Source organism: Caretta caretta, chromosome 1, assembly GCF_965140235.1.
Source record: "Caretta caretta isolate rCarCar2 chromosome 1, rCarCar1.hap1, whole genome shotgun sequence".
NCBI classification, from domain to species: domain Eukaryota; kingdom Metazoa; phylum Chordata; order Testudines; family Cheloniidae; genus Caretta; species Caretta caretta.
This window is the reverse complement of record NC_134206.1, coordinates 140,604,931-141,758,363: the sequence shown is the minus strand read 5'-3', so window position 1 is coordinate 141,758,363 and position 1,153,433 is coordinate 140,604,931. Positions and strand designations below refer to the sequence as shown.

General features: G+C 41.9%; 8 protein-coding genes and 3 long non-coding RNA genes across 47 annotated transcripts; 8 read left to right on the top strand and 3 right to left on the bottom strand.

Annotated features, from left to right (window-relative positions):
- Nucleotides 1-90,095: 90,095 nt before the first annotated feature.
- On the top strand, nucleotides 90,096-92,889 carry LOC142070528 (uncharacterized). Its single transcript, XR_012666389.1, has 2 exons — nucleotides 90,096-90,310; nucleotides 91,832-92,889. It is a non-coding gene; the product is annotated as an uncharacterized LOC142070528 (long non-coding RNA).
- A 33,790-nt stretch (nucleotides 92,890-126,679) lies between these two features.
- Nucleotides 126,680-173,095, top strand: LOC142070033 (uncharacterized). The gene is made up of 3 exons (XM_075123145.1): nucleotides 126,680-127,178; nucleotides 127,762-128,121; nucleotides 172,767-173,095. Exons 1-3 carry the CDS (start codon nucleotides 126,785-126,787, stop codon nucleotides 173,093-173,095), a joined length of 1,083 nt encoding a protein of 360 aa, XP_074979246.1. The 5' UTR covers nucleotides 126,680-126,784.
- A 61,933-nt stretch (nucleotides 173,096-235,028) lies between these two features.
- LOC125642079 (uncharacterized) lies at nucleotides 235,029-239,275 on the bottom strand. Its single transcript, XR_012669740.1, has 3 exons — nucleotides 239,086-239,275; nucleotides 236,590-237,224; nucleotides 235,029-235,625 (listed from the first exon to the last, which is right to left on the bottom strand). It is a non-coding gene; the product is annotated as an uncharacterized LOC125642079 (long non-coding RNA).
- RPS6KA3 (ribosomal protein S6 kinase A3) lies at nucleotides 238,179-366,295 on the top strand. Of its 5 annotated transcripts, none has more exons than XM_048862729.2 (22): nucleotides 238,179-238,274; nucleotides 248,379-248,435; nucleotides 271,304-271,420; nucleotides 276,665-276,746; nucleotides 281,039-281,119; nucleotides 282,189-282,268; nucleotides 300,400-300,506; nucleotides 308,242-308,279; nucleotides 308,583-308,725; nucleotides 312,274-312,344; nucleotides 325,282-325,370; nucleotides 325,457-325,521; nucleotides 325,617-325,719; nucleotides 326,116-326,240; nucleotides 329,389-329,514; nucleotides 337,944-338,033; nucleotides 346,921-347,079; nucleotides 348,810-348,971; nucleotides 349,197-349,273; nucleotides 352,854-352,971; nucleotides 358,919-359,059; nucleotides 360,931-366,295. In XM_048862729.2, the coding sequence occupies exons 2-22, from the start codon at nucleotides 248,394-248,396 to the stop codon at nucleotides 361,051-361,053; spliced, it is 2,139 nt and encodes a 712-aa protein (XP_048718686.1). In that variant the 5' UTR covers nucleotides 238,179-238,274; nucleotides 248,379-248,393; the 3' UTR covers nucleotides 361,054-366,295. The 5 variants fall into 5 exon arrangements, 4 of the variants coding, with proteins under 4 accessions (XP_048718686.1, XP_048718677.1, XP_048718669.1 ...); XM_048862720.2 differs by lacking the exon at nucleotides 238,179-238,274 and adding an exon at nucleotides 238,292-238,497 and having other exon boundaries at nucleotides 329,392-329,514; XM_048862712.2 differs by lacking the exon at nucleotides 238,179-238,274 and adding an exon at nucleotides 238,292-238,497.
- A 3,843-nt stretch (nucleotides 366,296-370,138) lies between these two features.
- Nucleotides 370,139-389,072, top strand: EIF1AX (eukaryotic translation initiation factor 1A X-linked). The gene is made up of 7 exons (XM_048862794.2): nucleotides 370,139-370,390; nucleotides 372,463-372,546; nucleotides 375,869-375,972; nucleotides 384,614-384,664; nucleotides 386,335-386,416; nucleotides 386,532-386,623; nucleotides 387,926-389,072. The coding sequence occupies exons 1-7, from the start codon at nucleotides 370,375-370,377 to the stop codon at nucleotides 387,929-387,931; spliced, it is 435 nt and encodes a 144-aa protein (XP_048718751.1). The 5' UTR covers nucleotides 370,139-370,374; the 3' UTR covers nucleotides 387,932-389,072.
- A 5,540-nt stretch (nucleotides 389,073-394,612) lies between these two features.
- On the bottom strand, nucleotides 394,613-406,880 carry LOC142073035 (uncharacterized). 2 transcript variants are annotated; one of them, XR_012669736.1, is made up of 4 exons: nucleotides 406,247-406,880; nucleotides 399,185-399,394; nucleotides 397,110-398,532; nucleotides 394,613-395,595 (listed from the first exon to the last, which is right to left on the bottom strand). It is a non-coding gene; the product is annotated as an uncharacterized LOC142073035 (long non-coding RNA). The 2 variants fall into 2 exon arrangements; XR_012669735.1 differs by lacking the exon at nucleotides 394,613-395,595 and having other exon boundaries at nucleotides 395,624-398,532.
- A 99-nt stretch (nucleotides 406,881-406,979) lies between these two features.
- Nucleotides 406,980-545,501, top strand: MAP7D2 (MAP7 domain containing 2). Of its 9 annotated transcripts, none has more exons than XM_048862700.2 (18): nucleotides 406,980-407,161; nucleotides 488,439-488,516; nucleotides 491,513-491,676; nucleotides 502,332-502,446; nucleotides 503,354-503,452; nucleotides 505,366-505,476; nucleotides 506,972-507,094; nucleotides 508,991-509,115; nucleotides 510,142-510,260; nucleotides 524,634-524,869; nucleotides 527,772-527,898; nucleotides 530,291-530,495; nucleotides 530,995-531,099; nucleotides 532,983-533,036; nucleotides 538,268-538,346; nucleotides 539,053-539,239; nucleotides 541,066-541,345; nucleotides 543,716-545,501. In XM_048862700.2, exons 1-17 carry the CDS (start codon nucleotides 407,110-407,112, stop codon nucleotides 541,313-541,315), a joined length of 2,229 nt encoding a protein of 742 aa, XP_048718657.1. In that variant the 5' UTR covers nucleotides 406,980-407,109; the 3' UTR covers nucleotides 541,316-541,345; nucleotides 543,716-545,501. The 9 variants fall into 9 exon arrangements, with proteins under 9 accessions (XP_048718657.1, XP_074987943.1, XP_048718660.1 ...); XM_048862698.2 differs by having other exon boundaries at nucleotides 407,004-407,161; nucleotides 508,967-509,115; XM_048862699.2 differs by lacking the exon at nucleotides 406,980-407,161 and adding an exon at nucleotides 457,585-457,859 and having other exon boundaries at nucleotides 508,967-509,115.
- A 9,338-nt stretch (nucleotides 545,502-554,839) lies between these two features.
- On the top strand, nucleotides 554,840-675,954 carry BCLAF3 (BCLAF1 and THRAP3 family member 3). 10 transcript variants are annotated; one of them, XM_048862540.2, is made up of 13 exons: nucleotides 554,840-555,035; nucleotides 558,965-559,100; nucleotides 570,907-570,980; nucleotides 574,462-575,040; nucleotides 575,397-576,059; nucleotides 578,982-579,160; nucleotides 580,324-580,438; nucleotides 580,713-580,776; nucleotides 583,550-583,668; nucleotides 586,800-586,914; nucleotides 600,708-600,803; nucleotides 606,637-606,792; nucleotides 610,507-615,520. In XM_048862540.2, the coding sequence occupies exons 3-13, from the start codon at nucleotides 570,940-570,942 to the stop codon at nucleotides 610,534-610,536; spliced, it is 2,157 nt and encodes a 718-aa protein (XP_048718497.1). In that variant the 5' UTR covers nucleotides 554,840-555,035; nucleotides 558,965-559,100; nucleotides 570,907-570,939; the 3' UTR covers nucleotides 610,537-615,520. The 10 variants fall into 10 exon arrangements, 9 of the variants coding, with proteins under 9 accessions (XP_048718497.1, XP_048718488.1, XP_048718517.1 ...); XR_012669723.1 differs by lacking the exons at nucleotides 558,965-559,100; nucleotides 610,507-615,520 and adding an exon at nucleotides 604,816-606,103 and having other exon boundaries at nucleotides 606,637-606,770; XM_048862531.2 differs by lacking the exon at nucleotides 558,965-559,100.
- SH3KBP1 (SH3 domain containing kinase binding protein 1) lies at nucleotides 621,326-965,736 on the top strand. Of its 11 annotated transcripts, XM_048862664.2 has the most exons (20): nucleotides 621,729-621,832; nucleotides 675,796-675,953; nucleotides 748,191-748,314; nucleotides 802,071-802,177; nucleotides 815,361-815,490; nucleotides 821,036-821,110; nucleotides 831,557-831,595; nucleotides 832,279-832,475; nucleotides 868,348-868,423; nucleotides 890,579-890,673; nucleotides 919,364-919,465; nucleotides 923,344-923,395; nucleotides 928,881-928,961; nucleotides 930,487-930,649; nucleotides 934,924-935,009; nucleotides 947,519-947,628; nucleotides 951,672-951,797; nucleotides 954,655-954,926; nucleotides 958,093-958,156; nucleotides 964,562-965,736. In XM_048862664.2, exons 1-20 carry the CDS (start codon nucleotides 621,829-621,831, stop codon nucleotides 964,601-964,603), a joined length of 2,103 nt encoding a protein of 700 aa, XP_048718621.2. In that variant the 5' UTR covers nucleotides 621,729-621,828; the 3' UTR covers nucleotides 964,604-965,736. The 11 variants fall into 11 exon arrangements, with proteins under 11 accessions (XP_074987909.1, XP_074987927.1, XP_074987919.1 ...); XM_075131808.1 differs by lacking the exon at nucleotides 675,796-675,953 and having other exon boundaries at nucleotides 621,326-621,832; XM_048862670.2 differs by lacking the exon at nucleotides 831,557-831,595.
- A 19,539-nt stretch (nucleotides 965,737-985,275) lies between these two features.
- Nucleotides 985,276-1,124,755, top strand: MAP3K15 (mitogen-activated protein kinase kinase kinase 15). 4 transcript variants are annotated; one of them, XM_075131757.1, is made up of 31 exons: nucleotides 985,276-985,875; nucleotides 1,018,407-1,018,546; nucleotides 1,022,320-1,022,343; nucleotides 1,027,795-1,027,833; nucleotides 1,031,151-1,031,228; nucleotides 1,043,665-1,043,858; nucleotides 1,046,209-1,046,377; nucleotides 1,053,481-1,053,587; nucleotides 1,060,272-1,060,442; nucleotides 1,062,154-1,062,266; nucleotides 1,063,325-1,063,484; nucleotides 1,064,173-1,064,323; nucleotides 1,064,667-1,064,774; nucleotides 1,066,292-1,066,341; nucleotides 1,072,735-1,072,830; nucleotides 1,075,773-1,075,860; nucleotides 1,081,436-1,081,569; nucleotides 1,082,555-1,082,682; nucleotides 1,088,018-1,088,148; nucleotides 1,088,426-1,088,531; nucleotides 1,097,762-1,097,919; nucleotides 1,102,536-1,102,719; nucleotides 1,105,464-1,105,641; nucleotides 1,106,423-1,106,597; nucleotides 1,109,291-1,109,476; nucleotides 1,111,523-1,111,628; nucleotides 1,116,241-1,116,454; nucleotides 1,122,688-1,122,800; nucleotides 1,123,097-1,123,194; nucleotides 1,123,291-1,123,367; nucleotides 1,124,126-1,124,755. In XM_075131757.1, exons 1-31 carry the CDS (start codon nucleotides 985,554-985,556, stop codon nucleotides 1,124,205-1,124,207), a joined length of 4,080 nt encoding a protein of 1,359 aa, XP_074987858.1. In that variant the 5' UTR covers nucleotides 985,276-985,553; the 3' UTR covers nucleotides 1,124,208-1,124,755. The 4 variants fall into 4 exon arrangements, with proteins under 4 accessions (XP_074987858.1, XP_074987873.1, XP_048718447.1 ...); XM_048862490.2 differs by lacking the exon at nucleotides 1,027,795-1,027,833 and having other exon boundaries at nucleotides 985,277-985,875; XM_075131772.1 differs by lacking the exons at nucleotides 1,027,795-1,027,833; nucleotides 1,031,151-1,031,228 and having other exon boundaries at nucleotides 1,122,688-1,122,839; nucleotides 1,123,118-1,123,194.
- Nucleotides 1,124,756-1,124,975: 220 nt separating this feature from the next.
- PDHA1 (pyruvate dehydrogenase E1 subunit alpha 1) lies at nucleotides 1,124,976-1,153,123 on the bottom strand. 2 transcript variants are annotated; one of them, XM_048862511.2, is made up of 12 exons: nucleotides 1,152,965-1,153,123; nucleotides 1,146,702-1,146,716; nucleotides 1,142,790-1,142,858; nucleotides 1,137,721-1,137,894; nucleotides 1,136,594-1,136,720; nucleotides 1,135,110-1,135,201; nucleotides 1,134,401-1,134,493; nucleotides 1,131,614-1,131,769; nucleotides 1,131,398-1,131,469; nucleotides 1,129,568-1,129,635; nucleotides 1,127,540-1,127,648; nucleotides 1,124,976-1,125,467 (listed from the first exon to the last, which is right to left on the bottom strand). In XM_048862511.2, the coding sequence occupies exons 1-12, from the start codon at nucleotides 1,153,034-1,153,036 to the stop codon at nucleotides 1,125,303-1,125,305; spliced, it is 1,212 nt and encodes a 403-aa protein (XP_048718468.2). In that variant the 5' UTR covers nucleotides 1,153,037-1,153,123; the 3' UTR covers nucleotides 1,124,976-1,125,302. The 2 variants fall into 2 exon arrangements, with proteins under 2 accessions (XP_048718468.2, XP_048718478.2); XM_048862521.2 differs by lacking the exon at nucleotides 1,146,702-1,146,716 and having other exon boundaries at nucleotides 1,152,965-1,153,122.
- Between the last annotated feature and the right edge of the window lie 310 nt (nucleotides 1,153,124-1,153,433).

Genomic DNA, 1,153,433 nt, shown 5'->3' with positions numbered 1-1,153,433 from the left:
GGACACAGAAGATATCAGGTGATGTTCATAAGAAACACTGTGTACTCATCAGGTCATCTTATATAGTCACTTTCCTCCCAACACTTAGAACAGTTCATGAGGACAAAACCACTTGTGAGGAAAGGGTGTAAGGGAGATTTCTAACACTAACACCATTCTTTGTTTTAAAACTGATGGGGATGCTCACTTAACACCTGTCACCTGGTTTACAAATTCACTGTCAACCATTTGTTTCTGCACTCTTCTGATGGTTTATATCAGGGACAGAAATAGCCTGCAAAATTCAGACCTCTATTTCAAACACTCCAAAGTTCAAGGCTCTTTGGAACTGGAATTTTGGCGTGAACTGGTTAGTCTGAGCTGAACCAGCATGATTAGATGCATTTTAATGAATGGCCAATATGTATTTTGGAATTAAGAAACAAGGACATTGTAATTTTTGTGAATTACTATAACTCCAAAGCCAGTAGATATCTGAAAAATCAAATTTTGCTCCCTGTTACACCAAGGCAACCCACTGAAAGCAATTCGAAGAAAAAAAAATTCCCCTCTCTCATGATTCCAAAATACATACTGGTTATTCACTCAGTTATGTTTTCCTTGATAATTCAGTCCTTTATATATGTATGTACCGGACATTATCTCACTTCAAACAAAGCCTGATCCAAAGTCCATCAAAATCAATTGGAGTCTTTCCATTGACTCCAGTGGGCTTTGGTTCAAGCCCAGATGTACTATTTGTTAAGGGCCAAATTTGAGTAGTACCTTCATGAATAGCTTTATTGACTCCAATGGGATCTGTCTGTAGGCTCCCTCAGACAAGGCCTTTGGTATACATAGAGGATAAATAGTTTGACCATTGTTTGAGATCAATTCACTTCCCCAGAGCTCCATTCACGAATTCTGTGGAGCTATTTCCAAATTACATTAATCTAGGGGAGAGGACAGTCCATATCATCTGGGCTCTTTGAGCTTTAAACATTTACATATAATAAATCCTATCATATCTCTTTCTTCTAGTAATCAAGAGCCTTTGCATATTTTTCAATTAATTCTCTCTCCCCATATTGTTGATGAGTGTATTCCTGGAAAGAATTTAACATGCAAATTAAGAGTTTACTTTGGTCTGTTCTCTGGCGGTTACCATATGTTCAATAAAGTGTTCAGATTTGAGTTTAAAATTTTGTAGGGACTTAATACAAAGTCAAAACTTCATACAAATACCACAAAGATTAAGGCAGGTTATTACCTATCTCACCACTACAGTGATGTTCAATGGAAACAGTATTCATCTCTCATGTAGTACATTAAAAGAAAATGGAAAGGGAGCAGATGTGCTCTTTAATATGGCATGTGTATTTTCCTGAAGCTGTGCCAAGGTGAAAGCATGGTAATGAAACATGTTTTGGCATAGCCAATATCACAGAGTGCATGAACTCTAGGAAACTGACATTTCTAATTTCAGAGTGGAGTGCAGGGACGGTCCTCATCAGAAAAAAAATTAAGGAACTCATTTAAAAAAAAAAAAAAGACTGAGAGCATTTCCCAGGCACTAATGAACATCTGGAAGAGCTAAATTAACCCAGGCTCCTCAATATGGCACCAAGTAATACTGTGTGAGCTTGTTGTTCTAATCCATCTGGGAACTGTTTAACTGAGCCAAAAACAAAAGGTTGTAATGTTTTTATCCCACATTGTTGTCATTCCTTCAGATGCTTCCTGGAAAAGTTCATCAAAAGAAGCTTCCATTGGCCAAACATATTTCTGCCAGCAATCCTCCAGTGGAATGTCACAAGATTCAGGGGCAATCCAGACTAGCGAGGGTTTGTGTCACCTCTTACTCTGTAACTCTGAGTGCCTCACTATATTTTGGTACTGTTGCTGCTGGCCTGGGATGCTCACCATCAGCCTACAAGCATGCAGGTCACACCCTGAGTGTCTATGTGCTATGCAGCCAGCCCTGGTTCAGCGGCTGTGACCCCCAACAGCCTTTCTACAGCCCCATAGCCCTACTCTGGTTTCAACCAGCCTTGGTTACCATCAACACTGTAATCCCAACACACTCCAAGTCCCAAATTTTTACAAAACCATGTGCTCTGTAATGTCCAGCCCTCTTCTGGGTAGTTTACAGAAATAATACATTTATTTTGTTCCTTTAAGGAGACAAAAGCACATCACAGTTGTTAGGTTGGGAAAACACACCCTTCCCTGCAAACAGAGCACTAGTTCATTTATAGTAAAAATAAAACAAATTTATTAACAGGAACATAGGTGAAGTGATGCCAAGTAAAAAAAATAAAAATTAGCAAGGTTTGCAAGTAAATAAAAGTGAAAACATGCATCTAAAGTCTAAAATCTTTAGTACAGGCTTTGTTCAAGATGGCTTATCTCAGCAATTCTTCTTCTTCCCAGCTATGGCTGGCATTCCCTCAGTCAGTATGCAGTGTTGTTGTAATTGTGGTGGTTCCAGGATATGAGAGAGACAATGTGGGTGAGGTAATATCCTTTATTGGACCAACTTCTGTTGGTGAGAGAGACAAGCTGTTGAGCTTACACAGAGCTCTGTTTAGGCCTGAAAACTGGTCTCTCACCAAGAGAAGTTGGTCCAGTAAAAATATTACCTCTCTCCCCTTCTCTCTCTAATTCCCTCAGTCAGGACCTTCCTCAGAAGTACAAGATGCTGACTTCCTTTGTTTTCCTAAGGAAAAGATCTTTTTATAAGCAGGTTTCTCACCTCTATTCAGTTTCCAGTGACTTCAACCCTCCCCAGGTAAACCTTGGTAGAAGGACCCATCTTTCTGAGCTTGCAAGAGTTCAAGACTCTTGTGTCTGTCTATTGATGGATGCCAAAGATGGCTTCTGTCCTTGCTTATATCTTCCAAAGTTCAATGGCCTTGCTTGAAGAGGAAGGATGCCCTCAGGCTGTTCTTCTCTTCCTGTGGGCTTCCCATCCCTCTGTATGTAATGGGGTTTCCATTGTTTTGATTCCATCATGCTTAATTTACCTAGGGACAGGTAGATAGCTGTGACATTCCCTTTCTGTCTGGGAGAGACCTGTTTCTCCCTATTTGGTCACAGGCTTTAAAGCAGAATATCATTAAGTATCCATATTTCCTCACAGTGTTGATGTACACTTGTACATATGTACACTTCACAATGACATTAAATCATCAGCGTATTAGCTTTTAGAAAAGACCTCCATCTATACACTTTTATAATACAGTAATATTGTAGATAATCAGTTGATTCAATTGCTTATCATTCGATGTTCAGCCTCCCGTGTCTTTATAAACCAGTAAACCTTTGAAATGGATTCTTCTGAAGGTTACACCTCAAGGTAAAGTTAATTCAAGCTGTGAGGAAGGCAACAAGGAGTCTGGTGGTAAAGGAAGCTCCATGCTCTCTTTCCCCATGAGGGTTTGCTAAAATGAGCAAATTGTTCTGTTTCCTGCAATTTCCCCCACCCCTTGTTAGTTTGATTATCCTGTTTACTGCTTAGATGTAAATTGAGGTAAACCTACATTCCTTTGTCTAAGGGTATGTCTACACTACGAAATTAAGTCGAATTTATAGAAGTCGGTTTTTTAGAAATCGGTTTTATATATTCGAGTGTGTGTGTCCCCACAGAAAATGCTCTAAAGTGCATTAAGTGCATTAACTCGGCGGAGCGCTTCCACAGTACCGAGGCAAGCGTCGACTTCCGGAGCGTTGCACTGTGGGTAGCTATCCCACAGTTCCCGCAGTCTCCGCTGCCCATTGGAATTCTGGGTTGAGATCCCAATGCCTGATGGGGCTAAAACATTGTCGCGGGTGGTTCTGGGTACATATCGTCAGCCCCCCGTTCCCTCCCTCCCCCCCCCGTGAAAGCAAGGGCAGACAATCATTTCACGCCTTTTTTCCTGAGTTACCTGTGCAGACGCCATACCACTGCAAGCATGGAGCCCGCTCAGCTCACTTTGGCAATTAGGAGCACATTAACCACCACACGCATTATTCAGCAGTATATGCAGCACCAGAACATGGCAACGCGATACCGGGCGAGGAGGCGACGTCAGCGCGGTCCTGTGAGTGATCAGGACATGGACACAGATTTCTCTGAAAGCATGGGCCCTGACAATGCATCATGGTGCTAATGGGGCAGGTTCATGCTGTGGAACGCCGATTCTGGGCTCGGGAAACAAGCACAGATTGGTGGGACCGCATAGTGTTGCAGGTCTGGGACGATTCCCAGTGGCTGCGAAACTTTCGCATGCGTAGGGGCACTTTCATGGAACTTTGTGACTTGCTTTCCCCTGCCCTGAAGCGCATGAATACCAAGATGAGAGCAGCCCTCACAGTTGAGAAGCAAGTGGCGATAGCCCTGTGGAAGCTTGCAACGCCAGACAGCTACCGGTCAGTTGGGAATCAATTTGGAGTGGGCAAATCTACTGTGGGGGCTGCTGTGATGCAAGTAGCCCACACAATCAAAGATCTGCTGATATCAAGGGTAGTGACCCTGGGAAATGTGCAGGTCATAGTGGATGGCTTTGCTGCAATGGGATTCCCTAACTGTGGTGGGGCTATAGACGGAACCCATATCCCTATATTGGCACCGGAGCACCAAGCCGCCAAGTACATAAACCGCAAGGGGTACTTTTCGATAGTGCTGCAAGCTCTGGTGGATCACAAGGGACGTTTCACCAACATCAACGTGGGATGGCCGGGAAAGGTGCATGATGCTCGCATCTTCAGGAACTCTGGTCTGTTTCAAAAGCTGCAGGAAGGGACTTTATTCCCAGACCAGAAAATAACTGTTGGGGATGTTGAAATGCCTATATGTATCCTTGGGGACCCAGCCTACCCCTTAATGCCATGGCTCATGAAGCCATACACAGGCAGCCTGGACAGTGGTCAGGAGCTGTTCAACTACAGGCTGAGCAAGTGCAGAATGGTGGTAGAATGTGCATTTGGACGTTTAAAGGCGCGCTGGCGCAGTTTACTGACTCGCTTAGACCTCAGCGAAACCAATATTCCCACTGTTATTACTGCTTGCTGTGTGCTCCACAATATCTGTGAGAGTAAGGGGGAGACGTTTACGGCGGGGTGGGAGGTTGAGGCAAATCGCCTAGCTGCTGGTTACGCGCAGCCAGACACCAGGGCGGTTAGAAGAGCACAGGAGGGCGCGGTACGCATCAGAGAAGCTTTGAAAACCAGTTTCATGACTGGCCAGGCTACGGTGTGAAAGTTCTGTTTGTTTCTCCTTGATGAACCCCCCCGCCCCTTGGTTCACTCTACTTCCCTGTAAGCTAACCACCCTCCCCTCCTCCCTTTAATCATTGCTTGCAGAGCCAATAAAGTCATTGCTGCTTCACAGTCATGCATTCGTTATTCATTCATCACACAAATAGGGGGATGACTACCAAGGTAGCCCAGGAGGGGTGGTGGAGGAGGGAAGGAAAATGCCACACAGCACTTTAAGCACAGCACTTTAAAAGTTTACAACTTTAAAATTTATTGAATGACAGCCTTCTTTTTTTTGGGCAATCCTCTGTGGTGGAGTGGCTGGTTGGCCGGAGGCCCCCCCACCGCGTTCTTGGGCGTCTGGGTGTGGAGGCTATGGAACTTGGGGAGGAGGGCGGTTGGTTACAGAGGGGCTGCAGTGGCAGTCTGTGCTCCAGCTGCCTTTGCTGCAGCTCAACCATACACTGGAGCATACTGGTTTGGTCCTGCAGCAGCCTCAGCATTGAATCCTGCCTCCTCTCATCACACTGCCACCACCTTTGAGCTTCAGCCCTGTCTTCAGCCCGCCACTTACTCTCTTCAGCCCGCCACTTACTCTCTTCAGCCCGCCACCTCTCCTCCCGGTCATTTTGTGCTTTCCTGCACTCTGACATTATTTGCCTCCACGCATTCGTCTGTGCTCTGTCAGTGTGGGAGGACAGCATGAGCTCGGAGAACATTTCATCGCGAGTGCGTTTTTTTTTCTTTCTAAGCTTCACTAGCCTCTGGGAAGGAGAAGATCCTGTGATCATTGAAACACATGCAGCTGGTGGAGAAAAAAAAAGGGACAGCGGTATTTAAAAAGACACATTTTATAAAACAGTCGCTACACTCTTTCAGGGTAAACCTTGCTGTTAACATTACATACATAGCACATGTGCTTTCGTTACAAGGTCGCATTTTGCCTCCTCCCACCGCGTGAATGGATTTTGGTTGAATGCCAGCAAACATACACTGCAATGCTTTGTTCTACAGTGATTCCCGAGTACGTGTTACTGGCCTGGAGTGGTAAAGTGTCCTACCATGAAGGACGAAATAAGGCTGCCCTCCCCAGAAACCTTTTGCAAAGGCAGAACCGCAAATGCCAGGGCAAAGTAATCCTTTCACATGCTTGCTTTTAAACCATGTATAGCATTTTAAAAGGTACACTCACCAGAGGTCCCTTCTCCGCCTGCTGAGTCCAGGAGGCAGCCTTGGGTGGGTTCGGGGGGTACTGGCTCCAGGTCTAGGGTGAGAAACAGTTCCTGGCTGTCGGGAAAACCGGTTTCTCCGCTTGCTTGCTGTGAGCTATCTACAACCTCCTCATCATCATCTTCTTCGTCCCCAAAACCTACTTCCGTATTGCCTCCATCTCCATTGAAGGAGTCAAACAACACGGCTGGGGTAGTGGTGGCTGAACCCCCTAAAATGGCATGCAGCTCATCATAGAAGCGGCATGTTTGGGGCTCTGACCCAGAGCGGCTGTTCGCCTCTCTGGTTTTCTGGTAGGCTTGCCTCAGCTCCTTAAGTTTCACGCGGCACTGCTTCGGGTCCCTGTTATGGCCTCTGTCCTTCATGCCCTGGGAGATTTTCAGAAAGGTTTTGGCATTTCGAAAACTGGAACGGAGTTCTGATAGCACGGATTCCTCTCCCCAAACAGCGATCAGATCCCGTACCTCCCGTTCGGTCCATGCTGGAGCTCTTTTGCGATTCTGGGACTCCATCATGGTCACCTGTGCTGATGAGCTCTGCATGCTCACCTGCAGCTTGCCACGCTGGCCAAACAGGAAATGAGATTCAAAAGTTCGCGGTTCTTTTCCTGTCTACCTGGCCAGTGCATCTGAGTTGAGAGTGCTGTCCAGAGCGGTCACAATGGAGCACTCTGGGATAGCTCCCGGAGGCCAATACCATCGAATTGTGTCCACAGTACCCCAAATTCGAGCCGGCAACGTCGATTTAAGTGCTAATCCACTTGTCAGGGGTGGAGTAAGGAAATCGATTTTAAGAGCCCTTTAAGTCGAAATAAAGGGCTTCATTGTGTGGACGGGTGCCGGTTTAAATCGATTTAACGCTGCTAAATTCGACCTAAAGTCCTAGTGTAGACCAGGGCTAAGGCAGACTTTGCTTATGCATTGCTTGCCAAATACATTTTAAGAATATAGTTCTAACTTTGTTTCTACCACACCCTCTGCATACATCATACAAGAATATTAATAATCTGTGAATTATTAGTTTTCCAATGATATTTTATATGCCACCTTTTAGATACAGATTATGACAACAGTGTGTATGGTATAGTGAGTATGTCAGGCTTGACATGAGCTGCTAACACAGATCCATGAACCACAAATGAGGCTCTAGTGTCACATAGAGGAATAGATAATATTCAAATCAAATTGCTTTATTGTGGTACTCTCCTAGCGTATAGAATCATAGAAAATTAAGGCTGAAAGGGACCTCAAGAGGTTATCTAGTCCACCCCCCTATGCTGAGGAAGGGCCAAGTTTACCACGACCATCCCAGGTGTTTGTCCTGGGGATTCCACAACGTCCCTTGGTATCCTATTCCAGCATTTAACTATCCTTATACTTGGGAAGTTTTCCTAATATCTAACCTATCCCTTGCTGTAAATTAAGTCAATTAATTCTTGTCTCACGTTCAGTGAACATAGAGCACAATTGATCACTGTCCTCTTTATAACAGCCCTTAACCTATTTGAAGACTGTCATCGGGACCCTCTCCCACTCGTCTTTTTTTCCCCTCAAGACTAAACATTTTTTAAGCTCTCCTCACAGATCAGGTTTTGTAAACTTTTTGTCATTCCCGTTGCTTTCCTCTGGACTCTTTACAGTGTGTCCACAACTTTCTTAACGTGTGGCACCCAGAACTGTACCCAATACTCCAGCTGAGGCCGCACCAGTGCCAAGTAGAGTGGGACAATTAACTCCTGTGTCTTAGATACAACACTCCGTTAATACATCCCAGAATGATATTTAGCTTTTTTGCAACTAAATCACATTTTTGGTTCATATTCAATTTGTGATCCACTATAACCTGCAGAACCCTTTCAGCAGTATTACAGTGTAGAGAGGCTAGCCGGGGCTCAGCTCTCTCCTGGGCAGCAGGGAACCACACCGCCTCACTCCCTTTGGGAAAAGCTCTTGCGGGGAATTAGTCCAGCCGCAGGAGTCTTCCTCTATGGCCTTGGTGCAGGCACAAATAAACACAGTGAGCCCAGCCCTGGGTCAGGGCGGGGCACTGGTGAGTCAGGGCGGGGCACTGGTGAGTCAGGGCGGGGCACTGGTGAGTCATATGCTCAGGCCCTCAGGCAGGGGTTGAGCAACAACAATATATAGTAACAAGCCAGGCCCTAGGTCAGGGCGGGGCAATGGTGAGTCAGGCGCTCAGGCAGGGGCTGAGCAACAAACAGTATATTAACAGTGAGCCCAGGCCCTAGGTTCCAAAGGGCCTGGGAGAGGGGATACTGCCACCCACAAGTTGGGTGGCAAGGGGGACGCAGGCCCTCCCACTCCACTGCGTCCCAGCCCGGGGCCTTAGCAGCAGCAGAAGACCTGCTGCTGTGTCAGTGGGGATCCTGGCCGCAACACACTGACACGGGCTCTGGCAATGCTACAGCCAGACAAGGGTTGGCTGCCCCTGGGCTACTTCCAGACTCCCCATCTTGAGGTACCTGGGTCAGGGTGGTGTCCTCAGAAGGGTCCAGCACCATGGGTTCCTCAGGATATCTGGCCGGGGGAGACTCGGCAGCTCCTTCTGGTAGCTGGCACAGGGCAGGCTTGGCAACTCCTCCGGGTAGCTGGCGCAGGGCAGGCCAGGCCAATCCTCAGGTCTTCCGCAGGCCACTGGGCTTTCCCACTCGCGAGCTAGGCCGGAGCATCTGGCCTCCCTGGCGGCTGCTTTGCCAGTGAGCCCTGAGGTCGGGCCTTTATACTTCCGGGGCAGCGCCTGATCCTCTGGGGGGCAGGCTCAGAGTTCCCTGGCTCTGCCCACACTGGTGTCCAGAGGGACTCGTCTGTCTCCGGGGCAGCAGTGAACACCACTTCACTACACACGGCCTAGCCAATTATTCCTCCACATACAAGGAGCTAAAGTGTCTCTGAAACACACCAGTCAGTATGTGTTACATGTCCTGCTATGTGCCCAATCCATACAGGATGATACTCTGTTACAGCTCTCAGGAAAAAGAGCCTGGCTCCTCAGCTCAGGCTGTAGAGATTTGTGATTTTTAGTGGTGGAGATCTATAGTTCAATCTCTGGCGTACTGGCCAAGACTGTGGTTATCACATCTCTGTGGAAAGAGAATGTGTGTATGAGATGGGCTGAGAAGCTTTAGAACAGGGGTTCTCAAACTACACTGCACGGCGACCCCCTTCTGACAATAAAAATTACTACATGACCCCAGGAGAGCGGACCAAAGCCTGAGCCCACCCGAGCCCCACCACCCCAGGTGGGAGTGGAGGAGCAAAGCCAAAATCCGAGAGCTTCAGCCCCAGGCATATGGCCTGTAACCTGAGCCATGCTGCCCAGGGCTAAAGCACTTGGGCTTCAGCTTTGGCCCCAGGTGGTGGGGCTCTGACTTCAGCCTCGGTCCCCAGTAAGTCTAAGCCAGCCTTGGCAAACCCATTAAAACAAGGTTGCGACCCACTTTGGGGTCCTGACACACAGTTTGAGAACCACTGCTCAAGAATAAGCCAAGCTGAAAGGTTTAGGTTTTGCTTTTGTTTTTGTTGTTTGTGTTAGCAGTTACATCAGATCACAAGAGATGGGTAAGTCTGGATGGTACAATGTTTTGAGCAGGTGGGAACACCACCTGTTTTCAGAATGCTAATGGAGCTATTGTGGTCTTCTTTTGTTTCTCTTGTTGCCATTTTTATTTAATTTTGTTTAAAATATATTAGGTCAGATCACGGGGCTATTTTGGTCACACTGATTGCAGATTCTAGCTAGCACATCTAGCCCCAGAAGGATCACCCCCATTGCAGGGAGAGTCTCCAGCGCTACAGAGCCAGTGAAGCCCATCCATCATGATCTCCTTCAAACCTCATTGTCAACACAGTGGCCATTAGGACTGACAGAGTGCAAAGGTTTATGCCATATTTTCACAACTACTTTCCCCAGCTTTCTCTACATGCTCCTCAGCCATAGTTGAAACTTTGGTTTTATTTATTTACTATATTGGCTGAATTGCAAAATTTGGTTCCAGATCTGGATTTCAAACATTCCAACGTGTTTGGGACTTTTGGTTTGTCCCATGATAGTGACAAAGGACAGCCATGAAGTTTGGATTCAAATGTCAGATCTCCCCAAAGTTTGTTGTTTGTATATATTGTATATATGAAATATACTTCTGTAGAACCACATTTTTGAACTTCAGTAATGAAATAGCACTTACTATAGGTTTCAAAACCAGACAGTTAGGTGCCCAAGTATGGATTTAAAGGCCTAACTTTAAGTATGCAATTTTAAAACCCATGTTTGAAATATGGGCTTATGCCATGCAGGATCTGAATACTCCTGTAGCTCAGCGAGGGTTGAAATTGGAAACTAAACCAACACCTAAATTATGCAGCTGATTTATATTTTATAAATGACCCAGATCCCTGCATCTGAAGATTACTGAAATGCGGAGGTCAGAACCAAATTTCATGCCATCTCTAATAAATAACATGTTACAGGAAATCATATGGGAAAGAATTGTGTATAAAAGAATCAGTAAATGTCCTTCTAAATAAAAATCACGTTATCCAGTGCCTGTATTCCTAACAATCCCATGAGTCAAATACATTCAGAAACAAAAACTAAACACCATCATATTCTTCAATCTTTATCTTTTCAGATGTTCAGTACTTTTTTTACAGATTTCCTAAAATTAAGCCCTTAGTTCCCAGGAAAGTTCTTGATAGGAGTATTTATTAATAATAATCAGTCCTTTCACTATTCATATTTGAAGTGAGTTGAAAGTTTTTATTTTTAGATATTAGACAAAACCAAAAAATATCAGCACAGAGAGCAATAAACTGCTGCCATTGGGATTTTTCCTGCATCAAAATGAGCTCCTAAAGCAATGTCTTGTATGTGGCAGAAGTTTCCAGACCTTCTAGATCAGGGGTGGGTAAACTTTTTGGCCCGAGGGCCACATCGGGATTGCGAAATGGTATGGAGAGCTGGGTAGGGAAGGCTGTGCCTCCCCAAACAGCCTGGCCCCTGCCCCCTATCTGCCCCCTCCCACTTCCACCCCCTGACTGCCCTCCTCAGAACCCCCGACCCATCCAACACCCCTGCTCCTTGTCCCCTGACCACCCCCTCCCAGGACCCTACACCCTATCCAACCCCTTCTGCTCCCTGTCCCCTGACTGCCCCAACCCCATCCACACCCCCGCCCCCTGACAGGCCCCCTGGGACTCCCACACCTATCCAAACCCCCCTGCTTCCTGTCCCCTGACTGCGCCCTGGGACCCCCATCCCTAACTGTCCCCCCAGGACCCACCCCCTATCCACTCCCTCTCTCCTGACCACCACCCCCCAAACCTCCGCCCCATCCAACCGCCCCCTGTCCCCTGACTGCCCCCCGGGACCTCCTGCCCCTTATCCACCCCCCCACCCCCTTACCCTTACCATACAGCTCAGAGCAGCAGGACAGGCTTATTTGAAAGCCTGGGAGGTGGGCGGGCGCAAGCCGTGCTACCCGCATGGCGGGATCACTGTGGGGGAGGAGGGACAGCAGGGGAGGGGCCAGGGGCTAGCCTCCCTGGCCGGGAGCTCAGGGGCCAGGCAGGACGGTCCTGAGGGCCAGATGTGGCCCACGGGCCATAGTTTGCCCACCTCTGTTCTAGATAGAAACTTCTCACGGGCAGCATGGAGTCCATTGAAATGTTTTGATAGCCTCAACAGAGGATTTGCATCACTAAAAAGACTATTCATGAACTGACTCAATCTAATAAGAGGAAAACACCACAAATTCAATCTTTCACCAAACCCTTATTGAAACACGGTTATAATCATAAAAACTCTGATTTCTTATTCAGACTGGGAAGAATTAATCTGTCTTTTTCTTGGAGTTATTTTCGGAGAAGGAACATCAGTGTAACTTGACAAATCAACTTTGAAGCAAGGGCTTAAAAACACACAAAAGCCTGCTGTAGCAAAAAAAAAAAAAAAAAGCACTGGCCATCAGAAGGGAGACAGCACACCCATGGACTTGTTTGAAACCCTAATCATTCAAAGCAGCCATGAAGTAATAAGAACACATGACATTTTACTGATCAGTGTTTGAGCTTCTCTAATCCTGCTGAGTGTCTGGAAGGGAGAGACATTGGTTATAGATTTTATAGGATGTTGTTAATGAGATATAGGCTTTGTCTTCACTGTGAAGACAAAGCCCTTTAATTATAACATGACTTAAACTTGTTGAGGAGAGCCCTATACCACCTACTGGGGTTGACCTCCCAATAAAACTAAAGGCCCCCGTCTACTCTGTGTTTTTACTATGGGATAGTTTATGTGCATTAGCTACCCCAAGTTAAAAACAAAACTAGTTTAGTAGTGAAGACGAGGCCTTAGAACTTTTCACCTAGAGAACCGTGTTTCAAGCAGCCCAGGGAAGTATCAGATGGTCATTTGTTGGTGGCCTGGGTTTCTTCATAACAAAACCTACCACATGGTTTGTCCACTTTTAATTAGGACCCTAAGCACAGTTGCCAACTTTCACATGGTAAATAAGCACCCCGATTTTCACAATAAGCCAAAAATCAAGCGAATCCCATTTCAAAACAAGGCCAAAACAAGCCAATCCCTAAGAACCCCAACCCTCTATGTGACTAGATCCCCCCAGCGTGCAGTCTGGGATTGTGGTGGGCCTGTTGTGCACCCCGACTCTCTCTCCTGCTTGCCCCTACTTGCCGGGAGCCAATCAATAAAAAAAGAATCAACAAGCTACATGTAACAAGTTACAAGCCAAACAAGCTACAACCTACAAGCCAAAAACTAGCCAACAAGCAACTCGCAATCCAATTAAGCCAAAGCCCAATTTCTGCATTTTTTTCATGGGTTTTGCATGTCTGACTCTAATCAGCACCCTTGATGAACTTCAGCAGATTAAGACAAAAACACTGCTCCCACTCTTATGGCCAGGAAACAGCAGAACGGCAGAAGTTCTGCTGTGCAGATGAAGGCTGAATCTGAGAACTCCACTTCGGGTGCACACTCCTTGTTTGCCCAGAGCCCATCTTCAACCCTGTGCATCAGGACTTGAAGGCCAGCTTGAGAAGGAGTAAGGAGAGAGTTGGTGGAGCTACTTGCCCCCTGCAGATTAAAACAGTATTTCAGCATGAGATAAAATTATACAAAAAAGAGAGTACTTAGAACAAATATGAGGAACACCTCTTAATTATGGACTATGTTGTGACTTTCAGCACTGCCCTGAATAAGGGATGGTGGTAAAATGCACCAACTTGGGAGAGTAGCCACAAGAGGCATGATGAATCAGACACACCTCTTTGTCCCAAAGCTTCCTTTTTCCTCCTGGAGGGTAGTAATTTACTGCTGGCCTTTAGGACCAGGATACCCTGCACTGGCTCAGCTACTCTGGCCACTGAGCAGATGGAGCAGAACTGAGAGTCCACCAATTCCTTGCACCTTCCATCTACTCACTCCATGGAGGTAGTAAGCACATGAGTAAACTCGCTAACTTCTCCATACCTGTACCCAACATTCCAGTAGCCTATATAAGGACTTAAGGGGAGTTCTGACACCCTTTTGTGGATGGACAGTCCAAGTCTCAATCTGGCCCTGAGAAATAATTGAACAGTCTCCCAAGGGAAGCCCCATCACGAGTCATTTAAAATTGAACTGGCGATAACACTGGAAAATATATTGTAGGAATGAATCCTGTCCTGAAATGGCCAGTTCAGGACAAATGTGACCTAATACTGTACGTCTTTTCCTTTCTACTTCTGATTTTCAGAATTCTGCTACTTTTAAAAAAAAAACCACCTGTCAGTCTGAACCCAGCTCAGCTTCTGGACATAAACACTTTCCAGATGTTTCCTGTTAAGTTACTGATAGGACACCTGAGCCCTGGTCTACACTATGAGTTTAGGTCGGATTTAGCAGCCTTAGATCGGTTTAGCCCTGCACCCGTCCACGCTACAAAGCCATTTTTTCCGACTTTAAGAGCTCTTAAAACCAGTGTCTGTACTCCTCCCTGATGAGTGGATTAGCGCTGAAATCGACCTCGCTGGGTCGAATTTGGGGTAGTGTGGATGCAATTCGACGGTATTGGCCTCCGCGAGCTATCCCACAGTGCTCCATTCTGACTGCTCTGGACAGCACTCTCAACTCAGATGCACTGGCCAGGTAGACAGGAAAAGCCCCATGAACTTTTGAATTTCATTTTCTGTTTGGCGAGCTCATCAGCAGACGTGACCGTGCAGATCTCATCAGCATAGGTGACCATGGAGTCCCAGAATTGCAAAAGGGCTCCAGCATGGACCAAACAGGAAATACTGGATCTGATCACTGTATGGGGAGACAAATCCATGCTCTCAAAACTCCATTCCAAAAGACGAAATGCCAAACTATTTGAAAAAATCTCCAAGGTCATGAAGGACAGAGGCTATCACAGGGACCCGCAGAGTGAAACTTAAGGAGCTTAGGCAAGCCTACCAAAAAACCCAAGAGGCAAATGCCCACTCAGGGTCAGAGCCCCAGACATGCCGCTTCTATGATGAGCTGCATACAATTCTAGGGGGTGCCCCTCCCACTGCCCCACCCCTGTATGTGGACTCCTGCAATGGGAGATGAGGATTTTTGGGACAAGGAAGATGATGAGAAGGGGAAGGTTGAAGATAGCGCACACCAGGCAAGTGGAGAAACCATTCTCCCCGACAGCCAGGAACTGTTTATCACCTTGGAGCCAATACCTTCCCAACCCAGGCTCCTGGACCTTGAAGGCGGAGAAGGTAGCTCTGGTGAGTCTACCTTTGTAAATATAATACACGGTTTAAAAGCAAGCGTGTTTAATGATTAATTTGCCCTGAAGACTTGGGATACATTCACGGACAGTACAGCTACTGGAAAAGTCTGTTAACGTGTATGGGGATGGAGCAGAAATCCTCCAGGGACATCTCAATGAAGCTCTCCTGGATATACTCCCAAAGCCTTTGCAAAAGGTTTCTGGAGAAGGCAGCCTTATTCCGTCCTCCATGGTAGGACACTTTACCACGGCAAGCCAGCAGCATGTAGTCTGGAATCATTGCATAACAAAGCATGGCAGCGTATGGTCCCAGTGTTTGCTGGCATTCAAGCAACATCCATTCTTTATCTCTCTGTATTATCCTCAGGAGAGTGATATTGTTCATGGTTACCTGGTTGAAATAGGGGAATTTTATTAAGGCGACATTCAGAGGTGGCCATTCCTGCTGGGCTGCTTGCCTGTGGCTGAACAGAAATCATCCCCGCTGTTACCCACGTGGTGGGGGGAGGGATGAAGCGATCATCCCAGAGAATTGGGTGGGTGTGGGGATAGGGATAGTTGGGTTTGTGCTGCACATTAAACCGAAGCCCCTCCTTTTAAATGGCCAACCCAACGGGTGCTTGGTATGTGAAATGAGGGTGCTGCTGTTTGAAACCTTTCACACATGTTAGGAAGGTTAAAGAAGCCAAAAGACTGTGGCTTACCATGTCTGCCTGCAAGCCAAATTCTGTTGCCCACCAGCCCTGCATGTGTGATCTCTCACACCATACCAGCAGGCCCTCGATATAAGAGGCAAAATGCGACCTCGTAAAGAAACCACAAGTGCTATGTAATGTTAACAGCTTGGTTCACCATGAAAGAGTCTACCCATTGTTCTCTAAACTGTCTCTTTTTAAAGACTAATCTCCCTTTTTTCCCTCCCGAAGCTGCAAATGTTTCAAAGCTCCCCCTATCATCTCCGTCCCAGAGGCTATCAGAGATTAGAAGCCGAAAAAGAACACACTCACGATGAAATGTTCTCTGAGCTCTTGCAGGCCTCCCATGCTGAAAGAGCCCAGCACAATGCACTGAGGGAGACAATGTCAGAGTCCAGGAAAGCACAAAATGAACGTGAGGCCGGGAGGGATGAGCGAGAGGAGAGGTGGCGTCAGCGTGATGAGAGGAGGCAGGATGCAATGCTGAGGCTACTGGAGGATCAAACTGATATGCTCCGGCGTATGGTTGAGGTGCAGGAAAGGAAGCAGGAGCACAGACCACCGCTGCAGCCCATGTGTAACCAACTGCCCTCCTCCCCAAGTTCCATAGCCTCCTCACCCAGATGAATTAATAAAGAATAGATTCATAGATTCATAGATATTAAGGTCAGAAGGGACCATTATGATCATCTAGTCCGACCTCCTGCACAACGCAGGCCACAGAATCTCACCCACCCACTCCTGCGAAAAACCTCTCACCTATGTCTGAGCTATTGAAGTTCTCAAATAGTGGTTTAAAGACTTCAAGGAGCAGAGAATCCTCCAGCAAGTGACCCGTGCCCCATGCTACAGAGGAAGGCGAAAAACCTCCAGGGCCTCTTCCAATCTGCCCTGGAGGAAAATTCCTTCCCGACCCCAAATATGGCGATCAGCTAAACCCTGAGCATATGGGCAAGATTCACCAGCCTGATACCCAGGAAAGAATTTTCTGCAGTAACTCAGATCCCACCCCATCTAACATCCCATCACAGGCCATTTGAAACAACAATGACTTTATTGCCTCTGCGAGCGGTGATCGAAGAAGGGAGGGGAGGGCGGTTGGCTTACAGGGAAGTAGGGTGAACCAAGGGGGTGGGTTTTCATCAAGAAACAAACAGAACTTTCACACCGTAGCCTGGACAGTCATGAAACTGGTTTTCAAAGATTCTCTGATGCACAGCGCACCCTGCTGTGCTCTTCTAACAACCCTGGTGTCTGGCTGTGCATAGTCAGCAGCCAGGCAATTTGTCTCAACCTCCCACCCCGCCATAAACGTCTCCCCCTTACTGTCACAGAGATTGTGGAGCACACAGCAAGCAGTAATAACAATGGGAATATTGGTTTCGCTGAAGTCTAACTGAGTCAGTAAACTGCGCCAGTGCGCTTTTAAACGTCGAAATGCACAGTCTACCACCATTCTGCACTTGCTCAGCCTATATTTGAACAGCTCCTGTCTACTGTCCAGGGTGCCTGTGTACGGCTTCATGAGCTATGGCATTAAGGGGTAGGCTGGGTCCCGAAGGATAACTTTTGGCATTTCAACATCCCCAACGGTTATTTTCTGGTCTGGAAAGTAAGTCCCTTGTTGCAGCCGTTCCCACAGACCAGAGTTCCTAAAGATGTGAGTGTCATGTACCTTTCCCAGCCATCCCACATTGATGTTGGTGAAACATCCCTTGTGATCCATCAGTGCTTGCAGCACCATTGAAAAGTACCCCTTGCGGTTTATATACTGTCTGCCTTGGTGATCCGGTCCCAAGATAGGGATATGGGTTCCGTCTATCACCCCACCACAGTTAGGGAATCCCATTGCAGCAAAGCCATCCACTATGACCTGCACATTTCCCAGAGTCACTTCCCTTGATAGCAGCAGCTCAGTGATCACGTTGGCTACTTGCATCACAGCAGCCCCTACAGTAGATTTGCCCACTCCAAACTGATTCCCGACTGACCGGTAGCTGTCTGACATTGCAAGCTTCCAGAGGGATATCGCCACTTGCTTGTGAACTGTGAGGGCTGCTCTCATCTTGGTATTCTGGTGCTTTAGGGCAGGGGAAAGCAAGTCACAAAGTTACATGAAAGTGCCCTTATGCATACGAAAGTTTCGCAGCCACTGGGAATCGTCTCAGACCTGCAACACTATGCGGTCCCACCAGTCTGTGCTTGTTTCCTGGGCCCAGAATCGGCGTTCCACGGCATGAGCCTGCCCCATTGCCACCAGGATGGCCAAATTGTCTGGGCCCATGCTTTGAGAGAAGTCTGTGTCCGTGTCCTCATCACTCTCGTCACCATGCTGCCATCGCCTCCTCGCCTGCTTTTTCAGGTTCTGGTTCTGCATATACTGCAAGATAATGCGCGTGGTGTTTAGAACAGTCACAACTGCCGCGGTGATCTGAGTAGGCTCCATGCTTGCCGTGGTATGGTGTGAGCATGAGAGCAGAGTAGCAGCAGAAGCGGTGGGTGGATGACGATGCTGACAGCAATATGGTGCCCGCACGGAAAAAGGCACGAAACTATTGTCGGCCATTGCTTTCATGGAGGGAGGGAGGGGTAGGCTGGCAGCAGACGGTGCTGCTGGCTGGGAGAACTATCCCTCTGCCAATATGCCAGGCCGGACTGACTCTCCATTAGACAAAACTTAAAGAAGAGAATGACCTGAGTCACTCCCATTTATGTGCAGGCTCCCTTGACAGACTTTACCAAGAGTTTCACAATAGAGTTTCACAATAGGTCCATAGGCATAGAGTGGGATGAGATGGTGCAATGCTTAGCTAAAAGCAATACAACTCAGAAAGCAAGATTAAATTTAATGGCATGCAAGACAAAAATCTAAGCACAGGAAGAATGATCTATGAAAAAGGAGTATGGATAAAGGTTGGCTGCAGCATTCTTCTCAGGCTAAAACTTTATTCAAGGACAAATTGGAAGGCCATGAAATAACAAATATACTGCGCTGAAAAGTATCAGCAAAGTTTGAACTGTAGCTTCAGTAACTTACTGTGCAGCAGAGTCCACAAACCTGCAGCATTTTTCAGATAATGAAAAGACCCAATCCACTGAGATAACTTTCAAAAGGAAAATAAAAACCAACCAACTGTTCTATGGAATGCCAGTATTTCAAAGAATGCCCTGGCCATATAAATGGCTGCCAGTAGTGTCAAGAGAAATTTAGCAACTATTTACAGGGAAGTCTAGCACAATAAGGTCCTATCTATATCTAGGACCCCTACATGCCATAATAATACAAATAAAGACATAAATAATATAAAAACAAAGTGTAAGCACCAGATGTGTAAGAAATAAATTGCTTTATATTAAATCAACCCTTTTTAACATTACAGATGGTCAGAAATAGATCATTTAAAAGTTAAAGAAGTAGCAAGTTACATTAAAGGAAGATAAAATTAGAATCTCCCTCCCTTTCAGTCCTTTTCCCTAACAAGTAGACCACAAGGGCTACTTCAATTAGCTTGACAGTGGAGACACTGAAAAAGCACCTTCTTGGTCTAGAGTGATTATTAATTTTAGTGATGTTCCCCTCTTTAAGTAAAGGGAATAGCTCTGAAACCTTTAATATCTTTGTGAGAATTTCTTTAAATTAACCCACTGATCTGATGATTTTTGACTCTGCATGTAGGAAAACATGGCGTGTTGCCACTACCTAATCCTTTAATTGACACAAAAGGTGTTATAAAAGAGAGAGAGAGAGAGAGAGAGAAATATATAGTGAAGCTGTTTTCCTTAAAGTGCAGAACTATGCTGAAAAGAGACTTTGTAAAATGGAACTGTGGGGTTTCAAGTTTATTCTCTCAATGACTTCTAGCCAGGGAGAAAACCTGGCCCCATTGAAGTCAACTGGATTTTTACCATTGACTTCAGTAGGATCAGGATTTTACCCAACTCTGTTGAGCTTAGCTGAGTGAAAACCAGATTTTTTTCTGATTGCCAACCTTTCCATCTCACCCTGGAATCTGAAAATTAGTCTTTCATATTTGTTTGCAAACATTAAGTTCTGATTGCAGAATCTCTGTTAATAGTTCTATTTATGATAAGAAAGGCAGAAAAGAATTCAGCTCACTTTCTCAGAACTGACACTGACTCCGGAGTGCTACCAAGTGTACCAACAGAGTAAAAAGGGGTGCGTGGGGATGTTAAACTACATTAATCAGATATAGCTTTGAATACACACAGGGTGAAGTTTATTAGGTATGAAGAAGGTGCTATTTTTAAACACAGACACTTTTTTCTAACCCCAACCCCAGTAAAGTATTGGACTATTTGGAGAATGAAGAATATATCCTTAGCTGCTGTCGGTGACAGGATACTGGACTATATGGACTAATGCCTTTATCCAGTATAGCATGTTCCTATACATCTTCCTCTTAAGTAGGCACCACTGATGTTGCTCACTGAGCTTTTCACAGATATTTATAATTCAGTAGTATATTTTTGACTATATCGAAAAGTAGAAGACTAACTCCCAATTACATCACCTTCTTATCCATGGCTTACAAAGCCTTTACTTCCTTCCGAACACAATATACAAATCCACCCTTGCTGTAACTCCACTGACTTCAGTTTGGCCTGGTGTTGCCTTCTTGTTATCTGCACACTATACCACAGAGAAAATTCAGTGATCTGACCCATTCACATAGCAATTTATTTATTTTTTTCTTTCTTCATTTGGAGGTTAAGCTCTTGATTTCTCGGTTACTTTCCTCCTTGCTCACTGCTACTTTTTTCATGCATACCAAGGCCAGAAGGGACCACTAGTCTAGTCACCAGTTACCTTCCATTCTTTTTTTTTTTAAACATAGCTTCATTGTTCATTGCTCTCAGTGAGGAACCAAGAACATGAGTGAACTGTACTATTCATTACATGTGAAATAATCTTCTGCTCCCCTCGATGCCCACAGGAAGCCCAAAGTACAGCAGAACTGCCAAAGTTCTGCTGGCCAGGAGGCCTGGGAAGCCACCCAGAGGGACTACATAGCTTCATGCACAGCCAAACTCAGTCATCATTTAAGGGTCTGCTGGAGGATTAGGTCTGTAAACTGCGTGTATAGCAAATCTGCCCCCTGAGAATGTCTCCTTTATAAAGGAGATTTTTGAGTGGTGAAGAGGCAAAGTAGTGCCCTCTTCTCTAGATCTGTGCAAACAATGGATTTTCAGTTTTCTGTAATTCTCTCCCACCACCACCAAAAAAATTAATACATGGGGGGGAAACGTTTGGATTGAGTGACTTTTACATTTTTAAAAATAAACATTTTCAAACAAAAAGGCCTATTGAACCGAAACATTGAAACATTGTATTTCAAAAATGGCAAAATGAAACCATTAGACTTTTGGAATTTCATGGGGAGGTCAGCTGTGAGGTTTTGCTTTGTCTGCATTTCTCACTGAATAAGAGTTGTAGGGAAAAAATTTCACCTGGCTCTACACTTTACCAACTCTCCAACAGCCTCCAGTATGGGACAGGTGTAATCCGGGTAACAGGGGCATGGCTGGAGATTCCCTTTTCCCTAGTGATCCCCAACTAGCCGAACAGCCCCTAGAGCATGGGCAGCTGGACACACATTAGAACAGATTGAGGAAGTCACCACCCCTCCAGTCTTGCACTGAATAGAGCTAAGCTTAACAAGAGGATATGGGCTACTCTGCCTTAAATGCACCCAAGTCATGTATTGATCCCATAAAGCACGCCCTTCCATCATTTGCTGTTATTGCTTACATATTCCTTTGCCAATGTACTTTGACAATTTTTTTCTACTGTAATCACAAGGCAATGAACTTAGTCTGGTCAGTACTTACCTCAGAAAAAATTGCCAAAACCACACTGACAAAGGACCGTTTAAACAGTAATAATATGAAAGGACATGCTTTATAGGCCACTAATGCACACTTTGAGTGGACTTTACGTCTCAAAGCTGAGTGCATTCATCTGCTTGAGGAAAGTATGAATTGCCCCATAAAACATGCCCTAGTGTATCACTGCGATAATATTTAGTATTAAATTTTAATTTGTGTAAAGCTTTTGAAAAACAGAATTTCTCATTCACTGAACTTATCCACTCTCAGTAATTTGCTAACTTAGGAGAAAATAGCTAAAAAGGTGTGGCCAGATATATTATTATTTATTTAAACTGACAAGGGCCAGTTCATCCTTAATGCCCATTTGGAGACTTTTACACTCTGAGGGTCTCTTTGCAGAGACTACCTTGCATTGTTGGCTTTGATGGTGGGGTTTGTCCTCTTCCATAGAAAAAACAAAACCAGATGATCTCATGATTTCCTTAAGCTTCCTGGGCGATTGATTCATGGAAAAACAGAGTCATCTAGTACTGCTGCCTCCTGTCTTTCTGCTGTGGGGATGCTGCTTTAAAGTATATTCCACAGGGGAAGCCTCAACATTGCCTAGCACAATGGCAGCCTATTCTCAGTTTTGGCCACTGTACTACAAACAACAACAACAAGCCTTTAGGCAATCACAAAAGAAACCCTACTAGAGAGAAGTTTGAGAAACCCAACTTGAGAGGAATATAAAATTGCAAACACCCATACATCTATCTAACTGTGTAGTTCCCACTGAGAACGTGTGCCAGCCTGTTAAAAAGAAGGTAAAATAAGTGAACAAGGAGGATATCTGATATCGATATTGACCATGGCAGTATTTTAAAAACTGAAGTTAAGAAGCATTTAAACAAGAAATTTTTTTTATTAAAAAAATGGAGAAACATGTTTGAATTGTTTGGAAAAAAAAAGTAAAGAACGTGCCAAGTGGCATAGGTCTAAGGTTGGGGGATGGAAAGTAGGTGTCAAGGTTCCTCCCCCACTCTGAACTCTAGGGCACAGATGTGGGGACCTGCATGAAAAACCTCCTAAGCTTATCTTTATCAGCTTAGGTCAAAACTTCCCCAAGGTACAAAATATTCCACCTGTTGTCCTTGGACTGGCCGCTACCACCACCAAACTAATACTGGTTACTGGGGAAGAGCTGTTTGGATGCGTCCTTCCCCCCAAAATACTTCCCAAAACCTTGCACCCCACTTCCTGGACAAGGTTTGGTAAAAAGCCTCACCAATTTGCCTAGGTGACTACAGACCCAGACCCTTGGATCTTAAGAACAATGAACAATCCTCCCAACACTTGCACCCCCCCCTTTCCTGGGAAATGTTGGATAAAAAGCCTCACCAATTTGCATAGGTGACCACAGACCCAAACCCTTGGATCTGAGAACAATGAAAAAGCATTCAGTTTTTTACAAGAAGACTTTTAATAAAAAATAGAAGTAAATAGAAATAAAGAAATCCCCCCTGTAAAATCAGGATGGTAGATATCTTACAGGGTAATTAGATTCAAAAACATAGAGAACCCCTCTAGGCAAAACCTTAAGTTACAAAAAAGATACACAGACAGAAATAGTTATTCTATTCAGCACAATTCTTTTCTCAGCCATTTAAAGAAATCATAATCTAACACATACCTAGCTAGATTACTTACTAAAAGTTCTAAGACTCCATTCCTGGTCTATCCCCGGCCAAGACAGCATATAGACAGACCCTTTGTTTCTCTCCCTCCTCCCAGCTTTTGAAAGTATCTTGTCTCCTCATTGGTCATTTTGGTCAGGTGCCAGCGAGGTTACCTTTAGCTTCTTAACCCTTTACAGGTGAGAGGAGCTTTCCCCTGGCCAGGAGGGATTTCAAAGGGGTTTACCCTTCCCTTTATATTTATGACAGTAGGTAAAGAGAAAAAGAAGAAGATAAGGTGAATGAAGAGGTTAAAATGGGGGGAAGGGGACAAAAAGAACAAAACAAAGAAAGAAAAAAGTGCAATCTCAAATTTATTTTATGCTCTCAGCTTCTGTATATTTAGAAAGTTAAAAAAAAAAATCAAGAACTTCAATAAAGACACTGCAGCAGGGCCTAGGCTGGTAATGGCCATTTTATATGCACTTTTTTCTCTTTATAGTTCAGGTATCTATCATGTGCCAAGCCATTGCAATGAGCAGTAGTGAGGCCAGGAAAGTTTTAAATTGTGGTTTCTCTTAACAAGGCAAAGATTCTCTGGCACTACTGAAAGCAGCATTTTTTAAAATTGAAATAAAGCATTTCAAGCTTCTAAAGTGACCAAAAGGGACATTTTCCTTCTACAGAGGCTTTAAATGCTGTAACAAACCCAATGTAGGACTGCCCCACTCTTTAACAGACAGTACTGTACTTGGTTATTTTTTAAAAAAACATACTTAAAAGCATATCCAATACATCTCTATTTTTACCATGTGGCCATGTATCTACCTGTTTTCCCTCATCTTATATGTAGATTGTAAACTCTTTGAGGCTGGAACCGTTTGTTTTGTACTGCACCTGGCACAATGGAGCCCTGATCAAATAAATAGTAATGAATACATTTTAAAATGGTCAACTGTCACCATAAGGGCACAGACTTCCATAGCACATTTTACTTTGTGATTGTATACGTAGGTTCACCTGCACTGCACCACCTCCAGTGCTGGCTGCCATTTATGTGGCGGTGGCTTTCTTTGTTGTACTGACATTCCATGGCACTCAAACACTTCCGAGAGGGATGCACCATGTAGATGAAGAAACAGTGGAGTAACTAACTTTCCAGCAGGCTGACATCAATTCACACACAGCACAATGTGGCCTTAAAATGCTAAAGAGCTCCAATTCTCTCCCTCGTTTTTGGCTGAAACTTGGTAGCTCTAGAGGGGAATCGGGACATAGCCAGATGGGAAGAGAGGTGAGCCAGAGCCAGGAGTCAAGAGAGGAGAGCTGGCAGTCAGGGGGAGAAAAAAGTATTGGTTTAACTATATAAAAAGCATCCTGTAATTTTGCCATCTGTCTTGCTAGTTGCTTTGTAATTTGTCCACATTAATCATTCCAATCATAACAGGTGCAATATTGTATTTGGGATTTGAAGGTTGGGTGCTGACAGTAGGGGAGGATGGCTTGGCGAAAAAATGGGTGTGGGTTAGGAAAGCGAGCAAGAGCAGGGCTTAGTTCAATTTTTGCTGGACTGAAAAATGACAGCCATATGACCAGACGCATGGTAATGAGTCATAATTGAAATTAAACTGTCTTAGCATAATTCAGATCTCTTTAAATAGTTGTTCTAAAGTAGAAGTAGCAGTCCAAACCATCCAAAATATTAACTGCAACAACAGTTTGAACTTCTATCTTTCCATTCTTTGATCTCCACGCACTTTGGAAACTATTAAAAGTTAATCTCACAGCAACTCTGATATAAGACAGTCTTAGTATACCCATTGTACCGATGTGTGGGTACTAATGCACACAGAAAGCCTGAGGTGAGAAAGTATATCTAGGTCTAGGTCCTGAAAATAGAACTCAGTTCTCCTGATTCCCAAACCTGTTCTTTAAACACAAGATTATCCTTCCCCTCTGAAAAAGCCCACTAAACAGCAGGAACAATACAAATTAGAGAGGAATAAGAAACTGCTGGCAATTTTGTGCCTTTCTCCAAGTATAAGGAGCACACATGAATATGAGGAGCCTGTAACATGAACTCTGTTCTTCACACTAGAAAGGGCAACAGCCAGTCCTTGTTAATTTAAATTTATTTCTAGACTTTTTTTTTGGCTTGACCTAAGTAAGATTAGGAGAATGTGTCTGAATAAGTTTCAGAACTCAAAGGTTTAAACTTGGAAGGTTTAAAGTTATATTCAAGGAACAGAATTTTTTCCTTGGCTTTTGTATTCCATAGAAGCAATTCCGTTAATATTTGTAGTGCTGGCTGCAAGATGAGGTAGTTAGCTTCTCATAGCACTGCTGAAAAACAAAACAACATGGTAGTACACCCAATATGACAAAGTACATATACTTTCCTCTTCGCCCTGGGGAGCCCTGCCAGCACACGCATTTTACACTTGTTACTGTCAGAATGAACCATGAGAATCAGTTGTCTCAGAAAAGAGGATGAGTAACAGGACTCATGGTGGAAAGCGGGACTTGGAGCAGAGAGACTGAGGGGGGCTAAATAGAAGCAAAGGACTGGAGGAAAGAGAGAGGGAGACAGGAGGAACTTGACTTTTAGCAAGACTGAAGTCTAGTAGATCTAGACAGAGGGCTTTACAAGTTGAGATAAAGATATAGGACTGATGCCTAGATGCGGAAAATGAAAGAAATGGAACCACAGAAGAAGAAGAGAGTACATGCCCTTGAAACTGATGGTCCATGAGAATTACAGGCAATAAAACAAGAGGATCAGCAGAGATTCTCAGTGTTTTGTCTACATTTCGGTAGGACCAAATTCTGAACCAAAACACTTAAATATTAAGGAAATAATGAAACCCCTCAGGGGAGGTAAGAGTCACCATGGGAAACACTCACGTGTCTAGACATGCACTCAAACAGCCAGAGCCAGGGAGAAAATTGGAAGGCAGATGGAAGGCAGAGGAGTCAACATAAATGAAGCCGAACCAGCAGTACTGTAGCAGATGGTTTGTGATGCTGCTGGACAGACTTGACTCCTGCCTCAATGTCACTGGAAGATTACTGCCATGGGGATGCAGAAAGTAACTAATTAGAACACTTGTTTTCAAGTGGTTTTTCTTATGACCTCCCCTGATGCTTTGTTTGCAGTGAGAACAGCGGAGTTTTCAGCCCATCCTTGAGATTCACTGTAAAGTGATGCCAAGCAAAGGAATCATTTTACTTTAGCTTAGTTTCAGACTACCACATATAGAGAGAGCCTTTATACAGGCAATCACTAAACATTAAGAGTTTTCTCTCTTTTACTAGGTGGTCCTCTAGGGCCCCCTTCTCCCGAGCTTTCTCCTACAATCTTCTTCACAAAGGCCCAAGCTCTTGTGAAAGAACTAGCGATTGATTCAACACTATCTGATTTAACCCTTATTTAAAGATAAGTTTGGGCTGTAACCAGTGTTGAAAGTTCTAGAAGAGGCAAATTTAAGAGGGAATGCTATGAACTATCAAGCCCGAAGAGAGCCCTCCTTTATCTTCCTCTCCTCTTCTTCCCTCCCCACACACTCACTCTTAACAAGCAGTACCATCCCAGAGAAAACGCTTATTGGAACCTTCAGCTGACCGAACTCCCTGGCTCCAATCTGTTACCCCACTACTGTAATCCTGAGGGCAACGTAGGCAGTATATATACTGGGAAATCTGGAAAAGAGATTCTATTGGTGCAGACACTGTAAAAATGCTAAAGAACTCACAACTTCAGCATTAATATTCTTAGCAGAAAAGAGGGCCAATCTCAACAGTATCTGCTCCAATTGTCTAGTCTGGCATCTCCTTTCCAGAAAGAACCGCCTAAGACTGGCAGCCATTTGTTCTGGAATTTCAGCCATCTCTGACAAACATATCACCTGGACATCAAGGTTTCGGTCAGTTTAAGCAAAAGGTGCCAGTTTACACCATCAAGGCAATAATGACTGCATGTACCAGTCCAGTGAGCCAACAGACATTTAAACTTTAGCCTGTTAATAAAAACAAGTTGATATGACTCAAAAAGGCCCAAAGCAGTAGTTTCTCCCTCCCAAGATGAATCCCTCACTGACAACTCTCCTTCAATCTTTCTTTAGCCTAACTCTTGCTTACAGGAGCCTGGGGTTGCTGGGAACCCTTATGGAGAAATAATAGATACAGGTGCTTTCTGGATCTTCGAGGCCCAGAACACACCAGACATCAGACTAATGAGTTACAGAACAGCATACTCTCCCCTCCTACCTTGCACCAGAATTTCTGGCAACCACTTCCTTCAGTGCAGAGGCTAGTCTGATGGCTGCCAACTGGCTGACCGCCATTGTCTTCACTTGCCAAGAATCTTGTCCTGGGCCATGTGAGATCACTCTGTAATTGCTATGTTCTATTAGGACCGTCTCTCCAGGATCCAGCTGCAAAATAGCCAGTCTGCCTCCTAACATAGCAAAAGAATGCACAACACAAACAGACTTATTTTATTTATTACTTTGTCAAGCAGTATCACTATGACAAAAAAGAAATGCCCACTGGACTACAGTACCCAGAAGGTGGTGACGGTGGTGGACACGACTGTTATGACATATATTATTGGCAATGAAATCAACTTTTAAAATGAATTACTACTTACCTTCCAATATTGCTCCCAAAGAACAATCTATTAGGTAGGCCATTGCTATACTATCACTGCATAGAAAACAGGGGTAGCATAGCCCATCAAGTGATAGCTGTAATAGCTCTGAAATGACACCAACACCTGTATTTTCTGATTCTGCGACAGCAAATGGTCTCACAGATAATTTCCCAGTATTGTTAATCATTGTTATTAAATGTGAGTTTCTTCTGCTTGTGTACAATATAAAGGTGACATATGAGTAATGTTACATGCTTAGGGTGAAATCCTGGCCCTATTGAAGCCAATGGGAGTTTTGCTATTGACTTCAATAGGGTTGGATTTCACCCTTAATCTTTATTCTTTCTCAATGTTATCGAGAAAAAAGATCAACACAGCAAATATTCAGCTGTACTGATTGAATATATCCAAATGTATCATAAGCATTTCACATTAGTCTTACTTAATTCATGGTGATATTAGCAAGGGAAGGCCTAGAATTATCCTCTGGGGATCTTGGCTCACTCTTATAATCTGTTGACAGTGAGCCTCTGCTGCCTCCTGAGAGGAAATCAGGCAAAATGTGTGCAAACTGATCAAAACATCAAAGTTAAAACAACAGAACTTCTGAGTCAAATCAAAGAACACTTATAAGGAAACCAATCACGGAAGTTATTATTGCAGCTTGGGGAGCAAAAACTTATTCATTTTTTTCTGAAAAAAAAATTCACAAGCTTTATTTTAATAAAAAAAGATTGATGTGAAATTTACTTTGGATGACGAACAGGGCAGGGATAAGTGAGACCAGACAAGTGAATATTTGCAGGAAAGCAAAACATAGCAATGGAAGAAAGCAAGCTAGGATGTCCATCGCTGATGATCTTATTTACCACAAACACATACACACAGAACACAATGGATAGAAAGTGAGAAAACATAGCACTCCCAGAGAGCACAGACTACGGTCACCCCAGAAGGGAAGGAGGAAAGTCCGCAATATTTTTGACTTTCTGACGCGAGCAAGAAAAAAGGGGCAAGGCTGGGATTTTGGAAGACTGTGGGAAGGAGTTAGAGTCCCAGCCCCCAGTGAATTTTAATTGAAGTTGAGCACCTAGTCCTTTAAACTCTGCTGAAAATGCAGCCTAAAAGAAACAGACCACTTTCATCTTGTCACCAGTAATTGTAATTAAGCAAAGTGTTACTCAAAAAATGGTGTTTCAATGCCACACTGGAAGTTACAGGGACCTCCCCTTTCTCCCTTCTCCCACTCAAAAGTATTGCTATCTGAATTCATATATTAAAGTATCCTATGGAATATATCTCACTACTGATCACCAGGCAGGGACTGATTCAACACTCCAAAAGGCAAGTAGCAGATTGTGCTATTAACCCTTTCACACTCAATTTCCCTCCTCTAGAGAACAAAAGATGCAGGCTGCTTTTTTCTTTCATTTGGAGCACTTTTTCTTGGGGGACTGGAATGATGTCTTGCTAAATTTAGGTAAAAATGGAAAAGATATTGACAATACTTGGAGTACAAGACAGTGCCATAGAGCATTTGTTTGTTGTATCAGATTGAGACGCTCGCGCTTTGTGCTCTCCCACAGACCACCAGTGCTACCTACAAGACAGCAACTGAACAGTTCTTACTAAAACAGTTTTTCTCATGTCTTCATATGGCCAGAAGAAAATTCTTTAAGGGTGCCCAAGCTTCTAAGAATCCAGGCCCCGAGCCTTGTAGGATTACAGTTCTGACAGCAGGGTAGAATCAGCCATAGGGGCCTCAAAACAGCTGGGCACACTGGACAACAAATGAGAAGGGATATTGCCAAAGGTATAAAACTCTCGCATCTCAGTCTTCTGTCTAGGGCACTATAAGCTAGTCTTGGCTTGAGGCACCTGAACCTAAGAAGTTGGCTCAGACAGCATGACTATAAATCTGAAAAATTTTCCTTAGAATTTGATAGATGGATGAAAGGCAGATCCAAGTTTTAAACTGAAAAGACTGCATATGAGCACAGACCTAGAGATAAAGCAGTAAATTATGTGGTGCAATACATCTCTTGACAAAAGTTTTAATGGCATACAGTCAGAGCTAGAAACATTAAAGCAGCTGGAATTTATGATGTAATTGGTATTAAGGTGTCCTGGCTTATGCTACACGGTGACAAATTCAAAACAGGAGGTGTAATCTTTCAACATACATCACCAATAACTGATTTGAACTATACTTCTCATTATAAAAAAGAAAAAAAATCTAGTAATTCAATGTAAATTCAACTATCCATCAAAAAGTCTAAGGACTTGTATTAGGAGTGGGCTCCATAGACCCAGGTAAGGACAGAGGGACAAGTGAAATATTTTATGATCTGAGAAAGTCATGTGATAGGAGTTTCAACTTGCCTAATATGTACTGGGAAAGCTTTTCAGGATGAGCTACAGAAGGAGCAGAAATAATCAAGGGTGTTGGAATACTGAGTGGGAGGTAAGTGGCAACTTGAAGCCAAAACAACCCATTTCTTTTAAAGACAATGGGCAAAGTGCACGTGTGGAAGGATTTGTTTGTTTTATTAAAGGTAATATCTGAGCTCTTAATTTAATTCGGTTGGTAGAAATCTTGATTTTATATCAGAAAGGTCTGGGTTCAAATCCTATATTGGAGGCCAAAGTCTGCTTAGAATTGATATAAAAGGGGTGTAACTTAGATTTATTATTTCATCATTTATTTTACCAGAGCACCCAAAGACTTCAGTCAGGATGAAGACTCATCCTCTTAGACAGTGTACAATCAGAGATAAAGCAACAGTCCAGACCCATAAAGCTTAGAACACAGAAGTCACAAGAACAGATGAAGGGTTCGGAGCAAATAAATGGCAGGACAAATAAATTAATCCCGTGATGATTGGCACTGTTTTGTTAGTTAGATGTTTTGTGGTTCAGTTTTGGGTTATAATACTCATTGCTTTCACAGCTCTGCCTTCCATATTGTACCAATACAATGCCCTGCTTCAGATGAGCTTTTCAAATAAGGTCTCACCTACCCAGCTCTCGGGTCAGCTAAAACTCACACAGCACTTCACTAGATGTGCTAAGTCCAACTACCCTGTATGTTTAAGTGTGCATCATTAAATGGAAATTTTCTACTGTGTAAACCCACCTTTTTCAGTTCTTTATTAAATCAAAACTAAATTTATTTCATATTAAACAAAGACATATTAGTCCTTAGTTAGGACTTTTCCATGCAACATTCCAAACTACAGATGATTTGCTGTAGCCTTAACTGAAAGTGTAGCTAGAATTGTTTTTAAATAGGAAAAGTATTTTTTATCCTAAAAAAAAGAGAAGTCTGACAGGATTTTGTTCACATTAAAAACAAAATAATAATCTTCTGGTGGAGACCAAGCATATAAAATGTCATGCTGAAAGGCAAATGTTTCAGAAATCTAAGTGTGTGTTTGAAATCTGGGTAAAAACTGAACTGGTTTACAACTTTAACTTTTCCAAGAGCTACTAAGTATCCCATATGATTTTGATATACACGTCTCTCTTTCTCTCACACACACACACCACACCACACACATTATTGAACTAATGGCGTATTTTTAACACCATATACCACACCTATACCATTTCCCATTGCTGCCTTCTATAGGAACACTAGCATTATGTCTGACACCAGCCCCAGACCATGGAGAGTGATGAATGTAATGATGGTAGTGGGAACCCCTTGAACAGGCTACTGGACTCTATCATTGAGCTTTTGTCACTAGAGTCCCTCCCAGCTGGCTCCACAGCTAGATAAGTAAATGAGGATGGGCATGATTCCCGTGGAAAAGAAGCCTAAACTGGCTCATTTTGTCCTGGCTGCATACCACAGACTAACATTTCACTTTGTGCATGTGCATACAAGCAATAGGGACATCGAGGTAAATGGGAGGGGATGAAGGCAGAAGGGAATGGGATAAAGTCAGAGAAGGGGAAATGGAAAGCAGAGAGCAAGAAGTAATGGAAGGGAATGAGGCAGAGCTGGAAGGAAGCAAAATTGATAGAGCAAGGATGGGAGAAAGGACAAGAAGACAGGCAAGCATGAGGGAGGTAATAAACAAAAGAAGAGGGATGAAAATAGACAAGTGGAAGGAATAAAATGGTGATTAAAAACAAGATAATGAGAGAACATCTATTTGGCCAGACGCAGCATCTCGTCAGACACAGGCAGGAGGCACCAAGTCAAAATAATTCAAGTATCAGGAAGTGTGGGAGTGACACGGTAACCCACTAAAACTTAAATGACAGAGAAAGCAGGACAGGGAGGAAGGGAGTCACATTACCCTTGGCATTAAAATATTCTCAGCTGCAGTCATAAATAAAATATTCCTCGGGGGAATCCTAGATCCCCACTGCCCTGACTCACCTATTTAAATATGAGAATTAAAGCTTCCAAAAATTCTCTCCCTCTTGCACACACCATTTCATTCTGAATCAGCTTCAATGCTTCCTGCCAAAACAACCATTGAACCCCATTAGGCATCCCTTCCTGCTGTGGGTTCTCACTCAACTATTTGAAAAGATACACCTTGAGCTTCCAAAATAGCCATCATCCCATCATCAGCTCTAATGTTGCTGAAAGTCTTGTTTCTCTGGATATTGCCAACATATTTTGCAGTATGAAAATGTAAATAATTGTCCATTGTAATTTCTGGCCTCACTCTTCAGAGGTAATCATAGAAAAATAGAATATTAGGGTTGGAAGAGACCTCAGGAGGTCATCTAGTCCAATCCCCTGTTCAAAGCAGGACCAACACCAACTAAATCAGGGTACATGATAGATACTAAAGAGAGAGTAGGTCATGCTGGTGGGGGAGTGGCACTATATATGAAAGAAAGCCAAATATAGTCAGATATAGTAAAAATCTTAAACAAATCAAACTGTACTATAGAATCTTTATGGATAGAAATTCCATGCTTGAATAATAAGACTATAGCAGTAGGAATATACTATTGACCACCTGACCAGGATGGTGATTGTGAAATACTCAGGGAGATTAGAGAAGCTATAAAAATAGAAAACTCAATAATAATGGGGAATTTCAGCTATCTGCTTATGGTCTGGGTACGTCACCTCAGGATGGGATGCAGAGGTAAAATTTCTGGGCACCATTAATGACTGCTTCTTGGAGCATCTAACCCTAGAATCCACAAGAGGAAAGGCAATTCTTGATTTAGTCTTAAGTAGAGCACAGGATCTGGTCCAAGAAATGGAGATGGCTGAACCGCTCAATAATAGTGACCATAATATAATTAAGTTTAACATTCTTGTTGAAGGGGTGGGGGCAAAGAAACACACCACAGTAGCATTTAACTTCAGAAAGGAAAACTATACAAAAGTGAGGAGGCTAGTTAAAAGGAAATTAAAAGGAATAGTTACAAGAGTGAAATGCATGAAAACTGCATAGAAACTTTTTAAAAACACCATAGTAGAGGCTCATATTAAATGTATACCGCAAATTAAAAAAATAGTAAAAGTACCAAAAAAAAAAAAGGCCCCCCTGGCTAAACAACAAAGTAAAAGAGGTGTTTGGAGTCAAAAAGACATTCTTTAAAAATTGGAAGTCAAATCCTACTGTGAAAAATAAAAAGGTGCAGAAACTCTAGCAAGTCACGTATAAAAGTATAATTAGGCAGGCTAAAAAGAATTTGAAGAGCAAGTAGCAAAAGACACAAAAACTAACAGCAAAAAAGTTTTTAAGCAGAAGCAGGAAACCTGCCAAACAATCAGTGGGCCACTGGACAATCAAGGTGCTAAAGGAGCACTTGAGGAAGACAAGGCCATTGTGGAGAAGCTAAATGAATTCTTTGCATTAGTCTTCACTGCAAAAGATGTGAGGGAGATTCCCACATTCTTTTTTAAGTGACAAATCTGAGGAACTGTCCCAGATTAAAGTGTCAGTAGAGGAGGTTTTGGATCAAATTAAACAGTAATATGTCACCAGGAACAGATGGTATTCTCCCAAGAGTTCTGAAGGAACTCAAATATGAAATTGCAGAACTACTAACTGTGGCATGTAAACTATCACTTAAATCAGCTTCTGTACCGGACAACTGGAGAATAGCTAATATAATGCCATTTTTTTAAAGGGCTCCAGAGATGATCCTGGCTGGTAACCCTAACTTCAGTACCAGGCAAATTGATTGAAACTATAGTAAAGAACAGAATTACCAGACACAGAGATTAACACCATTTGCTGCGGAAGAGTCAACACAGCTTTGGTAAAGGGAAATCATGCCTCTCCAATCTATTCAAATTCTTTGAGGGCATCAACAAACATGTGGACAAGGGTGATCCAATGGATATAATGTACTTGGACTTTCAGAAAGCCTTTGACTAGGTCCCTCCCCAAAGGCTCTTAAACAAACTAAGCTGTCAAGGAATAAGAGGAAAAGTCCTCTCATGTATCAGTAACTGGTTAAAAGACAGGAAACAAAGGACAGGAATAAATGGTCAGTTTTCACAATGGAGAGTGGTAAACAGTGGTGTCCCCCAGAGTTCCCTATTGCAACCACTGCTGTTTAACATATTCATAAATGATCTGGAAAAAGGGACAAACAGCTAGGTGGTAATGTTTGCAGATAATAAATTATTCAAGACAGTTAAGTCCAAATCTGACTGCAAAGAGTTACAAAGGGATGCCACAAAACTCAGTGACAGGGCAACAAAATGGCAGATGAAATTCAATGTTGATAAATGCAAAGGAATGCATATTGGAAAACAATCTCAACTATACATACAAAATGATGGGGCCTAAATTAGCTGTTATCACTCGAGAAAGAGATCTTGGAATCACTGTGTATACTCCTCTGAAAACATCTGCCCCATGTGCAGCAGCAGTCAAAAAAAGCAAAGGCTAGATAATCAGACAGTAAATATTACTATATAGATCCATGGAACACCCACACCTTGAATACTGCCTGAACTGCTGGTTGCCTCCTCTCAAAAAAAAAAGATACATTTGAATGGGAAAAGGTATGGAGAAGGGAAACAAAAATAATTAGGGGTATGGAACAGCTTCCATATGAGGCGAGATTAAAAAGACTTGGATTGACCAGCTTGGAAAAGAGACAACTAAGGGGGGATACGATAGAGGTCTATAAAAGCATGTCTGGTGTGGAGAAAGTGAATAAGAAAATGTTTATCCCTTTGCATAACACGAGAACCAAAGGTCACCCAGTGAAATTAATCGACAGCAGGTTTCAAACAAAGAAAAGGAAGCATTTCTTCACACAACGCACAGTCAACCTGTGCCTGGACAGCTGACCCAGATAAGGTTTTAAAAGAGGGAAAGAGAGTCTTGGTGAGTTAGAGTTGTCAGAGCCCCTGGGAGGGGAGGCAACAAGAGTCTGAGAGATAAAGAAGAAAAATAATGCCCTGGGGTTTGCCCAGGATGAGTTGAGGAGCTGTTTTTGATTAAGTTTGATCAACAAAGCTGCCTAAAAGTGACTGTGGGTGTGGAAAGGAGTTCTTAGCCAGTTGGGGAGAAGCTTTGCCTTCTTACGGTCACATTATGCATAGGACCTCAATTATAGTTTACCTCCTACTATTATATATCTAAGCCAGAGATATGGTGCAGTGAGCCAGAATACAAGATGATTTGAGATAGCTTCAAACATGAATGGTCAGAAAACTATTAAAGCTACATTGAGATAATCCAATTTTAAGATGTCAGGATGTGAACTGTGATCATCTGGTAGTCTTTTTTCACTTCATACATAGTGCACACCTAGGACTTGAAATGCACACCTTGACATCAGTGGTTAATCACTAATTTCAACGGGAGCAGGCCTTTAGCTCTGTGCCTTCCAACATGGATATAGGAAGCATGGGGCTGCCTCCTTCAAGAAGTATTTTCCACAGCTGAAAGCTGGATACGTGATTGACCAGTGATCTGATCCAGCATAGGAATTTGTGACATTTTAAGTTTGTTTTCTTGTTCCTAACAACATAGATAACAGTAGTGAGCCTCTCAGTCCAGACTCAAAACAGGTATGGGGGAGGAAGGGATTTTTCAGGTTTTGAATTTTATCAAGTAAATGAAAATACTCATGATTCCAATCTGCTTTTAAAAGTCTAGTTTATTAAATTACCTATATCCCACTCCTTCCCAGTCCCTTTCAGTGCTACAGATATTTTGTTAGGTGTCAGTTACTGACAGTGGCAGGGTATTAGACAGATGGAACAAAAGCCTGATCCATAATGGAAAAGCTTATGTATAACTTTTCTGATTATCATTATTAAATATCTATATTTAGAGAAAACTGTTCCTACCTTTACTGTTAAAATTCACAAGCAGATAAATAATAGTTTATTGCTTCTTTAATTTCTATTTGCTTAGACTTTTTATCCCTCTATAGAATCTGTCTGAGCATCTCTAAATGTCACTGAACTTTCTGAATGTGGTTCATGGCATGCTCTATAGTGGGGCTGCTTTTACCAATACAAGACACACTAGTGAGAGAAATATTTAGGTTAGAACCGAGGGAAAAGTATGAAGAGAGATTAATAGAATAAAAAGATCTGCAAGTAGCATCTTCAGGCTCAGGTCCATCTGGAGAGTAATGCTGAGTAGGATGTCAATGAACCAAGTGGCTGGATCTCCATTTCTAATTTATGTGAATGACCTTTGCAATGGTACTGTTGTAAACCGGTTAAATTTACTCTTGACAAATGACTAATCGCAGGAAAAACTAAAGTCAAAAGGTCCTGAGGGGTGTAAATAATGCTAGCTCAGTTTACTGGATGAGCACAGGAAAACAGACAAGCAGAAAAAACTAGTGGAGACAGAAAAATACAGACTATTGATAAAAGCGTGCTGTTTCACTAAGCATGGTGCTGGTGCCTTGGGGATTCCTGATATCCAGCAACAATAAGAATTGGTACATTTAAATCAATTTCAATTCCCTGTAAGTGCCCTCCAAAGAAATACTGGAAAAGATCACCAGCAATCTAGACTGAGGCATGAATAGTGGCTTTCTGTGATCCACTGTGAATTATAGTCAGTGCTCCTGTTTTCTTTCAGAATACCAGCTGTTCCTCCATCAAGTCAGGGGTCTTGGAAATGATCATTTAGTTCAGTAGGAACTCGTAGCCTTGGTGGGAAGTGACACAAGGACTGGCAGCAGCCAGAAAGAGGTGACACAGTCACTGTTCCCTCCCCAGCCTGCCACTATTAATTTCTATTAGTGGATGAATAGTTCTTAATGTGAAAAGAACCCATTTAAAGCTGTCCACTTCCACATCTTCCATCATTTGTTATAAATAGTACATAGAGGTGTTTTCAGCTGCCTGACCATTCTCTTTTCTCATGGGGACACACTTAAGGGGTATATTCTCAGGGTGATACAAAAGACTCTTACCAACACAACTCCCCATTAAAGCCAGTGGGATGTGCAGTGTCAAACTCAGATTCCATTGGGCTAAGAGTACATCTACACCTTGGTATGACAAGCTGTCCGAAAATGATATGCTCAAGTTGGATCTGAAATTGTAGAAACCATCAATCCATTAATTCATAGCTCAGTAAAGGATAACCCTGCCCATCACCATCTTTCAACTTTAATTTTTATACACACACACACATGCGCGAGAGAGAGAGAGAGAGAGAGAGAGAGAGAGAGAGAGAGCTCTTCATGATAATACACCTGCTTAATTTGGCTTCAGTAACTTAAAGGGGAGATAATCATGTGTCATCAATGTTATCAGTAGTGCTCTGTTGATTCATGGAAGTAGGCCTCTTCATTTAAATTCTATTCACAGCTCCACTCCACCACTCATTTTAGAACCAAATTTACTTGACGCTATCTTAATTTGTTCCTGCATCTGATCAACGTCAGGAAAAAATATAAAAAATGAGGTTAGAGAAAACGTTGTTAACGTTTGCTCCCCACCCCTTACCCCTATAGGGAGATCTAGGTCAATATGACTGTTCTAGGAGGGGTCAGCACCCAGTGAATCCATGATTTTGCCTCTTGAGTACAGAGTCAAATTATTCTTCCCATAGGAATTTACTACCTATGCAGCAAAGAAAGTTTCAATCAGATACAGATAGGGTTGTTTGATCATTTCCAAGTGTAGTAGTGAAAAGTGGCAGTAAGAGCCTGGTCAGTCAGATTCATGAGCAGGTAGAATATAAAGTGTTAGGTTTAATCTATAAAGAGCTTAGTGGTTTGCCTCCTAACTACCTTAGAGACTGCATGGCTCCTGGAGTTCTTTCTCAATTAATACTGAAGTAAACAGCCTCCAAAATTCAATATCAGGACAGTTTCAGTGCACAGTTCTCAACTCTGGAATTCATTCCCCTCATTGGGAGAACAGAGTCTGTGATACTAATCTTCAGGGCTGTCACTTTCAGGAGATTCTTGTGCATCCATTGATGTGCAACCCTGCAAGTAAATATGCCTTATCTGAAAGGACTCCTTAGTCCTTGCACTTTGAACTGAAGAGCCAGAGGAAATAAGCTCTAGACAATTTTTATTTCACTCTCTCTTCTTGGAATCTAACAGTTTTTTCACATACTGAATGAAATTTCCAAATAAAGCAGTCTAAGACCCAAGTTGCCTAATTAGCATGTACATTACATATACTTATGCTAAGAGAAAAAGCGGCTTGAAATAAAATAAACATCATGAATAATGTTATGGGTTGGGAAAAACCTCCCTGAATGGTGGCTATAGAAGCTATCCTTCATTCAGGGTAGAGATAAGAAACAGTAGAGGCCTCAAATTAAAACAAAGGCATGTGTCGAAGCTGCTCTGGAATCTGAACTGTGGGTGAAGGGTTTTCACTGGGTATTGGATAGTGGTGTGTGTGTTTGCATGTGTGAGAGAAGCAGCACAAAGCCAAGGACACAGCCAGAACAAGCACTGGAAAAGTGGCCTTGAGAAAAGCTTAGAGAGAGTTTTGAGTGATGCACTGGTTAGAAAGGGGCTTTGATCTGTGAGCAAGTAAACTATTTCCTGCTGTTTGATTCATGCTGTGTTCAGGGAAAGCGGACTTTGTACATTCTTAGTAAATAAACAAGTTCACATCAATTTCTCTTCCAAATGGGAACAATACACTAGACCCGACTTTGGCTAACTGCTCTGGTCAAAAAACCAATAATAAACCTAGTCAGACACTCTGCATATGCTCCTCTTAATATATTCACCTTGGATGTAGTTACAGTGAATCATAAATATCTTACATACCTAGAAAATGCCTACTATCTCTCCATTGTCTCTTATCTCACTGTCTGGTCTCATCTTCCCTCCTCATGCCTGACTCACCTGGTAATACGCCTTGAGTCTCTTTAATAAGCCTTTCTTATGATCATACCAGACACTCCCTCACAAAGCAGTGCTCCCCAGGATCTATCATAGATGACCAGTGTCTGAGTCCCAAATCCTTTCAGGACTGGATTCACTGCTATGGATAAGCAGTTTCAGTTCCTGTTTTTCTTTTACAATTTAGAAAGTTATTTCAAAGGTGTCAGATCACAGAATTAATTCCTCCACCCACCGTTGCATCTCATCACCTCAAATTAACTTCCCCCTCTGACAGCTGAAGGGGATAATCTGGAACCAGTGTGGTCTGCTTTTAAAGACAGCAATATATAACTCTAAATTCATTCTTAACATTAAAGCTATTATATATCAAAAATGAATCATGGGTAGATTAAAACAAATCTGCCATAAGAATGCACTGTCAAACCCCATAGTTTAGCTCAGGATTTTCCTTGAGGCGGTGGGTTAGAGCAGTCTGGGGACAGAGGCCTTTAAATTGGGTTGAATCGTTTAGCTGAAATTGGGACAGTTTGTTAATTAAGGGCTCTGTTGTACCTTCAAGGCACAGCACTGTCTTTGAGGTGGTAGCTCAGGAAGCATTTTGTCTGGCAGGCACAATGCCTTCTGCAGCCGCTGGGCAACACAGGTTTTGGAAGGTGCACAGGATGCTCTCCTCCGAACTCAGCCAACAGTCTTAGGCTGATGGGGAGAAAAGGGCAGGAAATAATGCTGCTTCCTCCCTGCCACTTTGGAGTGGCTAGCAGTGCTAACCAGGAGCAAACAGTAGGACTGCTAAAGGTATAAGATACACAGTACTTGATCTACTGCATCTAAAATACTAGAGAAAGGGTGTATAGCTAACCCTATAGTTAGGAGAAGTGGAGAGTCTAGTGCAGTGGTTCTTAACCTGGCGTGCAGGCACCCCCGGGGATGTGAGATGCCCTTTCTGGGGGTGTGAGACATGCCAGATTTTTTTAGAAGGTAAATCATCGAAAACACAGATTAAGCACAGGCACATAAGTACAACTACTTTGTTTCATCAAACCTCTGTATTTATACTTTTTTAATGATTACTGTAATATACAAACAAAAAATATATCTAGGTTTAAAGAACTGACCTACTTCAACAATTTTTGATAAGGGGTGCAAGAACATATTCTGAGAACCAAAGGGGTGCGGGCTGCAGTAAAGGTTAAGAACCACTTGTCTAGTAAAAAGAAAAGGAGTACTTGTGGCACCTTAGAGACTAACCAATTTATTTGAGCATAAGCTTTCGTGAGCTACAGCTCATTTAGTCTCTAAGGTGCCACAAGTACTCCTTTTCTTTTTGTGAATACAGACTAACACGGCTGTTACTCTGACACTTGTCTAGTGTATTTCGGGAAGGAGGAGAAAGAAAGTGCAGTAAAAAGGTGTGTGATGATGACCACAGTCATTATTTAGAATAAAAGAGTTAATGTTACACTTGTGTATATTTTGGCTTATCCACAAATATCTGACATGGGCAACTGATGATGAGGCTAGGATACAACCTACTACACAGGAAGACAATGCTCCCAGGGCACTAATTACTCTCATCAACTCACCCAAGTATAAGGCACTAAATCAAATTCACTCTCCTGATCCAGAAATAAGTCTGGCAGTACTACAAGGCTTTGCAATGAAACAGGAGTTTTTGTTCTCTGCTCTAACAGCCTTCTGCCAGGTCCTCATACAGCGATGGCTTTAGTCTTGAGATTCCAAATTATTCTCATTGCTCATACAAGTTATTTAGGTCTCATCAAAACAAAGGAGCTCCATTTTATGTAAAGCCTGCCTCCTGTGCAGAGACCAAGGCACTTCATTCAAAACTGCTCCACTTATACTGTCTTCAACAGCATCCGACCTGAGCCCTTTCAAACACTGGCTCGCCGACACCGATCTGGCACACTATTGCCCTTGACAGAGTACTACGCCCACTTACAATATGTCATAGCTGTACGGTATGAATATCCCTGTTTGCCTGATTTTAAATTTGTCTCCTCCAATCTTGATTCAGACTTTGTCTCCCACCCCAGAGGTGTGTAGTGTACTGGTGAGCTGAAATGGTGTTAGCACTGATGGGAGCCCTCCTGTTGATAATGGTCCAGCATCTCTCATTGTTGGTATCATCATGATAGTTAAATCTGAAGAAAAGCGCATTTAACTGGCATGGTGGTAAAAATGGGTCTGGCCATGGAAGCCTGGTCCATGTTAGAACTCCCACTCGTGGGATTCACTTGCAAAAGTCCCTAGCATAGATACGGCTCACTAGACTAGATATTAACAAGGTATCTACTAAGAATCCATGAGTGAGGTGCAGGCCTTGTGACTTCACAGCCCCCTCTTGTCAGGTGAGAGATGTAGCAGCTGAAGTTGAGCGCCAATGTTCCATTGCATTTTGTAAACTTCAAGGTTGGGAAATAAAAAGCAAAATTTTCGAACATGAAACCAGCCTTCTGCCCACATAGATAACATCAGGAAAGGTCTCCATTAGAGAACAGATGAGGATAAAGGATCGTGAACTGCTCCCTGCATCAGGAGCAGAAGCACTGGAGGATGCTCACCATTTTGTGTCCCCCACTAAGCCTTCATAACCCCCTCCACAGGTGTGCTCTCAAGATGGACTCCTGTGATTGGGACAGGACATTACAGGGGCCTACCCTAACAACAGTCACTTTGCATAGCATGCTCCTCTCCTAACTGACCTGCTGATTCAATCTCAACTATGCTTTGAAATTTAACCTTTTAGGGACCTGGATAGAGAAAAGAGAGAGACTTCACACCTTTGCTGATGTTGTTGTTGTCTGGCTGGAAACAGCCTTCTGCAAGGCTGGGTTAAAGTTGGTCCTCACCACAGTGATCTATGTCTCTTTAACCTTTGAGATAGCTGGTTTTAATTGGTTTCAGAGTAACAGCCGTGTTAGTCTGTATTCGCAAAAAGAAAAGGAGTACTTGTGGCACCTTAGAGACTAACCAATTTATTTGAGCATAAGCTTTCGTGAGCTACAGCTCACTTCATCGGATGCATACTGTGGAAACTGCAGAAGACATTATATACACAGAGACCATGAAACAATACCTCCTCCCTCCCCACTCTCCTGCTGGTAATAGCTTATCTAAAGTGGTCACTCTCCTTACAATGTGTATGATAATCAAGTTGGGCCATTTCCAGCATAAATCCAGGTTTTCTCACCCTCCGCCCCCCCCCCCCCCACACACACACACACACAAACTCACTCTCCTGCTGGTAATAGCCCATCCAAAGTGACCACTCTCTTTACAATGTGTATGATAATCAAGGTGGGCCATTTCCAGCACAAATCCAGGTTTTCTCACCCCCCCCCCTTTCCAAAAACCACACACACAAACTCACTCTCCTGCTGGTAATAGCTTATCCAAAGTGACCACTCTCCTTACAATGTGTATGAAAATCAAGGTGGGCCATTTCCAGCACAAATCCAGGTTTTCTTACCCCCCCCCCCAAAAAACACACACACACAAACTCACTCTCCTGCTGGTAATAGCTTATCCAAAGTGACCACTCTCCCTACAATGTGCATGATAATCAAGGTGGGCCATTTCCAGCACAAATCCAGGTCTTCTCACCCCCCCCCCACACACAAACTCACTCTCCTGCTCGTAATAGCTCATCCAAACTGACCACTCTCCTTACAATGTGTATGATAATCAAGGTGGGCCATTTCCAGCATAAATCCAAGTTTAACCAGAACGTCTGAGGGGGGAGGGGGGAGGAAAAAACAAGGGGAAATAGGCTACCTTGCATAATGACTTAGCCATTCCCAGTCTCTATTTAAGCCTAAATTAATAGTATCCAATTTGCAAATGAATTCCAATTCAGCAGTTTCTCGCTGGAGTCTGGATTTGAAGTTTTTTTGTTGTAAGATAGCGACCTTCATGTCTGTAATTGCGTGACCAGAGAGATTGAAGTGTTCTCCGACTGGTTTATGAATGTTATAATTCTTGACATCTGATTTGTGTCCATTTATTCTTTTACGTAGAGACTGTCCAGTTTGACCAATGTACATGGCAGAGGGGCATTGCTGGCACATGATGGCATATATCACATTGGTGGATGTGCAGGTGAACGAGCCTCTGTTAGTGTGGCTGATGTTATTAGGCCCTGTGATGGTGTCCCCTGAATAGATATGTGGGCACAGTTGGCAACGGACTTTGTTGCAAGGATAGGTTCCTGGGCTAGTGGTTCTGTTGTGTGGTATGTGGTTGTTGGTGAGTATTTGCTTCAGGTTGGGGGGCTGTCTGTAGGCAAGGACTGGCCTGTCTCCCAAGATTTGTGAGAGTGTTGGGTCATCCTTCAGGATAGGTTGTAGATCCTTAATAATGCGTTGGAGGGGTTTTAGTTGGGGGCTGAAGGTGACGGCTAGTGGCGTTCTGTTATTTTCTTTGTTAGGCCTGTCCTGTATTAGGTGACTTCTGGGAACTCTTCTGGCTCTATCAATCTGTTTCTTCACTTCCGCAGGTGTGTATTGTCGTTGTAAGAATGCTTGATAGAGATCTTGTAGGTGTTTGTCTCTGTCTGAGGGGTTGGAGCAAATGCGGTTGTATCGCAGAGCTTGGCTGTAGATGATGGATCGTGTGGTGTGGTCAGGGTGAAAGCTGGAGGCATGTAGGTAGGAATAGCGGTCAGCAGGTTTCCGGTATAGGGTGGTGTTTATGTGGCCATTGTTTATTAGCACTGTAGTGTCCAGGAAGTGGATCTCTTGTGTGGACTGGACCAGGCTGAGGTTGATGGTGGGATGGAAATTGTTGAAATCATGGTGGAATTCCTCAAGGGCTTCTTTTCCATGGGTCCAGATGATGAAGATGTCATCAATATAGCGCAAGTAGAGTAGGGGCGTTAGGGGACGAGAGCTGAGGAAGCATTGTTCTAAATCAGCCATAAAAATGGTGGCATACTGTGGGGCCATGCGGGTACCCATAGCAGTGCCGCTGATCTGAAGGTATACATTGTCCCCAAATGTAAAATAGTTATGGGTAAGGACAAAGTCACAAAGTTCAGCCACCAGGTTAGCCGTGACATTATCGGGGATAGTGTTCTTGATGGCTTGTAGTCCATTTTTGTGTGGAATGTTCGTGTAGAGGGCTTCTACATCCATAGTGGCCAGGATGGTGTTATCAGGAAGATCACCGATGGATTGTAGTTTCCTCAGGAAGTCAGTAGTGTCTCGAAGGTAGCTGGGAGTGCTGGTAGCGTAGGGCCTGAGGAGGGAGTCTATATAGCCAGACAATCCTGCTGTCAGGGTGCCAATGCCTGAGATGATGGGGCGCCCAGGATTTCCAGGTTTATGGATCTTGGGTAGTAGATAGAATATCCCAGGTCGGGGTTCCAGGGGTGTGTCTGTGCAGATTTGATCATGTGCTTTTTCAGGAAGTTTCTTGAGCAAATGCTGTAGTTTCTTTTGGTAACTCTCAGTGGGATCATAGGGTAATGGCTTGTAGAAAGTGGTGTTGGAGAGCTGCCGAGCAGCTTGTGGGGGGGGGGGGGCGGGCGGAGGGTGAGAAAACCTGGATTTGTGCTGGAAATGGCCCAACTTGATTATCATACACATTGTAAGGAGAGTGATCACTTTAGATAAGCTATTACCAGCAGGAGAGTGGGGTGGGAGGAGGTATTGTTTCATGGTCTCTGTGTATATAATGTCTTCTGCAGTTTCCACAGTATGCATCCGATGAAGTGAGCTGTAGCTCACGAAAGCTTATGCTCAAATAAATTGGTTAGTCTCTAAGGTGCCACAAGTACTCCTTTTCTTTTTGCTGGTTTTAATTAAATTTCAGACTGGAAATAAGGGATACATTTTTAGCAGGGAGGGTAATTAACCACTGGAACAATTTATCATGAGTTGTGGTAGATTCTACATCACTGACAATTTTTAAATCCACACTAGATGTTTTTCTAAAAGATCTGCTTTAGGGTTTACTCTGGGGAAGTTCTGTGGCCTGTGTTATGCAGGAGGTCAGACCAGATGATCACAATGGTCCCTTCTGGTCTTAGAATCTATAAATATGAGACTGTGACCCAGGAACCTCTTTGTGCCAACTGGCAAGGGGCCCAGAGGGGGTGCACAGGGGTTACAGGAATCTCCTGACTCTAACTCATCAACAGAGTGTCATGTGAGGTCTCTAATAAAAGCCTCTGGTCATCACTATCGTTGTGAAATATATGCATAAATATCGAAAATATGTTCTTAAAGTCTGTGTCTAGGGACTGGTCACCAGCAAAGAAAAAAACGGGTTTTCTGTCACACAAGAGATTTGTATCTTTCTGGCTGTATACATGTTCATTAAGCATAGTATAGTTCATAATGGTTGCTATTCTGAACCTAATGCAAAGTAAGGATTATGAGAACCTCAAAGAAAGAAACTGCAAGGAAGAGAAAAACAGTAGGGGAGGAGGGGAAACCCGATCTTGACATGCAAATCACAGGTTTGCTCTACTATATCTGGGAGACAAAGACGACACCCGGTCATTCTTCACTGAGGAAGTAAATGGATAGCAAGTTTGCATCATGAAAAAAGAGTCTCAGCCAGACTTGGTTGAAAACTCTGGAGAAAACTTTGGGTGAGAAACTTCTGTAGACAAGAGGTTAACCTGTTACCTAAGTTTAGTCTCTAGAAGGGCATTATGATTTTGTTGGATATGTAACCATTTGTAACCACTTGAATCTTGAATCTTTGGTTTTTGATAATAAATTTATTCTTATTTTCTACTATAACTATTTTTGTGTTAAGCAAAGTGGTGATCCTCAGCTGAATCTTACAAGCTGGTATGTATTGTTCCTTTGGGGACAGCAGGCCTGGTAACTGAGTGCCCAGAGGGAAAGGGTCTGGACACTGCAGGGAATGCTCTGAGGACTCAGGAGTCGGTATGTGCCTGGCACTACTTGTACAGAGAGAGCAAAGCCTGGAAAGTACTTCTGCTGTTGTTAGAAACTGGTAGTTTCAGGGAGCTGATCCACAGTAGGCACAGACAAGACTTCAGGTTAAAAGTTATTAGGTGGGCAGCAGCACCTCCTCCTTCAGCTGGATTCTGAATGAGACATGATCTGATAGGCAGCCTCTGAATGTACCTTCTGGATCATGTCCCACAGGCAAGATAGGTGGGTGAATGCCTATCTTTCCCTGGTTTGTGGATCACTCTGCGGCTTAGACAGGGAGTTAGATGTCTGGACACCTGGAGGAAGGCAGTGGTTTGCATGCTCAGACGCAGAAATGTAGACACAGAGGGAACTTTTACTCTGAAAATGTAACCATCTAGTGAATTGAGGCACCTACAAGATTTGGAGGCAGGAGATTTGTGGCTTGCATTGGAGCCTAATGTTCTTAACTCCCCTTGATTTAGGAACTTTGTAAAGTCCCACTAGGTACCGATCTGCATCTTTAGGAGCTTAAATACCTCTACCCCTGTGGCCCTAAATTTCTTTCAAGGTCACTAGTATTGAAAGTTTTAAATCATGTAGTACCAGTCTGCAATACCTGAGGGGTTGTGTCACCTTATCGCCAGTCACAGCAACTGAGGTAAGCAAGGTTGAGATTGCTGGCCATCCCTATCACAGTCACATGACAGTGAGGGGTAGGACCTTCTCTACTGAAGACTCATAACCCTAAAGTATGCATCTCCTTGTAATGTGACCAAGAGGGAAAGGTGCCCTCGTACAGAGAACGAGCAAAAGGCTGATGTATCACATATGAGAGTGTAAGTAGGACTCAAGTGATGCATAGGCTGGCCCTCTGCATACCCCAAAAGCATATCACTAACATCTTCCGGGCAAGGTTCAACTCATTCCTTTTCCATATTTGTTCCATTTTAAGTTGGGCTGAATATTCTCAGGCAGATTGGAGCTGTTGTAAATTGATGTTACGCTGTTGACTTCAGTAGATCAGCAACTCAGTCTCTGACCCACCACATTTAAGGTTTTCAGATGTATTACTTGTTTTACCATTTACTTTTTTTGGGGGGGGGGGAGAGTAGGGTGATTATGAAGGCCTCTGAGCCATGTAGTTTTTATTTATGATTAGTACAAACAGCCCCTCAGTTTACATTTTGAAAGCTGGTTTTCCAAAAGAAAAGGCTAGATATGTATTTTAAAGACTGCTTAGACATAATGTAAAACAGAAAACAAATAGAAAGCACACATAAAAGTGTCAATCTGCAGTTCTCGTATGCCCACAGTTTTGCCATTTAATGCCCTACAGGCTACAAAGTAAAACGTCTGAAATGTCTGTAACTCAGGAATGCAGAGTGTAAATTACTTTCTGATAGGCACTGAAAGCAGTTCAAGAATTCTGCGGGTTTTTTGATGCCAGATCCTCCCGTGACAGAGGAATTCATGGCTGCAATCACGTTGCCTGTGGCAACATCAGTGCTTTAAAAATAAAAGCCTCTGGATTTTTAAAGAATTAGCTAGGTTCTGTTCACAAGGAAGCAACATATTAACAAGAATGCAGCCCGAGGAGTGGATTGATTTTTCCATGTTTCTCAAACCCTCTTTGTGATTGATTTTCATTCTAAATTCATATTAGGAAAAGCAATTACTGACACATGCTGGACTAGATGGTTTTCCCCTTGACTAAAATTTCACATCACAAGGGATAACATAGCAGGATAACAACAATAGGTTAAAGGGTATTTATTTATTTAGTGTTTGGAAATTAGATGATGGTTTTCTCATTTGCTCCACAAGAACCTGAATAAGCATTATACTATATTTGTCTGCTTTTAAACCCGGATGAGTGAAATTCTCCCTTGGTGCTTCCACATAAGCCCTTGATTTCACCTACAGTACAGAGGGGCCAGCACAACGATCTCCACATCACTTAAGTCTTGCATTCAAGTGTTGGAGGAGCCACCACATGTGGATGCTCTGCATGCTACAGAAGGGGTCTCTGTGCTGGCATAATGGACTCAGGGGGCTGCACTGTAGACTCATGCCTGACCAAGGCTGCATGTCTCCTCCCCAACCACTGTGTACTTTCCCATACACAAAACAATTACATGAGTTGTAGTCGGGAGAATGCGTTTCTCTATTAGGACTGTAATGGCATGGCACCCACTTCTCATGAGCACCCCTTCTGGTCAGGTGTTTTCTGCAGTCTTTAAACAGTGCTGGTGTTGAATCATACCTGCAGGGCTTCTGCCCTGGAGGCAATGGTTTCACCCTCTCTCTTGGCCCTTTTGGCCCCAGATCTCCAGCCGGGCCACTAAGTACTTCAGATCCCCTTCTAGGAGTTTATCACTGTCCAATTGTAGGCCACTTCCCCAGTGGCCTATGGGGAGGACCTGGGCCCAACCACTACCCTGGGTCCCAGCCCAGAGACCCTAAGAATAGCAGCCACGCACTGCTGTGTGTCTAACAAAACTCCTTTCCGTTCCCTTTGCCACTTCCCCATGGCCCCAGTCTTCACCAAAGCTTCACCCTTACCTGAGGGCTGTATGTTCAAACCCAGGAGCCAGTCAGGAGCTCTTTCTCCCTCCCCCAGCCCCTGCCAGCACTGAGCTATCCATGGTGCTGCAATTCCCTTTGGCCAGACAGAAGCACTACCTATACTCCTCTCACTCCAGCAAGGAACTGCTGTTCCTTTTATACTAGCCTGCAACCCTCTGGTTGGCTAGCCCCTTGCAGCCGCCCCTTCTGATTGGCTGCTTCCTGCACAGTCTCTCTAGGCCACTTGGAGGACTTAGCTCTACTGCTCCTTTCCTGGGACAGGTGTGACAGGACACTGAGGACTCCAGCAGGGGGCCACTGGGCCTAGTCCACCCATCACACTGACTTAAATGGTACACTTGGTGAATTTACCGATGAGAAGAGTACTCAGATTGGGAGATAGAGTTGATGTCATACATTAATGGAGTTAATGCAGTTTAAAAGTAACTGTTTCTTTAAAGTATTAAAGCTCAAATCAATACTAGTAGTTGGTCTTAGATTATGCAATGATCTCATCCTTGTTCATCCTGCTATCACCTAAGATAAAAATATCACAGGATGTAATGGTGACAAAAGGAAACTATATATAAAAAACAGCCATTTTTCTAAGACTTTTTTCTAATCCACGGCTCTGATGGATTTCAAAACTGGCCTTGCCTCCTGTTTTTAGTAAAATCATAAAATACAGGATAGAATGGTGTGAGCTCAGGCTAGACTCACAGCTTTTAGCCCTCATGTCTTCCCTTTTTCTCTAGTTCTTAATGACTGCCTTATATAATACTGTAACTAGTTTTACTATATCTACTGGATGCCTTAACTGCAAATCCTTGAGTTATTGGAACTTTACAATATTGCATTTTCATAATGATAGTGTAGCCTAGCGAAGAAAGCACTGGCTTCCAAAGACCTGACTTCTATTCCTGTCTCTGCTACTAGCCTTCTGGGTGACCTTAGGTAACCCATGTCTCCTCTGTGCCTCGGTTTCCCCATTTGTAAAATGGAGATAATGATAATGACTTCCTTTATAAAGCACTTTTGTGCTCTACTGATGAGAAGTGCTATAAGATGGGCTATTACTATTCAGGTAATTCCAGGAGTCAGTTTATCCACATGGTACCTAGAGTGAAATTGACCTCAACACAACCCCTGTGCTCAAAAAGTGGGTTTTAAGTGGTGCCTTGTGGTGGCTGCTCTGCATGAGGGCCGGTTTCACCCATTTTCAATGTTTTCTATGGTTTTTCTTTCTAAATGTAACCTTTAATATTACTAAATAAAATGTATAAGAAAATGTGCAGTAGTGAAAACAAAGCTTGAGCTATTCAGCTGACTGAGGTTACACGCTCTACTGACTTTCCTAGGGAAGAAATCTCCCCCTTTCCTCCAAGAAGGGGACTGAAGTCCCACTTGAACCCACAAGGTAAGTTTTAAGTGGAATCTAAGTGGCATAGCCCTTGGACTGTCCCTCTGTATAGGAGGGAATTTCACACTAGCAGGACCTGCAAGTTCTTTGTACCAGGCACAGCTAAAAATCTTCAGAAATTAGAACCACACAGGCATGGGACTTGCAGAGATAAAGGCATCATTCGCAAAGGAATCTTTTCCAAAAATTTATTTTACACATAAAAAAATACAAAATACAAAAGAAAATGGATAATGTGTGGGCATCAGCGTGTTGGCTTTGCATAGTCAGAACTTGAAAATTATTTCTGGTTTGAAGAAAATTAGTTCAGTATTTTTAAAGGCTCATTGAGGCAGAGCCCAATAGCACACAAGGACCTGCAAGGGTAGAACCTTATGCTTTAGCAGAGTTGGATTAAATTTAATGGAACTCTGCATATGGCTGAGGGTCTGCCCACACTTTTCAGTTGGAACATTGGAGAAAAGTGTAGTTTTACCTGATCATAAAACTCAAAAATGACTGATTGTGCTCCAACTTTTTTAAAAAATAAACCCCTTCAGGGTTACTATAATGATCACACAAGGGGCAGATTGCACACTGCTGTTGGGGGGTGAGATATGAATAAATACAGGAGGAATATGGGGAAGAATAACTTTGGGAGGCTCCACTTCCAGAGTTCTCACCTAGTCTCTTCATTTTGGAGCTGTTTTAGAGCAGCACAACAATGGACTGCCTCACACAAGAAGTGTAGAATCACCCCAGACAGAGCAAATCCTCATGGCCTGGAGTGGGCCTGCAGATACCCTGACAGTTCCCTCCAAATTCCCAGAATAATCCAGTTGCAGTCAAGGTCTTCTAAATTATATTACCCCCCACCCCAGTATAATTTATTAAATATCACTCCGCTCCCAAGACGATCCTTTTTTGCTCACCCCTCAGGCTTAGGGTCTCACAATCCTTCTTTTTGGGGCTGCATTTCCAGTCCTGGTCCCCCTGGCTTCTAGAGTCTCCCTCAGATTCAAAGGGTTCACAGCCCTACATCCCAGGGCTGTGTCCTCACCGAGTTCTTCCCCCTCAGCAGCTCTTCTGCCAGCTAGCTCCAGCAATTTCCCAACAGTTTCCCTCAGCAGCTCTCTCCCTGACGGGGCTTGGAGCCTCCTTTTTGAGTCACCCCCATCACCTGACCACACCTTGACCCTTCCTAAGTGGGTCTAATTACCCCACACACCTGTCTGGGTCACTCGGGGGAGAGGGAGCCTTCCCTCACCAACTCTACAGGCTCCTGGTCCCTGGTCCTTAAAGGAAAATATAGCCTGGGTTTCTTATACCTTCCCCACATTAGCTATTCCCCAGGACTATCTTCTCACCAAATGTCTGGTTTTGATTGTTCTGGATACCTGAAACCAGGTAACTGGCCCCTCACTCTACCTTAAACTATCCTGTTACGAGGAGCTTCGTGCCAAAGCCAAAATGTAGCCAGTCAGCATCAAGGCCCCCGTTCATCTAAGCGCTGGGTAAACACAGAGAAAGATATGAGCCCTGTCTTGAAAATATTACAATTTAACTTTAAAATAATTAAATGCACCAAAAGTGAATTCATTCATGTTTGAATTAATTATTTTCTTTGTTAGAATGTTCATGTGTACACTGGCAATAACGTATCCAAAACTTCTAGACTGTTGTTGGGTTTAAAAAACAAAACAAAACCTAAAATTACACATAGCCAAAAATCATTTGGGAGGAACGTTATACATAAAATTGAAAAAAAAAATCTGGCATCGGGCTGGGAATTTCTTTGCCAAATTTCAGCCGAATGCAGGGTAAGGACAGTTATTCTCATCTCAGTGGGGTTCATAAATAATGGCATTATTGTTTAGTTCAGATAAATATAATAACCCTAAAGTGACACTTCCAGCACTCCCAGATAACTCTATAAATTTTGGCCCCTTGCATCTCTTTACCATCCATCTCCTACTGCATATCTTGTTCTCTTGGGATACTAGATTTTTATTTACAATCTCTGCAATATGGAAAAACAATTTTATTTTTTAATACAGCTACATAAAGCACTTCTCAAAGAATAAAGTCCATAATATGCATTAAGCCAGTCAATCAATACATGGCAGAGAGTTTGCACAATTACAGCACACTCTCCCCACCTCCCAAAAAAAGTAATTGAGCCACATTGCACTTTATGGACATTATGAATTATTAAGATAGTTTCCTACACTAGCATGCCTCTATACATAACACCTGCTGTCAATCTTCTTCTCAGGTCAATGTCCTTTCAATTGACTTTTTTTTTTTTCAGTCTAGTTGCTCTCTCGCATTCTCTTAGGACTGCAGTTAAACTCTATGCACTGTGTTTCTGGCTAACTGTCCATTCTGCCCCTACAATCTTTCAGTCTTCCACAACAGAATATGACCTGTCCTCATTTTATTGTCAAGGGAATAACAGGGAATTTTATTCATGTGTATGGACTTCTAAGCTTAATAGAGCTTTGCCTTCCTCTAGTTGTAAAAGATTTGCTGTTGACACAGAAGTTCCTTTGATACGATGAAATTACAGGAAACACAGTGAACTCACTTTAGCAATGGGACCCCACTCAAAACCAGTTTGTAATACCAAATGCGTTATGTACCTGTCAATATCTTAACTAGTTACTGTGTAATTCTGTGTAACTTTCGATGGCCTGTTATGATACACAGCAGGTCAGATTATCTGATAAACTCTGTGAAACCATGCAACCTAATGTGGAAAACTGTCCCAGAATGTTGGGTATCTTTCAACACTTATAAAATGGCACCTCACTTTCCAAACTATAATAAAAGTATTTAGGTGACATTTTATTTTTTTAAATGTAACACACTGCCTTTTTTGTTGTTGTTGTTCTCTTCCCCCATCCTCACATGTATTTCCTGTAATTCTTTATCTAAATTCTTTATCTTATCCATTCAATTCCCTCTTTCCAGCTGAAACTAACCACCCTCCCTCAGCAGTCTCCAGGGAGGGCCATAGGTGCTGGAACTAGGGGTGCTGCTGCACCCCCTGGCTTGAAGTGGTTTCCATTATATACAGAGTTTATAGTTCGGTTCAATGGCTGTCAGCACCCCCTCCCCGCTATACAAATCGTTCTAGCACTCCTTGGGAGGGGAACAATTGTCATTTGTAACTTACTTTTTTTTCAACCTCTCCTTTTTTTTCAACCTCTCCTTGCTGGCTCCTGCTCAACATGGTTGGTTCCTTGCCTCCTTGCACCAGGTGAAAGGGATGTAACTGATAGCAGATACAACATCGAATTACTGATTTGTGGATGCAGTCTGGTAGCTAGACATTGCAATGCTGCATTTGCACCTGTAATTTTACATTGCAAATATTTTAAAGTGTATTCCCCACCCACCACTTATCTAACTCACAAACAGCTGGAGAAGATGTTCTTCAAATGTTACCCAAAAAAATCACCTTTCATCTGAGGCCAACCAAGTATCTATTTTTTGCAGGTAAATTCTCTTTGTGTATATTGTTTGTGGTGTCTGTATCCTTTCTGGACCCTAACTATGTGCCTCCCTCTGGCTCTGTGAGATTACAGGCAGTCTGTCCTGGGAGGACAGAGACTCTCCTTCTGGGTAAATGATTTATCTCAAATATGTTCCTGTTGTTATCTAAACCTCGATCTGTTCTACACATCCTTTTCTAGCACAACCGTTTTTATCCCAAAAAAAGAATTTCTGAGAAAGTAATAAGCAAGAGAAAACAGAGCTTTATTTCAGAATAATAGCCTTATTAGTTACTGGACAAGCTATTTCACAGTTATCACCTCTGCTACCCTCCTCCCAGGGTGAAACAAAACAGCTGCTTAACAGTACCTAGCAACACTAACCAACACATTAGGACAAGAAGTGAAGAGCAACAACTGCAGGAGGGATTACAGTAAGCAATATATAATTATTTCATTGGAGTTTGGCCAGCACACTGAGGTGATCTCAATCCCACTCTTACACAAAGCTCCTAGAAATCTTTAAACAATACAATAGGCCAGTACCTCAATTTTCCAGCCTACCCAACGCATGCTATGATTATGTTCAGAGGGAACAGTGCCACCTACTGAGTCACCAGCACCACTTCCTGCAGCACCTGGCGTTTCCTTTGAGGTTTCCTATCAAGTACTGATTAGGCCTGATGCTGCAGAGCCTGGGAGATCTAGAGATCTAAATTACTGTCCAAAGTATATTTGGAAGGTCTACTCATAAACCTTTACAAAAGAATATGAAAACTTGGTTAAGTTAATTTTCTAAGTAATTTCTAGCCTCTATGAGCTCTATAAGTGATAGGTCCTGCCTGAAAATTCCGGTCCAGCTCTAAACTTCTCCAGAGCTCAAGGGTGTTCATATTTCAAAAACTCTGTTGGCTCAGAGAAGGCATATTCTATGAAAAGGAAAGTTTGTAATGGAAAAGTTGTCAACCCAAATCATCTAACACTGTAACCAAAACCACACATAAGGCCAAATTTCTAAAAGGCCTTAAACCAGCTTTTAAATCAGCATCTATAAGTTACATGCACAAAACCCCACAAGCAAATCAGTTCTGACATGCAAAAGCAACTGCTTGCTCACATTATTATTTTAAGAGGGCACGAGTTTAGAGGATGCTTTGGATAATGTGCTTTGATACTCATATGGTGAGCATATGCAGTTTTATTTTATACAGTGGTTGCACTTTAAAAGTTTTTTCCATTTTCACAGATTTTATCAGTTTGAGATGTATTCCCCAGCCTTAACATGGGGACTTCTACTAGAACAAGTAACATCTTTCAAAAGGGAAACAAACTTTTAAAGTGTGACCACTTGTAAATATAAAGAAGGCATATCGTGACTCTAACTTCTGTTACCAATCAGAAGCTGCTACTGTGTCAGCATATAAAAATAAAGGATGAGAAAATGCCTGTCTTCTTCATCACTAAATTTGCCAGCAACATTACCACAGAGCAATGCTGCTGTTTCCTCAGGCCTCAGATTTTGGTTTCTTGCTGGGTGCCACATGCCCTCAATGCATAACAATACAATAGACCATGTGAAACCAAAGCACACCACAGCTAAATTATTCAGATTGAAATATTGGCTTCAATTCAGCAAGGAAATGAGATTCCAGAGAATGTTCCTATTTGTACTCTGTCATTATAGGGTGGGTAGAGAGGCGATGGCAAGAAGTTAGAGCTTTTGACTGCTCTCCCTACAGAAACTTTGCAATATTTAGGCACCCAGGGGTACCCTATACACAGTCTGTGTAACTTCATGCATACTGTGCACAATTAAGGAAAGCACCCTGTACTGCAAAAACTAATTTCTTCCTTCGCAAGGGGAAGGACATATAGTTTTTTTTACTAGAACTGTAAACATCTTCCAATCATTATCAGAGATAGTTAATTAGAGGCCCCGTTTTAAAATGTAATCATGACCCTGTTACAATTATATCCTGAGTTTTAAGGAGCTTACAAAATCTGAAATACTATTTTCAAACATGGTTATTCTGGCTATCTGAGGTACTTCTATGGCTATCATCCCCACAGTATCTGAGCATCTCACAATCTTCATTGTATTTATCCACTCAGCACCCTGGGAGGTAGGGAACTGCTATTAGCCCATTTTATAGATGGGAAACTGAGCCACAGAGGATATGTCTACACTGCAACATAAGCCCAGGGTTGTTAGAACTTGAGTTAGCAGACCATGGGTTTGTTAACTGAGGGCTTGAGCATCTACGCTCATTTGTAACCCCAGGTTAGGAATTGTTGAACCCTGGGTCCCAACCTGGGGCTCCTGCATCTACACTGCATTATGCAGGCCCAAGCCCAACCACACATACCCCAGACTTCTTTGCATCTTCCCAAATGTGCCCGCTCTAGCCCTTTGTTCATGGTGAAATGTGGGAAAACTTGACCGTACACCAAACTTGACTGTCCAGAGGACAAAGAAAGTTGTTCATAGGACTGTGGAATACTTTTGGCAGACTCCCAGAGCACAAGTCCAGTGGTGCTGCATTTACCCTGTAAAGCAATTGGGCTTGAACCCAGGTCCTGGCTTGACTCAGACTCGAACCCTGTACCCCCTGGGGTCCTGGGACACTGGGTCCAAGCCCTAGGTTAGCACAATTTGTGTGTAGATGGTAAGGACAGTTAGGCTTGAGCCTGAATTTGAAGCCTGGGGTTATATTGCTGTGTAGACATACCCAGAGAGACTAAGGGCAAGATTTTTTTTATTTTTTGTTAAGTGACTAGTGGTTTTGATGATTTCCCTTTTTGGCTGCTCAACTTGTGACAACATAAAGGGGCTTCATTTTGAGAGGGTGGGTATTCAGCTTTTTCTAAAAATCAGGCCCCTTTAAGCTCTCTCTCCAGTTGGATACCCAACAATTGAGGCAACCAAAATCACTGGTTACTTTGGGCCTAAGTGACTTGCCAACAGTGACACAAGAAATCCATTGTAGAGCAGGGAATTCCACGTAGGTCTTCTAATGTTCAGTCAAGCATCCTAATTATTGGACCATCTTTCCTCTCCTTGTTACTTGATTTTCTTGGAAAAACTATACCAGCTGAAACTTCTATAGACATCTACTCCTCCCCATAAGAATTTTATAGCACAGATTCTGAAGATGTTACGAGTTTGTGCATGGAAGGTGTGGATGTGAACTGTGTATAGTTGTAATCACATATGAAAATGGTTTCAAACAAAGTGAAGAGCCCTAGTTTATTTAGGGCCTGTTCTTTTTCTTTCTTTCTTTTCATAATTTGCTTGTATTTCAGTTTACCAGCATATGTCAAGATAAGGTCATATTGAAGTTACAGCTGAGTGCCTAGCACTATCCTGTGTGTATTCTTCTGTTCCTCATATATTCCAAAGAGGCCAAGCCATGATAGTGTGACAGAATAAATAAATGAAATTAGTCATAGAAAGGGCATCACCTGTTTCTAAATTAAAAAACTATGTCAGCAGTATGTGATAAGGCCCTTGTATAAGAAGAATTCTTTCACACAGTCATAATGTTGACCACTTAAAGGCAATGTGTTAGTTAATATACACAGCTGTTAAACTTTTTTGTCCCGCTTTCTTTTGGACTGTTCAGTAACAGGTCAGAGCAAAGGAACATCCCCCTCCTTAATCAACATTATTTTCCTGTTTAAAATGTCTGAACTACTCTAAAGTTAATGGTCTCCCTTGTTCTCCTAATCAAATGGAAAAACATAAGCTATACATGAGATGACAAGTGCCATGTGGCCCTGCTACAGTAAAGGTCTGGGGGGAAGGTCATTTATAGCCTATATTTTGTCTCAAGAAACTCAGATCTTCTAGGCAAGTATGTCTAAAGGAGGCCTCTTGCTCTCTCCTCATTGGAGAAAGAAGTTCTTCCAGAGAAGCCTGTTGTAGACTTGACCCTCTAGTGCAAAGAGCAGGATATTCAACAAGCTCTCCCACAGATGGACACTCTAGAAACATCACATTGAGTTGAAGTCAGAACTTCACCAAAGTAAAGAAACAATGCTTGTTTGTGATTTCAGTTACAGAGAAAAGAAAATAAATTAGTGGGAAAATGTCTGACTCAGGTGACTTTTGCTTTCACTTATGAATGTTGATATTTTGGATTAAGTCAATCATTTCTCTTCACGTTTTTGAGGGATTACTTTTGGGTGCAGGAGTACAAATATGGTTCTTCATAGAGTCCTAATGTTCACCTGTGAAACCCTGTTTAAACAGAGCTGAGGCTGAAGGTGTGCTTCGCTGGAGCCCAGCTAACACTCCCCCAAATTACATTTTCTGTGCAAAAAAAATCTACAAGTTCAAACCTCCTTCTACCCAAAATAGGAAAAGGTCTTTAAACAAACAGCTATGGGATGCAGCTAGCTCCACACTGTGGTGTAATACCCCACCACCTTTCTCACTCACTACCACCACTCCCAGCTTACTCCACCCAATCAGAATCTTGTTTTATTTTGTGTTGAGAATATGCAGTGCACTATACTTTATGATAGTATGTGTTGTTTATTAAAGGAGCAGTCAAGATTTACATTAGACCATGTCAGAGTTCTAGATGTTTTTCCATTGTGTGATATGGTGATGAAATAGAAGAGTATTTTTTACTAATAAAAATGGAAAACCAACATTTCTTTCTTTGGTTTGTTTCCCCAGCATATGTGTTATATGGTTCCTCTCCTCTGGTATCAGTCAGGAAGCAAAACAACAGTTAGGAGCCTAAGGTTTTATACCAAGCCTCTTCCCTTTCAGGTACTGTACTGTTTAAAATATATTGCTAAAGGTAATATCCTACCGCAGTGAAGGCCATCCCAACACCTTTCCACATTGGTTCCCTTCAACATGCTTTATTGGAAAGCAACCTTCTTAGTAATAAGAAAAGGAGTACTTGTGGCACCTTAGAGACTAACCAATTTATTTGAGCATGAGCTTTCGTGAGCTACAGCTCACTTCATCAGATGTATACCGTGGAAACTGCAGCAGACTTTATATACACACAGAGAATATGAAACAATACCTCCTCCCACCCCACTGTCCTGCTGGTAATAGCTTATCTAAAGTGATCAACAGGTGGGCCATTTCCAGCACAAATCCAGGTTTTCTCACCCTCCACCCCCCCACACAAATTCACTCTCCTGCTGGTGCTAGCCCATCCAAAGTGACAACTCTTTACATAATCAAGTCGGGCTATTTCCTGCATAGATAGTCACCTTCAGTCAATGGTTGGAACCTGTGACACTAGCTTGCTATTCCCACCCTACGTCATTTGGATGAGGAAAAGGAATTGCTTCGCCCTTGTCCCAGCATGGTTTTCCAAGCACACTCTTGCCAAAGCCACAGGGATATGGCTGACTCACCTTTATCAGTGACACTCTGGATAAAGCTCAGCATGTCTGGGAGACCTACGCAAGCTGAGAACCCATGTTCTGTAGTGAGCTATGTTCATCCTGTTTTTCTGAGAGCACAGTAGTGAGGAAGACTCAGAAATATCTAGATTTTTTTTTATGTAGATCCAATCACAAGCCACTCCTGAGCTTGAGCCTGGGCAGAGTGGAGCACAGGCCCTTGGAAGCAGCCCTTCAAGGGGCAGGGAAGATTGGCAAACCAGGCTGTTCTGGGGGAATTAGGATCCTCTGGCACCTGGGCCGGTGTTCTTCTTTAGAACCTTCCAGATCAGGGGAGGGGGCTCACAGGCAAACGCTCTTGTCAAAGTACTGAGAAATCATCCTGAGCCCAGATTTTTGAGCTGGGACACCCGCCACAATATCTAAAGAGTAGTTAGTTGGACCAGAAACAAACAGGTACAGAAAGGTGTGGGAGACAATCATTAGGAGTCTCTTCTTTATGTTTAAGGTAAAAAAAAGAAGGAGTTCTTGGCAGCAGAGAGAATCCTCTACCTCCTCTCTGCTGCCGTGAGAATCCTGTTCAGATCTACAGCTAGCAGGGGAGCTTCAAAGCACAGTGATGTCACCTAGGTCAGTTCTGCTCTCACTAGCTGGCATCAGGACAGGGAAACCACTGAACAGATGCCTGGGTGGGTATTTCAGACACACCAGCCCTGTGATGGAGAACTTAAGGAAGACAACACCTTTCCCCTCTATACATACACACACAGAGACATGCTAGGACTGCATCTGCGCTTGGAGCTGAGGGAGAGTCCCAGCTTACATAGACGTACTCAGGCCAGCTCTCACTGAGTTAGCATGCTAAAAATAGTCATGTAGCCAGGGTAGCACGGGCAGCAGTGAGCAGCAGCGCAGGCTAGCTGCCCCAAGCGCAGACCCACAGGGACCCCATGGGCACGTACTCTGGGTAGCTAGCTCATGCTGCCGCTCACTGCGACTGCGGCTGCACTAGTATTTTTCACATGCTCAAGGAGAGCTACCGTGAGTATGTCCGGGTGAGCGATGAATCACGTCCCTGTTCCAACATAATTGCAAGCATATAGTTCACCTTAATTGAATGCCTTCATGGGGAGCCCACAACTGTGTCAATGAACAGAAGTTTGGGCCACTCGCAAAGTACACTGCGCAGGCCACATTTGATATACTATGGGGAGGAGTGTTGTGACACGTTACAGAGGGTTATGACTGGGAGACAATCATTAGTGGGAACAAGTAAACTCTTAGGGCTGTGGGCTGCCATACATTTATGCATGCAGCTCAAACTGACATCACTGGCACTTCTGCATGTGGTTCACCGGTAGTAGACAGCCATAAGAAACACAGCTCCTTTATGCACGTAAATGTCCTTACCACACAGAACAAGAGAAACAGAAATTATTATAAGGCACATTGTTTTCAAACACAATCTCAGACAGTTGTCCATGAGGCACCAGTGACTCTTTAACTTATTTAAAAGTACAGGGCTTTCTCTTTTCTCTGCTCTTTCAATGTCAGTGTAGTGATCTGCTCAAGTAACAGACATAAGAAAGAAAACCTTCATATTTGTATAACACATTGTGGCAGTCATTTCCCTTCTGCAGCTTATTCGAGAGAAATGTGCACTTGTCTAAATCACCTAAGATGTTGTAAGAAAGTAAAATTGACTAACTCAATGTGCTTTTACAAAAGTCAGAGCATTTTTGATAGAAACAGCTTCCATTGTACAAAGGGTAATACTGTGCAGCTGCAAATCATGACATTTAAACTAAAAAAAATGCTTTAAAAAGATATGTTTGAAAGCTGAAAGGGGTTCTTTTAAGAGCACTAAATGTATGGAACATAAGAATGTGCAAAAACGGTAAAAATGATTTCCCATGGTCTCCAGTCATTTACAATTTGAAAACACACAAAGAGGCACAACGCAGGTAAATTCAAGTATCATTTTTAAGTATCCATCTTCTAATTCTGAACCACATTGGAATTTATACAGAAAAGAATTACGTACCAAATAATCAAATTAATGTAACATAATCAGAGTTTCAATGTATAATAATGAGGAAATAGCTGATCTTATACTAGTCTGTATAGGAAGTTAATAGAATTATATTAACCTTTTACACTAAGGTCTGGCTTGTATTTTTAAGGAACTCAACTGTACCTATTAGACACTGTTCCCTGTTTGGGCTGTGGAGAGCTGCCATACCCTAACTGGAGTTTCTGAAGCACTGTGTCTCAAGCTGATGTGAGACCTCCTGGATGATGTACAAAGAACATGATCGCCGCTATAAATCTTGAAATGGCATAGGATGCATTCCCCTCTCCTGCTGTCCAACTCTCTGCCTGATGCAGGAGGGTGATACCAAAGTATATGCCAAGAAGAAGCCATCAGTGCCTGTGAGTAGAAGCCACCAAACCAGCTATGTGACTGTGGAGGAATCAGGCTCAAAAGCAGATTGTACCCTGGATGAAAGGATATGTTGGTTGAACCATTTCACAGAACTGTACGTAATGGAAAATGAATAGACGTCATCCACCATACTTTCTTAATGTAAAGGCAAATGATGTGATACTGCAAATGGAAAAAGATACAGGATCGGCAATAGTCATGATTTCTGAAGGGGTGTAGAAAAAACTTAATATAGAATCCTACAGAAATTATTAGGTTCGGTTAAGAAAAAGTAACATACTTTTACAGCATTACAATAAGGTTCAGACAGGAGTATTAGACAGTCGCACTGTCACCGTAACCTATAAAGGTATCCGTTCACTAACAGAGTTAATTGTAACTGAAGGAAATGCCCCCCCCCCCCCCCCCCCACTGATGGGCACAAACTGGCTATACAAGCTTAAATTGGATTGGAGGGTGGGTACACCACATGCCAGACAGAGTAGGGGAATTAAAAGAAAACTACAACACTGTATTTAGTACAGACATAGGCTCGGTAAAAGTCATAACAGTGAGGCGGGTTGCGTCTGACAAGGCCAGTCCTGAAAGCCAGACCTGTGCCATGTGCTCTGCAAGAGCCTGTGGAAGAGCAACTGGATGAACTGCAAAAGGAGGGTTTGATGGGGTTTAAAGACCCCACACTAAGGTTAATGGAGTAATCGAGCAGTTCTGGGCCAAGAAGGTCCTACATCTAGGGTGACCAGATGTCCTGATTTTATAGGGACAGTCCCAATATTGTGGGCTTTGTCTTATATAGGTGCCTATTACCCCCACACCCTCTGTTTCAATTTTTCACACTTGCTATCTGGTCACCCTACTTGCACCTCAGCAGCTGCAGAGCACGCTCCAAATAGAGCACCTGCTTAAGAGGAGACTCTGACAGTCAGGTGTGGGAAGAGTGAAGGAGAGTTTGTAGGAAGGGAGAACGTTTGTATCTCCTGGGACAGATGGATCCAAAGGGGACAGGTTGGGACTGTGGGTAAGACCCAAATGGGAGGGCAGGGACCTGACCCTTTTTCTCTCCTCTTCTGCCTGATAAGGGGGAACAATTGGACACTGACAAGTGAGCTGGGAAGACCCACCTGGCTACCTGAATTGTTGAGACTGCTTGAGGAACCCTTGGCTGGGAAGAAAGCAGAGTGCTGTGACTGTGCCCCAAGCTGAAAAGAGAAAAGGTAGGGTAGGACATGGCCCAGACCAGCCTCCCCTGGGCCATCAGCAAGAGGGGGCTGAGACATTCCTCACCCCTTCCTCCCCCTTTGCCTGACTGGAGGAACCAGGTGATTACTGGGGGATGACAGACTGTAACTCAGCCACCAGACCCTCCGATTGCCAGGCAGGACCACCGCAGGACTTTGGGCACAGTCATGGCTGCCCACAAGTCCTGCTGGCCCTCAAGTGAAGCCTGCTACACAGGGTATAATTACAGCTGTGGAGTTCAGCGAATGGGCTCCACCACTTGTATGTATCCCAAAGAGGGATGGCAGCACAAGACTTTGTGAGGCCTATAAAGTCACCACAAACCCTGGGCTGGAAGTGGATCAATATCCAATTCTTAAACCACAAGACTGATTTCCAAAACTGTCAGAGGGACTAAAGTGCACCAAACTAGATGTGTCCCAAGCCGACCAGGAGGTGGTGTTGGAGCCAGATAAAAACAAAAAATTCTGACAGTGAATACATATAATGGGATATTTAGGTATGAAAGAATATCCTATGGGATAGCCGATGTACCTGCTGCATTTCAAAGAATAATGGATCTGGCAGTGCAGGGGTAAATGGCGTTGTCTGGTAAATGGCATATTAATGACTGGAAGGAATTCAGAAGAATATTAAAAAACCTAGAGGAAGTTCTAAAGCAATTGCAAAACTATGGTTTTAAAGTTAACAGAGATAAGTGTGATTGTTTCCCCACCCCCAAAATCAAGTTACTCATTTGTGGCGATGTATAGACACAGAAGGGATATATCTATTAAAAGAGATGATAAAAGCCATTAAGAATGCACCAATGCCACAGACTGTTTCAGAGTTTAGATCATTTCTAGCCAAGTTACATTTATGGAAGATTAATTCCAAATTTATCAACATTAATCAGTCCAATGTCTGCCCTTTTATGGGAAAATGTCTTATTTTATTCTTATCAAGGAGAAAAACTCCAGAAGAAAATACTTAGAAAATCCTCAGTATTGAGCAGCAGTTTTTGAAAATAGAATAGAATTGATGATACTGAAATATGGGATTTTGACATTATCTGCAGAATATTATATTCTTAGGAACAAGGCCAGACTGAGGGGCATGATTTAAATTAGGTATCTGGAGTGTATTATTAAGGACTAACTGCACAAATCAACCCCTGCACACTCTTTCACATTCACAAACATATAAAAGGCATCCCCTTCCTATGGCTTCTTTTTTATTTTATTTAATCCTAGTTGTATATGAATGTAATTGTCTTTGTCCCAGCTATGGCTTTGTCTGAATGCAGGTCACTTATGGGTTTTTTTTAAACTAAATCTAAATTGAAGGCATTTTGGCCTCCAATTTAGCTTTGTTAATAATGGAAAATGTAACTTAAAAGCAGCCTGTGTAAGATGTATTATTGACAACCACTATCACCCAGTAGCTACTATTTTTAAATTGGCTGGTGGGATTTTTCTTATAATGATGTCAGACTTTTAACAGAACTTTCCACAGTCAAGTTCTGATTTTTAAATTTCATTTAAATTTAAATTTATCAAGGGCCAGAGGGTGCCTAGACTTTATGCAGATGCCCAGGATAGGGGAAAGGTGTAAAGATCCTTAGTCTCTCACCTTGCATTGCCAGCATAAAAGACTGACACAATTACAACCCTTGTACTCTAGGGAGCACAGAGATTACTCCCTCTTTGCCCTCTTTCGGGCACACAAGATATAAGAGACTTGCCCCAGCACTCAGGTGCCCACCTCCCTTGGAATGCAGACCCAAAGGTTTAATGTCTTGTGCTGTATAGAAAAATCTGCACAGCGCAAACTCAAAAATTTGCCCTCTCCCTCAATGTGAAGAGAGATATGCACAGCTTCTTGCCCCTGCCCCCAGTTAGAAATTGCACAAACTGGGTTTAATAATAAAATTTATGAACTATAAAAGGCAGATTGTAAGTGATTATAAGACAGCAAACAGAACAAAGCAAATTACTGAGCAAATTAAAACAAAACACGCAGACTAAACTTAATACACTAAAGAAATTGGCTACAAATAGTAATTTCTCATCCTGAATGTTGTTTCAGGCAGATTGTAAAGATTCTTGAAAGCCAGATGCACTGGCCTGCAGCTTGAAACTTCAGATATTATTACTCACAGGCTAAACACCCTACCAGCCTGGGCTCAACTCTCCTTCCCCCTCGCCCCCAGTTCAGTTCTTGCTTCCAAGTGTTTTTCAGTGTCTCTTTGGGCAGGGAGGCAGAGGAGAACCACGATGATGTCACTCCCCTGCCTTATATAGCTTTTGTGTAAGGTGGGAACCCTTTGTCTTCCAGTGGAAAAACATTGGCATACCAAGGGGGGGACGGGGTCCAGTACCAGGTGACTCAGTCCCATGTCTCTGCAGGGTCATAGCAGCCATTACTCTCATGCTGCTTGGAGCATCCACAGGAAGACTAAGCTCTTTCACAGTCCACTGTCTCTGCTGATGGGCCGTCAGCTCTGTCTGACTTTTTTATTGTTGTACCTAAAGGGCTAGTTCTGATGGTCACCCAAAGTAGCACATTTAAAATACAGATACCTGTTCAATATTCCTAACTTTAGATACAGACATGATACATGTATACAAATGGGATAATCATATTCAGGAACCTTTTCAATGATACCTTACATGAGCCATCTTGCATAAAGTATATCTTAGTTATGGCATCTTTATATTATAAAAATATTTCTATGAAGAATGTGGGGTGTAACGTCACAGGTTCTTGATGCTGAGGTTAAGGGAGCTTGCTTAAGAAATGCCCAGTGTGGAGGGTGAGTTCTTAACAAGAAGGGATGTTCATTCCTTATAGAGATGGAGCCTCAGGATCCTCATCAGAATTTGATGTAGGTGCTTCACGTGCCTCTCTCCTTGCTTACATCAGCACAGAAAGTTTATTTTGTTGCTCACTTTTGGGTTTTTTGTTTTTCACTTTTTTAATTAAAAACTGGTTGGGTTTCATTACAGCGTAAACATTAATGGAATTTTTTTCAATACATTGTTCTGTTCAATAAGAATTCAACCCAGCAGTTATGAAACAGGCATACTGAAATAAAATGATACCAGTTACAGTATGTAGCTTTCATTACGTCTTGTTTGGCAGGAATCTTTATAGGCATGTTTTATAGTCCAAATACAGTATTTATATAGCACACAATAAGCGTAGCAAGGTGAATGAGAATACAAAACTCCATTTTCTACAATGTTACTTTGTCCTAGGTTACCCAGGTATCTCTTTGGCTGAGGTAAACTCCTTGGTCCTGCCCCTGTAAATGGTTTGTTGCCAGAAATACATGATAATACTGACAGCCATTTGGATGCAAACTCTTACTTAGATGATCGGTCTGTATCTGAGGTCCTCCAGGGAGAGTCATAATTATCAGCCATTTGTCCTTACTTCTGTATAACATCAACGGAAGTAAAGGGAAAATGGTTGACATTTACAGGTCTTCCCGTAGCAGCTCAAAAATCTCAACCAGGTAGGGAAGAATAATAGAAGGACCATAGCCTGAACATTTTTGTCAACAAAAAAAGCATTGGCCCTTATGAGCTTGAATCCTCCAATAAATCCTCCACCCTCATTCACACACACTCCCAGTTATGGTTATTTTTTTCTCTGGATGACATTTTAGGGATGAACTGACAAACCCATCTGTCCCCTCATTCACAGTAACTCTTGTTTGCGAGAGCTCTCCACATGCTGTGCAATTCTCTGGTGCAGAACAATTAGTTTTTCCTTTCTCCTTCCTTTCTGAGGAATATGTTGGCCTCCTACCAGCCCAGGATCTGTGACCTTCTGGACAGTTCTATGATCTTGCTTAGCCAGAAGGCTGCTAGTCTTTGCAGCTGAAGAATCTTAAATTGAAGGCATGACATATATCCAATTTAACATTGTTATTAAAAATGAAAGCTAACAGCAAATTTGACAAACCAATTCTGTCCACATTGAAAGTCAGCACAGTATGTCAAGTCCCTCTGAGAAAGAATTAATCCCTGAAATAAGGGACTACTAATGGAAAGGCCGACACAACCTTTACTATGCTGAAGCGCACATGATGCTACAGGTCTGTTATATGCCATGAGTAATGCTGTAGTAATAAATGCTACAACCCTAACACACACAGGGATCAAGGCAAATATTCTTAGCAGTGGCCTCTGATTTTGAGTACTTCTGTTTGAATGCCTGACTTGAAGCACATTTGGCTTGATTTTCATAAGTACTGAGCACCCACAACTCCAGCTCACTGCGGGTGCTCAGCACTCTGAAAATCTGTCCGTTTTCTATTAGAATTATTCAAGAAAGAAAAAAATAAAAGGCTTTTATTTCATTGTTCTCAAAACAAGGAGGAGAAGGAGCCAGGGTCCAATGTTATAACACTCAAAAACATACAGCTGAAGTGACCATTTTACAGTATTTTGCTGTAGAATTGAAGGCGTGCTGGAACATATTGATATCCCATTCAGATATCCCTGTTACTTCAGGACAACTGGGATTAACAATAGGCACCAATTAAAAATAATAATAATAAAAATAAATCTTAAAAATGAGGATGTCTACAAATAATGAACATTGCATTTTGTTATTTATATGGTATTTCCATCTTGTGTATGTTTTTATATATGTATTGTTTCATTATGTGTTTATATTTTATATAAAAACAAAAATAAAGTGAGGACTTCCTGCACTTTTCTTATTTTGCCACATCAGGAGGCTGTTATACTAAACGACGTAATTTGCTATATACCTCCTAACACCTCCAAGTTACACACAACATTCTGAAACAAGCCTACTGCTAGAGAGACACCCATGTTCTGAGAGGCCCAAAGTTTAGGCATCAGATTGTTCTCTCTCAAAACACACATCTTTCATTTTCTTAAGACTGAGTTGTTTAATGTGTAATGAAGGAAATTATGGAAAGGAAACATTTAGGTGGAATGTCAGAGGAAAATCTCAATAATGAGGTCTATTAGACTACGTAATACCAAAGGGAGTGGTGGAAACCCCATCATTTCAGCCATTATAGCTGGGCATAATAATGGAGAATGTACTGTAGGAAATAATCCTACACAAGATGGGGAGATTGGTTAGTTATGCGTCATAACACTTCAATCTCCAAATTTTAATGGTCCTGTTATTCTTATATTTGATCACCACACTAATTCTTAGAAGCTTTATTCCACAAATTATTGTTAGGTGGGCTATTCTGTGAAATATGTAAGAAAATGTTGTTTTAATGGTTGTGACACCACTAAAACAGTGGAGTTGGCCAGTCCAAATATATCATCATTTGTTACTCAGTCCCTGGGCCTACTCAGTGAATACGCTGCATTCTCTGATGTATTTTTGTTACTAATGTGACAGCTAATGTATTTTAACCCAGTGATCTACCTATACATATTACAAATTATTAGTTGTCAATTAGACATACTGGTAATACACATAATTATATGTTCCAAGGAACAGACCTGTACGTTGACATGCATTTACAAGCTAATTAGCACTTCTGGCAAATTCCTAGAAATAGAGCATTCAAAGTAGCTGTAACATCAGGCTTTGATGCAGAAGTTTCTCTCCCCCGACCTTATCCTTAATGACTGTTCCCCTCCTGCACACGTGTATGCTTCTCCTGAAAAGGAGAGTATTTAGAATTCTAGAGAAAATACCAGCGTATATTATCTATTGGTCATTACAGAGGTGTCTTCTAACAGTTTTCTGTTGCTTGGTATCAGTTTAATTTATACACGCACACTTCAAGGGACCAGATTTTCATCCTCAAAATCCACCCCTGTGCAAAAGGCCCTACTTGGAGGGCTTGAGTCTGGCACAGTTGGAATCATATAGTCAAAGCCAAAGGGTTGTGAAAAGCTGTAGTAGTTTCTATGCCGTTTTCATGTGGAAGTTTTTTGGGGTCCAGGACTAAAAGGAGAGAGCATGCAGCCCAGACATAAAAAGCTTTCCCAAATCAGAGGGCTCAGGTTTCGATCTGAAAATGGACACTTCTACCCAATTCCTTTTTCACAAAAACATTTGGAAGGTTTTGTTTCCATCCCAATGTGGAATGAAAGCAAATTTTGAAACCTTGAATGTTGCCACAAAACAGAATGGTTATCCTCTAGTGCACAGGCCTTGTGTTGGGTTTCTGCATGGGGTGGTTGACACACTCTCTTTATGATCCTGAGTGCACAACAATGGGGTGTCACCTTCCTGACCCTATGCTAGGCTCCCTGAATGTGTCCAGAGACTGCATGTGGAGAACAGGGTGGAGGATGGGGCACATAATAAATAAGCCTCATAGGAAATCTGCTTTCATGTTGTGAAATCCTATTCTGGGGATTTTCTCGTGACAACTATTGGTGTAGAAAGCCTTGAAAATGCTGCGCTATCAGTGTCATGCTTCTGAGATCCATACTGATGGAGGGGACACGAGAAATGGTCTCCATGTAGAAAACCATGCGATCCACCTGGGTTAGGGGATAACAAGAAAGCTGTGTGACTCATGAGCTATTACTGTGTACTTTGAGACAGGAAAATTATATATTATCAGTTTGAATAGAGAGGAGTTTCATAACTACAGGAAAGTGAGTACAGTGACCTGGTCTATGATAACAGCCCCTATGATATCCTTTGGTACCAAGTGAGGCTCCCTCATCTGATATTAAATGGGGAATTTTGTGATCTCTTATCTAATATAACAAAACTTCTATTTAAGACCATCCCAATACAACCTACAATGCACTAATAAGTTTCACCTCCTTCCCCACACACCTCAGTCCCAATTACTGTGCTTTAAAAATGTTATGCCCCCTAATTAGAGAGATTTCATAAGGGAAATATGCACTAGATAAAAATAAATAAATAAATGATTTACCATTTTACTTGCTTTAATTAACAAACTTCTTAGTCCAGCAAGTACTTTGTTACTAATCAGTAGGGTGGAAGTGTCCGTATCACTAAGCAAAAGCAGCAGAAACTGATTGTTTTGCCAATCCATCATTTCCTGCTACTTTTAGGATATATCATGCTCTTTTCTACTCTTTAGTTTCCATAGGTAAGTGTTTTAGTCCATCATTAATTACCGCAATGTGTATATTGTCAATCTCTTATTATCTAATTGTGGAGCATTGTAAGTATACATGCCCAAGAAAATTGGAGTTTAATTCAGATAAATATGTAACATAGCATACATTTTTCAATGCAAGACAACACAGGATATCATCTGTGTGATTAACAGATTTTTGAAACCATATAGCAAGCCCTGATAACACTGTTAAGATTGTCCAACACTTCCAGTTATGAGACCTTATGTTCAGTTGCTTATAAATCTGCAAAACTTTAATACTTTGGTCTCAAATTTTCCATACCAGGTGTCTGCCTCACGCTCAATATTTCAGCCAAAAAGATTCAGCCATCTCAAAAAACAAGGCTAGGGAAAAGATATTGTTTTGACATTTTTAAATGTTCTGGTGATCTTTTCTTTGAGAATATCTGCTGCCTTCGTGCTTTGGAGCAGGAACTTGAAATTTGTTGATGGGGAGGCTTTTGTGTCAGTGATGTGCCTATGTCTGTTCCTCTGAAAATCCAAATATGGCCAATTTATATGCCTTTGAAAAATTTCAGTTCACAAGTGCTCAGTAGAGACTTCTTTGAGTTCAGCAGCTAAAATCTCTGAAGAGTCCATCCTGAGTGTGCTCCATCCATCACAGCCTCTATGTGTGACCAGACTGTGCATGCCCATCTCCATGGAGTGACTCCGCATGTTCTCACCTAGGGCTAGAGGGATGAAACCAGATTTTCTGTGTAACTTATGACACCTGGCCCACCCTGTCCAGTCTCTCCTCTGGTCTCAGTGACTCCCCTGCAGGCATCCAGGCAACATGGAGGAGGAAGCCACGTGTCCCAAATACAGCAGGGGCATGAGCTGGACCATGGAAGGGAAAGCAGTATATTGAGGCCAGGAGACAGGGATGGAGAAGAGACGGGACTGGACAGTTTGAAGGGGAGGAGGGAAAAAGAGATAGCAATCTTGGGGGGGACTGGCAAAACAAAGACTGAACTGTGGGAAGTGATGGTCCCAGGCTCAAAGGATTTTCAGCCTGTGTAAGAAAACCTGGGAAAGCCAAGGCAACTTGTGCCTTAAGAATCTGCCAGCCTGATTATCACTAAGGGTGAGAAGTTGCTAATTTGTATCCTACCTATCTAGTATGTTAAACTCAGTTTGCGGCTTTTGTTTATTTACTAAGGTAATCTGTTTTGTTCTGTTTGCTATCCCTTTAACCATTTAAAAATCAACCTTTTGTAGTTAATAAACTTATTTCATTATTAAACCCAGTTCATGTAATTTCTAACTGGGAGAGGCAAGAAGTCGTGCACATCTCTCTTCATATTGAGAAAGAGGGTGAATTTTTATGAGCTTGCACTGTGAAGATTTTTCTATACAGTGCAAAACAGTATTATCTTGGGTTTATCTCCCAAAAGGGGTGTTTACATGAGTGCTGGGGGAGTCCTCTCACACAGAGCTGACTTCAGTCTGTGGCTGCACCTGAGGGGTGGCCCTACCTGTGTGTATGTGCTGCAAAAGGCCAGAGAGCCTAATTCAGCAAAGCAGGGAGAAGGGCCCAGGTTGGTTGAGCAGGAGAGGCTCAGTGAAACCCCCGTACATCAAGTGGCCTCCCAGAAGTGTGGGGGGGTCCAACCTGTCACACTTTACTATATTTTTTTAAATTATCTGAAAGACAGTTTTGGTTTTGTCCTGTCTTTGTTATTGGCTTGTTTGTTTTTTACCTGCCAAGACCTGAGATGACAAGGCTCTGGGTTTCTAAGGTAAGAGATGTTGATATAGGTAAAGATTAGTCTTATGTTCAGAGCTGCATTTCCTGTAGTGCTTTAAGGTGTAGTTATCAACTGTAAAAGCAGAATCAACTCTAAGTGGAACCACTTTTCAGCTATTTCATTATTTATTTGTAATGCCAAGGTTTGCATATACCAGGGTAATGCCAAATTCACAGCTATGTGGAGCTATAAATCACACCTCCCTGCCACAGATGACTGCTTGCACCCCATCCAGGATTGGGCAAGCAGTGTTGCTGTTGCCACATTCCTTTGGGGCTTTCCACTGGGTCAGCTTTAAGTTTGAGAAATATTAAGAAAAACATGTCTAATGGAACGGTCTCTGGATGGTGACAAGAGGTTCCAGTTAAAGCATTCACTGGGAAATAAGAAAAGCCAGAAATAAGAATCCCAGTAATACAAGAACCCTAATTCTCTGAATTCCCAGGATACAGCAATGGCATACTCCTTATGGAGAAGACAGGTATGAGGATACAGGAAAGGGACCTGAAGGGGAGAATACCAACTTCAAGAGCATCTCAGCTCTAACTTTACCTTGTTATTTGTATTCATTGATTTAGATTTGTAGCAGCTGTCCCAGGTTCTAAACAAACACCACTTCAAGTTGTCAGTAATTCAGAACTGGATGCTTCTGATCTCCGCCTTGATTTTTGTCTCAGTCCAAGGTACAACTCTCCAGACTGTTATGGGCCAATTTTTTTCCCTTTGTAGTTCCCAAAACAGGATGTAACAGCATCCAAGATCCCCCCCTCTTCCTGGGGCCTGCTTGCTGCCCCCAGTAAGGCTCAGAGAGGCTTCAGGGTTGTGCAACACCCACGTCTTTATTTACTTAAGGTTATCCCACCACCAGTGTCTATCTATATAGACGCTTTACAAGATTAGTCACCTCCTTTACAGGCAGAGTCAGCCTTCAGCTAGGAAGCCTCTAAATAGTTAGTTCATAGCAAAGCTGCCCCTCTGCCTCCCTCCCAGCCTTTATAGCCCTTGACTTGTCAGGCCAGCAGGTGTTGTCAATCCTCAGGCCAGTATCAGGCCTTTTCCATCAGCCCCAATCTGCTTCCCTTGTTTGGAGCTGACTGGGCAGGGGCTAATTAGGTACTTTTGCACCCTGCTACATCGACCAATCACAATCCTTACAAATCACAAACCTCCTAAAAGATTCCCAATCCTTGCTACCACAAACAATGTTACAGAAGATATCCTGCTCCTTTATTTCTTGCTCAGAGATCATCTGGTGGGGCTGGGGGAGAGGGAGAGAAAGAAAAGGCTGTTTGACTTTGGAATTAATTGTTGTTTACTGACAACTGTAATGGGATTAAAAAATGCATAACCACCAAACAATTGTTTTGTTTCTTGCTTCTCCTGATCTATACATATTTTCCCCAGGAACTTTCCAAATGTTTTATACTTCTTCTTTGCTTCCTATCCCAGACTTTTCTCTTTTCCTATATATCTCCTAACAACAAACTCCTTCAAAATTCCCCTTATCCCTCTCTCTACCCTCCCTGATGACCTTAGGCTGAAATTTTCTGTCACTCTTCCAATCAGTCTCCTTCTAGGGTCCTGAGCCTGAGGGATGTAAATCCCCCCAAAACATGAGTGACTTGCATGAGGGTAGTGGATGCTCAAGATCAGGCTGCAAGATGCCATCGAAGGACAGACTCTGAACAATCCAGGCTCAGAACAGAACCCTTCTCTACCAATCGTGTCCATCCTAGGATACAGGGCTTTCTTCCACAGATGCCCCTACTTCTGTAGCGGTGTTTAAAAGTCCCATCGCCAGCTTCTTATACAACTGTCAGTCTAGAATGCAGAGGTAGCAGCCACCGATTAACACCGCCGGCTGGCGTTACATATTTAGACTGAAATCAAACAGATTTCTTTCTGCCCTGCACTCTCATTTCTTCTATTCCACTGGAGAGTAACAGAGTAAAACCAGGGAGGGGAATGTATTACATGATTTCTAGACATGCTGATTTTCAGACAGTATGAACAGCGTACTGCTCTGGGGCTAGACTGCAACATCAGAGGTAACTCTTCTAATCGCCATGCAATTGATTTCAATTCATTTGCATGCTGCTGTACAACTGATTAAAGATTCTGCAAACTTTTTCTGTTTTACATGTTTTAAAATACTTCATGGACTATCAGTATGGGGGTCAGGTTGTGCATGGTCCCTGGGCAAGGGGCGGCTCTTTGCACCCCTCTTACTACTTTGTGCACTTGTGCTAAGACTGGGCACAACAGCTGTGCTTACATGAGGGAAGCACAAAGACTCTGCAGGGCTAGTAGCAGCTCCTGAAAGGATGCAAGGAGGAAGGAGTAGGGGACTGATCACACAGATGGCCACTTGGGGACTGAAACAGGTATGTCATTCAAAGTGGCACAGTAGCTGTACTCCTTAGGATGCCCCAATGGAGTAATGTGGTTCTGCACCACACTCAACACAAGGCTGTGCCTTAATGACACAGTTTACTGCATAATGTTACATCTGAGAGTTATAACCATCAGGATTGCTATTTGTCACCAGCGGATTGTGGGTCGGAGGTGGGGGAGTTCTGCTTGGCTTTTGGAGAGGATTTTTTGGTATCCCATTATATACTGTAAAAAGAAAAGGAGGACTTGTGGGACCTTGGAGACTAACAAATTTATTTGAGTATAAGCTTTTGTGAGCTACAGCATGCATGCAGATCACGAAAGCTTATGCTCAAATGAATTTGTTAGTCTCTAAGGTGCCACAAGTACTCCTTTTGTTTTTACTGATACAGACTAACACAGCTGCTACTCTGAAACCTGTCATTATATACTGTGTATCTATAGTCTTAGCCTGATGATAACATTCTTTGCCAACTCACAATATAGAAAGCATAATAGACATTGTATGTTGTGATTGGAGCTAGATGCTAATCCACCCAAAATATAGAGGTGATATAAATGTATTGCATCTTGCAAATGAGATCAAGTATCCTGTTCTATCACTTCTAATCAATAACTTGTGGCTTGCGGCCACGTTAAATTGCAGCAATGCTTTGTCCTATCACAAGAATTCAACTGCTATCACTTATATACAAAACAGAGAACAGTTTTTCTAATTTTTCTTTTAATAAATATCAGCAGAACCTTAGACAAGGTTGTGAAACTAAAGGGAGTTCTCCTATTCAAGTATGAAATGAAAAACTGCAAATCAAACCTAAACATGAAAGGTGAATTTATTCCACTAAGGTATTTAGAGAGAATATTTTTCTAAGAATAAAAGGCCGTTGCTTTACATTAGTGTCTATAGAACTCCAATCACAAAGCTGTCAATGAAAGCTTATGCGCTACTTTAAATAGACACTTGATGAATTGAAGCACCCTGAGGAATAATTACAGGCTATATTAAGTCGACAGGAGTTTAAACTGGTGAAGCTAAGAGTACACACCATTAAGTGCCAGAAGTCACAACAAATGAGTCGTTATTTCCTTTGCATCTGTCCCTACCCTCTCCTCTTCTCTCCCTATTTTGTATACACAGAGAGCAATCAAAATACTTTCAGTTTAAATGTCTTTTTTTCGAGACTATGGAAAAAGCAGAAGAACAATAAAGAGAAAAGTAAAGTCTCCCTCAGACACAGACTGTATCTGAACTGAATGCAGAATGGCAGCTTTCTCTGGTAGACTGAAGACTCCTACAACTACACAGGTGCAGCACACAGAAAGCAAAATAATAGTTAGACATACCCCCCCCCCGCCTACAGTAAATTATTCCATGAGTCGTTTATCATGATTATGCTTTTTAGGCTGAGATTTTGAATGCTAATATGAAAAGGAGTACTTGTGGCACCTTAGAGACTAACCAATTTATTTGAGCATAAGCTTTCGTGAGCTACAGCTCACTTCATTGGATGCATACTGTGGAAAGAAGATCTTTTTATACACACAAAGCATGAAAAAATACCTCCCCCCACCCCACTCTCCTGCTGGTAATAGCTTATCTAAAGTGATCACTCTCCTTACAATGTGTATGATAATCAAGTTGGGCCATTTCCAGCACAAATCCAGGTTTTCTCACACACACACCCACACACACACACCCACACACACACACCCCCACAAACCCACTCTCCTGCTGGTAATAGCTTATCTAAAGTGACCACTCTCCTTACAATGTGTATGATAATCAAGGTGGGCCATTTCCAGCACAAATCCAGGGTTTAACAAGAACATCTGGGGGGGGGGGGGGGGAGGAAAAAACAAGGGGAAATAGGTTACCTTGCATAATGACTTAGCCACTCCCAGTCTCTATTCAAGCCTAAGTTAATTGTATCAAATTTGCAAATGAATTCCAATTCAAAAGTTTCTCGCTGGAGTCTGGATTTGAAGTTTTTTTGTTGTAATATCGCAACTTTCATGTCTGTAATCGCGTGACCAGAGAGATTGAAGTGTTCTCCGACTGGTTTATGAATGTTATAATTTTTGACATCTAATTTGTGTCCATTTATTCTTTTACGTAGAGACTGTCCAGTTTGATCAATGTACATGGCAGAAGGGCATTGCTGGCACATGATGGCATATATCACATTGGTGGATGTGCAGGTGAACGAGCCTCTGATAGTGTGGCTGATGTTATTAGGCCCTGTGATGGTGTCCCCTGAATAGATATGTGGGCACAGTTGGCAACGGGCTTTGTTGCAAGGATAGATTCCTGGGTTAGTGGTTCTGTTGTGTGGTATGTGGTTGCTGGTGAGTATTTGCTTCAGGTTGGGGGGCTGTCTGTAGGCAAGGACTGGCCTGTCTCATTTGTCTCAATGCTAATATGTCTTCCAACAAGCTGAATCTGAATCAAAATCTCTGGCAGAAATGGTCGGAGCTCAGTACATCTTCCTGCGTCAGAGACAGCCAGGTTTTTTTTTTACCTGCTTGGGGGTCTTTTCATTGACTTTAATGGAATTTGGATCAGGTCCTGAAGGCATGCAAATACAGAATTCCTCATTTGAGTGCATGTCACCATCCACAGGTTTCTTTGCAGAAAGGGATGCACCAGCATTGCACTTATTTGGCTGTCAGCAAAGTGATTTACTCGCATGGAGGAAATGCTTCGGACAGAGACATGCAAATGACATGCAGAAGAAGAAAATGAACTAAGCAGTACTGCTGTTTAGTAGCAACCCTGTAACTGAACAGTTTATTATGATGTGTATTGTGATAGTGCCTGGGGACCTCAATCAGATCTGCCTCGCACCAGACACCACACACACACACACACACACACACACAATAAAATTACAGTTCCTGCCTTAAGGAGCTTACAGTCTGAGGGTATGTCTATACAGCAGCTGGGAAGTATAATTCCCAGCTCAGGCAGATGTATGCATGCTAGCTCTGCTCAAGCTAGTGCCTCAAAATAGCGGTGTGGCTGAGGCGGCAGGGGCTACCCGCTCAACTGGGCCGGCTCCGGGCACCAGCGTTCCAAGCAGGTCCTTGGGGCGGCAGTCAGAAAGGGGCAGCAGGGCTTCCGCCGCCGCGGCAATTTGGCGGCAGCTTCTCTCTTCTGCCATCCGCGGCGGCAATTCGGCGGCGACGACAGTTTTTTTCACTGCTTGGGGCGGCAAAAACGGTAGAGCCAGCCCGGCCGTTCAAGTTCAATCCCACACAACCCACTGGGCAGCTGACCCAAGCTGTCACATATGCTGCCGCGGCCACACTGCTATTTTAAGGCAATAGATCAAGCTAGTGCATGTACATCTACCCAAGCCGGGAATTACACCCCCAGCTGCTGGTGGGAGACAGTATGTGATGAGAGAAAGAGACAACGGGTGAATACAATAGCCAGGCAGGAAGGGAATACAAGGCACCACTGAGATTATTCTGATGAGAATAATAATTAGTCTTCAGTTTAAACAGACTAAACTTTAGAGCCAACAATTACCTCCTCCCCCCCAAAAAAATGTTTGGGTGCCTAAATTTACACATGTAAACTTATATTTAAGCACCTGGACAAGTGGTTTGAAATTCAGAAATGTTGAGCACCTGCAGCTCCAGTTGACTTCTATGGTAGTCTTGGATGCTTCTAAAAACTAGGCCATTTCTACTTAGGTCACTAAATATGTGTTATGGGGGAGAATGTTTGGTAATCAAGTCTGAAAAGTTTGGTCTATAGATAAATACCCAAACATACCATACTCCTAACAATAGAGTATTTACATTTATAACAGGTAAGCAGCATATGGCAAGGAAATAATTTACTAAACCAATGTGAGTGCTGTTGTAGCAATATTTTGGATTCAAAGGGGAACAGTGCATCTTTCTGTATCTCTCTCGCTTGTTCTTTGGCCTTCTTTACTTTATTCTCCCCAGGGACTTATGTACCCGCTTGATGTGAGTTCCATTAGCATGATCCTTATATTATTTTGTTAAACATTTCCAAGAGCTCTTTCTGTTAATCAACTAATAATTATTTCTCACTGCAGTGTCACTTCTTGTGTACTTGCTGGTTTCCCTTTGAGATACAAAAGAAAGTATGAATATAACCCTATTTTAAGTAATTAAGAGGAAAATATGTTTACCTGATCTGTATATTCTTGTTTCTTAACACCTTCTTCCTTTCCATTCCAACAAATGACAAGGCTTGCATTTATAATGAAAACAGAATCAAATGCAAATATTCACAGTTCTAAAACTAGCAGGGTGTACTAGATTTTTTGGTAGTTAGCTAAAAGTCTAGAGGTTTTCTTTCTCTTGCATATGATTTCCAGGAGGGACTGACACATGCCTCTGTCTTATATTTTAGTAATTGATTTTGTTTTTTCAAAATATTGGTCTACTAATAAAAATATGACTTAAAAAAACTATACAAACGTTCAGCATAGCGTGAATATATATAACGCTGTTAAGAATCATGTTTTCACTTGCTCCTATGGGCGTGTAAAGTTCACTTGTGGCTTGTGCACAATGAAGTTAGTTACAGGGTAGGAAATATTCAGATTCAAAGCTAGCATTGTGTCATTTTTTCCTCCATTGATTTTTCTCTTTTAACCTTTGCATGGCAATTTGGTCTGATCTTAAAACTGCATAGCAGCACTGCTTGCATAGTTATATATGGAGAGTATGTGGTTACAGGATTCTACACAAAAGGTTATTTGTATATTTTGATATCACCATTAAATAATTTGGTCCCTATGGCACATCATTGAATATACGTTGGGCAAACAGGAAGGAACAAGAGTGCTCAGAGCCAGAAAAGTCTGTCTAAGCCATCCCTGCTTCAAAAAGGATGGGAAAGTTGTTTCCTCAAACCTCCTCCAGTTAACCAGGCAGCAGAAAGCTTTCCCCCTCTGGAAATTGTTACTAAACCCAGGGTTATGAGTAAATACTTAGCTACTGAATTTCAAAGAGATGTTTTGCATATTAACTTTGAAGCAGAACTCAGGGCCCAGTAGGCAGAAACTTAATCAAGTTTTCTAAAAGTAAGCAGTTGAACTCTATGACTATACCTACATTAGGCTTCCCCCCACCCCCTTAAAAAATAATAATAAAATATTCAACCATATGTACCACCAGGCTACTAACTGCAGAAGCACATTAATACAGACAGAACCTTCCAATATATATCATTCATGTGTAAATGTATATGCAGACTATAGGAAACACAGGTATGCCCTGCAGGCTTTGGGAACAGCTGGGTTGTTTTCTTTGGACTGAAGTTTGCGCAGGCTACTTCCTCAATGAGTCTAACCACTTCTATTCTTTTGAAGTCCAGCTATTTTCTCAAGCCACTGATACTGTGATGTTTTTTCTGTCATTGGGTGAAATTTACGGGCACACTACCAACACAGTTGCAGGCAGTCTTCCTGCTTGACAGGAATAGCAATGAATTAAGATTGCCAGAGGAGTATCTTGTAGTGTTTGCGGTTTCTCATTTTCCTTTTGGCAAAGATGGTACATCCCATCTCCACTAATTGCTTCCTGAAGAGAAACTTCTAAATGATAATTTTCATGAAAAATATTTGTAACCTGCCTATCATTTTAAATAATCCCAGGAGAAATAAACTGGGACACTATATATCAATAGAGTCTTCATGTTATTTCCTACTGTTTTGTAAGCAAGATTTAGCAGATCCTTTAATTTAAATTTGCCTGGCAAAACTGAAGCTCCCAAAATAATTCCTGCTTCATCTACTTTGGAAACGACACCTAAATTGTCTTTTCAGAAAAGGTGGGGGCTTGGGGGGCCTTTACAAATGTGTGGGCGTTTTTGCGATCTAAGACATGAGTCACAAGCAGTCAAACATAAATGAAACTACTGTGAGAGAGAATTTTCTCATGTACAGACACCTGTAAGTATTAGAACTGGCCTAAAGCAACGCCATTCCGATCCAGGATAAATCTGAGTAGGTACCTAAATGGGGAGGCCTCTCAGGAACACCTAAGGGCTGCAGGAAAAGGTTGGCAATTCAGAAGGTGACATACTTCACTACATCAGTACTAAATAAATACCTCAAGTCGAGGTCCTTACTACTTACAGTCATTGTTTTGTAGAAGAAGAGATGTCAAGTCAAATTACTACTCAAGGATCTATGTTCTATTGAATACAAAGGGAAAGCAAGGACATATCTGCATGGTGCATTGTTCTGCAGAGATTTTGAGCTGTGATATAGCCCACAGACAATCATCGGGAGGCTGCCATAATTCAAGCAGCCCCGGCACTACTCTAACGTACATTGGCTCCCAGCCAGCCCAGAATACGGATGGTGCAAAGGTAGCATACAGCCTCCTTCTCTCTCCCTCCCAGAGGTGCAGCATGTACTCAGAACCAATATTCAATCCAGTCCCTACTGGTTTGGGTTTTGTTGTTGTTGTTTTTGGTATCTGATCTGGATACTGAACACCAAGGTTTACACAGTTAGTGGGCTTGGTTAGTTGAGCACCTACCAGTGAGTACTTCTGATGACTAGGTATTTTGACACTAGCATGGTACTAAATTAAGATTATGTTGGTTGGAGAAACAGGAGCAGATGGCACTATGATTCATAATGAAACTTTTTTTACAGGGATTTTTCAAGGGAATGAGAGGGAAAGAGAGCAGCACTGAAGAAATGCCATGCATTAAAAAACCCCACAAGATCATAAAAATAGAAGCGTGAAGGGAAAAAATGACCAGGTATAAAAAGAGATTATATTTTATTCCTGAAAGATACTCAAGATGCAGTGTTGGCTGCATATAAGTGGCTTTTGGTAGGTTAAATCCTTTAATTCAATCCTGCTTTAGAATGATGAGCCTGAGATGAATGCAGTATGCTGGCTATGCTTACTGCATAGCAAATTACACCTCATCCTCTGAGCACCATTCAACTACTCTCTTTTTTTAATTCCTTAGTTTGCATCATCCGTGGTGATAGGGCTGTTTTGTCTTGCTAAACTCAACAGTACTTGTTCTCACACCCACAGTGTACATGTCCTTGTCCCTTCAATGGAGAAGACCATGAGGACTTAAGTCTTCACTTTTGACAGGTTCCTTTTTGCAGTTCTTAAAAATAATATAAAAGTTCAAGCTAGTTTGATTACCCTTTTTTCTCCCTTATATAAACAGATTAATTGTGTTTATAAGAATAAAGCAAAATAATCTGTTACGGCCCACTCCTATAATCCCCTATGAGGAATGACCCTTAATGGAACTTCAAGAATTTCTCACATAAGCATAGTAGGGACTTTCATTTGATGTCCACACAAAAAAGTTGTATCAGTGACTGGGACAAATATTATTAAATTTTTAACCAATCTGAATGGTGCGATGGTCTGGGTTTGATTTAAATGAATAAAGGAAAAATAGATTATTATTTTTAAATGACAAAACTACCACTCACCCTTTAAGAGAGAGAAGGAGTGTAAGAGAGAAGTATAAAATGTGTCAAATGGTATATACATTTTACAAAAATGTTTAATAAATGTTTCATGTTTTGCAATATACTGAATATAATTTACAATTTTTAAAAGGCTGCAGTCTCATAACTAAAATATTTTCTAATATATTTTTCATATACAGTATTATCTGAGATATTTAAAAATTAATGTTTCTTCTATAGTGGGAGATGGGGCATTGTTGGTGGTCTTGGGTATAGGAGATGGACCTCTCTATGGTTCCTTTGTGTGGTGATTTGGACTGTTTTTTCCTTATCCTTCCCTCATTCCTCTGGATTTGCCTGCCTACCTGTCATGTATGCTAGATCAATAAGCAGCTTTCTTATTGGCTTCTGTAAAATGAGTCCCCAGTCTGTCAACTACAATGGTCCTGTCTGTATGCCTGGCCCTGGCCCTGTCCCCGGGACGTACACCTCACATGTTATGCACAGAAAAAAGAAAAGTCACAATTTGAGTTTATACTTGTGCACATGACCAATGTGGGTGTTTGTGTTTCATTTTCCTTGATCAACCTGACCCACTGTCTCTTGGTGACATGTCACATGACCAGATGCCACAGTAATATAACAACTCATATCAAGAACTCAAGACACACACTACACATAATATTCCTAATGTCTCACCAAAGCTGAAAACCATATGGGCTAAAAATCTTTGTTGCTAATTAATGCCTTTCTATATTACTTGAGGGCATGACACAGGAAACTGAAGGCCTGATCTTATTCCCATTAGAAACTATGGGAATCTTGGCAGTGGATTCAGGAGCAGGCCCTTAATCATTTTTACCTTTAGATTTTTAGGCTGCAAGCTGGTGGATATAATGAAACGCCATGTTCAGTGTCTTCAACTCCATTTGATGTCCATGAATGTGAAAGCACCTGTATTTTTTTTATGCCTCTTTTAAATGCAGCAATAGCTAAGAATCTAGGCGGGAAGCCACACACTGTACATTAATCAAGCTGCTGTAAATAGAAGCACCTGTGGTTACTGACACGTAAGGCACTCTAAATGTTTAACCTTTATGAATCCACTTAATTTGAGCTTCACTCTAATACACTGAACAAACTGGTTTGGATGCATTGTTATCACATGGAAGCCATGCACTTTGTTCTTACAGATGTGGAGTAGCCAGGTGTAACTCGTGTAATGTTAGTCAATGGGTACATTTTATCCATAAATCTAATTCTGGCACACCAGAATTCTGAATTCTACCAAACTATGCAACTGATTTTCAGATGTGAGAAGTGACAAACAGCAAGGCAGGAATTAAAAAACTGATGATTAAGGAAGGGGCTACCTGGTACAATAAATTCACTTTGTTCTATATCTTTCAATCTATTCTTATGTTCCCCATTTCCATGGTATCTAAGCATCTACAAACACCAATAAATGTATCAACATTCTTACATTATTCCCATTTTACACCTGGGGAACTGACATACACGCACACACTAACAAATTTTACAATTGGGGAAATAAAACCTAGAGATTTGGGGCCCCAAATCAGCAAGGCATTTAAGATCAAGCTTAAGTGATTTCCTAAATCAGGTAAGCCAGTTAGGTCCTATGCAGAAAAAACAGAAGTATACGTTTAAGTATCTCTGTTCTGTATTTGGAAAGAGGCAGAATCATTTATTCATACAATCAGAAGGAAATACATTCTAATCCATAAATAACCAGGAAGAATATTAAACAGCAATTATTAAAGTTAAACAGCACCAGATAACTTGCACCCAAGTGTCATAAAAGAATTGGCCAAGGAACTCTCTGAAATATTAGTGTTGATTTTTAACAAGCCTTGGAACAAAAAAAACTCATGGAATTAACATGACATTTTCTTGCCACCATCATCATTCCCTCTGTGTGTTCTGTCCTTTTCCACCCTGTGTCTGTTCAGTCTATTTAGATTGTAAACTGCTTCTCTCTATTCATATGGTGCCTAGCACAATGGAGCCCCATTCTTGGTTGATCCATGAAATAAACATGATTAACAACAAGAAGAAGAACAGGAAAAGTTTCAGAGAACTGCCAAAAAGCTAAGGTTATGCCATTATTTAAAAAGGGTAAATGGGATGACCCAGGTAACTGCAGGCTAGTTGATCCAATATCAATCCCAGGCAAAAACATGGTAAAGATGATATGGAACTCAGTCAGTCAAGCATTAAAGAAAGGTAGCAGAATTAATGCCAATCAACACGGTTTAATGGAAAATAGGTCTTGTAAAACAAACTTGATATGTTTTACGAGATTACAAATTTGGTTGATAATGGCAACTGTGTTGACCTAATATATTTAAAGGCATTATGAGATGGCATCCAACTTAGTCTGGCATTACATTCTGATTTGAAAAAATCCCACAGGGATCTCTCCTTGGCCCAATGTGATTTAATATCTATATCAATGATCTGGAAGAAAATATAAAATCATTTCTGGTAAAATTTGCATGCAACACAAAAGTTGGTGGAGTGGGAAAAATGATGGTGAGAGGTCAGACTGATCTGTATCACTTGGTAAGATGAGCTCCTTTGAATAACATGCATTTTAATACAGCCACATGCAAGGTCATACATCTAGGAACAAAGAACCTAGGTCACCCTTACTGCAGTTACTTACTGTATCCTGAAAAAGACTTTGTGGTAATGATAGATAACCAAGTGAACATGAACTCCAAATGTAATTCTGTAGCAAGGCATAACCAGGGGGAAATGAAGTAAGGTGATATTAAGTCTGTATATGACATTAGTGAGACTATTACTGGAATACTGTGTCTAGTTTTGGTGGCCACACTGTGAAACAGAATGTTGAAGGATTGGAACAGGTTCAGAAGACAACGGCAAAAATGTTTTAAAGCCCAGAAAATATACTTTGCAGTGAGAGACTTAAGCAGCTCAATCTATTTAGTTTATCCAGAAGAAGGTTTACGAAGAGACTTGATCAGAATCTACAGGTACCTATGTGGGGAAGAGATTTCTGACAGTAGACAGCTCTTTACTCAAGCTGTAGATAAATGAGATAAAATGTTTGGAAGCAGATAGACAAATTCAGACTAGAAGTAAGGTGCACGTTTTTAACAGGAAGGATAATTAACTTTGGAATAATTTACCTGCAAATGTGGTGGCTTCTCCCTCACTTTAAGTCAAGACTGGATATCCTCCTATAAATATGCTACGGCTCAGAGAGAAGTTACAGGCTTGATGTAGGATTTACTGAACAAGGTTCTATGGCACATAGTATACAGGAAGTCAGAACAGATGCTCACAATGGTACCTTCTGGTCTTTGAATCTGTTAATCTGAAGTCACATGTGAAGCCTGTGGCGGAGCCAGGGACTGAACTCAGTTCTCCAGTCCAATGACCTATCCACAAGTCAATCCTTCTCCTGACTCTCAGAGCCATACGCTTTCCTCTAGCGGCACGTGGAACTCCAATTGATAGAGATCATGCTGTCTTCTTTGTGTCTGTGTTAGTTAGTAAACACTCAAATCAGATTTGTGAGAGCAGGAACAGCACTTTCATTAACTTCATAAGTACTCTGACTCTGCCTGGCTTCTGTAAAACAATTCAGATGGGGCACTCTCAGAGATGTAATACAAGCATTAATACAATCAATATTATACTAATAACTTGACACTGTACCTATTTTTTCATTTCTCCTCCACACCTCACACCTCCTTCACCTATTTTAATATCTTCTAAAGGCTCCGTTTAACTTTGAAACAATATAAATGGTCGATAGATTTTTAAATAGTCAGTTATACGTTTCCAGTCCAGTATGACTCTGGCTGTATTATTCAGGACACAGCCATTAACATGATTCATTCCAGGCTGGTTATGGTGCAGCTTCAGCCAGGGTACTATTTGGAGCTGGCAACATAAGTAACACTGGTGCCTATAATGATTCTGTTGGCCCTGATACACAGTGTCATGTTATTGTATCTACCCCTGGAGGAATCAAATTTATGCTATTTTCCTGCTGCCTCAACCGGTATCTTGGCTACCTCAGGCATCTCCAACTTCCCATTTTCCCCAATCAGTGATCATGATTCTTGCTGTCAGACTATCAACTCTTTCTGGTTTTGAGTTGTTATTATCTATACTCAGGCGGACTCTCAGTAGTCAATCTGACCAGTGTTTGTTGCAATAAAATGTGTTTCTTCTTCATGTATTGGCAGGTCTGGTACTTACTTAGGTTTGAATAACTGAAGTCACAGAGAAATTCTTGTTCACCTGTGAAATTAGTGCCTGACAAACAACACAGCTTGAGGAAGTCAATCCAGTGGCTGGTATATTTCTAAGATTTGGCAAGGCCAGAAACTGAATCTTATTGTCATGTTTAACTTAGTGAATTTTTCCATTTCCTGACCTGCTCTTTCTTCCTCCCCATTGGAAGTTCTTAACAAATTCCTGGCATTCTGCCCTGAAACCTGTGGCCTGTAATCAGTAACTGGAACTTCTCAAGTGTGTTTTTTCTTCCATCCTGGTGCGCTCTCTCCCTGAGGGCTCATCTGCACTAGCCAAACTACTGTGTTGGAAGAAGGTGTTATAACAGTGATAGTCCCAAGAACCTAGCATGGCATTATTTGGTCTGCCTGGGTTCAGCCCGGCAAAGATCAGAACTGTAACACATTTTGGAAACCTGATTTATAACAATACCTTTTGGTCCCACCTATTCAAGCAAGCCAACGTCATTTTATAGCATGGTCAGGTTATAGCACCTTCTCCCTGGCAAAGTGGATTGCTGGTATAAGTGGGTTCCTTTGTTACTCACCCTCACTATTTCCATCTGATGATTCTATTATTGTTTCTTAGCCTTTACTTACTTATTATTGTTTCTTATCCTTTACTCTCTCACTTTTGCAGAGGGGAAAGATGGGCTTACAGCAAATTCATTCAGTTGGGGCAGCATGAGTTCAGTCCCACCTCCGGTATCAATTTGCTCGGTGATCTTGGACAAGTCATTTAATCTCTCGATGCCTTAGTTCCCCATCTGTAAAATGGGGATAACAATACTGCCTTTCTCCCATATCTTTGGGGCAGGGACTTTGTCTTACTGAGCAAACATGTAGTGCTTAATACAATAGGGCCCGATCTCAGTTGGAGCCTCAAGGTGGTACCATGACATAAATAACAGTTCCCTCTTATCACATTGACTACAGTTCAGTAGATCCCTGGGAGGGTGAGGTAGCTGCCAGTCAAAATCCCTTCCCAATAAGCCCATCTTAAATTGACAAGCAGCAAGTAAACTTTGAACCTCAAGGTTTGCTTCTGAGAGAAATGCTGTATACACAAGACGAGTGGGTGCAAATCGCCACCAGAATGTATCTTATTCATCCATATTTATATTCTTGAGTCAACAGTGGACAGCAACTGCAGAACCTTCTGCTGTCTCCATGATGTTGATTCTCCCACCAGAAAAGTTTTCAGGAGCATCAAGCTGTTGGTATGACTCAGAGTAAACACCAACGCAAAGAGGGGAGAACAACCCAGTGTTCTTCCCTCATTTCACTCACACACAGTTTCAAATAGGAAGAAAGAGACAGAGAAATAACAACGAATCAGTTCTCATAAGTCAATGGTGAGAAAAGAGAAGGCTGGAGAGCACTAGACAAGAGAAGAACAAAAATACCATAGCAGTTTAACACATGGTGAGTAGGTGGAGTGGGATAACATTACAGAAACGAATGCTTATGACTCCAGCATCATCACCCCCAAAATAATCAGTAAAGACAGATAATTAAAGTTTTTATTCAGTACATGTATATGTGCATGCATATGTACCAAGGGACAGAATGAGATAGGCTGATGGGATTTTTTTTTTCAAATTAAAGAGACAGAGACTCAATCCATGACCCCATATGTAAATATCAGGTCAGGATTTAAGCATCATGGTCCCAGCTCTCCTTTCACTTGCATGGGTGTATCTCTGGTGACATCAGTGGAGTTAGTTACCCAGTGTAAGTGAAAAAAGAATCAATCCCCATATCTCTATCATAGGTGGCACAGAATTCCCAGATCCCAAACTCTTCAACTTCAAGATTTCGATCTGAATCCAAATATCCCCATTTTGGGGATATTAGGAATATATGTTTTGATTCAGTCCACTGTAAAGATAAGTTAGAGCTGTGAACCTGGATCCAGGATTTTGGTGGGCCCCATTCCAAAGATAAATTGCTTGTAGCAGAATAATGATTTTACATCTCATATGATTTTCATTCTGAAGGCTGTCCTCCAGTTTACTCCAATGGGAGATGTGTGCACAGATCTTAAGGCTGAAAATCACTTCCCCTGTACCCAGAATGAGTAACCCAGCTGGGTGCTGGTGAATCCTGAAGGGGCAAAATGCTCACCCTTTGCCCAGTTTATGGAACAGTAGCAAAGCCATTCACAGCTGCTACTCCAGCCTCCACTTTGTTTTCTCTATCCTGGGGCCATGTGTCAATGGGAAACAAAGTCAGTGGGACTAGCAGGGACTCACTGCCTTTTAAAGTCCAATCACTTTTATTTAGGCTGCTGAATCCGAATTTAGGAACCTAATGCTCATTACTTAAGGGTAGGGCTTTAACCTGTGTTTTTAAATGTTGGCCTCTACCTTTTATACTTTGGTACAGCCAGGAAAGAAGTCAAGATGAAAAATAGGTAATGAAATAAACATGGAGCCCACCCCTAACAGTCACCCCTCCTCCCTCCATTTCATTTCTCTTTTTGATTCAGTATACTGAATATTCTTCAAGCATCCAGAGCTAGAGGTGGATGAAAGGGAGACAGTGATTTTCATTGGTGAAGACTGCAAGAAGATAAATTTCCAAAAGGAGCAAACTTGCCAGTGTCAAATTAAGGATGCTGATTATTTTCAATACAATGACAAGGGGACATGGCTAACAGAAGTTTGGTGGTTTTAAGTTTGTCTTTAAAATATGATCCTTTCTATTGTTCAGTGATGTAAAACTGCCAGAAAACTCATCATCATCATCATATTTGTCCTTCAGGAAATGAAACTTCAAGTTTGCTTTTAAAATGAAAGTGCCTTAAGAAATGGGAAGAAAATGTGGCTCATTTTTGTTTTTTAAATTAAACTTAATATTTAGTATGTATTTCATACAGAAGCACACATCAAGTCCTACTTTTTTTTAATAAGGGTGTTCACTTGGGATTTTATTTAAATTCCTACTCAGATTATAGTTGCTTCTTGTAGAGATTCTTCTTAAATCTTAGTGCTGACATGGTGACTCAGTTGAGTGTGGGCTACTACTGCGCACAGAGCCTGCAGTATTACCAACTGTACATCACCTCCAGGGGATGTTTTCCAGTCAGGTCACCCGTCCCTTCTTCAAAAGGAACAGAAACATCAGAAGGGATTTCATCTATGCAACAGAGAACTGCTGAAGTGATGAATAAAGAATTCATTTGCAAGAACCATCAGGCACTTTCTTATTGGTGGCACATTTTTACTCGACTTAGTTTTTTTGTCACTCAAAGCCAGCATCCCACTACACACATTCCACAACAGACATTTTAATTTGGAAAAATTCTGTAACAGTATTCGGATATGCAAATTATGAATCCATAGAGCAAGATACAGTGGTGAACTCACATTCCCAATCAGGCATACTTAGGTATTGTGCTTAGAATATCGAGATTAAATAATGCAATTAATATTTAATTATAAACACAATTAAAACCCATAACACTTTCTTTAAAGACAGTTTTACTGTCACCTTTTCTCCTCCTAGAAAGTGCTTATTTTGTTGTTTTTAAATCATGTATTCAATTGCACATGCTGTCAATGGTGACTGCACACTTTGTTTTGTTCTAATAGAGCTACAACCATTATTGACTTGTACACTGGTTAATTTTGTTTAAATCAATCACCTTCCCAGCCTACGTTAAGGATCTGGTGCATGGCCTGTACTGCAGATGCATCAGCAGTGGCACACAGCCAGTTGTGCCTATCTGGCATATAGGCATTTGATTTTTTGTTATTGTTGTTCTTTACTTTTTACCCTGCAGCCAGACTTTTTAACGGTGGGTGGAATCTCAATCTCTCTTTCTCTCACATACAATTACAAGTGAAGAATGGGTTCACTTCATGTTCAAGTGAGTCAGCAGACATAGCACCCCTCAGAGGGCTCAGGAGAGCATGCCTCCTGAAAATGTTTAATTATTAACCTATGATCACATTCTGCCTTCACTTAACTCCCCTGCAACCCCACTGAAATTGGTGGCTTTGCACGGGGGAAGAAGAGCAGTAACGGCCCTTCATATGCAATTTTCTCTCTACAAAGCACGTATTTAAATTTAGAAATCAAACCATAACGGTAGGGCAGTGGTCTCCAAAGCGGGGTGCGCCAGATGACCGATTGGGGGGCACAGCAGGAGGATCGCCGCCAGAGGCGGTGGGGGCGGCCCTGAGTCCTCCGGCCCGTGGAGGAGCAGGGGCAGCCGCGGAGCCAGCTGCCGGAAAGAAGCGGCGCTTTCCCCTTCAAAGCCGGCCGCTTCTCTCCAGCCGCTGGCTGCCCCTGCTCCTCCTGAGTCCCCCGGCCCGTGCTCGCTGGGCCGCGTGCCGAGCGGGGCTTTAGAGCTGCAGGCCGGGCCCCCTTAGCCCAGGGCCCTAAAGGCCCTGCGTTCCGGGTGCCCTGCCTGCCGGGGGGGCAGCTCCCAGAATCGTGGCCATGGGGGTGGGGCTGCGCTATGCGGAGCCACCCGCAAACCCCTGCAGCAAACAGGAGCTGCCCCAGGTAAGTGCTCTGCACCTCCTGCCTCCCCCAGCCCTGAGCGCCCTCCCAGACCCCGCACCCCACCCTGAGCGCCCTCCCAGACCCCGCACCCCACCCTGAGCGCCCGCTGCATCGCAAAGTGTTAAACCCAGATTTGCAAAAATAATAAAGCCTATTCAATCGCATTGCTCTCACTGAAATGATTATTAATAATTATTTTTAGTGAGAGCAAAAATGCTTTTGTATCATTAATAACTAAAATGAAATAAATTATTTTAAAAATATTGTTTATTTCATTTTTATCTCATCGTTTTTTAATTTCTATTTTTGTGTATGTTTTATCATTTACAATATATTAGTACATGTATATAATTTATACATAAATAAATAAATAAATATATCTTGGGGGTGCATGCTCAAAAAATTTTTACTGATGGGGTGCGCAATCAAAAGAGTTTGGAGACCACTGCTCTAGGGAATCCATTATATTTACTGATGTACCCAAAACCAAACCTGAAAGTTAGGTAGTGAGCTCTAAAATAGCTATAGCTTGAGGAAATGGGTGTACAATGAGAGAAAGAAAAGTTCATTAGCTCTAGTTTCCCTTAGCAGGCTTGGAGCTTGAGACTGAGCCATTACATGTAGTCTTCCTGCCATGGGTGTGTAGTACATTATTCTACCTTTGTCCATAACAGGAGAACTTTGTTTTGTCCAGAACTAAAATGGCATATGGTGCAGCAGAATTCTTAGCTCCTCAGTATAGTATACAATACCTTCTGCAGGTTCCTGAGTTATTGTTTCAACAACAACTTTTGCTCTGTACATCTCTTTAGCTGTTTAATTAAGGGAGATGAGGCTTCAAGGAATCTGGTGGTTGACGCAGGCAGCTAGTCAATAACAGGCTGCACCGGTCACAATCTCCACACCCTCTATTCAACTTTTACAGTGTCTGCAGGGGAGGTTTGCACCAGCTTGCCCAATGTCAGCCAGAGCCTGCAGAATCAGTTGCGTTGATGGAAAGATCATTTAAAAACACTACTAAATTGCCCATTGTCTGCAGTCCCTCTTGCATCTGAAGAAAGGCAAGAAGTTCAGGTAGAGACATCCTCTTCAGCCAAGAAGAGATCCTAATTGCAGTCCATAAAATGAAATCTGTGAAGGCACCAGGTGTTTGTAACATCACGCCTTGGTTGTGAAGATAGTTGATAGTATTGTTGTACCATGCTGCATAGGCTCTTCCAGACCATCTGGCTAACTAGTATCATCCTGAATGACTGGAAGAAGGAAATTGTTCTGCCTCTGTTCAAAAAAGGGTGATAAGGCTGAATGTAGCAGCTACAGAAGGCACACAGCTGTCAGTCCCAGGGACAGTCTCTGCTTCAGTGTTAATGTTTCAAATCAATGATGAATTTCATGGCAAAGGCTGAGATTCTCACTGTGGCTTTAGACCTAATTGTTCCACTGCCAACCAGATCCTTATCTTGAGACAGCTTTTTAAGAAGGTGGCTGAATTTAATAAGCTGTATTCAGCACTTTTTATAGACTTCCATCAGGCCTTTGATTCAGTGCATCAAGCAAGTTTGTGGGATCTGACGAGGTGACATGGTACCCCTGGGAAGACAGAGCTCTTCTATCAGTGACACTATAATGGTACGTAAAGTTGTGTTCAAATAAGTGGCATATACTGTACACAGAATGATTTTCTATCTCCATGGGAGTTCGGCAAGGCTGCGTTTGTTACTACTGTTCAATATCCGTTTTGATTCGTTGATGCATGGTGTTAAGCTGACCACCATTCTGCTTCGAGATGTCAAATATGCTGTGTGACGTTGCACTCTACATGATTTTATGAAAATATGCTAATGAGTGTGAATATAATGTGACTGGAATATGCTTCACGCAAAAGGTCTCTTGTAAGGTATCATTATAAAGCTTATAATCTACTGAGTGTGGTCATCCTATTTGTATGTATGTATCATTCTTATATCTGAAACTAGAAATATGAAATATAACTCTGAGGGCCTACTGTAATTATGCAAAGTGTGGGCCATTAATGGTGGTTTGGAATCTTGATGGCTTCCATTAACCAGGACAATTGACTGTAGATGGCTCTGTTTACTTGTAAGTCTTCCTGTGTACCTGTGTGCTGGCAAGTCGGTAATGAAGTCTTACAGTGACATGTGATCATGTCACCTGAACTGGAATCCATCTTTAACCAGGTGCTTTTCCATTTAGAAGGGGGGATGGGAACCCAGAGAGGGACAAAGGATTCCCGCCTTGTGCAAGATATATAAGGGGGTGGAAGGGAACAAAGGGGGCTGCAGTCATGAGAAATCCCCTAGCTACCACCTGAGCTGGAACAAGGGTTGTACCAGGGGAAAGAATTGTGCCCAGACTAGGAAGGTGTCCAGTCTGTGATAGAAGCTTATTGAAACATCTCTGAGGGTGAGATTTTATCTGTATTTAGTTTTCTGACTGTATTAGGTTTAGACTTGCGTGTTTTATTTTATTTTGCTTGGTAATTCACTTTGTTCTGTCTGTTATTACTTGGAACCACTTAAATCCTACTTTTTGTATTTAATAAAATCACTTTTTACTTATTAATTTACCCAGAGTATGTATTAATACCTGGGTGAGCAAATAGCTGTATATATCTCTCTATCAGTGTTATAGAGGGTGAACAATTTATGAGTTTACCTTGTATAAGCTTTATACAGGGTAAAAACAGATTTATTTGGGGTTTGGACCCCATTAGGAGCTGGGTACTTGAGTGTTGGAGACAGGAGCACTTCTTAAACTGTTTTCAGTTAAGCCTGCAGTTTGTGGGACGTAGTTCAAACCTGGGTCTGTGTTTATAGCAGGCTAGCGTGTCTGGCTCAAACAAGGCAAGGATCTGAAGTCCCAAACTGCCAGGGAAAATGGGCTCAGAGGTAGTCTCGGCACATCAGTTGGCAGCCCCAAGGGGGTCTCTGTGATCCAACCCATCACACGCTGAGGACATTGCCTTGTTGGCTCAGTTTGGTGAACTGCTGCAGCTGATGGCCAGTCTGGTTGGGCAAAAAGTAGCACACATTGGTCTGGCTATTAATTTGGATAAAGTAAGTCCCTGGCCATAAAAGCAGCCTCCAACTCCAGATTACAATTAGCTCAAAGTTAACCTGTCTGGACGGGACATCATACATGTGGCAAACTGTCAAATATTTTGCATACACAGTGCTGGAGGATGCTCAAAAGATGCGGACACTAGTAGAGCAGTAGCTGTTGCCATGTTTTGGGTCTTCAGCAGCCTCTCTAGCAATGTTGTGATATCAAGCTGTTCATGAAGCACAGATCTAGAGAACCACAGTTATGCCAACTCTATTGTATGGAAGAAAAATATGAGCACTGAGGATGGCTGAAGAACACTAGATTGACCTTTTTGATTCTCATCATCTTCGTCAACTGCTCCACATCCAGTGAGAGGAAAAAATCAGAAATGAGGATGTTGTAAGCCAAACTACGCAACCACCTCCATCCCTCAGCACTCGTTCGGTTTCAATGGCTTTCTTGGTATAGACATATTGGAATGGCAGACCAATGAATTCACCAGCATATGTACTGAGGAAGGCAGCTGGTTAGCATGTGGGAGTCAAAAGCTTAAGTAGCACAGTAAGATTGCCAGTGGCGGACATAAAATAAATATACAGACAGATCACCTTAAGACCTAGCCGGAAATAAAGCTGGGTGGTGCTCAGTTTACTAGAAGGTCATGTTCCTTTGGGATTTGCATTAATGATGATGACGAAGAAGGTGGAGAAGGATGTGCATCACGGACTTTCTTAGATGACATGTGACTTTTGCTTTTTACACAGCAAAACAAGAGAAACAACATTGACACGACTGAATCCCAAATAACCACGTTTACTAAGTGTACACAAAAATGCCTGGCCTGCTGATCCAACTGGTTTCCAGCAGCTTGTACTTCATAGCCCACCACTAGAGGAATCACAAGCAACCTTAAGGGATTCAACCCTATCTCTATACACTCCAAGACCAAGCAGATTGCAGCGAAGGCATAGCTCATCTGTGAGAACTCTTGTATCTAAACTAATTCTATCTAGCTCTATATGGCTTATTCTGCTTTATCTTTCAACTAATGTTGTGTATCATGGAGACAGATGTCATGGCATGCACCACACTGTATGCTGTTGATACTTTTGCACTTTGGCTACCCAGTGCACGGAATCTTTCTATGGACCATGCAATCCTTTAATCTTGTCCTTTTCTAGCTCATGTAGTTACTTTTCAAGTTACCCTTCTGATATCATATTCACTATCAGTCACAGAGAACATTAAGTAGAATGCAACCAGAGGTTTAAAGAATGAAGAGGTTTAAAGATGACATTTGGACTCCCAATTCCCATGAAATATAAGAAATTTCCCCTCGGCACCTCTGAAAAAGTCTCAGCTTTGGGCTCTAGTTTAGCTCTTATACCGCTAATACTACGTGCACCTCAACACAATTTAGGAAACTCAGCATCCATCTACATTTACAACGTAACCACTTCTAATGAGCAAGTCATAGGCATTCCTGCCTCCCCACTCCCAGTGTTTGCAGAGGCCCATTCTCATGGCAGGATCTCCCTGAGCACTGCAGAATTGGAGGCAGGGTGAATGGATTTGCCACTGCACAGTTCCACTGGCCATTCCCCCGAGGAGGGGCACAGAGGCTATTCCAGACTGAAGTAGCAACCACAAAATGGCTTTTATTACCCCTCAGCAAACAGGAGGATGGTTCTTCCTCCCTCCCCCCTTCCCCACTCTCAAACCAGCTATTTCAAGTGGTGTGCTACCAGCAGCAGCAGGACAGCAGGAGCATTTCTTTTTCTGGGCCATTTCTTTTTCTGCCGTCGGTTTGCTACCACTGCTCACAGACACTTCTCCTGATTCTGCTTTGTTTCATTTTTTCATGCTCCTTTGAAAGGTCTTTTCCAGCTTCTCTTCCAAATCTTCAGTCCTAGATTTGAATTGTTTGGATTCAGAATCTGGGACATGATGTCACAATTCAAGATCTGGGCTGCTTCTCTCACTGTGATGGCTGCCACTAGAAGGAGCGATATACTAGGCTCACCACTTGCATAAAAACTCATGCAGTTTCTCCACTTTTGACACTTCAGTTTCTCAGATTATTTTCTATTTGGAACAAATGCTCCTCGCTTTTTCATGACAACAAATACATCATTCTATACCACACTAGCAGAGGCATCTACTTACTCTGCCAGGACATTTACAGACGTGTTTTTCCATTCCCAAAGAGCAACTATGTACTTCCTCTCAATTATTTTTACTTTTAAATTAAGGAAAACAACAAGAAGAAAGAACAAAAGTAAAGTCTCCATAAGAAAACAGTGCACATATCTTCACTGTAACAGGCTGAAGCTATTCTGAGAATAAAACGGCTCCTGCCACACATTAAGAGTTCTTAACTTTAACAGCACACTAAAGGCATCACAATATCACAGTTGTATACTCACACCATAGGAAGAAAGCTTATTGAGCTAATAACTAAGTATATTAGTTTGTTTCAAAAAATTACTGCTTGTGCGCAAAATATTCTTTTCCCCAAATATGTTTCAAATGTTATTTTTAAAAAAAATCAGTATAATATATGCAAAGTGCTTTGTTTCATTTTTGTGCTATACTGAAGACTGGTCAAAAATACAGTAAAACCTCAGAGTTACAAACTGACCGGTCAGCCACACACACCTCATTTGGAACCAGAAGTACGCAAATCAGGCAGCAGAGACAAAATAACCCAAATACTGTACAGTACAGTACTGTGTTAAATGTAAACTACTAAAAAAATTTAAAGGGAAAGGTTTTTTTAAATGACAAGGTAAAGAAACTATTTCTGTGCTTGTTTCTTATAAATTAAGATAGTTAGAAGCAGCATTTTTTCTTCTGTATAGTAAAGTTTCAAAGATGTATTAAGTCTATGTTCAGTTGTAAACTTTTGAAAGAACAACCATAACTTGTTCAGAGTTACGAACAACCTCCATTCCTGACGTGTTTGTAACTCTGAGGTTCTACTGTAATATTTCATGTTTAAAACTTACATTAGAAATCATTTTAAGTGTTCTTTGTGCTGCACTCCATGGTCCTCTCCTTCAGTTCTTCTTCCATCTCAATCTGTTGATGGCACTAATGTCCTTCCCTTTTGATTCTCAATCCATATAGCTTCCTTTTGGTCTTGCTTCTCTGATACAGCTGAGTTTTGGCTCCCAACCACACATGCACTCCCATTGTGTTCAGAACAAAACCGTGATAAAGCCATTTCATTCACATATTTTCTGAAGCTGCAGCAGCTTCTTTTGCTCCTGCTCTTTTATTTATTTATATATAAATTAATTTAGTTATAAAAGACACCAGATTGATTTTTTTTCCAGTGCTATCAAGTCTTTCCATTTTGTCTTCAACAGTGGCACAAACCTTAGGCCTTCCATATCTCAGTAAAAGAGCTTATATACGGAAAAAATTATAAGAGACTTAGGTATATTGAATTTTTGCTGTGGTCTATGAGTAGATAAATGTAGCCCATCACAAAAAAAATGTTTCAATAATAAACCAATCCAGATTCCAAAATAATTTGAGCAGGATGGGGAGGATGCTGTTGATTTCTAGCTGCTCTGGTTTCTCTCAGGTTCATGATTATTTGCCCACAGACACTCATTCAATAACTGTTTACAAACAAGAGGGTATCAGTCACTTGTTCATACCACAATACTCCATGTTCGTTCATGTGCTGCTTCTGAAAGGCTTTCAAGCAGAATTCACTGAGGTATGGCTTAATGTGCATACCATGGCTCCAGGAGGTGATGTGTATAAAATAATGCACGAGTGCTTATGTAATGTCCACAGATAGTAATTAGAGAACCACCTGTCATTTATGCAGAGAAAATCCCCTTGACCAGTTGTTCAGCCCCTCCCAATATAATTTGGCACCATGGTCATTTCTGGACTAATGAACAATACAGTAATTGTACAGGGCAATGTGGTACATCTGCAGTAGTTGATGGATATGATTCTAGCATTTTCCCCTGTAGACAAGACTGAGTGCAGGAAAGTAGCAGGGCAGGCTTTAAAATAAAAAACAGCAAGTTAAAAATACTTGCTCAAAGCTGAAATTGTCTGAGATCTTTTTGCAGTTGAGAACAGGGGGTGTTTTGATGTTCAAAACAAGAAAATAATCTGAGAGCTGTGCTATTTTCTGTTTAAGAGTGCCCTCTACTGGAGAAGAAGAAGAAGAAGAGGAAAAGCCTACCAGAGAGAAGAAAAGTATCCAAATCAAAATTATCAAAAAAGTTAACCAGGAGAACAATGTATCAACAAGGATTTTTCTGGCTAGCTGGATTTTTCAATTCTCTCATTACTGTCAAGTTACTTTGAGCTCGGTTGTGTACAGGATGTGGGGGTGGGTAAGGAGGAGTATTCTTGGTAGCTGCACCTGGAGTCATTGTGATGGAAAAGTGCCATGCAGGTCTAAGTGATCCATTTTATACACTTCTACAGGATAAAGCATGGGCTTCTCCTTCCTCTGACCCAGCTCTGGCATGGTGGGGGTGGGCTGGGACAAGCATTTCCTAGCAGTCAATGCATGCCCTTTGTGAAGTCTAAGGCCACCAGTCTGAAACTCACACCATTCATTAATGCAGTGCTTGTGATGGGCTCCCAGGGAGGTTATGGCCTGAGATTGTGCCTGGACCCTATTCAGGAGACTGTTCCTTGCACCTTCCCCTATTCCCCTCTCTCCCCCCAACACCTGCCCCCACAGCGAGCTAGGCAACACCTGCCCTTTGCGATCAGTATTATACATAGAGCAAACAATACTGGTTCATAAATCTAAAAGGATTGTGATGTTAGTGTTTAAGTAGCCTTATTAATGATTTTGTGCTCTTTTTACAACAAACTTCAACATAAAATAATTGAAAAATTTCCATCAGAGATTTGAGAGGGAAGCTGTATGAGAGGGAATCTTAGAAATAAAAGCAAATAGCTCATAATTTGGGTTGGTTGGGTTTTTTTAATTGACCACTTCTGAGATTGTGTTTAATTTATTTTGCTTTGCTGAAGCAGATAAAGAATTATACAGCTGTAAAACCCTGCAGTTGTTTTTCTTCTGCCTCAAATCATGGTGTTTTTTTTACATTATATTTTAAGTACTTAAAACAGCACGTACAACAAAAACATTGGGCACACAAAACTTTTTAGCTGTTCTATTTCCTGAACTATTTTGTAAAGCAAAAAGAAACAGTAAAAACTAGTAAATATAGATAAGTGCCTATTATATTTTAACCTGCTCTAAAAGACTGTCATCCATTATTACACTGTTGTTCCACTTTTATGCACTATTATGTGCACAGGTTGCTATTCAAAGCAATTTCCAAAAAAAATTTGAAGGGAAGGGGAAATGTTCCATTATTTATTTATTGGCATTATATTTATTTATTATTAATTATTAAACAGATCAAAGTTTTCCCTTTTTTAATGTAAAAATTTCCAAAAAGAAGAAATAAATAAAAATAATTGAAAACAATTTAGTTTCCCCCTTTTCAACCAACCCGATCTCAGCCGGCTTTTAAAGTGTCACTATTACAGTGGCACTCTATTCCTTTAGAAATGCATCCAAGCCAAATTTGTCATAGTCTTCTATGGAGCCAGGATTTCATCCAAGGTCTCTAAATAGATGACAAATACAAAATATATAGTAAGTTCTATAATAGGGATGCACCAAGCACCGGGTAGAAGAATAATTTACAGTACTGCAAAGGACGTTACAGTAAACTATATTTACAGAGTATAAAAATCTGTGGCTGATAGTCTTGGGGCAGCAGCAGGCAAGACCGACGGCCTCTCCAGAGTATCTCCACAGTATCAGGTCCTTCTAATGTAACTCAGGTCATACACACACACACACAATTTAGCTCCATATATTTTTCAAAAATAAGTCATATTGCTATATGCCCCTTCATACTGGCCTAACTGCATACTACAAGGGGTTGTGCCAATTTAATTATATTAGTTTCTAAACAGATGTAGTTAAATCAGTACAAAAATGGTGTGCAGACCAGCTCAGAAAAAGACCTAGTTTCAATCGCCCTGGCCTCAACAATACATAGCCGAGAATGAAAACGGTGTTGGACTCATTAATAAAAGATAGCTACAGCTGATAGAAATTAGTAGAGAGTTTGTTTTAAACAAAAATCTCAAACATGCTGAAATACTTTTTATTTCACAAGGAATCATTTTTTATTTATTCAAAATTTTTACCAAAAATAAATAAATGGGTTTGCCTCCTTTCTCTCCCTTTTTCCCTGCTGTGAAATTAAAAAAGGAATGAGAAGGAAGAAAAGGGGGAAAGGGTTGTTTTCAGGTCTCGTAAAAAACCCTGCCATTAAAAAAAAAAACTATTGACCATCTCTAAAAATAGGAAATACCCACCCATATGAGAATGGCATGATAGGTCAGCCGCTGCTGGGTTTCTTGCTCTAAAGAGTGAAAAGGCGTTGTTTATTTCCCCCTCCCACCTCTCAATAAACAGTATATAGGCTTTTTGTGACTAAATGTATAATTTTAGCTATGCCCTTAGACAAGTCTGTCAGCAGCCTGAGTGTGAAAAGATGGACAATCATGGTTGTTCCCTGACATATATAACTGGTTGTCTTAGCAACCAACACATAGTTGAGCTGACAGCACATGTGTGAGACAGCTAACATCTTTCAGGGGAGAAAGCATGATCACCACCTACTATTCACAGAATAAATAGCAGAATAATTGGTTGAACTGATTAGACCAGGAGGGCAAAGAAAGAACACTGTCTGATTTCCAGAAGGACACATTCATAAATGAATTGGTTCAACAACAGTCAGTGCACCCAACTCTGTGTTCTGAAATTATTCAGAAATTTTTTTAGACTAAATAGCGAACAAAAATTCAAAATTTAATACTCACAGAATCTGTAGTGGAATAAAATATAAATTGTAATGTAGAATATAGTTGTCATAGCCTGGCCCAGTCTCCCTCTCTGGTCAGAAGCCGGTCTGTTGTGAGTGTTCCCAATATACAGGAATCCACATGCTCTTCTGCCAACCAAGTCTGGGAAGAGCTGTGTCATCATTCCTAAATTGGGTCTATGAGGCACGCTCTCAGGTGCGGATCTAGGTCTGTCTTTGAGATATGGAGCTCCACAATCTGACCACTTTGGACCCTAGAACCAGTACCTTAGCCCTCCCCACGTTCCCAGTTGCTTATACACAGCATTCATTTCTCTGTGGGACCTTCTCCTGTGGTAGAATCTCCTTCCTTAGAAGTTTTTAAGGTCAGGCTTGACAAAGCCCTGGCTGGGATCATTTAATTGGGGATTGGTCCTGCTTTGAGCAGGGGGTTGGACTAGATGACCTCCTGAGGTCCCTTCCAACCCTGATATTCTATGATTCTATGATTCTCATTTGACCTCTTCAGGGACAACATGGCAGGGCAAACAAGGGATATAGACTTAAAGATAAAAAAAAAAGGAGTACTTGTGGCACCTCAGAGACTAACAAATTTATTTGAGCATAAGCTTTCGTGAGCTACAGCTCACTTCATCCGATGCAACACATAGCTCATGAAAGCTTATGCTCAAATAAATTTGTTCGTCTCTAAGGTGCCACAAGTACTCCTTTTCTTTTTGAGAATACAGACTAACACGGCTGCTATTCTAAAACCAGACTTAAAGATATTTTTAACCACTGTCACTTTTAAGAAAGCACTACAAAGTTGCAGATCTTTACAAAATAACCAAAGTCCTGAGACGCACCTTCCCCTAGACTGATCTCACCACTCCTGTGAGTCTGAAGCCTGGTCAGCATATCAGGCTAGGCAGATCGTCTCCCTCTCCTGCCCAGTCTTCTCACATGTGGTGATTGACAACCTCCTCTTCCCACTTCTCAAACTAGTCCCCTCTTTAAATACAGCCTCTGATCCTGTTTTGCTATGTGACCAGACTGGGAGAATCCAACCTCCAGCCACACAAGTCCCACATGAGGAAACCAATTGTTTCCTGAGGTGGCCCAGTCACTGAGAGTCATTCAAAGTTGATGGCCCTTCTATTGATTGTCCTCTCTGAGGTGTCACACACCCCATCCTGGCAGTGTCTCTGACAGGCCTAGTCCTGGTCAGGCTGGCTTTCAAACACTAAAAACAAAATGGTAGTTAGCACACAAAGACAGGGTACACAACGGGAAGTCACAAACCAAAATGGAGTTCATAATTTGACACAGACATATGCCATTCAGTCACATTAGGTGCCTATTGATTTCCTAAGTTACTGAATAGCTAAAGTATACATTTATCCCACGTTCTCTCCACTAGCCACACCTCAGACAACGTCAGCACAGGCTGAATTTTTCTATAACTTAGTTTCTGATGTGTACCGAAGAATCACAAAGGACTCATTTGAATTTCATGAATAATGTTTAGCATATTCAAATAAAGAAAGTCACAGGGGCTGAGAGCAGTAACAGAAGTTCAACTTCAGTTCAGCACAGAACTCCGCTGACTAATTACATGTGTAGTGTATGCAGTGCAGTTGTGACTATGTTGGTCCCAGGATATTAGGGAGACTAGGTGGATGAGATAATATCTTTTATTGAACCAGCTTCTGTTGGTGAGAGAGACAAGCTCTGTGTAAGCTCCAAGTTGGTCCTATAAAAGATATTACCTCACCCACTTCATCTCTCTCATGTGCAGAGTGTGGCTTTCAGCATGTTCATGCACCCTTCAGCCAGTCAGACAAGCACTCAACAGCAAACAAGTTGTGCCGGAATAGATGTCGCCCCCTGACGCCCCAAGCAACCCTAGACCCAATCCTGCAACTGCAGCTGCACGGGCAGACCCTTTTGGCTGTACCCTCTTAGCTCTGGCCTATGAAATGCCTTTACTGGGGCTAATTCTCCAATACTTTGTGCCTTTTTTGTACTCCTTCACACCTGCATAATGTGGGTGTAAAATGCTTTAAAAAACCCAAAGCACTGCCATTTTACGCCCACTTCACACTTGTGTAATTGGCTACATAAGAGCACAGCTCTGGAGATTCAGAACCTTAGATTCTAGGATCTGCTGTTACTTACATTTGAAGCTCAGTTATGTAACAAAGGGTTTGTAGGGTTGAAATGCAAGCGATGTTAAGTGACAACAAGCTGGGATCAATGATTTCAGAGTGGCAGTTTGATTACACAGCGTGACGAAAAATAAACAAACGAAGGCTGAAATTGAATCTGAAGCACCTATAATTCATCATATTTTTAACAGAGACTTAGATAGCAGACATGTTTTTGAATTGCCAGGCCCTGCACCATTCTGTACCATTTAAATTGCAATCTGAACCCTATGTATGTACATACCAAATGTATTTTGGAGGCTGCACAGCAGTTGCAACAGAGGAACAGCATAAGAAAGGAATTCTCTTTAAGAGTCTCTTCACGCCGCTCTGGACAAATGGATCTGTAATAGCGGCCACAGAAAGCCACCCAGGAACCAAGTAGTTAAATATGGCTCCCCTTTCTTTCTCCTTGCTCAGGTGTTCAGAAGAGAGGCTATCTAATATCTGGTAGGTCACTGAAAAAATCTCTTGTGGAAAGGGAGAGCTCCTCACAAAGACTGAGAGGACTGAATTGAACCTACTCTAAAGAGGAGTTTATAATTTGTCTCTTCAAGCACATAGTGACTTGTTTTGGTGCTTAAGCTGTAAAGGTATGTTCCTAATAAAAGAACTTGCAAGCCATTCAAGTATTTCAAAGTTCCTTACAAACCTGAATTAAACAAATTGCTAACCTCAACCATTCAAAAAATCATAAGATTGGTTAAAAATGGAGATTTTTTAAGAGAATATATTTGGGGTTCTTTTTATTTGCCTTCTGATTTTTGAGCCCTCAGGGACCACATTTTGGGGGTTTTCTCCCCAACCAGGAGGACTGAACTTTTTTTTAAATTAAAGTTAAGTTTTTCACATAACATACCTGCATAAGCTAGCACTTCCTGAAAAGCTCCAAGTACCACAAGACTTGCAATAAAGTTTTGAGAGTTAGCAATACCAATTAAGATTCAGGGCCCATGTTTAGTGTAATGTCCTGAGGACTGCCCCCCAAATACCCAGCAGTACTGTGAAATAACCAGGGAAGTGAAGAGACTGCCCACAGATTTAGGTGGAGTCCAGGACATGCTAGGACAGGACTTCAAGCCAGTGCTGTAATGATATCCATTCAGTGCAGGTGTGATCTGTAAAGTTTGTATTCATGTATCTCACCACTGAGTCTGAGAGTCTGTTTTTCCATTGCCCAGTATTTTGTCATTAACACCTGTTAAAAAGGTTAACATTGTGACTTGGTAGCATTTTACGTCCACTTTGCACTAATGTAAACCAATGTGAGGGTCTTCATATAGCTTGAAATCTATTAATCTAACACAGCTACATTTGGTCTACAGTTAAATATGTTACCAATGGTCCTGTTTTTTCATTCTCAGTCTCTTCTCATCTCAGCTGTGTTGCTATAAATCAGCACTCCACTGAAGTCCTTGGAGTTTTCTATTTACACTAGTGTAATTGCCATCAGATTTAAAGGTGCACTAACACAGATACGTGACCTGATTCTCCACTTCTTACCTCTTTTATAGTAGTTTGTACTTGTACAAAACAAGTACAAACTGTGTGTAAAACACTACCTAGCCAGAATTCTCCATTCACTTGCACAGATAGATGTGTTTTGCACTCTCTATGCACAGGTTGAAATGACTAATCTAGGTGCAAGGCTGTACCAGATCAGACCACAGAAGTCAGTAGAATGACCTCAGTTGTGCACACAAGAGTCAAGAGAGGAAGATGATACAGTAAAGGAGGTAGGACAGATCCAAAAGCATGGACCTGAATTTCAGTAGTAGGAAGGGAGAGAAATTGGTGGATTTTAGAAATATTACAGAGAAAGAAATTATAGGACTTGACAGGAGGTAGGGACATATGGAAATGACAGAGAAGAAAGATAGTGAATTTGCAAGTGTGGTAGATAGCTCTTATAGCACTGGCAGTATTGCCAACCCCAAATGTTCAAAAGTTATGAATCAGGCTCACCAGAAATAATGAGATCGGCTTTAAAATCATGAGATTATGTCCAAACAATAGATTTGGTGTTCTTTTGATTTGTCTTCTGCTTTTTGAGCCTTTGGTATGCATTGGGGTCACATTTTGAAGCTTTCTCCACGGCCACAAGGGCTAGAACGGTACATTTTCTTTAAGAATGAAGGCTGAAATCATCACATATCCACTTGACTCCAGGAGCTGGGGCTTTAAGGAAAACAATAACTATCATGAGACTCATAACAAAATCATGAAAGTTGGCAACACTGCTGACTGGGCAGAAATGATTTCCCTGATTTCCATAAAAATGTTCAATATTTTGAAAAAATGTATTGTCCCAAAGCATGACAAAAAGTTGAAATTTAGAAAAATTTTGTGAACTGAATATCCAAAAAAAAATTAGTTTTTGATCAATCAAAACATTTTTTTTTAATTTTGCTCATTTTGTAAAACAAACTTACTATAGTTAGCTTAAATTTCAAAAAACAGAACCAGAAAACTCTGGTTTCAAAAACGTCAAAACAGAATATTTTTACAATATCAAAACTTTTACAATTCTTTTTTTCAAGTCACCAAATTCATCTAAACTCACCCTTTCCCACAAAAGGTTTTGGTTTCCAATGAAAAAAACGTTTTATCAAAAAATTCCCAACCAGCTCTAGTAATCTAGCAGCTTCTTTCATTCCCCACATTCCACGTCAAAAGGGCCATTTCCAAACTTGAAGGCAATCTGACTGTATAGACCTTCATTCTGTTCCTATTTCTCCTAGCATAACCATCACCTACGTAGGCAGATGGAGAATTTGACATAAAATAGGCATGCAAACAAGTGAAAAAGAGAGACAAGAAGAGGTTAAACTCACCTTTATTCCCTTCCAAAGCTGATATAGATGGAAGGAGCCACAATAAAGGGAGTTGTAATTGTGATGACACTAAAAAAATCTGCCACTCACTTTGCTGTGGGCTAGAGATGACAAAAATACGAAAGGTTGTAACCAGAGTGGAAAAGATCAACTGACCCTGTTGAGAAACAAAGTGCTTGAGAAACAAAGATCCTCTAACTACAAATTGTAATTTTTTGCATCCTTGCTGTTATCATGTGAACTAAGACGCTCTAGTACTACCCTACAGCTACAGTGCATTCCATGCATGAATGATAGTTTTGAAAACAAGTTCCATAAACACCTTGCTCCTTTTGTTCCATTGCATCCAAAAAAAAATATTTAGAAGAAAAAAATTGTACTGCTTGTTAATCATCCCTCAATCCACCCTGAAGGGCAATAATATGATTCCTGTAATGGGAAATGCTTATTTATCTTCATTGGAGAATATCAGAGGGGATGGAAAATTAGGAATCATTAAATGCAGTTTATTGAAATAATTCAAGGGTAGCTCTGATATTTGATTATGAAAATGTCAACTTATCTGTGGAATTAATAAAAAGGGAATTAATAAAAAGAGAATATGGCAGACTGTCTCGTAACAGATTCATCATTTGAGAGGCCTACTGGACCTTGTTGCCAAATAAAGTTTAAAGATATTGAGAGAAGGACAAGAAATGTGCAGTTTTATGGTTGGCTATAACATTTATAGTTTGTGTGCTGCAAGTGCAATCAAACCTCATGTTTCAAGGCATAGCCTGATTGTCTGCAAGTGGCAGGAAGAGTTTCTGCCCCCCATCTGCAGCAACACGGGTACTATGCAGAGGGTGGGATTGATGTATAACGGTGGTGATGGCAATGGTTACCAATTGACTACATCGTGCATTTTAATAATAGGGATGAGAAGTTGGAATAAGTATGTAGGAACAAGATGTCAATTCAAAACCAATAGAAGAGGGGACAGGATGACTCAGAAGGATGAAAATGGAATAAAACTTTTCAACTGTAGGCTACCAGTTTAAATCCGGAAATAAATTGATACAGTACTGAATTCATTTAGTGCCTAAGAAACAAGATTTTCAACCCAAGCATTCAAGAACAAATGACTAGTGAAGTAACCCCCTGTGCCACCTAGCCTCGGCACTCTCCCAGAGAAAAAGACGCAGCTGACAGCCAAGTAGAGGTAGTCAGACAGAAAGTAAAATAGAATCTAACCCAAGTGCAGTAACTAGTAGTAGGTGCAATTAGGGACGTGGTCAGAGCTTTCTTTAGAATGACTGATTTTCACCCTTCCCCACTGCATTTCCTCAGGCTGAAGTGGCTGTAGAGTTCAGCAACATAGAAAGTTAATGTCGAAAATGTGGAATGTTTTACCAGTGTTTCTTTTACAGCCTGGTATACTGCCATCTGGTGGCTGCTGTTAATTATTGTACTGAAAATGTGTGTAATATACATGTAGTGTTTTTTGTTTTGTTTTGTTTTAAACCAGAAACATTTAAGGGAAATGCAAGAGTCATCTACCAGGGGTGTTATTTTCTTGATCTATCCCCACACCCTCGCTCTGAAATAGCACTATTTCAATCAATCCATCTTTTCCTCCACTCACGCAAACTAATTTCCCTTAACCCTAACTTGTATATTAATTGACAAACAAATGTCAGTTTTTCTCTAGAATTTGTTCCTCATTCTCTTTCACTTTTAGTTTCAGTCCATTTTGTTTCTATTATCATCTCACGTGAACCACAGAAAATCATATAATAAATATCTCCCACCTCTAAGGGTCGCCCATCACCTCTCCCGTTCTTTCTATCCCATATCTCAATATCTGTAGCCAGTTTCTCCCACCCACCATCAAATTAGTTCCCCCCGCACAGAATTGTAGGTTCCTTTTCACAAGCAGATGCAACAACGACTCCCTGCTGCTCAGCTCCCTTCTTCCTAGCAAGCCTGCCCAGGCTCCTTTCACAGCTCCCCCTGAACTCCTCCTGCTGCTCCACAGAGTGTGAAGAAGATGCTCCTGTTTTCTGTTATCCATGTTGTGTGAGTAAAGGGCAGCAGAACGCTACTTAGCATGGCCTGACTGAGGGTGTCACCCTAAACTGAACCTTCTTTGCTAAGCACTGCTAAATCCCAGAGAATATGAGAGAGGGTGGGGACAGGTGTTTCCACCTGATGGTGTGGATTCTGCTTCAAGAATCCTTGACACCATTTGATCTTCCCCTCCCCAGTGTTTAAAGACAGTGGTCATCAGATTCAACTGCGAGTTCTTTCTGCTCAGTGGTTACTAGAGCTGAAATCACTGACAAGCCGGTCTAGGGCTAAGCCTTAGGTGTAGTGTTGGGACAATGTTGCAGTTAAAAACAATGAAGAGGGAGCAGCTGAGAGATTTCCCACTACCCAGTGAAATCACTCAGAGCTAAAGTCACTAAGAGCTGGGCTAAGTGATGGTTTCTCGGAACATGGCATTACAGCAGTGAGCTGCAAGCAGCAGCAATGATAACAGCAACAGAAGTGGCAGCAAGCGGCCAGTGGTGGCAGTGGCAAGCAGCAGCAGAGATAAAAGCAGCTGTAGTGAGCCAGTTACAGAGGCGGTGCCAGCAACAGAGAGGTTGTTCCACATGGCCCTCCCCGTTTCCCGGGTGAACACAGCTCTGAACTCTGGATCCTCACTGACCAAGGACAACCAGTTGTGGGTGGGGTGCAGCAGAGGGAAAGGGGAATGGCATGTTAAGGGGACATGCATTCATTCACACTGCAAGGAGGGAAACTGAGGCCAAGTAGAGGTAGTCAGACAAAAACAGCCAAGTAGAGGTAGTGCAGGATCGGTATTTGCTGATGGTTACATGCTTTCAAATCAGGGTTGTGGTGTAGTCCCAAATTAATGCTGGGTTCCCTTCCCCTTGTATTAAAAGTTTTCTTTTGTTATACAAAGCCTCAGTGCTTGCAAGAGGGGAAGTGTTGCCTGTTAGAGGCACTTAGGGGTGTTGTTCAGTTTTCCTATATTATCAAGTGAGGGCTTAAGCCGGTTCAGTTTTGTATTGTTAAGAGGAACCTCTACATATTGAACTCAGCCCTTGTTCTTGCGACACCACCTGGCACAAGGGTTACACTAATATGTAGAGCTAAATCTACTATACATGGCCCTGATTCAGGGAAGCATTCCTATTCAGGAAAGCACTTGAATACATTTTCCTGAACACGGATAGCCTTAAGAAAGCACTTAAGTTCCTTCCTGGGTTAGTGCCTATAACGGGAACTGCCTCAATGATAATAAATTTTTACTATGGTGACATCAGGAAGAATAAATCACAAAGTGGCTTTTGGTGATTTCATAAGTACTTTAAGGACCTGATTTTCTTCTCCCTCATACTAGTGTAAATTGGGAATAACTAAATCGAGAGTAACTCAATTGAAGTAAATGAAGTTAAATTGGTGGGAAATAAATGACTGTAGGAGACGAATCAGACCCTAAGTATCACATAATCTCCCCAGGGAAACATTTTGCTTTGAAAGCCTTTCTTTCTCCATTTTATATTGCCTTCAATTTTTAATCTAAATGTTCAATATTTTAAAAAGTAATAATCTGAAGAGAGTAGTTGTACAGTGCTGGTAAGCACAGTGCATCATGCAAAATGGCATACTGAACTTGGCTAGAAATAGAATATAAGATTGGAACTGACATTTTGGCTAATAGGCTTTTCTAGGGCTATGAAAATAAATTAAGCAGTTTAGTTAGCTAAACCTTACTCCATTTACACCTATACCTGAATAAGTGTACATGGATGAAATGTTGCATTTATTGTGATTTTTCCATTTTCCTGTGTTTTATTTAAAATCCATAATGGTTAGAGTACATTCTAAAACACTCTACCTTTAAAATACTTTGATGAACGTAAGAACATAAGAATGACCATACTGGGTCAGACCAAAGGTCCACCTAGCCCAGTATCCTGTCTTCTGACAGTGGCCAATGCCAGGTGCCCCAGAGGGAATGAACAGAACAGGTAATCATCAAGTGATCCATCCCCTGTTGCCCATTCCCAGCTTCTGGCAAACAGAGGCTAGGGACACCATCCCTGCCCATCCTGGCTAATAGCCATTGATGGACCTATTCTCCATGAATTTATCTAGTTCTTTTTTGAACCCTGTTATAGTCTTGGCCTTCACAACATCCTCTGACAAGGAGTTCCACAGGTTGACTGTGCATTGTGTGAAGAAATACTTCCTTTTGTTTGTTTTAACCCTGCTATCTATTAATTTCATTTGGTGACCCCTAGTTCTCATGTTTTGAGAAGGAGTAAATAACACTTCCTTGTTCACTTTCTCCACACCAGCCATTATTTTATTGACTTCTATCATATCCCCCCTCACGTCATCTCTTTTCCAAGCTGAAAAGTCCCACTCTTATTAATCTCTCCTCATATAGAAGCTGTTCCATACCCCTAATAATTTTTGTTCCTCTTTTCTGTACCTTTTCAAATTCCAACATATCTTTTTTTAATGGGGTGACTGCTCTGCATGCAGTATTTAAGATATGAGCACACCATGAATTTATATAGAGGCAATATGATATTTTCTGTCTTATTTTCTATCCCTTTCCTAATGATTCCTAACATTCTCTTAGCTTTTTTGAGTGCCACTGCACATTGAGTGGATGTTTTCAGAGAACTATCCACAGTGATTTGGGACTATGTTTTCCAATGTGCATTACTTTGCATTTATCAACATTGAATTTCATCTGCCATTTTGTTGTTCGGTTACCTAGATTTCTGAGAACTCTTTGTAACTCTTTGCAGTCAGCATTGGACTTCACTGTCTTCAGTAGTTTTGTATCATCTGCAAATTGTGTCACCTCACTGATTACCCCTTTTTCCAGATCATTTATGAATATGTTGAACAGTACTGGTCCCAATATAGACCCTTGGGGGGCACCACTATTTACCTCTCTTCTTTCTGAAAACTGACCATTTATTCCTACTCTTTGTTTCCTATCTTTTAACCAGTTACTGATCCATGAGAGGACCTTCCCTCTTATCCCATGATAGCTTACTTTCCATAAGAGCCTTTGATGAGGGACCTTGTCAAAGGCTTTCTGGAAATCTAAGTACACTTTATCCACTGGATCACTCTTGTCCACCTGCTTGTTGACCCCCTCAACGAATTCTAGTAGATAGGTGAGGCATGATTTCACTTTACAAAAACCATGTTGACTCTTCTCCCCAACAAATTATGTTCATCTATGAGTCTGAAAATTCTGTTCTTTTCTATAGTTTCAACTAATTTGCCTGATACTGAAGTTAGGCTTACCAACTTGTAATTGCCAGGATTGCCTCTGGAGCCTTTTTTAAAAATTGGTGTCACATTAGCTATCGTCCAGTCATCTGGTACAGAAGGTGATTTAAATGATAGGTTACATATTACAGTTAGTAATTCGGCAGTTTCACATTTGAGTTACTTCAGAATTTTTGGGTGAATCCCATCTTGTCCTGGTGACTTATTACTCTTTAGTTTATCAATTTGTTCGAAAACCTCCTCTAATGGCACCTCAATCTGGGACAGTTCCTCAGATTTGTCATGTAAAAAGAATGGCTCAGGTCTGGGAATCTCCCTCCCATCCTCAGCCATGAAGACCAATGCAAATAATTCATTTAGTTTCTCCGCAACGGCCTTATCGTCCTTGAGTGCTCCTTTAACATCTCAATCGTCCAGTGGCCCCACTGGTTGTTTAGCAGACTTCCTGCTTCCTGCTTGTTTAGCAGGGTTAAAAAACAATTTTCTGTTACTTTTTGAGTCTTTGGCTATCTGTTCTTCAAATTCTTTTTTGGCTTTCCAAATTATATTTTTACACTTCACTTGCCAGAGTTTATGCTCCTTTCTATTTTCCTCACTAGGATTTAACTTCCACTTTTTAAAGGATGGCTTTTTGCCTCTAACTGCTTCTTTTACTTTGTTGTTTAGCCACAGTGGCACTGTTCTGGTCCTCTTACTGTGTTTTTTAATTTGGGGTATACATTTAGGTTGAGCCTCTATTATGGTGTCTTTAAAAAGTTTCCATGCAGCTGATAGGAATTTCACTTTTGGCACTGTATTGTTTAATTTCTGTTTAACTAACATTTCATGCTCCTATACCAGATATGGACTGGGTACAGAGCTTCCTTCTGAGCTAGATACACACTTGAGGTGGTCAGCCTAAAATCCTTTAATGCTCTGCCCCTGTGGCTGAGGTTAGCTTAAATATAGTATGTTACACACAGCATCACCTAGTGGCTGAACAGTATAATACAGTTAAGCATTCCATTACGTCATCTTTACTTCTGGTGCAAACATTCTTCCCTGCATAACTGCAGGTGTGGGAGACTTACACCAGTGGTGCAAGTAGGGCGGTCTGGTCCAGTACGCCATACCATTAAGATATTTATTGCCCCATGCTGGCATCTCTTCCAGCACAGCTGTAATGGCCCCCCAGCCCTGTCCTCCAGCAGGGCTGTACAGACCCCAGACAGGAGATGCAGCTGTGTGGAAGGGTGGGGGCAGGGTTGGGGCAGTACAGCTGTGCTGGAGGAGCTGCCAATGTGGGGCCACCAGGTGGCCCCACATTTTGCTCCTTTTGCCATTGCAGTTCCAGAGAGCCCTGTGGTTCAGAAGTCTGTATCTAGCGCAGCAGGAGGACAGACCCGCTCCAAACCAGGTAACATAGGATGGGGAGGGGATGGGAAGACCGCAGGGGCTCTGGGCTGGGGGCAGGGAGAGGTGGGTGGGGAGGAATCATGTGGGGGGGTCACGTGCCCCCCCTTTAGCTGGTTCTCTCCCTTTGTGTCCCTCCCATGAGTTGCCTATGCATAGTGTACCGGTAAGAAATAAATTCTACTTGCACCACTGCTTACACCTCCCCACACTCCTTGCCCCAAGCTGGATGATGTTCAGGCTGCAATATTAGGGATCTGGGATATGTATAACTTATTGCTTTTTATTTTAATGATAGAATTATTTATTTCTGTGCTCAAAGGAAAATGAGGGCTCGGAGGGCAGTTAGTTTAAGGATATTTTATTTGATGCATATGTCTCAAAAAGAAGTTACTGATATCTGGACAAACTGTTAACTGGACATTGTATACTAATCTGAAATATATTAATGCATTTCTTTGTAAATAAAGCCCTGGGGAATTGTTTTTCATTAGCTGTAAACATTTAAATATATTAAAGGATATGTGGGTGTTGATTGGACCTGACATGTGGCAGAACAGCTCTGACTCTAGAAGGCTGAAATCTCCCCCAATCCAGGCAGTTTCAGTTTTCCCATTCTGAGGTGATTAGCCATCTCCCCTATGCCTGACAGAGCTGACTTTCAGACACCAGGCTGAGGTGGAATGTACCCACATTATTTTATCCCATGGTAGGTACAGTTGTAAAAAAAGGAGGGTCTTCAAGACCCCTTAAAAGAAGGGATCTCCACTTTACATGTGAAGTTAGATCTTCCATTAAAATCTGTATCCTCAGTGGAGGAAAGTGTTGAGTGTGTCAGGAAAATTGTCAGTTCTCAGCTCAAGTGGTTGATGCTGAACAGCACCCAAACCACACAGACCAGGAGATTAAAAATACAAAGGTAAGAGCAGGATAAACATCTAAACTTACAATATTCTAAATTAAAAATCATTCTCAAATGACAAAGTTACTGGAAAACTCAGTGAGAGATCAAATTTTTCAACTTCTAGGTTTCCCATTCAATTCTGATCCTGAATCAGAGCCCTGAAAAAATTCTTCATATGTAAATTGTAAATTGATATTACTGAAGGAATCTCTCTATTGAAACAAGCTGTAGAATTCTTTTATACCAGTAAATCTAGAATGAATGACAATATAGAGATCATCATCATAATCTCTCTATCTAGCGCTAGTGACAAGAATCAGAGTAGCAGCCGTGTTAGTCTGTATTCGCAAAAAGAAAAGGAGTACTTGTGGCACCTCAGAGACTAACAAAGTTATTTGAGCATAAGCTTTCGTGAGCTACAGCTCACTTCATCAGATGCATTCAGTGGAAAATACAGTGGGGAGATTTATATACATAGAGAACATGAAACAATGCATGTTACCATACACACTGTAACGAGAGTGATCACTTAAGGTGAGCTATTACCAGCAGGAGAGCGGGGGGGACTGGTGGACGACCTTTTGTAGTGATAATCAAGGTGGGCCATTTCCAGCAGTTGACAAGAACGTCTGAGGAACAGTAGGGGGGTGAAGGGGGGGGTAAAAATGGGGAGATAGTTTTACTTTGTGTAATGACACATCCACTCCCAGTCTCTATTCAAGCCTAAGCCAATTGTACCCAGCCTACAAATCAACTCCAATTCAGCAGTCTCTCATCAGAGCCTGCCCTCGAAGTTTTTTCGTTGAAGTACTGCAACCTCTAGGTCTGCAACTGAGTGACCAAAGAGACCGAAGTGCTCTCCAACCGGTTCTTGAATCTTATAACATTGATTTGCAGGCTGGGTACAATTGAAATCAATGATTTCATCAAATGAAATCAATGGGACCCTGTGTTCAGCATATCTGAAAATCAGGATCCTTCTGTAGGTGTCCCAAGTTGGGCGCCCAAAATCTGAGGCACCCAAATTTAGGGGTGAAATAAAAGCCAGAAGTTTCAGTCTCATCACTAAAAAGAAAAGGAGTACTTGTGGCACCTTAGAGACTGACAAATTCATTTGAGCATAAGCTTTCGTGAACTACAGCATCCGATGAAGTGTGCTGTAGCTCACGGAAGCTTATGCTCAGATAAATCTATTAGTCTCTAAGGTGCCACAAGTACTCCTTTACTTTTTGCAGACTAACACGGACTAACAGACTAACACGGCTGCTACTCTGAAACCAGTCTCATCACTGTAACACAACTGTGCTATTCAGTGCTGCATTGCTGGATACAGCTTTATCCTCCTCAGACCACTGGAGGGAGAGAAGGGGATGTGACAGGGATCAATAAAGTTGTCTGGACAAGACGGGAAGGGGGGAGTCTATCTGCTCTGATAGCTCACTTTAGTTTACCAACAAATATAATGAGCTTTGACATTTTTCCAACTTTGCCATCCCAGAGAATGTATGCCCTGACTAATCCAGTGTTATAATAGGTCTTAGGCAAGGGGTGAGCAGAGTCTGTTCATTTTTTATGGCAACCAGTGTAAATGACAGTAAAGATGTTTAGGAGTACAGGTTATATTTAAGCAATCACCAAAGGAATCTGTTTATTTGCATGGAATTTATTATTCACAGTGGCTGGTTTTCTTTACAGGGCATAGGGTGCACAGGTAGGGATAATTTTTGTTTGAAAATACATTCACTTGAACGGCCAAGAAGAGCAAAAGGTAAGATTACAAACTCAGAAAAAAAATATTGCAAGAGTGGAAGCAGTGCAGCACAATAATGGATTTGCTTATTAGAGCTAGATAACTTGAAATTTGAACAGCCACTAAAATTAAGGTTTTCTGATAACTCTAACAACGGAATAGATATTTATTGTTAGTTCAATGCTTTTTTTGTTTGTTTTCCTTACTTCTGAATAATAAACGTCCTTATTTTTATGCCTCTTGACTATTTCCCAAGGGGCAGTCATCTGAGTAGGTTATTTCCCAGCAAACAGAATTTGGAAGGAATGAATGAAATAAATATTAGAAGGAACAATACAACTCATTTTCTGTATTGTCTTGTGAAAAATTTATCTCTGGATGCTTTAGAGTTGGAAATATAGTTACAGAGTTAAATTACAAAAAACAGAGGGAAGAAGACATTAAGTGTCACAGGGGAGAGAGAAAAAGCTATGTTTTCAGAGGAGAGTTGTAGACAACGTATTAGTCAGGCAGAGAGGGATTTGGTAGATTCTCTTTGGCAGGATACACAGAAAAGGTTTTTGCACCAAAACTGGAAAGATCATAGGCGGGTGAGAATGGAGATGGATACTAGATGAGTGGAGGAAATTAGGAAAAGTAGATGAGGACCTATTCTAAATTCTACTTGCACTTCATGTATTCAACAAAGAGCTGTTGATTTTCCTCTGAGAGCCTTTTCATGCCATTCTTTCTCACTGTTGAACACACTCTCCAGAACACTGTCACACACAATCTCTTCTGGCACTCAGTTCTGTAACCTGGGGTAATCTTCAACTCCGCCCTGGTCCCACATGCCTATCCTGTGTCCACATCTTTCTGCTTCTTGCTCCACCAGATTTCTAAGATTTGACCTTGTCCATCTGTCCAACCTCATCATCACCCATCTTGATTATGGTAACCTCTGATTCCCAGATCACTCTGCTCAAGTCCATACAGAATGCAGCTGCTGAGATCACCTTCTTTACCTTGTCAATCTGACCATGTCACCTCCCTCTTTGAATCCCTCCATTGAATCCCCCTTTTCCGTGGTATCAAATTCAAGTTTCTTGTCCTTTCCATAACTCTGTTCCTCCCTACTTATTCAGTCTTGTCTCTTATGGCATTGCTCCCTGGCCCCTCTGCTACACAAGTGATGCCAACCCCAGTTGGGTTGTTTCTTTGCATATTCCGCAACTCACTCTGCACTTTTTTCTGCAACACACCATGCATAGAATATTCTTCTTGGGATGGTCTACCATTCTCTCCTCATTCAAATCTTTCCTCAAGATTCACTTCCTCTGAAGCCTATAAACAACTAAACAATCTATTTAACCTTCTGTTCCTTTTTTTAAAACTAGCACCAACCTGTATGCTAGTCTTTGCTGAGTAAATGTGCAATGTTATCAAGGTTGCCCCATGCTTCCTTCCTGGACCTCATTCCCCTATCCTGTTCTGTTATTTATCCTCTCCTCATTGCATCATGCCTGAAATTAGATTGTGAGATTTCTGTGAGCTTAACTACAAACTGTTGGGCATTGTAAACAAAATTAAAATAAAATTTGGGGACCCCTGATTATAGACTAGAGGTGGGAGGCTCCAAAGAGATTGAATATTTTGACTATTCTATAACCTATCTCTGACCATTTAAGGAAGTACTACCTCAAAAGAGAGGTTACATGGAGGAATGCCACAGACTCATGCAATGCTTTTTGGGTCTTGAATTAGATTCAAGTTTGAATGGATTCTGATTTAGCTTGCAAGCTAAAAATTATGGGCCAGTCCCACATCCCAGGCTAAGGATGGTGCAAAGAGAGGATTTAAAGCTGCTCTAAAGGGGCCGATGGCATTTTCCTGTCATAGAGGAATCACCCTGTGGCATAAAGCTGACATAGCTATTTCCATGCCATCTACTTCCCCTGCCTTACATGTAGGTGAACAGTCAAGGACAGGAGGACTGTGGGTGGAGAACACCACGCTCTGACATTCCAGGTCCATTCCAGTCAGCATGAATTAGAGTAGCTCTGTGAATGTTCTAATTTGTAATGGGAGCTGAACCAGCTTCTGGTGGTCCCCAGGACAAGGACGGGTGGAAAGGTGATGCAATGCCACCTCTGCCTCATCCTTTCCAAGTTTGTTCAGTATCCAGCCTATCTATTTAAGTAAATAAATATAAAAGGCCAAATCCTGGAGCAGTGATGAGCACTTACAGCTCTTGGACACTGAAGCCAGACAAATTCAGACTAGAAATAAAGTGCAAAGTTTTAACAGTGAGAGTAATTACCAACTGAAACAATTTACCTAGGGATGTGGTGGATTTTCCATCACTTGAAGTCTTTAAATCAAGACTAAAAGAAAAGGAATACTTGTGGCACCTTAGAGACTAACCAATTTATTTGAGCATAAGCTTTTGTGAGCTACAGCTCACTTCATCGGATGCATTCAGTGGAAAATACCAAATCTAAATCAAGACTGGATATCTTTCTAAAAGAGACATTTTACTTCAAATAGAAGTTAAGGGCTTGATGCACAGATTACTGTCTGAGGATCTATTGCCAGTGTTATGCAGGAGGTCAGAACAGATTATCATAATGGTCCTTTGGCCTTAACAAAATCTATTAATCACATGGACAATCCTGGTCACTAAAGTCGTCTATTTATCCACAGATGTGGCACAGTGTGGGCAGCACGAGTGCAATATTCCTTGTAGTGCCCCATTAATGTTACTTAATCCTTATCTGAACTCCTCTTAGGAGTCAGATTGCATTTCAGCCACCCCACCATTTAATTCATGATTCTTCAGAGATACCAACCAGAAACTAGTTGGTGTATAAGTATTTGTTAACTAGAAACTGAACTGATATTTCCTTCACACATGCTGCTGCACAGCCATTAGAGTATGAATTTCATTCATTACTGACACAGGCCAGATTTGAACTTGTGATCTAGAGGGGAAAGGCTCTGTGTAGCATGACCAACCCTGTGGCATCCAGTAAACCTAGATGTGTTCTTATGGTTATTTTAACTTTTACTTTTGGTAATGTACTTCCCCAAATACACTTCCATTTCCCACTCAGAGATAATCCTCAAGCTGTGCGACCCATGCAGTGCCATAGCCTGTCCCTTTTTCATAAGTCATGTGTTTCACTTAATACAACAGTGGCTGTTGACCAAGCACTAGTGGGGATGAAAATTTCCATGCTTCTTCTTTTACTTGACATCAGCAGAAACAAGCAAGAAGCATCTCAGTAAGTGGAGACTGCAGGCAATGGTCACTCTCTATGCCTCATCTTTTATCTGATTTCCTGACTTTCCATCACCAGCATAGCTGATTAAATGTTTTTGTGCTTGTTGTTGAAGGGAGAGACTCAGCAGCGAAGTGAAGAAGGAAGACCGCCCAGGGATGTCTTCTCTGGCCATGAAGCTTTTAGGGCAAAGGTTCAGCTGTCTAGTAGCTCTGCACGCTTCATACATTGCTACCTTCCTGAGTGAACAGGAATCCAAAAGCCACCATTTTTGAATGGGTTGCAGTGAAAACACCATTACATCCACAGAAGAAGAACAAAGAGATAAAAGTGCTAGTAATGGATCCAGAATGCCATCTCTTCCTTATACTGAACAAACTTCAGAGCCTGCCTTCTACAGGAGAAGAGGTGGTGGTTGGTAGAGCCAGAAGGATGCACCTGGATGAGGTGGGGGCAGGGATGATACAACCAGAGAGATAGTAAGAGACACAAAGGATGTGCTTGAGGTAGAAGAAGAAGAGTTTTGCATTTTGCCAGGTTAGCTTGACAACCAGAGGATATACTTGAGGGAGATTGAAAAGTAGGAAGGAATGGACAGGACAGAATTCAGTAAGAAATCAGAAGGGGAGGAAAAGGCTAGGTAAGGAGACCTAGGTTTAATCAAAAATGGTTTAATATGTTCAAAAATGTAAATATGAGAGATTAGGAAGCAGCCTGGCTGTGGAGAAGATGGGGCATAGCAGCTAGATTAAGTGTCTTTACACACAAGGGAAGAGAGAACTTCCCTTATGTGGTTAGAAATTCACATGTGTGTTTGTAGCTTCCTGGTTTTGATGGATCTGGCCCTTATTTTCCTGTAATCTACCCCTCCAGCTGGGGACCCTAACGTAGCAGTGGGAATTGGTGATGGTGTGGGAGCTGCAACAGGAGAGAGGCTGGTGCTGCATTTCTCTCTCCTCTCTGTGTCCCAAGCGATTCTTGCATTTCCTCTGAAAATTTGGAATCCTGACTTTGTGTCTTCTACTGTGTTATACAAGTCACGCATCTGGAAAATGCCCTGTCATCCAGACAAGGAAGCAATCAGTTACTGCTTTGCGATTTAAATACATTTGGGGGGAAAAATGTAACTCAGATACTTTGGCTGGGAAATATTGGCTGGTTTGATATTTTTTACATATGCTTCCACCTTCATTTCTTTGAAGAGAGCTACTGAATATTTATACTCTCATCTATTCTTACACCTTTACAATCACTTAAAATGCATCCTTCTTTTTACCTCTGTTTTTCATTGTGTTTCCTCTTTTAGTGCAAAAAACAGTTACTCTTCTGGATTCAAGATTTTTTCCCCTTAAGTTTTCTTTTTTAATAACGAGGTCCTGTTAGCAAATATGTATAAATAAATATTTATTATATTGATACGCACAACTAGGTTGAATTATGCAATGTACTTGGCACAACCCTTAGAGAGCACTTGGAAGTTATGGCTGCAGATTGCAGATGCCTGCCCATTACATAGCATTAGCAGCAGGAAACATACTATGCTAGTTCTCTAGGAATTCAATGGGCTTCTTTTGGCTTTGGGGTACATTTCAAGAAGTTACTGATCTACAGAGACCTCACTTACGGCCTGGCTGCTTGGGAGACCACTTCTATATTTACTGTCACTGCATATTAGGCCCAGTGATGCATTCCAGCTAACAGAATTTATTTTGTGTGTTGACAGCTGATGCCAAAGCACTCTCAGTTGAAGCCTTCCCCCAACTCTGGAATTCAGTTCCCTGCTTGGTACAACAAAGCACTGTACAAAGTCTGATGACCTTTCAGCCACTGTGCATGGCCCATCTCTTTTCTCAAGTGTTTCTTTGAAAGTATGTGTAGGTGGGGTGAATCACTGTTTGTAGGGCAACATCCCTTTTTTCTGCTCTTTGTAATAGCAGCAAAAATATACAATATACTATATATATTATACTATACTATATATATTATATATATACAATATACTATACTCTGTGAGATAATTCTGACAGGGAGCATTTAAAGTACACCATGTTTCGTCAGATATTTAGATCAAGGACTTTTTTCCAGGGAACAAAGGAAAAAATCAGGTAACACAACACCATATATCCCAGTATATTTAGCAAGACTCCTGTAATTTGAGAGCCAGAGCTAAATTTTTCCCTGCTGTAGCTCTGTGAACTTCAATGGTGCATGCCAAAGGTGAATATGAGTGAGTAAGTAAATGGAGAGTAGGCACTCACAAAAAACACATTCACCACAGGTGAGATTCTTGACTTGGATGTCTTTAGCCTAGCTAACCAGTCTTCCACCATTACAGTGTTTTTCTTCTATTGCCTGTTGTGGTGGGGTGGTGCCCCGCCCCCATGCCAGATTGGGCTACAACAGGCCAGAGCAGCTGTGCAAGGTGGCAGCCAATCAGGGAGGGCCTGTTAGAGAGCCAATCAGGGCTAGTATTACAGCCAGCCAATCAGGGCTAGGCTAGGCCCTATATAAAGGCTGCTCAGGAAGGGTGCATACAGTCTCTCCCAGGCTTTCAGAGGGTGAAGGTCTGTCTCCTGTGTGAGGAGACTAGCACCAGGGGCAGCGCAGTGCAGGCGGAGCAGAAGGGAACTCCCGCCCAGTACCTGAGAAAAAGGGCCTAGCCGGTGCAAAGGGGATGAAGGAGAAATGGCCCAGGGAGAGAGATGGACAAAGGGAGAGAAGGAGGGCCCACAGGAAGGCTGCCGCCAAAGGGTCCCTGGGTCAGGACCCAGAGTAGAGGGCGGTTGGGCCTGGGTTCCCTCCTTGCACTTCCACCTGGCCATTAGGAGTGGCCACCATGGACTGCACCAGACCCCTGCCAATAGGGGTTAGACTTTGGGGTGTGGTTGGCCATTGTGGCTGGGGTGAAGAGAAGGACTACTGATAACACCAAACTCCCAGAAGGGGGTGAGACCGGAGCAGTGGGCACTGCCGGAGGGCAGTGTCCTGAAGAGGACGCTGGGAGCAACGTGGGTTGAGATGCCAATCTAGGGCAAGAGATGGATGGGACACCAGTGGCAGAGGGTGCTCTGCATGAACTGAGCTAATTCCCAGAGTCAACAGCAGGAGGCACTGCGGTAGTGAGTCCCAACCCTGTCACACCTGTACAGTGTTTGAGGTAGGTGTACATTTCTGCCCATATAAATTCAAATCAGCTTATTTATTTGAGCTCAGGCATGTTTGCTTGCCACTACCTTCCCTATTTACAACTACCCACTTGCATTTTTTCCTTTTTCTGTAAAGTATGTAATCTTACAGAGGCAGCTTGTCTGCTCTGACAGCCAGCGTTAGCTGAGAAACGTTGCATTACTGCTGAATTCTTCTACGTCTCCACACTCACTCATTTATTATTTTCTACCAGTTCCGCAGCAGCAAGGTGAGGACGTGATCTCTGGTTTTGCATACTGGCTCACAGCTGCTTTCAGTGAAGTGTAACAGCCTTGGAGAGAGAGGAGACTGTGCTCTATCCGTGCAGGAACAGTAACTGATTTGTTTCCCACTGAAAAATGAGCTTTGATAAAATTATGCTGCTTTGATGATCCAGAACAACCTGTCTTTTTTTCTGCTGAGCTGTTTCCTGAGTTTCAGCCAGGCACAGACATCGTACAATGGGACAGTTATTCATAGCATTGTAAGATAGTGAAACACTTAAATATTCGCTAGCACTGAAAGAGTGCACCTATTCTACCCTGATGATGCAGCCACTTCCACAGCTGCAGTTGGAGAGATCTGGGCAACCGAAAGCACCTTTCTACGCCTGTTGCTTGATGTGTTTGAACAGCACTGTTGTCCAGGGATTGCTGTGACACACCTTTCAAGTCTGTGCATTTCAGCAGGAATGTTGTGGTCTCCCACATGCAGTTTTGACCCTAATTGAGTAAGGGGAGGGTTACCTGCATGCCCTGGCAAGCTATGGGAAGAAGAGGGCTCATGTGCTGCAACTGCTCCTCTGAGATTATATTTACAGCCAGAATGTCAGTCTCCCTGTTCTGGTCAGAGCATGTTTACAGAGCAGCATTGATCTCCTCCACAAGCCCGTCAAAAAAGCCTTTTGGTTTTGATAGGCAGCAGCATGATCCAGTGGATAAGGTCCTCAAACAAGAGTCAGGAGAATTCAGGTCTATCCCAGACTCTGCCACCGAGCTACTGTCTGAGCTTATGCATGTCACTTACCTCTTCAGGTCCCAGTGTCCTCATCTGTAGAACAGGGATAATGATACGTACTTCTCTTTGTAAAGTGCTTTGAAATCTATGGGTTAATAGTGTACAAAGGTGAAATATTGCCAAGTGTTAGGAGTTTTTTTTAAATAAAAGATTAGATGGATACAGGTGATCCCTGCCTTCCAAAGAGTCTGAATACTGGGGATGCATTAAATTAATCATACTTATTTGACTTCTTCAGCCATGGCACAAACTCTACTTTTAATTAAGAATGTCCTCATGAGAAGGAGCATTTGAATTTCAGTGGCATTGTGACATCCCAGTTTACATGTATTGAATCCATAATCTTACAACATGGCCTGTTAATTGAGCACTGGGGCAACAAGAATCTGTGAATGCATTTTGGGTAGAATATTTGAATCATGTGACGGACCCGCCCCCCAAAAAAACTATATTGCTTGAATATATAGGTTAATCTGCTAGAAAATAGCCCAAAAGGTACTCTGCTTATGGCACCAAAGAGAATAATTGCAGAGCTTCAAATGAGATTATCCCAACTAAAAAAAAAAAAATTAATCTCCCTCCCATAGGCGCTGGAACCAGCGGTGCTGGGGGTGCTGCCACACCCCCTGGCTTTAAGTGCTTTTCATCAAGTTCGGGGTTTAGTTTGGTTCAATAGCTTTTAACACGCCCCACTATACAAATTGTGCCAGAACCCCTGCTCCCTCCTTTCAGCACGTGAAGCCTAAAAGACCTACTTTTATTTAACCCTTTATGTTAAACATCAGAGACAAGAGGTGGAAAAATGACTCTGCGTGTATTTGTTTTGGTTTAACAGTTGATGGTATTAAGTGGTAATGTACCATTTAACTCTACACAGTCCTATTTTTCAATTATCTACAGCTTCCTCTAAGACAAATATACACCACAGTTTATTATTAAACAAAGTATATTGCCATGGAAACATCTCCCTGCCTCACAATGCAATGGCTGCAAGGGTCAGCTTTTGTAAATCATAAGTTGACATGGATTTAACTGAAAAGAGAACTTTCTGATCATTTTCTGAGCCGTGAACCACTGTCTGCTATAATTTCACATACGTTCCATTTAAAAAAATTTTTTTGGTTCCTATTAATGATGTAATAGTGTAACTGTTTGTTTATATCAGCTATTGAAAATTGGTCTATTAAATGTTGGAGGGTTGTTCACAATGTCACCCTGACCCTCTTAAAAACACTGAATTTGTCAGTGACCTGCTCCATATAAAGTTTTTTCCTTCAAACCAAAGAGTATCAGGACATTGGGGCTAATATAACAGGAGTCTGGCGCTTACACTTCTGGCCTGTGCAGTTGCTCAAACTCTATCATTGCTGTTGAGCAAAAATCATTAATTAGGTCTCTGTGGGAATAGCTCCAAGTCTGTTGGGCACTAACGGATCCCAAGGCACCACTGCAGTACCTACAAACACATTGCTTAACTTTTATTAACCATTAAAACAAATTCAAAAAGCTGAAGATAAAGTTCCCTTCATATCTAATAAGAAGTCAGCTCCCTTCTTAAGAGTTCTGCAATTGCCTGACTCCAGAGATTGATTTTTACATGAAGGTTCAGGGCAGAACATTAATTGCAGTGCCAAATGTACCTTTCTATTCCTAGAAACCCCAAAATACAGTATAACCTCAGTTACGAACACCTCGGGAATGGAGGTTGTTCATAACTCTGAAATGTCTGTAGCTCTGAACAAAACGTTATGGTTGTTCTTTCAAAAATTTACAGCTGAACATTGGTTTAATACAGCTTTGAAACTTTACTATGCAGAAGAAAAATGCTTTTTTCCATTCATTTTTTTTGTAGTTTACAGTACTGTATTTGGGTTTTTGTTGTCTCCTGCTGCCTGATTGTGTACTTCCAGGTCCAAATGAGTTGTGTGGCTGACTGGTCAGTTCATAACATTGGTAATAGCAATTTAGACACTGAAATTCCAGAATGAGAATAGCAAAAAAGCTGACACAAAACAAAGTCAAGTATTTAAGTTCTGCTCAATTGCCCAAGAGACCTGTAACTTCTATTCTTTTTTACTAAGGCACTGTCTCGACTAAAGGAAAATCTATCTAAACTCAAATCGATGTAGCTTAGATCTGCTTACTGCAGGGGTCTACACTACACGACATTGACAGGAGACACTTTCCCATCGACTCCCCTTACTTTTCTCGATCAGGTGAAGTACAGGAGTCGACGGGAGAGCGATTGGTGGTCGATTTAGCGGGTCTTCACTAGCTGTAATCATAGAAACATTTCATACTTCAGACTACTGTCACACAAAGTGTAAATATCCAACATACAGAAAATGGCACATTTTAAACTTTGATCTCTAGACTTTTCAGCTAATCTAAAAATTACTCAGGACTGTGGTAGTCATCAGAGCATCCACTATACCTATGTACTAACCAATGTGTATCTCTATCCAGTGCTTCCCACTTCCCCCCAAAAAATTTTCAAACAGCAAGCCACTAACAGCCATTACTAAATGTGTATCTCAGAGTAACAGTCCTAAAAAGAGAAACCGATCACTCATTTTCACTGTACTATTCACACTCATTCTCTCTGCACTATTCATAAATAGTTTTGGTTGCCCCAAAGCTGCATTTTTTGGCAAATTCTGCGCAGCCCTAGTGCCAAAGCAAAAGAAAATCTGCTCATGTTCTAGAAAGACATATCTAATCTTTCATGCCAATATTCAGTTTGGAGAAGACAAAATACCATCCCAGGTTGAATGGCAGATATTAGTAACGCCTATGACTGGTATTAAACTTTCAGAAGATAGAGCACCACTTTGCAGTGAACAGAGTGGGGTAAAAAACACCACAACATCCTGATATTCATGTTTGCAGTGTGATGTTCTTTATCAGTATTACAAGTCAGGATGAGGGGTACCTTTGGCCTCTTAAGCAAAGTAAGTCATGGGATAAGAAGGAAAGTCCTCATGGATTGGTAACTGGTTTAAAAGATAGGAAACAAAGGGTAGGAATAAATGGTCAGCTCTCAAAATGGAGAGAGGTAAATAGTGGTTCCCCCCAGGGGGTCTGTACTGGGACCAGTCCTATTCAACATATTCATAAAGGATCTGGAAAAAGGGGTAAAAAGTGAAGTAGCAAAATTTGCAGAGGATACAAAAGTCCCAGGCAGACTGCAAAGAGCTACAAAAGGATCTCTCAGAACTGGGTGACTGGGCAACAAAATGGCAGATGAAATTCAATGTTGATAAATGCAAAATAATTCACATTGGAAAATATAATCCCAACTATACATATAAAATGATAGGGTCTCAATTAGCTGTTACTACTCAGAAAGATCTTGTCATTGTGGATAGTTCTCTGAAAACATCCACTCAATGTGCAGCAGCAGTCAAAAAAGTTAATGTTGGGAACCATTAAGAAAGGGATAGATAAGACAGAAAATATCATTGCCTCTGTATAAATCCATGGTACGCCCACATCTTGCATAATGCATGTAGCTGTGGTCTTCCCAGCTCAAAAAAGATATATTGGAAAAGGTTCAGAAAAGGGCAACAAAAATGATTAGGGCTATAGAACAGCTGCCATATGAGGAGAGATTAATAAGACTGGGACTTTTCAGATACCAGACTATGAGGCCTCCTACTGGAGGCCTTGTGGCTCTGCCACACTCTGCCCCAAAAAAGGGCACTGGAGAGGGTCCCCCAAGATGCCTTGAGTGGCTGTGTGGGACACAGCCAATCAGGGCCCCGTAGCCTAGTATAAGAAGAGCTGCAGAACCATAGGGAGTTCAGTTCCTTGCTGGAGCTGATGGAGTGTGGCTGGCTGACAAAGCTACAGGACCTCTCAGGTAGTGCTGCCAGAAACTAGGGAGAGAGAGAATGAGCCCTGAGCTGGTTGCGGGGACTCCATCAGGACAAGGCCCTGAAGTAAAGGTGAAGACAGCATAGGGCTGTGGGGAAGTGGCCCAGGGAATTAGAGCAATCACATGACTGAGATAAAGGGACACAGCAGATAGCTATCTACAGGGTCCCTGGTCTGGGACCCAGAGATGTGCGCAGGCCTAGGTCCAGTCCCCCCGCAACCCCCATGAGCCACTGGGGGAAGTGGCCTGGACAGTGAGCCCTGGTCTACACTAGGACTTTAGGTCAAATTTAGCAGTGTTAAATCGATGTAAACCTGCACCCGTCCACAAAATGAAGCCTTTTATTTCGACTTAAAGGGCTCTTAAAATCGATATCCTTACTCCACCCCTGACAAGTGGATTAGCGCTTAAATCGACGTTGCCGGCTCGAATTTGGAGTACTGTGGACACAATTCGACGGTATTGGCCTCCGGGAGCTATCCCAGAGTGCTCCATTGTGACCGCTCTGGACAGCACTCTCAACTCAGATGCACTGGCCAGGTAGACAGGAAAAGAACCGCGAACTTTTGAATCTCATTTCCTGTTTGGCCAGCGTGGCAAGCTGCAGGTGACCATGCAGAGCTCATCAGCAGAGGTGACCATGATGGAGTCCCAGAATCGCAAAAGAGCTCCAGCATGGACCGAACGGGAGGTACGGGATCTGATCGCTGTTTGGGGAGAGGAATCCGTGCTATCAGAACTCCGTTCCAGTTTTCAAAATGCCAAAACCTTTGTCAAAATCTCCTAGGGCATGAAGGACAGAGGCCATAACAGGGACCCGAAGCAGTGCCGCGTGAAACTGAAGGAGCTGAGGCAAGCCTACCAGAAAACCAGAGAGGCGAACGGCCGCTCCGGGTCAGAGCCCCAAACATGCCACTTCTATGATGAGCTGCATGCCATTTTAGGGGGTTCAGCCACCACTACCCCAGCCATGTTGTTTGACTCTTTCAATGGAGATGGAGGCAATACGGAAGCAGGTTTTGGGGACGATGATGATGAGGTTGTAGATAGCTCACAGCAAGCAAGCGGAGAAACTGGTTTTCCCGACAGCCAGGAACTGTTTCTCACCCTGGACCTGGAGCCAGTACCCCCCGAACCCACCCAAGGCTGCCTCCTGGACCCAGCAGGCGGAGAAGGGACCTCTGGTGAGTGTACCTTTTAAAATACTATACATGGTTTAAAAGCAAGCATGTGAAAGGATTACTTTGCCCTGGCATTCGCGGTTCTCCTAGATGTACTCCTAAAGCCTTTGCAAAAGGTTTCTGGGGAGGGCAGCCTTATTGCATCCTTCATGGTAGGACACTTTACCACTCCAGGCCAGTAACACGTACTCGGGAATCATTGTCGAACACAGCATTGCAGTGTATGTTTGCTGGCATTCAAACAACATCCGTTCTTTATCTCTTTGTGTTATCCTCAGGAGAGTGAGATATAATTCATGGTCACCTGGTTGAAATAGAGTGCTTTTCTTCAGGGGACACTCAGAGGAGCCCATTCCTGCTGGGCTGTTTGCCTGAGGGTAAACAGAAATGTTCCCCGCTGTTAGCCACAGGAAGGGGGGAAGGTTGAGGGGGTAGCCACGCGGTGGGGGGAGGCAAAATGCGACCTTGTAACGAAAGCACATGTGCATGTATGTAATGTTAACAGCAAGGATTACCCTGAAAGAGTGTAGCCACTGTTTTATAAAATGTCTTTTTAAATACGGCTGTCCCTTTTTTTCTCCACCAGCTGCATGTATTTCAATGATCACAGGATCTTCTCCTTCCCAGAGGCTAACGAAGCTTAGAAAGAAAAAAAAAAAACACACTCGCGATGAAATGTTCTCTGAGCTCATGCTGTCCTCCCACACTGACAGAGCACAGACAAATGCGTGGAGGCAAATAATGTCAGAGTGCAGGAAAGCACAAAATGACCGGGAGGAGAGGTGGCAGGCTGAAGAGAGGGCTGAAGCTCAAATGTGGCAGCAGTGTGATGAGAGGAGGCAGGATTCAATGATGAGGCTGCTGGAGGACCAAACCAGTATGCTCCAGTGTATGGTTGAGCTGCAGCAAAGGCAGCTGAAGCACAGACTGCCGCTACAGCCCCTGTGTAATCAACTACCCTCCTCCCCAAGTTCCATAGCCTCCACACCCAGACGCCCAAGAACGCGGTGGGGGGGCCACCGACCAACCAGCCACTCCACCACAGAGGATTGCCCCAAAAAAAGAAGGCTGTCATTCAATAAATTTTAAAGTTGTAAACTTTTAAAGTGCTGTGTGGCATTTTCCTTCCCTCCTCCATCACCCCTCCTGGGCTACCTTGGTAGTCATCCCCCTATTTGTGTGATGAATGAATAAAGAATGCATGAATGTGAAGCAACAATGACTTTATTGCCTCTGCAAGCGGTGATCAAAGGGAGGAGGGGAGGGTGGTTAGCTTACAGGGAAGTAGAGTGAACCAAGGGGTGGGGGGTTTCATCAAGGAGAAACAAACAGAACTTTCACACCGTAGCCTGGCCAGTAATGAAACTGGTTTTCTAATCTTCTCTGATGCGTACTGCGCTCTCCTGTGCTCTTCTAACCGCCCTGGTGTCTGGCTGCGCGTAACCAGCAGCCAGGCGATTTGCCTCAACCTCCCACCCCAGCATAAACGTCTCCCCCTTACTCTCACAGATATTGTGGAGCGCACAGCAAGCAGTAATAACAGTGGGAATATTGGTTTCGCTGAGGTCTAAGCAAGTCAGTAAACTGCGCCAGCGTGCCTTTAAATGTCCAAATGCACATTCTACCACCATTCTGCACTTGCTCAGCCTGTAGTTGAACAGCTCCTGAATACTGTCCAGGCTGCCTGTGTACAGCTTCATGAGCCATGGCATTAAGGGGTACGCTGGGTCCCCAAGGATAGATATAGGCATTTCAACATCCCCAACAGTTATTTTCTGGTCTGGGAATAAAGTCCCTTCCTGCAGCTTTTGAAACAGACCAGAGTTCCTGAAGATGCGAGCGTCATGCACCTTTCCCGGCCATCCCACGTTGATGTTGGTGAAATGTCCCTTCTGATCCACCAGAGCTTGCAGCACTATCGAAAAGTACCCCTTGCGGTTTATGTACTCGCCGGCTTGGTGCTCCGGTGCCAAGATAGGGATATGGGTTCTGTCTATGACCCCACCACAGTTAGGGAATCCCATTGCAGTAAAGCCATCCACTATGACCTGCACATTTCCCAGGGTCACTACCCTTGATATCAGCAGATCTTTGATTGTGTGGGCTACTTGCATCACAGCAGCCCCCACAGTAGATTTGCCCACTCCAAATTGATTCCCAACTGACCGGTAGCTGTCTGGCGTTGCAAGCTTCCACAGGGCTATCGCCACTCGCTTCTCAACTATGAGGGCTGCTCTCATCTTGGTATTCATGCACCTCAGGGCAGGGGAAAGTAAGTCACAAAGTTCTATGAAAGTGCCCTTACACATGCGAAAGTTTCGCAGCCACTGGGAATCATCCCAGACCTGCAACACTATGCAGTCCCACCAGTCTGTGCTTCTTTCCCGAGCCCAGAATCGGCGTTCCACAGCATGAACCTGCCCCATTAGCACCATGATGCATGCATTGGCAGGGCCCATGCTTTCAGAGAAATCTGTGTCCATGTCCTGATCACTCACGTGACCGCGCTGACGTTGCCTCCTCGCCCGGTATCGCTTTGCCAGGTTCCGGTGCTGCATATACTGCTGGATAATGTGTGTGGTGTTTAATGTGCTCCTAATTGCCAAAGTGAGCTGAGCGGCCTCCATGCTTGCCTTGGTATGGCGTCCGCACAGAAAAAAGGCACGGAACGATTGTCTGCCGTTGCTCTGACGGAGGGAGGGGCGACTGACGACACGGCTTACAGGATTGGCTTCAGGGAGCTAAAATCAACAAAGGGGGTGGCTTTACATCAAGGAGTATTTCAGGCAGGACTTCACGGAGAGTTCCAATAAGAAATGGTGCACCTAAGTTATCATTCTTATTGGAACAAGGAGGTTAGCCTGGCCTCTGATTGATACATGGCGAGATTTACCTCGCTGCACCTTCTCTGTGAGTGACTGCAGTGTGACCTAGAGGAATGAGTCCCCTAGACAGGGGAGGGGGGGAAGCAAATAAGTACAAAACAAATCTGGTCTATTTCTTGTTTTGATCTACTCCATCTATCTTTTACATCTTTGGCTGGCAGCAGACGGTGCAGAAGGACTGCGTGCCATCCATATCTCATGGCTGCTTGGCAGAAGATGGTACAGTACGACTGCTAGCCATCCTCATCTCTTGCCTGCCTGGCAGAAGATGGTACAGTACAACTGCTAGCAATCCGTATCACCTGCCTGCTCACCATAAGACGGTTCAATAGGACTGACTGCAGGACTAAAGACAATGACCTGGTCAAGTCACTCCAAATTTAGTCCCTGCGCCCATGTCTGCCCAGGCGCTCCCAGCCGACGTGGCCAGGAGCACCTCGGACACGACAAGGACGAATACCAGTCATACTGCACCGTCTGCTGCCAGAAGGCAATGGGTTGCTGCTACTGTGTAGCAAAGCCGTACCGCGTCTGCCAGCACCCAGGAGACATAGGGTGACGGTTACCTTAGCGGGCTCCATGCTTGCCGTGGTATGGCGTCTGCACAGGTAACTCAGGAAAAAAGGCGTGAAACAATTGTCTGCCCTTGCTTTCATGGAGGGAGGGAGGGAACGGCGGCCTGACGCTATGTACCCAGAACCACCCGCGACAATGTTTTAGCCCCATCAGGCACTGGGATCTCAACCCAGAATTCCAATGGGCAGCGGAGACTGCGGGAACTGTGGGATAGCTATCCACAGTGCAACGCTCCGGAAGTTGACTCTAGCCTCGGTACTGTGGAAGCACTCCGCCGAGTTAATGCACTTAATGCACTTAGAGCATTTTCTGTGGGGGGACACACACTTGAATATATAAAACCGATTTCTAAAAAACTGACTTCTATAAATTCGACCTTATTCCGTAGTGTAGACATACCCTGAGGCACCCCAGAGGGGGGAAACTGAACTTTAGTGGCCCAGCTGGAGAGCTATAGCCAGGAAGCCCCAAGAAGGTGAAGACGTCTCCTGATTGTCCCTCCTCTGGAGACAGAGTGTGCAGGCATGCACTCAGCCAAGGGGGCGCTCACAGGAGGTGAGTGCACCCTGTTAAAGGGGGTATGATAGAGGTCTATAAAATCATGACTGGTGTGGAGAAAGTAAATAGGGAAGTGTTATTTACTCCTTCTCATAACACAAGAACAAGGGGTCACCGAATGAAATTAATAATCAGCAGATTTAAAACAAACACAAGGAAATATTTTTTCACACAATGCACAGTCAACCTGTGGAATTCCTTGCCAGAGGATGATGTGAAGGCCAAGACTATAGCTGGGTTCCAGAAAGAATTAGATAAGTTCATGGAGGATAATCTATCAATGGCTATTAGCCAGGATGGGCAGGGATGGCGTCCCTAACCTCTGTTTGCCAGAAGCTGGGAATGGGCAACAGGGGATGGATCACTTGATGATTACCTGTTCTGTTCATTCTCTCTGGGGCACCTGACATTGGCCACTGTCGGAAGATAGGATACTGGGCTAGATGGACCTTTGGTCTGATCCAGTATGGCTGTTCTTATGTTGTCTCCATTCTCCCTGGACACCCTTTCCAAGTGACTCCTCTTCGCAGTCCTGCAGGGGATTCTGCTTTATTATCCAAACCTGCTCTTCTTTCAGAGTGAAATCCTACAATTCATTCCACTTTAGAGTGGATCATTTACAGCACCCCCTGCTTGCCCAGGTTATCTCCAGCAGGCCCAATGGGGTATGGCCCCTGCTATAGACTTCTCTCCAGCAGCTTGTGATCAGTATGACATTGCAGTTCTCAGGGCAACTGCTGTCGCTTACCCATGTCGAAATTCCTTTGTTCAACAGTTCCTGCCCAAAGATCTCCTGAGGTTGCAAGCAGGGCTCCTAAACTTAGTCAAACTTGTTTACACATTTCTCCAGAGTGGGGAGTCAGAGACAGTCTCCCAACATTGCTCAAATCCACTGAATTAAAATCATTGCTGGACTCCTGGAGAGACTTCCAGATGGAATTAACCCTTAAGGTTTCATACAGCCACCCACACCACATCCACATAAGTATATATATATAAAAACAATAATAAAATTAATACAGAGCTCTACCGTATTCCTCATAGCTATTCATTACATAGTGATAATATTACACTGAAGCTATTATAATGCAATGTCAGTGCATATGGTCATTTGAGGAGTAATAGGCTGAGCCACAAAATAATCATGGCAATCTCCTCTCTCTGCCTCCTTGCTGCTGGGAGAGAAAAGTGCTTCCCTCTCCCTGAACATTTATGACTGCTTGCAGGGATGTTCTGGAGGTATCTGGTAACTCCAGGCTATTTGCTTTAGTAGTCCCCCTGCAGTTAACCTTTCCCATTATTTCCTTATTTTTTTAATTGACTGCTGTTTAATAAATTGTATTTGTTTTGAACTGTATGTAATCACTAAGTCAGGGAAGCATCCAGTGCAGAGAGAGCACCCTGGAGTGGGGACACCCTAGCCCCTGCCCTAAGTAATCACGACAAGGCTGGGGTTTGAGGGCCCCCCCCCAAGTAATCCTGGGCCCAGCCTTGTTGGGGTTATGAGGACTCTACCAGACAGGAGAGTGGAAGGGGAGCCCTTGAGGTCAGGCAAGCCTCTGAGTAAAGGGAGTGGGAGCAAGGACTCGGATCCTTTCGCTAGCCCATTTCACCGGGGTAATTTATGAGCCAGGAAAGTTCCCCACAATAGTGGGACCATTCCCCTGCTAACATAAAGGTGCTAACAAAACAATGTGAAAGTACTAAACTATGAGTGGGCATTACTCATGGAGGTCTGAATAACACATTTTGATGTCTGTCATTTCACATTAGCCCAAAACATTGCACTCATGATCTTGAAGATAGAAACAGTGAGTCAGGGAAAAGCTTGAGTCAAAGTGAATATGAACTAAATAGAAATAATTAGTCATGAATTCACATCATGGAAGGTGGTAAGACAAGGCAGGGTGAGCAACAGAAGCAGATGAGAGACCTAAGGGGTTACAGGGTAAAATTGTGAAGACCTGCTGACAAATAAAATGAAGGTTTTTTTGTATTATTTTTAGCAGCTACATCTGGTCTTCACAGAAGCTCACATGAGAGTTTATTTAAATCTGGTGAGCACTGTCTGATACTATTGTGTAAGAACCTGTGTGCATTATGTATGAGCTCTGCACCTTGACTTAACAAGGTAAAATGCAAATGTTCCCCCTTGACTGTGTATGAAACTGGTAGTACCAGTCTTACAGATTTTATAAGTGGAAGTCAGGGATAAAAGTTTGAATTAAAACAAAGAAGTCATAATACTAGAAGGACAAACTCTCAACAGGGTCACTAGATGTCTGGTTTTCGACTAGAATGCCCTGTCAAAAAGGGACCCTGGCAGCTCCGGTCAGCACCACTGACCAGGCTGTTAGAAGCCCGCTCGGTGGCGCAGCGCAGTAAGGCATGCCAAATGGCTCCTGGAAGCAGCGGTGTGTCCCCCACTCTCCGGCTCCTATGTGTAGGGCAGCCAGGAGACTCTGCACGCTGCCTCCACCCCAAGCGCTGTCTCTGCCGCTCCCATTGGCCTGGCCAGGAAGCGTGGCCAATGGGAGCTGTGGGGACAGCACCTGCGGATGGGGCAGCATGCAGAGCCACCTGGCCGCAGCTCCACATAGGAGCTGGAGCAGGAACATGCCATTGCTTCCAGGAGCTGCTTGAGATCAGCGCTGTTGGGAGCCTGCACCCCTGCCCCAGCCATGATCCCTCCCTGCTCTCCAAACACCTTGGTCCCAGCCCAGAATCCCTTCCTGCACCCCAAATCCTTCATCCCTAGCCCCACCCCAGAGCCCCCAATCCCAGCTGGAGCCCTCACCCCCCCGTACTCCAACCCCCAGTCTGAAGCCCCCTCCTGCACCCTGAACTCCACATTTTTAGCCCCACCCCACAACCCACACCCAGAGCCCATACCACCTCCTACACCCTAACCCCCTGCCTAAGCCTGGTGCCCCCTCCTGCACCCCAAGCCCCTCATCCCTGGCCCTGCACCAGAGCCTGCACCCCCAGCTGGAACCTTCACTCCCTCCTGCAGGCCAACCCCCTGCCCCAGCCCCATGAAAATGAACAAGTGAGGGTTGGGAGAATGAGTGACAGAGGGAGGGGGGATGGAGTGAGCAGGGGTGGCCTCAGAGAAGGAGGGCTAGGGACAGGGCCTCAGTCTCATAGGAGGGGCACACAGAGGCTGGGACAGGGGTGTTCTGTTTTGTGCGAGTAGAAAGTTGGCAACCCTAACTCAAGAGGTTCAGAGAAGCATCCAGAAATTGGAACCTGCATGCTAGAAATCTGGGCTGGAAAAAAAAAACCTCAAGTTGCTTTCTTGAAAAACTTTCAGGTTCTTGTGGCTTTGGCTGAATAATTACCATCTGAATAGACTTTTATGCAGTGTTTTCATTTCTGATCCTGAACAAGGTAATGCAGGGGTATAAGGAAATGCTAAAAAGAAATGAACTTTTTCATCTCTTCAGTTCATGCTTTGAAGAAAAATTTGGGTCCGTACTTGTTTTATCAAGTTTGTCTCTCAATCTTAGCCCAAGATACTGGTGTATAAAATCAAATGAAAATCTAGGATCCTTAAAATGAAAGAAGAGCTAGATATGTGCAGAAGACAGTTTGTTACCTGTATTGTCTGAGCACTATTAGTTTTACATGGTGGAAAAGAATCACCCAAACATTTGTCCAAGTAGCGCAAGGTCTTCTCACTTCGAAGTGGGATTTTTTTGTTAACATTTCTTCTCTAAAAGCAGGTTATGAGCCAACATGTATCATGTGTCAGTAAATTTGGAATACTGTAAAGTTCAGAGCTGCTTGAGTCATAAATTTTGGTTCAGGCCCATCTCTAGTGAGAGAGGCAGTCTTTTTCTGGTACTTCTCTGGTTACCAAAAGTAGTAACTACCAGCAATCTGGAGCCAAGAACCTGTCGTCATGAAGTTCAGCCCAGTTTTACTCATCCAAAAGCGTTCATGATCTGAAGTGTTGATTGCTTCTCTGGACTGACCTCCTGACCCTTTTAAGGTTTACCAATCATTACATAAAACTTTTAGACCAGAGTCAACCACTTCCCACACATATCCTAATAGCCAGGGTGACTCTGCAGCATCCTGCTGCAGTTTCCCTCTTCAGGACTCCTTAAATAAATCCCACCAGTCCAGAGTACTTGACACTTTTCCCTTCTGGGCCTCATTTAGTTGTAAAGAATTCAAAACAAACTCAATTCTGAGGCTTCTGCCCTTTTCCCAGGAGAGGATCCAAGCCTTCCAGCTTTGCTCTCTGACTGGAGTCTTGTAGTGCCTGAAGACTCAAACTTGCCTATAGCCTTCTGCTCTCTTTAGCTTCACTCTTCTACAGCTTCCTCTTCTTATTACCTGTCCCTCTCTGACTCTTTTTAGAGACCAGAAACCCTCTATGGGTATATCTACACTGCCCATGGCAGCGAGCCTCAGTCAACCGAGTGAGGGGCACTCTAAAAATAGCTCTATAGACAGCACTTTGAACTTGTGGCTCAGGCCTGAGGCCAACCCTTCTCCCCAGGCTTCAGAGCCTGAGCCACAACATCTACACAACTATTTTTAGCACAGTCCATAACCCCTGCTAGACCAAGTCACTCGACCCAGACCAGGAGGCTCACTGCCCTGGGCTGTGTAGACATACGCTAACAGGACCAATCAAGAGGCTGTTAATAAAGTGCTGGTGGACTGGACGAATACCTCTTAAAGGGCTAACTGCACAAAGTGACACAGAGCACTATTCCATGCAAAGGCATTTGAGTCACTTTTAACTTAATTGGTCAGGTCAGTTCCTCAATCCACCAATGAGTTGTTCCCTAGCTATGCTAACATATGAAAAGGTCCCAGCCTTGCAAACACATGCTTGCTTAACATTGACATCACTGACACTACTCATGCCCTTAAAGATAAGCACATAAGTGTTTGCAGGATTGCAGCCTTTGGACAAATCTGAATTGTTTCTTGCAATAACAAACCTCCGAAAAAAGGGAGTTAATTTTGTTTTAAAAGTATGCTAGAGGCTAAAAGGACACTCTGTATGAATCTAATGAAAAACTATCTTTCCACATCACAGAATCTGCTGGCAGAACTAACACTAATTGGAACACTTGTTGACAACCTTAGAAGAAGCACCATGGATTGCATAAACATGAACCTGCTTCTCATTCTTAAAATGGATCCCTGTATGTTAGGGCTCAGGCACATTGGCTAGGTTGTATGAGGAATGTGCCCTGCTGTTGCCTATGCTGTGTGTGAGGTTTCTTTTCCTCTGAGAATGCAAATAGAAATTAACTTTTCAGCATTCTTTTGGAAACTTTACAAGCACAAGTTTCACTTTAAAGAACATTTGCTAGTGTTAATCCAGGGAGAAATTAAACATTCACAAATCAGGAATTCACAATTTATGTCTGTGTGGCCCCATCCCTTGTTTACCACATACACCATTCAAACTCTGCTCTGAATTTGGAAATATCCATTTCCTCATTTCTATGGTGGTCACTCTCATATCCGAGTGCTTCACAGATATTAGTGAATGTATCTTCCCAACACCCCAGTGAGATATTGAGGTTTTTCATATTCCAATTTAGCTTGGAAAAAGGGATCCATATTAAACATGCAATCATGTTTTCTTTACTAAACTCTGCATTGATTTGCTTTGAGATCTGTGAATAATCTAATAAGATTTTGGGCATTACATGCAATTATCAAGCTGACTGCAAAGTCTAGAACAAAAATAAAAGATTACTTAACTTCAGGGTGTTTCTTTGTCATCACTGTCCCTGGAGTTACTACAAAACTATCAGCTAAATGCTGCATATGGTATACTGTAAAAAAAAGCATGACAGTTTTCTTCCAGTAGTAGGACCAGTGACTAATGCAGCTCTGCTGTATTTTGTCTCCCTTTGCTTTGATGAGTCACAAGGACTGGGTAATGGTGAACTCAGATCCTTTTCCATCAGAGGTTGATTTGAGTACATGTTAATTTTTAAGGGCCATATCCACTATAATCCGGATATTACATATTAGAGGAGGCGTACAAAATGACTGCTTTTAACAGTCTTCCATCTGAAAAATTTAATGATTATGATAAGATGAAATCATTTCTTCTTTTTCAGAAAAACAGGGGGAGCTTATATATAACTGCCCTCAATGACTTCAATAGGAATGTGGGGACTGAGTAATAGACAGGATTTATCATTCAGAGACAAATCTGCTCAGTATCAAGTATCTGGGTTGATAATCTCTGTGGAGGCAGAGGCAAGAACAGGTCATGCAGTAGCAGCAGATCTGATCCTCAGCTGCTGTCTTCATAGCCAGAGTAGCCTCCATGCTCTTTGCACCCCCACCCTTGATGGTGAATCTGTATAGCAGCACACCCAAACTAACCATGATCCCCACTCAACTGGACCACCTGACTTACACAATTGCATTGACTGCCTCTTTGAAACTAGGCTATTGAGCTGTCTTATCCATCCCCCTCCCCTGTACCCTGGGTTACCACATAGTATCTCAGTCTCACAAGCTTTAATGTATCTGCAACACACCCGTGAGGAGGTAAAGTGCTGTTATCCCCATTTTTCAGAAGGGGAACTGAGGCACAGAGACTAAATGACTTGTCTAAGGTCACACAAGTCTGTGACAGAGCAGGTAATTGAACCCAGGTCCCCATCTAGCATCCTAGACCCTGAATCATCCTTCTCTGCACCCCTCCTGATATCCAGCTCCCATAAGCATTGTCATGATTTTATATTCTCCGGAGTGATCTGAGTTCATAAACCAATGAATGGGTTACACCCATCCCTGAAGGTAGTTTCCCAACTATACACCTTACCCTTAGTAAGTATGCCAAGTTTATTTCAGTACTAGTTACTCCTAGCAATTTGAAATATTATTCATTCTACATAACTGTTTCAGAAGATCACATGAGACAGACCCTACTTGAATGGTAATTATATACAATAGGAGAATTTTTCTCATGCGTTCAGTTGTCAAAGCAGTACTTGATTACAGTGGACTACTATTCAAATTTCTGGGAAGTCGATGCCCTGCCTAATACAAGAAGAAATTCAGTCATTGGCAAACTGATGGCCCACTTTGCAAGATATGACAGGCCAGTCACTGTATCCACTGACAACATACCCTAATTTACCTCAGAAGAATTAAAGGAATTAGCACACAAATGGGAGTTTGACCACCACGCCTCCTCCCCAGCATACCCACAGAGTAATGGTAAAATAAAATTAGCTGCGAAAACAGCTAAGTGACTGTTGCACAAGGTAGTTTCTTCTAGTTCCGACCCCTTTTTAGCATCTTTGGCACACGGGAATGTGTCATTACAGGGATGCCAAAACACTCCAGTTCAGGCACTGATGGGACAAAGGTCCAAAATCCTGCTCCAATGAGAGTAGATCTGTGCAGCCAAAAGGAAGGAGATGACGCTGAAAGATGACCAACAATCAGAGAAAGCAGGTACTAGAGAACAACTGGTCAGCTAAGGACCTACCAATCTTGGATACAGGCACTCTTGTGATGATCCAGCCATTAGAGAGACACCATTATGAGTGGACTAAAGGAATTGTGAGGAATGCAGTGGTAATCAAGTCATATGAGGTGATGCAAAAGGAAGAGAAGGCACTTACAAGCCAGCAAACACTACTCTAGAGAACCTACAGAGATCATCCACAATCTCTTTCTCCATGAAGAGAAAGTTTGCTAGAGTTAAAAATAGGTCACACTGAGACAGAGAGGTCTCTCCCAGCATGGGCATCTGTGAGGAGACCCAACTATCTCAGTCTGTAATTCACCTATGTGCTAGCAACCTCTGGCTGAACAGACACAGGACATCAATTTTTATAATGTAAATGTTAACATGTTTTTAAAATAGGGAAGCTGTATCATAAGTGGAACTAGAGTCAGATGACCCATGTTTCCTGGAGGGACTGTTATTGAGAGGACACCAGGAAAACAAATAATATGCAGAGTTATGTTGGAAGCAACTAGCCCTAAAGACAGAGCAGTCCACTGGGTTTAATAAAATTTTACTTCTTGTGAATAAAACATTCCTTATGTGCCCCCCACCCTGCCCATGGTCTGTACAGGCTACAAAGCCATAATCTGGCCCTTAAGAAGCCTGTGGTTAATTGTTGCCAAGGAACAGCTGTGTCTTGATGAATAGGGCAGTCAGAGGAGGGTAGATTGTTGGCAGTTTTGTTTGGGGGAGGGTTGATTTTATAAAGTAAATGTGTATGTGCTAAGGATTTTTCCCTTAGATTGTATATTAAATGTTTACAAAAGCACCTTCAGCCAGTATGTCGTAGGATAGGTATACCCTGTCACCTCTTGAGGGTGGGGTAGCATTATAGCCCTGCAGCAGAGTCCAAATAACTGCCCTTTTCCTCAGGGCGGTATGACCTAATGGTCAGAGTCAATAGGAACACCCTTTGATGCAGGGCAGTATGGCCAGTGTCAGTGGGACTGCGCTTAGCCTCAGGGCAATATGGCCTAATGGCCAGAGTCCATAAGACCACCCTTCAGTGGGAATCCATCTGAAACATGCTGACTCAGTTCCCGGTTCTGCAACCAGATCAATGTTTGGTTCCCCGGGGTACTTCCCATCCTGTCTTCCCGCACCGTAGGCCGCAGGCCCTCTGGGTCTCCAGGGTAGTCAGCAGATGAAGCTCCCGATGTCTCCTTCTGCTCACAGGCTTCCACAGCCTGGATTTTGCCTGTTTTTCCTGGGTCTCAGTATGGCTGGCCTGCATGGTCTGCAGCTCCAATAGCTCTTGGCTGGGAGCCTGCAATACAGGTCCTCTCTCCTCCACAGCCAGAGCAGCCTGAACTGGGCTGCTCCCTTTTATACTGAGATTCCAGCTGCAGCATGCCCAGCAGGGGTTAGGGGGCATGCCTTCCTCAGCCCACAGTATGGGGTTAAGCCCTTTCTGTCCAGTGCGGGGCAGGTGTACCCCATCACACAGTGGAAAGATGTGACTCAAATATAAAACAGAGCACACGGGCATCCTGATGGAGAGATCTACAATGCATAGACCCACTAAGTTATAGTTTAAAAATAAAACAGTGCTATCTGTTACTGGATCTCTGGGTGGCAGCTGATCTCCTTGATAAACAACAAAGATAGAGAGAAGCCCTTGGCCAAAATCATTTTTCAAGTTTGTAAAGTGAACAGTTTTATACAACAGGGAAAATGGTCTTCTGCTGAATGGTGAAAAGAATGAGCAAACTAAATGGCCTTTTTACCCTTGATCAAGACCAACATTTTCACTCTGAATCTGTGAGACAAATGCCTCATCAGCATCGTTTAGGTTAATGTCAGGAGAAATGAATCATTAAAAAGCTGTGACTGCAATAACTATGCCATCTCTGTTGGGGAAAGAAATTAAGGCATTCCCCTCTGTCCAATGGGGATTCTCAGTGCACAAGTTGACGAGATGTATGTAGTGGAAATAGACCTTTCCTGATATGGTAAGGCTGGAGGAGATAAAGAAATTCAGAACTCTGTTTTCTCTCTCATATGTATGAAGAGGAAGAAATTAGATGCAGTTGCCTATTAAAAGCTACTGCATAAGTTATACTACTATATTAATACCCATCTATTAAATTCAGTGATAAGTACTTGCCAGGGTAACTTTGTTATTTTTAAAGGTTTGTTTTTCCCCTTTGTGCTGACACTGCCACTAGCAGAAAAAGTGTAGAGAGAACATCCCCTCAGGAAAGGAGTAATTTTAAGTTAACTGAAATGCACTATGGCTTCAATAGACCTGTTAAAGGAAACTTTATTTTCCCCTTCAGCTTCATGAACTGCTAACTCACACCAGACTGATATCAAAATGCAACATTTGTAAACAGATGTGAACCTTTTTGCACTTCAGTATTAGAAAGCTCTTTCTTTATACTCTACTCGTTATCATTTTAAAGGAGTGTTTTACAATGTTAATGAAACAAAGGTATATAAAGTTTTATGGCTTCACTTTCTCTCCTTCCCTCTCCCCATTAAAGCCCAGTTCAGCAAAACCCTTAAGCATATGCTTAAGGGCTTTGCTGAAATTGAGTGTGATGGAGTTGGACTCACTACTGCGGCTCCTCCTACTGGCTCTCTGGGAAATTAGCTCTGCACCCTCTTCTGGTGGTGTCTCACCCACCATCACCTCTGTTCCTGGACCCATGTCACTCCCAGGACTGCAGCATCCTCTTCATTACACTACCCTCCAGCTGTGCCACATGGCAACTGCAGTCCATTGTCCTGGGGCCACTTACCATGTGGCTCCAGCACCCTCTTCTGCCCTTACCTCAGGGCCTCAGCCAGCCAGGAGCTCTCTCTAGCCCCCTGGTCCCTGCTTGCAGCACTGAATTGTGCCAGGTGCTGGGGTCTTCTCCCCTCAAGCTCCAGTGAACTACTGAACTCTGCTCTGCCTTGCAGTCCTTCTTATATGGGCCCGCCGGGCCATGATTGGCTGCTCCTCTCAGCCCCTTTCTAACTGACAGCCTACTGCTGCTTTTAACCCCTTTTCTGCCAGTGAGAGGCAGCCGCCCCACCACAAGGCCATAAAGCCAGTGCTTTTTATTAAGGTTTTAAATAGGGCTGTCAGTTAATCGCAGTTAACTCACGCGATTAACTCAAAAAAATTAATCAAAAATAAAACAATTTATCACAATTAATCACAGTTTTAATTGCACTATTAAACAATAGAATACCAATTGAAATGTATTAAGTATTTTGGATGTTTTTCTACATTTTCATATATATTGTATTCTGAATTGTAATGGAAATCGAAGTGTATATTATTTTTAATTACAAATATTTGCACGGTAAAAATGATAAACAAAAGAAATAGTGTTTTTCAATTCAGCTCAATTTCACTGTAGTGCAATCTCTTTATCGTGAAAGTACAACTTACAAATGTAGATTTTTTTTGTTACATAACTGCACTCAAAAACAAAACAATGTAAAACTTCAGCGCCTACAAGTCCACTCAGTCCTACTTCTTGTTCAGCCAATCACTAAGACAAACAAGTTTGTTTACATTTACAGGAGATAATGCTGCCCTCTTCTTATTTACAATGTCACCAGAAAGTGATAACAGGCACTTTTGTAGCTGGCATTGCAAGGTATTTACATGTCAGATATGCTAAACATTCATATGCCCCTTCATGCTTTGGCCACCATGCCAGAGGACATCCTTCCATGCTGATGATGCTCATTTAAAAAAAATGCATTAATTAAATTTGTGACTGAACTCCTTGGGGGAGAATTGTATGTCCCCTGCTCTGTTTTACCCACATTCTGCCATATATTTCATGTTACAGCAGTCTTGGATGATGACCCAATATGTTCTTCATTTTAAGAACACTTTCACTGCGGATTTGACAAAACGCAAAGAATGTGAGATTTCTAAAGAGAGCTACAGCACTCGACCCAAGGTTTAAGAATCTGAAGTGCCAAATTCCAAAATCTGAGAGGGATGAGGTGTGGAGCATGCTTTCAGAAGTCTTAAAAGAGCAACACTCCAATGAGGAAACTATAGAACCCGAACCACCAAAAAAGAAAATCAACCTTCTACTGGTGGCATCTGACTCAGACAATGAAAAAGAACATGCATCGGTCTGCACTGCTTTGGAGCTTTATCAAGCAGAACCTGTCCCCTGGAATGGTTGAAGTATGAAGGGACATATGAATCTGTACTGCATTTGGCATGTAAATATCTCGTGATGCTGGCTGCAACAGTGCCATGCAAATGCTTGTTCTCACTTTCAGATGACATTGTAAACAGGAAGCGGGCAGCATTATCTCCTGCAAATGTAAACAAACTCGTTTGTCTGAGCGATTGGCTGAACAAGAAGTAGGACTGAGTGGACTTGTAGGCTCTACATTGTTTTATTTTTGAATGCAGTTGTTTTTCGTATATAATTCTATATTTGTACATTTGACTTTCATGATAAAGAGATTTCACTACAGTACTTGTATTAAGTGAATTGAAAAATACTATTTTAGTATTTTTAGTAATTAGTTAGTTATTAGTTTAGTAATTAGTTTTAGTAATTAGTTTTAGTAATTGAAAAATACTATTTTATTTTTACAGTGCAAATATTTATAATAAAAAATATAAAGTGAGCACTGTACACTTTGTATTCTGCATTGTAATTGAAATCAAGATATTTGAAAATGTGGACAACATCCAAAAATATTTATATAAATAGTATTCTATTATTGATTAACAGCGGGATTAATAACGCTTAATTTTTTTAATCCCGTGATTAATTGCAATTATTTTTTTAATCGCTTGACAGCCCTACAATAAACCCATCCTGTCAAAAATTTCAGTCCTTATCTTCAAGGCCCTTAATAGTTTTAATCCAGGATCTCAAACAAACCTTATATATTTGGATAAAGATTGTGGTCATTAACTCCATTTCTGTGGCACAATTAAAAGATTCCCTGCAAGGGTGATGCTTGGGTGTGCATGGTGCTGAGCATCCTCAGGGGCAGATCTAAGATTCTGGAACAAACTCCTTTACATACTAAGAACTACCTGAAACCTCACTGCTTTGCATTGTAAGTGAAGAGCACACTTCTTTGACCTGGTCTTCACTGAAGAAAGTGCATAGCACATACAAAACAAAACTAAGAGTTCGGTCATGGAGAATGCTTCAAATTTATAGCCCTGTTCAGTTTGTTTCAACTGACTGAACTGAAGAGTAGTTCAGAATAGTATCATGTCAAAAAGAGATTGATGGAGAGATAAGATAAGGAGGATGGCAGCAGCAGCAGTAACGTCATAGAAAATGATGATGTACCAGATTTGACATTATGACATAAACACTTGCCCATTGAAGAATCGGCCTAACCTCTTCTGCCTCTGACCCCTAACTGGAAGGCCCACCTTACCTATAGAGGAAAGTCAACAGGATTTGATGTTTGATCCAGAACCTCTAAATCAGAACCTAGAAATGGTAAAGAAATACTGTACAGATAAAAACATGAAAAAAGCTAAAATGTCAAAAGAGAAGAGAGATTTAAAAAACACGTGTAAAGAGATCTGTAAAGGAAAAGAATGTTCATAAATCTAAATATTATCTAAAGCATCTGTGACAAAGTCAGACCTGAAAACTCTGGAAGGGTGGTCCTATTGGGCTTCAGGGAGGTGGGCGAGCGAAAGCCCACCCACAGCTGAAGGACCCTCCCCCAGCCTATGGGAAGGATCCACTGAGCCCTGGACTCAAATAATTACAGGGGACAACAGAAAAAATAATGACAGGTGTGAAGGTCAAAGGGTCTAAAGTAGGGAAGCAGAAAGGGACACCAAGCAGAGAACCCCAGACCGCGCCTACTGCTCCTCGAATTGGAAGGGTGGCAACATTTGCTAGAGGTAGTGGTGGTGTGTCCGATACTCTGTACACAACTCATTTTAAATTATGTAAATTTCCAGTCATTCAATCTGCCAAAGAAATCAATTCTCTCCAGAAAGCAATTAGTTTTATAAAAATATTTCTGAATCATATATAAACTATGTGCCATAGCATTAACTACAGAGAGTCTCTCTAACATTACATTTATGACAAAAAAAAACTGATGAAAGAAAGGAAATTCTAAATTAAAATATAACTTAACCTGGAATTTAAACCCAAACAAATCAGCTAACTGGGTGAACCAGAGAAGTAACTACTGAAGAGCTGGTGCTATTATATAAACATCTTATTTATTTGGTGAAAAGCTTCAGATAAAACCGAAGATAGAAGAGGATCCTTGTAAAAATATCCCTTCTCATCATTATATATGCAACAGAAGATGAGCTGAGGCTTTCTTTGATACAACATTGAAAAGGTAAACCCTATTTGTTTGGGAGCGCGCATTCACACTGGCTCACTCCTTTAGTAATTCACATAGGGACGTGATTCACATGATAAAGATATTTAGGTGACAATAGGTGCTTAGTGGGATTTTCAAAAGCACTAAGTCCCATGCAACCTTTTGAAAATATGGAATTTTTCATTAAAATTCTCTGTTATACCAGAGGACTGGAATATAGCAATATGGTACTTACCTTTACAAAAAGCTCTAGATATGATCCTGCAAATTACAAACCCGTGAGACCTACTTCAGTACCAGGAAAAGTAGAAAAATGAATAATCAAAAATAGGTTACATAAAACATGTAGGTGATCATAGTATGGTATAGACAAATCAGCACAATTTCTGTAAATGCAAATAATGCTTCTCTGATCTAACTCTCTGAGCATATCAACAAAATAATGTATATAGAATAATAACGATATAATATATTTGGACTTTCCAAAGCCTTTAGCAGAGTCCCTCATAAGAGGCTATTAATTAAGGCTGGTCCAAAAAAAATTAAAATTGTATGAAAAAAGTTTAATATTTCTAAGCTGTTTCATAGGGTTTGAAACAGACCCATTTTTTGGATTTTCAAATATTTTTCCCAACTTTTTTAAATCAAAAATACTGTTGAAAAGTTTCAATTATGGAAAACTGAGCTTTGGCTCAATGAAAATTTCAGTAACTATTGTGATAAGTTTTGATAGCATCTTCGATAAAAATGTTAATGCAAAATGTCACCAATGGTGTAGGGTTTTGGTTTTGTGGAACATTAGTCCACCTTCTATGGGGAGAGCGGGCTGTACTGTTTGGATGCCCTCCACCTCAGTAGAAGGGGGATCAATTTCCTTGGGGACAGGCTGGCTAGAATAGTTAGGAGGGGGTTAAACTAATAACAAAAGAGGAGGGTAAAAAGAGGGAAGATATGAGCACTCAGCAGAAAATTGAGATGTTGAGAACAAAATTTAATCAAGGAAACAAAGGACATGAAGAGAAGCATTTCCTGAGTTGCCTATAAACCAGTGCTAGGAGCCTGGGCAACAATCAAAAGGAAATGGAATTGGTTCATTTCTGAGCATAAATCCTATCTAGCTGGTATTACTGAAACCTGGTGGGATGATTCATACAAGTGGAGTATTAAAATCAATGGTTATAACCTATTTAGGAAGGATAGAGCGGGCAAAAAGGGAGGGGGAGTGGCACTGTATGTCAAAAATGGAATTTCCTATTTCCAAGTCGCTTATAATTCAAAAGAAAATTATCTTAAATGTTTATGGACCAATGTCCTAACAAATAAAGCACAAGATGGGTACTAGTTGGTATCTGCTACAGACCACCAAATCACACTAGGGAACAGGACAGCCCCCTCTTTTTGCACCTATGTAACATGTAGGAAAAACACCTGTGTGATCATGGGACACTTCAATTTGAGTGACATATTCTGGCGGTCTCATGCTGCCTATACTAAAACATCCTTAGAATTATAGATGACAATTTCCTAACTCAAGAAGTGTGAGGCAAAACAGGGGAGTTCTTTATTAGACCATGTCCTAAAAGATAAAAGAAGAATTGACCACAGATCTAAAAAACAATGGTAGCTTAGGTACAAGTGATCATGACTTGACCACATTTATAATATGCAACCAGAAGAAAGTCCTGACCAGAAATATATGTACTTGGTGCTTTAATAGGGCCAATTTCACAAAGCTGAAAACAATTGTTAGCCACATGAGTGGAGAGGAAGAATTGAATCAGAAAAATGTGAATGATAATTAGGAATCATTTAAGAACACCTTACTAGATTCCCAAAAAGCCACAATCCCAGAATTGAGGAAGAAGCCTGTGCTGGTTAAAAAATTGACCTGGTTTAGAGGTAAAGTGAAGGGGTGTGTGTGTGTGTGTGTGTGTGTGTGTGTGTGTGTGTGTGTGTATCCATCCATTTGTTTTATGTACATAAATGGTATATATCCATTTGTTTTATATATATATATATATATATATATATATATATATATATCCATTTTTTATATATATATAACAAATGGAAGAAAGAGGAAGTGAATAGTAATGAATATAAATCAGAAGTTGGGAGTTGTAGAAGATTGATAGGGGAAGCAAAGGGACAGAAGGTGAAATGTATAATCCAGCAGAGTTAATGACAATAAGAAGAAGATTTTTTAATACTTTAAGAACAAAAAATGAATCCTGACAGTGGCAGAATTATCACTAATAATACAGAAAAGGCAGAAGTGTTCAATAAATATTTCTGTTCTGTATTTGGAAAGAAAAACCAAAAGATATAGCTTTATCATATGTTGATAAGAACACACTTTCCAATCCATTAGTATGTCTGGAAGGTGTTAAACAAAAGCTATGAAAGTCAGACATTTTTAAATCAGCAGGTCCAGATAACTTGCATCCAGGAGTTTTTAAAGAGCTGGCTGTGGAGCTCACTGGACCATTAATGGTAATTTTCAGTAAGTCTTAGAGCAATGTGGAAGCTCCAGAAACCTGGAACAAAGCTAATGTTGTGCCACTTTCTAAAAGGGGTAAATGGGATGTCAGCCTGATATCACTTCCAGGCAAGATAATGGAGTAGCTGATACAGGATTCAATAAAGAAAGAAACAAAGGGAGGTAATGTAACTAATGCAAATCAACATGTCTTCATGGAAAATAGTCTGTCAAATTAACTTGATTTTTTTATGAGATTGCAAGTTTGCTTGATAAAGGTAATAGTGTTGGCTTAACATACTTAGACTTCTTTAAGTCATTTAACTTGGTACAGCACAACATTTTGATTAAAAAACCTAGCATGATTTAAAATTAATATGGTAGACATTAAATGGATTAAAAATTGGCTAACTGATATGAAACTGTAAACAATGTACCTGTAAACAATGAATCATCATTGAGTGAGTGTGTTTACAGTGTGGTCCGTAGGGCTGGTTTTTGGGCCCTATATTATTTAACATTTTTATCAATGACCTGGAAGAAAACATAACATCATCACTGATAAAGTTTGAAGATAACACAAAAATTGGGGGAGTGGTAAATAATGAATAGGATAGGTCACTGATTCAGAGTGATCTGGCTTGCTTGGTAAACTGGGAGCAAGCAGACAATATGCATTTTAATGCATCTAAATGTAAAAGTCTATATCTAAGAAATCACAACGTTGGCTATACTTACAGAATGGGGCACTCTCTCCTGGGAAGCACTGACACTGAAAAATTATTTGGGGGTCATGGTGGACAATCAGCTAAACAGGTGACAGTGTGGCACCTGGCGTTGGTCACTGTTGTAAGACAGGATACTGGACTAGATGGACAACTGGTCTGCCTCCGTATGGCTGTTCTTATGTCCTTAAAGAGCTAATGCTGGGATGCATAAACAGGGGAATCTCGAATAGGAGTAGAGAGGTTATTTTAGCTCTGTATTTGGCACTGGTGTGACGGTTGCTGGAATACTGTGTCCAGTTCTGGTGCTCACAGTTCTAGAAGAATGTTGAAAGGGTTCAGAGAAGAGCGATGATCATGATTAAAAGATTAGAAAACATGTTTTATAGTGATAGATTCACGGAGCTTAATCTGCTTATTTTAAGAAAGAAAATGTGAAGGGGTGACTTGATTACAGTCTGTAAGAATCTATCTGAAGAACAAATATTAAATAATGGTCTATTCAGTCTACCAGAGAAAGGTTTAATATGATCCAATGGCTGAAAGTTGAAGCTAGATAAATTCAAACTGGAAATAAGGCGAAAATTTTAATAGTGAGAATGATTAACCATTGGAACAATTTACCAAGAGTCGTCGTGTATTCTCCATCACTGACATTTTTAAAATCAAGATTGGATGTTTTTCTAAAAGATACACTCTATGAATTATTTTGGGGAAGTTCTATGGCGTGTGTTATACCGGTGGTCAGATTAGATAATCACAATGATCCCTCTTCGCCTTGGAATCTATGAACTAAACAACTGCAAAAAAAAAGTCAGCAGTTTTTTCACAAAAGTTTTCATTTTTGAGAAGTCCATTTTTAATCTAAAAACCTTTTTATTAGAAAATTTTTAACCAGTTTTATTATTCAATATTTATTATGCCTAGCGAGTCATAGGATGAGAAATAAAGTTCTGTCATGGATTAGAAACTGGTTAAAAGACAGAAAACAGTAAGAATAAAAGGTCAGTTTATTCTATTCTGTTCTATTTTATAGATGTTCTTATACCATGCTCATAGCCACAGTATCTGAGCATCTTCCAATAGTTATTCTCTCATCCTTTCCCCAGAGGGAGAAGCATGTGCAGCGGAGTGTCTTGGTTTTGGTTTTGGTTTGGTCTTGGAGAGTAACAGCCAGGGGGTTTAAAAAATAAATATACCTGTTGCTGTGTATTTCTGTTAGAGAAAGTAAGGGCAAAGAAATGCACCTTGCACTTGAAAGTGGTGAGATTTTTCCACCTAGCAATTTACAACATGGCAAAAGGCTAATAGTGGAGTGTCACACCAAGACCAGTGTTGTTCAATGAACAATGAAATGGCTAAATTTGAAGGAAAGCTAAAGTTATTTGTTTCTCAAGACTAGAAAAGACTGAGGGTTCCAGTGAGACTTCACAAAGCTAGTTAAATGGACAAAACTATGGCAGATGCAATTCACTGTTGATGGATGCAAAGAAGCATATGTTGCAAGGAATAATTTGAGCCACTCAGCCACCTTACTGGATTCTAAATTAATTGTAACCACTCAGAAAAAAAACCCTGGGTATTAATGTGGACAGCTCAATTAAACTTCTGTTAAATCCTTAGCATTGGTCAATACAGCAAATTCAATGTATGGATATATAAGGAATGGAAAATAAATATGTATAATGGCATTATAATATTTTCACATCAATGGCATACTCTCACCTTTTGTTCTGTGTTCAGATTTGATCACCCTAACTCAGAGGTATAGCAGAGCGAGGAAGGGCCCAGAGATTAGAAAGATGATTAGAGGCAAAGAAAGTTCCACATTAGGAGATATTGAAAAGATTGGGACTGCTTACTTTGGACAAGAGATAAAGATGAGGGGACATAACAGAGGTATACGAAGTAAGGATGATATAAAAAGGGTAAATGGGTATGCCTCTGTTCACTTTTACATAAATACAATTTTTCAAACTTTTCAGTACAAAACAATTGTAACTTTTACCCGCTCTATCTCTGGCTCTTTCACAAGCTTCTGTCCACAGCCCTTCCCATGCTCTTTTACCAGCTCCCTCTCAGCTGGGAGCACCACATCAGGTCTTGCCAGTATACTCCTACTTCTCTCCCAGCATGCCTCACTATCAGACCTATTGTTCCTTTCAGCCCTGAGAACTAAAATTTCCAGAATAGGTTTGTTCTGGGTGGAACAGGAACAGGCTAAGCCAATAATCTGCCTCGAACAGCCCAGTGACAAGACATTACAAACGTTGCATTTTTCTGATCTGAACACCACCTCATGCAGCTGAAGATCCCAGCTTTGCTTCTCTCCCACCTAATGAAGCAGCCAAGCTGCTTTCCCACAAAGACTTCCTAATTCTTTTTTTTAGTTTGTTCCAGGAGAGCAAGCCACCACACAGCTGCAGGGCCTAGACGTCAATTAGTTGGTAAAACAACATTCTGAGCAGTGGTGCCTGGAAACTGGTTAAAGTCAGTAGCCATGACCACCTCACCACAAATGAGGAGGCAAGTGATGTAGGTGCTCCAACTATTAGAATCCCATACGTGTCTAACACCTGGTAGGCTCACCGAAGGACACACACACACACAAGGATCACAAAATAAACAAAGAGCTTTACTCCCCATTTAGGTGGGATAATATAGAGGAATTCAATTAAGTAAACAACAAACAACCAAATAATGGCTGATTCATAAGAGAGACCTTTTTATATTGGCAAGAATCCCAATGGGCCTCTGTGCACCTCTGCAGAATACCCAGTCCAGGACAAAGTCCTTCACAGCTGTCTAGGGCTGAGGCCTCCCCTCAGTCCCCTGAAAGCCAACACCTCTCCAACTACTGCTCAGCTTCCAGCCTTCCATTGCCAGGCAAAAGCAAGGAGCAAATAAAGACAACCAAGTTCCAGCAACCGTTATCCTCTGCCAACATCCTCTTCCAAATTATTTGAAAGACCAAGAAAACATTGTAGCAAGATTATTTGATTCCTGCGATCACACTTACACACATAGCACTTGATGCATTGGATCTGAGCAACATCCAACATATCCAATAAACTCTTATGCTTCAAGGTGTATATCCCTTCAAAATTTCCTAGCCTATGTATAAATAGTGCTCGGTCATATTCCCAGCTCCCTCCTCTTCGCCCTTCCCACTTCCAGTCTTTCAGGTCAAATTCTTAACAAGTTTCTGGGAGAAAGACAAAAATGTATCTATATTTTAAAAAGCAGGCTGATGAACCACACTCATGAATATTAGGAGGAGCAGCAGCGACAGAAAGATGTGCTTGTCCTGCTCGTAGGAGAGTAATCAAACACAGTGAAGGGCTCTGATGAGCTGTAGAAAATGTCCCAACTATACAGTTGCCAGCTGAGGACCTGTCACATTACAGGATGCAATCAATAAATCATATGCCAGTTGTGATTATCCTGCATGTCAAGTCATAGTTCCCTTTCCAGCATTCAGGCTGTTACAAAGTGCTTGTATGTTTTGTTGTTGTTGTTGTACCTTTCCATCTCCAGAGATGCGATTTCAGAGGAGCTATTTTTCACCCATAGCAATTGTAAAAGAATTACAAATTAGCATTGTCTCCACCAAAAGAAGGGAATGGCATAAGGAAATCTCTCTTTTTTGTCTTAGAGGCAGAACCTGTGCTGGCCTAGCTATACTGATATCCCTATGCCATCATAGCCCCCTAGCACAGACATAGCATAAGCCAACATTTTTCTGTTGGTGCAGAAACACCACCTCCCCATACGATGTTAGCTGCATCAACAGAAATACTCTATCAACACCACTGCATCTACACTAGGGGTTTCGTCGGCATAGCTATGCCAGCCAGGAGTGTTGCTAAGAATTATGTGGCATACGCATCTCTGGTATAATACCAGTTACACCAGGAATCAATTTTGCCTAATAATCATACTGATAAGTAGTAGCTTCCTTTCCCGTTCAGTATAATGTCTGACAACCTGTAGTGTTGCACAAAGTTCTCAAGAGTCAGGATGGCTGCGGAGAAGACAACAGTTTTATTAACTTGATGAGAACACATCTGAGCCAGACTGTCTCAGATTTCTGGAAACATCTGTGATGAAACTTGGCCCTCACTGAAGTCAATGGCAACACTCTTCCTTCAATGGAGCTAAGATATCAGCCCAGGTTTAGGCTGGTCATGTTCAGAGTCTTAACAGAAGTATCACCATAGCCACATCCACACTAGCTTGCATCATCTCATTACCATAGCCACTCCCCTACTAACATTACTGCTTATTATACTAACATACTAACATAACTGCTTATTTATATTCATGAAATTTTTGAGGGGGTTGGGGGTTTTTTGTTTGTTGGTTTTAGATCTGATGAGAAATATTGCAGGCACAGTTTTAACAAGCCTTAGTACCTCTGTGTCTCTGGTGTAAAATAATTCCAATCCCACAAGAAAGTGTGTTTTCTCTTCCGCCCCATCTCTCATTTAATGGCTTCACAAGGTAAATGATTCATGTATCTCAGACGAGTGTTTCAGATGGCCTTTCAGTTTATTCTAGAGCTTTCTGCGTCACAGTTATTACTTAACCAATTCATTGTTAATGCTGAAGTGGAGACAAGACTAAAAGTAAAACATGCTTTGGAAATTGTATTTGATTATTGTTTTTGTACGTGAAACTGCTTGGATTGTGGGAACACTGACGGGCTCTAAAAGGGTAATTTAATTTTTGTAAGCTCAGCTGAAATGGCTGCTGTTTTTAGGCAGTTGCCAACTTCATTTTCCTGTAGCATTCAGAAAACAAATTCTGTTCTCAATAATGAGCCAATTCCAATTAGGGTAATTACCATGGGATAATTGTAGAATCTCTATGGGTACTTAGGGCTCCATTGTTTGTTTATATCATACCAGGAGAGTAAATATTGAATGATAAAATAATACATGAATCTGCAGTTACCACTTCATTTAATATTGTTACATCATTGTGTTCCTTTGCTGCTCTGAGTGTAGTTAAGATAAAATTATTAAATAAATAAATCTCTGGTGCCACACTGGATTCTTTTCTCTGCCAGTAAATTGAGGTAAACAGATCCTTCCAATGTTGTCATTTTCCTGGCGAACTCCCCTCTCATAGCAAATTTAAGTGCATTTATCAGGAAAAATTAGTCCAAAGAATACATCCGAATTTGAGCCTCTGAGCTTGATGATGAATGTAAATGCAAGGGTGAAAGCAGTAGAGATACTAAAAATAGGCCTATGGGCCAAGTTCTGCCTTTGCTGTGCAAGTGCATTGGGATTGCACAGGTGTAACAGAGGACAGTATCTTGGCCCTTCACATTCAGCATGAGATCACTTTTTGTGCTTTTCTCCAGGCTGGGATTTTTGTCCCTGGTATTGATGAGGTAGGACCTGAACTTAGGGTGACCTGTCTTGCATTTTGTAGACTGTCCCTTATTTGGTGTCTAATATCCTGAGATAAAGACTTGCTAAGAAGCAATGGATCAAAAAGGGTGTTGTCAAGCAACAGTGTATAAATAATCATGAAAGCCTATGATTTGTACTAGGAATAAAGTGTTGTGGCATAGTGTCCTTGCAAATAAGTTTGGTTCTGTATTTTGCATACATTTGTCTTATAGTTCCTAGCTGAACCTGAAGCTGATTTAGTGACATCATGGAGAGACAGACAGAGAGAGAGAGAGAGAGGGTTGTTGGAGGGGATGCACAGACCTGGTTCAGAACCATAAGGAGCAGCTTAGAAGATAAGGCAGGTCAGGAAGTCAATACAGGTGGTGTGGAGTAAAAGAAAATATGCAAACAAAAACTGTCTCCACGGTATTGACTTTAGACACAACACAAATAGGTAACTTAATATGCAAGAAAAAACTGATACCTATTTAATAAGGCCCAAACTGGCATTTAAGGGTACAAAATAGGTCAATATGTATTAATGCATATTCAAATATGGGATTTGCACAAGCAATTTCATTAGACACTTCTGAAATTTAGCTCTTGTAGTCTCAGTATACTAGACCAAAAAAGAACATCCTTTCAGCCCTCTCGTCAGGCAGAAAAGCCCAAAATCTCCTCTTCTCTCCGTCTCTTTTTCCACTGTGGTTTCTTTCACTATACAAAGAGGTAGAAACCCCACAAAATCCTCAATATGCCAACATTCACCTTTGTGCCAACATTCACTGTGTTTTATCAACATTTCTTGGTAAAATGATCCCATCCCTCTCAACTGAGAAGGGAAGGAATGTTTGGTCAAACTTTAAAATAATATTCTTATTTCTTATGACCTATTTAACTCAAACCCCTGCTGAAGCAGTTGATATAATACAGCTGGGAAGCATTGCCAATATCAAGGACATCAGAGTATAATACGGGAATAACTGGATGACTTGGAGGACTGCAGTTACATAAATGGGATGAAATTCAATAATACAAAGTGCAAGGTCATGCACTTATGGTCTAATAATAAGAAATTCTTCTATAAGTTGGTAGCTCATCAGTTAAAAGTGCCAGAGGATGAGGGAGACCTGGATGTTTTGGTCAATCAAGGGATGACTATAAGCCATCAATGTCACATGGTTTTGAAAAAGGCAAATGTAATCTTAGGATGTATGAGGAGAGGCATTTCCAGTAGAGACAGAGAATTATTAATGCTATTGTAGAAGGCACTGGGTAAGACCTAATTTGGCATATTATGTACAATTCTGGTCACCATGTTCAAGAAAGATTAATTCAAATTGGAACAGGTGCAGAGAAGAGCTACTAGGATGATCAGAGAAATGGAGAGCCTATCTTATGAGAGGAGATGGAAGAGCTTGACTTGTTTTGTCTACCAAAATGAAGGCTTGGAGGTAATATGATTGTGCTCTATACATACATTAAAGGGGTAAATGCCAGGGGTGGAGAAGATCTATTTAAGCCCAAGGCCAATGTTGGTACAAGCTCAAATGGATATAAATTTGCCATGAATAAATTCAGGCTGGAAATTAGGTTTCTAACCATCAGAGGGTGAGGTTCTGGAACAGACTCTCAACAGGACTTATAGAGGCAAACAACTTAATTAGTGTTAAGAAAGCGCTGAACAAATTTATGAGAGGGATTGTATGTTGTGGATGTGCTGGCAGTGGGCAGGACTGAACAGCCTGAGGGGGTCTCTTCCAGTTCATGTCTTATATTCCTAAAATTTCATACTTCAGGGCTTCAGCTTGTCACCTACAGGCATCAGAAAAGGATTCCCCCCCCCCATGAATTTTGGGGGAAGGGGTGTCTCCAGTCTGACGCATCAAAGAGTGGGACAGAAAGGGCCAATGTTCTGAGGTAATACGAACATTCTCTCTCTCAGGTGAGTGGGTGGCTGGTTCTTGCTCACATGCTCAGAGTTTAACTGATTGCCATAATTGGGGGCCAGGAAAGAATTTTCCCACAGATCAGACTGGCAGTGACTTTGGTTGGGGTTTCCTCTGCACATGGAGTGTGGTTCACTTGCTGGGATCATCTAGGTATATCTCACCTAATTCTCTGCCACACCAGCGGCCTCAGGCATTGGTGTTCATCGGTTCTTCCTATTATCTGCCTGTAGCACACAATAGTCTTATCTCTCGAGGGCTGTAATACTTTGGTCTAGTTTCGGTTGTTGGGTTAGGTGTGCAGGTGGCTGAGTGGTGCTGGTAGCCTGTGATATACCGGAGGTCAAACCAGATGATCTGGTGGTCCTTCTGGCTTTAAACTCTGATTTTCATTGTGAATTATCAACATACACTCCCCTTTAAGAAAGGGTCAAAGCTTCAGTTGAAGTTTCAACCTATTATGATGGTGCTCTCCATTTAAGTTACCAAGTTCCCCAAAGGTACTATAGCAATTCCAGGAATGTCCAGACTTTACATTCCTGATATTTCTAAGTGGAGTGGGGTCAGGGGTGGGTGAAGAAACCCATGTTTGGAAATTAAACTTTGAAGCCACCTTTATACATCATACCAGATCAGTAAAGGGCTCAAGCAAAGAAAACATTTCTCTTGCTGATCTTTCTTCATTTTCTTTTAGTCAGAGCAATACATAAGACATACTGTACGATTAGTTAAGTCCATAAGACATAAGTCAACACTTAAACGCAACGATGGACACTGTGGTCAGATGGTTGGCTGCATGTGTGTTCTTTCAGCGTGCTGTCCCAGCTCCGCTCAGATAGCGGAGATAGCAGACTTTGACTGAACTGCCCAATAAATCCACAGACTCGGTTTTCAGCGAAGGAACTTGGTCAGGTTTATTGCCAACAAATCACAGTATTGATGCTCTATACTTGCTACAAGTACACTCAATGCATGTGTGCCTGTGGCAATGGACCGGCTCAGTGAATGGCAGAATTCTCCCCTCGGCCAGACAAAGACACTCCCTCTGAGATACATCTTTATACCCCAATACAAACAAGTTACATGCTGCCCTTCTCATGTAGCCCATTAGGTGCCACCCTCTAATGTAGTTTGTTACTGCCCCCTCTGACGTAGCTAACCTCCACCCCATTACCTTGTACCTGTTGGTTCGATCAAAACATTTCTATCTATCATGCTCTCATCCTGACCTCATCAGTGTGTTCAGTGTGTTCCTCTTCTTTGGGGAGTGTGTTAGTATCGAGGTTCTAGTACCACCTTTCTGGAATGTGTTCGCATATATATTTTTGTGCTTAGCACTACTTAGGAATGTGTGTTTCTGCGGTATCAGCCCTGTTCTTGCCAGATTCCTTGAGCAGGGCCTGCCTCTAGCTCACAGCCTGATTTTGTTTTATATTAGCAAAGTTTTGACCACTACTTTAGCCCAGGCCTCAGATACAAGAGCTTATGTTTCAGGCCCTCTTCCTACTACAGACACTATATGCAAAAGAAAACCCCCAAGAATTACATGGCCTTATTTTCAGATGATTAGATAGTCTGCAACTCCCACTGATTTCAGTGAATTGCTCAGTGCCTGTTGAAATAATTCCACACTCAAAGCATATCCTACACCAGAGGTTATTGTCACTCAGAGCATTGGCTGTATTTATGCCAAGGATTTTCTTGTTTCCTTCCTCCCTCACTCCATTCCACTTTTGAGACCATCACAAGCATAAATAATTCTTCTCTGTTGGTGGTATGGAAGCAAGGCCACATGTATTCCATGATTCTGTGTCCATGGAACTCGTCCCTTGTCACAGAATTTTTGAAGACCGTTTCTAGCCCCTTTGGTGAAGAAATCTTCACACAAAAAATTGGAACCTGTATAAATGATCCAATACAGTCTGCCTGAGTCTGCAGACAGCCTGGAACAATAGCTCTGAAATGTGTGAACGGCCCCATACATCTCAGTGGGCTGAGAATTCTGAAACCTCAAAGCAACCATTTAGATGACGACACTTTTAAATATTTCATAACTATTCATTTTAGCAGAAACTTCCTGCAAGTGTGTATATTGTACAATCCCAAAGTGCCTCCTATGCCTCCTGTGGTGCCAAAAATCTCAAATGACTCATACCTAGCTGCCAAAACCTACAGCTTCCTCCTCGCAACTTAAAATGATTCAGTTAGGCCCTGTCAATGCAAACATCTAAGGCATACTGAAAAATGAAAATGTAGGGACAGCAGAGAATAAATTGAATCAAGATTTTTTAAATTATTTAATACTAAAATAAGAAATGCAGGGTCCACTGTACAGACTGTACATATTGTTTCATATTTGATTTAATAAAAACTTCCATTTCTTAAATATATCTGAAGCTGTTGGACCACATTTAGCTAGCCTGAGCACAGGGATTTATAGGGAGCCCAACTGGGTCAGCTGTGAGGAATTAAATCCTGCCCAGCACATTGTAAGAGAGATGTGCTGTGGAGAGATGGGACCAAATCTGGCAATAAGCATCAAGAAGGATGCATCTCTAGGAAGAAGGCTGGAGCAGAGAACAGAGTCACAGAGAATGCATGCCTCTTCCTCTCCAGAATTTAACTGAGGCCAATCACACTAGGACATAGAAGCATAGGGAGCTCAACAGGCGTTAGATGCAGTCTCTATTTGTTTCCTCATTAATTCCCACATCTTGAAGGAAACGTGGATAATCTTGGACATCTAAAGCTATTTTCTGAATCAGGATTTCTTGTCTGTAAACTGTAGCAAGTAATCTAGCTGTGTTGTGTTTTATTTTCAATGATAAGACAATTGAAGAGAGGCATTAAATTCTTACAACTTCATTTTGGAGAATAAGATTAAGCAGAGTTACCTGGCATCCAATCTGTCCTTCATTTCCACCCCTCATTAAAATTTCAGCATTTGTTCACTTCCAAAAGTAAAGTCCTGCTTAAATATGCAAGAGATAAAACTAATAATCCTTAAAAGAAAATTTTAAACATGCTACCTGGAAGCCTATTCAATAAAGATAAATCTATCCAATCTAATCACATTTCACATTCTTGACCTTGTCCTAATCTTTAACTTCCTAAATCAGCTCAGGAGAAAACCAGATCAATCCATGCAGTGTCAGAGCAAACTAGAGTTATTTTTAGTTTGCACTTTGTGGCTAGAAGTCTAAAACCACAGTTCACTCCAAGAAAGCACTTTGTAATATGGTATTGTGGAATCTCATCTCAATTGGGTTGTGACTTTAATCTGTCAATAGATCATATTTGGTCAAGAATACGAATAATAATGATAAAATTAAACTTCTGAAAAATACAAGCCATGCGTCTTTAAAACAATTGGTGTTAGAGTAACTCTTTAAATCCTTACACTAAACATGTAAAAGGAGGTTAATAGTAACCTGAAAAGATATCTTCAAAACACAGGCAATCACCTTGCAGGTGGGGGAATTGGAAGGAAGGGGGTAAAGGAACAACAATTATATGGATACACTTTCAAAAGAACTTAAAAGAAATAAATTGCACAAGGAATACAGGGTAAAGAGGAACCCAAATATTTATCCAAAGCAATGTAATAGTGAATCGATTTAGGAAACAGACTATAAACATTACGTAAGAGACGAGCTGTTATAGCCCCTCAGAGGTCATACCTGTGATAATACCTTTGGGGAACAGGATCAAAATAACCTGAAATGTATAACATAGCAGTTGAGACATGGAATCCAAAGAGAATTACATCTACTTGGAGACTGCAGTCTGTGGGCCTGATTGTTTCTTATTCCATCTCTGCACTCAGAGCAAGATTAGAGTGGTGATGGAGGGAGCAAAGATGGCTTTATGGTGGCTTTTCTTCAGTTTTAAAAGGTGGCTTTAAAAAAAAAGGACAAAAATAGCAAAAACAGAGCACGAAAAAAGAAAATCCCAATCCCACAACCAAAAGCAAATACCAAGCCCTACCTTCTGTTTTTTTTTTAAGTTTTATACCTTTCCAGTCTATGGAAAGCTAAGCAATCTGTTACAACAGTGCATTCCCATGTTCTCCTGCAGTTATGTTACTCAAAGCAAACTTTGAGCTTAAGAATGCCACAGTCACAATGCAGCCTCAGGATATGCCAACAAGAGTCCAATTTTCCAAACTAAGTTCTCTTTTGCATCAAGTCCTCTTTAGCATGACTTTAGCCCTTGTCATTCTTTATTCTATAGGTCCTTAACTTCATCCAGCTTCTTTCCTTTGGAGAAGCCAGGTCCATCAGTCTAATTGTGGCAACAGAGAGTTGAGAGAGAACTGAATGAATGAGATATTGAGGCTGGCATATTTGGCAGATTAATGCAGTAATAGAGGAGGACTTTATGCAAAAGATGGTGAGAAATCCACTTTTCACACACAATCTTCTCTCTCTCTCTCTTACACAAATTTCTATATATGTGTATATATAGATATATCAGATACTTGAGAAATGGCATATTTTCTACACTTTCAATCATTTACACTGCTCCACTTGACTTAAACATTCATATCTATTGTTTCCCAGAGGATTCTGGCTCAAGTTCATGGCTGAGTTTGCCCAGACTGAAAATGAACTTCCCCTGCCTCTCCCAGCCCTAAAGTTTAATGCTCTTCATTCCTGACTACTCATCAGTTTAAGTGAAACAGCTTCTGCTCGTTCAAACTACATCCTTTTAGCATCTGCCTATTTACACGTCCTTCTAGACTTTTCAAATTATATAAAGCAATTCAGATGTTTAAATGGATTAAGAGCATCACTTCATTAATTCACAAATACATGTAAGAGGTTTCTGAAATTCTTTGGGTAACTATTATAAGCATAGTTTTAAAAATGGATGCATTTGTCGGATTATATCCTGCTCTGTCATAGACAACAGCACGATAAAGTCTTTTACCTCCTCTCAAGGCAAATTTATAATAAAGCTAATTTCACAGGAACTTACATATCTCTTGTGCTGTCTAGGGGACAACACAACCTGCAAGTAACTCCCTGCTTCAGTTTGTTTACAACTCTAAGAGTCCTTTTAGATTTGCTCACAGAGTCAAGAATTTTGCTTCATCCCATCTCCTCTTTTCTTACTCCTACTCATTCTTGCCTTCTTGCCTGGCTGGTGAGAGAGCTACTCAGCAAAAACCTTGTCCTCTTATAACTTTCCCTCCCCGCTGTCAGGTGACCTCCCAGGCCATCCTCAAACCCCTGTCAGGTGATCGGCGTTCCCACCAGGTGATTTGTTCCTTCATTACCAGCCTAGCTGGGAGAACGGGTTTCCCCAGGCAGTAGCCAGCTGTTTGTCCAAGAGTGCTTCCGCTTGAATAGAAAGTCATCAAGGTTTAATGACCCTCCATTATTAGGTCTTGGCTTGGTGCAAGAGTTTTTCCTGACACAACATGAGCTCAATATGGAGGCCACAGAGCCAACGTGAAGGTACAGGATCATTTTACTATCAAAATGGCCTTCACAAAACAACGTAGTGTTTGCAGATTGATACAGAGGCTTGCAGACATCTACTAATCTGTCACATCATTGAAGTCAATGGAAAGACTCCCGTTGATTTAAAACAGGCCTTTGATCAAGCCCTTCATGGGTGGGGTGGAGAGGAATTACAATGTCTGCACTATTTTACACATCTATAGTAGCTTCCATCAGAGGATCTCAAGGTGATTTACAAACATTTGTCTTTACAATTCACCACTGTGAGGTAGGCAATTGCCCTCATTTTACAGATGAGGAAACCGAGATATAGTAAAAATGCGTTCAAAACTTGCAAATGTAGGTGCCTAAAGTTAGGTGTCAAAATCTAACTGTCCTGATTTTTCAGTGGTGTTGAGTGAGCATGCACAGCTTCCATTGACTATAATCAGCATTTCTGAGAATTAGGTTATTTAATATTTAAGGTTCCTTAATAAAGAGCCTAACTTTAGGCACTCAGGCCAAAATTTTCCAACTCAAGTGACATGCCAAGGTTGCATAAATTCCATGGCAAAGCAAGGAGTGCTCTGTCCTTGCTATAACTACTGGACCATCCTGCCCCTACACTAGACTTCTGCAACTGTGGATTGAAAAGGATAAGCAGGAAGGAGAAGGGGGCAAAATATACGAGGGCCTGAAGGAAGAAAATTGAATAAGGAAAGTTCTCTTGGAAAAGGACAGCAGCAACCTTTCTGATGTTCACTGTGCAAAAACTATTGGGGCAATAATACAATTATTGGTATCATGATTGCTTCTGCTACTGCCATTGAATTGTCACATGTTCAGTACTTCTCAGTGCTGCATCTAGAGTACTTTTGTTGTTTCTGGCTACTGTGAGACCCTATCTTTGCATTTTTGAACACGTCACAATGATCATTTTGATAACGCCATCAATTTGAGAAGCAGCATCTATAATAAAGGTAAAGTGGGGATATAAAACATCCATCTGTTTTTTAAAATCCTCCACCTGCCAGGCTTTAAAACATCTCTTGTTGCAATTAAAGTACAAAATAGTAATTTGCTATTATAAAGGCCAGGTCAGGATGTGCCACCTGTTTAAATGGCACTGATACATAGTACTAGCTAGCTGACAGCACAGGGGAGGGAAGAAGGAGACAGATATTGCTGTGTTTTTGAATCTTCTTTTTTCATTAATTCCACATTCATTTTGCATTCACTTCAGCTATTCTTCCCAATTCCCTGTATACAGTTAAAGTAACCAGAGTCTGGCTGAAAAATTGGATAATATTCACAGACAAAGACATTAATGTTTGAATTGGGAAACCTGATGGATTAATCAAAAGCCACACAATTAAATGTTAAAGTTAACACTCAGTTCTTAACTCATAAAGTCAAGAAAGGGACCACAGGGTTCTACAGTTGCCAGGATCTAGTGTTTTAACACATCATGCAAATGGTGCAGAGGCACTGGAAGTAGATCATTTTTATCCATTGATTTCAAATCATTGATCATTGCTTGTGTCGATTATGCATGCTGTCTATTCGATATTAGCATGAATACCAAAGAGCTTAGATGGCAATTACTGTCAGATGAAAACCATGTAACCTAGCTGGTAGGGAGCATTTTTTCTTTTTCAATGGCAGAGCGCACACATAAATTTCTGCAAAATGTAGTTTGTCACGTTTATGGCTTTCATAAACAAAAAAGCGCACAGACAATAGTGAGCTGTGCACCAATCAACTAATTGGTCTAGTCATTTGTCTTTGAAATATTATTTGTTGCTTGATGTCACTCTTACAAAATAAAAAAATACAGTACTCTAGAGACATTTAATAGAACCTGAGAAATTAGCGATGAGCAAGACCTATTACCTCATCCTGTTCACCCCCCTATCAGTGAAAGATTGCTCCATACATTATTTATTTTAGATTACTGTCCAGTCTAGTTCAATATATCTTAAATGACAGGCTTTTGGAAAATTATTGTCTAAACAAATAGACCTCTTTGTTAAAAATTTTCCCTGATATTTAGTTTAAATTTTCCTTTTCTTAATATAATATTGTCACTCCTAGCTATACCTCTATGTACTATCCAAAATAATGACTTTCCCTTTTTGGTGTTTATACCTTTCAACCATTTGTACACCATCACAATGCTTCTCTTCCACTATGCCCTACCCCCACCACCCAGCAAATACATACCTTACTTTTCTTTTATTGAATATATATTTAGCCTTTTTAACCTCTTCATAATTAAATCTGTCCATCTCCCTGGTCATTTTAGTTGTTCTTCCCTGAAATCCCCCTAATTTATATATCTTTCTAGCAATGAAGTGCCCAAAATTGAATTCAGTACTTCAGATGCAGTTTCCCCAGAGCTGTATAGACGGTGAATTCCACCTTGGTCCTGAATGCCTCATTGGATGCAGCACAAAACTGATTGGCCCAGACTACTGCTGTCTCACATTTGAAACTCATGTCTATTATGCTTATGTACACCTTGAGGTTTTTTTCATTCTCAGTGCTTTCTAGGGCCAAGATTTTAAAAAACAGCCTAACGTTAGACTCCTAAATCCATATTTAGATTCTTGAATAAATGATCTAATTTTCCAAAGCTATGAGCTCCTGTTAAAATCAGAGCTCAGTCCATTAAGTTTACCACGTTCCTTTCATCCCTAATATTTAAAAAAGAAAAAAACACCACTATTGTCTGTGATTCTTTTGCCATCTGGGAGCCTAATTCTCCACTACCTTGCACCTTGAAGCAATTTAGCACTGTGAAAAAGGAGTGCAAAAGGCTATCATTTGTGTCAGTGTAGGCTGCTCGAGGTACCATCAACCTAACAGAGCTTATCTTTCTATGCATCCGATGAAGTGGGCTGCAGCCCACGAAAGCTTATGCTCTAACAAATTTGTTAGTCTCTAAGGTGCCACAAGGACTCCTGTTTTTTGCGGATACAGACTAACATGACTGCTACTCTGAAACCTATCTTTTTAATGGGACTCTCATGTGAGGTACACAAGCAGGGTGGAAGATCTGCATTTGAGCTTGGCTATAAAAAAGTCACCGCTGGAGCAGGAACAGGGAACCCCGTTGCCTCATGCTGAACCTAATGGAAACCTTTGTCTTTTACTTTATCTCATGGAATATGACCAGGCTGTTCACTTTTGCCATTCCTTTTTAAATTACCCCTAGCAGCGGAGCTACTCTAAGCAAAACTGAGGTAAAATTATAAAAAATGGTCAAATAGCACATGCTTGCAAGTGACGCCATATTACGTTGTGCTAAGTTTTCCAGTCTATTATTTAGTCAACAGAATACCTCAATTTCAAACGTATAATTGTCACACTGTCTGGAGTGGCTCACGACCGTGAGTGTGTACCTCCAGGCACACTGTCAAAAGCATGGAAAACACCCCAAACTGGTGGTGTGTTCTGTAATTAGATTTCATTATGCCAGTAACAAATGCAAACTCCTGGATCACTAAAGGAGTCTTACCATAGAGTCACAGACAATTCTCTTAGACCAGTGGTGGGCAACCTGCAGCCCATCAGGGTAATCTGCTGGTGGGACGCGTCCAGTTTGTTCATTGACCAGCCGCAGGCACGGTCGCCCGCAGCTCCCAGTGGCTGCGGTTCGTCATTCCCAGCCAATGGAAGCTGTGGGAAAGCAGCGCAGGCCACGGGGACATGCTGGCCACCACTTCCCACAGCTCCCATTGGCCGGGAACAGTGAACCGTGGCCACTGGGAGCTGCGGGCAACTGTGCCTGTGGACAGTCAATGTAAACAAACTGTCTCGCGGTCCGCCAGCAGATTACCCTGACAGGCCTCATGCAGCCCACAGGCCTTGCCCACCACTGCCTTAGACTCTCCAGCCTATCTTGCCACCCACACAAACTGGATTTAGTGATAAATGGTCACTTCCACAAAAATCACGTGACATGCAGGTCCCAAAAGACCAGTTGCTTACCCCAGAGCAACTGGTACCCTAGATCTTACACCTGCAGTCAATCCTGTAATAAACTAGCTAAAGGTTTATTACTAGAAAAAAGGAATAAGAGTTATTTATAGGTTAAAGCAAGCAAACCTATACACTCAAATGAGTTATCATCTAAATCCTAAAGAGTGACAGAGTTGTGATCTGTCAATTCAAAGAGTCTTTCAGGGCAGACCTAGGAGGCAGCCCCTGGGGAATCTCTGGCTTCACTTTTGAGTCTCTGGCCCTTCAGAGTTCAAACAGCCAAAAAGATGGAAAATTTTTCTGTGTCTTTGTTTTCTTTCCTTCATTCAGTTTACAAGTCCACAGGAGGAGCTTCTGTGCATGTAGCATTTCCTGGGTGCAATAAGGCCATTAACCAATCCTTTGTATTGTGGTGTTCCTTGATGGCCCATCTGATTTTGATGGTCCTTCTGGATGGGCAATGGGTGGGGATAATTCCCAGGTCTGAGTTCACAAGTTCAGAGCAAACATTTTCAAAGTTATAAAGTAAAACTTATAGCACAGAATACAGACATAACAGGTGAGATTAATGCATGTAGCAACTTACAAACATTTCATAGACTCTAAATACTAAATATATTCTTATAAGACTAATGCCTATTTTGAGCAAAACTAACATTCAGGTGAACTGGTCTGGTCCCTACCTATAAGTTTATCAGTTCTTAGCTAATGCCTGTAGTGTGGGCGAGAGCAGTCATCTGGCCTGCTTGCATCACAATCCCTCCTTTAGTGACTGCTACTCAGGCAGTGCATCTAACTTCTTATGTGACTCAGGCTCCTAAGAGCAATGATTGCACTCAGAATTTTATTACATCACGCAGTAACAGATGTCTGCCTTATTGTAGTGGAAGAGCCTATAAAACAATGCCTGAAACCTGAAATAACTGGCTCAGAGGCATCCTGCTTTGCCTTTGTCTGGTGGATGTTTCATACTACCAATCACCCAGGGGAGATGTTGGAATAAGAAAACCATAAGTTAAATAAACCCAATCCATGACTTGCTCACCCTTCCCTTTTGAACAGTCCACGTTTATGAACTGTTCAGATTATTAAACTAGGAAAGCTGGCAATCAAAAGCGGATTATACAGAGAGGGTTTATAACAAACTGATTAGTCTGGGAACCTTTTCAGGGTAATTATGTGATATGCACAAAACCTTCAGGATTATCAGAGGGGAAGTACAATAAAATGAAGTTATCTTTGTCTTTCCTCAGTGACTTCACTACTTTCTAAAATCACCATTGCCTCATACGAGATACCTAAAACTTGTAGTATAGTATTTTTCCAAATCTAGTTTAAACCACTTAACAAGTAAATGGGAAGTGGCCAATATTTTCTGTTAAACCACGGAAAAGACGACCAATATTCCCTTGTGAATCCTTCAGGTAACTAAAACTCAGATTAGTACAGTTTTCAACACTATGGGTGAAACCCTGGCTATGTTGACAGCAATGGCGAAGCTCCCATTGACTTCAATAGAACCAGGCTTTCACCCCCGCCCCCTCCCCCATTTTTATTTATAGCCAAGTTATTAAAAAAAGAATGGACTGAAGTTCTCAGATACTTCTGAGATGGGGTCCATAAAAGATCCTAAACAGGTAGACAAATAGGTGTAGTAATCAATTGTAACAGTGAAAATATCTTAGCCCTGGTCTACACTAGGACTTTAGATCGAATTTAGCAGCGTTAAATCGATTTAAACCTGCACCCGTCCACACAATGAAGCCCTTTATTTCGACTTAAAGGGCTCTTAAAATCGATTTCCTTACTCCACCCCTGACAAGTGGATTAGCGCTTAAATTGACGTTGCCGGCTCGAATTTGGGGTACTGTGGACACAATTCGATGGTATTGGCCTCCGGGAGCTATCCCAGAGTGCTCCATTCTGACCGCTCTGGACAGCGCTCTCAACTCAGATGCACTGGCCAGGTAGACAGGAAAAGAACCGCGAACTTTTGAATCTCATTTCCTGTTTGGCCAGCGTGGCAAGCTGCAGGTGACCATGCAGAGCTCATCAGCAGAGGTGACCATGATGGAGTCCCAGAATCGCAAAAGAGCTCCAGCATGGACTGAACGGGAGGTACGGGATCTGATCGCTGTTTGGGGAGAGGAATCCGTGCTATCAGAACTCCGTTCCAGTTTTCGAAATGCCAAAACCTTTCTGAAAATCTCCCAGGGCATGAAGGACAGAGGCCATAACAGGGACCCGAAGCAGTGCCGCGTGAAACTGAAGGAGCTGAGGCAAGCCTACCAGAAAACCAGAGAGGCGAACGGCCGCTCTGGGTCAGAGCCCCAAACATGCCGCTTCTATGATGAGCTGCATGCCATTTTAGGGGGTTCAGCCACCACTACCCCAGCCGTGTTGTTTGACTCCTTCAATGGAGATGGAGGCAATACAGAAGTAGGTTTTGGGGACGAAGAAGATGATGAGGAGGAGGTTGTAGATAGCTCACAGCAAGCAAGCGGAGAAACCGGTTTTCCCGACAGCCAGGAACTGTTTCTCACCCTAGACCTGGAGCCAGTACCCCCCGAACCCACCCAAGGCTGCCTCCTGGACTCAGCAGGCGGAGAAGGGACCTCTGGTGAGTGTACCTTTTAAAATGCTATACATGGTTTAAAAGCAAGCATGTGAAAGGATTACTTTGCCCTGGCATTTGCGGTTCTGCCTTTGCAAAAGGTTTCTGGGGAGGGCAGCCTTATTTCGTCCTTCATGGTAGGACACTTTACCACTCCAGGCCAGCAACACGTACTGGGGAATCACTGTAGAACAAAGCATTGCAGTGTATGTTTGCTGGCATTCAACCAAAATCCGTTCACGCGGTGGGAGGAGGCAAAATGCGACCTTGTAACGAAAGCACATGTGCTATGTATGTAATGTTAACTTTCAAGGTTTACCCTGAAAGAGTGTAGCCACTGTTTTATAAAATGTGTCTTTTTAAATACCGCTGTCCCTTTTTTTTTCTCCACCAGCTGCATGTGTTTCAATGATCACAGGATCTTCTCCTTCCCAGAGGCTAGTGAAGCTTAGAAAGAAAAAAAAACGCACTCGCGATGAAATGTTCTCCGAGCTCATGCTGTCCTCCCACACTGACAGAGCACAGACGAATGCGTGGAGGCAAATAATGTCAGAGTGCAGGAAAGCACAAAATGACCGGGAGGAGAGGTGGAGGGCTGAAGAGAGTAAGTGGCGGGCTGAAGAGAGTAAGTGGCGGGCTGAAGACAGGGCTGAAGCTCAAAGGTGGCGGCAGCGTGATGAGAGGAGGCAGGATTCAATGCTGAGGCTGCTGCAGGACCAAACCAGTATGCTCCAGTGTATGGTTGAGCTGCAGCAAAGGCAGCTGGAGCACAGACTGCCACTGCAGCCCCTCTGTAACCAACCGCCCTCCTCCCCAAGTTCCATAGCCTCCACACCCAGACGCCCAAGAACACGGTGGGGAGGCCTCCGGCCAACCAGCCACTCCCCCACAGAGGATTGCCCAAAAAAAAGAAGGCTGTCATTCAATAAATTTTAAAGTTGTAAACTTTTAAAGTGCTGTGCTTAAAGTGCTGTGTGGCATTTTCCTTCCCTCCTCCACCACCCCTCCTGGGATACCTTGGTAGTCATCCCCCTATTTGTGTGATGAATGAATAACGAATGCATGACTGTGAAGCAGCAATGACTTTATTGGCTCTGCAAGCAATGATTAAAGGGAGGAGGGGAGGGTGGTTAGCTTACAGGGAAGTAGAGTGAACCAAGGGGCGGGGGGGTTCATCAAGGAGAAACAAACAGAACTTTTACACCGTAGCCTGGCCAGTCATGAAACTGTTTTTCAAAGCTTCTCTGATGCGTACCGCGCCCTCCTGTGCTCTTCTAACCGCCCTGGTGTCTGGCTGCGCATAACCAGCAGCCAGGCGATTTGCCTCAACCTCCCACCCCGCCATAAACGTCTCCCCCTTACTCTCACAGATATTGTGGAGCACACAGCAAGCAGTAATAACAGTGGGAATATTGGTTTCGCTGAGGTCTAAGCGAGTCAATAAACTGCGCCAGCGCGCCTTTAAACGTCCAAATGCACATTCTACCACCATTCTGCACTTGCTCAGCCTGTAGTTGAACAGCTCCTGACCACTGTCCAGGCTGCCTGTGTACGGCTTCATGAGCCATGGCATTAAGGGGTAGGCTGGGTCCCCAAGGATACATATAGGCATTTCAACATCCCCAACAGTTATTTTCTGGTCTGGGAATAAAGTCCCTTCCTGCAGCTTTTGAAACAGACCAGAGTTCCTGAAGATGCGAGCATCATGCACCTTTCCCGGCCATCCCACGTTGATGTTGGTGAAACGTCCCTTGTGATCCACCAGAGCTTGCAGCACTATTGAAAAGTACCCCTTGCGGTTTATGTACTCGGCGGCTTGGTGCTCCGGTGCCAAGATAGGGATATGGGTTCCATCTATAGCCCCACCACAGTTAGGGAATCCCATTGCAGCAAAGCCATCCACTATGACCTGCACATTTCCCAGGGTCACTACCCTTGATATCAGCAGATCTTTGATTGCGTGGGCTACTTGCATCACAGCAGCCCCCACAGTAGATTTGCCCACTCCAAATTGATTCCCAACTGACCGGTAGCTGTCTGGCGTTGCAAGCTTCCACAGGGCTATCGCCACTCGCTTCTCAACTGTGAGGGCTGCTCTCATCTTGGTATTCATGCGCTTCAGGACAGGGGAAAGCAAGTCACAAAGTTCCATGAAAGTGCCCTTACGCATGCGAAAGTTTCGTAGCCACTGGGAATCGTCCCAGACCTGCAACACTATGCGGTCCCACCAGTCTGTGCTTGTTTCCCGAGCCCAGAATCGGCGTTCCACAGCATGAACCTGCCCCATTAGCACCATGATGCATGCATTGTCAGGGCCCATGCTTTCAGAGAAATCTGTGTCCATGTCCTGATCACTCACGGGACCGCGCTGACGTCGCCTCCTCGCCCGGTATCGCGTTGCCATGTTTTGGTGCTGCATATACTGCTGAATAATGCGTGTGGTGGTTAATGTGCTCCTAATTGCCAAAGTGAGCTGAGCGGGCTCCATGCTTGCCGTGGTATGGCGTCCGCACAGAAAAAAGGCGCGGAACGATTGTCTGCCGTTGCTCTGACGGAGGGAGGGGCGACTGACGACACGGCTTACAGGGTTGGCTTCAGGGAGCTAAAATCAACAAAGGGGGTGCCTGTACATCAAGGAGTATTTCAGGCAGGACTGCACGGAGGGTTCCAATAAGAAATGGTGCACCTAAGTTATCGTTGTTATTGGAACAAGGAGGTTAGCCTGGCCTCTGATTGATACATGGCTAGATTTACCTCGCTGCACCTTCTCTGTGAGTGACTGCAGTGTGACCTAGAGGAATGAGTCCCCTAGACAGGGGAGGAGGCAAATGAGTACAAAACAAATCTGGTCTATTTCTTGTTTTGATCCACTCCATCTATCTTTTACATCTTTGGCTGGCAGCAGACGGTGCAGAAGGACTGCATGCCATCCACATCTCATGGCTGCTTGGCAGAAGATGGTACAGTACGCCTGCTAGCCATCCCCATCTCTTGCCTGCCTGGCAGAAGATGGTGCAATACGACTGCTAGCAATCCTCATCTCTTGCCTGCCTGGCAGAAGATGGTACAGTACGACTGCTAGCAGTCCGTATCGCCTGCCTGCTCACCATAAGACGGTTCAATAGGACTGACTGCAGGACTAAAGAGAATGACCTGGTCAAGTCACTCCAAATTTAGTCCCTGCGCCCATGTCTGCCCAGGCGCTCCCAGCCGACGCGGCCAGGAGCACCTCGGACACGATGAGGACGACTACCAATCGTATTGCACCGTCTGCTGCCAGAAGGCAAGGGGTTGCTGCTACTGTGCAGCAAAGCCGTACCGCGTCTGCCAGCACCCAGGAGACATAGGGTGACGGTTACCTGAGCGGGCTCCATGCTTGCTGTGGTATGGCGTCTGCACAGGTAACTCAGGAAAAAAGGCGCGAAATGATTGTCTGCCCTTGCTTTCACGGAGGGAGGGAGGGAACGGGGGCCTGACGACACGTACCCAGAACCACCCGCGACAATGTTTTAGCCCCATCAGAGCGCTCCATTGTGACTGCTCTGGACAGCACTCTCAGATGCCCGATTGTTTGCCATTGCTCTGACGCTGGGAGGGGCGCTTACAGGGTTGGCTTCAGGGAGCTAAAATCAACAAAGGGGGTGGCTTTACATCAAGGAGTATTTCAGGCAGGACTTCACAGAGGGTTCCAATAAGAAATGGTGCACCTAAGTTATTGTCCTTATTGGAGCAAGAAGGTTAGCCTGGCCTCTGATTGATACATGGCTAGATTTACCTCGCTGCACCTTGACTGCAGTGTGATCTAGAAGAATGAGTCCCCTAGACAGGGGAGGGGGGGAAGCAAATGAGTACAAAACAAATCTGGTCTATTTCTTGTTTTGACCCACTCCATCTATCTTTTACATCTTTGGCTGGCAGCAGACGGACTGCATGCCATCCACATCTCATGACTGCTCGGCAGAAGATGGTACAGCACGACTGCTAGCAGTCCGTATCGCCTGCCCGCTCACCATAAGACGGTTCAATAGGACTGACTGCAGGACTAAAGAGAATGACCTGGTCAAGTCACTCCAAATTTAGTCCCTGTGCCCATGTCTGCCCAGGCGCTCCTGATCGACCTCACAGAGGCGACCAGGAGCACCTCAGACATGACGATGACGGCTACCAGTCGTACTGTACCGTCTGCTGCCACAAGGCAAGGGGTTGCTGCTACTGTGTAGCAATGCCGTACCGCGTCTGCCAGCACCCAGGAGACATAGGGTGACGGTTACCTGAGCGGGCTCCATGCTTGCCATGGTATGGCGTCTGCACAGGTAACTCAGGAAAAAAGGCGCGAAATGATTGTCTGCCCTTGCTTTCACGGGGGGAGGGAGGGAACGGGAGGCTGACGATATGTACCCAGAACCACCCGCGACAATGTTTTAGCCCCATCAGGCATTGGGATCTCAACCCAGAATTCCAATGGGCAGCGGAGACTGCGGGAACTGTGGGATAGCTACCCACAGTGCAACGCTCCGGAAGTCGACGCTTGCCTCGGTACTGTGGAAGCGCTCCGCCGAGTTAATGCACTTAATGCACTTAGAGCATTTACTGTGGGGACACACACACTCGAATTTATAAAACCGATTTCTAAAAAACCGACTTCTATAAATTCGACCTTATTCCGTAGTGTAGACATACCCTCAGTCATATCTGAGGACTCTGGCTTTGTAGAGGCTAACTGGTGATACAATAAATGGTTTTGGGTTTATAGTACCTCCTTCTCCAAGATGTGTTTTATTACACAAGTTATGGGGTGGATAAGGCTCAAAAGGAATAGACTGCCGTTGCCGAAGAGTGTTTAGTAAACACATTCCGATTGGAAAATGGCAGAATCCTTTACCACCAGCTCCTCAGAACTGGTTTTCAGGCATGAATGAATGAAACTGTTTCATTGAGAAAGTTATTCATATGCTCTTCTTAAATCTATGGAAGTATGATAATTGAATAATAGCTACATGATTTAGTTACTAAAGCCCTGATCCAGTGAAGCACTTCAGCCCGTGGATAACTTTAAATGTTTTAGTAGTCCCTTTGACTATACACAATCTATCAGAAAAAGTATGGGATGTGGGTAACCAGTTTAAGTCCTATCCAAAAAAGTTATTGCTTATCTTTACCAGGTTTTGGGAGGCCAATGGCTTTTGAGATGCGCCAGATTTTCGGCAGTGACCCTTGTGAAGAATTGAGCCAGCCAAGAAGGAGAGCCTTGGCCGAGATGTTTCAGGAACTCTGGAAGGATGTTGTCATAGCCTGCAGTGGTGCCAGATTTGATGTTATACAGCACTCTGTCCAGCTCTGGAATTGTGAAAGGCTCAGGGCAAGCTCTGGATTTTTGCTGTCTGTGGAAGACCCTGCACTTGCTCTGGACTCAACTCTTCACTTCTTTTTCCAGAAGTATCTTTCCCATGCGAAGCAGGTGACTGGCTACTTGGTTAGCCCTCACAGATGATTGGCTTGGTGTTGGTGGTTGCTGGGCTTCTCCACGGTGACAAAGTAAACTCCAGCATTTCCAGCTGGAATGAGTAAAGTCCAGGTTCTTGGTCTTCTCCTCCCATCTTGCTCAGCAAGCACAGCTCAAAGCTTTGATTAAGTGGTTGGCCACGTCCAGGTCACCAGTTGACTCATATTCATGCTGCAGGCTACACGCTCTGACATTCTCTGAACTGGAGAAGACCCTGAGTGATAACGTTGCAAACCTGGCCGACTACTGCAAGACATGGTGCCTTCAGCCTAGCACCAGCAAGACAGTCTCTAGCACATTCCACCTCCACCATGCCAATGCTAAAAGGGAATTAAACATCCTAATGGATGGCCAGAGACTGAAGCATGAAGCGTAGCCAGCTTTTTAGGCTTAACCCTCAACCGAGCACTGACATACAAAAGCCCCCTGAGCAAGATAGTAGCAAAGGTCAAGACATGCAACTACCTTCTCAACAGACTGTCAGGTTCTTCATGGGGAGTGGATGCTCCAACCCTAAGTACGTCAGCCCTTCCCATCTCATACTCAGTAGCAGACTACTGTGCACCAGTATGGAGTCGATTGGCACACACCAAACTTGTTGACATGCAGCTCAACTCAATAAAGCACATCACAAGAACACTCTGGCTGACATCTTCCATGGCTTCCAGTTCTGAGCCACATTGCTTCCCCTTATAGCACGAGGGAGATTGCAGCTTGAGAAGGTACATGCCAACCCAAGTTTGACCTTGTTCAACAATCTTTTTAGCCCACTGTGGTCGAGGCTGGCACACCAGGATGTGACTGCAGAGTCTCTGTGGCAGGTAAACTGGTGCTTAACATCAACCACCAATCAGTTCCTCATCACAGACCCTACTGCTCACCTGCCCAGCTTCGATCTGCCATGTCATCAGTGGGCCCTTCTTAACTGATTCCGGACTGGGCAAGGCCTCTGTGCAGCCAAATATCATCGTTGGGGTCTTTGAGTCAACCAAACTGAAGCTGCGGCGCAGATCAAACAATAATACACATTGTCAAGGAGTGCCTGCTTACCAAATCCAGCGGTGGGCTCCGAGAGCTCCACTTGGCTACACAGCCCTGGTCTACACTAGGACTTTAGGTCGAATTTAGCAGCGTTAAATCGATTTAAACCTGCACCCGTCCACACAATGAAGCCCTTTATTTCGACTTAAAGGGCTCTTAAAATCGATTTCCTTACTCCACCCCTGACAAGTGGATTAGCGCTTAAATTGACGTTGCCGGCTCGAATTTGGGGTACTGTGGACACAATTCGATGGTATTGGCCTCCGGGAGCTATCCCAGAGTGCTCCATTCTGACCGCTCTGGACAGCGCTCTCAACTCAGATGCACTGGCCAGGTAGACAGGAAAAGAACCGCGAACTTTTGAATCTCATTTCCTGTTTGGCCAGCGTGGCAAGCTGCAGGTGACCATGCAGAGCTCATCAGCAGAGGTGACCATGATGGAGTCCCAGAATCGCAAAAGAGCTCCAGCATGGACTGAACGGGAGGTACGGGATCTGATCGCTGTTTGGGGAGAGGAATCCGTGCTATCAGAACTCCGTTCCAGTTTTCGAAATGCCAAAACCTTTCTGAAAATCTCCCAGGGCATGAAGGACAGAGGCCATAACAGGGACCCGAAGCAGTGCCGCGTGAAACTGAAGGAGCTGAGGCAAGCCTACCAGAAAACCAGAGAGGCGAACGGCCGCTCTGGGTCAGAGCCCCAAACATGCCGCTTCTATGATGAGCTGCATGCCATTTTAGGGGGTTCAGCCACCACTACCCCAGCCGTGTTGTTTGACTCCTTCAATGGAGATGGAGGCAATACAGAAGTAGGTTTTGGGGACGAAGAAGATGATGAGGAGGAGGTTGTAGATAGCTCACAGCAAGCAAGCGGAGAAACCGGTTTTCCCGACAGCCAGGAACTGTTTCTCACCCTAGACCTGGAGCCAGTACCCCCCGAACCCACCCAAGGCTGCCTCCTGGACTCAGCAGGCGGAGAAGGGACCTCTGGTGAGTGTACCTTTTAAAATGCTATACATGGTTTAAAAGCAAGCATGTGAAAGGATTACTTTGCCCTGGCATTTGCGGTTCTGCCTTTGCAAAAGGTTTCTGGGGAGGGCAGCCTTATTTCGTCCTTCATGGTAGGACACTTTACCACTCCAGGCCAGCAACACGTACTGGGGAATCACTGTAGAACAAAGCATTGCAGTGTATGTTTGCTGGCATTCAACCAAAATCCGTTCACGCGGTGGGAGGAGGCAAAATGCGACCTTGTAACGAAAGCACATGTGCTATGTATGTAATGTTAACTTTCAAGGTTTACCCTGAAAGAGTGTAGCCACTGTTTTATAAAATGTGTCTTTTTAAATACCGCTGTCCCTTTTTTTTTCTCCACCAGCTGCATGTGTTTCAATGATCACAGGATCTTCTCCTTCCCAGAGGCTAGTGAAGCTTAGAAAGAAAAAAAAACGCACTCGCGATGAAATGTTCTCCGAGCTCATGCTGTCCTCCCACACTGACAGAGCACAGACGAATGCGTGGAGGCAAATAATGTCAGAGTGCAGGAAAGCACAAAATGACCGGGAGGAGAGGTGGAGGGCTGAAGAGAGTAAGTGGCGGGCTGAAGAGAGTAAGTGGCGGGCTGAAGACAGGGCTGAAGCTCAAAGGTGGCGGCAGCGTGATGAGAGGAGGCAGGATTCAATGCTGAGGCTGCTGCAGGACCAAACCAGTATGCTCCAGTGTATGGTTGAGCTGCAGCAAAGGCAGCTGGAGCACAGACTGCCACTGCAGCCCCTCTGTAACCAACCGCCCTCCTCCCCAAGTTCCATAGCCTCCACACCCAGACGCCCAAGAACACGGTGGGGAGGCCTCCGGCCAACCAGCCACTCCCCCACAGAGGATTGCCCAAAAAAAAGAAGGCTGTCATTCAATAAATTTTAAAGTTGTAAACTTTTAAAGTGCTGTGCTTAAAGTGCTGTGTGGCATTTTCCTTCCCTCCTCCACCACCCCTCCTGGGATACCTTGGTAGTCATCCCCCTATTTGTGTGATGAATGAATAACGAATGCATGACTGTGAAGCAGCAATGACTTTATTGGCTCTGCAAGCAATGATTAAAGGGAGGAGGGGAGGGTGGTTAGCTTACAGGGAAGTAGAGTGAACCAAGGGGCGGGGGGGTTCATCAAGGAGAAACAAACAGAACTTTTACACCGTAGCCTGGCCAGTCATGAAACTGTTTTTCAAAGCTTCTCTGATGCGTACCGCGCCCTCCTGTGCTCTTCTAACCGCCCTGGTGTCTGGCTGCGCATAACCAGCAGCCAGGCGATTTGCCTCAACCTCCCACCCCGCCATAAACGTCTCCCCCTTACTCTCACAGATATTGTGGAGCACACAGCAAGCAGTAATAACAGTGGGAATATTGGTTTCGCTGAGGTCTAAGCGAGTCAATAAACTGCGCCAGCGCGCCTTTAAACGTCCAAATGCACATTCTACCACCATTCTGCACTTGCTCAGCCTGTAGTTGAACAGCTCCTGACCACTGTCCAGGCTGCCTGTGTACGGCTTCATGAGCCATGGCATTAAGGGGTAGGCTGGGTCCCCAAGGATACATATAGGCATTTCAACATCCCCAACAGTTATTTTCTGGTCTGGGAATAAAGTCCCTTCCTGCAGCTTTTGAAACAGACCAGAGTTCCTGAAGATGCGAGCATCATGCACCTTTCCCGGCCATCCCACGTTGATGTTGGTGAAACGTCCCTTGTGATCCACCAGAGCTTGCAGCACTATTGAAAAGTACCCCTTGCGGTTTATGTACTCGGCGGCTTGGTGCTCCGGTGCCAAGATAGGGATATGGGTTCCATCTATAGCCCCACCACAGTTAGGGAATCCCATTGCAGCAAAGCCATCCACTATGACCTGCACATTTCCCAGGGTCACTACCCTTGATATCAGCAGATCTTTGATTGCGTGGGCTACTTGCATCACAGCAGCCCCCACAGTAGATTTGCCCACTCCAAATTGATTCCCAACTGACCGGTAGCTGTCTGGCGTTGCAAGCTTCCACAGGGCTATCGCCACTCGCTTCTCAACTATGAGGGCTGCTCTCATCTTGGTATTCATGCGCTTCAGGACAGGGGAAAGCAAGTCACAAAGTTCCATGAAAGTGCCCTTACGCATGCGAAAGTTTCGTAGCCACTGGGAATCGTCCCAGACCTGCAACACTATGCGGTCCCACCAGTCTGTGCTTGTTTCCCGAGCCCAGAATCGGCGTTCCACAGCATGAACCTGCCCCATTAGCACCATGATGCATGCATTGTCAGGGCCCATGCTTTCAGAGAAATCTGTGTCCATGTCCTGATCACTCACGGGACCGCGCTGACGTCGCCTCCTCGCCCGGTATCGCGTTGCCATGTTCTGGTGCTGCATATACTGCTGAATAATGCGTGTGGTGGTTAATGTGCTCCTAATTGCCAAAGTAAGCTGAGCGGGCTCCATGCTTGCCGTGGTATGGCGTCCGCACAGAAAAAAGGCGCGGAACGATTGTCTGCCGTTGCTCTGACGGAGGGAGGGGCGACTGACGACACGGCTTACAGGGTTGGCTTCAGGAAGCTAAAATCAACAAAGGGGGTGCCTGTACATCAAGGAGTATTTCAGGCAGGACTGCACGGAGGGTTCCAATAAGAAATGGTGCACCTAAGTTATCGTTGTTATTGGAACAAGGAGGTTAGCCTGGCCTCTGATTGATACATGGCTAGATTTACCTCGCTGCACCTTCTCTGTGAGTGACTGCAGTGTGACCTAGAGGAATGAGTCCCCTAGACAGGGGAGGAGGCAAATGAGTACAAAACAAATCTGGTCTATTTCTTGTTTTGACCCACTCCATCTATCTTTTACATCTTTGGCTGGCAGCAGACGGTGCAGAAGGACTGCATGCCATCCACATCTCATGGCTGCTCGGCAGAAGATGGTACAGTACGCCTGCTAGCCATCCCCATCTCTTGCCTGCCTGGCAGAAGATGGTGCAATACGACTGCTAGCAATCCTCATCTCTTGCCTGCCTGGCAGAAGATGGTACAGTACGACTGCTAGCAGTCCGTATCGCCTGCCTGCTCACCATAAGACGGTTCAATAGGACTGACTGCAGGACTAAAGAGAATGACCTGGTCAAGTCACTCCAAATTTAGTCCCTGCGCCCATGTCTGCCCAGGCGCTCCCAGCCGACGCGGCCAGGAGCACCTCGGACACGATGAGGACGACTACCAATCGTATTGCACCGTCTGCTGCCAGAAGGCAAGGGGTTGCTGCTACTGTGCAGCAAAGCCGTACCGCGTCTGCCAGCACCCAGGAGACATAGGGTGACGGTTACCTGAGCGGGCTCCATGCTTGCTGTGGTATGGCGTCTGCACAGGTAACTCAGGAAAAAAGGCGCGAAATGATTGTCTGCCCTTGCTTTCACGGAGGGAGGGAGGGAACGGGGGCCTGACGACACGTACCCAGAACCACCCGCGACAATGTTTTAGCCCCATCAGAGCGCTCCATTGTGACTGCTCTGGACAGCACTCTCAGATGCCCGATTGTTTGCCATTGCTCTGACGCTGGGAGGGGCGCTTACAGGGTTGGCTTCAGGGAGCTAAAATCAACAAAGGGGGTGGCTTTACATCAAGGAGTATTTCAGGCAGGACTTCACAGAGGGTTCCAATAAGAAATGGTGCACCTAAGTTATTGTCCTTATTGGAGCAAGAAGGTTAGCCTGGCCTCTGATTGATACATGGCTAGATTTACCTCGCTGCACCTTGACTGCAGTGTGATCTAGAAGAATGAGTCCCCTAGACAGGGGAGGGGGGGGAAGCAAATGAGTACAAAACAAATCTGGTCTATTTCTTGTTTTGACCCACTCCATCTATCTTTTACATCTTTGGCTGGCAGCAGACGGACTGCATGCCATCCACATCTCATGACTGCTCGGCAGAAGATGGTACAGCACGACTGCTAGCAGTCCGTATCGCCTGCCCGCTCACCATAAGACGGTTCAATAGGACTGACTGCAGGACTAAAGAGAATGACCTGGTCAAGTCACTCCAAATTTAGTCCCTGTGCCCATGTCTGCCCAGGCGCTCCTGATCGACCTCACAGAGGCGACCAGGAGCACCTCAGACATGACGATGACGGCTACCAGTCGTACTGTACCATCTGCTGCCACAAGGCAAGGGGTTGCTGCTACTGTGTAGCAATGCCGTACCGCGTCTGCCAGCACCCAGGAGACATAGGGTGACGGTTACCTGAGCGGGCTCCATGCTTGCCATGGTATGGCGTCTGCACAGGTAACTCAGGAAAAAAGGCGCGAAATGATTGTCTGCCCTTGCTTTCACGGGGGGAGGGAGGGAACGGGAGGCTGACGATATGTACCCAGAACCACCCGCGACAATGTTTTAGCCCCATCAGGCATTGGGATCTCAACCCAGAATTCCAATGGGCAGCGGAGACTGCGGGAACTGTGGGATAGCTACCCACAGTGCAACGCTCCGGAAGTCGACGCTTGCCTCGGTACTGTGGAAGCGCTCCGCCGAGTTAATGCACTTAATGCACTTAGAGCATTTTCTGTGGGGACACACACACTCGAATTTATAAAACCGATTTCTAAAAAACCGACTTCTATAAATTCGACCTTATTCCGTAGTGTAGACATACCCTAAGACTACGCTATTGCTTGGCACGGCAAATATGCAAATACTAAATAAACTGTTTATCTGCAATTGGTGTGCTCTTATTGATTCTGTTTAAATTCCAGCTAGCTCTCTGCAATTCCAATGAAAAATACTTCCAATCTAACAGAGCACGTAAGTACGTGTGTAACTTTAAGCATGCGTAGCCTATTGACTTCTATGCAAAGCCACAGAAAATACTGTTAGATAACATTTCTCCTTCCAAAAGGAATTTCCTGTTAACCTGATGGTTAGAAAAATAGGATAAAATGACCCTGAACTCTGGCACAGCCTAGCAATTACTCTGTCCCAAGACATGGCCATTACCAGTAATAACTACTGCAAAATTCAGTTGATTAGGTAATCTCCTGACTCTCATGGAATGAGATCTGTGTTTCGGTGTAATAGAAAGTTCATGATGACCTAGAGAAAGTGAAACAGACGTCAGTACAGAATCATTTAGTGGGAAGAGAAGCTGCCACATGGTCATTTATTGACATAAATAACAGGGGACTCCATAGTGAAAAGGGTGCTTCATTAATCATGCTCCAGAGCTGAGACTCTTGAACATCCAGCTGATTCCTCTAAAGAAGATGCCATAGCTCTGGCTAAAAGCTGAACATAATGTTTGCTACATTACTCGTCTTGGAGCAGAGTATGTCCAAATAACTTGCACAATCTCTGCACTGGATATATTTTCTCGCAGGCTGCATCACACTGTTTCATAGGGTGAAAACTTATTTCATCCCCTCCCATTATCTTCCAGCATAGCATTTGCAACTGACAACCTTCGGTTTCAGAGCTCAGCTGCTCCGCATTCTGATCAAAATGACCCAAAACTCCTGGTGTAACAGATTTTTTTTATAACCCATAACTTCAACAATGCTGTACAGGTGAGTCGCATCATACGCGCATTTAACTTATGCAAATTCAACTATATGCGCTAGGCAAAAAAAAGAAAAACAACAAGATATCTGTAAATAGTGTGGGTGATTCCACCCACCATTCCACTCAATGAGTGTATGCCCCGGAGCGAGTGTGAAATGGAAGATGTGAATCTGCTATTCCCTCAGTCGGTCTCAGTTCCTGCATGCCTCTTATAGTGTGAATTTTTCATACAACATGGCCCCTAAACACAAGCCAACTACTTCATCTGGTGCTCAACCAAAGAAACAGCAATCTGTTCCAATGCTGGAGGAAAAACTGGCTGTGTTGGACTTATTGAGAGACGGTATGTCGGTCTCCAACGTGGCGCGTAAATATGGCTGCAAGGAATCTAGCATCTGTGCCATCAAGATTCAAGAGAGAGAAATTCGTCAAGCCATGGCATCAAGTGCTCCAATAACTGCGAAGGTGATGAGCCAGGTGCATGATAAGACTTTAGTGAAGACTGAAAATGCATTAAACTTATGGCTGGAAGACATGAACTGTAAACGTGTGCCTCTTGATGGCAACACGTTGCAAGAAAAGGCTCTTAGCCTCTACGCGCTGTTCAAACCTCCCGCCGAAGAGGGACAGCCTTCTGATGAGAAGGAATTCACAGCCAGCCAAGGTTGGCTTAACAGTTTTAGGAACCGCTTCAACCTCAAAAACTTGCAAACTACTGGTGAAGCTGCATCTGCCAATGAAGATGCAGCAAAAGCCTACCCTGAACAATTAAAGAAAATAATAGAAGAAAAGGGCTATCTTCTGGAACAAGTTTTTAATGTTGAGACTGGGCTCTTCTGGAAAAAAATGCCCAACCGCACCTATATTTCGAAATCAGAAAGACAACCCCTGGCTTCAATGCAGCTAAAGACCGTGTAACTGTGTTGTTTTGTGGCAAAGTGGCTGGGTATTTAATAAAGCCGGGCCTGCTCTAAAGGGCTGCAAATCCCCATGCCCTAAAAGGCAAGAACAAAATTTCTCCTGCCTGTGTTCTGGCAATCAAATAAAAAGGTTTGGGTGATGGCAGCATTATTTCTGGATTGGTTCCACAAGTGTTTCATTCCAGAGGTCAAGCGGTACCTCAAAGAGAAAGGACTTGACTTTAAAGTGTTGCTGATCATAGACAATGCTCCTGGCCACCCTGCGGCACTCCATTTTGTGCATAACGACATTGAAGTCGTCTTTCTCCCCCCCCACAATACCACCTTCATCCTCCAACCTCTTGACCAAGGTGTGATTCGCTGTTTCAAGACCACGTACACGAGGCTTACGTTCTCACAGATACGTAGCACAATGGATGCTGATCCCAATCTTAATGTGATGGTGTTGGAAGTCCTTCAACATTGCCGATTGCATCACTTATATTAAACAGGCAATTAATCCAATCAAGCCTGAAACAGTCAATGCATGTTGGCGAAACCTATGGAAAGAATGTGTGAATGATTTTAAGGGTTTCCCGACCATTGACAAAGAAGTGAAACACATTGTTCAGGTGGCCAGGCAAGTGGGTGGTGAAGGCTTCGTCAACATCCTTGAGGAAGAAATTGAAGAATTAATTGAGAGCCATAGAGAAACATTGACTAACGAAGAGTTAGAGGAACTGATAAAATAGTCTACAGAAGACAAAGTTGATGACGACAAACAGGAAGAGCCAGCAAGTTGGAATCTTCATAAATTTGCTGAAGTGTTCCAAGCAACGAAACACTTGAATGATTTAATTTCTGAATACGAACCTTCTATGGAACAAAGCCTCAAAATCACTCGTATTATGGACGATTTGAGACCGTATCAAGAGATGTTTGAGCAGCTCAAGAAACAATAGCGACAGTTTCTGATCACCATGTTTTTCAAGGAAAAACAACCAGCAGCAGATGAGCCTACACAATCAACTTCTCGAGCTGAACCAGAGCCAACCACTTCATCAACAACTCGCTCTCCGTCACCCAAGCTCTGAGTCACCTCCGTCTCCTGGATCGACATCAAGCCCTGACGACCCCCTGTAATTACCCCTCTGTAATTACCTCCTGTAATTAAAAATACAGTACTGTAAAATTATATTTTGCATATGTACTTTTTGTTATACTGTACATTACTGTATACATTATACATTGATACATATTACTGTACAGGGTTGTATACACAAAACCATGTACAGTATACTGTACTTTATGGGCGATTTAAGGGATTTTCAAGGGTAATTTTGACTATACACGATTTTCGCCTTACATGCTGACTTTAGAACCTAACCCCAGCGTAAGATGCAACTCCACTGTAGTTGCACTTGCAGAGTGCCAACAACCCCTCTGATCTTCCTGCTGTTCTCAAATGAAGTTTTCTTGTACCCTGTTAGTGACAACTTTCCCTTTTATAGTGTGCAGTTTTGTTTTGCATTTTTAAACTCCTGCCACACTTCCCTGACACTTTGTGGCCCCCACCCCCACCCTTGCTCTATGCAGACACATTTCTTTTCACTTGAGGGAACTTCTCTCTCTTATTCCAGGGCCTGGGAGACTTTGGAAATACACAGACTCCAGCAAAATAGATTGGTTTCACTGATCAGTTCCTCCTGCAACTAGAAAATTGGATCATTACACTGCAGTTTATTCTCTCTCTCTTTCTAAGTGGCACAAACTTTCTTTGGTTCTTTTCTCCCTTATGGCAGTGTCACAGTGGAATGGCTGTCCTCATTACCACTGTGTAACGGTTCAGTATTAACTATTGAAAAATACATGAGCTTTAAACCAACCACAACTCTTCTTTATTATGTTTCACTGCAGAGAAAACAGACCTGAAATGGCTACTGTCATCCTATAACTTTTAAGATGGACTACTTATTCTCATACAAACTATCAATATGTAATAGAAGTGGCATTGCCTTTTTCTCGTTTTCCCTTTTCCGTTAATGTCTATGTCTGAAAGAAGTAACCCTAATACAACTCCTTAACTTGATCGTATTTCACAGGAGATCGAGTGACATCTTCTGAGATCTTTCTTTGAGAAAAAGCTTCCATTTCCAGTAGTTTTTTTTATTAAAACTTTTTTATTATATAAGCAGTGCATTGAGTTAAAGCTGACAATCTCGTCTATCTTTGCTATTGGTAGAGCACCACACACTGGAACATCTAAGAACCACAATTGTTCAGGATCTAACTGATCCTGAGCAGGGGGTTGGACTAGATGACCTCCTGAGGTCCCTTCCAACTCTGATATTCTATGTTTCTATGATCATCAGATATGGGATTGGGAAGAAAGTTTCCTCCAGCTCAGATTGGCAGAGACGCTGAGAGATTTTCACCTTCCTCTGCAGTATGGGGTATGGCTTGGCATAGCTGGGCATCTCTCACCGAATCAATTCCCTACCATTGCAAGGAATTAGTGGCCATAGGTGCTGGAATTAGGGGTGCTGCTGCACCCCCCTGGCTTGAAGTGGTTTCCATCATATACAGGGTTTACAGTTTAGTTCAATGTCTCTCAGCACCCCCACTATAAAAATTGTTCCAGCACCCCTGTCTCTCCCTGTAATACTCTGTCTGAGGACTGAAATGCTTTAGTTCAACTGAAATATTTGGGCTTCATATGAGTATCTGAGAGAAAATTAATGTTCAGTTGTGACAGGGTTGGGGGAAACCCCATCCTGTGTGGGGCAAGTGTGCCCGCCTCTCTTAGGGAATGGTGGGGGAGCCATACGTATCTTACATCTACCTCCCTCCCAGCCTGAATCCATATGCTCACCCTTTTCAGCAGGACAGTATGGCCTAGTGGCTGGAGTCCATAAATTCATCCTTGTCACTGGGCAGTAAGGCCTAGGGGCCAGTGTCCATCAATCCACCCCTTTTCGCAGAGGAGTAAGGCCCAGTGGCCCAAGTCAGTAACTTTGCCCCTTCTTGCAGAGCAGTCAGGCCTAATGGCCAGAGTCAGGAAATCTGCCCCTTCTCACAGGGAAGTAAGGCCTAGTGGCCCAAGTAAATAATTTAGCCCCTGCTCACAGGGCAGTAAGGTCTGGCGGTCAATGTCAGACACAGGGGGAGGGGTTGCACCCCCCAGCAGGGGGGTCTGGGCTCTCCCTTTCCACCGGACCTCAGTCCAGGGCCCTGGTAGTGGCCACAGTGCGGGCCACTGAGTCAGCAGGGAAAGGCTCCTACCGAAACACACTGGCTCAAGGCTTCGGCTCACTCACCAGTCCGCCATCAGATTCCCCTGGGCTGCTTCCTGCCATCGTCCCTGCTGCTGTGGTCTGGGCCTCCCTGTTACCTCTAGCTTCTCTGGTCTCCCCTTCCTCCGAATCCTGCGAGGCCTCTGGGGTTGCCTTGACATCCGCCTGAGCTGCAGCTCCTAAGGTCGTGGGCTTCTGCTGAGGTTTGGCTGAAGTGGGCGACGTACGTTCTTACTCTATGGCAGTCAGCCCCAACTGAGCCAAGCTGCTCCCTTTTATACTGGTACACCTGGAGCATGCCCAGTAAGGTGAAGGGGATGTGGCTTCCTCAGCCCACAATGTAGGATTAACCCATTCCCGTCCAGTGTGGGGCGAGTGTTCCCCATTACACACCCTCCCCTTTAAGAGTGAAACGGGCAGGGGCTTGGTGTCTCTTTCCTTACCCTCCGGCTGAGAAAAGAAATCAGCATTAGCGTGCTCCTTTCCTGGGCAGTGCATCACTTGGGAATCATAAGGCTGTAGAGATAAGTACCATCGCATTATTTGGGGGTTGGTTTCTTTCATGTGGTACAACCAGCACAGGTATGCATGGTCAGTAACCAGCCGGAACGTGTTCTCTAACAGGTAATACCTTAGAGAGTCTATGGTCCACTTGACAGCTAAGGCCTCTTTCTCTATGGTCGAATACCAGGTTTCTCTAGGGAATAGTCTGACTCAAGGACAATATACGATGTTCCTTTCTGGCACCTCCATGAGACAGTTCCACCCTGATCCCTACCTTGGATGCATCGGTCTGCAGAATGAAGGGTTTCTGGAAGTTGGGATGGACCAAGACTGGCTCTCAGGTCATCCGTTCTTTTAAGGCCTGGAAGGCTGCCTCACATTCCCTAGTGTCTAGACCAAGACTTTCTCAGGTTGTGACTTCCTCGTTAAGTCAGTCAAGGGGGCTGCCAAAGTCACAAAATCCAGTACAAAACACAGGTAATATCCAGCTAGGCCGAGGAATTGCCATACCTGTCTCTTTGTTTATGGTGCAGGCCTGTCCTGTAGTGCCTGTACCTTACCAACTAAGAGTTGTAGCTCTCCGCCCCTGACAGTATGACCGAGGTAGGTTATTTCCTTCTGCCCAAAATGACATTTTGTTGGATTGGCTGTGAGTCCCATCTCCTTCAATGCATGGAGGACCTAGGAGAGATGTTGAAGGTGGTCTTCCCAGCTGGTGCTGTACATGGCAATGTCATCAATGTAGCAGCAGCGTACCATTCATGGGGTTGCAATATCCGATCCATACGTTGCTGGAAGGTGGCCACTGCTTCATGTAACCCAAATGGCGTGGTCACAAATTGGTATAGGCCAAAGGGGGTTGGGAAGGCCGTCTTTGGGCATAAGGTTGGGGTCAGAGGGATCTGCCAATACCCCTTAGTGAGTCAACAGGAACTTGCCCCGCCCCTTCCACCTCTCAAGGAGCTCATCAACCCGTGGCATTGGGTAGGCTTTGAATCGAGATATATCACTCACTTTTCTAAAGTCAATACAAAACCAGATGGAGCTGTTCGATTTCAGAACTAGGACTATCGGGCTTTGCCACTCACTATGGGATTCTCCTATCACACCCATGTCTAACATGACCTCCAGTTCCTTCCGAATGGCCTCCCACATCTTCTTGGGCAGGGGCCGGTGGGGGTTGCGTACCTTCTGTCCTGGTACAGCAGCAATACGATGATTCATGATGGTCGTCCGTCCTGGCCGGGCTGACAAGACCTCTGGGTAAGAGTGCAGGAGTCCTTGGAGTTGCTCTCTCTGGGTCAGGTTGAGTCCTATTCCTGTCGCTACAGTCCCATCCTCAAAGGGTTCATCAGCCAGGGGTCCTAATACTGGTTCGGGAGGGTAGGGAGTGATCCGTAACATCTCCCTGCTCCTCCAGGCTTTTAGCAAATTGACGTACGTGCATGTCTCACGGCGCTGGCCTGGTAGCCTAATCTAATAATCAACCAGCCCGATCTGCTATGTGACTTCAAAGGGGCCTTGCCACTTAGCCAATAGTTTGGATTTGTTTGAGGCCACAGTGACATGCTGGCCACAGTTTCCCGCAGCTCCCATTGGCCAGGAATGGCGAACCATGGCCACTGGGAGCTGCGGGGGGCCGTGCCTGCAGACTTTCAGTGTAAACAAAATGTCTCACAGCCCGCCAGCAGATTATCCTGATGGGCCACATGCCAAAGGTTGCTGACCCCTGCTGTAGGCAATGCTATGCTACACTTGCAGCCTTCAACACTGACATGCAATTATATATCAAGGATTAGAAAGTTTTTCATATTTTGGGAGACTGCGGCTGGCTTTATGTTAGAATGCAGACACCACATATGTAACCAGGCAGAAGAGATTTTTCTGGCATTTGCAAGTGCCACTTTGGCAGCTGTTATACATTCGCAGTTCAATTCCCTATGTAAGTGTGTTAATTAGATATGTCCGGGTATTGCTGGTGACTGAGTCAACAAGTCATTGTTCTTTAAGTTTTATAATAGCATCCATGAATGAAGACTGCACAGCTAAATGAAGGCATCATGAACCTTGGGTCTCAAACCCGGGACTGCAGGGTCTATAGAAGCAGCCACACAAAGCCCAGCCACAATTTGAGGCTCCGCCCTTGAAGTCCTATTGCTGGAGTCCTAGAGCAGCTGATTGGCCCAATGCCCTACTTAAGCCAGCAGCAGGATTAAAAAGCTATATGAACAACTGGTCTCTATCCTGTTCTGGATTGTGTGCCTCGTACCTCATGCTCCTGCTCCCCTGGCTTGATTTCCTAGTATCCTGACCTGGCGTGATTCCTCGCATCTGAGTTGAGGTTCTGCTCTCCAGTTTGCCCCTTGCTTCTGACCCAGTTGACTCCTGTCTTGCAACCGTGGAGTCTGGCTCTGACTACTAGGTCTGTCCACCTGCCACCCAGCCCTAATAACTTGTTCTGACCAAAATTACCCTGAGGGGCTGAGGCTGGTGGAAGATGAATTAATCCAGATGCATCACTGCAGCCACTAGAAGCTTTGGACTCACCCAAAGAGGCCCTCTGCCTCCAAGCAGATAATGAAGTACTGCAGACCCAAGTTGCTCAGTTTACCTCGGACAACCAGCAACTGCAGGACCAAGTGAGGCTGGTCAGCACTGAGAAAACTACACTATGAATACAGCATGCAGTGCCTTGGCCTGAACAGAGCAGTAACCAGGACCTGCAATGCCCTGGCCCCAACCATTTGACAGGAACCACCGCAGGTTCTGGGGTTTCATGAATCTTCTGTTTCTCATGTATTCCCAAATCTATGCCTCTGACCAGGCCAAAGTGGCCCTGGTAATCAACCTGCTGACAGGAGATTCATTAGACTGAGCTTCCCCATTGCTAGAAGGCCATATCTGGGGCTGGGATATATTTCTCCAATTGATGTCAACCATCTTCGATGACTTGCGCTGAGCATGAATGGCCGAGACCACCCTGGAGGGACTCCAACTGGGGCAAGGCACAGTGGCCTCCTATGCAGTGCACTTCTGCCACCTCACAGCAGATATGGAGTGGAACGAAGCAGCACAGCTGTACCAGTTCCGATGGGGCTTATGGGAAATCAAAGACAAACTGGCCCACATAGAGACGCCAATGGGCCTAGACAATCTTATGGACCTCCCCATCTACATAGATAATCAGCTGCAAGAACAAAGGGAGGAGAAATGAAGTTGCCTGAAGCCTCCCTTACCACAAACCATGATCCCAACTTCTGTATTACCTGCTGAACTCCTGCAAGTCAATCTGGCTTATCAGTGACTGACACCTGAAGAAAAGGAACAATGATATTAGTGCTACTTGTGCTTCTACTGTGGTGAACCTGGCCATGCCATCTCGACCTGGACCTTGAGAGAGAAGAATTTCCCCATACTCTAGTCCTCATTGAGAACCAGGAACAGCCAGGCTGATGCCTTCTCCCAAAGATATGGCTCTGACTCATGACGCCTCAGTCTGGAACCAGCCCACATTCTCAAGTCCCATAATTTTCTTAATGCAACTTGCCCCCAGACCTGCTCACACTCATGCGCTCTGCCTCTGCATCCGGAATTCCACCCTACAGTTGACAGTGGCCAACCTGAGAACCATACAACACCCCTGGGGGGATCATGTTTGTGAGGGAGTGAATCTATGTTCCTCCAGGGCCTGCAAAGGTGGAAGTTCTTCAACTGTGTCGTGACTCCACCTTGGCAGGACACTTAAGTCAAAATGAAACCCCGTGATTAATGTCTGGTTTCCTCTGGTGGCCCTAAATGCACCCCATGATAAAGACCTTTGTAGCTTCCTGCCAGGTGTGTGCCCAAACCAAGATCTCTCACCAGAAATCCTGTGGTCTCCTCCAACTTCTGAACACCCCATCTCGGCCCTGGGAGGTCATTTCCTTGAACTTTGTAATGGAACTAACCGAAATCCAGTAGTTTCACAACCATCCTGACAGTGATAGATCGCTTTTCTACGATGGCTCACTTTATTACCTGCACAAGTTTATCCTCTGCAGAGGAAATTGCCCAGTTCTGGATAAACAAAGTAGTCTGTCTTCATGACCTCACGGATGATACCACCTCTGACTGGGGACCACAGTTTACTACGCACTTCTGGCACAAGGCCCTACATTTATTAGAAGTCCATGTGCACCTCTCCTCTGCCTACCATCCTTAGTCAAACGGCCAAATGGGAAGAATCAACCAGATCCTTGAACAATACTTATGATACTACATCAACCATCACCAAGATCATTGGTCTTCATAGTTACCGCATGCAGAGCTCTCGTATAATAATGAGGACCATACATCCATAGACCACAGCCCCTTCTTTACCACCCCTGATTTCACCTACATCTACCCACAACCTCCCCTAACGTCTGACTTTGAACTAGTACATCACATCCAAGAGGCAGTGAAGGGACACCTTGAAAAGGCAAAGGAGGACTACAAAAGGCATGTGAACAAACATAGACAACAGGGCCCTGCCTACTCAGTAGGACAAAAGATATGGCTTTCAACAGAACACCTCTATGCAAACAGACCCTCCCAGAAAATAGACTGTCTGTTCCTTGGCCCAGACCACATTCGGCAACAAATCACCTTCACGCTCCAGCTCCCTCAATCTCTGGGAGTCCACAGTATTCCACATCTCACTTCTAAAGCCATGTACTGAGAACACATTTCCCCAATCACCATCCCTACCAGCAGAAGGAGAAGGTCAGGAGGAAAACATTGTTCATGAAGTCCTTGACTCTAAGATCAAACCAGGCAAATCATGGTACCTGATTGATTGGGAAGAATATAGCCCAGAGGAATGCACTTGGGAGCTAGTAGATAATGTTCATGCTCCAGCTCTGGTTTGAGCCTGCCATAGTAGCCACCCTGGACCCACATTGGCTAGAGGACACTTCTAGGGGAGAGTGACCTCATGAACCACGGGTCTTGAACCTGGGGGTGCAGGATTTATAGGAATATCCACACTCCAGTCCTCCATCTGGCAGCTTGCTGATGCTTGCTTCCCTAGGACCCACAAAGCTCAGCCCCAGTTTGAGGTGCCACCCCTGCAGTCCTGTTGGAGTCCTGGAACAAGTGATTGTCCCGTTGACCCTACTTAAGCCAGTAGGAATAGGAACTAACAACTGGGCTCTACCTTATTCTGGACTGTGTGCCTTGTGCTTCTCCGGCTTGATTTCCTGGCATGCTGATCCAGTGTGACTCCTGGTATCTGACTTGTGGCTCCTGACCTCCAAATTGTCTTCTGCTTCTGACTTCCTGGTATCCTAACCCAACTGACTCCTGTCTTGAGACTGTGGCTCTTACTACTAGGTCTGGCTGCCCAAAACCCAACCATGACAGGAGATTTGTTTTTAAATGGCCAAATTCATCCATGTTGTAACTTCACTGACATCAGAGTATGTAAAGAAGCCATGACTTTGGCCCATTATGCCCAAGTATTTTCCATTATGGGAATAGAGTGGAGAGGAAAGTAAAGTAGAACAATAAAAGGTCATGTTTAAAAAATAATGTACCTCATAATATGCTAAGACAAATGCTACAGGAAGAGGAAGGAGAAAGAGCTGAAATCTTAAAATAGTGTATTTGACCACACTTCTCTGACATGTTTGCTGTAAACCAAATCTATCTAAAGAAGTCAGCAGCAGTACAGAGCATCTTCCAGTGGAAATGAGTTTAGCACAGCCTCTGAGGGCTTAGCCAAGAGTAACTTGTCTATTGGCTCACCTTATAGCGAACCTGGCTATGGACCCCAAACTTCCCATTTGAGTAATGTGTAGTAATATGCATATACAGGCATATTTTACTCCCATCTCCATAAGCACTTGGGCCCTGGAGGCAGTGGAACTAGTACAGATCCTCCGGACATGTGAAGGGATAAGATACCAGAACCTAATGAGTACAGAGTGCCTATTCCAAGGGATTCTAATTACCTTCTTATGTAGTACTAGAGTGCGTCATCTGCCATTTTGTGCATGAGAGCTATAATCCCAGCAATGGGAGTTTGCAAAAGGTATTTTAGCAAAATAGCAATAGCATTTTTCAAGATAGGAAAATGCAATGCTAACATCTGCGCGCGTGTGCACACACACACACACACACACAGAAGCACTTTAATCGCTGGAAGCAAAAAAGAGTCACATTCATCAATGCACTAATAATAAAGGGCTTTCCTGTTACGGGGAAGCTAAAGCACATTGCTTTAGAGATTACATTTTTTGTCTGAAAATCATTTAATAAATTATGTATGCAAAATCATTTGTTACCAAGCTGCCAGGGCCAGTTCAGACGTTTGTTTATATAGTGACATTAGAGAACAGTGATTTAGTATTGCAAACTGCACTCTGCCCCCCATAATGACTGGTTTCAGAGCAGCAGCCGTGTTAGTGTGTATTCGCAAAAAGAAAAGGAGGACTTGTGGCACCTTAGAGACTAACCAATTTATTGGTTAGTCTCTAAGGTGCCACAAGTCCTCCTTTTCTTTCTGCCTCCCATGATTTCTTTTATTTGAAAAGTAGCATGGCCCCAAGGATAAGGAATGCATCTAACACTGCATTAGGGCTCTTCACACAAAGCTGCAGTAAAACGTCATTGTGTTTCCTTCAGCATTGGATGGACTCAATTGCTGCAGTTGAAGCAAATATAAAAATATATTCCTGTGTATTCCCCCCACTTGAGTTTCAAAGCATTTGGATTTTTAAAAAAATCGAAAAACAAGTTGAAAGATGAGAATGAGGAAAAAAAACACTTTCAAGGTATCTTGAAGAAAATGTTTTACCATCTTCACTTAACATATTGCTTGGGGCTCTATAATTTGCATGGTGAACACAATTTAATGGCACCTCTTAGTCACATTTTGCAGTTTTAGAGTACAGGGTCAGAAATCTATTTGGGTTAGAAAGCGGTGTGTTTGGGGCATCAGTCCACGTATCATGGGGACCATTGTTAAAATATTAGCCTCATAAGTTAAGAACATATAGAAGAGCATTCCTTGGAAAAACAAAACTTTTCAGCCTGTGTTGCCACTAGAGTATTAACCAATGTAAGCAGAAACCTAATAAGTAATTCTGTAATGCTATTGTAGTTCCATCAGATTTTCTAGCTTTAGCCAAACCAAGGAAGTAGGTTCAGTTGGCTTAATTCATACCTATGCATCCTCTTGCTCCCACAGAAGTAGCTGTGGCAGCAGATAAGATGGCAGTAATACCTCCCCTCTTCCTGTTTGGTTTGAGGAAAGCAGCTTTAAAAAGATTCTTGCCACAGCTCTAGAGTATCCTGGCACTGTCTCCTGCCCATTTAGCCCTACACACTTTTTAGGCTACCTCAGCTAGTTCCAAGGTCCAAGCTGCAGCCGGAGTTGCAGGTGGCTTCTACACTTTATTCCCATTCTGAGAAGACCATCCACCACCAGACTGACTGGGTTTCACCAGTGGGAATCAGGCTTATTGTGTGGTAGGTGAAACCATATTATCTTCTGGTGGTGCTCTGGAAAAGGCTGGAGGCTGTAATGGAAAATCTAATAGACAATTAGGATCCTTCAAATGGCCTCGACTGGTTTCTATGGGAGGATCATCAACAACAAGAACTAAATTTGCTGTTTCTCCTTTGTTACAAAACCTAGTTGTCATGTAAAAGCAGAGAGCAACACTTTGAAAATGTTCAAAGATTTCACCTGTGCAGAGGGAATGGGGAGTAGAGGATTGCACTTATGCACTCTGCATTGGAATTTAAAGGATTTATTTATGCAATCTTTACTTTTTTCCCTCTTTTATCCCTTGCAATTATGATGATACTACATAAAACCTCTGTCCAATGGAGGAATAAACAGCTTTCTTTGTAGCCATTTAATGTTAGTGTATACAGCAGCCAGCAGAGGATGTTTTGACACCCAGTTCTTCCGGTCTGAGCTGTAGAGTCTGCTCCTAACTCTGATCTTTAGCCTGACAAGGTGCCGCAATACTTTAGGCTATGAATTATTGAACCAGTTTAACTTCATTAGTTTTTTTAAGGCTGCTGCCAGGGTTTTGCGCTCATTGTCACCAGCTGTATATTTGGATCTGAGTGAACTTGGAAGCGGGGCAGGAGAAAAAACCCAGGGTGAGCAAAGGGAGGCTCAATTATTTTTAAACTTGCTAAGGACTTGGCTACACAGGAGGTCGGAGGGGAGGGAAGTATACTTTGCTCTCACTTGGGTTACTGTGCATTGAAAACTAGCCTGTGTACACCCAGCACCAACCACAAACCTTCAAGTGTTCTAACTGCCCATTTGTTGTGCAGTCTGTGTTTCACATAGTAAGTTTGCTGGGAATTGAGTTCATACGTCAGTAGTGTGCATGCAGTGCTGCCCAGCTCTACTTTGGCAGTCATCCAGCAGCTATCCCTCACTGCCTCGCAGCCAGCTTTGACCAGTTCGTCTGTTTACCTATGGGCTCTCATCTGTTCTGGGGTCAAGCTGACCAGATGTCCCCTCCCCTGTTTATACAGTGGTGAGGGGCAGGATCAATCCCTTTACTCCTGGATTTGAATAGATGAGCATTACAGCGCTATTATTCCACAGCAGTACACCAGGCCTCATGCAGCCACTTGAGCCTGTGCGGAGACCCTTCATCTCCTCACCCGCTGGGGACAAGTGACAGTACAGCAAGCTCTCACAGCCAGCCACCACAATAAATAACTTGGGACATCACTAAGCAGATGGCCACAAAGGGGCACAGCCAGGAAGCTGCTCATACTGCATCAAGAGCAAAGAGCTCATGAAATATGGAGGGAGGCCAAGGAGAGGAAAAACACCTCTGGCAGTGCCCCTTGACCTGTCTATTTCATGAGGAGCTGGACAGAATTTTGTCCAGGCACACTACTACAGAGCCCAACACCCTTGGGTACAGTGGTCCCACTGTCACCACTGAGGAGACTGTGCTGCCCCCTCCCAAAATAACTAGGATTCATTGAGGGAGGACAACAGTAACCACAATGAAGATGAAAAAAGAAAAGGAGTACTTGTGGCACCTTAGAGACTAACCAATTTATTTGAGCATGAGCTTTCGTGAGCTACAGCTCACTTCATCGGATCACAATGAAGATAGCTCCCTAAACAGTCAGGATCTCTTTGGGACTTAAAACCCTGAGGGTGGCTGTGTAGGCCCAATTCCCAGCCTGAGACACAGAATGAAGATCGTCTCAAGGGGAGCCCAGCACATACGTATCTTTACAGTTTATTGTCATTATGCTTTACTGCTGCTGTGGTCAATTCTGTTTCAGCTGCCCAATGGCCACTGCCATTTTGGGTGGATGTGAGCTAGGAGCCTTTGAGTCTCTAGCCCCACCTCCCTCATCCCACACTGTCCTCCCCTTCCTTCTTTCCCCTACCCTCCTCACACACACAATTTTCAAAGTGGCAGATGGGTTCAATTCAATTTCTAACTTGTGCCGCTGCCACCAGTCATGGTTTAGAAGCCCATGTCATGGAGGGTACATACCCATTTACTTATTTCTTTCTCCCTGCCTGCATATTTCCTCCCCAAAGAATGCCACCCACCCCAAGCCCTAGCTGCATGCTGAAAACAGCTCCCACGTGGCACACCCACAATCTCCCTCTCACCTCAAGCAGCAGGTTCAACTAATGAAACCTTGTAGTTGTGCAACATTCAAAAGTTCACTGAAACAGTGGTTACCAAAAACAAAGGTCTGGCTAGTTTTCAGTTTACATGAGGTATATGTAGAAACAGGCATTGCATATCCATATGGATAAGGCTAGTGCACTTTGCTCTTGTATATAAACCCTTATTAGCATTGCATACATGGTTTCATACAGGAAAATAAATTTAGGTTAGTTTACCCCAACTCACACTAGGGATATGTAGATAGAAGAATTGCTGTACAGCTCTTTAGGCACATGGCTGAGGTATATGACTTTTTGATAGAAAAAGACTGGGAACCGTTAAAGTTACAAAATCCAATCTGTTTTTCTCCGCACTTTCTACACGTCTGCAGCAGAGATCAAGCAGAATCTAAGGCTAAGAAATTGGTCGATTTTTAGTACGGACATGCAGCAATACAGCAGCACAATCATTGCCACCCGCCCTCCACTGGGCTTATGACTCCCAGCCACTCATGCAGCACTTCTAGGGGCAAATAATCTCGGTGAATAACATCACAGCTTCTTTCTCCGTCTGCACTTTGCGGGTTTGCATAAGCCCCTTCTCCACCTCTTAGTCACCCGGCTCAGTGCATCATCATCAAGAGTTTAGACAGTCTATAGGGAACTACTGTCCAGCTTGCACAATGCAGCTTGCATTGGCAAGACCCCCAAGACAGAACCTCTATCAATGGCTGAGCAACTGGCCAACCTGAGGGGGAAGAAATGTTTGGGGTCGTCCTGACAGGACCAAACTAACCTCAAGCTGTGGAGACAGTTTTGCTGGCTGACAAGGAGGAAGACAGCATGGCCCTGGCCTAAGAGAGCATTGCCATGACCAGAACACTGTGCTTGTAAGTATGCTGCTGCTAGGACAACAGGCAATGCAGAACCCCGTCGGGACCCAGCCAAGTTCTGCAGTCCCTGGATAATACAGGTTACTGGAAAACCTGACATGTTCCCTGCTATTGTCCCACAACCAAGCTCTCACAGGCCATTCCCACCCCCAGAACCCCAGGGCAGTGAGAACAGCATTGCATGGGACCCAAGCACATTGCAACCCTCCAATGCATCTGATAACTTTCAGCCATGGGCACTCTGAGTTGGGGCTGCACTGTGTGAAGCTGCTCCAAAACCAGTTTGTGTAGAAGCAGTTGCTAGAGAGCCTCCTCCTCCCAGTCCTTGTCCTCTTCCTTCTTCCGCTGCTGGAGGAACCACTGCTGTTGCTTCATCAGCTGCTCAGTGACTGAAATCTGAAGCTGAAGACGCCCAGCACTGAGTTCTCAAATAGCCGCCAACACCCCCTGTGTATTAGAAGTTGCCAGCATGGTGATCTGAAGCATTGTTGCATCTCTGCTTGCTGACAGCAGTTTGAAAATGATGCCATCAGAGCAACTGCATCTGTATTTAAAGTTGCCAACTTTGGTTGGACGTATTCTTGCAGGTTTCATCAGATGACATAATCTTTAATTAAAAATTAATATTTAATTCCTGGAGACTCCAGGACAATCCTGGAGGGTTGGCGTCCCTACCTGTATTCCCCCTCTATGGTCCAGCAAAGGCACCCACTCTCAGGTTTCCGAGTCCCCAGCCATCACCTCTTGTGGTCAGAGATACATGTCTCTCCCTCCTGACCAGGGTTTTTCAAGGCTGCAGAGCTTCCTGCCTACGCTGTGAATTCCCCAGCAACACAGACTGCCTCAGCAGGCCTGATTTACTTTTCTCCTTAGATATGATAAACAGCGTAATTGCCACATTTAAGTTACCACACCACTCTTTCTAAGCAAGCAAACTTATGGTAAAAGCATTACAGAGGAAACATTAAAACAATAAAAGAACCTACCTGCATGCTAATAAACTTACCAGTGATCCCTCTAACTCCACTAAGAGCTCTGGCCAGTGAACAATCCTTCAAACCTCAGCAAGAGGGCCTTCTGTGGTTAAAAGTTCATAACCCCTTTTGTTCAGAACATAAACTGGGCCAAGTCCTTCCCAAGAGGGATTATGACAGGAGGTCCTGTCCATTTGTTGGATCAGAAAGAAGGCCCTCAGTCAGTTTAACTCAGGCTATTTAAGCAAAAGTCTTTTCTTTGTCTGTTGGTCCCTGGAGAATCCAGTTTGAACCAGTATATGAGAACCTCTCTCCAGGTGGTGAAATCTATCTGAAGGTATTGCAGCCTGAATGAATTTGCCTAACCACAGCCCACTGTTCTTCTTTCCTGGAGGGTTGAGGTCCCCTTGCCTCATGGAATTACATACTATCCCTGGCCCACAATGATACATAAGCTTAATTCTGTAAGGTTTGTCCAGGATAATGCCATCTGTTACAGGTGCTACCCCACGCATGATGACAGGAACCATGGGACTGAGGGAGCAGAATCACAGGACTTTTGGCATTTGACCCCAAGTCCCAGAATTCCACTGGCTGCTTCTACATATCCCACAATACACATCTAGAAGCATTCCAGCGTGTACACAGCTCAGCAGCTAAGCAAAGCACCACGGGATACTCACCCATAATGCCTCAAACTTACTGCACACCAAGCCCCTGTCATGGGTGTAAAATGATGTAGACTGAAAAAGGAAATAATTGTGCATATCATATGGGTGTCCATGTCACTGAGGCTTACGTACTGTCCCCTCAGCCCCATTGTTTTAAACCTACCCATGCAGGGTGAATATCTTGGCCTATGCAGACGATCTGGTCTTGATCGCAGACAACCCTGAGAGTCTCCAAAAAATGCTCAATGTCACCAGCCAAAATTTATCACTTGGGGAAAGCAGGTCTGTCACGTAGGCAGGGTAGGTGTGTCAAATATGGGCTGCTCCAGAAGTATTTTTCCCCAGTTCATCACTAGATGTCAGGGGAGAGTTCATTGAGACCCTGCTTAAAGTTCTGCTCTGGTAACACTACCAGGTTGAACTCCAGACAGAAAGCAATTCAGTTCTTAATCTGCAAATAAGACAGAGGAGCATTTGATTCTGCTGGAAATAGATTACAAAATGGGTTAATCAGAAATCAAGGTCTGGGTCCACTGACGTAGTTGTTGTTCAGTCACAGCTGTGTCTCCAACATTGTGAAATGCAAAACAGTCTTCATCCTTCAGTCACGCTTCCTAGATCCGATTCCAAAATACACTGCTCCAGCACGTGCTGTCTAATTATCCCAAAGATACGGATACTTATATTGTTGGGCACTGTGCGATTCACTGCATCCACTTTTAAATAAGTTCAGAGAACTGACAGCTGTAGCTGCAAACATTTTTCATATTTAAAATATTAGCAAGCTCAGAGTGTAGAAATTCACAGTACACCTTGTTTTGTAATTACTTTGAAAAGCAATCTATGAATTTTAGCTTTTATAATAGGCCCTAATAGAAATTGTTCAGAACTATTCCATTTTTCTGACCAAGTAAATCAGTATCTTGGAGACTGTCAAATATTTTTGTATTTGCAGTGTTTAGGTATCATAGGTTTATGAAAAATGAATTTTGTTCTTCCTGTTTTAAGTTCTATCTTCTGACTCAAAAGATTACTCAGAAGTTATATCTTAACTGCAGATACTACTCTACAGCAAGAGGTTTCTGATTTGGTAACAAGGGGCAACTTGATTATCATTAAACAACTACAAGTGAGGATTTTCAGTAAAACTAATGTGCACTTTGATACATAAATGCACCCTGGATTGTTCTAGGATATTGCCAAACAGTCATAAACCCCATAGCTCCATCATGGGAAATAATGCTAAGAGGGAAGAAAGCTAGAATTTCAGGCCATCTTGGATACTTCCATTCATATTACCACAGGGAGACCTACTCATACAAAAACCATATCACTTTTATAATAACGAATAACTTCACAAAACGTTGAGAGCAATGTTTGCAACAGCTAATCATGCTTTCATGCTACAAGTATGTTTACGTGTGTGTCTTAAAAAATGCTATCAAATTACCATTATCTGTATCAATATTCAGCTAAGGCTAGTGTGCAAGGGAAGAGAAACGACAAACTAAATGGGACTGGAAATACTTCTTTACTGCTTCATACTTGGGTCTGCCATTTTCACAAATATGTCTTTTCACACGCTTAAAAGTAAAACTATTGACCTGAGATGAGCACGCAGTTAAACAAGAAAAGCTAGCTGCTTTTTTAAGATAAGGTAACGGTCAGTCTGAGGGTTTAGTGGCTATTGCACCACACTGCACCTGGAAAAGTGCAGGGTCAAGATTTTCACAGTAGTTAGACCCCAGACTCCCAACTTTACTTTGTCCAGGAATAGAATAAAAATGAAGTACTTTCAATCTCTCACCAATGCCGGTTTCAGTACCTTCCCTTCTCCCTATAAAATCTGCTCTCTCCCTCAGGGCATCACACAATGATGGGGAATTCTGAGGAATACTAGTGCACTGTGGCTTGATAGAAGGAAGAGCATGGTGAGGATTCCAACTCAGTCTATAATGATCCTCTTTAGAGCCCTGCAGACTACCAGTAATTGACCAAGAATGGGTTGACACCCTCCCCATTCTTTACCAGAGTGCACAGATTTTGAATTAGTGTCCAAACTCACCTTCTTAGGCTTTATTGGTACTTCTATAAACACAAAAGCCTAGCTTCCATCATTAGAGTTTCCTTCCAGAACCGCCTCTGTATTAGCTTCCTCTCCTTTGAAAGCCACTCCCATTCCTTCCTACCCAGAGCAGAGTTAGGCCATATCTATGCTACAAATTTATGTCAACTCAAATTATGTTGGCATACAGCCACCACAGTTAGTACATCACTTGTGCACATGCATGCTTGGCTAACACTCACTAGGAGTGCTTATATTGACACAGAGCACCCTGGGTAGGTATCCCACTGTGCAACTCACCACTGTCCAGTGCACTGTCTTCTGGGAAATTTTGGCAATTCATGGTGGTGCTGAAATGAATCGCATAATGGTGACTGGGAACATGGGGTCAGCATCCCAGTTTGCAACTGTCTCCATCCCATAATGTTATCTGTATCCCATAATTTTTGCACCTTTTTTTCAAAATCCCACAAACCTGTGCAACCCTATCTCTGACAGAAACATGGAACCTGCACAGCTCTGCACTGTTGCCATGAGTGTTGCAAGTATAGGATGCATGATCCTGGAGTATCTGTAGTGCTGCAAGAAGAGTCAAAAGAGCAGGGAACACAATAATTTCTTGGAGGACAGATTGCTAGGGGACATAGTGAGAACCAGTTTAAGGCTGTTGGCAGCAGTCATGGAGCAGCTGCAGACAGCTTTGCTTCACTTCTGGGCCAGAGAAACAAGCACTGACTGATGGGATTGCATAATAATACAGGTTTGGGATGACAAGCAGCAGCTGCAGAACTTTGAGATTCACAAGGCTCCATTTCTGAATCTGTGTGCTAAACTTGCCGCAGCCCTCCAGCTCAGGGACACCAGGATGGGAGCTGCACTGAGAGTGGAGAAGTAAGTGGCAATTGCACCGTGGAATCTTGCGACACCAGATTGCTACCAGTCAGTCAGAAATCAATTCAGAGTAAGAAATCCACCATAGGGGCTGTTGTAATGCAAGTGTGGAGGCCCGTGAATTGCCTGCTGCTACACAGAACTGTGACTCTTGGCAACGTGCAAGACATAGTGGATGGATTTGCAACAATGAGGTTCTCAAAATGTAGTGGAGTGATAGACAGCATACATATCCCTATTTTGGTACCAGACTACTTTGTACTGAATACATCGCCAGAAAGAGCTACTTTTCTATAGTTATGCAAGCATTGCTGGATCACCAGGGATGCTGCACCGACATCAGTGAGGGCTGGTCCGGGAAGGTGCATGACCCTCATATCTTTAAGAACCCAGGACTGTTCAGAAAGTTACAATCTGGGACTTTCTTTAAAACCCAGCAGATTACCACTGGGAATGCTGAAATGCCAAGAGTGATTTAGGGGGACCCAGCCTACCCCTGGCTCATGAAGCTGTACACTGGCCAACTCACAGCACCAAGGAACAATTCAACTACAGGCGCAGCAGGTGCAGAATGACAGCTGAATGTGCTTTTGGTCATTTGAAGGGTTGCTGATGTTGTTTACTTACAAGATTGGATCTCAGTAAGAAAAATATTCCAATGGTTTATAGCTGCCTACTGTGTCCTGCATAATATCTGTGAAGCAAAGGGGGGAACTTTCCACTGAGGTGGAGTGCGGAGGTGAAGCAGCTGTCTGCTGAATTTGAACAGCCAGATACAAGGGCTATTAGAAGAGCTCAGCATGGAGCTATATGGCTCAGAGAGGCTTTAAAGAACATTTTAACAGTGAGACAGAGAAATGTGTGGTGTTGTAGTGGCTTTACCTGGCCCTCCTCTTTTGTGGCCTGATAGCAATCATGTGGCAATTGCTGTACAGTAGGAATATAACACTGTCAATGCACCTGTTAATTTTGTTTGTGAATGATCTTATGAGTTATGTGACACTGTTTAGTAACAGGTAACTGGATGCTTTCAGAACTGCCGGACACTCAGCAGCGTATGTTGTGTATTAATGTGATGGGGTATGCTCCCAACACTAGTGCAGCAAGAGCTGGATTAGGCCAGGTGGGCCCAGATAGCTAATTAGGCTGCAAACAGGGGAGCTTTAGGCAGCAAATTGGAAACAGCTTCACCTGTGCAGGAACAGGCAGGGTCTGTATAAAGCCAGGTAGCTAGCTGAAATAGGGGTCTGCTAGTAAAGGCTGCAGGAAGGCAGGCAGTAGGCATTCCCTGGGAAGAGGGTTTTGGAACTGCTACATCCAGAGAGAGAAGGGGAACCAGGTGTGGTAGGAAGCAGCCCAGGGAAGGAGCAATTAGGGCTAAGAGAGGAAAGCCTAGAACAGCTGAGCTGAGGGTCCCTGGACTGGAACCCAGAGTAGAGGGTGGGCCTGGGTTCCCCTTCCAGCCACTGGGGAGTAGCAGGGTGCTGGAGGCACCAGCCAGCGGGTCTGGAAAGACTGAATTCCCTGGAAGAAGAGGGGTTTAGTGACCTGGCCAGAGAGCCAAGCCACAGAGAGGAAGCTGCAGACCTGGGAGTGAGTAGCGCACCAGAGCAAGACTAGACAGGAGAAAATCCAGAAAGGGAGAGCACAAGCTGGCAGAGCTAATCCCCAGGATGGCCAGCAGGAGGCACCGCTCATGGTGAGTGGAGCCCATGACTACTAGTAAAGATGAATTATGTTCCAAATAATAGAATATTATTCTGTAACAAAATCAGTGTAAAAAAAAAAATTGGGGCAATTTTAAAATAAATACATTAAACAACATAAAACTTAAGTTAAGAGAACAGAATATTTGAAGGGGAAAGAAAATTCATGTCCATTTCAGCTACACGTACACCAGCCATGGCTTTCATAGGTCAGCGTATGTGAAGTTGTGATTGCCTTTAATGTCCCTGGGGTGGAGTGGTCAGGGTAGTGCAGTGACCCCTGATGCCAAGTGGAATATTGAGGAGGTGTGTAGGGTGGTCCCAATATGGAGTTCTCAGTGGGCTGCAGAGGGAGGCAAGCCTGGGATTGTTGAACCTGTAGGTCCACCCAAGTCTGCAGCATCTCTGCTGCCTGAGAAGCCCCATTATGTCCTGATGCATCCCTCTCCTTTTCCTGCTGGGACTCCTAGGCCTCTCTCCTCTTCACACTTTCCTTCTCCAGGCTGCCTGCAGTGTTCATCCAGTGTTCAGGCCTGTATGCTGCTAGCCTGCATATTGCAATGATGCCTGCTGAAGTTATGGCTGCATAGTGTGGGAAAGTGTCCTACTGTGGAGAAGAAATAAGGACAGAGGACTGCAGAGTGCCTCCATGGAAGTTTCATCAAGATCTCTCAGGAGGATTCAAGGGACATCCCTGTGTGTCCATAAACAAACTGCTCCGCATAGGCTCCCCTGCCTAACCCCCGAGGGGAATGAAAAGCAGAGAAGAACTCTGCCTCTCTTGGTTGTACCACTGCCTCTTCTAGCACGAGTAAATGAATGAAAAGTCAAAAGATGTGTCCTGATACTGTGGGGGGGCCGTCCCTGTAATTGAAAATTTATCTACACGCTTACCCAAGGTTCCTTCCCGTGCACTGGGCTTGCCCTTGCTCTACTGGTGGGACTGCCTGGACTGTGATGGAGTCAGAAATAGGTCCTGGCTCACTGCGCAGCTGGATCACCCAGTTGCGTGTCCCCCAGATTCCTCCTCGTTTGCCGCCTCATCCACCATCTCCTTTTCTTTGCTGCTCATGGCAGGGGGCCTGTGACCTGGGCTCCTCAGAGGTATCCACAGTCATGTGGTGTGTCGTGGTGGGGTCTCTGCCAAGTATGGCGTGCAGCTCTTTGTAAAATCAGCAGGTCTGCAGCTTGGCACTGGATCGATTGTTGGCCTCCCTGTCATTCTGGTATGCCTGTCGTAGCTCGTTGATTTTCGCATGGAACAGCTGCTTGTCCCTTTCCGACCCCTTCTCCTGCATCCAGCGAGCAATCTGCTCATAGATGTCGACATTTCTACAGCTGGATTGGAACTGTGCCTGCACAGCCTCTTTTCCTCACAGGCCCAGGAGATCCAATCTCTCCTGCCTACTCCAGGCAGAAGCACGTCTGGAGTGTGTACCCGGCCTGGTCAGCTGGGCAGTTGCACTTAACAATGGAGAACTGCTAGGTGTGCTCACCAAGCCGGGCAATCAGGAAAAGGAATTTCAAAAATTCACAGGGCTTTAAAAGGGACAGCAGGGAGGGCTTCAGGGCTCCGTGACCCCTGGGCAGTGGAGTTCACAGCAGTGACCACAGCGATCACTGTGTGGCATTGTGCGACAGCTGCTGGAGGACAGTTAGGATCAACATAAGTAATGTAATATTTACACACTCACTGTGTCCACCTATGTACATTGACTGTGGCTCTACGCACTCGGGGAGCTGTTATTACTATGTCAGGGAGTCACTAGCTGTCAGTAGTCCTTGCAAAGGGGCTTTGTTGGTGTATCCTTTAGAACACATACGTAACCAGGAATTGATCTGGTACCTGTATTTAGGCACTGACTGTGTAACAGGGAGAAAGTCAACTCATGAAGAGTGTATTGGGAGAAAGGAAGTGAATCTATGGCCAGACTCCAACAGCAAGGTACTGCTGGAAAAATTCTCCCCTCCGACCTCCTCTCTCTCTCTCTCTCGCTCTCACTTATTTACAGTTACACACATACACACATATATATGGAGGAGCCAACTGATAAGCAAGGAGGTCTGGGTGCTTGCATGATGACAAATTATTCTCCAAAGTTGCAATATCGTAGACAGAATAACCACAGGTAACTAGTTTCATACTGCAAAAAACCTCCCAGCTGTCTAAAGGGGGTAAATATAATTTACTTATTAACCTATAATTAAGTTGTAGTCAATCTCCGGTTTTCAATAACTAAACATCATGTACAGAGAGACAAGGTGGGTGAGGTAATATCTTTTATTGGACCAACTTCTTTCAGAAGAAGAGCTCTGTGTAAGCTTGAAAGCTTGTCTCTCTCAGCAACAGAAGTTGGTCCAATAAAGCTATTACCTCACCCACCTTGTGTCTCTAATATTCTGGGACCATCACAACTATAAGTACACAGCGTAAACACAGGGTACTCATCTGGTCTCATCCTCTGCAAAAAATCAAAACCCAGTTTTTAGAACAAATAATATTAAAAAAACCTGTAAAGTCTTTGGGATTTCATAGAGATTATACACTCTGCTTCCAAATATGTGCCATTCCCATTTTGATCACTTCACAGAAACTGGCTGAGTCACTGATGTGGTAATCTGAAGGGAAACTGAACCCTCTAGGCCATTGGGTCTGACACATCTGTATGAATGCGATGTATGGGCTTTGAGGGCTCTCAAAATGTAGGAGTGCTAGGTTAGTGTTCCAGCAAAATAGGGAGCTTGCAGTCTGTCTTAACTGCTTCTGGTACATGCAGGAAGCAAAGGATTTTACAAGCCCTGATCAATAAAAATGTTGAGTAAGAGACAGATAATCTAGAATTTATAACAGAAAAGATATGAAAATAATAGAATCATAGAAGATTAGGGTTGGAAGGGACCTCAGGAGATCAACTAGTCCAACCCCCTGCTCAAAGCAGGACCAACACCAATTAAATCATCCCAGTCAGGATTTTGTCAAGCCGGGCCTTAGCCGAGTTCCATCCTCATTGGAATCCCCATTCAGGTAGTTGAAGGCTGCTATCAAATCCCCCCTCACTCTTCTCTTCTGCAGACTAAACAAGCCCAGTTCCCTCAGCCTCTCCTCATAAGTCATGCGCCCCAGCCCCCTGATAATTTTTGTTGCCCTCCTCTGGACTCTCTCCAATTTGTCCACATCCTTTCTGTAGTGGGGGGCCCAAAACTGGACACAGTACTCCAAATGTGGCCTCACCAGTGCCGAATAGAGGGGAATAATCACTTCCCTCAATCTGCTGGCAATGCTCCTACTAATGCAGCCCAATATGCCGTTAGTCTTCTTGGCAACAAGGGCACATTGCTGACTCATAGCCCCTGTTAGATTAAAAACTGAGGCCCTGACAGCAGTACTCTGACAATACCCAAAAATTATGTGATTAAAGCACCGATTGTTGGGCTTGATGTCTACAGGCACCAGTCCCCATTCTGAGTCATCTGTTGGAAAGCTCCTGAAAATATTTTAAACTGGCTCCAAAAATCTAAGATGCAAAACCATTTCCAAAAAGAAAAGGAGTACTTGTGGCACCTTAGAGACTAACCAATTTATTTGAGCATGAGCTTTCGTGAGCTACAGCTCACTTCATCACGAAAGCTCATGCTCAAATAAATTGGTTAGTCTCTAAGGTGCCACAAGTACTCCTTTTCTTTTTGCAAATACAGACTAACACGGCTGTTCCTCTAAAACCATTTCCATTTTCCTCCTAAGGATATTTTTTATTTCTAACAATTGCATTGTAAGAGATAAGACAGACCTCTCAGATAATGATTTCATGCAGTATATGTTATTTGCTATACAGATACTAACTCATAAGATCAAGACAACTGTACACAGTTTATAACATGAAATCAGTCATTCTTGAAATTGCACAAGTCAGTCATTTGTCTGGATTCTTTGTGAGTCTTTACTAGTGAAAATGAAAAAAACACCAGATCTTCGCAAAACAATTGTTAGTTACTGCACCAAGTATCTGGTAAGATGAGTATTGTCAATTTGAAAGAAAATCCCTGTTCTTGAGAAGTTATATTGTATATTGAATACAGAATATAAAACAAATGTAACAAACTTTATTGGGAGATTATTTTGCAATAATAAAAATAAATTGCTTTAGATCAGTGGTTCTCAACCTATTTACCACTGTGGGCTGCATATGCAGTTCTCTATATGTTATGTGGACTGCATCCACACAATATATACGCTACCTGTATGTCCCTGAGGATGTCACATGGGTTGCAACTGTGTGCTGATTGGGTCACAAGTGGCCTGTAGGCTGTGGGTTGAGAACCACTGCTTTAGATTATAACTTGTAGATACACTACATGGAGTCATATCCCAATTCTCTCCATATTGTAGCTGCTCAAGTCCACCTGCTATCTCATGGATTTGCTACTTCTGTTCTCCTGGTTTTGTTTACCCCAAGACTGTTTTAGGTACACCACTAGTCTGATATTCATTCTTTATCCCACATGCAGACAAGAAGACAAAGCTGTGAATCAGCAAGGAGAGGAAAAGAACAGGACAATATAGACCTGAAAATGCCCATTAAAATGCCACTCTCCAAGGGTATTCATTTGAAATCTCTTCAAATAATCTTTTCTACAATTCCTTGGAATGGGAGGATGAGAAAACAAAAGTAAGTACTCCTTTCAGTTTTTTATCAGTCCTCTCTGTCTACCATCCCTTAATCAAGAGAGATGAATGATGATGATGATATGTAGACAGGGATTTAAATAGGATGAGACTTCACGGAAAAAGATATCTGTAATAAAGGCTTTTTAATATTCTGGGGCCTGTTTAAAAAAATTGCTCATTGTGATCTAATAATGACTAGTTATTAATGTATCTGGGCATTTATGGACCCAGGATAGCTGAGGGATGGCCTGACATGAGTAATTAAAGAGGGAGGCCTCATTTCTTGGTGGTTAGAATTAGGGAAGTAAACCAATCATTTGGCTAAAAAGACAGAATGTCTGAGTCAGCTAAGATAAGAGGGAGAACATCTAGGGAACAATTTACTAACAAAGGACAAGATAAGTTAGGAACATAGAGACAAGGTAAAGAGTAGGTCGAGCATGGACAATGCATGGATAGAGCACACTTCACAGGGATTGGTTTCTGCAAAGTAATCAAGCCAATCCCAAAAAGTGTGATGCAATGTAATGTGTAAATGTATATAAAGAAAGACAAGGTGGGTGAGGTAATATCTTTTATTGAGCCAACTTCTGGTGGTGAGAGACACAAGCTTTGGAGCTATGCATACCTGAAGAAGAACTCTGTGTAGCTCAAAAGCTTGCCTCTCTCACCACCAGAAATTGGCCCAATAAAAGATATTGCCTCACCTACCCTGTCTCTCTAATATTCTGGGACTGACACAGCTACAATACTGCATATAAAGAAGAGGTTTTCTCTGTAACTTTGGATGTGTGGTACGCCCTATACTTACCCCATATGTTTGAGTCTGATCAACTCAGTGTAGCTTTGCTGTATGCCAAATAAAGGAACCTGACTGACAAAATCTGGAGTTGAACTGAGTGTTTTGGATCACAAAGAACTGCATTATGTGATCTTCCAGAACTGGACAATGTATTCTTGATAAACTGGGTGGAAAAGGTCTTGGAGGGAATCCCAACACACAGTTATCCATTACGGCAACTGAAGGCACAGCAGTAATTATGCAGGCAAATATTCATGTACCTTGCATGCATACTTTTAAAAGTCTGGGCTTATACATCCAAGCCCATGTCAGGGCAGAGACACTCCATTTTGGTCACTGTCAATATTGCTCTGTCAGGTAAGTCTGAGCACATTTAATGGGAAAAGTATGTTTGGATTTCACTGAGTGCAGTTCAATGCTCACTCTAGAGTTAATATAGGATCTCCACTTATCAGGAATGTTGGGTCTCTCACCTTTCAATAAAAATCCAATTTTTTAATTTAAATTCAATACTGGTTTATTTAGAATTTAATTTCAAACTGATAACTACATCAAAGCCTAAGCTTAGTCTATTAAAAGGATTTAGATTGAACACAAATATTAAGCAGTACATGTCTGCTGCAAAAGCAGTCAGTCCACTGAACTGTTGGAATTCACTGGCTAAGCACCTGGAATCAGAGTCTGTTTAATGGAATCAGAGTCTGTTAAATCCAGCTCGACAGCGGTAACTTCTTCTGCAGGTACAGAGAATATTTTCTGAAATTTCAGTTTATTCAACTAGTTCAATTCACTGACTAGTTCATTCAGAATTAAGAAACTAACTGGAAGTTGAAAAATCAGGAAAGCTTGTTTTCTTTTTCCAATCTATAAAATAAAAACTAGGTGTGAGAGGATGAGATCTACTAGTTCTAAAATCTTGAAGGACCTAGTGACTAAAAACAATCGGTTCAATATAGATAACATTTCCTTTAATAAATCATTTAGTTTTAAAATATGAAACAAGACATTTTTGATAAAGCTAACTTAAATCTGCTGGACATGTAAAAAGTTTATTTACTAAAAAAAATAAAGTGCTGTTTGTGCATTTTTAATGGATTTGATTTTCTATCCAAAGAGCTTGACACAACTCTCACATAAAAAGTTAATCTATTAAGAACATAATTCAGCATTTTCTAACATGTAAAAGTTGAGTATGAATAAATGTATAATAAGCTACATCATTGCTTTTATATGTATAGATATAGTGTATCCTGCTGGTTAGCAAAAAAGCACAAAATTTAGTGTAAAAGCTATATTTAATTACACTGTAACATGTTTTAATGATTACTAACCAATGAATTACCAACCTGACTTTAGAAAAATAGCTAAAAGCTACCAGTGCAAAAGAAGATTAAAGTCAATTACTGAAATAAAGGTTTCCTGCTTGTTAATTTAAATTATTAACATCAGCAATTTAAAATCAAAGCGTCATGCCCAATACTGAGGCCGAAGATGAGACAGATTTCTTTTATGCAGTTTCAAGGGCTGGTTCTGAGCAGGAACAATGGATTTAAATAGTTACAATTAAAGGTACAGATCAAAAATTCAGGTCCAGGGATAAAGGAGAAAAGGACAAAAGTGTACATCATTTAGACACAAATATGAGTAGCATTTTACTTCCCCCCTTCCCTTTCAGGCCCATGTGCCTTCTCTTAAGCCTAACTGGGAGGCAGCTGATGAGTGACAGGTGCACTAGGACCTGCTCCCTCTTAAAAGGACTAAGGCCTTTCTGAAAACTACTTCATAGGGTGTAATGAGGTTACAATAATTGATGTTTGAAAAGTACTCAGATAGAAGATATCTTATAGGTGCAAAGTATGTATTATTGCTTCTGCTTGCTATTATACTTCCCTTGGAGCTTTAGTTTTTCTTCTATTCACTGGTTTTTCAAGGTGAACAATTCTTTCTTTCCTTTCAAACCTAAAACAGTAAGCACAAAACTCTCTTACAGAGGTGTGTATAACATTACATACTAACAATAAAATAATAACATTAATTTTAAATTAGAACCACACATGACTTTGGTTTTGCAAGACCTTGTCAGTAAGACTTTTGTCTTGTGAAATTAAATTAAACTAAACCAAGCCTAGAGATTCAGACCCAAAATTTGGATAAGCAGGTCTACTTTTGGCCTGTCCTTGGTTTTGTAAAATCTTGCTTCCAAAACAAACACAAAAACCAAAACAATGGGTGTTTGGGATCTGGGATCCAGTTTACCAGGACCCACAGTACTTGGAAGGTTCAGATAATCATTTCCAGGTTTGTCCCATCTCTACTTTAAAATTCTCACTTTTCAGTTAAATGCAGCTGAAACCAAAGAAACCTCTAGGCTTCAAAATGATGGAATAGACTAAATTCTCAAGAATATATACTTGAGATTTATTAAATGTTACCATTTCCCTAGCATATTTATATTTTCAACACTGTCATATTTACAGTCTGTTTGGCTGTAATATTATTAGAAACGCCAGCAAAGTGTTACTTACCAAACTGAAACAAAATAACACTACAGATTGTAAGCTGGAAATTTCTAACTCCTGATGAATGATAATTGTCAAATAAGAAAACCTTTTAGAAATCTACAAAAAGGCTTCTCTGGCTGACCATATACTATGCCAAATATGACACAAGGAATTACAAGGAATTAAAATGTGAAATCAGTAACACAGTCAATGGAAGACTACACACTTATAACTAGCGTTAAAGATATGCACATTAGAGAGACTGCAGTACTTTATTTTATTAAAAATTACTCTTCCATAATTTATGTGAATCTAGATTTCCCACTATACCTACGGAGCTAAATCATAAGTTCCATGTTTGGCTAGAGAAATGTACTATACATTTTTCAAGAGCTTTATTCCCTTGCATTATTGAATAAATATAGATAACTGTGACAGGTTGTACAAATTCTCCTGGGCCCCAAAAGGAAACCCCAATAGACATGGGTCTTTCTGTGTTAAGGCTATGTCTACATAACAGACCTTACAGCAGCACAGCTGTACCGCTGCAGCTGCACCGCTGTAAGGTCTCCCACGTAGCCACCCATGCTGGCAGGAGAGAGCTCTCCCGTCAGCATAATTAAACCACCTCCAACAAGCAGTGGTAGTTATGTCAGCGGGAGAGCGTCTCCTGCTGACATAACGCTGTCTGTCATGTAACTTATGTCTGTCAGAGGGGTGCATTTTTTTCACACCCCTGACAAACAGATGTGTGAATGCAGACATAGCCTTAGCTTCACTATGAAGAGAGAGTGTCACCAAATCCAACTATAGAGATAACAGCCTTCAGGGAACTGAGCTGACCACTTGCTGTAAAGGAAGTTTAAACCCAATGTGCAGATCTCTCCTTAGTCTAGGAAAGCTAAAAGAGAACAGCTATACCTACTGAGGCCTGAGTCAATTACTACAGCTGCTGTAGTACTTATAAAGACAGGGGCAAGACTGTGGGACACTTATAAAGACAGGGCAAGTTTTCTCTCAAAATGGGGAGTGGGTTTCAGAGCAGAGACACACTTAAGTTCTCACCAGGAATATGGGTGTGTACCAAATTAGGCAGCTCAGAAATTAATCCACAGATGTGTTTGTTCTGTTTAATTTTTATTAGTTGCTTAGCAAATGCACAGCAGAGTAAGGGTTCATGATTTTGACATGTCTTTTTAAATGGTTTAAATTTAAACAATAAATGTGACAGACTTTCAAAAAAAGGTAGGTTTCTGCTTCCTCCTTTAGATAAGATTCTGGTGTAATGTGTGGGAAATGGGAGCTAGTGACTAGCCATAATTATATTTTAATGCTGCCCATCAGCGTCTCCAAGTTTAAAACCTGAGAGCCATTTTGGGCCGAAGGACAGGCTCATTCTGTACCTAGGCCTCCCAGGTAGCAGCCTGTGAAGTGCAGAACAAACAGAAATATAGGCAACAGAAGAACTAACATACATTGAAAGGAGAGATTTGTTTTTTTATGTTTAAGTTCTAAGTAATGCCTTAAATAAAGATGAGAGGCTACAAGAGGTGGAGAGGCTGCAAAAGAGCTGAAATGAGGTGGGCCCATTGGGTAGGAAATGTTTGTAGACTAATCCTAAAGGAGCTCTGCGCTTGCTAGCTAAAAAGAGGGTGATGGTACTAATCTTTGAGTATGAGCGAGGACTAACTCCTTTCAAAAGATTAACTGTAGTTGTAAAGCTGATGTTTGTAAACCAAGTTAGAAAACAAAGTTCCATCAGTTCTGTTTCAGACCTGGGCCTTTAGGCTAAGTCTACACTGCAGTTTACTGCAAACCTCCCAGCCAGGGTAGACAGACTTGCGCTAGTGTGTTACAAATAACTGTGTGGACATTGCAGCACTGGCGGAGGCTCAGGCGAGCTACCCAAAATCAAACCCACTCTCCCCCCTGGGGCTGAGGTTGAGCGGCTAGCCCGGTCCTCTGCTGGTGCCACGATGCCCACACAGCTGTTTTTAGCATGCTCATGTGAGCCCCACTTACAGAAGTCGGGCTGTCTGGGAGGCTCACTCCCAGCTGCAGAGTAGACATACCTTTAGTGTCTGCATAGTTAAAACTGTGTCTGCACTTTCGTTATAAACCCTATTGTATTTCTATGAAGTTAATAATGCAGCTCTTGTGGTTGGAAGTTGGCCCACCTGTTATAAGCCCAAAGAAAACTTCTCAACCTTTTTCTTTAAAGAAAAAGGCAGTTTGACGGACGTTTGAGTTACAGGAAAATAATATACAACAGTATTTCAAATGCTTCAATTCATGCTTTAACTAAAATTCTGCAGATTGGTGCCTCATGTATAATTTGGAGAAAATCAGGTCTGAATTTAGCCCTCTGTGTTATTCTATTTAGAAAATGCACATCCATTATTCTAACCAAAGTTCTGAGGTTTTTAGTACATAGGCTTAAGTTCATAGGAAATTACCCTTCAATGATTAATCAAATATCAAGGCATGGTATTGTACCAGTACAAAATATACAATAATAAATTGAAGATGCAGTCTTTAGCAACTGAGAAATGCTATAGTACATGCTCACTAAATATCCTCTGGGGTATGAATATGGATAAGAATAGATTCAAATTATATATTACATGTAAAAAAAAGTCCCTTATATATTTACAGGTTAAAAAAACTGGGTATGTTTAGTCTTGAGAAAAGAAGACTCAAGGGAGATCTAATAACAGTCTTCAGACATGTTAAGGCTGTTACAAGGAGGACGGTGATCAGTTGTTGTCCATGTCCACTGAAGGTAGCACAAGAAGTAATTGGCTTAATCTGCAACAAGGAAGATTTAGCTTAGGTATTAAGCAAAAAAACCATTCTTACTGTAAGGATAGTTATGTACTGGAATAAGTTAATAAGGGAAGTTATAGAATCTCCTTACTGGAGGGTTTTAAGAACAGGTTGGACAAACACCTGTCGGGGATCGTCTAGGTTTACTTGGTCCTGCCTCAGCACTGGGGGATGGACTAGAAGATGACCTCTCAAGGTCCCTTCCAGCCCTACATTTCTGATTCTACACCTTCCCTTTTTCTATGACTGTGGCCTTCAATTTTTGCCACATCTCTCTTTGCTTTGGCTCCCCTCTGCCCGAATAAGAGTAGTGAATCACTGCTTTCTTAGGCATCAGTTCAGAAAATCACTTAAGAATATACTTGTCCTGTAGACAAGGTCAGTGGGATTTACACATACTGTATATTTAAAGTTAAACATATGTTTAAGTGCTTTCCTGAATCAAGCCTTAATTACTATTTAGAAAATACCCTGCCAGAATGAAAGCTGTGAGTACTGAAAACGCTTCAATTTAGTGATTTGGAAACTGTGTGTGGCCAAACTAACATAAAACCAATGGTCATACTGTACTGACTTTTAAGGAAGTATTTTGAAAGTTTGCTAATACTGAAAGAATGATCATGCTAGAAATGATGTTATTATTTTTCCTCTAAAGAAAAATTGGGAGAGTAAATCTACCATAATAACCGACTTTTGCTCTATGCACTTATAAGGTACAACCCCAGTAATGCAGATGAAAGTGAATTGATAGCAATATATAGGCAATCTACTGTATATCCATTTTAAAAACTGTTTAGAGAACATTTAGGCTGCATGGCTAAGCCTTCAAGAAAGAACATGTCACTATTAAGGTGGCACATACACTCTGAACTCTGCCCCTTGCATTACAATACAGTCTGAGTTACATATTATTTCTCAGTTTCCCAATCCTTCCAAGGTACCAAAAGACCTATCTTATTCCCTACCCAGTCTTCACCGGTTTTCTTACTACCGGTTTTCTCCTGAACTATTTCTTCAATACAATTATTGGTGCTTTGTGCAAAAATCTGCAGAATATTGAAAATCTGAGAGCAGAATAAAAGATGGAATGCAATGCCAAGTAAGTCACCCAATAAATACAATAACTGACTGTATTATTCGTTTTCAAGTGTAACTCCATAAAATCTTCCCTTTCTTAATTTAGCTGAAGCTGCTGCAGAACATTCAGTTTGTCACAGGAACCCGGAGGTCTTGCTACAGAATTTAGATCCAACTTTCCACACTATAACACAAGGCCTTGCCTATGCCTCTTCATGTCTCACTCCCCCTACTAGCTGAATTATAATCATATTTTAGTCTTCAGGGTATTTAAAACAGTTTGTAAGAAAGATATTTTGTAGACTAAGGGTCTGATCCTTCTCCCACTGAAATCAAGAGCAGAATTTCCACTGAGTTCAATGGGTGCAAGAACGGGACCTAAAGTTCTCTCTCTTTCTCTCTCTCTCTCTCTCTCTCTCTCTCTCTCAACCAGTCCCATCCTTCTTTTTGTTCTCTCTCTCTCTTTCTGTGATTCTCTATATTTTTAACTGACTGAACCATAAATGCCCTATGACTATCTTCAGAAAGAGCATGACTCAGGATCCGTACACTGGGCCAAATGCTAAAAGGGCAAATGCTAGTGACTTAAATAGGAATCTTCCTGGAGTTAAAAATGAGGAAAGACTTCAGGATTCAGCCCACTGGTGGAAAGAGCTCATTTCCTGACAGCATTTCCTCCACAGATGTCAAGACAGTTTCACCAGACTACCGGCTTATCTATATCAAGACAGCTGTAAAAGTCAGCTTCAGTCCACCTGCCAAAAAAGCAGCACTGCACCTAGTACTATATCTGCCTTTTCCTTTAGTGCTGGACCGGGCCAGAATTTTTCAGTCTAGTTTCAGATACACAGTGCTCATATAAATATTCTTAAAGATCAAACCTGCTGTCTGTAAGGAATGATAAATGTTTTAGAATAGAAGTATAAAATAAATGTTTTAGATAGAAGTGTAGAATTACATGGTAGGAAATATGAAAATCTTACCCCATGCTCTAGCTAGCTGGGAACACTTCACTTCACTCCAGTATAAAATAGAATTTAACCTGTGTAGCTGAGCTATAGATAAAGCTTTTCAAATAAAAATTCAATTTTGCCACTGCGGTTTTGTGTGTTTTGAAGTGCTTTTTCCCACACAAAAAATGTCTTATAGAGGGTTTAATAAAAATGTGATGCCATTTCTAGAGACTTTTTAAACCACCATGAAGAATCCCTGTTGTAGAATTCTATAGGATAGTTTTTTTAAAAAAATCCTATACCCTGACTTTCAGAAGTGCCAAGCATCTGCAGCTCATATTAAGTTCAAGTTGGGTTGTGGGTGCTCGGCACTGCTGAAGTTGGACCTTTTACCTCTATTATACTATATAAAACTGTTTCATAATGGTTTTGCCATTGAGGATGTCAAGTTCTTTTTCAGGTCTGATCCTGATGAATGAGCATCTTTCCATCAACTTAAATGGGTTGTGAATCTGACCCTTAATAACACCATCAAAAATTATATTTAAAAAATTCTTTTCTTAAAATTATTACTGAAAATAACAGCAACATTTCAAGCCAAACTACCACACATGTTACCCAGATCTACCTGTACTTTAACTTTGGTGCAGTATTTGGATACTGGGAAGAAATGTTTGTAATTCAAAGTAAAAGTGAAAGGTATGTTTACAGTCAAATCTAAAGAAAATCAGGCAACAAGGACTCTGTCTGAACACTGGCATTTCTAGTAATCTAAACTACACTTTGTACAGTGTGTGACTGTGAAACCTATGTTTATTGCAAGCTAAGATTGGTTTAATCATACTGTGGGCAGAGTGAAGAGATTACAGCATGCCTGTAAGAGAGTCTTATGCCTCTAACTCTATTATTGTCTGAGACAACTCACTCATGTATAAAAATGGTATAATTATGAAAAAACAAATATATTGGCTTGGCATTTGCAACAGTTCATCATGCTGGGTGGCTAAAGTAGTGCCATTTTCCATCACTGAGATATGGCTGTGCGCTAGTTATTTTTACAGCATCTGGAATCTGACGTACAGAAGTCTGGATCAGAATCTATAGCACAGAACCAAGAAAGTTCTCTTCACTTTAAAGCCACTTTTCCTTATAGAAGTTTAGGGATGCTGAGTGTAAGGACTTGGAAACTAGAATCTGGGTCTGCAGAGCCTGGGGAGTCTCATGTTCCCACAGTGCCCCTGCAGAGGCACAGCTGGGAAGCACTGTGGAGAATGGGCACCGCAGGAAGTACCGCCCGCAATACCCAGTGACAGTACTCTGCAGCCCTCTGATTGGCCAAGTGCCCCTACTTAACCCCAGGGGTTGCTGTAGGAAGTCTTGCATAGACACAGAGAGCAGTGCACTGTGGTAGCAATCCCAGTGTGCAACTGGCTGCAGGGTGCTTTGGGAAGACTTTACAATGCCTCATGGGGCAGGTACAGCAGGTTTCTGAATCCCGCCCTTCCACGGGCATCCTACTAGATTGCCAACTGTTTTTCAACTGAAGCGTATGGGGAGGGGGAGAGTGTGTGACAGGGAGTGCGTGGTGGGGAGACAGAGAGACAGCGTGTGTTGGAGGAATGTGTGAGAGAGTGGGGGGCGGGAGTGTGTATGTGACAGAGACAGAGTGTATGTTCGGGAAGTGTGTGTGTTGGGGGAGAGTGAGTGTGTCAGCATGCTGCTTCTACGTTCAGACAGCCCCCGGAAGCAATCAGCCCTAAGGCAGGGGGAGGTACACCCCCAACATCAGCCCCCACCTCCTTCCCTGGCTCTGCACAGCACAGCAGTCACACACACATCCACCCCTGCCTTCCTCTGTGTTCTAGCGTGGAAGAGAGAAGCATTCCACATTAACAATTTGCTCTTTGCTGTCAGAGCAGAGTAGCATGTTCAGTTGTCAAAACTTTCAAGGGTTTTGAAAGGGGAGAGGCGCTTGCCTGCAGGGCAGCTGAGTTCAAAACCATGAGCATGTTACACGGTCATGGCAGGCATTGTGAGATACTGGGGGAGGCCACTTATGGCGCTATAATGAACTGCAGTGTCTAGATTGACACTTTGTTGCTTTAAGTTTGCTGCAAAAAGCTTTATGCCTCTTGTCCAGGTGGTTTTATTTTGTCGCTGAAACTGATGAGTTTTGTCACCAAAAGTGTCATTGCTGTGTGTACACCTCCAGTTTCATTGCCAAAAGCTGCCTCTTGGCAACAAAACTCTGCCCTGTAGACAAGGCCTCAGGACTGCCATCTTATTCCTCCCTTCCTACATTATTCTTCTTGTTCCTTGCGGGTCCATGGCCCAAACCCTGCAAAACTTCACCATTAGGACCATCAGACTATCTCTAATCTCCTAGCTGAGGCATTCATGAAGCTATCATGACAGAATCACACATTAAGGGTCAAGAATATTTCTGAGGTAAGCATGCTATAGAACTGTCAAAAGATTATCAGAAACAATCATCATGAAAACATAGAAATTACCACACTGGAACAGACCTGGGGTCCATCTAGTCTGGTATCCTGTCTCTGACAGTGGCCAGCACCAGATACTTTAGAGGGAAGTGTTGGCAGATATGGGATAATCTGTCTCTCATAAAGGTCTCATCCTGATCTCTAATAATAAGAGATTGATTTCACTTCTGAAGTATGAGGCTTAATATCCTTCCAAAATGTTACCATTTAATTCTGGATTTATTTAATTTATATTTTGTTTGGGGTTTTTGTTGTTGTTGTTGTTGTTTTTTCAAAAAATAAGGTGTGAACAAAAAACCCCTAAAAAACAAAAAAGTAGTAGGATGGGAAGTGAAGGAAAGAAAGGAAGCAGGGAGGGGAAAGGAGAACAACATCTTGGTTGCATCTGAAGAAGTGGGTTTTTTACCCACAAAAGCTTATGCCCAAATAAATCTGTTAGTCTTTAAGGTGCCACCGGACTCCTCATTGTTTTTGTGGATATAGACTAACATGGCTACCCCTCTGATATCTTGGTTTCCATCCACTAAGAATTAATCGAAGATTTCTAAAAAGTTGACCAAATCTTTTCAAATTTGTCTGAGGTCCCTCTTCTCCAAACCATTACCTGTTCTTTAGCTGCAGGTCAATCATGTTGCTGTGCCAAGTGATAACTGGATATTTTTGGTATCCATAGCTATGTCCAGTTCCTTTTTGAATCGTCATATAAACAAAACAAAAGCTGGGAGGAGTTATGGGTTCCTGTGACAAGTTAAGAGCATATTTCCTGTACTGAAGAACTGTGGAGGGTTTTTAAAGTGTAACAATAGTTAAAGTCATGTTCCAGTGTTCAGTTTTAACTTGAGCTTTATTTTGTAAAAATCTCCTTGAAATGGCAAAAGCCAAAACATAAAACGAAAATGTTAAAAATTTTGTGCTCTAATACAAACCTTTAACAGTGACCTCCGTAGTTTAAGTCAAAATAAGTTTCCAAATGTATGGAATGTGTGACATCAGATTTGCTGTTCTGTTGATATAAAAGCACATGACGTCACTGTTAAGGTTTTGTGTTAGATTGCAAGTACGATGAAGTTGGGGTCTGTAAAGTTTTTGGGTATCTGTTGGAAAGCCTTATGATGTGCTGGAGAATGCTATCAACGGTGCTATAGACAATATGAAGGTGGAAAGAGATGCACAAGTCCCCTTCATTTCTTATTTCCCCACTTTTAAGATTTGGGGTGGATTGGGTTTGTCCTGATGTAACTTTTATACTCACTAAACATAATTTTTGTTTGCTAATAAATGCTAGGTACTACTTAGTATTTCTATCCTTTCAGAATTGGTGGTTCTATCTAGCCACGTTCTTACATTGAAACCCATGCCTTGTTTCTGAGCACAGCCAGAGGAACATGGTTCTGGTATCTACTGTGGCATATTATCTTCTAAATAGATTGACCCACTCACTCCAGATCCAGCCTATAAAATTTCAAAGCCACACTTACACAAGTCAGCGAGACTCTAGATATCCTTGCCTAGCAGCAAAGGCATAGGATTAATTGAGCAATCTGAGTCAAGAATGGGGAAAGTGACAGGGGAGCCAAGTTCTTTAAAGAACTTCAGTGTTTTCCACTTCCTACGAGCATCACCTCAGTCTTGTCTAATGAGGTCAATGAGAGTTGCAGGTGCTCAGCATTTGTCCAGATTTGCCACTAAGTGAATGATGTAATATATTATAATAATGAAATTACTGTATGTGTACAATGATGAAGAAAAATTACATGATGCTGTGCATTTATCTGAAATTGTAGAAAAATTATGTCCCCATTCTGTGCAGCTGACAGGAGGCAGGCTCCCAGTCCAGAGCAGGTTGGCCAGGGGAGGCTCCATGGGTCAGGAAAGGAGGAGACAGGAGCAGCGGAGGAGCAGGGCGGTGGCAGGAGGGGCACCCTGTTCCAGAGGCATGCGGTAGCACACCCCTGAGCACAGCGCCCTGTTGTGTGATTAACGCTCATTAAAAAATATAAGGTGTTCATTTGTTTTGAGTTAATCATGTACGTTAACTGCAATTAATTGATAGCCCTAATTATTATTTTTGGTTACAAATATTTGCACTGTAAAAAAGATAAGTCAAAGCACGAAGGGGCATACAAATGTTTTACGTATCTGGCAGGCAAATACCTTGCAACACTGGCTACAACAGTGCCATGTGAACGCCTGTTCTCACTTTCAGGTGACCTTGTAAATAAGAAGAGGGCAGCATTAGCTCCCGTAAATGTTAGCAAGCTTGTTTATCTTAGTGATTCGCTGAACAAGGTGTAGAACTGAATGGACTTGTAAGCGCTAAAATTTTACATTATTTTATTTTTGAGTACAGTTATGCAAAAAAAAATCTACATTTGTAGAGTTTGAAAGTGAATCTCTTTCACAATAAAGAGATTACACTACAGTACTTGTAGGTGAATTGAAAATTACTATTTCTTTTGTTTATCTTTTTTACAGTGCAAATATTGGTAATAAAAATAAGATAAAATGAGTACTGTACACTTTGTATTCTGTATTGTAATTGAAATCAGTATATTTGAAAATGTACAAAAACATCCAAAAATATTTATAATACATTGGTATTCTATTATTGTTTAACAGTGCAATTAAAAATTTGATTAATTGTGACTATTTTTTTTAATCTAGTTGATTTATTTTGCATTAATCACTTCAGTTAAGTGCAATTAATTGACAGCCCTAATTTCCAAACATTCATAACTTGATCAAATCCACCAAGTTCTTTTGGAACAAGTCTTTTTACTGCTTCTTACTGAAGCCTATTTCCAAATGAAATGCAAAATTTTAAACCTCAACGGTTTCAGCAGGAAACCTGTTTCTAAAAAAGTCATAGGAAAAACTGGAGTGGCAAAATATACTATTTTCCACTCTCCTTGGTCTCAAATACTGAACAACTTTTGCTCAAACTATCAAAAAAATTCACCTTCAGGCAGAGACCCAACATGTGCATATACCACTCTGCTAGCTATTCTTGTCTGCATATTTAAAGGACTATAAAAAATACACTAGGAATCTCAGAACGGTAGCTTTGCCCATGGTGATGACTCCTTCATTTTTCTAACTTTACAGTTTGATGGAAACCTTTAGCTACTGCTGGAAATGCAGTAAAAACTTGCTGTCTTTCTTTCAACCTGGATTAAACCATCACTTTCCATTTTAAATAAAAAGTCTCTTTAAATATTACGTTGTCTCACGCCTTTTGAGAAGAGGATATTAGATACCTTTTTTGCAAACAGCATCAGCTCATAAAATCAAAACAGCTCTGTAATTTTTATTCTATCATGGCCTATGTATCCATCTGGAGCAATTACATTCTGCGCGCTGTAATGAGGATTATGATACTTGCATCATATTTAATTTTGGATTACGTCCTTTGGCATGAATGCAGTCTCAGAATGAATTGGGGCTACGCATTGTGAAAGACACTAAAATTAACTGATTCTGAGTTCGAAACAATAGCTGTAACGCAGTCTCACATTTTTAGAGGACTGCAATTAGTACCAGTATTGATACATTGTCTTGAGTCCAGCTCCCTTTTGCTGTCTCTCACTTCTTCTGTACTGGCAACAGGTAGAAAGCCCTCGATCTACAAGCTGCCCACAAAACTTCCAAACTGGTGGCCTCACGAATGGTCAGACTCAGAGATGTGGAGCAGTGGAACTCTGATCACAGTCATTGTGCATTGTGGGAACTCAGCATGTCTGGACCAATCACATCACTCATTTAATGGCCTGACCTGAGGTATCCGTATATGAAAACTTTGCCTAGTGTCTTTTATTACAGATACCATTGGGTTAGCAATGCAGGTACTGCGTCTCCTATGGATACTTCTCACGAAATCATACATACTTGCAGGAAAATTATAATATTATTGTAAAGTATTTTGACAGTATGCATATTTGTCCAGTACACAATATTAAAAGTGGACATTATTATTTAGCTATTCCATCTGCACCTCCAAACTTTATATGTGGAGAGTCCAATGAGTGTGAATAATATACCTGTATAAAGATATGATATACTTACTCCAGTTGACAATCTAATTGTCTGAACAGTATTTTGTAATATAATTGTAGACAATGTATTAAATCAAAATCTGGTTTTGATGTATTTAAAACATATCCATCTGTGTAGGTGGCTGAAAAGATATTTCTTGCACAGTTACTTTTTCTGTGTCATTCTGGTTTCTTTTGGATCCACTCCCTTTTTAGGTGAAATATTCTTCAGTTTGTTTACTGACTTTGATATCTGCCGGCAGTAGGAGTGAAGAGTGGTTTATTTATTCCTTTTTATTTTTTTTTCTTTGGGCCAAATCATGAAGTTATTAGTAAATATTTGTTCAGTTTTCACTCTGGCGAAATTCCCATGGGCTTCAATAGGAATTTTGCCTATGTAAAGCCCTCAGATTGGGCCCTTTGTTGGCATACAGTACAAAATTGTATACAAAAGTTACACCAAAGAGCTTTGTGAAGTTACTAGGAAACTTCATAGTGAATCATTGAAATGACTGAGTTCTCTCCTAGCTTTATTCATCAGACCTGGCCTTTCAGCCTTTGGACTATGGATGTTATGCTTGTCTTTTCTATCCATCAGATTTGGCAAGCTCTGAAGTAAAGTTTGTATTAATTCACACACAAAAGCAAGTATTTAATTCCAAATATTTACAAACTGGAAAAGAGTGGTTGTAGCCAAGTTGGTCCCAAAATATGAGAGAGACAAGGTAAGTGAGGTAATATATTTTATTGCACCAATTTCTGTTGGTGAAAGAAACAAGCTTTCGAGCTACACAGAGCTCTTCTACACAGGCCAGACCTGAAGAAGAGCTCTGTATATCTCAAAAGCTCATCTCTTTCACCAACAGAAGTTGGTCCAATAAAAGATATTACCTCAACCACCTTGTCAACCTGGAAAAGAAACATTTAAATTTCATACATTATTTTTTTTCTTTTGTTAGGCTCAATCTGTCCTCAATTACTGGAAATACAAATAAATAGTAAGTCTGTTCCAAACACTGTTATCTCTACAAAATAGTGTATTTCTTGAAGAAAGGTGATTTATACAGAGCATTTTACAGACAGGATTCCTGTGGGGAAATGGGAAATTTTAATTTAATCTGTAATTTTATGAAAATTGTCTGACTCGGTTTACCCACTTACTCTTATATTGCTACCTACTTTCCAGAGTCACATGCTGGGAATGGGGGAATAAGCATTAAATGGACTGGCTGTGGGTCAGGTAGACATGTTGTTTATCATACCAGCCCAGACAAGCATCATCAACATGTGGTTACAGCTACCTTGGAGATACAATGGATACTAATGATCAGGGATCATTTGAATGGACATTTACCTGTCTGACCCAAGCCCTCCCCTATCTGAACCAAGGGAGTAGGGGTGGGGGTGCAGTATATGTGCAGTATATATGGCTGGGACTTGAAACAAAGTACACAGATGTTAAGGGGCTTGTGCAAGAAATTTGCTCTCCCCATAGCAGAGGGAATCCCAATCTGGGACTACTGGGTGGCAGGGCCAGGGAGGCTGATTATGAGTGTACAGTCTCTCTACCAGGCCATTGCAAAGAGAGACCCTCCTAACCACTCAAGGGGAAGCTGAGAGATTAGATGAGTTATGTGTTTCTTTACCATTTTAACCCACTGTCCCTGACCGTTGTATTCCTGCATTTAACCTTCATCAATGCAACTTCAACCCTGATGAAGCTTGGAATGCCAAACTGAGGTCACAGAAAGTCACAAATAAACACCTTGTGAAAGACCCAACACAGAAAATCCCTGGCTTCGATCTCCCACGAAGCTCATGGGCAACCCTGAGCCACATGCGCACAAATCATGGCAGATGTGGATACTTGCTGCACAAATGGAAAATTAAAGACTCTCCAGTGTGCAGCTGTGGTCAGCCAGTACAGACCATGAAACATATAACAACTCAATGGCCGATTCACATATACAAAGGAGGCATCATAGCAATACACTCTGCTACTCCAGATGCAATTGTCTGGCTTTATCATCTGAATGTAAAATTATAATTGTTGCTCTACATTTACATCAGCCATATGAAGAAGAAGAAGAGCTTAAGAATTGCAGAGGCCTGTGCACTGACCCTCCACATTTGGATGAACATCACCCTATGTGAATAGGAAATTAAAACTTTGGATTCAGTCCTGTTCCCATTGATATTTACTGGAGTTTTGCCAGTGGCTTCAATGGAAATAATATTGGGCCCATTGTTTAAAATAATTCATGCAGAATCTTCCCATATACCTTTTTTTAAAATGAAATGTTCCCGTTAATATTAGCAGTTTGTTTGTAGTAAGTTATTCTACAATCAAACCTGATCTCAAAGGAGGAAGGGGCAATAAATGAGCTAGTTAATATTGTTGTTACATCTATTTCCAGAATTTTTTGTTGTTTTTCCGACATAAATACATAATCCTATCATTAGAAAAAGTGCCAAAGTCTGTCTAGAAAGGTTGAGAAAGAAAACAGTAATTCATTGAGGTCAATGAGAAGCTAGAAACATGTCAATAAGATTTTTTTCTGCATTGTCCTGCATCCAAACAAAAAAGTTGAAAAAACAGCAAGGGATGGCTCCCAATATAAATGCTGGGGGGGAGAGCTTGTATTAAAAAAAACAAACAAGCTAAAAGCAGAAAATAAGATTAGATTGTTACTTAATAACTTCTAAGAGTTGTGGAAAAATAAACCGAAACTACAGCATTTGCTGATACTTAAACATCCTCAGGAAGGCAACACAGCTGAAACAATTTGTACCATCTTTTATTTAACTTATTTATTTATTGTATATATTTTTTCTTGGCTATAAATACACCTCTACCCCGATATAACGCTGTTCTCGGGAGCCAAAAAAATCTTACCGCGTTATAGGTGAAACTGCGTTATATGGAACTTGCTTTGATCCACTGGAGCTCGCAGCCCCGCTCCCCTGGAGTACTGCTTTACCGTGTTATATTCAAATTTGTGCTATATCGGGTCGCTTTATATCGGGATAGAAGTGTATTTAGAATTATTCACCTCCTTCACGTTTTCATCCCCTTTACTTTTGGACCTTATGTGCAAAGCTGCTTTGCTCATGAGAACTGGTGGCAAATACATGGCCAGATCCTTACTGGATGTATATTGGCATAAAACAGTGGACCCATGCTGATTTACCACCAGCTGAGGATCCAGCCCCAAATATTTATATAAGGAATGATAGTGAAAAAGATTAGGCGTAATAAGGCATGTTTAAGAACTGCTTTTTATTAATCCAGTGTAAACTGGGATATTTATTTTTAAGAATCGTATAAAATCTGTAAAGTACATACTAAATAAAGTTATGTTTCCAGGGGAAATCCTGCCCCACCTTCATGGGCACACAGCACCCAAAAGGTGGTAAAATCAATGTAGTTCTATGGCATAGGGAAGGGCAGGATGAAAAGGGCCTACATACTGGGGGTCAGCACACCCTCACCAATACAGCTGTGCTCTGCAAGGCTCCATCCACTGCAGCATTTAGGGGCATAAGAGGGAAGGCCAGGGAAAAGGAGAGGCAGAATCAGGACATGGACAGTGGATCCACAGTAATATGATCTACCTAACACTCTGGCTGGCATGGCATGCCAGCTACAGCCCCTGCACGGATGCTTATTATTTGTCTAGTGTAGGAGGGGGAAATGCTGTTACCACAGAGCAATCCTGCAAGAAGCCCATATATTCAGTCTTTGTATAAGGGAGAGGATATGTCTCCAAGTATAGGGTTAATTCAGAGATCACTTACTTGTTTTTTCCATTGTGAAAATACTGGCACCAATTAATAGTATGGATAAGTTAGATATTTAAAACAAACCCAATATTCTGGTTAAACATATAAGATAAACATATTACTTTATTTCAGACCTAACAAGTGAGTCTGCAGTCAGATTCTGTTTCCTCTGCTGAAAAGAGAAAACAAATTAAGCGGACAGTACCCCTCTAATGCTAATGATACAAGAAAATGGAATTATTTTCAGTCTCCACCCTGGTGAGATCCTATTGGTATACAACCAGCATGAAAGAGAGAACTCAACTGTTTCTGATCTTTATCCGTTGATGCATTACTATGTCATACTACTGCATTATATCTTTCTATTTCATTGTAATATTATGCATAAATGTAACTGTTTAAAAGCTGGCTAGCTGAAGAAAGCACCTTCTGATTTTAAAAGACAACAAAACACTTAGATGTAAAAATTGGACCAATGTCACCTTTGGCATAAATGGGAGCAAATCCACTAAAGTCAATGGAGTTGCACCTGCTTGCAACAGGGAAGAATATCACTAAAATTTACAAAAGTCGCCTCTGTTTAGGGGGCTTTCAGTCTTTGAGTACCCCATTTTAGAGACCCAGGGTGCAGTACAGAATTTCATTTTATGTCTTTATGTCTGTAAAGAACCTCCCACACTCTTGGGTGTGGTGGTGGTGGCGGGGGGAAATGGAACGTAACAAAACACATAGTACTAAAATCCATGTCTTGAAGAGTTTACTGTCTGACTCCAGAAAAATATAATACCTGGGCAATAGTTAATGTGCAGAGACATTCTTAATGCCGATACAAGAAGTGTACATGAAATCCCTAGAGGGACTTGAAGTGGGAGCAAGTGTGCTTGGAAAGTGGAAGGCTATGTCAAGCATTGAGGCGGCATGAAAGAAGACATGAAACTAGGAGAAAGAGAAGGAGACGAAGGGAATAGTTCAAGAACAAGCTGCACCAGGATTTGGAGAACAAGAAAAGGTGAAGGATGAAATGGGAACAACAAAGTAGACATAGGCGCAATTCTGCTGAGCCGTGAAGATAAACTTGAATAAAAAGCAGAAAGGAATGAAGGAGACATAGTCAGCAGAGAGAAGGGGGAGAGCTTAGCAGCTTCATTTTAGAAATGCTAAAGGTGTGATGAGAGAGAAGATACTGCTGTAGTCACAGCAAAGAATGAGTAGAGTGCAGACTACAGCTTTAGCACAAGTAATTGCTGGAATTCTAGAGATGAAACCTAGGATGGTATATGACTTAAGAGACTAGGGTGGTTTCTTCAGCAGGAATAGAGAAGGAGGGAAAGAAGAGAGTTTCGGTAGAAGGAGAAAGAGGTGAGTTTTGGATATGTGTTTGAAATGTGAGACAAACATGAGGCGATAATGGAAAACATGGAAATAAAGGAGATGGGGACACTGTCATAGTTCAGGGCAACTGCACCTATGTTCCCCCTCTGTGGTCCAGCAAGGGCATGCCCTGTAGGTTGCCAGCTCCCTGGTCATCACTTCTCTTGGGAGGCAACACGTCTCTCTCTCTCCTGACCAGGTATTTCCAGGCTGCACAGTTCCCTGCCTAAACTGTGAATTCCCCAACAAAGTCAGCCTGCCTAAACAAGCCCCTTTACTTTTCTTCTCAGATATGGCAAACAGTGTAATTGCCTCAGTTGAGTTAGCAAACAGCACTTTCTAGACAAGCACATTTATTCTTAAGGTGAAAGCATTACAGAGAAAAAGTATTAAAGCAACGGAAGAACCTATATACATGCTAATAAGCTTACCAGAGATCACCCCAGCTCCAACAAGGGCTTTGGCCAGTGAGCAATCCTTCAAACGCCACTAAGGGGGTTTACAGTGGTCACTAATTCATAACAGCTGTTAGCTCAGAACAAGCACCTAAACTAGATCAAGTCCTTCCAAACCTTCCCAGGAAGGATTGTGGCCCTCTTGGACAGAAGGTCCTGTCCATGTGTTGGATCAGAAAGAAGGCACTGAGGCAGGTTTAACTCAGACTATTTAACCAAAAGTCCTTTTTTTATCTTTTGGTTCCTGGACAATCCAGCTTGAATCTGTATATGTGAGCCTCTCTCCAGGGGGTGGTAGCTCTATGGAGGTGTTATGTCCTGAGTGAATTTGCCGAATCAGCCCCTTCATTCCTGGAGGGCTAAGGTCCTCCTGCCCCATGGAATTAGATACAATCCCTGGCCCACAATGTTACATTAACTTAATTTAATACATTTTAACTTAATTCAATAAGGTTTGTCCAGGATATTGCAGGAAATTTCCCTATCTGACATAGGCATCATCTGCAAAGATGAGATAGGTGAACCCATGGGGTCAAATGAGATCATGCAAGGAGAGCATGTAAAGGGAGAACATGGAAGAGAAGACTGCTAAGGAGAGAACCCTGGGAGACTCTGACAAAGGACAGAGAAACCCTGGAAAGGAATGTTGGAGTGATCAATGAGATAAAAGGAGATTCAGGCCTGTACAAAGCCATCAAAGTGCCCACAGAGGAACAAATATGGAGAAAGTAGTGATCATGTGTGTCAAAGACAGCAAATACATCATGCTTAATGAGGCTGATAGCCTTGGCTTGAAAGAGATCATTAATGATTGGTTTCTCTCCTGCTCATCTCCAATGCAGAATAGCTCATTGCAGAAGTCAACCCTTTATTTAAACACCTGGAAGTACAAGATACCCTCTTGGTCTTTGGCATATTTTAAAATGGGGAGAAGTACCCTAAATCAGCAAGCCTTTACAATGTAGACATAAATCAGTGTTATCATAGAATCTCAGAGTTGGAAGGGACCTCAGGAGGTCATCTAGTCCAACCCCCTGCTCAAAGCAGGACCAATCCCCAATTTTTGGCTCACATCCCTAAATGGCCCCCTCAGGGATTGCACTCATAACCCTGGGTTTAGCAGGCCAATTCTCAAACCACTGAGCGATTCCTCCCCCCTATGAGAGGGGCCATGGAGCACCACTTTGTCCTGAAAAGCTATTAAAAATTGAGCTGTAGTAATTAAAGAACCATTGCAAAAGACCTATTCAGCACCTGCAGGAGAGGGCCATACTAATGCAACATCTACACTCATTTGCCTGAGAGATGGCAGGTCCCTGTCTAAATTCCTTCTCTTCACCTGACTGAGGAACACTTGAACTGTGGTCTCCTGCATTCTGGGTGAGTAAACGAATCACTGGACTAAAGAAGGGTGCACTATCGAGGACCGTGGAAATCCTGCCCCAAGGGCAGGAGTTTGCCCAGGACTAAGACTGGCAGGAGAACTGGAGAGAGGCTGCACTTAGAGAGGCCCAGGGGATGAAGCAAGATTGGTAGAGATTATCTGTTTGAAGGGCGCTGAGAAAACCAAGAGAGAACTGGAGCCTGAACCCCTACATTGCGTAAAGATGGATTTGAGCCTGGAAGGGATAGAAGAGTTGTTGATTTTGTGAGGACTTAATAAATGAAACCATGGGAGTAGGGCAAGAATGTTTAAAACATCTGGGCATGTATAAATGGACTGGAGAACCAAGAAGAGGAGCTCAGGGGAGTGATTTTAGTGCCATAGCATGGAATGGCATGCTCTGGGACTGCACTTGCAACAGTAATTAATTAAACTGGCCAGTTCATTACCATACTAATTTGCTTGTATATTATATCCCCAACCTGTTGTCTGTCTTTGTCTTGTATACCACAAGCTGTGTAGTGCAAAGAATGATTGTACAGTACCTAACATAATGGGGTCCCAATTCTGAATGGGACCTTTGAGTGTTATTATAATACTTTTTAATAACAGGAAAAGAAACAATATGAAATCTTACAATACTGTGGTGCAGAATGTTAATACACTTCTCAGTGTTTCTTCTTTCACCACATTTGTGTGATAACTTGTGCTCAATGTCTTTCAGCAGGCTTCCTCATAACAAAATTACCAAAACGCTTCTTAAATTCTTTACGGAAAAGAGAAAATATGATCAAGCTCCATCCCAAGGAAGCAAATTTCAACTATTCACATGTACAAAAAGAATAAAAGGGGGGTATCTGTTGGAGACAGGTATGCTCTAATGGACCTACATTTTATTGAGCTCCATATTTCCGTTCAGGATAAAGAAACCATAGGCAGGATATTTCTTGCTAGTTGTTTAACAGCAGATGAGATTTCAAATCAATAAATACCATATGGCTTGATCCATCATGGCATTATTCCAATTCTGGGCTTGTGTAATTCCATTTAAATGAATAGATTTACACTAATATAAAACAAAGTAATTCTCTGTTGAGTCTGGCACCATATTTTTTTATTATGGTATGATGCTTTAGGAGTATTCTTATGACTATTATTGCATTCTTCATACATTAATAGGGTCAGAACTGCAAAGAAAAGCCTACCATAAGAAATTATAGCAAGAGAAATGTTTGTACAGCCTATTCTAGCTAGGTCCGTCCACATACCAGTGCAGTTCTGTCACCCAGGTATTTATAACTGTAGACAAACTCTTCAGCAAATGTATATAGAGACTTTAATCTTATTTTGTAAATTCCAGTTATTTCACTTTTAGTGTAGTTATACAAATTATAACCCTACTTTTCAACGCTGATGCAAAACTTACAGGAGCAGATCATCAGGAGGTATAAAATTGTCATAGCTCTATTGATTTCAATGTAGCTATGATTGTTTACACCTGCTGAGAATCTGCCCCTCAATTCCAGTTTCTATTTATGTCCTTCATTTCAACAGCATCTGACAGCTTTCCAAACATTCATTAATTTATCCTTGCATCATCGCAATGAGGTCAGGAACTATTATTCCCATTTCATACATGCAAAACTGATGCACAGAGAGCCTCATTCTCATTTACACTAAGGCCCCTTTTCTCTGTTCTAGCAGCATAAATTTATGACCACTTGAAGAGCATGTCTACACTTACTTCTGGAGCGATGGATCCAGAGGGGGTCAATTTATCGCATCTAGTGAAGACGCGATAAATCGACCACCAAGCGTTCTCCCGTCGACTCCGGTACTCCACTGGAGCGAGAAGCGTAGGTGGAGTCGACAGGGAAGCGTCAGCAGTCAACCTACCGCAGTAAAGACACCGCGGTAAGTAGCTCTAAGTACGTTGACTTCAGCTATGCTGCTTTCTTAGCTGAAGTTGCGTAACTTAGACCAACTTAGCTCACCCCTCTTCCCCCAGTGTAGACCAGACCTAAGGCCCATCTATTTTACTCTCACTTTAAGGGCTCTGTACACTGTTAGAGCAGTGTAAAGGGGCTATAGTGTAAATGAAAATCAGGCCAAGAGAGAATAAGTGACTTGTCCAAGATCAGAGAAAAATTATGCAGAGTCAGGAATTGAACCCAGGTGTCCTGATTTCCACAGAGGGGTACTGTCTCTGCCCCCAAACAATAAATCTAATAGATTCTATTGTCTGTTTTCACTTCAGTTCTGTTGGCATTTTCTCACAGAACCAAATTTATGTCTGGCTTTCATCCATGCACTGTTGAAAAATAATTTCTGTACACTTAAATTCTATTAAGAGTTTTTTGACTGAGATAATGAAAATCATCAAGAGGTATCTAATTTGAATTCACCACAGAGCATTGCGGTTGCAATATTTGAGTAACTGAAGAATCCATTTAGCATTGTTATAATTTATTTTACTTTCACGTTTTAAGCAATAAGACTTGATGGACTGAATTACGGTGCAATAATTCACACTGAGCGCAGTATTGTATGCCTTCTATGCAACTAGTGTGAGTTCCCATAATAAACATTGGAGAAGCTTATTGTATTTTTTCTTTATTTGTATTTAAACATGTAATATTTTTTGAATACCATCCCAATAACCCAAAAATGTACCTATTGTACTAACTTTCAGAGAGAAGTCAGCAGGGGTTTACAAATGAAGTAGTATGATCAGTGAGACCAGGATTTCCTACTTGGTGAAGCCAACAGGAGTTGTGCCATTGACTTTAATGGGGCTAGGATTTCACACCAGTCTTTGCTGCACTTCCAAAGAGGTGATGTTGGAACAACCCTAGCCAGGTCTCAATCTTGCACGCGTCCTTTTTATGCCTATAGGTATGCTTTTAGATGTTAAACTATGTTACCTATGGGTGATCTTCTAGCATTGGACACCACCAAAGTGTCAATGCTGACTTAGATCGATCTTCTATATTTGATACCACTGACCTCAAGATTTTTTTTTCTTATTCATCTGCAGGATTTTGTGGGAAAAGACAGGTGAGGCATCTAGTAGATGTTCAGAATCCCTGTCTTTTTGATAGGATGGCATTGTACAGACAAAGTGGTAAGTCAGCTTTATTATGGCTATGGTGCCGAATGGGCAACCTGCATAGTATTGCAATTAATGTCTCTCTTGCTTGTAGTTAACCCCTCCAGAGTATTGCTGAATCAGTGCTGCATACTATTTTCCGTTGAACACTTGTGAATGCTTCAGTGTCAAAATAAAGTGTATGGGAGAGGAAGAAACAAGGTTGATAGCTACTTCATCCTAAATAATTGGTGATGATTGTTGTTGTTTCTGGTAACTTAGAAATCTTTTACAGTTGTAAGAAATAGATGGGGAGAGGTGTGCAGATGAAACATACAATGCTATTGTGGGTTATGGAACCAGAGAACCAGCTTGACCACATGATGTAAGGTGACAGAGTCTAAAGTATAAGTACTGTACTTGTTCTGAGAGTGGGTGGTGGGTAGTTTTCAGCTGTTTATTGCTCTTGCACATGTTTTGCCCATTAAATTCTTACTCTTGCCTTTTCTCTCTGGATTCACAGGTAATAGACAGAGATGAACAAGGTGATCATCCAGTTTTCCAGGACACAACTAGCTGGAAATGCTACTATCTCTTCCTTTGCTTCACAAATTCTGAACAAAGTCCTTGTGGGCTAAAACCAGGTTAGGCTAGTCATTGTGGGCTAAGTCCAATGGAAAAGTGGAATGCCCAGATATGTAGGGAAGGGAGGAGAGAGTGCAGTTTCTATATAGCAGGAGAAGGTCTCGGTTCATCTGATCAACCAGAAAGAGGGTTTATTTGAGGTTCCAGTGGATATGAGTTAAGGTAAGGTTTTGCCAAGTTGAAAGGTGGCTGACAATCCTATTCCTATTCCTGCCCAATTTCACCCTCACCCAATGGGAATTCTCAGCTTATCTGTCATTTACACAAGTATAAATAAAGTAGTTCACATAAAGAAAAATGAATTACCCTGGGGTAAGTGAAAATAGAATCTAGCCCTAACAGGTATATATTTGAAGGGACTGGGGGAGGGAACATTTTTTCCTTTGTGGGTTATGTGTGCTATATGCCTTGGAGATGGGGAGGGATTCTGCTGTGTGTTTCAGACATTTAAAGTCAATGTGTATGTGAACTTTCTACTTATTCACAGTATCCCAGCAGCCAGCCTGCAAAATACTGAGACTGTAATGTGATCTGGTTCTGGTCAGTTTACTAGGAAACATTCCTGATTACAAACCTAAGCTTCATGGCTGTCAAGAGCTACTGAATTATTTCTATTTTTCCATTACCTTAGCCTGAGCTTGACAGCAATAGCTGTCCAGAGTAAATCTCTTCATAATGTAAATCTAGGGCTCTATTCAGCCTCTGGTAGGGATTCGGTTGTAGAGATTTGTGTCAAATTCTGATTCATTAACCAAAAAAATAACCTGATTCTACACCTTGTGTAGTCACTTGTATTTGTGCAAAATGTAATGATGTAAGCAGAGTCAGGATGAGCTCCACCCTGACATCTGGTGGTGAGTTGTGGAAAAGAACTTCAGGGGCTGATCTCATTTGCATAGGCACACTCACCCAGCCTAGCATGAGCCCATAGCTGCCCAAATGCTCACTTTGGCTGCTGTGGGATCCCCAGTGTCTCTGTTATTGGGGCAGGAAGAATAAATTGTAATTATCCTGATTATGTGAATCAAGGACAGTGGAACTGTACTTGGCCTTTTGTTATGATGGAGGGACTCGCCATCAACTAAGTAGCACTCGCTAGGCAAGGGACATGGGTTCCAAAGCTCTGTGAATTGAGAGAGGTTGGGGGAGGTATTAATATCTGGGGGTATGGGGCTCTGGATGGGTGTGGGATAATTGCACTTCCTTCTCTTTCTACTGTAGAATGTAAGAGCTAATTTTGATTCTATTAGGAGTCTAGTTACAGACTGTTGAGCTGAATTCACTTTGGGCCAATGATGCATCAGCATTGAGGCTCCCCTACTACAGGCTGAAATCACAAAAGAGCTAAACTTACTAAGAGCTGAAATCACTCAGTGTTATGTTAAGTAGGGGGGGAGCCTGAAGATATAGTGTGGAGCAGTTTGTAGGACAGCTGGCAGAGCAGAGCAGCTCTTGGAACAGAGTAGAGCGGCTTGTGGGACGGCTGGCAGAGCAGAGCGGCTGGTGGAGTGGAGCAGTTTGTAGGATGGCTGGAGCAGCTCATGGGGTGCACCTGGCAGAGAGGAGTGATTTGTGGGATGGCTGGTGGAGCAGAGCCCCATGGAGAGGTGGGGCAATTGGCTTTGGATCACGTAAGGTGCCCCATAACCCCCCCACCCCATCTCCATCCAGGTTGGGAGGTAAAACTCTGCAGATAAACTTTCGAGCTCTGGTGCTGCACTGACCAGGGACAGAGACTTTCGGGTTGTTGGACTTTTGGGACTTTGGGTGACTTTGGATTGCTGGACTCAAGAACCAAAGGGAAAGGACATGCCCCAAATTGCTTGGGGTGGGGTTTTTTTGCTCATGGGTTGTGTTATGAATCCTGTTGGTGGTGTTTCCCCAACATAATGCCACATTGTTTCTCTCTGTTATTAAAAGGCTTTTGCTACACTCAGGCTCTATGCTTGTGAAAGGGGAAGTATTGCCTCTAAGAGGTGCCCAGCAGGGGTGGTATATATTTGTCCCAGGTCACTGGGTGGGGGCTCGAGCCGGTTTTGCATTGTGTATTGGAATGGAACCTCTAGATACTGAATCCGACCCTTGGTGCTGCCAACTCTGAAGGGCAGAAGGGTTACAATACAATATGGGTGAAAAATGCTATCAAATATGAATGAAAGCATTTTACACTCACTCTTCCTAGGTGTAAATGGCCCCATAATCTGTTAAAAAAACAAAGATTATCTATAGGTTTCAGAGTAACAGCCGTGTGAGTCTGTATTCGCAAAAAGAAAAGGAGTACTTGTGGCACCTTAGAGACTAACCAATTCATTTGAGCATAAGCTTTCGTGAGCTGTAAAGAGTAAACTTAGTAAGTTTAGCTGAAAGCAACAAATCCCTATTGTTGTTGCTGCCTACTTTGTGCTCCATAATATCTATGAAACAAAGGAAGAAAAGTTTCCAGTGGGGTGGGAGGCAGAAGCAGATCGCATGGCAGCAAATTTTGAGCACCCAGACACCAGGGCAATAAGACGAGCACATTGAAGTGCACTGCATCTCTGTGAGGCTTTGAAAACTAGTTTCATCAATGACCCACAGTAATGTGACACTTATGTGTGTTCCTTACCAAGCTATCCCCTTCATTGCATGTACTCCCCTATACACTACACCACCGCTAACCACAGTGTGCTGAATGAATAAAGAGCCCTTTTCTCCTCAATCCACTTATTTTTATTATGCTCACAAACACTGAGAGACAGCAAAGAAAAGTAAGATAAAACTTGGGGGAAGGTAGGGGAGAAACAAGGACAGCTTGCTTACAGTTGCACCGCAGTAACAATCAAAGGTGTGGGAATGGGCGCTTTCTGGTCTTTGCACTCTCCCCTGGAGTTGAGTGCAAGGGATACCGGACTCCCCCAATCCCCTCCTCCCCCATCCTAGGACATCTGGGAGAGGAGGATGTGGAACTTGGCGACAATGGCAGCAGGTTCAGTGCAGACTGCAGTGGGACTCTAACATCCAGTTGCCTTTCTTGAACCTCAGCCAGACGCCTCAACATGTCTGTTTGCTTCCTCATAATCCACACCATCTCATCCTGCATGTCACACTCATGTTCCCTGCATGCTCTTCTGTCCTCGCGGTCATTGTACAGGCTGTCGGACAGTTTAATCCTCCATGCGCTGAGCTCCATCTTGTCACTCTCGGAGGCACGCATTAACTCATTGAACATATCCTCCCAAGACTTCTTTTTCCGCCTTCTAATCTAGGAAAGTCTCTGTCTCAGTGTGGAGGATGCGCCTCTGGACAAGGTTTCAGCTATAAAGAATATAAAGCACAAGGGTAGCATTAACAGTCTCGCTCAAGGTTAAATCTTTTCATAAAAGAAACACCCCACAATGCATTTCCCTGTAAACCACAACATAAGCAGAAATGCTGGCTATTGCAAGAGTGGGTTTGCTGTTACAGCCACAGTGAGTAAGGCTACAAGGCATGGGCAAGAGGCCTTGTGCTGCAGCTTTTATTAAAACATCCTTGGGATCAATGGTTCCAACCTCAGCACAGCCCCCTTTCCCATAGCAACCTGGATGGTGCTTGTGGGCAGGCACCAGCGTAAAGCCCCGCAAATAGTTTGATTGTTATAAAAATGGCACCGTGTTGGGGTGGAAGGGAGACGAACAAGAAGCCTTGCCCCACTCCTTCTTTAAATGCTGGTTGCAATACGGGGTTATCCCTTCCAACCACAACCAGGGCACACTCGGGAAAGCATGGTTTTGTGATCCAGAATTCATCAAATGGGGCGGATTTCTTATTGAATTGCTTGCAGTTTAATGGCTAGCATTTAACTTTCCCCGTTTCCCCTAGGTAACCATACGCAATATCACTTTCCTGAGGGTAACAGAGGCGGAAAGGGAACAGATGCTGTAAGTGTCTGGGTATAGACCTCCTGGTCCTTATGCTGCAATGCTGTGTGCCACAATGATGCCAGAAGAGTTAATACTGGAGGGGCTTGGGAAAGTGTCCTACTGTGGTGGATGAAATAAGGCAGCCCTTCCCAGAAACCTTCTGCAAAGGATTGCAGAGTACCTCCATGAAAGCTTCCTAGTTAGCTCCATGGAAGATTCGCGGGCCACGCCGGGCACATAAACAATCTTTTTCGGAGCGCACCCTCTGCATAGCTGGAATGGCCACTGATAACCACTATCCCAATTTTCTTATTCAGATTCAACATTAAAAATAATAGCATGTAACCCCTACAGTTTGATTGAAAATGTGTACTCACCAGAGGTGCCTTCCCCAGCATCATGCTCTGCTGCCAACTGGTCCTGTGCGGGAATGGGCTCCAGAGTCAAAAAAAGTTCTTGGCTATCGGGGAGAATGTATCCTCCGCTTGCCTGCCACGCATTCTCCTCCTCCTCTTCCTTGTCAACAATGTCTTCCTTGTTGTTGCCCAAGGTCACCCAGAGCTCCTGGGAGGTATCCACAGAGCATTTTGGGGTAGTGGTGGGGTCGCCACCTAGAACCGCATGCAGCTCCTCCATAGAAGCGGCATGTCTGCGGCTCAGAACCAGAGTGACTGTTTGCCTCCCTTGTCTTCTGGTATGCTTGCCAAAGCGCCTTTATTTTCACGCGGCACTGCCGTGTGTCCCTGGGCTAGCCCTTCTCCCCCAGGCCCTGTGTGATTCTGGCATAGATGTCAGTGTTTCTTCTGCTGGTTTGGAGCTCTGCCTGCACTCTTCTCCCCACACAGCAATCAGATCCACCACTGCCTGTGTGCTCCATGCTTCAGTGCATTTGAGGCCTTCAGCATCCATGGTCAACTGTGCTGACGAGCTCTCCACGCTGATCAAACAGGAAATGAACATTCAAAAGTTCCTGGGGCTTTAACAGGTGGACAGCTGTTTCCTGTGTACCTGGCTGAAGTGAAGTGGAATTTACAGGTACGAAGTTTTAATGGTGCAGGTGGGTGCTCGACCCCCCCGTCCCAGGCCCGCTCCTGCCCCCATTCCAACCCCTTCCCCAAAGTCCCCGCCCCAACTCTGCCCCCTCCCTGCCCCTATTCCTACTCCTTCCCCAAATCCCTGCACTGGCCCCGCCTCACCCTGCCTCCTCCCCTGAGTATGCCAGGTTCCCACTCCTCCCTCCTGGAGCTTGCTACAGCTGCAGAGGTAGGCAAGTGCTGGGAGGTAGGCGGAGAAGCAGGGATGCGGGGTGCTCAGGGGAGGAGGCAGAGGTGAGGCGGGGGGGCAGGGAGCTTGGCTGCCAGTGGGTGCAGAACACCCACTAATTTTTCTCTGTGGGTGCTCCAGCCCCGGAGTCGGCGCCTATGGTGGAGCTGAAAGTGCTCTCCAGAGCAGTCACAGAGGAGCACTGTGGGACACCTTCCGGAGGTCAATTCATTCAAATGACACAGTGCAGTGCCTATAGTATCCCAGTGTTGATGCCTGGATGTCGACCGAAGCACTACGCCTCTCCTGGAGGTGGAGTGCAGAAATCGACTTTACAAGCCCTTTAGGTCAGCGGAAGGGACTCGGTAGTGTAGACACATACATTATTAATGCCACCTAACGTGGCAGATGTCGCCCTAACTTTGTCGTGTAAGCCAGGCCTTAGTTTGTACTGTCTGAACCTCCAAGCTGTCTACGAAGGGCACCGCGCATTGCATAGGGCCAGGAATAGACCCTGAACATGCGCAGGCCGCGACTCCCCTCCCAGGCTAGCGCCCCTCCCCGCCACAGCCCCCTGCACGCGCGGACCCGGCTCCCCCGCCCCCAGCTACCTGCGGCTGCCGCGGATTGGCTGGGTCGGCCCCGCCCCCAGCTGCTGACGTGCGCAGCCTCGGTTTGACGGGCAGGTATGGCCCGGGCGCCATGTTGCGAGCGGAAGCGGGGAGCGAGCGGCGCTGAGGCAGGGTAGCTCCGCCGGGCGGGAGGCGGCGGCAGCGGCAGAGGCAGAAGCCAGAGCCGGGTAGGGCCCTCCGCCGGCCGGGGCGCCGCGCCGCGCCGCACCCGGGCTCCTCGCCCTGCCCGCGCCGGGGGCTGCCCCCGTCCTACCTCGCCCCGCGGGGGCGCTTGAAAGCGGAGCGCGAAGGCGGCGGCGGCGGCGCCGAGCGGGGACGATGCCGCTAGCGCAGCTGGCGGACCCCTGGCAGAAGATGGCTGTGGAGAGCGCGGCCGAGAGCAGCACGGAGGTACGGGGTCCCGCCGGGGGGCAGGGAGACGCCGCCGCCTCGCATCGCGCCCCGGCAGCCTGGGGAGGGGGCCCCAACGCTCTAGCCCGAGCCCACGTTCCCTCCGGGGGCGCCTTGCCCTTGAGAGGGGCCCCTGGTGGACAGCGAGCGCCCGGCTCCCTAGGCGAGTCGAGGGGTGTTCGCGAGCCCCCCTGCCCAACACTCCTGGCCCCGTGCGGAAGGGGCTGTAAATAACACCCCCCCCCCACGGCTGGGACGGGTTGTCCCGTGAGCCCCGCGTGGCTGCGCCCGCTCCCTCCTTCCCCCGGTAGCGGTGTAACGATGGGGAGCGCGCTGGTCCCGGGGCTGGGCAGAGCGAGATGTCACGCAACCCCCAAGTTTATGGGAAACTTTCCCCTGCCGTGTGCGCGGTGCTGCGCCGTGGGGAGCCGCGACGCTGGCTGGTGACAAAAGGTCAGGCGAAGGCCGGAGGGTGAGGGAGCCGCACGGGACTTTCCTCTCGCCCAGCGGCTGCTGCTCGGAGCTCTGCCCTGGTGTCTCGCTCCCTCCCTAGCCCGTTTGAGCCTCGGCTGCGTGCCGCTCCCTTGCCTGTAAGTGACCGACCCCCACGCAGGGGGATCGGCCAGGACCCCACCACTTCCGGAGGGGGTTAGTCTGCACCTTCTGGGAGGAGAATAACCTGCTTCTGCGCCGCTGAACGACTTGGCTGGTTTTATTCCGTTCCGGTATCTGGTTACTGTCACCGCGAGTTCCCTCTTCCCGGAGTGGCCCAGCCTCCTCCACACGCCCTTCCCAGGCAGCGGACGCGGGGAAACTAGCTCCTAATAGGGAACTCTGTATAGCCGCCTGACCCTGTGGCAGGCCAGGCAGGCATATAAGAAGCCTGGCTTCACCTTCCTTAATGTCTCTCCCCTCCACCCCCTTTTTCACTTCTCTGCTGTTGGAAAAGGACACTCATCCCTCTGATCCCAAAACGTCTTTATCTAGGCAGAGCTGGGTTGTGCCTGCAGTTCTTGCTATTTCACAATCATTTCGGCTACCCGGGCTGCCTCATGTTGGTAACACTTGCTGTTTGGCCAGTTTGGGGGAACATCCGTGTAATGCTGTGCAGTGTGGTTTCCTGCTGTTTGTAGTGAGGGGACAGTAGGATGTTGGTGTGGTATGACATCGATGTCACAGTTCCCTATGCATTTTTAGTTACTAGACTGAGTTGTTCCAAGTGCTAGTGAGGAGATTCAGATCCCTTTGTGGGGGATGATTAATTAGAGTTGTTGTCTCTTCTAGTCACTTCCACTTTTCATTAAATAAAGAATTGTGTGCTAATGTGGTTTGGACACCAGGTAATAAAGGCTTGCAAAGTTGTAATAATGCTGAGAAACTTGCCCCATTGCTTCCTGACTGCCTGCCACTTAAAAGGAGACTGCAGATTAATTTGACCTCCAGTGAAGAAGTTCTGATAACACAATCATTTAAAAATACCTATCATTCTTACAGTAGTTTTCTCACTAATCTTCAAAGTGGTAGTTCTCGGTGAAATAATTTTGGAAAGGAGTATAATTACTAAGAAGAGCAATTTAACACTTGTTCTAGGAGGACAAATATTTTTCCTTCCTGAGACTTATCCGGCATTACTGAATTTTTAACATGTGAACAGTGTGACTTTAATTTCCTCTTCATGCTATGTATTTTTTTTGTAATTAGGAAACATATCAGCTAAATTCTGTGACTATAAGGAAGCCCCAATATTAAATTTAAAAGGTGTTGCATTGATGCATGTGTGTTTCTAAATATTTTAAGTTTCCATTATTCACTTGATTTTTCATTCTTCAAAATACTGTGTTTGGAGACTTTTTAAAAAACAAATATTTCAAAATGTATTCGGTCAGTTCATAAAGAAAAGTTATGCACATAAACAAGGCTGTTCTGTACTTACATTATCATGAGACACTTAAGTTATGTAGAAACACTACAAAAATATATAACTACACCTATCTGAAGGGTTTATGGTGTAAAGCCCAGTCCTAACAAATACTTATGCCCATGCTGTGCTTCAGATATGGATATAATCCAAAATTATTTCAGGTTTACTTCTTAGATAGGACACAGATAATCATTGCTGCTTTGTTAGTGAATGTTCATCCTATACAGGTACCTCTGTGGTTTTTGGTTTATTTTTGTAAACCTGTTTTGGAACAGACTTAGTATTCTAAGTTACTGCAGTAGAACCTCAGAGTTATAAATGCTTTGGGAATGGAGGTTGTTCGTAACTCTGAACAAAACATTATGGTTCTTTCAAAGGTTTACAAGTGAACATTGACTTAATACAGCTTTGAAACTTTACTATGCAGAAGAAAAATGCTGCTTTTAACCATCTTAATTTAAATGTAACAAAGCACAGAAACAGTGTTTGTATCTTGTCAAATCTTTTTTTAAACTTTCCCTTTTTTGTTTAACACAGTACAGTACTGTATTTGTTTTTTCTTTTTTTGTCTCTGCTGCTGCCTGATTGCGTACATCCGGTTCCAAATGAAGTGTGTGCTTGACCGGTCAGTTCATATATCTGGTGTCTGTAAATGTGAGCTTCTACTGAAAGAAGAAAAATTATGAATATTTGATTAGAATAATGAATTTATACATGGAATTTTAGAAAGAACCTAAGTGATGTAGGTGCCCAAAACCTGTCAAAATTCAATGGAAGTTGGGTGTCCATTGAAGAAGAAAATAGATTTGAATATAAAGGTTGTTTGCCTGAAAGCTGTATCTTTAAAAATAGTCAATTTTTGGATCAAGTATGTAAACAAATGGCTTAAATACTTAACCATATATTTAATTTACACGAGTTAGCCTTATTAGCAGCACTGCAATCTCTTGACTACAGTCAGATCCCTGTGAGAGGTCTGTGCCTTCATGGAGTCCTTTTATGACTTATTCTCCATAGCTATATGTTGGCTGTCATCTGCAGCTTTTGTAAATCATGTACATTATCTATGTTTGCCATAGATATTCACTAAGGACTTGTCCACACTGTGATGCTGCAGTGCAGACAATGAAGGTATGAACTGCAGAGTGCACCAAAGCGTTACTATGTAACAGCCCCATGTGGACGCAGCTGGTGCGAACTAAAAGGTACATAGTTTGAATTAACACAGTCCTCTTTCAAACAGTTAGATCGCAACACTTTGTGTTCTGCGGTTCGCACATCTGTACTTCGCACTTCTGTACTTCGCACTGTGAGGCAGTATAGACATAGCCTTACTCCTTAATGCAGCCCTAAGGAAATCATAAGTTGTTATAGCAAACCTTGGTGTTACCTCAAGTTATACCAGTGTTGGAGTTGATTGGTATTTTTTCTGTGGGGGAAATGAAGTGCCATGCAAACTGTTAAAGAGCTTTGGGGTAAAAACATAAATCCATACAATTATTAAAGGTGAACAAGAGGGCATTTGATTCACTATATGTTTCTACAGTACCCAAAAAAACCAGAGAAATCCTGAATGAGCTCTCTGAGCATTATTGTAATGTAAAGCATTTTGGGGTAGTTTGTGTTAATGATGGTACGTAAAAGAAAGTTATATTGTATATAATACTTGAGGAAATATCCAAAGTGTAAATCAAGCTCTGTTAAAGCCAGTGGAACTATATTGATTTACATCAGCTTGGGTTCTTGCCCTACATCCTTAACCGGCATCTATGTCTCATGCTGAGTATATACTGTGTGTTATGTAATCATGCACAAGACATGTTGGCCAAGAGTTTCAAATACTGGAGTCTTAATGTTAGGCTCCTAAATTCATATTTAAGCACCTGAACAAGCAGCCTGGTTTTTCAAAAGTGTTGCACTCCTCTGAACTCCCATTAAACATCAGTCAATAGGCTGTGTCTAAATATGGGTTTGGGAGCCTAACTTTCAGCACTTAGTTTTGAAAGTCTTGCCCATCGCAAATAGAGATTGTTTAAAAGCAAGATATTTTATACTCATTCTTTCACTTACCTGCTGAATCCAGGATTATGTTGTTCTTGTGGCAGTCAGCGGGACATTACTACTACTAAATGACTGGGATGAAGAGGCATGTCAGTGAGTGATGTTGATGCATAAAAGTATATCGAATATGGTGCGGCATTGATGCTTATTACCCCATTCTTGCTAATGCTTACACACATGCATAACTTTTAAGTACATGAGTAGTCGACCCAAAGTCTAAGTTAAGTGAATGCATAAGTGTTGGCAAGATTACATCTGTTCTTTGCCATTTGCAGTCATAATTTCCAGTTGTGATTGCTTCGGTACTTATTTTGTATATCAGTCTTCAGAATAGGACATACTTCTGGGGAATAAGCCACAAGAATAAAGATCACATTTGCAACCATCCTTTACATACTGAAAACATAAGCAGGGTTGTCTAAACAGAAGGTATCAATGGATATTGAAAGTTACTCAACTCTTTACCACCACTCCATTGTAGTGAAGAATTTCATCACAAAATATCCTCTAAATTGTTCTTTATCACTTCTAAAGTATTTATCTATTTGAATGTAATAGTTCTTGGAGTGTGCTTACTTTTGTAAGTTTATGACAAATGAAACTTTTCCATATAATTTTATTATAATAAAGGATTCTCATCTGATGCTTATCCATAATATGTACATATGTAAAAAAAAGTATTGTATTTCAAAGACTACTGTACAGGAGAGGCTCAGGGATTTTTGTGATTCCATTAGTAAAATAGATGTCATAACCATGTGAATACGATGCATATGAAACCTGCCATCCTTTTAATACTTACTACCAGTGATTTCTTATTGGTAGTTCTACGCTTGTGAATGTTTTGCTGCCCTTGGGCACAAGTAACATTTCTCACCACAGCTACATATCTAGAAGACTAGAACTGGTAGTCCATGCAGGAGTGGAAGACAGATTGAATGGGGAACTGGGACTGGCTGGAAAAGGAGACGGAAACTGACTAAATGAGAAAGGGAATAGATGACCTCCTGAGGTCCCTTCCAACCCTAATATTCTATTCTATGATTCTATGAGGAGCTTGGGGTGGTGAAGAGACAGGAGGGGGACAGAAACTAGTTGGAAGGGGTTGGGGGAAAACAGGCAGAAGAATCTCTACCCCACTATAGAACACTTCTCTCCAGAGCCTGGAATGGAACCCAAGACTCCTGAGTCTCACCATTCCCTCTACTGTCAGCAATTGTGTGAAGGCCACTGGCTTCCCTGCCACCACTCCCACCACACTGGATTGCATTTTTGTTCTTGTTTCAGTGTCCCTTTCAGAGATTAAAAATTATAGTCCTGAGATTTGCTGTATCCCTGGGTTCATGACAAAATTACAATGTTCAACCAAGGAGTTAGTAACATACTTGCATACTGTGTAAAACTACGATCAATATACCACTGAAGTCTGAGAATCTGCTTTCCAATAGTGTGCAGCATTATTTTTTGTTCTTAATGGACTATAAAGCTAGGTTATTGCGATTATTATCTCACATGGGCTAGAATGAATACATAACTTTCCTAGCTGTAGCTCTAGCAACAAATATCAGTTACTGATATAATAAAAAGGGTTGTTTCGTTTTGCTGTTCCAGCTGCAGTAGACTGTACAGGGACAGCAGTAGAGATGCAATCCTCCTCTGCCAAGAATCTTACTCAGCAGCTTTTAAACGTGAAAAGTCTAAATACGCTACAGGCACCTTAAATATCTCTTGAATAGAGCTTTTATGGAGGATAATTCTTCATATCCTTCAAGCAGAGGGTGAAAAGCCTAAGCCATTGAAATAAAAATATAGACACCAGTATTGATGGTTAGCACAGCAACGTGAATTCTCCTTTCATAAGGCTTTCAACATCTCAATAGTCCAAGACCAGTGAGGACCAATGTGATAACATTGTCTGTCTTCCTGCATAACACAAGACTTAGAACTTCCCCAGACTAATTCCTGGGGCATATCTTTAAGAAAAGCATCCAATTTTGATTTAAAAATTATCAGTGATGGGAAAGTTCCAGTGCTTAGTTACCCTCACTGTTAAAAATCTATCCCTTGTTTCCTGTCTGATGTTGTCTAGCTTCAGCTTCTAGCCATTGGATTGTTAAACCTTTCTCTGTTGGACTGAAGAGCTCATTATTAGATATTTATTCCTCATGTGTATGTAGTTGTAGACTGTAATCAAGTCACTCAATCTTTTCTTTAAACTCAATAGATTAAGCTCCTTGAGTCAATCACTAATAAGGCATGTTTTCTAATCTTTTAATCATTCTCATGGTTCTTCTGTGAACACTATCCAGTTTTTCAGCATTCTTCTCAAATTATGGCTACAGAACTGGACACAGTATTCCAGCAGCAGTCACACCAGTGCCAAATACAGAGATGAAATAACCTCTCTGCTCCTACTCAAGATTTCCCTATTTGTGCATCCCAGGATCACATTAGCTCTTTTGGCCATAGTGTCGCACTGAGAGCTCATGTTAGTTAATTATTCACTCTCCTCCCCCCCTCCCCCCCCCATTCTTTTTCAGAGTCACTGCTTCCCAGGGTTGTGTCCCTCATCACATAAGTATGGCTATATTCTTTGTTTCTGGTTGTATTAAATCACATATTGCTTGCTTGCGTCCAGCTTACCAGGTGATCCAAATCACTCTGACTCAGTGACCTGTCCTCTTCATTATTTACCTCTCCCCCAATTTTTGTGTCATCTGCAAGCTTTATCAGTGATGTTATATTTTCTCACAGGTAATTGATAAAAATGTTAAATAGCATAGGACCAAGAACCAACCTCTACAGGAGCCCACTAGAAACGCACCCACTCAGTGATGACTCCCTGGTTATAGTTACATTTTTAGACCTATCAGTTAGCCAGCTTTTAGTCCCTTTAATGTGTGCTATGTTAATTTTATATTATTCTAGTTTTTTAAATCAAAATAAGGTAATAAGCCCAGGTATTTCAGTCATTCTCTATCCTAGCAGGTCAGCAAGGTGACTAACTTCTTTTTGTCCTGTGTGCTCTTCCTCTAGACGCTTGCACCAGATAGCTTTGTGGAAACTGCAAACAAAGTTATAATATTTCCCATCAAGCCTGGTGTGAGGGATGAGCTCTCCCTAGAAGTTCTTATTAACAAACAGGCAATATGGTAATCCCTGCTCCTGTACCTGAACATTTTTCTCTCTAGGCCAAACCTGTCTCTTGGCATCTTAATCTAGGCTGGCACCATATGCCGTGGCTTGCTCATGCTCTGGCCAGAGAATGGAAGGTGGGAGAACATAGTTTAAAGGAATGAATTCGCAAATTACTTTTAATTATAATGAGGACATGACTAAAAGAGCCCGCCACTCACCTTGATTTTTAGGAGCTCTCCCTCTCAGGACCTGTAAATGATCAGCTTTTGAAAATCCATGCAATGGGCTGAACTTCTCCGGGGTGTCCTTTTACTCCTCCCCCTTCTTCAGCTCCTCTGAGACATGCTATTTTTATTTCCTGGAGAAGAGAGCATCACCAAAAACTTTAAAAATCATGCTTGCCTCCTAACACTTTACCTCTTCATACAAACAGTAAAAACCTCAACAATTAATGTCATTGAGTTTTAATCCGCTATTTAAACATGTCAGTTTTTGCAGCATATGGGAAGCAGATAGACAGTCTCAGCAGTTTGTCCACAGAGGTTAATCAAATAATTGTGAAGATGCTCATTTCCTATGTTGGATACCCACCATTGTAAGCCCGGTGCTTTGTCAGTTTACTTACTGCTGTTAATGTTTTTAACATCTTTACAAGTGTGTGCGTGTAGTACTTTGCACTAATATGGTCCATAGAGACAACAGAAACCTCCGCAATTATTCAAACTACCTTTAAGTTTCTGTTTTCTAATAGATCATTGACATGAATTGTGAACAATTATCAAGCAGTGTGATTAAATGAATATTAATTAACAGCACTGTATCTCAGATAATTACCCCATATCATCTTGATCAGATAATTGCTTAACATAACTGGAGAAGAGCTTCTAGGAAACAATGAAAACACTGATGTTCTCTGAATACATTGATGAAATCTATGGGTATCTATCAGGTCTCGTGCACCCATTTCATAGAGTCCACACAGCTTCATGTTCTGACATGCCACATCCTTGCTGAGAATTGAGGGTCATCTGAGACTCAAAGACCCATTATGTTTTGGTATAATCAAATATTGGAATCCAGAAGGGAAACTTCATAAGAGGCAGATTGTCCTCACAACCCACATTCCATCCAGGATAATGCTTGAAAGAACTACCAAACAATTTGCTAGTTGAAGGAACATAAGAACACCCATGCTGGGTCAGACCCAAGGTCCATCAAGCCCAGTATCCTATCTTCTGACAGTGGCCCATACCATGTGGTTCAGAGGGAATGAACAAAACAGGTAATTCTCAAGTTATCCATCCGCTGTTGCCCATTCCTAGCTTCTGGCAAACAGAGGCTAGGGACGCCATTCCTGCCCATCCTGGCTCATACCCATTGATGGACTTATCCTCCATGAATTTATCTAGTTCTTTTTTGAACTGCATTATGTTCTTGGCCTTCTGTTACAGCGTTGGCCTTCACCACATCCTTTGGCAAGGAGTTCCACAGATTGACTGTGCATTGTGTGAAGAGATACTTCCTTCTGTTTTTTTTTAAACCTGCCTATTAATTTTGTTTGGTGACCCTCTAGTTCTTGTGTTATGAATAAAGGGCTATATCTAATAGCAAGAAAAAATTCTAGACAAATAAGGCAAAGGATCCATCATTAAGGTTCAACATCATAATCCTAATGGTAAACAGCCCTGAAAAAGAGAACAGTGAGAACTGAAATTTCTAGTAGATGTCAGTTGATGGATCCTGCTTGATAACTTCAGCTTTGAGTGGCATAGATGTCTTTCAAAGTTTGAAGCATTTCTCTAGCCCAGCTACCATTTCTCCTCTTCAGAACCTCCTGGCAGCAGTGAAAGGAAAGGTCTCCTCAATTCGTTAATCCCCTCCAAAGCATCCTGGCAGCTGTGTGGCATTGGGGAAAGGAAAGAGGTCTCTGCCACCTCATTCTTCACCTGTATTTTTTTTTGCAGGGGGTATGTTAGGGGGAAGAGGAGTTGTCATACTTTAACTCCAATACCTGCTTCTGCTTTGGGCTTTCTCCAGCAGCATAAAATAACATTCTTTTTGATAGTTTTGCAGCTGGTCAGAGTTCTGAACAACAGGATCATTTTTAGTTTCAATCTATTGCTGCTTCATAAGTAACAGACACTAGAACTGTCTGTCTACAAGAGAGCTGAAAATAATGAATTAACCCCTTTCTAACTGTGCCCAGTGACCAAGATGAGCAGCAGTATGATGAGAACTGTGTTGCACTTAATATAAAGAGAGATAACTTGGTTGCATATGCTCTTGAAAGCATGAAGTGTTAATAAGCAGGGCCATGACCTTCAAGCCTGATCATCATTGTCCCATTAAAAAAAACCCCTGAATTTGTCCATTCCTGCTTGTGGCTTTTTATTACCACAATCCAAACTGCAACAATAATTATTTTGTGGAATCTTTGACCGTGATGATAGTGGCTTGATACATGTGGTTGGTCTTGGGAAAAGGAGTTTTATTTGTGCTGAATAACTCCCATTGTGGGACTCATTTGGACTAATGTGGTACTGTATGGGGATTGAAGTTTGGGTGTTGCTGTGTGCTATCCACAATATACTTACCTTTTGGAAGGGGATCACCTTGTATCACACAGATGAACTTCTCTGGATTTTAGAGACTAAAATGCTCATAATGCTATAGTGAAAGCACCCAAAGAAATGTTTTTCTGCTTTTTAACTGAATTCAACCCTTTTAGTAACTTGCTGTTTATTTGCTATGTTTATTGTAGAATGGACAGCAAATTATGGATGAACCTATGGGAGAAGAAGAGATTAATCAGCAAACTGTAAGTAAAAGATTGCAAATGTAAGCTTTATTTTGTGGTACATTTGTGTTATAGGTCACTCAAATACTAAGGGCTGGCTGTAACTCTCATAGTGTAAGCCCTGTGTTCCTTAGACCTAAATTGTTTGTCATGGATCTATATTTTTGAGGAAAAGCTCTCTTCCTCGCTCACCCACTGGTTCAGTAGAGTGTCCCTTGTGTTAATTTCAGTACTAAATTGAGTTGCTTGTACAGTGCTCCCAATATTTTTGGTGTGATGCAGGTTTCTCTATGGAAGGCACAAAGCTATATCTTGTAGAAGTCAGGGGAAAACCATTGCTCTGACAACTGGAAAGGGCACAGATGTGGCACTTGGTACTAGGTGGCTTTTGCTAATAGGGAAGGGATGTATCTTTCTTTTTTCCCCTTTTTGGACAGAGGCAAAGGTGACTGACTTTAGAAAGGGAGATAGAATCCAGGAATTCACCTGTCGCCCCAGAAATTCTGAAAACTATCTACCTTACAGCACCCATTATACCCAATGTCAGTGAAGAAAGCACAACAGCTGTTTTCTGCTAAAATGATTCAGTGCAGTAGTTAAGAATGTTGATGGTGTCAGTTGATTACAGAGATTGACATTGAGCTAGTAGGTGCTCTGCAGGTTACAGCATCAGCTAATATCAAGAACGTGAACAACAAATTCCATTGTCGATGTACATATGCGTGTGAGATCAGATTCTTTTTGGCTAGAAGTGACCATCAGGCCTTGTCTGCATTCTAAGTGCCCTTGCAGCCTCACCCAGGGGCATAAAAGAGAGAGCAGGCCCAGCCACCCCTCAGTTCCTTCTTACTGCCTTGGCTGTGAGATCAAACCATTGGCGGTGTTCCCTTAACCTAATTGCACAGGGCACACGGTATCTTGGTTATTAGCTGTATTGGTATTAGTTAACATAATTAAATTTCCTTTTGCCCATTGGCCTGTAATACTTAATTATTTATTTATTTAGCATATTTAGGCAATCAGTTAGCCTAGCCACCCTCTCCCTCTTTCGTTTAGGGGCAGTGGGATCATGGCAGAAGCCAAGAAACCAGTATTTAAGAGGTCTCAAATGACATTTCCTTACCCATCAAAAATGGTCACTCTTAATGCTTGATATGTTGTGGGGAAGGACACATTCTTGGATGATTATCTGTGTGACGGTTTTTTTCCAAGCCCACCCAGAGAACAAGGGCAATGAGGCTGAAACTTTTCCTTCTGGAGAAGTCAACGCAAGCTGTAAAGTAATGGAGATCTTTGGAGAGCCTCAACAGGCAAGCTAGTTGCTCTGTCTGTGACCTGGTGAGCTGACACACCCTCTCCCCCCCCCCCCCCCCCCCCCCGAATCAGGAAGACTTCTAGCATACCCCACCATGAGAAGTCTTTTAGCAAATCAACCTGATCAGCACCATCATGGGTACCAGAATCAAAGACCTCTAGACATAAGGGCTCTAGGAGCAGGGACTTCTCTAAGAAGCCTTATTCAGCCCATGCTCCAGAATTGCCATTTTGGGTCGCAGCCACAAAATGCTCTTAACCATACTTCTGCACCGTCTCGTACCATCCTCAGCTTGAATACACATGGAGCGCACAGACCATACTTTACCATCATCCGTGGTGCGTTCCCAGGTTCCCATGGACCTCTGTTTAGGCCTGCTGGTACAACCCAGGCTCCTCTCCCATGGGAGACTCATGGCTGACTTCCCTCATATGACTTTCTACTGTGGGTGCCCTTGTGGCCCCATTCTTGCTTCCTACCTAAGGTCTCCTCAGAAATCCATATCAATCAGGACATTTGACGACCAGTATTTTACCCAAAGCCTCATCCTTTGAGGGAGGAGCCTAGGCTCCGTTCCCTGGACTTAAGAAGGACCTTTGTCTTCTATTTCAAGAGAACTGGGCCTTTCAGGACTTCCCCCAGACTCTTCATCTCCTTCACTGAGAGAATGACAAGACAACTGATTTCTACTCAGACTTTCTAAGTATGTTTCACTGTGTATTCAAGCTTATTACAAAGATTTTGAGGTGCATCCCCTTCCTAGAGTGACTGCACATTACACCAGGGACCAATCTTGATAGTCCTTAAAAATGTATACGGAACCATAACTCAAAGAAGAAAGAGAGGTTACTTACCTGTATAGTAAATGAAGTTCTTTAAGATGTTCTTAGAGATCTTTTGTCTGTGTGGGTGCTCCAGCACCTACTCTCCTTCCCTTCTGCTGCGGAGTCTCTTTGGGCTTCGTAGTTGAGAAGGAACTTGAGAAATGGCTGGTCCTCCTCTTCCAATATACCCTCCCACCAGAGCACAAGAGAGTGTAGGGTGCAGTCACGGATCTGTGGACACTACTGGCTAAAATCTCCAATCAGGAGTGCCTGGGCACGGGCAGTAGCACGTCCGATAGTGGAGTGGCCATAGTGTTAAAACATGTAAAAACTCCAGTTACTGTACAGGTAAGTAATCCTTCTTTTGGGGGGGAGATGATATTTAGTATTTAATATCATAATATTGTATTTTTAGAATAGATGAAATCTGTAATAGCTCTCTAGGTGTACATGTGTGTCAGACATATTAATGACGTATATGAAAGTAAAGAAGTATTGCAGCAAATTTCATCTCACTGATGCATCCTAATATAATACTCCTATGAAAGTCAGCATCACTGGTTCTTTTTGTGCTTTTATCATCTTTTTAAGAGGTGCAAACAGCTCCTCAGATCCTAGTAATAAATTTAGACTTTGAGACCAGCATGAAAAGTCAAATACTTCTTGTATTAAAAAGCCTTTGGATGGAAGTCCTTACACCTCTGCTTAATTGTATCTTGCTGCTTTGGCTGTATTAACCATACTTCATTGTAAGGACAAAGCTGTTGCACTGTCTCTTTCTGGTTAAACTAGGGCATTCAGAAGGCCAAACTATCTCCTCACAAAGAATCTCAATATGGATCTATGACGAAGTGGAAATGTTCTTAATGTTTTGTCTGAATACTGTGTGTACCTCAGTTTCCCCTATGTTGGTGGTGGGATAAGAGTGTGTGATCGTTGCAGAGACCCCTAGAGGGCAGGCGTGACTGACGATTGCCTGGGCACAGAGAATGGCCGACACTGTATCCTGGCAACTGATGGTTGGGCCCCCTCCTCTGCAAGAATCAGCCGGAAGTGTTGGAGAACAAAATTAGAGGTGCAGGCCAGGTGACTTGTTTGCCCAGGAAAGAGACGAAGGAGGCGGGGCAGCAGGTCCTGATTGAGGCTGGCTGCAGGAAGCTAGGCAGTGTCCTGGTTTGGGACTCAGGGAGAGCCCTGGTCTCTAGGGTCTGGATCCCTCCAAGGTGGACTTTGCTGAATGTTCCTGATTTCTGTGCTGAAAAGCTCTGTTCTACACTGTGATCCTGTTGACTAATAAACCCTTCTGTTTTACAACGCTGGCTGAGAGTCACTGCTGACTGCAAAGTTGGGATGGATGGCCTCTTTGGTTCGTGTAAGTCTTCCCCAGGTGTCCTTTCCAGGTGGACTCACTGTGGGAAGCTCATGGTGTGAACTGGGTTCTGCTGAATGATCTGAGGTCAGATACAGGAAGCACTGAAGCCGAGGAGGCTTTTTGCCCTGGTGATAGTGTGCCCTCGGGGTGGGGAGACACTACACACGCTAGAGTCCTGCCTGACCGAGACTGACTGTGACAGGATCACGCAGTGCATCTTTGTGTTACTAGTTGGCTGATACTGAACATCAATGCCTGCTGCACCAGAACTCAGGCTATTTTTGTCTGGCTCAGATGTGCCAGTCTCGGAGACCTGCAAGGCAACAATGTGGAGTAACTTACTTTTATCAAGCACTGTGCCTTAGACATAGCTGCTAGGCCAGATGTCGGGGGCGCAATTTTAAAAAAAAATATTTTAAACTGGTTAAATAGGTAAAAACTGCGTGATACTCTCTTTAAAGGATGATGTTTGTGGAGAAGCCAACCAATTGCATTCGGTCATTAGATTCAAATAAATGAGTACATGCAGCCCTACTCCTGGCTTGACCCCAGTGTTGTCTTCTGTATCGTGGTGGTACAAAGACCTTTTCTGCAACATATAGAGAGTGGACAGGTCCAGTGCATGGCTGTGCAGCCCCTACACAGCACTTACGTGGTGCAGAGGCCCTTGCACATGGCCCTCCTCACCTAGGTGAATTTCCTTCTCCAACCCTCTGCATGCATGAGTAAATGATTATAAATGAACTGTATAAGCAAACTGCATTCCCTTGGAAAGGAAGCTAAAAAAATACTGATTTACTATACCTTTAAAATACTTCTTAGTTGAATGTTCAGACAAACTCATATAAAATATGAATATCACATGATAAACTTTAAATTAGTATTCCTGTTTGGCTTAACAGTTAGTATGTTGTTTAGCAACTTTATTTTCTGAGGTTTTTTTTTTTGTTGTTTTTTTTTGTGAGGGGGGGAACCAGGAATAAATAGCATCTTAACATCTGCAACAGCATTTTGCTATCAGTCTACTTAGTAGGCTTCCTGTGCTGATCTCCACACTATCAGCTACATGAATACTACTGCCTTCCATTTTTTTCTTTCTTTACCACAGGGGGCGGGGGAAGGGGAGGGAAGGGGAAATCAGGCCTCGTTTTTCTAACAGTATCTGACTCGCCTGACAGGAAATTTTCTAATTGCTGGAACAGCTAGTAGCAGCAAGAACATTAGGGTTTGGTCTTCTCTGTTAAACTTAGGATCACTCAGTCAGAAAATTTAAACATTATGGTTTCTTAGCCATGTTTAAGTTTCTGGCTCTACGTATTCGCTCTATTCGGGTAAGTTTGGTTTCTAATTTGAAATAATTGAACAAAAGTTTTGCATTGTGGAAACTGTAGTAAAACTGATAATTTTTAAGGTGGATTGTGATATTTACTGCTCTGTGAACTACATCTATGTTTGAACTAACTCGTAAACTTCTGATCTCTCTAAATTTATTATTTATGTATTCAATTCATATATTTTTTAAAACGTAGTGGAAACCTTCACCTTCTGTTAAACTTAAGTTCAGAGTAGCATTTTTTCAGGAATATTTTTGACTGTTAACAGCATATTTTACAATTTCCTGGGTCAAATTCCAGGTTTGTTTTAAACTTAATACTTAGTAGTTAGCTTTTGATATTTTTGCAAAGTACTATACAAATGCAGTTTAACGTATCTTGGAATATAACTCAAAGAATTTTAGTTTATAAATGACATTAAATATCTTCCTTTTAAATATTAAGAAGCTAGTAGCCGACCGCTTATAAGGAAAAGTGACACTTTTTTGCTTGGATTATAGCTAAGATTTTAAGAGATTATATGCCTAGCTCAATTTAAATGGTACCAAAGACAGCAATTTTTAACTTTAACAAATTGTGCATTTTTTATATTTCTTTTTTTTTACATAGTTTAACGGAACCTTCTAGGCACACAATTGTTTTCTCCTACACAATTTTCTAGTCATAAAGATATATGCAATATTCCTATGTAAATACATACCGTAACATATTTATAATTTTATCGTCTCTGAAGCTCAAAAACGAATTTTCATATTGCCTGACTGTTCCTCCAATGAGTCTAAGCATTTTTCAGTTTGAAGAATTGCTCATGTGTCTTAGGATGCTGGTATTACTTTTTAAAATGTTTTTAAAAATGAAAATGCAAAATTGTATGGAATTGATAAACAGAAAATTGGCCAAGATTGACTTGCTACTTTTTTTTAGCAGCATTGCTATATATTTGAAGTTTTGAGGGCTTTGAAATGTTCCATAGAGGAATTTGTAATATGATTCATTTGACCAAACCACTGTGTATATGCTGTTGCTCAGGCAGGATAAATTTTAGTATACCTCTAAAATAGTTTTTTTGTCAAATTAATAAAAATAGAAATTGTTTGTGTGTGGTGTCAGCAGCAGTAGACTCTAAATAAAATATTGTTGTTCTGTCGTCAGGTTGATACTCCCTCCATTTTTCTCTAAATTTGTGGGTACTGCATATGTTCAGGAAATTTTTCTAACCTCACTGGGAGCTGAATTTCTCTTTTTAATAGAAAGAATGTTTAACTGCTTTCACTGAAAGTGCTCACAAAGAATAGGATCAAAATTTGTGAACTTTCCATTGAAATCACTAGGAAATGCAAGTTATACCCTGAATGGTTTTTTTCCTATGCTGACATCCATAGTCTAGTTCATGCGATAATTTTGTATTGTTTTGTCGAAAGAAAAATATGTAGTTTTAAAATATAATGTAGTTTTTTTTATGAATAATACCTAGATTAACTAGATGATCATAGAAATTGTACAGTTTTACAACTGATGCTGAAATTCTACTTCACCCTTAGCAGTGGGATTTCACCCTGCTGCTGTACCTGGGGAACTTAGTTACCTCCTCCTTCTCCCTGTCTCTGTACTTCAAAGTCTGGAGACCAAAGGAACTTTGAGGGAAGAAGCATCTTTAGAGTTCATCTCTCCCAGCACTGCTGGAACCAGATATGTGACCAGAGGGCCTTATCTATGGTATGTCTACACTACCCAACGGATCGGCGGTCAGCGATTGATCCAGTGGGGGTCGATTCATCACGTCTAATCTAGACTCAATAAATCGATCCCTGAGCGCTCTCCCATCGACTCCTGTACTCCACTGCTGCGAGAGGCGCAGGTGGAGTCGATGGGGGAGAGGCAGCAGTTGACTCACCATGGTGAAGACACCATAGTAAGTCAATCTAAGTATGTCAACTTCAGCTATGTTCACATAGTTGAAGTTGTGTAACTTAGATTGACGTTTAGAGGATTATATGGAGTGTGATTGCTATTTTAAAAACACACGTAACAGTGTTACCACACTATACGCACTTTAATTTTATTTTTAATGCAAAAAACATTTCTTAAACTCTGGCATATCAGATAAAAGATGACTGGTTTGCGTTTGTACAGTTTGTTTGCTTTTACAAAGTTTTGTTTAGGGGGGTATTTTAGTTTTCTAGATAGCACTGAAGTGATTTGTCCTGACATTCATAGCAAGCTACAGAAAGTAAATGCATCTAGGAGACTTCCTGACTTAAGGGAGGGGAGGAAAAGGAAATTATGTATGAGTCAGGGCGCTGTGCCAACATTGAGTCATCCTTTTAAAATCGCTTGATATCATTCTGTAGGATTAGTGTCCTTAACAGTGGGGTACCAGAACATTATTATTATGTAACTTCATTAACAAACACTTTAAATGTACTAAATGATGTTGAAATTATTCCCTATATTATTATTTTTCTATTAGAAATTTCATATAGTGTATTTTCAGTATAAATCACAGAACTTTGCCAGACGTAGTAATTGTAATTGGTAAATGCATTCAGGGGTTAAAATAAATAGGCAGAGGAAACTTCCAGCCGTGCTTGCAACAGACCCAGGTAACTTCCCACAATGCTTCTCTTTTCATATAGTTACCATTATATAGTTTCATTCATATCTTTTCTGTTGATGAATACTCATAAGACTTGAAAAAATCCATTTGCCCATAGTGAGTAAAACTTTTTTCTGCTATTACCTTTCATAGAATCTAAGCTTTCCTGTACAAAAACAGTTTCTATCCTTTATGGCTGTCTAGATAACACTTCCAAACACAGACTAACCCTTCATGCCTGACTAACTCTAGTAATGTTACTTTTAATAAAAAACAACATTGACCAATAAGTACAGTTTACATTACAATAACAAACTGTTGCTCTCCGTGGCAGGAACTATTAATAAGTGCTATGGGGGAAAAGGTAAGTTTTCAACTCTGCAGAAATAGTTTCTCATATTTAGTTATGAAATAGATTTTCATTTTAGAGCTGGTCTTTTATCTTTTGTTCTTATAGAAAGTTGACAGTTCTTACATTTTTTTTTTTATAACTCCTTTTTTGTTGGAAACCAAACCAGCAGAGGAGCTCAGTCTCAATGTCTGGTTTCTGGTTCCCATTTACATAGAAATGGATATTGGATCTACAAAAATAAGGTAAAGATTCCCTAATTGTGATCCAGACATTCTAATTTAAAAACTAGCTCTCTACAAAATAAATTGTGGCCTATATCAATTGGATTTTAAAAGCTGTCTCTACTAACAGATTTCAGAATTCAATATAATTTTAAATGGGGAATCATCCAATGGAAGAGATTCTAGTAAGAATTTAAGGCCAGAAGGGACCACTAGATATTCTAGTCTGATCTGCGTTTCACAGGCCATCAACATCACCCGTGTAGTAAACCCATGGGGATCTGGACTTGCCTCATTGATATTCAATATTTTAATGATCTGGAAGAAAACAATATTGTTGGTAACGTTTGCAGATGACCCAAATTAATTGGAGTGTAACTGTCTTCTCAGTTTTAGAGAGCCATCTGATTCACACTATATGCTAGTCTTACTTAAACCTGAATTTTAATAGTTAAATACAAGGTTGTACATCTAGAAACAAAGAATGTAGGTCACACTGACAAGATGGGAGACTGTGTTTTGGAAAGCAGTGACTCAGAAAAGGACTTCTAGGTCATGGTGAATAAACCCTCTAAACATGAGCACATGGTGCAGTGGTTAAGAGAGCAAATGTGGTTCTTGTATGTATAAACAGGAAAATATTAGAAGTAGGTTGGTGGTATTGCTACTGTATACAGTATTAGTGAACCATTACTGGAGTACTGTGTCTAGTTCTACTGTCAACACTTCAAAAAAGGATGCTGAAAATTGGAAAGGATTCAGAAAAGAGAGAAGAATAATTTACGGTCTGGAAAACCTGCTTTACAATGAGAGACTAATCAGCAAAGTCTGTTTAGCTTATCAAAGAAATGGTTAAACGGTGATTAGATCAAAGTTTATAAGTACCTGCACATGGAAAACATTTCAGATAGTAGATGGCACTTTAATGTAGCAGAAAGGGGCATAACAAGATCAGCTGAGGGAAGCAGAAGCTGGACAAATTCAGACTAGAATTAAAGTGCCAGTTTTTAAGTGAGGATAAATAACATTTGGAAAAACTTACCAAGGGGCGTGGTGGATTTGTCATCACTTTAAATGTTTATATCAAGATTGAGTGTCTTTCTAAAATACATGCTCTAGCTCAACCAGAAGTAATGGGCTTGATTCAGGTATCACTTGGTGAAAATCTATAGACTGTTGCCAGAGATCAGACTAATTGATCACAAATGCCCTTTCTGGCATTACAATATTAATCTAATAGTTTTTTAAATGTCTGTTACCAACAACAGCTCACATCTCCAGCTTGGTCTTTCAGCTTGTCTTTTGCGTTTGCCTATTGAGGTCTGATAGCAACATAACTCACTGGGATTGGCCACTTCCGTCTGTTCACCTTGACCAAAAGTGGATTGGAGGGGAATATGTTCCAAAAACTCTTTAACATTCAACACCTTCCTTTAGGGCAGGGGTGGGCAAACATTTTGGCCTGAGGGCCACATCTGGGTATGGAAATTGTGTATGAGAAAGCTGTGTGAAATTACAATAGTAATCACCTGTAATCTCAACAAAGGAATTTCTTCTGAGTTGCAGAGAGAAAAAGAATTGTGAATAACATCTCATTGAAACAGTTCTCTCCTCTGACCATTCTGTGGTCAGCCTGTCAGCAATGCTTGCTGTTCACATACAAACTCAAGGGTGTAATCCTGTGTCCAGAACTGGGTCAGCGTGCAGGTTCAGATGTGCCTGTTATGGCCATCCATATCTCATTTCTCTCACCATAAAATATAAATTGACAGACCCTAGATCTTTTGTCGTGGTCCCATATGTTGTTTTGGAGGAAATAGGTTTAGCAAGCTAACAGTTGTTAGTAAGTATTCTGAGAGCAAAAATTCTCAGATCTCTTTCAGTCTCCCAATTCAGACCTAACAGATTTTCCAGTGATGTGCTACAATATCTAAAGAATGCCGAACTGTTGGCACAGTACTTACAGCTTGCTTTAGAGCTGCTCCATTGTGGACCCAGTGCCTTTTTCTTGTGCGCACAAGACTTGGTCTCAAGTGTCTGAACTGTTCCCTTCCAAAGACAAGGAATGGTGTTGGTCTTCATCTTTAAAGTCCTGAATGTTTTGGGGGTCAAACACTGTCAAAAGGAAAACCCATGGTGCTTGCTTTTCTGTGGGCCTCTCCAGTTCAGCACTGATCACTAGAACTGTCTGAAACTGCGCCTCTGTGGTGAGAGGAAGGAGAGTCATCTTCTAATTGGAGGTCGGGTCCAATGTTTCCCATCCTCAGAGCTGTTCTATATTAGCCCAGACTGCAGGATGTTGAACACTGGAGAAGTGAGATACACCCTTCAGATTATTTCTACCTCCCCTTCCCTTTTCAGGGACCCCTCTCATGAAGAACTTCTGGTGCAGAAGGTTCCATCTCTCCTTCAGATGGGTGAGAGAGAGGAGGTTCCACAGAATTTAAGAGGGAAGGGTTTGTGTTCCTGTTGTTTCCTAACCCCGGAAGCAAAGGGAAGTCTCAGATCTATTCTACACCTGCATCAGCTTAACAGCTATCTCAAAGAGAAAGTTCTGTATGGTCAACCTGGCATCCAGCATTCCCTGTCTGGAGACTGGTATACTGCCCTTGATTTAAGAGACGCTTACTGTCATGTGTCAGTATACCACGGGCACACAAAGTTCTTTAGGTTTGTAGCGAAGCACTCACATTACCAGTTGTGGTGCTTCCTTTCAGCTTCCCTGCAGCTCCTTGAGTGTTTGCTTTGAGTTCCTTTGAGTTCCTGAGGAAACTAGGAGTGCAGGTCTACCCTTATCTGGATGACTGGCGAGTCAGGGGTCAGTCCAAAGCCCAGGTTATATCCAGCATTCGACTCATTCAGTCAGCATTCAAGGCCCTAGACCTATAGATCAATGCAGGCAAGTCTACCCTGTGCCCAGTACACAGTATAGAGTTTATATGGATGGTGTTGGACTCTACCCAGGCCAGAGCATCCTTCCCAGTCAAGATTCCAATCTCTAGTGACACACCTGAAGCTTCCTCCAGTCAAAACAGTCCCAAACTGCATGACACTCCTAGGGCACATGCCTTCATGCACATATGTAGTACAACATGAGACTGCATCTCAGACGCCTCCAAATATGGCTGACCTCAGTGTACTTGCTAAGCCATCTTCAGCTGGATGCTGTGCACATGGTTCCTGCATGAATACTAATTTCCCTGAATTGGTGGTTGGACCCTCTCAATGTTTGTGTAGTGTCCCCTTCATCTGCCCTCAACCCTCAGTGACTCTCGGCTGTAGGGTGGGGACCTCGTGCCTCTGAACTCAGGCTCTTTGGTCCTTTGAAGGAACTCTCTTCATATCAACATCAGAGAACTCTGGGTGATTCATCTTGCCTGTCAGGCTTTCCTTCCTCATATGAGAGGGAGAAACCTGTTTTGTTCTTACAGGCAACACTGCAGCTATTTTTTACTTCAGTAGACAGGGAGGAGCTCACTCATCCCTCCTTTGTTAGGAAGCAGTTCACCTGTGGGAATTTTGCGTAGCCCATTCAATCAACCTTGAGGCCTCTCATCTTCCAGGGATGCAGAACAAGTCAGCAGACTGCCTGAGCAGGTCATTTTTGAGTCATCATGAGTAGTCTCTTCCCCCAGAGGTAGCCAGATGCGTTTTCCAGCAGTGGAAGACTCCCCAAATAGACCTATTTGCAAATAAGTCAAACAGAAAATGTCACCAGTTCTGCCCCCTCCAAAACCAGGGTCTGGGCTCAATCACAGATGCCTTCTTTTCCCACTCCTACCCAGAGTGCTACTAAAAGTCAAGTGCCAACCATGCTTAGGCTATATTAATAGCCCCAGCATGGCCCTGCCAACACTGGTTCTCCACTGTACTGTACCTCTCAGTGGCATCTCCAGTCTCATTCCTGCTGCAGCTGAATCTAATCTCCCAAAACCACAGTCAGCTGCTCCACCCGAACCTGCAGTCCCTTCATCTAATGGCCTGGAAGTTCCATGGCTAAATCTCAGAAAACAGGCTTACTTGGAGGAAGTAGTAAAAAACTCTCCACCAGGGCTGCCTACCTGTCAAAATGGAAGCTGTTCTCTCTGAGATTGTCAAACTGGAGTCTGTCTGCTGCACCTGAAACAGGGCTTAGCAATTTCCTCTGTCAGGCTTCACTTGGCAGCAATACCAGCTTTCCACCCTCACGTGGATAACTCTTTTTTTTCTGATGACATGACCATCAGATTCCTTAAAGAAAGGTAAGGAGTACTTGTGGCACCTTAGAGACTAACCAGTTTATTTGAGCATAAGCTTTTGTGAGCTACAGCTCACTTCATTGGATGCATACTGTGGAAAGTGTAGAAGATCTTTTTATATACACACAAAGCATGAAAAAATACCTCCTCCCACCCCACTCTCCTGCTGGTAATAGCTTATCTAAAGTGATCACTCTCCTTACAATGTTTATGATAATCAGATAAAGAAAGGTGGTACTCTCAATTAAGGGAACCCATTTGCCCTTGAGACCTGAACTTGGTTTTGTCCAGGCTTTAATGGGACCAACATTTGAGCCTTTAACAATGTGCTCCTTACTATGTCTTTCTTGGAAGGTGGTTTTCCTAATTGCTATCACTTCTGCCAGAAGGGTGTCTGAACTGCCTGCCCTCACATCTGAACCACCATATACAGTCTTTTTTAAAGATAAGATTTACTTAAAACCCAGATGAGGGTGTATCTCTAAAGTAGTTTTCAAATTTTCATAAGTCAGTCAACTTACCTGTGTTTTACCTAAAACCACATGCAAATTTTGTTGGTCTGTCAGACTGATTGTGGCTCTAGCAAACAAAGAAAGGTCTTCCAGGCTCCTTTCAAAGAATTTTGTCTTGGATTATTTCTTGATCTGCGCTTGTTATGATCTGGCAGGCATTTCACCACAAGTCAAACTGACTGCTGATTCCACAAGATCGCAGTCATCCTCAACAGTATTACTAGTTCAGATCCCTATCCAGGACGTTTGTAAAGCAGCAACCTGGTCATCAGTGCACACTTTCTCCTGCCATTACACCATCACCCAGTACTCTAGAGATGATGCCAAATTTGGTTGAGCTGTTCTAAAGTCCGTGTGTACATGAACTCTTGATTCCTCCACCTATATTACTGCTTGGGAGTTGCCGAGAGTGGAATACACATGTATAGTCACTCAAAGAAAAAATGGTTACTAACCTTTCATAACTGTTCGAGATGTGTTGCACATGTCCATTCCACAAGCCATCCACCCTACCCCTCTACACCGGAGTTTCTGGAAAGAAGGAATTGAGGAGGCTTGGGGTCACCTGGGCCCTTCATACTGATGCCAGCAGAGTGCAGCAGCAGAGGATGCTCAAGCTGCCCGGACAGGAACCACCGAGGGGAAAAACTTTCAACAGCTGTGCAGGGGGCGCATGCACACCAACAGTGGAATGGACACGTGCAACCCGCCTCAAAGAACAACAGTTACGAAAAATTAGTAACCACTTTTTCACTAAATGAATTACAAGCTTGTTTTATTTGACATCTTGCTTCTTAGGAAAAAAATAACTTGCTTAATCGTTGTGAATTGAGCGTGAATGCACTGGAAAAAGAGGATTTTTACATCTTTTTTTTCATAAAGGTACATTTTCTGTGTTTTGACTTGCCAGAAATTGTGTGATGGTTAAATTACAGATTAATGTAGTTATTGTTTACTAATTTACTCATGTTCTATTAAATATTTTCTTGTGCCGTCATCGTTCTAATTACATATGGAATATAAAAAAAATCAGTGTACTCTTTTTTGCTTTGGTCTTATTAAGAATCTGTCACCAAATCAAGCAAGTTACTTTAACCAATAGAGATGCTTACACTTACAAGACAGTTATATAAACATTAGAAATGCATGTAGCAGTTAATGTAGAAACTTAAAGCTTTACAGAACTCTTGAAAGGCAGCTTAAGATAAAATGGCAAGCTTTTATATAGGACGTGTAGGATGGAAGAGTTCCAAAAAGCCCATCTAGGTCTATTTTCACTTCACCCATTTGCAATCCTGTAATAAAACATGCAGTACAGTAAAAGTAATATGTCAGTCTCTGATTAATGATGCCTGCACCCCACTATGATACTAAATGTCTTGTGTTATGAATATACATTGTTCAGTCTGATTTTTTCATTGAATGTCACTTCAAAACAGCAGCACAAAATGTCAGCAGAAGGGCTGTTGAAAGGCTCATCAGAAAATCTTCAGGAGCCTTTTTTCTTTTCTTTTTTTAATTAGGGCAAATGGGCAGTTGAGTGTTTTGTTAGATTAATCTCTAGAATATGGAGGGGAAAAAAGAGTATTCAAAATGTTTTTACACATACACTCAAATATTAATATCAGATTATATTAATGTTTTCTCATCAACATAAACAAAATTATAATTTTATTGACCGGTAAATTTATTGCATTTTCTGCAAACCTTTAATGCTTTGCCTAACAAAGAAGAGAAATTGTGAGTAACATTACTACTCTGTTGTACAGGTTGAACCTTTCGAGTCTGGCACTCTCTGGTCCGGCAACATCCATGGTCCGGCATGATTTTATTTCATGTTTTTTATGCTTTATCAACTTATTTCCTTGTGCCAATACAGTAAAATTGTGTAACAACACTAACACTTTGTTATGATGAGAGCCAGTAAGCCTTAGCTAGGCGGTGTTGCAAGCGTTGTTTCGTTTATTCGCCTTAGCGAGATTAAAATAAAGAGACTCACTCGCTACAATATTGACCTCCCGTGGTTCGGCAAATCCTCTTGTTCAGCACTGGTCAGGTCCCAAGGGTGCTGGACTAGAGAGGCTCAACCTGTAGTACATATTGCTACAGTAGTTCACAGTTCAGGTGGAAAGTATACAAGCAAGCATCAAACAGTAATTAATGTAAAACCACCAGCTACTTTCCATATTCATTTAAGATATTAAATGAACAGAACTTCTAACTTCATTGTCACGCTATGTGACCCAAACCCGGAATTAAAAATATGTAAATAAATCAAAATATAAAAGAATATTTCTTAAAATCCAAAAATTAGGCTGGAGGCAGGACTAGGATGTGGTTAATGGTTATTCTTGTTAATGTGAAATGTTGACCATCATTATACTTCTTTTGAGCTCTTTTTCCTTCCTTTTCTCCCTGACCTATAATTTATATAAAATTTTTATGACTTTTTTTTGTAAACTTATCAAAATATTTTTTTTAAAATGCTTATTTTGGTAGAGTCTGAGGAATATTGTCACCACTTGTTTGTGTGCACAAGTGATTGTTAAAATGACATCAGATGGAATGTCTAGCATTGTGGAAAGAGGAGGGATTATATTAAATTTGTTACCAACCAAGATCAACTCATGTTGCTTACAGCTGGTATTACTGTTCTGTTCTGTTAGCAGCAGCTTTACTGGGCTGATATTTTGAATGTTATAATAAAGCATGGTGGACTCCAGTGCATTTCCTATAGTTTTATTTGTTCTCTCCAAGAAAACTAATATCTGAAATGTATGTACTGATCTTCTGACAAGATGATTACTGTCTAAACTATTAAATTTCATAGGCAATGTGTGTCTCAGAGTTCCTCTAGGAAGACTAACTATGAATTCAGGCATATTAAAGCATTTTCAGTAACAATGTTCACAAAACCAAATTATTTTTAAACTGCTTCCTTATTAATCTGTTGCATTCAGAGCCAGTAGTTATCTCAGTAAAATTGTTTTTCATAGTCTCTTCCTATGGATTCCTTATAAAAAGGATCTATGTTGTGGATATATATCTTTGTCTCAAAGATTCCTTAAAAGCTCAGCCTGGGGAAATAAGTTTCATACTCCAGGCTTGGCTTCAGTGTGCCAGAGCAAACTGTTCCTGATTTGAATTGGTGACTTTAATTTGATTAGTTAGATCATAAACAAGCAGAGAATCTTAGGTATCTTAAAATCTAGTTGGAACTACCATTCTGATGATGGAAAACTAGTTAAATTTGAGCAATGAATTTTCTAATTTTTTATCAGTGCAAATTAATAATATAGCTACAGAAATATTGTATATTAACTGTAAGGAGACCATGAATACATAGTAAGAATTTACAACCTTTATGTCAAAGTCTTTACTGTAAACTACATCATAGGTGCCATGACTGAAAATTTCCTAGGGGGAGTTCATAGGTGATGGTTTGTAAATTCAAATGTCCAAATGATACAACTGCATAACTATTATACTTACAACTGGTTATAGGGTATTTTAGATGGATTGGTCGAAATAATGTACAAAAAGTTTTCGTGAACAAGATATTTGTAAATGAATTGAAACATGATCTAATTATGGAGAACTTCAATAAAAAAGTACATGAAAACTGCTATTTTGAAGAAAGTTGAGAATTAAAAATGAGAATTAGGAAGAACCTGTGAGTCTGCACAAGATACTCAAAACAAATACCTTCTTTGACCTTTCAGTGTAAATTCAGATAATGCATATGAATAATGTATAATGTAATACCAAACCTCAAGGCTCCTGCTTCTCTGCGATTTTTCAGCAATATGAAAAGTGCTCAGACAGTTTGCTCTTCTGTTTCCATCTCCTAAAGGTCTGAGGTCAGTTCTCCCCCTTAATGGGTTACCCAAGAGGTATTCCCAAAATAACACTATACACATCTGAGTCCAGATATCTTAAATTAAAGCAATGTTCGTTTGGCCTCGAATGTAAAATAAGTACAAAATATATGCAAGAAAGCATATAGTTTAATACTAGAATAGAAATACTGCTAGATGCACACAAAATTTAGAATATTTCCAGCACTACAACTGAATAAGGTATTTATCTTGCAGCCTAAAAGCTGTGAGCTAGTATTCCCTTACCTCTTTCCTGTATGTTTTTGGTCCAGTTTGTGACCAGTTGCTCAAAAGAAAAATTTAATCAGTCTTCTATTGGTGAATTTTGCATGGTTAATCATGTTTAAAAAAAAACATTTCTCTGGTCAATTTCACCCTTGTGAATCAATAAACAGTAAAAAGAAAATGTTCCTCCTCTTGAACAAATTAACTTCCAGTACACCAGGTGTTTCATTCTTTGAGTTAGCTTTTTGTTTCTGTGTCACTGTTCTTGTGTAAGCACCAGTGTTGTATTTGATACTGTGAAATATGAATACAGATGTAGTTGCTGCCTTGAGGAGCTTACAATCTTAAGTTCTGATCCTGCAAAGACTTAAGCATGTTCTTGCTTTTCTGTTGCCTCTCAGATGAGACTCATATGTTACAATAAACTCATTAGTGTGTTTCCATCACACCTTTGCTTTATTAGTATACAAACTCCTCCAAAATCTAGGGTAATTGTGATAGCACACCTTTAGGGGAATTCAGTACTTTTTTTTTTTTTTTTTTTTTTTTTTAGAGTTGTATAGCAAGGGAAATTTATATTTGGAAACAGGTTAAGATACAGTGGGGGGAATATTCTTAATCCAAGATAAGAGTGTTCACAGATGGAGTTATTCCAGAAAAGCTTTAGTGCTTTAAATTCACACTTTACCTTATTCTGGAATAAGTTCCCAATGTAGACAAGCCCTGACTATCACACTGTGATACTGTTAAAGAAATGAATATTAATTCATTGTCATATTATATTTTGTTTCCTTGTAAACTTTATTTAGTAACTGTGAATCTCGCTGTAGGGAGAGCTGGTAGCAACCACTATGTTTAAGTTGCCTAATGCCATTACAAAAAAAAGATTACCTCGTTTATGAGAGCTTTAACACATCCATTGTTTGCAGCAGGCGTTTGAGTTCAACATGGAGAAACCGCTGGAGCGAGGGCAGTGCCTGTTCTTTGTCTTGTGACATTACATTAAGGCTTTGCTGGAATATAAACTGTTGAAAATCTGTTTCCTTTTGTCATTTGCAAGACTCCAGAAAAATTGTGCCAAAATGACTGAATATGAATATTCTAAGTGTGGGCTGATGCCACTATTGCAGCAGAACACACTAGGAACACTGGGAGCTGCCAGAGCAGCCATAGTGGGAGTGGAAAAAGTTGGGAGAGAGTTACAGGCTAGGCTTCCTCAAGACCTAGTACCTAGTCCATTTTTTCTTTCTATTCTCGAGGGCTATTGTGTGAGGCAGGAGCTCCTCTAGTCCCAGGGAAGGAAGGGAGAGAGAGAGCCCGGTCATACCCAGCACCTGGCCTCAGTGGCTCATTTTCCTTCCCACTTCCTGTCCCTTCCAGGATAACAGCTGCCAATTAATGTAGTTTACTACTATTTGAATGACAGAACTATCTGTGCTGCAGTGTTGAAGACCTAAGATTCACTGATGATGATAGGGTGGGTGGAGTTTATTCCTTTTAAAAACATGCACACACATTCACACCCCCAAGTAAGGAGCTCTTACTTTAAAAAACTATGTTTAAAGAATATTATTTAGGTAGCAAAGTCAAGCATTCAAACGTTAGGAATTAGAAAATTTGAGGTTGACTGACCAACCTAAATTCTGCCTCTGTGGGTATCTGCATGATGATAGTCTCTTAAATACACACACCATTTTTTCCCATGGTATTCATGCCTCCTTCAGCACACAGGATGGGCGCGCAGAGACAGAATTAGGTTATGCACTGTTGTATGAAGGCCTTAAGAAAAAATTTGGGTAAATGGTATCTTCTGAGAGGAACAGGGTACCCAGGGCAACCATGGGTATGAAAGCTAGTTAAATCACAGTTGCTATATTAGTTTAAAATCAAGTTTCTTCTTTGATAGTAATATTCCTTTGCTTTCTTGTGTTTCATGCACCTTATTTGTGTTTTCTAGAGTGGTACTGGTAAAGCCAGTTGTCTAGCCAACCACCTCTGTTGAGCTGAGCAGATAATGTAGTCTGTGGAGATCCAGGTCTCCATAGAGCTGGTTGGTGCAGGAACAGAAAATATCTACAGTCAGTATATACTCAGACAATTCTTCTGTAGTGTGCTATTCCCTCACCTGGAATTTTGTAAAACTACAGTGGAAAGATTAAAAAGTACCTAATCCCCTAATCACACCCTTAATTTAAAGGTTAAAAATGTATAGGTTCACCTGTGAATAACTCTATCAGAGTGTTTCTGTCATGCTCTCTACAACAACAGACAGAGTGGAAGGCGACCGCATTAAAACAAATATTTCTCCCTCCAAAAACACCACCTTATGGATAGTTTCTGATGCTAGGGGAATGTCCGGTAAGCATTCTTAGCCATTTTGCACCAGAAATCGACATCTGCTCTTATTTCTGTTTTCCTATTTTTAAAAAAAAGGGGGGGGGGGCGGGGGAGAAGCTTGTATTGCACATTAAGGATGCAGGTTCTCTATTCTATAGTCCATACTATATGTAAATTTAAAAAGGATCCGTAGACACACTGTATGTTCATCCACATGCTTATGCAGGACTAGAAGTAAACTGTAAATAGGATTAATTTTACTCACTAATGACTCTGGATCTTTTTAATAAGAGTTTTTCAAAAAAAAAAAAGCCCGTCTGTGAGCACACGGGGGGGAATGGGAATTTCAGTGCATTTCTAAATCTGTTGTGCTCAAGCGGTCACATGTAAAATGTACATGTTCAGCTGTAGTTCATGCACTTAAATGTATAGAACTGTCAGAAATAGTGCTGAAAAAGCCAGATCTAGTCAAATAGCAGATCTATGATGATAGGCCATAAAGATGGAACAAGTGCAAAATTTGGAGAACAAACATACAACTAGATTTTGCTGGCCTTGATTAATAATAATGTAATCATGTTTATTACCATAGTGCTTAAGGGCCAACCAAGAACGGGGCCCTCATGTGCTAGGCACGGTACAAAGGGAGCAGTAGACCATCCCTGCCTCTAAGAACTTAGTCTCAATAGACAAGACTGACACAAGACTGTGGGGAAGGAATATAGCGCACAGAGCGAACAATGTGGTGATAGCAAGTGTGTTACACAGTTTTTTAGGGGGAGGGAGATTTACTTGGAAGGGGATAAGCAAAGTGGAAAGAAAAAGGAAGAGGGGGATGAAGGAGACAGCAGAGGAGAAGAGGGAAAGAGGAGCAGATTCAGAAGAAGTGAAGAGACTAGAGGGAGGTGTAAAACAAAAGGGGGGGGGGAAATGTTTTCAGATTAGAAAATAGTTGTAAAGGCAATTTTGATGTTATCCACAACAGTCCATGGAAAGTAAGAATGTAGAGAAAGTTGCACAAGCAGTTAAATGTAGTTTTGGCATGTTTGTTGTCTTTTGTCTTAATTAGTTGGATAGCTTGCAGTCAGTGCTGTTTAGGCTGCCAGTAATGGATGAGAATGTGGAAGATGATTCTGTTTTAGAAGTTCTGATGATGATGGCAAAGAAATAGCAGTGCCAAAAGATGTGCAATTTGTGTCTTCTTTTCTCGATAACTTGTCAGTTTTAAAATGCTCTTTCGCAGCAAGGAGCCCTGATTCTCAGGTGCTTTCTACCTGAATGTGTGCAAAGTAGAGTTAACTGAAGAACAGAGAAGGCTGGTAGATTTCACTGCTATGTGAAACCTTCTGCTGACCACTCTCTCCCATTAGAAGAAAATGCTAAAAAATCTGCAGCACCCTTCAAAGAATGGATCCAAGTAAGGATTGGTTCAGTCTTCCCTCAGAGTTCCCCAGTGCCCAAACTATTTTCTTGAGGTAGATGCAGAAGAGAAGATTTGCCTATAATGAAGATCAAATTCTAATTTGGCAAATGTAAGATAGCATTGTGAATTAACAGAAGTCTTATCAGAAATGTGAAATGTGATTTTTCAAAAAAAAGGTTGATAGGGTTTTTATTTTAATTTGTTGCAAGTAATCAATAAGTAATTGTTATAACTGATGAGCTTCCTTATTTAGGTCATTATAATGTACTTCTGAGAGAAGCTTTAACAAGACTTCAGATTTCTATCTCTAATAGTGTGATTATGTATAAAATCCCTTTCAGGTTAATTATTTTAAAATAAACATGTATGCAAGAGTAGTGCTGTTCTGGAAAGAGTACTACACTACCAGTGTATTTCCGGTATCCAGCATACAACATTTTTGTAAGAGTATATTACACTGAAATATTGACTTAATTTTTTGATGATATGCCTGATGTGCAGGGGCATACTTATTTATTTGGAAAGATGAGGTCAGCTTGATCATATTTCTTAATCTCTAGAAACATTCCAACTGGGCGCACTTCTAAACCTTATTTGCACAAGTTTGTGTGCATATTTATAGCAGTTAAATCTTGAACTAAGCTCTTTGGATTCTCCTCTGGCTATTGGATTTATTCCATGGCTAGTAGGCAAGGTGGATAGACTTTGAAATCAAGGTGATTTTTAAATCTCTGCACTTAATTGTGATTTAAATAAATAGCTAAAACTTTTATTTAAATTTAAGATTTTAGTATTTTTTTTCTTAATGTCCTAATGAAAAGTGTATTTTTGTTTGGTAGTTGAGCCAAAACATGTTTATTTGAACAATTAAAAGTGTAATACTAGACATCTACCAAGCTAATACTGCTATTTTATAACATGCTTGTGTGACCTTTACCATGACAGAAATGAAGATTGTAAAAAATGTTTTAACATGGTTCCAGCAAAATTACTTTTTAACCCAGTGTTTAAAAGGCCATTGTCAGTGTGGTGATATGTTAAACCATATTTTACAGTATCTTAAACATGAAAATGAGCAGCAGCTTCTGAGCAACAAGAAGATTGGGGGTTGTCTTTAAATCTTTGTGTTCCTGACAAGAGCATCCTTGAGTGTCTCCTGGTCCTGTCAGTGATTTTTTGGGCTGATCACACCATAGGCATGTTTGGAGCAGAAAAGGCACTGGAAGCTATAAAAGAATGAGAAGCAGAAGAAAGAATGAGAAATAGAAATGGGAGAGAATTTAAAAGCACCAAAAAAATTTCAAGAGGAGGAGGACAGAATATATATGCAAACAGGAAAGGAACAATAAGTATGGTAACATTTAGACAGGAAAGGGAGGACAGTAAGAAATAAAAAGTAGCAAAGCCTTCTACCAAATGACTTAAAATCTTAAGTGTAAGTACCTTGAAAGGAGGACCCTTTTCTTCTCTCTGTTCTAACTCCAAGTCCATTTTTGGCATTTAATTTTTTTAAACATGTGGGACCGAAACCTGCAGTGTCAGCCATTGCAACTGAAACAGGTCATAGGATTGGGCCCCGTTGAAAAACTTGGAGAAAGCAGCAACACACAGTTGTTAAATCCCCAAAACGTTTGTGCAAGATGAGGAAATACGGACATCCTGTGTGAGGAATATAAGCTGTTATACAAACATTGTGTGGATTAAAAACTTATTCAAGGTTTCTTCTGCTGCTTCTGCTGCAGTGGTGATTGATGGAGGAGGTTACAAATGTATAGCTAAAATAGAGATGTGCCAGCAAGCAGCAACTAAAGCTGCATATTTTGAGAAAAAATGCATTTATAAAGTATCTGTTTGTTGAAAAGTGACCTCCAGTAATAACTTAACTTTGTGTTCATGTAATAATTCCTCAGTGTACCATCCTGCAATTCAAAAACTGGATGGCTGCTTACTTTTCATAAGTCTCTTAACTTTGGGAGAAAATTTGCACATCCTTTGCTTTTCCAGATGACACATTCTGTTCATTGTCCTGATTTCTGTTATTTCTATACTCTTCATATACAAACTTAGAATTGGCTATAGAATTATGTAACATCACTCTTTCTTCCAAAATCCACCAGGATTAGATTTAATTCTAGATTATTAATTGTTTTACCTGGTCAGTTTCAGTATCTCTGATATTTGTGAATAGATTTGTGATGTTTACAAAATATTTTGGAAGGCATGACATTAATCTAGAGTTATTTCTTATGTTTTCCTTGCCAGGAAGAAGGCAATATCAAAGAGATTGCAATAACACATCATGTAAAGGAAGGACATGAGAAAGCGGACCCATCACAGTTTGAACTTCTTAAGGTTCTAGGACAGGGTTCTTTTGGAAAGGTATGTTGTACATATTTTTGTGGGTGGGTTATCAAAAGGGAAGTCAGAAGCCCTTGGAATGGACAGTAATAAGGGTGAAATATTTATAGCAGTCAGATTTTTATATTCAAGCCTTAGTCCAGGTCAAGATTATTTTCTAAATTGGTCTTTACTAACAAAGTGCTCAGGCTCAGGCAGATCCTTTTGAAACCAGTAAATCTGTTCCAAATTTAGCTATTCTGTAAACCTCAAAAAGATTCCTGAATTCTCTCCTTGTGCAACTCTGGTATAAAAGTTTTCTGAAGTTAAGATATTCAGTATTAAGATGGAAGAGTATATTCATCCTGAATAGATCCATTCCATGTATCTTTAACGTACTGTCAGACCTGAAAGAAAAAACAAGTGGTAGGCAGAATGGCCATCAGTAAGGAAAAAGTATTTCACAATGTAGAATGGCTCTAGTTTTGTTCATGTGTTACAGAAAATGGGGTTTGGTCCTATAGTCATTGAATTAATAACAACGAAATTTAGAGCTGTCAAGCGATTAAAAAAATTAATCGCACAGTTAATCACACTGTTAAACAATAATAGAATACCATTTATTTAAATATTTTTGGGTGTTTTCTACATTTTTAAATATATTAATTTCAATTACCACACAGAATACAAAGTGTACCGTGCTCATTTAATCTTTATTTTTGATTACAAGTATTTGCACTGTAAAAGAACAGAAGAAATAGTACCTTTCAATTCACCTAATACAAGTACTGTAATGCAATCTTTATCATGAAAGTTGAACATACAAATGTAGAATTATGTACAAAAAAACCTGCATTCAAAAATAACAATGTAAAATTGTAGATCTTTCAAATCCACTCAGTCCTACTTCTTGATCAGCCAATTGCTCAGACAAACAAGTTTGTTTCCATTTGCAGGAGGTAATGCTGCCTGCTTCTTGTTGACAATATCACCTGAAAGAAGGGTTGCCAGGTGTCCGTTTTTTGACCAAAATACCTGGTCGAAAAGGGACCCTGGCAACTCCGGTTGGCACCACCGACTGGACCATTAAAAGTTCAGTCGGTGGTACTGCGGATCTAAGACAGGCTAGTCCCAACCTATCTTGGTACCATGCTGCGCCCCGGAAGTGGCCAGCAGGTCTGGCTCCTAGGCGGGGGGGCCACGGGGCTCTGTGTGCTGCTCCTGCCCTGAGCACCGGCTTTGCACTCCCGTTGGCTGGGAACCGCAGTGAATGGGAGCTGGGGTGGTGGTGTCTGCAGGTGAGAGCAGTACATTGAGCCTCCTGGCCCCCCCCGCCTAGGAGCCGGACCTGCTGCTGGCTGCTTCCGGGGCGCAGCATGGTGCCAGGACAGGCAGGGAGCCTGCCTTAGCCCTGCTATGCTGTTGACTGGGAGCCTCCTGAGGTAAGCCCGCGCCCCAACCGCCTGCCCCAGCCCTGAAACCCTCCCTCAAACCCAGAGCCCCCTCCTGCACCCCAAACCCCTCAGCCCCAGCCCAGAGCCCGTCCCCCCCACCCCCAAATACCCTGCCTCAACCACGGCCCCCTCCCGCACTCCAAATCCTTTGGCCCCACCTTCTAGCCTACACCCCAAACCCTTCATTCTCACCCCCACCGAAGAGCCTGCACCCCCACCCAAGAGCCCAAACCCTTCCCACACCCCATCCCCCTACCTAAACCTGCAGCCCTTTCCTGCACTCCGAATCCCTAATTTCTGGCCCCAGTTAGAGCGCTAACCCCCTTCTCCAGCCCAGTGAAAGTGAGTGGGTGGGGGACAGCGAGCTACCAAGGGAGGGGGAATGTAGTGAGGTGGGAGCGGGGTGTCAGTGAAGGGGCAGGGCTAGGGTGTTCAGTTTTGTGCGATTAGAAAGTTGGCAACCCTATCTGAAAGTGAGAACAGGCCTTCTCATGGCACTGTTGTAACCGGTGTCGCAATATGAATTTTTAGTGCATCTGGCACGTAAATATATGTCCCTTCATGCTTTAACTACTGTTCCAGGGGACATGCGTCCATGCTGATGACAGGTTCTGCTCAATAACAATCCAAAACAGTGCAGACGATGCATGTTCATTTTCATTATCTGAGTCAGATGCCACTAATAGAAGGTTGATTTTCTTTTTTGGTGTTTGGGGTTCTGTAGTTTCCGCATCGGAGTGTTGCTCTTTTAAGACTTCTGAAAGCATGCACCACAGATCGTCCCTCTCAGATTTTGGAACTTGACACTTCAGATTCTTAAACTTTGGGTCAAGTGCTGTAGCTATCTTTAGAAATCTCATGTTGGTACCTTCTTTATGTTTTGTCGAATCTGCAGTGACAGTGTTCTTAAAATGAACATGTGCTGAGTCATCATCTGAGACTACTATAACATGAAATATACAGCATAATGTGGGTAAAACAGAGCAGGGGACATACTGTTCTCCCCCAAAGAGTTTAGTCTCAAATGTAACTAACGCATTTTTTTTTTTTTTTTTTTTTGAGTGAGCGTCATCAGCATGAAAGCATGTCCTCTGGAATGATGGCCAAAGCATGAAGGGGCATACAAATATTTAGCACATCAGGCACACAAATACCTTGCAATGCCGGCTACAGAAGTGCCATGCAAATGCCTGTTCTCACTTTCTGGTGACATTGTAAATAAGAAGAGGACAGCATTTTCTCCTGTAAATGTAAACAAACCTGTTTGTCTTAGCAATTGGCTGAACAAGAAGTAGGACTGAATGGTCTTGTAGGCACTGAAGTTTTACATTGTTTTGTTTTTGAGTGCTGTTACGTAACAAAAAAAATCTACATTTATAAGTTGCACTTCCATAACAGAGATTGCACTACAGTACTTGTATGAGGTGAATTGAAAAATACTAGTTCTTTTGTTTCATTTTTACAGTGCAAATATTTGTAATCATAAATAATATACACTTTGATTTAAATTACAACACAGAATACAATATATATGAAAATGCAGAAAAAATCCAAAATATTTAATGTTTCAATTGGTATTCTATTGTTTAACAGTGCGATTAAAACTGCGGTTAATTGCAATTAATTTTTTTACTCACAGTTAATTTTTTTTTTGTTAATCACGTGAGTTAACTGTGATTAATCAACAGCCCTAATGATATTCAGTAACCCCGCAGGGTTGTTTCTACCAAACAACCGCCATCAAAATTTGCACAAGACAGAACTGTTCCTTATCTTCAATCCACCTTGAAATTTTGATAAAACCACTTGCAATCTTATTCAATAATAATCTTAATGTTTGGGGCATTAAAACAGGTACCATCACAAGCAGGTACCCTGCTTGCAGATAACCTTTTAATTTACTTTCCCACTCACTGAAATATTTAAAACCTAAACTGCATTTGGGAGATATACAAGGCTCACAATCAAGTGAAGGAAGATTGAAATATATCATATGAGCCAACAGTACTTTCCAGTTCCTCCTTAGTATTAGAATCCAGATTAGGTGCTGATCATAAATATAAACCAAGATTTTTTTAACAACTTATTACACTTCAATTCTATACCAGTTCTGGATAAAATTCCTCATTGGAGAGAGATGAGGATATCCTATCTATGCCTAACTGTCAAGTAAGGTGCAGTCTTGTTCTTTCTAAGTATTTTTTCCCATCTGTCCTCTAATTATTTAAGAAACCACCAATAAAAGTTAATTTATTTGAATAAATAATAATAATAAAAATTTTGGCAGTAGCATTGCCGTTCATCTGAATATGTAATTCCTTGGCTTAACCAGGAACAAACCCCAAAGATGGTTTGTCTGTAGCCTGTTCCTTTGTCAAGGAATGCTACCTAAGTCGTCATATGAAAATCTCTAAATTCGGGTACAGATGAGTAATCCAGGATAAAGAAAACCATCTCGGAACCATTAACAGTTACCTTTGAGAACTCATGGAGGACATATTTATCATTTTTAAAAGGCCTTCATTCCTGGGCAATTCTTAAATAGTAATAACTCGTAATTTTGGGGCAATAATAACTACAAAGACCTGATTCTCGTTAACACTAAACCCTGTTTGTATTTCTCTGGCATCCACTGGCATCAAAAGAGGTCTTAGTGTACATGAGAGATGGGCCCAAAATTATTACATATAATTTACTGTACTAAACAATAAAACTTGAGTCACATAACGGTTGTGCCACCTCTGTGTAGTGTCTCGTACCTCTATCAGGTAACTTGCACAAACACGTGGGACCACCCTGTGTTTCCAGATTTACTCTGAGTATTACATAGCATATACTAAAATTATCACTCGGAAAATCCCCTTTACCCCATGATCTGTCTGCTATGTCTTTTCATAAGTGAACCAAAACACAAATATAAAACGGTTTGTGTATTTGGCTTTCCTTCTTACTAAACATAGAATTTGTCTACAGTGGAAATCAATATATCCCCTTCCATATCTGACTGGTTTAAGGATATTAAAAACATAATCCCTCTCAAGAAATCCTATTTTCCTGCAAAAGGAAAGGAAACACACTTTAGTTGGGTCTGGAAGTACTTTATTAATACATGTGACATTCAATCACAGTAAACTGTATAACAAAGTAGATGGGCACAATTGTCTTCTCACAGTTTTCTGGTATATTTTTAAAAGCGTTTTACTATGGTTAATATATTGTCTTTAATTACTTATGAACAATTATTTGACTTGCAATCATTATGTATTTTTCCTCTCTGAATTAACTCTTCCACTCATCCCAATTATATGTAATATCTGCAGCTTGTTTATAACCATTTTTGTTATGTCCCTGTTAATTCCTGTAAAATGTGAAACTGCTTGAAGAGAAATATTTAAAACTTTTTTTAACTGAAGAGAATGGTCAGAATGTTTAATTTGCTGTTTCATTTAATTGTTTTTTAAATGCTTATTAGCTCAACTTTTCAGACACAACCAAATTCATCTCTAGAGTAACTGCTGAAATAATTATGTTAAACCAGGATAAATTTGGCCCAATATATTTTTTGTTTTTTAAATGCAAGTAAAATTAGGGGGAGGTGAAATGTGGTAGGTAAACAGGGACATTTGTAATTAGGAACACAAGTTGTATAATCATGAACAAACATAGATAATTTTAAGTGGTCAGTACTAGAGTTGGGGGTGCCATTTGCTACAAATAAGAATTTTGTTGAAAAAACAACTGTGAATCCCTATTAATAGAATTAGATACCAAAGTTTACTGATCTGATTTATGTTTATCTCCTTTAAGAACATTTTTAATATATTGAATACAGGTATTTCTTGTCAAAAAAATCTCAGGATCAGATGCTAGACAGCTTTATGCAATGAAGGTATTAAAAAAAGCCACACTGAAAGGTAAGTAATTAAAATAACCATTTATGGAAAGTGATGTACATATGAACCAAACCTTAATCTTTGCAAACAAAAATATAAATATAGATACTGTTGAAAGAGTTAGTTCAACAAAGATCTTTTATGTGCATGCTTAACTTAAATTCTTAACCATCAAATAGGACAAAAAGTACCATCTTTGTATTATAAACACAAAAGGATTAATAAATGAAAGCATCACATTTGTAGAATTTTTAATGAAAACCGTTCTTTCCGTGATAGGTTCTGATCAACTTGTTTGTTGTCATCCTGTCAGAAACCCATGTTCACTAGATATGAAATTTCTAAATCTTTTACTACAAACTTAATTATAATGTAGTTCGGTAATCCTTCTTGAAGTAATTAGTATTAAAATCCGTGTCCCTTACTGAAGCACTGCATAGGCATAATAAATGTTTCATCAAGGTAGCTGTGCCACATCATTACTTCTGGTTAGTTGACTTGATCCTGGACATGTTAATAGATACTTATTAAATGGCATATTTCTGTTCTCCAAAATGCTGTGTAACTTTTGGATAAAGTTTCTTGCCTTTTGGTGAGGTTAAGAGATCAAATTACGTTTAGTTTGTGATGTTGAAAAATCCATTAATACCTCTTTTATTATAAAACTGAGTATTTTTGTACAACAAAACCCACCAACTTTATAAAAAGAAGAATTCAGGAATATAAATATATAAGAAGATTGTGCTTATATGTTTTGGAGAAAAGAGGAAGCTAATTGTATTTCCTCTTCCCTAATCACTCCCCATACACACATGCAGAGTGACCCCCTGGAAAAGGATAGGAGTCTTAACATTTTATAGTCTTCCAGATACCATATTTTGTATGATTGAATCTCTACTTGTCACAGATCCACAGGATAGAAGACTCCTATTCGGAGACCTTTCCCTTCTTCAGGAGTCAATGCACCTCAGCAAGTATTTGCAGTGACACCAAGCAACCTTTTCAAAACAGAATAGGGTTCCATAGTGAAATGGAATATAGCATCAGGAAATCCTTAAGTTAAACATCAAGATATAGTTCATACTGGCCAATTCCAGGGCTCCCTTGAACCAGGCTGCTGTAGGAACTATCTTGGTTTCCTGTCTCTGTCTCTTTGTCTTCATTCCAGGAGAGCGCTCTGTGTGTATCCCTGAGCCCAGTTCTTATCGCCTCCTGTCACCTCCCTCCATTGCCTTCCTCCTGAGTTCATATGTGCTCCACCCACCCAAGCTGGGAGCCTCTCATTGATATGTCAGTTGTTCAGTCCTTGGGGTTTCCCTTGTCTTTGTAGGGCGTTCCATTGATATGGGTTGGTCTCAGCCAGTAATAAATGATCCGTTCATATCACCCAAGAGAGTTACGTGACAAAATGCCTCCTGTTTCCTGCTCTTTACACTCACACATAGCAATACCAAGCACAGAGTGAAACTGAGGCACATATTGGAATCATAACTATATTACCAAAATTCCCACATTTGGTCCATTTGGTTCCATAGTTAAAGTTTGAGCTTAAAGTAGGAATTTAACTACTTCTTTTTAATGTATGAAGAATACAGCAAATCCTCTCCAAAAATATAGGACTTGCTCCAAAATAGGAGGAATTTTCTAAGAATTTATAAGTAAATTCTCTAATTAGCTTGCTTTAAAATTATTTTTTAAATGGTTCCTTTTTTAAAAAAAAAAAAAATTTAGGCGCCTATATCAGTGCATTTTTTTTGTCTTAAATATCTGTAATGAAATGACACGCAAAGGCACCTGAAAATCTTAACTCTATCCTGTGGACACCATGAGGAAGAAAAACAAAAAAATCTAATTTCCTAAAAATCAGAGTATCTTTTCTAACTGCAAGTACAGTCTCTCCTCAGCTATCCTGGGGGTAAACTGTCAGTTTTCTGTGGGAGCATTAACAAAAATTTGGTTAAAACAGTGGATTTTTGGTTTTTATCAAGAAGACTTCATATTGAATAGTTATATCACCAGTGGCCCAGATTTGGTGGTAGTATTTATCTGGTCCCAAAGAAGAGAAAATGCAAGAAAGAATTTGTTCTCCTTTTTGTCTTTGTTACTTTGTGTTACTAGGAGGAGCAGGTTACCTTCATCCCAGACCCAAAGCATCTTAAACAATTTGTTTCCAGAAAAAATTTAGAATGGCATATAAACTACCTTTTAAAGACAGTCTGTGACTGAGATATAAGTTGTTACAGATTTGCGCTCTGGGGTCTTAAGCTTCAAGTGCAAGACTTTCAGATGTCTTAGGCAAACCAAAGATGAAGAATTTTTGAGAATCCTAACACCCTGTCCAGTGCATTTCTCCCCTGCTTGTGCCTCAACTGATATTGCATTTTCAGCTATGGCTGTCAGAGGAGTTCTCAACTGACTGATCCTCCTTCAAGCATTTGGCCATTAAAATTGATGTATTTCAGTGTTTTTAAATGATTATATATATATATATATATTTGTTTGTTTATTTTTGGAGGGGATTGGCCGTTCTTTTGTGGTGTACAAGATGCTTTGCCTCTAGCAGCTTTGTCCTATTCTTTACATCCTTTTTTAGACATTGGTTTCCTCCCATTAAAAATCACTTCAGTGATTTTGAGACTCCTGCCTGGTTGTGGCCCTGAGTGGGGTAGCAAGTTATATTCAGATGCTACATCACTGGGTCTTTTGGAACGTGAGTAATGAGTAATAGCCTTCTCTCCATCAGTAGAACAGATGTTATGTCAAAAGCAGGAATTTTGATGCAGCAGCAGCACTGCAAAAATCATCAGGAAAAGGATCCAGTAGATTCTAGAGTGTGTTTTAAGACACTAGAAAGCACTGCCTGTGAGTAATAGGCATCGGCTAAAGACACTGCATTGTCCCCTGGGAAGTGGGGGACTGCACATTGGGAGAGGTCTTGTAGATCTCTTTAGTAGTTAAGACTCGGGCCTTCATACATCTTGTAATTGCAGTGCCTCACAAGCATGAAGCATTGACACAGATGGGTCCTTGGCCTTCAGACATTGCCCAGAACTGACAGGAAAACCAAGATACTACACAAATGGGTTGCATTGATGTAATTAAACTGCCTTCTTAAACTGATTTAGTTAATCCAGTGCAATATTTGTATATAATAGAGACCTTTGATGCACCTTTAACCTTATGATTTAAAGTACCAATACAATAGTGTCTTCTGACCAAAGATGTTGCCTTGTTTTTTGCCTCTGCCAGCATCTGAGGCCTGGGGATTCCACGACCTAAAGGGCAAGGACTTGCTATAGAGGATGCCACAATACTCAAAACATTGTGCTTGAACCTTAAGACTCAAGAATCTGATTCTGTTACAACTTACGTCTTAGGACAAGCAGAGTTGCATGTAAATAAATTATTCCCTTCTGTGAAATTAATCCATTTTGAATACTGATGACAACTCAGTAATAATTTGTTTTGAGATTTAATGTCCCCTGCATTTAAAAAAATGGTTGGTTTGCCTAAGACATTTTATATTGTTTCCATCTTGGTTTCTTTCAGTCAACTATTCTCTTAATCCAGAGTCAGAGGCATTAGTACCCTTTAAAGACTGCTTGCTAACTGTAGGCAGTTTACATGCTTTATCACCTCCTATCTATAGGAGAGAACCTTCAGGGAAATGCAACTACAGCGGCCAGAATGCATTGTTATTATACATTCCAACCTTTTAGTGTTTGCAGTATATTCAGGAGTAAACTGATAGCCTCGATTGACATATGTGTTTTTAAGAGTCTCAATGGTGCCATAGCGTTGGATGGATATCCTTTGATTGTAGTTTGTAAAAATCCAAATAAAAAGATGATTTCTGTTCAGCTTATATCAGTTTAAAGCTACTTCTATCAATATAGTTTATTATTAAGCTGCTTATAAAATACACTTTGTACAGTAAACCTGCATTCACACCAGTGGGTTGTACCACTTTAACTCTGTTTCTAAACTGATATAGTTACAGTACAAAAAAGTGTGTAGATCAGAGTATAGTGCTGTTGGAGTTCTTGGTTACAGATTTTTAATTTTTTCCCCAGGTTTCAAGTAGCAACAACTTGAGACTTGAGCAAGTCCCAGTTTTTAGTGAGATTTTAAGGAAACAATGTATAGTGAAGTAGGTTCTCCACACAGTCTCACAAATTTGTCTCTGCATGGATGTTATTGAATGGCATAGCGTTGTAATAATTAAACTAAAAATATACAAGGAGAAGTAAATTAGGGAAATGTAAGGAATAGTCTGTTCTCAATATGAATTATAGTTTGTGTTCATGTTGTAGTTCGAGATCGTGTTCGGACAAAAATGGAACGTGACATCTTAGTGGAAGTTAATCATCCTTTTATTGTCAAGTTACACTATGGTGAGTTATATAAGATGAAATCTTATTTGCATGTCACTGTGGTGACAACAATTCAAATATCTTTGCAAAGAATCAGAAATTAGAGTTGGTCATCTACACCCCAATCCTGCAAAAGTTTATTGCACAAACTTAGCTTTACACACTTTGAATAGTCGCCCTAAAATCAATTTTACAATTTTGAGTGCATAAAGTTAAGCACATGAGTAAGTCTTTGCAGAAACTGGGACTTTAGTCCATCCCTTTATAAGATGAACGTATGTCAATTTAATCTATCTGGTATTTTTAAAAAAAAGATTTCAGTTTGTACACCTGTCTATCACACTTTTCTGTTTTTAAAATATTTTTCATCCCTGATTGTTCTATAAAGACTAACATGTACAAAAGTGCCTAGTCCCATTCCCGTCAAAGTCAGTAGAAATACTCTTACTGATTTCAGTGGCAACTCAGTTATTTAGAGGAAGGAGTGAAAATGACTCTATTCAATATTCTGTTAACTAAACTGCAAAAATAGAGAAAAATATATTTTCTGATCTTTCAGTTATAGCAATGCAAAGTTTTATTTGTAACAATAGTTGCTACAAAACGTTCAGACAGAAGTGATTTTTTTTGGTTCTTAAGTTGATAGTGCCCCTTTAATATCATTCCCTACAGTGTATTCTTCAGTGTTTTGTCAGTCCTGTTTCCATGTGATTACAGTACAGTGTAATACATCTCTGTATTAGGTTGAATATCTCATAACACTCACTTACATGATGTACGTTAAATGTATTAGCATGCTCACTTAAATCTGACTTTTATTATCAATATTTGGAAAAGGAATGCTGACTAGCCAAGCTACATTTTCAGTGGCATAAAGTTTATTGGTGATCTGCCTTTATTTTTTTTCTTCTGACATAACACTGATTTGTTTAAAGGTAGAATTTATTTAATTGAAGTGACTAGGAGAGAGAAAGTCAGGTTGTTTTGGTAATGGGAACAATGGTAAATTCTGGTAAACATATTCTTCTGGTCATAGGTAAAAGTATGAATTAGCTACTTATTGAAATTGTTTTTAATGGGTCTTTTTCAGCTTTTCAAACAGAAGGAAAGCTATACCTTATTTTGGATTTTCTCAGGGGAGGAGACTTGTTTACACGCTTATCCAAAGAGGTAACAATTTTTTTCACATTAAACATATGGTTAATTGTGGTCTTCTACTGATCTGTGTCGGGGAGGTATATCAGGAGAATTTACCTTCATGTTCTTGATTATTAAAAATGTGGTTTTCTTTAAACAGATCTTAGAAATAAACATATATTTCTATTCATGCTCTTCAGGAGGTTTTTGTTTTTGTTTGTTTTAGCTTTGAAAGAGTGCTGTCATAAGAATGTTGTTAATTGGTTACTCCCAAGGTACACTTCAGCAATTAGATTTCCCATATTGCTCTTGTGCTTTCTCATATACCCCACCAACCTGTTTAAATAACTTGCCTTGCAAAGTATACAGCGCTATAGAAATATGATTATACAGGGAGAATATCTATTGCAGTAGTTTGAGTGTATTTATTGACATCTATATTTATGCTAAATGGATCTGTATTATTATTAGCCTCCCTCCCAAAAGTGCTGTGCATTTTATAAACTTTAGGTGAGCAAGATTCGTAATCCTTATCCTAAGCTTTAAAAAAAAAAAAAAAAACCCCACACACACATTTTTAGCCCTTATGGTCATGAAGATAACTTTCCAAACATGAGCCAAATGTAACTGATGCAGTGATGTCTGTCTGACTACACTGTGATCAAGAGGTGTGATTGTAGCTTGTATAGGTTACCTTCAACAATGCAACTTCAACCCTGATGAAGCTTGGAAAGCCAAATGGAGTTCACAGGAAGTCACAAATAAACACCTTGTGAAAGATCCACCACAGAAGATCACTGGCTTTGATCTCCCATGAAGCTCATGGGCAACCCTAAATCATATTTGTGCAAACCATGGTAGATGCGGATACTTGCTGCACAAATGGAAAATTAAAGATCTCCAGTGTGCAGCTGTGGTCACCCAGAACACCATGGAACATATAACAACTTGATGCCCAATTCACAAATACGAAGGAGGCATCACAGCAGTACACTCTACTACTCCAGACTCAATTATCTGGCTTAACCATCTGAATGTAAAATTATAATTATTGATCTGCATTTACATCAGCCATATGAAGAAGAAGAATGTAGCTTGATCTAGCTAGATCATAGCTAGATTCTTCTTCTTCATATGGCTAATGTAAATGTAGATCAACAGTCTATCAACAACCATGCCCAGTATCCTGGATATGTACTCAGGAGGCTAGCCCTTGCTGCTACCCATGCTGCCACAGCTACACAGCTGTTGCCAATCGTATGCAGAAACGTTGTTATATTTATACCACAATCCCTAATCATGTTTCATGTCTTTCTGGTGGCCAACAGTCCCAATTTTACCTCCCATCTGCCAAACACTTCATCTTTTCTGAAAGAGTCTAAAACTGTGATTCTCAACCAGAGGTCCGGGGCCCCCTGGGGGGCTGTGAGCAGGTTTCAGGGGGTCCGCCAAGCAGTACCAGTGTTAAACTTGCTGGGGCCCTGGGCAGAAAGCTGAAGTCCCACTGCCGGGGCCCTGAGCCCTGCCACTTAGGGCTGAAGCAGAAGCCTGAGCAACTTAGCTTCGCGGTGTCCCCTTTGGCATGGGGCCCAGTAATGTAGCTAGGGAGGGAGCGGGGCAGCGGCCGCTCCCCCACTGAGCAGAAGTGGCGCCTTTTTCATTCTTTGGCACCTTTTTAAATTTTTACTCACCCAGCGGCGCTCTGGGTCTTCTGTGGTGGGTCGGGGGAGTGGGGATATAAAAAGGTGCCACCCCCTGGTACTCATCCGGTGGCACTCCGGGTCTTCAGCAGCACTTTGGCGTCAGGTCCTGCACTCGCTCCGGTCTTGGGCACTGAAGGACCACCACCACAATGCCGCTGAAGGCCGGAGCGAGTGCAGGACCTGACACCGAAGTGCTGCTGAAGACCTCGAGTGCCGCCGGGTGAGTACCAGGGGTGGCACCTTCTTTTTTTTTATCTCCACTCTCCCTGTTTTTTCCACCTCGTTATGCCACTAATGGGGCCCTGGGCAATTGTCCTGCTTGCTACCCCCTAACGCTGGCCCTGGCTTTTATATGCAGAAAACCAGTTACCTTGGCACAGGTGGGCCATGGAATTTTCATAGCATGTTTGGGGGGCCTCAGAAAAAAAGGTCGAGAGCCCCGGTCTACAATACAGTTCCTGCAAGCTACTTTAGGTTCAGCTTGTTCCACTTACTTGGGCCCTTGGCTATAATTGAAAATTTTGAGCATCTGTCCTCAATTTACATGCTCCTTGCTGGCTTCTCAGTATATCACCTTCCTGCTAGTGGCTTTCCAACTTCAGCCACTCCACATATACAGAAATTCTAAGGGTCTTGGTTAATGTTTTCACCAGTATGGGAGCTGGCCCTATTTGGGATTTAAATCTGTTTCCCACAAATGTGTTGTGTTTCAAGTGGATCAAGTTGTTCATTGAGATTCCCAGAGAGACTTAAGGCTCATTACTGTAAGTTATTGGTGTATTTGCCTAATCTAATCTGTAGTACTGCTGCATGACCTTTTACTCATGCTTTCATACAGCATTGTTCTTTTGATTTGCCATCTACTGGGGAGTAGTTCTGCAATTATGTTTTATTAGATCTCAGTTTCCTTCTTGGGGATTGTATTGACTGTTGTTTTTCTCTAGCTATTCGCACTAATGGACGTTTATCTCAAAAGTCACTCACTAGTAACAGTTCTTTGAGTATAGTGCCTCTTCATATTTACACTTCTTGCTTGCCATCCCTCTTGTTTAGAATGTCTCTCTCTCCTTGTCTCGAGTTTAGTGCATTTGTACCTCTAAAGCCCTGTTATAGTCTTGGGCCCAAATGTTCAGATCCACAAGGGGGCACGCACACTGCCTCACTTTCTTTTACAGGGTTTCCAAATCTCTGTGATGCCAGCATAATACATGTTCTTCAAGTGATGGTCTGTGTTGTATTCCACTGAGGGTTATATGCATGTGCCGTACAGCCAGAGTTGGAGAATTTGCAACTACTAGTGGGTTTTTTTAGGTCCACACATGTCACCATGCTCTATCTCATGGTTTCATCCAAGATAATAAAATGTAGGGCAGACCGACTGAACCCTCAGTTCCTTCTCACCACCAAATGGTCTGAGTCGGAACTGCTAGTGTCCTCTCGTCCTTCTCTGATGCGCTTGGGGGGGGTGGGGGGAACTGTGTTTAGAATTGTACTTAGTTTTTTCAGTAGTTTTAGTCTTAGTGCCAGTTTTTAGGAATTAAGAGACTGTGGGGACTGTTTCTCTGATTCCCACACCTCAGCACCCAAACTTGGGTACTGGATTATGCTGAAAACACCAGTGTTCAAGATCTGTGCATCCTGCCCATGTTCATTCTCGGACAATGATGAGAACCAATGCTGCCTGTACTGCTTGGAAGAAGCTCACATTTCATCCAGGTTCGGTATGTGCCTCTCCTTCTCAAGCTGAGCTCAGAAAGACTGAGCTCTCTGCTTCAAGAAGCACCTCATGGAGGTTGCCATGAAGCCACAGTTGGATACAGCCAAGAAACCACCCTCTTCACATCGACCTGAGAAACCCAGGAGCATGTCTCCGACCTCAGAGATTGAGTCCAGTACCACCAGTACTCCCCATGCCGGGGTCTAGTCATGAGGCAAGGAAGCATGAGCTTAAGCATGGCAGTAAGTCTTCCTCCAGGCCCAAGAAGCATGATGCAATGAGTTCCAGCCACAGAGAAGCAGTGCGTTCCAAGACTCTCAGGCACAAGAAGTCACACAAATCTTTGGATCTGCCGGTTCCATCCACCAAGTCATTCACGACTTCCAAGTCAGCACCCCTTAAGTCAAGGGGACTATTGGTCCCAAAGCAGTCATCCATTCTCCCTCCACTTCTGACTGCAGAGTGTGGCCACTGACACCAGGGAGGTTGAAGTCGCACCTGGACCCCATGAACGTCTTGCTTTGGGTGAAGGAAGGTCTGCACAGCTTCCTCTACAGTCAGCACCTAGGGAAGTATGCTCTTCTACCCCAGACCTACCTCACTTGAGTCTTGCTTCTTCAACTTGTTTGAACTGTCTGGCACACCCCAGACACTTGTGCACCCACTCCCAAGGGGGCAGAGAAGAGGTATTGCATTCCAGCTAAGGAGTCTGAGTTTCTGTTCTCTCACACACACTGTGAATCACTTAATTCTCTAGTGATACAAACAGCAACAGCGTGAGTCAGGTAGCAGCACCCTTGCTTCACCCCAGCAGACAAGGAGGGCAAACAACCAAATCTTCTGGGGCACAAGGTCTTCTTGTCTGGTAGCCTTCAATTTCGAATTTCCAGTTAGCAGGCGCTTCTAGCTAAATACGACTTTCTCAACTATGGCAAGTTGGCAGACTTTGCAGACAAGCTTTCTCAGCAGGACTGTGCCCACTTCCAGGCTATCTTGGAGAAGTTGGTCATGAGGACTTAGCATCTGCTTCTTCCACGATGGACTGGAGCAGCTTCTCACACAATGACCATGGGGATCTCATGAGGAGGGAATCATGGGTGTATTCATCTGGTTCTCCCAGGGAAGTTCATAATGCTATAGAGGAACTTCCTTTCGATGAGTTACATGTCTTCAATCAGAAGACCAACGATTCCCTCCACTCCCTCAAGGATTCCAAAGTCACTCTATGATCCGTAGGCATCTACATGCCAGCACCCAAGTGGAAGTTCTTCCGTCCACCACCTGCACAGTGGTTCAGAGCTCCTCAGTTCTTCCATCAACAGCCCTACAAACCTCCTCACCAGCAGCAGAAGACTCAAAGATCCCATCTTCAGGTCCATTGTCAGTTTTCAACATCACATGCATCACAAACAATTATTTCTGTTTCAGAGTAACAGCCATGTTAGTCTGTATTTGCAAAAAGAAAAGGAGTACTTGTGGCACCTTAGAGACTAACCAGTTGATTTGAGCATAAGCTTTCGTGAGCTACAGGTCACTTCATCGGATGCATACTGTGGAAAGTTTAGAAGATCTTTTTATATACACACACAGCATGATAAAATACTTCCTCCCACCCCATTCTCCTGCTGCTAATAGCTTATCTAAAATGACCACTCTCCTTACAATGTGTATGATAATCAAGGTGGGCCATTTCCAGCACAAATCCAGGGTTTAACAAAAACGTCTGGGGGAGGGGTGGGGTAGGAAAAAACAAGGGGAAATAGATTACCTTGCATAATGACTTAGCCACTCCCAGTCTCTATTCAAGCCTAAGTTAATTGTATCAAATTTGTAAATGAATTCCAATTCAACAATTTCTCGCTGGAGTCTGGATTTGAAGTTTTTTTGTTGTACTATCACAACTTTCATGTCTGTAATCGCGTGACCAAAGAGATTGAAGTGTTCTCCGACTGGTTTATGAATGTTGTAATTCTTGACATCTGATTTGTGTCCATTTATTTTACGTAGAGACTGTCCAGTTTGACCAATGTACATGGCAGAGGGGCATTGCTGGCACACGATGGCATATACCACATTGGTGGATGTGCAGGTGAACGAGCCTCTGATAGTGTGGCTGATGTTATTAGGCCCTGTGATGGTGTCCCCCTGAATAGATATGTGGGCACAGTTGGCAACGGGCTTTGTTGCAAGGATAGGTTCCTGGGTTAGTGGTTCTGTTGTCTGGTATGTGGTTGCTCGTGAGTATTTGCTTCAGGTTGGGGGGCTGTCTGTAGGCAAGGACTGGCCGGTCTCCCAAGATTTGTGAGAGTGTTGGGTCATCCTTCAGGATAGGTTGTAGATCCTTAATAATGCGTTGGAGGGGTTTTAGTTGGGGGCTGAAGGTGACCGCTAGTGGCGTTCTGTTATTTTCTTTGTTAGGCCTGTCCTGTACTAGGTGACTTCTGGGAACTCTTCTGGCTCTATCAATCTGTTTCTTCACTTCCGCAGGTGGGTATTGTCGTTGTAAGAATGCTTGATAGAGCTCTTGTAGGTGTTTGTCTCTGTCTGAGGGGTTGGAGCAAATGCGGTTGTATCGCAGAGCTTGGCTGTAGACGATGGATCGTGTGGTGTGGTCAGGGTGAAAGCTGGAGGCATGTAGGTAAGAATAGTGGTCAGTAGGTTTCCGGTATAGGGTGGTGTTTATGTGACCATTGTTTATTAGCACTGTAGTGTCCAGGAAGTGGATCTCTTGTGTGGACTGGACCAGGCTGAGGTTGATGGTGGGATGGAAATTGTTGAAATCATGGTGGAATTCCTCAAGGGCTTCTTTTCCATGGGTCCAGATGATGAAGATGTCATCAATATAGCGCAAGTAGAGTAGGGGCGTTAGGGGACGAGAGCTGAGGAAGCATTGTTCTAAGTCAGCCATAAAAACGTTGGCATACTGTGGGGCCATGCGGGTACCCATAGCAGTGCCGCTGATCTGAAGGTATACATTGTCCCCAAATGTAAAATAGTTATGGGTAAGGACAAAGTCACAAAGTTCAGCCACCAGGTTAGCCGTGACATTATCGGGGATAGTGTTCTTGACGGCTTGCAGTCCATCTTTGTGTGGAATGTTGGTGTAGAGGGCTTCTACATCCATAGTGGCCAGGATGGTGTTATCAGGAAGATCACCGATGGATTGTAGTTTCCTCAGGAAGTCAGTGGTGTCTCGAAGGTAGCTGGGAGCGCTGGTAGCGTAGGGCCTGAGGAGGGAGTCTACATAGCCAGACAATCCTGCTGTCAGGGTGCCAATGCCTGAGATGATGGGGCGCCCAGGATTTCCAGGTTTATGGATCTTGGGTAGTAGATAGAATATCCCAGGACGGGGTTCCGGGGGTGTGTCTGTGCGGATTTGATCTTGTGCTTTTTCAGGGAGTTTCTTGAGCAAATGCTGTAGTTTCTTTTGGTAACTCTCAGTGGGATCATAGGGTAATGGCTTGTAGAAAGTGGTGTTGGAGAGCTGCCGAGCAGCCTCTTGTTCATATTCCGACCTATTCATGATGACAACAGCACCTCCTTTGTCAGCCTTTTTGATTATGATGTAAGAATTGTTTCTGAGGCTGTGGATGGCATTGTGTTCCGCACGGCTGAGGTTATGGGACAAGTGATGCTGCTTTTCCACAATTTCATCCCGTGCACGTCGGCGGAAGCAGTCTATGTAGAAGTCCAGTCTGCTGTTTCGACCTTCAGGAGGAGTCCACCTAGAATCCTTCTTTTTGTAGTGTCGGTAGGGAGGTCTCTGTGAATTAGTATGTTGTTCAGAGGTATGTTGGAAATACTCCTTGAGTCGGAGACGTCGAAAATAGGATTCTAGGTCACCACAGAACTGTATCATGTTCGTGGGGGTGCAGGGGCAGAAAGAGAGGCCCCGAGATAAGACAGCTGCTTCTGCTGGGCTGAGAGTATAGTTGGATAGGTTAACAATATTGCTGGGTGGGTTGAGGGAACTCGATAATGTCACGGTTAACCTGGTGGCTGAACTTTGTGACTTTGTCCTTACCCATAACTATTTTACATTTGGGGACAATGTATACCTTCAGATCAGCGGCACTGCTATGGATACCCGCATGGCCCCACAGTATGCCAACATTTTTATGGCTGACTTAAAACAACGCTTCCTCAGCTCTCGTCCCCTAACGCCCCTACTCTACTTGCGCTATATTGATGACATCTTCATCATCTGGACCCATGGAAAAGAAGCCCTTGAGGAATTCCACCATGATTTCAACAATTTCCATCCCACCATCAACCTCAGCCTGGTGCAGTTAACACAAGAGATCCACTTCCTGGACACTACAGTGCCAATAAACAATGGTCACATAAACACCACCCTACACCGGAAACCTACTGACCGCTATTCTTACCTACATGCCTCCAGCTTTCACCCTGACCACACCACACGATCCATCGTCTTCAGCCAAGCTCTGCGATGCAACCGCATTTGCTCCAACCCTCAGACAGAGACAAACACCTACAAGAGCTCTATCAAGCATTCTTACGACAATACCCACCTGCGGAAGTGAAGAAACAGATTGATAGAGCCAGAAGAGTTCCCAGAAGTCACCTAGTACAGGACAGGCCTAACAAAGAAAATAACAGAACGCCACTAGCGGTCACCTTCAGCCCCCAACTAAAACCCCTCCAACGCATTATTAAGGATCTACAACCTATCCTGAAGGATGACCCAACACTCTCACAAATCTTGGGAGACAGGCCAGTCCTTGCCTACAGACAGCCCCCCAACCTGAAGCAAATACTCACGAGCAACCACATACCAGACAACAGAACCACTAACCCAGGAACCTATCCTTGCAACAAAGCCCGTTGCCAACTGTGCCCACATATCTATTCAGGGGGACACCATCACAGGGCCTAATAACATCAGCCACACTATCAGAGGCTCGTTCACCTGCACATCCACCAATGTGATATATGCCATCGTGTGCCAGCAATGCCCCTCTGCCATGTACATTGGTCAAACTGGACAGTCTCTACGTAAAAGAATAAATGGACACAAATCAGATGTCAAGAATTACAACATTCATAAACCAGTCGGAGAACACTTCAATCTCTTTGGTCACGCGATTACAGACATGAAAGTTGTGATAGTACAACAAAAAAACTTCAAATCCAGACTCCAGCGAGAAACTGTTGAATTGGAATTCATTTGCTAATTTGATACAATTAACTTAGCCACTCCCAGTCTCTATTCAGGCCTATTTCCCCTTGTTTTTTCCTTACCCCCCACCCCCGACGTTCTTGTTAAACCGTGGATTTGTGCTGGAAATGGCCCAACTTGATTATCATACACATTGTAAGGAGAGTGATCACTTTAGATACGCTATTAGCAGCAGGAGAATGGGGTGGGAGGAAGTATTTTTTCATGCTTTGTGTGTATATTAAAAGATCTTCTACACTTTCCACAGTATGCATCCAATGAAGTGAGCTGTAGCTCACGAAAGCTTATGCTCAAATAAATTGGTTAGTTTCTAAGGTGCCACAAGTACTCCTTTTCTTTTTGCAATTATTTCTGTGCATCTAGAGAGCCACCAACCACTTTGCCTCCCATTGTACACCCTTTACCAGTTGTACTCTCTTTACCAGTTTGGAGCGTCATAACAATGGTCAAGTGGGTCCTGGATGTCATTAGACATGGCTATACGATCATGTTCACAACACTACCTTATCCCTGCCCCAATCCCGCCTTAGGGACCACTCTCAAAACAGGATCCTCATCCTAGAGGTGGATTTCCTACTGCCAAGTGGAGTGATATAACCCATTCCTCTGACCTATCAGGGCGCAGGATTTTAGTCCATTTATTTCTTGATACCCAAGAAGAAGGAATGATGGAGACCAGTCTTTGACCTCCGTCATCTGAGTCGGTTCATACGCAAACAGAAGTTTCGTATGGTCACCTTAGCAGCCATCATCCCTTCACTAGAAAAAGGCATGTAGTTTACAGCTCTTGATATGCAGGACACCTGTTTTCACGTAGACATCCATCCAACCCACAGAAGGTTCTTAAAGTTTACAGTTGGCCTTCAGCTCTTCCAATAGAGGGTCTTATTGTTTGGATAAACCACTGCTCCATGGGTCTTTACCAAGGTTTTCTCTGTAGTAGCGGCCCACCTGAGGCATTAGGGGTCATTATATTCCCATATCTCAACAACTGGCTCTTAGCAGCATGATCCAGGGGGAAGGCTTGATCCTTGACCTCCATGCTGCTCATACTCCTCTTCTCCCAGGGGGTGAGTGTAAACATTGAAAAATCTACTTTAGACTCCTAGAATTCGTTTGGGCATTCATCTATGAAATTTCTGCACGTGCCTATCTACCAAGGGACTGACTGCCACAGTGGTCACCAGTCCTCCTGTCCCAGTCAGGATTTGCCTTTTCCTTTTGAGCCACATGGCAACCTGCATGTACATTACCGCCTTTGGTCATCAGCACCAGCGGTGGCTCCAGAATGTCTGTTCTCTCACACAACAAACCATAGACCTCCAGCTGACAGTTCTCTCCAATGGGATACTGGGAGGAAGCACGAGCAGGAGAGCGCGAGAGGGGAGGGCTCCTGCCTCATGCTAAGAAAGCAGGACAAACAGCAAGTTATCTCAAGTGCCTATACACAAATGCAAGAAGCCTGGGAAACAAGCAGGGAGAACTGGAAGTCCTGGCACAGTCAAGGAATTATGATGTGATTGGAATAACAGAGACTTGGTGGGATGACTCACATGACTGGAGTACTGTCATGGATGGATATAAACTGTTCAGGAAGGACAGGCAGGGCAGAAAAGGTGGGGGAGTTGCATTGTATGTAAGAGAGCAGTATGACTGCTCAGAGCTCCGGTATGAAACTGCAGAAAAATCTGAGTGTCTCTGGATTAAGTTTAGAAGTGTGAGCAGCAAGGGTGAAGTTGTGGTGGGAGTCTGCTATAGACTACCGGACGAGAAGGATGAGGTGGACGAGGCTTTCTTCTGGAAACTAATGGAAGTTTCTAGATCGCAGGCCTTGGTTCTTATGGGAGACTTCAGACACCCTGATATCTGCTGGGAGAGCAATACAGTAATGCACAGACAATCCAGGAATTTTTTGGAAAGGGTAGGGGACAATTTCCTGGTGCAAGTGCTGGAGGAACCAACTAGGGGCAGAGCTCTTCTTGACCTGCTGCTCACAAACCGGGAAGAATTAGTAGGGGAAGCTAAAGTGGATGGGAACTGGGAGGCAGTGACCATGAGATGGTCAAGTTCAGGATCCTGACACAAGGAAGAAAGGAAAGCAGCAGAATACGGACCCTGGACTTCAGAAAAGCAGACTTTGACAACCTCAGGGAACTGATGGGAAGGATCCCTTGGGAGAATAACATGAGGGGGAAAGGAGTCCAGGAGAGCTGGCTGTATTTTAAAGAATCCTTATTAAAGTTACAGGGACAAACCATCCCGATGTGTAGAAAGAATAGTAAATATGGCAGGCGACCAGTCTGGCGTAACAGTGAAATCCTTGCTGATCTTAAACACAAAAAAGGAGGTTACAAGAAGTGGAAGATTGCACAAATGACCAGGGAAGAGTATAAAAATATTTCTTGGGCATGCAGGAGTGAAATCAGGAAGGCCAAATCATGATGTTAAGAGATGTTAAGAGTAACAAGAAGGGTTTCTTCAGCTATGTTAGCAACAACAAGAAGGTCAAGAGAAGTGTGGGCCCCTTACTGAAGGAGGGAGGCAACCTAGTGACAGAGGATGTGGAAAAAGCTAATGTACTCAATGCTTTTTTTGCCTCTGTCTTCACGAACAAGGTCAGCTCCCAGACTGCTGGACTGGGCAGCCCAGCATGGGGAGAAGGTGACCAGCCCTCTGTGAAGAAAGAAGTGGTTCGGGACTATTTAGAAAAGCTGGATGAGCACAAGTCCATGGGGCCGAATGCGCTGCATCTGAGAATGCTAAAGGAGTTGGCGGATGTGATTGCAGAGCCATTGGCCATTATCTTTGAAAACTTATGGTGATTGGGGGAGGTCCCGGATGACTGGAAAAAGGCTAATGTAGTGCCCATCTTTAAAAAAGGGAAGAAGGATGATCCTGGGAACTACAGGCCAGTCAGCCTCACCTCAGTCCCTGGAAAAATCATGGAGCAGGTCCTCAAGGAATCAATTCTGAAGCACTTAGAGGAGAGGAAAGTGATCAGGAGCAGTCAGCATGGATTCACCAAGGGCAAGTCATGCCTGACTAATCTAATTGCCTTCTATGACAAGATAACTGGCTCTGTGGATGAGTGAAAAGCAGTGGACGTGTTGTTCCTTGACTTCAGCAAAGTTTTTGAGACGGTCTCTCACAGTATTCTTGCCTGCAAGTTAAAGAAGTATGGGCTGGATGAATGGACTATAAGGTGGATAGAAAGCTGGCTAGATTGTCGGGTTCAACGGATCAATGGCTCCATGTCTAGTTGGCAGCTGGTATCAAGCGGAGTGCCCCAAGGGTCAGTCCTGGGGCCGGTTTTGTTCAATATCTTCATAAATGATCTGGAGGATGGTGTGGATTGCACCCTCAGCAAGTTTGCAGGTGACACTAAACTGGGAGGAGAGGTAGATACACTGGAGGATAGGGATTGGATACAGCGGGCCCTAGACAAATTAGAAGATTGGGCCAAAAGAAATCTGATGAGGTTCAACAAGGACAAGTGCAGAGTCCTGCATTTAGGACGGAAGAATCCCATGCACCGCTACAGACTAGGGACCAAATGGCTCGGTAGTAGTTCTGTAGAAAAGGACGTAGAGGTTACAGCGGACGAGAAGCTGGATATGAGTCAACAGTGTGCCCTTTTGCCAAGAAGGCCAATGGCATTTTGGAATGTATAAGTAGGGGCATTGCCAGCAGATCGAGGGACGTGATCGTTCCCCTCTATTCGACATTGGTGAGGCCTCATCTGGAGTACTGTGTCCAGTTTTGGGCCCCACACTACAAGAAGGATGTGGAAAAATTGGAAAGAGTCCAGCGGAGGGCAACAAAAATGATTAGGGGACTGGAACACATGAGTTATGAGGAGAGGCTGAGGGAACTGGGATTGTTTAGTCTGCGGAAGAGAAGAATGAGGGGGGATTTGGTAGCTGCTTTCAGCTACCTGAAAGGGGTTTTCAAAAAGGATGGATCTAGACCGTTCTCAGTGGTAGCAGATGACAGAACGAGGAGTAACGGTCTCAAGTTGCAGTGGGGGAGGTTTAGGTTGGATATTAGGAAAAACTTTTTCACTAGGAGAGTGGTGAAACACTGGAATGCGTTACCTAGGGAGGTGGTGGAATCTCCTTCCTTAGAAGTTTTTAAGGTCAGGCTTGACAAAACCCTGTCTGGGATGATTTAGTTGGGGATTGGTCCTGCTTTGAGCAGGGGGTTGGACTAGATGACCTCCTGAGGTCCCTTCCAACCCTGATATTCTATGATTCTATGTACTCTCCTCCCTCTAATGGTGGACAGATCTGGGTTAGGTCTGCACTTGGGTAGTCTTCCATTTTCCACGGATACGACAATCATGACAGATGCATCACTTGCCAGATGGGCGCCCACATGGGCGAGCACATGACACAGGGACTTGGACCAGTTGGGAATCCAAAATGCACATCAACATTCTGGAGCTTTGAGCAGTACGGCGGGCATGTCGCTCATTTCTCCCATCGTGTTCTGATTATGTCAGACAACACTAAACGATTTATTACATCAACAAACGGAGTATGCAGTCATCGACACTTCATGTAGAAGTGCTCCAGGTGTGGGACTGGTGCAGTGCCCACAAGGATCCTGTTGTTGGCAGCCTGTCTTCCAGGGTCTCAAAATGTGTTTGCAGATTCTTTCAGCAGGAAATTCATGACCAACAACGAATGGGAACACCACACCATAGCCAGTGACTTTTTCAACCTACAAGGGACTCCAATCAGGGATCTGTTTGCCACCTACAGCAACAGCAAATGCATCACATACTGCTCCAGAAGGGGTCCCTTGTAACCCGCTGATCAGACCAGATCAGTTACACCTTTCCCCCACTACCACTGGTGGCGCGTGTCCTCCACAAGATCCAGTAGGAAAGTGTCATGGTTATTCTGATAACCCCATTCTGGCCTTGCCAGTTCTGGTTTCCCCACTTCTCTGCATGTCAGTGAATCCCCCACTTCTGCTGCTAGCTTTCCCAGAAGTGCTCATGCAACATTGCAGCAGGATCAGGCATCCCCGTACGCAAACACTTCACCTCCCGAGTTTGGTTTTTGTATGGACATTTTCACTAGATTGGGATTGTTTGTCAGTAGTACAAGACATCCTCTCAAGTAGCAGAAAAGATTCCACGAGGTGCTCCTATCAGGCCAAGTAGAAGCGTTTCACCTTCTGGGCCAGGCAGAGGGGTCTCGCTCCAGAGGACATACGTTCCTCTTCTGTTAGCCTAGTTTCTGTCCCTTAAGACATCAGGCCTTGCGCTCAATTCCATGAAGGTTCACCCCTCTGTGGAAGGATGTTCTGTGTTTACTCTCCCATTGACTACCAGGTTTTGGAAAGGCCTCTTCAGAACTTACCCACCCATTCAACTTATCACTCACCAATGGGACCTCAACCACGTCCTCTTGACATTAATGAAATCGTCCTTGGAATCTCTGGCTTTATGTTCCCTGTCCTTTCCAGGAAGGTCACTTTCTTGGTAGCTGTTACTTCCGTGAGAAGGGTAGGAGAATTGGGGGCCCTAATGACTGACCCCTCTTTTACCATGTTCCCTAAAGACCAAGTTTCCCTGCCTCTGCACCCCAAGTTTCTATCAAAGGTGGTATCCAATTTTCATTTCAATCAACCTATAAACTTTCTTTCCAAAGCCTCACACCCTGCTGTATCACATATTCCCTTTTTCAACCCCCACCACCTCTTTGGTTGTGTGCATCCATTGGAGTCGGGTGTGGCCCATCATAAGGGTGAACCGCCACCCAAGTAGGTAGTTCCGTAAAATGTCTATGGCCCATTTCACTGCTAGGCATTCCTTTTCTACTACGGCATACCGTTGCTCCCTGGGTAGGAGCTTCCAGCTGAGGTAAAGTGCTCCTCATCCCCTACCATCTGTGAAAGGAGAGCCCCAAGTCCTACCTCCGAGGTGCCTGTAGGATGAATTCCTTCTTGAAATCTGGGGTGCTGAGCTCTAGATGACTGCGAAGGGCCGACCTCAGGTCCACTTAAGTATCTCCAGGCCCCAAGCTCTTATCAGGTCTGTCAGAGGTGCTGCCCTCGTGGTGAAATGAGGGATGAACCAGCAATAGTACCCCACTATCCCTAAAAACGCTCTGACTTGTTTCTTGCGGATCAGGGGGGCAATTCCTGTGTTGCCTCCACTTTGTTCCATTGGGGTTTCACCAGGCCCCTTCTGACTACCTGAGGTATCTGGCCTTGGCTAGCCCTATTGCGCATTTGGATGGGTTAGCAGTGAGGCCAGCCTGTCTAAGAGCATCTAGTACTGCTTCCACTTCCCCAGGTGCATCTCCCAGTCAGGGCTATGGATTACCACATCGTCCAAATAGGCAGCAGCATACTTGGCATGGGGTCAAAGTAATCTGTCCATCAGTTGTTGTAAAGTTGCGGGGGGCTCTATGGAGCCCAAAAGGGAGGATGGTCTATTGGAAGAGGCCATCGGATGAAGAGAAGGCGGGTTTTTTCCTTGGCGTTCTCAATAGCCTTTTGTTAAGTCCAAGATGGTCAAGTATCGGGCCTTGCCTAACTGATCCACCAGCTCATCAATACGTGGTATTGGGTAGGCATCAAATTGGGATACCTGGTTTTAACTTCCAGAAGTCATTACAAAACCTGAGGGTGGTGTCAGGCTTGGGGACCAAGACAGTTCGGCTGGACCACTGGCTGTGGGATTCCTCAGTAACCCCAAGTTCAGCATCTTCCTTACTTCCGCCCTAATTTCTTTTCTTTTTGCCTCTGGTATGCGATATGGTTTTATCGTCACCCTTGCTCCAGGACAGGTGATGATGTGGTGTTGGATCAGCGTTGTACTGCCTGGTTGTGTGGAGAACACATTCCGCTGGATCATCTCGATGACGTGCTTTGGTTTTGGGGCTAATTTGGGGAATATCCTTTCGTGGGCCATCTGCCTGGGGTGGAGCCGGCAGGACAGCCAGGCACGACTCCTGATTGAGCCAGGGTTTCAGTAAACTGACATGGTAGATCTGCTCAGGCCTTTGGCAATCTGGCTGCTTCACCTTATAATTCACCTCCCCAACAGCTTCCATGATCTCATGTGGTCCACGCCAGCTGGCCAGGAGCTTGCTTTCTGTTGTGTGCACCAGCACCCGTTCTCCTGGTTGAAATTTCCATGATTTTGCCCAACAGTTGTAGTAGGTTCGCTGGACCTCTTGTGCTTTCTCCAAATGCTTTCGTACTATGGGGGTCACTTGGGCTATTTGTTCTCTCATCTGGACCACATGTGCGATGAAGTTTTCTTCCCTGGGTTGGGTTGTTCCTCCCATTCCTCCTTTGTGATGTCTAATATGCCACGTGAGTGGCGTCCGTACAGTAGCTCAAAAGGAGAGAATCCAGTAGATGTCTGGGGAACTTCTTGTATCGCAAACATCAGGGACTGTAGGAGGGTATCCCAGTCTTTTCCATCATGGGCCACCACCTTTTGGATCATGCTTTTGAGAGTGTGATTAAATCGCTCGACCAGACGATCTGTTTGGGGATGATAGACCGAAGTCCACAAGGCTTGGATGCAGAGCAGGGTACATAAGTCTTTCATCACTCTCGACATGAAGGGAGTCCCTTGATCTGTCAGGATCTCCTTAGGGATTCCTACCCTAGCAAAAACCTGGATCAGTTATTTTGCCATGGCCTTGGACGTGGGGTTTCTTAGAGGAATGGCTTCTGGGTACCGTGTAGCATAGTCCAGGATGACGAGTATGCTTCAGTGGCCCCGGACCGATCTTTCTAGTTGGCCCCCTAGATCCATGGCTGTCCTTTCAAAAGGGACTTAAATTACAGGCAGGGGTACCAATGGGGCCCTTAACTGAGGTCGAGGGCTATGCAGCTTGCACTCTGGGCAGGAGGTGCAATAGCGCTGGACTTCTGCCCATACCCCTGACCAGTAGAACCTCCTTAGGACTCTCTATCCAGGGTCTTATCTGCTCCTAGATCTGCCCCCAAACAAATGACTGAGAGGTAACTCTAATATGGCCCTTGTGTGCTTTCATGGCACCAAGAGGAGTTGTTCTACTTTGCCCCGTATTGGCATTACCCCATACAACAGACCCTGTTTGATTATATAGTATGGCCCTGGGCCTTTGTTTTTCCCTTCTACTGGCACGCCATTTACCTCTACTACCTCCTCGCTCACGTTTGCATAAAGCGGGTCATAGGCTTGGTCCTGCTCAAAACACTTGCGTGTGGGCCTATCTGGCCTGATTCTATTGGATCAATCTCCCCTCCTTCTCTGGGGGTACTTCTGCTCATGCTGGGGGCTGTCTCTGGGTCTCCCTTTCTCCTGTTCTCTGGTCTTTCAATTGTCAGCAACACACCTCCAAACTCCAGTCTTCTCTCCCTCCTCGCACTAGACATGATTATCCTACGCATTTTGAGAATGGTTTGCTGCTGAAAGCATTCTGGGTTAACACAGGAGAGAGGTCAGCATTTTATATAATCCAGTTTCTATTGTGCCCTCTACAGAAGATATTTATGAAGGCCCTGAATCAGCAAGTTACTTAAGCACGTGCTTAACTTTGAGCAAGAGTAGTTCCACAGTTGTCATTGGATTAGTCGCATGCTTAAAGCTAGCCATGTGTTTAACTAGTGTGTTGAATCGTGGCCTTGGGATGTGGCTCAACTCTCATTAAAGTCAAAAGAAAGACTCCATTGACATCAGGGGGAGTTGGACTGGACCATTATTAGACTTTTTTAAACACCATGTCCTTTAATTCTTCAGAACACTGCTCTCAGTCATCCATGTAAACCCATGGCCTATTGCTTTTAGGTTAATGGCTGGGAGGCAGAGCTCAAAAGTGGACTTTGTAATTCCTCCTCCTCCTAGGGCCAGTAGAGACTGAGCGCACAGTTATGATGCCAGTAGTGTAGGGAAGGAATACACATTGCACCTGCCTTCTGCTCCATTACATAATGTGTGGGCATGTAATTTGGAGAGCACCTATCAGAGTTAGTCACATACTATTTATTGCATTAACTATTTTAAAAGTTTGCCATTTTTCAATGAATAATTTGTTTGACAGATCAGTTTCTCTGTTAGCTGACCAGCTGTAGTTCACAGCACAAGCTTTTAGAAATGTGGAAAAAATAAGAGTACACAGATCCAAGAGTTCACATCCACTCCACATACACATGCCAGCAATGTAGAAAAGACAGCCCTAGCCCTTAAGAGATGTGATTGTTTATATGGGAGACAGAGACACAAGGTAGGTGAGGTAATATCTTTAATTAGACCAACTTGTGTTGGTAAGAGAGACCAACTTTCAAGCTTACACAGAGCTTTTCTTCAGGTCACAGAGCTGTGTATAAGCTCAAAAGCTCCTCTCTCACCAACAGAAGTTGGTCCAATGAAAGATGTTATCTCACACACTTTGTCTCTCTAATATCCTGGGACCAACATGGCTACAAGAACAGTGCATATATACAAATGGCTCATTCAGTTGATGCTTTTTGTGGTTTTCCCTTAGCATGGAGGATTTTTTAAAAATCTCTTATTTTGCTTTTTCAGGTGATGTTCACAGAAGAAGATGTCAAATTCTACTTGGCTGAATTAGCACTTGCTTTAGACCACCTACATAGTCTTGGAATAATATACAGGGACCTAAAACCAGAGAAGTAAGAATCCATTTTAGTAAATGCAATGTATGAATTAGTTAATATTTTATATAGCAGTTCAACAATGTAAACCATTATATAAATGCTAAGCATTATTATCTTTATAACTATTAGCCATTTAAAATTAGTGACTCTCTAAGCTAACCAGTGAAAGTTGCTTTAAAAAAAAGTGTGATAGTGTTTCAAGTAGGAAAATAAGCAGCTGGCACAAGGTTGGTATGCCAGATATTGGACATATGTAGCCCTGTTGGGCACTCCCTGACAGCTGCACTTCTGTGAGAAAAGAAATACTGAAATATACATAGCCCATGATTTCCAGGTACTTTAAAAAGCGGAATGGAGCACAGCATACTCTTGATCACACAGTCAGTATGCAGAAGAACAGTGGCCTTGATTTGTTGTTGTGTCCATCAGGTGTATGTGTGATCAATATTGCAGCCTTTATTGTATGAAACAGATTTTTTCAAAGAAGGGCTGAAGTTTTAAAAAAATGCATAGTACAAGATTTAAGGTTACATTTGAGCATATGTACTCTTACAAAACCTATTTGAAAACTAATGGTAGAAAAAACTGTCCATGTCTAGCTTTCAATGTAAATTGCAGTGAGGCAGAAAATGGAATTCATGATTTAAAGCAATATTGTCAAGTCCAGTAATTTAAAATAGAAATTTTGACCTATCTTAAACTGATTGAGTGAGTGACTCGGTCCGCAACTTAATGGGTTTCTGTTTGTCATGCTGAACCGGCATGAGTGACTACTGAAATTGTAAGGTTTTGGGATGCCAATTCAGATGTCCATCTCAATAACCCAATCATCCTTGCCTCACTCAGAGATGAGCACAGGTGACTGAATTCCTTCTCTTGGTTTCATATCCTTCCTTAGTTCAGTTTTCCCAGTTATCTAGGTCTTTGTGGGAGTGTGTGTGTGTGTGGTGGGGGTTAATACTAACATAAAATGGAGGCGGCAAAGAGGAAAACAGTTGTTCCCCTTGGGAACTGCAGTCTGGATTCTGAGTCTTTCTGCTCTCAATGCTGGATTTTTGAACTATCCTCTGGAGAGGTGTCTAAATGGGAATAAAATTCTCATCAGTGCTTCATCTGACAGACAGTTCATTCTTCCTCAAGGGCTTTAGGCCAGGTAACATGCAATTATGCTAACAGTGTTGCTATCTTGGGTGATCTTAGCCTTATTCCTTGAGCTTTCTGTCTGATTTGCAAATGATTTTGTAGCTGTCAGATCCCAGAAGAATGTGCCTGCCCCTGTTTCTGTAAAGTGCAAGAAGCCAGTTGCAGTTAAAATGTGTGTGGGGTGGGGAAAGAGGCCATGGTTAAGACTTCCTCTCTTCAGTCATAAACCTACAGCTCCCACCTATAATGTGGCTTTAGTTGTTAAAAGCCATATCGTCAGACCATATCTAGAAACACGGTGCTGTAAGTACCCACTCCCTGTGCTCTAACTCTTATCCCTCTAATTCTAATGGGCTTGGATATAAATGACCCAGATATCTCATGATGAAATGTGACTGCTTTATAAAGAGGTCCCAGTTCAGACCCCCTAATTTACTTTAGAAGACTAATCTGTTCTCTGTAGGAATAGTACAGAATTGCTGCATCTTATCCTCCTACCAAAGGAATATCCTCCTTATTAACTTTGAGGAAAGTGAGCTGGATAACAGTATCCCACTTCATCCAATGGTGAAAACATTGATTTATACCTGTTCTGTCCCAATATTCACTTTATCTTGCTAATACTTGCCAGCAGTATAAGCTCTCAACAGACAAAGCTTAATTCTGGGCCATTGTTCCCAAAGTTGATTTAGCATTTGTTTATTGTTCAGGAAGTAATTCTTTTCCTATCCTGAAAGATTTCTTGCAAAACCTAAGAGATGTATTTTTTTTTATTTTTCCTATCCACATCTGGCTCTATAGTCATTCCTTCTGCTTAGCTAGAGTCCTGGTTTGTATATCTTACTGAACTTAATACTCTTCCAGATGAACCCTCCCTTCAGAGTTCTTCGAATCATGTCCTGCAAGTCTTGGTATCTTCTAAATAACTCTGATACGTAAGAGGATTCCATCAATTTTCCCATCATAGCTGTTGGTGTCCTCATACTGGCTTCCTGAGCCTTCTAGCTAAAGTCCTAGAGAAGGAGGGAACAAGTCTGCTAAATATAGTATTATGGCTTTCTTTCTGTCTTTCTTTCGTTCTTTCTGTCATTCTTCAGGGATAGACTTTCTGGGGAGCTTTTTAATCGGGTTCTTAAGGACTAAACAAGAGTGAGAACTCTGCTTTCTTAAGAAAATCCTCAAGGTTCCATCTCTGACGTAACTTCAGATTGTGCACTGTTTTCTATAAACAGATCAGAAGATAAAATTATTAATCCTGTAGCAGAAGAGGCATGACACCAAGAGGTAGGGACAGGAAACCCAGTTCCCATTTCTCCAAGACCTATGACTGTATGGAGAACCTGAAAAGTCTACAGATTAGGAGTCACTCTTTTTATTTAAAGCACATATGAACAAACGTCACAAGTGGTTAAGAGAGCCATCTTCTTTGTGGATTACCTGGGTATCCCTTCTCAGCGTCTGTTACTTTGTTATACTTTTTCACTCCTGCTGGCAAGAGAGACAGTGGTTCTAAAGACTTTTCAGCACTTTCTGGCTATAGGTTCCAAGACTCATGCACTCAAATAAGCAATGCTGGGTTATTCTGTTTATTTCATTGTGAGCAATGACTCCAAGGAAGAGTGGCATATTCTGAACCTCATATATGGTTCAAGATGGAATCCCACCCAGTCAGTGATCCTAACCATAGCCCTAAAAAATGCTCTGACTTTTGTTGACATGCAGAATGTCTAGCTGTATATTCCATTAGTTCCAAGAAGTAATGGGTACTTTCATTTTTACTTCAGAAGAGTTAATCTGGTATTTTGCTCTCCACATCAGTCTGTCCTGTGTGCCTTAAGTCTTTGACAAGCCATTGGTTGTAATGACAGCACACCTGTGGAAGCATAGACTAGCAGTTCATATCTACATAGATTTTTGTCTAGACCAGGACATTTCAGTAAAGAATAAATATTTTCCTGCTTTTATTGTAAAGGTTAGCCTGCCTCCAGATGCAATATCTGGACACATCTTGATAGAATCATCCTGTTAGAGGAAAGTCAAGCAAACTACCTGGGTTCAAATCTGCAATACTATCTGCTTCTCCTGGGAATAGATGCAGCTAGTTGGACCCTGTCTTGAAGTGATACTTCAGCCTCACTTCCACTTCTGGACTCTCAAGATTAAATCAGGAACAGCTGCAGTCAATCATACTTAGACCCAAACTAATTAATAAGTAGTCATCTTAAGGTCAGAATTTAATGCTCCTCTCTCCCTAAAGGGAACTTGCCTAGGCAAATTCTGGTGAGTGGTTTTGACCAGAGATGTGAATCTTTCCAGTTAGGAACATGTGGCTGGGGGGAGGGCAGGATGGAGGATGGTAGTCTTATTTTGGGGTCTTTAGATGCTAGTAAAATAACAAAAGAATAAGTTGGTCTAATGGAAGTGGTCTCACTTAGAGTCCAGCTCCATTAAATGTTTAAAAGATTAGAGCTTACTGAAGTCTTCGTTTCCCCTCTGGGGAATTCTGCCAGGAAAGATCTCCTAGTCTGGACAGACAACTTCATTGTTGTAGTTTACTTGAATCAGCAAACCAAGTGTTCCTGGAGACCCTTCTGCTATTTTACTGGACACACAAAGAAATCTGGTGGCACTCCAAACCCATTGCTTTGCAGGAAATTTAAATCAGTTTGCAAGTGGCCTAACCCAGGTATGATGTCCTTTTGAAGAGTGTGGAATCTCTTCCTTTATATGTTCCAGGACATAGAGGCTACATGGTGACTCCCATCCTTGTTCACATTCTTCAGGTTGGTTTGGACTTTCAGGTTGGGCTTGCCATGTATTTCATGAGGCAGCAAATCTTGGCCCTCACAGAATACCCATTTATTATGGGTTTTGCAGCTCCTTACAAAAAACTTCTCTCAGGTACAGCTATGGATTAAACCTCCCATTAGACCCTTTATTTGTACCTGCCCATTTAATCAGGGCTGGCAAACTCTCTGTATTTGGCCATTCCAGCATATCAAATTCTATAAATTATGTTTCCTAAAGACACGGTGGCTCTTCACTCTTTGCCCTTTTTTGTTTATAGGTGTCCTACCACTTTCCATCAAAATCAAGTGGTGGTTCCCCCCCTTTTTCTGCCATTGTTATGAAGAATTGTCTTCATTCCCTGGATGTCAGGAGGGCCTTGAATTTCCATATCAGTAGGACCCAGGATTTGAGGGTCAGTGAATGCTTTTGTTTTTTGTGTAGGTTCTAAGAAGGGTCACAATACTCATAAAAATGATTAGTCTAGATGGATCAGAATCAAGAGCCCACCTGAGGACACATTCAAGAAGAGTGAATTCCTTATGGGATGCAGTCCCTTAGACACACTCAGGCAATGAGAGGGCAAAATTTGCATATGACACACAGTTATTGAGAGAAATCCAAAGAAGACAGTGCAGAACTTCAGGGGGACCTAGCCAAGCTATGTGAATGGTCAACATGATGGCAAATTGAATTCAGTGTCAATAAATGCAAAGTAATGCACATAGCATGGAAAGCTTAGCACTACTTATATGCCTTACTGGGTTCTAAATTGACAGTATTAATTGAAGAAAAAGTATCTGGTCATCTTTATGGACAGCTCAGTGAAAACCTATGCTCAATGAGCAACTGCATTTAAAAAAGCAAATCACATTAGGATGCATAGGGAATGGGATGGAGAGAAATACAGAAAATATTACAATGCTAATATATAAATCAGTGATCATTCTCATCTGGATTACTGTGTTTAGTACTGGTCACCCCATCTCAAAAAGTCTATTACAGAATTAGGGGGTTCAGAGAAAGGCAACAAGAATGAGTTAGGGAAATGGAAAAACCTTTCATGAAAAGAGTGGGATTGTTTACCTGAGAGAAGAGACATGTAATAAGGGTCAGGACAAAAGTATACAAAATAATTAGTGGTATAGCAAAGGTATGTGGGGAGTGTCTGTTCTCCCTTATTACATAAGACAGGACAATAAAATAGAAGGGCAACAAAACTGATACTTTTTCACACACGTAATTAGACTGTAGAACTTACTGCTTCAAGATGTTGTTGATGCAAGATTCAGAGGAATTGGATATTTATATGGATAACAAGAATATCCAGTTACAGTTAATGAAAAAAATTAAAGTAATTTAAAATTTCATGCTTCCTAGCATAAGCCAATCTCTAACTATTAGGGGTTCAGATGAGACTTTGATAAGCACCAGTTTATCTCATGTATGTCTGCTGCAGGGCTTCTTGCAACTTCATGTGAGGCATCTGGTGCTGGCTACTGTCAGAGACAGTATACTGGCTTAGATGGCCCACGGGTCTGATCCAGTACGGTAATTCCTATGCTTCTTAATGAAGAGAGAGTGTTGCTTTGGAAGAGGACTGCAAACTGGCAGTTTGGTTTCACATGCATGCCCTTACTGTGCATGATAGAATTAGATACCTATCTACTCCTAGTGCTCCTTTTGGTAGCATTGTCTTTGACTTTGTTCTTGAAAAGTAATTCCTCCGTGTTGTGGAAATGGGATTGCTATAGACTAAGCTGGTTTACTCAAAGAATAGATACTTTTTCTTACCCAGAAATGGTTGTATTCTTATGAAACCAGCTCAGTCCACAATGACCAAACTTACAGTGGAACTGTTTCTGTGTTCATTCTGTAACTAGTACCTTCCCCTTTTCTGAAAGGTATTGTGCTTAGGACAGTGTTGTTTGCAGAATGTTGCCTCATTTTGTCTTTTTTTGGTTTTACATAAATGTTCCCTGTTGATTCTAATGGAGCTCTTCTTTAACCTGATACGTGCCTTGGTGAAAGCATAAGTTGTCTTCTGTCCTATTTGTAACTACTCCAATGAGTGCTATGGCAATGGCTAGTAGCGTGCTCAGGAGGAACTTGGGGACACATGAATTATGTTCTAAAATTCTGCACTTTCTATTGGTTGCTTACGTCTGTACAACCGTGAGGTGGATGAAAACTCGTTAAATTGTAAACTGAGCTGGTTTCATCAAAGAAATACCATTTACTGGTAAGAACATTTTTCTAAGCTGGTGAGGAATGTCTTCCATATACTTAAAAAATACCACACCCAGTCTGAGAAGTAAATCACTTTTCAAAACTACCTTTTCTATAGGATCTATGATGCTTCCTACATAGTTGGAGCATAGCCAGGTATTCTACCACTAGAAGCAGCACAAGTTAATAAATAAACACTATTTTCAAATCTTTGCTGGCCTCATCAATACTACTGTGCAAACAAGAAAGTGAATGAAGTTAGTTTATGATCCTTTTAAAATACAGAAGTGGGGAAAACTTGTTTGCCAAAAGTAAGAGGATAAAAAATCAAGGAAGGGGAGCTTTAGAGCTTTTAAATAATAAAAGCAATAATAAAACTGTTTTTAAAAATTACTCCATTCAATCTTGTAACAGTTTCCTTTTTGAATAAATGTTTTAATAATTCTAGCTAAAATAGAAAAAATGAAATCAGGCACACCGTACTTTCTAGAAGTTGTACATTGACTAAATAATATATCCTTCGTAGATTTCCTGTTCTTGGGTTTAAGCCTTGGGCGTGTCTGTCTCAGAGTTAACTAGCAAAGGTCAAAATTATTTAGAAGTTTTGGTTGAGGTCCTCATTCCCACTATATGAGTTGTTCTTTTAAATGTATACGGTCTCTTAATTCTCATAGAGAGCCTGATCCTATAGCATGTTGAGCACTCTAAACTCCTGTTCTTTCAGTGGGAGTTGATGATGCTTAGAATCTGAAGGGAGGCACTCAGAATGTTTGTTACAAGATCAAGTCCAAAGGAAGCATAAAAATAAATGGCAACACAGCACAGCTTTAAGTATAGGTTTAAAAGGAACTTGACAGCATCCATTTAAAGTTGTTAGCACTTCCATTGAAACTCCAAAGATAGATAATACACATGAAAAGCACTATATAGGAGCTATTTGTTATATAAAAAAAATGCTTCAAAGAAACAGTGTTGGTCCTTAAAATATTCAATATTGTGTGTAAGTTTCCCTGCTCACTTTGAGTATCGTGGATAGAAAATTCAGGATTAAAGAGCTGTTGCTGCCATGTGGACTACTAGCAAATACCTTTCAATTATATGGAATTCTTGAGACAGATTCTGTGTTCATTCACGTTCTTTACTAAGAAAAAATCAAAGGAGAAAAATGTTGTCCACTGAAATCTTTAGCTTTTTATTATTGTGACTTTGTCTTTATAGATATTTTTCATGTTAAAGTATATAACTAGGATTGAGATGCAACTTCTGAATTTTTTGGCTTTCATTAGGTTCTGATCCTGCAAACTGCCCAGCACAGACCCAAGAGTCTCTCTGAGAAGAGCAGCTTGTAGGAACGGGGCCTTAGAAAACAACACACTGAATGCATGTTTTTGTAATTTCATTAAATATATCCCTTTTCTATAACTGTGAATTCCAAAATTATTCTTCTTTCCTTAGATTTTCACTGTTACATGTCTCTGTTTGTTGATGTTACTCTTTAAAGTTCTATTCTTATTTAAAGTTCTTTTGATTGTCAGTACAGTTTCTAAAACAAGGTTAAAAGATACTTTCAACTGCCCTTTTTTTTTTTTAGTATACTTCTTGACGAAGAAGGACATATCAAATTGACAGGTAAGTAAAAATAAATTTCAGTTTATGAAAAGTTTTTAATTCATAAGTTGTCTGTTTTTTAAAGGAATATAGTAAAATCTGATTTTCTTTTTTATTGCAAGTAATTTTGCAGAACAGATGGTGATATTTAACATGGATTAAATGAAGTGTTGTTATTTAAATAAGAAATCTGATTTAAAAAATAAAAAGTAATGATATGACCACTAATGTGACTTTTTTCATAGCTTTTGTGTTAGTTATATTTGTATGCTTAGAAATTCTTAGCCAGTAGGAAAATTTCATTTCAGATTATATTTTTTTCAGATTTTGGCTTAAGCAAAGAGTCGATCGATCATGAAAAGAAAGCGTATTCCTTCTGTGGGACAGTAGAATATATGGCACCAGAGGTAGTTAATCGACGAGGCCACACACAGAGTGCAGACTGGTGGTCTTTTGGTGTTTTAATGGTAGGTTTCTGGTGAATAGAAATCATAGCAAAAGGTGGGTTATGACTGGCTTAACCCAGTCACATGAATTTATTGGTAATTAGTACTACTGTTCAGTTTGGCTCAACAGCGTGGTTCAGATCTCATCACATCACTGATATCATTCCACCTTTTTTCTTTTGCTTCAATGGAATATTGTGTGCCTATGACTGTTCTTAACTGAGACTGATAGAAAAATGAAAGTGTTCAGAAAAGCTTGCTTTTCAAAAGTGAAAAATATTTTCCATATAGATTCAAATTTTGAAACTTTAAAATTGAATTCAATCACAGAAAAAGTAGTTTTTAGAAGTAAAATTTTCTGATCACCTTAGCGATCTCAGTTTCAAACTAACGGAATAATGAAAGCTGCTTTATTTGCACAGAGATAGAATTTAGAGTTGCACTGAGCTGATTACAGACTTTCAGCTGTTGCTTAGAAGGGCCATGCATATGATATTTCATCAAAAAATAAGTTCCATTAAATTGACAAAATTTTACCAGACAGAATTTTTTTTTAACATTTATAACAAATGCAGGTATTTTTGAAAAGGAAAAAAGGATTATGTTTGAAAGTTTAGGAATGCCAAATAGAATTTTATACTTTAAAAATCATTGTATGATTTTTTTAACATTAAGATCAAATGATGTTTTTAAAAATGAAAGATTTTTTATCTTTTGATGCTTCTGCAATACCTGTATAATTATGACAGCACAGTCTCTGTGTGTGCCTTATGATCTGATAAGGAGACTCTTTATTATTAGATCTGAAAACATACCCTATCACCTTTTGAATATGTAAAATGCTGTTGTGATATGGAAAATGACTGTGTAAAAAAGGCATCTGATCACTGAAGAGATCTTACATTTGTGTTTTGTCAGTCATATCTGCATACTTGACTAACAAGAATACATTTTCACTACTTCTTCCAGCACTGTGCAGCCAATACTGAGTGAGGGTGCTCTGTATTCTTTTCTGGCTTGGGCATCATCAGAAAAAAACTAAGATTCTGCAATCAGAGTGTAATTTAATATGGATGGAAAACAAGCTAGAAAGAACATAATTTGGTTTAAATCCCAGATTGAGTTTGCAGAGCTGGTAACTAAAATAATAATAATAAAAAGTCTTTGTTTGAACTGAACATGTTAAAATTGGAAACCATGAAGAGTCATTAAACATGGCTGAATGTCATTTTTAGAATCCAACTGCACTTTTCTTAAAAATACTTGGGCTGTTGATTTGCAGGAGGGTGAATTGAGAAGTCTAACACTTAAAAAAACTGTTTCAAATACTATGGAAGTTTGTCAAAGTGTATCTTTCCATAAAATATTTATTTGTTGTAGTCTGTATCTCTGACTCCTTAAGTTAATTTATCTTGGAACATGAGCTATCTAAATGGATGTTCAGTTAATCTTCTTTTGCTGATTTTGAGGAACCCAGTGCAAGATGTCTTCATAATTACTTCAGCCTCTACCCAGTGTAGCTAAAACCTGTTTGTTCAGTAGCTTCTTTTGGTAAAACAGTTCTTCCTAACCGATTAATAAAACAAATTGCTCCTTCGTTCCTGCAGTCCCTTATATAGATGGTAGGCAAGGCGTGCAATACTTGGAATTCTACTTAAAACGGTAGAGGAGACAGATGATCTCACCAATAACTCTGCTCAAATAATAATAATAATGCTCAAATAAATTGGTTAGTCTCTAAGGTGCCACTAGTACTCCTTTTCTTTTTGCGAATACAGACTAACACGGCTGCTACTCTGTCACCAATAACTGTAATTGTTCACATCATGTAATTTCCTTCACCAGTGTATGCTTTCCCATTCACACATCCTGTTTATTTTCACTTTGCGTCAGTTACAAGAAGCAGTCACGTGGTGGAAAAGTGTGTGCGCGCATGCACTTGCGTGTACACACCTACAAAGGATAGTGTGTGTGTGTGTGTGCGCTAGACACTGTAGTTATCAATTTAACGTTTTAGGGTGGGATTTTCAAAAGTGCTCAGCATTGGCTGAAGTCTGCTCCCACTGAAGTCAAAGTATTTAGGATTCACTTCAGTAAGAGCTGAATAAGGCCAATCCTGAACATTTTTGAAAATCGTATTCTGGGTCCTGTGTAGTCTTTTGGGGAGGAGGGCAGAGAGATCTGAGATGAAAATCTGTGGAAATGACATCTATGAACACCAATTACAAGAGGATAACTTAGCTTTGTTTAGTTTTTTGTTGATGGAACTTACACATTTTATGAAATATCTCATAAATAGAATCTCACTAACTCATATGAAATGTGAGACTTGTGTATTTGCAAAGTTTGCAGATTAGAAATAAGTAAACCTCAGAAAATAATTATACTGTGCAATACAATTTACTTTATTTTAATTTGATAAATATAGGTAGTTTACATTTAATTGTTATGTATTTCATAGTACACAACTGAATGTACAGAGTAATTTTTAAAAAATAAAGTTGTGATAAGATTAGCCCTTTCTCCAGCACACCGTGCCAGGAAGTGTGGTAAGATTATCAGATTTGTAGTTCAGCAAAGTGAGAAGTAGTGAAATTATTCTATATTAGCATTATATTAAATAGAATAAAATGGTTAGTTGAACAATTTGTTTCCAAAGTCAGGAAATGCAAAATTCCAGGCTCCAACTGCTATGTTAAGTTGGCAGCATCTCATATGTTTTATGAAATAATTTTTATAAAAAGCTAGCTATTTAGGCCTGGGTTTTAAGAACTGCATGAGTGCTATTGTACTTGCATATTTTGTATCTGAGACTACTGCATTTGCATATGTAGTCGGATTATTGTTCACTAAGCTTGTCTCTTTCACCAACAGAAAGTGGTCCAATAAAAGACATTACCTCACCCATCTACCTGGTCTCTCTAATATCCTGGGACCAACAAGGCTACAATATTGCAAACCTCTTTTATACAGTCACTTTCAGAATTGAACAGTATTTTAAAAGTGGCGGTTGCCCATTAAAAGGCATTGTAAAATATGTATGCATGTACAATGCCGGTCTTCTATTTGTAAGTCCTCATACATTCCCCATATGCAATAACCACTTTTTAATTGTGAATAACTTCATTATCCAACTACTTTTTTTTTTCCTAGTAAAGACTATTTATATTGTTTCACCATTATTTAGACATCTGGCAATATTTTTTACCTGGGAAAACTGTATTTTTGAAAAACTCAGATAACTAAAGTTATTTTGCTCAAGCTCCCAAAGAAAGTTGTATTTAGGGGAAAAAACAAGCATAGAGAATTACAGCTGATAAAAAGGTGAATTTTTCAGAAAGTATGTGAACACAGAGTAATGGTGGAAATTGTTTTGCAACCGTAAGTTCAGTAAGTGCTTCCAGGTCTTTGCAATAATTAGACCTTGTAGCATAAGCAGTTGCTTTGCAAAGTCTTAATTTTTGATATGCATGACTTTTTTAAAATATTATTCTGTTAAGTAGTTTTATCAAAAATTAGGTTTTGTCCAAGTCTTTTAATGTAATTGATGCAAGTTTTACTCTGTACAGTTTGAAATGCTCACGGGTACTCTACCTTTCCAAGGGAAAGACAGAAAAGAAACCATGACTATGATTCTCAAGTGAGTACACTCTTACTTATATGTCTTCTACAGGGATGCCCTCTGGGCTGCAAATCTAATTTCTTCTCCTCCCTCATTTTCCAAGGTATTGGTAAATCCTCACTCCCTATTCCTATTCCACTTTATAAATTCCCTTTTCCACCCACCTAGTTTGCCCGTTCCTCCAATCCTTTCCCTTACCAGTTGCAAAGAATTTCATATCATCCTTTTAATCTAATATTTCCCTAATTTATAACAATATCTTCTCCAGCCCCATCTTCTTCCCAATTTTGTGCCCATGATTTCATTATCCTCTTCTGCCTTCCTCTTTATTGCAACTCTACACATTTCTGACATAATCCCATCTTTTAAGAAAATAGTCTCCGTCATCTTTTCCTGTTTGTTCCCTTCTCCTCCCCCTGCTCCTTACACTACCTCCGTTGCCAACAGTGCTGTCCTGTGGTACCTTCCCCTAGCTTTCCAAAATCTACATCCACCTTTGACCCTCATGAACTTGCGCTGTCTCTAATCTTCTGAGTCATCTTGCTGACAGTATCCTTGACTGTTTTCAATATTGCTTTGGTTTTGCTTTAGCTATAGCATGGAAATCTCTTACTTTCGTGTAGTTAATGATCTTATTTCTACTGATGAGGACTTGCTGTCTCTCCTCGTTCTCCTTGACCTCAGTACAATCTTTGATATGGTGGAACTCTTCCCCTTCCAGACTTTGTCTTTGCTTCTGAAGGAATCTCTGGTTTCTTCATATCAGGGTTACATTCCTACCTATCAAGCCACTATTTCTGTTTCTCTTTAACTGTTCTGTGCTAAGACCCTTCCGCTGTGGAGTCTCACAAGGCTCAGCTCTCGATCCCTCGCACTGTTTCCCCCCTTTTGTCATTTTATGTCCAACCTCCGTTTTAGCTCCCACTTATATCGGGGGTTGGCAACCTTCCGCACACGGCCCATCAGGGTAATCTGCTGAGCCGCGCTGCTTCCCGCAGCTCCCATTGGCCAGGAATGGCAAACCGTTGCTACTGGGAGCTGTGGGAGGCCGTGCCTGCGGACAGTCAACGTAAACAAAATGTCTCGTGGCCTCCCAGCAGATTACCCTGATGGGCCGTGTTCCGAAGATTGCCGACTTATATATTGATTCCAAATTGTATCTTTAGACAGCTTTAATGACTCCTCCCTGTCCACTGACAGCCTGTCTTGAAGGAATCAGAGGAAACCATAAATTAAATTTTTCAACTAAATATCTCTCAGACAAAGAGGTGCATCAGTAAACATAATCCATCTCTTTTCTTTCCCTGTCTGACTCAGCTCTCCCATTTGCTTCTTTTCTACGTGCCATCCTTGGCCTTGATGTTTCCTTTTCCTTCTGCATCTCTTACATCTGTAAATCTATCTATTCCAGTTTATGCCACATTGGCTGAAATCCTCATTCATGGCTGAAATCCTCATTATGTCATCATCTTCTGTTAATCTTAATTATTGCTAAGTTCTAACTCTCCAAACTCAAGCAGGTGTAGGCTGCTTCCCACCTCATGTTGCTTGTGAGGGAATTCTGCACATTGTGCAGTGCAGAATTTTCACAGAAATTAATGTTTTTTGTGCTGAATTTCCTCTCTCCTCCCCCCCCCCCCCCATGGGCTACAGAACCTACTGGCCACCACTAGGCAGCACTGGACCTGGCAGAGCCCAGCTTGCAAGTAGATGATGCTGCCGGGGGATGGGGAGGGGAAGGGAGTTGGAGGCTACTGGGCAGCTGAAGTTCCCCGCACGTCCTAAAGGAAGGAGGCAGTGTGCATGAAATTCCATATAAGCCCGGGAAACAGGTTGTTTCTCCCTCTGGATCCCTGGGCTCTGTGCGGGAGGGAGTGAGAGTGTCTGGGCTGTGGGGTACTGCAGCTGGGTTCTGTGAGGTAGGGCGTGCGGGGATCTGGGATGGGGGACCTGTAGCTGGGCTCTGGTGGGGAGGGGATACATGCAAGTCGCCCCACAGCTGGGCTCTGGGAGGAGAGGTGGAGATATCTGGCCCTCCTGCTGGGCTCTGGGGGGAGGGGAGAGAGAAACAGGAACTGAGTTGTCTTAGGGGTTTCTTTAAATCTATTCCTGGAGGAATTTTTTGTCTGTATTGTTCCAGACATCAGGCTGGTGTGTACTGGTTAGTAGGTCGATCTAAGTCACGCTAGTTCAGTTACAAAAGTTACGTAACTGAAGTTGATATAACTTGGGTCAACTTATAGCGGTGTCTACCCCGTGCTATGTTGACTGGAGACACTCTCCCATCGACATAGCTTCCATCTCTTGGGGAGGTGGACTGCAGACATGGACAGGAAAGTGCTCTCCTATCAACTTAGAGTTTCTTCACCAGATCCACTTTATCGACACTGCTGCATCAATCGCAGTGGTGCCGATTTAGCTGGTAGTTTAGACTGGCCATATATAGTTGCTGATAGGTATTTTGAAATAAATTATCAATATAATTGAAACTGGTGTGATTGTATAGTAGTATTTTGACAAATAAAATATGCAGAACTTTGCAGAATTGTAAAATATTGTGCATAGAGTTTTTAATCTTTTTATGGAAATTCCCCCAGGAGTATTATGTGTACAAGAAGCACAAAACTATACATCATGGCCAGCCCGAGACAGCTGCTTCCCCCATAAATTTCAGGAGCCAATTCAAATTTCCCACCTCATTTTTTAAAATTGTGGCTTTGTTTCTGCCAGCCTCTTATACACCACATCTTTACATCCGTTACTCTGCTTATCCACATAGGACTTCTCTCTATCCTTCAGTGCAGTGTTTCTAAAGTTGGTACAAGAACCTTCTCTGTGCTCTGCTATGTGAAACAGCCTGCCTATGTCTTTCTGGCTAATTGACTCTCCAACTATTTTCATATCTCATCTGAGCACACATCTTTTCTCCCTTGCCTATACCGTTATTTTTTTCATCTTCTAGATTTTAATTTCAACTTCGAAACTATATTGTTTAATTAGGATTATTGTACAAAAAATGTGATATAAAATAAAGAAATGAATTATCCAAGTAGTTCTACAAATAATTGTAAATGTTCTGTAACTATTTATTAATACATTAATTAATACATTATATCTTGAATATGTGCAGAGGTGAAAAACTTCAAAAATATTTTAAAAAAATACCTTCTACTAAAATTTCCTTTTTATTATCTAACACTGTAAGAGCTATTGAAAACAGTACCAGTCTTTTCTTTGTAGTACTGAACCATCTCATGTCTCTCCTCCCAAAATACTCTTAGAACCATTTACAGTTGTGGGAATGGTGTACTAAACACATGTTCCACTGTGCAGTTTGAGGTACATTACTTCACTACTACTCCTCTTCCCCTTAAATTCACACACAATGCACTCTTCCTACAGTGCACTTACATTTGCTTGGGTTCTTTGCTTTCAAGACAGGACCAAGAAAGTTTTGTTTAAAATTGAGAAGTTTTGTCATTTGAAGGAATCATAGTTTGCAGTAATGAGATTAACTTTTTATGCAACTCTTTTTCTATCCAGTGCTTTTGTATAGGATTTGTCTCCACCCATTAGCAACTGGAGACATGATTGCTGTCACTCATGCAGCTGTATAACCTAGAAACTCTCCATTAACAGTAGTCATTTTTGCTTTCTGCTGTGTGCAGTGGCCAGTTGAGGATTTTTAGAAGGATCCTCTGCCATAACAGAAAAAAAACAATGACAGTCCTACTTGCTGCAATTTAAGGAAAGGAAGTTATATCCTGCAACTACAGGGCCCTTAGTACAGTTGGATCCACTACTTCTTCTGGTAGATGCAAAAACTGTAGAGTTTCAACTGGATTCTCTCTCTTTGTCCATTGAGCCACTTCTCCAGAAGGTCAGTGGCACTTCTACTTTTAGGCATAGATTTGGTTCTCTCAAAGCAGTCAATCTCCCATCCTGACTTGCCATAGTTAGGGCTGGTCTACACTACAAAATTAGGTTGACTAAATTTAGGTCAACCGACAGCCACCACAGTACTTCAATTGGCTATTGCTGTCCACACTACCCTCCTTCTGTCGGTGGTGTGCTTGCACTGGCTGAAGGAGGGGCACTGACAGCCACACAGGGCTCACAGCAGGAGCCTGGCATGGGCTCAGGGAGCCTACCAGCGGTGAAATTGAAATTGTCAATTTCACAGCTGCCTGCATCTCAGAGCAACAGCCCAGGCACACAGCTGGAGCCCTGAAATTGACAAAAATATCCGTTTCACTGCTGTAGGCTCTGTGCTGTAAAATGGAGCCCCATGCCAGGCTCATAGCTCCGGCCTTCACCTTGGGGTTGGGGCTCCAGCTAGGAGCCCAGCACCAGGATCAGTTTCACAGCAGGGAGCCTACCAGCATGAAATTGACATTCTTGTCAGTTTCACATCTCCAGCTGCAAGCCTTGCTGCTGGTCTGAGCCAGACACAGTTGTGAAATTGACAAGAATGATGGCCAAAAGCTGAAGTAAGTAATGGACAGACACTGCATTGCCGTGACTACACTGATGTAAGTGCTGTGCCTCTCGTGGAGATGGAGTCATGTTGGTATAGCGGGCCACTTCTGCGGAAGCAGCATTCTAGTGTAGACACTGACATGATTATGTTGACGTAAGCTGCCTTATGTTGACCTAATTCTGTAGTGTAGACCAAGCCTCAGTTTGAGGAGCTGTCTTGGATGATTATCTATTTAAGAAGGGATTTTTAATCTTTCAATATAATCCCAACACATCCGGTCTCCTGGTCTGTGGCCTGCAATATCTCTCTTGTGCTACAAGTCCACATGGTTGTCCTTCAGCAGCAATCAGGCAGCAGCACCCTGTTCCTTACTGTCTATCTGTCAACTGCTGTTTAGCCATGAATGGAAGTAACATCTTGTAGAATGAGTGCAATGAAAGGCGCTGCATAGAAAATGCACGTATGAGGATGTAACTAACAGAGGAGGAGCTGATGATCAGGTACCATCACCACCAGTCAACTGATCTTTTTGATGATGTGTACTACAATATTGAAGAGCCAGTAGAGAAAGAAGAGATTTTCTCCAACTTCTCCCCTGCAGGAAGAGATGGGAAATTTGGTAACTTACTAAGGACCTGATTAATGGTGTGTGATGAGGTAGCGCGGAGGCGGATCTCTCCTGCAAGTAGCTTGGCTGATGGCACCTCTTGCTCAGAATAGAGGGAAGTTGGATACCCTCTTGTAGTCTGTGTTGTGGATCCTTGTGGAAGTGTAGAGGAATGGAAGAAACTTTGGGATGTGATGGGGAGACAGGTTAAGGGAGGGGAAAAAAGGAAATTATATCTTTCTTCTTCGAATAGATGCAGATGTGTATTTCAAGTAGGTGTGTGTGCACCCTGCTTGCCAGAGCCTTTTACCTAGCAGTATCCATAGAGGGGGCAGCCCTCGTTCCTTTAGCCCCTCAATTGGCTATATGAGACAACACTGCCTCAAACACCTCTCCCCCTGCCCCTCCCACCCTCAGCTCCTTCTCAGCACCCATCACCTGGAGTCAGAGCTCTGTGTGGCTATCATTTCATAACTTTGCAATTCATCCTCTTAGGCTAGTTTTATTGTATATAGTCAAGTTAGTTAGAGTAAAAGTTTTAGACTATAGTATAGCGGTAGTGCTCCCTGGTGACGCCCTCACCAGCATTCAAGCATTGCCCTTCATGTGGAGTGGCAATTCCTAACAGTGACCCCTACAGGAGGTGGTTGCTCTGCCTTGACAAAGTCCATCTTAAAGTGTGCTGTTCAATCTGTAGATCATTTAAAAAGATGACTCGGATGGCATGAGACCTTCCCCCTCAAGCAGCACCTGCTTGAACAGGCCCTGAAGCAGGCGTTGGTACCGAGTCAGTTCTCAGGCCACAGATCGCCCTCCAGTTCGGAAAGTGCTACTGCCTTCCATTGTGGGTCAGGGGCCTCCAAAGAGGTGCAGGAGTAGTTCTCTGTCATTGGTACCAAAGACGAGGTTTCCAAAACCAATTGTGAACACTCCAGGTCCCAGGGCAACTCTTCTGCCTGCTCTAAGAAGAGTGCAGACTGGCAAAGGTTGGCTCTGGTGTGTGGAATGGCACAGGTTCCTCTGACCCTCCCTTGGTACAGGGTAGGGAGGGTAGACATCTCATACCATCGACTCCAATTCCGGCCTCCAGGTGTCCAATGAGTCCAGTACTGGCGAGAATAATATCGGTGCCAACAGTGTCTGTGATGTTAGCAGACCGACTCTACCTTTCAGTCCTATCTTTGCTGCTGTTTTAAGATTTTGCAAGGCTGGTGCCCATGATGGACCCTCCCCACCCCAGTTGGAGCATGTTATTGAACTCTCAGGCCCTTTGTCACCGCACCAGGAAGCCCCCCTCCTGGGGGTTGGTATGAACACTGTACCGGAGCCAGTACAAGGTTTTTCAGTACCAGGCCCTTCCTCAGGATCAATGCAATTGACGCCGCAGATGGTTCTGTCAAGGTTGTTGCTGTCCCCTGGGATTGAGGCACTTGGGTGCTCTGTTACCAGTGTTTGCACTGGGACCGACCTTGCATGCAGCACTGATGTTGCTGACTACATTGGGAGAGCCAATTCTTTGTGTCACAGATGAGTTGGATAGCCTGTTGGCTACCTCCCTCAGAATTGGGGTCCTCTTGCTCCGCTTTGTTGGAGGAAGTTCAAAGGCCATCAGTAGACTAGTGTGGCTACCAGGTTGGCATGTGTCCCATGGCTGGGTTGGAGGCCCCTGGCCTGGCACCTACTGGCCACCAATGCCTTACCCATCTCAGTGGCCCCCTTGGGCTTAATGGGAAGCTCCTTGCTCCCGGAGGTCTTGCTTATTGTCCAAGTCAAAAGCGAGATTGCCTGCTCGTGCTGCAATGGTGGCTGCAGTTTAGGCGCCCACAGTTCCCCTTCCTGTGGAGCCGCTGGAGTTTCCTTGTCTGGAGATGTAGCCTCAGGAGCAGGACCTGCCTTTGACCCAGACAACAGCCTCATCTCCCTCCCCGGCCAATGCAGTGCTGCCTGGTTTGACCTCCCTTTCCATCCTGGAGGACTTTAAGGCACACCCAGACCTTTTACGTTATGTGGCCTCATCCCTTTGGTATTCAAGCAGAGTTTCTCCAGGAGGATACCCACAAACTCCTGGACGTTTTCTAGCCCTCCATCCCTGGGATCATGGCCCTCCTAATTCATGAAATGCTCCCAGATCCTGCGAGAACCCTTTGGGATATGCCAGCCTCGGTACTGCTGATGGCCAAGTGCTTGGAGAAGCGCTATTTTGTGCTTGTACAGGAATATGAAGGGTTTTATTCCCATCTGGCCCCACTGCTCTGCTCTGGACATTCAAGATGCTTACTTCCATGTGGCCATTCTACTGAACCGCAGGAAGTTTCTTTGCTTCATGGTAGGGGACTGCTGCTTTGAGAATACTGTTCTACTGTTTGGTGCCTCTTCTGCTCCGAGTCTTCACCAAATGCATGGCGGTGGTCATGGTGTACGTCAGGAGGATGGGAATCTATATCTTCCCCTATCTTGACAACTGGTTGCTGAAGAGCAGCTCCAGCGAGGAGGTTCTCACCCACATCAATACTACGCTATGTTTACTCGACCGTTTGGGACTCATTCTAAATACCATGAAGTCGACCTTGGCTCCCATTCAGCAAATAGAATTAGTTGGGGCCCTATTAGATTCCATGAAGTCCAGGGTGCTCCACTAACTGACCACTTCCAGGCCATTTGACAGCTGTGCCTCTGTTTGCAATCACAACCGTCCACAATAGTTGCATTTGTCTTAGCCTATTGGGCCACATGTTCACTTGTACACATGTATGACCATATGCACCTAGGTCATATAACTCTCCAAGTTGCATCTTTGCTCTCTTCAGATGTGACTCAGGATGGCTTACCTTCCTGCCCTGTATTCTTTGGGCAGCTTGGTTCTCCTTCCTCCATCAGTCCTGGAATCCTTGCACTGGTGGGAGTCCATATGCAATGTGTGCCAAGGGATCCCCTTCACTAGGCTTTCTTTAACCAAGTCAGTAGTTACTGACATGTCCCTTCTGGATTAGGGAGCGCATCTGAACTCTTTGAGGGTGCAGGGCCTATGGTTGGAACAGGAAACCTTGCTCCACATCAGCGTGCTGGAGCTTAGGGTCATCCACAAGGCACATTATGCCTTCCGGGACTGCAGCAGGCATTCAGTGGTTCACATACTCACCGACAATACCACCACAGTGTACTATGTGAACAAACAAAGGAGAACCCACTCCAGATCACTCTGCCTATAGGCAATCAACCTGTGCAGTTCTGCATCAAAGAGGACATCACCCTGACAGCTGTCCACTTACCAGGAGCCCAGAATCATGTCAGCAGGCTTTTCTCCCCGAGCCACAAATGGTCCCTGAAGTTAGAGACCCCACATTGTGAAAACCATCCAAAGGACAGCGCCAATCAACCTCTTTGTGATGAGGGAAAATAGTAAGTGTCGTCTATTCTGCTCTCGGGAAGGGCTCAGCTCAGGCTCCCTCTGTGATGCTTTCCTCTGCAGCTGGCGGTCAACTCTGCTGTATGCATTCCCTCCTATCCTGATCACGCCGTAGGTCATCGCTAAGCTCAAGGCAGATCGAACCAGGCTCATCCCGATTGCCCCATCATGGCCAAAGCAGTGCTGGTTCTCGGACTTCCTCGCCCTGTCAGTTCAGCCTCCCATACCACTTCTCCTTCCTGACCTCACACAGGACTGTGGATGCACTTTGCTTCTGGCGATCAGTTCCTTGCACCTTATGGAGTGGCTGCTGCATGACTGAAAGAGGAGGGAGAGCACTGCTCGAGGTTGTCCAATAGGTCCTATTTAACAGTAGGAAGCCTTCAACTAGAACAGCCTACTTGGCAAAGTTGAAGTTTTCAGTATAGTCCTTGACCCGTGGGACCCATTCAGTGGAGACTTCTATCCAGGACATCTTGAATTACCTGCTACACCTTCAGGAATTTGACTTAGCACTCAGTTCTCTCAGAGTACACTTGGCAGCAATATTGGCATTTCATCCACCTATCCAAGGGAAATTGGCATTCTCCAGTGCAATGGTGATGAGATTTCTGAAAGGACTTCTCTCCCTGCATCCTCCAGTCCAAGAGCCAGTCCACTTGTGGGTCCCGAACATGGTCTTAGCAGCTCTAATGGGGACTCCATTCGAGCCCCTTGCTTCCTGACCACTACCCCTCCTGTCTCAGAAAACTGCATTCTTGATAGCTATTACCTGTGCCAGGTGGGGGTGAGAGTAACAGGCCCTGATGGCTGGGCCTCCTTACAGTTCTCCAAGGACAAGGTTACGTTCCGGCCACATCTGAAGCTTGTATCCAAGGTGGTCTCTCAGTTTAATTTGAATCAAGCTGTGTACTTGCCTGTATTTCCCTGAGCCACATTCCTCCATGGAGGAACAACGCCTCCATACATTAGATGATAGACCAATGGTTCTCAATGGTCCCAATGGTTCTATTTACCATTGTGGTACACATCCAATACTACCTATAGGGCCCTGAAGACGTCACATGGGCCGCAGCTCTGTGCTGATTGCGCCACAGGTTGAGAACCACTGGTCTAGCCTTTTTTTGAACAGGACTGAACAGTTTTATCATAGAATATAAGGGTTGGAAGGGACCCCAGAAGGTCATCTAGTCCAACCCCCTGCTCAAAGCAGGACCAATTCCCAGTTAAATCATCCCAGCCAGGGCTTTGTCAAGCCTGACCTTAAAAACCTCTAAGGAAGGAGATTCTACCACCTCCCTAGGTAACGCATTCCAGTGTTTCACCACCCTCTTAATGAAAAAGTTTTTCCTAATATCCAATCTAAACCTCCCCCACTGCAGCTTGAGACCATTACTCCTCGTTCTGTCATCTGATACCATTGAGAACAGTCTAGAGCCATCCTCTTTGGAACCCCCTTTCAGGTAGTTGAAAGCAGCTATCAAATCCCCCCTCATTCTTCTCTTCTGCAGGCTAAACAATCCCAGCTCCCTCAGCCTCTCCTCATAACTCATGTGTTCCAGCCCCCTAATCATTTTTGTTGCCCTTCGCTGGACTCTCTCCAATTTATCCACATCCTTCTTGAAGTGTGGGGCCCAAAACTGGACACAGTACTCCAGATGAGGCCTCACCAATGTCGAATAGAGGGGAACGATCACGTCCCTCGATCTGCTCGCTATGCCCCTACTTATACATCCCAAAATGCCATTGGCCTTCTTGGCAACAAGGGCACACTGCTGACTCATATCCAGCTTCTCGTCCACTGTCACCCCTAGGTCCTTTTCCGCAGAACTGCTGCCTAGCCATTCGGTCCCTAGTCTGTAGCTGTGTATTGGGTTCTTCCGTCCTAAGTGCAGGACCCTGCACTTATCCTTATTGAACCTCATCAGATTTCTTTTGGCCCAATCCTCCAATTTGTCTAGGTCCTTCTGTATCCTATCCCTCCCCTCCAGCGTATCTACCACTCCTCCCAGTTTAGTATCATCCGCAAATTTGCTGAGAGTGCAATCCACACCATCCTCCAGATCATTTATGAAGATATTGAACAAAACCGGCCCCAGGACCGACCCTTGGGGCACTCCACTTGATACCGGCTGCCAACTAGACATGGAGCCATTGATAACTACCCGTTGAGCCCGACAATCTAGCCAACTTTCTATCCACCTTATAGTGCATTCATCCAGCCCATACTTCCTTAACTTGCTGACAAGAATACTGTGGGAGACCGTATCAAAAGCTTTGCTAAAGTCAAGAAACAATACATCCACTGCTTTCCCTTCATCCACAGAACCAGTAATCTCATCATAGAAGGCGATTAGATTAGTCAGGCATGACCTTCCCTTGGTGAATCCATGCTGGCTGTTCCTGATCACTTTCCTCTCATGCAAGTGCTTCAGGATTGATTCTTTGAGGACCTGCTCCATGATTTTTCCAGGGACTGAAGTGAGGCTGACTGGCCTGTAGTTCCCAGGATCCTCCTCCTTCCCTTTTTTAAAGATTGGCACTACATTAGCCTTTTTCCAGTCATCCGGGACTTCCCCGGTTCGCCACGAGTTTTCAAAGATAATGGCCAATGGCTCTGCAATCACAGCCGCCAGTTCCTTCAGCACTCTCGGATGCAACTCGTCCGGCCCCATGGACTTGTGCACGTCCAGCTTTTCTAAATAGTCCCTAACTATTTATGCTTCGTGTCACCTGTTCCTATCATATGCAGACCCTCATGAAGGGTCAAGCAGTCTCTGTGCAGACCATCTCTAGATGGATAACATCTTGTATCAAGACTACATATGAGATAGTGTCGGCTACACCGCCTCAGCAGATATGGGCATATTCAATGAGAGTGCAGGCAATGCTGGTGACCTTCCTCAATGACATTTCCATATTGGACATTTGTAGGGTGGCCACATAGTTATCCATACATACATTTACGGACCATTATGTGATCACTGCTGCTTCCAGAGTAGACGCTAATGTCGGAAGAGCAGTCCTTACTCAGGTAACCTCCGAAATCCGCCTACAGATGGAGGTACTGCTTGCTAGTCACCTACTTGGAATGCACATCTGCATCTACTCAAAGAAAAAGAAACTGCTGCTTACTGTACCTGTGGTTCTTTGAGATGTGATGCAGACATGTATTCCATGACCCACCCTCCATCCCCTCTGCGTCAGTCTTCCCCTGGACATTTGGTGCAATGGAACTGAGGGGGTCTGGCAGCATTGCCTCATAGCCAGGGGAGGGGCTAAAGGTAGGAGATGCAAGCACCACCCCTCTACAGGTACTGCTAGGCAAAAGTTTCCAGTGAGCAGGGCGCATGCTCACCTATTTGGAATACACATCTGCATCGCATCTCGAAGAACCATACTTACAGTAGGTAACTGATCCCAGTCTTTTACACCATGCCCATCACCACAGTATCTGATGGAAAAAGGAGGATAGAGATTGAGATGTGATAGATATGTACGCACCATTAGATGGAGAGAAAAAAGGTAGTGTGAGGAACTCGGGACAGTGTGAGAAAATAAAAGTACAGAAAAGTCAAAACCAAAAACCCAGAAGGAGGACAAGAATAAATGCAAGAAATAAGTTGAACTTGAAATGGGGTAATAAATCCCCCCCCCCCAAAAAAAAAAAAAAAAAGATTCCTAGGTCTGTGTTGTGTCAGGAAAATTACCATAAGAGATTGTGGGGGCAGGAGGGATGACTCTGAAATAGAGGGCTAAATATTTTTCTTCACTTTTTTCCCTTTACTGTCATGTATTCCAGTTTTTCATTTTGAAAATAAGGCAGGACTTAACAAACTGGTGAAATGAGGAGAAAAGAATTAGATATGTACATGACAAATAGTCTCTTTCCAAACTGTGATCATTGTGGGTATTAGGACATCCACTGTTATGCCAGATGTTGCTTTTTCTTACCACCTACTTTGCCTCATTACCCTGAGGAGAGCATTCAGTGTTTTTCTAATGGTCTCAGGATATGTCCCACTTGTGTCTTCTAACTCAGCAGTATTATATGGATATTTAAATTGCATCCGAAATTTTGGCCATTTTCTTAGATCAGACTTCCTTCCAAGGCTGCTTATCTCTTTGTCAAGGAGATTGGCTTACTTGCCATAGACTGGTAGCAGTTGACTACAAAAAACAACTAACTGTAACCCTTTTCATCAACACCTACTTACCTTCCTACTACCTCGGCCTCTTATGTTCCGGGTCCAGTATTTGAAATATTACACTGCTGGAATAGGGAAGTTTGAGGTTATGTGTCTACATGATTGACAGCACTTTATTTTGTTTCTGATGTCTGAAGCCAAATTCTCAATGGTGTTAACTTGCCTGATGTGGTTAGGGTGAAGTACTAGAAAAAAGTAAATAGTTGATTCTTGCCTAAAAACATGTATGCTATTAATGTGTTTTTGTTGTATAGAGCCAAACTTGGAATGCCCCAGTTTTTAAGTCCTGAAGCACAGAGTCTTCTCCGAATGCTTTTCAAACGAAACCCTGCAAACAGATTAGGTAAAATACTCATATAAAAATAATTATTTCAGCTAGTAGTTCTTCGCAGTAAATAAACTACTATTCACAGCCTTTTTTCATAATAGGGGCAGGTCCAGATGGAGTTGAAGAAATTAAGAGGCATTTATTTTTCTCCACAATAGACTGGAATGTGAGTACTTTGGTAAAAGAACGTCTTTTAGGAAATGTTTGTTGACGGTTGTTATAATTATTTTTAATTTGGTTTCACTGCTGTCTTCTCTTTAGAAATTATACAGAAGAGAAATTCATCCACCTTTTAAACCTGCAACTGGCAGGCCTGAGGATACATTTTATTTTGATCCTGAATTTACAGCAAAAACACCGAAAGGTGAGAGAATAATTAACTGTAATTTAAGTATTCAAAAGTAGAAGAAACTTTGTCATTTTAATTTTCAGAAATTGTTTTCTATCTGGTTAGATTTGACTGAGTACATGTACAAAACCTAAAACTTCATTATATGAAAGATTTTATATAAGCCTGTATGTATATATGAACTGCAGTTCGTTACTTGTGCATTTGTATCATGAGGATGCAAAAATACTTTATGTAAATAACAATCTCCAAACCGGTTTATAGTGTAAAATTCCTTTCCAGTGTTGAAACTATGATTTTATGCTCATTTTTATTCAGTGCATATTAGGAATACTGATTACTTACTGCTTTTGGATTTTTTTAAATAAATTGGAAAGAAGTCTTCCTGAAGACATTTGTTCTGTTTTTCAGATTCACCTGGTATTCCACCTAGTGCTAATGCACATCAGCTTTTTCGGGGATTCAGTTTCGTTGCTATTGCATCAGATGATGAAAGCCAGGCAATGCAGACAGTTGGGGTTCATTCAATTGTTCAGGTGAGTGCAATTGCTGAAGAATAAACATAACGAATGAAAACAAATTATTTAAAAATGAGTTGTCCTTTGCATAAAATATGATGTAGCTTTGTCACACCTTTCATAAACAAGATACCTAAAAACACTTAAAATAATTAATAGTACTGTAAGACTAGGGTTTATCCTCTGTTCTTCGTGAAGTGTCACGAAAACGTCGTCAACTAAAGACAAGAAAAATACACCTCAGATTATTTTATCCAAAGAACAGCACCTTTGACAATGCAGAACCTACTGCTTCTGTACATTGGGTGTGATCAGGCATGGGTTTTGACCCCCTAAAAAGCAAGCATTTTAGCATCTGAGCCATAATGACTGTTCAAATATCTGAATAATCCAGGCTTAACATTTTGAAAACATTTTACATTTTCTTTATAAAGTCAATATTTAAAAAAAAAAAAAAGTTGCCCGTGGATCATTTTCCCCTTTGTTATAGGATAAATGTTGGGTTCATACTATGCAGCAAAACCCCTCTAAAATATGACTTGAAACTGGAATGTAGAGATGGTTTGGATTGCCATTTATTTTAAATCCTGTAGATTATATCCTGCCCTTCCTCCCTATACACACACTTTAAAAAAAAAAATTATAAAGAATTATGCCAGTCTAAAATACTACTTGAACACTTTACATGTTGTCTGATAACTAACCCAATGTGTCAGGGTGCATTGGAACTTTTGGTTTCCTAGTAGAATTGGGAGAACCGATTAAACACAGACTCTCTCACATTAATGATTGTGCCATTATTACTTCTGAAAGTAGTTCACTTGGCCTGTTAGCTGAAAAATGCTTACTGTTTCTATATGCTCTGTTGTTGCTACGGCATATTTTTGAACAATGAAACTCTGGTCAGACACATCATTCCATGATCTGGGGAAGGATGACATCAAGCTGGAGTTAGGGGAGAAGTATGCATCATGCTCTTTTTTTTAAATTTAGATTTGATAAGGTTAGCATGGGAATGTATTTCATTGTTGGAGAGTGTGTGGAAGAAGGAGGGATATGAAGTCCTGTGGCCAATAGTTATGGGGCCAACAGCATGGAGAAATAGCAGATGTGTTTTTAGGGAAAGAAGACTAAGTGGGTATAAAAGAAAGTAACAGGCCCAAGTAGGATTTTTAAGTAAAAATTTTATTTCTACCACCTACTTCTGTTAATTTTTTCTTCACATACATTCGGAAAGCATATTTAATTGCTGAAAACTTTTCACTTGTTTGTACAGAAAGTTAACAAATACTTCTGATAAAAAATGATATCCTGTATGCTGGTTGCATAGACAATTTGCAACCATCTGAGTGTGTTTAATTCTTCAAAGTGATTGACCAAAATGCGAACCACTTCTTGTGTTCTCTAATTACATCCTTTTTACTACATCGAGAATGCTCATAATAAGTTTATTTGCACACACTATATGCTTCAGGTGTTCAGTGGTGAGGATTTGTGGATATTCATGTACTCATTGAATCATATTCATAGATTTGCTGGGCCAGATCATCTAGTCTGACCTCTATGGTTATAGAATTTTCCCAAATAATTCCTAGTGCATACCTTTTTGAAAAACATCCAATCTTGATTTAAAAGTTGTCAGTGATGGAGAATCCACCTGACTGTTGGTAAATTGTTCCACTTTAGACAATGGTTTGTTTAAAACATGAATTTTAAACTGAGTGTCCCTTTAATTTATCTGTCTCAAGTGATTTGGATACAAGTATGAATATCACCCCATAAAATATAGCTACATTTGGTATTTGTGGTTGGCTCATACATGTACAATGACTTGTTTTTCATAAACCATCATTTCCTCAATTTGCTTCAGAAAAAACTTGTGGAATTTGCCCACATAAAGGGTGTACAGTGTCAAGAAACATAAATTGAAGAGAGTGGGATATGGATTGGAAGAGATTGTCTTCAAAGGGAAACTAAAGAGGGTTGAGGGGAGGAAAGAGAAGAAAACACTGATTATTTTCAGTAGCTGCAAATGTAATTTGTAAAGTTTAAAATCACTTTTAATTGGGATAAATTCAGAGGGGGCTGAGCAAATAGGAGCAGGCACTATACAAATTGGCATTGGCTAGCTCCTGTGTATCCTCAACTGCCATTGACTTTAGATGTGTTGAACCACTTGCCAAATCCATTTTAGTCTGTTGGCTTTCAGAAAGTTCTGCCCAGCTATGTGTCTGGCAAAGCCAGCTTCACAGAAAACTTTACTTTGAAAGTCCACCTTAAAACAAGTTTGCTCTCTTGGTGGGGTGGGGAGTATAACAGAGTTGGGGCCATGTATTCTCTTGGAGTTTTTGCTGCTTATTGCCCTTCAGTCCTGAATCTCTGCCAACAGTTTTTCTGCAACTTCTGCTGTGCTGTTTTCTTTGCACAAACTTGCAGATGGAGTTCTCTGTACCGCTTCCTCCTCTTGTAAATATTTCTCAAAACTTCTCTGCTCCCTTTCCTCCGTACCCCTTCAACCACTTCCTCATTCTTATTTCCCCTTTGCATGTCTGCAGGATACCCAGATGGCTTCCTGCTAAAGTTAGGCATCCTTTGTACAAGCTCCCCTACTGCTTCCCTGTATCAAAATACCATTTCCTTACCATGCAAAAAAGGCTGACAGTCACTCATTCTGCCTTTTATCCCCAGACTCAGATGACACTTCTACTTCCATTCCTACTGATGCCTGCAATTCCCAGTGAATTTGATCTGTCTCTAAATTTCTCATACTAAGACCTGCACTTGCAAAAAAAAAAAAAAAAAAAAAAAAAATTACCTTATTTTACCGTTCATATTTTGGCAGATGAGACCAGAAAAAATGGTATTTCTTAAGATTAATGGGAAGTCTTCTGATCTGTTTTCTGTTTCATATTATTTGTTTAAATTAACAGAGCAGGAATCCCAAATGTAGACTTGTCATAGAATTTCTATGATATGCTATAAATGGATGGGATTTATATGATTTATAATATATCTTACTCAAACAGAAGGATTTTGAAAAGATTTTGACCTAAAAAGATTATTAATTTAAACTATAGGGAACAAATATTTCCAATTGATTTGTAATGTAGATGATGATGATGTATATTTTTAAAGTAATCGTCAATTAATAATATTATTTTGGTAGCAGTTGCACAGGAACAGCATTCAGTTTACTGATGGATATGAAGTAAAAGAAGACATTGGAGTTGGTTCTTATTCTATCTGCAAGAGATGTATACATAAAGCTACCAATATGGAATATGCAGTTAAGGTAACCACTGTTAAAAAAACTCTTAATTGCTAACAATCATATTTTCAGAATTTACAGTCATATAGGTCAATGTTAGCTTAAATTTATCTACCATAAACAAAATAGCAAATTGTTTTTTTCTTAAATGAATAGAAAAAATTGTGACTGCAAATGTCACGTATTCATTAAATTTCATGTTTTGTTGCTATTTTATTTTTTTTAAATGTTCCCCATGAAACGCTTATCTAACTCACTTACATGCATGCTTCTGAGAGAGAATATACACCAAAGAGACTGCATTGCTAAGCATTATTACGAAGTATATTATTACTAAGCATTATATACAGAAATGACAATGATTAGATTAACTTAAATATAATTGTTTCTTTTAATTCTGAAGTAGATATATAGATGATCACATAAATCCCTGTTCCTAGCTGTGCTGTTTGTGTAGTTTAGTACACATTGGCATTTTTTTTTTCCAGAGGGAACCTCGATTCTGCATTTCCTTGCTTTTTTGTTGGTTTAAATCATTAATATTTTAACAAGGTTTTTAATATGTTAAAAAGCAATAAGCGATGCCAAGTGAATCAAATCTAGCTTTCAAAAATGTTACAATATTGAATAAAAGGCAATAAAATTTGTCTTACCAATGGGGATATCTGTGTAACTGTCAAAGCAGGAACAGTGTGGCGAACTTTTTTAAAATCTTAGTTATATTTTGAAGCAATTTACCTTTTAGAATTATAGAACCATTCAGACATATGGACAGAATTGTTCAGTTTGGTTTCACACTCGTATGGTGTGATATACAGGCTACTCACAAAGAACCCTTGAATTCCAACAGAGGTATTTGTTTACATGCCATCAGTCTGGTTTTCGTCATAAACTGGATACATTTTCTGTAAAATAAGATGTAAGATGCATTTTGGGGGGAAGTAGGTAAACAAATTATCTTTCATAATTTGAATGCATTGAATCTGGAATAAATGATTACCAAGTTGAATGTTTCACTTTCTAAATTAGAGTTCAACATTTAAGTAAAATTTGGAGAAAAAATTATTTTTCTGTGGTTTTTATTCCAGTAAAAACAGCTACTATATATCCTGCACATTATTTAAAAAAGTATAATTTAACAGTTCGTACGTTTGCCAACGCACTCCTTGCATGTAAAGGCCCCAGTGCAGCATTTCTGCTGCAACAGCATTGTGATGTGCACCCTTTGACACATCCACAGGTAGCAATTTCTGCACAGCTGTCGGGGATTGGCTCCAGTGACGTTAGCTTGGGTACCAGTTCTCCATTGTGTTTGGTCCAACCCATATTTTCTGGTGAGAGTAGTGTGAGATTGTTGCAGTTTGCCTGCCTCCACTTGAAAGTGAGCTCTTTGGATGTTGCAGCACAATGCATCGCTTGTTAGGGTCCATGCCTCCAGTGATCAACACTTGGAGAACAATATCACTGTGCCTTGTTGCAGCTCTGCTCATCAGGTAAATTGTACATGTTGCAGATCAATTTTTCTGCTGAAATGATTGATTCATTTTGGGGATCATCCTTCTCTCAGTTTATTTGAAGTCCGTGTTTCTCCATGGATACTGTCTAAGCAGTTTTCTTGCTGTGGCCAGCAATATGGGAAAGAGTATCACAGCCTGTCAGAGCATGGAAGGAGAATATTGTGTCTATATCTGTGTGAGGAAACACAGGCAAAAGCTTCTCTTAAATAGTATGCACAGGAATGTATTTGAATTTTTTTGATATTCCACCTTCATCCACAGCTTGCTGCAAGGCATTTTGTCATCGTGTGCCACTAACAGAAAAAGAACATCATTGTCTTGTGTTGATGTGCGACACACTTGTATTCAAAATTGGGTTTGATGACTTAACTATACTGTTGTCTCTGCACTCTCCAGATGTGACAATTGTTTTGATTTGCAGAGCATGGGCTAGGAGTTCTTCAGAGAACAAGCAAGCCAGATCAGCCTTACTTTGGGAATGGGCCAAAAAGTCTGGCCAGCTGTTGGGAATTAGAACAGATCTGTTCTCCAATTAACTTTTTTCCAATTAACTTAGAAGCTTTAGAGCACTTCTGTCATATCATTCCTTTAATAGAAAGGTTGAACATGGAAGAGATTTTCTCTGTGCCATTACATATGCTTGGCCATCAATCACCAGAGAGGATGTACTATCAAGTGTTATCTCAGGAGGACAAGGGATGTCTCTGGTTAAAATGAGTAACATAACAGACTTATTTCCAATTTTAAGATGCCCATTTACCTCAGCAAGATAAAGAGGAATTGACATTAGTTCATGACATAATATTTTATGCAGATCCACCATCCTTCCTCCATTATAGGCATTAATTACGCACTGTAGTATGAGACTGTCAACTTGTATTGTGACTACCTTGTCTTTGTTTTTGTTTTTCCAACTGCATGGAGGGAGGAAAACATCAGAGCCCTTGTCTTTCTCAGTGGGTCACGGAATTTGGTATGGGGACTTAGTTTCTCTGGTGTCATGAGCCTTTTCTGAACAAAGTTATTCAGTTGCTCCTAGCCAAATGTTTCCGCATTCAGCAAAATTCTCTGAATCGCTTCTGTGGCCAAATCTTTTGTTGCAATGTTTTGCAGTGTGTTGGTAGTGAATAATTTTAATCTTTGAAGTGTCATTAATACTTTATTTTCATAATCATAATCATGTTGCTTTTGTGCTGGTGTGGATTCATTGTAACTCATTTGGACATCAAGCCCAAGACTGAGCGGTTTTCTGGTTTGGGCTGCAGTTCGGGCATGTAGATTATGTGAGAGAGCCCATCTGCTGAGTGCTGAGGCCATTCCTGTGATTCCTCTAATTCCTCCTTTCTTTCAAGTGGCATTGAGCCACGCTTGGGAATGGTCTGGGTCTTCCTGATTTGAATCTGTGGTTGGAACCTTTCACAACCCAGTTGCCTCTGTAGAACTCTTTAAGTACTTCCAGAGGGGGCTGGTTCATTTCTGCTAAGTACACAGATCCCCATCAAGCATAATTTGTGTGTTCATATTGGTGAAAGAACAGAAGCATTCTTTTGAAGGCATACAGATGAAGCTCCTAAATTCCATCTCATTGAGCTCTGGGGAAGAGGAGGAGGATACACACATACTAGCACCAGTACTACAAATTGAGATGGTTGTCCATGTTGCTCAGCACAAATGATGGCATCTTGTCACAGAAAGTTGCAAATGACAGAATAGACACTAGGTTATTGTAATCTTCTTCCGCCTCAGATTTTGCAACATCCAGGAGTTTCTCTTTGAGTTTTTGTTGTGTTGCTATAGATAGGTCAGAAGTTGTGGTAATAAGAGTTGCCACAAGCAACTCTTACAACTCTGACAAGCATGAGTGGCTTTTGCATAATTTTTATCAGAAATTACATGCTGTTATCATTTTATCTACCTGAAATGCCATTTTCAGTCTACATGCTCAACAGTCCAGAATCATGTGTATTCTGCCCGAACATTTTTAGGAAATTCACTGATGTATGTAGACCTCCTAAGCATGTAATCTGGATATCTTTACATTCTGGTACAGTCCATTTTAGGTCCATCAGAACAGGGAAGAGTGCTTGATCAACATGTTTCTGTTGAAGATAATTAGGGCTGTTGATTAATCACAATTAACTCACGCAATTAACTAAAAAAAATTAATCAATTAAATTAATTGTGATTAATCGCACTGTTAATAGAATACTAACTGAAATTTATTAAATATTTTGGATGTTTTTCTACATTTTTAAATGTATCTATTTCAGTTACAACACAATACAAAGTGTACAGTGCTCACATATTTTTTATTACAAATATTTGCACTGTAAAAATGATAAAAGGAATAGTATTTTTCAGTTCACTTCATACAAGTATTGTAGTGCAATCTCTTTATCATGAAAGTGCAACTTACAAATGTAGGTTTTTTATTGCATAACTGCACTCAAAAACAAAACAATGTAAAACTTTAGAGCATACAAGTCCACTCACTCCTACTTCTTGTTCAGCCATTTGCTAAAAGAAGTAAGTTTGTTTACCTTTACGGGAGATAATGCTGCCCACTTCTTAGTTACAGTGTCACCTGAAAGTGAGAACAGGCATTCACATGACACTGTTGAAGCTGGCGTTGCAAGATATTTATGTGCCAGATGCGCTTAAGATTCATATGCCTCTTCATGCTTCGGCCATTGTTCCAGAGGACATGCTTCCATGCCAATTACGCTTGTTAAAAAAATGTGTTAATTAAATTTGTGACTGAACTCCTTGGGGGAAAATTGTATGTCTCCTGCTCTGTGTTTTACCTGCATTCTGCCATATATTTCATGTTATAGCAGTGTCGGATGATGACCCAGCACATGTTGTTTGTTTTAAGAACACTTTCACTGCAGATTTGACAAAATGCAAAGAAGATACCAATGTGAAATTTCTAAAGATAGCTACAGCGCTCGACCTAAGGTTTAAGAATCTGAATTGCCAAGTTCCAAAATCTGAGAGGGATGAGGTGTGGCACATGCTTTCAGAAGTCTTAAAAGAGCTACACTCTGATGCAGAAACTCAGAACCCAAACCACCAAAAAAGAAAATCAGCCTTCTGCTGGTGGCATCTCACTCATGATGATGAAAATGAACATGGATCAGTCTACGCTGTTTTGGATGGTTATCAAGTAGAACCCGTCATTAACATGGACGCATGTCTCCTGGAATGGTGGTTGAAACCTGAAGGGACATATGACTCTTTAGTGCATCTGGCATGTAAATATCTTGCGACACTAGCTACAACAGTGCCATGCAAACGCCTATTCTTGCTTTCAGGTGACGTAAACAAGAAGCAGGCAGCATTATCTTCTGCAAATGTAAACAAACTTGTTTGTCTGAGCAATTGGCTGAACAAGAAGTAGGACCGACTAGACTTGTAGGCTCTAAAGTTTTACAATGTTTTATTTTTGAATGCAGGTTTTTTTGTACATAATTCTACATTTGTAAGTTCAGCTTTCATGATAGAGATTTCACTACAGCATTTTTATTAGGTGAATTGAAAAATACTATTTTTTGTTTTTCCAGTGAAAATATTTATAATCAAATAAAGTGAGTACTATACACTTTGTATTCTGTGTTGTAATTGAAATCAATATATTTAAAATGTCCAAAAATATTTAAATAAATGGCATTCTATTATTGTGCAACAGTGCGATCAATCGTGATTAATTTTTTAATCGCTTGACAGCCCTAAAAATAACATGGGACTTGTGCAAATCTTTTTACCACCAGTATTCAGTGTATCAGCTTCATGAGCGGGGGACCAAATGATAGGCATGTAACTGTATTCAGTTAATGGTGACAGCGGCAAAGAGTCCTGTGGCACCTTATAGACTAACAGACTTATTGAAGCATAAGCCAATAGGTTAATGGTGAGTTATTGTTACTGTGCTTTTCATTAAAACTTGGCCAGTCAGATTTAGCATTTTCAAATTGATGTTTGCGGGAAAGTGCCATATCCTGTGCTAGTGTTTTCAAATCTGAATGGCAATCATTAAACCATCTCCTAGGACATCTTCATTGAATTTTGGTTCTGCTGTACCTTCTGTGATATTAGTAGGAAAGATATTAAATATCTCTCCTGTACTTTATTTTTTGAGTAAGTGACAGTAGCCGTGTTCTTTTTTGTATTTACTTATCTTAAAGTACAAAATTCAGCTTGGTAAACATCATTTTCAGATTCAGCACATTCAAACTATGAAAGAAAACATTTACCAACTTTTCCCAGAAATGCTTTTTTCTTTCATTAATAGCAGCTTATCTGGGAATTTGGTCTGCTCTATCAGGAGTAGATCTGACTTTTTGTGCTTGGGTTACCCAGGTAGCTTCCTCTGTCCTGAATAGCTGGGACAGAGCGGTGTTTGCACTACTGTTCCTTCTCTAAGCCCTTTCGGACTGTTGTTCAGACTGCCTCATTTCCTTCTCTGTTGCTATTACTACCTGCTACCTCTGCTGGAGCTCCTCTTCTTCAAGAAGCAGAGAGAAAGCATGAGGAAGGAAGGCAGTGGAGTGTGCAGGGGGAAAGAAGGATTCAGATAGAAGCAATGGATTCAAAACCTCATGCAGGAAAGGGATAAGAGATAAAAAGAGTGAGGAGACCTCAGGGAAAACCTCACAACTCAGGTAGAAGGGAGGAAAGAAAGTAGTGCATCATGAGGAAGAGCAGGCTTATTTTCTTCAGTGGCAAATGGCAAAACTGAACCCACCAGACATTTTCAGTTATACCAAATGTGAGTTACCAAGTCATGAGACTTCCCCCCAAGAAGACAAAAGGTAGGGGAAAACAGTGCTTGTTAAAGGAGGGATGGTTGGTGTAGGGCAATGTCATAGTTTTTGATAGATTCAAATAAGCATCTAATGCTTACCTGAAAACCCCAAGGGGTTTCCCTTTTCTGGTTTCACATGTCTCTTATATCTCCTGCTGCACCCCGGGGCTAGATCTATAAAAGGGTTTAGGTGCCTAAGTTCAACATATAGGCATCACTGAGATCCTCAAAACTCCCACTCAGCTGCTGCCTAAGTCTGTAGACACTTAGAGTCCCTAGGTACCCAAATTTCCATTGTTAAAGCCCCCTAGGTATTTAAATAGCAGTGTAGATGGTGAGGAGCTGCTTAGGTGAATAGAGTACAGGCACACCAGAACGCGAGGGTATATACCCTACACAGCTCCCTACATGCCCCAGCAGTGCTTCCTATCTCTGTACTGGTTTTTTTAGCAGCATAGTGTCCCTCTGCCTTCCTTTGGCAGAGCTTTTCCCTGTTGCAGCAAAAGTCTCTGGCGATGGGAAGGCAGTAGGAGAAGGCTCTGGCAGCTCCCTGCTGCTGGAGCCTTTCCCCACTGAGCAAAAGGCTCTGGCAGCAGGAAGCTGCTAGAGTTTTCTCTGCCACCTCCCCACTGCCAGAGTCTCTTTGCTGCGGTGAAAGGTTCCAGCAGTGGGAAGCTGCCAGAACCTGTCCTTGCTGCAGCAAAAGGCTCTGGCAGCAGTGAGCCTGCTGCTTCCCCCTGTCAGAACCTTTCATTGTTGCATGTAGCTGCGCAATGCAATGTGGACACAGCCTGATTTTCACTATCATATGTAGCTTCACATACCTTACATGGTGCCACCACTGTAAACCAAGCCTATGTTTCTGCCAGGGTGCATGCACCTAAGCCCTAGTGTGATCCTCAAACTAGGTGCTGCCCTTCTTCCTAAATCCAGTAGGCATGCTCAGATCAGGTCTAAATGCACAAAAAACAGGTGGTGGTGGTTGTGGTGGTGCCCTCCTTATAACTTCTAGCCCAGTGGTTAGGATGGTACTCTGGAATGTGGGAGACATGGATACAAATCCTACCTCTGCCTTAGGTGAAGCAGGGATGTGAACATGGGTCTCTCCCCTTCCATGAGATTGCTCTAACCACTGAGCTATAGAACAACCACTTGCTCTCTGGCCCAGTGCATATTCAGTTATTTGTATACAGTGGAAACTTAAAGCTTCAATAGAAAGACCTGAGAGACACCCCCCACCAGCACATCCCAAAATTCCCTAGAGCCCAGTGGATAGAGTACTCTCGTAGGAGGGGGAAAACCCAAGTTCAGATCCCTTCTCTACTTCAGGCAGAGAAATTTAACCCGGGTCTCTCACACCCCAGGTGAATGCTTTAACCACAGGTCTAGAACTTATCAGGGGATATGTGGGGCAGTACTACCACCTCCTCTGGTGTTTTTTGCAAGGAACAACTTGGACACCTAACTAGGAGAAGGTACATGGCTCAGAATCCCACGAGCTGAGATAGGCACCTCCCTGTAGCCTGGAGGTAGCCTAACTCACTTTGAGGAGTGAGCTTAGGACCTATCCTTCTCCTCAGCATATTTATTGACTAACTTAGGTAGCTCCACACTCAACATCCTGGCTTATGTGGATCCCATTCTTAGGTGCCTGTCTCTCCTTGTGCATTGTATAGGGAGTGTAGGTAGCTAACTCAGGGCTGTGGATCCCACTGGGTGGCCTAAAAGTTAAGTCCCTTTTTAGATCTAGCCCCAGGTGCCTAGTTGGAGACAGCCAAACTAAAATGAGTCCAGCAATGTCATCCATCTAGGATTCAGTAACACATCCAAAGTCAGGGGCTTTATGCTTTATTAAGTGGATGGTTAAAGTATTATTTACTGCCATCTTCACATTAATAATTGTGACCTGAAGAACAGTATTGTTATCCACCAGCATCCCATCCACCTGAAGAATTTTCTACTTTCTTCCAAAAGATTATTTTTTCTTCCTCTCAAGGAACCAAATCTTGGTTGGTAGCCAGCATCCCTGTAAACATTGGTGAGGAGTGTTGTGTATTTGTACAAATGAAAATATCTGTCTATGTTCAGTGTTTAGAAAATATTTATTCTTACAAACTTGCTTGGTTTTCTAGATTATTGACAAGAGCAAAAGAGATCCAACAGAGGAAATTGAAATCCTACTGCGCTATGGACAGCATCCAAATATTATTACCCTTAAAGATGTAAGTAGACCCCAAAAGATTCATTCTTTGATAGGGTATTATAAAAGTGTTTTCACTCTTCATTTTGTATCTATGTCAAAGAACAACATGCATGTTTTAGATGTATCTAAAAACGTTCTTTTGTCCAATATAAAGAGTAAAATGGTACAATTTCAGATGTCTTAATATGCTTTTGCCAATATTTAATTTTAAACTAAAATAGGTAATTGTTAAAAATAGTCCTTTTTATTTGAGACACTCAACATAGTAGACAGTTTATTAATATACAATAAAATATTAATCACAATCTGATTGAAATTACTAATTAAAAGAAAAATGTCACTGTATTATGTAAAAAAGACAAGATGAAGGGAAGGGGTAGGAGGGAAAGTTAATAAATAAAGATCCAGTGGTCATTCAAAAACACTTCAGGAGTGAAGAAGTAATTAGGTGTTCTTCAAAGTGGGAAGAGATGAATTAATATGGATTTATGGGGAGGTATGTTCTATTCCATCTAGGTTCTTATACCATGGCTCATTTCCATAGCTGCACACCCATGGCCTAGTCCAACAGAGACATGACTGTCTGCCAACCTAAGACATGATGGTGAGATCCCTAGATGAGATTTGGTATTCAGTGTAAAGAATGTAGAGTGGGCGTAATATCTTCACAGTTCCTTAAACCAGTCAACAGATTTGCTGTTGTGGTCTGAACAAGCTGCAAGTGATAAAGAAACCTTGCTGTAAGCCCATTTAAGAGGGAACTACAATAAGAGAGCCATGTGGTGACAAGGAGATGTATACAGGAGAATGGTAATTGGGATAAAATGCAACATGGTTTTACAAAAGGTAGATCATGCCGGACCAACCTGATCTCCTTCTTTGAGAAGATAACTGATTTTTTAGATGAAAGAAATGTAGTAGATCTAATCTGCCTGGATTTCAGTAAGGCCTTTGTTCCAGTTCAGCACAGAGGAAAGTGGTTTTATTCAAGTACTTTCTGGGTCCACGAAAGAACGCGGGATGTAGACAGCTATTAGATCTCAGATGTCTGAACACTCTGTGAAACAGCAGAAATTCAGGATGGTGACCCTCACAGCTATAATGCCCTCTCTCATTTCTGCGGATCGGTTTGTGACTGTCAACTGTCGAGATGCCAACTTTCATGTTGCAGTTCAGAGGTTTCTTTATTTTTGTAGTCAGCCACGACCACTACTGATATCACATCCTCCCTTTGGGCTTCTCCTCTGCCCCAATGGTATTCTCAGAGATCGTGGTGGTTGTAGCTGCCCACCTTCATCATTTAGAGAAAATTGTCTTCCATTACCTCAACATTTGGTTGCTCAGGGGCCAGTCTTATCCAGAGCTATGGTCAGCAATAGAAAGAATAATCTTGTTATTCCACAGACTAGCCCTCCAACTAAATCTTGAGAAGTCTGCTTTGACACCAGTGCTGCGGATAGATTTCATAGCAGCTTCTCTGCATACAGTGACAGGCAGTGCTTACCTGTCTACCAACAGATTTCTCACCCAAAAGACACTGATCTCAGAGATTTCAGCTCAGCCCTGAAACCTCAGTAAGGAATGGTCTTCGGCTATTGGGGCATGTGTCAGCATGTGGTGTTGTAATTCAAAACACCAGGTTACATCTTCAATACCTTCAGTGATGACTCAGGATAGTCTATATATCAAACAAGCACAGTCTGAACAAACAAGTGTCTATCCAAGTGGGTTCTGCAGTCACTCAGCTGGTGAAAGGACCCTTTCAAAGACTCTGCAGGAGTCCAGTTTATTGAGAAGTCCCTTACCATCATGACAACATCAGATGCTTCCCCCTTCAGCTGGGGCCTCTCAGTTCAGGGCAAGTGGTCATCCCAAGAACAGTTTCTCAACGTCAACCTTCTAGAAATGAGAACAGCTAGCAATGCTTGCTTTCACTTCCTTTCTCTGACCAGATCCAGGTCAGTCAAGAGCTTGATAGACAATATAGCCTGCATGTTTTATATCCGTTGTCAGGGAGGAGCATGTTTTTCTTTACTCTGTGCCGAAATAATAAAACTCTGGAATTGGTGCATAGCCAGACAGGTAGTCTCTCTCAGCTTCTTACCTTCTAGTTGTTCAAGACACCATGGCCAATAACCTGTTCAGGCACTTCTCCCAAAATTACAAATGGGATCTAGACTCAGAAGCTTTCAACAACATATTCTTAACTTGAGGATTTCAGAGGTAGACCTTTTTGCAACTATCCATCAACAGAAAAGTGTAAGAAATTTTGCTCAAGCATGACCCTCAGTCACTGGGCATGCCTTCCTCCTCTTGTAGACAAGAGGCCTTCTTTATGCATATGCACCAACACCATTACTTTTGAAAGTACTGAACAAAATCAAGCAAGACAAGTTCCAGGGTCATTTTAATTGCACCAAGACTAGTTTGGTATCCTTACCTCATTCAAATTACTTCTCATCTACCAATGAGACTTCCAACCCATTGCTGTCTGTTGTCTCAGCATGCCGGTCAGATGCTTCACCCCAATCTGGAAATTCTGAGATTATAGGCATGGAACACCACTTGTGTACCCATCAGCAAGTCTTTCCCTTTCACTCTTCTCTTTCCACCATCCTTGACTACCTGTTGGAATTAAAGACATCAGCTCTAGCTAGGAGTTCTGTCAAGGTTAATTTGTCCACACAAGGTTTTCAGTGTTTGCTCAACCCACAGCCTCCAGTTTCTCAGAGGACTGATTAATATTTTTCCACAGACTAGAGAATCTACTCCAATAAGGGATTTGTACTTGGCTCTTAATTGCCTTACGAAACACCCCTTTGAGCCATTAGTTACATGTTCGTTGCTTCATTTGTCCATGAAGACAGCTTTCTTCGTGGCCATCACTTCCACCCACAGGGTTTGGAGAACTGGGGACTTTGATGGGAGACCCTCCTTCTGCCGTGTTTTTCAAGGAAAAGGTATTTTTCCGACCACATCCCAAGTTCCTCCCTCAGGTGTCTGAATTTCATATTAAGCAGACTGTTCATCTCCCATTTTCCCCCCCAGAAACGACATCAGACTAGACAAGAAGCTGCGTTTTGTACCCTGTATGTCAGAAGGGCATTAGCTTTCAAACTCGACAAAACCAAACTGTTCTGAAAGTCTTTTAGATTCTCTTCAGTTGAGGACAGGTACAAAGGATGTGCATTCTCCACCCAAAGAGACTCAAGATGGATCTCTGGAATTATTATTGCATGTTATAACTTTGTTGACATTCTAGAGTAATAAATAGTTCATTCTGCAAGGTCACAGTTTACATCAATGGCATTAATCAAAGACATTTCAGTTACTGAAATTTGCAGCACTGCAACCTGGATCTTTGTATGTACTTCCTCCAACTATTATGTTCTGGTTCATGCCTCTAGATCAGATGCTGCAATTGGCAATGCAATATGAGGATACTACTCAGGAATCACCTGAAGTGGAGCACCCACAGGGGTATAGATGTGCATGTGCCCTGCACCTTCGATCTGAGATTTTCGATAGCAGTCTGTTCGGCCCACAAATGCATGCTACACATCTTCGTTCCCTGATCGGAGGATATACAGGGCTGCACAAGCAAACTGCTCTCAGCTCCTTCTCCCCCTCCCCCCCCCTTCAGAATTCCCTTTGTGAGAGGAGGGCAGGTAGAGGAGCACCCACAGGAACACATACCTTGAATAACTCCTGTTACTGCACAAGGTCAATAACGTCTCTTCAAGTAGAGTCCCTGTAGGTGCTCCACTTCAGATATCAAAGAACTCTGGTTACTGCACAATGTGAGTAATACCTCTCCCCATGAGGCATCATGGACACTTAAAAACATTCAGCTTAACATTGAATTGACTCAGAAAGAAATGTTTCAATGAATTAAAACAAAAAATATCAGTTTTGGAATGCCAAAACAAAACGTTTCAACATTTTCAATTTTTTTTTCACATTTCTACTTTTAGTTCAGATTTAGGATGAAAACAAATGTAGAAATACTGGAATTTCCCACAGGATGGAAATTCCAATTTTCACGCAGCCCTGGTTATGTTTCACCTTAAAGGTAGCTGCATTGGACTGATGGATAGTCAGGACACTATTTTCCTTGCAATTCAGCATCCTCAGATTTTGGGGGGCACTTCTTCATTTTACATCACAATATGTGCCCCACTGTGGAAAAAACCTTTCCAGCAGTTTTCAGTACAAACTACTTCCTGGGAATGGACCGAACTACAAAGACACTTGTTCGTGAAATTCATTTTCACTGATGTCAAGAAAAGCAGAATTGTGAATAATGTACAGCCAAATGTTGAAGGTGAATATCCAAACTAATATTTGAAACACTGGTTACTTTTACCCTTCTCTACTGTTCACCAAACAAGAGCCTTTCAGACCCTGAAAGCCACTATCAGTGTAGCTGAAGGAGGACATCCAAGCTAAGATTTGAAATACTGATTACTCTTACCATTTGAGATCTGTAATGATGCTATGATAAAATGTCCCCTTTTCCGTTTTACCTAAACTAGTATGTACTTACCCTGGAAGAAATCAGCATCAGTTTTAGATCTGTAATATTTTACCATTTTAGTGTCCAGAATTTTTTAATTTCTCTGTTTTTTACATTTTGTATAACATTAATCTTAACTTCTTTTGGGTTAAGACATTTACTATTTTTAGTTTTTTGAATTAATTCATTCAGGAATTTACATTGAAAAAAATTAAATAATTCTTGCTTTCTGGGAGGAACTCAAATTTTGTAATTTGTGTTTTCAGAAAATCATGAGCCTGTAAAAACTAGGGAATTGATGGCTAAGTTAACTCCTATAGCTTTTTCTTCTGTATTTGGAAGCAGCCTTATTGAAAAGCATATTTTCTACAATATGAATTTTGTTTTCTCATCTCAGTTATTATTGATAAAGCAAATAAATGAAAAAAACAAAAACCCCTACCTGATATTAACTATACTGTAGTGTATTTAAAGATATAGAAATGTCACTTTTAAACACTTGAGTAACTAAACTTCCTTCACCTTGAAAACCAAAATTTGCTAATTCTGTTCGCCTATACTATACAATATAATAAAGTGTAAACTGTAATTGCTTTAGAGATTGAGAGGAGAAAAATAAAAATGACAAGAGATTTCCTCTTGATTCATTCATTAGCTAAACACACAATTTTATTTTACTAGCACCAAGGGATACCTCTTTTAATTTAAAAGCGAAACAAAAGTAATTTTGCTGTTTTTGGCAGATACTATAGGGCAGGGATGGGCAAAACTTTTTGACCTGAGGGCCACATCTGTTTATCGAAATTGTATGGCAGGCCATGAATGCTCACGAAATTGGAGGTTGGGGTGGAGGGGGGGTGAGGGCTCTGGGGTGGGGCTGGGGATGAGGGGTTGGGGGTCAGGAGGGTGCTCCGGGCTGGGACCGAGGGGTTGGAGGGCATGAGGGGGATCAGGGCTGGGGCATGGGGTTGGAGCATGTGTGGGGGAGGGGTCAGGGGTGCATGCTCTAGGGGGCACTTACTTCAGGCAGCTCCCAGAAGCCGTGACATGTACTACCTCCGACTCCTTTACGGAGGCGTGGCCAGACAGCTCTGCACGCTGCCCTGTCCACAGGCGCCACCCCTGCAGCTCCCATTGGCTGCGTTTCCTGGCCAATGGGAGCTGCAGGGGCAGCGCTTGGGGCAGGGGCAGCTTGAGGAGCCCCCTGGTTGCCCCTATGCATAGGAGCCAGAGAGGGGAGATGCCACTGCTTCTGGGAGCCCACGAAGCTGGGTAAGCCCCTGATTCAGCACCTCAGCGGGAGCTTGAGGGCCAAATTAAAACATCTGGAGGGCCAGATGTGGCCCCGGGCTGTAGTTTGCCCACCCCTGGTATAGGGGCAGATAATGCTAACATTTTGGAAATTTTATATTGAATCATAGGACTGGAAGGTACCTCAAGATGTCATCTAGTCCAGTCCCCTGCGCTCATGGCAGGACTAAGTATTCTCTAAACCAGTGGTAATCCACTGGCGGGCCACAAGACAGTTTGTTTGTTTACACTGACCGTCCGCAGGCATGCTGCCTGCAGCTCCCAGTTGCCACAGGTTGCCCCCCACTGATCGAAACCATCCCTGACAGGTGTTTGTTTAACCTGCTCTTAAAAACCTCTGATGATGGAGATTCCACAACCTCCCTAAGCAATTTATTCCAGTGGTTAACAACCCTGACAGGAAACTTTTCCTAATGTCCAACCTAAACCTCCCTTGCTGCAATTAAGGCCATTGCTTCTTGTCCTATCCTCAGAGGTTAACAAGAACAATTTTTCTCCCTCCTCCTTGTAACAACCTTTTATGTACTTGAAAACTATTATCATGACCTCCCCCACCTCCAGTCTTCTCTTTTCCAGACTGAAAAAATTGTTTTGTTTTTTTTTAATCTTCCCTCCTAGGTCTTGTTTTCTAGGCCTTTAAGAATTTTGGTTGCTCTTCTCTGGACTTTCACCCATTTGTCCACATCTTTCCTGAAATGTGGTGCTCGGAGCTGGACACAGTACTCCAGTTGAGGCCTAATCAGCATGGAGTAGAGCAGAAGAATTACATTGCATGTCTTGATTACAACACTCCTACTAATAAATCCCGGAATGATGTTCGCTTTTTTTGCAAGAGTGTTACACTGACTTATATTTAGCTTGTGGTCCACTATGACCCCAAGATCTTTCTGTAGTACTCCTTCATAGGCAGTCATTTCCCATTTTGTATGTGTGCAACTGAATGTTTCTTCCTAAGTGGAGTACTTTGCATTTGTCCTTATTGAATTTCATCCTGTTTACTTCAGACCATTTCTCCAGATCATTTTGAATTATAATCCTATCTTCCAAAGCACTTGCAACCCCTCCCAGATTGGTATCGTCTGCAAACTTTATAAGTGTACTCTCTGTCGTCATCTAAATCATTGATGAAGATATTGACCCGAACCAGAACTGATCCCTGCGGGACCCCACTCTTTATGCCCTTCCAGCATGACTGTGAACCACTGATAACTACTCCCTGGGAACAGTTTTCCAACCAGTTATTCACTCACCTTATAGTAGCTCCATCTAGCTTGCATTTCCCTATTTTGTTTGAGAAGGTCATGCAAGACAGTATCAAAAGCTTTACTAAAGTCAAGATATACCACATCCCCCTTATCCACAAGGCTTGTTACTCTGTCAAAGAAAGCTATCAGGTTGGTTTGACACAATTTGTTCTTGACAAATCCATGCTGACTGTTCCTTATCACTTTATTATCTTCTAGATGTTTGCAAATTGATTGCTTAATTATTTGCTCCATTATCTTTCCAGGTACAGAAGTTAAGCTGACTGGTCTGTAATTCCCTGGGTTGTCCTTATTTCCCTTTTTATAGATGGGCACTGTATTTGTGCTTTTCCAGTCTTCCATGACTTTTCAAAGATAATCACTAATGATTCAGATATCTCCTCAGTCAGCTCCTTGTGTGTTCTAGGATGCATTTCATCAGGCGCTGGTGACTTGAAGACATCTAACTTGTCTAAGTAATTTTTAACTTGTTCTTTCCCTAATTTAGCCTCTGATCCTACCTCATTTTCACTGGCATTCACTATGTTAGACGTCCAGTCACCACCAACCTTCTTGGTGAAAACTGAAACGAAGTCATTAAGCACCTCTGCCATTTTCACGTTTTCTGTTACTGTTTTTCCCCCCTCACTGAGGGAATAATGAGGAATGATTTCTCTAAAATTACATTTCTGCATAAGGGGATCACTTAATGAAGGTTTCTTTAAAACAGAAGCCAAATTTTGAAGGAGATTGAAGTTAAAAGCCTAAGGAAGTGCAATAAAAATGAACTGTGGTATTCAGATATTAATGCTTTCAAGGTGCTTCTACGCAGTTTATAAGCTGCAGTGCCCCCAGCTGGTAAGATGGATAACTGGTTAGTTGTTTCAGCAAACTAGAACGTAGTTGTAGCCAAGCCGTCCCAGGATATTAGAGGGACAAGATGGGTGCGGTAATATCTTTTATTGCACCAACTTCTGTTGGTGAAAGAGACAAGCTAAAAGCCATACAGAGCTCAAGAGCTTGACTCTTGGACCAGCTTCCGTTGGTGACGTTGAAGATAATTACCTCACTCACCTCATCTCACCAAAATAGAAGCAGACTAAATGGACATAAGCAAAAGCACTTAAACAATTTTTCATAGTGAAAAATACAGGATGAAGTCTTAATGGACTTCAATAAGCTTTTTAGAATAGTACATGTGTGCACAATATCAAATTTGCCAAGAAATGGGATAGGAATTTATAAATTGACTTTGATTTCCAAATGCTACAATGCTAATTGTGTCAGTAAAATCTAACAGATTGTTTCATGCACTAACTGCCGTGTCCCCAATTTATTATGTAAGATGAATCTTAAGTTATTTTAGAATGCCCTAGAACTGATGCTGATATGGCTGATTTCTAGCCATTGCTGCACTTTTTTGTGGAATAGTTACTTGATTATGAAATTAGCTCTAATTCAGCCTTGACAATAGGAGTGTTACCTTATTATCTCCACTTTACTGCATCCAGATCTGATATTCATTTAGATATCAAAGTAGTAATCTGAGCACTCTTAAATTTTACTCACCTGTTTTGTTTTCAGAGTTTTGCCTAGCAATTTATTACATGTTATTCAGTTACTGTACGTTGTTTAGTGGATAAAGTTTTGTGCTCATTTTGCAATTTAAAATATTGTTCAAATAGGTTGGTTGGGGAGTGGCAGTAATTCCACAGGTTTTCTAATAAAAAGAATCCTTTTGGGTTATCTGCACTATCCTGACATCCTTAGAGAAGGGTAATATAAGAAAGCTTTTTATAAAGAAGTTTACATGCTAATTTATTTCATTTTTGTAGGTGTATGATGATGGAAAGTACGTATATGTGGTAACAGAACTTATGAAAGGAGGAGAACTCCTGGACAAAATTCTTAGGCAAAAATTTTTCTCAGAACGAGAAGCTAGTGCTGTCCTGCTCACAATAACGAGAACTGTTGAGTACCTCCATGCACAAGGGGTAAGTCTTCTACTTGAAGAAAACATTTAGGAATGCATTATCTAATATATATTGAAACACACTTCCCTGTGCCAAGTTGCAAGGACAAATCCACATCTGATACATTCTTCCATTGTGTAAAAATTTAACAAATGTTTCCTAGAAAATAACTATACTGCACCAAACCTTTTCTCCAAAACTCTGAAACTCCCCATAGTTTCTGTAGCGGAAAGCTCATTTTGACAGACAAGTAATTTAGAGGTGGGTAAGGTTGATGTGGTGATAGTTGGAGTCAAGAGTGAAGAATCCTTGTATTGTAAAAGAAGGGAACCCAATGGATAAGGACAAAGATGGAGTGTGACATTGGGAGCCAGGGAAACCATAAGGCAGAAAGTAGTGATGTTACCAAAACAAGTGGAGGGCTTGGATGAGGAAAACAGATGAAACATCTGTAACTGTGATGAGAAGAAAAAGAAGGGGAAAATAAGCTTTATAATTAACAACTCATTAATACATTCATTTGCTTGTCTGCCATGGCATCCCATTATGTACGGTAACAGTCTTTGTGACAAACGTTGAAGTCCATATTCCTAACTGTATATTTCAAGAAGCAGTTGTCAATAATTCAGCCTACGTGATCTTTGTTTCTCCAAACACTATAGTTCTAGAAAATTTGGAGATGAAATTACTTGATGTTTGTAAGGGAGTTGCACTCACCTCTCGCGAGCGCCCCCCAGCCGAGCGCGTGTGCCTGCACTCTCTCTACCTGTTTATGATGGCTCTTTGACTCCAGCCAAGTCACACACAGTCTGTCTGTGAGATAAAAGCAACGCAAACCCCTTTCGGGGTACAAGTCCAACAGGGGCCTCTCTCAGTGCCCTCTGTAATGTCTCTCTGTTCCTGCTCATAATAGAGCAGTGCCCCAGGACTCTTTCCCTGGAGGCAATGTCTTCACCCTCTCAGGGCCTTTCTGTCCCCAGCTCTTCAGCTGGGCCACTACAGTTCAGTCCCCTTTCTGAGGTGCCTCAAAGTCCAGGCCACTTTCCCAGTAGCTAGTGGGGGGGACCCAGGCTCACCCTCTACTCTAGTTCCCAGCCCAAGGAACCTATAGATAGCAGCTGTTCGCAATGTCCCTTTAAATAAACTGCATTGCTGCTATAATTCCCTGGGCCGCTTCCCTGCGGCTCCTGCACGTTCTTCACCCTTACCTCAGGGCCTTGTCCTTGTGCAGTCTCAGCAGGCAGCCTGGAGGACCATCCATTCGCCTTCAGCTCTAGCAAAGAACTGAACTCGCTTTGGCCCTACAGCTCTTCTTATGCTGACTTGCTGGGCTCTAATTGGCTGTTTCTCACACAGCTGCTCTAGGCAACTTGGAGGACCCCTCTACTTCCCTTTTCTGAGGCGGGGTGTGGCAGGGCCACAAGGCCTCCAGCAGGGGGCCTCAGGGCCTAGTCCACTCCGTCACAGTGTTCATCATAATCAACTCATGCCAAACATCACTTTCATGCTCGGAGTGCCCAAATTTGAAAGCTGGACCTATTGTATTGTTCTCAAAATTAACTCATGTATTTCACCATTCTGACATTCTGGGTAGCCAAAAACAATGCATATAGTGTATTGGAGTTGATATTAGAAACATCACCTTCTTTTAAAGTCCATTGCTAACTGCAAATTAAAAAGCAGTGAAGTAAGTGCTTATAATAGAGAACGCTATCCTATATTTTGTTTTTTGTATTTGTGTTTTTATTTAGGTTGTTCATAGAGATCTGAAACCTAGCAACATTCTTTACGTTGATGAATCTGGTAACCCAGAATCAATTCGAATTTGTGATTTTGGCTTTGCAAAACAACTAAGAGCAGAAAATGGTCTTTTGATGACTCCATGTTACACAGCAAATTTTGTTGCTCCAGAGGTAAATACCAAGTTCTGGTTTACATTCCTTCAGATTATCTTAATAGTTTTTTTCCCCCATCATTTAAACATTGTTTCTCCATTATTGCATAGTTGTAAAATTATCAATGAATTTAGCTTTTGAAACAATAAACAGTTGAGATCTTTGAAGTAATATAACTTTGGCACCAAAATCATAGTAAAGTATACTGTTTTCTGTAGAAATTAATATATTTGCTTTTCACAGGTTTTAAAAAGGCAAGGCTATGATGCTGCTTGTGATATATGGAGTCTTGGTGTCCTGCTTTATACTATGCTCACTGGGTGAGTTTGCAGAAATTTAGTGGGTTTTTTTGTTTGTTTATATAGGTTTACTATTCTCAAACAAAGTATTGATTATGTGCTCAATCCTGCAAGTTGCTAATATTCCTGGGAGGTTCTGGATGCTGGTTTCAGTGGGAGTTGAAGGTGCTCTGCATGTGGTAGGATCAAGTTCTTAAGAGTCTGATATCTAAAATAAACTTCCCTTTATGAGTTTGCTTAACTGTTGTTAAATCCAGTCAAAGATTATATCAAATGTATGTTTTGTAGCCTTTTGATTATTTAAGAATAGGAATAGACTCTCATACACTGTTACTTTACATGAAGTGGAAACTTGTTCCTACCAAAAAAGCTAGAAAGTACTATGCATATTGAAGAGAATATATGTGGTTAAGATTTACCAGTTGTGACATGGTGTTCCTAGAGCAGCCCTCACTGCAGCCTGCCCTGACCTTGGCATTTCCAAAAGGGAGAGCAGATACTCCCAAGACTGGTGGATAACACTCAAGTTGAATTCCCCACCAGTCACAAACTGTGCTTCTGATCTCCCACACTGGTTTTTAAGAAGCAAAAAAAGAAATCACACAGCCCCCCTTTATTGCATTCCAGTTCTCTGTTTCCCAGTCAGCACATAGGTCCAGTACAGTGATAGGTTATTTAAAAAACTCTGCTCACATATATACAAATTGTTCTTCTGACCCCAAAGGGTCATCCATGTTACCAGGTCAGTATAGGTTTGGATCTTACCCAAAATACCACACTGCCAGCCAATCCTTTAGTGTCTAAAACAAAAGGTTTATTATAAAGAAAAAAGAAAGAACAAGAAGAGAGCTGTTAAATGGTAAAGCAGTCACATACATACAAATATTCAAAGTTCATGTTTTAGGTCCTTAGCAGTATTGCTGAGTGTGCTGGCTTGAAAGTCCCTTTGGAATACATCCAAAGCTTGGATGAGTCCTTCAGGCCTTTGTTCAGAGCTTCAGTTTGTAGCAAAGTTTTTTCCAGTATAAGAAGCAGGACTGAAGACAAAATGGAGATGATGCAGCTGCCCTTTATAGTCCTTTTGCCACATGCTGATACTTCCTTTGTTTCAGATACAAACTCATAGCAGATAGCACATGGCACTGAAAGGCCTGCATGCCTGGCTGAGTCATAGGGTATAGTCCCTGGCCCTTTCAATGGGTTCATTGTACAGTTGATGTCCCTTGATGAGCCATCATGCAGGCCTAGCACTGATGTCAGTCTGTCTGGGGATGTCACCCAGAAACACAGCACAAGTTTGGAAATACAGATATACCCTACATATCTATAACTCATAATACAAAAGTGATACAAACATGTGAACAATACCATCATACTTGGCAAAGTATAACATTTTCGCAGGTAATTCACACAGCATATCTGGCATGATTCATTGCAATTGTAGGATATTGATATCAACAATATCATAAAATGTCTCCCATATTCCCTACAGCGTCACACCAGTGATGCTTTGAAGTTTACTCCTTAGGGGAATTCTGCGCCACTAAGCATGCACAGAATTTATGTCCCCCGCAGATTTCTTTTTTTCCCTGCAGAAAAATGACTTTCTGACAGGAAAGCCACAAGAGCAGTCATGCGACCTGCTACAGCAGTATGTTTCGGGTGCCCCAGGCAGCCAGCAAAGCGGCAAATCACTGGGGAGTAGGGGCTGGGACTGGGAAAGCCCTGGCTGGTGGCTCCTACCCTGCGCCAGGATCAGCTGATAGTCCCACCTTCGCTGGGGAGGACAGGACTTCCTCTTCCCCTTCCCCTACATGGCCCCTACATGGCATCCTCTTCCCCTTCCCCTACATGGCATCCGGAGCCAGGTCAGACCAACCTGCAGATTTCTCCTCCAGCTGCAGGAAGCTCTGCAAACGCTTCCCCCACACACTCGCTTCCTGCACTCATTGCACCTCAGATGCAGGGGCAAGGATCCCTGTACAGGGAGCTGATCCCCAATCCAACCAACCCCTGTGCATCCAGACCCAATCATAGCTTACTGCGCCTCACCCCCACACACTCAGAACCCCCTGATGAGCCCCACTCGCCCTTCATCTGGACCACCCTGACATGCCATCCGGATCCCCCTACTGAGCCCCAACCAGCTACACCTGGTTCCCTACCCCACTGAGCCCCCCAACCCCAGTATCTGGACCCTGACTAACCCCCCACACCCAGACTCCCATGCCAAGCTCTATTCTCTACATAGCCAGATCCCCCTTGCTGAGCCCCAGCCACCTTCACCTGGACCCCCCTGCAGAGTCCCATTACTGTTGCACCCAAAAAACCCCAATAAGCCCGTGTGCATCTGGATCTCCCACTGAGCTGCCTGCACCCAGATTGCCTCATATACAACTCTTTCAGTTCGCACATGGACACCCCATATTGAACCCCTCCACACTTGGATCCTGTCTTGTTGAGCCTGTCTGCCCACACCTGGTGCATCTGGCATAGAGGGGCAGGGCCCTGGGGTGTTTCTAGGGCAGGCACGGTCCTTGCACTGTGTCAGGGGTGGGTGCAGCCTCACCGCTGAGTCTGTGTCCTGAGCGGGGACCTGTACAGTGATCTCCCACCTCTGTGCAGCCAGTGGCCTGTGCTCCCCAATGCCATGCTGAAGCCTCCACATGTATTTTGACAAAATTTACAGAATTTTTCAGAATTTTAAAATGTGTGCAGAATTTTTAATTTTTGGCGCAGAACGTTCTCAGGAGTAGAAGTTTGATTACTCACAAGAATGAATCGGATCACTTCTCACAATACAGTCAGAATGATATATGCAATACAAGTGATCTGCATGAAAGAATACATTAAGTACGAGTACATCAAGCAATAATTCCAAATCTCAGCTTTGAAAAATACCACTTATACAGCCAATTAACCTCTTACACCTCACTTACAAGTTAGCCTCAAGATGCTTATAAAACTATTTGGTTATCATTTATTTAGTGCCACAATTTTACAGTATTCCTGTTCATCTTAACCTCTTAACTAAGGCATTGAAATCCACGTGTATAAAAATTAATTATTCTCCTCATTCTCAGTTATGTTTAGTGTACTTTGTTAGTTCAATAGCAAGGATGTGAATTGTTAAACAAGGTAAATCCTCTAGGGTTTAGTGACTTCTTTCTTATTCTTTCTCAGCTAGCGTCAGGCTGGGTATTCGTTCTGTGCAGGTCAGAGTCCTCAAGTCCTCCTTTTCAGAGTTTTTATACACAGTTAGTCCTTTCATTTCACCAGGATGTACTGACTTTTGGCAATAATAGGTACAGTCTCTGGATCTGTGACTCAGAATTAGCCTAAACTTAGACACACTCTCTTACAGAAGGAATATAGTAAGAGAAACAGGCCCTTACTCCCATTCTACCATGTAGTTCATCTATTATTTATTATTTTGGGTGCTTTTGCCATCAGTTTTACGATAATTTGTGATTTTGGAGGGGGGGGGGGATGTTAATTATGATTATTTTGAAACCACTGGCAACTGTGGTCAGACTTGAAATAAGGATTGGAGTCCAGCACGGAAAAGCTATTAATACTCTGAACTTGTTTGGTTAATTAGCTACACTCCTTTTGCAAATGGCCCTGATGATACCCCAGAGGAGATATTGGCACGAATAGGTAGTGGAAAGTTCTCTCTCACTGGTGGTTACTGGAATTCAGTTTCAGTTACAGCTAAGGCAAGTATATTTAATATTTTGTCCTTTTGTGCATGGGACGGATGTTGACAGATTTTGTAAAGGATTTTTTTCACAATAAAAATTGCTTATAGCATTAGAGAACATGATTTTAATGAAGGTTGCAGGTTTTTAAAAATTTACTGAGCCAATCCTTTGTATGAGTAGATATTTATTTGATAATTATGAATCCTTCATGTTTAAACAGTCAGTCCTGTGTAGGAAGAAAAATAACCACATTTAATACCACCACTGTTAATTCAGTGGGGCATTGGAAAACCAAATCAGGATGCAGTAGTTATGGCCACCTACTCTTGGGTGCCTCTTTTGTGGATCCATGAAGTGTCTGTGAAGAGCAGCCATAACTTGGCACTATATATATAATGTCCAAAAGCATTCGATATCCTTCATGACCCTCTATCTAGTTATAATAAAGCCCTAATATGCTCAAAGAACTCAGATTATTTAAGCATTTCCCCCCCTTCTTTGGCTAATGTCTTTAATTTGCTTTGAGCTTCCATATGTCTTGATTTTTAAATACAAGTATTTTCCCACATTTTATGTTAAACAGCCTGACTGACACATCTACCTGTTGTCCTGGACAAGATATAGAATCACTTATCTCTTTATTCAGTGCCATCCCAACCACTTATACTGGGAGTCCCGAATGTGTCTAAAATCATTCAACTTTTAAGAAGTCTTTTCATTAGGGTCTTTATTCTAAACTCCACAACAGAGAGTTTGTTTTATAAGAAAATGTTTGCATGCTGTTAAGTACCTTAGAATGTTTTTAGGCAGTTTAAGATTACTAAATACATTTTTTTTCTCATAACCAGTTGTCCCAGAATTAGAAGTTTTGTATTCTCCTTACCCTTTATATGGGGCCTGGTCTACAATATAGAATCAGGTCGACGTAAGGCAGCTTATGTTGACCTAATTATGTAAGTGTATACTTCAGCCAATGTGAGTGCCCTATTACACAGACATCATAACTCAAGCCTTACGCCTCTCAAGGAGGTGATGCCTGTGTAGTTAGGGCAATGCAGTGTCTGTGTTGACACTGTGGGTTACTTATGTTGGCTGTTGGTTGTCATTCTTGTCAATTTCATGGCTCCAAATTGACAAGAAAGTTGCTCACAGCTTGTGCTGTCATGCCGGGTAATGTGGGGGGCTCCAGCTAGAGCTCTGCTGGCCCCCGTTTCCAGCTGGCCTGCTGCCTGGACTCCCCACTCAGAGCTGGGCTGCCCCAGGGTCCCAGCTCCTAGCAGGGCTGCTGCCCAGACTCCCTGTACCTAGCTGGGCTTCAGCCCAGGCTCCTCGCTCGGAGCCAAGCTGTCCCCAGCATCCCTGCTCCCATCCTGGTGGCTGCCCAGGCTCCCTGTGCCTGGCCCCCTTCTCCCCACTGAGAGTTGGGGTCCCGGCTCCCTGCTTCCAGCTCGTGCTTAATGCTTAATCGCATTAAGTTGGTGGAGTGCATCCACAGTACTGAGGTTAGCATCAACTTTCAGAGCATTGCACTGTGGATAGCTATCCCACAGTTCCAGCAGTCTCCGCCGCCCATTGGAATATTGGGTTAAGTTCCCAATGCCTGATGGGGCAAAAACATTGTTGCGGGTGGTTTTGGGTACATGTCGTCAGTCACCCCTCCCTCCGTGAAAGCAACGGCAGACAATCATTTCGTGCCTTTTTTTCGTGTGAGCGCCATACTGCTTTCAGCAGACAGTGCAGTAGGTCTGCAAACAGTCGCATCGAACGACGGCTTTCACTGCCACTCTGCTCTCCTGATGCTATGAATCAACCTTGCAGGTCCTCTATATGACCATCGTTATCCACCACTTCCACTGCCACTCTGCTCTCCTGGTGGTCTCGCAAGGCTGCTTCCACTGCAACTCTGCTCGGCTGCTCTTGTCTCGCCATACCATGGCTAGAGTGCAGCCCACTCAGCCATTGTGTCCTGGCAGCAGACGGTGCAGTAGGTCTGCAAACCATTGTCATTGAACGACCGCTTCCGCTGCCACTCTACTCTCCTGCAGGCGCCATACCACAGCAAGCATGGAGCCTGCTCGTATCACTGCAGCAGTTACGAGCATTGTAAACACCTTGTGCATTATCATGCAGTATATGCAGAACCTGAAAAAGCAGGCGAGGAGGCGATGGCAGCGCGGTGATGAGGACATGGACACAGACTTCTCTCAAAGCATGGGCCCCAGCAATTTGACTATCCTGGTGGCAGTGGGGCAGGCTCATGCCATGGAACGCCGATTCTGGGCCCGGGAAATAAGCACAGACTGGTGGAACCGCATAGTGTTGCAGGTCTGGGACGATTCCCAGTGGCTGCAAAACTTTTGCATGCGTAAGGGCACTTTCATGGAACTTTGACTTGCTTTCCCCTGCCCTAAAGTGCAAGAATACCAAGATGAGAGCAGCCCTCGCAGTTCACAAGCGAGTGGCGATTGCCCTCTGAAAGCTTGCAACTCCAGACAGCTGCCGGTCAGTCAGGAATCAATTTGGAGTGGACAAATCTACTGTGGGGGCTGCTGTGATGCAAGTAGCCAATGCAATCACTGAGCTGCTGCTATCAAGGGTAGTGCCTCTGGGAAATGTGCAGGCCATAGTGGATGGCTTTGCTGCAATGGGATTCCCTAACTGTGGTGGGGCAATAGACAGAATGCATACCCCTTGGGCCTGGATCACCGAGGCAGCCAGTATATAAACCGCAAGGGGTACTTTTCAATGGTGCTGCAAGCACTGGTGGATCACAAGGGACATTTCACCAACATCAATGTGGGATGACTGGGAAAAGTACGTGACGCGCGCATCTTCAGGAACTCTGGCCTGTATGAACAGCTGCAGCAAGGGACTTACTTTCCAGACCAGAAAATAACCACTGGGGATGTTGAAATGCTTATAGTTATCCTTGGGGACCCAGCCTACCCCTTAATGCCATGGCTCATGAAGCCATACACAGGCACCCTGGACAGTAGTCAGGAGCTGTTCAACTATAGGCTGAGCAAGTGCAGAATGGTGGTAGAATGTGCATTTGGACTTTTAAAAGCGCGCTGGCGCAGTTTACTGACTCGGTTAGACCTCAGCGAAACCAATATTCCCACTGTTATTACTGCTTGTTGTGTGCTCCTCAGTATCTGTGAGAATAAGGAGGAGACATTTATGGCGGGGTGGGAAGTTGAGGCAAATCGCCTTGCCGCTGATTACGCACAGCCAGACACGCGGTTAGAAGAGCACAGTAGGGCGCGCTGCGCATCAGAGAAGCTTTGAAAACCAGTTTCATGGCTGACCAGGCTATGGTGTGACAGTTCTGTTTTGTTTCTCCTTGATGAAAACCCGCCCCCTTAGTTCACTCTACTTCTCTGTAAGCCAACCGCCCTCCCCTCCCCCCTTCAATCACCGCTTGCAGAGGTAATAAAGTCATTGTTTCAAATTCATGAATGCTTTATTAATTCGTCACACAAATAGGGGGATAACTGCCAAGGTAGCCCAGGAGGGTTCGTGGAGGAGGGAAGCACCGGGTGGGGTGGGGGAGGAGGGAAAGACAAGGACAAACTGCACTTCAAAACTTATTGAATGCCAGACTTTGGTTGCTTGGGCAGTCCTTTGGGGTGGAGTGGTTGGGTGCCCGGAGCGCCAGCACCCTTCCCCTGCCCCCCCCCCCGGCATTCTTGGGGGTCTGGGTGAGGAGGCTATGGAACTTGGGGAGGAGGACAGTTGGTTATACAGGGGCTGCAGTGGTGGTCTGTATCTTTCCTGGACCTCAACCATACGCCGGAGCATATCAGTTTGTTTCTCTAGTAGCCTCAGCATTGCATCCTGCCTCCTTTCATAATGCTGCCGCCACCTTTCCTCTTGATCCCGCCACCTCTCCTGTTGCTCCTGCCACTTGTCCTCTCACGCATCCCTCCTGTCCTCGCATTAATTTTGTGCTTTCCTGGACTCTGCCATTGTCTGCCTCCACACATTCTGCTGGGCTCTTTCAGTTTGGGTGGACTGCATGAGCTCAAAGAACATTTCATCATGATTGCGATTTTTTCGCCTTCTTATCTGCGCTAGCCTCTGGGACGGAGATGCTAGTCGCAGCGTTGAAACATTTGCAGCTGTGGGAGGAAAAAAAGGGAGATTAAAATTGAAAGACACATTGGCCGTTTAAAAGGAGGAGCTGATGTTTTTGGGTTAACGTGCAGCACAAACCCAACTAAACCCCACACCCAATTCTCTGGGATGATCACTTCACCCCTCCCACAACCGTGTGGCTAACAGCAGGGATGATTTCTTTTCAGCCACAGTCAAACAGCCCAGCAGGAACGGCCACCTCTGAATGTTCCCCTGAATAAAATTCCCCTATTTCAACCAGGTGACCATGAATGATATCACTCTCCTGAGGATAACACAGAGAGATAAAGAACGGATGTTGCTTGAATGCCAGCAAACGCCAGGACCATACGCTGCCATGCTTTCTTATGCAGTGATTCCAGACTACATGCTACTGGCCTGCCGTGGTAAAGTGTCCTACCATGGAGGACGCAATAAGGCTGCCCTCCCCAGAAACCTTTTGCAAAAGCTTTGGGAGTACCTCTAGGACAGCTTCATTGAGATGTCCCTGGAGGATTTCCACTCTATCTCCAGACATGTTAACAGACTTTTCCAGTAGCTGTACTGGCCGCAAATGCATCCCAAGTCTTCAGGGCAAATTAATCATGAAACACGCTTGCTTTTAAACTGTGTATTCTATTTACAAAGGTACACTCACCAGAGGTGCCTTCTCCGCCTTCAAGGTCTGGGAGCCTGGGTTGGGAGGGTATTGGCTCCAAGGTGATAAACCGTTCCTGGCTGTCGGAGAGAACGGTTTCTCCGCTTGCTTGGTGTGCGCTATCTTGAACCTCCCACTCCTCATCTTCCTTGTCCCCAAAATCTTGCAGGAGTCCACGTACAGGTGTGGGGTACTTGTAAGGGCACCCCTTAGAATTGCATGCAGCTCATCATAGAAGCGGCATGTCTGGGGCTGTGACCCCGAGCGAGTGTTTGCCTCTTGGGTTTTTTGGTAGGCTTGCCTGAGCTCCTTAAGTTTCACGCAGCACTGCTGTGGGTCCCTGTGATAGCCTCTGTGCTTCATGGCCTTGGAGATTTTTCTCAAATATTTTGTCTTTTGGAACGGAGTTCTGATAGCATGGATTCGTCTCCCCATACAGCGATCAGATCCAGTACCTCCCGTTCGGTCCATGCTGGAGCTCTTTTGCGATTCTGGGACTCCACGGTCACCTCTGCTGATGAGATCTGCACGGTCACCTCTGCTGATCAGCTTGCCATGCTGGCCAAACAGTAAATGAAATTCAAAAGTTCGCGGGGCTTTTCCTGTCTATCTGGCCAGTGCATCTGAGTTGAGAGTGCTGTCCAGAGCGGTCACAATGGAGCACTGTGGGATAGCTCGTGGAGGCCAATACTGTCGAATTGCATCAACACAATTATGTCCCAAATTCAACCCGTCCTTGTCTATTTCAGCGCTAATCCCCTTGTCAGGGAGAAGTACAGAAATTGATTTTAAGAGCCCATTAAGTTGACAAAAATGGCTTCGTTGTGTGGACAGGTGCAGGGTTAAATATATCTAACGCTGCTAAATTTGACCTAAACTCGTAGTGTAGACCAGGGCTAAGATACCTCAGAATTGATCTATATAATTCACTTGCATACTGCTCTTCACTTGACTAGTTACTTTGCAAACTCTCTAATAGATCTTGGCATTTGTGGGCACAGTATGGAGTAATACTTCAACCACTTCCAGAGGATGGCCTAGAGATTTGTTTTAACTACTGATCACAACAAAATATTTCTTCATATCTTGAATTTTAATCATGTTTAACATTGTTAATGCTCTAAAAATAATCCTACTGCCTTAAATTTTACTGTTCATCTGAATTAACTGTTTCTGGATTGTTGACAGGACCTGGTTTCAAAGATGCTTCATGTCGACCCACATCAAAGATTGACTGCTGCCCAGGTTCTTAGACACCCTTGGATAGTTGACTGTGACCAGTTGCCTCAGTACCAGCTAAACCGACAGGATGCTCCACATTTGGTGAAGGTAAATAAAATTTGTGTGTTCAGCTAGGTGATTAGCTAGTATTAATTGTAAACAAAAACAGTTACCGTGCATTTGCTCTCAGTACTAATCACAAACTTTTATGATTGTTTGTGAGTTCAGTAAACAGTGCATTCAACCATGTGAACTTGTGATTTACCTAATGTTTAAAAAGAAAAGGAGTACTTGTGGCACCTTAGAGACTAACCAATTTATTTGAGCATGAGCTTTCGTGAGCTACAGCTCACTTCATCGGATGCATATCGTGGAAACTGCAGCAGACTTTATATACACACAGAGAATATGAAACAATACCTCCTCCCACCCCACTGTCCTGCTGGTAATAGCTTATCTAAAGTGATCATCAAGTTGGGCCATTTCCAGCACAAATCCAGGTTTTCTCACCCTCCACCCCCCCACACACAAATTCACTCTCCTGCTGGTAATAGCCCATCCAAAGGGACAACTCTCTACACAATGTGCATGATAATCAAGTTGGGCCATTTCCTGCACAAAGGTATTGTTTCATATTCTCTGTGTGTATATAAAGTCTGCTGCAGTTTCCACGATATGCATCCAATGAAGTGAGCTGTAGCTCACGAAAGCTCATGCTCAAATAAATTGGTTAATCTCTAAGGTGCCACAAGTACTCCTTTTCTTTTTGCGAATACAGACTAACACGGCTGTTACTCTGAAACCTAATGTTTAGTAATACAGGTGAATCCATCTGTGGAGAATAAATCTGCTCTGTTCACAAAGAGCAGTACACTGCAATCTCCATGCTGTTTTACTACTTGTGTTGAGACAGATTACAAGATAAATGAGTTTATAAATAGTGTTTCCCCTGGTGATTTAGACTGCTGTCTCCTAGATTTTGAACTCTCATTTTAAAAAATAGTTCATCTGAGACTGTAAGTGATTTAGATGTTTACAATGGAGGAATTGTAGTTATGACTGCTAGTGTGATTTTAGTGGAGGGATTATAAGTGTAAAAATTGATATTTTGGAGGTGAAATTTATTTTTTTCCAAAATTTTCATTAAAAATAAGAAATGAAATGGAAACCTTTATAGTAAAGGTTATATTGAATGGTGTATTATGAAACAATCAACACTTGATAGTCTGAAACATAAACCACTTTTGATACCAACTGATTTTTTTTATTTTTATTTTAACCTGGATGGGTGAGATTGAAGATCCCCACACTCATTTCCCCCACACACATACAAAGTTCCTCAAAGGCCTTATGTCATGGTGAACCTCCCAACCTACAGAAGAGGGATCTTACATCTTAAGAGTTAATCAAATGACCCTAAGTCAACTGTAAGAGACAGAGCTTCCAGTAGTAAATGGCTTAGAAGGAAGGAACCAAGTTCAGATCCGAGCCATAGATTAGAATTTTCTAACAATCTGTAAACTTAATTTAGATGTATACGCTTCAAATTTATATAGACTAGTTATGAAACATTTTTTAAAGCAATTTTTAGTGATAACATAAATGATTAGACAGACCGTAAACAAGGACAATCCTCTGGTGGGATTTTACTCTCTGCACTTTTGGGATGTAGTTAAAGCAAAACTTAAGTGTGCAATATAAATGGCACCTGCTGATTTTTAAAAATCATGTCAGTTGCCTTAAACAATTTTAACATAGTTGAGCTCTTCCTGTGCTGCAAAAAAAGAAACTGTGGTCATGCTTTAAATAGCTAGAATACTACATTGGTAAATCAAGCCCATTGTTTTTAACCTACAGAAAACAGTTTGATGATTAAAGATCTCTAAATCGTGTAATACTGTTATGATCTCTAGAATGTAGTAAAGTCACAATGTGTGGGTTTTTTTTGTTTGTTTTACCTCTGCCTTCTAACCCTTTAGGGTGCCATGGCAGCCACATACTCTGCTTTGAACCGCAATCAGTCACCAGTTTTAGAGCCAGTAGGCCGTTCTACTCTTGCTCAGAGGAGAGGTATAAAAAAAATTACCTCAACAGCTTTGTGAAGTGACCTCAACCAGATACTTGGTACCATGGTATAAGATGATAGCACAAATCATGGCAACAAGTAGCACATATCTGCAAGCACACTCTGTCCCAGCTGGTACCCATAATGCTGCTGCTCCTATTGTTGCTACTGCTTTCATCTATTCTCCCTTTAAACTGTTGATGGCAAGTTACTGACCTTTCTGGAGCTTTGGATGGAGTGAAAAGTGGAAACACAATGAAAATGAACACGTTCACTGATTGAATAAACTAGAAGAATTATGAATGCCAACTCTATCATAAAAATACACTGAATAAAGCACTCTGCACCATATAGCATTATTTTTATAAAAAATATTTCTTGTCCCCTAAAATATTCTTTGTTACATGTTGGGATGGACAGTTTATGTTAAGCACTTAGCTTAAACAATCTGTTTATGTTAGCACTGTATACTTTGTGCCATCCAACATTTTGTATGTTTTTGTAAACAATTCATAAGCAGTACTTTTTTGTGCTGTTTTCTTTAATGTATACATGCCTTGGTTTATTTAGATTTTATTAATCATTTTGACAATTAACTCTGGTTAAACAGTTCACCTGGATTAATCAGTATTGTTGGACAGCTCTAAAACAGCCTTGACTGTTAAACAGCTATTGAATGTAATATTATGAATGTGTATTTTTCCTTGTCTGTCTTTTCTACATTTCCATGTTTTTGAAGTTGCATGTCTTTTATGAAGACCAGAGAGATGTTGTTGTATTAAAAATTTAAACAGTGGGTTTCTCACACATGTAATAGGTAATGCATCCATAAGAAAAAGTAACTTGTTCCACCTCACCCCCATCTCTTTTCCCCTGTTTTTCCCCCACCAATTACAGGACTCAGGAATCGTTGCTAAATAGTTTTCCCTTTCAAGACAGTTGTTTCTTGCTTATTCTCATAACTCATTTAATATTTTTACTTTTATTTTATTACTTTAGTTAAGAGCTGACAAATATGTTGTTCAGCCGGTGCGGGCATTAGAGAGTTAGAGAAGAAATGTAGTGCTGACTCTAAAGCAAAAGACAATGTCCATTGATAAACAGAAGCTTACCAAAAATGGATGTAAACTTTGTCTCTTGTGGTTAGAATATACTGGACTGATTAATTTCATTTTTTTCATTCGTGTGATGCTCTTAGTTTACAGTCCAAAGCAAAGTCAGAGAAGAACCATCCAGTACTTCCAACTGACATCTGAGGTTCTAGCACCATAATTGGTCTCCTTGGGCCACTCATCGCCAGTCCAGGCACCCTTAAAATTGTACTGTCCAAGTCAAGTAAAACAAAACCACCCTTTTCGTGTTCCTTGATGGTAGTGTTCTTCCCACTTCTCCTTTTAATGTGAGTGTAAAAGGCTCTTAGTTTACGTTCTGAGGACACAAATCATAAAATGTGCTTGCTTTTATGTAGTCTGTGAGATTCACTGCAGATGGCTGATCTTGAGTGTGCACTGGAGCACATTAAAGTTTGGCTGATACCCCATTCTGCCAAAGAAAATTGTACATCAACTGACTACCTGTATCAAATACCCTTTACAGAAATATCCAAAGCTACTAAATATGGAGCTTAGTGCACATTTTCTATGAACAATACTGTTTAAAAATCAAGAGATCACAAATGGTAGTGTGATTCTTGGTTAATTAGTCTGTTCAGTTATTTTTCCAGTAACTAATTTGTTAGTTTTTCTACAGTGAGAAGTTTTCAAGGAAATTTGTGGAGGGAGCGAAGTCCTTCATTAATGTGACACCACAGATTTCCTCCCTCTGATTCATTGATCCATATGAACATGGAACGAAGACTCTGTTAGAAGCTTTTAGTAATTCCTTGGCAAACAGGAAAGCTTAGGTTTTTACAAGCTGCCTGGAACTTTACAGTTAAGCAATTAGTCACTGTTTTAAGTGTGAAGTAGGGATAAACATCATAGCTTGTCCGTTTAATGCTCTAAACTGAAGGAGGGAAGACATTCTGGTCTCTCTATAATCTTGTGGGGATCTCTGAAAGGGGAGTAGAAATAGAGGATTGGAAAAGGGAAGGGATTTTAATTGGAGAACCAACTGTTTAGCTTCCAGAATCAACTTGATCACTGGTGTTAAAATTCTAAACAGAGAATCATGCTGTCAAATAGTCTCCTAATCGAAAGGTAGAAGTGTGGGGGAATTGTATAGACTCCATGCTCCCTTAAAAAGGGGGGGGGGCAATTAGAAAGAGCTGAAAAGCTAGAGGCTTTGTATGTAGTTTGGTGCTGTCTATGCTGATGTCCCTCCAGCGGTCTAGAGAACAAGAAAGGCCCTTTACAAATAAATAGTAGTAATAAGGGTTCCTCTATTAAACCTGCAATCTGTCTTACTGCCCTCAGTGGAACCTGATGTGTCTTATTTCTTAATACCTTGCCATGGTGCTGATCTACATTTGGCAAGGATGATGAAGAGTTAGGAACTTGCCAAGGCAAGATCCATAACTCTAGCAGGGCCCTCAAGATGTACCCTTGGTCTCAGATGGGGCATGGTAATCCAAAGGAAATAGAGGATTTTTAATGTTGCTTTGTATTATTAAAGAATAACTTTTTACCTGGAGGGTTCTTATTGATAACAAAAAGTGGAACAGGTGTCTTGAACATATTTGTTTCACTACTATCCTCAGAGTAATTAGTCATTTGCTCCTTACCTAATGTTCTACAGTTGAGTGGTGGCTCTTTCATTCTGTTGAGGATTCTCCCTTTTATACAAGAAAAATCCTTAATGTTGAGGTGGGGAAAAGCCATTTGCAGTATAGTCTTTCCTTTGAGATTGGCTGCAGCACCAGTGGTGTTAGCCTAACAACTGTTTGGTAATCTCACCCTTCAGCATGTCTCTCTAAGTCAAGCTTGACAAAAATTAAGAAATCATGTCTCCTGGAAACTGTTTTTCTTTTGAAGATTAAGGTTAAACATTAAGTCAAATCTAGCTGATATCGTTTTAGAACAGTACTGCTGGAATAATTACATGGTCTTTCAGTTCTTTTGCTTCAAGTCATAAGATGATCAGCAACTGAATTCAGGAAGGAATATCCCATATATACTTAATAAATAGGAGTGCTATGGGGTTTTATGCCTTCCTCTGAAACATCTGGTGTTATAGTCAGTATAACAGAGCAGAAGGACAGTAGATACTCAAATATGGTAATTTCTGTGTTCCTGAAGTCTTTAATTTTACAGTTGCTTCATTTATTCTGTCTCTGTTCCCTCCCAAACTCAACCTATAGATCAGAAACCTCATACTCAGCATGCATCATATACATTTCCATGATGGGCTGCAAACACACAACCTTCATCATCACCCCAGACGGTGTCAGAAACTAACCTCAATCCATCAGTTTCACTGTACTCTCCTTGCCTTGCAAGAGGATGTTTCTCTGTCTTGTGAGAGTATCTGTGTGCCTAATCCACCAAAGTTATGGCAATATCAAGACAAATGACTGTGGCAGAAATGTGTTAGTCTTTTGTCAATGCATGTACATTTTTAACAATTGTCTAATTTCAGAGGTTACGTTTTGTATGGCAGTCTGTTTAAGCTAGAAATACTCCTCTACCTGGTTCTGTCTGAAAGTGGGACTCTGTGAAGGCATATTAACGACAGCTCAAACTGGGTTGCTTTCAGTTTTGCTTTTAAATATTTTTAACGCTACTAAGTCACCTTTGTTCCCCTGTGCTTACTGGTCTTTGTAATCAATATATCCAAGCAGAGACTATTGGGAAATGTGAATGTGATCAGTATGTTTCCTTTACACAGATACTGCTCCCACATTGTGTATATGCACAAGCAAGCAAACTATACTGAGCTTTTAATTTCTTAAATAGCCCATCTCTCAGGCTTGATCTAGAGTAAGTTTTGAAGGTGTGCTGTTACATGAGGTTGTATAAAACAACCTAATTAACACCATAAAGACTAGTCAAGACAAAGTGATTGTATTTTAACACATCCTAACCTGGTCAAATCTAAAGTCTAGATCCAATATAGCTTTAAATCCTAGTTCAGACAACTGTGTTTCTGTGGAGCAAATAAATTTTACAGGAAAATTAACTTAGTTTTATACATGTCTCTTTCTGGGATCCACACACATTTTTCTCCGCGTTTATCTTTGGCATGTTTTTGTAACTGTAGTTACTTAGGAACGAAGGATGGGAAATTAACATACTGCTGCATAGTTGTAGTCTCAACTCCTCACCACACAAGCTTGAACAGTGTATGACCCACTGTGTAAATTTTCACTACCGCTCCTTTGTCTGCAAAGCATAGCCAGTGACTCTAGAATACAGATTCATGGAAGAGGAAAAATGGAGAAGTGCAGATACAGGTGAATAGCCTATTTTTCAAAGCAAAATTGCCAGTTGTGTGTGAGTATGTGAGAACAGAGGGAGGAAGTAGCTACACTACTCAGATTAGCTCTATAGCAACAGTGAAGTACTAATCACTATTAGTACTGAACAAAACTTATACTGAATTTTTCAAATGAAGTATTTAAAACTGATTTTTTTAAGAGAAAAAGGCATAAGGAAATATAATTGTTTTTGTTTTTTGTTTGCTTTGTTTTTGTAAATGTAGTATACCAACTAAAGCTCTGCTTTTCTATTGGAAAGAGGCTTCTAGGTATGTCATTTCTTGGTAAGCGTCAATGGTTAATGGATGAGTTTTCACTCATGAAAATAATGTAAATGATTAGCTTTATGTTGATACTCTTGACCTAATCAAAGGGAAGGTGTACTCATAAGGGATGTAATTATTTTGCAATCTAGTGGGGGTGGGGGGGAATCTACTTAAAACAATTTTTAAAAATTATGAAATCACAGATGATATTTTTCTACAATTCTATACAATCATACTTTATACTAGTTTCCTCCGCATGGCATGTAAGTGAGTCTAAGGTACAGTAGCAAAAATTCAACTGTTCCTTTTGGCAGACAATGAAAATAGCATCTTTCAGATGCTTGGCACTGCTGTCGTAGAATTGAAATGCTAGTAAAAAGGTTAAATAGTACTGAATACTTAAATGATTGTTTTATTCAGAGTATGATCTAGGAAATTTTCTAATCATACTATTAATGTGTAATCTAAACTGTTCCAGATGTAACCATGAACAGTCCTAGAAAGGTATCATTGCTTGCATCCCTGTCAAGTGGCAGGTTTTGTAGTCTTTAAAGGAAATTGAAATTTATACAGTGAATAAATTTTCAAACATATGAAAACCAATGTCTGTTTTATTGTGTTGGATTTTTCTCATCTCTCTCTCTCTCTCACACACACACTCTCACACACACACACACCCCCCTCCTGCAGTGTGGTTTCTACCTCAAGTGTAATTAACTTTGTTCCATATAAAACATGCATTCCCAGCCAGAAATGACTTATTAAATTAATTTCTAAACTGAGTTTGTTTTTTCTGAGCTTAATATACAGGTGTTGTTTTCTCACTCAGACATTAAAGCTTTATGCCATTACTTTTTGCATGTTTAATCATCTTGACTTTTATTAGTATAGTCAACAGAGACCTGATGAAAAAAATTAGACCTAGTAGAAGGTCTCAATCACATTTAACTCTATTAAAAACTCTATGTATTTGTGACGTGACCAGACCAAAAGATGCTAATAATTCTAAAATTTGGTGTCACTTAGTCTCTAATCCTGCAACTTCTTGCATGTGGACAAACTGCTGCAAATGTATAGAGCTCCACTGAAGTCACTGGGGCTCTGTGCAGATGAAGTTATCCATCTGTACACAAGCAGCTGAAGGATAGGAGTCATAAATTGTAGACTCCAGAGGGCAGAGACCTGGTCTTTATGTCTGCCATAAAGTGTCATACGTCTGTGTGACTCTTCATGTAAACAAATAATTAGGACTGCTGCATAAGTTTAAAAAAAAAAAACCTCTATTTTGCCACACATTGAAATTAGATACACGTTTGATAAACAAATATCAAGTCTTATTTATTTGCAGTGAGCCTCTTGAAATTCGGAAAGCAAGACAGAAGTTTTGCAAATTAAAATGTACAAATTTAATGAGAAATGTAATAGGAAACATTCCACTGATCTAGTCAAATTCACTCTTTACAAGTGAAAAGGCATTGTGAACTCAAGTTGTGATTCTGAAATTATTGTATCGTAATCCTCTTCAGGCTTGCAACACAGAAAAAACAAGAATTGTTAATCAACACAAAAGATATGAAATGTTTGTATATTATTTTATGTAAAATAGCAGGAATAGCAATTATGATGGCTGATACATCTCCGAACAAAAGTGCATTCTTCAATAGTCCTGTTAAATTCACCAAGAGGAGAAGCCGAATAGGGCATCAAGATATTTCACCAAGCTACCAGAATCAACAGGAAGACAGTTTGCCTTTGCAACAGCGGAGGAAAAATAGTGATTTGGGAGGGTAGGAGAATATTGTATGTAAAATTTAAAAGTGGCAATCTTTAAAAAGTTATCTTGTGTGCATATGAACCCAGTCTGCACCTAACCAACATGAAAAATATAAATTGAATTTTAATTCTCTTTAATTTTCTCCCATTTCTATATTTCTTTAAATCAACATAAAAGCTTAACATTCCTGACAAAACAAAATTCTGACACGCCCTTTGTCACACCCTTAACTATGGCATTGTTACCATTCTATTCTACCTTAATATATCCTGTAATTTTCTAAAAAGATAAGATTTGTGATAGGTCCTGTCAATCAAAAAAATGACTTACGTTTAGGGCAAGATTAAGACTTTCCTCAGCATGAGAAAGGAGTGGTGTGTAGTTTCACTGTCCCAAGAGTAGCCCAGGGAAGGAACTGTAATTCTGAAAGGTTTCAATTATGTAAACTGCTTTAGCTTTTAATAACTTTCTTTGTATGTGCCTTTTAAAATACTCTGTCAATGTTCTCCTGCAGCCTCTTGTGACCCTGAGGATGGGGCCCTTTCTTCCCAGGTATGAGGACCACCTATGAATCACCTGACTTGTTTAAATTCCTGAGAAGAGGAAGGGAAGAAAGATTGTAGAACAAATGCAGTAGGAACAATAAAAAGAAATGGAAATACCTGGCTTCCTGTGCTAAAGCTGGTCACAGATATTAAAGAGTAGTACAGGGTATTGTACGTCTGTATTATATAAGCGGTATGGTTTACAATCTTAAATTCCCATGTGTAGCAGCCTTTAGTTTATTTGTATCCTTCTTATATATTCATTTATTACTCAGCTCCATTACATTACATTCTTTGAGACACAGAAAGTGATTGCTTAATTACAGAGTGTAATGTAATAGTAACACATGCAAAAAGGGCAGAGTCAAGGGTATCCATTCAATATCATTCTTGAATGTAATCATGCAGCTTTAATATTCTTAATATAATTCTTTAGATTTTAGTGATAGTTTTTGCCAACAAAGAGAGACAGAAACGATAATCCTAGAAGCAGTTTGTCAAAGATGATAAATCACATTCCTAGGACAGCTAATACATATCAAGAAATAGAGGAAGCAGGACAGGGGCAAACAGATTAAATCCCGGTTGTTAGATTTCTCTGTGCAAGTGTCCTAGGGTTTCATAAAGGCTCTAACACCAAAGCTGTGTCAAAGAAAAAGTGAAAGCAAGGGAATCCAAAACAATTCTTAAAGGTTCTTCATAGTACAGAAAGCATTTGATCTTGGGGAAGCAATTATCTTGGTCCTTGATTAGATATTTATCTTCTGGGCATTTATCACAATGATTTGTATCAGGGAGGAACAAATAAGGTCTTGGTATCTCTAACATGCCATAAATGTTTCTCACCAGATGCTTTTAAACCAATATCGAAGAAAATGAAATGACCCCTTTACTACACTGAATGACCTGAATTCTCACTTATATTAAGATCTCTTTATACCACACTAGCAGTGTAAAGGAGCCTTTCCCTTACAATTTATCTAGTCTATCAATCTACTACCTAAATGGAATGTAATAAATTAGGCCCAATCCTTCAAAGACTTAAACTTGTATGTAACTTAACTCACAGAAATCAAGGGGATTATGCATTTGAAAAAAAGTTAACCTGTACATAATTTTTTGTAGGAACATGGATTTATATTTTAAGCAGAAGGGAAAAGGAAGGCCACTGTTTAGAGCTGTTTCATGGGGTGGATGGGATGGATCTGCTGCCCTTTTTTCCATTTGCCACCCAGGGTCCTTTCCATTTTAGTGTTGGATACTACAGCTCACATAATTTTACTTGAAATATTAGTTTAGGTGGGTTGGTGCTGGGCAGTCATGATTACTGATCACAATGCGGTTAACCCCAGGCATTTAAAAAGTATGTCAGGTTAGGGTTACCATATGTTCAGGTTTTCCCAGACATAACCTCATTTTTGGTCCACCAATCTCCACCTGGGCAAATTTTTAAAATATTAGCAGCTGTCTGGGATTTTTCTTCTGTGGGGGGCTTACAGCTGGAGTCGCAGCCGCTCCATGCAGGGGTTGAGAGCTGGAGTTGTATCCTCCCTGCCACATACCCCTCCAGCTTCCTCCTTCCCCATCCTGCTCCCCTAACAGTGTTCTCTTTTTGGGAACCTGAAATGAGGTTACTCTATGTAAGGACCCTCCCAAAAATAAGATTAGCTGAAAATCATGAGATGGCAACAAACTAATCAATGGTAGATGGCTTGCGCTTGCCTTATGGGTTTTGAGCCTTTTAGGTACATTGCTGGCCTCGCATTTTCCAGCCCAACCAGGAGGGCTCGACCCTTTTCTTTAAGGACAGGGCAGAATCTCACATTACCTTGGGACATTAAGAAAAACAGCAACTAGCGGGACTCGCACAAGAAAATCCTGAGCGCCGGGGACGCTGGACGCTGCCCAGGGGCCTGGGAACGGGCTGGGACGTAAAAGCGGCGCAGCTGTCCCCGCCGCTCGTGTCTGGCTCTGCCGCCCGCACCCTGGCTCCAGCTCCCGTTCCCACACAAGTCGCCCCACGCACGCGCATTTGGGACCGGGCGGGGCTTTTCGCGGTAAGTAATGCGCAGTGAAAGCCGCCGGCGGCCAGGGGGCGCTGGAGCGCGAGCGGGCACGCACGCACGCACGCCCGCCCGCTGAGAGCCGCAGCCTCGGTTGCCTGCTGCGGTCGCTGTCGCAGCCGTGTGAGGGCCTGCCTGTCGCGTGACGCTCCAGTCCCAACGGCCGCCACGAGAGACGAGTCGCTGCTCGTGCGCCGCACGTAGGAACCCTCCGCCCGACCGGGAGCAGCAGCAGCGCGCAGACCCCCCCTTCCCCTCCCCCGCCCGCCCTCGCGCGGTGAGGAGCGGCCGGCGCCATGCCCAAGAATAAAGGTGAGGCCTCCCCGACCGCGCGGGCCCGGGGCCGCCGCGTCGCCTCCCTGAGGCCGGACCCCCTGCCGCACGGGCCGCGCCACCCGGGCCTGGGCCGGAGCGGCGCCGGGAGCCTCTCCTTGCAGGGCAGGCTGGGGGCGGGGGCGGCTCTCGGAGAGGGGCCGCGGGGCTCCCGCGGGGAGCGAGGCCGGAGCTCGCCTCACGTGGGGGGGATCCGGGCAGGGCGGTCACAGCCGTTGCGGCGCGGCCTGGCCTTTCTACCGCGGGCGGGCTCCCGCGTAGCCTCGCCTGGAGCACCGGCCCCGGGTCACCGGCACCTTCCCCATCCCACACCCGGGCGCCAAGGAGCCTGGCCGGGACGCGGGTCCCCGCGCCGCGCAGCCTCTGCCCCGCAGCGACCTCACTGGCTGAGCCGGGGTCGCTCCCGCCGGGCTTGACTCAGGCCCGGGGCGCGGAGTGTGCGACGGCTCTGGCCGGAAGGGCGTGGGGTGCAGGGTGCTAGGAAGCCGCTTGAGTGGTGAAGAAAAAGACTCGTGTAGAGAGAAGCAGCCTTGGACTCCGGGGGTAAGTTTGTTCCCCCTCCCCTGTATGGCAAAATTCAGCCGGCATTTAAGCGTCAACTGTGCTGTGCCCGGGTCCCTAACAGTCGTATTTGTTTTGATAGCAAATACAGACCTTCACAGGGGCACCAGCAGCCGGCGTTCCCATGTGTTAGAAACCTTAACAGGTGTGGTTAACAGGTGACCCCTCCCCATTTTTTTCCTGTGCTGTCGTGAAAGAGGACAGGAGAGAAAGGAAGCAGGTACTTCTGGGGGCAGGGCTTACAAAAACTGCAAGGTGTTCTTCCTCATTTTTTAACAAGAAAACTAATCCTGTTGCCAGAAGCTTGTTGAAATGCTGCTGTTTAAAAGGAAAGCATCAGTTTGAAAATCACATGTCCCTCTGGATATTTGCACCTACTATTGCTACAAGAAAGTCCCTAAAATTATTTTTTTTTCAGTTGTCTCTCTATTGAACTTTCTTTTGTGTAGTCACTTTCATGTGTTTGTTGATCCTAGGTTAGCTTACTGTCCTGTTTATTTGCATAATGACATCACTCACTAATTTGGAGTGGGGAGCTCACATGGATGCTTCCCCAGTCCTTGCAAGAGTGTGTTCTCCAGTAGTAGCAGCAGCAGCACAACAGAAACTGAAGATTCATCACAGAGCCCCTCTGTAGTCTCTCTCTTTCCTGAACAGTCATGAAGGTTTATTAACTAAGGGTCCACCAGAATGCAATCGATTGCAGGTTCAGGGGTGATAGTGGTAAATACTCTCTTGAAGGCTGCTGTTAGCCACATTTCAAAGTGAGTTTAAATAGTCAGTAGTTACCACTATTTGATCTTTTAATTGATCCCTTGTTTGACAATGGTAAAATAAGAACAAATATGAGGTAATTTGATAGTAAATATTGCCAAAATTGATCCAAGAAACACCAAACACCTCCAGATTTTAAATATGATAGCATCCTATCATTGACATGAGATTAAGAGGTGGGTGGTGCTTGAAAGATGTGATTCAGTTTCTTGTACATGTTCTTTTGTGGTGTGTGGCTCAAGAATTTATATGCACATGAATTTCTTCTGTCTGCCTCATGGGATTTTTTTTCTTGTATTCTCACCCTGCCACTTCAGCTCAGAAATAGGAAGGGTTAGAACAGAGATGAAACTGTTGCTGAAGAGAGTAGGTTTTTAAGTACTACTTGTAGCTTATGATGGACTTCTAAGAGTCCAAAAGAATACTACTTCTCTCATCACATTTATGAGGAACATGAAAATTAAAATTTGTCTTTAGTGGTTTTGACTTTAGGCAGCCGCCTCATCCTTTTTGAAAGAAACTTGAAATCATCATTGTGTAGGGAGAAGCAAGATCAGTTTTATTACCGGCGTAGATATACAGTAGTGCTTTAAAGTTGCAGTAGTGAAGTTAGGTTTCCATAGGTCTAACAAATTATTGTTATTTCATCTTTCTAATACATGATTTTATATAGGTTTCTAAAATGTTTGTAGTGATTTATTTTATTTTCAATTTAGGTAAGGGAGGTAAAAACCGACGACGAGGTAAGAATGAGAATGAATCGGAGAAGAGAGAATTAGTGTTCAAGGAAGATGGACAAGGTGAGATTTTGAATTGTAATTGTCACTATATATTTTCAGTCAAATATGGTAGCTACCATACTTTGAAGGTTTCCACACAAGGGATAATTGGGCTGTGTATAGGTTTCATTTGTATGTTTGAAAAATACAAAATTACTTGATGTGCTGGAATGGAGCATCTTCATTTTGGGAATATATTTAGCAAAAGGCAGGTTGAATGGGAGTGAAGATTTATCCACTTCAATTCCCATTTATTAATATCACTTAAGGAATAAGTTCAGTTCTTTGCTCCTCAAGCAGTTTGTGCTGCTGTGTGCTTAAAAAAAGTTACGTTAGCTCCTATTTGTAAATTATTCCTAGTTTCTTTCTAGAGATCACCTTTGGTTCACTCAGTGACATCACTGCTATAGGGAGCAACATTCAACCATCCTCTGCCAGAGGCACTATGATGAATGACTGATGGGGAAACCCCTGAGATCATGAATGGGTAGAGGAGTATAGTAAATTTTAAAATAGTGAGTATATCTGAGTGTTCACCTGGCAGTGAGCTAGCTAGTTGGCTTGGTAACCAATTGAAATTCAGGCAAAAGCTGAATTTAAAATTTCCCCGATGGCTAAAACACAAATTGACCTAGAGTCTTGCAGCTCTTTTGGTGTGCTTCCTTGACTTGCAACACTCACAGGCTTTTCAATTGCATCACATTGTGTGATAGTCATACCAGAAAATTGAGCTGATTTATTTTATGCACCTATCGGTCTATCAACCACATACGAAAAGGAAAATAAGCCTCCTTAGGAAAATCTCCCCAACTCCAGGACAAACTCAATCCATCCAGTTGAACACAGCTCTCCAGTGGTGATATTCCAATGTGTTAATCATCTGTACTCCATCTAACCCATATTAAGGAAATATTTTGGTGTAGTCGAGCAGGGCTTGAAGTACAACTTCTGGGAGTGGATTTTCCCTGGTGAGTGTGGGTGTCTAGGGCATCGATTTTTATGCTGTTATTAACATAATATCCCTCAAAGATAGTCTTCTACATGTGATATGATGCAGTATGTTTTCTTGAGCCTGTGATCCACTCCATTGTCCCTGCTATTCTTCGTAGCTTTAAGAAGCAGTGGAGTTAAACTGGTTTTTTACTGGTGGGTGGGAAACTTGCAAATAAAAAATACTAGTGGGCCACTGTGAATCATGTCATTTTCATGCAGCTGCTTATGTAAACTATGAGCAACAGCAGATGTAAGCCCTGAAGCTACACGCGGGAGAAGAGCACCCAACTGCAGTCTAAGGGTAGGACTGAAGTAGCTGCAACCAGCTTGTAGCATTGTCCAAGAGACTGGAAGCGTAGTCAAGTAGCAGAGGACCTTCCTCTCCCCCACCTTCCCAGGGGGAAAGGAGCTAGCATAAAATCCTTCTCCCTTCCAACAAGCAGAGGTGCTGGGGGCTTTGCATTTCTCAGTTGTAGGCTAATACATATGAAAGAAGAGAGCTTTTCAGTGTGATCTAGGGACAGCATCCTTGTAAGAACAGTAGGACCCCCTGAAGATGGGATTCAGAATACACCAAAAAAGGGGAGAAAATAATGATGTGCTCTCCTGTCCCCAAATGATCTGCTTGTTTGGTGGTCTTTAGAGGTGGAGGTGATGGTGGATGGTAGTCTGGTGGTTTGGTGGTCTGTAGAGGTGGATGGTGATGGATCCACCAACTGTTGTCATATGTAAAATGAGCACACTTGATTTGTAAGTCAGAGATCATAAATGTAGGCACTTATATATCATTTAAAAATATTCTGGGGAAAAAATAAAGCATACAAAAATGTAAGAGGGGTTCAGTATCGAAAATGTCACTTTAAGTATCAACAATAACATAAAGACTTTTTAAAGCCTAGATTATTGCTAATTTAAGCTCATATCAATTCAAATTTGCATTTTTTCCAACACTAAAACTTGCACATTTATAATATCCATAAAGTTTCAGTGATGAAAACAAAAAATATTTGTAACATGATTTTTGGAGTACATCCACACTGAAAATATTGGTCACCATGATAGGCAGTGGTCTCTCCTTATTAGCCGGCTAACTGTTGCCTACAAAAAATTTGACATCACAGCAAAGGAATTTTGAGAAGGGATCTGAAAGTGGAAAATGTGGCGGCTTTTTGGATGTTTACGTGGAACACCTCCCAAGCATGTGTGGCTACACAGGATAAAGTATAAAGGTGCTTCTTTGAAAGTTGAACAAGTGGTGATGAAGGCTAGTATAATGGACCAATCAGAAGTGAGCATCAACAGGTTGCTAATGAATGAGGTGTTAGGTAGAGTGGGGATTGACTATGAAGAGCCTTGAAAGTGAATACAAGCTGCTCTTGCATTTGTCAAGACCAGAGAAAGATATTAAAGTAATCAAGACTTTGCCAGGACTACATTGTTCATAGCCCATTGGCTGGGAGGGCTGCTGAACCTGTCTGTTGGCATCACACCCCGGTGTTTCCTTCCGTAGTCAGTGGAAGTGGGGCTGGGCTTGGCGCAAGGGACCTCCTTAGTGCCAGGAATTTCTTCAGCACCCCTGTTGTTGGTGCTACCTGTGTTACCAGGGCAGCAATCATTGCCCTCCACTTGGGCACCATCAGTCATCTTGGTACTGCTGCTGTCTTTGGGGTCAACACTTCTTCTGGCACCGGAAATGATAGAGGCATATTTGGCACTGCTAATATAGTTTCCACTATCAATACCAGTTGCCAATTCGTTCTGGGCTATGAATGAGTCAGAACAGTTGCTCCCATCCTCAAGGTTGGTTCCACCTTTATCCCCTGAAGCCCAGGACTCCTTGGCATCCAGGTCAGGATCTTCCCCCTCTCACTTTCCATTACCTGACACACACTGAGGGGGCTGTTCATGGAGCGCTGTGGGTATCCGGATTGGCACTCTTCTTGCGGTTGGAACGGGGGGCCACTGGCTGGAGCCTATTGGCCCCAGTGCCCTACCCATACTACTGGCCTCCATAGAATCCCAGGGATGCTTCTTGGTCACCGAGGTCCCACTCCTCATCCGTTCTAAGGCAAGATCACCAGGCAGGTCTGTGGTAGTGACCATTAGTCTGTCACAGGCCCAGGCACTATTGAACCTTCCCCTCGCAGAGCCTCCAGAGTATGCTTCTGGGGGCAAGGATTGTCTTTTTGATCTGTTTATACAGTGCCTTGTACAATGGGATCCTGGTCCATGACTAGGGCTCCTTGGTGCAACAGTAAAATAAATACATAATTTTTTTTCTTGTAAAAATTTCTGTTGTCTGTTTAAAATTATTATGTAATTCAGCAACATTTTTGACTATCTTTTCCAGAGTATGCTCAGGTGATCAAGATGTTGGGCAATGGAAGATTGGAGGCATTATGTTTTGATGGTGTGAAGAGGTTATGTCATATCAGAGGGAAGCTAAGAAAAAAGGTAAGTCTTACATGGAAAATAAATGAATGTCTGTTCTGCTTGATGTGTAATTTTCTGAAAATTGACATGGCTACACATACCCTAAAATAAAGGGACACTTTAAAAAAAATGTCCTTAATTACAGTACACCTCTACCCTGATACAACGCGGTCCTCGGGAGACAAAAAAATCTCACTGCGTTATAGGTGAGACCGCGTTATATCGAACTTGCTTTGGCCCCAGTTCCTTGTTCCCTGACAGTCCCCTCCAGAGACTCCTGTCCCTGATCACCCCCGGGACCCCACCCCCTACCCAACGCCCCTGCTCCCTCACTGCTCTGACCCCTATCCGCACACCCCGCCCCCTAACAGGCACTCACCGGCAGCAGTGGGAAGCAGAGGAACATGGCCCCAGCCCGCTCCACTCCGCCACCTCCCAGCCACGGCACTCCGCTTCCTGCTGCCGATGAGTGCGGAGAAGTTGGGGAAAAGACGCCCCCCATACTCACCGGCGGCGGGAAGCAGAGTGACACAGCCCCAGCCGGCTCGGCTTTCCTTGCCCCGGCCCCAGCTGTGTCGCTAGGGGTGGGTTGGAGAAAGGTCCTGCACGCACCTGCGGCGGGAAGCGGAGCACTGCGGCTGGGAGCTGGTGGAATGGAGCAGTCTGGGGCCGGGCTGCTCCACTTCCGCCACTGCCAGTGAATCCCTTCCCCCAAGCAACATGGCTGGAGCTGGGGTGAGGGAAGTAGAGTGGGCTGCTCCTGGCCCCCCGCTAATCCCCCGAGCCACTCTGGGACTGCGGGGCCCCCAAAAGTCCCCCCCACACACACACAGCTCCTGCCTACCAGACCCTGGGGGTGGGGGGAGCCCCTGACTGCCCCGAGACCCCCTGCCCCTTATCCAACCCCTCGGCCCTGGCCCGGCGCTCAGAGCAGTGTGTCGGAGCTTTACCGCGTTGTATGCAAATCAGGTCGCGTTATATCAGGGTAGAAGTGTACTAGCAACTTTAGATTATTAAAATTGAAAATTTTAAAACTCATATTTAGTTTTGTTCAGATTGTTAGCTACTTATACTTCTCTTGGCAAAGGCAGTGAAGGAAGTTTAAAGCTTGCCCATAGTCACACTAACTTTCAGGTTCTTGGGGATGCAGATGTTTCAGAGGAGGTTTTGCTTGTTTAAAAACTGTCACTTTTTTATTTTATAGAAATATTTCTGTTGTACTTGGGCTTTATAGAACCCTGTACAAACTCTAAATTTTGTCTTGAGTTTAAGATTACCGGGTCACAGTAACCTGGTGGATAGCATGATGGTAATTATGAGGCTAGCTTACTCTAAAATCTGCATGCTTACTTGGATAGACTTGCAAATTGCTGTACCTCAAGGAGATAGGTTTAGTGGTCCAAATTTGAGGTAATTTAACAAAGGTTTGCAAGATACAGTCCCCCAGAAATCACAAGTGCAACAGGACAGGGGCTCTGTTGCACACCTGATTGTTTTACAGGTAGCCTAGCATTAGAATAACAGGGCTGGCTCAATGTGACATGCTGTGGCCATTTAAGCCAAGCAAACCGCGTTGTCAGCTTTCTGACAGCATACGTTGTGCACATTAGTTGCTCTTTGTTTACATTCTGAAGATGCTCCATCGGGAAGGTTATATTAAAATTAGGCAGTGCACAAACTATAAACATTTTAAAATGATACTCTAACCCCAAAAGGCAGACTTTTCTTGACCTTTTTCCACCTGTGTTAAATGCTATGCCACATTAGGGCCAGTGGTAGTTGTTTAGTGGATGTATGGGATTACTTGGTGAAGAAGTTCCTCAGATGCCATGCTTGAATAAGAAGCTGGGTTTTATGATCAGGGTGCTCTAAAATCCATATGCATAGGGAGATTGTTTGGAAAGCTGGTATGCTACAACAGGGGTTGGGGCAGATTTGGGTGGGTTATTTCACGCCTCTGCAATCCTCTTATGCTGCAGAAGGTTGAGCAGAACCTCTTCCCTTTGCAGCAGTCCCTGAAACCAAGTGTGAAGTTTGGAGTTCCCTTTCCATTCCTCTTGCTGCATACAGCTCATAGATGTGTTACTCATAGTTAAGGCTGCAAATTTGTCACGGAATCTGTGACTTTCAGGGACCTCCGTGACTTCTGCAGCGGCTGGTGCTGCAGCAGTCTCAGACCATTGCATGCGTCTCCCGCAGCAGCAGGAGTTTGGGGTGGGGGGGCTATCGGCTGGAGCAGTCTCGGGCTATTGCATGCCTCTCCCCCGCCCGCAGCAGCAGCAGGAGTTTGGGTGTGGTAGGGGGCTATGGGCTGGGGCAGGGGGTTGGGGTGGGGGGGTAAGCTCCAGGCAGCACTTACCTCAGGGGACTCCCTGGAAGCAGGACGTGTCTCTCGGCTCCTAGGTGGAGGCATGGACTGGCGGCTCTGCGCGCTGCCTCCGCCCATAGCTCCTGGCCAGTGGGAGCTACGGAGCTGGCGCTTGGGGCGGGGGCAGCATGCAGAATCCCCCCTGGCCGCACATCCGCCTAGGAGCCAAGGGACATAACCGCCACTTCCTGGGAGCTGCGCAGAGCCAGGCAGGGAGGCTGCCAACCCAAACACTTCCCCCCAGCACAGCAGCAGCAGGGCCACAGCTCCTGGGCCACCTTTTCCCCCTTTTTTCTCTCCCCCCATCCCCCTGAGTACCCGCTGCACGCACCCCCCAGCACCTTTGGGCTGCCCCAGAGCACCGAAGATTTAGTCGGATATATAGTACAAATCATAGACTGGTCATGGGCTGTGAATTTTTGTTTACTGCCCAGGACCTGTCCATGACTTCCTAAAAATACCCATGACTAAAACGTAGACTTCCATTCCATCAGATACCATCCTTCCTCCCTCCATCCTTGGCACCTGTGAGGGGCCAAGAGAAGGGTACAGCTGGTACCTGAATGGAAGTGATGTTTTCCCAGGAAGCTGCCTTGTTCCTTTTCATAGGGATGCCCCCAATCATGCCCTCCTCACTACCACCACTTCCTACAGAATCTCCTATCCTTCTGTGTCTCATACACCTATGCTTAACCCTTTGATAACTAGGAAGCAGAGAATTAAGGTACTGTTATATAAATGTAGATGGAATAAAGGGGCCAAAGGCATTAACACACTCCAGCATTGTCTAACATTAAAGGTTCAGGACTTGGTGTACAGAGACCTTAGCCTGTTTAGCGCTGTGGCAAACACTATTACAAATCTTTTTAGCCATTTATTAACAATACAGAAAAGAAGGAAAAACAGTTAAAACATTTGAAATGTAAAATATTGAGCAAGGCTTTCATTTTAACACAATCCCTTACTTGTTTTCTCTTTAGCTGTAGACAGCCTTTAGAGGGAAAACCCCCATTTGTCAGTCTCTTAGATGGTCTCAAAGATGGTAATATCTGTCCTTTTGGGGAAAAGAGGATAAGTCAGTTAGAGACACTGCTGAAGTTTAATCTCAGAAGGAAAAGCCCCCTAGCTGACAATCTTAGATGCTATAAAAGATGGTAATAACTGTCATCCAGGTGGTGCTTGAGATTCAGCTGGAGCCTGTAGGGATGGCAATATTATCTTGGTCCATCTATCTCTGGCCTGTTCTAGTTAAAACACCTCTCAAGTTCAAGATGATGGAGGCCTGAGGTCCCATGAAACGGTGGGGTTGGTATCTATGATTGGTGAAGCTCGCTCGAGTAGCCTTTAGCTGTTTTTTGTATCTGTTCTTTTGTTCCTTCATACTTTCCCCACGTTTTCTTTTAAGTACCCAAGAAGGGAGTGATGGGTATAATAGTCTATCCTGTCACTATTTTGTCCACCAATTGGGCCTAATATTTGACAAACCAACTTTGACTCATTATCCTCTGGTGTCATATCTCCTGTTTTTTAATAAGCATAATTTCAACACAGTCCTTGAATTATATCAGCTTGGCCTTTTTGTTTAGACTAATTCAGTTATTCTGTCTCCCTTTCGTACCTTTTCCCATCAACATTTGTTGTTAGATTATTGAACATATTATAACCTTTTACATACTACTTACACTTGAGCTTACAATTCAGGTAAATTTGTGGGCCCAACAGTGTACACTGCCCTGCAGTCTGAACTCTGAATGATGCCCCAGCTTGACCCCACTAGCCATTATGGCACTGTGCTTCCAGATGATATGGAGCAATGTGGGTGTCCCAATTTTGGGGTTAACTGCACCTCTGCCTCATCCTTGGTCTGCTTAAGAGACGTCCGCTTAGGATTCGGGCCTCTATCACCTCTCTATAGACAGGGACCCACATTCCTCTCCCTCCCAACCAGACTGGAATTCTTCCTCAGCAACTGCAGTTTCTTTCTCAAGTTCTACAACAGTGAAGACCAGTCAGCCTGTGCAAAGCAAAATACACTTATTTTTAGGACAAAAGCATTAGAGAGAATATATCATAAAACAAAACATCTATACACATGCTAGGTTTACCGGAAATCCCCCATCTTCCACATGGTAAACCAAGTCCTTCAAACCCTTTCAGCAGGATTTGCTCTCTTGGTTACAATCTGTCAGTTGTCAGATCAAAAATGAAGGCTCCTCAGCCAGTTCAGGTTTGCCTTTGATTCTATAGGCTCATTCTTTGTCTCCTGGATTTCTTCAACCTGTTCTGAACCAGTATATACAATTCACCCAAGCGGTGGTACTTCTCTACAGTTTTTCTGTTCCAGGTCTACAGTAATTTCCCCCCACTGATTTTAGTTCTTAGAGGGAGCTGAGTAACCTGCCATACAATGTCTGGCTCATAAAGATACAGATAACATTTATAACATTGGAACAATAGTCTCACTGATATTGCATACAGCAGTAACACCTGTCACAGTGTGGATACAGCGAATGGGTACTCTAGGATGAACTGGCAGACCATGTCCTCACTAAGGCCAAAGTTGTGTTCAGGGTGAGCTTAGTGAGCAGAAGCAAACTATGCCTGGTTTATACTCAACCACTTCACCTTCTCTTCACAAACCACCAGATGCACCTCTTTTCATATCAATCTAATCTGTGCCAGCTGCAAGTAATCCCCGAATCAGTCACTACTCCTAACATAGTGAAGAGTAGTTGGAATTCATGCATGCAGCTGAGAATACAGTTCATAAAATGGCACACTCAGTCATTCCTCGTCTGTTTATTATAGGGTAGCACTGACTGTGAAACATACTTACAGTATATCCGCAATAGTCCTAGTCATCTCTGGGTGGGGCATCTCTGTGTACCATAACTCTGTATTTCCGGGTTTCTGAGGTTAAAGTTTAGGGGCATGAAACGTTCCGGGAAGGTCTAAGACCCTTGTGGTCAATGCTATCTCTGAATTAACAAAGATTTTGACCAGTGAATACAGAAAAGTTTTAATGTTGATCAAACTGAGAATGTTTTTTTGTAGTCTGAAATTAGGAGGGCCAGTTTAGTAAAATGCTGATTGCCAATCAAGATGCTTATAAATAAAAGGCTTGAATCTCAGTTCAGCTCCATTTACACCCACTTTAAGGCTCCACCCTATCAATGTAGTCTGCAGTGTCCCATGCATCTGAAGAAGTGAGGTTTTTACCCACAAAAGCTTATGCTCAAATAAATCTGTTAGTCTTTAAGGTGCCACCGGACTTCTTGTTGTTTTCATAGCATAACTGAGACTCAAGCCCAAAATCTCTGAAATTTTTCTTCAAATATATTGTGACAATCATATGAGGAAAGTAGTGCCACTTTCAGGCTGCTGATTTAAAGAAGACTTGAGTGGATTTTTTTTTTGACAGTGGGTGAATCAAGATAAATCAAGATATTTCTAGGCTATGAAACACAATCAGAACTTCATGTTGTGTTCTCAATCAAGTTGGGGGAGCGGGGGCTGGAAGTTGTGGAAAAAGGCACCCCAGCACAATCCACTAAATTCGTTGACACATTTTGAATATTAAAGTGGCTGTGTAGTGACTGCTTTTGTAACTCCACTCTATTCTACTCAACTAACCTTAATCGTAGGACTGGAAGGAACCTCGAGAGGTCATCTAGTCCAGTACCCTGCACTCATGGCAGGATTAAGTATTATCTAGACCATCCTTGACAGGTGTTTTTCTAACCTGCTCTTAAAAATCTCCAATGATGGAGATTCCACAGCTTCCCTGGCAATTTATTCCAGTATTTAACCACCCTGGCAGTTAGGAAGTTTTTCCCAATGTCCAACTTAAACCACCCTTGCTGCAATTTAAGCCCATTGCTTCTTGTCCTATCCTCAGAGGTTAACGAGAACAATTTTTCTCCCCCCTCCTTGTAACAACCTTTTATGTACTTGAAAACTGTTATCATGTCCCCCCCCTGAGTTTTCTCTTTTCCAGACTAAACAAACTCAGTTTTTTCAATCTTCCTTCATAGGTCTTGTTTTCTAGACCTTTAATCATTTTTGTTGCTCTTTCTCCAAATTGTCCATATCTTTCCTGAAATGTGGCACCCAGAACAATACTCCAGTTAAGGCCTAATCAGCATGGCACAAGAATTACTTCTCGTGTCTTGCTTACAACACTCCTGCTAATACATCCCAGAATGATGCTTGCTTTTTTTGTAGTGGTGTTACACTGTTGACAGACATTTAACTTGTGATCTGCTTTAACCCCCAGATCCCTTTCTGCAGTACTCCTTCATAGGCAGTCATTTCCCATTTTGTATGTGTGCAACTGATCCATCCTAAGTGGAATACTTTGCATTTGTCCTTATTGAATTTCATCCTGTTTACTTCTTACCATTTCCCAGTTTTTCCAGATCATTTTGAATTTTATTCCTATCCTCCAAAGCACTTGCAACGCCTCCCAGCTTGGTATGGTCTACAAACTTTGTAAGTGTACTCTCAGTGCTATTATCTAAATCACTGATGAATATATTGAACAGAACTGATCCCTGTGAGACCTAACTTGATATGCCCTTCCAGCTTGACTGTGAACCACTGATAACTACTCTTTAGGAATGGTTTTCCAACCAGTTATGTACTTACGATAATGGTAATTTAAGGTTCCCCTGGTTGCCAGTCAGGCTTGCAGAGGAAAGTTAAGTACAGTAAAAACAAAAAAAAAGAATTTACACCAACAGGCAGGACATGTGATCAGTTGACTAAATTGTGTCTTTCATTTCATTAACACACATCTAGATAAAGACATAAAATCCAGTTCCCTGAGTCTTTTTTTATGGTGTATGCTCTATTTGGGAAAAATCCATTTAAGCAAGGAGCCTAACAAGTCCTACCACAAACACAAGTCTGTCTCTAATATCTGCGTCTGCAATAGATCTTATGAAGCTGTGTGGCTGATTTCTACATAGTCTGCATCCCTGTCTGTGTAAGTGATAGGAGATGCACCTTTCTCACTGAAGTTCTCTCCCTGTTATGGTACAAAAAAGCCTCCCATTCGCACCATGCATTACAGTAGTGGTTCTCAACCAGGTGTCTGAGCCGCAAGCAGGTTTCAGGAGGGCTGCCAAGCAGAGCTAGCATTAGACTTGCTGGGGCCCAGGGCGGAAAGCCAATGCCCTGTCTCAAGGGGCCCAGAGCTCTACCTCCTGAGGCTGAAGACGAAGCCTGGGCAATGTAGCTCTGCCAGGGCACCTGTGGCATGAGGCCCTAGGCAGTTGCCCTGCTTGGTACCCCCTAGCGCCAGCCCTGGCTTTTACATGCAGAACACTAGTTGTTATGATACAGGTGGGCCATGAAGTTTTTATAGCATGTTGGGACAGGCCTCAGAAAGAAAAAGGTTGAGAACCCTTGCATTACCAGATGTCAGTAAGTATTTAGGATTCCAGTAAACTTAATTCATAAATATTTAATGCAATATATTTATACCAGTTACTACATTATTTATTTGAATTGCAGTAGTGCTCAGGGGCTTCAAGTCAGGGATCCTTTACCGTGCTAGGCACTGTACAAATGCTTAATGAATGGTCCCTGCCTCAAAGAGTTAATTAAAGCTGAGTATAAGGAAAGACTCTTTTTCCTTATTGCAGACCTCCAAAACAACATAAACCACTGGAATAATGCACAGTGAATAGTTCAACATATTTTTAATCTTCATTTCCTTTGATGTGAATTTGTCATCTTTGAAAAATGACCTGTTCGTAGTATCTCTTTAATGAATAAAATAATTCAACTTTTAGAAAATCACTTTAACATAGTCATTCACGGAAACAGTTCAGGTTAGAATTCTTGCATTTTCTCTTCTGCTTGGCTTCTTCCTCACATTCACTTTACTGTGAAGTTTTACTTTTCTGCGCACGGTCCCTTTGTGAAACTCGGTCAATAAAATGGTTACAGACTTCCTTTGGCCTACCCAAATTTAATGATTTAGTAGCCATCCGTAGGGCTGGAGACCTCTAAATCACTTGATTCCCTGTAGTGATGGAGTTCTGTAACATTCTTGGTCAACTATTACCCGCACCAGCTGTTATGTAATATAATATTGAAACCAAGTGTTAGGAAGTGGGGATGTCTTTGTCGTCTTGTTTAGGAAAAATAGTGTCTGCACTTTAAGTTTTAATATTTTAGTAGATCCACAAGTATAGTGTTTGAACTTATTGCTGTTAAATTGCAGATGGACAAATGTGGATTTGTAGAGGGGGTTTTTAACAAATGTTCCTTGTTTCTGGCTTTCAGGTTTGGATAAATACATCTGATATTATATTGGTTGGCTTAAGAGACTACCAGGTAAATATTCTTCTTGATTTAGCACTTGTATGTGTTATAGTGCATAGCATGGTTTATGGCTTAAATGGCACTAAAAGTCTGCTAAAGAGCATTGTGCAAATAATTTCTGTTTATCTGGCACTTACTGTGTGTTTAACTGTATCAAGTTAAATATGTTTCATATTTGGTTATTTTTATATTTGTAATACAAGGCAAATTCCTTGATGGGTAAGTGGACCAATTTTCATCCAAATTGCATTGCCCCTTTAGACTGTGTGTGGGTGGAAAATGCCCTGTGGCATCAGAATGCCTCTGACCTTTTCAGAAATTGCTGCTTGGTGAGCTGCTCCTGTGCATTTCACTGGCAAATGGAGCAAAGTGCTCCAGTAGTCTGGTAGGGTGCCATCCATCACAGTTCAGTGTAACTGCACCTGTATTTCTCCCTTTGTGGTCCAGCAAGGGCTCCCACTGTTAGGCTTCTGGCTACTTTCCCTCACTCTCTTGGGTGGAGACCTGGCCATCACTCTCCAGGCTGCACTCTCCTGGACCTCACTCCCCTGACTACAATGTGATATTTCCATCAAGCCAGACTGCCTAAACAGGCCCCAGAGTTTTGTTTTAAGTTCATAATAGCTTTAGCACAAAACAACCACACACACGGATAGTCTTTCCTTTACACATCTTGGGCCTTTACTCTTTAGATTCTGGGAACAAGAACTCAGTAGACAATGGTCCCCTCAGGGTGTAGCTTCAAAGACTGGGCTTTTTCATAACCAGAGATGAGAATTTGCTTTCATTTCCCCTTCGAGATTCCCCAGGCAAACCACTTTACATTGTTTGACCAAAAGTCCATTCTTGTGTGGCCCATTGTTCAGTATAGTTCTTTGAAGTTCATAACATTTCCAGGGCTCACAACAATACATAACCTTTGCATTTAATACAATGGACTTCAAAGACACTTCGATTTAATTCCTTAAGGTTTGTCAAGGATATTGCAGAAAATTGCCATGTCTATCACACCAGCCATTTCACTCAGATAAATGTATTCTTTGAGTCCTTTGCTGTTCGAAGAATCCTGCCTTAATCTGTCACTGAATCCAGAGACTACATTAGTTTTTTCTTTAAAATGTGTGGCTCTAATAGTTTCCTATAGTAACTATCTGTTGAGTCCAGTGAATGGCAGTTGTATCAGACTTTTAATGGGCTGTTTTCATAACAAATATACGTTCAGTTAGAATGTGAATTTTGTTGCTAATGGAATTATGAAGAGAATTATATTTCTTCAAAATAGACTTTCAACAAATTAACAACCCATTTAGAAATATTTTATTACACAGCTGCAGAGATAAAATTTAGACTGCTAATGCTAGCTAAAGCTTTAGCGTTGTGATATGACAAATGTAGATGTACCTTGAAAAAGCAGTTTAGAATGCTTAACAAAAATTGGACTTCAGGGAGGGAAGACTTATAATGTTCTGTATAGTGGGGTTTACCTCTTTCACTTGTAGTGGCAAATTGAAGAAAAGTTGAGAACTAAGGATTTCGGGAGTGATTTCAGGAAAAAAAAGATTTCAGGAAAAAAAAAAAAGATTCAACTGTCCAACTAACAAACACCTTGCTAACCTGTCATTTTAGGAGGTGGAAACATGTCCACAATGCTGACTAATGCTGTCAAATGTTCTCTTACTTAGGATAACAAGGCTGATGTCATTCTAAAATACAATGCAGATGAAGCCAGAAGTCTGAAGGCATATGGGGAACTTCCAGAACATGGTAAGAATCTTTCAAGATCAGATAGGAAGTCAGTAGACACAAATGTGGTCAGTAGCCCACAGAGAATTGTCAGTTTCTAATATGTTCATTAACTTTTTTTAAACTCTCTATTTAGCTAAAATCAATGAAACAGACACATTTGGACCTGGTGATGATGATGAAATCCAGTTTGATGATATTGGAGATGATGATGAGGACATTGATGATGTAAGTAATAAGAATACTACATTTATATTTAAAGCACCAACTCTTGATAATACTGCTTTGTTTACTACTTAATTTAGGTTGCATAATGTATTAAAGCTTTGAAGTCTTTAACGAGGCTAGATATTATTTCTCAAAGGCTGTCCAGTGACTAAGTGAAATTGGTCAAAAATCCTGTCCTTGGAGTTATGGCACTTCTTGCAGACCTCTGCATAGTCATAGATCAAAGATTTGTAGGCTGTCATACAGTGAATATTGCTTCAGATTTTTAATACCTGTCAAAGTTTGATCTTTAACACTGTTTATGGGAGCTAGAAATAAATTACCACATTATGGTTGCAGGAATGTAGTCAACTTCAGCAGTCACTATAGATTAATCAAGTTAATGTGACAATTTCAGAGCTCTAGTGCAGTGGTTCTCAACCTTTTTTCATTTGTGGACCCCTAAAATATTTCAGATGGAGGTAGGGGACCCCTTTGAAAATCTTAGATGTAGTCAGCGGACCCCAGGATGAAAACCACTGCTCTAGTGGATAAGTCACCCTCAAAATGAACAATGACTCAAAATCCCATCCTCTGACTCCTCAGGCAAATTCTGAAAACAGTGTGCCATATGAGCATGGAGTTTTAAGTGGGGGAAAATGTACTTTAAAGTGCAGCTGAGACTGGTTATTAATCATTTTATAGAGTATAAGATGGGTACAATACCTATAAGTTAGGTGTAGCAGGCAGAGAACAAGATTTCTTCCCAAAGGATAAGAGGGCAGAATAAAACAGTATGAAGAAACACTGTGAAGTGTTAGCATGCTTGTAGTTTCTCTTTAATCCAGTTACAGACTTGGTGAGTAAAATGAGCTCAAATTCACAGTTAGTGTGAAAAAGTTATGTGATTTGTATGCTGGAGCATCTTTGTAGTAGGAAGATTTAAACAGAAACAAGTTCATTTTGCCAGTAACTTCTTAAACTATATTTGTGTTTTGATTTGGAACTTTACCTTATAACTCAGATTATTTTTCTTTTTGCTTCTTCAGGAAAATCATAGCCCTGCCTGTTTGCATTTTACTGTTTACTCATTGCGATGATTTTACATTGATCATTAACTTCTCTAGAAGAGATGAGTTGGGAGGAAAGGGGCAAAGGAAACTGGGGGCAAAAAAAAAAAAATTGTGAAATGAGTTGTGAATCTCCTGTTCTCTAAGATAAGAAGTTATTAAAATACATCTTAAAGGTAGAATTGTTTGTTTGCTCACATGGTCAAAATTATCTGTCTCACTGTGCTCTTTTTTTTTCCTCCCCTACTTACAGATCTAAATTGAGTTGAGGTTTACATTCCAACTTTTTTCCTCCACGGATTATTCTACATTGATATATTGGGTAAAATCCCTTTCTTTTAAGAAGACTGAAACATCAATAATGAGTGTAGCTTATTACATCAAATGAGAATTTATTTTCAGTGTTTGTTTTAAAGTATTTATATTTCTTTAGAAACATAATGCTGGATTATCTTAAAGGCTAAATGAAATGCCACAACTATTTTGTCTTTTCACAAATTAGAGCTCTTACATCTGGATGGAAGTGAGACAGAGTAATATCTGCTGTAAAAGTCTGCATTTTTGCCTCTTACGCTTTCATCATTACATTTCCAGTTAAACTTGTATTTTGAAATAAAATTGTTTACCCTGTAATTATCATGGATTTTGATTACATACCCAGTTCAGATTAGTGTCCAATCATACTATGCAGTGTCTTTCTGTATACCCCTTGCCTTGAAGTTAACTTGAAAAGATTTTGATAATCTAAAAGGAAGGCAGAAATCTGCATTCAAACTCCTAATGCATGGGTCTGCTTTTCATGTTTTAGTAAAATGCTGCTATTTTTATAATAGTTTTGATAATTAAGCACTCATTCTTTCAAAGATGTAAAGTTGCCACAATGGGAGAAAAAGTAAGCAGCATCTCAAATTTGCAGTTGTTTAAAACTGTTACGTATGTTTGAATAGTTATTCTGTATTTGTAAATGCAGTATTATACTGTAGTTGCGGAAATTAAACACTGTGTGGCACCCCATTTAATGGACACATTGATAACTAAACAATTAGTTGTTTTTTATACTGAAACATGCATAAAATAGTTTTCCCTCAACAAAATAAATGCCTAACATTCTTGATGTGTTAAACATACGTAGAATATTTTTACATAATAGAAAATGTTATGTTAAAAGTAGAGTTTTATTTTAATCTTAAGTTCCATACATTGTAAGGTACAACTTTGAAAAGGTTATGTAAACTTTGAATAACCGAATATAAATGAAAAATTAAATTAATGTCAAATTCTGCAAAATCTTTTTATCCAGAATTAACCAGTGAAACAAACTAATGGAAAGATTCTCTCCAGCTTCTGAATGGAAGAGTCGTAGCTAAAAAGTTGAATAAAGACTAACATATTCAAGGAAATATTTTCACGTGCTAGCATTAGTTTGTGTGTCTTTTTAATGATGTATTTTGAGTTTAACAGTTGAAAGCAGAATGGGGCTCTGGAGAATTTAATTTTCATTCTGTGCTGTGTAAAACTGATTTTTGACATTTGTATTCATTATATGGTCTGATAGGCATGATGTGAAGTGACTATAGCTTTAAAAATGCAGATTGGTCTCATTGCTTTAAACAAGATTTTTTGGACACTGTTGAATATTCAAACAAACTCCCTTGGAGCATGTAGCAAAAATGTAACTTTCTACCTTTTCTCCCCAGTGTACAATGTACTGTAGGTTTCCATTTCCCTTGTGTGGAGTTGCGAGTCACCACAGGGACTGAAAAATTTTCTTTGGTATTCAGCTTATTTGCAAAACTTATTATATATTTAAATAATTTATAAATAATTTTACAGTCCTACTGACTTTTGAAAAAAGAAAATATATATGCATTACCGACACATCCTTCCTGCTCCATTGGTTTGGATCGGGTCTATTGACTTTTGTAATCCTTATATGCCTCAATTTCCAGCAATTCAGGATCTGATTTTTAATTAACAGTTTCATAGAGCCTGTAGTGAGCAGGAATTCATAAACCATTTCCCCCCTTCCCCTTTATCTTTTCCCCCGAGTGCCCAAACAGGATCTTGAACACCTAACATGGTTGAGTTCTTAAAATTTAGCTGGAGGCATGGCACAGAAGGCTTTTACTACATACATCGGTCCTGTCTTTGCTTGTGCTGTTTTTCTCCTAATACCAATTACCTGTGAATTGGCTGGGTGTCACAACAGATAAAATGTGGGCATTAACTTTAGAATGCTCGAACTATCCTTTGGAGAAGATTCAGCTGTGATGACTAAATCATCCTGCCTGTCCACTTACTGAAAGGACCGCTGTTAGGGAACCTGTACCTTTTGTTCAAATGTATTGTGACTGGGAGGAACGAGCCAAATTTTATACTGATTATCTTCATTTGTTTCAGGGAACTTTATTCATCATACCAATTTATTACCATCTGTATTTCAGCTTGGGTGCAGAACTGGGCCTGTCAGTCACTGGTAGCTGGCGAATGCCCTGCTCCCTGAAATTCTGCCCGTTATGTGCACCCACGGTGGCAGATGGCACAGCCAGACCTCCCTGCTGCAGAGATTTTCTGAGGGAAAATTCCCGACTTCGTTTCAAATTTCTGACTAATGTTTTGGCTCAGCAGATTGGCTATCTGATTCCTGTCTCTGTTCTAGGGCTTCATTTGCATTTTAGGGAGATTGTCCCCTCAGCTTTTTCTCCATCTTAAGCATTTGCAGTGTTTGGTGCATTTTCAGAGACTGAGCAAGGCTGAGAAAAGCCAGAGGCAAATGGAAGGGTCTGTTCTTGCTTCACTTGCTTATAGTGTCTCATTGTGGAGCTTGACTGGCTTTATGGGCAGGGTGCAGTCTCTCTCTCTGTGTCTCTCAGCCAGTCTAAACAGGGTTGCTTTAGGCCCCCCCCACACACACACACCTCTCTTGGGCAGGATTGGAAAAACTGAGGCAAGCAGTTCCCACTCCCATCTTGATGCTAGAAGGACAGCTTGCTAGATGGAAGATTGCTGTTAAGTCCTTGGAGTTCATACCACCAACCCTCTTTTTGACTGTTGAGCTCAGTCACATCTTCTCACTCCCCTCAGTGTAGATGGTGGAGGATAGTGGACTCAGCACAGATACTGCTGATGGCAGTGAGGAGTCATTGGATCCCGCTCTTTCCGACTGCCACCATCTCTACAACAAGCCTTTTAAAGGATCTCTATTGATATCCCAGGCTGATGTCTACAGGGGAATTGCAGGCCCATCTGGATCTCATTCAGTAGAAGGGGTAGAGCTGAGCTGTCCATCCTCAAACCCCTGGACACCAGTACCTGCCTTGAAAGCCCAAGGATTTAGAAGAGGCTCATGTGGGGGAGGAAGGGACAATAAATCTGACCACTTTGAGGAGAGGGAGATAGTTAACCACTTGAAATACTATTGAAGCAATCTCTGGGACTGGTTTTGCTCCCTTTAAATAAAATCAGCAACTCGTTCCCCTGCTCACTTTCAAAGTGTACAGTATGGTAGATCAGTGCAGAAGAGACCAAGCCAGAGCCATGTGGTAATTCCTGTGGCTGTGTATGCCTGTTCAATCCCGTGTGTGCTTTTAATGATCTGGAAGTCATATGGGACCTATCCCGTAATTCAGATTATCCCCTCCACCTCTTTATCACATCCATTGACATTGATCAGGGTCCCATTGTGTATCTACTGTTCTGCCAACTGAATGCAGAAGCAGGGTTTTGTTTTAAGAGAGCGCCACTATTTTTGAATTAGGCAGAGTGATCTGATGCCAACTGGGTTTAATGGAGAGATTAATTCATCTCTTAATTCAATCCAAGGAATAGATTCCAGATACAGGTACACCAGCTGCAGGAACCAATGAATCAGTGCATCTTTCCTTCTCTAGATACCAGACTTGTTTTGGTTCTAGCCATCAGTGTGTTTGACAGCTGTTTTCCTGAAATAAGAACAACATGATCACCTGATCCAAGAATGAAAATCAATTTCTCTAGTCCTGGGCAGAGCAGAGTTTCCCCTCTGTATGTGTACTGCCCATCAAGGGGGAGATAGATGCCAAGGCTTACATGTCAGAAGTTTTTCTCTCCACCCCACTCCCCCCCGCTCATCTTAGCATAGAATGTGCATCCAGAAATATTTTCATTCAGTGTAAGTCAATGCGGTGGTGATAGACATTTTTTGCATCTAGAAAGCAGTCACCTGCTTTGTGGCCTCTCCATGTACTAGATTCAGAATGTGAGGTGGTGAACAACCTCTTTCAAAGCCTGGCAATGTCTGTGCTGTATATCTTCCTACCTTTTCATAGAATCATAGAATATCAGGGTTGGAAGAGACCTCAGGAGATCATCTAATCCAACCCCCTGCTCAAAGCAGGATCAATCCCCAATTTTTGCCCCGATCCCAAATGGCCCCCTCAAGGATTGAACTAACAACCCTGGGTTTAGCAGGCCAATGCTCAAACCACTGAGCTATCCCTCCCCCCCGTTTTCTATTTCCCTAGAACCATACAACAGATAGGAAGGAGAAGCAGCAGTGATACTATTTATGCCTTTTTAGCTAAAGAAGTTGTGGCTTTCTGGCCGAACATAGCATTGAACCATCTGATGCCTCTGTCTCAGAGGATGTCTGCTACTGCAAAAACCTAATCCTCCACCTGGAATCAGGCAGGTTCAGAATGGATGCTTGGATAAAGTTCATGGACCCTAAAAGAAATCAACAAATAGAACTTAGTCTTTTGGCTGGAGCAAAGTCCATAATTTAACCAAGTGAAACGCAGCCCTGAGTTCTTGCAAGAGGGTTTTAAGCAGGTGTATAAGCATAAGCAAAAGCTCTAGTTCTTGTAGTATAATATTGTCAGTAGGTTCAAGAAAAATGTTTTGCACAAATCCCAACATTAAATGTTTTCTTAGGACAACACCCTTTTTTCCAGTCTCTCAAGGTCATAAAGCATAAGTTTGGACCCTCATTCTGCTCCTTAACAGCGCTACCTGGCCTGAGCCCCTGCAGGAGCTGCTGTTACATTTCCTGTTCCTGAAAAGGCCTCCTGCTAGCTACTATCTTCAATCAGATGACTTTTGAAGTTTGGAGCTTTCTTATGTAAGAACCAATATCGTGCTCTTAATGCAAGGATGTAGCCCTTAGAAGTGTCATTATCCGCCTTCCAAAAATAAAGAAATATTCTTGCATCTGTTAAGCATGAAAGTCCAGTCCTTAGGAGCGTTGACAATCTCAGAGTTGAGAAGTCATGAGTCCTGTTTTGAGGTCTGTTAAGCGAAGTTGCAATAGTCTTGACTCATTAAAGATCATATGGTATTCAGACAAAAAGAGACAGTTACAGAGTTTTTCTACTCTCTCTATACCAGGCACTAAAATGTCCCTTCCACTCACCAAGTCTCAGGCCTGTCCCTGCTACTGCTTTTAGGCACTGTTAACTAAGAGAAGCAAATGCTCTTAACTATATTGACATCTTTCATTACATGCTCCATCTATTAAAGAAATCAGTGTTTGTGCACACTTGTTAAAAATCTCTTACAGCCACATGGAATTCTAATGCACTTGCACTGGCCAGTAGAACCAGGACAACCTTATTAGTCATGCTTTCTAAGTGCTTTTATCTCAAAGAACGAGTTTATTTGTTAGCCCCATCTGCACCAACTTGCATTAAAACCTCATTGTGTCTCAGAACTTCATGCTGCAGTGAAGACAGAGTTAGGCAATCACAAGTTAGTCATCTCACTTTTGTCTAGCTCATTAGAGTGTGACCCCTGCTGCAGAACAGCAGTTGAGTTCTTCACACTTATTGTCATGCCACATACCCAGTCATGAGAAACTCAGAAATTTCTGGGTGCACGTTACGTTGTTCATAATATCATAACCCTGTGCTGAGGAACACTTTTTCTGCCTGCTGGGGATTGTGGGCAGAAACTATAAACCTGAGAAATTCATGTTGTGGCAGGACACATGCAGGTGTGTTGTAAAGTATGAATCTTGCGTGCCCTCAGAACAGAACCAACAGCTGCTGCTGGTGGCCATCTTACTTATAGTATGCTTCAGCCACTGAGATGGTGGCACGTGTTCAGAGGTGGCTTTTTACCCCAAGAAGACAGTGGTGGTTTGCAGTTAGAAGCAAGAGAAAAGGTCAGTGCCTCACAGAGATGGAGGTATGGACCCAGTTGATGCTGTCTTTCATGGCAGACTCTTCCCTATTCAGACTGCCACTTCTGGACCAGTACCACAAGTGTAGAGTGGTGGGGCTATATCATAATGGAAATGTGGGGTGACCAGCAGTTGGCCCAAAACTTTTTTATGATGAAAGTAATGTTCGTGGAGTAGTGTGAGAAGCTCACTCCTTGAGTGCCACCATAACTTCCAGTTGAAAGGGAGTAACTGTCCAAAAATATGTTGCTATCACCTTGTGAAAACTGGCAACCCTAGATTGTTACACATCTGTGATAATCTGTTCAGGGTTGGCAAATCCGAAGTTATCACAGTGGTCACGGAGATTTGTAAGGCAATTATTGCTTTACTGCAATCCAGAGAGATTGAATTAGGAAGTATCTCCAAAATAATTGTGGAGTTTAATTGAAGTGAGTACATTATCTGGAAAGGATATTACTATACCATTTTGCAACCCTAGTGGTTCACCATGGTAGATTTGTGGACACCGACATTTGATGAATGCATGATGCCAGGGTATTTCAGAGGTCTGAGCTATTTCAGCAGGCAAGTTTTATTCCATCCTCATGACAGGCATCAAGGGGTTGTCCATGCCAGCTGTGATTTTTAGACAATCCAGCCTACCCTCTGTTGCCATAGGTGGTGATGACTTCTCCTGATTTCTACCAGCCTGCCAGAAGACAATATAACTACACACTGAGCAAGAGCAGGATGGTGGTGCTGCTTAAGACTTGTTTGGACAGTAGCATGTATCATGCCATGTGATTATGATGTGCTTTACCATATACATGAGGATAAGGAGGAATATTTTGGGAGAATGGGATGCTTACAGACATCCACCTTGTGCTGATGGAGGGTCCATTACAGCAAAGGTGATACGGGGTGCTTTGTATGTCCGTGGAGCTAACGGGGATTAATGCCACACCTTGCACCAGAGGGTGAAATTAAATGTAGTCTTGTATGAAATAAATGTAGTGGACTTGTCATTTCTGGTTGTGTACTGTTAGCCATTGTATTTCCAGACCTCAGTATATGACCAGATAAAGCTTTATAGAAGGTAAACATATTTGGGCAGCTCAACTGCCATGGTGTGCAAAACAGAACCAGACAAATCGAAACCAGCAACAATTGCCTGCAAAGATATCACAGTACAAAACATTCTAAACATCAAAGAGCAAAATAAACTGAAATGTTGATAGGCAGCGTAATATGTCATTGGGATATCTGTCCCTTTTCCCATATTGGAATAGGAGTGCAGTGCAGCAGATACTGCTGATGAAGCATGTTCCCATAGCTTATTGACTGATTTCCTCCCTACCCCCACCCCACCCCTCCAGCTAGAGTTGTCCATAGGACTGGGCATAGGTGGTCTGGGGGTTTATGCAGCAGAACTTGAGGCCAACTGACTCGTGATCCCAAAACATCTCTGAGATGTCCCTCTGAAATGTCATGTCTCACTCCCTCATCTCCCAGTCATAACAAAGATACTCCACCATCATATCCCTTTCATCTTTGGATTGCTTCTTCAATGCCAGGTCCTCCCTTTGCATTACAGCTTGCTCTAGGTCCACTTGCCAGTTCCTGAGCTTCATTTCATAGTGCTAGTCTGACAGAGCAGTCATTCTGCATCTCCAACAGCAGGTCATCCCTGGGCCTCTGTCACTTGGCCCTCAGATTCTGCAGACAGGCTCACAGCTTTTGGCATCCTCCCTTCCCTCCTACATTTGAGAGTGACTCAGAGGTTCCTGATAAAGAAAAAAGTCTGTGAGTGTCCTTGAGACCTACTATGATTTTATACTCTTTATATGTAGCTGGAAATAACAAAAAAATGCAACTTTTGATCTCCAATGCCATTCCTTTTGCTGCCTCATGTGCCTGTTTAAAGCATGTTCTCAGGAAAAGAATAGTGTGCTTCCATAAATTTCCACTTTAATAGGGAGATGTTTTAAAGGTGAGGCAGCCAGTCTTAGTGAAACAACAGCATTGGCGATTATTTCAAACTTATTGCAGGCTGATGTGGTCATGTTGGAAATTCCAGCCTGGAGGAGAGAGCAGTTATTTCAGGCCTCAGAGCAGAGACCTGGTTATTCAAGGGAAATATTTCTGCACTTTTATACCAGATGAACTGAAAAATAATGATTGAAGGGGTTTGTGAATTACAGAGAAGGCAGAGGGAAGCTTACCTTGTCCAGAAATCTAGTAGCCCACTTGGAATTTCTACTGTGTGAATACTTTACTATTTCTTACAAATGGACCAAAATAAGATCTGCAATTAACTGGCTGCTACACCCGTGAGAGGATAATACCACATGGTGTCTTTAAGGACTGCTCAAGCAAGCTATATTTTTTCAGGGCTATGGCTGCAATGCTTTTAGTCTTTTGAACACTTGCACTTTTAGTCTTTTGAACACTTCTATTGATAAATTGGTAATGCTATAAGGCACTGTAAACTGCTCCTTTACAAAATTTTTTTTTTCTTTCTAGCTTATTGAACAGTGTGGACTGTTAGGAGAAAAGAGGAGAGATAGTGGGAGATGGAGGGATGCAGGTAACAATACTGGATCCATCTGCAATTAATGCAAGATTGGGATTAAAGGCTAAAACCCACTCAGATATTTCTGTTGTTGTTATAAAGGATATTATGAAATATCTGTGTCCCTGTCTTACCCAGCTGTGTTCTCTTCTGGTTTGTTAGCTAAGTTAATTGACATGGTAATTAAAATGCTCAAAGCCACCGGAGCTTTGTCTACACTAGGTTCTCCCACTGCTGTTAACAGTGAATGAGCTGATTTGATGGAAGCATAGACAGATTATTATTAATTAAATTCTTTGTAGAGTGGGTGAGGTCACCCCAATCCCCCTCTTTTCCTTCTTACTCCCTGTGGCCAGTCAGAGCTCCCTGTGTGGTTTTTCTTGCATTCTTTTCAGAATACTTAGCTCTCTACCTTCCTTGAAGACAGTAAGCTGTTGTTTAGTACGCAATAGATAGGGTTTATTTTCTTTTGTTTTCTTTCAGATTTTAGTTCAGTGTTAGGCACTAGTGACATGCAGCGCTTTGCCAGACTTCAAGCACTGCCTATTGCCTGGGGTATCTATCCCAAAATAGTGACCCCGACTCCGACCCCCCCCCACACACACACACCACACACACACTGTCTTTTGTTCCTCAGCAAGGGGCACATCAAGGAGAAATGCAGCATCTACCATTCTGTCCAGAAAAGAACGCAGATTACCAGAGAGCTTCGTCTCAAAGTAGTACCTCATGGAGCAGGCAATGAGGCCCACCTCAGACCCAGGACCTTATGGCAAGTGCCCTGTCTCCTATGCTCAGTACGTAATAGTGGCTCCTGTTGTGTCTGACAGACCCCCAGATTCAGACTGTTCTCCACAGAGAAAGAGGGGTCAATCTTCCTCTCTGGGACCTCCTAGAAAAAGGACCTACAAAACAGACCACAGCCATTCAAGGCTGAAGAAGGACTCTTCTTCTTCAAGAAGGGATGTGAAACAGCATCAGGACTCTTCAGGTACTCATGGTAGAGCTGGGTCATCAACCCATATTACCCCTGTACTGTGATGAAAAATACCAATAGTGTACTGTCAACTCCAGTACTGTCTGCAGGATGGCCATTGAGTCTGGCACCAGTGGACACTATCTCTGCACCAGCTTTATCAGTACTGACGATCCTGCAAGTTTTTGAGGTAGCAAAGGATTTGCTGTGCCTTTCAGTCCTCTCCTGTGGTGCAGGACTCCATTTTGCTGATGATGCCTCCCACTGGTCCAGGCCTGTTGCAGTCCTGGGCTTCTGCTCAGGGACTGTTAGTGGTAACAATGCCCAGAACCAACTAAGAAATTTGGCAGCGATTTGGCCCCAGTACCACCCTCAGCACCAGTGCACACCATGCCAACTTCAGCTGAGTCCCCAGCCTCGGTACCAGTTGTATTACTTCTTTTGCCCCCTGCAGCTTTTGTATTATGACGTTCATTGGAAGGCATCCTGTCTATGGGCTGTTCTTCAGCACCGACTGAGGGTTTTCCCAACATGGATGTATGACGACTGACCATCAATGTCTCTGTAGTACCAACAACTTTGTACTGACCTCAGTGTCTGTTCAATGGGCTATGGATAAGTTCGGTCACTCAATGGCTCCATCAGCCTTGGCACCTCTGATGCCCACTGACAGTTTGGATGATTTTTTTGCAATCTGGTTCAGAGTTCTCCAGTACTTCACTGTCCCCTCTTAAGCACAGATGGTCTAGCAACTCCTCTAGGCCACCTCCAGAGGGAGAGCACTGGTACCAAGACTGCCAACCAGATGGTAGAGACAGATCATTGTGTCCTGATACTTACCGGCTGCCCAGGCCTTATGCTCTTCCCCAGTGGCCTTTTTGGAATCCCTGGGCTGTTTCTCAATTTCCCCCAGGCACCACTCACAGACTCAGTTGAATGGAAGGTCATCAGACTGTCCAGCAAAACAGCTTTTAGAGCCTCTTACATTGGAAACACATGGAGATACTGTTCCTCTTGAGCAGCCAATGCTTCAAAAGGGCCAGTTGTGGGAGGAGCCAGTTCCCCATCAGGAGGATCCTATGGCGCCAGTTCATCTGTCCTCTCCCTTGCTTGACAACTCACTGATACCAGAGTCGTCTTCTCCAGTCCTAGAGAACTTTGTCTTCTCAAGACCTGCTGAGGAGAATGGTGGTGGTGTTAGGCATACAAGTTGAGCTTGCTAGAGAGAATACTGACAAACATTTGGACAGTCTGTAGGCAGTTACCCCGGGAGGGTGGTCCTCTCAATTAATTATGATCTTCCAGAGCTGTCAGAGGCACTTTTTCAGTGCTACTTTAAGGCACATGCTAGCCTCCTTAGCTCCTCCAGCTAAGTGCACAGACAAATGTTATATGCCAAAGCAGAGAGTTTAGTGCTTTTCATAGAATGATAGCATCATAGAACTGGAAGGGAACTCGAGAAGTCATCTAGTCCAGTCCCCTGCACTCATGTCAGGACTAAGTATTATCTAGACCATCCCTGACGGTGTTTGTCTAACCTGCTCTTAAAAATCTCCAATGACAGAGATTCCACAACCTCTCTAGGCAATTTATTCCAGTGCTTAACCACCCTCACCGTTAGGAAGTTTTTCCTAATGTCCAACCTAAATTGCAGCAAGGGCGGTTTAAGTCCATTGCTTCTTGTCCTATTTTATTCCCATCCTGCCCCTAACTCCCTGGTGGTTACTGTTGCTAAGGAAAAGTCACATCAAGGGAGATTTAAATCAGCCCCCAAAGAAAAAGAGCCCAAGAGATTTGATCTGTTTGGGAGAAAGATTCATTTCACCTTCTCTTTCCAGATGCATATAGCTAACCAGCAGGCCCTGTTAGCCAAATATGATTTTGTAAACTGGGATGCAGTGTCCAAATTTACTGAAACCTCCAGAAGATGCAGGGGATGAGTTCAAGACTTTCCTGATGGAAGGTTGCATTGTAGCCAAGACATTCCTCCAGTCTGCGCTTGACATGGTGGACACTTCTTCTCGGGAGATGGTTTCTGCAATAACAATGAGCACCTCCTGGTTACAGAACTCAGGGCTGGCCTTACCATGAGGCGAACTGAGGCGGCCGCCTCAGATGCCAGATTGTGCGGGGGCACCACTAGGACGCAGAGTGTAGAAAATTGTGTCTGCGGCTGGTGCATATGTGATGCACAGAGATGGTGGAGTGCTGTGCTGGAGGAAGGAGGGCACAAGAGACATAACAGGCAGAAAAGGTGAGAGGGAATAATAGAAAGTAGCAGGAGCTGCAGGGAGAGAGAGGAGGAGCCTCTTATGTACCTCTCTAGCACCCCCAGGAGCCTGGACTGATTAACACCAGCTTCTCAGGAAGCTTCCTGTTTCCTGCTGCTTCCCTGAACCCACTTGAGCAGAACAGGCAGTCAACTGAAGTAGTAGGAGCCAGTTAGGCCTTTAAGACGCTGATATCTTCCCTCTTTTACCCAGAGGCCTGCCTGACCTCAAGGGCTCCCCTTCCACTCCTCATAACCCCAACAAGGCTGGGCCAAGGATCAGCCCCCCTCCTGCGGTCGGGGTTACGATAAGTCTGGCCTGCAAGGCCTCTTGGCTGGGGGTGTCTCCCTGCACTGGGCCAGTTGCCCAGTGTCCCCCCTTGCAGTCCCCAACTGCTCACACACCTGGCTCCGAACTGCTCCAGCTCCACTCTGCCTCAACACTGATGCTGCTCTGCCTCCAGCCCCTGGGCTGCTTCTCTGGCCTCTCTGGCTCTGGTTGCTGTAGTTCTCCTCCCAGCACAGATCTGATCTCTGGGCTGTTTCTGTGGCTCTGCTCCCAGCACTGACCTGCTCCCTGGACTGCTTCTCTGGCCAGCACAGCTCTGCACCTCAGCTCAGGCTCCTGCTCTCTCCTTAGCTCAGCCCCACTCTGTTCCAGGCAATTCCAGCTCCCAGGGAGGATGGCCTCCTGATCCCTGATTGGCCTGCCTGCCCTGTCAATCAGGCTGACCTGGAGCATTGACCTCTCCCCATTGCTCCAGGGACTGTCAGTCTCAGGGTCCTGATTTCCCATCGACCCTTCCCCTTTCTTTTGGTACTAGCTAGCCAACCAAAACACCCCCACTGAGTTTTAGTAAGGGGCCAACAGTCCCCTTACATATGTTTTAAACCTGCTGCCCATTAATTTAATTGGGTGACCCCACTGCTTGTGTTATATGATGGGGTAAATAACACTTCCTTAATCACTTTCTCCATACATTTCATGATTTTATAGACCTCTAATGTAACCCTCCTTAGTAGTCTCTTGTCTAACCTCTAACTCAGTCTTTTTAATCTCTCCTCCATATGTAGGAGAGAGATTTTTTTAATCTCTCCTCTCAGTCCATAACCCTAATCATTTTTGTTGCCCTTCTATGTACCTCTTTCAATGGTAATATCTTTTTTGAGATGGTACAACCAAGACTGCATGCAGTTTTCAAGGTGAGGGGTGTTCCATGGATTTCTATAGTGCATTATGATATTTTCTGTCTTATTATCTATCCCTTTCCTAATGGTTCCTAATAGTTGTTAGATTTTTGTCTGCTACTGCACATTAAGATGTTTTCAGAGAACTATCCACAATGACTCCAAGATCTTTCCTCAGTGGTAACAGCTAGTTTAAAACAGCTAATTTTGTATGTATGGTTGGGATTATGTTTTCCAATGTGCATTACCTTGCATTTATCAACATTAAATTTCATCTGCCAGTTTGTTGCCCAGTCATCCAATTTAGTGAGATCCCTTTAACTCTTCACAGTCAGCTTTAGACTTGACTATTGAATAATTTTGTATAATCTGTAAACTTTGACACCTCACTGTTGACCTCCTTTTCCACATCATCTATGAATGTTGAACACCACAGGACCCTACTATTTACCTCTCTCCATTATGAAAACTGACCATTTATTTCTACCTTTTGTTTCCTAGCTTTTAAACAGTTAACAATGTAGAAAAGGCAGAAATGTTCAAAAGATATATCTGGTCTGTATTTGGAACACAGGAGGCTGTATCCATCCTATATGAAGTTGTGGATGGAGCAGAAAGGTTAACATCTGTAACAAAGGAGGATGCAAGCCAGCATCTGTTAAAATTAAATATTTCCCCCCCCCCAAAAAAAAAAAAAAAAAAAGGGCTGTGTAACTTGTACCCAAGAGGGTAGAGCTGAAGAATTGTTATCCACTAATGTTAATTTTTAACAAATCTTAGAAAACTGTGGAAATTCCCTGGGCTCCCAGCAGCCACTGACCTACTCTGCCCTGCACATGGGTAGCACATGAATGCCCCTTTCAGGGAAGCTAGCCCCTCCCCACCCCTACCCCACATCCTCTCACCTGCCAGAGCCCTGAGTCCCCCCCACCCACCCACTCACCATGGCCAGAGGAGCTCCAGCCAAACCGTACCAACCCCTGGGCTGCCGGACAGCCCTGAGCATCAGCCCAAGTGCCCACCAGCCCAGCCCCCAAACCACTAGCCAGCCACCCCTGAGCCACCCCCTGGCCCTAGGTACCCCAGGCTGCCCTTGGCCACTGACTGGCCAAAGCAGCCAGCCAGCTGAGCCACAGCTCCAGGCTGCCAGCCTGAGCTGAGCCCCCTCCGGATTCAGGGAAGAGGGGGAGCTAGGGTAGGGCCACAGTCTGGCTTAGGGAAGATTTAGTCTCCCCTAACCTATGATACCCATTGCCCATGGCACTGCAGCTCCTTTTTATTTGAGCCTACCGGGCCCAGATTGGTTACTCCCTGCAACTCCTCCCTGATTGGCTGTGCTTCATGCAGCCTCTCTGGGACATTCAGAGGACTAACCTCCATTGCTCCTTCCAGGCAGGGCATAATTAAGCCCTTCTGTGCCTGTGTGGGGCAGCCACCCCATCACACGGCCAAAAGTCATTGGGCTCAATATACGGCTATCTAGATGAAATGTAATGGCCTGTGTTACACATGCAGTCAGACTAGATGATCTAATGGTCCCTTCCAGCCCTGAACTCTATGAAATCTATTAAACATATTGTTTGGTGAAAGGGTACTCTTTTGTCTCTCTGGCATTCCCAATGCACAAGTGCAGTTACCCAGAAACACTACAAACAACTCAATTTCCTTAAGGCAAGTATCAATGATTTCAGCAGTTGGTGATGAGAAACCCAAAAAAATATTTCTGTGACTTGAGGGCAAACATTCCAAGCTTCCTAGGGAGGGTTTTTCTTTTTTATCTCTCCCAGCAAATGCTGAGGCTGTGTCACAGCCTGTTAAAGCATGAAAAACTAGGAGCGCTTTTGCCATTTCTTTGCCTAGCCTTGGAGTACAGAATCTTCAGTTTAATCCCAGAATCAAAAGTAATCCAAAACTCATTAAAATTCAATTTATTCACAACAATCACTGAAGCAGGGCCTTGATCCTGCAATGTGAGCCACAAAGGTATATCCTGTTATGCCTAAGATTGTTTATAATTGGAGTTATTTATTATGAGGGTTTGGGAGGGGTACATATACAGTAGAAAATAAGAAGGGGGAATAGGAGATGGAAGAGAAAGAAAGGTGATGTGTGGGGCAGAATTTATGAATACATTAAAAAAAAAGCTATGCACCACTTGTTAAAATATTAGTATGTGATAATGTAATTAAAGACTATCATAATACATACAAACAATGAGGCAAATTAAGGTTGCACAGACAAACTTAATTCTGGCATTTCCTTACTTTTGAGTGCTTCTCTTTGCAGCCTTACTATTCTTGTAATTTAGGGAGTTTTGTTTGTTTTTAAAACCTTAGGAAATTACATTAAAAAACAAATATTGGAAATATAAAAATTTCGTCCCATGGAACCATGTTGTGGCTCAACTTGGTTAGCACCAGGATTGGGATCTTTAGATCCAGAGCACAGCCTTCTACTGCCTTGAGCTACCAGCGTAACTGGCAGCATTAGAGATCTGTTCTCTTCTGTATTACCTGCCACTAGAGGAGGGGAGGGAGGATGAGATGCATACTTTGCCAGTGGGTTTCACAGCTATTTGCTAGACTGAAAAGGAATATTGAGACTAGGGAATGATGGTATCAAGTCCAGGTTCTGTAGGAGAGCATTTTCTAGTGGTTACAGACCTTTCTGCTCTGACCTGACCCCTTCAGTTCTCCCCTCTTCTCAGCTCCTGTCCTCGTCATTCCACTGTTGATATTCTTCCCCAGTTCCTGCCTGTCCCGTCCCTCAGCTCTTGCCCAGTCCCTCCCTCCCCCATTCCTATCTTCCCTCTGGCTCCTGCCTATGTTTTTCCGCACTCCTATCCTCCCTCTTCTCTGGCTCCTGCCCCTCCCCCCCCCCCCCCCCGTTCCTGTTCCCGTTCCCCTCCTCTGAGCTCCTGCTTCTAACACCCTACACCACCAGGCTTCTATCCCGTGAGCTCCTGGCCCTGTTCCTTTTGCCCCCTATTTCCCCCTTCCCCACATTCCTTACACCTCAGCATTTGTTAGTCTCTACGGTGCCACAAGTACTCCTTTTCTTCTCTCAGTATTTGAGTCATCTGTTTCTTCCTTCTGCACATTCCCTGGGCATCAGCAAGGAGAGCACTGAGAGCATATGAGTGGTCTTGCTCTCAGTTCCAGCAGTACAGTGGCCCCTGGCAGCAGCAAGGGGAACATTGCAGGGGAAGTCCTGCTCAGCCCCTGCAGTGCTAGTCTAGGGCATGTTCGGTGAATCTATAGCTCATCCAGTGGGCAGGAAGGAGCCATGTGAGGGAATGAAGTATACCCAGTGCAGACAGAATCTTTGGTGTATTTAGCTACCAAACCACTGAGTTTGTGTGAACCATGATTTTTTTCCCCCAGAAAGTTATAAGTTGGCAATAGAGCTCGTCAGTGAAATGGTTGTAAGAATTTTTTTAACATAGGCAAAAATGCGTTTTCCCCTAAGCTCATTCTGAGATCAGGATGAACCATTTTAGATGAAACATTTCAGAATAATTCAGCCTGAGGGAGATGCCCAGCATGGAAATTTTCAGCCCAAATGCTTTAACTTTGGCGCAGTTATCAACAACTGAACACAGCATTCTTATAAGGGCAACTTTAACTTATGAGCATTACTTCATGCGCCATCTATAATTATTTGATAGGAAATCATAGTTCTGTCTAGTAAAATTATTTTAATGGTACATGTAAATCAAAACCCAGTTGAATGTACTGACTTGAAAGAAATAGTTCACAAGAAAGTTCCAACAAAACAATTCACATGTAGCAAGAAACTTCTAATTTATTTGAAGTAGCATTAATACTAAAATACTGACAAAATTATGTTGCATATTGCCTTGTATTTTCATGGGGACAACTATATACTGGAAGTATAACTGCTGAGTACAAGTATAGTAGGACAGAGCAGCTGTAGGACTAAATTATCTGTTAAAACTTCATTGCTTCTATGCAAAGAAAGATTTGCTCAATCCATCTGAACAGTGCACGCCTTCCTATCACACAAATGGAGATATATTGTACTCCGTTAGTATTAAAGCCGTCAGAGCTTTCGCAGGAATTAGCGAAAACAGAGATATCAGAAGCAAAGCAGATGTACCAGCTGAACTGTATAGCTTTCAGTCCTGTCCCTTGATCACAAACATACAGATACCAATGAGAAAATAGAAGCAGATTTCAGAAATCCAGAAAGCAATTTCCATAATTCTTTTTGGAGCCTGTCATTAGATGTATGAAGAAAACAATCATACTGTCCCAGCAGAGTAAACATATTTGAGTAACCTTCCTCTCAACCCAAACAATGGAAAGAATCAGGTATTTAGAATATTGAGAAACATAACTATAGGATGACATATTGTATCTTTTTCAAGCTGTATTCCACACCAAAAAGCAAGCAGTATGTCTAGCAGTTTAGTAAGGAGCCAATAATAAGAATTTGCCATTGGTTTATCTAAGGCACTGTGTGACCTCCAACCAGTCACTTAACCTTCTTTTGTTTCAATCTGCTCAGCTGGAAAAATGAGTTAAACCAGGACCTTCCTGAAAGCCAGATGCTACAGATAGTTTAGCTTCCCTCCCTGGATAAACTAATTACAAGAGCCTAATTATCAATGTATGAAGTAATGTTGCTCCACAAAACACACCTTTGCATGCAAAGCTATGACGCAGTGTGTCTCTTTATAATATAAAAAAAATCAACAGGTTTTAAATCTTGACATCTCACACGTAGTGTTGTCTTTCCTTTTTAAATGCCCATGAGATTTTTTTTCATATTCCTGCGTGTTTTAAAAGCTCTGCCGGTATTAGAATTCCTTTATTGTGGAACTGCAATGGGCCTAAACTTTGAAACAAAAATTATATACAGACAGTAACAAAGAATCAGTGAAAAGGGGAAGAAGATAGAAATGTTTTAATGCTACTTAAAACACTTTGGGGATTCTCGTTTTCTGATCCTTTAAAAATGCTTTTATGCGATATTTGTTTTATGTATTGATTTTGTGTATAATTAGGGAGCAAAATTTGCACACTAGCAGATCCACGCACATGGATCCAAATTCCAGATGCCACCTTTTCCAAGGAGCGTGTGTGCAGCAGTCAGAATGCACCTGAAATTTCGCAAAAAGAAAAGGAGTACTTGTGGCACCTTAGAGACTAACCAATTTATTTTAACATAAGCTTTCCTGAGCTACAGCTCACTTCATTGGATGCATACTGTGGAAAGTGAAGTGAGCTGTAGCTCAGGAAAGCTCATGCTCAAATAAATTGGTTAGTCTCTAAGGTGCCACAAGTACTCCTTTTCTTTTTGCGAATACAGACAAACACGGCTGTTACTCTGAAACCTGTCACCTGAAATTTGACCATCATGATCTACCTCTCACTGATTGTCCATGGCACTTAAGTAATCACGCACCTGGATCCAGGTGTTTTCTCCTCACTTGTCCCTAAACGTAGCAGGATCCAGGTGTTTTGTAAGGGGGAATCGTCCTCCGCACCCCCGCAAGGATTATGCCTGAGGCTGGATCTGTCCTGGTGAAGCAAGTTTTCCTGCTGCTCGGTTCAAGAATATCCATGGAGATAAACTTTGTACTAGAATCAGTCAAGTCAGGGCAAGATCCGTTCAAACCAATTTCCCGGCCCAACCTGGGAATCAGAAATATTTCAGAACAATGGAGAGGCCACGTGTGTGAAGGCGGAGGTGACGGCGGGAAGGGGTGTATCAAAAGAGACACGACTCCAGAAGCCCGTCTCTTGGCTACCCCATCTTCTAGGGGCCAGGCGGTCTGTCAGGCGTTATTAGCCTGCATCGCGAAGCCATCAGAGCTCTGAGGCCAGGGAAACGCACCAGCCCCCCGCTTTGCAATTGCCTTTCACCTCCGCCCCCCCTAGAGCTGCCCGGGGAGGTGGCAGCTGGAGCTCGGCTGCCTGCGGAGGAGGCAGCGGCCGGGTCCCGCTTAGCGCCCATCCGCCAGTTGCGTTGCGGGGCCACGGGCCGCTCCCCAGCGCGGGTGCCCGGCGCGGGCCGGCAGCGCGCAGCAAGCGCCGGGAAGGAGGGAAACACCTGGAGGCGCCGGAGCCTCCGCCCCACCCACTGCGCGCAGCGGGCACCGGAGCAGCCGCCGCCTCCCGCCCTGCTGGCAGCCCGCGCCTCCGCCTCCCGGCAGCGCGGCGTCAGGTGCGGCGGAGCGGGCAGCGCGCCTGTGCGGCGGCCACCCGGAGCGCAGCGGGGCCGCAGCCGGGAGCAGGAGCCGCGCTCGCCGCCGGCCGAGTGAGAAGATGGCGGAGCCGGGGGCTGCGCGTACCTCCCCCCCGCAGCCGCGGGCGCCAGGTGAGCGACAGGCCGGGGCAGCGGGGCTGGCGGCTGCGGGCGTGGGGGGACGCCCCTTCCCGCGGGGGCAGGGAGCGACCCCTCCAGCGGTGTCCGGAGCCGCTAGCTCTCCCAGCCTCCAGCTGGAGCAGCCCCGGGGCTTGGGGGGCTAGCGGAGCCTCCTTCGCTAGCATTAAAATAACAAAGACGGGGGCAGGTGCCCCAGTAATTCCCGGGGGCAGGGTCGCAAATAACCAGCGGGTGCGGAGGAGGGGAGCGCAAGGCCTTCGCAAGGGACTCCTGCTCCTGTGCTCGGGGGAGGCGCACGCTGGTGGGCAGTAGTCGCTCGTGGAGGGGCAGGGCGCGTAGTGCTCATCCGGGGGGGGTGATGGCTGCATGCGGGGAGACTTCCGCAGCCAGGCACCAGTCAGAGAATTTGGAGAGTTTCCTCTATCCTAGGAATGCGCGGCCGGCTGTAAATAATGCCAGAGAAGGATTAGAAGGACCTGTGAATCCCTGCATCTGTGGGAGAGAGTATCCGTAATAGCTACAGGAGAAAGCTGTTAATGCTGAATGGTTTGCTCTTCCCTGGGGATGTCAAACATGATTTGGTTCAGCAGTATCAGAAAGGGAGTATGTGTTATCTGAGAGTAAACCTGCACAGAGCTCTGCTACTGTTAGACTGGTATAGTTCCGATTCACGCCCCTTGGCTTGCTTATTTTCATTTTAAAACTGTTTTCTTTGTGGTATAGTAAATATTTGCCACGAGGAAGTTTTTAGGTGTCTTTAAACCTGTTGGGCTGGTCTTGCATGACAGATGCACGTTAATTTCTTAACCACTAAATGTGTTGCCAGCGATGGAATGAGCTTTATTTTAGCCTAAAGTAAGGATCAAGGGCAGAACATCTAAACACAATTTCCTACGGTGTCTGGGCCTGTCTATACTGGTAGGCCAAACCATGGAATAAACTGGTTAAGCTGGTATTGAGCTTGAACAATCAGTTTAGTTCTCAGTCCTATATAGGCACAGATTCTAAAGGGCTCTCCTTTCCTAACCACATTGTAAGCTTCTTGGGGCAAGGACTTTTTTTGCTATATGTTTGTACAGTACCCAACACAATGGAGCTCTGATTCTAATTGGAATCTCTCAGTGCTACCAAAATATAAATAATATTTACATGAGAACATATTCAAATGAAGTGAGCTGTAGCTCACAAAAGCTTATGCTCACATAAATTTGTTAGTCTCTGTGGTGCCACGAGTACTCCTTTTCTTTTTGCGGATACAGACTAACACGGCTGCTACTCTGAAACCAGTATTTACTTTGTAAAGTCAAGCATTTGAACATTAGGAAATACTAGAACTAAGGTTGCCTGTGAAACCTTATTCTTTCCCCTGCTTGTATGTGTGGGTGCATTATGATAGACACCTTAATGACCTGATTGCATACTATTTTTTCCACTGCTTCAGTCAGTGCACAGGAGGGATAGTGCTCAGGGAGCTATTCAGTATATTATTATCTCCATTATCCATAACGTGACCCTTTCGCGTCTTACAAAACCATGTACTGAATACAGAATTATTAATTTACTCATGGTGCTCATAAGCTGTAGTACCTGAGTGCCTCGCAAATGCTAATAAGTTTATTTTCACAATTTCTTGGAGAGATAAGAGTATTGTTAACCCTATTTTACAGGTGGGGAAACTGAGACAAAGACAGTGAGCAGCCACAGCTCAGTTGCTCTTCAGAGTGTTTAGCATTTCTGATCATCCAGCCCTTGGTATCTCAAGTTGGGCCCCTAGAAAATGAGAGCGAAACTAAGTGACCATGTATCAAAATTCCACTTCAAGTAACTTGCCTAGCATCACGTAGGAAGTTTCTGGTAGAGGGAGGGGCGGAAGTGAGGTCTGTGTAACAGTCACCTGTCTTAACCACAAGACCATCTTTTATCTTTTTGCATTCCCTATTTTATTCTCTATGCACCTTCCAACTGCTAGAAAAATGAGGGAGGGTCCTATAGATAAATCTCATTGACTATACAACTTCTCAGTACCATCCATTCTCTGTCCTGTCCTGTGGAAATAGTCATATGTTATCATGTGATCAGTCTGTGTCACAATGAATCTGCACAAGAATGAAGCTTGCATGGGCAATTGTAATTGCTGATCATGCATCATCAGGATTTGAATCCTGAATTTTAAGTACTTCAACACAGAGTGCTATTCCTTCAACTACAGGACTAAATGTATTAGTTGGTAGCAGAAGACTGTTACCCTGTTTGAACCTTCCACTAAAAGAAGTTGCATAATACACTGAAAAATAGTGGGTTACATATGCATGAGTAGCCCCATTCTACAGACAGAATAGAAAATAAAGGTATGCAGTGTGGCTAATTGGATGAGATTTGGGTCTGCTGTAGTGGAGAGCTGGGATATATTGCTAGTCCCAGTTTAATAATTGTGAAGGGTACACAATTACTAAAGCACTCAGCAACAGAGTTTAGAACTCATGCTTTTCTGGTACACATTATTATTATTATTTGAATTTATCTTCTCCTGGGGTTCTCATCCCAACATGGGAGGTATGTGGGTGTGGAAGAATAATATCTGCCCTCTGTGATACCCCTAGAGGTGGGCAATAGGCCACTGGGGCCATTTGTTGGGCCCAGGTGATAGTTGCAACCCAGGTGATAGTTGCAACTCAGCCTGGATCTTCCCATCCCTTCCTCTGGTACTATAGCTGCTCTGGCAGCAACTTGGCAGAGTTTCTGTTCGCAGAGATTTCCAGTGCAATGTATGCTGCTATGGTAATAGCTGTGCGGTCCCAGCCTTAGAATGTTCATGGTGTTTTTGCATGCTGCCAAAATCACGCAGTAACAACACAAGCCATGGTAGGGAAATAGCTGTTTTCAACAGTTCATATTCATCTAAATCTGAGCAGAATTTCATGGTGCTAGTAAACTGCACTTTCCTCTTGCCAAAACCCTGCTACAAATAATAAAGGTGATAGAGCTCAAGAAAGATGACAATCTTTTATAATGGAAGGTGTTAGGTAGACTAAATATTGGGGTCACTGCCAGTTCTCCATCTAATAATAATAATTAATAATGAGGAATAAATACCAAATGTCAAGCTTCTGAGTTCCAGATCTCTCATCTTCCATTTCACTGCTCTGTGAAGTGTGCTTAGATCTGTCCTGGAAACCTAAGAAGAGCTCAGTATTTCTGGTTATTTTTCAGGGAAGTGTTTTTTTCTTTTCTCACATAAAAGCTTGGTCAAAATTAAGAGGATTTAAGAAAAAGGTACATATGGTGCCTAGTTAGGTAGAAAATATAAACAGAGTGAAAATATAAGGAGCAAATTCTTACATATTCCTTCAGATTTTTTTTCCTGCTGTGATGACAGCATTCACTCAGCTGATTTCTATAACATTTTTCAGTGTATAGCACAGTATGCTAATGTTTTATAATTTTTTATGTGAGAAATTAATATTGTTTTCCCAAGGTGTTAATTTGAGGGCCTGCTTTTATATGGTATAACTATTTCATAACCATCAATTTTATTTCAGAATAGTGTAATGCATTCTGTAGTTACATAAGTAATGGCTCAGAGGCATTACCAGTTAAAATTATTTTTGTATTTTGTAGAATGAAGTGAGGAACAGTATCTTTCCTCTTTGAACTGCAAAAATGCGGGGGAGGGGGAGAAGAGTTGTTGCTTGAATGTCATAAGCTATTAAAAATGTAGCAGCGAAAAATCTGAACTTTAGGGTGTTAGAAAGCAGTCTTGATACCATACATAATATACATATTTCAGTCTGCATTATTGGGTTTTCATACACATATGTGCAAAATACATGAGTTAACTAAGGGTTAACTTAGATATTTGATATTCTTTTTTTCATGTTGACTGAAGGGGTTTACATGTATGTCATGTAAATAAAACTATGTATACTGCCCTTTGAAATTTTAAGATTTTTATAGTAAGCACTTTTTATTATGTATTAAAACAATTATAATTTTGTTAGCAATTTTTTTAACTTTAGGTTTATTTATAGCTTAACATAGTAAAAGAAGTTTTGAATATCTTGTTCATACTCTTCAGTCAGGTACTAACACCACATATCCAGTGCACTGAAAAGTGCGAATGTGTGTTTGGTGGCCAGATTATTCTTTTTGACTGTTCGTGTAAAAAGGTGTGTCTTTTTTCCCTTATTCTGACATGTGAATTCCTCCATTGTCAATATATTCCATGGTTGGCAGTTCTAGGTGGTTCTTTTGCTGTCCTCCACTATGGTTATATTGGCAGTCTCAGCGGCCATTAGCCAGTATTTTAATAGATTAGCCATCTTTAAATAAGTGCCTTTTTATTTTGATGAATATAGTAGTATTGTAACTAAGCCTGGCTCCCCTCAAATCGTTGGATCTCCCCATGTACAAGCTGGCTTCCATTAACTTCATTGCAGCACTGGCTGTGAAGGAAAATCACAATCTTTCTGCTAGGACAAGACGCTCAAACTGCTCTAAATTTAGGCGCATTCTCTGTAAGATTCTCAATAGCGGTTATTCTCAATTTGAATATCCATATGCAATTTCTGTGCTTAAATAAAGTAAAAAATTGCCGTGTATAAAAGTTGTAACTAAATGCATCTATTCAGGCACTACTAAAAAAAAGAGTAGGCAGACAAACACTATGTTGTGAAGTGTGAAAATATTACCTACGTCCTGATATAACCATCTCTTGATCCACTCTGCCTTTTCCACATTCCATCTCTGACTGGTTTCAGAGTAGCAGCAGTGTTAGTCTGTATTCGCAAAAAGAAAAGGAGTACTTGTGGCACCTTAGAGACTAACAAATTTATTCCACTGAATGCATCCAATGAAGTGACCTGTAGCTCACGAAAGCTTATGCTCAAATAAATTTGTTAGTCTCTAAGGTGCCACAAGTACTCCTTTTCTTTTTGCATATCTAACTGGCTGTCACAATTTTTTCCAGCCTATCAAATTAGAATTTGAGCGAATCTGTGGAATTCGTTGTTTGATCCAGGTTCTCCTTGATACAATTTCCTTTCACTTGATGTGAACAACATATTTTACCTAGCTCAGTACAGTATGTTACTGTGATTTGAGTAGTACACATTAATACAGTGTGTTCCTTTGTTACACACCCAAGTTTAACTTTCATACAGCATGTTTCTCTCATACTGGCCTAGGCAAACTTCTAGTTTATTGTTTAATTGTTTACAGGAATACTAGTATACATTAACAAAAGTTACACTAAAAAAACCCAATGTTCCTCTAGTACTATTGTGAACTTGATCTAGTTATTATTTAACCCCTCTTATTTATTACCATTTACATTCTTTTGTATGAATTTGCCATAAGTGACCTGCTTTTGAATGATAGATGACTTGATATTTACCGACTGTGTATTTTCTATAATTGTGTCAGTGAGGATTTTACCCGTCTATGTACAGTATGTGTGTATATATATGTGTATATTTATATATATTGCCCACAGTCAGTTTCTCTGTTTTTTCCATGCTCCAACTTCATAAAAACTATATGATTTTAAATTTTGAGCTGTTATAGTATACTGGATAGTCTGCCACATTGCTTGTGTCCAATACCTGTCTTAGGGTCATTTAATGGGCGACTCACTAATTTAGTGACTTGTAATCTTAGGTGGAAAAACATTTATTTTACAGCAGAATAATATACTGTACTGAGGTTTTAGAGATACCTGTCATTGTAATTGATCTCCCTAACTGTGACTGATGCTTGTGTGTGCGCGTCTGCACACCTGATGGGAGCTGATGTCAGTTTGGTCTTCCTGCTGGGAAGTGGCTTAAGACAGGAAATGCATTTCACTGTTAGAATGAAATAGGCAGAGACTTTCAAGGTTCTTATTGTTCTGTTACTTAAAATCTTATGTCCGACAGTCACTGCCTCTCTCATTCAGATAATGAATTTCATTTTCTTTGCCTTGACTTCTGCCAATGGGCTGTCAAGGTAGCAATGTTCTCTGCTTGACAATCTTTTCAAATGAATATTGTAAAGATCTTAGTGATGTATTTTATGTGTAATTAGATAGTGATTAAAATCTTTCATATTAAATGGCAGTTTTGCTTAAAAATTGTTCTCTATTTGGTGTTCATAGAGTATTTTTTGTTAAAGTAATAAAATAGGATGTTCAGATCTTCGATTGTTCCATCTTAGTTTTTTTTCTCTTCGTTCCCTCCCATTATTCATTATTTGAATTATTATTTAAATGATTCATGTAATTATACTTTCATTCAACTCTTTTAAAATTTTTCTTGGCTCGTCTGAATTCTTGTCAAATGTGAGAGCAAATAGACCACATCAAATTGCTATATCTCAACTCTTGCTTACTGTGTGCCTAATTAGCATGTGTTTCTGTGAGTCTTAGCGCAACAATTCTCTTTGCCCAATTTAATGTCTAAAAAGTATGTTATCATCATATATATCTGTTCTTTGTTCAACTTGCTATTGTAATCGTCACTTCACAATAGTAACAACCAAACCTCTGCTTTCTCTAGAATTTCTATAGACCAGTGGTGTGCAAACTGGGGGGCACCCCCCAAAGGGGGGTGCAAGAGGTTCTCTGGGGTGGTGCGAAGAAACTTCTGCCTTTTGCCCTTTTAAAAAACAAACATACAAATATCAATGTTGCCAACCTTACTTCTGTGCTGCTGCTGGCAGCGGTGCTGCCTCCAGAGCTGGGCAGCCAGAGAGCAGTGGCTGCTGGCTGGGGCGTTCGTGTTGTTCGTGGCACAGGACGACTATTTTTTTTTAATCCCACACCAGTCCCGCCCTGCAGTTCCCACTCCCACCTGCTCCTGCATTGTCTGTTGAATTTTTATTCCACTCCCACTGTTATGGCAGCAGGCTCTCTTTGTTTCTATCGTGCTTCATAACTCTAGTTTCTGACAAGGGATCCCAAATTGGTAGTGACTAGAAAAGATGTTCATTTTTAAAGGCTCTCATTTTCCAATAAGCAGTGTTTGGGGGAAGTGAGTAATATTTTAGGTAGCTTCTCTGCATATGACGGTAAATGAACCTTTCAGTGTTTTAAGTCGCTCCATGGCTTCTCAGTATGCAGAATAACTTCGGTGCAAGTTATTTTCCTTGGTCTATCTTTCTCTGACTGCTGTTTCTTTTGGATTGGTTTTGGTAATACTCTTAACCTTTCTGTTGTAATACCAATCTAAACAGGGAAAACTCTCACATATGTCTGATAAATTAAAACCCTTGTTACAAACTTCATTTCTTAATGTTTCTTTAATATTAAATTATTTTCCATACTCCATGGAGTCAGCTTTATTGCCTTCCATTGTCAGAATTTAGGCATTCCAGTCTTTTGTAGGATTTAATTTCCCTGAAGATTTCTTTATCCCATAATGAGCTGAAATAGATTTTTATCATGTATTCAGTTCCTGGATTTTCTGGTATGACAAAAATCTGAAGATGTCTTTCTCTCCCTGTTCCAGAAATATTTTAATTTCTCCATTCATTTGCTCTCTCTGTTGTCAAACCCAACCCATTTAATGAAAGTTCATTTTTATAGTTTATGTCTAATGTCAAATCACTCCTGTCTGTTTGTGTTAGAAGGGGACTGGTCCACCCCACAACTGCATTGCATATGTTTCGGTTAGCTGTTGTCAAGTTGGCTTGTCCACCTGCAGTGTCTTTCTAAGTGGGTTCTTCGCTTCAGTGATGTCGGTCTTTACATTCACTTTTGTGCCTCTGCTGCATTTCTCATGTCCAGTGACAGAAAGGTGATGGGGCACATAGAGCATTCTTTAATCTTGCAGAGCTATTGGTTTAAGCAGCCATGTGAGAATCACGATGCTACTTGTCCCCTTTCTTGCTGTTTTAATAAATTTCCCCTCTTAATTGTTTTGATTTTTCCAATTGTTAACATTAACTCCCTCAATTAGAGAAATAGGCAGTGTTAAAAAATGAACAATTCTAGAGATTTGGCTATATGAAGGGAAAGGGCTGGAAGGGTAATGTTGGTGAAACCATATGTCAGCTCCTGGATGCCTATTGTAAGGGCTCTGTAGAAATATGTAAGAAGATAATGGCATGATGTATACCTGTTGTTCTTTTTCTGTTCCAGTCAGATGCTGGAGGGCATATTGATCCCTGTAGTTTAATCCAGTTAGGTAAACTCTAGCAGTGTGTCCTGCTTTGTTCAGCGTTTGTGAGTGGTCAATTACCTGTCACACGTTAAACAGAAACCAGAATGACTGTTCTTTAGTTTAATAAAATGCTCTTTTTAATATCTGTGGTTTGTAATTAATTCAGTTTGTGTGTCATAGAATGGAGGAATTTTTAATGGGTCTTTGATCCACAAAGAAAGATACAGACTTATCATAAGGCTAAGCCAGCATGCTCCAGGGTATTGACTACAGAAAGAACTTTGAAGTGGTCTTCCTTTTCAGTCAGTGAGTGTGCTGCTCTTTTTTTTTTTTTAAGAGTAAATTAGATTATAGCTTTCCTCAAACTATAACCCAAGTAAACAGTCCTTGATTATCTATCTAGAATTAAATGTTTTAAATGTAAATTTAATTTTATTGTAAGTAAAATAAGCCCTTAATTTGGAAAACCTTAATCACTGAAACAAAGATGCATTATTTATGTAGTTAAGCAGGCCATAGGGCACATCACAAAATGGATCTTGCTCTTTGTCCCAAAAGGAAATAAATATAATCTTCCATTAAATATCTTATCGGGGCATAAATAAACACTGCATTAATAGCATTTTAAATACTTGATGTAATGGTGCCTTTATTTTTGAAATACTTTCTACATGGTACCATGACTGGATTTTAATAACAATAGTAATGCTTTCCATGTGTATATTTCTTTCGATGAAAGCACGACACAAACACAAAAATTAAGCCTCTGTGAGGCAGGTATTCTGGTTTCCCTGATGGAAGAAGCTGAATCTTGCAATTGAGACTTAGTCAAGGTCACAAAGGAAATCTGAGGCAGAGCCTAAGTTGTATTTTCTGTCTCCTGATTCCCAGTCCTGTGTTTCAGCGACAAGACATCCTTCCCTGTATTCAAAGCACTTTCTCTCCTGTTAATATGTACAAGCATTTGTTATTCAACTTCAAACTTCTTTTCAGTAAGAAACACAGTTAAGGGCTGTGGCTATGATTAGGAATGGCAGTTATGGAACTGTCTAAAGGCCTGGTCCAAAGCCCACTGAAATTGATGGGTGCCCTTCCATTGACATCAATGGGTTTTTGATCAGGCCCTGAAAGAAGAGATCTAAGGGCTTGCAAGGTAATGTTCCAGAATGTGGTTCTGTAATTTTTTTGAGGCTAGATTTGAGAACAAAGTCTGAATAGGAATGAGGCACTGGGAGATGGGACACAGTGCATGATATAGGTCAGGGGACTCAAACTCAAATGACCATGAGGGCCACATGAGGACTAGTACACTGGCCCGAGGGCTGCACCACTGACCACTCTGCCCCCTCCCTGCCCCCAGGGTGCGTCAGGGGGCTTAGGGCAGGAGGGGTGTGGGGTGCAGTAGGGGGCTCAGAGTAGGGGGTTGGGGTGCAGCAGGGGGCTCAGGACGGGGGATTCGGCTGCAGGAGGGGTTCAGGGGACAGGGCCGGCCCGGCGCGCACCAGGGGCAGGGGAACTGCGGCCAATGGGAGCTTCGGGGGTGGTACCTGGAGGACTGGCCAGGGCAACACACAGACCCTGTGCCCCCACTCCCCCAGGTCCTGGCTGCTTCCCGGAGTGGCGCGGGGGCAGGGCCCGCAGGCAGGGAGCCTGCCCTGCCCCCAGTGCGTGCCGGGCCGGAGCTGCTCTCGGTAAATGCTGCGGCGGGGGGTGTCGCGGGGAGCTGGCTGGCTGCAGGAAATAGCCCCGCTGGCGTCGTGTTTGAGACCCCTGATATAGGTTGTTTAAAGAGTGTTCTATGGAGAGAGCAGCATTGAAGAAATCATGAATCCTACAGTCAGTGAAGTGACTGAGAAGCTGAAGACCTAGAAGAAAAGTCTGAGAGACACGCCTGCATTGAGGCTCAAATAAACTGCGGTGCACTCATTTTTATAAGTTAGTTGGAAGAGAGCTTATTGTGTGCAGCTTGTCAAGGTTCCTCCCCCACTCTGAACTCTAGGGTACAGATGTGGGGACCTGCATGAAAAACCTCCTAAGCTTAACTTTACCAGCTTAGGTCAAAACTTCCCCAAGGTACAAAATATTCCACCCGTTGTCCTTGGACTGGCCGCTACCACCACCAAACTAATACTGGTTACTGGGGAAGAGCTGTTTGGACGCGTCCTTCCCCCCCCAAAATACTTCCCAAAACCTTGCACCCCACTTCCTGGACAAGGTTTGGTAAAAATTCTCACCAATTTGCCGAGGTGACTACAGACCCAGACCCTTGGATCTTAAGAACAATGAACAATCCTCCCAACACTTGCACCCCCCCTTTCCTGGGAAATGTTGGATAAAAAGCCTCACCAATTTGCATAGGTGACCACAGACCCAAACCCTTGGATCTGAGAACAATGAAAAAGCATTCAGTTTCTTACAAGAAGACTTTTAATAAAAATAGAAGTAAATAGAAATGAAGAAATCCCCCCTGTAAAATCAGGATGGTAGATATCTTACAGGGTAATTAGATTCAAAAACATAGAGAACCCCTCTAGGCAAAACCTTAAGTTTCAAAAAAGATACACAGACAGAAATAGTTATTCTATTCAGCACAATTCTTTTCTCAGCCATTTAAAGAAATCATAATCTAACACATACCTAGCTAGATTACTTACTAAAAGTTCTAAGACTCCATTCCTGGTCTATCCCCGGCAGAAACCAGCATATAGACAGACTATAGACAGACCCACAGACCCTTTGTTTCTCTCCCTCCTCCCAGCTTTTGAAAGTATCTTCTCCTCATTGGTCATTTTGGTCAGGTGCCAGCGAGGTTACCTTTAGCTTCTTAACCCTTTACAGGTGAGAGGAGCTTTCCTCTGGCCAGGAGGGATTTCAAAGGGGTTTACCCTTCCCTTTATATTTATGACACAGCTATTTTGACAGAATGAGGGAAAGTGCATTTTTGTGTATGTTTTGTTTTTCCAGTATATTGTTCCTGATCTGTTTTATGTTGTGTTCCTGAGTTTTAGATATTATTCCTTATTTGGATACCACTGGAATTGAATGTACCTTGATTTTTTTTAAGATACATATTGATAAAAGGGTGTATAGAAGAAAATAAGTAGGCTGAATCATAGTGAATTTAAGCAAGCATAAGAGGGACCAGGGAGCAAGTGAAAAGGTGACTGACTTAAAATTACAAAAACCATTTGAAGAATGTCTTTTTATTAATGTATTCAGCACGTCTGAAACAAGTCCATGATGGGTAAATATTTTTCTTACACAGCAAATTGGTGGTCCCTTTTCTGTGCAGAGACTATTACCTTCCATAATTTTACTTATTATTTTCTTTGTTTGGAGTTTATGGACAGAGTTGTTTAATCCTGACTTGAAATTTTTCTTGCCTAAAATACCATGTTTGTCATTCATGCGCTGTTCAGGTATTGAAAGTTTTACCTGACTACTTTTTGCAAGGGTACTAATCCTACTGGCTTAAGTAAAGAACACCTATGCTGCCATGATCCCATGACCATTTATGTGCAACTTTCTTTGATCCACTGGGGAGTGTGAAGATTTGCTGATTATGTAACCAACTTAAATAAATCAGTTCTGGGTCTGGCTGCTGCTCCTCCTGCTGCCTTCTTGAGCATGCAGGAGGCTCTAGCTTCTCATCTCCACATAGGTTTGCTGTTCCTCACTGCTACCTTCCCTCTGAAAGGAACAACCCCGGGAGGTTTCCGAGTAACAGCCGTGTTAGTCTGTATTCGCAAAAAGAAAAGGAGTACTTGTGGCACCTTAGAGACTAACCAATTTATTTGAGCATAAGCTTTTGTGAGCTACAGGCCACTTTTTGCTCCGTGACAGCTTCCTTCTGAGAAACGTATTGGCTTCAGTTACTCAGGCCAACTCAGTCCGTTCAACCCAACCACATATGTGGTTGCCTTAGTTTGCCTCAAGACACATCTTGCTTGACCTCTAAGCACAAAAGAAAATTGTGCAAAAGCAGGGGAGTCTAGGGCAACTGCTGTCTTTTCTGATGCCTCAGAAGATAGGGGCATTTCTTACAAAGATTGCCTTTTAAAAGTAGTAAACTAACGTAGGTATTGTTACAGCATTGTTACATTGTTATAGTATTGTTACAGCATTTGAGACTGCAGACAGAAGCCATAAACAGTAAAGCTATGTAAAGTTTTCATGCGTACTAGGTATTTGTAATGGAAGGTAAGTTGTGTTGATTTTAATGGACATGGTAAGTTAGTGAGCAGCCGGAAGACACTGGAAGTTTCCCCTAGCGTTTTCAAATAGAGCTAGGTTTGTTATCTTCAGAAATTTCCTAGAAGGGATTAAGTTAAGCAGTTTTGTTTAGAGAACAGTAAACCTACAAAAATACATTTAAACCACTTGCTCCCCTTGTTGGAAGCAAGGGGGGATGTTGTGGAAGCAGTGATTATCACTCTAAGGTAGCAGGTAGTGGATGTTAAGATATGTGTTTGGCTGGCAAGAGTTATTACCAGTTTGAGAATTTCACTGACAAGCTCTGAAAAGACACTCCAGCTGGAGGGGAGTTGTGCTGCCACAAGGCCCATCAGCAGCAGAGGAGGATTATACAAGAATAAATCGGGCCTTTAATAAAAGCAGAACTTGGGCTTGATGAGAAGGGGGAGGAGGAGTGCCTGCAGCCAAGAGCCTAGATGCTGAGTTCCTGAGTGAATTACTCAAATGGAAGGACCAGGCTTTTGGGGATGGGGGAAAGAAGGAGTGTGAGTGAAGGCAAGGGGGTGTTATCCCCAAACCTTTAAAATCATGAGAACAGACGCTTTTCAAAAGCTTAAATATTTAAAGTAATTTCTGCAAAATATTAAGTAACTGCTGTCCTTATGATCAACGTATATTATTCCTCAGGGAAACTTAAATCATGACTGACACAAACCATGAATCACATAAACCAGAGAATGTAGTGAACTTTAAAAAAAAAAATCAAATAACTGGAGCCTTCTTTCGATTTAGGAATTTTTAGATTATTCTGTAAGAATCTGCTTCAGGTATACACAGACAAGAAGTTGCAATTTTCTCCAAGTATTTCTCCCTGTAACTGCCCATCCTCTTTGTGAGGAACTGCAAAGAGAATTGTGAGAATTCTATGTTGGGGACTACATAAATTGAAATATTCATCTGTACATGATGTTTTTGGTGCATCAGACATGCAATCTGAAATGACACACTACTATTCAGATGCTGGTTTTGTTATTCATAGATAGTCACCAGTATCCAGGGTATTCATATTTCCTCCCTGAACCTCAGATGATATGTTTATTTTTAATTTTTGTTTTTTGTCTGACCAAGAGTAGAAGCTGTCTGTCATTTACATATACTGTATTATGATTCTCCTGAGTAACTTTCAGCTTGAGTGCCATCAGATCTTAAGGGAAAGCAGGAGAGGTGAGATGGGATCTCTAACACTGAATGGTTCCTTTTTCTGCTAGACTCATAATATGAGTTAGTCAAGAGTAACAGATTGGAGAATCCAAGATGCAGTTACTCTTATAGATAAATGTGCAGGTAAAAATGTTTAATTTCTGGGCAAGTGGGGTACATTTGAAATCATGTAGAGCAGACTCTCATAATCTGCTCTGATTTTTTTATATATGCAGCTACTGTGTCCTGCACTAAAATGGTACCACTCATCATGGTGCAACAGCAGTGCGTCATCAAGGTGTGGGAACAAACTGGCTGAGCTGCATTACCCAGTGTGCAAATAAGAACTCTTCCTTCTTGGTCTCGCAAGCATCCCTGTAGCAGTCATTTGTTGATTGCCCTGTGGAGTCAGTAACTTCAGCAACCTGTGAAAAATCTCAGAACAAAGAAGCACTCACTTCCTACAGAGTTTTGAACTCCTCAGCCATGTTTATCTGTGGCAGCTGAAGTTGGAGCTGAACTTAAGTTCCCAGAGAATTGTAGATGTAGGAAAGGCTGTGTAGCTATCTCCATGCCACAGGCCTGCATTGGTCAGCACTGAGGGGAGAAGAGAGCCAAGACAAGTAAACCAGTGGTTCTCAACCAGGCTTCTGGGGGGCAGTGAGCAGGTTTCAGGGGGTCTGCCAAGCAGGGCCACCATTAGATTAGCTGGGGCCCTTGGCAGAAAGTTGAAGCCCCACCACATGGGGCTAAAGCCTGAGGCCCTGATCCCCACCACCCGGGGAAGAAGCCAAAGCCTGAGCAACTTAGCTTCATGGGGGCCCCTGTGGCATGGGGCTCCGGGCAATTGCTCGGCTTGCTACCCCCAATGCCAGCCCCGGCTTTTATATGCAGAAAACAGTCTGTTGTGGCACAGGTGGGACGTGGAGTTTTTATAGCATGTTGGGGAGCCCTCAGAAAGAAAAAGGTTGAGAACCCCTGATGTGAAACTGTCAAGTGCAAGTTTTAGAGCATGAATTTCACCTCTAACAAATGGCTTATTAATTTCAGTACTTGCGTGTCCAATTTCATATTAGAATAAATGACACTCTTTTTAGCACAAATTATAAAACCAAAATGTCCTTATTTGCTTTGAATGTTTATATGAACATGTCAAAACCTTTTGTTTCCCAGGTAGCAGTGGTGCTCCCTAGCGCTGCTTCCAATCTCTGGTTGATGGAGATTGTTTCCCTCCAATGCTCACCTTGTCATGGTTATCCTTGTCTTAGTTATCTGGAATCTGACAGTTCAAATCAGCGGAGATGCTTCAGCTATGTGTTAGGCTAGAACTGTGTAGCAAATGGCATTGTGAGTAGAAGTCACCAGCTTATGGAACTTGCTTCCAAATAAGTGGCTTTCTGAGAAGGATGCTGTGCTTTGGGCTAAGGAGGCTTAAGTGTGAGATTTGGGTTTCACAAGGAAGATACGTCTGCCAGTCAGTAATTATGGGCAGTAATAGCAATGATGATTTGAACCATGCTGTGAGAGGAGTGGTAGATATGCTGGAGGGTAGGGATAGAATACAGAGGGCCCTAGACAAATTGGAAGATTGGGCCAAAAGAAATCTGATGAGGTTCAACAAGGACAAGTGCAGAGTCCTGCACTTAGGATGGAAGAATCCAATGCACCGCTACAGACTAGGGACCGAATGGCTCGGCAGCAGTTCTGCAGAAAAGGACCTAGGGGTTACAGTGGACGAGAAGTTGGATATGCGTCAACAGTGTGCCCTTGTTGCCAAGAAGGCCAATGGCATTTTGGGATGTATAAGTAGGGGCATTGCCAGCAGATCGAGGGACGTGATCGTTCCCCTCTATTCGACATTGGTGAGGCCTCATCTGGAGTACTGTATCCAGTTTTGGGCCCCACACTATAAGAAGGATGTGGAAAAATTGGAAAGAGTCCAGCGGAGAGCAACAAAAATGATTAGGGGACTGGAACACATGACTTATGAGGAGAGGCTGAGGGAACTGGGAATGTTTAGTCTTCAGAAGAGAAGAATGAGGGGGGATTTGATAGCTGCTTTCAACTACCTGGAAGGGGGTTCCAAAGAGGATGGCTCTAGACTGTTCTCAGTGGTAGCAGATGACAGAACAAGGAGTAATGGTCTCAAGTTGCAGTGGGGGAGATTTAGATTGGATATTAGGAAAAACTTTTTCACAATGAGGGTGGTGAAACACTGGAATGCGTTACCTAGGGAGGTGGTGGAATCTCCTTCCCTAGAAATTTTTAAGGTCAGGCTTGACAAACCCCTGGCTGGGATGATTTAGTCGGGGATCGGTCCTGCTTTGAGCAGGGGGTTGGACTAGATGACCTCCTGAGGTCCCTTCCAACCCTGATATTCTATGATTCTAGAGTTGGTGAGCTTTTCAAATAACTTAAAACTACACTGATGGGCACTTTTTTGGAGGGGAGATAGGAAGGTGGATGTATGGGGTTTTTTTTATTTTGCTTTTTACAAGTACTTGTGTGAATAAAGTAAAGGGATACTAGTCAGGTCAAATTTGATCCAAAATGTAAGGTTTTTTTAAATATACTCTTTTTTTTTTAACCAAACCAAACAAAAATGTTTTCATGACATTTTAAAAAAAAAACTTTTAGTTGAAAGAGCATCTGAAAGTGATACTGACTAGAAAGCCAATGTGAAAATGATTAGGCTGCTTTCATTATCGAAGTTCAGTGGAATGTGAAGGAGTAAACAAACAGCATAAATACTAAAAATAGTGAAAAGTTTTTAAAAATATTTGCAGTATTAATTTAAAATGCTTCTTAGTTTTTTTTTAAAAAAACAGTACGGTGTAGGTGACTGAGCATGATCCTGGAACTTCTGGGTTTTAGTCACAGCTCTGCTGTGGACTCATCATCATAGGCGCCGACTTCCACTGTTCCCGGTGGGTGCTCCACCCCAGTCCCACCCCTGGCCCCGCCCCTCATCCCACCCCACTCCCACCCCTTCTCCCAAGTCCCCTCCCTTCCCGCCCCAATTCCTCCCCCTTCTCCCAAGTCCCTGCCCCTGCCCCGCCTCTTCTCTGCATCCTACCCTGAGCCTGCCGCATCCCCACTCCCCCCCCCCGCCCCCGGAAAGTCCTAAGAACTGCCAAACAGCTATTTGGTGGCAGGAAGCGCTGGGAGATAGGCAGTGCGCTTGGGGTGGGGCGGAGGAGGTGGGGTGGATGGGGGAGGGGAGCTTGGCTGCTGGTGCTCATTTTTCCCTGGGGGTGCTCCAGCCCTGGAACACCCCTGGAGTTGGTGCCTATGTTCACCATATATCCCTGAGTACTCTCCTGTTCTCCTCCACGTCTTTCCTCCCTCAGTAGGGATGATATCTAACAAGTTTTGAGAAGTAGTATTTGTACAGTGTTTTGGAAATGTAAAGTGCAAAGTATTAACTAAATCAGACTTTTAAAAATAACTCATTTGATGAAATTAACACAGCTTGCCCACCTGAAAAGTTACCTTCCTGTGGCCAGGAGGAACATAGGTGTCTGAATGGTGCTGGTGGAGTAGAGTGGGGAAAAATCTTGAGGGAAATAGTTTAATCCAATATATCTTGTTACTGTTCTTTGTAGATGCAGGAGGGAGCACTAATAGAGGTCTGTGACAAATTGGCAAAGAAGAAAACAAGGATATCTTGACATTTGAATTTGTCAGTGAAAAATGATTTAGGGACAAATTGTGGCCCAACTTTATGACCAAACTTCCACTGACTTCACTGGGGACAGGATCTCACCCCTACTATTTAGTTTATACCAAAATGGAGCAGTCTTCTGAGACATAGGAATTTCTTCAAGGTGTCTAGTTGTCATGTAACATTGAGAATATCATACTAGAAGCATCCATGCATAGCCAATCTAAACTGTGCCAGGTTAACAATTCAGGATGTAGGAAAACAGTGTTTTGAGTGAAACTAGTGTGGTGTGAATGTGGCACAAACAGCAGAGATAGGCTTGTCACTAGAGTGCATCATACCCCTAAATCTTCTGTTGTACAAAATGAGGATCCACATGGTGGGAACACAAGTAAAATTCAGCACATACTTTAAGCAAAACTTAAGAGACTTGGTTGTACATAATAGATGAAATTGAAAAACGAGATCAGAATTGTTTACTTCTATCGTTCTGTGAAGGCGAACTTCACTGGGTTAGAGAGTGATAGACAAATAGTGTATCAATTACAGATTGATATGTAAATATGGAACCAGAAATCCATGTTGTTCGTTTTTCCATTAATCACCTGGACGAATATTCTTGTGACTGTAGTTTAAAAAAAAAAAAAAGTGGTGACTTGCTCCTGGTTAATGATCTTGGAAATAAATATTTTCTCTCTACCTAGTCATATGCTGTGTGGGGATGCATGCCTGAACTTCTACCATGGGTGTTGGTTAGAAATGATTTCATCCTACATGTAAATGGTGGCGGGGGATGGGGGAGGAATGCAGTTCAGTAAGGTTATTTTTGAACAGTCTCTGATCATTGTATATCCTTTGGTATATGAAGTCCCCACGTGCAATCTTTGTGTATCAGTGTAACTAACAGGATGCTTGGAGGGTAGTGGTGGGCTGGTCAAGATGCCTCAGTCTTTCAGACACTCTGGGTAGGGGAACATGGGCGTTCCCACTGTACCACATCCTAGCCCAAGGCCCTGTGTGAGTCAACCCCTGAACAGGGGCACTCCGAGCAGGAAGTCCAAAGCCACTGTCCTGGGCAACTTCCTACCAGATTCCCTTCAGCTTGGGGCATGGCCCCTGTAGTCCAATTTGCTGAGGTGGCTTGCCTCCCGTGGTGCCCTATTGTGGATCGTGGGTCGCGTCCTGCTACAGTCCCAGGCTCCTTCGCCAGGACAGCGGTAAGTTTGGTGAAGCCAATCACCACAATGTCTCTGGGCTGCAATCATCCAGTTATTTCAATTGCTAGAGGCTCTGAGGTCTCCTTCACAGTCTCTGTTGGCTGGGAGTCAGAAAGTGCTCCCTGGTGCCTGCGTTGTTTGGTAGACTAGCGATCCTTCCAGTCAGGTAGAGCAGTAGCTAGCTCCTGCCTCTTTGCAAGTCAGCCCTGATCTGGGCCTGGGTCTCTCCTTCTCTCCCTCCTCCAGGCCTGCCATTGGCTGCAGGTATAACTGGGTGGGGCTAGCTGGGCCCAAAGGCTCTCCTTAACCCTTGCAGTGCTGGTGGGTTGTTTCTCTCCTTCTTTACAATCAGATAAATATTTTTAAAGGTATAATAGATAACACAAGGTCAGTAGACATTGGTACATTGTGCAGTTGTTGTTATAAGTTATGGTGTTCTGTATACTAATTCTGAAATGATTTTCAGTAAAGTGAAAGTTACCAGGCAAGGTGATTGAAGCAAAAAGCATAGTTAGTGTGAGGCATCTACATTTTATGGGAAGAGATTATAGGTGTGGTGGGAAAGCCGGACAATGGGATTAAGATTAAACAAAGGTCAAGTATGTTGTACTAGCTTTATTTCACTTGTTCTGTTTTCTTAACCATAGTCATTTTCCCTCTCCTTTCATTAAACTATGAAAACTTTGAGGTCTTCTGAGGTTTACTGCTTATCTTTTAAGGCTAACATACTACAAATGGTGTTGATTCAGCACTGCTTTGATCATTCAGCATGATCTTGAAAGTATGACACTTGAAAAACAAAGTTGGTGTGGTCTTTCCAGTGCAGCATCATTCAGGTTGAGTGAACAGTTAAATGCTTTAATTAGAACATCTCGTTAGCTGGTAGAGGATCTTTTTTAAAAACCAACCTTTACATAATTTTATGTACTGAGAATGCACTTGCAGAAAATTTTGGTTTTGCAAAAAGAACTTTTTTTTTTGTTGGAAATCATATTTTTAATCCGCTCCAGTTCGTGTAAGGTCTGGCCAATTATCCTTGCCTCTCCTCTCTTATGTTCAATATCCCTGTTTGTTTTGTCACTATTAAGATTATGAGCCATTTGAGGCAGGGGCTGTCTTTTTTATTTTATTGTGCATCATTCAGCACAACGTTGCCCTAAGCCGGACAGGAGTCTCTGGGTGTTTCTGCATTAAAAATAATAATGTTGTGATACAGCATCCCATATTCTTCACAGTGATATTATTATGATAGGATTACCACGTAATCATAATGTATTTTATGGAAGATAATTAATGGGAGGTGTCATTGGGTAGATTATGATTTGCTGAATATGAATATCCTATTTGTATGCATGTATCATTTTTGTATCCGAAGTTATGAGTATTGACTATGTATCTGAATTTCAAAATGTAGTTGCACCTGGGGAATGCTCACTAGACAAGATGCATTCAGGCTAGATAGTGGGTGGGGAAGAGCCATTAGAGAGAGCAATAAGTCTTAGGAGAAGCTTATCTCCCACCTGGGGAGCCTTCCTGAGGACACGGCAGACAGCCTCCGAGTAATGGCTGCTGTGACACTACAGGTTACCTGGTGTTGGACTTCATCTTGGGATGTCAGTATTTTCACACAGACTGGGCTGGGAACCAAGCTTTGAAACAAATGCAAAAAGCTATATAAGGCAGGGGAGTGCCATCATCTGAGGTCTTTACTGACTCCCCACCCAAGAAGACTTGTGGAAACACCTAAGGAACAAAGACTGAACTGGGGGGAGTGATGGTCCCAGGCTAAAGGGATTTTTAGCCTGTGAATGGAACACCTGGGGATTCCAAGCTGTAAGCAAGTGCAGCTTGCCCCTTACAAATCTGCAACCTGCTTATATCGTCACTTTGGATATGAATAGCACATTCTCACCCTATCTATTTAGTATATTAAGCTTAGTTTGTGTTTTTTGTTTACTTGCTAGGTAATTTGCTTTGATCTGTTTGCTATCCCTTATAATCACTTAAAATCTATCTTTTGTAGTAAATAAACTTGATTTTGCTTTATCTGAAACCAGTGTGTGGGAATCATAACTCAGTGGGAGAAAGCTGTTGCATATTACTCTCCTCATTGAGGGAGGGGACACATTTTATAAGCTTATGCTGTATAGTTCCCGGTGCAGTACAAAACACTATAATTTTGGGTTTATGCTCAAGAGGGTGGGGAGTGTGCCTTAGAAACTGGGAGGTGTCCTAGCTGAAGCCTTCCCATGCAGGGTCTGGTTAAAGAGCCTACCTGAATGTACTGCAGCAGGGTGTGTGTCTGCCTGTATGTATGTTGGTGAAGGTGCAGGCTGAAGCCTGGAGAGCTTGGCAGCTTGTCACAGCAGTACAGTGTAAGAGAGAGCCCAGGCTAATGCTTCAGGAGGCCTCAATGATATCCCAATTCCAGGTTGCACCCCAGGGGGAACCCATCACAAATGTACATTACTATTTTTGTCTTCTCTGTGTCCTTTAGAAAAAATCTAGATGTAAAAAGTAACATTTTCATCCTCCATGAGATTCCTATAAAACATTAATTAAAATTCCTAGCAACCATTCAGAGAATCCCTGTTTGAACATTTAGGTATTCTATGCAATGCTCACATGAGGAGAGAACTTTTTAAACTTTAAGTGTTAAGTTTTAAAAATCAAGTGTAGTCTCTCTTTTTTTTTAAAAAAAAAAACTTCCCCCATCACAGTAAAACACAATGTTATTTTTATCTGATATGAGTATGATCAAATTTAACAAAATGTTTAAGATGTGTTGACTGTAAATGGTTTTATATTTTGGGGAAAAATCCATATATGGAATGGCCAGCTATTTAAAAAAGTATTTTCTCAAAGTAGATTTGCACTGAGTACAGACTTATATAAATATAGGGCTAGAAGGGACCTCAAGAGGTCATCAAGTCCAGCCTTCTGCGCTGAGTCTGTACCAAGTATATCTAGACGGTCCCTGACAGGTGTTCGTTCAACCTGTTCCTAAACACCTCCAGTGACAGGGGTTCTGCAATCTCCCTGGGACGACTAATCCAATGCTTAACTATCCTTATAGTTAGAAAGTTGTTTTCCTAATATCTAGCCTAAATCTCCCTTGCTGCAGATGAAGGCCATTACTACTTGTCCTACCATCAATGGACATGGAGAACAGTTGATCACAGTGCTCTTTATAACAACCCTTAACATATCTGAAGACTGTTATCAGAAATGAGGAATTCAGGGTATGGGAGGAGGCTCTGGGCTTGGGCAGGGGTTTGGAGTGTGTGTGGGGGGGCTCTGGGCTGAGGATGAGGGTTTTGTGGTGCAGGAGGGTGATCTGGGCTGGGGCTGAGGGGTTCAGAGGGTGGGAGGGGGCTGCTTATAAAAGGGCTTGGGGGGTGCAGGCTCTGGGCTGGGGATGAGAGGTTTGGGGTGCAGGAGGGTGCTCTGGGCTGGGACCAGGGGGTTTGAAGGGTGGGAGGGGGATCAGGGCTAGGGCGCATGGGGGGGAGAGGGCTCTGGCTGGGGTTTAGGCTCTGGGGTGGGAGTGGGGGTGACGGGTTTGGGGTGCAGGAGGGAGCTCTGGGCTGGGGCTGAGGGATTTGGAGGGCAGGAGGAGGATCAGGATGGGGGTGTGGCAGGGGGTTGGGTCCCGGGAGGGGCTCAGGGGTACAGGCAGCGCTTACCTCGAGCAGCTCCCAGAAGCACCGTCATATCCCCCATCCAGCTCCTACGTGGAGGCACGGTGTTGGGCAGCTCTGCACGCCGTCCTGTCTGCAGGTGCTGCCGTGTCCGCAGGCGCTGCCCCTGCAGCTCCCAGAAGCAGCTGCATGCCCCTCTCTGGCTCCTACAGAAAGGTGCAGCGCCGGGCAGCTCTGCACGCCGTCCCGTCCACAGGTGCTGCCCCTGTAGCTCCCATTGGCCGCCGGGAAAGCCGCAGACTCCACCACACAAGTACATAAAGAAAATATGCAACTCACGAAATATTAAAAACAGTAAGGCATTGATTCAAAGTCAATGATCCATTGTAATAAGAGCAAAAGCAAAACTGGGATTGTGTTGATGCTTACGATTAAATGTGCACACGGCGTCTTACAAATGGATTAACATACAGATGGCAATTACTTTGTATAAGGCTCTGCAAGCTTAACAGAAATCCGTCAAAATGTACAGCGCCATCTGACAACTCGGTATGTCTGGAGGAATCAGCTTCGCTAGTTGTTCATAGTGGTGTGTAAAATGTGCACAGTAAGTATTTATTTTTTTCCTAAAGCTTCTCATGTCCCCTCCCCCCGAATACAGTCTGTGCCCCCCCCTCCCGTCACCACAGAAGGGCCCGCCCCCAGTTTGAGAAGTTCTGTGTCATCACTGAGTGGTGAGAACTCCTCTTCCAATCCCTACTTTTGTGGGCTTCATCTATACTGGGAAAATACATCACATTAGAAAACGTTAACACTGTTAAATGCAATTTTTGCCTTTAGTGTGGATAAGATCATTAACATTTAAAAACACATCAGCTTGTCGTGGCTAACGTTAGTCCAGAGGTGTGTCTTTTAGAAGTCAGGCTTAATTTGTTCAAGTGTTGTAGTCGACTATTCCATAAGCCTAAGCATTCTCCCTTTTTAGGTCTTTCAAAGGATTTCTACTAACTACAAATGAAGGATGTAACAGCATCAGAGAGGTTGAATTTTCACCCTTAAGCAGTAGCACAGTGCTCAGAATCCTTGTTCATCTAAAGGGACTTCATGCTTCCTAATGCATTACATTTTTAATGTACTTAAAAATGTTGTTGGCATTCTCTCCTAACTTTTGTTCTAAAAAATAAAGAATTCAGAATCATGTGAAAAATGACAGACTAACTTTAAGATTTTCAAATTCTTAGTCTACATCTGTTTGTGTGGCAGTGTCTGCTCCGTGTAAGCACATGCTGTTGGGTGAGGGGAGCCCAGTGTTTCAGGAGTACAAAAACAGAATATAAGGTACTTATTCTATTTTAGTAATTCTTTTACTGCAGCCAAATTTATTTATATATACTTTCACACTATTTTGCTACAGTGTGTGGGGTGAAAATCTTCTGGATCCAGTCTTTTTTGTTTTAAACAGTTGTAATTTAAAGTATACATATGACACAGTGAAGAACCTGTTGAGTGAGTAGCTACTCTGTGTAAGGTGTGTATATATAGAAAGCACCCATTAGCTTGGCACCTGAGCATCAAATTTAGTCTCTTTAGATTCACTGACTTTTGTCCATAGAGCACACAATGGTAGATCCTGCTTTTCACCTCTCCTGTGGTTCTGGGAAGGGGCATGCGAGTGAGTGGTGTCAGTGATCTAGAGCAGGTTTTGCAGCATTAACACAGCCTTCATTATAATGGTGGGCACTATACTGGTAAACTTCAGTGTTACTTGGGGCAGGGCCTGTCTGTTCTACATCCTGACCCTGCAAGAGGTTCCACATGGATGCACCTCTGCATCTGCGCAGAGCATCATTGGCTACAATGTATATACATATGGGTCTGCCTGTATAGATCCATTTGCAGGATTAGGGCATATGATTATACAGTGCTTACCACAAAGAAACACCAATGCTGAGTGGGGCCTCTGGATGCTCATGTGATATTAATCAAAGGCTCTTTTGCTACTACACTCTGGTATCTTGCACCCCAACTACATTTAAAGGCACTTAGATTTATAATGTTTTTCATAATTATTTTTAAATAAGTCTGACTCCCCAGGGTATGCTGTTATATTAGGTGGGGGCTGTATTTGTCATTATTTTCTTTTCATAACAGCTTGAGAAGATGAAATAGCGTTGGATTCACTCTTTCTTGTCTGGATCTACATATTCCTAATGGAATAATTGGACAAGTCTCCAATACAGTTGTCCTTTTTGTTCTTGTTTACTTCAAGCAGCATTGCAGTAGTTAATAGTATTAACAGTTAAACCACCATCATTAGGTTTATGAGTTAACACTTGATTAAATAAATAGGTGCAGTTCATACCCTTTCAAACCTACTGTTTTGCACTGTCTGCAGACTCAAGGACTGAACATTGGAAGGTTTGCATCAAATAAGGGCTAAAGAATTTTTAAAAGTGAGATTATATTGTGTATTGCAAGAAGGCAACTATCAAAAGAAGTACCTGCTTGCTGAGTTGCAGTGGGCTGGCCCAGCTCAACCCTGCTTGGATCCCCATGAAGCCGTAGCCATACTATTACTTGCCCCACCGTGAAACTAATTGGATCTTTAGCTCTGTTGATTACTTGAATTTCAGTTGCCTTAGGCATGAATTTTTCCTGTTACTATAATAAGGGACCCTAAATACTTGTTGTTAGGCAACCGTTGTGTCACTGACTTCACAAGTTGCTTTCATGCAGAAGTGCATGCAGCGAAATGATATGATTTTTCTATTGTAATTCCTTATGAGGGATAAGACCATAATAATGCTTGCACCAAAACTGACACTGTGCAAAAATTGGCACTGTCTCTATTAGCTCTGTGAAAACAAAATACCTATTATGCCTATCCTGCATGTAACGAATTGTCTACATGCCTACTCCATGCTGAACATAAGAACATCCATACTGGGTCAGACCAAAGGTCCATCCAGCCCAGTATCCTGTCTGCTGACAGTGGCCAATGCCAGGTGCCCCAGAGGGAGTGAACCTAACAGGTAATGGTCAAGTGATCTCTGTCCTGCCATCCATCTCCACTCTCTGAGAAATAGAGACTAGGGACACCATTCCTTACCCATCCTGGCTAATAGCCATTAATGGACTTAACCTCCCATGAATTTATCTAGTTCTCTTTTTTTAAACCCTGTTATTGTCCTAGCCTTCCCAACCTCTTCAGGCAAGGAGTTCCACAGGTTGACTGTGCGCTGAGTGAAGAAGAACTTCTGGGGAGTTACTAGGCACATTAAAAGACCAGCAGCTTCACTGAAGAAAAGCGATGCTGTGTTCAGTATAAGACCATAAGAATAAGAACAAAAGAACGGCCATACTGGGTCAGACCAATGGTCCATCCAGTATCCTGGCTTTCGACAGTGGCCAATGCCAGATGCTTCAAAGGGAATGAACAGAACAGGGCAGTTAAGTGACCCATCTCCTGTTGTCCAGTCCTAGTATCTGGCAGTCAGAGGCTTGTGGACACCCATAGAATACACATTGAGCAGATGTTTTCAGAGAGCTATCCACAGTGACTCCAAGATCTTTCTTGAGTGGTAACAGCTAATTTAGACCCAATCATTTTTTATGTATAGTTAGGATTATGTTTTCTAACATGCATTACTTTGCATTTATCAACATTAAATTTCATCTGCCATTTTGTTGCTCAGTCATCCAGTTTTGTGACATCCCTCTATAATGCTTTGAAGTCTGCTTTGGACTTGATTATCTTGAGTAATTTAGTATCATCTTCAAATGGTACCACCATACCTCTTTTTCCAGAATTTTTTATATATATGTTGAACAGTGCTGCTCCCAGTACAGATCCCCAGGGGCACCGCTATTTACCTCTCTCCATTCTGAAAACTGACCATTTATTCCTACTCTTTGTTTCCTATCTTGTAACCAGTTACTGATCTATGACATAACCTTCCCTCTTATCCCATGACTGTTTAGTTTGCTTAAGAGCCCTGAGGGACCATTTCAAAAGCTTTCTAAAAGTCCAAGTATGCTATATCCACTGGATCACCCTTGTCCAGCTGTTTGTTGACCCCCTCAAAGAATTCTTACATATTGGTGAGGCATGATTTCCCTTCACAAAAGCCTTGTTTACTCTTCCTCAACAAATCAAGTTAATCTATTTGTCTGATAATTCTGTTCTTTACTATAGTTTCAACCAGTTTGCCCTGTACTGAAGTTAGACTTAGTGGCCTGTAATTGCCAGGGTTGCCTCTGGAACCTTTTTAAAAAATTGGCATCACATTATCTATCCTCCAGTCATCTGGTACAGAAGCTGATTTAAGTGATAACTTACATACCTCTGTTAGTAGTTCTGCAATTTCATATGAGTTCCTTCAGAACTCTTGGGTGAATACCATCTAGTCCTGGTGACTTCTTATTGTTTAATTTATTAGTTTGTTCCAAAACCACCCCTATTGACACCTCAATCTGAGTCAGTTTCTCAGATTTGTCACATAAAAAGAATGGCTCAGCGGTGGGAATCTCCCTCACATCCTCTGCAGTGAAGACGGATGCAAAGAATTCTCTTAGCTTCTCCGCAATGGCCTTGTCTTCCTTGAGTGTTCCTTTTTCACCTTGAGTATAACTATTCAGGGGGATGCACTTTTACTTGCATAGGAATATTGAAGAAAGAAGGAAACAGTAGTGAGTGCATGTCCCTGAGTTGGACCCCTGTTGTTGGGTTTGTGGTGTTTTTTTTTTTTTATTTGGGTGTTGACTTTGTTGTGAAGAAGTATCAAGTGTCCAAAGCTGACCATGCTCCTTCTCATTACTTTCTAGTCTAATAGAAGCAGTCTAATAATACAGTATAAGGCTTTACTAGTAGCAACAGTGGCCACAGACTCGGGTCTCTGAACTACTGATGTAATCTTCTTTCAGTCACTGAACCAGTAATAACACTTGTTCTGCACACTGAAGTCTCATTACTGACTGGGTAGGTTGTCGTGCCTCAGGCCTGGCTGTGGGGACTCTAGCTGCTTGACCCCTTCCTTTCCTGTTTCAATGGAAAGTTTTCTGACTCTGTATTGTATATTCTTGCCTAAGCAAACCTCCATCCCCAAACCCTCAGTGCGGTTCTGAGGAGGGTGTAGGATACAAGTCATCTTATTTTAAAAAGTGAGGTATTGAAAAAATTAAGTTCTTACTTTCGTTTTGTTTTATAGCCGGGTGGCTACTTAATAGGTGGCAAACAGGTCTTTAAATTTTCCGAAACTGGGAGAGACTCTCAGGAACAACACCTCTGGGAAAGTAAAAATGACTTGTATGACAACTTAGGGAAAATAAGCTGTGTTTGAATCGTGTAGCTGTCCTGGTGCTGCTAGGTTTTCCCAAAGCAGCTTTAACCCAGAAAGAAAAAACTCAGATTAACCTCTCTCAGTTCTGTACATCTCACATTGGCAATAACTAGTCATTTGTTCATTATACATTTTCTCAGTTTAATGAATTGTTTGAGATTCTTTGCTCAAGGGTTTGTGAATCTTGCTATAAAAAGATACTTTTTTTATAGGCTACAGTAGTGACTAATGTTCAAGGTGTTCATGGTGTTTGTGCATTTTTGTTAAGAGAAGCCTTCTTAATCCAACATCAGGATAAATATGTGCTATTAATATTGGATTGTGTAAGTACAACCATTTAAGAGATTCTCTTTAGTGGATCTCTCTGGCAAAGCTTGGATGGGCTCCCATCAGTTCATTAGTTTAGCTGAAAACCTGACTCTAGTTCACATAGCTTAAAAATGTCACAAGGGCAAATAAATGAATAATCAGCTTTTAGTCTTTCTAGCTATTACCACAAGCTATGAATGATTTAGTCATAATAAAAACAACACATGTCCTATGTATAAACATTCTGGAACTGTGCAGAAAGGCTAGATACTCGTGTACTTCAATCCAGTACAGATAAAAATTCACACACATTAGTATAACTAGGGACTTGCCAACTTTCAAGGTCTCTTCTGTATAGACAAAGATTTCTTCACAGAAATCTCTTCTGTTGGTATCTATTTCATGTTAGCTATTGCCTATATTAAGTTTAAGGACCATCCAAAGTATGTCTGACTATTTTTGGAATGTGCAATGTTTAAAGTTTGCTTTAATAAGGATTTCATACACTGGCATTGCTTTTTGAGTTTCCAGACTCTTTTGTTTACCTTTCACTTTGTTTTGGCGTGTCTCTTAAACTTTAACCAGCATTACACCAATATTGACATAACTTTGTAAAGTAATCATTTAATCAACATTTTCTTACTAAAAAAACTTTCAGATATCTCCTTCATATCATACTTAAGACAATATCACTTTTTGGTTTTTAAATTTTAGTGGAATTTAGACAAACAAGCAGAGATGTTGGTTTCCAGTAGTGTAGTATCAAGATTCCATTGTATGTTCCTTAGGTGCAAGAAACTGCCCTGAAATTTTAATCAGTTTTGCATGAAGACCTAAAATACTTCCTTAGAACTTTTGTATGCTAAAGTTCTTCATAAAATAAATCAGTTAAGTTCCATAGAATTTAGGAACAGTGTCAGTCTCTATTTCCGTAACTGAATAATAAACAAATATTGAAACTATTAGTGTTTGAGGGAGGACAGGGTGGAGCAAATAGAGAGTCATGTCGTGTCTCTCCTCTTCACTACTTCTGTTCAAAAAAAAGAAGAAAAATTGGGAGAGAAAAAAGGAGAGGAGTTAAGGAGAAAGTTGGGGCACTTGTCTATTATTTTTTTTTTAAAACCAGCAAAGGTGGGGAGAACAAGATATGTCATAATGGCCTATATCCCATCCCCAATTTAAACACTGAATTTTGCATCCATTTTTTTCATTTTGAATCCAGAAAATATCACAATGCATATATTTACATATTTGGTACTGATTAAAAAGTCGAAACTGTCCTTGTGGCTTTCAAATGGTTCAAATAATTATTTTGTGTTAGACTGACTAACTTTGGGAAAAGAGATAATAGGCATGTTTTTCATAATTATGGGGGAGGGGGTCTGACAATACTTGTTTAGTGAGATTCAAAAATTTAAAGCTTTATATCTGTTAAAACATAAATTGTCAACATCACATGTCCAAATATACAAATTAAATAAATTAAATCAAATTCTGAGTTTTCAATCGGCATTTTTCTTACTTTGTAGATCTGTAAATTTCTGTTATCAATCGAAATACGTTTTTGCTAGTTTGTGCACGCGCGGTGCAATCGACACTTATCCATCAGCTAATTCTTCCAAGCCTAGTTATACATAGTGGTTAAGCACAGCTTTGTTTTACATTGTCTGAATCTATGCTGCAGCACTGTCTTGGCTCCCTGCAGCGGCCGGAGCCCTGGGCCCTTTAAAGTGTGGCCGGAGCCCTGGGCCCTTTGAAGTGTGGCCGGAGCCCTGGGGTCCAGCTGCTGCGGGGAGCCTGGAGCCCCAGGGCAGCAGCAGCAGGGCCCGGAGCTCCGCTGCGGTAGCAGTGGTCAGAGCCTGGGGCCCTTTAAATCGCCCTGGAGCTCCCAGCTGCCTCTGCAGCTGGTAGCTCTGGGGGTGAGGAGCCCTGGGGCCTTTAAATCTTGATTTAAAGGGCCCGGGTATTTAAAGGCCCTGCCTCTTCCGGTCGAGGCCACGCCCCCGCTCAGTACTCCGGAGTACTGGTATGTCCTTTAAGTTACTTTCACCCCTGGGAACAGTGACCTTTATTTTCCTTTAGTGTCTTTGGGGGACCAGCTGTCTAGCCCGCAGCCCTCACCTGATCTCTTCAGAGGGCCAGCATTTCCAAGGCACAGGAAAAGCATCTTTCCCCAATAGTGAAACTTCAAATTTGGGATAAACTCTGGTGCCACTGCAGGCTTATGTGGGATCTGAAGTAAAATCAACCTACCATCTCCCCATGTTGTATGGAGCTACCCTACAGCCAACAGCAAACTCCACATAGGGAAACTCCACCTATCAGTTCCACTCCCTTAAGGAGAACCTGTGTCAAATACTACACTGTGTGCATATGTGTTCTTTAGACCATTCATTTTTTAAATAAAAAGGAAAAATTATATAACCCTGGGAGAAAAGATTGAACAGAAGTATGCAGAAGTAGACCGTGCCAAATACACTGAAACCCTATCCCAGGCAGATATAGCTACTTCTGATAAATACCAGTGGGTTCTCTCTCTTCCTTTACTGGTGTGAAACACTTTGGCAGTGCTTAACTTATGGTTCTATTAAAATTTAACTTTTGCACTGGTCTTTATATGGCTGTTACATAGTTCTGTACCATGGTTATAACCCTGCTTGGTGTCTCCACAAGCAAGAACAAATCCTGTGATGACATGGTTGTGGCATTATTGTGTTGTAATGTGAGGCCCTGATATGGTCACTTTGGCTAGATGTTATGACGATGGACTCTGTAGACCGGGACGGGCAAACTTTTTGGCCTGAGGGCCGCATCGGGTTTCAGAAATTGTATGGAGGGCCGGTTAGGGGAGGCTGTGCCTCCGCAAACAGCAGGCGTGGCCCAGCCCCTGCACCCTATCTGACCACCCCCGCCCCCTGCTTCTCACCCCCTGACGGCCCCCCTGGGACTCCTGCCCCATCCAACCCTCCATTCCCTGATGGCCCCTCAGGGACCCCTGCCCCCATTCAACCCCCCTGCTCCCCGTCCTCTGACCGCCCCGACCCCTGACTACCCCCCGAACTCCACTGCCCTCCATCCAATCCCCCTGCCCCCTTGCCGCGCTGCCTGGAGCACCGGTGGCCGGCTGGAGCAAGCTATGCCACTGCGTAGCACAGAGCACTGGGTCAGGCCGGGCTCTGCAGCTGCGCTGCCCCAGGAGCTCACAGCCCCCCAGCCCAGAGCATTGCGCCAGCAGCGCAGTGAGCTGAGGCTGTGGGGGAGGGGGAACAGTAGGGGAGGGGCCGGGGGCTTAGGGGCCGGGCAGAATGATCCCGCGAGCCAGATGTGGCCTGCGGGTCGTAGTTTGCCCATCTCTGCTGTAGAGAAACCTCAGCCTGATGAATGATGGTTTGGAATAGTGTTAGGTGTGGACACAATATTCAAAGTACTGTGCTGGAACTGTTCAGAATAAGTTCCAAACCAGTCCCGGTATATTCAGTGGATTTACCCTTTTTTACAGTGAACAGATTTGTGTAGGGTGGGAATAGATGATCATGGTATGTTCCACTTATCACTCCTGCTGGTTTGAGGAAACTGCAACACATCATTACACTTCATTATGGCTCTTTGCCTTTCAGATTTGGTCATGACACTCTCACCATCTTGACTTGACCTGCATGTTTATTTAACAGTCGAATTAAAGCATCCATGATTAACAGAAAGTAGCTAAATTGGACCATCTTTCTTGCCACTTGTATTCTTGGCTGGAAGTCTACATCATTTTGTAGATATTACGCTTCTCAGGATTTATGTTGGCTTTGACAAAGATTGCTCTTGGCAACCAACTGAAAATAAAAATGCTGTTGATACTGAAAACCTGAAATCTGTTAAATGTCCCTGTGCTATCTTAGTAACTGACACACTGGTTGCTAACAGTATAAATGCACTCCTTTGCAATACATTTCCAAAGCAAAGTTGGATGTGTGCTTTTTCTTTTTTTGGGAGAGGGGGAGGGGTTGTTCAGTGCTACTTTGTAGGCAAGACTCATTGCTCTTGTCAGTGGTCCAACATTAAGTCCTTACTTTAAGTATCTGGAGAGGGTGTATCCCCATGTATGTATGCATGCCAAAACACACCCTCTAAAACCAGTCATTCAATGTTGGGAATAAGAGGTGGGGAGATATTTTTAAAGGGTCTGAAATGGTATATAGCCTTGTTTTACACTAGCATCCCAAAAAGGGAAGGAAGGCAGAATATACAAGAACACAATGGTACAATATCAATTATACTAACTGATAGTGCTATAAAATTTTCAAGTTCAATATTTGCATTTTTACTACCTGTCTTTCTCTTAGACAGGTTTAAATACTGTAAACATTTTTTTTCAATCTTAATACACTTCTGATATACAAATCAATAAATCTTATTGTAAAAGAGCAGTATCTAATTTATCATGCATCACTGTGCATCTGAGGCATTAATGGACCATTAAAATGCAAACCTTGATGTCTTAATGTTACATTGATCTACCAAATTAAAATGGAGAGCGGAGCCAATCAATAAAATGTAATGTCTAATCGAATTTCTTACATTTGCTGTTCTGATGGTGGTTAGCATCTTCTCAGTTGAAATCTCATTGCTCAGCAAGAAAAATAGACTTGAAATAGTAACAATCTAACTTTCAACAGCTAATATCTTTCCCTAAAAAGACACATTTAGAGAAGTATCAGCGTAGTGTCCATTTTTTACTAATTATTTTAGTATAACTCACTGTAGTGATAGTTCTATAAATAGCTGAGAGTCCTCTGCTCTTTCTTCTTTAGGCTTCTAAGTTGCAAAGTTAATGGAAAAAGTGGAACTTTTACCAATCCGTGACCGTTGGATGGCTTGATGAGGGTAGGGTGGCCAGTTGTAGAACAGTAGTGTAAACAACAAAAGTATGTGCTAACTGTCCCACTGCTCACACTGTGGGAGCTATACAGTAACTCCTCACTTAACGTTGTAGTTATGTTCCTGAAAAATGTGACTTCAAGCGAAATGATGTTAAGCGAATCCAATTTCCCCATAAGAACTAACGTAAATGGGGGGGTTAGGTTCAAGGGAAAATGTCTTTTTTTTTTGCCAGACAAGACTACACACACACACACAGAGTATAAGTTTTAAACAAACAATTTAATACTGTACACAGTGATGATGATTGTGAAGCTTGGTTGAGGTAGTGAAATTAGAGGGTGGAAGAGGGTGGGATATTTCCCAGGGAATGCCTTACTGCTAAATGATGAACTAGCAGTTGGCTGAGCCCTCAAGGGTTAACTCGTTGTTAATGTAGCCTCACACTCTACAAGGCAGCAGGAATGGAGGGAGGGGAGACATGCACCCTGTGTGTGAGAGAGAGAGATGCACATTTCTCCTTTAAGTACCTTGACACCACTCTTAAGTACACTACCTTGTTAAGTTAATCAGCAAGCTGAGACCGCAGCTGCTGTCGGGAAGCCCCCTCAGTCCTGAGCCCTGTCATGGATCCCCCTGCTCTATGGAGATGGGGTAAGCAAGGGGGAGGGGGACACCCTGACATTAACCCCCCGCTTCCCCCACAGCAAGCAGGAGGCTCTGGAGAGCAGCTCCAAGGCAGAGGGCAGGAGCAGCACATGGCAGTGGGGGGAGGGACAGTTGAACTGCAGGCAAGTGATAGCTGCTGGGTAGCTGCTGCACAGGGAACTTAGGGGAGCAGGGAGCTGATGTGGGGCTGCCGGTCCACCCTGGTTCCAAGCCCCCCCACAGCTGGTTGCTCTTCCTGCAAGCAGTGGACAAAGCAGGCAGCTGCTAAGGTTATAAGAGAATCATAGAATCTCAGGGTTGGAAGGGACCTCAGGCGGTCATGTAGTCCAACCCCTGCTCAAAGCAGGACCAATCCCCAATTTTTGCCCCAGATCCCTAAATGGCTCCCTCAAGGATTGAACTCACAAGCTTGGGTTTAGCAGACCAATGCTCAAACCACTGAGCTTTCCCACTGCACAACTTTAAATGACCATGTTCCCTAATTGATCAGCAATGAAACAACGTTAACCGGAACGACTTTAAGTGAGGAGTTACTGTATTTTGTTTTTACCACTCTAGCACAGTTAGAAGTAGCATGGGAGTGTGTCCTCAAGCTGGGAATCACACTCCCAGCTTGAAATATGAATATACGCTCACAAAGCGTCTCCTCACATGGTTGTCTAGCAAAATTCTGGGAGCAACATACTAGAAAAATGGTCAGGGTGACCATATTTCCCTATGCTGAATACGGGCTGCCTGGTAAAATTACTCGTGTTCAAGCGACTTTAATGGCAATCAATCAGAACTATGCAGTACAAACATTCAAATTAACATCAAGTTGACTGAGCCCCTGTTAAAAATAAATACTGCATAGCTGGATGCATTTATTTACTTTCTTATGGCTTTAGGGCTCACATGGGGAGAGGACACACCCACCCACCCACCCCCTCTCTTCCTGGCGTGGCACTCTCCGCCCTTCATGTCTGGTTGGGCCCCTGGGAAGGACCCACCGTAATGTGGCCAACAGCAGCCTTTCGGCACTGTGTGAGAGGTAAGGAACGTGAGAGGGAAGGGACGGGAGCTGTTTCCAGCCATAGGGGAGGAAGGAGGGGGGGAAAGGATGACCTGGCCCATGTCTTTGCAGAGCTCATCTTTCCCCCTCTTCCCCTTGTGGCTGGAAGCAGCTTGTCTCTTCCTGCCCGCAGTGTTGAAAGCCAACTAACACTTCCAGGCTGCTGCTGGCCACTGATATAACGCAGCTGCCTCCTGTCCCGCCCCTGGCTACAGTGCAGGCAGGAAGAGGGTAAGCCCTAAGGATGCATTGAGCACCAGGGTCCAGGGAACCTGACTGTAGGGGCTTCAGCAAACCTGGCCAGAGAGCTGGCTCAGGAGGGGAGGGTGCCTAGGGAACGGAGCAGCCCTGGGCTCAAGACCCAGGGCATGTGTGCGGGTGAAGAGGGTGCTAAGCCTCTGCCCCGGGGGGGGGGGGGGGGCTGCTGTGGAGTCTGCAGGTTCTGGACAGGAACACGCTGGAAATCACTTCCCTCCCCCACTCCAGAGCTTAGCTGAGAGGCGGAGAGGCTTCCCCGCACAAGCACTGTGCGGGGTTTTGGCACATGCAGGGCTCGGCTCCTCCTGGCCAGCACCCCAAGCCAGAGGGTCTTGGGCTTTCCTGGGGCACCAGCCCAGCCAGAGGCAGTGGGGGAAGGAAGGAGCCTGCTGACCCCGCTGTTGGTGAGCTGAGCGCTCCGACTACAGGCTGGTTCTCCACACAGCGCTGGGAACGGGACACACCCCACCGGGGGGATCTGGAGGAGCAGCGGGGCTGGTGGGGGTGAAGGGGCAAAGCAGGGAGAGGACAGCGAGTGGGGGAGCACGTAAAGGACCAATGAGTGGGCAACAGAGGCGACATGTAGCCGGCCACCACCTGGCACCTGCCCGCACTCACCAGCCACCGCAGCTCACAGTGTGCAGCCAGCGCTGGCCGGAAATGGGACGGGGGGCGGGGCCCTGCTGGCCAAGAGCCCTCGTGCAGCGGGGGCTGTGCTGACGGACCAGCAAGGGGAGCAGCCTGGGCCTGTGTGCTGCATCTTCGCACTGCTATGAGCCTGGCCCACCCACCTCCGTTATTGGACATTGGACGCCCTCTACTCACTGCTAGCGAGCAGGGATCTGGCCCGCAGCAGAACCTGCCTGTACTGATTGGGAGGAGACAGAAAATACGGAACAACTTGACCATTTTAAAGAAAAATTTGGGACACCTGCAGGAGGGCTTAAATACAGGACTGTCCCTTTAAAAATGGGACATCTGGTCACCCTAAAAATGGTTATTTCACTTATAGTATGTGTTCAATGTGCATTGTGAACAAGTGTTCCTCGGTTACAGCACAGGTATCTAATCTTCTGCACCCGGAAAGTCTGCAGCAGACTTCCCAAAAGTGACTTAACACTAACAATGTTAGGTGTGGTTGCAACATTTGTTACTAAGTTTTGTTTGTTTGTTTTTAATTAAAAACATTCAAAATGCTTTTACAAACCCTACTGAGGTCAGGGCCAATAGTTCTAGTCACCAAATGAGACAGTAAGATTTAATCTATACTACACATTTTGCGTGGAAGCGCTGTTATTACCTCAACTGCACTGTAGCATAATTTTGTCTTCTGTGTGGATAGGTCCAAATAGTATTGTAACTAGAGCTGGTAGAAAAACAGAAATGAGTTTTTCATTAACAAAAAAAATTGCCCGTTTTCAGCTAAACCTTTTGAAATCTGAAACTTTCCCAGCCAATTCTAGCTATAACCGTGTTTCAGAAGTCTGCTACAGTTGCTGTTTCTGAAACAGACTCCATCCTTGGTGTTGCCACAATGCTAGAGTTGTGCTAATTTGTTTTTGACTACACGGTTGTAGGGAAGGTTTCTCAACTCTACAGTGGAATGTTTGGTCTGGGGGGTTGGGAGGGAGCAGAACACCCCCAGAATAGACAATAGCCCAGTGGCTAGGGCACACACCTGGGAGGTGAGAGGCTCAAGTTAAAGTCTCTGGTATGAATCAAGCAGAGCACTGGTACTCTTTGGTCCTTCCTACTCCCTGCCTGTGTCCAGACTTCTGTGGGCTGTAATACTTTGGCATCATTTTGGTTATTGGATTTAATGTGCAGGTGTTGGTGGCCTCTGATATATGCAGGAGATCAGACTAGATGATCTAGTGGTCTTTTCTGGCCTTAAATTCTATGACTCTGTGACTAGGCTGTTGGCTATTCTGGGGTCTGCACATGCACGCTTGAAACTTTTCACACACAAAAAAGTTAGAAATATATTGCTTTTATGCCACATCAGAATGAAAACAAACGTCAAAACCTCTAAAATATTTGTGAACTGGAATTTGTATTTTCCAGCCAGTCTTAGTCCATAGATCTGTCCAGTGCAAAATGATCCTTTTCCTTGTTAATATAAAAATCAAACTTCAAGAGATGTTTCAGTTACACTAATTTAAGATAGTTTAAAAAATTCGTCATTTTTTCATGAAAGTAGCTGCCATTTGATTAAATCAAAATCAGCTACTGAACAGATTAATAGGACAATGTTCTGCACTGCTCAGTTCCTTTTTTATTTTTTTACTGTTTTGTTTATTTTTTCTTTTTCTCATTTACCACCAACGATTAAAGCTTTGGTTTTGTTGTTGCTTTACATCAGTGACCTATAAATTATTCTTAAAGCTAGAAGTGTAACTGAGGGTGTAGATTGTTGGGAGGTTTTTTTTGTTTTTGTTTTTGTTTTACTTTTACTGTGATTAAACAGAGTTCTTACTGATCCTCCTCTGCCAGAATGCCATATTTGGCCCTTAATTATAAGACAGATTCTAAGCCATATACAACTACTCTAGTTCATACATTACAAGGTGAAAGTGACTTAATCAGTGGAGAACTGTTCATTTCTGTATGTAAAACAGATGAATACTTTTGATTTGTCTTGGAAATAATTCAATTAATCACATTGGCTTTGTTTCTTGAGCAGTTTGCTTCTGGGGAATATGTCTACACAAATGCCAAAATGTTGCACATGGGGGTACTACTGAAGAATTTGCCAATATTGAGAAATATAACAGACCTGCTGAGATAAGCAATATTTTTTAAAAAAAGGTTATTTGCAAAGCACAGTTTATACAAAAGGAGAATTGTGTGGCATTAGGTTAATCATTTTGTCAGATAATCTTTTGCAGGAGAATGTGGTATACATAATAATACCTGTCTTAGTAAGTGAATACCCTTGTAAAATATAAAGAGCAGATATATGTAATTCTGTATCCTAAAACATATCAAGGCATTTGGATAGAACATAGTAAAGTGCATCTGTTGTAATGTATGTGTTTGTAATACTGAAAATAATTAGTTTCACTACTTGATTATTGGGAAGCCATTCAAGTATTTTGGTATTGCCAAAATATCCTTGTTAGAACAATTCCTGATAGTTTCATAACTGGGTTTATATCACATCATTCATGTTAGTGTTATAAAGCAGTTTATAAGTTATCTATGCCTGAATCATTTAACCATCACTGGATTACTGATCACCTCTGGATGGAATATGGTTACTGTTTAATAAGGTACAGAATCAGTACATGGCAGTTTAGGGGAGTGGCTTTCAACCTGTGGTCTGTGGACCGGGGGTGGGGAGGGGTCGGCAGACTATGTCTAAGGGGTCCACAAAAGATGACTATGAAAATAAAGACAGGTTTCAGAGTAGCAGCCGTGTTAGTCTGTATTCGCAAAAAGAAAAGGAGTACTTGTGGCACCTTAGAGACTAACCAATTTATTTGAGCATGAGCTTTCGTGAGCTACAGCTCACTTCATCGGATGCATACTGTGGAAAGTTTAGAAGATCTTATTATATACAAACAAAGCATGAAAAAATACCTCCTCCCACCCCACTCTCCTGCTGGTAATAGCTTATCTAAAGGGACCACTCTCCTTACAATGTGTATGATAATCAAAGTGGGCCATTTCCAGCACAAATCCAGGTTTTCTCACCCACACCCCCACACCCCCCCCGCACACAAACTCACTCTCCTGCTGGTTTGTGTGAGTTTGTGTGTGGGCGGGGGGGTGAGAAAACCTGGATTTGTGCTGGAAATGGCCCAACTTGATTATCATACACATTGAAAGGAGAGTGATCACTTTAGATAAGCTATTACCAGCAGGAGAGTGGGGTGGGAGGAGGTATTTTTTCATGCTTTGTGTGTATATAATAAGATCTTCTAAACTTTCCACAGTATGCATCCGATGAAGTGAGCTGTAGCTCACGAAAGCTCATGCTCAAATAAATTGGTTAGTCTCTAAGGTGCCACAAGTACTCCTTTTCTTTTTGCGAATACAGACTAACACGGCTGTTCCTCTGAAACCTTTCTCACAGTGCATCAAATGTCTTGCCGAGCATGTGTAACATTTATAGTTGAATTCTGTTCAGTCAGATTTCAGTCTCTTAAGACTTCTATGGTAGGGGTCCGTGGTCCAGGTTGAATTTCCAAAGTGGTCTGCACCTCCATTTGAAATTTTTTAGGGGTCCGCAAATGAAAAAAGATTGAAAACCACTGGTTTAGGGAATACTGTAATAAGTTGAAACTTCAGTGGGAGTGATCTAGATAGCTAAAATATAACTACCCAAACTGGAATTTGTCCAGGACACTGAGTCTAACCTCATCCCTCATGCAAAATATGCCATAGAATCTTTAATAACTAAAGGTAGTCAGGACCTATATTTTATGTCCCATTCCACAAACCTCCCCTCTGGTAGGATAGTGAGTCTTAGCACAATACTTAGAGAGTCACCTTGATTAAATTGAGTGAATAATTTTATATGGTGCCAAGATAGTGTAACAGTAGGTGTACCACAAGTCCCTTTGACAGAGATCATCCATAACTTAGATGCTATTGCAAACCTATGGGGGTAAAAATACCACCTGATTTTAACATTTTTATTTAATATGATTTGACCATACTACTGCAAACATAATGAGGGGGTTTGGGGGGAGGGCGGGGGTGATCATCCCCTTTTGGCTACAGAGCAATTTCTAGATTTGTGCACATCAGGCTAGTGATTTGAGCTCGGGCCTGAGAGTTAGGTACTCTTGAGCACAGCTGCTGGGATTTGTTTAACTTTGGAAAATGCCAATTCATCAAAAGCAAAACTTTTTGCAAGGAAAAGATTAGTTTTGATGACTTTCTAATTTCAAAACCTTTTTTGGAAAAAAGTTGCAAAATTATAAATTTTTTAAATTAATTGTTTTGATTTTCACCTTTATTTAAAAAACATGTTTCAATTGACCTGAACATTTTTTTTTTCTGATAGTCGTTCACAAACATTTCGAGATTCCATCTTTTTTTTTGGCCATATGGGACATGGACATTTTTTGAAAATTTCAAAATTTTCCCAAAATGAGAAAACAGTTTTCAGCCTACCTCTGCTCCTGAGCTGTAATCCAAGTTCTGACCAGCTCCCTCTCCAAAACGCATAAAATCTCTGGTTTAATTTTTTTCTGAAAAATGGGAGATAGCTACCTCAGCAGGGTGTTGCAGATTTGGACACAAAAAAGATGAGTCCAAAGTATGTATTAATACTGTGGTTCAAGAACATTTTTTAGCATGAGTAGTATGACCATCTGAAGTATTGGATATAAATGTGTTATCTCAGCTTCCTTCAGAACACACATTTGTTGGAGTGGGAAGAGGAATAATTGCCAAGTGGAAATGGACACTATTTCTAAGTAAAGGATTTGTCCTTGAAGAGGATGTTACAGTGGAAAAAAGAAGACAAAATTGTTTAAATATTACAGAGGCTGATTTTTGCATCTTTTTGTAAATTGGTTTTTAAAATATAATTACCAACCAGCTTTTGACATTCAGAACCCACATTTTGTGCATATGGTAGCTAAATAAAGCTATTTTTATTTATTTGCAGAATTGGCAGAGTTAACATTCCTACAAAGAAATTGCTGCCGTAAAAGCACAATTATGACAAGCCAGAAGGGAAAGAGGAAATGAAGAATGTGGGGGAAATTATTTTTTATTTTTCATTTTAATAAGGAAAAAATACAATTAAAATTGCATGTGTCACTTAAATCACTGAACCCTTTAGAGGCATATTATAGACACAAATTGAACTCCAAACACACATTAAAAGACATTAAACTGATGACAAAGCTTGCTCAGTGATAAGCCTCCAAATATTATTGTGTAGTAAGCAGTGCAGTTGTAGCCCGGTCAGTCCCAGGATGTCCGAGAGACAAGGTGGGTGAGGTAATATCAAAGCAATCACTCTATATTTGACCTATCAGTCCTCATCCTCAAAGGAAACCTGCACAAAGCTTTCAAAGGACAAGTCTGGGAGCTAAAATCCATTACTCTGCTAGACGCTAAGGGTATGTCTTCACTACCCACCGGATCGATTTATCGCGTCTAGACTAAAATCTAGATAAATCGCAACTAGATAAATCCACCCTCGCCCCCCCCCCCCCACAAGCACTTTCCCGTGGACTCCGCAGGTAGAGTCAATAGGGGAGCGGCAGCAGTTGACTCACCGCGGTGAAGACACCACGGTAAGTTGATCTAAGTATGTCGACTTCAGCTACGTTAGTCATATAGCTGAAGTTGCGTAACTTAGATGGATTCCCTTCCCCCACCCCGCCCAAGTGTAGACCAGGGCTAAGAATCATGGACTGAACAAAGAGACTGGATTTATGACTTGTTGCAACAAACTGTAAACCACTAACCCCCTCTTTTGGTCCTATGATTGTAGAGGTGTTAATGGGTCACTCTACCTTGAATGCTGCCTTACAATATGTGACAGGTTTCAGAGGAACAGCCGTGTTAGTCTGTATTCGCAAAAAGAAAAGGAGTACTTGTGGCACCTTAGAGACTAACCAATTTATTTGAGCATGAGCTTTCGTGAGCCACAGCTCACTTCATCAGATGTGTACCGTGGAAACTGCAGCAGACTTTATATACACACAGAGAATATGAAACAATACCTCCTCCCACCCCACTGTCCTGCTGGTAATAGCTTATCTAAAGTGATCAACAGGTGGGCCATTTCCAGCACAAATCCAGGTTTTCTCACCCTCCACCCCCCCACACAAATTCACTCTCCTGCTGGTGCTAGCCCATCCAAAGTGACAACTCTTTACATAATCAAGTCGGGCTATTTCCTGCATAGATCCAGGTTTTCTCACTTCCCCCCCACCCCCATACACACACAAACTCACTCTCCTGCTGGTAATAGCTCATCTAAACTGACCACTCTCCAAGTTTAAATCCAAGTTAAACCAGAATATCTGGGGGGGGGGGGGGGGGTAGGAAAAAACAAGAGGAAACAGGCTACCTTGCATAATGACTTAGCCACTCCCAGTCTCTATTTAAGCCTAAATTAATAGTATCCAATTTGCAAATGAATTCCAATTCAGCGGTTTCTCGCTGGAGTCTGGATTTGAAGTTTTTTTGTTTTAAGATAGCGACCTTCATGTCTGTGATTGCGTGACCAGAGAGATTGAAGTGTTCTCCGACTGGTTTATGAATGTTAGAATTCTTGACATCTGATTTGTGTCCATTTATTCTTTTACGTAGAGACTGTCCAGTTTGACCAATGTACATGGCAGAGGGGCATTGCTGGCACATGATGGCATATATCACATTGGTGGATGTGCAGGTGAACGAGCCTCTGATAGTGTGGCTGATGTTATTAGGCCCTGTGATGGTGTCCCCTGAATAGATATGTGGGCACAATTGGCAACGGGCTTTGTTGCAAGGATAAGTTCCTGGGTTAGTGGTTCTGTTGTGTGGTATGTGGTTGTTGGTGAGTATTTGCTTCAGGTTGCGGGGCTGTCTGTAGGCAAGGACTGGCCTGTCTCCCAAGACTTGTGAGAGTGTTGGGTCATCCTTTAGGATAGGTTGTAGATCCTTAATAATGCGTTGGAGGGGTTTTAGTTGGGGGCTGAAGGTGACCGCTAGTGGCGTTCTGTTATTTTCTTTGTTAGGCCTGTCCTGTAGTAGGTAACTTCTGGGAACTCTTCTGGCTCTATCAATCTGTTTCTTTACTTCTGCAGGTGGGTATTGTAGTTGTAAGAAAGCTTGACAGAGATCTTGTAGGTGTTTGTCTGTGTCTGAGGGGTTGGAGCAAATGCGGTTGTATCGCAGAGCTTGGCTGTAGACGATGGATCGTGTGGTGTGGTCAGGGTGAAAGCTGGAGGCATGCAGGTAGGAATAGCGGTCAGTAGGTTTCCGGTATAGGGTGGTGTTTATGTGGCCATTGTTTATTAGCACTGTAGTGTCCAGGAAGTGGATCTCTTGTGTGGACTGGACCAGGCTGAGGTTGGTGGTGGGATGGAAATTGTTGAAATCATGGTGGAATTCCTCAAGGGCTTCTTTTCCATGGGTCCAGATGATGAAGATGTCATCAATATAGCGCAAGTAGAGTAGGGGCTTTAGGGGACGAGAGCTGAGGAAGCGTTGTTCTAAATCAGCCATAAAAATGTTGGCATACTGTGGGGCCATGCGGGTACCCATAGCAGTGCCGCTGATCTGAAGGTATACATTGTCCCCAAATGTGAAATAGTTATGGGTAAGGACAAAGTCACAAAGTTCAGCCACCAGGTTAGCCATGACATTATCGGGGATAGTGTTCCTGACGGCCTGTAGTCCATCTTTGTGTGGAATGTTGGTGTAGAGGGCTTCTACATCCATAGTGGCCAGGATGGTGTTATCAGGAAGATCACCGATGGATTGAAGTTTCCTCAGGAAGTCAGTGGTGTCTCGAAGGTAGCTGGGAGTGCTGGTTGCGTAGGACCTGAGGAGGGAGTCTACATAGCCAGACAATCCTGCTGTCAGGGTGCCAATGCCTGAGATGATGGGGCACCCAGGATTTCCAGGTTTATGGATCTTGGGTAGTAGATAGAATATCCCAGGTCGGGGTTCCAGGGGTGTGTCTGTGCGGATTTGATCTTGTGCTTTTTCAGGAAGTTTCTTGAGCAAATGCTGTAGTTGCTTTTGGTAACTCTCAGTGGGATCATAGGGTAATGGCTTGTAGAAACTCGTGTTGGAGAGCTGCCGAGCAGCCTCTTGTTCATATTCCGACCTATTCATGATGACAACAGCACCTCCTTTGTCAGCCTTTTTGATTATGATGTCAGAGTTGTTTCTGAGGCTGTGGATGGCATTGCGTTCCGCATGGCTGAGGTTATGGGGCAAGTGATGCTGCTTTTCCACAATTTCAGCCCGTGCACGTCGGCGGAAGGACTCTATGTAGAAGTCCAGTCTGCTGTTTCGACCTTCAGGAGGAGTCCATCTAGAATCCCTCTTTCTGTAGTGTTGGCAGGGAGACCTCTGTGGATTAGTATGTTGTTCAGAGGTATTTTGGAAATATTCCTTGAGACGGAGACGTCGAAAATAGGATTCTAGGTCACCACAGAACTGTATCATGTTCGTGGGGGTGGAGGGGGCACTGCTATGGGTACCCGCATGGCCCCACAGTATGCCAACATTTTTATGGCTGATTTAGAACAACGCTTCCTCAGCTCTCGTCCCCTAAAGCCCCTACTCTACTTGCGCTATATTGATGACATCTTCATCATCTGGACCCATGGAAAAGAAGCCCTTGAGGAATTCCACCATGATTTCAACAATTTCCATCCCACCACCAACCTCAGCCTGGTCCAGTCCACACAAGAGATCCACTTCCTGGACACTACAGTGCTAATAAACAATGGCCACATAAACACCACCCTATACCGGAAACCTACTGACCGCTATTCCTACCTGCATGCCTCCAGCTTTCACCCTGACCACACCACACGATCCATCGTCTACAGCCAAGCTCTGCGATACAACCGCATTTGCTCCAACCCCTCAGACACAGACAAACACCTACAAGATCTCTGTCAAGCTTTCTTACAACTACAATACCCACCTGCAGAAGTAAAGAAACAGATTGATAGAGCCAGAAGAGTTCCCAGAAGTTACCTACTACAGGACAGGCCTAACAAAGAAAATAACAGAACGCCACTAGCGGTCACCTTCAGCCCCCAACTAAAACCCCTCCAACGCATTATTAAGGATCTACAACCTATCCTAAAGGATGACCCAACACTCTCACAAGTCTTGGGAGACAGGCCAGTCCTTGCCTACAGACAGCCCCGCAACCTGAAGCAAATACTCACCAACAACCACATACCACACAACAGAACCACTAACCCAGGAACTTATCCTTGCAACAAAGCCCGTTGCCAATTGTGCCCACATATCTATTCAGGGGACACCATCACAGGGCCTAATAACATCAGCCACACTATCAGAGGCTCGTTCACCTGCACATCCACCAATGTGATATATGCCATCATGTGCCAGCAATGCCCCTCTGCCATGTACATTGGTCAAACTGGACAGTCTCTACGTAAAAGAATAAATGGACACAAATCAGATGTCAAGAATTCTAACATTCATAAACCAGTCGGAGAACACTTCAATCTCTCTGGTCACGCAATCACAGACATGAAGGTCGCTATCTTAAAACAAAAAAACTTCAAATCCAGACTCCAGCGAGAAACCGCTGAATTGGAATTCATTTGCAAATTGGATACTATTAATTTAGGCTTAAATAGAGACTGGGAGTGGCTAAGTCATTATGCAAGGTAGCCTGTTTCCTCTTGTTTTTTCCTACCCCCCCCCCCCCCCCCCCCAGATATTCTGGTTTAACTTGGATTTAAACTTGGAGAGTGGTCAGTTTAGATGAGCTATTACCAGCAGGAGAGTGAGTTTGTGTGTGTATGGGGGTGGGGGGGATGTGAGAAAACCTGGATCTATGCAGGAAATAGCCCGACTTGATTATGTAAAGAGTTGTCACTTTGGATGGGCTAGCACCAGCAGGAGAGTGAATTTGTGTGGGGGGTGGAGGGTGAGAAAACCTGGATTTGTGCTGGAAATGGCCCACCTGTTGATCACTTTAGATAAGCTATTACCAGCAGGACAGTGGGGTGGGAGGAGGTATTGTTTCATATTCTCTGTGTGTATATAAAGTCTGCTGCAGTTTCCACGGTACACATCTGATGAAGTGAGCTGTGGCTCACGAAAGCTCATGCTCAAATAAATTGGTTAGTCTCTAAGGTGCCACAAGTACTCCTTTTCTTTTTACAATATGTGCTAACTACTGATGCTAAACGATCTGTTCCACCTTGCATTTTGCTGAGACCCTGAGAGCATCTTTCCTAGACCTGGGGAAGAGCTCTTTGTAGCTTGAAAGTTTCTCTCTCTCACCAACAGAGGTAGGTTCAATAAAAGATATTACCTCACCCACTTTCTCTCATATTATTGTGTATATTAGTTAATTGATAAAGGACCATTTTTACACTTGTTAAAGCAGTTAGACCAAAGTTATCATTTTGCTAAACAGAGATAAATATAATAGACTACGAACGTTTGATTCCTTTGCATTCATTTTTGTTGCCTTGTGATGGGTTGGATCCGCATTCTGCGGTGCCACCTGATGTACTGGGATTTCACTGAGCCTCTCTTGCTCAACAAGCCAGGGTTCCCTCTCCTTGCTTTGCTGAATTAGGCTCTCTGGTCTTTTGCAGCACATACACACAGGTAGGGCCACACCCCGATGCAGTCACAGTCTGAAGTTAGCACTGTGTGAGAGGACTCCCCCAGCAGTCATGTGCACACCTCTTTCGGGAGATAAACCAAAATAATACCGTCTTGCACTGTATAGAAAAATCTGCACAGTGCAAGCTCATAAAAATCCACCCTCTTCCTCAATGTGAAGAGAGATGTGCACGACTCCCCCGCAGTTAGAAATTACATAAACTTATTTCTTGTTTATAATAAAACCCAGTTTATTAACCTCAAAAGGTGAATTTTAAGTGGTTCAAGAGATAGCAAACAGAACCAAGCAGATTACTTTAGTAAATAAAAGTTGCAGACTGAGTTTGCACACTAGATAATTTGTATCCTACCTAACAAATTCTCACTCTGAGTGATAAACAGGCTGGCAGATTCTTATGGCACAAGTTGCCTTGGCTTTCCCAGGTTTTCTTACACAGGCTAAAGATCTTAGCCTGGGACCATCACTTCTCACAGTTCAGTCTTTGCTCCTTAGGTGTTTTCAGGTGTGGTGTTCTAAGTAGAGTGAGGCCCCCTAATGTTGTCATTGTCCATTTTATATCTTCCCCCTACTTTCTGGAAAGTTTTTCTTTTTCTGGGACCTGGGTCAAACAGTTCCCATTGTATAGAGCTATAATGAAAAAATATTACGGTGAAATCTATCATCTCCAACACTGCAATTCAATTTCACATTGGCATTAACTCTAGTGTCGTTGTACCAGACAACTAAATTACTTTAGAAGCTGTGGTTTTGAACATGATCACTGCCTCTCTCTAAGCCTGAGAAGGTGGGTGGGTTATATCAGAAGTTGATCCAATAAATAGGGGTGGCCAAACTTACTGACCCTCCGAGCTGCATACAACAATGTTCAGAAATTCCAGAGACGGGGCCAACCAGCTGAAGCAGGGCTTCTGCCCTGTGGTGGTGTGGTGGGATTAGGGGCTTCTGCCCTGCGGGAAGCGGGACCTCAGGACTTCAGCCCCGCAGGGTGCGCCTGCCAGGACTTAGGGCTCCAGGACTGCAGGGCATGTTTTCTGGTGGATGGAACGGATGTGGGCAGCTTTGCGAGCCTCACTTTAATTGTAAAAGGTCTCCGGTTTGGCCACCCCTGAACCTCACTCACCTTGTGTCTCTAATATCCTGGGACTGACAAGGCTACGCCATCATCTCTCTAAGCCTCTCAGTTCTAATATTAGCTGTTTTGCATTACATGCTATGAAAACTGACACCAGTGTGATGTGGTGGTTATATCCCTTAACACATTTAGACAGGAAATTTTCATATAACAGTACAACTTGAACTTCCTTTTTGGCTAATCCGTACATCACCTCATTCAATAAATTTACCTTTGTCATCTTCAAATTGCTCAGAAGTTAATATGTAAAAGAGTGGTTCCACTCTGAAAAGTGACACTAAAAATTCCATCGTGGGGTTTTGCAACTGTTGTGCCTGATGGGGGAATCACTCGTTACCAAGTATAATCATCCATGGGAGTTATGGGTCCTCAGGTGGCTAATGAGGCCAATCCTTGAACCACAAGTTCTATTACAATGAGGGCAGGTGTTTTCAGGCTCAGAAGGAGGCTGTTGACCATGACTGGAGACCTGTCTCTCCTTCCTCCTGCGCCTCTTGTCCTCTTCGGCTTGTCAGCAAGCAGGTTCAAAAATGCAGGGGACCATCACATCAGACTTCACTCCATTTTAAGCGATCCTGGGCAAGTGTCTCCCAAGTGTCAATGTCAATATTACACTTTTTTAGGTTGTCCTTCAGCAAGTCCTTATAACGTTTCCGTTGTCCACCCACGTTATGGTGCCCTTCTTTCAGAGAACGGGACCTATTTTGGGAGGCGATGACCTGTATCCAGACAACGTGACCAGTCCAGCGGAATTGCTGACAGATGATCATTGCCTCAATACCGGTGGTCTTTGCCTCTTCCAGAACACTGATATTGGTGTGCCTGTCTTCCCATCAAATGTTGTGCCTAGGGACTTCTAGATCAAACTTTCTCAATTTAACTATAATGGATGGTTTTTATTTTTTCCCCCCTAACTGCCAGCCATGATCTGAATGGGTCAAGCTCTCATCTGGGGCTTAACACTGCAAACACTCGCTGGAGTAGTATCCAAACTCACAGAATTGATTGCTCTTAGGACACGCAGGTGAATGAAACAGTGGAATGGATTTTAAGTGACAAGTTGCAACTTTGTAAATTTAGCAGTGGGTGGAGGTGGTGTACACACGTATCCATCTACTGTATTTGTTCTGCAAAGACTTCAGGCTTCCTCTTCTCTGTCTATAATGGCATGTAGCGGATCTGCGCCTGCTAGCTGCAAATATCTCCAATGGCCAGTGATGGGGAGGGCTCTGAGTTACTACAGAGTATTCTTTTCCAGTTGTCTGGCTGGTCGGTCTTCCTCACATGCTCAGGGTCTAACTGATGGGCATATTTGAGGTTGCGAAGGAATTTCCACCCGAGGTCAGATTGGTAGAGAGACCCCCGCCCCCGGGTTTTTTGCCTTTCTCTTCAGCATGGGGCATGGGTCACTTAGAGGTTTAAATTCACAGGTGCCGGCTTCCTCCAGGCCCGGGGTGTGTGTGGTCAACCCCCCCTGCTTCTTCCCTCCCAAGCCCTACCCCAGCCCCATGTCCACCCTACCCCAGCCCCACCCTCACTCCACCTCTTCCTGCCCACTCCACCCCATCCTGCCTCTTCCTGCCCAGTTCTGCCGCCTCCCCCCGAGGGTGCCCTGTCCCCGCTCCTTCCCTTCCCTGCCAGCGCCTCCTACATGCTGCGGAACAGCTGATCACCGCGGGTGGGAGGGAGAGATGGAGCTGGCTGCCAGTGGGTGCTAAGCACCCACTAATTTTTTTCCATGGGTGTTCCAGCCCTGGAGAACCCAGAGAATTGGCACCTATGTTTAAACTAATGTAAATGGTGTATTCTCTGTAACTTTGAATCATGATTTGAGGACTTCAGTAACTCAGCCAGAGGTTATGGGTCTGTTACAGGAGGGTGGGTGAGGTTCTGTGGCAATGTGCAGGAGGTCAGATTAGGTGATCATGATGGTCCCTTCTGGCCTTAAAGTCTGAGTCTCTGAGGTATGCCCTGAGGTGGAATCTCCCAGCAGGAGATACACCTAGAAGGGGCTGTGCCCTCTTCTCTTATGCCCCATGATAATTGTCTTATTGGAACCCCTGGGCCTCTTATGGTGACCAGTTCTCCAGGATCCCATTGCATAAGAGGGCATGCCAGGAGCAACAGCCACTGCCTTAGGTCCTGCTCCAGAGCAGGATCTTACAAAAGAGTAAGCTCCTGCTGATGAGGAAGAAATAACACCTTCCCACAAATTCTCCTCATCACAAGAGGAGGCTGTTAAGCCACGCCATCGTCTTACACTGATGATTTCAAGGCCTGTCAGGGCTTTCTGAAATGATTAGTGGAAGCCTTACTAATTCCATTGGAGGAGATACAGGGATCCCAACATTCCCAGCTCGACATCTATCATACGTCTCCTCAGGGCAAAATCGCCTAGCCCAGCCACGATGTTCTGTTGGCCCCAGCCTGTACTGTATGGAAAACTCCAGCTACTGTACCACTTATGTGTAAATAGACTGACAAAAAAACCTATATCCAGGGGTGAAAGTAAGGTGGTACAGGCTGGTATGGCATACCGGTAAAAAGTGGCCGCCTGTACCGGCCCGTACTGCTGACTTTGAAGTACTGCCAGGGCAGCAGTCTAACATCCCTGCCCTTTTTGCATCCCCGGGCTGCCGACGGGGTGGGGGGGGGGAGGGAGGCGCAGCTACCCCGGGGCCCGCGATTTTAAAGGGCCCGGGCTAGAGCCCCAGGCGGCGCGAGCAGGCTGGCTGGGGGATGCTGACCCCCTGAGGTCCTGCCCCTTCTGGAGGTCGGGGGGGGGCGCACAAAGCCCCCCTGTACCGGTAAGAGACACATTTTACTTTCACCCCTGCCTATATCCCACCCAGATGCTCAAGAGTGTTATTTTTTTCCCCATTCTACACCCAGCTCCCTAGTTGTCAAGGCTGTTAATGAACAAAACAAGCAACACTGGTCTTGCTCAACGCCACCTGACAAGGAACTGAAACGACCAGACCTTCTGGGCTGCAAGAGCTACTCCTCTGCTTCTTTGCCGTTCACAGCAGCTAATTAACAAGCCCTGATGGCGAAATACGATTTTACTAATTATTCACATTGTTCCTCTTTTATTGAACACCTGCCGCAGGATCAGAAGGAAGGTTTGAAGCCCTAATAAGAGAAGGCCAAACAACTGCCAACTTGTCTCTCCAGGCTTTGCAGCACTGGCAGCACATGAGGCTGCCTGCACGCCCCGGAAAAAACTCAGGTTCTCTCGGAAAGGGCCATCCTCTGAAGCCCCAGCGGTCCCTTCCAAAGGCCTCTCGGCCGTTGCAGCCCATCTTTGCCAGATGGGAATAATTGACTTTCCCTTCCTGGGAGATTGGTTCCTGAAAGGTCGCTGATTTATCAGGTACAGACAGGAACGAGTGTGGTCCTATCTCTGTTCCAGTCACTGGGCCTCTTTCTCAACATAGAAGAGCCTACCCTTCCACCCATTCAACGCATGGACTTAATTGAGGCCACTCTGGACTCCTCCACTGCCAGACCATACTTGCTCAAGGATGGATTTGCCACAGTGTCCAGCCTTATTTCAACATTACAACAGAACAGCTCACCTGCAACTTCTCACCATAAGGGAGCCTGTAAATTTGTGACACCTTTAGCAAGGCTACAGTCTTGATGTCTTCAAGCCTGGCTGAGAGCTGCATACCAACAAGCACAGTCTATCCAAGTGAGTGTCCATACCTCGGAGGGTCCTTGATTCTCTAAATTGGTTGAAGGATCCACAGAAGGTGTGAATGGGAGTTACATTCTTGTAGACTTCTCTCACTAGGATCATCACTACAGATGTCTTCCTGCTAGGCTGGGGCACACACTTCCAGAACTTCACAACTCAGGGCAAATGGATCTCTTGGGAGGCTATCCTCTGTATCAACATATTAGCTCATAAAGCTTATGCTCAAATAAATTGGTTAGTCTCTAAGGTGCCACAAGTACTCCTTTTCTTTTTGCAAATACAGACTAACACGGCTGCTACTCTGAAACGTATTAGCTCATAGTGGTTCATTATGCTTGGCAGCACTTCCCACTGCACGTAGGGGCCATCCAATCAGAATGATGCTGGACGGAGGAGCAAAATCCCTGTCCTCACATACTGAATCCGTAAAACTATGGAACTGGTGCATGTCATACCACATACAGATCTCAGTGGTTTATCTACCAGGACTGCAGAATACAGTGGCCGACTGCCTTAGCAGGCATTTTGTAATTGATCACAAATGGCAGCTGAATGATATATTCTGAGAGAGATGCCTTACTAGGGATCATCCAGAGATAGATCTCCTTTGGATGGTATCACAATGCGAAGTGTAGACAGTTCTGCTTCGTGTGGGGAGGGACACAGCCACAACTCAAGGGGAGATGCTCTAGTCGTTCCTTGGCCTAGCATATGTTTATCCACCAGCGCCTTTACTCTTTGACAGGTTTCAGAGTAGCAGCCGTGTTAGTCTGTATTCGCAAAAAGAAAAGGAGGACTTGTGGCACCTTAGAGACTAACCAATTTATTTGAGTATAAGCTTTTGTGAGCTACAGCTCACTTCATCGGATGCATTCAGTGGAAAATACAGTGGGGAGGTTTATATACATAGAGAACATGAAACAATGGGTGTTACCATACACAGAGTGATCACTTAAGGTGAGCTATTACCAGCAGGAGAGCGGGGGGGAAAAAAACCTTTTGTAGTGATAATCAAGGTGGGCCATTTCCAGCAGTTGACAGGAACGTCTGAGGAACAGTGAGGGTTGGCGGAATAAACATGGGGAAATAATTTTACTTTGTGTAATGACACATCCACTCCCAGTCTCTATTCAAGCCTAAGTTAATTGTATCCAGTTTTGCAAATTAATTCCAATTCAGCCGTCTCTCGTTGGAGTCTGTTTTTGAAGTTTTTTTGTTGAAGAATTGCAACTTTTAGGTCTGTAATCGAGTGACCAAAGAGATTGAAGTGTTCTCCAACTGGTTTTTGAATGTTATAATTCTTGACGTCTGATTTGTGTCCATTTATTCTTTTACGTAGAGACTGTCCATTTTGACCAATGTACAAGGCACAGGGGCATTGCTGGCACATGATGGCATATATCACATTGGTAGATGTGCAGGTGAACGAGCCTCTGATAGTGTTGCTGATGTGAGGACTCTTTGAGGTCCTAAACAAATTGAAACAGGAGAAATTAGTATCCGTCCTTGTAGCACCATTGTTGCTGAGACAGGTGTAGTTTCCAAAGCTGGTTCAGCCTTGCTCTGACAGTGAATCTACTCACTCAGTTGGGATCCAACATCCCCGCCCCCCGTAACCTCTTGGCATTTCACCTCAAGGCATGGTGGCTACTAGCTGGCTCTCTGGTATAGGACAAAAATACTTCCCAGAGAGACAAAGACTACATCTTAGTAGTGGAAATCTTGCCTGCAGAAATGGAAACACTTCCAGACTCGGTACAGCCACCAAGAAAATGGTCAGTGCTGCCTAAGAGCCCTGGCCCTCCTTGCCCTATGTTCCATCTCCGGCTATGGCCATCCCTGATAAAAACTTGTTTTAAAAAAAACTGGGAGAGTGATTGTATGTTAATGTGGGTTAGTGTCCATGGGCCTTGAAGAAGAAGATAATGTAAAGTTACTGGTCAAAATGAAATATTGTGTTTGATTATGAGACAAATTGAGTCAGGACATTGGTTCACAAGTCTTCTCTTAGCTCTGTCCGTATACCTACACTGCCTCCCTTGCTCTAGTTCTGGACTTCTCTTGAATAAAGTCTGCTAGTAGGGCTAAATATTTTTAGTCTCTTTGTGATATAGGCAAATGCCAAATAGTGATTGGGGTAAGACTGCCAACCTCAGTTTCACTTCTGACCTAAGCAAGATGTTGTTTGTAGTACAATTTGGCTATTTTCAAGTGGTGACTTGGCTGAGTTGTATAACAGTTAACAAGACTAGTGGACCAAATTCTTGAGCAGAACTAGTGGTGTTCAGCTGATGAAAAGAAGAGAGAGAACTCCTACAAATATGTTCAGGGGCTGCACATTTCCTAAAAAAAACCTAAGCGATATCTATTGTAACGAAAGTTATACACTCATCCTCAGGGCGTCTTGTTACGCCTCATTGCACTTTTTATTAACCTTGAGGTTTTGATGTATTTTGACAGAATACTTACTACGGTGCCTTAACTTTGTGGTAAACCTAACTTAAACTGAAAGCTTAGTGACCTGCTGTATTCTAACTGGTTCTTTGATTTTTCTCTTGGAATGAGCGTGGCAAAACTCTGAAAATAGTGTGTGTGTGCGCTCATGTGCATTCAGTTTAATCTGGGTCCCCTCCCCATGCCTTCACATTTGCTTTATCCTGTAGCTTAGAAAAATTCCTGTAAATGCTCCAAAATCTTACCTGCAGGTAGAGTTTTCTTTTTTTGAGACATGAAAATAAGCGTTACAGACTCAATTCTCTCATATACTACCTCTTGGGCTCGACAAACTTAACTTTGTTAATACTCAGTTGGTCTACAGATCAAGTGCTCATGATTAGATTGTCACCCTGAATCTGCTAGTATTTTTGTAAATAAACTAGAAGTTTTGCAACAGAAACTCATGAAGCCTTGAATAGGTTACAGGTTAACAAAGATTTAACTTTATTTTCCAATAGACATAAGAACAGATTTTGGTGAAAGCATCTTATGATCACATTTTTTTTCCCTTCAAATTCAGAATAGCCAGGGAAATACACAGAGACACATCAATTTAACAATTAAGTTATTTATTCAGAACACTGACCTATACTCTTCCAAAGTGTATCCAAAGTATAGAATCATAGAAGATTAGGGTTGGAAGAGACTTCAGGAGATCATCCAGTCTCACCCCCTGCTCAAAGCAGGACCAACCCCAACTAAATCATCCCAGCCACGGCTTTGTCAAGCCGGCCCTTAAAAACCTCTAAGTGAAATAGTTTTTCCTAATAATCAACCTAAATGTTTTTATGCATCAACTCATTTGGATGTTGTTAATTGTACTTAAAATAGTCTCTTCCAGGAATCACACTGGACTCCCAGAAGGATGGAGTCACTTCGGTATATCCTCTCACCTTGATTACAAACATTCTCTTTTGATTAGAAAGCCGCAGGACTTACTCACTATGGGTGAGATTCTGTGATGCATCTCTAAGTAGTTTGAGTAGCAGCCATGTTAGTCTGTATTCACAAAAAGAAAAGGAGTACTTTTGGCATCTTAGAGACTAACAAATTTATTTGAGCATAAGCTTTCGTGAGCTGCATCCGATGAAGTGAGCTGTAGCTCACAAAAGTTGATGCTCAAATAAATGTGTTAGTCTCTAAGGTGCTACAAGTACTCCTTTTCTTTTTTTCTCTAAGAAGTGCAGCACAGAATGCTCAGCCATTGGCAGGGCTAGGGCTGTTTATGGTGACTTTGAGCCACCTTTGTCCCCTCCCAATCTTGAGCTGCTCTGGGGACTGAAGTGGATTCCAGCATAATGTAGATAGCTACCTAAATCATGGCAACCTCTCTGTGCTGCTCCATGGGCAGCAAGGACCCCTTTATGCCTTTCTGGCCCTTTTAACCCTGCAGAAAAGACAAAGCAGGGGTGAGGATCTCGTCCTAGGAAGTCTCTCTAACTTTACACACACAGATGCATACATCCTCTACATGACTGATCACAGCCACTGTGTAATTCATCTTAAAATATTAAACCAGACAATAATATGACTATTAAAAGGAAACAATATGAAGATGGCATAAAATGAAAACAAAATATTATACACCTTACGTTTAGATTAGCCTCAGAGCTACCAAGAGGGGTATAAAACATAGCTACAGACACAATTTGATTCTTAAATTCTCCCCTCTCGGCAGCCGGTTCCCAACACTGGCTGGAATGTCAGCAAGCCCTTGCAGGTGGAATTGCAGCCGGTGGTGCTCTTTTCACTCAGCGGTCCCTCAGAGTCAAGAGCTGGAATTCTCTCTTGCCTTCTCAACAAGGCTGTAAAACACTCTTCACTTCGTTCCAGTCAAGATGGGTTGGATCCCATTGTGGGTGTGTTTCATAATACCTCTTTCTGGCTAGCTTAACATGCCAATACCAATTGTATTGTATTTGAGATCTGTACCCTGAGAACCTACCAGAAATACCTTACCAAAGAGCCCCCTTTACAATACTAGAATTCAGTAGTCTAGTCCAAAACCTGCTATTTCTATCTGTCTAATGTAATATATAGCTTATGACTTTGTGTGGGGAAAAATGAAATAGAACATATACAAATTAATTATTGTCCTAAGGGTTGTGAAGCAAGAAGTTTTCATTTCTGGAGTGTGGTTTTGGTGCCTGTTGTAACTGTGGAGCGCAAGGCAGGAGTGCATTCCCTCTCTTCTTGCCTCATCCCCCTTCACTCTCTCTCTGTAGTATGTCACCTTGGAAAAGCATAAAAGAGTCTCAGGTTTAATAGGATACTGACATCTTTCCACGTGCAGAATGCAACATCAAAGGGTAAAGACAAAAGATGACTTCATAGAATCATAGAATATCAGGGTTGGAAGGGACCTCTGAAGGTCATCTAGTCCAACCCCCTGCTCGAAGCAGGACCAATTCCCAGTTAAATCATCCCAGCCAGGGCTTTGTCAAGCCCCAAGGAAGGAGATTCTACCACCTCCCTAGGTAACGCATTCCAGTGTTTCACCACCCTCTTAGTGAAAAAGTTTTTCCTAATATCCAATCTAAACCTCCCCCACTGCAACTTGAGACCATTACTCCTCGTTCTGTCATCTGCTACCATTGAGAACAGTCTAGAGCCATCCTCTTTGGAACCCCCTTTCAGGTCGTTGAAAGCAGCTATCAAATCCACCCTCATTCTTCTCTTCTGCAGGCTAAACAATCCCAGCTCCCTCAGCCTCTCCTCATAACTCATGTGTTCTAGACCCCTAATCATTTTTGTTGCCCTTCGCTGGACTCTCTCCAATTTATCCACATCCTTCTTGTAGTGTGGGGCCCAAAACTGGACACAGTACTCCAGATGAGGCCTCACCAATGTCGAATAGAGGGGAACGATCACGTCCCTCGATCTGCTCGCTATGCCCCTACTTATACATCCCAAAATGCCATTGGCCTTCTTGGCAACAAGGGCACACTGCTGACTCATATCCAGCTTCTCATCCACTGTCACCCCTAGGTCCTTTTCCGCAGAACTGCTGCCTAGCCATTCGGTCCCTAGTCTGTAGCGGTGCATTGGAGTCTTCCATCCTAAGTGCAGGACCCTGCACTTATCCTTATTGAACCTCATCAGATTTCTTTTGGCCCAATCCTCCAATTTGTCTAGGTCCTTCTGTATCCTATCCCTCCCCTCCAGCGTATCTACCACTCCTCCCAGTTTAGTATCATCCGCAAATTTGCTGAGAGTGCAATCCACACCATCCTCCAGATCATTTATGAAGATATTGAACAAAACCGGCCCCAGGACCGACCCTTGGGGCACTCCACTTGATACCGGCTGCCAACTAGACATGGAGCCATTGAACACTACTTATAGTCAGTATTTCTTTAACTTCATGTCTGAAAGGTTGTATTGAAAAGAAAAATCAGTTTGATTCAGACTTTTTCTATATGTTTAATCAACCATGGTGGCTCTCTCACACTCACATACTTGAGTTCTCAAAGAATATATAACCTAGGACACTTAGCACTAAAAGCACTAGTCCTCCACTAGCTGAGCTGAAGGATAACTACTCCAGCTATGGAAAAGGGGCAGGCTGAATAGGCTTTGGGGCACCTTCTAGAGAGAGAGGGAGAAAAACACGTGATCACATGTGCTGGGCCAATGTAATTGTTGTTTTTTATTTAAATGCTCTCTAGACATGCAAGATTGGAAGGCCCCTGCTCTGTCTAAGGACAGATAGGAAAGTAGACACAGGTATGGGTATTGGGAAGGGGAATGACAAATAGGGACAACTAATACTAGTTAACTAAAGTCACTGTAGACATCACAGCAGAAGTGGGTCTTTAAAGGGTGGCTTAAACATAGAAAGGGTAGAGTCTTCAATGAGCTCATGGAGGCCCTTTCTGCATACGGGGCACGTGGAAGAAAGCACTAAGGCAGTTATTGATGTGGACTTAGAAGTCAAGCTTTGAGAAGCAGCCTCTAATTGTGGGCAGCTAAAATTGTCTTCCCAGAATTAGAGGTGGGGTAGAATTCATTTTGAATTGGCCAGAAAGATAATTAAGGAACTGCAGTTGGTACTGTTGCTATGCTTATAACATATGCTGTTTATAATACATGTAGTAGTGTAGCTTTCAAGAAAAACAGGATGAACAAACTGAAGGCATTAATGGAGAAACACCCCTAACAATGGAAAGGGCTGACACACAGAGGCCTAGAAAAATTTGCATCCTTTTTCTGTTGATCTACGAACGTCCCTTGCTTTCCCTTAGCAAGTCAGTGGGAAATATTCTTCATTAAAATAAGATACAGTAAAAAGAACAAGTTAAACCTGTCTCCTAATCACAGTTGGATCCACAGCTGATCAATTTTGCTTTTTTTCTGGATCTGTTAGGTTTGCTTTTATCCTGCAGTCATTGCTTTTGGGAACGGTAGATGAGGAGAAAAGACTTTCCGCAACCAACAGATGCTTCTATCTGAAGCCATGAGCTAGTCTACTGATGTAGCAGATGAGAGCAGAGCAAACTGGAACTTGTTTCAGCTTGCCATTGACAGGAGCATGCCATGCCAGTTAAGGTCAGTCAGTGTCTGACTGCTTATTTGTAGAGGATTAAGTTACATCAAGGGAAGCTTGCAGTAGAGACTACTCTGTATTCATATGGCTTATGTTAAACAATCCACATGCACCTGGTGGATATACAGAAGAGAAAATAAAATCCCTGACATCCCTCTCTCCCAAAAAAGTTAAATACTTGAGTCACCACTGACTTAAGTCAGTTTATAATTAGGCTTGGCAGAATTTTTTTGTGGATAAATGCAAAGTATTGCACATTGGAAAACATAATCCCAACTATACATATAAAATGACTGAGTCTAGATGACCTGTTACCACTCAAGAAAGAGATCTTGGAGTAATTGTGGATAGTTCTCTGAAAACATCTTCTCAAAGCAGTCAAAAAAGCAAACAGAATGTTGGGAATCATTAAGAAAGGGATAGATAATAAGACAGAAAATATCATATTGCCTCTATATAAATCCATGGAACGCCCACATCTTGAATGTGTAGATGTGGTTGCCCCATTTCAAAAAAGATATATTGGAATTGGAAAAGGTATAGAATAGGGCAACAAAAATGATTAGGGTATGAAACAGCTTCCATATGAGGAGAGATTAATAAGACTGGGACTTTTCAGCTAGGAAAAGAGATGACTAAGGGGGGATATGATAGATGTCTATAAAGTCATGACTGGTATGGAGAAAGTAAATAAGGAAGTGTTATTTACTCCTTCTCATAACCCAAGAACTAGGGGACACCAAATGAAAATAATAGGCAGCAGGTTTAAAACGAACAAAAGGAAGTATTTCTTCACACAATGCACAGTCATCCTCTTTGCTAGAGGATGTTGTGAAGGCTAGGATTGTAACAGGGTTCAAAAGAGAACTAGATAAGTTCATGGAGGATAGGTCCATCAATGGCTATTGAGCAGGGATGGAACACCATATTCTGAGTGTCCTTAGCCTCTGTTTGCCCGAGCTGGGAATGGGCGACAGGATGGATATTTTGATGATTACCTGGGATAGATGGGCCATTGGTCTGATCCAATATGGCTGTTCTTATGTTCCTATCACTGGTCACAGGTTCCCAAAGGGAGGAAATATATATGCCCGAAATCCAGCTAGATCTGCTGGGTGATAAGCAGTTGGCATACGTGGGGAATTCCACCCCAAGACAAGTTGAGCCACGAGGCCCATCACTTGAGGGGTGTTGTCAGACCAAAAAGGGGAACAGAGGTGCAGCTAACTCCATAACTGTGACAAGTATCTTGCTGAATTGGGCCAAAAGGAGGGGCAAGAACTTAGTTTCACATCTCACACAGGACTGTCAATATTGGCAACCAAGTTTTCAAAAATGACTCAGGCCTCCAAATCATAAGATTACTTTAAAAATCATGAAACTATTTAAAAGTATATTTGGGATCCTTTTTATTTGCCTCTTGATTTTTGAGCTGTTAGGGTTCATATATTTAAGCTTTTCTCCAAAGCCACGAGGACTCAAAATTAAAACAAGCAAACAGAAAAGTAAGCTGCAGTTCTCATGTAATCACAAGACTTCAGGAGCTGGAGCTTTAAGAAAAGCACCAAAGATCACATGAGTTGACATCACTGCTGCTTTACTTGAAATTTTGATCCTGTCAGTTAAGAAAATGCATTCAACTGGGCAAAAGATCACTAATTGACAGTTAGTGTTGGTACTGTTTTTTAAAGGGGCGCCGCATAACTAGGTTCCCTTTGCCAGAAATAAACTGTGTAACAGAATGCATGTGCCAGCATGTGAGTTTTCAGAAAGGAGGGTCAAGGACTAGAAAAGCTATTAATTTTCCCATTTATGTAAAAATTCTCTCATAACCATCATCAGAGGAAGCGGTAATGTAATTTGACAAGCCATATTAAACTGCATTTTTCTTTAAGTATTGACTTTGCTCTTGAAAAATATCCTCCGTGTAACAGTTCAATTTGTGTAATGTGGAATAAGATGGAAGTTTAGAGTTTGTAACCGAGTGAAAATGGGTGTGTTTAGCCATGACCAGTTAATGAACTTTTAAACATTTAAAGGCAATAACGCCTTTGCCTGCACTGGGTGTTTAAGTGGTGTTTAATACACTTCTCTCAATCATGTTAATGCATTTTTAAAATACCACTCCTGGTTCCAGTTTAGACGATCCATAGGGCTTGTCTACACATTAACTAGACCAGGATGAACCAAACCGGTTTGAATTCACACCTTTAAGTATTTCCAGGTAAATCAGTGTGGATATTTTTATTTCGGATTACGTCCCTCTTAATCTGAAATAAGTGTCCACATACAGACTAACCCAGAAATAACTAAAACTGTGAATTACAATTGATTTATTTTATTCTGTTCCAGTTTGTGTGTATACAAACTTTACACTTTAAACTTAAACTTTAAGAAATCTGGTATATTTTTCCAGGATTTTTTTAAAGAGTGTGTGTGTGTGTATACACATACAGAAATTATCACCTTGTGGTATCTCCAGAAAATGAAGAATTAAATGATTTTATAAGCTTTCTCTGTAAGGGATGATTCAACAATATCTAGCGTGAGTGTAGACTGCTTTTGCCACCAGAAGGAAATCATCCTACCTTTTCCTTTACTGTGATGGCAAAATTTTAAAACAGGCTCCAGGGTACTGAAATCTTAGACCATAGCTTGTCAATCTAGTGGTGGGAGGAAAACTCTCTATGTGGAGGAGAAATATTCAGATTAAGAGGCTGCCAGTACTTTAGAGGCATAATGCTAAGCCCTTGAGTACAAAGAAACCTGGTTCTCTAACCCCCTCCCCCCCCCCCCCCCCAAAAAAAAAAAAAAGACAGAAGATTTGACTTTCTGAGTAGCCCTCTGAATAAGTATAGGCCCTGGTCTGTTTGTTAAATTACAATATCAAAAGCAATTATGTCAGAAATAAACAAGTGTGGGGTTTTTTTTACAGTAATTTAAACAATAAAGTGAAAAAGTATTCTGCACTTCCGCAGATCATCACTGTGTCCACATGGGGGCTGCACAAGACTGCAGAATGCACTGGCTTTAGAGATTCTAGGAAGGCTGTTATTAGTTTCTTGGACCATAAGAGCAGCTGTGTGATCTCCTTGACCTTCCCTGCCTCCCAAATATTTTAGCTACATCCTAGGAGTATGTTGTAGTAAAGAAAATGGTAGAACAAGTGAAGAGGACTCTTCTTCCCCCTTCTCCTTCCCTCCTCAGAATGTGGATGCAAGGTGCTTGCACTGTGTTCAGCACTACGTGCTGGCAGAGCCAATTAATCCTGATGGCAAGCAGTTTTTAACATGTAGCTGTGGAGTTACAGTTTCCATCAGAATGCTCAAAACTTAGGAGTCAAAATAAATGGGGCACCAATCTTGGTTGGGACCTCTACATGCTACTGTAATACTAATAAACAACAATAAAATGTAATAGATGGTTTGATTTTATAAAACCTGACTGTTTTAAATCCAAATATATTTAGAGTATGTTTAATATGAAGAAATTAACTCTGTTATATAATAAAACTATGCTGCTGCTGTTTGTTTCAAATAATAATGAACATAAGTCCAGATTTAAAAATCTATTGATTGTCACTGCAGATACCAAGTCCCTGCTCTATTCAAGTGCATGTTCTAAGAGAGCTTTTGTTGAGACCCAGGCTGAAGTCAAGAGGTGGAGAAGCAAATCAGTGTGACTATAGCTACTCCACTATTCTGGACAAAAAGAAAAGGAGGACTTGTGGCACCTTAGAGACTAACCAATTCATTTGAGCATGAGCTTTCGTGAGCTACAGCTCACTTCATCAGATGTTTACCGTGGAAACTGCAGCAGACTTTATATACACACAGAGAATATGAAACAATACCTCCTCCCACCCCACTGTCCTGCTGGTAATAGCTTATCTAAAGTGATCAACAGGTGGGCCATTTCCAGCACAAACCCAGGTTTTCTCACCCTCCACCCCCCCACACAAATTCACTCTCCTGCTGGTGCTAGCCCATCCAAAGTGACAACTCTTTACATAGTCAAGTCGGGCTATTTCCTGCATAGATCCAGGTTTTCTCACCTCCCCCCCCCACCCCCATACACACACAAACTCACTCTCCTGCTGGTAATAGCTCATCTAAACTGACCACTCTCCAAGTTTAAATCCAAGTTAAACCAGAACATCTGGGGGGGGGGGTAGGAAAAAACAAGAGGAAACAGGCTACCTTGCATAATGACTTAGCCACTCCCAGTCTCTATTTAAGCCTAAATTAATAGTATCCAATTTGCAAATGAATTCCAATTCAGCAGTTTCTCGCTGGAGTCTGGATTTGAAGTTTTTTTGTTTTAAGATAGCGACCTTCATGTCTGTGATTGCGTGACCAGAGAGATTGAAGTGTTCTCCGACTGGTTTATGAATGTTATAATTCTTGACATCTGATTTGTGTCCATTTATTCTTTTACGTAGAGACTGTCCAGTTTGACCAATGTACATGGCAGAGGGGCATTGCTGGCACATGATGGCATATATCACATTGGTGGATGTGCAGGTGAACGAGCCTCTGATAGTGTGGCTGATGTTATTAGGCCCTGTGATGGTATCCCCTGAATAGATATGTGGGCACAATTGGCAACGGGCTTTGTTGCAAGGATAAGTTCCTGGGTTAGCGGTTCTGTTGTGTGGTATGTGGTTGTTGGTGAGTATTTGCTTCAGGTTGCGGGGCTGTCTGTAGGCAAGGACTGGCCTGTCTCCCAAGACTTGTGAGAGTGTTGGGTCATCCTTTAGGATAGGTTGTAGATCCTTAATAATGCGTTGGAGGGGTTTTAGTTGGGGGCTGAAGGTGACCGCTAGTGGCGTTCTGTTATTTTCTTTGTTAGGCCTGTCCTGTAGTAGGTAACTTCTGGGAACTCTTCTGGCTCTATCAATCTGTTTCTTTACTTCTGCAGGTGGGTATTGTAGTTGTAAGAAAGCTTGACAGAGATCTTGTAGGTGTTTGTCTGTGTCTGAGGGGTTGGAGCAAATGCGGTTGTATCGCAAAGCTTGGCTGTAGACGATGGATCGTGTGGTGTGGTCAGGGTGAAAGCTGGAGGCATGCAGGTAGGAATAGCAGTCAGTAGGTTTCCGGTATAGGGTGGTGTTTATGTGGCCATTGTTTATTAGCACTGTAGTGTCCAGGAAGTGGATCTCTTGTGTGGACTGGACCAGGCTGAGGTTGGTGGTGGGATGGAAATTGTTGAAATCGTGGTGGAATTCCTCAAGGGCTTCTTTTCCATGGGTCCAGATGATGAAGATGTCATCAATATAGCGCAAGTAGAGTAGGGGCTTTAGGGGACGAGAGCTGAGGAAGCGTTGTTCTAAATCAGCCATAAAAATGTTGGCATACTGTGGGGCCATGCGGGTACCCATAGCAGTGCCGCTGATCTGAAGGTATACATTGTCCCCAAATGTGAAATAGTTATGGGTAAGGACAAAGTCACAAAGTTCAGCCACCAGGTTAGCCGTGACATTATCGGGGATAGTGTTCTTGACGGCTTGTAGTCCATCTTTGTGTGGAATGTTGGTGTAGAGGGCTTCTACATCCATAGTGGCCAGGATGGTGTTATCAGGAAGATCACCGATGGATTGAAGTTTCCTCAGGAAGTCAGTGGTGTCTCGAAGGTAGCTGGGAGTGCTGGTAGCGTAGGGCCTGAGGAGGGAGTCTACATAGCCAGACAATCCTGCTGTCAGGGTGCCAATGCCTGAGATGATGGGGCGCCCAGGATTTCCAGGTTTATGGATCTTGGGTAGTAGATAGAATATCCCAGGTCGGGGTTCCAGGGGTGTGTCTGTGCGGATTTGATCTTGACACACCCCTGGAACCCCGACCTGGGATATTCTATCTACTACCCAAGATCCATAAACCTGGAAATCCTGGGCGCCCCATCATCTCAGGCATTGGCACCCTGACAGCAGGATTGTCTGGCTATGTAGACTCCCTCCTCAGGCCCTACGCTACCAGCACTCCCAGCTACCTTCGAGACACCACTGACTTCCTGAGGAAACTTCAATCCATCGGTGATCTTCCTGATAACACCATCCTGGCCACTATGGATGTAGAAGCCCTCTACACCAACATTCCACACAAAGATGGACTACAAGCCGTCAAGAACACTATCCCCGATAATGTCACGGCTAACCTGGTGGCTGAACTTTGTGACTTTGTCCTTACCCATAACTATTTCACATTTGGGGACAATGTATACCTTCAGATCAGCAGCACTGCTATGGGTACCCGCATGGCCCCACAGTATGCCAACATTTTTATGGCTGATTTAGAACAACGCTTCCTCAGCTCTCGTCCCCTAAAGCCCCTACTCTACTTGCGCTATATTGATGACATCTTCATCATCTGGACCCATGGAAAAGAAGCCCTTGAGGAATTCCACCACGATTTCAACAATTTCCATCCCACCACCAACCTCAGCCTGGTCCAGTCCACACAAGAGATCCACTTCCTGGACACTACAGTGCTAATAAACAATGGCCACATAAACACCACCCTATACCGGAAACCTACTGACTGCTATTCCTACCTGCATGCCTCCAGCTTTCACCCTGACCACACCACACGATCCATCGTCTACAGCCAAGCTTTGCGATACAACCGCATTTGCTCCAACCCCTCAGACAGAGACAAACACCTACAAGATCTCTGTCAAGCTTTCTTACAACTACAATACCCACCTGCAGAAGTAAAGAAACAGATTGATAGAGCCAGAAGAGTTCCCAGAAGTTACCTACTACAGGACAGGCCTAACAAAGAAAATAACAGAACGCCACTAGCGGTCACCTTCAGCCCCCAACTAAAACCCCTCCAACGCATTATTAAGGATCTACAACCTATCCTAAAGGATGACCCAACACTCTCACAAGTCTTGGGAGACAGGCCAGTCCTTGCCTACAGACAGCCCCGCAACCTGAAGCAAATACTCACCAACAACCACATACCACACAACAGAACCGCTAACCCAGGAACTTATCCTTGCAACAAAGCCCGTTGCCAATTGTGCCCACATATCTATTCAGGGGACACCATCACAGGGCCTAATAACATCAGCCACACTATCAGAGGCTCGTTCACCTGCACATCCACCAATGTGATATATGCCATCATGTGCCAGCAATGCCCCTCTGCCATGTACATTGGTCAAACTGGACAGTCTCTACGTAAAAGAATAAATGGACACAAATCAGATGTCAAGAATTATAACATTCATAAACCAGTCGGAGAACACTTCAATCTCTCTGGTCACGCAATCACAGACATGAAGGTCGCTATCTTAAAACAAAAAAACTTCAAATCCAGACTCCAGCGAGAAACTGCTGAATTGGAATTCATTTGCAAATTGGATACTATTAATTTAGGCTTAAATAGAGACTGGGAGTGGCTAAGTCATTATGCAAGGTAGCCTGTTTCCTCTTGTTTTTTCCTACCCCCCCCCCCCCAGATGTTCTGGTTTAACTTGGATTTAAACTTGGAGAGTGGTCAGTTTAGATGAGCTATTACCAGCAGGAGAGTGAGTTTGTGTGTGTATGGGGGTGGGGGGGGGAGGTGAGAAAACCTGGATCTATGCAGGAAATAGCCCGACTTGACTATGTAAAGAGTTGTCACTTTGGATGGGCTAGCACCAGCAGGAGAGTGAATTTGTGTGGGGGGGTGGAGGGTGAGAAAACCTGGGTTTGTGCTGGAAATGGCCCACCTGTTGATCACTTTAGATAAGCTATTACCAGCAGGACAGTGGGGTGGGAGGAGGTATTGTTTCATATTCTCTGTGTGTATATAAAGTCTGCTGCAGTTTCCACGGTAAACATCTGATGAAGTGAGCTGTAGCTCACGAAAGCTCATGCTCAAATGAATTGGTTAGTCTCTAAGGTGCCACAAGTACTCCTTTTCTTTTTGCGAATACAGACTAACACGGCTGTTCCTCTGAAACCTGTCATTCTGGACAAAGTAACTCTATTTACAGAATTATTTTTTTTAATGAAGTTGACCTTCTGAGAGACTTTTTCTTCATAGGCCATGGCACAAGGCAAACTAGAGCAGCCTAAACAGAAGGTCTCCTGGATACCTTCCTTCACATCCTTCAAACGTAATATTCTGTTTGTATTGTGGTAGGGACCAAAGGCTCTGATCAGGGTTGGGGTTCCTTTGTGCTAAGTACTGCTAAGTACTACACACAGCTTCCAATCTAAGGCCCCAGTTCTGCAGAGATTTACATACTTGATTAACTTATGTGGGGTGAGTAGCCCAACTGAAGTAACTGGAATGACGTTCAGTCCATAAACTTAAGAAGGTGCATAAATCTTTGCAGGACCAGTGTCCAGTTCAAAACAAGTGCAATGTGTGAGTTTAACAGTCAATAAAAGGGTGTTTTAAAGTGGAGGAGGGACAAGAATAACAATAACACATGGTTCCATATAGACTCTGCTCTGTTTAATGGTTCTGAGTAATTAACGTTTTTTTTTAATTTTAAAATATATAAAAATCAGCAGTCCTGTATCCTAGCAATCCCTGCTGGCCTTTAGCTAAATTGGCGACTTATTTTAGAAAAGTAAAGCATTACGTAGAAGCAGTGATTATTCTAGTCCTCTGAAGCAATTGATTATTTTTTTTTCCCCTTCCTGAAAGATGTTGACTTGGGCTGGCCTCCATTCATCTTGTTTTAAAAGATGGATGTGCCCCAAGAGACTGTTTGAGCACGTAGAAATCATGCACTTAACTTTTTTGGTATTTCATTTGCTTAGGGGGAATATGAAGGTGCAATTTTCCTGAGTTGCAGGGAGCAATACATCTATTCTCAAAATACTGTCTGTGCACAACTGTCTTCTGGAAATAAATTCTTATTTCATTCAATGAGCTTTAGAGCCAAGTGGATTATAGACTTTAAGGCCAGAAGGGACCATCATGATCTAGTGTGACCTCCTGCACCTTGCAGACCACAGAACCTTACCCACCCACTCCTGTATTAGGCCCATAACCTCTGGCTGAGTTGTTGAAGTCCTCAAATCATGATTTAAAGACTTCAAGTTACAGAGAATCCACTATGTCTTCTAGTGCAAACTAGCAAGTGACCCATGCCCCACACTGCAAAGGAAAGCAAAAAATCTCACTGGGTCTCAGTCAATCTGACCTGACCCCAAATACTGTGATTAGTAAGACCTGAGCATGTGTGCGAAACTTTGCTGGGAAAGAGTTCTCTGTAGTAACTCAGATCCCTCCCCATCTAGTGTCCCATCTCCAGCAGTTGGAGATATTCCTAATAGCAATCATGGATGGGCCATATGCCGTTGTAGGCAACCTCATCATCCCCTCCGTAAACGTATCAAGCTCAATATTGAAACACATTAGATGTTTTGCTCCCACTTCTCCCCTTGGGAGTCTGTTCTAGTACTTCACTCCTCTGGTGGTTAGAAACATTCATCTAATTTCAAGACTAAACTGGCAGGTGGCCAATTTATATCCATTTGTTCTTGGGCCAGTGTTGATCCTGAACTTAAATAACCCTCTCTCTCCCTGGTGTTTATCCCTCTGATGTATTTATTGAAAGCAATCATATCTCCCTCCGCCTTCGTTTTGTTAGACTAAACAAGCCAAGCTCTTGTAAGTCTCCTCTGATCATCCTAGGAGCCTTTCTCTGCACTTATTCCAGTTTGATTCATCTTTCTTAAGCAATGGAGATCAGAATTGCACACAGTATTCCAAATGAGGTCTCACCGTGTCTTGTATAATGGTAATAACACTTCCCTATCTCTATTGGAAATATCTCTCCTGATTTATCCTGGGATTGCATTAGCCTTTTTCAGTCATGTCATATTGATGGCTCATAGTCATCCTGTGATAGACCAGTACACGTAGGCTTTTCTCCTCCTCTGTCTCCTCCAATTGATAAGTCCCCAGCTTATAGCAAAAATTCTTGTCATTAGTACCTAAGTGTATGACCATACACTTTGCACTATTAAATTTCATCCCATTTCCATTAGTCCAGTTTTCCAGATCATCCATTTTGTATGATATTTTGTTCCTCCTCCATATTAACAATACCTCCCAACTTTGTGACATTTGCAGTTTTATTAGCACATGCCCACTCTTTGTGTCAAGGATATTAATAAAAATGTTAAATAAGATTGGTCCCAAGATCTTCAGGAATTCCACTAGTCATCTTCCTCCAGCCTGACAGCCATCTTTCAGTATGACCCATTGTGGTCTCCCCTTTCCTTCTGTTGTCTGTGGAGTTCTTCTTAGTATTTTTATCTTCAGGAAAGCTCTTTCTTTCCTAAGGTTGCATGTCATAGCACCCTGAGAAACCAGGAACTATTGAAACCTAAGAAATTTATGGTCTTTTCTGTAATTTTTAAGGTGACAATTCTGAATTCCTTTCTCACAAGAAAACCTAATATTTGTCTTATTATATAGCTAAGTTTGTTGTCTTTTTTATGTTTGTAAGTAAATATTTTTACCAATCTAGGAATAGTACTGAAGCATTAGTATAAAAGGTAATGCTGAAACTGTATGTTCGCATATTACTTGATTGTAGGAATGTTGTATAAAATTGCTAACTTTGAATTGTGAATTTAATATTAGATAATATAAGCATTTTTGCTCATTTTATTAATGTTTTGAAGTTATTTAGGACAAGGTTAGAATAGCCAGAATATTTTAATTATTGGGAATTAGGATTATGATTTTATAATGAACCTGGAAGTTGTTTAAAAGAGAGTCAAATTTGGGGAAACCTTCATCTTTTCTCTTAAGAGAAAGATGAGATGAAACTCTCCTCAAATTAAAGTTAAGTGTAAGAAGAAAGAACATGAAAGCTTTAACTTCAAAATTAAGTAGAATTCTGGAAGATAATCACCAAGTTACCTCATCCTGTTATTAAATGGTTCAAGAAGAAGTAGTGACAGAAAATTGAGCCAAAAGACTTTTCAAACAATTCTGTTGAATATATTTTAATTAACAGTGCTAAGAAAGAAATTAAAGAGGTCCAAAATGAAATGGTTTGAAACTGTTGAAGAGGTGAACTTTTCTAAAGCTTGATTGCCATCTACTGGATTAATAGAAAACATGAAATGACATTTTGAGCTGTTGAGTTGATTAATTTATTACCTGCAATCAAATCTGAGTATGTCCCAAAATTTTAAACTGCCCAGTGGGATGATGTTAGAATGAGAGATTGATCCCTTTTCAGAATTGGGCCAACCCTTCCATACATCTGAATGGAAAGATATTGCATAAAAAGTTTTGCAAAATCCAAATTCATTGTTCTCTCCACCTAAGAGAGTCCACTGATTCTCTTCATTGAGAGATCCAGTCTTTGTCCAAAGGTCCAGAGGTCCTGAATACAAAAGCATCCTGATATCAACTCAGATGAGCGTATCCTATTTATGTAAGAAGTGTGCGGTGATTCTGCTCTCCCAAGAGATTAGTTTATTTTAATTGAAAGTCCTTTATGGATAAGAACCTGAGTTTTCGAACTTTAAAAGTCCAAAGTCCTAAATATAATTTGGACATACAATTTTAATCTCAAAATCTGGGAACATTGGTAAAGATTTCTAAATTAATTTACTTCCTTGCATATGTCTAAGATGTGTTAAGAGATGGCGCCCTAAATTCTGGTTTAAATTAGAGGTAAGGGCTCTTCCCAAAATAAATGTGGGGGGGTTGTTTACCTTTAAATGCTCCTAACATTTAGAACCTCAACTCTCCAGGATAAGCATCCCTTCAATGGCCTATTCATAGCTAATAGGGTTCTGTTTAACACAACACAAGAGCCTTCTTTTGTGAATTTCCATGCAACTTGTTAAGAGATGGATTAACATTTCTTTTAGGATTAAACATAATTGGAGACCTTTGTGGGGTTACATTTTATTTCCAGTTAAATTCATGTATTGGCAAAGTATCAGAGCTTCAGTGTGGGAATTAAGCAGAGAAAGAGGGAGGGAAGGAGTAGACTGCCCTCTTAGATATTGGAATGTGGTGAGGTGTCAAAAGGGGACCATTTTATACTTAAGTTTGCTGATCACCAAACTCCTTGTGCATTGCAAATGCCCTGAAAATCTTTTTGGTAAAGAACATTTGGCCAATGGTTCAGGATGTCTCATATGTAAAGCTTAAGTAAATCTAACTTGAATTTAGAAAAAAAAAATCAGTACCATAACCTTATGTAAATATGTCATGCTATCAAAATTTTTGGACTTAAATGGATGTTGAAATATAGTCCCCACTACTTTGACTATCCATATTAACATAATCCTCTTTATGACAAATAAAATACTGTCATTCTTATATGTTTGGAACTAGAGCTGCCTGAAACTTTTCAATTCAAAATATTTTTTAATAAAAACATTTTTTTGGTCAAAAGAGTATTTTCTGTGGAAAATATTGATGAAATTTTTGGATTATTTATTTTGAAAAACAAAATAACAAAATTTCAGCCATTCATACAAAGTCTGGACTGGACAAAATTTTTAATTGGTTGAAAACCAAAAATGTTTCTGTTCCTGGGTTTTCAGTTCAATTAAAAACCTGAAAAAATTGTATAGGAAAAAGTTTGACTAACAGTTATTTTGTCAATAATTTTAATGGAAAATTTAGAAAAAAAAAATGACCGTCTCTACTTGGCACATTGTTACTTAACACTTTCAAGATTTTTTGGCAATATACCAGAGTTTGAAAAACTATTTTCTTTTAGCTTACCTGGGACTATGGTCAGTGTTGTACCAAAATACAAAATTCACAGATACTTTCCTTATGACAGTCCCTAGTATGTGTTGTGGAATACCCCGTCTGTTTCCAAAGTATTGAATCTTGTGAATATACATTTGTATGTCATGGTTTCTTGGCACATCTTGTAAGATGCCGCGTATTATGGCGGGAGTCACCACATGGCAAAGTTATGCATCAATCTACAAGTTTTTTTTCTTAGATTGCAATACAGTTTTTAGTCTTTGAAGGAATGCTGTATTACTATTATTTTGTTATGCAGTACTACTTGGACAGAAGCTGTGGAAGAGAGCAGAGAGTTTGCCGTCTGCTTTATTCTCTATATTTGGAGACAATTCTTGAGGCAGAGTAACTTCCTGGAACTGGACTTTGATGTGTGAGCTGAGATTTCTGGAAGAGTGGATTGCTTGTGTGCTGTGGGTAACTGCCTGTCTACCATGACTTGTGTATGTGCGTGTAAATAAAGCAAGTAATGCTTAGGATATGCACTGAGTCCACATCCCAGATTTTCTCTTACACTGGGAAGCCAATCTCCAAGGGCCCAGACATCTGCTGTCTCCAGACAGAGGGGCAGTACTTGTGTCAGAAATAGGATGCTGGCGTCCGAAGAAGTGGCAACATTATGTTAAGTTTAGAAACTTGCTCTACACTTCAGTTGACGTGGTTTAATTTCTACTTCTTGAGCAGCATTGCCCAAGAAATGGTAGGTTTCAGAGGAACAGCCGTGTTAGTCTGTATTCGCAAAAAGAAAAGGAGTACTTGTGGCACCTTAGAGACTAACGAATTTATTTGAGCATGAGCTTTCGTGAGCTACAGCTCACTTCATCAGATGTTTACCGTGGAAACTGCAGCAGACTTTATATACACACAGAGAATATGAAACAATACCTCCTCCCACCCCACTGTCCTGCTGGTAATAGCTTATCTAAAGTGATCAACAGGTGGGCCATTTCCAGCACAAATCCAGGTTTTCTCACCCTCCACCCCCCACACAAATTCACTCTCCTGCTGGTGCTAGCCCATCCAAAGTGACAACTCTTTGCATAATCAAGTCGGGCTATTTCCTGCATAGATCAAGGTTTTCTCACATCCCCCCCACCCCCATACACACACAAACTCACTCTCCTGCTGGTAATAGCTCATCTAAACTGACCACTCTCCAAGTTTAAATCCAAGTTAAACCAGAACATCTGGGGGGGGGGGGTAGGAAAAACAAGAAGAAACAGGCTACCTTGCATAATGACTTAGCCACTCCCAGTCTCTATTTAAGCCTAAATTAATAGTATCCAATTTGCAAATGAATTCCAATTCAGCAGTTTCTCGCTGGAGTCTGGATTTGAAGTTTTTTTGTTTTAAGATAGCGACCTTCATGTCTGTGATTGCGTGACCAGAGAGATTGAAGTGTTCTCCGACTGGTTTATGAATGTTATAATTCTTGACATCTGATTTGTGTCCATTTATTCTTTTACGTAGAGACTGTCCAGTTTGACCGATGTACATGGCAGAGGGGCATTGCTGGCACATGATGGCATATATCACATTGGTGGATGTGCAGGTGAACGAGCCTCTGATAGTGTGGCTGATGTTATTAGGCCCTGTGATGGTGTCCCCTGAATAGATATGTGGGCACAATTGGCAACGGGCTTTGTTGCAAGGATAAGTTCCTGGGTTAGTGGTTCTGTTGTGTGGTATGTGGTTGTTGGTGAGTATTTGCTTCAGATTGCGGGGCTGTCTGTAGGCAAGGACTGGCCTGTCTCCCAAGACTTGTGAGAGTGTTGGGTCATCCTTTAGGATAGGTTGTAGATCCTTAATAATGCGTTGGAGGGGTTTTAGTTGGGGGCTGAAGGTGACCGCTAGTGGCGTTCTGTTATTTTCTTTGTTAGGCCTGTCCTGTAGTAGGTAACTTCTGGGAACTCTTCTGGCTCTATCAATCTGTTTCTTTACTTCTGCAGGTGGGTATTGTAGTTGTAAGAAAGCTTGACAGAGATCTTGTAGGTGTTTGTCTCTGTCTGAGGGGTTGGAGCAAATGCGGTTGTATCGCAGAGCTTGGCTGTAGACGATGGATCGTGTGGTGTGGTCAGGGTGAAAGCTGGAGGCATGCAGGTAGGAATAGCGGTCAGTAGGTTTCCGGTATAGGGTGGTGTTTATGTGGCCATTGTTTATTAGCACTGTAGTGTCCAGGAAGTGGATCTCTTGTGTGGACTGGACCAGGCTGAGGTTGGTGGTGGGATGGAAATTGTTGAAATCGTGGTGGAATTCCTCAAGAGCTTCTTTTCCATGGGTCCAGATGATGAAGATGTCATCAATATAGCGCAAGTAGAGTAGGGGCTTTAGGGGACGAGAGCTGAGGAAGCGTTGTTCTAAATCAGCCATAAAAATGTTGGCATACTGTGGGGCCATGCGGGTACCCATAGCAGTGCCGCTGATCCTACTGACCGCTATTCCTACCTGCATGCCTCCAGCTTTCACCCTGACCACACCACACGATCCATCGTCTACAGCCAAGCTCTGCGATACAACCGCATTTGCTCCAACCCCTCAGACAGAGACAAACACCTACAAGATCTCTGTCAAGCTTTCTTACAACTACAATACCCACCTGCAGAAGTAAAGAAACAGATTGATAGAGCCAGAAGAGTTCCCAGAAGTTACCTACTACAGGACAGGCCTAACAAAGAAAATAACAGAACGCCACTAGCGGTCACCTTCAGCCCCCAACTAAAACCCCTCCAACGCATTATTAAGGATCTACAACCTATCCTAAAGGATGACCCAACACTCTCACAAGTCTTGGGAGACAGGCCAGTCCTTGCCTACAGACAGCCCCGCAATCTGAAGCAAATACTCACCAACAACCACATACCACACAACAGAACCACTAACCCAGGAACTTATCCTTGCAACAAAGCCCGTTGCCAATTGTGCCCACATATCTATTCAGGGGACACCATCACAGGGCCTAATAACATCAGCCACACTATCAGAGGCTCGTTCACCTGCACATCCACCAATGTGATATATGCCATCATGTGCCAGCAATGCCCCTCTGCCATGTACATCGGTCAAACTGGACAGTCTCTACGTAAAAGAATAAATGGACACAAATCAGATGTCAAGAATTATAACATTCATAAACCAGTCGGAGAACACTTCAATCTCTCTGGTCACGCAATCACAGACATGAAGGTCGCTATCTTAAAACAAAAAAACTTCAAATCCAGACTCCAGCGAGAAACTGCTGAATTGGAATTCATTTGCAAATTGGATACTATTAATTTAGGCTTAAATAGAGACTGGGAGTGGCTAAGTCATTATGCAAGGTAGCCTGTTTCTTCTTGTTTTTCCTACCCCCCCCCCCCAGATGTTCTGGTTTAACTTGGATTTAAACTTGGAGAGTGGTCAGTTTAGATGAGCTATTACCAGCAGGAGAGTGAGTTTGTGTGTGTATGGGGGTGGGGGGGATGTGAGAAAACCTTGATCTATGCAGGAAATAGCCCGACTTGATTATGCAAAGAGTTGTCACTTTGGATGGGCTAGCACCAGCAGGAGAGTGAATTTGTGTGGGGGGTGGAGGGTGAGAAAACCTGGATTTGTGCTGGAAATGGCCCACCTGTTGATCACTTTAGATAAGCTATTACCAGCAGGACAGTGGGGTGGGAGGAGGTATTGTTTCATATTCTCTGTGTGTATATAAAGTCTGCTGCAGTTTCCACGGTAAACATCTGATGAAGTGAGCTGTAGCTCACGAAAGCTCATGCTCAAATAAATTCGTTAGTCTCTAAGGTGCCACAAGTACTCCTTTTCTTTTTTCAAGAAATGGTAGTTTATTCTCCCCAAAATTACAAAAAGCAGGCAGAGAATGTGTTCTGACATTCAGTTTTATCACACAATAATTTATGTTGAAAGGGAGTAGATGGCTCTGGAGGTCATCAAACTGAATTGTAGCTGTGATTAAGATAAGTGTGCATGTGCTCCTGTGAATATTTATCTCAAATGAACGTAAAAGTATTGAAAAAAGTCTTCGGTATTTGTTGATGTATTACTGCTGCAGGAATGCTGTCATCTTAACCGATTTCTAGCGTCCTATTAGGCCCCTTTTCTGCAGAAGTGGATCTGTCCTGGAATTTTATACAAGCCCTTCACCACTGCAGATCCCTTGTTGAGGGACCAGTGGCTTGGCAATAAACATCCTTTTGGATTGAAGCTTTGTATACAAGTTTCCAGTCCTGGAGTGCAGTTTTTCATGCTTAAAATTTTGCAAAGCTATTGCTCTGCCATCTGCTGGTATTTCATTATGTGAAATAAATAGATCCCATTTTTTTAAAGGGAGATAAATGGTGCTGTGATTCATAAACATGCACTTAGCTTATCTGATGCACATCATTTGCAGTCTGCTTTCTAGACTATTTAAATTTGTACTATTGATCATATTCTTAGTAAATTAACTGTAAACCTCCATGGCAACTACTACCTTTACACTGTATTCTTTATTCTATGCCCTTGCTCTGTATGCTTATTTTGATCTACAATAAAAGATCATTACCAAATAATCAGTTATTACACAAGAGAAATAGCTAGATCAGCTTTGGAAAAATGTATTTGCCTACTCAGTTGGGGCAAGAAACTTTTGACAGACAAATCAAATATTAATTACACACAAAAAAAATCCTATGCTAAAATATTATTAGGGTTGCAAAGTCAGGCACTCAAAAATTAGGATGTGTCAGAATTAAGGTTGACTTCAACCTTAATTTGCCTTCCTTGTGCATATGCATTATGATAGTCTTTACATGATCCCATACTATTTTTTCCATAGGACCTCTGGCTTATTGAGAGCACAGGATAGATCTGCTCTAGGGATGAATCTGGGTTGTATAATGCAGCAGGCTGTTGTCCATAGGATCCCTGCCTCATTTATTACCAAGGTTGGAATGTGTGTAGTGAATGAGGCAGGGGATTGCAGGAAGAAGAAAGGAGGATCTCATAGTTCAGGCCATGGAATGCCACCCTGGAGAACTGGATTCTATCCCTGCCTCTGCCACAGAGTTACTGTATGATGCATCGTGCTGGGCAAGTCACTGAAACCTGCAGTTTCACAGGTGACCATTGTGTGTTCTTCATTTTCTGGTTGTCCAACTTGAGATACTTAAAACTTCTGCAGTTCAGAGCCCAAGGACTCTCAGTTGCAACAGAGGCCAACAAGAACTCTACTCTGACTATATAAAGTGCTTTAAAATGCTAAGTACTCTGAACAATGAGGCCTCGTATAGAACACCCAAAATCAATATAGTTTTGACCTTAATCTTTGTGTCTTAGTTCCCCATTTGTAAAATACCACCTCCTCACTTCATAAGAGTATTTTAATAATAAATTAATGTTTGTACAGCACTTAGAAACTATAGTGATGAGCGCCCTGTAACTTTTGATTTATATGTTCCCAATTAGTAGCTTAAATAAATAAATAAATAAATAAAACCAATCTGAATCCTTTAAGGTTCGAGCTTCCAGGGCGGTTACAGATCATTTAATTTAGTGGAGGACCGTGAAAATGGCACAAAGAGTGTTAAAATTAAAGACTTTATTTAATATAAAGTAGTTAAGCAAACAGGCATTGCAATATAACCATACATTGCATTCATACTCACTTTCTAATATGAAATGGTACATTTAGCCGTGATCAGTTCCTTAATGGATATAATTCTTTCTCTACCTTGATGGTGGATGGCCATACCTAATCTGAAATTAGTGTGCTACCCTTTTATAATCAATTGTAATAATGCCCTTTAATTAACATTAAATCTACCTTTTACCATATTTATGTTTGCACTGCCATAATTAAATATTTTCTACTTATTTCTACACTGGCTATTTAACATTAAACATCATCTTAATTAACATCCACATAAATGCCATACCAATAACTATCAATATAGATAAGATTTTCCAAAACATTAACATTTTATGTAGAACACTTGTGAAAACCAGTTAGGACCAAAACATGTTTACAACATGACCTGGGGTTATGCCCTAATTTATCTCCAACTTGCTTCTGAATTGTCTCACTTCACTTTACTCATATTTTATGAGGCCTCACTTGGCTATTGTCCAGCCTGTTTCTAGAAAATAGAGTTTGGGGCCTACTAACATTTCAACACATTTCTATATAAATATGAGCAAGCATCATTTCCATAGGCCATGAGGATATTAATAATTTTGTCTTCAGAGCAGGTTTTGAACAGTGTGCAGTAGTTAAGGCCTGGGGCCACTTATTGAACAATTAGGGGAAAAGAAAATATTGAACAGCTGCTTAGCAAGTGAGCACCATCTATTCTGTGCATTGAGTGAGGCAGGAGTCCTGTGGAAAAAATAGTATGTTATAATGTAGTTAAATACCGTCTCATAATTCATATGCACACAAGTGCCAATTTAAGTTTGAAGAGGCAACCTTAATTCTGGCAATTCCTAACTTTTGAGCTCTGCAGCCTTAATGTTCTTTGAACATATTTTTTTGTGGGTAATTTCCTAATTTTATAAAAAAGCAAACTGAAAAAACAGAAATTCTATCATGTGACATCATACTGACATCCATATGGGTCATCAGCAAGGTTGGAAACTTTAGATCCACCCCATGGACCTCTGCTACTTGAGCGAATGGAGTAACTGATAGCAGTTACTTTATGTGGACCAGCACAGCAGGGGCATGAGACACTTTTTGCCAGAAGGTTTCAGAGATATTTGCTGATATGAGGGAACCACACTGGCACAACAGGGGGTCCAAATAAACTAATCACTAAATAATGACAGGTTTCAGAGGAACAGCCGTGTTAGTCTGTATTCGCAAAAAGAAAAGGAGTACTTGTGGCACCTTAGAGACTAACCAATTTATTTGAGCATGAGCTTTCGTGAGCTACAGCTCACTTCATCAGATGTTTACCGTGGAAACTGCAGCAGACTTTATATACACACAGAGATCAGGAAACAATACCTCCTCCCACCCCACTGTCCTGCTGGTAATAGCTTATCTAAAGTGATCAACAGGTGGGCCATTTCCAGCACAAATCCAGGTTTTCTCACCCTCCACCCCCCCACACAAATTCACTCTCCTGCTGGTGCTAGCCCATCCAAAGTGACAACTCTTTACATAATCAAGTCGGGCTATTTCCTGCATAGATCAAGGTTTTCTCACATCCCCCCCAACCCCAATACACACACACAAACTCACTCTCCTGCTGGTAATAGCTCATCTAAACTGACCACTCTCCAGGTTTAAATCCAAGTTAAACCAGAACATCGGGGGGGGGGGGTAGGAAAAAACAAGAGGAAACAGGCTACCTTGTATAATGACTTAGCCACTCCCAGTCTCTATTTAAGCCTAAATTAATAGTATCCAATTTGCAAATGAATTCCAATTCAGCAGTTTCTCGCTGGAGTCTGGATTTGAAGTTTTTTTGTTTTAAGATAGCGACCTTCATGTCTGTGATTGCGTGACCAGAGAGATTGAAGTGTTCTCCGACTGGTTTATGAATGTTATAATTCTTGACATCTGATTTGTGTCCATTTATTCTTTTACGTAGAGACTGTCCAGTTTGACCAATGTACATGGCAGAGGGGCATTGCTGGCACATGATGGCATATATCACATTGGTGGATGTGCAGGTGAACGAGCCTCTGATAGTGTGGCTGATGTTATTAGGCCCTGTGATGGTGTCCCCTGAATAGATATGTGGGCACAATTGGCAACGGGCTTTGTTGCAAGGATAAGTTCCTGGGTTAGTGGTTCTGTTGTGTGGTATGTGGTTGTTGGTGAGTATTTGCTTCAGGTTGCGGGGCTGTCTGTAGGCAAGGACTGGCCTGTCTCCCAAGACTTGTGAGAGTGTTGGGTCATCCTTTAGGATAGGTTGTAGATCCTTAATAATGCGTTGGAGGGGTTTTAGTTGGGGGCTGAAGGTGACCGCTAGTGGCGTTCTGTTATTTTCTTTGTTAGGCCTGTCCTGTAGTAGGTAACTTCTGGGAACTCTTCTGGCTCTATCAATCTGTTTCTTTACTTCTGCAAGTGGGTATTGTAGTTGTAAGAAAGCTTGACAGAGATCTTGTAGGTGTTTGTCTCTGTCTGAGGGGTTGGAGCAAATGCGGTTGTATCGCAGAGCTTGGCTGTAGACGATGGATCGTGTGGTGTGGTCAGGGTGAAAGCTGGAGGCATGCAGGTAGGAATAGCGGTCAGTAGGTTTCCGGTATAGGGTGGTGTTTATGTGGCCATTGTTTATTAGCACTGTAGTGTCCAGGAAGTGGATCTCTTGTGTGGACTGGACCAGGCTGAGGTTGATGGTGGGATGGAAATTGTTGAAATCATGGTGGAATTCCTCAAGGGCTTCTTTTCCATGGGTCCAGATGATGAAGATGTCATCAATATAGCGCAAGTAGAGTAGGGGCTTTAGGGGACGAGAGCTGAGGAAGCGTTGTTCTAAATCAGCCATAAAAATGTTGGCATACTGTGGGGCCATGCGGGTACCCATAGCAGTGCCGCTGATCTGAAGGTATACATTGTCCCCAAATGTGAAATAGTTATGGGTAAGGACAAAGTCACAAAGTTCAGCCACCAGGTTAGCCGTGACATTATCGGGGATAGTGTTCTTGACGGCTTGTAGTCCATCTTTGTGTGGAATGTTGGTGTAGACAACATCTAAGATCTAGCTACCTGTATACACTGCTGCTCTGGCAGGATTGTGGTGGCTTCTGAAAACCTAGAAGAAAGTGAAGGCCATTACCTTGGAATAAGAAGCAAATATGCGATGAGTCAATGTCTGAAGGTTACATAAGAACATGATTCAGAAGGAGCCTTTAAACAGCCTGTTTGATCAAAGGACCCCGGGTTAATTGTTGGTGTATAAATGGAGACCATGTAGTTACCTCTCAGATGGATGACTTAAATTGTATTTTGTATTGTGTTTTGTGAAAGGTCTGTCTGTTAATTGACACCTACTAGGGGACTTGGTACTGTAGCAGATTTACTGTGCTGACTGGGTCTGTGCATGGTCTATCCATAGACAGCCTCTAAAGCAGGGGTTCTCAAACTGGGAGTGGCGAGGGTATTACGGGGGGCAATTGCAAGCTGTCAGTCTCCACCCCAAACCCAGCTTTGGCTTCAGCATTTATAAAGGTGTTAAATATATAAAAAAAGTGTTTTTAATTTATAAGGGGGGGTCGCACTCAGAGGCTTCCTATGTGAAAGGGGTCACCAGTACAAAAGTTTGAGAACTACTGCTCTAAAGGGTGTGGCTTCTCACAGATGGAAAGTTCAGAAGCTAACTGAGAGGAAGATTGAAAGTGTGTTTCCTGCCTGGTGGGGTGGCAGGATGAGAGATGAGGAAATAAATTGTTTGTACCAGCTGCAGGAAGGGAGCAGTAATAATTACATATGGTTCTGTTGTGTAAGTGTTATTCCAGGGATTTGGCATAGCTGTGCTTAACCCACGAATAAGGAAACCACAGGATCATGTAACAATTATACTAGAAGGCAGAAAAAGCTGTGTCTTTTGATGCCAGCTTCCTTTAATGTCCACAACACTACTAAAACAGTGAAGGTCTCACAAGATGGCCTGTCTTGTGGGGAATGACAATTTGTTGTGCCTTATTGTTGTACTGAAATACCCCAACCCTAGCCAACAATTTGAGAACAAGCTTGTTAATGATATTGAATATATAGCAATAAAAACGTTTGGGTATTTTTAAAGTAAACTAAAAGTACACACACAAGAAGCTCCAAAAAGAGGATATGTTGCCGGCACAGAGTGCCCAAGGCAAGCAACAGCTGGGTTCATTGCCCGGTGTGCATCGCGCCAATGACCACAACGGGGTGGAGAAGCAGAGATTTATTTGAAGCTTCAAATAGGGCGCAGGGAGACTGAGCTGTCTCAAATCCTGCAGCAGCGCAGCAAATTCCAGTATACACTTTATACCTTTGCCTACTTCACTACACAAGTTTATGCAACCAATTACCTGTTGCCCCATACAATACCGTAGCCAATCAGCTAAAGCAGCCAGTTGTGTTTTTCCTCAGTAGCATTGCCTGAGCCTTGCCTTATTTGGTCCTATTCGTTACTGGTTTTTGCTAAACATTTCTGCCTTATCTATCTGTTTCCCAGGCCGAAGCTGGCCTTGGCTGGCGAACCGTGTGCAAACCTGTCTGTCTGTGTGCTAGCTTTCTTAGAGTTATGCAGGGTCACAGAAAGTTCAAGGAGCAAAGGGGCCTCAGTTTATCTGGGCCTAGAGCAAGAGGGCTTCATCGACACTCATGGTCTTCCACCCTCCCGAGTTACCTAGTGTAGTGCCCAGTGTCACCAGCAGATAGGTGTTAAGAAATTTGGTCACCCTTCCTAGTGTTCTCAGCAGAGGAAGGATTCCCAACCAGCAGGTCAGAATCTGTAGCCAGGTTCTTTGAATATTAACGTTATCCTGAACAAGTGATGTACAATGTGTAGCGTATTAATGTTTTATTGTAACTTTGCCTTCACAAAAAAGGTTATAAAAAACAACAGGCTACAAAAGCCTGATCTTTCACTTTTCTGCAGTGGAAGGGATTCAGGTTTGGGTATTTACAGTGATTAACTTTACTTGGAATTCCACAGTACATAGCAAGGAGTTGTTGTTTAAAAAAAAAAAAATCCCTGATACAATGCAATAACCCATGAAAGTATGGTGTAATTTTTTTTTTTAAGAAATGCACCAGCTCTTTGGCTCTTTTGGACTCTACTTGAGTTTTATCGTTAAAATTCCTTTTTTCCCCTCTGGTTTTAGTGGTCGATGGATTTCTGAAAACTGACGAAAGGCAAAGATTAGCAAAAGAAAGAAGAGAAGAAAGAGAAAAATATCTAGGTAAGTTGACCTCTGCATTTTTTTAAAGCTATATGTGAGTTTTAGTGGGAAAAGAAAAATAATCATGTTTTTCCTCTTCTGAATTTTAAATGTTATATTTCAGTCCACTTTTGGTTTTTGTCATCTTAAAATGGTTTAAATTGCTGAAGAATTTCAGCAGAATCTAATTCACGTTCAAATAGATAGAGAACCTAATCTTCTAGGACTCTTTCAATTGATTTCAGTATACAGCACTTCACATTCTACAATTAACAATCAGTTATCTTCAATAAATGTGCTATTGAATATTATGACATGAATATATGTGTGAGATACTGACTTTCTGGAAGCTGATGTATATGATTCTGTCAAAAAGTCAAGCCTTGAACAATATTTACAATGAAAGATTGATTGGCTGCGGCATTGTGATTTTAACCTCTGAGTGTTAACAACTTCAAAATTAAAGTGGAGTTAGTGAGAGTGGCATACACTAGATATTTTCTTTGCCTTGCTTTCACATGAATGAAAGTTTACAAATTCATTTTTCAGTCATGGGAGGCAAAAACTATTTTTAGACTCATTGGTGTCATTTCTGATGCTTTAAAGAACAACTTAAACCTCACAGGAAATGTTGAGTGCGTGCAAAATATTTCTGAATAATTCTTTCTACTGCATTATTATAGGCAGGGCAGGTTGCCCAACACTTCCCAGGAAAACATCATCCTGCTTTCAGTTGCTTATAACTTTACCAAACTTTAAACATTTGGACTGAAATTTGCCATGGCAGGTATTTTTGGAAGATTTCACCAAAATGATTCAGTTGTTTCCAAGAAGGAGGCTAGAGAAAATATGTTTAGCTCATGTCCAAAATCTCTGGTGACCTTTCCTTTGAAAAGCTGCAGTGCCCCCATTTTTTGGAGTAGGGACTTGAAATTTGGCAGGGCTGTGGCCTTTGTGTGACCTTTATACTGCAATTAGACACCCGCAGCTGACTCAGGCTGGAGCTGAAAGGGCTGTTTAATAGCAATGTAGAGGTTCCAGCTCAGGCTGAAGCCCGAACTCTGGGATCCTCCCACCTTGCAGAGTCTGAAAGCCTGCGCCTCAGCCTGAGACTGAACGTTTACACTGCAGTTAAACAGCCCCTTAGCTAGAGCCCCTGAGCACAGGCCAGCCAGGCATCTAACTGCAGAGTAGAAATAGCCATTGTCATGGATGTGCCCTTTCCTGTCCTTGTGAAAAGGTGCCAAAATCTGGCCAAGTTATAAGCCTTTGAAGAATCCCAGTTTGCACATGCTCAGTAGAGATGGCTTAGGTTTTTAGCTGGTAAATTCCCCAAAGATTCTGTATACACTGAGCATACTGCCTGGGTCTCAACAGGGCTTTCTCTGCAATAGTGGCACTGGGCCGCTAGAGGCCATGCCACTGCCAGATGTGGGCACCTAAAGTAAGAAGAGGGAGACTCTCTCCAATGTGCACTTGAAGCCTGGGATCAGTTAGGAGAGAAAGCTGCCTGATTTGAGTGCAGAGAGAATGAGAACTAGGATTGGGGGGGAGCAGTGGGGGAAGTAGATTGGAATAAGGAGCCTGTGAGGGGAGGGAAGACGACAACTGCAGGCTGATGGGGTGGGAGAGGAAACTATGACTGGGAGCAAGAGCCAGATGAGACTGGAAATGGGATCTGGGGAGGGAAATTGGGAAGGGATGGGCAAATTGAGACTGGATGAGGAGCCAAGTGTGGACACTGGGACTAGTGGTCAGGGAGATTGGGAATGAGAACCAATGGGGTGGGGAAAGGAGGGGAGACATACCAGATAAGGGTGCACAGGGGGAGCTCGGATGACTTTGGCCAAGAAACTAGAAAAGGAGCCGGAAGGGGAGGGTTCACAATTAGAATTGAATCAGGAACCTGAAGAGGGGGATTGGGACTGAGAGCCAGTGGGGATGGGGGTAAGGGATTTTAGGCCAGGTTTGGGGAGAGAGATGGATTGGATGAGGAGCTGGGAGAGGTGACCGGTACTAGAACAGTCTGAGGAGTGGAGATGGGGACTGACGGGATGAGGAGAATGGGACTGGATGCATAATTTTTCAACGTTAATAATGTTCTGTTGATGTAGCTTTTAGTGTGTGTTTGTAATATATATTAAAGTGTGTGTGGGGGGGTGTGTGTGTATGCACTCTTATACATTCATATCTATTTTGAATTATTTTTCTGTTGCCTTTTACCTAAAAGTTGGCATGAGAACTGGAGCTTTTTAATAATTTATTGATTCATTCCCAATATTTATTCCCTTGTCCACTTGAAGTAACAATCCTGTTTATCATGTTGCAGTCATCATTTGTATAGCAATAAATTAGTGTCTCAAAGAGGATTATGACTTTCACGTGGAACAAGCAATTGAGACAAATTCAACAACAGAAAAAATAAATTTTCTTCATACAAATAGCCAGAGGTAACAAACAAGGTAACTGAAACATACAAAATTATTAACTGAATGGACCACTGTTCAAAGTTTTCCATAAATCTTTTGCAGCTATTTAAATTCTTTCTTTAAAGATACCGCCAAAGAAGAGAAAAGGAAAGAATCAGACTTTATAGTTCTAAAACCCACATTCAGCTCTCTTCATCTACATGTGACTCCTTTTAAAAGCCACAGGAGGCATGTTTGTGCAGGGAAGAATTTAGCCATAAAGCTATGAAGGAACTCATAATGTATACAGATACAGGTCACTTGTTAGTCTGATTATAATGTTTATGGAAGAAATGGAGCACCTGCCAGATTGCAAACAAAGGGTGAATTCATTACTTATTATACTAATTAGATTATTGCTTATTTTCTTGTTTACCTGCATAGTGTATTTTTATGCATTGTGCTGTTGATTTTATTGCATCAATGTGTCCTGTATATTTGCATTTGGTATACTTTTGCTCTTTGCTTCCCATTTTGTCATACCGGTAAATTATTTCATAGACGGGGAAAAATCAAATCAAGTTAAGAGAGTATTTTTATTTATTTAAGCTGCCAGAGAGCAGCAGATTTTGGAGAAGGAGAGAAGAGCAAAACTTCAGTATGAAAAGCAAATTGAAGAACGATGGAGAAAACTGGAGGAACAGAGACAGAGAGAGGAGCAAAAGAGAGCAGCTGTTGAAGAGAAGAGGAAACAGAAGCTCAGAGAAGAGGAGGTGAGGTATACTGCTATGGCATATATAGTACAGCCACCACAGGTAGCGCGACTGTTGTGTAGGGATGGTTATGCTTTAACGTGAGCTATCCAATGATTATGGCACTGCGACTCAACCTTTGCTGCAGTAAGGACCATGCTGGCTACAGCCTGGTAGCCAACAGCTGTGCCTAAACTTGCATAGGATTTCAGAGAGCTGCACAAAGTTTGTTTTTATATGTATCTGTGTGTGTTGTGTATGTTTTATTGAGTACTGTGAATAGTATACAGTACTTCGCAAACTGCACAGAGACCAAATGCTCTGTGGGCTGCAGGGGATGGAGTACCTGTGGGGAAACTGGTACTGCACCTCTGAAAGTTGATCATTTATGACACCATTAATATCTCCTGGGTTTTTTGGTTTTCTTTTTTGGGGGGGCGGGAGGAGGTTTCATAAACCAGTCAGAGAACACTTCAATCTCTCTGGTCATGCGATTACAGACATGAAAGTTGCGATATTACAACAAAAAAACTTCAAAAGCAGACTCCAGCAAGAGACTGTTGAATTGGAATTCATTTGCAAATTGGATACAATTAACTTAGGCTTGAATAGAGACTGGGAGTGGCTAAGTCATTATGCAAGGTAACCTATTTCCCCTTGTTTTTTCCTACCCCCCCCCCCCACCAGACGTTCTTATTAAACCCTGGATTTGTGCTGGAAATGGCCCACCTTGATTATCATACACATTGTAAGGAGAGTGATCACTTCAGATAAGCTATTACCAGCAGGAGAGTGGGGTGAGGGGAGGTATTTTTTCATGCTTTGTGTGTATAAAAAGATCTTCTACACTTTTCACAGTATGCATCCGATGAAGTGAGCTGTAGCTCACGAAAGCTTATGCTCAAATAAATTGGTTAGTCTCTAAGGTGCCACAAGTACTCCTTTTCTTTTGACAAATAGATTCCTTTCTAGGCATATTAATACAGAACTCTTAGTAATAATTCATTTAAACTACAATATAGAACCATATTTCCCACTCCCCTCAGAAGCAGTGCAAAGGTTTTGGGGAGTCAGGGGTAATGGAGGAGCTTAGGCAGAGAGAAGTAATTGCTGGGAAGGAGCCTGGGTGTGAACTTGGAGGGTTGTTGGGTGTGGATGGGAGAAGTATGGAACATTTTTTGTGGGGGATTGTTAGGGAGCTTCCACATGCAGTCCCTGGCTGACCTCTAGCCTATCTAATTCAGTTATACACATCTGCCCCAGTCCCCATGTGTCCCTGCACCCCCACTCCCATTCAGCCCCTGCCCCAGTCTGTCCCCCTCAACTAGCCCTTCTGAAAACCAGTCTGTGACCCCCCAGCACCCCTATGTGCCCCACGCTATCCATCCCCCCATATTTCATGCCTTCTGACCTAGCCCCATGGGCTGGGTGCTGTGAGGAAAGCAGCCTCTTCTCTTCCCTATCTGCAGCTGGGGTGCTCCCACCCAGGAGCAGCTGCTCTCTGTTCTGGTGCCACAGCAGACACTGGTGGGTGAAAAGCATAACTGCAGGACTTTTCTAGCAGAATGTATTTTCTGCTGAGAAAAAAATTCTGCATGGTACATGAAGTCTGCGGATGAGCAGTGACACGGAATTCCCCCAGGAATAATTATTGTAATATGAATATTAAATATTGATGTCCTACTTTATTCTTGAAGTGGCCACACACATTATGCAGGGCAGACTGGAGTCTGACCACTGCCAGAAACTGGATACTAGATGAGATGGACCTTGGGTCTGATCCCATTCCTCTGGGCATGTCTAAACTACAGACTTAAGTCAAAATTTGTTAGGCCGATTTACAACCACCACAGTAATTACTGCAGTGGCTGATGTCCACACTACCCTCCTTCTATCGGTGGTGCATGGCCTTACCAGGAGCGCTTCCACTGACCGAAGAGGAGTGGTGGAAGGGATTGAGAGCCAGGGCTCTCAGCTCCACTCACCTCCCCATTGCCTGCCAGGAGTGGGTGACAGCCGCCTGTGCTTCTCGCCTCCCCATTCTCCACAGCATGGGGGGGCAGTTGCCCAGGCTTCTCGCCTCCCTGAGTGGGGAGCTGGGCAGGTGTAGTCCAGCAGGGAGCCAGGGGCAGCTGGGCTCTAGCTGCCTGGCTTTCTTGTCAATTTCAGCCTGTTTGCTGGATTTTAGACACACAACTCACCATAAAATTAATCAGTGTTGTGTGTCTACATCACCTAGTTGACCTTGAAAATCTGAACCACAGTCTTTATTGACCTGTGCAACACAGTTGCAGCCATGCAGTGTTGACTGCAGACTGATCTTTCCTTGTTGTTTACTGCTATCCGCATACGTTTTCTACTTATCCTACCCATCCCACAGGCATCTTGCTCCTCCACAGAGAGACTCTAGCTGGGAAGCGTGGGTTTCTCTATCTCATAATTTCAGTCAAAACCCAAATGTTAGCTGGATGTTTCTGCTGAAATAACTAGGACTTTCAGTAATGCATGGGTTAATGTAGCATTTCAAGAGCCAGTTTTTAAAAATAGTCGGGACAAGAGGGAAGAGTCAGAAAATGCCAAGGTTCTTTTTTTATGTCCTCTTTACGCTGTCCACTGAAAGATGAAGCACTTTATACATGTAAATACATATTTCCTTTTCTTACCATATCCCAAAACAAAACCAGAAAATCTCAATGGAACATATATGTAAATAATCTAAGCCAACTGACAATACTAGTGTTTAGAATAAAAGGAATAAAGTATTCTTAAAGGCTTGTGTGTGCACTTGCATACGCGCACTCTCTGCCAGGGTCAGTTAGTACTCTATTTGGTTTTCTGTTGTGGTGGACAGTGGCCTAATTTCTGATGTAGCTCTCTAAATGCAGTGTGTGCATGTGTGTATCTGCACGCTTATGGACAGGCGGGCGACATAGGAGACAAACATGTAATGAGACTGCTTTAAAACTCTTTTAATTTTTGTTTTTTTCATTGTTAAAAAAGCAACAGATTTCTGATAAATTATGTAGTAACAATACAGGCAAAGCTATAAAATATAATTTTATGCAGTATCAGTGCACTGAAGTATCAAAAAGATGAACATAGAAATGAGTAAAAACAGAAACTGAAAAACCAGATTTCAGAGTAACAGCCGTGTTAGTCTGTATTCACAAAAAAGAAAAGGAGTACTTGTGGCACCTTAGAGACTAACCAATTTATTTGAGCATGAGCTTTCGTGAGCTACGTGAGCTGTAGCTCACAAAAGCTCATGCTCAAATAAATTGGTTAGTCTCTAAGGTGCCACAAGTACTCCTTTTCTTTTTGTGAAAAACCAGAGTCCCTTAAAATTAGGAATTGCATAATGGCAACAATCAAAACGTTTCAGAGTTAGCGCTCGTTATGATAAAATGGGGCATGTTCACATCTCAGATGAACCTTTGCAGTGGACCATTCCAGTTCTGCCCTATGAGGAAGGTTTTAACAAACCATAAAGGGATAGAGACTTAAAATACGGTGTGAAAGTTCCAATTCTGCTGAAAACAAATGGCCACAAGCTTGCCCTGCACTTCCAGGATTTCACTTTAAAACTTAAGTTCACCGCTATTATTGTGCTGCTGTTAATCACAGTAAGGTTCCCCTGACTGTTATTGTTCACACACGGGCAGAGGTTGAAGACGGCTTGGGCCTTAGTAGACGTTAGCACTGCCACTGCGGCTGATTAAGAATTAAAAGATTTTTGAAAAGAGAGAGGGGATGAAAAGAGATGTCATGGGAAGATGATGACTTTGCTAGAATAGTGGACTTTCAAATCTTGTAAGGACAGACATTCTAGAGAGCCTTGATAATCTTCTCTATGACCAAATCACCTTTGCAAAAGAGAGAAAACATTTCCATGTAGTTATCAAAATAATTTACTCCCACTTCTCTTCTTTCAGTCTATGTACGTTTTGCCCCGACTTTAACTTTAAAAGAGAAAACAAAATCTGGCCTCTCCTACTTTAACTGTGACATCCTGTTTCTATGATCTGGTTCTCTATGTGCTTTACTGTCCGTGAAAATGACTTGCTTCATTAAAAAAAAATAATTATGGTCTCATGTTATACCAATAAAATAAAAACCAGCAGGATCTTATTAAAGGGGAAAAGGCAAAATGCCACATTTATTGTGAATACAGAAAGAATCATAGTAAGCAGTTAGTTATAGCTATAACATTCCATTCAATTTCATATTTATTCACACACACACACACACACACACACACACACACACACACACATATGCAAGGTTGTTATCATAGTTACCAGCCTTAGAGTTGCTCATGCCAAGCCACTGGCCAGGTGGCCTGGACATGAGGAGGGAGCAGGGCCTTGTCAGATGCTCATCTGATGCTCCTGGAAGTTGGTTTGCAGAATCAGACCCCCCCAAAGTTCTCACTTTCTAGAGTCCATTTTTATAGGAATTTCTTCCTATGCTGGTCTATGGGAATTGCTTCATCATGCTGTTGCTGAATCAATCAGCAGATGGCACATTCCTGATGGCTCCGTGCTGCCATATGTTATCTTGTTCTTTGGTTCTCCCATTCTTGAGGCTGTTGGGTGGATTCCAGTCTGCCCTCCGGGGGGGGAGGGGGGAGGAATCATCTGGTTGTATCCACTTGACGCCTTCTTCAGCCCATGGACACTGGATTCTTAGGCTGGCACCTCCCTGATCATTCAGTTATTATTCACACCAAGCATCCATCCACATACATCCTCTATCTCTATTTTAATCGCAATTGTTAACAAAGCAAGATGAATACAACAAAAGGGCGGGGAGTCTCTGGGTGCTGTTTCTATTGTTACAAAGTATTGCTTTGAGTCTCTCTCTGTGTGAGTAGTTGTTACAAAGAATTGCTTTGAGAACAGCCTCTGTCTTAGAATGTACTAACAAAATTAGCAGCTTGCAAGTTTCACACATAGAGGGAGAGAAACAGTACCAAAAACCAAGAGACCTCTTAATTAGTAATACCCTGGAATTTAAACTATGGGGAATCAAACTCATTTGTGATTTTAATACAGAACTTCTTTAATATGATCCAACACTTTCAACATATTCTAATGTATCTCTTGTTAGATGTGATGTCCTCTGCTCTTCTCACATTTTTGTTGTTAAAGCAATGTGAACACCTGTCAAAATGTACAACACTGGATTACCATTCTAACTCGTACTGACTGTGTCAAGCATATTGGGTGCTCTTCTCATATTTTTCCACACTGCCCATTCATACATCATTTTGGGGTAAAAATTTCAGATTATATTTTTTAAAAAGGCAATTAACATTGAATCTGTCACTGTATTGAGGTTTAAATAAACAAGCATTGCAAAACAGGTACATATACAAAACCCAGCCTCCAACTTCAAGACATCTTGGTAATAGCTGTTGTAAAATCATTCTGCATCATTGGAAGGATTTCTCTCAGTTAAATATTCATTATGGAGTACATTTCATATTTTTGAAACTCACATTTGGGAAGGGTATATGTTTACAAAAAATAGACTGGAAGTATTCATAAATGTTTGGGTACTCCAGTTAATTACATTTGGAACCAAAATATGTGAATAATAATTTTTTCATAAGTGTTGTAATTCATTTGTGTGTAACTTAATCCAATATATAAATACACAACTGTATTGTCAAGCAGTTAAGGTATTACACACGCAACATACGGGACACAACTTTATTTCTTTACTCTTGTGAGTTTAAGCAACCGATCAGTCCATACCCTCTTCTTCTCCAACTGCAAACATACCCATCATTGTCATTGCTATAACTATTGTACACCACAGACCATGCACTGCAACCTTAACTCTGCCCTCCCTGTGCCCTTCTGCACACCTTTTTACCAGATTTTTTTTGCCCTGTCGGTACTAGTCGTTGTGAATGTCTGGATAGAAATAAGTTGTGTTAAATGAGGGTAGTTTTGGTAAAGGGTTGTGTGCAGAAGGGCAGTTAAAAGGGGTGGTGAAGGCCAGCATCATAGTTTTTGTGATTTTTACAATGCACATTTTTCCCCTTTAAAACCAACAAAAAATTCTTTCCCTCATTGCTGTGCAAAAGACCCACACAAATAAAAGTAGAAAGTGACTGGGTGGTGATATTTAGAAACAGTGCAACTAACTATATACACAGTTTTCATTTTTTTTAAATCCTTTTTTTTTAAATTTTGTTTACTTTATGTGAACGGAATTATACTTTTTCTCTAATCTTACAGTTAGCTACGTGTTTGTAACAGTAGGTACAACAATTTCAGGCAGGAGCGTGACTTTTTAAAGCTGTCCTTTTAACCAATTCCTTTTTGTTTCTACCCATGATATTTGTAAAATAACTTCCAGTGTGAATGAGAAAAGAAATTGGATTCTTTTGCCTTTTGTGTGTATTATATTTTGTATAGATGAAAGGGAAGTTCTCTGATCCATTTACTTGCAGTCTCTGTACTAGTGCTTTTTTTAAAAATGTAATTTTGGGTGATCAAAATGGTTCTGTTCTTTAGACTGAAGAAACTTGGGTGGATGACTATAAGGATTTTTGAAATGCAGAAATAAATGTTATATTTTCCCTATGAAAAGTAGATGGCTCTTTTCAGGTTTTCATAGTTTACTTATTCTTGATTTAACCTTCATGCGAAGCTCATGGAATACTACAGGATTGTTTTTGGTGGCTCAACGTATCAATAGTGCAGCAGTTACCTTCACAATAGCTATTACAGATTCCAGATGGGAAGTTGGCATAGTGTCTGAAACATCTTTCAAGGAGGTAGGGTCTATGTAACAAAGGCAGCAAATTTTGTGTGTTGCTGATGGAGAAATGCATTTGTGTCCTACTGTTTAGCTATTCCTGGACAAAAAAATTGGTTGTAACAGTACTAAATCCAAATGTTGTTTTTGCTAACTCTGGCATTTTATAGTCTAACAAGCTGGGTTTTTTTGGTTTTTGCTTTAAGTATGTGATATTTTGCTAGTTTAAAATGTTAATGTATATGTTTGTTAATTTTGTGAGGGTTTAATATTCAAGTGTTCTGTGATTCTCTGATGAAAGGCACACACAAATGAAAGTATATATTTCCAAATAAAATGTACAGAAAATCCTTTTCTCTTTGTAGTTTCATACTATACAATTTAAAATATCAAATTCTAAATGTGGGTAACGTGAGTTTTAAAATACATATGAAAAAAACTACCGTTTTTCCTTTAGACTTTCATTTTGTGTTTTATTTTGTTCATATAACAGTGTTATTAGTTATTTTAAATGCCATGATTGTGTTATCTGACCTACAAAACAGAGGATGACACGATCTTTGCCCCATGGAATATTAAAGTTATAAACAAACATACAAAACAAGTACATGTTGCCTCTTATAACCAGCTGACATTTTAATATATAGTATCACATTTTTTAAAAATAAGTGTGTTGTTATACTTATTAGCTATGATAAGGTTGGTAGATTTTGCGGAAGTGTGTTTAAAGAGAGATATGAGAGAAGAGTGATTGTTTTGCATAACACTGGTGGGATGACATTTCATAGGCAAGGAGGATAACTGGAGAAAGTAATGTAAATGAGTGGGAGGAGACTACAAAGAGATCGGTGAGGTAGGAGGCTTGGGAGGAGTAGAGGAACTGAAAGGAAATGAGAGTAATGATTAGGCTGCTGTGGAGTTAGCATGGCCTTGAAGGTTGAGGACCAGAAGCTTGAACTTGATGTAGAAGATGAGTGGAAGACAGAAGAGGGATTTAAATGTGGGGATGACATAGTCAGAGAAGTGGGGAAGGAAGGCTGTTTAGGTCATGGCATGGTAGGCTGGAGGGGAGCAAGTCTGGTGTCAGGGAGACAGAAAAAAGCTGCATAGCAAAGGCAGAAGAAGACCACAGTATGGACAAGCATACTTACTCACAGAGGCAGGAAGGAAGGTATGGATTTTTCTGAGCTATTGTAGAGAGAGACGTCTGGATTTTGTGGTGGCCTGTGTGTGCCTCTCTGTGCATGCACTTGGAGGGAGGGTGGGAAATGAGGAGGGGGAAAAAGAGAAGGGAGCTTATGTGTCTGCTTGGACACTGATGGTATTGACAGTGACACAGGGAAAAAGGAAAAGGACAAAAAGCTGCAGTTTGCTTTTGGCATGTTTTGCATTAGCTAATGGCAGGGCATTTAGGATGTGGTGATCTAAAGAGAGCTGGAGACGAGAGACAGATCAAAGGGGGACATGTCAGTAAGGAGTCATAGACGAAGGACTTGTCAGTACATAGACGATGATAGCTGAAAGTTTGAGATCAGATGAGGTCATCCAGGGTAGCGGGAAAAGATTGAACAATGGACAGAGCCCTGAGAGAGACTGAAAGAATCCTCAAAAGAGGGAGAGGAGAAACTAAAGGAGCAGTTGGGGAGGAAGAACCAGTAGATCAGAATCCAGGAGGAGGAAGTGGCCTGGTGCTGAAATCAGTGGATAGATCATGAAGGAGGATAGGGTGGAGGCATTTACACTCGGCCAGAAATAGGACATGCTCTTTATCTTAATATGCAGCACTGAGATGGTTTATAGTAAAACTCAGGATAAGTTTATTGATAAAGAATGTAGACTTAAGTTATACTAAGCAAGAGTAACAAAGACAAATGGTTACAAATAAAACAGAAACATGTTTCCTAGTGACAAAAACTTAATTTTAACAAGTTACAATCTTTGTCTAAGCTTTCTCACTGATATCAAACTACCAGCATCTCTCGCTCTTCAGGCCAGAGGATCCAGCTTTCACAGAATCAGAGGGCGCTGTTCCCTTTGTCCCCTAAGTGATAGATAGCCAGGATGTTGTTTTGCTCCCCTTTTATTGCCCAAAATCCATTGACTTTGCCTCAAGAGCCATGAAGACCTTCTGAGAGTTCAGACTCTGATGAGTCCTCTGGTAGGCTCACCAAGCTCTTCCATCGTCTATTAACTTGATTACTTTGTTTACCTTAATTGTAAATGTACTTTCATTGTCCTTTGCCTGTAATCAAGCTAGACAGACAGTTAAATCCACATTCCTTTGTCTAGGGCAGGCTTTCTTATCCACTCTACTTAGTATGCTTGATCTAAACATATTTCCAGCACACCTAGCTAACTCTTCACATGCTAAATGTACATAAATCACGCAATAATATTAATGTGTTTCCGGTTTACATATGATACCTTACAAGATGCCATTTGGGTAAGTATTATGAGACGTCCTTGTGAGCATGCTCAGTACAAGCCAAGCTGCAAATGGGCGGGGGGACGGGGACATGACCCTTACGCATTGCCTCTGGAGACCAGTGTTCTCTGCCACAGTGAAAGAGGTTAATGATAAAAGGATGGTGGTTAATGTCAGCAGGAAGTTGGTAATTTAATAGGTTGGAGGTAACACAAGGATTTTGAGATTGGGTTGGGGTTTAACAGGGATGAATAAGGGAGATAATGTGGTGATCAGGGACAGAAAATTTAGAGCATAAGAATCCAGTGTCTTGTGAAAAATAGAGTGACTGATTTAGTGAGTAGAGGAACTGATCCATAGCTGGAGGTAAAAAAACAAACGAATGAATGAATGTTGGGTAAGAAAGTGAGAGGCTGCACAGCTGGACCGATCTTCAGCATGGAGGCTGAAGTGGCCAAAGATGATGGAGGGCAGTTTGGAGAAAGAGAGGAAGAAGGACCAGGACCGTGTGAGGCAATAGATGCAAAAAATAAGTAGAGGGCAAAGAACAAGATGATGCCCATATTGAAGGAAAAAAAGAGAGAAAGTAAAAGGCCAGTGCCACCATCTTGACGAATAAAGCACAGAGAGAGCATGCACTGTAGGAGGAAGATGGTAACAGGCATGGATGGGGGAGGAGGAGTCAGGTTTCAGTGAGGGCCAGGATGTGGAGGTAGTAGAAAGATCATGCATAAACAGTTAAAAGTTTAAGGGTGGGGTAAGATTTCCAGAAGGACCAAAAAAAATAAAATAAAAAATACACCAGGCAGATGGAAGGGGAGGATGTGGGGATGAGGGAGGGGGAAGCAAGTTGTTCAGAGCAAGAAGTAGTAGATATGTGTTTAAAAATGTGTATCTAAATTGAATGGTCTGTGCAACTCGGATTAGGATAAAGACAATTTTAAATGTCTAATCTGTAGAAGGTGTTATGGGGGAAGCAGGGATTTAAAAAAAAAAAAAGTCATCCTGCAAATGCAACCTGCTTCAGGTTTGAAGTGATCATTTATCTGTGCAGCTAGGAGGAGCCACTGGCATTGCAGCAATCTCACTTTAATACTGAAGGAGAAAAACCTGAGGCCTGCTTAGACAAGAAGGAGTTAATGCTTGTCAGGCATTATTCTTCTACAAATTAAGTCCACAGCACAGCAGCAGACTCCCCAGCGGGAACAGATGCTAGGCAGTGATGCAACCTGTGGTATTTACTTAGGCCTCGGTAGTGACCTCAGTGGATTGCAAACAAAGGATACTCTTCTCTGGAGGTAGGTAGACATACTGGTACCTTCTGTATTCAGTCGTTTTTCTTTTGTTGATAGCATAATTACAGGAACCTGTTATGTGGGGTGATAAAAAACGTTTATTTTTTAGTATTGATCAGAAAGCCCAGGTGACCTGAATTAGATTTTATTTCTCTGTCTCTTAATTTTTGCAACAATTTAACCAGGAACGTTTAGAAGCCATGATGCGTCGTTCACTAGAACGTAGTCAGCAGCTGGAACAGAAACAGAAGCGATGGTCATGGGGCGGAGCACTGGCTGCAGGCTCAGGAGGGAGAGATGGTGAGTGAAACAAGCTGCCTGCATTGCAGATCCTGAAGTGCAAAATGCATGAGATTAAAGATAGAAAGAAGGTACCTGTTTATAGTTACTGTGATGTTGTGAGGGTTGTTGATATGTAGCATGAATAAATGCTTTGTAATAGCTTATCAGGTTTCATGTCTATGGTACCTCCTGGGAAGAAAGGTCACTCCTAAGTTTGTGGAAGCAGATCATTTTAATAGAGTAATCAGAAAGTGTTTTGGGGATAACAGCAAATGCTAAAATGAAATTTTAAAAATCCCCAACACATTTAGCTTGCTACGTATTCACAAAGGAACCGAGTGCTGCCCAAATCTTTGTGGAAAACGATCTATTTTTGTCACTGGCACTTCTAAAAGCTCACAGGGATTTCTAGATGATTATGCAGCATTCACGGTTTAAAATGGATTTTTCCATATACTTTTTTGTTGTTGCTGCTGCTCTTTTTGATTTGGTTTCATAATTATTTCATAATCAACCGTGAACTGCTTTTATGTTTCAAAAAGGTATTCATCTCTCTGCTGTTTATCTCATTTAAATTCACTGGGTTTCCAAATGGACTGGGTTATTTAAAAAAAACAAGAACAAAAAAAAACCCTCTGCTCAGATGATGAAATATGGCTGCTGCTCTCTTCTAAACTAAGTGTAAATATATTTTTCTGTCCATGTTAAAGCAAAAAACATTTAGCTTTATTTCACAATACAATTTTCAGGGTTTGTCATTTAAGAAAAATCGGGAAAGAAATTTACATGCAACATAATAAAAGCAACTCTTCTTCTTCTAGAAAGCAACCTCTTTATTTTTCTAGTATCGCTTATACATGATTTTTTTTTAAGCTATTCGGTAATTTCTTTCACCTCTCTTTGCTCTGATTTTTCTGCTGTATAGGTGAATCAGAAAATACCCCACCCCCTCTCCTAGGTTTAGCTGCCAACACCCTTCCTCCAGACCCTGTGACCGCTACTGCTGCTGATGATTCCTACAATGGTATTTCAGAGAATCACAGTTACCATAGTGTCTCGTTTATAACTGTTCTAATCACTTTAAACCATCCCTTGATGTTGTCCTTCCTAACCACTGGTTTTCTTATTATTTCAGTCTGGTACTCTACACTGTTACCATTAAAGATATGGAACAAATGTCTTTTTTTCTTTTGATTTTGTCATCGTGAAGCAATGCATGCCTAGCATTCCAGCACAACAGAGACATCTCATAATTTTCTTACTAACTGTGGACTTGAATAACTCAATAAATTCACGTCTTTGTCAAATTTGTGGGCACAAATATGTGTTTCTGTAGTTTTTTTTGTGTGTATGTCATTTGAGTAGCTTGTTCAAGAGAGACTTGATGGGGTAGAGGTTCTAGTTTAAAAACATTTCAATTATACAATAAGAATAAATATTTATGGAGATATCACGTCACCCATTATGTATTGATTCCTTCCAGCCCCACCCTCTACATCCACGATATGTTAAAAATTAGGAAGCACTGTTGTTTTAGTATGCTGAAGTATTTTGAACATTGTAATAATTACAAATTTTGATTGAGTTTGTCCTTTGACAACTTTATTGCATTTTATATTGTACATTAGATTAGAATTATTAATTTCAAAGGACTGTGAAATAGATCTTGTATGTCTATACCAGGGATGAATCATACAGTGTGGGGTTTAGGGTTTTTTTTGGTGGTGGTTGTTTTTTCCTTCAGCTGCAAATATATCTGACATATTTTGGAAATCTAGCACAGCCAATCTACTCAAGAGCTGTTTTTTCAAAGATGGGCACGATGGTTATGCCTGCAAAATGCATGAGTAACTGATGTACTGCAAAAACATGTATGTAAACCCCAAGACTTTTACTTTGGTGCAGACATGGGTGAACAGTCTTTATGAACAAATAAGTGATTTGCAGGTTTGCATACATTTTCTGGAAGCAATCATTGCACCTATCTTTTAAAAATGTGAACATAAGGAATTTTATTGCTTGCTTTAGCAGATAGGACCAAATCATGCAGTTGTCCCTTAGGCAAGACTTCCACTGATGTAAGTGGGAGTCCTAGTTGAGCAAGGACTGCAGAATTTGTACCATGAATGTGAGTTACTAGCTGAGACTTCTTTGTTGTTGTCAGAAGAAACAAAATTTTAAAAATAAACAACCCCCCTTAACCATCCAGTGTGCTTGTAGGTTCTGACCATTACATAACGAACACGTCATAGTTCGCTGCTACAATAATTGGGCATACGTGATTCCATCATTATATTGAACTTATGAGTACATAGGAATAGTTATCAAGCCAAAATTTACTTTATCAAACAATATTGTAACAGAAATAAAACCAAATGTAAACAGTTGGGCTGAAACCAAGTTATTGTTTTGAAAGTTCTCATGCACGAGATGGTAAAGAGGTAAATGGTGCTGTCGTATGTCCTATAAATGCATAAATTAGTGTTGAATATCTTGAATTTTGCATTAGAATAGTACTTTGGAGGAGCTGATATACATATCACCTCCGGTAGACTGAAGCTGAGAGAGGTCAGGGAAGAGTTCAAATTTGTTATGTTTGTGCAGCCTATGTATTTTCTTCTTGTACAGGTATTGCATTTCTTTCCTTGATACCATTTAATTCATTTGGATTTAGTATGAAGTTACTTGCTCCTGGCATTGTATTACACAGGGTATTGTAAAATTGAAATGTTAAAATCACAAGTAGAAAAATGATATCCCAAAATGTATCTTATAAAATGCTGGTATCTACAGCAGTTGGAATAGAATTATCTGTTCTGCATTATTCATTGCCCCTAGATGAATGACAAGGTCCGTGAGTGAAAAATGAGAGGTTAATTTTGGGAGTGTTCAACGCTGTAGTATGAATATAAATATCTTTAATGCGTCTCTCTGCAGCATGTGACAAACTTTCAGCTTCTACAATGAATCTGCCAAAGCAAATGGAGTCACCAATCAGTAAGCGTCTCTCCTCCTCCACAGCGGCAATAACGTATTCCCCTGACAGAGGCAAGTGAATATGCTGCTTATGGTCTCTTATCAGCATAAACTCTCCTATGTTTAAAACGCACCTTTTTGTCGATAGATCTGTCTGTAACTCTTGAGTTCTTTATTATAACCAATTCTAACATTATTGGGGTGGTAAATTAAATATATTAGTAAAAGATCTTAAATACTTGAAATAGCTTTATAGCCAGCCCAGGATAATGCTGCCATGTTGGAGACCCCAGGCTGTGTGGGACTAAACGTAGCACGGCAGATATAAGTCTATGCCACAGAGGTCAAAGTGCACCTTCATGTAACCATTTTGAGTGTCCAGTTATCTGCATTACTGTGGCTGAATATTGGTGAGGAATGGCAGGGCAGTGAAAACGTTGGATGAATTAAAGAAAGGATGCAAATTAGGGTTTTTTTGAGATGTGATAGTTCACACTCTGATGTATTATGCTTCTGCACCTCAAGTAAATATGAGGTTTATTTAAACAGTAAATCACAGCAAGCATTTCATTTCTTACTGGTTGTATTTCATCTCGTGATGCACTAAGAAACAGGGCTGAGCACAAAATGTAATTGCAGTAATCCTCCAAAAAGGCATTGCTTGTGACACTTTAGCCATATTAAGAAACTATATGTAAAAAATGAGTGCTGGTGTGTATTTACTGGGTGTTTATTGACAAAAGTTTGTCGTCATTGTGAGCCAGCTGGAAGTTGTCACTTGTGTCAAGATTTCTAGAGTCTTTTAATTCGACTTAAAGGCCTGATCCATGAGAGGCTCTGCAGATGATGAGCACTCTGCAAGATTAGGCCCTTTAGAAGGTAATAATTGTACAGTAAATACTGAAGGCTTTGTCCCTCTGTGAATTGTTTCTTTTAGAACAAATGACAAATATTTTGACAGAAACAAGAAGCAACAGTAAACATACTTAATTTTAAATTATTTTTAGAGTTGCTTAATAAATATAAATGTAGAACTCGGAGGTTATGGTGATGGGTGACTTTATAAATGCAGGTAATAGGAATTTGTTTATAAACATATGTAGTCATATCTCATATTTATGAGGAGGAAAGGCATAAGGATGTACTGTATAAATAAGGTTTATACAACAGAGAGACTGTGTATTTTAAATGACTCCCAGGGTACTTAGCACACAAACCAGGAACTGCTCTGTCATTGGGGAAAAAGCAAACCCTTTTCATGCTGAGTCATGAAAGCAACCATTTTGCAGAACTGAAGATTCTTCTGTATAAAAAACAAGTTTAATCTACTGTATTTATTATACAGGTTGGAAGATAATTTAGGTGGCTTAAAATGATGAAGAAACCAGAAATCTCCTTCAGAGGAGCATTAACTTCTTTAACAGCATTTTTAAATCACAGACATAACAGGTTTTCTCTTGTTCATTTCATTTGATCATTTCACTGGTTTTATTTAAGTTATTTAAAACAATTTTTTTTTAGCCTTTTCTGTTAAAATTTATTTGTTTTATTTGCTCCCATCCTTTAGCTCACCGCATGCACCTTAGTCCAGTGGAAAACTTTATTGTTTCTCGACTGCTGACTCCCACACAGTCTTCTTTAGCCAGAAGCAGAAGTACATTAATGCTTTCTGAGCAATACAATGATTCAGGTAAAAATGAAAATTGTGCCCTTTGAAAATGTTAAGGTATGTGTTTAGCTGCACTTGAAAAATTGCATAGAGATACTATCTGTTCTTTTTTAATATAATTTTACTTCCATTTTGGGTAGTAATGTCTCAAAAGCATGGAAATATTTACATGTCTACCATTTTGTCCCTTTCAGTTCTTACCTGTATTTATAAGAAAATTTGGTGACGGGGTCTAGAATTAACTAACTAAATAAAATCATCAGGAAATTCCAAACCAGGGCAGAATAATTATGAGGTAGCTCAACTTTTGGACTTACCCTACAAGGTGAAAAAGATATCAGAGAAAAAGATAGCACATTAACTTTGTGCTCTTTATCTTCAACAACCAAATAATATCCAAATTATTGTATATCCAGTATCCAAAATACAAATTAGCATTTTAAACATGTTATCCCCATATTATGTGACTCAAATGTACTCACGTTCTACACATTACCACTTAATAAAAGGATGCTCAAAGATATATTACAAAGAAAAGAGATGTTCTCTTTTTCCCCTCCACTTTTTCTTTGATATATAAAGGTAGACTCATTAAAAGATCCTCCGTTTTTTGTTTCTACATGAAAAATATTGTACTTTGGAAGTTATGATATAGAATACTTCAGCCATGAGAGAATTCCTGATTTACTGTTCACAGAGCAACTGTCTTAAGGAAAGCCAGCTCAAAATGTCCGTGTACTCTGCTCTAGATTAAAGGAGAGCTACTGAGACAAAATGAAAGTTTGTTGCTTTTTACTTCACGGAACCACAGAAAGGTGGGACTGGAAGGGACCTAAGTAGGTCATCTAGTCCAGTCCCCTGCACTGAGGCAAGACTAAATCTTTTATGGGTTCTTCATTATTTGTGTAGAAGACATCAAACATAGGGCAAAATTGTTTTTTGTTTTGCCTTTTCTCACATTCTCCCAGTTAGTATTGTTTTTTCACATGTGTGAAAGCTGTCCAACATATTGTCAAAGCAATACCAGTAAAACGTAGAATATCCTCTCTTCGCTAACCTTTTGTTCAAATTGCAGTTAAAAAAAAAAAAAGGACAAAAAAGGAGGGGGAAAAAGTGCTGTGATTGTGGTCATGATGCACATAACCAGTGAACTTTCAAATTCAAGGTTACGTGGAGTAACAATAACTGTGCGCTTAATATGTGCACCATTACAATAACTGTGCACTTAGTAATAATAACTGTGCACTTAATATGTCTCAGACAAGCTTTTTTTAGGACTCATGGGTACAGCTTTTAAAAGCGCCTGTTTGATCTAGGTGACTGAGGTCTTGTCTATGTTTGGAGCACTACAGCTGCACGGCTACTGCACTGCTGTGGTGCTTCGGTATAGACACGCACGGCTGCAGTCGGAGGGGTTCTTCCACTGGCACAGCTAGTCCGCCTCCCTGAGAGGCAGTAGTTAGGCTGACAGATAGAGACCTAGCACTGTCTACACTGACACAGCTATGGCTATCCTATTCGTCTTTTTTATGCATATTTAATAAAGGAGATCAGCCCTTTTCAGAAGAGGGGGGAAATCACGAAATCTGTATTTGCAAAGTTATTCAGAAATGTTATGGGTAAAAGAGAGAGACTTTTGTGCTCAGGTATTTTATGGGCTTTTTAAAAATGCTCTTAGTTTTATGTTAATGCTTTTAGTGAAAGCATTTTTGGTAAATGAGACCATTCTGCACACATGCAAAGGGCACAGATTTAATGTGATTTAAATATCTATTTAAATCTTTACAAATGTCGTTTGCCATGTCTCATGTTATAACAAAGTTGTGCTGTTTTTTCCTCTCCCCTACTTTGTCTGTTCCCCTTTGCTCTTGCTATTGTACTGTAACTCTTTAGTATTCCATATCTGTCCTCGTGTAGCACCAGCTAGTCCTCTTAAATCTCCCTACAAGCCTTCCCTCACCCGAAGTGCAGAAAGGAAGAAGGCGGCATCAACTTCCACTTCTGATACCATGAAAGGGGCAACTGCAGCTGAAGTTACACAGGTGGGTTTGGAACATGTTTTGATTGTGTTCCTGGACAAAGTTATGTTGCTTTTAGTTGCTGTGTTTCATTATTGTACAATATGGTTTTTGTTTGTTTGTTTTTAAGAACAGAAAGCAGAAAAACATTCATGTCCATTTGTTGGTTCCATTCACCTGCCAAGCAGCAGGTTTTTAATATCTTCCTGGAAAGCAGTGTAGCCTCTATTAACCAGAATTAGTTGGAATAACACTTCTGTATTCAGGGAATCTACATTTCTGGCAGTGAAACATGTTTTCTGGAAGTGCTGTGTCTTGGGAAACCAGTACTTCTGGGACTGAGTTTACAGCTGCATGGCAAATGGGATGTCGCCACCGTTGAGAGTGTTTGGCTAGAAATAAAACCACCCTACTAGTGAATTGGCAAATTTCCCTCCTGCTCCGGTAGCTTGCCTAATGTATTGAGAGCATCACTACTTTATACCTGTCAAGTTTCACTTCTTTCTGTATATATAATTTTAAGTGAAATTTATTCAACATTTTCACTATTAACAACTGTATATTTTCTATAGAGGCATGGAAACTGAACTTAGCCTGCATGTGCCTAGTCACTGCATAGCATCTGAGAACAAAAGCTCAACTTTTCTGCCAAATCCCTGACAGTGCCATATCTCTTGTAAAAACTGAGAGAGACAACAGGTCTGTGTAGTTGTGGAAGTCAGCAGGATTTAGACGCTTTTAAAAATTCTACCCAATGCTGTCCGGGCTCCAACGGGGGCAGTACCCTTCTGTACCGCTCCATACGATTTGTTTATAGCCTGAAAGGTATTTTTGCAGCAGCATATACTGTGTGCGCAAGACATAAAAATGTATATACAGTATTGAAGAAGATCTTGCAGTTCAATTGTATGCTGGGATTTAGAAAACGTCCATTTTATGTGAATGTTATGCAAATCTGTTTATATGTCCTTGTGTTAATAAACTATCTGTATCATTGAAGCATTGCTTTTAACTACAAGCTAAACAAAACACCTGAATTTCTTTTTCTAGACTGAAAAGATAAAGAGAGAGAAGCGATCCACAACACCTGTTTCATCATCTGGCGTGGGATCCCCACTGAGAAGATCTGATTCTCCTGCAAGCATGTCTAAAAGATCTGCATCACCAAAGTATGAATATTTTCTCATTGCTTCAGTACTTTCTAAGACTGTCCCTGTTGCCGTAGGAAAACCATTAACTGCTCAGGGGCTTCCTTAGAAATTTTGATTAAAATCCAGATTAATTTGAGTTGTCATTTTTTTATATATTATTGTGTTAATGGCTGTCTGATAACATTTCTCTTCATCTTTCTTAGTCCCACTCATGAACTGATTGGTGTTAGCCTTCCATTTGGTAGCTCATGTTAAATCTGGTTGAGTTAGCCTGTCTTTAGTTATGTAGCATAGAAATTGGGGGGGGTGTTGGGGGGGAGGGGTTAAACCCATCCTTCTCTATCTAAGAAGAAAGAAATTGGCAAGAGTACAAACACTACAGATTAGTCTAACTCCTTTTCTGATACATTTAATGTTGCAGTTTCTATTGCTGACCATGGCAGTCCAGTTCACAAACAAATTTATTACCCTTCATCTAAAGAAATTTATCCTTAACGTCCTTTTAGCTTGATCCTTTCTTTCTTTAGGTCAATGTACTATTGTGTTTGAGGTGATGACTGCCTAGAACAGTTCTGTTTTACCCATTTTTTCTGTGCCCCTTGGAACATTCATACCTCAGTCTCATCCATCTATGATATGATCTCCTTTTTCTAATTAGCACAAAGGTTTTTAACCTTGCCACATGCTGATGCCACATGAGTCCAGTTTGGCACACACCCATCTTTAACAACAATAACAAACAAAAACTCAACCCTCCCTCTCTTTCAAACTTTTTGCGTGTGGCCTCTTAACAGAAGAGTTTTGTGCATGTAAGTTTAGTGTTAGTCAGACAAAATAGTGTGGAGAATTCATGGAGACATTTCCAAAAGCAGTCTAGCCTTTGACACTGTGGCTATGTCTCTGCTACGAGCTAAGGGTGGAATTACACCTGCTTGGGTGGACACATTTGTGCGAACTCTCATGGAGCGAACATGAGTATAAACAGCACTGTAACCAGGGTGGCACCAACAGTGGGAGCGGAGGCACAGTTGAGCCATGCCGAGCGCAAATCCTCCTGAGCCATACTCAGCATGGCTCAACTCTGCCTTCACTGCCGCTACTGATGCTCCATGGCTCCTATTGCTGTTTACACTCACGAGTTAGTGCGAGTGTGTATACTTAAGCAAAGGAATCGCACCCCTGCCTTTCAGTGTAGACATAGCCTGTGTTGATGCACATCTTGTACCTTCCAGAAGACCCCTGACACTCAGCCACAAAACATTCTTAATTCATGTTTCCATCCTGGGTCACAATCAAATATCGTATTTAAATATACAGTAAAGACTTGTATGTTCCAAATGTTGGTGCCACATGAATTTGGACTGAGACAAATTCATGTAACATTGAAGAATGAAAAGGCAACTCTGCAGAGGACCCAATTTTTTAAGCATCATTTTGGACAGTTCAGGGAAAACTTCTGCTCCGTGTGTGATGGCAGTCAAAAATATAAACAAAAATTAGTTGATAGGATGTAAAATAATTCCAAAAATATTATAAAAATGATGGTATTTCTTAAATGATGGTATTCCTTAACAGTTCAATCATCCTATCTCATAGATAGATGTAAGCAGTGTCAGGATGAGCTCCACCCTGACATCTGGTGGTGAGGTGTGGCAAGTTGTGGAAAAGAACTTCAGGGGCCGATCTCATTTGCAGAGGCACACCCACCCCCCCTAGAATGAGGCCATAGCTGCCCAAATGGTCACTTTGGCTGCTGTGGGATCCCCAGTGTCTCTGTTATTGGGGTAGGAAGAATAAATTGTTATTATCCTGATTATGGGAACTGTGCTTGGAACTGTACTTGGCCTTTTGTTATGATGGAGGGACTCACCATCAACTAAGTAGCACTCGCTAGGCAAGGGTCATGGGTTCCAAAACTCTGTGAATTGAGAGAGGCTGGGGACAAGTATTAATACTTGGTGGCATGGGCCCCTTGGTGAGGGCCTTACATGCTAATTGCACTTTCTCCTCTCTTCACTGTGGAATATCAGAGCTAATTTTGATTTCATTAGAAGTCTAGTTACAAACTGCTGAGCTCACTTTGGGCTAATAGTGCACCAGTTCTGAGGCTCCCCTACTACAAGCTGAATTCACTAAAGAGCTGAACTGACTAAGAGCTGAAATCACTGAGCGTTGTGTTAAGTAGTGGGGGAGCTTGAAGATATATTGTGGAGCAGTTTGCGGGACGGCTGGAGTGCCTTGTGGACAGGCTGGTGGAGCAGTTCATAGGACAGCGGGAGCTGCTGGTGGGCCGCAGAGCGGAGCTGAGCAAAGCAGTTCGTGGGGCGGCTGGCGGAGCGGAGCGAAGGCCTATGGAGCTGTGGGGCGCTCAGCTTCAGATCATGTAAGGTGCCTCTTACCCCCGCCCCCATCTCCACCCAGGTTGGGAGGTAAAGCTCTGCAGATAAACTTTCGAACTCTGGGGCTGCCCTGACCAGGGACAGAGACTTTTGGGTCATTGGACTTTTGGGACTTTGGGTGATTTGGGGTTGCTGGACTCAAGAACCAAAGGGAAAGGGCATGCCCCAATTTGCTTGGGGTGGGTTTTTTTGCTCATGGGTTGTTATGAATCCTGTTGGTGTTTCGCCAACATAATGCCACATTGTTTCTCTCTGTTATTAAAAGGCTTTTTGCTACACTCAGACTCTGTGCTTGCGAGAGGGGAAGTATTGCCTCTTGGAGGCGCCCAGCAGGGGTGGTATATATTTGTCCCAGGTCACTGGGTGGGGGCTCGAGCCGGTTTGCATTGTGTTATTGGAATGGATCCCCTAGATATTGAACCCGGCCCTTGTTGCTGCCAACTCTGTCGGGCAGAAGGGTTACATATACAAGAAATAGAGGAGGTTCAGGAATGCGAGAGTAGCGATGTGGAAACACTTCTGGATGAGTAAACAATGAAAATGTTTAGTTTAGAGAGATGATAAATAGGAAGGGACATGATCGAGGGATACAAACTAATGAATGGTACAAAGTGGGAGAATAGTAGTACCTGATTTACCTTTTCTCATATCATGGAACAAGGGGACATTCAATGAAACTGAAAGGCACCAAACTTGTAACTGATAAAGGAAATACTTTATTTTTCAATGCCTTTAACCTATGAAACTAGTTCACATAAAAGATTGAGGCCAAGAACTTAGATATTTTTTAAAATAGACACTTATATGAATAATGAGAACATCCACAATTACATTTGGACAAAGACCTAGTGAAATGATTAAAAGAAAGAAGCTTGTTCCACTAAAAGGGCCAAGAATATTCCTGGGGGCATTCGGCACCAAAAAATTAAAAATTCTGCACACAATATTGTAAAATTCTGCAAATGTTGTCAAAATAACACCACGTAATCACACCAGTTTCAATTATTTTGATAATTTATTTCAAAATGCCTGTCAACAAATATGTCTGTAACAATACAGAGACACACACAAATTCCCCCAGCAGTAGAGTCAAAGAAACCCCTATGACAACCTAATTCCTGTTTCTCTGCACCCTCCCCCCCACCCAGAGCCCAGCCATGGTGTCAGACACCAACAACCCCTCCCCCACAGAGCCCATCCTCAGCCACCCCACCCCCCCAAGGTAATATACCTGCACCACGACCCCCAGAGCCAAGCCATGGGGTCCTCCCTTGCCTAGATACCTGAATCCCCTCCCCAGAGCCCAGCCGTGCCCCCGCCCAGCCCAGACACCGTCCCCTGCCCCAGAGCCCAGGGATCCAGAGGAAGAAACAGCTTGATGCTCAGTCCCGTGCTTGCATGGAGTTTCCTGCGTACCACTGTCTCCTTCCCTCAGGAAATGCGGGGAACTGCAGCTGCCAGGAAACCTCTAGCTACCTCTCCCAGCAGTGTCTTCTATGTGTGAGCTGGGCTCTGCAGCCCATGTCTGTGGGGGAAAGGAAATTCTGCATGCATATTAATTTCTTCAAAATTCTGCATTGCGCAGTGGTACAGAATTCCCCCAGGAGTACAAGAAGAATGAAAGAGTGATAATATGATGAGGCAAAATGGGGTATAAAGCAGATGCCAAAAGAACACTAATTAGAAGACGAGGAAGTATACAAAGTTGTGTGAAATTAGACAAGTCAGGAAATGGCATGAAGCACAGAAAAGTTTAGAATGATAATCTTACTTAATATGGAAGTCTGTTAATGGGCAGGGAAGTTGACAGAGTGGGATAGCTTGTCTAAAACAAGGAATTCTTTTTAATTTCTCAGTTGCTAGTGGATATTGATTATTTTAAGTGTTTATCGCCTTCAAGATACTTCCCCAGGTCAATAATACTTAGCACTTTTATAGCTCTCTTCATCTTCAAAGATCTTGAAAACATCAGCTAATTTTCATAACATTCCTATAAGGGTGGGTAGATAAGTATTACCCTATTTTATGGATAGACTGAGTGATTGAAGGCCACATTGGGCTTGCCTTTAGTCAACTGAGAAGTTCCACTGAAGTCAGTGGGACTCCTTGCCTGAGTAAAACAAGCAGGATTTAGCCCTAATTGACTTGCCATAAGGCATAAGCCATAGAGGGAGCCAGTGCTAGGGCCAGGAATAGAAAGCAGAAGTTTTGGCCCCAAGTCCTCTGTTCAGGCCATTAGATTATCTCTCAGATCAGTATCTAGAAGCATGTGTCTGTTTAAAATTATTGTTTCCTTGCCAGTTTTTCTCTGTTTACATTTGATCTGCCTGTCTGCACAAGTCCCCATTTCTTCTAACTTTCTTTGGGCCCAGCCATAGTCCTCCTGGGAACTGACAGGCCCCAACCTGTTCAAGCATCTGCAAATTTTCATACTTCTTAACATATTGTTTCCTGTAGGACACTTGATGTACAGTGTGTATGTATATGTGTATATATATATATATATATTTTTTTTTTTTAAAAGATGGAAAAGTGAACCCAGTGAAGGTTCTCCTTGGGTGGTTGTCTTCTTTTTCTGATCTGTGTTTGTTTACCAGTATGCTCTGGCTTCTGTTGCTCAACCAATATAGATTTTTGCTGCCAGTCAAGCTTACTAACTATGGCCCAATCCTGCAATTTGATCCATGTGGGAGGGGTTCTGTATGGGCTCAGGATCTATCTTCATGGATCAAATTGCAGGATCATGGCCATAATGGTATTGAAATCAGTTTTTTTTTTAAAGTTTTGAAAAGATCCATACAAGACCCCACTAGAAATACCCGTGTTCAGTGATTAATTCCCTGTTAACAGTTACATTTTTAGATCCATCAGTTAACCAGTTTTTAATCCATTCAGTATGCTACCTTGATTTTCAGCACAATGTTGTCTTGACTGAGGGAAGGAGAGAGATAAAGTAAAGCCACATATTAATTGTTGGATCTACAATATTTAAAGTTTACCTGCTTCAGAGATAGTCAGCTAACAGAAGGCACTGAGACACACCAGTTTCAGAGATGTGTTGACTTAACTGACGAGGATATTCAGACAAAGTAGTAAAGCCAGGTAAAGCTGTGTTGGTTCGTGCACTATTAGTAAGGCTAATATTTTGTCATGGCTATTTGTAGTAGAAATCAAGGACAGGTCATGGGCAATAAATAAAAAACCACGGAAGCCCATGATCTGTCCCTGACTTTTACTAAAAACATCCCTGACAAAATGCGGAGGGAGGAGGGTCTAGCAACCTCCCTCCTCTCCCCTCCCCACCCCGCAGCTGGGAGCTGCAAGGGATATCATTTCCCAGTGGCTGGAAGGGGTCTCCCTGCAGGACTCAGAGCTGCGGGGGTTCCCCACCACCCACGGCGGCAGGGGAGCTGTGGGGGTGGGGGATGCTGCCAGCAATGGAGGCTGGGGAGCTGTGGGGGGGGGGGCGGCCTGCCAGCCTGCAGCCACTGAACAGTTCTGTTTCAGAGTAACAGCCATGTTAGTCTGTATTCGCAAAAAGAAAAGGAGTACTCGTGGCACCTTAGAGACTAACCAATTTATTTGAGCATAAGCTTTCGTGAGCTACAGCTCATTTCATCGGATGCATCCGATGAAGTGAGCTGTAGCTCACGAAAGCTTATGCTCAAATAAATTGAACAGCTCTGGGGGTCCCTCTGCCGCCGCTGGCGATGGCTGGGAACTGTGGGGGAGGGGGTTCCGGCTGCTTGCAGCGACTGAGACACTGCAAGGGGGACCCTGCCAGCAGTGGCAGCTGGGCAGCTCAAGGGTCAACGGCAGCTGGTCAGCTGCCGGGGGTCCCACACCGTCTGTGGAAGTTGGGCTGCTGCTGCAGGGTCCCCCCCCGCCAGCAGTTGCTGGTCAGCTGCAGGGCCCCCAATGTCATGGAGGTCGTGGAAGTCACGGATTCCATGACATAATCTTAGTCTTAACTATTAGTAATGAAAGGAAGAAATGAACAATAATAGGGCAATGGGGGAAATTTGCATCCAGGCTCTTGAGAAAATATTACAAATTATGAACTGTAAAAAGCAGACATGGTAATGCTAAAGAATAGTCTGACAGCATCCTTTCAAAAAGAAAAACCTGAAAGTATGGCAGTCTCTTGGGTTTGAATTAAAGTGGACATAAAACAAACAGGATGTCTGAGCTATTCATTTCTGATTTAATATCAGCCTTCTAAACTACAGCATGGTCTTCCAATTCATGAGCTGTTGTGAATCTGGCTTTTAAAGCAACACATTGTTCTCTTCCCTACTCCCTTTAGATAAAATTGGACGTGACCTCTGACTGGCACATATTGAGAGACTTAGATTTTTTTATTTTTTTGTTCTTGTGTATTTTGAAGCCTTATGAATCTTCTGGTGCAGCAGGACATATATCTCACCTGTCCTTGCTTCAGCTAAAACAACCTCAGAACTCCTCCTGTGGAGTTTCCTGCACATTCTTCTGCCATGCTGGGGTCATCTTTTCCCCCTTAAAAGTGGCAGGTGTTGACCCACAAACACCAGTGAATCCTCAGACCCTTTGGAGGGCTTGTGCCCCTGTGTTGGTGTTTGCCCTTGCTCTGCTTCTTCTGGTGCCATGTCAGTACAGCAACAGCAAGAGTTATGCTGACAGGGTCTCCAGAACACTGCTAAAGGAAGGTTTGTCAGAACAGGGGGGAAAGGTGGGTATGTTAATTAGCCTATCAGAAAAATTCCATGCTGTAGGTGGGAGGAGAATGCCTCTTCCACAGCTGTCCCTGCTTCATGTATTTACATTCAGGTAACTTGCTGTGTTACCAATTCCTCCTGGGGTTTATTTGTCATTGATAAAGGATCCTTTTCTATATAATTTTCTTGTCTCTCTAAGCCTGATCCCATGAGTCATAAAGTACCCTAAGCTTCCATCTTCCTTCTAGGATTGCATTCCCTGTTTCTAGTTCACCAAAAAAAATAAAGAACACCACCACCACCAAACCATCAAGAAAGAAAGTGTATGGATCATGCCAAAGATTCCTTTATATATACTTTTTTCTATAATCCTATTTTCTATCCACACATTCATAGAGCCCTGCAAATCCACGGATATCTGCTTTGTATCCACAGGCCATTGTTGCGGTTCACGGCTCAGATGAGGATACAAATTTTGTATCTGTGTAAGGCTCTGCATCACACACTCACCTGAATGGAGCGGCTGTCACCCAGCCCTCAGGCTCCAGCTTGGCTCTCTGAATCACGCAGCAGCCGGCTGCGATATGTGGCAATATGGGAGGAGTTGTCCCCAGCTTGCTCAGACAGAGGAGGTGAACTACAACTCCCAGAAGGGAGAGAGCCAAACACCATTTTGAAAGAGATGTGGTTGTGCTTTTAAATTAGTGGGCAGCGACAGCAGGCACTGTGAGGAGAGTAGTTGTTGCCACTGTCTATCCTGGCCTGGTCTGTGTGTGTTAGAGCCACCGCAGCTGCGTAGGGGTGTCTGAGCCTCCCACTGGGAGGGCGGTGCTGTATATGAGGGCCCAGGATTGTAGTCTCCCTGCCTGGAGTGGTGAAGGAGGTACAGCGTGGGTGGCAGGGCAGGAGGTCTCTGGGGAGAAGTGGAGGGCAGTTGGGAAGCAGGTGCTTGGCATACCCCTGCCTCACTGCGCGGTGACCTGTGGAGCTGTTAGAGCCCTGCAAATCCGCGGATATCTGCAGGCAAGTTTTGCAGATCAGATGTGTATACAAATTTTTGTATCCACTCAGGGCTCTAGACATTTGGGTTAATCCTTTCAGTGAAGAGAAAAAAGAAGAGGAGAAAAGGAGAAACTTGCTTCAAATAATGACCCCTACTGGCATCTTGGAATAGAGGAATGCTAGAGGTGTCAATTTACGGTGCTCTTAAATGCAAAGAAAAAAACCATCAAATCAAAGCAATGTTCCTTTTTCTATATTTCTGACTGGCACCTACTGTGGGATTTGGAAACTTCAGAATGCAGATTCTTATTGCTGATATAAATTTTGTGGAACAGCTGTTCCTCTGTCACACTGCAATATTGTCATTTTTACAGTTGAGTTATAGGTTTTATTTCTGGCTTTTAGCAAGTATCAAAGCAAGTCAACCACTGTTCTCCTTTCCTCTCCTCAGACAACCACACAAGAAAATGTGGCGAGATTTATTACTCAAGTTACCATTTTAACTCACGTTTTGGCTTCAGTGTAGTATGCGGTGCCTTCTGTCCTGGTCCTCAAAGTAGATCAAGAGATTTAATTGCTCGTTACTAGGCTCCTTCCCTACCAACCTCTTTAATATAAACTTGTTGTCATCCCTTAATCAGAATACAATTACTGCTGTGGTAATGCTAAACGTGATGACTCCGCCTTAGTTATGTGACTGTTTCTCCTCCTGTCACAACACCTAAAACAGAGTTGCCAGAAATGTGTTCTGAAATGGAAAAGGTGATCCAAGAAACTGAGGTAGAGGGTGAATGCAATCTGGTTGGGAAGTAATATCCTCTGTGCAACAGAAAAGGATAGACTGAGGGATGGCTATCAGTTTTTATTTACAAATTTTTAAATAAAAAATATAGGGACGGTTTTAGCTTTAACCTTGAACATTACCGCACATGCGTGCGCGCACACGAAAGCTGAAAGGGTTTCTCTATGTAGCTGATATACTTCATTTATTTTTATTTATTTATTTTGTGTCATAGGTGTGCATGATATTTTACGTGTGAATAAAACAAGGTCATTTCCTCAAGGAAATGTTTTATGTTCTAACTCCAATGAAATTTGGACACACTCAGATAGAAGGGGAGTGCAAAGAACAAAAAGGGGAAAGTTCGGTCAATAGGCTTTGCTTGGAGAGTGGAATGTTAAAGAAGTTGTTTGGATACATAATTCCCCCTCCCCCCACTTCAGGCCTGTCTAGACTAGGGGCATATCTTTTAAAGGAACCTAAGTCCCATTTTGAAAAATGACTTTCCGTGAAAATCAGGTTCCTAAGTGCCACATTACTTCTGAAAATAGAACTTGGATATCTAAATCATGTAAGTGATTTGTAAATGTTACCCTGAGAAAATAGGTCATGTCTGAAAACATGTTTGATAACCTGATTTTAAACAAGGACTTTGCACCTAGTACAAACACAGTTTAAAAGTGTGTTAGCTGGTTGTGGCCAAGCCTGGGCTCCCCACTAGGGTCAACCATGATCAGCGAACACACTTTCAAACTGTGTCTGTGCTAGGTGCAAAGTTCAGGTTTAAAAAAAGTTAGCTCACATGTTCCTAATTGTGAATTATTTTCCTATTGTAGACATACCCTTAGAATAGTTAAATTCCTGTTGTGTGCTATTCTGAAACGCCTCACAGAAGCTGTGTTTGAAGGAGAGATTCAAATGATAGGCAGGAGCAGGGTTGTACAGCACCATAAGGATGGGAATCAGAAGTTAGGAGGTGGAAGCTGAAGGAAAGCCAGTGCAGGAATTCAAAAAGGCACATGGCACTGCTAAAGTAGCAGAACCCATGACTTTTTCAGCATAAGGAGAGGCTGGAGCAGAATGCCATGAAGGAGAGGTTGTACTAATCAAAGTGGTAGATGACCCTTGTCCATGCTTGGTTTTTTTGTCACTGCTAAAGGATTACTTAGTTTACTTAACAGTCTTTTTAATTAGAATGAAGAGGAGCAGTTTATTTTATAGATATTAAAAATCAAATTGCAGGATTAATTACCAGGCTATATGTGGAGGGAGAAGAGATAGGAGTTGCATGACACCAAGATTGCAATACTGGAGGATGTGGGGAAAATAATACAATTATTAACAGTGGAAAAGGAAGAGTCTGGGAGGGGAAGTCCAATTGAATTCATATATAATTACTCACTGAGAGATACATTTTCAAAGAGATTTAAATGTTTGTGCAGTCACTTGTGCGTGCAAAAGACAAATTTGTTCATACAAAATTGGGTAGTTCCAGTTTTACATACAAAAATTTGGGCCCAGGGTTTTAAGTGCAAATTTGTATGAACAGAACCATAGTACATAGAAACTTTGTCATTTCATTCTGTTTGTACGCAGTGGTATTGCAGATTTTGCAAGGCTGTATAGCCGTCCACACCATTCTGCAATGCCAAGTTTTTGTGCACATTTCCTTTGTCGAATGAATGGCTCAGTAGGATAGGTCGGAAGGAGAGATGACAATGTGCATATCTCTTAATTGCTGCTTCTTATGGTGGGGTTCACTTAGGGTTAACTGTAAATTCCTCACCTATTTCTGGATACATTTTCTAAATATAGTAATTGTAAATATACAATAGTAATCCAATAGAAAGTCTTGCAGGTAAAATTGCCTAATTTCAAATTTACTTTGTATTTATGGAGTGGATAAGGAGAAACTTAAAGGTTGAGTCAGGCAAAAATTTATATAGAGTGTTTATCTAATGCTCCTCGTTAAATATTAAGTAGAGTCTTCAAAGATGTTTGATAGTTTACTTCTAAAGTAAAGCAAAGGTTACAAAAAAAGGACTTTGCTCTTTGTAACTTTCTGTCAACTTGCCAAGTCTTTCAATAAGACAATCCTTCCTTGACTAGTTTCAGAGTAACAGCCGTGTTAGTCTGTATTCACAAAAAGAAAAGGAGTACTTGTGGCACCTTAGAGACTAACCAATTTATTTGAGCATAAGCTTTCGTGAGCTACAGCTCACTTCATCGGATCTGATGAAGTGAGCTGTAGCTCACGAAAGCTTATGCTGAAATAAATTGGTTAGTTTCTAAGGTGCCACAAGTACTCCTTTTCTTCTTCCTTGACTAGTTAAATTAAGACATTTGAGAGGGAAAAGAATTGAGAGGTAAAAAAGCAGAAATGTACCCATGCTCAGCTGTGCCAAGAACAGGCGACTGTGCCCACAGATCCTAGCAGTGGATGTGCATGAGGAGGCACTGTCTGCACAGGTTCCCATTTCCTCTCACCCCTGGAGAATCCTCCCCAAGCCTTCGGCCTTCTGACTCCATGAGCTTGTAGGAGAGGAGGGCCTTCTAGAGTCTCTTTCTCACTCCCTCCTTCTCCAGACAAATGTTTCTACAGTCAGACTAGAGGAGATGCCATGCTTTGACCCCCAGAAAATTATTCCTATAAACTTAAGGGGCTAGTTGAGAAGATAGAGAAATCTGTCCCTCCTCAGATTGAAAAGTTAGTCTAACCGAGTGAAAAGAAAAGGAGACAAACACCTACAAGATCTCTATCAAGCGTTCTTAAACTACAATACCCACCTGCTGAAGTGAAGAAACAGATTGGCAGAGCCAGAAGAGTACCTAGAAGTCACCTACTACAGGACTGGCCCAACAAAGAGAAATAACAGAACGTCACTAGCCATCACCTTCAGCCCCCAACTAAAACCTCTCCAACGCATCATCAAGGATCTACAACCTATCCTGAAGGATGACCCATCACTCTCACAGATCTTGGGAGACAGGCCAGTCCTTGCTTACAGACAGCCCCCCAACCTGAAGCAAATACTCACCAGCAACCACACGCCACACAACAAAAATACTAACCCAGGGACCTTTCCTTGCAACAAAGCCCGTTGCCAACTGTGTCCACATATCTATTCAGGGGACACCATCACAGGGCCTAATCACATCAGCCACACTATCAGAGGCTCATTCACCTGCACATCTACCAATGTGATATATGCCATCATGTGCCAGCAATGCCCCTCTGCCATGTACAGTGGCCAAACTGGACAGTCTCTACGTAAAAGAATAAATGGACACAAATCAGACGTCAAGAATTATAACATTCAGAAACGAGTCGGAGAACACTTCAGTCTCTTTGGTCGCTTGATTACAGACCTAAAAGTGGCAATTCTTCAACAAAAAAACTTCAAAAACAGACTCCAGCGAGAGACTGCTGAATTGGAATTATTTACAACCTGGATACAATTAAGTTAGGCTTGAATAAAGACTGGGAGTGGATGTGTCATTACACAAAGTAAAACTATTTCCCCTTGTTTATTTCCCCTCCTACTGTTCTTGTAAAGTGCTGGAAATGGCCCACCTTGATTATCACTACAGAAGGTTCCCCCTGCTCTCCTGCTGGTAATAGCTCACCTTTCCTGATCACTCTTGTTACAGTCTGTATGGTAACACCCATTGTTTCATGTTCTCTGTGTATATAAAATCTCCCCACTATATTTTGCATTGTATGCATCCGATGAATTGAGCTGTAGCTCACGAAAGCTTATGCTCTAATAAATTTGTTAGTCTCTAAGGTGCCACAAGTACTCCTTTTCTTTTTACAGATACAGACTAACACGGCTGCTACTTTGAAATCTAACCTAGTGATGTCTGTTGAATTATTTGCTATGTTCAAGATGATTATGCAAAATCTGGACTGTAATTTGTATGGGAGGGGTAGGCGTGGTATTCCAAAACTGCATTGTACTGATCTTCCCAGAGCTTTAACTAGTTAATCAAGTTATTTCCACATATCAGTGTTCATATTCTCTCTCTCTCTCTCTCTCTCTCTCTCTCTCTCTCTCTGAAAAAACAACCCTTGTATTCTTAGGGTCCAATACTCCCTTAAGTGTGAGTAATCCATGCAGGGGAATAGAAACTCAGTGAAAACAGTTTCCTTCTGATCCTTTATTTGGGGGCTCAGGGCTGTCTATCCCCAAATCCATGGATCTTGGGGAATCTGAGAGACCCAAGGGCCATTGGCATAATGGCTTTTTGTCTCCACACTGCTGTATTGCCTCAGCACTGCTGTCCAGCCTCCCTGCAGCTCCTCTTCTTCCCTGGATTGCACTGCTCCAGATTAGCTGACTTGGGTCTGAGAGTGGCCTTTAAAGATGACAATAATGCAACTAATGGTGCAAAACAACATGAGGGAAAGAAACTTTTCCTGGTGATCAATTTATGACCTGAAACATGGAGATAATAACCCCTAAAACTTTCTATCTTGGCTAGTGCAGTTCAAGATCCTATTCTTATAGTAGTGTCTGATCACTTCAGGCTGCAGATACATTTGCATAAAGGTGTCCATTTAACCCATTTATTTTCAGTTATTCATAACTTGTTGAAATTTGCGATGTGTGGTAGCTCCCTGAATAAGGTTATAGAAAACATTATACTATGGTACAGGAAATTGTATATTCTATTATGTTATATGAAAAATGTGATTATGTAATTAAAATTGTATCATAATTGCATAGCCTCAAGGGTGCAAAGTGAATATATATATTCATATATATATATGCTCTCTTAATATAGATATTTTTAATATGGAGTTCATATAATTTATATTTTTTGAAAGATAATAAACCGTTTGCATCAGTATTCTAAGGCAGAGAATTGTACAGGATTTTTTGTCAACTTTACAAGTATTTAAAGTATTTAGCACATTATTGATGCTATATAAATAACAGATAGTATTTCCTCTTATCCATGTTTGTTTCCTTGTAATCTCTGTTCTTTAATATGTGCATATTTTTAAGGAAATAGCATAAAAATCACACCTTGGACAGAGTGTTATGATAAGCTATCTATGGCATGTGCTTACCCAAAATCCATTATCAGCACCATTGCCACTGCTTACACAGTGCAACAAAAAAATTTCTAATACCTGAGTTTTCAGTGTCCAGTTTATGATAGGGATGATGCTGATCGAAGCACTTAATGAGTGATCGGGATCAAACCTGGCCTGCTCCAGGTAAATCTTTAGACATGTGGGGTGGGGCGTGTACGTATGTATATATAATAAATTCAATAAATTCAAGCCAGTAAGTTACATACTCTTCTATTTCTATACCTATATATAAACACACTCTCCTTATCACTAACATTTCATTTCCTTGATAGTCTGAGCTACTGTGTCAAAGCCTACAAGAAAGGAGTAGCAAATATCTGTTAAGATAGAACTTCATACTAAATCACATATAATTTATGGTGTGTGTGACTTTCTTTCCCTTTCTTCCTCCCTCTCCCTCCCCAACCCCAGGACAGTTACAAAGACGTATCCACAGTCTCCTAAAAACGTTAAACAATATCCTGCATCTCCTGTGAAGCACCGTGTCACCTCTAATCTCAACCAGGAGACTCCTAAAAAGAAAGCAGACAAGGAGAAAGAGAACACCACTAGCCACAAACCCCAGCTATCTTCCACTGAGGAGGAGGTGGGCCAAGCAGTTGCTGAGAAACATGTGCCTTCTGCAGGAAAGACTGAAAGTGGTGAAGGTGGGTTTTGCTGCAAGGATCTATCTAAAGCTGCTGCTGGTACATGATACTTTTAAACAAGGGCATTTCTTTCTTTTCCTAAAGCTACTTGTAAATCTGAAGTTTGGAGTATCTATTGAGATCACTAGTTATATAATTTCCACTGTAGCGACGTGGATAAACTCTTAATGATAAAAATGCAATATGAGGTGGCCAAACTGAGGATTCCCATCACTGAATCTCATGGACCAAGGTTTTCAAAAATAAGAGCCTGAAGTTAGCCATTGTCATCAAGGGTGCATGGTTCTGAAAATCAGGTCACCTTATTTAGATGCCCAAGTGTGGATTTAGAAGCCTAGTCTAGGCTTTTTTTTAATTATTATTATTATAATCTTGCCACTTTTGGATTAAAACTTTTTTCTTTACTATTCTCTTCATATCAAAATGGTCAGTTAAACATCCCCTTTTTTTTTTCCATTTTTGTTTTTCATGCTAACAAGGTGCTTCGGCTTCAGCTGTGCTAATCATTTGAAGTCAATGGTCCTTGGAAAAATGAGCTCCTTGATCACTCCTTACACTTCAGACAGGTTTTCAGAACTTACCTTTATTCTGTCTGGTACTTCCCTGAAGTACTGGGCTCTGCCTGAGCAGGATCAGGGTCCATTTAGCTCGACAGTGGATGCCACTTCAAAATATTGCCTACTTCTTTCTTTTAAGATACTACTCAATCTCTACAGCAGTTGTGACCTAAAATACTTCACCACACAATGAAGTTATTTTTATATTAATCTTATTTCTATGTCTGTGTCAGCCTCTTTAAAGTGCCTGGTACTTTATAGACATGCACAAAATAAAGACCCCACCCTAAGACTTTTCCAGTGCATGAGGGATATAAAAAAGTACTTGTGAGGTGGATATGGGGGAAAGGGAAACAGTAGGCTACTGCGAAAAGATAACATGCTTATTGACAGGTTTCAGAGTAACAGCCATGTTAGTCTGTATTCGCAAAAAGAAAAGAAGTACTTGTGGCACCTTAGAGACTAACCAATTTATCTGAGCATGAGCTTTCGTGAGCTACAGCTCACTTCATCGGATACATACTGTGGAAACTGCAGAAGACATTATATACACAGAGACCATGAAACAATACCTCCTCCCACCCCACTCTCCTGCTGGTAATAGCTTATCTAAAGTGATCATCAAGTTGGGCCATTTCCAGCACAAATCCAGGTTTTCTCACCCTCCACGCCCCCCCCCCCCACAAACCCACTCTCCTGCTCGTAATAGCCCATCCAAAGTGACCACTCTCTTTAAAATGTGTATGATAATCAAGGTGGGCCATTTCCAGCACAAATCCAGGTTTTCTCACCCCCCCACCCTTCTCCAAAAACCACACACACAAACTCACTCTCCTGCTGGCAATAGCTCATCCAAACTGACCACTCTCCTTACAATGTGCATGATAATCAAGGTGGGCCATTTCCAGCATAAATCCAAGTTTAACCAGAACGTCGGGGGCGGGGAGGGGGGGGGTAGAAAAAAAACAAGGGGAAATAGGCTACCTTGCATAATGACTTAGCCACTCCCAGTCTCTATTTAAGCCTAAATTAATAGTATCCAATTTGCAAATGAATTCCAATTCAGCAGTTTCTCGCTGGAGTCTGGATTTGAAGTTTTTTTGTTGTAAGATAGCGACCTTATTGGGGATAGTGTTCTTGACAGCTTTTGGTCCATCTTTGTGTGGAATGTTGGTGTAGAGGGCTTCTACATCCATAGTGGCCAAGATGGTGTTATCAGGAAGATCACCGATGGATTGTATATGATGGCATATATCCACCAATGTGATATATGCCATCATGTGCCAGCAATGCCCCTCTGCCATGTACATTGGTCAGACTGGACAGTCTCTACGTAAAAGAATAAATGGACACAAATCAGATGTCAAGAATTATAACATTCATAAACCAGTCGGAGAACACTTCAATCTCTCTGGTCACGCAATCACAGACATGAAGGTCGCTATCTTACAACAAAAAAACTTCAAATCCAGACTCCAGCGAGAAACTGCTGAATTGGAATTCATTTGCAAATTGGATACTATTAATTTAGGCTTAAATAGAGACTGGGAGTGGCTAAGTCATTATGCAAGGTAGCCTATTTCCCCTTGTTTTTTTCTACCCCCACCCCCGACGTTCTGGTTAAACTTGGATTTATGCTGGAAATGGCCCACCTTGATTATCATGCACATTGTAAGGAGAGTGGTCAGTTTGGATGAGCTATTGCCAGCAGGAGAGTGAGTTTGTGTGTGTGTGTTTTTTTGAAAAAAGGGGGTGGGGGGGTGAGAGAATCTGTATTTGTGCTGGAAATGGCCCACCTTGATTTTCATACACATTGTGAGGAGAGTGGTCACTTTGGATAAGCTATTACCAGCAGGAGAGTGAGTTTGTGTGTGTGGTTTTTGGAGAAGGGTGGGGGGGTGAGAACCTGGATTTGTGCTGGAAATGGCCCACCTTGATTATCATACACATTTTAAAGAGAGTGGTCACTTTGGATGGGCTATTACGAGCAGGAGAGTGGGTTTGTGGGGGGGGGGGGGCGCGGAGCGTGAGAAAACCTGGATTTGTGCTGGAAATGGCCCAACTTGATGATCACTTTAGATAAGCTATTACCAGCAGGAGAGTGGGGTGGGAGGAGGTATTGTTTCATGGTCTTTGTGTATATAATGTCTTCTGCAGTTTCCACAGTATGCATCCGATGAAGTGAGCTGTAGCTCACGAAAGCTCATGCTCAAATAAATTGGTTAGTCTCTAAGGTGCCACAAGTACTCCTTTTCTTCATGCTTATTGAATACATGTTATAAAGTATAATATGTATGTACTGTGCTGCTTTTTTCATTTCCTGACGAATCACAATGCTCCACCAGGGAAGCTCACAGCAGGAACTACTGATGCAGAAGAAGCTACAAAAATTCTGGCAGAGAAAAGACGGCAGGCTCGTCTGCTGAAAGAACAAGAAGAACAGGAGAGACAGGAGAGAGAAGAGCGGGAAAGGTATTTGCTGTCTTTTTTTTTTTTTTTAAGAAGAAAACCGTGGTGGTCGTCATTAGCACCCCGACATGTAAGGTCAGTGGCCCATTATAAAAAAAGTACTGTACAAAGGGAACGCTGACAGACCCTGTTCGTTGGTGGGCGGGATCAAACCTGGGACCTCTGGAGCTTAGTGCAGGAGCCTCTAAAGCCAACTGACTCCTAGCTAAGGCTATAGAGCAGAGCCTCTGTCTCTTTCTTGTTCTTTCTCTTTCTCTCTTTCTCTTCCTTCTTCCCCCTTCCCCCCGCCCCCGCTAGATGGCACAGAACACCAAACCTAGGGGGTGTGTGGGTTACACAAACACATAGTAATAGAGAGAATCCCTAAGAGCTTATCTGTTATGGGAGCTCAGTACTTTTGAAAATCAAGCCAGCTACTCAGGAGCCTAAACTTAGGCCCTCATGTTTTTAAAAATTTGACTTAAATAACTAATTACTCAAGTCTTTTTATATCGAGTGCAATAGAAACGTGTGTTTTTATCCCTGTAGAAGGCCGGTGGCTTCTCACTCTTTCCCCACTTTACCCTCCCACACATCTAAAGTGTCTATCCTTCTGGCCCTAGAGGACTGAATGGAATTTAATTCAGAGCTTGTCATTTCTCCTTCACAATTGATAGGAGTCCCTGTCCCATATCACAGTGTAGTACTAGATCCTTTCCCTCACCTCTTTCCCTGTGGCTAAGGGAGTATGAAGATACTGCAGTGCTCTCAGCTCATTCTAGCCTGAACTGATAGTTTTATTTACAGATCAACTACCATGCAGTCCACTCCTACCTCCTGCTTCCTTACTGAGCTGTTAAGCACCCCGTGGTCCCTAGGCTGCCTGGCTAAAATTGCACCGGGGAGAGAGAGCTCCAAGGACAGCCATGGAGCCCAAGGACCATGAGAGGCTTAGCACTGTATGGAAGGGTTAGCTTCCAACTATACTGACCTCCTTAAGGTTTTATGTGTACAGATGCAACGTAGTGTGCAATCTCTCCTGTTAAGTGCCTCAAACTTTATACATGTAAAATTTGAAGTGTTGAGGCACTAAACTTGGCTGATTTTTTTAAGCCAGTTTACTTGTAAAAGTACAAAACTTTAAGTAATTCAAAAGCTAGGAGTTTTACCCCCTAGTCCAGGTGCTCTGTGGGGCTAATAGACATGAGCTTCTGTACTCCTGACCCCCTTAGCTCTTATGAGGTCATGTTTCTGACCTCATGTCATGAGGTATTGTTTCTGGACACATGCACTCATGAATTGAGCAGGACACACAAGTGAATTAAAACAGAAACAGGGATGGATTTAAGCAGCAGGCCACAACTTTATTGACTTAACACTGGGGAAGGGCATTATGTGTGTCCCACCCATCATACCACACATTTAACTCAGCAGTTGCAGGTCTCACATCATATAATCAATAGCTGGGGAGAGAACCTGCTCAGACTACCCCAACGACATAGCCCACTTCTGAATCTCTCACCCTCTCCCCCCGAGGGGATTAGATGATACTGAAGGTTTGGTCTGCAAAGATTTTAGATCTTCCCTTTTCCCAGAGATGCAAGGGCCACCAGCAAAATCCCAGGTGTCTCTTACCTCAGGAAGCTGGCTCTTTTAGCCTTTCACCACACTGGACACCAGCTGAAAATTGTGACAAACTAACCGTTCCTATAAATTGCTAATATTAAAATTCCAAATCCTATTTCTTTTAATCTAACTCCATGATGCTGTGAGGCGGGTGAAAAGATTGAACCACTGGGCCTCAGTCAGTTTGGCCCAATGGGAAAAATTCTTTCCTGATCCCAAAATGGGACCTGTCAGACCCTCAGCATCGCAAATACACAGTTTAGAAAGCTTATGAAGGAGGCATTGTCAGGTATGTGCTTTCCCTTCCTTCTGGGGCTGTCTCTCACTATTTTCACCAAGGGAGGGCATTTGTATGTTCAAAAATAACTGTATTCCTCAGGTGGACTGGAGTGAGGTGAGCCTATCATAAGGCAAAAGTGGGAATAAGGGTCCTTTTAACTACTCAGAGCTTGAAAAATGTTAGTTCTACATACTGTAGTTGAAATTACAAACACATTTCTTGTTCTGTCCCACTTTAGTCACATCAATGTTCAAAGGGAAATGTTATCCCTGCAAAACATTAGATGGGGTGAAAATAAGGCTTAGAATGGAAGCTTGGTTGCAACTTGAACTATGGAGTTGTGGCCAGTCCCTCCATTGTGTCAGAGCCCATTCCATACAAATGTATGTAGAAGCATATATTCGCAGCCAAATTGCATTCTGTACATACAGTGTATGCATTCTGTGCGCCTTTGAGTTCTGTGTTAAACGAAGTGCAACATGTGCTGCATTTTTAAATGTGTTTTTGAAGGCTAGAGAGAGAGGAGCTGAAAAGAAAGGCAGAAGAAGAGAGAATTCACCTAGAAGAAGAAGCTCGTAAGAGAGAGGAGGAAAGAAGGCGTGAAGAGGAAGAGGCTAGGAGAAAAGCAGAAGAGGATGCCAGAAGGAGAGCTGAGGAAGAAAAAATGCTAAAAGAAAAGCAAGAAAAAGAACTGCAGGCCAAGCTTGAAAAACAGGTACAAGATACCTCTTGCAAGAATTCCTGTTAAAGGAGCAGAAATCTAAAATACAATCTGCCTACAGGCAATGGGCCTGATTTTCAGATGTTCTGAGAACAGCAACTCCAGCTGAATCACTGGAAACTTGGTGTGCTCATCATTTCAGAAAATTGGGGCCCCATCTTTATTTATGAACGTTATAAAAAGCTACTAGTGTGGAAAAGTTATTGAAGACCACTTAATAGCTTAGAGTCCATTGCTTCTCAGATGAGGTGGAAAGCAGAGGGACACTGTAGTGAAGATAAAATGTAATCTAGAAATTTCTTCAGTGATTCCTTTTAAAATGGAACATGCAGTTTAATGAAACTGAAAACTCTTCCTCTTCCTCTTTTGTAAGATGCTTGCTGATGGAGATATGCCAATAATGCATACCTGGCAGGCTATGCAAGATTTTATAGAATCTGATAACTTGTCTAAAATAAATAACGCTCTACCTTAACTTACACATTTTAATTAGAGAGAAGAAGCTGAAGCAAAGGCCCGAGAGGCAGCTGAACACATGCGGCTGGAAAGGGAACAAATCATGCAGCAGATTGAGCAAGAAAGACTGGAGAGAAAGAAGGTAGATGTTCATCTCCAATTTAAAAGAACTAGTACCTTTGTTATTTTATATACATAAATCCAGAAACCTGCCCCGAAATATCCGAAGCAAACATTCAGTTGAGTAGGCAGAGTTCACGGGTTGTTGGTTTTTTTTAAACCTAATCCATATTAACTGGATTTTAACATATTAACATATTTTAACATATTAACATATTTCAACCTGGAGAAATATGTACCTCAGAGTTTGTAGCAAACTTATTAGTTGTTTTTTTATTATTATTTTTAATTCATAAATATTATGGCGGTGCCTACGTGTCCACTGAGAATGGGGCCCAATTGTTCTAGGCACTGTATAAACAAAGTATTGGAGTGTTCCTGCCCTGAGGAGCGTACAAGACAAAGGGTAGGAGAATGGATATAAATGGACAAGACAAAGGGTAGGAGAAGAGGGTATAACATACAAGCGGAGTGGTGGTTACCACTCAAATTTATAAGTCACAGAAAGTTAAAAACAGTAATAGGGGTGTGTTTGCGTTAAATAAATATGCAGTTTTTAATTGAGAAAGTGGATTTGAACTCTGCAGAAAAAAAGAGTATGTTATCCAGTTGGAAAAAGCATTCTCCTCCCACCCTACTCTGAGAGGATGGAGGAGCAACAGCAGAGCCACTCTGTCCACTACTGCAGCTGTTTCCCTCATGTAAGGAAATGGCTGGCGGTTTCATGTAACTCCATATCCACACCGTGCAAAGCATCCATGTAGTGCATAGTCACACTGCATGCCTGTGGGTGGCCGGACAGAATTTCCCCCAGATTTGTAGAAATCTTTGTCTTTAGCTTAGTTAAGAGATGCCTGGAAAGGTGTTATAAAAGCCTTCCCTTTTGTGTGTTTTCTTCCAGTTTCATTCCAAATTATTAGTCTTGGAGGGTGGAGGGGTTTAACTTTAGTAGGGTCAACCACTTGAACATTGGAACACAAGAACTAGAAGTGATGTCTTTAAATCTAAAATAGTTTACTTTAAGTATATAACTCTCTGGGCAAAGACATAATGCATTTGATGAATTAACAAGAAGAAAAAATGGATTTTACAGCTGTATCTGACACATTTCTGACAGGAGTAACTTTACATGTTTTGTTCTCCCCTGCCCCCAAAATAAACAAAATTGGTACAACTATATAATAGTGTTTCATTTTAAATAGCAAATGGATTGCAATACTAGAGGACTACTGCTGACTTTGTGGTCTGAAGAAGCAGTAGTTAGACACTTGAGCAATTAGTATTCAGCTGACAAATTTTTCATTCAGGAACTGGGCACAGGGAGCTCATAATCACAAACCTTTTTATTTATTTTTTATCTACTAATTTGCACCTGGTGAGAAATTCAGTTTGTTGGAATTGTGATTGCATAGAGAGGTCCCTTCTCTTCTTCCCTTCTTCTTCTCTGGGTACATCTACACTGCAATAAAAATCCCACAGCACCGAGTCTTAGAACCTGGATGAATTGACTTGGGTTCACAGGGACTTGGGCTGCAGGGCCAGAAATTACAGTGTATGCCTTCGGGCTGGAGCTCATCCTCTGAGACTCACCCCCCCCGCCCTTTTGGGGTCTTAGAGCCTGGGGTCCTGCCTGAGCTCAAACACCGGCACTGCCATTTTTAGCCATGTAAATCCAATTCAGCTAACCTAGGCCAACCACAACCATGCTGCAGGTCTTTTATTGCAGTGTAGATGTACCTTCTGTCATCTTTTTCCTTTCTAGTGAGGGCAGAGATAGGTTTGTGACACCAGAGTTAAATCAACCTTTCCTGCTACCCATTACCAATCCCATGAGTCCTCTCTCCCAGCTACATAGCATGTCTGCCTTGTAACCTTCTGATGTGATTGATTTACATTGCTTTCTAGCGAATAGATGAAATAATGAAGAGAACAAGAAAGAGTGAAACACCAGAAGTAAAGGTATGGAACAGAGTGCCCGCCCCACACCCCACTCCCCAGATATTTCCCGTATGGGTTGCAGAGGAGGAGCACTGTAGGGTTGCTCCCTGCAGAATAAATGCTTTGACTAGAAATGCTCTATTCGTATTCTTTCAATACATTTTAGAATTAAGAGCCACTATAGTCGTGGCAGCACCATGAGGTCAGTACTACGCTCTGAGGCAGTGGAGGGGGTGAGCCGTGTATATTGTTCAGAACTGTAGTGCTGAGAATTGGTATCTTTATGACTTTTGCCTATGCAATGAACCTCCTCCATTTTGATGATGATCAGTTAATCGGTCATAGAGCTCTTGTGCTCCTCCATGTTAATTCTGATCACGGGGCAGGATTAACAGCAGAGGTGCCTGATGATGCACCAGCACTTAATGGACAGAGGTAAAGTATTGGACTCTCACTTCAGACTTTTACTTCATAAAATGTTCTTTTAGTTTTCTTTAAAAAGACAAAACCAGAAAAATCCTCTCTCCCTTCCACATTTCTCTAAAAGCTACCAGACATTAGGCAAATGAGGGGAGGAACAAATGGGAGTCATGACTCCTTTAAGGGTTTCCCTCCTTTGCGTTGAGGAGGCAGAAGGGGGACCTCATCTGAGCTAGGGGAGGACTGGAAATGGCACAGGTGGGCCACTAATCCATGGGCGCCTTGGGGAGGGAGGAGGTTTTTGAGTGCAATCCCTGACCAGTAAGGGGGTGTGCCACGATCTGCCCAGTGACCCTGTGTGCCTGCAAGCATGTCCTGAGTATCTATGTGGTAAGCAGCCCTGGTTCAGCAACTGACTCCAACTGCCTGCTTGTTTCACCACAGCCACACACTGGTCTCTAGCAGCCTTGGTTACTGCTAGCCAAGTGACCCTAACACACCCCCAGTCCCAAATTTCTCCAAAACTGTCTACCCTGAAGTGTCCTGCCTTCTTCTGGAACACTCAGAGAAATAATATAGTTCGTTTGCTCATTCAAAGAGACAAAAGCCGATTAGAGCTTTTTACCTTAACTGGGGTAAATACACCCTTCCCTTCAAGCATACCACTGAGGAGTTGTTGGGGTTTTTTTTGTAAAAATAAAACAAGGGTATTAACAAAAAGGCATAGGTTAAGTGAGAGCAAGTAGAAGGAATACAGACAGAAAGGGTTACAGACAAAAGTAAAAATACACTTTTTAGTGGCTAAGACTTAACTCAACAAGCTACAGCCTTTGTTTGAGGTAGATTTCTTACCAATCTTTTTCTTTCCAGCCACGCCTGACTTTCTCTCAGTCAGGACTTTCCACAGAAGTAAAAGGTGCTGGTTTCCTTTGTCTTCCTGGGTGACAGATCTTTGCAGAAGCAGGTTTCTCACTTGTATTCAGTTCCCAGAAACTTCAACCCCCTTGGTTAAAGGACCTGTCTTTGTCAGCTTGCAAGAGCTCTGGCCCCTTGCGTCTGCCTAGTGATGGATGCCATGATGGCTTCTTCCTCTTGCTTTATATTATTTTCCCAAATTCACTCTTTTGTCCCCAGACCCATTACGTCATGCTGTTCTTCCCTTCCTGGGGACTTCCCATCCCCCTGCTGATTCATATGTAAAATGGTGCTTCCATTATTTTTGGTCACACCTTGCTTAATGTCATTGGAGACAGAAAGATAGCCGACTTCTCACCTGTCTGGGAGAAGCCTGTTTTTCCCTGCTTTTGGTTACAGACTTTAAAGCATAATGCCCTTAAGTGTCCATATTTTCTCAGGTTTCAGAGTAACAGCCGTGTTAGTCTGTATTCACAAAAAGAAAAGGAGTACTTGTGGCACCTTAGAGACTAACCAATTTATTTGAGCATAACTAGTGTATATAATAAGATCTTCTACACTTTCCACAGTATGCATCCGATGAAGTGAGCTGTAGCTCACGAAAGCTTATGCTCAAATAAATTGGTTAGTCTCTAAGGTGCCACAAGTACTCCTTTTCATATTTTCTCACAGAGTGTTAATACATACATTTCACAATGATATTAATCACCAGCGTGTCATCAGCGTTCAGAAAAGAACTTCCTCTGTACACTTTGCTAATACAGTAATATTGTGTACAGTCAGTTGATTCTGTTACCTGCCATTTGAAGTTCAGATCCCTTCAGGGGCAGTCTCCCCCATATGCTAGGTTGGTGGCCTTTTTAAATCTTTTATGTAAATGTGCCTTCATTGTCTCTGCCTGATGACCAGGTGGGTCAGACAAACAAATGCACATTCTTTTGCCTACAGCAATCTGTGCTTATGCATTGCTTGCCAAACACATTTTTGAGAACATAATTCCAGCACATATCTATAACTCTTTGGACACACTCCATGCATACATCATGCAAAAATATTAATGATCAGTGAGTTACTAGTTTTCAAATGATATATTGCATGCCACTTTTTGGGTATATAACATGACAACAGTGTGTGAGGTGTAGTGAGTATGTCAGGCCTGATGAGTTGCTGACAGAGTAGTGAACCACCCGTGGGCCTTTGTGTCACAAAGGTATTTATTAGGGCTGTCGATTAATTACAGTTAACTCATGCAATTAACTCAATACATTAATAGCGATTTAAAAAATTAATCACCGTTTTAATCGCACTGGTAAACAATAGAATACCAGCTGAAATTTAATAAATATTTTGAATGTTTTTCTACATTTTCAAATATATTGATTTCAGTTACAACACAGCATACAAAGTGTACAGTGTTCACTTTGTATTATTTTTATTACAAATATTTGCACTGTAAAAATGATAAAAGAAATTTTATTTTTCAATTCACCTGATACAAGTACCATAATGCAATCTCTTTACCGTGAAAGTGCAACTTACAAATGTAGATTTTTTTAGTTACATAACTGTACTCAAAAACAAAACAATGTAAAACTTTATAGCCTACAAGTCCACTCAGGCCTGCTTCTTGTTCAGCCAATCGCTAAGAGAAACAAGTTTGTTTACATTTACTGGAGAAAATGCTGCCCTCTTCTTATTTACAATGTCACCGGAAAGTGAGAACAGGCATTCGCGTGGCACTTTTGTAGCTTGCATTGCAAGGTATTTGCGTACTAGATATGCTAAACTTGTGTACGCCCCTTCATGCTTCGGCCACCATTCAAGAGGACGTGCTTCCATGCTGATGACACTTGTTAAAAAAAAAATGCATTAATTAAATTTGTGACTGAACTCCTTGGGGGAGAATTGTATGTCTCCTGCTTTGTGTTTTACCTGCATTCTGCCATATATTTCATGTTATAGCAGTCTTGGATGATGACCCAGCATGTTCTTCATTTTAAGAACACTTTCACTGCAGATTTGACAAAACGCAGGGAAGGTACCAGAGAAATTCTTAAAGATTTCTAAGGATAGCTACAGCACTTGACCCAAGGTTTAAGAATCTGAAGTGCTTTCCAAAATCTGAGCGAGACGAGGTGTGGAGCATGCCTTCAGAAGTCTTAAAAGAACAACACTCCGATGCGGAAACTACAGAACCCAAACTACCAAAAAAGAAAATCAACCTTCTGCTGTTGGCATCTGACTCAGATGATGAAAATGAACATGCATTGGTCTGCATTGCTTTAGATTGGATGATTGAATTGGATGATGAGCAGAACCCATCGTCAGCATGGACGCATGTCCTCTGGAGTGATAGTTGAAGCATGAAGGGGCATATGAATCTTCAGTGCATCTGGCACGTAAATATCTTGCAATGCTGGCTACAACAGTGCCATGCGAACACCAGTGCTCAGTTTCAGATGACATTGTAAACAAGAAGCGGGCAGCATTATTTTCTGTAAATGTAAACAAACTTGTTTGCCTGAGCGATTGGCTGAACAAGAAGTAGGACTGAGTGGACTTGTAGGTTGTGAAGTTTTACATTGTTTTGTTTTTGAGCGCAGTCATGTAACAAAAAAAATCTATATTTGTAAGTTGCTCTTTCACGATAAAGAGATTGCACTACAGTACTTGTTGTAAGTGAATTGAAAAATACAAGTTTTTATTTTTACAGTGCAAATATTTATAATAAAAAATAAATAGAAAGTGAGAATTGTACACTTTGTATTGTGTGTTGTAACTGAAATCAATATATTTGAAAATGTGGAAAACATCCAAAAATATTTATATAAATGGTATTCTATTATTGTTTAACAGTGCGATTCATCACAATTCATTTTTTTAATCTCTTGACAGCCCATGTATTTATATTTCTTTCCCAGGAACAGCAGCTCTCACCCATGGATCATAGTAAGACTGGGTTTTATTGTCTGTGGTGGACATTACACCAGCTGCTTTTTGGGGGGACTGGGAAGGAGTTTTTCTCACGGCCAGACTGGCTGAGACGGAGTGGGGTTTTTTTGAAGCTCAGGGACCTGGTGGGACAGGTCAGGAGGAAAGGTTCAAGTTGTCGGAGCTTAGTAGGTATCCAGTGGAGTTACTCGTTGAATGGAGGATCCGGTTCCCTGATGTACCAGTTGGAAGTGGATGTATGGGAAGGGCATCTCCTGGGGAACTGGGGCTCCTACCTTCTGGTATAGCAGGGAGACAACCTTGTATCCCCACCCCTTCTTAACCTTCATAGGAGAGAAGGGCAGTGAGGACCCAGCAATGAGCTGGGGCCAGGCAGGAAGTCCAGAGTGCTGTTGGCAGCCCTCACAGATCGGTGGGAATTATTAAGGAAAGAATGACCAGTACCATACAATCCTTGCCAGGTATTTCCAAAATGAGTTAAAAAAATTGTGGCCTAATTTAAACTACATCCCTTGCATCTTGTCTGTCTTCAACCCCCATTCTCCTGGCCATGCAGGAATTCCCCGTCCATCTCAGTCAACTTTCTGATCCCCTTCTGGCACTGTCCTATCCCGTCCACTCCCCTACCACCATCACTTGAGCCTCTGCTTTTCCCTTTATATCTTCCTTACACACCTTGTGCCTCTGTATCCCAAAGAGGGAACTGAAGATAATTTCACGAGGCCATGTGTACTCTCAGAGTAACTACTCTGGCAGTGTAGGGAATACTTCTACGATAGATGCAGCCTACAGATCAAATTCTGTGTTTTGTAGTTTTTGCTATGTGCTTGAATGTAAGTGAGGAAAAACATTCTAGGAACAATTGTTTCTTAACCAGCAGAGATTTTTAAAGGTTCTGAGTCCAGTCAATTCCTTGAATCTTGGAACCTTGCATCTAATGTAGTTAAAACATTATTTGGTTACAGAAGGACGAGCCAAAACTGGAGATACCATCCACTTTGACTATGGAAAAGCAACCAAAAACTCTTGTTCTCAGTCAAACAGGTAAAAGCCTTTCATTTTTGTTTTGACCAATATGCAGTGTTGTTAACTTGAAAACAAAAATCCATAACCTCAGATAGTGCTGTATTGTCATAGATGCTGTGTTTTCTTTCAGAAAAGGAACAAATACATTTGTGTAAATATGTTAAACATAAGAAAATAGAACATCTTTTGCTTACCAAAGCATGGTAAATGTAGAAGCAGGAGACAACTATCCTGAGGGGTAATATTCTACTCCACAGCATGTCCCAGATAGCATTTATATAAAAGTTATTCTAGCCTGCAGTTTTCTGTTTGTTCATTGTAGTCTACATTCCTGTTCTGTAGATTCTCTAGAAATATTCTCCCCTACAGCCAAGTTTGACATGCTTTTTCAACATTTTTTTTAAAATACAGTCCCTTTTGCATTTAATTTGGTTTTATAACAGCACATATATATATATATAAAAGAATGATAAATGAAAAATGTGTAAATAGTGAAGTGTCACTTTTCTGCATTTTTTTCCCCTTCTCTACGGCTTCTCTGTGCATGTTGTAAAAGATAATATATTATCTTGTTTCTTTTTCAAATTGTCCTACAATAGCAGGGTGATTGACAAGATAATATGATGGGTCACTTTCATCTCTAATTTTTATGACTCAAATAATTTTGTGATTTTTAAATATAAACACTGCTACTGTCATATTTCCTAATGATGTTCTTTTATAGAAATCAATGGACTGACAGCCTGCCAGGAGAGTAAAGGCTTAGGATGTGCTGCTGCTGAAACACTTTCTCGAGATCTATTTTCTAATGGACTTAAGTCAGTTACGGGGCTTATTCAGCTGGATGCCATTGATGGGAAATCTAACAGCATGGATGATTCAACAGATGAGGTTCAGTCTATGGATGTGAGGTACACATCACATGAAACACACAACTTTTAAGTAACTGTTCAGAAAACCAAAACCAACCCACCAAAATATATGCAGTTCTCTCATTTCATTTGTTAATCTGTCTATCTCTCTGCACAGCCCAACCCCAAATATGGACTCCTGTGTAACTACTCTTTGTATGTTCTGACTAGTAGTATGCTCTCAAGAAGTAAATGCACTTTCAGATCTAAGGATAATTACAATCTCTTATCTCACTCTCATATCCTGCAAAATAATTAAGCTTTTCCATTGTTCTCACTTGCCAAGTGCACACAAACATGCCCAAACATTTTGGATTGTCCATAGAGTTCACATGCTGTATTGCTGTGAAAATGGGTATTCAAATATCAGATTTTGTTTTGTACCAGAACTATAAAGCAGTGGCATATAAGTCATTGTGTTGTACAAATAATGCTGCAGGTTAGAATTTCTACATACACATTTTCAATTATTTTAATCTTAAATCTTTTAATTCATGTTAATATAACAAATATTTGGCAACAAGTAAACAGTATGAAGTAAGCAAGTAAACAAGCATTACAGGATCGTGAGTGAAAGACTCCTATTGTACAGTGTGTGCAACAAGGGAATTGAAATTTTAAGATTGCTTGGAGCCATAGTCCTGAATTCCTTGATTTTAGTAAAATTTCATATTTAATATTGCATTAATCTAGGTTGTTTTAATCAATGGGCCAAATTAAGCTCTGATGCAACTCTGATTACTTCAGTAATTATGCAATTGATCCATTTGTTACAATGTTAGGTTCATTTAATTTTTAGTTATAATGTTAATGGCGAATGAACACTATATTTAAGGTTATAAATATATTCTATATCTATGCCAAACGTTGATATACAGATGTCTACAATCTTCACTTATTTCCTCCTGTTTCTCTAACAAATAGTCGAAAGGGTATGGGGACATTTCAAATGCAATTTTAATAAAAGATTTTTCTTGTTAAAATCTTGGTATAATCTTCAGACACAACATGAAAAAACTGAAAATTAAATGAACCTAACATCATAACAAATGGATCCATTGCATAACTGTTGAAGTAATTAGAGTTGCAATATGGCCAAATTTGACCCATTGATTATTACATTAATGCAATATTAAATATGAGATTTTACTAAAGTAAAGGAATTCAGAATTATAGTTTCCAGCAACCTTAGAATTTCAGTTCCCTTGTTGTACTGTATTTAGTTTGTTCTGTAAAAGTTAGCTTTTTAAATTTCACATGGTTTCACAATTTTCACATGGTCAAATATATCTTTGTTAATTTTGCGCAGTACAGATTTCAGTCTGAGACCACGATCCTGCAAAGATTTATCCACAAGCTTAACTGAAATGTATGCATTGAAGGCAATGGGCCTACTTGCTGTTCATGAAGTTAAGTATGTGTGTAAACCTTTGCAGAATCAGGCCCAGAATTACTAAGATGCAATTAGAAATGGTAAATATAAGGAATCTGATGGTGCAGAGAGTGGAATACTCAGCTTTTTTAACCTCTGGGTCACCAGTTGGAATCCAGCCTCTCTGAAATGAGCTTGTAATCTCAGTCCAGTTCCTCCTGGACTGTGTCGATACCACACAGCCACCACCAAGGCCAACGTTTAAGGAGTATGAAGACAGAATTACTTTCTCTCCTCTATAAGTTGGCCCCTCTGTGTATGAGTTGGGCCATGGCATGTTGTACCTGTTCCTACGATAAATAGTACAGCTTTCAGGGCTGTCGTAAACCTTTTCATGAACACTAAGAGCTTACAAGACTTTTATTCTGCTTTTTCCTTTCTGTCTTTCATACAGTCCTGTTTCAAAAGAAGAACTTATATCTATCCCAGAATTTTCACCCATGAATGAACTCATTCCTGGTGTTTCTATGGACCAAAATGGAACAAGTAATGCCAAGGCTCTTGAAGATCTCTTGGATTTCACAGGACAGGCCACTTACTCCAAGATATCCAGTGAAAACATTAGCATGGATGATTGTAACAAAAACTTGATCGATGGATTTAACAGTCCTGGGCAGGAGAATACACTTAACTCCATCTGTTGACAACCACACGACTCTGTTGTACAGATGAAGGTATAAAATTGTGAGAAATATCTAAAATATGACAAGTTGTTGGGAGTGTAGATAGCACATGTTTTAGGTTAATCCAGTAGTACGAGCAGCATATGTGGAGAGTTAGGCTCCTGGACATTTAAATTTGGCATAATCTTCCGTGAGTAGACTAATTAGGAATGTAAGATTTGGCATAGTGGAAAAGATGAATGGTCCACTTAGTCCTGAATCCTGTTTTAGAGTGCAGTCTGCGCTAAACAGTGTCCCTCAGCGCAAGGTATAAACCCTCAGAATGCTCCTATGTATAACAAAGCAGAACTCTCCGGATCTTAACTGTAACTCCTCCTGACCCAAGATGTTTACCAGCTTAAGCCCTAAGGTATGAGAAGTGATGGTTCTTGTAACTTTACCCTAGCTAGTATACTTGCAGATGCTTTTCTTACTCCTTTTTTAAAACAATAATCTAATCCTTTTCTGAAATGTGCTAATCTTTTTGCCAGAATACCCTGCAGCCAAGAGTTTCACAGATTAATTAAATGTAACATAAAAAGCATTTACTGTTATCAGTTATAAATTCTCTTCTAATTTCCTCTTATTCTTGTATTATGGGAAAGGGTAAATATGAATAAATGTTCAGCTTCCTCTACATTTTTATTCTTTTTTTATACCCCTATCATACTACTTACTCTTCCCCTTTCAAACCAAATAATCCTAGTCTTCCTGAAATCTACTAGGATAAAATTCCCCAATCACATAAGTGTTCCTTTCTCTGAACACTTCTGCTCCATTTTTTTAGATAAAGTGACACAAGAGAAACCTTGTGAACCCTTAGAATACTGATTAATCTCCAGATGTTGAACATTTTGGGGAATGAGCATTTTCCTAGGTTTTAGAGTAACTTGTTAGCCACCTGTATCAAATTCAAACTCCTTTTTGTATCCTTCAAGGACTTGCACAACTTCACTCCCTTGTACCTTTCCACTCATCTTTCCTTTCATCATCTCTTCTTGCTCCCTGTGCTGTGCCCAAGCAGGACAGATAACTGTTCGCTTCATGTTGTGCTCCCTCCTAATCTTGTGCCTGTGCTTCTTTTCATATAGCCTCCGATTGTATGCTTGGAGCCTCTGTCCTTACTCATTTTGTCATACATCCACCCTCTCTACTGTCAAGGTCTCCTTATGACACAACCTGTTCCAAAAGGCCTATTAACTCTAGAGCTCTCTGCAGTTTAATTGTTAACTAGTCAGATGAATGAGAATCCTCAATAAAAGTACAAAAATATGAAAGGAAAAGATGTAAAAACAGAACAAAGGAAAATAAACCCCACATAAAGATAATCAGAAAAGTGTGGAACTTACAAGATATGTCTCATCCTCAGTGTTTGCTCACCTTGCTCTTTGAGTTTGCCCATTCGTCTTCCTGCAATTTCCTTTCAGTGACTACTTGGATTATAACTTTCTTGGTATAGGTGTTTTGTCTTCATACTAGTCTGTAAAGCGCCTTGCACATTCTTGGTACTCTGTAGATAATAAATAGGTAAGGAGGGCAGCCTGAAGGAAGGGGAAAGCTTGTTTGGCTGTTGGAAAGATGGGTCACACCACTATGCTTTCCTATATAATAAGTTTTTACTGGCCCCACTTCATCCCTGTTGGGAACCCCTGTCATGCCCTACCTCACCCTGCTCCTGGTTTCTAACCACAGCCAGGAGGAGTGGGGAGCTAGCACATGTCCAGCTAGGAGTAGAAAGAAAGTGGAATCCAGATTGGTTTTATGCTGGCACTGCAGGAACTCACTGTATAGTTCGGAACTATAGATGTAAATTCTGTGTCTGGCAGAGGACAGTGTCTTTATTTCTGAATTATACAGACAGTAGTCAGTACTTAATAAAATGTTTAAGACTTTTTGTTAATCTGCTCTGGTACCCAAATCAACTAGTTACATTAAAGCAATTGAAGTTACCTGTTTAACTTAAACATTTTAGTGATAAACTAAGGGTATAATGAAAAATATAGATGTGTGTTCTTTTCGTTAAAGAACTATGCACCCTTCCCTATTAGTTATGATAGTCCTTAATTATATCTCATTTCAATTTAATAACAAAGAGAGAACAGTTAAAAGCAGGACCAGTTAAGTACGCAGCAAAGTGGAATGTGGGAGTGATTGCCATTTATTATGGTTCAGTGCAGCAGATGTACGCAGCATCGTACTGACAGTTAAGTAACAGTCCTTTTCCTGGAAAGTCTGCAAGCTAAGTGAAATACAGTATGATATAATGATAGTCTTAATGTTAATTGTAGCATTGTACTTTATTGCAAGAGAATCAGTTCTCCATTATAAAAATTGGAGCCATTTTACTTATATAAGCTGTTTGGGTGTGTTTTTAATTGACAGAGGAAGTATTTGTGGAGGATATACGTCCTGTCATGCTGCTGGCAGTAAAATACGAGCTTGTCATCAGAAAGAGCTTCTGCAGTCTTTTGAACACTGGATTTCACATAATCAGAGCTGAATATAACTTTGTCTTCCCAAGTGGTATGTTGAATAACTGGCTGTTCTTGGTAGATGCCAGGAATCTATAGCCTTGATTGGTTTCAGGGAAGATTAATTGTTCTTTAGAATTTGGGCTTCATCTACTAATAAAGCTCTTACTACTTTTTTTTTAATTTAAATTTCATCTGAATACTTCACTGTGATTTTTACCCTGTGCGTTTTATTTTAAAATCATTCTTCCTTTAGTTTTATCATACAAGTACTTGATGTAATTTTCTTGTAAATACTCTGAGGTTTACCCACAGTGCATTGAAATTAAATAATGTACTGTACTTTAGCTCTGTGCCTATTTTTTTAAATGGGGAAAAATATTGATGAGTTCTCAGCAACTCTTTTTTGCAGGTGTATAATTGCAAAACTAGAACTGAGGAAGCATGAAAACAAATAATTATTCAACTGCTGGAATCAAAGGATCCTCCTTACAGACTGTGGAGGGTTAATTTATCCCCCTGCTACAATGCATCACACATGACTATTTTGTCTTTTTTTTTTTTAAAGTCAATAGTGACAAAGTAGTTAGTTAATACTAATAAAGCCTTGGGTTGACTCTTGCTGAAGTCTTTAAAACTCCCTTGATATAACACTTGTAGGCAATGTAGGCATAATATCCATTACAGTTCTCTAATATGTATTACATAACTGCAGTAGTTCTAAGCAAGTATGTCATGGGATTCAGATAAATGTTGCGTTAACTGTTTGAGATCAATTATTAATACCAGCAGGCTTTCATTCATGTAGATAACTATTTTGTGTCTTCCTACAGACTCAACAAAAAATATAATCAGTGGTAAAACAATAGACAGATATTGCAACAGAAATACTAAGTCTGTGAGACACTCTCTCTCACATAGTATTTTCACGTATATAACAATATTAGACTCCTTAGTACTCAACAAACATCTATATGGGAAAATTCATATCAAGAATGTAAAATGTAGACATTATGTGCCATACAATGTATTTTAGTTAGTTTTATTTCTTTTGGTGAGCTATGGTAACTTTTATGCTATATTCTGTGCTGCCTGGAGGACATTTTTGTCCAAATCTTTTAAAAAAGTCACTACAATTCTGTTCGGAGACTAACAAAAAAGTAGAAACTTTTATATGTAGAGAAGTTTACAGTGTAGCTTGGTCTCAATTGTAGCCACGTTCTTCTGCTTTTAAAGCCAGCAACTGTTTAAAAATTGAAGTAGCCAATGAACCTGTGTTTGAGTATATAAAGAAAACATGCCTATAACAATAGTTCTTTTTATGTTGGTGTATTTCAGCAAAATACTTTTCTAGTGACTGTTCAGTAAGCTGTAGCATGGTATCGTGTCTTCCAAATTAGTCCTACAGTTGTTTCCTAAATAAAATTAAAAAAAAAAGAACCAAAACAAAAGAATCATGTTTGTTTTGCTTGATATATTGTGTTTGGCAGATGTCACCTGAGATGTTATATTTTATTATGGTGTCATTGTATAACCTGTAGATTACCTCACTTGCATGACGTGTATAGCATGTATAAGAGTGAAATACATTTTCATTTGAGTCTGACTTGTTTCCTAGCTTCCCCCCCTTCCCATGATCATGGCAAAACTACTGCCCCCCCCCCCCAAATAAATAAATAAATAAAAGCGTAGTTTGATTTGTGGTGGTTTTCTCAGCAAGGCTTAATACTACATGGAGGGATAATTCCTTAGCCTCTCAAAATACTTAACTTTTTACCTTTGTTTTCAATCTGATGTGGTGGTTTGCTTCTATAGGCTGCTCTATTCTCTTACTAGTCTTGTCTCAGGTACTTGAACTGTTAATTATCCACATTACAAAACAGCCTAAAATATAAATGTTAAACTGCTCCTTAGACTAAATACAAATATCTTTTTAGAAAGAGACCAGCTTGTTCCATGTAATGACTAACAGTCCCTTGATCTCTTGGGGAGGAGTGGTCTGCAAACATTTGTTTTAAATAAAAGTAAAATAAAACAAAATAATTTTAATGCAAAATATCAAATATGTAAATCTGATATATTTTAGAGTGTACTAATACGTTGCCTCTGTCATCCAGGATATCTCTTTCCATCATAGTGTTTCAACACATGCTCATTTGAGTTCTGTGGTACACTGAGTCCTTTATGTGATTTCTCAATACAATTGCATTCTAAGATGATAGGAGGAGACACAGATAGGTGTACATATAAATAACTTCAGATCCTTTTCTTACTGACTGTCAAAGATATTTTTCAGCAGGATTGGGCTGAATATCTGGGGTTACTGCTCCTGTAGAAAATAGAATGTGTCAGGGGCGGAGCCTTAATTCATTTTCTTACTCTTTGTACTGGTATTCATATTTGCTGCTGTGGTTCAATGGACTTCCTTTGTATAGGACAGTGGTCCTGGAACTACAGTCTGTGCACCACAGCTGGTCCTCCAACTTCTTCTAGAGATCTACAGAATTAAACCATTAGAGAACCAAGCTGTAAAGAAGGCAGGGAGAGAAGTGGGTAAAAGCGATCTTTGTTACAAAGTGATCCACACAATGGAATTGTTGGAGAACCACTGAAATTAGCCTCTTTCATTGTGTTAGATGAAATCATATACTACATTGCTAGTGTGAAGTTATAGAAAAGTATTTACACAACTGGACTAGAGCAAAATTACTATAAGGTGTGTGCACAACTAATTGAAAGATGGTACTCAGAGTAGTTGTCAGTGGTTCACTGTCAAATTGGGAGGTCATAGCTAGTGGGGTCCACAGGGGTCAGTCGTGGATGTGGTACTATTTAACTTTCATTAATGACCTGAATAACAAAGTGGAGAGTATGCTTACACAATTTGCAGATGACACCAATCTGGGAGGGATTGCAAGCACTTTGGGGACAGGGTTAGAATTCAAAGTGACCTTGATGAATTGGAGAACTGGTCTGAATTCAGTAAAGACAAATGCAAAGTCCTTCCCAAGTGAAGGACAAATCAAATGCACAACTACAAAAGATGAATAACTGACTAGGTGGTAGTATTTCCGAAAAGGATTTGAGGGTTATAGTGGATCACAAACTGGGTTTGAGTCAACAATGTGACACTGTTGATTTTCATTAATACACAGTCCTTACTTTATCATCTGTATAAGCTCTCATGTCTGAAAATTAGAGAGTACTACTGCTCACTCTGCTAATCATCAATTACCTATTCTGTCTATTAAGAAAATATTTCATGGGAAAGGCAATTTAAATTTGAAAGCAGGGAGTAAGGAGGGAAAGGATTTTAAGATTTTTTAAAAATTCTAAAATGCAAGCTAACAATTTCTTGTCCTTCAGAAGAGTTTTATGACACTTGTTTTCCACCGTTTCCTCATTTTGCGCAGGAGGACTGAAGGACTGAAATATGGTGAGAAGTTCTTAGAGTATTTCTGATAATTGAAAACCAAGGAAATAGTGGAAATCTGTTTCCCAACTAGTTGGTTTGGATGACTATCTGAACCCTGCAATGTGCAGGATCAAAATGACCTAGAAGCTAGAGTCTCATGATTCACAGTTAGACATGCAGCCCTTCTGAAATCCAGCCTGAATATTTGTTAGAGAGATGCAAGCTCAGACTGAGAAGAAATTAGAAAAATAGAAAGAAAACTGCAGTAATAAGTGGCATGATTTACATAGTCCTTGAACCGAGAATGTTTTATTTATTTATTTTGGCAATCAATCACATGAGCTGTATATTTCAGCCATACACACGCAGGTTAGAGTCACTGAAGATAAGGGGAGTTGAGAGTGCTCAGCACGTCACAGGATTGGACCCCCAAATATCCAAAATTACCTAGCTATAGAAGAATTTGCATGGGTGTGAGATGAGACCATAAACTGGAAAATTATTCTCATACTATTTCCTGTATTTTTCTGAGAATGACGGCTACATATTTACCAAATACTACATATGACCAGTACTTGTTAATCCTACGGAAAGACAGAGTGCAGGCCAGTGGCTGGCAATATTAGGGCAATGCAGGCATAATACCATACTAAACTTTCAAAAGTTTGGATGTCCCTTATGTCATCACAATAACTTTTCTCTCTTAAAATAAAAGGCAAAACTATTCTACTGTGTTCTAAAACCTCTTTTTTTAACCTAATGTGGCAATATCCCCAAAAAGAAAATTATTAACATCTTTCATAAATATGGAGAAATATGAGCATAACTGACCATCCTCAGTTCCCTGCAGAACTGGATTGACCAGTGGACTAGAAATGACATCCAGTGTTACAGGGTTTAACTCTAGTGACTTCTCGGAGGTCACTCCTAATTTACACTGGTGTGAGTTCAGAATCAAGACCAGAGTTTTCACCTCTACGTTACCAGCCCCAAGACAGTCAGCCCTCATGACTAAAAATTCTCACAGCTGTCTTGTGAAATTAGATTGCTCTTAGTCCAATTTCTACTTGAAGGCAATTTATACCACAGCTGGCAGAGACCAAAACTTGAATGGGCATGGAGACTGAATAATCCTCTCACCTCCAGAGATGGTACATCCGGATCAGAATTGTTATGGCCATATGGAGAAGTTTGCTCTGCTGTGGTCCATGCTAGTCTTACTCTGTTAATAAATAGAGGACTTCTAGGGTGTGTCAAAGCACTAAAAATTCCCATACAATTTAGGAAATAAGTAATAGCTTCTTTGCCTGTTTCTTCTTCCTTGACCCAAACCTCCAGCTTTTCTTTACTAACTGTAATCCTGGTGGTAACCTGAACCCTGAACTTTCTCTTTCCCAGTGTCCTAGATCAGTAAGTCTACCTATTGCCATCTCAGATATAGTATTGCATCACCTCTACTTCATTATTTGTATTATGGTAACACTCAGTGCCTGCAATCAAAATCAGGACTCTGTTGTGCTAGTTGCTATACAAATACACAAGATCCTACATTGAGGATTTTTATAATTTAATGTAAAACAAGATACAACAAATGGATTTAACAAACAATTGGAAGAAATGGGGGAGGATAAGGGTAACAGTGTCACTAAGGTGTTTCATAGACTCTGCAACCTTAATATTGAGTCATTAATATTAAAAATCATAATATATAAATGTCAGTAATGTCTTCTAACCATTGAGCTATCCATGTCTTTTGAAATCCAAAGTCATGCCTTCATTTTCTCATGCCACCACTTTATTACAACTTCTTTCGCTGTAGACTGTTCAAATTCTAGTTCTGCCTGCTCACATATGCACAGAAATGCAAACGTATCACCCCATCTTCAAATAATCTCACTGGTGTCCTGTTTATTACTTAATCAAAATTGAATACTTGTTCAATTTTTTTTTTAAATTCTCTTTTGATGATCACGTTTGTAGTCCATACCTATTCATACACGAAGTACCTCCATTCGTTTGCAGCTAAAGTTATTAAGCTACATTTTACAAATTATACACCAGTCACCACAGTGAGCACAGCTAGAGGCAATGAATTCGTTTTGTGTGTTGCTACATGGAAGTCATGCTGACCATATAAATAGCCAGGCACCATTATGTCATAAAAAGGAGGCTTGAATCCTATTTTATTTGACCAACCAGGAGAATTAGATGAGTTGTTAGATTCAGAGTAAGACTTAGCATCAAGAAATTATTCTTTAAATAAGTGAGCTGAGTAATGCAGTTAGTCATCCTGTTCAGGTTTAATGGTTAAATCCCATTTCTTTTTTCATATTTATAAGTTAACTGATTTGACAGAGTTTCATTCAAATATCAAAGCTACACAATGTGATTTTAATAAGGAGGATCCTAATTCCCTCAGTTAACTGAGGAAATGTTGGCTACTGTTTGGAGCACAGAATCAGGAGAGGATCATTGAGCTAATTGCTTAACCTTTTTCTGGACCAAAGTCATCCCTGGTCTGGGTGAGGTGTAACTCACCTGAAGTCAAGTTACCTCAAGGTCTGATTTGAGCTTCAGGCCTAAGTTTCTGTAAATTGGGGGAAAATAGCTGACCTACGTCATGTAGGTGTTTGTGATCTTAAGTAATTTGTTTCCACAGCACTATATAAATACTAAATATTACTATAGACTATCTATAAATGCTTTCTGTATAGTATGTGAGGGAGAAATTAAGATTGAAGTTCAAGCTATTACAGAAAGCAGAGTCCAAAATTATTGTTACTATAAAAGCATATTTAAAACCAGGCTAAAAAAATGGTAAAACACCAACTAAACCAGGGGTGGGCAAACTTTTTGGCCTGAGGGCCACATCGGGTTTCTGAAATTGTATGGAGGGGTGGTTAGGGGAGGCTGTGCCTCCCCAAACAGCCAGGCGTGGCCTGCCCCTCACCCCCATCTGACCCCCCCCCTGCTTCTTGCCCCTTGATGGCCCTCCCGAGACTCCTGCCCCATCCAACCCCCTTGTCCCCTGACGGCCCCCCAGGACTCCTGCCCTATCCACCCTCCCTGCCCCTGACTGCCCCCCATTGACCTATCCAACCCCTCCTCTCATTCCTGACTGTCCCCCTGGGACCTGTGCCCCATCCAACCACCCCTTCTTCCTGTCCCCTGACTGCCCCAGCTAACCCCCCTCTCCTTCCTGACTGCCCCCCCGACTCCTGCCCTCATTCAACCCCCCCGTTCCCCGCCTTCTGACTGCCCTTACCCCTATCCACACCCCGCCCCCTGACCACCACCCCGAACTCCCCTGCCCTCTATCCAACCCTCCCCCCCCCAGCTCCCTGCCCCCTTACCGCGCTGCCTGGAGCACTGGTGGCTGGCGGAGCTACAGCCGCATTGCCCAGAGCACCAGGACAGGCAGCCACGCTGCCCAGCTGGAGCCAGCCTCGCCACCGCGCAGCACAGAGCACTGGGTCAGGCCGCGGCTCTGCAGCTGCGCTGCCACCTAGAGCATTGCACCGGCGGCACAGTGAGCTGAGGCTACGGGGGAGGGGGCCCTCCTGCCCGGGCCAGGAGCTCAAGGGCCGGGTAGGAGGGTCCCATGGGTCGGATGTGCCCGCAGGGATGTACTTTGCCCACCTCTGAACTAAATGTTTCTCTTGAAGTTTGCCTTGCCCACCTTTTTTATTGTTCCTTTGACAGCTCTCTTAGACTTTCTCCTCCCTTGCAAACTCTCTCTTCAGAGGATCTCCTGCAGCAGGTTTGAGGCAGCAGCCTTCCTCCTCTGAAACATCTCTTGCACTAGGGCTGGGTCAAGATTGGTAAAAATGAATTGTATATGATAACAAAACTAGCACACTTTTTACAATAGGCTTGGAACTTGGTTAACCAGGACCACCTCCGTGGAACAGCAGTATTCAAAACCAGGTGTTTTGACCTGTTGTCAAACCATTTAACTTTCACTAGTGCAGAATAAGCCTGTGTTGCTCAGGTTGCCTCTACCTGATCCTGAAAGGGGCTGAGCAGCTTCCGTTGAAATATTTTGTCCACTGTTCTACAATTAGCTTGACATGGCCTTTAGCGCAACTTTTTGCATGTAAAAGCAGTTTATATGGACAGTTAAGGCACCAGTCTGTTTAATTGTGTGATCTTTTATTTTTGAATTCCAGTTAACTTGCATTTGTAATCTATAAGTGTTTAGCCACATAGACAGTTAACATATCTACAAAACAAATTTTTCATTCAAGTGGAGTATGAAAGCTACACTAACTACTTTTAATTGGAAAGACAAATCATTTAAAAATAATAAATTTTCTTAAATATAATGAGTAATCATCAAATGAGCCATGTCCAATAAGGCCCATAGAGAAACCGTTCACAGGTATGGAGATAATGAACTAGTGAGACTATTGATAAAAGCTGTTTTGAAATTTAAATATAATTTTACTGAGTACATATTTAGTTAACTAGTTTATTGGAGGTTTCCTTTAAAAACTATGGTCCCAATTCTGGAAACACTTATGCACATGCTTAATATTAACCACCTATTTAATAACTGTTAGCAGGACCGAAATCTGTATTGCTAGAGGAGGATTCAGAAGTAAAGAAGTTAATATTGCTACATTATTTCAGGTTATTTAATATAAAAGCTTACGTACAAAGTGGGTTTTCTGTAGTCATTCTGAAACAGTTTGCAACTTAAAGTGGGATGCTCTATCTGCTCATTTTCAAGTTTCAGAATGTTGTCAGCCACGTTATTGGTCTGAATATCCCTGTGTGCTTTATAAGGCCCTTGTTTTGTCATAGTAAATATACAAACCTGCCACCTGGAGTAATGAATAATAGAAAAAGTAAGATGTTTTCTTACTCTAACAGGTCCACCTTCCTTTTCTTGATTATGAAGATATTCCTCTTTGTGCAGTGATAGTGACTGTTCTATGTGATATAAAAGTGTAGTAAATTTTAAATGTATATAATCAGGTTGAGCCCTTTGGAGTTCAAGACTTTCCACCAGTTCACCTTTCCTTGTAAATATGTATAGATTACTATTTGCCTGCTCTGGGAGAGTTATTGCCTCATCAGGGGAATAGGAGGGGGTGAACTAATGCCCTGACAGATTTTTTTTTTGGGGGGGGGGGCGGGAGGTTGCCCAGCAGTGTGTGGGGATGGGGGGCATTATTGCCCAGACCCCCAGTAGGGGTCTCCCCTTTCTCTAGAGGGCGGACGGGGCAGAGGAGGTTTGACTGGTTCTCATTCCCGCCTCTTCACTTCTCAGGCACTGGGCCCAGGGTGGCCCACCCACAGGGAGAAGCTGCAGTCAGCATGCCTCCTAGCCAGGCTTGCTGCTCTGGGGCCAGTATAATGTTACAAACAGCTACAATCACAATTTTCTACTGGTAGCAGTTACTGACTTCCATGGGTATGCTTTTTTGGTGCACTGCCACAATTTGCTGCCTTTGCCTTTCATCATCCTCTTGGTCTGAAGGTAGCACGTTATAAGGGTTGGGTGCACTCCCATCAAAATTTTGCTACCATTGTGAAATCTCTATTTTAAATTTGGACACAACTAAATAAAGGATTTTTGTAATTTGGAAAAGCATTCTACAGAATTAAACTGCAGGGCTATTGTATGTAAAAACCTGCAGGAAGGTATTGTTTTTTTTTTTTATTAAGCTCTTCCCATTATAGATCAGAAACTGTATGTCCTATAGGAAGGTTTAATGTACACAAAATACTGATGCTAGTGTAAAGCATTGTAAACAGCAGTTGAAATACTTATGAAAACATTTTAAACACAACCCATTAGGCAGAAAATCTACCATTGTTCCTTATACAGACTCCCCACCCCTCTTCATTGTCACTATTACACTTACTGCTTAAGTTCTCAAAACAAGATTTGCACGTCTCTGCTTTGGCACAAACATATGAGCGAATTGCCTTCTACTCTTAGTGCAGAGACATTTTCTCACTGCTAAAACCTAAGTGCCTTGTCCTCAATGGGGTTTGTTTGTTTTTTTAACCTCAGAGTAGCTCTTGCACCTTAGATATCCAAAGTTAAACAAAACAAAAACCACCTTTTTTAGCCATGAGGAAAAGGCCTAAGGGGCAGATTCACAATGGAACTTAAGTGTTATAATGTTCAGGGCTTGTCTGTGCCTAAAACACAGCAGCAGTGTAGCTGTAGCACTTCAGTGAAGATGGCCTGTCAGGGGGCAGGAGTGTGGATAGGGCTCAGGGCAGTCAGGGGACAAGGAACAGGGCAGGTTGAATGGGTTGGAGGTTCTGAGGGGGGAAGTTAGGGGGTGGGAGGGGGTGGATAGGGGGTGGGGGCCAGGCTGTTTAGGGAGGCACAGCCTTCCCTACCCAGCCCTCCATACTGTTTTGCAACCCCAATGTGGCCCTCGGGCCAAAAAGTTTGCCCACCCCTGCTCTAGAAAGTATGTACCAAAGACCATGTAGCCGCCCTGCAGATCTGGGCCAGATTTTTAAAGATATTTAGGCAACTATTGGGATTTTTGAAAGCATCTAGGTGCTTTTGCCCTTTACAAATCTGGCCTGTGGTGAATATTCAGGAACCAAGTTCTATGCCCCAGTGGTGACACCTGAAATACCGCTGTGGTGTTGGATAGAGAGGCAAAAAAAACCAAAACAAAGAAACCCTAGACAAGGCAATCGCCATTGGTGGACCAAAGGAACTGAACAAGTTTTGACACCACACCAGGAAATCAGCCAGCCTTAACCCCACATGATTCCAAGGAATAAACTTGTGCATTAAAAAAATGAGAAAAGAACAAAAATGTAGAAAACAAATGTTGCCATAATGCAGGAAGCGCCAGAGGGGACTGGGATTGCTGAAGCTCCTCCAACTATTAATAGTTGCAGTGATTATTTGCTGTTACAGTGTCAGTGAAATGGCACACGCCGCCCAGCTGCACAAGGGTAAGGCAGGGAAATGCTGGAGTGCCCAAAGTGAAGGGGTAAATCATTTAAAGGAGCGAAGCTGCGGCTCCCAAGAGCCAAGCTGGGTCTGGGACAGGCACTGAGCCCAGCTGCCCGGGCAGGTCGGGGAACCGCTCGGAGGCTCTGCGGACCCAGGACTGGGACGCTTTGAACAGAAAACTCGGTCTGGCCAGGAGCCTGCGGCAGGGGTGGCAGGTGAGATGCTGCCCTGACTGGTGGCTCTGCAAGTGGTTTGGGGCAAGGGTGACCAGACAGCAAGTGTGAAAAATTGGGACAGAAGCTGGGGGTTAATAGGCGCCTATGTATGAAAAAGCCCCAAATATTGGGACTGTCCCTATAAAATTGGGACATCTGGTCACCCTATTTGGGGTGGGGAAGAGCCGCCTTGTCCTGGCGCTGGGAGGGCCCGGAGTTGGCGGCACCGCCCTGGGGAGCGCAGCGGGGGCTGAGATGAACCATCCTGAGAGGGGCAAAATGGCCCCCCGTCCCGGGTTTTTGCAGCCGGCTTCTCCACCCCCCCCCCCCAGCTCTCAACGCCCCGCCCCCAAGTATTTGCCGCTAGGCCCCGCCCCCAGCTCTGTGACCCGCCTGTGCGGTCAGGCCCCGCCCCCTGCCCAGACTCCGCCCACCCCCGCCCGGACCCGAGCCAGCTCTCCCCAGCGCGGGCAGAGGCCCGGCAGCTGCTTCAGCGGGCGGCACGGAGCCTGCTCAGTCCCTGGGCGCATGCGCCGTGCGAGCCGAGCCGCAGCAGCCGCCGCCTATTCTGAGGGGCAGCGGTTGGTCGCGTTACGCCGGGGCCCGGCTCTCTCCGCGGCGGCGGCGGGCCCCGAAGCGGCATTGGAGGCGATTCCTCTGGGTGAGTGTCCGCGGGGGCCGGGCGCGAGGGGGGGGCTGCGCCGGAGGGCTCCCGCTGGCGGGGCGGGAGGTGGGTGTGTCCCCGGCCGGGCCTCGCGCCCCGCGGCGGGGCGGGGGGCACCTGCTGCGGCCGGGCCGGGGCTCGCTGCGGGTCCCGGCGTGACTCGGGGGCGGCCGCGGGGACACGGCGAGGTGCGGGGCCTGCTCGGCCGCCTGCAGCCCGGGACGAGCTCCCGAGCGGAGCCTCACCTGGGGCCAGCGCTGGGTGGAAAACCAAAAGCTTCCCCCCGCCCGCAGCCCGGGCCGCCCCCCGCCAGAGCCGCGCGCGGCCTGGGCACTGGGCTGGCTGCGCTTCGAGTTCTCCTAGTGCCCCCGGCATGTACAAAACCCCTCCTAGCACCCCCACCGGCGGCTGATAAATGCCCCCTGCCCGTCGCTTACCTTTCTTCTTCTCCCCCCCTTCCACTCCGGCTGACTCTTCCCCCACCAGGGTGCCAGCCTGGCTTCAGGTCACGGGCCAGGGCTAGGGACAAACAAAATCTTCCCGCTTGATATTTCATGTGAAACCTTGTCCGCTCGTCGTGTAGTAAAACCAAATACAGTTTTTACTGGTATGGCAAATGGCATAAGATTAAAATACCAATCAAGCCAACAGCCTCCTCTTCTCGCCCCCCAAGAAACCCTATTCTAAACTGTCCTGTAAATCGGGACAGGAGAGGCGTTGTAGACTCTGCAAATCTGTTAATCTGGAGAAACTCATGCTATGGTCATAGGTACAAACCCCTAAAATAGATCTCTTGCAGTTATGTTAGAGATGCATACAGTATGATTTGGCCAGGTTTGTAAGGGTCAGGGCAAGTGTAGGACAAGATTTATAAGGTTATAATATCCTGAGGTTACTCATATTTCTTGATCATTCCATTAAATTCATTTTTTCTATGAACTCTGCTGCATCACCTATACAGAACTGAGTTTATTGCTATTATTTTGCTTTGAACTGAACAAGATGTGTCAAGACCCTTCCTGCCCCAAGAAATTTAGGATTTATGAACACACAAACTTGCACAGCTTAACTGAAGATATGTATTTGTATTAGGGCTGTCAAGCGATTAATCATGCAATTAATTTTTTTAAACAATAGATTACCATTTATCTTAAATATTTTTTTTATGTTTACTACATTTTCACAATACAGAATACAAAGTGTACTGTGCTCACTATGTTTTTTATTATAAATATTTGCACTATAAAAAACAAAAAAAATAGTATTTTTCAGTTCACCTCATACAAGTACTGTAGTGCATTCTCTTTATCATGAAAGTTGAACTTACAAATGTAGAATTGTGTACAAAAAACCTGCTCTCAAAAACAAAACAGTATAAAACTTCAGCGCTGACAAATCCACTCAGTCCTACATCTTATTCTGCCAATCACGAAGACAAACAAGTTTGTTTACATTGATGGGAGATACTGCTGCCTGGTTCTTATTTACAATGTCACCTGAAAGTCAGACCAGGCATTTGCATGGCACTTTTGTTGCCGGAGTTGCAAGGTATTTACATGCCAGATATGCTAAACATTTGTATGACCCTTCCATGCTTCGGCCACCATTCCAGAAGACATGCTTCTGTGCTGCTGTTACTCGTTAAAAAAATGCGTTAATTAAATTTGTGACTACATCTTGGGGGGAGAACTGTAAGTCTCCTGCTGTTTTACCCGCATTCTGCATATATTTCATGTTATAGCAGTCTCGGATGATGACCCAGCATATATGTTCGTTTTAAGAACAGTTTCACAACAGATTTGACAAAACGCAAAGAAGGTACCAAAGTGAGATTTCTAAAAATAGCTACAGCACTCAACCCAAGGTTTAAGAATCTGAAGTGCCTTCCAAAATCTGAGAGGGACGAGGTCTGGAGCATGCTTTCAGAAGTCTTAAAAGAGCAAAACTCTGATGCAGAAACTACAGAACCTGACCCACCAAAAAAGAATATTAACCTTTTGCTGGTGGCATCTGACTCAGATGATGAAAGTGAATATGCATCAGTCCGCACTGGTTTGAATCGTTATCAAGCATAACCTATCATCAGCATGAAGAAAAGGAGTACTTGTGGCACCTTAGAGACTAACCAATTTATTTGAGCATGAGCTTTCGTGAGCTACAGCTCACTTCATCGGATGCATACCGTGGAAACTGCAGCAGACTTTATATATACACAGAGAATATGAAACAATACCTCCTCCCACCCCACTGTCCTGCTGGTAATAGCTTATCTAAAGTGATCATCAGGTGGGCCATTTCCAGCACAAATCCAGGTTTTCTCACCCTCCACCCCCCCACACAAATTCACTCTCCTGCTGGTGCTAGCCCATCCAAAGTGACAACTCTTTACATAATCAAGTCGGGCTATTTCCTGCACAAATCCAGGTTTTCTCACATCCCCCCACCCCCATACACACACAAACTCACTCTCCTGCTGGTAATAGCTCATATTCTAAAGCAAGGTAGTTAAAACAGGTTGGATCCTATCTGTATTACAGATGGAACCATATTTTAATCATCTCAGGGGAAGGGAAAAGTATAGTAAATAAATTCTCCAGGATGACTTATTTTGTAGTGTAGATGGGCAACATAGTTAAAATGGCTGGAAGGGACCTCAAAATGATCTACTCTAGGCTCCCAGGCTGAAACAAGACCAAATAAACCTAGAGCATCCCTGGCAAGTGTTTGTCTAACCTGTTCCTAAAAATCTCCATGGACTGGGATTTCATAACTTACCTTGGAAGCCTGTTCCAGTACTTACTTATCTTTTTAGTTAGAAAGTTTTTCCTCGTATCTAACCTAAATCTCCTTTGCTTCAGATTCAGCCAATTATTACTTGTCCTGCCTTCAGTGGACATGGATAATTGGTCACCTTCCTCTTCATAATAGCCCTTGAAGCTTTGAAGACTGTTATAAGGTCCCCCCTTAGTCATCTTTTCACAAAATTAAACATGTCCAATTGTTTTAACCTTTCCTCATAGGATAGTTTTTTAAACTTTGTCATTTTTGTTGCTGTCTCTGGACTCTGTCCAATTTGTTCATCTTTCTTAAAGTGTGGTGCCTAAAACTGGATACAGTACTCCAGCTGAGGTCTTACCAGTGCATTAATTTAACAGTGGGTTTGATATTTCATCTTTATGATATATAAATTTGAACAGTTACCTCCTGTGTCTTGCATACATGTGACACTCCTGTTAATACACCCTGGAATATTTGCCTTTTTCGCAACTACATGACATTGTTGAGTCATTCACTTAGTTATCCACTGTAACCCCCCATATCCTTTTAGCAGTACTGTTGTCTAGGCAGTTATTCCCCGTTGTGCATTTGATTTTTCCTTGCTACGTGTTGTACTTTTCACTTGTCGTCTTTGAATTTCATCTTGTTGAATTCAGACAAGTTCTCCTATTTGTCAAAATTGTTTGAATTCTAATCCAGCCCTCCAAAGTGATAGAAATCTTCCCAATTTGATGTAATCTGCAAATTTTATAAGCATACATACTCCATTGGGTCATTAACGAAAATATTAACTAGTACTAGACCCAGGACAGACCCTTGCAGGACCATACTAGCTATGCCCTTCCAGTTTGACAGTGAACCATTTATAACTACTCTTTGAGTACAATCTTTCAACCAGTTTTGCATCCACCTCATAGTAACTTCCTCTAGAGCACATTTCCCCCCTAGTTTGCCTATGAGAATGTCACGTGGGACTGTGTCAAAAGTCTTAATTAAATCAAGATGTATCCCATCTACTATTCTCCCCCCTCATCCAGTAGGCTATAACCCTCTTAAAGAAGGAAATGAAGTTGGTTTGGCATGATTTGCCTTATGACCTTGTTATCCTATAGGTGCTTACAATTTGATTGTTTAATGATTTGTTCCAGTATCTTTCCAGGTATCAAAGTTAGGCTGACTGGTCTATAATTCCTGGAATCCTCTTTCCCCTTTTAAAAGATTGACAAAGGACAGACATAGTACTTATCCTCTGGAACTTCACCTGTCCTCCACGAGTTCTTGAAGGTAATTGCTAATGGTTCAGAGATTCTTTTAGCTAGTTCCTTGGGTGAACTTTATTAGGTCCTGCTGACTTGAATACATTTAAGTTATCTAAATATTCCTTAACCTGTTTGTTCTCTATTCTGGCTTGAGTTCCTTCCCCCTTGTTAATGTTAATTGTGTTAAGCATCTGGTCACAATTAATCCTTTTAATGAAGACTGAAGCAAAATAGGCGTTAAACTGCTCAGCCTTCTTAATCTTCTTTTATTAGCTATCCTTCCTTGTTAGGTATTTGACCTACACTTTCCTTCATCTTTTGCTTGCTCCTCATATACTTATAGACTCTCTTCTTCTTGCCTTTTTTATCCCTTGTTGGGTGTAACTTGTTTTGTGTCTTAAACTTTCTGATTTTTTGTCCCTACATGCATGTGCAATTTTTTTGTACTTGTCCATAACAATTTGTCCATGTTTCCACACTTTGTAGAATCCCTTTAGATTTTCAGGTTATTAAAAGAGCTCTTGGTGCAGTTCACTGGCAGCATTCACATACGACATCACTGAAAGTCCTTTTTAGTGTTTTTTGAAAATGATCTGAAGAAAATTTAGTTTCATGTTTTGTGATAATTAAAAACAGTTCTCTGTTAGGTTTTATATAATAGTGTGTTGTATAGCATTCAGGTGTTATAGAACTCTGGAGAAGATTGTGTTGAGATTGTACCGGTGACCTTTTTCTTGTCCATGACCCTAACCTGCAAAAGGGGGAGACGGGGTAGAAGAGGAGCTTTAGCTCAGTTTTGTTTCTTCATGAAGTCTAAAAGGCCCGAAAGAGTTCTATGAGCTGAAGGGGTAGTATCTTTCCCTAGTTTGTTTGTCAGAAATTCAGGTTTTATCTCCCCTGGAAGATACTCTAGGAGACTAGGGAGCTATTGAATTCAGGAAATTTCAAGACACTGAAAGATGAATATTTGAGACTATGAGGGTTTAGTGTGGCTTGGGAATGCCTCTCAATTCAGAGTAGAGTTCAAGCTTTCATTATGTGACCCACGTGGTCCGTTATAGCCTGGTGCAGTGCAGCAGTGGGTCTGCCTCTGTTTCCCTCCTGGCCTTTTGCTGTTCCACCCAGCCTCCAACACCTTCTAAGTTGAGGTGATTTTAGCGCTCTGGCTAGGTCACCCAAAAGTTCCTCCCCTTCTGGGGTACCGAAAGTCCAAAATCAACATGAAGAAATATAAGCTTACCTCAAGGAGAGCCTGTAGCAGTAGTCTTCCACACTTCCCAGCCAGTCTTCTCTCCCGCAGTGAAAACTCAAGTTGTGCTCTCTCTCACACCCAGGGAACAAATCAGTTGGGCTCTCTTCCCTTTTAGTTTCTTCCTCAAGGCCTGACATCTGCTTCAAATGTCCTGAAGTGGGGTTGATTGGGCCTCCAATAGCCCATTAACTCTTACGTGACTAGTGTGATGGATTGTACGAACCTCACACATGATTTAAAAAAGGAAAGTTAGTCATTTTAGTAGTGAAATAAACCTCCTGAATATGAACTGAAAATACAGTGTTGTCCTCCTGAGTCCGCAGACTATGTAGAATTCTAAGACAACTGCCTCACGTCATCTTTGAAGTGTACTTATGAGGATTTCTCTGGTGCTCCTCACAGAAATGTCTAGATAATGTTTGTAGTTGACACTATAAAAGGTAGACTTGGAAAAGACCTTCTAAATCTGTGGTGTATAACCTAGGGTCTTAATGCTTCCTCCACAAAAAACTGCATTTATTTTGGGTTTAAAATATATAATCATTATGTACATTATTTTTAGCCCATTGGTTCTTGTAAGTTTCCACTGCATTCTTTTTTTGGTGCAAACATGGTGCTTTACTGGCCTAGGTGATGTCACTGACTGGGTGAGTTTTCATTGAAGTCTGCTAAAATTGTAGCAGATGCCCAGTAAACTTACTCACATAAGACATTTCTGCTGTTTATATTTACTAAAGATCATCATCATCATGTTCCCATTACGCCTCACGGCAGCGACAAAGCTCTTCCACTCCTGTCTGTTTCTGGCAGGTCTTTTAATGGTTCCCCAGCTGTGCCCCAGGCTTTTCAGCTCAGCTTCCAGAGCTCTTTGCCATGTTGTTTTCGGGCGGCCTTGTTTTTGCTTGCCTTTAGGTGTCCATTTTATTGCCACTCTGGTGATGGAATCAGTTTCCATCCGAAGCACTTGGCCAATCCATCTCCAGTGCCTCCTGGCAGTGATGGTGCTCATATCCTCTTGGCTGCACTGTGTGAATAGGTCTTGGTTTGAGATTGTCCTGGGCCAAAAGATATGGAGGATTTTTCTGAGGCAGGTTGTATGGAATTAAGGTAGTTTGGACACGCGTCCTCCTTTCTCATTCCCCAGTATTCTGCACTGTAAAGTAGTGTTGAAAGTACGCTGCTCTGATAAATGTTGAGTTTGGTTTTGTATGTTGATGATTTTCCGACTGTATCTGAGCTCCTGAAGGTGTTCCTGACTTTATTGATTTTGTTCTGGATGTCCTGGCTTGTTCCACCATCTTGACTGATGGTGCTGCCCAAGTATGTGAATGTTTCTACATTGGTGAGAACATAATCCTCTATCCCTGTTGGTGATGGTGAGACAACATGAAAGGTCATGATATCTGTCTTATTGTAGTTGATTTTCAGTTCAATTTGCTGTCTGAATGCATTGTCGAGTTGTTTTTTCTTGTATATGGTGTTGGGTATGTGATAGAGCGAGATCATCTGTGAAGTCCAGGTCTTCAAGGATGTCCATTTAATGCCTCTTGGCATGTCTTCTGTTGTATGCTGCATTACTAAAGCTGTTCCCACAAATTAAAACATTGTAGAAAATTCTTTTAAATTTGTTGGAACAAACCCATTGATGCGCTGCACTTTTTTTCTTCAGCATGGTAAAGCTTATAAATCCTATAGTAGGTCTTCCTTCTGCTTCCATCTTTGGGATGGAACTCAGGCATATGGGACAGTTTGTGTGGAATTTTATGATTTCTGTATGATATTATGAACTCTATGTTTATGCCCGGGTGGTGATCTTTACAATTTGCATCATACTGCTTGTGGCAAGGAGAAAGGGGACTGAATAGGCTGGTCATTGAGGACCTTTAGCTGACTAGGCCTTGCCCTAGCAAAACAATAGTATGGCTGCCACCTTGGTAAAAAAAAACTGTCCACAGAAGAGCATGGGGGGAAAACCAGAAGGAACAAAGGGCTAGGAGTCAGTGTTAGCTTTCAAAACTACAGAGGCTGAGAGGGTCAGAAGCACCAAGGCCCTGCTTTCTGGGCTAGAGGGAACCTTGTGACTGTCAGACCAACAGAAGCCAAAGGAAGCTGGTTGCAGGAGTCAAAGCAGACTCCATGATTCAGAAGAGAAGCTTGAACTGGAGGCATGAGGTCCAGGAGAGGGGGCTTGGAAGCCTGAAATGTTATATACCAAATGACAAAGAATGCTCAAGAGTGGTGAGGAAACCGAGGCAGGGAATTGTATACAGATGTTTCTTATTTTGCACCGATCTGTGTATCTCATGTTGTCTAAAATAAAGCAGGTTGGATAAAAATTGGTGACTTTTTGAAAAACTTAAAATTGATTTTTTATTTTGTTTAAATTGTATTTTTTTCTTTTTAAAAAATAAACCTGTTTAGCATGAATCTGAATTTAATGCAAAATACATTAAAGCCTACATTTACTGTAATCTCTTAAAACATTTAAATAAATATTCTGAATGCATGAGCCTCTATGAAAAATGGAGTTAAAGGCTGTTCTTCTATATAAAGAAAAACACTGGGAAAAAATCTAACTTTTGAAGTCAAGCATTATGAATATGGACGAATAGATCAACCTAAGTAATTTAAGAGATAGTTGTTTCATTTTTGAGAGACTTAGGTGAGATTAGGAATTTAAGATCCTGTTACTTTTGTTTGGCATATTTGAAAATTTTCCCAGGCTGACCTGAAATCAGTTTGTTTGACTGACTACAGTTAACCCCTCTGTTTAATAAATTTTTTAGTTGTGTAAGTATGAAACATGTTTTGTTAAGAGAGATTTATGTATCTAAAACAATTAAGGGTGTTTTGTTTTGTAAAAACACTTTATATGCTGTTTTGTGTGTTTAAATTCTAATTGCCATGCTAATACAGTTTTCTACAAACCGTGAGCTAAAAGTTAATTATCTAGTAAATAAGCAATATATCATTATCATTTTCTAACAAACTAAAAATGTACAATAAATAAGAATCTGAAAATATTAAGCTATATTATTGCTTAAATAAATGTATATAGTATACCCTTCTAGATAGCAAAAAGATGCACCAAATCTAGTGTAAAGGCTCTGTTTAGTTGTAAATAAACATGTTATATCAACCAATGAAAATGCACCTTCTTTAGAAAATTAACTGAAATACAAATGGAAAAGTTGATTAAAATCTTATGTAAATCAAGGCTTTCCCCTGGGTTTTTTAAATCAGTGGTTTTCAAACTGTGGGTCACGACCCAATACTGGGTCGCGGAATATAAGGCACTGGGTCCCGTCGGTGGTGCTGCCCAACTAAGGCAGGCTAGTCCCTACCTGTTCTGACACTGCGCTGTGCCCCGGAAGCGACCAGCAACACGTCTGGGTCCAAAGGCGGCAGGGGGGGCACAGGGCTCCACGTGCTGACCCTTCCCTGAGCACTGGGGTTCCCAGCCAATGGGAGCTCGGGTGGGGGGGGAGGGGTGGTGCCTGCCCACGAGCGCTGCATGGAGATGCTTGTGCGCCTCCACCTAGAAGCCAGACATGCTTCTGGCCGCATCCGGGGCGGAGCGCGGTCCACAGTTCCAGGACAGGCAGGCAGCATGCCTTAGCACCTCCACTGCACCGCTGACCGGGAGCTGCCTGAGGTAAGCTTGCTCCTCAATCCCCAGCCCTGAGCTCTCCCCCAAACCCAGAGCTCCATCCTGCGCCCCAAACTCCTCATCCTCGGCCCCACCCCAGAGCCTGCACTCCAACCCTCTGCCCCAGCCCTGAGCCTCCCACACCCCAAACACCTCATCCCCAGCTCCGTTGGGTTGCGGGCATCAACAATTTTCTTCAACTGGATCTCCAGAAAAGAAGTTTGAAAAGCACTGATTTAAATCATTCCACCCTGCAGTAAAGTGATTGATTGGTTTAGATATCCCTCTGCAAATTCTTGTTTATCTGCTTCAACTGTCATGTCACTGAAGAGTTAAACTATACACCTGAGTATCCATTAGGGTGGAGTTCTGGAAAGTGTGTTCTTAAGTTACTGGGGAGTCATGAGCAGGAGTGTGTGTTTTGCACTGGTCTTGGGGCTAGGGCAGCTGGACCATGGAGCCCTTCCGAGAAGGGGTACCAGACAAGAGTCTGTTCCTGGGGAGTGAGCCAAGAGGCCGAAGAGAGAGAGTATCTGGAGCTCACTCAGAGGAGCTTAATAGCATACGGATCCAGTGACAGCAGCCTGATGAGCCTCCAAAAAGGGGTAGCTACACCAGGTCTGTGAAAGCTTGTTAATCCCTGGCTCATGGGTATACCTCATCTGTTGAAAAGACTGCCAGGTTTGTCTTGCCACCTTGTTTTATGAGTAGGATAGACAGACTTCTATGCTGCAGGTCTTAGCTCTTAGGGCAGTTGAGCTTTAATGTGTCTGGATCTGTGTCAAATGTTTTGGCTGTCTTCTGAGGTTGAGCCTCTGAATTCTTGGCTTCTCTCTCTTGCTGAGCCACTGCATTGGTGCATGCTTTGGTATGTCCCTGCTAGATACTTGCTTGGCAAGTGGTCAAATGAGAGACCTTCAATTCCTAAACCTCTTTCCAGATAATGCATGGATAATGAGCTCTACTAGTTTATGGCTGGGGAAATGCCCTTCCTCTCTTTCTCCCCATCTCCTGCCTAGCCCACAGATGAATCATCCAGACCACCTTATTAACAAGGCTAGACGAAAGCCAGATAGGAGAGGTATCAAGATGGCAGTAAGGGACCATTGTGCCCAACTCCACAGAATACCCAAAGTCCACATATTTTATGGCCTATTTACAGCAGGCTTAACTAGCTGCTGTTTTTCCAGTTAGACTTACCGATGTAAATTTTTTCCATTCAAGGTATATAAGGGTGGAGGTTGGGACACCTCCAGTTCCCTCTCCCATCAGCCAGGTGACCACAGTTCCGATTGATAATTCCTGAGTCTGACCATGCTGGACAAAAATCCGCATAAAGGAGTCAGGAATCTATGAGCATACCCTCCTCCAAGACTTGTGTCTGACAAGGGAAGCAAAGAAGCAGCAGCCTTTTGGAGCATACAAAAAGATTAAAATAATCCGCCAACAAAAGCTGATTCCATAAAAGATAGTACTTCACCCACCTTGTCTCTCTCAAATAATCTAGACGTGCATCCCACTAGCTTTGCAGGAATTGCCTTAGCTCTGTGTTGTATGTTAGTATCTCTGTCTGAATCAGGCAGGGTAAAAGTACAGGAGCCAAATCCTTGCTGCCTCCCCAAAAGAATGCACATGGGAGAAGGGCAGGGAATACAAAATAACACTGGCCATTTTAAGCTCAGGCATAGATTTGTCTTTCAGACCCTTGCTAAGGGTGTTATAAGGATCCTTGTACCTACCCAAAGCACTATTCTCAAAAAGGCAGTGGCCAAGAAAAGTTGTCTTGGGGGCTCAGACTCTTCTTCTTGAGAGGAAAATCAGTTCTTGGAATTGAAACTCGAGGGACAAGAAAAAGGAAATATAGGATGGGTTCCATCAGGAGTACTTCAAGACTATTCTAAGGAGGTTTATTTTTGCATAAGACCATTGCTTATGGCAAGTCTTCCCTTTGTAAACAAAAAACAACAACCTGCTCTTCTTTCCCCCTGCCTCCCCAAAAAGACCCAAAAAACCAGACAGCAAAATTTCCAGAAGATATTTTTCCTCAGCTTCAAAATTAGTTCCTTATATCTCCTTAAATGGTGTCCAGATTATAGCAGAATGGGAGGGCCCTGCAGTACCCCAAGCTCTGTGGTACAATGGACTTCATTGGATCTCTAATTCAAAGCTTGTGGATTTGTATCCCACTATAGTTGCCAGTAGACAGTGTTAGGGGGCTTATTCCTTCACCCACTTACTTCCCTGGTCCTTCTCACATGAACAGAGAGCAACAATACCCGAAGTCCAAAGGTTCAAACAATTCGATGTTTATTGGGGTGAACTTCCAGCAAGCATGATTCCAGTTAGTTTCCTTCCTTCTTTCCCCCTTCCCAGCTCTGACACCACAGAGCCTTACACCTGTGTCCCTGTTCCCATTCCTGCCCTTAGCCAAATATGATTCCAATTTCCCCACCCCCATTCCCTGTTCCCATTTCCCTTCCCCACACCCACCCACTTCCTGATTGACTGCAGACTATATAGTAAAACTTGAGTTCTGCTTTCTATACCTTAACCAATCATTTTCCTGAAATTTAACTAACCAATCCTAACATACTGTAACATGATTATGTAACCAATTATATCCCAACCCCTTAATTTGTTTACACCCAGCAAAATTAATTATGCAGCAGAGAGGAACAATCACAGAACCAGACAGGTTTCAGAGGAACAGCCGTGTTAGTCTGTATTCGCAAAAAGAAAAGGAGTACTTATGGCACCTTAGAGACTAACCAATTTATTTGAGCATGAGCTTTCGTGAGCTACAGCTTACTTCATCAGATGTATACCGTGGAAACTGCAGCAGACTTTATATACACACAGAGAATATGAAACAATACCTCCTCCCACCCCACTGTCCTGCTGGTAATAGCTTATCTAAAGTGATCAACAGGTGGGCCATTTCCAGCACAAATCCAGGTTTTCTCACCCTCCACCCCCCCACACAAATTCACTCTCCTGCTGGTGCTAGCCCATCCAAAGTGACAACTCTTTACATAATCAAGTCGGGCTATTTCCTGCACAGATCCAGGTTTTCTCACATCCCCCCCACCCCCATACACACACAAACTCACTCTCCTGCTGGTAATAGCTCATCTAAACTGACCACTCTCCAAGTTTAAATCCAAGTTAAACCAGAACATCTAGGGGGGGGGGGGGTAGGAAAAAACAAAAGGAAACAGGTTACCTTTCATAATGACTTAGCCACTCCCAGTCTCTATTTAAGCCTAAATTAATAGTATCCAATTTGCAAATGAATTCCAATTCAGCAGTTTCTCGCTGGAGTCTGGATTTGAAGTTTTTTTGTTTTAAGATAGCGACCTTCATGTCTGTGATTGCGTGACCAGAGAGATTGAAGTGTTCTCCGACTGGTTTATGAATGTTATAATTCTTGACATCTGATTTGTGTCCATTTATTCTTTTACGTAGAGACTGTCCAGTTTGACCAATGTACATGGCAAAGGGGCATTGCTGGCACACGATGGCATATATCACATTGGTGGATGTGCAGGTGAACGAGCCTCTGATAGTGTGGCTGATGTTATTAGAACCAGACAGAGATTATACAGACAATAGCAAAGTGGGAACTATAATGACAAAACAATACAGAAGTGAGGATTTCACATCCCAGCTATTGATAAGTGAGTTCTTGCCAGACAGGATGCTTTCAAACTGAGTTTCCTTTTACATTTTCTAGGCACTTCCCTTTCTCTGGAGGTGATAGGCACTATCAGGACAGGATTGTATTCCTAACAGCCCAGTAACACCTTCTTTCAATGTGACTAGTTTGGAATGTGAGGAGGTGACCCGTCGCTTATGGCTGCCTCTGTTGCTTAGCCAAAGGCCTTAGCCTAAGAACAGGGCCTCGGACTGTCACAGTAAGAGAAGGACCTTACACTGGCAGACAGTGATTTTGATTGTTTCTTTTATACTTCTAACTAGCCAAGTGATAAAAATACCTAAATTCTTAGAGTATAGGCCTTTACAAACAGGCCTGAATATCTATATCCTAACAGACAGGCAAGTGAATTAATCTGTAAGGAAGATCTCTGAGGCAGATTCAGCAACTCAAAAGGCCACCGCAGAATCCACCTGCTTGGCTCAAACAATCCTGACATAGAATTACTGTCTAGTTTCTTCCCCAAACTAATCAGTCTCATGACCTGGGACTAAGTCTTCATTTGTTAATAATTCTTTCATATATTGCTATGATTTTAGGTAACTAATACTCTGGGTCATTGTCTGCATACCCTTGGAAAATAAGCTATGAGCAATTTCTTTAATAAATTCTCTTTTTTTAAAACCATAATCTTCTGACTCTCGCTGTCAGGAAGTCAGATTACTTGATTTGGGTAAGTTTTAAATGTCCTATATTAAAACAAGTAAGACATTTCTTTCCATGAGGCAAAAGGAGTGTCTGAGCTGGAAATTATAATAGTACCATTTATCCCAAGGCGAAAACAAGTACATGCTATCAGTCTTTCCCACGCTTCCAAGATGACTGCATTGCTGATCTGGATGAGAAGGCTTTTTCTTAGGTTTGACTTAACCATGTACATTCCACTTTTAGTTTGATCGTATTGTATTATCATGGCTTTGAGATGGCTAGGGATGAGCATTATTGCCTCTTCAGCATTACTACTTATTTTCAGTGGGGAGTAAATAGAGATGCTGCTTCTTTAGATGATGGACTTTTTAAAATTAAGAATGAAATACAAAGACTTTAAGAAACCTATGCAGGGAACAAGTTTTTTGTGAAGTACACAAACCATTGTGCTTTTTCTGGATGGGCAGAGTTGGTGATTGGGAAGGAAAACAACTGAATCCTAGCAAAGATAATAGAACTCTCTCTTCTTTGAAAGTATGGATCAGTTAAGGAAGCACCATTTCCAACATGTTCACTAGCCAAGATTGTAAAGATTTTCATTGCATTGGATCGAGTGGGAAATCACTTATGGCCCTGTTGTGATACCATTGATGTCAGTGGCATTATTTTTGGAATAAGATGCTACTCAGTGTGAGTAAAAATGGTGCAATCTGGCCTTTAATTTTTAAATAAACATTGAATGAAACCATTTGTCTATAAGTATCTGCAATTTTAGTAGTGTGGCTCTCATGCACATGACTTCAGCATTGATGATCAAAATTACTTTGAATTTGGATCTCTTATGAGGCACTCAGTACAAATGTCTTTGGGTGTATGTCACCATCTCTGCTCCATTACAAGGTTTTTGCCTTTTGGCATTACTCCTTCATTTTATGCCACATGGAAGGATTCACCAAAGGTAAATACTCAGATATTTGATTTGTACAGAAAAAACACATATAAAGTACCAGCAAAGTATAGTTCTAGTAAGAAACTTCAGTTTATTGCAAACTGGTATATGGGCAGGTTATGGCACATCTCAATGAGAAAATGCTGGTTTTGATAAACAGAGAACTAAATCCAGTTATCAGGGGTGGTTCTCTGGAGGTCCTCTCCAATTGCAGCAACTCACCACTACTACTCTAGGTCTCCTTCGCCATCACCACCATGTTTTATTGTATTCTTCCAGCAGGCCATGGCCTGTAGCATTGTTTACATATATTTACAGTCCCTAGCCAGTTTCCCCCTTGCTTCTAGGGAAGGGAACAGTACTAGCAGCATCTAATCCTGTGTACTTCAGGATCCCTCACCCCTGCACTTTCTTCCTGTCAGTTTATATAATCCCACCTGCTGGGGTTGCTTCCTCTTCAATTAGCCCTTGAGCTGTAGCTCTACTCAGTTAATTGACTCGCTCTGTCAACTACCTGTCTTCCTGTTAGATCCCAGTTAATATATACTGATGAGTATTAAAGTGACAGGGTGCTGAGTTAGCTCCTGACTTAGCATACCCTGTTGCTCTAGGTTTTTAAAAGGTTACCCACTATCATAATATCTGAATGCTTGTGGTCTTCATTGGGACTATTCAGTATGTCCTTCTCAGTTGCAATTAATAGAATGATTTGTTAAGATCTAATAGCTATTCCTGCAGTTGAAATTGTAGTTTGGTATTTTGTTTTAAGTTATATTATCCAAAAAGTCCCACTTGATGGAAGCAAGCAAATAATGTTATGAAACATAATTGAATTTTATGGGGTTGGAAAGGACAAGTCTAAACACTATATTAGACTTGTTTAAAAATGGGAAATGTTTCCTTTTGTAATTTGTCATCATCTGTATGTTTTTAAATATATGTCTATAATCAGGTTATAAAAACCTAAATCTAGAAATAGCAAGTTACCACTGGGAAACGCTCTGTCACCAATGGATTAAAAAGTGAATATAAGGAAATTTAATCCGTCTTTTCCTGTGTATTATGATACTATTTAAGACAAGCAAAATGTAATTATGAAAAGGTGACCTGTAACTGCTTAAAACAACTTTTGCAGAATACACTAAGAGAAGTTCAGTATATGCAGATAATACTCTTAAATTTATAAAGAAGGGAGAAAAAATTAATTTCACTAATGTCCTGAATGCTCCTCCTATATCTGCTGTTCGTGGCATTCAGCACATAACCTTATAATCATGTCACTTTTTTTCTGTTCTTGCAGGTCCCTTGTGACATTACTTTTTTTCAAAGATTCCTAAACACAAATATCACAGAATTTAGAGAGGAAAGGGAGCAATTGCCCAATATTTAAATAATTTTAAAGAAAACAGCTGTTTTTTCTCAGGCTACCAGCCTCACAAAATCACTTTTTATCTTTTTTTTTAAAAAACTGAACAAGATTTAAATACAAATCTTGTAAAAATAAATAAATAAAAAAAAGTCTATGCCTCCTATTGATAGCTCTCTTGCTTAAAAACTGTCTGGAGAACCAGTTATTATAGCTCTCTAAACAGACTAATAATTCATATTTTTCTTATAGCTTCAAGAAACTTATTGACACACACATCAAAAGATGGCTAGATCTAGATCAAGATCACCAAGGTGGAAGTACAGGTAAATCCTTAACTTTTATTATGGCTTATATAAGAGCTGTCAAGTGATTAAAAACATTAATAGCCATTAATTGCACTGTTAAACAATAATAGAATACCATTTATTTAAATATTTTTGGATGTTTTCTACGTTTTCAAATATATTCATTTCAGTACAATACAGAATACAAAGTGTACAGTGCTCACTTTATATTTTTTTATTACAAGTATTTGCACTGTTAAAAAACAAAAGAAATATTATTTTTCAATTCACCTTATACAAGTACTGTAGTGATTCAATTTGTAAGTTGAACTTACAAATGTAGAATTATGTACAAAAAAACCTGCATTCAAAAATGAAACCATGTAAAATTTTAGAAACTGCAAGTCCACTCAGTTCTTCTACTTGTTCAGCCAATTGCTCAGACAAACAAGTTTGTTTGTTTTACATTTGCAGGAGTTAATTCTGCCCTCTTCTTGTTTACAGTGTCACCTGAAAGTGAGAACAGGCATTTGTGTGGCACTGTTGCAGCCAGCGTCGCAAGGTATTTACATGCCAGATGTGCTAAAGATTCATATATCCATTCATGCTTCAACCGCCATTCCAGGGGTCATGCGTCCATGCTGATGACGGGTTCTGCTCAATAATAATCCAAAGCAGTTCAAACTGGCGCATGTTCATTTTTATTATCTGAGTCAGGTGCCACCAGCAGAAGGTTGATTTTCTTTTTTGATGGTTTGGGTCCTGTAGTTTCTGCATCAGAGTGTCGCTCTTTTAAGACTTCTGAAAGTATGCTCGACACCTCGTCCCTCTCAGATTTTGGAAGGCATTTCAGATTCTTAAACCTTGTGTCGTGTGCTCTAGCTATCTTTAGAAATCTCACATTGGTACCTTCTTTGCGTTTTGTCAAATCTGCAGTGAAAGTGTTCTTAAAATGCCAACATGTGGTTGGTCATCATCCGAGATTGCTGTAACATGAAATATGTATCAGAATGTGGGTAGAACAGAGCAGGGGACATACAATTCTCCCCCCAATGAGTTCAGTCGCAAATGTAATTAACGCAGTATTTTTTTAACGAGTGTCATCAGCATGGAAGCCTGTCCTCTGGAATGGTGGCCGAAGCATGAAGTGGCATACAAATGTTTAGCATATCTGTTACGTAAATACCTTGCAACGCCAGCTACAAAAGTGCCATGCAAATGCCTGTTCTCACTTTCTGGTAACATTGTAAATAAGAAGACAGCAGTATTATGTCCTGTAAATGTAAACAAACTTGTTTGTCTTAGCGATTGGCTGAACAAGAAATAGGACTGAATGGACTTGTAGGCTCTGAAGTTTTACATTGTTTTGTTTTTGAGTGCAGTTATGTAACAAACAATCTACATTTGTAATTTGCACTTTCACGACAGAGATTGCACTACAATACTTGTATGAGGTGAACTGAAATACTATTTCTTTTGTTTATCATTTTTACAATGCAAGTATTTGTAATAAAAAATCTACACTTTGATTTCAATTACAACACAGTACAATATAAATGTAGAAAAACATCCAAAATATGTAATTTCAATTGGTATTCTATTTAACAGTGCAATTACAAACAGCAATTAATTATGATTGATTATTTGAGTTAATCACGTGAGTTAACTGATTACCTGCGATTAATCGACAGCCCTAGTTTATATTTATTTTCAGAACATCGCTTCATATACAAGTTTATAAAACAGCCTGTATCTTCTAGGATAGCAGAACAAAAAGATATTAAGGCTAAAAATTTATTTCAAACAAAACATTTATTTTATAAAATATTAATTTTATGTAATCTGTAAAAGCAAGTTTTGAAAAGTAAATTGTTTCCATGAGTTCTTATTTGCATGAAATTTGAGCCAGATAGAAATCGGTAATAAGTTTCAAGCATCGTTAAGCCTGCAAGAAGGAGTTTGTGCATGCACGGCACCAGTTTAATTTGAGACAGGTTTTTAAATTCCATTTCCATTTTTAAAAAAGTAAAACAAACTGGTTAACAATTAAGTGAGGTGGACTGTTGGGGTTTGTTGGGTAGGCTGGATGAAGCCTTTCCCTCCTGAGTAGAGGGAGCGGGGTGCATGCTATCAATTTTGGCAGAATGTCAAAACAACCACTACGTTTCTAGTTGGCCCCCATAGGTGTGACTGTACCTTTCAAAGTTGATGGTGGTGTCCTGCGTCTGCAGACAGCTTTTTTGCTGAACATAGCTTTCTAGAATTGAACTAGCAATCTGCAATGAATTTTGCATTTGCTAAGGAAAAATCCACAAGAAGATAGTGATTTTCTTGGAATTTACGTTTTTCAAGCGTTCTCTAAATCTGTGGATTGATTGCAGAGTTTGCTGTAAATATTCAGTAATTGGTTAGTTTAAATACAAGATGCTTTGGTCTGTGATTGCCTCCTGATTCTCAATGGGTGGTTCCTACTGTCTTATTCTTTTGGAATGGCCTCTGGCTAGTAGGTGTCTGGCAGTTTAAAAAAAAAAAAAAAACTAAAAAAACACCCCTGCATAGCTGGCCTCAGCATTTTTGAAAGTCAGATGAGCATACTTTATCCAACATGCTTTCATCACACATTGAAATACACATGGAAGAGTATTTATTTTAATGCGCAAGTGTCACTTGAATTTGTGATGGAACACTGTTCATTTGAATAATTAGTTGTATGAACTCCATATTTGCATATGAAAGTGCAATCAATCATGTTTTTTTAATTTTTAAAATGAACATGTGGAAGTATCGTTTAACATATTCACGTATATACTTACTAGCAAAACCATTCATATTTACGTGCAAGAAGACAGAGAGCTGGTTTAAATTTCTTGACTTATGAAAATTTTTCCTAGTGGCAAATGTGGTTCTGACAAAATCAGAATTTTCTGCAGGAAAAGGCTAATTTCAATAAAGTTTTTTGTTTTGTTCAAAAGGAGGTTTTGAAATTAAACATAATGCTTCAAAGTGGCATTTCTTAAAAAATTGGTTCCAGTTTTTGGAAACTGTGATGTTTTGTCTCCATTTTTTGGTTTTTGAACGTTTGGGGTTTCCCCATTCTCCACCTCTTACCACTCCCACCCCCTTTTTGTTTCCACTGAAAAAATTTGGAAAATGGTAAACAAGTGTGAAAGTGCTTTCTACATTTGCTTACTGTTTTCCAACATTTTCCAGTGTAATAGAAACGAAAAAAAAAATTGTTTTGAAATGAAAATTCTTGTGGAAAACCTGAACATTTTCAATTAAAAAAATTAGGTATTTTCCCATGTAATTTTTCATTAGGGGAAAAATCAGGTTTTTATATCCGCTCTAGCTGAGATGCAATTACTTTGGGCTTTCTAATTTTGAATACTTTGGCTTGTTTAGATTATGAACCCTAACATCGCAGTAATACTACGTAAGTTATTTTTGCATTGAATATATTTTTGTTCTAACAAAAAAATTTGTAACACTTAAAATGGAATCATTTTTTTTTCTTGTGTAGGTCCTTATCACCTGCATTTAGGAGCCCAGAACACCATAGACAAAGGCATGCTCATATTAATTATGACTGTGAATATAAGGGATTTAGGAAGGACCTAAAGAAACCTATGTCTTGGAGAGTGGAAGATGGGAAATACGGACAAAGCAATGCAAGATTTGCACCACATGGGAATATCCACCACAGAATTTACGAACATAGATCATCTTCGCCAAACCTAAAAAGAATTTCTTTAGAGGATATGTATAGTCATAAACCCTATAGAACACATTCATCAGAAAGGGTTGAAGGCAACAGGAGATATCCGTTTCCACCCAAATACTCAGAAATATCCTACAAAGAACATGATCGACCTTTTTACCCACACAAAATGCAAGAAAAATATATGCCTGAGGACTTCAGAGACACTGCAGATGAGAAAGGAATGAAACCTTTTCATAGACCATTAGGGGCTTCATGTAAATTTGAAAGAAAATGGCATGAAGATGAAATGAGGCACCAGAGGTTACAAGGAGACAAATATGGTCAGTCACTCCGAAGAGCTTCTGAAGAATTTACGACAAGGAGCTCTTTGCAGAAGAGGTATAGGAATAAAATAATTAAACCTGGGTAATGTGGTGTAAAGCCTCAAGTGAAAGTCTGTTTTCATTATAGTTGAAGATTTCCACCTTGAAAGGCATTTATCAATTTGTAGTTTAATTGTGGGCAACTGGTGGTAGAGAAGTATTTATCTTTTTAAGTAAATCCATGTACATGGCTAGAGTATAAAAGGATAATATTTTCCTTTTAAGTGCCCCTGCACTTCTGTACTCTGGCTTGAGGGATTTTGGGTTAACTTGCCACGCATTCTGCATATAAGGCCGTGCTATCCAACATTCTGCACATAAATTCTCACTTTCTTCTCTAGTGCAAGTGTAAATTGCTTTATGTCAACACAGGTATCCTGAAGATCGTGATTACAGAGAACATGGGCACACATCTAAAAGGGCTAAAGAAATTGAGAGAGATGACGGTGGAGAAATAGCAAGAAATCACAAATGGAAGCAAGATCGTTCTTTTCCACCCTGCCAAAAAAAGGAGCAAAGAAACCTTGGTCCCCAAGCTCATCGGTCTGCTGAAAGGGAGTACACAAAGAGTTCTGTTGCGAAGATAGCATATGACTATAGTTACAAACATCATAGATACCCAGATGGGACAAAATCTTTTTCTGATGATAGAGCTCAGAAGTATGTAAAGCAGGAAGACCAAAAATATAATTCTCCTAAGGGTGCTCTGAATAGCAAAGAGTTAGATTACTGTAGTGGTGGAAGAGTGAGACAGACTGAAGAAGGGCATAATGAAGTACCCATTAAATATAGTTCAGAGAAGGGCTGCAATGCATGTGCCAACTCTTACAAAAATGATGTTGATCTGAGACCCTTTAATAACACAAAGAAGGAAAGAGTAAGAAATGAAGGTGATTTCAGAAAAAAAATAGATTCTTCTAATAGCCATCATGATACAAGTCATACAGTTTCAGATGTGAAAATGTCAGATGTCACTCCTAGGAAGGAGCTGCTCACAATCAAAGTGGATATGAAGAAAATGATAAACAAGTACAGGTATCTTTTTTTCTTACCTGTTCATGCTTTCCTGTTTAGTTGTGAATATTAGAGAAACCAAAGATTCTTAAGGTGGTAAGTAGGGCAAAATAAGGTGGTTGTTCCTTAGTACAAAAATGCTAATTTGCTAACTGCGGTGTAAGTTACTGTTTGTTTCTATGAAAAGAAAATGGTACCTGATTATAAGGATGTGGCAGGGGGGAAAAAGGTGTATGTTTTTTTTTTTCTCTCACTGAGATGCATATAGCTACCTGGTGTGTTTTGTTTTGTTTTTTTTTTAACCAGGTAAAAATCTGGTTTTGTCCTTTCTTCTGGAATGACCATTTAGGATGGGATTTTCATTGACTTCCACTGGGACTTGGTACCTAACTCCATTAGGCTCCTTTGAAAATTACAGCTTTAAAATGTATATAATCTCAAACACCTGAGATCTCAAATCCAATAAAACTATAGAACAAAATGGTACATTCATGGGCTGTATAATCCAAATGTGTTGAAAGCGGTGTTGCTGGAACAAACTAAATTAAATAGCAGCATGTTACCTGGGCCTGATGGTATTTCTGCAACTGTTCTTCATGAGCTTGAAAGTGAAGTCACTAGCAGCTAACAAAAATATGGCATTATTGTAATCAACCACTATGCCAGAGGACTGGAAATGGCAAATGTTTTACCTATGTTAAATAGGTGTGTGTTTTGTAATTTCTGTGATCATCCCTATCAGACCTACTTAAGTACCAGTAAATTAGTAGAAATTGCAATATAAATACCTAGATGAAAATTATAAGGACAGACAGGACAGTATGAGTTCTTGAGAAGAAATCATGCTTTAGTATACTAGAATTATTCTAACCTATTAACATGATGGTGAGTAAAGGAGAGATGGTTTATATAATTTGGGCTGGAAAACCTTGACGGAGTCCTTCACGAGAAGCTATTTTGAGGGGGTAGGGTAGGGAAACTAGGTAGTTATGGTCTGAGAGGTAAAGTACTGTGATGAATTATAACTTGCCTGAAAGACAGAAAACTATCCATTTGCAGCATGGCAAAAGATTAACAATTGGGTGTCATAAGATTCTCTACTAGGACTAGTGTTTATTATTATATTAATGAACTGTAGAAGAGGGTGAACAGTTAAGTGGCAAAATCTTGAGGATGACCAGATTTAATCAAGAAGGAGGTAATAGGATTAAAAAAAGAATTGGATAACTACATAAGGTGGGAGAAAGATTTTTATAAGGGAGGCAAACAGTCATACCTCATGGCAGAAGCCAACTTCTGACAAATGTTAGGAAGAAACTTCCCTTGCGGAGACTGCACGGGTTTTATCTGGTATAGCAATTCTTACGTTCATGATGGATTTTCTGAAAGGTGAACAATAAACCGATGCTCTAGATGTCTGAGTGGTATTTCATTACATTGATAAACTATATCGGTCTAAGAAATACCAAAATAATATAGTCAATTAGAAACTCCTTTATATATTAAGGGAACTACTGCCACAGTATTTTTTCCCCTCCCCATCAAGGTTTCTTTTGTATATTTTTCTGCCTGAAATCAGTAATAAAATATGGAGTTATGGAGACTAAAAAGAACATTGTACTAACTGAAGAGAGGCCAATATGAAAGACTATAGAGGGCTGTACCACTAGGGAGCTTGAGAGACAGTGGCACCTGTGCTTGGGCTGCTGTTCCTGCTTTCTTGAGTGGCATTATACATGATATGATCCTGCTCCGTTTCACTGCTTCCCACAAGGCTCTGAAAAACAGTAGTGAAGAACCTGGCCATGTCTTGCTAATTTCACTCTGCTTCTGTTTGGGAAAGCCACCCACAGTAGAGATGGAAATTTATTTGCAGACTGAGCAAGACAACATTGTATGGATTGTCATTCATTTCACATTTGGAAGACTATTTTTGCATCCATTTTTTTAACTGAAAACTTAAATTCTGCAGAAGTTGGTTGCTTAGGCCTGTTAATTTTCATTGGAAAGCTTCCTATTCTTCAGTGGCAAATAGGCAAACAGAGTTTTGAAGACCTTCCAGGAACAGCTATGTCTGACGTAGCTCATCATTATTTATATGTTGCTTCTTGATGGAAGAAAATAGAGAGGTGCCTTCCAAAAGCACAATAAAAAAAATTCCGAAACATTTTTGTATTTTATAAAAAAGATGATAATGTGGAACACTTAAACATGTTCTGCATTTTGTGTTTTCCTAAATAATGACTAAAGTGTTCATTGTAAGGAGGGTAACAGAATAAGATTGTTAAAAGTATTGCTGTCTTCAAAATAGTTTGAGAGACTGCAGCAATTTTGGAGACCAGCTTAATTTAGAAATTTTAAAATGTACTGATAAAAACACCAGATGCTTCTCCTTTGATATATTAACCAATCAAGCTGGTTACTTGCAATAGTCAGCCACAAGGCTTTTTGAAAATTGAGTCATTGTTTGACGGGGTGGTAGTGGGAGGGAATAGCCTAGACTACTGTTGGAAACCAATATAGTCCCTCTTTTTGAATATGGAGATACATCCTGCTGAGTTCCAAAATCACTCCATACCTTCTGCTGGAACATACGTCTATAGTAATGGCTGTTTCTGAATACATGTTTTTCCTTTATTTTTATTTGATAATCTAGGTGCATTACATAATTTTAAATCTACAAATATATATACTCATTAAAAATCCAGTCTTAGCTCACGCATAGTCTCTGAGCTATCCTCTCCTTCATCCCTCATTCAATCTTCTCCTTCATGATCTGTGTTCCTTGCATAGTGTTTGATTTAAAATGTGAAAAGGGCTTTAATTTTTTTCCATCTTTCCCTAAGATGAAATTGTCTCTTGATCTAGCCTTTATTTTAATATTTTGTTAATATTTCAGTATCTCTGAAAGTTACTAAATAAATTTATACAAATTTATTCTAGGACTGCTTCTAGCCATACTATGGAGCGGCAGATGTCTCATGATCTGGTTGCTGTTGGCAGGAAAAAGGAACATTTTCATCCAGTGTTTGAACACATGGAGTCTGTAACACAAAATGTCGAGAACAACCCATCAAAAGAATTTACTCAGGAAATCATAACAATTATCCATCAAGTTAAAGGTGATTATAATATTTTAGGCTTGAACATATAAACTAGGGATGTGGTTAATTAAAATGTTTTGGTATTTACCATAATTCTCTCTATTTGTATTCAAATAGAACAAGACAAGTAAAGCCTCATGCAGATTTCTGAGCAGTCTGTGGGGTGGCTGTGGCCTTGGGCATGTTTGACAAGGAATGCTGATGTGAAGGTTTTGGTAGTCTAGTCTCTAGAGTAGAGGAAATCTGGTGTCCGCTAAGTGTTCAGGAAGGGTTTTTCTAGAGGAGCGATCGAATTAAGCTGTTTCTCAAGGAAGAGATGGGGTTCTGTCCTTAGTGAATGTGGGTAAGGGATATGCAGGGGGCTTGGCAGCATGGAGAAGGTGGTAGGATATCGGGGCTCTTGATTGTTAAAGGTGGGGTTAGAAATTGACTTCTGGGACAAAAGTAGTCTCTTAACCGGTGGCCTCACTTGATTACATAGTTTTTATATTAAGTAAAAACGGACTCGATTTGCATTTCATTTACAGCCAAAACAAATACAAAGCTAGGGCCTCAATTCTATGCGGTAATCCATATGTACAAACTATTGCACCAGTGTAGAGTTCTGTTGACCTCAGTGGGACACCCATATGCATCCCATCTTGCAGTACCAGGGCTTATGTTGCCATGGAGAGATACTGGTGCCTCTCATATAGCTTTTCTTGGGAGGAAAGGAATGAGATAAGATATACTTTATTTTATTCAACATTACCTATAAGCAATTTACATTTGCTTCTTCTTTCATTTTTCAGTTTAACCTTACTAATTTTGTTGTAGTGCTACTTCTATGCCATGCTGATTGTGACAACCCATAGGTACCAGTATTTAAAATATTATATTAACAGAGATAGTAAACTCTTACTTCTTTTTATGTTGAGATTAATTTCATTGAAAAATGAAATGATTAATTTCATTGTTGCTAATATGCTAAATATTAAAGTACTAGGATGGCTGCTATAATATGTGTGCAGTTTGTTAAAGTACTAATCTTTCAGCAGTTAGAGTTAGGGTTGGATTTCAAGTGGAATTTATTTTGATGTCAGCGTTCAGTGTTTTTGTACAGTTAATATTTTAATAGTATGGTTCTGCAATTGCAATACAAATGATAAAGTAATATTTTTGCATTTAATATATCTTCACAGCAAATTATTTTACATCTTCTGACCTAACTTTAAATGAACGCTTCTCAAAAATTCAAGATAAACCAGTTGTAAATTTAAATGAAGTTAAAATATATTCAGATCCAGAAATTCACAGGTAAAGCATAAACTTTGTGCTATTACTTATATTGATTAATCTATTTAATTGTTTCCAGTATATTATACATGCAGCTTAATGTGGAATATGAAATAAATGGAATATTTCTTTCAACATCTTTTAGTGGACTGTAAATTGCATAGCATGCAACTGTGTAGTATAATTGTCTTAAGAATGGCCATAATAACAATGGCTTTTAGTTTAAAGTGATCGTTCTCTTCCATGTTTAAATGTCGCATACTCATTCTTGTATCATTTTGGCTTATTACTTCAGGAGAATTGATATATCTTTGGCAGAACTTCAGAATAAACTAGCTATGCCATGTGAATCTGGACAGGTATGTTAATTTTTTGTTTTTTATGAGGGGAGAATAAGTTACAGTGACAATCTGTCAGCACTTCTGTTATCCTTTTTTCATACTCTTGTAACTCGTCCATAACATTCCCATTAGTATACAAATACTGAACCACCAAAAATTTTAAGCTAATATTATGTTTTTTTTACCTTTTTTTGCACATAAATTTAGAAACTGAATCTTGACGGTCCAGGTGTTGTGTATTTCCCTGCCCACTCAATAAGCAGGCAAATGTGTTCTCTGCCAACTGAAGTTTTTGAGTACTCATGCTATGCTTTGTGAACTCAAAACCATTTGAAAGCAGTTTAAATAAGATTGAGTTGATGTCAGTTAATCCATGGATCCAGTGTTCCCTCTGGGGTTATAAAAGGCTCTAACCTTCTTCCCCTCTCACTAAACTAAATAGTTGTCCTGAGTACTTCTCTTTTTGTAGGCGCAAGCAGCCTCAGCACTATTTACCCCAAACCAACTGTATTGTCAATGTACTTTAATGATTATAGTTGTATTTACATATTGTTTAAAAAACGTTAGATCTAGTTAATGTGGATCCAGAAAAGCACGCAGGCTTCAATCACTGCACTGTATTTCACACTAGGTACTTAAAGTGTTTGGGAAAAGGGCACCTACTTGAGGATACTTGGCTGGTGTTCTCTGATATGAGAACAAGATGCAAATAAGAAAAATGGGAATAGACCTTTCCATCTGAGGCTTTGGATCATCCGATCAGAAGTACTTATAGACAAATAATTGGTTATAGCAGCCTGTTCAGAGTCCCATTGTCCTCTGTTCTCTCTTAAGAAACAACATGCTGAGAGATCAGTTTTGATGTAGCTGTTTCAAAGAAACATTCAAGAGGTAAGCCCTTGTTGCCAAGCTCAGTGTTGTATGGAGAAGCATTCCCTCAAAGGTCTAATTCCCCAGTTCACCAGCCTGTTAATTTCTGTATGTTGAGCTAGATTCTTAGTCGGCTTATGGCTACTCTTTTTGAATGTTGGGGAACTGTTCTCTGCCTTTTCTTTCCAGAAAAGTTCTCTTCCTGGCGGCTGAGTAAAATCCAGACTTTAATGATGGACCCCTCTTGTTTAGTATTTTCCAAAGAGAAAGCAGAACATATATCTATATCTTCCACTCAAAGCTTCAAACCATGCTGAGGAAGGCTAGCTGAATAAATTAGATCTGAAAACAGACCTTTGAAAACTAAGCCAATTTGGAAGTAATCTTATTTTAGGACTTTGGTAAGAAGACCAAAGGAGAAGAGATCTCTATCTAGAGATTATCCAGATGGTTAAAGTAATGTATCTGGGTGTCACAGTTACTGGGCGAACTTTGAGCCCCTTTAGTCCTTCTCAAGTACCCCCTAGGTGGCAGACCTGGCTTCTTGCACCTTAGTCTGTGTGGAACCATGTACTTCAACTACTCTGGAACTGGGTCTATGGCTGTCAGCTCACCTGTTTCCTACCTGTGTTAATGTGGCAGGACCAACTTGGTTTGGCACCTGTCACCACTTTCACTCGGGTCCTGTGACCACTGAGGTAGTTAATGTGACTCCAAAACAGCTTTTTTCAAAACACAGCCCCCCCGTTTTTTATTCATTCACTAATGGTACAGAGCAAAGGATAAACATAATAAAAATCTACATGCATATTTCTCTTTAACCCCTGATTGTAGTCTTTCACATGTTTCAGCCAGCCCATTTATCTCCATCTCTGGGTTATGAGAAGCCGACTGCCACTACTTCAGTTTCTTCTTTTCTCACTCTTTGTGTCTCCTTGCTAGCCTGTCAGCTCTCACTGATTCCGGGGGCGGATCCTCTTAGCTCATCTGTACCCCCTTCCTTTTCTAGGCCCCGGGGTCTTGTAATGGTTGAGTGTTCCCTTTGATATCTCTCTTCTCAGCCTTGATAAATCATATCACCAGAGTTGGGGCTGAGGAGTCTTGGAGTGCTTTCTAACAGAGGAGCCACCTTCCCAATTTATCTCACAAATGTACCTTTCTTTGTAAGGATCCCACTTGGAATTCCACTCATAGCTTAAAGAAAAGGAGTACTTGTGGCACCTTAGAGACTAACAAATTTATTTGAGCATAAGCTTTCGTGAGCTACAGCTCACCGAATGCATCCGATGAAGTGAGCTGTAGCTCACGAAAGCTTATGCTCAAATAAATTGGTTAGTTTCTAAGGTGCCACAAGTACTCCTTTTCTTTTTGCGAATACAGACTAACATGGCTGCTACTCTGAAACCACTCATAGCTTAGTTTATTCAGCACTTTTTTTTCTCAACTCCATAGCTAAATAGGATGCTCATTTCAGGAGGGAAGGCTTGAGGTCTTTTAATTAAGTATTCTGCCCTCTTGCCGCTTGCTAATCTACTACAGTGCAAATTTAGCGGTAACTACATGAAGGAGAATGGCAGCCTAAGTACCAGTAACGGAGTTCTGTGAATATTTTGCCTCTTCAGCTGTACACTGACCCTTCTTCCTTGTTACTTTGAGATATTGTAATTAGTAAAACAAAGCAGAGAGGATCCGCAGATAGTTGCAGAGCTGAGTTCTTTCTAACCAAAGTCTGAACTTTGTATCCATGGGTCAATGTGCATGCCTGGCTCCTTCCTGCCCTCAGATGGTTACACTTCTTTTAAATGGTTTTGCAAGCACAAGACAAGCCACAGCACCTACTGTGTGGATCAAGTAACCTGCCTTTAAATTAATTTTATATATCCAATATAATTTCAATAAAATTTCCCTTCCTATTACTTAGACTGTTGTGAGAGTTCTAGAAGATCCAAATGATCTACGTCATGATATAGAGAGGAGGAGAAAAGAGAGGCTGCAGAATGAAGATGAGAGATTGTTTCACATAGACAGTGTAATTCAAAGGTAATCTACCTTTAGCGAATACATCTGTATGCCTGAGTCTGTAGGGTCATCAGAAATTTTTGCATCTGTTTTTAAGGTTGGTCCTTGAATTTTGAGTCTCAAAATCAAATTCAATTGAAATCTACTATAAACACACCTAGACTTATTCTGAAGTACAAAGAACAGCCTTGAAAGAGAGAACAGTTAACTTTTAATAAAGATGAACTGCAATGTGAAAATAAAAATTAAATTTTAAGTGTCTAATGTTCCCACTGGCCAGGCTGTGGAAAGGAGGAAGGAATTCAGTTCAAATAGATTTTTTTAACCATTTAAAAATTCCTCTTTGTTGTAAAATTCTCTTGGAATTCTCTGGTTCACTGACAGTATTCTGGAATTAATTGTTCTGTGCGACCACTGCTATTTGTGATGTCCCCATCTGGAATACCTTCAGTGAAGCCGGAAGTTCCAAGAATATTTTAGAGAGATCTTTTTCAAAAGATTTTAGTTAATTACTGCACTGAGTGCCTCCCACTGCTTGATTAGTGGGGACATTCAGCACAGAAATGTCTGCTTAACTCAATTTTACTACTTCACTTGTTAACCTTAAAAGATTAATCTTAATATATAGAGATTACTTCTTTGTACAGAAAAGAATAATTGTGGAGGAAACTACCAAATTGTAATAAAAAAGGCTTGATTTGATGATACCTCATAACATGCAAGTGCATATTTATTTTAAATACAAAGTCTGTTACATAGTAAGTTGCAATACCTGCTGATTAGAAAATTAATTTGTGGCTTGGACTGGGTGCAGACTTCAGAAGGGGAGAAGAAACTAATTTCCTTTCTTTTGTCAGTTTGTAACATCCTCATCATGTTTCTCTTTTTTTTTTTTTTAATTGAGGAGAACTTTCATGGAAGATCATACAGAATATATTATGTAACTGACTAGCTTGACTCACTGCTATTCAAGTCTCATCCAGTATATCTCAATGGGTGTGCTTAGAATTCATTTTATAACTATATATTTTCAAACAATAGAGATTTACCTTTAAATGCTTTTAGGCCATACTATAAATTCTTATTTAAAAGTAGGTGCTAAGCAACTTGAATAGCCAAATGGAAATGGTCGGTTGTATAGCCCCAAAGCTAAATCTTGACTTGTAGTGGCTGCTTCTTTTTATGGTAAATCTTTTCTTAGGTAGATGTTGACACTACTGTATTTGTGGTATACTAAATGAGAGAGGGAGGGGGGAAGGGAGAGGTATGGCCTGTTCAAGGAGGAGACCGAAGGGTATAATATCAGTAAGCATTCTTTTGGGTACTGCATAATGTCTGTTTTAATTTAGAACTTTAAAAATTACAAATTTTGTATGGTTTTATTTAGAGGACTTTTTAGTGGTGCTTACACTAATGAGCTATTTTCTTTCTATCAGGAGAGAATATAAAAGGCATTTTTAAAGCAGCATTCCAGGCTTTATGCGTTTGAAACTGCTAACCATAAACCCCAGTCTTATGTTTCAGGCAGTTATTTTTCAGCTTTATATTTAAACTGTATATAAGACACCAATGTACAATTGTGAAATCTGCAAAAGTTGTAGGAAAAAAATATAATTTTGTGCAGAATGTGGAGAAGAAATGTTGTTTTTCTTCTTGCGCTTTGCACCTTTGCTGCTTTTGGTGGCATATAGCGCCAAGGATTCTTCATCATTCATGCAGTGTTTCTTCATATCCTGCACTTTCATAGGTAAATAGTTTTTTAGCCTAGAAGGGATAATTTGATTGTCTAATCTGACATGCATAACTTTGGTTACAACCAGATTTTTAAAATTCCACCTTCAAAATTTGTTGTTGTCTCCTCTTAATCCAGGGTGCTAAGAGTATGTTGTATTCAGCAGTGGTTCTCAACCAGGGGCACGGGACCCACTGGAGGGCCACAAGCAGGTTTCAGGGGGTCAGCCAAAATAAACCAGAGAGCAGGGCCGGTGTTAGACTCACTGTGGTCTGGGGCTGAAGCCCGAGCCCCACTGCCCGGGGCTGAAGCTGAAGCTCGAGCAACTTAGCTTTGCGGGCCCCCTGTGGCGTGGGGCCCCAGGCACTTGCTCTGCTTGTTACCCCCTAATGTCAGCCATGGCTTTTAATCTACTGGCTATGCAGAAAATGAGGACTTGTGGAACAGGTGGACCATGGAGTTTATATAGCTTGTTGGGGGTGGGGTAGGGGCTCAGAAAGAAAAATGTTGAGAAACCCTGGTATTCAGTATTTGAGTACATGACTTTCAATGGGACTCGCATTCCTAAATCACTTACCTACACTACAGCTTATGTCAGCAGAATTTATGTCACGCATGGGTGTGAATAAACCACCCCTGCGAGAGACATAAGTTACACCGACATAAGCGCTGGTGTGGACAGCACTGTGTTGGCGGAGAGTTTCTTCCACCGCCACAGCTTCTGCAGCTCATGAAGGTGGTTTTATTATGCCGATGGGAGAGCTCTCTCCTGTCGGCATAAAGCATCTTCAACAGATGTGCTGCAGCAGTGCAGCTGCATCAGTGCTGCTGCAGTGCTGTAGTGTGTGGACATGCCCTTATATGCTTTTGAAAATCCTGTTAGTACATAAATAGACGCTGGATGTCACACTGTACTAAATGTGGTATGAGGAATAGAGCTTGTGATCTTTAGCTCCAAAAGTGCAGTCTTCTTCCATTTGAACTAATAGAACTCTCCATTTTATAAGAACGCTAAGACATAGAGCTATGTTGGACAGCCACACTAAGCTGAGACAAGTTCAAGCTGTAAAATAATTAAAAGAAGATCTAACATATTCCAGCCAGCAGAGGGCAGGGATGGCCAAGCACATGCGTCACTGAATCATTTGTACAAAGATTTTCAGTTGCAGAATGAGGATTTAAAGAAGGCACAGAGAATCACTAGCTTGTCTGTTTATTATCTGTGTACCAGTATGCAATGATGATTTCATTTAACTTTGGTTTCGACAGTGAAAATGGACCACTAGTAATTTGTCAATTAATGTGCCAGTTTAACATATTTTTGTAATACTTGTACGTAATTTAAACTTTTCAAATAGCTTAATTTTGAAATATTGCTGGCTTAGTTTTCATTCCTTTTTTATTTTCTGTATCCAATCAGGAATGAGCACAACGGTAGCTTTTCAAAATTACAGATCTCTCAAATTGGTGGATTCCAAAAACCTATAAGATTCCTGAAACCACCTTTCAGGAAATTTATTAGGAAACCTCCCATGGTAAGTTGAAGTGAAATAGATTCCTTTTTTTGTCTTTCTTTTTTATTTCCTTTATATCTTCATATTTAAAATTTTGCTGTGTTGGCTGGGCTGACGTGACTTTTAAGTCTCTTGATCCCTTGTCTTGTAACAAATCATCTTTTGAAACTTAACGTCATAAGATTTATTTGTGTTAAATTACATCTAAATAGTACTAAAGTTTACTGGTCATGGGTAAACTCTGCTGCATCTGAACTTTTTCAAGTGTTACAACTTTTACATAGTATACAAAAAGGTATTGGCTTGCATGAATCATGACATTCTGATTTAAAATCTTGATTCTTTTGCTTCTTATGTGCCTATGTACCACTCCTAAACTTATACTGTTTTTTTTATTTCTCTGGCATGGACATGGTTATTGGGAATCAGAACTCTGTGTGATTTAGAGTTGGAACTATTTACAGTGGAGTCAGAACATTTTCAGGATAGTCAGGAAATGGGGAGATCAGTTTTTAACACAGGATAATCAGCGCAGGTCAGTGTAATTCTGGGTGCTGAATGACTTTGCAATTTCAATAGATCATGGGGAACTATTAAATTAAAACTTGAATACAGGCTGCAATCAATCCAAGAAATTTGGTGATGCACTACATTTTCCCTTACTTCATAAAATACTCCCACCTAAAGCACAGATCAAAGGGTTTATTACTGAATGACTCATCTGAAGTACAATATAATAGTTTTGGATGAAGAACACAGGGACCGATCGCGAGCCCACACACCCCCGTGGCTGACCAAAGGACAAAGTGCACATCTTGCTTAAATTAAGTACTCTCCTCTGCAAAGAGATTATCTTTTAGTTACCAGAAAGATTTTAGGACATGCATAAGAAAAAAAAATTCCGGAAATAGAAATAATTGGAAATACTTAACATTCATGTAGTTAAAAAGCTCATGTTACTCTAGATTTTTAATTCACCAAATTTAGATGGGGCCTTTACTGACACCTCCATAATGAGTCTTTTTTAAATAAAATTTGTATATTAAACTGGGCAAATGATTACAGTGGGACCAATGCTGACCTGCAATAATTAGAAATAAATGCATGTTCCCTCTGGACAATTGCTCTACAAATAAATTTAGTCTGTTTTCAAGTGTTTACTAAGGACTGGTCTGCACTGGGAACTTACATCAGTATAGCTATGTATGTCAGTCAGCATGGATTCACCAAGGGAAGGTCATGCCTGACTAATCTAATCACCTTCTATGATGAGATTACTGGTTCTGTGGATGAAGGGAAAGCAGTGGATGGATTGTTTCTTGACTTTAGCAAAGGTTTTGACACTGTCTCCCACAGTATTCTTGTCAGCAAGTTAAAGAAGTATGGACTGGATGAATGCACTATAAGGTGGGTAGAAAGTTGGCTAGATTGTCGGGCTCAACGGGTAGTGATCAATGGCTCCATGTCTAGATGGCAGCCGGTATCAAGTGGAGTGCCCCAAGGGTTGGTCCTGGGGCCGGTTTTGTTCAATATCTTCATAAATGATCTGGAGGATGGTGTGGATTGCACTCTCAGCAAATTTGCGGATGATACTAAACTGGGAGGAGTGGTAGATACGCTGGAGGGGAGGGATAGGATACAGAAGGACCTAGACAAATTGGAGGATTGGGCGAAAAGAAATCTGATGAGGTTCAACAAGGACAAGTGCAGAGTCCTGCACTTAGGACGGAAGAACCCAATGCACAGCTACAGACTAGGGACCGAATGGCTAGGCAGCAGTTCTGCGGAAAAGGACCTAGGGGTGACAGTGGACGAGAAGCTGGATATGAGTCAACAGTGTGCCCTTGTTGCTAAGAAGGCCAATGGCATTTTGGGATGTATAAGTAGGGGCATTGCCAGCAGATCGAGGGACGTGATCGTTCCCCTCTATTCGACATTGGTGAGGCCTCATCTGGAGTACTGTGTCTAGTTTTGGGCCCCACACTACAAGAAGGATGTGGAAAAATTGGAGAGTCCAGCGAAGGGCAACAAAAATGATTAGGGGTCTGGAACACGTGACTTATGAGGAGAGGCTGAGGGAACTGGGATTGTTTAGTCTGCAGAAGAGAAGAATGAGGGGGGATTTGATAGCTGCTTTCAACTACCTGAGAGGTGGTTCCAAAGAGGATGGTTCTAGATTGTTCTCAGTGGTAGAAGATGACAGGACAAGGAGTAATGGTCTCAAGTTGCAGTGGGGGAGGTTTAGATTGGATATTAGGAAAAACTTTTTCACTAGGAGGGTGGTGAAACACTGCAATGCGTTCCCTAGGGAGGTGGTGGAATCTCCTTCCTTAGAAGTTTTTAAGGTCAGGCTTGACAAAGCCCTGGCTGGGATGATTTAATTGGGGATTGGTCCTGCTTTGAGCAGGGGTTGGATTAGATGAACCTCCTGAGGTCCCTTCCAACCCTGATATTCTATGATTCTATGTCTCTCAGGGGTGTGAAAAATCCACTCCCCTGAGTTACCCCCGGTGTAGATCGCATTAGGTATACGGAATAATTCTTCTGTCGACCTAGCTACCTCCTTTGAGGGAGGTGGATTAACTAAACCAGTGGGAGAACTTCTCCCGTCAGCGTTAGTAATGTCTACGTTGAAGCACCACAGTGATGCAGCTGTAGCTGTGCCACTATAACTATTTGGGTATTGAAATACCCTCAGATAAATAAGTGACTGTAAGTTAACAGAGTTGGATAAGCAAAGGCATGCTGTAAACTAGAACTAAAGCTTCAACTTCCTGAGTTTTCAAGGGACTGTTTTGGTGCATGCAGAATAAATAAAAGAAACTAGATAGGAGACATCAAATTTGTGGTCTTCCTTATTCAATGTCTTGACACATCTGGTTAATATTTTAATGTCAAACTTCCATGGGTTCATCAAACTTTTCCTTAGTCTACCAGAAGTTTGTTTTTATTACCCACAATTAGTTTCACCAACCACTGAAATGCAGTTGCTTTGGGGATGTAATATGGCAACTCTCTAACAGCTCTGACAATGCTACAGAACAGTTTAGGACAGGACATGAATAATACTTCATTCAGAACTAAAATTGAAATTATGCATTTGAAACCGTGAGAGCCCGGCTTAGCAGTTAACAGACTCAATGCAAATCAAAAGGGTGTTGGTTCAGAGTGGGAACTGAGTTAATGCATTGTGTCTACCGAGGGTGCAGTGAAAACTTTAGCCTGATATTTAACAGGAAACTGCAAACGAGAGTTCTTGGATAGCAGAAAAAGCCTTTGCCTTGACACTTACAAGTTCCGGCAATGATGAGTTGCTGAGTAAGAAGCAACGTCAGCTATGAAAGAACAATGCAGGGCATCCCGAAGAGGGGAGAGCCAGCCATGTGCTAGCCAGTTTGAAGACAAGTGGCGGCCAGTATGTCCCTCAGCCTGCGCTGCTTCCAGCAGCTCCCATTGGCCTGGAGCAGCGAACCGCAGCTACTGGGAGCTGCGATTGGCCGAACCTGTGGACGCGGCAGGTAAACAAACCAGCCCGGCCCTCCAGGCAGTTTCCCTGCACAAACGGAACAAGTTTGGGAACCACTGATCTAGAAGATGTCAGCAAAAAGAATGAGTTAGTGCTAGCCAAATCTTTTAAGAGATTAAAAGGGCTTTTAGGGACAGCACTAGAACATTTTTTACCAGTCTTTATTAGTCAGAACTCCCAGTTGTGACAGATTGGCAGATGAGCATCCCTTTTTGCCCTTGTCTTGCCCTGGCACACTTGTGCTTCCTTTCCCATCCATCTTCTCTCTTCTGTATTGTTTTTTTTGTCTTTTAAAAAATGTTTCTCTTCATTTTGCTCCCTCTTACTATTTCCCCACTCACTGTATGCTGCTAAGATAGCCATTCATGGGGTGTATTGTAGTGGCTGGGTGGCAGATATTCTTGTAGCTGAGCTGAGTGCCATGGGAGAAGAACTTTGCCTGATAGGCTGTAGCTTAAGCCTGATCTCTGTACAAGTGAGCATCTATCACAGAATTATAGGCTGTTGCAGGAGCAGGGAGATAAGATCGTTTTCAAGGAGCCACCTGTAGCTTTAGCTTAAGAGTAATTTTGCAGGGTGCGTTAAGGTAGATCCAGAGCCACACAGCTTTCTCAACATCTATTGCTTTTGGCCTTGATCCCCCTAGAGTAGTCTGGCATCTCTTGGGTTGGAAAGTACTGCAGTAGAGAAGAGTGAAGGCAGCTATTTAAAGAACTGAATGAAAATAAAGATCCCAAAATGGCTCTAATATTAAACTCCTTTTCAAAAAGATCTGCCTTCAGGAAAACCTGAGAAGTTTACACAAATAGAAAGTGAGACAATGTTATACAAGTTATTGACAAAAAGCAAGTAAGGAAATAAAGTACATTAAATATGAATACACAGATCATCCAGTCTGCATAATATACATTCTGTGCTCTTAAGGGAATTTGTAAAACTCATGAATGACACATATTTCTGAAATGTCATGAACACGGGGTATGTGCCAGATCATTAGAAAAAGCAGAGGTAGTATTGGTCTTCAAAATGGAGAGTGATCCTAGCAATTAATTTACTATCAATTCTATCTCTAATAAAATATAGAAGAAATGTTAAGAGAAATCACTAAGTATCAAGAGAAGAACAAAATCATGGGAAGTAAGCAGCGTAGAAATCTATCCACTAAAAATAATTTTTGACCGATATTCTTCATTGCTAATTTATCAAGTCACTCAAAAAGTAGGGAAAGGGAATTTGGAAGATTAGTATTTGGATCTTAGTAAAGCATAAGTATCCCACAGAATCCTGCAACCAAAACAAATTCATGTGGCCTTGGATATGAATATTGTCGCATGGATTCAAAACTGGAGGCAGGACCATTTTAAAAAAAAAAGACTTAAATAGCAGTGTGTCAGATTTGAAGAAGATAGTTTGTGGAATCCCACAGATGTTAATGTTGGGTCCACTCTAACCAAATATCTTCATAAATGATCTAGAACTGGGCGAATGTTAATGACACTCATAAAAAGTTGTGCTTGGTGGATGGGCAGTTGCAAATAGCCACAAGGGAAGAAGAGATAATAGGTAATAATTTGATAATGAAGTGACCTAGAGAGAGTAAAAAGATTCAGCTTGGAAAAATGCATGTAGATACACAGACAGGAAATACAGATATGGGAGGGAGAAACCTGAAATGTTGAGAGTTAGGGGTTTGTGAAAAGTAAATTAAACATATTCTATTGCACTATGGGAGCAAAATAGGCCAGTATCTTTGAGCTATATAACTAGAGATCATGTTGTGGAATAATAAGTAATTAACAAAGGTCAGAGTGGAGGGGTATTTGTGCAGGAGGCAGTGACTGTATTTTACTCCAGCTCTGCCCACAGTAATAAAATGGTTTATAGCCTGAATTTAATCTAGAAATGTAAAAGGTGCTAAAATTTTTTTAAAACAAATTAATCCTAAAATTGTGTGAAGTGTCCCATGTAATAAGAAACTAAACCTTTTAAATAAATAAATCCCAAACTGCAACAGATAAATTACATCCACATTAATCTTTTTATTTGGCTCAATTTTGGTGCGGATTAAGGAATTCATCCTGGGTTCTGCGGAAGAACTGTAACAGTTTAGCGTAATATCAGCAAAATCATAAAATTTAGGGGAACAAGTGGAATGAATGTCTGGCTAACCTTTCTGTTTGGGGTGTTCAGCATGCAATCATAAGATATATTCTTTTTAAATGACAAAACGCAACCTTAACCACTCCCCTTTTAAGTGTAATTGCTTTCGTTGACACATAACTATACAGCAAGAAGATTGTATTAGAGGGGCAGGTTTCCAAGGGCAAGCATGACTGTAGGCAAGGCTCTATAAATAACATTTTTAAAAGAATATTTAAATCAGGACAGAGATAAGTCCTTGAAGTTACTTAAAATGATATTTTAAATTAGATTGGACATCCAGTTTTTATGATGTAGTGTGGATATTTCTGCTTAACTTTTGTGTATTCAGTATTTAAAATACTTTATGGTTAAATCGTGCTTGTCTGGCTCTTAGATTAAATGGTTGGTTCAGGTGCATCGTATGCAGGCATTAAAGAAGCAACTGATATTTGAAAGATTTAAATCTGAGTGGCAGGTCATACCAGATATTCAGATCCTGCTTGACATGAAACCTGAGATTATGTTGTGCTTTATATATAAAAATAATAAAATGATTGTCCTTGATACAACTGAAATACTGCTAGAAAGTTGATGTAAGCTCAATTTTGTTGTCATAGTTTAACTATTGCTGTTAAATGGAAAATGTCTGGTAGTTTGGGTCCAAAGTTTAACATAGTTGCCATACTAGATCAGATATGTGGACCATTTAGTCCGGTATCGTGTCTCCTGACAGTAGCCCCACACTGTAGTTTCAGAGGAAGGTGCAAGAAACCTTCAGATGCAAGGTAGCCTTTCCTCCGTGAAGGTTTCATGCTAATACCCAATAGTTACAGGTTGGTTTAAGCCATGAAACATAATGTTTTATCCCCCTACCAATAATATTTTTGTTAGCATTAACTGTTATAACTCTAGATATTCTAGTTATCCATGTAAATACAAAGATTCAAAGAGAGCCTGGACAAGTCTTGGCTTCAATGAGTTCCGTGCTCTAATTACGTATTTTATTTAAATAAATAAAAGCTGACACCTTTTGATTTCATTAAATGCCCCTGTATTCTTGTATTATGAGACAGGAAGAACAGAAACTCCTTATGTACCTTCTCTATGCCACTCATTATTTTATATATTATTATCATGTTGCCTTTTATTGATCTCCTTTCTATGTAAACAGTCCCATTCTCTTCAATCTCTCTTCAGAAGAGTTTTTTCCATGCCCTCAATCATTTTTGTCCTTCTGAACCCCTTCTAATTCTGTAATAATATCCTTTGAACACAATATTGCAGATGCTGTACCATTATAATATTTTCCATAATATTCCCTATCCCATTCCTTATGCATCATTATTTGCTCAATATGCAGCTGCCAGAGGTCTTTACAGTGATGTCCAGGTCCCTTTCCTGAGTTAGCACTGTTAATTTAGAAACCTATCGGGTGTAGTAGTAGCTTAAATTTGCCCCTTCAGTGTGCATTTCTTCGAATTTATCATGACTGAACTTCATCTGCTCGTTCACTTGTCTTGGGTTAACTCTCTGAATTCTTGTCTAGAATTGATCAATATAAATAATTTTGCCACCTGCAAATTTTGTCACTTCACTACTCACTTTTCTTTCTAGATTATAATAAATATATTAAACAACACCAGATTTAATAAGTACCTTCAGGCACTCCACTCTTTACCTTTTGCCATGATGTAAACTGACCACTTATTCTTACTGTGTTTCCTGCCTCTTAGCCAGTTTTTGTTCTTTGACAATACTTTGCCTTTCATTCCATAACTATCTAGTTTCTGTAGCCTCTTGTGAGAGATCTTGTAAAGGCCTTTTGAAAGACTTCATTTTCAACTGATTCTCTTAGCCACCTCTTTATTTCTGTTTAAAACAAACTAAATTAATAAAACACTTTCATGATTATCTTTAACTTCAAATAAACTTGTCACTGAATTTAAAACATTTTTCTGCAATATTTGCAACCTAAAAAGTAACTAGTGCATGAGACCCAGACATAGAAACTGTCAGTTTTTGTTTTTATTATTCAAGTTGAGTGAAGAGTAAAAATCTAGCCTAAATGAAGAGAATAAATTCAGATTTTTATTTTTTCTGTTCTTAATAATGTAAGATATCGCTGAACACAAGCAAGACTCTTTTAAATTATTAAATACTAATTCTTTAAAAATGATCTTCAGCTATCTCTTTCAACTAATTTTGTTCTATTTCCGTTCATTATAATTAAGCAGCAGTAAGAAACAACTGATTGCATAATCTGTTGTTAATAATTTGACATCTAGACACATGGATGAAATCCCAGACACAGTGCTGTTAACTGCAAATGTATCATTATTGAACTGTAACACATTCTGGAATGTATAGATCAGTGGCTTTCAACCTTTCCAGACTACTGTACCCCTTTCAGGAGTCTGATTTGTCTTGGGTACCCCAAGTTTCACCCTCACTTAAAAACTACTTGCTTACAAAACCAGAAATAAACATACAAAAGTGTCAAGGTAATAGTTGGGGGATTCGATCATTAGAAACATAGATAGCTGGGTTTGCGATGACCAGGAGAACTGCATGGTGACTTGTCTCCCTGGTGCGAAGGTCGTGGATGTCTCTCGACATCTAGATTAGATTTGTGTATAGTGCTGGGGAGGAGCCGGTGGTTGTGGTACATGTATGTACCGATGACATAGGGAAGGATAGGAGAGAGGTCCTGGAGGCCACATTTAGGCTGCTAGGTAAGAGATTGAAGTCCAGGACCTCCATGGTGGCATTCTCTGAAATGCTTCCAGTTCCATGCACAGGGCCAGTTAGGCAGAACTGCAGGGTCTCAATGCATTCATGAGACAATGGTGTAGTGAGAAGGGGTTTAGATTTATTAGGAACAGGGGAAACTTTTGGGAAAGGGGGAGCCTATGCAGGAAGGATGAGCTCCACCTAAACCAAAATGGAGCCAGATTGCTTGCACTTTTTTTTTTTAAAACTGCTCTATGGCCTTTTTAATTTTAAGGGCTGGGGGAAAGCTAACAGGTGCGGAGGAGCACATGGTTCTGAAAGAGACATCCCTTAGGGGAGGATTTGTTAATGGAGATTCTCTATGTCGTAGTAAGGAGGAGAGAATGGAAGATGATAAAATATGGGTAGTATCTGGTGAGAAACAGACAAATGAAAGAGTCTCATTCAATTACATCATGTAATGGGAGACAAAGTGCTAAAAAGTGACAAGTTTTTGAAGTGTTTATATACAAATGCTAGAGGTCTAAGTAATAAGATGGATGAACTAGTGTCTTATATCAATATCCTCATGTAATACAATAGGCATCACAGAAATGTGGTGGAATGAGGATAATCAATGGGACACAGTAATACCAGGGTACAAAATATATCGGAAAGACAGAACAGGTCATGCTGGTGGGGGAGTGGCACTATATGTGAAAGAGAGCATAGAATCAAGTGAAGTAAAAATCTTAAATGAACCAAACTGTACCATAGAATCTCTGGCTAGTAATTCCCTGCTCCAATAATAAGAATATGGCAGTAGGAATATATTACCGACCACCTGATTAGGATGGTGAATAGTGACTATGAATGCTCAGGGAGATGAGAGAGGCTATAAAAACAAAAACACTCAATAATAATTGGGGATTTCAACTATCCCCATATTGACTGGGTACATGTCACTTCAGGACGGGATGCAGAGAAAAAGTTTCTTGACACTTTAAATGATTGCTTCTTAGAGCAGCTAGTCCTGGAACCCACAAGAGGAGAGGCAATTCTTGATTTAGTCCCACTTGGAGCACAGGATCTGTCACTACTATGGTCACTATTACCAAGCAGTCCAGCTGTATTCACCTCTTGGACCAGATCCTCTGCTCTACTTAGGACTAAATCAAGGGAAACCCCACAGCAACCCAACACTCTAGCATTTAATTTCAGAAAGGGGGACTACACAAAAAATGAGGAAGTTAGTTAAACAGAAATTAAAAGGTAGAGCGCCAAAAGTGAAATCCCTGCAAGCTTCATGGAAACTTTTTAAAGACACCATAATAGAGGCGTTTATATAACATTATATAACATTTATATAACATAAAAAATATATAATGTTTGTATACCCCAAATTAAAAACATAGTAATAGAACCAAAAAAATCCTACCGTGGCTAAACAACAAAGTAAAAGAAGCAGGAAGAGATGAAAAAGGCATCCTTTAAAAAGTGGAAGTTAAATCCTAGTGAGGAAAATAGAAAGGAGCATAACTCTAGCGAATGACGTGTAAAAATATTTGGATTTTCAGAAAGCCTTTGACAAGGTCTGTCATCAAAGGCTCTTAAGCAAAGTAAGCTGTCATGGAATAAGAGGGAAGGTCCTCTCATGGATTGGTAACTGGTTAAAAGAAACAAAGCGTAGGAATAAATGGTCAGTTTTCAGAATGGAGAGAGGTAAATAATGGTGTCCTGGGACCAGACCTATTCAACATATTCATAAATGATCTGGAAAAAGGGGTAAACAGTGAAGTGGCAAAATTTGCAGATGTTACAAAACTACTCAAGATAGTGAAGTCTCAAGCAGACTGCAAAGAGCTACAAAGGGATCTCTCAAAACTGGGTGACTGGGCAACAAAATGGCAGAAGAAATACAGTGTTGATAAATGCAAAGTAATGCTCATTGGAAAACCTAATCCCAACTATACTTCAAGAAAGAGATCTTGGAGTCATTATGGATAGTTCTCTGAAAACATCCACTCAATGTGCAGCGGCAGTCAAAAAAGCAAACAATGTTGGGAATCATTAGGAAATAAGACAGAAAATATCATATTGCCTCTGTATAAATCCATGGTACACCCACATCTTGAATACCGCACGCAGATGTGGTTGCCCCATCTCAAAAAAGATATATTGGAATTGGAAAAGGTTCAGAAAAGGGCAACAAAAATTATTAGGGGTATGGAACGGCTGCCATATGAGGAGAGATTAATAAGACTGGGACTTTTCAGTTTGGAAAAGATTCGATGGAGGTGGGTGAGTGGGTGGGATATGATAGAGGTCTATAAAATCATGACTGGTGTGGAGAAAGTAAATAGGGAAGTGTTATTTACTCCTTCTCCTTGCACAAGAATGAGGGGGTCACCAAACGAAATTAATAGGCAGCAGATTTAAAACAAACAAAAGGAGGTATTTTTCACCACAGTGCACAGTCAACTTGTGTAAATCCTTACCTGAGGATGTTGTGAAGACCAAGAATTTAACAGGGTTCAAAAAAGAACTAGATAAGTTCATGAAGGATAGATCCATCAGTGGCTATTAGCCAGGCTGGGCAGGGATGGTTTTCCTAAGCTCTGTTTGCCAGAAGCTGGAAGTGGGTGACAAGGGAGGATCACTTGATGATTACCTGTTCTGTTCATTCACTCTGGGGCACTTCGCATTAGCCACTGTCGGAAGACAGGATACTGCGCTAGATGGACCTTAGGTCTGACCCAGTATGGCCATTCTTATATCACAGCACAGTATTACTGAAAAATTGCTTGCTTTTTCATTTTTACCATATAATTATAAAATCAATTGGCATATAAATATTGTATTTATAGTTCAGTGTGCAGTATAAAAAAGTCATTGTCTTTATGAAATTTTAGTTTGTACTGACTTTGTTTGTGCTTTTTATCTAACCAGTTGTAAAACTAGGCAAATATATACCTATGTTGATGTATTCCTAGGAAGACCTCTGCATGCTCCCAGGTGTACCTGTACCCCTGGTTGAGATCCACTGGTATAGATACTTTTCTTTCATGAGTTTTCTTTAGAACACTATAACTGTTTCAAAGATCAAAAAATTGTTTGTTTGAAGAAAATAGGAGTCCCAACAAATTCAAAACTTTTAGAAATATTAATGATTTATCATTAAAAGAAGCGTTAAAAATTATGGTGAATTTTCAGTTGTTAAAAGAAGAACTTAGCATCATTTAAGCTCTGCCTACATAAAACAATTTCTATAACACTTTTTTATATTTGTATTTATATTTTACATGCATCTGGAAGATAGATTTATGTATGAAAATAACTTAATACATGTCATATATGTTTAAAAAATGCATGAGCTCCCGGCAGCTGTGCTGGAAACTATGGGAAAAGGGTCACAATGCACAGGTAAAGCAGCGGTGGGAGGGAGTGCTGCGTGTGGTGGCACTGCACTGTTTTACATAACCAAGGCTGCTTAATTGCATACACACTCAACAGTTGTAGTGACAAACACTTCCAACACCACTTGGTTGTGTCACTTGCTTCTGAAATAGTGCATGTCTCTAGGGTAGATGAGCGTCTTTTATATTGATACATGCCACAATCAAGAAAGGGTGAAGAGTAGTCCTCCTTACGGACAAATCTAATGCAGTTCTTAAGGTGATGTTCAGTGCATGGGTATTACAGTAATGAGCGTGCTAGAAATGCATATGGCTGCTCTAAAGTTATAAAGTCTGACTGGTAATGACTCTGAAAAAAAAAATATTAGTCCCATTTGCCAGCCAGGAATCACCAAAGATCTGGTTGCATCACTCCTGTTCCTCCCTCCCCCCGTGCCCCCCATTTCCCCCTCAAAGAGGGTTAGTATAGGAGGCTGCTATGCTGGCTCTGTGCCATCTGATGGCTCTCTGCCCCATACCAGGGTAATCTTCAGTTGGAAAGATCTGGCTGCTGTACAGTCCAAAGGGGCCATATTCTGGAGTGGTGCCCTATGTCTTTTCAGCTGTGGGAACTGAAATAAGTCTAAAAGGAAAGGAGCACTTGTGGCACCTTAGAGACTAACAGATTTATTTGAGCATAAGCTTTCATGAGCTACAGCTCACTTCATCGGATGCATTAAGTGGAAAATACAGTGGGGAGATTTATATACATAGAGAACATGAAACAATGCATGTTACCATACACACTGTAACCAGAGTGATCACTTAAGGTGAGCTATTACCAGCAGGAGTGGGGGGGGAGGAGGGGAGGAACCTTTTGTAGTGATAATGAAGGTGGGCCATTTCCAGGAGTTGACAAGAACGTCTGAGGAACAGTTCGGGGGGCGGGGGGGGGTGGTCGGGCGGAATAAACATGGGGAAATAGTTTGTGTAATGACCCATCCACTCCCAGTCTCTATTCAAGCCTAAGTTAATTGTATCCAGTTTGCAAATTAATTCCAATTCAGCAGTCTCTCGTTGGAGTCTGGTTTTGAAGTTTTTTTTGTTGAAGTATTGCCACTTTTAAGTCTGTAATCAAGTGACCAGAGAGATTGAAGTGTTCTCCGACTGGTTTTTGAATGTTATAATTCTTGACGTCTGATTTGTGTCCATTTATTCTTTTACGTAGAGACTGTTCAGTTTGACCAATGTACATGGCAGAGGGGCATTGCTGGCACATGATGGCATATATCACATTGGTAGATGTGCAGATGAACAAGCCTCTGATAGTGTGGTTGATGTGATTAGGCCCTGTGATGGTGTCCCCTGAATAGATATGTGGACACAGTTGGCAACAGGCTTTGTTGCAAGGATAGGTTCCTGGGTTAGTGGTTCTGTTGTGTGGTGTGTGGTTGCTGGTGAGTATTTGCTTCAGGTTGGGGGGCTGTCTGTAAGCAAGGACTGGCCTGTCTCCCAAGATCTGTGAGAGTGATGGGTCATCCTTCAGGATAGGTTGTAGATCCTTGATGATGTGTTGGAGAGGTTTTAGTTGGGGGCTGAAGGTGATGGCTAGTGGCATTCTGTTATTTTCTTTGTTGGGCCTGTCCTGTAGTAGGTGACTTCTGGGTAATCTTCTGGCTCTGTCAATCCATTGCCAACTGTGTCCACATATCTATTCAGGGGACATATCCGATGAAGTGAGCTGTAGCTCACGAAAGCTTATGCTCAAATAAATTTGTTAGTCTCTAAGGTGCCACAAGTACTCCTTTTCTGTTTGCAAATACAGACTAACACGGCTACTACTCTGTAATCTGAAATAAGTCTCTGCAACTTATACTCCAGTTCAATAGGCAACGCACTGCTGCAATTTCACTGACTTAATCCATCACAGTTATAATCTTAGGCCAAAAAAGTACAGTACAAATTAGCTTCATCTAAAAATTGTCTGTTTCTTTTAAACGATTGTTTTTAACATTGATAAACTATCTGTGCCATTTTTCTAGAATTCTTATTATGCTGCAAAAACAAATGACATTTTTACTCACAGACCATTTGGAGGACACCTGGAAAATCCAAGACCCTTCAGAAGACCCTTTAAGGTATTGATTGACTCTTGCCAAGTGTATGTGTTGCATAAGGTTTCATTTCAGGCTGTGGTGTTGTGATTTAGGCATGTTGCCCTAAACAGACATGTTAGTGGTGAGATTTTCAAAAATGGTCAGCATTGGCTGAACTTTGTTCCCATTGAAGTAATGGGGGGTTACCTTTACTTCAGTAGGAGGGGAGTTATGTCAGAACTGGATGTCTGAAAATTCCACTCCTTTCCCTCCCCAAGTCCCCAAACCCTCCTGTAACAGCTGGAGTGCTATCATATTTTGGAAGACTAAGCCCTGGTCTACACTGGGGGGGAGGGGATCGATCTATTATGCAACTTCAGCTACGTGAATAATGTAGCTGAAGTTGACGTACTTAGATCAACATACCGTGGTGTCTTCACCGCGGTGAGTTGACTGCTGCTGCTCCCCCGTCGACTCCACCCACACCTCTCGTGTCAGTGGAGTACAGGAGTCGACAGGAGAACACTCGGGCTGATTTATCATGTCTAGACTAGATGCGATAAATTGACCCCCGCTGGATTGATCGCTGCCCGCTGATCTGGCGGGTTGTGTAGACATACCCTAAGTTACTAGAATTTGGGGTCTCCCAGGTTGGTAAGAGAGTTGACTTTTTTTTCCAGGGTGTAATTTTAAATAACATTATTAAGGGAGAGGGCAAACAGAATGGCAAAACAGTAAGGTTGAAAGGAGAGTTGGGCAAGAAAGGAGAGAGTGGCAAGATCATGGGGCTAGTGTTGGACAATAGAAGAGGAAAAATAACCTTAAAAAGCAAATGTTAGAATCAAAATTGCAGAAAAAATGGGAGTTACTAAAACATCTGACCAATAAATAGACTTGGAAAGATATTAGGGTTTTTATCAGTAAATGTTGGTAAACATTGATTTTACCATATGCAAACAAACCAACACAAATATTTCTATCCATAAGAATAGACATTCACAGATGGGCAAAGTAAGAGAAATGTTGTTTCAGAATTTGATTTAAGGATATTTACTTTGTATTTTTTGACATGTGATGTTGACAATTTGTGTTTCAACAGTTAAAGCTTTAACTTTTTGAATCACCATCTACTGTCATTAAATAACTATTGCCTGACCTTCTCCATAACTTCCCACAACTGTGAAAATTTAAATAATTTAAAAAAAAAAGCGTAAATAAACATTGCTATCTGTCAAAATTTATTAAAAAACAAACAGAAATCAAAATCTGTCAAATCTGCCTAAGAGGAAACACCTTACATGAATATATTCACTCCTAATTTCATTATTTTGTTTGGATACTGTTCCACTGAAATTTTTTTGAAATTAAGCCTGGTGGAATGTTGTAGCTGTCATAACGCTACATGAGAAATTCAAAGTATTTTCCAAGTTTAAGAAAAAAATCGCCCTTTTTAGTTGCACTTCTACTGCATTCTGTTTGCATTTTTCATGTAAAATTGCCTTAAATCGATATAATGAATCCCAAACAGTAATCTTCTTATGTTTTATATTTTCTCATTCTATCTGATAAGTATTCCTTTTAGGTTTTGTTTACAGGAACCCCAAGATGTAAGAGAGTCAGCAAAATCACCCGATTCTGGGATATTGCAGAGGCTTCCCAATGTGTCCTGACAGTAAAAGGCACCCTGGGGTCAAAGTCAATTAAATGTAAAACAAAGATTACTTGTATCTCTTCCTTCCTGTTGTGAGTGGCATGCTGTGCATGGGCCCAATTAGGTCCATTCATAATAGGAAAACGCTGATCAAATCTGGGTCAACCTCTTCTAGTTTAAAGTGGCCTTGGTATAAGGCAATTAGGTCACTGACTCATGGTCCAGAATATCCCTTTTCTCCATGAGCCACGTGAATGATGGAGGAGTGATCGCAGTTAATCCACCTTTTCCACAAAACACACTTCAGATAAGCCACTGAAAAAGCTTGATATTTACAAGGTCACTGCAAGGATTTAAAAAAAAACTTGTGTAAAGTAGGTAGGCATTATCATCATTTTACACATAGGGAAATTGAGGCAGAATTATTATGACCAAGTATATACAGGTAGTTGGCACCAAAGCCTAAATTCAAATTTCAGACTTTCTTATTCTTAACTATACTTAAAACAATGGAACCATTAGATAGAAATGACTTTCAGGCTCTCCCATCCTGGCTAGTGGTGTCTTTCTCCGTAGCCTATTACTAAATGCACTTAGCCAACAAGTCCCACTAGATTAAAAGAAAAACTTTCCTCAAGATAAAGTTCATAGTGTTATAAAATTAGCCTTTTTTAGTTATTACTGTAGTTAACAGGTTAAAAAAGTAGTCTTACACTAAAATTACATTACAGAGAATATTATTTTGGGATCCTTTGGTGTACACATTACCATAATGGCACCTGTGTCAGCACCTCCTGTCTATTTACCAGCACAGGGGAAGTAGATGGTTCTGTTACATCAGGGTTGATTCCCTGCCTGCCATATGAAACCCTTTGGTCTGTTGGCACTTGATGTAACTTAAAGCATCCTGAAGTCAGTCTTAATTCATGTCAACTTGGAATTCTGCTTAGGATTGGGGGAACATAAAGATGAGCTTTAAGCCACTGTTGCATTCATGCATGCAACTTGTGCTGTGCACCCCTGTGCTGCAGTCAATAATATCTTCCCTTGTGCTTCAGTATCACTTTGGATAAACAGCATATGCAGCAGCACTATGTTTTGCATGTATGAAAAGCAATGGATTATGGTTGGTATGGGAAAAGGATATTGATTTTTTGACCTAAAATTTTATCAACTTATTTTTTGCATTGAATTTTCTCTTGTCTTGCATATAATATTTTCTTACGTTGTTGAAGGTGGAGTGCGTTCAGTATACCTGAGATGGTAGTTTGACTGCTTTCTAATGTTAATATATCTTGATCAACCAAAAGACTTAGGTGAATCTTTTTCCTTGTGTATGAAACAAGTTCTGTTGAGTCTAAGCAGAAGTGTTTTGTTCAAAATACTTTATGAAAAGAGTAACAAACTCTAGAGGAGCAGTTTTTTTATGGGATACCAAAAGTTTTTAGGTTTAAAAAGCTCTTCCTTTGACTTAGTGATTCATAATGCACCCAAGGGATGAGGGCAATCAGTAAACCCACCTGGTATGTTTATCATTTAAATAAAATTATTATCCTGGAATTCCGATGATTTAATTAACCATGTTCTACAGTCATGGTTGTATGGTGGGATAGCATAGATGTTAATATTATTTGGTATATAGTCTCTGCTATTAAAAATAAAATATTTTGAAAAGCAATGTTACTTCATTTTTGAAGTGATGGTTTCAGAAACAAACAATATTAGCAATCTTTGTAAAATAGTTTTACATTGATTATTAAATAAAATTTAGAACCTTAGATTGTTTTGTGTTTCAAACTGAAACATCTTAAGATTTTCCAAATAACTTGGAGCAGTGGAGTAATTTTGTAGCAGAATCTGTTTAAATTGCATAAATTTGTCTTTGAGGAGTGTTAGTAATTTGGAATAAGCTACACTTTGGTTTTGTGGAATGTGATACTGAAGGTAGCAGTAGGTAGGACCAAAACCCATTACTATCTATCTTTGCAAAAAGAAAAGGAGTACTTGTGGCACCTTAGAGACTAACCAATTTATTTGAGCATGAGCTTTCGTGAGCTAAAGCTCATAGTCAAATAAATTGGTTAGTCTCTAAGGTTCCACAAGTACTCCTTTTCTTTTTGCGAATACAGACTAACACGGCTGTTACTCTGAAACCTATCTATCTTTGGTATTTCTAATGTGTCTGCTATCACAGTGCCAGATTGCCAAATACATAATTAAGCTTCTGGTTAGGTTTATCTACAATTGACTATACTCTTCATCAGTGTTGTCTTTTTGTTTTTTCTCCGCTTTTGTGTGTGTCAAATGATTTCCTTAGTTCAAACATAGAACCTATGACAGCAGCAGCCCCACTCCCATTCCTTCCTCTTACTCTCTGTATCCATTATTTGCTTATTTCCATAGAGAGAGACATGCAGGGGGATAGCCTTGGAATCATCTTCCTAACCACTCCTGCTAGAATGAAGACCAGACGGTGTGGAAGGAGAGGGAAGCCTCAGTAGCTTTCTCCCAAGCTGGAAACAGTAGTGATGGCTGTGGGAAAGCCTTGGGGCCTCCTCTCATGGTAGGAGGCAGATGCCTCCTGATTGAAGAACTCCCCTGCTCAATGCAAGATGCCTGCCAATTGGGGCATAGACTGCCCATGCACATAGTTTAGGGGGAATCTTGGTTTAAACCTTACCAAGGTTCATGGGCTTAGTTTAGAATTTTAAAAACATTTCAGTTTCCCATATTATGGCAATATATTTGCATAAAGGATGATGTAGTATTGTATCCTGAGAACAGTCAGGTTTGGACTTATTCTGATCTCCTGTGAGAAGTTGAGTATTTGGCAGCTATCTGCCAGGAATCCTATGCCTCCAACTCCAATAAGCTTCACCATGGTCACTGACGTGTTCATCTTTCCTGATAAATGCAGCTTTCTCAGTATATCATGGATGAATACAGGGTCTTTGAAATAGAAAGACTTCTAGGAGTTTGTATAAATGAGCTCCTCTCTTGTGCAAGCCTTTTTTAGCTGCACATTGCAAGTTTACTGAAAAACTGGTACAAAATATATTGTGTATGTGAAGCATGTGATTTTTTTTTCAACTCTGTCAGATTGCTACCAAATGTTACCAGAACACTCAAAAGCACTTTTCAGTGACGGCTGTTTTCATGACAAATTTCAGCTTTCTTCTAGCAATTAAAGTTGTTCATGAAAGGTTATAAGACTTTTACATGCGGAAGGTTTCTGTTCTTCCTCTTGCATTCTCTTGTATTCAAAAGTAGACTTAACAATTTTTTCTTAACTCCTAAAAAAAAATAAAAAAAAAATCACCTTCTGGCAAGACCAAGTTTGCAAATTTCAAACAAAATGCTCAAAAACCACCTGAGAAACTATAATAAATGAGGTTGGAATTTTTTATATTAATATTCTTATATTGCACCCTTTCGTGTGGCATCTGAGTGCCTGAGAATGGAAAACTTAAAACAAACTTAATTATAGTGGACACTGCTGTTCCTGCTACATATGTTGTCTGTCCGCTCCAGTATTTATAGTGCCATTGACTTTCTATTTCTGTTTCTCTGTGGCCTTCACCCTCCGTTCTACTTGAAGTGAGTTTACAGTAGCCCAATATAGAGGTGAAGGAAGCATAGCTCTGTGGCTAGGATGTTCTTCCTATGGTTTTAAAGACTGAAGTGATTCCAGGTAATGCTATCTAATTTGATATCTTACGTTCAGCATATGCACCAGAGACCGCTCTTGGATGCAGTCCTGGTTCCTTTGAAGTCAGTGTGTTAATAAGGCCAGGATTTTACTCACTCATTAGAACAGCTGCTTATATAGAGAGATACTCACACCCCCCCAAAAAGGGGCTTGTATCTCCCCTTCCACCTCATTTATTGCCCACATTATACAACCTCTTCAGTGCTCATAATTTTGATATCAAAACCTGTTCTATGAAGATAACTTGAGCTACTTTGGACCATTGGCCAATATGTACCACACTGCAGTTCTGTGTTATGAACAGTGAGTACGGGTCTGAGAAGTATTAAATAGGAGGCAAAGAGGAGGAATATGCATTTATAAATGAATAATACTTCAGTACTGTAAGTTTGTGTGTATAATTGTGTAATTGTAACTTTAAAATAGTTGAATACAATAAAATACAAAAGACCTCTTTGACCAGAGTTCTGAAATTCGATCATTTTGTCCATTTTTTCTTTTTTTCCCCTCTACAGAACAACTTTACAGATGGTCGATTGCAACACAGTTATAAATCAGGCTTAGTACAGAAGGGTTTATATATTCAGGCTAAGTACCAGCGACTACGTTCTGCTGGTGTAAGGGGATTTACCACTTATAAATTCAGGGAAGGATTTTTGAGGAAAGAAAAGGTGAGTTGGATTAAAATTAATTTTCCCTAAACTTTTTTTATATATAAAATGTGAGTATCCAAATGATCAGCTTCTATTTCAGAATCCACTTGGAGTTGTTTGTCTATCTTGTATGGATATTCGGATATTCTTTGAAGTACTAAATTGATATTCTTCCCCTCCTCCCCCCCACTCCTGGAAACTTGGTAGCTGAGGCAGGTCTACACTATGGTGGTAAGTCGACCTAAGTTATGCAACTCCAGCTATGTGAATAACGTAGCTGATGTCGACATCTCTTAGGTGGACTTATTGCTGTGTCTACACCGCGCTGGGTCGACGGGAGAAACCCTCCTGTCAACTTACCTTACGCTTCTCATTCCAGTGGAGTTCTGGAGTTGATGGGAGAGCGATCTGCGATCGATTTTTAGCGGGTCTTCACTAGACCTGCTAAATTGATCCCCCCCCGGTGGATCGATCGCCGCAGCATCACTCCACAGTAAGTGTAGACATACCCTGAGACTTTTGGTTAGCTGTAGGTTAGCTGTGGCCTCTGACCTTGCCTCTCTTCTGAAATCTTAGTTTGGGCGATCCTTTCTGCAGCTCAACTAAGCTGATTTTCCATCTATAAGTGGAGAAGCTGGTTGAAGACTGTTTTGTGTGTCCTTTCAAACAATTGGCTAACAATTCTATTGTATGAATGTGTTCTTTTTCAGTACATTACCTAAGGATCCAAGCCAAATATTCACCTTATAAACCATCTGATTCATACACATTGGAGTGCTATATTGACAAGCAGCATACAGAACAATGCATGTTCATGTTTACATCCTTAGATGCACTGGGATACGTTACAGGCAATCCTTGTGCATAAAAGGCAGACTGAACTCCTGTCAATCTTTACCCATGCTAGAAGGTGGGACTGGATGATGGCGTGAATCACTCAAAAAAATTGCCCTGTTCTGTTCACTACCTCCGATGCATCTGGCACCAGCCACTGCTGGAAGACAGGATACTGGGCTAGATGGACCATTGGTCTGACCCAGTATGGCCATTCCATGTTCTTAAATTGGATATCTGAAATAAGTTCCTGTTTGTTTATAAGCTTGCTTAATTTGCAACTTTTGTTTTTAAAATACTCAAATGAGTGGTAGCATTCTGCAAAGTCATGTGCTACAGCAGTAGTAGTTAATGGAGAATTTTTGGGGTACCCTGAACTGCTAGGATCTCCCATCGGTATTAGTGTAATTTTGGCAGAGCACAGTCTGACACAGTTAGGAGTATCCATGTTGTAATAACTTCGTAGGGTGCACAGGACAACACTGTTGTAGCACCTGATGAAGTATCATGTTACAGTTTATAGAATCATGTCAGGAGTCATGAGTATTGTAAGGCTCAGTAACAAATAGGGTACCTCAGTATTATTATGGCATCCTAAAGCTCCTATTTGAATTGTCTCAGCATAATCTAAGATGTATCTTCGTTTCTTGTTTTATAACCATGGTGTCTAATCCATATTACAAATTATTAAACGTGCCAGACAAATGATCTTGATTCAAATGATCTAGTCATGTAGATAACGCTGCAAAGGCAGTACATTACTTCTCTGAGGGAACAGGGCATGCTTCTCAAATTACTAAACAATGACAGTCCTGACCATTCCTTTCTAATATCTCTGATAAATACCCATGCTTGCTAGATGGAAAAAGAAAATGACTGAAAGATCAATTTTCAGAATACAGAATCATTCTGAACTATGAACTTGTATTATAATACAAATGTACAATTGCTTCACTATAAACAGCAAACAGATGTCACTGCCATGTAAATTTCCTATTGCTATTTTATAATTCGATGTTAGAAATTCTTGTTTAAAATTCATTAAAATAATCTTAAAATCTGGCTGCCAAAGATTACAGCATGAATTGTTGATCAGTGTAATTAGGCTTTTTTAATATTCAATTTCTTTATTGGTTATAAAATTAATACCTCCCAGTTAAAGTAAAATAAATCCTGTATTAAAATGTATGATGTGGCCTTTTTTCCTGTGTGCAACTAGCAGTTTAGAAAGCCTCTTCATGGCAACATGTTCTTACGTTTCAGTAATTCATGTATTTCTACCCATCTAGTAAACTTGTTAAATAGTTGATATTTGTTAAAATGGGTTACAATTGGTATGATTTATATGGATTCTTTAGAAAGTGCTAATCTATCGTGTTTCTTGCTGAAAGTTGATTTTTTAAAAAGAATTGAATGTCCCCACTTAAATTATACTTTGATGTTCAAAGTAAACAATTTTAATTTTTTTAATCTAAATTATTTTTCCAGAAGCTTCTACCTGAAACAAAATTCCCAGTCACATTTTATAATGTGTTGATAATTAATAGCGTTAATGAAAAGTTTGTTTTCAAGTCTAGCAAGTCAAGAAGTTACTTAATCTCTAATATGCTTATCTTTTAATCATGTATGAACCCTTTATAAACTACAATTGTGCTATTAATATAAAGGATAACCAAATTCCATGTCAGCCAAAACTCATCTTAAATATAAATCTACACATTCAAAACAATAAAATTACTGTTTATTCACCATGTTAGTCAAAGTATTTTCAGTGGATAGTGCGTTAACAAACTTTGATTTGCTAGAATAGGTACTTTTCAGGTTTTAAGAGTGCTTCTTTCTAATGAGGGTATTAAAGCTGCTGCTTTTGTATGACCCATGTGCCTTCTAAGGGGTAAACTCCCTGCCTGCACTGGTGTGCAGTTATTCACACAAGTAGCCCAAATGATATTAATGGGGCTGCTTGAGTAACTTCTCATCAGTATTGTGAACGAAGGGGTTCACAACAGTTGCCAACTTTCACACGGTAAATAAGCATCCCGACTTTCACAATAAGCCAAAAATCAAGTTAATCCCAAACAAGGCCAAAACAAGCCAATCCCTGAGAACCACAACACTCTGTTCCCCTGTCCCCTGAGAACCACAACACTCTGTCCCCCCGGCATGCAGTCTGGGACTGTGGTGGGCCCACTGTGCACCCCTCTCTCCCCGTCTTGCCCCTGCTTGCTGATCAAAAAAAAAAAGCAACAAGCTACAAGCCCAACAAGCTACAAGCCAAAAACTAGCCAACAATCAACTCACAAGCCAATTCAGCCAAAACCAAGCCCAATTTTGATGTGTTTTTCGCGGGTTTGGCATGTCTGGTTCACAGCCTAGCTATGAGTGAATAAAAACAGATTTAAGTGTTTGTACTCTACTGTACTAGTATTTTTTCTGGTCCCAAGTTTGACAGTTTAGTATATATTTATATTTTTTGACCAGAATTTTCCAACTTGGATGAGCACTTAAAGGTAAATAAATAAGTTCCCTGCTTTTCAGAGAGGGTGAGCTGCTGCTGACTTTGAAAAAGTTGGCATACATTGCATGATTTCCTTTAGCCTTGCAAAATTGACATGAAAATGTACCAGTCTGGGCACAATTCATACTCACCTACTCTTTGCTATGATGCTAAATGACTAAAAAACCCTACAGTATTACCTGTTTAAAACATTTTGTCCTTGGCAAGTAAAATTTTGCAAAGCTGATTACTTATTATTTATAGCAGCATGGCCGCTTTAGTAAGAAGTCTTGTGCATTATTACATACCGTATAGTGAAAATTAAAATAATAAAAATATGAGCCAATAGAGGTTTTTTCCACTGTTGTGACCTAGAAGTAACAATTTTTTCCTCTTAATAGGAACAGTCAGGCATTGCCACAGAAACCTGAACTGTGCTAAGTGGAGACATACAATAACACGGCAAGGGAGCATCGGTTTGTTTTTTGACAACTTTATCAGGAATTAAAATGGGAGAAATGAACTAACACTAACTCTCTCGATAAAATAACTATTTTTCAGTAGTGGCATGCTGCAGAACTTTTTTACACTTTTAATAATTGCTTTTAAATTACAGTATTCAATTGAAAAGTTTAGTGTGGTACCTTTTGGTTCTTTTTGCAAACAAGTCTCAAAGAAAAATTGAAGGGAGTCTTATTTATTGAATACTTTTTCTCTAAGCATGATTTTATGAATAGAACTTGAGTTGTTATACCCAGAGGTTTATATGTTGAAAAGTTTATTGCTTACATGATAAAAAAAAAGGGGGGGGTGGGGAAAGTGCCTGAATTGTTTAGTGACAGCATATTAGCTCAGGACTCTCCAAACAATGACTTCTTAGGTTGTGCAATAGAGTTTACAGCTCTTTTGAGTAATTTCCCTAGAACAATCTTTTGTATTTATTTTTGCTTTATATTTAGTTGGGTTTTTGACTTATATATGTATATATAAATTTGTAAATAAATTGTTAGAAAAGTTGTAACAATTTCCAACATTTGCTAAAAATGTGTAGTAATGCGTAGGTATGTCATTTATTACATAGCAGTAGCTTATAACTGCATTGAGATGCGTGGGTTAGTTAAAGGACTGGTTGACCTGTATGCAGAAATATCTGGCTCATCACTTTCCATATATATCATTTCTTGATTAGCAACACATTGTCTTATCTTCTGCTACAAATGACTGAGTGGCTTACTTGATTCTAAAAGTGGGCTTAAAGATATGTAAAAAATTAGATAAGAGGAGCATATTCTCTAACAAAGCTGTTTATAACTGAAACTGTTTAAGGCAAAAAGCTTGTAATTTTTTTTATTAAAATCCCAATTATTCTCCATAGTTTACCACTCCTCAATATTGTTATGCTTTATGCAAAAATCAAGCAGGCCGATATACAAAATATGCTGAGGCCTGAAGCAATATTGTGTTCATTTCCCATTTATAGTTTGAGCCTTAATGTAGATATGATAGGGTTGTTTGTTTTAAAGATTTGTTTCAGACTTCTTATTACAAGTACACTAAAGGTAAAAACAAGTAATTTTTCCAGGAAAAACTTTCTAATTAATTTTAAGAAGAAAGTTATTGTCATCCAGTCTTGTGCATTTTAGTAATCTCCAACGTGATAGTACCCATAAAATTACGTTAGAATCTCATTTATGGAATGTATTCAGCAAGCTGGTGCATTCAATAGGCATGTGAAAATACAAAGGAAAACACTCAACTTTTGGGAAGATCAAGATATAAACTATATATACTGCATGATTTTTCTAGAGTACCTTTAATAATAGGAGTATTTGACTTATTGAAACTCCTAAGCCATAGTTCAAGGGACTGTAAAATGTTGTTACACTGAAATTTGCCTAAAAACTTTGACATACACTTCGGTACACAGTTTAGTCCTCATGTAGGATAATGTGCAGTACTCCTTAGTATAACTGTGATTCAACAACAGATAGACTTGTCGTCTTCTGTGAATGTTTCCAAAAGCTAAGTACAGGATTTAGGTAATGTACATACACTGCTCCGTTGTTCAAAAATTAAACTAGTTTTTTCAGGAACTTATGGTGTGCATAAGCCAAACAGCAAAGTTAAGTTAGAAAGGTTTTCTTTTTCAAACCAATACAGCTAACAATTTACAGGTACAGTAAATATTTTAAATATGAGATTGGATAAAGTGACTCTGTCCATATCTAGGCCCAATTTGTGCTCAAACTGTCCAACAGGCATGCTGCTTCTGAATGTGGAAAAATACGTTTAAACAAACTTACACACAATAGAATGTAAACTGTTGAAGCTGCATTGCTTTATGGGGCAATACAGTGTTGTACTATTTCTGAAACATTTTCATTTTTTTCACAAAAGTCCTTCAGAAGAATTACATTTTGAGCCAAGTAGGAAAAAATGGTTACATGAGACAACTCCACCATATCTGATAAGGCAAACTGATACCATGATGTGGGAGTATACAATATTGGTGTAGTCAGACAGTAAAGTTAATACATTTTATGCAAAAATTCCAACATTAGAAATATGAATGACTTCCCCAACTGACTAGTATGTTTTGCTGATTCTAGCTATGACACTGGGTAGGTTTAATTTCTTTTGTACTTCAGTCATACCTTGTTCCATGCACGATTTTAAGAGACTGATGACCATTGATGGTAACACATTGCAAATGGCACAAATTTTAGACTGTAGCCATTGTAACTTTATAAACTTTTCTAGACAGGGGATGTCAAACATGACTCATTCAGTCATTGTACTTTGATTTGCTTTGACATGCTTTTCTTAAGAGCTCACCACTTGCACAAATGATTGTTTACTAATAATTTAGCAATGCTAATTCAAGATTCCTCGACTGCATTCATTGAATAAATTGGGTGTATAGATATTTTAGCTTACAGGAATTTACTTGAATTCTAGGTCTTTTTAAAACAGCCTGACTTACTACTACATGTTGTTATCCAGTGTGATATCTACATTGAAGAGCATCTGCTGTCCTGCTAATTGGGGGAATGTTGCAGAGATGACTCCCTTCACATTGTGCAAAGACTTCATTACATATTGTGTGATATACACAGATGTACACACACACAATTGGCTCACTTAGCACTGCACACTTAACTGATTTCTGTGTCAGATGAATACTATACAGTGATGTATCTGCTGAGAATAATAGACTGAAATACCAAAAGGCAGCCCAGAAATAGAGGAAAGAGGAAGTCAGTGAGAGTTATAAGAAAAATGAGATCATAAAATTATTCTGTGCCTTTCTGTAATGTACTGCATTAAGGAAAATAACCTCTTGCTGTACAAAAACAAAATGTCATTTTCAAAATCAGTTTGATGGAAATGTGGGTAGGAGACATTTGTGGATTACAGTAGCCACTTTGTTTCCCTATGCAAGTAATTCTCAGCCTCCATATTGTAGCTTAACTAAGAGGAGGCATAGGTATGTCCTTTTATTGGCAAAGCCAATTGACACTACTATTGTGAAGTGCTAGATGTTGAATATGTAATTATGTCTGACAGCCATTCTTTTTAGTTTTTCTTATTTAAATTTGTGTAGATCTTTGTTAAATTGCTTTCAGTCATCTCAAAATGACTGTACTAGAATGATGCTTGTCATATTTCCAATAGTTGTATTTATAAATTGAAATGTTTAAATTATTCTTCACCACTATCCAAAAATGCAATGGTTAATACGATCAAAGTTCCATTTTTAAGTATGTAATTGCTTTGGCATATACATTTGACATTGCATGGCTAGAACCCTAATTTAATCTTTTGGAATTTTTTTACTTTGATGGTCAGACTCCCAAAGTTAAGAAAATTGTGAGAGTTACTGGAAAACTAGAGAGCTAACACACTAGTAGAGCTCTGCCTTACCCTCTTCTGTTTGCTTAATTTTAACAACTTTTTCAAAATTTAACAATTTACCTTATGTAAAGGACTTGGTTATATCCAGGTTTTGAGACAAGAAGACTACCTCAATGCAGATGACTGATTTCTTTGGGGATTCACCTGAAGGCCCAGTCTGGACACTAACTGACTATACCTAGGTGCCATCCTCTTTTCCACTGCATCTGGATGAAACAGACATTCAGCTTCCTGTGTCTGAGCGTAGAGTTGCACAGATAATCAAAAGGTTGAAAGTCTTTGTGAAACTCGATAGAAAAGGAAGGCTTTTCAAAACTGGCTTTTCAGTCCATGGAAAAATGCATCTCCATCTTGACTCAGATATGATGGACAGAGTGAGAGAGGCTTCAGTTAAGTGATTAAGATACTGGTGGTAAGTGATAAGGAGGACTTGGAAAATACACTTGGCTTTTTAGTATTGACCTCAGAGGAAGAACAGAGCATACAATCCTTACTAAACTTTGCTTTACCTGCTGGAAGAATCTGCTTTTCCAAGGTCTTTAGAAACAGGACACACATTTTGCCTCTGTTTAAACTGCTGTTAGTGCCACCCTTGCCAAGTTGTCTGTATTTCTTGGTTAAAGGGGAAATCTTAAACTTTTTACACCTCCTAGTGCAGCAAAAATGTGCAAAAACTTAGTGCCTAGATATATGCACAGATCTCTTGCCTATGACATGACTTTATTCCACTGGAGCAGGTTAGGAAGATACTTGGTGCTTCAGCATCCCTGCAAAGAAAAGTACCATAAATATAATTTTAAAATAGCAACTGCAAGAACTATGAGTGCTTACCTATAACCCTATAACTCTTTATTAGACTTCTAGGAATCAGTTAAATGTTAACCACAGTCCTATCTCAGTCTTGGCTAAGAGAGAATTTCAGTGATAAGGAGTTGACATAACCACTCTTATAACAAAGCCCTTAGCCTGTTTCTTGAATAAATACTTAGACATGTGATTTAGCACAGACTTGTGCCTCCCTGCTTTCTTCATATACTTCTCCCCTGCCCCCTACACTATAGTAGTTGTTGCTCTGAATCTTGTCTGAGTCATTTAAATCTCATAGTCTTGAAATGTTGGTGTAATATTCTGTAAATAATTTAGTTGCTAATCTTATTTTGTGACTGGTTTCTTTTTCTTGTGACTGTTTTTATTCTAGTTAATGGGGTTGGTGAAGGGCCCTCCCAGTGAGTTGCTGATTAAGTAAACAGTCCTTGGAACAACAAAAGCTTCTTTCCTTTGTTTAGCCATTATCAACAATTTTCCATCCAGCAAAGATGTGGCTAGCTATCCATTGTTAAGAAATAAATTTAAAGTAGACCCAATCTATACTGCAGTTCCTCTCCATTAAACCTTTTAAAATGCTTTTTTTAAGTTTAACATGATTATTTCTGCTGGTGTGGTGGGGCATAGTATTTTTTTTAATCTTCACTGTTGCGAGTAAAACTTTCTAAAGTATGACTTAGTCTCTTGATTCACTATAATTGTGTTTAATAGTTTCCTGATCATTAACATATATATTGTCATTCAAGTATGCTTATGTTTGACTCTGTACAGATACTATGTTAATGCAAAAAGAAAAGGAGTACTTGTGGCACCTTAGAGACTAACCAATTTATTTGAGCATGAGCTTTCGTGAGCTACAGCTCACTTCATCGGATGCATACTGTGGAAAGTTTAGAAGATCTTATTATATACACACAAAGCATGAAAAAATATCTCCTCCCACCCCACTCTTTAAGAAGCTTTTGTTGTTCCAAGGACTGTTTAAGAGTGGGGTGGGAGGAGGTATTTTTTCATGCTTTGTGTGTATATAATAAGATCTTCTAAACTTTCCACAGTATGCATCCGATGAAGTGAGCTGTAGCTCACGAAAGCTCATGCTCAAATAAATTGGTTAGTCTCTGAGGTGCCACAAGTACTCCTTTTCTTTTTGCGAATACAGACTAACACGGCTGTTACTCTGAAACCTATGTTAATACAGAGATTGTTCTTACAAACTCTAAATAGATGTTTTAACAAATTTAATTTTTTAGAGTTGCAAATTGTTTTAATGAGTTGTTTTAGGATCAGGAATTGATAATTATGTGTAGTTATTGAAGTAGTGTGCAGTTTTCCTTAGAAAAAATTCTGCTAGATTCTTTCTGTAAAAATGTAGTCCATAAAAATATTTGTGTACTAGATTGCTTTTTTCTTCAAGGCTTCATCCATTGCTCTTTTGTGAATGTAAAGTTTTAATATAGTTATAATTTTGGGTACGTTTCCTTTCTGGCTAATATGGGGTGTAGTAGCATTGCTTCTATTTCATATTTCTTGTCTTTATAGTGCCCACAAATGTTATTGAATTCTTAGAACAATAATGTTTGGGTATTATGATGGATACAGTAGAAAACTCTAGGATAGGTTCTGAATATATCACTTATTCCATTCAAAAGATGTAGTTCTATATCCTTTTTGTTGCAAATCCTGGTTATTTGTACACCACTTATGGGGAGGCATGCGTTTGCTGTGTGAGTACATTTCTGTTGAATATTTAAAACTGCTGTAACAAACTCAAGCCCATCTATGCTAGTTTACAAACATCACTTTACAGTTTTTAAAACCTCGATTTTTAACAAAATGGAAAGTACTGTAATAAGTGACCTTAGAATCTAGGGATAGGGCTGAAGGATAGAATATTTTCAATTGCAGTCAGAAAGTCACTAACTTTCTATATTACTTTTGTCCTCTATAGCATCTTTCGGCTTAACAGAGTCAAATCTAATATTTCTGATCACATCTAAATTCACATTTGTATTGTTCCAATTTCTAAAATTTAAGAGATCACCTTGAGAAAAGTGTGTGCTCTGCACTCCAGTAGTCTGATAAGTGTGTGTATCTTTTTGTGATGCCATCCTTTTACATGACACTAAAATGTAAAAAAGTAACACTACTCAGAGTTTAGGCCCTGAAAGACCCTTAAGAGGCATGGCTACTCTCCCTCTTGAAACTCAAAAGTCAAAAATTAAATGTTTGCCTTTTTCTAACCAATTGCCGAGAAAGTTCATTCTTTCCCTAAAATTGCAAGGATCCAAATTAATATTTATGAATCACAGTCCTCCAAACAGTGGTCAACGCTGGTTCTCCTCTTGTGAGGTAACTCCCGTCTCTTCATGTGTCAGTGTATATATATGCCTGCATCAATACTTTTCATTCCATGTATCTGAAGAAGTGTTTTTTACCCACAAAAGCTTATGCCCAAATAAATCTGTTAGTCTTTAAGGTGCCACCGACTCCTTGTTGTTTTTTGAAGAGCACAAGTCTCCCTAAAAATCAACAAGAACAACTATGTGCTTTTGAAAATTGCATCCTACATATGGTTGAGCTTTTGTTTCCTGAGAAATACATCAGTCAAAAAAATCATTTTTATCTAAAATATATAATCACATCCCATACATCAGGGTAATGTGCATTTTAACAAATCCTTACATTTTTCTAAGCAAACAGTGTAGTTGTGAAGATTAATTTTCTTTTCCAAATGCCTTCTTTTCTAAAGATATCCTTATCTCTAATATATTATTCAATAATGTATTAAGTGTATGTCATTCTTTTGGCAAAGTAAAGGGCTTAGAAAGCTATTTTGGGATATTATGATACCATCTTGAGGCCTTAACCATATCAGGTCCCTTTTGTAGTTGGCACTGCATGAACATACAACTAATGATGCTTCCAGCCACAAAGTGCCTACACTATAGAAAAAGCTTTTTTTCGCTCTCCAGGATGGGAGTATATTATCTCCATGCTTTAATCCTCGGGAAACTGGCTAATTCAAATACAGTAATTATTTTAGAGTGGTTTCCTTCAAGCTGGACAGAAGTTGCTAGTGTGCTTTAGCAGAAGGGAAGAAGTTTTCTGATTCTGAGAGCCTAGTTGGGAATTGTTCATAGGAGTAAGCCAGTTTGTGAAAACTGGAAGACACTGTGGCATCTGTCTCCCTGCCAGCACTGATCCATCCCTGTAGAAACTGCTGAAGAAATGCTCCTCTTTCTAAGGTTATGTTTACACTACAGCCGGGATCAATGCTCTGATATTGATCCACCAGCGGTAGATTTAGCGGGTCTAGTGAAGACCTGCCAAGTCGACAGCAGATCGCTCTTCAGTCAACCTCTGTACTCTACCCCCGACAAAAAGAGTAAGGAAAGTGGATGGGAGAGTTTCTCCTGTTGACCCCACCGCGGTGTAGATCCTGCGGTAACTTGACCTAAGGTATGTCAACTCCAGCTATGTGAATAATGTAGCTGGAATTGCGTAGCGTAGGTCGACTTACCGCAGTAGTGTAGACATAGCCTAATCAGGTATACCAATTTCTCCAGTACACCTTAAGCTCCTTAGAACCACAACTGGAGCAATTAACATTCTACAATGGAATCATCCTCATTCTTTTATCAAAACTAGTTCCATCAATTCTAAATATAGGTTGGCACGTTATTTACTTATGATCTTGGACTCTTCTTAAATGGAGGCAGATGGGTTGTGTCAGAATAGACCTTTCCAGCACTACAATTTCAGCAGTTGTATTTCCACACTTTCTGGTTATCCCACAGATTTAAAAAATATAGGAAAGCCATTATAAAAGGGGTGTTTGGTTATTTTAAAAAGACCTTAAACCTCAGTTCATATTGTGGAAATGTGATGAATTTAGTACATGAGACAGATGTAAATTGGACCTTGTGCAGACTTTGTATGGTTGCATTTGTATGTGAAGAGCCAGGCTGTGATGTGTTAGAGAATCCTCCACTCCCTGACTGGAAGAATGACTACAAGAAATGTTTCAATGCCATTGCCTGGAGTGAAAAGTGAAACAAAATACCTTTCAGTTTACATCTCTACTCTGCTTTTGATGGAACTACGTTAATGGACAAGTTGGCTTGATTCTTCTTTTCAGTGAAAGCTGACTCAACGAGATACTCTTCCTACCTTGCTCCTCTTACATTTCTATTCTGTCCCTATTGTGTGTTGGATTTGTTTTACTATTTTCCTTACAGATACGTCTAATAAAAACAGAAATCATTTAACATTATAAGCCATTCTGTGCACACTTTTTTCTTTTTTGGACATGTAATATATTTTTTTCAAAACGTAAAATTCCAGTACTTTAAACAATAAGAGGAATACAGTTAAGTCTAAGCTGGTTCAGTTTAAACTCCTTGTTTATGGAATCAGTCTCCTACAGACATAGCTTTATAGTTGAACAAAAGTTAGTTCTAATAGACATACTGTATTACTAAAAAATTAAACCTAGGTATTTATAAAGCACAATGTGTGCGTGACATCGAAAACTGAAATCATGCCACTTGCCCTGTGGAGTTTATGTTCTGAGATCATCTAATTTTCTACATTAAAACACTTCACTCAAGTCTTGATTTCAAAAATATAGATTCTGATGGCCAAATAAATTGCATCAAAGCATTTTTTTCTACTTTTAGACAATTCTGCCTCCACTGAGGTGTTTTTATAATTTCTGCTTTTCTGATACCTGAGAGCTATTTTTCAAACAGGAAAGAATATGCTCCACATGTTAAATCTATATCGTTTTGGCTGCTAGCATTTTTCCATAGTCACTGCTAAATTAATGCTAGGGAGAGTTAAAGAAATAGTCTACAGCAGCCTTGGGCAGTTAAAGCTGCTCAGTAGTGCAAATATCTCTTTAGATTACATTTCCTACACCTTACCATTTAAAATTGATTCTGTAGTTCTTAATTTTTTTCCCCATCTTAATGCGGGTCTGCTTCAGTTGATATGTATAGCTCTTCCAAAGACCCTTGAACTTCTACATACACTCTAACCTTGGAAAAACACCAGTTACCAAATAGGTAGGGAAGCTGAGACAGGCCACTTGGCCTCTTTCTGTCCAAACATGTTACTGTTCCTGAAATAGCTAATGAATCATTTTGATACTGTTTCATTGTGTCAACCTCACAAGTGTTCATTGTCTTCAAATGCAGACTTCAAATCCTTATACTTTAGTTGAAAGTAGGAAAATCAATCACTCTACATGAAAGTATTTTTTTAAATCTGTGTCTTATTACTAACCTCCTCTACTGTGTCAGTTACAGCAGCTTTGATGCCTTGTCTTCTTACTAATGTCTGTATCTCTTTTTTCCATAGCAACAAGATGAGTGAGGTGTCAGAGTAACAGCCCTGTTAGTCTGTATTCGCAAAAAGAAAAGGAGTACTTGTGGCACCTTAGAGACTAACCAATTTATTTGAGCATGAGCTTTCGTGAGCTACAGCTCACTTGCTGTAGCTCACGAAAGCTTATGCTCAAATAAATTGGTTAGTCTCTAAGGTGCCATAAGTACTCCTCTTTTTTTTTTGAAGATGCGTGAGGTATCTTTTATTGGACTAACTTCTATTGGTGAGAGAGACAAGCTTTTGAGCGCTACAGAGCTCAGGTCTTTTTGTCATGCCACTTCACTCCAGGTGGAATAGCTTTACTGAGGTGGTCTATACATTCTCATTAGAATCTGTATTAAAGAGCTGTTCCTATCCGGTCACCAAGAATAGAGTGCTTTACAGACCCTCTATGTTTCAACACCCCCTGAACCATACAGGGCTACAAACTAATAGAAAGTCTCCTAAGAGCCTTGGAAAGTACTCATCTAGAGCAACAACTCTAGATTAAAAACAAGGAGTTGAGGGGCACCTTAAAGACTAACAGATTTATTTGCGCATAAGCTTTTTTGGGTAAAAAACCCACTTGAGATGCATGGAGTGAAAAGTACAGCTGCAGGCATCTATGCTAGCGCACTTGTGGAGGTTTCAGTTCAATATAGACCTTTGAATTTGGGAGGTATTTGAAGTTTAGGTGTCAGAAACCGTTCAGGGGCGTGGAACCTCCGCTCTCCAAGGGGTTGTGCGTGTTGTTTATAGCCTACCCCGACTGTTTTCGCTGCCTGACGTTAAAACCAACCCCCAAACCTCAGTCAGTGGCTATGAGGCCAGGGTATGGTCATCCCTGTGTTGTTTTTTTAAGCAACAGCCTAGATCTGCCACTGTCTCCCCCCGCCCCCGGCCTGAAAGCTGCCTCCCTCTTTAACTGTCCCTAGGGGGAGGAGCAGCATCCCCAGCCTTCCCTGGGCGGACCCCGGGAGCTGAGTTTTCCCCACGCCTGCGCCTCTCGCCTCTGCCTCAGGAGGGTCACTAGCCCCCTTCTCTCCTTCCTTTCGCCGCCGCCGCTCCTGCTGCTGCTGCTGCTGCGGGCGGCGCGGGGCCGAGGCGGCGCAGCCGGGCTGTGGCGCGTTCTCGCGACACTTCCCGCCGAGCGGAGCCGCTGATTGCGGCGGCAGCGCCCAGCGTGGCGGCGCCTGGGGCGGGGAGGGGGGGACCCAGGTCTGGATTCACACTTGCCCCGCTGCACACGCGGAACCCAAGAGGGGGAGTCGCCGCCGCCCATAAGCAGCCGCCCCCCCGCTCGCCGAGCCCGGCTGCCCCCGGTGCAGGCAGCAGCGGGGGCTCAGGTCCTTTGCGGAAACTGCGTCTCTCTCCCCCCCTCACCCCCCCCGGTCTCGTCCTATTTCTGCGGTTTGGATGCCGACGAGAGCAGAGGAGCCGCTAGCGAGAAGCAGCACCACGCAGCCCGGCTGCCTCAGTCAGCATCCTCCGCTCCGCTCCGCTCGGCTCCCACCCCCGACCCGTGGCTTTAAACGCGCTCCCGTCCCCGCGGCTTGTCCAGCTGTCTCAAAGTTTCAGCCTGTCCCCGCTGCCGGGCAGAGCCCGGCTCCACATCCATGGGTGAGTGTGAGCTCGGGCTGCGGCGCGGGGAGCTCCTGGGTGCGTCTCCTTTCCGCAGGACGCCCCCAGGACTGGGCGGGCGGGCGGATGGGTGACCAGGGCGGGGTAGAGATCCGGAGGCTGCTGTCTCCCGCCGGGCTGGAGGCTCCCCGCCTTCCCCGGGGCGCCTGCTGCCTTTCCTCGCCCCCCCCCCCCAGGCTCGCGAAGTGTTTTCCCGGGCTAGGCGGAGTGAAGGGTGGACGCGTGGCTGTGCAGCGCCGGGGCCGGGGCGGCGAGGAGCGGGGAAGGGATGGGGACCCATCCCCTTGGGGCGGGCGGTGATTGCAAAGCTGGGTTGACACGTTTGCGATTTCTCCAGCTGATCCGCGGGCTTGTGTTTGCTGCGGGAGCCGCTGTTGGGCTGCCGGCCGGCAAGGGGGTGAAATGCAGCCTCGAGAGGCTGGCGTGCGAGGGAGAGCAGACCCGGGGGGGCCCGAGGCGCGCAGGCTGCACTTTTCCTGCCGAGGTGCTCGAGCAGCCGCGCTGATGAGTGCAGCGGCTGTTGCCTTCCTGCGAGGCAGGAAATCTGAGAGGCCTGCTCGAGGTTTGACATGTCCCAGGGTGTGCGGGCGGGGGCCGCACAGAGGCGAGGCGTTGCTTTCGCTGCCCTACGTTGCATCCCCGGAGCCGGGAGCCGAGCAGCCCTGTCAGGCTGTTACCCAGGGTCGGTTCTGCAACCCGCTGCGCGCTCTCCCTTCGCAGCCTGCCTTGTTAATCCTCAGAGCAGCTCGCGCTGCAGGGGCGGCTCGCGTGGATTTGGGGAAGAGGTTGTGTCTGGTTTGCGAGTCCTGGTGCATCCAGCCGGGCGACGGGCGCACGCCTGGCGTGGGGTGGGCTCAGTACCCGGCTAGCGAGGAGCGCGGCAGCTGGTGGAAGGCGAGACTTACCCATGCTGCTCAGTTTGTAGGTGTTGGGAAGAGCCCGAGGTATGGGGGTTGCTCGGATGCTCCCCTGCTGTGCCCGTAGAGCCCGGGGGGTGAATTGTCCCCTGTCATGCAAAAAGAAAAGGAGTACTAGTGGCACCTTAGAGACTAAGTAGCTCACGAAAGCTCATGCTCAAATAAATTGGTTAGTCTCTAAGGTGCCACAAGTACTCCTTTTCTTTTTGCGAATACAGACTAACACGGCGGTTACTCTGAAACCTGTCCTGTTATGCTGAGCCTGGAGCTGAAGAGAGGCGGGGTGACAGCAGTGCCAGGCTCCGGCTGGCTTGGAGGCGCACACATGGGCCACAGCCTGCTCGCTCCTGAACAGGGCCAGACGCTGTTGTATCCGTCCAATATGTTTAGCGCTCTGTGTGGAACACACTCACGCTTTTGTAGATTGGGGAGGAATACGTGAAAGAAGGCAACAAAAGAGAACCCCTGCCATGGTGTTTTATAGACTCCTGGTGTGTGCGCACAAACTCTTGCATGTGCGGCTGTAACTAGACTTGGGGAAGTGGCTAAGTGTACTTTAAGAGCTAGCTTTTAAGTTTTCTCTCTTATACTGCCACCCCATTTTGCGTACAATGAAGGCAAAGAGCAGATAGAATGGTGTCAACATTAGGTCTCCTTTTGAGGTGTCTGTATCCTGTCAATTACAGTGGGCGGATATGGGCACTTACATGTGCAGGCATACTCCAGATTTCGGTATCTATAGTGATATTTGGTCATTTGAAAATCACCACATTGCTACTGCTACTTGACATGTTAGAGGGATATTTATGAAAATCTACATAACTACTGTAATGCACAAAGATACACAAGATTAAGCACCAGCTTTTTGCTCTTGAACTTCAGTTAGTCCTGCAGTCCAAAATGAAGTGCATTCAGTCACAGGAACAGATTCGGTTGCTTTGATCTGAGCTCAGTTGCTGGTTGACAGTAGGCCAACATCCCAGAACACCTCACTTCATTGGTGCATTTTAGAAGACTATGTAGGATTAGATCATTGCTGTTAATGTTCAGAGAGCATTCATCTCCATTTCTGTATTCAGCGGTAAAGGGTTGCACTCCTCAATCTGCAATATGACTATAAGATGGTGCTGTAATTGAGATTTAAAAAAAAAAATGGCTAAGCAGAGCTGCATCTTGGGTGTTATGTCCATACCTCCAGTGTAATAAAGGAATTTGGACAAAAATACGTAACAAGAAATTAAGCACACTTTTTTTTATTATTAGATGGCTGTAATCAAATTACATGCTTCAGGGCTTCAGTCAGCCATCTGCAGGGGCCAGGGAGAGTTTCCATCCCTGTCCCCCATGTAGAATTGATGTATTTTACCTCTGAAGCATTAGAGATTGGCCAGGGAGGGAGTCAGGACACCCAGCGGGGTGGATCAGTGCTCTGAGGAGATACACCAACCAGGCATCAATAAGAGGATTCTCTGTATCTTGCTTACACTCTGAGTCTTACTGATTTCCCATCCCCAAATCTGGCAGGAATTTTTCTCCAGGTCAGGTTGGCAGAGACATTGAGAGGTGGTTGGGTTTTTTTTGCCTTTCTCTGCAATATGGGGCGTGGCTTGCCTGCTGGGTTCATCTGGGCATATCTTGGAAACCTTTGTTTTGTTTCTGTTCTTATTCAGTATAGTTTATTCTTTGCCATGTCCCTATTGTGATAAAAAGTTAACTGCCCCAGGACACTTCTGTCACTCTTGCTTAGACCCAGTGTTTTGCCCAGCCACTTGTCAAAAAAGGTACGTGACACTTATATCTGAGATCAAGCTGCAATGAATAAGAATAAGCTCTTTCTCTGATGTAATGTACAAAGGTTAAAATATTTGGCATTCCCTTTTTGTGCATTCCCACACAGGAGGTTAAAAGAAGTGATAAGGCAACATGAAGTAACTTTCCTTTTTCTTTGAGCTGTAGATTGTGATCTACAAGCCAGTCTGAAATGAAGGGAAACTGTTTTTCTGATAGGTTTCAGAGTGGTAGCTGCCCAAATAAATTTGTTAGTCTCTAAGGTGCCACAAAGACTCCTCGTTGTTTTTCTGATGAAGTTTCTGCCCATCCATGATGGTTTGTTTGTTCATACATTTGTTTGCAGGTGCGTGCTCTCTCTCATCTCATTTTGGTCATTTATATTACTAATGGTTCCTTTCTGAACTCTCAGTAACTCATTCAGACTTTTTTTTTTTGGCCGGGGGAAGAGGGTTGGAGATATTTTGCAGTGCTGTTAATATCTTTACTTTTAATTTTATGAGTACCACTTAAAAAACAAAAACAGAAACAAACTATATCGGGAAGCACGGGTATTGACAGCTAGAATGAAGGTGAAATTTTTATGTATTTGTCAAAGATTCAAGATGAAAGTGGGAGTTTTAAAAATTAAATTGACAATTTAAAGATTTTCTGCATATACTAAAGAATAGGTAAGCTCCATCCTTCAAAATGGCTTTGCACTTAGTGAAAAGGTATATATGGTAGAACCTCAGAGTTATGAACATCTTGGGAGTGGACATTGTTCGTAACTGTGAAATCTTCATAACTGAACAAAATGCTTTGGTGGTTCTTTGGAAAGTTTATAGCTGAACATTGACTTAATACAGCTCTGAAACTCTACTATGCAGAAGAAAAATGCTGCTTTTAACCATCTTAATTTAAATGAAACAAGCACAGTTTCCTTACCTTGTCAAATCTTTTTTTTTTAAACTTCCCTTTATTTTTTTAGTAGTTTACGTTTAACACAGTACTGTATTGTATTTGCCTTTTTTTTGGGGGGGGGGGGGGTCTCTGCTGCTGCCTGATTGTGTACTTCCAGTTTCAAATGACGTGTGTCGTTAACTGGTCAGTTTGTAACTCTGATGTTTGTAACTCTGAGGTTCTACTGCATTTATATATGAATACATAAAATCCAAGCCTGTGAATCTGGTCTGTCAATTATTAAAAACAAACCTGAGTCTGACACTGATATGTTTTTTGAATCTTTTCTGTGTTTTGAAAATCTGTGTATGTTAGACACCGACTTACATCCCTCTCTAATCTGTCCCAGGCTGGGCTCCTTAGTGTATGTATATGCTTCATTAAAGAAAACAGCCCCTTCCCCCCCCAACATTTCCCTCCGTACACATTAAAAGAATGTTACGATCCTAAAGTGAAGTGCAGAAAAGTTATGAAATGACAGAATTAAGGTTCTTCAAGTGATAGTACATGTCCATTCCACTTTAGGGATGTGCTCATGCAGTGCACGGAAGCTATGGAAAAAAAATCTCCAGGATGGAACATGCACCCTCCACATGCTCATGCTGATAGCCAATGGTATGAAGAGGTCGGGATGCCCCCACCTCTCCCTCAGTTCCTTCTCCCCACCTGTGATAGGTAGACAGAGCCTGTGTGCCTCATCACTCTCCTTTTCTCTTGGTGAGAGCTTCTCTTTAAATAATTAGATTAGTAGTTAGTGTTAGTTTAGAAGGATTGTTTTTATATTTGTTTGTTTTTTGCATATTTGGATGTAATGGTGTCATCGACACCAAGTAGTGGGGCATGCCCAAGTTCCGAGGGTTTAAGTAGTGTCTGCCTGTAATAAGTCTATGCCAGTCAGTGACCCTCAAGCCCATTGTTTAAAGTGTTTGGAAGGGGGCACCTTTTGAGAGAACTGTCTGATCTCCAGGGGATTTAAGACTTGGACCAAGAAATCTGGAGAGGTGAGGCTTTGACATCTGTTGATGGAAGCAGCTTTACGTCCTTCCTCAGAACCCAGCCACTCAGTATAGGGAGCTATGGACTCTACTTCATCTCAGAGTGCACCTTTGGAAATTGCACGCTCTCTTTCTCTCCCTCCCCACTTCCCCCCCATTGGAGGGATTCAGAAAGGAGGCATCATTCTTCTTCGAGTGCTTGCTCAGGTCCATTCCTTATTAGGTGTGTGTGCTTGCCACATGAACCGATACCAAAAGCTTTTCCTTCAGTGGTATCTGTAGGGTAGGGATGGGCAAACTATGGCCCATGGGCTGCATCCGGCCCGTGAGCCATTTTAAGCCAGCCTCTGAGCTCCGGCCGGGGTGCTGGGTGAGGGGACTGGACCATGTGGTTCGCTTAAAATGGCTCGCACCACGTGGCTCGGCCCCGCTCTGGCTGGGGTGCTGTGTTGGGGGCCAGACCATGTGGCTCCCAGAAGCCATGACATCGCCCTACTCTGGCTCCTACGTGCTCCAATGGCCCCCTCCGGTGCTCCAATGGTAGCTGCAGGGGGGTGCCTCTGGATGGGGCAGCGTGCAGAGCCGCCTTGCCATGCCTCCGCGTAGGAGCCAGAGAAGGGACATGCCGCTGCTTCCGGGAGCTGCTTGAGGTAAGTGCTGCTCAGAGCCTGCACCCCTGAGCCTCTCCCAACCCCCTCCCCCAGCCCTGATCCCCCTCCTGCTCTCCAAACCCCTCAGTCCCAGACCAGAGCACCCTGCTACACCCCAGACTCCTCAGCCCCACCTCAGAGCCCACACCCCCAACCAGAGCCCTCACCCGCTCCTGCACCCCAGCTCCAATTTTGTGAACATTCATGGCCCACCATACAATTTCTATTCCCCGATGTGGCCCTTGGGCCAAAAAGTTTGCCTCACCCGCTGTAGGGGACTGGCTCTGGTGCTCTCTGGAGTGGCGTGCACATGCCGTGGTATAAGGGGCGCTGCCGTTTCCCCCCATCCTCAGTTCCTTCTTGCCCCCAGTGACGGTGTTAAAACTTCTGCTAGCTTTTTCGCTGCATTCAGTGTTATGAACTTTTCTTGTAAAATAGTTATCTCTTAGTGTGTTAGTGCATTTTACTTGTTTAGTTCCAATGAGACTCAGCCTAGGGACGGGGCATGCCCCGGTCCCCAGGCTTTAAGCCCTGCGATTGCTGCAAAAAACCGATACCCATCAGCGATCCGCATAACATTTGTCTAAGGTGTCTGGGCAAGTCGCGTATAAGCGACAAGTGCTGTATCTGCAAGTCCTTCAAACCTTGGACTAAGAAGGAGCGAGACATCCGTCTCAAAGCGCTCCTAATGGAGTTGGCTCCAACTCCGGCACTGGAGCAGTTGAGGTCCGATTCTGCCCCGAGCACTGCAGTGTCGGTGTGGAGTGCCCCACTGACACCGTTGACAGACCGGTGCTGATCCCCTTCCCCGGCACCTTCCATGCAGCAAAAGAAGACCGGGAGAGGACTGTCTTCTACATTTGGCAAGGGGAAGGAGAGGGCAGGAGAGGAGCCGGGCCTGAGGAGGGCAGCTCGGTACCTCCAGCCGGAAGTACCCTGCGTCTGAGGCATGGTGAACACCATAAAACATTTGTCAAAGTCTGGGTTTACCAGCACGGGGCTCTAGACCGGATCCTCCTTCAGTGCGCAGAGAGCCCTTTGTCACTACCTGGTCCAGATCACCTTGTCTGGCCTACCCTTATCATATAGCTCAGTGATGGGGGCTGACAGGGAGCTAAAGTGGGGCAGAAACCTCTGGTAGTGCCCCACCATCCCAATAAAGGCCTAGACCTGTTTCTTAGTCTGGGGAGCAGGCCAATCCCTGATCACCTCCACCTTGGCTGGTTCTGGCTTTAGGTAGCCGCTTCCTGCCTTGTGGCCCAAGTACAGCACCTCTGCCATCCCCACCTTGCACTTCCCAGCATTTATAGTCAGTTTTGCCTCCCAGAGTCAACCCTTCCCCCTCCTCACCTGGGACACATGTTCCTCCACAGTCTGGCTAAAGACACATATCATCAATATACGCTAGGATAAAATTCTCTATCCCCCTCAGTAACTGATTCCCTGGATGCTGGTGGGTGACCGGTGCCTCCTTGAGGCTGAAAGTTAGGACCAGAAATTTGTATAGCCCCAAAGGGGTGACAAAAGCAAGTTTTAACCTGGCATCTGGATCCACAAGCACCTGCCGGTAGCCTTTGGTGAGATCCTTGGTAGTGAAGTATCGAGTTCCCCCCAAAAACTTGTCTAGGATCTCGTCAGGCCCAGGCATGGGGCAGGCACCAGACATGGTGATGCCATTGAGCTTCCGATAGTCCACACAGAATAGGATCCACCTGTCTTTTTTGTGGACCAGCACCACAGATGAGGCTCAGCGGCTGGTGGCCGGCTGAATCACTTGTAAAGCCAGCATGTCTCTGTCCTCTCTCCCCAGGGCTTGGGCTGTTTTCCCAGGGGGACACCTGACAGGTCAGGTGGCTCCTGTCCCCACCCAGTAAACAGCCAAGTTAGTGAGCCCAGGCCAGCTGGAAAACAGCTGCTGGTAGGAACTCAGCACAACTCTGATCTCTGCCTGCCGGGCAGGGATTAGCTGGGCCTAGAGAAGAATTGATTCCAGCCAGAGGCCAGCTTCTGTCTCAGGGAAGAGGTCCACCAGGGGATCATCCCGCTTCTCCCACAGCCCACACTCAGCCAGTAGCAGCCTCTCCCTGTCACAGTATGAACTCATCATGTTGACATGGTACCCTCAGTGCTCAGGTTGGATAGTTCCACCACGTTTCACCTCATTCAGCTGTGTGATGACCTTAAAGGGCCTGTCCCAGGCAGCTTGTAGCTTATTCTTCCTCACTGGGATGAGAAACACCACCTGGTCCCTTGTGACATAGGCTGAGCGGTCGTACCATATTTCTGCTTCCCTTGGGCCCTGGCTAGGTTCTCCCTGGCCAGACCCATGAGCCCAGTGAGCTTTTCCTAGGAAGTCAGTACATACTCCATCGCTGATTCTCCATCAGGAGAGGCCTTCCCCTCCCATTCGTCCCTTACCAAATCCAGGTGACTCTCCTCCCATACAGCAACTGAAAAGGAGAGAACCCCATGGATTCCTGGGGCTCTTCCCTTTATGCGAACAGCAGGTGGGTTAAATACTTGTCTCAGTCCTGCAGATGCTGGCCCATGAAGGAATCAGAGGATCATGAGAGACAGGGAAGGCATGAGGCAGAACAGCAGGAGAGACAGCAGCAGCATTGTCTTCAGGGTCCCATTAAATCTCTCCACCAGCCCACTGGCCTGAGGGTGATATGCTGAGGCCCAGGTGTGCTGGACCCCACACTTCTCCCAAAAGCACCAGAGCAGGACTGATATGAAATTGGATCCTTGGTCTCTAAGGAGCTCCCAGCAGATGAAAATGGTCAGCAGTGCCTCTACCACAGTGTCTGCCTCGATAGAGGACAGAGCCACTGCCTTTGGGTAAAGGGTCGCAAAATCTACCACCACTAGAATGTATTTCTTCTCTGCCAGGGTTGCCTTGCTGAGGGGCCCCATTATGTCCATGGCCACCTTCTGAAAAGGCTCCTCTATATTGGGCAGGCATCTCAAGGCTGCTTTCCCTTTGTCCCGGGCCTTCCCCACCCTCTGGCAGGGGTCCCAGGACCTGCAGTATTGCTGGATGTTATTGAAGACTCTGGGCCAGTAAAAATTCTGTAGCAGCCTCTGCCTGGGGCACAGGATTCCCTGGTGTCCTGAGAGAGGGACATTGCGGGTTCGGGTACAGTAGCCTGTGGCAGTATTTCTGGGAGACCACTAGCTGTCTCCTGATCCCCCACAGTTCCACTTCCCCTAGGGAAGCCCATTCCTGGTACAGGAATCTCTTCTCCCACAGGAATCTTTCCCAGCAGCCTTCCTCAAGGGGTTTCGCCACGCTGTGGCCAGCAAGTTCCCTCAGCTTCTCTAAGGAGGGGTCCTTCTGCAGCTTGGTCTGGAATTCAGCGGCTGGAGAGGGGAGTGAAACCAGTTCCCTCTCGCTGCCTGTGGTAACAGCCCTCCAGACTGGAATGCTAAGATTCGGGCTCTCTTGGTGAAGAGCCACCATCTTCATCTTGGTCACCCTCTGACCAGGCATCTCTGTCACCAGCAGTGCCCTTTTAGCTGCTTACCCCTTCCCTGGAGCCTCCTGCACCTCTGGACAAGGCAGCCCTGGTTGGCAGCCACCCTGCCCTGGCTGTGGTTCCTCACACTCAGTCGGGGATCTCCGATTCCCATGGGCTCAGCTTCACCCCTGCTGTACCAGTGAGGGCAGGCAGCGAGCCTGCTGCTTTGGTCACAATGTCGTCAGAGCCAGTGTGAGCCACAGGGGGCAGGGAGCATCTCTCTGTCCCACTCAGCTCCAGGGATACAGATAGGGAGGGCACCTGAGCTTAGCAATTCCTCCTCCCTGCCAGCCAGGACATTTGCATTTACACTGACCACATCAGTCTCAGCCGATTGGTTCCCTGAATTCAAACTTGAATCCTTGGCCATTACAGGAGGAGGGCCTAGATCCTGTCCCAAAGAGACAGTCATCCCTCCATCATCCACATCAAAGCTGATATCTTGGAGAGCCCCAACTACTAGCCAGCCCTACCCCTCTGGTGTCTGTACAAGGATCTGAGCCATAGGCAGGGCGAGTGGCTTCATCCCTCGGACCTTCACCCAGATCACACAGCCCTGCAGCATCTGGTGAGGCTGCACCACCTGGGGCCTGACAACAGTTCTCTCTGTCCCAGGATCTCACCACCCCAGGAATGTCTCCCCATTGTCCACCACCTTCCACTCCCACTGGAGATCCAAGGGGCCTGAGCCCAGAAGAGTACACACAGACATGTCTGTCTGCCACCCTGCCCATCTGGCTAAACAGCTCTGGCCTTGAGACCCAGAAAGGGGGCTAGACACCAGAGCCTTTCTGTGGGGTCAGCCAGGTTCCAATTGCCCGCCTTCCCAAGGGCCGCGAGACAGGTATCTACATCTCCTCCCTCCTTAACCTGAGGCAGCAACTTTAGTGTTGAGATTCCCTGCAGAACTGGCAACCCGTGGTCCATCCCCATTCACCCCTGGACAGGTCCCTCTGCCTCTCAGCTCAGCCATCCCAGTTTATGCTTCTGCTGTCTCTCCTGCTGTTCTGCCTCATGCCTTCCCTGTCTCTCATGATCCTCTGATTCCTTCAATCTTAGTTCCAGTTCCATCCGTCTCAGGTCCACCGACGGGGAGCCTGGTAGAGACCCCCTGCTGGTTGGGAACGTGGGCCTCGGGGATGCCCAGTTGTTCCCAGACTCGTGGCCCCAGCTAGGTCAGGAACCAGCTCCTTAGAGCAATCATCCTCTTCCAGCTGACAAATTAAGCTCTACAATATACTTGTTACAGAGATGGTTATAGGTAAGCCTATGTTTTAGTTATGGGTATTTTTAGTAACACCCTCCTCCCAGGTAAGCGCCCCCCGCAAACCTCTTCCCTTAGCCCTCAGCCCCCTCCCACACACCAAACTGCTGCTGCTGGCCCAGGGGCTGCCTGGCTTGGACAGCCCCTGGGCCAGCACCAGCTGCTGCAGAGGTCACAGGAAGTCATGGAATCTTTGATCTCTATGACAGACTCGCAGCCTTAATTATAGGCCACCTCTTCGCTGTTTCTAAGTTGTCACAGACCCTCAGGTCTCTGCTCTCTTGGCTCCCCAAGGTCCCTAGGAAGAATTCCCTTCAGTGTGACAGTCCTCCTTGGGGGTCACAATATCTCTCAGGGTGGGGGGAAGCCATGGGCTGCTCTGCCTCCTGGAACCGCACCTCACTCAGCTTTCAGCATGCCTGTGTCTTGCTAATCCCCCTTTGTTTTACTGCTCCCCAGTCACTTAGTGCACCCTGTGGACAGAGCATCCTGTAGTTGATCCCCCCCACTCCCCCGCCATGAGCTGTCACGGAGTCACAGGGTCAATGCTCTGGAAGAGCTCCGAGTAAAGCCAATCAGGACATGCCTCCTCTCTTGGAACTGTTGCCAGGGCAAGAAGCCTACATGACTTTGGTCTTTCTGGGTCTAACCTCAGAGCATTCAGCACCCCTGTTCTCACTCTGCACTTCCCTCATCAAGTCTGCCTGGATGGGATGAAGTCAAAGGACCCTGCACCCCAACTTCGCAGTCATCCGTGCCTCTCAGCCAGCGTGTAAAACAGAAGGGTTTATTAGTCAACAGGAACACCGTGTAGAAAGAACACAGCTTGCTAGCACGGAAATTGGGAACATACAGTAAAGTCCATCTTGGCGGGGGGAGGGGAGCCCAGAGCACTGGCTTTCCCCTGGGCCCCAAGGCAGCCGAGACAGACTTGCTTCCAGTTGCCTGGCCCCTGCCCTGCCCTTTGCTCCTCCTGCGGTCTTTCGTCTTGCTTCCCAGTCAAAGTGTCACCTGGTTGCATCCCCCTCCTGGTTCTCAGGTTGTGAAGGGCATCGTCCATCGCTTAGGTGCAGGCAGCTGGAGCCGCCTCCTCTGCCCCTGATGGTCTCAGCAAAAGTCACACATCCTTATTCCCACCACCTAAGCACTGGTGTAATACACAGGAAACTGAGGTACACACAGTATTCATGCAAAACAGTAAGACTCACATAGGCTCATGTACAACATAATAAGGAGGAAAACCCGACTTTGTCACAGTCCTATTAATGGGAAGTGTGAGCAACCTTCACTACCTGCACCACTTAGAGTATTTTTATATTAAAATCTCCCATAACGTTTTTTAAAGCTTTGTCTGCTTTCTAATTTCTAGTACTGTTTTCTTCTTAACTAGAACTCTGTCTTACTTCCATTGAAGTCATTGTGAGATTGAATGTTGACAGGTCCGGCTGAACTAGAGCTGTTCAAAAACATATTTCTAGTTGTCTGGTACATTGCATTTGGTACACCATTTGTGAACTCCTTTCATTGCATGAGTTCATCATGTGACATTTTCATAAATTGTAGTAAGTATGGTAATATATTAAAGGTTAAGTTCATAGATGGGAGGGATAGCTCAGTGGTTTGAGCATTGGCCTGCTAAACCCAGGGTTGTGAGTTCAGTCCTTGAGGGGGCCATTTAGGGATCTGGGGCAAAATTGGGGATTGGTCCTGCTTTGAGCAGGGGGTTGGACTAGATGACCTCCTGAGGTCCCTTCCAACCCTGATATTCTATGAATCTACTGGAAATATTACACAAAAGCTGCAAAATAACTGGCTTCTCTTTCCTCCCAGAAGTCAGGAAATTACAAACCTTCTCACAAAAGCCTGTTCCAGGTTGCGTGCTTTCAGATTATATTTTAAACAATACAAGGCATACCTAGGAATTCTGAAATTAGGATATAAAATTGTGCATTTTTAGCTAATCGTTTGGGACCACGTACATCGTATTTTGAGAATGATTTCTAATTGCATAACTCTTTTTAATGCCAGGATGTACCCTCCATGAATATCACTTTGCTTCACTTCTCCCTCCCTTCCCCCACTGTTATCATCGGGTTGTGTATTAACTGTTGCTTCACATTCATTAAGTGAGAAAGAGGAGGATAATTTGCAAATGTGCTGGGAGTAAAACAACTGCATTCTTACTGGTCCATATACCTGACAAAGATGCATAGCTGTGAAATCATGGTGTGGTGGTTACTGTTCCATTTAGACCTTCCACACATCATGAGGCATCCTTCTCTATTCAGAGTTGGGAAGCAAAATTATGCCATAATTAAAATGGTTTTCTCCTTCTTGCCAACAATAAACAGCCTTCTCTTACTTTCACTTATTACCAGTGGTGATCATATACTTATTCCTATACTGTTCATGAAGTGTAAGATTTCTGTTCACCATTATTATTTTACTTGTGGCACCTTAGAGACTAACCAATTTATTTGAGCATAAGCTTTCGTGAGCTACAGCTCACTTCATCGGATGCTGTAGCTCACGAAAGCTTATGCTCAAATAAATTGGTTAGTCTCTAAGGTGCCACAAGTACTCCTTTTCTTTTTGCGAATACAGACTAACACGGCTATTACTCAGAAACCTATCACTATTATTTTAGAAGGCATTTAAACATTGTTCAGATTACTTATTTTGTAATAGTTATTTCCTGATTATTATCAAGAAGCTTTTTGACAAATATTTGAGTTAAGCATGGTAACATTTGTAACAGGTGTGTGCCAGAATTCATATAGCAGATCCTCATTGACCTTGCGGCTAATGCATTGACTCTGACTTCCACTACTTAATGGAGGCCATGTGTAGGTAGGGGAAAGGAGGAATTACAGTTGTATATAATAAGCAGCTGAACTTTCATTTCTCAAATGTAAAGGTGCATTTGTGCCCTGTTGGGTGGGTGGAGGGAGGGAGAAATTAGAGATTTCTATTGTCCCTATGGCCGTTTTTTGATCATTGTTTACTATATATGGGTTTTTATAGAGATCCTATCACTATGTGTCTAAAATCTGAACCAAGAAAAGGTATTTTGGGGGGAACATGAAAGCAGGCTTTGTGCAATCCATACTGTGAATGTCCTATTAAAAAAAGCAGTACAGTACTGGCTGGGGGAGAGGGAAATCAGATAATTGCTTCAACTTGTGTGAAAGTAATTGGTGAGTGTCTGCTTCGTATCCAGCGGGAAAAAGTTAAAAGCTTTAAGTTTGTGAATGTGTGAGAGAGAATATACAATATTGCAGTTTGGTAGTCATGAATTTTATTAGAAAATACTGAGTGTGTGTTCTCTTTCCTCCTATGAATGATAACAGATGGGGATTTGTGGAAATTGAAGTCTTGGGGATTCAAGTAGCAGTAGCTACATAAAATCTGTAAGGCAAAACAAATATTGGTGTCTCAACTTTTCTTCCCTTCAAACCTGAGTTTGACTTGATAAAAGAAATGCCCATGATGATGAAATAAGATGACCATGTATTTCTGACAAATAGTTTGTAAAGCAGTTCCTTTTCCACTGTGTCACTTAGAACTTGTGCTTCTGTTAATATCTATTTTATGATGAGGAAATATCGATCAGAAATCATTGCTGTGCTAAAATTCCTTTCTCTAGGTACAGGGAAGACCTAAAATAGAAAACTGCTATTTCATTTGAGAAATAATTCCTGGTCTCCACTTATCTATAATCTCCATGTAGAAAACTGCATTTTGAGCTCCTCTGAATTTTACTAGAAATATTTCAAATAAGAGAGAAAATGTTGGCATTTTTTTCTTTCCCTTTTGTTGTCTCCTTCTCACTCTGTCCTCCACTGTTCACCAAATTTACTTCTGGTGGAGTGGTTTCAACGTTAGTTGCAGTATAGCTGTGTCTAATTAGATCAGTCCTAGTATATGTTGGGGTATGTCTACACTATGAAATTAGGTCGAATTTATAGAAGTCGTTTTTTAGAAATCGTTTTTATATATTCGAGTGCGTGTGTCCCCACAGAAAATGCTCTAAGTGCATTAAGTATATTAACTTGGCAGAGTGCTTCCACAGTACCGAGACAAGCGTCGACTTCCGGAGTGTTGCAGTGTGGGTAGCTATCCCAAAGTTCCTGCAGTCTCCGCTGCCCATTGGAATTCTGGGTTGAGATCCCAATGCCTGATGGGGCTAAAACATTGTCGCGGGTGGTTCTGGGTACAGATCGTCAGGTCCCCTTTCCCTCCCTCCCTCCGTGAAAGCAGCAGCAGACAATCGTTTCGTGCCTTCTTTCTTGAGTTACCTGTGCAGATGCCATACCACGGCAAGCATGGAGCCCGCTCAGGTAACCATCACCCGTATGTCTCCTGGGTGCTGGCAGACGTGGTACTGCATTGCTACACAGCAGCAGCAAGCCCTTGCCTTGTGGCAGCAGACGGTACAATAGGACTGGTAGCCATCATCATCATGTCCGAGGTGCTCCTGGCCACGTCGGCCAGGAGCACCTGGGCAGACATGGGCGCAGGGACTAAATTTGGAGTGACTTGACCAGGTCATTCTCTTTTGTCCTGCAGTCAGTCCTATTGAACCATCTTATGGTGAGCAGGCAGGCGATACGGATTGCTAGCAGTCCTACTGTACCATGCTCTGCCAGGCAGGTAAGAGATGAGGATGGCTAGCAGTCCTACTGCACCGTCTGCTGCCAGCCAAAGATGTAAAAGATAGATGGAGTGGATCAAAACAAGAAATAGACTAGATTTGTTTTGTACTCATTTGCTTCCCTCCCGCCCCCTGTCTAGGGGACTCATTCCTCTAGGTCACACTGCAGTCACTCACAGAAAAGGTGCAGCAAGGTAAATCTAGCCATGTATCAATCAGAGGCCAGACCAACCTGCTTGTTCCAATAAGAACAATTACTTAGGTGCACCATTTCTTATTGGAACCCTCCCTGAAGTCCTGCCTGAAATACTCCTTGATGTAAAGCCACCCCCTTTGTTGATTTTAATTCCCTGTAAGCCAACCCTGTAAGCCATGTCGTCAGTCGCCCCTCCCTCTGTCAGAGCAACGGCAGACAATCGTTCCACGCCTTTTTTCTGTGCGGATGCCATACCAAGGCAAGCATGGAGGCCGCTCAGCTCACTTTGGCAATTAGGAGCACATTAAACACCATACGCATTATCCAGCAGTATATGCAGCACCAGAAACTGGCAGAGCGATACTGGGCGAGGAGGCAACGTCAGCGCGGTCCCGTGAGTGATCAGGACATGGACACAGATTTTTTCTGAAAGCATGGGCCCTGCCAATGCATGCATCATAGTGCTAATGGGGCAGGTTCATGCGGTGGAACGCCAATTCTGGGCTTAGGGAAACAAGCACAGACTGGTGGGACCACATAGTGTTGCAGGTCTGGGACGATTCCCAGTGGCTGCGAAACTTTTGCATGCGTAAGGGCACTTTTGTGGAACTTTGTGACTTGCTTTCCCCTGCCCTGAAGTGCATAAATACCAAGATGAGAGCAGCCCTCACAGTTGAGAAGCGAGTGGCGATAGCCCTGTGGAAGCTTGCAACGCCAGACAGCTACTGGTCAGTCAGGAATCAATTTGGAGTGGGCAAATCTACTGTGGGGGCTGCTCTGATGCAAGTAGCCCACGCAATCAAAGATCTGCTGATATCAAGGGTAGTGACCCTGGGAAATGTGCAGGTCATAGTGGATGGCTTTGCTGCAATGGAATTCCCTAACTGTGGTGGGGCCATAGACAGAACTCACATCCCTTATCTTGGCACCGGAGCACCAAGCCGGCGAGTACATAAAACGCAAGGGGTACTTTTCAATAGTGCTGCAAGCACTGGTGGATCACAAGGGATGTTTCACCAACATCAATGTGGGATGGCCGGGAAAGGTACATGACGCTCACATCTTCAGGAACTCTGGTCTGTTTCAAAAGCTGCAGGAAGGGACTTTATTCCCAGACCAGAAAATAACTGTTGGGGATGTTGAAATGCCTATAGTTATCCTTGGGGACCCAGCCTACCCCTTACTGCCATGGCTCATGAAGCCATACACAGGCAGCCTGGACAGTAGTCAGGAGCTCTTCAACTACAGGCTGAGCAAGTGCAGAATGGTGGTAGAATGTGCATTTGGACATTTAAAGGCGCGCTGGCGCAGTTTACTGACTCACTTAGACCTCAGCGAAACCAATATTCCCACTGTTATTACTGCTTGCTGTGTGCTCCACAATATCTGTGAGAGTAAGGGGGAGACGTTTATGCTGGGGTGGGAGGTTGAGGCAAATCGCCTGGCTGCGGTAACGCTCAGCCAGACACCAGGGCGATTAGAAGAGCACAGGAGGGCATAGTACGCATCAGAGAAGCTTTGAAAACCAGTTTCATGACTGGCCAGGCTATGGTGTGAAAGTTCTGTTTGTTTCTCCTTGATGAAACCCCCCGCCCCTTGGTTCACTCTACTTCCCTGTAAGCTAACCACCCTCCCCTCCTCCCTTCGATCACCGCTTGCAGAGGCAATAAAGTCATTGTTGCTTCACATTCATGCATTCTTTATTAATTCATCACACAAATAGGGGGATAACTGCCAAGGTAGCCCAGGAGGGGTGGTGGAGGAGAGAAGCACCAGGAGCGGTGGTGGAGGAGGGAAGGACAAGGCCACACAGCACTTTAAAAGTTTACAACTTTAAAATTTATTGAATGCCAGCCTTCTGTTTTTTGGGCAATCCTCTGTGGTGGAGTGGCTGGTTGGCCGGAGGCTTCTGCACCACATTCTTGGGCGTCTGGGTGAGGGGGCTATGGAACTTGGGGAGGAGGGTGGTTGATTACACAGGGGCTGTAGCGGCAGTCTGTGCTTCAGCTGCCTTTGCTGCAGCTCAACCACACTGGAGCATATTGGTTTGATCCTCCAGCAGCCTCAGCATTGAATCCTGCCTCCTCTCATCATGCTGCCGCCACATTTGAGCTTCAGCCCTGTCTTCAGCTCGCCACTTACTCTCTTCAGCCTGCCACCTCTCCTCCCGATCATATTGTGCTTTCCTGCACTCTGACATTGTCTGCCTCCACGCATTTGTCTGTGCTCTGTCAGTGTGGGAGGACAGCATGAGCTCAGAGAACATTTCATCACGAGTGCGTTTTTTTTTCTTTCTAATCTTCACTAGCCTCTGGCAAGGAGAAGATCCTGTGATCCTTGAAACACATGCAGCTGGTGGAGGAAAAAAAAGGGACAGTGGTAGTTAAAAAGACACATTTTATAAAACAGTGGCTACACTCTTTCAGGGTAAACCTTGCTGTTAACATTACATACATAGCACATGTGCTTTCGTTACAGTGTCGCATTTTGCCTCCCCCCATCGCGTGGCTACCCCCTCAACCCTCCCCCCTCCCCGTGGCTAACAGCGGGGAACATTTCTGTTCAGCCACAGGCAAACAGCCCAGCAGGAATGGGCACCTCTGAGTGTCCCCTTAAGAAAAGCACCCTATTTCAACCAGGTGACCATGAATGGTATCTCACTCTCCTGAGGATAACACAGAGAGATAAAGAACGGATGTTGTTTGAACAGCAGCAAACATACACTGCAATGCTTTGTTGTACAATGATTCCTGAGTATGTGCTACTGGCCTGGAGTGGTAAAGTGTCCTACCATGAAGGACGCAATAAGGCTGCCCTCCCCAGAAATCTTTTTCAAAGGCTTTGGGAGTACATCCAGGAGAGCCGCGAATGCCAGGGCAAATTAATCCTTTCACATACTTGCTTTTAAACCATGTATAGTATTTTAAAAGGTACACTCACCGGAGGTCCCTTCTCTGCCTGCCGGGTCCAGGAGGCAGCCTTGGGTGGGTTTTGGGGGTATTGGCTCCAGGTCCAGGGTGAGAAACAGTTCCTGGCTGTCAGGAAAAACGGTTTCTCCGCTTGCTTGCTGTGAGCTATTCACAACCTCCTCCTCATCATCATCTTCTTCTTCGTCCCTAAAACCTGCTTCCGTGTGGCCTCCATCTCCATTGAAGGAGTCAAACAACACGGCTGGGGTAGTGGTGGCTGAACCCCCTAAAATGGCATGCAGCTCATCATAGAAGCGGCATGTTTGGGGCTCTGACTCGGAGCGGCCGTTCGCCTCTCTGGTTTTCTGGTAGTCTTGCCTCAGCTCCTTAAGTTTCATGCGGCACTGCTTCGGGTCCCTGTTATGGCTTCTGTCCTTCATGGCCTGGGAGATTTTGACAGAGGTTTTGGCATTTCGAAAACTGGAACGGAGTCCTCATACAGCGATCAGATCCCGTACCTCCTGTTCAGTCCATGCTGGAGCTCTTTTGCGATTCTGGGAATCCATCGTGGTCACCTCTGCTGATGAGCTCTGCATGGTCACCTGCAGCTTGCCGTGCTGGCCAAACAGGAAATGAGATTCAAAAGTTCACGGTTCTTTTCCTGTCTACCTGGCCAGTGCATATGAGTTGAGAGTGCTGTCCAGAGCGGTCACAATGGGGCACTCTGGGATAGCTCCTGGAGGCCAATACAGTCGAATTGTGTCCACAGTACCCCAAATTCAACCCGGCAAGGCCAATTTAAGCGCTAATCCACTTGTCAGGGGTGGAGTAAGGAAATTGATTTTAAGATCCCTTTAAGTCAAAAAAAAGGGCTTCATCGTGTGGACGGGTGCAGGTTTACATCGATTTAATGCTGCTAAATTCGACCTAAAGTCCTAGTGTAGATCAGGGCTTGGATAAGCAACTCCCTTTGGAGCTGGTGCCTTTTATTATTCCATGTAGAGATATGGGTTAAATGTCTGTGGGAACTGGTTGCATGGTTTGCAAGTCAGGGCAGAGTCAGGACCATAGATATATAATCTGTAGAGGCCACAGAATTTGTGTCTAGTTCCTGTGGTAGTTTGCTATGATAGAGGGAGCCTACTGTTCCAGTGGTTTGTTTTGTTTGTGTTTATCCTCTGTTTACTCAGAGTCCAGGAAATCTTGTTTACTAGTTTTGTATGGTGTTTCTTAGCCACCAATGAAATACTGATATCTCAAAAGAATAAACCTTTACTTTTATTCACTGAAGGAGTTTGTAGTGGGCAGTGCATAGGACTTGTATTTTATATACCTTAAAAAAAAAAACCACCAAATGAAAACTTCTACTGAACTTTTCATTCTAGTTTCAGAGTAGCAGCCCTGTTAGTCTGTATTCGCAAAAAGAAAAGGAGTACCAATGGCACCTATTGATGCTCAAATAAATTGGTTAGTCTCAAAGGTGCCACTGGTACTCCTTTTCTTTTTTCATTCTAGTAACTCTTTATTTTTTATACAGTATCCAGTTGCTAATGGCAGCATTATTCTTTTTGGATGTGTTACTCTATTTCCATGTAGACAAACTTGTAAAATATTTAGATAAGGTTAACAAAATAATTAGAATATAAATCTTCTCTTTTTGAACTAAATATACAGTGCAAAAACAACTTCCTGTGATTGCATAAACCTTCAACTCCGGTTTGAGTCTAATGTGTAGTCTCGTATGCAATTGCTGCTGCTTTGCCACTGGCTAGGATCATTTAACACACTGATAACTTGACTGGATTTTTATCCATTAGGGACTTGTACAGTGGGGAATATTATTTATACTCAGGGCGTTGGAATGAATTAAACCATTGACTCGTGGTAAACCCTTTGTCTTTTCATTTAATTTCTTAAGTATTTTCCTCCTCATTTCCATTAGTCCTTTCTGTGGTGTTCATATTAGCTCTTAGTGAGTTGCTGGGACTTTAGCTCCTGTGAGTGAAACAGCATAATGGAAATACAGACTTTATAGAAATCTTCATTATTATTTATTAAATGGGTTTCATCCTGAGGTTTTAAAGTAACTTTATCTCTATCCAGATGAAAACTTTAAAAGAGAAGCTTTTTAACTTGTGCCCTAGTTCCTAAATATAAAAAGTACTAAATTGTTTTGCAAGGAGAATGGTGACATCTGGTTATAAAATGTTCACATTTATGTTTAATTTTGCTGATGGATGAATGTTAAGTGGCTGGTTGGTGCTATGGTCTTTTTAATCAGTTGTTTTATAGGATTTTTTTTGCCAAACTTTCTGTAAATTGGTGACATAATCTCAAAATAAGTCTGACAAGGCCATGCCAGCTTCCTCAAAAGTGGTCTGGTATTCTCTATTTTTAATTTTTTTTTTTTTTTTGTGAGGGAGGAAATAGTCACAGTCTCTGTGGTATGCAAACACCGAATATTTTAAAAGCTGTTGGCATAAGCAGGACTTTTCCAAATGGACACAAACTAAGGATGATCTAATCTTAACCTGATTGGATCAAGTTGCATGGCTCCAAGGTAAGCCTCACACCTGATTTGTCTGAAGGCCTGGGAGGGAGGCGAAGCTTGCAAACCATAAGAAGCCTTCCTATTTGTTCTATAAGCTACCCAGGGGAGGGAGGACCATTTCAGAACCTCTGACACTCCTCATGGTGGGGAGAGAAAGTCATGACGTCGACAACCAGCCCACTTCAGCCTTTGACTAGCTCTCCCTGCACCCAAAGGAGGCCTTCTAGTGAGAAGCTCTGAACCAACAGCATCACTGTCTGGTTCCTTGACTGCAGTTCTAGCTTTTACTCTGAGAGTCCAGAAGATGATGAGAGTTGAAGAGTTTGTGAACCCATTATCTTAATATTTTTCCCCTTTTCTATGCTTGTCTTTTGTTTTTATTACCTGGGAGGTGTCCCAGCCCCTTTTATTCCCTAATTGTAATGTATGAAAACATGGCTGTGTGTAAGAGTACCTGTACCGACTACCTGGGGAAAGCAAGGGGAAGAAAGTTTCCCCAGGTTTAAGCATCCCTAATACATAGTCTCTGAAATGTACTCATTAAAATGTGTTTGTTTGAGTTCTAAGAAACTGAAAGCTGTGTTAGCTGTAAACTGCCAAGCAAAAGTTGTCAAGCTTATCATTGTTTCTTTAAGGCCTTTTTTATCTGTTTGATATCTTGGAGGGGAAGGAAGGAACATGGAGTGAGGAAAGGATTAACGACCACACAAGAATTTATTGAAATCTGCAGAAGAAGCTTTATAATTGGCTCGGAGTTTGTGGTTATGATATTAGATAATAATTTGGATTCAGTATCAAACCAGCCAAATTTATAGATTCGATTGACTTGGGTAGAGTTCTTTAGCTGGAGTTCATAACAAATGGACAGCCATCTTCTTAGACCCGTCTTAGAATTTATAAAGATCATTTGTTTGTTGCGTTGATTTTACAGGGTTTAACTCATTTGGTGATGTAATTCTAATCCAATATTGAGATTAACCTGTTGATTTGACTTTGATTTCATAGTTGTATTGCTTTCATTCTGAGTTCAGTATTCCTAGCAGTAGTGGTGATATGTTTCTTGATTTTATTTTTGTTTAATGGACTTAAAATGTATTAAAAATACAGAGTCACGTTTCTTTTATTAAGCAATGTGGGTCCAGAGTCCTTGAGAACTTGGGTGGGTATTAGCTAGTCAATTTAAGTCTCACCAGCTTTCCCCAATTAGACTCTGATTCTCGGACTCTCCCATTCAGCTATAGAAGAGGTTTAACCTGGTGTTTGTATTGTGATCTGATATATATATGTCCCACTGAAGGTCTAATATGGGAGAGAACTACCCTTCACTTCCTCTTCCTTGCTTGTGTTTGAGGTTGCAGGGTTGACACGTTATGGCTTTTGCATGATGAAAGAGCATACCTTGGACACAGCTTTCTATATTGCAAGTGAGGGAGCAGTTCTTATTTGTGCAACAGAAAGCCAATGAATTAAAAATCGGGATGAGAGAAACACAGTTGCTGCTGCCTCTTGTGTTACAACCCTTTAAATGTAGTCTGCTTACAGTAGACTGCCGTGGTTTGCTTCCTCTCCTGGTCTGAAGAAAGATCTGCCATCAAACTGGAGAAGTCTCCAGTACCATGAAATAGCCGTGGTCACTCTCTTGCATCTACAGTTGACTATATTATTAAACTATTACAAGTCGTTAGGATTGACATACTTTTGTCAGTTTTACTTTGCCTGGCCACTTAAATCAACTTGAAAATTCTTTGTTCTCTTGTTGTCTCATGCATGTCAAAATTGTTCAGATGGATTTATTGTCAATGTGCCATGTATTTTTGTAAAGACTGCAAGTTTTTAATGTGAAGTAGCCATAAACCGGACTTTCTGTTAATCTGATGATTGAGGTTTTGGCTAAAGTCCATGGAAAATTGGCATAAATGGCTTACCGGGATGCCAGCTAGAGAGTCCTGGACTGCCATCTGGTACTTTCTGAGATTGCTGATTCTAGGCAGTTCCTAGGCAGAGGTGAGACTTTTATCATTTTGTTCTTTAGCATATTATAGTTTTGCTACTTTATGCAGGGAACAAAGCTTTACTAAAACAAGCTTGGGTAGACTGTTCTCTTCGTTACCCTGGGCCATTCTCCTGACACAAGCAACAGTTTTTCACCGTTGGCCTTCTATGTGCATGTCTACACACCTTTTTCTCTTGGGGAGTCACTCCTCCTTTTAACCTCTCTTTCTTAAACACACAGATGCCTGCCTTCTTCTCCTGGGCACCCAGTCCTCGCTTTCTCCTTCTCAGATGCCTCTGAGTATTCTCTCTTATTTCTTCTCCATATCCTCTCTCTCTTTAAGCTCGCCCTTCCTTCCGTCTCCCCTTCATCTTTTCTCCATCATTCCATCTCCCCTGTTTTACCCTCAGAAGTCTCCCTCCCACAGCACCTGCACAATCCAGTTGTGACTCTCCACTATTGGGTGCACAGGAACCTGCTCTAGAGGAGTTATCAGCCTGTTTTCCTGGTCTCTGAAGACCCATTGTACAGGATTCTGCAACTGTGTGTCTGATCCACTGTTGCTATGTGGGAGGAGGAGTACTTGTAACTTCAGTTGGCTTCTCTCCCTTAGCATTTATGCTGATCTCCCCCATCCCCAGTCAAGAATCTGTGTGCCCTTGATACTGCAGGGGTGTCGTGTATGTAAATAGGTCATTTGACTGGCAGAGTTAAATGAGACCTGAACTATCTCCTTTTTGTTTGTTAGCTGCTACCTGAGTAGGGTCACATAGGTGGTTGTGTTTCAGAAGAATGTTGCTGGGTCGTTCTGTTGCTCCATTATTGGGAGAAGGCTTTTGTGAAGTCACAGTTTTTGCAGTATACTTGCTTGTAGCCTGTCCTGACTTCTAAGAATTCCTGGTCCTCTGTACCTGTGGGCTTCACCCTGGGGAAAGCTACAGGGTTCCTGGTGATCAATGATCATAGCTGCTGGAGCAGGCAGAGGCAGTCTCTTAGATAGCTTTGGTCTAACTGCCCATTAACATTTTAAAGATCAGGACCAGCATCTTGAAAGTGAATGCCGAGCTGCATAGGAAATGCATTTTATTCAGTCTGTCTTTTGAGTTGCCCTGCTTAGTGGGACTTGCTGCACGATGGGTCAGTTGCTGTTTCCTGGTGGAACTAGCTCCTGAGACCTGCAGAGCTTATAGCTGAAACACAAACATTCGCCAATTTGCAGAATGTAAAACTGTTAATTGGAATGTCACTTTTAAGTTTAATTTCTATCTACAGTTTTGATGCCATTTATCATTTTTCTGCAAGACCTGACCGTCTCTCCCTGCAAAGCCAGGAAATGAGGGTCTCGCTTAAATACATTCTCACTAGGAACAGTGACTCCAGATAAAGATGTCCCCCAACGCCGTTTGACAGGAGTACTGGTTTTGGCTCCAATTAACCAAGCAACAAGAAGTGCCTCGTTCTTAGAAAGTATCTGTTGAAGACTCAGAAGGTCTGTAGTTACTTTTCCCAATCATTTGAAGGCCAGAAACATTTTGCTCAAGTGGATTGGTAGTAAAATCTAAGCAGAAGCTAAGGGAATAGAGAAGCAGGGTGGGTAATGAGGGGTTTAGTCAGAGCTCTGTTTATCCGCTATAGCCTTCATCCTCTGCAGCTAGAAGAAGTTACCCATAACCCTGTATGGTTTTTGGAGACTGTTCCAGGCCAGAGACTAAGAGAAGAGACACTGCTCAGGACAGATGCCCTCTCTATCAGCACCTGGGACCCTGCCCCAGCCAGTAGGATGGAAGCTGTGATGAATGGATCTGGATAACATTCCTGCCATGCCTTGCAGTATAATAGAGCTGCATAGCCTCATCTTGCGCATACTCTGGTTCTGTAGAACTCCACAGTGTCACTACCTTGTGTATTGTGTCGCATCCCATCACTGCAGCCGTGAGCCTGCCTTCCCCCCCTACCCCCAGTTGGCTAATGTTAGTGCATTTGACTGAGTACTCAGTTCTAACTAACACAAACTAGCAAATTCTGTTGTTATAACTAAGGCTGTGAGTCTGTCACAGAAGCCACGGATTCCGCGACTTCTGTAGCAGCTGGTGCTGGCTCAGGGGCTGCCCTGGGCCAGCAGCAGCAGTTTGGGTGTATGGGAGGGGGCTCAGGGCTAGGGGCAGGGGGTTGAGGAGTACAGGGGGGTGCTTAGCTCGAAACCCCCTGGCCCTCCAGCTCCTAGGCGGCAGAGGTGCCAGGGGACTCCCCGCCTGCTCCTGCAGGCTCCACTCCCACAGTGCCCATTGGCTGAAGTTCCTGGCCAATGGGACCTGCACAGCCGGGGCCTGTGGAGGGATGGGAGCAGCATGCGGAGAAGCCCTCTGGCCCCTCCGCCGCCTAGGAGCTGGAGAAATGCGGAGCTGGGTAGGGAGCCCTGCCCCCCCTCCCCAACCCTTACCTGCCCCACCCCCCTCCAGCACCACGGGGTCCCAGGCCACCTCCCCCAGCACCCGTGGTGCCCCCAACCTTCTCCCCTCCCCAAGCACCCTTGGCACAAGTTTTAGTTAGGGGTATATAGTAAAAGTCATGGACCGGTCACAGGCTGTGAATTTTTGTTTACTGCTTGTGATCTGCCCATGATTTTTCCTAAAAATACCCATGACTAAAACGTAGCCATAGTTATAACTCTCTGCTGGAACAGCTCCACTCGTGGAAGCTATATGGTGTCGACAGAGCACAGGCTATTCTTGCTTATCATGAAAATTGGTGACAAGCTTTCAAGTCTATTGTGATTTGCATGAGTATGTTTTCAAGGCTATCTTTCTAAGGAAAAGGACTGCAATGCTTCCTTCTTGGGGACTCCATCCATTTGCCTCTGGGCAAGAGCTCACTCTTCTGAGCAACAGTCCTTAAGCTTTAAGCAGAAGACATGGGGGCTCTCTGGGGGAAAGTAAGCAGATTGTCTCCCCAGGTGGATTTAGCTTCCTGCAGAGTTGCCACCCCCACAAACAAAGTTCCATTAGATGCATGTTATCTTCTCTCGGCATGAGGACTGTTAACCATAAAGCAGTGCCCCTTTTGGTAGGCTAGAGACTTTTTCTTTAAAAAATAAATTCCATGATGGAAGAGTCCTGTTTTGCCGAGTCACCTCAGGTAGGCCTATCTGACATTGCTTCAGAGCACAGTAAAGCCAGAGCAAAGTTAGTGGCTGCAGCACATAAGTTTTTCAGTTATAAGTACTATTTTAAAAATATTTACCACCAATTTTCCTTTTTTCTTAAAAGCCAGTCAAAATTACCTGTAAATATTGATTTGAACTGGAAGACTAGAGGCAGTAAAGATACCATCTAGAACTTTGTCTTTCAGGATTGCCTCTTGAATTCTAAAACTGTCATTTGGAAAGATTTTTAGTCCTCAGATTCAACATGCTATCTGATGTGATGGTTTGGGTTTATTTGCCCAAGACTGGGCTGGAATCTGTGAATAGGTGAGCCCGTGTATCCAATAGCTTAAAGAGCATTTCCTTTTTGTACATCAATATTCTTTTAAGTCTGAATAAGCAAATAACAAGCTAGTGGTACTAATAACAGAAAGCCATGAAGAGCAGAAGAGTTGCAGTTTCTTTTTTTCTTGTATTGATTAAAAGTAGAATCTCATACTAGTAGGCATGGTGGTTTGATTAAAAATCTTTTTCCAGGTACTTGGACCTTTCATGCACTCCCACCTCCATAATTAAACAGGTTATGTTTAGTTAGTATTCTGCCCTGGCTTTCTTATGTTTGTCCATTATTATGTCACTGAAGTTTGAAGCATAGCAGGGAGAGCTGAATGTTAGGGTATTTTACTGTTGCATTGGTTCATAAGGGGGAGATTAAAACTAAATATTGTCCTGCTCTGCTGTAGCTCAAGACTGAATAAAAAGTTTATCCAGCTTCCGCACCAAAATAGCATGCGCAAGGCCTGAAAATCAAGTATATGTGCAATTCTAGGATGTGGAATCCTGGTAGTAATTGTTTGTATCTGGCCTGTAATGAAAGCCTACTGAGTAGTTCCAGAGTGGGGCAGGCATTGCACCGAATATTTCTAATCTTTTGAACACATACATACTTGCATACGGGGGGAGACAAGAGTAGCAGATTTTCTTTCTATTTAACAGCAAGTCTAGGTCCTGATAGACACTTCAACACACACAGGATTGTAATTTTAATCTCCAGTAATTGTTAATGCGATAGATAAGATTGCCAGGCCAGTGTCAAATTATAACACTCCTGTTTTCATCAGTTTATAACTTTTTTCAAAACAATATATTTGATGGTAGATGATACCTATGCTTGGTTTCAGCAAAAAAGTGATCAAAAATAGTTTAGAAAACTGGACAGTCTGTTCAACCGTTTGAGAAAGATGAGGCTGAAAAATTGCGCTTTTCCTTTTCCAATTGTAAAATAAAATTTGTCACTTTTTCACATAACTCAGAAAAGGCAGGAAGTTGAAAATGGACATGTCAAGAGTGCTTAAGAAGATGTACATTGTCTTTTTGAGACAAGGAGAAATAATTGGATTATAAAGCTATAAATTATTGAAAACTCAATTCTGAGCATGCCCAGTAAGCATCAGCTAAGATTTTTTTTTTTTTAAAGTAGGACCTGATCCTCCTGTGCTCAATCTGACAGGCCCAAGGGCTGCTGCTGTCGGGTTGCTGTTGGAAGACTGGGAGAGTGAAATTGTAAATTCTGTAGGCAAAACTGACTTCACAGCTCTCAAGAAAAGGAAAACTGCAGAAAAGGAAGAAATAGTTGATTTTACGATTTATTTTTGTAAAGAAGTTGCTGCTGTTTTTGCATATAGTAGCTAAGTGCACATTCAATGAGTAAAACGAACAAAAGGAATGTGTAATGTGGCTGGGTAAGTATAGGAATTTTTAAGGACTAGCTTTTGCGTTTAATTATCATACAATATATAAGTTTGGAGATAATGAATGAATGGTTGAATATCAGCTCCTTTCAAACTGCTAGGAGTTGAATTTTGCTGTATGATGTAGACCAGTGCTTTTTAACCTGTGGGCCGTGGACCTTTGGGGTCTGCAGACTGTCTGATATTTCCAAAGGGGTCTGTAACTTCATTTGACATTTTTTAGGGGTCTGTAAATGAAAAAAGGTTGAAAACCACTGATGTAGACTCATAGACTTTAAGGTCAGAAGGGATCATGGTGGTCATCTAGTCTGACTTCCTGCACATCACAGGCCACAGAATCTCGTCCCCTCCCTACTGTAATAGATCGCTAACGTCTGGCTGAGTTACTGAAGTCCTCAAATCATGATTTAAAGACTTCAAGTTACAGAGCATCCACCATTTACACTTGTTTAAATTTGCAAGTGACCTGTGACCTAGTCCCATGCTGCAGAGGAAGGTGAAAACCCCCCAGGATCTCTGCTAAGCTGATTTGGGGGGTGGGGGGGGGATTCCTTCCCCATCCCAAATATGGTGATCAGTTAGACCCTGAGCATGTCAGCAACACCCACCAGCCAGGCTCCTGGGAAAGAATTCTCTGTAGTAACTCAGAGCCCTCCCCATCTAGTGTCCTGTTCCTGTCTCTGGCTGTTGGAGATATTTGCTAGTAGCAGTTGCAGATGGGCCACATGCCAATGTAGGAAGTCTCATCATACCACAGAATCATAGAATATCAGGGTTGGAAGGGACCTCAGGAGGTCATCTAGTCCAACCCCCTGCTCAAAGCAGGATCAATCCGCAACTAAATCATCCCAGACAGGGCTTTGTCAAGCCTGACCTTAAAAACCTCTAAGGAAGGAGATTCCACCACCTCCCTAGGTAACCCATTCCAGTGCTATCTCCTCCATAAACTTATCAAGCTCAGTCATGTAATCAGGTAGGTGTTTTGCTCCCACTGATGCCCTTGGAAGGCTGTTCCAGAACTTCACTCCTTTGATGGTTAGAAACCTTCACCTAATTTCAAGCCTAAACTTATTAATGGCCAGTTTATATCTGTTTGTTCATGTGTCAGCATTGGTGCTTAAGTTAAATGCCTCTCCTTTCCTGGTTTGTATTTATAGGGAGCATATCCTATTTCCCCTCGTCTTTCATTGTCATCTAGATGTTTGAGATGCTCGTTCATCTAGTCTGCAATCCTTCCCTACGAATTTTTTCCCCTTGCTTGGGATGCAGGCTTCAGATAGTTTCTGCAACTTTAAGTCAAAATAATTCCAAGCCTCCTCCACATTCAGATCCTTGAGTTCTTCAGTCCAGTCCACTTCCTAACTAATTCCCTTTAATTTTTTTTAGTTTGCTCTTTTGAAATCAAGCACTCTAATTGCAGATCTGTTTATCCTTCCATTTAGTTTAAACTGAATTAGCTCATGATCTGAAACCGAAGTTGTCCTCTACAGCTCTCTCTTATGAGGTCCTTGCTTTACACCAATACTAAATCTAAAAGCTCTTGTTGGTTCGGTGACTATCTGCTGAAGAAATCTGTCAGCTATCGTATCCAGGAATATCTAGGCCCAACCATTATTAGTAGCACTTGTCCTTCAACCTATATCTGGGAAATTGAAGTCTCCCATAATCACACAACTCCAAGTAGCATTTATTTCATTAAAAATATAAAACAGGTCTCTCCATATCCAGATGGGGTTCTGGAGGTCTGTAACATATCCCAAGCACTATCCCAGTGGAGCGTCTGTTAACTTTCTTCCCCAAAGTGATTTCGACTCAGACAGATTCTGTTGTATCCATTCCATCACTTCTAATTTCTTTACAGTCTACCACACCTTTACCTTTTTCTGTCTTTCCTGAACAACACACACCTTTCCATATCTGTATTCCAGTCATGACTCTATTCCAACATGTTTCTGGTATCACTAGAATATCTGGTTTCACTTTCTGGATTAATAGGTCTAGTTCCTCCATTTTGTTACCCAGGCTTCTGATATTGGTTTTTCCTTAGTTGTTTCTGCTTGGCTTTGCCCAGATTCCTTGCTTGATTGGTATAGTCATTGTACTGCCAGTGTTGCCTGCCTGACTGTTAATGCCATTGGTATGGGCGTTCTCTTTCCTCTTGACGTTAATTTTCCTACCCTCAGTTGTTCCTTTCTCTATTGCGATAGCCTCTTCCTTGATTTTCCTCATGCTCAATATTAGAATCGGGTGTGGAGATTATGTGAGCATCTTCTGACGGGCTCTCTGGAGTTCCTAGTTTAAAGCTGTTGGGTTTTTTTTTATCAGTTGTGCTGACCTCCATCCCAGAAGTTTTTCTCTCTCTACTCATGTGGAATCCTCCCATGAGTACTGTCCTCCGTCCATGAATGCCTCCAAAGAGACGAACATCCCAAAGCCCTCCTTGTAGCGCTACTGCCTGAGCCATCTATTGGTTATCGTAATCTTGTCTCACCTTTCGGCCTTCTCCTGTAGGGACAGGTAGATTCCCACTGAAGATCATCTGAGCCTCCCGCAGCTTCCATGTCCCGTCATCTTTATTGTCTTCTTCATTCCTTGGGTTGCTACAACTGTTGCCTCTGTAGCTGTCATAGCCTTCTTACCTAAGCTCCTATCAAGGATGGGGATGGACACTCACTCTCTCTCTCTTCCCCCCCCCTTCAGCCGTTTTTTGTCTCCTGTGCTGTTGCTCCTGCTATTCAAAGGGTAATTTTTCCTAGCTTTGCAGTAAGATTTGCAAGTAGATTTGACATCTGATCTCAATGCCAGCAGGAATCTATCTCCATCCACACAACTTTTTGTGACAATATTGAAAGTACAGTTCACACAAAGTGCTAAAAAATTGACACTACAGTGTAATTAGAACCATGTGATAGTTACAGTAGACTAATCTTGCTAAACAGTGGCTACTTTCAAGGTATAAACTTTCTTCCTTCCCCTCTCCCCTCTCCACCCCCCCCCCCAAATGAGCTGGTATATTTCTGCTTCAGTAACACCAATGATAAGATATTTAGAATAACAATGCAACTCTCTTGCTCCTCAAAAAAATCTATCTAAAGGAAAAGCACATATTTTTGTGTAGCTTATGTCCTTCAATAACTTCAAGTTGCTCAGGATGGGAGTTGGACAGCGCATAAGTAGTGTTCCCAGCATTGAATGAATGGATGAATACGTTTATTCCAGGTCACATCAGAGTTATTTAGTTTAATCTTTGCATGTAAGGGTTAGTTATGAACTTTTCCATTTTTAGTTTTGTTTTCAGTTCTAGCCATGCAGATATTCCTCTTCAGGTGCTAGCAAAATTTTAAAACTCCAGCACTGGAATCCTGGCTCTGTTGAAGTCAATGGGGAAACAATTGACTTCACGGGGGCCATGATTTTACCCTTAGGTGACTATTTCCCTTTGCAACTGGTCTGTCTTCTTCTGCTTCCTCTGTGCAACTAGTGGAATGTGGTAATATATCTGAGGGGGGAAAAAGATGTTTAACAGGAGAACTTTTTCTAAAGGATTTTCCTTCTAAAGCTTTTTGAAGGTTTGGAGAGGTTCAGAATAAGTGGCTAGGTAACTCACACTGCAGAGTTACAACAGAAATAATTCTCAAATAAAATGTGAATTACAAAGTATGGCAAGCTGGCTTATTGAGGCAGTAAAGCTTGAAGCACCTGCTATATTTGGAAGATGCACTTCAATTTGTTTTGCTGCTGAATCAAAAATCAAGCTCTGTTACTGGCAGCATCCTGGTCCTAGATATTGGTGCACTAGACAGAAGGGCCACTTACTGGAGTAGCTGTTTCCCCTGCGGGAAAGGATGAATTAACTCATGGGACACAGGCATTGTTCAGACTGCCAGCCAAATGAATGCTAGCGTGAGGGTGCTTGTTCTCTACAGTCTCTAAAGGGCATGGCAAATCTGGAAAATGCTGTTAGATCTAATGTGGCCTAAAAAGAAGCCTATAGCAATATGGTTCCAACTGCTACAGGTTAGAACTATTGTGGCTTTGTCCTGTTTCCTAGCTTATTCTTAAAATTTTGCATTGACCAGTCTGTTGATCACATGCTATTGCACATATTGTCTTTAATTTTATATTGATATGTCTGTGACAAATACAAAGGTCTGGTGGGGAAAAAACTATTCTCATAAAGCCCATTCAACAAGATAATGTTTAATAAATGTTAAGTGCGTGTGTCTCTAAAACTTTGCTTACTGTGGGAGCCCTGTGAGATACTTCACAGTTCATGGAGTTTCCTGTATGTTTAAACTAATTTGCATAATATTCCTTATTTGCATAATTGGAAATCATAGACCTGTATGCTGGATTATGATTGTAATAATTGTGTGGCTGAGTACAATCCTGCAATCGTAAAATATTCTACCTATCCTACAAGGAATTTCCTGCTCTGCACAAATTCCACTAAATAATGTTGTGTTCCTGTTTAAAAAAATCAAAACAACAATACCTAACCCTCTCCAAAACAAAAAAAATACCCTTACCCCTACCCCAAGAAAACCAAAACCATCTCTATTCCTTTCCTATTAGATAAATAGAATTGTATACATTCAGACAGTCTTCAGCTAGGGCTCATATATGGTATGAGGGACACAATCTAGGCATTCTCTATATCAAAAGCACAGGAGCATTTATTGCTTCAGCAAAAGCTGAACTTGGTTATCTTTCTGGGCTTGTCACTGGGGTGGGGGCAATTACAAGCACTAGAGCAACGCTGATTCAAGACAGTAGGAGGCAATGTGCATGCACACCACTCACTTCCTACAATTCTCCTTTTTGTGGTGCATGCTGGAATGATTCCTTTCACTGAGGAGGGTGGTGTGTGGGTGCGAGAGAGAGAGCATGCGAATACTACACACAATCCTTCTGATTTATCTTGGATATACAATGAGTAAAGATAAGAACAGCCATACTGGGTCTGACTTATCCATCTGTCCCTGACCATCTTTGCTAATAGCTGTTGATGGATCTGTCCTCCAGGAACTCCTCATTCTTTTTTTGAACCTAGTTATACTTTTGGCCTTCACAAAATCCCCTGGCAATGAGTTCCAAAGGTTGGTTGTGCAGTGTGCAAATAAGTACTTCCTTGTGTTTGCTTTAAATCTGCTGTCTATTAATTTCATTGAGTGATCTTTAGTTCTAGTGTTATGTGGAGGGGTAAATAACACTTGCTTATTCACTTTATCCACACAGTTCATGATTTTGTAGATCTCTGTCATCCCCCTTATTCATCTCTTTTCCAAGATGAACAGTGCCAGTCTTTTTAATCTCTCTCATGTATGATGATTCATACCCCTAATCATTTTTATTGCCTTTTTCTGTACCTTTTCCAATCCTAATATGTCTTGTTTGAGAATGGATGACCAGAATTGCACGCAGTATTCCAAGTGTTGGGCATACCATGAATTTATATAATGACATTATGATATTTTCTGTTTTAATGTCTATCCTTTTCCTAATGGCTCCTAACATTGTTAGCCTTTTTAAATTGCTGCTGCACATCGAGCCAATGATTTCAGAGAACTATCCACCATGACTCCAAGATCTTGAGTGGTAACAGCTAATTTAGACCCCATCATTTTGTATGTATAGTTGGAATTATATCGTCCAATGTGCATTACTTTCCATTTATTAGCACTGAATTTCATCTGCCATTTTATTGCCCAGTCACCCAGTTTTGTGAGATCCTTTGTAACTCTTCGCAATTTGCTTAGGACTTTACTATCTTGAGTAATTTTGTATTGTCTTGCACATTTTGCCACCTCACTTCTCACCCCCTTTTCCAGATCATTCATAAATTTGTTGAACAACACAGGTCCCAGTAGAGATCCTTGAGGGACCCCACTATTTACCTCTTTCCATGGTGAAAACTGACCATTTAATTACTATTCTTGTTTCCTCTCTTTTAACCAGTTACTGACCCATGACTGCTTAAGAGCCCTTTGGTGACGGACCTTGTCAAAGGCTTTATGAAAGTTTCTGAAGTACATTGTATTGACTGGATCATCCTTGTTCACATGCTTGTTGATTCCTGCAGAGAATTCTCATAGATTGGTGAAATATGATTTTCTTTTACAAAAGCCATGTTGACTCTTCCTCAACATATCATGTTCCTCTATGTGTCTGACAGTTGTGTTCTTTACTATAGTTTTAAGCAATTTGCCTGGTATTTAGTTAAGTTTACAGGCATGTAATTGCCAGGATCGCCTCTGGACTCTCTCTTAAAAATCAGTGTGTGTTGGGATCCCCAGTGTAAAACCTGGAACTGTGCTTCTGTGCCTCCTTAACTCTCCAGCCTGGGCTGTCTCTCTCAGTGCTATGCCGGTGACAAACAGCAATACCCCTCCAGGCCCAGTGATCACTCATCCATCAAATTTGTTGGTCTCTAAGGTGCCACAAGTCCTGCTTTTCTTTTTGTGGATACAGACTAACACGGCTGCTACTCTGAAACCATCAGCATGTGGAGACTCACCCAGCTAATTTGCATAAATGCTCTCTAAGCCACTCATGAATCATACAGAGGCAACAGCAAATTACCCCAGCCTTACACCCCAGAAATATACCATCTTACACTGCTCAAGACTCCCTTGGATAGTGCAAGCTCATTAATTCGCCACTCCAACAGAGGTTTGTAGACATGCAGCAACCCTTGGTAACCTGAGCTAAGATTCCCCAAGCACTTCAACCCAAACCACACTGTTTTAGGTAAAATATAAAGCAGATTTATTAACTACAGAAAGATAGATTTGAAGTGATAAGTAGAAGGCACAGAGATCAAAGTTGGTTTCATAAGAAATAAAAATAGAAACAGTCTAAATTGTAACTTTAGCAGAGTAAGCAAGATTTTAATCAAACAGCTCTTCTCACCCTCATACATGTTAGACAGCATGTTAGACATAATTCTCAATTACTGTTGTGTTTTCTGCCTTGGTGGCCTCTCTAATCTCTCTGAACATTTTACAGTCACTGTCACCATCCTGCTCATATTCGTCCTCCTATACTCTTATTGTTCAAGCATGGAATCTCTATCATTTAAGATTTTTACTTTTTGATTCACACATAGTGCCACTCTTCCCCACCCCCCCATCAGTGCAACCTACTGTGTCATTCCTATGTATTTTGTACTCTGGTATTACCATGTCACTTGGATTATCCTCATTCCTCCAAGTTTCTGCAGTCCTTATTTATCAATATCCTCATTCAATGCCAGGTACTCAAGTTCACCCATCTTAGTATTTACATTTCTAGTATTTCGATATAAACACTCTCACATTTTGTCAATATTCAGTTTTGTCTTCACGTTACTTTTAAATGGGACTCGTTTATGTTTGACTGTTCCTCACTAGCTCCTACTTGTACTTCCCTATCCTTTTTCTACTAGGATATAGAGTTCCCATTTTAATAAATTCACCTCTAAGGGAAGTCTTCTCCTGAGCTGTGTGTTCCTCTGTACCTGTCAACTTTCATACAGCCCTTAGTTTAAAAAATTTAGGCAGTCCCAGATTTGGCTGATAGCATTACAGGCATTATACAGTTGAAATGGTTCTGCACTAATATTTTTTCTATCATTCACATAAATCTTTGTACAGATTTTCTTCTCCACCTACAACACTTATATTTCAGTATTCCCCAAGTCTCTTCTATAGTACTGCTAGAGTAGAGGATCATTATCTTCACATAAGTCTCTCTGGTGGGATCCCCCTTCAGAACTCTACTTCTGAGGGAATTCTGTGCCAAAAAAATAAAAATTCTGCACATAAGTTCAAATTTTTCAGAATTCTGTGTATTTTATTTGTAAATGTGGAGGCTCCAGCATAGCAATGGGGAGTACAGGCCACTGGCTACACAGAGGTGAGAGGCCACCCTGCAGCCCGCTCCCTCCTGGGACACGGACTCGGCGGTGAAGCTGCACCCAACCTTGACACAGCGCAAGGGCCAGGACTGCCCCAGAAATATTCTGGGATCTTGCCCCTCCGTGCCAGGTACAACAAGATAACAAGCAAGAGGGACAGAGTCTTGCATGCCCGGCCCTGACCCCCGATCCAGGTATAGGGCAAGCAGACTCAGCCCAGCAGGATTTAAGCGTGGAGGGGCTTAATCCGGGGGGATCCAGGTGTGGGGTGAGAGGATTCTGTGTGGGGCAATCTGGGTGCACGTTGCTTGGTGAGGGAGTCTGGGTGCGGGGAGCTCTGGATGCACAGGGGCTCATTGGGGGGGGTGTAGGGGGAATGGGACGCTGCAAGGGGGTCCAGGTGAAGATGGTTGGGGCTCAGCAGAAGGTCTGAGTGTGGGGGGCTTAGTGAGCGGATCCAGGTGCAAGGGGAGTGGAGTTTGGTGGGGTGGTCTGGGTGCATGGAGGCTCCGGATGCAAGTGGTGAGATTTGGTGGGGTTGGCTGGAGGGGGCCTGGGTATGGGGGAGGGTCCGGATGCCTGTGGGTTGGGCGGATGGGGAACAGCTCCCTGTAGTGACTCCTCCCACCTGTGGCTGAGGAGCAGGGGAGGGGTGATGCACAGCTGAGGAGGTTTCTGGGGTGGGTTTGACCCAGTCCCAGCCACTTCTTGCAGGGGAAGAGAAAGTCCCACCCTTCCCTGCCCCTAGCCTAGCTGGTACTAGCAGCAGAGCGCAGTGCAGGGTAGGAGCCTTTGGCTGAGGTGTCCCCAGGCCTGTCTCTATCCCCCGCAGTGATTTTACCTCTCCACTGGCTGCTCCAGGTGCCTGAAACGACATGCTGCTGGGGAGGGCGCATGACCACTCTTGTGGCTGCCCTGTCAGAAGTCATTTTTCTGCGGGGAATCAAAGAAATCTGCAAGGGACATGAATTTTGCGCATGTGCAATGGCATAGAATTCTCCCAGGAGTAGAACTCCTTTTCAAGAGAGAGAAATTTATAGCCTATTTATATAATCGGTGGGGTCTTGTATGAATAACCATCAAAGATCATTAATATCAGCATAAATTGTGAAGGCATCTTCAATTTTTTGAAGACTAGAAGTGACAACATTCGGACAAAAGTAGCATGAGTGGACTGTGCTGAGACAGTTCTCCTGCCCTGTACTGTAAAACCAGTGAATTTCTATGCACTGCATGCTTATTAAGGGAGCTGGCTTTTGGCTGGTGAATATAATGTAAAACAACCAGTGCACATCATGACTCATATGGTTAGGATAGAGACTGCTTGCCTTTCCATGCAATAGATGTATTCAGGTTAATAAGGATTGTGACCTTTGTCATTCCCCAAGTTCAGTATCCTTAAAACTAAAATATGAAAGTACAATGGTAGCAGAATATCCTTACATTAGGAAGGCAGCTACACTTATAGGATGTACAGTAATGTAGGTTTATTGTTAATTTTTATTTCTTTTGGAGCTGAATCGTGCAAATATTTACTACCAGGTGTAATGCTTATTATTGTGAGTAGTCCCAAAGGAAATCAAGTAACCAGAGCAACACATAATTCTGAATTTCCATCCTGTGGGAAACTCCAACACTTCAACATTTTGTTTTGTCCTGAAATGGCATTGAACTGACCTGAAACAAAATATTTCATTTCAAATTTATTGATAGAAAATAAAAAAAATTGGAGGGAAAATTTTGATTTTGTGGAATTGCAATTGTTCCATTAGAAAATTCCCAACCAGCTCTTCACCTAATCTCTCTCTTTGCTGAAGTAATGGGACTACTCATAGTATACTCCTAAGGACATTCTGTGCCAAAATATTAAGAATTCTGCATACAGTATTTTAATATTCTGCAAAATTCTGCAAATTTTATTTGTCAAATAAATGTGGAGGCTCCAGGATGGCATTCGGGAGCACAGGCCAGTGGCTGCACAGAAGTAGGAGATCACTGTGCAGCCCCCACCACGACAAAGACTCAACAGTGAGGCTGCACCTAACCCTGACACAGTGGAAGGACCGGGCCTGCCCCAGAAACACCCCATGGCCTTGCTCCTCCGTGCAAGATGCACCAGTTGTGGGTGGGCAGGCAGGCTCAGCAAGGCAGGATCCAAGTTTGGAGGGGCTTAGTGCGTGGGGGATCCAGGTGTGGGTTGAGAGGGTTCTGTGTGGGGCAACCTGGGTGTGGGCGGCTCAGTGGGGGATCCGGGTACGGGGGGGATCTGGATGCAGAGGGGCTTTGGGGGAGTGGTGTTCTGGGTGCAACAATAATGGGTCTCTGCGGGGGGGTCCAGGTGAAGGTGGTTGGGGCTCAGTGGGGCGGGGGGTGTGTGGGTGTGGGGTGTCTGGGTGTGGGAGGAATAAAGCTCGGCAGGGGATCTGGGTGTGGGGGGGGCAGATGCTGGGGGAGTGTGACTCAGTGGGGTGGGGAACCAGGTGTAGCTGGTTGGGCTCAGCAGGGTGGGGATCTGGGTACAGGTGGCTCGTTGGGGCAGTGCAGGGCGAGTGGGATTCATCAAATGGGGTTCTGAGTGTGAGGGGGTGAGGCTCAGTAGCAGGGTCTGGGTATGAGGGGGTCTGGATGCATGGATAGATGGGGGAGCAGCTCCCTGCACAGGGATCCCTCCCCCTGCAGCTGAGGAGTGATGGGTGCAGTAAATGGGGTGGGAGTTTGCAGAACTTTCTGCAGCGGGGGAGAAATACGGGGGGTGGGACTGAGCTGGCCTCACAGGGAGCTCACAGGAGGCGTCTGGCTCCTCGGGTGGCAGCTGCCTCCTCACTGAGTTCTGCGGCACACCTTTTGTACTTCCAGCCCCACCCACTGACTTCCAGGAGAAGGATTGAGTGTGGCATGGCTCCGCCCACCAGGGTTCAATGAGGGCTCCTCCCCCTCTGGGACTGTGGGCGGCCAGTCCGCCCCACTATAGATACTATAAATAATTATTTAGAGTTGTTGTCTTTCTTGTTGCTTTCCTATTTGGGGTCAGTGACTTCTATAGCCATCTTCCAAAACTCATGATTCAGGCTGTCATGCAGGTTGATCTCCCTGAAGTCTGCCAATATCCATCCACGTACCAGGTCTTGCATAGGTTTCCCTCATAGTCAGCTTTTGTCATAGGTGCTGGAACTGCGGCTGCTGCCGCATCTCCTGTCTTGAAGTGGTTTCCATTATATACAGTGTTTAAACTTTGGTTCAGTGGCTCTTGGCACCCCCACCATGCAAATTGTTCCAAAAACAGTCATTGCAAGAGCCATGCTTCCGACAGAGCTCTCTGATATCAACTGGATATGTCCACACCAACATGGCTTAGCTTCCCTCGACTTGTCTTCAGTTGGAGCAACGTGCACTAGCCCCCTTACAATCTCAAACTTTAACCATTCCAGGCAGATGCTTTTCAACAATCTTCTTCCATACCACTTGACATCAGTTTAACTTGATGATCATTAGCATGCAGTGTAATATCCCTTTTATGTTTAAAATATTTATTTACAGTATTTTTTTTTAATTCATGCTGAAAGCAAGTTCTGTTTATTTAAAAAAAATATTCATCTCTGGATTAGGACCTTATCTAACAAGTTTCAATGCAGATTGAATTTTTATGGCCAGATTGAAAACCACTTATAAATTGTATTTATTGTAAAGTGTTGACAGAGTATTAACTACCGTGCAACTGCGTAAATGAAGTTTCTGTTTATAACCATGCTATAATAGAAATATTGTGTACCAAAAATACATATTCAAGGCAATTGATTTTTAAATAATTGAACAGTTCATGATAACTAGTAAAAATTACTTAATATTTAAAAAATACAAATCCCGGAAGAATCATTGTCCTCTTACTGAGATTTATAGGTAATGTTACATGAAAAGCAGAATGGTGAAAATTGCTATTATTTCTGCTCCAAATTTTTAATTCCATGCTAATAATTTCATTGTTGTGGTTAGTTACAAAAATACAAATTACAGCTAATTTTCCCCCCCTGGATTTATGTAACTCAAATGTTATCTTTAAGTCTTAGTTTTGAGATTTTGAAAACCATTACTGCCCTCTTTCAGTTCTGATTTTCTGGTTATATTGTACAGCGTATGGTTTATCAATTTACATGAAACCTACGTGATGTACAGATGGAACTTTAAGTTTCCTGCTTGTCATAGAGAAACTCTAAACCTTTCGATTGCCACATTAACTGCACACTCTAGTTTCAGGTGACAGTATTTGTGGTGTGAGAAGTCATGTTAGAACAGAAGGTTGTATGACCATATGGCTTCTGTTACTTCCGTGGAATAGTGGCAAAGACTTTAATAACACTTCTATTGTGCGTAGACACTTCAGACATCTCCAGAAAGTTGGTGATATTAATTAACATAGTTCTTGCTATACAGTAACAATCTGTGATATTCTTGATAAGACACGGTGGTGTGGGTGAAGGTAGCAATAACTCTGATTGTCATCGCTTCTCTGAATTTTTGTCATGTTGTTAAAGTTCCTTTTACTCTGACTAGGTCTTCTTGGGGGGATTTGTTTCTGTTCAATAATGGCAATAAATAGGGACAGGAACTAGTAAATAGCCATAACCAATGAGGGAAAATTGTTGTGTAATTACCAAAAAAAGTCTGTTCTCTCAAGTTCCTGTAAATAGCTGGAGGTTGCGGGGGGGGGGGGGGAGGGGTGTAGATATGTTGGCAATAATTTAATCAACTCTGTCTTCTGTCACTCCACATTCTTCAGCAAAATGTATCTTAAATTTATGTGAAAAACTCCTGGTGCATATAATAGGCATTTAAAATTTTGTTTCATAAACCCAAAGTAGCAAATAAAAAAAAAAAAAACCCAAACCTCTGTCCCTGATACTGTAGTAGTCCCAGAAGTCACCTACTACAGGACAGGCCCAACAAAGAAAATAACAGAATGCCACTAGCCTTCACCTTCAGCCCCCAACTAAAACCTCTCCAACGCATCATCAAGGATCTACAACCTATCCTGAAGGACGACCCATCACTCTCACAGATCTTGGGAGACAGGCCAGTCCTTGCTTACAGACAGCCCCCAACCTGAAGCAAATACTCACCAGCAACCACACAACAGAACCACTAACCCAGGAACCTATCCTTGCAACAAAGCCCATTGCCAACTGTGTCCACATATCTATTCAGAGGACACCATCATAGCCTAATCACATCAACCACACTATCAGAGGCTCGTTCACCTGCACATCTACCAATGTGACATATGCCATCATGTGCCAGCAATGCCCCTCTGCCATGTACATTGATCAAACTGGACAGTCTCTACGTAAAAGAATAAATGGACACAAATCAGACGTCAAGAATTATAACATTGAAAAACCAGTCGGAGAACACTTCAATCTCTCTGGTCACTCGATTACAGGCCTAAAAGTGGCAATTCTTCAACAAAAAACCTTCAAAACCAGACTCCAACGAGAGACTGCTGAATTGGAATTAATTTGCAAACTGGATACAATTAACTTAGGCTTGAATAGAGACTGGGAGTGGATGGGTCATTACACAAAGTAAAACTATTTCCCCATGTTTCCCCCCCCCTCCCCCCCGTTTCTCAGAAGTTCTTGTCAACTGCTGGAAATGGCCCACCTTGATTATCACTACAAAAGGTCCCCCCTTCCCCCCCCCGCTGGTAATAGCTCATCTTATGTGATCACTCTCCTTACAGTAAAAAGAAAAGGAGGACTTGTGGCACCTTAGAGACTAACCAATTTATTTCAGCATAAGCTTTCGTGAGCTACAGCTCACCGATGAAGTGAGCTGTAGCTCACGAAAGCTTATGCTCAAATAAATTGGTTAAAGCTTTCGTGAGCTACAGCTCACTTCATCGGTGAGCTGTAGCTCACGAAAGCTTATGCTGAAATAAATTGGTTAGTCTCTAAGGTGCCACAAGTCCTCCTTTTCTTTTTGCGAATACAGACTAATACAGCTGCTACTCTGAAACCTGTAGTAGTGAGTTCACTGTGTCAGTCTCTAACAGGGAAGTTGATAATTGGTTTTGATTCTGTCTTATGGGATTTTTGTTACAATTTAGATTGACAGTTGTATAATGTCATGCATAGCTGATCATGTTGGCATAGGAACGAACATTCAGTTTTCAGATCAAAATAGCTTGAATTGCTTTGGTGCTGGATTTCGTCTCCTCATGTCAGGGAAGGAGTGCTAAGGAGAGTGTACATTGCATGTTGGAGGAAAAAATGGTTAACTTGTCAGGGTTAGAGATATGTGTTTGACATTATTGAGGCATCATGTACATTGTTTTGAAGTAAAAGTTGCTGAAAAAAGTTAAGTAGTCCAGTGATCTAGGGCTAGATCCTGTGCTCCCTGGTGTCACTGAGAGGTTTCCTCTTGCCTTCAGTAGGAGCAGGTGTAGGCTATTAATGCATAAGCAGAGCTTACAAGTAAAATTAGTTTGATCTCATTGTCCATGAGATGCTTTTCTCCTCTCCTAAAGCACTGTGCATTTTAGGATGCAAGCATCTGTTCCAGAGAGATCTAGCACAGCAGATCTCCACTTGAAATCAACGAAAGTTAGGCACTGTCAAAGTCAGATTCAAGACTTACTGAATTTGTTAGACCACTCTGTTTATTAGCAAAACGCTTTGCCAATGCACCCAGATATGTGAGCCTCCTGCAAAAGCTCAAGCTAACTTATTTAAACAGATAAGGGAAAGCCAATTTAACATAGGAGACAAAAGGAAGCAGAAACTGACAAGTATACATACATATCTTATTTGCAAACTAACGTTTGTCAATCTCCTAGCTCAGTAGGAGCTCTAAGTTAGTTTGAGGACCCATTGTCTCACACTCCTTAATGTTTCTCTTCCTGACAACTATATTTCAACAAACCCTTCAAGCAGCATTTCTTTAATGAATTATAATTTCAATATAATTCATTCTACTTTCACAATCCCTCCTTTTGGTCAAGCTACACAATGACCAACAATTACTGGGTTCCACATATCAATCGTTCTTTATATCTTTGTTCATCAGTGATATTTAAAAGCATCAAATTAGCACTCTGGTTTGGGGCAGCTATCTGTGTACCATGCCTGACACAATTTTGGATACAACAGGAAAGTAACTGAAAACATACAAAAATTATTAGGATTCCAAACAGGAGAGTTAGGGCTCTTTGAAACAACCAGTTTCCTATGCCAGAGAAATTGAAAAGGTTACTTAGCCACTTCCATAAAGAACTTGGCTCTTCGTGGGGAAGATATGCTATGTGTTCTAAGTGGCTAGCATGATCTGTTACCTCATTGGTGTTGTCTGGTACATACACACAGCAGTCTTTTCCAATGAGAGCACAAGTCCCTCCTTTTGTCGCCAGCACTATGTCCAATGCCTGACGGTTTTGAAGGGCTATCTGTCGGATTGCTCCTGTTTCTTTGGCCAGGGCTCTTAAACTTTCTCCGGTTTCATTTGCCATTATTTCAACTACTGATTGTAACCTTAGGAGCCTTTTTGCATGGTGTATTACTCCCCCTAATGGTATTAAGGAACCACCAATGGCCTCTACCCAGGTTAAGGGGCTTATGTTATTTACATACCGTTGAGCATCTGTTAAGTCCCTTCTTTTTCGCCTGAAATTGCGGAGGCGTTCTCGAGGGAAGGTTCCTAGCACTCAGAATTGTGGGAAGAGTCGGGCGGGATAACAGATTCCTGACCAATTAGCTGGAAGTGCGGTATAAGCTCTGGTCCCACACACCCAGCGATGGCCTACTAAGGCCGGGAAGGGTCGTTTGCACCCATTTGTCATATAGGTGTTTGCAAAGGAGGAGGAGTATCCCCCAAAGGGTACAGGGTAATTCTACTTACGAGGAGTGGTGTTATTTGCATGACATTGAAAGATTGTATTGTTTTCACTAAGGCTACTGTAGGGGGAACATGAGATTGATTTCTCTGTTTGATCCCAGGTTAAGAAAAAATTCATATCTCTATACCGGGCCCGCCACTTTTTAGTTTTGTTTGAATAATCCCATACACCATTGGCCACAATATGCTGAAGGCAACGGCTTTTCCCCAGATCCAGCCCTGTCCCATTACACAGCTAACACCAATGACCTTTTCCCTCCACCACACTTATCCATTTAGATGCATTTATTCCCACCGCTTCCCAAGTGTCATTGCTGTTCCATATTTTGTTAAACGGACAAGGCCCTCCAGTGAGGTCTGGGGACTTGAGTGGGATAGCCAGGACAGGAACATCAGTTTGAGAGTGGGCTGGGATGTGGCTGCAGACCCAGCAATTAGAAATATTAAGGGTCTGAGCTATCCACACCTGCTGCTGGATGAAAGAATTGTCATCGTGGTCTCCCCAGACCGTAAGATACCAGCAGCCGAGGAACAGGCAGAGGCGCACGTTGGAGACAAGGCTCTTCTGGTTCTGACAACCTCAACTGAGGGAACTTCAGTCACGATTTTACACCCACCAGGCAGTAGGCGCTAGGCTCGCTATTGCTTTTTTTTGTTCATCGTCTGCTTCTGGCAACCCTTACGAGAGCGTAGATTGTAAGGTATTGCAGACTGTTCCTCTACATCTTCTTCTGGAGTCAAATGGACTCTGCGTTGTCCTGAGGTGAAGACTGGTTCTCTGGAGATGGTGCCTTCTTACAGTGTGAAGCATGTATCCACGCTGCGATGCCAGATAGTTTAACAGCCGTCTGTGTAGTAAGCAGTACCTGATGAGGACTTTTCCACCGGGGCTCTGAGGCGTGCTTTCGATGATGGCGCCGTACGTAGACCCAATCACCTGGCTCGAGGTTGTGGCAAGTGTCGGAGGTGGGTTCTGTGTGCCAGGAGCCTTGAACCTGTAAATGGAAGTGACTTACAGCTTGCATTAGTCCCTTGCAATACTGAAGGAGCGCACTGTGAGTCAAGTTCAAATCTGGAACGGGAGTAATGGTAGTCATAGCTTGCATAGGGCGTCCCATAACAATTTCAAAGGGACTACATTTATGCCTTTGAGATGGAGTGGATCTCATGTCCATAAGGGCTAATGGTAAGGCTACTGGCCAGCTTAATCCTGTAAAGTCACAAATTTTAGCAAGCTTATTCTTAAGTACACCATTTCATCTTTCAGCTGTACCTGCACTCTGTGGGTGGTAGGGACAGTGCAACCGGTGTTTGATATGCAATATACGGTCCAGGTGTTGAACAAGTTGTCCAGTAAAATGTGTACCCCGATCACTGGACAGAGTAGCAGGAATTCCCTTGGCAGGCATAATATGATTTAACAAACATTTGGCAACAGATAGTGAGTCAGCCTTGCGACAAGGAAAGGCTTCAATCCAACCAGAGAATAAACATACCATAACCAATATAAATTCATATTGTTGACACTTAGGCATTTGTACAAAATCAAGTTGCCAATGCAAGAATGGTGCTTGAGGCAGGCCCCGGAACCCCTGGGCCACTTTTACAGGTTTACCAATATTATGGCTTTGGCAAATGGTACAGGCTGCACAGTGGCGGGCTGCAAAAGAGCTAAAATGGGGGGCCCACCATCCTGTCTTAGTTACAGCAGAGACCATCCCCTCCTTTCCGACATGCGAAACACCGTGTAGCAGGGCGGCCAGAGACGGGTAGAGTGAAAAGGGGGCTACAAAGGCGCCAGTAGGGAAGCGCCAAAGAGAATGGGGATGTAGAGAGCAACCTTGGGCAACCCAGGATTCTTTCTCGGTTTCTGGGGCAGACTCTTGGAGCAGGGTGAGTTCAGTGAGGGACGGCGGCAGTATAGAAACAGAAAGGGAACCTAGAAATGCATCTGGGAAAGGTTCTATGGCAGCAGCGTGTTTAGCAGAGGCGTCAGCAAATGCGTTACCCTTAGCAACATCAGTATCCGCCATTGAGTGGCCAGGGCACTTAATAACTAGGGCAGATGGAAGTAAAACTGCATACAGGAGGGCAGCGATGTACGGCCCATTTTTAATAGGGGTACTGGCAGAAGTAAGGAAACCCCAAGTTTGCCAGAGGGTACCAAAGTCATGTACAACCCCAAAAGTGTAGCGGGAGTCAGTGTAAATGGTGGCAGAGCGTCCCTCCGCCAAAAAGCAGGCACGGGTGAGGGCAACTAATTCAGCGACTTGTGCTGAGGTTACAGAAGGTAAAGGCGCAGCTTCCAGGGTTTCAGAGAGTGAAACTACAGTGTATCCTGCAAGGAGATGACCTTGGTCATCTCGAAAACAGGAACCATCAGTAAATAAAACAAGGTCAAAGTTAGGGAGAGGGACATCAGAAAGGTCAGAGCGCGGGATGGTGACAGCAGAGACAGTTGCAAGGCAGTCGTGGGGATCACCGTCATTAGACAAAGGAAGGAGAATGTCAGGGTTTAACTGAGAACAACGCCTTATGGTGATATATGAAGCTGATAATAGTAAAAGTTCATACCTGGTAAGGTGGGCAGAGGAGAGGTAGTAAAGGAGCTAAAATTTCCTGAGGTTCCCTGGTGTTCTATCATTGCTGTGGGACAAAGTAAGTCTGGGGAATGTCGGGCTGTGCCGACAGGGGGTCTAGCTGGTTGTTTACAGAGCTATTAGGCCGGCGCAGACACTCGTTTTTCCAATGTCCGGGTTGTTTACAGTAATTACAAACACCCCCAAAACCTGAAAGTCCAGATCCACGGCCCCTCCCGTAACCACGTCCCCATCCCCGGTACTGTTTAGCTTGCCCTGAATAATGCTGTATTTGTAGGGCCATTAACTTTTGGGAAGATTGTTCCTCCTTTCCCTTTAGAGTGCGATGGCAGTGTTCTGCCACGGATTTCAATTTATCCATGGTTTCAGTTTCCCACCCAACACTTATTCTCTTTAGCATACTGCCAATAGCAGGTAGGAGGCCATGAACAAACGCATGAGCCAGGGCGCCCTTCCCATTTTCACTCGGTTGCTGTATACCAGAATGTTGCAGAAAAACATCAGTCAGTCGGGTGCAGTAGTCACCCGGACTTTCTCCCTGTCGCTGTTTACAGCAATGTATGGCTGTCCAGTTTGTTTTTGGAGTCCATACTCAAGGGATGGCCTCGTGTAGGTTTTTAGCTCGGTCTTTTTACACTTTTTCCGGTATTCAGCGTCAGGACCGGTGTCTGGTAAAGTTGAATGGCGCTCACTGATGGGCCAATTGCCTGCTGTGAGCCATTTTTCATGCTCGCTAGGGGTTACCAGTAGCTTGCACAGCTGCAGGAGATCTGCCTCAAAGGGTTCATAGGTGTCGCACACTAACAAAAACTCCTCTGCAAATGTGGTAGGATTTTCCAGGGGCTTTGGAAAGCCTTTTACAATTGAAAGGAGCTCTGTACGAGTCCTGGGTTTATAGCTCCAAGTGGGACCCTCTTGTTGGCCCCCAGCATGCAGGATTCGGAGGGGAGCCTGGATAGGTTTAGAGCCAGAGCATAAGCGTTGGGCCCAATCAGTGTCCAGGCTATCTTCGTATGTATGGGGAAAAACAGAGGAGTCAGGCAGACTGGAGGGTTTTGGGGGAACGGGGGGTTTTTCTTTACGGGTCTGAGTGGTACCGGAGGAATGGGCCTGGGCGGTATTGGATGATCCGGACTGGTCTGAACTGGAGACCCCTGGGAGGAGTTGTGACTGCCTATTGATCCGATGCAAGGATGCCAGGCCAATTAATGCATCTTCCTCATCGTCATCCCCAGAATTTAACAAGGGGTTTTCTTCTTCCTTTCCCACAATGAGATGGGAGTATGAAGGGGGATGGGATCGATCCTGGTTTTCTCTGAGAACGGGATAAAGGGGAACGCTTGGTCTGGCAACGGGAGAGGAGGCTTCTAATAAAGCTTTTAACTTATCATTTGAATCTTTGAGAGAAGCAAGTTTTGATTCTGTCTACCTATGATTTGCCTCTTCCCACCACTGCATGAAACAATCAACCTCTCCTTTTGCCAATTTAGTTTTAGGTTGGCCAAGTTTGTCTTTTAAGATGTCTACTCAGTCTTTGTCCCAAGATCCTAACAGTGGCCACTGAATTTTGGGATTCTCCTGAGTTAGCCTAGACCATTTTTCCAGAAATTTACAGGAGTACAGACCCTTCCTAAAATACATAAAATGAGCCAGTGCTCCTTTAGGGAACTGTCCCGACTTAGACGTCTGGTTACCCATACAGGAGGACTTTACACACCAATCACACAAGAAAGAAAGTCGGGTTCATCAGAGCGATGCCCGGTACAACACACAAAAGGAGCCCACAGGCTACTGCCTCAATCGCCCTTGCTTTCACACCAAGGGTTTTACCCAAGGCGCGATGCGGCTGCGATTGTGCAGATTTCACTCACTCAGACCGTGGGGACAGGAACCCTTTGGTCAGCCGATCCCCAGACGGAGACGGCGCCCAGACTCAAACACACCACAGGGAGGACGGATAGACACAGAGACAAGACAGTCCTCAGTCTGGACAAAACACAGAAATAATTACCTGACCAGATTCCTGATGTCAGATCCCGGGATCCCTACCAGAACAGAGTGGGAACCAACAGGTTCAATGGCGTAGACTTCACTGTGGTCATGCAAGTTCTGGCGGAGGACCTTCCGTTCTGGCGGAGGACTGCTCGGGCCAAATGCCCAGGTGCCATCTTGCCACGGCTGTCCTAAGAACAGTCAGGAGTCACATGGCCCCAGTGAAGACGGTTGCCATCTCGGTGGGACCTCCAAATTGTCAAAGTCAGATTCAAGACTCACTGAATTTGTTAGACCATTCTGTTTCTTAGCAAAGCGCTTTGCCAATGCACCCAGATATGTGAGCCTCCTGCAAAAGCTCAAGCTAACTTATTTAAACAGATAAGGGAAAGCCAATTTAACATAGGAGACAAAAGGAAGCAGAAACTGACAAGTATACATACATATCTTATTTGCATACTAACATTTGCCAATCTCCTAGCTCAGTAGGAGCTCTAAGTTAATTAGTTTGAGGACCCATTGTCTCACACTCCTTAATGTTTCTCTTCCTGACAACTATATTTCAACAAACCCTTCAAGCAGCATTTCTTTAATGAATTATAATTTCAATATAATTCATTCTACTTTCACAGCACCTAAATACCTGAGAGGATCTAGGCCAAAATCCGCCCCCCCCCCCCAAAAAAAAGTTGGCAGAATGTATTATTCAAAATATGTTTTGAAATATGGATGTGCAAATCCTTTAGTATGCTTTTAAAAATGAACTTGATTTAATAACTGAAACTCAGTCCTATAAATTATAAAGCACGGTTAGGCTTTTATGTGCTATTTTTGATACATGGGAACTTGGATGTCTTTTTTTCAAAATGTTATTTTTCAATGATTTTCACATTCCTTCAATTTACCCTATTCGCCACCCTCCAGAGCTGTGGATTTCTTAGCTTTTTTTGAAAAATGCTTACAATTATCCAGTTTCTGTGAAATTTCACCCTTTCTGTGCCATCTGCTGTTTTGTATATCATCATCAAGTCACACACACTTAAAAAAATAACTTTGGAATTTCCTGATAGGGTGCAGAATTTAAGAAGTATCAGTGAGCAGGAAGTTTCCTGGGGAGGACACATCTGTGTTTAATTAAATTTAACTTCCGTTTCAAAAAATTGTTTCTCGCACTTATGGTTGCAAAGATATATGTTCCAGTTCCTCTGCAGCAGCTTATAGCTTCCCCAAGCAGCTGCAAAGTCCAATTAACAGCAGTATGGTCAATTTTACTGGTGCTATTCAGAATAAAATGAAGTCATATCAATTTTACACTGCTCCTTGGGTGCAGCGTCAGAGGCAAGGACTGGAATTATTTATGGAGAAAGAGGATTCAAAAATAAAGACTAGGAGAGTTGTACGGTATTGATCCGTTTCTTTCACTCTTCTTCTTGCAGCAGCCAGGGAATGGGGAGGCAGTGTAATTTGAAGAGTCAGTACTGGGAGTGAGCCTAGAGTTCCTACTCTTCCTTTCTCTCTTCTTCCCCTCCCCCACCCCCCCGGTTTTGGAAAGGTTCATTCATAGCAACTGAGAGGAGGCCTGTCCACCTCAAGAACTGCAGGGTGAGGGGTGGCTATGACAGAGTTACATACTTCATTTTCAGCAAGATGAGGATAGAGGCTAATAGGTTTTCTTGGAAGAGAGCAGAAGGATCTGACACCTACCAAAGGGACTTCACAAGCTGTCAGGCCTGGAGACAGTTGGGCCATATTACAGAAGTAGACTTTTTTAAAAGAAGGGTTTGGGCCACACAAGCTCCTGCCCTCATTGTCTGGACCAAAGGGTGAAAAAATTATTTAAGGCCTACAGTAGTGACTTGCCTCTTTAAACCCTGAAGTCGCCTGAGTTCTAGCGATCTCGCCAGGGCTGCAGCATGGAGATGCTTCCCAACTAACAGACCACTCAGCCCACCACAAGGGGATATATGCATCTATGAACAATATGGAAAATTAGTAGGACCCTTAGTTAGGTGTCTGATTCAAGCTCTGATTGAAAGTAAATTCTTTCTAAGAAGTGGTATTGGACTTCATCTCACGTATGCTACAGGTCTTGCTATTTGTTTTACAGGCAGTGGGCCCCTTATGGCCTCGGCGCTGTATTGTTGGTCTCTGTGTGTACATGTTTCTTTTGTTTTGTGGTTCCCATACAGGGGCCAGAGGTTCTCACCAGCAGATCTTTCTTCCCAGATCCCTGAAAAGGTGCCACGACTGATAAATTCCCTATCTTAATGGTTCCCCCGGAAGGCTAGCAATGGCATTCTCATAATCTGTGGTCTCACGGGTGGACCAAAGCGGGCAACCAAATTCAAACTATCCAATGAACAGAATTGTCCTTTAGACTTTAGCCTCCAGTGCAGAAAGAGCATGATAACTTCACCATTATGCATTAAAATGGTTTATTCCATCTCTAGCTTCTTTATGATGCCCATGATCTCACTTGTGGGTATTTTGGATCCATTATGATTAAAGCTACGTTTTAGTCACAGGTAGTTTTAGTAAAAGTCACAGACAGTTCCTGGGCAGTAAACAAAAATTCACGGCCGGTGACCTGTCCATGACTTGTACTAAAAATATCAGTGAATAAAACTTGGGAGGGGGAGCTACTTGGGGGAGGGCGGCCTGGCAGCTTCGGGGTGGGGGAGGGAGGTGGTGGTGTGCAGCATAGGACCCCGCTGGTGCTGGTGGGGAGGGTGGGGGCTCGCAGGCTCCCTAGCCGGTGCTGTCCATCCCCCTCAGCAGAGTTTGTGTGTGGGAGGAGCCGGGGGTTGGGGCACTGGACGGGATGAGGTGGGCTCTGAGCAGCACTTACCGGGGGGTGCCAGAAGTACCGACATCCCCCCTGGATCAGGTCCTAGGTGGAGGAGTGGCCACACAGCTCGGCGCGTTGCCTCCGCCTGCAGGCACTGCCCCTGCAACTTCCACTGGTCGCGGTTCCCAGAGCCCGCTTCACCCTGTCCGGTGCCCCAACCCTCTGCCTCCTCCAACACTCAAACTTTGCAGGGCGGGGGCCAGAGATGCCCTGCGCCTGGTGCAGGGGCTGCCTGAGCTGTCCCTGAGCCAGACATACCAGCTGCTGCAGAAGTCATGGAGGTCACGGAAAGTCACAGAATCCATGACCTCTGTGACAAACTCTCAGCCTGAATTATGATGCCAAATGGTGGCTGTGATGTCTAAGTCTTGGTAGGACTAGAAATCTTTAATTATCTAATGTGAGATGAGACTGTAGTATGTTTTGATGAAAGGTCTCCAGGACATTCAGAAGTTCAAGGTGTGTTGTGGCCTTTAGCCCTTGACAAAAAGCAATCAGGCTCTTCTAGCTATAGCTAGGTGATATCTCTGTCTGTGTTAATATTGCCCAAGAAACAAGAAAATGTGTGTGTGTGTGTGAGAGAGAGAGAGACTTCTTTGGGATGGGAGGAATAACCATACTCTCTTACCAACCTAGTTCGATATAATGTTCTATCCCTTTGTAAGTTAGGTGGAATGTTATTGGGATTGTCTTACTATCTGTGGTGGTATCACGGTCTTGTCTGGGCCAGTGGGGCTTTGCTCGCCCTCATTTTACAACTGTAAATTGATATTTAACTCAAGATGGCCACCTGGGCTTTAAATTTCATAATCTAAATTTAACACTTCTTTGCTGGTCCAACTACAATAAGCTGTGGTCAGAGTGTGGCCTCTGACCAAGCTGGGTTTCTTGGGTTAAGACTGGAGACATTCTTCCTCCCCATCTCAACTTCACCCAGAACTGGCTCCTGGAAGAAACAGCCAGTAACGTGGTGGTGTTGCCCCTTGCTGGGCCCTGATTGGATTCTGCTTGCTCATCGCCCTTCTAGATCGGGGTGGGCAAACTTTTTGCCCCAAGGGCCACATCAGGGAATAGAAATTGTATGGCGGGCCATGAATGCTCACAACGATGGGGTTGGGTTGCGGGTGAGGATGAGGAGTTTGGGGTGTAGGAGGGTGATCTGGGCTGGGACCAAGGGGTTGGGAGGGTGGGAGGTTGATCAGGGCTGGGGCAGGTGTCCGGGAAGGGGTACAGGTTCTGGGTGGGGGTGTGTGGACTCTGGGGTGGCCTGAGGATGAGAGGTTTGGAGTGCAGGAGGGTGCTGCGGGCTGGGATTGAGGGGTTTGGAGAGCGGGAGGGGGATCAGGGTTGGGGCAGGGTGTTGGGGCGTGGGGAGAGGCTCAGGGGGTGCAGGCTCCGAGCGACGCTTACCTCAAGCGGCTCTCGAAAGCAGTAGCATGTCCCTTCTCCAACTCTTATGCAGAGGCGCAGCCAGGCATCTCTGCACGCTGCCAAATCCGCAGGCACCGCCCCTGCAGCTCCCATTGGAGCGTGTAGGAGCAAGAGCAGGGCCATGCCGCGGCTTCCGGGAGCTGCGTGGTGCGGCCCCGACCCTGTGCCCCCGCTGGAGCAGGGCCGAGGCGGCTCGACCGCGACCCAGCACCCTAGCCGGAGCAGGGCCAAGCCACATGATGTGGCTAGCAGGCCAGCTTAAAACGTCTCCGGCCTGCGGGGTTCTGCTAGCAGCTGATCCTGGATGGCCTCTCTAGGCAGCTCTTGAAAGAATGAACTCACTCCTCCTTTTCTTCAAAAGGCCATCTGAGGGTGGTGGTGTCAAGGTGGCAGGGCCTCCAGTAGGGGGCAACAACACCCTGTTCCTGGTTTAATGGTGTATGTTCCTTTAGCTTTGCCAGCTGCCGTGATTCCCCAAGAGAGCATTCACTCTCGTGGTATCTTACATGGCACACAGTTATCTGCACAGAAAGGAGATGCATGTGGGTATTTCTGTTCCTGCAGCTTCAGCCTCTTTGGGGGGTAAATGTTCTACAGAATGTCCTTAGAGTATGATTTCCCATCACAGGAGATGGGGCTTTCTAAATGCAGCTATTCCAGAGATTCTGGCATCCAGTCTTCTTTTGGTAGCTGCTGGGAGAGCCTCTAGAGATAAGAATAAAGTAATTTTGGTTAGGAGGGTGGTTTCAGGTGAAAATAAGTGAGAACAGCACCCGAAGGAAAATGCCACAATTGTTCTAGAGCGCCAAAAAACAAACAAACACAAGCAAACAAACAAAAATTTCCTTCCACCATTGAGCATCATCTTGCTAGTAACAGAAAAGTTATTAATTCCTTCGGCACGGCTTGCCTCTGATATTGGCTTTTTAAAAAAAAAAAAAAATTTTTTTGCCACAGTAAGTCAAATACTAAATATTTAGAAAATTTACTGTACGCCTCAATTCCACACTGATAGAGGAAGAGCTCGATGATATGGTATGGGGGTGGGTAGAGAAACTTTACCCATTTCTAATATAGCTTATTCCTGCCATTATGAATTTCCTAGGCCCTTCCAGTGGGAGATATAGATATACACGATATCGACATAGGTATTTGTAATATAATATGAGAATCTGGGGTTGGGGTTGGGTTTATGGAGCTTTTATTCTTCTGGGAAAAGAGTAAGGCATACTACCTGGCATGATTAAATACTGGTATAGGAGCAGCAACAAATAAGTGTGTGTGTGTGTGTTGACATTTTGGAGCAATAGTAATATTTGAATTTCACATCCTCTGATGCATTGTCATTTTGCAAGTGAACATCAATTTTTCCTCCTCAGTGAAATCCTAAGAGAGTATATGCACAAAGCAAAACTTTGCCAGGCTGAGCTCTGCATTTCTGGATACATCTTGCTTATTGAGAGATTGTTATAGAGAAATTTAGCATCATGCAGAAATTTTAATAATTGCTTCTGGGGGTAGCAATGATGTGCCTGGCAAACTGAGTGAAGGATTATGGTTTTGAATGGTGTGGATTTGAACACCATTTCAGAATAGTACTGAAATAAAGCAAGTATTTATAAAGTAAGAGGGAGAAAAACCATAACCTTTTCCCAGAAGTAGACACCAGTTTGTAATGCTTACATCTGAATGGATACTGCTGCAGTGACACAAATTGATTTTTTTTAAATTAAAAGATAAATATAAAATAAACTGATTCAAATTGCTGTCTGTCAACCAGTCATAAAAGGTTTCTCAAAGGATCTCCCCCCACCAGCACTTGTCCATAATATGCTGCTGTTGTATGAAGTCTTCAAGGTTAATCTGATGCTATTCCTGTTGCTGAGCGGCTGTTACCGGGTTGGTTGGTTGGTTGTTTTTTTCTTTTTAACTCTGAAGCCATGAAAACTTTAATCAACCTGACTGCAAATAAATACTGTCTCTAACTCTCTGCAACATGTGGCTGTTTCTTTTTTAGTGGAGGCGATAGTGGAATTTGACTACAAGGCTCAACATGATGATGAGCTGACAATCACAGTAGGTGACATAATCACCAATATCAAGAAAGAGACTGGAGGCTGGTGGGAAGGACAGCTCAAAGGCAGAAGAGGTTTGTTCCCTGACAACTTTGTAAGAGTGAGTACAAAGTGAAACAGTTCTTGTATATTGTACTTACTAGCTTGTATTGTTGTTTGACTGAAAAGCAGTCTTTTTATATCATGCTGCTATTAGTATTTTTTTGAATCATGTTGCATTACAAAGTAGAGAATGCATTTGTGTGGATATCTAGTGTAGTTACGATATCATTAAAAATAAATAAATAGACAAACCTTTTTCCTGCTCTGCAGTGGTTATTGCAGCTCCATGGTCTGAAAACAAAATTAACTTTTAGGACAAAGCCATCCTCCAAAACTCAGTTCCTTGTATGACTCATGCTGTTTGTAATATCTTCTCTCTCATATACAGTATCTATTTATAGATATCTAGAGTGCATTATGGTGTGATGTAAAGGCTTTATCACAGGAGAGGGCAAACTGTGGGCTGGATGCAGTCCATCAGGGCTTTCAATCCGGCCTGCAGGATTGCCAGCCTGATGGCACAGCAGGGCTAAGGCAGGCTCCCTGCCTGCCCTGGCCCCACACCGCTCCCGGAAGCGGCCAGCACCACATCCCTGCAGCCCGTGGGGGAGCAGAGGGCTCCGTGCACTGCCCTTGCCTGCAGGCACCAACCTCCTCCAGCTATCATTGGCCAGGAACAGGGAACCATGGCCAATGGGAGCTTTGGGGGTGGTACCCACCCTCCGGTGAGGGCAGCGCGCGGCGAAGCCACCTGCCGCACCTCACCCCCAAGAGCCATTGCTGGATATGCTGGCCACTTCCGGGAGTGGCGTGGGGTCAGAGCCTGCCTTAGCCCCACTGCATGCCACTGCCACCCTAGAGCCGCTCGAGGGTAAGTGGTGCCAGGCCGGAGACCACACCCTGTATGCCTCCTGTTCCCCAACCCCCTGCCTTGAGCCCCCCTGCTGCACCCCCTTCCACACCCTGCACTCCCTCCTGCACCCCTGCCCCAGCCCTACATTCATAGCCCTGCATACAATTTCCCCACCCACATGTGGCCCTCGGGCCAGAAAGTTTGCCCACCCCTGCTTTATCAGCATAAGCTTGGGGTAGATGCGTTATTCACAAATAGTGAAGCTATGAGTGAGTTATGCAGATTTTTTTCCAAACAAATGTCTTTAAAATCTTTATACCACAACTCCCGTTCATGTTTCTAGAATGTGCCAAATATGGTGCAGAAATACTATTTTTAGGAATGTTTTCAAGTGTTCTTTAATATCTTGTGTGGAGGCTGTTCTTTGTTCCCCTCCTCCCGTAAGAGCATCCACCATGATCTTGTACTGGGACCTGCAAGTGGGGACCCATATGCCTAGACTGAGTCTTCTTGGTTCAGGGGTCCTTGTTTGCAGATCTTGATGTAGCTTTGAGGCGACAGTTACTATGAACCTAGCTCTGTAGGAGTCCAAGGGAGGCATAATAACCAGAATACATTACTAAAGTAGCTTTTCTAGACACCAGTATTGGGATTTTCAAGACTGATATTGCAGCCCTTAAGGGTCTGAGAGAATGTCCTCTTTCCAATGGTATAAAGGTCCTGTTTCTAGCTGTGCAGAGCCATTGCATGTTGGACTTCAAACATATAAAGCATCTGTTACTGATGCAGGATTGAATATTGTTCCTTGTAGTCCTTGTCAAAGTGTCATTTTTTGAGTAGTGGGTAGGAAGTTCTACATCTGGTTAAAGGAGGAAGAAACTATTTTGTGGAAGATTTTTTTTTATTAAACTTTTTTTGAAAGCTTCTCAAAATCCTCCCCCCGCCCCCCCCAAAAGAAAAGAAAAAGAAAATGTTTTTGAGGTCTGTTGCAGACAATGATAATGTTAGTTTCCCAAAAAAAGGGTTGCAAGACTTCTATAATGGAAAGTGTTAGACAACCTAAGTGTAGGGGTTGCTTGCCAGATTCTCCTATAATACAGTAGGACCTCAGTGTTACGAACAACAGAGTTACAAACTGACCCGTCAACCACACAGCTCATTTGGAACTGGAAGTAAGCAATCAGGCAGCGGCAGAGACCCTCCTCCCCCACAAAAGCAGTGCAATGTTAAATCATAGAATCATAGAATATAAGGGTTGGAAGGGACCCCAGAAGGTCATCTAGTCCAACCCCCTGCTCGAAGCAGGACCAAATCCCAGTTAAATCATCCCAGCCAGGGCTTTGTCAAGCCTGACCTTAAAAACCTCTAAGGAAGGAGATTCTACCACCTCCCTAGGTAACGCATTCCAGTGTTTCACCACCCTCTTAGTGAAAAAGTTTTTCCTAATATCCAATCTAAACCTCCCCCACTGCAACTTGAGACCATTACTCCTCGTTCTGTCATCTGCTACCATTGAGAACAGTCTAGAGCCATCCTCTTTGGAACCCCCTTTCAGATAGTTGAAAGCAGCTATCAAATCCCCCCTCATTCTTCTCTTCTGCAGGCTAAACAATCCCAGCTCCCTCAGCCTCTCCTCATAACTCATGTGTTCCAGACCCCTAATCATTTTTGTTGCCCTTCGCTGGACTCTCTCCAATTTATCCACATCCTTCTTGAAGTGTGGGGCCCAAAACTGGACACAGTACTCCAGATGAGGCCTCACCAATGTCGAATAGAGGGGAACGATCACGTCCCTCGATCTGCTCGCTATGCCCCTACTTATACATCCCAAAATGCCATTGGTCTTCTTGGCAACAAGGGCACACTGCTGACTCATATCCAGCTTCTCGTCCACTGTCACCCCTAGGTCCTTTTCCGCAGAACTGCTGCCTAGCCATTCGGTCCCTAGTCTGTAGCTGTGCATTGGGTTCTTCCGTCCTAAGTGCAGGACCCTGCACTTATCCTTATTGAACCTCATCAGATTTCTTTTGGCCCAATCCTCCAATTTGTCTAGGTCCTTCTGTATCCTATCCCTCCCCTCCAGCGTATCTACCACTCCTCCCAGTTTAGTATCATCCGCAAATTTGCTGAGAGTGCAATCCACACCATCCTCCAGATCATTTATGAAGATATTGAACAAAACTGGCCCCAGGACCGACCCTTGGGGCACTCCACTTGATACCGGCTGCCAACTAGACATGGAGCCATTGATAACTACCCGTTGAGCCCGACAATCTAGCCAGCTTTCTACCCACCTTTATAGTGCATTCTTCCAGCCCATACTTCCTTAACTTGCTGACAAGAATACGGTGGGAGACCGTGTGAAAAGCTTTGTAAACCTCTTCAAAAATAAAGGGAAAGCAGCATTTTTCTTCTTCATAGTAGTTTTTAAAGCTGTCTTAAGTCAATGTTCAGTTGCAAACTTTTGAAAGAACAACCGTAATGTTTTGTTCAGAGTTACAAACATTTCAAAGTTATGAACAACTTCTATTCCCGAGGTGTTCATAACTCTGAGGTTCTACTGTATCTAAGTTTTGTTACCTCCTGTACTTTCTAAATGATCGCAAACATGTGCATCTAATCAAATGATCTCAAAATTTTACCATTTTTCTCAATAAAAAAGAACTTAAGGCCAATATAAACATATACATTACATGCAGTATCAATAAAACTGCAGTTTTTGCTTAATCAGCATATAAAGCTATTTTCAAAAGAACTGAAAACCAGATTACGCACGTGCTCTTTCTCATAGTCAACCAGAACACAGAGTAAAATTTGCTTTTCCTTTGTGGAACCTTCCGTATTCCAGTTGGATACAACTGTATTAGGAAAAAGTTTCTGACATACATTCTTTAAAAAAAAAAAAAAATATTGTGCGAGAATCTCAAAAGTGCATAACCTCACCTGCTGCTTCAATTTGTTTTATCCATAATCTCCTTAAACTTGATAGAACTACAATTCAGCATGGACATAGTCACGTTGGGAAAGCTTGTCAAGCATGATAACCATGGCAAATAAAATTAATGCAAGTATATAATAATCACATACATAAATATACTCACTCATGTTCACTGCGCCTCTCTTGAATTCCTGAGGATTCCTAAGGATGTTCACAACAATATCAAGTACGTGTAACTTGCTTTTGGGAGCTGTGTTCAAAATGATCACTACTTTTTCAGTGTGTCTTGATGTTTCTGGTATGTGGCATCCTACCCTACTTCAGAATATCAAAATAGTTGCTCTCAGAGGTGAAAATAGTAGCTCTTCGCAGTGAAACGTTTTACATATATGTTCATATACCTGCGTAAAGGTTAAATTTCACCTGTGAGTGGAGGGGCTGTGACAGGCCTCTAATACAGGGAACTGCAGCTATTCTTTTGTGCCAAAGAAGGATGAGGAGCAGGCAAACAGAACTGCACTCCTTGCAGGCATTGAAGGTGGGTTCAGTGCCAGTTGCACATTGCCCATCATGGAAGGTTTTCATGGTTTAGCTATGGGAAGGGTAGTAGTATGGGCACTGAGTCTGTGATTACATGGATTGGGTGGCCATGAAAGCTGTGACAGGACTGCAGAAAAGTCACAGCCCCTGTTTAACTCAAACATTGGTATAAGGGCGTTGAAGCAACCCTACTTGTGCCTGCAAATTGGGGGATGGTTTCAGTGAGGTATTTGCTGCACTGGACTTTATAGGAGGGTTGGAGATTGTAGGCATGAGTACTATCTGAAAATCTTGGATTTGTTACCCATAAACCTCCTTGATCAGTACATGCCATAATACTGACAAACTAGTTTATAACAAAAAGAAAATAGCACTAAAGAAAAAATAGTTATTGTAAGGTCACAACAAAAGCAATAGGTCTGCTGTACAAAGGAGATTGCATGTCATCAGAATACATATATGCAAGGAAGCTTTTTTTTTTTTTTTAATGGAGCCTGCCACCCACTACCCAAGGGCTGAATCCTGACCCCACCAGCCCTGGCAAGGCGGGGAACTCACTGGCTGCCCGCTCCTCCAGCTTTTGTGTCTCCAAAGGTGAGCAGAGTCCAACCACTGCTGGCGGCCCTGGGAGTGGGGGCTGCAGCTTTGCCATCCCCCATCACTGCCTAGGAGGCTGTGGCTGCAAGAGAAGTCGCTGGTGGCCTCATGCAGCCATGGTGGCTGCATATGAGAAACGCTGGTCTAGAGCAAGAGGAGGATGAGCAGTTCTGGTTATTACATTTTAGACCAGTCCTGAGGTAGATAAACATGTAGATTGAGTTGGGGGCATAAGATCTGGATTATGATGGAAAATGTGCTCTTCCTAGAATTGGTTTGCTGTTTAATAAGGTTATGAGAGCATCCCAGGCTCATCAGGAACTTTATAGATATCTAAAACTTGGGGGATTAGGCAATCAAAGTTGCTTAAATCATAAAAATTAAGTAGTATGTGTGGATTCCAGAAGTGCAGTTGGAAGTGGGTAGAAGATTGTCAAGAGAGAATAGGGATGCTTAGGAGGTAAAGAGAATGAAATGTATTAAATCATGGTTTGGGGGAGAGTGGTGGAGGAAATTAAAAACAGAATATGGGGGTAAGAGCAGGTGGCACTGGAAATACTTTTTGAAGTACCTGTAACCAGAATGAAGTTTTCATCTCCACAGAGTGAGAGAAAAGAAAAGACTAAAAATACAGATTACAAGAGAATATTCTAATGAAGAGACCGAGAATAAAAAGACAGATGTGAGAAAGAAAGGGGAAAGGAAAGCGGGTGATGGTGTTATATTTACAACTTCAGTAGCCTTATTCATCAAGGGACTTTCACTATGAAGTTACAGGAAGGGTATTTCCTGCTCTTGAATCTGCAAGCCAAATGTACTGAAAACATACAAAACAGCTATCAAAAACAAATGCTGTAAGTATAAGTTTTATAGGGAGAGTAGAGGGGCATATTTGTGATAAATGACCTTCAGTTCAATGGAGCAACTATACAGGTACTTAAGATATCGTTTTCCCACTTCCATGTTTTTGTCTATTGTCAAGATGTACATCTGGTCTAGTGAAAGATGACGTGGGAAAAGTTTTGTCTAAATATGTGTGAAAATACTTTGTGTTCCTCATTCAAGACCTAATTTTAGATTCTGCAGTCAACTCACTTCTGTTACTATAAACAATGACGCATGAAACTGATATTTTTAATCGTGTTTAAGAAATATCTCTTATCCTTTTATGATTCTTGCCTCTCAGATTTCACAGGTGGAGAGGTATAAATACAAACAAATCCCCTCCCTGTATCTGCTCTAATACCCCATATCCTCCAGATACAGATTTATTTTTTTTTTAAGGGAGATACAGGAAAAGAAGAGGAGGCGAATTCTGTGGCAAGGGAAGTTGATTGAACTTCTATTTTTAATCTGTAAAATGTTTTTTGTTGTTAATGTTCGTGCTGAGTCTGCAAAAGATGAAATGTATCTGGACACTGAACTTCTGGGTAATACAGGCAGTGTGTGCTAAATTTGTTCCTCTTTCTTTTGGTGTTGAGAAATGTCATTCGGAAGCAGATGGAAGTTAAGAAAAACATTGAATTCCTAGTCAAACCATGCTTTCAGTGTAACAAACTGTACTTGAAAATGCAGCGGCAGTTGAGACAGTTAGATTTTGCTGATAGCAAATGAAGATGCAGAAAGCAGGAAACTGTGGTGAAAACCCACACTTGCTGGCTTTAATTTACAAAGGCAACTGGTGTGTGTGATCTAGTGGTGCAGCACTGGTAAATTGTATGCTACACTAGACTATGACAGGTTAGACTATCTTCATCCTTGTCAGTTTACTCCAGGTGACTTGCAAGTACTGTTAGCAGACTTGTAGACCCTTTATTTGCAGGCTACAAGTGCAACTGGAGTTGTGTAAAGTTGCTGTATAAAGCCAGGTTTTTAGAATCCGTGAAACAGAGGGCAGAAAACTATGCGTAACTGCACTGATGCTTGAGGTCAGAAGAGCTGCCAAGCTCCATTGACTCCCTCTTTGTATTAAAGCAGAAAATAAGCCTCTAAATACTGCAAATCAGTTGAATTTCAAAGACGATGATGTGTCTGCTAAAACCTCTTGAGAAGCCCATCCTACCCTATCCCCTGTTAGTGGAGAGGGTACTGCTATTCCTAGGGGGATCCTGTTCTTGAACTCTTCACAGGGCTCCCTCTTTTATATAAAGACTTGGACATGTAGGTGTCGCTTATAACTATAAAGCTTCCACAGCCCTGATCAGGCTGCTAGAGAGGAGAGAGCATGTATTCTTTCCTTCCCACATACCCCCAGAGCATCCCAATAGTTGTTAGCCACTCTATTATCTTTGCCCCAGCCTTCTGGCTGCTGCTTGGTGGTGGACAGGTCCTTTGTCACTCCTCCAGCATCCCAACCCGGCAGCCTCCCATAAAGCTTCCTGTATCTGCTTCTGATATAGTGCTCTTGACTTTACTTGATTCTTGTTGATTTTATTGCTGCCCGCAAAGTTCTGAATAACGGTAGTGAAACTGACTGTGACCTTGTTAATTTTGCTCAGTAACTGCTTCTGAAAGCTATGGCATCTCCAGAGGGGCTTAAGTTATCTGCAGACTGAGGAATACAACAGTGTCCACACTTGGAAGTTTATCTGCTTAATTGGCCAGTGGAGCCCTTCAAGTCCTTTTGTGTACTTGGTGGAGTGTTGCCATTAAATTGTTGCATTCTGATAAGATTTCTATTATAAAAAACCCCTCATTAAATATAGATTAATTCTTGAGAGGCAGTGGGCTACAATGCCTCTTGATTGCCACTTCGTTCTTAGAAATAAAAGTCAATAGCCCTGCTCTTTAAGGCCTCGAGGAAAAATAATTAAATTTGTTACCTTAGGTCCCCAAACTGTGGAGCATGCCCCCCAGTGGGGTGCAGAGGAACATTTATGGAGGGGCCTGGGCCAACCCCCATGGGCAGTGGGGGAGGGAGCTCCATTCTGCCCCCAGCCCAGCTGCAGCCCCACAGCTCCACTCCATCCCCTGCTCTTGTTCCAGTTTAGCTCTGCCCTCTCTGCCCCCCCGGCCAGATCTGCCTCTAGCCCCAGCTCCCCCACCCCCCCATGCGCCGCTTCCTCCCCCCCCACTCCCCCCCTCCACTGTTCTGTCCCCAGCTCCACCTTCAGCCCACGCTCCTCTGCTGAGCCAACTGTGCTTTAATGGACTGGGGGCACGGACAGATTCCGTTACTGGTAAGGAGTGGTGCAACAGGAGAAGTTTGGGCACTACTGCCTTAGGGTCCAGTGCAAAAGAATTAAATGGGCAAAAATGCTTCAATTTTTGACATACAGGACAGATACTTTCATATTTTATTTCCCTCCCACCCTCTTCTTAATAGCAAGGCAGACATCATAAAAAGAAAGCTTTAATACTTGTTGGCTTATAAGTGCAGTTTTTTTAAATGTATGTTTAAATTATGCAAGGGATATATGTCATATGCCTCCAGTTCAGTACATCTATTCTAGTTTGTTTCATAGTATTGCATATTGTGATAACTTATTTGTAAAGAGTAGTATTTTGAAGAAGTGGCTTGTCAGTGACTTATTGGCAGCAGCACAACTGACAGCTGATTTAATTTATGGATGATACTTAAATGTATTCCTTTTTAATGTTTCCTATTGTTGGTTCCTTAGTGTCTTTATTACATATGTTATACATTAAGTAATTGATTATACAGTACTAATACCACCACTACATTGGTTTGTTGTGAAGACCGTTCAATGTATAAAATGAAAATTTAAAAAAAAGACTGCTCGGCAAGCTAATTATCCTTTGCTTTCTGTTTTGTTTTTCCTGAAGAAAACAAGTTCCATTTTGAAGCATATAGTTGATTTATATAAAGGACATTTGTTGTTGTTGTTACATTTGTTGTTGGAATTTTCAGTAGAGGATTCTAAACTTACATTTTTTTATCCAGTAAGAATGAAACTAAGAATTTGTTTTTCTCTGCTTGAGCCTCTAAGCCAGAGGCAGAGGAAAGGAGAGGAAGAACCCAATTAGAGCAGAATTTTCCATTTTGGGGTAAGTTTTCAAAGTAGTGGTATCTTACTCTCATGCTTCTGTACAGAAGGCCTTCATCACAACTTCCTTTGGACACTTTCTTCTATCTGAACTTTGCATTGTGCAAATGGTTTGAATCTGTGGGACCAACATATTTGGAGGATAGTCTCTTGTGCTAGTATTCATCGCAGCATGTGCTGTTGATTTGCAGGAGTCTATGTGGTGACTCTTTCCCAATGCAATCTTGAAAGGTTGGGGGCAGTGCCTTTATCACTGTGGAGCTGTGACTTTGTAATTCTCTTCCTTTCGATATATATGTCTGAGTTCATTTCTGGCTTCCTTCCAGGTTCCAAATATTTCCTCTTTAGCTTGTTTTTGTGTGGGTGGATAGGTTGGTTATTTATGTGTATTGGATTGGGGCTCTTTTATACTAGGTCCAGCATTTGTTTTACTATTAACTCATGTTGCCATGAGAAATTCTTCTTCTTTAGATAAATTATTTTAAGGTGCTTGGAAACCTTCAGATACAATTGCCTTATTTAAAAAAACAAAACAAAAAGGGCCAAAACCCTACAATTTTGGATATACAGAGGCCCTAGAACAGAACAGATCTGTCCTTTTCTTTCCTCTGTGGGAGAAGTTATAACTCTTGAGATGCAATAACGGTATTTGCAGTAAAAAATCATAGACTCCTGGAAACTAAAGGTAGAAAAGACCTGTTTTGACATCATGTTCACCCCCTGCCTTTGCAGGATTATTCCTTACTGTTTAGTCAAGGAAAGTTGGATTTTTGTATAATATAAATGTTGGAAGGAATGGTGTAGGTAGAACCACTACATCTGTAAGGCTATGACTGATATCCTTTGGGTGATGCCATCTTTAAAATTATTAGATTATGAATTCTGTGGGATTTTTTTTTTCTGTGTGTAAGATGACTTAGAAGTGACACATGATTCTGGAGGTATATGATAGAACTATGGGGTTTAACAATTCTCACTACAAAGGGTTACTCCCATGCACAAACTTAGTCTCACAGGTAGAATTCCATTGATTCCTGTGGAACTATGGAAATCCTTTGCATAATATTAATAATTTCATCTTCTTCCAAATATCTCACAATTCGCAGCAGTTACAATGGAAATTTTACAGTGTGACGACATATCAGATGGGCAAGAAAAGACATCAGGGATTGTAATACTAAATGCCACCATGGTGAATTTTAGCAAGCCTGTACTCTGAGTAGTTGTTGTTGCACCTGATTTTTGTGAGGATGAATAGACAATGGCATAAATTGTATAGGGAGATCATTAACGTATATGTATGAAAATGGAGGTTTGTTTTTTAAGTCTTCTTTCCTGTGAACCCAAATAACAATGTTGTGCCAAGACATCAGACCCAGAAAGAAAGACTAGAGACCAATTTCTAGTCAAAGGAAAAGCATCCAGTCCATTTTAATTGTTCAAGATGAATGAAATGCAGAAATAAGCAAACAGTATAAGTGGTGAAAAATAACTAACAGTTTTAAAATGTGTTTAGTTTCAAATGAAATAAAAATTAGAAGTGAAGGTCACTTTTAAAAAATGTGGGGTTAAATTTAGGTCACCTAAAGGCATTCCTGGTAATATTTTATAAAGGGTGTTCATTCTGGTTTGGGGTGAGACTGCTTACATTTAATATTGAGAATTGCATTTGACTAACTTGTCTTCATGTAAATGTGTTTTAAGTGTTGTATTGCCTGTCTAGAATCTAGTGGGAAGCAGTTTAGAAGCTTATGTTGGAGACTGTATTGTTTACAGGGCTCCCCCTCCTCCTTTTCACCCTGCTAACGCCTGACTACATACATTTACTAGAGCTTCACAGGTATCTTTCTAGCATAATTATTATGAGGCAGGGTGTATTGGATCTATTTAGATTCATGATCCACACATGTCATTCTCTTGGGAGTTGAGGGGGAGAAATGAAAGTACATTCCTCTTGAAGTTCTCATGATTTTGGCTTTTATAGTTAATAATATTTTACAGCTACATAATACCAATCCTTTAGGGCCTTCAATATCTTTCTTTTTTTTAAACTTTCAAGTGAATTTGGTGCTTTTGAAAGACGCTGGATTAACATCCCTGGAGACAAGTTCTCTCGTTATCCCTGGAAAGGACAAGGAATGCTGCCACAGTATTCTAGCTGAACGTTTGTTGGTCACCATGGCCATTCAGTTCTTAAACTTTTTTAAGGGGCTGCCAGTTGGAGTGCCAATTACTGCCATTTGTTGTGATAGTAGTTGTTTTTTTCCCTTTTTAAATAACATGGACACCTCCAACCACGAGCTGGACGGAGACTAAAATTTCACATTGAGAACAAATGGTAATGAATTTCTTCTACCACTGACTTGAACTGGGGATGTAGAGGTAGAGACTAGGCCAGGGGTGGGCAAACTTTTTGGCCAGAAGGCCACATTGGGTTTGCAAAACTGTATTGAGGGCTGGGTAGGGATGGCTGCCTCCCCAAACAGCCTGCTCCCCTCCCACTATCTGACCCCTGCCTCTTCCCGCCCCCTGACTGCCCCCCTCAGAACCCTTGACCCATCCAACCCCCCCTGCTCCTTGTCCCTTGACAGTCCCTCCCGGATCCCTCACCCCTCACCGCCCCCCCCCGGGATCCCACCCCCTATCCAACCTCCCCTGCTCCCTGTTCCCTGACTGCCCCAACCCCATCCACACCCCCACCCCCTAACAGACCCCCGGGGACTCCCACGCATATCCAACCACCCCGCCCCCTTACCATGTCTGGCAGCCATGCCGCCCAGCCGGTGCCAAACACGTTGCCGCGCTGCCCTGCAGGAGCGCGCAGCTCCACCGCCCAGAGCGCTGCCTGCACGGCGCCATGGCTGTGGAGGAGGGGGGGCAGTAGGGGAGGGGGGGCAGGGGCTAGCCTCCCTGGCCGGGAGCTCAAGGGCCGGGCAGGACTGTCTGGCCTGTGGGCCGTAGTTTGCCCATCTCTGGTCTAGGCTATCCCGAAGCATGTGTCAGGCATGTGGATCCATGATCCCATTCTTTACAGTGACCTGATTTCTCCGCTACCTGTCTCCGTATGCTATTGTGACCCAACACACCCTGAAAGCCTAACTTGGGAGTCCAGGACTCCATGACTGTACAACAGGGGTAGTCAATAGGTAGACCGCAAGTCAAATCGGGATGCTTTTTAATGTACCCTGAAATCTTTTTATGTACTTGTTTTCATTATTTTTTTTATGTTTTCTTTGGAGTCTGTACCTTGACTATACCTTGCTGAATAAATTTGGACCTTGACAAAAAATAATTGATTGTCCCCGCTGCACAACAACAAGAGATTTGATCAGAACACCCCGCCAGCAGAATCTTTCCCCATTTGAACCTACAGTGACAAATGCCATCATTCCCCAATGTTGCAGAGCGTGGGTCAGCATGAGCCACCCTCACTGCATGACAACATAACCACTCCAGCCTCTGTTTTCTTCATGAGCCAAACTTACTTGCACTCAGGTATTTGAAATAACATTTTCCCTCTGGTAGTCTGGTTATTATGCAGTAACCCAAAATAAACATAGTTTTTGTCCCTCCCAGGCGCCAGTTATTCTCCCCTCTTTCTAGGGATAGTAGCACTTATACTCCTGGTGCAGGGTTCTCCATAGCCTTCCTTCTAGGGCAGGGGTGGCCAACCTGAGCCTGAGAAGGAGCCAGAACTGACCAATGTACATTGCCAAAGAGCCACCGTAATACGTCAGCAGCCCCCCCATTAGCTCCCACCACCCACTCCTGGTGTCTTCCACCACCAGCAGCCCCTCCAATCAGCGTCTCCCCCTTCCTCCCCGCACCTCCCGATCAGCTGTTTCGTGGTGTGCAGGAGGCTCTGGTGGGGAGGAACGAGGGCATGGCAGGCTCAGGGGAGGGGGTGGGAAGAGGTGGAGGGGGGCAGGGCCTGTGGCAGAGCCAGAGGTTGAGCAGTGAGCACCCCCTGGCACACTGGAAAGTTGGCGCCTGTAGCTCCAGCCCCAGAATCAGTGCCTATACAAGGAGCCGCGTATTAACTTCTGAAGAGCTGCATGTGGCTCCGGAGCCACAGGTTGGTCATCCCTGTCTTAGGGGGTGTATGTACTAGCCTCATGATTACTTTGAAGTCCTGCCCTTGATGGGATCAGCCTGTTCCCTGCAGGTCTATCCCAGTGTGTGAACAGGCAGCCCATCCTGTAGAAGCCTCATTTTTGGGCTACCATCATGTGACCTGCTGTCATCTGATTCCGTCACAGGCCAGAGCTTAGGGCTTTAGCCTCTTGGGATATGTCTATACTGTAATTAGACACTGATGGTTGGCCTGTGCCAGCTGACTGGGTTTTGCGGGGCTTGGGCTATGGAGCTGTTTAATTGCGGTGTAGATGTTCAGTCTCAGGTTGCAGCAGGAGCAAGGAATCAGACATTACCAAATATACAGCACAGAGTAAATATGTATTGGCCCAAACCTGTGTTTTACCAAAAGAAGTTTTAAAATGCACTGTATGCAATGTATGCATCCGATGAAGTGAGCTGTAGCTCACAAAAGCTCATGCTCAAATAAATTGGTTAGTCTCTAAGGTGCCACAAGTACTCCTTTTCTTTTTAAAATGCACTGTATGTAACAGCTTCTTGGCTCCTTGGAGCTCAGATCAAGTGCAAATAGTCTCTCGGCCTATCAAAGGCTGCGGTGAAGCGTCTTGATCTTTTTGGTCTTTTGGCCTTGAGATGAAAACCTCGACTGTGTCTGTTGTACCGTGAAATAAAAACATTATCTATGATATTGCAGTTTATGGTTGTACAAATAGGGAAAATGTAAATCCAGAACATATGCAAATTGCATTTTAAGCATTTGTCAATGTATATTTTGTAGAATGAATCCCTTTAAACATTGTAAAATAAGCACAAGAAAGATTGTTAAAGAACTCCATTGTTACCAGAAACTGAACAATTATTGCTTTGTGTTTCTGCTTGTAACTGTGTTGTTGGTTTTTATTGGTGGTCATGTTTACTCAAACTGTGTCACTGTAGATGAGGAGTGGTGATGCTTTACTTCCCTGCTTATCTGTCAGGTAGGTTAATAGAGGAACAAGATGGGTGAGGTAATACTTTTTTGGACCAACTTCTGTTGGTGAGAGAGACAAACTTTTGAGGTACATGGAGCTCTTCAGGTCTGGGAAAGGTACTCAATGCTACAGCTAAATACAAGGACCTAGAACAGATTGTTTACAATAAGTAGTTAACACACATTGTAACAGACCACTCAGAGTGAAGTGGCCTGTTAGCACCTCTGCAGTACTAGGATAAAAAAAGACCAAAATCTGAGTGTATTTAGTTTAGCAAGCTAATGGCAAAACTATTATTTTATAAAGGCATTTCTAAAAACAGCATTACCATAAAAAGAGCTAAATTGCTCTTGTTACTAGATAGTTTTGGTGAAATATAGATGGAAAAAATGATTGTGTAGTAAAAAACCACTGTGCTAATAATAATCTTGCAACAAGAACGTCTAAAGTTCACCACAGAAAACCAGCATGCATGTCTCAATGTAAATTTATTCATCAGCATAATTTTTCCTGTTTCACTTTTTTCTTTGCTTTTTGTGGGTTTTAGTTTTCAAACTTTAGCTGAATTCCATTGTTTTATTTATGCTTATGTCTGACAATTTAAGAGGATCGAGGCATGACAAATGTGCAGCTGTAAGAACATTTAAATATAGAGATTGTTTTGTGCATTTTCTCTTAGTATTGCAAATACGTATTTAAGTAAAAGCTCTTTATGGCCCCACCCACCTTCTTCTTTTAAGCAATTATGCAATAAAATCAGAGCTCTATTGTGCCTTTTTCTGTGTGTGTAATCCTGTATTTGAAATCGTAATCAGTTCTCATGAAATGATTGCCACAAATTCAGGATTAAGTAGGGGGAAAAGAAAATTTTGTACATTTACAAATATTTTTGTAATGAAACAATGACAGGGAAAACTATGACAAATACTTGAAAGGAGATAGGATTTGTTTTGTTCTGATGTAAATAAAAGTTATCTCCTTTGTGAAGTTGTTCTTTATGGAGCAAAAGTATTTATATTAAATGTATTTAAAACCTCCCTAGGTGCATGTGTAGGGCCTAATCCTGCAAACACTTATTCCTCTGCAGAACTTCACCATGCAGATAGTCCCAATGAAGTCATTGGGCTAATTATGTGCGTAAAGTTACTGACATGCATAAGTGCTGGCAAGGTAGAGGCTGTCTTTAACAACTCTACTGAGGATATTAGAATCTAATTATTATGAGAGAGACAGGATAGGTGAGGTTCATAGATTCATAGATATTAAGTTTAGAAGGGACCATTATAATCATCTAGTCTGACCTCCTGCACAATGCAGGCCACAGAATCTCACCCACCCAGTCCTGCAATTAACCTCTCACCTATGTTTGAGCTATTGAAGTTCTCAAATACTGGTTTAAAGACTTCAAGGTGCAGAGAATCCTCCAGCAAGTGACCCGTGCCCCATGCTACAGAGGAAGGCAAAAAACCCCCAGGGCCTCTTCCAATCTGCCCTGGAGGAAAATTCCTTCCTGATCCCAAATATGGCGATCAGCTGAACCCTAAGCATGTGGGCAAGATTCACCAACCAGATACCCAGGAAAGAATTCTCTGTAGTAACTCAGATCCCACCCCATCTAACATCCCAATCACAGGCCATTGGGCCTATTTACCATGAATAGTTAAAGATCAGTTAATTGCCAAAATCATGTTATCCCATCATACCATCTCCTCCATAAACTTATCGAGTTTAATCTTAAAGCCAGATAGGTCTTTTGCCCCCACTGCTTCCCTTGGAAGGCTGTTCCAGAACTTCACTCCTCTGGTGGTTAGAAACCTTCATCTAATTTCAAGCCTAAGTTTCCTGATGTCCAGTTTATATCCATTTGTTCTTGTGTCCACATTGGTACTGAGCTTAAATAACTCCTCTCCCTCTCCGGTATTTATCTCTCTGGTATATTTATAGAGAGCAATCATATCTCCCCTCAACCTTCTTTTGGTTAGGCTAAACAAGCCAAGCGCCTTGAGTCTCCTTTCATAAGACAAGTTTTCCATTCCTCGGATCATCCTAGTAGCCCTTCTCTGTACCTGTTCCAGTTTGAATTCATCCTTCTTAAACATGGGAGACCAGAACTGCACGCAGTATTCCAGGTGAGATCTCACCAGTGCCTTGTATAACGGTACTAAAACCTTCTTATCTCTACTGGAAATACCTCGCCTGAGGCATCCGAAGACCGCATTAGCTTTTTTCACAGCCATATCACATTGGCGGCTCATAGTCATCCTGTGATCAACCAATACTCCAAGGTCCTTCTCCTCCTCCATTACTTCTAATTGATGCATCCCCAGCTTATAACTAGAATTCTTGTTGTTGATCCCTAAATGCATGACCTTACACTTCTCACTATTAAATTTCATCCTATTACTATTACTCCAGTTTACAAGGTCATCCAGATCCTCCTGTATGATATCCCGGTCCTTCTCTAAATTGGCAATACCTCCCAGCTTTGTATCATCCGCAGACTTTATTCGCACACTCCCACTTTTTGTGCCGAGGTCAGTAATAAAAAGATTAAATAAGATTGGTCCCAAAACCGATCCGTGAGGAACTCCACTGGTAACCTCCCTCCAGCCTGACAGTTCACCTTTCAGTATGACCCGCTGTAGTCTCCCTTTAACCAATTCCTTATCCACCTTTCAATTTTGATATTGATCACCATCTTTTTCAATTTAACTAATAATTCCCCATGTGGCACCATATCAAACACCTAACTGAAATCTAGGTAAATTAGATCCACGGCATTTCCTTTGTCTGAAAAATCTGTTGCTCTCTCAAAGAAGGAAATCAGGTTGGTTTGGCACGATCTACCTTTTGTAAAACCATGTTGTATTTTGTCCCATTTACCATTGATCTCAATGTCCTTAACTGCTTTCTCCTTCAAAATTTTTCCAAGACCTTGCATACTACAGATGTCAAACTAAAAGGCCTGTAGTTACCCGGATCACTTTTTTTTCCTTTCTTAAAAATAGGAACTATATTAGCAATTCTCCAGTCATACGGTACAACCCCTGAGTTTATAGATTCATTAAAAATTCTTGCTAATGGGCTTGCAATTTCGGGTGCCAATTCCTTTAATATTCTTGGATGAAGATTATCTGGGCCCCCCGATTTAGTCCCATTAAGCTGTTTGAGTTTCGCTTCTACCTCAGATATGGTAATCTCTACCTCCATATCCTCATTCCCATTTGTCATGCTACCATTATCCCTAAGATCCTCATTAGCCTTATTAAAGACTGAGGCAAAGTATTTGTTTGGATATTGGGCCATGCCTAGATTATCCTTAACCTCCACTCCATCCTCAGTGTTTAGCGGTCCCACTTCTTTCTTTTCTTATTATTTATATGGCTATTGAAGCTTTTACTATTGGTTTTAATTCCCTTTGCAAGGTCCAACTTTTCTTGACTTTTAGCCTTTCTCACTTTATCCCTACATGTTCTGACCTCATTAAGGTAGCTTTCCTTGCTGATCCTTCCCATCTTCCACTCCCTGTATGCTTTCTGATTTTTCTTAATCACCTCTGAGATGCTTGCTCATCCAGCTTGGTCTACAACTCTTGCCTATGAGTTTTTTCCCCTTTCTTGGGATGCAGGCTTCCGATAACTTCTGCAGCTTTGACTTGAAGTAATCCCAGGCCTCCTCTGCCTTTAGATCCATAAGTTCTTCAGTCCAATCCACTTCCCTAACTAATTTCCTTAATTTTTGAAAGTCAGCCCTTTTGAAATCAAAAACCCTAGTAGCAGATTTATTTTTGTTTATCCTTCCGTTCAGTTTGAACTGCATTAGCTCATGATCTGTTGAACCAAGGTTGTCCCCTGTAACCATTTCTTCTATGAGGTCCTCACTACTCACCAAAACCAAATCTAAAATGGCATCCCCTTTAGTCAGTTCAGCAACTACTTGATGAAGGAATCCATCAGCTATCGCATCTAGGAAAATCTGAGCCCTCTTATTATTACTAGCTCTCGTCCTCCAGTCTATATATGGGAAGTTAAAGTCTCCCATGATCATGCAGTTTCCCTTAGTATTTACTTCATTAAAAATATTAAAGAGGGCTCTATCCGTATCCAAATTAGATCCCGGCGGTCTATAGCACACCCCAAGCACTCTCACAGGGGAGGCTCGGGTAGTTTTCTTCCCCAATGTGATTTTTGCCCAGACGGAGTCTGTCTTATCCATTCCATCGCTTCTTATTTCTTTACATTCTACCTCATTATTGATATACAATGCTACCCCACCACCTTTACTTTTATTTCTGTCTTTCCTAAGCAGCACATACCTTTCAATACCTGTAGTCCAGTCATGACTACTATTCCACCATGTTTCTGTTATTCCTATAATATCTGGTTTCACTTCCTGCACCAGTAGCTCTAGCTCCTCCATTTTGTTACCTAGGCTCCTTGCATTGGTGTACAAACCAATCTTAATTTTTGCTGTTTGGCCTCGCTCACATTCTTTACCCGGTTAGGCACGGACATTCTACAGCCAGTATGACCTATTAGACTGGTATCCACACTGCCCTTCCTCCTTATGTCCATTCTCCTACCCACGGTTGTATCCTGTCTAACCTTGTTTTCTTCCCTCTCAATGCTAAAATCCGGCGTGGAGATTACCTGGACATCTCCCAACCATCTCCCCAAAATTCCTAGTTTAAAGCTCTCTTTATCAGTTGTGCCAGCCTCCATCCTAGAAGTCTATTTCGTTCCCTACTCAGATGATGTCCATCCTGAGAGAACTGTCCTCTGTCCATGAATGCCTCCCAGTGGCCATACATCCAAAAGCCCTCCTTATAGCACCACTGCCTGAGCCATCTGTTGATAGTCATAATTTTGTCACACCTTTGTTGCCCTTCTCTAGGAACAGGCAGAATCTCAATGAAGATCACCTGAGCCTCGATTTCCTTAAGCGTCTTCCCCAGCCTGGCATAGCCTGTCTCCCTTGATATGTTCCAGCGAGAATCTACCGGTATCATTTGTTTCCCACATGAAGGACGATCAGTGGATTCTTTCCCATTCCCTTTAGGATCCTCTTCAACTTCTGGTCCACATCCCATATCTTAGCACCTGGAAAACAGCACACCCTTCTATTCTCTGGATCAGCCCTGGTTACAGGCCTGTCCATCCTTCTCAGTAAGGAGTTCCCGATCACGTAGACCTGCCTTTTCCTGGTGACGGTGCGATTCTCCAGTCTGTCCCCTGTTCCTTCTGGCTGCAAGTTCTTTCCATTCCTATTCTCCCTTGTAATCCTCTTCAACTCATCCTGTATCCTCCTGGGGCTCATATTTGGTGTAGTGTCCATTGACTCGTCCCCTTTTCCTATAGGTCTAGCCGTTCTTCTCTTCTTCCTTGCCCTTCCACCTTCAGTGACCACCTGCTGAGCCCCTTCTTCATTTTCCAACTCTGCAAACCTGTTCTTGAGCTCTGTTTTTCCTTCACTAGCCAGTCTTTTCCTCTGCCTGGTTCTCTTAGTCACATGCTTCCACTGTCCATTTTCTTCACCCAGCAGTCTTCCCTCAGAGTTCTTCAGTCCTGCTTCCAACTGCAAGTATGAGCTTTTCCCTTCAGCTGCCTCATGTCTTTGCTCCATCATCCGCTCGAACCCCCTTTTAAACTCAACCAGATTTTCCACCTGCATCTCCAATCCTCGGATCTTTTCTTCCATCAGCTCTATCAGACGGCACTTCATGCAGACGAAACTCTTTCCAGGTTCCCCCTCCAGGATCATGTACATACCGCAGCTTCCACATCCAGTCATCTTCATTGTGTCTCCCACTACATGGGTCACTCCCACTGCCGCCTCTGTATCTGTCATAGCCTTCCCACCTCAATCCTGTTCATCTGGGGAACACAAACCACACCAAAACAGCAGCACCCACAGCAAAAACAAACCCCAAACAGGCACCCCAAGACAAACTCCCCTTTCAAACTCCCACTCAAACTTCCCTGTTTACAGCTCTGTTTGCTGGCTCCTGTGCTGCTCAAGCTGTCTACAGGTAATATCTTTAATTGGACCTACTTCTGTTGGTGGATGGTAGAAGCTTTCAAGCCACACAGAGCTCTTCTTCAGGTCTGGGAAGGGTAATCAAAGTGTCTGAGCTAAATACAAGTTGGGACAGATAGGCATAAGGGATAATGCTTGTTGTAGGTAGCCACTTGAAATGGAGTGGCGTGAATGGTTATGCAAAAAGGGTTTGAAGTGGGCCACTAAGGGTATGTCTATACAGCAAAATAAATCTTGCAGCTGGCTTGGGCCAGTCAACTCCGCTCACAGGGCTCGGTGCTGCAGGACTATTTCATTGCAGTGTAAACATTCAGGCTTATACTGGAGCCCGAGCTCTGGGACCCTGCAGATCACTTTTTTTTGTTTTGCAGATCACTAACCAGTAGATTCTAGTGACTCCGTGGAGCTATTGTAGTCCATCAGGTTATTTAAGTTACGTGAGAATGCATGCATGCATTGCTCTGAAAATTAACAAGAGATTTTGCAGAAATTCAGGGGAAGGAATGGATTGTAAATAAACACAAAATAAGACTTTTTTTAAAAATCAAAATGTAGATTAAATTTCTTAACAATACATTTATGTAATTTTTTAGAATGGCTAATGAGAGTTAAGATATCTGAACCACTTTTTAACTTAAACTGGCCTGATTTTTCTTTTCAAAATCGTTGGAGGGGGAAAAATACATTCCCTGACTCAATTCTTGAATACAGACTTTTTCGCCTGAAGCATATATTTACAGCTGAGCTTTAAAAATCCCAGAAACCAGAGATTTATAATGGAGAAACCAGTAAGACTGACCCCGGCTCCATCTCAGTTGTGGTGACACTTGCAGTGGAACTTCAAAATGTATGGTGTCAAGTCGCAGGGGGTAGCCATGTTCGCCTGCAGCCACAAAAGCAGCAAGGTGCCACTGGACTCCTTGGTGTTTTTCAAAATGTAGACATTCATTTCACTGCTTCTGGAATCTTTTCTGCTTACTACCACAGTACTGTGCATTCAGATATTTAAAAATCTTAAACCGTTGCTCATTCTTTTAGAGCGGGGTGCACTAGCCCTCCTGTAATTATGGTTCAGTTGTTTATATTAGAGAGCCTTTAATTTTTTTCAGTGTTTTACTTTCCTATCAAACTGAAACTAGACACACAAACTGTTATCTTGGATGCTGAACTGTTTTTGTGATTAATTTTTTATTAGGGTTTGAAATTGTTTGTTTGTGAGTAACCTTTTGTCCTTCTCCCAATATGATGTCGTTCTCTTTGCGGAATTTCTGCTCTACTGTGTTGAGCACTGTGTAAAAATCAATAAGATATTTAGACTAGTTATGTTAGGGAAGTTTTATGTAATGTGTCTAGTGAAGGCTTCAGAGTCTCCCTTTGGAGCCTGTCCTCCTTTAAACATGAATGATCGCTCCAGCCAATGAACGATGCAGGCTATCATGGTTCCTGTATTTGGAGAGTTGGAAATTGAGATGGAAATTGAAAGCTTCAAGCTTTGCGATGCAGTACTGAAACCACTCAGTGCTGACAAACATACTCTTGTTTTGTGACACGTGTATAGCAATAATAGTTCACTGTAGATTATCCATTCACTATATAGATCGTTCACCATCAGACACACCCCTCCCCCCACCCTATTGACACTATAACAATGGCACTGCATAATAAAGCCATCCATCTTTCTGCTTCTTGTGTGTCATGGGTCTGATCTTATCCTATTTGAAAACAATGGGAAGACTTCCATGGGCCTGGCAGCAGGCGGTATAAGTCTAGGTCTATCTTTTAAATACTTTTAACATCTTTTGCTTTTATTTATTTATTTATTTATTTATTTGAACAATTTTAGGAGCGGCTTTTTCACAATAACTGTAATTTATAAAACTAGTAACTGATGTTTTGGCAGGACGTGTGATTACCGGTGATATGAAGGGGGTGTAGCCAAAGTATCTAGAGTGGAGAAGCTGTTAGAAGCCTGTATTCTCAGAGTGCTGTGCTGTTTAATGCTGATCTCAATTGTACATAAGTAATAGCTGCAAGAACATTCAATACATAATACCTAGAAACACCTTCACAGTTTTGAGATCCTTACATAAACGGAATTAGGGGTAGAGTAGGAGGTTCAACTCTGAAATTGGTCTCTTGGATGTGTATAAGTTACAACATCAAAACGTGATTTAATCATACTTTGGCCATTATGAATAAACAGTCTAGGATTGCCAAATCTCCCGGAGGCTACTGAAACAAATCTGGGAGATTTTAGGCTGCTAAAAGTCCGGCGGCACAGCGGGGCTAAGGCAGGCTCCCTGCCTGCCCTGGCTCCGTGCGGCTCTCGGAAGCTACCAGTATGTCTGGCTCCTAGGCTCAGGGGCGGCCAAGGGCTAAGGGGCGGCTAAGGACATCTCTGCGCACTGTCCCTGTATGAGTGCCAACTCCACAGCTCCCATTGGCTGGGATCCATGGCCAATGGGAGCTGCAGGGGTGGTGCCTGCAGGCAGGGGCACCATGCAGAGCCCCTGACTGCCCCTGAGCCTAGGAGCCGGACATGCTGGTTGCTTCCGGGAGCCACCCCAGGTAAGCACTGACTAGAGGGAGCCCGCACCTCTATCCCCATCATGCACCCAAACTCCCTCCCACAGCCCACACCCTTCCTGCACCCCAGGCCCCACACTCAGCCTGGAGCCCCCTCCCACACTCCAAACCCCTCGGCCCCACCTCTCAGCTCAGAGCCTGCACCCCCCTCCCACACCCCAACTCGCTGCCCCAACCTGGTGAAAGTGATTGAGGGTTGGAGAGAGTGAGTGACCGAGGGAGGGAAGAATGGAGTGAGCGGGAGCGTGGCCTTGGAGAAGGGGTGGGGGCAGGGTTGTGGCCTCGGGGCATGAGTGGGACAAGGGTGTTTGGGTTTGTGCGATTAGATAGTTGGCAACCTAGAACAGTCAGCAGTGGGGTCCCCTGGAATGTTGTGCCATATGTAATTAAAAATATAACTGTCAATACAGTTACAATAAAGGTCTTTAAATCACAGGGTATTGATGATCTCCAAATAATTAACACAAAGGGAAAAAGCACACTTTTTTGGTAAATTCACTTGAACTTAATTTCCAAAAACCACATAAATTCAATTAGTAGAAATCACTAACCTCTACAATTTGTTGTTTAACATATATGTTTGTCTGGTATTCACTAGTATAAAAATAAACAATGAGATTTACTACAAAAATATCATGTAGGATGATACAGTAACATATTGTGGAGGGGGGAGGGTTTACGGGCATTATGGATGCAAGGAGCAAAACTGTCAGTGACAATAAATTCTCCCTTCATCTCTTTCAGAAATTTCATCTAAAAATAATAATTTGAACACATCTAGCATCCTTGGAAAGTGGATTCTTCTTTTCTTTTCCTTCCCTCTCTCCAAAGAACCTGCAGTTATAGGGAGCATATTGTGTGTGCCTTTTAAAGATCTAAGTTAGGCTTAACTGGACTTGGAAATAGTTCCTTGCCTACCTTCCTTCTGTCTGATGTAAATTCTACACCTTTTGAAGATGGGATAGAGGTTTAAGATTTGTATTCTGTGTGTGGAAACAAGATAAGAATCGATATCCAGGAGATTACATTTCCAAGTACAAGGGTAGAGGTACTCTGACCATGACAGATATCCAAAATACTTGTGAAATGCTGTCCAGATCCTGGACATAATTGTGTGCTATAGAGCAGTGGTTCTCAATTGGGGGTCCGTGGTTCCCTAGGGGGATGAGAGCAGATTTCCGGAGGGGGCGTCAAATTAAACCAGGCTTCAGCCCCGGGTGGCGAGGACAGGGAGGGAGTGCTACCTCCAACCCCTGACTCACCTCAGCAGGCCACCCAACCTGTGGGTCAGCACCAGCAACAAGTTTCATACTGAGCAAGTAAAACAAAAATGCTATCCATTTTTTTTATTTTTGTACCTATATTATCCTTTTGTTAATATTATATATGTGTGTGTGCATATTTGGCTGTATAACTATCAATTTAATGCAGCTTGTAATCCACTGGATATGCAGCAAAACAGTTGTTGTGGCACAGGTGAACCATGGAGGTTTTTATAGAATGTGAGGGGAGAGGAGGCTCAGAAAGGAAAAGGTTGAGAACTCCTGTCATAGAGTCCTAGCTCTAACTCTGTTTTTAAATTAAACCCTCAACAGGTGAGATAAGATGGAAGGGAACTGATTAGTTTCTTATGTTTCTTTTTTTAATGTGAAATCTCTACAAAGAATGTGAGCCATATTAAACAATAGGGAAAGCTGTATAAAAATGAACCTACTTTAAGATAGCTCAGTTGTATGGGCTATCACAGGAAATGTAGCTAGAGCACCAAATGGCAAAGTTTAACATATCAGCAAAACATTTTATTGCATTGCAGAAACCGTAGCTGTGTTAGCACTAGCAGAGGTTGTGCACAAGGGTGCACTTCACTCATTGCTCCTCTCTTCTGGGTGCAGTTTTGTACATCATAAAGGAAAAACTGAGTATACTCTGTGTGTATCTGGAATTACGGTAGACTCCTCTGTGTAAGGGTAAGGAGCAGACCAAGACTTGGGGTAGGTCTTGGGGTAGGGGTAGGAGGGTAGGGGACTGAGGAAGGGAACAGGGAGCAAGTAGGAGAGGACAGATGAAGTAAAGGGGTACAGGAGATTAACAAGAGTGTAATGTAGTAAACAGTTATTTTAGTCAATAAAGTGAGCAGATGAGACTGTGAATATACGCAACAAACATGTTTCATTCTGATCATAATCACGTATAAGTTTTCTGGCTTTTTTCAGTAGGTTGCATACCTGGCTTCCAACTCAAAGCATAATGTTGTTGTCATCCCCCATCCCCCCTCCCCCAAAAAACCCCAAAAACCCAACACCCACCTTTTTATAACCAATAAGGGAAGGGATAGGGTTGGATAGTATTGTGAGGCTATAATAGTTGTTGAAGCATTTGGATGGACCCAATAAAATCACAGGTTTTCACCCATCTTATTGTTGTACTCTTCTCTGTACCTCATATTGTGGCTAATGAGAAGATAAATAGTTTCCTCTATATAAAACTCAGTGGCTGGCCACTACACTGTTAGCTTCTAAGGCAGTGATATTGAGACCTCAGTGGTTTGGAGCCAAATTAACGATCAACATTACCCAAAAGAACCATAAAAGTATGAATTCATTGTTTCATTTGCTATAGTACTATATATATACTATATTATTCAGATTTAAACAGCATGACAGGGGAAATATTTAGTTTTAATACAGTAGAACCTCAGAGTTACGAACACCAGAGTTACGAACTGACTGGTCAGCCACACACCTCATTTGAAACTGGAAGTATGCAAGCAGGTGGCAGCAACAGCAGCAGAAGAAGGCAAGTACGGTACTGTGTTAAATGTAAACTACTAAAAAAAAAAAAAAAAGGGAAGGTTTTAAAAAAAAGATTTGACAGGGTAAGGAAACTGTTTCTATGCTTGTTTCATTTAAATTAAGATGGTTAAAAGCAGCATTTTCTTCTGCATAGTAAAGTTTCAAAACTGTATTAAGTCAATGTTCAGTTGTAAACTTTTGAAAGAACAACCGTAACGTTTTGTTCAGAGTTATGAACAACCTCCATTCCCAAGGTGTTCATAACTGAGGTTCGTGTGTGTGTAAAAATAAAATATAATTCTCACAGCAAAATGAATGACCAAGTATCATTATTATTTTGATTATTTGAGTATTATGATTATTATTTAATCAACTACAGTTGGATAATAACATATTAAAAGCATCCTCATTTGTTAATAACTTAGATTGGTTAATAATTAAATCAGTGTTTTAATATCATGTGCTGCAAATAGCCATGAGAGCTGCATTAAAGAGCTGCTTGTGGCTCACAAGCCTCAGTCTGAGTATCACTGCTGTAAGGGTACAGTCCCGCTCCCTTTCCTCCTTATTTCCAAAGGTCGTGTTACCTCTGCAGCCTTTGTAATCTTTCCAGTGATCGTGTCTCAGGAGCAGTCTTAGACTACCATCACTGAGGTTCTAAATGGCCTCAGACCTCTTTCCTTTTGTTTTTTTAACTTTATATTGTAAATATTACAGGAACATATATGCTTTTCTTTTATTTTCAGCAACAGCTAAATCTAAATGAGGTTGTCACTATAGCTATATAATAATAAACTGATACCAAACCATATGCTAGAGGTATGTCTGTGTTGTTTATTTTGAAATAAGGTTGTTGTTTCTCGTTTCTTTTCAAACTGGTCTGAGTTCTGTGTTTATCTTGCTGATATTTGCTCCATTATAAGGTTTACTCTGATCAAGCTGAGCCATGCGGTCCTTTATGGTCCTCCTGGATATTTCCCTGCCATCAGGATTGCTTGTTTATTGTTAGTGACTAGATTAATATTTTATTCTTTTCTCCAGAACAACTTGTATAAATCAATGTATATGTTTCTATTTGTGGGGCTGGATCTGTCCTCATGTAAATCATCTTTATACTGCAGCATGAACAGGGTGCAGGCTGGCTTGAGTTTTATTAACTAAAAACACATACTGAAATGAGCAAGTGCTGAGCCCCCTATTTTATTTAACTATATACATCCTGTTTCAGCTTCTCCTGGGGCTTGTGTAGAACATTTCAGTTCCTTTAAATAGCATCCCTTTACAGTCTCCACAGAGCCATCTTTTCTCCACAGCCTTCTCTCTTCTGCTGCTAATTATAGCCTCCTCTTATGAGACCCTTTTTCCTTGTCTGAGTGAAAGGAGAAAAATTATAGGCATTAAAAATTGCAATAGATGTAGGGTTTTAAATGCCTTTGTAGAGTGATTGGAATAATTTGGCTGCCAAATGAATCAAAGACTCAGGCTTCTCTTTTGTCATTTACTTAGAGCTGTGCTAAGATAGATCCCTTTTGTGAACAGGGCCTTTCCAGATTAGAGCATGTGAGCAGTTTATTCTCCATTCAAGTAAAACTATTTTTCAGCAACCAACATCTAATGTCCCCCCACCCCGAAACTGTAGGAAGTAAAAATGCTGTTAAATTAAAAAGTAGATTTTTTAAAAAAAATTATACATCATGATCCAATGTAGAGCTCCCTAAAATCAAGCTTGTATGTGTTCAAACATTTACCAGCCAAATTCTTCCCTTTTGATAGCCAGCCCTTATTGATTATCATGGGAGCCACACATGAACATCTGAGGGTACAAATGGACCTTAAATTGGGGGAGGTTTGGCAGAGAAGTAGCCAAGGTACTGTTGATGGTGGAAATGAAAGGTTGATTTGAGGACTTGGGAGGCAGCTGAGTTTGTGATCCGATCGGAAACCTAGGGTGCTGTCACTAGGACTGAATGAGAGTTTTTGAGTCAGGAAGGATCAGAGGTAGGGCAGTGTGGGCCAGGAGGAAGAATTTAATTAGTAGCAAGTAGATCAGTTCTGGATAGGTACAACTGCAGGCAGCCGTTGAAGCAGGCAGAACCTGAGGAAGAGGTTGAAACGGTCAACAGCATGCACTGTTAGAACTCTTCCAGTGAGAAGATGGCTGCTAAAAATATGCAAAATTGATGGGAGTGAAGTAGGGAGGGAAGAGTGAGACATTGCTGTAGTGTCAGTCAAATATGCTCTAGTTTAATTATTTTTGTATTTAGTCCACTGAAATGGGAAGTAGAGAAAATAGACAGATGACTTCCCCTTTTAGAGATTTCAGTATAAAGTGATGAAAGACAGTAATTCAAGCAATGGCAAAACTCACAGAATATAGGATTTGCTGTACAGAATTACCATCAAGACAAGTATCCCGTGTTCAGCAGGGGATCCTTACCAGGTACCTCAGATGAAGGCAAATCTTCTATCCCATAAGACACCTCAGCAATTCCGCAATGCTGTATAAAAAGGAGGAGGAATTCCTTTCTGCTCACTGTGATGATAGCTTACTTGCTGGAACATGAGGTTTACCTTTATCTAAGAAACTGTCTGGTGTGGATTAATTTTAAACATTTGGTCTGTGGTTCCTTCTCTTTCTCTCTGTTTAGTGATTATTTTAGCTTAAGTAGCCAGATGTACTGTTTTTTTTTAAATTTAAGATAAATTTGGTCAGTCAGTCATTCCAGAAGATTAGCAAACACTGCCTGAAGACACTGGGTGAGCTAGTGGGCAATATTGTTGTCAAAGGAGAGAACAGATGTTTGCGGGGAGGAGAGGAGGAGAAGATGTCCTGCTGCATTTCGCTTCCTTCCCAGAAGACAACTTATTACGAGTAAAGGGAACAACGGCCTGTTGGAGGAGTGTGTGTAGGGATGGTTGCAGGGTCTTTTGCTGGAGGGGGAGTTGGTAAGGAGGGTCAAATGGCTTCTGTGGAAGGATCTCTTCCAAATGGTTCAGTTGTAACTTGTTGATGCTTATTCAGATCTGATGTATTACCCTTTTGCGGTTTGCCTATCATCATTAATAGCTGTCTAGCCCTGTGGTGTCCAACGTTTCCCACTTGACAGTCACATCTACTTACCAAGGGCACTGGGTGTTGGGGTACATATGTGGACCCCAGTATGCCTATTATGGCCATGAGCACTTTAACACTGAGAACTCTAGTGCAGGGCATCTGACAAGTCGCCAACATGTGATCAAATGAAAACCAGGTGTGAAGTTTCCTACCCTTAGGGCAAGGGCAGCAGACCGAAGAGACTGTGGTTCTGTTCACAGTAGACACTTAGTTTAAAAGTCACTGACGGCAACTCAAGGAGTGCATTTTCAATCCATAATCAGACACATATTGTCTCTTCAATAGAGTTGCCTTTGAGAGCCACATATTAGAGCTTTAAAGGACTGGGAGACAACTGGCATCTAGCTTTTCACTAAAAGAAAAGGAGTACTTGTGGCACCTTAGAGACTAACCAATTTATTTGAGCATGCTCAAATAAATTGGTTAGTCTCTAAGGTGCCACAAGTACTCCTTTTCTTTTTGCGAATAAAGACTAACACGGCTGTTACTCTGAAACCTAGCTTTTCACTGAATTCCTTCGATAAAGCTTGCATGGGATTGGTAATGGGACATAGGATTGAGGAAGATGGAGCCCTCCCTCACTTAATCAAATTGCTTGCAGACTGCTTTGGGTTTTTTCTTCAAGATGGGGGAATTATTTAATATTATGGAAGCATTTTGAGATCCCAGTGAGGATCGGGGCCTCATTGTATCTTACCCTATACAAACATGAGAAAACACACATTCCCTGCCCTAAAAGCTTATGATCTAAGATTGTCCTGGATATTCTGACTCTCTTTCCCTACTTCATCCTTTAGTTAGGAGAAACAGAAACATTTTTTGCTTCTTTTCTCCCAAAATGTAAATGAAACATGAATAAACATATTTCAATTTATAAACAAAGAAAATCAATAAAAAACTGCTTAAAATATTTTTGGGGTGTGAAGTGGCAAAGGAAGGTAAGAAAAACACAGAAACAAATACAGTGATTTACACCTGGTTGGCCTGTTTGGGCTGCAGTACCATACCATAACTTAACTGTTTAATGAAGAGAGGGGAGAGGAAATAAAACAGGAAGGTACAGAAGAGTGATCTGGAAGTTATATATAAAACATGCTCCTAAAAGTCCTCAATCTGATATCTAAGCTTATTATGTATCTATATTTGGGACAGTTTCTCTTCATGTGGGATAAAATTCATTGTAAGAAATGCCTTTTCAGTGTTTGTTTGTTTGTTTGTTTGTTGCTGTGGCCTAACCACTTCATACAGCAAAGGTAAAGATAACAATTTAAGATTCCCAAGTACCTTATCAAAATGGTCATATGCATGGATGATTGGTACGCATGACTTGCCTCAGCAAGCCCTCTAGAACCACTATGATTTTCAGCTAATTAATATAGTTCCTTCAAGAGAGAGGTCTTCCACTCTTGGCTATTTTGACAATCACTGGAAAATATACTTTGCTCTCCATTTTACTTTAAGGAAATGGTGAAAACTTAGGCCTGGATCCTGCAACTGACTTTGTGTGGGTGGACCTGAGAGACCTGGGGGCTCCGTGTGGGCACCAGTATAGAGTTAGTTACAGGCTTGTGGTTGTACTGATCAGAACTGTGAATTTGTAGAGGCTTTGTGCTCCTATGCATGAGAGAAGATTACATCAGTAACAATGAACATCCCTTTCCCCTCACTTCTTTTATTACTAAAGTACTGGTGGTTTTTAAAATATAAAGTCATCATGGCCTTTTAAAAACTTTTACACCAAGTTCAATAGTAAACAACTTTTTAGATAGCTTATGTGTTTTCATTCTAATTTTTATTGCATTTTATTTAGTGTCCTTAGATATTTACGGCAAGATTATGATAGCCTTACTCCTTGAGTAATCCCACTGATTTCTCTACCTGTATAAGGTTCTACCTAACTTTTTTTTTTTTTTTTTTTTTTTGGTAATAAAAGCTGAAGAGTGAGTTTGTCTATGCAGTGAAGGCTAACCTGTTTGCTTTCCCAGAAAGTCCAAAGAGATCTGTTTGATCATTTTGATTTATAGGAATTGTAACTGTACGTCAGCATGCCTGAAACCAGGTTCTACGCTGGCACGACCCTTTTCTATCACCTCTATGGGTAGAGACTACAGTCTCTCCCAAGCTTATTTCTTATGACCTTGGGAATTTCTAAACTAATTAACCTCATCCTGTTTTTAATTCCTCCCATGAAAGGAAAGATTCCCAGGATGTTCAGTCAATCTTCCAGGTAATTTCCAGAGGAAATTTAACCGATGTGATTTGACATATAGGGTGCTAAATGGCATACTCTTGTCTTCCTCAGACACTGCCTCTCTTCTCTTGCCGTGATTCAAGGCAATTATGATTAACTAAGGTTGCCCAGGTTGGCCCCACCCCTCGTTTAAAAGAGAGGGAGATGCTTGTGGAATGTGAGGGTTCCTTGGCTCTATAACTGCCTTCCTTGGTCCGCCAGAGGCTAAAGTTGATAACATTGAAAACATGCTGCAAGACCAGAAAGTGGCGGTAGTGATTGTGGTATTGACAGTATTGTGGAGTTGATGGCAGGGAGTGACCTTTGTTAGTGGTGTGCTATTTTTATAGATGTTGCTGTTCACAAAGGGTTTAAAGTCTGGTTAGAAATAAAAATAATCAAAATATTATTGACTGTTTCTTGTGACTCATGATTACTCAATGTTGCTCAGTCTTCCTCTTCTCATTTCCTCCTTCTCTTCTGCTCTGGAGAAACTGCTCCACAGAGTAACCAAAACTTTGGTGAGTACTTACAGTTAGTTTATTCAGTCTGGGTCATAGTCACCTTAAACACAGTACAGATTTGAGTCAAGCATGCTAAGAAAATGAAAATTTGATCTTACATTTACCACAGAAATGGTGGAATGACCTTTGAATGTTAAGGCAAAAAGTCACGTGCAGTCTGTTATAACACATGAAAGTATTGTATCAAGGCATAAAATCTGCAGTCAAAATTACAGTATTTGTGCAGGTTTTTTAATTTTACTATAAAAAGTTTGCATTTTAAACTGACCGTTGCAATAGGTTTAATGAGCTCTGATAATTAATCTGGTTTAAGTCCTGATACAAGCTTACTTTCAAGCGAAGCATGAGTTGAGTGCAGAAATCAATGAACGGTCCTTGTGCTGACAGGAACAATATTTTCTGAAATGGGTACACGGTTCTCAAACTCAGTGTTTTTCCTGCTGAAACTAAGCTTTTTAAAAGGGAGAAAACAACCATGGATTTAACATATTCTTTTCCCTCTATATTTTGGATGCAGCATATGTGAATGAATGAATTTCACTATGTGGTAGTGCTGACTATCTCAAAATATATATTTGTACTCCTTCTCTCTGTCTTTTCAGAGGGGACTCTGTTTTAAATATCTGAATGCCAGAGTGGAGCTGGCTTTGTTATGGTTGTAATAAAGCTTCCATTCTTTAAAACTGAACCAAAAATGCAAAGAGACAGCTGAAAAGTACTGACCTGAAAAAAACAATTGAGGATGTTTCAGTCAAAGCCTAAAAATTTAGAGCAGAACATTTTAGAGAAAAGAGAGAGAACTAACGAATACTATTTCCGTTGCTTCGGAGCTGTTAGTAACTGGGTTTCATGATGCATTTTGAAGGATCTCTTCAGACTCTCATTGTATTTTGGCTAGATTTTAGGCAATCTGGGATACTAAATAATACATCATGACACTAAGGCCCCTGTGGCACCTCTGACAATACCCCTAACTGTCCCAAAAGTCACGGGCAGCAGCAGGGAGGGCCCGTCAGTACACAACCTGGCTAAAGTGGTCTATCTGTGTGAGTGGGGCAGGCTTACTGCACTGTTTTCCTGCCACACTCAAATCCTCTGTTGGGAGGGTGTTGGCAGGCTCTCCAGAACAGTGAGTCTTGACATTAATACCACACTGAGATGGATGGGTTAAACTACCCCTCTTGGAGCTATTGTTTCAGGGTGACTGCAGGCTCAGGCAGACATGGCTGCATTGAAAATGTGACCCCCCACCCCCATTTAACCAAACTTTTCTTTTCAACCATGAGTAGGGTGACCAGACAGCAAGTGTGAAAAATCGGAACAGAGGGTGGGGGGTAATAGGAGCCTATATAAGAAAAAGCCCCAAATATCGGGACTGTCCCTATAAAATTGGGACATCTGGTCACCCTAACCATGAAGGCTAGAATCTTCCTTTTTATTTTTTCAAAGAAAGCTGAGTTTGGGACCCTAGGCATAGGCCCAGAGTGTCTGTGCTTTAATCCAGCCCTGACTTGAACAACTAGTTGGTTTAGCAGAAATAGATTTTAAAAACTTAGATTTTGTGCTTTACACAAGATATAGATGCTTGTCTAGAGCAATCTAAGTCAAGAATGGGCTGGAATTTTTACTCTTGTTAAATTAATACAATAAATACTCAATTTGTGGGTGGGGAGGTCCTTTTTGGACAAGAATCCTTTAACTTCATTATGATGCCTCCATTCAGAAAACAAAATGCCACATGAACTTAATTAAGGAATGACCTTGTGCATTTTAACAAGAAGTTTGCCAACAGCTATTGCATAGACCTTTGCTTGGAATCATGTGATTTCACCAATTGTATGTATTCTACACAAAACAACATATTAATTCTGCTCAAAGCAGACCGTTCAGAAATCAGTGCAACATTTATTTGTGGCTAATTTCTACATCATTTCACTTCAAGATGGAGTCTCTTAACTCTGGAGCCATGTTGATTAAATTGCTGAACCCTTCCAGTCATGGTGCATTGCACCAACTTGGCTTCTGAGAGAGAAGATCAATAGGTGTTAAATTTATGGTAAAGATACATCACACATCAATTCTGGGGTGAAACCATGGATCCACTGAAGTCAATGACAAAACTCCCACTGACTTCACTGGAGTCAGGATTTCACCCCTGGTGTCTGAGAAGATCTAACCTAGAATGGTGATTAAACTGCAGTTAAAAAAATACATAAGAGATTTACATTTGGGTCTCAGGATAAATTTGGGGCTTTTAACATTTTAGTCTCAGCAAACATTGTTTAAAATAAATATGTTTATTGCTGGAATCATGTAGGTAATACTGCTTTTCTTAAATTATATACTGTAGTTATTTCTCACACACACACACACACAACGTTAAAAGAACTGCAAAGTCAAGTACTCAGAAGTTAGGAAATGGCAGAATTAAGGTTGCCTATGCGTTATGATACAGTCTTTAATTACACGGTGACTCTCTATTTTTTCCACAGGAGCCCTGCCTCAGTCAGTGCACAGAATGGACAGTTAATGAACAGCTATTCAATATTTTGTTATCCTGTCATTATTCAGTGTGTGGCCTCATTCCTTTTGTACTGCACACTATTCAAACCCTGCTCTCTGAATATAGAATTATTAATTGCCTCATAGACTTTTCTGTGGTGCTCATCACGATTGTATCTGAGTGCCTCACAAACAGTAATTCATTTATTTTCATAACTGCTCTGTGGTGAGAGGATTATCTCCCAATTTACAGAGGGAACTGAGGTACAGTGCAGTTAAGGTAGAAAATATTCACTAATTTTAGGTGTCCAGTTTGAGACACGTAGGATCTGATGATTGATGCAGTTTTTACTTGTGTGGTTGTAACACTGACAGACCCCGGTCATCAGCGGGCAGGATCAAACCTGGGACCTTTGGAACTTAGTGCATGAACCTCTACTGTATGAGCTAAAAGCCACCTGGCTGTTAGCAAAGGCTGTAGAGCAGACTCATTAATCGCTCTCTCTAAGTGGTCTCGGTGCCGCTAGATGGGACAGAACACCACACCCAGAAGGTGTGTGGGTTACATAGTCACATACTATGTTTCCCACAGGACCCCTGCCTCATTCCTGCCTTATCTCCCTTGCTAGATTCCAGTCACAGTCTGTCTCTTCCCTCCTCTCACACCCCTTCTGCCAAATCCCTTCCCCAGCCCCTTGTCCCAGTGCTTCTTGCCCAGCCAGTCCCAGTTCTGCCCTGCAACCAGCTCCTTGTCAGATTTGTCTCCCTTCCCTTGTCCCCTTCTTCCCCATTCACTGGTTCATAGTCCCAGTCTTTGTCCAGCCAGTCCAAGTCTCTTTGCTCCTTGCACTCTTTGTTGGATCTCCATATACTGTGCCATCCCAGCCAGCTGACTCCAAGTACCAACTATCCCCATCACTGGCTCCCAGTCTCCAAGTGCAGTAGCCCCAATTTGCTCTTCCCTCACCTCCAGTCCCAGTTTTGTCAGATTCCTTCTCCAAATCTACTCTTCTCTCTCCCCCAGTCTGACTTTTCCCTCTGTATTAAAATCAGATGGCTTCCTTTTACACACTGCCTGAGCACCAGCAGTGGGGGCATTCAGAGTACAGGAGAGCCAGACTTCCTTCTCTCTCTTCCAGTGCCTGGCTGGGAGCAGCCATTAAAGAGAGAGTCTGGGTAAGGCCATCGCTTGGGGCTGGAGGAAGCATATACAGTTGCTCTGTGGGAATGGTGTATGCATCATGTAGTTACATGTAGGAGCTATGAGAGGCTTGAGATTGCTTAGTAAGGATGGACTCTTCAGAGACTTTAACTGCTATACTCTAAGAAGTGTCTACTTGTGAGCATGTAAGAACTGATTTTTTCCAAAAGCTTGTAACTTGACCATATTTGGGAAGATTTTATGGGTGTGGCAAAAGGCACATTCCTGACATAAAGGCCCACCCCCCCCGCCAAATTTCAGGTTGCTGGTATCATGTCTGGGAGAACTAGAGCTGTTCAGAGAAAAGTTCACCAGATTTTTTTTTTAACATGGACAAAACATACTTTTCCTTACCTTTGTTCCTAGACACAGTTTTGACTGAAGTTTTCCAAAATAATTCAGTCTGAAGCAGACATCTGCATGTAGGTCTTCAGCCCAAACAAAGTTTGGCAAAGTTAAGCAACTGAATTCTGGGTTTGTATAAGAAGTGATGTCAGGCAACCTTAATAGCAGCGTTACGAACCTCACCTATTATAAACTGACCAGAAAGTTGCCTCTAGAGGAACAAAAAGAGGTCAAATTTGTCCTGACATTTAGGTTTTATAAAATACACGTTTTTGCAAAATCTAAGTAAAACCAATGGAAGTGTACGACAAGTATTAAATGATAAAAATATTTCCATGACATATTTTTAATTTTCTTGTTTTATTTAAAACATTCCCCCCCATGTTTGTGAGCCAAAAACTGCTGCTTTGTGTTACTGTATGACCAATAAAGTGAAATAATATGAACAGAAGTAAAAGTGAGTAATTATCATTGTCCGACAGAAGTGCAAAATATAAATAGTGAAAAGTAAATTAGATTTTGAAGTGTTTTAGCAATCTCATTGCCTATCCACACAACAAATTTATCTGAATTTGTAACCAGTTACAAAATCTAAATATGATTGATTTTGCGTTCACATACCACATGGCTTATATTCACTTGGTAACCAGTGGCAGTGATCTTTGGCAGTCTGGGTTGACATATGGTGGTTTTCCTGTAATCTGTTCAGAGCACTGTTTTATTAGAGCTTGGAAAGAACCCACAGATTTGTATAAGCAGTTGGGTTGGCCCTCCTACCTCATAGTTCTCTGTACAATAAGACATCCCCGTGTACTTTGCCACATGTGTGTCAAGTGCTGTTCTATGTGAATGTGTGCCCTGTTGAGGCACTGTGGGATAACTGCCCAAAATTTTCTAGAATGCAGTGAACCAAACATGAATGGGTAGCAGAAGAGATATGGACATGTAAATGCAGTTGTGATTGCAGATCAGCTGATGTATGGAAACAAACTGAACAGTGTTACCCTCCTTTACCAGTTACAAGTATGCTTCTAATCACTTACAAAATCACTGTGGACGTGATCAAAAGAGTTGTTTGTAACACACACACCTATATATTTAACATAAAAAAGTCCTTTTGATATCTTATGTTTGATTGGCTTTATGTTTACATTGCTCATTTCCCCCCCCCCCCGAATTAGGTGAAACATCATTACCTAAAAAGTTGTGCTGCTTTGACACGGATCCCTGTTTATGCTGTATTTTAGCAGGCTTTCCCCCATTTGTAGAGGATCATTTATATATTACACCAATGGGTCTTATTTGGATTTAGCAATCCAGCACAGTATGGGACAGACTTTAAGGACTGGATTACATTGTGCAGGAAGAAAAGGGAATTGTGAAATAGCAAAATATCTTTTCTAATTAAAACTAATGCAAAGAATCTCTTGATGTTTCAAATTGGTTTAATATTGGCTTAGAAATATAATATTTTAGATAGCTCAGTGCCGGGCAGTGATAACGCTTATCTACCTTTTTAAAAATCTCTGAATCTATTTAGTGGTCTAGGAATCACTGGAAAATGTGTTACTAACATGATTACCATAGCTGCAGTACTAAGATGATGATGTTGGCAGTCATTTCTTAGTGCAAATATTTTGAAATTGATATATGGTTCTGTGATACTGTGTGTAATCTACATATCTGTTGTATGGACAGCAGTAAAAGGGGAGAAAGGAAACAAGTTTTTTCCTGGGTTTTTAAAGTACTGTATCCTTATTAAATTAGATTAATCAAGTCAGTTCTCAAAAGTAATTGTTGTATTAACATTTTAAAAAAATCTACAGTGACATAGTGCTGAAAAATCTATTTCCATCACCACTCATCACCATTTTCCCTTGGAACAGAAGTAGACGCACACACAAACATTTGGGCATCACATAAGAACGGCCATACTGGGTCAGACCAATGGTCCATTTAGCCCAGTATCCTGTCTTCTGACAGTGGTCAGTTCCAGATGCTTCAGAGGGAATGAGCAGAATAGGGCAATTATTGGTAGGTCCATCCTCTATCATCCATTCTCAGCTTCTGGCAGTCAGAAGGGTAGAGACAGTCAGACCATACAGTTGCATCCCTGACCATTTTGGCTAATAGCCATCGATGGACCTATCCTCCATAACTTATCTACTTCATTTTTGAACTCAGTTACACTTTTATATGGTTGCAATGAGTGCAGGAGACATCGCTTAGGAGACGACATGGCCAGCCCTCAGTGTGACCCTAAACCTTGAGGGATGGAAAAAAGCGATGTGTGGATCACTTTCATTTTCCTCTGAAAGCATTTTGACCACCGCATCCCACTTTAATCAATCTGCTACCTTACATGACAATAGAGAGGTTTTGAATTGTTTCTTAATTCAAGCTATGGCTGGAGCCTTTGATTAGACTGTAAGCTGGCTCCTGATGAAAGGCATTGTGGGTCCATTAAAAATTGAGTGTGAAATTTTATTTAAAAGCTAAAAAGCAGTCAGTTTGGTCTGCTTTGTGTGTGTGGCGGGGAGGGGAGGAGAGACTTCAGTGTCTCATGTGACTGAAAATTGATCTGATGACTCACCATAATAAATTGCTTCATGTTTGTTTCATAACCTGTGGTTTCTCTGTCATTGCATATGGTTGTTAGACATTATTATTTCTGTGCTCTTACAGTGTACTGGAACTCAGAGAATACGTTTGTCACCTTTGCATAGGCGTGTGTGGAGGTGGTGGTGGTGATGTAAGCATACAAGATGCTAGAAAAACACAATTCAAGGAATGCTAGGGTGGAGAGGTTACCTTAGGTGCTGGACCACATGCAGCTCTATGTCAGGGTTTATGTATTACCTATAAAACATCAAGTAACAAGCAAGGTTAAAAATAGAAACACTTGGATTCTATAGGAGATCTTGTGTTACCTTTTTAACTGGCAGGAAAACTGAAGCAGATATGTGTCTTCAATGCTGTACAGAACATGCTTAAGCTGATCTGGGCTAGGAGGGGCATGGTTTGTACACAATGCTGTTTTGTGGTGGCTCATACAGTATTTTTTTAAAGAAAATAGGTTGTTGCAAAATATGAATATAAAAGAGTATCAAAAAACAAATACCACTTAATGTGCTATATGCCCAAGAGGAACAATTATTTCTAACTTTGTGCTCTCTCTAATGACACTTGGGAGGACAGCTGGAATTTTTTTTTAACATAGCTTCTGTGTACAAAAGGCAAAGTTAATATGAAGAAAGACGAGATGGATGCTTTGGTTGTGTCTGCACTAGGTGTTTGTGTTTTTTGTTTTTTGTTTTTGTTTTTGGGTTTTTTTGCTTAAAATTTCACACCACACTATAGCTTTGGGAGAGGGTAGTATGGTAGAGCGGGTCTTCAAAAAGCACAGCAGTGTGTCGTCTTTGGAGGAATTTGCCAAAGAGAGTGTTGGAAGGCTGTCATCCCAATGGTACTCCTGGGGGAATTCTGCAAAAAAAAATTAAAAATTCAGTGCACAATATTTTAAAATTCTGCATATTTTGTTTGTCAAAATAACACTATATAATCACACCAGTTTCAATTGTTTTGTAATTTATTTCAGAATACCTGTCAGCAACTGTCTTTAACAATACAGACACAAAATTTTTTCCCAGGCAGCAGAGAGTTAAGGAAACCCCTATGACAACCCAGTCACTGTTTCTCTGCCCCTTCCCCCCCAGAGCCCAGCAGGGGTCCAGACACTCACACCCCTCCCCCCCCAAAGCCCAGCCGCAGGGATCCCCCAGCCCAGATATTTGCATGCACTCTCTACCCCCCAGGGCCGAGCAGTGGATCCCCCCCCAGCCCAGACACCTGCACCTCCTACCCCCGCAGAGCCCAGCTGCTGGGCACCCACCCAGCCCAGACACTCTCACCCCCTCCCTGCCAGAGCCCAGGATCCAGATGGAGCCTGATGCTGGGTCCGGGACTTGTAGGGAGTTTCCAGCAGGCTGCCTCCTTCCTTCCTTCAGGGCTTGTTCTGATGAGGTGTGAGGAGGACTGTACTACCATACCATATTACAGAGCCATGCAAAGTGCAAGGCTGTGCTATACATGATTGTCACCAGTGTTTCGGTGTGTATTTTGTTATAATGAAACACCAAGTTCAGAGTCTAAATGTTTTTAGCATAGATATGGAAGCACATAAATGATGCAGAAAAATATATAGGTATCAGTACCGTGAGGAGTGATTTCAAGGAGACATGACAGGGTTTTTTGAATGCTCCTAAGCTCCCAGCACTTGACCTCTCCTTTCTTCTCATAACCATAACATAGCATTGGGGAAGATTTTTGAGCCACTTTTGGAGATGTCTGGTGATTTCATGATCTTCATGATCAGGTCAGCTTGTAGCCCACTGTTGCACTATCTTGAGTGTTTTCAGCATCTGGCTTTTAGATTGAATCAACAGTTGGAAGAAGAAGATAGAGAAGTAAAGGCTTTGAATATATGTAGCAAAAGTAAATGAGCATTAATGTTGGCTCATATGAAGAAAGGCCATGACTCCACCCACTGAGCCCTCATTGTGTTCCTGCTGGGGCAAAAATAATGTGTGCGCGAGACTTGGAGCAAGGAACATATATACACCAAAATGCATAAACCACACTATTAATCCCAGGCAGTGCCTTTTCCATGGCTCAGACTGTGGAGGACCAACAGAGTGTGAACTGCCCATGTTTTGAAGAGACAGAGGTGTACATGTTATATCCTGTAGTTACCCCTTCTGTTTTACTGTGGACTTCTAGTTACAGGGATATGCGACGGTCCATGTGTAGGGACAACTTATTGAACTGAACAGTTGTATGCTCCTGGAGAAGGGATGAGATGGTAGTGGAGTGGTAATGGGGAATATCTTCCCAGGATATCAAGTTATCCAAAACAAAGTGCTTTAAAAATATTTATAGAAAAGAATCTGAGTTCTCGACATGTTACTAAGGCATTGAATTTCCCCAAGGGTAATGACTCTTTAATTGTCTAATTCTAAAATAGGGTAGAAATGCATCAATGATTTTGGAGCCTGCTAGTCACTGTATAGTATTTCTGAAAATAATTAAAAAGAAGGGGAGGCCTGACTGAGAGAGCCCAGTGTTACCATGAAGGTCTCACAAGCCTCATGATGGATGAAAAGTGAGCAGACCTGTCAAAGCATTGACAAGATAATAATGAAGAACAGCTGTGCTGAAGTGCATTATTCTTTCAAATGTCCTTTTAATTAATCAATATTCTTTAGATTGTCACTAGGTATTTCTAAATGATCATGCCTTGAAATGACATATGAAATGCCTTGAAATGACAATGAAGCATCTTGAACTGTTTCCTTTATTTCTCTCCCTTTCACCCATATTTGTTTTGACCGATCTCTTCCTGTCTAAAGCATTTTTAGAGAAATGCTCTCTGGATTATGAAACTCAAGTAATCACCAGACACCGCCTTAGGTGGCTCACTTATTCCAAATGAAGCCTCTTAATCCTATTATATTTTTGGAAAGCAACTGGAGGCTAAATACTGGGATGTATCTTAAAAACATCCTGAAAAGAAACGTTAGACCAGACCCTTGGCCTCATTTTGGCCCTCTTTGCTGTGATCTGGTGGTGTAAAGGGACTGCAAAGTTAGTACATCATGGGGTTGTATCTGGGTGGTGTAAAATTGGCATAGCCAGCTCTCTATCCCACCCTATTCTGGCCCTGCCTGACATAAAGTGTGCCTGAGTAGGGGGTAGCTGGATCACTGGTCCTCTCTGGCTGTTCCTAGCCAATGTAATGGCCCCTTGGACTGAACTGACCCTAAGCAGCCTTAGGTGATGTAGAGCTATTTTTCCCACCTGCCTTCTCAGGGCCTCTCTGAGTGCAGCTCAGCTGGATTGGTCCCTTTATACAGTAAAACCTGTGTTAACCAGTACTTTATCAACCAGAAAGCTCTAGAAGCTGGGATTTCTGATTCCCATTAAAAGTCCGGTTGGTGCGGGGCCGGCAGGCTCCCTACGTGGCTCCGCGTGCCTCCACGGAAGTGGCAACAAGTCCCTGCTACTCCTAGATAGAGGAACGGCCACGGGGACTCTGTGCGCTGCCCCCACCCCAAGCGCTGGCTCCACAGCTCTCATTGGCCGGGAACCGTGGTCAGTTTGTTATACCAATAAATTAAAAACCAGCAGGATCTTATTAACGGGGAAAAGGCAAAATACCACATTTATTGTGAATACAGAAAGAATCATAGTAAGCAGTTAGTTATAGTTATAACATTCCATTCAATCTCATATTTATTCACACACACACACACACACACACACACACACACACACACACGTTCTGCAAGGTTGTTATCATAGTTACCAGCCTTAGAGTTGCTCATGCCAAGCCACTGGCCAGGTGGCCTGGACATGAGGAGGGAGCAGAGCCTTGTCAAATGCTCATCTGATGCTGCTGGAAGTTGGTTTGCAGAATCAGACCCCCCAAAGTTCTCACTTTCTAGAGTCCATTTTTATAGGAGTTTCTTCCTATGCTAGTCTATGGGAATTGCTTCATCATGCTGTTGCTGAACCAATCAGCAGATGGCACATTCCTGACGGCTCCGTGCTGCTAGATGTTATCTTGTTCTTTGGTTCTCCCATTCTTGAGGCTGTTGGGTGGATTCCAGTCTGCCCTCCGGGGGTCCTCTGGTTATTTCCACTTGACGCTTTCTTCAGCCGATGGACACTGGATTTTTAGGCTGGCACCTCCCTGATCATTCAGTTATTATCCACACCAAGCATCCATCCACATACATCCTCTATCTCTATTTTAATCACAATTGTTAATACAACAAAAGTGCCGGGTGTCTCTGGGTGCTGTTTCTGTTGTTACAGAGTATTGCTTTGAGTCTCTCTCTGTGTGAATTGCTTTGAGAACAGACTCTGTCTTAGAATGTACTAACGCAATTAGCAGCTTGCAAGTTTCACACATAGATTGAGAGAAACAGTACCAAAAACCAAGAGATCTCTTAATTAGTAATACCCTGGACTTTAAACTATGGGGAATCAAACTCATTTGTGATTTTAATACAGAACTTCTTTAATATGATCCAACAAGTTGGGGCTTTGGGGGTGGCACCTGTGGGCGGAGGCAGTGCACTGAGCTGCCTGGCCGCGCCTCCGCCTAGGAGCAGCAGGGACATGTTACCGCCTCCGGGGAGCCACCTGAGGTGAGTGCCACCTGGATCCGACACCCCAAAACCCCTCTTGCGCCCCAATGCCCTGCCCCGAACCTCCTCCCATATCCAAACGCCACCCAAAATAATTAAAAAGAAGGGGAGGTCTAACTGAGAGACCCTTCCATTGGTAAGTATAACTCTGTTAACCGGAATTTTGACTAACTGGCATCCCCCATTCTCCCAACATGCTGGATAACAAAGCTTTTACTGTATTTTGTGTCCTTGTAAACAATACATGCACCCTTCTTGTGCTGATCTTTCTGAAGAAAAACCAGCATGACTGTGATGGAGACTAATAGAATTTTGTCTTTTTTTGTGTGTGTGTGTTCTGGGTGAATTATGAGGAAACTTGTTCATTGTGTAGTATACTATACACAGCCATTTCTTCCTGGTTTGTTGGTGGGTATTTAGAACACTGGTGGAGTAACTCTGGTTCATCAGTCACTACCTCTCAGCATCCAGGCTACCAGAGACTGATTCTGCACTCACTACAACTTTTCACGGTCTCTGTACCCAGTTAACTGCATGGTTGAGTCTAAATATAGTTTATGTTCGCACACCATGGGGTTAAAACTCTTAATAACCGTGGGAGTTAACAGTGTTTGACCCCTGGCCTGTTACCAATTCAACATTCTGCTTAAGCTGTGTGGTTGGATCCCATAATTGAGTGGGTGTAAGGAATTTGATTAGCCTTTCTCCCTCCCAGCTCTCTGTGCAGTAGGACAGCCTAAATTGCATTTCCCCATGTGCCCTGGTGATTCTGTGTTCACATTTTACAGGCACTCTGCTCCCTAATGAGGTCTGATGGAAGAGCTACACATGAATTCCCTACATTCGCAGATGCAAACATGGCCACAGATGTATACCTGGCTGTGAAGTTAGAAGAGCTGTTGTATGGACACAGCCTGGCCTTCAATACTCGTAACTTGACTTTGAAGGGTGGTACAGACCCATCAGGATTAAGAAATGATCTCTTGGGGGATGGTTCCTTCAGACCATAGTTCCTCGATAATGTGAGGTGGCATCTGCCATGAGGGAGGGAGATGGGTAAGGAATCCCCTCAGGATCTCAATTTTTGCTAGAACTGTGGCTGCTAATTGTGGACTTGATGCTGTTCTGCCTATGGAAACACTTCAAATCTCTGCTTCTGGTGCCTCTGCTGTTCTTCAGCAGAGGGTGTGGTAGCAGGGGTAGGTCTGCTCCCTTAATTTAGATGAAAATTAAGTTATGAATTGACCCTTTGGTTTTGCCTTGCCTTTTTTGCTTACTAAAAGCCTTCATTAAAGTTTAACTGATCTTAAAAGAGAAAAAAACCGCTGTTCTGCTTCCTTCTGATTTTCTATCTGCTTTGTTAAATTGGGACTCTCAGATGAACTGGCTGCTACAGGTCACTCAAAAGTGTCTGCTTCCAAAATTGCCAGTTAAGTGGTGGGAGAGGGTAAATTTCTTGTCTAAGGAGGTGTATTTTTAAAACTTGAGAAACTGCAGTACAAACCAAAATCACAGTGCAAGTTGACTGATACAACCGATGTAGCTGTGAGGAAAGAAGCATGTAATGTTGTGTGTACATTTGATTACATTATGCATTCATCAGTGAGTTAATAGGTAGGCTGTATCAGACAATATTAACAGCATGAACATCTATAATCCTTCCATTTTTGCTTTTAATTGTTTTTACATTTCATTCCAGTGACTGATGACAAACACTAATTATAATTTGTAGGTACTGTATTTCATATCTGTTGAAAACAGTGATATTACTTTTATTGAAGGAGAGGATGCTATAAAAACTTGTTTACTTAATCATACAACTTAGAAGTTTGAAAATGTAGAATGTACTCGTTTGCTTGAAACAATCTAACTAGACGGGCTTTGTGTGGCTGTCGCATACTTGGCAAATTACATGCTGAAGTAAACAATGCATGAAAATAGGAATAATAAAATTGATATAGGCCTGTGGGGGAAAAATAGTACAATTACAGAATTTTTATGGCCTGGAGCAACAGAAATAAGTAACATAGCAACAGTTGCTAGGTAAGGCCTGTTCTCCGTCTCTAGGTCATTTTTGAGGAGAGATGTGGTTAGTCGACGTAGCCATAACGAAAAAAGGGGAACATGTGATAGCACTAGGATATATGTGGCCAGTTCACTGGTGGTCTGTGGTTCTCACTGTACTAACTCACTGAATTTTTGGTATCACAGTTGTAAAGTGTCATTTTATAGAAATTTACTTTGCATCAAACACAGGATAAGCTTTGTGTAGTCTTACTGATAAGGTAACATTTTGCTTATGCTAATACCACATATTGCTAACATAATGGAAAAGTGTAATTTTTCTGTCACTTATCCTTCATACCATTCAGAGTTTACTCTTAAGCATTGTGTGTCCATGTCTGCATGGTCTTTGAAACTGATTATTTTTACCAGATAATGTAGACACGAACATTAATTAGCTAGTGCTGTGTTTTTGTAATCTTTCATGAGGAGGGACTTCCTGTCATTTCCATATTGTATTTCATTATAGAGAGCGCATACTGAGGCAGAGACAGAACAGCTCCCAAGTTAATTTCTTTAGTGAACAACCTGTCAAACAAAAAATGTTTATAATACCATTGTAACCTCTTTCAGTTGTTCTGCTACTGTTACTCCCAGACCCAGTCGCTTCCTAGAGCTTCACTGCATTCACACTTCCTGTGTGTCTGGGTACCCAGACTAAAGCTTCCAGTAGCCTTTTAAATGGCAGCTATTATAGTCCCCAAATTTCCAGTTTAATCAGATGGCAAATCCTGCATACAGTTGTCGTGGGTTTCTGGGAAAATTCCGTGGTGTCTACCCTGACTCTCGGGCAACTCATTTGTTCTGACAGCCTGTTCTGTTAGTGACTCAGAATTCATAAACTTGCTTTCCCCTGCGGTGGTAACCGTAGTACTCTTCACTCTAGTCTCTACTGACAGTATTAGGGTGTGGCTTCAAGTTCCTTCCAAATGCTGCAATGTCAAAATGCATCAGACTGAGTCCTCTTTATCCAGTGGTTTTCTGGTCCTGCTGCTCCTTCGCAGAGTCTTGATCTTCACCATTATGGAATATGTATAACAGGCTATGGTGCTCTGATGGTTTAGACTGCTGATTGGTAGGCTTTCTGACTCGTCTTTTGGTCCTCTCTCATATCATAACAGGACTTGGAACTGGACTGACATTGGTCTGATTATTCATTGCCACCCTCTCCCGGGGTCCAGTTAATGATCTACTATGTCAGAATAATAATTTTCCCCGGCCCTCATCTGAGATACTATTTGTTATGGAACTGGCAGATGTCTCTGGCAGACTGTTTCTCTTTTCCTTTTGGACATACCACATATCACTTGAAGGTGTGCTTGTTTCTAGATGGAGCTAGTGCAGGTCTGTCTACTCTAGCTGGGAACGACACCCCCAGCTTGAAGCGTGCACATGCCCGTGCTTGAGGCCAGCCCCTGCCGCAGGCAGTGCTGCTGCAGCCATGCTGCTGTTGTTACTCAGGCTAGCTTTGATCTAAAATAGATCAAAGGTAGTGTGGGTTATGCTCACAGGTGCTGCAATCACACTTCTTGTTTGCAGTGTAGACATAGCCTAAGTGTACAAAATAACTATCAAAAATTGTCCTAAAAAACCCAGTATTTGAACTTAATTATAGCATCTGTAGAGCAAATACAAGCAGCTTTCTGAATACTTGCAGAGAGCTTCCTATAAAGAGCCTAGAGTAGAACTGCCTGACATCACCATTCACTGACAGATTTATATAATTTTTCTTTTATTTAAATCAGTTTATAAGGCACTTAATTGCAAACTGCAATACTAAATAAAAACCTGCTTTGTGTCATTCAAGAACCACCCATACCATACATTAACTTGTCTTTGTTTTCCTCAGATACACATGGGCATTCTAATCCAGCATAATATACATTTCCGTACATATTTGTTTAAAATTTCTACTTCTATTCCTGTGTGGAAAGATGCTTGTGTGTGCACAGAACTGATATTTGCTTTCATTTAGTTATTCAGGCTTCCTGATGGATAAGCTACACCTCAAGATATTTTATTTTGAGATAAAGATTCTAGTCCCAAATCCCTGTATTGTCCAAGAAATACTGGGTCAAAATACTACTCCTTTGAAGAGAATAAGCATGGTTTTTCATATGACCATAGCTCTACACTTGTTCTCATGGCTATTTTCAAGTATACGTGGATGTGAAGTTTCTGTGATATTTAATTACAAAATACCACTTTCAAGGATAAGCCCTGTAAACTTTGTTTTAGCAAGATTGCAGTCAGTCACATACTTTTACTCACTCACTGCATTTCCTTCATATTTTTATGCATTTGCACTAAAGTTTGTCTATTTTTCCTTTCCCTATGTTATGGTCCATAATTTACAAAACTATTTGGCTTGATTTCCCACATAACACTTATACATAAGCTTGTATGCAGTATAGTTGTAGCCATGTTCCCATGTCCCAGTATATTAGAGACAAGGCAGGTGAGGTAATATCTCTGTTGAAGAGCTGTGTGTGACTCAAAAGCTTGTCTCTCTTACCAGCAGAAATTGGTCCAATAAAACACATTACCTCACCCACCTTGTGTCTCTATAGGTAGGTTTGGCAGAATTAAATATTTTTATAACAGATATTGGTTTATTTTTATGCAATTCTTAGATTTTTATTGATTTTTTTTTTTAATTCATAGATTCCAAGGCCAGCAGGGTCCATTGTGATCATCTAGTCTGACCTCCTGTATAACACAGGCCACAGACCTTCTCCAAGATAATTCCTAGAACAAATTTTCAGTTCCGTGAAATCATGGGTGTTAAGCACTTTTTAAAGATATTTATCTATTTAAATTTTAACAGTTGTGGGAAATTAATAGGGGTGGCAGACAATAATTGTTTAATGACTGTAGATGTTGAGAGTCAAAAAGTGAAAGCTTTATAAGTGATAAAACACAAATTGTCAGCATCGCATGTCAAAATATACAAAATAATTTTCCTCAAATCAAACTCTAAGGTCTTAAGCAGATTTTTCTTTCTTTCCCTATTTGTAAATTTCAGCTATCACTGATGGAAGTATTTCTTCATTGGGGGGGATGTGTGTGCGTGCGTATGGTGAAATCAATGTTTACTGACATTTGCTGATAAAAATCTAATTCTTCCAAGCTTACTTATAACGACTGACGAGAGTGAGTGTTGGAGAGTGAAGAGGCTATTAAAAAGTAAGCTATGTCAACTGTCATCCATTGCTATCTAGGAAGGACTTAGGACAGGAATACCATGCTTTTTATAGACTATGCTGAACAGTGATTTATACTTGGTGATTATCAAACGGACTAACCAAAACATTTTTTTAAAAAAAATCAAGTATGCAGTTCAATATATTTAAAAAAGTTTGAAATCTGTCCACTGTGCAATATTAAAAATCCTGACTCCTATAAATATAGCATTAAAGTTGAGAACGTTGTAAGATCAAATGGTAGCCAATTGATTCTTGCATATTGTTTACTCTGAATTTTTAGAAATGAAAGATTTTATTTTGTGAGTTAAATTCTTCTCTATTTAAGTGCTGTTTAATTAAGTTATTTAAACAAACAGCTTTGTGTGAGGCTTTTCAATCCTGTCCCTCAGTTACTGTCTTGAATAGTATGCCTGCTGGATGTGTTTTCATTGAAAATTACTATCGTGTATCAAAATGATCCTGAGACCAAGCTAAAGTAAGTCATAGAACCCTAATTTCAGAATTCATTCCATTTGCCGAGAGCTTTTCCTTTGAATAGTTACACTGCTCTTGTGCCCATTACTGTTCTGAAACAATAGGTGAATATTCAAGTCTTTCTCTGTACAGCAAGCTAAATTCTGTGCTCACGTACTCCAGTGTAAATCAGGAATAATGCTACTGAAATCAGTGGAGTTATTCCTAATTTACAACAGTGTAAATTAGACCAGAAACTTACCCGCAATATCTAAAGAATAGTGTACCAGAATTACACACCATCACACACTAATTTCAAGAATTCTTTCTATTTGAGTTAAATAGTTAGTGACCATCAATTTGACAACTATCATGAAATTGACTTTGAAGGACCACCTTGGTAACTTCTAGGAAAGCAGATTTTCAGCTGTGATATCAAGAATGATATCCAGTGGCCAGGTAAACCAGTTCTTGATGATAATACGCCACGGATAATCCATAATAATAAACTAGTTATATGTTTTTAGGGGTTTTTGTAGTTTTATACTGAGAGGAGCTGCACATGTTGGGTAACTCCTTCTATTACTTTACGTAAGAAAAGTGAGCCCTGCATATGTTCCTTAGGCCTTTCATAGGGAAAACGCATTGAACCAGCTCTGCTGGAAAAATGAATATCCTTTTTACTCCAAAGAAACAAACCTAGAAGTGTATTTCTCTGGTTCTTAGAATAAAACCCCCAAATTCTAGGAAAGGTGAGTTTTGCCTCCATGCATGACACCAGCTTTTACTAGTATAGTACTGTTTTGTCACCATCTTTATAACTATTGCTGCTGGGATATGTATTTTAGTGGTGGAACCCAGGAATGGCTGCATTAAAACCACAGCACCAAAGAAATCAAACCACTCCTTCTTTCCATCAACGCAGTGCACTGAGTGTCAATAGAAAATAAACTCTGTGTGTTTGTGATTTAGGTTAGAAATCTATGTACTGAATTATATTTCTAGAAAATGTGCCTGTTATGTGGTTGATCTTTTTACAGAAGGTTTCTGGTCATAAATAGATTGAAATTAAAAACTACATTGGAGCCAGCTCAGCAGTTCATGTTCAATCAACAAATTGGAATCAGATGTAGAAGTTAGCTTGCTTCTCCACACCAGGCAACAGGGATAGGTGTCCTTTTTATTGTTTAATAGAAACTCCTCTGCTGGTGCAGGATGCCCAGCCTAGAGAGAGTTACATCAGCTCTCCTAGCCATCACAGTGAGGAGGGTTTGGTAAAAGTGAAAAGAAAGGGAGAGGATCCTCAGTGAGCTGGGAGGGATTATAAAGTGCTTACTGGTGTGCAGACCAAGCAAGGAATACATTATACTGAGGTGTGTCACTAGTCAAATACAGTACGTGACAATTTATTTACGCAATCTGATATGACAATTCCATGGTTCTTCGAAATTCCACACTGAACTGTGAAATCAGTGATGTGTCCTCTTGCAGTTATGAAAACTCCTAGGGAGCAAAAGAGTTGGACTTTTTTTTTTTTAATCAATTCCAAGAAAACATATATGCACTGAAGTTCTTCCAACCCCTGATGGATAGGTTAGAGACCTGATGAGATGGTAGATTGGAATGAGCCTGTAAAAACTGTGACTCCCATTTAATGTTTGTACCCACCTTAAACCCACAGACCATGCTTCATTTTTTCCCTGTTTTTAGGGATACCAAATAAACTAATGTTTGGAACAGCCAGTGGAAGGAAACATCTAAAGGAGAGAGCTATGCCCTGCAGCTCCTGAAAGACAACAGGTGGCTTACACTCTAGCCTCAGACTTCTCTCAAGCCATGGAATAGTAAAAGCGACATTATAACACAGCCTTCCTACACAAGAAACTATATATTTATAGCCAGCAAAAGGTGAAGGGAAAAGAAAAAATAAATGGGATGGGAGCGAAAGCACTTTCCACATGGAGCGTAGCTGTGGGAGGGGCTAGCCACTCCGAGTATGTACCTAGCATTTCGGCTCGGTACATACTTGGGGCAGGTAGAATCATAGAATCATAGAATCTCAGGGTTGGAAGGGACCCCTGAAGGTCATCTAGTCCAACCCCCTGCTTGAAGCAGGACCAATTCCCAGTTAAATCATCCCAGCCAGGGCTTTGTCAAGCCTGACCTTAAAAACCTCTAAGGAAGGAGATTCTACCACCTCCCTAGGTAATGCATTCCAGTGTTTCACCACCCTCTTAGTGAAAAAGTTTTTCCTAATATCCAATCTAAACCTCCCCCACTGCAACTTGAGACCATTACTCCTCGTTCTGTCATCTGCTACCATTGAGAACAGTCTAGAGCCATCCTCTTTGGAACCCCCTTTCAGGTAGTTGAAAGCAGCTATCAAATCCACCCTCATTCTTCTCTTCTGCAGGCTAAACAATCCCAGCTCCCTCAGCCTCTCCTCATAAGTCATGTGTTCTAGACCCGTAATCATTTTTGTTGCCCTTCGCTGGACTCTCTCCAATTTATCCACATCCTTCTTGTAGTGTGGGGCCCAAAACTGGACACAGTACTCCAGATGAGGCCTCACCAATGTCGAATAGAGGGGAACGATCACGTCCCTCGATCTGCTCGCTATGCCCCTACTTATACATCCCAAAATGCCATTGGCCTTCTTGGCAACAAGGGCACACTGCTGACTCATATCCAGCTTCTCGTCCACTGTCACCCCTAGGTCCTTTTCCGCAGAACTGCTGCCTAGCCATTCGGTCCCTAGTCTGTAGCGGTGCATTGGATTCTTCCATCCTAAGTGCAGGACCCTGCACTTATCCTTATTGAACCTCATCAGATTTCTTTTGGCCCAATCCTCCAATTTGTCTAGGTCCTTCTGTATCCTATCCCTCCCCTCCAGCGTATCTACCACTCCTCCCAGTTTAGTATCATCCGCAAATTTGCTGAGAGTGCAATCCACACCATCCTCCAGATCATTTATGAAGATATTGAACAAAACCGGCCCCAGGACCGACCCTTGGGGCACTCCACTTGATACCGGCTGCCAACTAGACATGGAGCCATTGATCACTACCCGTTGAGCCCGACAATCTAGCCAGCTTTCTACCCACCTTATAGTGCATTCATCCAGCCCATACTTCCTTAACTTGCTGACAAGAATACTGTGGGAGACCGTGTCAAAAGCTTTGCTAAAGTCAAGAAACAATATATCCACTGCTTTCCCTTCATCCACAGAACCAGTAATCTCATCATAGAAGGCGATTAGATTAGTCAGGCATGACCTTCCCTTGGTGAATCCATGCTGGCTGTTCCTGATCACTTTCCTCTCATGCAAGTGCTTCAGGATTGATTCTTTGAGGACCTGCTCCATGATTTTTCCAGGGACTGAGGTGAGGCTGACTGGCCTGTAGTTCCCAGGATCCTCCTTCTTCCCTTTTTTAAAGATTGGCACTACATTAGCCTTTTTCCAGTCATCCGGGACTTCCCCGGTTCGCCACGAGTTTTCAAAGATAATGGCCAATGGCTCTGCAATCACAGCCGCCAATTCCTTCAGCACTCTCGGATGCAACTCGTCCGGCCCCATGGACTTGTGCATGTCCAGCTTTTCTAAATAGTCCCTAACCACCTCTATCTCCACAGAGGGCTGGCCATCTCTTCCCCATTTTGTGATGCCCAGCGCAGCAGTCTGGGAGCTGACCTTGTTAGTGAAGACAGAGGCAAAAAAAGCATTGAGTACATTAGCTTTTTCCACATCCTCTGTCACTAGGTTGCCTCCCTCATTCAGTAAGGGGCCCACACTTTCCTTGGCTTTCTTCTTGTTGCCAACATACCTGAAGAAACCCTTCTTGTTACTCTTGACATCTCTTGCTAGTAGTCCCTCCTGCCACTCTTGCTGCTGCGGCTACACTCTGATTTTTAGTGGGACAGCTTGATTAGAGCTGGTGTGCTGCTATGGCTGTGCTGCCATTGCTACTCAATCTAACTTTGATATGTCTACATGTGTTTCAGTCACACCTCCTGACTGCAGTAGGCATACCCTTAGTTTAGGGGTCTGGCCAGAACACAACAGTGAGATAAGGTTTATTTAGCCTAGGAAAGTGAATGGTGCTTTAAAATGGGTTAGGTAACGAGTTTAATTAACATAAACACCACTTAGCGGAGAGTCATTTCCATAAAGGAACTAGCTGCCCGTTATCAAGCATGGAGAAGAAGTAGGGCTAGAAATTTGATCCCAACCAGTAACATATTTGAAAGAGCTACTCATTTGCCCAATCTAGATGAGTCCCTAGCAGACATCAGTGCTGTGGCAGAGGGGTTCATATGCTCTAGCAGCATCCTTTTGAGTCTGACAGTGTCATTAGTCTGTTCACTCTCTGGTCTGTCTTCCAACAGCAATGAATGATAAACCATCCCTTTCCCTATTCTCTCTGAGGTCATTGGCTCTCCATGGTGGCTAATGTTTAAGGCTATGTCTATACGATAATGTTGTACTGCTTTAACTGTACCATCTAGATAAAGTGGCACAGCCCCCCTTGCGTGGAGTCAGTGTAACGATGCTTACTGCTTCAGTCATTCCCACATGGCAGTGGGAATATCAGTATGGGTATAAGTCACCTTTTTACAGGTATAACTGACTCCACCCTAGAGGGTTGTGCCATATTTTACTAGACTGATAGATGGTGGGAGCAGAATGGTATGCGGCGTTGGTGTCCAGAGGATAATAGACTGGACGTTCAAATGTTAACAAAATGGGGTGTTTAAATTGCTAGCCTGAATTGGGACAGAGCAGAGCTTGTGGAGCGCAGAGCAGAGTCCTTGTGTTGCAAGCAGCTGGGGAGGGTTTCTTCCGGTGTGCACAGACAAGGCTCCTTTCTGCTGTGAGAAGGTGGTATCAAACCCCAGTTAATCCTGAAAAGTGTCACACCATCTCCGCCATTTCCAAGGCCAAATTCAACGATTGAATAAGCAGATACAACTCCCTTCAATGTAAATAGGTCTTGCACTCATACAGGATGTGGTTGAGTTTGTTCCCCAGTGAATATCATATATATGTATGTTACAGTCATTTGCAAATCTATTGAACGTCTGATTGGTGTAAATTACAGTACTTTGGCCACTTAAACCTATCCTGTGACCAAATTATAAGCACTGTTTATGTCTGTATTGAATCTGACCTCTATTTCTTAAAGAATTTTCCCTTAGCTCTCCGATCTCATCAGCTGACTATATCCATGTACTTAGTTCCCCCAAGATTGACAATTTCTCTGTCTCCACCCCACCATTCTACACATGTGGGAATGACTTTTACTTGTAATCTCTCTGAGAAGTAGTCCATTTGGAATGGCTGTGTTGAGTGAATGCTAATGTCTGGCTGATAACTGTCCTTGAAGAACGGTAAGAAACAATAGCTCAAGCAGAAGAGACAGTGTTGTGGACTGTAGCAGCCAGTGGCTTAGATTTCTGTCAGATTCAGATGCAGCTTTAGTTTCTCCTTGTTGCGGGTTGGGTAGTAATTAGAAAAACTCCATCCCTTCTGGGAAAGCAGAAGTTCCAGGGAAGCACTAAGCTAAAGCCAAACAGTCCTCTCTTTGTTCCCCTGCACCCCTCCCCCCTGCCCGAAGTCTTCCCTGGATCCCAAGGCTTCTCACTGGCGGCTGTGCCCAACTGCCACATTGATATGGTAGAGAGGTGAAAGGAGCGTCTGTCCTCCCTCTCTCAGAAGCTCAGGGCCTTGGATCCCTGAAGGAAGCAGGTTCCCAATTCAGTCCTCACATCAACTCTGCGGCTCTGCTCAAAGCCCCTTTTTTCATCCCTCTTCAAATTTCTTGTTGATCCCATGGATTCAGCTTCTCCTCAAACTGCCTGCCATCTAGGTCCTTCCATTGAGAGACCAGAGCAGCTGTGCTCTGCATTCATGCTTTCTCTCGTCTGTGCCTGGGTCTGTCCCTTACCGAGAAAAAGGATGTGTTGTATGTCTGCACTATTTCCCAGTATATTGAGGCCAAGCTTCTATCAGTCCTGAGAACAACAGGCCTTGTCAGGACCAGTATTTAAAATTTAGCATGTGTTAGCTGACACACAATATGTTTAAAATTCTAAGGTAGACAAGGCGCATGCTGCCTTAAACATGTGCTAAGCTGGTTGAGTCAAAACGAACACCATGGATCACAAATGGTAGCAACTCTGTTGGAGTGCTAGCCAGCTTTTGTTGAAAGAAACAAAATTTTTAAACTCAGAACACCAGGAGATACTGTTAGCATTCTTTAAGTAGGTTTTTAGATATGGCACATTCAGGTGTTTTAAACCCCAGCATCTATACCGCTGCAGTTTTTGTAACTGCTGATGTCTTCTTAAGTGCCCATCTTTACAAGAACATGAGACTTAAAATTTCCATGTACTGTAGCAACAGCTGGCAGCTTGAAGTTCAGACTTCAAAGCAACACAAGCATGAGTTGTAGATCAAAGTGGCTGTTACAGACAGAGATTTAGTGGCTTATCTTAACTTTTTGCATTCTGGTAGCCATTTTGGACTCCTACTTTGGTTTGATTAGAATTGATCTAATCAAGAAAAACTGTAATCGGATATTCAAATAATTTAACCAGACAATTCTGGCTAACGCTGGAGAGAGAGGGGAGATAGTTTCGTACTATGTATTGTTTACATAGTAAAAAGTCAGTCACAGGTATATATGTTGCATTTTTCTTGTATGATGTGATTTAGTGGCCTTTATTATTGTGTTTGTCAATAGCAACCCTCTCTTTCTCCATTATTCTTAAGTTATTTCAGGATGACTGTTTGTGTCTAATTTCCAAGGGCCAAATATATCCTTCCTTCTAATTAAGATTGATTTAGTACATGACTAGACCTATTGAATTCAATGGGACAACCTGTGGATATGAGTTAGAGAAGCTGTGCTTCCAAGTTCTCCTACACTTGATCCATACCACAAAGGAGAGGATACTTCCTTCTGTTGTGAGAGAGATTGCCCCCTACCCTCAGAGATGCATGTATTTATATAAATCATTCCAGCTTTTTTTGTAGCGTGAATACGCTCTGTATTCTTTTTACTTTTTAATATATATTTTAAGGAGACAACTGTACTTTTAGGATAGAATGTTCTAGCAGGAGGAAAACTGATATCGACATGCAGAAGTTAGTCCAATAAAAGATATTACCTCACCTACCCATTCATTTTCCCTGTTGTTCTGAGAGCTTCACAAGTTGACATTTAGCAGAATGAAGGCCCAGTTCTGCAGCTACTTCACACACAATTATTCCAGGCTCCGTACTTAAGGTTACATTTAGATTTTTCACTATAAGCTTTAATTGACCTGCATTCAGACAGATGGATGGACTTTTCTTCTGATTCTGGATAGCCCAGCTGGTTTTTGTTAAATGTGCAGCTTTACCTACTTTTCATGAAAAGCCCATAATGAAACTTCAGGCTGAGCAGTGCAGCCAACTTTGTGGCTCCAGGAACCTCGATTTTTCTACTTACTAACTCTGAACCATTAGCATCAGTCAATGAATACTGTATTAAAGCAATTTCAACAGGGCAGTACCGTAACTCCAGGAGTTCCTTTATCCTTGTTAAAGGACTTGGACTCTGTATGATCAAGCAGCACTGTTGCACTATCCCTTCTGCCTATTTTCTATCCTCAACCCCCATCCTTAAATCCTCCCCTCTGTTCAGTCTATGCAAGGTTGTGGCAAGGTGCTATTCCAGAGTATGTCCGCCTCATGACACGGCATGGCCCTGTAGGCACACTGCCCTCAGTTCCCTCTTGCTTCTCCAAAATAACTTGTTCACAGCCCAGAGCACACAAAGTAATATTTCACCTTGCTTGGGTCCAGTTTATTAAGTCTTCATAAAAATCCAATCTGCTTTGGCCCATCAGACCCAAACCTTTTCCCACGGTTAAAAGATTCTATAGCCTGCTTTCCTGGGGCTGTGCACTGCTTCCCCCGTGGGTTAAGGGATTCCACAGACCCCCTTTTGTGGGGCAATGTAGTGGTTCAAGCTGGCATCCCCCAGGCCAGGTTCCAGCCCTGCTTTACAGAGCCTCTCTCCCAGAGTCCACTAACTGATGGGTTTTTATCCTATTCAGGAGATAGTTCCCTGATTAATACCTGGCTCCCATTCCTCAGCTTGTCTGCTGCTCCCTTAAGGGGCATATTATGGAACAGGTTGGCTGGCCCCCAGACCCAAAACTCCTTAAAGGGGCTGGACCATCTTGTTACAAAGGTGTTACTGACATTGTCAAAGAAGCAATTGACAAGATTCTCCATGGTCTTATACTTCCCCATCCCTAAAGGCACTCTTGTGGTTTTAATACCAGTGATTTCCATTCACACTGGCATTGCACCAGTAAACAATGTCACCTTGGAGGACCGTACAGAGGTTAGCCTTTCTTTGAAACAAGTCTTATCCAAATGGTGGTGGTTATGCATGTGCAGCTTCTTGTGTGTGGACATGAGATCTGTTCTGGATGTGCTGGGAGACCATGTAGTGGTTAGCGCACTGCGTTTCTCTAGCGCAGGCAAGGCTTAAATAGGTCCTCTTGTTTGAAGTTTAAAACAAAACACTTTTTTTTTTTTTTGGAGAGGGGAAAGACCCAACTTGTCTCAGAAGACTTTTAAAAACAAGAAATTTACATTGCTGTGATATCACTCGATGTTTGTGCCAAGTTTCATACTGGTGTTGTAAGAGGGAGTTCTGAATAAGTATAGGATTGAGAAACTGAGGTGAGAAATTTCCATGTGACATTACTTCAAAGGTAACATGCCAATCGCATTTGTAAACATTGAATAATTCTGGATCTTGACCACCTCCTCCTCCTTCTCTTCCTCCTCAGTCTGAGATGTGTGGGTTGCACTTTTCTTCCTACAAATACTGAAGGCAGGTCTGACATGCCCCAGAGCCTCAGGGGCATGGCCACCGCCTTTCTAGTCTTACACCTCATTCTCAGCAGGTTTGGAGCAGGAGTGAGCAAGATCTTTCTTCCTACTCACTCTTCTCCCTTCAGAGACTATAAAACATAAAGGGCACGCTTCTGAACAGATCAACCCACTGGTCTTCTATCTGCCTGTTCCCCTTTCCCCAACCATGGCAGAGCAGACAGAATGGAGTAAGCTTAAGGACACGAGATGCTCCATCTGTGACTAGACCTCAGGAAGGACACTGAGTTCAGCCATCTCTGCTCCCAGCCAGTGTGCCTTCCCTCTGCCTGAAGAGAGGGACTCAGAGGCTGGAAGGGTTATTGTTGGTAACTCTGCATTACTCCACGTCAGTCAAGACTTTTCTCTGAGATGCCTCCTTGTAGGGTAAGTGCTCTCTACTCTTGGGACTCAGCAAATTGGCTGTCCTCATCGATCAAGAGCTCTTCAGGGTTAAGTCAAAGACTTCCTAAGAATGCCCTGGCCTACCTCTAAAGAGAAATGCTCCATGATCCCACACCAGTTCCTTATGTGGATAATTAGAAACCTTGCCAGTGACTCAGAAGCTTTTCTGACTACTTTATTTTCAAAGAAGATGATCCGTTTTCTGGGATATACTCTTGAATGCCAATTATATATGGGATATGAGTGTTAAGGACTTCAGCAGTAGGTTGAGACCCAAAAGGACACTAGATTTTATTTATTTATTTATAAAAGAGGCCAGAAGGTGTGTTTCCTAGCCCCAGAGCCTCAGGGAATAGCCTGAATTGCATCTGGTCTGTGCAGGAAGAGGTGCAGATGAAATGTCTTGGATTGAAAGAGAGAGGAAGTGAGGAAACAAATTTTCCATTATGACATATAAAAGAACTTTATTATTTGTGGAACCTCATTTTTCTGAGGTGCTGAGCACCTGCAACTTCCATTAACTTCCTGTTGGAGTTGCGGGTGCTCAGCACTTGTGAAAATCAGGGCTGTAACATCAATGTCTATGAACTTGGCAAGTGGTTTCCAGCAATATTTATAAAAAGACCTTTAGGCCTAGACTGTCAGATCTCAGAAGGAATAGTGTTAAATTCTAATCTCTGATTTACAAGTCTGGCAGCATACCCTGCTCGCATGGAGTGTGATTTGAATAATGACGTGTCTACTCCTAATCTCATTTAACCCTGATTTAATCCAGGATTTTATTGCATTAATGCTTGCCAACTTTAATAGAGCTGGTGATGTAAACAAACATTCCTGTAATTGTCTTTCTAGGAAGATATTTTCATGACACTTTTTTTTTTTAAGAGGGTAAAAATGCAACTTTTGTGAGAAGACGCCTTAAAACACAGGGAACTGGATTTTGACCTTGACTGCATCTTGCAATTAATGGGATTTCACAGTTTGTTTTATGTTTTTGGTAGATACAGTGAATTTTCCTTCGTTGTCTTCATAATCAAAGGCTGTAAAGGCTTGGATTATTGGGTTAATAGAGTGACATGCATTTGAAGGCAGCTCTGTTAAGGAACAATAAGCTTTTACCAATATGTGTAATTTGTGGCATAAAAAGGTTTAGGCAAGGCTTTGTGCTCTGATATAAAAAAGAATTATGTGAGTAGAGACTGGGAATTTGTGTATATTTTTCTGGACTGGAGAGGGAAATGAATGTTTGGGCTGTCACTGTGGCATTTTTTAAAAACAGTGGCTGAAATGAAAACTTCAGTATTTCAAAGTTGAAGTGTTTTTGTTTTGCATAGGGATTTTACTTTATTTTTTCCCTTCACTGAAGATCGTTTGGAGACGAAAAATCCTTTCACCAATAAATAAATAAATAACTCTTTCCCATGGTTCTAAACTGAGGACTCAAGGCACTGGATGACTCTGTCACTGCTCTCATTAGAAAATCCTGCTATTAAGGATTGCCTGGTGTGTTGAGAGCATTCTGCACAGAGAATTTGTGCTTCTTGTTGCTCACTGAACCTGCATGTATCATAGGCAATGCTTTATGCCTTGTTTAATGCATTATACTTTACCATAATGTCTGCAATTTCTTGTTTCTAAGAATGTTATTTTTCCATATCCGTTTACCTACTTCAGATTGTGTGATTGTGAAAAGAGGGAGGAAGAACAAAGATGCAGCCTTTTAAATTAATGATTTCAAGAAGCATCTTGAATATCAGCGAGAGAGCCTTTGCTATGCTCTCAGCATAAATATTTATACTAGACTAAATAGAAGAACTGACTCTTTCGGGTGATCTTCCTTTTATTCATGTCTCAGAAAAGTAATATCTTGTGTGTGAGGGAAGCACAATTATATACACCTATTCTTATAAACGCATAATTCTGTTTTTCTCTATATAAAGAACAATCTTGTACTTTCTAAGCAGGTAATGGTGGTTTGACTCTTTTGGAGAAAAATGGGGCCTCCAATGCACTATTGTTGCTATTCAGGAGCTTGAATAGACATACAGAAATAGCACAAGGGGGTCTGTTTCCTTTCTTTCTGCTATGATAGGGCAGAGAACTGGCTGGTAGATAGAACTTTCAGTGCCCCTCCACAGCTGTCACAATCAGAGCAGGGTGTATGTGGGGGTGTGGCTGTTATCAGACCCAATGGGTCACTGAAACTGTATAGAGCCTTTTCTGTGTTGCTGTGATCATGGTGAGGGAGAGAGTGCTTCGACTCAGTGGCACTTGAAAGCCTCACAGTCTCTCCAGTGCCATGAAGGTTATGGGGGGGTGTGGGGAGAGGCAGGGGCTTCTCTACTGCTGTAGACTATTTGATGACAGGAGAGCTGGTTGCAATCAGCCTCCCCAAGATAGTTCTTGTTGCACCAAAGCTTGGTGCCACTCTACTCTCTGTATGTTAAATGGAACAAATCCTTGGTTGAGGATTAAAAACTAGGAATGAGTACTGGAGACAACATTGCTGGGCTAGCAGGCGACTCTGCTGTAGTGCAAAGTACATCACTCATAGTTTCTGCTTCATCTCCAGCCTTCCCAAACCCTTTGCGATCTCACTGTTTGTGCCTTTGTAAGATATTATTTTCATTCTCATGATTTTGTATTTCTGAAAATTTTCTATAAATTTGCATCAGGACCAAACTTGTCTTCATTTTTAAGGCCTCTCATGGCCTATCCTTTTGCTACCGATCATCTGTAATGCACTATGAGAAGTTGATTCCCACCTCTACTCTGCCAACAATGTCCACCTTCATCGCCTATTTATTAAATTGACAAAGAAGCACCTTTCTGCTTTTTCCCATGATGCCTCTTACACAAGGGAGGCTCTTCCTGTAAACATCCATAAACATGAGTGGCAGGTATAATAGGCAGGGGGAGGCTGTGCCTCTCCAAACAGCCTGGCTTGGCCCTGCCCACGCTATGCCCCCAGCCCCCCATCTGAGGTTCCCGGTGCTCTTCTGTGGCCCTGCCACCAGGACTCGAGGTGACTGGCACCAGTGCCGCACTGCCCACCCAGCACTCAGGGGCTGGGGTTCGCTGCTGCCGTGCCGCTGGGCGCTCTGGGTCTGGGGTTGCCCATGCGGCCCAGGCCTGGGACCGCAGTGGGGGTTGTCTGGGCTTCTGCAGGGGAGGGGCAGAAGAGAAGGGGAGGGGCTGTGGGCTAGTCTCCCCCAAAGGCCGGTTCACCGGCCACCCATATCCACAGTATCCTCAGTATTCTCTGTCACATCCCTCCTTAAAACTCGCCTTTGCCATGATGCCTAGAAAAACTTGACAAGGGTTAGTCAGCTGGTATTTTGTGACCACTGCTTTCATCTTGACCAATTTTGTGACATTGTTTCGCTGTGTTTCCCTATAAAGGGACCTGAAATAGAATAACAGAGCTGAACTTCCCCACTCCTTTGAAATGGGTGAAGATTGGGTCCAGAACTGCATCTTGTGACTTGGACTAATCTCTTTAGTTAAATACATAGATTACACATTGTTTCTGTTTTTTTTCCCCATTTGTTGTTTTACTTCTCATTTTGAGTCTTGACAGGGCACACATTTTAAAGATCTTTAGCATGTATTTGAATGTCGTAATCTATCTGTCTTCTTGTAATGTGGCTCATCAACATCATATCCCTCCAGAGAACCTAAATCTCAATAGGTAAATGGTCTGATTTTTTTTCACCCTACTCCTCTAAGGCAGTTGGAGCTGTTTGTTTATTTCCTTCCTCCTCCTCTCTCTCTGCTGTTCGCCTTTTGCCCCTTCTTTCTCCCCCACCTCCTTTCACCTTTCTTCTCTTCTTGGCTGTTTTTAGTTGCAGCTAATAATCTAAATTGAAGAAGTGCATTGAATAGTTTTCTCTGAATGGAAGGGTTGAGAGCTATGTTTATTGCCTGGAGCAGGAACCACTACTGAAAAGCAACACACAGGAGGGGAAAAAAGTCTATCATGCTTCTATAAAATAGAGCTGAGGGATTACTTAGGATCTATGGAGTTTATTATTATATTTTAAATATCTACAGTAATTTACCTTTCTAAATATACAAGGCAGTTTACGTACATAGTTCCTATTCTGAAGTTCTTTAGGATGAGACCAGCGTATACAAGATGCAACACAGCTGTTTCAGAAAAGGGAAAATGTAGGGCTTATTGATTAGGAGGGATTGCTTGAAGATGAGATTTAAGGAGATGTAAAGGAGGTGCTAAGCCGAGAGTGGGAAAAGCAAGAGAGCAAGAAGAAGAAATTGAGAGGTAGGCAGACTAAGATTTATGTAGGGCTTTGGAGAGGAAGGTGAGATGCTTGAATTTGATGTAGAAACCGCTGTTGGGGTTCAAACCTCAGCAGGATATGACGTGGTCAGAGTGCTTCAGCACCTGGGTCCATGGGAAGGTTTGAGTAGGGAATGTTTAATACATGCAGGAGTCTACAGCAATGGTTCAGCTATCTTTATTCACTGTAAAATATGCCACCTATTGGAGTTTATTTCCTCTTATTCTTTCATGCCAGCTGCCATTTTATTAATATGTAATCACTGTGACAGTAAAATACAATACAGAAACCACCTATACTTGCACTAAATCTAAATTGTTTATATTAATGTCTGACATGGCTTTGTTCCAGAGGCCTATGCATTTCCGCAAAACTCATTACTGCTTCTCACCTACTCATTTATGCCCCGATATTGCAGTGATCTTAGGTCAACGCATGATAGGTCATAAAATATCTATTAGGAGTAATGGAGTATAGATGACAAACCTTTCAACTTTACTAAGGCCATCAGTCTAACAACAGTTATAGGGCTTCACACACATCTGTGCAATCAAGCAGACAGCACTGTCAACAAATGATGGATGGGGTCCAGTAATTTCTTTGCACCAGAGGAAGAAAGTGAGACAAAAAGCAGCGAGGTGAGTTCAGGCAGAAAGGGAGTTCCCTGCAAAAAGAAGCACTTTAGGGCCCTGATCCTGTGCATACTTAACTTTAAATGTTGTGAGCATTCCCACTGAAAACAATGGAGCTACTCTCAGAAGGGAAGGTTCAGCATGTGCATAATTTTTGCAGGATTAGGGCCTCCAGTAGATGGAGATCATGTGAGCCGCTGAAATAGGCTATGTGCTAGACTCTGAAAGCAACATACACAAATCAAAGAGCTCAGTGAGATGTTTAGAAGGCTGTGGTTTAGAAATAAGTCAATAGCCAAAAAGGACGGCTGGAGTTATCTGCTGAAGTTTTGATTAGTAGAAGTCCTAGAGGAAACCAGGAGATTGATAAATTGTTGTATCCCCCTCTAGTGGCTGGTGTATATAAGAGCCTACTGCCATTAGGACTAGCTAATGGAGTTCCTCCTTTATCTCACACTCAATCTGTGCTTTTGGTGCCTGGCCCCTAGTTCCGTCCCTTCAGACAATGCCTTGTGATTGGTTGTTATATGTCTGTTTAATCATGTAGAATAAATATAAAATTAGATAATTGAAGTTAGCTTAAGTTTGTAAAGAAAGACCGTAACTAGCAAATAAAAGATAGGACTTGAGAATAATGAGTTATAAGGCCAGAAGGAATGGAGTAGGAAGGATATCTGGTTCAGGAATAACTAATGAAATAAGGCAGAGTTTCTTAAAAAAACAAAACAAAACAAGAAAACCCTCTGACCAATAGGGGTGATTGCAGATGGTTTTAAATAAGACAAAGTGAATCTGAATTAGAAGACGCCACCCCACATACCAGTGCTATATTAAAAATTAGAACCCATATAAACCTCAGTGCAGTGGAAAAACTGTTTGATCAGCAAGAAGGAGGGGAGAAAATAGGGTTTATTGCTAAGGCTGCGAGTTCGTCATGAAAGTCACGGATTCCGTGACTTCTTCAGCAGCCAGTGTGCCTGGCTCAGGGGCAGCTCAGGCAGCCCCTGTGCCACTTGCACTGGCCGTTGCCTGCTGCTGGGGCAGTCTCAGGCCACTGCCCCCCAATCCCACCAGCAGCAGAGTTTGGGTGTGGGAGCGGGCGGGGATTGGGGCATGGGATGGAGTGAGGTGGGCTCTGGGCAGCGCTTACCTGGGGGGGCTCCCTGGAAACGGTGACATCACCATCTCTCAGCTCCTAGGCAAAGGCCTGGCCAGGCAACTCTGCACGCTGCTTCTGCCTGCAGGCATCACCCCTGCAGTTCCCATTGGCCAGGGTTCACGGGTGATGGGAGCTGCAAAGCCAATGCTCTGGGCGGGCGGAGGCAGCCCACAGAGCTGTCTGGCCACACCTCCCCCTAGGAGCTGAGTGAGGGGGAATGTCGCCGTTTCTGGGGAGCACACCAGGTAAGTTCTGCCCAGCGCCTGCCTCACCTCGTCCCATGCCCCAACCCCTGCCCCTTCCCACACCTAAACTCTCCTGCTGCTCCGGGGGGGAGGGGGAACGGGGATGGGAGGTGCGGAGCCAGGTAGGGAGCCTGCTGGCTCTGCACACGCCCCTCCAGCACGAGTGGGGGTCCTGAGCTGCCCGTTGCCACCCGCCCCCCCCCCCAGCACCAGCGGGGGTCCCAGGCCATGCACCATCATCTCCCTCTCCAAGCATCCGCGGGGTCCCCGGGCAGCCCTCCCTCCCCCCCCCACCCCGCAAGTCTTAGTCAAGGGTATATAGTACAAGTCATGACCGTGATTTTTTTTTTTAACTGTCCATGACTTTTACTAAAAATACCCATGACTAAACATAGCCTCATTTATTGCTAATACCTGCCTGACTGAGTTGGAGTTGACCAATATGGTTCTAAGCACCCATGGGTTTGACCCATGTGTAAGTATCTTGATGAAATGGTTATAAATGTTTTGTTAGTGTCTGGATGTAGTAAATTGCATATTATTTAGGCTTTTTAGGGGCGTTTAGAGTAATTGTATAAATGCCGTTCGGCCTTCGGATTTGATAAAAGAATTTATGGTTAAATTAGTGTTGTGATAATACCATAAACAGTGATAATCCCAACACATAACAAAGGAGACACAAAGTCCAGTTAATCCTGAAGGATTTTGTGGAGAGTGGACAGCAGAGGCCAATGGGTTTCTGTATATCCCTGCAGGGGTTTACTACTTCACTGTTTTACTTCACCTTTATATCCTTGTCCTTGAGCGCTGCATGTCCCTTTTAAATGCAGCCATCATCTTTCTAACTGGATAACGTTCTCATTGGTGCCAAAGCTGATCTTCAGATGACAGGGGTGTTGATGTTGACTAGTACAAGAGACTTGCAGCAGAAATACTGTGCGGTTTGACGTAAAAATACGTTTTAAATCATGCTTTGTTTTAAATTGTAGACAACAATTTGGAGGAAATAACAATAGAAGTTGTATCTCTTAAAATATACACAGTTGGTTTAGGAGTATGAGAGACAGGAGAAGAGTTACATTCTTCATATCAGAGGGGTTAAGATGTTTCTATTATCCTATTCTGATAACTAGAATGTGTTGCATGCCATCCCTCTAGGCTTCTGATTCTGTATTCTTATTACTATTACCATATTTGGCTTCAAGCAATGTACAGGTAGGCAGTTGGTTTTTGAGTTGTAAAATGTCTCATTACTTCTTAACTTGCCTCTGTTTTTTACTGTTTGTTGTTTTTTTGTTTGTTTTCAAAAGCTTTGTGACTGCATATAGATTAATTTGATTACATTCTGGGAGGAAGGGAGTTAAAGAATCAAGCCTTGGATAAATTATCTTTTTCAAGCCTTGGATAAATTATCTTGGTCTGTGACAATAATTTGCACATACATTTGCATAGCTTCCTACAGCTTTGAGAAATGAAAATGACCTACTGTCTGGAAACTTTCATCTTCAAATTAGCACAGAACAGCTTTTTGTGTTGCAATGGTTGCTGTGGAAACCTTGCAGCAATTTACTCAATTGTTTTTAGTCCATTTACACAGTGAGGATTGTAAATGCATTGTAGGAAGAATCAGTTGAGTAAGTTCTTAAAATGTTCATTTAATAAAAATGGCAGAACTTCCCTCTAGTGAGGGTAGAATGGTAAACTAATAAAGTGAAGTAGTATTATGAGTAATCACAAAAATACTAGAGACCCCTCGCCCATTAGTGCTAGACTTTTTAAACATGCAATTTAGAAAAAAATTAATACCGCTGGGGTGACTTTCGTATTTTGTTTCTAATACCTCTGAGCAGATTTTTCTCAGGGTCTTGGTGGTGGTTTACTACTTTCCCCCAACAAGTATTAGCTGTAACTATGGTGACAGATTTGAGCACTTCTGTTAGGAGGCTTATTCCTTCACCCACTTACTTCCCTGGTCCTTCTCGCATGAACAGAGAGCAACAATATCCAAAGTCCAAAGGTGCAAACAATTCGATGTTTATTGGGGTGAACTTCCAGCAAGCATGATTCCAGTTTCCTTCCTTAGTATCCTCCTTCCCAGCTCTGACACCACAGAGCCTTACACCTGTGTCCTTGTTCCCATTCCTGCCGTTAGCCAAACATGATTCCAATTTTCCCAGCCCCATTCCCTGTTCCCATTTCCCCCACCCACACACCCACTCCCACCCACTCACTTCCTGATTGACTGCAGACTATATAGTAAAACTTGAGTTCTGCTTAGCTATACCTTAACCAATCATTTTCCTGAAATTTAACTAACCAATCCTAACATATTGTAACATGATTATATTATATCATTATATATGATATGATATTATATCATATATTAACCAATTATATCCCACCACCTTAATTAGTTTACACCCAGCAAAATTAATTATACAGCAGACAGGAACAGTCACAGGACCAGACAGAGATTATACAGACAAACAATAGCAAAGTGGGAACTATAATGACAAAACAATACAGAAGTGAGGATTTCACATCCCAACTATTGATAAGTGAGTTCTTGCCATGCTATCAAACTAAATATTCTTTTACATTTTCTAGGCACTTCGCTTTCTCTGGAGGTGATAGGCACTATCAGGACAGGATTGTATTCCTAACAGCCCAATAGCACCTTCTTTCAATGTGACTAGTTTGGAATATGAGGAGGTGACTGTTGGCTTCCCAGCTTATGGCTGTCTCTGCTGCTTAGCCAGAGGCCTTAGCCTAAGCACAGGGCCTCAGACTGTCAGGGTAAGAGAAGGCCCTAACACCGGCAGACAGTGATTTTGATTCTTTTGTACCTCTATAACTAGCCAAGTGCTAAGAATACACCTAAATTCTTAGAGTATAGGCCTTTACAGACAGGCCTGAATATCTATATCCTAACAACTTCCTCTGTATTAGAGGAAATATTTTGGTAGAGGGGACTATATGCAGACACAGTAGTTAGACTTCAAGGGTAGTGAGTGAGCAGATTCTGAAAGCAAAGCTATATATATTAATACAAATAGAAATACAAAAAAAATACAAAAAAATTAGGTTTGCTAAAGGCTTTTTTTGTGTGCGCACAAATTAGCAACCCTATTATTTAACACCACTCGCAGAATTTGCTAATTATATGCAGACTGGATAAATGTCATCAGTATACAGTAGAACCTCAGAGTTAGGAACACCAGAGTTACGAACTGACCAGTCAAACACATACCTCATTTGGAACCGGAAATACACAATCAGGCAGCAAGAGTTTAAAAAAAAAAATTGACGCATTAAGGAAACTGTTTTTGTGCTTGTTTAGTTTAAATTAAGATGATTATAAGCAACATTTTTCTTTTGCATAGTAAAGTTTCAAAGCTGTATTAAGTCAAAGTTCAGCTGTAAACTTTTGAAAGAACAACCGTAACGTTTTGTTGAGAGTTACAAACATTTCAGGGTTACAAACAACCTCCATTCCCCAGGTGTTCGTAACTATGAGGTTCTACTGTAATTAATAATTCTTGAAAGATTGCATTCAAGAAGGGTTTATTTATTTATTTATTTATTTATTGCGTAAATCCTCTTACATGTTGATACAGCTGTCAAATAGGATAGTCATGAAGCTTTATATACTAACTTTTGCTTTATTATATGGGTAGGGTGACCATACATCCCGTTTTGGCCGGAACAGTCCCTTTTTTTAAGGTCTGTCCCAGCCATCCTGATTTTTTTGGTAAAAGAGGGCATTTGTCAAAAAAGTGGGTTGTGGTGCAGAGGACTGTGCAGGGGGTGAGCAGAGATGCCAGCCCGGTGCAGGCTGGGGGTGGGGCGGAGGTGGGGGAAGAAGAGTTCCAGTACATGGGGTGCCGACAGGGTTCCAGCGACCAGCAACAGCCTCGAGTGGGGGACCAGCAGGGTTTGAGTGACCAGTGATAGTTTTGGGGGGGCACCTCAGGTGAGCAGCTGGGGCCAGCTCCGCAATGAGGGTGCTTCAGGCCAGCCACGCATGGTGTCCCGTTTTCCCTTTGGGAAATATGGTCACCCTATGGGAGAGGTAGCCCACTATAATGAAGGTGGAGATGAACTTGCTGTTTATCAGCCAGTTTCTCAGTGTTCTAAAATCCACAGGCTTACTGGTGTTGTCTTAAAAATTGCTTTGACTCATGGAGGTCTGGAATAGGATTAAGGGTTCAAATTTGGGAATCGTTTCAGCAAGGAATTTGTTAGCTACAGACCCCTTAAAATTGTCATCAAAACGTTATCATTCATGTAATTATTTTAGCACACACCTGCAGTTCAGACTATGGCTCTGATTTGCCCCAAACCAATATCACCCTCTTAAGTTTTTATCCAGAATCCTCTGCCTCTTCGGGGAAGCAATATTTTAAAAGTTATTTAGAATAAAAATAAATCTCCGCTGTGACTTGAGCCAGACTGATGTGCCAGAGAAAGTCATTTGTACATGCTCAGTTTGACTGGAGCTTTGTTGTAAGCCAGGGTGTTTGCAGGCAGCCTGACATCAGAGTAACTGAGTGACTCAAGGTAATATGGTGAAGTCACTGAACCCAAGCAGTACCCAGGGAGTGTGAGTATGAGTCCTGCTCTCCACAGTTTGTTGAGAATGTGTGGTGTGTACATTACTCTCTGCTGACATTGTAAAGGGGCTTCTTTTGGAAGTTTTGCCCTGAGAACAAAGCTGCTGATTTAAGAGCTGATGTTTCAAGTGCACATACACCAGGTTGTTTTGAAAAGTGCTATGCCTCATCGGTGCGTGGGGCAGGGTTTTGTGGTGCTAGTTTGGGGTCATTTGGTTCAGGTGTTCCTTTGATCAGCTGTTCTCAAACTGTGGGTTGGGACCCGAAAGTGAGTCGGGACCCTGTTTTAATGGGGTTACCAGGGCTGGCTTAGACTTGCTGGGGCCCAGGGCTAAAGCCTGAGCCCCTCCATGCAGGGCTGAAGCCCTTGGGCCCCCTTCCTGGGGCTGAAGCCCTTGGGCTTTGTCCCCCACCCAGGGTGATGGGACTCGGGCGGGCCCAGGCTTTGGTCCCCCCTCCTGGGGTTGTGTAGTAATTTTGTTGTCAGAAGGGGGTCGCGGTGCAATGAAGTTTGAGAACCCCCTGCCTTAGATACACAGCATTCAACTTTCAGAATAAGAGATTTCTTCCTCTACTTCTGGACATCTTTGCTGGAGTCCTTAGAATCACAGACTCAAGAGGTAGTGAATATATTATTGGTATGAGACATGAAAATGCCATTTTTATTCATGTGATGCCAAGAAAACAGGGTTTTTTAAAAATATGTAGAGTGTGTGTTCATCTCTTGTATAGTCCCTTTTTCATTAGTTTAACTCAAAAATCTTTATGGAAGACACCCTGTCAGCTATGAAATCTGTTGTCTCCTGGAGAGCTACACAAGCAGTTAAGGATTTGGAGCCATCTGTGGCTTGCCCTAAAGTGGTTAATCAAGACCAGCCTCTTGTGGCACAGAACCCTGCATAAGTCAGAATTTGGTGTCCCCTGACATCAGTAGGAGTTTGGGGGAGAGACAACCCCCTTCATCTTAATTAGCTGTGGGGTGGTAGCTATTAAAATCTACAGATAGTGGAGTGGAATGGGGCGGAGTATTAGGCAAAGGCTAGTATGAACAATGAAGGGGAGAAGAGCCATGCCCGTGAAGTTCAGGGGAAATGCTGGTGAGAGGTCCAGCCCCCACTCCAACCTACAGGTGATGGGCATGAGGATGCCGCCATCCTTGATCTCTGGAAGTGGGATGGGGTTGCATCTTTGTCAGCCCCTGGCTAGTAGACATTTGATAAGTTTGTTGCCTCCCCAGCCTTTTATGGAAAGCTCCTGACTCCTTCCCACCCGGATCTGATAGTTGGCCCACCTCACTAAGATCAGCTGGATGTGTGTTTGAGGCATAGGTAGCTAATCCCTCACTGGTGAAGTAGAGCCCAATTCCCTTTAAAGATCCAGCTTGTGGCTCACTCTTTCCTCCAGCTCCATGTGTTTTGTAAATTGAACAGTGGTGCTTGGTGGGAAAGCTATAAACTGGAGCAGAAGCACTAGAGTTGTCTCTGCAGATTCTGGAAGGCTGCACTTCACTCAGTCACATCAGAAGGCTTTCTGCTTTAGAGCTGTGAATGGAGTTTTTTGTATTGAAAATCATATTCTGCAGAAATTGCTGGCTTATTACTTTTCCCATGCTCCTTATTCAACAAGGAAAAGTGTCCTATTTGCTACTGGTGACTGTAGAAGTTAATTTCTGACTCTTGTTAGTTGAAGAACATTGAGTTTCATATTGACATGAGGTTTTGAAAAATCTATTTGGCAGTAGTGCATAGGAAACTACCTCTGGCAATAAAGCAGGACCCCTGAGGTCATGCTTGAAGAAGACTAATGTTTTGACATATTAGCTCCTTCCACTTAAATTGTCAGTATCCATTTGATATTCTGGCAAACAGTCTGTCACTTAGAGTTGCAAATTGAGCTTGGGAACTCCAGATTTAGAATGAACAAGTTCATTCTTTCCTGCCATTTTAAGATTTTAAAAATATACTCTTGTAACAATCCATGTACTGGACTAGTCTGTTTTTAAAAAGTATTGTTACCTTTTTAAACACATGCATCATTTTTGGAGTATACTTTCTGGATCATGCATAGTAAGCATAGGGATATGATGCTATGCACTGCTTGGGAAGCTCATGCACAGTCACAGACACTTTCACTCCTTAAAGGTGCAGCATTATACAACTTCCACTTTCTGAGATCTATGCATTAATTGCATCCCACGTGCATGCATTTTGGAGAAGTGGCAGACAGCTCAGGTTCATACAAATAATGAATAATAATACAATGTCTGGTTAAGTAGTACTGTTTGGGGGCTACATTTAATAAAAACCTTTAGAAAAAAATCAAAGGATTCACAATATTACTGCTGAGACATTTTGGGGTCTGAAATTGTAGAAATAAAATGTAAGTTTAGATATTTGTTAGAATTTAGAACAAAAAAGTTAAAGATGAGTCAGAGGGTGGGGCTCTAGCCTGGAATTTAGGAGACCCAGGTTCAGTTGACTACTCCATTACAGACTTCCGGTGTGACTTCAGAAGGATGTTGTGAAGATTGTTAAAGATATTACAGCGAGGGGGTCAAATAAGAACTGAAAGTAGATTGTATTTTAAGGTCTGCATGAACGGTTTGTGGAATGGTCTTCCTGTATATGTGCTGTAAATCTTTGTTTAATGAGAATTAACTGTGAACTATTGGGAAAACCTTTACCTTTGGCGCAGTGTTGAGGGAGGGAGCAGTATTGCTATGATGAAAGTTCACTCCACTTGTTTTTCCCCTGTCCACTGCTAAAGAGACAGTCTCCTTAAAAGGCAGTCAGTTGAAAAATATGTTATTTGTAGTAGCTGGTATGATACCTGCCCTGGGTGCCCATTACAATATTTGTAGTGTTAGTCAGATTTTCCTATTTAAAAAAAATGTTTTCATGTCTCCCTGTTGCTGTGTTGAAATGCCTACAGAAACAACAGGACAAACTGACTTAACTGCCTTTACAAGGGTAACCATGTAGCAGACTCTGTGCTACGTTGTCAAATGCACAAGTATTCATGTTGGAACAATGGTGAAAAATATTTTTTGGTAATTGTTCAGCTACAGTAATTTTAGGTGTTGCTGATAAAATAGAAGGCAGACATTTTACAGACAAAAATGTGATTAAATTGGTGAGATTAACCCTTTTAAAACACTGATTGGGGAAAATTTTGATAATCTATTAGCCTGAATATTGCTTGGTTTTCATTGTGACATTTTCACTTATAAATATGTCTAGGAGTTGGGGAAGAAATATTATTTATTACATTGTGGCTGTATACACACTGCGTATAACAATACAGCAGTTTAAACTGAAATATTCTTCTTCTTGCGAGAAGGGAGAGGCAGTTTAAAGATTTTAACTGACACAATCTTGAGTTGCCCACTGGGTGATTTTTTAAGTTAACTTCATTTAATTACATGTGTTTGGAAGCCATTAAATATGATAGGTGGCCAGTTCAAAAATTTGTCCAGTTGTTCCATGTACTGGAGTGGCAATAACCTGTCACTACCATAACAATGGTAAGAGTGTAACTGTCTGCTTTTTGCAGAGAAGAGTAAGAATAACCCAAATTATTGTGAAATATAAAAAAAACATGGGTGAGTCTAGCTGTCAGACTTTGAGCCTTTGGGACTTATCACAGTTCACATCTATGACTTTTTCCAGTACTGGACACTTGAGACTTAAGAGTATCCTGTGAGACATCTTGTAAGCTGTCTTTCCTTTTTCCTCCCATACAGGAAATAAAGAAGGACATGAAGAAAGAAAGTATTGCCAACAAACCACCAGAGAAGCCTATAGATGAAGTTTCCAATGGAAGCCCTTTACTGTTTTCTGAGACAATTGTTAGAACCACCAGGAAAGGTACAGTATATCGAAGTATAGACTTTGGTTAAACCGATGTGCTTTGTTCACAAAAAATTAAAAGAATGGAATGTAAGCTTTCATTGTTTTTAGCACAGCATGTATACAGTTGTGAAAGGCTACCAATAATTTTGGGAAGATGATAAAAATCTTTTCTTGGATTGGCATACAGATATATTCAGTATGTCAATTTCCATTTTCATTTACATTTACAGAATCACAGCTTCTTCTAAAGAGATCTTGTCTAGATTTATTTTAATTAAGAAAAGCTACATGGGTGGATTACTAAATCTTATCAAATTGACAGCTAGAAGCATATATAGCACTCTTGTGCAATGTTATCAGCAAACTTCAGTCCTGAATGTATCCTTTTTTCACATTCTTTCCCAAACAGAAGTTGCTCTGTGGAAGTATACTGTTTTTGTTTTTTGTTTTTGTTTTTTGTTTTTTTTGTGTGTGTGTGGTTTTTTTCTTTTTAGGTTACTAAAAATGACGATAGGAGATGGGCAAAGTATCAGAGATCTCTTTTCTCTCTCCCCCGACTCCAGCACCCCAGAAGCTTTGGTGGAAAGAGAAGAAATAGAAAGTTGTTTTCTCTCTTCCAGTAGCTAAGAGGAGATAACTTCAAATTAATGAAACACTGCCTAAACCAAATCTGATATGAAAGGTGTAGCTTTCAAATTATGTGAAGGACAGCATTCTCCATCTGGGGATGGCAGAAGGGCTTCTTAACAAGGTGGTGTTGCCCCACTTGTATATCCAACTCTGTATAGCAGAAGGCTGGTGAATTTTTCAAACTCTGCCTCCTTCCTACAGCTATCCCCTCTGTTCCTGAACAGACAGGGTCCTTGTCCACTATGCAGCAGTTCTTTCTCTCAGCTCTTCCAACTCATGCTCTTGCTCTGTTTCAGTACAAAGTTGAATGTGTAAAGGCCTCAACTGGATGGAGACAGCTCATAGGTAGCCAAGAGAATGTTGTTGTCACTGCCAATCTCCTCTTTCTCTGAGCAGCTGATTACCAAGAAAATCTTGTTAGAGGGAGGGAAGCTAAGCAGACAGTTGATGCAACATGCAAGCGTGAAGAAGAGCCCGCTAAGAGATACATGGGGATGGATCGGGGAGGGTTAAATTGATTTGGGACGGGGAAAGAACGGAAATATTTTATTAGAGAGAAAAGGTGGGTAAGGTAATATCTTATATTGGACCAACTTCTGTTGGTGAAAGGGACAAGCTTTTGAGCTTAAACTGAGCTTTTCTTCAGATCTTGGCAGTGTGTATATACATTACAGGCACTTTTTACTAGTTTAATTTATTTTGTCTTTGAGCAGCTAGGTGCCAGGGATGTTTTTTAAGCCCTACCCTATACTGCCACGGGCCTGTAGCCCTTAAAGGGCAAGCCCCTCTGTTGCAGTCTACATATTTGAGAGAAAATAAATTTCTAAATGAAAATTTTCTTTTTTTGGCTACAGTATTATGCCTTATGATTTCTTCAGAGCCCTGCTTTGTAATGGAGGGGTGTTTTTTTTAATGAAACAAGTATACAACTGAAGTGCCTCTTATAAAGGTTTGTGCTTAATTAAATGATTGGTTAGTCTAAATCAGTGGTTCTCAACCAGGGGTATGCATACACCTGTGGATACGCAGAGGTCTTCCGAGGGTACATCAACTCATTTAGATACTTGCCTAGTTTTACAACAGGCTACATAAAAAGCACTGGCGAAGTCAGTACAAATTAAAATTTCATACAGACAATGACTTGTTTATACTGCTCTATATATTGTACAGTGAAATGTAAGTACAATATTTATATTCTAATTGATTTATTTTATAATTATATGGTAGTAATGAGAAAGTAGGCAGTTTTTCAGTAATAGCATGTTGTGACACTTTTTTGTATTTTTATGTTTGATTTTGTAAGCAAGTAGATTAAGTGAAGTGAAACTTGGGGGTACGCAAGACAAATCAGACTCCTGAAAGGGGTACAGTAAGAAAGGTTGAGAGCCACTGGTCTAACTCCTTCAGATTGCAGTCATGATCTACGAATGCTTCAGGGCCTCCAAATGCCTCCCAATAATAGCCTGCCCATGTTACTAATTGTCTTTAGCTGCTTAAAGGGGGTAACCGTTTTGTTACAGGATTGTTGGTTGGAAATCACCTCCAGCGATTTATTTGGCTCAAAACTGAATAGAACACGAAAAATAAAAGGGGCCTGGTTGCATTGGCTGCAGTCCTGATTTTCTTTTTTCTTTTCATTTTGCTTTTCCGTCTGAATATTCTTGATAGCTTTAATATGTTTCCTGCTGGCTACCATAGATAGCCCACAGAAACACTGTACTAGAACTGATTGGTTTGATGGAAGTAATTTAGGGAAATATGTTGTCTGTAACTTTAAGTATATCCTTAAGAGGTGAATTAGTAATTCTAGGGGTTTCCTTTTCTGCACTATTTAAGGAGTACGATCTAGGGCTTGGTGCTCCCAAATAAGGAGTAATAGGATCTTTTCTCAAGTCAGCTACAGAAATGCTATGTGACCTTGTTCAAATTACTTAAAAATTTGGGCCTAAGAGTTTGAAAATGATTAGTGATTTTGGGTGCCCAATTCTAAACACTGTGTTGTGCACTGGTTTCCAGTAGGGCTGAGTGCCTTCAACCAGCTTTAATTTGCCTCAGATTGGACATCAAAAATCACAGATCACTTTTGAAAATTTAGGCCTCTGTGCCTCAGTTTTCTCATCTGCAAAATAGGAGTCGTACCTGCCAAATAAAGGTGTTGAAGCATCAGAATCACATACTGCAAGTAAATACATTTCTTCACCTAAATTACACATAGTACTGTAACTTTTTTTTATTTATTTAAAAAAAAATAGAAAACTACTTTTTTTTTTAAAGTTCTCTTGAAAGGATCAGAATTTAAATATTGGCCTAATGTACAGAACTGCTTTAATCTTTTAGATAAAAGTTCTGTGATGAAGTGCAAAATTTTCTGCACCTCCGCAGATAATAAATAACATCAAGAAGGATGAATAACGTCTAAAGCCATGTAGTGGAAGAATGTTAAGATCCAAGGGAGAGATTCTGTATTGTACCTCTGAGAGTCTCAATACAGAACTGTAAGCTCAGTGACTGTGGGGCGGGGCATGGGACTAAGCGGGCTTTGTCAGCTCTGTGCCTTCCCAGACCTGGGCTGCTCTGAGGGCTGTAGCATCCCCTGGTGTAACATAGACAGGGGCCCAAAATTGTCTAAGTTGTGGCATATATTAAGAGCCCTAGTACTGCCTGGCATATATTAAGAGCCCTGAGCGATATTAAGAGCCGCAGCACTGCCTGAAACCATTGCAGCCAGAGGCAGTGGTTGTTTTTTTGTGGGGGGTGGGGAGCGTGGGCCAGCTGTATGGCGTTGCTGGCTCGAGCCGCCTGGGGTCACCGTTCCCCCCCCGCACCCCCACAATGTTTCTCTGGACCCACGTGGGGGCATGCCCCATAATTTGAAAACCTCTGTTCTCGATCTAGAGGCGACGTATGGGGCAGTTACGTGTCCCCACCCTGAACCTTTAAACTGTGCCCCCCCCCTGCAATTATCAACAGTTACACGTTGCCTCTGCAGCTGTATGTGCTGCAGCTGTGGCCCTGGTGCACATGCTACCCCAGAGCTTGAGAAGGCTCAAATTCGAATAACCTTAAGACTGCCTTCTGCAGAGTGTGCGCCAGGAAAATCTTCTCCTGCCTGGATATGGAGCTTTTAGGACCCCTTTATGCTGCTTCAGCCTTTTTATCTGGCATAAAGATCTAGATTGAGAGTGAGAATTTTACTCCAAAAGTCCAACTGCCACAATATCTTAAATTATTAAAACTGATCTTTCTTGTCACAGTTTATGCTGTTTGTGTCTACTCTTCTCTTAGCTCAAACAGTGAAAATTGGTGAGGTGAAAGTAACTTTTGTTCATAGTCTTTGAAGAACTCAATGCTATAGTACGTGGGTTGCTAACCTTAGAGGGATATGTTTACACTACTGCCAAATCATGTAGTTTTATCACCAGTCTCTCTATTTTTGGTGTTATTTTGTAAAGCCTCCGCTGCCGGAAGCAAGCGATTGTATGTGAATCATGGGTGCAGTTTGACTTCTATATTTGGGAGGCAGCTCCAGTTAGGCTAGTGGAGCCAGGTGTGGGAGGGGGGGAATTCTGTGCATGCCCAACATTTGCAGTTTTGGGGGGGCAAAGCCCCCGTGTCCTCCCCAAACTTCTCCCAGTTTTTATTCTAATAAAATAAGTTTCTAACCCTCATGGTCATAGAGGAAACACTTGAAAACATAACATGAGTATACCCTAGGGTTGCCAGGCATCCAGTTTTTGACCGGAACACCTAGTCGAAAAGGACCCTGGTGGCTCTGGTCGGCGGTGCAGTGGGAGTCCAGGGCTAAGGCAGTCTCCCTGGCTCTGCACGGCTCCCGGAAGCGGCTGCCAGGTCCCTGCAGCCCCTAGGCACATGGGTGGCCAGGGATGCTCTGCGTGCTGCCCCCGCCCCAAGTGCTGGCTCCGCAGCTCCCATTGACTGAGAACCGTGACCACTGGGAGCTAAGGGGGTGGCGCCTTGTGGGCCATTGAGTCAGAAAGCTTTTTTAAAAAATGGAAACTGTTGAGGGATTTTTTTCTGTCTTAAGACCTGACTGCATCCTCTCCCTAATAATAGTAATACACACCACTTTGCATTTGCTTGGCCAAAGATCTTGAAATGCTTCACAAAAATTAATCTTCCCAACACACTAGTTAACCGAAGTGACATTGTCAACTCATATTTTGGCTCAAAATTTAGTTTTTGTAAAAACAAGCTTTTATAATGTTAAGAGCAATAGAAACCTAGGTTACAAAATCAGTTGCAAAGTCCTGAAGTACCAGTACCAAGTAACTGGCTGGGACCGACTAGTACTCAGATAACGTAAAATTCTACAGGACAGTTGGTTACATTGAGAGATCATCATGAAATGAAGTAGGAAAGGTGCCAGTCACAGAGAGTTCTGTTGTTAGTCTTGGAAATAAAGATCTTTTATTGTTGCTCATTTAGACAAGCCTGCATGGCTGAGGACAGAAGTACAAAACCGTTACTGTGTTATAGCACCTAAAACACAATGTGAGACATTAAAAGGAATGTAAATCAACAGTTGTTTTCTCTAAGTTTAGTGCAGTTGTGATTACCATGCAGCATTACTTCCTCAATTTTTATTTTCACTTATACCAAGTATATCCCTAATACCTAATTGTGGCACCCTGTACCTCAAAGCAGCACCCTGGAACCCTCATATTCATCACTATAACATAATTATGATATGTTTTGTACGAAGTATGCCATGTGAGGTATCATTTTGAAAGTTTTGATCTGTTGAACATTAATATCCTGTTGGATTGTATGTGCCGTCATTGTATGTGAAGTTACAAACTTTTGCTATGTGTGTGTTGCTGAAATATGTTGTGAGATTGGAACACCCACAACCAGCCTTTCAGGTACAACAATGGAGTAACCAGATGAGCAGATGCCCCATTAAAGAGAATCCACTATCCCAGGAACTGTATATAATGGAGACTTCTCAGAGAGCACATGTAAGACAATGGAGAATGCTTGACCAAGGTGTGCCGCCGCCGCCCCCCCCCGGGTCACAAGCATAGATCTTTCCAGCAAGCTGAAAGAAACTATACAGAGGGGAAGTTATATCATGACTTAGCCTCACTCCCCCCCACAACTCAACACCTGGATGCACGTCTAGAGGACAGAGACTTTGAACCTGGGGAGGGTGGTCTAGGAGAGTCCTAGCATGGGTATTGAACTATACCTTCCGTCAGGGTGAGACACTGCTTGATTCAAATCCAGTTTAGTTTACTGAACTCAGACTGCAAATTTATTTTATTTCTTAGCAAGGGTCCCAGAAGAGGAGCAGGGGGTGGGGGGGAGAAGGTGGCACCGAAGGGTCATAACCCTCCCACATTTGAAAGTTCATGGGCCTGGCCCAATCCCCTGACCCTCCTCTTCCCCCTGAGGCTCTGCCCCCCCAGCCAGGCTGGAAGCTGGAGCCTGGCCTGGGTAAGAGCAGCCTAGGCAGCTGTGGGGAGCTGCAGACCCTCTACCTGTCTGGAGTGGGAGGACCCAAGAACAGCCCCCGGCCTGTGTCCCTGTCCCCTAATCCCCCCAGCCAGGGCAGGTGGAGGGGCCATGGCTCCCAACAGCTGCCCAGGCAGCTCGTACTGTGGCCTGGCTGCAGCTGTTCGGTCCCCAAGGCTCCACCCCCAGCCTGGGCCGGAAGCCGGAGACAGGTCAAGGTAAAAGCTGCAGGGGCAGCTATGGGGAGCCACGGACCCTGCACTGCCCTGGGTGGAGGGCCTGGGGGTGGGGACATAGGCTTGGGGGTGCTCTCAGGGACGCCCCCCAACCCCAGGCAGGTGGAGAGACCCAGGCTCCCTGGCCCGGCTCCAGCTTCTGGCTTGGCCAGGTTGTGGGGCCTTAGGGGGAAGAGGAGGAGCATGGCCTCGTGGCCCTCCCACTTTTAAGAAGAATCCATCGCCCCTGTTTCTTAGGTAACCAACTTTGATCTCTATGCTTACTACTTATAATCACTTAAAAGCTATCTTTTTGTGCTTAATAAACCTGTTTTATATTTTACCTAAAATATAGGTTGAAATGCTTGGGAAATCTCAGCTTAGTTTACAAAGGCTAGTGTGTGTCCTCTCCACATTGAGGGAGGGGCGGACTGGATAATGAACTTACACTGGTCAGGCTTCTGACCAGTGCACGATGGTACAGTTCTGAGGTGCAAGGCTGGAGAGCTGGTGGGGGTTTGGCTGGAGCCTCTCTATTGATGATTCATGAGAGGCTGGGAGAAGCCTTCAGATAACTCAGTTGGGTGCGTCTCTACCTGTGGATGTCTGTGTAAGTGTAGTATCTGCCAGAGGTTTGTAGCTTGCCAATAGCATCACAGTGTGAGAGGGAGCCCAGGTTGGTGGGGCAGAGGGCTCTGAGGGCCCATAGTTCAGGTTGCACCTCGGGAACCTGGTCACATTGATATTAGGTATTGCTTTGTCTCTGAGCTAACAGGTAAGTTATGACTTCTTCACCTACATGTGATTGGTATTTGAGTTTAGCCACCTATTGCATTTTTATGATGCTCTTAATGTGTCAGAGGAAATGCCTGCTAACTGAAAAATTGTCATGAGTGGAGAAGGTAACATGCTTTCAGTAAGGATACACAGGTGCTAGTCTAAGTTTCAACGCCATTGTAGTGTGCGATGAGCGCCTCATAGTAATATGTACAGAAACACTCATGGGGTTATCTGCTCTTGGTACCAAGGAAAGAGGAGGGTTCCAGCCCACCATGCTCCCTGAAACACAGCATTAGCCTGGGTGGGTCCTTTCAAACTTGTTGTCTTCCTGAGATAGCTTCCTCTTTCTTGTAAGAGCCATACTCCCTGCTTTCCTTTCAGGGAGATTAAAGTTGTTCAGGCTGACAAACAAAAGCTGTTTTAGATAATTTCTTCTGAAAGGTATCATTAAACTGAAAGTGTCTCTTTAGCAGGCTGTAAAATAAGCAGTCAACAGGCCTCTCTCCCTCTGCAGGATGGGTTGAAAGCAGGAATAAATATAATTTAGTTCTTTTGGCTGCAGGTAGCAACAAAACATAGTCTGAATAAAAACTTCTCCTTTTAAAATTGAGCTTTCCCACTATGACAGGAACTTCAGTTACTTTTGTACCTACTAGATTAGTACAAACTTCCCAGAAGCACAGTATGCCCCACCTAGAAGCTGCCATTCTCTCTCTCCTATCTGCTTTGGCCTGAGTTCGGTGGAGCCTGATGAGCACCAGCCAACTCTGAGCTCTATCCATTAACTCAGAGGTGGGCAAACTACGGCCCATGGGACCGTCCTGCCCAGCCCCTGAGCTCCTGGCCCAGGAGGCTAGCCCCTGGCCCCTCTCCTCCCCTCTGGCCTGCTGCTCATGCTGGGCGGTGGGGCTGCAAGCTCCTGCCACTCTGAGCAGCATGGGAAGGGAGCAGGGGGAGGGGAGGTTGGATAAGGGGCAGGGTGTCCCTGGGGCAGTCGGGACAGGGAGCAGGGGGCGGTTGGATAGGTGTGGGAGTCCTGGGGGGGCTGTTAAGGGGCGGGGTGTGGATAGGGGTTGGGGCAGTCAGGGGACAGGGAGCAGGGGAGGGTTGGATAGGAGGCGGGGTCCCGGGGGGCTGTTACAGGCAGGGGTGTGGATAGGGGTCTGGGCAATTGGGACTGGAAACGGGGTGGTTGGATGGGACGGAGGTTCTGGAAGGGGGTTAGGGGATGGGGGACAGGGAACAGGGGGGTTTGAGAGGCATGGGAGTCCCAGGGGGCCTGTCTGGGGGCGGGCTTGTGGATAGGGGTTGGGGCATTCAGGGGACAGGGAGCAGGGAAGGTTGAATGGGGGTGGAGTCCCGGGATGGGGTGGTCAAGGGACAAGGAGCAGGGGGAGTTGGATGGATCAGGGATTCTGAGGGGGGCAGTCTGTTATACCAATAAAATAAAAACCAACAGGATCTTATTAAAGGGGAAAAGGCAAAATGCTACATTTATTGTGAATACAGAAAGAATCATAGTAAGCAGTTAGTTATAGCTATAACATTCCATTCAATTTCATATTTATTCATACATTCATTCATACACAGACACACACACAAGAGGTTCTGCAAGGTTGTTATCATAGTTACCAGCCTTAGAGTTGCTCTTGCCAAGCCACTGGCCAGGTGGCCTGGACATGAGGAGGGAGCAGAGCCTTGTCAGATGCTCATCTGACACTCCTGGAAGTTGGTTTGCAGAATCAGACCCCAAAGGTCTCACTTTCTAGAGTCCATTTTTATAGGAATTTCTTCCTAGGCCAGTCTATGGGAATTGCTTCATCATGCTGTTGCTGAATCAATCAGCAGATGGCACATTCCTGATGGCTCCATGCTGCCAGATGTTATCTTGTTCTTTGGTTCTCCCATCCTTGAGGCTGTTGGGTGGATTCCAGTCTGCCCTCCGGGGGTCCTCTGGTTATTTCCACTTGACGCCTTCTTCAGCCCATGGACACTGGATTTTTAGGCTGGCACCTCCCTGATCATTCAGTTATTATCCACACCAAGCATCCATCCACATACATCCTCTATCTCTATTTTAATCGCAATTGTTAATACAACAAAAGTGCCGGGTGTCTCTGGGTGCTGTTTCTGTTGTTACAGAGTATTGCTTTGAGTCTCTCTCTGTGTGAATTGCTTTGAGAACAGACTCTGTCTTAGGATGTACTAACACAATTAGCAGCTTGCAAGTTTCACACATAGAGGGAGAGAAACAGTACCAAAAACCAAGAGACCTCTTAATTAGTAATACCCTGGACTTTAAACTATGGGGAATCAAACTCATTTGTGATTTTCAATACAGAACTTCTTTAATATGATCCAATAAGTGAGGGAGCGGATAGGGGGCGGGGGCCAGGATGTTTGGGGAGGCACAGCTTTCCCTACCTGGCCCTCCATACAGTTTTGGACCCCGATGTGGCCCTCGGGCCAGAAAGTTTGCCCACCTCTGCATTAATCTTTGCTTCCCAGCCCTGGAGCCTTGTGACTTTCTTCCTTGGTCCTGTACCCAGCCATCCCAAGATCCTCAGGATAGTATAAGCACCATGATCTGGATGGCCCCTGATTAAAACACATCTTTTGATCTGAACACATGTCAAATGAAAATGACAGAGGACTCGTCAGTGGCTCTCATCCTTTGGAGACCTAAGGGTAACTCCAGGGCTGCAATTATTATTGCCATGGAAGATCTCCCAACAGTCACAAGTGTACAGACTGGTTTTCTCAGTGTGGTATCCGATTGCTTTGATGGAAACCAAGTCATGCTGGATACACTGGGTTAGCTGAAATAGAGAGAAGGAGCGGTATGATTTTGTATCAGTGGCTATAAAGCATAACTCAGTACTCTGGGAATGTGTATTTCATTTTATTTTAAATTATACAAATAAAAAAGTGGGAGTTGTGACCCTGTGAGCATTCGACTTTCCTAACAGCTCAAAGTATTTGCACTGAGTAGGGTCAAAACTCAAGCCTTGCCTGGGGTTTCATTAGATTAAGAAATGGCTGAGAAGGTAAGAGTACCACTGAAGCCTTCTCCCCAGGAGAAGCTTAGCTCTCTAGCTCAGCACTGCTCATTCTCCTTTTCTCTCTGAACGTGAACAGGTACATATGGCTAGATGGCCCGAGAGAATGCTGCGTGGGTGGTGGGGGAGGCAGTTGGTGCTGGCACTCCTTACTGCACTAGGCTGCTGATTCAGAGATGACTTCCATCCTCCTACAGGCTTTGTGCTGTGGCTACTGGCATTTTCACCCCCTGCTTCTGCCCTCTCGGTGAGGATAAGAGCCAGTTGGGTTATGCTTAGTCAGCTGCACTCACCAGCATAGCAGGGGGAGTTGAGGCAGCTGGCTGATAGGGCCATATCAGCAGCCCTAGAGCCTGTGAGTGATTTTTTTGAAGTTGTGGGTAGAAAGCAGTGCCCGTGAAGGTCCCCGTGGGTTTACTTTTAGTTGTGATGTAGTTTAGTGACCTACATACCTAGTGTAAATGAGAGGTCTCAGAGTAGCTCTTAAACTAGCATTCATCCTTCTTTCAATTAAGATTTATTTTATTTAGTTACATTCCTGTCTCATTAAAATTTACTTCAAAAAGCCCACTGGTGCACTTGTTTTTAAGAATGTCTGTTATCTTTTTAAAATGAGTGCTCTGCTGTAGCATTGCATAGGTAATGACATGTAATGAGTTATTTTGGCTGCATGTGAGATGCATTGTTCTCATGGTGTTCGTTGTGCGGTTTGACTTGAGTCAATCCATCCTGTAATATGGTGGAGGAAGTTATTTAGCTTTGTCCTAACAGAACAGAAGGAAATTGAGATCAGTATCTGTGAGCTTTACTCTTCAAATGAATGACATTTAGAAGTTGAAATGGGAATAAACATAAGAGGAAGTGACATGTGGACTAGCATTTTGAGAACACAAAACAATGAAACGTAGAATAGCATTGCAGATAATGCTTTTGTTCCTTTGTGTTGCCAATCTCTCAATGCTCCTAGGATAGCATAACATAAAATTCTACTTGAAAGTATGCTGTATTACCTCAGTTCTCATATAGTTGTATGTTTTGATCAAGGGAGAACTTGGTTGCATTTTGAATCTGTTTTTTGAATGTTTTTACTACTACTAGTAGTAGTAGTAGTACTACACACACACACACACACACACACACACACACACACACACACACACACACACACACACACACACACACACACACACACACACACTCCAAACAAAATGTAATAATTAACTTCAAATCATGAAAGGCTGGCTGTTTGGAAGCAGTGTCCAATACAGTTGTTTTAATGCCACATATTTTGTGCTGTTGTATGATCCGTCACAGTTTCCACTAAAACGCCTTCGTTTCAGAAATTGATACAGGCTTTAAAAACATTCTCCCAGCTGAAGTGTGACAAACATGGCATGAGCCTGTCAGTGCATTTATTATGATTATTTTTCTTAAACAACTCAAAACATTTTGATTCCACTGATTAAAGCCTACTGAAGACACACAGAATAAAAAGTTAAATTAATGGTGTTAGGTGGGGGTGTTTTCACTCCTGTAACTTATTTTTGATCGCATATAAACTAGCTGACTGTCAATAATGTGTAAGCTAGATAATTCTGGGTAGGATAGAATTACCATGTATGTAGACCACAGGTGGGCAAATTACAGCCTGGGGGCCAAATCCAGCCCTCCAGGCATTTTTAAACTGGCCCTTGAGTTCCTGCCAGGATGTGGGCTCCGGGGTTTGCCCCGCTCCAGCTGGGGAACAGGGTCATGGTCTTGCCCCACTCTGCACAGCTTCTGGAAGCAGCGGCATGTTCCCCCTCTGTCTCCTATGTGTAGGGGCAGCCAGGGGGCTTCACACACTGCCCCCTCCCCAAGCGCTGCCCCTGCAGCTACCATTGGCCGGAACCACAGCCAATGGGAGCTGCAGGGGCAGCGCCTGCTGACAGGGCAGTGCACAGAGATGCCTGACCACACCCTCTGCCTAGGAGCCGGAGGTGGGACATGCCGCTGTTTCTGGGAGCTGCTTGAAGTAAGCACTGCCCAGAGCCTGCCCCCTGACCCTTTCCCATGTCCCCAACCCCCTGCCCCAGCCCTGATCCCCCTCCTGCCCTCAAACCCCTTAACCCCAGTCCCATCCCAGAGCCCGTACTCCCATCCGGAGCCCTCCTGCACTCCAACCCCCAATTTTGTGTGCATTTGTGGGCCACTATACAACTTCCATACCCAGATGTGGCCCGCAGGCTAAAAAGCTTGCCCACCCAGGTGTAGACTCTCATTGTTCTGATTCTGGTAATTCATAGGCACAGTGGCTTGAGTAAGAGTAACCCCAAGTGTTTATTCCTCTTGTGCACTGACATGAGGCCCTGTTGGTTCCTTAAGAGTTTTTTTACTTTAAATTTTCATTGTTTGTTTTATCAATCATCTCTCAGAAAAATTCATTCCTCCCGTGACACACTTCTGTGTATGCCCTTTCATTGGCACGATACCCAGGGCCCAGAAAGATGTATAGTTTTTGCCACATTTTGTACAGTTTGAGTGAAGACCTTTTTTAAAGACCTGTTCCATGTATCTTATGGCATCTCATTGCTTTCTACTAGTACATAATGTTATGATAATGATACTGGAATGAAGATTTAGATAGGGCTTCCATTAAATATCTCTCTGCAGTGCATTCTGGTTTTGGTTAAACATTTTTTGCTTCTTGCATTGGGTGTGATAGTGTCCATTCAAGAGTCTCAAAGGTACTAATTAATTTAGCTTCACAGCATACCAATAGTGTAGCTAAGTGTGATGAAGGAATGACGCACAGAATACTGGTAAGTAATTTTTATTTCCTGACTCCAGACACTTGACATAGGTCAGGCTTCCAAAAGATCATTATACCTTGTCATATCACAGAGGTGGTTATTCGCGGACTCCAGTGGCAACTTTATTTTTTACATATGTGGAAAGTGAAACAGAGGGATTAAGTGAAGTGACCAAGGTCTGCTGAAAGTCTATATCAAAGTCAGCAATAGGACCCAAATCTCTTGATTCCTTGTCCCTTGCTTTAACTACTTTATCATCTTTTTCTCTCTTAAAAAAAAAATCTATTAAAATATTGTAGAGTTTGTGCAGACCAGGGCATGTTCACTTAAAGCTGTTAACTTTTGAGGAAACAACTTCAAATTCATGTAGCACTTATAATGAAAAGTTAAAAGGAACTTGACAGCAATTTTGAGGAAGAGAAAGTGGCTCTCTCAGGAGAAGTAGAGAAAATAAAGGGACAACATAAACTTTGTCTGGTCAGTTTTAAAAGAAGTTTATTAATTGCTCTTGAATTGCCCTGAAAATTTGAGTAGTTCTATAGTTACATTTTCATACTCTTGTAAATGAATTTTCTCCCGTTTCATTATATGAAAAACCCACAGAAACAGAAATGGAAAAAAACCTGACAATGTAGAGGAAATAGTGAAACTGACTATACAAAGTGTTGTCAAATGCACAAAGGAAGCAAAACAGAAAAAAACAAACAAACTCGAGAACCATGTTACTGCATTTTCGTCTAATTTCTTCGTTATGATCTTAAGTAATAGGTAAACAATTTTCAGACAAGTTTATTTTTTTAAACTTTACTGTGTTCCTTCAGGGAAAAGAAACTACTGGATTATTAAGTCAAGAAAAAGAGAGATGGATTAAATGTATTATAGATAAGGCTAAGATTATGTCACAATTATTTTTAGTAAAGGCATGACAGGTCACTGGCCACAAACAAAAATTCACGGAGCTGTGACTTTTACTAAAAATAACCGTACAAGCTGGGACAGAAGCTCACAGCCCCAGCTGCAGTCCCCACCGCAGGGCAGGGGCGCACGGCCCTGGCAGCGCCCCCACTCCCCCGAAAGCCACGGGGCAGGGCACACAGCCCGGCAGCGGCCCCCACTGCTGATAGCTGAAGCTGAAGAAGTCACAGAGGTCCAGAATCCGTGACTGCCATGACCAAATTGTAGCCTTAATTATAGAGGATCTTCGTAATAATTACAGATAACCAGACTGATCTGAAAGACCATTTGTGAATCAAAAGAAGAGGTGGGAGCAGAAACACAGGCAGAGGTCGATGACCTGCACCAGTAAGCCAGTGGGTCAACCTCAATATCCTTAACAGCTGGTATCTGGGAGAAGAGCCAGGTTGGATCAACAGCGATATATACCTGGGATCAGAAGCGTGGTCTAGCACTGGCAGCAGATTTCAGAAAACTGAGTGTTGTCTGAGGATTCAGGTGTATTTTGTAGTTGGTGTGGCAGGATGCCAGAACAGTGAAAGCCATCAGTGCAGGCAGGAAAGCAACAGTGCATACTGTCTCAGGGCAGCTGTACAGCCATGCAGAGTAGAGGAAGCAGACCTGAAAGCAATCACCTGTGAGATAAGCAGCTCAGCAGTTGTACGGAGGAAAAAGGGACAAGGAAAAGAGAAGAGGAGGAGCCAATAGGCCAGAAGAGGTTGCCACAGCCCCATGCATGGAGATGAGTAGGAAGGCAGAGAGCATTGTGAAGAGCTCCAGGCAGGGTCATGGAGAGAGCTAGCAAAAGTGGCCCAGAGGCTGCCGGCCCAGAAGCCTGGGGTGGAAGAAGTAATGCTCTGGCTGCTAGGAAAGCACTAAAAGGAGGGCTAGTAAGAACAGGTTAATTAAGGGACCTCGGGGTAGGGAGGTGGCCATGTGGTGGAAAAGAGGGAGTGGTGCAACAGGAATTCAGGAGCTGGGTTGATCTGATGGGAGGCCTGCTCCTCTTCTTCATACAGGGCATCACTGGCCAGATACTTGGTATGTCTACACTCCAATCACACAGGTGTGACTGCAGCTGAGCTAGCTTTAATCTAGCTATCGCAGGTTACCAGTGCAGTGAATCTCTGGCAGCAAGGGCTTTACAAGCCCATGTGGAACTCTGGGTACTTACTCAGATGGTTAGACCATGCTGAACTTCTGTGCTGCCATTGGTCTTTGATCCCCAAGCTAGCTAGATTAAAGCTAATTCAGCTGCTGTCCCACCATGTGATTGTAGTGTAGATATGAGGGCAGCGAAGGCGCAGACGCCATCTGCAGCACACAGTCTAGCATCACATAGTCTCGCATGAGAACAGAAATGAGCCTGGGGACAGGGGCAAAGGGAATTAAACTGTGGGAAGAGTTACCCAAGAGTGCTGGCTGTGACGTGCCCAAGCAGAGATACTGGGAGGAAGGTGGGTAACTTGTCTGTCACTCATAGGTAGAGAGACAAAGTGGGGTGAGGTAATAATATCTTTTATTGGACCAACTTCCCGTCACCAGAAGAAGAGCTCTGTGTAAGGTCCAAAGCCTGTGTCTCTTACCAACAGAAGTTGGTACAATAAAAGATATTGTCCCTCACCCACCTTGTGTCTCTGATATCCTGGAATGGACACGGCTTCAACAACGCTGTGTACAACCCACAGGTAGAGCAGTGAAGTGACGGACTCGGAACTACCAGTGTGATTATCTGGTGGGGCAAATGTAGGGAGGACCTCTCAACAAGACCAGTGACAGCACCAATGCTTGAACCAGGAAGCTAGTGAACAGGAGTGGTAAGTGGGAGTTTTGTGCGAGGGTTCTCCAGGGGAAGGAGAGGAGACTTAAGTGATGCTTGGGGTGACTTTCTGTTTGTTTGTTTATGTGCTTGCTTGTTTGAAGATTATAGTATGGTCTGTTTTGGGGCCTGTGTGCTGAGTTCTTACTGATGAGCCTCTAGCCTCTCTCTGCTACCGAGGTCTTGGATTCAGCTCGTTCTCAGCTTCTCTTTCTGTTAGGGTGCGTCGGAGAAAGCTGTATGGTATTTTAGAAATCTAGCACTAACTGAGGTTGACCAATAACAGAGAATTAGAAAAATGTGTTGTGTTTCCTTAAGAGTTGTCATAAAAGTTTTTCTTTGTTTGTTTATGTTCCCTTAACTGCTTAAGACCCCAAACAGATAGAATCCCCATTTTCCTACAGGCTGTACAAAGATATGAACAGACAGTTCCTGTCTTAAAGAGCTTACAGTCTAATTTAGGACAAGGCACAAGAACTTAGCTAATCAACAATAGGAGGATGAGGGGTAACTGTAATATGATTATGCACTAATGCAGTGTAACAATATCCTAAATTAATTTTTTTGATTTAAAACAGCCATTGCTCATTACTTTCTTAAATGTCTTCTATGTGCTTTTGTTAGAGGGTGTGCTCTGTGAAACGGAAAGAAGAAAAAAAGGAGGAAAAGGGTGTAGACAGGAAGGAGAGGAGGGAGTTGGGACAGGGTGGAGGGTACAGGGTCAACAGGATGAGGGCACAGTGAAAGAGAAGAAGTAGATACCCATAAATGTTGGCAATAAAGTCCATTAATGAAGCTGAAGGAGTGAAAAGGTCAAATAAGAGCTATTATGCTGTGTTGTCAGAATTTCTGAAAGGTGCCTGCCCCTCTTGCTGCTGCTGCTGCTGCTCTGCTGGAGCCTCGGGGATACGTGTGGGGGTGTGTGTGTTGGATGATCTGTTGAGAGTCTGGTAGTGGGACAGAGACCATATTTGGGCCGGGGGGGCAGAACCAACATCCAATGTTGAAATTTTCAACATGGATTTAAGAAGGAAAAAAAAAAGCACATTTTTTTGCTTCTCCTCTTGTTGTCACTGCTGAAAGTAATTTTTAGTATTTGATATTCCATGTAACCACTTAGCTGTTGGCATGTGATACAGCGTTTATCTTTAGTGTCAGCATTCCAATAGAACTTTGACACTTCCACGGGGTCTTTCAGATTCATTAAGCAGGTGTATTTTAATGTTAGTTAACACTGAAGCAATTAATTTTTTAAGCACCCATCACAATGATATAAAATGTATTCCTCTGATACATCTGCTGGTGGTGAGGTACGCATATGCACACACTCTCTCTTCATTTCTCTCTTCCTTCTTTGTTAAATGTGACCTATAGAAAAATAGCATTTTATTATAATTTGGTATGTAAACAGAGAAGAAACCGGGAACTTCAATAAATATTCTTTCACTGAGTAGTTGGCGGGATGCCTTTAAAGTACAAAACAGGATAGTCCTGAATGAGGTAAGAGTGTAAAGAGACACCTGGAGAGCTATTCAATAGTGCTAGATAGATAACAGAAACCAATGTTTTTGCTGGAAGTACTTAAGCAAAACTGGAAGAGAGCCTGCTCCTAAATGAATGACCTCAACCACTAATGAGAAAACAAAAGGCTAGAAAGGAAGAAGAAGACGGGGATAAATACAAGCCCACAAATTGGGAGAGATGAACACAAGTAAAAGAACGCCTTTAGCTAATGTGTATGCAAAACCATAAGAGATTGATGACACCTTTTTTAACTTGATTATTCCTGTATCAATCAGATTCAACAGCTACATGGTCAAGGGGAAAGAGGACAGATCATAAATGATTCATTCAATGTTCTTCTCCTGTCAACGTGAGATAATGACAGTTACTAAAGGGCTGAATTCACAGAAAATACTGTGAGAAGATGCAGCGGTATTTTAAAGAGTTCTGTTGAGTGCTAAAATAAAAAAGTAAACAAAACATTTAACCTATCTGCTTTCAAACTCTAAAAGAGATACTTGCACAGAGAAATGGCTTTTCCTCTCTGAGCGAACTGCCTAGTACCTCACTTCTGCTTAATGAAGGAAAGCAGCTCTTCTGTATGTATTCACACTATAAACTGGTTTTGTTTGTCATGACTTGGCCGACAGTTAGTTTTGATTTCAGGCAAGTCAGCTCTACATTGGAAACACCATATGCAAAAGCACAGCTGATCATCTAGTAGTGCTCTACATTAAATATGGTGGTGTTCAGGTGTTTTGGTTTTTTTTTAAATTTGGGATGAGGGGAGAGAATATTAAAGAACATTTGTCTTTTTAACTATGAGAGCCTTCAGAGCTAATTCAAAACAACTCCTGGGCCAGATCCTTGGCTTGTGTGAATAGGTGTCACTCCATTGAGCTACAATGGAGCTATGACAGTTTACAGCAGCCCAGGAGCTGATCCAATATACAGTATTCGATTCCCCAGTGATTGCTTACAAAAGCCATTCAACAAGCTTGAATTGCAAATACCAAGGAACATTCTGTAAACAAAGACTAGTTATAATAATAAAACCTCTTATGTACAAAAAGTGTGACTGCATACTCTGTAGGTTTCTATATTAATAGTGCTCTCCGTTTAAAGAATTGAAAATGGAAAAAGGCATGACAAGTAATTGTTCTCCCTCACATCAGAGAGAGAATGTTTATTAATACATTTAAAAATACATTTAAAAAGCCCCCAAAGAAGTGGTTGGAGTTTGATATTTTAGTGAGAATTTATGATTCATGTGGGTGTCTGTGTTAACTAGAATGAAAAGTGCTAGACTGACAGTTCTGCAGGCTCACATTATTATGTATCCATAAAACAAGGTACCACCCTACCACAAGCAATGTGAATTTCCCTACACTGCCTCACCAGTGTGCCCACCACCCTCACCTGGGTGGGAGTAGGGGCTCTTAGAAGCAGCCCAGACTTCATCTGCTTCCACGAGACTAACAGTTCTGGTGATAGTTTTTAGCCCGATTCAGTAAAACACATGCTTAAGTCCTCTTTTATTTTACTTGTAGTTTGTGACATGGGTACTTGTGCATTACAAATTGATGTGAAAGAGCACTCACTGCTTTCACAGTCGGCCCCTAAGAGCCGTCTCTCCCCGGCTGAGAGGGGTGGGCACGTTGGCAAGGCAGCATAGGGGAATTCACACTGCTTGTGGTGCTCTGGTCCCTTGTGGGTAGTACCTCGTCAGATGATGAGTTTTGAAGATTTGAATCATTGGTGAAATTTGAGCCAGTGGTACACGGCGGTAAAAGGCTCTATATGGCATTGGCCAATTCCTTAGCTACCGAACAACCACCATTCATGATCTGAAGCTTTCTGTTCTGACAGGGGTGATTTAGGTTGGAGACTTGATACAGGTCCCAGCTCTCCTACTGACAACTCCTAGGTTTGAAATCTTTATTTATGAACATCACAGCATAATTAAACAGGGTAGAAAATTTTGAGGCAGACAAGAAATGTAGCTCAGTGGCGAAACTATGATATAGGTCTTTTGTTGTTTACATAGATTTTTTTCTGGAAATAAATTATGAGACAATGAAATACTGATGTCCTGTGTGCAGTGACATTTATCTTCCAAGGCAAAGACTATTGAAAATTACTTAAAGCCTGAAATATATTTTTTATTAATTTCCCTTTGTGGCAGGCAGATATGAAATCTGTTATGTGGAATATTTAATTTAAAATGCAGACTGTACTAGAGCTATATTTCCTTATTTATCTGGATGTGGATGGGGTTTTTATTTCCTAATAATTTTTACTAAGGCTTTGCTGTTACCGAATTCTTGTACTCTCCTGTTTTCCATGATCCAAGCAGCACAAATTCTAACACACACATGAGATTTTTAATAGTTATCAGGTACTAGATATTGTGAAGTTATTTATAGTAGTTATAAAATAAATACCAACAAAGCACAGGATAATTATAGTATATTATATATTTATACGTACTATATTTATAATACAGTATTTATTTCATCAATTTAGACTGTGTATCTTACCACAGTTCTCTAAGCACTCATACTATACAACTTATTTTAAAACATACATCACAAAAATTAAAAATGTAAAAAAACAAAACCTAAGTACTAAAACAACATTGCAGCTCACTGAAATCCTCCCTACTTATGCCACTTCCTCAGAAGAATCCAGATCCTTGTAACATGCCTGAAATATCAGCAAACTCTGGGCCTTTCAGACCACAGAAGGGAGCAAATTCTAGTCTAGAAAGCCATCCACTTAACATGTCCTTCCTCATATATACAGACATTGGCATTTTTAGCCCAGGCATTTCAGCTGATCTAACTGTAACGGTAAAACATTGACTGAGAAGTAGTCTCTGAGATACTCTGGATCCAAAGAGCATATTTCTTATATCTTACGAGCCCGTGAGCCCAAGTCAGTTGGCATGGGCCAGTCACGGATGTGTACTTGCAGTGTAGACATACTTCTCAGAACACAGCTTCTTCTAGACGGCCCCTAGAATGTGAATCTGAGAAACAAATGTCAAGCAAACGCCATCAGCTGAATGGGCAGATGTCATCTTCACAATTTCTTTTTGCAAACCTTTGGGCTTATCCAGATTCAGCTTTGACTCTCTTGCTGTCAGCCAGGTACTAGGAAATCACACTCCTATAAGTCCTGGGGTTAGTGCCCTTTCCAAGCCCTTTTTTCAAAATGGATGCCAGGATGAATATTCAGGAAAAAGGGTCTCCTAAGCTTTTGAAAAGCACTTGAAAAGAGTCTGAGGCATGGGTTTTCTGGCAGTATTTTCAGGGAGCTGGAGATAGAGATTAGCTGTTGATAAAAATTTTCTGCAATCCCCCTCATGGAGTGCCATGCTGTGCTTGATAATGCTTAGTAGGCGAAGCATTGTTTTGTGGTACATATGTTATGTTTACAGTATACACACAGTGACATTAGATAAAATGTAAATATTGTAGCTTGAAGGTTGCAACGTATACTCCTTTATTTCTTAGTATTCAGAATGATAACTCACAAAAACCCGAACAGATGGAGAGAGAGAGAGCGAAAGCAGGCTGCTCCCTATGGCAGCCACACAAAACCCACCATCATCTAGGCTGGCTCTTTTCAGAGTGACTGTCTGCTGGCACACCTTTCTTGCTAGGGTCACAGAGACTTCTAGTCTACAAGCTAGCCCAGTACCCCTTCTCCTCCACACGCGTGCTCTCTCTCTGTCTCTCTCAAAACGATAACTTGCAATTCAAACATAATCCTCAATGCAACACCCATACCTCATGTAGAGAATGTATTCATTCTGGTTCTCCTCCAACAAGCCCAAGAGTACACTAACTGGAAGGGGTCGTTAGTGGTGATGCAGGCCTTAGACGATGATTGTATAAAGTATGTCAAAGTGTACATAGAGTGGGCAGAAGAAGTGCAACCCCCCAGAAATTTTATAGACTTCAGGCGCAGCTGCCAGTGGGGAGTAGGGTTGCCAACTTGGTAATATTTAAAAACTGGACACTCCAGCAAGAGTGCCAGAACCTTCCTGTCCCGCCTCTTCCCCCCGGAGGCCGCACACCTGCAGAGTCTCTTTCCCCCAAAGCCCCCGTCCCTGTCCCACCTCTTCCCCTGAATCCCAGCTCCCATCAACACCTCTTCCTCCTCCCCCATGTTGCTTGCTGCTTTTCCCCTACAAACTGCTGTCTGGGTCAGGAGGTACTTGCCTGTAGAGCCGGGGCTGGGAGCTGCAGCCGTCCAACAAAGGTAGGAGGCAGCCTCAGCTGAGTGGGGGCTGGAGCAGGTGATGGCTTGGTCCTTCCACGCCTCCCCTGCTCACAGTAACTGGACTTAGGGTGTCCAGTCAATAGATCTGACAGGACATTGTCAGGTCCTGTTTTTGACCAGACTTTTTGGTCAAAAACCTGGTACCTGGTCACCCTAATGGGGAGAGTGGAATGAATGTCCTCCAGCCAACCAACATTGACCTAACTAGTGTTCCCATCCACACTGTGATTGTGCATGACTTTGAATGACCACTTCAACAATGGGAAGTGAAGCTTACCCAGATAATACAAACTCACAGAGACACGGATTCAGTATATGTTAAAGCAAAGGTGAAACCTGTAATGATCAATGGAGTGAGGAGGCTGTGAGATTTGCAGCATTTTGTGCACAGATGACAGTCAGGTAAACTGTTAATAATCAGGCTGATATTAGCACAGCCTGCAATTACCATGCTGTCCAAATTAGAAATCCTGTGTACACATACTTCCAAACTGAAGGTGGGAGGGATGAGATTGATCATGTGTATCCATGACTATTACTTATTTACTTATTTAAAACTTAGGAACATTTAAAACATTTATTGCTGTGTTGGTGGTGGGTTTCTACTTATGTATTAAATATGACCTTAATTATCCTATTGATTAATTTGTATGGTGGATATATTCTATGGTTTACATAACCGTGGTTATATTGATGGGACTTTATCATCAGTTGTAGATTTTGTGTGCTTTTGTGGTGCTGGGATTATACTTGTAATGGATTTAGTCATTTGGTTTTTTTCTGGTTTAAAGATGGTTTGCATTAGTTATCAAGAGGAAGTTTATGGAGAGTGATTTGTTGTATTGATATTCAGATGGCATGATTGACATCCAAAGTACACAGACTTGCACCCACCCCGCCCCCTCCTCCTCCCCCTTCACCCCCCCAGCATTTTCTTTATTATATCCACACAGCCATGAAGGGCTTCTTCAATATCAACTCAGAGTAACATATTTATTAAAAACAGGGGCAGTTGGATGCATTTCAAAGGCACATAAATGCATCCCATTAGGATTTCAGTTTTTCTTTCTCTAAACATGTGAAAGGATAGAATGCCCAGGGTAGGAATATGAGGAAATAGGAGAGTAGAGGGAATCTTATTTGTTGTATTGTGCTAAGTATCGGTGTTGTTTTGGTGGTGCAGGCACAGGTACAGAGGCTGGTTGTTGTGTGAGCTGTGCTGGGATCTTTTTTTGATGACGCAGATACTCATTATAAATTATTCTTTGGGCTATCTGTCCTCCATTCTCATTTCCCTCTTATGTTAGAAATAGTTCAACATAGGCTCCTAATCCTTCTTCCTGAATCTGCCCTGCCTCTCAAAATGGTCTTTGCTTTCCTCTCCTCGAACTGAGACATAATCAGAGTTCCGTTTCCTCTCCCTCTTCATGCCCAGGAATAGCTCTTTCCTGATTTTCCTTTTCCTGTGATCAGGGTTGTCAGATATTCCATCGTGGTGGTTCTCATCCACCTCGTCTCAGCCATGCTGCTGTAGTGGGCATTATTATAAAAAATAACAAGTTATTAACCATGGGGGAATTTTTAAACGTGCTTAATGGCTTTAGGAGCAGAGTCCTGTTGAAAATTGATAGTGGTGTATCTCTGAATCCTTTAGTCACTTTGAAAATCTGCCCTAGAACTCATTCATGCCTTAGAATACTAAGGGATACAATGAAAGTAACCATCATAATTCAATTTCAGGTGTAGTATTTTTCTTTCGCCCGGACTAGAAATAGTAAGTAGATGTAATAGTGTTGAGACTTAAAACTTATATTTAAAAAAGCTGTATGGGGGTTTGTTAGATTATAGTGAGAAGGGGAGCTATAAATGGGGTGAGGATGATGCTTGTGGTGGTCAGTGCAAGTGGGCTCATAAAGGTTATTTATTACAGGTCAACAAGAGCCTCAAACAACTCTGTTTAGAAGGTCTCAGCAAGGAAGAAAAGGGAGTTTCCAAGAGAATGAGGGGAAAAGCTGATTAAATTTATATTAGGTTTGTTCACACAGATGATATCAGAGGACCAAATAAGCAAATTCAGGTTCCTTTGTGCCTTCTAGGGAAGCAGGTCAGAGAAATTTGTATTGCCCCAAAATTTGATTTTAAGGGTCAAATACTGGCTTTATATAAACGGTTTTCAGACATTACTGCTGGGGATTTGGGGAAATAATGGGTAAGATTACTTGGTATTTATGCTAAATTTCTAAAAATGTGTTTGATTTCTGACAGTAGGCAGGATGAGCACTGCAATGATTCCCCCAATTCTCATGACTCAAATTAGGTATATTTTGATAGCTAAGTGATGTGCAACTAAGACTGTTTTTCATGTATTAAATAAAGACTGAATGAAATGTGATTGCAGGTAGATAAGAGCAGCATGCTAATTAAGAGATGGGATCCAGGACATGGGCCAGCAGACACAATATAAATAATGTAAATGTTTTGGCTGTGGTGCCCAATATATAATTTCTTGTAATAAAACTCCTGTTTTTAAACGGTTAAAATCATCACAGGTATGGCATCTGGCACATTTTCTCTTCTTTGAGGTGGAATGCAGAAAATAAACCAGACAGATGGAAACAGTGACTAGTGCACCAGAAGATGATGATGAGAGCATTGTTTATTCCATTAGGGCTATTACTGCATTGACTCCCATCCATGTTGGTGCTGCACTAGTGTGTGTTGAATGGCACAGTGGAGGACCTTGCTGGTTAACCTTGCTTGATCCAAGTCTTTTCCAAACAGTGGTGTGCACCTTTAGGAAGACTTTTTTATTTGGACATGTGGTTTGTGATGGGTCTGCTTAGTGGGACTTAGTGAGCCAAATTTCTTAACCATAGACAAGACCCAAGTGAGTAGGATATATCATGTGGTGTCTGTCACATGTGCCTTTCTCTATGCTCTTGCTCACTAAAACATATACTACTACAAGCAGCAATTTGGATTCCGAGCAGGGTGCTATCTTTGGACCCTTTTCAGGAGCTCCATCTTTTATATCAGCTTCTATTAACGATGCCCAAGAAAAGAAAACCAGCTTGATTCTCAGAGCCCAAGTTGAATGTGTGTGGAAGGCAGTTAGAAAGAACAACACTGGTTTATTGGTCAAATGGAACAAATTTGGCATGAAGTAATTGAGATACAGTATAAAAATGACAACATAAGGGTCCATGTGGAGTCATTTTTCAGAGTAGAATTTTGTTTTAAATTCTGCTTAAATTGATGGCTGTCTCCCCCTACTCTGTTCACCAAAGAACATTTTCTACTCATCCTTGGCAAATAGGTTGAAAAATCTGTGTATAATTCCCATTAGCACTAATGGGACTGATAGCTACACAAACAAATTCCTCACATGTTGATGAGGAAATAGACCCTTAAATGTATTCAGCAGTTTTGCGTTTTGAGACAGGTATAGTCTGGTTTCCAAGGGGAAGCAAAGGCCCAAGACAGAAATAAAAGAATCAAACCATACACATTTTGACTATTTTGATGAAACACATTTTGATTACTTTATTAATCTATTTCATAGCCTTGTGACAAGGATGAGAAGAACATCACCAAAACAGTGTGGCTAATATTTGTGTTGAGTTGTTAACTGCCCTCCTATCCCTTGGGTCACTGATTGTAATAGCCCTGTTTGTCAACCAGGACTTCAGTTCTACTGAACTGAACACCCTTCCACACCTGTTATAATTGCCAAAGGGCTCACTTGTATGATGGCAGCAACAAGGAAAAACACAGGGTCCAATCCAGCAGAATGTATGTATAGCATTGTGAGCCTTAGACGGCTCTGCATTCAAGCTCCCCAGAGCCAAAAAAGCAGTCTGATGCAGAGCTGCCTTAGAAGAAAGGGAGTGGAATAAAGACTCTTCTATCAGTATTATTCTGGGAACGAGGATACAGTTGAAACTCTAGGCCTTTACTTTTTTTCTGAAAGGCTGCTAGCAGCCAGGTGGGGTTAAGTACCTTGCTCACTTGTGATATTAGTCACCCTCTATGATAATTGGACTGCTTCCAGGGAGGAAGAGATTGTGGAATACTTGATACAGCATTCGACATCCACCAAATGTGTGGGGCTTCCTCTTGGAGTAGACCACCACCTTACCAGAACATAGCTTCTGATGCTTAGAGGTTCAGTGAACCAGCAGCAACCGGAGTAACTGGATTTGTTTGTATTATCAGATTTATTTAACACTTTACTTGACATGTTCCCAATGCACTGCACAGTCAGGTAAACCACCAAATAACAAAGCACTACATAAAATGACCTTTCATGAAACCAGTTACGTTTGGATTATAGCAATTTTGCAACAGTAGGTAAAAATAATAAACCTTAACACAAGCAGAACAACTGAGTGTTCCTCCTGGTGAGTTTTCCCTTGAGGAGCTGGAAGATGGTTAGTTGTATAAACTAGCATTCTGGGCTAATGTATGTCACTGGATCCATAAGTCATGTTAGCAAGGCTCTGGTTAGAGAGAGCTTTTGGAAATGTCATGGTTTAATTGCTATCTAACACATGTATGTGTGTGGCCTATTTAAGTTGCCAACTGAGGAGTGATTTGTCTCTGTATATAATAGACTAAGATAGGACCAAAAAATGGGTTAGTCTATTGTGTGAGGGATGTTTTGTGATTTCACATGTTTTAGTTAATAAATATATCAATAAAAGCTTTTTTTTAAGAGTTCTGAGTTTAGATCTATTTATTAAGTTAGAATGAATATATGAATTAGGGCTGTCAATCACAGTTAACTCACATGATTAACTCAAAAAAATAATCATGATTAATCACACTGTTAATAATAGACTACCAATTGAAATGTATTTAATATGTTGCATGTTTTTTCTACATTTTCAAATATATTGATTTAAATTATAACACAGAATGCAAAGTGTACAGTGCTTGCTTTATATTTATTTTTGATTGCACTGTAAAAATGATGAAACAAAATAGTATTTTTCAATTGACCTCATACAAGTACTGTAGTCCAATCTCTTTATTGTGAAAGTGAGGTTTAGAAATGTAGATTGTTGTTGTTGTTGTTACATAGTTGCACTCAAAATCAATGTAAAACTTTAGAACCTACAGGTCCACTCAGTCCCACTTCTTGTTCAGCCAATCGCTAAGACAAACAAGCTTGTTTACATTTACAAGAGATAATGCAGCCCGCTTCCTATTTCCAATGTCACCGGAAAGTGAGAACAGGCGTTTGAATGGCACTTTTGTAGCCACCATTGCAAGGTATTTATGTATAAAATATGCTAAACATTCGTATGCTGTTTAGCCACCATTCCAGAGGAAATGCTTCCATGCTGATGCTCATTAAAAAAATAATGCATTCATTACATTTGTGATTGAACTCCTTGGGGGAGAATTGTATGTCTCCTGCTCTGTGTTTTACCTGCATTCTGCCATATATTTCATGTTCTAGCAGTCTCGGATGATGACCCAGCACATGCTGGTTTTAAGAACGCTTTCACTGAACAAAGAAGGTATCAATGTGAGATTTCTAAAGATAGCTACAGCACTCGACCCAAGATTTAAGAATCTGAAGTGTCTTCCAATATCTGAGAGGGACGAGGTGTGGAACATGCTTTCAGAGTCTTAAAAGAGCAACACTCCTATGCAGAAACTATAGAACCCAAACCACCATAAAAGAAAATCAACCTTCTGCTGGTGGCATCTGACTCATGATGACGAAAATGAACATGCGTTGCTCCGCGCTGCTTTGGATCGTTATCGAGAAGAACCCATCATCAGCATGGACGCATGTCCACTGGAATGGTGGGTGAAGCATGAAAGGACATGTGAATCTTGCACCTAAATATCTTGCAATGCCAGCTACAACAATGCCATGCAAATGCCTGTTCTCATTTTCAGATGACACTGTCAGCAAGGAGCCAGCGGTATTATCTCCCGCAAGTGTAAACAAACTAGTTTGAGCGATTGGCTGAACAAAAAGCAGGACTGAGTGGATTTGTAGGCTCTAAAGTTTTACATTGTTTTATTTTTGAGTGCAGTTATTTTTTTGTACATAATTATACGTTTGTAAGTTCAATTTTCATGATAGAGATTGTAATACAGTACTTGTATTAGGTGTATTGAAATACTATTTCTTTTGTTTTGTTTTTACAGTGCAAAGATTTGTAATCAAAAATAAAGTGAGCACTGTACACTTTGTATTGTGTGTTGTAATTGAAATCAATATATTTGAAAACATGGAAAACATCCAAAATATTTAAATAATGGTATTCCATTATTGTTTAGCAGTGAGATTAATCACAATTAATTAGTTAGTTGCTTGACAGCCCTAATATGAATACTATGATATGAAAATTAAACGTGAATAGATGAATTTAGAAAATCAGGTACTCCTGTGTTTTTTGCAAGAATTGCCTGTGTCAGGATGTGGGAATTTCATGATGGTCACTTATGGGGGATGAATTCTGCTGCTGATGCATAAGGATGTAAACTAGGGCATAATTTGTCCCATTGTATACCATTTGAGTAGGAACAAACAAATGTCTTATATGGCTGCCATGTTTCTGTATGTGTCAGCATTTTCACCCTGCAGCAGAGATTTATGCAATGGGAAGTAAAGTCTCTTTTGAAGACATTGGATTAGATTCTGTCAACCTTACTTACGATGAGTAGTATTTTACTGTGCAAACAATCCCATCATTGTGGGGATTGTTTATGTAATAAGGTACTACTCGCTGTGAGCAAAAACGGAAGAATCAGACCCATTAGGTTGAACTAGGCAAGACCTTTTCTGTATAGGGCAGATTCTATTCTCAGATGCACATACATAACATAATTAGAATTTAATGACATTTGTCTGGGCATATCTCAGAATCTGGCCCTTTGTATTTACTCATCTACCTATAATGGCTTCGAAGTTAAGAACGATATTAAAATAATTTAATTTGCTTAAATATTCTAGAGGGAAGTGGTTTTTATAGATGAAAGTCTTGAGTGGTGTTAGAACTGTCCAGCTGGAGAGGTGTCGTGAGGTTTTTATTTTTTTTATTACATGAGTTTATTTTATCAATTGTTCGCTTGAGTCCAGCAATTTGAAAGGTAGTTGTGGTGATCTTTGCGTATTTTCTCCAGCACTTGAGGGCAGTGGTTTAATTCAGGTTGTTGCTGGTTGAACTGAAAATTAACATTTTGAGGAGCTGGCAGGATATGCTTATTTGAAATTAGTATATCAAGGGGAAATTGTAATAGAGAAAAGGAACCAAAAGTGGTTTTGCAAAACTTACACGACTGTTTCATGACAGAATTCCAGTATTGGCAGCCAACAGCAATGTTTGAGAAACCAAAATTGGTCAGTACAGCTATCAACACCAGTGCCCCCCAGACAATAAATAAATAAATCAGAATTGTTCTGCTCAGTGAAATTAAGCATTCCAGAGGTCATTCTACAAAGCAATAAACTGATAGTTTGTTGTTTACTAAATTGCAGAAATGTTAACTTCACGCTTTCCTCTATGATCCAAACAAGCTTATTCGTAAGAGACAGTACTATGCCCTTTACACAGAAACTGGAAGATGACATCGCGGTTATTGGAAGATAGCATTGAAACAGAAAAAGCTGATTGGTACTGGGTGGAACATCTGTCTGCTTTGCAAATTGTTTGGTCTCTGTTAGTATATCTTGCAAAACATTGACATTCATAGGTACATTCATTTCTGTAAATGATATACTGATATGTGAAACGAGTAGGCAAGATACAACAGGTGTTAACATTTATTTTTAACTTAGTTACTAAAATCTATATAGAGATTAATGTGTTTCACTGTTTATTATTTTATCTACCTTGAAAAGGGGCTTTGCAAGCATTTTGATAAACTGATGATTGAAAGGTAGCTTTCAGTTTCATTTCAGCTTCACTATGTACGGTATATCTCCCATCCACTGGAAACCTCCTGAAACAAATAACAAAACAGTAATAATCAGCAGCGAATCCAAACAGAACTCACTGTCGTGCCTCCTCCAGCAACACTACAATACAGGGATTTCTTTCTCTTCTGTGATAGAAAACCAAAGCATAAAATCCAACCACCGTCACTGTAGTAACACCATTGTAAGCTGTAGCAGCGTATTTAGGATTTTTGCTGTTGGGCTGGTCATAGCCTATATTAATCACTAGCTTCTCAAGGCTGACACAGTAAGTTTATTCAGCGTTTTTAAAAAAACACCACGCCTGGCTCAATTGCTAATCTTTTTTGTACTCTTGGATTTTGTTAAATGAACTTCAAAATTTGCCACGACCCCCATTCCCCCTCTCTCCCCCCACCCAAAAGCACAGTAGCTTAATGACTATTTAGCTTTGTTTCTTCTCATTACTGAAACCACCACAGAGATTATAAATTGGAATTTGTGTATACCTTGTTGCTATTTCAGGGAATTAGGTGGTATTGCCAGGCAACTGTTAACTGGAGGTATTGTTTTGTGATTAATGACCACAGATGCCATTCTGGAGTGAAAGAAATCTGTTTTTTTCACGGCTACCTAATGCATCCCGCTCTTGAGAGTAGGTTTAAATTGCTTTGATTACATCATTGATTTTCATAATTTTTTTTATTCTTAAAGAACTCATTTTCACAAGACGGTATATGACAGCGAAAACATCTGATGTATATGCTACTGCCATTGTTTGATTAACCAAAATATTTCCAATTTAATAATGAGTTAACTTGGTTAAACTATATTTATTAATAATCTTCATTTTGCCAATATGGAAATATTTCGTATTCTAGTTTAGTGAACATTTTGTCTTCATCAAAATGTGTAAGCTGTATTGTTTTCATCAGAGTCAAATTAAACCAGTAAAACTAGCATGATCAAAAATGTCTCTATTAAAGATATGTTAAGCTTATTGATGCATAATCAAACTGATATGGGAGAATCAAAGCATGTTTCACATTATAAATGACTGACTAAATAAAAGGGATAAAATTTAGTTTAATTTTGATAGTACTCTATTTGTAATTCACTGGGAACGCTTTGAATGATTCAGCTCTAGTCATTAATTTGTGGGTGGGTTGGTTATCAAGTAGTAAGTGTTGATGTGGTAGCAATATCCACCTCTTCAAGAGTAGGATTAGGCAGCCATTTGTTTAGTTTTAAGCCCCACTGTCCGATATGGAGACAAAACCAGATGTGGTTTTGTCCGGTATCACACAGGCGTAGGCAGGCCCATGTCATTCTCAGAAGTACCAGAATGTCCATTATTCTGGGGATGCATGAGTGGCTACCCTAAGTAAGATACTTTCCCTGATTCTGGTACTTGTACTGAGACTATGACCACAAAAATGAGATGGAGCATATGCTTGCTGCTTACAGTTTAACTGTAGGTGTCTCTGCAGTGTTTCTTAAAGTTTCTTTCAAATTCAGTTTGTATAAATTATACAATATATATAGCCCTCTTTTAATTTGTTCCTGAACATCTTCTGTACCCTCAGACCATCTCCTACAGTTCTCTTTAGTCCTATGTTTACAATTTAAGCTGTGTGATTATTTCATGTATTTTATCATGTTTTTCCATCAGGATTTAGTGATTGAACCAACAACATGAAGGTTTATTTCTGATAAATTTCTAAAGAATTTCTCTGATCACTTCCCTGTCCAGCTTCCAGCTTCTTGCTTTACCCTCCAGAGGCATAGTTTCCCACCTCTGAAGATCACATCCTTCTGCAACAGTTTCTAGTTCAAATCCTTGGTCATTTTACACATTTTTCATCCTCATCCCGTGGCAGCAGGATGTTAAAACTTAGTAACTCCTCTGCTGAGTCATGCTGCTGCATTTCCATTCATTCTGAGGCTGTCTGGTACTTATACATGAGGGAGCTCTTCTAAGCCCACTAAATCAGGAAGTTTCAGAGTTACAGGGAAGAATGAGTGAGTGCAATCATAGTTGCAGGATGCTGTGTTGGGGTTCCCACTGCTCAGCTGCTACTAAAGTGCAGTGGATAATGGGAGGCAGTATGTTCTAGAGAACAGAACACTGGCTAGAGACCTGGGCTCTGTTCCCAGCTCTGCCATGGCTTGCTGGGTGACCTTGGGTAAGTCACTTCACCTGTCTATGTTTCAGTTTCTCCATCTGTAAAATGAGAATGATGAAACTGGCCTCTCTTTGTAAAGCGCTTTGGGATCTACTGATGAAGAAAGCCAGATAAGAGCTAGGTATTTATTTATTTATTCATTTGTTCATTCTCTGTTTGGAGCAGGCGAGAGAACAGGCTGCCTGGGAGAAGACCTTTACTGGGGCAAGTGTGCTTTGGAGGGATCTTGGTGAACACTTTCTGAATCTCAGCAAAGATTAGGTTGGGAAACAAGTGAAAGTGGTCCCAGTTTGTCCAATCCCTGTCAGGATAGAGTAGTTCCTTTCAATAGTATTAAAAAATCTATTAGAAACAGCGTCACTGAGCCCATCTTTCAATTTATGATATAATCATAGAATCATAGAATATCAGGGTTGGAAGGGACCTCAGGAGGTCATCTAGTCCAACCCCCTGCTCAAAGCAGGACCGATCCCCGACTAAATCATCCCAGCCAGGGCTTTGTTAAGGCTGATCTTAAAAACTTCTAGGGAAGGAGATTCCACCACCTCCCTAGGTAACGCATTCCAGTGTTTCACCACCCTCATCGTGAAAAAGTATTTCCTAATATCCAACCTAAATCTCCTCCACTGCAACTTGAGACCATTACTCCTTGTTCTGTCATCTGCTACCACTGAGAACAGTCTTGAGCCATCCTCTTTGGAACCCCCTTTCAGGTAGTTGAAAGCAGCTATGAATCCCCCCTCATTCTTCTCTTCTGCAGACTAAACAATCCCAGTTCCCTCAGCCTCTCCTCATAAGTCATGTGTTCCAGTCCCCTAATCATTTTTGTTGCCCTCCGCTGGACTCTTTCCAATTTTTCCACATCCTTCTTGTAGTGTGGGGCCCAAAACTGGACACAGTACTCCAGATGAGGCCTCACCAATGTCGAATAGAGGGGAACGATCACGTCCCTCGATCTGCTGGCAATGCCCCTACTTATAAATCCCAAAATGCCATTGGCCTTCTTGGCAACAAGGGCACACTGTCGACGCATATCCAACTTCTCGTCCACTGTAACCCCCAGGTCCTTTTCTGCAGAACTGCTGCTGAGCCATTCGGTCCCTAGTCTGTAGTGGTGCATTGGATTCTTCCATCCTAAGTGCAGGACCCTGCACTTATCCTTGTTGAACCTCATCAGATTTCTTTTGGCCCAATGCTCCAATTTGTCTAGGTCCCTCTGTATCCTATCCCTACCCTCCAGCGTATCTGCCACTCCTGTTTCATTCTTTCATTCAATATTTCATTCTTCTTGTTCATGCCTATAGCTGATACAGTGTGTTCATTTACAGTTTAAATTACAAAACAGTTAGGCAACATGAAAGATAAAGTTCTGGTAGAAGTGTTAATTTTGCTGTGTTGGACATATTTATTATTTTTGAATCTGCACCCTGTTAAATGTCAGGTTTCAGAGGAACAGCCGTGTTAGTCTGTATTCGCAAAAAGAAAAGGAGTACTTGTGGCACCTTAGAGACTAACCAATTTATTTGAGCATGAGCTTTCGTGAGCTACAGCTCACTTCATCAGATGCATACCGTGGAAACTGCAGCAGACTTTATATATACACAGAGAATATGAAACAATACCTCCTCCCACCCCACTGTCCTGCTGGTAATAGCTTATCTAAAGTGATCAACGGGTGGGCCATTTCCAGCACAAATCCAGGTTTTCTCACCCTCCACCCCCCCCCACACACAAACTCACTCTCCTGCTGGTGCTAGCCCATCCAAAGTGACAACTCTTTACATAATCAAGTCGGGCTATTTCCTGCATAGATCCAGGTTTTCTCACATCCCCCCCACCCCCATACACACACAAACTCACTCTCCTGCTGGTAATAGCTCATCTAAACTGACCACTTCCCAAGTTTAAATCCAAGTTAAACCAGAGCATCGGGGGGCGGGGGGGGGGGTAGGAAAAAACTAGAGGAAACAGGCTACCTTGCATAATGACTTAGCCACTCCCAGTCTCTATTTAAGCCTAAATTAATAGTATCCAATTTGCAAATGAATTCCAATTCAGCAGTTTCTCGCTGGAGTCTGGATTTGAAGTTTTTTTGTTTTAAGATAGCGACCTTCATGTCTGTGATTGCGTGACCAGAGAGATTGAAGTGTTCTCCGACTGGTTTATGAATGTTATAATTCTTGACATCTGATTTGTGTCCGTTTATTCTTTTACGTAAAGACTGTCCAGTTTGACCAATGTACATGGCAGAAGGGCATTGCTGGCACACGATGGCATATATCACATTGGTGGATGTGCAGGTGAACGAGCCTCTGATAGTGTGGCTGATGTTATTAGGCCCTGTGATGGTGTCCCCTGAATAGATATGTGGGCACAATTGGCAACGGGCTTTGTTGCAAGGATAAGTTCCTGGGTTAGTGGTTCTGTTGTGTGGTATGTGGTTGTTGGTGAGTATTTGCTTCAGGTTGCGGGGCTGTCTGTAGGCAAGGACTGGCCTGTCTCCCAAGACTTGTGAGAGTGTTGGGTCATCCTTTAGGATAGGTTGTAGATCCTTAATAATGCGTTGGAGGGGTTTTAGTTGGGGGCTGAAGGTGACCGCTAGTGGCGTTCTGTTATTTTCTTTGTTAGGCCTGTCCTGTAGTAGGTAACTTCTGGGAACTCTTCTGGCTCTATCAATCTGTTTCTTTACTTCTGCAGGTGGGTATTGTAGTTGTAAGAAAGCTTGACAGAGATCTTGTAGGTGTTTGTCTCTGTCTGAGGGGTTGGAGCAAATGCGGTTGTATCGCAGAGCTTGGCTGTAGACAATGGATCGTGTGGTGTGGTCAGGGTGAAAGCTGGAGGCATGCAGGTAGGAATAGCGGTCAGTAGGTTTCCGGTATAGGGTGGTGTTTATGTGGCCATTGTTTATTAGCACTGTAGTGTCCAGGAAGTGGATCTCTTGTGTGGACTGGACCAGGCTGAGGTTGGTGGTGGGATGGAAATTGTTGAAATCATGGTGGAATTCCTCAAGGGCTTCTTTTCCATGGGTCCAGATGATGAAGATGTCATCAATATAGCGCAAGTAGAGTAGGGGCTTTAGGGGACGAGAGCTGAGGAAGCGTTGTTCTAAATCAGCCATAAAAATGTTGGCATACTGTGGGGCCATGCGGGTACCCATAGCAGTGCCGCTGATCTGAAGGTATACATTGTCCCCAAATGTGAAATAGTTATGGGTAAGGACAAAGTCACAAAGTTCAGCCACCAGGTTAGCCGTGACATTATCGGGGATAGTGTTCTTGAGGGCTTGTAGTCCATCTTTGTGTGGAATGTTGGTGTAGAGGGCTTCTACATCCATAGTAGCCAGGATGGTGTTATCAGGAAGATCACCGATGGATTGAAGTTTCCTCAGGAAGTCAGTGGTGTCTCGAAGGTAGCTGGGAGTGCTGGTAGCGTAGGGCCTGAGGAGGGAGTCTACATAGCCAGACAATCCTGCTGTCAGGGTGCATTGATGGCAGCAGGATTGTCTGGCTATGTAGACTCCCTCCTCAGGCCCTACGCTGCCAGCACTCCCAGCTACCTTCGAGACACCACTGACTTCCTGAGGAAACTTCAATCCATCGGTGATCTTCCTGATAACACCATCCTGGCTACTATGGATGTAGAAGCCCTCTACACCAACATTCCACACAAAGATGGACTACAAGCCCTCAAGAACACTATCCCCGATAATGTCACGGCTAACCTGGTGGCTGAACTTTGTGACTTTGTCCTTACCCATAACTATTTCACATTTGGGGACAATGTATACCTTCAGATCAGCGGCACTGCTATGGGTACCCGCATGGCCCTACAGTATGCCAACATTTTTATGGCTGATTTAGAACAACGCTTCCTCAGCTCTCGTCCCCTAAAGCCCCTACTCTACTTGCGCTATATTGATGACATCTTCATCATCTGGACCCATGGAAAAGAAGCCCTTGAGGAATTCCACCATGATTTCAACAATTTCCATCCCACCACCAACCTCAGCCTGGTCCAGTCCACACAAGAGATCCACTTCCTGGACACTACAGTGCTAATAAACAATGGCCACATAAACACCACCCTATACCGGAAACCTACTGACCGCTATTCCTACCTGCATGCCTCCAGCTTTCACCCTGATCACACCACACGATCCATTGTCTACAGCCAAGCTCTGCGATACAACCGCATTTGCTCCAACCCCTCAGACAGAGACAAACACCTACAAGATCTCTGTCAAGCTTTCTTACAACTACAATACCCACCTGCAGAAGTAAAGAAACAGATTGATAGAGCCAGAAGAGTTCCCAGAAGTTACCTACTACAGGACAGGCCTAACAAAGAAAATAACAGAACGCCACTAGCGGTCACCTTCAGCCCCCAACTAAAACCCCTCCAACGCATTATTAAGGATCTACAACCTATCCTAAAGGATGACCCAACACTCTCACAAGTCTTGGGAGACAGGCCAGTCCTTGCCTACAGACAGCCCCGCAACCTGAAGCAAATACTCACCAACAACCACATACCACACAACAGAACCACTAACCCAGGAACTTATCCTTGCAACAAAGCCCGTGGCCAATTGTGCCCACATATCTATTCAGGGGACACCATCACAGGGTCTAATAACATCAGCCACACTATCAGAGGCTTGTTCACCTGCACATCCACCAATGTGATATATGCCATCGTGTGCCAGCAATGCCCCTCTGCCATGTACATTGGTCAAACTGGACAGTCTCTACGTAAAAGAATAAATGGACACAAATCAGATGTCAAGAATTATAACATTCATAAACCAGTCGGAGAACACTTCAATCTCTCTGGTCACGCAATCACAGACATGAAGGTCGCTATCTTAAAACAAAAAAACTTCAAATCCAGACTCCAGCGAGAAACTGCTGAATTGGAATTCATTTGCAAATTGGATACTATTAATTTAGGCTTAAATAGAGACTGGGAGTGGCTAAGTCATTATGCAAGGTAGCCTGTTTCCTCTTGTTTTTTCCTACCCCCTCCCCCGATGCTCTGGTTTAACTTGGATTTAAACTTGGAGAGTGGTCAGTTTAGATGAGCTATTACCAGCAGGAGAGTGAGTTTTGTGTGTGTATGGGGGTAGGGGGGATGTGAGAAAACCTGGATCTATGCAGGAAATAGCCCGACTTGATTATGTAAAGAGTTGTCACTTTGGATGGGCTAGCACCAGCAGGAGAGTGAGTTTGTGTGGGGGGGGGGGGTGGAGGGTGAGAAAACCTGGATTTGTGCTGGAAATGGCCCACCCGTTGATCACTTTAGATAAGCTATTACCAGCAGGACAGTGGGGTGGGAGGAGGTATTGTTTCATATTCTCTGTGTATATATAAAGTCTGCTGCAGTTTCCACGATATGCATCCGATGAAGTGAGCTGTAGCTCATGAAAGCTCATGCTCAAATAAATTGGTTAGTCTCTAAGGTGCCACAAGTACTCCTTTTCTTCCTGTTAAATGTGTGACTTAATATAGTATATTACTCTTTCTGTTGTATCACATGAACATAAATATGCGAGATGTGCAGCAAAGTCTGTTACTGTTTACTTATTATTTATTGTTAACTGTTGAACTTCGATGTTATAGTGTTTGCATTTTTAAGTGTAATTACTTTCAGATTCACTTAATTATTCTCTTTCGTAAGATTCTTCTATCTGCAGCCTTTCTATGATTAAACTACTCATTTGGTGTCTAAGTTTTGTTTACAGATGTATAGTTTTTGCTTCTACTTCAGGATATGCTTATATCACAATCTTTTTTGTCATGGATATTTTTAGTAAAAGTCACAGACAGGTCACAGGCAATAAAAATTCATGGAAGCCATGACCTGTCTGTGACTTTTACTAAAGATATCTGTGACAAAATGGGATCTGTGGGTCCCCATACCGCCTGCAGCCGGGCAGCTGTGCGGCGGCTAGGAGTTCCGGAGTGCCCCACTGCAGGTTCTGTGTTGGAGCTCCAGGGCCCCCCTCCCACCGCCTGCAGCAGCTGGGGGCTGCGGGGTACCCCTGCAGCCTGCACCTCCCAGGGTTCCCCTGTTGCCTGCGGGGCTGGGAGTTGCGGGGTTCCCCCATCATCTGCTGAGGCTTGGAGCTCCAGGGACTGCCAGAGGCAACAGGGGTACCCCGTAACTCTTGGCCCCCGCAGGTGGCAGGGAACCCTGCAGCTCCCAAGCGCCATAAGCTGAAATCATGGAGGTTTTTGGAAGTCACGGATTCCATGACTTCCGCAACCTCCCTGACTAAATCGTATCCTTAACGATCAACACTTCATTGATATCAGTTGTCTGTCAATTACACAACTCTGGCTCCTGTTATTGCACTTAAACATTATTATTGGATCATTGTGCTCATGTTGCTCCACCTATCAACTAATTAAAAGTTTAAAAGTATTAATCCCACTGTGTTCATTTTCCTTGGTATATGTTGCTTCCAGTAATCTCTATTGTAATCACTGCTGACATGCAGCCTTGATATAAACACATTGATACACACTTCTGGAAAACAGAAAAAAAAAAAATCAACTGTATGACCTGAGCAATGATTGTGTCTGGGGAATCCTGTGAGAATTTAATGGAATAACACAAATATTTCTGCCAGACTTCCAAGATCCTCACAGCTTTGACCAAATAAATCTTGGTCATAAAATTCACAATAGCAGCCAGCTGAGTCGGCGCAGAAGTCTAGCTGTGGTGTCTAGCAAGAGAAAATACACTCTTCAGTAATAGTGGAACATTAGCACATACCTCGTAAACTATTGCATAACTGCAGTGACATAGTGTATGATGGCTTAAACATATTTGAGAGTCCTGCAATGTTCATAATTCAGCTTCAAATGTACCAACAGGGCACTTGACACAGCAGACCTAAAAGGTGCACTTAAAAATTAGCTGCAAAACAAACAGAGCAGCCTTTTACTGCTCCTTTTTAGTGAAAAGAGAGTTTCAACAATTGATCAATTGATTTAAGGGGGTGGGCGAATCTTACTCTTTATATTAGAAATATCAGCGCTCAACTGGCATCTGTTTCCTGCTGGATCTGGAACACATCAGAGGTGGGATTTTTTCTTCTGCCCCACATATCAACTACCCTTCCACCGGAGTGATTAAGAGAATTAGAGCTCAGGTTTCAACATCCCAGCTGTGGTGTCACAATTCAATTCCTATGAATATTTCCAAAGTCCTCCTGGATAAAAGGGAAATCAGGACCTGATATTTCTGTTTTTGTTTATTTAAATGGGAGATGGACATTAAATCCTGGCTCTGTTGTAGTCAATGGCAAAACTCTCATTGACTTAAACAGAGCCAGGATTTCACCTGGGGACTTGAAATTCCATCTTAAATAAATCTTACAAGATCTCTAAGGGCACCATCTAGTTTTTGTTCTCTTCCCTTTTAATTAGAAAACTTCAGCTTCACAAAAGCACCCAAAATAATTATTCACTTTAAAAAAAATTGCTTTAAATTTAGTCAGCAACTAACTTTCATTTCTTAAAATCTAATTTAACAAATATGAAAACACACTAAGGGTATGTCTACACTACGAAATTAGGTCGAACTTATAGAAGTCATTTTTTTAGAAATCGTTTTTATATAGTCGATTGTGTGTGTGTGTCCGTCCCCACACAAAATGCTCTAAGTGCATTAACTTGGTGGAGTGCTTCCACAGCACCAAGGCTAGCGGAGTGTTGCACTGTGGGTAGCTATCCCACAGTTCCCGCAGTCTCCGCTGCCCATTGGAATTCTGGGTTGAGATCCCAATGCCTGATGGGGCAAAAAACATTGTCGCGGGTGGTGCTGGGTACATGTCATCAGGCCCTCCCTCTGTCCCTCCATCTATGAAAGCAACGGCAGAATCGTTTCGCGCCTTTTTTCCTGAGTTAACCTGTGCAGATACCATACCACGGCAAGCATGGAGCCCGCTCAGCTCACTGTCACCGTATGTCTCCTGGGTGCTGGCAGACGCGGTACTGCATTGCTACACAGCAGCAACCCATTGCCTTGTGGCAGCAGACGGTACAATAGGCCTGAAAACCATCCTCATCGTGTCCGAGGTGCTCCTGGACGCCTCAGTAAGGTCGGTCAGGAGCGCCTGGGCAGACATGGGCACAGGGACTAAATTAGGAGTGACTTGACCAGGTCATTCTCTTTTTAGTCCTGCAGGCAGTCCTATTGCACCATCTTCTGCTGGGCAGGCAGGAGATGAGGATGGCTTGCAGTCCTATTGCACCATCTTCTTCCGAGCAGTGAGGAGATGTGGATGGCTTGCAGTCCTACTGCACCGTCTGCTGCCAGCCAAAGATGTAAAAGATAGATGGAGTGGATCAAAACAAGAAATAGACCAGATTTGTTTTGTATTCATTTGCTTCCCCCCCTCCCTCCCTCCCTCTGTGAAATCAACGGCCGACAATCGTTTTGTTGAGGTCTGTCAGGGACACCTTGAAAACTTTAATGGACATTCAGTCCTGCCTTAAATACCAAAGGGTATGCATTCATAAAGTACTTGGGACACCATGCAAGCACAAGGGCACACCCTGACGGATCTGATTTCAGGATTGATGCCTAAGCTTACGGAACAAAACAATATGAAGTACATGTTACAAAAATACATAATCATGAAATCAGTTTGTATCATATAATACATGTATACAGGAGAGCAGAGTTAAGGCTGCATATGCAATCTTAGCAATATCATTTCTAGGGATATCAAATGATTAAAAAAATTAATTGCGATTAATCGCAAGATTTAAAAAAAATTGCAATGCATGGCAGTTTTAATCGCACTGTTAATAATAAAATACCATTTATTTGAATTTTTTTTATATTTTCCACATTCTGCACTGCTTTGGATGGTTTTCAAGTAGAACCTGTAATCAGCATGGAAGCATGTCCTCTGGAATGGTGGCCGAAGCCTGAAGAGGCATACGAATTTGTAGCATATTTGGCATGGTAAATACCTTGCAGTGCTGGCTGCAAAAGTGTTATGCGAACTCCTGTTCTCACTTTCAGGTGACATTGTAAATAAGAAATGGGCAGCATTATCTCCTGTACATGTAAACAAACTTGTTTGTTTTAGCAATTGGCTGAACAAGAAGTAGGACTGAGTGGACTTGTAGATGCTAAAGTTTTACATTTTTATTTTGAGGGAAGTTATGTAAAAAAAGAATAACTCTACACTTGTAAGTTACACTTTCAGGACAAAGAGATTGCACTACAGTACTTGTATGAGGTGAATTGAAAAATACTATTTCGTCTATCATTTTTAGAGTGAAAATATTTGTAATAAAAAATAGCAATATAAAGTGAGCACTGTACACTTTGTATTCTGTGTTTTAATAGAATTCAATATATTTGAAAATGTAGAAAAACATCCAAAATATTTGTAATAAATTTCAATTGGTATTCTACTATAGTTTATCAGTGCGATTTAAAACTGTGATTAATCTCAATTAATTTTTTTCATCAAGTTAATTTGTTTTGAGTTAATTGCTTGAGTTAACTGTGATTAATTGACAGCCCTAATAATTTCCTGACTGAGTGCTTCACCATGCAGGTTTAACATCTACTACTCCTCTAGGGTTTTCCTCTGGCATTTCTTACACGCAAAATAAAAAATATATAAAATAAAAGCAGGAAAAAGTTATACCAAAAAAAATGGAGCTTCATTCGTCAATACTTTGAGTATCTGCTACCTTGCAAAAAATTGCAATAGCATTTGTGAATGACATAATATAAAATTATTTATCTATCTACCATATCACCTTTATACCCTCTTCAGTGTACCTTAATAGGTCCACAGAGAGAAGCCCTCCTCTAGCATGTCATAGGATCTCTGTAATAGAGAGCCTCTTTCCCGTGAACTTTTAAGTCTTGATGCTAAGGTGCATCAAAGCATTGCATACCTTACAAAATGAACCGTTTCATAGTCTTTTCCCACTTGACAAGGTCTGCAGAAGCTAGATAAAGGCATGAAGCCCTCAACGTCAGCCCTTACAAAGCGCAGAGTAGCCCTACCTGAACCCCTGCTCACTTCTTAATGTCTGCATTGAGGTCCTGGGTGCCATTGCTACAAATGCCATACATTTTTACAAAGTTTTCATTTCATAGTTATGTTAGCCCCGTGTTAGCCCCTAACATCTGCACAGTAAATCCTTCCTGTGGCTGCACACTGTATTTTTAAATATTGACTGCATATAATAGATATGTGATTTTTTTAAAGGTTTATAACCTTGTCCAGTGAAAAACCAGTTTCTTTTAAAACAGTGAAAGATGCTACTTCGCTATTACAACTATATCCAGAGAAAATTTAGCATTTCAAAGCATGGGCAGTTTGATTCATGTGCTGTTCAAAAATTCTAGTACTTTTAAAATGGGAAAGGTGCCTTGTTCACCTCCTCCTACCCACCTGCACCAAGAACTGGCTGAACTGTTTATGCCAAAACTTAAAAACAAAAGTGGGAAATTTTCATCCAAATGGTGAAATTTTCATCAAGTTGAAGGACGAAAAATGGTATTAGAATGAAAACTTTATGCAACTTTAATTGCTGCAATGGTTGCAGCTACTTCTGTAATCATAATTTTAGTAAGAAAATGGTTTAAAATTTAACTGCACATTGACTAGCCAAGTACAATACATTTTAATTTCACGGTGTGTCTTTAATGCATTTCACAACACACAACAGTTAGCAATAATTTCAGTACAAGTTTGATAGTAGGTGGGAATATTAGGGGGGACAGGGCAGACAGAGCCTCAGGACTGATATTTTGTCTTAACTGTCTATAAGCCATTCCAGGGGGTATTCATGATTCCTGAACATGCTGTGTTGAGAAACGTGTACTAATTAGACAGAAACAAAAAACTCAGGAGGGTGACTAGCATTGGAATTTTATGAAAATATCTTGATCTTTGCTAACAACTCCTGTATGTGTGCTGCTTGTTGACTCTGAACTCTCTTCGAATCAGCTCTGTTTTCACAGTGATCTAGTAGAACCTGTTGGGTTCTGCTTGAACTACCCAAGTTGCTTCATCACACTGTACAAAACAAAAACAACACTTCTGCTGTATACAGTTCTTAGCGCTGCTAGTATGCTGTCCCCAAGGATTCTAAACATGTACATAAGCAGTTAGCTGTTCGTGGGGCCTGGCTGATTACATGTGTCCCCTTGTTGAAACCAAAAGAGTGAACTGCTGCTTCTGTTAACAACTGCATTAGAAGAAAGAGAAGAACTGGGTTATAGTCTCTCTCTCATCTTCCGTTCCTTGCTGTTCTCCATTTTGACATTTCTTTACAGAGAGATCCAGGGAGCGAGAGAGAATTGAGAGAACCCGGAGACTCATTTGAGGAACTTTGAACAGTTGGGTATATTGAATGCTGTGGGTTGATCTTTCTTGTTTTGTATCATGCTGCTTTCATGCCTTAATGTACTCTGTAACTGCTGTGAATATGTCTGAGAATGGAACTGTAAGTTCATGATCCCCATATGTTTCAGAGTAGCAGCCGTGTTAGTCTGTATCCGCAAAAAGAAAAGGAGTACTTGTGGCACCTTAGAGACTAACACATGCATTTAAGCATAAGCTTTCGTGAGCTACAGCTCACTTCATCAGATGCATGCAGTGGAAAATACAGTGGGGATTTTATATACAAAGAGAACATGAAACAATGGGTGTTACCATACACAATGTAACGAGAGTGATCAGACAAGGTGAGCTATTACAAGCAGGAGAGAAAAAAAAACTTTTGTAGTGATAATCAAGGTGGGCCATTTCCAGCCATTGACAAGAACGTCTGAGGAATGGGTGTGTGTGTGTGTGTATGTGGAATAAACATGGGGAAATAGTTTTACTTTGTGTAATGACACATCCACTTCCAGTCTTTATTCAAGCCTAAGTTAATGGTGTCCAGTTTGCAAATTAATTCCAATTCAGCAGTTTCTCGTTGGAGTCTGTTTTTGAAGTTTTTTTGTTGAAGAATTGCCACTTTTAGGTCTGTAATCGAGTGACCGAAGAGATTGACGTGTTCTCCGACTGGTTTTTGAATGTTATAATTCTTGACGTCTGATTTGTGTCCATTTATTCTTTTACGTAGAGACTGTCCAGTTTGGCCAATGTACATGGCAGAGGGGCATTGCTGGCACATGATGGCATATATCACATTGGTAGATGTGCAGGTGAACGAGCCTCTGATAGGGTGGAGTGGAAATCTATCAACTTCATGAAAAAACTCGTACAGATACAGACAGACATCATCTTCCTTTCCAAATGCAAACAGATGGACAACATACCAAAAGGACTGAAGGTAAAAAATCCATTACAATCTACATACCACACAGACTATGCTGACAGCTTGTGCCACACACTCTCAAATAAACTGGAGCCACCTGATCAACATCTTCTACAGCAAACAGGGAAAGATTAAGAATGAGCTCTCAAAACTGGATACTCTCATAAAAAACAACCTTCCACACAAACTTCCTCGTGGCTGGACTTTACAAAAACTAGACAAGCCATTTACAACACATACTTTGCTTCTCTACAAAAGAAAAAGGATACTAAACTACCTAAACTACTACATGCCACAAGGGGCCACAACAGTGAACCCACCCAGCAATGTTGTTAATCTGCCCAGCTATACTCTTAGCCCAGCAGAAGAATCTGTCCTATCTCAGGGCCTCTCCTTCTGCCCCTCCACCCCCACGAACATGATACAGTTCTGTGGTGACCTAGAATCCTATTTTCAACCTCTCCGACACAAGGAATATTTCCAACACACCTCTGAACAACATACTAACCCACAGAGACCTTCCTACCAAGACTACAAAAAGAAGGAATCTGGGTGGACTCCTCCTGAAGATCGAAACAACAGACTGGACTTCTACATAGAGTGCTTCCGCCGATGTGCACGTGCTGAAATTGTGGAAAAGCAGCATCGTTTGCCCCATAACCTCAGCCGTGCAGAACACAATGCCATCCACAGCCTCAGAAACAACTCTGACATCATAATCAAAAAGGCTGACAAATGAGGTGCTGTCATCATCATGAACAGGTTGGATTATGAACAAGAGGCTGCTAGGCAGCTCTCCCAACACCACATTCTGCAAGCCATTACTCTCTGATCCCACTGAGGGTTACCAAAAGAAACTACACCATCTGCTCAAGAAACTCCCTGAAAAAGCACAAGAACAAATCCGCACAGACACACCCGTAGAACCCCAACCAGGGGTATTCTATCTGCTACCCAAGATCCATAAACCTGGAAATTCTGGACGCCCCATCATTTCAGGATTTGGCACCCTGAGAGCAGGATTGCCTGGCTATGTAGACTCCTTCCTCAGGCCCTATGCTACCAGCAGTCCCAGCTATCTTTGAGACACCACTGACTTCCTGAGGAAACTACAATCCATCGGTGATCTTCCTGAAAACACCATCCTGGCCACTATGGATGTAGAAGCCCTCTACACCAACATTCCACACACAGATGGACTAGAAGCCGTCAGGAACAGTATCCCCGATAATGTCACGGCAAACCTGGTGGCTGAACTTTTTGTTCTCACCCATAACTATTTCGCATATGGGGACACTGTATACCTTCAAGTCAGCGGCACTGCTATGGGTACCCACATGGCCCCACAGTATGTCAACATTTTTGTGGCTGACTTAGAACAACGCTTCCTCAGCTCTTGTACCCTAATGCCCCTACTCTACTTCCACTACACTGATGACATCATCATCTGGACCCATGGAAAAGAAGTCCTTGAGGAATTCCACCATGATTTCAACAGTTTCCATCCCACCATCAACCTTGGCCTGGACCAGTCCACTCAAGAGATCCATTTTCTGGCACTACGGTGCCAATAAGCGATGGTCACATAAACACCACCCTATACCGGAAACCTACTGACTGCTATACTTACCTACATGCCTCCAGCTTTCATCCTGAACACACCACATGATCCACTGTCTACAGCCAAGCTCTACGATACAACCATATTTGCTCCAACCCCTCAGACAGAGACAAACACCTACAAGGTCTCTATCAAGCATTCTTACAACTACAATACCCACCTGCTGAAGTGATGAAACAGATTGACAGAGCCAGAAGAGTACCAAGAAGTTACCTACTACAGGACAGGCCCAACAAAGAAAATAACAGAATGCCACTAGCCATTACCTTCAGCCCCCAACTAAAACCTCTCCATCAAGGAGCATTATCAAGGATCTACAACCTATCCTGAAGGATGACCCATCACTCTCACAGATCTTGGGAGACAGGCCAGTCCTTGCTGACAGACAGCCCCCCAACCTGAAGCAAATACTCACTCACCAGCCACCACACACAACACAACAAAAACACTAACCCAGGACCCTATCCTTGCAACAAAGCCCGTTGCCAACTGTGTCCACATATCTATTCAGGGGACACAATTATAGGGCCTAATCACATCAGCCACACTATCAGAGGCTCATTCACCTGCACATCTACCAATGTGATATATGCCATCATGTGCCAGCAATGCCCCTCTGCCATGTACATTGGCCAAACTGGACAGTCTCTACGTAAAAGAATAAATGGACACAAATCAGACGTCAAGAATTATAACATTCAAAAACCAATCGGAGAACACGTCAATCTCTTCGGTCACTCGATTACAGACCTAAAAGTGGCAATTCTTCAACAAAAAAACTTCAAAAACAGACTCCAACGAGAGACTGCTGAATTGGAATTAATTTGCAAACTGGATACCATTAATTTAGGCTTGAATAAAGACTGGAAGTGGATGTGTCATTACACAAAGTAAAACTATTTCCCCATGTTTATTCCCCCCTCCACCCCCCACTGTTCCTCAGATGTTCTTGGCAACTGCTGGAAATGGCCCACCTTGATTATCACTACAAAAGGTTTTTTTTTTCCTCTCCTGCTTGTAATAGCTCACCTTACCTGATTACTCTCGTTACATTGTGTATGGTAACACCCATTGTTTCATGTTCTCTGTGTATATAAATCTCCCTACTGTATTTTCCACTGCATGCATCCAGTGAAGTGAGCTGTAGCTCACAAAAGCTTATGCTCAAATAAATGTGTTAGTCTCTAAGGTGCCACAAGTACTCCTTTTCTTTTCATGATCCCCATAGTTGTTATACTTCGTACTTCTGTAAAATTTTTGGGATCTCGGAGTTTTACAAATATTAAGTTAGGCTCACAATAAATGGGGGAGGGAGGAAAATACAATTTCTCCTATTTACAAATGGGGAAACAGAGGCCCAAAGATCTTATGGATCCTCAAAGCCAAACAGTGAGTAGGTGGTCGAGCAGAGAAGAGAAGGCTCTTTGTTCTGTGCTTTCCTCACTCGCTGTTTGTTCCTAAATTTTAAAATGTAGGAAATTTTTCACTATTAAGATTCCCCCCCGCCCATGGTTTTCTTGGATTCTCCATGTGCCTAATGCTCTGCTGTCAATGGAGCTGAAGTCAATGGAGTTGCACTCATTTTATTTTTAACTTTTTCTGGTTTTGCTGTGACATGAAGTGGATTTCAAAGCATTTGCCTCTTGTCTCTTTTCCTCTCTCTTTCTCACAAGAGCAGGATTAAGAAAATAGCAGTAGAGAAGACAGTATATTGGATGAATGGGGGTTATAGCTCCTTGTTTATTCTACACTGTCCCTATTGCATTGTAGAGTGGACCCATTTCACGCACATTGAAGCTGTGTTGGGTGGATAATTACTGAAGCCACTAGGAAAGTTTCTAAACATATACTGTATATCTTTCCTCCTTCACCCCATGACTTTTGTATATCTTTTTTACCTGCTGGACTGCAGCATTGAAGGAGCTTCCTTTCACTCATCCTTCTCTAGTACTAAGACTTGCATTACATTATTAGAGGACCTCCCATAGAATCCTAGGATATCAGGGTTGGAAAGGACCTCAGGAGGTCATCTAGTCCAACCTCCTGCTCAAAGCAGGACCAATCCCCAACTAAATCATCCCAGCCAGAGCTTTGTCAAGCCTGACCTTAAAAACCTCGAAGGAAGGAAATTCCACCACCTCCCTAGGTAACCCATTCCAGTGCTTCATCACCCTCCTAGTGAAAAAGTTTTTCCTAATATCCAACCTAAACCTCCCCCACTGCAACTTGAGACCATTACTCCTTGTTCTGTCATGTTGTTTTCTTGCTCATTGAGCAAGTCCTGATCAGCCTTAGGAGACACATTAAGGACCCTAAGTATACTTTTTAAAAATGTATTTATGTATATTACCTTAGCACCTAGGAGCCCCCAGTCATGGACGAGGATCCCATTCTGCTAGGTGCTGTAGAAACGCACAACAAAACAACAGTCCCAGTTCCAAAGAGATTACAATAAAGTGCTTACATCTTTGTGGTAGTAAGAAGTTTTGAAACAAAACGTCATTTCATACAGAAAAATCCAAATGTTTCGTTTTATTTGATGTGAAATGTTTTATTAGTTTTTTTTCAGATTTTATTAGTTTTCTTTCCCCACCTGAAACAATTTGATGAAATTGACACAAATTTACATTTCCCCCGAAAATAAGTTGTGTGTGAAAAATTTTGACCAGCTCTGTTCTTGGGAGTAAAATAAGACCAGTTGAGCCTGTCTAAAACTGGACAGCTTGCATGAGGTATACATGTGCACAGTGAGTGAGAGTGAGCTGCTGACCAAGTAATGCTGACCAGAGGAGATAGTGTAAGAGGAGAGACTGGATGTGTAGTTGTAGAAAAGGCCTTCCTCTCAACTCCGGTAGCTAAACTTCCAAATTTAGAAAACATCTGAAGGATTCCTGGAGTTTGTAAGTGTACCTTGATTTGAGGCTTAATGTCTTCATGTTCCTTTTACATGGATATTAATCTTTTTGTTTAAAACAAGTCAATTCACCTTGAAGACCCAGGGAAGACACACTTTTATAGCAATCACACAAAAATATCATAAATATGCAAAAAAAAGAGAGATTCACTAGCAGTAGTATCCAGTGCTGCACCGATTTCTTATTCTCTTAGGCCACGTGTACACTACTGGCTAAATCGGCACCGCTGCAATTGATTCAGTGGTGTCAATGTAGCAGGTTTGGTGAAGACACGCTAAGTTGATGGGAGAGTGCTCTCCTGCTGACATCTGTACTCCACCTCCCTGAGCGCTCTCCCGTCGACATAGCGCGGTGTAGGCACCGCTGTAAGTCGATCTAACTTATGTCGACTTCAGTTATGTAACTTGCGTAACTAAACTAGCATAACTTAGATCGACTTAAATTCATAGATATTAAGGTCAGAAGGGACCATTATGATCATCTAGTCCTGCACAACGCAGGCCACAGAATCTCACCCACCCACTCCTGCGAAAAACCTCTCACCTGTCTGAGCTATTGAAGTCCTCAAATCATGGTTTCAAGACTTCAAGGAGCAGAGAATCCTCCAGCAAGTGACCCGTGCCCCATGCTACAGAGGAAGGCAAAAAACCTCCAGGCCCTCTTCCAATCTGCCCTGGAGGAAAATTCCTTCCCGACCCCAAATATGGCGATCAGCTAAACCCTGAGCATATGGGCAAGATTCACCAGCCAGATACTACAGAACATTCTTTCCTGGGTAACTCAGATCCCACCCCATCTAGCATCCCATCACAGGCCATTAGGCCTATTTACCATGAATATTTAAAGATCAGTTAATTATCAAAATTATGTTATCCCATCACACCATCTCCTCCATAAACTTATTGAGTTTAATCTTAAATCCAGATAGATCTTTTGCCCCCACTGCTTCCCTTGGAAGGCTATTCCAAAACTTCACTCCTCTGATGGTTAGAAACCCTCGTCTAATTTCAAGTCTAAACTTCCTGGTGGCCAGTTTATATCCATTTGTTCTTGTGTCCACATTGGTACTGAGCTTAAATAACTCCTCTCCCTCTCTGGTATTTATCCCTCTGATATATTTATAGAGAGCAATCATATCTCCCCTCAACCTTCTTTTGGTTAGGCTAAACAAGCCAAGCTCCTTGAGTTTCCTTTCATAAGACAAGTTTTCCATTCCTCGGATCATCCTAGTAGCCCTTCTCTGTACCTGTTCCAGTTTGAATTTATCCTTCTTAAACATGGGAGACCAGAACTGCACACAGTATTCCAGGTGAGGTCTCACCAGTGCCTTGTAAAACGGTACTAAAACCTCCTTATCTCTACTGGAAATACCTCTCCTGATGCATCCCAAGACCGCATTAGCTTTTTTCACGGCCATATCACATTGGCGGCTCATAGTCATCCTATGATCAACCAATACTGCAAGGTCCTTCTCCTCCTCCGTTATTTCTAATTGATGCGTCCCTAGCTTATAACTAAAATTCTTGTTGTTAATCCCTAAATGCATAACCTTATACTTCTCACTATTAAATTTCATCCTATTACTATTACTCCAGTTTACAAGGTCATCCAGATCCTCCTGTATGATATCCCAGTCCTTCTCTAAATTGGCAATACCTCCCAGCTTTGAATCATCTGCAAACTTTATTAGCACACAACCACTTTTTGTTCCGAGGTCAGTAATAAAAAGATTAAATAAGATTGGTCCCAAAACTGATCTTTGAGGAACTCCACTGGTAACCTCCCTCCAGCCTGACAGTTCACCTTTCAGTATGACCCATTGTAGTCTCCCCTTTAACCAATTCCTTATCCACCTTTCAATTTTCATATTGATCCCCATCTTTTTCAATTTAACTAATAATTCTCCATGTGGCACCGTATCAAACACCTTACTGAAATCTAGGTAAATTAGATCCACTGCATTTCCTTTGTGTGAAAAATCTGTTACTTTTTCAAAGAAGGAGATCAGCTTGGTTTGGCACAATCTACCTTTTGTAAAACCATATTGTATTTTGTCCTATTTACCATTGACTTCAATGTCCTTAACTACTTTCTCCTTCAAATTTTTTTCCACGACCTTGCATACTACAGATGTCAAACTAAAAGGCCTGTAGTTACCCGGATCACTTTTTTTCCCTTTCTTAAAAATAGGAACTATGTTAGCAATTCTCCAGTCATACGGTACAACCCCTGAGTTTACAGATTCATTAAAAATTCTTGCTAATGGGCTTGCAATTTCGGGTGCCAATTCCTTTAATATTCTTGGATGAAGATTATCTGGAGCCCCCCGATTTAGTCCCATTAAGCTGTTTGAGTTTCGCTTCTACCTCAGATATGGTAATCTCTACCTCCATATCCTCATTCCCATTTGTCATGCTACCATTATCCCTAAGATCCTCATTAGCCTTATTAAAAACTGAGGCAAAGTATTTGTTTAGATATTGGGCCATGCTAGATTATCCTTGACCTCCACTCCATCCTCAGTGTTTAGTGGTCCCACTTCTTCTTTCTTTGTTTTCTTCTTATTTATATGGCTATAGAACCTTTTACTATTGGTTTTAATTCCCTTTGCAAGGTCCAACTCTACTTGACTTTTAGCCTGTCTCACTTTATCCCTACATGTTCTGACCTCAATAAGGTAGCTTTCCTTGCTGATCCCTCCCATCTTCCACTCCCTGTATGCTTTCTGCTTTTTCTTAATCACCTCTCTGAGATACTCGCTCATCCAGCTTGGTCTACAACTCCTGCCTATGAATTTTTTCCCCTTTCTTGGGATGCAGGCTTCCGATAGCTTCTGCAGCTTTGACTTGAAGTAATCCCAGGCCTCCTCTGCCTTTAGATCCATAAGTTCTTCAGTCCAATCCACCTCCCTAACTAATTTCCTTAATTTTTGAAAGTCAGCCCTTTTGAAATCCAAACCCTAGTAGCAGATTTATTTTTGTTAATCCTTCCGTTCAGTTTGAACTGAATTAGCTTATGATCACTTGAACCAAGATTATCCCCTACAACCATTTCTTCTATGAGGTCCTCACTACTCACCAAAACCAAATCTAAAATGGCATCCCCTCTAGTCGGTTCAGCAACTGCTTGATGAAGGAATCCATCAGCTATCGCATCTAGGAAAATCTGAGCCCTCTTATTATTACTAGCTCTCGTCTTCCAGTCTATATCTGGGAAGTTAAAGTCTCCCATGATTACGCAGTTTCCCTTAGTATTTACTTTATTAAAAACATTAAAAAGGACTCTATCCATATCCACATCCAAATTAGATCCCGGTGGTCTATAGCACACCCCAAGCACTATCCCAGGGGAGGCTCTAATAGTTTTCTTCCCCAATGTAATTTTTACCCAGACGAACTCTGTCTTATCCATTCCATTGCTTCTTATTTCTTTACATTCTACCTCATCATTGATATACAGTGCTACTCCACCACCTTTACCTTTATTTCGGTCTTTCCTAAGCAGCACATACCCTTCAATACCTGTAGTCCAGTCATGACTACTATTCCACCATGTTTCTGTTACCCCTATCATATCTGGTTTCACTTCCTGCACCAGTAGCTCTGGTTCCTCCATTTTGTTACCTAGGCTCCTCGCATTGGTGTAGACCAGCCCTTAGAAATGTCAAAATCATTTATCCTTGAGTCACCCAATGTTGATTATAAAATACCGTGGCAACTGACATACTTCAGTCTGTCAAATCAGTCAACAGTTACCACTTTGTAAGTGCTGATATTCATATAATGAGTATGTTTATCTTTAGAAAAAAGTCTGTTTTTTATTTGCAGCCTCTAATTTTTGCACAGTCCTGAAGGCATTCTATACAGAATGTATTTATTAGGATACCGCCCAGAAATCACTCTAATGAAATCATCATCGTCACACAATACTTTTTATTTGTATAAGTGAAGAAAAATAAACTTAACTTAACATTTTTGTGTAAGTGAAGAAAAATAAACTTAACATTTTATGAGATAGTTAGGTCAACTGCATTAAAATATATTTTAATTTTTTTAAAATTCAAATAGTCATCTGCTGTTTATACTATACCTCAAAGACAAGGGAAACTTTCTCCTAAAGCCCAAGATGGGAATATTTAAAAGCTAAGTCATCTAGTGAAGGTAAAATTGCCTTTCATATTTGTCTGCGTGGGACTTCCCCCTGCCTTTTTTTCTTTTTAAAGACCAGCTTTCCAAACTGAAAAAAAGAGAATCATCAATTATATGACTTTTCTCATTCATTTGTCCTAAGGAGCATTTCTAGTACTGTCAATGAGTATTTTTGTACAGTAAACATCATACTGACTGCATGACTTTTTTTGAAATGGAAGTCTAGGGGCATTTGGACAGTAATTATGAAGACACACCTGATTTGTGTGTGCGAATTTGAGGAGATTTAATATTTCAGTTTGTAAGTAAACAAATTACTCATGAAGTGAAGAAATGTATTGACAGTTTTTTCATATGGTATTTGGTATGGTTCCTGCATTGCAAGGCATGTGAACAAGAAATTTCCTTATTTATGACAGAGGGAGCTGTATTTTACTTGGTTTCTATCACTCTATCTCCATCATGCCCACATGCAAAATGCTGTTACTATTCTTTGTTTTGCTAGGTGGCTCTTTAACCAGAAGAGGGTGGGTAGGATGTTTCAGCAGCTAAATTACAGAAAGTTTTCTCTTTCCCTCTCAGTTCCACAAAAAAGTCCAAATATCGATAGATACTGAGCTGTTTGTTTAGCAAGCAATATTCCAAAACTGAATCGTCCCATTTACCTGGCTGCATTTAAATCAACACCCTAAATTTAGAATAGTGCACAAATATGCCATTTAAAAATATATATCTACAGAAGATGAGCCTACTGGTGCACTGATATTTAAAAAAGAGAGAGAGAGCAAGCAGAAGCAGTAGTAGAAGTAGAAGAAGAAGAAGAAAGGCCATTTATTCTTACTTGAATATCTCATTGTATCAATTTACATCAAAAGACAAAAATAGTTCGAAGGAATAATATGCTCTGTGGTCCTCTGAAAAAATCTGAATATTAGTCTTTTTTTTTTTGTAAACTGATCCTAGGCACATTTATTAGGGATTGCAAACATTCAAAAAGTTTTGAATAGTGCTCATTTAGACAGTGCAATTCATCTTCAGTGCTGTCCCATGGAGTGTGTTCAGGGGCACAGTGTAGCTGGGTTGTTTGTTCAGGAAGCCTCATTTTATTTAAATTTTCATCTAAATATTTTGCTCTATTCTTTCATCTCCATCTAGGGGAGAGAAATAGGAGGAGAAGATGTCAGGTGGCTTTCAGTTACATGCCTCAGAATGATGATGAGCTGGAGTTAAAAGTTGGTGACATCATTGAAGTGATGGGAGAAGTAAGTAACTCTTACGTACTGTGTAGGCACACAGTCTTCATTTGCTTTGTACACGCTAACCTTTCAGAGGGTAATATATTTTAAAACAATTCAAAAGAGTTTTATATTATTTTTTTGTTTGTGTTGTCAGTTTAGATTTTTTGCCCCTTATGATTATGTTGTAATTTGATCTGCTTCAAAGCTTTACCTGCAGGAATATGTGCATGCTCCACACCAAGTGGCATTTAAACACAGATCAGTTTCTTGGATTGGGCACCATTTACAAAAGTTTGCGCTTAGAACCAAAAGCTTAGAACCTGCAGGTAGTTCTGCATACGGAGATCTGCTTGTCAGATCGATTCTATACACCTTCTGAGGACTTGATCTTGTGCCATTGAAGCTGTTGGAAGTTATGCTCTTGATTTAAATATTGGGACTGGGAACTAAAATACTAACCTGGAATCTTTAGAATGAATCAGGATATGCTCAGTCATTTAATTTTATTTATTGAGCATTAAAACAATCTATTAAGGATTCAGTTTGATGAAAAGTCCAATAAAAGGCAGGTTTTCAGCTGCTGAGATTTATTTTCAGGGATTTTTTTCAATGACTGAGCAGCTAACAAATCAGCATTTGTTATTCTGCTGAGGATATGGCCAGTTTTATTTCTCTTTTATCCATCACTTAAATAACCAACAATCCATTTAAAAAAAAAAGTTCTTTGCAATCTGGTCAGGTCTCTCAGTTGCCCGTGAAAAGAGTAAACTTGACATATCCAAATGTGAGGGGCTTAGTAATCACTGTTTCTTCTTTAACCTGAGTGCACACACTGCACATTGTCCTTCCCAGAATCAGACATCTCATGTCATCTAACTAACCTTATTTTGGCTGTGAGCAGAATTGTAATGTAGGATGTCAAGATTATAAGATATTGGCTAGGACATTTGGATGACACTATTCACCCAACATTCTAATGAGTTCCAAGACTGAATTTAAGCTCATCTTGCTGTGCAATTTGAAACATATTAGACCTTACATGAACATAGAAAACCTCCCTTGAATTGTCTCACTTCAAACTTGATAAATCTGTCTTTGAAGAACAAGGTGATGGAATAAAAAGTCCTCCTAACATAATCTAAATAGGCCCATCCATGAGGAAGAACTGTCACCCTCCAGTGAATCATATAAGTAACAAATTTAATTGAGAGCCCTCTAAAGTTCAGCCAACAAATGTATCTCTTATTTCTTTTCACACACATTGTAATAACTTCCTTTTTCTGTAATCAGTACAATTTTTCAAATCCAGATGAAATTGAAAATGTTTACGTTACATGAGGAAGTTGTAGACATATGAAAACGAAACATTCCACTCCCTCACCCTCCACCACATACCCACCCCTGCTAATAGTTAAGGGAATGTTTTTCATAAGTAGGTGTTTACATAATATTTAAAATATGTTCAATTAGTAATACACACATCTGGCATGGAATTCATAATTCTGTCTTGATTGGCACTGCTGAAGGGAGCCTGAGTGTCTTGCAGATTCTCTGCTCTAAGAAAATGTACAGTATTAGCTAAGGCAAGGTTCTATTGGGCAGACCTGGGGGAAGCACTGCTGGGATTACTTTTACTGCTGCACTGAAAAGGTTTGCCAATTGCTTGCATGTGGTGTTGACCATAATGCCTATGGCAGCTGGCTAGAGAATAAGGGGGCCAGAAGTAGATGAGCTGTTTCCCCTTCCTAATACTCATTTGTGTTCTAGGGAAATATCCTACATTGTCATTTGCCCAAATGTAAAATCTTCCTTACTCCTTGCTGCATTAGTGCAACATAAGGAGTTATCTTAGCCTTCTGAGTGGTACCAGACTAGGTTGATGGAAGAAAAAAATTATTCTGCAAAATCAAAATTCTTAAGATCACAGTGAGTACAACCACAGGGCATTTATTATAACCAGGGTTGTTTTTTAGAATGGTGATGCAGAATAGATTGTCTGTGTTCTGTTTTTGCCCCACTGCCCTTGTGGTCAGTATCTATTCCTATGAAAGTACAGCAGGCTTTTCACCATTTCACAGGACCTTAATCTGCCCAGAAAGCTGCAGCAGTAATTTACTGCTTGTCTTTCTCTGTGTCGATGTTACTATGTACAAAGGCATAGCACTGCAGTGTGAACCATGGCACTTCTGACACCCCATAAATACCACTTTACTTAGAGGAATTCATCTTTAAGATGTGAATGCCTAACCTGTGGAATTATTAAGAAAATAAGCACCTCAGTCGTGCAAACCAGAAACATATTTCTGTAAAGTTTTACTTTATGATGTACCATAACATGTGCATTCAAATGATGAATGCACAAACCTGTTATATTAATCATGCTTTGCAAAATGTCCATTACTATTTAGTAGCACCAGCACAAAATTTACTTGCTCAGTCTAAACCATTGTGATTGAATGGTAGTTTATTTGCTTGTTAAAAAATTATTTACCCTGTGTAAATTTTGCAAGGTTAGATCATACAGCTATCCTCACTTATTCCAAGTCCTCCCTTCCACCCACCAAATCTTTTTTATTCACAGTATGAGGTATGATGTCATGCCTGTAAATTTTAAGCCTTGTCTACCCAATAAAGTTGCACCAGTTTAAATTAAATTGGTCTGAAACTGATCTAGTTAAACCAGTGCAAACTCCTGTGCGAACACTCATTTCGGTTTGAGTGGCTCACTTTTTAGTTTATTCTAAACCAATTTGTAACTGACTTAAACTAATCCAAAATAAGCTTGGTTTAGAGTGAAATAAAGGTGTGTACACAGCCTTTTACACTGATTTAGCTAAATCTGTTTAGAACACACTTTTAGTTAGACCCGTACAACTTTCCCATATAGCCAAACCCTTAGATTTCACCTGTTAGAGACAGAAGCTGCCCCCCCATTGTATTCTTTTACTGTGCTGCGTCTTTAAAGTATCAGTTTAGGAACTGAGCTCTATGGTCTCTGCGGAAGTAAGGAGGTCTCTGGGAGTGCGGTCACACAGTAAGCAAGATCCTGTGGTTGTGAGTCTCGGAGCCTGGGTCTACAGTGCTCAAAATAGCTGTGGAGACATTCAGTCTTGGGCAGGAGCCTGGGCTCTGGAGCCTGGGGGGAGGAGAGGGGTGTTGCTGGCTCCGGAGCCCAAGTCCGCACAATCACATGGCTATTTTTAGCACCATAGTACCAGCCCCGCGAGCCTGAGTCTGTAGATCCAGGCTCTGAGATTCACTGCTGTGGGATCCAGCTTGTTATGTAGACATACCCTTAGGGTTTTCTATAGCACCTGTGGTAGGTACAGATCGGTATTATAGAAAGCCCGACTAGCAGAAACTGTTTTGGGGTTTGAGTGTAGTGGAGCAGCAAAAAGTTACAAGTTTGCTGTGTCTTACGTAAATTAAAGTATCGCAGTATGAATTGTAAGATTTCAATTCTATCAAAGTATTTGAATTGCTAAACAAACTACATGCACTTTGCTTTTTTGGTTGATGTCATAAGAACCCCTTGATGGAATTATAGCCCTTTAATTCACAGTTCCTTCCTGGTTGTGCTATATGGCATATAAATGTATTTAATATCATAAGATCAAACAGTCAAAAGAGTAGCTACATTTCCACCATTTCTAAGGTTTATGAATGATAGCTCTTTATATGTAGTTCGTTTTCCAAGCTCATTAGTTATAACTTTAATTACAATTGTCCCAAAATGCAGCTATAGCCATCTAATTCTCTTACTGAATGTAAACATTCAAATACCCGTTGCAGTTTTTTCTAGTTCATATAATGCTGAACAATTCTGCCAGGTTAAGAACCTTTGGAATGTCACTTGACAGTTCTGAGCATGTGTTCAGTTTTGATTATTCTATAATTATATTGCAATACACTTTAAGGCCCAGTCCCCTTTTTGAGCAGTGTCTTGGACTCCGTGGAGTGCTTAAAGTTAAGCATTGCCGGTAAGTCTTTGCGGTATTGGGGCCTTAAAATATACTGCAGGGTCTTTATACGCAGGAGTGATAGTGCTGCCTATGGTTAGGGATGTCCAACATTTCCATTAAAAAAAGAACAGGAGGACTTGTGGCACCGTAGGCACTAACAGATGTATTTGAGCGTGAGCGTTCTTTTTGCGGATACAGACTAACACGGCTGCTACTCTGAAACCTCTCCATGGTAACACCCTGCTTTCAGTTTCTCATAACTTTAACAATTCACACTAAATGTTTACATGCTGGGTATCCGCCTCACGTTGAACGTATTGTTTTGCAAGTCTTCGCTCAAAGTTTACAAGAACAGTGAAAAATGTTTTACTGCTCTCACCAAAAAATTCTTATAGCCATTTTATTGAGACGCTTTGGAGCAAGAGCTTAAAATTTGGCAGAGGGGTGGCCGTAGTGTCAGGGATGTGCCTTTTGCTGTTCCTACCAAAATTCCACATATGATCAAGATATAAACCTTTGAATACCTTCTGTCTGTAAAAAGCATGCTGAATGCGAGAGATATAGGGGCTGAGTAGGATTTTTCCCACAATAGTTCTTCCTGGTTGCTGTGGGCCACTAGGTGGTTGGCACCAGAACTGAAAGCAGGGAGACTGCCTCTTTTGTGCTCTCAATGCTCCCCCTGCTGTCACACAGGTTGCGAGGATAAGGCGGAAGCAACCTGCCTTAAACGCAACGTAGTAAGAAATGGTGTGGGAAGAGAATGTCACAAGGTGAGGGAAGAAGCTCATAGGTGGAAGTGGGATTGATCGGAGCAGACAGCGACAGACCCTTTTGCCTCATAGCAGAGCCTAACAACACTAAAGCACATACTCTCCATCAGAACCTGAAATTGAACCCAGTAGTCCTGTGCCTCTACATTCATCTGCTGTCAGTAAATAGCTGTAAAACCCACAGGCAAAGTGTCTGATTCACCCTTATATGGCTGGTCCACATAGAGGATCACAATATTACTGCTACGAGATACTCTTCTAGCTCAAGTGGTAGAGAACTCTGCTTTGGATCTAAGGGTCTGAACCTGCAGATGGCCCAAGTTGAGGGACAGTACTGTTCCAGATGATGACATTTTTTAATTTTAATGACTTTAATTTTTTTTTTAAATTAAGTAATTACAGTTTTAAAAACCTACATTAAAAAAACATTAAGGTTGCAAATTTAAGCACTAAAAGTTAGGAAGTGCCACATTAAGGTTACTTGTGCAATCTTAATTCAGTCTCCTTGTGCACATGCATTGACATATGGCCTTTGGTTACATGTTCACATACAGTTTTTTCCACAAGATCCCCTGGCTTACTCACTGCACAGGATGGGACTGTGCTTTGGGACTGAGGCTTGTATGTTTGTAGTTACTCCTGGGAGAATTCTGCACCACTGTGCAATGCAGAATTTGTGCAGAATTAATGTTCTGTGCAGCATTTCATTTTTCTCTGCAGAATTGGTGCTGCAGAGCTGCTGTTCACCACTAGGGGCTGCTGGACCCAGCAAAGCCCTGGTCTCTAGCTTACAAATACAGGACACTCCTGGGGAGGTGCGTGCGTGCATGCATGCGCGGAGCTGGACAGTTCCTGGCAGCTGCAATTCCTGTAACACCCTGAAGGAAGGAGGCAGCATTCCAGAAACTCTGTACAAACCCAGGACCCAGAATCAGTCTGTTTCTCTCTCTGGATCCCTGGGCTGTGGGAGCATAGGGGGATGCAGGTGTCTGGGATAGGGGGCCCTGCGGCTGGGCTCTGAGGGTGTAGGAGGATGCAGGTGTCTGGGCCAGGGTGAGGGCGGGGCTTCCCTGTGGCTGGGCTCTGGGGGGCAGGGTGTTGGTGCCTAGAGACCAGAGGGGGAGAGTTTTCCCCCAAGATGTGGTCAGCTAACATGAGTGACACACCCAGACTGAGGCACCAACTAAAAGATAACAGAGAAACAGAAACTGGGTTGTCATAGGGGTTTCTTTAATTCGCTACTACTGGGGGAATCTTTTGTTTTCTGTATTGTTACCGACATGGTTGCTGACAGGTATTTTGATATAAATTACCAAAATAATTGAAACTGGTGTGATCATATAGTGTTCTTTTGACAAATAAAACATTCATAATTTTGTAGAATTTTAAAATACTGTGTGCAGAATTTTTAATTTTTTGGCACAGAATTTCCCCAGGAGTATGTAGTTAAGGAACCTGTTGTCTTTAGGACCCCAGAGTTCCTATGTGATTCTAGTCAAGTCACTTAACCATACTTTTCACACTTTGTCAAGGTTCCTTCCCCACTCTGAACTCTAGGGTACAGATGTGGGGACCTGCATGAAAACCCCCCTAAGCTTATTTGTACCAGCTTAGGTTAAAACTTCCCCAAGGTACAAACTATTTTTCCTTTTGTCCCTGGACTTTATTACTGCCACCACCAAGTGTCTAACAAAATATAACTGGGAAAGAGCCCCCTTGGAAACTTCTTTCCCCCCAAAATTCCCCCAAGCCCTACACCCCCTTTCCTGGGGAAGGCTTGATAAAAATCCTCATGAATTTGCATAGGTGAACACAGACCCAAACCCTTGGATCTTAAGAAAAATGAGAAAGCAATCAGGTTCTTAAAAGAAGAATTTTAATTGAAGAAAAAGTAAAAGAATCACCTCTGTAAAATCAGGATGGTAAATACCTTACAGGGTAATCAGATTCAAAACATAGAGAATCCCTCTAGGCAAAACCTTAAGTTACAAAAAAGACACAAAAACCGGAATATACATTCAATTCAGCACAACTTATTTTATCAGCCATTTAAACAAAACAGAATCTAATGCATATCTAACTAGATTGCTTATTAACCCTTTACAGGAGTTCTGATCTGCATTCCTGCTCTGGTCCCGGCAGAAGAAACACACAGACAGAGAGAACCCTTTGTTTCCCCACCCCCCTCCAGCTTTGAAAGTATCTTGTCTCCTCATTGGTCATTTTGGTCAGGTGCCAGCGAGGTTATCTTTAGCTTCTTAACCCTTTACAGGTGAAAGGGTTTCTCCTCTGGCCAGGAGGGATTTAAGTAAAGGTGGTTACCCTTCCCTTTATATTTATGACACACGTGAACACTAATTGTATGTTCCTCATTTTCTGAGTGGCCAATGTGAGACACCTGGGGCCAGATTTGCATAAATGCTGACTGCTCACAGCTGGAAATGATGTGGACTACACCTGTGCATTGAACAGATAAAGTTCTATTAAAATGCTAAATACTCTGAAAAACCAGGCCTGAGGTGTCTTAAGTTGGACTTGCAAAAGTAGTGGAAACTTTTGACAATTTTCGCCTCAATCTCTGTGCTTCAGTTCCCCAGCTGGGGATCATAATACAGTATCTCCTCACTTAGTCGTCCCGGTTAATGTTGTTTCGTTGTTACATTGCTGATCAATTAGGGAACATGCTCGTTTAAAGTTGTTCAGTGCTCCCTCATAACGTTGTTTGGCAGCTACATGCTTTGTCCACTGCTTGCAGGAAGAGCAGCCCGTTGCAGCTAGCTGGTGGGGGCTTGGAACCAGGGTGGACCGGCAGCCCCCCATCAGCTCCCTTATCAGCTCCCTGCTCCCCTAAGTTCCCTGCGCAGCAGCCACCCAGCAGGCTATCAATTGCTGGCAGTTCAGCTGTCCCTCCCCCCACTGCCATGTGCTGCTCCTGCCCTCTGCCTTGGAGCTGCTCCTGGGAGCCTCCTGCTTGCTGTGTAGGGGAGGGGAGGGAAAGAGGGGCTAATATCAGGGTGTCCCCCACCCCCTTACTCCTGCCCCCACTTACCCCTTCTCCATATAGAGCAGGGTGGGGACAGGACAGGGCTCAGGATAGAGAGAGCTTGCTGGCCGCAGCTGCTAGCTCAAGTTCCTGATCTTTTCAAAGGCGATGTACTTAGAATGGTGTCAGCAAACTTAAAGGGGCAATGCACATCTCTCTCTCTCCCACACACAGGGTGTGTGTCTCTGTCTCCCATGCTGTCTCCCCTCCCTCCATTCATGTTGTCTTGTAGAGTGAGGCTGCATTAACAACAATGTGTTAACCCTTGAGGGCTCATCCGAATGCTAGTTCATCATTTAGCAGTAAGGCATTCCCTGGGAAATATCCCACCCTCTTCCACCCTCTAACTTCACTACCTCAACCAAGCTTCACAATCATCATTGCTGTGTACAGTATTAAATTATTTGTTTAAAACTTATACCGTGTGTGTGTGTGTGTGTGTGTGTGTATGTATGTGTGTATATACACACACACACAGTATAAGTTTTGTCTGGTGAAAAAAATTTCCCTGGAACCTAACCCCCACCCTATTTACATTAATTCTTATGGGGAAATTGGATTCATTCAACATCAGTTCACTTAAAGTTGCATTTTTCAGGAACATAACTACGACGTTAAGTGAGGAGATACTGTACCACATAATCTTATACGAGTGCTGTGGAGCTAAATACATTAATATTTGTGAAGTACTGAGACACTATGGTGAGAGCAACATTATGGCCCAAAGCACTTCCATATTCACATCCTTAATCTTTGTTCAAAATATGCCCTGTTAGGTATCATTTGAAAACTAATAATTCACTGGTCAATAATATCATGGTGAAATACATGTAGCAACATGATATGTAAAGTTGTGTATTCCCCCAGTATGATGATACTAGTACATGCTCAAAACAGACAGCCTTGCCTCAGCAAGAGTTGTTAAACAGGTCTATCCGAAACAAATGAATGTGTGTTTACCTCAGTTTACAGATAAGTGGTAAATAGAACCATCAAAACATCAGGAAGAGGAGATGGCAGGAACCAGAACAATTTGCATTTTAACAAACAAAAGTGGGGGAAGATGGAGCATAGAGCTTTCCATGTTGCCTTCCTCACAACTTGAATGAACTTTACTTTGAGGGGGTACCCTTCAGAAGAATTCATTTCAAAGATTAAATCTACTATAAAAGGAAAGGGGCAGTGATCCCCAAATTATCTCTTTCACTAAGAAGACAAAATAACCAGTGCCTGAGGGCCTCTGGAAGAGATCCTAACTGAAATGAGAGGTCCGCCACATCTTGCTGGTAGATTGTGGGTTGAGAACAGTCCTCTTGAACAAAGCCTTGAACCAAACCTTGATAGATTAAGTTTCAGACTTTTAGATGTGTGCTTTTATTTTTACTTACTTGTAACCATTTCTAACTTTATCTCTTATACATGAACTCACTTAAAATAATATCTTCTTTTGTTAATTAACTTGTCTTACTGTTAATCTAAACTAGCAGTGGTGGGTTTTGTCTCCTTAAAGGAGCTAATGGATCATCTTCTTCTGAATGTTGCAGGAGAGGGCTGGACGTATCAAAGCACGTGGGTCAGGGGAAGTTTAGGAATGGGAGTATGTTGGGGTCACCTGCTAACATTAGCCAAGGCTGGTAAAGACAAAAGTGTGTCTGTGATAACTGCTGGCAGGCTGTTGGACTCAAAGTGATGGAATCAGAGCTGTACAGCATGCAGAACACATGTACATGCTGGCCGCTGACTCTGTGTGTGTCCCAGGAAGGGAGCCACAAGTAGCAGAAGCATTTTGGGGCACTCAGGATTATAATGCAAGCGGTGACACAACCTCTCACTGGTCGGGCTTCACGTTGAATGAGGTGCAGTACTGGAGTATGTCACCTCATGGCACTGCAGGCTCACTACTCCGTTTACCTCTGGGTTTTTCCAAATATCTAGCCCACAGTCAGGGGGTTTTACATATGCAACTTTAATACTGGCATTTTCTAACTTTTGAGTGCTTGATTTTGCAACCTTTATGTTCTTCTAACATTGGGTTTTTGTTTATGTAATATAATATTGGAATAATTAAAACTGCATGCATGCTAAAAACTGTAATCACAGTAAATAAAGCTGAGCATGTATGTAGATCTTTACAGGATTGGCACCTATATATGTAACTTAGGTGGCAGAAAACACCTCTTCCAGATTTTCTTTCACCTAAGAGTAACTGCTACTTTAGGACTACATTAGCTGATTATATTGATATATTATTTGTTGTGACGCAGGACCAATATGGAAGGCAAAATAATGGCTGTGTATGTTGTATTATCCATATAGAGTCAAGATGGGAACCATGTGGGGTATGCTGTATTTGGGAAGGGGAAAGAGTTTTCCAAGCCAGATTTCGACACAGAGCCACATATTCTGTTAGAATAAAAAGGGGGAAAATTTTTACCAGAAGCTGTAAAGTGAAGCATTTTAAATAGAATATTCAGCTATCCTTAAACTTCTAAGCCTTGGCTTCACTAGGAAAAAATGCTATGTTCTTAACTCAAGTTAACTTGTAAAATTCTAGTGAAGACAAGACAGTAGTTTTCACTTTAGTTAGAAGGTCATAAGAATGGCCATACTGGGTCAGACCAAAGGTCCATCCAGCCCAGTATCTTGAACCAAAAACAGTATATACAGTATTGTCAGTAGGAGATGGCTTAATTCAAGAACCTTTCCTCTACTACAGGAATCCTGATTTCTGTTCTGTGGTTGAGGTAAAAAAGAAGAGGATGATTTTTACAGTACATGAATGCTAGGCAAGAGTTAGGACCCAGGTGCATAAATCCTGAAAGCACTTAGCTACAGTAACAGATTTTACTGAATACTTGTACCTTCTGATAGGCTACTCACATGAATAATGCATTTCTATTTGTAAGCTTTTATTGACTAAGAATTATCACATCATTTCAAACCATATGGCACAAGGTTGTCCCTATTTGGGGCTGTTAAATCCCAGAGACAGTTTTATATGTAGTTTGCTGTATGAAATAATCTCTAACTAGTGTATTTAAAGTTAATAAAAATGTGCATGCACACACATACGCACACCTGTGTTGTACAATGCTGTTGTTGAAAAAATATTTATTAAAACATGGAGCTCCCCAGTATCCTATGCGAACATCACTTTGCATAGTGTTTTGGAAAGATTCCACTTTTGGCTCTAGTCTCTTGCTCACTGGGCAGACACTGGAAATATCATGCAGTAGTCATCAGTAAGCATTGCAGATGATGTAAGGGTGAATAATGATGAGATTTGTGCGTGTGTGTGTATGGTACTGATATTAATTTATTAGAAATCAGTGTTATGCAAGAGGAAACATACAGAAAAAATTACTTTGGAGGGATGTAAGTGGATAATATTGGTTGGTCTCGTTTTGGTTTTATAGCATACGGGGGGGGGGGCGGGGGGAGGCAGTAAGGGCTCAATCTTGCAAGATTGGGACCTAAAGGTCTGCATAATTCCATTGTGCTTCATCTTTTGGTCATCTGTAAGTCAGACTTGAGTAACTGTTAGGGTAGTATGGGTAATGAATAAAGGTTCAGTTTTGGTCAATAATGTCTTCTGTGAATAATACAGTATTATAAGTAGAAATATTTTATATATGAATAGTATTAAAAGGTGTAGCTAACGATTTTAACCCTATAATTTTCCTCTTTGAAAATTATTATAGGAAAGATTTGGCTTTTGAAAATACTATTGTTTATTTTTCTCTGTTTTTCCCAGGCTTTTTAGTTTGACCAGAGAAGACAAAAACAAACAAGTATATTATTTTTCTAGGACATATGAAAACACTGGCTGAAATCCTAGCCCCACTGAAGCCCATGGGAGTTTTGCCATTGACTTTCAGTGTGGCGGGGCCACTGTTTCACCAAGAATGTCTTGTTCCTTCTTCTCTCTAAGGCAGCAGTTAGCTAACAACCATTATTCCCAGAGGTGTGCTTGACCTCACTGATGTTACTGATCCATCAACAAAGTGTTTTGGCATGGTAAGGTACTGAAGTTGTTAAATGAAAATAGCCACATTGATTTGCATTTCATTCAAAATTAAAGGCAAAAAGTCAGCATAAAAGGACATGAATTTGAATGAGATGCAAGAGGTGGAAAAAAACCCTACAGTAAAAATAACTTGGTAAATGTACTTTATAGTAATATATCAAAAGGAAGTACCCAAACAAAAATAAATCACGGTACAGTATATGTCTGGGTTTTAAGATTCAGCTACTTCATCTATAGGTTGAGAAAATATTTTCTATAAGTTGTTGCTGGCATCCTGGATATGTTCTTAATAAATGATTTACAGTATAAAAACTTGTGACTTTTACAAATATTTGCTATATAGCTGAGTTCTTAGCAAATAACTGAAACCGTTTTAATTTTTTGTTTCTAAAAAAATTAGTAAACAGCTACAACTTGCAAAGCACTTGGAATCTGGTTTTCAGAATTCTATTTTATTTATTTATTTTTTGACAGAAAGGAGATGGGTCAAACCACATTAGAGACTGATATTTCACAGACTGAAGCTGTCCTCTCCTGTCACTTTTTTGTGGATGGGCAGTGTCTGATGAATGGAAGATATTAATCTGTCAAAGATATGTTTATCTGATGCAGAGAATAAATCATTCCCTGCTGTCATGTTATAACCTAAAGGCATCTGGTATTTAGGGACTGTCATTTCCTAGTATGATGCTCCCATTCCATATTGGATAGGTCACACATGAGGGAATGAATCATTTTTAGGTGATGTATTTATTTTCTATGGAAATTACATTAGGAAGTTGCTTGCTTCTTTTTCTCCCATTATTATTTATTTCTGTAGGTCCTGTTGACTCTACTGCAATCTAACACACATTAGTACTGTTCTTCATATTCTCTCAGTTCTTTGCCGTTTCCTTAACTTTTACATAATACGTGGTGTCACGTCATGCAGTGGAAACCTAAAGAAGTTGCTTGTAAAGACTTGGAATTTTTCAGTTAGTGTTCTTTTTCACATCCTGTCATGAACGGGGGTATGGTGTTGCTGCGCACAGTTAACGAGCTGTCATATTTCAACCGCTGCATTTCCTTGGTGGTTGAACTAATTCTTACAAATGTGAAGTGTGCTTGGCGCTCTGTAATTGTGAAGTATTGCTCAGTCATTTTATTTAATGGCTTGTCCACTCCCATGGTTGAACAAATAAAAAAACCTGCAGACGTGCACAGATAATATACATCCATCTCGTGCATATAAAAAGGACACATGCAAATCGCATCCCATTCTTGTAGAAATGCATACAAACAGCTCAAAATCAGTGTTCTTTTCACATTTGTTCTTATTCATACAATTTGTATTTTAAAACGTTTAAATAAAAAAAGTACTGAATATATTAACACCCCTTTTTGTTCTGTTTCTGTCTCGCTCCAGGTGGAGGAGGGCTGGTGGGAAGGAATTCTCAATGGAAAGACTGGCATGTTTCCTTCCAACTTCATAAAGGAACTTTCTGTTGATTCTGATGATGTGGAAATTGCACAGGAGGAACAACTAGTAAAGCCAAGTAAGGAACAAAGTATTATCAAGTCAGTCTATTTTTCCTCTTCTTGTTTATTGACTTGCTGATATGCTGGGATCGTCTTACCTCTTGCTTGGAAGAGTTTCAGAATGCCTTGTTCTAAAGCTGGTGCCAGGAAAAGGTTGATTGGCTGTTGATGCTATATGGGTATTAGCACCTTCCCCTTAATTATAGCACTTTGCATTAAAGACCAATCCAGCTACAACTGTGAAGGGCCAAGGAAATGATGCCATTTCATGACTTTAGGGCTTCTGTTTCATAATGAAAATACACTACCATTTTGTCCTTACATGCAGTAGCTGAACAAAATTACCAAAACGCTTATACAATGGTTATACTTAGTTATTTTAGCAGGGGACTAGGAGTGCCAGGCCTTATTCAATGAGTCCTCCTGGGTATTTAAGGATCCATAATTATTGGTGTGGGACAAGCGGCACTTTCTCCCTCCAGGTGCTGAGCATGCTACTTCCACATCCATCATTCCCAATCCCTGCTAGCCAAAGGAGCAAAAGGCCAGAACTAGGACTCAGATTTGGTTCTCCCACTGCGCCATCCGCTCACCTGGATTTTCAATACTGCTGGAGGTGAAAAGCATGTTTGGTAACTAAGTTTGCAGTAGTGTCAGCTTGGTAGTGGATTCTCCCAATTTGTAACTTTTTCCTTGATGTAAGGAGAAGAATAACCTGAATCATAAATTTGCTTCTGTATGAATCGGATACTCCTCTCTGTCTTGCTGCATTTCAGTTTCTTCAAGTAAAGATTCTTGGCACTATCTCCAAATTCTGTGGTCACTAGATCCTGTGTTTTAAAAATATTTCCACAGTATTTGCATATTTTAGCATAAGTGCACATTTACTTGATAAGTTGGTCCCTGCCAGGCCATTTGTTGTCTTTATTCTATATGACAGAAATAAGGTTGTTAAATAAAAGCCTACTGTAGTGTTTGGAAGAGGGTTTTTCTAATTTCTTATATGGACAGGTATTAGTGACCAACTCTATATGCGTGGGGTTGGTATGATCTTCATAGAGAATACTGCTTCAGTCTCAAATTAACCTGCTTTAAAAATATTCAGCAATTTAAAGAGAGGTGCAGGGAGGAAATTAATCTGCAGGAGTAATATTGAAGTTATATGTTCCAATATGTAGGCAGGCTACACTTTGAAATTACTACTTGCAATTATAATGTTTTTAATATAAATGCAATGAAGTTTCATAGAATTAATCCCAATTTGTCAATAACATTTCACAAGTTAATTCATAGAGGCTTCAATTTGGAATCTGTATTTTATCTCCTAGATTCTACACTGATGGGTACTTTATAAAAATGTTTATAGGTAGGTAGATTTCCAGGATGGGCCCCCCTTTTCCTGTACGAGAGGGAAAATGTTCCTTTTCTTTGCTAATGTTTCATTTTTAGCCTTAAGTGCTCACTTGTTATGATGATAAGTGTCCCAGAAAAGGCTTTAAACAGATTTGACAAAGGCAAGTAAGTGTAAAATATTTATATCCTTTCATAATGACATAGGTAACCAATTTAGTTAAGTAATCAGATTGCTCCCTTGGGCCTCTTTGCTTGATAAAACCCTACCAATTATAAAATTCATGTTAAAGGGACATCATCAACATAAAAATTACATCTGTCTAAAATCACTTGTACCTTCTCTCCTAAGTAATACCTAAGATTACTTTATCTGAAAGAGAGTGAGAGAATGTTGGTTTTTTTCATTTTGTGTAAATTGAATATTTGAATGTGCTTAATCACTAGCCAGTTTCACAGTTGTTTATGTGGGTGTTTCAGGCAGCAGCAAAATAGTTCTAAAATGGAAAAAATATTACGAAGCCACAAATAAAGGCAAGGGGACTTAGGGCTCAGCTGTAGTCTCTGTAATTATTTTTTAAAAATTGACAATTTCCAAGTTAACATTATCCCTTTAGGGGCCTGATCCTGTAACAATGGGAGTTTTGTTATCCATTTTAATGAGTTTAGGATTGGGACCGTATGGAATTCATGCATACACATTCCTCCAAGGGAGCTAAGAACTGACTGAGTTCTTTCTGGATTGTCTCTTGTAAAGGTTACAGCTGTTACCTCATAAATGAATGGCCATTTATAAGGCTACATCAGGTACCTCAATATGTATATTAAAAATCTATACATTAGATAGGCATTAGGCACACACATCAGTGGGAAATGCCACTTAAAATATCCATATTTACTATTTTTTCAGAAGGAAGAGTTGTAGATCAAGCAAATATAAATACATCAAGAGACAGTATGTTACTTAATTTAGGGATCTAATTTCAGGCCTCCAACTCAGTTCCTCGCTTGGAGGAAGACGAGGGATGTTAGTGCTGCAGTTTCTTGAGGGATGGTAGGATCATGTAGTGTAGGACTATAACATCTCTCGGCTTTGTAGCAGCTTTACTACACTGCACCATAGAGTGGACTACGGGTGTGAATTGCAGAGTGCACCAAAATGTTGCCATCTAACTGCCCTATGTGGACACTACTGGCACAAACTAAAATGTATCTAGTTTGCATGAATGCAGTTCTATTTGAAAGAGGACTGTGTTAATGCTAACTAAGTACTTTATAGTCCAGCAGCATCCACGCAGGACAGTTATATTGCAACACTATGGTGTGCTCTGCCATTCAGACCACTGTAGTGCCCACTGTGGTGCAGTGCAGACATGGCCTAGGAGTAGCACTGGTTGAGGTGGACTATATCTAGGGATTATAACACAGGACTCAGAGTCAGATCTTAGATGTTTACTCTGGATGACAAACTTGTATCCCAATCGTGCAATCAAGTCTGTGTGGCCTGAGCATCCATGCCGAGTCCCGTGGAGATCAATGGGGATCTGCCCAGACTCGGATCTGCCCAGACTCAGATCTGCCCATGAAGATCCAATTGCAGAATGGAAGTTATAATGTAATCTGGGGCAGTGACTTAACTCTGCTTCCCCACCTGAAAAATGGGTATAATAATACTTGTCCACTTTTTTAGGTCTTTTATGCAGTTTGGTTAATCAAGGTTTGTAAAGCAGTTGGGGATCTTCAGGTGAAATGGACTGTAGAAATGCAAAACATTATCATTATTTGGTTTTTAATAAGTCTTATTTACTATCTCTGGAGAGAGCATTGTCCAGTGCCATAGGTCAGATAGACAGGGGCTGTGCTCAAGGCTCTCAGAGTGGAGAAAGTGCAGGTGGGTATGTCCTTGGTGCTCCAAGATTGGTTCTGATGAAATACCATCCCCTCTCCTCTATGTAAGAAAATAAAATATAAATTATGGGAATTTGGGGGTGTCTCTCTTTATTTATGCTGTGTCTCTTTTTTAGGACAAGCAAATGTTTTGTAGTAGTTTAGATAAGTGACTTGGATTGAGGAATCCAGAGTCCTTTTCTCACCACTGCCACAACTGAATGACCTTGAAAAAGTTACTTAGACCAAATGTTTTAAAAGTGGCATCTGTTCTTGGATACTCTATTTGGAATTCAGTTGGGCCCAGTTTTTCAGAGGGGCTGAGAAACTGTAATTTCCAATGAGTTCTGGGTGCCTTGGCATTTTGGAAAGTAAGGGCTTCGTAAGATCAGAGATAATTTAAAAAATGTATGGCCGATCTGTAAAATGACTGTAATATGCCCTGTCCTCGAAGACGCATGGCATACTTCATTAAGGCTTGATTTTCATACCTGTGCTCACATTGAGTAACTCCTTATTTTTCCAGGAGTCCTATTGATTTCAAAGTGTTGTTCTCTGTTGGTAGTAGATAACATCCACAAGTTGTGTGTGCTAGATTTCTCAGCTGTCTTTACATTTGTTTATTTGGTTTTAGGATATTCTGAAATACCACAGCTTCTCGTTACAGCTTAACAAAAGATCAGGAAAATTGTCGTGTGTAATGAAACTGAGTATTATAACCTTGTGAATGAAAGTCTTATCTTAAGGGGTTTCAGAGTAACAGCTGTGTTAGTCTGTATTTGCAAAAAGAAAAGGAGTACTTGTGGCACCTTAGAGACTAACCAATTTATTTGAGCTCACGAAAGCTTATGCTCAAATAAATTGGTTAGTCTCTAAGGTGCCACAAGTACTCCTTTATCTTAAGGGGGTGATTTCACAGTCCTTTTAATATGCCTGAGGCAATATCACAGCATTTAAAGACTGCTGGATATATCTTGCTATCTCTTTTGCTTGTGTGTAAGTTAAGCTATGACTAGGTCTAATTTAATATATTGGATATTTATAAAACATATTAGCCATGATCTCTAAGAAATCATGAGCGCCAGTACTAAGATTGATGTTAGACTCTGGAGCTAATGATTTAGTTAGGCAATGTAATACATCTTAACTTCTTTACATTTCAGCTGTCTCTTCACTGTCACGCAGCCAAACATTTCCTTCTCTGCTTTCTTAACAGCTGAATGAATGAGTGCTTTCACTTAAAGGTGATCTGCAAAGGAGAGGGGGAGGGCTTTGTGCTTTTTTTTGTTGTTGCTTGCTTATGTAGACAGATGGTGTTGGATGTTTTCATTTGTATACTTTATTCTGCCTGTTTATTACAGTATATATACAGTTCTAACTGTTTTTTCCCCTAGAAGATGTTTTGGATGACTGGAGAACTGGTAGGACTATGACAGAATAATATGTAATGAAATCTGTATTAGCTAATGTGTTAGCTGTCTCACTGTAAACAGCAAACAAACAAAACCCACAATCTTTTTTTTGGCAGTAAAGGCATAGCCTTAATCAACTGAAATGGGAAGCAGTCTTTGTTCAGACTGTTTAAAGCTCTTTATGTTTTGTTTGTTTTTTGGATAACACTTATTTAGCTGAATAAACCACTGGGTTAAACAAATGTCTTTAAGAGTCAACATGTCATCCCTTCAGTTAAGAACTGTTAAAAGTTCATAATCCATATCTGAAACCTTCAATGAGTCCCTCAGCAAAACGTTGTTTTTGGTATTTCTAATGTCCTGTCTACATTAAGTGAATGCTGGTATTCAGTGACCTGCCAGTGAAGTGTGTCTCTATATCAGGGGCATGAAGTGATATTAATAGAAATTTCCCTACTATGGACAGGGCCTAGGGCAAAAAACAAACAAGAAAAAAGTGTTTGAAAAGTCTTTTCAGGCTGTCTTTAAATCTCAGACAGAGACAAAAAAGAGGAGACACATATTTTCTGTTCATTCACACTTGTAAAATAAAACTTTATGGGCCAAATTTTCTCTCATTTGGCCATTAGAGATTATGGGAAACAATACATTATACAACTCAACCAAGGTGGCTTTAGCAAAATCAAGAGAGATTTCCCTATCTGACATACATGCAGTGAGAATATTTGTAACTTCATGTACAGTCAGATATTGCAGCTAATGGTCTCATTGTTTTGCTAATAGAACTCTTAAAATGTTAGTAATTGAAAGTACAGATTAAAAACTCTTCTTCTACCTTCTTTTTTACCATCATTCGATCTCTCCTTCCCCTCTTCTGTTTCCTCTTTCCTTCTTTTCTTTCATTTCCTGTCAGGAAAGTCTGCCTTTCATGGGACAGTTCTGTACAGAGTGGCACAAGCAAAGATTGACAGCTACAGACGCTATAACAGTGAGTGTAATTAAAATTCAAAAGGCAGTTTTAAAGATGACATCTTACTCCTCAATATATGTTTGATTCATCTACACTTGTAAAGTGTGTCACCATTACTCACTTATGGCTGCACTACCTGTAGATGTGTCTGTGAGCTAACTCTTATTTGCTGCTGACAGATGCCATAATCGTAGCGTATTGAGAAAGTATTCTCATTTTCTCTGTGCATGTGTGTGTGTTTATATATATCTATACAATGTATTTGAGCACGCAACAAGCTGTCAGTTGTGTTGGCTTTCGGTCATAGGTGTGGAGTGGGGTGAAAAGTCTTTGGTCTGATGATTTCAGCCATGTGAGACTTGTAGGTTTCTGGAGCGTAACCATACCCTCTGAAGTGTGTTGTTGCTTTTACATTGTTGCATGCAACGATTGTTGAACATATCAAATATATTTTTCTTTCAAGAAAAAAGTGTAAAGGAATTTTAAAGAGAAAACCCTGCGTTCTTTAAAAATTACATTTGTGCACCCATCTTCTCTTGTCCTGTCCATGACTGCAATTACTGACAGCATTATGGCTCTATGTAATGTACCATTCACAGGAAGAAGGTAAAAGATCTGTCAGTCTAGGCCAGTTTCTAAGCACCAGTCTGCTCGTTTCATGATCAGGCTTTTTGCTCCTCTATCCTGGAAGCATGGTGTGCATGATTCATTCCACATGCTTTCCTGATCTTCCTCCTTTCTTTTTCTTCTCCTACTGCAACCCTAGCTCTCAGAATAAGGCAGAAAATATGAAGATGAAAGTCAAAGACAAAGATGGGCAGAGAAGAGAGGAGGAAAGGAAAACGGAAATCCTCTGCTCCTCACAAACTGCTCTCTCATGCAGAACTCTAGCAGCCAGAGATCAAGCATCACCACGACAACCCCCTCGGCTTGTCCACTCTCACTCTCTGACTCTAGGGAAACAAGTGGTCAGTACTTCTGCCCTGCACAGGGAGTGAGGTCTCATGTTTATCTTGGCATGTGCTTCCCTCCAATGCAGCTGTCTGGTCAGGACAGCCTAGCGGTGACAACAATGCTCCCTGGTCTTCATCCTTCCCCACCCTTACTCTGCCCCTCCACTTAGCTATGGGTTGCTGCTCTCCTGCCTCCCAGAGACTTTGGACCAGGTACATCCTCTATCAGTGGACACTCCCTCTTACACTCTGAGTCTGCCAGGGCAGTAGTCCCCTGCTCTGCTGCCTCTCATCCACCACAGTTTGTTTTTTAGTGACTGGAGCTTTTACCATTCTCCCTTCTTCCTGGTTCAGTGCAGCTGCTGGTGCTCAGCTCCCAAAAGAGGGTGCTGTCTCCTCAGCCGCAGCTTCATAGGCTGTCTGTTTGCAGGCATTCATTTCTTTTTGTGGCTCATCTTTCCCATTCATGTTTCAAACATGCTCTCAGCCCAGCTGGAACAATCCACTTGGTCTGTGGTTTCTCTGCCTTCTTCCCTGGTGGTCCTTCTCTGGAACTTAGTTGTGAGGCCCTCTGTATTCTTTCAGATTCTTCCCACGCAACTTCCTATCTCTGTGATACTGCTTTTGACAATGCTAGACTTACAGGCAGATCCATGGTCTCTGTGGCTATCCGTGTGTGGATTTGAAGCTAGAAAGCTGAGAAGAGGTTCCTACAGATAAGCCTCTTTGGGCAGATTTGAGACAAGGCAAGAATCTGGTTTCCCATGTGCTTTCAGAGATGCCCTCTCGTGATCCAGTGCCCAAAGGGGGTATTTTATCACTCTTCGTCCTATTTCTCTAAGCAGCTCATCTTGCAGACAAGACTCCTTCTCTATACTGACTTTTACTGTCTCTCTTCCAGGGCAGCCCTACTGAGGCTGTGCTAAACCTGCCTCCTCTCATATCCTACCCAATGGTTTTTGGTTTTAGACAAAGTGTTCTTTTGATTCTTCAGGTGCACTTTCCTCCATTTTGGACACCTCCACAAAGACATTTTCATTTAAGAAAGCCTAATTAATTGTAGTCATGATAGCCCACGGAATGAAGGATTTGAGTTTTATTATTTCTTCTCTCCTGTTCCTGAAATCTTACTTGAAAATAGGACAGTTCTTTGACTTCTCCATGAGTTAATTTCAAAAGTAAATTCACATGTATATATTAAGGAACTCACTGTTCTTCCTAAAGCGTGTCTTGATTGTCCACTTTCACAGCAGAGGAAACTTCATTCCCAGGCCTTCAAACAAGCTCAGAAGTTTTTACCTCTCCATTGTATTTAAGGATTTTATGAAAATCAAGAGGAGTTCATTTTGTTTTGAAAGTCATAATAAAAGGACATTAATATAGTGGATTAAAAATTGTTTTCTGTTAGCCTATGACCATGCTAAATGACCATGTCCTAAAATTGTTAAATTCCATTCAGTTAGGGTACAGCAGCTCTTTCTGAGCACCAAGGACTGAGACACTGCCGCTGAAATTTGTAAGATCATCTCCTTGCATTTACGTTCAGCATTATCCTTGGACCTCTCCTCATCTGCTGACATCACTTTTTGGCCATTAGGTATGGCAGGCTCCACTATACAGTAAGCCAAAATGTAGTATGCTGGGGAAATTGCTTCTGGGTAGGGTGGTTTGAAGAGGGATATACGACAAAGGAAAATTACTCACCAGTAATTTTGTTTATCGCAGTCCTCTCTTCTCCCATCCTACACTCCTCCCATGCCTCCTCAAAGAATTCTACTTGGAATTGTTTTATTTTGTCTTAATTTCTCCCTCTCTCTCTTTTCCTTTCTTTTCATCTGGAAGTGCCGTAACTGAAGGAAGTAGGCAGATTGGCGCGTATTTAATGCCTTGATTGACAGATATTTTGCCTTGATAGGTGGAGCCATAATGCTGTCAGTAATAGCTGCTGTTTAGTGTTATGGAAGAAGACAGGATTGCTACAAACAGAATTACCAGTGAGTAGTTTTTTCTTTTGTGCTTTCTACTCTTCCACCAGTTTAGACCTTTTTTTTTTTTTCCTTTTAAAAATATTTTCTAGTCCTTGAGTAACTGTTGCTGGTCAGAGTTCAAAGAAAGCAATACATGATTCATTACCTATTTATAATATGAATACTGTTGAAATATCTCATCATATGAACAAAGTTAATTCACACAGTTTTTAAAACATCATGAATTTTACAAATTTAAGGAGAGGTTTAAACTTTTCCATTTCTCTCCAATGTCTCTTAACTTGCTTACAGTATTTGCTTTCTAAAGAGAAAATATAACTAATATACAGATGCTACAGTGTAAAGTAACTTTTGAGGAAACAACAGTGCGAACATTTCATGAGGCACAATTTTCCTGAATAAGAATTAGCATACTGAGAAATGTTGCCTGGAAAACAAATGTGCAGATGGAGAAAGGGAAAAAAAACAGTGGTGGAGAGGGAGAAATGCATCAGATCCTTCCAAAGATTCAAGAACCCACCCGCAAAAAATGTTTTATCAGGCTTATAATAGACAATTTTCCTCTGGCTGTCAGGAAGAAATACTGTTTGATTGTGATTGTTACAAGTCCCTTCATGTAGTGTAAGCAATGTGTTTCTGCAGCCACTCAGAACAAGGGGGATAAATATAATTCAGAAATCAAGAAGGCAGCAGACAGAAGCACCGTATAACCAGTCTAAAATTAAATTGTGAGAATACTCTGTGACCGTTTATGGGGAATGGAAAAAAGGCACCAACTTCAATGTTGATGGCTCAGAATTCATGTTAAAGACAATTCAAAGAGAGTTGTGCTCACACTGCACGTCTAATGCATGCTGCTCTATGGTGCAGGAAACCACTCCCCTTTACCCGGCATGATTTCTTGCTAAGGAATAAACAATTTGGGGCTGCTTGTCACATAGCAAGAATCATTGTGCTAAGGAAAATGAACATGCTGAAAGGAAATGACACTGTTTGGATTACAGAATTACATCTCCTGAAAGAATATATCTGATGATCAAATAAATAAATAAATAAATAAATAGAGTAATGCAGAGGATAGTCTAAATTTGCAATTTGTATGCACTATATACTGCAGCAGAAGCATTTTTAATTACTGTTTTACCCTGATTATAAAGCATGTTTGTTTTTCAAAATGTGCATTCATAATCATAACATTGTTCTGAACCAATATTTTAAAGCAGTTTTACGTAAACTGCTTTTCCTTTGTCTTTAATACTACTTTGAGGTAGTGTGAACCTAGCATCAGGGAACACAGGATATTCACAGAAAACAAGGCCAGAGACGAGTGCTGGGTGCGCAGAAAACCAAAACAAATCATGGTGGGCTGTGTGCGTGTGTGTATGCACGCGCGCCTGCTCTCTCCTGCTTGCCACTGGGAAGGAAGGACCCTTCCTGCTTCGCTTCTTGACAAGATAATCATCAGGCTGTCACCATGGAACCACCCATCCCATGAAAATTCACCAGCCAAGACTTCCACAATCCCATGCTGCCAATCTCTACTAGAGGGGAAGAGTATACTTCTCCTCTCTCTTCCTTTCTTCCTTAAAATCAGTGGGGGAGAGAAACAAACTCCATTTACACAGTTCTCCCTTTATCCCATTAAACACAGCTGACAGCATTTCTCTCTGGATGCCAGACCAAATTAGGAAAATCTCTTAGCTGTCTCAGGTGTTTGCCTCTGAACAGCTGACCTTTGTATCACTTGGTCTGGTAAAGCTTAGAGGGCATCAGGGAGGCAAGGCGGAAACATTGGCTACTGGCTATTCTGCCAATTACGTTTGGGGATTTTGCCAATACCATGAAATAAAGAGTAGCAGTACAGAACAAAGAATAAAAATGAAATTGCTAAACAATACGTTAAAAGAGAATTTTCTTTGAAGCTTGAAAATGTTTTTTCTTTTTCTTTTTGGCCTTTTCACTTATTTACATTTAGAAACAATTATTTTTCCTGTGTTTTGAATAGAATTAAAACAAAAATAAACAGCTGTGATAAAATTAACATTTTGAGCTTATCAAGTCTGAATATATCTTTGTGTTCCAGAATCCTGGACTGATGCCGCACAACTCTTGTTAGTGAATTAAATCTGATGGTCCTTCTAGTCCCCATTTGTGCTAATCTCAAAACCACTATAGTTTGGCACAATTTGGAGAGTTTGCTCTGGGGAGACCTCAGACAAATAGCAAGAGTGTTATAGGTCAAGTCTTGAAATGGCTTGACACAGTTGTGGTTTTCTGAGAAAGGATTAGGTCTGAGCTGCCTCTGGAGATAGTGTTGTTAAACTCTTACCTGCATGAATACTAAATTATCTAACACATTTATTGTGTAAATGAAATAAATAGCAGACAATACTAGGGCTATGAACATGTTTATACCATTTTATGTATGTCTGCGGTCCCCTACCTTCTCATAGATAGTAGACAAAAGTCTAGCTTCCTAGAGTCAGGTTTGGGAAATCTAACTTCTTGCTGCTGCTCCTCTCCCAGCCTCAACAGTTTAATGTTAATAGTGGGCAGAACCAAAGCTATTAGTCACTGTCTGAAGGAGAATGCCCTGCCTCCTGACGCTCTCTTCAATATTTTAGCCAGCCCTCCCTGTAGCAGAGCTTTTCTGAGGAAAATGCCAAACTTTATTTCAGATTTTTAGACTAACAATTCAGTTCCATAATGTGTTTGTCTATTTGCCAGCTGTGTCCCAAGGCTGTATTTGATTTTTTGGGGAGATTGTCCCCTTAGTTCTGCTTCCCCTTCTGAGATGTTGGCAGCAGCTGGTGCACCTATGGGCTTCAGGGAGAGAGCCAGGCAAAGAAAAGTCAGAAGCAAAAGGAAAGGCCTGTGTCTCCTGCTCCTCCCTTATTGAAAATAAAGTAGCTATTTTCCCTGGTGGTCAGGGACTCGGTGTTTCTAACTGGGGGAGATTTTTACTTGTGGCCACATAGTAATCAAAAAATTCAACTGACAGTCCTGACTCTGGACACACATTATAGAAGTGAGTACAAATCATATGGCAACTTGAAGCACAACAGGAAAGAATACTTTTTTGTCAGGCAGCTAGAACAAGAGTAGGGTAGGGTCTGTAGTTGCCCTACATTGTCCCAGAGCTATCTGAAGGTCTCTCAACCAGCCCTTTCTGGAGATAGACCCCTGAGTAGTGCCAGGTTCTCTCAATTTTGAAGCAATAGAGTTACCTGTAGCTTTGATCAAATGTGGTCACTGGATAATGGTCACTAGGGAGCTGTGCAAAAATTACGAGAACAGCTTTGTTCCATTTCCAGTCTCAGCAACACATTCCAGTCTCAGCCACTAAATGAATGAAATCATCCATCACCTACTTCATATTGGAGGGTTGCAACTGGTTCACCTTCTTGTTTCTAGCCTCAGAGAATTGGGGACAAAGAGTCTGAAACATCTGAATAAATTCTTAATGCAGGTTTGTCTTCAAAGCATTCCCATTTAACCATCCTTAGATAATACTTATGATTTGCAGATGAATGGCAGCCTTTTATTTTTTTCCCAATTTCAGTCATTACCATTTGATGTTCCATGTGCTCCCAGAGTGTCTCTCCAGCATTGTGGTAGAAATAATATTGGCTTTAGGGAAGAAGGAAATTCACTTATCTCTTCCCAGACCCTTTTTCTGACCTGGATTCTGTACAGAGAAAAGCTGAATCAGTCACACAGAGTGACACAGTTCCTGGAGTATTCAGGACAAACACATTGTGCCTGGAAAGTCAATAACAGACCTGGGATGAGGAGGAATACTATCAGATACAGGGTCTCATCTCAGAAAAATGTTACAGAAGATGAAGATTGCTCCTAATGGAAAACAAGTGGTGTCACAGAAACAAAAATCCAATTTTTATCGGAGCCTATTGGGAATTCTGATCTCATACAGAGGCATGTTCAATGAGTTCAGATGATACCTATATCCAGTAATTCTGGGTACTGCCACTGCATCTTACTCTATCTTATCCATTGGCAAAGATCTAGCTCCAATTGTATGTTATCTGCTCTGACAACTAGTACATTTAGAGAATCAGATTATTTTTATTATTTTTAAGGGACCTTCCTAATTTGGTTCAGGGAATGGGCACCAGAAAAGGAAGGCACATCATCCACCAGCTGGAACACAATAATTAATTGAGGTCTCAGAGCATGGCTTCTTCCATGAATAACAGACCTGTTCTAGTGACGGCAGTGAGTGTGTCCAATAGGGTTTCATAATGACTAGAAAGAACACATTCAGCCCTAACCCAGAGAGAAATTTGCTTGTTCTTGGCAGAATGAAGTTTCCTGTCTCTAAGTGCACTGTCCACCAAAGGGGAGATGAACACCAAGACTTACATGGCAGAAGTTGGATTATCAGAGTGGCTCTGTCACAGGGCGGCTGACCCCTTTCAGTGAAGCAGGTCCAGCTCCCCTGTGCTAGAACAGGTGCTCCCAGTTGGTCAATTAAGAGGGTGGAGCAGCATCTGGGGCTGTGAAGATCCAGGCTGTCAGTAAGGAAGCAGGAGCAACAGGAAGTTCCCTGGGCGTGGTTTCTACAGTGCCAAGAGGGAAGGCAATGGGAACCGAAGGGGGGCAGCTTCCAGGGAGAAAGCTGGGAGGCAGTGCTCTGTGCAAAGAGCAAGAAAGAATCCTACGGTAGGCCCTGAAGCAGGAAAAATTGAGAGGCAAAGGGGAAGCCCCCCTAGGTGCTACAATCCAGGGTTCACCAATGAACTGTTTTTATTTTGCCTATGTTTGGAACATAAAACTGAGTTTGGAAAGAGACTCTGGGTATGGCAGTGGGTCCTTTAAGGCCTGGGGACGAACCAGCACCTTATCAGCTTCTAAACCCAAGAATATCTCACACATCATCAGTTTGGTCAGCTGGTGATCAGCTGCTTTGCTGGAAACAGTAAATAAAGTGCCTCTCTGCGTGATATCACTCACTACCTCCCCCCCTGCATCCACACACAAAGTCCTTGTTTTGCTTTCTCGCCTTTTCCACAGCTTCCGAGGACAATAGAGAAGATAAAACAAGAGAGCAGTAGTGACACTGTTTATGCCTTTCTGGCTGAAGAGAGTTTGGCTCTCCAGGTTGATTAACCTAGCAGTGGATTTTGGGAAGCGTCCTTCTCACAAAGGACGTTTGCTGTTGCAAGACCAGTCCTCCATCCGACCAGACAGCTGCAAAATGAATAGCTGAAGAAAGTGATTTTTGCTCCCATGGACCTCAAGCAAGAGAAGTCAGCAAATAAAACTTACTTTGCAAGCTGGTGCAAAGCTTAACTATCCTGTTAAATCAGTGAAACATAACCTCAAGTTCCTCCAGGAGGACCTTAATATGGGAACATGAGTGTCCCGCAAACAGGTCAGGTCTCTGTAGTATAATGTTAGCAGCATGTTCAAGAAAAGGAAACTTTGTATATATCCCAACATTTAACATTTAATGTTTCCTTAGGGCGGCAACCTTATTCCAACCTCACAACCTTGTATAACCTTGTAACCTCATCCTGCTCCTTACCTCACTACCCAAATGGAACCTCTGCAGCAAGTGTCACCATATTTCCTATCCATTAGAGCAGTCCTCCCAATGGCTACTATCTCCAATCAGAATAGGGTTTTTTAATTTGAAATTTGGGGCTTTCTGTGAGACCCAGTATTGTACTTAAATTTCAGCCCAGTAGTCCTCACAATTGTCATAGCATTCATTCCTTAAGTAAACTCAAGAAATAGCCCTGCTTTAGTTATGCATCACCATCCAATCCTTAGGAGAACTGGCAATCTTAGGGCAGAATAGTCATATCTCCTGTAATAAAATGTGCTAGTCTGCCATTCATTCACCATATTGGTCATCCAGTGTCAGTTAATGCCATTTCCTTTGTTTTGGAAGAAGTCTCATCCGTGCCTTGGTACCCAGGGGAAGATGGAGGAGATATATAATCTACTTGGTTTTGGATGTCTATATTTAAGAGATTATCTTGCTTCCTATCCTGGAGGCACCCTACTATGAAAACCCATTTTAATTAGCACTAAGAAAAATGGGAAAATTTATCTATGCTTTCCTAAAAATTTCCTTTCTTTAAGTAATAAGGTGCACATATCCAGCTGCCCTGAAGACAAATGGTCATTCAGAATAGAGATGGAAATCGACATAAAAGGATTTGGGTTTATTGTCATTAGGCAGAATTTACCATGATCTGCAGTAGGATACTTCATTGTGTTTTTCCTCAAAGTTTATTTAACGTGATCTGTAATTTAAGAAAGTAGATTTGAGTTATCCTGGCTGTGGAAGTTTCCTCAACTGGAGAGAACTTCAAGAGGCAGGGCATTCTAGTCTGTTCTCTAATGGTTTTTATACCACACTCATCACCCTAGTATCTGAGTGTCCTCCAGTAATGCAGTTAGCAATGTGCTTACACAGCTGTCGTGTATGTTCTTGTATTCTCTCCCCAGAGGGAGAAGCGTGTGCAGTGGAGTGTCTAGGTTTGGTAAGGCATTTTTTTAAATATCAGTGTACCCGTTGCTATATGTTTATGTAAGAGAAGGCAAGGTGAAAGAAATGTGCCTTGCATTTGGAGCAGAAAGTGGTGGTGTTTGTGTTGGTCCTTAATTCCTGGGAGAGATCACTCCACAGTCTCGGAACATCCCCGGAGAATGTTCTGTCTCCCACACAGATGAGCTTTACTCTTATTGTTGAGAGTTCTGTTGTGCCAGAGTGTAGTTGTCAAACACTCTTCACCCCAGAGCTTTGTAGGTGATCTTTTAGATACCCTGAGCCCAGGCCAGGGAGTGATTTGAAGATAAAGGCTGCAACCTTGAACTTGATTAGAAATTCAAAGGGAAGCCAGTGGAGAGAGTGGAGGACAGGTTTGATATGTTCATGGTAGCCTGTGTTGCTGAGGAGATGCGCTGCAGCATTCTGTGCCAGTGGATTTTCCGAAGTGCTGAAGGCTTCATGCCCATTGCTGTAGTCCATCTGAAAGGTGACAAAGGCCAGGTGTTCATCCACCAGGATGGGATGGAGTTTCCTAGCCAAGCAGAGATGGAAAGCATTACATGCAGATGCTACTATGTGAGAGCTCAGTGTTAGCGAAGAATCCAAGAGTACTCCTAAGCTATGGACTGAATTGACCAATTATGGGTGTCTATCTTCTACCAATAGAAACCACACTGAGGCTCCAAACTCTTCAAAATACTCTCCTCTGCGCACCAGCATCATCGCTGTCTTGCTCAGGTTCAGCTTCAGCCAGCTCTTCTTTATCCAAGAGCTGCTTTCATCCAAGTACTGGGCTGTCTTGATGGTAGTTGTGTGGTTGTGTGTGGTAAAGGATAGATAGTGTGGTGTGTCATCTGCATATGCTGACACTTCCCTCCTGATAGTTCTGGTTCTGCCCTTGAACTGCAAGCAGACTGAATTTAAAATACTCATTGTATATACTCAAATAAATTTGTTCGTCTCTAAGGTGCCACAAGTACTCCTTTTCTTTTTGTAATAGAACTGTGGACCTTATTACTTGAAGAAAGGAAATTTTCAGGTAAGTTTGGATTTTCCTGTTCATTGAGAGTAGTAAAGCAAATTGGAATGTCAATTTTGATTTATTATATTCCTAGAGGAGGGTGTGCATGTGTGCTTTTCTTACAAGGCTGTCTAATCTACAGAGAAATGTAATTCTTCAGCAGGGATAATATTATGCCACTTATTTGATTGCAAATTTGTTTAAACAGCTTTTAGCTTTGTATTTCCCTTTTAGGTAATGTATCTTTAGATATTAACTGCAAAATTGGCTTGACATGAGTCATACAGATACAGTATAGTATATCTGGTCTGACTCCTGAATTTTAAGTGCCATAAGTATGATAGCTGAACTAGAACTGAAATTAATTCTAATTTCTTGGACTCTCTTTTGAGTGATCTGTGTCTGGGGTAAAAGGATATTTTGATGTATAGCAGTGGCCTTCTTCAGGGATAATATTTTGATATTGGAAGTGTGTGTGTGTGTGTGTATGTTGTGGATTGGGAGAAGTTCTAAGACGTATGTGAAAATGATGAAATAAAAAAACCCTAGAATGAGTACTTGGCATAAAGAAAGGACATCCATTTTACCTATGCGTTGGGGGTGAGAGGAGCTGCTATTTGCTTTGACCACCATTCTCTGTTTTTAAAATATTGTCAAGCTCCATATCTAACGTTTCTTCCCCCCACCCCCTTTTTTGGCAGGTTTAAGAGATGCTACAGGCTCTGAGAGTGATGGTGGTGACTCAAGCAGCACAAAATCAGAAGGAGCCAATGGAGCAGCAGCAATCCAACCCAAAAAGGTCAAGGGGATTGGTTTTGGAGATATCTTCAAAGACAAACCAATAAAGCTACGGCCAAGGTCAATAGAAGTAGAAAATGACTTTCCACCAGTAGAAAAGGTACATATTGTAACTTAATTCTGTCGTTGTTGTCATTGGAGTCCTTCAAATGAGCATGACTTCTGTCCCCAAAGTACTCAACTTTATGATAAGGTAGAACTGACAGCTTTATGGTTTCTTTCCTATTCCTTACTTTGACTGACTCCTTTTGTCACCTGTTGTGCCAAGTGCAGGAAAATAGATTCCTGTGACGTTGATAATAACTCATCTACTTAATTGCCTGGAAGAATATTATTCAGTGAAGGTTTTATTCCTGTGTTCACACCTCCACCCACTGGTCTTTGTTCTAAATAACTACCAGTGCAGGGAACAAGACTGACGAGTCTGTATTAGAACTGTGGTTACCCACATGACAACACAAATAATAATAATAATGCCCGGTTCTTATGTAAAGTAACATGGCAGCATAAAATCACTGTACCATCAGGCTGCCAAAAAGGAAACTTCAAAAAGTACCGACAGAATTTAACTTTTAACCTAGTGCTTTGGATATTCATTTAAAAAAATGCATTGTGCAAACTACCATACTTTTTGTAGGTGACCTGCAGAGGGTGGAAATTGTTTTATGCTCTTCTTTTGTTTGTGTGACACATAAAGAAGATCCCAATTAACACTTTGAGGGGGAACTCTCTTTGTTAAAAGAAAAGGAGTACTTGTGGCACCTTAGAGACTAACAAATTTATTTGAGCATAAGCTTTCGTGAGCTACAGCTCATTTCATCGGATGCATGCAATGGAAAATAGAGTAGGGGGATTTTATATACACAGAGAACATGAAACAATGGGTGTTACCATACATACTGTAATGAGAGTGATCAAGGTAAGGTGAGCTATTACCAGCAGGAGAGAAAAAAAACAACCTTTTGTAGTGATAATAAAATAGAAGATAACAGAAAGCCACTGGCTGTCTCCTTCAGCCCCCAACTAGAACCTCTCCAGTGCATCATCAAGGGTCTACAACCTATCCTGAAGGATGACCCATCACACTCACAGATCTTGGGAGACAGGCCAGTCCTTGCTTACAGACAACCTGAAGCAAATACTCACCAGCAACCACACACCACACAACAAAAACACTAACCCAGGAACTTTTCCTTGCAACAAAGCCAGTTGCCAACTGTGTCCACACATCTATTCAGGAGACACCATCATAGGGCCTAATCACATCAGCCACACTATCAGAGGCTTGTTCACCTGCACATCTACCAATGTGACATATGCCATCATGTGCCAGCAATGCCCCTCTGCCATGTACATTGGCCTAACCGGACAGTCTCTACGTAAAAGAATAAATGGACACAAATCAGACTTCAAGAATTATAACTTTCAAAAACCAGTCGGAGAACACGTCAATCTCTTCGGTCACTCGATTACAGACCTAAAAGTGGCAATTCTTCAACAAAAAAACTTCAAAAACAGACTCCAACGAGAGACTGCTGAATTGGAATTAATTTGCAAACTGGACACCATTAACTTAGGCTTGAATAAAGACTGGAAGTGAATGTGTCATTACACAAAGTAAAACTATTTCCCCATGTTTATTCCACATACACACACACACACCCGTTCCTCAGACGTTCTTGTCACTCGATTACAGACTAAAAGTGGCAATATTACAACAAAAAAACTTCAAAAACAGACTCTGAGAGACTGCTGAATTGGAATTAATTTGCAAACTGGACACCATTAAATTAGGTTTGAATAAAGACTGGGAGTGGATGTGTCATTACACAAAGTAAAACTATTTCCCCATGTTTATTTTCCCCCCTACTGTTCTTCACACGTTCTTATCAACTGCTGGAAATGGCCCACCTTGATTATCACTACAAAAGGTTTTTTTTTTTTCCTCTCCTGCTGGTAATAGCTCGCCTTACCTGATCACACTCATTACAGTGTGTATGGTAACACCCATTGTTTCATGTTCTCTGTGTATATAAAATCCCCCTACTGTATTTTCCACTGCATGCATCCGATGAAGTGAGCTGTAGCTCATGAAAGCTTATGCTCAAATAAATTTGTTAGTCTCTAAGGTGCCACAAGTACTCCTTTTCTTTTTGCGGATACAGACTAACACAGATGCTACTCTGAAACCTCTCTTTTTGTTAAAGATTCAAACACCACCTTCACCCTTTCAGTTGAGCCCTCAGAGAGGTCCATTCATTCTCTAATCTCCCAGGAGAACCAGAGACACAAGAGGACAAGACTTAATATTTCTAATACGCAGGGGGGAAAAAGCTTTTTAGCTTTTTTTCATGCCTTCTGTATGTAACGAAATACCTAGTGAAAAAGGCACAAAATCCTTCCCCTCACCTTTATAAGCAATTATATTTATCTCGTGTGTGGATAATCTGATCAGTGAGGTTTTGATAGACATATGCATGCTTGGAATTCTGCTTATCTTTGGTAAAATTCAAATTAGGGTCTTCTGCAACGTAAACATTTATATGTGCTGCTTTAAAATGTTGAAAGAGATTGTTACTACCACCAGAACGGGATAATGAAAGGTTTTTGTTTTGTTTTTTTCTTTTTAATTTGATAGTGTGATAGCTGTTTAGGACTGGATTTGTGTAGGCCCCAATTCAAGAAAGCATCTTTCTTTAGGAATACACTTGTAGTCAATAGGATTTAAGTTTCTGCTTAAAATGAAGCATGTAGTTAAGTGCTGTCCTGGTCTAGGGCCATAAACTTTTCCTATTACATTAGAAAATGTCTCTTTTTAGTAGTTCATTTCCAGCAGGTATATAGGTAAAGAAAACAAATACAGTGCATGCAGATATTCTGATGAGCTAGATACACAGTTGGTATTTGTATGTTATAAATAGTGTTTGTTTATGATTACTATATACACATTCACCTGTGAATATGCACATATTGACCTTAACCAGAACTGTAGAGGTATTCAATTATCCACGTCTGATTCAGATGGCTTGGAATTGACAGACTCCAGTGCTCTGCAAATACCATATGACTAGGCTTGGGAGAATTCGATTTTTATCAGTGAATGTTGGTACACTTTGATTTCTGTGCACACACAAACCAACAAAAAATATTTCCATCAGTGATATAATTGAAATGTCCAGATTGGTAAAGTAAAAAAAATGCTGCTTGAGAACTTTTTTATTTAAGGATATTTACTTTGCATATTTTGACATGTGATGTCGACAATTTGTGTTTTAATGGTTAGAAAGCTTTTTTTATCTCAGTGTCTACGGTCATTAAATAATTGTCTGACATCCTCCAATGTTCCACAACTGAGAAAATTTAAAAATAAAAAGCTTAAAAATAAACTTTGATATTGTCCTTCAAAATTATATTTAAAAAATTGAATTCTGCCAAGCCTACATATGGTAGTTTTTGGTAAAGATACAGAATTTTTTGGTAAACGGGCTCTGTATTAAATAATAAATAAATAAATTAAATTAAATATAGACCCATTCACTTTTTAGTTACTCATCTAATATAGTTAAATTTGAGGTGTCCATCTGGTAGATATTAAATGGTTTTTGTGAAATGAGAGGAGGTCTTAGTCCACTTTTTACTGGACAGGAAGTATCATTATCCCTATTTTGCAGATGGGGAACTGAAAAGTGGTTTGTTTAAGGTCAGACAGGAGGTCTGCAACATAGCCAGGAATTTAATCCAAAATCCTTAGTCTTCGCCTGGTGTCTTAATTACAAGACCACCCTTCTTCTGTATTCACATTTTCCTTAAAGAATATTTTTAATGGAATGTGATTACATCATATTTGCAGTTAGAAAACTTTATTTCCTGTATTTAGTAACTTCTCAGGCTGCAAGTAGGAAATGCTTGCATAACACTTACCATACTCACCCCACATTTAACAGCTAGAGCAGTGGTTCTCGGGAGGCCTTCCGGAGTGGTACATCCACTCATCTAGGTAGTTGCCTAGTTTTACAACAGGCTACATTAAAAGTAAATCAGTACAAACTAGAATTTCATACAGACAATGACTGGTTTATACTGCTCTATATACGACACACTGAAATTTAAGCAATTTTTTCAGTAATAGTGTGCTGTGACATTTTTATATTTCTATGTCTGATTTTGTAAGCAAGTAGTTTTTGAGTGAGGTGAAACTCGGGAATACGTAAGACAACTCAGTCTCCTGAAAGGGGTACAGTAAGAAAGGTTGAGAGCCACTGAGCTTAGAGAGCCACTCAATCAAATGGAGTCTAAGAATGTCACAAAATTATCAATAAAATATATTGCCTCACCCCCCCTTGTCTTCCACAAAATAATCATATGATGTTATTACAATATTTGCCTGATCATGGCACACGTTTATTATACGTTGACACAAACATCATCCTCTCTCTCTCTCTCATATAAATCCTCTTGGCAGTTCCTCCTCCTCTTCCCTTTCCACCCTCCTCTTCCTGTAGACCTCATGCTGGCTGTTGGGAGGAAGAGGAACTCCATTTTTGCTTGTTGTGGAGGAAGGGAATACTACTTGCTCCTGTTTCTTTATTCTTCTGTGTGATAAAGGGTAACTGAACAGCAGCATAGGAGTTGCTGAGTTTGCTCAGTGCTCCCTGTGCTGCACAATGTATTAGGCAGATGGTTCTGTGACTGGCATTCTTGTGCGTCTCTTCTTGAGATCCAACTAAACTGAGTGGATCACTAATCAGTCATCTACGCAGTGAGAGCTGCATGTAGAACCATAAAGAGCAATGTATAGAGAATTGCTGTTTTAAAGAACTTATATGTTTTGGTTGGCGGACAGGCTGCTTTGGTTTTTAGTTCCTTTAAAACTCTTGTATTTATTAAGTCTCTTCTTAAACACCATTATTTCTGATAGTCCCCATTTTAGATGATCAGGGTGAACTGTCTCCACTCATCTCTTTTGTGAAGACAGAAGGAAAGGGAGAATTCACTTCACATTAGTTGCTCTTTATCCCTTTGCCACCCTTCTCCCCTGCTGCACTTTCCCAGGTATGACATTAGAACTAAAAGCAGTTACAGAGTTGAATGCTAAAAATAGTTAGAACCAAAGCTCAAAATAAGGGACATGAGAAGAATAGTAGCATATATTGTTTTGTAGGCTAGGGACATGATAGTGTAGCCACTCCATGCATGAAACGCCCACAACATGAGGTCCCTCTCTTTTGTACCTCTGTAGCTCTTCTGACACTAAACTACTCATTCTGGTCCATTTCTTTACCATTCCTTGCCTCCTCATCTCTAATCTACCATGAGATAATTAACTGAATATAAAACTGCCATTTTAAGTGATGAACATTGTTCATTGGTGCTTCAGTGGTAAAGTGTTAACAATGTAGGATTAATTTTTTTTTTGCAAAGATATCATTTGAAAATTATGAAGAGCACTTTGAAATTGTAAAATGTAACGCACAAAATTCTCAAGAATATTATTTATCCTTTTTGCTATAAATAATTTACAGCAATAAAAGCTAATTAATGACACCAGGTCTTCATGAGATAGGTAAAACACAGCTAGCTCTCAGATGAAGGACAGTTTAGATCTATACCTGCATGAGATTGTGAAACCATAATCTCATGCAGGAAAACAGGTACAAAGGGAATGGAGCAGGAATTGGAAAACTGAGTTTAATAGAGAGGAACAAATTTGATAAACCAGACTGGCAGTGAGTCTTTGCTGAATCCCTCTTGAAGAGTGATGCGTCAGTGAGCAGTGTCTCTTTTCATCTTCCATATTCCTTCCCCAAACGTGTCTGTGATATAACGATTTCACTCTGGATTGTAAAATGTTCAAGCTACTCTCTGGTAAACGGGCATAATCCAGCTGTCAGTGAAATGGCTTTGCCCTGGGTTTTAACAGAGATCATGTAGCTGTATAAGTGGCATTTAAAAAAATGAGTACCATACAACAATGCTCTGTGTCACTTAAGATCGTTATTTTTAAAAACTGTTATTGCAGTATAAATGACATAAATATAGGATGCTTTAACATTGCCTATACCACAGTGCCTTGCACATACATCACATACCAAAGTGAAGGAAAGCATTGTCCATATGGAGGAAACAGTTGATTTTAGATTCCTTTTGCCTACTTGAGCTACTTGAAAACTGCATGAGATCTACTGGTGAAAAGACTATATAACAGCTAGGTGATGTTAGTAGCAATACTATGGAGAGTCTGGTTTTGATTCCTGGTTGGGAGCCATGGACTTCTGCTTTGGTGGTGTACCCTGAAAAACAAAATCTATGAAATCTCAAAATGTTTCGGCCTGGAACCAAAAAAGTAGAAGCATTTCGGGATGGATCACTCCCAAGAAATCACCGTGCTTTATTTAGGCAAAAGTGAAGCTGATTTCCATATCGCTGAGTTTCAGAGATTTTCTGTGGAGACATGAATTAATGTGATAGTGAATTTCTAGAAAGAGGCAGCTGCTCTGCTTCTCTCCATTCCCCACAGGTTTCAACTCCAGTACAGTGAACATGCTTTGATAAATACCAGTGCTCCTTGGTATGTATCTAAAATGTAGAATGATTTTACTTTCTATCTGATGAGCTCCCAGATAACTGGCTGACAGTGTGATACAACATAACATGTAAAATAGCAGTAAAACCTACTTGAAATAAACCCTAATAACTAATATAGTGATCATAAGCAAAGTTGGTTCCTGAGACTTTGTCTACATCAAAGAAACAATTGTATTTTTTTTTCCTAGCAAGATCCTAGGGTGATTTACCTGATCATTGCAGACAAGGATGAACTGTTACAACTTCGTAAAATCCTACATTCGAAACTCAGTGCTTTCAAACGCTTGTTTTGGCACTTGTGGCAGTTTATAAATCATATTGTGAAATTTCTAGCATGTAGATTTACTTGAAATGAGTTTTTCTTTTCTGTTTCTATTTTGTTTGCTTTTGTTTGAGAATTTAACCTTTATGCTGGTGATCCTTAATTATACATTGGAACTGTTTGTTTTTGGGGGGAAGGGGGGTTGGGGTTGGTAGGTAGCCTTTTTAAAGCTCAGGAAGGTTTTAATGAGCAAACATTTGGTACTCTTTGCATACATGAACATGGGAAGTAAAGATAGCAAATAGCTTGGCACAAATAATAAAATAACGAGTCTAATTCAGCTTTAATGTTGCATATGTAACCTTCATATTCGTTGAGGTATTAAGGAGATTTCTGATTAAATAATTTTCATGTTACATAAAGCAAACTGAACTGTATCAAGCAACTGAAATGAGACTTTGTACAGTCATAATTTTCTATCAGTTTGAATTAATCAATGGATTTTTTTTTCTGAATCTGTAAATTTGGCTTTTTAAAAAATATCTTTAGCAGAGGATTTTAAAAAATACAATTGATTGTGGTTTATATAATTAAAATGTGTTTTAGGCTTTTTAAAAAAAGAACCCCAACTTTATATTCTGTACAACTGAAAAGGCTATATTTCATTATGAGTTTAAAAGAATTTGTTCAGTGTAAGTTTGAAATTAACATCTTCTTCAGGAAGTGGTTTTGATGACTCAGGTTGCATACTGCCATCTGAGCCATTACCAAACCTGTTCAACAGCGTGGTGCTAGGGTGGTTACTGTGCTTATAGAGATGCTGTCAAAGAGTCAGAGGGTTTGTCTCCTACATGAGAGGTAAAACCAACCTCGTGATCATTTCTGGTCATTAAAAAAGTACTGTGGCACATTTCCCAGCAGTAGGTATGTCTGCTTCACTGTCCTGACTAGATAATTTATGATCTTCTTTCAAAATTCCTGTTTTCATTTGTTAAGGTATTTTGTTTCATGTCCTTATGCCTAAATTTTGTTGTTTTGGTATTAATGGTGGAATTTTGCAGAATGTCTTGAAGCTTGGTAAACACACGGTATAGCTCAAATAAAAGAGAGAGGTATGGCCTCCTCTGATTTATTCTTTGGTATCCATATGATTGTTTTCCATTTCTGATCATTCTTACACATTTGCATGAATGTCTTTATATGGGACATGGAAGTGTAAAGATTTTATACTTTTGTTGTGGAAGAGAGGATTCATGGTGATATTTCAGCTTTTAAAAAAAGTAGTAAATCACGTGGAATTTTAGCTCCTAGCTTTTGAATTGGTGAAAAAATTGGGTAGTTGGAATGTGACAAAGACCAGAATAATTTTTCAGTTTAATTATATGATTTATATGTTAAAAGATTTTCTGTCTGAGCTGTTTACGAATTTTTTTTGCATATTACTGCTTATGTTGCCTTTTCTGGCTGTCATATACATGAAGCCAGTGAAGCTGAGTTTTCTGTCTGGAAAGGCGAGGAAACCTCTACCCCAAAGTAAGCAAAACTACGAAAAAGTTCCAGGCTTCCTGTGAAATAAACAAATGCAAGCTTTGTTTTCCTCAAAGCTCAGAGGGCCCTAAATGTGACTCAGTTTTAGGCTTGGTCTTTTAGACTTGTGAGTTTAGCTATTATAGGGAAGTGGGAGAACTCCGATGCTCTTCTTGGACACTTCTAACTGTAGAAAGGCAGCTTTACTTCACAATGGGAGAGGAGGTATTTCTTTTTAAACAAGCTTTTTTTTTTTGTTTTTAACCATCTAATACTATATTGCAACTTATACTTTGTAGAGCACAGATGTTTGGTAGGAGGGTTCTTTCCATAGTGGACAAAAATTGTGTATACGAAAATAAACTATTTTGTATTAGTCAGGATCTTGAGCAGATGGGAACTCCAGCTCTGTTAAAGAGGAAGATATTAAAATAAGGGATTACTCTGTGAAGACATAGTCTGTCCTGGAACTGTTTTGCTGTAATTTTTTCCCCTTCGGTCAATTTGGCCATTAAACTTACACAGATGTTTTCAATTTTTATACTACTTATTTTCCAGTACTTTACTCTAAAGAATAATGTAACTTGGCATTTCACATAAGCAGTAACTGTTACACCATCTCTCTAGGATGTGTAGCCATTTCAAGTGTTTGCTTACTAACCAAAAATCCAGTTTTTTTCTCCAAAATAATTTAGTACAGCTAAAGTTCCTCTTCCTTGGTAGAAAAAGAGAGCGCGCTTTAGTGTTTCATTTTCTGTGAGGTGACATTTGGAGTTTGCTGTATGAATGGGAAAAACTAAAATTAGTAATTTCTTGATGTTGTCACACCTTTTTTCAGTAAAGTAATGAAATCTAAACAGCAATCATTACTTCATGGAATTGCAAGGAGCATTTGTGCCAATTGGTGGTGTGTGTTATGAAATTATCTAGCACATTCAAAGGAGAAACACCAAATAAATTATTTGATTTTTTTTTTTGTGCAAATAGTTTTTTGTTTGCTTGTGTGGTAGATATAGATCTCTAAGATCATGCATTTAAAAGTCTGTGAGTTCTCATCCAAACATGAAATGAAGCTACAAGTTTCCCTGAATAGACTTTTAAGCTTACAATATACCATGTTTGTCTCCTTTTCCTGCCTTTAAAAAAAAAAGTGGGGGGGCATATAATATCTAGACAGTCTACAGGATGAAATGTCTGTAGTCTGATTTAACTGTTTGTTGACAAAAGAAATTTAACAAGAAAATATCTTGACACAAAAATACTTGCTTTTTAAAAATATCCTAAAATACAAGCTTACAGATGAGAGCTACTCAGCACTTTGTGAAAATCTTCTATTAAAAATTATTGTGTGGGGGAGGAGTGGGACTGTAAACTGCTGGTTTGAGGAAGGCCTTGGAGCAATGCTGCTCAAACGGCAATTCCTAGACTTGTATAGACTGCTGCCTGCTGTGTTCTGGCTATTTTGATACTTACCGCACTCTGGCCACCCAAACAGATATCAGCGCAGCTTCATACACAGAGCTGACTGTTCCCTTTAAAGCTGTCTCTGTGCGAAAGGTGCTTGCTGCAGAGGAAAACTATCACACGATCCTAGTCATTTTCCATTTGTATTCCACACTCCAGAGATTCATGCAGAGCGAAACAGATAAGTTCCAGTGAGTTTCCTTGTTCATGCTGTGCCAAAGAACTTTATCCTTGGAAGGGCTGGTAAGGGAAATGGACGAGATTGCTTATCAATTTTCCCTTGCAGTTCTTCGTTATATAATTTGCTACTAATACTATGCTGCCCGGTAAAGAATTTTTTTTAATACAAAAACCTCCAAAGTAAAGAGCATAAAGGTATAAAACTAAGCAGGATGGACAAAAGGGCACAAAAATATGGTAAAAGCTCACAGAGCAGGGAAAGAGGATGGAGGAAGAAGGAACAAAAAGAAGGAAAAAGAAAAATGTCACATAAAGTAAGAAGGAAACAATAGTGGAGGGTGGTGAAAATTCCTTTATTGTCCTGATTACAATAAAACTTACTTTCTAAATGTTCAGTCTTACCAGTTTTCTTGGTTGTTGGATTTGGGGTTTGGGAGGGATGGGGGTGGGGGGACTGTTTGTTGGAGGGTTGACTATGTCTGAAGGGCATTCCACAGGTCCTCCTTTCAGGCAGGTTTGGGGGAGGGGAAGGTGTTTGTGACTGGATCCAAGGGAGTAGTAACTGTCCATCACTGTTGCAGAAGGGACTGTGAATTAGGACAGTGGAACAGTTTCTTTATCAGTTAACTTTTGAGAATATTATTGAACTGTTTTTTATCATTGCTGGCATGATAACTTTACTATAGAAGAACTAAGTCGTCTCGTTTTCATTACCATGAAAAATCAAGAAAAATCTGTAATATTACTATCTTTCTTTTGTCACTAGTTACAACTTATCATAAGCATAAAAAGAAAGGAACACGGGTAAAACAAAAAGAAACACAACAGAAGATGGCAAAAGGCAATGTTATCTGGTGGGTTACCAGAGCATAGAACCGGGAGTCAGGAAACATGGGTTTTATTCCTGCTTCTGTCCTGAGTTGCTCTGTTGCATCTATAAAATGGGGATGTTTCCCTACCTCACAGGACTGTCATGTGAATAAAATCCATTAGTGACTGTGAGTTGCTCTGATACTGTGGTGACTAGGGCTATGTAAGTACCTTTACAGATAGGTGCTTCTATCGGAAAACCTCTGCGGTATCAAGAAGCTCCTGATGCAAAGAAAGAGCGCACCACTACTGGGGCGGGGGAGAGGGAGCACATAAGCATGGTATTGGAAAAAATGCATTATATCTCTATTGAGGGAAAGAATACAGATTGTTTTTTAAAATATGAAAATGCTGCTTGTACCAGATGATGCGAAAAAAAGGGAAAAGGAATGGATGGCAGGATAGACACAGAATAAATGCCGTTTTACAAAATGTTACACAAGAAAATATAGTATAATAAGAGAAAATTTCTTAGGTTGTGTGACTATTCTGAAGTGTTGGTTGTGCAGACTAGCCATAATTATTCTTCTATCGGTGAACATAACTTTGTTGATATAGTGAATGAACCAAGGAATCATAGCTGTCTTTAAGCAGCAGCATCCCTGTTAACACTGTAACAGCCCCATTGGTTGCTAATTGCTACAAAAGGGGAGGTTTCATAAAAGCAGTTTTCTGTGCTGGATGGTGCAATCTGGAGCATGATAGTTGCTGACAGTGTACGTTCCTCATGAGAAAGCACAGAAGGATTTCGACCATGATGTGTAGACTGACTATAGACTCCTCCTCAAATGACAGAAAACTGATTCTGAACTGTGTTTTGAATTGCAACCCACAAATGGTGGAATTTCTAATGAGTGGTATTGGGAGAAATGATCCCTTCATTTGCACGAGCCATACTCAGTAGAAGTTATGATTAAAAATAAATAAAAGGAGGAGGGGGAACGAAAGAAAGATGTCTGCTACAAGAATATTTACCTTACTTTTCAGCCACGTTCTTGCCAGAAATCTGACCTTCCATTGTGAATCTCCAGTTTGAGAGAAAAGAAAAGGAGTACTTGTGGCACCTTAGAGACTAACAAATTTATTTGAGCATAAGCTTTCATGAGCTACAGCTCACTTCATCGGATGCAGTTTGAGAGAGAAAGCAAGCGACTATGTTCACTCAGATGTTGTTCGCATACCTCATTTAGTTGTGTATTTTTTTTGTTCCTTTGAGATAAGGTAGTTAGGAGCATGCTGCATAGATTTAGTTCTGCATTTGTTCTTTTTATTTCATTTGCTAAGCTTTTTACTCATCTGTGATTCCAATATGTCTTGCTCCATTTGTTTAGGCAATTTCTACTTAGCTAAACTGTTGCTCTCAACTCCCTGCATTTACTTTGTCACTTGGATACACTAATCCCAGTAAAATCTCTTGGGAGGAAAGATTTTTAGCTCATTAACAAAAGTGATAACTGAGGATCTAGCAACATCAAATGTCAAAATTTCAGATTTTATAGAGTCATAGATTTTTAAAACCAGATGGGACTATTGTGATTGTCTAGTCTGACCTCCTGCACAACACAGATCATACGACTTCCCTGAATTAATTAGTGTTTCAAGTATTAATTCCCTGAATTAATCAGTGTTTTGAACTAGAGCGTGTCTTTTAGAAAAACATTCAATCTTACATTAAAAATTTCCAGTGAATATGAAGCCACCACGACACTTGGTAAGTTGTTCCAATGATTAATTACACTCACTGTTATAAATTTGCACCTTTGTTCTAGTCTGAATTTGTCCAGCTTCTTATACTTTTATTTGGTAGATTGAAGATTCCTCTATTATCAAATTTCTGTTCCCCAAGGCCATGGGCAGTCTGGTGTAGTGGTGGGAGCAAGAATGTGGCCTATCCATTAGAGCCGAGCCAAAGGATAACCAGAGTCGCAGTCAGAAGGCATAGTGGAGGGTCAGAACTGGGAGTCAGAAGTCAGGCTAGACCCTATCAGTCCTGGCACCTCCCCTTCAAGGGGACCTACTAGAGTCCATGGGACCAGGTTTCAGGGGGTGTTTCTGATGGAAGGCATGTTCTAGTTGTGGAACACCAATGTTTTCTACTGGTTTCCATGATTGCGCTTCCAGTTCATAGCCCTCCCACTCCACCAGATAATAAGAGTTTGCCTCAAACTTGTGTGGAGTCAAGGAGTTCCCAGACCTCATATGCTTCTTGGCCCTGGACATCTATGGGAGGTGGCAGTAAAGCTGAGTGACTGGGAAAGTAATTATTCATGTGAGGTTTCAAACAGGAAATATGGGAAACTGGGTGGACTTTCAAGGATTCCAGCAACTGGAGCCTAAATGCTACAGGGTCAGTTGGCTCCAAGATCTTAAATTGGCCTAGATACTGGTGGTCCAATTTGGCTGAGGGGCAGGTGAGTTTTTGAGGTGTTTGGAGGACAACCAGACTTTTTCTCCTACAGACAGGGTCTATATGGCTCGCTGGTTTTGGTCAGCATGACCTTTTTAGGCCTCCTGGGTGACTTCCAGGCGTTCAGTAAGCTCTTGGTGGACCCAGAGAAGGTGGGCAACTAGACTTGCTGTGATAGGGAGTTGGGAGTCTGTAGGTGCAGCTGAATGAAGGCGATGGTGGAAACCCTACTTTGTGTAGAAAGGATGCATGGGCAGAATTGTACACAAATTCTGCATATTGGAGGACGATCAGCTAGTTATCCTGACAATAATTGAGAAAGCAGTGGAGGCATTGTTCGAGGGCTTGGTTCACTTGCTCTCTCTGCCGGTTGGTTTGTCGGTGATAGGCTGAGTAGGTAAGCAGTTCCTAAAAGTTTGTGAGTTGGTATCAAAAGTGGGAAGTGAATTGTGAATCTCCATCTGAGACTAGTATGATGGGCAGCCCATGGAAGTAAAAACATGATCTAGAAAAAGGTGGACTGTTTCTTGGGGGGGCTGGGAGGGAGCAAATGGAAATAAATTGCACCATCTTAATGAGGAGATCAATGGTGACAAGGATGACTGTGTACCCCTGGGAGCAAAGTAGCTCTACAATGAAATTCAAGGATGCCAAGGACCAGGATCAAGGCAGGATAGGCAAAGGCTGGAGAAGACAGAGTAGTTTGGCACATGGGCACTTGCTTTGGCAGCACAGATCACATGAACTAATGTACTCTCAGTAGACCATGTGCAATTTGATCATCAAACACAATCACCATGGCTTGGATGAAGTCTTTGAGCTTGCCCAGAAGAGGGGCTAGTGCTCTCCAAGAAGGGAGATGCCCAGGCCAGTGCCTGTCCAGTTAGCAGACTAATAAGAAGCCCTACTTGGGTTTGGCCAGTGGAGAATGATTGGGACTGAACAATAAAAAAGAGCCAACACTGGGTCATGGAAAAGCGGAACTTGCTCCAGTCCCTATCAAACGTATCCAGCATTGGAATCTCTGTTTCTCTAGAAGTCGGGGCAGAAGATATGGGTAGGATGGCTTGAGTCTGTAGGGCTGCTGTTTGTACATGCAAGGCCATAACCTGGGCTGTAGGGTCTTCATGATTCTCTCAATGCCCGGCAAAAAAAATGCCCTGCCTCTGAGAAATTCATCTGAAAGGCAGTCCGGCACCTTATTCACCCTTGTTCAATCTTTTGAACTGCTCAAACTATCAGCAGTGGTGGTCTTGCCTAGTGGTGAGAGCAAGAGTCTGACCTACCAATTTGAGCTGAGCCAAAGGGTTAACTGGGTTCACAGTCAGAAGGTGTAGCAGAGGATTGGAGCTGGAAGTCAGAAACCAAAGCCTAAGCTGAAGGGTTAACCAGCATCTCAGTCAGAAGGTGTAGCCGAGGGTCGGAGTCAGGAAAAGGCTGGAGCAGGAGCAGGTACAGGTAGGGGTATAGAAGGAGCAAGGCTGGAGACAGCAGAAACAGGACCAAGCACAGCTGCGGGCTAGGAATGGGATGAGGAGCCACTGAACTGTAGCTGCTGCTGAGCGTAAGTATCAGCCTGCTGAGTTCGTCAACTAACCAGGTGGCACAATCAATCAGACAGCGTCTGTCAGGGTCAACTTCACTCATTAGATTGATGCAGGCTAGGACCCTGATACCCATGTCGGTACTCACAGACGTTGATCAAGTCACTCCTTAACCTTCTCTTTGTTAAGTAAACAGATTGAGTTCCGTGAGTCTTTCGTTATAAGGCATGTTTTCCCATCCATTAATCATGGTCATGCAGTGGCGCTGGGACATTTTTAGTAGTGGGGGTGCTGAAAGCCAGCCTGCTTATCCCTGTCCGCTCCCCACCCCACTGAGGCTGGAAGCAAGGCTGTATCTCTGGGAGGGGGAGACCTGGATAGCGGTAAGGGGGCTGAGGCCACAGCTGGGGGCCAGGAGTGGAGCCTTAGGCAGGAACCGGCAGCTGGGACCAAACGTGCAGGGCAAAGAGCAGAACCCCAGCCGCGGGGCTCTGGGAGCCAGGTGCGGGCCCCAGTCATGGGGCTGGGACGTGGGGCTGGGAGTGTGTCCCAGGCACAGGTTCAGCAGCCAGGGAGTGGGCCAGCAGCCGGGACCAGAGCCCCAGGTGAGGTGAGGGGTTGGGGAATGGAATGCGGGCAGAGGGCCGGGAGCAGGTCATAGGCACAGGAAGCACCCCCAGGTTTTACGTGTGGAGCCAGCGGCTGGGGAGCGGGGCTAGCAGCCCCGCATTAAACCTGGGGGTGCTGCAGTACCCCCCGCACCCTTACTTCCCCTGCCTATGTGGTCATGGCTGTTCTTTGGATTCTCTCCAATTTTTCAACATCCTTCTTGATGTGTGGACATCAGAACTGGACATAATATTCCATTAGTGGTCACACCAGTGCCAAATACAAAGCTAATAAAACCTCTCCACTCGTACCCAGTATTCTCCTGTTTGTACATCCAAGGATCACATTAGTCCTTTTATCATTTTAATGATAGAAATTATTACTATGGCAAGTGAGGGAGATAAGAGTTGTCTTTTTCTAATATGACACAAGTGAAGCCCTTTGTGAAAAACATCTGTTTTTTTGTTTTTCCATTTGAAATATTAAGGCTTCAGAAAAGCACCACATTATAACAGCTTTAGAGACTGAAGTCCTCTATTCACAGAACAGGTACACTGTGGAAAGTAGCACTGCAAGTTTCCTCACATTGTGACCCAACTTGGAAGGATGTGAAACAAATAGCTTTTTCTCTAGGCTTATTCAGCTCTTGGCCTGTCTGTTGGGACTGCTAACAAGATTTCCAGTTTTGCTAATGGATGGGCTTTTCTTGTTGATGTGTTCATAAACTTATTTCATATAAGCACCTGTAGCGGGGTGGCGACTCACCCCTGTGGCGCCTCCTGCTGGTCTCTCAGGGAATTAGCTCTTCCAGCCTCCGGAGCACCCTGTGCAGGCCGGTGTCCTGCTTGCTGCTGGCCCCCATGTCCCTCCCGGACCCTGGTGCCCCTCTTACCCAGGGTGCTTCCCCCTGGCAGTACCCCCACAGTCTGTGGGTCTCCCCTCCCCGGGGAACCCCCACCCACTATCCCTACCTCGCCTCAGTCTTTGGCTACTGCCAGTCACCATTGAGCCCCCACACACGGGGTGGAATGCAGTGTATAAGCCAATCATCACAGGCAAGGGCGGGTTTGGACCTGCTGCCTCTGCCTACCTTTGGGCTGCCCCCTGCAACCTCAGTACCCATCCAGCCTTACACTAGGCCTCCAGCCTGGGGGGTTTCCAGGCCGGAGCTCCCCAGCTCCTCTGGCCTTCCCCCAGCCCTGCTCCACCTCAGGTACTCTGGTACGCTCCACAGCTAGAGGAGACTGTCTGCTCCTGGCCCACTGCCCTCATATAAGGGCCAGCTGAGCCCTGATTGTGGTGTGGCCACAGCTGAGCCTGTTTCCCCAGTCAGCCTCGGAACTGCTTGCTCCCAGCCAGTGCCCTCTCCTGGGCTGTTTTAAGCCCTTCAGGTCACCGCTCTACAGCATCGTACAGCAATCAGATGATATTTTTTTGTTTGCTGTTGACCTGGATTGTGTTTGAACTTGCAACTTCTCTGTATTCCATTATTCTCTGTATTCCATTACCAGCTCTCTGAGCTATTCAGGCCTTCAGCCAGCAAATGCTATTTCATTGTCAGGCCTATTTATTTATTTATTTGTTTTATTGAGCTGTAGGGGATGGTAAATTAGTACTTATATATTTCCCCTCACTCCTTATTTTTATGCACTATAGTGTATATTTGATTTCTTTGGTGCCTTAGATAATTCTTAAACTGTGATCTGTAGATTGCTTGTGTCTCTGGATCACTTGGTGAGGATGGTGCACGGATAGCTGGTTGGCACATGATGCTGGCTCTGGTCCTTGTTTTCAACTTCCAAATTGCACTAAAAACACATAAAATAATTGTACCTGTAAGCAATTGCTGAAGTTGCTGAAGTGATGTCATCTGTTTGCAAATGGGAGGATAGGTGTCTGTGGGTAAGTCTACACTGCAATTAAAAATCCACGGTTGCTCGTGCTAGATGACTCGGGCTCATGGGGCTAAGGCATTGCTTAATTGCGGTGTAGACATTCAGGCTCAGGTCAGCTGCAGGTGTCTCATTGCAGTGTAGACATAACCCATGAGACAATCTCTCTATTTAGATGTCTTCCACCCAGTAAAGTTTGTGAATCTCTGCTTTAATGTAATACTATAAATTACATGAATGTGGAAGATATAAACTGTACTACCCTACATAAATCCCAGTGTCTTTACTGATAGCGAATGTGTATAATTTTGTTTGTGTAAAATAAAATGACTAGAAAAAGTTAATTATTATAGGTTTAACACTTTAGAGGAAATAAACCAAGGATGAATTTGGGCCAAATGTTCTAAATGTTGAAACTTCTTAAATCTATACCCCTTTGTCTATAGCTAGTTGAAAGTTTGGAAATATTCCCTTTCAGAATATTAGTCAAAGAACTGATTAGTTCAGGGATTTGCTATTAGGGTATGGAGTCTTTCATTTTTAGCTCTCTGTTACCCACATAGCTAAGGACGTGGAAGTCATCCATATAATGTTTCTTCATTTGACCAAAATGAAAGGAGCTGATGATCTCAGTCCAGTTCCTGTAGATAAGCGTCCACTGCATGAAAGCTGACATTCTTCACAATCATGGCAGTTTTAGGAAAGAATGACTGTCTGACACCGAATACTACAGGTTGTTACATTTGTGCATTTAAAGCGATAGAAAAAATGGAATGATACTGGATTACCTGACAGTCTGTAATCATTCCATTGAGGGTGTTATAATGCGTACCCAGACCAGAGTAGAATGAAGGCTGCACGTGCAGTCTGAATTCAGGAATTCCATAGCTTTTTAATGCTTCTGTGAAACCACACCCTATTACTAGTTTAAATTACTGTATTTGTAAATAACATAATAAAGTGGCTAATAGGTAATTAATCTCATGGAACTCACCAAGGTTTTTTTTCAGTAAACAAATGGACAAATACATATTTGAACTCCTGGTTCTAAAAGTGCATCCTGAGGTCTCTTTATGCCTTCTATTTTATTTTAAAGGAACTCTTTTTTGTTGTTTTAAATCTTCATTTAGCAACTGCAAATAAAAATATGAAAAAATAATAAATACAGAACCGTCAAGCTGCCTGTATAGTAGACCAACTCAACCATATTATATTTTTGTAGCCTCTCCCATTTCCATTGTTTGTCATAATTTATAGTGTTGTCTACAAGCAGATTGGTGCTGGGCTTGTCATTTTTGTCTTTAGAGTGTCATGCACACACAGTACTGGATAAATAAATCCTCTTCCACCAAGATAAGTGCTTTTTGTTGTTCATCTTACTTAACATTTCAGGGAAGGGGTTGAAATGGGGGCAGGGAAGGGGTGGGAAGAGGCAGTGCAGGGGTGGGGCTTCATAGAAGGGGTGGAGTGGGGGCAGGGCCAGGGCAGCAGGGTGGGCGTGGTCAGTGGTGCGGCCCTCGGGCCAATGTACTAGTCCTCATGTGGCCCTCGTGGTCATTTGAATTTGAGACTCCTGTTTTAAAGTGTCTTTTCAAGTACCTTTTGACATCACAGGAATCTTTCTCTTTACCCAGCTAGCTAAAGAGTGATTTTTCACATGAAGCATCAATAACCTTTTTCTTAAAAACTCAAGAGAGAAAGCAATTTTGAAAAAGAATTTTTAATCTTTGAAAGCACATCTGCCTATTCGTTCAGTATTCAGAGCACTGGCTATTAGCCTTAAGTGTGTTTATACAGTTTACCTGATGAAAGACAGCAGTTTATCTTTTTTCACTGGAGGAGAAAACAATGCTTAGATTTGACCCTGATGAACAAGCAACTGACACTGCCCAGAAATGGAGAACCCCAACAAAATCCTGCTTTGTTCTAACAGTCATCTAATCTGGAGCTCTCTCTGTGGCTTATTATTTTTTTGCTTTTCTGCTTGCTCGTCCGCTTGGATTCAGATGTGCAAAAGGTGGATCTGTGTGTGTCAGACAGGGAAGTATAAGATGCTCTGACATCCAGCACTTTATTTCAACAGGACTGAAGGTGATCTGATATGATCACAACTTGTTTCACACAATTTTGAATGAGACTTACAGCACTGTGGTAGTTTCTCTAGTTGTGGAATAATCTAGTTTGTGTTTATTTTCAACTGCTTATAGTAGTCTCTGAAAATAACTTCTGGCCTGAAATTTTTCATGTGTTTCAATTTCAAAAGAGAATTTTAATAGAATAAAAAGAATTCTGTTTATGCATATCTTGACATTTGTAGCTATTTTGTGTGTATATGCTCGGATTTCAAAATTGTTTAACTTTCAAATATTATACTTGCCCTGAATTTAGTCTTTAGTGAAGTTAAGGAGCTTTGACATGTTTGAAGAAATTTGGTTTAGAAATAACAAAGATACTGTTGCTTCAAATATCATTCTATAATGTGGTCACTAGTATGCTGTCTGTGTATGTAATCCTGGTTGTTGAGAAGTTTTGCTCATTTACTTCAGTACGGCCAAGATTTCATCCTAAAAGGCTTTTCATATTTGTGAATTTATTAAATGTGTTAAATAATTTCCCCAGAGAAGGAAGAATCAAGATATCAGTGTTCCATTTATTTGCCATGAAAACAATTTTTTTAAAGCTAGCAGAGAAATGTATGTAGCAAAGTAACAGTAATTCATAACTTGTATGCAGGTTGTTTGTTTATACAACTTCTAATTGGATACGAGAACAAACAGCATTTTAACAGGAAAATTCAATGCAATCAATTGGAGTATGTGGTATTGGAATATTTTCAGATTCTGCAATTGCAGATAATCTGGTTTGCCTGCCTGCAAAGGGATGGCGACATGTAGTTAAAAAAACATATTTGTGATTTGTTTTCACTCTGCACTGGGTGAAATATCTTCCTAGAAATTAAAAAGTAAAACTTCAAGTATGTGTGAGTGTAGATCCCACTGTAAGTGCATGCAAGATTTGATTTTTATTTTTTTTTTATCTTAGTGTCCATCTGGGCCATACATGCGTTCTGTGCCTCCTCATGCTCCCATGGTAGGGCATAAACACCATATACATTGGTGATTGCCCCGAAAGGAGGTGTATTCCTCCTTACCATCACCAAGGTAAATGTTGTTCTCCTCTTCGAACAGAAAATCCTCTTCTCTGAGGTTAGGTGGACACTGCAGAGAGACTGCAGCTTTCCTTACAGGGCTCAGCCACCAGTGTCTCGTAAGGACTGGCCACTGATCTGGCCAATACAAAACAGGTCAGTCCCATTCCTGTTATAAGCCACTCTGGGCCTATTTGGAGAACTGTGGTCCACTATCTCATGTATAGAGAAGCCTGGTCTCCACCGAACTCCTCATCAGCACCTTTGGCCAGATCACCTATGCCAGAGCACAAGGAAGAACCGGATTTAGGGACAGAGCAACAACAGCATCTCACCATCAAAGAAACCAAAGGAACTCTCTTTGTCATTGAGTGAAGCAGTGTCCTCAGCACTGGTACTGGTGCCGGATGACTTCGTCTTTCCAGGAGATCCTTGAGGATTGCTGAGACTCTGGAGATAGAGATCTGCATCAAATCAGAGAAATCCTGCAAGCTATTTGACATCTTGTCAGTTTCTGGTCCAGCCAGGATCACCCTCCCCAAGGACATACTTGATAGCTTGATCAACTTGTGAGAAAATTTTTCTTCTCTGCCTCCTTACAACTATGCATGACTAAGTGCCACATCTTACCGGCCAAGTATGACTTTCTAAACTAGGACAAAGCAATGCCTTTCCTCTTGAAGCTCCTGCATGACAACAGGGAGGAGCTCAGAAACATAATTAAGGCTAAGACATTCTTACAGAGACATAATCGGTGGCTAAGACATCCTTACAGGTGATAATCAACAGTGCTTCTCTTGTTATAACCACAGGAACATTCAGAGTGATGTTTCCACCATTGTGGAGCTGGGCAGAGGTGTAGATGGAAGAAGCCATTCAGCTGAACAGAGGAGACAACTATATAGAAAGTCAGGAGTTTAAATCCACTCTGCTGAGAAACTTTTCCTTCCTTTTTTGAGGCCTTTTTTTAAAATGTGAGAATTAAACTTCCCCCTGTCTGAAGTGCCACTGTACTGACCCTTCAGTTATTGTTAACTCTGTTCTTTCAGCAGAGCTCACGTAGCGGGTCAGAAAAACCCCATGGTAGTAAAACTAAGTGTTGCTGTCATGGAAAGGCAGATCACATAGAGCTGAGTTTGATACCACAGGAATAACTGATTCTAGTCACTTCTCTATTTTAAATTTCTGTGACAAAGTAGGATACATTTATTTCTGGAGGACTTTATTGAAATGTAAAATAGTTCAGATTTGAGGATTAAAAGACTTCAAGATTTGTGTCCCTTTAAGATGTAAATAGAAAAAGTATTCCCCATCACCACCAAAAAAAAACAAACAAACACCAAATCCACCCTGTTTAGTTGATAAGAAGCTTGTTTATGCTCCTGTTCATTCAACATCTAGAAGAAACTGGTAACTGTTTGCTTCTTTTTTGTAGTTGAGAGCCTCCCTCTCATAATTTGCCTATCAGAGATTTTTTATTGTTGTTTTTTCATTTTCTGAGTTATTAAAATAAATACAAAAAGAACAAAGGCCTAGTTTTCTCTTATAGTAATAGTCTTGGATTTGTGCCTGAAGCAAAAAATCAATTTTTTCATCACATGTAAACAAGAATTCAAAAATAGTAGCTGAAGGGGAAAGGGAAAGCAATGGCCAAAGAATCTTTGCATTCCTTTCCCCCTGCCCCAGTCAGTGGAATTTTCTGAACTTCTGAGAGCACTCTGAGATAGTGTGACTAGCCTCTTTCTCTTCTTTGCAGGGCCTTGTCACAATCCCTAATGTCTGAATAGATGAGACAGAATTCTTCTCAAAGGGCACGTCTTCACTGGCAACATTAAAGCGCTGCCGCGGCACAGCTTTCCTAGCGCTATCAAAAACCCACCCCCACAAGGGGAATAGCTCCCAGCGCTGGGAGTGCGGCTCCCCTCCCAGCGCTGTCTACACTGGCTCTTCACAGCGCTGAAACTTGCAGCACTCTGGGATGTTTTTTTTACTCCCCTGCACAAGAAAGTTGCAGCGCTGTCGGGTGCCAGTGTAGACAAGCCCAAAGTCTGTCAATATAAATTCTAAATGAAGAATAGTGATATACGCTACAGTACAGTGCGAGGCTCTTAAACTGGTGCAGAAGTTCTGTATTTCCTTGATACAGTCCTACTATTCTGAAATAAGTGTCCACACAGGGTCTTAAACAGGTAAATTTCCGAGTGTAGACGAGCCCTTAAGTTGATGCCATGAGAAACCTACCTGTGTTAATGCATAGATGTTAAGGGGGAATTGTATTCCTTTAACTGGAATATAACGGAGCTGGAGTATAACAGAGCCTTCAGTCCTGACCTGAGCAGATCATGAGTGAGAGCTTGACTTTGCTAGCATCCAGAATCACACAATCACCACACCATTTGAGTTCTAAATTGTTTATAACATTGGACTTGTGCCTCGTTTTGATTCTTTATGATCTATAAAGAAGGTGTAAAATATTTTTTAAAAAATCTTGATCAATTTTTCCCTCAAAACCCAATCTTTTCTGGTTGTGCAGAAGGTCTTGTTGAAGAGTTCAGACCATGTTTATTGTGGCACCTTAATTGAAGGAGTGTGGGTGTGGAATCTTTCATGAAGGCAGCTTCTGTGCAGCTAACTCACATTATTTTATCATGAGTTTTGTAATATTAAGTGTTTAGCTCCTGGAGTCATGTGACTATATGATAATCTAACATTTCATTAAAAAAAATAAGTTTCTGGCTCTCATAGTTCTGAAATAAAGCTTGAAAATGTGACCTGAGTGTATCCTAATGGTTCAAAAAACAGAAAGCGAACAAAAAACTCCCAAACAAACAAAATCAACCCCCACACCAAGTGCATTATTTTTAAAATCTCTCTTGATTTAAGATAATCTGACAATTTTTATTTGCCTGGCTGATGCTTTTTCAGTGCGTAGGATTGGCAATTTATCCAAAATATTATTCATAGAAGTTATACAGGAGTTTAAAAAAAGTTTTTCCTTCTCAGTTGCTCAGCTTTCCTTATCTTGATTCTTGTGATGTAAGCATTTCACTAGTTCTCCAATCATCACTGAATGTTCCAGGCAGACAAGCCCTCATTTTTTAATGTAAAATACAAGTAGATTCATAAAAACAAAAAAGTCCAGGCTTTCTGTATAATCATAAAGAAGCAAAACTGGGCTCAAGTCAAATTTTTCTCCCTTTTGCATGTCACCTTTAAGAAAGACTCAGGTGTTGCAGGTGATGGCTGAGGGACCTTAACGGAGCAATGTGATGGATACTTGAATGTTGTCTACCCATGCTATGTTTGGCTTTATCCTGTGTTGTCCCTCACTCTTATGGATATCACCCCAGTTCCAAAATTTTATATTTTTTTATATATATGTAACCCTTCTGCCTGTCAGAGTTGGCAGTAACAAGGGCCGGGTTCAGTATCTAGGGGTTCCATTCTAATAACACAATGCAAAACCGGCTCGAGCCCCCACCCAGTGAACTGGGACAAATATATACCACCCCCGCTGGGCACCTCCAAGGGGCAATACTTCTCCTCTCGCAAGCACATAGTCTGAGTATAACAAAAAACCTTTTAATACCTTAATCCACCTTTTAATAACAGAGAGAAACAATGTGGCATTATGTTGGGGAAACACCACCAACAGGATTCATAACACAACCCATGAGCAAAAACCCACCCCAAGCAAATTGGGGCATGTCCTTTCCCTTTAGTTCTTGAGTCCAGCAACCCAAAGTCCAACAACCCCAAAGTCTCTGTCCCTGGTCAGGGCAGCCCCAGAGTTCAAAAGTTTACCTGCAGAGTTTTACCTCCCAACCTGGGTGGAGATTGGGGGGGGGGGGTTTAAGGGGCACCTAACGCGGTCCAAAACTGATGGCCCCACCTCTCCATGGGGCTCTGTTCTAGCAGCCACCCCATGGGCTGCTCTAGACATCCAACAAACTGCTCTGCTCCACCAGTTGCTCTGTGCCGCTCACCGTCCCACCAGCCGCTCTGCTCCACCATATATCTTTAGACTCCCCCACTACTTAACATAACACTCAGTGATTTCAGCTCTTAGTAAGTTTAGCTCTTTTGTGATTTCAGCTTGTAGTAGGGGAGCCTCAGTGCTGGTGCACCGTTAGCCCAAAGTGAATTCAGCTCAGCAACCTGTAACTAGACTCCTAATGGAATCAAAATAAGCTCTGATATTCCACAGTGGAGAGAGGAGGAAGTGCAATTAGCATCACAAGGGGGGTCTATGCCACCAAGTATTAATACCTGTCCCCAGCCTCTCAATTCACAGAGTTTTGGAACCCATGTCCCTTGCCTAGCGAGTGCTACTTAGTTGAAAACAAAAGGCCATCATAACAAAAGGCCAAGTGCAGTTCCACTGTCCTTAATTCCCATAATCAAGGTAATAACAATTTATTCTTCCTGCCCCAATAACAGAGACACTGGGGATCCCACAGCAGCCAAAGTGACCATTTGGGCAGCTATGGCTTCATTCTAGGTGGGGTGGGTGTTCCTATGCAAATGAGATCAGCCCCTGAAGTTCTTTTCTACAACTTACCACACCTCACCACCAGATGTCAGGGTGGAGCTCATCCTGACTCCGCTTACATCTATATATATAATATATATATAATATAAAGAGCATTATTTATCACACAGTGACTACAAGAGAGGTAACTTGCCATCTCTACGGTGTTTATGGCAACTCTTAGTTTGATAATTGGGAAAAGCATGGACTGCAGTGATAGGGCTATGCAGTGTATGTGACTTCACAGTGCCACTGAAACCCATTGTATTAACTACTGCCTGTTATTTTAATGCTAGGCATTGGCTTCATGAAACCAAGCATTAATGCCTGCAGGTTGCTGCTAAATCTGTGACATCTCTCTCAATATCTGTACAGCAAAGCTTGGCCAGTATTATTATTATGATTGGCTGTTTTTGTGCAGGAAAGGTCTCCTTCCCCTTTCTTCTTTAGGATCCACTAGCCTGGAGCCATAAGATATGGGGAATTTGTGTTTGACAGCTACGTAATCCAACTATTGTTACCCCACAGGACAGGCAAGATCAAGATACTCTTGTGTTGGTGATATATTCTGGTGCCTGTTGAGAGGCAGCCTGGGCTGAGAGGCAGGAGATCTGAGTTCTCTCTCTGTGTCCACAACAAATTCCCTTTCTGATCTTAGACAAGTCGCTTTGTGTCTCCGTTTCCCCATCTGTAAAATAGAAATATTAATATCTACCTGCTTCAGAGGGATGGTGAGTCTTCATTAATGTTTGCCTAGTGCTCTGAGATCCTTCCTCATAAAAATGTTAGCATTTAGGTTGTGGTGAATTTGGGAGATGAATAAACAAAAATGAAAGCGAATACTTGATATTCATACTAACTATTATTGTATGTCAACATTTTGCTGTGTGAATCATTGTTTCCAAAACAGCTTAAAGATTGTATGTAATTTTTTCCTCTCCAGCAGGAAGTGGTTTCTCCTTTACAGTATAGTAAGGGAAAAGTGGGGGAGGGTGAGAAATTGTATCAAGATCTTGCCAATCAAAGTTAGAAGTGTTTGTCATTGATCCTGTGGAGAACTAGGAAATATCTATATTATTTTTATGAATATTGTGCTTGTCTCTCCGTGTGTGTTCATGATGGGTTACTTGCTATGGAGTTAGATCAAAAGGGGTTGTTATGAAAAACAAGCAGAAAAGGATAAATAGTGGTGTAGATAAGAATCATCCCAGCAAACACTCAAACACAATAGCCAGATTTATAGCCATGAAGAAGCTACTCCTCAGACTTAACCCTGGTTACATAACACTTTTGCTGTGAGAACCTGGAGATCAAAAGGCACTGATCAGTTAAAAGGTCTTCCCTTTAGAAAGAGAGGTGGGAAGTTATCTGGCTGCTGCAGGATGGCGCAGACTGATTGAGAGTCCGGGGTCTGCAGCAAGTAGGTTGTAACTTTGGATCCAAGAGAACAGGATGGCCCAAAGCTAAGTAATGCCTACTTAGGGGCTTGAGAGTTATGCCTAGGCCCTACCAAAGCCACAGCCATGAAAAACACGTCACAGACCGTGAAATCTGGTCTCTTGTGTGCTTTTACCCTGTACTGTACAGATTTCATGGGGGAGACCAGCATTTCTCAAATTGAGGCTCCTCACCCAAAAGGGAGTTGCAGGGGGGTCACAAGGTGATTTTCGGGGGAGTGTCACTGTATTGCCACCCTTACTTCTGCGCTGACTTCAGAGCTGGGCGGCTGTTGTCCAGGCACCCAGCTCTGAAGGCAGAGCCCCACCAGCAGCAGCGCAGAAGTAAGGGCAGCAACAGCATCCCATGTCATCCTTACTTCTGCGCTGCTGCCTTCAGAGCTGGGCAGCCAGACAAAGGCAGCTGCTGACTGAGGGCCCAGCTCTGCAGGCAGCAGCGCAGAAGTAAGGGTGGCGATAACATACCATGCTATCCTCACTTCTGCGCTGCTGCTGGCGGCAGCTCTGCCTTCAGAGTTGGGCTCCCGGCCAGCAGCTGCCACTCTCCAGCCACTCAGCTCGGAAGGCAGCGCCGCAGAAGTAATGGTAGCAGTACCGCAACCTCCCCTCCAATAACCTTGCAACCCTCCCACAACACCTTTTTGCGTCAGACCCCTACAATTACAACACCATGGAATTTCAGATTTAAATAGCTGAAATAATGAAATTTACGATTTTTTAAATCCTATGACCATGAAATTGACCAAAGTGGAATTTGGTAGGACCCTAGTTATGCCAACCAAAGTATAACAGTATGTGCACAGATCTGTGTTATTTTAAACCCATTCCTGGGAGTGCTGTGCATCTTTTGGTGATATAAATCATACTTCATTTTGAGAAAGCTAGAGGGTGTAACAGCCATCCTTCCATTCAGGCTAAATGAAGGAGCAGTTAAATGTGTCTTTGTTTAGTAATAGCTGAAACAAGCGGGGCTGCTGCCCAAAACATAGACCCTCATGGCAAGATTGAGCAGAAGTTATGCTATGTTGACTGAGGGGTTTCTTGAGGACTGATGCAGCAAATGCAGGGGAAAAGTCATTGATTGGTGGAGCGGTCTGTTTTTATGCGTTTGTGAGGAGGAGGAAAATACACCAGAGAAGCAGGAGGAAAAAAGGACTTAGTCAGAACAAGCCCCGGGAGCATGGCCCTGAGAGCGCTTTTGGGATAGGTGCTGACTGGAAAGGGGCTTGGAACTCCGAGCAAAGACACTGTCTTTCGTTGTTCGATTCCTGCAGTGTTCAGGGAACCTGGACTTTATGCATTCCTTGTAAGTAAACAGGATTGCATCAAAAATGCCTAACTCCATCACCAGTTTATCTTCATAATGGAAACAACCCACAACATCCTGAATTTGACTTACCACTAAGGTCATAAATGGGTAATAATACTATTGCTGTCCACAGACCCCCCAAAGGGAAACTCTTGCAGGTGCCAAGTCCGTTGGGCCTGCTAGTTATTATGGTTGGCAAGTGCAGGGGAGGATGTAACCCTGAGATGCAGTTGAAGAGGCTCAACTTAAATGTACCCCCCAAATTAAAAAACATAGTAAGAGAACCAAAAAAGTGTCACTGTGACTAAACAACAATGTAAAAGAAGCAGTAAGAGATGAAAAAGGCATCCTTTAAAAAGTGGAAGTTAAATCCTAGTGAGGAAAATAGAAAGGTGCGTAAACTCTGGCAAATGAAGTGTAAAAATATCATTAGGAAGGCCAAAAAATAATTTGAAGAACAGCTAGCCTCCTTTTACTGAGCTAGGTGGGCTCCCTTCAGCTGAGTGAGCCCTTGTTTGCAAAGAAGGGTGGATTTTACCTCAGGGACTCCTCATACTGCAGGGAGGCTGGTGCAGGGAGGCTGAGCTCGCCAGGCCCATGTTATCGGTAGGGTACCCCCGGATCGAGTGGCCAGCTAGAGGCAATAGGGCACGACACAGGGCGATTGGTCCCGGGAGTGAGGGGCCAGCTGGGAACAATAGGGCCCGGGCTGGCTAAGGTGCAGATATGTCCCGTTTTGGCCAGGACAGTCCCCTTTTTCAGCTCTGTCCTGGCCGTCCCAACTTTTTCGCCAAACCTGGGCATTTATCCCAGCTGCAAGGCAGAGCAGAGAGAGGCGGCTGCTGCCTGCAGGTCAGCTGTAGGCAACAGTGCCTGCCAGCAGGAAACTGGAGAAATTTGCTGCTGGCGGGCAATGCTGGCTTCAGAGCTGACCCCTGGGCAGTGCAGAGCTCGGGGGAGGGGGATCAGCCTCAGCTGGGGGAGGCACAGAGCTGGGGGAGGAGGGGATCAGCCTCAGGCAGGGGAGGCGCAGAGCTCGGGTTGGGGTGTGGGGATCAGCCCCAGCTGCGAGTAGCACAGGGCTGGGAGGGGGAGACCTCACCCTGGGCAGTGCGAAGCTCAGGGTGGGGCAGCCGGCGTGGGGTGCGTCAGGCGAGCTCATGCTGCCCTCCCACCCAGAGGGTCTGCGATTAATGCAAATTTAAAAAATTAACGTATTAATTGTGCTGTGTGCTAATGGCAGTTAATTGACAGCCCGAGTAATAAGTCATGAGGACCAGATGGTATTCACTCAAAATTTCTGAAGGAACTCAAATGTAAAATTGCAGGACTACTATCTGTAGTCTGTAACCTATATTTGAATCAGCTTCTGTACCAAATGACTGGAGGATAGCTAATGTAACAACAATTTTTAAAAAGGGCTCCAGAGGTGATCCTGACACAGGCCGGGAAGCCTGACTTCAGTGCCGGGCGAACTGGTTGAAACTATGGTAAAGAACAAAATTGTCAGACACATAGATGAACATAATCTGTTGGGAAAGAGTCAACATGGTTTTTGTAAAGGGAAATCATGCTTCACCAATCTACTAGAATTCTTTGAGGGGGCCAACAAGCATGTGGACAAGGGGGATTCAGTGGATTTAGTGTACTTAGATTTTCAGAAAGCCTTTGATAAGGTCTCTCACCAAAGGCTCTTAAGCAAAACAAGCTGTCATGGGAAAGAGGGAAGGTCCTCTCATGGATTGGTAACTGGTTAAAAGATCGGAACAAAGGGTAGTAATAAATGGTCAGTTTTCAGAATGGAGAGAGGTAAATAGTGGTGTCCCCCAGGGGTCTGTACTGGGACCAGTCCTATTCAACATATTCATAAATGATCTGGAAAAAAGGGGTAAACAGTGAGGTGGAAAAATTTGCACATAACACAAAACTACGCAAGATAGTTAAGTCCCAAGCAGACTGCAAAGAGCTACAAAAGGATCTCTCCAAACTTCGTGACTGAGCAACAAAATGGCAGATGAAATTCAATGTTAATAAATGCAAAGTAATGCACATTGGAAAACATAATCCCAACTATACATAAAAAATTACGGGGTCTAAATTAGCTGTTACCACTCAAGAAAGAGATCTTGGAGTCATTATGGATAGTTCTCTGAAAACATCCACTCAACGCAGTCAAGAAAGCGAACAGAATGTTGGGAATCATTAAGAAAGGGATAGAGAATAAGACAGAAAATATCATATTGCCTCTATATAAATTCATGGTACGCCCACATCTTGAATACTGTGTGCAGATGTGGTCGCCCCATCTCAAAAAAGATATATTGGAATTGGAAAAGGTTCAGAAAAGGGCAACAAAAATAATTAGGGGTATGGAACGGCTGCCATATGAGGAGAGATTAAGAAGACTGAGACTTTTCATCTTGGAAAAGAGATGACTAAGGCAGGATATGACAGAGATCTATAAAGTCGTGATGGGTGTGGAGAAAGTAAGTAGGGAAGTGTTATTTACTCCTCATAACACAAGAACTAGGGGCCACCAAATGAAATTAATAGGCAGCAGGTTTAAAACAAAAGGAAGTATTTCTTCACACAGCGAACAGTCAACCTGTGGAACTCCTTGCCAGAGGATGTTATGGAGGCCAAGACCATAACAGGGTTCAATAAAGAGCTAGATAAATTCATGGAGGATAGATCCATCAATGGCTATTGATGCCAGGATGGGAAGGGATGATGTTCCTAGCCTCTGTTTGCCAGAAGCTGGGAATGGGTTACCGGGGATAGATCACTTGACGATTACCTGTTCTGTTCATTCCCTCTGGGGCATCTGGCATCGGACAGTGTCTGAAGACAGGATACTGGGCTAGGTGGACCTTTGGTCTGACCCAGTATGGCCGTTCTTATGTTCTTAAGAGTGGTTGCATTGCGGGGGCCAACCTGAAAGAGAAATGAAGGCTTGGGACTGCCGCTTGAAAGAGGTGAACTCGGAGACTGGAGAAGAGTCTCAGATGGACCAGCTTACCCAGGGATCATGACAGCTCCCACACTTAGTAAAATGCCTAGCTCTCCTATTTAGAGGTGAAAGAGAGCGTGGTAGGGTATGTTGGTCTTTGGAGTTGAGAAGGGGAGAAACTATCTGGACCAAAAGCAACCTTTGTGAGCTGGAAAGAAAACCCACTACTACAGGGATGTGTCCAGGATCAGCAGGAATTAGAAAGTTGGATTTGCTTAGTCCTTGTTACCTGCTGATGACCTCAGGAGGTACTTGACCTGCCAACTTTCCCTAGGAAGGGGCCTAGGATGACATAAAGACAAATCAGAAAGCCGACAGCAGGAACTCTGGCCCAAATAGCAGGGGAGGGGGATTTATCTTTCTTCTGGACTCCTTTTCTGTCCTTTCACTTACTATAGATTGGTAACTGTGAAAGTAACACCTGCTGTGGGATTCTTCTCAGACATGTCCTTGGTTGGCTGTATGTTTTATTCTTCTGAAAACCTAATAAACAGTCAGAGTGTTGACTATTTTGGAATAGAGAGGATCCTGTGTCTCAAACACTGGAGGAAACTGACTTTATATCTATTTTTAAGTTAACAATTCAAGTTTTATTGATATTCAGAATAAAAAGAAATGGAGATACTATGTACCCAAATATACTCAAAGGCAATTGAATCAAGCTTTCAATAAGAAGAGAGGTATTAGTATGTACAAATTGCATAAAGTTTCCTGAATACCTTTCCCTGGAGACCTAGAGGCATAAGTGGAAAGTACCTGTGCCTCCAGGACATGCCCATCTAAAGGCAAATTTATGTACTTAACATTGTTATAGCTTCACTTCCTCTCCCTAGTAAATCAACGGGCCCTGCCCTCCCCTCTGCATCACCAGTTAGACATTTCCGTTGCCCTTCAAAAACTTCATTTGTAACGTTCCCTAATTTTGACACACACGTCAATGAATTCTGGGCTCATCCTCTCCTTGTTGTTGAGTTCTGGGACCTCCCTGCTCTTCCCCAAATAAATGAGTTTGGCAGATACCAGATCATGTTGCAGGGCATCCTGACCTCCCAGCAACTCTTCTCCATGTATACTACTCTGTTCCTTTCCCCCTCTCCCCGCTGGGTAAAACACCCATGGGGGCCAGTTTCTCATCTTCTCTCTTTTTAAGAAAAAGGGTGCCTGGCTCGGCTTCTGTCCTCCCCTTCTACAAAAGAAAGTGGTATCTTGTGCCACTCTGCTCTCCTACCTCCTGTCCTGAGCAAAGAGCAAGTGGCCAGGGGCTGCTTTGTTTCCGGCTGACCTTCCAGTAAAGCAGACAGTGGTGTTTGGGCCATTCTTTTTCCTTCCTTTCTCCCTTCCCTCCAAGGAAGGAGGGAAGGAAGCTCACCAGTCCAGCTCACCCCATAAGTCTGGAATGCACTAGCTTCATCTTGTGTTCAGTTAGTTGACGTTTGTTATTAACTATTGTTTCTAGTCATACATACATTTTTCCATGAGCTAAACTCAAAAAAAGGATGGGTTTTTTTATTGGGTTTTTTTGTTTTTGGTTTTGGTTTTGGTTTTAGTTTTAGTGTATAGTCAATGATTCACCCATGGTGTGTTTAAAATAAAAAAGCATATGGATGCCAAAATATTTCTTTCTTCCTAATTGTTTCAGTAATGTTCTCATTACAAAAAAAAAATTTTGAAAAATCCCTTGACTCTCTTGTTGGAGCTAGGGTGACTTACACTGTACTTGTGCTGGAGCACCCGTGGGAAAGAAAATAGCTTAGCACCCACTGGAAGCCCCGCGGATCAGCTCCTCCCTCCTGCCCCCAGCGATCAGCAGTTCAGTGGCATGCGGGAGGAGCGGGGGCAGAAAGAGGCAGAGCGGGGGCGGGAAGAGGCTGGGTGGTGGCTTTGGGAAAGGGGTGGACCGGGGGTGCAGCACTCTGGGGGAAATCACAAAGGTGGTGCCTCCGATTTAAATCATGTGCTCCAATATAGCCCCAACCTGTTTTTGATGCAGAACCATAGATGAGTTTTTGATGCAGAACCATAGATGAGTTTTTGATATGGAAATATATACTGTTCCAAGTGGTGGGGAGGTATGTAGCCATCGTTGACCCCACTTGCCTCTCGAACGACCACTCCATCTTCTTTCTCCCTTTAATCTCTCAGCCCATTGAATGTATTGTCTACTATTGTCTCCCATTGAATGTATGTACTGTCTGGAGTTCATCTCCTCCAATTCTATCCTAGACCATCTCCAGTCCAGCTTCTGCCTTAGACTGCTCTTGCCAAAGTCTCTGATGAACTTGTCCTAGCCAAATCTCAGAACTAGCAGTCCCTCCTCATCCTGCTTGGCCTGTTAGCCTCCTTCCTCACAGGCAACCATGCTCCTCTTCTTGAAATGTTTTCCTCTCTTGGCTTTTGTGACTATCCTCTTCTGTTCCGATCCTACCTTTCTAATTGATCTTTCAGTGTATCATTTGGAGAATCCATCCCATCCTTCCTCCAGCTTTCTATGGGGGTTCCACTGGGCTCTGTCCTTGGTCCCCTTCTTTTCTCCTTCTTCACCTTATGACTGAATAATCTCACCCACAAACAAATTCAATTACCAACTCTATGCTGGTGACTGACAGATCTACTTCTCTACTCCAGACCTAAAATCTCAACCCGTCTCTCTGACATCGCCTCATGAATGTCTAGCTATCAGCTCTAGTACAACATGGCCAAGCACAGCTCTGAATTCCCCTCCCCTCTCCACCACTTCCTTTCTCAGTCACTGTGGACAATACCACCATCCTGCTTGTCACTCAGGCCAGTAACCTGGGCATCATCTTCAACTTAGACTTCTCTATTTTCTTGTATCCAGGTTATGTCTAAATCTTGCAAATCCTTTCTGCATAACATCTCTAAGATACGTTTTTTCCCAACCATCCATACAGATAAAACTCTCATCCAGTCTCTTATCATTTTTGTTTCTGCAATATCCTTTTCTCTGGCCTTGACAAATGCAGTTTTGCCTCACTAATATCCATTCAGAATGTTGCTACAAAGAGCATTTTCCTAGCCTGCCATGTCGGCAATATCAGCCCTCTCTTTGAGTCCCCGCTCTATTGCGTCAAACACAAGCTTGTTTGTCTTTACTTCAAAAGCCCTTCATGGCCTATCCCCACCCTAACTAGCATCTCTCATTCAGTGTCAAAATGTTAAATCCTGGCTCCGATCAGCTCAGGATGACAACCTCCATTGCCCCACTTGTTAAATTTTCAAAGAAGCACCCTTGTGTTTTCTCTCATGCTGCCCTTCATGCGTGAGAGGAGCTCTCCTTAAACATCCACGAACTACCTTATTAGCCTCCTTCAAATCCGTCTCAAAACTTTCCATAAGGCCTATAAAAAATGGTTAAGCTGCTGGTACACTAATATCACTGTCTGCCTTGCTAACCAGTATTGTCTCGTTTTACTTTTACTTCCCCATCTGTCTACATCCATCTGTTGTCTCTTGTCTTATAGTTAGACTGAAAGTTCTTTGGGGAAGGGACTGTCTTTTTGTTCTGTGTTTGTGCAGCACCTACCACAGTGGTTCTCAACCTGCTGCCCAATTATGCACTAAAAAAAAAAAATGCAAAGCTTGCTGCTCCTCCGATCTGGCAGGGGACAGGGACAGCTGATGGGGAAATGGCAGCAGGCAGCCCTGCTGGAGTGCTTCTGCCAGCAGGGAAGGCTAAGCAGCCCCCTGTGGCAGGGGAAGAGCTCAGCAGTCCAATGCAGGGGGCCCTGCCAGGCAAGTGGGTGCTGAGGGAGCCCAGCCTGGGCAGGCCCCACTCCTGCTCCAGCATGACTATTTGCACTGCTCCCCAGGGGCCAGAGCGATCCCTGGCTGTGCTGCCAGCTCAGCCCGGCAAACACAGTCATCTCCCAGCAGGGCCAGTGAGTGTGGGGCAGGGCACGGGAGAGTGGGTTTCTTGGGGGGGGGGGAGTTAGGGGGTTCTGGGAAGTGAGAGTATGTGGGGGGTGCTGGGAAGCATAGGCTCAGGAACTAGGGGTGTGGCTCCGCTCCTGGCCCTGCTCTGTGGAGGGGTCTCTGGGAGGGGGGAAGGGGGGTGTTGCTGGGCATATGGGTCTGTGGGGAGTCTTAGCAGGGGGTCGGTGTGGTCACAGGAGGCTGAGGGGGGTGTCTCTGGGCAGGGGAGTGCTGGGCATAGGGAGTCGGGGGGGCACTGGGCAGGGGATCGGTGTGGCGTGGGTCTTCCCCCAAAGAGAAGGGGTACCCTGGCAGCACAGGGCTAGTCAGGCCAGTGTGTGTTTGGCACGGTCTTTCTCAGCCTGTGGCCCACAATGGTAAATAGGTTGAGAACCACTGACCTAGCACAGTGGGGTTCTCGCCCATGACTGGGGGCTCCTAGGTGCCATGGTTATACAAACAATAAAAGTAGCCAGATCCTTGACCACAGATATTACCAGGCTTTCTGGGGCATAATTTTCATTGTAGGTTAAAATAATATATTTACAAAATTAAAAGTAAAAAATGTACATCTATAAAGATCACGGTCAGTGAAGAAAAATAATGGTTGTGCAGTGTGTGCATACTGTTCTTTCAGCTTAGCTGTCTAACACTGATGATGATGCATTATTATACTGCTTGGTGAACTAGATAATATATGTACTTAAAATGACAAAAAGGGACACTGTCCACTTAAAAAGCACATTTATGTCTGAAATTTGTTTACCGCCTATTGTTACTTGTTACACCTAATACTAGTATGATAGAAGGAAATTGGAGGATTTTGTTTTCTTTTTTTTTCCACGTTATTTCTTCGTTTGGCAGCACTTTATAAAAGTCAGTTTCCCTGTATAATCCATTTACCCATCTTGTTTCTGTGGGTCTTTCACACAGCAACATTGAAGAGGAAAGTATTTTTAAAAACAGGAAAATGTGACTGTAAAATCACACACAAATTGACAGAGGCATTTAGGGTAGGAGTACTATTTTGAAATCTTTTTTCTTTTTTCTCCCCCCGACCCCTTTTTTACCTTTTTCTTTTTTCTCCTCCTGCAAACTGACTAGATTTCAAGTTGTCCATGTCCCTTTAATGTAACTCCCCCCCCCCGCTTTTTTTTTTTTTTTTGCTCATGATTTCTGCACTGTTGCTAAAGCTTTAACTGGGAAAATAAAGGTTTTAAAGAGGAATAATTTATTTATTTCAGACTGTTGGGAAGAAATTACCTCCAGCTACAGCAGCTCAAGAGCCAACGAAAATAGAAATGGACAGCAGAATCAAGAGTAGGTCTCACTGTTTGTTTTTTCCTCATTTGCACTTAGAGCTATTGAGCCTTTTCGGAAGTTTTGAATATTTTTTCTTTGGTTTTGGTTTTAGCAATTTTCTGTATGTCTGAAAAATAAGAAAAGCAAGACTGCAAATATATTCAGCATGGAGCTTTTAATAATTAAGCTTCTTAGGAAGATCACTGCTTTGTCCAATGGAGACGTATTTAACTATCATACAAAGCAAATTAAACACAAACTGTTCCTGCTTTAGTCTTATTTTTTGATAAAAATTATAATGAAATGTATTGGGACCTAAGGGGAACTAAGGGGGAAAATAAAGCCTGAATTAGCAAAGAAATTGATTAGAAAGTGAAGCTTAGTATTTCTAGGTCAAATTTGTCCTCTCTGATCTACACTTGAGGCTCTTTATTACACATTCTCCATTTACTCCCTTGATATCAACAGAGATCTCCACAGCTGATAAGAAATCTGTAATGTAGAATGGATAGGAGAATATGGCTCATAGAAATTAGAGCTGGAAAAGACCTTTCAATATATATCCAGTACAGCGTTATTACTCAATTATTTTTCAGTTTTAAATGAACCAAAAAAATTATTTTTCCACTGCTTCCCTTTTGGAGCCTGGTCCATAACCTGAAGAGATCTCCCTGTTAGGAAATTGTTCCTAATTTGTAGATTACATTTTCCTATGACTTATTTCATGTAATGACTCCTTTATATCACTTGAACTGCCCAACACAATTTCTCTCCCTCTTGAAGTTTCTACCCTTCAGATACTTATGGGTAGTTTACACTGTGACGGGTTCTCCCCAGGGTGCCACCTGGGACTGGGATACCACTAAACCCCCCGCCCCCATCCCGCCAGCTTGGGCTCCCTCTCACGCTGTATTGCTGTGACAAGCTGAAAAGCCCTCCACTCTGCACTTTTACCAGCCTTCATATAGGTGGGGCCACACCTAGCTGCAGGCTCTCTGTCCAGCTTCTTCAATGAATCAACAATGGAAAGGCTACAGCTAAGGCAACTCCCAACTCCCCAGGCATGCAGCTCCTCTGCAGTATAAGCCCAAAATTGTACTGTCTTGCACTGCACAGGAAACTGTACAGTGTAAGCTTAGAAAGTTCACCCCCTCCCTCCAATGTGGAGAGGAATATGCAACAGCCTTTGCCCCTGAGCTAAGATTCCCATACACTTCACATCAACTCATTGGTTTAGATAAAGCAAAAGCAAGTTTATTAACTACAAAAGATAAATGTTAAGTGATTATAAGTGATAGCAAACAGATTGAAGCAGATTACCTAGCAAAGAAACAAAAAACACAAACTAAGCTTAATATGCTAAATTGATTGGATATGAATTAGCAGATTCTCACTCTAAGAGATGATACAAGCAGGCCACAGATTCTTAAGGGACAAGCTGCACTTGCTTTACAGCTTGGAATCCCCAGGTGTTTCATTCGCAGGCTAGAAATCCCTTTAGCCTGGGTCCAGCACTTCCCCCAGTTCAGTCTTTGTTCCTCAGGTGTTTCCAGGAGTCCTCTTGTGTGGGGAATGAAGAACACCAGATGATGTCATACCCTGCCTTGTATAGCTTTTGCATATAGCGGGAACCTTTTGTTTCAAAGCTTGGTTCCCAGGTCAGTCTGTGGAAAAATACTGACATCCCAAGGAGTCCGGCATGTGATCTGAGCACATGTCCTTGTAGAGTCATAGCAGCCATTACTCACAGGCTGTTTGGAGTGTTCCCAGGAAGGTTCATCACCAGGTGGGAAATAAGCTGCTCCTAAGGCATATTGTTTTTTTCCTAATGGCCCACTGCCCTGAATAGGCCCTTCCCAACCCACTGTCTAGACTGAAAGCATCTTGTCTAATGGGCATTACCCAGATGTAACTACATTTGAAATATAGGTATATAGTCAATATTCAGATACAAAAATGATATGATAGGATACTCATATTCAGCAAATCGTAACTTTTCCCATGACACCTCACATGACTTATCTTGCATAAAATGCATAATAATTATGTCATAATCATATCATAATATCACTATGAAAAATATGTCACAAACATTTTCTCCCAAACTTTAGTAATCATTTAGCCTATCTATATATATTTTATTTCTTATAGTTTTTCATTATGTGTTGCTTTCCTTAATAATTTTTTTTGTTCTCTGACCTCTTTCTAAATGTGCTGACATCCTGACACTTAATGCATGTCTGGTCTTCCTCACAAATATTTTATGCACTCTTCGGCCCTGGGGACATAGCGTCTCTTGATGTAGGTATCATACATACAATGCAGAATTGTATAGAACTACTTATAAGCAAAGTACAGAGGTGGTGAAAGTTAGTTGTTGGATGTAAGCTGATAAGAAAATCACGGTAAGTAACAAAATAGGGCAACGTACACCAACTTGCTATTATTTTAGCCTGCAAACTGGGTATAGTTTGTACACTGAGGAGGAGGAAGAGAGGGAGTTGTAGCAGGAAAAAGACTGGAGGTGACCAGGAAGAGGCCATACAAGCAGTAAGTTCCACTGTAAAAATTCTGAGGCTGGGAAAGCAGCTAAAAATCTATTAATATTAATGTAATATGAGGCAGTCCTACTTTAATATACACCTGAGTGGATTTTCCCAACACTCTTGGGTTTCATGCTTTCCCTGAGGTAAGCAGATGCAATTCCCATCTAAGTCAATAGGAGAGTGGCACACTCTTATATTAGGATTAACCTTAGTCCCTGTTGAATGGTGCTACTTGCACCTCCCTGGAATATTCCTCTGACACTTTGATTTTTTTGGCCAGAAACAACATCTCTTTCTTCTGCATACCTCTTTCACCCCTGCTGTGTGCAAATAAAACTCAGTTTCTTATATGTGACCAAAATTGATGGGATGAGCCTGTTCTTGCACAATATCAAAGTGGAATAAGCTAGACAACATTCCCATTTACACCCAAATTTTTGACCTCATAGAGAACCTCTGCATTTTCCCCAAACTTTGTTGAATTAGGACATTTTATCCATGCTGGAATCTACAGGCTCCATTTGAACCTTTTTAGAGTCTGTGGTCTTGCTTGGGAGACAGGGGACTGAGGCATGCATGTAGACTCATTGACTTTAAGGCCAGAAGGGACCACTGTGATTATCCAGTCTGACCACCTGTAATCTCAGGCCACAGAAACTCACTCACACACTCCTCTAATAGATCCCTAACCTCTGGCTGAGTTACTGATGTCCTCAAATCATGATTTAAAGACTTCAAGTGACGGAGAATCCACCATTTACTCCAGTTCAAACCAGCAAGTGACCCATGCTGTAGAGGAGAGCCAAAAAAGAAACCCACGGGCTCTGCCAATCTGACCTGGAAGAAAATTCCTGGTGATCAATTAGATCTTGAGCATGTGGGCAAGACCTTCCAGCCAGACACCCAGAAAAGAATTCATTGTAGTAACTCAGAGCCCTTTCCATCTATTGCCCCATCTCTGGCTGTTGGAGATATTTGCTACTAGCAATCACAGATGGGCCACATGCCATGGTAGGCAAGCTCATCATACCATCCCCTCCATAAACTTATCTAGCTTGTAACCAGGTACGTGTTTTGCCCCTTTGAAGGCTGTTCATGGTGAAACCTTCACCTACTTTCAAGCCTAAACTTGTTGATGGACAGTTTATATCCTTTTTTCTTTTGCCTGCACTGACCCTTAACTTAAATAACTCCTCTCCCTCCCTGTTGTTTATCCCTCTGTTGTATTTACAGAGAGCAACCGTATTTCCTCTCAGCCTTCAGTTGGTTAAGCTAAACAAGCCAAGTTTCTTAAGTCTCCTCTCAAGGTGGGTTCTCCATTCTTCTGCTCATTATAGTATCCCTTCTCTGCACCTGTTTCAGTTTGAATTCATTTTTCTTAAAATGGGAGACCAAAATTGCATACCGTATTCCAGATAAGGCCTCACCAGTGTCTTTTATAATGGCAGTAACACTTCCCTGTCTCTACTGGAAATACCTCGCCTGATGCATTCTGGGTTTGCATTAGCCTTTTTCATGGCCACATCACATTGGTGGCTCATAGTCATCCTGTGATCAACCAGTACACCCAACTTTTTCTCCTCTTCCCCCTTCCAACTGATAAACCCCCAGTTTATAGTAAAAATTCTCGTTGTTAGTCCCTAAGTGCATGACCTTGCACTATTTAATTTCATCCCATTTCTATTAGTCCAGTTTTCAAGGTCATCCAGATCTTCTTGTGTGATACAGTAAAATGTGTCTTAGCGACCACTTCTGAAGAGAGACCACCTATCACGAGTGACTACCTGCAGAGGCCACAGAATGTTTTCCTCCTATAATTTAACTGTGAAGAGTGACCACCTGTCGTCTGTAACCAGCAACCATATTTTGTTACTCCATCCATAAAAACAACCTGTAGGACACATGATCTTCCTTACTTCTGTGCTGCTGCTTGCGGCAGCACTGCGTTCAGAGCAGGGAATCTGGCCAGCAACCACTGCTCTCTGGCTGCCCAGCTCTGAAGGTAGCAAATCTTTAAAGAGAGACCACTGCTTACAAGCGACCATTTTTGCTAAGCCCTGGTCTACACTAGGAGTTGAGGTCGAACTTAGCAGCATTAAATTGATTTAACCCTGCACCCGTCCACACGACGAAGCCCTTTTTTCCGACTTAAAGGGCTCTTAAAATCAATTTCCTTACTCCACCCCTGACAAGGGGATTAGCGCTGAAATCGGCCTCGCTGGGTTGAATTTCGGGTACTGTGGACACAATTAGACGGTATTGGCCTCCGGGAGCTATCCCAGAGTGCTCCATTGTGACCGCTCTGGACAGCACTCTAAACTCAGATGCACTGGCCAGGTAGACAGGAAAAGGCCCGCAAACTTTTGAATTTCAATTTCCTGTTTGGCCAGCATGGCAAGCTGCAGGTGACCATGCAGAGCTCATCAGCAGAGGTGACCATGATGGAGTCCCAGCATCGCAAAAGAGCTCCAGCATGGACCGAACTGGAGGTACGGGATCTGATCACTGTATGGGGAGAGGAATCTGTGCTATCAGAACTACGTTCTAGTTTTCGAAATGCCAAAACATTTGTCAAAATCTCCTAGGCCATGAAGGACAGAGGCCATAACAGGGACCCGAAGCAGTGCCACATGAAACTTAAGATGCTGAGGCAAGCCTACCAGAAAACCAGAGAGGCAAACGGCCGCTCCGGGTCAGAGCCCAAAACATGCCGCTTCTATAATGAGCTGCATGCCATTTTAGGGAGTTCAGCCACCACTACCCCAACCGTGTTGTTTGACTCCTTCAATGGAGATGGAGGCAACACGGAAGCAGGTTTTGGGGACGAAGAAGATGATGATGATGATGAGGTTGTAGATAGCTCACAGCAAGCAAGCGGAGAAACCGGTTTTTCCGACAGCCAGGAACTGTTTCTCACCCTGGACCTGGAGCCAGTACCCCCCGAACCCACCCAAGGCTGCCTTCCGGACCCGCCAGGCGGAGAAGGGACCTCTGGTGAGTGTACCTTTTAAAATACTACACATGGTTTAAAAGCAAGCATGTTTCATGATTAATTTGCCCTGGCATTCGCGACTCTCCTGGATGTACTCCCAAAGCCTTTGAAAAAGGTTTCTGGGGAGGGCAGCCTTATTGCGTCCTTCATGGTAGGACACTTTACCACTCCAGGCCAGTAGCACGTACTCGGGAATCATTGTAGAACAAAGCATTGCAGTGTATGTTTGCTGGCATTCAAACAACATCCGTTCTTTATCTCTCTGTGTTATCCGCAGGAGAGTGATATCATTCATGGTCACCTGGTTGAAATAGGGTGCTTTTCTTAAGGGGATATTCAGAGGTGCCCGTTCCTGCTGGGCTGTTTGCCTGTGGCTGAACAGCAATGTTCCCCGCTGTTAGCCACGGGGAGGGGTGAGGGGCTAGCCACGCGGTGGGAGGAGGCAAAATGCGACCTTGGAACGAAAGCACATGTGCTATGTATGTAATGTTAACAGCAAGGTTTACCATGAAAGAGTGTATCCATTGTTCCATAAAATGTGTCTTTTTAAATACCACTGTCCCTTTTTTTTTCTCCACCAGCTGCATGTGTTTCAAGGATCACAGGATCTTCTCCTTCCCAGAAGCTAGCGAAGATTAGAAGGCGAAAAAAACACACTCGCGATTAAATGTTCTCTGAGCTCATGCTGTCCTCCCACACTGACAGAGCAGAGACGAATGCGTGGAGGCAGACAATGTCAGAGCGCAGGAAAGCACAAAATGACCGGGAGGAGAGGTGGTGGGCTGAAGAGAGTAAGTGGCGGGCTGAAGAGAGGGCTGAAGCTGAAAGGTGGCTGCAGCGTGATGAGAGGAGGCTGGATTCAATGCTAAGGCTGCTGGAGGATCAAACTAATATGCTCCAGCGTATGGTTGAGCTGCAGCAAAGGCAGCTGGAGCACGGACCGCTGCTTCAGCCCCTGTGTAACCAACCACCCTCCTCCCCAAGTTCCATAGCCTCCTCACCCAGACGCCCAGGAACACGGTGGGGGGGCCTCTGGCCACCCAGCCACTCCACCCCAGAGGATTGCCCAAGCAACAGAAGGCTGGCATTCAATAAGTTTTAAGGTTTTAAACTTTTAAAGTGCTGTGTGGCATTGTCCTTCCCTCTTTCACCACCCCTCCTGGTGCTTTTCTCCTCCACCACCCCTCTTGGGCTACCTTGGTGGTTATCCCCCTATTTGTGTGATGAATTAATAAAGAATGCATGAATGTGAAGCAACAATGACTTTATTGCCTCTTCAAACAGTGATAGAAGGGAGATGGGGAGGGGGGTTAGGTTACAGGGAAGTAGAGTGAACCAAGAGATGGGGGGTTTCATCAAGGAGAAACAAACAGAACTTTCACACCGTGGCCTGGCCAGTCATGAAACTGGTTTTCAAAGCTTCTCTGATGCGCACAGCGCCCTCCTGTGCTCTTCTAGCTGCCCTGGTGTCTGGCTGTGCGTAACCAGCAGCCAGGCGATTTGCCTCAACCTCCCACCCCACCATAAATGTCTCCCCCTTACTCTCACAGATATTGTGGAGCACACAGCAAGCAGTAATAACAGTGGGAATATTGGTTTCGCTGAGGTCTAAGCGAGTCAGTAAACTGCGCCAGCACGCTTTTAACCATCCAAATGCACATTCTACCACCATTCTGCACTTGCTCAGCCTGTAGTTGAACAGCTCCTGACTACTGTCCAGGGTGCCTGTGTATGGCTTCATGAGCCATGGCATTAAGGGGTAGGCTGGGTCCCCAAGGATAACTATAGGCATTTCAACATCCCCAACGGTTATTTTCTGGTCTGGGAATCAAGTCCCTTCCTGCAGCTTTTGAAACAGATGAGAGTTCCTGAAGATGCGAGCGTCATGTACCTTTCGCAGCCATTCCACATTGATGTCGGTGAAACGTCCCTTTTGATCCACCAGTGCTTGCAGCACTATTGAAAAGTACCCCTTGCGGTTTATGTACTTTCCGGCTTGGTGCTCCGGTGCCAAGATAGGGATATGGGTTCCGTTATGACCCCACCACAGTTAGGGAATCCCATTGCAGCAAAGCCATCCACTTTGACCTGCACATTTCCCAGGGTCATTCCCCTTGATATCAGCAGATCTTTGCTTGCGTTGGCTACTTGCATCAGAGCAGCCCCCACAGTAGATTTGCCCACTCCAAATTGATTCCCGACTGACTGGTAGCTGTCTGGCATTGCAAGCTTCCACAGAGCTATTGCCACTCGCTTCTCAACTATGAGGGCTGCTCTCATCTTGGTATTCTTGCGCCTCAGGGCAGGGGAAAGCAAGTCACAACGTTCCATGAAAGTGCCCTTAGAATCATCCCAGACCCGCAACACTATGCAGTCCCACCAGTCTGTGCTTGTTTCCCGAGCCCAGAATCGGTGTTCCACCACATGAACCTGCCCCATTAGCACCATGATGCCCACATTGCCAGGGTCCGTGCTTTGAGAGAAGTCTGTGTCCATGTCCTCATCACTCTTGTCACCGCGCTGACATCGCCTACTCATCCAGTTTTGCTTTGCCAGGTTCTGGTGTTGCATATACTGCTGGATAATGCACGTGGTGTTTAATGTGCTCCTAATTGCCAAAGTGATCTGAGCGGGCTCCATGCTTGCCGTGGTATGGTGTCTGCACAGAAAAAAGGCTCGGAACAATTGTCTGCTGTTGCCCTGATGGAGGGAGGGGCGACTGACGACATGGCTTACAGGATTGGCTTACAGGGAATTAAAATCAACAAAGGGGGTGGCTTTGCGAGAAACAGAATGGCCCCCTCAAGGATAGAACTCAAAACTGGGTTTAGCAGGCTGTTGATTTCACGGAGGGAGGGAGGAGAAAATGAATACAAAACAAATCTGGTCTATTTCTTGTTTTGAGCCACTTCATCTATCTTTATACATCTTGCTGGCAGCAGACTGTGCAATACGACCGCTAGCCATAGTCATCTCCTGGGTGCTCGGCAGAAGACGGTGCAGTATGACTGCTGGCCATCATCTTCTGCTGGCTGCTGATTAAAAGACAGTGCACTGCTGGTAGGAGTCAATCTCCATGAGACAAAACTTAAAAGGGAAATGACCTGGCTGAGTCACTCCCATGTTTGCCCAGGTGCCCCTGACCTCATCGAGGTCAGTTAAAAGAGCGCCCAGGACTACGTCAATGATGGCTACCAGTCATACTGTACTGTCTGCTGCCAAAAGGCAATAAACTGCTGCTGTGTAGCAATGCAGTACCGCATCTGCCAGCACCCAGGAGACATACGGTGACGGTTAGCTGAGCGGGCTCCATGCTTGCCGTGGTATGGCGTCTGCACAGGTAACTCAAGAAAAAAGGTGCAAAACGATTGTTTTGGTGGGTCTGACGATATGTACCCAGAACCACCCGTGACAATGTTTTAGCCCCATCAGGCACTGGGATTTCTACCCAGAATTCAAATGGGCGGCGGAGACTGTGGGAACTGTGGGATAGCTACCCACAGTGCAATGTTCCGGAAGTCGACGGTTGCATCGGTACTGTGGACACACTCCGCCGACTACATGCACTTAGAGCATTTGTGTGGGGACACACACAATCGAGTGTATAAAAACGCTTTCTACAAAACCGACTTCTATAAATTCGACCTAATTTTGTAGTGCAGACATACCATAACTTCCATGAGTGATTGCTCTTGGCAGGTTTTACTGTATTCTGGTCCTCCTCAGTAATGGCAACACCTCCCAACTTTGTGTCATCCTCAGATTTTATTAGTACATTCCTGCTTTTGTGCCAAGGTCATTAATGAAAATGTTAAATAAGATTGGTCCCAAGACTGATCCATGTGGTACACCACTAGTAACCTCCCTCCAGTCTGACATTACCTGCTGTAGGCTCCTGTTAACCCGTTTCTTATCTACCTTTCAACTCTTGTATTAATCTAACTAATAATTTCCCATGTGGAACCGTATCAGATGTTTTACTGAAATCCAGGTAGATTAGATTTACTGCATTTCCTTTGTCTAGAAAACCAGTTATCTTTTCAAAGAAAGAGATCAGGTTGGTCTGGCACAATCTACAGTTTGTAGAACCATATTGTACTTTATCCCAATTACCGTTTACCTTTATGTCCTTAACTGTTTTTAACAAGATTTTTTTTAATATCCAATGTTATATGAGAGAAATGTTTTTGTAATAATAAACTTCATCTGTAATAGTCAGACCGTAGGCATATGATCCATTGTTCTCCATGTTAAGAAAGTTATTCCAAAAGAATTGTTCTATGGTATTCTGGGTATTCTCTTAAGTTCTACATCTGGTGCCTCTTTTACTTTATTACAGGAGTGGCCAACCTGTGGCTCCAGAGCCGTATGCAACTCTTCAGAGGTTAATATGCGGCTCCTTGCATAGGTGCTGACTCCGGGGCTGGAGCTACAGACACTAACTTTCCAGTGTGCCGGGGGGTGCTCACTGTTCAACCCCATGTCTGCCCCAGGCCCTGCCCCCACTCCTTCCCCCAAGGCCCCTGCCCCTTCCCCTGAGCCTGCCAGGTGCTCACTGCTTCCCCCCTCTCTCCCCCCAGCCTCCTGCACATGCAAAACAGCTGATTGCAGCAGGCAGGAGGTGCTGACTGTCAGAGCTGCCTGTGGGTGGGAGGTGCTGGGGGCTGGAGCAGGGGGGAGCTGATGGGGTGCTGCTGATGTATTACTGTGGATCTTTGGCAATATACATTGGTAAATTCTGGCTCCTTCTCAGGCTCAGGTTGGCCACTTGTGCTCTATTACAATGCATCCAGAATTTCCCACAGTCCCTAGATTGCATAACTTCCTGAATAAGTCTCAGTTTAGAAATCTATATAAACTAATTGCATAGTCCTATAGCATTTATGGATCAGTGTGAATACCTACTATTTGCATGCCTAAATAATAATCTCATGTTTATGTCACTGTTTCCATCCCACTAGGTATAAGTAAAAGTAGAAAAGTAGAAACAGCTGAACCGTTCTCATAAGTACTTTTAAGGTTTCAGAAGTTGTATTAGGCATGGGAATTTTCTTTGTGTTTTTTTGAGAAGCTGCCACAAGTAAGCTGGATTAGCCATAAATCCAAAAAGTCTCCAGTCCCAGGCTGTTACTAAATCTTCCTCAAGAGTGCTAGGTACCAGCATTCTTGGAGTTTAGCTTAATTTCTCTTTCTTCTTTGCTGTGTTTTCAATACAACACCTAGTACAATGGGACCTCAGTCCTGACTAGAGCCTATAGGTGCTAAACACAATAGACACTGTGCCACTCACGGCACAATCCACTGATCCAGCTCCAAACTGAGAGCGGGCTCTTGGATTCACGATTTGGATCCTAGTGTGCTCGCTGCCAGAGGGTGCTTAGAGGGGATGGAATGATGAGACTGCCTACAGTATCGGATCAGCTACTGCGAGCAGCAAATATCTCCAATGGCCAGTGATGAGACACTAGTTGGAGAGGGCTCTGAGTTACTACAGAGAATTCTTTCCCAGGTGTCTGGCTGGTGGGTTTTGCCCACATGCTCAGTGTCTAGCTGACCGCCATATTTGGAGTCGTGATGGAATTTTATCCTGGGTCAGATTGGCAGAGACCCTCAGAGGCTGGGGAGGTTCGCCTCCCTGTGCAGCATGGGGCACAGGTCACCTGCGATTTAAAGTAGTGGAAATGTTGGATTCTCTGTAACTTGAAGTCTTTAAATCATGATTCCAGGACTTCAATAACTCAGCTAGACGTATGGGGTCTACAGAAGTGGTTGGGTGTGGTTTTGTGGCCTGCAGTGTTCAGGAGGTCAGACTAACTAGATGACCTTAAAGTTCCCACAGGGGTCTGTACTGGGACCAGTATTGTTCAACATATTCATAAATGATCTGGAAAAAGGGGTAAACAGTGAAGTGACAAAATTTGCAGATGATGCAAAACTGCTCAAGATAGTTAAATCCAAAGTAAACTGGGCAACAAAATGGCAGATGAAATTCAATGTTGATCAGTGCAAAGTAATGCACATTGGAACACATAATCCCAACTATACAAATAAAATGATGGGTCTAAATTAGCTGTTATCACTCAAGAAAGAGATCTTTGAGTCATTCTAGATAATTCTCTGAAAATATCAATGTGCAGTGGCAGTCAAAAAATCTAACAGAATATTAGGAATCATTGGGAAAGGAATAGATAATAAGAGAAAATATATTGCCTCTATATAAATCCATGGTATGCCCACATCTCGAATACTGCATGTAGATCTGATCATCTCATCTCAAAAAAGATATATTGGAATTGGAAAAGGTACAGAAAAGGGCAACAAAAAATGACTGGGGTGTGAAACAGCTTCCATATGAGGAAAGATTAATAAGACTGGAACTTTTCAATTTGGAAAAGAGATGACTAAGGGGGGATATGATAGATGTCTATAAAATCATGACTGGTGTGAGGAAAGTAAATAAGGAAGTGTTATTTTCTCCTCATAACACAAGAACTAGGGGCTCAGCAAATGAAATTAATAGGCAGCTGGTTTAAAACAAACAAGGAAGAATTTCTTCACACAACGCACAGTGAAACTGTGGAATTCTTTGCCAAAGGATGTTGTGAAGTCCAAGACTGTAACAGGGCTTAAAAAAAGAACTAGATAAATGGGTATAAGCCAGGATGGGCAAGGAAGCAAAACTATGCTCTGAAGCATCCCTAATCTCTGCCAGAAGCTGGGAAAGGGTGGGGATGGAGCACTTGATGATTACCTGTTCTGTTCATTTCCTCTGAAGCACCTGGCATTAGCCACTGTCGGAAGACAGGATACTGGGCTAGATGGACCATTAATATGACTCAGTATGGCTGTTCTTATGTTCTCATGAGTCTATGAGTACATTGCTGGCCTGAGGAGCAGCAGGTAGCATAGGTAGGGCAGGAAGATTGGCGTGCCGCCACAGAGCCATCCTTCCCTTGGCTAACGTTGGTGCTTGTTGCTCTCAGTTGCATAGCAGCAGCTGCAGTGTGAGACTACATGTTGGTTGTAGCCCACAAACACAGAGAATGCGGAGCAGCTTCACTTCTTTTTTACCCTCTCTGCCCAACTGAGTGAGCCCCCCGTCTCTTTATTGGCCTATCATTCCACAGAGGGGTAAAAGGATAGGAGAAAGGGTTCTCAGGGATCTGAGAGACAAAGAGGAGGAAGCACTTCAGAGCTAGAGAACCATCAGAGTGAAAGAAGGGCACTCAAAGATTTGGGGGAGAAAAAGATGGGACCTCAGGGCTCCAAGGGCAAAGAGGAGGTGGAAGAGTGTGTAGAGCTTGAGGGGGCAGAATATGTGGGAGAGTCCTTGGGGTATAGGGAGGCAGCAGAAAAAGAGGGCAAGGAGGAATGTCACTGAAGGTGTCACATGAGTTTATAGGAGTGATTTTTGTAGGGGAAGACTGATATGTGCTGTGTTTGGGTTTTCGTGGGGGCAATGCTGATGATGGGTGTCTATATTTTTCTATGATTTTGGAATAGAATATGTTGTGGGGAGGTGTGTGTTTGTTGTGGGGTTGGAGTTATTTGCTTTTGGGGGGAGGGGCACTGTCGTGATAAGATTGTGTGTTAGGAAATATTTATCCATTATTATAAGAATTTGAGATTGGAGTCTGAAAAATCTGTACAGTAGAACATTGCTAATTAACTGGGAGAACTATTGCAAATGATTGAAATTGACAATTTAGAATGTAAATAAATGCAATAGAAAAATATGGATAATGTAGCACAAAATGCATTATAATTTACTTTCAGGTACTTCATGGTGTTTCATAATGTGCAAATGATTTTTATATTTTGTAAAAGTAACAAATTCTTATAATAAGGAAACTTTATTATAATGTTGTGTCTGATATTCCTCAGTAGTAGGCAGAAGATACCTCTTGGTACAAATTATAAAATGTAAAGATTAGTTAATCTGGATTAGAGAAGTTCTAATTTATTCCAGGTTGTTATGTTTTATGTTTGTTTCTACGGTGGTGAGGTAGTGTTCTGATGTTCTCGGTATACATGGTGAAATTCTGTGGAAAGATCGATTTGGGTAGTCCAGTTTTGGATCATGACTCTAATGATCTGTGTAGATATTGAGCAGTAGAACTAAATTCTGCTGTAACTTGGACTTGGGTTTGAGTGGTGTGGTGTGTTTGTTTGTCTTTGCAACAGAGTTGCAGTTTTTTCTCATTTAAATAGTGTGCAGGGTCTTTTGTGCTCTAGCATCTCTTCCTCCATTTATAGAAACCTGTTTTATCAGTAATAGGATTAATCTCACTTAATTTTAGGCTTCTTCTTTCAGACTGTGTTGTTTTTATTTATCCAAACTCCATTAGCGTGTGCACCCAACTCAGTTGGTATGTGAATTTAGACTCCCTGTGGAGAGCTAAATAACTGGTTTTCAGAAGTCAAATGTATGTTGATGGGGTTTTTTAATCAATTTTCAAGTAAACTGCAAATACAAATCTAGCATAGTGCTTGTGCTGTGTCAGACTGAGGAAAGTTTATTGCAGTGTATCACACTAGTTGTCTGAAAAGGAAGAAGCAGGATCAGACTTAAAAAGAGTATTATGCCTCCACTTGGACTTAGAGGGAAAGCAAGCTCCAGAGTCCTGGACCTTCCCTGGAGAATTGCCCTATTTCGGCCTCTAGATGTGCGCATCTGTGGACTGTCTGCTTGAATGCCACATCTGATCTTTAGAGTCTGGTAAGAGAACAAGGAGAAAGTTGGTCTTTAAAGATAAATGGGACTCCAAATGATATAGGGCTTTATACGTAATGCTTCAGATTGCCACTGGAAATACATTTCAAGCCAGTGCAGTCTGTGGTGTGTGAAAGGAACATGACCCATGCACCAACCTAAGTAATTAGGCATCCACATTCTGTACTAGCTGCAGTTTCCAAGTTATCCTTAACTTTGGCACTTGCTTGCCCTCTTCTTTCAACAAAGCTGTGCTTTTTGCCTGAGTGCCAAACATAGTTCAAATAGATCAAGGAGCTATGTTCAGTACTTTCGGACAGATTCTGGGGCATGGACGGGGAGTAGCTGGAGTGAGTTGCACTCTAGCTTCCCCCCGGTGCATTGTTCCTTGGAGACCATAGCCAGTTTACACGACTTAAAGCAGCCCCTGGACTTCTGTAACCTGTGCTGGGGCTCAGGCTGTGGTAGAGAATCAGAGAGCTGTTAGTTCTCTGATTCTCTTCCTTTTTCCCACTGCCTGAGTGATTGTGTGCAAGTGGGGAACCATGTTTTACTCCATGTTTTTTCTGGGATTAGGCACAGCCAGTTGAGCTCCTATTGTATTTTCCCTGGGGCTCCCATAGCCTGGTGGGGAAACTGGCAATGGAGGAGCCAGACCATTCTCCTCCCTCCCTGGAGATGCAGCAAATAGCCATTGAGGGAGCTCCTGAGCCACTGCAGCAGATAAAGTACAGCAGCTGCTCAGGGCACTCCTGAGTCACATCACAGCTGCTATTAGGACTGCACCAGAAGTGATAGGAGACAGCTTGAGAGAGGGTCCCCCTCTATTGTCTCTCCATAGTAAAAGGTCAGGTTAAAACACTTCATTTTAAAAATCACAGGGTGTGGCCCAGAGAATGGACTTTAAATTAGACAAATACAATTTTTCTTCGTAACACAGACTCCTTCAAGAGTTATGTTGATGAAAACAATGTAGTGGTTTTAAACAATGACACCCCAACTCAAATTAATGCAGAATAGGTAATCTTTCTTGGTTAGTCCTGGAAATTATAACACCAGATACTGCAAGTAGACGCAGCTGGGAAATACATAAGGAAGAAGGAATGGGGAGTGGTCATTTCCCCATACATATTACTTTTCAAGGGCAAGGTAAGGTTGAATGTAATGGAAGATTACCTACCTGGAATTTTAAGAAAGCTTTATGTGAATGATGACAGAGAATTTCAATGACAATATAGTAAAAGGATTAATAGCAGCAGCTACTCTAGCCATACCTAAGATATTGAAGTACCCCAAAACAAAAACTCTCTTCCATGGTGAAGGGAGGAGTGCAAAATGTCAGTTAAAGAAAGGAACAAAGTCTATGAAAAAGCAAAAAGTGCAATTAATAGTGAAGATGTAATGAAGTGTAAAAGAAGTAAGGCAACAGCACAAAGACTTATTAAAAAAAATCAAAGAGCGTGTGAAGAGGTACTGCGGGCAGATAAATAAAGATACTAAGACATCAGAAATGTACAGGCAAATTAGAAGAATGAATGGAATTCAGACCAAGAGGAGTCACATTCCAAGCCTTACTAGGACTGACAAAATAGTTAGATGTTCTGATAATGAGAAAGCAGAAGTTTTGACAGAAGCTTTTCAAGGGGTGAGTAATTATGAAAATCAAAGGGCAGTTTTCCACAAGAATAAAATACAATTCATTGAAGAGAATCATGAACAGTGTAGTTGTTATCTTTATCTTTATTTTCTGAATGAATGGTTTTGTTTGTGGGAACTTGAGAAAGCTATTGATATCAGCAAGAATACATCCGTAGGTAAAGATAATATATGCAACATAGTGTTTAAATATCTCTTTGAAAGCAGTTTGAGGGTTCTCTTGTAATTATATAACTGTCATGGCCTGGTTGTGGGAGGCCAGACCTAGCAGAGATAGAGTCCGCAATAGACCAGAGTCAAGAGTCAGCAGGTCAGGATACCAGGAGATCAGAAGCACAAGACAAACTAGAGGTCAGAACCATGACTTAGGAACCAGAGTCAGGCTGGATCAGAATACTAGAGTGTCAGAGGCAGGAGAATAACTGGAGGTTAGGAACCACAAGTCAGATGCCAAGAGTCGAGCCTGGTCAGGATTCCAGGAAATCAAGCCACAGAGCAGGAAACATAAGGCACACAGTCCAGAACAGGGTGGAGCTTCCTGTTCCTCCTGCTGCCAGTGGACCAGTCAGCCGCTCTGGGATTCCACCAGTTGGACTTCAGAGGTGGAGCCTCACACTGGGGCAGGTCTTGGTGGGTCCAGATAAGCCATTGTCAGCAGGCTGCCAGGTGGAGGATTGGAGTGTGGCTGCTCCCAGGAATCCTGCAGTCCTGGGTTCAAGATCTGTGGGAAAAGACAATAATACTATATGGGGAAAAGGAGTGATAACAATAGAATAGAAACGTGCAGTAATTCTAGTGCAAAAATCAGGCAAACTGTGAAAAACATACGAATGCAGAAATTAGGCAAACTGTCCACAAAAGTAGTGCCTGTAGACCTATTGCCCTTACATCCTGCCTGGGTAAAAAGTATGGGGAGACTGATGAATGAAAGATTGGCTGCCTATTTGGAAAAGAGTGGCATTGTAAATGAGGTGCAGAGTGGTTTTTGGGGAGGAAGGTGCACCGTTGATCAAATTGTTAAATTAGAAACTGTATGGGGCACAAAGGTTGCATGATAGCTATCTTTATAGATATTGAAAAGTTTTATGACATGCTGTGGAGGGAGGGCGTGTTGTGCAAAATAGGTGCACAAGGAATAAGGGGAAGAATATATGGGTGGATTAGAGAATTTTTGCGTAAAAAGACTAGGCAGGTCAGAGTTCGGAAAATTATGTCAAAAATATGTAATGTTAAAAATGATTCGCCATGAGGAAGTGTTATCAGCCTGACCTTCTTTAATATTAGAATAAATGATCTCCCAACATGAATAAGTGCCAGAGTAGGTGTCACTCTATTTGCAGATGATTGTGCTCTGTGGGTTAGGAGCAAGAATACTGAAGTGGGAGAAAAGAGAATCAACAAAGCATTACAAAAGACCTCTGACTGGGAAAATGCTTGAGGTTTCAAATTCTCCATCACTAAAATCAAAGTATTGGTCTTTATGATAAGGAAGGTTATAAAGGAATGTCAGCTATATCTGTATGGAGAACAAATAGACATAGGTAAAAGGTTTTAATTTCTAGGAGGTAATATTTGATACTAAATTAGTTTGGAAAGATCGTATAGACTGTGTTAAAGATAAACGTACAGGAAGTAGTAACCTGCTTATAAGTTTGGCTGGGACTGCTTGCGGGGTGGATAAGAAAACACTGTTGATAGTATACAGAGCTTTAATCAGCCCAATTATTGACTATGGCCTGGGTGTCAGCATCAAAATCAGAACTTAAAAAATTAGATTTAATATAAGCACAGGCACTGTGAGTGTATGCGGTTCATTTATTACAACACCCATATACACACTACAGATCACTTCTAGTGAAATGCCAGTTACGCTACAAATGAAACTACTGGACCTAACTTTGTGGGCCAAAGTTAATGAGAATTTCAGTGAGGAAAGTACCAAACAAATCTACGAGGATTGTTGAGAATTTGGTTGGTGAATGATGGCACATGATTTGAGAAAGCCACATGATTGAGTTAAAGTGTGGAAGCAGAAGTTGAAAGGCAAGGAAAAGCTAAACAAAGTCAAAACTATTAGTTGTTTTGGAAAACTGTAGGAAAATTAGTCGTAGAAAAATTAGTTATAGATGGAAAGTTGCATGTCCAAATGCGGATTTAAATTTATTTTATAAACGTAAGCGTAAAAAAGAAACGGTAGGTAATAAAAACGAAGTGTACCAGTATATAAATGAAAAGTAGTTGTTGTTTTTTTCAAATATATACAGATGGATCCAAAAAAGAAAAAATAGGAAGAGTAGGGGCAGCATATGGTATACCAGAAGTTGGAATTAGTACATCTACCAGAACATCTGATTTTGTAGCTGTCATGACAGCCAAACTAGTAGCAGTAATGCTAGCATTAAATCGGATCTGAGGTGTACTCCCAACAGAAGTGGTCATTTTTTTTTATCTCAGTCTGAGGTCTTATAATGATAAAAAAAAAAAAGGTGTCTCAGTGTGTAGAAGTGATTTAATCAATGAAATAATATATTTCTAATGATAGCTACTACAGATGGGGATACCGTTAGCATTAGCTTGGATCAGGGAATGAAAAGGCAGACAATGAAATAAAAGGATTGGCATAGAAATACCCTTGGGTAAACAGGAATTTAAAAGCCTAGTACAGAAAAACCTAAAAAAGGAATGGCAAAAATTTGGCATTAGTGAAGAAAGCGGAAGAAGATTTATTGTGCCATACAGCTGAGGATAACAACATACATCAGAGGCTGGGTAGAGTAAATGAAATGATTTAGTTTAGCGTACTAACCAGTTGTGACTTAAACAAAAATCTTTTTTGGATAAATAGACACAAAGATGGACTATGTATATTCTGTAAGGTGGAAGAAACAATTGATCCCCTTTTATGGGTATGTATGGGCTTTGATAAAGACAGGGAAAAGCTTTCTGAGGAACTCAAACATCTTAAGGTAACAAAAGTTACGTTATGTTATTTAGTAAAGATATCAGAGATATGGAGTGGTATTAGAAAAGTGTTTTACCTGAAAGACAGAGCGCAGAGTGAGCGAATATAAACTGCTAAGTATTTAGGAATTAGAATTCGTGGTAGTTATAGATTATTCAGTCAAGCTTCACCCCTCCCCCCCGTAAAAAAGATGACTCCTCCCTCAATGGCCACAGTTAAGACACCACTGCAAAAGAGGTTGAGTTTATTAATTTTCAGGGGCAATATTAAGGCCTGTCTGTTCACTCAGTCTGTTTCCTGAGGAATATGAATTGAGAAAGAAGGGTTATTTGTCCATTTCTAGAGAGGGAGGGTGGGGCTTGTGATTCAAGTTATTTTACTGGCACTTCATGTAGATTGAAAGAGTAAACATAGCGATATCATTTTAAAGTATTAAGTAAGAACTGAAAATCATCAGATTGAATGTCTTTATCTTCCCCCAGTATTTCTTTGCCAAAATTTGCATGTGCATATGTTTGGGAGGGAGTCTTGTTTTAAAAATGTGCCTTTACATTAGGTCAGAGAGAAATTTCAAGGCATTTGGTGGAACTTAAGAAGAGTGGTGCAGGTTTGTGTGCCTTGTACACTAGTCCACAGTGTGAAGCTGATGAAGAGGGGGTACAAAACTGGCAGCTGGGAGTACTAAATATAGGGGCTGTACAAACATTTTCTTTTTGGTGCAGGAGGATAGAGTTTCGCTTGTCTGTTTTGTTATTGTCTACAGTTGTCATTTGTCAGCTTTCTCCAGGCAGCCATTGCTTTAACCACTCATTTACTGTTGATCTCATTTTTTAAAAAAAAGTTCATTCTATTGTGGTCTCTAGGAGGTAGTTTTTCAGTGTAAATACCCAGTGTATCTCACCTCTTTGTTGGCAACCAGCGTAATAGGCTGGAAAACCAGCGTCCCATTACGTTTCATGGGCTTGATTCTGACCTCAACTTTCTGGCATGTGTTGACATTTCTCAGAACATTTATTTTTGTATACATATATGCGGTGTGTCTGAGATTAGAGTCTGTCCCTTTCTTTTATTCTGTCTAAACATGATTGCTGGAAATAAGCACATTTTAATCCTGTTGTTCTCTTTTGCTCAGATGATTTATGGAGGTCTTAATGTGGCGAAGAAAAGTAGAATATCACCTTGTTTTGTTAATAGAATTTTATATGTTTGACCTGTTGAGCCTCTTGACTATTTATTTTTGCTTCTTCTAAACAGTTAGCCTTTCCAGAGGCTTGAAAGTTGATTCAACCTTTTTATGCAGTCACCCATATCATCACTACACACTCATAAGGGTTACTAAGACCTACGTATATTGCCCCTTTCTGGGAGCCCTTCTCTGAGAACACTGGGGTTTTAATTCTAATGTAATACTTTCTTTCTACTTATTCACCATAGACTGCTGTGCATTGTTTCCCACCTGATACTGAGAACATAACATCCAATTAATTCATAGAGGAATAATTTATGCACCTGAGAATGCACAGTTTCCCGAGTCTCATTCAAAAAGGAAAATCACTTCCTGCAACAGCCCCTCCCAACATTCCATTCTGTGTCATAAAAATGAATCACTAAGGTCCTGCCTAATAACAAGAGGCTTTACACAAGATGCTGCACACACTTTTTTGAAGTACAGCCTTAAATTGATACCAGCTCTGCATACATTTATTAAATCTGTTGTTTGTCAAAATCTTTCTTTGTGGTGTGTAGATTCTATAAATACAAAATTATTATGATGATAGCCCACATGCAAATGAAATGATGAGAACATAGTTGATTCTATCAGTCTCTCTCTCCTTGCTGTTCACTTGCTCCACAACCAGCTGTTCTAGATCAGTGCGTGTAAGTCTTCCACCCCCATATCTCCACTATTCTGCATACTCCTTCCTACAGTGATATGGGGTCAAGCACCCTAGAAGAATTGCTCAATATGTTGAGCTGGAGTAACTTCCTTGCTTGGCCCCAGAGAAAAGATGGAGAGGTCCAAGACTCAACTTACAGACTGGTAGTTAACCACTCTCGTCCCACCTCAAATACTAATTATGGGTCTCAGGTTCTCCCATGCTGAATCCTTGGAGACCGTTCTTTTGTTCTGAGCAACTAATACATAAATAATAGTATTTGGAAATTGTTATTGGAGGATGTTCTCTATTTCTGGAAAGTATCAGGAGGATCAGTCTCTTCCTCCTTGGCTCTTGTCAGAGGGTCTTTCCAGAAGTATGCTCATCCTCTTTTCCTGATCATTATATCTTCAGAGGAGGAAAGAGGCTACAAACTGATGGTTCATGTACTAATTTTCCTGGCTGTCAAGAAGAGAGCTGTGAGCCAGAGAGATCTTGACATACTTACTTCACAGCAACTTAAAATTCATCCCCTGCTGAGTAATAATATGTGAACCAGAAAAGACCCTGACCCCCATTAAAACTAATTGTTCAAGCACAGTGCATCCCCATGCACCGACTTACCTAGATGTATATTTTATAATTACTTAATATTAATCTACAAAGCATCCACCTATCTTTCTAGTAGAGGGCTCTGATTTAAAATATTGTATATTTTTATATATACTCTAATAGGAGAAATGAATGATCCTCTTTATTTATAACTTCTCAATGAGGATTGGCATGCTTGACTTCGCTGCATAGCAACAAGTCATAATTAACTGGGTTTTTTTATGACAGTTGTGTTGATGATTAGGAGTAGGAGTATTTGGTATCTTAGAACTGAGAAGATACCTTATTTATAGAAAGTGAAGAAAGAAAGGAGGAAAAAACTTTATAGTAATGTTGGAAAATGTCCATTAATGATGTATATACAAGGAAATATTTATGAATCCTCTTTACATTTTTTTAATTATTTTGAGTCACCAGATTAAAAATATCTATTGCCTTGCATTAGCAGGAAGATAAATGAACTATATGGCCTCCTAGGTCTTTTCCATCTCTAATTTCTGTGAGCTTATGGAAAGAAATACAGGGAACAACAAACGCTTACATTTATTTTGGTGGAAATAGTTCATGACATATGGCTACAAAACTCTTTTTTTTTTTCCTAGCTGATAAATGCAGGAATTGTCAATACAGAACTTCTGAATATTTCATGCAATTTGTGAAGGTCTACAATATACAGAGAAACAAATAGTAAAAATAGAAAACAATATTTTATATAGAGACACTTAAAGTATAGCGTGACTACATTTATAGGGAAATAGTTGGATAAAAAATGTTATAAGATTATCATTTATTGAATTGCACATTTTTCCTTTCAGTCAAGGAGTATTGCAAAGTAATATTTCCGTATGAAGCACAGAATGAAGATGAACTGACAATCAAAGAAGGTGATATTGTCATACTCATCAATAAGGTAAAGGCAGCATTTTCCTTTCATAAACCAGAATACAGCTTTATATATATATATATATATATCAAAATTTCCATGCTGGGCACCTAACTCCATTTTGTGCCTTTGAAAATCTCCCTCTTAGCTCATAAAACTAAAAGAGTTTTGTTAAAACATGATAAAATAGGTGTCAGGAAGACCTACTTTTTTTTCTCTTTTGCTTCAGAGTCTTATCTTGATAAAATTAAGCAAAGCACAGAGTTTGTGTTTTCATGAGTTTACAAGTGTGACTGGAGTCCCAGGGGAGCCAACTGAGGTCACTCAACTAGGCTGAACTGCAAAGAATGGGGCAGGCAATCCCCAAAGCTGGTGGATATTCCAATACTTAGATTTACCAAACTGGCACATAACAGCTTCTATAATACCGCACTGGTAACCCAGAAGCCAACAACACAGTTCCCTTAAAGCAACCCAGCCTTAGGCCTCCACGCAGACACCCAAGGCAAATGTGATGAGGATTACTGAAAATCTTATTCATCATATAAAAAAATTCTACCAATCTCAAAGGATCTGACAGATTACCTCCCAGGTTAATGAATATTTCAAATCTTACCCAAATACACACTTACAGACAATTCTTATTAACTAAACTAAAATTTATTAAAAAAGAAAAGAAGAGAGAGGGTATTGGTTAAAAGATCAGTATACATACACAGATGAGTACAATTCTTGAGATTCAGATTCATAGCAAGGATGGTGAGCTTTGTAATTGCAAAGAGTTCTTTCAGAATTAGCTCATAGGTTTATAGTCCAATGTTTGTATTCAGGGTGATTCCAGACTGGGATTCTGAAGATCTCAACCTTTTGACTCAAGCTTCCCCTGTATCAAGCATTAAGCAGGTCTGAGATAAAAAGGATCAGGACCCAAGCCCTTTTTGATACAGTTTCAGGCCTTTTTTGACATGTTGGTGTCCTTTGGTGAACAATAGGCAATTAATGAAGACTTCTTTCCTAAGCATCACCGGTAATTAGTTACCCAAATTAACACAATGCAATTTATCCATTAGGCACTCTAACACAAACTTCAAAGAGACATTTAGACAATTACATGATTGCACCCAAGATGCATCTAAATGTTAATATTTCTTTTGATCTCTGAATCAATAGCTATAGTGACAGACAGGAACTGTCTGTTTACATAGCTCACATATTAATATGAAATGAGTACACACATACAATTAGCATCACCTCTAATTTCTAAAATATAGGTTTGCATTTCAAAATTCTAGCCAATCTAACATAGAATGGCTCTAATTACCATTTCTGATATGTCTTTACAAGTTGTCTCTGGGTCAGTCAGCCTGCAGGATGCTTAACCCTTTCTGGCTATGTGTTACACTTTGTATAAGATTTGTTGCAATTATATAACAGTGGTAGCAGTAATGATTTGCATGATTATATTTTAATAGACATCCCAAGTAATTATAAAACTCTTTGATTTGCACCCAGTGACAAATCCGCATTACCCAAATAAGCCATGGGTTGGTTCCTTTTCCAAATGCAACAGCCTTGGGATTAGATGGGAAGGATAGTAAATGTACACAAGCACAACAGCATCAGTGCAGTGCTTATATGTCCAGTTTGAGTGGGTTGCAGTGGTTTTTGTTGTGATTTGCTTTGCTTTGGCTTTTTTTGGTGGTTTGGTTGGGGTTTTGTTTTGTTTTGGTTTTATTTTTATTTTAGTAAGTAGGTGCTTTTACTAAATGGCAAGCATGTGGTAATTGAATTTGAAAACAAAACAAAAACCCCAAAGACAGTGGGTCAAAATGGTGTTATAGACACACACGCGCGCGCACACACACACACATACACACACTCGTTGACTTAATATCATTACACGTGTAATAAATGGCCCAATTTCATTAATATACTAAATATACATGGTTACAATTTGTGTTAAATAACTATATTATACTTCTGTAGTATAAGCCAAAGTTCTATTACTATCTTAATAGTAAGTTTGATTTTCTACATAATTTTTGTATGTCTGTGAACATTTGTAAATTATGGTTTAGCTCTCTATACTGGCAAGTATGACCAAAAATTGGTCAGATTATTTAAAAATATTCTGAATTAGGGCTGTTATGCAATTAAAATATTCATCGCAATTAATCATGTGATTATAAAAATTAGTTGTGATTAAGCACGTTAATAATGGAATACCATGTATTTAAATATTTTTGGATGTTTTCTGCATTTTCAAATATATTGATTTCAGTTACAACACAGAATACAAAGTGTATAGTGCTCACTTTATATTTATTTTTGATTATTATTTGCACTGTAAAAAACAAAAGAAATAGTATTTTTCAGTTCACCTCTTACAAGTATTGTAGTGCAACCTCTTTATTGTGAAAGTTGAATTTACAAATATAGAATTATATACAAAAAATAACTGCACTGAAAAATAAAACAATGTAAATCTTTAGTGTCTCCAGGTCCACGCAGTCCTACTTCAACCAATGGCTCAGACAAACTTGGTTACAATTTGCTGGAGATAATGCTGCCTGCTTTTTGTTTATGTCGCCTGAAAGTGAGAACAGGCATTCTCATGGCACTGTTGTAGCCAGTGTCGCAAAATATTTGTGTGCCAGATGCACTAAAGATTCATATGCCCTTTGTGGGGAGGGAAAGCTCAGTGGTTTGAGCATTGGCCTGCTAAACCCAGGGTTGTGAGTTCAATCCTTGAGGGGGCCATTTGGGATCTGGGGCAAAAATTGGGAATTGGTCCTGCTTTGAGCAGGGGGTTGGACTAGATGACCTCCTGAGGTCCCTTCCAACCCTGATATTCTATGATTCTTTGTGCTTCAACCACCATTCCAGAGGACACGCATCCATGCTGATGATGGGTTCTGCTTGATAACGATCCAAAGTAGAGCGGACTGATGCACATTCATTTTCATCATCTGGGTCAGATGCCACCAGCAGAAGGTTGATTTTCTTTTTTGGTGGTTTGGGTTCTGTTGTTTCTGCATCGGAGTGTTGCTCTTTTAAGGCTTCTGAAAGCATGCTCCAGACCTCGTCCCTCTCAGATTTTGGAAGGCACTTCTGATTCTTAAACCTTGGGTCGAGTGCTGTAGCTATTTTTAGAAATCTCACATTGGTACCTTCTTTGCGTTTTGTCAAATCTGCTGTGAAAGTGTTCTTAAAACAAACACATGCTGGGTCATCATCCAAGACTGCTATAACATGACATATATGGCAGAATGCAGGTAAAACAGAGCAGGAGACATACAATTCTCCCCCAAAGAGTTTAGTCACAAATTTAATTAATGCATTATTTTTTAATGAGCATCATCAGCATGGATTCATGTCCTCTGGAATGGTGGCTGAAGCATGAAGGCATACATCTGCAGGGCTGGCTCTAGGCACCAGCTGAGGAAGCTGGTGCCTGGGGCGGCAAATCAGAAGGGGGCGGCACTCCGGTGTGGGGGTTTTTTTTGTTTTTTTCTTTTTCCCCCCTTCCTCAGTGGCACTTTAGCGGCAGCTTTTTCATTTTCCCTTCCTCGGTGGCACTTGGATGGCAGCTTTTTCATTTTTTCTTCTTCGGTGGCTGTTTTTTTATTTTTGCTTCTCTGCTTGGGGAAGCAAAAAAGTTAGAGCCGGCAATGCATATCTGGCACATAAATAACTTCAACACCAGCTATGAAAGTACCATGCGAATGCCTGTTCTCACTTTCAGGTGACATTGTATATCAGAAGAGGACAGCATTATCTCCTGTAAATGTAAACAAACTTGTTTGTCTTAGCGATTGGCTGAACAAGAAGTAGGACTGAGTGGACTTGTAGGCTCTAAAGTTTTACATTGTTTTGTTTTTGACAGCAATTACGTAACATTTGTAAGTTGCACTTTCATGATAAAGAGATTGGACTACAATACTTGTATGAGGTGAATTGAAAAATACTATTTCTTTTGTTTATCATTTTTACAGTGCAAATATTTGTAATAATAATATAAAGTGAGCACTGTACACTTTGTATTCCATGTTGTAATAGAAATCAATATCTTTGAAAATGTAGAAAAACATCCAAAATATTTAATAAATTTCAATTGGTATTCTGTTGTTTAACCGTGCAATTAATCACAATTAATTTTTTTGAGTTAATCACATGAGTTATTTGCAATTATTTGACAGCCCTATTCTGAATATAAATATAGTTAATGAGTCAGTATACATATTGAAAGAAAACCCAATCTAGTGTCTCAAAACTGAATGCTTGTTTGTCCCTGTCCTTTCTCCGTTGCTAACCTATTTAATATTCATCCAGCTTTCATGGTGAGCCCATGTGTTAATTTTCCAGCAGGTTGTATCACCGCTTATGGTGGGGAGCCTAAACAGATAATGGGTAGGATAGGTGAGCAGCCAATACACAGTTAATTTAACAAGTATAAATAAGTAGGACATGTAAAATATGCTCAAGTTACTCCTCAAGTCTGGCTGTGGAAGTTTCTGACGGGCATCATGACAGTGACCCGAATGTAAAGAGGATGGGGACTTCGCAGATAGTGCCCTCACTTAAGCAAGAAAAAAAATCCATAGGGAAAGCATTAAAACACTAGAGATAATCTAAACCTGCACAGACATGCATGCTGTTACACGTGTGCCTACCTGCCAAGAGCATGTGTAGAGTTTGACTTCAGTGGATTGTAACTTTTCAGCTATCTTTTTATTCTCGTCTTCCCCTTTAGTCTGTCAAAATAAGGAAAACCTATTGTTTTGCCAAACAAATTCAGTCCTGTTATCCTTTTGTTCCACTTGTATACATAGTCTTTCCTCATGGATGCACAGAGATATTACAAGAATTGTTATGCTAGAGATGAATCTTGCATGCTGTGTAGGGAATTGATTTCTAAGTGTAAGGTGAATCTGAAATAGGTTGAGTATGTTTTCTTCTTAGGAGTCCGGTGGCATGGCTACGCCTCTGATACTTTTCTTCTTAGATTTATCAGGACCTTTGGTACAAAAGAAATAAAATAATCTCATTAGTTTGTCAACTAACTAATAGCAGAATTGGAGTACTGTAATGGTTTCCAAATTACTTACTTATAGTTGCTAACAAAGATGAACTTGCATACGTGGACAAAAAATTAAACATAAGCCTTGCTAATTTTGGATCTTCTTTATTTTTCTTTTTAAAAAATTAATTTGAAATGAATAAGTTGTTCATGCAGAGGAGCTGTTTTCTCCCAATATTTGTCTTCATCCTGCTTGAAAATCCATTGTGACATCAGTCATACCTTGAAACTGAAGTCATGATCTATCCCTTTTATTCACTTATCAATCAAAGGAATACAGTGTCCTACTAGTTTATCCCATTATGATAATTTGGAGGGGAACAGAGATGTTATTGATGAATAAGTTTTTTGAAGGCCATAATCTTTTACACTTTGCTTAATGAACTTCCTTCTTTAGAATGTGTTTGCAATAAAATAAGTTAAATAATTATTCAGATAATAAAATGTTAATTGAGGTTAGTAAATATTAATTGGGGGAAAATGAAATTTGTTGTGTTCCATGTAGACTAAAGGTAGTAAACACGAGTCACCGCTGTATTTGAAAGACCACTTTTTCTGGAATTTGATTCTTTATTGTTCCATTAGCTTTATAACTTTTGGTTTTTTAAATAAATTGAGTATCCCTCTGTAGTATCTTTTAGTTCATCTGGCCTTCACTGAAACTATTTCTGACTGGATAGAGGCTTTCACTGAGGTAATTTTTAAAGATTGTCCATTACCAAATAGAAGTTGCTTTAAATTTTGTGGCATGTACTCTTTGTTGACCAAGCCTTTGTTTTAACTCCAGTGAGGTGTCTGATCTCCAGGCAAGGACAGCAGAGTCTTACTCCCACTATTTCTTCTAGATAGATTCATCTTTATGTAAAACCAGCAACAGCTGCAGCTGTACTATTGAGCCAGAACTACTGCATTTCATATTCATCCCTTCTTTACGACCCCCATAGCCTTGACGAACGTATCTTTCTTTGATAATAGCTGAGCTGATGATTTGACTGGCCTGATCAATTCTTCCAAACCTGTAATCAACAACTTCTCTCTGGGTATTCCAGTATTTCCCAATATTCTCTAATCTGATATTACGCAAGACAAATTGCAGAGATTTTGGTTAATTATATATTTTCTTTTTTTCTGTGGTTTCTCATAAGCCTTTTATCATTAATTGTTCATTGAGCATATCCCTAGTGAGTGGAGACACTCAGTGCAAAGGTGCTTGGCGCTCCTCCATAGTTCATGCTTTTGTGCTTTGTCTGAACTGTACCCTAATATCTGAGATAGATGTTGAAGAAGCTATTGCTTACCCAGTAGTCATCCTCCAGATCTCTGGACTCAGCCTTAGAAACTAAATTCTATAGTTTGTTAGGGCAGAATTCAAGTGGTTGGTTCAGGATCTTTGCAATAGGAGTCTCGAAACAGGTGGAGCTCCCTCCCGGCTCTTAATGTAATGTACATACTCGGTATTTTGTCTGAACCTAGCCCCCACTCCTGGAGTTCTTGGATAATTCAAAGAACAACACAAATGCAAACCTGTCTATCGTGGCTTTTCCTGATGAGATCTTTCCGTCCTAGAACCCAAGTCACTCTGCCTAAGGAATCTCCCTCATATCCAGGGTGGAATTAATAGTCACATCTGCCACAGCAAGTCATCAGGAATTAATCAGTATCTTTATACAAGGCTCTTCTTCAAGTAGAGGCAGCCATGTATTCTATATGGGTACACGTCCCCCACATAGCAGAGCTGGGGAACTTTGTCTAGCAGAACCTGTAGGGGTGGCGCTCACACCCTGCAGCCCCTTCCCATGCCATATAAAGGTGGTGCCACCTTGACTCCCTCAGAACTCTTCCTTGTAGATAGTAGTAGTAATATCTTTAGGGTTAGTTAAGTGTTAGTTTATTGTTAGCTAGAGTAGTTGGCTGCCCTGTACGATGCCCTCAGCAGGAGTCAAGAATTGCCCATCATGGAGGGGGTCACCCCAACAGCGACTCCGGCACCAGGTGTTTGTTGTGCAAGGGACACATTAAAGAGAGGTGCTCCATCTGCAAATCATTCGAAGTGAGAATCTCGGTGGCAAGAGACTTGCTGTTGAAGCAGCACCTTCCAGAACAGGCCATAAGGCATGCTTCAGCACAGAGGTCCTCCTCTGATCAGCAGTTGCCTTCGGACCTGGCAAGAGATGCCTCTCTGCATTCAGGCTCTGGCATTTCCCCCAGGAAGACAAGGGGTCATTCACCCTCCTCTGGTGTTGCAAGGAAAAGGTCCCATAGAATGAACCAGAGCCATTCCAGAGCTTGCAGAGACTTCTCTTCCACTTCTAAGAGGAGTGATGACCAACACCATACTCCTTCTGGCATGTAGAATGGAGCAGATCCATCCAGCTGCTGCCCGGTACCATGTTGAGAGCAGGAAGGGCCCATGCTGTTGACTCTGGTTCTGGCCATAGGGTGTCTGTTGATTCAGGTATTGATAATATCAGCATCAACTATCTCCATGCTGAAGGCATACCTGGTTTGCTCTCAGTCCTGGACTCTCCACTGGTTCAGGAGTTCTCTGGTGCTATAGCATCTACCAGATCCTCCTCCATTGTGTCCTTGGCACCTTCTGGCTGTGTTGTAGAGCATCGGCCCTCTAGCTCATGCCACCTGGGCCACAGACTATTGAGTCAAGGCCAGGTCCAGCATCGAAGGCCCCTTCGACACTGGGACTTCCTTCGGCACTGTCGTTTTCTTGGTGGCACATCCCATCTCAAATGCAGACCAGCCTTGGTGCCAATGCCTCCCCACTACCTAGTGGGAGTGTCTCTTATTCAGTGCCAATACTCCACTGCTCTTCGGCACCAGTGCCGCCTCCTTATTGTGCTTCAGATGACTTGAACTGGTTATTTGCCACATTGGTGCTGGCTCCCCCTTTGTCATCACAGGATGTCTGGGATTCTTCAAGATCCAGATCAGGATCGTCCTCACCTCCTCACCAGATAAGTATCAGGGATCTCCCGCAGATCACTATCAGTATCGAGATTGACATCTGTCCTGCAGTAGGAACAGAGGTTGTTGGCCCAGGACCTACTATATACCAATGCCTTATCTGTATGCCCAGTGGCCTCCTTGGAAATCCTCAGATGCTCCTTGGTCTCTGAGGTCCCGCTCTTCTGTTTCCTCCAGAGGAAGATCACCAGTCCCGTCAGTGGCTCCTGTGACCACCGAATCTGTTCCCTCTGGTCCTACGGGGCACTTCCAACCAGATCCTGTGGTATAAGAGCAGGATCCATTGTTGATTCTTGCAAATTACCTCCTTGTCCTCCCCATGCGTGCTGGAATCGTCCACTCTCTTGGTGATCAGGACCTCCTGCCAACTTGGGTATCCAGGCAGAATTCCTCCAGGAGAATATGCATAAACTCCTGGATGTTTTCCAACCATCAGCTTTAGGGAGAATTGCCCTACCAATAAATGAGGCTCTCCTGGATCCTGCAAAGGCCCTCTGAAATACCCCAGCTTCATTCCCCTCTATGGCAAAACATTTGGAGAAATTATACTTCATTCCCATACCAGGTTTTGAGGGTTTCTGTTCCCACCTAGCCCCCAACTCCCTGGTGGTTACAGCAGCAAACAGCAGGGCAGGTATAAATCTACACCCAAAGGTAGAGAGTCAAAGAGGATGAACTTGATGGGGAGAAAGATTTATACCTCCTCTTCCCTGCAGAAGTGCATCGCAAACTAGCAGGCCTTGCTCTCCAGATATGACTCTGTTAACAGGGCAGCCAGGTCTGTGGTTAATGGACAAGTTCCACCCTCTGTCCCCTCTACATTGGAGTCTGCACTTCTGATGTTTGGAGCAAAGGAACTGAAGGCTATGTCTCCCTGACCGCTATATGGCCTGGGGAGGGGCTATGGCTTCAGGGTATGAGTGCTAGGCAAAGTTTTCTGGCTCTGGTGAGGCATACCCACATAAAATAAATGTCTTCATCTCATCTCAAAGAACCACAGTTATAGTCAGGTAACCTTTTTTTCCCAACAGTTTCTACCATGCTGAACCAATGGAAACTGCCATCCCATTACAAAGCCTCTCCAAGCTCTCAATATTGATCTAGAAGTACATGGTCTGTAGGTTCTGCTTTCTATGGTTGGGCACATAAGAGGTGAACATGCTGACCCTCTCCAATTGTCTAGACCCAAGTGGCCTAAACAGGTGGTTTTGTAGAGAGAGACTTGAAGGGTGGATTGAGTTTTCTCTCTAGCAACAGACTACAATAAAATAACAAGTTTAAGGAACAGGCACTTTTTCAGTATTCTATGAACTTTCTGCTTTTATCTAAATAGTGAAATCACTTAAAAAAAAAGAAAATGACCTGAACTCATAGTACAAGTATGCTCACTAGCGATTGGCAACCTCTTCTTGCATAAAGTCAATTGTACTTGAACATTTTCAGAAGTTTGTCTCTGACTCAAAGAACTATCGGGTTCATATTTTACTTAGGAGAGAATCTTGGCAAAAACATGGACGGAAATGTCAAAGTGACAAACAAGGAGAGAACAAAGAAAGGAGGAGTTAGGACAGAATTTCTAATGAAAAAATTGTTACAGCACACTGGGTACCTTTTTAAAAACATAACATTATTGTAGTGTTTGTGGTAGTTTCCTACTCTTAAGTATAAGGGATAACTTAAATATGCTAAATGGTCAGTTATTAAGGATGCCAATTATACATATACATTTGCTGTCTCTAGGGCATCCACAGCTGACACTGTAATTTTTTTGGATAGTTCTTCTACCTGTAAGAACACAATTTCCTGTTCAGTTAACGTTTTGGGGCGGGGGGGTGAAAATTGCATCTCACTTGGAAATAAGTTGGGAAATTAACTTTTGTGAACTTAAAAAATAGTATGAGAGGTTTATCAAGCCTGATACTTGTCAGCCTTTGCAGTTCTTACCAATCCTGCAGGAATTCTCATGGGTATAATACGGGGTGGGCAAACTTTTTGGCTCGAGGGCCACATCGGGGTTGCAAAACTATATGGAGGGCTGGGTAGGGAAGGCTGTGCCTCCCCAAACAGCCTGACTCCCGCCCCCTATCCGCCCCGTCCCACTTCCCACCCCCTGACTGTCCCCTCAGAATCCCTGACCCATCCAACCCCCCCTGCTCCTTGTCCCCTGACCGCCCCCTCCTGGGACCCTCGCTCCTAACCACCGCTTCCCCCCCAGGACCCTACCCCCTATCCAACCCCCCCTTCTCCCTGTCACCTGACTGCCCCGACCCCAATCCACACCCCCGCCCCCTGACAGGCCCCCCAGGACTCCCACTCCTATCTAGCCCCTCCTGTTCCCCGTTCCCTGACCGTCCCCCCCCCCAGAACCTCTGCCCCATCCAACTGCTCCCAGGACCCCCCCACCCCCTTACCATGCCAGAGCCAGCCACGCTGCCCGGGAGGAGCAGCGGGCCAGAGCACGGGCGGCACGGCGAGCTGAGCCTGCGGGGGAGGGGGGACAGCAGGGGAGTTGCCGGGGACTAGGCTCCCCGGCCGGGAGCTCAGGAGCCAGGCAGGATGGTCCCACGGGCTGGATGTGGCCCGCGGGCCATAGTTTGCCCACTTCTGGTCTAACAGATGGAGGCTAATATATATTTCATTCATTGCTATTTCCCTACATTGAAAATATTTGATTGTTTACCCTTATTCCCTTTTGCCCCATTCTAGAATTTACAGAGTAGGAATAAAGGCTGTTCATAAAGAATAAAGGTTCCATATCGTAAGCATTACACTGAAAATAATAGGAGACAGGTACAGCATAACATCTGGCTGACGGAGGTAAGCCAGGAAACAAGATATCTGACTCATATATGAAAATATGTTGTTTATTGCAATGTGTTAATAAAACATTCTGCTCTGGCTATCAGAAAAGAGAATGGTGGGGGATAGTCAATCAAGTTTAACTCAGTAGAGGCATTTTTACAAATTTCTGCTCTAATGCTGGCCTTGGGGACAAGAAGAACATAAGAAGGCACCATGTTTCACGCTCTCTCTCTCATTAAATTAGTTACAGGAATCTATTTTTCAAGATTCTCATACAACTTCCTGATGTAGAAAGTGAACTAGTGAAATGTTTGTTCAGGATTTTGGCAGGCTTCATTTGCTTTCTCAGACCATGTCAAAGTTTTCCTCCACTTTAATTTATATCTTGATTGCAATCTTATCTTTACCTTTCACCTCTTCAACAAGAAAAATCATACCTTTTTAGTAACTTAATTGGACTCTGAAATTATATCTGTTCAGGAGATAGATCCTCTTTTATACTGAAAGAGAACACATTTCTCCAAAAACATCACATTTTAAAGACATAGTGTGATTTGTTGGAATACCTGCAATATAGCTACTAGCAAGGATATCCCCCCATCAATCTAGTGCTAATGAAGTTGTTGACCCCTTCAGTCTTCCCTATGTTATGTTTTAGAACAGAGTTATAATTTTCATAGATCTTGGGACATTTTCCTTTAATATTTATAAATGTGAAAAAGATAAGGTCACTTAATTTGAGGCAGGCCATACGAGTATAATGATTTACTAGCAGAGAAAATATGAATTCCAAATATTACTTCAACAAAATAACAACTATATTACCCAACTTTCTACAGTGCCACCCAGGAGCCTTTTTGTTCACAAGAACTACTCAGTGAACTCTGGTATATATCATCTCTAATAAATATTTCCCCCTGTGATCGGCTACATAAGACTCTGGGGATATCAGAGGTTTATAGAGAATAAACTGTTTAAGAAGGGACAGCCCAACAGCTATACAGCCCATTTTGATGAGAGATTTTTTTTTGCAAGGATTTAATTTCTCTGCATCAATCTCTACAGAGCTCCAAGCAATAAAGAACATGTGGTCAAGTATTCCATATCATTATTATTTTGAAAAATGAAAGACAACATAATACTTTAATTATACAAACATACAAGGAAGAATGAAATTCAGAATCTAGAGCACATCACCTCTGACTCTCCTACTAGAGATTCCAAGACCTGACAACAGATGGGTTCCCTTCAACTTCCCCTTTTAAAACCTCTGATCTGTTCATTCTTGTCCAGGAGGTAGTGGACCAGAGGGCCTTCCTGAGACTTCTAAGAAGAACTGAATTAGGTGTGAGTTGTGGAGGAAGCAGCTGCTCTCATGGATGTGCAAGGATGCTATAGGAACAAAATGGGGAATTGCTATTGTACCAGCATCCTGCCAGTTAGCTGAGGCCAGGGGGGCAGAGGAGGGAACAGGAAAAGGATGGTGTGCTGTTGATATTGCCAGTGGATCTCATCACACTGAGCATGCGACCAGATCACTGAGTTTTACAGGTGGAAAATATTTCCTTCTAATTTTTAAGATCAGTCTGATATTTTTTATTGACATTTTCTGTAGGCTGTCCATAAACTTACAGATGTTTGGTTTCAGAGGAACAGCCGTGTTAGTCTGTATTCGCAAAAAGAAAAGGAGTACTTGTGGCACCTTAGAGACTAACCAATTTATTTGAGCATGAGCTTTCGTGAGCTACAGCTCACTTCATCTGATGAAGTGAGCTGTAGCTCACGAAAGCTCATGCTCAAATAAATTGGTTAGTCTCTAAGGGGCCACAAGTACTCCTTTTCTTTTTACAGATGTTTGACACCCCAGAATGATTGAGACATTGGCACAGTAAAGAAAATTGTCTGCAACGGCAGAAAATAGAAGAATATAGGAAGCGTTTTTGTTTTAAAGTGATAGTATAAGCCAACCAGTGGATGATAGACTATGGTTTCAGTGTCAAGAAGCTATAAGAACTGTCTTTAAGAACCACTTCTTATCTCCCTATTGATTTCCAGAATTCTCAACTTCCTGAAAAAGTTCACACTGATAGTCACATAATGTAGTCATACAAGTATACCTGATTGGCCGGGAAGACACTGGTGTCCAGAGCAGAAAAAATAATCTAGTAATTAAAGCGTTCTTTCTTTCTTTCATTCAAAAGAAAAAGAGAGTTCCCTTTCCAGACAGTCTCTCTAGTAATTCAACTTTTTTCTTTCTCTGACAGATATAGCTGGTTAGGGACATTTCTTATTTAATAAAAAAGTTTGTCTGATACAGCAATTTAAGAAAATTCAAGTCAACCAGGGGAAAAAAACCCCTAATTTATTACAGTAAATAGAAACTATTTTTAATTTTATCTTAAAGTAGTCACTACCAAAATGCCTTTTTATTTGCAATAAATGTTCACTCACAAATGCCATCATTCTGGGTTTCAATAATTTGAGCATGTGCAACAGCCATGTCAGTCTTGTATACAGACACTGAAATCAGTAAGGTGAGCGAGCATCAAATAACATCATATTTCATGCAAGAATTCAAGAACCATAGTCTTTAAAGAATAGCATTAGTCCTCTTTCCGAGTTCTAAAGGCCCTGACAAGTTTTTCTTTGGGGCTTTATGAGTATTCCCATTGTGAAAAACAATACCTTAAAAGAACTTCAGGAATACTTTTAAATTCTCTCTTCAGAAAGCTATAAAATAATTGAGTATATCTTGGATGAGACCTTATATTTCTGCATATGATAGATAATTTTATTTTGAATTAAACTTCTGATGAGCTAGGTGAAAATAAGTCTGCTTATAGCTAAGTGTTTCATTTTGTACTTACTCAGATAAGGGCAAAATCCTGTAGCCTAAGGACTGAAAGATTTGAACCAGAAGGAATAGAAAGTGGTTGCATTCTGCCATATCTGAACTGTCAGTACCTTGTATGATGGTGATTTTAGATGTTTGTAGAATCAGGCCCTTAGAAAATGTTCCTCTGTGGCAAATATTTGAGGCAGAATCCTAGTTATCGTATAAAAGAAGCATGATTGCTTAACCACAGTACCTTATAAATTATCTAAAATAGATGCTATACTTAGGAAAAAAGGAATGAGCTCATAGAAGAGGTTCTTTTTCTAAAATACATTAATATACTGAGAGGAAAAATAAACTGTTAGTAACTGTCTATCAGTTGTTTCCTCTTCCTCTTCCTTTCAGTTGTTGTGGTGATTATACTTGCCCTAGATTTTTTTTTTTTTTTTTAACACTTGGATTATTTCCATGTCTTGTGACTTTCCATTGACCGGTTTGTGACTAAAAATAAAGCACCAAACTAGGTCTTCCTTGAGATGGGGGCTGATGAAATATTCATGTAACCAAATGCATCTCAAGTCGTACTGCTGCGATCAGAAGTGTTAGCGAAACAGTCATTTTCTGAATGACACACTTGAGTAAATGTTTAAGACTGAATTAATTACAGGTGATGGAATAAATGACACTTCCTTTTCTTACTTGCCGATATCTGTATAAAAGTTGTTTATTAAACATGCACTAAAATGAAGTTCATGCATCTTTGACTCCTTTCTCCTTGTTTTCATCCTCCTGTACCCATCCTACAACTTAGGCTTGCATTGACTCTAGTGTTTTACAGGGCTAGACCAGTGTCTTGCAATTAAAAGATCATATTGTTGTTGGAAAGGTAAGAACATGAATTTTGGCAAATGGAAGTGCAGGCCACAGCTGTGAGAGTAAGGTGACAAGTTGTTGCATACATACAGTGATTAAGAATTGCTTCTTTTAACACTGGCTGTTAAGGTCTGTTTGCTAAGCTAAAAACTAAACTAAAATTATGCAGTGCTAACTCAAACTTATTTTAAAATTTTAAAATAAACAAGGAAAAGATTGGAAGTCCCTGCAAAACACCACCTGTTGAAATGGCTAAACACATGGCACGCGGTGACTATTGATTAGCATGCAAAACTTTTTCATTTCACTGAATGTCATCCTCCCCTTTATGCTGGTCTGTTTGTTTCATCCACCATTGCATCTTGTCACCATAAATCCAAGACAGTAAGATCTTTAGAGTAGGGAGTCCATTTTTATTTTACATTTGCACAGAAGCTAGCACAGTGAAGTCCTGATCCCTAGGCACTACTATGCTATAAATAAAAACAGAGTTAAATAATCCTACAAATGTGTTCTAATAGACTAATTCTAGGTTTTATCATAGATTCTTTTTTATATACAAATATTGTTGATGCACATGTGTTGTATAGGCCCAACAGAGAATATAGGTGTTATCAGAACCACCTCATGTTTGTTGTATGTTCTGGTTTTATTTAGAATATGGACACTAATGATGCAGGTTCTGTGTGTTGAGATGCATCTATTTCCCTGTGATAGTCTGTTTTCTGCTGAGTGAACACGGCAAGTGAATCTCTAGGAGAAATTGTTTTGTTCAGTGAACATGATCATTTTTGCTGCATGTGCAATATTTCATCAAAGCATGTCAAATTTGCTATAGATTATCTGATTATTTAAATTCATAGTTTAAGGCCAGGAAGGACTGTTAGATCCATCTAGTCTGATCTCCTGCAAATCACATGTCACTCAGTTACCTCTGTACTGAGCCCAGTAACTTGTGTTTGACTAAAGCATGTCTTCCAGAAAGGCAACCAGTCTTGATTTCAAGACATCAGGAGATGGAGAATCCACCATTTCCCCTGGTAATTTGTTCCAATGGTTAATCCCTCTCACTGTTTAAAAAACGTCATGCCATATTTCTAATTTCAGTTTGTGTAGCTTCAGCTTCCAGTCATTGGTTCTTATGTCTTTCTTCGCTAGATTAAAGAGCCCATCCGTACCTGGTATTTTCTCCTCATGAGGGTAATTATATACTATAATGAAATCATCTCTGACTCTTCTTTTTGACAAATTTAGCAGATTGAGCGCTTAAAATTTCTCACTGTAAAATTTTCTCCAGCCCTCAAATCATTGCTTGTGGCTCTTTTTTGCACCCTCTCCAGTTTTTCAACGTCCTTTTAAAAATGAAAAAGAAAGGGGAAGTATACTTAGATTTCCAGAAAGCCTTTGACAAGGTCCCTCACCAAAGGCTCTTACGTAAATAAGTTGTCATGGGATAAGAGGGAAGATCGTTTCATGGATTGAGAACTGGTTAAAAAAGACAGGGAACAAAGGATAGGAATAAATGGTAAATTTTCAGAATGGAGAGGGGTAACTAGTGGTCCCCAAGGGTCAGTCCTAGGACCAATACTATTCAACTTATTCATAAATGATCTGGAAAAAGGGGTAAACCGTGAGGTGGCAAAGTTTGCAGACAATACTAAACTGCTCAAGATAGTTAAGACCAAAGCAGACTGTGAGGCACTTCAAAAAGATCTCACAAAACTAAGTGACTGGGCAACAAAATGGCAAATGAAATTTAATGTGGATAAATGTAAAGTAATGCACACTGGAAAAAATAATCCCAACTATACATACAATATGATGGGGGCTAATTTAGCTACAACTAATCAGGAAAGAGATCTTGGAGTCATTGTGGATAGTTCTCTGAAGATGTCCACGCAGTGTGCAGCGGCAGTCAAAAAAGCAAATGGGATGTTAAGAATCATTTAAAAAGGGATAGAGAATAAGATGGAGAATATCTTATTGCCCTTATATAAATCCATGGTATGCCCACATCTTGAATACTCCATACAGATGTGGTCCCCTCATCTCAAAAAGGATATAGTGTCATTAGAAAAGGTTCAGAAAAGGGCAACTAAAATGATTAGGGGTTTGGAACAGGTCCCATAGGAGGAGAGATTAAAGAAGCTAGGACTTTTCAGCTTGGAAAAGAGGAGACTAAGGGGGGATATGATAGAGGTATATAAAATCATGAGTGGTGTGGAGAAAGTGAATAAGGAAAAGTTATTTACTTATTCCCATAATATAAGAACTAGGGGCCTCCAAATGAAATTAATGGGTAGCAGGTTTAAAACAAATAAAAGGAAGTTCTTCTTCACTCAGCACACAGTCAACCTGTGGAACTCCTTGCCTGAGGAGGTTGTGAAGGCTAGGACTATAACAGGGTTTAAAAGTGAACTGGATAAATTCATGGAGGTTAAGTCCATTAAAGGCTATTAGCCAGGATGGGTAAGGAATGGTGTCCCTAGCCTCTGTTTGTCAGAGGGTGGAGCTGGATGGCAGGAGAGAGATCACTTGATCATTACCTGTTAGGTTCACTCCCTCTGGGGCACCTGGCATTGGCCACTGTTGGCAGACAGAATACTGGGCTGGACGGACCTTTGGTCTGATCTAGTATGGCCATTCTTATGTTCTAATGTGGTCACAGCATTCCAGTATCAGTCTCACCAATGCCATACACAAAGGTAAAATCCCCTCCTGCTTATACGCATTACTCCTCGAGTATTTTTTTAAACCAACTTTCTAGTTTAGTAACCACTTCATTCCTCCCCTGCCTTACCTCTCCACCCCCCTCCACCCCCCCACCCCCCCACATACTAGTGGAATGGCATAAAGGGGCAGTAATGGGGAAAGACCTAATGTTTTACTGTACAAGATTTCACATCAATTGCTATGGCTTCCAATAAAAACTACAGCTTCTGTTTATCCTGAATTGGCACCACAGTATGTGCACAGATCACATAACACATTCCCACTGGTTTAGAAGAGAAGTATAATCCCCAAATTAAGAGGTCTTTTAAAAATTTATACTTACTGATAATTTCTGGCAAAAGTGTTAACACACTTGTCCTAAGGCTAAAATTTTCAAAACTCAAATTTGGTGGGTTTGCTTTTGAAAATTATGGGGTTGGCTCTCAATTGTGGGGGGAAATGCAAGAAAGAGACTTAAAATTATGGTAGTAATAATTTAATCTGTAGCTGCCAGATACAGCTGACACATGAAAGCTCTCTCTACTAAAAATGTAAGACACATTCATGACTCTTTCCAATAATGTGGTATTACAAGTTCAGCATCTTTCTTGATGTACCTACTTAACAAAAGCAGAAGGAAAACAGACATTTGTAACTTACAGTTGTCAAGAACAGGAAAATATTTTGTGAGAGCCCTTCTGCAGAGACCAAGGCATTGTGTTGAAGATTTCTATCATTTCTTTCAGAATCTCTAGGTTCCTACTATTCAGGGGGATTTTATTTTCCAAAAGACTCCACTGTTTTGTGATGTTCACTGCATAATTAGTTTAAGTAATTTATATTTTTCACTGTGTAATTTGCTAATTATCTGGATATTTGTATGTGTAATTAAATTTATTTATAAAATTTTAGGTTTAAAAGAAGTCTTATAGGGTACATTTTTCCAAAAATGCTGTCAGTATATGAAAGTTCATCTACTTGCATGGGCAAAAAGCCCCTTTATTGGAGTATTCAGAAAACTCACGTGACCATATAAAACCCCAGCATGTGTGCACACATTCTGCAGCTACATTTTCAGAGGAGCTGCTGTGTTCCACTGGTCTCAACAGTGCTCTCTAGAACAGTTGTAACTGTCCACTTGCTAGTCCTGCTGTGCCAAGCAACTTTTTGGAAAAGCCTAATAAGCACAAGCAATAACTAGCAGTTGATGTCTTAACTATAGCCTCATATTTAATTGTACTAGGATGTAATTATACATTTAAAAGGCCACTATACACACTTACCGGCTAGCTCGGAAATACAAGAGCCATGCTGAGTAAAAGAGCAATGTTTGTCAATTGCCCTATGCATCTGAAGTTATAGGATATTGCTATAGCTTTACATACATATATTACTCCTGGGGGGGATTCTGTGTGACTGCACACCCGCACAACTCTCCCTACCCCGAATTCCTGTGCTTCTGTGCAGAAAACATCAGGGAAGACACAATGGGGCCAGGAGGAAGACGGGGGCAACAATGTGTGCAGTTTGAAGGGGGATTGCTCCCTCCAAACAGAGATGAGGTGGGGGAGGGGCACATGGGGTTACCTGCCACTACCCCCCCTTCATTTTTGCAAGCGCAGTGCTGCCCAGCTGAAGGAGGCTGTGTCTGGGCTCCTCTGACCTACATCTGAATACTGCTTCCTGGATCCTAATGCCAGTCGTGCTCCCCTTCTGTGTGCTGGGAGCCTTCCTGTTTTCTGTGCAACAGTGAATGCCCTTGGTGGGGCTGGGTAAGGGAAGGGGGATGAAGGGTTGAGGGGAAGAGTTAGTGGGGAAGGAAGGAGGGGTGGAATAGGGCAGGCGGAGGGGAATGTGGGAGTGAAGGGGGGATGGAGAAGAAAAGGAGATAGGAGAATCGTGGGGGGAAGTGGCATCCTGGCATGCGGCATCCCCTCGGCAGCAGCTGGGGGTCCCCCATTAAGCCGGCCTATCGAACCCTCACCCTGACAAGCCCTACCCCTCTACACCTGGATCCCTCCAATGAACCCCCCACATCCAGGCCCCCACCCCACTGATTCCCAACCAGCCGCACCTGGACCCTCATACCATCAAGCCCTACTTCTCCAACACCTGGACTCCCCTGCCGAGCTCCTCTCCCTACACCCAGACCCCCCCTTGCTGAGTCCCAACCATCTTCACCTGGATCCCCTGCAGAGTCCCATTGTCCCTGCACCTGAACCCCCCAACAAGCCCCTGTGCATCCAGATCTCCCACTGAGCCACCCGCACCCAGATTGCCCCACACAGAAACCTGTAATACCCTGTTAAGAATCCGACTGCCGTGGAGCAGGCAGCAGAAAGCACTACTGCACGCTAAAATAGATGGAGAATGTGACAGAGAGTAAGTGGAACAGGCAGAAGAACTGAGCTAAGGTGGGAAGCTAACAGATGGTAGAGCTACTTCTGCTCTTCTCCCAGCCGCCCTTTGATCTGCCCCTGAGAGGGAACCTCGGTAGTGCTGATTCCAAATGTTCAAAATCATAAATCAGGCCCCCAAAAGTCATGAGTGGCTTACTAATAATAATATAAAAATAATAAATTTGGGATTCCTTTTGTTTGATTTCTGGTTTTGAGCTTTCAGGCTACATTTGGTTTGTGTTTTTAACCTTTTCTCCACAATTATGAGGCCTAGAAACTTACTTTTTTTTTTAAATGGAAACTGAGATTCTTCTGCAGTCACATGTATCTAGGTGCTCAGGCATTAATTAAAATATAAAATACCCTCATGAGACCCTCAATAAAAATCACAAGAATTGGCAACACGGGAACCTCCACTGGCTCTTCCTCCCAACCCCATGAGAAAAGGGTACTGGCCACCTACCACATGTGTGTGGGAAAGGACAGCGGGGGTTCTCTCCCAGATGCTGGAAGGAGTGCAGATGTGGCTACCATAACTGCTGCAATCGCTCCAGGGATAACAGAAAGGAGGGAGATCGGTGGTTGCACAGCTTCATTGCTAGCTGGACATCCCCTTCCCCACCTCAGCCCAGTTGCTCTTGACCCTGCTATACCACCTCAGGTTTTCCATTATGTTGGTGAAGCCATCGTACTTGGCCTTCCCTTACCAGATGCAGGCCCCCAGATATCCCCCAGGATCAGACAGCTGATGCCATTGGAAGCAGCAGTAGCAGCTTGTTGTCTTCAGGCATATGCTGCTGCCTTCGGTACTTCTGCTGCTCGCCCCTCACCCTGCTCCCAAAGCATGAAACTAGGTGGTGGCATGGATTGGGTGGGGCTTCTGGATGCAGAAGAAAAGGGAACCAAAGGGCTAAATTACTACTGCTTGTTATTAAAGTGATCAAGAATGGTCACTTACACAGCATGACCCTCCTTTTTTCAAGTGATTTTAAGAAAAAAAATAAAATGAAGAGTAGAGCGGTACTTGCAATGTGACCCAGTTTGGCCTACCTCTTATATTTTATTTTAAAAAAACAACCACCCTAAACTTGTATATTGTGACTTCTATGAATTAGGGAAATAGGAAAACCTGTGTCGTGAGTTTATATGAACCTGAACTAGATATGCACTTTTCCATTAACAGGGAAAAGGGTGGTTACCTTGTTGACCCTTTTAGCTGGGTCAGAGTCTAGAGTGCCTCTCAGCCATGGAAGCACTTATGGGCTAATAGTAACTCCCTTTGTGATATCTAAACATAATTTGCATAAGTATTGCTTTATACAAAATAAAAACTAACTTTTGTAGAATATATGAAATTATTTTTGCCTCAGATAGAAATTTGCAGGGCTGTAAAGATGTGATAATTTCAGTGAGGGAGATTTCCAATCTCAATTAATCATGTTGTAAAATCCTACAGTGCAAGAAGTGTATGTTAGAACCTGCCTTAAAATTAATTCCAAGTGAGTGAGACTTGGTAGGTCAGTGTAACACAATGGGTTTGAAGTTACTAAATCATTAGCGCCTTTAATTTCAAACTGTTGCATGGGGTTTTAGCTAAGAAACTCATGTTTAAATTAATGGGGCAGGGGGTTTCATGGCAAAATGCCCAAATGCTTTGGAAACTGCCTTTTTCTTTTCTGGGAGAAAAAAAAAACCCAAAGCCCATGTAATATGGGTGTCATACAAATAAAGCAAAATTTGAATTTAGCTCCTCCAAACAATGATTCACACAAGGTTTGTTGGTGATTAGGGCTAAGGCTAAGCTTGCCAACAGTGTCCCAGCATTCATCCACCCCACAGACAGTGAGTGTGGAGTAAGTAGTGTTAGTGGTACTACAGTGTACCAAGGAGCTGGACCTGGCTGCCACCAAGGGAACAAACACAGACAAACCCAAGCCTGTGTGGGCACCAATGAGAATTCATTCTGACCACAGATAGTATACATTAATGCACATATTTATGTAAACTTCTGTTCTGTAAGTTCTACATAAAAATTACCATCAACTGTAGAGCAGCCACTAAAATTTGGATCACCAATTCACACAAAATGGTTCCTAGATGTATCTCACAGTCACCATTTTCAATCTCATACGCTACACCACATATTAACACACACTAGTGCAGAAATACTTACAAAATAATTTATGAAAACCACCCAGCCCTGTATTATCATCCAAACACATGAATGTATAACCATTTAAATGTGGTCAGAGTGAAGTCCAACACTGGTTATTTGGGATACTGGTGGAGATACATGGATTGTGAATGGTGGAAGGGAGGTAGCTGAGGGAAACTGAGAGAATGTAAGACCTATCTACCTAACCAGCTTCCGTGCTCTGGAGGATTGATTTTATAGAGGTTGTTTAGGCAGTAGTGTAGCAGTGTCACTCTGAATAAGGAGCCCTGTTGAATACACATTTTGAAGTTGCACTTTAACCATAGACTGTAAAAGAAAAAGCACAATAGCACATAACCATAGCTGAAATCTGTCATAATACAAAGGGCTTCAAAACAATTTACACATCAGTAGAAGAGTATGACAGAACAGAATGGACACATGTTTTAAACTTGGGTGCTTAAAATTAGGCACATATATCCTTATTAGACATCTACATACAATTAGCTTTTACATAAAAAGTGGCCTGATTTTCTGATGTGCTGAATACACACACCTCCCACTGGAGCAGGCTGAGTAAAACTCCCATACACTCTTTCATCATAGTCCTTCAGTTTTAAAGGGGTTTCTCTTGCAGTTACAGAAGCTATCCTGTAAGTAAACCAACACATAAATGGTTCAGAGTCATTACAGTGCTGCCTGAGGGAGGCAGTTTCTGTCACCTCCTTGCTGCAGAAGAAGGGGGTTGAGTTTATAAACATACATTTCCCCAGAAGAACCCTGTTTACATTCCTAGGCAAAGTGCATTTTTAGGAAAAGCCCCCTTTTGGCCTATATCCAAGCACTCTTTTTTACCAAACAGTCTTCTTGTTGCTTCATACAGAACACCTGTCCCTTCACTATTGATGGGACTGCCAGATTTGGCACAATGCTAGCACATCTGTGCCTGGACTAAATCCACTTTAGCACTGCAACTTCTAACTGTGACTTCCTGTCCTCTGGTTTTCTAAAGAAAGTGAATAGTGGGTTCACGTGGGGAGGAAGGATGGGTTAGGGGTTGAATAAGAGATTTGCTGCCAGACAAAAGCTAAGAACAGGTTAAAAATAGAGAGCATAAAGCAATAAAGGTTAGAAAGGTGTGCTATTCCCCTCTCTACTGCACCTACACAAAAAGACAATTCCCCCATTGAAAACCTCAAGGAAGGATAATAAAGGGCAGTTTTCCCACCTCTAAACCATGTCTCCCCCACTATCACCATCTCTTGGGAGTGCTTATGTCAGGGCAATTTCCATAACATTAACCAAGTATAGAGGAAAACAAACATTTCCCCTGTCCTCTTTTGTTAAATCAAACATAAAAATCCCTAAGACCTTTCTTGGGTGTGATACGTTTCCCTTGCTTCTCTTCCCTACCTGTACTAAGGGGAATAACTTTGTCACAAGGTGTTAGCGTTAAAACTGAATGTACAAAACAGGTTGGTTCTCGCAGAGACCATGGCAGTGACACTCGCTGCCTTAGCTTGTGTCAACGAATCATAACTAAGAACTGCCTTCTTTTAGCTGGCAAGACCACTGTGGAGGAATTCTATTAGCCAAAGTCTGTTCCCTTGCTCTTTAGAGCAGGCTGCAAAGAATACCATTGTTTGCTGGCCAAGCAAAGCGAGATCTAACGCTCAATTCGATGGCATTTCTCTGTCTGTCTGTCTGTTATGCATATTGATTTTGTGCAAAGGAACCCTGACTGGAGGTGTTGCAAGCAGAGGATGCGCTCTGCTACCCCCTACTGCTGGCTACACATATCACAAGTAGCAATGTAACTGCCTGGGGAGATTTTCTGTAGCTTGGACTCTAACAGAAATAAGTGTCTTACAGAGAGGAGTTGTGGGGGAAGAGCATAGTATGTGGGGCTGTAGGGGAAATAGAGGCTTGTAGAGTACAGGGAAGAGTAGTGGTAGTGGGAAAATAAGAGCGACTGGAGGAATGGGGCAGTAGAGATAAAGAGGGAAGGAAGCAGGGACTCAAAGAGGAGGAGGAATAGGGGGCGGAGTGGAGGTGATGAGGGAAACAGGGATCCAGAGGGGAGTCAGGAGAAGGAAGTGGACTTGGCAATGATGGGGGGATGTGGTGATGAGGGAAGTGAGGATCTAGTGAGGGAACTGGGTGGGTGAATGGGGAAGAAGAGACCTGGGGGGCGAGGGGAATAAAGACACACACAGCCCTGGCACATAGTAGTGAGGGAATAGAGAACAGACACAGCCCCTGGGTGTGGGGGAGCTGCAGGGAGTCCCTGAAACAGAGGGGGATGGGAGGGTGGTGCACAGGGTGGTTGTAGGGAGAATGGAGGGATGCAAGGAGCCTCTGGGATGTGCAATAAGCTTGGCCTACAGAAGCTACAAAGTTTGTGTCTTCCCCCTCATTTGTAATTTTAAGAAAAAATTCAGCAGTTTTGTAGTCTATTTAAGAATGTGCTAGTCCAGCAGCCCACCATCTGAGAGACCAAGTACTATAATGACGTCTTAGCCCAGAAGGACAAAATATGACTTCACTGTTTTTTTAGCTTTTATAAGCCAAGATACAGTTTTCTACAAGGTCCCAGTTGGGAGCTGCTGAAATGTGATCCTGCAGTCATAGTCTTATACTGTAAGCAGTGCCTATGTTTCCTTCACCTTGGCAGGTGGTATCAGAAATCTGGTGCTCCAAATACAAGTTTCTTTTGCTTACATGCTAACAGATCAGGTGCTCCTTTTATTTTCTCTTTCAAGTCTTGATCGCCTTGTGTACTTTATTTTGCCTTTTCTCTTTTGCTCACTGTAGGCTCCAGTTTCAGAATTGAGACCTTTGTCTTCTTTTTCTGCCCTCCTAGAAAAATGTCTGTTTTCTCGAGATGGTTCCCTTTTATAATTTCTTTGCAGCTCGGTGTGTTTCATTTCTGATTACATGAGGGATGTCCTTACTCCCATTTCCCCTGGTCATTGCTGATGTCAAGAAAGGGATCATTCTTTTAGTGGATGCCAGAATGTACACTTACAATTACTGGCAAAATTCTTAGACATCCTAGGGAATGCTAGGTATCCGATTATTCTGGTATATGCTGTTTCTTGCGCTTGCTACTTCTCCGACACTAAATGTTTTTTCCTGTTCACTTTTTTTTTTTTTTTTTTTTAAGATAAATTGCTTAAAAATCCCAGGTCATATTGACATTTTATCTGATATCCCTGTGATCTTTTTCTTTGTCTTATAGGGTATGTCTGCACAATAGCTGGGAGGTATAATTCTCAACTTGGGTAGATGTACATGCACTAGTTCTGCTCAAGCCAGTGGGCTAAAAATAGCAGTGTGGCCATGGAGGCTAGGGCTAGAAGCCTGAGTACATGCCCAGGGGTTAGGTGGTGTTTACTGGGTTTTTTTAATCCAAGCTTCTCCTTTACTACAGAAGATACTTAGCTAACAAATAATTTTATTTCGTGTAATAATACTTTACTATGGTCCAGTGATTAGGGTACTAGACTGGAGCATAGGAGAATGTAGGTTGCAAATTGGCTTCTTCCACTGGCCTGCTTTGTGACCTTGGGCCCATCCCTTCTTCTCTGTCTCCATTTTCCCATCTGTTAAATGGAGATGATACTTTCCTCTGTAAATTGATTTGAGATCTATGGATAAAAAGCTCTTTATATGAAAGCATATGAATAAGCCATGGCCTTTATCTTACATTTTATTGCTTCGTTAATTTTGCTAGGAGTGTATTTAAAAATCTGTCTGCCTTAAAATAATGTGAAACAAAAATTCCTGAGTATATGACAAAAAACTCCTCCAACTTTTCTTTTTAAAGGGAGAAAAAGTTAAACATCCTCTTTACTTTTCACTGTGCTGTTCAGGATTTACATTTCTCTCAGCCTGGATGATGAAAAGAGTAGTCAAAATTTTTTGTTTTACCACATACTTTCTATAAGTCATGTTATCACATACTCAGGTTCTTATGAGCAAGCATAATACTGCAATGTGTTGCTTACAAATGCCGCAGGGGAATATATAATTTTGTTTTATAAAAGGTTTCCATTGGAAGTTTTAAAAGAAATTAATTAAAACAGTTCTGTTGGTCTTTAGCTTTTGTTAAAGCTTATTTTTACAAAAGCTAAATTTTGGTTCAAACTGTTCCTGACAATACTCCTTAAAGCTCTGAATGAAACACTCCTGTTCTTATCTAACACAAATTCCTCTTTTTTTTTTCTTATCTTGTATTTTCATGGTGAACTGCAAGGTGACATCCTAGATGAGGTACACCCATTCTCCAAGCTTAGCTTTCTTTTTGGTGAAGTCTCCCCATTCTTTCTGCTCAGCGACAGAGAAGGACCTTCTTGCATATAAGACAGAGAATGAAAAAATTAGAGAGTCTGTCTGAAGATTTGCTTAATGTGTGAAAAATCCCGTGTGGCGATTGGCTGCATAAGCCTGATTGACAGGTTGTGGGGGTGGGGAGACACCATCTGTTCTGGATTAATGTAATTAATTAATCACATCTCTATGGCAACTAAAGCAATTGCTTACCTGGAAAAGCAATAGTAAGCCCATGCAACCTTAATTTGGCCCCTCATGTGTCTGTATTATAATACAGTCTTTAATTACCATGATCATCTGCTATTTTTATTACCTGCTTCATTCATGGCACAGTTTGGACGGTACTCTCTGAATGAGCTGCTATTCTATCTATTTTAATCTTCATAGTTCCATGGGTGGCCCCATGCCTTATTTACTGCACACGATTCAAACCCTACTCTGAATACAGAATTAATCACTTCCTCGTGAGCTTTTTTATAGTGCTTATTCCTATAGTATCTGAGTGCTTCACAAACAATTAATTTATCTTCATAGTACCTCTGTGAGGTGAGGGGGTGGTATGATCTCCAATTTACAGATGAGGAAATGAAGCAGAGGGATTAGGGTCAAAAGTTTCCACTAATTTTGGGTGCCCAATTTGAGAAACATGGGGCCTGATTTTCCCCAGTATTTAGCATTGTATAGCACTATATGTTCAAAGCACACCTCTCAGTGACTTCATTTGCATCAGCACTTCTGTAAATCAACCCACAAAGGTCTCATGTTTGGCACCGAGAAAAGAAGGAACATACTATTAGTGGCCAGCTGTGAACATTTTAGTTTAAATGACTTGCCCAGTATCACATGGAAACTCTGTGGCTGATGCAGGGATACAACCTTAATCATAAGACCATCCTCTCTCTTCCTGCAGTTCCTTGTCTCATTGATTACACACCTCCAACTTCTGTGAGAAATGAGGCAGGGTCCTACAGACAGCAGTTTTATTCACTACATGACATCAATTCATTCCCTGAGGACCATCCATTCTGTGAAAAAAGTAGTATGTGGTTATGTAATTAAAGACCTTAATGTTCTATTAATGTAGGTTTTTTAAATGTTATTTCTTACTTTAAAAAAATTCTATCACATGGAATCATACTGACTCTCAGCTTGGGTCATCAACAGCGTTCGGACCTATACATCCACCTGATAGGCCTCTACCATTTAAGTTAACAGAGTAACAGCTAGCAGAAGTAGACTATTATTTTTTATGTGGACAAGGCACTAGACAGGGATGAGACACTTTGCCTGTGGTCTTCACAGCCTTGTATTGGATTATTCTCACTGAAGACAGAATCTTCAGAGAATTTACCTCCAAACTCTAACAAGTGTCTGCTGAGCATGTGTGAACTGTGAATTTTCAGACGTTTTAACATGAGCAAATGTGGTTGAATATTCACAGGGTCAGCAAAAGGCATATCCCTGGTACCAGGGCAACCGCTTGCCAAATGTCAGGACCTTGCTCCAAAACGTGGTGGTGATAGAGGTTCTCAGTTCAATGGCTGTAATGAATTTTTCAATATGAGCAAAACAACATATTTTCCCTAATGTCATTTTTTAAATGACTGAAACTTTCAAATAAAATTCAGCTTGAGGCAGACACCCAGCATGGAAAATTCCAGTCTGAACCGTGTCATTTATCAAAGCTATAAACAGCTGAACAACAGTGTCTGCCGTCTCTGGTTATAATAATAATAGAATTAATAATAAATAATAATGAAAAACCTTGTTAAATTGTTATCGTTTTTTCTATTTCACTATTATGGTTCATTACCAAGATACCTAATTTTCTTTTTTTATTTAGAATTAGCCTGTGCCTCCAGCCTGTCATCTAATAATGTCATAACTCAATATTTTTGTTGTCACCACCACAAATTAGAATGGTTTTGTTATACACACTAGTTTGTGCTATTCACAGAATGCTGCACATGATAGTGATTCCTTAAGGAAGTTTCTGGGTAGATGTAAACATACTGCTAATCAATGACTGGTGGTAATAAATAATGAACCGGCATATAACAGTTCAAATGGACTTGTGATCAAATTTAATAATTGTAAAAGTTATTAGTGTGAAGAGGTTTTACATTTCAGAGCCTTAGTATTAAAATAAAGGAGCCTTATTACTGCTTAGAATGCATTCTAAAATGTATTTGTTTAATAAAATCATTTTATTTTACTAAAATGAAATCAGAGAGAAGTAATATCATACCTGCCAAAAGGCCTTATTGGTTTCATGGATTAAATGGTAACATTTCGCTTTAAGCCCAGCCAGTCTTGATTAAGCACTTACATTTATTGTTCTTTCCTCCTTCTTCCACATCACAGTATGAGCCAGAGTGATTATTGTAGCTTTCATTTAGGAGAGTGTTCTGCGTACCTGAAACTCTAGAAAATTGTCCTGCTGTAGTGAAAAGGCAGAAGGTTATGGCAAACTGCCTTTCAACCCATAAATCTGTACAGCATACATGTACATTTAATTTTTGACATTTTATTTTAATGTATTGTAGGATTGCATTGATGCAGGCTGGTGGGAAGGAGAACTCAATGGCAGGCGTGGAGTGTTTCCAGATAACTTTGTCAAGCTTCTTCCCTCTGATTTTGAAAAAGAGGTAAGTGTAATTATTTCCCTCTGTTTTGCTTTATCATATAGGATAAAATTTGAGCTGAAATTCTGCTCTGGATTTCTATGATTCCTGCAAGACAAGTTACACTTACAAAAAATTAAACAAAAATGGTTAGGGAAAATGGCATTGCTGGATAGCAGCAGCAGCATCTATGACTGGATTGTTCATGGCTTGAGGCCATATTGAGTAATTTCTTGGAAGGTATTTTGCTGGCCCATAAAACCAGTCATCCAACCTCTGCTACCTTATTTTTAAAGCCCTCTGTGCCACATTCTCAGTTTATCTGAGACAGAGTGACTGGAGATCATGGTGTAATTTGCTTAGTTTTTATGGTGTAATGATGATCAGAATCATTAACATGTCTACAGTGTGTGTGATACAGTATGAAACATTAGTCTACCAACTGCTTAGACAGATGTCATTTTGTCTTGCCAGCAGCCATAATTTAAAGCACTCTTCCAGAAAGAAAAGGGTGAAATTCTAGCATGTGTTTGAAAGAGGAAAACTAAACTTGTTTTATGACATGTTCGCTTGAGCTCTGTCAGAATTCATTAATTAAAAAAAAACACAACTGTGGGTAAATTCTTTTTGCCTATTTTAAAATAGGCAAGGTTATTTATTTCCCTAACACCATTTAGAAATCCTAACACACTTTCTGAGAGAACTTGATAGATTCGTCCTCTCTAAGAAAACTGTCCCATTTTCAGGAAACTCCTCTGTCATCAGGGTGATACTGTGAGCTCGTAATCAGGCTCTTGATTTATAGTTCAGAGTGATTATTATGTAAGCCATCAATGATAAAATCAAGACTCAGAGACACTCTCTCTCAAGGACTGACAGTAAAATTGGATGCCAGATTAAATAACTTGGAAACCTTGATAAAGAAATCACAAAACAACTCCCAGAAGCTACCACAATTATTGAAGATGAAGGTGGAATTTATGGCTCTTGTGAGAGCAAAAAAAACTCTTTTACAGAGTAAAATGTCATTCCACATCAGAGTGGATAGCCTGGAAAAGAACGAGGCCTGGTTATGAAAAGATGATGATTTCAAGAAGAGGCAGAGACCCTTGAAAAAAAATATGCAAGGGAGTGAGGAATGGGGTGGAGTGGGGGGAAGAGGGAGTGGGGAAAGGGGGGGGGAGTGGGGGAAGAGGAAGTGGTGGAATAGGGAAGGGGTGGGTGGGGGGAAGAGGTTGTAGGGAGGGGGGAAGAGGGAGTGGGAAAGAGGGTGGAGTGGGGAGGGGAAGGAGGTAGGGTGGGGGGAAGAGGGAGTGGGGGAATGGGGAAGGGGGTAGAGGCAGTGGGGAAGGGAGGTGGGGTTGGCGGAAGACAAGGGGAATGGGGAGAGGAGGAGCAGGAGGCAGGGACCCATGGCGAGGCGGCTGGGGGGGGCAAAAGTTCTTTGTGCCCAGGTCCCCAGTAAATCCTAATTGGTCTCTTTTGGTGCAGACTTCCAACCTTGAGCCCTTCTAGCTTGTCCCTTCCAACCAGTCCCTGTGCCACTCCTGTTTCTTTCCCATCCTTGGCTCCTGCCCCAGTTCCAGACACCTTTGCTGATACATTTTCAGTCTGAGTCTCCTCTGCTCAGGCTTCTCATCCCAGTCTCAGGCTCCTTGTCCAGCGAGGTCTCCCTCTCCTGGCTCAGTGCCAAGTCCCAGTCTGCTCCCTACCTCACAGGCCCGCTCTCCTTTCCAGCCAGTCCCCATTTCCTCTTCTCAGCTATTTGTCTGATCTGTTTCCTCCCATCACCCCCCTGACACTAGTTCCTAGTCACAGGCTCCATCCTCAGGCTCTTCAGCCAATCTTGGACTCAGCCAACCCCTCCCCTGTTCTTTGTTCTGGTCTCTTTGCCTATCCAGTTCCACTTTTTGCTCTCCCCCCATTTTCTCATCCAATCTGTGTCCCCCCCGTCCCCCGCAACCAACTGACTCCAAGGCCCTCCAGCTCCCACTCCCAGTCTCCTGACCCAACCAATCCCAGCATCCCTTCCCCACCCCCCCAGCTCCCAACTGCCCCCACTTAACCAATCACAGTCTGCCCCTGCTGCTACTAGCTCCCAGTGTGTCCTTGTCCCAATCTCCCCCTTCCACCTCCCAATCAAGGTTTCTCTCCCTTCCCCTCTAGTCCCAGTCTTACCAGACTCCTTGTCCCAAAATACTTCTTTCTCTCCCTGCTTTTATTCCCCCTGTATTCGAATCAGATGGCTTCCTCTTCCACTCTGCTTGGGCATGAGCTGGGGGGAATGGGGGGGGGGCAGAAGAGGCCAGCACTGAAAGCACAGGAGAGGCAAGCTCCCTGCTCTCAGCTCCAGTGTCCAGCCCCACCCTGGCCCAGAACAGCCACTAGAGGGAAAGGCTTTGAACCCCCTTAGCCTTGGGCTGGAACATGCTCAGTCGCTCTGTGGGGATGGTGCATCTGCCGTCCAGTCACATGTGAGAGCTGAGAGGGGATGGACCATACTCAGTGAGAATGGGATCTTCAGAGATTGTAGATGTTTAGCTCTATTAAATCTTTACTGAGCACATGTGAACTGTGATTTTTATTTCAAAGGCTTGTAACTTGGCTAAATTTGGAGGGGGGGGGAATTGTTGAACTTTCCCCCAAAAGATTCAGCCTGGGGCAAACACCCAACAAGGAAAATTTCAGCCAAAAGGATTAAAGTTTGGGAAAGTTATAAGCAACTGAATACACGGTTTTATAATGGGTAGTATCAGGCAAACTTAATACGCGGTGCTACAAGCCCCACCTATAATAAAGGGTGTCCTGATCAGTGTTCCTCAGTCAAGAAAGTAGTGGCTTTTACGTGGGGCCATTAGGTTGCAAGTGATTAACCAGGAATAATAGAGTCATCCTGAGGAATGAGGAATACCACATAGAGAGAGAGTGTGTGTGTGTGTGTGTTTTATATCTATCTATCTATCTATCTATCTATCTATCTATCTATCTATCTATCACCTCTCTAATAAAAACTATATATATATATATATATAGTTTTTTATTAGAAGAGTTTTAACTCAAAAGCTTTGACCTTTTATTCTAAGTATGGGAGTTAAATTAGTGTGTCATATGCCCCGTTTGATTTTGCATTCACTCCAAGGCATTTACAACATCTGTCAGTATGATGCGCACGCGCACACACGCACAAAAGGAAAAACCACCCACAGCTAATCTACATAATAGAGAAGAAAAACAGATCTGGAACCAATTCAGTGATCATATTTGTTAAACATGTAAAGTGTTGCAGTCCTTTTAGGAAGGATGGTGATTGCAGAGAAAATAAATGATGAATAATTATTCAAAGATGAATAATGGGCTGTTGATGTGAATAATTAGCTTCATTTCATCAAGCTTGGGAAGCCTTAATAACTGTGCTTGAAGATGTTCTTCACAAATGCGATAACAACCATATATTGGCAAATGACAAAATGTAACCTCTAGAGTATTTCCTGTGTTCTACATTTATGCTTCAATTTAGTGTAAGAAACATATTTCAGCTCTTGGATTGCCTACACGTTTTTCAAAATGGCTTTGGATATTTAAAAGATTAAAGCTTAATTGCAAAGGCTACTTCAGTATATAAAAGGCCATTGTTTTCAGTGATTGTAAGCCACTTAATGCTGAGCTTTTATCTAAAAGACATTTCAACTATAAAAATAGTAAAGTGGCATATTATTTCTCAATTACATTTTCTTTCTTGAAAGTCTTTTAAATGAATTTAGTACTTGTGAAATGTGTGATTGACAGGCCTGGAATCTGAAGACGTGTAATTCTCATTGTAAAGTAGCATCTGATTACATCAAATCTTTCTATGAGTTCAAGTGTTTACAAGCAATCTCTTTTCTGCTTTTCCTTGATTTTAGAGACCTAAAAAACCACCACCTCCATCAGCTCCTATCATCAAACAAGGGTCAGGTAAGGTGTTGTTGCTCTTATATAATATACATCAGTTAAACACATTCCATACAGAACACATGTATTTTCAAATTTGTATGGATGCCATCAGTATCAAAGCCAATATGCAGAAAGAGTCTTAATTACTAACAGTAGATTGGATACAAGATGCAAAAGAACCATGAAAGATTGTGATATGCTTGCTGAATAGATTGTGAGTGAACTGAAAGAGGACACATGCCAATTCTTATTTGAAAATAATACATTAGAAGATTTATCTTAAATATTATGGTTCATTTCAAACAGTTTATACTAAACATGAAACTTTTGTTCTTGGAATTTAAAACAAATTGTGATGGTGCATAAAGTTAAGCACATGCATACATTTTTGCAAGGTCAGTGTCATAAATTTAGGGAATATAAACTGTAGTAGGAAAGTTTATTAACCTTTCACCTGCAGGCCCCATCTGCACTAGAAATACATGGCCTTTTTCCTGTCCATTTGCAACTTAGGCCTCACTCCTGAAACTGGATCTGCATGCATGCAGGAGTCAAAATGTGTGGATCCAGTTGCAGAATCAATCTCGTAGTTTCAGTTTCTTGTTTATCCATATTTTATAGGTAGGCTTAAGTACACTATTAACCACAGAATCATGTTCAAACTGATTTAGGGGACAACCTGTGTTGTAACCAAGTTCCCTGGTATATCTGCATTTTTACAACGGCTAGGTCCAAAGCTATACTACTGCAGCTGAACTGGAGTTAACTGTGGCTCATGGTAACACAACACAAATATGATTTACTTGCCCAGTGTAGATTAGGCATCGCCATGTTTAAACATGTGGGTATAAACATGTTTTTAAAACTCTTATCCCTTCTGTGGAGAATGAGGAAGATATCTGGATTATTTTTTATGAATATTATATGTACTTCACTTTACCTTCTTGATGATATTCTGCTTGAGTACACAGAGTTAAATCAAAGGAGGCTGTTAGGGAGAACAAGAAAGAAATACATTATTCATATTATTTTCTGGGTAAGCAAACTGTGTTTAAACGATGTTAGAATGAACCATGATCAAACCCAGTTAACCAAAACTAGTTTTCCTTCTGTAGATAAGACCTTAGGGTAAAATTTTTAGAAGCAACTATGTTTCAGTGGAACGTACGCAACTAAGTTTCTTAAGGTGCTTTTGAAAATTTTAGCCTTAAAGACAGAATTCAAGTTTTGTTTAGGTCATAATAACTCAGAATGAATGGGATGGTCTCAAAGGCCTCGTCTGCACTAGTGTTTTTCCCCTAAAATTTCCCAGTTGTTGTCACAGTGATGCAGGCACTTGTGACGACAAAGGACTTTAATCACTATTTTCTATCCCCCACCTCTTGGTTAAAAATCTAGTGGCTTCTCTACAATCGCACTCCCACTGTTACTTACCACCACTGGGAAATTTTAGGGTAAATAAGCAAGTATAGACATAGCCAGTCTAGTCAGGGTTTTCTACCTATTGTTATCTGTTCCAAGTTTGTGTTTCAGTTCACTAGTGTATCTGATAGTGAATCAAGGAACTATATTTGAAATTTAACTCAATCAAGCAGTTGTTTCTATTTGTTTAATCATGCCAATAGTTCACTTCTTTGTCTTGAGACACTTAAAAAGAGATTTAATTTTAAGATAGATTCTGTTATTCAGATGATCTACCTGAATCATTGCTCACTGAGAGCAGTATAATTTTGCCATCTAGTGGTGGTTGCAGTGTTAAAAACAAAATCAGCAATGCTTTATCCATAAATGAAATTATAATCACGGCTATGTTTTGGAAAAACCCTTTAAAAGATTACATTTCTGTTTATATCTCGGCTTCAGGTTTCTCTTTCATAAAATGGTGAGAATAATAATTTTAGCCTGTATATAGCCCTTTACATACTCAAAGCACAAGGTACTTAGTCATCACAATAGCCTTGCGAGATGGACAGATAAAGTGCAAATTGAGACACGGAAAAATGAAATGACTTGCTCAAGGCCATTTGAGTTGGGGGCAAAAGCCAAAGATGAGAACTCAGGTGTTTCAGGTTCCTAGTTCCAAACCCAATCTACTGACTGGACCATGCTATGTATCTGCAAGAAGTCTGTGAATGTTTAGGTAAAGTACAACATTTCAAGGCTGAAGAATGCTGTACTTGTTGTTATGAATTAATATCTCCTGCCACCAACTACAGTGTGAAATCACAATTTTACCAACATGGTACTGTATTTTACCAGTCTTAGCACGAGGCTGATTCTGCTATTGGTGGTTTTGAATACCTGTTAATACATGATATGAAAAATTAGATCCAGAACTATCAGTTGCATGCTAAATAATTAAAAACCAATATATTCTATTACTGAGCCTAGAAAAATAGCACAGGGTAGAAGCAAAATTAACATGAGAATCTGGGGAACTACAGACCGGTCAGCCTCACCTCAGTCCCTGGAAAAATCAGGGAGCAGGTCCTCAAGGAATCCATTTTGAAGCACTTGGAGGAGAGGAAGATGATCGGGAACAGTCATCATGGATTTACAAAGAGCAAGTCATGCCTGACCAACCTGATTGCCTTCTATGATGAGATAACTGGCTCTGTGGATATGGGAGAAGCGGTGGACGTGATATATCTTGACTTTAGCAAAGCTTTTGATACAGTCTCCCATAGTATTCTTGCCAGCAAGTTAAAAAAGTATGGATTGGATGAATGGACTATAAGGTGGATAGAAAGCTGGCTAGAGCGTTGGGCTCAATAGGTAGTGATCAACAGCTCAATGTCTAGTTGGCAGCCGGTATCAAGCGGAGTGCCCAAGGGTCGGTCCTGGGGCCGGTTTTGTTCAACATCTTCTTTAATGATCTGGATGATGGGATGGATTCCACTCTCAGCAAGTTCACAGATGACACTAAGTTGTGGGAGAGGTAGCTACATTGGAGGGTAGGTATAGGGTCCAGAGTGGCCTAGACAAATTGGAGGATTGGGGCAAAAGAAATCTGATGAGGTTCAACAAGGACAAGTGCAGTCCTGCACTTAGGACGGAAGAATCCCATGAACTGCTACAGGCCGGGGACTGACTAGCCAAGTGGCAGTTCTGCAGAAAAGGACCTGGGGATTACAGTGGACGAGAAGCTGGATATGAGTGAACAGTGTGCCCTTGTTGCCAAGAAGGCTAATGGCATATTGGGCTGCATTAGTAGGAGCATTGCCAGCAGATTGAGGAAAGTAATTATTCCCCTCTTTTCGGCACTCGTGAGACCACATCTGGACTGTTGCGTCCAGTTTTGGCCCCCCCACTACAGAAAGAATCTGGACAAATTGGAGAAAGTCCAGCGGAGGACTATGAAAATGATAAGGGGGCTGGGGCACATGACTTACAAGGAGAGGCTGAGGGAACTGGGCTTATTTAGACTGCCAAAGAGAAGAGTGAGGGGGGATTTGATAACAGCCTTCAACTACCTGAAAGGGGGTTCCAAAGAGGATGGAGCTGGGCTGTTCTCATTGGTGGCAGACAACCAAACAAGGAGCAATGGTCTCAAGTTGCAGTGGGGGAGGTTTAGATTGGATATTAGGAAAAACTGTTTCACTAGGAGGGTGGTGAAGCACTGGAATGGGTTACCTAGGGAGGTGGTGAAATCTCCATCCCTAGAAGTTTGTAAGGCCTGACTTGACAGAGCCCTGACTGGGGTGATTTAGTTGGTGTTGGTCCTGCTTTGAGCAGGGGGTTGGACTAGATGACCTCCTGAGGTCCCTTCCAAGCCTAATTCTTCTATGAGTCTATGATTCTTCTATGATTCTATGTTTAGAATTAGCCTTTGTCTATATTACAAATTAAAGCCTGGTTCTATTTTGTATTTTAGTATAATTGGGACCTTAACTATATCCCCAAACTGGGCTTGAGATGAGACTGTGTGGTAATCATACTTAGGAACCTTGGCCAGCTGCAGCCATGTTGTAGCTGCGTGCGCACACACACACACGTTTAAAGTCCTGTGTCGCTACTTAAGTTTCTCGGGATATTCGACTTATATAACCCATGAGTTTAGAGTGACTGTGATTGGGAGGCTAGCAGTAGTGTCCTCCTCTATGTCAGTGGTTCTCAAACTTTTGTACGGGTGACCCCTTTCACAGAGCAAGCCTCTGAGTGCGACCCCCCTTATAAATTAAAAACACTTTTATAACACCATTATTAATACTGGAGGCAAAGCAGGGTTTAGGGTGGAGACTGACAGCTCACAACCCCCCACGTAATAACCTCGCAACCCCTTGTAGGGTCCCGACCTCCAGTTTGAGAACCTCTGTTCTATGTGGTGTAAAAGGGTGATGTGTGTAGCTCAGTTAAAAAATACTTACGAGCATGATAAGCTATACAAGTGTTGCCTGTTGAATAGAGCAGTTACAGAGAAACAATGTCCAGTAATCTCCAGTAATGAGGGGCCATTAGCATTGATGAGTAGTGAGTGTTAGGGACCAGCTGCAAGTATTGTATTACCACATTCAGAAAATGTAAATGTGCTTGAGTGCTGCATAACACACAGTGAAACAGACGGAACAAAATAGTGTTATGTAGCCGTTTTAAACACTGCTAAGCTAAAATGGTTGTAACATCTTGTAGTTGGCTTGTGGAATGAAGCCAAAACCTGTTATAATAATTCTTATAAATAGAGCCCTACCAAATTCACGGCCATGAAAAACGTGTCACGAACTGTGAAATCTGGTCTCCCCTGTGAAATTTGGTCTTTTGTGTACTTTTACCCTATACTACATAGATTTCACAGGGGAGACCAGCATTTCTCAAACTGGGGGTCCCAACCCAAAAAAGGGTTGTGAGGGGGTTGCAAGGTTATTGTAGGGGGGGGTCGTGGTATTGCCACCTTTACTTCTGCACTGCCTTCAGAGCTGGGTGGCCGGAGAGTATATATACCCCCTTTAGCTGTGAATCATGTTCAAAACTACTTTAAAACACAAACAGTACTTTATTTGTGCTAAGCATTATTATTGCAGACAGCAACTAAATTAATAAATCTGATATCTTTGTGGAATTATTTTCTTAGCATCAAAAAGTCCCATTTAATTGACTTACTCTACTGAACTTTCCTCCCCATTGAATTATTTTTGAGTCTAACAATGATACAGAGTTAAAGGATTATAAAATTTAATTTTCTGACTCCCTGATATTTGGAATGGAACAATTGTTTGCACATTTCACAAAATATTCTACACTTCCATTTTGCAAGTGCCTGCTCTCCTGAGACATGTTGGAAATCATGTAACTTGGTTGCAAAGACTACACAATCATGACATTTTGCATGCTTTTGTGACGTAAATAATTTTAATTGAAAATGGGCTAATTTTTAGTTTAAGCGTGAAAATTTCAAAATTGGGGAATCAAAAAATCAAAATAAAGGGGGACAAATTTAAATGTATATCTTTTTCTTGGTTTGTTTGCAGATACCTTTTTGCAGAATCCTGAATTTTCCTTTCTTTGACAGGTACCACAGACAGAAAACATGAAATCAAAAAGGTACCTCCTGAAAGGCCAGAATGTCTTCCTAATCGAACAGAGGAGAAAGGTATGAAATGTGCTTCTATGTCTGCTGTTTGCAGAGTGATGAATAGAGAAGGAGGTTGATTCAATTTTTCGTTTTCCAGTCAGTAGATAGATTTAATTAAGTGTATTCTGTGGATGTTTTGTTCTTTTTATACATTTTATAACTTGGCTGATACTATGCTTAACCTAAACCACTAGCCCATTCAAATATGCCTGTGAAATACAAATGGTTTATAATATTTTGCATCACTTAGACAACACAGCAATAAATTGGTCTCCAGGGCTTGAATGCCACTGCTTTTGTGAGTTGAAATCAGACCTTTGAACACATTTTTATGTTGGAATTTATTTAATTTTTTTCCCTGCAACTATTATCAACAAAGACAAATTGCCAATGGCTGTTTTTGTGGTCCATGATTCCTTCAAACCTAGTATCCTAAAACTTATGAAGAGATAGCTTGGCTCTGTGTAATATTCTTAAGTGTATGCCATAGGGATTCCTGTGTATATTCACAACATACTGTAGACCATCTTGTCACTGATGGGTTTGGTATATTATGAGAGACAAGGTGTGAGAGTTTTGCCACTGACTTCAATGGAGCCAAGGTTTCATCCAAGGAATCTGGAGTGTTAAAAGTGTTTAGCTACATTTTACTATGTGCATTTTCAGCATATTTTATAATGGGACCATTCAAGCTGTTTGTATGTGCTCTATGTACATCCTAGCAATAGTAAGCATTGGCATGTTAAAGACTGTAGAATTTCCTATGAAAAGTAATGAGTTTAAATTCAAACTAACCACTTTTTAAACTTGGAATCCCAAATATTAAGTACCTACATCCATATTTAAGCCCTTTTTGAGAGGTACTTACTTCCTGTGGATCCAATTGCCCAAATTTGTAAAAAAAAATCAGGCCACTTCTATTTAGATGCCTAAATATGAATCTGGGTGTCTAAATGTTGGCCCCCACGTTGTTATATTTTGACCCTAGTATCTGAAGCTGATTCATTTTTCATTTAAATATATTTGTATTAAATACGTGCCAAATACATTTTCAAAAGAAGATATTTGCATGCTTAAGCAGAGCATTAAGAATACACAAAATTATCCTTATTTTTGTGCTCTTCTAACTGAGTATTATCTCACAGAATAAAAATTAGTATGAAGGTGGGCTTGGAAAAAATGTTTCTATATGATGTGTAATTCTCTTGTCTTCTTATTTTAATAGTTATTTAGATAATCAATAAGTTTTTTTTAATTATTAAAATCAGAAATTACACTCAGATTCATACACTGTCTACACATGTCAGCCAAGAGTAGGTTTAATGCAAATTCAAACTATTGAAATATGTTTAGCACAAAACTGGTATAAACATTTTATTCTCAGAAAAGAGTGAAATAAGGCAGAACAGTGAAGAATGCAGACTTATTTCTTAGATATGGTTTAACTAACATTCATAGCTTCTGTACATTGTAAATCAATGTGTGCCAGTGAATTCCACTTAATAAGGTCTTTGTTCTTTTTTGGGGGGAAATTGATTTAAAGAAAGACCAGAAAGAGAGCAAAAACTGGTAGATTTGCACAAGCCTTCGGTTCCTGCGATACCTCCGAAGAAACCTCGACCACCCAAAGCAAACTCTCTGAACAGACCTGGTGCATTGCCCCCAAGACGACCGGAAAGACCAGCTGTGCCTCTGACGCATACAAGGTATTGTTAAAAGTTGCAAATTCACAGAGTGTAGGTTTTCTATTGATGTTACAGTTCATTTCCAATTCTAACTTTCTTTGAAATAATAATATTAAAGCCCTTTGGTTAGATACTGTATCATCACTCTGTCACACTGGTTTTACCTAGACTAGCGCTTCTGGTTTTATTGTAACTCAATTGAATTGATTGTCAATTAGACACCTGAAGATGTTTATTCCTGCTGTAAAGTTTGTGGAGTGTCTATATTAGCATGTACAATCAAGTTAGTTAACTCAAGTTAATTGGCACTCTGTTAACTCAAGTTACAAGACCAACAACTCTAGATTAGCTATGGCCACTGCGTGGCCCTTTCTAATCTCCTGGGTAGCTAAATATAATAGTGAATAATATTAGCCAGGATGCTCCTCTCTTAAACACTGTAGTGCCTAGAAATTTGATTTGATTTCAGTCCATTTTCCCTGGCTATTGTAGTGCAAGTCTAAGCATGTTGCAAACTGGGTTACAGAATGTGTTTTGATTACACAATGACTTACTCAAGGTACTACTCTAGAATGCTACTTGAAAAATAATGTATAGCCTCCATCAGTGGCTGTTCAATGTGCTTTACAAGCTTTGATTAAGTTTTGCAATACACTGGAGGGAAAGATCAGTATCATTGACTCAGTTTTACAAGTGGGGCAACAGAGGATGCAGGAGTTAAATGACTTACTCATGGTCACACAATGTCCGTGGCACAGACAAGAATACAATGTAGATGTCTTGACTCTCAGTCCTTCTCTTTAACTTTAGGTGATCATATACTACCTTGATAAGGGCAGGTTAAGAACTTGAATAGAATAGGACCCATAGATCATGCTTCCCTTCATTCGTCTAATAATAGCCTATAGAAGGACACTCTTTATTGAAATCTAGTCAATTAAAAAAGTCATTTAAGATGCTATACCTGCCCTTGACCCCTCTCAGTTTTTGAAGTCTTACTGAAGTGCTTGGGACATGTCTATCTCTCCCCACCTGACTATACATGGGAGGTGCTTGAACATAACACTAAAGAAAATAATTAATACATACATACAATCTCATGTTTCTATGTTTAAGAATGTTTATGTTTCCCCATTAGCTGTTTGAAAGACCTACAGAAGGGTAAACAGTGAAACTGGATTGAAAGTGCTGTCCAGTACATAATGTAACACAGAAAAAAGAGAGAAATATGTAATCCTCTAATCTCTTATGGGGTGTTACTTGTAATGGTAATTGGTTTTTTTAAAAGTACAGAAAAATGTGTTTAAGTTGATACTGCCCCATGATCTTCTAAAGACTTAGCATTTTGCTCCTTACTTTTCACTAGCAGATACAAGCACATACCACCTGTCTGCTTCTGGTGGTCTAATCTGGCAAAGGATGGTTTGGATTTAGTTAATAATGCCAGATTTATAAGCATGAACATGGCATTAGCTATTAGAACTGTTCAGACTAAAAATGCTGTAATGGATAAGAAGTCTGGCAAGTTTTGTTGAAAACTGGAAGAAATTACAAAAAATTGGATACATAGATCAGAATGTAAAAAGACAAAAAGCCCAGTTGATGATCTGGAAAACAAGATCATATTATGAAATATTAAGTTGTCAGGACATCCCTGTAGGTGAGGAAGCAAGAGAAATTAAGACATTCTACCACACTGGATTAGTAAAATGCTGATGATAAATGAGGATGTTCAGAATGATCTACTTGATCAATAAAATTCCCTCTTTTTTTTAATCACCGGAAGAAATGTATAACAACGTAACAGTATTCTGGTGGTAATCCCAAAAACTGTCTTCACTGTACCTCCCCTGGACCTCTTTGCCAAGATGTATTTAATGGCGAAGAAAGAATGTTAATTGGAAGTGTTCTGAGAGAGGTTGGGGTTGTAAACTATTACGATTTTAGGGCTGAAGGATACTGAGGCTGAACTTGATGTTGGATCCTAAAAGGATACTTAACACCGCTGTCTTAAGGAATGCTAAATGTCCTTCAAGACTCCATATCTTAAAAATGTTCCCAATGAACAGAGTTTGTCCATCACACACATACAAGTTTATTATAGGATTGTTCACAGGGGTGCTAGAACAATTTATAAATTATAGTGGAGGTGCTGAAAGCGTAAACCATGTATTTTGTTATTACTGCTTCAAGCCCAGGAGGTGCTGCCGCATCCTCAGCACCCCAAGTTGCTCATACCTTAAATGCTCAATTGCTGGCACTGACCTTTTGCCATTTGTATAGCCTTCTATTCCTTCAAAAAGCAACACCAATCTTTTGTAATGCACTTAATCTCCAATAGATGAAAGTGAAAAAGATTGCTTCAGATGAACATATCTCAGAAAAACAGGGTAAAACCCTGGTTTCAAAAGAGACATCTCAACAGATAGTATGTGCCTTGTCTACACTAGAAAATTGAACTACTGGTAACTGGTGTAATTACCAATAGTGGAGCATGCCCAAATAAACCATTATGTCTGGGGACAGGTCAGTTGCAGCTTTGCCCCACATCCAAACTAGTTGCAGGGCCTTCTTGGTACCCAACCCACAGTCCTTGAAGCCCTATCCAGCCTCCAAAAGAAAATTATTTATTTAACTGAAGAAACTGATTTTTATTACAAAATATAAAAACAGCCCACTGAAACCCATGAATGCAAGACTCTTGACATACACTAGAATAAGGATGCCGTTGCTAACCAACAGCAACAGAAATCTAAGGGGAATTTTATTAAAATCTACAGGATTTTTCCCTTAGAATCTGCAAAATTTCTGTAGGAGTTCTATTTTTATTTGATATTCTAATTGGCAGATCTTACAGATCTCAGAATAAGATACCAGAAGATACTTTCAAAATATGTATTAGCGTATTAAACTGAAATGATTGTAAAAAGAAATAACCAAACATATCCTGTAAATTACATTTAACAAAAACATCATTTTACCCTAATTTTCCAAGTTTCTGAATTATCCAAATAATTAAAAGACTATTTTATAGATTTGATCATACGAATGTCAAGCCTTATTCCTATAAAATGTCCTTACAAATAGGCATAACAGGATACAAAAGTGATCCTGGATAACCCATTAGTTTAAATTAGCTGATAAAATAGTGAGTGGTAAAACAGTTAGCAATTGTGGCATGCTTTATTTCTAACGTATTAATAGCTAATACCACTATTTTAAGAAACGCTAAATATCTCGGTCATTAGTTGCAGGGGCAGTTATATATTTGGCACATTTTGCCCAGTGTGCAAAGATATGTGTACAATAACACTGTATAGATAATACTGTTTATGTATGTATGGTGACAATTATTGTGGGAATTATACAATATTGTGAGGCTGGCCATGAAATGGGATAAATATTTCATGACTATAATACAGATTTTTTATTCCATTAAGTGAACTGAAGCTGTCTTGAAATCTCATAGTAAATTTTCACAAGGATGTTGTGTTTGTGACCTGTGCAGTTTAACCATGTGCTCCTACCGCTGATCCCATTTTATTCTGTCTGAGTGGTCATATTGCTTTGATAAACTTGTATGTATTATGTGAGCTTTTGCATGGAAGAAAAACAGGGTTACTCGTGGCTGAATCTCTGTTGCTCTTAAAAATTTCTGTCCCCCCTATATAAAGTATCACCATTCCTCTGTCATTTTTCTATGGTGAAGAAATTTTCGCTCTACAGTTCCTGGGTTGGGAGACATCTTTGAAACCATAGAAAGGGATTTCGTAGTATAATGATGGGTAATATGTACAAAAATCTTCATTTTCTAGTGGGAAGCACTTATCATGGTGAGGAAGCTGCTTCTATGAACAGAACGGAGCACTGCTGGATCCCATTATCCCAGCTTGACATTTTTTCTCTTCATCCATTTATCTGCAGATTTCTGGTTCACCTATCCATAATATCTAGGCACCAATTATTAATTGTAAGCAACTAAGAATAAGCTGTTGAAGGATAGCCCTTTGCCCTTAGATTTCCTTCATGTTGAGATGCTGTGAACATTTGAGGAATAATTTAGGACACTACTGTGTCTAAAATAGCTTTTTGACAGGTGTTAAAGAGAAATGAGATAAGGTTAATCCATGCAGTATGTCTGCTTACTAGAGATGGCTCTCTGTGACAGGTTGCTATAACTCAGTGCTACACAAGAGGAACACATCCCCTCTCTTTTTATTAATTGCAAGCTGGCAATTTATTGTAACACACAGACAAACTTTAATAAATGTCTCCTCTTTTTTTTCTCACCGTAGGAATGATAGTACAAAAATAGAGTTAGTGGGCAGTACAGTATCCGGAACCTTGGAGAAGGACTCCTCAGAAAGAAGCAGTGACATTGGTAAGTTGACATATTTTTGTTGTTCCTCTAACAAAGTTATGGTGTAGAATTCTGCATTTTAGTGGTACTTGCTCTGCTCCAAGAAGCAGTTAATGGGTTCATAGTAAATTTTAAATGCAAGGTTAATCACACGTTCCTTGCATAAACTTTATTTTAAGAGAACAGAGAAATATGAAACTTACATTTTTTGGCATGGGAAATTGATTTTATTGTTAAAAGCCTGAAATAATTGGCTAGGCCAAATGAATAATTGTACTATGTTTTGGTAAGGTGAAGATTAATGTGTATTATATATTTGTAATGTGTTAAAGGTTTACATTGTGGTGTAGTTACCAATAATCTTTACATTTCAAATACAAGGGAAGTAGAGACTGCTTTTAAAAAATCCATTTTGCTGAAAAAGTATTAAAGGAAGTGTCTGTTCCAATTTTAAAATGAACATGAACTCGACTGCAGTTAAGATAATAATCGATATCCCTAAAATACGTACAGTTGAATCACTGAGTCACCTTGAACAGGAGTAAAGTTAAAGATTGGATTGTTTTTCTTATTTTTTTTTCCATTGCTAAGCTTGAAATCCATAAGAGATGTTTGTTGAGCAGGATGTTGTTGTAACTGAGGCACTGAAAGTGAGGTGTTCTGACTCTTCTTTATTTCTGAAAGCAAACCCAGGGACAGAGTCATTTGTATGTGAAAGTATTCCAATGACATCTGCTCCAGTCACTCAGTTTAGTAACAACTGTGCGGCAGCAGGCATGTTTTTGTAAGAGGCAGAATCTTTGTACCCTGAATGTAAGCATTACTAGAACTCATTAGTAGCATCTAAAGTTAATTTGATGTTTTGTTTTTTTTCATAGAACACATTAATATTAACACATTTTGGTAGAATATCATACTTTCAGCAACCAGTCTGCCTTTTCTCCAGACTTTAAAGGAAAACTTTTATATATAATTTAAAATATAGAAAGTGAACACAAATAATTTTTCTTAGTTTTATGAAGATGACCTTGATTATTGCTCTCAGTATTCATGTATCCGCTTTTTGAATTTGTTGCTGTCAGTGTGTTCTATGACAGCAAGCTTGTTCTAAGGGAGTAAACAGTATTTTTTTTTTATTTTTAATGAAGGTGAACGTAGCAAAACACATTGCAATTAAATTGCATGAACTGTTTTACAGTTCCCCAACTATTTCCCCATGCTAATATTCCCCCTACTGTTACTCACACCTTCTTGTCAACTGTTTGAAATGGGCCATTCTGATTATCACTAGAAAAGTTTTTTTTCTCCTGCTGATAATAGCTCACCTTAATCCATTGGTCTTGTTAAGAGTTGGTATGGCAACCCCCATTTTTTCATGTTCTCTCTCTGTGTGTGTGTATATATATATATCTATATATCTATATATTCTTTGTGTGTGTGATATCTTCCTCCTGTATTTTCCACTGGATGCATCTGATGAAGTGGGCTTTAGCCCACGAAAGCTTATGCTCAGATACATTTGTTAGTCTCTAAGGTGCCACAAGTACTCCTCGTTCTTTCTGCTGATACAAACTAACACGGCTACCACTCTGAAACCTGTTTTACAGGTGTATATTATGATGTTTTCTGATTAATATTATGTTAAAGCCAACAGTATGATGTGGAAATGCAATCAATTTCAGCATTTAGTATTAATGTTTATAAATTTAGTTCAAAGCCTGTAGGCCGCTGTGTACTAGAAGGGAAAAATGCACCAAATAGCATGGTGTGATATAAGTATCCTAGCACTGCGATGTGCTAAAAGTGCGATATGATAAAAGCACAGATTTTAAAATATTGTATCGTGGGATAACTAGTAAATGTTGTTTAAGAACAATCCCTGTTCTCTTCCAGAATCATTTCAGATATTTTTATTTTTTGAGGTGGAACTGGTAGGGAGAACAGAAGCAAATACAAAGATCACCCAAGGACAATGCACACAAAAATAAACAAATCACATTTGCAAAACATTGCATAAGGTTTTAGCCACTGAGCTGCTAGTAACTTTAATGGAAAGAACTAAATGAGTCTAAGGATAGAATAGTGTGAACACTTAGGTAAATTTATTGGATAAAGGAAAGTATACTTAGATAAGTATAACCTGATAGGGTCAAACGAGCATGACATCTACACCACATGTCTTTCTAGCCCATTAGAGTTCATAGAAAAAAGTATTAACTTGGGAGTGAAAGGTGACCCAGTGATCATAATTTACTTGGATTTTCAAAAAGCTATTGATCAAGGAAATAAAAAGCCACCTTGTAGAGGGTAAAGTTTTGTGATGGATTAAAATTTTGTAAGCTAAAATGAGTAGCAGTGAATGACTGCTCCTTGCAATGGAGAGGGATTACCTCCCCAGGGTTTACTATGGATCAGTGTTATTTTATAGATTTACTAATCGTTCATGAGAGGAAGGGACAGTAAGTTGGTGAGATTTTGTTGATAATAAATTGTTAGTAAAAATGTTAGAGAATTGACAGATGGATTTAAAAGCACTGACTGATTGGGCAGCACGAGGTCAGAGTGAATTAAATTGGGATACGTGAAAGGTAGTGAACATTGCCAAAACTGCCTTAACTTTATAATACAGTAAAACCTGCCAAGAGGGATCACTCCTGGAAGTTAGCAAAAGTGGTCACTTGTAAGAGGTGGTCTCTCTTCAAAGGTTTGCACACCGGAGAGTGGGAGCGTTCTGCGGCTTCTGCAAGTAGTCGTGTGTGACAGGTGGTCTGTCTTCAGAGGTGGTCACTAAGGCAGGATTTACCCTATATGCTGATGAGCTGTGAGTTTGAGAGGGCAGCCCCCAGCTGCCTCCTTTTCCCCTTTTGCTTCCAACAAAGTGAGAAGGAGGTGGATCTAAGTACCATCTTCTTCTCAGCACAGACCCACAGTAGGGCTCAGTACTGTAAAAAGCATGCAAGCAGAAGCAGTAGCTGTTGTAGGAGTAGTCTTTGAAGAGGAGGGAACCGAAGTGGCCTTTCTAACAGCTCTTGCATACCCATTTCACTGTAATCTTGGTCACTGGTTACTTTCCATTTCTACAATAGCCTAAATAGAGCTGTTCTGGGGCTCTGAGAACCCCTGCAGCAGGAGGAGGAGGAGCACCAGCAGTAGCCAATCATATGTGGCCTAGCTTGGTTTCATGATGCTACTAAGTGTTAGTGCACAGGGTGGTGCTTCAGCACTGTCCTGGCCCCCTGGCGCTGGAAATTTTGAAGCCTTTCTAATCTGCACTGCGGCACTCCCACTGTCAGTAAGGTTCTGCTATACTCTGTGTCAGAGGGGTGTTGAGTACTAGCACACAAATTATAACTGAATTGCCATTGCTTGAGCTTCACTAGATTGATATTGTACAATTCAGATAATGTTGTATGTCAGAAAGTTAATTTTAAATAGATGCAAAAGAGCAAAGGGGCTCGTCTTCACTAGCAAATTGTATTGAATTGGAAGTTAACCTTGAGAAGTTAGCTAACTTGATGCTGACCGCTACTTTGCAGTCTGTATACTCAGGGACACATCATGTTCTACATGGAGTTAGATGGTCATTAATAAACCCTAGGCTCATTTGGTTTTATCCATTACATGTCTTGTCCCTCTCTATACAGACTGAAAAGTTGTGGTCAGGATCATCTTAACACGACTCCTCAGGGTCATATTCCAACTTGATGTAATTTGCTAGTGAAAACAAGCCCCCAAGGTATGCAAAATAAATTGCTTGTCTACAGTCATAATGAACTGTGAGATACTAGTTAGTGGGAGTATGTTTGATTTTATGGCTGTCTTTTTAATTCAGTTCAGTAAAGTGGAGTACTGGTTTTACAGCTATTACCATCTTGCTTACAAAGTATAATATTTTAGTTACAGTTACAGTAAGGGACATGAAAAACAAACCATTCCCCTTTCCTCCTCACTTCTTTTTCTTTTTTCCTTCCCCCCTATTTTTAGTGATGCCTTTCTTTTCCTTTCCACTCATATTTCATCAAGCTTTTCCCATTTACATCTCTTTACCATGGGTAACTCTTCTTCACTTGATGAGGGTAAGGCGTTTTTCCATCTATTTTCTATCCTGACATTTACCTTAGCTAAGAATGAATAGCATGCATTCTGTGGAACTACTGTTGTGCATTTTGGTGATAGATATTTTCTAATTGCAAATGGGTAGATAGTGGACTGTGATGGAAAATATTGCACTATAATATTGCAACAGAAATATAATCATTACAATTTCTTATAACCCTTCTCTATGGGATTTTATTGGGTTATCTGATGTATATATTTTATGCATGCACTATCTGTCAACACCTGGTTTCTGTTTATCTGGTCTTTATATTCAAATGGTGCCACCATAAAGTATAATACATACATTTCATTGTGGCATCATTACATATTACACAACAGAAGGACCATTTAGTAACATCTTTGAGCTGTTACCTAGTCTGAAGTAAAAATATATAAAGTGAGGTTGTCAAAAACACCCATTTGACTTTCAATAGACTGACATACCTAAGTCACTAAGGGCTTGCCTGCATGGGAAATGTTTCCAGCTATACTAGGATAATATATATATTTCCAACAGTGGATGCTCTTATTCCAAAATAAAAGTAGCCTGTTTCAGCTGAGCTTAAACCACTTCCAAAGCAACATAAGCTAAAGCAGAAAAAGGCACTCTTATACCAGTGTTACAGACCTCCTGGGGCTTGGACTCTCTGATACCTTTCTTGGAAGTGGGACACTGTGGTCCAGCCACCCTGGGCTCCCAAGATTTCCCAGGAGCTCAAGCACACCCTTTTCCCAGAGCGCAATCCTCACGGGTACTCTAGTTTATAATTTAACCCTTCAGGGAGACTTGATTGTCTTAGGCCAGGTCTACACTACAGACCTATACCCGTATAACTAAGTTGCTCAGGGGTGTGGATATTTCACACCCCTGAGTGACATAACGCCCCGCATAGACAGCACTATGTTGGTGGGAGAGCTTCTCCCATTGACATAGCTACCCCCTCTTGGGGAGGTGGATTAACTACACCAGTGGGAGAGCTCTCTTGTAGGGGGAGAGCTCTCTTCTGTCGGGGGAGAGCCTTTTCATTAGAGTGCTACAGTGGTGCAGCTGCGCTGATGCAGCATGCTAAGTGTAGCTTTGCCCTCGACTTTGGATTTCTAAATCATTCACTCTTTACTTTATACAGCACAAAAGATATATACAGATCCATGCAAACTAAGATACCCTGTGCGCAATTCTTTGCCTCAATTTCCTCAACACTCTTGAGCATTCTTAGAGATTTGGTCAGTGTTTTTTTAGAGTTTCACGTCCCCTCTCCTGGACCTCACTCGTCCTGCTGAAGCTTCTCTTCTGAAATCATAGAGACTCCTTCCACTCCTGCCCAAGCTCCTTTTGCATTTCTGACCCTCCCACTCTCTGTGGTTTTAAAAGCCAGGGCTAATATCTTGGTTCTTTGCTCTTTTTTTCTTTCCATTCTACACACAAGTTGGAAAGAACTGGTTTTTCACCTAGATTGCAACAACCCCATTGTTCTGTTAGGGTAGACTTATTCAGTTGTTGATGCTCCTCAATGATTGTCCCCTTCAGAAGCAGACACCCTCGCGCCAGTCCCCCTCTCCCTACCACAAGAAATATGATGCAAGAAGACAGCAAAGTCAGCCATATGGGCATAAACATACAGAGGGGCCATAGCATCAAACAGAATTCATACAGTGTAGATAGACAGGTCTCCCAAACCACCACAACTGGAATAAGAGTGCCACCAGGGGAAGTTATACTGGTATAACTATAGTGGTTTAAATTCACACCTTATATATATGGCAAAGTACTAGTACAAGGTAAGGCATTTTTTCTTAAAAATTCCACCCATAGTTCCTAGATCCTGGACCAATGAACGTCAATCTACTAGCCCTCAGAAATATGATCTATTTTATAACAATGATAATTTTTGAGGGCTAGTAGATTGACAAAAGAAAACTTTTAGCAAATTTGGTAATTTAAAGGATAAAGCTCTAATTTTGTTTTCAAAGAATTACAGAATAATTTCAATCAATAATGAATGTAGAGGACTCTCTCCTGTTTGAGTTAGAAATTATTATATACATTTTTAAAAGAATACAGTGAAGTCTTTTAAAACCCAAAATTTGACCTTTTAAAAAATTATCTGATATTGAAAGTCTTATGGATTTGAACTATGTCATGTAAACTGTAATCTGCCAGTAAATACTGTTAAAATATATACATCAGAATCACGCAATAATCCACACAAAATAGTAGTCTCTGTACTTCCCAGTAAATAATGGACTGCACATGCACAGTATTGCCAACCCCAAATGTTCAAAAATCATGAGTCAAGCTCACCAAAAATCATGAGATTGGCTTTAAAATCATGAGATTATGTACAAATGATACATTTGGTGTGGTTTTTTATATGCCTGCTGCTTTTTGAGCCTTCACTGAGAGTCACACTTTGAAGCTTTCTTCATAGCAACAAGAGCTAGAAACTTACTTTTACTTTAAGAATGAAGGTTAAAATAATCACAAATCCACATGACTCCAGGAGCTGGGGCTTTAAGGAAAACAATAATTATCATGAGACTCGTGACAAAATCATGAGAGTTGGCAACACTGCGCGCACAGTTCATGCATGCATCTAAGAGTACACAATCTGTTTCAATGTTTATCCTGTCTTTTTATACCCTTTGCTCTGTCGAATTCTTAGCTATCTCTAATATTACTAACAGAAGACACCTAAGTACTCACTGATTGCTGCTGAAAAATGTAGCACTGGCATGAGATTTATTAAGAGATATTCTATAAGGTAACAGAAGAAAGCTCTTTTCTCAGAGCTGTAGGGAGATATGATCTTGAAAGATAGTAAATCAGTAGTTCTCAAAGTATGGTCTGAGGAACACCTGCTAGTGAGTGATGGAGAGCTGACTGGCACATGCTGCCAGCTCACCTCCTTTTTTTCCACATGCTAAATTGCATTAAGACAGTTAAAAATACCCTAAAAAGCTCTTTTCCTCGTAATGAATATCTAGTTGCCACAGTGCTGATATACATTCATAAATGGGAGGGGAGGTGGTCAGTGTGATTGTGGATGGGAGGGGAAGTGGCAGTGAAATGATTTCCATAATAAGATATGGTCCACATTATGTAAAAAGTTAGAGAACCCTTGAAGAAAGAGTTATGAAACACATAGTCCTGTGTTTAAATCCCAGGTAAGCCATTAGCTCATTTTGTGACTTCAGGCAAATAACTAGACCCCCTTGTTCCTTGGCAACCTCATCTGTAAAACTTAGGAAAAATAGTTCTTCACTGAATACCAGATGCTGAGGGCAAAATGAGAGTTATAGTGAAAAGAGAAATCCACCTTCAGCTGGCATCCCCCAACACAATGCTGTACATATTCATTCTAACACAGTTATACAAAGCTGCCAGAATTAATAGAATTGCAGAAATGCATTAAGCTGTAATATTTATGTTAGCTAACTGAGGATTACCCATAACCATAGCCTTGAATTGTAAATATTGTAATCAGAGAGATAATAATAGTCCATGAAATAATTAATTAACTCTCTAGCCCTTCAGGGCAAGGAAAATGTGGTAAAACAGAAATATAAACCACTCTCCATGTGTGTTGAGTTGTCTAAAAGCAACATACCCATTTTTTCTAGCTTAGCTCAGTTTTCTTGACCTCTAAATACTTGCTCGGCATCTTCTGAATCTTTAAAGGTAAAAACTTGATGAGAGCACTGAACCAGAGCTTTGCGGGGTACCATACGGCAACTTTCAGCATTCAGTTTTCAACTATCCAAGATTCAGGATAAAATCTGAAAAGACAGCTAAGAAAAGAAAGTTATCTAATTACTGTCTTATGGAGCCTTTGTTATCCAAATTCTTGCACCTAAAGCAAGAGGCTGAGATGGCAGAAGTCTCGCATACAATCCATGTTATTCTAAATGCAATAGATTTAGAAACAGGAAGCCTTCCTGATAAAATTGAATGAATCAGATCTGAACTGGAGCTCAAATGGAGTTAGTCTGCATTTCTTTATGGACAGGGGTCTGCTACTCTGACTCTTTCTAAGAAACCAATGCGGGATTCCTTCCCAAAGTAAGGTACTACTCAGGATGAGTAAAGGGTGGGAAAATCTGGCCTGTTGTATAGAAATACATAGATAATAATGTCAGTTTTCTCAGAGTCCTCAACAATACTTAGGTTCTTCATTTTTTTCAATTATTAACCATATTTACTGTATTTGCATTAATTAACATGCAACAAATTTCATTAATCTCTATCTCATCCACCATACATGGACTTTTCAAGTTTATTTTCTTTCAAGATTTTAGTATCCATGGTACTATTAAAAATATTGATTCTACTATCTGTTGATCACTTTTCATTATTAATTTTCGAGGTGAAATCACTTTGCTTGTTTCTTCTAAAGCACCAAAGAGCTGAATCCATATGAAGAAGAAAAAAAAATGAGCAAACAAAAAACCTTATGAAACAAGCTTAAAATCCTTGCCTATTTCTTGCCAACTCAGTAATTGTAAAATTGCTTAATGACTTTTTCCCCCCCTTTTTGAGGGAAAAAAGTCCCTTGCAGGCTGAAAACTTGTACCCTAAGTTTTTTCACATGGATCTGTTTTGAAAACAGTAACATTTTTACACACACACACACTCCTTAAAAGATAATGTAACGGGAGAACTACTCTTGATTTCCATGCCAATTTACCTGAGAATATTTCTTGCACAGCTGATTTTTCATTTTAACCAACTATCAGGGCCGGCTCTAGGTTTTTTGCCGCCCCAAGCTCCGAGAGCGCAACTGCCCAAGCAAGAAAAAAAGGGTGGCCGGGACGCCGCTCCTGGTATTGTGCTGCCCCAAGCACGTGCTTGCTTTGCTGGTGCCTAGAGCCGGTCCTGCCAACTAGGCTTGGACAGCAAGCAGAACACTTTAAAAAAGATTATGCTGCATTAGTACACTGCCACAGGGTGGCTGGCCCCTGTAAGTGAACAGGCCCAGTGGTCTGGTGCCAGAGCAGGTGCTCCCAGTTTGGCCAATTAAGAGAGCAGGGCAGCACGTGAGGCTATTAAGGGGAGGGGAGGGGGAAGCTGAGACCCAGTTTGAGAGAGACCTGGAAGTTAGGAGACTGGATGCATTATCTCATCTGAGTCTTAGGTGAAGCCTACTGCCTGGAGCTTGGTTGGTGTCAGACCAGAGAAGGGAAGGGCTTCCTTTGAGAAGAATTTGATTGTTTGCTTCCACGGGCTGCTGTATGGTCTACAGCACAATTAGCAAGACTTTGCATACAGTAACTGCTTCCTTTTTCTGTTATGGTATCCCACATTTCCCAGAACAAGGGAGGTATACTGTACTCAAATGTAAAATCCCAAAATACAATCTTCCTTAGCTATATATAAATTGTTTTATAATCACATGCCTGCATTAGCATTTAATGCTGTCATTTCTGCACACCCCTATATAATGTGTGTACAATATATAAGAGGAAACCTGGCTAAGAACATTGAAAAATCATTGTAGCATTATATTTCATTGGCAAGAATAAACAGAAAAATAAGCAGTGTAAATAAAAAATTGACCCTAACTGTACAGCATTCTACACTGTACATTCATACACCAACTCTGCTACCACTGAGACCTGCCTTTAGTTTGAGCAATTGCAGTCTTTGTTTTACTTGTATCGATTTAATCAATTATTAAAATAATTTGTTCTCTGTGTGAATAGTACTTTAGGGTCTGCCTCTGAAGTGCTGATCAACTTGGCAAGGGAAGGATTTGAAAGAAATACAAAAAGTCTAAATAAGAAGATCAAAAAAAGGGCAAGGGGGTTGTATAAATGAGTTTGCTATTTTAGACTGGTACAAGTAAGTGTCCTTCTCTTTGGGCTCTGACTTACAGTTTAATAGGATTTTAATTATAGTGTCATTTGGGTTTTTGTAATCTCACTAGTTTGGCAGCATATAACAGAATTTAAATCTTTCCACCCTATGCTCTCTTCTGTATTTCTCTTTTATAGTCTGTATTTCTCGTAGAGGCTGTTTTGAACTATTTTTCTAGCAATCAGCTGTAGATTGAGAAACTTGAAAAACTGGGCTATTGCTAAAACCCTTCCATCTATTTCTTGTTGTTAGAACCTTTTCACAGAAGTCAGGTTTCACTATGGACAAAACTATTATATGGCCCATCCAATTTTATTAATAGTCTCCTTCATTCAGATGCTCACAGCTTTTACTGACTTCAGCGACACATGCATTCAGTTGCTGAATCTAACCCATATGTTTTTACATTAAAATGAACAAAATGTGAATGTTTAATTACTCTGATCAAATATAGAAACATACGTCTGATAATAATTCATGAGCAGGATCAGCAGTATTACACTTAAAAAATGGAGAGAGCTGACTTCTCAAGTTTGATCCTTTTATATACTAACCAGCACTTTGAATTAATAACGTCACCCTTTTTCATTGGTTGCTTTCCACGATAGTCTAATTACCTGTAGTAGTTAATTACCTTTTATAAGAAAAAAGGAGAGAACAGTGGCGCTTTGGACAAAAGTCACAAGACAGAGAACAGTGAAGCTGTCAATGTGTTTTCTTGGTTCAGTGGTGGAAGAGATGGTAGTCAAGAGGATCAGAATTTACTTTTATTCCCCGTCTTTAAAACTTAAGGTAGAGTTGTGTATAGTGGTTAAAACACATGTCATGGGTTCTAATTAAAGTTGGGCAACTTATTAACTGTGTGGTCTTAGGCAAGTCACTTAACCTCATCAGCCCTTATTCACCTCAGCTGGAAAACTGGATAGAAGTGGGGTATTATGGAAAATCAGATGCCACATTTGAACTAAGATTTCCAGAGAAAATAAATTACACCCAAACAAAAAGCAGCACTAGAGGGCAAAAGGATAGGTTTCAGATATATGTTGGCTGGATGGACTTTTAAAGTTTAATCCATGCTCTTCCACAGTGGCCTATTGCATCACCTGACCTTTGCAAAGATGAACTTGTAACTTTAGACTGTCAGATCCTGAGTGGCAGAATGTGTAACATGCCACAGTGGCAAGGCTAAGATGTAGGTTACAAGATCCAACAAAAGACGCGCTGAAGGCATGTTCATTAGAGGACGGGCAGTTATTTGTTGTGTGTAGAAAGAGTTATTCCTAAAATGTTGTAAAATTCTGAGGCAAATAACCTTTAGAGTACCATAAGAAGGTTATTGAAAGTAGTGTACATACCTTCCTTGGAGATTCTCCAGGGTATTACTGCCACAGAGATCCTGTAGATCCTGTTAATGTAGAGATAATGTAGATCCTGTTTAACTCCCAGCCACCAAATCCTCTAAGTACCTGAAATCCGTTTGGCTCTCCTACTTAATGTGCAACAGTTTATCCATCTAATGGGTCTTTATTTTCTATTATCTGTCATTTTAAGGATATTAACCTTGTGTATTATATCAACGTAGCTTGATCTGCAGTAGATTAATTGCTCCTTTACCAGGTCTGAATACAATCCCATTTAACTCTTTGGTATATATATTTTATGAAGGATTTGCAGTTTTTGGTTCACAGCCAATGCATTCTTTTATCGAGTTTATTCTTGAATCACATATTCCAATAATTTGACAAAACAGGGGGACCGGAGGGGTGATATATCTATCTCATACACAAATGCAGTAGACTATCTTAAGTTGAGGTGGCTGAAACAGTGTTGTCTATAAAACAAAACAGATGAGTGATGTTAAACCATCTGATTCAAATGTGTTCAAGAGCAGTAATATTCCTTCAGATGTCATATCCCTCCTTCAGTACTAGCATGTGGCTGGATTCAGTAAACACTCCATCCATGTGTCTCATGTCACATAAAGCCAAGCCAGCTTCCTATTCTTTGAATTGATTTACCCTGGGCCCTGTAGACTTTTAGGAGTCTACTAAGGTGTTTTCTTTTCATTGTTATTATAGGTTTTAATTAGTGATCATTATCAAATGCTGTAGTGCAAATCTAGCATTGGGGATAGAAACACTGGGAGAATGTGCATGCTATTTTCTGCCTCAAATTACTCATAGAAAAATTGTTAGCCTCTCTAGCAGCAACAAGGTAATTTTGCAGCTGCATTTTCTGTTTCACATGACTGGGACAGTTTTGTCATTCAACTTTAATTACACTGCTAGGCAAAAAAGTCTCCTGAACTCTTTCCAGGCCTGATTATAACTGATCCAAAGAATAAGCATGCATGGCAGAAGTTAAAAGTGCCTAGATTTCAGCTACCCTAGATTTTTTTTTTAAACATAAGGGTAGCTAAATTCTGAAAAAAAGAACAGAAGCAACATGATGTAATGGGGACTTAATTCTTTGAGATTTACCAAAGGTAGGGGGTTTGTTTTGTCTTTAGTATAAGTTCGTATTGTTTCTCTTGGAGAATGATTCTCAGAATTGACTCAATGTGATCTTTGTTTTTAAGATCTCGAAGGCTTTGACTCTGTAGTACCAGTTGCTGAGAAGCTCAGTCATCCAACTACAACCAGACCAAAAGCTACTGGCAGACGACCTCCATCCCAGTCACTCACATCTGTACGTTCATTTTTTCTTCCTTTTTTTTTTCAAATTACTTTCTGAAAATTTTTTTCTTGGTAAGTATCCGTGTTGTTCAATCCTTTCATTTACACTTAGGCAGCTGTGTCACACATACTAATGAGGTGCTGGAGGTGGTTCTCAGGGAGACCCTTTTTAAAATTATGTCATAATTTTGAATGTAAGTTTAAGAACATTCCCTGTCAAAGAAAGAGTTTCACCACTCTCTGAATACTACTAGATCATCTCTACCAAGCGTGACTGGAGCTCATAAAAATACTTCATAAGAGTTTTTGGAATAGACCAGATTGCACTTGAGGTGTCAAGTACTTTTAAAAAAGTTTCCCCAAGGAGAATATTCCTTGGTCTTTTTAGGGGTCTTCAAAACTGCCCCCACTGTCAAATTATACAAGTTGAATTCTGTGCTATATTGGCAATAAACACATTATGTTTTTAGAGGAACAAAGTATCAACATTTCTAGCAAAGTGAACTTAATGTGCTGTTTGTTTGCCAAATGGTGTTGCCTTCTTCCTTGATTGTTATGATTTAAAAAAGCATTTTTATTTAAATGGTAAATCAAATCAATATATTGAAGTCCCTTACTCTTCCTCTTTGCAAACATATACATCCCTGGAAAATAGAGATTTCCAAAAACTAAGGGGGATATCTTTTTATGAGCCTCTTGTTCAGATATGGGCTACTCATAACTGACACACACACTCTCTATATATTTCTGTAATAACATGCCAGTTGCAGTTTTTCTGCATATTAAGTCATACTTTTAAATTTCATTGTTCATGTTTGCATGTTTTTTCTCTCAAACTTTCCTGCCTCTTCTATAAGAGCTGTTATTCTTGACTCATAGTTACTGTCAGAAACTTAAATTTCATCTTTTTTTTTTTCACGACAAGAAAGAAATAAAAAGGGGCAATTGACAGAAGACACCATGTCTTACACCACTTGCACATCAACTGTGACTTTTAGGAAACTCTTGCTCAACAAGTTACACCCAATAAACAGTGTGTCTCAGATGAAGGAATCAAAATGACCTATTGGTTGTGCCCGGGGTCACTATTTAATAGATCTGAAAACCCAAAAGACACTCCCTGACATCTCCAGATACTAAACATGTGACTGGTACAGGGCACAGCCAGATAAGTTCAGTAGCAACAACAATTAAAGAAAATGAAGAAATTAAAATTAAAGACGGGAAAAGATAGAACTGAAGGGATTGAACAAGAAGGGGAAAGGAAGAATTTCAGTAGCTACACATGATTTTTTTTCAGTTATAATATAATAATGTAATATAATATTGTGATTTCCTAATAACAGGCCTTCTCTCACTTATCATATACCCATGCAAGTACTCACAATGATAAAAGGCAACCTATCCACTATTCACACATCCTGTTCAATTCTGTTATCAAGCAACCCACTAGCCGCTGTTAGCTCTAAATAATGTATTTGTTTTTACTGACATCCAACAACCAATGACCCAAAGGACTCAGGTGTGTATCAGGATGATATTAATTTTGATAGGGGCCCAGGGCTGTTATAGTTTTGGGAGTCCCTCCTTGCATATTCAGTTTCTTTCGTTCACTGTTTTACCACCACCCCTGTCCAATGTCAAAGAATCAGTTGTTAAATTACCTTGGTTATTTCCGTTTTCTTTTTTAAATGTGATATGGTAAGGTTGAATTAAAGTTAAAATGGGCAAAACCATTTTAATTTTGGGCCATAACCAGTAGTAAGGCTTTAATTACCTAATTATCAATAGCAGTGGTATTCAGTTACATTTTCTGATGAGCCAGATAAGGCAAAGTCCAAATCTTGGTGGGCCAAAGGGCTCTTCAGGTATTTGCTCCTAGTGAAACTGCCACTGGCCAGGGCTCACAAGCTTTCAAGAGTGGTGTGCCAGATTGTATTTATTAATCTCAAAATAAAAGGTTGAGTGAGCCAGTAGGCAACAGTGCAACAAAATCTTTCAAGCAAATAATTATATAGATTCACTGTAATGCTATTAACACAGCATGCTATTTATATTAATTCTATTTAAACTGTGAAATTAACATTATAAATTAATCTCACTAGGAATGAAGGGACATCTAACTTTCTTTTCCTTATTGTCTGAAATTTTGACACTTGCACAATCTTTTTTTTTGAAAACTTCTGTGCAGCATGTGATCACGTGAAAGTATGTCAATTACTCATAACTTCATGGTGTATAACTAAGTATCTGAGTAAGCTCCCGATTAAAAGTGTACCACTGTAAGTAGAAATGTATCAATGGATTGTAGATCTAATGTGTTTAAATGTAAATGAAAAGCTTCTACATTAAATACATGGCATGAAAGTCAATAGAGGGAAAATAAACTGAAGTGCATCGGCACAGAACCCATCAGTTCTTCCATCTAGTGACCTGAAGAAGAGCTCTATGTCAGCTCCAGAGCTTGTCTCTCTCACCAGTAGAAGTTGGTCCAATAAAAGATTTGCCTTACTCACAGTGTCTCTCTAATATCCTGGGACTAACACAACTACAACATCACTGCATACATCTAGTGCCCCCATCAGTATTGCCCAGCCCCCTATCAGTTCTGCCCTCTAACACCGCCCGTCAGCTGTGCCTCCTCCCCAGCCTCACCTCTACTCCTACTGGGGTTCTTCACCCCCTTTTTCAGGCCAGAGAGGGCTGCAGCAGGGTCCCCTCTTCCCCTTCCTGGCAAGGGGTCTTCACCTCCCTCCCTCTTCCCTGGTCAGGAGTTACAGGGTGGGAGAGAAAGGAACAGAAAAGCCATCCCTGCTCACAGGAAGGGGTGCAGGGGAAGAGCGAGTGGAGCTGCCCAATGCTTCAGGGCTCTTTATGCTCCTTCCTCTCCTCCTGTGAGCAGGGGCATCCCTCCCTTCAAGTGAGAATAGGCCAGGCTCCGGAGAGGAGAGGGAGGGAGGTCTGCTGAGTCGCTCTGATTGGCTGCTGCTTTCCAGTAGGTGTGAAGGAACATGGCTGCCAATTGAAGATGCTATAAATGATATATCAATATCTAGATCCCCTATAGGCCCTGCATTAATCCACCCCTTAATGTATGAAGACATAGTCCAGACTACCAGCTCCACGTAATAGGACCTCCCTTTCATCTGTTAAAATACCACTTAGGGGGAGTAAAGCTATCTTTTTCTAACTTCTCTGGATCTGTTATATAGATCAAATTGTGCCCAGCTTCCTGGTGTGTGACCAATATAATTTTGCTGCTTAAAAAAACAAAGATTTGATCATGCACAAATACTCAATCTTTTGTGTATAATTTTCATTTTCTTCCATTTTTTGTTTTTGCATGTTGGGATGTCTAAATGAGAGTGTGCTATTACTAACACTAATGTCTCATGTTCATATGCTAGAAAAATAAAGTGGAGGGAAAGTGAATAGCTCATCATGGAAATAAAAAAGAACAAAAACGGAAGGTTACATTTACTTAAAACAAATCTAAGCCAGTTTGTGGTTGACTCTGTGCAAGACGCAAAGTGTGCAAGGTCAGGGGGCAAAGGATGCAATGAGCTTTCCCCTCTTCGTGCTCCTACACAGAGGCTAGACACAAGGTGGATTGGAATGTAGGTGTTGTGTACAGATAGCAGCACTAACCTCCCCAAAAATGGTAGAGTGAGGCCTGCACCTGACCAGGCCAAATGCATCCTCTCCCAGTGTGGTGGAACGGAAGTAACAGCAGCATACACACCTTATTAACCTCAGCAAAATTCTGCCTCATTAAACTAAAATTCTGGGGGGCAGGAAGGCGCTGTGCACCCTCTTCTTAACAAAGAGTGCCCCTAAATCACAATATAGCCACTACACATTTGTCATTTCAGTATTGCTCTTTCCATTCGCCAGCCTTTAAAACAAGGTACTAATTAAAACAGAACTTTGAAAACCTTCTTTTTGAGTTATAAGTTGTCTTGTATGATAACTTTTGATATTATTTGCTATGTAATTTTTTTCTTTTAAAAGTAGTCTGGAATGAAAATATCTGTTTTTATTTTTTTGCCTATATAGTCCTCCCTTTCAAGTCCTGATTTCTTTGACTCACCAAGCCCTGAAGAGGAAAAGGAAGAACATGTGTCCATTATACATAAAGCAACTGAAGTGTCAAAGAAAACAAAGACTGTTACAATATCACAAGTAAGTTAATCAGACCGTTTTGATTACTCTGCATCTGCTAACTTACCCTCATGTACATGCATTGTCGTTTATTTTATTTATTTCACGGTACCCATCATCTCAGTAACTAGGCTCCTCAGGGTAGTTAGTTTTAAAAAATACATATAATACTGAAGGATTGTCCTACAGTGAAATACAAGATGGAGGCCTAGTCTACACTAGAAGAGGTTTGCCCTTACAGCTTTGCAAGTATAGCTATATGGGCAAATCCTCCCACTGTAGACACATTTTATACTGGCAAAAAAGTGTGTTTCCCAATATAGCTTATACCCACTCCCTGAGCAAAATAAGCTGTACTGGCAACACTTTTTTGCTGGTATTACTGCATCTATTCTACGGCTTTTGCCAGTATAAAAAGGTTGCAAAAATCATATCCCTAAGCAACATTACTATACCACAAAAGTTTCTGGTGTAGGCAGGGCCTTAGTAATTAAAGATCTAAGTTCTGTTTGAACTTAGAAAAGTTACTAAATCTCTCTTCACATCCTTTTCTTTTCTGTTTACTATTAGGCATGTTGTGTTGTCTATTTGTGTAACATTTTATCTTTGCTTTGAGGTCCTCAGAGAAAAAATCTGATACAAATACAATGTATTATTTATGATGATTAAATATTGATCTCAATCAAGGTTTCATTAGTGCAAATGACCCTGTTATCTGCCTCAGCTACGGTACCCCAGTCAGTCAAAAGCCCAACCAAAGAGGTAAATCTGGCACCGTGTCCTTTAGACTGTCAAACTCTGGCCACTGCTGACTCATTGGAAACCAGTTCCAGAGGTTATGAATCCCTATTGGGAATATCCTATGGACATCCAGAACTCAAGAGCAAAAGCCGTCAAACCACTAGAATTAAATCTGAGAGGGAGAAGAGGATGAGATAACTGAGTTCCAAACCATTTATGATTTTAACTATTGGTACCAAAACTTTAAATGGTACTGGTAAGTGAACAGTCATTAGTGTAGAACATGTCATATTGATAATATATCGTCACAGTAGCCTAGAGAAAATGGAACCATGTTAATAATGAATACAGACATCTGTATTTACTGCTCTAAACTATCATACTGTTCTAGCTAAACTTCACAAGAGAGCTGCACATCACAGAGAACTATTGTCAAGGTTTTAGGCACCAAATTCCATTTAACTTAAAAATTTGTTTTATTCTGATTCTAGTTCTCTGGATCCTAAATGTATGAAGCAAACTTCTAGCAGAAAAAAACAAAACCCTAGCATGGTCTAGTGGATATCAGCCTGGGAGTCAGGAGACATGGGTTCCATTCCTGCCTCTACCACCTTTTGAGACACCTTGGGCCTGTGCTTCTATTTCCTCTTCCACTCTGTCTTATCTGCCAAGGGCTTGTCCACGTGTAGTTTTTGCACCACTTTCACTAAATCAGTTTAGAAACAGACATAAATATAAATTCACAGGAATAAACTATATATGTATAAGCACCTTCAAATTGTTGAAACCTGCCCACAACAGGGGTTGTACCACTCTAAATATATCAATATAAAATCACACCCCTGTCTGAAATAAATTGGTATAAAAATTTTGTGTAGGACAGGCCTTAGACTGTAAATTCTTCGGGGCAGGACCTGTTTCTTACTGTGTGTTTGTACAGTGCCTAGCACAATGGGACCTCTAGGCACTACCTTAACACAAAATATAAATTCTAGATTGGATATTTAAAAAAGAAAGAGAGCCACATTTGTTATGGTGTTACTGAAAGAACACTTTCTGTATTGCTCCCTGTGCTCTGCAGCATTTTAATCAGCAAATACTGTTCCCAGAGTTCTGCCAACATCAGTAAGTGACAAAGTTTAGTCTAACGTGTACCTCACTTCCTAATCTGTAAAATAGGAATAATATTTCACAGGGATGTTGTGTGGATAAAAATCCATTATTTTTTTATTCAGACACTTCAGTGATGTGGGCCCATATAAGTACCTACATAGGTAGATTAAGACAATGAAACTTCCAAGCCCCAGAATTCCTGTATGGAAGTGTGGAGATGTAGACATGAGCAGAAACTCAGTACCAAAGTTACACAATTATTTTAAAGTAGTTGAACATATTATTTTTCTCCTTGATAGATGTTTCTCATTGATAGATGAATACTTCCTGCAATATGAGGTACATTTGTTCTGATGGAGAATAAGTCAGGGAGGTTTAAGGATTATATAGCTCTTAAGTAATAATCTGGGTAAAGTAACTTTTCCTTTTCTTTAACTGTGTTTTGGATTGCAGACAGAATCTTTCAATTACTAGTTGAAAATCACAACAAATTTGGTACTGCAAGAAATCCTACTTAGTTTCTCTGCATGACACAAGTTGCATTCTCACCGAAATAGGTCAGCTTAGCTCAGCGTACTCTGACTTATAATAAAGTTCTGTGTGAAACGTATATCAAGCACTTAATTTTGTTAGAGAATTGCCTGTGTCGTCTTAATAAAAATGTAAAATCTCTGTTTTTAACTCTTTTCACCTTTGTACCTGTCTTATTGGTGACCTAGATTTTGGTAACGTTTTTTCCTTGTCAGTTGCAACAATACTGATGGAAAACATTTCAGTGATGGGTTGGGCTGAGGGTCCCTGGCAGGCTCAAGCTTAATACTGTGGTTGTTCAGAAAGACAGATTTGAGTAACAGTGACGTATCGTATCCATTGTGCCATGTTGAAGCATGTAAAGGTTCTAACCAAACCCATCAGCATGACTGCAGGGGAGTAAAATATAGCTAATACTGAGATGTGCTTCCAATTCAGGAAACCAAAGCTTCTTATCACTGGCAACTTAATATTCATTGTTTTTTGTTGACAGGTGTCTGATAATAAAACTTCATTGCCTCCAAAACCAGGGGGTTTGACTAGTGGGAGTAATGTACAAGCATCGTTATCCTCCTCATCCTCACCTGCACTTCATTCAGTTACTGTGGGAACAACAGGCCATAGGTCAAATTCCCCATCTTTGTTCAGTACTGAAGGAAAGCCAAAGACTGAGCTCTCAAGCCAGGGTCCGGCAGCCTTGGAAGAGCTGAGAACACAAGTTAAGGAGCTAAGAACTATCGTTGAAACAATGAAAGACCAGCAAAAGTAAGCATTAGAAACCACAACATCCATTCTAATCATCTTTACTGTGCTTGTACCAATCTTTTCCATATAATATGTATGTTTGTGTGTGAAATTCCTTTGATCTTTTTGTCAGACAAAAAGGTTTCATAAAGACAGATGTTGAGAAAAATTTTAAAATACTGATACAGTCAATCTGATAGTTTGTAACAGCTTCTCTGGAGCTACGTTGTTTTATCATATAAGTACATGTTTACATGGACTTTTTGAAAAGCTGAACTGCTGACTGACAGAGGTTAATGAGTCTAACGAGGTGCTACTGTCTAACACGTCAGTTGTCATTTAGGGACTCTTAAATATGTTGATCTGAAAGCTGAGAAGCATTTCTAGTGGGGTTTTATACTAAAATTCTTCAGTAGTTGTTAAACTGTTAATACAGTTGCCCAGAAAGCTGCTCCTCCAAATGATTTTGTTGCAAGTGACGGGATTTCTGAGGGTCTAGAGCCCATCCCACCATGATGTGAGACATTCCAGCCCCCTCATGAAGTTCAGCCCTGCTATAAGCCAGCAGAGCCTCTCCATCTTGCTTGCAGTGTTCTCACAGGAGGGGAGGGAGGAGTAGGGAGCAAAGAGCACAACAGCCCAGCATGGCTCCACTCCTTCTGCCCCGCTTGCCAGGATGGTGCCTCTGCTCCTCACCTGCATCCCCCTGCAGCACCTGCGATGGGAAGGGGCAGAGAGAGGTGAAGAGCCCATGGGAAAGGGGAGATGAGAGGGGACGCTGCTGTATACCCCCAGGCCTGGGAAAGGGGAGTGAAGACCCCAGGAGGAGCAGTGGTGTGGCTGTGCGGGGAGGGCTGAAATGTGGGAATGGGGACTGATGAGAATGGGGGGACTGAATTGATGGTGGGGGCTAGGGTGTGCTGTTGGGTTCAAGGAAGGGGAGAAGTCCCAGGAAGCACAGGAGGAAAGAACAATTAAAATAAAAACGAATTTTTTTACCTATTTGGACAATTATGAGATTTTAAAAAATAATTTATTGTAACTACTGGATAATGTATATAGTTACACAGTTATCCAAATTACACAAAGAAAGAATGGTTTAAAATTATTTGTTAAATATTTAGAATGTAACTGAATTATTTAAAAAATAATATTTAGGGATTGATAAGTATCATTATTGCACTGAAATATAGAAAGCTCGGAATGGTTCATGTTGTAAACATATTCATGTACATAGCGATCTTTGCAGCTCACATAAATCTTTATTGAAAAATAATTGGAAAACTTGATACATAATGAGAGTGCTTTGTGTTTCTTGGATGTTCTTTATTCATTTTCCAGCTCCATTTTACAGGCTTCGTATGTTTTCAAATATGTGTAAATTAGATTTTTTGTCATATTTTATATTTATTACATTATAGTGCTCTCCACTGAAGTACATATATTATACCTGTGTACAATACATTAACATAAGTACTCCCCCTCTTTCCCACCAGCCTGGGTGTCTTCCCTCTCTTTATCCGTTCTCTCCGTTTTTGAAGGGGCATCCATCCTAATAAGCAGATACCATTAACAGAGGCCACTTAGGACTAAATAAATAAAACAACTAAATAAAACAAATATTTAACCATTTTGCATCTTCTCCATTCTAATTCTCCTTAAATATGTTTGTGTACCTCCACCATCTCCATTTGAGCAGCCAGGGAGAAGCATGTGTGCATTAAAGGTTGATTTTTCAACCTGAAATTATCATACACACATTACCAGAAGAGTAGAGGGAGGTAAAAAGTCAAAAGACAGACTAAAAAACCATGGTTTGATGATGTTTTATAAATCTCATTACTTTTTTAGGAACTGGCTCATGATTTTTGATCTTGTGAGGCTGGCAATACTGTAACTGAATTGTGATTAATAATGAGTTGAAAACTCTCCTGTCATTATTCTGAGTCTTACATTTATTTTTATTCTTGGGGGAGGGGGGATATTGGGAGGGTTTAAACTGCTCAAATCTCAGAAGCTGGGATTTTCTCATTATTTTTGACCTTCCTGAATATTGCTGATATCTTCCATTGTTCCCAGTGGGAATGAAACTAGGGTGTCCACAGGCCAGGCCAAAAACAGTAAAGGGACAGGGTAGAGGTTTGGGGAAGAGGATTTTAGGAGTACCGCTAAAACCTGTAGTGGCAGAGGAATGTGACAGAACAAAGAAGGAGACTGTAGGGGAATAAAAGAACACGGGGAGGACTGTCAAGTAGGGGTTGTCGAGGTGAATGTGGCCCAATTTGGGCCAACTGACACCTATTCCCAGCCTGCCTTGCATAGCCACTGGCCCCAAGAGCCCTCTGGCCTGACATTCTAGCAGGAGCTGCCTCCAACTGCTGGTTTCTGGCTTGAAGGACAGGGCAGTAAACAGGAGTGTGACAAGATTTATTACATTCAGCGTTGCTGTAGCCGTGTTGGTCCCACTTTCTATTTAGCTGTGACATTCTGAGTACCTTTCCCAGACCTGAAGAAAATTCTGAATAAGCTCAAAAGTTTGTCTCTCTCACCAACATAAGTTGGTTCAATAAAATATATTAACCGCACCCGCCTTGTCTCTCCAAGATTTATTATGATCAGAGCACAGGCCTGGGACAGAGGAGAGGATATCTCTATGGGAAAGATATAGTGAAACTTCCTCCTCCAAATAATCACATCCTGGTCTTACCTTTCAAAGGTCAGAAACCATTTCTTTTCCCTTCATGACATCCCCTGGACAACAGACCATTTTGTGGTAACCTACCAGTGGACTAATCCAAATTTCCTATTGTCGTTTACAAAAAATGTAATTGGGGACTGACTCAGTGGTGACGTTACTGACCAGAGCAAATTTTGGTGGCCAAAGTACTAAACCTGTAAACACAGTACTTTTATTACAATGGAAAACCTTATTCCTTGTCGTATTTTTGTAAGTTGAACAAAAGTGGTCAGCTGCTACACAGCTGTTTTCCAAAAGCATAAGTGAAGTCTCTTCTGTTGATTATGTGTTTTAAATTAAACTAATGCAAAAAGTTGTAAGGATATAAATACTTTGATAAATCATTATTGAGAAAATACAGCAACTGGTTTGGTGGGAAAATGGTTCAGAGATAATTGTCTTTATTTTAATAATATGAACCTTTGCAATTTTTTCATTCTTTTTTTATAGAAAAGAGATTAAACAATTGTTGTCTGAATTGGATGAAGAAAAAAAGATCCGTCTACGATTACAGGTACTTGAATCTTATGACAGGTTTCAGAGTAGCAGCAGTGTTAGTCTGTATTCGCAAAAAGAAAAGGAGTACTTGTGGCACCTTAGCGACTAACAAATCTTATGTGGTCGGAGACAACTTTACAGGGATACTGGCAGGTCAAATTTAGCCTCAAGCATAAGGCAAACAAGCTCTTATAAATGTTATAAGAAGCACACAGTATCTTGATAGGGAAGAAGGCAGCATACCGCATTTATTGAGAATACAACAGTTAGCATATGCTTTTCAATCACACACACACACACACACTCTCTCTCTCTCTCTCTCCTGCCAGTTGATGTTTATAGTTACCAGTCCAGAGTCTGGATCAATCTAGTGGCCAACCAGATTGGTCACAAAGGGGATCAGGGATCATGGATATGTGTTGATGGTTCTTTGGCATCAACAAATCTGGATAAGTGTCTTCGCTCCGCCTTTCTTGACCATCTGGTTAACAATGGCCTTCACACCTTATCTTTTCCTGATGCATGCATTCCTCATTCACACAAGCAGTCTGTTACAGAGACCAAACAGTCTTTTACAGAGACTTTGAGAATACAAACAGTAGTATTTTATATCAAGCAAAAAGGCATTGCAAATTAAACCTTGCTAAGTTTTACAATTAATAACCAAGACAATTTACATTGAGACCCAGGCCTTCAATGTTCCTCTAATCTACTTAACATAGACACAATACAGAATCCTGTCTCTTACTAACTAAACCTTAAAACAAAGAACTAAAGAGGGCCCAATTTGTAATGCATATGGGAAAACAGAATCTCATAGTCCCAGAGGGTCATTCCTTTCTGCTATTCAAATGGGGTGGCTAGCAGGATGAAATCAAATTATACATTAATTCTTACAGTGCAGTTCTAAAATCCTGCCCCTACAATAAAACTTAAGATAAATACATTCTTTTAAAAAAAGAAAAGGAGTACTTGTGGCACCTTAGAGACTAACCAATTTATTTGAGCATGAGCTTTCGTGAGCTACAGCTCACTTCATCGGATGCATACCGTGGAAACTGCAGCAGACTTTATATATACACAGAGAATATGAAACAATACCTCCTCCCACCCCACTGTCCTGCTGGTAATAGCTTATCTAAAGTGATCATCAGGTGGGCCATTTCCAGCACAAATCCAGGTTTTCTCACCCTCCACCCCCCCCCCACAAATTCACTCTCCTGCTGGTGCTAGCCCATCCAAAGTGACAACTCTTTACATAATCAAGTCGGGCTATTTCCTGCACAAATCCAGGTTTTCTCACATCCCCCCCACCCCCATACACACACAAACTCACTCTCCTGCTGGTAATAGCTCATCTAAACTGACCACTCTCCAAGTTTAAATCCAAGTTAAACCAGAACATCTGGGGGGGGGGGGGGGAGGTAGGAAAAAACAAGAGGAAACAGGCTACCTTGCATAATGACTTAGCCACTCCCAGTCTCTATTTAAGCCTAAATTAATAGTATCCAATTTGCAAATGAATTCCAATTCAGCAGTTTCTCGCTGGAGTCTGGATTTGAAGTTTTTTTGTTTTAAGATAGCGACCTTCATGTCTGTGATTGCGTGACCAGAGAGATTGAAGTGTTCTCCGACTGGTTTATGAATGTTATAATTCTTGACATCTGATTTGTGTCCATTTATTCTTTTACGTAGAGACTGTCCAGTTTGACCAATGTACATGGCAGAGGGGCATTGCTGGCACACGATGGCATATATCACATTGGTGGATGTGCAGGTGAACGAGCCTCTGATAGTGTGGCTGATGTTATTAGGCCCTGTGATGGTGTCCCCTGAATAGATATGTGGGCACAATTGGCAACGGGCTTTGTTGCAAGGATAAGTTCCTGGGTTAGTGGTTCTGTTGTGTGGTATGTGGTTGTTGGTGAGTATTTGCTTCAGGTTGCGGGGCTGTCTGTAGGCAAGGACTGGCCTGTCTCCCAAGACTTGTGAGAGTGTTGGGTCATCCTTTAGGATAGGTTGTAGATCCTTAATAATGCGTTGGAGGGGTTTTAGTTGGGGGCTGAAGGTGACGGCTAGTGGCGTTCTGTTATTTTCTTTGTTAGGCCTGTCCTGATGTAGGTAACTTCTGGGAACTCTTCTGGCTCTATCAATCTGTTTCTTTACTTCTGCAGGTGGGTATTGTAGTTGTAAGAAAGCTTGACAGAGATCTTGTAGGTGTTTGTCTCTGTCTGAGGGGTTGGAGCAAATGCGGTTGTATCGCAGAGCTTGGCTGTAGACGATGGATCGTGTGGTGTGGTCAGGGTGAAAGCTGGAGGCATGCAGGTAGGAATAGCGGTCAGTAGGTTTCCGGTATAGGGTGGTGTTTATGTGGCCATTGTTTATTAGCACTGTAGTGTCCAGGAAGTGGATCTCTTGTGTGGACTGGACCAGGCTGAGGTTGGTGGTGGGATGGAAATTGTTGAAATCATGGTGGAATTCCTCAAGGGCTTCTTTTCCATGGGTCCAGATGATGAAGATGTCATCAATATAGCGCAAGTAGAGTAGGGGCTTTAGGGGACGAGAGCTGAGGAAGCGTTGTTCTAAATCAGCCATAAAAATGTTGGCATACTGTGGGGCCATGCGGGTACCCATAGCAGTGCCGCTGATCTGAAGGTATACATTGTCCCCAAATGTGAAATAGTTATGGGTAAGGACAAAGTCACAAAGTTCAGCCACCAGGTTAGCCGTGACATTATCGGGGATAGTGTTCTTGAGGGCTTGTAGTCCATCTTTGTGTGGAATGTTGGTGTAGAGGGCTTCTACATCCATAGTAGCCAGGATGGTGTTATCAGGAAGATCACCGATGGATTGAAGTTTCCTCAGGAAGTCAGTGGTGTCTCGAAGGTAGCTGGGAGTGCTGGTAGCGTAGGGCCTGAGGAGGGAGTCTACATAGCCAGACAATCCTGCTGTCAGGGTGCCAATGCCTGAGATGATGGGGCGCCCAGGATTTCCAGGTTTATGGATCTTGGGTAGTAGATAGAATATCCCAGGTCGGGGTTCCAGGGGTGTGTCTGTGCGGATTTGATCTTGTGCTTTTTCAGGAAGTTTCTTGAGCAAATGCTGTAGTTTCTTTTGGTAACTCTCAGTGGGATCATAGGGTAATGGCTTGTAGAAAGTGGTGTTGGAGAGCTGCCGAGCAGCCTCTTGTTCATATTCCGACCTATTCATGATGACAACAGCACCTCCTTTGTCAGCCTTTTTGATTATGATGTCAGAGTTGTTTCTGAGGCTGTGGATGGCATTGCGTTCCGCATGGCTGAGGTTATGGGGCAAGTGATGCTGCTTTTCCACAATTTCAGCCCGTGCACGTCGGCGGAAGCACTCTATGTAGAAGTCCAGTCTGCTGTTTTGACCTTCAGGAGGAGTCCATCTAGAATCTCTCTTTCTGTAGTGTTGGTAGGGAGACCTCTGTGGATTAGTATGTTGTTCAGAGGTATTTTGGAAATATTCCTTGAGTCGGAGACGTCGAAAATAGGATTCTAGGTCACCACAGAACTGTATCATGTTCGTGGGGGTGGAGGGGCAGAAGGAGAGGCCCCGAGATAGAACAGCTGCTTCTCTGGGCTGAGAATATACAAGATCTCTGTCAAGCTTTCTTACAACTACAATACCCACCTGCAGAAGTAAAGAAACAGATTGATAGAGCCAGAAGAGTTCCCAGAAGTTACCTACATCAGGACAGGCCTAACAAAGAAAATAACAGAATGCCACTAGCGGTCACCTTCAGCCCCCAACTAAAACCCCTCCAACGCATTATTAAGGATCTACAACCTATCCTAAAGGATGACCCAACACTCTCACAAGTCTTGGGAGACAGGCCAGTCCTTGCCTACAGACAGCCCCGCAACCTGAAGCAAATACTCACCAACAACCACATACCACACAACAGAACCACTAACCCAGGAACTTATCCTTGCAACAAAGCCCGTTGCCAATTGTGCCCACATATCTATTCAGGGGACACCATCACAGGGCCTAATAACATCAGCCACACTATCAGAGGCTCGTTCACCTGCACATCCACCAATGTGATATATGCCATCATGTGCCAGCAATGCCCCTCTGCCATGTACATTGGTCAAACTGGACAGTCTCTACGTAAAAGAATAAATGGACACAAATCAGATGTCAAGAATTATAACATTCATAAACCAGTCGGAGAACACTTCAATCTCTCTGGTCACGCAATCACAGACATGAAGGTCGCTATCTTAAAACAAAAAAACTTCAAATCCAGACTCCAGCGAGAAACTGCTGAATTGGAATTCATTTGCAAATTGGATACTATTAATTTAGGCTTAAATAGAGACTGGGAGTGGCTAAGTCATTATGCAAGGTAGCCTGTTTCCTCTTGTTTTTTCCTACCTCCCCCCCCCCCCCAAATGTTCTGGTTTAACTTGGATTTAAACTTGGAGAGTGGTCAGTTTAGATGAGCTATTACCAGCAGGAGAGTGAGTTTGTGTGTGTATGGGGGTGGGGGGGATGTGAGAAAACCTGGATTTGTGCAGGAAATAGCCCGACTTGATTATGTAAAGAGTTGTCACTTTGGATGGGCTAGCACCAGCAGGAGAGTGAATTTGTGGGGGGGGGTGGAGGGTGAGAAAACCTGGATTTGTGCTGGAAATGGCCCACCTGATGATCACTTTAGATAAGCTATTACCAGCAGGACAGTGGGGTGGGAGGAGGTATTGTTTCATATTCTCTGTGTATATATAAAGTCTGCTGCAGTTTCCACGGTATGCATCCGATGAAGTGAGCTGTAGCTCACGAAAGCTCATGCTCAAATAAATTGGTTAGTCTCTAAGGTGCCACAAGTACTCCTTTTCTTTTTGCGAATACAGACTAACACGGCTGTTACTCTGAAACCGTACATTCTTTTAATATAAAAAGAAATTAAAATATATGTATATAAACAAATATATATTCCCCTTGTAGTGTTTGCAATCTATATGCTGTTGCATTGTGTTATCGCATGAAAATATGAAAATTTTCTGGAATCTGAATAGTCTTATTTTTTATTGTCTAAGCTGAGGGAAATACAAAAAAGTAAACAGAGTTCAGCTGGTGAAAAGTGAAATCTGTTTTTAAAATTCTTAGTTTTAATCATCTAATTTGTTCATAAAGTAGATGAGAGAATTTATGTTTTAAAATGTTATTTACAGCCTGCCAATGACTTTTTAAATAAGAATTGGTCTTATTTTATTTGAAAAGTTAATTTCAGCGAACAAGATTCTACTGTTTCTCTTGCACACAATCTGATAATTCTAAAAAAGTGTCATTTTAAAAAATATATATTATTTCCATTAAGAGTCCAGGTCCTGCTTCTTTAACATTTAATATTACCTTACTTGGAGTCATCCTATAGAATCAGTCACTTGAGTAGTACTTGACACCGGCAACATGAGTAAATGTAGTAGAACTGAGCCATTATTTGGACCATCAAATATACTGCTTGTGATACAGCATAGCCAGAAGGCAGCAGGAGAGTGATATAGGAGAGATATCCAGGGGAAGGAGTTTGAGCAGAGTGGTTTGGAGTTTGAGCAGAGAGCAGTTTGAAGGAGTTGGAGCAGAGTGCAGTTTGAAGGAGTTGGAGCAGAGTGCAGTTTGGAGGAGTTGAAGTAGAGGAGAGTTTGGAGAAGTGCCGTGGCTAGAAGACCAAGACCCAAGGTAAAGAGACACCTGGCTTGTGCAGAGAGAGAGGGCAGGAAGCCCCACAAGCTGAAGAGCAGGAGAGGGAAGTAGCCCAGGGGAAGGAAGCACGAATTCAAGTGGTTTACCACGATCCCTAGGGCCCCTGGGCTGGGACCCAGAGTAGAGGGTAACTATCAGTTACTCTGTTAGGTCAATTGGCAGAGGGCTGTGTGGTGGATCACAGATTTCATAGAAGATTAGGGTTGGAGGTCATCTAGTCCAACCCCCTGCTCAAAGCAGGACCAACCCCAACTAAATCATCCCACCCAGGGCTTTATCAAGCCGGGCCTTAAAAGCCTCAAAGGATGGAGGTTCCACCACCTCCCTAGGTAACCCATTCCAATACTTCACCACCTTCCTAGTGAAATAAAGAGAAGCCTTTAGGCTTGGAGTGCAGCAACAGTTCAGTCTCCACTCAATGGAGAAGAGTCTGAGTAGGTTCACGACATGTTCCAATGACTATCTTTGCGGGGCTCTGGAAGAAGAATCTCCAATTCTCTTTAGCCGGAATGAGAGTCACCTGGATGTGTGAGGCTTTTGCTTGTGGGAGTAATAAGGGGATAACAGAGAATCCTCTACTTTCAAGCCCACCACACCCTGAGATAAGAGGCAACTGAATTTGGTGCTGGCACTATGCATGAATTTGACACATCAATAAATCTCCTAATCAGATTTTTCTTTGCAGATGGAAGTTAACGACATAAAGAAAGCTCTTCAATCAAAATGAATACTGGATAGGTGGAATGTTACATTATTCATCATGACTGAGACTCAAATTTATGCCCCAGCCAAAATAACTTTGTGCCAAATGATTTAAGAATTGCCTCAATATCCCTTTGTTTGAAGGATTAGCACAAGAGTTTTTGATAGCACAACACAAATTCCAACGAAGAGGAAAAAACTTCAGGGGATGCAGTTGCTGTATGGCACTGGTTGTGACTGAAACTGATCTTACTGTGCTAACGTCTCTACTTCAAGATCACAAATGAAATGAAAACTCAGGCAGTGTAGTCCGTAGTGGTACTATTTTGACGATATTTTTCCATAAATAAAATGTATTTCAGGTTATCCGTTTACAAGCTTTTATGATTTTGACCTTTTTTTTAATTCTTTTGTCACAGATTCCTAAAATATTTGTACTGCATATAAGCCAGGAATGAATGTTGATGTTTGGGGGGGGGTGTGTTTTTTTGCTTCCGGTAGAATAGCCTGCTTTTTGTGGGATGGTTTACATGCTAGTACAGATGCAATTTTATGTCCCAAAACCAATCTACAGTGTAAATTTAAGTTTGTGTAGAATGGCATATTTAAAAAAAAGAAAAAAAAAGAAAATCTTGTCTTGACAATGATTTGTGCCTTCTTTTTGCCACCCACTGGTTGGAACTGGGTTGCAAACCAGATCTCAATAATGTAGCTGCCATGATGACACCAATCACTTAGGTCCACTAGAGGTCACTCTTCTGAGGTATAGCTGCTCAGACAACCTCGCCAGATGTGTGCTAAGGCAGCATAAGGTTGGGAGCAGCTTTGTCTTACAAGCCGTGGCTTTTTAGCTTTCCTGTTTAATAAGACTCTCATTCAGCTAGAAAAGTCATCTCTGCTTGATTTTCATTAGAAAAGTTAAAACACCTGCCTTTGTCCCCATTTTTGCACACTTTGAGTGAACAGAATATGCATTACTAAAGCAAAAATAAATAAAATTTAACTAAATATATCATCAGTTAAAAGGTTGTATTATTTCATACACAAGGTTCTCTTTGTTGTGTGATGTTGTTTAACTTGCTATTTATGTGATGTCATTTGCCACATTCTGTTGTAAGCTTTCTAACATAGATGAAATAGAAGGATTTCTTTATAATACATTTTAGCAGCTGTGCTTTCTTTTCTGGTTTTATGAAAATCAAGTTTTGTGTGTGTTTGTTTGTTTGTTTGCAATGGAGCATTTCAGCCTTTGAAAGTAACTTGTTTCTTTCCTGTTAGTGCAATCTGAAACAAAGTATTATAAGACTGCTCTGGCTTCATATATAAATGGCAGCAGATTTCATTTAGCCTGTGAGAATGGTTTTATTATGTTTCTCAAATGCCCACTATGTCTGTTTATTGAGTTTATCTGAATCAGCTAAATATAGATATTTTTGTACAGCTTGTGGAATGAGTGATTGATAGCATTAGTATTAGGAAGTGATAAAATCGCACAAAGGATCTATTATTCATTATATCAAGTGTTATTAATTGATACCACCCTAGAGTTCCTGCATCACAGTTTACTGTTCTTCCTGCTAAGGGTTGGATAGGACTTATTTCTCAATCTGCCTGTGCCATTCATGAACAGCTGGCGGGGTTCTCATTTGGTTATATGGAGAATTCATTTATATATGTTTAAACACACAAACGTCCCAGTATACACGTGTTACCTGAAGGATTCTCAACTGGGTGTTCTGCATGGCAATACAGAACATTATCATTGGGTCAATTTCCTTTGCTTGTGCTTTTATGCAATGAAGGTGTCTGAGATTTCAACTTTTGTTAGTGAAATTTACAATCTTTGATTTAAATTACAGTGTATTCTCAGTTGTAACTGGAACAAAAGCACTAATTACATATGTGGTCACTGAGATGCTTTTATTTAATGTTTTTAAACAACTGCATTGAGATTTTTTAAAATAAAATTTATAGTCCCATCACGGTTTTCCAGCAATAAAGATATTTAGGTTATTAATTTCTGTATCTTTTATGAGACCAGTAACAGTTTGGGGAGAATAGGAGGACTTGCGATGTAGCCTGTAAGGATTCTGCTGGGGTTCTGAACTGTGTATATTTGAAACGTATACAGAATTAAACAGTTTCATAATGCAGTAGATTCCTAACTTCACCCATGGGGAAAAAAAGCTATGGTACCAGTGATAAATTAAAGTATTTTTTCCTGGACTGGACCTTGAAATATAAGAGGCAACTCTGAAAAGTTGCTTTTATAAAAGCCTGTCTGAACTCAGCATGGACTTTCCTGAAATTAGATTTCATCGATTTTTTTCTCCTGTTAAAATGGTTTTTCTCCTGTTAAAACTTGTCATTTTATAAGGCTATACTTAGAAGTCCGACATATCATGCTTTGTAAAAGAAGATAAAATGAGATTTTGTGAAAATATTTTGTTCAAAACTTTATTGTTCTGGGAGGAAGATTTCTGGGGAAAACAAGTTCTTCTTCTTCTTTCTGGTTTCAGAGTAGCAGCCGTGTTAGTCTGTATTCGCAAAAAGAAAAGGAGTACTTGTGGCACCTTAGAGACTAACAAATTTATTTGAGCATAAGCTTTTGTGAGCTACAGCTCACTACATCCTATGAAGTGAGTTGTAGCTCACGAAAGCTCATGCTCAAATAAATTTGTTAGTCTCTAAGGTGCCACAAGTACTCCTTTTCTTCTTCTTTCTGCATTTCATTATAATAATAGAAAATTTTACAAAGGACATGAAATCCCCCTTTAAAAAAATGAATGATTCAGTAAGACCTGTAGATATTAACTGCTGCTTTTGAAAGGTTCGTTTTTATATTCAAAGAAAAACAGAAAATGCTGAGGAGCTACGAAGTCATTTTGAAATGAAAATGATTAAATGTGTTTGAAGAGTCATGTAAAATTACTTTTCATTAACGTGCACACACACAAACACTCTGGTGGCAAACATGCAATTTTGTGATTGTTTTCTTTCATGTGGAAATTGCTGTAAAGCATCACGTTTATGCCTTTGAGTTATTATTAATAGTTCAATTGCTTTTTCCTTCTATAATCACTTGTACCTGGGCCACCATGTTACATATAATTTGATTCATTGATGTTTTGCCTGTTTTGTGTATGATAATGCTTTATATAATTCAGTGAAAGAAATTATGTATACCCCAGGTGGCAAACTCATAATAAACAGAGCCCCTCAGTTTACAGATAACTTTAACAAATGCATTTTGTTAAATCTGTTGGGTTCATTTTGTATTTATGCAACTGGTAGGAAATACTGAAAATCCTTCAAAATGATACTTTTAAAAAATCAACACTGAAAGGGCCTAGTTTCCGCTAGATGTGTGACCATAATTGTTGTTAACATTACTAGAAGAATAAATGTTAAATGAAAGTAGAACCCATAATATAAAAAGTATTCAAAGCTGGGATTAAATTCTAGTAGTGAAATTTCATTTTTTGGTCAGACATTTTAATCATGTTCTGTTTATAAATAAGTTATAAATCAACTGTTAGTCCAATAGGTCACTTATAGCCATCTATCACACTTTCAATAGATGTGCTTAAAATGGTCTATAATGCACACTGCTCACATCTGTAACATGCTTGTTACATCTAGACATTATAAACTATATAGAATGTTACCTTAATATAAAATGTAAACCATCTTTCTATATCCATCAATGTTTAAATTTCTACCACTGCAAGAAAGATAATGGGTATGGGCAAGGAAAAACTTGCAGGCATGGACGGATGTGCAGAAATATTACTCCATAGCTATCTTTTTTATCTTTATACTTTAGTCCAGTGGTTCTCAAAGCTGGGCCGTTTGTTCAGGGAAAGCCCCTGGCAGGCCGGACCGGTTTGTTTACCTGCCGCCTACGCAGGTTCGGCTGATCGCAGCTCCCACTGGCTGCTGTTCGCTGCTCCAGGCCAATGGGGGCTGCAGGAGGGGTGGCCAGCACAACCCTTGGCCCACGCTGCTTCCCGCAGGCCCCATTGGCCTGGAGCAGCGAACTGCGGCCAGTGGGAGCCACGATCGGCTGAACCTGCGGACGCGGCAGGTAAACAAACCGGCCCAGTCCGCCAGGGGCTTTCCCTGAAAAAACGGCGGACTGGCTTTGAGAACTACTGCTTTAGTCCATCTTAAATCTATTGTGTGTTGTTCTTTTACATTCAAGTTCCAGTAAAGATACAGAAATGTTTAGCCTCTCTGACAGGAAACTTTGCCTTCCAAATGAACTAGTCCCCTCTACACCACCCTCTGCTGCCTTGTCACATTTGGAAACAGACAGACTGATATAAATACTATGTGCTAAGGCCCTGATGTTACAAGCTCTTCTGTGGAGAGCCCATTGGATTCAATGGCAGCCGGGGGCAGGGGACAAGTGTGGCAGCTTGTGTGATCAGGGCTTATGTGATTTATAAGCATCTACTATTTGTTTTCATTGTGTCGAAGTGCCACACTATGTCAGCAGTGTTGCCAACTCTTGTGATTTCAGCCTGACTAATGCAATGTTGGCCATTGCTGAAGTCTCTCTTTCTCCCTGTGAGAGGCTCCAGTCCTGCGGGGGGGGGGGGGGGGGGGAGGAAATCCCTTTGATTGGCTGCCTTCACTTCTCCCATTCCCTACCTCCTAGGAAAGAGCAGCCAATCGGGGCTGCTGTAGGAAGTAGGCTGAGTTCCCATACACACACATATCACACCAGGAACCAGGAGGAGGTTTTCGGTAGGGGTGGGAGGAGAGGAAGCAGCAAGTAATGTTCTCACAGGAGGGGAATGAGGAGCAGAAAGAGCACAGCAGTTGAGGGCGGTTCTTCTCCGTCCACTTCTCTCACTCTATCCTTGCAACACAGGCCTGTTGAGGAGCTGTGAGGAATAACGTGTGGAGCTGGGCAAGCGACCGAGGTGGGGAGAGGGAGAAATGCGGGGAAGGGCCTGAGAATGCTGCAGCTACCACACTGGAGGTAGGCGGGGGATTCAAAACAGACTAAAAGCATAATATAATCAACAAGAAATCACCTCATGATTTGTGGGGGCGGAGGGGGGAGTCCTCAAGATTGTTGGAGTTAGCAATACTACATGGGAACTGTAACTTAACCATTGTTCAGAGAGGAGAGAAAGCCAGACTACTTAAGAGATTGCTTGATTTATACCCAAAATAACGCTTGCTGTTTAGAATTCCATGAAGTGTATGGAATCACCATATTCAACTTCAATTACTGGTACATAGTAGAAAGGTGATATGGAAGGGGGGGGGTTCAGCTGTTGTGATCTGCATTGGATGTGCCATGTTTGTCTTTATTCCACAGGACAGAAGCGACTTTGTCTGTACAAAGTGCAAGCTGGTCTCCATATTGGAAGAGAAGATTGAAGGTCTGGAGCAACAGATAACGACCCTGCGTTGCATACGAGAAATGGAGGATTTTCTGGACAAAAGTCAGGATATGTTTCTACGGGCACAAAGCTCTAAAGATTTAGAGCAGATTTAGAATAGGTTTAGAGCAGGAGCCAAGAGGCCAGTGAAGAAGCTTGGCAACATGTGACCTCCAGAAGAAGAAGGGGGAATGTCCGGGTTCCAGCAATGCGGACACAGGTAACTAACCGCTTTCATGTTCTCTCCACAGGTACCATTGCGGAGAGTGGACCAGATGATATGTCTGGGGGGAGAAAGCAGAAGGAGACTCCGCTGGTTGGAAGGCATGAGATGCACTGTCCTGAGATGGGGGGTTCCACGACCACCACTCCCAAGAGAAGGAGGCGGGTGGTAGTGGTCGGGGACTCTCTCCTCCGGGGGACTGAGTCATCTATCTGCCGCCCTGACTGGGAAAACCGAGAAGTCTGCTGCTTGCCGGGGGCTAAGATTCGCGATGTGACGGAGAGACTGCCGAGACTCATCAAGCCCTCGGATCGTTACCCCTTCCTGCTTCTCCACGTGGGCACCAATGATACTGCAAAGAATGACCTTGAGCGGATCACTGTGGACTACGTGGCTCTGGAAAGAAGGATAAAGAAGTTTGAGGCGCAAATGGCGTTCTCGTCCATCCTCCCCGTGGAAGGAAAAGGCCTGGGTAGGGACCGTCGAATCATGGAAGTCAACGAATGGCTACGCAGGTGGTGTCGGAGAGAAGACTTTGGATTCTTTAACCATGGGATGGTCTTCCATGAAGGAGGAGTGCTGGGCAGAGATGGGCTCCACCTTACGAAGAGAGGGAAGAGCATCTTTGCGAGCAGGCTGGCTAACCTAGTGAGGAGGGCTTTAAACTAGGTTCACTGGGGGAAGGAGACCAAAGCCCTGAGGTAAGTGGGAAAGCGGGATACCGGGAGGAAGCACAGGCAGGAATGTCTGTGAGGGGAGGGCTCCTGCCTCATACTGAGAATGAGGGGCGATAAGCAGGTTATCTCAAGTGCTTATATACGAATGCACAAAGCCTTGGAAACAAGCAGGGAGAACTGGAGGTCCTGGTGATGTCAAGGAATTATGACGTGATTGGAATAACAGAGACTTGGTGGGATAACTCACATGACTGGAGTACTGTCATGGATGGTTATAAACTGTTCAGGAAGGACAGGCAGGGCAGAAAAGGTGGGGGAGTAGCACTGTATGTAAGGGAGCAGTATGACTGCTCAGAGCTCCGGTACGAAACTGCAGAAAAACCTGAGTGTCTCTGGATTAAGTTTAGAAGTGTGAGCAACAAGAGTGATGTAGTGGTGGGAGTCTGCTATAGACCACCGGACCAGGGGGATGAGGTGGATGAGGCTTTCTTCCGGCAGCTCGCAGAAGCTACTAGATCACACGCCCTGGATCTCATGGGTGACTTTAATTTTCCTGATATCTGCTGGGAGGGCAATACAGCGGTGCATAGACAATCCAGGAAGTTTTTGGAAAGCGTAGGGGACAATTTCCTAGTGCAAGTGCTAGAGGAGCCAACTAGGGGGGGGAGCTTTTCTTGACCTGCTGCTCACAAACCGGGAAGAATTAGTGGGGGAAGCAAAAGTGGATGGGAATCTGGGAGGCAGTGACCATGAGTTGGTTGAGTTCAGGATCCTGACACAGGGAAGAAAGGTAAGCAGCAGGATACGGACCCTGGACTTCAGGAAAGCAGACTTCGACTCCCTCAGGGAACGGATGGGTAGGATCCCCTGGGGGACTAACATGAAGGGGAAAGGAGTCCAGGAGAGCTGGCTGTATTTCAGGGAATCCCTGTTGAGGTTACAGGGACAAACCATCCCGATGTGTCGAAAGAATAGTAAATATGGCAGGCGACCAGCTTGGCTTAACGGTGAAATCCTAGCGGATCTTAAACATAAAAAAGAAGCTTACAAGAAGTGGAAGGTTGGACATATGACCAGGGAAGAGTATAAAAATATTGCTCGGACATGTAGGAATGAAATCAGGAGGGCCAAATCGCACCTGGAACTGCAGCTAGCGAGAGATGTCAAGAGTAACAAGAAGGATTTCTTCAGGTATGTTGGCAACAAGAAGAAAGCCAAGGAAAGTGTGGGCCCCTTAATGAATGAGGGAGGCAACCTAGTGAGAGAGGATGTGGAAAAAGCTAATGTACTCAATGCTTTTTTTGCCTCTGTCTTCACTAACAAGGTCAGCTCCCAGACTGCTGCGCTGGGCATCACAACATAGGGAATAGATGGCCAGCCCTCTGTGGAGAAAGAGGTGGTTAGGGACTATTTAGAAAAGCTGGACAGGCACAAGTCCATGGGGCCGGACGAGTTGCATCCGAGAGTGCTAAAGGAATTGGCGGCTGTGATTGCAGAGCCGTTGGCCATTACCTTTGAAAACTCGTGGCGAACGGGGGAAATCCCGGATGACTGGAAAAAGGCTAATGTAGTGCCAATCTTTAAAAAAGGGAAGAAGGAGGATCCTGGGAACTACAGGCCAGTCAGCCTCACCTCAGTCCCCGGAAAAATCATGGAGCAGGTCCTCAAAGAATCAATCCTGAAGCACTTACATGAGAGGAAAGTGATCAGGAACAGTCAGCATGGATTCACCAAGGGAAGGTCATGCCTGACTAATCTAATAGCCTTCTGTGATGAGATTACTGGTTCTGTGGATGAAGGGAAAGCAGTGGATGTATTGTTTCTTGACTTTAGCAAAGCTTTTGACACGGTCTCCCACAGTATTCTTGTCAGCAAGTTAAAGAAGTATGGGCTGGATGAATGCACTATAAGGTGGGTAGAAAATTGGCTAGATTGTCAGGCTCAACGGGTAGTGATCAATGGCTCCATGTCTAGTTGGCAGCCGGTGTCAAGTGGAGTGCCCCAAGGGTCGGTCCTGGGGCCGGTTTTGTTCAATATCTTCATAAATGATCTGGAGGATGGTGTGGATTGCACTCTCAGCAAATTTGCGGATGATACTAAACTGGGAGGAGTGGTAGATACGCTGGAGGGCAGGGATAGGATACAGAGGGACCTAGACAAATTGGAGGATTGGGCCAAAAGAAATCTGATGAGGTTCAATAAGGATAAGTGCAGGGTCCTGCACTTAGGACGGAAGAACCCAATGCACAGCTACAGACTAGGGACCGAATGGCTAGGCAGCAGTTCTGTGGAAAAGGACCTAGGGGTGACAGTGGACGAGAAGCTGGATATGAGTCAGCAGTGTGCCCTTGTTGCCAAGAAGGCCAATGGCATTTTGGGATGTATAAGTAGGGGTATAGCGAGCAGATCAAGGGACGTGATCGTCCCCCTCTATTCACATTGGTGAGGCCTCATCTGGAGTACTGTGTCCAGTTTTGGGCCCCACACTTCAAGAAGGATGTGGATAAATTGGAGAGAGTCCAGCAGAGGGCAACAAAAATGATTAGGGGTCTGGAACACATGACTTATGAGGAGAGGCTGAGGGAACTGGGATTGTTTAGTCTGCAGAAGAGAAAAATGAGGGGGGATTTGATAGCTGCTTTCAACTACCTGAGAGGTGGTTCCAGAGAGGATGGTTCTAGACTATTCTCAGTGGTAGAAGAGGACAGGACAAGGAGTAATGGTCTCAAGTTGCAGTGGGGGAGGTTTAGGTTGGATATTAGAAAAAACTTTTTCACTAGGAGGGTGGTGAAACACTGGAATGCGTTACCTAGGGAGGTGGTAGAATCTCCTTCCTTAGAAGTTTTTAAGGTCAGGCTTGACAAAGCCCTGGCTGGGATGATTTAATTGGGGATTGGTCCTGCTTTGAGCAGGGGGTTGGACTAGATGGCCTCCTGAGGTCCCTTCCAACCCTGATATTCTATGATTCTATGTATCTGAAAGTACTAACAAGAAATCAGCTTTTGCTTGGGACCAGTGGCATGAACAGGGCTGGCCTTACCATGAGGCGAACTGAGGTGGTCACCTCAGGTGCCAGACTGTGGGGGGCACCACTAGGACCCAGAGCATAGAAAATTGTGTCTGCGGCTGGTGCATATGTATTCTCTGTGCTCTAGATGCACAGAGATGGTGGAGTGCTGTGCTGGAGGAAGGAGGGCACAAGAGACATAACAGGCAGGCAGGAGAAAAGGTGAGAGGGAATAACAGAAAGCAACAGGAGCTGCAAGGAGAGAGAGGAGGAGGAGCCTCTTATGTACCTCTCTAGCACCCCCAGGAGCCTGGACTGATTAACACCAGCTTCTCAGAGAGCTTCCTGAACCCACTTGAGGAGAAGAGGCAGTCAACCGAAGTAGTAGGAGCCAGTTAGGTCCTTAAGATGCTGATATCTTCCCTCACTCAGGCCCTGCTACCAGCCTGCTTATTTGTCCCCTTCAATTAAGTTGAGAGCTACTATAGCTTGCACAGAACAGCAGTCATGAGGGAAAAGAAAACGCCCCTCTCGGGCAGCATTCAGAAAAAGCAAAAAAGCAAAGGAAGCTTTTCTATCTAAGCAAGAAGGAGCTCTCCTGAGATACATACACACAAATGTTTATGGTGAGTCTTCTGGCCCCAGTGAGGATGTGAGTGGTAAGGAGATGCCTGATCTTCCAGTTTGTCAGAGTGCAGGTGACTTGGCAGCTACTGCAGCATCCATATCTCCATCTCAAATGGATGTAACCATGCACATTCCTGAAAAGTGTAGATAAGAGAAGAGTGGTGGAGGCGCAAGAAATAGCTGCTGCTGAGTTTAGTTCCTTAAGTCTAGATGATCCAGGACTGTGGATCCACTTGAGCAGTAGCCTGAGGGACTTTCTTGTACTGCATAGGCCACAGCAAGTGAAAAACTTCATGTTCCCCAAAGACAATGAAAATAGAAGTTTCCATCCAACGCATTACTGGTGTGAAATCCACAATGGTGACAAAGTGGAGAGGCCATGGTTTATGTACTCAAAAAACCCAGAATGCTGCATACTGTTTTTGTTGCAAACTCTTCCAGTCTAATGTTCCAGCCACATTGGGTTCTACAGAAACAAAGGACTGGAAAAATCTGGCTAGAAATCTGGCATGCCATGAGAAGGCAGCAAATCACCAGAGAGCATTCCATAGGTGGAAAGAGTTTGAGATGAGACTAAGGTTAAAGGCCACCATAGATGATCAGCATCAAGAAAAGATTGCATCAGAGTCTCTTTACTGGCAAAATGTTCTGAAAAGACTCATTGCCATTGTGAGAATGCTTGCTACCCAAAACCTAGCACTGCGTGGCACTTCAGATCAGCTGTATGTGCCAAACAATGGAAACTTCCTTTAAATTGTGGAGCTGACGGCTGAGTTTGATGCTGTACTCCAGGAGCATCTAAGAAGAGTCACCACCCAAGAAATGTACACACAACACTACCTTGGAAAAACTATTCAAAATGAGATCATACGGTTACTGGCAAAAAAAGTCAAACAGAATATTGTGGCAGATCTGAAGTCAGCAAGATATTATTCTGGACTGCACACCTGACATCAGCCATACGGAACAAATTACTTTAATGGTGCATTTTGTAACAACAACAGAACCTAGTGAAAATGTCCCTGCAAAGATGTCAGAGAGCATTTTCTAGAATTTATTGACGTTGATGATACTACATGAGCTGGTATGACAAATGTGCTTATTAAAAAGCTGGAAGATACGGGAATTGGAATAGGTGACATGAGAGGTCAGGCTACTATAATGGTGCCAACATGAGAGGAAAGAACAGAGGAGTGCAGACATGGATCCAAGAGTTAAACCCTCGAGCTTTTTTTGTCCCATGCAGTTCTCATTCATTGAACTTGGTGGTCAGTGATGCAGCATCAGCTTCTAGTGAGGCTGCTGAATTTTTTAATGTAATTCAAAGCATCCATGTGTTTTTCTCTGCATCAACTCATTGATGGCAAATTTGGAAGCAACATCTGGGAACATCCTCTCTGACACTGAAACCACTGAGAGCCACACGATGGGAAAGTTGAGTGGAGGCAATAAAGCCTATCGAACACCAAATTGGGAAGATAGATGATGCCATAGTTGCCATTATGGAGGATAATGCTATGACAGGAACTGTTCGTGGGAGAACAGTGGCAGAGGGAAATGGAATCACCAGAAACATACGTAACTTGAAATTTCTGTGTGGCTTAGTGTTGTAGCATGACATACTGTTTGAAATAAATGTTGTAAGCAAGAGACTCCAAGGTGTTGACCTTAATATATCTGGAGCAATGGAACAACTGGACAAAGCAAAGTCTTACGAGTCTGATGAGGGATTTCAAAACGTTCTGAAGAGTGCACAGAAGTTGGCAGAGAAACTGCACACTGAAGCTATTTTCCCACCCATTCAGGAATACAAGAGTCACCGAAGAAGACATTTTGATTACGAGGCACGGGATAATCCCATAAAAGACCCCCAAACAACAATTCAAAGTTGATTTCTTTAACCAGGTGCTAGATTGTGCAATACAGTCAGTTGAAGAATGTTTCATGCAGCTCAAGGAACACAGGGGTATATTTGGGATGTTCCAAAACTCCTCACTATACCCGAAGAAGACCTACACCAGCAATGCAGGGCACTAGAGACAGTGTTGACACATGATAACGTGCGATATTGATGCGAGTGATTTAGGTGATGAACTGAAAGCCCTTTCAAGATACATTTCAGCAGGATCAACTCCAAAGGCTGTTCTGGAATATATGTGCACAAATAAGATGACCACCCTCTTTCCAAATGCTTTTGTTGCTCTGCGCATACTTCTAACACGTCATGTAACAGTTGCCAGTGGAGAACGCAGCTTCTCCAAGCTGAAGTTAATAAAAACACATCTACGCTCCACAATGACACATGAGAGGCTGGTCGGCCTTGCAACCTTCTCAACAGAGCATGAGCTGGCCCAGACTGTGGACCATCTTTGCAACCATGAAGGCACAGAAAGCACCACTTTGATTATTCAAACAGATAAGAATGCCAATGTTTACTGTGCAGACAAGAAAAGTTACATTTGCTGTTGAGGCGTTTGAAAGTTAAGTAAAAAGAAAAGGAGGACTTGTGGCACCTTAGAGACTAACACATTTATTTGAGCATAAGCTTTCGTGAGCTACAGCTCACTTAAGTGTTACTTAAAATTTTTGAACAAGGCATTTTAAGTTGTTAGTTCTCCTTTATTGGGGTAGGTAGCAGAGCAGTATCATGAGAGGAGTAGAACAGGAAGAAGGCAGAATTGAGACCTTTCAAAGTTTTGGCCCAAGCGAGGGGGCATGAGGGCGTCAATTGAGCTCCCTGCCTCAGGTCCCAAAATGTTGTGGGCCAGCTCTGGGCATGAATCACGAACTGAACTAGCCTGAGCATTGGAGACTTAACTATAAGCTGCTGCCTTTTTGTCCATTTCCTTCCTGCAGTCAATCCTCTTCACCTTTCCAAGCTCAGAGAATGACAAAAATCCACCAATTAATGCTAGTGAATATCAAAAGGTTGAAAGTATCCAGTTCCAGAGCCTCTGCAGAACATCTGTGACCCCCAGTAGACTCCAGATCTTTACTACCTGCTCTTAGCTTTTAGAGTGGGGGAAAGGGTGAGAGGTCCAGTGGCTTTTGCGGCTTTTCAAAGGGAAGCTGGTAGCAAGACATGGAATACTGAGATTCCCCAACACCCTGATGAGTCATACAGTTTAAAGTGAGAGAGAAAGCAGCAGGACCCAGCAGAAGAGTGTCTGAATTCCACAGTTCCAGAGCCAAGCCCCTGGAAAAATTCTTTTGGGGGGATGGGAAGAGTAAACTTGTTGGGTTGTCCCTTAAAGTTCCTAAGAGAAAGTGGAAAAGTGGGTCAGTCAGCTGTCCCCTTGTGACAGGATGGTCTGTCTCCTTAAGAGAGTCTGGAGTTCTTGGGTTTTTCTCCTTTTCAGGTTCAGTAAACTTTCCTGTTTTGGGTTGTGTGTGCACGTGAGAGTGGGATAGAAATGTAGAGTTAAAGGTCATAATCACAGCAGCTATCTGTGTGTCTTTCTATCCTTTCCAAAAAATCAGGGGAAGAACAATTAGCCAAATGCACAAGCTTGTGTGAAAATTACTGTTGAGTAGCCCAACCACAATCCTAAATAGAAGAGCCAAACTAATGGAACTGCTGGAGGACAGATGCAGCAGGTTAGTAAAGGGGACCCTGAGGAATGGGAAACCCTATATAAAAATCCAGAAACTTCAGGGAAAATATCCAACACTCTCTGATGATAGGACATGTCTAGCATATATGCATAAAATCTCTTTCACCACAATTTCTCCAACATATATCCCCATTCAATCTCTATATATATTTTAACCGGACTGAGGTGAGGTACCACTGAAACAGAGTCTTAAAGAAATTTTCTTTTGTTGTGCTACAGACTGATGTTGCTGGTCCTATTTTTTCATATCAAACCCCAGTTCTCTGGGCTAACTTCTTTATCCAGGCCCTTTTCCCAGGCATCAGCTGCTGCTGCTGCTCAGCAAGGGAGCAATACTGGGTTAGAAGAAAGGCCACCAATGTATTATGTAAAATAAAAGGACATGTTGCTACCTGCTTTAAAGGATCATCATCAACAAACGGAACTGGGCTTAAGATGCAAAATGTGGAACTTGAGAACACAACACTTCATTAGAAAAATAGGCCAAAGGCTGCCATGAAAGCTGCTTCTACAAAGAGTGAATGTAATAAAGAAAAAAAGACATATTCTTGTTTCATCACACACAAAGCCTGCTCCTGTGTGTGATGAAACACACACACTTCAAAGGAAGCGTATAGGCCAAGAAAGACTTCACTTCAACCACACAAATTAAAACAGTAATTAATAGATTAGAAATAGATCAAGGTTAACAAAATTTGTATGCCACTAGGCTTCACTTTATCCTTACAACAGTGTGTGCTGAGACCCACTTCCTCAGAGTTCAGTGCCTATATTCCCAGTGCAGGCAGGCGCCTAGATCTGCCTGGAGATCCATGAATGGGAACCCCACTCCTGGAATCAGGCAGCTAGGCAGGTATCTAACTTCCACAGAACAGCCAGAGGATGTGGTACCCACCTTGTACCTTCTATTGCAGTGGTTAGAGCATTCACCTGGGATTTGGGAGACCCCTGTTCAAAGCCTTTCTTCCCCTCTGCCTGAGGAGGGAATTGAGTCTCCTACATCACAGCTGAGTACTCTAACCACTGGGCACGAAGTTATAAGGTGGTGAGTGACTCATGTCATTGTTTTCCAGTAAGATCTACCTATTGGCTCAGGCCCCACTCACAAGATATGCATTGCCTCCTTCCCCAATCTTCCCTGGTTTCTGAATTGCTCTGAGCCTTGGGTGGGATATAGGCACTCAGATGTCTAGAATAACGCAGCAGTGCGCATGCAGAAAATTAGGTACCAAAGGAAATTTTACCCTGAAAATGTAGGTGCGGAGTGAGTTTAGGTGCCTAAAGCATTTGACAAGAGTTTGGGGATTTGGTAGAGCCTTAAATTGGGATGTAGACACGTAAACCTTTATGAATCTAGCCCTAAGTCTCTATAAAGAGGAACAAAGAGGACCAGGGAATTATAGACCAATCAGCCTAACTTTGATACCTGGAAAGATGCTGGAACAAATTATTAAACAATTAATTTTTAACCATGTAGAGGATAATCTGGTTCTAAGGAATAGAAAGTATGGATATGTCAAGAACAAATCATGCAAAACCAACCTAATTGCCTTCGACAGGGTCACTGATCTAGTGGATAACGGGAGAAGCAGTACATGTGATATATTTTCATTTTAGTAAGGCTTTTGACACAGTCCCACATGACCGTCACCTAAGCAAAGCAAATTAGGGAAATATGGTCTGGTTGAAAGACTATATTCAAAGAGTAGTTATGAATGGTTCACTGTCAAACTGGGAGGACGTATCTAGTGGGGTCCTGCAAAGGCCAGTCCTGGATCCAGTACTATTCAATATTTTCATTAATGACTTGGCTAATGGATTGGAGAATATGCTTATGTAACCCTTCTGCCCATCAGAGTTAGCAGCAACAAGGGCCGGGTTCAGTGTCTAGGGGTTCCATTCCAATAACACAATGCAAAACCCACTCGAGCCCCCACCCAGTGACAAATATACACCACCCCTGCTGGGCGCCTCTAAGAAGTAATACGTCCCCTCTCGCAAGCACAGAGTCTGGGTGTAGCAAAAGCCTTTTAATAACAGAGAGAAACAATGTGGCATTATGTTGTGAAAACACCACCAACAGGATTCATAACACAAAACCGTGAGCCAAAACCCACCCCAAGCAAATTGGGCCATGTCCTTTCCCTTTGGTTCTTGAGTCCAGCAACCCAAAAAGTCACACAAAGTTCCCAAAGTCTCTGTCCCTGGTCAGTGCAGCCCCAGAATTTGAAAGTTTATCTGCAGAGTTTTACCTCCCAACCTGGGTGGAAATGGGGGGGGTTAAGGGGCACCTTACATGGTACAAAGCCGACTGCCCAACCTCTCTGTGGGGCTCTGCTCTGCTCCACTAGCTACTCCATGAATTGCTTTGCTCCACCAGCCATCCCACAAACTGCTCTGCTCTGCCAGCCACTCCACTCCACCAGTCACCCCATGAACTGCTCCACAATATATCTTTAGGCCCGCCCCCTACTTAACACAACACTCAGTGATTTCAGCTCTTAGTAATTTTATCTCTTTAGCAAGTTCAGCTTGTAGTAGGGGAGCCTCAGTGCTGGTACACCATTGGCCCAAAGTGAATTCAGCTCAGTAGCCTATAACTAGACTCATAGTAGAATCAAAACTAGCTCTGATATTCTACTTGAAGAAGGTGCAATTAGTATGTAAGGCCCTTATCAGGGAGCCCATACCATCAGGTATTAATACCTATACCTAACCTCTCTCAATTCACTGGGTTTTGGAACCCTTGGCCCTTTCCTAGCGAGTGCTGCATAGTTGATGGTGAGTCCCCCCAGCATAACAAAAGGCCAAGTACAGTTCTACTGTCCTTGATTCACATAATCAGGATAATAACAGTTTATTCTTCCTACCCCAATAACAGAGAAACTGGGGCTCCTACAGCAGCCAAAGTGACCATCTAGGCGGGGTAGGTGTGCCTATGCAAATGAAATCAGCCCCTGAAGTTCTTTTCCATAACCCACCATGACTGGCCACCAGATGTCAGGGTAGAGCTCATCCTGACTCTGCTTACACTTATAAAATGTGCAGATGACACCCAGTTGGGAGGGGCTGCAAGTGCTTTGGAGGGCAGGATTAGAATTCAAAATGATCTTGACAAACTGGAAGAAATGGTCTGAAATAAATAGGATGAAATTCATTAAGGACAAATACAAAGTACTACATTTAGGCAGGAAAAATCAATTGCACAAATACAAAATAGGAAATGATTGACTATGAAGCAGTACTGCAGAAAAGGATCTGGAGGTTATAGTGAATCACAAACTAAATATGGGTTTCAGAGTACAGCCGTGTTAGTCTGTATTCGCAAAAAGAAAAGGAGTACTTGTGGCACCTTAGAGACTAACCAATTTATTTGAGCATGAGCTTTCGTGAGCTACAGCTCACTTCATCGGACGCATACCGTGGAAACTGCAGCAGATATTATATACACACAGAGATTATGAAACAATACCTCCTCCCACCCCACTGTCCTGCTGGTAATAGCTTATCTAAAGTGATCATCAAGTTGGGCCATTTCCAGCACAAATCCAGGTTTTCTCACCCTCCACCCCCCCTACACACAAACTCACTCTCCTGCTGGTAATAGCCCATCCAAAGTGACAACTCTCTTCACAATGTGCATGATAATCAAGGTGGGCCATTTCCTGCACAAATCCAGGTTCTCTCCCCTCCCCCCCTTCTTCCCCTCCCCCGGGAAGGGGTGGGGGTGAGAGAGCCTGGATTGTGCTGGACATGGCCCACCTTGATTACCATGCACATTGTAGGGAGAGTGGTCACTTTGGATGAGCTATTACCAGCAGGAGAGTGAGTTTGTGTGTGTATGGGGGTGGGGGGGGGGTGAGAAAACCTGGATTTGTGCTGGAAATGGCCCACCTTGCTTATCATGCACATTGTAGGGAGAGTGGTCACTTTGGATGAGCTTTTACCAGCAGGAGAGTGAGTTTGTGTGTGTGGTTTTTGGAGGGGGGTGAGGGGGTGAGAGAACCTGGATTTGTGCAGGAAATGGCCCACCTTGATTATCATGCACATTGTGAAGAGAGTTGTCACTTTGGATGGGCTATTACCAGCAGGAGAGTGAGTTTCTGTGGAGGGTGAGAAAACCTGGATTTGTGCTGGAAATGGCCCAACTTGATGATCACTTTAGATAAGCTATTACTAGCAGGACAGTGGGGTGGGAGGAGGTATTGTTTCATGATTGCTGCAGTGTCCACGGTATGCATCCGATGAAGTGAGCTGTAGCTCATGAAAGCTCATGCTCAAATAAATTGGTTAGTCTCTAAGGTGCCACAAGCTCATGCTCAAATAAATTGGTTAGTCTCTAAACTAAATATGAGTCAACAATATAATACTGTTGCAAAAAAAACAAAAATCATTCTACGTAGTAGCAGGAGTGTTGTCAGCAAGACACAAGAAGTAATTATTCCACTCATCTAAGCATTGATAAGGTCTCTACGGCTGTACAATGTCCAGTTCTGGGCATAGCACTTTGGGAAAGATGTGGACATTCTGGAGAAAGTCCAAAGGGGAGCAAGAAAAATGATTAAAGGTCTAGAAAACCTGCAACCCCCTCCCCCCATTTGTGTGGAAAGATTTAAAAAGATTGAAAGATTGAAAAATTTGGGTTTGTTTTGTGTGTAGGAGAGAAGATGGGGCGGGGGCACAATAGTCTTCAAGTACATAAAAGGTTGTTTTAAAGAGGAGGGTGATAAATTGTTCTCCTTATCCACTGAGGACAGGAAAAGAAGTAATGAATTTAAATTGGAGCAAGGGAGATTTAGATTAGATTTTAGGCAAAACTTCCTGTTAGGATGGTTAAGCACGGGAACAAATTACCTAGGGAGGCTGTGGAATCTCTGTCATTAGAGGTTTTTAAGAACAGGTTAGACAAACACCTGTCAGAGGTGGCCTAGATAATACGTAGTCCTGCCTCAGTGCCAGGGACTGGACTAAATGACCTATCAGGTCCCTTTCAGACCTACATTTCTCTAAATGCTCCATTACGTCACTCCTTCTCTTTAGACTTAAAAAATCAAATGGGGGATACACTTGAACTGTACAAAATTTAAAAAATGTCCAACAGAGGTAAAAAGCCTGTTGATTAATAGTGTGTTAGGGAAGGACTCCTGCAATCTTCTATGGTTGCCCTGACTGACAATGTCTAAACTTTAGATAAGCTATTACCAGCAGGACAGTGGGGTGGGAGGAGGTATTGTTTCATATTCTCTGTGTATATATAAAGTCTGCTGCAGTTTCCACGGTATGCATCTGATGAAGTGAGCTGTAGCTCACGAAAGCTCATGCTCAAATAAATTGGTTAGTCTCTAAGGTGCCACAAGTACTCCTTTTCTTTTTGCGAATACAGACTAACACGGCTGTTCCTCTGAAACCTGTCTAAACTAAGGTCAACTTTACTTCTGAAGGAGAGTGTGCACTCAGGGGTTTAAGGTGCTGTAATGTATGTGCTGTAACTTCACACCTTGGTCCCACGATATAGACATGCCCCTAATAAGGGAAGGGAATAAGGGAAATTGAGGGGGAGGGGGGAGCCTCTGTTAATTCCTTTAGTTTAAAATGCATAAACTGGTTTTCCATGCACTCACACAAATGGGGGCCTGCAGGCATGCAGACACACATACCTCTGATAGTGAAGGAGCAGTGTTAGGCACACAATCAGTATCAGAGTTGTAAAGCTCTGAATAACAATGACAGGTTTCAGAGGAACAGCCCTGTTAGTCTGTATTCGCAAAAAGAAAAGGGGCATTGCTGGCACATGATGGCATATATCACATTGGTGGATGTGCAGGTGAACGAGCCTCTGATAGTGTGGCTGATGTTATTAGGCCCTGTGATGGTGTCCCAACACTCTCACAAGTCTTGGGAGACAGGCCAGTCCTTGCCTACAGACAGCCCCGCAACCTGAAGCAAATACTCACCAACAACCACATACCACACAACAGAACCACTAACCCAGGAACTTATCCTTGCAACAAAGCCCGTTGCCAATTGTGCCCACATATCTATTCAGGGGACACCATCACAGGGCCTAATAACATCAGTGGTCAGTTTAGATGAGCTATTACCAGCAGGAGAGTGAGTTTGTGTGTGTATGGGGGTGGGGGGGATGTGAGAAAACCTGGATCTATGCAGGAAATAGCCCAACTTGATTATGTAAAGAGTTGTCACTTTGGATGGGCTAGCACCAGCAGGAGAGTGAATTTGTGTGGGGGGGTGGAGGGTGAGAAAACCTGGATTTGTGCTGGAAATGGCCCACCTGTTGATCACTTTAGATAAGCTATTACCAGCAGGACAGTGGGGTGGGAGGAGGTATTGTTTCATGATCTCTGTGTGTATATAAAGTCTGCTGCAGTTTCCACGGTATACATCTGATGAAGTGAGCTGTAGCTTACGAAAGCTCATGCTCAAATAAATTGGTTAGTCTCTAAGGTGCTACAAGTACTCCTTTTCTTTTTATAAAAGACTATGAAATTAAAATATTCAACTAGAAGCATAAACAACTCAGTAGAAAAAAAAATCAACATTTATGTAAGGAAGTAACAGAAGACTATAGCCTGCACTCCAGGCGCTGAGCCCAGCCGCCCGGGCAGGTCGGGGAACCGCTGGGGGGCTCTGCAGACCCCGGACGGGGAGGCTTTGAACAGAAAACTCGGTCTGGCCAGGAGCCCGCGGCAGGGGTGGCAGGTGAGATGCTGCCCCGACTGGGGGCTCTGCAGGCGGTTTGGGGCGAGGGTGACCAGACAGCAAGTGTGAAAAATGGGGACAGAGCCTGGGGGGGCGGGGAGGGAATAGGCGCCTATGTAAGAAAAAGCCCCAAATATCGGGACTGTCCCTATAAAATCGGGACATCTGGTCACCCTATTTGGGGCAGGGAAGAGCCGCCTTGTCCTGGCGCTGGGAGGGGCCGGAGCTGGCGGCACCACCCTGGAGAGCGCAGCGGGGGCTGAGATGAACCGTCCTGCGAGGGGCAAATTCTCCCCCGCCCCCCACCCTGGGTTTTTGCAGCCGCCGCAGCCCAAATCCCAGGCGGCTTCTCCGCTGCCCCGCGCCCTGCAGCGCCCGGGCCCCGCTCTCAACCGCGGTTCCTCCCCCCGGCTCCAGTGTTGCCCCTGGGCCCCGCCCCCGCTCCCAGCTGTTTGACCCCCCGTGCGGTGCGAAGCTGACTCCGCCCGGGGCGGGAGCAGACTTCTCCCCAGTCGCCCCAGCGCGGGCGGCGCCGAGCTCAGCCGGGGGCCGCTGCTCCCTGCCCCACCGTGACGACTTAAGCGGCCGCTCTGCGGAGAAGTTTTCCCCAGCTCCTGCCCCCGGCACCTGCCCGGGAGCAGCCCCCCCCCCGCCGTCGTCACCCTCCCGGGGCCGGGCAGCGCCCTCATGTAGCGCGGGGCGGGCGCCATGGAGCACAGCCGGGGCCCCGCGGCGGAGCCGCTGCCTTCCCTCAGCGGGGAAGCGGAGCAGCAGCCCGGGGCCGAGGCGGCGGCGGCGGCGGCGGGGCCGGGAGGCGAAGGCAGCGTCCCCGCCCCGCGGCAGCGCTCCCTGCGGGCCGTGTATGTGCTGAACGACAGCCCGGGGGCCGGGGCCGGGGCCGGAGCCGCGGCCGGGGCGCTGCAGTGCCTGGTGCGAGCCTGCGAGGCCCAGGGAGCCCAGCTCACCACGGTCAACTTCGGGGAGCTGGACTTCGGGGAGACGGCGGTGCTGGACGCCTTCTACGACGCAGGTGAGCGGGGCGGAGAGCGGCGCCCGGGTTGCCACCCTCCCCCTGCGCCCAGCCCGGGGAGCAGCCGGGTGCTGGGCACAGGCGGGGCTAGCTCTTTGGGGGATGGTCTCCCCCCTCCCCCAATACGGACTGCGTTATTTCCACCAGCCAGCACCTAGCCAGACCCAGCACGGACTCAGACACCTGTTAGAAAGTTTATCTTAAATTTGGGGGGGGGGATCAGTAGGTCCAGCAATGGCTACTAGCCAAGATCATCAGGGCTGCAACCCCATGCTGCAGTCAGTGTCCCTGGCCTCAGTTTTGCCGGAAGCTGGGAATGGGCGACAGGGGATAGATTGCTGGAGGATCGCCTCTTCTGTTCATTCCCTCTGAAACATCAAGCGTTGGCCTCTGTTGGCTGCAGGGCCAGACTGGGACAGATGGACCCTTGGTCTGCCCAGTATGGCCATTCTCATGTAAATAAATCAGATTCCTTTCCCCGCCAACCCCCCAGACCTGCGTGGGGCCCTAAACCGTTCCTTAGTTTGCGTATGCCTGGTGCCTCCCCTAGTTCTGGGTTTTGTCCCCCTCTCCTCTGATGTTGGGGACTGGCAACAGGGGTGTTTGGCTCCAGGGTTTTGATTCACACTCCGCTCTGCTTAGTCTTCATCTTGCTGGCTCCCTGGGGACTGTATGGGCAGTAGAAGATGGTGATCCCCTCTTATCCCTTGAAATGAGAAGAGGGGCAGGAACAGAGCACACCCAGGGATGTGTGAAAACATAGCAACCCATGCCAGGCAGAGGAGCTGCTGTTGGTGCCTGTAGAGTATTAAAAAAAAGTGGGTGAGATGGAAGGATGAGAGGTTGGGGGCCCCTCTTGGAGGGGAATGAGGTGAGCATGGTAATATCCTTGCCCCCAACTCGAGGGAGCTCTTGCATTTCCTCTATACTAGGGGTTAGCAGACCTTTTCATTGTGTAAGTCTCTTAGAGAGATTGTCTTATGGACAGCTCCCTTCTGATAATCTTGCAGACCACCTTACCTACTCCCCCCACCTTTCGTGATTCCTAATATCCTTGTGGCAGCTATTGCTTCCATGGCAAAGTCATGTTAGGACTATGTTTAGTGTACTATAGTTGCATTGTAATGAGATTTAGTAGCTGGAAGGAGGAGGAAATGTGACTAACCACTCTCTGGAAAGTACAGGAAGTGCTCTATGAACCACAATCTGGGAACGTCTTCTGTTGCACTGGCACTGGGTTAGAGGACTGAGGGCATTTGTTAATGGGACAAAAACCTGTTGCCCTTAGGTCACCTAAGGGGGTTAGGCATTTGAGCTTCATTGAAATTCAGGGGATTTGGATATCTAACTCCCCTCCTTCAGGCTCTTTTTAAACCCTAGCCATAGTATCTCAAGATATTAACTACAATAATCTTTTTTAGCCTTTTTCATTTTCTAGGACCATCAATCCAACACTGTGCACAAAGAAACTGAATTTTACTTTAAAAACAAAAAATTATAAAATGCTGTATTGAAAAGCCTGTTGTCGCTCTGGAAACAATTTCCCAGAAGTCCCTTCCTTCTCTCAAGGTAGGGGGAAAGCCAGAGTGTGTGAGCAAGGAAGACTGGATTTTAGAGGGGCACAAGTGGATTTAAATTTTCAAGAGCTTACTTAGTAGTTGTTGAATTTGTGAATCCATAACATGATTTTTAAAAAAATTCTTAAATTCTTGTAGAGTTATTTTATTTAATATATTGTTTTAAATGTACTTTTCATTTTCTCTTGCTTTTTACATTTTCTACTTCTGCATTCTTCTACATTCTCTGCATTTCTGAGCTATCCTAAGAAATAGATAACCCCATCCTTCTGGTTCCGATCGAATGCTGCTGTTATTCCAGTTGGAAGTAGCCAGTGCTACTGTTCTTTAAAAGGGCAAACATATTACTGTTGAGTGATTCGTGTCATCCTAGTGCATTAGTGGTCTAAATTAAGTAGGCCATCACACCAGTTAGGTGCGAACAGGCCTGTACCTCCTCCATTTTTCTGACGCTATTAAAAATTCTAATAACTATTGTGTTTCCTTCAATTCATATTTACCCACTCAGTTTATTTTTGGTACTTTGTTTTCATGATGATATGCCTCAGGGAGTTGAAGAACTGCAAACTGATGCTGTATCTCCTATCTTATGATTTTTATTCTAAATAAAATATGCAGTGATGTGTATAAGCCATCAAATATTAATTTTCAAAATAACAAGCAGAGAAGGCAATCAGCACTAAAGAAGGTAGAGAATTTTCTGAAAGATGGGTGGGGAGTTTTTCTTGGGTGTTGGAAAGACCTCCTTCATTATGGTATAGAATAGAGCATGATCCTTTCAAATGCTGAGCCATATGAGAGAGTAACCTACAGGACAATAGGGCCAGTTATGACATTTGGAAAGCTTTCTCTTGATTATTTGGAATGCTCAAATCTAGTTTAAATTATATTAATTATGACATGTACAAAACATTGAGAACCTTTCCAATTCTGCCCATTCTATCCTTTTCTCTTCTTTTTCACCCTTTTGAGAGTTACAGTTCAACCTTCATACTACTGCTAACTACAAAATAAAGTTATATTTTCTGCACTGTTTACTCCATATCCTCTCAAAGGAGGGGGATGGAGAATCTGTAATCATATGTTGTCTATATGTCATGTCATTCTGTTCTGTTATCTTATTAATAAAAGTTAGAAACCAAAAGGAATTAAGCTTCCAGAGTGTAAACTGAGTAAAATAAAGTATTGTTATTCAAATAGCAGCATGGATGTACACGGAACTTCATAGACAAAATACTCCTCTCTGCTTTTAGTGTTCTGCAATCTAATTTACTCCATTAGGTCAGGAATAAGGTATTCTCATACTGCACATAATTTGTTGGTTTCCCACTTCCTTGGTTTATGCTCCCTTTCCCATGTACTTCCACTCTTTCAACCTTCCTGCTTTCTCCACTCAGTACTTTGATTCTCTGCATTTCTGAGCTATCCCAAGAAGTAGATAACCTCATTCTTTAAAAATAAAAGTTAATGGCTACCTGCCTTTCACATGACTCAACAGAGGACTTAAGGAAGGGGCAGCATGGACTCCTGAAATACCCTAGCTACTTAAATGCACCCTCTCCCAGAACTCCAACCCAGAGGTGTGAAGCTTAAGGTTCAACTCTCTCAGGGGCATGCAGCAGCTATGAAGCATGTAACAGCCTCTGTGCAAAGTGTGTAATGCATTAATGCTTGCATTGTCTCTGTCTGGTGTGTACCTGTCAGCAGTGGTGGATCCACGTACATATGGGTACTCATGATACAACTTAAGTTTTTCATAATACAACTTCACAATATCAACCAGAATTTGTAAATTGTACAACCACATTCCCAATTCATCAGACATTTTTCCTGGAGAAGATGGACCTGAGGTGAATGGGTCCCTGGCTAAAGAAAAGGGGGTCTTTGCAATCCCAGTGTGGAGTCCCCTAATTTGCTTCTGGGGGCAGGAAGGCCGTTGGGACTGGGTTTGGCCCAATATGAAGTAGACTTTAGAATAACCACATACATCTGAAACCATCAAGAGACCCTCTAGATCAAAAGGTAGGTGGTTTCTTTTGTAGTAAATGGAACACAGGTGTCAGGGCTGGTGGATTCAGGCTTGGGACAGACATTTGTGCAGGAACACTAATATCCCTGGAGAATTTGCAAGGGGATAGGAAAATGGCTATACATTGACTGTATCCAGGAGGACATTTGACCCTATCCCATGACCAGGATTTAGTTGCTAGTGGGTAGGCTAGAACACTGAAATTATGTTTGATGGCTTATACCTGTGGCTAACCACTTGTCTTACTCAGTGGTGCTAAGCAGTGACTGTGGCCCCATATCCAGTCTCTAAAGTGAGGCAGCAAGGCAAAGCCAGGCATCACAACTCAGAATTGGCCAGAGGGGGACTTTTTCCTTCTCTGATCCCAAACTCTTTTGTGAGTGGCCTATGTCTAAAAGGACACCTCATCATGCCAGGGGAGAGGCTCTGGGCAACCAGGAAACCCCAGGAAAAAGAGCTAGGTAAAGCACAGCGGTGCAATGTAATCTGGACCCCACAGCGACCTCCATCCTGAGATAGATGCTGAGACTATACCAAGTGGGTCCAATTTTATTCAAAGCTAGGATGATGCAGCATTCTGTTGGCTCTATATAGATGACTGGCTAGGGTGAATGGAGTACTGGTTGACTCCTCCCAGGATTTCAGTATCCCCAGTTTGAGCTTCAGTGGCACATCCTGGTAAGGGTTGTCTGGGATACCCAGAGTGGAACATGCTGACCTCTGCATATTGTTCCCAAACTGTACCAGAGATAGGTATTGAATCTAGGCCATGATGAGCTGGGGTGAGGCCACTGAGGCGTAGTAGGCGATCAAAGAGGGGTGCCAGACTAATTATTTTGGCCAGTAGGTAAAGGACTACTGCATTTCCTGCTCTGAGTGCCAGTTTGTGGCATTTAGGCTTGCCTACAAGACTCATTGTAGTCCTTCTCCTGCTGGTAGGTGCTCCGAGTATTGGGGCCACTTGATACTTGGAAGCTGTGCCCTTTTACTTGGCATCAGCACAGGAGATGGCTAATGAATTCCTTAGAGTATTTTCCTGATTAGGAATCCTGATGGTGATTTTAATAGATTGGGGCACTGCATTCATGGGTCTGCTAATCCAGGAGGTATGTGCCCTCCTTGATATATGATAGGTAAGAACCTGTGTGAAACCTGCAGATAGACTAGCTAGTAGAGCACTTTAACAGACACTGGAGGGAATGCTGCAAAAAACTTAGATTGCCAAACCCAAAATTGGGTTAGGATGCAGCTGTACTTATTGTTTACAGTCCAAGAGATCCCACAGTCCTTCCTGGATTTCTCACCATTTGAGTTGTTATAGGAGAGACAGCCTTGGAGTATTTTGGACTGCTAATAAGAGGCCTGGCGTAAGCAAGGTACCACAACCCATAATGCGAACCAGTATGCCTTCTATCTATGGGAACGACTAGACTCCGCTCCGGTTAGGGGTAATAGAGTCCTAGAGGAAGTAGTGCAGCCTGACTTTGCTGGTCCCAAAACTGGAGAAGAGTATCTGTTCCTTGACTGATTTCAGGAAGGAGAATGTGATTCCTATCCCGTGTCTTAGGTGGGCGAGATGTTGGATATATTAGAAAAGGCTGGGTATAGAACCAATCTTGGACCTTACCAAAGAGTACTGGCGGAAAGCCCTTGGCCCCGGAATCCAAGGATATAACCGCATTTGTCACTCCATTTGGACTGTACCAATAGCTGGACCTTCCATTTGCTCTCTATGAGGCCCTGGGCACATTTCAGAAGTTGAAAGCACCTTCTATGTCACCAAGAACATGCTGCAGCCTATTTTCACAGCCTGAAATGGACCCTGGTGTGGCACCGGTTCTTTCCCAGGCTGGTGAGATTATCATTGCTCTTGTAACCAAAACTGGATTCGTTTTCTGTTTCAATAGGACCTCATTTTCCTCCCTTACTCTTTTTTTTTTCCACCTGTCCCAACAGCTTGAGATTTTAATTTTTAAATCTAAATGTCTTCTCACCAAAATTACATTATGTATTAATGTCATACCCCCTCTCATATCAGAAGCATGAGTCAAGTTGAAAAAATGCAAAACCTTGGTATGATGCATCTACCATGTATATTGTCATGTGCAGGGCAGGCCTTAGACCAAATGGCACCCAGACGAGGAACATCTTCTGTGTCCCGTCCCCCCCCATGTGTTAAATGGTTCAATACCTATTTTTTTGCATTTGCATTTCATGACTTTGAATGATTTGAATGCATGATTTATCCCAGTCATGTAAGATGATAAATTTGCATGCTAGGATCTGTAAATCTGTATTTATTCATGCCATATGTGAGCAAATAAAAAAATCATTTCCTCTAAGCTTATAGAAACCTTTTCATTTTAAGAATAACTGAAATGTACTCACATCAAGAAATTGAACTGTGCACCGACATTGGGTGGACCAGTATTAAATAGTGTTACAGTAGGTGACAGTCTTAGAATGTTAACCCTCAAAGCTATCCACACATTAGGAAAAGTATCCTTCAGCTCTGCATCATGAATGAATTGGAGAACTTTCAGTGGCAAAGCTCCTGTGTGGCAAAATGTGATGGATGTTGTCCAATTCAACATAGTCTTTATCATTGACATCGGAAGATTCCCCATGGATCAGTGTCTGGTGAAGGTCCGTACAATTGTTCAAGAGTGTTTTCCTGTCTGCCAACAGTTTACTAAGGTCATAAACACCCCCCACACCCAGGTCTTTTCATGGTGCTTCATTTGTCCGAATCTCTTCAATGGACATTCGAGCAGTGTCAACGACTAGGCAAAAAAACTCCTTCTTGAATTTTTCTTCTGAGCGTCCCATCATCTCATCTCTGCCCTCGTAACCAGTCTCCTCTTCTGATGAATATGAGTATCCTTGAAGACAGGCTCAACTCCTAAGTTTTCTGCCATTTCTTTGGCGGTAGTGATGGCATCTTCAAATCCGTTGTCTCTGTAGGCCACAATGAAATCAAGGCAGCATCTCATCAAGGTAGTAGTGGTCACAATGTCTGTGCTTACAACATTTACGTGGAACAGGATATCATGCCAAACCACAATTGAGACCAGAAATTTGAAGTCAGTAATCTGGTTTGCGCCTTGTGTCACATTCCGGCCTCGGCTTTACTCAACTATGCCAGTTCCATCAGGGTATCATAAATCTCAGGCACTTGGTACCTCACTGGTCTTACACTGTCCATGCAGCTCTCCCAGCAAGTGTTACTGATAAGCTTCATGGCTTCATAGTCAGATTTGAAACATTGTCCGTGAGGATCTTCCATCTGATAATTGATGCTGAAAACAGGACGTATATTCTTTGCCGTACTCTAAAGAGAGATACTGAATCTAAAGATGATGACGCTGCACCTCATACAACCAGGTTGAGGGAATGACAGCCACAAGGCATGAAAAAAGCGCTTGGATCATTCGGCGCAAGGATCCTTGTTTGTACGCCACTGTTTCTTCCTTTCATGTTCGTGCCGTCGTTGTAACCTTGGCTATGACAGTCCTGAAACTTTATTTTATTCTCATTCAGAATGTTCATAAATAGTTCTGTTAGCCTTTTCCATTAGAGTCGTTTACAGACCAGAAACAGATAAAGTTTTCCTTTACTTGGATACAGCCATCCTCGTCCATAAATCTTACTGTAAATGACATATTTTCACTTGGACTAATGTCAGGAGTGCAGTCCATTATTATGGCCTAGTACTTACTGAGCTGCACCAATATGTTATCTTCCTTGCCATAAGGCCAGTCAATTCGTTTTGAATTGTTTTGCTGCAGTAATGGTCTATAGCTTCTTTACAAACTACTCGATGTAGGTGCTCACGCATGACATTCTCGTATTTCACTGAACATAACAGTTTGGTAGAGCTGCTTGGGAACAATTTATCCGATGAGCCCCAGAAAGCCAAATTATTCTTTGCAAGGAACACAGTAATTGAGATCATACACTCAAGCAAGTTTCTCTAATGTTGGGTTTCTACATAATAATGCACTGGTTTTCTGCATCTATGCATTCATTTATCTTGAGCCTGGATTTGACCTCCATCCATTTGGAGTAGGCTGTAAAATGGCTGGGTGACTTTTCATGTTGCTTTAGAGCATCAGCTAAGTTATTCCAGTAATTGTACCCAAAAAATGCACACAACAATTTGGCATTCTTGTCAAATATTTTGCAGCAAAAATAGAACACTTTGTCAGTTGATTCTCAGTAAACTAGCCAATGCCAATTCAGTTTCTCACCATTTTTGAGCACTGTTCCATAGTATTGCTTCTGCTCATTAACTGGAAATGTCATATCCTTGATTTTGCCCAGCTTATTCAAAATTATATGATCAATATTGGCAGAGTTTAGGATCACTGGCAATAAAGCAGGATCTGATGTATCGATTTGTGGTGTGCAATTTTTCTCACTGCTATTTATGTCTTCATGCGAGGCTGATTCTTCTTTATCGTTTCTCTCCTTTTTATGTAAACCAGATTTTTCTTTGTCATTATTCTTCTTTTCATGTGAGCTACATTCTTCTTTATCATCACTTTCCTTTACGCCGCCAGGAAAACTGGACGATTCTTCATCACTTTCCTCATTTTCCTATTCCTTATCGTAAGGTAAATCTGCTAATTCCTTAGTAATAGGACTTCCATCATTTATGCTTTGTTCCTCAATTTCTTCTGCACTGAGAGGTTTGATACTGCCTAAAGCCTGATCTATGTTGTTCTGTTTCATATGTTTTCCCATCAAATTTGCCCCTTGCTGCAGACTAGATTGTAATTGAGTTTTTTGCTTCCTGTACTGAGTTCCTGAAGGCTTCTTCAGGGCATCTTTTCTTTTCTACGGGGGAGAACAGGCAATATTAGGGAGAGCAAAAGTCTATGTTTCTCAGTTTTAGAAAATCATCAAACATTATGTATTAAGCATGTCAAAAGAAGTAACAGTATTTCTTCTATATTGTTGTGCAGATAGGGGTTCAATAGCTATTTCTGGCGTCTCATTAAATAGGTCCTTTATTAGTCGCTACTTACACTCTGTACTTGTGTTTTAAGACTTGAACTTTCACAATTACACAGTAAAACAAGGTTCACAATATTGCAGCTGAGCTCTCACTTCACTTCATTCTTATATCTCACTGACTGACTGGTGACGCCCCGCCACTTATATGCCCACAGGGGCATGGCTGACAACATTTTAGGAGGTTCAAAGAAAATGTAGTTCTCAGAAAGTCCGGAAGGTTCCACAAGATCCTACAAAGTTCCAGAACATTCTAGGAGGTTAGTGAAAAATGAATACACATACAGAATACTTGAAACATTTTACTTGAAACATTCTATTTTCCTTTTTGTCACTAACACCAAAACCAGCACCCTGAGCCTGGAATCACTTGTCTGTTCAGCCTTCTTTCAGGCTGCTTCACAGAGAGAGGGGCCTCTCTACATCTTCTCCTCTGGGTCTCCTCCCTTCATCTGGGCTAACCCAACTCTTTATGACAACAAGCCCTACTGTCCGCCAGCTGGGCTTTATTTCTAATTGGGCCCTGCCCACCCTCCAGTGCAAGAAGGCAGGTTAACTGGCTTTTCAGGTCCATATTCATCCTTTCCTGCCCATATTAACCCTTTCCCAGCATGTGTGAGGTGAGGGAGGGAAGCATACAATTCTGACTGTCTGCGCTATGCCTGTCTAGTCAGTGAATTAAGAGAGAACTTAAGCTCTTAGGTCCTTTACTTTTGCAGACACACATACTTTATATTTTGTAAATTATTTTGAATATTCCTGTTTGAGATTTAATAGTTCAACCATACGACCTTCATGTTCTGTTTTATTGCATTTCAACTTGGTCAGAGATGTCAGATGGAGCCTTTGGAAGTGAAGTGCTAACGATGTCTGGGCCAGTGCCTAATGATGTTACAAGCTAATTTTAGGGTCATCAACTCTCATAATTTTAACATTTCTCCATATTTGATGTTTTTTCTTAAAGCCCCAGCTTCTGGCATCATGTGACTTGCCCTCATAGTTGTAGAGAAAACTTGACTAAACTGTACTCTAGATGCTCAGAAACCAGAAAACCAGTAAATAGAACCAAAGTGTATTAATTTTTTAAAAAAAAATCTCATTGTTTTTAAGCTCGTGTCATGGTTTTTGAATGCTTGAGGTTGGCAATACTTGGATTGCAGCCCACAGCACAGGTCTGCAAATTAATCAGAACTATGGAGGAGGGGGAGAAACAGTTCTCCAACTGCAAAATGGGGACAATAGCAGGGCATGAAGCTAGTTTATTATAGTTTTACATTCTGAAATTTTATAACAAGTAGGAAAGGATTTACACTTTAACCTATTTAAAGATGAATCTCCTTTTAACCCCCCCCCATTTTGTGGACTCGGGTTATAGAAAAGTTGACCTTGTCATTTCAGTCAAAAACAATATCAATTGAAAATGCAACTAAAGCCGAGAGCTTCTGTTGCTTTCGAGTGCTCGTGTAATAAGTATTCATCACCTCAAAAGGTAGCAAAGGTTCTTTCCACGCATAAAACCATACTTGGAGTGGTTAAGTTAAGTGCAGCACATAATGTTCCAATGTAAAACAGTGCTTTTGTTTGAATCAAATGTAAGCAGTTAAAGAATGACCTTCCACAAAAATAATCCAACCAGTAAAAAAATTTTGTTCTACATCAGAACAGGCAGTGATATTCATCTGTTTCCTTGAGGGACTCCAAGGCCACATTTGAAAAACTTCACTGGTGAGCTTCATGTTCATTGCATTTAGAAAAAACCTTTCTATTTTATTTTGTATGGCTTGAAAATAAAGCCATTAAACAGGAAAATCTGGGGGAAAACTTTCTTGACACTGTCTTTAGGAACAAAATCATAATGCCAACTTCAGAATCTGAGACTAGTGGAACATACACAACACATGGCATTTTTCATATGCTCTTACCTGCAGACTTCCTTGACATCATTGGAAGGCCTCCATAAATTTCCATGTCTTCCCCCCTTCTCCTCCCCCCCCCCCCCCCCGCCAAGCTCTTAAAGTAATTTGTCATGCTCACTGAGAATTACTGCAAGATTTCTTTCCTTTGCTGACATTCTTGCATCCCATGAACCTTTCATAAAGTAGCCCATATGGTCCAACATGTATTGTGAAATGGACAAAAATCATATTGCAGGCACTTCATTGATATCAACAAATGGTGGATTTGAGGCAGTTAGTGAAATTTTGGTCAACAACAAAGTCATAGAGTGTTACAGATCCAGTGTATGGTAATGTGTCTGAGGTAAGACTCAAGTCTTGTAGCTAAAATGTTAGCATGTTTGCAAGTCAAAAGATGAAAGTTTCAGTACTAAATGTTGACTTTTCCTCGTACAAAATTGATGAACATAAGGAGGAAACCATAGTCACCGGTTTCATGCATTGCTTTCTCATGATACACTTCTCCCCATGTAATACACTGAAAATAAAAAAATGCTTCATAAACGTTACCACACTTAGGAATAATAATACTGATTTAACTCACATTTTCCAGATCGAGAAACTTGAGGTAAAGAGCTTGTGACACAGTACATACAGCTGTAAGCCCATGGAACAATTTCAGTCATACCTCTGAAGAAAAGGTATATATTATAGGTATCATCTAAGGTTGATTTGAAGCAGTTTTGAAACCTTTCACTAGGATTGGTCTTATTTATCCCTGACTTGTACATAAAATTATCAGAGAGAAGGTCCAGATTCTGTGCAGCAATACACTTTGTTTCCCGCCTACTCACACAGCTATAATTCTGCTGCTGCTAGTGACAGGGCGTGCTCAAAAGCTCAAGGAATCTTGTTCAGATCATTACCCCCAATGTTTTGGAGCCTTATTTCAAATGTGAAAAATTTCAGGTTCTGCAACATCTCTCAACAGGCTCTTTCATAAGACTCTTGTACTTGCTGCTTCTAATAGTGTCAGCAGTATTGTGAGAGAAACCTTTCTTCAGGTGAAATATTTCACTGCTTCCAGAACAAAGAGTTGCGGAAACATATGAAAATTAGGGGCACGGGAGATTAATGCAGGGGAAAAGTCATCTGAGCTTGATTCAAGTTTTGGGTGACGGCTTAGGTCTGCACTTATCTGAACCAAACTGTTATTTCCCATCTTACTAGTACTATGAATTAGCATTACTAACATTTGGTAATTAGCAAAGTTAAACTTATAGTGAATCCAAGTGTGTTTATTCATAGTACTCATGAATTCAGTCAGTTTCCCTCAGATAGAAATCATGGATGTAGGATTGGGCTAATTCAGAGAATTAATCATATGGCATCTGGGTTAATACAGAGAATTAATTATCTGCCATCTGTAAATTAACTTAATACAAGGTGAGATCGGATTTATTAGTTTGCAAAAACTACCTCTCTTGTTGTCCCATACATGGCAGTTTGAAAAAATACTTAGGAGTCCTGTTTTTTTGGAATGTTTGTCTTGCATGCAAAGAGAGTGACAGGATGAAATGGGAGTTTGGAATTTGTAAATGAAAATAGTGTTACAGGATTGTACTGTGTGTGTGTCTCTTTTGAATAGTGCCAGACCAGTCAGCTCTACTGCTCTAATCTGGGTTGAAAATGAAAATCTGCAGTAGAAAAGCTAATGTTAACAGTGGTATTCCTTCCTGGCACCGGGTTTCCTTGCTGAGCAGAATTGCTATGTGCATTGTTGTGTAATGGGCCAACTGTCCACTTCAGTTACTGGCTGCTTCTCTGTTGGTGTGCTTGGAAGTCTGTGTGTCTGAATTATTTGTGTCAGGTGTTCTTTTTTTATCTAAATGGATACTTTACATTCATTAAATCTTTTAAAGCAAATTTGAGAAAAGTGTGTAATAACTTAATTCAGTTATTAAGCTGAAAGCCAAACATTACGTCTGCTGTTTTTATTAGTTTTATTCATGCTCCACAAGGTACTGAAGTGGAGAAGATGCAAAGTGCGTTTGTGTGAAGCAGAATGGAACGAAACCTAAAAATGGCTAACAGCCAGAGTTGTTCTCTGTTTAATGTAAAAAATTTGCATCTGACCAAAAGTAAGTGTAGAAATTGAAAAATTACATCTTCTTGATAATATGATGAGTGAATTTCTGTGGAAAATAACGATGTAACACATCAGCATGGGTTTATGGAAGGTATATTGAGTTAGTTTGACAGGATCTTTTTATTTGTTGATAAAGGTAATAGTGTTGATATAATATACTTAGTCTTTTGTAAGGCATTTTACTTGGTACTGCATGACATTTTGATCAGAAAACTAAAATGATATAAAATCAACATGGCTCACAATAAACGGATTAAAAGCTGGCTAACAGGCTCAATGTAATTGTAAACGGAATCATCATGTAGTGGGCGTGTTTATATTTGGGTGCCTCGGGTTGGTTCTTGGCTCTACGCTATTTAACTTTATTATTAATTACCTGGAAGCAAACATAAAATCATCCCCGATAAAGTTTGCAGATTACACAAAAATTCGGGGGAGTGGTAAATAATGAAGAGGGCAGGTCACTGATATTTGGATCACTTGGAAAGCTGGGTGCAAGAAAACAATAGGCATTTTAATATGGCTATGTGTAAATCTCGGAACAAAGACTAGGCCATACTTACAGAATGGAGGACTCTATCTTGGAAAGCAGAGACTCTGAAAAAAGATTTGGGGTGGGCTCCCAGTGCAGCGCTATGGCCAGAGGGCTAATGTGATTGTGATGCTTCCTGGGAGTGCCCAGAATTGTGAGGTAGCTCACTACCCCCTGCCCTTAGCATGAAAAAGCCTTGTCTGTGCCTACTGTGGGTCAGCTCCTCGATTCCATCAGCCACAGGCAACAGAAGCACTCCCATCTAGGCCTACACAGGCCCTGTTGTCTCTCCACAGGTTAGTGATAGGCACACTGCAACCTCTGAGCCCTACAGGTGTCTCCCTGGAGTGTCCAGCCCCTGATCCACTGAACACTCAGAGATTTGGTGCTTCCAGAGAAACAGTACACCCCAGCTTGCCACCTCAGATCACCACTCCACTTAACAAACACCACTTAGCTATATCTATAGAGAAATGCCATATAAAGTTTATTTAACAAAGAATAGAGATTCAAGTGACAGCGAGAAACAGCTTTGGAAGTAAATGGTCACACACAGAATAAAATCATAACACATTCTAGAGCCTAGACTTATTTACAAGATACGATCATGTCTAATAAAGTATTGCTCGCTAGCACTTTACTGCCAGGTTTGCTATTACCCACTCTTCTGAGAGACAGAACACGGTGTCAGCTTGCTTCCCCAGTAAAGGATCAAGGTACCTTTTCCTATATCAGGACAGTCCTTTTGTTCTTTTTCATAAACAGGATACCCTAGCTGACTTTTTTTCCCCCCCGTGCCTTCCTTCTCTTGTCAATTTTGCAATCTTTGGATTAGCATCAGGCTAAGTATGTACATAGACCTCCATTGTGAAGCAGACTAATACACAATACACCTATGACCAGACTGAAAAATTAACATCTGTTACCTCCTGCCTGAAAGGAACCTGTCCGAAGCATGTTGTCTTCTCCAAGACCTTAAGAACATAATTTTCAGTATAGATACATAACTTAAATATTATTCTTATGTACATTTCGCAATGATTGTGATGACCAGTGGGCTACTGCCTCTTGGTAGAGACCTTACTTGCCACTCTTTAGTGAACTAATACGCATATATCTGACCCAGAGGATCCCTGTAAACCCGTAGCATCTTCTGCCATTTGGCATCAAGAGGTGTCTGGGTTACAGTGATACTTGGGTGCATAAATGAGAATCTAGGAGTAGGGAGGTTATTTTACTTCTGTATTTGACACTGGTGTGACTGTTGCTGTAATACTGTGTCCCTTTCTGGTATCCATGAATACAAGAAGGCTATTGATAAACTGGAGAGGGTGCAAAGCCACAAGAATGATTTAAAGGGTTGGAAAACCTGCTGTATAGTGATAGACTACTAGATAGAGACTCAATTAGTTTAGCTTAACTAAGAGGAGGTTAAGGGGTGACTTGATTACAGTCCATGAGTGCCTACATGGAGAACAAATATCTGATGATGGGCTTTTCAGTGTAGCAGAGAAAGGTATAACATGATCCAGTGGCTGAAAGTTGAATCTTGGCGAATTCAGACTAGAAATAAAGTGTAAATTTTTAACGGTGAGAGTAATTAATCATTGGGACAATTTACCAAGTGTCATGGTGAATTTTCTATAGCTGACAATTTTAAAATCAAGATTGGATGTTTCTTCTAAAAGATATGCTGTAGGAATGATTCTGGGGAGGTTCTGTGATTTGTGTTATACAGGAGGTCAGACTAGATGATCACAATGGTCCCTTCTTATGTTGGAATCTATGAATTATTTGGGAGGTCATGATTTTTGGTTTTGCAAAACCAGGGGAGGAATTTAATTTTGGGGTGTGGTTAGTACATACAGGAATGTGGAATATTGTTTTATTGTTCAAGTTAAATCAAATAATAATCACATCCAAGTTACTCTTAGAAGAAGAATACACACCAAACAATCAACTTTGTGGGGTTTTTTGCAACTAACGATGACAGAACTTTCAAAAGGTTTGGTGATTGGGTTTGATTTGGATAAGGGTTCAAAACATAGGGAGCTGACTCTAATCTTTTCTGCACTATCTGAACTTGAAGGGGATACAGGAGTCTGGAAGGGTTGAGAGCCACTGCCTTAGTTAGCCCCAAACCATCCACTCCCTCACATCAGTTCATTAGATCACCATGGTTCACAGATGAACTATGGCAGATGATGTACGCAGGTAGTAAGTTAGAATGCCAGTGGCTCAAAAGCCACTCTGAATCCCTCTGTCAGCAGCACAAACATCACTTACAGCCAGACTCTGGCATGGCAGCAAAGGAGGCAAAATGAGCCTCCTAATCCTTCACGATGAACATGGCAAAATCATGCCCAGCAGAACTGTTTTACCTAGAGAATCGGCTAATCAACTCAGTCTGCATAACCCAGTTGCGAACCACTGTAAAAAGCTGTCGGCATACTTCACCGATAAGATCAACAGATTACTTATGGAGCTAACTGGGAAGGAAAATTCCACCCTGACCACATTGTATTATCCGCCCCACCACCCCTGACTGAGCTTGGCTCCATCGCATATAAAGATGCTCAAGAAGCTGTGAAAAATATTAGAGCCACGATCTCTGAAACAGATCTTCTCCACACCTGGCAGGTAAAAGCCAGAGAAGAATTATGGCTGCTACGAATGGGAATAGTCAATGCCTCCTCCAGAGGAGCTCTACGGGAACTACAGCTGAACCTAGACTGGTTGTTTCTCTCAGCTAACGAACCCAAGCTCCTGATTCCCTGAAGACTCCAGCAGGCACAGTCTTAAACCCTGCAGCCTCCCTGGGACCTCGCGGCAGGCATGGAACACTATCAAGCACCCCTGGTTCTGCTTCCTGTTCCTGCTCTCAGCTCCCTTCTTTCTCCCAGCCCTCACTCCAGATCCCTGCTTCTGCTCCTTGTCCCTGGTTCTGATTTCCTACACCTGACTCCTAGTCCCTGTTCCTGATTTCCTACACCTGACTCCTAGTCCCCGCTCCTGTGCCCACCACAGCTGATAGTCTGGCTCTAATGCCTGATTCCCAGCTCCAGCTTGCTCCATGGACTTGGTATTATTATTCTGAGTGCAACGTGGCTCCTGGTCTCTGGCCCTTGGCTCTGGCACGCCTCCTGGAATTGACCACATGGCCTCGCTACCTCTGTTTTATCCATTAAGGCAGCCTCTTGCCCTGACCATTAGGCAAGGCCACGCACCTCCTGATGGTTACAGTTTGAGCCGCTCAGGAACCAGGGCTGCTGGAGGTTATGATTGTGCCTACTGGAGTTTTCAGCCAATCAGGAGACTGGATTCATTAGCTGAATCAGCTGAGGGCAATGAGCAGGGTTTGAGTTCAGCAGTGGGTCCCCAAGAGAAGCACAGCTACTGTCCTCCTTGGAAAAAACAGAACGGTTCAGTCAATCCTCAAGAAGCCAACACTTGACCCTGATAATATTTGCAACTGCCATCTTTAAGCTCCCATTTCTGGGCAAAATAATTGAGAAGGATAGTAACCACCCAGCTCCAACTCCAACAGCATGACGTCAGCCAGCATCCTGGACTCGTCACAATCAGGGCTCAGATCAAGGCTCAGCAGGAATAGCTCTAGTTGCACTGAAAGATTTCTTATGGATACAGGTAAGATCTCCATGTCCTACTGCTGGACCTCTCTGCAGCCTTTGACACAGTTAACTGCAGGGATCCATGCTATTCCCACTTCTCTTCAATATCTACCTGAGACCACTGGGGGAGATAGTGAGCTGTTGTGGGTTCAACTGCCTACAGTATGCTGGTAGCATTCAGCTGTATTCTTCATTCTCAAGTGATGCATCCTCCACCACTGCTAAAAGGCCAGCATGCCTACAAGCTGAACTCGGACAAGTCCAAAATGATGCTGGTCAGAAACAGGAAATTCTTCAAAGAGCTGGCCAAGACATTGGCTCTGCCTTCTTTTAAAGGCATATAGCCCCCATTTATCAAAGTGGTGTGAAGTGCCAGGGTCCCGTCTGACTCCTCAATGAGCTTGGATGACCAGGTAGCATCACTTTCCAAATCACTTTCCATCACTTTCCATTTACTTCCAGCCCACTGGGAAATGTAATCTCTTCCTCACAGACTAGGACCTAGCTACGGTAATCCATCAGACTGGATTACTGTAACTCATTATATCTGAAGCTGAATGTGAAGATAATGCACAGGCTCAAGTTGGTACAGAATGCAATTGCCTGCCTTTTCCATTGCCCAAGGCGCTGTAAGGATATCAGGACTGTACTCTATCTCTTCAGTGGCTTCTAGTCAGCTTCTGGTGTCACTTTCAGGCCTTGGTCCTAATTTTCAAAACAATTAATGAATTGAGCTCTAGCTACATAAGACTTTCACTCTATGAATCACTGAGGCAACTGGGCTCCTCAGAGACAAAGCAGACGACAAAGCCCACAACAAAGTACGTGAGAGCTGGGTACAAAACATCTTCTCAAGAGAGGATCTGGCTATGGAGCACTCTTCCAAAGGAGATCAGGTGAATCCAGTGTCTGACCATCTTTAGGAAACTTTACAAACTCTTCCTTTTTGAGAAAGCTGTTTCACTGTAAGAGGCACTGTCTCACAATTCAAACACCCATCTTATTCCCAACCTCCCTCAAGCAGAGTTCTGACCATGTAAAAGGAGAAGTGCTGGAGATTGGATGAAAGCCACTACAGACTTTGTAATTGCTATTGAATTTATATGGAAGGCACTCAGATACTATGTTGATGAGCAGCAGTATAAAACACTAAAATAGCACTTCCTGGGAGGAATGCAGATGAGTTTGATAAACAAAACATCACAAAGCAACAATTTGAAAACATAGTTTAGAATAATTCTGGTCACAGACTCCAATATCTAAGAATTTTTTTCTTAGATAACCTGTAACTTCCAAGATTCTGAACTATAATTTTAAAGATTAACCCAAAAGAAATGACAACAGAATTTTTTAAACAAGAGGAAAGAGTATAAGGAGGCAAATAATCTTAAAGTTAGATATCGTTGTGCTCTGACAATGTGTTATGGTATGTAAACTGTGATGCTGACAGACCAGGTGCCCTCTCATGCCAAGGCCCATGGGCCCCACTGAACACTGACAAATGTATAGCTGGAAACTGGTCTGGCTCACCTGTGTGTTAGTGTTTCTTAAAATAGGTATTAGATTTATAAAAATGTGTTTAGAGTTTAGATTTCATGAAATGCTTGTGAATTGCTGTGTGCATTAATCTCATTTACGATATCTGTTTCCCATGTTATAAGGTGGTAATTAAGTGTTTGCTCTGTAACTATAAAAGTGTTTGCTCTAAACCTGTAAACCCCTACAGGAGTGAGAGAAGCATTACCAAATGTGAAATACTTGCTTATGACAAGAGTGTCATCTCCTCTCCTACAAAAGAAGGCCCATAGGCACCAAACAAGCCATTATGGAACATCAATGGACAAAATACTTCGTTGATTGCTGCCCTCACACCTATGAAGAAGACACAAGCACTTGTCCCCTCAGCTTGAACTCTGGGAGGAAGAGATTCAAAATCCTTGTCAAGAAGAAATTGTTACCTCTATGCTGCTTGGACTCTGAGGGGCAAAGATTTCTAAGCAGGAGTTCTTCAGTTCCTTGCATATTACAGCAACTCTTACTACCTTTTGGAACCTAAAACTGTAGCTCATTTGTGTGTGCATATTCACCTGTTTTAACTTTTGTAAACCACTCTAATTTATTTTTCCTAGTTAATAAATCTTTATTTATTATAGGATTGACTATAAACGTTGTTGACTTTGGTGAGAGATCTAGTGTGCAATTGACCTGGGGTAAGTGACTTGTCCTTTGAGACTGGGAGTAACCTGAATATTATTGTGGTTTTTGGTATAAGGGACCAGCTATCACAAAGGAAGCTTGCCTTGGTGGCAGGATAGATCAGAGTACCCAAGAGGACTGTCTGTGACTCCATGTTAAGGCTGTTACAGGGCTTGAGGAGTTCGCACTTGATACTGGGTTGGTGAAATCTAAGTATAGAACACACAACCAGTTTGGGGTTTGTGCCCTGGTTTGTAACTGTCTGCCCTGAGGTTGGTATTCATGTTTGAGTCACTCCAGACAGCTTGACATAAACATTTATTTCTAGTGTTCTATCAGGAGAGGGAGCATGTGGTTAAAGAGGTTTTAATCATTGCACTGGGATTGGGAAGTCCAGAGTATTAATTCTGATAGAGTTTTCTCTGTGACCTTGAACAACGCACTTGTTTGCTTCACTTTCCCTTCTGCAAAATAGAAGTAATACCTACTTCACTCATAGTGCTGTTATAGATATTGTTCGTAATCTGCTTTGAAAATTAAAAATGCTACAGAAGGTCTAAATATTACTGATCATTAAGTACTTGGAGTCAAACTTTTTGTGTTCTGTAGGAGCCAGAGGAATTTGTGTGTGTTTATAATGTTGCTCAGTGGACTATAAAGTTTACTACAACAATATATGACAGGTCCACGTGCTTCCATAGAGCCTATGCTATGGAGAGACATATAAACCAACAAATTGAAAATATATCTATTCAGCATCCAGACCAGGATGGGACCAAGAACTCCATATTGGGACCAGGGACTCTGTATTGTTATCTGAGCCTAAGTCTCTTAGCTCAGTGTGGGTGGAAGCTTTGGAGCTAGGTACACTTTAGGACACATACTGTTGTTGATATATTGGTCAAACCAGACAGTCTCTGTTGCAAAAGAACAAATGGACACACATCTGACATCAGGAATTACAGTATTCAAAAACCAGTAGGAGAACACTTCAACCTCCCTGGTCACTCAACAACAGACTTAAAAGTGGTAATTCTTCAACAAAAAAACTTCAAAAACAGACTCCAATGTGAAACTGCAGAACTGGAATTAATTTGCAAACTGGACACCATCAAATTAGGCCTGAATAAAGACTGGGAGTGAATGGGTCATTACAAAACCTATTTTTCCATACTAATTTTACCCTACTGTTACTCACAAGAACTTACTGTTCTTGTCAACTGTTTGAAATGGGCCACCCTTATTACCGTTACAAACGTGATTTTTCCTCCCGTGGTATTCTACTGTTAATTGAATTGTCTCGTTAGACTGACCCCCAACTTGGTAAGGCAACTTCCATTTTTTCATGTACTTTGTGTGTGTGTGTGTGTGTGTGTGTGTGTGTGTGTGTGTATAAAATATACCTGCTCCTGTACTTTCCACTCCATGCATCTAATGAAGTGGGTTCTAACCCACAAAAGCTTATGCCCAAATAAATTTGTTAGTCTCTAAAGTGTTACAAGGACTCCTTATTGTTGTTTTTTTAATTTTTGTGTGTGTATCCTTTGTATGTGACAGAACCCTTGTGTCACAGTGTCACAGCTATGAATGCCAATCTCAGGTCAGACTGTTAGAGAACAGGGCAGACACCCCAAACTGGTAGCATATTTTATTATTAGATTTCACCAAACCAGTAACAAGTGTGCACTCCTGAATCTCTATATTAGTCTTACCATGGAGCCAGACAGTCCCCCTTAGGCTCTCCAGCCCCTACTTTACCACCCAGACAGACTGGACTTTATGATGAAAGGTTATTAAAACTGAAGTTCACCACACATTAGGTTACTCCCAACCCCAAGGGGCTAGTCACTTACCCTAGGTCAGTGGATACTCTTGATCTCACCTAAAATAACACTGTAGCCAATTTTCTCCAGTAAACTAACTACAGATTTATTAGCTTAGGCCTGGTTTACACTGGGGGGGATCGATCTAAGTTATGCAACTTCAGCTACATGAAGTCAATGTACTTAGACCTACTCACCGCAGTGCGGTGAGTCAACTGCTGCCGCTCCCCTGTCGACTCTGCCTGTGCCTCTCGTGGCAGTGGAGTACAGGAATCGATGGGAGAGCGCTCGGGAGTCGATTTATCGTGTCTAGACTAGACGTGATAAATCGACCCCCCCGCTGGATCGATCGCTGCCTGCCGATCTGGCAGGTAGTATAGATATACCCTAAGAAAAAGAAATGAGTTTTATTGAGAGGTTAAAGCTGGTAAAATACATTCCAGGTGAATCTTAAGTTTGTAGTCCAAATGTTATCAGAGAGGTAGTGTCTGCTAGTTCTCCAGAAGTCTCTGTTACCCAGAAAGGCTTTGGGGTCCTCTGTCCACTTGCTCAGAATTCCATCCTGTCAGAATTCGTCAGTCCAGAGATGTAAAGTCGCTCCCAGGGTTCCTTCTTATAGTTGAAAACAGTCTGGCAAGTGTTCTCAGCACAGCATGGGCTCTTGCTTTGTTGACTACCTGCAGACAAAGTTTGTGGATTTCCCATTGTTGAATGCAAAGACCCATGCTTTGAGGTTAATGTTTCATCGTTTACAGTTCTGAGGCTCCAATCCCGTTTAATGGGCAATTTAGAGATAATGCATTTAGATACAGCCATTCAGACAATCTTTCATTAAGTATCAGGGAGTTTTATATATTAAGTGAACTCACATTTAAACAGAAAAGGAGTACTTGTGGCACCTTAGAGACTAACCAATTTATTTGAGCGTAAGCTTTCGTGGGCTACAGCTCACTTCTGAAGTGAGCTGTAGCCCACGAAAGCTTACGCTCACTTACGCTCAAATAAATTGGTTAGTCTCTAAGGTGCCACAAGTACTCCTTTTCTTTTTGCAAATACAGACTAACACGGCTGTTACTCTGAAATGTCACATCTAAACGCTAATACATCTGTTTGATCTAGGGACAAGGAAATACATACATTAACTAAGTACAAGGAAATACATAATGTAATGGAGTAGCAATCAACAGGTTTATAGGTAAATGAAGACAATGTCATTAACATTTCATTAATTTTCATGAATTTTAGAGCAAATGTAAAATGTAAAATGCTATGACCTCTTTAGCATTTCTTTGATATACACACATCAGTGTATTGCCCTATTCGTCTAGCCTGAGCTGGCAATCTGTTATAGCATCACACCCTTGATTTTAATTTATAAAGAGAATTGTAATTTGGTGGGAGGGAAAGGGATTGGTTGTGCTGGGTTTGTGCTGCTTAATTCTGTGTCTGTTAAGGACAGAAGCCTGAAGAAGTAAGTCATTTTATGTTTGACTCTATGAATGGGGTTTTTGTTTCAATGCATTTTAAAATATATTTGAAAAAAATTGAAATAATTCATATTAAATAAAAATAAATAAAAGTTTGAAAAAATTGATATCTAATTCTCTAGTGAAAAATTTGAAATTTGGAAATATTTTGCACAGTCTTTTCTTGCAATATCATATTGTGTTCACTTTCATGTTATCAATTTGCATTTCAGTGGGTGGAAAATACTGATCAACCTTCCTATATTTTTTTTCAAATATTTTTCTTAAATCAGGATGGCCAGTGTCTGACCTGAAGGAAATGTGGAGCCTTGGCTGGCTTCTGTTGCTACCCAGCCAAGGTATTCAACATTAAATGATGGGTGACCATCAAGAGGTTTGGTCTGGATAATTATCCAGAAATTCAGAGCTGTTTGAAACTTTTGTCTAGAAATACATCTGGATGTATTATTGCAGGGATGGAGGGGAAAACCGCCTTTTTCATATAACTTTAAATATATTTTAGTCAAAAATACCCCATGAACAACCTTTCTCAACGTACTTCACCATTTTTCACTACAAGTGATGACCCAGCATAGGATGTGCAGAGCATTGGGAAAATTAAATAAATAAAGTTAACCTTTTTCAAATGACAAGAAATGTTCAGGGTCTGTTCAGATTTGGTTCCATTCAAACTAGTTCACCCAGCCCTAGTTAACATGGCGATGGAAATATTCTTATGTGACACTTGGCACATCTACTACTGTAGTTGGCAAGTGTGCAATGTCTATTTTCAATTTACTTCTGTTGTTCCCTTGAGTTAATCCCGGTAAAGACAGGAGACAAAGCTTATGCTCAAATTTGTTAGTCTCTGCGGTGCTACAGGTACTCCTGTTCTTTATGTGGATACAGACTAACACGGCTGCTATTTTGAAACCTAGCAGAATTAATAGGTTCCTATGCAAAAAGAATTTAGGAAATAAAGTTATATGTATTAAAAGGACAGGAAAAGCAAAACATCAACAGTTGTGGTCTAGACATCCATTTGTAATGCCATGCAATGCCATGTCCATATGCCAAAAATGTATAGTAGTGTAGTACATGCAGTATGTCAGTAGGAGGCAAATTATCTAACAAATGTAGTTATTTGTTCGTGAATAATTTAAGAGATCCTGGCTTCTGAATATATATTCATTGTTGCTAAGTATTTGTTTGATAGTTCGGATGAACACCTTTTGAACCTATAGGTCGCTTGTTGACTATTCAGTTCAACTATTCACTGATCATTAACTGCAGTGTGTGATTAGCCAGCTAAACCATATGCTGCCTGTGCTCCCTGTTGGATGACGGAAACGTCTTCAACCAAAGAATAACAGATGATAAAAAGTGAATGACTCTTTCTGTTTGCCTGCATCAAAGAAGAGCCACTCCTCTAACACTCGTTTGTGCAGATGTTCTTGAATAACAAAAATGTGGTTAGAATTTGTGGACGCTACTTTTGTAGTATTCAGGCAGCTCTAGGCAAGGATTGAACAAGCATGGAGGCTGGACTACTTTTGGCCTTTTTAAAAATAGGATTCTGGTGTGTTGGTTATGTGCATGATGGGGAAGCCTATTGCCAGTATTGTAACCTGTTCTGTAGGTGGAGGACTGCAGTTGCTAAGTCTGTGACCTTTCATGAATACTAAACTGGGCATAATCATGATGGAAGGTAGGAAGGAATGGTTTAGGCAGAATATTAGGAAGAGGTTTTTTCTTTCAGCGGATTCTTGGATTTGTCCCAAACCACCTTGAAAATAAGGGGTCCTAATTTTCAAGGTGCTAAGGACCCTTGGCTCCCTTTTATTTTAATGGGAATTTGAGTACCCTAGCTCTTCTGAAAATAGGTCCTAAAGACCTGAAAAACTGTTACTATATTCCTTTTTTTAATAGCTGATAAGTTAAGAGGTGATATCCTAGCTCTGATGAAGCCAAGGGCAAAGCTCCTATTAGTTTAAATGGATTCAGGATTTCACCAAAGACATTTTCAGAATAATGAAGTAGGCATTGCCATTGGATACAAGGTCCAGAATAATGTATCAATAGCTGGCAGGGTGGATAAAAATCATTCATTTTTAAAAAAAAAATAAAATGTGGGGGTTTTTTCATTTAAATCGGATTTTTTTGATAAAATGCTTTTTGAGGAAAAAAGCCTATCTAAAAATAGTTTTAATTAAGATACGTTATAGCTCAAAGATATCTCATCATGGAATAGGGATTATAAATTCTAATTCTATAGTAGGAGACAATATATTCATGTAAAGTTTAAGAAAAGTTTTGTAAATGAGTTCCAATAGTTCATGGATTAGGGACCCAATCTTATGGGGTTCCAGGGGCTTCTGTATAGATTATTTAGGTTAAATCTTTCTATCTACCCAATGGGACTCAGTGCTCAGTCTAGAAGAGACCATCAGAGATGTTTAGTTTCTCAGTTCTCAAACTGTGGATTTGTGTCTCCAGAGATAACATGCTTGTTAACAGCAAAAATGTTTTTAAATAAATAAATATAGAGGTGAGAAATAACAGACCTCAACCCTATTGTGTCTCTGCAAATTTGTGTACACAGAGTCAGTCCCTTACCTCTCTCTAAAAGTGCAAAGTTTCAAAAAGTTCAATGAATAGAAGATTGTTGAGGGCAGAATAGATCTGGACAAGTAAAAGTCTGGAGATAAATCTGAGAAAGGAGGGACAGGCAGTAGAAACAAAAATTAAACTGTCTGAGCAACATATTCCAGAATTCTTGAGGTCTTTCTGAGTGCAGCCTTCATTGATTTGAGATCTACCATACTGTTCTCTTGCTAGAGGGGAAAACCTATAATGGCAGCAGGCCATGAAAGAGACCCCACCAACATAGTGCTGTCCACACCAGCACTTCTATCGGTATAACTAACACTCTCACACTGCGGTCAAAAGAGGTAATAATGTAATATTTGGTGTCCTGTGTAGTGTAGCAGTAGTGTAGCAAGAAATTTTATCATGAGGATCAATTGCTTTTCCCTTTTTCTTTTCCCAAAGTTGCAGAATAAAAAATAGGCTGGAAATCTTTCACTTCTTTTTTGTGAGTCATAGGACAAATAAGTGCGTTTAGTAGGTTACAGATTGTTGTAATAAGCCATAAATCCAGCATCTTTATTAAGGCTATGATTTTAGTGTCTAGCAAAATTATGAATTTAATTTTGGGGTTCCGTCTGCCGCCCGCGCTGCCAGTCTGGGGTCCCGGCCACTGGCCCCCCCGTCCTGCTGGACGGAACCCCAGGCCGGCAGCGGGCTGAGCGGGGCCGGCGGCTGGGACCCCGGCTGACAGCAGAGTGCCACTAAAAATCAGCTCATGTGCCTTTGGCATGCCTGCCAGAGGTTGCCGACCCCTGGTAGTGACTTAAGTGACATTTATTCCTTTCATTATTCAAATAACAATACCTCTCGCTATCTTTAGATATTTGAAAGAAGGTTTAAAGCTACTCTAAATATATTATAGATTGTCATCTGCATGTTAGCTGCATTACTTTGTGTATTTGGGGGGGGGTGTTCTTTATTGTTTTGTTTTTGTAAGGATACACAACTAGTTGATATTTTGCCATGTTCCATTCAAGCACATTAGAGCAAAATATTTGCCTAAACCAGTCATTATTTGAATCTGTTTACACAGCTATCCCAAGACAGGAGCACAGATAAAACATCTGCACCTGGAAACATCTGAACTGTTTTTTTGTTGTTGTTGTTAGTTTGTTTTTTTTTTGAGTGAGCGGGCAGAAATATATCTTAATTTAATGGTAAATTTGACGTTTTTCTTAAAACCCCAGCTCCTGGAATCAGGAGACTTCAGGAGAATTTCAACCTTTATTTAAAAAAATAAATAAAAAAGGTTTCTAGCTTCAATAGTGGTAGAGAAGAGCTGGAATTCCTGAAGCAAACACATCCTAACGTCTCGCAAACCAAAGCAAATAAAAAGAATCCAACATTCCATGTTTTAAAAAATCATGAGTTTTTTAAAAAAAAAAAAAACACTCGAGGTTGGCAATGCTGATAACCTATTTTTGTTTGTCATCTCTTTAGTTAGAATTAAGTATAATTTCTTGGTATAATCATAAGTATAATCATTTTTGGAGCAAAATAATGATGTTGTTCTCAAAATATTCTACTTTGCATGTTAGTTCTTAAATGTGCCATGCAGTCTTTTAGTCATTGAAGCTGAACAATAAACTGTGTCCAGTTTTTCCTATGAGACATAATAAATGAAAGAAGAGAGTGACAAATATGCAGTAGTTCTATTTTTAATGTTTGTTCTGTGTACTGTAAGGTGGATTGTAGATGTGTTTGGGCACAGTTGTAACTCAACACCATGCTGCTGGTATATATTTAGTAGTTATACTATTTGGGTATGAGTATAGCCCTATACTGGAGTTCAGTGTATTATTTATTTATTTATTTGTATAGTGTACACTATATATTCACAGAATTATAGAAATTAGCGAAGGAAAAAACCTGTCAATTTTGTCAGTCTATTGTTTTGCTTGTGTCTTATTTTATTAGGCACCTAAAAAAGTGGCTTGATTTTTCAAAGGTGTTGAGCTTCAATAGCTTCTGTTTACTTAAGAGAGATTTGTGGGTGCTTAGTAATTCTGAAGCCAATCAATCAGGCTAGCCAGGCACTGAAGGCAATGACACCATAAAGCATCCCAGGAGCATGCTCCATTGCAAAATGTTTACTGATAACAACTGAACTGATGAGTGGTACCAGTTCTGATTAAAAGTCTGCCATGTAAAATCAATAAAGTAATTTTCTGTATTTCTCATGATCCCTAGCCGGATTAAAGTAAAGTACTTTTTAGGCTACATGTCTGATTAGCTCCACCAGGGACATGCATTATTTACCATTTAAGAGCTCCCTTATTGACTCCACTATAGTTATGCATGTCTTTTGATCATTATAGACTGAATTACTGTAATATGCTTTCCTTGAGGCTACATTTCATCACTTGAAATTTCAGCTGGTACAAAATGTGTCTGTTCATTAATTTACGGGCTTGATCCTGCTCGCATTGAAATCAATGGGTGCTAACAGCTCCTAGATTTGTGTCTAGTGACAAGATGTGCTCAGCTACAGGATAGAGGAAGGCCTTGTGGTGGTGCTTCTGAGCCATGTTATCATGAAAGACTGAAGTGCAGCTCCCAGTTAAAGTGTCTGACAGATTCTGTTGGGAAAATTATATTTCTTAGGGCCAGATAATGACAGCTTGGTGGAAAAGTAGTTGACTTTTTTTAATATAGACACAGGCACACCACAAACTGAAGTCAGGCTTCGTCTGCACTGGGAATGTACATCAGTATAACTGCTCAGGGCGTGAGCAACTTAATGTAGTTATACTGACCTAACCCCCCGGTGTAGACAGCACTATGTTGATGGGAGGGCTTCTCCTGTCGACATAGCTACCACCTCTCAGAGAGGTGGGATTACCTACACAGTTGGGAGGAATTCTCCTATTGGCATAGGTAGTGTCTTCAGTAAGCGCTATAGTGGTACAGCTTTGCCATTCCAGTGCTGTAAGTGTAGACAAGCCCTCAGTCTTTGGTCTGGGCTTGAGCTAATAGTTGTCTCTTAAAGATGTGGAAAGGCTAGAGAAATGTGGTGGAAGGAACAGAAGAACATCTAGCATCTTTCCCTCAACACATACTTATCTTAACTGGAACTGACTGGTATGCTCTATGTATTTACAGAAATTTATGGGTAATCCATTTTGGGGAATAATGTTACAACTCTTTATAATACTATCTTTATTATTGTTGTTTCCATTAAAGGAGACTACCCGTAACTCATTTCCTTCATTCCATTGTACTGCTTTTTGAGGACTTATGAATCTTTTAATTGTAACTATCATAATTTTTCTATTTGTTCAAAATGCTTATTTTATAATATCTTGGACTGGTTGAATGTAACTTTTAGTGTTATAATAGGCCTGATGTAGTGCAAGTGTGACCAGTGTCATCAGAATATATTTTCCAGGAAAATAATTAAAAGCACTAGAAAAAAAAATGATTAACTTAAAAATGTAGTAGCATATTAGTTTTTTTAATTGCTATATAGATGACTTTAGGATTTACTCTTTTTTTAAAATAAATTTTAACAAAAGTGGAAAATGATAGGTAAATGAAAGATTACTTAAATTAGTTTAATAAATATCTGTGTATCTATCTAAGCATTTTATACTGGCACCCATTTTTGTAATAACTGAATGCTTTCCACATAACATCAAATAGCAACAGTGAAGTCTCTAGTGGAATTCGTGGGAGTAATGTCACACTCCTCGTGATCAAAACAAAACTCTCCTTGGGGCTGTCATGTTTAAAGGATTTTATTAATTTCCCTTTTTGTTTGTTTTTGTTTTGGTAGGGCCTTACAGCTGGAAGGGGTGTCTAGTGATGTGAGTGTTATTCTTATGATAGAAAGGCTTTTTTAAAGAGGCAAGTTCTTCTTTGCTCATGTCCATTCCATGTTAGATGTGCGTGTGCCGTGTGCACCGTTGCTGGAGATTTTTTCCCTTAGTGGTATCCTTTGGGCCAGCTCTAGCACCCTCTGGAGGCACACGCTCATGTGCCGGTATAAGGGGCACTGCTGGGCACACCCTCTCTGAGTTCCTTCTTACCTTTTTGCTTCTGCAAAGTTTACTTCCCAGTGGTTTTTGGATTCTAGCTCTTTGTTCTTACTTACCATAGTTTAGTGTCTATAGCTTTTGTAATTCTTATTTGTGTGCATAATTAGTATAAATAGATTAGTTTCTGTTGTCGAGGGACTCCTCCACTCCAGGGCTGGGCATGCCTCAGTTCCTGGTCTTCAAACCTTATGCCTCCTGTGGCAAACCTATGCCTGTGTGTGTACCAATTGACGTTATTTTTGTATTTAGGCTTAGGCCTTAATGTAGGTTGTCTTTTTCAAATTTATTTGAAATACATTTATTAAACCCCCCCAACAAACCTGTGTTTAATTTAAATTTTTTAAAAATCTGATCTTTCTTTTAAATCAATGTTTATCCATCCTGTCCGTTAGCATATACTCAGGTCACATTTTCAAGCTTTTTTCTCTACAGCCATAGGGAGTAGAATCTTACTTTTTTTTTTCTTTTCTTTTTTTTTTTAAATAAAGCCGAGATTCTCATGAAATAACATGTTTCAGAGTAGATGAAGTGGCCTGTAGCTCACGAAAGCTTATGCTCAAATAAATTTGTTAGTCTCTAAGGTGCCACAAGTCCTCCTTTTCTTTTTATGAAATAACATGACTCCAAGAGCTGGGAATTTAAGAAAAATACCAACTATTGTGAGATTCACAACACTATCATGAGAATTGGTACTACTGTTGGTGGTCAGAATCAGATGTAAGATCTATAGCTACAAGTACTAGTTACGCACTGGGATAACAACTATACAGAAAACTAGTGCCTTGGCTGCAGTTATTATCATTACTTGTAATTGTTACCTGTGCTACATCTCTCCCAAAACCCAAGGTAATGGGCGGGCTGGAGTCAGGAGCTGGCATTGTTATACCAATAAAATAAAAACCAGCAGGATCTTATTAAAGGGGAAAAAGGCAAAATGCCACATTTATTGTGAATACAGAAAGAATCATAGTAAGCAGTTAGTTATAGCTATAACATTCCATTCAATTTCTTATTTATTCACACACACACACACACACACACATGTTCTGCAAGGTTGTTATCATAGTTACCAGCCTTAGAGTTGCTTATGCCAAGCCACTGGCCGGGTGGCCTGGACATGAGGAGGGAGCAGGGCCTTGTCAGATGCTCATCTGATGCTCCTGGAAGTTGGTTTGCAGAATCAGACCCCAAAGTTCTCACTTTCTAGAGTCCATTTTTATAGGAATTTATTCCTAGGCCAGTCTATGGGAATTGCTTCATCACGCTGTTGCTGAATCAATCAGCAGATGGCACATTCCTGACGGCGACATGCTGCCAGATGTTATCTTGTTCTTTGGTTCTCCCATTCTTGAGGCTGTTGGGTGGATTCCAGTCTGCCCTCCGGGGTCCTCTGGTTATTTCCACTTGATGCCTTCTTCAGCTGATGGACACTGGATTCTTAGGCTGGCACCTCCCTGATCATTCAGTTATTATCCACACCAAGCATCCATCCACTCTATCTCTATTTTAATCACAATTGTTAACAAAGCGAGATGAATACAACAAAAGGGCGGGGAGTCTCTGGGTGCTGTTTCTGTTGTTACAGAGTATTGCTTTGAGTCTCTCTCTGTGTGAGTAGTTGTTGTTACAAAGAATTGCTTTGAGAACAGACTCTGTCTTAGGATGTACTAACACAATTAGCAGCTTGCAAGTTTCACACATAGAGGGAGAGAAACAGTACCAAAAACCAAGAGGCCTCTTAATTAGTAATACCCTGGAATTTAAACTATGGGGAATCAAACTCATTTGTGATTTTAATACAGAACTTCTTTTAATATGATCCAACAGCATGGCTGGAGCATTGTGCTCTGGCAATGCCCAGTTGGCAGGTTGTCCCTTTGGAATTGTGGTAGCCAGGATGCAGTCTCTGCACTTCAGGTATTGCCAGACTTGTTTCACTATGAGAATTTCAATACTAGTTTCTGCTAAAAAGGGAGGCCATAATAGGGCAATAATTAGTGAGATTATCAGCATCAAGCAATGGTTTCTTGAGAACAGGTGTTAACAGTTGCTTCTGTAGAGGTACATTACCCCTTCCTGTTCTGAAGAGAGGCTTTGATAGTTTCCTCCAATGGACGTAATGCCCCATCATTCATTCGCACTAGCCATGGAGGACATGGATCCAAAATGCAATATATTATTTGCATATTATATGATGCATTATGAATTTGAAAAATATAACTTTGTTTCAATAAATTATATTCTGGTATGCCAAATGCAGTATCTATGTCCTACCTGCACACATTGTCTAAATTCTCTCATCAGGAAGGTGATTTTGATTTCATAGCATTGTTTCCACAAAAACAATTTACACAGGCACAAAACCCACAGTTCTCGAGTTTTTAGACTTGTTTCTCTGAATGTTAGTATGCGTATCCATAATCAAATTCTCTAAATTTCCCTTGGTTATATAAAACTTACATTTTTTAAATGTGGTGTTGAATTATTGTAAGAAAAAAAATTGTAGTTTTTGATGTATATTCAAAGCACTGTGTACTCTACATCAAGCCCTCTTGGTTTCTATAAGTATGTCTGTACTGCAGCTGGGAGGTGTAATTCCCAGCTCAGGTAGATGTACACATGTTAGGTGTGCTCGAGCTGCGTGCTAAAAAGAGCAGCGTGGCCACAGTGGGATGGACAGCAGTTCAGGCGAGCCACCTGGAGTACATACCTAAGATCTCAGATGGGAATATACTCGGATAGCCAGCCTGAGCTGCCACCCATGCCACTGCAGTCACACAGCTATTTTTAGCTTGCTAGCTCGAGCACAGCTAACATGTCTTCATCTACCGGAGCGGGGAATTATGCCACCCAGCTGCAGTACAGACATATAGCCTGTGACATTCTGATATTGAATTTTTCAGCAAACTGGGAACTCTGTGGAAGCTTTGAGAGGACAAGTTGAATTGGTTGGAAAGTACACCAAGATGTGGCTGGGAGGCACCCAGTCCGGTTTGGGTTGTGGGGACAGTGGATTCTTCTCCCTACAGCCCCCCATGATTTTTGAAGGAAGTCAACAACTAAGGAATGGTGAAAGGAGTTGGTCTCAGGAGCTGCCTCAGTGCCTTGTTACATGATTTGGGTCACTTGTGCATTAGTATGAATTGGCGACTGCCCTGGTGGCTGGCTGGCTGCTCTGGTGTGGTTTGCCAAAGTGACCCCTTGAGATTTCTTGCTATAATGGCATAGGGGTAGGCAAATGGGACTTGCTTTCCCTCAGATTCAGCATTTTCCTTTCTGGCAAAAGTAGTAACATGATGATGATATTTTAGGTATTTACTACTGTATATACTAAGTGTGTGTGTCTCTGTCTCTTCTCAGACTGATGGGTAAATTTACTTTTAAATAGACCAAACACTGTACTGAATATATGGATTTTATCTGTTGTCCAAATTTAATTCCATTTTTTTTATTTTAAATTCTGTAAAATAAGAATCCGCTTGGAAGTGAGTTTTGGTTTTAGCTATTATTCCCCCTGCCCCTCATTACAGATGTTGCAGTCGTGGACATGAGTGATGTTTCCAGACAACCATCACTCTTCTACCACCTTGGAGTGCGTGAAAGCTTTGACATGGCCAATAATGTTATACTCTACCATGATACTGATGCTGACACTGCTCTGTCACTTAAGGTAAGGTCCTCACTTCAAAATCCATTTTAATACAGATGTATCTTTTAATTGTGTTGCAAATGCAGAGCCTGATCCTGCAAACACTTGTGCATCTTGGAAGCTTTACCCCTGTGCATAGCCGTGTTGACTACTCAACAAAATGGGACTATTTGTGTTTCTAAAATGACATACAGGCACGTTTATAGGCCCATAATATGGTAATTGTTTTTCTTCAGACTGCTAGACATGGAAACAACTGTGTAGTTCTGATTTTTATTAGTTCAGTCACAAGTAAGGTTTGTTTCTTTCTCTTGACTATTGTAAGTACACTGTAAAAAGATTTTAGGATTTTTGTTTAATAATGACACATTTCATTTGATTTAGGCCCATATTTTAAACATACTTTTATTATTAATCAGCGTACTCATCTCCATTACTATAGGTTTGCTTTGTATTTCCTAGAGGCTGAGTGGGTGAAACTATGTGCACACACAGTCATCATAAAAATTCATCTGCTGTTGCTGTGGGGTGGAGATAAGAAAGATGTAATCACAAAAGCTTTTTATAAGCTTGTCATTTAATTTTATATTAGGGCAATAAATGTTATTACACTTTAAGTACTCTGTCTGGCCATGGATAGACTGCCTCTATTCTGCTGAAACGGACAGAATGAGTTATGATTTGTGTCAAGAGCAGACATCCTCTTCTGTGCAGCAGATTATCCCTACCTTCTTATCCCTATCTTCACATCCTGTAGTTCTTTGCTGTCCCCACTGTTAAAACCTTTGTCATTGAGTTTCAGACCAGAAGAGACTATTAGACCATCTACTCTGACCTTCTATATATGACAGGGCACCAGCCCCACCCAGCACCCACATACTAAACCCAACAATGGAAATGAGACCAAAGTAAATGAGATCCATAGAAGTCTGGACTAATATTTCCCACAGGCGAATATTCTACCCAATGGGATGACCTGGTGTCCAGAAAGCTAATCAGCCACCAGGTCAACGCAGTATATGTTCCGGAACCTTACCCATCTCATGGTTAGATACCTTCTGCTAATTTCCAGCCTGAATTTATTCATGGCCAGTTTATATCTCTTCTTGTTCCGACATTGTCCTTTAGCTTAAATGGCTCTTTGTTCTCCTTGATACTTACCCCTCTAATGTATATACAGAGAGCATTCATAATCCCCTCTCAACCATTTTTTGTGTGTGTGAGAGAGAGAGATTAAACAAACCAAGCTCTTCCAGTGTCCTCTGGTAAGATAGGCTCTCCATTCTCCTGATCTTCCTAATAGCTCTTCTCTGTACCTGTTCCAGTTTAAACTCATCTTTCTTGAACTGTGGTATGTAAATCAGCTTCTGTAACAGATGACTGGAGGCTAGCTAATGTGACAGCAATTTTTTAAAAAGACTCCAGAGGCAATCCTGGAAATTACAGGCTAGTAAGCCTAACTTCAGTACCAGGGAAATTTCTTGAAACTACTATAAAGAACAGAATTACCAGACACATAAACGAATACACTTTATTGAGGAAGAGTCAGCACAGCTTTTGTAAAGGGAAATCATGTCTCACCAATCTTAGAATTCTTTGAGGGGATCAACAAATATTTGGACAAAGGTGGTCTAGTGAATAGAGTGTTCTGGGATTTTCAGAAAGTCTTTAACAAGGGGTCTCACCAAAGGCTCTTAAGCAAAGAAAGCAGTCATGGGATAAAAGGGAGGGTCCTCTCGTGGATCTGTAACTAATTAAAAGACAGGAAACAACAGGTAGGAATAAATAGTCAGTTTTCAGAATGGAGAGAGATAAATAGTGGTGTCCCCCAGACTGGGACCAGTCCTATTCAACATATTCTTAAAAGATCTGGAAAAAGGGTTAAACAGTGAGGTGGCAAAATTTGCAGATGATACAAAACGACTCAAGATAGTTAAGTCCAAAGTATACTGTGAAGAGTTACAAAGGGATCTCACAAAAGTGGGTGATTGGGCAACAAAATGGCAGATGAAATTCAGTGTTGATAAATGCAAAGTAATGCACATTGGAAAACATAGTCCCAATTATACAAATAAAATGATGGGTCTAAATTAGCTGTTACCACTCAAGAAACAGATCTTGCAGTCATTGTGGATAGTTCTCTGAAATCATCTGCTCTATGTGCAGAGGCAGTCATAAAAGCTAACAATGTAGGAACCATTAGGAAAAGGATAGATAATAAGACAGAAAATATCATAATGCCACTATATAAATCCATGGTATGCCCACATCTTGAGTACTGCGTGCAATTCTGGTCACCCCATCTCAAAAAAGTTATATTAGAAATGAAAAATATTCAGAGAAGGGCAACTGAAATGATTAGAGGTGTGGAACAGCTTCCATATGAGGAGAGATTAATAAGACTGGGACTATTCAGCTTGAAAAAGAGATGACAAAGTGGGGATATTATAGAGGTCTATAAAAGCATGAGTAGTGTGGAGAAAATAAATAAGGAAGTGTTATTTACCCCTTCACATACACAGGAACCAGGGGGTCACCTAATTAAATTAATAGGCAGCAGGTTTAAAACAAAGAAAAGGAAGTACTGCTTCAAACAACACAGTCAACCTGTGGAACTCCTTGCTAGGGAATGTTGTGAAGGATAAAAATATAACTGGGTTCAAAAAAGACATAGGCCAGGTCTACACTATATACTTACTTCAGTATAACTACATCACTCACAGGTGTGAAAAATCCACATCCCTGGGCAATGTAGTTATACCGACTTTAATCCCTGATGTAGACAGAGCCAACATAGTGACTGCCTCTTGTGGAGATGGAGTTATTAAGCCAGTGTGAAAGCTCTCTCCCATTGGCTTAGGGTATCTTCAGCAGAAGCACTGCAGTGGTGCAGCTGCACTGATGCAAGTTTGTCGTGTAGACCTGCCCTCAGATAAATTTGTGGAGGATAGGTCTATCAATGGCTGTTAGCCGAGATGATCAGAGATGCAACCCCATGCTCTGGGGGTCTGAAGTCTCTAACTGCCAGAAGCTGAGACTGGATGACAGGGGATGGATCTCTTGATAATTGCCCTGTTCTCCTCATTCCCTCTGAAGCATTTGGCATTGGCCACTGTCAGAAGACAGGATCCTTGCCTTAGATGGACCATTGGACTGACCCACTGTAGCTGTTCTTCTGGTGACCAGAATTGTATACAATACTCCAGAAGATGTCTTATAATGCCTTGTATGATGGCATCAGTACTTCCATGCCTTGGTCTTCTCCTGTCTTGATTACTATAACCTCCTCTTCACCTGGTCTGCTTTTCACTTCTTCCCACTCCACTACTGTGCAAAAAGCCATTGCTACATTCTACTTATTGTCGTGACATTCTAACCATGTTGAGCACCTAACATTAGGTTCTTCATTATCTTTTTGTCTCTTCTCAAATGAAATTCTGTCTCATTGTCCTCTTCTTGCCCTCCCAACTCAGACTCAAAACCTTTCCCAGTCCTCCTTTCATCTTTTTTTCTACACTCTCAAGCCATCTCTTCCACTTGTCCATCAAGCATGCTTTTTCTTTCCTTTTGGTCCCTCCTTGAAAATGACTTCCTCTAGAAAGCCTTCCTTGATTCTCCTCATGGCTGCTTCCCTCATCTGAACTGTTATGCTATTTCTTACTGAGGCAGGAAATATGACTTACTCAGTCTGTAAATCAATATGTACATTGATAGGGCTATGCAAAGTATTTTTATTGAAAATAACAATCCGGGCAAATGTTCTTAAACTTTTCCTTGATCTCTTTGTTTTCCAGGACATGGTATCTCAGAAAAACACAGTAAGTACTCTGGAACCTGACAGTAAGTATTAAATCCTGATTTTTTTAACATAATGTGAGGATGCCGCAAATGATTTAATTTGAAGTGACGAACATGAAAAATGCCACTCAGTATTGCATAAGTGGGTCTGCCAAGTCATGCAGTAGTTGCTATAATGTAATCAAGAAGGCCACTTTGTTTAGGTGCAGCGTAAATTACTGTAAATCATGCTGACTTCCTCTCCAAAGTATGTTGTTGGTGACAGTTTCAGAAAGTAGATTGTCTTTGTGACTGCCGGGAAGATGTACAAAATAGACTTTGACTACATGACCCTGGAGGTCTGGTGAAAAAGCTTCAGAGAGGTTTTAACGATGATTATAAACTGTGGATGGACAAACAAGACAGCACATTTAAAGTTTTTTTTTTATTTGTTTGTTTGTTTTTTGCTGGGGTGCATTTCGAATTCCAGGAAACATATAGAGAGAGATTCATGGTTCTTACAAAAGACTTGTGGATGCAAAAGCTTGGTTCTCAAAACAAAGTTATTAGTATTACATATTCTTCATTCCAACTAAAACTAAACAGACCAGAAAACCCAGTCCAATATAAAACATATTTTTGGATGTTTTAGTTCTATTGCATTATATATATGTAGACTAATATTAAAGGATGATTTAGCTCAGGGGTCGGCAACCTATGGCACGTGTGCCGATTTTTAATGGCACTCTGCTGCCTGCCGGGGTCCCAGCCGCTGGCCCCGCTCAGCCCGCTGTTGAACCCAGGCTGGCAGTGGGCTGAGCAGGGCTGGCGGCTGGGACCCCGGCAGGCAGCAGCGTGCCATTAAAAATCCTGCCCGCCCCAGCCTGCTCTTCTCCGTCCCTGGCGGGGGCAGGGTGAAGTAGCTTGGTCCTGCTGGCTGCTGCTGCAGGGCAGGCAAGCTTCCCCCTCCCCCGCCTCTTCCCTCAGGGTGCTGGGTTCCTGCCCCTCCTCCTTTCCCTCCCTGCCGCCAATCAGCTGATGGCCCTTGCACGGGAGGGGGAGAAGCGGAGCCACAGCGCGCTCGCTGCTCCAGGGAGGAGGCGGAGAAGAGGTGGGGAAGGGGGGTGGAATCAGGGCATATCCCCTCCACCCCCCTGCCGTGAGCCACTCTGGGCAGGGGGCTGGGAGCACCCCCCCCAACCCTAGCCCACACCCCCAGCCCTCTGCCCTCACCCCTGCATCCCCCACAACCCCAGCCCTGACTCCAGCACCCCCCACACATACTCAGTCCTCCCCTGCCCTGACTCCTACACCCCTTCACATGCCCCCAGCCCCCCCACATACCCAGCCCCCCTATGCCCTGACTCTTGCACCCCCCACATTCCCACCTGCACCCTCGCACCAAATGGGAGCTGCCCAGGTAAGCACTCCACACCCAGACCTCCTGCCCCAGCCCTGAGCCCCCTCCCTCATTCTAGCTCCTGGCCAGACCCTACACCCCAACCCCCAGCCTGCTCCTTCACCCCCAGCCCTGTGCTCAGTGCAATCCCACCCTCAGCTCAGTGCAGAGAGAGAGGAAGAGAATGGGCTAGAACCAGGGAGAAGGTAGGTACCCACTCTGTGTGGGCAGGGCTGGGATCCCAGACTGGCAGCGGGCTGAGCAGGGCCGGCAGCCGGGACCCTGCCTGGCAGGAGCTGGCAGATGGAACTCCAGACCAGCAGTGGGCTGAGCCACTCAGCCCACTGCCAGTCTGGGGTCCTGGCTGCCAGCCCCTTGCCAGCTGGGGTCCCGGCCGCAGGTCCCACTCAGCCCGCTGCCGGCCTAGGTGAACGGAACCCCAGGCTGGCAGCAGGCTGAGCGGGCCAGCGGCGTAAGATCAGCATTTTAATTTAATTTTAAGTGAAGCTTCTTAAACATTTTGAAAACCTTGTTTACATATGACAATAGTTTGGTTATATAGTATATAGACCTATAGCGAGACACCTTCTAAAAAACGTTAAAATGTATTACCGGCACGCAAAACCTTAAATTAAAGTGAATAAATGAAGACTCAGCACGCCACTTCTGAAAGGTTGCCGACCCCTGATTTAGCTCCTTCAGCAGTTCCATAGCTGCTTATATTTCAGATCATATAAAAGTGGCCATTCCCAATTTAATACCGTACTTTCTAAAGATGAGAACTGATTGTTAATTTGTACAGAGCTGAAACCTTGCTTTATCGCTTTTTGTTTCCATTTGCGCACACACCCAAAGCTTCTATTCTATTTTGTATCTACAGAGCAAGAATAAAGACATGAACATGTTATTTTGTTCTTTGAAAACCAGCGGTTTTAAAACTTTAATTGGAGTTACAGGTTAAATGTGGTAACTTTAACACACTGTGTAGATAAAAAAGCTACTGTGTAGACCAATACACCTAGGGCTGGATTAGACTAAGTAAACATGAGTAAGGGGTGTAAGGCCCTCAACCCATTTGCTTGGCCTGCCTGGTAAGGCTCATTTTAGCTCCAGATGTGGTATGGAGTATGCCCACTACTATCTCTGAAAAAGCTCCATGCAAACTAAGGGTAGGGGGTATGGGTGGTGGAACCTTGCTTCTGAACCCCACCTACCCTGTAGCTGGCCTAAGTAGCTAGCTAGGCACTAGGAGGAGAAATAAACTGACCTTCTCCAGAGCCACACTCACTGCATCCCCACCCAGAGCAAGGGAGGAGAAGAGGAATCATTGTGATAGTCAGGTTTCAGAGTAACAGCCATGTTAGTCTGTCTTTGCAAAAAGAAAAGGAGTACTTGTGGCACCTTAGAGACTAATCAATTTATTTGAGCATGAGCTTTCGTGATAGTCACAGTTTCTTCTAGGGGTTGCTCTTGGGACAGAGCAGTTATGTGCTGCCCCTTCATTCAGGACTGATCACAAAAGCACCATCCGGCCGATAGTAACTCCTGACACTTTTTACTGAAGAGTACTAAGCAAGTATTCTTGACTTTTTTTTTTTGTGGGGGGGGGGAGGGGAGAGAAAGAATATGGCTTGCTTGAAATTTGATAGTAGATTATGTTTAAATTTATTTCCTTAAAACTGATCAGAGAGAACAAATTATCTGAGATTACTGTGGCAATGTTGTTAATTTAACAAACTAATTACACTAGTAGATCAAAGTTTTATACCTAAGCTGAAATTACTGTCTTTCTGCATAAACAAGAGTCTATTGTTTTCCCCTCCAGAAGTAACTTCATGCTGTAGACAAGTCTGTGTTTTGTCACTGTTCCAATATTCTACCAATGCTTCATTTGAAGCTTTTGGATAAGGAGGGTCACGTCACTCCTTAGATAATTACAGTGTCAGTGTAAATGTAAATCAAATGAAGTGAACTGTTAATTAGCCCTTTAGGTTTAAATGGCAAATATTTACATTAGAATTAATGCTGCTGCTGTGGTGTTTGTTTTTTGTTTGTTTTCTGGTTTACACACAAATTGGCTGTGCTTTCTATCAGGCAGTAGAGATCAGTAGGGGAAAGACTACTTCCCATCCCTGCCCTGAGCCCTGGAGAATCCACAGAGCTGCAACTGCAGTCTTAAGGCAGTAGTGATGCCTTATGCTTTGTTGGGGGAAGAGGGCAACTGAAACTGTCCCTAGCTACATCATCCCTTTTTCCTGGCAGTGCAAAAGCAGTCCCTTGTGTGGTGTATGCGAGGTGCAGAATCCTTGCCCTTAAGGACATAATATTTTAGTGTTATCCTTTATTCTGGAAATCTCAAATCCCATAAAAAGGGCAAAGAAAATCAGTGTAGAACAGTAGTTGAAACTGATAAAGATGTAGATGTTTCCTTTACAGTGGTTGTTTCTTCATTCTAAATAAGTAAGTAAACCTAGAAAAATGATTAATGTTTTCCCTTTAAGGAAAATGTAAATCATTATACTAATTATGCTTCAGGGAAAGAGGGAGTGGAGAGAAAGTTGAATATAAACAGAGAATGCTACATTGCAAACAGTTCAGCAGTTCATTTGGGACTTGGCCTGCGTCCATAGTTGAAATGTGAAAACCACAGAGCAGCTCTGTAATGCTGAGTGATCAGATTGCAACATAGATTTAATAACTTATTTGAAAAGTATAAGGGTGGGAAAACTCGGGATGTAGCTTCCATCATCAGTAATGAAATATTTTGAGATAAGATTGGGATAAGAGTCTGTTCTATTTGACTTCCCCCAAAGCAAGCAATTAAAATTCTGTGTTGCTAATTTACTGCCCCACTGAGATGTTTAAAGCATGCAGTCTGCAACTGGGAGCTCAGTTCCCTAGACAGATTTGCCCTAGCATGTAACTAAAGGTCAAAATTCTCCATGTCCCTTCCATTAGGTGGTTCTTTTTGTGAGGAACTGATCTTAGTCTTAAGGCAGTCAGCTGCTTATTTCACTCAGAGATGGTGTAGGCACAGCTGTACTGTTTCTTTCAAAGTAGTTATCTATAAAATAAACCACAAATATCTAGCCTTGAGGAACAGTCTGCTCTTCATCTCTGTTACCATGAAGCAATGAAGATTTGGGAGCTGGCTTGAGGATATATTCTTGGACTTGTAGAGAGTGTGTATGGGGATAATGTATTTATCCTTAGAAGGCAAGGATAAATGTGTGTTTTATTAGGCTTCCTAACTTCTTTTCTCTGAATCACAACTGGTTGATTGTAGGAGTGCAACTTCAGAAAAACATGAGGACCAGAACTGGTCAAAAACTTGACTTTTCACAATTTTTTTTGTAGCAAATTTGTTATTTTTTTGGATGAAGAATCAAAAGTCAGAAAATTTCTACTAGATTTAATGAAAACTAAGGCACAGAATCTAGAAAACACAAGACATAGGAAGAAGTGGGATTAAGCCTTTTTTAAAAGGTTGCTAGAATCAAAGGGCTGATGGACAGTGCTTTCCAGAATAGTTTTGGCCCTGACTGCCCATCCTTCATGATATATAAATAGAATGTCGGAGTGGCTAAGCACTGGTACAGATTGCCTAGGAAGGTTGTGGAATCTCCATCACTAGAGGTTTTTAAAACAGGTTAGACAACCCCCTGTCATGAATGGTCTAGTTATTACTTAGTCCTTCCTTGAGTTTCGGGGCCTGCACTACATGACCTATTGAGGTCCCTTTCAGTTGTACACATCTAAGATTTCATGAAAGTGGGATGCATATGGTTTATTTGAATGTGGGCAGTGAAGGGTGGTGAGTTAGGTACAGCACACCCTGGAAAGTAATCACAATATCATAGAAATGTCAGGCTGGAAGGGACCTTGAGAGGTCAACAAGTCGAGCTTCCTCTGCTGAAGCTGAACCAAATAGTCCTAGACCATCCCTGACAGGTGTTTGTCCAACCTGTTATTAAAAATCTCCAGTGATTTCCACAATCTCCACAATCACCTTTGGAAGCCTATGCCAGAGTTTAACTCGCCTTATAATTAGTAAACTTTTCTTAATATCTAATCTAAATCTTTCTTCCTGCAGATTAAGCCCATTATTTCTTGTTCTCCATGTCCACTAAAGGTAGACCAATTTATCATTGTCCTCTTTATAACAGCCCTTAATATATTTGTTATTGGGTCCCTGCTCAGTCTTCTCTTCTCAAATCTAAACATGCCCAGATTTTTTAACCTTTCCTCATAGGTCAGATTTTCTAAATCTTCTCTAATTTTTTTACTTTCTTCTGGACTCTCTCTCCAAATTGTCCACATCTTTCCTAAAATGTGGTGCCCAGAATTGAACACAATTCTCCAACTCGGGCCTCGCCAGTGTTAAGTAGAGGGGGACAATCACCTCCAGTTGGGGTGAAAGTAACTTAAGGGACTTACCAGTACACAGGGCGGCCGGGGTCCTGAGCAAGGTGGGGGGCGGGGCCTTGGGTGGAAGGGGCAGGGCTGGGGCCAGACTCCCCCAGCCAGCCCTTCAGTGCTGGCTGGCCCATGCTGCAGCGGTGATTTAAAGGGTCAGGGGCTCCCAGCCACCACTAGCACTACCCCAGGGCTCTGGCGGTGATTTAAAGGGCCAGGAGCTCCGGCCACTGCCAGGAACCCTGGGCCCTTTTAAATTGCTGGGCCCTGGGAAAGCTGCCCCTTTTGCCTCCCCCGTGGCCCTGCCGGTACGGTCGGTTGTGTACCGGCTCTTACTGGTAAGCCATACCAGCTTACTTTCACCTCTGCCTCGAGTGTCTTACATACAACACTCTTGTTGATACATCCCAGAATGATATTAGCTTTTTTGCAACTGTATCACATTGTTAACTCACATTCAATTTGTTATCCAATGTAAACCACAGATGCTTTTCAATAGTACTACTGCTTAGCCAGTTATTTCCCATTTTGTAGTTGTGTATTTGATTTTTCCTTCCTAAGCTGTAGTACTGTGCATTTGTCTTTATTGAATTTCATTTTTGTTGATTTCAGACCAATTCTCTAATTTTTCAAGGTCATTTTGAATTCTAATCCTTTCCTCTATAGTGCTTGCAACCCCTCCCAGCTTGGTGTCATCCTCACATTTTATAAGCATACTCTCTATTCCGTTATCCAAGTCATTAATGAAAATATTGAATAGTACCAGACCCAGGACTGACTCCTGAAGGACCCTACTGGTCTGACACTGAACCATTGATAACTACTCTGAGAGTACAATCTTTCTAACAGATGTGCAGTCACTTCATCGTAATTTCATCTAGACTGCATTTTCCTAGTTCTCTTATGAAAATGTCATTTGGGACTGTGTCAGAAGCCTTACTAAAATCAAGATATATCATGTCTACAGCTTCCCTCCATCCAGTAGGCTAGTTAACAAATCCATACTGGCTATTCCTTATAGTCGTAAGTAGAACAGAGGTGGGCAAACTACGGGCCACATCCAGCCTGCGAGACCATCCTGCCCGGCCCCTGAGCTCCTGGCCAGGGAGGCTGTCCCCCAGCTGCCCCCCTCCCCGCAGCCTCAGCGCGACGCGACGCCAGCGCTTTGGCCTGCCGCTCCTGCTGGGCAGCTCAGCCCAGGTGGCAGGGCTTTGCTGCTCAGAGCAGCATGGTAAGGGGGGAGTTGGATAAGGGGCAAGGGATCCTGGGAGGCAGTCAGGGGATAGGGGAGTTTGGATAGGCATGGGAGTCCCAGGGGGGCCTGTCTGGGGGTGGGAGTGTGGATAGGGGTCGGGGCAGTCAGGGGACAGGGAGAAGAGGTGGTCAGGGGCCGGGGTCCTGAAAGGGGGTGGTCAGGGGACAAGGAGTGTTGGATGGGTTGGGCGTTCTGAGAGGGAAAGGAAGTAGGAGGGGGAGGATAGGGGGTGAGGGCCGGGCTCTTTGGGGAGGCACAACCTTCCCTACCCGGCCCTCCATACAGTTTTGAAATGCCGATGTGGCCCTCGGGCCACAAAGTTTGCCCACCCCTGCTCTAGAAGCTTACAAGTTGATAATAACTAGGACAAAAATAGAATATGTAGATAATAGAAGGGAAATAGTTAAACTGATTTTCCCTTAAATTGTTTGTTAATTCTAAATCATTAGAAAACCATCTGTTATACACTTGTTTTGGTGAAGGTATTTAAAGGAAATTAACACAGAGATTTTAAAAGAAATCTATAAATCAATCTGGTTACATTACTAAATATCTATGGGCCTGATCCAAAGTCCAGTGAAGTCAGTGTGAGACTTTCCCTTGACTTAGATGGGCTTTGAACCAAGCACTGTGGTAGCTTTTTATTACACACAGTGAGTGAAATCCTGCTTCCATTGAAGTCAATAGCAAAACTTCCACTGCATTCAATAGGACAGGATTTCACATAGCATCATTGCCACAAGGAATTGTTATGTTACCATCTAAGTAGGAAACTTATGTAAAGTTTCAATAGTCAATTAGATTGTAAATAGTACTTGCAATTAATGAATCTGCAGGAAAGCTGGTTCTGACACCTATACTCTCATTGTGTAGTGCTTTACACAGTTATAAGTCCCTGTCAAACTGAACTGGAGAGATTACAGCATTCAGTGCATTCTATATTAATGCAGTAAGGATGAGTAAGGATCCTGATGAGCAAGTATTTAAAATTAATAATTTTGCATACTCTTTTCATACTGTAACCACATTATATAAAAGTTTGTATGATGTAGTAAGTTTAAAGATCAAAATGTTAAGTATATTTCTAGAGAAGCATCTGAAGTAGAAAACATATTTCAAAGACTTCCCGGAAGGAGACACAAATGAAAACTGTTTTATTTAGGATTAGAGACTCTTTAAACACAGATATACAAAGTTTAAAACAAACAAAACACCCTTGTTAGTGCGCTTCTTTGAGGAAAGTAATATAAACAAACAAGTAACCTAATAAAGTATAATTAGAAGTGTTTTTATGCATTAAACATGTTTATAACATACCTCTGATTTTAATACTCGGTATATATTAAATGTGAAAAATATGTTAATACAAGTTAAGGAAATATGTTTAAAAGCAAAGAGTTCTAGAAATGCAAAAGGTAAAGTTTTAATAGACACACACTGGTTTACCTCCATTATATATATGTTGTATGTAGTTAATTACAGTATTCATGTAATAATCTAACTAGTGATTGTATATAAAACTTCACTGAATGCATGTCAGCTATAAAGCAAGAACATATGCTGACAAACTTGTATTGTAGTTATACTGTGATTTCTGCAAACTTCCTTGATCTTAAAGATTATATATAAACTTGCTGTATGCGTGTTTTCATCTTCTGTTGTATCTCTTTCTAATAATTTCTCTCTCCATGTGTCCTATGTTTGTCTGCCTTTTTTTATTATTTGTATACTTCCACGTTCTTTATTTTTCCATGCTGTTCCATTTCAATTTGGAGCAGGCTGCAGTTGCCAACCACAAAGCTTTTCTTCAGGTCCACGTGCCTCCTGAGTACCACAGTGGTTATGTGATAGGCAAAGTATGTATTATTTTCTATTCTGCTTTCTGGCTGAATTAAAGTAATTTTAGAATTATTTTATTACTGTGCCTTTACAATTGTATTTATTTAAGAATATTTTAAAAATAATACTGGGCTGGATCTTATTTTTCAGGCAATTGTTATCTTGGAATAGATGTTGTTTGGAAATTATATCCTGTAGCATAAGGATTCTTTTTTAATAGAACACAAACCCTGCATTTTCAAAAAATATATTTACATTCAGACTTTTAAAATGAATTACTACATATAAAGTACTCTAATTTTGCTGGGAAATCAGTCCCACACAACAATTTTCTGTAGTTTCCAGCCCGTCATATTTTTCTGCGTTGTTGAAAATTTTCTTGATCCTTAAGACAACTGATTAATTGAACTCGCTGAGTGTGTTCAGACAGGCAATGTGTTTAGAAGCATCCAAATTCTTCTAATCAATTGGGTTTGTTCTTTGTTGTCCAGTTTTATAGATTAAACCATATTATGAGAGTCTTTTACATGTTATCTTAAATACTCTTAGGACTTATCTATACAGGGATCTCAACTCGCATAGCTCTAGTGGCATAATTCTACCACTATAACTATGCCAGTATAACACCCCATGTGGGATACTCTGATTTCAAAATAAAAGTAATTTAAGGTGTTTGGGGGGAAGGTGGGGGTGGTATAATTACTCTGTGTGGAGGGACTGAGCAATTATTTTAAAGTTGATGGTATATGTACAAGTTTGCTACTCACTGATGTTATCCTCACCTAGCTCCAAGGACCCATTATTGCAGTTAGCACAGTACAGACACCTAGTAGAAAGCATTCGCTTTCCCTAAGAGTTTACAATGCTAGCTTAAGACAAGTCATGATAGGTTGGTGAAACATACAAATGGGAGGAGGGAGAATGGGATAACCATAATATAAGCATATTTTTTCATAGACTAGCTGTGTGCACAATTTGTAGAATTTTTTTTAATAATGGTGATATATAAGCAGATCAGTAGCCGTAGTCTTAAATTGCAGCCTGCCTAACCACTATCAGCCAATAGTATGCTCTAGGCATCACAGTAGAAGTAGGGAAATCAGAGGTCCTATGCACACCAGCGCACATCTCCTCAACTCCAGGAACACCAAAGGGTTCCCTCCCTCCCTGGAGGAACAGAATTGAGAGGAGAGACCCCTCCAGTACTTACTGTAACAGCCAGGGTGTATCTGAGTGGGAGGATGGGTCAGGACTGCTGCACTCCTCTCCTCCTGCCACATTGAGTCCTCTCCCTGAGATCATGAGGTCTTGGAGATAACAGCCAAGTTAGGTGTTAAAACCTCTCTGAGCTATTGGTCCAGGCTTACTGCAGACTTATGGGATCATCAGTGCGTTAGTTATACTCAGGTCTTGTTTTCAAGCTTCCCTCACCCCCACCGCCCCTGCTAGAAGGGCTAGAAACTTCTTAGTTTATTTTTCAACAAAAGCTGAGATTCTGATGTAAGTACATGACTTCAGGAGCTGATGCCCTGAAGCATGGGCCTAATGTTCCTATGCTTTGCCCAGTGCTGAATAGAAGTGAGTACGAAGGAGGTAAAGTCATGGTCTTGCACGTGTTTTATGGAGCAGTGATTTACACCTAAGTAGGGTCCTACCAAATTTACGCCATGAAAAACGCGTCACAGACAATGACATTTGGTCTCCCCCAGTGAAATCTGGTCTTGTGTGTGTTTTTACCATATGCTATACAGATTTCATAGGGGAAACCAGTTTCTCTCAAATTGGGGGTCCTGACCCAAAAAGGAGTTGCAGGGGGTTCAAGGTGTTGCCACCTTTACTTCTGTGCTGCCTTCAGAGCTGGGCAGCCGGAGAGTGGCAGCTGTTGGCCGGGTGCCCAGCTCTGAAGGCAGTGTCCTGCCAGCAGCAGTGAAGAAGTAAGGGTGACAATACCATCCCCTGCCACCCTTACTTCTGTGCTGCTGCCATCAGAGCTGGGCGGCCGGAGCGTGGCGGCTGCTGACTGAGGGCCCAGCTCTGCAAGCAGCAGCACAGAAGTAAGGGTGGCAATAACCTACCAAAAAGAACAGGAGTCCTTGTGGCGCCTTAGAGACTAACAAATTTATTAGAGCCTAAGCTTTCGTGAGCTACAGCTCACTTCATTGGATGCATAGAATGGAACATATAGTAAGATATATACACACACACACACACACAGATAAGTTGGAAGTTACCATACAAACTGTAAGAGGCTAATTAATTAAGATGAGCTATTATCAGCAGGAGAAAAAAAAAAGCTTTTGTAGTGATAATCAAGATGGCCCATTTAGATAGTTGACAAGAAGGAGTGAGGTTACTTAACATGGGGAAATAGATTCAATATGTGTAATGACCCAGCCACTTCCAGTCTCTATTCAAACCCAAGTTAATGGTATCTAGTTTGCTGGAGAGGTTTTAGGTAGGGGCTGAAGGTGACAGCTAGTGGCGTTCTATTATTTTCTTTGTTGGGCTGTCCTGTAGTAGGTGACTTCTGGGTACTCTTCTGGCTCTGTCAATCTGTTTTTTCACTTCAGCAGGTGGGTATTGTAGTTTTAAGAATGCATGATAGAGATCTTGTAGGTGTTTGTCTCTGTCTGAGGGATTGGAGCAAATGCGGTTGTATCTTGGAGCTTGGCTGTAGACAATGGATTGTGTGGTGTGTCCTGGATGGAAGCTGGAGGCATGTCGGTAAGGATAGTGGTCAGTAGGTTTCTGGTATAGGGTGGTGGTTATGTAACCATAGCTTATTAGTACAGTAGTGTCCAGGAAATGGACCGCTTGTGTCACCTTCAGCCCCCAACTAAAACCTCTCTAGCGCATCATCAAAGATCTACAACCTATCCTGAAAAATGATCCCTCCCTCTCACAGATCTTGGGAGACAGACCAGTCCTCGCTTACAGACAGCTCCCCAACTTGAAGCAAATACTCTCTAGTAACAATACAACAAAAACACTAGCCCAGGAACCTATCCTTGCAACAAAGCCCAATGCCAACTCTGTCCACATATTTATTCAAGTGACACCATCATAGGACCTAATCACATTAGCCATGCCGTCAGGGGCTTGTTCACCTGCACATCTACCAATCTGATATATGCCATCATGTGCCAGTAATGCCCCTCTGCCATGTACATTGGTCAAACCGGACAGTCTGTACGCAAAAGAATAAATGGACACAAATCCGACATCAGGAATCATAACATTCAAAAATCGGTAGGAGAACACTTCAACCTCTCTGGCCACTCAGTAAAAGACTTAAGGGTGGCAATTTTGCAACAGAAAAGCTTCAAAAACAGACTCCAACGAGAAACTGCTGAGCTTGAATTCGTATGCAAACTAGATACCATTAACTTGGGTTTGAATAGAGACAGGGAGTGGCTGGGTCATTACACATATTGAATCTATTTCCCCATGTTAAGTAACCTCACTCCTTCTTGTCAACTGTCTAAATGGGCCATCTTGATTATCGCTACAAAAGTTTTTTTTTCTCCTGCTGATAATAGCGCATCTTAATTAATTAGCCTCTTTGTATGGCAACTTCCACCTTCTCTGTGTGTGTGTGTGTATATATATATATCTCTTCTTACTATATGTTCCATTCTATGGATCCGATGAAGCCCACGAAAGCTTATGCTCTAATAAATTTGTTAACCTCTAAGGTGCCACAAGTACACCTATTCTTTTTGCGGATACAGACTAACACGGCTGCTACTCTGAAATCTAATACCCTACCATGCCATCCTCACTTCTGTGCTGCTGCTGGCAGCGGCTCTGCCTTCAGAGCTGGGCTCCTGGCCAGCAGGTGCCGCTTTCCAGCTGCCCACCTCCCTTCCAATAACCTTGCAACTCCCCCACAACTCCTTTTTGGGTCAGGATCCCGACAATTACAACACCATGAAATTTCAGATTTTAATAGCTGAAATCATGAAATTTACTATTTTAAAAATCCTATGACCATGAAATTGACCAAAATGGACCGTGAATTAGTGGAATTTGGACCATGAATTTGGAAATAGAGCCCTACACGAAAGGGATAACATGGAAGAAGGGATGAAGCTGCTTGTTGGAGAAACAGACAAGCAGATGATGGCTGAGACTTTCATCATTGGCAGAGCAAAGAGGAAGGCTGATAAGATAATAGAGAGGGATAGGTAGGATGGAGCTTAACTGTGAAAGACCTTGAAGGCAATCTTGTATTTGTTGCAATGGATAATGAGGGGAGGGACCAAAAAAGGCCTGGAAGATTGTCTTAGGAATAGCATTTTGAACAGACTCTTCAAACTCTGCAAGCTTTTCATCCAAAAAGAAACCGAGAACTGAATCTTTCATTGAGTTTGAAATGACCTGTCACTCTCTTCGATATCAGGCTATACGTTTAATGTTAGCGGTGTTTTAGAGGAAGTCTTTTTACACCAATCTTATTTGCAGTTTATCTGTGGATATCTTAAAAGATGTTTAACTTCCAGTAATAGATATCTTCTTCCCCTTTGACTCCAAAAACTATAAATAAAATGGTTCTTTATTACCATCTCTTTTGATCACTGATTCCTGCAAGGTGCTGTTCTGGTGCATGGCCTAAATTGATGAGGCAGCTAGTTCATGCTGTACTTGGAAAAGAATGAAAGTGTTGCTTGTTAGATGGGGGAAGGCTTTTGAATGATCTTGTTTATTTAGAAATTGCCGTATTTGTTGATGACTGTGGATTGATAGGCCCTTTATATGGGGACTCTTTTTTTGTTTTGTTTTTTACTGGGAGCTGAACATGGAAACCCATGTTTCACTGATGATGGTCAGATATAGCTCTCTCCCACCTGCCTCCCTGCAAAATCTTTTGAAATTGTGACCTTTTCTTCTAGAGATAGAGATTGCAGTGGCAAAGTCTGTCTTTATCTGTAAAGACAATTTTTTAAATTTCAGTAATTTATTTGGTATGGTATGAAAGGTGCTCTATTGAGGGCTACCTTTGAAAACCACTTATAGTTTGTAACTCTGGCAGAATGCAGTAGCATAGATTCATGGAGTCCTGTAATATGCACTGGATGTCTGTTAACCAGTGAACGAGCTTCAAATACTTTTGTTTGATTCTGAAATCCTTATATAATAGAGGACTAGTTCACTGGGGAGGGAAGGGGGCATGTTTTCATCTTGATTCCTTTATGTCAATAGAGATTAGTTGGTTTGGAATTACTGACTGTCCCAAGGCACATATTTGAGAATATGGGAGGGAGAGTCAATGTTGTTGAGGTCATGTAGCTTTGGAAAGGTCTTAATCCTTAACCTAGTGAAGACAAGGCCGGCAACTATGACTTTAACAGTAGTGAGCCGCTACTATTAAACCCAGGTTCCCTGTAGACTTTAACTTGTTTGCTAACTCATGTGGTCATAGGTGCTGGAACTCCTGGCTTTGAAGTGGTTTCCATCATGTACAGGGTTTACAGTTTGGTTCAGTGGCTCTCAGCACCCCCACTATACACATTGTTCCAACACCGCTGCAAGTGATGACTGTGGCTGCCTAGTCTCCATTAGGATTTTAATTCTAGTTATCTAACCTGAGCGAGTTAGTGAATAACACACCTTTTTGTTCTTCAGTGAAGATACGCCCACATTATGCCAAAATATAGCAATGGCATCCTTCCAGGAAAAGATTGTAAAACTTCTTCTTGTTGTTGTTAAGTGTATTTGGGGGTTCATTTAACTGATTCTGATATCTCCTTCTTGAGCTGAATTGTCTTTGTTTAGATTGTTTTTAGTTATATTCTGGAAGGCCACCCACATACCCCAATTGAAATAAGAAATTTTAATTTCTATCATGTTTTTAAAGTGCTATGAAAAAATTGATGTATAAATACTAAGAATTATTTCTTAAATCAGTATATAAGTGCAAAAAATTATTTCCTTATAGTACATTTATACTATTAACTGAATACAAATTCTGTACTGATTCCTTAATAACTTAAAGTTATTAAAATGTATCATTTCTAACTGCAAATACTTATTTTGCTTGTATTTTAGATTAGAAATATTTCAAACTAATTCCGATAGCTAATAACTTTAGATTATCTAGATGTTGCTATACAGTCTTGTGCAGGCATTAATTTTATTTATCTTGCACAAGCAGAACGATAAGTTTAGCAGGCAGATATTGGTCCTGTTTGAATCACTGTGTAACAGCACTTGCATTTGCTGCACATGTGGCAAAAAAGTTAGATTCACAAGACTGTTTCCTTTAGACATTTACAATGTACTCTCACTGATGCCAATAGGAGTTCCAGTTGGTGGAACAATCGTAGAATATGGCTCCAGGATCAGGTTGTGTAGCTCTTACACTAGTGAGCACTTACTTATGAATGGCAGTGAAGTGTTCACCTGCATGAATAAAATCTATATATCATAGGGCTGGAATCATCTAGTTCATGAGCACTTGATTTCTCTTTGTTATTCCTTCTACTTTCTTTATTGAGTGTTTTCTTGAATACCTCTCGTGATAGTATGGGAAACACTAGTTTTGGTAGTTGAAATTCCTGATTGTTCTAACTGCTAAGAAATTTCTTTCGTAATGTCCAATTTTAGGCCACTACCGCTTATTTTGCAATATATTTAAATACAAATTAGATCTCATAAAAATACTTTGCACAATAAAGCTATTATATAATTTTGTCCCTTGCTCTTCCTAAAACATCTTGCTGCTCTTCACTTCCTCTCTACTAAACAACTTCTGCATTTCACTGACTGGTGAAATGATGATTATATGCTCCATAGAGGGCAATTTCCTGCTCATGTTACAAATGCAAGTAATTCTATTAAAATTCGTAGGACCGCTCCTGTGATGAAAGAGAGAACATTGGCCCCATAGAGGAAAAATTCCCATTTACTTCAATGGGCATTTGATCGGTACTATAGCTTATCAAGTGTCATGGGGTCATTTGCAGTAAAGGGGCTATGTAATGTAAGTCATTCATCATTGCTCTTCTGGTAGCAAAAATGAGAGTAATCAGAGTTTAAAACTAAATCTTTCCTGATTGGATGTGTCACCAGTTTAGGTTCCAATCCTGCAACGGACTCCATGCAAGTGGACCCGTGCACTCATGCATCTAGTTACAGGATCAGGATACTGTTTGTCAAGGTGGAATGTTTCCCTTAGGTCGTATAAGCGTATTACCTGAGTTTGAGTCTGGATTTAATATATATTCTATAGAAACAAAATAAAGTCAAACTATTGTAGTTCCTCAAGCTACCACTTTGAATACAATGGCATGTGTGCCCTGGGTGTCACCTGTACTTAATAAAGAAAAGTGTCACTATAACAGAGGTGTCCTGGGTTAATCGCTGCCACCTGCTTACAGCAGGAGCAAGCCTCATCTCTGCCCACCACCCTCCCTCTTGGCAACACAAGTGCTCCAATCCAGGCTCCACAAGCCCACTCTTTCCCAGTGCAGGCTAGCAATGTACACACCCCACTTTACTACACTCGAGTGCACAATTTCTTGTCTTGTGGACACCCACGGTTTACACGGATCTGCTGCCTCCATGGAAGCAGTGCATCTCAGTTCACCGGTTTCTCCTCAGTTCAACACTCTACTTAGGACAAGGTGTCTATACGTGTCTACAGTAAAGCAAATTTAAGCTTGTTTAACAGAGCTTGAGAGAAAGATGCAAAATAAAAGTAAAAGGGTTTGGAAACATAATGTTACAGGTAAAAGAAAAACAAACTGCAATCTATAGCCTATACTTATTAACAAGTTACCTTCCTAGACAGGACAGTATTTCTCATCCAGTGGTCCGTCCTTGCAGCACTTGTCCAGTCCAGAAAGCTGGGTTCCACCTTTCATGAGACACTCCTACTGGCACAGTGCTCCTCCCATAATGAATAACACCTTTGCCCTTTCTTCTTCTTCCCTTAGACAGACTGGACTGTTGTGTCTGAGCCAAGTGGTCCCCTAACCAGAGACTTTTCTTGGGGGTTCTTTTGTTTTGGTAAACGCTCAGGCCTGCATCTGGTCCAGACAGTAAGTCCAGGGCTTGGGCTGGCTCCATGGGTGTCCCTTGGTCTCATTGTTGATTGAGTCAGGTCTGAGACTCCTCCATCTCAAGTGGCAAGTTTCACTTTCAACCATTTTGGAACACCATAGCCTACATGTTTCATAACTCTAAAATGGTTTCCCATACAAACACATTGCAATAATCATGACATTCAGCTAGTTCTTAGCTCTCAGCAGATACCACACATGACCCCCTTCAGTGAAATATTGAGAAGATGGTCAGACACAGGGGTAATATACCTGCCTGGGCATGTCTGTGTCACGCTTACTCGGTAGCTGCAACTGAGTTTGGGTATGTAGCAGAGCACTGCAGGGCTGTGCTGACAAAGTCACTTGGAGACCCTGGGGCTCAGTAATCACTGGTGTTGTTTATTTGCAGGTTGTGCTCCCACCATCATTTCACCATATACAGCTTGGGTTCTATTGTCTTCACCCAGGCAGGAAGAGCTATCACGCTACTTCTACTCCCTTGCTCCTCCTGCCCAGCCTTTTGTGTAGCCCCAGGCTAATTGGGTAGGCAGCTGTCTCCCACTCACCAATTAGCTGCAGGTTTTCTCTAGCCAGCTCCCATTTACTTCCCTTAATGGGAGCTGGCATGACAGAGCGTGAGTCAGCAGTTCTTCCCTTTGGGAGACTGTGACCAGTGACCAGGCAGCTTCTTAAATGAAAGTATTGTTTAATTTTAACGGTAGGAACAAAGCATTTAGAGGCCAAGATTTTAAAACAAAAAACAGTCTATACACATGTCTATCTTTCTAACCCCAGATGGTAGCCTAGGTAGGCCTAACTTTTCAGACCCCCCAATGGGTATGTCTGTCTGTTGCTCACAAACACCTATTCCTTCTCTTGAGAGAGAGAGAGAGACCTTTAAAACCCTGCTATACTCCTTTGTTCTTCTGTATTCTTGAGGTTTGGCCCTTCTGGTCAAAACTACTTTTTGCAGGCTAGCTGGGCAAGAGGTAAACTCTTCAAGGCTAAAAGTTTGGACATTGTCACTTAACAACCCTCAAGAGTTTGCTGAGGAATGGCTTATCTTCAGCCATTCTTTTCACATTCTGCTTTTTTTCTTACAGCCTCCTGTTAAACTAAACCAGTATATTCATACAGTAAACATTGTGATAACCAGATCAACATATATTATTCCTAAATTATTAGAGAGCAGCTCCAATTCTGTCATAATAATCTAAGCCAATCACAAAATTTTGGGGAGCCTGGCTGACAATTTATTAACACTTGGGGTTGGCAATAGTACATAAGTTGCTTAAGAGGTCATCCGCTGCTTATTTCTCACCTAGAATATCAGTAATTTCTTTGTGACATTACAATAATTTTCCACAGTGGCTAATTTTGATAAGTCAGAGAGTTTTCTTTAGGTGAGGAATAGGCAACTAGAGCAGAGACTTCCTAAAGAATAAAGATGTTATTTTCAGACGCCTGTGGGTCATAATGAAAACAATAAAAAGGAAGTAGATAAACAGAATTGTTCCTAAGTAGTGAAGATTCGATGGAATCTTTTAGATATTTCAGTCCACATATTGTACTGTGTGGGGTGTTTGGATTTTATTTATTGCGTGCATATGTTAAACAGGAAAGAGAAGAGTCGGGAAACTGTTGATCATTAGTCATGAGATAGCACAGAAATACTAGGCGTTGATGGGCATCCCTTAAATATTCAAGGTTACTTCTGCCAGGAGGTAGCCTGCCTGTTTTTTTATAACACTGATGGCTTACGCTGGCAGCTGAATGAACTGATAATGTGGCTGTGTATCACAAACTTATGGGGCTAAATTTTCAGCTCAAGTCCCACTGCTTGTACCTCTAGAACTCTTCACATAAGGTAATGTGTTTAAATACAGATAGGCCTTAATTTCCGCATAAAAATATGTGCTTCTGCATTGTGGATGAAAATTTGTGGAAACTTATGTGGGGTACAAACATCCACGAGGAGGCAGGGAATGTGAATAAAATGGTTTAAATGTTGTCCAAACAGGTGTGTTGCACTATTCCACATAGGTAACTTTTTGAGAAACATCTCTGAAGGTTAGTTGTGAAATTTAAAGTTTTCCTTCTCCCAGCAAATAACTACAGTTTTCATTACTATTACAAATTGTAGTCATAAGAAAATTATATGAACTATCAAAGCTGATCTTAATCTTCTCCCCCAGAACTAACAGCTCATGGATTGTTAGTTTTAAATTTCAAACATTCATACACAAGGAGTATTATTGACCTACAGTGTTTGTCTTTATAGGTTTGAGGGGTGGGAGCAGACTTGCTTTCTCACGAGGTCACAGTGTTCCAGGCCAAAGACTACCTTAAAAATAATAGAAAAAAAACAAAACTAATTTTTTGCAAAATGTGCACTGAGCAACTTGACATGCTGCGTGCATGAGTTGAGCTTGATTTATTTAGCTAGTTTTGGGGAGGCAGGTGGTAGAAAATAAAGACAGCAGTGCGACCGATGATCACAGTGTTAGAAATGTGAATACTGTATTGTGTGATGACATTTAGTTCAAGTACAGTCAATAGGAATGTGGTATTGTTTTTATGAGAAATGATGGATCTTTTATAGTTCTGAATCATAATGAACTCAAATAGAGGGGCAAACAGGTCACTGTGCCTCAGTTACTTCCTCTTTCTCTGCCTTTGGGGTAACCACATGCCTGAAATGAGGGTTCCAAATGAAAAATCTCCCCTTCTAGTGACTGGTTTATTGGTATACAACAAAATATGTTCAGCTCTCCACTCTTGTATCAGGGCTTCTTAGTCCTTCCTTTCCAGGCCTGTGCTAGTCTCCCCTCTTTCACAGAAGATGCCAGTCTACTGCAGGCGGCTGTCTTTCTGCAAGTCCGTGGAGCAGTCCACACAAAGTCTTTCCCAGTCTATGGCATCTCTCAGACTCAGCTGAGAGCACTGCTTTATATAGCCCTGCCTGGCAGCCACATGCCTCTTTCTAAGTGCATCTGCACTGATTGCAAACAGCTAAGGCCCTTCTGTGGGGTGGGCTGGGAAGGCAGCATAAGGGTTAACCCTATTCCTTGCTGGGCCGGGGGATGAGATCTGCGCACCTGGTCACAAAGGGCAACAGTTTTCCTAACTTGTTTCTCTTCAGGTCTAGTGCCTGATTCCTTCACCCTTAGTAATGTGTATATTCCTCCCATACGTGAGGAGTCTCACTGAAGTTCATTTTGCCAACACTTGTTGTTTTCTTCAAGTCTCACAATATTTGATCGGGTTTTTAAAGCCACAGCTCCTGGAGTCATGAATCTCAGCTCCCCTGCCCCCTTTTTTTTTAAAGTAAGTTTTTTCAGCCCTCATGGTTTTAGGGGATAAATAGGTTGCAAATAGGAACCCTGAAGTCTCAAAAACCAGAAAGCAAACAGAATGTTTGATTATTATTTAAAACCTCCTGATTTTGGGGAGCCTGAGTCATAATTTTTGAATGCTTGGGGTTGGCGATACTGAGCTGGGCCTCTTGTTCTGGAATGCAGTAAGGTGTCTGGATCTTAAAATATTAAGTATGGCCCTCTTGTCGTTGTTACTTCCATCTCTCTCTCTCCTCTCCTCTCCCCTCCCCTCCTCTACAGAGAGCCTTCTACCTGCTTCCTCCAACAGGAGCTAATCCTTTATCCTTCTTTGACTACAGGGACTGCTTCCCAGCAACTGCTTCCTTCTGTAGTTCATTCTCAGTATGGGTCAGATCAAAAATCTGCTGAAGTGTTACATATATATAAATGTATATATATATTTATATTAACATTATATATATATATATGAAGTGTCTTTTCAGTTATAAGGATGCTACTGCCAGTCCCCTCTTATTATGTTGTCATTGGACTGATCTACTGAATAACAGTGACAATATTGTGACAGCTGTCACGCTATACAATTTGTCTTACCCATATTCAGAATATTTAATTAAAAATTTCAGTTAAATAAAAATAAGGTAATTTAAAAAATGAGTTTTGTTATTTAAATTCTAAAGCTCTGGTGACACCACCATGACATCCTGAGGGTTGCTGCTTTTTAAACAAAAATGTATAGTGTACAGTAAACTTGGGTGTTTTTAAAAAAAACCTGGATTTCCAATTAAGCATATATTTACATAAAGACTTAAGTCTTCCCTCAAGAAAGCAACTCCTACTGAAGTCAATAAGAGCTGTGGTCCTTGGCATGTCTGAAAGTCAGGCCCAAAGTGTCTCAAGCTGAGCATCCAAAAAGTGGAGGCATGCAAATTTAGTGAACACTTGTGCAAACTTAGCTGCCCATTATTTGCTCTTAAGGAATTAGTCAAAAGATTCAGAATGAGATCACTCCATCCAGTTTGACTGTGCAGTGCTTCTGTTTGCTATCTGAATGTGTTTGCTTTTCCTTCTAGGCTTCCAGTGGGAATTACTATTTTATTCCATACATTGTAACACCTGGTGCTGATTATTTTTGCTGTGAAAGTGATGCCCTGCGGAGAGCCTCTGAGTACATGCAGCCTAACTGGGACAACATCCTGGGTCCTCTCTGTGTTCCACTGATGGACAGGTTTATCTGTCTTCTGAAGGACATTCACATTACGTCATGGTAATCTTGCCACGTTTACACTTCCTGCCCATGGATATTTTTTCCTATGCTGCAAGGGGTTTCAGAAACCCCACCAAGGTTCAGTGTTCAACATGTTTAACCCTGTGTTAAAAGAAATACCTTAATGTAATCTAAACTATATTGCTGTCATGCAGCTGTTGTAGTAAACTAACCATCTTATGACAGCAGCGGATTGCATTTACTATCCAAAATACCAGTCAGCAGAATCAGAACTGCGGACACAGCCCCTGGAAAAGAGAGGGTATAGAGAAGAAAACATAAAATATAGTGCATAGTGGTGTAATGAGAGAGACATACCTCAGCTTCTTTGTAAGTCTTGAAGCCAAAGACCATCTTTTCTTAGCACCAACTAAGTGTGTGCATACAATATGGTATTAACTGTGGTCACACAGACTAGTGTCTGAGTGGAACCTTTTTAACAGTTGAATTGCATAGTAATTGTAGAATGCTGCTCTGGGCCTCAGCTGTCCCATGGTGACTCCTGTTTACAGACCCATCTTGATGCCCGTTGTACCTCTTCTGCACTTTTCACATTCCCTTCCTCGGTCAAAATGTTGTGTAATTTCTGTTGCTATAGTGACAAGAAAGCTCCCGGCTTATGGCATAGATTCCATGCGCTGGGTAAACTACATGATCATTATCACTTTTCAACTGTGCTTGTTGTCCGGTTGTAGCACAGTCAGAGGCAAACTCAATTTGGATCCAAACTCAGCATCGTTTGAAACTGTGCAATGTGCAATGATCAGTAACTATCCTATGCTGCTGCTATTATTTATTATTTGAATTACTGTAGCAGCTAGGAGCCGTAATCATGGTCCAGGACCCCATTATGCAAGGCTGTGAAGGAACAAACAGAACAAAAAGATGGTCTCTGCCCAGCAGTCAATTTCAGTGTTGCTGAACTTCAGCCATACTGTTGAACAGAGTTGCCTTCATTCAGTGTTATCAGTGGAGCTCAGGTTTAAGTTGGTGCATTTTTGTTTGTGACAGCTGCTACACTTAGTTCCTACAGTGCCCTAGAACTTGTGATGTATTTTTGTATTAATTTTAAAGTAACTGATTGTAAAATTATTCTTTTGCTCCTCTATTTCTGACCCTGCCATTTACAAGCATATTAATATGAAGGGGGAAGGTAAAGATGAGGGGTAATGTGATGCAGTCAATAAAGCTTTTGCTTATGTGGTGCCTTTTATACAATCTCTCTCCTAAAAAGCTTTAAAGAGTTAATTGTACAGTTGTAGAGTTAGTAAGAGTGGCGGTAGATAGATGTGAAGATATACAGTAGAGACAAGAGACAAAAGATAAGTTTTAATGAGATACATAGGTGCCTATGTCACTTTTGAAAATGGGACTCAGGCTTCTAAGTCACTTAGGTGACTTAGGGTACAATTTTCAAATCACCTATGTCCGCTCTTATTAATGCAAGAAGAACTGATTAACATAAACCTGGAAACAGTGCATGAGAACTAGGAGAGATAGTGTGCAACAAATTAGACATGAGTTTGCAGTGACAGTAAAATAAATAAAATGAAAAAGCCTTCCATTGGCCATTTCTTCAGACCCTCACTGCATTATCTCATGAGAATACCTTGCAAGTGATTTATTCTATGGCTATTAGTATCGCCATATTAGTGGATATTAAGAGAAAGCTGAATTTCCTCTTCTATATTTAGGATTTAGGATCTGAGCACTTGTAACTCCTCTTGGACAAGAAAAGCAGTTATATGTGCTCAGTACCTGTTAGGATCTGGATATTAATTAATAAGCCCTGGGCTTAGTAATTGCTCGCTACAAGTTTTAAATAGACTGCATTTATTTTTTTTAACATTCCTACACTGCAATATAAACTGATTTTTAGTGAAAAAATACATGACTGTTGTTACTGTGGCTTTTGCATGCCTCCTGTGTAATAGTATGTATTATGTTTTGTGAACTACAGCTAGTCAGATAATGGATGGCTCTGGTTGGTTTATTTAATAAGAGCTGCTCGTCTCCATTAGATATAAAGATGAGGGATTTTATTTTAAATTACTGTAGTCTCTTTGTTTAGCATGCCACTTTCTGCTTTCTTCAGGATAAATGTGTAGATTAATTTGTTTATTTTGGGCACCGTTCCTCTACTTTACTAGGCCTGTTAAATAATAATTTAAAAAAATTAGAACTTGTAATTTAATAATGCTCATATAAAATATTTCTTAAAAGTGTAAACTGAAAGGAATAGTTAACTTAAACCTCATTTGGATAAAGAAATATTAGTGCTGTTTTAATGTTGTAACCAAACCTCCATTTAGAAAATTCTAACACTTTATCTCCATTTTTATTTCTTTAGCGCACATTGTAAGGAAACGCTGTTGAATGATATTAGAAAAGCTAGAGACAAGTATCAAGGAGATGAACTAGCAAAGGAGCTGGCCAGGATTAAGCTCCGTCTGGATAATACCGAAGTCCTGACTTCTGACATTGTTATAAACCTGCTTCTTTCTTATCGAGATATCCAGGTATATTATTGACGTGAAAGTAAGGAAGATACTCTTTTCAAGTGGGTTTTACCCTTGTTTATTGTTCTTGTTTATTGCCTGTTTGTTTGATATTTTCTTGAATTTGGACCACTGTATTATTTTAGTTTCAAGCTAAATCAGGTTGTATTGTGGTTTTAAAGTAAATTATTTTTTTCTTTTTCATCTATGAAAAAAAGAAGTGTATTTGTTTTTTAATTTTTAAATCCAACCTTTAAGCCTGTGGAAACTAAGAAAAAGAATTTGTTGTGATTTCAACATTTGCTAAAAGAGCCCAGGTTTACGATGTTTCAGAATTGGTATAAAAAGCAATGTTGTGTTTGTTTTAAAAACCCTCCCTCCACCCCGAAAAAACAACCTTTTGGATTTTTAAAAAAACTCTGGTTTTGGTAGAACAGGGCCTCACTTATAATACTTATGAACTGTCCATCTTTGTGAGTGACATTCCTCTGACGACTTATTTTCACCAATCCTATCGAAATATAGTATTTGTTCTTCTGATAATTAGCACTTTTGTTTCTTGTGTTCCTCCCTCAGGGTACATCTACTTGGCAAATGAAGATGTGATTGCAGTATGAATTGGCATACCCACTCTATCTTTAATCTAGCTGGCATGGGTACAGTGGTAGCGAGGAACTGGTGGCACAGGCGTTGGTGCCCCAGTAGAAGCCTGCTGGGTTGCTGACCCATGTCAGGGTCTGTGACCCCATGATTGTTACCCGCACTACCGACATTAAAGTTAGCACAGTTAGGCCTACCCACGCTGCAATAACACTTTCATTTTTAGTGTAGATGTACCTAAACTGGGTATTTGTCAATCAATAGCAGGTCAAGAGAGAGATCATCATATTGTCTTGTCTTATCCAGCTCTCCATTGTAAGTTCCCTTTCATCCCACCCCAATTTATCTATCTGTTTGATTGCCAGTGATGAACTTCCCACTAGCTGGTTACCTTCTGATGTTCCTTCTTATTCCTTTGAGGGCTCTCTTCATTAGGAAGTTTAATCATATTTAAACACAATTTATTAATATTTATAATCATATTTAAACACAAGTCAAGCTGGGTAAGAGGATGATGACCCCATGGGAGCTGGTCAGTATATACCTGAACATGTCATGGTCAGTACATGTCAACAAGATGAGGCTATGCCCTGCTGAGACAAGGGTTTCTTCTTTGAGTAGTGTCCCTATGGGTACTCCACTGTAGATGCGTCCCTACACTGCTGATCGGAGAACTTTGGTGGAAATGTCCGTTGGGCCCGCATATGCGTTCTCTCCTTGTGCTGCGCCACAAGGCTAGTCAGCATGCACGGGCTAACCCCCCCTCACTTCCTTCTCAACCGCCACTGGCTAGAGACAGAGCTATTAGCAGTCTGTTAATGACTATTATTTCGACCTTTGTAGCCTAAATCTTAGTTTTTGGTAGTAGTTATTCTAGTGTCTTTTATTTTCTCTTATTTTCTCTAAATAGATCTATAGATAGATTTTTTATTTGTTTTTTTTTCTTCCTGTCCTTTCTCATTGGGGGCCCTTCCCCCCCACACACAGGGTATGCCCAGTTCTCTGGGCTTCAAGAAGCGCCTCTCATGCAACGAGGCTATCCCCATCGCAAACATGTACTCACGGTGTGTTTGTTGCCTCGGGGAAGGACACATCCCTCAAAAGTGTGCTCTCTGCCAGCAGCTTAGACCTTGGTCCCGCAAGGACAGAGAGCTGAGGCTGAAGATTATATTCATGGAGGAGGCCCTCAGACCTTCTCTGGACCCATGCCAAGAGTCACCAGGCAGACATGAGTCTTCCCCACAGCCCTCAACATCCAAGCGCTATGGTGTGAAGAAATTAGGTGCTGATCCCTCTCATATATTAAAAAAGAGAGCAGGAAGTCCCCGCAGTGAGCCATGAGCTAGCCCTAAATGATCCCTGGCATGTTTGGTATCCTCGGTACCATTGGCACCGAGGTAGATCAAACCTGGTACTCATGGCTCAACAAAGTCTACAGCGGCAGGTACTGTTGACATGCCTATAGACCCAGTGGGCACAGGCACCGAGTCAACAGCACTGAGGGAGAAGGAGGAGCAAGCACTCGAAGGTGCTACCAGTACGCAATGCCTCATCGGTACCGATGCCCCATCCGGCATCCAGTGTGGGCAAGAATTTCATTCTTCCTGGCACCGTCAGTGGCACCGAGCTGGTTGTCCCCATCGAGTGACCTGCATATATGGATATGTTGAAGTCTCCTCTCCTCAGTACCAGGACTTCCACACTGAGTCTTTGTCCGGCACAGGAGTCTTCCCCAGTGCCCTGCCATGCTCCCCTGCTCTCTAGTGAGGACTTGGATAGAGAACCAAAGGAGGGGGTATCTCAGTACTCCTCCCAGGCTCCCTAGGGTGCCTGATACCAACAGTGCCCCCAGGCATATCCTCATATGACCCCACCTCCGTCATCCTGGTATGGGCATCCTTGGGTACCACCACTGGGCTCTATACCACCACTGCCCCAATGGTGACACTGAGACCTCTGGGCTGCATACTGCCCCCATACCTCTCAGGCTTCTAGTCCCACCTGAGAACCTCGGAGAGGTGCTCCCCTGGCCATGGTATCCAGGGCTTCAGAACCTCCAGGAGAAAACCTACAGGAGTGTGAGGGTGATGTCGAGGAAGAGGCGGCCTCAAAGGCCATATCCTCCTCCTCCTCAGATAAGGCTGTCATGCCTCCCCCACTGTCCCTGGCAGATGACTTTTGCCTCTTCCAGGATCTCACAAAAGAGTGCCAGATTCTCTCCAGATACCACTGGAACAAGTCAAGGACACACACCACAACCTTCTTGACATCCTCCATTCATCTTCCTCCTCAAAAGTTGCCCTCCCTATTAATGAGACTCTCCTTGACCCTGTGAAAACCGTATGGCAGACCCCAGCATCGGTTGCACTGACCTGCAAGCTGGCAGACAAAAAGTATTATGTCCCAGCAAGAGTGACAGAATTCCTCTTCTCTCACCTCTCACCTAACTCCATCGTGGTGGGTGCTTTAAATTCTCATGGCCATTAACACCAGATGAGATCCACTTCCTATGGTAGGGACTGGACCTTTTTGGGAGAAAGGTGTACTCCTCACCTATGCTTCAGTTTTGAATTGCCAATTACCAAGCCCTCATGGCAAAATATGATTATGTAAACTATTCAGAACTGAATGATTTTATTGAACAGATGCCTATGTTGCATCGCGACCAATTTTAGGCCATAATTCAGGAGGGTCTGCTAGTAGCAAAGACAACGCTACAATCTGCCCTCGCTGTGGCCAGCTCCATCTTCATTGTGGTAGTGATGCAGTGTACCTCTTGGCTCCATCTGTTGGGCTTCCTGAAGGAGGTACAGTCAACCATTGAAGTTCTTCCCCTTGAGGGCGCTAAGCTCTTTGCGGAAAAGACCGATGCCTTTCTTCACACCTTGAAGGATTCTCAGGCCACTCTCCATTTGCTAAGCATCTACACACCAGGACAGAAAAGAAAATTTAGTCTGCAGCCCATCACAAGCCATGCACTTTCCAATACCCAGCTCAAAGTTACTATGAGACCCAGAGAAAAAAAATAAATTTTCAAGACATAAACAATCTGACCCACAATCTTTCTTATCCCAGCCATCCACATCCAAACATCCATTTTGAGGTGTTGGACAAGGTGCCATTAGACCGCTCCCCACAACTGCTACAACCGGCCACCACTACCCACCCATTGGCCACCAACTGGCAGTGTTCTGCGGCACCTGGGAGTGCATAATATTGGATTAATGGGTACTCTATCCATTTTGCTTTCCTGCCCCCTTCACAATACCCTTCCCCATTCTCCTTCAGGGACGCTTCTCACAAGCGTTTGCTACGACAAGAGATAGATCATCTCCTCCAGTTAGGAACCATAGAACCAGTACCTCAACATCTTTGAGGCAAAGGGTTCTACTCTTACTTCATAATACCCAAGTGGAAGGGAGGTTGGAGACCAATACTAGACCTCAGAGCTCTCAACAAGTTTGTCAAGGCTCAAAAATTCAAGATGGTCACTTGAGCACCTGTAATTTCAGTGTTGGAACAGGGAGACTGTTTTTCAGCCCTTGGCCTTCAGGACACCTACTTTCATATCTCACTCCTACCGACTCTCAGATGATTTCTGAGAGTCATTCTGGGACAAGAGCACTACCACTACATGGTACTCCCATTCAGGCTATCATGAGCCCCAAGAGTATTTTCCAAGGTTCTCTCAGTGGTGGCCGTCCAGTTACACTCCCAAGGGGTCATGATTTACTCTTTTCTGGACAGGATGAGGGCCTTCAGAGACTCCCCCAGGCTTTTCCTCTCTCTTGCGGAAAGATCCAAGGGCTCAGCAATATCAGCCCGAAGACTCTCCAAGATGGTCTCATTTGTATCAGACAATGTTACCAAGTTCACAATATGACCCCTCTAGATACTGTTCGTACACGCTCCACAAGGTCAATCTCCTCATCCCTCACCTTCTTCAAGAATGTGCTTGTCTCAGAGATCTGCAGAGCGGCGACATGGGTGTCAATCCACTCCTGCACACAACATTATGCGATCACTGGGGACTCTGCCTCCCATGCCATCTTCGGTTCCACAGTGCTGACATCTGTAACTGACCTGACTCTGAAGTCCCAGCCCTCCACTGGGGATACTGCTCTGGAATCACCTACAGTGGAGCACCCATAGGAACACTACTTGAAGAAGAAGTTACCGTATATACTCATTCATAAGCCGAATATTTTTGGTAAAAAAGTGACACATCAAAGAGTGGGATTCTGCTTATAAATGGGTCTACACCAAAATTTGATGATTTTAAACTCTATGGAATCATTGAATTGAATATCTAATACATTGTTGTTTTGTTTACCTGGAGCGTCTGCAGGCATGGAGCCCCTCAGCTCCTTGTGGCCACAGTTTGCCACTCTCATTGGCTGGGAACAGCAAACTGCGGCTACAGGGAGCTGAGGGGCTCCATGCCTGCAGACACTCCAGGTAAACAAAACGTCCTGACCTGCCAGTGGCTTACCCTGACAGGCCGGGAGCCAAAGTTTGCTGACCCATTTATTGATGTCAATTCTGCAGCCTTTTAAAGTTGCAAAGGCTTTGTTTAGTGGACTTGATTGGCTTGAAAGGAATACTAAAAGAGCGGTGCTGCAGATCTGCATGACGTTTCATAGAATCATAGAATATCAGGGTTGGAAGGGACCTTAGGAAGTCATCTGGTCCAACCCCCTGCTCAAAGCAGGATCAATCCCCAATTTTTGCCCCAGATCCCTAAATGGCCCCCTCAAGGATTGAGCTCACAACCCTGGGTTTAGCAGGCCAATGCTCAAACCACTGAGCTATCCCTCCCCCCTACTTGTGTCTCTGTGTGGTTCACATAGCTGCCATCACCAGAATATCTGAATGCTTCTCTAATATTTATTAATAGACCTTGCCTAAAAACATGAAATTTCCTGCTGGTGTCATCGTACATGCACACAAAAAGGGATGGATGGATGAAAGTAGGACTACTGATTTGGCTGGAAAAAGTGTGGAATAAGAGATCAGGAGCACTTTTCAAGAAACCTGCTATTCTCGTTTGGGACATGTTCAGGGCACACAAGACGGATGAGGTGAAAAATGTGGCCAAAAATATGAAAACTACTTTGGCTGTAATACCTGGAGGCTTAACTTCAGTTCTACAACCGCTTGATGTCTGCCTGAAAAAACCCTTTAAAGACAGGCTATGCAAAATGTGGTCTGAATGGATGTGCTCAGGCATGGCGAAGTTGACAAAAGGCAGGAATCTTATGAAGCCCGAAATCAATCTGGTCTCCCAGTGGATCAAGAATGCGTGGGTGTCCATTCCCTCGGAAATGATAGAAAAATCATTTAGGAAATGCTGTATCAGCAATGCACTCGACAGGTCAGAAGCTGATGCCATATTTGATGATGACAGAACAGAGGCTGATGATGAGAAGGAATCTGAGTCTGAAGACGACACTGCCGACATCTACGATGACCATGCTGGTGCAGCTGTGACTGAAGCCGAGTTTAATGAACTGTTTGGTGAATCAGAGACTGATTCAGACTTTGAAGGATTTTAAGGCTTTTTAAAGTCTCATATTGTTTGTTTTAAATATCCATTTACTGATCTTAAATATTGACTGTAATTTTGAAGGTGAATACATATTTGTTCAGTTATTATAACAACAACAGGTTTTTCGTTAGGTTACATTAAAATAATTCTAGCAAAACTTTTGAGTGTTTCTTGTGACACCAGCTTTTAAAATATATCAGGGGTTGGAAAACTTTGGCTCTTGGCCCATCAGGGTAAGCCACTGGCGGGTTGGGACGTTTTGTTTACTTGGAGCGTCTGCAGGCACAGAGCCCCTCAGCTCCTAGTGGCTGCGGTTTCCGTTTCCAGCCAATGGGAGCTGCGGGAAGTGGCGCCTAATGGGCCAGGAGCCAAAGTCAGCTTATGAAAGGGTCATACAGTTTTTTCTGTTTTTACGTATCCATCTTGGGGGGTCGGCTTATAAACAAATGGGCTAATGAACGAGTATATACAGTACTCACCTTGTGCAGTAACGATGGTTCTTTGAGATGTTTGTCACTATGGGTGCTCCACAACCCACCCTCTGCCCCCTTCCTTCGGAGTTCTTGTCAGTGACTCTGCTGTAGAGAAGGAACTGAGCGGGGTCAGCCCGCGCGTGCTGACTAGCCTTTTAGCGGAGCACAAGGAGAGAGCACGCATGTGCGGGCCTAATGGACACGGCTACCACAGTTCTCCAGTCAGCAGCGCAGGAAAGCAAGCAGCCCTACAGTGGAACACCCTTAGGGAAACACCTCTCAAGGAACCATCGTTACTGCACAAGGTGAGGAACTACTTCTTGTGCGCCTCTGCCTCACCTGTTAATGAATGTGAGTTGTCCTCGTCCACAGTGACCAGTAATTATTATTGTAACTAAATTGATTTACGTTTCCAAGTGAAGAGCCTGATCCAGCTGGGAATATGATCAAATGATTTGGTTTAGTGATATTTTCTTTGATTGGATTTTTTTTATTGTTATCAGAACTATGATGCTATGGTGAAGTTGGTGGAAACACTGGAAATGCTGCCTACCTGCGATCTGGCTGATCAGCACAACATTAAATTTCATTATGCATTTGCATTGAATCGGTAAGGATAACTGCTAGGTTTTTTGCATTCTCTATAGGTGTATATGTATATGCACAAATTTAAAATATATGTGCATATACTTGCATGTGTGTGTGTGTGTGCATGCATATATGTGTAACATCTTTCTCACTCACACCCACACCACTGGGGATGATATTTATGAAATAAATTGCTTTGTTTGCCATAACCATGTGTTAATCCATTTGCGCCAGGACAGCTTTTAACATTTGAAATCTCAGTGCAGCTTTCAAACAGCCCCCATTTGGTAAAAGAATAGCCTGCCCACAAGACTGGATAAAAGACCTGAATCAAAGCCCACTGAAGTCCATGGAAAAACTTCCATTGACTATAGTGGGCTTTGGATCAGGCCCAAATTCATTAAATGGTTGAGTTCTTGCTTACCTTTAATTAATAGCAATTTAGCAAAAAGGAAACATGGGTGAGTTATTAAAGTAATCAGTGACAAGTGGTAGTTGAACTGTACATTGTATCTCCAGTTGAGGAAAGAAAAGCCCATTTGAGCCTTCCTGCTTTCATCCACTCTACCTCTCCTGAAGCGACAAAGATAAATGTTCTGTTTTCTCCCTGTATTCCTCTAGGCTGGTCTTTCCATAGCACTTATCTACAATGGCTACTGCATTTTAAAATTATAGTAAGAAAGCTTTTAGCTTGTTTCTGTGGAAAATAGGTCTTGTCAAACAAGCTTGATTTTGTTCTTTGATGAGATTACAAGTTTGGTTGATAATAAAGTAACTGTATACATGTAATATACTTAGATTATTGTAAGGCATTTCACTTAGTACAGCACAACATTCTTAAAACTCTCCCAGAATATAGCTGAAATTTTCCATTTTTGGTGCCCACTTCACTGTACCTTTATGTATGTGTGAGTGTTTCAGCAAAAGGGATTCAGGCTTTCTGAGAATGAAGCTTCTCAAAACTGTCTCCCCTGACCCCCCATCTAAAATTTTTGGTGACTTTTTTGAACACCTTTATTGACTTGGGAATTTGATGTAGGAAATTGAAATTGGTCAGAGAGCTAGTCCTGGGGCCAGAAAAATACTTTTCATTGTCTCTGTGAAAATTTATCTAGGTTTGACCAGGTTATGAGCTGCAAAAAGCTGCCATTTGCATATGTGCAGTAAAGTTTATTAATTAATCATGTTTATTGTGGTAGCACCTTAGGGCCAACTAAGAATGGGGCTCCATGTGTTGGGCACTGTACAAACACAGTGTAGTAGACAGCCCCTGCTTACAGTCTAAATAGACAACAGAGAGACAGGGTAGACACACAAGCAGAGTGAACAGTGGGATGGCAGCAAATGTCATGTTAGTTCCACAGTTTATGTATTTATTCATTTATTGTGGGTTCAGTTAGGAGAGGATGAGCTGAAGGGAAGGAAAAGGGGACATTGAAAGGAAGGGGACTGGGGGGAAAGGAGAGGAGGGGGAAAGGGGCATGTGTGGAGTGAATCTAAGGTGAAGAGTGGGGGATTTCTACGCTTCTTGAGCTGGAATTGATGCCGCCAGCTTGGAGACATACTCATGCTAGCTGTGATCAGATGAGTTCACTAGCTTGATACAGTGTAGCGGCAATAGCATGAACAGTGGGAGGGTCTAACCTCCCAGAGTATGTTCCCATCCGACACAATTAGGCACATACTTTGGATGGCTAGCCACTCCCACTGCTCATACTACTGTGGCTACACTTAATCGTAGCTACCACAGCTATGTCACCTCCAGCTTGACATGTTGACATACCCTGGGAGGGAATTGGGGGCAGGGAATTGGAGCGAGTAGCTATCTGCACAGTGCAGAGTTAGTTATTAGTTATTTGTGTGATTCGTTGTTGTTGTTAATTATTTGTATAATTCATTGTTATTATTAGTGGTATGATTAGTTATTGTATGATTAGTATATTAGTGCCACTAAATCCCATGCTCCTTTTTGAAGATATTGATGGAGTTAGAGTTCTGTAAAAGACCCATGCAAAATGATCTGCACCTATTCTCATCGACATATGCTGCGCTGAGTTACCAGTCTGCTCGAGTATGGTATTCTTATGTTCTTTTGGAAATGATTAGGAAATGTATTATGGTAAATAGTTTCCTAGAAATAAACAACTAATTTTCCAACAGCGAGAATGCAAAAAGTACTCTCTCCTGTTTATAGATTTTTTTGGTCCAATCAAAGAGTAATCTTTTTAAATTACTTCCCTTCAGCAATTTTCAAAATGTATTTGCTACTGAAGCTTTGTTTTGGACTTGAAAATATTTTTAGACCAGGTCTATTCATATATCTGGTCATCCTAAAAACTTAATTGTTAACTACTTTTTTCTACAGCCTGCTTGTGCTGTTAACTTTCTGTTTTTTTTATTCCTGTTCTATTGAATTTTGGTAGTATTCACAAGAAAAGTTATACCTAAGATATTGATTCTTGCCTTGCAAAACAGGGTAAAGATTACCCAGAATCTACAATAAAGTGCAGCAGGAACAACATGCATCATAAGTAATAACAGAATAACGGATTGTAGGAATCTGATATGTCTGGTATGATGATACAACCACATTTTGTCCTCTGCTGTCAATACAGTGATTCCTACGCAATCCTCCCATTGTATGTTCTCATGAGTCATCATGTGTTTGCCTCAGATTGAAACTGTTTGAAGAAACTGACCCAAAATGATTCAGCCATTTCAGAGAACAAGGTTAGAAAAAACTTATGTTCCTTTTGCCCATGTTAAAAAATTCTGTTAAGCTTTTCTTTGAAAAGCTCTAGCATTTCCATGCCTTGGAGCCAGGGACTTGAAATTTGGTAGGGGCCCTTTGTATCAGGAATGTGCCTTTCCCTTCCCCATGAAATTCCACTCACATCTGGTCAATCTAAAAGCTTTAGAAAAATCACAGTTTGCACATGCTTAGTGGAGACTTCTTAGGTTTTAGCAGCTGAATTTCCCAGAACTCCATCAACTCTGGGCATGCTCTAACTTGACTGAGCAGGACTTTCCCTGCCATTGCAGGTCTTTGTGTCTGCAGGCTGTGCTGAGCCTGGGCACCTGAACTGAGACACTGGAGACTGTCTCTCCAGTGCTATCAATGCAGTGCAGAAGGGAAAGAGCTGAACCTGCTAGGGAGGAGTAGATTAAGCGAGGTTGATAGAAAGCTGAGGCTCTCAAAGGAAACTGGGGGACTGGTCTACATGGAAAAGTTACATCAACCCAGTTACGCCACTCAGGGGTGTGAAAAATCCACAGCCCAGAGCAACCTCATTAATCTGACCTAATGCACAGTGTAGCCACCACTAGATCGATGGAAGAATTCTTCTCTCAACTGAGCTACCATCTCTTGGGGAGGTGGAATAACGACAGCAACAGGAGAACGCCTCCTGTCAGTGTAGTGAGTATTTACACCGAAGTGCTACAGTGGTGCAGCTGCAGTTGTGCTGCTATAGTGTTTTAAATGTAGACATAGCCTGGACTGGGCTGGAGGAATGACTGGGGCCGTGAGCAGGGAGACAAGGAAACTGGGACTGGGCAATGGGAGGAGGGGCAACTGATATCAGATTGCAGGGGGAGGAGAGAATGGGTAAGTAAGGAGGGGGGGTAAGGAGACTGGGACTGAGAATCAGTGGGGCCGGGGATAGGAGATGAGAGTGGAAGGGAGACAGATCTGATGAGGAGACAAGTGTGGGCGTAGAACTGGGACTGGCTGAGTAAAGAGAATGCAGCAGAGAGCTGGAGAGGGACGGAGATACTGAGATTGGATGAGAAGCCCAGGAAGGGAGACTGGGACAGAAAATTTGGGTGAGGGTTGGGTAGGGAGGGGGTTGTCTAGAGGCTAGGGTAGAGCTTTAACTTGCCTGTAATTAGATAGCTTAATACTAAGAGAATGATTAAATGGCACATTAGGTTGGCTCTTTGTTGTTTTACTTACTGCAGTAGTTTGTCTGAATATTAATAAAGTCTAAATTTTCACTATCAGCTAGAATTTTAACATTATGGCTGTCCATAGGTGATTTAAAGTTTAGTCACATCAACTAAAAATGATTTAATTAATATTTTGAAGAGGTCCTTACAGACTAACCAGGACAGTCCAAATATTGCTCAAATGATGGCTGCATTGGTAGCTTGCCCAGCGCCCAAGGGCTACATCTGATTTTTCAAAAAACAGAGCAGACTACACCTACCTTAAGGCCGAGTTCAGCCTTCGCATAAGGCAAAGGGTAGAGATATTACAGCTCCTGCTATTCAACATTCTGGTGTGTGTGATATCTTTTTAGCCCCCACCCAGTTCCATCTTTACTCATATTAAAGATAAGGGAGGATGCAATCACTGATTATTAACAATGTATTAGCATAAAAAGAGAAGCTATTAGCAAGTGATGGGAATAACATTATACAAGGGATTCATTAGTAAATAACTAGTTATTACTGGTAATGAAAGCCATAGGAAATTATTCTCCTTAAAAAGCAATAAGTGTTTTAAAATGCAATTCTTCTGTAAAAATGGCATCATGGGGATATGCAGTTTATTATGTGTCTATATTATATGCATATATTATATGCAGTTCATTATATTATATTTATTATATGATTTGTATCTAACATTTGCAGAATTTCAAGAAAAAATGTTTTTTTCCTGACTAGAGCCCTGCAAGTTCAACCTATAATCTGAAAGTCAAGCTGAGTTCTCATCACGTATGCATTATCACCAGTATTAAAGGATCTGCAGGCCAAATTATACCCTCATTGACACATATATAACCCCATTAGCCTTCAGTGGGATCAGTACTGTGTTTTTAATGAAAGTGTATGTGGAACACCACTAAAGTATCTGCTGTAAATAATTCTAGGCCTATTTCTTGCTGTAGATGTTAATATACTTAGTGACAGGTTTCAGAGGAACAGCCGTGTTAGTCTGTATTCGCAAAAAGAAAAGGAGTACTTGTGGCACCTTAGAGACTAACCAATTTATTTGAGCATGAGCTTTCGTGAGCCACAGCTGTGGCTCACGAAAGCTCATGCTCAAATAAATTGGTTAGTCTCTAAGGTGCTATAAGTACTCCTTTTCTTTTTGCGAATATACTTAGTGATACTTTGGGTTGTCCATCTGTATTTATAAACTGTGCAAATCTGATATGGAGTAATTGAGATGCAATAAATATTGTAATGCTGTAATGCTATTTTTTTAGCAGTCATTATCAGACCTCATCCTCATTTTAAGACTGCTTTGATATGCATATTGATTATTTTTTATTAGTGCAAGTAAGTGTTCCAGAATGTATTAAGTCACAGTAAACAGAAAGTGCTGCTTTTGAATGCCAATTACTTTATGAATGGTTGTATTTATATTTATGATGGATTAGACTGACTCATGTTCTCATGACAGTAGTTCAAATTCAATCTGAAGAAACAATGCACTCTTTTAAAACTCTCTGGTACTTGCTACTGTACAGTTTATATCATGCCTCTGGCATCACAGGCAGCAAAAAATGTAGAGAACTAGTTACAAATCTGTATAGCCATATTACACTTTTATCCTGCACGTCTCACACTCAGAAGAACATGTTTTGCTGTACGTATGTTTCGTGGGCCCTGTTCCATCTGCTGGTTACCCAAGGAACTGGACAGCTTTACTGGAGGTACAATCCTTTCAGCGGAAAAAATTTCTAAAATTACCAGAAGCAGCTCTGAGCCCCTAGCATTGCTGACAAAGTAAGCATAGATGTTCTTAAGCGTAAGTCTGTTTCTGTATACCTAGATACTAGGGATCAGGAAACCATAAGCAGATCTGAAAATGGGTTGGTAAATAGTTTGAATCCTAGTGATTAGCAAAATGCTGGTAAGTGGATTTTAAGCTCTAAAACCAGGATTGCTTTTCACTTGCAAATACATTTTTTTCCTGTTCACACTGACATTTTTTTTCTGTTCACACGTGCCTTTTTGATGTAAATAGTGAGAGTGAGTTTTAAATTTACTGAAAACTACAAGGTAAATCTGGGTTTATTTAGCCAGGAATTCTGAAATTATGTTAACAAAAATGTTAAGAGTATATAATATTTTACTAGCTTGATTTTTGTGATGACTATGAATGTTACATGTTAAATGTTACATTTAATTAGATGCTCATTACAGCTGTTAATTTTTAGATCTTTTACACTTTTTATCTCTTACCTCCACAAATTAATCAAGGAATTAAAGTAGTTCACTTCAGTACTATGTCCCTCAATATCCGTTTCCCCAAAGGTTTCATGTTGATCTCCCTCGTCTTGCTGGACAAAGAGAGATCAACGTGGCTTTCCTGCACAGCCAGTCAATATCACCACAGGACTGGCTGGTGGTGGTCACTTCTGAATTATGGGTCCATGCCTGTAGACACTGTTAGGCATAGTACAGTGAATTGTCCCATTGACTACCATGGAAATACGACTGTTACCCTGTAGCAACTGTTGTGCGGACTGAGCCTCATGTGAAGTGCTGTTTTCCCTTTCACAGCATGCCTAACACCTGTCTATTCATGGATGGAAGAACAAGTAGTTCCCCTATGACAACAGAGTTTCATTTCTACCAGCCAATACACAATTACATTTCAGTGGAATGATAGCAAAAACTAAATCTACTGTGCATCTCAAACTTGCTGTTTTGGATTTGAACTCATTCGTGTCATTTTCTGCATTGATTTTAGAAGGAACAATATAGGCGACAGAGGGAAGGCATTACAAGTGATGCTTCAAGTCCTGCAGACCTGTGATCACCCTGCTCCAGATATGTTCTGCCTGTGCGGGAGAATCTACAAGGACATATTCCTTGATTCTGACTGTAAAGATACCAGTAGCCGAGACATTGCCATTGAATGGTAACAGAAAAAGCAAACCCATTTAACAGCATTTTCAAAGTTTTTCATCTGGCTTTGAAAAAACAGCAGAATTTATCTAAACAAGACTATGCCAAATTATAAGGCTAAACTCCAAGGTCTTTACTTCCTCACAGTCCTTATTTAAGCAAACTCCTACTGAAGTAAAATTTGCACTTGGTTTAGTCAGAATTGAGAAAACTTTGAGTCAGGATCTCCATTTTGGCCAACTGTATCTTAGTGTGGTTTGTTTGTTTTGTTTTTTTTTAAGGCAAACAAATTCCTGGTCTCTTACTCTTCTCTGTGTATTGGAATGGGTTGGGAATGCCGCACAAACAGTGAATTCAGGGTAAAAGTCACCTCTGTGCAGAGACACCACAGAAGACCTAGCGCTATTTACATCTTACTTAAACCCCACTTTGAGGGTTTAAGTGAGATGCAGGTAGTGTATCGGAGTCATGCTGGTCTTCTGCACAGGGAGGAGTTCTATCCTCAGTCCCATGAGGGGGTGCTGAGAAAGGAGATGTCTCATGTTGCTCAATAGCAAGTTGTCCAGTGAGTTTAAGGAGCTGCGTTGGTAAACTCCATAATAAAGTCTGCTAATGCAGTCACGGTGCACACATGTGGGGAGAGAGAGAGATGTAAGCCGCATATTGTACAGTAATTATTCAAACTTCTGCAATACAGATTAATGGTGTATTTTCTGGATAGTTACTGTAAAATACTGTCTTTTTTTTTTTCAGAAGAGATGTCTCAAGCAAGAGTAATATTACAATGTGCAGGGAATAAAGAACCCCCAAGATGTAAATGGGTCTCTCCTGAAATAAAATAAATGCATAAAAATAGTTGGCCCTAGATGATTTAGCCAAGTTCATGGGAGATTTGCGACTAAGGAAAAGGATTTGGGGCAAAGAGACATAAAGTAACAGAACATGTGTAACTCACAGCTCTTTATGTAAAATTCTCACTAAGAAAGAACATCTTGCTGCATTTTCCTTGGCATTCCTATATCACCAATGGAATAAAATGACATTCTGTTGCATTAAATGTTAATTTTTTAAAATAACTAACTCAGATTTTCCTTCTTCCAAATCATGCAAATTGATGGGATACAAAATTGTATGCAGATATTTTCCTCTCCTCTCCTTTCCTCTCCTTTCTTCTCTGACGACAGGTTAAATCAGTGGCTCTCAACCTTTCCAGATGATCGTACCCCTTTCAGGAGTCTGATTTGTCTTGCATTCCCCCAAGTTTCACTTCATTTAAAAACTACTTGCTTACAAAATCAGACATAAAAATACAAAAGTGTCACAGCACACTATTACTGAAAAACTGCTTACTTTCTCATTACTACCATATAATTTAAAATAAATCAATTGGAATATAAATATTGTACTGACATTTCAGTATATAATATATAGAGCAGCATAAACAAGTCATCTGTATGCAACTTAAATTTGTATTGATTTCGCTACTGCTTTTTATGTAGCTTGTAAAACTGGGCAACTATCTAGATGAGTTGGTGTACCCCCTAGAAGACCTCTGTGTGCCCCTGGTTGAGACCCACTGGTGTTGGTACAAAGTAATGAACTTGTTACACGGTCCCTAAAAATACTTTCATCCAGGGGGCTATGAGCCCCTTTTTTCACAGCTGTGCTGTGTTTTATGTTTAAAGCACAGTAAGACATGAGCTCTAGACCCTTTGTCTCTGCAGGTACCGCAAAGGATTTGAGCTCCAGTCAAGTCTGTATTCTGGAATTAACCTTGCAGTTTTGCTGATTGTGGCAGGGCAGCAGTTTGAAACCTCTATGGAACTAAGAAAAATAGGTAAAAAAACAAGAAGTTTGTGTTCTCTTTAATAAAGAACAGTTCAATTTTATTTTGCAGAGATGGGTCTGAGGTGTATTCATCATTGCCCCTTGGTCCCTTTATGCCAGCTACACCCACATAAAAGGGGCCAGAGAAGAACCATAAATCTGCCCCAGGGAACAGACCCCAGATAAGAGTAGCCCCTACAATTGCTGAAGAGACAGCTCTGTGCCACCCCTTCAGGAGCCCTGGGCACGGGGGGGGGGGGGGGGGAATTAGAGTACACAGCAGAGGTGGAGGAAGATGGTGCAGTGGTTCAGAGCTGACGTTGCAACAAAGGTATAAGTTAAGGGACACTGTGTGTCACTGCAGACACTTAATCAGGTAGATGACCCCCCCCCCCATCAGTGCAGAGATGAATTTGGTTTAGCCCATTACAGAATTAGGAGCCAATTGCCCAACTCAGATTCTAATTTCCCCAAAGTTTAAGAGCTTGAACTCCCTGATATAAATAAATCTATAAAATAAAACTGTGGTATTGTAGATTCAGTTGCGTTCTGGAAAGGTAATAGCCAAAAATCAAACTTTTACGTTTGGACTCGGATCCTCAGCTGCACCAGAACAGCCCTTCCTGCAGCGAAGGAGGTCGGGGGGATGCAAAAGAGGCTTTTTAACCCACTTTTACACCTCAGTCCTGGGACCAGTCTGCTCCAGCTCCTGACCTAGGGACTGTTCCAGCAGGCGGGGCTCTCTGGGGCATAGGGACACCCAGGTACATCCCCCACACTCGGAGCCAGGAGGGAGGTAGTGTCAGAGCTCCTACAGGGGCCCTAGACACAAAAAATCCTTCCCTGGCCAGTTGAGCCACGTTTAAGGCTGCGTTTTGTCACCGCAGCTGTACAGAGTAGCCTTAATGGGGTCAAACATCTGGCTCATAATCTCCAGGTAGGAGTAAATACTCCCTATTCTTTCATTAAGGACAATTCCACCTTTGAATGGTCATTGTTAAAGTGATAGCATAATAGGCAAAAATTTAATTTAAAACAGAAGCTTTCTTTCAATGTGAAATTTCCCAGGTGTGCGGCTGAACAGTTTGTTGGGAAGAAAAGGAAGCTTGGAAAAAATGAATAATTATTGGGATGTGGGACAGTTTTTCAGTGTGAGCATGCTGGCCAGTGACATTGGTAAGGCAGTGCAAGCAGCGGAGAAACTGTTCAAACTGAAGCCTCCAGTTTGGTAAGTAGTGTGTGCTTACATTAAATGTACATATATCGTCTGGGTCAAAAGCCCTATCTTTTGGGATTTTTATAACTAGACTAGACAAAATACTAGAAAATGTCCAGTAGGGAACAATCCTACACAGACAATTGGATGAACCAGATGACTTAATACATTTCTAAATCTCAAATTTTTGCACCTCTGTAATCTGAATTTGATTCTTTATTGTGGTTTTATTCTGATAGAAAATAAAATTATCCATCAGACTGATAGAGCTGGTTTTAGATTCCCCTGAAATGTGTATGTTAAGGGAAGGAGAATGGTGGAGATGACTCAGACGGAAGTAGAATTCTCTTCTAAGTTTTGATATGCGCAACCAATTCTGCCCCCACATGTGATCAGTCCATTGGCATCACTACATAGGGATCCATGTACTTCTCAAATCAGATGTGCACAAAAGCATACTATAGATTCATGTCTAAGCTTGATATCAGGCCTATAAATCTGTAAAGTCAACACTGTCATATGTAAATGACCGTATCTTGTAGAATACATTTAATTTTGTTTGAAATTACATGTGAGCTACTAACTTATTGAAAAGCTTGGTGAGGGGAGGGGAGGGGGATTCTGAGTCATTCAGTCTCTCTCTCTCTCTCCCTTCCCCCCCGCTCGCCCCCCAACCTTTGACTGACTGTATGTGTTCTAGGTACTTGAGGTCATTAGTGCAGAACCTGTTGTTAATTCAGCGTTTCAAGAAACTCCCCATCGAGCATTCTCCCAGACAAGAGAGACTGAACTTCTGGTTAGATATCATTTTTGAGGCAACGAAAGAAACAACTAATGGACTGAGATTTCCAGTAAGATGCCTAAATAAGTGTTGTAACATATAAATCCTAATTTCTCCAGATCTTACTGAATGGCACTAACCAAAATCTAGCATTTTTTCAATCTCCCTTCTTCTAAGTAGTCATTTGACCAACCTAAGAACGTCTGATGCCCTCTTCTGATGCCCAATAACAAATACCACAATAATATTGTTTTACTGTAAATAGGGAAAAAACATGGATTTTTATAAAATAAAAAAATATATATTTAATGTCTGGTTTGAGATTGCTTATTATCCTATATCATTATTCTTCTTGACATCTTACGGTATAGTTGCTGTTACAGTTCACTAAACAGAACTTTGGGTTTTTTTAGGTTTTAGTGATAGAACCAACTAAGGTCTACCAGCCTGCATATGTGTCAATCAACAATGAAGCAGAAGAGAGAACTGTCTCTCTGTGGCATGTCTCGCCCCCTGAAGTGGTAAGACACATGGCAAACACATTTCACATCGCGAATGATGCTTTGTACTTATATGGCTCCTTTTTCACCTGTGGATCTTGGAGCACTTTAGAAACACTTTAAACCTTTCTACATCCCTGTGATGTAGGATAATTAATATCTCCATTTTACACATTGGGAAACTGAGGTACTATAGAGAAGGTGAAATGACTTGCAGATATGGGATTATTCAGTAGCTGATCTCAGATTAGAATTCAGGTGTTTGTGGCTCCCAGTCCTGGGCTCATTTCACTAGAACATGCTCTATCGAAGTCCTTTTGGGTAGTGGGTGTGATACTATTATCCTCTTTAGTTTTGTTTTTTACATTAGCACATGATTTTACAGAGATTCAATTCAGGCATAACCTACATTCATTATTAGTTATTATTGATAAAGCACCACAATGTGCATGGCATTGTTGAAATTGTAAAGGTTTTCCAAATGTAGAGGGCAGCATGAACGAAGATATAAGGTAATGAGCCGGTGAAGGACAAAGTCAAGAGAAAAAATTTGTTGGAATATGGGGTTATGAGAGAGGGTATAGTAAGAAATTTGTAAAGAGATGTGATGCAGACAGTTATGAAGTTGTCTAAACCCTTGAAAGTGAGAAGTACGTTAATTTGATGAGAAAGGAGAATAGAAAGCCCAGAATGATCAAGAAGGGGGAGATATTGTTGGAGAGGCATGAGGAGGAGGACAGCTTTTGCAGCCTCCGTGAGGTGAGATCTGGAAAAGAGGTATGATACCCAAAGAGGTTATGATAACCAAAGTAAGAGATGACCAAATCATGGATCAAGATTTTAAATGTTTGTGCATCCCTGAAATCTAACCTGACCTGGTGTGGTGGGGTTGTGCACTACTCCCAGTTCAGGCCACAGCATATATGACACAATTTTACCTTACAAAGCAGATTCCTTATGGACTGCCCTAACCTATGTTAGCTGACAACAGTGACTAAGACACCATCCATTCGCTGGGGACAGCTGGAGGGCAGTACTTCTGGTCACACTCTGTCCATCTCCCTCTCTGCCTCCAATTATTTCTGTGCCAGAGCTTCCAGGGGAAGAGAAGTCATAGGAACCAATTACGCTAGTGCTCTGTCTGCTGAAAACGGCAGCGTTCTATTCCTAAAGGGGAAGAGAAGGGCAGCGGATCTGCCTCATGTGGTTTTTTTTAATATGAAAGGAATAATCAATCCGTACAAAGATGCACTGTTTGGTAAATTACACTGCAAGCTTCAACTTTGCTTTTGAAACTGAATTTTACACTAGAAAATATGTATCTTAATTTATTGTGATATTTTTAAATTTGATTTTCCTCAAGTGAGTAAAACTAGCATTGAATGTAGGTCCTACATCTACCCAAATCTATTCATCCTTTCAAATAAGAAAATGGAGCTGTGGCTATTCTTGACAAGATTCTATGTATTGTGTGACTTTGCTTTCAAATAACAAGCTGAGACTAACCTGTGGTTGACTTAGATCTTTGTTCCTTACAGAAACAGATTCATGAATGGAATTTTACAGCTTCCTCCATTAGGGGAATAAGGTTGGTATGTTTGAAAATAACTAATTATGGTTTCACATTTTATATTTCGCTTATGTCAGATGATCATGCCTTATGATTTGAGATAATGAACTCTGCTTTTCATTTGCTGTTACATTTTTCTTCTACCTAAACCGCTTCAAAACACTGTAACAGGGAAGACTTGCCTGTCTTTCCTTAGGTCAAGCAGAGCAGTGAGTTTCTGCTGTACAGTCTGACCTAAAATGTCAGAGTTTTATTTTGAAAATCAGTATTTTGAACTGTATTTACAATTCTTATATTCAGCTAAGCCGGGGTTGCCAAACTTTTTGCCACCATGACCCCATTTAGGGGACAATTTCCTGGCGCAAGTGCTCGAGGAGCCAACTAGGGGGGGCGCTTTTCTTGACCTGCTGCTCACAAACCGGGTAGAATTAGTGGGGGAAGCAAAAGTGGATGGGAATCTGGGGGGCAGTGACCATGAGTTGGTTGAGTTCAGGATCCTGACACAGGGAAGAAAGGTAAGCAGCACGATACGGACGCTGGACTTCAGGAAAGCAGACTTCGACTCCCTCAGGGAACGGATGGCCAGGATCCCCTGGGGGACTAACTTGAAGGGGAAAGGAGTCCAGGAGAGCTGGCTGTATTTCAAGGAATCCCTGTTGAGGTTACAGGGACAAACCATCCCGATGAGTCGAAAGAATAGTAAATATGGCAGGCGACCAGCTTGGCTTAATGGTGAAATCTTAGCGGATCTTAAACATAAAAAAGAAGCTTACAAGAAGTGGAAGGTTGGACATATGACCAGGGAAGAGTATAAAAATATTGCTAGGGCATGTAGGAATGTTATCAGGAGGGCCAAATCGCACCTGGAGCTGCAGCTAGCCAGAGATGTCAAGAGTAACAAGAAGGGTTTCTTCAGGTATGTTGGCAACAAGAAGAAAGCCAAGGAATGTGTGGGCCCCTTACTGAATGAGGGAGGCAAACTAGTGACAGAGGATGTGGAAAAAGCTAATGTACTCGATGCTTTTTTTGCCTCTGTTTTCACTAACAAGGTCAGCTCCCAGACTGCTACGCTGGGCATCACAAAATGGGGAAGAGATGGCCAGCCCTCTGTGGAGATAGAGGTGGTTAGGGACTTTTTAGAAAAGCTGGACGTGCACAAGTCCATGGGGCCGGACGAGTTGCATCCGAGAGTGCTGAAGGAACTGGCGGCTGTGATTGCAGAGCCATTGGCCATTATCTTTGAAAACTCGTGGCGAACCAGGGAAGTCCCAGATGACTGGAAAAAGGCTAATGTAGTGCCAATCTTTAAAAAAGGGAAGAAGGAGGATCCTGGGAACTACAGGCCAGTCAGCCTCACTTCAGTCCCTGGAAAAATCATGGAGCAGGTCCTCAAAGAATCAATCCTGAAGCACTTGCATGAGAGGAAAGTGATCAGGAACAGCCAGCATGGATTCACCAAGGGAAGGTCATGCCTGACTAATCTAATCGCCTTCTATGATGAGATTACTGGTTCTGTGGATGAAGGGAAAGCAGTGGATGTATTGTTTCTTGACTTTAGCAAAGCTTTTGACACGGTCTCCCACAGTATTCTTGTCAGCAAGTTAAGGAATTATGGGCTGGATGAATGCACTACAAGGTGGGTAGAAAGCTGGCTAGATTGTCGGGCTCAACGGGTAGTGATCAATGGCTCCATGTCTAGTTGGCAGCCGGTATCAAGTGGTGTGCCCCAAGGGTCGGTCCTGGGGCCGGTTTTGTTCAATATCTTCATAAATGATCTGGAGGATGGTGTGGATTGCACTCTCAGCAAATTTGCAGATGATACTAAACTGGGAGGAGTGGTAGATACGCTGGAGGGGAGGGATAGGATACAGAAGGACCTAGACAAATTGGAGGATTGGGCCAAAAGAAATCTGATGAGGTTCAATAAGGATAAGTGCAGGGTCCTGCACTTAGGACGGAAGAACCCAATGCACAGCTACAGACTAGGGACCGAATGGCTAGGCAGCAGTTCTGCGGAAAAGGACCTAGGGGTGACAGTGGACGAGAAGCTGGATATGAGTCAGCAGTGTGCCCTTGTTGCCAAGAAGGCCAATGGCATTTTGGGATGTATAAGTAGGGGCATAGCGAGCAGATCGAGGGACGTGATCGTTCCCCTCTATTCGACATTGGTGAGGCCTCATCTGGAGTACTGGGTCCAGTTTTGGGCCCCACACTTCAAGAAGGATGTGGATAAATTGGAGAGAGTCCAGCGAAGGGCAACAAAAATGATTAGGGGTCTGGAACATATGAGTTATGAGGAGAGGCTGAGGGAGCTGGGATTGTTTAGCCTGCAGAAGAGAAGAATGAGGGGGGATTTGATAGCTGTTTTCAACTACCTGAAAGGGGGTTCCAAAGAGGATGGCTCTAGACTGTTCTCAATGGTATCAGATGACAGAACGAGGAGTAATGGTCTCAAGTTACAGTGGGGGAGGTTTAGATTGGATATTAGGAAAAACTTTTTCACTAGGAGGGTGGTGAAACACTGGAATGCGTTACCTAGGGAGGTGGTAGAATCTCCTTCCTTAGAGGTTTTTAAGGTCAGGCTTGACAAAGCCCTGGCTGGGATGATTTAACTGGGAATTGGTCCTGCTTTGAGCAGGGGGTTGGACTAGATGACCTTCTGGGGTCCCTTCCAACCCTTATATTCTATGATTCTATGATTCTATGATTTAACTAATTATTTCCTCCCAGGACCCCAGACTGCCTGGAGAATGCCATTTTGTCCCAGAACATGACATCCTCTGCAGAGAGTGACCTTGTATGTATGGTGCATGTGAAGTCATGCTGTGTGGAGGATGCCATTTTGTAGAGCATCATGACCTGGCACGCACCGTACATGTGAGGTCATGCTGTGTGGAGCAAAATGGCATCCTCCTCGCAATAGGGATTGCCACAACCCCATCTGGGGTCACAACCCAGAGTTTGGGAACCACTGAGCTAAACCAACCCTCAATTGGTGCAATCTTGTTTAAACTTTGTTAGTTCCGTGTTAGTGGAAGCTAGATTTCCGGGAAATAAATTTTAGTTTCTTTTCCGTGGTTGACACTTTTGTATTTAAAAACAAGGACAAGAGAGGGCTGGAAGAGGCCAGCTGAAGACATCTCTTACATTAGGAGACATTTATAGAGAAGTCTTCAGGCTGCAAGATAAAAGTACAAGGTCTCAGTCTAGGGTTGCCAACTGTCTAATCTCATAGAATCATAGAATATCAGGGTTGGAAGGGACCTCAGGAGGTCATCTAGTCCAACCCCCTGCTCAAAGCAGGACCAATCCCCAATTAAATCATCCCAGCCAGGGCTTTGTCAAGCCTGACCTTAAAAACTTCTAAGGAAGGAGGTTCTACCACCTCCCTAGGTAATGCATTCCAGTGTTTCACCACCCTCCTAGTGAAGAAATTTTTCCTAATATCCAACCTAAACCTCCCCCACTGCAACTTGAGACCATTACTCCTTGTCCTGTCCTCTTCTACCACTGAGAATAGTCTAGAACCATCCTCTCTGGAACCACCTCTCAGGTAGTTGAAAGCAGCTATCAAATCCCCCCTCATTCTTCTCTTCCGCAGACTAAACAATCCCAGTTCCCTCAGCCTCTCCTCATAAGTCATGTGTTCCAGACCCCTAATCATTTTTGTTTCCCTCTGCTGGACTCTCTCCAATTTATCCACATCCTTCTTGTAGTGTGGGGCCCAAAACTGGACACAGTACTCCAGATGAGGCCTCACCAATGTGAATAGAGGGGAACGATCACGTCCCTTGATCTGCTCGCTATACCCCTACTTATACATCCCAAAATGCCATTGGCCTTCTTGGCAACAAGGGCACACTGCTGACTCATATCCAGCTTCTCGTTCATTGTCACCCCTAGGTCCTTTTCCGCAGAACTGCTGCCTAGCCATTCGGTCCCTAGTCTGTAGCTGTGCATTGGGTTCTTCCGTCCTAAGTGCAGGACCCTGCACTTATCCTTATTGAACCTCATCAGATTTCTTTTGGCCCAATCCTCCAATTTGTCTAGGTCCCTCTGTATCCTATCCCTCCCCTCCAGCGTATCTACCACTCCTCCCAGTTTAGTATCATCCGCAAATTTGCTGAGAGTGCAATCCACACCATCCTCCAGATCATTTATGAAGATATTGAACAAAACCAGCCCCAGGACCGACCCCTGGGGCACTCCACTTGACACCGGCTGCCAACTAGACATGGAGCCATTGATCACTACCCGTTGAGCCCGACAATCTAGCCAGCTTTCTACCCACCTTATAGTGCATTCATCCAGCCCATACTTCTTTAACTTGCTGACCCCAGCCCTGCCCGTTAGGCCTGGTCACCCACGCCCCGACTGTGACACTTGCACTCAAATCCTGCCTACCTGACCTTCAGTACCGCAGAACCACCACTAGTCCTTCTGCACCTGTGCAACTGAGATGGGCGCAGCCAGGATTTTCCCTTTGTTGCACTGGAGAATTGTTAGGTTATTTTTGGTCCCAACAAGTTTCCAAGACCAATGAAATGATTATTGTTGCTGGTGTGCACCATCACCAGATAAGGAATCCCTTATCATGCTAATTTTCTAAAACACACATTAATTACTTTACAATGGGCTTAGTTAGCATGGTTAATCATTGCTTAGCACAGTAACTTTAATTAAATAGTGACGATTTATTTGCTTTGGCTCCTTTCTTAATCCAAAACCCTGGGAAATACAGTTTTATATGTGATTGAATTAGGTTTGATTTCTTTTAACGTTTGTATTTGTTGATTTTGAGTTTTTTTGACCTCTTCATGCTTTTGAAACTCTCACCAGTTATTTAATATAGAATAGTACTTGTAATCATAGTTCACACCTTTGTCAAATGTAATCACTTTTTATGGTAGCCAGTTAATCTTAAATACCTGAGTATTCTTATATAGTTCTGTTATATTTAGTAAACTGAAAATCATATGCATGGATACTGAGTTGTTTCACCTGTGTATAACCTTTGAAAATTCACTTTGTTTATTATTCTAATTTAGTCAGATAGATTAATCTGCCTCATATATTTCTACACTGGAGATTGCTTTATCAAAGCCAACTGATTCAGTGACATTTGAAATGGAGAGTTTTATTGTGTGTTTTGTAGAGTAATAGAGCTGGCTGCAAAAAATGGGGGTTTCTTCGCATGTTATGTTTCCAGAGTAGAATTATTACTAAATATAACTTTTTAAAAAAATTATACAGAATGTTTTCTTTGTTTTGGCAGAATTCTTAATATGTATTTTAGAATGTTGGCACTATTGTGTTACCCTTAAATGTTACAGCAACCCAAAATATTGAGCATTCAATTATTTCATGTTCTCAAATGAACAATGCTTTTACAAAACAAGGTGCCTCATACACATAAGTAAAGTGCTTGTCAAAAATTATTGAATGGGAGAAGAAAATATAATTATGAAATGCAGCTGAACTGCAGAGGTTCTCTTACAAAGTGGACACATAAAAGATCTCTGCAAACTCTACACTTAGTTGAACAGGGCTTCATGACCGTTCTGTGCAGTCTAGTGTGGAGGGAGAGCCTCGTGACTGCTCAGGCAAGGGAGGAAGGAGTTGCAGGAGTTCGAAGTTATGCAGATCCTGTGACTATGAACTCCTGTATGGAGGATGCAAAATGTTTTGCAATTCAGAAGCTATTCCAATCCAAAAGCTAGTAGCAGCTATGAAGGGACCATAGGACTTCCATGTGCATGGACTGAAGGTGGATTCCATTTCTCCCAGTTCCTGCATAGTTCTTCAGCACGTAGCCCATTTACATGGGTTCTGTGCAGGGGTGATCAAAGAGAGGCAATTTTTCGACAAAGGGTCTTGCCTCAATGGCAGATGTGGTTGCACATTAATCTGGTCTTTAAAGAATTCTAAGAAGCTTACGCACTAATGTATGTTGCCATTTCCTTTTTAAGGTTTATTGCAAATGTAACAGAAGTATAAACTAAATTTGTTAACATAAACAAAGACAGCCCTGGAATCTAAATAGATGTTAAATTGGTTCAGTTTCCACACATGGGCCATCAAATACTAGGAAATCATGTGAGTCTACTAAGAAAGGTTAAAAAAACCAAAAACATTTGGGATGAGGTTTGTCCCTGTCAAAGTCAACATTAGTTTTGCCAGTGATTTAAATGTGGCCAGGATTTCACCCTAAATCATAGGTGACACAAAAGACATTTTATATGTAAGGAGAACAATTACAGCTGTTCTTGCATTTGTGAGTAAATTAACTGTGTCCTTGAGAAAAGAAAAGTTGTCTGAAATTGAATAATTCCTAAGATATTACTACTTCCTCTTCCATGCTGTCTTATATGAACATATAGAGTAAAACTTTTTTTGATGGAAATTTTACAGCATATCCAAGTTTGACGAACGATGTTGTTTTCTTTATGTCCATGACAATTCTGATGACTTTCAAATCTACTTTTCCACAGAGGACCAGTGTAGAAGGTGAGTTGATTTTACCACTAATAAAACTTAATAAAACAGAGCTGTGCAGGAAGCTGTGGAGAGCTGCAGTGGACCCTCCACCTGCCTCGGTACGGGAGGCCCACTGAGAGCAGCCCCCAGCCCGTGTCTCCCCCACCCCCCAGCCGGAGCTGAGTTGGTGAGAGCCACGCGAGCAGCTGTGGTGAGTCAGCATGGAGTCGTGGACCCTCCACCTGCCCTGGGTTGGGCAGGGACATGGGCCGGGGGCTGCTTTAGGCTCCCCCACACCGTGGGCAGGTGGTCTGCGCGGCTCCCACAACTGCCCAGGCTCCCCAGCTAGGCTCCACGCTGGCCTGGCCGTGGGGTTGGGCCTCAGGGGAAGAGGGAGGGCTATGGCATCACTGGTGACTGATATATAGCACTAAGTAGAGGACAAAAACTGACAATTTTTCAGATAATAAATAAAAGTTCATTTGTGCACTTATCTTGAAACTTTTTTCCTTATTAAGAAACTATGGGTCGAATTCAGAGATGATATATAAGATGATATGAGCTAGATCCCATTACACTCAGACTGTCCCTACACCTACTTTTGCAATATTTAGGGGAGTCTCTGTTGGTACAACTTGCATGTAAAAAAGCTTGAACGAAGGTATAAGTTAAAGTAGCCCTCATCCTACTTTAACCTTTACCTTCTTCTAGCTCTTTGGCATGTAGATTACACCTGCTTGGACTTCCTTATACCCTGCAAAGTGGTGGTAAGTAGGTTTAAGGAAATGTAGTGGAGAGTCTAATTTACTACCTCGCATGTAACCCTTCTGAAGTTTGCCATGGGTGTCTGAATATTCTCTGCAGACAGAGAATATCAGATCTAAATAATAAGTACAGTAGTTGAAATTCAGGTGGAAGACGTACTAGGAGAGCATTTGGTCTATAACTCCACTGGGATTGGAATTTGACTGGTGACATCAGTGGACTTTCTACCAGGAGTGAATTCAGCTCTGTTTGTCTTAATGTGTCTAATGTTTTTTCCCTCCTTTGGGCTGTAATCTGTGTTTAGTGTTTATATAAAATGGGGAACACACAAAAATATGTTAAACATTATTAAGATTGTAAAGTCAAGCTCTCAAAAGTTAGCAAATGCCAGAATTAGGGTTGTTTGTGTAACCTTAAATCTGGCCCCTCGTATGTATGCATTATAATACAGTCTTTAATTACATGGTCACATAATATTTTTTCCACAGGACCCCTGGCTCACTCGGTGCAGAGGCTACACCTGCTCTGGGGTGAATGAGAGCGTGTAGTAAAGTAGGTGTGTAGGACCCATGCCTTATTTGTTTGAAGGAGTTGGAAAATGTGCAGTGAACAAGGCAGGGGATTGTCAGAAGAGAAGGTCAATGAGAGCTGTGTTTTGAACATATTAAGTGTTATGTAATGCTAAGTACTCTCAAAAATTGGGTCCAAATTAGGCACCCAAATTTCGTGCAAAATGTTGACCTTAATCTCTCTCTGCCTTCAATTACATAACAGCTCTACTGGGTCAGACCAACCATCCATCTAGCCCAGGATCCTGTCTTATGGCAGTGACTATTTCCAGATGCTTCAGAGGGAATGAACAGAATAGGGCAATTATCTAGTGATCCATCCCCTGTCGTTCAGTCCCAGCATCTGGCAGTCAGAGACCTAGGGACACCCAGAGCATGAGGTTGCATCTCTGACCATCTTGGCTAATGGCCATTAATGGATCTATCCTCCATGAACTTATCTAATTCTTTTTTAAACCCAATTCCACTTTTAGCTTTCACCAACATCCCCTGGCAATGAGTTCCACAGATTGACCGTGTGTTGCGCGAAGTACTTCCTATTGTTTGTTTGTTGCTTCCCTGGGGAAACCCCCTCACTTTAGAGATATTGTGAAGATAAAGTACTAAATGGCTGTATAGCACTCAAGCACTAAAGTAATGAGTGCCATAGAAAAAATGTGCAGAAATTAGCATTTCTATCTTCAAAGCAGAGTTTGAATAGTTTGCAGTATATAAGGCATGGGCCACACATGGAATGATGAAACTAAAACAAAATATTGCATAACTGCTAATTAAATGAGTACCATTCATTTTGTGTTCTTAGGGAGGTAGGTGTCCTGTGGAGAAAGTAGTATGTGATCATTTAATTAAGGACTGCATCATAATGCATACACATAAGGCGGCCAAATTAAAGTCGCACCAGACCACAATGCCATTCACTCAGTTTTGTCCCTGCCTCCCACCCCTTCATCATGACAGAGGGGCTGTGGGGCACAACATAAGTGGGCAGCGGGGAAGCCAGGTCTGCTGCTCCTCACCGGTTCCAAGGGGCTGGATCCTGAAGCAGGGCTCCCACACCACTGATAGCCTGCCTGGCCATGCCCCATTTCCAGGACCCCAGCCCTAGGCACCCCTGCCAATGCTATGTACAGTGTAATAGCCGCATGCCTCCAGGCACCACTGCCTGAGTTTCGTAGGATGCTCAGCACTTTCTAAAAGTCAGCCGTTACCAAGGGGTCTCAGATTGTGCACCCCAAAACTGAGGCACTGAATATCTCTAGCCACTTTTAAATATCTTGGTTTTCATGTTTCTGTAATTGCATTTGTAAAGACTAGGCCACACTAAGGCTAATCTATAGATTTAGCTAACTAAAACATTGTAGTTAAAAGAATTACGATTCAAAAAACCCAAACAAATCCTTGGGTACACTGCAGCTGATTAAACCACTTTGTAGATAAGTAGGTTTTTATTTTTCAATGTATGTTTGATATCTTTCCTCAGATAAACTATAGTAAAAGTAAAGATGGAAAGTAAATGAAGGAACCCTCTTACAGTTTGTTAGTAAATGTATTGCTTTGCACATGGATTACAAAGTTCTAGCTAATCTTTTTCAGAGAGGGCGTTATCTTTGCTGATGATGTGATACTTACTGCTTGCAGATTCTGTGGCTTGGTTAAGGAGATTTTGACTGATGTTGTGGGCAGTTCGTTGGAATTAGAAGGAGAGATTGATGGGGACACACTGGAAGTAAGTCATGTTTATGGGTAAAATAGCTGAAAACCGTAAACCATTTTTCCTTTTCCATTTTTCCTGTCTCAAATGAATTTGTCTGAGAAACAAGGTTAAGGAAATAACATGTAAATCCTTCAAAATATATAGAAAATTGCAACACTCCTGTAACTCTTTATATAAAACAGTTAACTTTCTTATGGGGGAAAAATACAGGTTTGTATTTAACATAGTGAGCCAGCTACTACAGTGGCTGGAGTCATATAAGTACATGAGAATGTGAGTTATTGATCTTGAAAATTATTGCACATATGATAGATAGTTGAGAATCACCTGATCCTGCTTGGAGTTGGTTAGATAATGATAGCAGGTATTGCATACTTCCCAAGGAAAACCTATTTAGAAACTTCCATTCAGGTTTTTCTAACCAGATCCACGATGTTGCCATCTCTTTGGATAAATTAAATGGATAGGCTATTTCAGTGGTGATTGAATACCAGACTCTTAGGAATGTGAACACTGGTCTCTTCATCCAGAAAATTAGGAATTGTCAGTTTTGAGGGTATACACTGCATTCTGTTGTTTTATTGCAATTGGGAAAGCATCGCTAAAAGAGTCATGTCATTTTTATTTATGGGCAGGTAAAAGTAAATCCAGCTGCTGTTTTTAAAAAATACTTACTCTCTGTAATTCACCTGAACCTAAGCTCTTTCTGCTCCTGTTTATCCCATCAAAAGCCATTGCCAAATGGGCACTTCCCAGGAGCAATTTACTTACCTTTATGATTAGAATAGGTCTTCATAATAATGACTCTCCTGTAGGAGTTGAGGCTTCAAGTATGAATTGGAGTAGGGAAGAGTTGTTTGAGATTGTGCACGAGCTGAAAGACAAGGTTCCACAACCAAGTCTGTGAGTGCTGGCCGCAGAATTCTCTCATCCTGCCAATGTAAAGTGCATCAGTTGAGAGAGTCTATTAAGGCTCAGCTAAATAGTTCATATCTGTGGCTTCAGCATTTACTGTAGAGAAAACAGGATCTAGGAAGCAGTATTTTGCTTGGTCAGAGATATAGTTATATCTGGAGCAATGGGTTTTACTTGCATATTTGTGTACTTAGCCAACAGCAGAAACACTTCCGAACAATACAGTGTATTTGATTGAGGAATAGTCTCTCAAAGGAAGTGAGTTCACCATAGGTTAAGCCTTTTAAAAACTGAATTGAGCTAAATGCTTAAGGATACATTGTAGGGCATAATCATGCATTGATAGGTTCCATGTATAAAAATGGTGGCCTAATGATATTTTAATATATATATATTGCATCTTTACATTGCATGATTCTATAAGCAACCTGCATTTTTTCACATTTATTAAATTAAGTTTACTCTATTATGCAACAAGGGGCAAAGTAGAAACAAGGTGTGGGAGGGAAAGGCAGAACATCCATCCATCCAGGACAGCTATTTGGTTTGAGAGCCCCTAAGCAGATTTGTCTTTATGGGAAAAGGTTTTTTTTGGGTTGAGGTTTTTGTTTGATTTTTTTTTTCACTGTTTTAACTTGGACATTGGAACTTTGGTTGATTATTTGACATTACAGTCCCTAAAAAAATTTTTTTTAAATGAAAAACAATAGTTTTAGCCAGAAACAGCTGGTTCATAAATGAGATCAGAGACATCTTATATCTCTCCACAGTTATAAGTTATGGAATCTTTTCACTTCAAGAAGGGCTATCATGCTGTCTGGAGTGGCTCATGACCATGAGTGCCAACCTCAGGTCAAAGTCTTTGTATTGTGATGTCCCACAATGGCCCATTTAGTTTTGATAGGCCTTCTTGATGGTTGGGAGACGATCCCGCCTGATTGAGTTCATAGTTTCAGAGCAAACATTTTTTACAGTCATAAATCAAAAACTAAAATATCATATAGCATGATAAAGATATTATAAGTGAGATTAATGCATGCAGCAACTTACAAGCAAAAAGAAAAGGAGTACTTGTGGCACCTTAGAGACTAACCAATTTATTTGAGCATGAGCTTTCGTGAGCTACAGCTCACTTCATCAGATGTTTACCGTGGAAACTGCAGCAGACAAGTCTTGGGAGACAGGCCAGTCCTTGCCTACAGACAGCCCCGCAACCTGAAGCAAATACTCACCAACAACCACATACCACACAACAGAACCACTAACCCAGGAACTTATCCTTGCAACAAAGCCCGTTGCCAATTGTGCCCACATATCTATTCAGGGGACACCATCACAGGGCCTAATAACATCAGCCACACTATCAGAGGCTCGTTCACCTGCACATCCACCAATGTGATATATGCCATCATGTGCCAGCAATGCCCCTCTGCCATGTACATTGGTCAAACTGGACAGTCTCTACGTAAAAGAATAAATGGACACAAATCAGATGTCAAGAATTCTAACATTCATAAACCAGTCGGAGAACACTTCAATCTCTCTGGTCACGCAATCACAGACATGAAGGTCGCTATCTTAAAACAAAAAAACTTCAAATCCAGACTCCAGCGAGAAACTGCTGAATTGGAATTCATTTGCAAATTGGATACTATTAATTTAGGCTTAAATAGAGACTGGGAGTGGCTAAGTCATTATGCAAGGTAGCCTGTTTCTTCTTGTTTTTTCCTACCCCCCCCCCCCCCCAGATGTTCTGGTTTAACTTGGATTTAAACTTGGAGAGTGGTCAGTTTAGATGAGCTATTACCAGCAGGAGAGTGAGTTTGTGTGTGTATGGGGGTGGGGGGGATGTGAGAAAACCTTGATCTATGCAGGAAATAGCCCTACTTGATTATGTAAAGAGTTGTCACTTTGGATGGGCTAGCACCAGCAGGAGAGTGAATTTGTGTGGGGGGTGGAGGGTGAGAAAACCTGGATTTGTGCTGGAAATGGCCCACCTGTTGATCACTTTAGATAAGCTATTACCAGCAGGACAGTGGGTTGGGAGGAGGTATTGTTTCATATTCTCTGTGTGTATATAAAGTCTGCTGCAGTTTCCACGGTAAACATCTGATGAAGTGAGCTGTAGCTCACGAAAGCTCATGCTCAAATAAATTGGTTAGTCTCTAAGGTGCCACAAGTACTCCTTTTCTTTTTGCGAATACAGACTAACACGGCTGTTCCTCTGAAACCAACTTACAAGCATTTCATAGTGTCTAAACACTAAACGCGTTAAAAGTCCAATACCCATCTGAACCATACTAACACACAGGTGAAACAGACTGGTTTCCAGCATGAATATGTCAGTGCTCAGCTGAGGCCTTAAACCTTGGCAATGGCTTACAGTCAGTCTGCCAACATCGCAGTGACAACATGAAAAATGCTAGGTGACATATTCTTGATGGACTTGACAAGAAAGCCTCACCTGGAAACCACACATGGTATTAAGGGGAAAAGAAACTTTGGAAGGAAAAAGAAAACCTGAATTTAAGATCTGATCTTGCAGTTTTCAGTCAAAATTCTTGTGATTACGAGTGTCGTCTGGGTAAAGGGCTACATGATAGGGACAACGGTAGCATTTGAAAATGATTATAACTTGGAGTAAAAGCTATTGTTAATAAGAATTTAGATTTAGAACTAGAGCCAATTTTGGGATTCTTTGAACCAAGTGGGATTTACTTGTAGTACCTTTTGTGCACGTCTGGACATTGATACTGAGGAAATTTCTATCACTGGAAAAGTGTTACTCAATCCCAAATAGGAAATCCCCTAGGCCTGGGAACATCAGACTGTGTGCCTTGACCAAGGTCTTAGGAGGAATGCCTGCTTGTTCATAGCTGCAGTTGAATCATGCATCAAGGAGGCTCAGTAGTTGATCATGTGTGCAGATTTTCTGCAGTGGCAAACTAGTATGGATTTATTGTCCATCTAAAGGAAACGGAATGGAAACATACCAAATTGCATCAGGTATACAGTCCACTAAACCTACTGTTAAGCACTGAATTACACATCTCAACAGACTTCACATATCCTGGGAGGTATGCTGGGGAACATCGACTCCTTCTCCAGGCTGAGAAGATTAACCTTAGAACTAGTCTGTTGCAGAGCTGCACCCTAACCTCAAACTCTGTCATGCAGCTGTATCATGCCATAGCTGTGAAACCTGGGTGTGCTACTGCCAAAGAACTTGACAAGCTTTACTTGTGACATTTTGGTCAATTGTGCATGTCACATGACAGGATGATGTTATGAACTTTGAAGAACTAAAACATGGAAAATGAAACTGTATTAAGGTTGTGTTAATCCAAGTACAGATCCACTGAGTAGGATATGGTGTTAGAGTTCAACAACAACAGAATTCCTTAGCATGTTCTGTACAGCGACACAAAGATGGTAATCATTTTGTAAATGAACAGAGAGCATTCTGAAGGCAACATGAAACAGCACCAACTGAACTCAGGACATGCTCAAAGAAGACAGGTCTCGAGATTGCATTCAGTACCACAGCATGACGTGGACGTATGTGTCATAGCAGAAAAAATGGTACCATGAGAAAAGTGTCTATTAATTACAGCAGTAAAAAAAAATTTAAAATAATGTTAAAGGTAGGGAATTCATGTAGACACAGCATGGGAAGCCTGAAGTCTCACAGATTGGGCATAAACAGCCATTTGGATTTGGGAATGAGGGGAAGTCTGCATACTCCAGTGGTTCATCTTGACAATTATAAAGCTACACACCTCTTTTTAAAAAAAAAAATCTCTGTTTTCTGTTTGTGTAAAAGCTTTCAAAATGTCCTACGCTAATTCCTCACTCTCAAATTTGTATATGAATCAAGAATGCACTGTTTAGCCCATCTCTCATAATAGAGGTTCATTTAGTACCTATGAATTTGCTTCATGAATCAATAGGCCTTTTGTCTGCAAAGATCTTTGCAACACAAGTTCTCTACAATGAGGTCACAGTAGTGGACCAGATCCTCAGATGGTGCAAACCAGTGTAGCACCATTGAAGTCAGTCTTCTGCACTGATTTATACCAGCTGCAGATATGACCCAGTATGTTCCAGCAGAAATGTATACAACTACTTAGTTTTGTATTTTTAATTTCCTCTTAGAAGATCAGGATATTTTTAGGGCTGTCAATTAATCTCAGTTAACTCAAGAGATTAACTCAAACCAAATTAACTTGATTAAAAAAATTTATTCCAATTAATTGAATTTTTAATCACACTGTTAAACAACAATAATAGAATACCAATTATAAATTATTATAAATATTTTTGGATGTTTTCTACATTTTCAAATATACTGCTTTCAATTACAGTGCTCACGTTATATTATTGTTTTTTATTATAAATATTTGCACAATTTGGGCCCAATCCTGCATTCCTTATTCAGGCAAAATAGTTTCGAGTAAATCTATTTAGCAATTATATATCTGGACTCCTGTTAGGGAAGGCCACATTTTATAAAGCAAAAAGTAAATAATTGACCAGTGAGTTTTTAAAAATTATTTCTGTATGTATAGACCAATATGTAATTCATCATTCTTACTAAAACTTATTTGCAATCTGAAAGGTGGCTTCAGTTGTAACTATTTGTGTACCATTACGTATACCTTTCTGCTTTCAGTATGAATATGACTGTGATGAGAATGGCGATAGAGTGATACTAGGGAAAGGTACTTATGGAATAGTTTATGCTGGAAGAGATCTTAGCAATCAAGTCCGAATAGCCATCAAGGAAATCCCTGAGAGAGACAGCAGGTGAGTCTTAGGCCTTGTCTACACTGCAGGGAAAAATCTATCTAAACTATGCAATAGCTATGAATAGCGTAACTCAAGTTGATGTAGCTTAGATCTACTTACCGCGGGGTCCACACTGTGCGATGTCGACGGGAGACGCTCTCCTGTTAACTCCCCTTACTCTTCTTGATCCAGTGGAGTACAGGAGTTGACAGGAGAGAGATTTGCGGTCAATTTAGTGGGTCTTCACTAGACCTGCTAAATCGACCGCTGATGCATCAATCGCTGCACGTCAATCCCCCGGTAAGTGTAGACCAGCCCTCAATGTAGTAATAAACCTGCATCACCAATGAAAAATGCTGCTCGTTGCTAAGACTTTTTTCCTTCTAAAATGTATTAAAGTATAATGGATTGTTGTATAATATTCCAATACATGATAATTGAATTAATCTGTTAAAATATGGCATTACTCATTCTGTTTAGGGCAACTTTAATGTCTTCCTCTTTTCCCAGTACTACCAAACCACAAAAAGTATATGCTAATTTGATAAAATCCTTTGTGGGGATCAGGATTTTTTAATTGTTTGAATAAAGAGTCAAACATTATTTCTTGGAATATTTTAGATATGAAACGGTTTGTTTTCCATGTAGCAATCCAATCATATTTTTATCCTTTTTTGCGAAAGGGTTTTAAACCATTTGAATATGTCAAACATAGAGCTGGAAAATGCTAGGAAGAGATGCACGTAATTTCTTCCTCCCTCCCCGGCAATGCACTTCTATCCTTTTGGGAAGCTGTTCTTGTACTCCATTGCTGTGTCTTTTCTGAACAGCCAGCCAGTCGTGCTCCATTTTGAGTTTAGCAACTAGGTTTTTGGAGACTTGGATGAAACCACTAAACTTGTTTTATTTGTAAACCAGGATTTAAAACTAGGTCTCCAAATATATGATTCCAGTATATTTGCATGCATCTTCAACTGGTCCACAATTTACCTCTCCTTGATAGATATTCTCAGCCACTGCATGAAGAGATAGCGCTGCATAAATATCTAAAGCATCGGAACATTGTCCAGTACCTTGGTTCTGTCTCTGAAGATGGATACATTAAAATCTTTATGGAGCAGGTGCCAGGAGGTTTGTATAATTCTGGACTGGGATTTTCAAAGGCACTTAAGGATATTAGGAATCCAACTCCAGGGAACAGACAATAGGAGTGGAGCACTCAAATGTTTTAGGAACTTCACTAAATCCCAGGACTAATGTGTTGCTATGCTGTAGCTGTCCTTCCTGTTGAGAAGTTAATTGCAATTGGCATTTTTCTGTTTATAAGCAGATTCTCTGTATGTGAACAAAAGATATGAAGTGGAACAGTTCTTGAGGTCCTGTGAAATCCCTTTCTATGATTACACACATGCACACAAACTAGGTTAAAAGAACATTTGTAAGGTTACAAAGTAGAGCACTCAGAAATTAAGAAATGCCAGAAGTAAGGTTGTTTCCCCTTTGGCTCAAGCAGTTAGTCAGTATTCAGGGTGTTGCTGTTAGGAGGAGAACTTGATGATATGAATCATGTAGAGACTGTGTACTTGTGGTAAAAGAATAAGTGGACACAAATCAGACATCAAGAATTATAACTACATCAAAAACTAGTTGGAGAACACTTCAGTCTCTTCGGTCACTCGATTACAGACCTAAAAGTTGCAATTCTTCAACAAAAAAACTTAAAAAACAGACTCCAATGAGAGACTGCTGAATTGGAATTAATTTGCAAACTGGATACAATTAGCTTAGGCTTGAATAGAGACTGGGAGTGGATGTGTCATTACACAAAGTAAAACTATTTCCCCTTGTTTATTCCCCCCCACGCCACCCCCCACTGTTCCTCAGACGTTCTTGTCAACTGCTGGAAATGGCCCACCTTGATTATCATTACAAAATCCTGGCTCTCCTGCTGGTAATAGCTCACCTTAAGTGATCACTCTCGTTACAGTGTGTATGGTAATGCCCACTGTTTCATGTTCTCTATGTATATAAATCTCCCCACTGTATTTTCCACTGAATGCATCCGATGAAGTGAGTTGTAGCTCATGAAAGCTTATGCTCAAATAAATTTGTTAGTCTCTAAGGTGCCACAAGTCCTCCTTTTCTTTTTACTGTTCAATGTGTAGCTCCAGGCTTAATTTACTGCACACGATTGCTCAGAAAACAGAATTATTAATTTAATCACGGTCTTTCCTATGGCACTTATCACAATCATATCTGAAAAAAGAAAAGGAGTACCTGAGTATCTGAGTGCATCACACTTGTTAATGGATTTGTTTTCACAATGCCTCAATAAGATAAGGAAGTATTATTATACCCGTTTAACAGATGAGAACTTAATGGCACAGAGAGATTAAGGTAAAAAATATAAAGTAATGTTGGATGCCCAATTTGAGACAGCTGGGACCTGATTTTTCAGAATACTTAGCATTAGTTAGCACATATGTTCAAAGCACAGCTCCTATTGACATCAGTTGCTACTGTGAGTGCTCGGCATTTCTGTAAATCAGACCCTCAGGCATCAAGTAGGGCACCCAAAAATGAGGAAAACACAATTAATGACCACTCATGAAAAGTTTGGGTTAAATGTCTTGCCTAGCATCACATAAAGAATTTCTGTGGCACAGGCAGGGTAGAATCCAGTTCTCCAGAGCATCATTCAACTGCCTAACCACAAGACCATCCTTTCTCTTCCTGCAATTGCCTGCCTCATTTACTACACACCTTCCAAATTCTGCAAGAAATGAGATGGGGTCCTGTAGACCACAGCTTCTTTCACAACACAACCCCGATTCATCTCCAGAAGCAGGTCCAGCCTGTGCACTGAATGAGGCAGGGATCCTGAGGGAAAAATATTATGTGCTTAGGTAACTAAAAGACTGTATTATCATGCATGCACACAAGGGGGCTACCTTAATTCTGGAATTTCCTAAATTTTGTGCACGTAATAATAATGCTTTTTTTTCCTGTGGGTATAATTGCCTAGGTTTTTAAAAATGGAAAATGAAAAAACAGAAGTTCCATCTGTGGCATCATATTGATACCCACATAGTTCATTAGCATGGCTCTAACCTTTAGAGGAGTGGCTGAGGGAACTCGGCTTATTTAGTCTGCAGAAGAGAAGAGTGAGGTGGGATTTGATAGCAACCTTCAACTACATGAAGGGGGGTTCCAAAGAGGATGGAGCTCGGCTGTTCTCAGTGGTGGCAGATGACAGAACGAGGAGTAATGGTCTCAAGTTGCAGTGGGGGAGGTCTAGGTTGGATATTAGGAAAAACTGTTTCACTAGGAGGGTGGTGAAGCCCTGGAATGGGTTACCTAGGGAGGTGGTGGAATCTCCATCCTTAGAGGTTTTTAAGGCCTGGCTTGACAAAGCCCTGGCTGGGATGAGTTAGTTTGCGTTGGTCCTGCTTTGAGCATGAGGTTGGACTAGATGACCTCCAACCCTAATCTTCTATGAAATCTGTGATCCACCACATAGTCCTCTGCCAATTGAGCTAAAAGAGTAACTGATAGCAGTAGTAGGTTGTCATGCTCTCTGTGGACCAGCACTAGAGGGGGATGGGACACACACTTTGCCTGGTCCAGGCATGGCCCACCGCAGCTCAGAGCAACAATTGCAAGGAAAGTCCTTTTCAATCCTTGGCAGGAACATGCCCAGTGCAAATGGAATGTCATGGGATTTTAACCACTATATTCACCAATTTCTCTACTGAGCATGGATGAATTGCAGTTTTTGTTTTCCAAAGGCTTATAACTTGGTGTCAAATTTGGATTAGATGTTTCAGGCAGGTGGCAAAAAGTACAGGCTTGACAGAGAGACTACCTCCTGCCAAATTTAAAATTCCTGTTCCAAAATATGGGGGCACTATTGCTTTAAAAAATTGCCAGAAATTTTAAACAAAGGGCAAAACAATATAATTTCCCTAAGCCCCATTCTCTGAAATGACTGAACTGTTTCACTGAGCTTTTTCAAAAAACATTCAGCCTGAGGCAGACACCCAGCATGGTAAATTCATCCCAAATAGTTAAAATTTGGCAAAACTTATAAGCAATTGAAAACAGGGTCTTCTAATAGGAAGGGGAGCAGTGGGGGCAAAAAACCTAAATGATTTCAAGACTGAACTTGATAAATTTTTGGAGGGGTGGTATGATGAGACTGCCTACAATGGCATGTAGCTGATCTGCGACTGCTAGCAGCAAATATCTCCAATGGCTGGTGATGGGACATTAGATGGAGAGGACTCTGCGTTACTTCAGAGAATTCTTTCCCAGGTGTCTGGCTAGTGTGTTTTAGGGTCTAACTGCTTGCCATATTTGGGTCAGGAAGGAATTTTCCCCTGGGTCAGATTAGTAGACTCTGGGTTGTTGTTGTTTTTGCCTTCCTCTGCAGCATGGGATCGTGTGCAGATTTAAACAAATGTAAATGGTGGATTCCCTGTAACTTGGAGTTTTTAACCATGATTTGAGGACTTCAGTAACTCATCCACAGGATAGGGATCTATTACAGGAGTGGGTGGGTGAGGTTCTGTGGCCTGCAATGTGCAGGAGGTCAGACTTAGATGACCATGATGGTCCTTTCTGACCTTACAGTCTGAGTCTAAGTGACAACTAATCTTTTTAATAGCTGGTGGGATTAGTCTCCCCACCCCATAATAATTCCCAGACAAAAGCTTTGTTTAAGGAGAGAGTATATATCAATAATTCGAGGGGAAAATCCTTACTAGTAGTTCACCAAAGCAGCTATTAAAAGGCAGGAAAATCAAAGTTAAGGTTAAACTTCCAAGACTCAGGCTCAAAAAATGTAATTCAGAATGCATTTTAAAAATACATTTGGGAAGCACGAGACGATAATCCTGTATCCATTGCACTCCCTTCTTTAGACTCCCACTGCCTCCTGACCATAATGTGTTTGCTTGCCAACACTGCCATGCACAGGTGCCAACTTTCTGATTCCCCCGTGGGTGCTCTGCCCCTGCTTTGCCCCAGGTCTTGCCCCCACTCCACCCCTTTCCCTAAGGCCCCACCCTCCGTCCACCTCTTCCCACCCCCGCTACACCTCTTTCCGTTCTGACACCAAGCGAGCCTCACCTTCACTCTGCCTCTTCCTGCCCCTCCACCCTCTCCTTCCCCCCGCAGCACTTCCTGTCTGCTACTGAACAGCTGATCAGCAGCAGGCAGGAGGTTCTGGGCGGGAGATGGGGAGGAGATGATCGGCAGGGCCAGCCAGTGGGTGCTGGGCACTCTCTATTTTTTTCCTGTGGGTGCTCCAGCCTTCTGTGGGAATCGGCGCCTATGCTGCCATGCTAACATGCTAAATTCATCCCAACATCTCCAGTCACTGTCCTGCCCCGGGACCGTACCAGCTGCTGTTGCTTACCTGGTGCTTCATTCTGTCCAGGCACACCTCCTCCTATATATGTTATTGTGCACTCTGAATAGCTGCTGGAGACCGGACATGACTGCACTAACACGTACATTTCTTCACCACCAGCTAGCCTTAAAGGGACAGCTACTTAGAAAACCTATGGTTCAATTCTGTCAGGAAACTTCCAACTCAGAAAGCTGTTGGCATGGATTGAAAACTCCCTCAACTAAGTTTGCTAGAACTTAAATAGAGCCCATTGTAAATTCTGTACCTGACTTCTAAGCAGAAACTGTTGCAGAAAATGCTGCTATGTGAGCAAAGAACGTTGTCTGTTAAAAAAGATGAAATCTGGTTCACTGTCTCTACTAAGTAGGAGAAATAACAGCAACCCATCTTCCAATCTGAGTCTATGAGGCCTCCAGCCCCTAGTTTCTTTCTGGAATATTCTTTCCTCTACCTCCCTCTGTTCCCAGTGGTCAAGGCTATATTAACAAATCAAAGGGAGGTGGATTTAGACTGCTTTGCTGTCAGAATAGATCACCTTCTCTTAACTTACATATAGTTTGTCATATTTCATGTGACATACTATGACATTCACCCAAGTCCACGCTGCTTTTCGTTAAGTGCCAGAGTGTGGCTGACCCTGAAGTGCACACCTAGGGGTCTAAAAGGGAGTGAGACCAGTCCTGACATACAGCTTCCTCATATCATGGTTTAAGGAATGGGTTGTGCGTTAGTTACTTCATGCCCCTTTCAGTCAAACAAGTGGTGGAGATGGGTAGGATGCCATTCCACTGATGTGCCAGCCAATGGAGCTGAGCTGACGTAAAGAGGGAAATAACCTGCATCAAAGACTGCAATAAATCACTTCTACCCCGGAGGAAGTGGGTGACCAGCAAAGTCTTGGGCTCATCCTGGAGTGCTGTAGCTACACCCCATCACCATCCTCAGGACATTGACCTGAGGTTAAGCCTAGATCTAAATTTATTATTACTGACCTCCAAAAGTTGACCTTGTGACTGTGCTATCCTGACATGTTTTCCTCTTTATCTAACCCAGGAAGCCTCTCTGCTCTTCTAAAATCAAAATGGGGCCCAATGAAAGAACCCACAATAAAATTTTACACCAAGCAGATTCTGGAAGGGCTTAAATATCTCCATGAGAACCTGATTGTACATAGAGATATAAAGGTAAATTTTTTCCAAGTGTTGTATTGTGTACAGTAGAGGTGGGGCGGGGGGGGGGGGAGATTCATTTCAGTACCTCTTGCAAGATAGTTAATTTTGTTATAAACAGAAGTAGTACTTTTGGTAGGAAGGAGCTTTTAAAAAAACAACAACAAAAACCACCATTGCCCCTGGCAGTTTCCTTTGTAAAAAGTGTTATCTTTGTTATCAATCTTGCTGAAATCTTGTTGTCAGCATGTTGGAATCTGTTTACATCTATTTGCCTCTTTCTTGTCTCCAGGGAGATAATGTTCTGGTGAACACATATAGTGGGGTGGTAAAAATTTCTGATTTTGGGACTTCCAAGAGGCTCGCAGGGATCAATCCATGTACTGAGACATTTACAGGTAAGAGGAACTGAACAAATTTCTTAATAGTCTCCCCTTTGTGGTGGTGGTTTGATGCTGTAGTTAATACTCTTATTTAGGATTCAGTTTTGGATTCCTCACAGATCCAAAGGTCCTGTTGAAGCCACCAAGAGCTTTGGGGCCACAAAGAAAGAAGGGACTTCTGCTTTGAAGAAAACAAAGAAAGTAAATTGGTGTAGGTCACATGTAAGGATAGGCTTTTTTCTTTTCTTTTTTTTTAAATAACTTATTTAAACCTTCTGATTTAAAATCTTAGATCAAAAATGTCTTTGAAAAGTTTTATTGCAAAACTTTAAACTCCCACATCTCACAAAATACCACAAATTGCATCATAAGAATCAGTGAGAACCTACTTTTGACTGACAAAGCTTTCAAAACTTTTTTTTGTAGTTGGATCCACTAAAGATGTTTTCCCTATAGTCAGTTAAGTGTGCTGTGTGTTTAAACAATAAAATAGTGTTGTGTCAATAACAAATAGTTAAAATGTGACCTAGAGTTGGGCCTACATAATTTTATGTATGTCATCCTTTGTAAGAAAACCAGAGGAATTACATAACCACTGCCAGATTGAGATGATGGAAAAGCTATTTTATCACTGTGAATGAACACACCCTTTAGAAGCTGGAAGCTGTTTTCTGTCTTCACCATCTATGACCAATCATGATGTCTGTGTAACTTTTTCCAAACTTAAAAAGATTGCTGCCATTTTTCAGGCCAGTAGCTAATCTGTGCTGTGATTTTTAGGAAACAGATGATAGCTCTAAAGATGATAAAATATTATCCTTCCAGTTTTTCGCTGTTCAGACTGAGCAAAAAATTGAGTAATTATGTAAGCATATTTTCCCTTTCCAGTCCATAGCTTCTTTGAAAACAGCAAGTTTTCCTTCCTTCTTGACTTTGCAAGCTTTTACTTCCTTTCTTGTGTAAGAGTTCTTTTTGCTTTATGCAAATCAGAATCTGGCTAAAACCAACCAGCCTCGTATTTCCAAACAATGTGAGCTCTTTTTTATTGACCATAACAAACAATGGGTCAGCCAGTTTTTCTGTGTTTTATAATTAACTTTTCAAACTAAAGTATTTATTTGATATTAAAACATAGTTTAGGAAAGTATGCATTAATGAATTGCCAAATGAATAAGAGGGATTTTTAACCAAAATTTACTAGTTTTAGTTAAATACTGAAAGAGAAATTAAATCTGTAGAAATAAAGTACTATTTCATGTAAAAATTGAAATACTTGAAAGAAAAGTTGTAGTTGCTTTAGATATTACAACTACATTCAGTATCTTAGGGGACCATATAGTATTAAGTTTATGAATGGCTTATGTATCACTTTGGGCCAGCGATTGTGTGCAACTCTGAGGAGGGGGAGAGTTACCACAGCTCCTCCAGGAACCAAAAACAGTGAGGGGGTGATTAAAGTAAATCACTTAAGTTGTAAACACCTCCAGAGAGGTACCACCCCCAGAGAGGCTTACATATACTGATTCAAGGTGCGTTTTCCAGTTGCCAACAGACTAAGAAAGGGCTTTTGGTATACAAAGGTTGAGTTGAGCCTTTTTTGATTCAGCAAATGGACCCTTGTGGAAGGGTTGGAATGAATTTGGCTTACTAGGGCCCTATAAGACTGAGGGTTGACCTCTGGTGTATTTTAGCATGCATATAGGAACTTCTATTGACTTCTGTGTATTTTTTCTGTAATGCTTTTACCTTAAGGATAAATGTATTTTGCTTTGTGAAGGCTGGTTGGTAACCTGTAGACACTGTTGTAGCCCTTGGGGAAAGGTTAATGACAGGTGCTGAACCCCAGTCATCCCTCTTGGGGAAATTACAGTGAGGTTCAGAGGGACTGAAAGCCTAAACCCCTGGTCTGGAGGGACAGAGATGTGGGTCTCTGCCCCAGATTGGTGACAGCTGGGAGCCTGAAACCTTAAAAAAATGATAATTTTAACAGTAATAGTCACTAGGCACAGATGGTATTCACCCAAGATTTCTGAAGGAACTCAAATATGAAATTGCAGAACTAAAAACTGTGGAATGTAACCTATCACTTAAATCAACTTCTCCAACAGATGACTGGAGGATAGTTAATGTGATGCCAATTTTTTAAAAAAAGATCCAGAGGCGACCCTGGCAATTACAGGTTGGTAGGCCTAACTTCAGTACCAGGAAATTTGCTTAAAACTACCATAAAGAACAGAATTATCAGAAACATAGATGAACGTGATTTGTAGGGGAAGAGTCAACACAGCTTTTGTAAAGAAAAATTATGCTTCACCAATATATTAGAATTTTTTATGGGGTCAACAAATATGAACAAGAGTGATCCAGTGGATATAGTGTACTTGGACTTTCAGAAAGCCTTTTTCAAGGTTCCTCAGCAAAGGCTCTTAAGCAAAGTAAGCAGTCATGGGATAAGAGGGAAGATCTCTCGCAGATCAGTAACTGGTTAAAAGGCAAGAAACCAAGGGTAGGAATAAATGGCCATTTTTCAGAATGGAAAGAGGTAAATAGTGGTGTCCCTCAGGAATCTGTATGGGGACTGGTGCTGTTCAACATATTCATAAATTATTTGGAAAAGGGAAAACAGCGAGGTGGCAAAATTTACAGATGGTACAAAATAACTCAAGATAGTTAAGTCCAAAGCAGACTATAAAGTTACAAAGGGATGGCAACAAAATGGCAGATGAAATTCAATGTTGTTAAATGCAAAGTAAGGCACACTGAAAAACATAAATCCCAAGTATACATACAAAATGATGGGGTCTAAATTAGCTGTTACCACTTGAGAAAGAGATCTTTGTGCCATCTTGCATAGCTCTTTGAAATCATCTGCTGAATGTGCAGAGGCAGTCAAAAACAGTAACAGAATGTTAGGAACCATTAGGAAAGGGATAGATAATAAGACAGTAAATATAATGCCACTATATAAAGCCATAGTACGCCCACACCTTGAATACCGCATGGAGTTCTAATTACCTCATCTCAAAAAAGATATATTAGAAATGGAAAAGGTATAGAGAAGGGCAACAAAAATGTTTAAGGGTGTGGAACAGCATCCATATGAGGAGAGATTAAAAAGACTGGGACTGTCCAGCTTGGAAAAGAGATGATTAAGGGGGGATGTGATAGAGGTCTGTAAAATCATGAATGGTGTGGAGAAAGTGAATAAGGAAGTGTTATTTTATCTCTTCACATAACACAATGAAATTAGTAGGGAGCAGGGAGCAGGTTTAAAGCAAGCAAAAGGAAGTACTTCTTCATGCAACACAGTCAACCTGTGGAACTCCTTGCCAGGGGATGTTGTGAAGGCCAAAAGTATAACTGGATTAAAAAAAGAATAATATAATTTCATGGTGGATAGGTCCATCACTGCTGTTAGCCAAGATGGTCAGGAGTACAACCTGTGCTGTGGGTGTCCTTAAGCCTCGGGCAGCCAGATGCTGGACGACAGAGATCACTTGATAATTTCCCTATTCTGTTCATTCCCTTTGAAGCATCTGGCATTGGCCACTGTCAGAAAACAGGACATTGGGCTAGAAGGACCACTGGTCTGACCCAGTATCTCATTCTTATGTTCTTAGGTAAGTGGGTGCCCTCTAAGAAGACCAGGATCGGGGTCAAAGGTGCAGTTAACCCTGAAACTGTGACAGTTTCCACAAATATAATTTCTCTTCCAATAAAGACCGGTTTTATTTGATTTAAAAATTGAAGTATTTGAAAGGGAAAAAATCTCACCACTTAACATTTAAAAAGTGGCAAAGTAAAATTAAAGGGCAAGTTATAGTCATAGCATTTCTAAAAATCATCAATCTTGATACCTAATAAAATGCTTTATTTATGTGAAATTAAAATAATATTTGTCAATTTACATAGATCTGAGATTGCCCATTTTGGGAAACATGAAATGAACTATATCTTTAGCTCATAGACATGAAAACATGAAATACAAATGTACAGTACATTTTTGGGTAGAGTTTGGTTGAATAATTTCTTTAACAAATATCACCATATTTTTCCAAATAGATTATTCAATAAACAGTTTTTATTATTCACATAGCTTTTGAGGCTGGATAAATAACAAAAATATATCTATACAATTTTCATTAAATATTGGAAATAGAATACTTGCAATTGTTACTTGTAACTATTTGAGTGGTTCTGTGCTGTTGTATAAAATAATGAGAACTGAACAGCATGCTGCACATGGGAACCATATGAAATAGGCGCATTTTAATACAGTCTTAAAGGAACTACCAAATGACAGCATAAGAACAGTTGCCATATTGTGACAAGAGCAGGTAAAAATTTCATCTTGTTTCTGCATTCATCCCCTCCTACATTTTTTCAGGGCTTTTTGTGGATATATTTTACCTACATGTAATTGTAGTAGTCTCCACTGGATATGCCCTTACTAACACAGGCTAGTATCCCTCAATTTGTCTTCAACTGGAGCAAATCTACATTAGGCCCCTTACATCCTCATTTTATTTCCTGTCATGGAGTCTCCAACCGTTTGACCATCTCAACATGTTCATTTCCATGGTGGAAAGCATGCTGATTTCCTTTCTTGTGGCTGGCCAAGTCACTGATCCATTAAGTTCCATCAAATTACAGTTTTATACACTCTACCTTTTATTGGCATCATTTTGTCACAGAGAACTGGAGTCAGGTCCCGCTATTTGTACCCACCCAACTTCAGTACGATGCCAGGCTTCACTCGGGGGCACCACTGTCAGCAACCATTGATCCTAGAAATTTAAATACTTCTGCTTTTCTAAGCTTGCAGCCAGTGGTATGCTTTATGTTGAGTCCTCCTTCCTCATAGCCTTGGTCCTACCAACATTCACTCTATGTGCAGTCTGTTTAAAACTATGTTTCCACTGTTCATAGTTGGCTTGCAGGGGCTCTCAGTCTTCCACATGTATCACTAAGTCATCAGTGAACAGCATGTTCCAAGGTGGCTCCCTTCATGTATTCTCACTTATTGCATTTGTGTCCATCACAAATAAAACGGGACTCAGCACTGACCCATGATGCAGGCCAATATTTATCGGAAGTTCTCTACTGTAGTCCCATTTAATTTTGACTGTGGTAGTCCAAATTAAATGGTAGTCCTCCATCATCCATATCCTGGATAAAAGGAATGTATCCTTCTGGCAGACCTCTCCATCACAAACTCCACTGAACTAGTTCTCTTGAACATGACTCCATGCCTTCTCCGGGTCCACAAAGACCATAGCTACTTGCCATCTCTCTTCCATGAACTTTTCCTTCTCCTAGGTGAGCTGCCTGCTGAGGCTTGTCAGCCTTAGCAGACAGCACACCTAGGAGAAGGAACACTCCAATTTCAAACCAAATGTTCTGGCCCAGCAAGACTGATTTTAAGGCAGTCTTTATTCAACTTGATGTCATCATCATGGGGCTTAAGTGGCATTTTATGGAGGTAACTGTGCCATCAGCTACCCCATCACACCCTGCTGAGAGGGTGGTCTGTGACTGCTTACTGATTATTTGCAGCTGCTTACTGATTATTTGCAGGATGATTCCCTATCTGCCCTCTGGGGGTGCACGTGGTGGGAGTTGGCCATTCCTACACAAATTTTACAAGATTCCTGAAAAGAAATTTCCTTGAAAGTAAAAATGTCATAAAGATGTTGGCTACATTATTTTTTTTTGAATGGCAACTTTTCCGTATGCTTTTTATGGACAAGAGTCCAAGGAAGCAATTCACGTGCAGAAATATTCTGAAATCTGTGTTGTATTGCAAACTGTGTAAAAATTATAAGCTGTCACTTTAAATCATAAAGCCTTTCCTGATTCTGCTTGCAGGCTAGGATCGTGCAATCTGGGTCCTTCAGCAGTCAGTATGATAAGAGCCAGCCTAGAGCCAGGTGAATTGTGCCCTTTTGGCTTAGGAAGCAACCTGATTTCTCTCTCTGATTTTGGTTCTTTGTGTTAAGGTTCTGGATTTTTAAGTCAGAGTGTTACTTGCAACTTTCCAGAAAGAGTATGTTAGGTTTTTCTCTAACTTCTCTGTTTGTAAGCTGTGAACCTAATAAAATCCTTCAAGCACCCAAGTGCATGTGCAGAGTTCTTCTACTGTGAATGGAGAGTTATTTATGTACTGACTGAAAATCCATTAAACATTATAGAGCAACTTTGCAGTATATAAGAGGGTACAAAGTGCATTTGACTTGATGGCCTAGTAAAAGATTACAATAACTGTTCCAGACAAACTTGTTGCATGTTTTACTACTTTCTTCAACAATATTATAATTTTTAGCCTCAGTCTTGTAATCAGATCTGTACAAATAGATTGATGGCCATGGGACTCTGTACAGGCATGCAGATCTGACCATGCAGATCAGATTGCAAGATCCGGGCCTTATTTTATTAACAGGTAGAATTGTAAACACTTGTGTGCTTTAGCACTGCAATTCAGTATTCCAAGAATACCATTTTTGTTGTGTTATTCTTGTACTGATTGCTTGCTGATTTTGTTGTAATACTAATCAGCTAAAAAATGCAAAACCTAAGGGCTATCTAAAACCAAAAAACCCATATACAAGCTGCATTTTATACTAAAACACTTCAGCTTTTGCAATCAACATATAATTGAATTTCTTTCATGAAGGTAAACCTTTTCATTTAAAAATGTTGTGACTTTTAAAAATTTTCATTTACATTTCCCAAGGTTTTAGTTTTTCACCCTTTTCTTATTATGTTGTTACTTTCTTTTTGACTGCCCCCGCCACTAGCATAACTCCGATGTGTGGTGTTTAGGCATTTGTTTCTAGTGGTATTATGAGACTTTTATGTTTTAAATGATTTATGTTGGTTTTCACCTATAAACAAACTGATCTTTTGATTAAGTATAACTTCCTGGAATATATAATTATTACAAAAATCTCTGAGATGGGTAGCTATTTGAGTATGGTAAGTAAGCTGATAATGCCTGTTTTTTTTTTTTAATTATTGGTATTATATAATTTTGTAAACCTATTTCTTAACTAACTAATCCAAAATTAATTTATTAACGTTCCAGGCAGAGCCTTTTCACTGTTGTCACTAGCATCTCTTGTAGCCCAGAGGAAACTGTATAATATGTGTTCCTCTTTCATGAGAGTTTATAGAGCTCTTCATATGTTTTGTACATGTAATATTACAAGTCTGTTAAGCCTGTTTCTTACTCAATAACTTTTGATGATTTACAGTTACTAAGACCCCTCACTGAGTTCTGCTTCCTCAATTTATTTCTGCTTGAGCAGCCAACTACACTTATGAAGTTAGTTATGAAGTTAGGGAAGTTTAGCTTTCAGACTTCTTTTTCCTTGAAGCAATGAGAATGTGCCTGTACTGTATTATGGACCTGAAAACTGAAAATGACACTCTTCCATAGTGGCGAAGAAAACGTACCACCCTAAAAAAAATCTTTCTTTGCATTAATTTATATCTGATAACAGAAGCATTCTTTAAAGTGTATGAAACTATGTCTTATCATCATCAGTAATCATCAAACACATGTGCAGCCCAGCCCAGTCCCCCCCTCTGGATGGAACTCAGTCCATTATGATTGGATCCATCTGCTGAATGCCACGTGCTTCCTAAGTGCCCTGGGTCTTGATAGTGACTGGTCACTGTTCCTAACTTAGGGTCTTTCACATGCACTCTCAGGTGCCGAACCAGTGTCTGATCCTCCTTGGGCAGCAGGACCTTTCAATTAACTGCCCAGACCCTAGAACCAGCATCACAGCCCTCCCAAGCACTCCATTGCTTAGACATGTTTCCCCTGGCTGTGCGAGCTCTGATTTCCTAGTTAATCCCTTTAGGGACAATGTGGCAATAAAGCAATGAATACAGGTTTAGCAAACGAATTTCTTAACCAAAGTTACATTTACTCTTAACAAAGCACAACACAGTTACAGATCCATGGAAAACAACAAAACCCTAAACATAACTCCCTGGTCTGATCTCACCCCATCTGAAAGCTCTAGTTCTGGTCAGTATCCTTTGGCAAGGCAAGCCTCCCCCCCACCCCCCACCCCGCCTTTTCTTCCTCTCTCCAGCACAGCCTTCTGGTGTTGGATGGCCCCCTTCTTCAGAGAAGCAGCCTCCATAAATAAAGTCTCCCGTCTTTAGTCAGATGGTCAGGCAGAGAAATTGCATGCTCTCCCAGCTAGGTTTCTGTGTATGAAGTCCATTCAAAGTCACAGATCCTGCTAGTAGAAAACCAATTGCTCCAGCAGGGAAGAATCATTCCATGTTAATGGTCCTTGATGGCTCTCTCATTATTAGCCTCTTCAAGGTGTCGGACCCTCTAACGTGAGCACACAGCATCTACAAGACACTTCCTTTGTCAAGATTTCATCACTACCTGGATGTCTGAACCCGCCATTGAGAATACAATACAGACCAAACGTCACAGTGAAGGTTACAATCACTGGTATTCTCAAAACAAATGGGAATCCCCAAAAATGTGGAGTTCACAATTTGATGCAGACATTCACCCGGTTTGTGTCACACTTCTGACACTTGCCTCCACGAGGCTGTTTCTTTTGCTTTCTTTTACTCCGGCCCTGATATTTCATTTGTAATCTAGGACACTTTTTTCCTCTTTCCGGGAGTTTTATCTCTTTTCCAGATCTCATCTCTCTAGCCCTACCTCTTTCCATCTTGCTCCCTCTTCAAGATTTCTCATTCAGCTCCTGATCCTCTCCTACTAGGCCTCACCCTCTCTCCATGGACTAGCTCACTTCGTTATTGCTGATGTTCGTCTGCTCTGTATTCCCACCAGAGGCTGTGAATACAGCAAAAAAGTATTCCCTCAAAGAAAACCTGTCAACTAGTTGGCTGCTCTCTCTTTTTATTCACATATCTTTCCAATTCATCATTTGCAGAAATGGAGGTAGGTTTAGCTTAAATAAGGCAAGGGAGAGCTTTCAGATTGTACAGTAAATATATTTTCTCCCACCTGAAGTCCTTCATGTGAGGGAAGAACTAAGAGTTTGTATAGAAAAGACCTGGGAAAATACAATCTTATGACTTAGTGTTGGTGGTGGAGTTTGACTTAGAGGGCTCACCTTTCACTCCTACAAGCCGTGTCTGAAGTGACAACCTGCAAGGGATTTAATGATATGGTGTATTGGTTTGATTGATAAGAAAAACAAATATGTGACTTGTGTTCTTCCTTTTTTGTCTTTATTCAGGTACTTTGCAGTATATGGCTCCAGAGATTATAGATAAGGGGCCTAGAGGACATGGGGCACCAGCTGATATCTGGTCACTGGGTTGTACTATCATTGAAATGGCAACAGGAAAACCTGCATTTCATGAGCTGGGGGAGCCGCAAGCAGCAATGTTTAAAGTAAGAATTGTTTTATTTGCTGGATGGTTTGTGAACCTTGAAATAGTACCTGTTAATTAAATTTTCATATAGTTAATATTTACAAGTTAAACATTCTGGGCAATTTAATCTACACTGACATTGTAATTACCTGCCTTTATTGTTATATGAGTTGCTCTGCACTGGGTCAACTTCCAAACTGTGATCTCCTTGTACATGTGAATGATCCCATTTGCTTCAAGATGCATCACTCAGGGAAGTGCTGTTTCCATTGGGCAGGAAATAGGTCAGGACTCAATGTGCTGAGAAATGAGTGAGGATTTCTGAAAATTGCTGTTCCTGATCCCACCTTTCACTCCCCATGTTCCTCCAATCCTCTCGTCATCACCCTTTTCTACTCTTCACTCTATGCCTTCTTTCTTGGCACTGCAGAGAGTCCTGCAATTATTACCTGACAAATGCCCTCTCTGCTCCTTCAGATCTGTCCTTAAAAGCCTCCCTTCCAGAAAATCTATCTTGTCTTTCTAATGCTCCCATCCTGTTGGATGCCAAGAACCACCTGGGAGATACTGAGCACTTTCAGCTCCTAGTAATTTCCATGGGAGTTGAGGGTGTGCTGCCCCTCACAGCATCATTCCCTTAGATTGCAGGGTCTTTGGACTAGGGATGTGTCTTGCTCTGTTTGGTAAAGTGATGCACACACTGGTGGTGCTATATGCCTCATCAGGAATAAAGAGACATAGAAAAGTGCTTTTAACTAACTTCTAAAATAAACTTTTATATCAGATCTATTTTTGTTCACTTTTTGTTCTGAATGCCAGTTACGGCACTTTCCAAGATGTGTATGATCTAAGTAATAAGATAGGAGGGCTGTGAGTCAGGAATCTATTCCTGGCTCTGCCACTGGCTTCCTGGAACAAGACACTTAACTTCTCATTATGCCTCGGTTTCCCCACCCATGCATTAAGGGAAATATCATCCACCTAACCAGGTAAAGCATGGCTTAATTCATTAATATTTGTAAAGTGCTTTGTGACCTTTTGGTAAATGTCACTGTGCAAATAGTGTTATAATTATCACTAGAGCTGTCACAATAAAATCAAATATCAACCATTAGAGACGGTAAATTAGGCTCCAGTCCAGCAAAGCACTTAAGCACATGCATCATTTTAAGCACGAGTAGTCCCATTGAACTCAAAAGAAAAAGAAATGGAAGAGTGAGGAATTTATAATAGTCTTTTGGTTACGTAGTCTGGTTTATTAAATTGTCTGATTGATCCATGAACAGCAAAAGCGATTTCCATGTCATTGTAAATGTCCCTTGTGGTCAGTTTCTGTTAGCAGACACCTTTTCTAGTCTCTGACCCTTTGTAGGACTGTTCTCTGCATGAGAAGGGAGATGTATCTTTTCTTTAAGACATGCTTTTGAGCTGTTAAAATATGGAACAATATTTTCAAAGTTCTGGATGCCCTGGTGGGCTTTGCACAAGTTCACAGAATGACTAGTGTGGGAGGCAAGCAGGGCCTTGCATGTTCCCTGATTTGCAATTGTGGAGTTTGCACAGATTTTGCCTTTTGCCACAAAATGGTATTCCTGAATCTCCTTTAATATTTAATGTTCCTTTATTTTTTTTAAGTTAAGTTTCTTGCCCTTCTGTTTGTGACCACAACCTTGGAAAAATGAACAGGGCATAAGCTAATTGCTGTCTGAGTCGGCCAAGAGTCTGAAACGGTAACTGTGAGAGGTGTAAACTGTCCCTTTCATCTCACTCAGGGCCCCGTGCACACCATGATTCTTTGGCCATGGAATTTGGCATTTTTCAAAGAATACCACCTAATTTAGCATTTTAATAATTCATTACAATATTTTATTGCATGCGTATCTTTTGTTTTCCGTCTCCCTCCCCACTGGGACCTGACTGCAGTTATGTCTTGCTTGGCATCTTTCCCCAAAAGGGGAACAAACCAAAAGGACTATGGTGCATGGTCTCCTTGCTGTTCTGTGGCACCAGTCAGGAAGAGGGTCAGATTCCAGTGTGCAGCCAGGAAGCTGGCAGCGCAGGCTAGGTAGATGGGCGGCCTAAGAGAAAAAAACAGCAAGTAGCCCAGGTCTGGAGAGCTGAGAAGATGAACCCCGGAAGCTGACTATGAGCTGGGGCAGGAGAAGAGGATTATGAGTTGAACTGCATAGGCAGCATTGTAACTGCTAAGGCCTATAGAGCTGGGCCGTCCGGAGAACACCGTGAAAAAGCCCATCGTTGGTCCAGCAGTAATCGTTGCTGAAAGTAATCATTGACCAATCGTACATCACGGAGTGTTTTCACCTGTGAGTCAGAGTTGTGTGTATGTTTGGGGGTGGGAGGGATGGGAACAAAGGGTATTTCATGGAGGTACAATAACCTAACATTGCCACAGAATGTAGGGGTGCTTACTGCCAACTTTGGTTCCATAGTGCTGTGGAGAACACAGGGCCCTGGAGACGGGAGCATCTAGCTGTATAATAGTACTGATGAAGCTCCCATGTGGCTCTAGAAGAGTTTGAGTAAGGTTGGCTGAATGATTTGGGGAGATATATTCAGACTTGAACTAGCACCACTAGGCTTCACTGAACAGTGGTGTATTTTGGCTTGGTAAAGTGATCTGTGGTATAGTGGTATAGTGATCTGGTGACATCTGTGCCATAATATGGTCTGCTTGTTTTACTGCCCCAGAGGAAGCTGCATTGTGAGAGCCCATTCCTAGAATGCATGTAGCAGGAGAGGGTCAAGGGTTGATGGGTCAAGAAGAATCCCACAATGTGAGGATCCGTTATCAGAGCACAGGAGAGAAATGCTTCCCCATGCAGCTGGCTTCTTTTGCCATCTGTGCTGCCTGGGAATGTAAATTATACAAAGCTGACAGTAAGAGACAATAACTATTTATTACTTAGTAAAGCACTGTATTTGGTGTGCATGGTGCTTTACAAATCAAATAGAGATGGTCCCTCAGACAGGTTAATTGAAGTGCAGAGAGACCAGGTGGCCTGCTGGTCGCATAGTGAGTAGTAGCAGAGCTTAGAACAGCTATATGCCTATTAATTTGCTGCTTGGAATCTTACACTGCACAGGAAGTATTAGGTCTGGCTTTTAAAGGCATAGTTTTGGATGCGCATGGAGACGTAGCTTGGAAGTGGTTAATGCATTGACATTTTATACCCTGCACTAAAATTCTAATACAGGCTCTGCTGTTCAGCATTTTGGCTTCAGCCTGTATTGCGAGTAGACCTTACTGGATCTCACAAAGCTAAATTGCTATTGTAAATGTATAATAGTGCCACAGTGCATTAATAGTTATCTAATGTGATTATTCAGACAACTCTTTATTTTAGCAAGCTGCTGCCACTTGTTTAACCACTTAGCTACTATCTGCCTTGTGGCCAGCATAATTTCCAGGCTTCTGGTACTTGGTCTCCAGAGTCTATTTTACATAAATATGTCAAGGCTGAAAAGAATAATTTTGCCAGATGTATACTGCATGTGCAGAATGTGTGGCACAGATCTGGTGTAAAGGGTACACCTACACTGCAAAGAAAACCCCCTGCAGCAACGAGTATCAGAACTTGAGTCAGCTACTCTGGTCTCCTGCCATGGGGCTAAAAACAGCAGTGTGGACGTTCAAACTCAGGCTTCAGACCTGGCGAGGGGGTTGAGGCTCAGTCTCAGGGTTCTGCCCTCGCCTGAACGTCCACACTGCTGTTTTTAGCCCCACTAGAGATTTGCTGCTGTGGGTTGCTTGGTTTGTGTGCATTGTAGACATACCCAAAAATAGTTATGTAAAATCAGCCTTGGGGATTAAAAATGGGTAGCTCAAGCTGATGCATGCAGAGGGCAATATCAAGTTACTATCCAGTGATGTTTTGAAATAAATTAAATATCTGTCCAATCACATGATCCAAATGTGGGATTACGTTAACCCTTTGAACATTGCGTAATTTCCAGTTGGCTGCCATTGAAGGGCTAAGAAAGACACGGGGTCTCAGCACTGGGTACAATGAGTGTATCTGGCAGCCGGGGACTGGGTGTTCGCCCTTTGTGCTGAGAGTGAGCACTGGGTAGTTTGGCATCTGCAAAGCGGGACAGGTCTGGGCACCAGACAGAGGGAATGGGCAATGAAGGGACTCTGCATTAGGGCTGGAAGTTGGTTTTGGTGTTTGGGGGGAAGTGTACTGAGAGGGTTCAGAGGGTACTGGGAGGGAGGCGCTGGCTGGCATATAGAATAGAAGGGCTTGGCGGTTAATAGTGTGGCTAGAGTCTGGAGCACTTGTGGTGAGTATGGTCAGGCCTAGGGGTTGCATGAGGCTTAGATAGTTGGACATGTCCATGTCTTGACGTTTGAGTTGGGCTGGTGTAACCAGTTATGATACACATCTGCAGGGTTAAACATTTGCAGTAGAAATACAGCCAAATCCCCTACTGGCATAAATGGAGCCCCGTTGATGTTCCACTGACTTCAATGGACTTCTGTATTGCAGCTGTCAAACCCTCCATCTGCTGTCAATAGAGCTATGCCAGTTTACACCAAGTGAGGAGCTAGCTAATGGCCCTTTTGCAGCTGTTCATTTGAGGCCAAATAATTTTCTGTCCATATTTTACTTACAGGTTGGGATGTTTAAAATTCATCCTGAAATCCCAGAATCACTATCGGCTGAAGCAAGGGCCTTTATTTTGCTCTGCTTTGAACCTGATCCGAATAAGCGTGTCACAGCATCTGATTTACTCAAAGACCCCTTCTTAAAGCAGGTGAACAAGGGCAAGAAAAACAGAATTGCATTCAAGCCTTTAGGTAAGGAATTATCAGCCAAGTACAAGTCAACATCATTAAGTGTTACATAAAAAGATTTGAATCATTAGCCAATTCCTCCCTGTTATTCAGGATGTTGAACAAACCAAGAAATCAACTGGAGTTAAACTGTAGAAAGTACCTTGTGATTTATATTTATATCTTGTTTTGCCTTGTGAAAAACTCCCCACTGGCCAAATGAATAAACCATTTATAATAAAATAAAAGTTCATTTGGCCAAGATTTTCGCAAGTTACTTAAACTTTTGGGTGCCAACCGAGAGTCACCTCAAAGAGGTCTAATATTCAGAAGATTGGTGCTCAGCACTTTCTGAAAATCAGGTCCCTTTTAAGATGCATCAGATGAGTTAAGGGAACCCACATTTTAAGATACCCAAAGCACTAATCAGTTTTGAAAATCTTGGCCATGCACCTTGATGTTTTGTGTTCAATTTATACATATTGGACAGGATTTTCAAACATTGGTGCTGTCACCGTGCCTCAATGGTTCACAGAATACCAGATTCAGGACAAACTGCTGAGAAATAGGGGCAGACTCACCCCACGCTGGTGGTTATTCTATCATTAGATATACCAAGCCAATAACAAAAGTAAACTTCTTATCCAGCGTGGTGGGACAGAAGTCAAAAATGCAAACTCCATATGCATTCCAGCCCTTATTTCACCACCCAGACACTAGACTTAGTGATGATTTGTTATTGAGAACCAATTTCATGAAACAAAGGGGTCTTCTGATCTCAAGAGATCAGCCACACAGCCAGGTCAATATATAACTCAATATATATACTCAGTAATCAGGCTGCTGCTAATCCTTTAGTAACTAAAATCTAAAAGTTTGTTAATAAGAAAAGAAGAAGAGAGTTAAAATGGTTAATAGATCATATACATAGAGTCATTGCAAAGTTCTTATATCGGGTTTGTAGCAGTGATGTTATAGACTGCTAGCTTGTAAAGTCTCTCTGGTAACTTACAAAAGATTGGGAGGTCCTCAGTCCGTAGTCAATATGCTCATTTTAGTTGTAAATCCATAGTCCAGAGAATCAGAGCAGGAAAAAGGCAACATGGAGCTATTTCAGGGGTCTTTTATATCCTCTGCCATCTGCTTAGAATTTTACTGTCCCAAACAAAGCTCACAGCACAGTTTGTGGAAAATTATTGGCACAAGGTGGAGTCCAGGGTCATGTGAGTATGTCACATGCCCTTACATGGCTTGATAATTCCAAGGGGTAGCCATTGGCCTCTTGGAAATGGCGGAGTCAGCAGGACGAGCCATCTGGGCACAATGAGTTTATTCTATGGCCCATTGTGAGAGTGAAGTGTCCTTAATGGGCAACCAAGCTTGAAAAGTCCCTTCATAATGTGTTGGCTAGACTGGATGTAAACTACCTTGTGGGTGTTACCTCAGGAAGAAACACAATGGTGATACCAGTACATAACCAATATTCATAACTTTGGATGCAAAAATGATACATGCATATATACAGGATAATCATCTTTAGCAAATTATAACTTTTCCATTGACACCTTACATGATATATTTTGGACAAGTTTTGTTGCAGTTGTTTAACAGTGGCAATATTAATGATAAACATGGTCATATTTCAGTCATACAGCATCACAAGTGCCTAATGTGGAATATCAATATTTTGGCACCTAGGGGCCTAATTTTCCAGTTACTGCTGTTTCTACTGAAAATCTGGCCACTTTATTAGCAGGATGAATAGTGAGCTTGAACTTTGACCTGCTGAAGAGCCCCATTTGTATCTGAGAAAACTACCCATACAAATATCACAGAATGCAAACTGGAAAAGTTATTTTCTTCCTCAGCTCACCTGTTCTCATCCTCTTACCCACCCAACACCAGGAAAGGTCTGCAGGTGCCTTCTTCCCACACTAGGAACTGCTCCATGCCAAGCAACCTTGCTTCCTTTCCTTTTGCTGCAAGTGGCGGTTCCTTGTCTGACCAATATTGGGTGGCCCCAGCTTTTCCTAATATGACCACAGGCAACTTCCTGATGTGGCAAGTGGACGTGGGCCTACCCAGTAAACACAGGACTGTGAAGAGCCAGAAGTTGACATGTGTTTTTATTTTGGTGGCAATTTAAACTCCTATTTGAAGATTAACTGTGTCCTAATGACTATGCCAGAATTTTACACCCAACCCTCCCTTACAAAATATCAACAGTTTGCGATGGTGGAGACAAACACTCAGAAACTTGTATGGCCTTTTAGCCTCCTAGCCTAAATATGTACTCCCAGCCTGCAACACCCCTCCTGCATCGTATTTTAGTAAATGGGCCTGTAGGGCGATAGCGGGCACCCAACTACTCATTTATTTTTTTCTCGCTTCTGGATGAAATGGGAGGGATTGTAAGAGGCCTCTTGGCTTGTCCTGAAGGCAGGGGATGCAAGAGAGGCAGATAGCTAGGAGGCCAGTGAGAGATCAAATCTTGGTCCCATAGTCGTGGCCTTGGTTGGGGAAATGGGATGCACTTGGTGTTAGTTATGTCATAGGAGGAAAATATTAATTAGCTAAAAATGCTGATTCATTATATTCACAATGACCAACCCTGCAGAATTACCTCTAAGTACCTTGCCAAATGAGCAAATTATAGCGTTCAGTGTTTTGGAGTTCTGTGGTTTGAAAAGCACTGCCCTCTCTTACAGTTGTGTGATATACTTTATTAAATGATGGGTGTGGTTTGCTTGTTTGTGGTCTCTTGCTAGATTATAATCGTAGTGTGTCCCTCCCACTGCCAGTCCATGGGGAACAGGCTGGCAGTAGCAGCAGTGAACATGGCTCTGTCTCGCCAGATTCGGATGTACAGCATGATGTGTTCTTTGACAAGACAAAGCGATCTGTTTCGGAGAACCCAACGAAGCATCCCATTTCCCACTTATTAAGGTAAAGCTGTCTAATTGCTTCTGGCGTGACCTACACAAAGCTTATGCAGGTTAGAGTCACATCACATTTTGTCCAAGGCAATTTGAGCATGTAATGAATAGATAACAGATGTATTCGACAATTAAATCAGTTGCTTAATCAAAATGTCAGTTGATTTAAATATTGATTATATTTAACTGATTCATGGAGATTTCCCCCAAATGTCTCCAAGTATTATGCCAGTTTATAACAGCAGATAAAGCATGGGGCACATGAGGGCTCCATAGACATTGGAGTCAGTGGCAGTCTTTCTGTTGATTTCAGCAGGATTTGGTTCAGGCCCTTGAACAGTAATTGCAAGTGTTCCCTCTATTTAAATACACATTAAGAAGCCTGGGAAGAAAATAGTGTCCTGATCAGAGGAGAACATGAAACATGACGCCTTCAGATACATTTGTTGCAAAGTGTGCTCAGAATGAATTCATGGTTATGCTCATTCTGTTTTATTTTCACTGCTTGTTATTGATTGACTTGGTGCAGCCTAAAGGGCCAGACTAAGCTGAAGTAAATTGGTGTAGTTCCATTGACTTCAGGGGTGCTAGATGAATTTTACCAGCTGAGGATCTGAACCGTCTTCAACAATGATTCTGAAACGAAAATTGCAGTGACAGTGAAATAAGATGAGATTAGTACTAGTTATTATTTATTCATCTATGTAAATATCCCTACCCACTTCCAACTGTGATTTGTTTTTTCTAATGCTTAGTTATGTCTTCTACATCTTCTCTTGTCTCTGCTCCAGTGTTCCTGATGAGAATTCTGCCTTAGAGGATCGGAGTGCTTCTCCTTCCCTTGAGGATAGAGATTCTGGTCTCTTTCTGCTAAGGAAGGACAGTGAACGCCGGGCAATTCTCTATAAAATTCTTAAAGAGGAACAAAATAAAGTTGCTTCAAACTTACAGGAGTGTCTTGCACAGGTAATATTTTAATGCTGCTTTTCGTGTTTAAAAAGGAAAATTAAAAATCCAGTAGTATGTAGCATTCCTCTTTTATGACAGATGAGAGAGGGTACTTGTAGATTTTACTATTCGCAGCAACTCATCCTTCCACATTCCAGGTTTATACTGTACCCCTTTTCAGTGGTTACTGGCTGGTAGTCGCATCTGATTTTTTAACTTTCTGTTTCTTTACTGTCTTCCTCCGGGAAGAGATTTCTGTAATGGAATGCTAAACTGTATTATAGCATGTGTCACATGCCTTACTTGAGTGTGTAACAGCTATAGGTGGCAGTGCATTTAAAGATCTTCTAGAGTGCACTTCTCTCGTACTCTCTCTGTGATGGTAGCTCTGTAGCCAGTCCATATCTGGTACAGGACCCTGACCTGATAGTAGCAGTCTGAAACCTGTTATGTACAGGGAGTACATGACATGGTATCAGAAGTGATTTCCATTACAATTACTTTATACATTTAAACACAAGAGGAACTTAGGCAGGCAGAATGTAATTATCCAAACTGGAAACTGGCCAGGAAACTGGGGGCTATGACTTTACTTGTATGAGAAGCGCATATACATTGTAGTGGGGTGTTGGTTCAGTGTTCAACCAAAGGGAAGAGCACTACCTTCTGAATCATCAACATATAAACCCCAGCTAACCAAGTGTGTAGGGAAGTACTTGAACAACCAAAGGTAAAAATGCCTTTCTCTCAGGGACAAAATCTTCTTGAGTAGCCAGGCTGTGTGAACTGGTGATCTCTGCAGGTGTTGGAGGGAAAGAGTCCATTCCTCAGGCCCCAGTGAGTATGTCTACACTGCAAATACAAACCCGCAGCTGGCCTGTGTCAGCTGCCTTGGGGTAAGGGGCTTGGTCTAAGGGGGATCCCAGAGCTCGAGCTGCAGCCTGAAACCAAACATCTACACCGCAATTAAACCGCCCATTAGCCCGAACGTGAGTCAGCTGGCCCGAGCCAGCTGCAGGTTTTTAATTGCAGTGTAGACATACCCATTGTGAGTGATAAGTCATTATGTTGTGCCCCTGCTCAATGGAGAACAATGGGTGTAGAGGTAGCTCCACCTCCCCCCGTTCCCTCCCCACAAGCCTGGCTTGCAGAACAAGAAGCCTGGAGCGTGCCCTAAGTGTGCTGAGTCAAGTAGGCTTCCAAAAGAACGGCAACAGTCCGACTGTATTTGAGGACCTTCACACCTACAGAGATAGGGGCAGGAATTTCCTTTTAGTGCGGAAAATCTCCAATAATCTAAGAGCTTGTGTGGTTGCATAAGTGTAAATTAATTCGAGCTGGATGAGAAATGAAACCAATTCCGATTAAAAAAATTAGACATTTTTGGGGCTTTTTTTGGTGGTTTTCAAGTGAAATTTTTGCTGGAAACACTCCAAGTATGTTGAACTCCTAACATAGTCAGCAGGTGGGTTCTTTACATACTTTTTGTATTCGGTATCAGTGCAATTAATCTGCAAGCAAGAAAACAGAAGTAAAATTTATCATCATCGGATAGAAATGAAAATGTTTGTCTCTAGTACGTTTTTGTCCTATATAAACCTCTCCCACCCAGAAATGATGGTGAATGAATTGGTTTAAAGTTCTGCTTTCTATTGGATCCTGAAAGTGTAGGACATCTTTGAAAACTACCATCTTAATTTCACTGGTCAATGCAGTTCTTCTTATTCATCTACATTTTCTCTGACACAAAACAATCTAAATTCTATTAGAGAAGCACAGACTAAGTCCAGGTAAAATGCTGAGTGGTGTCATGCCAGTGCACTGAATCCTTTCTAGAAAGGGTGTAGTGCACAGGCCTTGTCTCCAGTGCTAAACACTGTGGACATGAGTGACTTGGTCAGACATGGTGAGCCAAGTTCAGCCCTAGCGTAAGCAAGTGGAACTCTCTATCTCTTGCACTGTGGCTGAATTTAGCTCACTATCTGTATCCTGCCTTAACAGCCAACTTAATCATGCAGTGCAATATTGCCTGCATTTTTGGAGAAAGCTGCAGTTGCAGTGAATTGGTAGAATTACATGAGAAGCCTATTGGAATGGAAACAGAGCAAAAATATATTTTAGGGCTTAAAATATATTTTAGGGCTGGTGACTGCTTCTGACACAGTGATTTTCATGCTGAGTTACAACAAATTCTTTCTGTATTTAACAAACTTACTAGGTCTTAATTTATCACAAGAAGTCACTAAACTGTAAATTATATACTAATTACACGTCTACTAATGGGATAAATTGAGAGAACCCATATTGTGACTGGACTTTCATATGATTGTCATCCTCTCTATTTACATACAGAGAAGCAAATATAAAGGGCACTGACTAAACAACTATGTATCCACTCTCTTTTCATTTCATTGTCCTCAAGGACAGTCATTACAACCCTTGGTTTTGTTTTCACAAAGTAAATGTTAAGTTACAGTAAATATAATTCTTAAAGTTTGACTAGAGCAGAGAGTACAATACAAGTTTAGTAGGACTTGCAGCTGGGTGATTAAAGTTCCGTCATTTGTGTGTGGTTGTGTGAGAAACAGCAGCAGCAAATATAAATTGTAACCCTGTAATGTTAGCACTGCTAAACCATTAGGTTCTTATCAGTGGATTTATTGTTTCTTCGTATGAGTCTTGATATAGTGCATTGAATACCTTTTCTCCAGAATTCTGAAGAACTGCAACTTTCAGTCACCCACATCAAGCAGATAATTGAGATTTTAAGGGACTTCATACGTTCTCCCGAGCACAGAGTGATGGCCTCCACTATATCCAAGCTGAAAATGGATTTGGACTTTGACAGCACTTCCATCAATCAGATTCACCTGGTGCTGTTTGGATTTCAGGATGCAGTACGTCCTCCCTTTGTCTAGAAGCAGAAGGGAGTGGCATTCCACTCTGATAAACGAAATCCCTGTACTCCTCTTCCTACTCCCAGGGCCTTCCTGGCTGAACCCCTGCTACTTCCCTCAGCTTTCCCTGCTCCCCAGCCCTGCTCATTCCTAATGGTCCCCTCCGCACAGCCATTCACTCCTATACCTCCTCTTGGCCCTTCTGTGTGATGTGTCAGGCACTGGGGGGGTATGTTGGGTAAGTGAGAGAGGTACTGGGATATGGTGAGCTGGGAGGTGAGAAGGGATGTGTCCTCGATGTTATTGAGGGTCAGGGGAAAAGGTCTGTTTGGAGGAGACCTGGGTAGTGGGGAACAGCTGTGTGGACAACCTAGGGTGAGGGAGGAGCCCAGTGCTTCTGTGCTGAGTCATCAATGCTAAATGGTCTCTCTTGATGCAGCAGTCATTGCTACCTGGCATACTGAGCACTATGCAGAGCTCTAGGTGCATGGAAATCTCAGTGCAGAAACACTTGGGCTCCTCAAGCACTACTGCCTGGTGCATGAGTAAGCCAAGGTCATTGGTGCTTCCTCAACGCTATGTCTTGGCACAGTGTGGGTGATCCCAGGGTCCTTGCACATACGTCTCATCCCAGCAGGCCCCCGAGACATCGCTAGTGACGCCCACTAGGGCCCTACTCATCCCTGCTCTCTGTTTGTTGCCCCATCCTCACTTACACAGCAGAGCCCTATTTATCTGATCTAATTGGGACTGGATTGGATAATCAAAAATTTGGATAATCCAGAGAATGGGAAAGTGCGAGGCTGCAGTGCGATCTGGTGGTCACAGGAGAGATCACCTGCTTCTGGACCTGTGTGCATTGGTTATTTGGTTAACTCAGAGAGCTGGTTAATGGAGGGTTGGATAAATGGGGCTCTGCTGAACTCCCATATCTCCCTAGGGTCCCAGCTCTTTTGTTGTCTTGTCCCATGATAATCATATCAGGCCCTGTAGTTCAGGAATGAATTTGGCAACTGTGATGGGGCTTTTGTAAGGGCTTCATCCAAGATGTCAAATCCTAAGAGCATCGCTTTCCCTACGATCTCTCCTGCCCCAGAGGCCACTCCGATACATCCCACTGCCCCTCACTGTCCTGATTTTGTAGGTTTTTACAAAATATCAGAAGGTTTATATATTTTTGCTCGTCTGGGGGGAAAAAACCAGCTCAGGGCCAGATCCTTCAGCGCCTCCATGTACAGAATTTCCACTGGCTTCAGCGGGAGCTGGTGCTGCACGTGCAGTGACGACAGCAGCATTGTGCTGTTACCAGTGAACAACTTCCTTGGGGCCCCTAACAAGGTTGGTTGACTCCTCCTAAGCACCAGACAGGATCCCGTGACTTATACATTCCCTGTCATTATCTTTTTATTTTATTTTATTTAAATACATGACTGCTTGGCTCCACTATCTTACCTGGAAACCCATTCACCAATTTTTCTGTAAAAAAATACTTCTCAAATTCTTCTTATGCATTGACTATATTCCCTTTATGCCCTAGTTCTTGTCTTATCACATCCCCTGTTAATCCTATTCTGTCCAGGCTAAATAAGTTTTTGTCAGTCTCCCTTCATCTGTGAACCCCACCATTGCATTTATCAGTTTAGTTATTCTAAGCTAAATTGAAGAGTGTTCAAGAAACTCCTGTCTTTATATATATATATATATATATATATATATATATATATATATATATATATGGGTGTATCCTTAGTCTTGCAAAATTTTAATTTTGTTTAGTATGGCTACAAATGCTGAGATATCTGAGTGGCTGCTGAGAGCACTGCATTTTATTAACATATGGGAGATTTGGAAGTTGTTGTTCATGAGCTGGTGAAGTCTGAACTCAGCATCTAATAATTTTAGTCTCAAGAGGAGAGGGTTGTGCTGACTTATACAATACAGATTCCCATTAATTTACAGAGCTTCATCTGAATCTTTACAAAACAAAGTTTTGTCTGTAGTGTCTAGGTCCTTGGCTGATGCTTTTGCTTATTTCTATACTTGTAGGTGAACAAAGTATTAAGGAATCATTTAATTAGGCCTCATTGGATGTTTGCAATGGATAACATAATTCGCCGTGCAGTCCAAGCAGCAGTCACTATTCTTATTCCAGGTAAATCAAAACACATCAGTACTAGTTTCTAAATGAAACACTTACAAAATGCATCATAAATGGTTTCACGTTCTTTCCAGCTGATTGATCCATCTCATTTCTGAAGTTTGTTAGTAGCGGGGACATAGGGGCTTGAGTGATTTCTCTTCAGCTGGAAGGGACGGGGCGATGGACAGGGACAACAGTTTTTTCAAATTACCAGTGAACTAGGCTGCACAGAGTGAAATGGATTTACTCATTTATATTTGATAGTTTTATAACTGGGGAAACCTAATTCTAAAAGCTTTTGGAATTAGGCCATAACTTACCCTTAAACGGAAAGGGAAGTGCTTCATTTGATGGTCTCTGTGTGTATTCCATTTGAGGTGCACATGCACTCCATACCCCAAAGACTGGAAGACTTTTCATTATTAGTGTCCATTGGTCCGTTCCTGTGGCCGCCTTCTCCTGGTGCTCCAACCAGGGACAGTGCAGACCAACTGCCTCTCTAGTTCCTTCCTATCACCTTTGGTCTGAGACAGGGCTCCTCCATTATCCACAGCTTTAGCTAGTGTTCTTTGTTTATGTGTAAAAAGTTGTAAATGGTTTGTTCTTATATAAGTTTCCTCTAGACCTAGTTAGTTTTAGGAGCCATTGTTTGGGGGTACCTCTGCACTCCCCACGCCCATGTAGAGGATTCCTAGCATGTCCAAGATGCCAGGATTCAAGATCTCCATGGTTTTCCCCTGGGCCTTCCTGGTCAGCGGCAACCACAACACTTGTCTGTATTGCCTCGGGGAAGCTCACATCTCCTCCAAGTATAATATTTGTTGGTCCTTTCCTCACTCGACCCACCAATCCTGAGAGTTCTGACTTCAAACATTGCTGATGGATCGCTCAAGGAGGCCACAGTCCAACCTTGGCCCATCAGACCTCATGTACGTTGGGCAGAGGCACCAAGAAGCAGTCTTAAGAGCGTGGATGTGTCCACACTGGGAACAGAATTAAGGACTCTAGCAAACAGGACAGACATGAGAAGGGTAAGAGTAAACACTCTCACAAGAACGTATGTGAGAAATCCCCCTCTAAGTCCTCATCTAAGGAGAGGACTTTCTCCCCAGCGCATTCTATGTTGGGCGACACTCTGCACCCCAATATGGGTGTGTCAGGAGGTCCTAAGGAACACAGTACCAATTCCATGGCCCCAAGAGGCGAAAGTGCCCCGAGACCATCAACCCCTGAAGGAGCAGGACCGTCCTGTGTACCAACGGGCAAAAGGAGTGAGTGGACAAGTCCTATACAAGTGCTGACTTGCATGGAGGAGTATTCATTGGTACTGAGAACCACTCTCTGCTCAAAACTGGCACTGCCAGTGCCACCAAGAGACAGAAGCCCACCAGCAACAGTGGTCAGATGTGCTATCTTGGAGGATGTTACAGTCTGTGCAGACCCAGAATCACTGATTCTATCCCCACACCATCATTTCGTCACTCATTGGACCATCTACCAGTGGAAGCATAGTAAGACCATCACTGGTACTAACAGCCCTGCCCATGGACGCAGAGGCCTTGTGCTCCTCCAACAAGCCTGGGATCAGTGGGGAGAGCTTACCAGTCTTATCAAGACAGGAAGTCAGCTCCAGCAGAGGCTCTAAAATCTCACGGGCACCTTCTCACTCCCACAGGACCTAGCTTGGGACCAGTAGTACCCTTCTCCCTGGAGACCACCTCATTATCCCTATGAACTCTGTCAATGGCTTTACTGGGGTCCCAGGGATCCCTCTATGAGACATCCTGAATACAGACAGACAAGAATGCAAGTTGAGGAAGAACCCCAACCCACTCAGGAATGCTCTGAGGAAGAGAAACAACTCAACAAGGCAGAGCCACTAGCCACTGTGGGGATATCATTGTTCTCACTAGATGAGGCAGTCACACCAGCCCCACCACCTGATGACTATAGCAATTTTAGGATCTCCTAAGGAGAACTGCAGACATGCTTCATATCCCCCTGGAAGAAGCATAGGTTATCCCTCATACATTACTGGATATCCTTCAAAGTTCAGATCTTAGCAAGGTGGCATTGCCAATCAATGAGGCTATATTAGGTCTAGCCAAGATGGTCTGGCATATTCGAGCCATCTGTGCTCCCACTCTGAAAAAAACAAAGGAGAAATATTTTATACCATCTAAAGCGGCATAATACTTATTCTTGCATCCAACTCTGAACTTCTAGTGGTGCAGGCTGTCACTGAAAGGAACAAGCAATATCAACCCAGATCTACACCCACAAATAAGGAGGCCAAATGTCTAGGCTTCTTTGGGAGAAAGAACTACACTTCCTCAAGTTTACAGTTCTGAATAGCAAACTATCAGGCTTTAATGGCCAAGTATGAGTTTATTAATTATAATCCGTTCTCTAATTTGTCAACCGGCTGCTTCAAGAACACAGACTTCAATTCCAAACAATCATCAAAGAAGGTAAATTGCTAGCCAGGTCTGCCCTCCAAGCTTTGGTAGATGCAGCAGATACAGCCTCCCACTCGATGGCACCATCTGTAGTCATGAGGTGGGCTTTGTGACTCCAATCCTCCGGTTTTCCCAAAGAAGCCCAATCAACCTTGGAAGATCTGCCCATCAAGGGAAATAACCTGTTCATTGAGAAGACGGACTAACCATTATATACCTTTTAGGGGCTCAAGAGCGACATTCCCTTTGCTGATATTTGGATGGATGATGAACTTAGAGCATGCTTGGAGACCGTACAGTCCATCCTCAACAATAACAGAAAATGCTAAGCAGCAAAATGGAAGAGATTCTCCTTATGACATCAATTCCAAGACTCCCTACAATTATGACCTACCTCCTCTCTCTGAAAACATCGAAGTTCTCTAGTGCACTTGGCGGCTATTAGTGCCTTTCACCCTCCAATGGACAAGTATTCAGTCTTCAGCTACCCGACTATAGTCAGGTTTCTGAAGGGACTTGTCAAGATCCTTTCCCCCAGTGCTGAAATCTACTCTGACGTGGAACCTCAATCTAGTCCAGTCAGCATTAACAAATTCTCCCTTCGAACCTTTAGCCTCAAGTTCCTTCACTCCTCTGTTCATGAAGGTTGCCTATCTGGTTGCTCACCTCAGCCAGAAGAGTAGGTGAGCTGAAGGCCCTTGCGGTTGACCCACCTTATATGTCCTTCCATAAGGATAAAGTTTCCCTGAGGTTACATTCTAAATTCAATCCAAAAGTAATCTCATAATTCCATCTGACTCAGGTCATCCACTTACCTGTCTTCTATCCAAAGCCCCATGCCACCACAGAGGACAGTGTCTATTGAGCCTTGACCTTTTACCTACAGTGGACAACATCTTTCAGGAAATCTCCTAAATTATTTGTCTCCTTTGCTTCCCCCCTCATACATTTAGCCATCTCCTCACAGAGACTTCCTAAATGGATTTTGGGCTGCATTCTGCTTTGCTATGAGTTGACAGCAATTGCTCCCCCACAGCGTGAGAGAGCACACCTGACCAGAACCCAGTGTACATCTGTAACTTCATGTAGAGATGTCCCTCTTCTAGAGATTTGCAGAGCAGCAGCATGGGGCTCTGTGCGTACCTTTGAGACATTTTGTCCTGGTACAAGCTTCTACAGAAAATGCATCCTTCAGTCTGTGGTACAGCAGGGTTCCTCACACCCTCCTCCTCAATGAGTATGGCTTGTGAGTCGCCTCGAATGGAATACACATACGGACCATCATTCAAAGAAAGTCTGGTAACTTACCTTGTACAGCAGCTGGAGTTCTTTGAGATGTGTCCCTGCGTGTATTCCACTGCCCACCTCTGCTTCAGATCCTTATCCAAAGGTTATTTGCTGTGGAGAAGGACCTGGAGAGGCAGTCAGTCCACATCACCCCTTGTACCCTTGGTTTGGAGCAGAAGGAGAAGGGTGCAGGCATGAGCCATTGAACACTGCTAGTGAAAATCTTCCGGTCTCAGGCATATGGAGCACATGTGCACATCAGGAAGAATACAGATAGGAACAACACATCTTGAAGAATGCTAGTTAGTGCACAAAGTAAGTAACCAAACTTTTCTGGAATTCTTCTTTCTCTAAAAGCAACTCTGTTTCCCCATTATGTAAACAGAATCCTGAATAGCTACTGCCTATCCATGCTATTTATTACTTCTGCTACATCACCAGCACGCTTGCCGTTTTATAGACTAGTAAGATTGTGAACACCATACAAACAGGGACCTATCCACAGATGAATGCACTAATACTGCTACTGCTGCTGTTTAATCCTGTTCGGAAATGATGCCACAAAGTCTGTGGTCCAATTAATGTAAGAGACGAATGCTATCATGTGTTAATATTTGCCAAGGTTACATTTCACTCCTAGCTACTGGTGTCTCCTTTATTAAACACCCTAGGAAAGTACATTCCATGTGGGAAGCATCAGGATAAAATCTCATCACTACTTTACTCAGCTGAGGCAGCTTTTTTCAGTTAAAGAGGAAATATGCCGCCCATAAGCTGTCCAGAAAAGGAGTTGCTTTCCGATAGCTTTCCCACATTCACTGCCTCCAAAAAACCAAGGGTAAGTGATACTAAACGGACTTCTTCGTTGGTTTGTGCAGAACTTCAAGCTCACTTTGAGCCAGCTTCAGAGACTGAAGGAGTGGAAAAAGATGCTGATGAAGTGGAAGATGATTGCCACCCAGTGGAACAAAATGGAAATGAAGAGCCAGTTGTCACAGCTGGAGTGAGCACACTCGGTTCTGTGGTGTCACATGAATCACAGCAGCAACATCTTAATCTGCAGCTAGCCAAACTTAAACAAGAGACAAACAGGTATTTTCGCGTGTAGAGCTATGCCTTTTTTCATGTGGCCTTCCAAAAGCCTTCAAGAATAAATGCACTCAAAAAAGAACGTTTATTCATAGGCATATGTTCATCAACCACAGTATCCTCTAGTCAAGAGTTCACCAAGTGGTCTCAGAAAGGTACCCAGCAATATATCTAGGCACTTGTATAACTTTCACCAAATCTTACACCACCACTTAGGATCTTGCAATTCACAGAAAGTACATGGAAAAAATGTTGGAGTCCCAGTAAGCATTGACACACGCTTTTTATTTGTAAATGAGAGTGCTCAGGTAAGGGTGCCAAACACTGGATATTAAATATAAGCACAGGATTCCCAGTGTGATCTGAACTCCAGTTTTCTCACCAGTGTTGTGGAGTAGTGGCAACTAAAAGGAGGTGTCTAAATGTCACGTCAGAAAATTCCAAATAATCACATACAATTACTGGTCTAAGAATTCAGGATGTAATGCCCAGTGGTGGGGACACAATCTGCATTAGACAACTCAGAAGGTTTTATATATGCCTGTACAGTAGGACTCACATCAGCCCCTTCGCCCCAGTAATGAAAAATCTGGAGTCCTTGTCAGTAGATAATATTGTAAAAGCTGCAGCTCTGTCAACACAGGCTTAATATGGGACCACACAGTAAAATAAGGACTGCACTGATTTGTTGAATTACTAAAACTTTGGGATCTCTGGGCACCATCATGATAAATCAGGATTGGGGCCCAGTAGGCTAGGTGCTGTGCAAACATAAAGGAAAGAGAGTCCTTCATGGCAGAGAAAACTCAATATTCATGTAAAAAATTCTTATTGATGAAAGAATGGTTCTTTACCCCCTAGTAACTATGCTTACTGTACAGTAAAGAACTGTGGTTCTTTGAGATGTGTTGTCTATGTGTGTTCCACTTAAGGTGTACTCATGCCTTATGTGCGCGAGATTGGACTCTTTGAGGAGCAACATCCAGTGAGGCCGTGCATGGGTCCCCTTGTGCTTCGTAATTCAGTGTGTAAAGAATGGGACAGCTGCCACTGCTTTCCTGTTCCTTCGCTAATGCTGAATCCAATGGGGCAAGGACTGTACAGTAGCTGGGAAAGAGGGTGGGCTATGGAATGCATGTGGACGACACCATCCTGAGGAACCAGTTTTTGTAGGATAAGCAACCTTTCTTCTTCGAGCGATTGCCCACATGGATTCCACTTCTGGTGAGATTCAAGCAGTAACTGAGTCTGATGAGTGTAGGACAGCTCTGCTGAAGCGGCTGTCAGAGCTGGAGCTGTCCACCAGCAAATAGTGCAGGGTGAAAGTGTGAACTGAATTCCAGGTAGCTGCTTTGCAGATTTCTATGATTAGGATGCCTTTCAGGGAAGTTGCAGAAGCTGCCTAAGCTCTGGTGGAACGGGTCCTAATGTGCTCACTGCACCTCAGCGTACCACCACATAGCATGCCTTAACAATCAGAGACCCATTTTGACAGTTTTTAGGTGGCGATAGGTTCTGTGAGTAAATGCTAGGAACAGTCTAGGAGAATTCTTAAAACAACTGTTCTGTCCAGATAATACTGTGACACCTTGATGAGTCAGGAGGAAAGCTATGAACACTAGCCAAATGGCCCTCAATTCCAGGATGTTTTAGTGAATATTGGCCTTCTGCGGGGAGCCAGAAGCATTGATTCTGATGGCCCAGATACAGTCCCCATTCTATTATGAATAAGTCTGTCACGCTGGAGAGAGGTGTGGAGCAGGACACTGCTGGAGACATGTAGATGGTCCTTCAACCAATCCTATGAGAGGACCCCCTGGGGAATTGTAACCTCTGAATACTACATCATGACCTTTAACATGACACAGTGTAAACACTACATGTGCTTGCCAGGGGCTGTGATACAGAACACAAGGAACTGGAGTGCAGTTGCAGCCACCCTCTGGGAACAGGGACTGCGGGGGAGTCCTCCCAGTACACAGCCCCTACCCCTCTCCCTACACCCTGAGCTTACCCCCTTGCCCGCACGCATCCCCTCGCCATCCCTCTCCCTGCAACCTGAGCTACCCCCTGCCTGCACCCAGTCCCTAGTGCCGCACACCCCTCCCTGCCAGGGGATGGTGTCTTTGCATGCAGTGCAGGGAAACTCTGGCAACCTGTCTCACATGGCATGAGACACGAGTTTCAAACAGGTTCTGGGCTGATGTTGTCAGCTAAGTTGGAAGCTGTTTGACAAGGTTGTGAATGGTGAGAAATCTGTCCTGGGGCAGATAGGCCTTTGCCAGTAAGGAGTCCGAGAGGCCCCCATGACTTCTATACGTGGGACAGGGCTGAAAGTAGACTTTGGTCTGTTGACTCTGAGGCACACTATGGCAAAGAGAACCAAAAGTACTCAAATGGAGTCATTCATGGGTGGAGCTGACTGACCTCGAATCAGCCACTCTGGGGTCAATTTTAATTCCTTGCCTTCTCAGATGTGTAGCCAGATGTATAGCGATAATGAGACTTCTCCATCAGAAACCTGACGTATTTCCTGTGGGCCAGCTAGACTTCTACATGACAGTATATCTTGCAAGCCAAGAGCCCATCTTGAGGATCCAGCATTGAGATTAGGAATTTGAACCAATGGATGAACTTGAGTTTCAGAGGTTCGAAGGGTGCCATCCCCCTTTCTTCTTTGGGAAATAATGAGACTAAAACTGGCTAGAAGATAAATGATCTTTTTCTCTCTGACGCCCCCCCCCTTGCTATGCTATAAAAATGCCAGGGCCCAGCAGGGGCGTAGGAGTGCAGGGCAGGGGCCTTGGGCATAGGTATAGCTTGACGACTTATTGCTAGGGGGCTGGGGCCAGAAGGACTTGAGCCACCTCTGCATGGTGGGGTTCAGGGAAGGGGTGCCACCTCCACTCCCTGACTCACCTCAGCAGGCCACCCAGCCTGTCTGGGTTAGGGCAGGGAGGTGCAACCAAAACTTGTAACTCAAAGGTTGGTGGCTTAGCTCAAAAAGTTTGAAAACAGCTTAGGGTGGAGGGAGGGGGTACCTAAGGGCTGGGTGATTACAAACCTGCCTTCGCCTTGACTGAATTTTAAGAAAGCCTCAGAAAGTCTGATCTGTCAACAGCACATACTCCCCCATACAGCTTTTATAATTTCAGTCTTCCTTTAACTTCTCATATTTTTCTTAGGTGGATATAAAGCAGTAGTTTAATTTGTTCTTTGTATACAATATTTAAAAAGAGGTTTTTAAATTGCAAGTTGAAAGTGTACTGCAAATTCTGAATCCTAAATCTCAGGACCATTTTGGTCAAAAGGGCCAGCAGACCAGTAAAATGGTTTGTTCAAAGATCCAAGTGCGGCTCTCTGGTATGTGATACAAGTCTGAGTTTTGTCTGAAGCAAGAGACTTTGTAGGAATGTCTCTACTAGGGACCGAATGGCTAGGCAGCAGTTCTGCGGAAAAGGACCTAGGGGTGACAGTGGACGAGAAGCTGGATATGAGTCAGCAGTGTGCCCTTGTTGCCAAGAAGGCCAATGGCATTTTGGGATGTATAAGTAGGGGCATAGCGAGCAGATCGAGGGACGTGATCGTTCCCCTCTATTCGACATTGGTGAGGCCTCATCTGGAGTACTGTGTCCAGTTTTGGGCCCCACACTACAAGAAGGATGTGGATAAATTGGAGAGAGTCCAGCGAAGGGCAACAAAAATGATTAGGGGTCTAGAACACATGACTTATGAGGAGAGGCTGAGGGAGCTGGGATTGTTTAGCCTGCAGAAGAGAAGAATGAGGGGGGATTTGATAGCTGCTTTCAACTACCTGAAAGGGGTTCCAAAGAGGATGGCTCTAGACTGTTCTCAATGGTAGCAGATGACAGAACGAGGAGTAATGGCCTCAAGTTGCAGTGGGGGAGGTTTAGATTGGATATTAGGAAAAACTTTTTCACTAAGAGGGTGGTGAAACACTGGAATGCGTTACCTAGGGAGGTGGTAGAATCTCCTTAGAGGTTTTTAAGGTCAGGCTTGACAAAGCCCTGGCTGGGATGATTTAACTGGGAATTGGTCCTGCTTCGAGCAGGGGGTTGGACTAGATGACCTTCTGGGGTCCCTTCCAACCCTGATATTCTATGATTCTAATGTTCAGGGATGCACTGTTACCAGGACCCATATATACGGGCTTTCTCACCGAAGAAAACACTTTCATTTTAAAACCCCAACAAATACTTAATGATGGTTAAGCACCTTATGTATTTGCAAATGTTTTGTATCTAAATGCAAGTCTCAAATTCCTAATACATTGTGAGAATAGAGATTTTATAGCAAGATCATTTGATGCTATCAGCAGTTACTACAGTAAAAAGCCACTTTAGTTCCACACATTAATATAAATAATTCTCTACTAGTTCTCTGGCACTGCTTGGCAAATTACTTACCAAGAGTCACTTCTCCCATGCCTTCTTGAATGGCTATTCAATTTTCAGGATGCTGAAATTTAAAAAGGCTACTGAGAGCTGTAAGGCCTTTACATATGGCAAAAGGGTATTTGGACCCATTTGAAGTAGAAACTCAATTATTAACCCCCCAAAGGAATTCAAGGGAAATGTAAGAAAAAGAGTTTCAGCTTAGAGCATCTTTAGTCAATATAGCCAATGAATGGAAGAAAAATTACCACCCTGCTGCATAGACAGTAGCAGAGTGCATATTCCTGAACTGAAGATGTTGCTGTAGCCAATCCATGAAGGCACTGAGTCAATGAAAGGATAACAGCAGCTAATTTATTAATCCGGCCAAAGAGGGACGTTTTCCTCCTTCAGTAAGACTACGGAAAGGATATAAAAGCTTGCTGTGCTGAGCAACCAGTAGCACAATGCTCACGTCTCTCAACTTCAGCAGGCAGCTCTCAGAAGCGCACTCATGACATAGCCTGTTTGACACTTCTGCAAGCAAGCAATAACAGCAATTGGACAGCTAACAAGAAAGAAGCCACAGAACAGCATCAAGATGCAGCAGCCTTCCAGTTCAGCATGATGAGTGAGATGCAATTTGCCAAAGGACTCACAAAGAATTTAAATTTTTCTTGCAGTGACTTTTACAATTGCAGTGCAATATTTGGACTTAGGGTATTAACAGCTCCTTTTGTTAAAAACAAAGATTGTTTAGCCTATGCATTGCTACAGAGTGTCATAAACTAACCTTGGCAAACAGCAAAAATGTGGGCTGTAATTTGGGTTAAAATTCTGGATTATTTTCTCTACCCCAAGACAGCTCTGTGAATGGCTTCTTTTGAGTAACTGATTTAAAACACTTTCCTTGGGTTCATGAGACTTAGCCTAGGATCACTTACCTTTGGTATATCATCATAAAACATATGGAAACGGGTGTCGGAGCTGCTTAAAGTTCGCTAGCCCTTCTAGAAGCTGTTTTACATTGAGGCTGGACTCAATACTAATTTGGGGAATAATGTACTTGGGTCTTAATTTAGCAAGAAAAGAGCTCCCCTACTAGAGGCAGGCCCACTCTTTAAGGTGTAATCTTTTTAATTCTCCACATACGAAAAGACTAACTGAAGTAACAGTTATTGCTTGCTTGTTTAGTTTTAATTTTATTAGTAAAGTCAATAGTTGTGATTTTGCTTGTTTATAATTTTGGTGTCCCCTAAGGCCTGGCAAAAAACCCCACGTGATTAAAATAGTGGGAGGACTTTCGCTGTATTGGCACATAATTAAAATTTGTTTTTAACGAACCTTTCTTGTTTCTCTAAACTATAAATTTTAGTAATATTGGAGAAAATTATTTGGCACTTGTCAACCTGAAACATCCTTTTCCACTCACACTCTGCACCGAAGAGTTTACGAAACACAATTTGATAGGATACATCTCTCTTAATGCCACTTTTATCCTAGTTTTCAGAGACTGTAAAACGTCAAACCAAAATTACTTAATAAAAGGAAAATAGTTGCTAGAATATTTGACTACAGTTACTGTATTTGTATGTTTACTGGAAAGGATTTCAACTCTGGGTTAGGAATTGGACTGCATTTTGTTTGGCTGTTTGTGTAGGAGAAAGTACTCATTTGGAAAGGGAATTAACTCAGCAATGTGTAGATATAGCTCTTCTGTAAATACTGGTATTTAACAGCTCTTATTTTTGAAAGTACTCAAGATACTCTTTGGGGCATTAAAATATGAATACAGATTTTATTCTCAACTTGACTATCTACGGGTTTGGTCACATTTCATAGGCTTTTGGAAGTCCTGGTTCAGAAGGAGAGCGAGTATCAAACCCTCTTACGGCAAACTCTAGAGCAGAAAACCCAAGAGTTACACCTGCTTCAGTTACAGTCCAAGCCTACAGGTAGGAGGGGTTATATTTCTGTAGATTACCTTGAACTCAGTTCCAAATGCTTACCAAAAGCTTTGCTTGAATCAGATTCTCATTAAATGGGACTTACTAAATAATTTTGCATGATTGTATTTTCGGCCTTGGAATAGTCTAAGAAGAAATGGGTGGCCCACAGACATAGGGTGCCTTCTATTTGACGAAAGCATCAGCAAGCTGATGCTAACTATTTTTGCCCTAGAAAATACCCATACAGCTGTACAATTCTACATGTTGTTGACCAGTTAACCTACATATTTAAATTATTACAGAATTTCAAAGGCCCCCAGGAGCTCCTCTACAGAATGTAGACCAGGAGCTCCTAGACTGGTTAAGACAACAAGGAGCTGACTCAGATGCAATTGAGAGGGTAAAAAACCAAAAATTAACAATCTGTTTATTGTTAATACCAGTTTGGTTTCAATGAAATAACATAACTTAATTTAGGAACAACTCTGCCTTTCAGTTTGCTGAAGAGGATTATGCACTAAATGATGTCCTTAATAGTATCACTAAGGATGACTTGAGATACCTTAGACTACGGTAAGGCAATGTTTGAATACTGCCAGAAATGTGCTTGCCATTCTACTGGTCTTAATATAAAGATGTCAAGGATCACTGTAGTGGTCCTTATCAAAAAATGAGTTTGTGCAATGAAGCTGTGAAAGCTTATTTAATAGCAAGAACCCCTTGTAAAGATTAATTTTCTCTTTTAGTAAACTTGAAAGAATATTTAAATATGTAGGTGTTAAGGCCTATGGCACAAGGGACACTTTCATGCAGGATCACTGGGGCAAGTTTAATTTTATCTAGAACAGTTGGGATGCCACAGACTTAAATTTAAGTGAAGTTTTCTTTATAGTCATCCTTTCTTGGACATGAGGGCCATTATGGATGGCTTTTCTATGTTGGCATTCCAGAAAGTTCACAGTGATTGAATTACTTACTAACTGAGAAAGAGTAAATTTTTGGAAATTATGCACAAATTATTTACAGCCTTGTGAAAGGATTTAAAAAAAAATCAAAATTCTTCCTCAAAAATATTAACCTCTGGCAGTAATGGAAAAGCAGTTTGACGTATTTAGTGATAGATGAAAATTATTATTCCCAGCTTCCTTTAGCCAGCTCTCCCCTCTATCACTATTTTGAATTTCCTGTTCCCTAGGAGAGATCACACATAGAATTTAAAAAAATTCTCCCAATGCTTTCCAAGAATGCAATTACTATTGGCATAATGTTTTGGAATTTTAAATATAGTTTCTAATTCAGTGTTATTTCCTATTTTCATTTCATCTTTATAGTGGTGGTCTTCTCTGCAGAATTTGGAATGCAATATTAAACCACAGAAAAATGGCTAATAAGCCCTCAGAAACCAACTGTTAATTCTTTCTTACAGTTGCACAGGCAGAAAACACATTCCAAGTAAGCCTTAAATTATTAGATTGTTGTATATTGGTCCTGCAATTTTGCACAGCTAAATGGCCTGTTTATCAATGTAAAAATTTAACTTCAAAATGTAATGCACAGTGGACATTAGCATAGCTTTCTTTAAGCGGGTGTTTGTGATTTTTGCCCATTAGATCCTGGATGTTGAAAAGTCTTTAAAACCACTCTCTAATCATTTGTAAAAATTAAGTGCATTATGTATGTAATGCATCTGTCAATGTAAATACAACTACAGCTGAAAAAACCAGCTTGCCGTTTTTAATAAAGCACATGCCTTATACCTAGACCAGTCTATTTGTTGAACAATCTTGTATTTAAAATGCATTCTAATTTTAGATACGTCAGATTTTTTAGAATGTGTTGTACTGTTCTGCTATCATGTGCACTGATTATTAAGTATTAACCAAATGTATATAAAAGATAGGGAAATGTATGTGGTTACCTTGAACTTCTGGATAATTAAATATTGAAATGTTTGCTTTCTATGGCTAGAGTTTCATTTCCTTAAGCAGCAAAACCAATTTAACAAAATCATAAACACTAATTTGTATAGTGTTAGTCCCATCTTCAAGTTCTATAAATTAAATTCCAAAGTAAATCCTTATTTCTCTTTACAACTTATTGAAAGAGTTGGGGCCTGACAACAAAAAATGGTATCACAAGCCTCTGATCTCACACCCAAAGCGAACAGGCACGGTAGACCACTTTCGTGTGACAGTATATTTATATACTGTACATAACATGATTTTTATTCAAAACATTTAGAGGAGTAACTTTCGTAAGTAAAGCAATCCAAAACCACCCACTGAAGCAAATTTATAGCGATTTAAATAACCATTGCTTTATCCTAATTCAGCTCCTTATCCATGGGTTCATGCATTTTTCTACATAATGTTTAGCTGTCCTTGGCTGAAAGCAATTTTATTCTTCCAAATAAACAAACCTTAAATATGAACAGTTCATTCTTACTATGAATACAAAATTTAATCCTCCCAAAAAGGCCACAGGCTGCTGGAGTAAACTGCATTCATTTTAGCAAACAGACTTGTATTTGATCCACTGACTGGGGCCACGTACTTCAAAGGGTGGCTCATTTTTGTAGATATGGTTGCCTAAGTCTTCCAAGGGTGGTTCTGGATCAGTGGTAGCAAACTGAGCTGCGTCCTCAATTTCCTTCCTTACTTCCACATCAATCTCCTAAAAACACAGAAGACAGGTGAGGCTGTGACAGAGAAAGCAATCTTAAAAGAAATGTTGGTCTGTTTGTATAAAAGGGCGTGGTAGATGGAATAGTTACTGCCCCATTGCTGGATTTCCTCCTTTCAGCAACTAATGCAGAGTGAGATAGGGTTACATCAGAAGATCCATATTCAGGCAAACTTCTAGTGGTATTCAATAGGAACTACATTTGCCTGAATGAGAACGGCAAGATTTGGCCAAACATGGGAGCTTCAAATGCCTAACAGGCTAAAATTCAACTTCAAGCCCAAAGGTCACTTTAGTCATCTTGTCATTCCATAGGGCTCATGATCACACTATCCATTTCTATTACAGCTGCTGACTGGCAGACACATGTGGAGAGAGCTTTTGCAAACTTTACCTGTTAGTTAAGCATACAAAACTTTCAAGCAGGGAATAATAAGCCATTTCCTGAGGGGTTACTGAACTCTGGCAACTAACTCCTCCCCACAGGACCAAATGACTATACTGCAGTCATTAACCTGTTAGGTAAATTACTTTTTAATCACATGCAGGACACTGAGAATTAACAAACTACCAGAAGTCTAACTCTTCTCTAGAATTACTGCTAATTATGTTTCAGTAACTTGCTTAGTATGATTATTAGTAGACTTACAAGATGAGCTTGGCAGAATTTACTTTTCTTTTTTTAAAAAAGTGCAGTGTACAATATCAACGATAAAGCTCCCCCTCCCGCACAATTAAAGTTTCAGAGATGTGGAAAATTATGAGGGGGGGCAGGGTCAGACAATTATTTAATGACAAAGTTTTAACTTTTGAATCTCAATGTCTATATCATAAAGTAAATATCCTTAAGTTAGTTCTTACCGCATTTTTCTTACTTCGTCTTTCTGTAAACTTCAATGGAAATATTTTTTTCATGGGTTTGTGTGTGTGGTTAAATGGATGGTTATCATCATTTAATCCTTCCAGGCCAATTTAAAAACAAAATAACTCCCTCATCATGAAATTTATAATGCACTGATGGAACACTTCAGAGTTGGCATATGCTCACGTTCCAAATGCTGGGATTGGGACCAGAATAAGGAAAGGCTCTTATACACAAATTGCCTTCAAAGGTAAAATATAACCACCTTTCTATGAACCGGGCAGAAAATGAAAGTATGTAAATCTGGCCAATCCCCTTTACTTTTACATGGAAGTCCTATGATAAAGTTCTGTTCTTTATCGGAAACTGAACTATTTGACATGCTTTTATTTTGTAGACTCAAACCTACACACTACTTAAAGAGAGCTACAGCTGTAATTAACAACACGCATATTCTACATTTCCTCTTTTTCAGTTCTGGTTACAAATTAAGATGTTAAAGCTTTCATCTTTTTAAGTGGCCTGTGCCTCTTGCCAGATTTGTTTAGTCAATTCAAAGAAGAAAAATCTTATCTTGATAAACAGCAGAAACTGAGAAGAAGTGCAGAAAGAGTGTAACACAGCCGTAGTGTAGTATTTGCAACACTTGGGTGGAGATGTTAGAGAGGACTTTCTGGGACCTGCCACCACCAAACTGACATCTTCAGAGTTAATCCCTAGCAGCAGTGGTTTATCCCTGGGGTTTTCAAAATAGCCTAATTTTAAAAAAACTGTTTTTAAATGCACCAAGTAGTAGGTATTTTAAAATACAATTCCCAGGTGACAAAAAGCCTTCCCTCCATCCCCTCCAAGAGCTGTCACTCACTTCAAAGTTTGCAAGGGGAAATAGTGCACTGAATTCTGTTGTTCAGAAACAGAACACATGGAGTAAAGCGTAAACTCACTTGCATGTAGTTTTGTCTCAGTTAGTTAACGTTATTAGACTCCTTTTGTTTAAATAGGAAAACCCTGAATATTTTTATTAGTCCCTTATTTCTCACCAATACCACTTTTACGCAGCCGGGGTGAGAGAGAGAGAAACTCTTGGCAGCACCATCTCACGGGGCCACTTACTGCAACGTATTGTTGCTCTTTCACAGGCTGCTCATTTACGCCTTAACAGGTTATCACCAAGAGTCATCTGCAAAATATCACTGAATACCTTCAATTCCTCGACGCTAGAAAGGTTGCTGTTAACCATTCTGTCCTTCAGCAGAGTAATAGGGTCACTTTTGCTTCTGACTTCCTGAATTTCTTCCCTAGTACGATAGCTGTGGGAGCCAAGGAAAGACATGATTATATAAGTCCCCCCCACACGAACAGCCGGACATCAGAGTTGTGATTACCCACTGACACAGAGCAAGAATTAGAATGAAATCAATCAACACAGTTAATTTACCGGTGAAAAAAGTCATTATTGGTGTGAAGGCTAATAAAATGTTGGGAGATCTGGATCCAGCTCCCACTCTGCATGACTGGGCAAGTGACTTACTCCCTCAAAAAGGGATAATGCTCCATCACGTGAGGGGTGTGTTAATGAATTCATCTCTGTCAGACGACGGGGAATTTAAGTACTTAGACAGAATATACTTGTATTATTAAGACAATTGCCTACATAAGGCAGTGCCTAAACTTAGAAATGAAGAATACTTAAAGCCATCTCATGCCCTAGCCCCTGGAGGACTGCTCCCTTCAGTCTCATCTCTCCTCTAGGGTTCAGTGACTGCACTTTTAGGCTTCCATTACTTCCCTTTTCAGGTTAAAGAACTTTCTAAAAATTCAGACTTAGCGCTCACTTTGGCTGCAAAATTTTTCCAGCTGTCTTCACTGGCCCCCTAAACTGGGTCCAGAGTCTTTCCTTTCCTGCACAAACCACCTGCAGGAAAACTAGTCCCCCACTGATACACATGCAACTCCATTCTTTTCAAATTATGCTCTCTGAGGGCTGGTCTACACTACCGTGGTAAATCGATCTAACTTACGCGACTTCCATTACGTGAATAATGTAACGGAAGCTGACATAGTAAGATCCACTTACTGCAGTGGCTACACTGCACGGTGTCAACAGCAGAGCGTCTCCCATCGACTTCCCTTACACTTCTCAGGGAGGTGGAGTACACAAATCGATGGGAGAGGGCTCTCCCATCAATTTAGCATGTCTTCACCAGACCCGCTAAATCAACACTCGCTGCATTGATTGCAGCAGTGCTGATCTACCAGTAAGTGTAGACATGCCCTTAGATCACACAGGTGTAACTGGTTAGAACCCAGGAAAAAAAAAATCTTAACGATGAAGCACAAGAAGGAACAGAATCCTGCTCTTATACTCAGCTATGAATCAGAAAATTGTTTGATCACTGAAGAAACTGGCAGCCGGCCTTCAGGGACTAAAATCAAGTATTATCACACACACACAAACAGAGTGAATGGTGTAACAGGACTACCTCCTCCTAGAAATTCTCATCACCAGACCATGTTTTCCAATAGCTAGAAAATATCCTTCCTGAAATACAGAATCCACACGGAAACTCTAGCACAGTGATCAGTCCCCAATGTGTTTAAAAACGCTTGGGAGTAGAGCTAGTGTGCTAAGGGTGAAAACTACATAAAATACTGTTACTTTAATTTCTCTACCAAAGGACAATCAACACCTGCATTGAAAGCATGCACCAGAGAGGTTTAAAAGCAAGCTGTTTTTCAGTTAAAGCTTACGTAAAATAGTAGAAAAAGGAATTTGTTGGTGCAGAATAAACAAGGTCTTACTGAATGTGAATCTTTGAAAAATATATCTAACATTGGGACTTATGCCACTTTGAAGTATTAGGAGTCAAAGCAACTGAGAGAGATATTAAGTCAGACATTACGGTGATGTGTGCAATATAAACCTATGAAGAGATACAGTATAGCATTACTGACTGGTGATATGTTATTGGGCAATGGGATAGGAGTGGTCAAACTGAGTCTCATAAGCAGCAATATTTCAACCTTAATTTTTTTTACATGCCTAAAGGTGGATTTCAGCAAGATACCCACATTTCTACATTTTGGTCAGTGACATTGATTTTTTGATTCCGAGTGTGCAGGTACAGGGAGAAAGAAGGAAACATTACTACCATCTTTTCTACCACTCACTAGGCCTTGTATGTAGATTAACCAATAGAGTAAATTCACACAACCCTTTTTACTGTACCTGATTCCAGGGTCACTCATACTGTGTCCATGATAACGATATGTCTGTAACTCCATCAGCATAGGACCCTGGAAAAAGAGTTTATGGTTGTTTTCATAAGCCTAAAGAGCAACAACAACATACTACAGATCCAGGCATTACCCACTCACCTCAGCTACAAATTTTGTGTTTGAATGAGACAACACCAATGCTCCCCCAAAACACCTTTCCAAGCTCACTCTTCGCACTACACATGATCTCTTGCAACATGGACAAGAGATATTTCATTATCCTTAAACTATTCTTTGATGGGTTTCAAGAAGAACCTTGGATATATGTTTTGTGAAGGCAATTTAATAACCTCACTTGGCAGCTTGTTCTCACTACCTGGTTCTCAAGTATTTAAACAGCATAGCTCCACAGCTTCAGATATCAGTACATCATTATTCAGCAAATTTCAGTTGCATAAAATTGTCCTTCCCTTTCAAGATTGTAACGGAGTTGACCTTGCTCTATCAGCACTGATGAGGTCTCTTGTGCTTCTTTCATGCCAGTACCCTTCTGGTGTCAAAAATAGTATTCAAAAATAAATTCATCCACTTCATAAGTCTACACATTGGTTCTAAAGAACAGATGAAGTGGAACAAACACTCTAATACAGAAGGTCTTCATTATGATTTTATATCATGTCTGAGTTAGTTCAAATTACTGTATATGCCTTCTTTAAAGAGAACTTTCTAAAAATTCAGACTTAGTGTTCAGTTTGTTTCTAAAAATTCAGACTTAGTGCTCAGTTTTACTCTTCCTACATGATCTCACAAAGATTTACTTCAGTTATTTTATATTAGTTGCAAATACAGCAGAATTGTTACTCTTTCCCCTACTGATCTTTTAATTGGTAAATAAAATGTTTAAAGCAGTGGTTTCCAAACTTTTCGGCATCACGCCCCCTTTTTAGTTTTCAAGAAACCCTCACACCCCCCACCGCTCCTTTACTATCATCCTTGTTCCCTGACCACCCTTCCCAGGACCCCCTGCCCCTAACCACCACCCGGGACCCCACTCCTTATCCAACCCCCCCTGCTCTTTGTCCCCGACCGTCCACTCCCCTGGGACCCGCCCCATATCTATACCTCCCCACCCTGCTCCCTGTCTCCTGACTGCCCTGACCCCCAACAGGCCGCCCCCGGGACCCCCACGCCTATCCAATGCCTCCTGCTCCCTGTCTCCTGACTGCCCCCCCACCCAGAACCTCTGCCCCATCCAACCGCTCCCTGTCCCCTGACTGCTCCCCCCAGGACCCCCCTCTCCCTCCTTACCAGGACGCTCAGGGCAGCAGGACTGGCTTATTGGAAAGCCTGCGAGGTGGGCAGGTGCCAGCCACACTGCCTGCGCAGTGGCGTACCTATGGGGGAGGGTGGACAGCGGGGGGGGGGCTGGGGGCTAGCCTCCCCGGCCAGGAGCTCAAGGTTTGGGCCCCCAGTTTGAGAACCAATTGTTTAAAGCATATTCAGAAATCCTCTCAGCAGAAGACATAAAATGGATGAAAATACATGCTTTTCAGTTTAATATGGTCTTTTTACTTAAGTCAATTAATAATGGTAAAAGGTATTTAGACCGTCCATTTCTGTAAAACTGAGAGAAATAGAGAAAAATTTGGTCAAATAAATAGTATATAAATAAATGTTTGACACTGAAACTTTCCTTAATTGAGAAAAAGAGATGCAAAGAGAATTTCAAAAATAATTTAACTGCAGAGTACGGGCTTGGTATGAGATTTTGTATGTGAGAGCAATATAGCACAAAATAATTACCTTATCCATGGTAAAGGACTGATATTGAGTAACTTACTTTTCCAGATCTACAGTGTTCAGCTGCAAACTTTGTTGCCTCTCTCACACAGAGAATATCCATACCATCCACCTGTTAACAGAAAAGCTTTTTAATTAGATAAGATCAGAGCAGACTTCAGAGGGTGAACAATCAATTTAAGTATTCCCATAAATTCAGTATGAATTCATGATCTGTAATGATCTACTCCACCATAAATATGGAAAGTGTTCTCACTCTTATCCCTGGAATGTAGTCTCCTCTTTTGTAGTAGTCAGTGCTGGCTGCAGCTCTCTCTACTGAAGTACCCATTCCATACCTGTTGTTCTCGCAGATGAAAATGCATGGCAGCTTCCACAAGGCTGCCATATTATATGTTTCAAATATCTGACCCTGGAAGAAAAACAGTAACATGTAAGTTGGGTCCCCCTTTGGATTCTTTAAATTTTAAGTATCAAGGCCTACAGGAGTTCTTTCACTTCCATCAAAGGTCTGGCTAGTATTTAACTCTGATAGTGAACTCAAATTCTGAGTCAGTTCAGTCTTGAAAGAAAATCATAGGGTTGAAAATCTACTTTTCATCTTAACCCGTATGTAGTAAAATACTCGCCCATTAAAAAATATTATCCTTAACCCCTAGGTAGCAACATTCAGGATAAACTGATGCACCAAAGAGTTCACAACACTAAAATATTTTCAATACAAAATTTGAAAACTACTTTAATAAAACAGTGTTGGACTACACATGTAATGTGTTACAGTTCTACTTCTGCTAAATAAAGAAGATACAACAGTGTTGTATCAACTACTCTATGCAAGTAGAGGTCACAGAAAAGGTCATCACTTGAGAACTCCGTTTGCTAGTGGAAACTGGAATGGCTTCCACAGTGTGGGGAGAGGAGATTTAAAGCCCAGATTTCTGTAGAAGTTGCTATAGTTAAGTTTCTAGCCCTTATTGGTAAAATAACCTACTCCTGGGGGAATTCTGTGCCACTGCGCATGTGCAAAATGTATGTTCCCCTGCAGATTTCTTTGCTTCCCTGCAGAAAAATGACGTTCTGATGGGGAAGCAAAAGGAAGCCACAAGAGTGGTCATGCAGCCCTCCCCAGCAGTATTTTTTGGGTGCCCCTGGCAGCCAGCAGAGAGAAAAATCACCGCGGGTCAGCAGGCAGGACGGGGGGGAAGACCTGGCTGGTGGCTCCTACCCTGTGGGGAGGACGCGACTTCCCTTGCATGGCACCCCCAGATTTCTCCCCCAGCTTTAGAAAACTCTGCAAACTCCTCCCCCATCCCGTTTCCTGAGCCCATCGCTCCTCAGCTACAGAGGGAGGGATCACTGTACAGGGAGCTGCTACCACAACTGCCCACCCCTGTGAACTCAGACACGCTCATACCCAGACCCTCTTGCCGAGCGTCACTTCCCCCGCACCACCTCAATGAGCCACCCACTGCCAGATCCCCACCCTCCTGAGCCCCAACCACATTCACCTGGACCCCCTCTGCAGAGTCCCATTATTGTTGCACCCAGAACCCCCCCCAACAAGCCCCTGTGCATGTAGATCCTCCCCGCACCTGGATCCCCCACTGAGCCACCTGCACCCAGATTGCCCCACACAGAACCCTCTCAGCCCACACCAAACTCCTCCACACTTGGATCCTGCCTTGCTGAGCCTGCCTGCCCACACCTGGTGCACCTGACATGGAGGGGCTGCGTCAGGGTTGGCTGCAACCTCATCGCTGAGTCTGTGTCCGAGAGGGGAGCTGCACAGTCATCTCCCACTTCTGTGAAGCCAGTGGCCTGTGCTCCCCAATGCCATGCTGGAGCCTCCACATTTATTTGACAAATAAAATTTGCAGAATTTTAAAACACTGTGCACAGAAATTTTAATATTTTGGTGCAGAATGCCCTCAGGAGTAAATAACCTTTCATATGTGAATCAAATATAAGCTGATTCCCCACCCCAGGTCTTCAGGAAGACAGGTCTATTATGTCTGCTACAGCTCGCGGATTTTTCCAAGCACCAACAGAGTGAAGTCAGAATGAAATTAACACCACTAGTCAGTTTGAGTGCGGCACTTGAGAACTCTGGACAGCAGAGAAACTCAAGAATCATGTCAACATCATGCTTCTCCTACTTAGGAAAGCCATGAGCAGCAGCAGAGGCAGGCAGTATGAGAGTTGTTCACAGGGCAGGTCCAGAGTATGTAAAGACCTCTCCCCTCAAAACTTGCAGGCTAGACAGTGCTAGAATAGTGAAGATCTGGCCCCACTCCCCCACAGCTTCCTGCAGGGGAACAGAGCTCCAAATGCGGGGAGTGGTGGGGAATATGGCGCTTCAAAATTATAAGGCAACTACTAGCAATAAGTTTAAGTGAAAGATGTGCTTCCAAGCAGACCCTTGTAGGCATTCCAGGATCCTTTACACTTCTGGTATGCAAAAAACCACTAGGGTGAAGATTTCCACCACCACTTCTCTTGTCTTTCAGATCTACCTTCGGAAAGCAAGCCTGGTTCCCTAACTTATAAGCCTTCCAAACTTAAATTTTCAAGCTCTAAAATATTTCTATAATTCAATCAGTGTGAATGCCTAAAGTATATAGATTTCAGAGTAGCAGCCGTGTTAGTCTGTATCCACAAAAAGAAAAGGAGGACTTGTGGCACCTTAGAGACTAATCCGATGAAGGGAGCTGTAGCTCACGAAAGCTTATGCTCAAATAAATTTGTTAGTCTAAGGTGCCACAAGTCCTCCTTTTCTTTTTAAAGTACATAGAGTGATTAGACAGAGCAGCAGCCTGAGAGTGACCAAAAGGTCTCTGACAACTGCTCAGCAATCTATATGACATGAGTCTGGTTCTTAAGCAGTTACCAGTGGACAACTGTCCACATTCTAAAACCCTCCCTCCATCACAACTGCCAGACTTACTGACTTCTACATATAAATCACAAAGTGATTGAAATGAATGTCAATAGGGCATACATAGGACTACTCTTACTAAACACATTTAAAATCAAGAAAGCTTACTTGATTGGCAGCACCATCTCCATATAAAGTCAAACAGATCTCATCTTTGCCAAAGTACTTACAGGCCAAGGCAATCCCAGCTCCAAGAGGAACCTACAGTGAAATATAAAACAGATTTAACAAGTCAAACTGATATTTTTAGAGCAACATTTGGAACAGTTGAAGACAGCTGAGAACTATAAAAATTAACTTTTGTAGATGTATGCAATTAATAACGAATCATAGAATATCAGAGTTGGAAGGGACCTCAGGAGATCATCTTGTCCAACCCCCTGCTCAAAGCAGGACCAATCCCCAATTTTTGCCCCAGATCCCTAAATGCCCCCCTCAAGGATTGAACTCTAAACCGTGGGTTTAACAGGCCAATGCTCAAACCACTGAGCTCTCCCTCCCCCCGAAGAAGAGTATATATGAAGAGTATAGCCACAAAGGCTGTTAACTCATTTCCATTAGATTGTAACAGGAATCAAATCTTAACTCTAGTTTTCACATAACATTAACTAATATCAGTAGTTTAATCTGTTAGATTCAGCTATATGTTTTGGCTTGGAAAGGATTAAGTGGAAACCAATTTAGACTATGGCCACGTACAGCAGTGATTGCTGCAGGCAGGCCCACAGCAAGAAAGGTGATGCTGGCACAGAACCTCTCTAAGTGAGATTTAATTTGATTTTAAAATGCTAGACATTTGCACACTGCATCATAGTACCTGAGCACCAACAATACCATTGCCCCCATAGAAGTTCGGGCCATACATGTGCATGGATCCTCCTTTTCCCTTAGCACATCCTCCTTTCCGACCTGAAAGGTGCAGACATATCATGAAAAGACAGACCCTTTTCCAAAGAGGTTACATTTTAAGTATCTGACAGGACACAACTGGTAGCTACAAACAGATGGGGAATAGAAGAAAACAGTGCAACCATTACCACTAGCATCAAAGTAAACACTAAATGAGATTAGCGAGAGAAATGAAAAACAAACATCTACAGGAAGAGTCCCATCATTCTATAACAGCTTAGTATTTTCTAACAAGGAAGCAGATCCTATCTGTGTTCAGTCAGTCCCCTCATACCTCTGATACATGCTATAAGCTATAGCAGAGAAACACGGTTAGTCACAACCTCGTGTAAATATGGTTCCTGAGACAAAGGTTCTAACCTGGGTGTTCCTGACCAGTCTAATCTATTATCTCAGTTTCACTGTAGCAATTACCATAATAAGAGTTCCCTCGTGTAATCAGGTCGTCCCTGACACAATTCAGTTGTGCGTTATAGGTGAAGCCGTGCTGTGCTACGACTCCTGTAAAGACCAAGGGAGTAGTACAGCTCAGGGTCAGAACCATCCAAACTGCAAAACTGGAGGGTGTCAAGTCCTATCATGAATAAATAAGGTCCACCAAAAGCATAGTTTAGATGGGACGTATAGCACGAGTAATAATAAAGCTACTGTAGCAAGACATGCTTCTAGATAATGCTCATGTAGACAGAGTCTATGATATCAAGAAAAGCTTTCAGAAGTGGTGTTAACTGAAAGGAATAGCATTTTGTATTATTTACTCCAAGTCATGAGAAGTATCTGAGTATTAAAGTTACCTTGTGACTTTATTGTGAGGCATCCAGAGAGGTCACAGAATACTGATGATTTAACTTTCCCATGTTACTGTGTGACATCCCATGTCCCAATGTATTTAGTATGTCATAGTTAGTCTAGATCAGTGATGCTCAGACCTCAGTGGTTCAGGAACCTCATTAACCCAAAAGAGCCACAGCAGTGTAAATTCACGGTTTAATTTACTATAGGACTATATATTCATATTTAAACAGTATGACAGGAAATATTTAGTTTTTTACGTATATTATTCTCACAGCAAAATGATCAAGTATTATTATTTTATCAACTACAATTGGTTAATAACATAGTAAAAGCATCTTGGTTAGTAATTAAATCACACAGTGTTTTAATATCATGTGCAGCAAAGAGCTGTAGGAGGCACATTAAAGAGCCACTTGCGGCTCACGAGCCTCAGTCTGAGTATCACTGGTTTAGATGTTATCTGGAAATGCTGATGCAAGATAAGTACAGCAGTACTTATAAGTACAAGATATACAAGCAGTATAAGTACAAGATAAGTTTCAGCAGGCCAGTCTACTTTGTTCCTCATTTATCTTTATTATTTTATTCAAAATGAACCTGTAAGCTCAGCAAGGATCTCTCGGACAGGAGTTCCACGTGTGTGGACATAGCCATGAGCCCGGTATGCTGTTATCAAGTGATCTGTTTGTTTCATGGCAGCTTGAAGTCCAACACAGCATGCTTCCTGTTGTAAAGGAAAAATAAGTCTGACAACAGGGGACAAAACAGGAGACTCCTCTAACCAGCTCTTGAGGCTGGGGGCCAAGGTCCCCAGTCCATACTTAGAAGACCTGTAGCAATGGAGGCACCAGGTACAGTCAACTGTCCTGCACCCCAACAGAGACATACGCCTGACATGGGGCTGGAGCTAGGTCCTTTGACTACAACAGTCTGCAACTCCAAAATAATCAAAACCAGCAGAGGAGGAGATTGATGATTATGTTCAGGAAGGTGAGAAACTAGGAAAGCTTGCAGACCACTGTCACTGCCTGTGTGTTCAACCTCTTAAGCACTGCTCTTCCCATGCTCACCGTGACTGACCTTTCCATTCCCCATGATCAGTGAGCAGGGGAGACAAGTATCACCAGCCATCTCACAGAAGAGGGGATTTTGCACCACACCCAAAAAGGGGGAAAAAGGACAGGCAGCAAAACTAGGCTACAGACATCCCTGAAGTTCTTTCCCTGCTGGCAGATGCTATTTTAGAGGCCAAATGTTTTTTGCCCCAGCCTTCCCAAAGGACATCTGGGAAGCTTGATGTGGAGGAAACAGGGAACCCCAAGCCCTGCCTCCACCTCCAGATTAGCTGTAAACAGAACATTGCAGATACTGGTTTCCTGTGCCCATCTTCAGCAGCTTTCTGCCTTCTCCCTCCCATCTGTTGCCCTGAGGAAGCTACAGGTAGATCTTCTTCCAACCTCATTAGCTGGGGCACATATGATCTAAAGTGGATTTTTTGTTTGTCTTTAAATAAGGAAAAATAGACCAAATTTTGGTTTATACATATGCTGAAAGAGAAGGGGTGTCCGTGATCCAGCTATGCTTTAAGACTAAGGTATTTTCCACTTCTAAAATTTATTTATGCTTCTAAACTTAGCTCCCTCTTCATTCAAACCCCTACATTAAATAATGCAACAAACAAAGACTCCACACTGTTTTATGAACCCTCTGGACCTATCACTCACCTGACCATCACATAAATGGCAGAAGCCACGAATAATCTTCTGTTTATACAACTGGTCTGACTTCAGTTCCATGCGCCGAATGGTGTGCATAGTCCTATAGTAACGTAGTCCCTCCTCCCGAGTCAGCACTGCTGTGACAGGAGGGCCCTCTTCCAGGAGATGGAGATCGCATTTCTAAAGAAACGATCAAGGAGGTATTTCAATAAGGTACATGTCCCTGTTTCTCATCTCAGCACTAAAAATCCAATATTTTAATTTATTATGTTCAAGTTCCAGATAGTTTCTGAACAGTAAAACCTGAATCTTTAGGTCTAAACCAGTGGTTCTCAACTTTTCCAGATTACTGTACCCGTTTCAGGAGTCTGATTTGTCTTGCATATCCCCAAGTTTCACTTAACTTAAAAACTACTTGCTTACAAAATCAGACATAAAAATACAAAAGTGTCACAGAACACTATTATTGAAAAATTGCTTACTTTCGCATTACTACCATATAATTATAAAATAAATCAACCGGAATATAAATACTGTACTTGCATTTCAGTGTACAGTATATAGAGCAGTATAAACAAGTCATCGTCTGTATGAAATTTTAATTTGTACTGACTTCACTAAAAAGCAAATATCTAGATGAGTTGATTGAATCTCTGGGGTGGGGCTGGGAATGAAGGATTTGGGGTGCAGGAGTTGGGGCAGAGAGTTTGGGCTTGGGGTGTAGCGGGGTGAGGGCTCTGGCTGGGGGTGTGGGTTCTGGGGTGGGGCCAGGGATGAGGGGTTTGGGGTACAGGCTCCCCCAGCAGGAGAGAACTCCCCCTAGCCATCTCCCCACCAGCAGCAGCTCTGGGGCCAGCCCTGCACACCCCAGCTTCCTCCCCTCCCTGCCCAGCCCCTACCTCTCCCCTGTCCAGGCCCCTGTGGCCGTGTGCCTGCACGGTCCTTTATAGCCTGCCGCGCAGCTTAGAGGGAACTTAGATACTCAGTCCTTTAGTATGGCTATTCCTTTTCAGCAGGCCAGTCTACTTTGTATGTGCCCTATCAAAGGACAGAAAAAAAAGAGTCTGATCCTTTTACATGGCTGTCTTTCTGTGGAGGAAGGGGTCACAGTACTATCCGGGGTCAGATAGGGAAGTGGTGGTAATCTACTCAAATTCTCCCCACAAGACTGTGATGATCAGAATGTTTGTTAAAGGGGTCGGCTGTAAAATAATTAGCAGTGGGGACATTTACACAGTCTTTGTTACACTTCAAAGTTAAATGCTCCATTTTGTACCCCACAGCTAGTAGAGCAGTTTCATCTCCAGTGACAATCCACTGATACCAGTGGGCTTACACCAGGAAGAAGTTGACCGAACTATTCTATCTGCAGACTCAGGAAGACAGCACTGCTTCATAAGTCACAGTCCAAAGATAATCTTAAAAACCATAATGGCTCGCAACATAGGTGAGACACTCTGTACCTCAAAGGAGCACCCTGGAGCCCCCATATTCACCACTGTGATATTAGGATATGTTTTGTACAAAGTATGCCTTGAGGGATATCATTTTATAAGTCTTGATCTGGTGAACATTAATATCCTGTGGGATTGTATATACTACCATATCATTGTATGTGAAGATGTGAAGTATTGCTATATGTGTTATGGAAATATGTTCTGAGGTTGGGAACTCCCACAACCAGCCTTTCAGTTACAACAAAGGAGTAGCCATCAATAGCCAGACAGTATTAATGACTTGTTAACACCCAATCCACTATCCCACAGACTTGCTGGAGAAGACAAGTACCCCATAGGGGCAGACTAACACGTCACAGCAAAGATCTTTCCAGCAAGCTGGAAGAAAGTATAAAAGAGACAGTGGGTCTCTTCCCTCCCCCACCCCCAACATCTGGAAGAACATCTGGAGGACAAAGACTTTGAAATGGGGAAGTTTGGTCCCAGGCTGGAAAGGGACTCCAGTCTATGTACTGAGGAACTGTAACCTGCTTGTACCATCTGTTAGGGTGAGAAAAGCTGTTCGATCCAACACTTGCTTAGAATAAAAGTTTAGGATTTAGAATGCATGCATGTTTCTATTTTTACTTCTTAAGGTAACTATCTCCTTTATACCTACCACTTATAATCACTTAAAAACTATCTTTCTGTAGTTAATAAACCAAGTTAATGTTTTATCCTTACCAGTGAGTTTGTCAAAAGTGCTTGGGAAATCTACTCAGGTCACAAAGGCTGGCGTATGTCCACTTTCCTATGAAGAAGTGGTGAACTAAGTAATGAACTTACACTGGTCAGGCTTCTGACCAGTGCAAGATAGTACAGTTCTGGGGTACAAGGCTGGGGAGCTGGTGGGGGCGCAGGGCGGAGAATTGGCTGGAACCTCTCTATTGCTGGTTCATGAGTGGCTGGGAGATTACTCATGTAAGTCAGTTGGGTATGTCCCTGCCTGTGGATGGCTGTGTAAGTGCAGTGCCTGTCAGAGGTTTATAGTTTGACATCAGCATCACAGTGTGAGAGGCAACCGAGGTTGGTGGGTTTGGAGGGCTCAGCGGTCCCACAGTCCAGGTTGCACCCCGGGGACCCCATCACAATAGGACCAGGTCTTATTCTGTGCACCAGCACACAGAGGGCGTTGTGTGCAGGATCTCCCTTTGCCTGCCAAAAGGGACGCCACCTTTGCAACATACTGCCCTCCTCACCCTTATACCATGCAGGAAGCTTCCACCAGTCTGGATGAGTGGGAAGTGGGTACTTTCCAAAACCTGAACAGGAAGTGAGCATAAATTACTGCAGACAGAGTCTGAAGTAACTGAAACTGTTTTCCCCTCTCTGCGCTCCAAAGCAACCTCTCCTTCCTGGGGTAGCTAGTGGCATAGGGAACACATTCTCCAGGGACTGTAGCAAATCAAACAATTACAGAGGATGCCCCATTCCCTCTTGCATGTTCCCCAGAATCCACACAGACCTGAGGGAAAGGCTGCATGTTTGGGATATGGAACCCATGGCTTCTGCTATGGTGTGACATTTTGGGGTCCACCCAGACCAGGCTAATGTCTGCCCTTTGGATGCCTTGATGCTGTGCAGCCATGGTTCAGATCTCTGACACCAGCAGCCGGCCCACAAGCATAAGGTTTGACCCTAGCTCTCACCAGCCCAATTACTCTTTGCCGGGTGATGCCAGCCCTTCCAGTCCCAAGTCTCCCTAAATATGTCCATCCCAAGTTCTTAACTACCAGATACTTGGATTTTTCACATCTGATCTGTCATCCTTGAAGACATGAAGCCAGTCCCTCAGATACCAGTTTATTTTGTGTGGAGCATGTGTTCCAGTTTGCACAACAGAGATCTGCTTGGTATGAAAATAAACAAAGACAATCACAGGCTTTGCACTTTCCTATTAGATAAAATCCCTTTTCTAATAAGAGTTACCTATTGCCTTAAAAGTTTCCCAGCTTACCCCTTAGCTGTAAGGGGGATCCAGTATTCACAGGCGCTGGCTTCTTCCTTGCCCCGGCAGTGCCCCACCCTCACTCCACCCCTTTTCCCAAGGCCCCACCCCCAGCCACCTCGTCCCACCCCAGCTCTGCAGGAACAGCTCATTGCGGAAGGCAGGAGGCGATTGGAGGGAGGGAGAGGAGTTGATCAGCAGGGACACTGGCAGGGGGTGGAGAGAAGCTGACTGCCGGTGGGTGCTAAGCACCCACTAGTTTTTTTCCGTGGGTGCTCCAGGGCTGGAGCATCCACAGAGTTGGTGCTTATGCCAGTATTCACTGATAGAATCCAGAACTTGGGGGACAGTCTCAAGGCAGGAGGCTCTTCAATTCAAATCACTTCCATTTTAAAATGGTTTGCCTCCCCCCCCTTCAGTCACTACTCACAATAGATATTCAAAGTGGGGAAAACTCCCTCCTTTCTTAGTTTTCAAAGACTGTGATTTTCTTTTCAGTTTCAAGCCATTTCCCTTTACTTTGATGGTTCCTCATTGTTTTTTCTTGGACTGGCCAATGGCTACATGTTTGAAGCTAGTCTCCTCTGGGTGGGGAGATAATTCCTCTCGGTCTGATTGCTTCACCGCCCTGTTGTGAGGTGATGCTGAAGTCGCACCACAGTATCTATTACAATTTTCTACATACACACATACATATATTCACAGCCATAAACTGTATACATCTCATAATGACTATGAGACTAATGACTTAAACCTTCCGTTCTCTCCTTGGGGTAACTGGACCCTGACTGTCACACATGGGGAGCAGCAAATGCCATTCCTCTGACAGAAGACTGTGAGGGAAACCCAAATAGGAGAGAATGACTGAGCCCCTTAAGAGAACTAACTGACTTCAAACTTTAGATTTTGCCGATACTGATCGGGCCAAGAGGTGAAAAATGGTATTGTGTACTACTAAGGGGCCCGGTCAATCCAATGCCTGCTGGCATGCTGGGTATAAAGACAAGAGACCTTCATCCTCATGAGTCCGTGCAGATGCTTAGTACATGTCTCAAGAGCAATTTAAGCTAAAGGACAAAGCTGGCACAACAACAAATGGGTATAAACTAGTCATGAATATAGACTGGAAATTAGAAGGTTTCTAGCCATCAGAGGAGTAATGTTCTGGAACAGCCTTCCAATAGGATTAGTAGGGGTAAACAATCTCCCTAATTTTAAGATAGAGCTTGATGCACTTATGAACAGGATTATACATGAGGGTTGCCTGAACAGCAGGGGACTGGGCTCCAGGACTCAGGAGGTCCCTTCCAGTCCTAAGTTCACGATATTTCAGTTTTTCATCTCAATAATTTATGCAATTTTCTGTTTTTAGTTACCTCAGAATCTTACATTAGCATTTTAAATATCCCAAACAGCAACAATTTTTACTCGTCGCGTAATTTGACTTTTTTTCATGCACTCAGGAAATAACAGTTGTGAACTCCTGCCAGGTGCAGATAGATATAAAAATGTTTGGTTTTGAACATTCAGAAATTATGTCTTTTCTTACAGAGAAATCCATAGTGGTAATATCTACAACAATACTTCTATTTAATGCTAATTCTCAAAAATGAAATATTCAACTTCCTTACCTTAATATCAAATGTAGCCTCACTTGTGAAATCTGCGTAGTTACGAGATGCCACCACCACACGGGAAACCTAAAAAAACCCCCAATACATGTTATTTAAATGTAGAAGTCAACAACAATCCCAAGGAAAAAGAACATTTCCCCAGTCATTTAAACAATCAGTCAACATTATATGTTGCACATACAGTACTTCCAGATACCAATGGAAAGTGCTTAACTCACAAATTATGTTTATCTTCCCATAGTACTAGAGAGTAGTTTGGATTTTAACTTGTACCCCTCCCTAGATATTATAACTCCTTTTCTAACTTGAATTTAAAGTTTTTTTAAACAGAAGATTGGGTGCCATCTTAAGCTCGCAACAGTGATCAATAACTAAGTAATAATGGAAACATGAGGATTCTGAACAGTTCTTAAGATCCTGCAAGCATCAAGAGCATCAAACTCAAAGGGAAGTTGTCTTTGTGGGTGTGTGAAATTTACCGTGTGAGAACACAGGGTGAGTAGGACATAGGCTTTGTCCTAGCCCTCTGCATAGGGGTTAATTTCACCTATATTAGAATAGCAAGAAAAACACAAATTTTCTGAAATTTAGGCTGCTCTAATCATTTCAAGTTAACAGCTACCTTTCATCCCTAGACCAGTCCCCATGACTTGGCAGGATTTAAAATTATTCACTTCTAGGGACAACCTAGACCCACTTTAGAAAGGTAATGACAGGAACAGATAGTTGAGGAATAAAGAATAGCATAGATTGAGCCAGAGCAGCACAGTCAGATCTTGAAAACAGTGTGAAACCATAAGGGCCAGGGACCTAAGACACAGAAAGCTTCAAGAAGGAAATGTAACAGAACAGGCGGTACATTTTAAAATAAAGTGGGCACGGATTAGGGGGCTACTCTACACTCAACACTCCTTTGTAACGCTCATAAATGATGGTTATGTTGCAACAATTGCTTATCCATCCATCCACCCACTGTCTATACAGCATAGTGAATACAACATTTTACCTCTGGTTCCAAAAGCCCAAGTTCCTATCTAGCTATATAAAAGAGCAATTCCAATAACTCATTCAGCCAAGCTGCTGACATATATGGTCACCTGAAAGGGTCATATAGCACATCATGTAGTTCACCTCCCACCCCACAATGACAGGATATTTTTCAGTTTTACTTTAAAAAAAAAAAAAAGTTCTTACAGATGGATGTCACTCTAGTCTGTTAGGATTGTGATCCTACAAGTTACCTTGGCAGTTTATTCTATTGCTTAACTGATTTTATAACCTAATGTTTTTCGTAATATGAACAGGTAAGACATTCTTCCAGGAGCGGGCAAACAGACAAGCCAGAACATAACAGTGCATGTCCATCTTTGGAATAAGAGTCCCAGGGGTAGGTCTACACTATAGAAATACACTGTAGCAGCACCATGGTGTAGACACTTCCTACATCGACATACCGGTGTGACATTATTGACATGAACTGTGACAGTATAGATCATTGTTGCAACCAAGGTCCTATAGTTGCACCAAAACTTGTACAAAGGCGATCAAGGGGTCTATGAAAAGGTTGTAATTTGCTGGTTATAATTATGCTGTCTGTATTATTTTTGTATTTGAAATTATGAATACTGGCTATGTACTTGTATCTCAATGTGTTTGATTCTAAGTAGCACCAATGAAGCATTTGGCCAGCTTTTTGAGAAGGGAATCTTCAGATTAAGTGCCCGATCAAGAAACACTTAACTGACAATGGACCTTGGGAGACTCCAATCCACAACAGTCAAGGTAGCATGTGAGTAATGGCTGCTCTACCTGTAAAGAACTGAGTCATGCATGGCCATGTGACCTGCCCATGTGACTCCAAACTCCATCTTGCTGCTGTGATTTTCCACAGTAAGAACAAAGGGGTGTCCTTCCACATGGCAGAGGATATAAAAGGCCCTGGAATCCCCTCCATTTTGTCTTCAATCCTACTTCTTACCTCTGGAGGAACTTTGCTACAAACTGAAGCTCTGAACAAAGGACTCAATGACCCATCCAAGCTATGGATGTACTCCAGAGACTTGATTTGAGCCTGCAGTTTATTCCATCACTGCTACAAGCCTGAACCAAGAACTTTGCCATTACTGTATGTAATTGATTCCTTTTAACCAGTTTTAGCCCTCAACTATATTTTTTTTCTTTTTATGAATAACCCTTTAGATTTTAGATTCTAAAGGATTGGCAACAGCGTGATTTGTGGGTAAGATCTAACTGGTTTACTAACCTTAGTCTGGGGCTTGGTCCTTTGGGATCTGGAGAACCCTTTTTCTTTCACTGGGGTATTGTTTTTCATAACCATTCATCCCCATAAGAAGTGGGGCTGGTGGTGATACTGGGAAATTGGAGTGTCTAAGGGAATTGCTTGTATGACTTCTGGTTAGACAGCGGGGTAAAACCGAAGTCCTCTCTATTTCGCTGGTTTGGTGTACCTCAGTAGTGAAGGAACCCCAGCTTTGGGCTGTAACTGCCCTGCTCTAAGCAATTTGTCCTGAATTGATACTCTCAGTAGTGTCCCGCCAGAGGCTGCATCGTTTCAATCAATGTAGTTAATCCACTTCTCTGAGAGGTGGTAGCTACGTTGATGGAAGAATCCTTCTGGGATTTAACTGGGAATTGGTCCTGCTTTGAGCAGGGGGTTGGACTAGATGACCTTCTGGGGTCCCTTCCAACCCTTATATTCTATGATTCTATGATTCTTCCATTCATCTCACCACATCTATACCATGGGTTAGGCTGACCTAACTGTGGTGCTCACGGTGCAAAATTTTTCATATTTAAAAATGAAGTTGCAATTAATTACCAGAAACCAGAGTGAACTGCAATCTAAGCCTGGCCTATACCTAAAATGTAAGCTGACCTAGCTACATTGCTCAGGACTGTGAAAAAATGTATACACACACAACATATCATATATACACATAAATGTATGTCTATAGCAAATACTACATATATTACATATATATACACAGTATCTCTCAAGCACATTATATTTCAACATACTACAAAGTTACTACCAGTCTACAGAACATTAGCAAGCTAAATATAATCCCATTTCTTCCTCCTCTATCTGTCAACCTTCATCCCGCAGCCCATCACTTTTCATCCACATTCACCAAAATTTGGCATACCATGCACAATCCACATTACATGACTGAATTCACTGGTACCATCACTACATTAAAAGGACACTGACTTCTTTACACTCTTAATTACTTACTCTTTAAAATCTTGTGGGAAGAGGCTGCATTTTTATCCTGTTTTGGTTTACATTTGGGTTTTTTTCCCCTCAATGTTTTGAAAGGAGCAGATGACACATACAATTATTTTTCTTGAGTAACAATTAAAGTTTTGGCCTGAGGGTTGGTAAACATCTCTCTTTGATAATTAATATCAGTAACCACGGATCTGGGATGCTTATTGTTAGTTTGTTGCTTGGCGTCAACTGACAGAACAACAGAACTATTTTCATACTTAACAAAAAATATTGTTCTGGTGTACTCTCTCAGAAATTGAGTACAAATTTAAAAACAAAAAACCCTCCACTTTTAGACTCTGAAGACTTTCCTCAGACTATAAACATTTTGAAGCAATCTAAAAACCTCAATATCCTTTTAACCCTTCTTTAATGCAACAGATTAAAAGAAAAAACTACTAAGATTAAAGATATTCAAGAAACATTCTGAAAATTAGATTAAATAAGTAAAATGTAGCAATACTAACAGTGCTCTCTAGCCATTTTACATGTGACATTAAAAATGAGCAAGGAGTTTAGGTTTATATAAAAAGGCTAGCAAGTTTGTACAGCAGATTACATATGTACATAATTTTAACTGGCTAAAAGCAAACCTTTACAGAAGTGATGTGCCTTACCTCACTAACAGCTCCCTAAGGTAGCAGCAATTGGAGGAAACAAAAAGAGAAAAGAGTCAACAGCTGTAATAAATTGATTCAGGGAAAAAATAATCAATAGCCTAGCAAAATAAAAGATAGTACTATAATTTCTCTTGCTTATGGATGTACTTTAAGGCCTCATGACTTGATTCTTCCCAGCTCTGGACTTCATGAAGTCATTTAACACCTGTGCACATGGAGTGCAAAGTAGATGTAAAACATTACCTTATGAAGTGGATATAAGTGCTACTCTTAATTGCCAGTATGTTAACACTGACTTGCACCAGTGTAAGTAACAAAATCCAGGGAAAAGAATCAGACCCAAAATTTTCAAACCTGGAAGCCTAAATTAGGTTTCCAAATCAATATTAAGATCTCTCAATAGAACTAGCTTGGGCACTCAAATGTGCAGAAAAGCTCAGGCCATTTCTAATTGGGTGCCTTAATGTAGACTGAGGAACTAGCAATTAGCTCCTAGATTTTATCCATCACATGTGGCAAATGAGCTGCATCAGAGGGAACGGATCCAGTGAAAGATTACCTCCTAACATCCAGAAAGGGCAGTCTGCTACTTTCAGTTACAAAAATGACAAAATAACCCTTTCACTTATTAGAGTCTCTGCTGTACAGGGAAGAATCCTGAAGTTTCCTTCTATAGGGACTATCATTCTGAAAGTAAAGACTAATAAATGCTGAAATTGGTGTACACAGTCTTATAATGTTAAGTGTCCTGAAATGTACTTAAAATTTCAGTTCTTGATTAAAATGATTTTCACAAAAGCAGTGACAACATGTACTGTCAAGAACTAATGCCAGCAGCATAAAAGGACACTGTTTAAGAGTTGTTTCAGAGGAACAGCCGTGTTAGTCTGTATTCGCAAAAAGAAAAGGAGTACTTGTGGCACCTTAGAAACTAACCAATTTATTTGAGCATGAGCTTTCGTGAGCTACAGCTCACTTCATCAGATGCATACCGTGGAAACTGCAGCAGACTTTATATATACACAGAGAATATGAAACAATACCTCCTCCCACCCCACTGTCCTGCTGATAATAGCTTATCTAAAGTGATCAACAGGTTAAGAGTTAAAAGCCTGGTACTAAGTTCATAATCTGGGGGAAAAAAAAGTTTGTCAAATATTAAATAATTTAACACTTCATTGGTAAATTCCAATTTAACACTTCATTTACAGATTCTCCTAAAGGCATTTTTCCTCTCAAGAGAGACTCCCTCCCCTTCTGCATAGTTCCTGATTTCTGCAAGAGAGTTTTCCTCCCTTCCTGAGGTAGCACTCTGCCACTGTACTGTCAGTCTATAAAGCTATAATTTATAAAGGGTTTGGGGGTTGGTTGATTTTTTTGAGTTATCTGCTTCACCCCAAACTGTTCTCAAAATGAAATATACTAGAAATCAATTTTTTAAACCGCTTCATGGATCTTAAATTTAATACATTTTAGTTCGCTGTAAGCACACTGAACATAATGTGGAGCAACTGGCAAAAAAGCCCAAACATAAGAGCAGTGGGGTGTACAAGAATACACAATGAAAGAAGAATGGGAAAAAAAACAAATATAAGAATTGGGCTGCAACAGAGACATCGAGTGGGTGGAAAAGGAAAGGCAATTGACAATTGAAAGAATTCTCGCTGCTTCTACTCATGCCCTCATTCCATAATCTTGGAAGTTGATGACTGGTCGGTCAATCAGCCTGGCAAGTTTAATCAACAGAGACAAAACTCATTGGTTCAGGCTGCAGACCATGTCAGCACAAACCTGACTCAGAAAACATCTACCTTTTTAGTGTAGTGCTCAAAAGTGTGTTTGGTGCTTTCCAGACATGTAATAAGACAATGTGGTGTGGAATAAGGAGGAGGGAGTAATAGGATACCCCACTCAGCTCATTTGTCCCTGTTATATTCCTACGCAGCCCTCAAACTTGCCAATTTTCATTTATAAAGTTTCTCTATTACTATTCTCCTCAGAATGTTGCCCATTTATCCGCTGTGCCTACTGGATGACCTTAGGCAAGTCACTTCACCTCTATGTCTCAGTTTCCCTCTTCTATAAAATGAGGATAACTATATTTACCTCTTTTGTAAAGTGCTTTGAGATCTTTGTATAAAAAAATACTATATTAGAACTAGGTATTAATAACCACTTTTACTTCCTATTTTTAACCCACTAAATCCTTATCTTTGTCAAAGTAACTCCTACGCATGACAATCCTCCTCCAATCCCATGTCCTCTCTCCATACAGCAGGCCTGATTCTGGTTTGCTTTCACCGGTTAACCAGAAGTAACATGATATGTTACATGATATGATATGTTGCTAAAGTCAGAGTTACACAGGTATAAAACTAGTGTAGGAAAGATGAAAGTCAGATGCATTAATTCTTAGCCTCTCTTCCAATATCTTCTCCCCATTAGCCCCTACCATGCAAGAGTGAGCAAGTCACTCTATCGGTCTGAGGGCTTGTCTACGCTTACCGTGCTGCAGCTGCACCGCCATAGCACTGAGTGAAGACATTACCTACACCAACAGGAGAGCTTTTTTTTTTTAATCCAGCATAGATACTCCACCTCTCCAAGAGGTGGTAGCTATGTCAATGGGGGAAGCCCTCCTATCAACATAGTGCTGTCTACACCAGAAGTTAAGTCAGTACACTCAGGGGTGTAGAAAATGCATACCCCGGAGCGACACAGTTATACCAACATAAGTTCCTAGTGTAGACCAAGCCTCGGAGGTCTGTACTGAGTGGAAAGCACACTGCTGCACAAGCTCGCTTCGCCAGCCTTTTTCTACCAGGTGTGAGATCCATGCAAAAGAAGTCACTGGGGAAGCTCTTTTCCCCATTTGATACTGAGGAGGGTCAATGGCACACTGAGAACAGAGCCCAAAGTCATTCTCCTCACTGATTAGTTTCAACACCAGGAAGTTGGTGGTTTCAGAGTAGCAACCATGTTAGTCTGTATTCGCAAAAAGAAAAGGCGTACTTGTGGCACCTTCGAGACTAACAAATTTATTTGAGCATAAGCTTTCGTGAGCTATGTCTCACTCACTGGGGGGGGGGGGGGGTCTCTTGTCTATATGGAAATGAGTTGCGAAAGAAGGGTAGGGATCAAAATGTTAAGATGTAAGCTCATATAAAACTTCATTAAACAAAGTAATTTCACTGAGCATGGGATATTTTTTCCTTAAAATAGTCAGCAATTTCAACAGCTCAGTACAAGATTAGGGAGTTGTCTGACTATATGCTTCCTGAGACATATGAATTCCACACTCAAAATACAAACAAACAACAACAAAAATATATACTAACAGTCTTCATAATCATGTTAGTACACTTAAACTGGGATCACTGCTCAGACATGTGAACAGAAGAAATGTAGGAAATCTTAGAGAACATCCTTATCTGTTTCAGATCGTAATCCATCTTTGAATGAATCTCTTTAGTTCACCTAGCAACTATTTTTAAAAGCTTTCTTTCCAAAAGCATACTAAGAGAATTTGACCACTTATGCTAACACCAGATCACTTATCTGCACAATTGCAGACATTGGGTTACACAGCCTAAGAACATAGCACAAGATGAAAAATCTTGTAAAATCACACAGTAGTAATTCAATAACGTCTTCTGTGGTTCACTACCTTTCTTTGGTTTCAACACTTCAAAAGTTATTTTTAAAAGCTCACAACCAAAATGAAATTGAATCAATTTTAAAAAAAGGCTGGTGTCCTCCCTAACTGTTCTGAGTTTACACACACAAATGACTAGACATGGGAAACAGTGAAGCTTCCTTTGTATAAAATGTCAAATGTACGAAGTAGACAAACTGAAAAATAAGAATTGTATTCGCTGATCTTTAGTAACTTTAGGATTACACATGCAACAACAGTATGTAAAAAAAATGCATACAATGGTAGGATGTTTTGACAGTATCTGTAAATTAGCATTTTTGTTAGCATTTTGAACTTTCCCTGTCAACCACCTATTCTCATTTTAATCCTCAAGCCTTAGTTATTTTATCACTAAAAACAACTGTTTGCAGTCAGGAAAAGATTAAGTCTCCTTTTCCTTCCCAAAATATTTACCTTTCATTAACCCATTCAGTATTGAACCTCTCTGCATTTTCCTCTGCTGATGTTTTAAGTTGCTATTCTATTTAAACTCATACATTTTTGTTCCATTAAGTACATTTGGCAAAAGATGCACTGAAGACAACTGAAGTCTTAAGAAGCTCAAGCTACTCCCTGCCCACCTTAACCCTCTCAGTGCCTCAAGATAACTCCCACTTTTGCTCCTTACTTCCCTTCACTACCAAGAGTTCCCAAGTTGGGTGAAGGAAAGGTTGGACTGACCTAAGTAGGGTAGGACAAAGCACTCTGCAAAGCCTGTCAAAAAACAAACATTTTTCATATCAACTATAGAAGTTAGTAAATAGGGTCTGAATGCATCCCATGAAGTGAGCTGTAGCTCATGAAAGCTTATGCTCAAACAAATTTGTTAGTCTCTAAGGTGCCACAAGTACTCCTTTTCTTTTAGGGTCAAATAGCACACCCTTCCAGCTCCTAGTGAGCCAAAACCAAAAAAGAGTGTTGCTCTGCCACTAGAACACAGGACCAGCTCCTACTATCTGGTTTTAACAGCATTTCATGGGATAATATGCATACCACTGCAAGTTTATACTGCACTTTACAAACCTGTGTTGACATATTTCACCCTGTAACTTACTTTGTAAATAGTTAACAAGACAGACACAAGACATGACCAGCTGCTATAAGGAAAGGTGTGGGGATTGATACTAAAAGGGTAAAAAGAATCTCAAAGTGAGTTTTGAAGAAAAGTCTAAGGAGGAAACAAGATTTGAGAGATGAAAAGAGGGAGACTGTTCCAAATGTACCAGCAGCATGATGGGAGATGCGTAACAAAATAAATGGGGGAAACTGGCAGAATGAGGAGAGTCTGCAATGCTCAAGAATAAATGGTGATGGTAGAGAGAATTCAGAGCGATCAGAAAAAGAGCATTATGCAGCAACAGTTTGAGGGTTCATCTGCACTTAAAACACTACAGCAGCACAACTTCGCTGCTGTAGTACTTCAGTGTAGACACTACCCACACCAACAGGAGAGGTGTAAGTAATCCACCTCCCCGAGAGGCGATAGCTAGATCAATGGAAGAATTCGTCCTTCTACACTGTCTACCTTGGGATTTAGGTTGGTTTAACCTCACTGCTCCGGGGCGTGGATTTTCACATCCTTGACTGATGCAGTTAAACTGACAAAAAGAAAAGGAGGACTTGTGGCACCTTAGAGACTAACCAATTTATTTGAGCATAAGCTTTTGTGAGCATAAGCTTATGCTCAAATAAATTGGTTAGTCTCTAAAGTGCCGCAAGTCCTCGTTTTCTTTTTGTGAATACAGACTAACACAGCTGTTACTCTGAAACCAGTTAAACTGACCTAATTTTCTAGTGCAGATCAGGCCTGAGACAGAGGACCAGATACTCAGCTGGTGTAAAAGAGTACCCATTTACACCCACTGATGATCTGACCCGAATTAGGAATTTAAGACAAAAAGTGACGCAGCACGGGCTAACAGAAACAGGTCGGAAACGGCAGGTGACTTCAAGGAGATACTTTCAACTTGTAGCGAATCTAAATAAACCAAACCTGTGTTCCAATTTGCTGTGTACATGTACAAAGGGTAATTGTGCCTGGATCTGCAAGAGAGCGCCCCTGGAGGGAACATCCTCTGGCGTAAACAATCCGATTTTGTAAAAGAGGATCTCATCTCACTGTGGCAGCATGAGCCCAGACACTGCCCTCAGCAGTGCCCCTTTCTGGGCCCGGGAATCCCCCCTTCACATCACAGAAAGCAGACACGGACTCACTCCATTCTTCGCGTTCTCATTTTAAACGCCTTGAAAAAGCCACAAGCCCGCAGTGACTCCGGAGTGCGGGCGACATCAGCCGCCCCGGTTGCCGCAACCGCAGCGGGCGGGCAGGGGGTTTAGTGTTATGTTTAGCAAGTCACGAGGAGGCACCTGGGGGCGGCTCCTGCCTCCGCGCCCCCGGCCTGAAGCGGCCCCGGTGCCCCGCCCGGCCGCACGGGCCCAGTTTTCTCCAGCCCGGGGCCGGACCCACAAACCCCCACGCTCCGCTTCGGGCCCGGCCCGCCCCCACCCGGACGCGGGTCGATCGCGCCGCTCCCCGCGCAGCGCCGCCCCCGGCCCCCCTCACCGGTCTCGCGGCGGCGGCGGCGGCCGGGCCCTGCAGCACGCGGGAGAGCGCGGCCAGCAGCATCTTGCGCATGAGGGGGCACGAGCAGCCTGCTGCCCTCCAGTCTCCTTCAGCGAGGGCCGCTGGGCCGACCCGGACCGGCGCGGAGTGACGTGCCGGCGCGGCGCGGCGCGGCGGCCGACCGACGCCTTGCCCTGCGTTCGCGCGCTCCCGGCCCCCACCCGCGCGCCCGCTCCTCTGCCCCTGGCCGGGACTCTCAGCAGAAGGGAAAGGGGGAGGGAGGTTAAAGGCACGTTTCTGTCCCTGGTTGCTGAAGCCCTCAATGGTCAACGCCAGAGAAGACCCAGTTAAAAACATCAGCCTGTATTATTTTCACTTGCTTTTGTTTCAAAAAAAAAAAAAAAAACTCAGATGGGGGGGGCGCATGATCTTTCAGTGCTGGTGGTTGGCGGTGGTGTGTGGATGCGCT

Coding starts and splice junctions, on each gene's coding strand:
- LOC142070033 (XM_075123145.1), top strand. CDS start 126,785: ATGAAGGACAGAGGCCATAACAGGGACCCGAAGCAGTGCCGCGTGAAA. Junction 127,179..127,761: donor AGGCGGAGAAGGGACCTCTG/GTGAGTGTACCT, acceptor TTTCTCCACCAG/CTGCATGTATTTCAATGATC. Junction 128,122..172,766: donor ACTGCCGCTACAGCCCCTGT/GTAATCAACTAC, acceptor TATCTTTACCAG/GTTTTGGGAGGCCAATGGCT.
- RPS6KA3 (XM_048862712.2), top strand. CDS start 238,426: ATGCCGCTAGCGCAGCTGGCGGACCCCTGGCAGAAGATGGCTGTGGAG. Junction 238,498..248,378: donor CGGCCGAGAGCAGCACGGAG/GTACGGGGTCCC, acceptor TGTTTATTGTAG/AATGGACAGCAAATTATGGA. Junction 248,436..271,303: donor AAGAGATTAATCAGCAAACT/GTAAGTAAAAGA, acceptor TTTCCTTGCCAG/GAAGAAGGCAATATCAAAGA.
- EIF1AX (XM_048862794.2), top strand. Junction 375,973..384,613: donor GAGGGAAGCTAAGAAAAAAG/GTAAGTCTTACA, acceptor TCTGGCTTTCAG/GTTTGGATAAATACATCTGA. Junction 386,417..386,531: donor TGGGGAACTTCCAGAACATG/GTAAGAATCTTT, acceptor CTCTCTATTTAG/CTAAAATCAATGAAACAGAC.
- MAP7D2 (XM_048862698.2), top strand. CDS start 407,110: ATGGCGGAGCCGGGGGCTGCGCGTACCTCCCCCCCGCAGCCGCGGGCG. Junction 491,677..502,331: donor AGAAGCTCAGAGAAGAGGAG/GTGAGGTATACT, acceptor CAATTTAACCAG/GAACGTTTAGAAGCCATGAT. Junction 510,261..524,633: donor AAAAGATCTGCATCACCAAA/GTATGAATATTT, acceptor CCCCAACCCCAG/GACAGTTACAAAGACGTATC.
- BCLAF3 (XM_048862531.2), top strand. CDS start 570,940: ATGGCTAGATCTAGATCAAGATCACCAAGGTGGAAGTACAG. Junction 570,981..574,461: donor TCACCAAGGTGGAAGTACAG/GTAAATCCTTAA, acceptor TTTCTTGTGTAG/GTCCTTATCACCTGCATTTA. Junction 586,915..600,707: donor TTATTAGGAAACCTCCCATG/GTAAGTTGAAGT, acceptor CCATTTTTCTAG/AATTCTTATTATGCTGCAAA.
- SH3KBP1 (XM_075131808.1), top strand. CDS start 621,629: ATGCCGACGAGAGCAGAGGAGCCGCTAGCGAGAAGCAGCACCACGCAG. Junction 930,650..934,923: donor GTGCCTCTGACGCATACAAG/GTATTGTTAAAA, acceptor TTCTCACCGTAG/GAATGATAGTACAAAAATAG. Junction 954,927..958,092: donor ACAATGAAAGACCAGCAAAA/GTAAGCATTAGA, acceptor CTTTTTTTATAG/AAAAGAGATTAAACAATTGT.
- MAP3K15 (XM_075131757.1), top strand. CDS start 985,554: ATGGAGCACAGCCGGGGCCCCGCGGCGGAGCCGCTGCCTTCCCTCAGC. Junction 1,018,547..1,022,319: donor ACACTGCTCTGTCACTTAAG/GTAAGGTCCTCA, acceptor TTTGTTTTCCAG/GACATGGTATCTCAGAAAAA. Junction 1,088,149..1,088,425: donor TTGTACATAGAGATATAAAG/GTAAATTTTTTC, acceptor TCTTGTCTCCAG/GGAGATAATGTTCTGGTGAA.
- PDHA1 (XM_048862511.2), bottom strand. CDS start 1,153,036: ATGCGCAAGATGCTGCTGGCCGCGCTCTCCCGCGTGCTGCAGGGCCCG. Junction 1,135,202..1,136,593: donor GATCCTTGCTGAGCTTACAG/GTTCATTTTGAA, acceptor TGCACCTTTCAG/GTCGGAAAGGAGGATGTGCT. Junction 1,129,636..1,131,397: donor AACACTGTAGATCTGGAAAA/GTAAGTTACTCA, acceptor CTCTTTTTCCAG/GGTCCTATGCTGATGGAGTT.